This window comes from Cynocephalus volans, chromosome 15, assembly GCF_027409185.1.
Source record: "Cynocephalus volans isolate mCynVol1 chromosome 15, mCynVol1.pri, whole genome shotgun sequence".
Taxonomy (NCBI): domain Eukaryota; kingdom Metazoa; phylum Chordata; class Mammalia; order Dermoptera; family Cynocephalidae; genus Cynocephalus; species Cynocephalus volans.
Genome location: NC_084474.1, coordinates 40,249,589 through 41,403,021, shown reverse-complemented (window position 1 = coordinate 41,403,021; position 1,153,433 = coordinate 40,249,589). Strand labels below are relative to the sequence as shown.

The following is a 1,153,433-nucleotide window of genomic DNA, read 5'->3' as shown; positions in this document are numbered from 1 at the left end:
ATTTCTACATAAGGTAGAGATTTAAAATATACTTTTCATACGTTTCACTTTTTTTCGTAGTTTTCATGTGTTTTTTCATAGTTTTCACTATATGTTTTTTCATACTTTTCGTGTTTCCTGGTAAGTACGGCTCTCACGACATCTCAAGGTGGACTACCTGTTATGTTGTGAGAAACACTGGGAAGCTCTGGCCACAAGTATCAGCCTACTTGTCTGTTCCAGCCATTACATTCCATTGCTGGAGATGTATTCCTTTACTTCAGATCTTTTGAGTTTAAAATAATCACATAAAACACGATGTAATTGGAAGAAGTTAACATATTAAATTATTTTCTGCCATTAACCCACTGATGTGAATTTGTTTCAAGATGATTAACTAGCCATGGTAAGGCATATGTGGACGTGGGATCAGAAGTTGGAGAGATGTGTCCTAGGCTATCCAGGTGATCTCCAAAATGGCATAGACAAGAGGCAACATCAGGAAACTGAACTTGGAAAAGAGAGGATAACACAAAAGATAAAATCTGATATGAACAAGGAGGTAGGAGGGCAAAACCAATTCACAGATGTGTCAACCAACTGCAGTCCCAGCCTCTGGTTTCTCTAAAGCAAGAGCTTTGGCAAAATAAACGTGTTATTTCAAAGTAATATCTGAGACAACCATGCAATTATGATGTGCAATTTAACTGGAACGGGGAGAACTTCAGAGGGAGGATCCCAGAGATCAGGGTTCAAGGTTCTGAGAGGAGAAGAAAAGTGGCTACTTGTTTGGAAATGTTCTTAGGTGTCCTGATCGGCCATGGAGCTACAACGTCCAAATGCAAACTGTAAGGGAAGCTTTTTCTGAGCCTCCCTGGAGAAAACTCATGATCCCAAAATCCCCTTGAAGCTCTGTCCAGAAGCATGGTTCTGGTCCAAGTAGAAAGTTGAATTGGGTTTCTGGGAAGGAGGACCTGTTAGAAAAGTTGTAAGATTGACATGATGGTGACAGGTCTAGAATCTTTTGGCTTCAATGCATAGCTCTTGGACCACCTTAGGAATGGGGCACCGTCCCCCAAAGATATTACAAAATTACTGGAGTTTTCATTTTTTAAAAAAACATTTTTTTTCTTTTTGCCAAAAAAGTTTAATTTTAAGAAAGATGATGAGTCAATATTGAAAAAGTTATTGAAAAACCCAAAAAGGCATATTGTAGATGTCAACTGCCTTAGTCACAATGAAACACAATCATCAAAAAGGTATTATGTTAGTTTTACACAAAGAAAATCTGAAAAAAATACTTCCATATGCTTAAAGCAATTAGGTACCACAACTAAAGACAGGTAAGATTTTTTTTTATTATTACAAATACAATTCAGAAATATTCTGCCTCCCTTTTATTTCAGTACTCCCTGTTTTATTTCCTTTTCCAGTACGGATAACTAGCTGGAAAACTGTACAGTTCATATTCTCTTATAAGCAATGAAGAGAAAATAAGTGAGATTTGATAACGTATAAATAATTTTCTATTCTGCATGCATTCTTTTGATTTGTTCAATGATTTTTTTTATGCAACATACAAAATAGTATCACAGCATATGTAGCATAACAGCTTAGTGATAGTCTTGTTTTTTCTTAAACTGTATACAATACCTATTCTCACCCCAGTATCAGATATCACTTGTGTACATTTTGCCTTTATTTCTATTCTAGCTTCTGGAAACCTCAGTCATTTCTGACAAGGGCATACAAGAGATATTTTTAAAGCAATAGTTCTCTAAATATGGTTCTCAGACCAGCAGCATCAGCATCACCTGGAAACTTGCTAGAGATGCAAATTTTCAGCTTTCACCCCAGACCTACTGAATGAGAAACTCTGAAGTTGAGGCTGGGCAATCTTTGTTTAAACAATCTGTGTTTCAACAAGGTGATTCTGATGCCTGCTAACATTTAAGAGCCACTGGCTTAAAAGAACCACAAAGCAAAGATTTTCATAGGCTTCAGAGCTTATCCCCAAATTTGTTTTTCTTTTCCCAATTACTTAATTTGAATGTTTTCTCCTCTTACGTCATGGAGTTGAGTGAGATATTTTTTTCCCCTTGGTTTTTCAAACAAGTACATTTTTTTCCCTCATAGGAGTATAATTGTCACGTAGATCACACAAAATAAAATAACTTCTTCATGTGTTCATCTTGCCAAGGAATTTCCAACTTTATAAGGCAATAAAATAGTGTTCAAAAAGGGGCACAACAGCTATATTGACATAATATGTTGGTAGACCCTCAGAAACAGCTCTTAAACATGAGGTTTTTAAGAAAAAAAAATTTAATAATTTTATTACCAAAAAAATGTTCATTGTAACTATCAAACAATACTGATGTAAATCTAGTAAAAATTAATAGTCTCTCTCACTTCTCCCTCCCATTCATACTCCCTTCAAGGCAACAAATGTGACCAGATTGGTGTATATTTTTCTACTCCCTCTTTACTGAATGCATAAGCTTGTATATGCAAAAAAGTTTTATATACAAAATCAAGATCATATTACGCTATTGCTCTGCAATTCACTTTTTGCACTTGAAATATCACAAACAGTTACCTAGTATTGTTAGTTCATCCATCTTTCTTTGGGTTATTTTGAAAGGCCTACCCTTACAAACACCAATTCAGTTAGCAGCCTTGTAGGGATATTTCCAGTTACTCTTGCTAATTTTTCAGTAGTACGGAGTTCTGAAAATGAGATTGTTAGGTCCAACCCTATGTCCATTTATGATTTAAATAAGTACTGCCAACCAATGATTGTAGCACTTATATTTCCACAGAGAATATTATCAACCTTTTGAATTTTGTTCCCTACCCCTGTGGTCTCTCATTGTTTTGATTTGCATTTATTTACACAGTGGTCACAGAGAACATCTTTTCTCATACTGTTGGCCATTGGTGATTTTGTGAGCAAAGAGTCAAAAAGTGACTTCTTGAGGTTCCAGGTGAGAAAAGACTTGTGGGTGTCTCTCTTCAACCGTGTGGGTTAACAATAGTTCTGCACAAAGTTGCTCTTCCTTTCCAGGGCTGCTAGAGTTGACCTGCAAGAAGCAGGTGGCATGCTGGAAGCTGGCAGAGGCAAATTTTCTCTAAAGACCAAGAGGGGTCTACTGAGTTCAGCTAGTTGTACCTGCTCAGGAAGCCAAGGGTTCTGAGTTTCTCACTCCAAGCTAAAACATCAACCCGACACCCGACACCCGGCTGGGAGACACTGCCCTCCACCTGTGTCTGTAAACAACGAAGCCCTCAAAAGACTTTGTATTTTGGTTCTTCCTTTCTTCTCTCTCTTTCCTTCCTTCCTTCCTTCCTTCCTTCCTTCCTTCCTTCCTTCCTTCCTTCCTTCCTTCCTTCCTTCCTTCCTTCTCTCCCTCCCTCCCTCCCTCCCTCCCTCCCTCCCTCCCTCCCTCCCTCCATCCTTCCTTCCTTCTTAGCACTCAGTCGTGAGTGAGAAAATACAGTATTTCTCTTTCTGTGTCTGGGAGTGATAGTTGGATGGAAGGCATAGGAAAAGATGACAATTTGTAATGATGAATATGCTAATAATAGTAATAATAAAACTCTGTGTTTGGAGGCCCCCAGGTCTTGCTTATTCTGCTGGTTCAGTCTTGACAGCAGCACATTGGCGAGCAGAGGGGCATGTGGATGTGCAATCAGATTCTCATCTTTTTCAATATCCTGTGTTTTCTCCATCTGTACAGCCACAGTGGGTCTCCCTGCACTTAAAAATAAATGAACAAGCCCAGGCTACATTGAAGGTGGAGAGGAGATGATTTTAAAATAATATTGAAAGTGGGCCAACCCTTTATAAATTTATTTAGAAAAACACAAGCAAAGTGCATAAAGTGATTTACCAATTCTTCCAAATGCTAACTTTAAAGCAAAAGTCCTGTGTACAGATGGTTGCAGAACACCATGACATGAAGACCATATTTGGCTTTCCCAGCCTGCAATGTGAGAAATTCCTTTTACCATAATATTAGGGAGGCTCTGTCCAGCCAAGCAGGTTCCCTTTCTTAAGTCATTGAAATTTATCAGGTCAGGCAAAGTATCAGAATATTTAATCTCACCTCTCATCATTCATTATTGTGGAGCCGGAGCTATTTACTTTTAGATTTACGTGCCTGCAATTTTTTCATGTTGCTCTGAAATGAGGAGCCTGTAAGTTTACTCCCCCGATAATCCTTTGTTTCTGGAACATAGAAGTTATCCTTTCTCATAACTATGTAATATAGTCTCTCAAGCAGATGTTATAGCTCAGTTCTGAGGTTCCCTAGCCCTTTACGGACTGATGATGACCTAACTGATTATTGTGCTCCATACAGCTCAGCTGAGCCTCCAACCAAGGCCTGAGTCCTCCTTTCAGTCCCTGCCCCATCTGACCACCCACCTCCCCATCTCATCTTAGATCTCTTAGCTGTTGGAGCTTTTCTCAACCATCTCTCGGCCAGAGAGGGAGAGCAGAGGGCTGCCTTCAAAGCCAAGCAGCAGCTGTTGCTGCCAGTACCATGACGAGAAGCCAAATACCCCTAGCACCTCCCTGTCCACATGCCCCTCGACTGGTGCTGCAGGGCAGCTAATGCTCAGACTAATTCGATACTCTCAGCTTTGACACAGTTTATGAGCTATTAAAAATTGAAACTTATTTATTCTCCAGTTAGGAGGTTTCATGTTTCTGGTACTAAGATTAGATCAAGTATTAGGTAAAGAGATGATATCTTCTTTCTCTAAGTGGTGTGCTAAGAGTCTGGCACATTCTCCAGAAATGAGATGTGTCATAGCCTAGCGTGTGTCATAGTAGTCTTGCTTGACTGAAAACTCTTTTATTCTAGTTCCAGATAGATCTAATTTTGGGTGGCCTCAAATTTTGTTCACATCATCACTAATTTCCATAAAAATAAAATAAAACCAACTCATTTGTTTATTCATCCCAACATTTAACAAGTATTTATTGATTATATACTAGGGCTGATAAGTTTCAGTCTTTGATTTCCAACAAGTATACACATAATATAACCAAGATTTGAATGTGAGAAGTGTCACGGGAAGTGTCATGAGGAAGACACAAAACAAATTCTATGGCAATGCAGAGACCTCTTCCAACATGAGTATGAATTTTATTGAAGACTTTATTAAGGAAACACCCATCATCTGATGTATATTTTGAATATAGGTTAGATTTTCACAAGTGGATATGTGTGTTTGGATCAGAAGTTGGGCATTTCACATGAAAGAGTAGCATGTGGCAAAGCCCGAAGGTGGAGGGAGAGACACATCATAAATTTGGTGATAACATATAGTCCTGTTTTACTAAAAACTAAGCAATATAAAGGGAACTAGAGAGATATAAGTCTAGAAAAGCAGATTGAGGCCTTTGCGTATTAGGTGGTGGTGTTCACCTTTCATGCAAGGCAGTGGGAAGCTGTTGAAAGTTCATGGATCATGGAAGAGCTCATTGGAACTGGGCTTCAGGGCTATTATTCCCACAGTAGGACTTGAGCTGGATCTAATGGAACAAAGGCCCAGGCAGCGAGGCCAGTTAGGAAGTGATTTTATGTCAGCACGTGGGAGGCAATGGCAATGGAATCAGAAGGAAGGAAGCAATGCCAGAAGGGCTGTGGAGACAAAATTGACAGAATTCACCTGTGAGTGCCTCAGGAACAGGAGCAAGACAGACACAACTCCAAGTCTGTGGGCCTAGACCCTGACTCTAATAATGGTGGCAAAATTAAACAGATTGGAGGCAGGGGGAGAACAGTCTCAAGTTCATTTGGAGGCAGGAAGACCTCTGAGTGTGGGCAAGTCACTCTGGTGAATCTGACCCTAGCAGAAAGACTGAGCAGATGAGTTTTCAGTTAGAAGTGTAACATTTTCACAGGTAAGATTTGAAAGTATGTAAATCTGCACTCCTTAAATGATTAACAGGTAAAACACTTGACAGCATTCATCACCTGCATGAACAGAAATATTTACTGTGCTGTGCTCCTGTGCATACCATTCCAGGAGTGGGAGAGATATTAGCAACAGTTTGTCTTAAAATTAGCTCTTAAAGAACCAGAATTTCTCTTATGAGTGGTAAAAGCAACAAGGGGCTACCTGAAACAAAAGTGTTGAAAAGATAAATGGTCTCTTTACTTTTTTCCTTAAATTGTAAGTGGATGGATGTGTCGCAAAATAGCAACGATGATGACTAAGCAAATTGCTCTAGATTTAGCCTTTACAAAATAAAATTCACATCAAAATCAATCTGATTCACCACCATGCCATTGTGCCACAGGGGAATTAAAGGTAAGCAGTTCACGTAAATGACTTTATTAGTAATTATTTTGCCAAAACACTCATTTTTAGTTATTCATAATCACTTCTTCTCATGCATCTATTGTTGGGCATCAGCACTGATATTTTCCTCAAAATAATATACAATATATTATCTGCCTAGAAAATTAAATAGCATCAATGGATGACCAATTAGAATTCCTTTCTGCTATATCAACTACAATCACTTGAAAAGTATTCAAAGAACGATACTCTTCACAATAGTAATGAAATTATTAATTCATCATATTATTTCAACCTCCACTAACTCCCCTTGCCCCTCCACCCCACCACCCCCAGCACTCACACACAACTATACCCACATTTTAGGAAGCAAAATCTCTGAATCTTTTTTAGCTCTAGATGAAGCTAATTTCCTTGGATCTCCCTCCCTAAATATTCCAATCTAATTACACGCAGGGCTGAAATTCATCTCTTGTCCCCCATTTGGCCCATTTCCTCCTCGATATCCCATCCACCATCACCTGCAATCTCCACCATCACCTAATAAATCCTTGAGAAGCTGCCCTCTACTCCCTACCTGTGGTAGACTAAATAATGGTTCCCAAAGATGTCCACATTCTAATTCCCAGATATGTTGCCTTGCGTGGCAAAAGGGACATAGCAGATGTGACTAAATTAAAGATCCTGAGATGGGAAGATTATTCTGAACCATCCAGGTGGGCCTGATATAATCACAAGGGTCCTTATGAGAAGAAGGTAGAAGAGGGAGAGAAGGTTCTACGCTGCTGGCTTTGGATATGGAGAAGAGAACATGAGCCAAGGAATCAGGCAGCTCATAGAAGCTGGAAAAGACAAGGAAACAAATTCTTCCCTAGAAGCTTCAGAAAGAATGCAATCCTGCCAACATCTTGATTTTAGCATCTAAGACACATTTCAGACTCGAAACCCCAAGAAATGTCTAGAGAATAAATTTGTGTTGTTTTAAGCCACTAAATTTTTGGTAATTTGTATAGCAGCAATAGCAAACTACTATATTATCGCCATGTATGATTTGCCATGAACTCTAGACCACAAAGATGTAGACTCCCTGCCCAGAGAAAGGTAAAATGTATGATCATCAAGTGCCTCACTCAGGATGACTGTAGCTGGAGAGTTGGTGCTAACAGCACTGGCTGAGAGAAGGATAAAGTGAAATCCAAATGGAGCTTCCACACAGTGAGCCCCCACTGCATTTCAGACACTATGCTAAATGCTTTACATGTGGCCTTCCTTTCACTTTTTCTTCTTAATTATCTTTTTAAACATCTTTGACATATACAGTGCTTATCATCTTGAAGAACCAATGATCTTTGATTGTAAGCTCATTATTTGATGATTTGTGGGAGTTGTAAGCCCCTAATTTGGGCAATCTTTTCTTCAGAGAGGTCAAAAGCCAGTGGCCATCACTGACCATGAGCCAGCTCAGCTCCCTTGAGAGTCTTGGCTCTACAGGAGAGTCACAGGTTCAGATCTCCCTCCCAGTGGCCCAAGCTCAGAACTGTGATTGGCACCCACTCTCAGGGTGGTACCATACCTGCCTCTGAGGCCCATCTCTCAGTCTTGGGGGATTTTGCTTGGTTTTGGGAGAAAGAAGGTGCATTTCCTGGAGGGATCAATAACCTCTTGCATGCCCACATTCTCTGCAAGAGCGGGAGTCCTCCAGGGCTTGGTGGCTCTGCACAAGAAAAGTGGTGAAGGTAGAGGGCAGTGCAAAAGTACAGGGATTTAATCTACAAGCAGGAGGAAGAAACAAGTGAACTTCCCAGTGACTTGGTATGTAGGGCTTGTGAAAGGAAATGCCCAGAGAGGACTTCCAGGTTTATTTCTCAAGAAATAGGGAAGGAGGTAGTGTCACTGCAGAGGGAATTCTGGGAGGAAGAGTTGTAGGGGGTGGGAGACAAGAGCTACGTTTTAGATGTTGTTAACTTTGCTAGCTTCTGCTTTTACTCAAAAAACAAACAAAAAATACCTTTTTAATGTTGAGTTCCCAGCCCAATTTTGATATTTAATTTTCACCTTGTAGATTGAAGAGAACAGGTCAATAGTGTCTTTAGTGCATATGCATGCCTATTGTCAGGGAAAGCTGGTATTTCATCTACATATAAATAAAATCTGGCTGGCTTGATTTTCTCCTTAGGATATAAAGAGTCAGTGAATATTTCAAGCAAACAGGGTTAAAGGAGGTAAAAGACTACAAAATCTCATATTTTTCATTTTTCTAGGAGGATTTATGGAAGAACTGTGAGATTTATCTCCAAAGACTGGCTAACCGGCTAATAGGATTTGAACCTTTCTTTCTGTATGTTTATCTGTTTTGTTTTTTAATTTCTTCTTTTTAACCAAATGCTAAAACCAGGAAACATTATCTATAATGAACATCAGCACATGTTCTCCATGTTCCTCCAAGGAATTTAGTCCCCTCAATGGTACATCCCACACAAGTATACCAGTAAATGGGTTTTGAGCCAGCTATCTTTATCCTAGGACTCAGTCTTCAGAGCATCTCGATGTCCCAGGTTTTCTAAAGAGGCCAGTGCTCAAAGATAACATATGTTCCCACATTATCATGGGCATTAGTGGAACAAGCCTTTGTTTCAACCTGTGTAAAGTTGTCAACAATATGCGAAAGTAGCATTGCAGGAAGCTTCTGCTGGGATCTTGCACAGATGAAGATAAACAGAAAATAACCCCTGATGAAATAGATCTTCTGTTTCTCCAGCTTCCCTTCCTGCCTCGCTTCTGCCTCCATGCCAGCCTTTCTTCTAGTTTGAGGCTCAGTGTCCTTCTCCTTTCAAACCCTCCACAAATTAAAATAAGAAAGGTCTTCATATCTTCATTTACATTTGATTGAATCTTATTTTTATTTATGTGTTAGCTATTCCAGGTGTTTCTATTTTTAAGTGTTACTTGAATTTCCCTAGGTCTCATCCACCAAATGAAGTCACTGACTCATAGATCTGGCCTGCAGGAATGGATTCTCCCTACCCCCCACCCCACTCAAAACCTCACTCAGTTCATTCTTGGAGTCCTTCAGGATGTTTCACATGCTCAGAAACAAGTCTGCTCATGCTCTTCCATCTGGCCTTCCTGTTATGGCCTTTCTTACCTCAAAAGCCATTTATAAAAGGCACCTTCCCTGTACCTTGGCTGCTAGCATTCATTACAGGAAGGTGACTTTCCTTACTAGGGTCCATCTGTGGGTGCTGTCCCAACTGCACAACTTCAAGGTATCAAGTGACACTTCATTTCTTTCAGTTCTCTCTGTGTTTAAGGCACTACATGTATGCGCTGCATAGCCATATTATAGGGAGTAACAGACCATATATATGGCGAATTATAATACCATATTTTTACTGCACCTTTTCTATATTTAGATATATTTAGACACATGAATACTTACCGTTGCATCACAGTTGCCTACAGTAACATGCTGTACAGGTTTGTAGCCTAGGAGCATAGGCTGTCCCACATAGCCTAGGTGTGTAGTAGGGTGTACCATCTAGGTTTGCGTAAGTACACTCTATGATGTTTGCACAATGGCAAAATTGCCAAATGATGCATTTCTATGAACATATACCCATCATTAAGTAATGCATGACTGCATACTGTGCTTTGTGAACTATTGGGCTGAATGTCCCCCAAGTTGTTGCAATTTGTCACCTGGGCCATCAAGCAACTTTGCTTTGGCCCCAATCTCACCAAATCCATCTTGAAGACAGTTCCTTTGTTTTCTACCTGCCATATTTGCCTCATTTTTTGTAAAGAAAATAAAAACATATTAATACAGTTAAAGCATTTAATTTACACCTCTCATTTTCTTTCCCTTTTTTCTCCCTAGAGGTGATCACAATCACCTGAATTTGGGGGTTACTTTGCCCAAGCATATTGTTTACATCATTACTCCATAGTATGGATCCATAAGTTACATGTTGCATTGTTACATGTATTTTAAATTTTATATAATTGGTATTGTACAGTATGTATTGCTCTCCAATTTAAGTTTTGTGAAGTTTTTTGCTTAATTATGTGTTTGATATTTTTCTATATTGATGTCTATAGCTGTGTTTATACTACATTCTAGGACAATGACACAATGCATTTGTCCATTCTCCTGTTGGTTGATATTAAATTGTTTCTAGTTTTTAGCTATTAACTATCACAAGCAATACTTCAGTAATTATTTTTTTTTCCTTTTAAAGGGAGTTAAAGCAATAGTAAGTGTGGAAAACTTGTATGAGAATAAGGAGACAGTGTTCTTCAGCGATCATACTTAGCTATGGTTATCACTGAAGGCTGTTGGAGCTCAGAAATCAATATCCCAAAATATGGCACTTTGACATGCTGGACTGAGAAGAAACCTCAAGGTCTCTCGGACCTCCCTCCACCTCCTGTCTCTCAAACCTCTGTCTCTCCCAGAGCACAGGATGATGAAGCTGTTCTCTAAAGTTCCCTTATCTGCTGGAAGCCTGGAACTGCCAAAGAAGAAAACAATTATCTCTGGTCTCTTCCCTGAAATTTTATTAACCAGAGAAGATTAAAACTCATATCACAGAGGAAGAGACTGAAAATTAAACACCACACCTATAGCCCAGACAACTTCAAACTTTGTCCTAAACCATTGTTTTCTCTGGTCCCATTCAATTTCCTGAGAGGATCACTCACAGGATAACGTCTGCTTCCTGGGTCCATTCATTTCTCTAAAAGTCATTTACTCCTACATCTCCACGACCCCTTAACCTATGAAGAGGGTATTTGAGTATCAACCATCTGGCCTTTTCTTTGGGTTTTCCTATTTTTCTATATGACTCGTGTCCTTATGCACATTCAAATAAAGTTTATATGTCTTTTCTCCTATTAATCTGACTACACAAGGGCATGGATACTAGGAGGCAGGATTCTCTGTGCGCCATTAGTGTGACAAGACCCAAATGCCTACTTTCATTTCCTAGAATGCACCAAGCTCTTTTCACATTAGGGTCTTTGTACAGTCTTCCTTTTATTCATTCAACAAATATTTAGGCAACAACAGATACAGAACAAAATGCCCAGGATTCTCATGAATCTTTCCTTCTTTTTTTTTTTAATCTATTCTTAATTTTTTAACTTATTTATTTTATCAATATACAGTGTAGTTGATTTTCGTGTCCCTTTACCAATTTCTCCCTTCTCACTTCCTCTCCCCGCTCCCACCCATCGACATCATATCTGTTCACCTGTCTTAGCAAGTTTAAGGAATTGTGATTGTTGTGTCTTCTTCCGTGCCCCTGCCCTGTTTGTTTGTGTATTTATTTATTTATTTTTAGCTCCCACAAATAAGTGAGAACATGTGGTATTTCTCTTTCTGTGCCTGACTTATTTCACTTAATATGATTTTTTCTAAGTCCACCCATGTTTCTGCAAATGGTAGAATTTCATTCTTTTTTATAGCAGAGTAGAATTCCATTGTGTAGATATACCACATTTTCCATACAGCAAAAAAACAAGAAACCCAATTTAAAAATGGGCAAAGAAGCTGAATAGGCATTTCTGATGCAATATATATATTTTTAAATTTTACTTCTCAATATACATTTTAACTGATTTTCATGCCCCTTTACCCATTCCTCCCCACCCCCTCTCCTTCCCCCTCACATCATATCTGTTCACTTGACTTAAATATTCAAGGAATTTTTGTGGTTATTCTGTCTTCCCCACCCCCCACACACACTTGATTTGTTTGTGTGTTTATTTACTTATTTTTAGCTCTCACAAATAAGTGAGAACATGTGGTATTTCTCTTTCTGTGCCTGACTTGTTTCACTTAATATAATTTTCTCTAAGTCCATCCATGTTGTTGCTAATGGTAGTATTTTGTTCTTTTTTATAGCAGAGTAGTATTCCATTGTGTAGATATACCACAGTTTCCTTATCCAGTCATCAGATGATGGACATTTGGGGTGGTTCCAAATCTTAGCTACTGTAAGTAGAGCTGCAATAAACATTAGAGTACAGGTATCCCTTTGGCATGATGATTTCCATTCCTCTGGGTATATTCCCAAGAATAGAATAGCTGGGTCCTATGGTAGATCTATCTGTAATTGTTTGAGGGACTCCATACCATTTTCCATAAAGGCTGCACCATTTTGCAGCCCCACCAACAGTGTATGAGAGTTCTTTTTTCTCTGCAACCTCACCAGCATTTATCATTCTCAGTCTTTTGGATGTTAGCCATGTGTTTTAGTCCGTTTTGTGTTGCTATAACAGAAATATCTGAGACTGGGTAATTTATAAGGAAAAGAGGTTTATTTGGCTTACGATTCTGGGACAGCTGCATCTGGCATGGGCCTCAAGCTGCTTCTACTCAGGGTGGAAAAGCAGCAGGCAGCCAGCAGGTACAAGCAGATCACATGGTGAGAGGAAGCAAGAGAGAGAGAGAGAGGGATTAGGTGTCAGGGTCCTTTAAACAATCAGGTCTCGCAGGAACTAATAGAGCGAGAGCTCACTCATTAATCCCCCCTCCTCCAGGGAGAGCATTAATCCATTCACGAGGGATCCATCCCCATGACTCAATCAGTTTCCAACACTGCCACATTGGAGATCAAATTTCCACATGAGTTTTGGAGGGGACAACACACCCAAACTCCATCACCATCCTAACTGGAGTGAGATGGTATCTCAAAGTGGTCTTGATTTGCATTTCCCAGATGCTGAGTGAGATTGAGCATTTTTTGATGTGTCAGTTGGCCATTCATATATCTTCCTTTGAGAAATGCCTATTCAACTCCTTTGCCCATTTTTTAATTGGGTTATTTGTTTTTCTGCTGTAAAGTCGTTTGAGTTCCTTATATATTCTGGATATTAACCCTTTGTCAGATGCATATTTTGCAAATATTTTCTCCCACTCTGTTGTCTTTTTTACTCTGTTGATTGTTTCTTTTGCTATGCAGAAGAATTTAGTTTGATATAATCCCATTTGTTTATTTTTCCTATAGTTGCCCATGCTTTTTGAGTCCTATTCATGAAGTTTGTACCCACTCCTACTTCCTGGAGTGTTTCCCCTATGTTTTCTTTAAGGAGTTTTATTGTTTCAGGATGTATATTTAACTCTTTAATCCATTTTGAGTTTATATTACAAAAGTGTAATAACCAAAACAGCATGGTACTGGCATAAAAATAGACACACAGATCAATGGAATAGAATAGAGAACCTAGAAATCAATCCATATGCCTATAGCCATCTGATCTTTGACAAAGGCAGCAAATCTACATACTGGGGAAAAGACTGCCTTTTCAACAAGTGGTGCTGGGAAAATTGGATACTCATATGTAGGAGAATGAAACTACACCTGTACCTTTCACCATATACCAAATTAACTCAAAATGAATAGGCATTTCTCAAAGGAAGATATATGAATGGCCAACAGACACATGAAAAAATGCTCAATGTCACTCAGCATTCGGGAAATGCAAATCAAAACCACACTGAGATACCGTCTCACTCCAGTTAGGATGGCTAATATCCAAAAGACTGAGAATGATAAATGCTGACAACATTGTGTAGAAAAAGGAATACTCCTACACTGTTGGTGGGACTGCAAAATGGTGCAGCCTTTATGGAAAATGGTATGAATCTTTCCTTCTAAAGGGAAGAGGCACATAATAAACAAATGCAAAAATAAACAAGAAAATTTTTTATGGTTATAAAAGCTCTGAAGAGATAAATCAGGATAATAGGTAGAAAGCAGAGAAGTGAAGTTTAGCAAGGTCAGGAAGGCTTTCTGAGGGGATGGCACTAGATCTGAAATTTAAATGATGAGAAGGAGCCAGCCAATATGGTCATAGAGGAGGAATGTTCCAGGTGGAAGAAACAGCTTATGTACCTCTTCCACTGCTCTGGGCGTCCTGTCTCCTTCTGGTTTTCTCTTTGTCAGTAGTCCATTCTTGTCCTTACCACTGCCCACCTCATTTATTCCTTAAGATAATTCACCACAATTTGTAGTGATTTGCTATTGTATACTTGTTTATTATAAGTCCCTAATACACTATCACACCAGTGAAGATAGGGCCACATCTGTACATTTCTTGAGTATTTTTGTAGAACTATGTTTAGCCAATATTCAAAAACAGTTGCTAAATGAATAAATAAATGAATTCACGCAGTCACTCCTACAAGTTGAAAGTATGATCCCAAGATGCTCAGAGTGGGACAGATTCCTGTGTCCAATTTCTCATGGGCCCAGACTACTTTTGCCAACCCACTGTGCAGGTTCTTTCTACCCTCCTGCGGGTTTAATTTCAGAGACTCTTTGAAACGTTCCTGACTCTGAGCTTAGGTCAGTGCTGCCATGTCTAGCCCAACATGTCTCTAAATTTAAGCAACAGAGAGAAAGCTTTGGGGTCTTGATACTTTTTCTTTTAAGAAGTCTGCTGGGATTCGTATACAAAATTCCTACCTCCTTCTCTACCCCATCAGCTACCTTCGAACTTGAAACGACAATGATAGAGAAGATTTTATTCTATTTCATTAGACACCACCTTTCATAAATAATGATAGCAACTGTCAATCATAATGTATTTTTCAGATATTAGACACTTGACATATAGTATCATTAACCTTCACTGCAATTCTGCAAGGTGGATTTTTTCTCCTAGTTTTTCAGATGAGGAAACAGAGGCTTCTGGAGGTAAAGAACTTCTACAATATTATCCAAGGAGTAAAAGGTGGGTCAGGTATTCAGATCTATATGGTCTTCCTGCCACCCACATTGCCTTCTTGTTGACCCACTCAACACAGGGGATGAAAATACAGATCCACTGTCTCTTACCTCCAGCCCTGAAATCCAAAAAATTTCTGAAAACCAAATTTTTTCTGCAAAAATCTGACCTGACTTGACCTGAACTCATCTGTGAACTGATCTGAACTGACACAAAGCTACTTATAGCCCATATTTATTCCACTCAGTATAAACACTCATGCATATTCCTGCAAAAATTACAAGGTGCTCCCCCAGACCCTGCTAGGGGCATTACTTCTTTAATATTTGCATTATATAACTTTCATAGATTCTGAAAAACTGAATTCTGAGACACATGAGTACTCAGGAGTTTCAGATAAGCAACTGAAAATCTATAACAAGTTATATTTGTGAATGGCTTTATAGCTCACAAAACTCTGAAGAGTTGAAGAAATTCTGTTCTGTTTTCCTGTAATACACAAAGAGGAATTCAGGAGATTTTACGTGCCTTATTTTCTTACTTTTCTATAAAGAAGCTTTGTTCCTTGCTTTCAGACTATTAACCATACTTGATCCCAGTGGAAGTTTTGGGTTATTTGTTTTTGAAGAAAGACAGTTAGCTTTAAAATTAAGAAAAATGAAAAAGGGGGAAAACACTTTTAAGACATTGATATTACTTCAGTTAAATTAACTTTAAATTTTTAATTTCCTAAAATAATAGCTTAGAATAACTTTGACACTAAAGTACATGTACTAAATGGATCCAACTATTAAAATGTATTCTAAAAATAATGAATATTGGAAAATATAAGAAAATAATTGCAATAAGAGTAACTTGCACTTACACATCACAATTTATAAAGCATTTTCACCTACCTGGTCTCATATAAGATTCTAAAAATGGTTGTTATTATTATAGGAAAGTGCCATTTCGTGAGTGCTTTCTTTTCATCAGGCACTTTATATTACACTTTTACTGACACTCACAACTCTATAAGGTTGATATTACTATTTCTGTTTTACAAATAGGGAAACTGAGAGTCAATGAAGCTGAAATATTTGTTTTCAATTTCACAAGTAGAGGGTCAGGGCCAGGTCCTCTCTGGTACATCATGACAGTTTCTCATGAGGCCAACATACACCACGGAGCAGCTTCAGCAGAGCCTTGTGTAGAAGGCATTTTCTCTCCAGTATTTTTTTTTTTTCTTTTTTTTTTTTTTTTAATTTTATTTTGTCGATATACATTGTAGCTGATTAATGCTCCCCATCACCAAAACCTCCCTCCCTTCTCCCTCCCCCCCTCCCCCCCAACAATGTCCTTTCTGTTTGCTTGTTGTATCAACTTCAAATAATTGTGGTTGAATAGGCTTGGTGCCTTTGTCAAAGATCAGATGGCAGTAAGTGTGAGGGTTGATTTCTGGATTCTCTATTCTATTCCATTGGTCAGTGTGTCTGTTTTTATGCCAGTACCATACTGTTTTGGTTATTATAGCTTTGTAGTATAGCTTAAAGTCAGGTAGTGTTATGCCTCCAGCTTTATTTTTTTTGCTGAGCATTGCTTTGGCTATTCGTGGTCTTTTATTGTTCCATATAAATGTCTGAATAGTTTTTTCCATTTCTGAGAAAAATGTCTTTGGAATTTTGATGGGGATTGCATTGAATTTGTATATCACTTTGGGTAGTATGGACATTTTCACTATGTTGATTCTTCCAATCCAAGAGCATGGAATATCTTTCCATCTTCTTGTATCCTCTCTAATTTCTCTCAGCAGTGGTTTGTAGTTCTCATTATAGAGATTTTTCACCTCCTTGGTTAACTCAATTCCTAAGTATTTTATTTTTTTGGTGGCTATTGTAAATGGGCAGGCTTTCTTGATTTCTCCTTCTGCATGTTCACTATTGGAGAAAAGAAATGCTACTGATTTTTGTGTGTTGATTTTGTATCCTGCTACTGTGCTGAAATCATTTATCAATTCCAACAGTTTTTTTGTAGAGGTTTTAGGCTGTTCGATATATAGGATCATGTCATCTGCAAACAGGGACAGTTTGACTTCATCTTTTCCAATCTGGATGCCCTTTATTTCCTTCTCTTCTCTGATTGCTCTGGCTAGTACTTCCAACACTATGTTGAATAGGAGTGGTGAGAGTGGGCATCCTTGTCTAGTGCCTGTTCTTAAAGGAAAAGCTTTCAGCTTTTCCCCATTCAGGATGATATTGGCAGTGGGTTTGGCATATATGGCTTTAATTATGTTGAGATACTTTCCCTCTATACCTAACTTATAGAGGGTCTTTGTCATGAATGAGTGCTGAACTTTATCAAATGCTTTTTCAGCATCTATAGAGATGATCATATGGTCCTTGTGTTTGAGTTTATTAATATGGTGTATCACATTTATTGATTTGCGTATGTTGAACCAACCTTGCATCCCTGGGATGAATCCCACTTGATCGTGATGAATAATTTTTCGTATGTGTTGCTGTATTCTGTTTGCTAGTATTTTAGTGAGGATTTTTGCATCTATATTCATCAAGGATATCGGCCTGTAGTTTTCTTTTTTGGTTATATCTTTACCTGGTTTTGGTATCAGGATGATGTTTGCTTCATAGAATGAGTTTGGGAGATTTGCGTCCGTTTCAATCTTTTGGAATAGTTTGTAAAGAATCGGTGTCAATTCCTGTTTGAATGTTTGGTAAAATTCTGCTGTGAATCCATCTGGTCCTGGGCTTTTCTTTGTTGGGAGCCTTCTGATAACAGCTTCAATCTCCTTTATTGTTATTGGTCTGTTCAAATTTTCTACGTCTTCACGGTTCAGTTTTGGGAGCTTGTGTGTGTCCAGAAATTTATCCATTTCCTCCAGATTTTCCAATTTGTTGGCGTATAGTTGTTTATAGTAGTCTCGAATGATTCCTTGTATTTCAGATGAATCAGTTGTAATATCGCCTTTTTCATTTCTAATTTTTGTTATTTGAGTCTTCTCTCTTCTTTTTTTTGTTAGCCATGCTAATGGTTTGTCAATTTTATTTATCTTTTCAAAAAACCAACTTTTTGATTCGTTGATCTTTTGAATTGTTTTTTGGTTTTCAATTTCATTCAGTTCTGCTCTGATCTTAATGATTTCTTTCCGTCTGCTAACTTTAGGATTGGATTGTTCTTGTTTTTCTAGTTCTTTAAGGTGAAGTGTTAGGTTGTTCACTTGCCATCTTTCCATTCTTCTGAAGTGAGCATTTAATGCAATAAATTTTCCCCTCAATACTGCTTTTGCAGTATCCCACAGGTTTTGGTATGATGTATCATTGTTTTCATTAGTTTCAATACACTTTTTGATTTCCTGCTTGATTTCTTCTTGGACCCATATGTCATTAAGTAGAATGCTGTTTAATTTCCATGTGTTTGTATAGTTTCCAGAGTTTTGTTTGTTATTAATTTCTAGTTTTAATCCATTGTGGTCTGAGAAGATACATGGGATAATTCCAATTTTTTTGAATTTATTGAGACTTGATTTGTGACCTAATATGTGATCTATCTTGGAGAATGATCCATGTGCTGATGAGAAGAATGAATATTCTGAGGTTGTTGGGTGGAATGTTCTGTAGATATCTGCCAATTCCAATTGGTCTAGAGTCTTGTTTAGATCTTGTGTTTCTCTACTGATTCTTTGCCTAGATGATCTGTCTAATATTGACAGTGGAGTGTTCAGGTCCCCTGCTATTATGGTATTAGTGTCTATTTCCTTCTTTAGGTCTAATAGAGTTTGTTTTATAAATCTGGCTGCTCCAACATTGGGTGCGTACATATTTATGATTGTTATGTCTTCTTGATGGATCAGTCCTTTTATCATTAAGTAGTGTCCCTCATTGTCTCTTTTTATGGTTTTTAGTTTAAAGTCTATTTTGTCAGATATAAGAATAGCCACTCCAGCTCGTTTTTCTTTTCTGTTTGCATGGTAAATCTTTTTCCATCCTTTCACTCTTAGTCTGTGTGAATCTTTATGGGTGAGGTGGGTCTCTTGTAGGCAGCATATAGTTGGGTCCTGCTTTTTGATCCAGTCAGCCAGTCTGTGTCTTTTGATTCTCCAGTATTTTATTATTATTAACATTATCTGACAAAATTTAAAGTGTTTTTAATCTTAAAGTACCTGATTGTGGTGGGAAAAACTCTTGGGCTGGAGGCACAGGAAGTGAGGTCACCTACCAACACTGCCACTCTGAAGTGTCACTTCAGGCAAGTAACAAAATATTTCAGCCTTAATGTGCATCATTTGTAAAATGAAGGTCATTATATTCAGCCCACATGTTGTCATGGTGTTGTGAAAATAGAATAATTTAATCAGGCCCCTTCACATTAGAGATTGTTGGGGGGGGTGCGGCACATTCTTTGTAGGCAAGTTGTTTGTGGGCGGAGTTAGTGCATATGCACCACGCCGCGACTTGGCTGGCATCTGCCTCAGGCGTCTACTCCACGTGGCCATGCTCTCCAACCTACAGCTTCCAAGGACATGTTTGCCGGTTACCTAGCTCATAGACCTGTGTGTGAGGGGTTTGGTGACCCAGCCTGGCATGTGAAGGGTTTCTGACCCAGTCTGCACAATGGGCTTGAGGGGTCTGTGAGCTCCAGACCCAGCCCTAGCTCGACAATTGGCCCAGTCGGCAGGATTACGGGCAGGTAAAAGAGCTCAACACATAGGAATTATGTCAAATACTAGAAAAATTAAATGCTAGTAAAGGAAGCCAAGCAAGTCATGGTATGCAGAGGTTCTTGACCTTTCAATAATAGAAGGGAAAAAACACTCGACCTGCAATTTACCACCAGGAAAAATGGTTTGGTTCAGACAATAAGTTTAGCTTCAAGTTAGATTAAAATAAAATATAATAAGGTGCATTTTATCACATTTTTAAAATATAAAAATATATTTTTTTAAAGTAAAAAATTTAAAGCTCTGTAAAGAAATAAGTGCACAAGGTACATTTGGTAACTTTCTCACTAAGCTTGAAAGTTTCTTTCTTTATATATTCACCTTAAACTTAAGTTACAGAAAAACAGCTTTGGAGTAATGTTTCTCAGTGTTCATGCGCATTTCTTAGTCTTAAACCTGTGCTCAGAGTATTCATTTTTCTGTTCTTATTTGAAATAAAAGGTGTTTTGAAGAGCTATTCAGCATTACATTGACAGTGTTCCTATCTCCCCACCTCCACCACTGCCATCAGATCAGAAGGTGGGTTGCCACCTTAAAAGAACATCTCTCTTCTCTGTTGTCCCAGTGACTTCACAGGTGACTCTAGCTTGAGTTTGCTTTCAATAACGCAAAAGTATTCCTTGTTCTATAAGCTATTTGCTTTCTTTTTTTACTTCGTACATGTGTGAGAAAGTAGATATTTTTAAAGCAACCCTAAAAACAGAAGATTTTTTCAACAAGATTTTTGTCTTAGCATCCTTCCTGGAAGCAAGAATAGACTTCTCTGCTAAAAAGTGGAGCATATCTGACAGATTACTTTCCTTCTATCCAACTTCCTCATTAAAGAAAGCTGCCACCTTCACCTCTCCCTAGATATATTTTTCCTCATGTTAAAAATGCAAATATCACTTTACCACCCTATCAAAATCATTATTAGAATCTAAGTAAAACGTATGTGACAGTATACATACTGTATATATTTGAAAGGTTTTTATATTGCCAGATTCCTTTTTCTTTGTCCAGTAGTACTCCTCTCAGTATCCAATGAAATGTGCCATTCATTTCCTCATTTACAATGGCTAGAAATAATTTAAATGTCCATCACTTGGCAAATGGCTAAATAAATAATGGCAATTTATAAAACTGAATGTTGTAAAACCCCTCAAAAAACACTTTTTATATAATGATATGACCAAATTCCAGGATAGTATATTAAGGAGAAAAGGTAAGAGACACAGGTGTGTTTATGGTATAATATTTATATTTTTTTAAAAGAGAAAAATAATAGAAGTAGTTATTCTTATGTGTATGCAACAAATATCTCTACAAAAGTATGAAAGGAATTGATGACTTTGGTTCTCTCTGGGACAGAAGATGGGAGGAATTTTTTTATTTTGTACTCTCTTATTATACCCTTGAATTTAGAACCACATGAACATAGTACCCATTCAAAAATTAAAGTTATAAATTAAAAAATCCATTTTTCACAATATGTGAGAAACTCAAGATGCAAATGCTTCCCAAGGCAACTGAGTTACACGTGCATGACCTCGTGTTGGTCATTAGTGTGACCCACGATTCATCTCATGCTCTTCTCGCTTTCACTTTTTTCCCATTTAAGCCAGATTTTTTTTTTTTTCCTCAAATTTTTTACCACTAGAGAACACACAGTGCTCTTTGTTCCTGGCTCAAGCTAGACTGCACTCTTCCCCCTATAACCTGGGTCCTTGGACAATATTCTTCTCAGGCCTAAACTCTCAGCCTCTGGTCCAAGCTGTCACCTGAGGCTGAAAACAACTAATGGTCAGAACAGGAAAGGTAAGGGGTGCTGGACTAGAAGATGGGCTGAGCAGGAAGATGTGGATGGCCAGAGGAGGGGCACTGGTCCTGAGACAGGCAGCAGTTAGTGGCTGTGACGTAAGGCTAACCACAAGTCAAAGGCAAGGTCAAGACAAGGCTGAGGTCCAGAGAGCTAAGTTGCTCCAGATGGCACAGGACAGAATGGAGACCAGGCATGCAGGTATAGGTTTGACCTTCAAGCTGACCTGAATCCGGCTTCCAGAAAAGACAGGTTCACACATGTCCACTCCAGAATGTAACTAGGGTATGCCCCCTAAATTGTTTTTAAGCACTTTTCCTACTTAAATGTTCTCATTTAAGAGAGAGAGGCAGGTGCAACTTGTGACATGTAGTGGAGTCAAATGTGATTCTCTCCCCTCTCACATTCAGCGCTGTCAAGTCCAAACTTTACACCTTAAGAAGCCACAGGTCATTGAGTTCCAAACAAACTTTCTCCATCCATCTCCTGAAGGTGGGTTGAATGATTTGGGTACAGCCCTGATGTTTAAGGAGGAAGGCCAGAGACATGGATGGCAGTGTGTGAATAACTATGAGTTACAAAATCAGCCCATAGCTCATTTCCACAACCAGAAGTTGTGGTGCCTGAGGCAGCGCCCGACTGCCATGGTATCATTTGTTTTGTTCCTTGTTCATATTATGATGAAGGGATTAAGTTGTGCTCGATTTAGCTTCATCTAGACACTGCAGTTAAGTCCTTTGTCGGTAGATGTATTTTAATCCTGCTGAATTTAACAACAATACTAAAAATCTCTAAGGTGCATCAGTTTACCATCCATCTTTACAATGATTCCATAGAAGCCTCACAAGTAACAAAGAATTCACCAGGTCCTTATCTCTAGGCTGTCTGTGGAGGTAGTGAAAAGAATTGGATTTTCAAGCTCACATTGGAAGAGGCAAGTAGGAAGGAGACTAAAAGCTGATCATAAATCAGTAAATCAGTTGCTTTAGGCAGGACACCTGCCCCGTCAGTCTCAGCTACATCCAAATGGAAAAATGGGTGATCTAGGATTACCCTTGGGTAATGCCAATGGCCAAGGCAGTAAAAGGTCACATCTATTATTGTTGGCATTTCTCTCCCTACTGGGCTGTTTTTGAGTGGATGTCCTGCTCATCTCATACAGAAGGCATGTCCATCATGCTGGAACATTGCTGTCAATATTTGATCTAATAAAAGACACCCTACCCTTCTTTTCTGCAAACTTCATTATATCTAACTGCTGCCAAAAGATGATTCCTTTGTTCCTTACCACTCCAACTTTACATTTTAGACACTTGAAACTTTAAGTAAAGTTTCATTTGCTGCCTCTGATTTTAAAGTTAAAATGAATCTTTTAAAAACATGATATTAACCAAAATAAATGGCACAGTCAGCCTCATATCCAAAAGTGGCCTTAAGTAAATGGCCAGTGCTGCCTTGGAAGAAGCCACTGGCCTTTACTAACAATATCACGTTCATCAGCAAACAATTTGATACTATATGTGTAGTATCAGTGGGGGGAGGACCAAAAACAAAATCTTAACACACACACAAAACAAATTAGGATGGAAACGTATAGAAACAGTTGGTGCCAGCTGCAAGCAACCACACACTAAAATCCTGTCCAACTCTGCAGGGGACTCTGAGAACTCTCAAAGCCCGCAATAGGAGCAACAAAAGACCACATTGTAAGAGTGACAAACATGAAACCTGGCTAGCTAGCACCCCTAGGAATTACCAACAGGAGGAATTGAGAAAATTGCCAGGAATTCTTCCCCAGATCAAGTCACTGCATAAAATCAGCCCTATTTGTTCTAAGAAGTCCACGCTCATGAGCTTCAGTCTAAGCAGAGCGTGGTTCTTAGCTACTAGGGCCTTAAGGATTCCTCTGGATTCCCTGAGTCTTCATTTTAAAATCATTATTGACATAAACCTGGGGAGGTGTTTTTCCTGGAGTTCTTTCTCACCAGACTGGTTCCGACTGCCTCCTGGGTGACACTGGAAAATAAAGGTACCTGCCAGCATGTCATACCCTCATTTTGTAATCCTCAGGCAGTTGCACAAAGTTGTGTGGAACTTTACCAACTAGTTGAAGGCAGAGTCTGGGACAGTCTTAAAGGAATTAGGACTATTATTGCAATGTCCAAGTACTGCATATTAAGGAACTCCCCACAGGGCCAGATAAACTAGGTGTAAGTGGATGCAGTAAGGACAGCCTTTCATTCAACACCTCTTCACTCGTAACCCTTGAGTTTTGAAACCTAGGGCCTTTCAAGTACCAGTTAAGAACTGCTGCCTAAGCAGCCTCTCTAAAGTTTTCTGATTCCAGAACTAAAGGAGCCCTAAGAAACCACAGGAGAAGACCCTGTGCACTCTTTCTATGGGAATCATTGCTGAAGGAAGATTTACACTACATCAGAGATCTTTAAGAGTCCTTAAAATGTTTCACTTACTTATAGCTAAACCCATCTTAGAGATCAGCTTATTATACATTATATATTCATGTAATTCTCATTTGCCTGGAGCATATTAAAAATTTTTTTCAAAGAAAAACAGAAAATTCCGAAAAAGTCATAGCCTCTACCAGCTAAATTAATTGACTAAGTAATCATTTGCATAAGGAAGATATTGGAGTGAGTAAGACTAAAGCCATGTTGGGACCTAAAACTTCATGGGCTTTAGAAAACAATTAAAAAGACATTTTTTTTCTTAGCAAGCATTTCTCTGAGTTCCCTCTTTTCCCATGGTTATTTGATATTTTGAACCTTGGTTACAGAGCAAGATGACATTATTTACAGAGGTGCAAAGTTGTTTTCCAATCAGCCTAGAACTGCAGACTTGCCACAAGACATGTACTATCCAGACCCTGAGAACCCAAGGAAGACATAAATAAAGCTATGTCGATTCCACCCTGAAGCATATCAAAATCCCACAGGACCCTAAAATAATGTCAAGGATGAGAATAGAAACCAGGTGGAGCTAAGTAGACATTTCTCTAAGGAAGATATACAAATGGCCAACAGACATATGAAAAAATGCTCAACATCACTCAGCATCCGGGAAATGCAAATCAAAACCACATTGAGATACCATCTAACCCCAGTTAGGATGGCTAAAATCCAAAAGACTATGAACGATAAATGCTGGCGAGGCTGCGGAGAAAAAGGAACTCTCATACATTGTTGGTGGGACTGCAAAATGGTGCAGCCTCTATGGAAAATGGTATGGAGGTTCCTTAAACAATTGCAAATAGATCTACCATACGACCCAGCCATCCCACTGTTGGGAATATACCCAGAGGAATGGAAATCATCAAGTCGAAGGTATACCTGTTCCCCAATGTTCATTGCAGCACTCTTTACAATAGCCAAGAGTTGGAACCAGCCCAAATGCCCATCATCAGATGAGTGGATACGGAAAATGTGGTACATCTACACAATGGAATACTACTCAGCTATAAAAACGAATGAAATACTGCCATTTGCAACAACATGGATGGACCTTGAGAGAATTATATTAAGTGAAACAAGTCAGGCACAGAAAGAGAAATACCACATGTTCTCACTTATTGGAGGGAGCTAAAAATTAATATATAAATTCACACACACACACACACACAAACCGGGGGGGGGGGAAGAAGATATAACAACCACAATTATTTGAAGTTGATACGACAAGCAAACAGAAAGGACATTGTTGGGGGGGAGGGGGGAGGGAGAAGGGAGGGAGGTTTTGGTGATGGGGAGCAATAATCAGCTACAATGTATATCGATAAAATAAAATTAAAAAAAAAAAAAAAGAAAGAAACCAGGTGGAGACTTGGTGTGAATTTGCACCTGGCCCCTTACACATCCCCCTCCCTCCTGCTTTTCATTTCCCACATTCCAGCCCCTCAATCCGCTCTTAAAAAACCCCATCAGTGAATCTGAGTCTTGAGATGGTTTTAGTCTGGCCATCTCCTTCAGGTTTACCCAGAGGTGATGGGTTAGCCTAACATCTCCCTCAGGTTACAGATATTCTTGAATAAAGCTGACTCCTGTTCCACCAACATCTGATTTTTGAGTCGTTTGCTTTTTGTTTGGGGGCAGGCAACCTGAGTTGGGTTTGGTAACAAGATTATGGCAAGACAAGCTGGGAACTGAATGCCCTGGCATAACAGATTTTGGCAAGCCAAGCTGAGGTTTATGTTTGGGGAAGGCAGCTGGACTTGGACTCAGTAACAAAGACAGAATCAGGGAACACTTTTATTTAGATTTTGCTATTTCACCTTTAACTACTTTAACTAAAAGGACAGAGGTTTGTTTTTTTTTTAATCAAATTTTGTTGTGGGGATCCTAATATAAATTTAATTTTTGTTTTCCTTCAGTCCTAGAAATAGAAGGGAAAAGGGCCTTTTCTGTTCCATCCTGTGCTTAGATCTTTTGACCCTAGAACTGGAAGAAATAAAGTAGATTTTTGTGGAAATGTGGAAATATGTGTTTACCAGCTATACCAGAATCTGGGAGTTTAAATCATGTATAGCTTGTTTTCTCCTCAGAAACACAGGCAGGATGGGCACTGGAAGAGCCTCGGTAAGGAGGCATGTGATAGCTCTGTGGGCCTGGGCAGGCTGCCGTGGGCTGCCAAAACCACAGTGTGCATTGATGTTGGTGCCCGTATCCTCCCTGCCACCCCTCACGGCAAAACCAAGCCCTGTCTGCACCAACATTATAGGATCTATTTTAGAGAAACTGCAATGACCGTCTTGACATAATAGCTCCCTGTATTGAACTTTTTTGTGATATGAAGTAAAATGTAGTAAAAGAAAAGCTATTATTAGTTTGACTTTATGATTTGTCATAGTGGAAATAATTCTTGACAAAGAGTTTGAAGAATTCTAATGCTTACATATGACTTTGGACAAGTGGCTTAACTTCCTCATCTACGAAAGCTTCTTTCTTCATTTTGAAATGGAGATAACCGGTATTCCTCCACCCAGCTCACTGACTTCTTAAAAGTTGTAAATAAGATCATGTGTGTAAAAGTACAGGAGCAAAAGTCACCATTTTATTAGGTTATTCTAAAAGAAAAAAAATGTCGTGAAATCACCTATAATAATTCCATTTATTCCTCACCCATTTCTTCGAAAAAGCCCTGGGGAGGGATGATGTCCCACAGTTTCAAGGCTGATTAGCTATTATGCTTCATCAAAGTCCTGGAAGGTCTGACATAACCCTGTGTCCTCCTCAGCTGTCATCTATGTTTGCTTTCCCATCCTACTCAGCCACAGCCCAGGCAGTTTTCCATTGTTAGTACACTCATTAAAAAAAATAAAAGCTATCTTTTACTATCTCTAATCCTCATTTTTAAAAAAATGAAAGCCTTTCAGATGAGTATTATTATTAACCACATTCACAATAAAGAAAGAGCATTACTCAAAGAAATTGGAGTAGAGAAAGAATTTATAGTTAATACTAACACCTGAAAATAACTGTGAAGCAAAAGAAAGTCTTTAGAGACAGAAGGAGCAGTGTAGATATTTCTTCACCCCATTATGTGTCTTTGTTCACTCTTGTAAGGTCAGTAAAGAGTATTTCTATAATGTATTTCTGTGTGCTCTGCCCTTCAATAATTAGTCATTCTGCAAATCATCGGTTCAAATTGTGCTCTTGCCACTTTTCTATGATAGATCTACTAGGACAAGGATCAGGTAAGAGTAAATTAAAATGAAAACCTCCTGCATGCAACAATGGATATTTGCACTACTAGAAGGCATTTGGTGATTGTACCCATCTGTCTTAATCATGCATCTGACTTGAACATTTGATTCAACAACCACTGCAGAGCAAGTCACCAGCCTGTGTTTAGCATGCAACTCAATGATTAAAAGGGTATCACAAAAGATGAATTTAAAAAAAAAAAGAACTTCTCTAGAGGTGGTTACTAGTGAAAGCATTAAAGGATTTAAGAAAACTTGGGGAAAAAAGAGGTAGTAAAACAATGAGTGGCTGCTGAAGTGAATATTAATTCAGTATGTTTAAAGAAGAAAGCATGCCAGGAAGATAGCATTCAGGATCTTTAAACAGTGTTTGTAAAAGTCTCCAAATGTATTTTAAAAATTGCAGATAGATCTACCATATGACCCAGCTATCCCACTGCTGGGAATATACCCAGAGGAGTGGAAATCATCAAGTCGAAGGTATACCTGTTCCCCAATGTTCATTGCAGCACTCTTTACAATAGCCAAGAGTTGGAACCAGCCCAAATGTCCATCATCAGATGAGTGGATACGGAAAATGTGGTACATCTACACAATGGAATACTGCTCAGCTATAAAAACGAATGAAATATTGCCATTTGCAACAACATGGATGGACCTTGAGAGAATTATATTAAGTGAAACGAGTCAGGCACAGAAAGAGAAATACCACATGTTCTTACTTATTGGTGGGAGCTAAAAATTAATATATAAATTCACACACACACACACACAAAAAAAAAAAAAAACCGGGGGGGGGGGAGAAGATATAACAACCACAATTACTTGAAGTTGATACGACAAGCAAACAGAGGGGACATTGTTGGGGGGGAGGGAGGAGAGGGAGGAGGGAGGGAGGTTTTGGTAAGGGGCAACAATAATTAACCATAATATATATCAACAAAATAAAATTAAAAAAAAAAAAAACGATGGTGATGGGAAAACTGGACATCCATGTGTAGAAAAAAGAAACTAGACCCATACCTCTCGCCATATGCCAAAATCAATACAAAATGGATTAAAGACATAAATATAAGACCTGAAACTGTAAAACTCCTAGAAGAAAACATAGAGCAGACACTTTAGGACATAGAACTGGGAGAAGACTTCATAAATAAGACACCAAAAGCGTAAGCAACAAAAGAAAAAATAGGCAAATGGGATTATATCAAACTAAAAAGCCTCTATACAGCAAAGGAAACAATCAACAAAGTGAAAAAGGCAATGTACTGAATGGGAGAAAGTATTTGCAAACCATACATCCAACAAGGGATTAATATCAAGAATATACAAGTAACTCAGATAACTTCGCAGTAAAAAAAATAAATAAATAAACCAATTTTTAAAATGGGCAAAAGAGCTGAAAAGACATTTTTCAAAGGAAGACTTACAAATGGCCCACAGGTACCTGAAAAAACGTTCAACATCACAAATCATCAGGGAAATGGAAATCAAAACCACATCAAGATGTCATTTTACCCCAGCTAAATTGACTATTATCGAAAAGACTGAGAATAACAAATGCTAGCAAGGATATGGAGAAAGGGGAACTCTTCTACACTGTTGGTGGGACTGTAAATTATTGCAGCCATTATGGAAAACAGTATGGAGTTTTCTCAAACAAATATAGATAGAACTACCATATGATCCAGCAATTCCGCTTCTGGTATATACTCAAATGAATGGAAATCATCATGCCGAAGGGATACCTGCACTCCCAAGTTCATCACAGCTCTATTTACAATAGCCAAGAGATAGAACCAACCTACATGTCCATCAATGGATGGCTGAATAAGGAAAACGTGATAGATATACACAATGGAATACTACTCAACCATAAAAAAAGAATGAAATTCTGCCATTCACGGCAACACAGATGAGCTTGGAGAAAATTATGTTACATGAAATAAACCAGGCACAGAAAGAGAAATACTGCATATCCTCACTCATAAGTAGGAGCTAAGAAACAAAGAAAGGAAGACTGTAATAAAACGTTGAACATTCAGAAGGAGAGAACAGACCTATAGTTACTAGCGGTAGGAAAGTGGGAGGGGAATGGAGGATAGGGAGTAATTTGGTAAAGGACACATAGTTTTTATGATTTGTAATGGTGAACATGCTGATAATATTGATTTGATCATCACATACTGTACACAAATACTGATAGTCAACTCTGTATCCCATAAATATGTATAAATAAAAATTATAAAATTAAAGTAAAAAAATAAATAAACTGTTTTAAAAATAAAATATTTTTAAAAAAACAAATGTATTTCTTGGTAATTAGATTGTGAGGGTGGAGTCATAAAGCCCCCCATCCCCCTAACAAGGCTACCGATACTTTCTAAAAGAGCTTGAGTGGTTGACTATCCAAATTGGCTAAGGTCATTTCACAAAGGTAAGGGATTAGTTGAGACACACACATTGCATTTTAATGTCACCCTCAGTTGAATCTGAGTCAGGTGATCTGCAAACTATGCATTAAGAAACACTGGATTAAGAAGACATATGTAATTATAAATGTATTTTAGAAATCTAGTCTTTGATAAAAATCTAGTCTTTGAGAGCTTACAAAGTTATTAGGAGAGTCAGAAAAAAACTTTTTCTTATTTTAAAATAGTTTTAGGTATATAGATCCCCCCAAAAAGGTGCAAGAAAGATGTTGCAACAAGTTGACTGATACAACTAACTTTTACCTCTCTTAATATTTACACTTGAGAACTTATCTCCTTTCATATTTACATGTAGGATTTAGTTTAATCTGAGGCAAGCAGATCTCTGTTACATAATTGTTTGAATTTCAGGACAAGTGCAATCACTTGAACTATTTTGTTTTATATTATCATCTATTTGCCTGAGAGTTAAAATCAAACTTTTTAAAGCCATAAGCTGATTATTCACATTTGGGCAGTATTTTATGATTTACAAAGCATCGTGTGTGTTATTTTCTTTTTAGGTGAAAAATGTTGCTTAATAATGTCATCTCTTACAAGAGAGCTTATTAGTTCTCCGGCTAGTTATGCTAGATAAGATACAAATAATATTTTTTTAGTTTTAAAGATAAATATGAGTATGGTACAATTAATCTGTCCAGTTTATCCATTCATGCAGTAGAAGAAATGTCTAGCCATTAGTTTAAAAGCTCACAAGCCTATATTCTCAGAGTATACAGTATGTCTTTCAACCAGTAATTTCAATAAGCATGACAGTGAACTGGGCATATTCAAAATTTAATATTTTCAAAAGCATGAATGTAAGACTCTGTGAATGCTTCTAAACCGTGGATTAAAATGTTCATCTATGTAAATATAAAAACAAATGGTGGCGGAGGGGGAAGAAGACACAACTATCACAACAATTCCTTGAACTTGTTAAGACATGTGAACAGATATGATGTTGATGGGGGAAGAGGGGGGGAGAGGAACTGACAAAGGGACACGAAAATCAACTACATTGTATGTTCATAACTTAAAATTTAAAAAAATTTTTTTCACTAAAACCTGAATTTTTAAATAAATGGATTCTTAACACTCCCCCCCCAAAAATGTTTATCTATGTAGAGTTGACTTGTTTGTTAATAAAAAATATTCACTAGAACATTTAAAAATTGCCTTCAAAAAATAATGTTTGAAGACAGAAAATACGAAGTTGAAAGTTTTCTTTCATTATGGTAATTAAAGCCATAAGAGTTATGGACTTCTGAAATTTATGTGTCAAAAGTTCAAACCATATTTGGAGAGTCAAATTTTGACACTTATAAAGTGTCAAAAAATTTGACACTTATAAAGACCAATGTTCTCGCTCTTCCAGCGATGACTGACAGACACAGACGGGTCAGATCATTCCTCCCATTAATAGAACTGAGAGGGGAAAGGTTCTTTTTCCTTAGTCCAAAAACGAACATGAGTTTACTTCTAGCAAAGCTCATTCACATGCCCAGACGTCAGTGTCACACACGCCTGAGTTCAGATCACTGCTTGTGGGTAGGCGTAGTCCCTGCTGAGCATTCTGCCCTCCTAAGTCTCTATAACAATACAATAGTTGAAGTTTAAACTGACCATTTAATCATTTTCTCTATAAGTATTTATTGAGCACCACTGTTCCCCAGGCATGTTACAAGTGAAGAGAACACAGTAGTAAAAAATGGTCAAGGTCCATTTTAGAGATGGTTATAGACATTAAAGAAGGAAACAAACTTCAAAATGCAAATAAAATAATTTTGGGAGGCAACAAATGCTATGAATGAAATAAGATAGACTGAGATAATGGAGTGACTGGGAAGAAGGAAGGATATATCGGATTTAGAAGTGAGAAAACTCGTAGCTGAGGAGGTGATATTTGAGCTTTGCAAAGATCTGAGTACAGAGCAGTCCAGACAGTGACACCGCAAGTGCAAAGACCCTAACATGGAATAAGCTTGGTATGGATGGAGACAAAGACCTCCACTGAAAAAGAATAAAGTTGGTAGCACATCTTTGCTACAAGTGAAGAGAAAGAACAATTTAAAGGAAATTATAGCTGTGAAGTCGAGATAAATCATCCTGCTATTTAAATTGATTAGTCAGAATTTCTAGTTGTCTTAATGCAGAAATTTCCAGGCTAATATCACTATTTTCTATGACCCACTTCTCCACTGGAAAAAAGGTTTATCTTGCCACCCCAAACAGTACCATTTCTGGACGGGCAGGGAATTTAGGGAACAATGTGAGAGTCATGCCAAATTTAATAATCAAATATGAGACTTGATTTTCACAATGTATATTTCCTCATTTTAGGGAAAATATGGATGTCAGGAAAGCCACTCATCCTTGTGGAACTGTAAACATTACAGAACAGTTATTGCTTTGGGGAATTCGGTCCTACTGAGGTGGGCATTTTGTTTTTCAATGGCATTTAGCAGATCTCCACCATAACTAGGTATAGTGTTCTTTCACACTCTTTCTTTCTTCTATACCAAAGAATTATTGTTTAAATATAAATTTAAATTTGAAACTCACCATAATTTATTTGACTCCATAAGAGTTCATCTCCCTTCATAAGGGTTAATTTTAAAATATTAAAGTAGGTATCAGAAGAAAATATTCACGTAAGGAACTAGCAGAATTAAAATAAAAATTCTAAGGCTCTTAAATATAATTTAAAATTGACTTCAACATATGCTTTTTAAATCTTGCAAAACACTGAGGAAATGTTGCTGCTTTTTGAAAAACATTTTGGGAAATTTAAAAAAAAACTTCAGTTAAAGTTAATTGGTATTATTTAATAAATAAATGTATTAAGCTATTAACTAACTTCAAAGCAAATGTTTTACAATCTGATAATTATGGTGGTGTGATATGGAAAAGAGCATAAATTCATGGGCTTTGGAGATAACCACAAATGGATTCAAATTCTCGTTCTGCTCCTTGGATTTTCTGGGCCTCAGTTATTTCCTCTTTAAAAGTGAGGTGATACTAACCTAACCCCTAGGCCTGTTTTAAGAATTTAATTAGGTCATTATTTTAAAGGACCCAACAGATGGAAATCACTCAGAAAAGAGTAGTCTTTTCTAGCCTTCACCAACACCCCCAGCATGAATAAAGTGTGAAATAGTTCTCCTTAATAATAATAATAATACTAAATTTTTTAGCACTCTTGATACTTCTCAATGTTATTAATTAAGCAATTCTCTATCCAAATTATTTATTTACTTCCACATTACTTTTCTAAAAATGTAGATTTTCCATCAGCCTAGTTGCTCATGATTCAGTTTCAAATACATATGGATTTATTCAGAATAGTATATCAGGAAAAACAAAAAGGCTTCTTCAATGTGTGCTTACACAGTTCCTATTTTATGGCCTTAGAAAACATGCTGTTAGTTTAGAAGAGCGCAGGTTGTATAGATTGAACTTTTTCTTGGAATGCAAAAGCAGTCCAATGATTATAGTCCTGGAAAAGTCCACTGGAAGGAGGCTACAGGCAAAAGTGTAGTGAATGTAAAATTAAACATCTAGGACTTAGCATTAAGCTGAGAGAAACAAAGTTTGCTAGTAGAAAAAGAGGGATAAAGGTAAATAGGAGGGGTGTTAGGACTTATGCCATAGGAGCTCATTAGATTCTATATTATTTCTCTGTACAGTGTTCTGCCTGTGGGAGTACTACACAAACACACCCTAGGACATAATAAAGTAAAAGGTCATAATAATTAGGGTTCAAAGTTATTTCGTATCTAAAACTTTAAATGAATTATCATCCCATATGAATGTTAAAATATTCATGTGATGAATCATCATGTGATCATGTAATGAAAAGAAGGCTATCTTTTTTCAAATATGTTGATTAACAGAGTAGTTCAATTTAAAGTTACTTTTGATAAAGTATCCAATATTAGGAGGCAAATTATCTGGCAAAGGGTAGCCTGTTACTGTCACTCCATGAGCTTCTGACCAACCTGAGATCCTAAGTCTAGAATGAAGTAAGTCCAAGGATAAAGCCTGACCAGAAGGTCATCTTAGGTCAAACCAAACCACATCAACTAACCCAATCCTCCATAAAACAGAGTCAAGTGGAGGTCAATCGGCATTTGTTGACAATGGAGGTTAAGAAATTAGATAAGCTTTGGAGTTAGGCAGAACTAGGTTTAAACCCTAGGCTGATGGGATGTAAGCAGCACTTGCAAGCTTTGTACCAGTGAGGAGGTGTCTTCACCTCTGTAATCCTCAATTTCTTTTTTATGTAAAACACAGATTTTATACACAATTTGGTTATTGTGAGAATTTCATTAACTAATGCATTTAAAGTTCTTAGCACAGCATTTGACACACATTGGGCCTTCAGTAAATGGTACGGTTAAAAAAAAGTTCTCTTTTAAGCAATATCTCCACACACCTGCTAAAGCCATAGAACAGGAGCTTGAGCTCTTCCCACTCTGCAGATATTCATGAGCCATAGTCCATTCAGCGCAGGAGGCCGCGTGCTACCGTTAGCCACAAAGGAACCGACCGTGTGTCTCTAGTCGGCCTTGCTAAAAACTGCCCCTGATCCCGTCTTCCTTCAGGGGTTGTAGGGAACACAGACAAAATTATCATGGCATGAAAAAGCATTATTATGGAAGCTAATTTTTCAAGTTGTATTTCCTTTCAGCATATTCTAGAGCCTGGAAATGTGAACCTAGCCAGAGTCCAACACATCCTAATCAATTTTCTTTGCTTCCCTGAAAAGTCCTGTGGACTTTCTCATTACTCACCAGGTGTCAATTCTCATTACGGTCCAGGCTTAAATTGGACTTAAGAGAACTGGGGGCACAGAAGAGAACTGAGGAATCATCTACCTCATAGCTCACCCAGTGTGGCATTCAGCCGAGGTACAGTGAAGAAAGCAACTGGATACGACGGAGGCTGAAGTCTTGGTTGGATTCTTGGCTTTTTGCTAGTTGCAACATCTCTCAACAACAATATGATCGTTCCTACTTTACAGGATTTGTGCGTGTGAGAGTGAAATAAAGTAACATGAAAGTGCTTTATACATGGTATAGAACTGTAAAAAGAAGGCTTTTATTCTACTAGTCCTATTTGATGTATAAAACAAATATTGGGCCATATTTAACTTTTATATTGACAAAATCTTCTTTGTTTATGAATTTCAATATTGCTCCAAAATGAAGGACTTTATTCTGACTGTGTCTGTCTATAAAATGTGCCATTAAAATAATATATATTACAAATGATTACTAATTTTATCATCTGATTTAATTTAATTTAATTTTCAATGTATCAATTTATTTCAGTAACTTTTAATTTTTTTATTTTTTATTATTATTTTATTGATACACAATGTAGTTGATTTTCATATCCCTTTACCCATTTCTCTTTCCCACTTCCTCTCCTGGCTCCCCTCACCCCCATCAACATTATATCTGTTCACTTGTCTTAACAAGTTCCAGGAATTGTTGTGATCATTGTGTCTTCCTCCCCCCATTTATTTGTTTCTATATTTATTTATTTATTTTTGGCTCCCACAAATAAATAAGAACATGTGATATTTCTCTTTCTGTGCCTGGCTTATTTCACTTAATATAATTTTCTCTAAGTCCATCCACATTGCTGTGAATGGTAGTATTTCATTCTTTTTTGCAGCATAGTAGTATTCCATTGTGTGGATTTACCACATTTTCCTTATCCACTCATCTGATGATGGACATTTGGGCTGGTTCCAACTCTTGGCTATAGTAAATAGTGCTGCAATAAACATGGGAATACAGATATCCCTTCGACATGATGATTTCCATTCCTCTGGGTATATATCCAACAGTGGAATAGCTGGGTCATATGGAAGATCTATTTGTAATTGTTTAAGGAGCCTCCATACCATTTTCCATAAAGGCTGCACTATTTTGCAATCCCACCAACAGTGTAGGAGGGCTCCTTTTTCTCTGCAACCTCTCTAGCACTTATCGTTCTCAGTCTTTTGGATATTAGCCATCCTAACTGGAGTGAGATGGTATCTCAAAGTGATGTTGATTTGCATTTCCTGAATGCTAAGTGATGTTGAGCATTTTTTCATGTGTCTGTAAATTAACATCATGATAGTAGTTCAGATCATCCTCTAAACATAAAAATTTTTCACCTTAGTAAATTACCACTGCTGGTATTACTGAAGTATCTAGTGAAGGTAGAAATGAAAATCTTAAGTTCAGAAAGTATTTTTAATTTAAGAAATCCAAAAAATTGTATATGATAATATTCAGCCATATCTTCTATGAACATGAGAAAAACAGAAATTTGTTTAACATAATCAAAGGTTTTAATACTTCTCTTTTACAATAAAAAATAAAATAAAACAATTGGAATTGACATAACCCTTGTAGACTTTTTTAAAAACTCCTTTTTTAGCAATAGCTCCTTATGCCTACTAAGTCAAACGGGAGCTTCGTCTCTTTCCATTCTGTGGGTGTTCATGAGCCATAGCCCACACTGCACTGGAGGCAGGGTGCTACCACTAGCCCCAAAGAATCGAACAGCATGTCTCTAGTTAGCCTTGCTAAAATCTGCTCCTGATAAGCAGAGATGATGACGTAGAGGCCTATTAAGGGTAGAGAAGTTCCTATAAAACTCTCCAAGTGGTGGTTTAAGGTGTTTACTGCACGCTTAGTTGCAGTTAGTTATTCCAGGTATTTTCGTTTTCAGAAAAAGAAAAGTAAGTAAAAAATCATGGCAAGTGTAGACTGGGAACATGATGGCAAAAATGGTAAAATTTCTTCTGTTCCTGTAGATCAAAATAGTAGCTTATTCTCTTTGCCAATAAAAGAGATATTAGCATTTAAAATAATTGTACAACCACGGGTTAATGGTTTGAATTACCCATTTTGAACAATTATAATGTCTTTGCTTGTATTCTTAGAAGATGTCCTTTGACACATTGTTGTCTACAAAATATATATATATATTTGTATATACATTTTTGTGTGTATATGTGTATATAATATGTAAATATATAACAAATCTATTGCTAATAGTAAAATATTTATAGTCTGTATAGACTATGAGTATGGTCCTATATTACTAGTGTTGACAAATATACTGTTTTATAGTAACAGTGTAGAAAAGGGACATTCACAAACACAGAATTTCCGTTGAGCTAAACAGAATGTCACTTAAGACACTAGAATAAACCTTAATCTAATAAGCAACAGGTAGTTATACTTTTAAAACTTGGAATCAACATTTGATAAAGTTTTAACTGTATGCATATGTTTGTCCTGGTAGGTCCTGCATAATGAAGCAAGCTGTATCCATCAGTGATGGAAATAATCAGCCTCCTATCAGTGTCTACTATGATCCAGCCACAGCCAAAGAAATATCATGATGGGATTTTCCTTCTATGTAAATTTTGAACACAATGGTGACAGATAGCATGAGGACCCTTCTGACATTTTTTTCCTTAGAATTCACTGGGGAAATTATAATGAAGCTTAAAAAACACAAACACCCATCCTAAGCTTTTCCTGTGTCTGTAACATTGCCATAATCTGGTGAGGCATCTTGGACTTGCAGAAATGCCTAAGTGGTAGTGGTAAAGATGATTTTTAGAAATCTCAGCTCTGTCTTTTTTCAGTCCTGCTCCTTCTCAATGACACCCTCCCATTTCTTCTGGCCATTCCAGAATCTTTGTGCTCACATCACAGTCCCTGAATAAACAGTATTTTTCCAAAAAGTGTTGCACCATACATATGAATGCCATCATTATGGATGTGGAGGAAAAAAAAAAAAGGATGAAAACTTGGGCACTAGTGTTTGTTTTCATTTCTACTCAAGACAGTTTAGTGTTGGCTTATTTTTACTGTAACATAGTTAATTGTACATATCTGTGGGGTACAGAATTGAATATCAATACCTATGTGCAATATATGCTTCTCAAATCCGGACAATTAGTATATTCAATGTTATACAATGTAATCATTTTTCATGGCCCTTTACCAATTCCCCTCTTACCTTCCTCCCCCTTCCCCTTCCCCATCTCTGGTAACCTTCGTTCTGTTCTCTCCTTTTGAAAGTTCAGAGTATTAGTCTAGTTATAGAATCTTTCTTTCTTTTTATTTATTTGTTTATTTTTTAGATCCCACTTATGAGTGAGGACATAAGGTATTTCTCTTTCTGTGCCTGGCTTATTTCACTTAATATAATTTTCTCTAAGTTCACCCATGTTGCTGCTAATGGCAGTTCTTCATTCTTTTTTGTGGCAGAGTAGTATCCCATTACATAAATATACCACATTTTCCTTATCCAGTTGTCTACTGATGGACATTTAGGTCGGTTCCAACTTTTGGCTATTGTAAATAGAGCTGTGATAAACATGGGAGTGCAGGTATCCCTTCAACATGATAATTTCCATTCCTTCGGGTTTATATCCAGCAGTGGGGTTGCTGGGTCGTGTGGCAGTTCTATCTGCAGTTATTTAAGGAACTTCCATACTGCTTTCCATAATGGCTGCACCAATTTACAGTCCCACTGGAGGGGTCTCCGCATCCTCACCAGTATTCATTATTCTGTCTTCTTGACAATAGCCAGTCTAACTAGGGTGAGATGATACCTCAAATGGTTTTGATTTGCATCTCCCTGATGCTTAGTGATGTTGAGCATTTTCATGTATTTGTTCGCCATTTGGTATATCTTCCTTTGAGAAATGTCTATTCGGCTCCTTTGCCCATTTTTTAATTAGGTTATTTGTTTTTTACTGTTAAGTTGTTTGAGTTCCTTGTATATTCTGGATATTAATCCTTTGTCAGATGCATAGTTTGCAAATGTTTTCTGCCATTCTGTAGGTTGTCTGTTTGCTGTTAACTGTTTCTTTTGCTGTACAGAAGCCTTTTAGTTTGATATAATCCCATTTGTTTATTTTTCCTTTGGTTGCCTAAAAGCTACAGGCTTTGTCAGTTCCATTTTCCCTGGGGCATGAAAGTAGACTAAAATCAAATAGGCTTGGAGCCTATGTAAGTTTTATCATTTTGGAAAAATATCTGGTAATATCCAAGAAGTCTAAATCATTGATCCTGTCATCTAAATTGAGAAAAATAAAAATAATTCAGGCTATAGATAAGAGACAACCACAAAGTTCAATATGTGATATGATTCAATTCAATAAACCTATTTTCAGTGCCTGTGATACACCAGGTTTGAGAGTCTGTACAGCCTAGTGGTTAAGAATGGGAACTCCTCAGCTGACTATCAAGGCAAAGCACTCTGTGCCCCAATCTTATCACTATAGAGTAGAGATAATATAATATTTGTATCTACTGCATGTGGCTGTTGAGAGGATGAAATGAGTAAATCCTTATAAAGCACACTTAGACCAGCATCTTTCATACTGTAAGTATTCAGTGATGTTACTTATGTTTGCGTGGATAAGGCCCAAGCAAGCACTCTTCAAGCAGCACAGTGAGGCATAAATGATTATGATTAAATAAATATAGCAGTAAATGGCAGTATGACTATTCACCAAGCACCATGGGAACACAGATGTAAAAATAACCAATTAAGAGTAGGGACAGAATCTAGACTGGCATGGTCAGAGGAAATCACAATGAGATGACATTTCGACAAGGACCATAAGTTGATCTATCTTGACGTATTTTTTAATGATTCTTTTTTCATTCAACAAATAATCATTGAGAACCTACCATATGTCAGATGCTGTTTTTAAAAAAATACTTGCTATCAGAACTTGCATCTGATAGGAGAAATAAAAATAAAAAATGAAGGAAGGGAGGAAAGAAGGAAGGGAGGGAGGGATGCGGGAGAGAGATAAGTGGTATAGCGAGAATTGATTTGGTTTATGGTGATCAGAAAAGGATTCTTTGGTGAGTGGCATTTGAATTCACCCCTAATTTAAGACAAAAGCCTGCCACTCAAAGATTATGGGGACGGAAATTCCAGAGAAAATCAGCAACCAGTGCAAAGACTCAAAGTAGTGAACAAGGGAGAAGGTAAAATCTATAAGACATGGTTGTTGGTGGGGCGGGGGGGGGAGCAAGAAATTAGTGATAACTGTCATACTTTTTGATTGAGCAATTAGATGGATAGTGTTACCTTTTTCTAAGAAGGGAAAATAAAGCAGGTTTGGCAATGAGGAAATCGAGATTCCTATTTTGTCCATGTTAAGTTTGAGATGTCTATTAGCCATCTGGGTGAAAATATTGGGAGGATATCAAGAAGACATACACACATACTTGGATATTCAAATCTAGAGTTTCACAAAGATGTTAGTTTGGAGATATTGATTTAGGAGGTGACTGTAAAGGGCTCTGATGTGCCTAAGAGAATCTGTTTGGGCCAAGACTCTCGAGTTCCAGGAACCCCTTCTCATAAAGTTATTATGAAGTATTCATGCGAAAAAAAATGACTTCGATTTTTGTCCTAAAGCTACTTAGTAAGATTTCTTGATCTTTCCATATCAAAGAGTTATTTTAAAAGGGAGTAATATTGAGTAGTTAATTATATTATATGAAAAGGAATTTTACTTACTGGTTCCAGAATTTGCAGTCTATTTACTCAGCACACTGATAACTCTTTCTAAGAGTGAAAACATTACCCTTCCAATCCATTGGATAAAGGTTCACATAATTTTATACTACTAAGCCAAGATACATATTCATATATTAACAAGTTAACTTATACCTCTTGTAATCACACTGGTATAAATAACTAATTAATTGTATTATCATTTTTAGCTTCACATAGGTCACTAGAATCCTACAAAGTACCCCATCCTTGCTCAAGCTGTCTCAAAGGCTAATGGTTTGGCAATTATTGGTGTTTTGATAAAGCTGAAGTACAGCTCTGCTAACACTATTTCTTACCAATCGCACTTCCAAATAGGATGAAATAAGGCAAAAATATACATAGTCTTTCTTCTTGAAAAATTCCCATTCTGCTAATGACTATAGGTTAACAGAGTTCCTTAGTACTCTGTTGCTTTGTTTTCTCTTTGCTTTTCCCTCTTGAGAGAAATAAGTTTCAGATGGGGGTTAGGAAGGTGCTCACAGGGAAACAGAAATTGCTATTTTCTAGCTCTTCCAAATTCCCTTTCCTCTAAACTTCCTACCTCTCAGACTCAGAAATTTATCAATTTAATATCTTATAAGGTAAGAAATATTAAGTGCTTTTTTTCAATAAAAAAAGCTCAATTGACTTTTTAAAATGGCAGATATTGCTCAGATCTTCTATAGAAGAGTTCCTGAAAAGTTCTATAGGTAAGTTATTAAATTGGGTATGTTTGGGTAACTAAGTAAATTTTGGAATTATAGTAATTCTAGTTAACCTTTACTGACCACTTATGATATGCCAAAAACTGTACTAATTGTAACTAAAAGAACAGACCAAAGTAAGAGATTGGTTATTTGTATCACAGGTTTGCTAAATTTCTAGATTTTATCTTGTAAAACTTGGAACACCTTGCCCATAATTAAATTTAAACCAAGCTTTGTGTTTGCCATTTTATCTATGGTTACACATTATGAACAACTTAGAGTACAAAGACATACACCTAGAAAAATTTTCTCTTCTAAAACAGAGGGAAAATATCTTACTCTTATGAGTTACTGCTATTAATTGAAAAAAATCCAAAACTTAGTTAAACAGTGTTGAATTTATAACAATCTTTATCTCACACTTTATTTCTTTTAATCGCCAGTTTGGTCAGGTCAATCCAAAGTAGCATAAAATATTTGATGCCTTAAACACAATTAAAATCCAAGTAAATAGACTAAATAAGTTATTTTAAATCAGAGAACAAGAATCTACAGAACCTGATCATCACATCTTGGGCACAGGTGGCAGTGGTCAGCTTTGTACCTCATGAATATGCATAATCAATAAAAAAAAGAAGCAGAAACCAGGAGTAAGCACAGGTGGGCTACAAACCATGTGTATGATTTGACATTAATTATGTATATAAATAAAATAAAAAATAACCTTAGAGATTTCATATATATGTACATTATATATATGTACACATAATATATGTGTGTATATATATGTATCTATATATGCATATATAATTGATGGAATTAAATATAAAATTCTATTTCCAAAGAAACAATTGTCCAAGCAAAGATGGAAGAGTCATGGGCTGATAAGAATTCATGTAAAAAATCATTTAATTACATATTTGAAGTGGAAAGTAGGAAGACTGGAGCAAAACCTACCAATCTGAAAATCAAGACTGCCTGCTTCTGAGAAAGTCTCTGATGCAGAGATTTATTTTGTTTTGATTTTTGTTTTTCACAGTTATTGTTTATTGATTTCAGCTAGATAAGCCCTGTTGAAAAACAAGTTATTTAGCCAGTCAACTTTGCTTAAAAAGCTATATCCAACTGAAATGTAAATTTGTTTCCATTTCATGAAGAAAGATATCTATACTTCTTTAGCAGTACAAAAATTCAGAAGTCAAGGTTATTATTTTGATAAGTTAAGGGTATTAATATTGTATATTAATGTACAATATTTGATAACCATGATTCCCAATTGTCAACGCAAAAAACAGATTTTCTGATATATCCAAACTTAGCTTTACTGTTTTAACAGTAAATAGTTAAACAATAAGTCAGAGATTTGTCATTTTCCTTCATGGTGTGGAGGACTTTCATATTTTTATGTAAAATAGATCTGATTTGAGCTAATTCTAGAAAAGATTAAGCTTTAAATGCATGGATTATAAAGTGAGAATGACAGAAGATTTTTAGAAAGCACTTAACTTGAGAATATCAAAAATTACAACATATAAATGACAGAAGATTTTTTAAAAGCACTCAATTTGAGAATCTCAAAAATAACAACATATAGAAAGAAAATGGAAGAAAATAATTAGTAAAACTAAAGCAGAAAACAATATAAGAAGAAAGAAAACTAATGAATAAAGTACAAGGTGAAATATTATCAAAAAACAAAAAGTTGATTCCTTGGAAAAAACAACAAAAAAGGCAGACTTTTGGCAAGTTTGATAAAAGAAAAAAGACACACATATAAAATATTACTAAAAATTAAGAAATGGGACATAACTAAAGATATATAAAAAAGTTTTTAAAGAAGAAAAACATTTATAACATTATACCAGTAAATTTGAAATTTTAGATAAAATGAATGGTTTTCTAGTAAAATTTGAAGAGAATTTACTCAAAAAGAGTTAGAAAATCTAAATAGACTGAGAATCTAAAATTAAGTTGAAAAGATAGTCAAAATGTAGCTAGTAAAAGAAAACACTAGACCCAAACAATTTTATGGGAAAGTGTTACTCAACCTTTAAGAAAGAATCATGCCAGTTTTAACTAAACTGCCCAAGGCAAGGGAACAAACAGAAAACTCTCCATCAACTTAATGAAACCTGATAACAAAACCAGGTAAGAATACCACAAAAAAGAAAATCATAGGCCAGTCTTTCTTAGGAATATAGCTAAACAAAATCCCCAAATTAATTACAGCAAATTGTATTCAACAGTACATTAAAAGAGTAATATTTCTGAACTAGTAGAGTTTATATCATAAATGCAAGGATGGTTCAAGATTAGAATATCTCTGAATATAATTCATTAAATTAACAAATTAAAGATGAAAAACCATATCATCAATGTGTTAGATGCTTAAAAAGCATTTGATAGAATGAAATGCCATTTCTGAGGATAAAACTCTGCAGAAACTTTTTGAATTTGATTAGGAAAATCACCTAGAAACTTGGATCAACATCAAATTTAATAGTGAAATACTTGAAGAATTTTCATTTCAATCAGGAACAAGACTAAGGTGCCAACTGTGATCAACACAATTGAACATTATAATGACAGTCTCAATCGATGCAATAAAATAAGGAAAGAAATAAGAGTCCATCTTAGGGTAGATATTTGAAAAGCAAAGACAAAACTATCATTATATACAGATGATATGATCATTGACACCTACCTGGACAATTCAAAAGTATCAGCTAAAAAACAGAATCAATATAAAAGTCTGGTAAAATTGACTGCATAAAAGATTAGCATATAAATATCAGTTCATTTCATGTAGACCAATAATAACCAATCAGAAAAGACATGAGAATAAATAGAATAAGAGTAAAGTGTAACCAATATGCATGTCAGTAAATCTCTTTGCCACTAGAACACAATCTGGCATCATTCCTAGAGAAACAGTAAATGTTTTATACTAGAAATTAAATATCTTTTAAGGAATATAGATTGGAAAAATTTTTTTGAACTTTTGCTTATCTTCAACCAAATGTGGGAGGAAGAAGATTGCCTGGTCAAATCTTCATTCAGTGTAGAGCATTTTCAGTCTCTTCTCTTCTATTGCTTTTATTGTTTATGTTCACAAATACACCAGTCATGACATACTATATAGTAGAAAAAGTCTACTAAATTCTTAGCTAAAATCTTTTGAAAAAATATAACAAGATAATATAATGTATATACCACATATATTGGTACAAATATTTTACACCATGATATAATGACATATGCTTTTCTTTTTCTTCCAGGGTAAATGATCCCCATTCACAAATTTTGACTCCTCTACCCTCCTTCCTTCATCCTTGGATGACCAGACCCTCTCTGGCCCTCTGCCTCATCCTCCTGTTTATGTGAGGGTAAGCTGCATCACCTGTAAGGAGAACATCAGTGTCAGCTCAGGACAGGTGTAGTATCAGTGGTAAATGAGTAAGAGGAAGTGCAAAGCAGGAATATCAATGAGGAAATATCATTTCAATTAGGTTTTCTAGTTTATTTTCCCTTCCTACTGAAAAAAGTTTATTTCTGACATAGGTCTATTGAATTAACAAAAAAGGTGTATTATAATACTGGTTTTCTTACTATTATTTTATGAAGAAAAGAGTCAGATTCAGAACTCCCACTTTTCCTTCCTCCTTAATAAGAGAAAGTCCCACCTTGTTAAATATTTTACTAAGAGTTTCAGAAACAAAGGAAAAACTGCCCTTGGAAGTTCCTCTAAGTATTGGTGGATTGTGGCTCTCAACTGGTGTATACTGATGTTTGGCAGAATTTTTTTCCTTTTTTTTTTTTTTTTTAGCCTAAACTTCTAAATATCCAACAAAATATCTTATTAATTATTGTTTATAATGATACTAATTACCATTTATTGAGCAACTACTTATATTAGATGCCTTGCATATGTTTTGTCAGCCAATTCTCATAACAAAACATACAGGACAAGTATTGTAGCCTATTGCTAACTGACATTTACTGAGCACATGCTCTGTGCTAAGCATCATTCTAAGTACTTTATATGTATTAACCGATTTAATCTTCACAATAATCCAATAAAGTAGGTACTATATGGAAACTGAGGCACCAACCTCATAAGTCACTCGCCCAACATACCCCAGTTGACAAATGAGAAAATTGGTGTTCTAACCCAATCAAAATGCCTAGTTCAAAGGAATGTGAAGGATTTTGAGCTTCCTCTCTTCCCACTGGTGAAACCACTGCAATCTTCAACTAAGTTTTCTAAATATCAGTGCATTAATTATACTGGAAATAACATGCTCTATGTAGCTATGATCACTTTTGATTCTTTAAGTATTTCATCCTTTCATCTGGCACAGTTCCACAATTTTCTGTAAAATGTTGAAGGTGACAATGCTGTCCTCATACTGCACAACAACTGGCCACACCAGCCTCTGAAGTTTACAACAGTGAGAGCCTTACTCCAAAGGGCTTATACTCTGTCAAGAGCATAGCCCTGCATGAAAAATGATTACATTGTATGATGCTGAATATACTAATTATCCTGATTTGAGCATGACGTATTGACCACAGGTATTGATATTCAACTCTGTACCCCACAGATATGTGCAATCAACTATGTTACAATAAAAAAAAAAAAACACATGGCCCTGCCTCTGACATAATTCAGTACTTTAAGAAACAAATTTATTTCAATACTAGCAATTCAGCGTGCCTGCAAATGTAATCTGTAGAATGAAAAAACTTCAGTTTTGATTCTTAATGCTTGACTTAATAATCTGTAAGCTTGCAAATAGTAATCTATAAACACAAATTTGTGTTTATATTCAAGTTTATTTTGTGGAATTGTTTATAATTACAATTAAGTGTTTTGTATCTTTTCCCATTTTATTCAGTTTAGTTGACTCAATAAAATAATTTTATCTTTCTTGTGTATAATGTACTCTATTTTTAAAAAAACACTAAATTTCTACTTCATTTCCATTAAAAAATTTTAAATACCTTACTTGCAAGAGTATTTTGCCTCAAATGCAATAACCTAAAAGCAACTTGAGATGAAATACTGAGAAATTCATTTGCTTACTCTTTGAAGGCAAAGATGACAACTGGATTTAACATTATTATGCTGGCCCAAGTTTGCTACCATTTGTGTTCTTTTTGATGAAAATTATATCTTCTATATAGGAAGATGATGCATCTGCATATTGCTTTTACTTTTACTCCCCACGTTAGCAGGGCCAATGATTTTCTGCCAATGATTTTTTTTTTTTTCCAGTGGCTGGCTGGTATGGAGATCCAAACTTTGGCTGCGGAGTTATAATATGGAGCTCTAACCAACAGAGCTAACCACCCAGCCAGGTTTTCTGTCATTATTATTACTAGTTAGTTTGCATGAAGAATCTGTACTTTAAAATTGCAAAAAAGTCAGAAGTGAATGGTTTATAAAAATGCAAAGGGAATCATTTGGGCTTAGAATCATATAGAAACATCACTCAGTCTTTTAGTCAGACATGCTTTTAACCTGAAGCTAGTTATTTCTGAAGCATATCTACACCCAGAATTCTACAAATCTTGTGTCTAGTATTTAGCCTTGTGATTTACTTTGGTTCTATCATCTGAGAAAATCATATTACAGACCAAAGCCCATTCCGATGTTCTTGTCTTGTGTAATGTCATTGAATCTGTATAAACCTCTAGATAACTATAATCAAAGTTTAAAGACAGTCCAAGTACATTCTTTATTGCTCTGAGGGAGCCTTTCTGTAAAGGCTGTGTTTGTTTTGCATCTAATAAGAGACTTCTGAAATATTTGATTTAGGGCCCAGAATTTAAGTAAATCCTCTCTTACAATGTAATGGACAAAACTAACGTATCACATCTGCTCCCATAAGCATTTTATAAGTGTAAAATACTTTCTTAGTAAAGGTCTTCTGATTGTCTATATTACTCTATATTTGCCAGATATTAAGCTTGAAACAGTTACACCTGTCTTATGGTCTTCTTATTTCACATGAGTCATATTGATAGTATTTTAATTCTAAAGTTATCAGAGGTCATTGTAAGAGCCAAAGAAAGAGGGATGTGAGTTTAATTTGAGAAATTCGTCTGCAACGGAGACTCAGGACCTAGAATATTTGAAAACATTTCATGAAAAGAAATTAAGTGATTTAGAAATAAATTTCACAGGAAGGATCTGAAAAATATTTGATCTGATGACCCATATATTTTTTAAGAAGGTTAAAATGGATTCTAGGATGTATGTAAGTCTGTTAAGTCTTATCAGGAAAGAGCAAAGATGTGACAAGAGATAATATGGTGATCATCAAACTTTATCCTCAAGCTGAATGACAATGGGAGAGCATGTTTCCCCTTATTGCTTTTACCAGAATTTTACATAGCTGGCAGAACTCAGGAGGTGCATTATGGGGGCTTTCCACGTTTCTCTGAAGTAGCCAATAACAGCAGCTGTTGGGAGAAGACATGTGGACGAGGCATTGGATCATCTGAGATTTCAGCGCATATGTTTCATTGACTCACCCTCCTGCTGTGTGCACTCTTCTTTTGCCAATTTAGGTAGAAGACTGGAACACCCTGCAAGGATTCTCTGATTTTTCCATGATGTTTGGCAGCTGACTTTCTTTATGCCAAATCTACTGGGCTTCTGAACATTCAGAATGACAATGCCAGCTGATGGGGCCCAGCATAGGCTTGAGGCAGGAGGGTGCTTTTACTTTCTGCTGCTATCTCAGCCCCAACCCCCCCTCAGCAATACCATGCTGAATGCTGACAACACCCCGCTGCTGATTTGTAAGTTCACGGAGCTCAAAATATTTTCTAAATTGTTCATTTCTATAAAAACATTAAATTCATCAAAAGAGGAATTAGGGTAAAGGGAAAAAAGGAAAAGAAATATATTCTTTACATTTAATTTTCTTATACTACTCAAAAGAACATGTCTATTTATTATAACTAGTTACTCCATATCAGCGGTTCTTTACCATTTTGTGGTCACAGATTCCTATGAATACATGATTAAAGCTATAAAATTTGTCTCCTTCCTCAAAATTTACATGATTAGATATAGCCCAAATTTTGCAGAGTTTTAGAATGTATAGAAACTAACCCTTTTCCTTCCTTTCCCATCACAAAGTAATTTCTGGACCTCAGGATAAGATCCCTGCTCTAGACTATTTAAAAAATGGGCCACAATGGACTCCAAGTCTCTGCTGATTTTTCTTCCTAGTGTAACATTTATTTTTGCTTTTCAACCTCATTCTTTACAGCAGGTGCCTGGAGATTGAATGAAAGCATATTTCTGGTATAGTTCATGGACTGTGTTTCTTTTTTCCTTTCCAAATATTATTTTGAGTTAATAGAAGGTTCCATTGTAGAAGAGATATAAAAAGATAAAAAAGAAAGAGAATCCAAACCTTAGTGAATTGTGGGTAAACTAACAAAAGTTTACAAATGAGAGTGAAAGGGACATAGAAGAAAAAAAATTTGATTGAGGAAGATATCAGATCAATAATGGAACAAAATCAGTTTGAAAGCCATCAACATTTTCTGTATCCAAGGTCATAAAAGTATTAAAAAAATACTTATTTTATGAGCATTATCTTCATGATTATCTATAAACTCCAAATGCTTATTTACCCACTGCTCTCTATGAGACACTGTACAAGGATTTCCTTAATATTCTTATTATATTTGGTTATTTTCCTTTTTTTTTTTTTTTAATTTAAAGATGACCGGTAAGGGGATCTTAACCCTTGACTTGGTGTTGTCAGCACCACGCTCTCCCAAGTGAGCTAACTGGCCATCCCTATATGGGATCCGAACTCGTGGCCTTGGCGTTGTCAGCACCACACTCTCCCTAGTGAGCCACAGGCTGGCCCCATATTTGGTTATTTTCGATCTCAGTAGATAGACAAAGAGATAGATAGGTAGACAAACACGGATATATATAAATGACTGCATTTACTCCAGAACTGCTCTACTTTGACAAAATGGAAACATAGATGTGGGTATTTAACCTATTACAATAAGATAGCTAATTTTGTGTTCCTAGACTTATATGAAAACATTTATAAAGCTAGGGCAAAATGCATAAAATAAAAAAATATTTTAGTGGAAATATAACATGCTTGAAAGAAGTTAGGAGAAGTGGCCATGCATGTTCTTTTTCACAAATCTTACTTTCAATAGAGAAGTAACTCATAAGGAGTAACTTAGAGACTTAAAGATATATGCATACTCTCATCTCCTACCAAAAGAGTGAACTAGTAGCCAAGGGGGTCATGTCTAAAGACATTAAAATGCTCAGATCATAAGTGTCCTTATTAGAGGTTTCTCACAATGGTATCTGGGAAGCTAATGCCCCTACTATGAGAAGGTAGAAATACCAATTATGTCAGACAGGAATAGAATGGCTTTATTTTTCTCCCAAATACTAGAGATTATACCTTTCTCAAGTCATCAGTAAGTATTTTAATAACCTTTAGAGGCAGATGCATGTTAAGCTACTTAAGTATATTAGTTTTCTACTATGTTATTAGACGACCTAAAATGCCAGCAGGAACAAATATAAATAACAGAACCAAATGTTGCTGGAGTAATGTGTAGCTATTTAGAAAAAAATAATAGTTAGAAACTTATCTCACCCCCATACCAAAATAAATCCAACATGGGTTAAAATTTTCAATGAAATCATCAATATACTAAAAAATAGGTTAATAGTTGAATAATATCTGGTTGGAGAACTTTATCCCAAAATACCATAGGCAAAAGCAAGTAAATAACAGAATAATTAATTGAATTATGACAAATTTAAATATGTAGGTCAAAGCAACAAGAATAAAAAGATTTTAATACAAAGGAAAATGATAACTGAAGAAATTTTTCTAATATAAATGACATCCATGGGAACAATGTCCTTGCTATATAAAAAGGTATCACAAGTTATTAACATAAAAATTGAATTCCCAAGAGAAAATAGTAAGAAGATATAAAGAGGCAATTCAATAAGGAAGAAATGCAAATGATCAATAAATACACGAAAAATGCTTGATCTTAATAGTCAAAGAAATACAGATCAAAAGAATGTCCCATCACTATTAATGAAAAAAATTAGCAAAGATATTTTAAATAATATACAGTGATATACAATGATGCAAATAAGTAATTGCTGTCAAACATTGCCAGGAAGAGCATAAAATGCAAAAGTTATGTTCCAGAAGAAATCTTATTACCAAAAATCATGTAATGAAAACTACAGGTTCAATGTGGAAAAGGAGACTTAAGTGGTAGACTAGCTATTTAGACTAGCTATAATGAGATCAACTTATCCATTACCCTGGTACCAAAGGCTATGTATACTCTATTTATTTACTTTTCTATTTATTTTTTATCCAAGATCAAGCTTCACATGCCCACAGGCAATGCCTATTTGATATCTCCACTTAAATATCACAGGAACATTTCAAACTATTGAAACACAATTCACGATGCCCTCCCCAAAATTATTCCCCAAAGTGCACAAAGATGACAAGGCAGGCAGGGCTTCTTGTAGCTCAGGGGCTGCTTGTCAGGGTGGAAACCGATAAAACATGGCCCTGTCTCACCGATGCCACCACTTAGCTTGAAGGGACTTTTGATTTTAACTTTTCAAACATAACCTTTCCCTTATCACTATAACCTTTTTCTGTCATCAAGAGCAAAGTGTTTTCAGGCTATACTTTCTGTGTAATAAGCTACTTCCTGCATTTTCCTTTTACAGAAATGATGATATCTGCCACATGAAGAACTAGCTTTTCTAGTCCCAGTTCCAGATTCCTAGGAGACAGACTCCAATGGCCTAGCTTGGATGGGGCCCAGACCTAATCCTATCAACTGTGGCTGGGCACTGAGTGGAGGTCCCATTGAATTCACTGACTTCTAGTGACATGAGCTCCAGGCTCCAGGAGCAGAAGCAATTCAGGGAATCGTTGTGAGCCAACAGGAAACTCCAAAATGGTTTCCCACTTCCATGAAGATGAGAGAAACAAAGGAAAGAAAAAGAAAAGTTTGGACTAGGAGTAAAGTCAGGTGAATCTAGGTAAAATGTAGGACTGGCCTCATTGGGGAAAAGACATCTCCAATTCTGAAATCTGAATTTTCCCTAGAATTTGTAATGGTAGATCCCTAACATGTCAATTGGGTATCAAAAGCAGTTTTCTTCCATCCACCGTATGAATTGAATAGCGGGTCAAGAAATGATTTTTGTTTTGTAATTATTAAGCCAAGTCCAGGAAAACAGTTCTCTATACAATTTACAAAACTAACTCCAGGGGAAATCTAAGCTTTCAGGTGAAATAGATTGAATGGGGGCATTTGTTAGTTCTATAGAAATTAGGACCCCAGGAAGTTCTTCAGCTTAAATAACAAGTAAAGGAAAAGGAACTGAAGTCCCTGGTAACATTTACTGGTTTTTTTTAGATAACTAAGCCTCAATGAAATCTAAAGAGAGAAGATGTATCTAGAGCGATTTTTTTTTCCTAAAATTTGAAAAAGAAATTTTTGTTTGTTTGTATTTTTGTACATCAGCAATGTACAAGAATGGTCTGTAAATTTAAATTTCTAATTCCAGCCAGAATGTAGTTTTCTATTGCACTGAAAGACAGATTAACAAGTACTCAATTCTAGAGACCACAATTTCAGGCCATGCCTTAAGTGCTTGGGCAATGGCATCAATTCTCATTGAAAACATGGCACACAGTTCTGCCCATAGGATGGTTCACTTTCTTCTTGCTTATGCATTTTTGCTTTACTTCCTGATGCTTTTCTTGTAGCTTTGGTTAACCCTACTAGGCTATAAACTCCATGAGACCAATGACAGTGTCTGTTGGCTTCCTTTTTATATTTCCAATAATCCACACTATATATATAATATATTCATATATAATATATATTAGTAAGTACTCAATAGACTTTTGATAAATGAAATGAATAGAATTTCCTGGCCAAACCACAAGTGATTCCCAAACCTGAGAAATAAAAATCCCCTGAGAAGTTTTTTTTTTTTTTTTTAAAGTATAGTTTTTTAAGTCACCCTGATGTTCTTATTCGACAAATAAATGGTGATTCAGTATTTTTGTCAAAGATCCCCAAGTGATTATGATGAACTGCTATGGTTAGAACCCAATAAATATTATTAGTTTATGGTTCCCCATTGTCTTCCAAGCTCCCTAAAGTTCTTAAGCTGTCCCCAGTATACCTTTAATTTGCAAGACTTACCTCCCACTTGTTTGCTATTTGTAGACTGTGATTCAGGCTCATAAATCCATTTGACATTTTCTAGACATATCTTGCTTCGCTGCCTCTGATCATGCTCTTCCTTCTCCAGTGGTTTCCTACTTCTTGTATTAAAATCCTAGCCATACTTTCATGTTTATTATAAATGTCACCCCTCTAGAAAGCCTCTTGGGTAGAAGCCTTCCCTAGCAAAGGGCACCCCACAGCTCATTACCTGAGCATCTCCCCAAGTTCTTCCTTCTTGTTTTGTTTCATAATTCTCATGCACTTCATTTATCTCTTTTAGACTACCAACAGAATGCAAAAAGATGTATCTCCTGAAGAACTCAGAAAGTTAGAGCATATAGCGCGCATACAATGTATTCTACTTGAACAGAGATGTAGCTATTCTCACTATAAAAAATACATGGTCTATGAAAAATTAAGCGCAAACAATTAATATGACCACTAATTTCTATGCAGAAAAAAAAAAAAAAACAAACATTAAATGCACAAACTCTACATTTGAAAATTGATACTCTAATTCTATTTTTCATTAAGGAAACATTTACTAAGTATTTTACTGTGTGGAAAGAATTATGCCAATGTTTAGCAGATAAATAAATAAGATACTGATTCTATTAATGAGTCTTACAAATTTTAATTTTGTATTTCTTTATTTCCTTAACCATTTATTGTGTGCTTACCACTGGGAAGTCACTACCCTAATGCTTCAGGGAATGGAGAAGTAAGAATAGACCCTGACACAAAGCAGCTGACAATCCTATTGGGGAAGACATCTGTGTAAATAACTGTTAAGTCAAAACAGAATTAGGTATATACTATAATATACATGCAACCAAATGCTAGAAAGGCAAAGGATAAATAATTTAACTTTAGCTTCCTATTGCTATTTATCCAGCAAGGTTTCTCTACCAGTATATGAGCTACAAGTTTTCCTGTCTTTCGGGATAGGACCAACCTGCTCAGTAAGTCAGAATACAAGGGAAGGGATTAGAATCTATTGTCAACCTTTTCTCCTGGGATGAAGAATATGCTCAGAGAACAGACCTAATTTAGTGAACTGAAGAAAAGCCATGCTGGCATACGAAATAAACATGTAAAAGATAAGGCAACAGACATGACGTAGTAGGCCCATACTAAGAGATCAAACACAAGATAATGGTGTGCCCTGGAGAAATCCACAACCAGCTGGATAATCCAGAATGTAGACACACAATCAAGAGCTCCAGTCCCCAAACGGAGGTTGAGGAACCAAGCTTCAATCCCTTGATTTAAAAAATGGATAAAAGTACATTATTGTCCATATCTTTGAGAACTTGAGTTATCAATGACTGGAATGAGACACACAGAATCAGGACAGAAGCAGTTATTGGAACCAGAGCCCATGGTCAATAGCGGTAGTGATGTTGACTACATACGGAGTCCCTAGTTGTCAGGGCTGGGCTTTCCATATCCTTCTATTTAAGGTGAGAGTAAGTTTTAGAGACCAGCAGGATTGAATTCGCATCACGCAGCCCAGTTGACCCAGCTGTGATGAAAAGACAGATATAATAGGCATGAATAAAAAGGGCTTTTAAAGAGAGAGATATAAGAACAACATAATCCCCATTGCCTGTGACTGCCAGATTTCCAAGCCAAGATCAAGCTACATTTGTTAAAAATCTGTCCCCAATCAGTTTGGAAAGGTTACATGAAATCAAATAGAGCAAAACAAAAACAAAGCAAAAGTTGTTTTAGGTTAAACTTGACTTAGAAATAAATGATTCAGCATTTAAAGAACAAAGGGAACATTCTGTAAAGTTACAGTCTATTTGGAAAATTCAAAAAAGGATTCCAAATGCTTCCCTCTGGGCAAAGTGGGCAAAGTAGACCAAGAATCTTACCAAAGGTAACTGAATGGCAGTTAGTATGTATAGAGAACTTGTCGATGAGCAGTATACATAATAACCCAGTTATCCATGGCATGGTGGACCCGTGAGATGAACTTCTTGAACCCAAAGAGACAGCAGCCAAGAAACTGCTTACACTGGGAATGAATATGGTTGTGTAACAGTTCAGACCACCTTCACTGAGAACTTCTTGGAATTAGTCTTTCCTTGGTAAGAATGTACCTACTTTGCAATTCAAAGTATTGAAACAATATATCCAAATTAACTCACAGTTAAACAAAGACATGTGATAGTGTAGTTAAAATGCTGGGGCACTGGAAACAGAAGCACACTTCATTTCAACAGACATTCACTGACTGACTGCAGTGTGCTACACCCACGCCTACATCCAGCCTCTCACTTCATCCCCAGTCCGTCTCAGCTTCTCTCACCATTTCTACATCCACTACCACATCTTTGCTAAGGTCATCTTTGCTTTTTGCTGGGGTAACTATTACTCTGACTGGTGCCTCTGCCTCTGTTCTTGTCCTTCTCCTAACTAAGTTCCACATCCAGGGTTCAAGTTAATCAAATACCGCATATGTATGGAATAACACTTTAGGTTCCTCCTTGCTTTAGGATAAACTCCAAGTTCCTTAAAACGGCTCTGAAGACCTCTGTGATGTATCCCAACTTAACTCTCCTGCATCACCTCCAACCAGCCCCCTCCCCAAGCATCCTGTGCTCTAGCCGTGCAGATATGTCCACAGTTCCCTGAACATGCTGCACTACTACTTACCTCAGTGCCTTTGCACATGCTCTCAGCAACGTACCTCATGGTGCTATATCTCCTTCAAGACTCAATCAAATATCTGCCTCATCTAAAAAATTCCTCGGTGCTGTCAGTAATAGTTATACAGTATCACCCTTAGAACAAGCAAGAAGGAACTCTGGGCTAGACCCTGCACTTTTGAGAGTCTCATACATTATAAACAAACAAAAATAAATGTATTGAAGAACATAGGACACCTCTGTCTCTCAGGATTTGGTGCTTTGACTGTTATAAAAAAAGACCCATAACCCCAAACATCTGTGGTCATGACTAACATGATTTGGACCCCAAGAAAACACCTCTCCACAATTCTAGACCTCTAGGTTGCAGGTCGATGTTGGAGACTGATCCTGCTGCAGAGTGTGGGGAGAATATGAGCAGTAAACTAGTGCTTAGGCAAGAGAAGCCACAGTAATCGTTCTTTTCCGGCAGCATATGTATAACAGTTTCTTGCAAAAACAAACTATTATTCCCAATAGAGAGAAAGTGAGGTACATCTTTCCTTGTTTATCTGTATGCTAAAATGCATGGTTCTAGAGCTACTCACAAATTAGAGAGCAGCAGTTGCACGTGGCAGTTAAGGACCATTTTGTAATTTTAAACAATTTACATTACTCAAATTTGTATGTAAGTTGTTCTAGATGTAACATCTGTGATTCATCAATCCAATTGGCACTAGACAGCCATTGCTAGAATTGGGAGTTTCTTTATTTTAATAAAAATATACGTAATATAATTTAATTAAGTTTTTAAAAATTGAGTTAAAAATTTCAGCTTTAGCTAATTTAAAAAATATTTTAATTGATAACTTTTTTATATTACATTTTATTGTTAATATTTTATATGAAAAATAAATTTTAAAAATAAAAATAATCTTAATTTTTTAATTTGTACATTTGTTTTAACTTACAATTTGATGAAAATAAGTTCAAATTTTATACACTTTGAACACAAGCACGCTTTTAGACATTTAGGTCATTACTGTTAATAGTAAACAAAATCACTTGCTCTGCTGACGCACGAAGAGTACATATAAGTAAATTTGGTCAAGACGGCAACGTCATACTAGAAATGCCATAGATTTGTACTTAATCCATATAGCGATACTTTACTAACAGAAAAATTGAGGCAGGCTGCTAAATTGAAAGAAGGATAAATAGGAAACAGAGAGACTCCCAAGATCACAGTTGCTGAAATGAAATACATTTTTCCTACCTCAGGCTGTGGCCTTTGTATTCTCTGCACACACTTTATATTCTTTATATATATTCACTCTTAGATGAGGCAGATATTTGACTGAGTCTTGAAGGAGATATATCACCGTGAGGCATGTTGCTGAGAGCATGTGCAAAGGCACCAGGGTAAGTAGTAGTGCAGCGTGTTCAGGGAACTGCAGAGTTCCTCCATGTGCCTCCATAGTCTGTTGCACATGTCTTCAATGGATGTACAACACTGCATTATAATGATTTGTTCACAAATCTTCCTTTACCACTAAGCTATGATCCTCGCAAGGACAGAGACTTCATCATTATAATCCAAGCACCTAAGATATTTCCTAACACATGGTTACAGTTAAATACAGTGGTTGAATTAAGACATAAATAAAACAAAGCAGTGTTGTTTGATAGCATGAATTCTTGAGCTACATTGCCCGGGTTACAATCCTGAATGTGATATTGTCTCTTAACCTGGGTAGGAATAATAAGGCTGCCTACGTCACAAGGTTGTCATTAGGATTGAAATATTAAATTAAGGAATTAATCACTTAATGCTTACAAGGATTTAGAACTGTGACTGCACACTGAACAGTAAGTATTTGCTAACTAAATACCTAAATGAAATTAGGCAACATTTGTTTACCAGGTTTTACTAGAAACCAGATCTCATTTAATCATCACAGCAACCTTATGAATTATGTACAATTATTAACCTTATTTTACAGATGAGAAAATTGAGGCTTGGAGAGTTCTAGATGCTTGTACAAGGCCACATAGCTAGAGAGTAGCAAAGCCAGGAATGAAATTTCAATTATTGTGGAGGCAGAGCCTGAATCCCTAACTACAGAATGAACTTTCATTCAAGATATAATCACTTAAAATATATACATATATATTATGAAAATGTAGTACTCTTTCTTAATGCTAAATTGCATTCAATTTTTTTTAAATTGCCATAATGTTCTAAAAAGATTTCAAGGGAAAATTTGTTTTGAATCTAAACAGTAAAACTATAGAATTTTAGAAAACAGTAAGTCTAAAAAGTAAATATTCTATTACTTAATATGAACAAAAGCAATGAGATAAATACGTATAAGTCATTAGACCTTAGAAATATAACATGCTCCTAAGTGATGACCTCAGATATTGAAGTATTTGATAAGCAGTGTTGTATTTATCCTTTGGTACAGAAAGTACATGAGAATCATGGATACCTACTTGATGGAAAAATTAAATAAATCACTTCTCTTGGGTCATTTTTGGAGCAGAGACAATGGTTTTAATGCTCCTTCCTTTCCAGAACAAGTTAGAACTATCCTAACACCACAAATGAATATTACTAAATGACTTCATAGGATTTGAGGGCGTTGTGACTGTGTTATATGTTACCAAGTTTATAAACTTTTTATGAGATGTTCTCTACCCTCAAGGATTTTATAATTTATTAGGAAAATAAAATTGACAAGAACAGTTTCATAAAATGTACCTGCTAATGTGGACTTAAGTGGGAGGGACTTAAGTTTATAAACTCAAGGATGTTGCCTAATTCTGTTTACCCAGGCAGTATTGTACAGTCAGAAAAACATGCTAAGAAATTGAGTGAGTGGCAATGGAGGAATCAGTACATAAAGCAAGGTGACCAACCACTTGCCCTGTTGAAGCAAGAAGAGTATGTATAAGTAGATTTGGTCAAGACAGCAATGTCATACTAGAAATGCTGTAGATTTGTACTTAATCCATTTAGTGATCATTTACTAACAGAAAAATTGAGGCAGGCTGCTAAATTGAAAGAAGGATAAACAGGAAACAGAGAGACTCCCAAGATCACAGTTGCTGAAATGAAATACATTCTTCCTGCCTCAGGCTGTGGCCTTTGTATTCTCTGCACACACTTTATATACTCTTTATATATATTCACTCTATATTCTTTTAGAATTCATTTGCTGCACAAAGTATAGACTCTAGATTTCAAAGGCACAAGCAAAAGCATTAACTTGTAAGGGGAATTATTAATAGAAGACAAAAAGAGAAAGCAATAGATGTTCCCATATTACCCTGCTCCCGGCACTTAAGTTATAATTACTGAATGATGTTTGAGATTCCCATGAAGTCAGGACCTTATCATTTTATTACTATATTCCAACTGCTTGACATATAGTAGGTACCTGATAAATATTTGTTCATTGATACAGACAGTCATTTGTCAATAAGGTAAGCTTGTTTTGTTTTTGTTCTCAATAAAATTTTGTGCTTCTTGGTGGAAATATACAGCAAATGTTTGCCAAAATTATAATATGAGAGTGGCAAGGCTCACATAGAAAACGCTGGTTTTCTTTATTAACTTCCAAAATCTTTTATTTCCTAATGCAGAAAAGGTTCACATTTAATAATTATTTATTGTATCTATTGAGTAAAAATATTGTCTTTTAGAAGAGATGTTTCCAGTAGAAAAAGAGAAAGTATTTTCAGGTTTAGATGAGAACTAGAGTAGAGAAAACTTTAAAAATCCATTTAAAAGATCTTGCTAAGGGATTTACTAAATCACTCTACCTGAAAAAAGTTCCTCAATTGTTTTTTCAATTTACTGGGTTGAGTATATTCTTTTCTCGCACATTCTTAACTCTTATTTGAGCATATTTTCAATTTTTAAATGGCTTTCTCAGTCTGTGACCTGTTTTTAGATCTGTTCTAATTCCCTTCAGGGCCTTGTTGATGGGAACCTTTGGAAAAACGACTTAGAGACAGAACACCAGCTCAGCCCAGCCTTTTCAGAACCTGTTTCAGAAGGAACTTCTAAAATTAATTTTTAAAATGTCTGCATTCCACTCTGTGGTATACATGTTGAAATGCAGTATTAATATTTTATTTATATATTAAGATGAGTGTACAGATGAACTAAGGAACTTTGAGCTCAATCCTTACCACTGTTCACTATTGACTGCGTGAATGGTGCTAGATCATCTAGTCCTGTGAGTCCGCATGATGCCTATAGACTGTGAGAGCCAAGTATGTAAAAGTGTCCATGTGGAGCAGACAATTTAGATGTTTTATTAACAAAGCAACTACAAGATTATAGCCTACTGAAATTAACTCTGAGCAAATGCCTTTGTAGTGCACTAAGGTCACCATAGTGTTATTTGCTTACTTCCTAAACAAATAAGTCATCCATGAGAGCAGATTCTGTTGACAAGAGCTAAATTCTTATCTAGCAAAGTTTTTAAAAGCTGGTAGCAATCACACGGAGCTCTGAATTTGGGTGGACATGCTGTGTTGAATTCTCAGGCATGGAAACATTACCCTGATAATCCCTGAGCTAAAAAAAAGATGGCAGAACACAAAAGGCATCCCGACAGCAGGAACTGGCAACACACCCCTTTTCTGTGTCCAAACCAGTAAGATTCGTCATTCCCGAGCCATCTTTGCTGGTATTCTCCCCATCCGCGTCTACAGCCTCATAGAAGTGTATCTTACTGGTATTCTCCAAGGAGGGTTTAGAAAACCTTGTTTTTTGATTTTTGTTCTTTTTGGTTTGGGGGATATTTGTTTTTGTTGTTGTTTGGGGCTTTTAAGGAGACTCAGAATGTTGTACTACTGTTCTGAATATGTGCAGATGGGAGGTATGATGCTGCATATGTATAGAGGAAATAGTCCCCATTGTGATCAGAATTGTGAGGTTACCACTATCTGGCATTTTCCAGGATGTGTGACTGAAGGATGTGGGGTTACAGTACAGTTCATTGCATAAAAATTATAAAAATACAAATAATCTGAAAGAATGATTACAAAGTACCCATAATCCTACTATCCAAAAATCACTATTAAGATTTTGGTATGTAATCTTCCAAATACATATGTATCCATAGACACAGACAGAGATAGAAAGATTTAGAGATAGAGAGATAGACACATAGATACAGATAGATATAGAGAGATAGAGGCAGAGATATATAGATATAGACAGATAAAAGTAAATAAACAGACAGATAGATACAGATAGATATTAGAAATCAAGACCTTATTCTTTTGTAATTTGCTTATTTCATTTGTCAATAATATATAAATATTCTTCCATGTCAATTAATTCACTTCTTTAAACTAATCTTTAGTAACAAAATAGTATTCTAGTAAATGGGTGAGTCATAATGTGTTTAACAAATCCCTTACTGTTGGACATCTGGGTTGCTGTCAAACTTTTTGACAATTTTGTAGGGATCATCCTGTATAAGATGCATGTAGATATTTGCACACACTGCCTTGATTTGTTAAATATAAACTACAGAAGATGGAAGGGTACATGAATATTTTAAAGCTTTTGGTGTGTAATTTCCTTTGAAAGTCAAACCTGGTATCCTAGGGACAGTGAGCAGTGTTCTTCCATGATAGGATGGCATTTGCTGTTGCTCATAAACAATCAATCAAATTTAGGGTCTAATATTTTGGTAAATATTAGGGCAACTAGCTTCCCTAAATCTCACTGACTAGTCTTCGTACATCCACTGACCAATGTACTGTGTATATGTCTGATCAACTTTGGCAGTTGAGGGTGAGTTGAGGAAGTGGGTTTGCCATCTTCAGCAGGGTTTCAGAAGCTACCTCCCTGCCCTAGGGAATAAAGAGGGGACATTGCTCATCCTTCCTCAAATGGGATTTAGGAAATTCAAATCCATCCTCTCTCTTTCTACAAGGAAGCCTCAAGTCATAGTCATGTGATAACTTTGAACCATGGCTCTTCCAGCTGCAGCTTATATACACAGAATGTACCTGCTTTACTCTTATCATTTCCTCCTTTAACTTTCCATGCATAGGCCCATGCTTTCTTTCCCCTACATAATCTTTATAACCCTCTATAAGCCAGATAACTCCTTATGGACACTGCTTTCTTACCCTCTTTTACATACTACACACATTTCCCTATTGCACAAAATTTCTCCATCTCTAATTTCTTCCATTTCTGAGTCTCCTCCTAAATGACCTGTCTCCCTCTAAGAAAGGAAAAGAGCTAGAACAAGGGTGATCTGGGGGTACCTTTTGGGAAGTGGAAGTAAACACCTAAAAATGATTTAATATGCACAAAACTGAAGGAAATTGAAGGATAGAAGGGGTCCAACTTTTATATTATAGAAAGATTATGTGAATAGTTTCCGCTCATTATAGTCAAAACTTTCAGCAACTGCTATAAGCTTAAAAGATCATTTACACAAAACCACAATAAGATACCATTAGGTATCAGCACCTAGTAGGATGGTGTTGGCGAGCATGTTGAGAAATTAGAACGCTCGTACACTGTTGGTGGGAATGTAAAATGGTGCAGTCACTAGGGAAAATAGTGTGACAGTCTCTCAAAAAGCTAAACATAGAACTACCATATGACTTGGCAATTCCACTCCTAGATATATACCCAAAGAAGTGGAAGCAGCATTATTCACAATAGCCAAAAGGTAGAAACAACCAAAGTGTCCATAACAGCTGAATGGATAAACAAAATGTGGTATATACATGCAATGAATATTATTCAGCCATAAAAAAAAATGAGGTTCTGACACATGCTATCACATGGATGAACCTTGAAAACATTATGCCAAGTAAATAAGCCAGATACAAAAAGACAAATACTGTATGACTCCACTTATACGAAATATCTAAAATAGACAGATTCATAGAGACAGAAAGTAGATTAGAGGTTACCAGTGGCTGGGGGAAGGGAGGAATGGAGAATTATTACTTAATGATTATAGTTTCTGTTTGGGGGGATAAAAATGTTTACAAATGGATAGTGGTGATCATTGCACAAAGTTGTGAATGTAGTTAATGCCACTGAATTGTACGCTTAAAATGGTTAAAACGGCAAATTTTATGTTATATATATTTTATCAAATTCTTAAGAATTAATAATGTAATACACCCCAAACCACTGAATTGTACATTTTAAACGGCAAAATAGTATGTTGTGTGAATTATATCTCAATAAAGCTATTTTTTTTAAGTTTATTTTTTTTGAAAAATTCATTTACAAAAATTCTTCCTCTCCATACCTGAATTACTATGGTTAAGAAGAGGGAACAAATAAATTTAAAATATATTTAATACTTTTGGAATTATGTCTCAGTGGTTTATTTTCCTTTTTCCTTCTTATAGTTCCTGGTGGTATAGAAAAATGCCTTACCTGCACTGTGCTATTTTATTTACAGGCACATATTCTTGTATGTAGCTGCTCTAACTTACATTATTTGAAAAAAGCATCAGAGCTCTGGTTCCTGCTCTGAAAATATTGTCAAACTAAGCAAAAATCAGCTAATTTGAGACTGAGTTAAATCCAGTTTTTGCTTTTTTTTCTAATATACTTAAATACAACTTTGGGAAAATAATATACATCAATTTTAATCAAGAGGTAGAAAACAAAACCCAAACTTTGGAGGAAATCTTTACTATGTTCAGTACTCAATGATATGTATTAAAAATAGGAAAGAAAATAACCCAGGCTTATGGTATAAGACATATGTTTTGAGAGTAAGTGAGAGTCACTGGATGGTATCCTGGTTGACTTTGAGCCTTTCCTCCCCCACTTATTGAATGGATCATTTAACATCTTACCTGTAGTTTCTCTTCACTTCTTACCTGCAATTTTTTTATGCAAAATAAGAGAAACACAAATCAGAGTCCTTGCAAAGATTAAATGATGTATTTTATAAAGTGATCAGTACATGTTAGTTCTCAGCAATGAACTAGAAACACCAAGTGAAAATCAGCTTTAACCATGAAAATTTGTATAACCTTTTCTACATTTCCCAGGCTGAGGCTGAAAATTTTGTTTTCTCCCTATTCCAAAAGAACTACTAATATTCCCTCCCACTAAACCACATTACTGGATGGGAATTGCCTACCAAGAGATCACTACCGTGAAGAACCACAATGAACTGTTCACGACGCCCTTGTTCTGTGAGTCAGACTCAAGTCTCCTTGACAAAGATATATAATTATTGTCATAACTCATTCCTGTATGCATTTTCTATTGCATCCATAACAACCTACCACAAACTTAGTGCCTTAAAACAACACAAATTTATTATCTTAGAGTTCCCTAGGTCAGAAGTCCTACATGGCTCTCGTTGTACTAAAATCAATTGTCAGCAGAGCAAAGTTCCTTTTTTGGTGACTCTAGGATGGAATCTGTTTTTCTGATTTGTCCAGCTTCTAGAGGCCTCCCGCGTTCCTTGGCTCATGGCTCAGTTCATCCATCTTCAAAGTGCACAATGCAGCATCTCTTTGACCTTGCTTTTATCATTATACCCTGTGTCTAACCACAGCCAGGAAAGAGTCTCCATTTTCAACAAGTTATGTGATTACAATGGACCCACCTGGATATTCGGGATAATCTCCCATCTCAGCATTTGTACCTTTACCTACATCTGTGCAGTACCTTTTGCATATTAGGTAACATATTCTCAGATTCTGGGGAAAAGGATTCAGGCATTTTTCAGGGCCATTATTCTGCCCACCACAATTTTAAACAGTCAAAAGATCTTTCATAAAACTGAGGATATACATCTCCATGTATTGCCCATTCTGAGCATGTTTCTTAAGTCCTTCTCCCTAAATTCACTCTAAAAAGTTGTCTGTCTTGTAGACATAATACCCAGTTCATTTAACCCATGGTGTAAATCCTACTCTTTAACTATCAACCCAAAACTTATCTTTACTCTCATTACCCAGGTCAACTATTATAGATTACAGAATAAATTTTCAATGTGCCTATTACTTGTCTCTGGAAAATGGAAGAAAAAGGCATCAGAAAGTTTTTTAGAAACTGTATTGAACTTTTGTAATGCTTAGAGGGAAAAGAAGAGAGACAATACATTAAAATGTTAAAATTAATACCATAGAAGGATTGAAAATTGATAAATGCTATTGCTTACGCTCTGAAGAGCTCACTGTTCTTTGCTAAAAATCTTCACTACAATCTTTCCACTGCATCTTCGATCTAGTAGTTTTGCATTTTCCATCTAAAGCCCATAATTCCTCTTATTTCCCAAAGGAGATAAACAGCACACCTACTCCTACAGTGGAGCTGACACTTGTTTCTACAGTACATCCAAGGCCACCCACCTCACAGGGTACATCATGATGCAATAGATCCATTGCTGTAGTATCTTTCATAATCTGAAAGGAAAGATTACAAAGAAAACATAATACAGCTAAGAAAATTCTACAATGTCTTAAGGGTTCCATGCTATTTTAGAGCATCAGCTCATATACAATGCAGGTGCTAACTGACACCATTTGCTGGAAAAGCATTTGGCTTCCAAAATAGGATCCATTTAATTGGGTTCATTCTGTTTTCTCTGCTGTTTTTTGTTTTTCTTTTGATAATTAAATGTCCTCCTGCTTGGAGGCAAGGGCTGAACTACCTGACTTCTTTATGTCTCGTCCAGTGCTATGATCCTATGTGTGTGGCTTTTCCTCCTTGTGTAGCAGAAGAATGCTTGTTGTCTCTGCACAAGTCCTTTTATAGTAATCTCCGACCTTTACAAAATGCCAGTTGACTATCTCAGATTGTCTCTTTATATGTCATGGTTCATTAACAACTGGGACTCTCACTTGGCCAAACTAGAGGAAGGCTCTAGCAAACACTAACTCCAGGCCTATGAGATAGGCTTACACTGAATTCTCTTCTGGTTATCTTGTTGAACTCTGCTTTATCTTCTCACTTTACCAGAAGAAAGGTGAGGATGCTTGTGAAGACACCATTGCTTTGAAGCTGGTGCTATGGATTTCTGGAACAGGAGAGAATCTTAGCAGGATTCTGGCAGCTTCTGTGTGTGTGTGTATTCCTAGCAGTGCAGTCCACTGTGTGGGAGGGGGGAGTGGCTGCCTATGGTAGAAAAAGGGGAGTCTAAATCCCCAGAGCATTTAGTGGCAGGACCCAAGATGTATGCCCTTGCTGGGAGAGGAAAGAACAATTACTCTTAAACATGTCTTTTCTGAATATTACAGACCAGAAATTAGATATACTTACATTCTTAAAATACCACTGTCCACCCTAATTTTATGCAAGAAAAAAAAAATCCAAATTTAAGAATGCTTTTTGTTTCATAAAATGAATAAATGAACATAATTTGCACTATCTGTTTACCTTCCCACACAAGATGTGGGCCCCTTCAAGTCAGGAACGATGTGTTCTGCATCTTTGATACCAGTGCCCATTACAGTGGCTGTCACATAGCAGGGACTTAGTAAAGAGTGACTGAATAAATAACAAATATTATGGAACAACTATTATTTACTTTTTCATTAATTTACAGTGACTGTACCCTATTTATAAGTTAATGAATTTGTTCAAAATTACTAACCAAGCATCTACTATGTGTCTGATGCTGTGCTGGTTCTGGGGATACAAACATGAAATAGACACACACCTGTCCTCGAAGAAGAGCTACTGGCGGTCAGGAATAGGAGATGAGAATACAAAGATCTGCATTAAAATGTGGCGGCAGAGTGAACAGAACACAGCAGAGCAGAGTTGCAAAAGCTCTTAGTTCTGCCCAATGGAGAGAGATGGTCAAAGGATTCAGAGAGGAGGCTATGTTTGTGCTGGTCCTTAATGGACAAAGAAATAGAGAAAGGGAATTTCATGGAGGAGAAGAAAGTGTGAGCAAGAGCAAAGGCAGAAAAGAACATGGTTTGTTTAGAGAATGGTGAGGTTGTGTGAGAGGCCAGAACACTGGTAGGCTGGCCAGCAAATGAGGGTGGAAAAGGGGTTAGAACTAGGCAGTTCAAGCTCTAGGATGCAGGAGTCAGGGGTGTGGACGGTAATCTGGTGGCAGTGTAACCTCATCAAAGGTGTGTGGCCAGGGATAGGCCGTGCCAGCTCTGTGCTCTAGGATGATTAGGACGATGGTGAGGGATTCAGACTGAAGGCAGGAGAGTTGGGAGGTTATGTCAGCAAAGGCCTGAACTAGGGCAGTGGGTATGAGGAACAGTTTCTGCTTTCAAAGAGACCCCCATGATGCATGAGCAATTCCCAGGTTCATCCATAGGATGTGAGTGTGAATATGTGAGGTCCTGTATCTTATGGCCTTGTTAGTCCAACCCCTACTGCATCCCACATAGAGCCAAACTGAAGCCAACTTTTCTGTGCAGAAAGGCAAACGTATGACTTCTGGTAATTAAAATTCTAGTGTTTTCTTGAGCGTACTTAATAAAGACAGACATATTCCGTCCTTGTTTGCTCCAACCTTAATGCTGGCATCCGTGTGGCATCATAGACTGAATGTCTCTGCTTCATGAGGAGAGAGATTAGCACCAGCGGGTCAGTGTGTGACATTCTTCAACCACTTGCCACCACCCTGCCATGAATGATGTCACATGGAGATGAGGAAATGGTACAACTGCGCCTTGTCCTTTCTGCTGAGCTTGCAGGCAGAAATGCCAGTTGGAGGGTTTATATGTTTGACTGAGAGAAGTAAACCAGTGCTTTTGGATAGAAGGCAGCCTTTACCCTTTATATTATAAAGTGCTTTGCAAGTTATTGAACTCAGCGATTTACAAGCACAGAATTACACTGAGTTTATCTGGTTTCCTCAATTTTCCATTGCATTATTCAAATTATAAAAAGTAAAATAAATTGTCAAAAGTTTCTCAGAGTAACATAGACTAGAGATTCATTTTTTTAAATTCCTAAAAGGCAAAAGGTAAGAATTGTTATTGGTGGGGAGGTGGAAATATGAGTGATTTTTTTTTCTTTTTTCTTTTTTCTTTGTCTTTGATAATATGACATTTTAAAACCAATTATCTCCAGGTGCTAAGTACATTAACATTTCCCCAGCAGAGTCTTGTGAATGAGCAGCACTAATTAAATTCTGCCCTGTTTAAATTTCTGAGTCAAGGTATCTTCTGAGAAAGTCTAGATTCCCAAGTTGCAGCCCCTCAAGGATGGCCCCTCAAGATTCCGGGAGCACCAAGGTCTCTTGCCTTTTATGTGGTCCCTGAATACCCTTTGCAACTGGCCCTTGAAGTCTTCCCTCAACCAACTTCCGTTTCAGAGCTAACCCTTTTTCTCACTCACTCTCTGACCACCCATTACAGCACTTCAGTGAGCTGAGATTCTGTGCTGCAACTGGGCTCAGGCACAGTTAGTTAACCCCACTGTGGAGCGTGGTATACAACCTACCTTTTAAGCTAGATTGATCCAAATATACCAATTAATGTCGCTAGTGCTTGTGTTGTTTTATTTGTTCAAGTTTTTGTTTGTTCTTTCAAAGCTGTAACCACTGGGTTGCGGGTAAACAGCAGGTATGCTCTCACATTGCTGCTGGCGTTGTAAATTGCCTTAGGGCAATTTGTCAGCGCTGCTTAACATGCTTATGAATGTCCATGCCTTTGGAGCCTAAATCAATGCCTGGAAATTTAAAGTAAGGAAATAATTGAAAGGAAAAAAAATAGTGTATGCACAAAGCTACTCATAGCAATATTGTCTATAGCAAAAAAAAATGGAACTTACCTAAATGTTAAATGTTCAGCAACAGAGGAATTATACATTATGATATTATTAGTGATATTTAAAGTGTTTTGACCATGGGATCCTTTCTTCAATTAAATATGCATATGCTAAATATGTAAATTGATTTAAAATATTTAATTTTTAAAGAGCAACTGCTCTAGATGAAGCAAGGGACTGGGGTAGGAACCAAGGCCTGCCTGTTTGTGTTCCCAACCTATCTCCGCTCTGCAAGGTGGCCCCAAACCACCTGTGAGAAATTCTCAAGGCACTGCAGAGCACAGTATGAAAACTACTGTGACATTGTTTCTGTTGTCACTAAAATTAAGTGTGTAGCCACATAAACAAAATCTTTATAAGGCAATGTTTATAAAGTGAGCTAAATGAGAAGAGTGGAACACATGTGTACTATATATACATTCGACTCTATAAAATATATATAAGATCAGAAAGATGGTGGATAGATTAACATACTTGGTCTTACCTTATTATGTTGTTTTGGAAACATACCTCTACTTAAAGGAAATGTGTTTTATCAAGCTCCCTAACTAGCCTTAATGCCTTAGGCAATTAACCTGGCCTTCCTCAGCATTCATATCTGTAAAATGGGAATAATTACAGTATCTGTGTCATGAGGTTATTGTGAGACTAAAATGAGTTGATTTGTACACTGCTTAGAACCAGAACACAACAGATCTGAGCTGTCATCGGTGCTATGATCACTTCATGAAGCACGGTGGTCAAATTGTTGAGGTAAAGTGTGGAAACAAATAAGAAAATTTTAGTTTAGCCAGCCACCATCTCCTTGCTGTTCTTGCTTGTAAATGCCTACCCCCGCTGGATGTAGAGCGCTGCTCCTGAGCTAAGACTCCACAACAGTAGGGCAACTATAGAAAACAGCTATAGGTGGCCTCCTAGATCCCTGACACCTCACCTATTCTTAATACTTGATAAAAAGTAGTATTTCCCTTCTCCAACCTGTAATGCAATTAACAAAATCAGTACAGCAACTTGAGGCTCCATTCTTCTTGCATATATACTGAATTTGGGAATTTTTACTTTAGGCTATATAATTTCATTTAATCTGATGGGTCTATACAAATATAGATTGGGGGAGGCATTTAAAGAAAGGCTTCAAAATTTAAATAAACCAACTAAATGTTTAAAAAGAAGAAAAAGATCCATGTTCACATGATGTTACCAGTCATATATAAACAAAGAATCAGTAGGTCGAGGTTTTAATCCCTGTACCGACCAGCCAACAACAAAAACCCAAAACAAAACAAAAGCAGCAGCTTCTTAAATATAGTATCATCATTTATTTTATAGTTCATCACATGAACTTCAATAAGGTAAATTAGCAGACCACACTGGTTTAATTGATGTCTAAATATGTTGATTAAAGCCTTAAAATTTTCTAAGGCTGACTCACTTTTACTACGGTATTTAAAGGAATGCTTCAAGGCTTATGTTCTTAAGAGAGCAACCACCCTCCCTGCCCTTTTTATCTAACAGCTTCTTTTACTCTCTGCTGGAAGAGTACTAAACATCGGCAGTGAAATCTAATGTCTGAACCTAAAAAGGAATCTGGAACTACTAGATTGTTCTTACTTGAATCTCCCTTGTCTATAAGTTGTACAGATTCAAACAATAACAGCTAACATTTATCGGGTGTGCCAGGCAGTGTGGTAATTCCTTCAAGGGCCTCATCTCATGTGAGATTCACAGCAGACTTTTACTATGTTGATACTGTCATTATTCTCTTTTATGAAGATTAGAAAAGTGAGATTTGGAGAGGTTAAGACACTTGTCCATGCTCACAAGCCACTGTATCTCACCCTCTGTCCTCTGATTAGAATCAGTCCCTCCTTCATGGCCACTGCCCTTGACCTCAAATCTAAAACTCTGCAGAGTAGTGCTCATATTTGGCCACAGGTGATGCAGTTGTTGGTGTGCAGGGCCAGAAACCCCAAAGACTTCTCAAAACATTTTTTGTATATGTGAAAGCAGTAAACTGAGTTCCCTAGAAACCCAGAAAGGCTAGAAAATTCTAATCACATTCCCATAACTTTTTGTGAACAAATTATGTGTTTTATTTTCCCTAATTGTAGAAATGGCCTCTAAGGAGAGGAGTCATATGTATGGATGGATGGGTGTATAGGGGACCTCAGGGGGAAAAGCTAGATTGGGCACGGCAGTAGATTGCTTTTAAAGAAATCATGGAGACTTGAAGACAGGGATATGGTCTTGATGCAGCAGAAAACCTGGAGTTGAATAAGGATTGAAGAAAGAACACCAGCTGGGCTTTTATCCTCATCATGAATCTCAACAAGAATGAGCAAAGAGAAGAACAGGGTGGTAAAAATAGCTCAGAGACCCTTTGATAAGAAAGCTTTTAAATGGAGCTTTGAAATCCACGACAAAACCACTTGAAGACTCCTGATCTAGTCCATCCCCTTGCATAGAAGAACAATGCTTACAGATGAGACTCTATCCATTTGTAGATAACTTAGGAAAGGACCCCACATTTGTAGAAGTACAGGTGAATCATAACCCAAAGTTGAAGCAGCCTTGACACCATGAAATTAAAATCCAAACTTGCTTCCACCTGAGATCATTTCCCCTTGTTTTATGTTTAGTAGGGGTAGATGGCAGAGGGCTGGGGAGTCAAATGTTGCCTGTTAATGAATCTCATCCTCCTCATCTCCTCCCCTTCCCTCACACTTCTCTTCCCTGGCAGGGCAGAAGCAGGGCCCAGTGGAATCAGCATGGTGCCCAGAGGATTAAGCGGTACCAAGAGTAGGTGGCAGAGCTACTCCCAGAAGGATTGGTGGCCAGAGGATGCACCTGCGGGGGTGAGAGAGGAAGAAAGGAGGTGAGAACAAAAGAGAAGAAATTAGGTAGGGCTGGCCCATTTGCTCAGTTGGTTAGAGCCATGTGCTGATAAGACCAAAGTCCCAGGTTTGATCCCTATACCAGCTAGCCTCCAAAAAAAAAAAAATTAGGAGACATCAAGTGTGGGCTAACTTGACTTACTCACCAGCACAAATGAGATACTCTCTGGAAATATTTAAAAATAATGAGAGGGAGCCTTTGGAAAGGGCTGAAACCCCACACTAGTACATGGGAGTAGAGTAATCATCAAGGTGTCGGTTCTCCCATTCACCCCTCCTCACCCGAGTGCAAACCCGCTTTTCTGATCTGACAGCACCCCCTGGTGGTTAAAGTGAGGAACAAATCACCGCTCCCACGCCCTTCTTTTTCCCTTTAGGGGGATCGCGCTCACATAATTTTTTCCTCTTAAATTTCTTTAATTCTTGTTAAAAATACTTTTTCTTTCACTGCATATTGTCTCTTTCAAATACTGAAACTTTATTGCAAGATTATGTTTTTCCTCCTTCTTCCCATCCTGTCCTGTAAACCCTTTCTCTAAGTATGTCTCTCATCCTAGCCGTGTTGTTCTGGAAGATATGTTGGCCAGGGCGATGTGACCATCTGAGTATTAGGAAAAATTACCCCCATTATATTGTGAATGAGGATCTCCATGTGGATCAGCTACTTAACAGTAAGATTTATACTTTTGAACTTTGCCTGAAAACTTTTAGGAGCATTTCAAAGTACCAAAGCACTACTGAAAACAGTTTGTGAACACATATGTGTGTGCATTATTGCACTAACATCTTAAAAACTGCAATATCTTTTAAGAATTTCTTTAAGGAACACTGTACACTTAATATAACCTCAACAATGATATATAATTATAATTATACAGCCAGTTTCCTACAGAAGCACAAACTAATCCAAAAAAAGATTACATTGCAAATCTATACGTAATTTCAAATGTGCATGAAAAAATATGCATTTGTTCACTAAATAAATGTTAACTGACATCTATCATGTGCCAAGTGCTGTTTAGGTGCTAGAAACACTAATTAACAAAATAAAACCCTTGTCGTTAAGGAATTTACATTCCAAGGGAATGGAAACCTCCATATCAAAGGGACACCTGCACTCCCATGTTTATCACAGCTCTACTTACAATAACCAAGATTGGAACCAACCTAATGTCCATCAACAGACAACTCAATAAGGACAATGTGGTATGCATACTCAGTGGAATACTACTCTGTCATAAAAAAGAATGAAATTCTGCCATTCGTAGCAACATGGATGAACTTAGAGAAAATTATGTGAAGTGAAATAAGCCAGGCACAGAAAGAGACATACCACATGCCCTCACTCATAAGCAGGAATGAAAGAAAAAGACACAACAATCACAATAATTCATTAAACTTCCAAAAGGAAAGAGCAGAACTGAGCCACCAGACGTGGGAAAGGGTGAGGGGGAGTTAGTGAGAAATTGGTAAAGGGCCACAAAAACAATTACATTGTGTAATGCTAAATATACTAATTATCCTGAGTTGAGCATAACATATCACACACAGGTACTGATATTCAACGCTATACCCCACAGATATGTACAATCAAGTATCTTTCAATTAAAAAAAAAAAAAAGGAAGTTACATTCTAGTAAGAAAAACAGATGACATTTAAAAATAAGTAATGCTAAGGGTCGGCCTGTGGCTCACTTGGGAGAGTGTGGTGCTGATAACACCAAGGCCACGGGTTCGGATCCCATATAGGAATGGCCACTTAGCTCACTTGGAGAGCGTGGTGCTGACAACACCAAGTCAAGGGTTAAGATCCCCTTACCATTCATCTTTTAAAAAAATAAATAAATAAGTAATGTTATGTTTTATCTTGTTAAGTGTTATGAAAAAATAATAAAACAGGGTGAGGATAAAGAGAGTAACGGATTCTACTTCAGAGGGTGTGCTCAGGGAAATCCTCTAGAGGAGATGACATTTGAATGAATGAGGAAGTGACCATGTGAATATCTGGTAAGAGCTACAAAAGCGCTCTTCAAGGAACAAAAGGAGTGTGTCAGTGCTGGAGTGCAGAGGGTGGGACAGGAGCAGCCAGAGTGCAGATCATGTAGAGCCCCGTACGACTTCACAAGGACTTCAGATTTTATTCTGAGTCACAGAAAGTCAGTGAAGTGTGGAGCTCAACGGAATGAAGCACTCTGGCCTACTTTTGGAAAGAATCACCCTGGCTGCTGTGTGGAGAAGACTGTAGGGAGGCAAAGGCGGATGGGGTGACACCAGTTGGATTTGAGTGTGAGGGAAAGACAGGAAAGAGATGACTGTGGGTTTTGAGTGGCTGGTTGTGCCATTTACTGAGATGGAGCATCCCAGGAAAGGGAAGGTCACAGGGAAGAATGGGGTGTGGGGAGTGGACTGCAGAGACCTGTTTGGACACACCACTTTCGAGGTTTCTACCAGACATCCCATGGGACTGTCTTTAGGGCAGTTGGATATGTGAGTTCCAAGTTCAGGGGACAGGTTGGATCTGGAGATATAAATGTGGTTTCCATTTGTGTATTTAAATGTTATTTAAAATCATGGGGCTAGAAAAAAATCACCCAGGAAGTGAGTAAAGCAGTGAGAGAACAAAGGACTATAAAGGAACAGCTGATGAGGAGGGAGAAACCCAGGAAATTTGTCTCAGAAGACAAGTGAAGAGATAGAAACACACGTGTATGTGTGTGTGCATGTGTACAAGTATTTATAGGTACGTACGAATATGCATATACATACCCATGAGTAGTAAATTATGAAATTCATTTTTATAGATATCCATACCTAGCAAATAATTAAATTCTTGACTAAGCACGTACTATATCTCTGATTCTGTGCCTAGCACTAAAGGGAAATAGAGAAGGTTAAGGGAGGAGCGTAGACAGTTACTAGATTTAATTTATTACTTAGTGCAAAATAGTTTGTATGTAATCTTATCTAGACAAAATTATTAAAGAACAAGAGCATGTCATTATGTTTTACTGAGTCACTTGAAAGACACTATCTGACCTGATAATAAATTGACACATTTACGATAAACATTAACTGGCTATAGGGACTAATTAAAAAAATGAATTAAATATTAGCATATTCAATATTAGCATATTGAAATCAATATCTCTGAGATCTTTCTTTTATTTTAAAAAAGATTAGGATAGGGCATATCCTCATAACCTTTTCAATCTTACTAATTTTTTTTTTTTTCCCGTGACCGGCACTCAGCCAGTGAGTGCACCGGTCAGTCCTATATAGGATCCGAACCCGCGGCGGGAGCGTCACCGGGCTGCCAGCGCAGCACTCTACCAAGTGCGCCACGGGCTCGGCCCAATCTTACTAATTTTTAACAAGGATACACATTCATTATATGTGACAAGGGTTTCTGAGTGGGAAGGAAGTGTATCCTCATAATAAAGAATATGAATAGAGCTGTCTGCTTTTTCTCTTCCTTAATGTTGATTGAGAAGCTAGATTTGACTTTGCTTTTTCTTACTAGAGTCCTGTAAGTACAAGAATATTTGGGGCTCAGATTTCAAGCTCTTGTGATGAGTGAGCAAACTCAGCTAAAAGCATGCTTCTGGGTAGCTACAGAGCACAACAGAACCTTTCATTGTCTGAGGAAGGGGTACTTCAAGCTTGTGTTTGTCCAGGCTCTGATTTTTAAAGGAAAAAAACATGAAGTCTACCCACTACACAGGAAATAAAAGGAGCAGATCGATGGGGGATAGGAATTGTTCCACTGCTTGATCTCAGGATATATGAGTGACAGTAGCATAGCCCTTATACCAAGAGAATGGAGCACTGCTGAATATGTAATATTTGGGAAACCCCTTGGGACTAAGACTACAGGAGTTTCATGGATCCCCAAAATTTTGATTATATAACAACCCTGAAAGGGTATAAAAACGCTTTAAACCTGCAAAACCTCTACTTAGTCACAGAGCTGTGACTGGTCTGACTCATTCATCTTCGCCAATGCCTCCCACCTGTATCCCAGGTTTTCTGAGAAAACACTGCATCTACCCATGTCATAAGCTAAGTTTCCCTAGAAGGAAATCCCCATATACATAAAACAGGATGAAATGAAGAACAGGCTACATTCAAATTTTTTAGGTATGCGGTCTCATTTTCTTGAATTTCTAAACTTTTTCTTTGTTTATCCATCCAATAAGTAGATTTAAGCAGTACCATTTTTAGTCCTTGAATTTGAATATAAGTTAAATGAATTTAAAATTTATACATCAACTACAGAGCTCTAAGAGTTGGGCTACATAATATATACATTATGGACAAGGGCAGACATGTAAAAACTCTCCTTGGAGAGCAGGGTGGCCTTCAGATTTGAAAGTCTTCCTTGAGAGAATGTGTTATCATGTCCACAAAAAAGATGTGCCAACTAGGAAAAAGGTTGGTTTGTCACAGAAGAATAGAAAACTGAAAACCACAGAAGTTCATACTGATAATGTTTACCCAAACATAAACCAATGTGGAGAAAACATGAGCCAGCAGACCATGTATTTTAGTCCTCTTAAAAACATTATCCATATTGTGGAGATAATTCTGATAGAGCCAAAATTCTATTATAATGGTCTCACTTTGAATATCACACTTTTAGAGAGTTGGATGTTTCAGATTATTCCAGGTCTAATGCTATAAAACATTTATTCTTCTCCTTATCTGCTTTGTTCTGAGTTCCATACTCACCAAACAAGTTTCTGATATGATTGGTGTCCTGTGAATACTGGCCTTCCTAGTGGTGTTCAATAAATCTTCCTTGAATGAATGGTCATGTGGATTTGAGTATTCCAGCTAATCTAAGACCCATTTTACTCATTACAAATTAATAACCTGACTTTTTTATTTTATATATCAGAGTTGCAAACTTCCTTATGGTAACTCTGCACCTGAGAAAGGAATTCATTGTGCTGACAAATCAGGTTTCTTATCTTGCAGAATTAAGGTCTCAACTCTAGACCTGAGAACATCACTAAGGTATATCAACTAGTGACTCTCCCTAGGAGAATAGCCATCTGGCCTACAGCTGGCCATATATATCCTTTTGCACTGCTATGATTTAGCAAGAAAACTAAATTGTAACTGATCTGTGAAGATAGATTATTGCTCTTTTCTGAGAGAAGCAAGAACTGTAAGGGAGGGCTGTTAAAATATAATTCCCTAGAGATGGAAGCCAAGGGATGAGGGGAAGGTCAATAAATGTAAAAGATGAGATTTGAAGAGAGTATGGCAAAGAAACTTGGGAGTTCAAGGTCAGAATCATTCAGAAACACAGAAGAGGATGAACTGGGAGAAAATTTTTCAGACTGAGTGCTTAGAACAGGAGGGGTGGCAATTTGTTAGGAGCAAAAAGTAGGTAGAATATTCCCACAGGCAGAACCTAGAAAACTGCTAGGCCAGAGCCTCAAATGACTGTACAATAAGAAGTTTGGACATGAATTCAAGGAATTAACCCAAACATAGAGAAAATTATAGTGTCTCTTCAGCACCTAAACAGGAATTCACACAAAGGCTTGGCCTTGGACTTGAGGTTGGGAAGTAAGGTGGCAAGAAAGAGATTAACAGCAAAAGTGAGGAAATGCCGCAGAGGAGGAGTGAACCTAGAAATGTGTGGAATAGAGTGATTGATCCTGTGTCTAATAGTGTGAGACCATGCGAATACAACTGGCCTTGCAATATATGGGTAATATACGTGTGTGTATGTATATGGTTTCATTACAGCATAAGCCAGTCTGTTCCCTAGAACTGATCACAACCTTCAGAGCAGAGGAGTGCTGAGAAGAACAAGTGGTGGGCATTGAATCATGGCGTGGTCAATGGGAGTGGTTTTTAATCCTTTGGGTCTCAGGACCCTTTGTACTCTTAAAAGTTACTAAAGAACCCAAAGAGCTTTTGTTTATGCGAGTTATGTCTATTGATATTTACTGTATCAGAGGGCCGGCCCGTGGCTCACTCGGGAGAGTGCGGTGCTGGTAACACCAAGGCCACGGGTTCGGATCCCATATAGGGATGGCTGGTTCGCTCACTGGCTGAGCGTGGTGCTGACAACACCAAGAGAAGGGTTAAGATATTTACTGTATCAGAAATTAAAACTGAAATTTTTAACTTCAAAGTATTCATCTAATAATTGATTTAAAGGTGATAATTCATAAAATTAATAATTCATATAGGCGACCAGTTAGTATAAGTAAATTTTTGTGAAAATAATAATATTTTCCAAAACAAATAACGTAATAAGAAAAGTGGCATTTACATTTTTTGTAAATCCCCTAATGTCTGGCTAAATAGAAGACAGATTCTCATAGATGCTTCTACATCCAATCTGCTGTGAGATAGGCTGTTTTGGATTTCAGAGGAAATCCAGCCTCACACAAAGGGCACCTAGAAATAAAGGAGCAAGCAGTTTTTTCAGACAATTGTAGATATTCTTCTTCAGTACTACGCCATAACTTGACAACTGGTAGTTTCTTAAAAGTTAGTTGCATATCAATAAACCATATGAATAAATTTTTCATGCTCTGTTCCATTAAAATATAATGGTCTCTGCAAAATGGTGCAGCCTCTATGGAAAATGGTATGGAGGTTCCTCAAACAATTGCAGATAGATCTACCATACGACCCAGCTATCCCACTGCTGGGAATATACCCAGAGGAATGGAAATCATCAAGTCGAAGGTATACCTGTTCCCCAATGTTCATCACAGCACTGTTTACAATAGCCAAGAGCTGGAACCAGCCCAAATGTCCATCATCAGATGAGTGGATACGGAAAATGAGGTACATCTACACAATGGAATACTACTCAGCTATAAAAACGAATGAAATACTGCCATTTGCAACAACATGGATGGACCTCGAGAGAATTATATTAAGTGAAACAAGTCAGGCACAGAAAGAGAAATACCACATGTTTTCACTTATTGGTGGGAGCTAAAAATTAATATATAAATTCACACACACACACACACACAAAACCGGGGGGGGGGGGGAAGAAGATATAACAACCACAATTACTTGAAGTTGATATGACAAGCAAACAGAAAGGACATTGTTGGGGGGGGGAGGGAGAAGGGAGGGAGGTTTTGGTGATATGGAGCAATAATCAGCCACAATGTATATCGACAAAATAAAATTAAAAAAATAAAATAAAATAAAATAAATAAATAAATAAAAAATAAAAAAATAAAATATAATGGTCTATCTTGAATTCTGAATCAGTATTTTATCTGTGCATGATTTTGTAACATCATGCACTGATCATTTAGAAAACATTAGTTCACTGAATTATGCATACCTTCAAAATATTAACACAGTTCATTACAAAATATCCAAAAAAAATTTACATTTGTTAAAATTATGGGCTGGCCCGTGGCTCACTCGGGAGAGTGTGGTGCTGAGAACACCAAGGCCCTGGGTTCGGATCCTATATAGGGATGGCAGGTTGGCTCACTGGTTGATCGTGGTGCTGACAACACCAAGCCAAGGGTTGAGATCCCCTTACCGGTCATCTTTAAAAAAAAGAAAAAATTACAACTGGTCTCATCAAAAATGTCATTAAGCCTTGAGAAGCTGGGAAGCTCACAGAGGCAGATACAAATTTTCCAAAATCCTAATTTTCTCTTGTAAGTTCTAATTTTATCATCGCCCACAAATACGTTAAACATTTTTCTTGAAGTGATAAGCTTACTTTGTTCATTTCTGAGAAAATATTTGCCAGTTACCCAAGTCTGACTATCCACCGTTTGTGAGTAAAGTAAATATTTTAAACACATTTACAGTAAAGTAAATACAGTTGCTCTGTCAAGTAAAAATGGTGCTACATGAAAAAAGTGGCTAATTCAGTTTGCAGATCAAATAATTACGGCTGGCCAGTTGGCTCAGTTGGTTAGAATCCTGACTTGTAGCACCAAGGTCAAGGGTTTAGGTCCCTGTACCAACCAGGAAAAAACAAACAGATAAGTGCCTTCCTTAAACATAATCATTGTACTTCAATATGCAGCAGAAGTTCTTCAGACTTTTCATTTTATTACACCGAATGTTAAAAGAATGTGTACTCAGGGGTTGAGATTTAGAGAAATTAATAATTTTCAGCTAAGAACAAGGACATTCTTAAGAGAAATTGGCATTTTAAAACTGTGATTGCGTGTTGGTGAAGAAAATAATCACTACTAGTATCGTTTACAGCCTCAGCCTTGTCTTGGGCTAAGAAACCAGAAGACTTATTATCATTACTTTTGCACCATCAGTGCAAATGTCAAAGCAGCAAAAAAGGCAAATAACATCTTGGTACGAATGAATATAAAAGTTTTGACCTCACTGACGCCCCTGACGACACTTTGAGAACCACTGTTCAATGGTCCTGGCTGTGGAAGAAATTTCTCTGGTTGTCCAGATGATGGCAGTAGTAAGTTTTACCAAGAGGAGAGATGTGAGCCCTGTGGCCAGAACGGGAAAGGGCAACACTTGGAGACCATGCTGGGGAGAGGGTGTACCCATTTTGTCACAGTGCAATCTACAAAACACCCCCCCACGTTATCTTGGCATAATTTCACAATTCATAAACTAGAATTTCCCTAGGCAACAAATTATTTGAGTTTTTTGGTGAATGATCTATAGACACTTGCTAGTTCACTGAGAAGAATGGACTGCAAGCTGTGTTAATTTTACATGGAGTCAGAGCACTTATTCATTTGCGTATACATTCATTAGTGCTTTCAACAAATACTTCATGACCCACCTGTAAGAACAGGTACTGTGAACAGCAGGCATGATCAATCCACGCTGGTTGCTAGACAGGTTCAAAGAAGACTATGAGAGACAATGACAAGATCTAACAGAGACATCTCCGCTTCCTAGGAACTTGAGAGAGGGCAGCAAGAGACGGACCACGATGATCAGAATCCAGTTTCTACATGTAAGCCCTACATGGACACCAACTGAATTGGCATGATGTTCTCTGTCTTGCTGAAAGTACCAGGTTTGCCAATCCAGGTTGGGTAGCTGGGTCTGACAATCCCTATCCTTCCTCACCCCAATTTTTATTTTATCAAAGCATTAGCAGCATATTTTTAAAATCTTGTGACCTTATTGAAATGCTGACTCTACCTTTACCTTAAGAAACTTTATTCTATTAGATGGATGATGGTTATTTTCAGGAAGGTCTGAATGATCTCACGAGTTTTATTCTTTTCCGGCCTATCTTCAGCTACTCTTTCAGTACTGAGTAGACATTTGTTGTTTTTGCTACCCAGAATCTTTTTTCCCTTCTTCAGGTACCAGCCCCCTGTTTTTCTTTAGTACATCCACACCTCCTCTACTCTTAGTCTGTTCAGTTTTGAAAGGGGCTGGATCCACCTGCCTCCCTGAGCCAATATTCCATGTTCCAATGGCCGTGATAACTTGAATAAGAATGGGCATGCAACTCAATCTAGGACAATGAGAATTCAAGCCAGACATTTTTTGAAGTCTTTGAACACATAGGCTCTCCTTTTACCACTGATGTGGCTTACAGGAGGTAGCATGGGTACAGAGGTGCAGGCCTCCATTCTGCAACATAAAGGGAAAGTCTGAGTTTTACTGGAGCCCACAGAGGTGGTGGAAGCCAAGAAGGAGGGAGATTGAGGCCTGATCTTAGCTCCTGGCTTTGCAATGATGAAAGCCAGACTAAATTTCCAATGTGTGAATCAATAAGTCCCATCATTTGCTTTAGCTATTTTGAGTTGGAATTTCTATCATTCTCAAACAAAAAGGAGTCTTCAATGACACATCTCCCTACCCCCAAGCACCAGGTACAAAGCCACAGAGAGGACTAAAGAATTCAATTTCCAAATATATCACCTTTGCAAATCTTCATGCCTTTGTTCAATTTCTCCAGAATTAATTTCTCCATTTCCTCCACGTTCCCATAGTACTCTACAGATACCTCAAATTAAGATACTTAATATTTTGTATTGATGCAATTCATTTCCATACTTGCTTTGGAATATTTGAGCTGTTTAAGAGCAGGAATCACATGTTAGTCATTGTTATATCTCTAGTACCAAGTACAATGGTCTTCCATCTCAGGAGACTTCCAGCCCTGAGTCATAGTCATTTGTCTGACCTACATAATGAAGGTTTTGAACCCGGGGGCCTCAGCTGGTCTTAAGCCCCTTTGCCCTCAAATCTGTTCCTGCAGTTTTCTACTAACTTGTTCTGTATAAAAAGGGTATGAACTTTCATATTTCCATGTTGTCTAACTTCCGGATAGGTTCCGCCAATGGATATCAGTGGGTGTTTCGAGGATGGAAGGGCGAACCCACAGTATTTCTCCCCGTCTCCCTGTCTCTAGCAGGGTCTCACGTAGTAGCTGTATCTAAAAAATGACTAGATCCTGTCCTGCTAGTCAAGTCTACGTCAGTTTCAACTTCAGCTGTGTGGCCATAGCTCCTGGGCTCCTGGAACACTGTCTCCTCCTAAAGAAGTTGGGAGCTCCCTGCTCTTGCTAATTTTGGGGTGCCTCACTGTCCTTTGGTTTTACAGCATCTCTCATCACATTATATAACTAATTCCAAGCATTTTTACTCTCTGTTTGAAACACTGAGTGGTTTCTGTCTTCCTATTGGAACCCTAATGATATTGTGCCATTTTTTTTTTAATGCCAATAGTACTTAATCATGTGTTTGTGTCTGGGGCCCTCAGAGAGGATACCAATACCTCCAACTCCCTCCAGTACCAGCCAACCACAGATGCCTAGAATTACATTCATGAGGGTAGTTATTTTCCAGAAGTCCTTGTTGAAATACAAAATCTTTGTGTAACAATTTTTTTTCTCTAAGTCATACTTCCCATAGGAACTTAGGGCTGAGTTTTAGTTCATCTGATCTCATTGAGACACAAACCCACACAGTTTATGCAACTCTCACTCTATGAGCACAGCTAAGATAAAATGACCACTCTCTCCACCCAGAGAAGCCTGTATTTAAAACAAACTCATTTGAAACAAGGAAGTTTATGTACCTACTTTCTTCCAATGGGTGACTTATTCTGGTGAGAGTAGGAAAGCAAGAAAATGTTGAAGTTCATCAGGCAGGAAGAGGATACCTGATTTTTATAATTCCTCTCCAGAAAGGCAGGGGTGGGCTTCTAGCCACAGATGAGAAATATCCAATAAATTCAGTACAAAGAGCATTTTGTATTCACCAACATTGAGCATTTGTTATACATCAGTCATTGTTGCAAGGAGCTAGGGTACAGGTAAGCATGTAAGCAAAATTGTGAAGTGGTTTAAGTTCATCTTGGCTATCCAAACACTCATATCATTGACATTTTTTTTTTTTTTTAATCTTTTTCGTGACCAGTACTCAGTCAGTGAGTGCACCGGCCATTCCTATATAGGATCCGAACCCGCGGCGGGAGCATCGCCGCACTCCCAGCACCGCACTCTCCCGAGTGCGCCATGGGCTCGGCCCATCATTGACATTTTTGTATCACGTTAACATTCCTTCTGTCACAGTCTTTATTCCCACCAAAATCTGTCACACAAAGATCAGTTATACTAAAGTGTAAATGATTGGAGGTAACTTCAAGAATTATTTTCTGAGGAGAGTTTGCAGTTCAATGGGTATTAAAACCTTAACATAAGTGATTTAATCTTCTTTGGTAAAATTTAAAAGAAGAGCAAGTTGAGGTAGTTATCTGAGGGCCAGGATGCCTTCCCAGCCTCTGAAATGAGACCACTATTCCTAAGCCTACATTTTCTGTAGCCCACTCAGAAGGTGCTAAAAGCCTTTTACAAAATATTCCATCCCATTGCCACTTACATTAAAACATTTATAAATAAATTTACATTTCAGGAAACTTTTGTTAGGAAAAAAAGGACTTCCCTGTGAACAGCCCAGGAAATACTCAAAAATGTAATCTTGCTCTTCCCTTTTCTTTATGTTCCCTCTCCTTGTCTCCCCTTCTCTTCCTAAAAAATTCAGTCCAAATTCCATTAGGTAGAGTCAAGGAAGGTGGACAATGTATGGTGACAGGGAGGACAAGGCAGTCCATCACAGGATGTTGGAACCCAAGCTGCGTGAAAAGAACATCTGTGCAGAGTGGGGTGAGAGGTCAGAGGTGGTGATGGGATGTTGGCTACATATGGAAGAATGGGCCAAATAAGTGAACATGTTGAGGACAATGGAAGCCGGATTTCTCCTGTTGGAAGGGAGTTACAGATATGGAAATGGAAAAAAACTAGAATAAACCCTGTAGTTGGACTGAAATTAGACACGAGTGTGAAATCATAGTTTTTAAAATACAGATAAGTACTCAATACAGATGTTTACATATACACAAGTGTGCATGTGCACACGTGTATATACTCTCGACTTCTGCCTATTGCGAGTGTCTAGGGCTAGCAACACTCCAATAGCAATGAACTCACCTAGTTTCCAGATCTTGGTTTGCTCATTGCTGTTTTCCACTAAAAGAAACCAGCGTTCCTTGAAGAAATAGCTGATTCTAGGGCTGGGGAAGGAAAAGCACAAGATGAGCCTGGAACATCATACAGATTTCAGAAAGCAAGAGAGTGAGGACATGTCAAAAGGACACAGAAGCCAGCTTGAAGGTGCTCCTGCTGGCCAAATCAAGAAAAAAAATTGAGCATCAGAATAAATAACAATGATGATAATAACATGATAGTAAAAGAATGCCACCCCCACAAGTATTTGTTAATTTCAAAGGATAAAATAGTAGCTTTACAATAGAGAAGACTAACAGACACCATCTTAATCAAGTGATGAAAATGAAAATACTCCAAAATAGGACAAATTGAAAGTGGAGGCCTGTTAGAATGAAATGAGAAGAACACAGCACCACTTTTGTGATATTCCTGCCAGTAATGCATAATCTGAATCTATTCACAAGAAAACACTGAGCAAACCAAGTTGAGGAACATTCTGTAAAGTAATTGACCTATTATTTTCAAGTGTCCAGATCATGAAAACCAAGGAAAGAGTGGGGAATGGTTCCCAACCGAAGGAAATATGACAACTTAGATGTACAAGTTATTCTTAAATGGATTGGGTGGGTAAAAATAAAGTGATGTTAATCTCATGATCGTTTCATATGTATTATGATTATGTAAGACAGTATCCTGGACTGTAGAAAATACCCACTTAGGTTTCTGGGATGATGGGGAATCAGGTTGGCAATTTACTTCAAAACGATTCAAACAAAAAGTTTTTTTGTACTGTGTTTTGCAATTTTTCTATGAGTTTGAGATTATTTCCTAAATAAAAAGTGTGAAAATGTAATCTTGTTCTGTGTACTGCACATCCACAGCCGTGATACGGTTAAGTCTGTCTCATTTTGTTTATTGTGGTTGAATCCAATTTAAATTAAAATACAAAATTCTTAACAAACATAAATCCATTATACATTGTGAGAAACCAAACAGATCTATACTAGTATTTATAACTCTTTACTTTTTTTTAAAAAGAGGAAACAAGGCAATAATTTTAACACACACTTAGGCCTTTTGCCTTGAAGAGATATATAAATTAACAGGCAATCTTCAAGGAAATCAGTGCTGTATAGACTTTTTAGTCAACTAAGGTGCAATTTGTGGCATAGAACTGATGCAGTGCTTCAGCAGAAACCATAAATTACAAAGTGGTAACTCTCATACACAGTAACTAAAATCTCCATCCTACACGCCCCTCCAGATATAGCACCTTATATTCTCCGAGAAAACAGACTTCTTTCCCTGATTAGGATACTTCCCAACAGGTCTTTCCAAACTAAAGAAATATCTTTCCACTCAACAGTGATATTTTAAAAACCATTAGAACTTCTGGTTACATATGTTAGGTTTAATAAATATTCCTTTAAGAAGAAACAATTTTCAAGAGATAAAATATTTTACCTGTTACATTAACTTATACTGTATTTGATCTCAAGCAGAGAGAAAATTACCAAAGGTAGAAAATACAAATTTTAAAATATTCAATTCGTTAAATATTTACTACATATCAGTCTTCTGCAAGTCCTCAGGCTAGACACAGTGAAGGGAAAACAACAATGACCAAGGTACCAGCTTTACTCTTCAGGAGCTCATCTTATGCAACAGTATGTATCATTGTTACACAATTTACTGATGAGCAGTTATTCTATCATGAAGAATATTGCAGAGCAATTTCAATTATTAAAATCTACATCCAGAGTAAGAGAGATGTCTGAAAGAAATCATTAAAATCATGGAAACTCAGCAAACTTCTCTCAGAAGATGAGGAAGTGCAGCATGTGTTCAAGTCTTAAATGTGGTTAATTCAGTTTATGCTTAATGTCACTCCATTTGCACCAGAATGGGCAAAAGGGACACCACCCCAATCCTCCTTCACCAAAAACAAACAAAAATAAATAAGAGATAATAGTCTAAAATTAATATCAAGCACCATCTTACAAAATTACATAAGAGACTGAAGGACGTGTTTAAGATGTCTCTCAAGGCTTTGCCATAAAAATGAGTTTGAGGGTTTAAGGACGGATTGTGTATTAATAAGAGACTCAAGTAATTTTTTCCACCAATTGACAGAACAATGACCCACACAAGATTGTTCCCCACTCTGTTGCCGAAACACAGGGCAAAAGTAGGCAACCGGTTCATCATGCCTGCAGGCAGGTCTATGGTCATCTGTTCATGTCATAAATTGGAAAGCACTGCATCTTGTCAATTATTAACCAGTTCATCATTAACATTACCAAGTGAATATGATATATGGCATAATTCATTGCCTTATAAATAGCCATTTATATCCTGAGGAATTCCTCACCAAATGTATGGGTTCTTTTTGATCTGCAAGTAGATACATTAAGTAGCTGTATCCCATTCCCTGTAACTCTCACACTGTTCACTTTACTGAAGTTATCGTAAAAGATGAGAATCAGCAACATAATTATCACAAAAATTTACTTTGAAATATTATCTACTTTTTCATATTGGAATAATAGCAAAACATTAAGCAGAATGACTTGTTTAGAAAAAAGTATCACAATCCTATCATTTGAAAAATAATTTTAAGTTTTCCACCTAACATCACTGAGAGACTAATTCAGTCTCTATGGCAAGATGACACTTTTAATGCATTATGAGGTTTGCAATGTCGGCCATGTTTTCACACAGGTTGAAAACATGTATTTTATAGGGTTTAGTACACATCAAACAATGTTTTCTGCTTGAATACCCATGACTGCAAATCTGAGACAGATGAATTAAGTTAGTTTAAGAGATCTGGTTTTCTCTGTGGTGCTGAAGCTGACAGTAAAATGGTACCCATAAATTGGAATTCTAGGAGGTTTTAGTAGGGACTTTTGTCTTATGTTTTGTGGTCTCTCCACAGTCGTGTTGGGGATGGTCTGCTGGTGATAATTTCTAATGGAAAGAGGCTCTCACTTTGCGGCCCTTCAGAGGCTGTGGTGGACGGTGATTGCTCAGCAAAAAAGCCTTTGCTTCACCCTCCGCTGTGCACTGTAGACCGCGGAATTTGGCCAGCTGTAGAAGAAAAGAGAAGGATTAGTTTCAGAATAGAAAGTCACACCAATGTTAATGCATTTCGCTGCACAGAAAAAGTAAGAAACTTACCATCTTTCCTCTGCCAAGAACTAAAAATATTACAACGAAAATTTTCTATTATGGGTCAAGTATAATAAAGCAACTCTTTTGCTAAATTATCATAACTGTACAAATATCTATGCATTCAAAAATTAAGTATATAAGCATTATTTATTTGAAGGTCAAAGTAATAAGAAGAAACAACAGCTAGATTATGGTTTAAAGATTACATATCTAGTAATCAGAGAATGTTTTTCTATCTATAAATACACACATGCACACACACACAAACCCCTGACATGTTTCATTACAAAAATGGACTTAACTATACATGCTATTTTGAAACCTGATTTTTTTCACTTAATATATATCCTAGGCATCTTTGTGTGTCAATAAATATAAATCTACATTGATATTTTTAATTGCTTGAAAGTTTTCTATTATAAGTACATTTTATAAATTTTTAACAATTCCTTGTTGGTTTAATATTAAATTAAGATTTAGTACAGTTCTACAGTAAATGAAGATGGATAAATTACCTAAATAATTCTATCTTCTCAAAAATGTTCACCAAAAATATTTTGCCAACTAATACACGTAAGTCTTTGGCATTTGTTTTATTTATTTATTTATTTATTTTTTTGTCCTTTTTGTGACCAGTAAGGGGAACGTAACCTTTGGCTTGGTGTCGCCTGCACTGCGCTCAGCCAGTGAGCGCACTGGCCAGTCCTATGTAGGATCCGAACCCGCGGCGGGAGTGCCGCTGCGCTCCCAGCGCCGCACTCTCCCCAGTGAGCCATGGGGTCGGCCCTATTGTTTTGTTTTGATGAAGACAAGTTATTATTAGGAATAAGAACCTCCATTCTCTAAACTTTGCTACTGACCTAATCCCAGAGTCAAGTAAATTCAGATTAGGATGCATCATCTAGGTTTTCAATAGCATCATTTACCTGCGGCCTAAAATATTTCCTGTATAATACTAACCAGAATAGGAGGCAGAGGAAAGAGACATCCTTTATAATGAACAGACAACAGTTTATAACCATACTCTATGGAGATGTGATCATCCATCATATAAGAGTAACCATGTATTTCCACAAGGGCTATTTTGAGGGTCTTTTAAAAGAGTACAGATATGGAAAGGAGGAGATAGATGTTTACAACTTACTACTGCTCATGTTTTATTAGACCAGATCATTATAGCCAAGACCAGATGAGACTTAAGAGACTCTCTGCTGAAGTCAAGTAGCAGAGGCTAATAAAATCTAACCCCTGAGACCAGAGGGAGGACACACAGCCTTCTGCAGATCATGATAATCCAGGTCTGTCTGGAGTGGCTATTCCAGGTGGCTGTGCAGGAATCCTGAGTCCTGAATGAGGGTGCTGGTTCACAGGCCTCACCAAGCACAAACTGCTTCGCCAGTGATACCACTGATTTCTCTGAAGATTTTGGTTTCATTTTCCCTCCAAACTCTCTCTGCCCCTTGTTCAATCCCTGTGGAGGTTGATCATGGTTCCCTACCTCTGCGACACTTTAGCCTCATCAGTCTAGAACTGAATCTTACTTTAGATCATTCTCTGGACAGCCTGCTCATTTGGTAAGAGTCCATAAACCTGTCCTGATGTCTCATCAAACCCCTTCCCTTTATGACTCTGGGTCTGCCAATCATTTGGCCCGGCTAGGGAGACCCCACATCTGCCAGTCCTTGCTCATGTTTACTTCTTTCAGCTCCAGTGTCCTCCGCCACTGCACTGGTCTTGAAATGCACGTGCCTGGCTGCCCCCACCATTCTCATTGCCTCATGTGGCCCCAGGTTTTGTTCAGGCAGAAAACGTGCCCCTCTGTCACCTAGGCTGCCTCAGCATCTGGAAGTGTCTCCAGTTCAGCCTCATTGCTGAGATAAGTATGACCTGTTTTGATGGTTTCCTTGGTTCTACTATTAAAATTTTAATTTCCTTGGGTAGTAACACCAGTAAGCTGAAATACTGTTTTCCAATAGTTCTGTAAACAGCTTTATGTCACTCTCATGCTCAAACCTCTTTAATTGCACTCCACTGCCTGCCAAAGTTAAGTAATAATAAAACAAGCTCTCTTATGAAACATGCTAGGCTAGACACTGTGCTAAGTGCTTTACATTACTTTATCTTATATAATCCCAAAAATAATCCTATGAGTAATATACAGTTATCCCATTTTACCAATGAAGAACTTGAGGGATAGCTAGGAAGTTTCAATAAACCATCTAGCAAATAAACCATCTGGCAATAACCACAGAACTATACTGCATCACTAACTTTTTTCTTTTTTCCCATTTTCCCCCAATCTCTTTTTTTAAATTTGCTTATTTTGTTATGGAAACATTCTAACATACACAAAAGTAGAAAGAGCAGTATAATAAACCACGATGAAACCATCACCCAGCTTCAGCAATCATCAACACGTGGCCAATGTTTTCATCCATACACCCACCCAAGCTTTTTCTCCACCTCCCATCCTGCCCAAACTCAATCATTTTAAATCAAATTCCAAATATCGTGTCATTTCAGTGTAAACATTTCAAAATATATCTCTAAAATACATAATATTTCTAATATTTTAATAGGCACACAAAACAAACTTGTCAGCATGACTTCTGAGCTTCTCAACCACCCAGTTCCAACTAACTCTCCCATATTAATTTATTACCTCTACACACAGGTCTCACTCTAAGCCAGTTTTGTAAAGGGTGGTCCAAGAGCATCTGAATACAAATACTTTGGAGTGATTCTCAAAAATTCAGATTTCTGGGCCAATCTATGGCTCACTTGGAGAGTGTGGTGCTGATAACACCAAGTAAAGGGTTAAGATCCCCTTATAGGTCTCTTTAAAAAATAAATAAATAAATAAATAGAAATAAGTAAAAATTCAGATTTCTGCCTATACCAGCCAGCTGCCAAAAAAAAAAAAGCAAACCATGAACTGAGAGAAAAGTTTCGCAAAACATGTATCCAAGAAGGAGCTTTTATCCAGACTACATAAATAACTCTTGCAACTCAATAACAAGAAGACAAACAACCCAATTTTAAAATGGGCAAATGACTAAAATAGATACTTCGTGATATGGGTTGAATGTCTGTCCTCTCCAAAGTTCATGTGGAAGATTCATCCCCAATGTGGCAGCGTTGAAAGGTGGGGCCTTTAGAAGGTTATTGGATTATGAGGGTTCTGAATGGATTAATCCATTAATAGGTTAACTGATTACTGGGTTACCATTGGTGTGGACTGGTGGCTTTATAAGAGCACATGAAAGTGCTCTTGCCATCCTCACCCTGTGATTGCCTGCATCACAACTGAACTCTGTAGACAGTCCCCAACCAGAAGGCCCTCACCATACGTGTTCCCAGGCCTTGGACTCTCCAGCCTCCAAAACTGTAAGGAATAAATTCTGTTTCTTCAAAAATTCCCCATTTCAGGTAATCTGTCATAAGCAACAGAAAATGGACTACTATATTTCACAAAAAAGTTACATGCATAGCCACTGAGTATATAAAAAAAGTTCAAAATCACTAGTCATCAGATATATGCAAATTAAAACCACACATACTCATTAGAATAGCTAACGTTAGAAAAACAGTATCAAATGCTGGCAGTGATATGGAGCAACTAGAAATTTCATACATCGCTGGTAGGAATGCAAGATGGTACAGTCACTTGAGGAAAAACAATGTGGCAGTAGCTTAAAATATTGAACAGCCAGGACCTAGTGATTCCAGTCACAGATATTGACCCAAGACATATAAAAATGTGTCCATACAAAAGTGTGTATGTGAATTACTCCTAATATCCAAATACGAATCACTATTATTCATAACAGCCAAAAACTGGAAACAACCCAAATGTCTATCAATTGCTGAACAAATTTTTTTTAATGTGGTATATCCATACTATGAAATATTACTCAGTAATAAAAATGAATAAAAGGAGCAAATTATGCTAATTAAAAGAAGTCAAACACAAAAAACTATGTACCGTATCATTCATTTAACTAAAATTCTAGAAGAGGCAAAACTCTAGTGAAAGCAAGTCAGTGGTTGCCTGGGGCTACAGGTAGGGAAGGTGATAAGAGTGAAAAAGTGCACAAGGAAACTCCTTTGGCCAGGGGATGTATTCCATGTCTTAATTGTACCAGTTGCTGCATTGTTAAACACAATCACCAAAATCAACAATGCACATTTAAAATTTGTAAGTTTTATTGTATGCAAATAATATCAAAATAAACAAAAAAGGGAAATCTTTTTTTTAAAAGAAGAATAGAATCATAGTTAGAAACAACATTGTCTCAGGCATTCTTGATTGTGACAATTTCTCAGACTTACCTTATTTTTGATTACCTTGACAGTTTTCAGAAGAGTACTGATCAGGTACTTTGTAAAATGTCCCTCAATTGGGCATTGTCTGATGTTTTTCTCATGGTTAGAACATGACTGAATTTTTAAATTATAATTTGCTTTGTTCTTTAATTCTTAAAACCACAATATCACATTATAATGATTTGAATTATTACCCAAGTAACTTCCTCAATCTGGTTAAAAGTTAAAATGTCTGAAAGTTTTCCTGCTACAGCAGATTTAAGTGAATGCTTCAAAGTGAATTAACAATCACACTAGAGCTCTAAAAAGCAGCTATAATTTTATACACTCTCCTGCATAATAATCACGTTAATCATACTAATTCATAGAGCCTCAAAAAGATAGTGGTGAATCCGCAGCTAGGCAGTTATAATTCCTAATTTGCAAGGAATTATTTTTAATAAGGTTGACTTTATTCTTTTTAAGGAACTAAATTATATATTTTGATGTATTCTCTTTCAAATCACTGGTGGATTGGAAAAAAGCAAAAAACAAGTTATTTTCCAAGTTGCCTTAAGGAATAAAGATATCTTTGAAATATGAGGGGAAACATGATCCCCTAATTATAATTTATTAAGTTATAATTTATTAAGTCTTAATATTAACCAGTTCGAATTTAACAAAGGAATGTAAAAGTAAACAGTTTATTTAGCATGTGAAGGAGAGAAAACTGAACTCCCTTGATAAAGCCACTGAATCAGCAGCAAGTCATATTTCTCATGATATAATAATGGAAAAAATTCACAGGAATTTTTCACGTCAATCAAGCTCTGGATTTCTATCCAGACTTCTATAAAATGTTTTAATAATTACACACCAGGTTATTACTTGTCTTTAATCCTAAAGATGAGGTCAACGAGGAGAAACACCCAACATTAAGTTGAATGTGCTCAACACCACGAAAGGAAATGTTGCCTGAAATGATCTTGGTAAAGATGAATCAGCTCTAGTCTGATTGGGGGGAAAAATAAACAGCTAGGCAGGTGGGAAAGCACAAGACAGGAGTACTTTATTAGCTGCAAAAATTACTAAACTATGTTCATGCTAAGATACAGCAGCACCTAATTCAAAAAGGACAACGACAACGAAAACAAAACATAAACTAAGAAGCACAGCATCTCAAAACATACAGACGGCATCCACCTGTCAGATTGGTCAGTTGCATGGTTCAGAGCTCCAAGCAGAGTTTCTGGGCGTTAAAGACATCCTGAATCTGACAGGCTGCTTGGCCTACCACGGAGGCTCAATAGCATTTAACAGAAAAATGAGCGAGTTAATGTCTTCCCAAGAAGAGCACTCGTAGCCACCCCACAGCCTCTTAGCAAATGCTTAAAACCCGCTCGCGGTTCTCTGCACTGCCATTCGCTCCATGGGACACCCTGCATTGCTACAGAATCACCTCACCAGATGTGTTCCCTGGACTGTGCCACCTCCCAGCCTCTAAAACTATGCTGAATAGATGCGTTCTCTTCTTGGCCTTACATTCTGCACCCTGGTTTGAAATTCCTTCTACAAAGAACAGCACTGCTCTGATTTTATCAAAATACAATTCAAGGGCTGGCCCCGTGGCTCACTCGGGAGAGTGTGGTCCTGTCAGCACCGAGGCCACGGGTTCAGATCCTATATAGGGATGGCCGGTGCGTTCACTGGCTCAGCGTGGTGTGGACAACACCGAGCCGAGGGTTGCGATCCCCTTACCGGTCAGAAAAACAAAAAAACAAAAACAAACAACAGCAACAAAAAAATACAATTCAAAACTAGCTACTGTAGTAGTAGTTAAAGCAGTATCACCCAGCAAAGGATTCCTTAAATATGAAGGACAGAACATCCCAGATGTTGGTAACAGACAAAACTGCTGTTATCATCCAGGTTACTTTGGGAAAGTTTGTATGAAGCATTACCACTCAGAGAAGAACCAGAGCTTCTGCCCAACTGTCAACCTTGATAATCTGTGGACCCTGGTCAGTGAACAGACATGGGTAAATGCTGCCGAACACAAGACTGGACTGGCTCCAATCATTAATGTGGTATGATCGGGCTACTACAAAGTTCTGGGGAAGGAAAAGCTCCTAAAGCAGCCTGTCATGGTGAAGGTCAAATTCTTCAGCAGAAGAGCTGGAGGATTAAAGGTGTGTGTGGGGGGGGTAGGGGGGACTGTGTCCTGCTGCTTAAAGCCATAAGGAAGGAGGTTCATTGCATACTAACAAATGCTTTTCCAAAAAAAAAAAAAAAAAACCCTCAAGCAGCCCCACAAAAGTTTTGTCAACAAAAGCCAAGAAAGATCAACAACCTCACCTTTTTTCCCCTCCCCCTCCTTCTTCTCTTTAATTGTAGTAAGAACACTTAACATGAGATCTACTCTCCTAACAAATTTCTAAGTGCACAAGGCAATTTCTTCGTAAACTTAAGGCACTACACCTATCACTGTTCTCAGGCTCGCTTTGAAATCTGGGAGAATCAGGCATAGGGACTTGAGGTCAGAAAGAATGTCATCTTCTGTGAGAAGCCTCTCCTGATTTTCCTGTTTGTATCCCAGCCTGTTTATGCCTCAGACCAAACAAAAGAAAGCAAAAGCAAACAATTAGAGCATTCAAAATGGTGCTTCACTTTTATCAGTGTCTCTACCCACATAGGTAGAGCTACACGACTACGCCAGTTGTCGGGCTCTTTTACCTGCCCATAATCCTGCTGACTGGGCCAACTGTCAAGCTAGGGCTGGGTCTGGAGCTCAGAGACCCCTCAAGCCTGTTCACAGACTGGGTCACAAACCCTTCATATGCCAGGCTGGGTTCCCAGGCCCCTCACACGCCAGGCTGGGTCACCAGACCCCTTACACGCAGGTCTATGAGCTAGGTAACCGGCAAACAGGTCCTTGGAAGCTGTAGGTTGGAAAAGCACAGCCACGCGGTGCGGCATCCACCTGAGGCAGTAAACACCAGCCAAAGCCACTGCGCTGTGCATGTGCACCAACTCCACCCACACACAATTACAAAGAATGCCGCACCACCCCCAACCTGCCCCGAGGTGAGGGGGTCTGATTAAATTATTCTATTTTCCCAACAACAGACATTTCTAAGAAGTGGGAAGGAAATCATTTAATCATAGGTCAACTAAGAGAGACACAAATCTCATCTAGTCTGACCACCTGTCTGATCAATGAAAAGAAAACACAGGCTTCATAACATGGCAGAAATTAAGGGCAGAGTTAAAACACATAAAAGATTCAGCCAAGTTTCCTCTGAGTGAATCAGGATCAACCTGGAAAAGGTCATGTACCTGTTGAGAGCTGATATTTATAGGTTGTTTTAAAACGATCCATGTGACACTTTCAAGAAGAGGTGGAACCGTAAGAGAACCAGGATATGTCCAGTAGTCCCAGGATGGCGGAAGCAGCGATAAGGGGTCAAAATTTGTGAATCGAGTTTGTTTACCCTGGGGAAAAAAAGAGGTTCTACAAATTACAATAGGATAGCTTTACACAGACCTCAAAAAACATACACAAGGAAATAATAAGGAATTATTTAGTATCTTCCTTCAGTAACCAAAAAAAAAAGCATCTACCTTCATCTAAAAAATTTTAGAAAAAGTAGCACTTCATATAGATTTATTTAAGAAGCACAAAATTCATTATTATATAAGTGGTCTTTAAATGTTGCAATTAGGGGCTGCCCCGTGGCTCACTCGGGAGAGTGCGGCGCTATGAGCGCCGAGGCTGCGGGTTCGGATCCTATACACTGGCTGAGCGTGGTGCAGACTACACCCGCAGAGGGTTTCGATCCCCTTACCCATCAAAAAAAAAAAAAAAAAATGTTGCAATTAGGCTGGCTGGTTAGCTCAGTTGGTAAGAGCACGGTGCTGATAACACCAAGGTCAAGGGTTCAGATCACCTCACAAGCCAGCTGCCAAAAATAAAAAATAAAAAAATAAAATGTGTTACAATTTAAATGTTTATTCTGTTATACAATACCAGAAACTAATTATGCATAGATTTATTAGTAATTCTTCTAGATCACTTAGTATCCTTTCATAATTTTCAAAAAGTAAGTGGTAATAGGCTACTTCTGCTTTTTTGGTCAAGTGTGTTGCAAACTTGCTTCAAAGCAGGCAGCATATGGTATGTCTAAGGTCTATGTCTTTAATGGAAGATAAGATAAGTCAGGAAAGAACAGGAATATGTTAGCCATTAGCAAATAGTCACTCATTTTACCTTTTCTTTAATGGAATCCAGAATATCAGTAATCTTTTGCAATTGGGAATTATGTTCGCCAATCTAAAAACATGAAATTTCAAAAGAAATGGTTACTGTACCAGATCAAGTCTGAACCACTCCATTTCAGCCACTATTTTTCAATTATTGTTTTAAAACAGAACATCCGGTGATTGTTCTAAAACAAAGCTTCTCTTTTACCTGCTGGCCCTATCACACCAGGGAATCTGAACAACAAGATAATACTACATGATTCCTGTACAGAACTTTCAGTTTTGTTACCAAACTAGTAGTAACAACTTTATATATTTCAGCTTTATGAATGTTTAAGATATAGGTGAACTCGAGAGAAACCGTCCTTAGGAAATTCTAACAAAATATCTGCACTATTAAGCCAGATGTGACATTCAGACTCGAGATCTAAAATTAGATGAGAACACCTCCCACTTGCAGCCTAAAAAGATTATGCATAGATTTAGTAGTAATTCTAATAATTACTAATAAATAAGGTCCTAGATCTTATAATAATAATATTATAATAATCAAGGTCCTAGATCAAGGAGATATACCATCATGAGCAAACTCAGCATAAATAAATAAATACCTCTTTTCATACATGTGTACTGAATCTACTTGGAGGTTTTAAATCCTTCAGTATTAAAGTGTAGTCTCTTGCCCCACCTGGATCCTGCTGCCACCACACAGACTTAGTGGTTAAAGGCAAGGGATAACTTCCATCCAAGGCACTCCCTACCTCTGTCTCATGCTTCTGCAGGCCCAGTTCCATGAGTTACACCATTACGCACAGAGTATGTGGTATGGCAAAAGTGCACGCCCTACAAGAATGTGGTGCAGTGGGAGCTGAGAGGCCCAACCCATTCCCAAGTACGATGACAACAGTACTTTTCTGACCACATGTAATATTAGACAAAGGGAAATGCAACAAAGTATTTTAAAAATCGGTGAGTACATTTGGGACAACATGCCATTGTGGTCAAGCAAGTGCTTCAAGAATCAGGAGCTTAAACTTTACTCTGTCCTATAACTCTAACTATTGTGTAATCTGGAAGAACCTGGAATAAACTCAGGATCTCAGTTGTTACTTCTCATATTCCTCTTGCTGTTGACACAACTGTTACTATTCACATAAAAATGATCAATGGACAAGAAGAAGGATCATAAGATTATGCTCAAACTTTACATAATTTTTAAATATTCATTTCAAAAGGAAAACACTTAACCTAGAATTTAATTTACTATTAAAAAATGGTTGAATGTCTACTCCATACCTGAAACTTTATCCAACATGGCTTTTTAAAGATGAAATCAATGGATTCTCACCTGTAAAAATACTCCCAAGACAGCTAGTCCATCTGGCTCATGAGCTGCCTCAACATAACTGGGGTATTTGTCTGAATTCCAATGAACAACATGGAGCTGAAAGGGAGATACACAAAGTAGTTCAAATGTATTTTAAACATCCTGAAAAACATAAATGCAAATAAAAGATTTATATCGCTGTTCTGATGCTGTGCACTCATATATATATATATAATGTATTCTTCAGAAAAATCTTGGACAGAATATTTCTATTTAAACTTGCCAAAAAAATAAAATTCAAACAGTGAAGGACCATGGCCACTTTACTGGTCTGTGGTGTTGTGACATTATGATATTTCTATATTGGTTTTTATCCATGGTTCCTGATTCATGCTACTCTGACCTTTTTCTGCCCTCCTTTTACCTGCTTTTTTCTCCCTGATGCAGGAAATCTCTCACCTACATTAGCTTGTTGTAGGTCCTAAGATCCCCGTCTCAGGAGGGGCCTTGCCCCATGCCTGGGAGGAATGAATACTGCACAGAGAGGTCAAGAAGAATCTGGACAGATGGGAAAACCTGCTGGGTTTCCCCATCCAGGCTGTTAATGTTAGATCATAGCCTTTTTGTCCAATCACATTTCTATATGGTTGTCCATGCTTCAATCATTCCTACATAATCTTGAAACTTCCATAAAAACCCAAGAGCACAGGGTTAGGGGAACTTGTGGATAGCTGTACACGTGGAAGTTCCTGGAGGGTGGTGCACCAGGGGAGGGCACAGAAGCTCAGTGCCCCTTCTCCCACACACCGCCTTGTGCATCTCTTCATCTGTATCCTTGTAATATCTTTTATAATAAACCAGTAAACATTAAGTTCTTGTTTCCCTGAGTTCTGTGGGCCACTCAAACATACTCATGGAACCCAAGGACGAGGTTGTGGGAACCCTGATTTATAGCTGGTTGGTCAGAAGTTCCAGAGGCTTGGCCTTGCAACTGGCATCTGAAGTGGGGACAGTCTTGGGGACCGGGCCCTCACCCTGTGGGATCTGATGCTATCTCTAGGTAGATAGTGTTGGAACTGAATTAGAGGACACCAGCTGGTGTCCGCTGTAGAAATGCTGGCTTGCTTGCCACTGGGGAAAAAATCCCCACATTTGGTCACAGAGCTCAGTCTTCTGTGATGATGGTTGTTGAGTAAGAGTAGAGGAAATGCTATTGTGTGTGTGTTTCACACTTACCAATTCACACGTGTCTACATTAAAGACTATTTAGAATATCCTGAGCACCCTGCCCACCCCTCTAGCCCTAAAAAACTCCAACCATTGCTCCCAAGTAACTTAGGGATCCTCGGTGTCTTCCACAAAAGGGATTGCAAAGGAGCAGCCTTAGATCAGACCCCAGTGGCAGCAGTCCACTGAAGGAACGTGGGCTACAGGTGGAGAAGTCAACCTTGTGCACAGCAGGTTTCCAGGGACAATCCTGCTGCTAAGGACAATGTGGTTGTTCCTAAAACTGCCTAGTTAGATGCTGACCCCTGTAGTTTATGATTTTTTATGGCTTGAAAATGCAATTCTCCTTATGAGTAACTGTTTTAAGCAGTATTCACACATTTTTTGTTAACATTATTTTTAATTGATAAATTATAATTATATATATTTATGAGGCACAACTTAATGTTTTGATAAATGCATACAATGCGGAAAGAGTAAATCAAGCCAATTAACACATCTATCACTTCACATCCTTGTTTATACATTTACTACCTTCTATGAATATGTTCAGATCCTTTGCTGAGAGCATTTTTTAATGGGGAAAATGAGGCTTCAGGGCCAGGAACCAGAGGTGTCTGAGAGAGAAAATGAGACAGCTGGTGCTACTGAGGAGGGGGAAAGGAGAGAAGGGGAAAGGAAAGGAGTTGGAGGAGCTTGGAACTCTAGAAAATACTTCACCTACTTCACAGTGATACCCTCATGCAAGTGTGCAAAACCCAAAGGTGTCTATCCTAAATGTTTCACCATTGTAAGCAATGCAGTATCCCAAACACAAAGACAAGCATGAAAGATTGCAGAATAACAATAAAGTAGAAAACCACTTTTGGAGAGTCTTTAGTTCTGGTTAAGGGAAGGACAAACTGACATAGAAGCCAAAGGGCAATGTGACGCACCCAAAAGATATAGCTATGATCACACGCAGGAAAGCCAGGCCATGTTGTCCAAGGACCTGATATGAAGCACTGATTTCAGGTAAGATCTCCATCTAACGAGCCCTTTTGGCACATCAGGGAGGAAACACATATGTGGGCCTTTGTGCCCAAATCGCCCTCCAAGCTGACTGTTGCAGAGAAAATTTAGTATATTCAGAAACATGTTTTTATCCCATTGTTTAAATATGACTCCATGTCTTACAGACAACTAATATGAGGGGATTTCTGGACAGATAAGAATTATCATAAACAGCCAACTCTAAATCTATAAAACAGTGCACCATCCTCAAACAATCAAGGAAGACTGTGGGATATTCAGACAGAAGGTATAAAGGTGGATTCCGGTAGTGCCATGTTCCATGCAGGTGTGAGATACCTGGGGGAGGAAAGAAACCTGAAAACACAGGATGATGAAACAAAATGCATTTGGCTCTTAGGAGATAGATGACAGTTCTATTGCCAGGGGAGGGCTGATAAGGAGGTTGAAGTTGTTTTAAATGGCTCCAGGCCAATGCCTCAGTTCGCTCAATTAGAGATAACCCCAAAGAAATAGAAAGAGTCAAATGACTTCTTTAAAGTCACAGCCACAACTGATTAGAAAATGAATGTGTAATTAATACATATCTCCTATCTATATAACCATCCTTCTGCTGGTTAAAAAATAACTATTTGAAATACGATGGGAAACTAGAGCAAAAAAATCTGTTTTGTTTTGTTTTGTTTTGAGAAGTTCTCTCTCCCACACACCTTGCTTAACAGGCAGTAATACCTTCACAGAAGAACTGATATCACTTTTATTAGCATTTGTATTTTAATTAAAACTTAAAAAAACAAATAGTAAACACATTTTCTAACAATGACAGCAGTTGTAGCCACTGCAAAAATGGGAATAAGATTCTTCCCTACAGAAAATAATTTCTAAATAATATTATTCAACTTTAGTATTTTCACACTGCATATTATTGATATGTAAAATAAGCTGCCAAATACTATGCCCCAAATCCGCCATGCCATGAATGTTGAAATCATAGTTTCACTATTAAGTGCATATTTAATATGCTTATTATACATTCTATATAAATTGTGATCTGATAAAGTTCCAAACATAGAGTGAACCGTCAGCCCAGTTTTTGTGGATGCATACATCTTGGGGTAAAATCTTTATGACTTACATCACTTTAATCTCTCTCTGTAATGTCATAAATCATATTAGGCCCCAAATTAAATTTTTATATGTTGCAGCTCTAAATTATTTCCTTCTTCTTTTCATTTCTTTTCTTCTTTTTATTTTATAAGGGGTAACAAAACAACTTGATGATAGTCATGAACGTAGGTACAAATGTGGCTGGAAAAACTACTTAATACCTTGGAATCATTTCTAGAGCAGAGCACAAAAGGATTCTTTTGAACCTGAAACCAAATGCAAGTTACTCCCAAATGTTACCATCTCCTGCCCTGACCTTTTCTTTAAACTTCAAGTTCATATCCAACAGCCCACTTGAACATGAGCCTAGAATGCCTAATAGGCATCCCAAACTTAACATGTCTGAAACAGAAAGTTAATTCCTCTCTGCAACCTGCTCCTCCCCTGACTCATCTCAGTAAGTGGCACAACTGTCCTCCTGGTGACTCAAGCCAAAACCTTAAGAGTGCATCTACACTCCTCTTTTCCTTCTTTCAATTTCAATATTCTTTTCATCAGCAAGTCCCATTGACTTTATTTCCCATACATATCATGGATCTGTCCACCTCTCTTCATCTCACCCTCATAGTCCCAATTGCCACCATGAACTACTTCCATTTGCCCTACAGCCTCTTCTCCAAACAGTAGCCGGTTATATTTTATAAAATATAAAGCAGAACATATCATTCTCCTGCTCAAAACCTTCCATTGTTTTCTTCCAACTACATTATAGAAAAACTCCTAATGGCTCACTATGCCTAACACCACCCAATGTGGTGTGGCCCCTGCCCATCTCTCTGAGACATGGCCCGTAATCTTTCCTCTCTCACTGATTCCCATCCTATAGGCCAATTCTTTGTCTTAGGGAACATAAAAGCCTCATTCCTGCCTTAGAGCAGTTGTACCTGCTGTTCCCGCTTCCTGGAAAGCTCTCTCTAGATTTCCTCATGGTGCTTTCTTCTTGTCACTCAGTCTCAATTCTTGTATCATTTCAAAGAGGCCTTTCTTAACCATTCACTCTACCAGATCACATGGCATTGTTTCCATCAAGCAACTTACCACATACCATTTACTTATTGTCTGTCTCTACCCCATTGTGAGAAATACCCTCACCCGTCCAATGCCAAAGGATGGACACAGAAACACGAGGTACGGTGAAGTGAGACTTTAATTACGGTCTTGCAAGGTTCGGGTATCTGAAGGGCAGGCACACGGAAAAGGGCTATAGCAAGCAATTTATTCCCTAGTGCACAAGTCCCTGCCCCCGCCTCTGCATTGGCTGAGAGTACTATGGGGTGCACAATCTTCCCAGATGATGCCTGAGATTACCCCAATTTATTACCCCCTTGCAAGAAATTTCTTTGTCTGAGGGCTTCAGACAAGCCCATTGAAACCCTGTGAAAGGAGAAACACTAGGGAATGAAGAGAACAATAAAGGGCTGGTAACTCTTTACCATCTCAAGGAGAACTTTGTCCATTTGAAGTAAACAATTAAGGGCTGGTAACTCATTACCATCTCAAGGAGAACTTTATCTATTCAGCCACGCCCCAGGAATGGGCTGGACCAGTCCAGACAACTTTTGGGCTGGGCCTGAATTATTTCTGAAAACGAATCACTTAGATTATTTTCTTACACCCATCAACCCTGAGGTTTGAACCAGACTTCCTCTTTCTTTATCAGCATTTCTTTCTCAGACCAGAAACATGGACTCCTCCCCTCCCTCACCATCAAACCCAATCAATCAACAAATCCTACTGATGCTGCCACTTCTAGCCAGCCAGCCAGCCCTCCACCTGCATTATCATATATCAACAGAACTTCCCCCAAAACCTCCTTACAGGCTCCCCTTAGCCACTCCTGCTTCAACCCAATCTATTCTCAAACTGTGGTATGAATGATACTTTTGTTTGTTTGTTTTGGGGTTTTTTTAGGCCACTTGGACACACATGGTCTTTACCCCTGAGGGTCAGCATGGCTGAGGTCCTCTTCTGCCCACACATGCACAAGTATTCCCCAGCATCCGCCACAGCCAGGCCACGGGTCTGCAGCTCACACACAGCCCCGTCAAGCCTCAGGCTGTATCTGTCCCCATCTCTGAGGCTTTCAGGCCCCTTCCTCCACTCCACGGGGACCTCCTTGTTCAGCTCACACTGCAGCATGGCCACGGCCCCTTCTATGGCCTCCTTGGTCTTCAGATCTTGAATGAATCCAGCAGATAGGGCCCTAACAGTCAGTGTGGCTGAGGTCCTTTCCCACCTACACATGCACAAGTACTCCCCAGCATTTGCTACGGCCAGGCCATGGATCTGCAGCTCACACATGGCCCTGTCCTGCTGTAGGCTGTATCTGTCTCCATCTCTGAGAGTCTTTGCTCCCTCCCTGAATAATATTTTTAAAACACAGATATGATCACTGCCCAATTCAGAGCCATTCAGTGGCTTCCCATTGCACTTAGAATAAAGTTCCCAGTCCTTACCATGACTTACCCCAGTAAGATCAGGACCTGTCCAGCCTCTCCAACTCTGCCTCTGACAACTTTCCCTCCCTTCTCCATGCTCTAATCTCAGAGGCCATTCCTGATGCTCTTTCCCAGCCAGGTCCTCACACATGATTCTATGCAGGACTACTGTTGTCTTACCCCTTCATCTGGTTCACTCCTATTCATCACTCAGGTTTCAGGGTAAAGGCCTCTTCCACAAGGAAGCATTCTCTGGCCCACGTCTGGGTGAAGCTGAATGGTTATGAGGACTTGCAGCCTCCCTGTCTCTCTCCAGCATTCCCTTCAGGATAAGCATGAGTAAGCTGTGCAAAGATTGGGGATGTGGTCAGCTCTCAATGAAAACTTGCAAAATGAGTGAATGAATGAATGAATATAGGAACCAATGAAATAAGAAAAAGCCTTACATAACTATTAAAGAATGGTCTGAAATTCTAGTCGAAGCTTTATCCACAAAGCTGTATCTATAAAGATCTGCATGTCAGAACTCTGAGCTTCTGACAAATTTCAGGATATGAGGGCTTTTTTCAAGAAACTACTGCCAATGGGCAGTAAACCTCTCTGAGAGTGTATACTTTCAAGCTTATAAAAGTACAAGGTGTACCCATAAAGCAATGTGACCAATTTTCCCAAGTTGCTAAGGATAATTAGAGACCAGTGATCCAAAACAGCCAGCAATTTATCCCCATAGAGCTTTTGAGATTTAGAACAGTATGTTAAATTTAGAACATAAACCTTTAGAAAGCAAACATGAAAACTACACAGTAGATGATCTAAACTGAGACACCATACAGATTCAGGAGTTCCACTTTCTGTATTCTTCGAATCTTCTGTCCACCACTGTAGAACACTCTATATGTACATTTTATTCCTCTACCCTGACGACAAAGCAGGCCTCATACCCTAAGGCAGTTGGTCTCAAAAGCCAGTAATTTAGCTGGCAAAATGGACATTTTGGATGATAAAAAAGGCAGGTGTACATGTTAATGGAAGAATGAACTTGGAAAGAAATTCACTTTGCTGGATTTCTCTGAATGGCAGGGCTATGTAGCTGTATCTAAACTCCACAGCTCAGTAACTATGAGAACATGAAGAAAACTGTACTCTCCTAGCAGCATTGCTGTCTTGCCCAGGCAACTTGCAGCCAAATCATTTTCACATGAAAAGTTTTGGTTGAGTCATACAATAACTCACTTTCATCTCATGGGTGTTAGTACTATTTACTTGTATTAAAACTTGAAGCACATTACACTTTGTCTTTTAACCAGAGGATTCAAAAAAGTAAAGTATTGTTAATTAATATAAGAAAAAAGGAGTAACTTCCCAGTTGGAAAAAAAAAAAGTCAATAAATGCTTTATTGTGTTATTCTTTACAAATAACCTATATAATTAGCAAAGATTCCATTTTATACCTGTAAATGTAGAGGTAATGTAGAGTTTAGGAGAGTTTGTGTCTTTACACATATATTTTTCTAAGTGGAACTTTGCCACTTACTATTCACCTCTTTAATGTGGGCTTCACATACTGTGTATTTGTGTCTGAACCAAATATGCACACAGTTGGACCTAAAACAAATGTTTCTTTCTCTCCCTTCTCACTCGCCTTCAGGAGATACAACAGATATCTAGAAAGAGTCTGTAATTTGATATCAGACCTACCCGGGTTTAAACCTATCTCAATGCTTCCTAGCTGGATAAGTTACTTAATCTCTCCAAGTCTCCAGTTTAATCATTTCTAAAATGGGAACAGGGTTGGTTTAAGGCTTAGCAGGGCAGCATTTGAAGCTCTCATCTCGATAAACTTTCATATTGAATGAATAAAGCAATTTCAGACACTGAGATACCTAATTGGCTAGAGATCTATTTGAGGTCAAGAGAGTTATCCCCTGTGCCCCTTAAATCCCACTATGCAGGAAAACCATGAATCCCAGAGATGCTCCGGATAGCTTACCTCTGCAGCATATTTCACTCCGTCTACCGTGTGCTCAGAGCCGTGATCATCTGTGGACCCCCAGTGAAGGTGGAACTGTCTTAACCTGTAGCTTCCAGTGAGGGGACCCCCACGCAGAACTAGACATCAACACATTTTAATTGTTAGTAAGAAAAATATATTTACACATGCTGCCACAATCCACAACATTTCCTTGAATTACTACACTGGTCCATGTCCTCCAAGGAATATTTTTTTATAAGTGTGTCATTCGGTTTTCTGAATGACAAAAAGTCAAAAAGAATACAACTTTTAGGTATATGAGGAGTGAAAACAAAACATTGCAAAAGGTTAGAGAGTCCACAATACAGATTTTTATGGAACACCTGGAAAATCACAACAGATACACTGGTTAGAAAGTAGAAGAAATCAGAATTTCTGAAAGGTAAAGAATTGCTCTAAGTGCAGATAATTCACAGCAAATGGATGAATTTAGAGAAAATTATGTTAAGTGAAACAAGCCAGGCACAGAAAGGGAAATACCGTGTGTCCTCACTCATAAGTGGGAGCTAAAAAAATAAATAAACAAAAAAAGAAAGATACAGTAATCACAATAATTTGTTGAACTTTCAAAAGCAGAGAACAGAATTGAGACCACTAGAGATGGGAAGGGGATGGGGGTGCTAGTGAGAAATTGGTAAAGGACAACAAAAAAATGATTACATTATGAAATGTTGAATATACTAATTATCCTGATTTGAGCATCACATATTGCACACAGGTATTGATATTCAACGTTGTACCCCACAGATACGTACAATCAATTGCTTCAATTAAAAAAAAAAAGTGCAGATGAACCAGCCTCTCTGAATAAGAATGTGATATGCAAAGAGGTCTAGTCTGAGCTTGTAGAGCAGGCACAGGCTTCAGCAATTGGAAGATTTGGGCTCATGCTCTCTTCTACTAAATGTGCGATCTTGGACAAACTCTTTAACTTCCAAGGTTTAGCTTCCACATCTAAAAACTGGTGCTAGTAAAGGACCTCCTCCTTGCTGTCATAAGAGTAAAAATAAAAAATTGAACACAAAGCACTTATCACTGCCTGGCTCGTATTACCATAAAAATTGGCAAAGCAAGCACATCTTCTGTACTTGAATTCTGTATTTCTGGGGAAACATGAAATACAGAATAAAGTTAACTTTTTAAAAAAATCTATCATATCTTTGTCATTTAGCCAAAGTACATTTTAGTACTTTCCTTCAACAAAAATAATCTCTAAAACTGGCAACAGAATCACGTCTTTAAGTATACAGAAAAACTTCTTCATAGAAGACACAGCCCTAAACCATCCTCTCCTAATTAATCTTTACTGGGCATGGTGAAAGAATGTGGGAGGCTAGGAAGTATTTATTGGATGCCAAATACCATAACCATTACTAAACTTTCCTCAACATCCAATAGAATTAAGGGTTATGTTGGTGAGGTGCAGACTTAACATATAGCATGATTTAAATTACCTTCCCCTTCAGAAATGCCACATAAATATTGCCTAAACACCTGTCAAGAATGACTTGCCTTGTATAAGAAGCAAGAGATGTTAAAAATTATCATATGCAGTTTCCTACACACAGCAAGGGGGAAAAAAAGGGAAAAGATAATACATTTGCCTAGGCAGACCTCTTTTTGAGCTATACTATAGGAAAAAGAATGATCCAGACTGTCGTCTGCATTGACCAGTACAGGTGAACTCAGTCTTCCTTACTCAGTTTGATTTGGATGAAGTTGAACATCAGTGATTAAGAGCTGATGTGGTGATTGGAATCAGCAGACCTGGGAACAGTCCCAGCTCAGCCACTAAGTTATGTGATCTTTCAAAACTCACCAAGGCCTCTCTGGGCTTCAGCTTCCTTGTCTGTATTTCTGTTTGTCTATCCATTTTTAATTAGTAGATTAAATTGGGTGAACCTTAACTTCTACAATTTTCAAAACTGCCAAGGAAAAAAATCCACGTCAGCATACGTAATAAAACTTTTTTGGAATGTTGAATGATTGGGGCTCCTTTTAGATTCATTTAGATCTAGATTTCTTTACAATAAATAGAGATAGCTATTTTCAAAGCAGTCTGAAAAGTAAAAGAGCAAGCCACTGAGAACAGATTCTAAGTCTCACTCTTTTTTTACCCTGCTAAAAACAGAACAATTTTACTGTTTCTTCTCCTACTGGGCAATGTTCATGAGGGCAGAGACTGTTTGGGTCCCTACTATACCCATCACCTGGCATGATAACTATCAGAGGAGATGCACAATAAACATTTGATAAATAAATGAATAAAATATGTTATTTGTCTTTAAATAAAGTTTGAAGATGAGTCAAAGATAAATTAATTTAAAAGGCACAATTCCATGAGTGATACCAAAGTCTGTACACATTACATGGTCTGTACAGTTTACAGATGCAAGGGCATTCCAAATGAAGAAAAATCAACAGCTTTTTTTCTTTTCCTTTTTCTTCTTGCTGTTGCATAATAAAATCTGAGCTGAACCATAAAGTCATTCCTTCATAGATAAAAAGCAGATTAGAGAGCTTTAGTAATTAATATGGAATTGACTTTGGAAGAAGATGCCAGCAAGCTGGCCCAGATGAAAGAAAGTGATACAAAAAAACACACATTGTTAGGGAAACATCCAAGAATAATGGTTGATCTCTGGAAAGTCTGCTCTGAGTCCAGAGTTTACAGCCAGATTAGCACAGGTCTGCTTAGTTAAGCAACAAAGATTGCCTTACACTGTACATATTTGGACTCCACATTTGAATCTTTCAACTAAAATATCTAGCCTGGGATTATGATCAGCAAATGTCTAATTGTAGAGACCATTCTTCTGGAGCAGTGTTCTTCCAAAGAACAGAGGGTGGGAAAAGGTGAGTCAAAATATCAAGCAAGGTTTACTTATCACTCACTCTGAGACAGTCTATAATAAAATAGCTACAGTATAAAACGAATAATGGCAACAAAATTATTTTTTATGAGAATGATTTAGTGTTTTCAAGTGTTAAATTATTCATATTACTTTCCCACCTAGATAAGTAAATAAATATTATTATCTCCATTTTATGTTTAAAAACAAATAATCATATCTCCAAAATCACAGCTGGCATACATTGTCCATTTACCCTATCATTTAGAATGTTTTTAAAAATCTATTCCAAATAATACACTCTTGTAAGAGTTCTACAGAGATTAAGAAACCAGTTAAATGTCATAAAAATTCAGGAAAAATATAATATCTTTGTACAAGGATCTTTGTTACTGGTCATATGCTGCAATGATCAACAATACTGTGAAATTAGAAATGTGTGTGTTTATTCAATTTGACCTTTTAAAAACTGTTGGTAATTTGCTAACCCTATTCATTTTCCTAAACTATACTGTAATAACCTGACTTGAATGATAACCAAGGTTGGCAACAAGATCAGAAAAAAAAAAATTAATTTAAAAACTACCACATTTGTCTACTTATGCAATTGCAGTCTGTCCCACTAGAATACAAAATCCCTTAAGGCATAAATTATCTTGGTCCTCTGTTTCCCAAGTGCTTAGGACAGTACCTGGATCAATTAATATTACTAAGATAAAATAACAGACTTAACTTGGAAAAGTACTCCTCCAAAAACTTTAGTTTGTAAGGTTCCTACTGAAGTTACCTAGGACTCACTAAAGAGTATATTCTAAGAACTAATGAACCTAATGAAAGTTATAGCTTTATCACTGTAAGGTGAACTGGTTCTCTGAAGTAAAGCTAAATGAACAGCACATCTGTGTTTTGCTTGGAATCTAGGGAAAGAGCAGCCAAAGAGCACAAATCTGCAAGGATACCATAGAGAGAGACCGAAGGACACGGACGTTCTCAGTCACTGGGGGCCTGTATTCATTATGAAGCCAGGACAGCCTTCTTTAAATCTGGCTACTTTTGCTCTGAGCGTATACACACCAACCTACTCCGTGATCAATCATTCATCATTCAATGATTATTAAGAGTTTAGTATCAGCCAACAACTATCAATGCTAAGTATGCAGTAATGAGCAAAACCATCCTTATCCTCAAGGAACCCACAGTCGACTGAAGGAAACAGATAATTACAATAAAGGCTTATAATATATAATTGTCACATTGTCATAGATTACCAACTCATTTTTCTGGACATCTTGGCTCCTAGGGGGATCGCACACCTAAAGTATGCACACCCTTTCATATCTTTTTCTGTTCATTTGGGTTTTTTGTTTTTGTTTTTTGGCAGCTGGCTGGTGTGGGGATCTGAACCCTCGACATTAGTATTATAACACTGAGCTCTAAACAACTGAACTAACAGGCCAGACTGTTGTTGTTTTTTTGTTTTAATATATATTTGAAGATCTTGTGAATTTGCTTGACTTCAGGAAGTTTCCTGGAACTAGATAATGAGATTTTAACTGAAAAATTGACAGTTTCTACAGATAAAAATTAATGAACAATCACTGAATCCATTAAGTTACAGCTATTCCTAGAAGGCCTTTCTTAGCAAGAAGCTTCCTTCCTTTTGACATCTTTTTAAAATTTGCACACGTATGTCTCACAGAAAGGACACAGACCATCATCATCATCATCACTATTATTATTATTAGTTAATAATAACTATTGAGTGCTTATGATATGCCAGGAAGTCCCATTTATTAAATACAAAAATTAGTACTATAGCCTTTAAAAATTAAAGGTTTAAACAATGAATAATGTTTAACTATTTAGGTGTTAAATGAAAAATATTAATTGATTTTTGGTGGTTTTAATTTTATTGGGACTTAATCTACATATGCTCATGTACTCTGTACCCTAATGCATACCATGGTATTTTCCATGCCTTTAAACAAGCATCATCACACATGTTCCAGAATTGCAAAATCTCAAGACTAATGCTGAACTTAGGCTACCAGTCCAGGCTCCCTCTCCCTTCTGGTGAGTCTTCTTCTGAAACTCTTACTGTCTTTTTTTTTCTGACTACAATGGGCAGACCATCCTAATCAACTCAAAGTTATTCTAAATAAGGCTAAAACTCATTCTTAGGCTCAGGTTCAGGATTTTAATCCCTTCCTTTCCAGGAGGACTCTTGGCTCCTTGATAGACTGACTCACTTATTCTCCTTACTAAGACATTTCTGCATTCCTAGGAGCATTGGGAGAAGTATCTTTTGTCAGGAGAGGATGGTCCTTGTTACATCTTTTTCCAAGATAAAGTGTTTCCTCCCACCTAATCTGCATAAGGAAAAGGGTCACCCAAGTAACTCTTCCCAGAGCTGAGAAGAAAGAGAGCTGCAGAATTTCTTGCTGGTCCACTTTGGAAGAGAAGAGTCCTCAGCTGCTCTTGTGAAAGAATCAATATTGTGCCTTACTAAGCAACCTCTTGTACCTGAACTGACTCTGCAGGCATCTTTATGAGATGACCTCTCATTGCTCACCCTGTAGATGCACAGGAAGCTGCCACTGGGATCTTAGACACAGCCTAGAACCCATTTCATATCCATGTGAATAAGTAGAGTGAAGTTTATTCAATAAAAACAAGTTTCCATTGAGTCCAAGTGTACTGGGGAAATCACAGGGAAGGGATAAGCTTGGAAGGATGAGCAGGATTTGGGGTGGTCATAATAAAGGGCTTATAAGGGAGGAATGCCATAAATAAAAGCATAGGGATAAGAGAGAAGGTTCCAGTCTTACAGGAGGTGATGAATCTGGGAATGGAGGTCTGAGTTCTACCCTTGCCATTGTCTGTATGGCCTCACTAGGGGACACTATTGTGTACTGTCCAGTTCAAATAAAAAAGCAATTCTGTATTTAATAAATAAATAAACAAGTATCATGCAAAAAAATTTTTTTGTGACTTAAACACACATTTATTGTGTAGGTCTGCCACGCACCATGCTAGGTAGATCAGTGAGTAAGACATATCTGGTGCCCCTAGGGAGCCTCTAGCGCAGTACAAAGACAGAGAAGCCAACTGGCAGTTACAACACATTGTAGAAAGTTCTGTAATAGGACAAGCCTGGGATGCCTCAGGAGCCACAGCAGGAGTGGCAATGCCAGTCAGGTAAGGTACCCAAAGAGGTGAGATCCTGTATGAGTCCAGAAAGACCAGTAGCTGGGATGAAATCAGCCTTGCCTTTCCTCATCAGAGTACTATGTCCCCTGTTTACCACAGCTGACTGCATTCTTCCTAGAGAATTTTGCATCCACCTGCTCCCTTTTTGAGGGACTATTAAAATTCCAAAGGGTGAGGTTCCTCCCAGGTTAACCATGGGGTATGGATCTGCCCCGCCAAACAAGCCCTCCAAAGACCATGAAAGAAGATTTCATGCCTGTGGTTTGTTGACTGGTGGGATTTAGAGTTAATTTTGGCCAAGAATGGCTTTTTTACAAAATGGAAACTGTTTTATTCAAATTAAAGTAGTTTGCTGCAGAAAGTATTTTTGTGTTTATTATGGTTTACCAACGGAAAAAAAATCAGCAACAACTTATTTTAACTGTGATGATTTCTATTTTTTAACTTATTCAATCTCCAGAACCACCATGAGCAAATCTCTTTTGATTTATCTTGAGAAAACAAGAATGAGAATAATGACCCCTATTGATATAGCTTCTGTCTCAGAGGAGTACAAACTACTTTTTAAACATTTTCAATTATTCCTGGTAACTTTATTGTGATCTGGATAGGAGCAAGACCTTCACTGTAGGGAATGGGCACCCACTACTGATCACAGACAAAGCATCAAATCTGGAAACACAAAGAAACTGATTTTACTGATTAATCTGAAGTAGAGGGAAAATGAGAGGAACAGAAAAAAGAGGAAGATAGATAGAGAGAGAGAGACCTGGATCATCATAGAGGAAATTAGAGTAAGAATTTTTTACCACTAAGAGTGCCTACATTTATAAAAAGACTAAAAGTATTAGTTGAAGTACAACCTAATCATTTCTTATTCTAAAACGAGGAGTGGGCAACTTCAGTTTTTTTGTGTTTTTTTTTTTTAATATTTGAGATATAAACAGTATTAAACTACAATGACGGGTAGAAAATGCACTACTTTTACAATGTACTTATTACATCAACCACATCTATTAACCTAGATTCACAAAACCGAAGGCTTGAAGGAAATACAATTGAATACATATAAAAAGCCAGGTCCCTCCATCCCAAAACAAGTTGAAAATACCATGTGTTCATTTTTCCTCATGCATTTTTTAAAATGCTTTGATGAAATTATATCACTTTTATGAATTGGAAAAATATGAGGAAGAAACCAGTGTGGGCTTATAATTTTTGCTAACGATAAAGTTTTACATAAAATACAAGATATTATTACTAAAATAAATGAGATAATAAGTGAAAATTTTCTTGCGATTAAGGATTATAAAAAATTAACTATTTTTTAATTAATAGAGCAAAAACAGCATCATCCTAATATTAGACTAAAAATAAAAATAATTTGTCAGAAGCCTTAAAAAGTGTTTCAAAATATGATTCTCTTTAATCTTTCTCTCATCTTACTTTTAACTGTGATACCTTGAGCAGTTTCTATACTTGGGCAGTAGGTATGCTTGAAGAAGAATTAAATATTCATTTTAAGGAAATGCTTTCTTTTTTCTTCATTTAGTTAATAAATTAACAAACTAAAGTTTCATTTGGTGGGTCCATTATTTATTCACAGTGTGAAACACACTATCCATGAACTAATCAAACACAACTTTTATTACAAGACTAGAAGAGTATTAATAAGGAATATATTGTAAATACGTGTTTCAAATATTCCTTTTTCAAAAAAATTAAACTTCTACTTTCCCCCTTAAATGTCTATTGTTAGGAGAGTGGTATATAAATTATAATACAAGCATAGCTAATACAATTCAACTTTTTAAACAAGATTATTAGATCTGTATACTTTAACCTGGAAAGACACTATGGAATACTTTCAAATGGAAGAAAATTTCGGAGTAATGTAACATTCTTCCACATTTATTTTTAAGAAGAAAATGCAAAGCAAACATGATAAACATGTGTATACATGACTAAGCACTGAAATATTATGAAAGAATATAGCATTTGTTACGTTAGGAGCGATTGTAGGAAGAAAGAGACATTAATTTTTATTATACATTTCTCTATTGTTGTATTTACTATGAATGTGTATTATTTATGCAATTACAATAAAAGAATAAGATTTTTTTTAAACTATGTTTTTTTATTAAACCATGTGCTAAATGGTATTACAGGTTTGTAAATAAATGCTAAAATAATTATGACTAAAAATTTGCAAAAACAAATCAAAAATATTTTATAAAATACTATTTAACTTCAATATTTTCATAATGATAAATGCTTAGTGAAGTTATAATAACAAGCTAAGATCAATTTTAAAATATCACAACAACATACCCTTTTCTAAATATATCTGTACTGTTTTAAGATAAAATTATCTGGAGGTCCAAATTTATAACAGGATATCTCAACTCACAGAAAGAAAAAATTATGCTTCAATTTGGCAAATTCCAGGTCTAGCAAAAATAAAATATGAAAGATGAGAGATTGTAGTCCAAACCCATCCTCCGTCACCAAAACTAGAAAAAAAAGCCAACCTGATTTGTCCTCTGTGTCATCAAAGTCAACGCTGAAGGAATGGCCACTATTGCAGATGATTTTAGCAGAGCTTGGGTCATACTTGATACTAAGAGGTCGGAGGGAAGAGTCATATTTCACTTCCTTGGTTTTGATCTCAATTGGAGATTGCTGATCACCATCAGCAATAGGGAAAAATTCATTCCAATGAATAGGACCTTAAACATATAGGACAAAAGAAAAGAACTAAATAAGATCTTTCATTTAACAATACTTGTCAAGTGTAATGTACTTACTTGAGATTGAAGAAAAACAAGGATTAATAAAATGAGATTCTCATCCTCAGGACCTTAACATCTAATTTTTTTTTTTTTTTTTTTTTACAAGACTACTTGTTTTTATTACAGATGTGAGACACTTTTGATATGCCTTAAATCATTTTCAGAATTAAGGTAATCCTTGTAGACAAAAGAGCATGTAAATTTTATAAACTACTTTCCAAAGGTACTCTTCTACCAAACTACAAACAGTAGCACAATTCACCATTGAAAACAATGAAACTCAGTCTCAGCTCTAAGGATGAATGAGCTGTGGTTGCTCCGGAGGTCAAGTTTACAGGGTTGGGAGAGTCAAAGGAGCTGAGAAAGCAGTGTTGGAAAGAAAGAATGTCTTTCTTAAAGACACCATCCCTACTTTCTTCTGTCGATCACTGGTATCTTGGTGTCGCCCAGGCCTCAACTTAACTATCTACGATGTGCAACAGGCATACCAAAGACTTATATAATTTTTTCACTTAGATTAATCCAAATAAAATGGCTGTGCCATGCCATGAAATGTAACATTATTGATTATCTGCAGTGGAGTAAGGTTGCAATTTATTTCTTTCCACATTTCAGAGGTCCTTCTGTGGTTATTTTGCTAATGCTACATATGAATTCCAACAGAAGAGACAATTCTCATCCTGTTCCTCTAGTCGAAAAGCCAAAATTGCATCAAGTTCACAAATCAGACACATGTTGAGTTAAACTGAAATTAATCAATAAGATGACAGTTCCCTTGTCTATTCTCATTCCTCTGGGAGACTGGGAGACTCTATTTAAGTTCTGCCTCTCAAAATCAACAGCAAGGCTGCAGCTTAATGTAAGCTCCAAACCATTCTACAGATATGAGTAATTTATAGGTGAGACTTTTATTTTATCCTCTTTACTATACCTGCAGTTTACACAGCTATCATCTGGAGAGTAGGTCACCGACTACTGAGTAAGCTTTTCCCTACTTTGCTAATCACTTTTTCTCTAAAAATCAAGTACTATTTAAAATTATACAGAATGAAAATTAATCAAACATTTGTTACTAACAACAAACATTTTTAAATGAAAAAATTTAGAGTGAGATTTAAAGAAATGCAATATACTTGTAGCACAATCATCAACAGCTTCAATCTATAAATCTAACGCTGCTTATTATTCTTCATTTTGGCAAAAGAGAAAGCTTTCACATATACTTCGGGTACAAAAAGTCACAGCATAAATATATAACCACACACTCAACTTAAAAGTCATCCTCTTAGGAACCCGACAGTTTGAACTTCAAAGCAACTTGAACATCAAAAATCCTTGCTTGGAATGTTACAGAAAAGTCATTACATTTTATTATTTATTAAATACTTTCATTTACCTTTCTGAATACTCTTTCTGTATACGACCTAGACTTTTTTTTTAATGGAAAATGCTTTCTATTTCATTGATACCAAGTATGAATGAACCTAATGAGAATTAGATTTCAAATTTAGAATGCAGGTGTCACAACATGTTGTTGACTTTTTTCCAATCAGGAAAGACCTTTCTTCTCTTAATTCCTTTGCTCTCCTATTTCCAGTCCCTTATAACCAGAACTGTTTTTAAAAGAAGAGTCAAACCAAAATAAAATAAAAATAATAATATTTTGCATCAAATATCAAATGTTATTTATTAATCACTATGATCAGTTCATTTCCCTGGCTCTTTAAGAGCCCCCCACACTTTAAATTTTCCAAAACATCGAACTATAAACACATTTAAAGATAGTTCTTAAGTAGAGATATGTGGTGGTTCCTCATCTGACTCAGGAACTTTTGAATACCCACAACGATACACATATTTCAGTGACATCACATTCCCTAAACTAAACCAATAAAATGATCAAAGATTAGTGGAAGAGGTTGTAAGTTATTTGTGAAGGTGATACCCCTTCCAGGGCTTCACCTCTTGAGGTTCCATTTTATCAGTGCTGTTATTCCCAATTTGTTTCCTTTTGTCTGCTTAGTGACTGGTTTTGCAATGTCTAAACAGAAAAAAAAGCATCAAAACTTGCCTAGTCAGGGTACAACACATTTCAAATAGGATTTTGCCAAAATTGATCTACTTAAAGGTGTGGTCCTCGGAGAGCTATTGCATCTACAAGAAGGGAATGGCCTTACAATTCTTAACAGAAATGCAAAATCACTCCTTGTTAATGGCTCTTCTAAGATGGATTTTTTAAATATTTCTGAAGATGAGCTTCATTGGAGCCAATATTTTCTAACCTATTAAAGAGTAATCAACACCCATTGATTGAAATACCCTTCTTCCTAACCACATTAGGGCATTGTTGGTGTATTAGTCCGTTTGTGTTGCTTATAACAAAATAACTGGAACTTGGTAATTTGTAAGAAAATGAAATTAATTGCTTACAGTTTCTGAAGCTGGGAAGTCCAAAGTCCAGGAAACATATCTGGTAAGAGCCTTGGTGGTGGTGGCAGTGATGGCAGGCATCACATTGCAAAAATGGTGGATCAGAGAGAGCAGAGAGAAAAGAGGAAAAAACAAACTCTCCTCTCTCTTTTAAAGCCCTCAGAACCACACCCCTGATGACCATTTTTAATCCATTCACTATGACATGGTCCTACAATCTAATCATTTCTTCAAGGCTCCACCTTTCAATTACCACAACAGGATTTTCCACCCTCTTAACAGCCACAGTGGGGGCTAAGTTTCTAATAATCAACATGGGGGACACAATTCAAGCTTCAGTGAGTTTTGGGGGGACAAAATTCAATCCACTACAGTTGGGACCCCATAACTATTAAATAACAATAACAAAAATGATCCAGCAGAGAGGGAAATGAAAAGAAATTTGTTTTGTGGCTGTTTGCCCCTCTAAAGATAAATTGGAAATTAGCAAAATGTAAGATTATAGTTATGGCCTCAGTCAAAAAGAAATCTACCTAAACTATACCTTTCATTCTAACTATCACCTGCTGCCATTTTTAAACTAGCATGTTAATCATAACTTCAAATGGGCTACAATTAGAAATGGAACTTTTCTATTAGTTTGTGAAAGTTAACATTCTAAAAAATTTTACTATACAAGGATACTTCAAAAAGTTCGTGGAAAGATAGGAATGAATCTTTCCACGAACTTTTTGAAGTACCCTTGTACAGTACTGTTCAATAATGTGCATGAAAGAAAGTGCTATTATTATAATTTACGGTCTTAGTCTTTTTCTTTTTTATTATTATTTCTTCACTTTTTAAGCCGACAAATAAAAATTGTATATATTTATGGTGTACAATATAACGTTTTGATATACATTGTGAAATGGCTAAATCAAGCTAACACAGCCCTAATTTCGATAGTCATTCACTAAAAGAATTTCTTGGTGTCATTTTGCGATTACTTCACATAACCATTATTTGAAACAATCAGTTCTGTTTAACATAAAAACAAGAAAAATGGTGTACTTTGACAGTTTAGAATATGCCAGAAGAAAAGTGCAACGTCTTATTGTCACCCCAACAATAAATACATTTTTATCAATGCATTATAATTTCAACACTCCTTTCCATGTTTATCCTTTGAAAACATAGAAAAAGAGGAAGAGTGAAGTAGCCCCAAACAGAACTTGACTTCCCAGAAAGAACCTAAAGCCTTACTAAAGCCAACAGCAGTCAGCCAGCTGCAAATAGCTATGGGAATATTTCTTTGTAAAAGTTATTAAGAAATTTGCAGTATTTTGGATGCCGAGAAGGCAACTTAACCTTCAGCGCCACAATGCAAGCAAGATATTTTAACTATATTCTCAAAGATTTTCCATGAATTGTTTCTCCAAAGTGAACAGTGAGCTTAAAAAACTGAAAGCGAGCTTGTCCTCGTTTTATTAAAGTGTGTCATCAGACTTGTAATCTCCAAGCCTTTCATTGATAGTGGTTATTACTCAGGAAAGTCCTTGGCTTTTCAAATGAAGGTGAACGGACATGTATAACGATACGGGGGTCTCGGAATCTTGACCGAGCTACCACACCCCAGCACTCACCTCCACGCCCCACAGCCCGCAGAAGACACTTGCCGGTCTACACATGACTGAGCCTGCCCCCGGCTTCCCTCACTGGGCTCCGGGGAACGCCGCTCAGTTTAGAGGAACCGAAAAGTTTCTCGCAAGTGTGAGATCAGCGACGTGTGATCGGCGGGAGCCGGGGCTTCGGACCTGCCCCTTCGGCCGCCCCCTGCGCAGAGACCCGCTCCGATCAGTAAAAGCCACTCACCGTTGTGTTCGCCGTATCCCCAGCTGAACCTCGACATGGTCCGTCGGGCTGGAAGGCTGAGGAAGATGTGGCCGGGAAGCGAGAGGCAGGAGGCAGCAGTGCGGGGGCGCGGGCGCGAGCCAGTGGAGGGCGGGAACCGCGGGGCGCTGCCGGCAGAGGTGGGAGCCCGGGATCCCCGGGGCCAGGGCGCTCCCCACCTCGTCCTCCAGGGGGCAATGGCGTGCGTGCGAGGGCTGACGGGGAGCCGGCGGAGCTAGGCTGAGCCCCCGGCACCAGTCCCTCTGACTCTTCGGTTTGGACTCAGGAGTGGAAGACTGGGTTAGAGAGAGACAGACACAGAACGGTTTCCAGAGGGGACTTCCGGCCTTCTGGGAAGTAGTCCTTCTGGAGAGGAAAGTTGCCTAGAGGGCTGTCCTGGAAAGAAATGAGTCACCCTGGCTTGGAGCTGCCAGGCTGGGAGGTGGGGAGCCTGGTGGAGACGTGAAGAGGTGGGTGACAGTGGTAGTAGTGGTGATTACAACTACAGAACAATATTGATATTGGTAATCACCACAATCTAAAAATAACTACTTACCGTGGGCCGGGGTCTGACCTAAGACGTTTGCCCATATTTTTCCATTCGATCCTCTCAGCATTCCCTTGAGGAAGATATTATAAGTGCCCCTAATTAGGAGACAAGGAAATGAGGCTTAAGAGATGCCAAGTAACCCGCCCCACGTGACACCGCTAATAGGGTGGGAGGTCGCTCTTTAAGAGGAACAGAGATCCCAGCCCTGGGCTGGTTCCATAGCTCATTCCTCCTGTTCCCCGCCAGTTACTCTTAACATTCTGCAGGCCTGTGGCTTGGGGAGAGAGGGAACCAAACCCGTTGGTTGATACTTGCTCCCCAAATTGTCCTGTTCTTCTGACCCAGCAAGAAAGAAGGGGTTCAGGCTATGTTTTCCTGCATGCTTGGCAAGCTTGCTGCCCTGAGACTGAAGGCGGATCTAGCTGCACGAGCTAGCTTGAAGGAGGTCCCTCTGCCAAATTTGGGACAATTTGACCATCAAAGAGAATAATGATAGTAATAGATTATAACCCCTCCCGAATATACATGAGTTCATAGTGATTGATGCTCACAGAAAGAGAGAAAGAGAGGGAGAGAGAGATTCTTCTTTATGCCAGCTACTAAATACAGATGAAATGATAGAATTTTGAAACAACCATTTTTGCAAGGTCAATGCAATATCTGGTTCAAGCAAGGATCAGTAATGGATGCTAAAACTTCTGGGCAAAATGTTATAGGCTAATAGGATAGTCGCCCGGTCTAGGATTTAAAAAGACAAAAGATATGTAACAACCAAATGTAATGTGTGAACTTCAGTTAGACCCTAGGTTGAAAAATAAATAAATAAAAGTTGTAATAGATGTTTTGGAACAATTGGGGAAATTTAAACACGGACAGCATATGAAAGTACTTCAAAAAGTTCATAGAAAAATAGAGTTGAGCCGCGCCCCTGGCGCACTCGGGAGAGTGCGGCGCTGGGAGCGCAGCGATGCTCCCGCCGCGGGTTCGGATCCTATGTAGGAATGGCCGGTGCACTCACTGGCTGAGTGCCGGTCACGAAAAAGACAAAAAAAGAAAAAAGAAAAATAGAGTTGAAATATAATACAACACTTTCCATGAACTTTCTCAGGTACCCTAAAATATGTGATATTACTGAGTTGATGTTAATTTTCTAAGGTGTGATAATGGTACTGGGAATGCTTTAGGAGATGAATACTGAAGTACCTTGAAGTCTGAAACTGACTTTCAAATGTCTCAGACAATAATCAGTGAATCTACCTGAAGGATATTTAGGAGCTCATGACACTATTCTTAGAATTTTCCTGTAGGTTTAAAATTTTTTCAAAAAAAAATTGAGGGGACAAAAAACTTCTACTTCCTCACATCAATGAACCCAAAAACTGCTAAATGATCCTTCATAACCAATCATGTGTCTTCTTCTTAACAAAGAGCCTCTGTCTCCGGGGTTAACAACCATTAAGTATAAACAAATAAAGGATGATTAACACTGACCTGAGAACCCTGAAATCCTGACCTAGGATGTGGTCATAATCCTCACGTCACTCTTGAACCAGCTAGATCCAGCTCAAGCTTCCTTTGCAACAAAACATACTTAAGTCTGGTATCCTTTTCAATGAATCAGACACTGTGTGTCATATGAGCAGCAATTGTAAATTACAAATCTAGCCATTAAAATATTTAATTAACATAGTAACATATTAAGGAAATATCAAAGTATGTGTTAATACTGTATTGTTTTATTAGGGCATGTACAGGGACTCTTTCTCTGAGATGCACATTTTTCCAGGTGTTCTTTTTAGCACCTCTGAATGTGAACTGTAGCTATTACCATCTGATTCTTAACTGAGCAGGAAATTGAGGTGAGCAAGGTTCCCCAGGTACCTGAGAGCAAGCCACATGGTCAGGGAAATAGCCCCAATCTTCAGAGTCCCAAGTCCAAAGTGCTAATTTGTGCCCTCTTCCCTTCCCTCAAGGAGACCTTTGATTTGTGCAGCTGGGACTAATTAACCATGGGAATGTCTTATCACTCCATATCTCACGGAGAATGTTGATTTTAAGGAGTTGATACTATATGGGGTTTATATTTCTTTCATTTCCCATTCCCAAGGTTAAGATTGCCTAATGCAATCCTCCAAGGAGGAATTTGAGACCCATAGAAGTTACAGGACTTGCACAAGTGATGTAGGTTTCATGCCAGGATGAAGATTCTCAGACCAAAATTGAAAGGGTAACTTCAGTGAATCACTTCTGCAACTAAAGCTTTCAGAAACAAGAGCTTTTTTCAGAAACAAACATTTCTTTGTCCTGTATTGTCAGATACATTCTAAAAGCCTTCTACATTTTTATTCTTTTATTTAATCTTAAACAGTTTTCTAATAGAAATTTATTCACACCTTATTTTGCAATGTTTCATATCTTATTTGAGCATATTACAAAAGTAGGTAAAGTGTGAAAATAAAATAGAATGCTAGGATTATTTAAAAGGAAATGAACTTATATAAACATCAGATAAATATTGAAAAGTCCAGATAATGCAGGCCACATGATTTGGCTGTCAGCAAATTTAATTAATAATTTATTGGCTTGGAATGAATAAGTAAATGTCCTCTATTGCTGTCAACTCTTTGAAATATAATGACAGAGAGAAATTAGAGGTGCTATAGGCATTCTGTCATCAGCTGTTATACAGTTTATTCCTTTCTGTCCTCTAGGAAAGGGCGATCTATTTTTTTTTTTTTTTTTTTGGCGGCTGGCCATTTTGGGGATCCGAACCCTTGACTTTGGTGTTATCAGCACCATGCTCTCCCGGAGGGAAATCTGTTCTATCAAGAGCAGGACCCATATCCTCATCTTACCACCAAGGAAGTTGTGATTTACTCTCACTCCAAGAAGTTCCTCACCTGGATTTCACCATTCCACCACTAAAGCCTTGGCACACTAGCACTACATGTCTAGCTAAACCTCCCACTCCCAACAAACACATACCATTATATCCTCATTGACATCATTGATCCTACATTGCCAACTCCACTCTCTCTTCATCTTGCCATCAGCATACAAACATATTCTAGAATTTCTTCTCTTTAGGGGGAAAATCCCTCTGTGAATATATATCTCTCATTTGCTACCCACCCATCCTTTCTAGCACTCCTTGAGTTCTTCTTTCTATACACAACTGTATTATATATTGTTAGGGTTCTCCAGAGAAACAGAACACATATATTCAAGAATTTTTAATGTTCATAACTTTAAATTTTATTCCTACGCATGCTGCCAAGAAAATATTATGAGATTCCGTCTAAGATTTATATACAAGAATGTTCATCACAACACGTATTTACAACAGAAAAAAAATCTAGAAACAACAGAAATGCTAATGATAAGTGGGTTGAAACAACTTATGTACATCAATACAATATAATATTTGAAAGACATTAAATATTATATTACAAAATTATACATATTAAGTTGTATATATATTTAGATGTACAGATTATAAAATTTTCTCGAGAGAGGAAATCCAATTTTTAATAAGCAATATAGTATACGTGAGTAGAAAGAAAGACTGTAAAAAACATACCCAAAAAAGCCTAGGATGGAATTTATTCATATGTTTAAGAATATGTTGAGCTCCTATTAATTGCATGCCAGGCACTGTTTTGGGCACAGGGATTATAGGCAGCTTCCAAGGTAGTTCTCAGTGATGCTCACCTCCTGGAATTCAACTCCTTGTGTAGTCTCCTTCCTCACTGAATCAAGACTAGCATGTATAATTAATAAAATCCAGTGGGAGTAATGGTTTGTTACCTCCAAGGCTAAGTCATGAAAAGCATTGGCTTCCCTATTACTCTCTTGGATCACACAGTCTGAGGGAACCCAGCTGCCATGTCATGAGAATACTAAAACAGCTCTGTGAAGAGGTCTACTTGGGGAGGACTTGGGCATCACGACCATAGCCAGCACCAGCTTGTGACCATGTGAGTGAGATGCTTTGCAAGTGCATCCCCCAATTCCAGTCAAGCCTTTAGCTGACTACAGCCCCAGTCAACATCCAGTGAAACTTCAGGAAAGACCTCGAGCCAGAACCATCCAGCCACACCCCTCCCAAACTCCAGATCCACTGAAATCATGAAAGTGAATGATGATTTTTGTTTTGAGCCACTACGTTGGAGGGTGATTTGTTACACAACATTAGAAAAATAATACAGCAGCAAATAAAACCAGATAAAGAGATCAGCCTTTATGGAGTTTACATTCTAGACAGATAATAAACAACAAAAACTATACAGTATGATGATAATGGGACAGCAGAGGATGTTGAAGGATTCACAGTTTTACAGAGGTAGTTAGGGAAGTCTTCAATGAAAAGATAAGATTTGTGAGAATTCCCCAAAGAGGTGAGGGAATGAGCCTTGCAGATATTTAGGGGGAAAGTGATCCAGACAGACAGGTCAAAGAGCAGGAGGACACCTGGCATGATTAGTGAACAACAAGAAAGCAGCTGGGTGAAGGGGTTCATGCAGGTCTTCACAGGCCTTTGTAAGTACATTGCTTTTATTCTGAGTGATGTGAGAACATCAGAAGGTTTTCAGCTAAGGAATGACATGATCTGATTAACATTTTAGCAAGATCCCTCTGGCTGCTACAATGGGTAGAAATTAAGGCAAGGGAACAGATTAGGAAGGTATTACAATAATCCAAATGAGAGAAAGATACAATGGTGAGTTAGATCAGAATGCAATTATTGTGGGTTGTTCATTTTCTTCTTTATACTTTTCTGAATTTTTCAAATTTCTACAATGACTTTTCATGACTTCTCTAATCCAAAAGGAAAAAAAAGTTTTTAAGGAGCCCAATGTTTGTAAAATACCATATTTTCCTCAATATTTTTGTTGTATGCATCATAATATAGATATCCACGTAATTCTTAGTAGGACCTCTACAACAGGGTTACCATAAAACAATACAGGAAGAGGAGAGTCAAAAACTGACTGCTTCCGTCTGTGTATACTCTGAATATAACACTGTCAACTGAAAAACAAAATCATTGTTGACCTTTAGGTAGTTTGAGAGTTGATAAACTTGATAATTACAAAGTACTTCATCCTTTCATTTTTTTACTTGTAAGCATTGCTGAAATTTACCGTGTTAAATTATGATTTAATAGCACACTGCCTTCTCTGCCTTTGCCAATTTTCTGAGTTTTAGACATGCACCTGCTAAATATTTCACAATTCCTCAAATTTTTAACCAATACTCGCATGGTAATCAACTATCATAAAAATTGTGTAAGAACTTCATATACTCTTTGAATATTTTTATTGGCTTTATGGTATATACGAGCATACTTCAAAAAGTTCATGGAAAGGTTTATATTATCTTTTAATTTCATTTTTCTATGAACTTTTTGAAGTATCCTCATTTTAACCATTATTAACTTTCTAATATTATATATGCAAGCTCTCTCCTTTGTGAATGTAATTAGGTCAGATTCAAGATCTCAGGCATTTGGCCAGGAGATTATTCTGGATAAATTTTGCTTAATTAAATTAATAGCATATTTGTGGAGCACCCATCCAAGGAATAGTCCTACAAGATAAAAAATATTCTTCTATGTGTTAGTTATGCTGATGGTGATAGTGCTTTTCAATCATTTTTAGTGCATCAGCTACAATCTCTTGCCTGCTTTTTACACTTTGAGGAATTTTACTTCACTCAGAAAATGCTTATGCCACACCTCCCATGTGATAGAAATACATAATCCTGGATGGAAATCCAAAGGTGATTGATGGATGGACCTGGGCCCAGAAAAGTGCATGAGAGACAAACATACATGCAAGAAATATGATATTTGATTATAGAAAATATACAGTGATTGGATTATTTGATTTTTTGCTGTAAAGTTGTCTGAGCTCTTTGTATATTCTGGATATTAATCTGTTGTCAGATGCATAGTTTGCAAATATTTTCTCCCATTCTGTACAATGTCTTTTCACTCTACTGATTGTTTCCTTTGCTGTGAAGAAGATTTTTAGTTTGATATAATCCCACTTGTTCTATTTTTTCATGTGCTTTGGGGGTTTTATTCATAAAGTCATTGCCCAGTCCTAAATCCTGGAGCATTTCCCCTATGTTTTCTTCTAGGAGTTTTAAAGTTTCAGACCTTATATGTAAGTCTCTAATCCATTTTGAGTTGATTTTCACGTATGGTAAGAGGTACAGATCAAGTTTATTCTAAGTGAAACAACTCAAGTGCAGAAAGAAATATCACATGTTCTCACTCATAACTGGGAGCTGAATCACTAAATAAACAAATGAACAATAAAGAGAGACAGAGAGAAAGAAAGGAAACAACAATCACAGTAATACGTTGAACTTTTAGAAAACTAGAGGTGGAAAAGGGGAGGGGAGGGGGGCTAATGAGGAATTGGTCAATGGACACAAAGAATGATTGTATATTGTAATGATGAATAAGCTAGCTACACTGATCTAACCACCATGCATTGTACACAATTACTGAAAATCAACATTGTACCCCACATGTATGTATAATAAAATTTAAAAAGAAAAATGTTAGAGGCTCGCCTGTGGCTCACTTGGGAAAGTGAGGTGCTGATAGCACCAAAGCCACAGGTTCGGATCCCTATATAGGAATGGCCGGTTAGCTCACTTGGGAGAGCTTGGTGCTGACGATACCAAGTCAAGGGTTGAGATCCCCTTACCGGTCATCTTATATAGGGATAAAAAAAAAAAATGTTACTACAAAAAAAAAAAGAAAATGTACAGTGAAAAGCTAAAGCCTCCACCTACCCCCTGCAGCTTTATAATGATCTGCTGAAGTGAGTCACTTTTCCTTTACCAAAGAGTTAACCATCTTTTTTCATTGGCTGGTTCAGGTATTACCAGGAATTTGACCTAGGTAGAAAGGTAGAGGACCCTGTTTCTTTTGCTCTATTTTCTTGTAGAGACTATGCTATAAATGTTCTTTCTTAGAAATAAATGCTGCTGTCACCGAGGGCTTTTTTTTAAAAAAATGACTCTCCATTTCCACAATCAATCATGAAAATTTTCATGATCTAATTGGCTGTTCAGAAGAAATGCAAATTTCATTGGAGGGTAGCTTTACTATTTATTTGGCCCATAAAGAAATTACACAGAAATGCAGACTGCGTACAATTTTTATCAACTGTTTTTCATGCATTGGATACTCAGAGGGGCCATAGTGGGTGCACAGTCATCCAAGGGTCTCCGTCTCCTGCATCATTTATTTCCTGAACCACTGCTTCCCAGCCTGCAACCATTCCTTCCTCTAAGCTACTTTCATGCTGCCACCAAAATTATTCCCTACAACAAGCCATCGTGTATGTGTGAATGTGCGTGTGCGTTTGTGTGTGTGGTGGGAGTGGGGGAGAAGAGGTCCTTAATTGCCTATAGAGTAAAATCTCAAACTCTATTATATTTGTCTCCCTTCTTTCCTCCCTCCCTTCCTTTCCTCCTTCCTCCCTTCTTAATTCAGTCTAAAAGACATTAGATCTTAGAAGGGGGAGGGGAGATTAAGCTGCTCAGGGAAAACCAGAGCCTAAGCAGGCTGAGGAAACCAACTGTACAGGTGACAGCAGCCCAGGTGGGTGCTGGGAGCCCCATGGAAGTGGGCAGGGCACCTGCATGGGGTAGGGGTGGGAGAGGTAGGTAGCAACAATGCAGGAAGATTGGTTACCTACAGGAAGATAAACCAAATGAATACATATATTTAAAATAATGGGAACCAGGTTTCTCATTGACGGAGAAGGAAATCACAACTGTGGATAGTATAAAATTAAAATAAGCACTATGGTATTCAATTGGATTGGAGATACTGGTGTGAACTCATGGTTTGTACATATATAAATAAATAAAGTCAGTGTGGTGTGTGAATATTTACGGGTAGGTAGACAGACAAACAGCATGTACATAGATGCGTATACTGCCTAGCTCTGCACACTGAGAAGATCTGGAAGCATCGACACCCCAGATCTTTGTTTTTATGTATCATTCTTCTCTAAAAGGAACCAAGGCTCTGTGGAGAAATGACTGATTCGAGGACTGGGGAAAGCATAGGTCAAAGATGAGCCTGGAATGCTTTGCTGTGTCAGAAAGTAAGGAAGTGGTTGGGCCGAGCCTGCGGCGCACTCGGGAGACTGCGGCGCTAGGAGCGCAGCGACGCTCCCACTGCGGGTTCGGATCCTATATAGGAATGGCCGGTGCACTCACTGGCTGGGTACTGGTCACGAAAAAAAAAAAAAAAAAAACCATTAAAAAAAAAAAAAAAAAGAAAGTAAGGAAGTGGTCAAAGAATGACGGTTACAGGTCAAATAGTCAGGACATGTGAGTGTTTGAAGGACTACTCCCTGGACAAAATCTGGGCAATGTAAATGTCAAAATAAATTGTGATAATAAAACACTATCATCTATTGAATAAGACAGCAGCCCACGAGGTCATACTGAGGTAAATAAAAGAATAAATACATAAATGGATATATGAAATAGCTTTTACTTGCAATGGAATATCAGCTGATGACTGTAGAAGGAATGATGGAAATATAAAAATTACAATTTGGCAATCATCATGGCCAAGAAGCATCAATATATACCAAAACTAGTATGTAAAAGTTTGGTGAGTAATGTGATATTTACATAGTTTCTTACAAGATATCTAACAATTGAAAAGGAAGAAAGAGTAACTTTATTGTGGGCAAGATATCATCTTAATCAAGTGATCAAAAGTAATATTCCCTGTAATGAGACAATCAAAATCATGTACCACCTGATAGGATGCATAAGAGATCTCGGTATCACTTCCATGGTATTTCTGTCCCTTGCAGGCACCACCAAAGCATATTCTGAATCTAATCATGAGGAAACAACAGGAAAACCCCAATTAAGAAACATTCTACAAAATGACTGAATTCTTATTTTAGAAAATGTCAAGCCAGGAAAGTCAAGAAAAGATTGTGGTGCTGTTCCAGATAAGAGTTGACTAAAGAGACATATGACAACTAAATGCAATACTTTATCCTAAATAGGATCCTTTTGCTATAAGACACATTATCGAGTTAAGAGATGGAATTTTAATGATGATCGTGGATTAGATAGTAGTAATGTGTCAGTGTTCTTTTCTTGATTTTTGATGGCTGCATTACAGTTATGTGGGAGGAAATACATACTAAAGTACTTAGGGATGAGGAGGCATCTTGTCAGTAATTTACTCTCAAATGGTTCAGGGAAATAAAAGCTAGTATTATTCTTGTAACTATTTCAAAATAAAAGAAAAAATAAACCCTTCCTGGTTGTTAAGGCCCTTCATTAGCTCATCCTCAGCAGCACCGGCACACTCCTACTCCTCCAACCATATTGGACTACTCCCATTCCTATAAGCACTGCATGTCCATCTTTGGGTCTACGGTGTGCTCGTGTTATGCTTTGTTCCTAGTAGGACTTACAGCTTCATTTTTGCCTATTAAAATGCTTGAGTTTAAGAAACATCATTATGCTTAAATGTTTGAATGTAAGCATGTAAGGAAGATCATAAAACTTAATTTTTTTGATCAAATTAAATCTGACTCCAAACTTTTACTTTTTAATTTGGCATAAAAATTCAGTCTCAACTCTATGGGAAGCAGATGGCTTACCCAGTGCCCAGAAAATGGGAAACTTTCTCTAGTCTTCAGCCCATCACAGTGGCTGCTGAGATGCTCATTGCTAAAGTCCGGATTACATTTGGAGGCGGAAAGCTCCAATCCCTCTGTTGCACTTACTGGTGCAGGGATCTTATGTTAGTGCTCCTAAGGCCATAGTGGTGTGTGCCACAGGGACATAAGTCTCAAGCACTTACAAAAAGCCCTTTACCACCCTCTCCCCTGATCATTTCCTTAGTCTCATCTTCTCCCCTAGGATTAAGCCATTTTCCATTTCTACTCCCTAAGGATGATCCAGGTAGAAGTGTCCTCTACATATCTGGGAGCTTCCATTTTCAGCCCAGAAGCATGACAATTATTTATATCCATTAGAAGCAACGGAACCCAAACTCAGAAGGTTTAGCTACCTTCTTGAACTGTTGGGAGAAAAAAATGCCTTCTATTCTCTTAAACTCCCTACAGCTTTGAGTATAAAACACTAATACTTTAACCAATTACACCACCATGCTGCTCATTCTCTAAAACAAGGGCTGATAAAGTTTTCAAAAGTTTTAAAGTTGGGAAATGGCCAAATAGTAAATATCTTAGGCTTTGCAGCTGTGTGGTTTCTGTTGCAACTCTGCAGCTCTGCTGTTGCAGCATGAAAGCAGCCTTAGATTATATGTAAACAAATGAGTGTGGATGTGTTCCAAAGAAACTTCATTTATGGAAGCTAAAATATGAATTTAATAGAACATACATGTGTTATACCATTTTCTTCTTATTTTTACTTTTCCCCCATTTTAAAATGTAAAATAATTTGGACTGTATAAAAATAAGCAGTAGGCCGAATCTGGCCTCTGGGCTGTAGTTTGCTGATTTCTGTTCTAAGCCAATAATTAAGTGGGTACTTTAACATGAATGTTTCCAGAATTCAAAATTACTTCCTTCCATAAATAGCATATTTTTGTGCACTTATGATAGTCTTTACCACTTTCTATCAAGAATCATTTTAGGTGCATTCCCAATCCAGATGATTATGCCTCCTTAAGAGAAAGAAATGCATCATGTACTTCCTTTGAACTCTCACAGAGCCTAGGTGTTCAAACTATTTGAACTGAATAAATCTGAGTGGTAGAAAGTTTAAGATGGATTAGATGAAATGTTTATTATGGAGTATTATCTACATAAAGGTGGCTTTTTTCCCGTGGAGGGCTGTGAGTTTTGTTATAGATGGTTTGTAATTATCTATGTGTGCTCTCATTTTCTTCTTCTCCCTAATTATCCTTGTTTACTTGTTGAATTGTTTCCATGACAGTTCTTTGAGGACCTGGTCTGTATGAAGAACCTGCATTTCTGTGTCTCAGGAAAATAAGGTTTCTGAAAGATGTTTTTTCCATTTGTGATTTTATTCACCTTTAAAGTTGCTCAAAAAACTGGAAATATGATTTTTTGCATGTATTTTTAAAGACTGAGAAAACTGAAGCTATTTTTTTTCTTTCTATGTGTGTGGTTCATTTGGTTCATAGGTAAATACGGCTCTTAGAAAATTAACATGCTCCTTTCTTTTTAGTAATACCATTTGCTTTCATATTTTGTATTTCATTAACCCTACCTCCTGTGAAGTAGGTAGGACAGGAGTAGAGTCAAGACTATTTCACATATAAGTGATTAAAAAAAAATAACCCAAGGTAGTGTAAGTCCCCCCAAAAAGCAATGGATCTTCCTTCCATCTGTGGCTAGATCCAACAACTCACATGATGTCATCAGAGTCCTCTCTTCTATTGTTCAGCTGTTTTCTTTTGTGTGTTGCCCTCGTTTTCTCCACTGTAGACAGGCTTCCTCCAAGTTGCTGGTGGAGATGGTCACTAATAGCCTCAATTTCATATCCTCACAGCACAAAGACATCAAATGCAAGAGAGAGCATTTTCCACTAGCTCCAAATAGAAAATCACAGAAGAGAATCTGACCAGCCAGGACCGTTTTATGGAGGAAGAGTGGTTATTCAAAAAGGGATGCTGAGCAGATAATGAATGTTGTCTGACATGATGTATTAGTCCATTGCTGTTGCTTATAATGAAATACACGGAACTGGGTAATTTATAGAGAAAACAAAATTTATTGCTTACAGTTTCAGAGGCTGGAAGTCCAAAGTCCAGGGAACATATCTGGTGAAGGCTTTCTTCAGTGGTGACTTCAGTGACGGCAGGGTATCACATGGCAAAATGGTGGGACAGAGAGAAAAAGAGAGACTGATCTCCTCATTCACACACTCTTTTTGAAGCCCTCAGAACCACACCTATGACCACTGTTTTTAACCATTCGTTACGGCATGGTCCTGCAATCTAATCACCTCTTCAAGGCCCTACCTTTCAATTACCATAATAGGATTTCCCACCCTCTTAATGCTGTCATAGTGGGGGGTCAAGTTTTGGGGGGACACTCAATCCAAAGCACATGGGTATAATGGCCATCTGCATATCAGAAAGGCAGGCGCAGAGAAATGAAGTAACTTTGGGCCGACCCCGTGGCGCACTTGGGAGAGTGCGGCGCTGGGAGCGCAGCAGTGCTCCCACCACGGTTCAGATCCTATATAAGGATGGCCGGTGCGCTCACGGTGTGGCCGGTCACAAAAAGACAAAAAAAAAAAAAAAAAAAAAAAGAAATGAAGTAACTTTTCCAAGGTCACAATGTCAGTTGGTAGAAGAGGTAAACAGAAATCCATGCCTCTTCACTCATACATTATATAATGCCTCTGCTCTTACCTGTATAACCATGGTTATCTCCTTGGTGTATGTACTTGTATCTCTATCTCACCATTTCAAAATAAAAGCTAAGCCTAAGCTATTAGGCGTAGCTAATAAAAAGCTAAGTTTTCATAAACACTGTTTTATGTCATTCCATTACATTTGCTTCTTTGTCTTCTGCATATACATCAATAACTTCGCGCTTAAGGAACCATAATTATAACTGCCTTATTTGCTTCAGTATTTGTGGATAACTCTGGCCTTGTAAATGAAACTCATTGTTTTCTGTAGCTTTGGTTTTGTTTTGGTTTTGCTCCCACTCATTACAGGCATTTTATACCAGCATTTTAAGGTGTTTTATTTCAAAGGTTGCTCTTTAGAAAGAATTCAAAATTTTGAATAAACATACATTAACAGGTAATTATTCCTCTTTCCTTAATATATTTGTTAGTTTTGTTGTGATAAGAATAAACATAATAAAATGATTTATTGTAAAAATGGCTCATCTTTCTGCAAGCAGGCAAGTAGCTGATATGTTGTTGGAAAGAGGACTTGACCGAGTTCCGGTCAGTGTGGATTCTAGTTGTGTGGCTGCCAGCAAATGGCTTTAACTCTGAGCCTTAGCAGTACCCTCACTTGCAAAAGGCAGGTAGTATAATTGCTTTATTTTGCTGCTTGGAGCAGGGTATAGGCTGAACTCTTTTGTAAGTTACAAAATGGCATATAAATATCAGTACTTATACATTTGTTTGAAATCTATCTTTTCCTATGACCTTGACTAAGTAGTGAAACGTGAAAACTTAGCTTTGATGGGGAGATCCTCTTGGAAGAACTGAATCCTCTTAGAATTAAAAAACTCAACTCAGAACGTCCTAATTGGGAAATATACACACAAACAAAACCGGAAGGGAAAAGTATTTCTTCTAGGGTTTTCTAAATTCCCTGGTACTTGCTTTATTTTTATGTTGTATATTGTGACTGGTTTCTTCTGCCTCTGCCGTGCTGTCAGAAACTCTTTTCAAAGCAAGGAAGGGCCGGCCTGTGGCTCACTGGGGAGAGTGTGGTGCTGAGAACACCAAGGCCCCGTGTTCGGATCCTATATAGGGATGGCCGGTTGGTCACTGGTTGAGCGTGGTGCTGACAACACCAAGTCAAGGGTTAAGATCCTCTTAAAAAAAAAAAAAAAGCAAAAAAAAAAAGCAAGTAAGCTACAGTGAGAATAGCATTTCTAACTTCTCGCTCATTATACACTTTCCCTTCGGAGATTATAGGTCTAGATCTTTTCCAGACGCAACAAGGTTCTTTCTAGTCAGCCGCCGCGCCCGGGACGACACCCAAAGGTACGCAGTGCCACCTGCCGGGAGCATGGGCAGAGTCTGCCAGGAGCAGCGGCTGAGGGTCGACTACTTGTGTGACGGTCTTCACCCCTCGGTGACTCAGAAACACCTCGGGTGGTTTCTGCACATGTACCCACCCCGAGCTGTCGAGACTCGAGGGCTTCCCTAAGTACTCTACCTTGCTTGTGCGAAGCAGACGCCCGCAACCCAGCCTAAAGCAACGAATGCTAATATGGCGGGACTTACCACGGCGGGAGGAATCTCTCTCTATGGGTGGGGCTACACCCCGCGGGCGGGACCCCGCTCAGAGGGCGGAGTGACGCCCGGCGGGCGGGGCTTCACTGGTGGGCGGAACTAAGGCTCCCGAGCCGTATTTTAACTGGGTCACTCCCCGGAACTTCCTGTACTGTGCGCGTACAGATGGTGTCATCTGGAGCTTGAGTTGCTGCACGCGAGTATCGAAGGTCTGGTGAGAGATTAATTCTTCGGAGGGCTGGTGCGGAGTTTCCTGGTGTTGAAGCAGGTTTGGGCGGTCTCGTGCCGCTGTGGCGCGGAGGCTCGTTGTGGCCGCACTCGGCCTTGGGCTGCCCTACTGGGCAGCAGCTCCTGTTGGCCCAGGCCCGAAACCCTGGCCCCTAATTGGGCCTTCATTCCTTGGCAGGATCCCAATTTTTGGCTGTATCTTTTATCGTCACAATTTCCACGCGATTGCCAGAGAATTTCTCTAAACACCCTTCTCCCCTCCACCCCACTAGGGTATTACTTTGTCCATGAACCTTCCTCCTGTCTTCAACTCTAGTCGACATATTCTCGTGTCCCTCCCTACTTGTATGTTGCCGGTAACAACATCTACAGTTATGTCTGTGTGTTCCATATATAAATTATATATAGTATTATATGTAATATATAATACCTATCATTATGTACATGTATGATCCGTATATATCACCTATCATGTGTCTGTGTCTATGTTCCATGTATATATTAATTTAATATTACACGTAATAGACATGTATATACGAGGGTACTTCAAAAAAGTTCATCAAGGGTCCGAGCCCGTGGCGCACTCGGGAGAGTGCGGCGCTGGGAGCGCGGCAACGCTCCCGCCGCGGGTTCGGATCCTATATAGGAATGACCGGTGCACTCACTGGCTGAGTGCCGGTCACAAAAAAAAAAAAAAAAAAGTTCATCAAGACTTGTACTATCAATTCCAATTTTCCATGAACTTTATATGTATGTATATATTATATATATATATATATCGGTTCTGTACCACACCCCACATCCGGCTCATAGTAATGGATTAATGAATACTAGATGAATGATTGGATGTTGGTTATTATTGGAAGGATTTTAGATTACTTAATTTGGGGGGTTTATTTGTATTTTCTGCTTCTGTAATAATCATGTATTTTCTACTGCGTTCATTTTTTTTTTAAAGTAGGAGGAGTACTTTTGGAGTTCAAAAGTGTTGCTGTCTTTGTTAAATAGTTTCCTGAGGCTACATTGAGGGGGGATATAAATTTCAGTTAGATATGATGTAAACAAATACAAGAAAGGTGTCTTAAGAGAACAATTAGTAAACTAGGCTGGCTAGTGCAGTGTGTATACAGAGGTAGAAAATACATTGGACAGATTTAGGCTAGATTCAGGGTACCAGTAATATGCCAGATCAAGGTATATTGCCCCTTGTGCAATGGAAGTCACTGAAAGTTTTTAACATTGGGAAAGTTCATTGCATAGCATTGTGCAAGATAGGCACTGTGCAGATGGCTTAAGCTGAGGATTGGAAAACTTTCTGTAAAGGCCAAATAGTAAATATTTTAGGCTCTGTGGGCCATAGATGTAGCAGGAAAGCAGTGGTAGACAATACATAATCAAATGGACATAGTTATGTTCTAATAAATCTTTACTGACAAAGATAAGTGCCTGGCCTGATTTGGTCCATGTACAGTTTGCCAACCCATTGTCTAACCAAGTGGACCTAAGGACTGCAGCAGTAACGAGTCCTGAACTAGGCAATACTATGCCATGTTTTTGGATTGCTTTTTTATTTATACATGAGAGGCAATATCACATAATGTGAGCTCTGATCTAGTTTGCCTGGTTTTAAATCCTGGCATCCTCTTGTTATTAATAGTTTGATGCTGGGCAAATGAACTTACGTTTGCATCAGTTTTTTGTCTATAAAATGGGGATAATAGTATTTCCCACAAAGGGATGTTGTGAGTAAACGAGTTAAAGCACATAAAATGTTAGCCAAGTGCTTGTATATATAGTAAAAACTCAATAAATGTTAACTCTCTCTCTCTCTCTCTATATATATATATATTTTTTGGGGGGGGGCAGCTAGCCAATACAGGGATTGAACCTCAGACCTTGATGTTATCACCACCACGCTCTAACCAACTAACTGGCGGCCCAGTTATTTTAAAAATTGTTCCTTACATACATTATTAAAGACAGATTTGAGAGATATTTCTAAGGCAGAATGTACAGGCTTAATGTGTTTAGCTGCAGAGCAAAGAAAATAAGGTTTCAAGGCGAGAACCATTCACATAAAGGTAATATGGAAGTCGTGACAGTAACATAACGTACGGAGGGAGGAAGTGGAGGATTAAGGACTGGTTTTTGAGGGGTATGCAGGAGAGAAAGTGGGGTGAGTAAAAAGGAATGCAAAAAGAAGTCAAGAAGGAGACAGAGTCAGTCCCTAAAATATGATAGGAACCAGAATAGTATAGTAGTTTGTAGACTACCGGAGGGATGGATGGTGAAGGTTAACATTGTCAGATGCTGCAGAGAAAAACAGTTGTTGTCCTGATAATGAATTCAACCAGCAGAGACTGATTGGGTGCCTCCTTATGGGCCAGGTGCAGCATATGCAGAAAAGAATTATATACGCTGCATTGATAGAGTAAAAAATCTAATAGAGGTGAAAGACATGGAATTAATTTAATACATGAAGCAACTTTTAAAATATTCAAGAGTAAGATGAAATTTCTTAGATTTAATTGGTACCTTTAGAAACTTAAATTGATTTACAGTTTATAAATGTGGGCAGCTTAATTGAACTTTTTTTCTTTCTTTCCTAGACAATGGCCAAGAACAAATTAAGAGGGCAGAAGTCCAGGAATGTATTTCACATAGCCAGCCAAAAGCACTTTAAGGCTAAAAACAAAGCAAAACCAGTTACCACTAATCTTAAGAAAGTGAGTATTACTAAACACTCTGACTTTATTATTTACAAGAAAAGAATAGTTATAAATTACTGCAAAACTAAATGCTAGTATTTAAAACAAAAGTTCTTATTCTTTCTTACAAAGGCAAGATGATTTTAAACATTTGGGGTTTTTTTAAGAAGAAAAATGACTTCCCTTTCTTGAGTCCAAATTCAAGAAAAAAGTATTTTAACTGCAAATGCATGAATCACTATATATAACAGTTTGATAGCTGTATTATAGATTATAGCACAGAAGTCATAAGACAGCCATGGTATGGGAAACAGTTCTTATCTCTGAACTCAAATATATTCAAGAATCTACTAACAGAGCCAAGACATGGGATTTCAGTCGGCACCCATTCTTTTGCTCCTCAGTAATTCTTCTCTCTGAAGATATCTGAAACTCAAACAGAACCAGTAAAATGAAGATAAAATTTGTTTCTTGAAAAGCAAAATTTGAAAAGGAGCTTCTTTTTCTTTGTTTATATTTCAAAATATTTGAGAATTTCTTCATCAAGATTAAGTGGATTCTTTTAAGAAAATTCTTAAAGAAAATATTTTTAAGTTCCAGTTGTAGGTGGAATCAGCTCTCCAGGGCTCAGTAATTGTCATAATAGTTCATAAACATGTAACATTTTATCTTTCAACTTTCATGAACTAGCTCATTTATTAGGCTTTTTGATCAGTTTTATGACTTTGTAAATGCTATAAAGGAAATAAAGCTGGTGGATATAATGGAGGTTTGAGGATGACAGTCTCATACTTGACATTGAAGCCAACACCCACATGCTAAGGGGCTAGTAATGCAATAAGCTGTGAAGTGTTGGGAGTAGCATGATCTAGGCAGTGCCGAGGTCCTGAGCTAGGGAAAAGCTTGGTGTATTTGAGGAAGATTATTTTGTTTGGATAGGTGGTATTAGAACGTTATGTATGCTGATAGATAGGATCTAAGAGAGAGAAATCTGTGGGAAGCCTTCATTGTTAGAGAGAGCATCAAATACTTTTCTCAGAAAGTGACCTAACTTAGTAGAGGGAAGTGGTAAGATTGCCAGGTGTTACATAAATGGTAAGTTGAAGTTTGTGGTCATGAATTTAAAGTGAAGCCAGTCAGCTAGTCATGATTTTCTACAGCTTCAGTTCCTTGCTCAGAAAAGGAATAGTTGGATTTAACCAGGTTGTCAAGCAAGTTTGATTAAGGAAAAGAGAAAGTTAAAAGAGTGTAAAGAAGTGATTGATTAAATTACAGTCATGAAGATATGACAAACAGTGAAAGTGGTGGGGAAAGGTTTCAGTAAGGTTCAAGAATTGTTTTTAATTAACTAAGTGATATAAGGACAGGAAGTGGTGCAGTTACAGGTAATGACCGAGTCTGGGGTATTTTATGGGAGAGGATAGCTGAGGTAGGTAGTGGAAAAAATCCCTGAAGACAAGGACCTCAAGAGATTAAGAGGGCGTTGGATTTGATTTCTGTTGACGCCACTAAGCAGTGATGCCATGCATGAGAGGTTAGTGAGCCAAGGTTTGAAATCTTTCACGAAGGGGCAAATAATTGTGGTAGGTGACAGCAATGAGGAAAGGATGTTCTGCCACACAAGGGAGGTGAGGATTTTGAAGAAGAAATTGTTTGGTACCAACAGTGAGAGTAAGAACACCACCCCTACCTCTTAGAATTAAAAGAGTAGGACTGCAGAGGAAGCTGTCCTCCGGGGATTTCCATTAAAACAAGAAGGTCAAGGATACGGAGGCGTACTGTTAGAAGGGACTAAAAGCATTTGATCCAAGTTTTTTTGTTTTACAGAAAAGGTATGATAGAACTGTAGCCTGGAAAGATTATGGTTACAACTTTGGCCTGCTTATACCTGTGAAGTCTAGGTATGAGGCATATTCATATAATCCTTATTTTTAAAAAACCAAAACCTTTTGACTAAAATTTCCTAAAAAGACTAACAATTTTAGTGTGAATTATCACCAGAAATTGATAGGGTTTGATAAGAGTTTTTAGAGTTTTAGGTTTAACAAGTTTAAGACTGAATATATTTTATTTTATCTTTAGTGATTATGAGATTGTGGATTAATGCTTTTTTTTCTTTTTTAAAAGATAAACATTGTGAATAATGAAAAAGTTAACAGAATGAATAAAGCTTTCATAGATATACAAAAGGAACTTGCACACTTCTCAAAAAGCCTTTCTCTTGAACCTCTACAGAAAAAGCTGGTAAGTAGAAACCATTTGCTTTTGGTATGGCTAATAAATTAAACTCCAAATTTTCAAAACCTTTAAATTGAATGTAATTTTTAGTACAGGGCTCTATAGTAGGTAAAACATATTCAGATTCTAAAACATTAAGTCTGAATATAAGAATTTTTCTTCTTCCAAAGGTATGACAAGAAGAAATTAAATTAGATAACAGATTATATACAAGTCATTGTTGTTTGCTGTTGTTATCTAAGTTTTTAAATATAATACTTTTCTCCCTTCAGATTCCTCAGCAGCAGCATGAAAATGAACCAGTTAATGTTGACGAAGCTGCAAGATTAATGGCTCAGTTGTAATACAGTTATGATGCATCAAATTCCCCCAAAAGACCAAAAAATTAAAATGTTTTATACAATTTTATTTTTAAAAATCTTGTTAATGTACAGGCATTGGCACATTTTAAAAACAAACTACATAGACAGATCTTTCCTATAACCTAGGAAAGTGGAATGTCAGAAGTCAACATGTGATAAACTTAAAGTGCTAAAACAGAAGGCACTTCACAAAATCTGTTCACTGAAACAGTTATATATCCTCGTTTACATCCTTCACTTTATAAGTGGCAGTGAATGTCTGTTTGAAGGACATACAGAAATATAGATAATTTCATGGCAGTGAAAATATAAGATAAACAAGTGATGAGCCCTTGGCCATCTTTTTCTGTTTTTGATGACCTGAAGTCTACTTTAACTTTCCTCTCATAAGAGGAAAAAACAGAATAATTCAGAATTGGATGGAAGAAAAGTTGAAATTTCAGAATGTAATTACTTGGGGGGTGGGGAAGTTGGTTGATATTAAATCACTTCTCCCCTGAAGCAATCAGAGCCCTTTGTTTTTATGGTTGAAGTTTTGTGAAGTAAAGAAGAAAGTATTAGGGAAGAACACTTCAGAATCAGTGAACTAAAAAGGTGTTACATTCATTATTTTAAATACTTAGGTTATGAAGAAATCTAAAATGTTACACAGTTAGAGGTAGATAACAGTCCCAAGTTTCCATGGAATCTAATAATTTAGTATCTGGACATCAAACAGATCACAAACTCCTTCATTATCATCTAAATTAAAGTTGTAGTCATCTGCTGGGGTAGGAGAAAGCCGCAGGAGAGGAAATACTGCAAACCAAAAACAAATTCAATGTTAAAGATGGTTTCTACATCATCTACAGGTAGTGATGTTTAACATAAAATACCCTCAAATGCATCAATCCAAGTTAAATTGTTTCCTATGTCAGACATAAATTTTTTTTAAATATAGGAAAAGTAATCAAATTAATGACTTGTTTATTATTTTGAAAGATTTTCATTTAAAGGAGATTTATACATTATTAGTATTAGCTTGAGAAAAAGGTTAACATTTTTATTGGTTGAACTTGTCACTAAAATGATTTAAAAACACTGGTCAAGGGGAGGGGGGAGGGAGAAGGGAGGGAGGTTTTGGTGATGGGGAGCAATAATCAGCCACAATGTATATCGACAAAATAAAATTTTAAAAATAAATAAATAAATAAATAAATAAATTCCTACAGACATAAAAAAAATAAAATTAAATTAAAATTAAAAAAAAAAAAAAAACACTGGTCAAAGTATTTTGTTTGTTTACCACTGTGAAAACAGAACTAGATTTAATAAGTTTGCTGTGTTCTCTGCGCTTCTACATAAATGTTTAGTGAATCTCTAAGTGGCTACTGTACCATTTACTAACTTCACCACTACCATTTCCTATGTCTCTGCTATATATGTTAGGACCCAGGACTCTGAATCCAAGAATTTCCAGAAAAGTGAAGCCCAGAGAGAAATTATTGAAGTAATTAGCAAATTGTACCTACTTGATTTTTAAGAATTTATTTCACATTAGATAATGATATGGCTAATGTTAGTAATATTCGGTGTTTTCACATCGGCAGCTTGAAATTGGCCATGGTGGTGCTGGTATTTAAAAAACTGGGTTTTCAGGTCACCTGTTGATTTAGACATGTTATTTTACTCTTCGTGGGCCAAATTCTTCATGAGTGGAAAGCCCTAGTGTGCCAACAGTTTAGAATTTTATTCGATGAAGGTGACAAATATCCCCTTACGGTTTCCTTTCCCGTGAAATGTAGGCAAAGAAAAATAAATTCTGAAGGATACCTATCACTATAAAAGTATTATTAAGGGAGAATTTTCATGAATCATTGTTAAAGCAGTTAGAAAATATAGGTCCTTCATTTCTTTTAAATCATGTGTCACTTAATTCTAGGAAAGCATTGTTGATGTATAAGGTGGTTAGTAAAATCAACTACTTACCATCAGAAGACATTATTAACTCATCAATGATATCTCCACTAATAGATCCTGCTGGAAACAGAAATGGGGTAAAGTTTTGTCACATTTCTGTTTATATATTTTAACAGTAAAAGCACTTATATTTAAACACAGGTAGTCACTTCAGCAGCTTGATAGTGCATAGTTCAAGTACTAGAACTTTATGTAAAAATCATTTTCACAAGCATTTAATCTGTGTTTAGCATTACTTTTAAACTTCCAAACTCAAGATGTGGATCAAAAGACTCCTCATGATTTTCCCAAAACTAACTCAGTTTTAGAGTCAGTGGTAATGTAATCCTCCCAGTCACCCAACCTTAAAAATTAAACATCACTTTCCATTCTTCCTGTTAACTTTATCTCCAGATCTCACATATCAAATGTTATTTACTTTGCCTAGACAATATTCTCAAATCTTTTCATTATTTCTCTTTCTAATCCCACCATCATCCCTCTGTTTTAGCCTTGATATTCTCTCATGGTTGCATAACCAGAAATATCTAATCTATAATCTCCATAGCCTCTCATCTCTTCTGCTTCCCAGGGTCAAAAGCATCTTTTTCCTAAATCATGTTACTCCTGTACTTACCACTGTACAGCTCCAATTATGTTACTTCCTTGGTCACAAAGCTTCACTAGCTTATAGGCTAAAGTCCTAACTCATTAGTCTGATATTTAAGGCCCCCTCTAATCTGGCCCAAAATTACTTTCCTTACTGTTTCCAAATATGAAACCATATGCAGAAACTAAATACTTAATTCTCTTATTATTAATGCTTTGCCGATGCCAATGTACTAATTGTATCTATGCCAAACCATGTAAAGCTTGCCTGCTTTATTCATCCCAATTAGATTATAATTAGATTATATGCTTTTAAAGGACTAACATCTTTTATTGTGCATCCTTGTAGCCTATAGTATAGAAATACTTATAAGGGAAGGAAAGGAGGGAAGGATATGGGCAACAAGAAGCTAAGAAACATTCCATTTCCATTTAGATCTTTTTGCTTCACTTCTTTTGGGGCAGCTGGCCGGTACAGGGATCCAAATCCTTGACCTTTGTGTTCTGACACCATGCTGTAACCAATGAGTAACCCACATGCCCCCTCTTTTGCTTCACTTTTAACTGTTGTAAACTCCCAGAACAGTAGCAATGAGACACAGCCCATAGGTAAAAGTAAACAATTTGGATTATGTACAATATAGTTTTTAATTATCTGCAACATGACATCTATATTGGCACAACTAATTCATTTATTCAGCAGTCACTGAGAAACTACATACCATACTTCCTTTATTTGGAATCAGAAAGGAGTTACTAAGTACCTAGCCATGTAACCAGGGGAAAAGACTGGGTGCCAAAGAAATTTTTATGAATTTAGGAGTTGTGGTCACTACAAGTAGTAAGAATACATTTCAATAATTTATCCTAGAGTTACTAAAAGATAAAAGAACCATACAAAGTAGGGCTGGCTGGTTAGCTCAGCTGTTAGAGTATGGTACCGATAACACCAAGGTCCAGGGTTTGTTTGATCCCTGTACTGGCTAACCGTACCCATCCCCGCCTCCCCCAAAATTTTGAGCAAACTTCAGATAAAAGCTGGCATAAGTAAATAGTTTTACAGGGAGAAAAAAAGTAACCATTTTGACTTAACCCCAAAAATGGAATCCTAAAGAAAACAGAAACCTTGGCCCATAAAGACAGAATCTGTTTTTAAATTTTCCTCATAACACCTATCCCAGTGCTGGGCACAAAGCAGACACTAAATATTTGTTGATTAAATTAAGCTTCTTATTTTCCCTCCTGTAATAGGTAACAGAATAACATCACAACTAACAAGTTCAGAAAAGCGCTCCAACTTGTTTAATAGTGTATTCATATGTTCCCCTCTCTAATTTATAAAACAAAGACTGTGAACCCACCTGAAGATATGTCTGTAGCCAGTGTCTGCTGAAGACTCTGGTTTCTTTCAGAGACATGCTGTTCAGGCAAATTCTGAGTTGCTGTGCTGGATTTCTGTGGAGTCACTGGAGTCGAGGACTGAGAGGAAGGTTGTGTGAGGTCATCAGGTGGGGGAACAGGAAAAACCACGGGCTTAGACGAACTGGACTCTTTATTTATAAGCAGCACGTGGATAGGTCCTGAGTGACTCTTTAGGTTGATCTGGTATTTCTTTTGTCCATTCTGACCCTTTGAAGTTATTGGGTATAAACAAATGAATAAGTATTAAAACATTAAAAATAAAACAGGCAAAGCTTTTGGTGACTAACTAAATTCACACAGCAAAATTAAGTCATTAAGTCAAAACACAACAGTAAAGACCAAAGGTTAGAATGGGATGTGGGGCCGAGCCTGTGGCGCACTCGGGAGAGTGCGGCGCTGGGAGCGCAGCGACGCTCCCGCCGCGGGTTCGGATCCTGTATAGGACTGGCCGGTGCACTCACTGGCTGAGTGCCGGTCACGAAAAAGACAAAAAAAAAAAAAAAAAAGAATGGGATGTGGAGGGCTCTAAACCACTCTACGCTCAGTTGTAGGATTCTGGCAACCACCTGCTTTACTGTGTGTAATTATACATGTCAGTGCTCAGCAGTGCTCCAAGCATTCTCTGTATACACGAACTCCATCCCCTGGAGTTGGCCACCATGGATGTGGTCATCTCAACATGCAGTCTTAATTTACAAGTATTTCACAATTCAAAACTTTTTTACCCTCCATTCTGCAAACACAAAGACAACTGATTTTTCCTGCAGAGAAATAAATATAAAATCACTCCAATTCAAAAAAGCAATTTGTCCTGAGGCTTCAGAATCCACAAATATAAATGCCTAAATACAAACTTCTAGAATAGGTGGGGAAGGAGACAGATAATATAACATTCTTCATTTTTTGATTGTTATAGCTTTCAAATTAGTTTGTTCTAGAAAATCTGAATCTGAAAACTAAAATCATGAAACATATAGCATAGAGTCAATGTCTTTAACTCAGTAAGCCAGAAAAATTCTTCTAAAAAACCTAATTTAAAGCAATCAATTGTTGATATTTAAATTAAACTTTTCCCTCAATCGGGATTTTCATATCAGTTATACATGTGGTCATTTTAACTGATTTTTTTTTGTTACTGACCATATCATCACTCATTCCTTGATACCCTCTAGCTCAAATAAAATCAAATTAAAAAATATATATAATGGAAATGTTACATGATTCATTCAGTCATTTCTATAATTTTACCAAAGTACTGAAAATATCCAAATTCAGATATCAGTACTTTCAGATATAAAATTTGAAAGCAGTAACTAAAATTGTTTACATACTATTAGCTCATCTTCAGCTAAAGAAAACACATTTGTCCCTCTTGAGACAGTAGAGCCATTTTTCCTATTAACATAAAAGTTATCCTACGTACCATTTCTGGAATAGGTACCTCCAGCTGTGTACCAGAAGGTGCCTGAATGGCCAAAAGAGTATCACCTGGTCAAAAAAATAAATATTAAAAATTGTAGAAAATACTATTGCTATGGAATACAGTGGCAAGAGTATGGGCTCTGGATTCAGAATGCTAGATTTAAATCCCCGGCTAGGTGACTCTGGGCTTTGGTTTTTAATTCTATAAAACAGGGGACATAAAACCTACAGCACCGGTTTGATTTGAGAATTTACTGAGATAACACATTTATTAGTAGCTCTTAGAAAAGGGTAATGCTCAGTGTTAGCTCTATTATTCTCATTAACAAATTCAGCTCAAGTTAATTTTACTTTTACTCAGTCTCCCATAAAGTCTGAGATTCTTAAAACCTTTTAGCCTCAATTAAATAATACTGTTTACTTGAAATATTTAAACTACTTAAATGACTGAGGATATTAAAGATTAGGTATGATACAGTGAAATCTTGAGCTTAAGTGAATTTATTTTTGAAGCCAAATTCTACAGATCTATGTTGAGTAGCAAACTCTCCTGAAACTTTCTTAGAAAGCACAGGAAATATGGTGGCAGTATACAGCAATAAGCCCACACATATTTCCAACACAGTCTTACATGGAAAGTCAGATTCCACTTGAGAAGACATTTGGCAGAATTCTTTTTTTCTGTGTGGATAATGCATAAGGCTGTCCCTTTTAATAGAACATACATAAATATAAATGTGTATGCAGAATTTCATTTTACTTGAGTTATGGGAACATATGCCCCCCACCACCCCATTTTAGTTATTCATACATCGTATTGTCATTTCAAGGGAAAACATGTGGATGAGGGATGGGATAGGATTAGGAATAATTTTTCTGGTTATAAAATGGATTCGCCTTACTCTTCCTCATGCTTTCTTTGGGTTCCATTTGTGACCAGTACACTTGCTGCATATAATTCCATGAACAGTGCTGATGAAACAGTGTTCTAGTTCAAGTTTGGTCTCTGATTCTGTGACTTTGAAATTGTTGCTTAGCCCCACTCTGATTCATCTTCCCCTCTGCCCCCTGCCCCTTCTCCTCCCACACATGAGTTATACCTACCAATGGAGTTAATGAAGTGAAAGCTGTCAACAGCAGTTATTGTCATAAAAACAGAAATAAAAGCAGTCTACCAATACACAGCACTGTAGAGGGAAACAAAATGTCTACAACTCCTGAAAATAATGACTCAGACATTATTAGAGATTACATGGGAAATTCTGAATCCCTCTAATACTAAATAGGTTGAACATAGGAGGAATGTAAGAAAAATATTTAACAGTACTTACCATTAAAGCAATTACAGATGTCTTCATGAGTTACATAGGAAAATGTACTGTCGTAACAGTTAAGGAACAACACTTACACTCCCATAAAAGCCCAGGCATTTAAATTAAAGTAATAAATCTGAAGGTCAAAATAACTAAATGACCAAATTCATGAAGAGGCTGCCACACATGGTCAGATAAAAAAGAACAGAAGTCTTTAGTGTGGAAAGGCAAAAACAATCAATAAAAGACCATAAGAGGAGTTCTTATGCTTGCTGAGAAGAAGCCATGCTGGTTTTCTGTGACATCTGAGGACCCTCGGGAGAGAGATGGAAAACAGTGCACATTCTTCATGGAGGCAGGGGCTTCTGGGGGAAGGGGATAGATGGGAAAAAGGAGGCACCAGCAGGAGTGGAGAGCAACCATATATGCTTTCACATGGATCATTGGGTTGTGTTCTTTTATGAGATGGTCTGTCAGGTACCACCACAAGAGACAGAGGAGAGGCTCAGGAAAACAAAGTTTATTATACTTACAGGTCCTAGAGACAAGAGGCATGGCAGGCACACAGGGCCACCTGGGAAAGACACCAGGGTGGTCAAGAGGCAGAAGACAGCAAGGGGAAAGCATCAGGCCAGAAGCTTTATTGGGGTTTCCATGGGAAAGTTAAGGCAGAGTTCGGTAAACAGTTTAGGATTGGCTCTAAACTGTCGAGGTAGACCCAATTTGTCTGGTACCTGGCCCTAGAATGATTTAGGCAGAGGAATATTGCCTCCTGGGGTGAAAAGGTTGAAAGAGGAGGTGTGGCTCTGGACTGGTTACTTTGTATATCAAAGGCATGCTCCCATCTGAGCCCTTGCTATCTCTAAGAATTGGCTAACTCCAGGAGGGGCTGTCTTCCCAGCCAGAAAAAATTTTTAAGATGTCAAAATATCATAACATACATAAAATATATCTATATCTATATAAATATATCTATCTATATCTGTCTACCTATCTATCTAAAATAGTTATGGTTGAGAAAATTGGGAATGACCGGAAACTTATAAAGCAGCAAAGTCTAAGATCAACTAGTTCAATGGTTTTTGAATCCTGGGTTTCCACAGGGCACAGCTTGAAAACCCTCATTGCTGTCAAACTGTGACAGAGCTCTGATCCATCGAAAGGAAATAACAAATGAGATCATGGACTTGTTCACCAAATACAAGACAATGTGAAAAATATATTGTATACATTAGTCAAAATTTCATGAGAGGTGGTACAAGATAAAAATGTGGTTAAAGTCTCCCTAAGAGTACAGGAAAATTCACAAACCAAGAGAATCACAGGTAGCTAAGAGAAGACAGTGGTTTGTAGGAAACACATGGAGTATATTTATCACTAATGTTCCCCCCCCCCCACCACCAATACAGTATGACAGAAGCACAACCCTTGGACCCCCCCAAAGGAACTATGTTTGAGTTAATATTAGGCAGAAAGTATCATAGATTAATTGTGGGCCCATGATATCTCATCTTCAAACCAAAATTAATTTTTCAAAACCTTGAGAATTGCTGAATTTTTGCCACTTCAGAACATTGAACTTAATTCTTTAAAAATAACTATGCATATAACAATGGCTTCTAATATTCACAGACCCCTCTAGGCACACTTTGGCTAGCATACTGCAGCCTAGTGATGGGTAGACCAAAAGTAGTTAATCTTTTGAAACACAGAAGTAATGTTAATGGGATGTGCTATATAACTTAAAAAGGTAAAATTATTTAAATATATAGTATAAATTAGAGGAATATTATAATATTAAAATGTTATATTCACTTAACAAAACTTAACTCTAAAAACACTAAAATAAAGTAACTGACCTTCAGATGGGAAGAATATATTATATACACACATATTCTACAGTTCTACATATAACTTATTTAAAAGGATATCTATTATTAATGGAGTCGTCCATCACATTTTTGATGCTTTGCTGTAGCCACAACTTCTGTTGATCAAGTTCTTTTTCCTTCAGTTCTAGATCTTCAATTTCAGCTTTAAGGTATCTTAATCTATCTACAACTTCTTTAGTATTACAGCCAGCACCTACACCTCTTAAAAACGTAAGAATTAATACCCTCGGTATCAGACATAGGTTAACACCACTTAATTTTTGTAGTAATAAAACTGACATTTAATAATATATTCCAGACAAAAATCTTTACACTATTCTAAAAATCAAGCATTAAAATCCTTAGAAAATTTAAGTGCCATACTTCCAAATATGTATGCTTAGAAAATTTACTGACAAGAACACCCTTACAAAAATTCTCAATCTGCCCTAAAGTGTTTTTTGTCATCTGGAAGGTCCAGCTGGTGACTTAAGTACCAAATGGATGCCCAAACTAAACAGTCACACCTAGCAGTCTTATGATGTAGACTGAGTTGCTGGTTAAATAAATTACAATCTTTCAGTATTTTGGTGGAATTTTGGCTTAAAAAACCAAAACACTAAAGCCAAAGGGGATACATTGAAAAACAGAAAATATTTCCTTGTTACAGTCAAATATACAATCAGGCAACAGTTAATAAACGACAACATGCATTCAATTAATTATTTACAAGGTACATATTCTTATGTATAAGACACAGTTCCTGTTTTCAAGGAGTTTCTATTAGTTGGGTAGATAAAGATTTAGGCAGAGAGGGATTAACAACAAAGCAGTATGCAGGGTATGCTAGTGAGCAGAATAAGGGAGAAAATAAGATTTGAACTTTTTAAGAGTGTAAATTAAACAGCAGAGAGAACAAAGGAACATCCCAACGAGAAATGGCATAATCAGAGGTCCAGAGAGGTGTGTCCAGGGGAACATGAGGGGCTGACGTGACTAGAGGGCTGAGATAGAGGATTCAGGAGAGAGAAATGTTAGAAAGGTCAGATTTTACAGACATTGGAAAGAAAAGTAAAGGTTTTAGAATAGAGTGCTGGTTTATAACTTACTTCCATTGGATACTATTTTTTGACTTTTTTTCAATCAGGTCAATTCCTTCTAAGACATTGGTGATATCATAAATTCTTCTTTTTTGCCTTACAGCCAAAGTATCTGCAGCCTGTTTAGGAAAAACAAACAAACAAAAAGAACAATGAAATAAAGAGCAATTCATATTTTAAAGCCAAAAAGGGTTGGTTATTAAGTTCATAGCGTGAAAGTCCAATCCCAAATTTGACCCAGTCAGTTGCTTGGGAACAATAGCTTGGTATGTTCAAAGCATCTCCCAACGTTGCAAATGCCAAAGAAAGTATTCCATTTAAAAGCTAGCAGATGTTGGAATGGAAAAAAAAATTAAGGTCATGACACAAAGCCCACAAAAATTAAAGAACACAATAAGAATACTTCATGTCACCTTATGGATTAATCCTGAGGAGGAGCTACTAATTGTCTAGCCATGTCACTTCCCATCTTATTTCTCTGTTCATAAACAATCTTGTCTAAGGACAGCCTTACTTGCTTTTCAAAACCTTGAAAAATTATATCTCAGCAATTTTGGGGATAATTAAGACACTTGGGGGGTGGATTCTGAATTATTCACACACTTGTTATACTTTAAAATAACTATCTGCATTTTTTAAACTCACAGTGAAAACAGAGAAATAAATCATGCCATCCCAACACAAAGCATAAAATCAACAAGAAATCAAAATCTATACCACAAGGTTGTTGTACCAGCAACTATCACCCAAAATCTTGGTAGTTTCATTCACATTAGATAAGATCAACAAAAATATGACACACTATCATGTTATGAATGAATTCAAGAACACTGTAAAGTTCCTTTAATTAGTTACCACTCATATTTCTGACATTTGTTTGCCAATAGAACAAAGAAAACCTCAAGGAAGATGTTACCATACAGATGAGTGGATCAGAGGACAGCCTATCTTGAATGTGGAGCCATATTTTAAGATCTATAGTAGTAATGAGAAAACACACACACACACACATGTATGTCCCCACTGATAATTTTCAGCACATTATCTAAATAAATGAACAGGATTTAGCTTTACATCATTGGTCACCAGCTCTCCCAGGGCATCGCTACTTTCTTAATTCTGTGAAAAAGCAGCTCCTACAAAAACCCAGCACAGCATATTGTTTGCAATCTGGATCTGCCTTCCACAAGAAGCAAGAGCCACTGACAGCTACTGCTTACTTCATGGACATTTGGAATCTTAAGTGAAATGTCGCTTCTCTCAAACCATTTTCTTGTGTTACCAAAAATTCCAGGTTACTACTGTCCAATCATTCAGGTCTTCTTCAGGAAGGGGATTCATGCCTCAGTGGACCAGGAGAGTAAGTAGGATGTCGTAGAGAGAAGGAAGAACTGGAAAGTGGGGCTCTTTTGACTCCCCAGCTCTGACTTGGCACCATTTCTTCTAGAGCACCAGAAAGTTAAAGAGTGGGACTAGGCACAGTTTCAATGATATCTTCTTCCCTTGTACTTAGCAATTCTCTCCTGTTTTATATATCTTCGGAAAATTTCTGTTCTCGAGTTTGAGGCTGTTTTTCTGAACAGAAATAGACTACTGCAAAGTTAGCTGCAAAAATGTGAAGTTGAGGAGTCATCTTTCACTTTCCTCTGAAAGGCCTTCCAGAAGTAACCCAGGACACTCCAAGCCGCAGCTCTGTGTTATCAGAATCTATGTACTCAGACGCAAAAGCATTCACAACCATAGCAACAGCTCACCGGTGCTGGTATTAGATGTGTTTGTATAAACCAGACCACAAGAGTTATTCTAGGTCATCAGGCAAACTGCCATGAGATTTAACTTTTAGCTCAAAATTTTAAACAAGTATCTCGTTTATATTTATTACCGCTTAACAGTCACAACATTTAACCCTTGGTTTCCAAAACGAAACATTATTTCTTAAATACTTTTCTATTTAAGTTTATAAACACATAAATGACCAACAAGTACAGATCATATCACTTAAAAGGGTCTCCAGGAGGCTTTTATTTTAGCCATCACATCATTCTTCAGGAGTTAGGTTCTGGAGTTAGACCCATGGAGATCCAGTCCTGGCGCTGCCACTTCCTATCATTGGCTGGTCTCTCTCTTTTTTCTTTTTTGTGCCAGTACAGGTCCAAACTCTTGACCTTGGTGTTATAACACTGTGCTCTAACCAACTGAGCTAACCGGCCAGCAGCTGTCTCTGAAGCTCATTAAGCCGCATTTCCTTTTGTGTAAAATGGTATAACAACATATATTGAATGGGGGTATTACGGGGATTAAACTGGGTAATCTTAGCACAATGTCTGTTGCACAATTAATACTTAAATGTTGGCTAGTAACAACCTCATCCTCAAGTACAGGTTGAAATGGGATCATGGATAAGATTTAGAGTGTGGGTGTATACAGACCTACCTTGTTTAATACAGTGTTTTAAAAAGTTGTGGGTGTGGGCCGACCCCGTGGCGCACTCGGGAGAGTGCGGCGCTGGGAGCGCAGCGACGCTCCCACTGCGGGTTTGGATCCTATATAGGAATGGCCGGTGCGCTCACTGGCTGAGTACCGGTCACGAAAAAGACAAAAAAAAAAAAAAAAGTTGTGGGTGAATTCTTAAAAAGCTTTATTAAATAATTTAAGACTTGCACACTTAACAGAATCACACCATGAATCCCCACCACCACCACCACCTTCATTCATTCATTTAACACCTACGATGTTACAGGGACTTAAGGTTCTGGGTCTTAAGGATACAGTAGTGACAGAACAAAGTCCCTGTTTGGATGGAGGAAGTGGCTGTGGAGGTGGTGAGAAATGGTGAGATTCTCGATATATTAGGAAGGTATAGCAAACAGCTATACCTTCTCTGAGAGAGAGGAGTAGAGGATGACTCCACAGTCTTTTATTTGAGAAATTACAGATGAGGAATACTACAAGAGAAACAGGTTTGGGGTACTAGAAATCAAGAACTTCACCTTGGACGTTCTGACATCCAAGGAGGGAAATCAATTGGACATGTGAGTGTATGCCCCAGGGGAGAGGTCCAAAGTAAAGATATGAATTCAGTAGTCATCAGTGAATAGGCCTTTTAGGCTGCAAGATGGAATCTACCAGGTTCACCCAAGAGGTGAACACAGAAAGAAGGAGCTCAAGGACTGACTCTGGGGCAGTCCAATGTGTAAGGCCTGGGAAATGGGGGCAACCTGCCATTGAAGAGGAGAAGCAGGAAGAATGCGGTCTTGGAATGCAAAGAGGAGAGCGTAAGAAAGAGTGAGCATGTCAAGTACTGCCATGAGGGCAAATCACCAAGAACCATCAGTGGACTTACCTTTGGAAAGATCACTGGTGACCTTGATCAGAGCTGGCTTGGCAGAGTGGTGGGGCCAAAAGCCTTAATGAAGACATTTCAAGAAAGAGTGGAAGGAAAGCTAGAGTAGACAACTCTTTTGAAGAGTTCTGCAGCAAGGAGGAACAGAGAAATGGGGCAATATCTGTAGAGAATTGTGTGGTCTCTGGGAAATGTTTTTTCTTCCTTTCTCTTTTCTTTTACAGATGGGAACTATTTCAGCATTTGAGTAAACTGATAGGAATGATGTGGTAAAGGGGGAGAGGGATAATTAATGATGCAGAAGGGCAAAGGGACAATCACTAAAGAGATGACTGTAGGTAAGCACAGCGGGTGGGGACGTGAGATGCCAATCAGACCAGCTGGGGGGCTAGCCTTAGAGAATAGCAAGACATATTAATAAGAGAAGTCCAGAAGGGTATTTGGGTACAGATATAGGTAATTTAGTAGACAAGGCAGGGAAAGAGGTTAGATATTTCCCTCTGACTGCTTTTTATTTCTTCATCAGCACTGGGGTGGTGGGGGAGAGGGAGGAGATGATTAATGGTTGAGAAGGGAGAAGATTGTGTGAAATACTCACATAAGACAACAAGAGAGTAGGTAGTGCAGAAGGAATGCTGGACAGTACTTGTGAAGTTAGTGGTCAGGAAGTTAAAATGAGACCCATCACCATCATTGTGCATTTTTCTCCAGCCCTGGAGAACTCCCCGGGTATAGACAAAGGGCAGGCAGAGAACAAAGTGAGTGTCCATTCTCTTCCCATGCTTGCCACTGTAGCTGTTGAATAAATTCACACATGCATGCATCAAATTTACTCAAAAAGGGTGCATTTACTACAACAGGATTTGACCTGTGTAGCCATAAAGGAAGCATCTAATTGTATCACACCAACTCAGTTTACAGGAAAAATAAACAAATGAACAAAAATAATCCTTTGAAAGAAACAGATCTCCCCTCCAAATATTAAATCCCTCTCTAAAAATATGATGTGTCACTAATGGTGAACAAGGCAATGTCTATAGGTGGAACAAAATTAAAGCTTGTGATGTTTTTAAGAGGTGGGCAAGACAAACCAGGACAGGTGAGATCAATAGTATATAAGTGTTAAAAAAGAGATTTAATAATCATGTGGCCACACCCCTTCACTTGAACAAATGAGTCCACTAAGACCCAGTGTTAACTCTGGACAGGGAGAGAGATTATGTGGCAGCTTTGAGTTACAATTAGTTGTGGCTCATTTGCTCAGGGATGTTCTTCTGATGGAGCATAATGCTGCATTCAAAAAGGCGAACATCCAAACAATAACTATAGGCAACATACTGTCTTTCAGGTTCTCCTGTAAAGCAGGTGCTTTACTCTCTTCCAGGATCACAACAATCAGTACATGTGCGCTCAATGTTTTAGCTACTGTGCTTCAGAAATTAACATCACAGGAAAGAGGACCAGAATCCAAAAACCAAATATGTGCAACAAAGCACTATATCAAAGCAATTAGTTCCACTTGAAAATAAGATGGACAGACACCAAGTGATGCACCAGGACTGCCTATAAAATCTTTTAATGAGAATTAAAAAACAAAACAAAAACAAAAATGAGTAAACTCACTTTTGAAGGTGCCACATGGTATTTTATGTTGATCTACTCCATGATAAGGTTTGGACTGATTTTTACCTAATTTCAAACACCATTAAAGAAAATTAATATGAAGAATGTTTGATTTCAATCCACAATTAAGAGCAATCTTTTATAAGCCAGTTGTAGGATAATTGTGTAACAGGATCTTACACAGATGCTATCTAATTTAATGCTCACAACAGCTCCCTGTTTTATAGGAAACAGACTCAGAAAGCTAATGAGTAATCAAGGTGGAATAGGCATTAATTATATACTCATAACATACATTTGTGGTGAAATATTTGTAAATGGGCTTATATAATTTTAAAAGACTTTAAATTTGGTGCACAGCCAAAAGTTCTCAATTATATAATTGCACTGAAAAATCAACTCAAGTACCACTGGTCCACAGAAGGATTCATATAGCATGAATAAAATGGTCTGAAAAAGCAGAAAGATCTTAACTTCCACACATTTCTTTATTCAAAAATAATAAACAGTAAGAAAATGAAACAGTCCCATAAAGTAGAGATACTGTGTTACAAGAGGTGGAAAAAGAGTGATTACTCAAGGTGAGGGCAAAAAGGAAAGAATTCCTGGAGGAGGCCACCATGTGTGTTCTATGTGTCTGCAGAGGCCATTAAATCAATAAGGAAATTAAATACCAAAGAATAAAAAAATTACTTTAAGAACACAAAGGGCTCCCTCCAGAAGCAGCACTAAGTGTTTCAATTCCTAATCAATATCCTGCCATAAAGGAATTTCTCCTAAAAAATCATCAGTGGTTTTGCTACCCCAAACTAACTGCTACCGTACTCAGTATTTTTGAAAAGCATAAGCTTTAAATTTTTTACACTTTTCATTAAAAAAAAAATTTTTGCGTAAGCTTTTAAAAAGGAACTTCATTTTTATTGTCTTTGTCACCAAAGATCACTCACAAGAAAAAAGAAGATATTTGGTAAGGTGTCTATTTAACTTGGAAAATTGTGAACCTCTGGAATCTAAATTGCAAGATCTAGAGATTATTTGCCTATGTCTTCAATTGCATACTTCAAAAATTCTCTTCTCCTAAATATTAACTTTCTAAAACAGGAGAGAGATTAAGTATGCACCTGCTATTCTACCACTGGGACTTGTACCTGCACATTTTATATCATCTTGCCAGCAGTACAACATAAAGGTTAAGAACAGGGGCTCTGGATGGGCCCCACTTTCTAGCTGTATGGCCCTGGGCAAGTTACTTAGCCTCTCTATGCCTCAGTTTCTTCATCTGTAATACAGATGATAAGATATTGCTGTGAGGATTCAATGAGAATAACATCTGAAATAGAAGAGTGCCTGACACATGGTAAGCATTACACTCGTGTTATCTATTATCACTATTTTTGATCCAATTTCTCACCTAATTTAATAAGGAAATATCATTCTGTGAAAGGTAGACCACAGGATGTTATGGAGCACCTCTTATCTATGTATCTAGTGTAACTCACTAACTTTAACAATTCAGAACATGGTGAAGCACAAAGAAGGAGGAAAAAAGGCTTCCAAAGAACAAAAATAGATATAAAAAGGTGTATTTTCCTAATCAAAGAGTTCACCCCATTTGGAACCTATTTACTCCTACTTTTATATAATTTTTAACCATTGGAGCTATTTAATTTCAAAGTCCACAGAAGAACTAGAAGTATCTTATGAGACATTAGTGAGGTACCTGGGCAGCAATCAAGGGACAAGAGAAAAACTGTAAGAAGGACGAAAAAAAAAAAGCTCACAAAGTTGAGGCCACTGAACATGAAGAATATCCAACATACTTCAAAAAGTTTTGTGGCTATCGCTTCCAAAGAATACAAAAAACAACATTCACCATGATTATCATGAATTACAAAAAAGTAAAATCACGTACAACATTTTCAATTTAAGAAGACAAAGATATGTGCAATGCATTTTAGAAAATTTTCAAACCAAAATGGCTAGATTTTTTTTTTTTTTAAAATAAGAAATATTAATAGAGACAAATCCTCAGCTACTCAGAAAACTCAGCTGTGGGGCCGGCCTGTGGCTCACTTGGGAGAGTGTTGTGCTGATAATACCGAGGCCATGGGTTCGGATCCCATATAGGGATGGCTTGTTGGCTCATTGGGTGAGCGTGGTGCTGACAACAAGTCAAGGGTTAAGATCCCCCTTACCGGTCATCTTTTAAAAAAAAAAAAAAACTCAGCTGTGTTCAAAATCTTATTACCTAAAGAACAAATAATGGCTACAGGATACCTGGACTTACGATATTCAAGAACATACCAGTCAGACATCGATTTTAAAACAATCTAAAAACCTCAAAGGGATTACAGTGAATGTAAACTATGATTCAAGTTAAACCCAACTTTCATGTTAGCTGCCTTCGTAACTAACTGTCTATTCTGATGACTGATTAACACCCCCCCCCACTGCCAAATTACTGGGGCATCTTTGTCTCAAACACACAACACACACACACACACACACACAAATGTATAAACAGCAAAATGTCAAAAATTTCCTTCACTGGGACTTATAAATGTCAAATCTATAGAAGAAAGAAAAAGAAAAAGATTTAGATCTGACTATCTCAATAATTAAAGCACATAAAATAAATGATAAAGACCACAAATTAAAACATGGACAAAAGATAGAATTAACAAACAAGAAAAAAAATTAACATACTTGAAGAAGTTTTCAAACTTTTAATAAGTTAATAAAGGAATAAGAAAAGGAATGCAAATTTAAATAATGAAAATATATTATACAAAGACATGTGAATAGTAATTTCTCCTTCATAGTTTTGTTATGAGGATTCAGTGAGCTAACACAATGAAAGCACCTGGCATAGTGCCAGTCATTTAGTATTAACTATTAGTAATCATATTTATTAGCATTATAGAGCTGTAGTCTCCTGAGAATTTTATTCTCCATTTGGCCAAGCATCTTGCATGTAACAGATGTTTAATAATTAGACACTGTAATAGATGTTTCTAGATTAGCTTTCTATATGCATTTTTAATAGGCTTTATATTTTACAGTACTTTTCAGGTTCACAGCAAAATTGACTAAAAAGTACAGAATGTTCTCTTATACCCCTTGTCCCCACACATGCATAACCTCCTCCACTATCAACATTCTGCATCAGAGTAGGACATATACAATCAATGAACCTACACTGACACATCATCACCCAAAATCCATAGTTAACATTAGGGTTCATTCTTGCTATTGTACATTCTATGAGTTTTTTTTTTTTTTTTTTTTTTTTTTAGCTATTATTTTTAGTTCAATGTCTGTCATTACTGCAAAATTATTAACTCTACTCACATATGGCTATTATCGATTACATTTCTTTTTTTTTTTTTAATTTTATTTTGTCGATATACATTGTAGCTGATTATTGCTCCCCATCACCAAGACCTCCCTCCCTTCTCCCTCCCCCCCTCCCCCCCCAACAATGTATTCTATGAGTTTTAACAAATGTATAATGAAATGTATCCGCCATTGTAGTACCATACCAAATAGTATTCACTGCTCTAAAAATTCTCTATGCTCTGTCTATTCATCCCCTCTCTCCTCTAACTCCTGGCAACCACTGATAGTTTTGCCTTTTCCAGAACTTTACATAGTTTAAGTCATACAGTATGTAGCCTTTTCAGATTGGCTTTTCTCACTTAGTCATTTGCATTAAAGGTTCCTCCATATCAGTTCATGGCTTGATAGCTCATTTCTTTTTAGCACTAAATGATAAGAGTATTTCTGGTTGTACCACAGTTTACCCGTTCACTGAAGGACATCTTGGTTGTTTCCAAGTTTTAGCAATTATGAATAAAGCTGCAAAAAATATCAGTGTGCAGATTTTTATGCAGACATAGTTTTCAACTCCTTCATGATTTCTGGGTCATATGGTAAAAGTACAAATGTTTCTGTAAGAAACTGCCAAATGGTACTCCAAAGTGGCTGTACCATTTTGCATCCCCACCAGTAATGAATGAGAGTTCCTGTTGTTCCACATCCCTGTCAACATGTGGTGCTGTGTTTGGATTTTCACCATTCTAGTAGGCTTATAGTGACATTTCATTGTTATATACAATGACTGGGACTGGGTTATATATAACAACAATGAAATACCATTATAAGCTTACTAGAATATATATATATATATATATCATATACATATATATGAGGGGTCTTTAAAAAGTTCATGGAAAGATTTGTGTTATCTTTCAATTATACCTTTCCATGAACTTTTTGAAGTACCTTCATATATGTGTATGCGTGTGTGCGTGTGTGTGTGTGTGTGTGTATGGGTGTATAAATTGTGGTAAAATACACATAATATAAAATTTAACATCAAACCATTTTAAGTATACAGTTCAGAAGTACATTAGCATTGTTGTGCAACCAATCCCCAGAACACTTCATTTTGCAAAACTGAAACTCTCTACCCATTGTATTAGTTTGCTAGGGCTTCCAGAAGTAAGTGCCACTGGGACTGGGTGGCTTAAATAACAGACATTTATTGTCTCACAATTATGCAGACCAGAAGTCCAAGATCAAGGTATTGGCTTCTTTGGTTTCTTCTGATGCCTCTCTTCTTAGCTTACAGATGGTCATCTTCTTGCTGTGTCCCCACATGGTCTTTCCTGTGTGTGCGAGCATCCCTGGTGTCTCTTCATGTGTCCAAATTTCCCCCTCTGTATAAGGACACTAGTCAGACTGGATTAGGGCCCACCCTGATGGCTCCATTTTAACTTAATCATCTTTTAAAAGGCATTATCTCCAAATACAGGTTGAGCATCCCTAATCTAAAATCCGAAATCTGAAATGCTCCAAAATCTGAAACTTTTTGAACACCAACATGATGCCAAAAATGGAAAATTCCACACCTGAGTCATGTAAAGGTCTAACAAAATTATTAAAACAATTGTATAAAATTACCTTCAGGTTATATATAGAAGGCGTATATGAAACATAAATGAATTTCACGTTTAGACTTGGGTCCCATCCTCAAGATACCTCATTATGTACAAGGGTACTTCAAAAAGTTCACGGGAAAATAAAACTGAACCATAATACAAATCTTTCCATGAACTTTTTGAAGTATGCTTATATATGCAAATATTCCAAAATCTAAAAAAATCCCAAATCTAAAACACTTCTGGTCCCAAGCATTTTGCATAAGGAATACTCAACCTGTACAGTCACATTCTGGGATACTGAGGGTTAGGACTTCAACATAATGAATTTTGGGGGGATACATTCAGTGTGCAACACTCATTAAACAACTTCTATTCTTTTCTCCCCCAGCCTCATGCAACCACCCTTCTACTTTCTGTTTCTATGAATGAGACTATTCTAGGTACCTCACATAAATGGAATAATACAGTATTTAACTTTTTGTGACGGCTTCTTTCACTTAGCACAAAGTCCTGAAGATTCATCTATGTCGTAACATGTGGTAGATCTACATTGTAGTTCTGCTTCCTAAGGCTAAATAATCTTCCATTGTAAGTATATGCCACATTTTGTTCATCCACTGTTGGACAATTGGGTTGCTTACACGTTTTGGCTATTATGAATCATTACGAACTGCTGTGAACATGGATGTACAAATATCTATTGGAGACCCTGCTTTCAATTCTTTGGGTATATACCCAGGAGTGAAAGTGTCCTGAAGCATGCATTAAAGTACTGGCTGTCCTATACCTATGTATCTCTGCTTAGACTAATTCTACCTACAGATATTTGCTTGCTGTTACAAACTAAGGCCTTAAATCAAATTATTTCTTTTTTCTAGGGTGTGTTTTAATCAGCTTATCATAAATGTGTATGCATCAGGGACCTGTGGGAAAAGAAACACCACAAGTACCCTATTACATTAACCCAGATATCATGCAGGTAACTTGTAACTTAAACAATTATGATAAAAGAGAGAAGCAATCTTGACCATGATTTAAAAAGTTCAAGGTGGTAACAAAATGGCAAATAAAATATAGAAACTAGGCTATAAATTAGTAGGAATTTTCAAAACAACATATAAACACTTAGTCATGACTATTTTAACAGTTCTTCAAATTCTTAGCTGTGGAAATACAGAATCCTAGTTTAATTTGTGAAACAACATGGAATTTGCTATCAATAACTTCATTTTCAATGCAGAAGCTCAGTACCTCCCTCTGTTCTCCCACAGGTGGAAAAATAAGAATAATAATACATTTTTCTTCCCAAGATACATTCCATGTCCTTACACAAATGAGAACTTAAATAAGTTTATTTTTTTAGGTCTACTGAAAGGCAGTGTAGCACAGAAAATAATAACAAATGGTCTAGCTTCAAATCTTAGCTCTCACTTTCTACTATATGACACTGGGCAAGCTACTTAATCTGTTTTGGCCTACTTAACCTAACAGTTTCCTCAGCTGTGAAATGGGGATATTGAGCCCAAACTTCCACTGTTGTTTAGAAGATAAAGTCAGTTAATATATGTAAAATGCCAGGCATACAGTAAGCTCTCAGTAAATGTTAGCTATTAACAACATAAATTGGCAAAACACATAACTTGAAAGGACCATGATAATAACTTTTCGTCACTGGAATAAAGAAATAATAACTATCCCACCTCCACTATTTTAAATGAGACTATAGGGTGAGGGTGAGGGTGAGGCTGGGGAGATAATGAATTAAAATTTTCTCAAATACTTCCATTTTTTTCCTATTGCCTCCTAATTGTTAAATTATACCAGAACAAAACAAAAAGAAAAAAGGAAAAAATTGTATCAGCTTTATTAGACTTGATTTGCTTTGTTAAGCTATATCCTCAGGTATATTATTAAGAAGAAATATAACACTAAGATACAACATTAAGGGCCGACCCATGGCTCACTTGGGAGAGTGCGGTGCTGATAACACCAAGGCCACGGGTTCAGATCCCTATATAGGGATGGCCGGTTAGCTCACTTGGGAGAGCGCGGTGCGGGCGACACCAAGCTAAGGGTTATGATCCCCTTACTGGTCACAAAAAAAAAAAAAAAAAAAAAAGACCGTGTAACATCCCTGGCTCTCTCTGATGACTTCATAATTTCCAGTGAAATTCTTCAAAGAGAATCTGTTTTAATTCACTACCATTTAAATACTATATATGCAATTAAAGCACTTTCAGGGAGGCAGTGAGGGAAGGAAGGAGTGGTGGGGAAAAAAAGAGGATAAGGAATTTCCAAAGGTGGGAAAAAATTCCTGGAGTAACATTTCAAAAAGATAGTAAAAACTACTTCCCAAAAAGCAAAAATATGTGCTGCATGCCTCATTTGAATGAAGTAGAACAATTCAGATGGTTCAATTCAACAGCCACTTACTGAACACCTTCTACATCCAGGGAAAGGAGAGGGCATTCAAAGACAGACCTCCCTCCTGGGCTACACTGGAGGCAGCCCCCTAGCAGAGTCGCCCCTGTCAGTCTTCAGTCCCTACACCCAGGGAGTACTGCAGGACATCCGCTTCCACTGCTTTATGCACAGCCTTGAGGATGCAGCGACACTCTTAAGCCAGGTATGGTGGTCCAGGCAGTCCCCGAGGTGCTGGGACCAATCCTCCAGCTAATACCAGATTTAGGGAGTCAAAAGGTTAGTTTTAGTATTTTTAGTTTTTAAAGAGTTAGTTCGTACTTAACGTTGGTGCGCCGGTTGAATTTTAATTCGAGACCACACATTCTCTTTTTTTTTCCCTCAGGGCTGTGGAATCCTTCCAAATCCTGCCTGAACGGTTAAATCATTGTGTACGACCGAACAACTTTCGATGCATGTTGCTGTTTGAAAAATCTGAACTCTAGTAAGGGACAAAGCATACGTTCTCTTGAAACAGTTTACTGAGCTATTCCACCTCTTTGAGGGAAAGTTATAAAATATCCCCTTTTCGGGTGATGGTAAATCTCACTTTTATATAAAAGTCCATAACAGATGCCAAATTAAGTCAAGAATCAAATATTCCCTCCTGACCATCAGGATGACGAAAGGAATTGTACAAGGTTAAGAGTTTTTACTACTATTATTATTTTATCGACGGAGGGACCTGGAAGGAAGTTCACTTTTTTCCCCCTTTTATCCGGAATAGGTGGCACACCGGATTCTTTCTTTTTTCTTTTCTCTTTCCTTTTAAACAATAGGAACATGGTTCTAACTAGAATCGCCTATAAAAACCATCAATTGCCAACAGTAAAATCAATCCCCAGGGTGACTCCGGGCAAAGCGCCCGGGTACCCCCTGAGCCTCTGTCACAGGTGGACGCGGAGCCACGAAGACACTTGGTCGCCCTCAGGTCTCTGCGCCCGAAGACAGACGCCACGAGGGCGCGCTCGAGGTCCTGGGCTCTTTGTCGGGAGCCCCGCGCGGCACCGGGCCGCTCTGGTTACGCGGCCGGTCGGGGCCATCCTGGTCCCTCGTCCCTCCCCCATCTCGGCGTCCAGGGCCCTGGCGCTGGCCACATGGCCCCGGCTCTCGGGTGGCTCGGTCCCCTCAGCGAGCACCCACACCACGCCGCCCGACCCACGCGCCGAGGGGCTGGGCTTCTCTGGGGGCAGCGGGTCCCGAAGTCCGCCTCCATCCCCGCCTCCCGAGCTCACCGCTTTGAGATCCAGGACGCCGTCCTTGGCCTCCTGCAGTAGCGACACGAACTTGGTGGTGAGCAGCCCTAGGCTCTTCTCGTGCCTGCTGCTGCCGCCCCCGGCGCCCCCGAGCTGCTGCTGCTGCGGCGGCGGCTGCGGGGACTGTGCCTGGGAGGGCTGCGGCGGCGGCCGCTGGCCCTGCCCCTGCCCCTGCGGCGCCTGCTGGCCCGAGCTCGCGGGCTCCGCCGCCGCCATCGCGTCCCGGCGCCGCGGTGGTCGGGCCCCGCACACGGCCGCTCTTGCGCCCCGCCTGCACCACCTGCCGGGTCGGCTCCGCCGCGGACGCTGCCCCCGCCGCCGAGAGCTGCAAGAGAGGTCGCGGGCGCCTGCAAACCACAGGTGGCGGCGCCCACGGGAGTCCGGCAGCTCCGCGAACCCGGCCTCCGCCCCCTCCCCGAGCCGGGAGAAACGTGAATGGAGCCCACGACCGAAGGGAGGGGTAGTGGGAAGCCAGGAGAAGGGGCTGCTAGGGGTGGGGACTGGAGTTTAAATGGCAGGAAGTGACGCCGCGGCCATCGTTGCCTGGAAACGCATTTTTCTGTGGGCGAGAGGAGCGCACCGGGAGGAGGCGGTGCGTCGGTGAGTCTTTCACACGCGCCTGCCTGCTGCTTGCGAGCTACCCCGGGGAATGGCGATCTCACGCAGCGGCGCAGAGGGAAAAGAAGGAGAAAAGAAAAAAGACTTCCCTCTGGGCGGGTCATTATGCCCAGCCGCCCAACATTTCTTAGCGGGGATGTTGGCTTCGCAGTTTGTAGAGTTGGAGAGTAGCCGCCGGTCATCTACTTTCATGGGGTGGTTTCTGCTGCCTTTGATCGTTTCGAGCTTTAGCATCGTTCGCAAGAATTTCAATGACTTGGATCAAGTGCAGGGTTTTATTCCATCGCTCACCTTCTCAGATTCAGAATATAGGAAAAGCAGAATTGTGGATCGTTAGGGTTGTCTTTATCCTCAGCAGCACTCCTTTCCAAGTTCTTTACTTCATAGGTGGAGAAACTGACTTGCAGGAGAGGCTGTGAATTGCCCAAAGACACCCCGCTAGATCCCAGATCTTCTGCCTTTAAACAGTGTTCTTAATACCTTATTGGAACCAAATTATATTGTAGTATTTGGAATATTAGGCACCTGCAGGTCTTTGTGCTTCAGTGATATCCCAAACCACTTATGGTAAATGATATCACACAGATCTGAGTAAAATGAAGTTTTTTTTCTCATCAAATTACAAACTTTTGAGAATGAGTAAATTTTAAGTGACTTGGTGTCACACACATTTTTAATGCAATTAACACAGTAAGTACTAGGTGAATGAAACCTCCATATGGCAGTAATTAATTAATCAAGAAAGTTTCATGCAAGAAAGATTTCGCTTAATTTGAAATAAACGAGCAAAAAAAGGTCACTGATGTGAAGCGAAATACTCTAACAGCACATTAACTAGTAAATCTGCACACCCCATTTATAACAAAGATTTTGTTTCCCATTAATAGGCACAGAACTTTATTAATAACCTTGTAGCCTTTAGTTTAATCAAAAAAACTATAAACAAAACTTGGAATTAAAAATCTGAAGTAAAACATCAAAAATGCAATTAATACAACCACTTTTGAACAATTCATTTGAGAATGGTTATGTCTACGTGATTCGACATTAGCCACGTTAATTGCAAATTAATTTTATTGATTGTTGTCCAATAGTGTTTCTTAAGGAGGTTTTAATTAATTTTAACTTGAAGAGGGAACATTCTGTTATATATGCAGGGACAGGAACTGATAAAAATAAAATTATTGGGTATTTTTGTTTTTTGTTTTTAACTTCTCAATATACATTGTAATTGATTTTCGTGTCCCTTTACCCGTTCCTCTTTCCCCCTCCCTCTTTCCCCTCCCCCTCCTACAGCATATCTGTTCACTTGTCTTAACAACTTCAAGGAATTGTTGTGATTGTTGTGTCTTCTTCCCCCCAACAACCTTTTGTTATTTTTAAAACTTACATTATGTGGTGTCTTAGTCACCTTGGGCTTCCATAATGAAGTACCACAAACTGGGTGGCTTAAATAAAAGAAATTTATTTTCTCACAGTTCTGGAGGCTGCGAGTTTAAGATCGGGGCCAACATGGCCCAGTCCTGGTGAGGGCCCTCTTCTTGGTTTGCAGTGTTAAAAATACAGATTCTTGGACCTAAAACCCAGAGATTAAATGAACATGTGATATGAGAATATGATCTGGAGTCTTAATTTTTTTACAGTAATTCCCATGCACACAGTCTTTGAGAAACACTGAATAGCATGATGAAAAATAACAAAATATATCTTTTTCCTAAAAACTGCTAAAGACCAAAGATTGATAATGCAAAATTCTTTTTAATTTTGCCAAATCTTTTTGAAATTTCTGCTAATAAAATTATTTTCAAAACATGATTTTTAAAAATCAGAATATAAATAACTTTTAAGAAATGATATTGGTCACTGTTTTGTAATATATTAATCTGACTTTGATTTCTGTATCCTTTTGTCCATGAAGTACACAACTCTCTAAAGGCTGTTGATCACTACACCTATTCTTTGTGCCATTTCTAACAAAGGCCTAACAATTCTTACTATCAAAAGCCAGAGTTCAAACCATATCAGCAAGATGTAGGTCAGATTTGTGTATACTATATTAATCCAGTTGAACTAACTATATTTTATTGAGCTGCAGGGTAATAAATGTATGACAGTAATCCTTCATTAAATTCAGATTAATTACATTAGATTAGTTGGGCAGATACTGTGATCTATTATAATATTGTTTATATGCTCTTGTTGAAATTTTCTTTATTTTTATGCATTCTGGAAGTGCAGCTTTTTAGCTAATTCAGGACTTGACATAATAATTTATTAGTCCATAGCTCATTGGACTTAGAGTATCAAACATTTGTGGAATTTCACATGTCATTTTGTAAATGTTCAGAATCAATTTAAAATATATACAGTTTTAAATGTTAGACTACAGAAAATTATCTGCATGCCTAAGAGCTAATCACTGTTATCTGTTCTCTTCCAATTGCTTATAAATGCAAGGTGAGAAAAGTTTAAAGTGTTTATTTTCTTTTTTTTAACTTATAAAGAACATAGGTTTATTTAGCTTACGATTCTGGGACAGCTGCATCTGGCATGGGCCCCAGGCTGCTTCTACTCGTAGCGAAAAGTGGCAGGGAGCCAGCGGGTACAAGCAGATCACATGGCGAGAGGAAGCAAGAGAGAGAGAAAGAGGAGGTGCCAGGGTCCTATAAACAACAAGCTCTCACGGGAACTAATAATGAGAACTCACTCATTAATCCCCCCTCCATTAATGGGACAGCATTAATCTATTCATGAGGGATCTGCCCTCATGACCCAAACTGCCACATTGAAGATCAGATTTCCATCATTCCGCCCCTGGCTTCCCAAAACTCATGTCCCTCTCAAACACAAAATACAATCATTATATCCCAACAGTCCCAAAAGTCAGCACCAACTTTAAAGTCCAAAGTCCAAAGTCTTATCTGAGACCAACAGCAAAAGTCCTTCCAGCTATGAACCTGTAAAAATCAAAAACAAATTTATCTTCTTCCAAGATACAATGGTGGAACAGACATTGGGTATACTACATTCCCATTCCAAAAGGGAGGAATAGGCCAGAAGAAAGGAGAAACAGGCCCCAAACAAGTCCAAAACCCAGCAGGGCAGACATTATGTCTTAAAGCTCCAAAATAATCTTCTTTGATTCCAAGTCCTGTATCCTGGGCACAATTGGGCATCTGGGACCCCAAAAACCTTGGGCAGCATTGCTCCCACAGCAATGCCAGGCACAGTCCATTGGGCTATGCCGGTGCCTGCAGCTTTTCTAGGCCAGTGTTGCCTGCTGCCAGTGGCCTTACAGATCTGGGGTCCTGCTGCCTTGGCTCTACTAGGCAGTTCCCTGGTGCAGGCTCTCTGTGGGGGCTCCAACCCCACTTTTCTGCTTGGCATTGCTGTAGTAGATGGCCTCGGCGGTGGCTCTGCCTGTGTGGCAGATCTCTACCTGGGCCCCCAGGCTTTTCCATACATCCTCTGAAATCTGGGTGGAGGCTGCCACGCCTCCACTGCTCTCACGACCTGCCAGCCTGAAGACTTAACACCAGGTGGACACCATTGAGGTTTCAGGCTTCTACTCTCCAGAGCTGCTGCATGAACCACACTTGGCCATTTGAGGAAGGGCTGCTCCAGCCAGAGCAGCTGGAATGCAGGGAGCAGGTTCCCGAGGGCAGCTGTGCCCCAGGTCTGTTCTGTGGGACAACTCAGTCCTTCTAGGCCTCAGAGCCTGTGATGAGTGGGGCACCCTTCCAGACTTCTCAAATGCCTTTAGGGCTTTTTTCCCATTGTCCTGGTTATTAGCATCTGGCTGCCTCACCACCAATCTAATGTCTTTAGCAACCAGTTTATCTGCTTCACCCTTGCTTTTTTTTCTTGCTCTCAGCTTCTCTACCACCTGCCCAGGCTGGAAATTTTCCAAATCTACATGCTCTGCTTCCTTTTTAAGTTCTGGCTTTACATCATGCCTTTGCCACCATAACTCAGAGTAGGCTGTTAAAAGTAACAATGCAGCTTCCTTAATGCTTTGGTGTTTAGAAATTTCTTCTGCCAGACACTCTCGTTCACAACTCTTACATTCCAATCTCCGCGAAGTACTAGGGCATGGACACAATGTAGCCAAGTTCCTTGCTATGGTGTAGCAAGGGTGATCTTTTGTCCAATTCCCGGTAAGTTCCTTGTTTCTATCTGAGACCTCATCATCCACATGGCCTTTACTGTCCACATTTCTATCAGCATTCTGGTCACAACCATTTAACCATTTTCTGAAATGTTCCAAACTTTCCCTCATCTTTTTGTCTTCTTTTAAGTCCTCTAAACTCCTCCAACCCTTGCCCATTACCCAGTTCCAAAGCTGCATCCACATTTTCAGGTATCTGTATAACAACACCCCACTCCTAGGTACCAATTTTCTGTATTAGTCAGTTTGTGTTGCTACAACAGAATTACCTGAGACTGTGTAATTTATAAAGAACAGAGCTTTATTTGCCTTATGATTTGGGGACAGCTGCATCTGGCCCAGGACTCAGGCTTCTTCTACTTGTGGCAGAAAGTAGCAGGCAGTTGGTGGGTATAAGCAGATCACATGGCAAGAGGAAGCAAGAGAGTAAAATTTATTTTCTAAGAAGCATCTCTAACTATCTGGCTTATTTGCTACTACCAATGATTAGGGGAAAGATCATTCCTTTTGGAATTAATTAGGAATTTCATTCAACTCATAGCTGAAAATTGTGTTACTTTCATTATACTGACTCAATTGGATTGAACCATGTTTCAGAAACGTGTGAGTAGCAATCCTCACTGTTCATTTATGTCAGTTCAAATAAATCTGCAACTTATTAATATGAAAATAAAGTGCTTTTATTTGGAATAAATAAAAAATAAAATATGTACAGTTTTGCCATAATATAGTAGCTAAATGTTTAAGAAAATTCAATCAAGTTTTATTTGTTTGCTGAGGATGGTAGACTAATTTTTTGTTTTTCTTTATCCTTTTTAAAAATGACTTTATTTTTTAATTGAAATGTATTGATCATACATATTTATGGGGTAAAGAGATATTTTAATACAAATATACAATGTGTAATGATCACATCAGAATAGTTAACAAATTCATCATTGCAAAAATTTATCATTTCTTTGTGATGAGAACATTTGAGCTCCTCTCTTCTAGCCATTTGAGAATATACAATAAATTATTGTCATTTATAGATGCCTAGCACTATTGTACACCACTAGAACTTATTTTTCTTATCTAACCATAATTTTATGTTCGTAAATGCATTAGCATATTCGGTGGTTTGGAACTTTCAACTCTCAGATCTCCTTTGAGCTAACAAACCTCCATCAAAAGTTGCTGACAGCTTATTACCCCATTGTTGTAATAATTGTTGTAGTATGTTCTATGTTAGTGAAAATGAAATTTGGCTTTGTATTTTTCCTTTCAAAACCTTACAACATACAAACATTTATTTTCTAAACTTTTTAGATTAAAAAAAAACTTAGGTAAAAAGATATGTAGATATGTTTCAAGGATTATTACTCCTCTTAATATGATCAACATTATCCTCTGCCCATTCATGATATGCATGGTACAACACTATGACAGATAATGCAAACATCTGTCTTCAGAAGTTTGTACCCCATAAGTAGAAACAGGAAATGAAGATTATATTCAAACAAATGTAGAAATATAATTCACACACATTAGAGAGATTTTAAATTTTATTTAGTGACCTGTACTCTAACTTATTGTGAAACACTATGTGGATTATATCAGTAAAGAGAGCAAGCACACAGAGTTTGTAAATTCAGTAATGTTTACAAAATAATAGGTGATGCATGCTAGCATTTTAAACACTGAGAACAGCAAAGACTTTCCAGGATTTAAAAGTACAAACCAATGTTCTCTTCACCACTGTTCAGAAAACAAACAAACAACCTGCCAGCCAAGACTTTCCCACCACTACCAAAGGTTTAAAAACAATGGAAAGAAGTAGTAGAGACAAATCCTCAGTCTCTCACCATGTCTTATTCTCAATGAGACATATCCTAAGAAAACAGAATCTAAAAGCAAGGCAGGTATATTACCAACAAGTATAGTAACGTATAGATGAAAGTGAAAACTGGCTAACAAAAATAAGGTAATCCATTGACAGACCTGGAAGCTACAAGAGCAGACTATGGCGACGTGGGACTTGCAGGGTGGGGTGGGAAGAATCACAACTATGAAGTGTGTTGAAAGAATTGTCTACTATAGGCAATATTGTCAGTCTGTAATTGAAATCCTAGAAAGATTTCAAAGATTCTTATGATATTTAACCTAGATACCAAATTCTCAAGGTTGTAGAAATAACCATTTCTTTAGGTTTAAATAAAAGGACATTCCAAGGGTCTGATGAGATGGGGAAAAAATCCAATTTCATTTATAAATCACATGCTTACTTAGCTCTGTGTGTATATGAACACACTGAAGTTTTGTACACTTCTTCAAGGAAGATAAGGCAAAATTCAGTCTAATTAGAGGCGTAATTTTTCTTCTAAATTTAGCCTTTCTAAAACCTGGTAGGAATCATGGTGGAAAACTGCACAGCAGTCCCTTAGTGGAGATAAACTGATGTGTGTATTGCCGTGGGACAAGAATATTTTGATTTGGTGAGCCTCAGATAGGGCACCACTGACCTATCTCCTGAAATTCATTCTCAGTGTGTAAATAAACCAAAGAGAGGGTGCCCACTACAGGAAGGATTCCTATCATCTCTTCAAAGCATGAGCATATCCTCACCAAGACCCTGAGGCAAGTATTAGGGAGGTTTTATTTGGTTCTATCCTTTGTTTCATAAGTTCTAATAAATAGGTGTGTGTTTTGCTTTGTAGGTGGGTTTCCTGAATCAACAGATTTTTCAGGGAGTGAGAGTGGGGTGAGATTTGGTAAGGGACTCTACGAAGGAAGAGGTGTGGGCTATCTGATGGGAAGCAATTAGATCAGACTATAACTTACACCCCAAGCTGTGGCAATAATTGTTGGAAATAGTGGCATGACTGAAATGTAATGAAACTACACAGTCAGACGCTGGGATCCTAAAACAACTGTCTTAGATTTATTTACTCCAGAGCAGGCAGGCACTTGGACAAAAATGGTGGTTACATCCACTTAATGAAATGTATAATTGAGCCAATTATATTAATAAAATGTGTCCAGCTGCTTGTATCTCCTTTGATCATTGTGATTCAAGCCATAGTACTAGGCCGGCTAAGTGAGACTGCATGTTTTTCCTCTCCCTGTCAATATTATTAATGAGCAGCAATACTCCTAGAACCTCCAGAAAAGAACTGTCCTGACAACACCTTGATTTTTTACCCAGGTGATACCATGTCAGACTTCTGACCTACAAAACTATAAGCCAATACATTAATGTTGTTTTAAGCCATTGAGTTTGTGCTAATTTGTGACAGCTGAAATAGAAAACTTATAAACTTAACTTTGTAAAACCTCCAATTTAAAGGACTCAGATAAGGGTCCCTAAAATCATTCAGAACATATTTTTAAAAATTCAATTCAAGTCTGGTCATGAATGATTCTGGTTCATTAAATTGTACTGTAACTGGGTATGTGTGTATAGCCAAAAAACCCCAATAAAATAGTGAACTGAACAACTGAAAGCTACTGTCGGGCTGGGTCACGGACCCTTCAAACCCATTGTGCAGACTGGGTTACAGACTTCTCATATGCCAGCTGGGTCACAGTCCCCTCATCTGCAAGTTCTGAGCTAGGTAACTGGAAAGACCCTGGGAGCTGTTGGCAAGGTTGATGTGTTTTATTCAGACGTGAGCTCAGCCCCCTAGTGGATCAGAGCCATTGTCTTTCATACTAGAGTCTGATAACCAAGGAACACCTGGGCGCACAGGTGCAATTAACATATTTACAACAGACATTCTGAGTTATGCTCAGCCGGATGTGAGGCGAGGGAGCCTGACCAGTCTGTCTCCATTTTCCTCACAGCTACACAGCTGATTATTTTATACAAAAACTCTAAAAAGTACATGACTAGTTATTATGAGAAAGATTTCATCTAGGAGTGATTTATAATCAGAATCTTGAGTTTCCATAAAAACAGAACCTTCTCAGAAGAAGGGATATCAATAAGAGGACCAGAATCCCCTATTTCCAAGTGCAGTAGTTTCTGCTGTTCATAATTTAGGCTTGAACTGTCTTTCACTGAATCTCTTGCTCTTCCAACTGCAAAGGTTTATCTTGGGTTGGAGCTACAACTTCATCCTCATTTTCATGTAGAGAGCTACAGATCATATTGTGTCTATAAGAGAAATCATTGTCCTTGATTGGTACCCATTCCACCCCACCTGTCTTCTTCCTTTTCTCTCAGAAGAGTTGTCATGCTGATCTTCATTGTGTGGTATTTATATTTTAGTACTGTTTTATTATTACCTTCTGAATCCACATGTACAATATTTTCTTCAAATATAACACAGGTGCCAAGAGTGTCCTCACACTTCCCAGCAAAGACATAGCTGTCTACTTGAAAAACAGGTTTCTCAGGGTCATTTCCCCAAATCTTGCATTTGTTTTCATGTTTTGAAAGAAAATCTTAATAATTCTAGACAATTCCACCAGAACCAACTGCTCTGTCTCCTCTTCCTCCTCTTCTCTGTCCTCCTGACCCCTTCTCAGCCGATGCCATGGCCCCACCCCTCCTCCATGCCTCCTAGTCCTTTAAATCATATTCCTTATAATCCCTTCAGCTCTTGCAGAGTCTAGAGTCAGTCATGCTGTCCCCTTTTCATTCTTGATTTTAGTAATTTTCATTTTTTTCATTGCCCAGAGTTGCTAAAAGTGCCATCGATTTTGTTTATATTTTCAAAGGACCAACTTTTGACTTTATTGTTTTTCTTTACTGCTTTTTTTTTTGTTTGTTTTCTATTTCATTCTTGGGTTTAAGGGGCTCTTTCTGGTTTCTTCAGAGGGAAGCTTAAATTACTTATTTGAAGTCTACCTTTTTTCTAATTTGTAGGCATTTATTTATTTTTTATTTATTTATTTATTTTTTGTCTTTTTCGTGACCAGCACTCAGCCAGTGAGCGCACTGGCCATTCCTATATGGGATCCGAACCCACAGCGGGAGTGTCACCGCGCTCCCAGCGCAGCACTCTACCAAGTGCGCCACGGGCTCGGCCCTAATTTGTAGGCATTTAAAGCTATCAGTTTCCCTCCAAACATTGCTTTGCTGCATGCCATACATTTTGTTGTGTTCTATTTTTCATTTTCATTGAATTTAAAATATTTTCTACTTTTCTTTGTTATTTCTTATTTGATGCATAGATTACTTAGTAGTGTGCAAGTATTTATGGACTTCCCAAATATCTTTCTGTGGTTGATTTTTAATTTAATCACACTGTAGTTGTAGAACATCCTTTTCATGATTTAAATCCTTTTAAATTTATTGAGACTTGTCTATAGTCTAACATATGGTCTAGGTTGGATAATTGTTCATGACTATTTGAAAAAAGTGCATAAATCTATTGTCAGTGAGTGAAGAGCTCTATATCAGTTAGTTCAAATTAGTTTATAGTGTTGTTCAAGTCTTCATTATTCTTGCTGATTTTTTGCAAGTTTCTCTGTGAAATATTGAGAGTGAAGTGTTTACATTTGCAAATATAATTACTGAATGGTCTATTTTTCCTTTCCATTTTTGCACGTTTTGTGTGTCTGTTGTTAGATGCACTTACATTTGTAATTGCTATATCTTCATGATATATTTGCCTTTTGTCATTATGAAATACTCATCTTTATCTCTAGTAATATTTCTTGCCTTAAAGGTTATTTTGTTTCATATTAACATAGCCAATACGGTACTCTTATAGTTATTAGTCATTTATTTTTGGTGGCTGCCCGGTTTCAGGATCTGAACCCTTGACATTGGTGTTAGCAACACCATGCTCTAACCAAATAAGCTAACTGGCCAGCCTCTTATAGTTATTTTTCAATCAGCTAATTGCAGTATAATTTATGTACCTTAAAGTTTGCTTATAGTATAAGCATACAATTCAGTGATGTTTATAGAACTCAAATTTAGAGTTATGCAAACTCCACCACAAAGCAAATTTTGAACACTTCCATCACCCTAAAAAGATGCCTCTAGCTGATTTGAAGGCATTCACTTCCAAGGCAACCACTAATATGCTTTTAGTCTCTATAGATTTGCCTTTCCCAAACATTTTATATAAATGGGATCATATAATATGTGACCTTTGTTAATTTTTATCTTAAAATTTAATTGTACACATTTGTGGGGTACAGTGTGTTGTTTCAATACATGCATATATTATACAATGATTCACTTTAAGTAGATAGTATATCCACTCCTGAACATTTTTCTTTTCTTTGTTGTGATTACAGTTAAGATTCTTTTCTAGCCATTTAGAAATATAGAGTATAAAATTGTTAGCTTTAGTCAGCCTAGAACATCAGAACTTGTTCTTCCTATCTATCTATACCTTTGTACCTCTTAATCCACCACTTCTTCCCAACCCCCACCACCTCCCTTCCCTTCCCAGCCTCTGGTAACCTTTGTTCTACTCTACTTCTATGAGAACCACTTTTTATAGATTCCACATATGAGTGCTATCATGTGGTATTTGTCTTCCCATGCCTCACTTACTTCACTGAACAGATGGTCTTCTTTCATCCATGTTGCTACAAATGACAGGACTTTATTTTTTATAGCTGAATATTATTCCACTGTGTATAAATGTCACAGTTTTTTTTTTTTTTTTTTTTTTTTTTAAATTCATTCATCCATTGATGGACATTTAGGTTGATTCCATCTCTTGGCTATTGTGAATAGTGTTGCAATAAACATGGGAGTGCAGGTGTCTCATTGCTATATTGATTTTATTTTGGAGGGAAGTATACCCAATAGTGGGATTTCTGAGTCATGAAGTAGTTCTATTTTTAGTTTTTTGAGGAACCTCTTTTCCATAATGGCTGTATTATTTTACATTCCCACCAATAATGTAGGAGTTCCCTTTTCTCTGCATCCTCACTGGCAGTGAGAGATAGGGGTCTAGTTTCAGTCTTCTGCATGTTAATATCCAGTTTTTAATAACAGCCATTTAACCAGACTGAAATGATATCTCACTGTGGTTTTAATTTGCATTTTCCCAATGATGAGTGATGCTGAGCATTTTTTCAGTGCCTGTTGGCCATTTGTATGTCTTCTTTTAAGAAATGTCTGTTCAGGTCCTTTGCCCATTTTGTAATTGGGTTATTTGGGTTTTTTTGCTGTTGAGTTGGGTTCCTTATACATTTTGGATACTAGCCTCTTCTCAGATGTGTAGCTTGGAAACACTTTCTCCCATTCTGTAGTTTGTCTCTTCTCTTTGTTGACTGAGTCTCTTGCTGTGCAGACCTTTTTAGTTTGATGTAATCCCATTTGTCTATTTTACTTTAGTTGCCTGTGCTTCTGTATTCTTGTTCAAAAAAGCACTGTCCACTTCAATTTTTTGTAGCATTTCCCCTGTTTTTCTAGTAGTTTCATGGTTTCAGGTCTTAAGTCCTTAATCTATCTTGACTGGATTTTTGTGTATTGTGATAGGGGTCTAGTTTCAATCTTCTGCATATGAATATCCAGTTTTCCCAGCACCATTTGTTGAGGCAGTCCTGTCTCCAAGGACATTTTTGGCTCCTTTGTCAAAAATCAGCTGGCTGTATGTGGGTTTACTTCTGAGCTCTTTTTTTCTATGCCTTTGGTCAATATGCCTGTGGTGTAACCTTTTAAGAAACTGCCAGACTTTTCCAAATTAATGGCACTATTTTACATTTCTGCCAACAGTGTCTGAGGGTTTAATATACTTGTCAACTTATTATTGCCCATCTCTTTGATCATAGCCATCCTAATGTATGAGAAGTATTATCTCATTGTGGTTTTGATTTGCATTTCTTTAATGATTAATGATGTTGAGCATCTTTTCAAGTGCTTATTGGTCACTTGTGCATGTTATAGAATAAGTGTCTCTTCAGACCCTTTGCCCAGTTCTGCTGCTGTTGTTTTTGAAGCTTTAATACTTTTTTTAAAAAAAGTTATTTTCTATTGTGGTAAAATATATACAACATAAAATTTACTATCTTAACAGTTTTTTACTTGTACAGTTCAATGGCTAAGTTCATTCACACTGTTGTGCAACCATCATTTCCAGAAATCTTTTCATCTTGCAAAACTGAAATTCCATAGCCATTAAACAACAATTTCCTATTATCCATCCCATGCCCCTGGCAACCATCATTCTTTCTGTATCTATAAATTTGTATTTCAGGTACCCCAAATAAGTGGAATCACCGTATTTGTCTTTTTGTGTCCAGCTTATTTTACCTAATATGACATCTTCAAGGTTCACCCATGTTGTAGCACATGCCAGAATTCCCTTCCTTTTTAAGGCTAATATTCCATTGTACATATACATAACCACATTTTGTTTATCCATTCATCCATCAATGAACACTTGGGTCACTTCCACCTTTTGGTCGTTGTGAATAATAATGCTATGAACATAGATGTAAAATCTGTTTGAGACATTATTTTTAATTCTCTTAGGTATATACCCAGAAGTGAGATTGCTGGGTCACATAGTAATTCTACTTTAAATTTTTTGAAAAACTGCCATACTGTTTCCATAGTCGCTACACCATTTAAATTCTCACCACCAAGGCATAAAATTCTGAATTTTTCCATATTCTTACATTTATTTTTGATAGTAGCCATCCTAATGGGTGTGAAGTGCTATCTTTTTATAGTTTCAATTTGTATTTCCCTAATGATTAATTATGTTGAACACCTTCCCATATTGCCCACTTGTATATCTTCTTTGGAAAATATCTACTGAACTCCTTCGTTCATTTAATCAAGTTGTTTTATTGTTGTTATATTTTAGGCATTCTTTATACTTTCTGGATATTAACCTTTTATCAGATATATGGTTTTCAAATATATTTTCCCATTCCACGGGTTGCCTTTTTGCTCTGTTGATAGTGTCTTTGATACACAAAAGTTTAAAATTTTGATGAAGTCCAATTTCTCTATTTTTTTTTTGTTACTTGTGCTTTTGGTGTCATATCCAAAAAATCATTGCTAAATTACATGTCATGAAGCTTTTCCGTGATGTTTTATTCTAAGAGTTTTATAATTTTACCTTCTACATTTAAGTCTTTGATTCATTTTGATTTGATTTTTCCTTGTGGTATAAAGGCCCAATTTCATTTTTTGCATGTGTGCCTTTGGTTTTCTTGTCTTTTCCCCATTGAATGATTTTGGCACACCTGTCAAAAATCATTTCACAATATGTGTTTAGTTCTGGGCTCTCTATTCTATTCCATTGGTCTATATGTTTATCTTTATGTCAGTACCACATCGTTATGATTACTGTAGCTTTGTTATAAAGCCAGGCAATGTATGTCCTTACTTTTTGTTCTTTTTCAAGATTGCTTTGTCTATTCATGGTCCCTTGAGATTACACATAAACTTTGAGGTTTTTCTATTTTTGAAAAGAACCCACAAAACTTTGCCCAGTTTTAATTGGGGTGTTTTCCTTTTATTTTTGAGTTGTGGAATTCTATATATTCTAGATACAAGTACCTTATCACATACAAGATTTGCAAAAATTTCCTGTAGGTTGCCTTTTCCCTTGACAGTATCCTTAAAAGCACAAAGGTCTTTAGTTTTGATGAAATTCAATCTATCTTTTTCTTTCGTTGCTTGTGCTTTTGATAAATCTAAGAAAGCATTGCCTAATCTAAGGTAACAAGGTAACAACACCTATGTTCTTCCCTATGAGTTATAGTTTTAGGTCTTACTCTTTGGTCTTTGATCCATTCTGAGGTAATATTTGTATATATTGTGTGAGGCAGGGGTCCAACTTCATTCTATTGCATGTGGATTTCCAGTTTTCTCAGCCACATTTGCTGAAAACAATTTTCTTTACCCCATTAAATGGTCCTGATTCATCAAAACCAAATTACCATGAAAGTCTTATTTCTGTACCTTCAATTCTATTCCATTAATCTATCCTTATACCAATAATATATGGTCTTGATGACTGTAGTTTCCCAGTAAGTTTTGAAATCAGAAAGTGAGTTCTCCAACTTCTTTCCTTTTTAAAGATTGTTTTGACTATTCTGGATCTCTTGAACTTCTGGTAAGAATTTTAGGATCAGCTTGTTGATTTTTGGAAATAAGCCAGATGAAACTTGATAGTGATGGAGTTTGGATGTGTTGTCCCTGCCAAAACTCATATGGAAATCTGATCCCCAATGTGGCAGTGCTGGAAGCTGTTTGTCATGGGGGCAGATTCCTCATGAATGCATTAGAGCTTTCCCAATGAGGGGGGAGTAATGAGTGAGTTCTTGCTCTATTAGTTCCTGCGAGAGCTGTTTAATAGACCCTGGCACCTCCTTTCTCTCTCTCGCTTCCTCTCGTCATGTGATCTGCTTGTACCCACTGGCTGCCTGCCGCTTCCCACCATGAGTAGAAGCAGCTTGAGGCCCTTGACAGATGCAGCTGACCCAGAATTATAAGCCAAATAAAACTCTGTTCTTTATACATTACCCAGTTTCAGGTATTTCTGTTACAGCGACACAAAACTGACTAATACAGATAGGAATTGCATTTAATATGTAAATAAATTTTGAGAGAATTACTGTTTTAATATTTAGTTTTCCAACCCATGCATGTCTTTCTATTCATTCTGGTCTTGTTTTCTTTCAACAATGTTTTGCAGTTTTTGGAGTCTACATCTTGTACTTGTCAAATTTACTTCTAAGTTTTTATTGTTTACATTTTGCTAATGGAAGTGTTTTCTTGATTTCATTTTTGGATTGTTCATTTTAAGTGTATAGAAATACAACTGATTTTTGCATACTCATCTTTTATCCTGAAACCTTGTTGATCTTGCTTATTAGTTCTAACAGGTTTTAGTGTATTCCATATGATTTATATACAATACGATGTCAGGAGCAAAGAAAGGTAATTTTATTTTTTCCTTTTCAATCTAGATGTTTTATTTCATTTTCTTACCTAATTCCCTTGCCTACAAACAGCACAATATTGAATAGAATGAGACTGGACATCCTTATTATTTTTATTTATTTATATATTTTTTAACTTCTCGATATACATTGTAGCTGATTTTTGTGTCCCTTTACCCATTCTCCTTCCCCTCTCACTCCCCCCTACATCATAGCTGTCCACTTGTCTTAGCAAGTTCAAGGAATTGTTGCGATTGTTGTGTTTTCTCCCTCCACTTTGTTTGTATATTCATTTTTAGTTCCCACAAATAAATGAGAATATGTGGTATTTCTTTCTGTGCCTGACTTGTTTCACTTAATAGAATATTCTCTAAGTCTATCTATGTTGTTGCAAATGGTAGTATTTCATTCTTTCTTATAGCAGAGTAGTATTCAATTGTGTAGATATACCACAGTTTCCTTGTCCACTCATCTGATGATGGACATATGTGCTGGTTCCAACGCTTGGCTATTGTGAATAGTGCTGCAATAAACATGGGAGTACAGGTATCCCTTCGGCATGATGATTTGCATTCCTCAGGATATATTCTTAACAGTGAAATAGGTGGGTCATATGGTAGATTTTTAATTGTTTGAGGAACCTCCAAACCATCTTCCATAGACCCTGCACCATTCTGAAGTCCCACCAACAGTGCATAAGAGTTCCTTTTTCTCCACAGCCTTGCCAGCATTTATAATTCTCAGTCTTTTGGATATTAGCCATCCTAACTGGAGTGAGATGGTATCTCAAGGTGGTTTTGATTTGCATTTCTGAAATGCTGAGTGATGTTGAGCATTTTTTCATGTGTCTGCCATTTGTAAATCTTCCTTTGAGAAATGCCTATTCAGTTCCTTTGCCCATTTTTTAATTGGGTTATTTGTTTTTCTGCGGTAAAGTTGTTTGAGTTCCTTGCATATTCTGGATATTAATCCTTTATCAGATGTATATTTTGCAAATATTTACTCCCACTCTGTTGGTTGACTTTTCACTCTGTTGATTGTTTCTTTTGCTGTGCAGAAGCTTTTTAGTGTGATATCTTATTTTTTCCCTTTGGTTGCCTGTGCTTTTGGGGTCATATTCACAAAGTCTGTACCCATTCCTACTTCCTGGAGTGTTTCCCCTATGTTCTCTTTAAGTTGTTTTATTGTTTCAGGATATATATTTAATTCTTTAATCCATTTTGAGTTGATTTTGGTATATGGTGAGATGTATGGGTCTAGTTTCATTGTCCTACATATGCATATCTAGTTTTCCCAGCACCATTTACTGAAGAGGCAGTCTCTTCCCCAGTGTGTAGACTTGGTGCCTTTGTCAAAGATTAGATGGCTGTAGGTGTTTGGGTTGATTTCTGGGTTCTATGTTCTACGCCACTGATCCGTCTGTCTCTTTTTATGCCAGTACCATGCTGTTTTGGTTATTATAGCTTTGTAGTATAGTTTAAAGTCAGGTAGTGTTATTCCTCCAGCTTTATTTTTTTTGCTCAAGATTGCTTTGGCTATGTGTGGTCTTTTGTTATTCCATATAAATGTTAGGATAGATTTTTCCATTTCTGAAAAAAATGTCATTGGAATTTTGATAGGGATTGCACTGAATCTGTAGATCACTTTGGGTAATATGGACATTTTCACAATATTAATTCTGATCCGAGAGCATGGGATATCTTTCCACTTTCTTGTGTCCTCTTTAATTTCTCTCAGTAGTGGTTTGTAGTTCTCTTTGTAGAGATTTTTCACATCCTTGGTTCACCTTATTCCTTGTTCTTATTTTGGATTGCCTTGTCACATTCTTGATCTTTGAAATAATAGCATTAAGTCTTCCACCATTAAATATTTTAGCTTTTTTAAAAAAAGATGACAGGTAAGGGGATCTTAAACCTTGACTTGGTGTTGTCAGCACCACACTCACCCAGTGAGCCAACCAGCCATCCATATATGGGATCCGAACCCATGGTCTTGGTGTTATCAGCACCACACTCTCCCGAGTGAGTCATGGGCCAGCCCAGGTTACGTTCCTTTCTATTCCGTTTTGTTTTTTTGTTAAATCATGAAGGGGTGTTGAATTTTGTCAAAGACATTTATTTGTGTCTATTGAGATGATCATACACTTTTGTCTTTTATTCTATTGAAATGGTTTATAACATTGAGTTTTGGATGTTAAACCAATCTTGCATTCTTAGGATAAATCCCACTTGGTGATGATGTATTATTCTTTTTACATATTACTGGACTCCACTTACTAGTTTTGTTTTGTTTTTAGGATTATTGCATCTATATTCATACACAATATACATGCTGGTATGTTTGATGTTGTCCCAAAGATTTCAGTATGAAGCCTACCTATAAGGAAAATGGGTGTTCCCTTTAAGAAGTCTTTAAATTTTTTATGGTTCCATTTACTTTCTAAAACTTAGTTCACAATTGTTATTAGCTGAAAAATGTGGTATATTTCCTTTCCCTCAGACATAGTTGGAGGACACAGTATTTAGATTTTTGTTCTGCATACATAGCGTAAGAGGTGACAAAAACTGAAATAGTAATAAATGACCTGATATAAAATGAAGTAACTTTTTTCCAGTTGCAATATTAGAATTCTCTTCACATGCAGTGATTAAAAGAGGGAATGAGGGTGGAAGAGTACTGTTCCTCTTCAGGAACAGACAATACTTATAAAACCTTAAATGTAATCTTTAATGAATAGTCTTACGCATTATTCTAAAGAGGTCATTATAAGTGATGTGGAGATGGCTACATGTCTTCTTAAGAATGCAACATCTTTTATCATACAAATTTCAAATATTCTTTGACCACACTTATAAGCACTTTAAAAGAATAGAGCTACATCACCTAAAGGACAACCAATAAATATATTTAGTTCTTCATCAACACAATAAGGTAACAACGATTAAAATACTTTCCCTCATATCGTCAAAATACCAATCTTTTCATTTACAAATTTGTAGGCAATTGTGTAATTACCAAATAATGTATATAAGCACAGAAACCAAAAAAAGTGGTGTCTCGTTGTTATAATTTTTTTCTAATACACATAATTATCAACACTTTATTATAAAAACCTACATATACAATTAATAAAGACTTTAAAATATATTCATAATAAAATGTGTAGAAAGAGACATTTCAAAGTCATAGCAGTTACTGCTATTACAATATTTAATCATTTTTACAACTGGTTTGTTGGTCCATTTCAATTATATTTGTTCCCAAACCATCACATTTCTTGCTGAATTTCATTTAGAGCAAAAGCAAGTTGCTTAATTTTTACTTCCATTGCTTTTTTGTTCTTGCATGTTTCTTCCAGAAGTCCACGCATTTCTTCTTCTACTCGATACACCTAAATTAATGTGTAAAGTTTACATTTCTTAAAAAAACTATTTTTAAAATGCATTCTGATAAAAAGTCAATTTATTTTTATGCATTTTACAGTTTCTGATTCATTTAAAGCAACAAGGTTAGTAAAATGTAACTTGTTCAAATGCTAGTAGGGGAAATGCAATGCTTACACAATATTCAAAGTACTTTCATGTGATTCGTATTTTCTTTTAATTCTATTTTTCCACCCTGAAGTACTCTCGTATATGATCTGTTTAATTCTAATACAGAAACCCAGTTACGACAATCTTTCTAGTGTCCTATGCTGCTTATGAATGCTGAGTCATGAGTTCACCTTAAATAGCAGTTCCTTACAGCTTTTCAAAGTTGAAATAACCTCCCTCTCTAAAGTAACTTTCTCTTTAATATGGTACCTACTGTATTTCTAGAAGTGCTGTTGGTGGTTATATGTTACGATCTTTTTGAGAGATCATCTTATTTATTTCTAACCTATATTATCATGATTCTCTGTATTTCATACTGTTAACTTCTGCAAAACTCTCTCTCCTATAATACCACGACATTCCTGATACTCTTGTCACTATGACCATCCTTTTCTGTTTACTTGACTCTTCCCAACCTTTAATATAGATTTCCTAATCTCTTTTCCCTTAGAAAACTATTATTTCTCTAAATTTGAATTATCACCTCTATGTGATGCCTGAGATATTTTTCCCCCTCTAAATCTGATTATCACATTTAAGATCTGGTACTATTTCTCCAACTCTTTAACAAACACCTCCCCTTGATATTACTTCATACTGGCAGGAGGTCCAACATTGAACTCAATATTTTTCTTTCAACTAAGGGCCTAATCTTATACTTTATTTAGTATTACCTGATGTACCCTTGTTAAACACTTGGTAGATTTTAATTATCTGAAACATCTGTTGACCTGAAATGAAATAGAAAACTAAATTTTTGACAAGTTATACTTCCTTATTCATTGTGATTATTTCCAAAGACCTCACTCCCCCTTTATCTTTGCATAGAATCCTGAGGGTAATGTCACTTAAACACACAACCTTGATTATAATTTCTATATGGAGCATTACTTTACCTTTCTGTTGCTTAAGTCTCTTCCACCTGCTGATTTCTGAATCTCCAGTCTTACAGATACCTTAGTTTCTTATTATCACTTCAAAATCAGGAATAACAGAAATTCACAACTATCTCCTAATCCAGTACATTGCATCAGAGAAGTCACAACAGAAACACTTGTGGAATTTAAAAAACCCCTAGGTCTGACGCCAGACTTAGTGAATAAAAGTCTCTGAGAGTAAGTTCATGAATGTGTATTAAAAAGTTTCAGAGATGATTCTGATGTTTCCCTCTGATTCAGCATCACCCTAATTTCATTCTTTTGTCAATGATACCAACATGATAAAGCTGATAGTCTTGAACCCTAATTAATAATAAAGTACTCCTTCGGACCTTTTTCCAAGGTAATGATGGATTATGTTTAATACATTCACCCTTGCTGATGTATAACCAAAGGGACTCCTGTCCAAGACTGCTTAGAGATATGAAAATTTTTATCCAGAGATCATGGAGCAGGTGCACACCAGAATCAAACTTATAATTTTGGATTCATCAGAATTATGTTCTACAACTAATCTAAGTATTACCAACATTTCAGTCTGGTATCATGATAGTTTTGGCAATATCCATATCTATTTGGTCATGAAATCATGCTACCTTTTTTCTTTATAATTCTCAGTGAGCCAATTTATTTAGCTATAACCATTTAATAATGAATATCAAAGTAAATTTTGCTTACAGTACCTTTAAATTTGCAGAATCAATACATTTCTGTTTTTCATTTGACAGTTGTATTATTTCAGCTTGATGAGCTTCAACAATTGCATCAACTTGTTTTTTGAAGGCATCATCCATACTATGAAGCTTTTCTATTGCATCCCTTAAAAAAACAACCCCCCCCGAACATACGTAAATATGTGGTGTGTGGGTGTGTGTGAATGTATAAATTAGAATGTCATTTCTTCTCAGATGGCAGCTTTTACATTCACACTTTAATAGAAACATAACTCAGTATTATGAAAATATCAAAGGATTATACAGTAACTAAAGATATAAGTAGTTCATCATCCAACACACTCTATTAAAGAGAACAGATTAGGATAGTGTAACATCACTGGAAGTTTGTTATACTTTCAACCTCCAAAAGTTAGAGTACTCTGTTTCCCCATTTGAGTCTAAGGATATGGTTTATAAGCATTTTCACAGATGACTACTATTAATCTTTTTTTCCCCTTGTATTTGCAATGTGATAATTTTGAGAAGTACATACTACAGGATGGTTTAAGTTTATGAACATGTATTTCTGACTTCTTTATGCTAATGCATAATAGACAAAATCCTATGTTAATAAGTTTTCACAAAACTTTAGTGCTAAAAGTATCTTTAAGGTAAAAAAACAATTCCTTTATATTAAATATGAATACTGCTATTAAAAAGTAAAGTCCAGATAATGAATGCATTTTCTTGTTTTGATATATCCACAATAATCACAGATTGAACAAGAGAACTATGAATCCAAAAGCCTTTCTTATATTGCACCACTTAGCAGCTGTGGGACTAGGGACAAGTCTCAAACTGAGTTAAGATTTTTCAATTATAAGACAGGATAATCCTGCCTGTTCTGCCAACCTTACAGAATTACTGTTGGGTTCAAAATAAGATAAAATAAGAAAGCAATTCAATTTATAAAATGTAAAAGCTATATAAATAAAACCTGTTTTTATTAATAATTTGCTTATTTTAATTCCATTAAATTAAAAATTATATATACCAATATTAGACATAAAGTCATCAATGTATAAAATCTGCATTGTTTTGTTATGACATAATAAACAATGTACTGTAAAAGATTCTAAAACTTGTCAGTTTTTATGATTTTTATTAGATTTTTGCTAATTATAGGAAATGATTGTTTCTTTTATAATCTGAATGACTCTCCAAATTATAAAGTTGCTACTGGCAGGATAGAAAATTGCAACAGGTTCCAAGCCAAGGTCCATGCATTAGAGTGGTTGAAAGCAAAGTGGAACAGGATCCATTAACAGAAAAACAAGTAACTGTGCTATCAACCAATACTTTCTTTAGAGTATAACAATACATTTTAACTCAGTGTAAATGGAAAAGTAAGAAACCAAATTCCAGGTTCTATTAGATTTGATATAACAGGGACCTACCTCTGTATGATACTTGTAGGCTATCCATATGCTATGCTTTCCATACCACTCTAAATCTTGTCATGAGAACTAATCATTAAACTATGTTACCTATTTTTTGAGGTACCTCAACTTTATAAATTATATAGTTTGAAAGGGAAAACCTTATTTTCTCCTGAGTATTTTATGGAATCCACACAATAATGGCAGCAAGGTACATATTTTCTTTCCTGTCTTGAAAATCAGCTTGTGCAGGCTGACTGCTATCTAAAACTGCTTTAGCCTCTTCAGGAGCTCATTGCCCCTAGTAGTCAAATGAATTTCTCCTCTAAGCTCCATCTTACAGCAACCAAAAATATCACTAGCTGTTTTCAAACAGTTGAGTTTTAAAACAATAACTGTAGTAATAAAAACAAAAGGCTCAAACAATTACTGTGTCAGGCACTGTTCTTAGAATTATATAATTCATATAAACCATATATATTCATAAATACAGGGGTACTTCAAAAAGTCTGTGGAAAAACAGAATTGAAAAATAATACGAATCTTTTCGTGAACTTTTTGAAGTACCCTCGTACACATATATAAAATTTCATTTTAAAGATGGAATGGAAATAAAATTCTTGGCAAATAACTATGTCCTACATGTTTTTTAGTCCCTCTTTCTTTCTTTATACATATCTCATCCATCCCAATTCAGTGTTTATACTTAAACAGACCCCACATTCTTCAGGACTTAATACTTACTTCTGTAGTTCAATACTTTTGTCTCTTTCTGCTTTAAGTTTCCTTTCCTTGTTTTCAAATTTTTCTTTCACTTCTCTTACTTGTGTTTCAAGATGACTTAGAAGTTCTCCTTTATCATGCCACTTCTGATTAAGGGTGCTAATATGAGAAAAAGTAATTTTAAAAGTAAATTGGGTATATGAAACTATTAAGCTACAATTCATTTCTCAGTGGGAAATACTGTGTAATACCTGTAAGCTTTTCTAATTTCTTCAAGTTCTAATTCCTTTACTTTTAACTGTTGTTTTAATTTTTCTTTTCTTTCATTATGCCTTTCCAATTTCTCAAGTACATTATCTAGTTGTAAAGATTTTTCATCAAGTTGTTCTTGAGCACATTTTTCTATTTCAGTGATCTTTTCTTGTAATCTTTTGATTTGTTCATCTTTTTCTTGTAAACACTTCAAGAAAAAAATCAGTATTTTTATTAACCTTAAATGTTTCATATTGTTAATTAGATATAGTTTATCCTTTAAAAGTAATTTTAAACACATAAAATGCTAATTTTCTTGTGACTCCTAACCTTTTATTGACACTATTTCCAGCTATCTCAAAGACTATTATAAAATTCTTCATAAAATTCATTTCAACTTAATATCACATAGCACTTTTAAGAGCAAAGGGGCAAATATCATAAAAGAAAATACATGATAGTCTGTCCTAAATTCTACAACAGTTGGGAAACATTGAGATAAATATTTTTTGGATAATTTGATCCACGGATTTTCAAATCTGCCATTTATTTGCTCTTTTCCCAAAATAAAAAGTCAAACTTACATCTTTTAATTTTCTAATGGTTTCAGTTTGGTCTTCGACGATTTTGCTCTTTATTCTTAATGCATCACTATCACTTTCATTTGCTTTTCGCAGAGATTCATTCTCTCTACATAAACTTTCAATTTGGGCCTCTAATTTTCCACGATTTTGGGCTAGAGAAGATCCTAAGACACAAATAGCATCAGTTTCAAACTTTAACACACCTTGGAGGTTTTGTATTTTATGAAAATCTAATTTAAAAATATATAATATAGTAAATAAAAACTGAATAAAGAAACAAAGTGGAAAGGGAGAGCAGACAAAAAGGCCTTCTAAACACTTGTGGCTATTTAAAAACCTAAAACCACAAATAAAGTCAAGAACAAATAACTCAGATATGTAATACTTAATTCATGTTATGGCATTCAAACAAACAAAATCATATTAAAAATTCCTACAGGGAATAAATAAATGAGCAGTATCCCATTAAGGCTAGCTATTCATAATTTTTATGGTACCTATGAATGCCATAAATCAGTGTGTATCTCTTGCTTTACAGTGATTGGAAAGGGAATGAGACTGAGGGCTTACCTAAACCTAAAATGGTTTTCATTCATACACTATTTTACATTTCTGCATGCACAATAAATGTTAGCAATATCTATAGAAAAAAACTGAATGCTGCATACTGTACAAATGTTTTAAAATCAGCATATAAGAATTATTTTTAATGATTTATTTAGCTGTAGTATTTTAAAATTATACATGGTTCAGAAAAGTGGCCAAATTATATTGAGAAAAAAAAAAAAATCAGAGCTATATCTTCTCAATTGTTGTAATAAACTATTTCCCATTTCCTAAGAAGATTTCATTCCTGTTTGGCTTACTTACATCTTCCCAGATAAAGTATCATCTTTTTTTTCTTCGTGTCTCTAGGCAGAAATAAGCCCTTCCCTTTCCCTCCAATACCCAGATTTGTCCCTTAGAAAATTTAAGAATATTACCCTGCTGTGCCAGCTCATGTCCCCAGACTTTTCTTTCTGTCCTTAAACCAAAAATTAGTGATTCCTTGGCTGCTAGCTCGGAAATAAGCTGGATTTTTTCATGCTTGAGAAGTTCTATTTGAATACTCTTCTGCTTGTCATCTTCAATCAAAATTTCAAGGGTGTTGATTTGATTCTGTAATACCCCCCCCCAAAAAATTTGAAAAATAATTCAGAGTAATTATATTTATGTGCTTCTTTATTTTCTATTTTTTGCATTTTATAATGAGAAAAAATGTTACTTAAGCAAATACAAAACAAATGTTTCCAAATTTTACATCAGAAGTTTCAATTTTATTAACTAAAGATAAATGTAGATCATGGAATAAAGTCAAAATACTCAAAATTTCTCACCAAGCCTTTATATCAAGTCTAAAAGTTTAAAATTGACACAATAGCAATAAAGATATCAAATTAAAATTTATTATAGCTAAATATATCTAAAAACCACCACCACCATCACAAATTAGTGTCAGCAATCCAAGTGATGTCTGCCAAACTTCAACCATTTGAGCATCACCTTAACAATTTTTGTTGTTATCACTGTACAACTGGCACCTCTTTAATCAACATATTTCTTAAAATTATTTCACATATTTTATTTAAATACTATTTTATGTTAGCAATACAATCTGTGAAATCAGGAGTTTAATCTCCTTAGTTACATTACTTTTATCATACACATCACAATATATAATTATCATTTAAAAGTTCATTTTGTGTACTTCCTAAATTATCATCACAACACACTTGAAAAAATGATGCAAATAATTAAAACGGACACGTTACAAAGGCTTACCTGTAAATTTGCTGCTGCTTCCTGTTTCAATTTGGAAACTTCTGCAAGTTTTGTTTTTTGTTCCTTCACCATACAAGTCAGATCTTTAATTAAAGAAGACGACTCATTTTCTTTTCGTTGAGCCCAAATAAGAGCATGTTTACTCTTTGCTAACTCAGTTGCAATATTTTCAAAACCATCTTTAACCTATATTTCAAAATTGCATTATAAGTAACAGTTCTCCAAATAATTAGAAAATAGTTGCTCTGGAAACAGTTTATATGCTTCATTTTTAGAATCACAGAGTTCTAGCAAAATAATAAAATTCAGAGATAGCTTGTTTCAATTTACTAGTTTCCAGATGCTGAAACAGAGACCCAGAGAGGTTACATATTTGCCCAAAGCCACCCAGGAAATTAATGTCAGAGCTAAAACCAGAATTCATTAATTTGACAAATACTGAGGGCCTGGTGTGTGCCAGACATTGTTCTAGACACTGAAATGTATCAATGAACTACACAGACTAAAAACTCTGCCTTTATAAAGCTTACACTCTGTTGGGTAGGGAATGACAATATAACAGTAAGCACAATAAATTATACACTATGTTGTATGATACCATGTGCTTGGGTGAAAAACAGAAGGATGTGAAGTGTTGGGAGACAGAGATTCAATTTTAAATGGTATAATCATTGAGAAGGTAACACTGTAGCGATGACATGAGGGAGGTAAGGAAGGTAGTAGCTATGTAAATATACCGGAAAAGAACACTAGGCAGGAATGTTGTGCCTGGCATGTGGGAGGAAGAGCGAGGAGGCCCATGTCACTGCAGTGGCATGAATGAAGGGGAGGGTAGTAGGAGATGAAATCAGAGGGCTGGATTCTGAAGGGTTTTGACTGTTACTCTGAATAAAATGGAGAGATAATGGAGATCTTTGAGGAGAAGAGGCATTATCATCTAACTTATATTTTAAAAGAATAATTCTAGCTGCTGTGTTTAGTCTAAACAGAAAAGAGGGACAAAGATGGGAACAGGCAGACCAATTAAAAAAGCCCTTAAAGTAATACAAGTGAAAGATAATGTGATTTATACTTGAGTGGCAGTAAAAGAGGTGGTAAGAAATTGCCAGATATATTTTTAAAATAATGGTGACAATCTCTTGAGGCACTGAATATGGAATGTCAGAAAAAGAGGAATCAACAATGACTAATGTTTTTGGCCTGCGTACCTAGAAGAATGGAGTTGTCATTGAGATGGCAACACTGCTGAAGTAGATTTGGGGGAAAAATCAGTTAAGTAGAGATGTTAAATAGGTGGTTAGATATACGTTTAGAATCCAGGCAGACAAAAAGTCCACAATGGAAATATAATAAATGATGCTAGAGAAGTTTACCAGGAGAATGAGTGTTTCTAGAAAAGAAAAGGGGTTTAAGGACTGAAACACGGGCACTCCAATAATAACATTTTGGAAAAAACAGGAGAAACCAACAAAGGAGACTGAAAAGAAATGAAATAACAGAAATCCAAGAACATCAAGAGATGTGGTGTTCTGGAAACCAAGTGAAGGAAGAGTCTGGGGGAGGGAGAAATCAACCCTGTCAAATCAGATGAGGGCTAAATTGACTCATGACTTTCAATGTGGATGTTGCTAGTGGCTTTGACTAGAGCAATGCTAGTAAAGCTGTAGAGATAAGAGCCTATTCAGAGAAGGTTAGAAGGTAGAGAAGTAGAGAAATCAGAGACAGCAAATATGATGGTACTTCAAAAATTTTGTAGAAAAATGAAACTAAGGTACATACTTTTGAGAAGTTCCATTTTAAATGGAAATAGAGACAAGGTGCTAGCCAAAGGGGGGAATGGGATCAAGAGTTTTCCTAGGATGAGGGAAATTACAGCATGTTTCTATGCTGAAGGGAATGATCCAATATAGAGGGAAAAACTGCTGATGTAAAAAGAGCTAGAGGCAACATCTGATGAAGCCATACCTTGAATAGGCAAGAGGAAATGGGATCCCGTGTATACCAAGTGGGAGTGACCTTAGGAGCAAGACAGCTTCTCTATAGCAGGGGTTGCAAAACTTTTCCATAAAAAGCCAGACAGTAAACTGTTAGGCTTTGCAGGCCAGACCATATGGTCTGTTTCAAGTACTCCACTCTGCTTTTGTAATGCAAAAGGAGCCATAGATAATATGTAAACAAATAAGCATGGCTCTGTTGCAATAAAACCTTATTTAAAAAAAAACAAAAACAAAAAAACAGGCATTGGGCCATATTTGGGCTTGGGACTGTAATTCTGCCAACCCCTGATCTATAGTAACAAGAAGGAATTCAGGTTCCCCAATTCCTATTCCAGTGCTCTCTTCACTCCAGCATTTATAATTTTACTTAATTTTTGCAACAGCAATGAAGAGTAGCTATTATTTGAGAAAATTAAGGCTCTAAAATTTATGTAATTTGCTTAAGATCATATAGCCAACATGTACATAGAGCTAGGGGTCTAAAACATAGACCTCTCATCAAACCACATCTTGTTAATTCTGTTTTCAATAAAGAGTTAGATGCCAATTCTTACATCTTCAAATCTTCTTGCTTCAAGAGTTAAAGCAATACGAAATTCATTTTCTAAATCCATATACTGCTGGTTTAATATATCAATTTTCTCTTGGTATTCTTTTATATGTTGCTCATGCTTTCTCTCTTCTTTGGCTATTTCTTTAGCTAACGCATCCTGAAACTCAGCATCACTAAAAAACTCCCTTGTGTCAAGTTCCTTCCTAGAATGAAAAACAAAGAAAAATCCAAGGATACCGTTTGCCTGAAAAGAATAATTTTATACGTCTTTAAATAGTTCTTATTATTTTATACTTCCATACTCCCTACTGTTTTTATGTGTGTATTTAAAAAAAAAAAATTATTTTAACATTTACTTATACATATTTATAGAGTACAGTGTGTTGTTTCAATACCTGCATATACTGCACAGTGACTTACTTAGGGTAGATAGCACAGTTTTCTATCCATTAGTCTACTATTTCTCCTTGCCCCTGCCTTCCCTCCCCTCTAGGCCTCTGGTAAACATTATTCTACTCTCTACTTCTATGAGAACCACTTTTTCTTTTCTTTTTGGATTCCACATGAGTGAGATCATGTGGTATTTGCCTTTCTGTGCCTAGATCACTTCACTTAACATGATGGTTTCCAGTTTCATCCATGTAGCTGCAAATGATTGACTTTCATATTTTCATAGCTGAGAAGTCTTCCACTGTGTATATATATGAGATTTTTAAATCATCTGTTGATGGCCATTAGGTTGATCCCATCTCTTTTTACTATTGCGAACAGTGTTTCAATAAATATAGGAGGGCTGAAATCTTTTTGATTTATTGACTTCATGTCCTTTGGGTATCTACTCAGTAATGGGATAGCTGGATCATACAGTAGATCTATTTTTAGTTCTCTGAGGAACCTCCATACTATTTTCCACAATGGCTGTATCAATTTACATTCCTGAGACTGGGAGCTTCCTGTCAAGAAGGCGGAACGGACGGTCCCCAGCATCAGCCCCCCCAACAAATCAACCAATTTACAACTATTAAAAAGCAACGACAGCCAAACTGGGTCTGCTAGAGCTCAGGGCAAGCGGAGGAGAGAACTACTGAGTTCATGAATGTGTGAGAATCCATGATGAGACAAAGAAAGGACCACTCCTACCATTTCAAATCCTGGCCACTTCAAGGCTGGAGCTGGTGAGTGCATGAAGCAAGAGATGGCAAAAGCTGCAGCTGTGCCTTTCAGATGAAGTTGCTTGGATGAGGCAGGGGAGAAGAGGGACTTGGTGGCCCTCAGGCCAGCAAGACCACTAACAGGGTTCCCGTGGACCCACATAGGAGTGAGGAGCCACAACAACTGGAAAAAAGATCCTCTCAGAGGCCAGTGAGTCATCCCAAGGGACCAGTGCACGGCCCATCCCATGGGAAGTGTTTAGAGTGTGGGTGGTGGGGGAAGATGGGCCCACTGGGTGAACACTGGGGCACAACATGGACAGCTGATCTGTCCCCTAATCAGCACAGGACCACTCAGTGGAGATAGATCAGGAATACAGATCTGCAGGGAGTGCAGTTTGCTGAAAATCTCAGGCCAGACCAGAGTTTCTACCCAACCAAGGTGTACACAAGACCCAGAAGTACCTACGGGGTCAACAATTAAAACCTGAGCTGCACAAAAAGTCTTCCCTAAGGAATCAACAGCAAAGCAGCAATTTAGCTCAACCACAGGGCTCAAGTGTGGTCCCCACAGGAAGTTCCTCCATTTTAGAAGAAACCAAAGGACAAAAAATTAGTTCCAGTGCAGTGTTAAGTGGTGGGAACAGCGAATAATCCAACACAGAACGGAAAGAAAAAACAAAATACCCACAGACCGGAGACAAAGTTTGATATTAACTAGTAAAGGTCTCACAGCACCAAAGAACACGTATAAAATCTAGAAGCACTGGGAGCCCCCTGGGCCCCCAAGCCAGGGATGGAGGAGGGCTGGGGGCCTCAGCCGTGCCCCCTGACACCCGCAACCAACCCAGCAATGACCACTGAGTCACTGCTGGAAGTGCCCCAGGCTCTCTAGCCAGGGTGGTGAGGGGCTGAAGCCCTTGGCCATGCCCCCTGACATCTGCAACCAGCCCAGCAATGACCACAGAGATGCCACTGGAAGCCCCCTGGTCTCCTCAACTGCAGTGGTGGGGGGCTGAGGGCTTCAGCCACGACCCTCTGACATCTGAATCCAGCCCAGCAATGACTGAGCCCCTGCTGGACGCCCCCTTTTCTCCCCTGCAGGAATGAGGGGGGTGTCAGAGGCCTCAACCACACCCCACCTCCTTCTTCTCCCACCATGTTTCTTTCCCCGCTCCCCCTCCCCCTAACATCTTAGAATGTAAAAAAATAATATTAATAAATAAACGTAAAATAATGAAAAACAAATAAATAAATGAAAAACAAAAAGACAACTCAAGTAAGGGCCTGGCATTTAATAAATGGCTGTTAAAAAAAAAAAAAAAAGACTACACACTGAATGTTTATGTCCCCGCAAGATTCGTATGTTGAAACCCTGCTCCCCAATTTGATGGTGTTTGGAAGTGGGGTTTTTGGGAGGTAACTGGGGTTGGATTAGGTCATTAAGTTGGAGCCCTCATCATGGGATTAAAGCCTTTACAAGAAGAGGAAGAGACACAAGATTTCTCTCAATCACATGAGAGATGATCAATCACAAGAGGATGGCCATCTGCAAATGAGGAAAAGGACCCTCTCCAGACCCCAAATTTACTTGCCCGGCCCCCGCCCAATTTACATTCCTACCAGCAACGTAGGGTTCCCTTTTCTCTGCATCCTTGTCAGTGTTCTGTTATTTCGTCTTGTTGAAAATAGCCATTCTAACTAGGGTAAGATGACATCTCATTGTGGTTTTAATTTGCATCTCCCTGATGATTAGTGATGTTGAACATTTTTTCATGTGCCTGTTGGCCATTTGCATGTCTTCTTTTGAGAAAGTGTTTAGGTCCTTTGCCTGTATTTTAATTGGTTTGTTTTGTTGCTGTTGAGTTGTTTAAGTTCCTTATGTTAAGCCCCTTGTCTGCATATATTTTCTCCCACTCTGTGTCTTCACTTTGTTGATTGTGTCCCTTGCTGTGCAGAAGCATTTTAGTTTTAGTTTCATTTGGGTATTTTTTGCTTTAGTTTCTTGTGCATTTGTAGTCTCACTCAAAAAAATGCTGCCCACTCTCATTTTGTGTAGTGTTTTGTCTGTTTTCTTCTAGTAGTTTCATAGTTTTGGGTCTTAAATTTAGCTCTTTAATTCACTTTAACTTTCCCATATTGTGAGAAATAGGGGTCTAATTTTATTCTTCTGTGTGTGGATAACCAGTTTTGCCAGTACCATTTATTGAAGAGGCTTTTTCCCCAGTGTATATTTTTGGCACCTTTGTCAAAAATCATTTGGCTGTAAATAAGTGGGTTTATTTGGGGGCTCTATTCTGTTCCATTAGTAAATTTGTTTTTATGTCAGTACTTACCATACTGTTTTGGTTACTATAATTTTATAGTATATTTTTAAGACAAATAGTTTGATGCTTCCAACTTCGTTCTTTTCTTCAAGATTCCTTGAGCTACACAGTCTTTTATGGTTCCATACAAATCTTAAGATTGCAGTTTTTTTTTTTTTTTTTTTTTTACTTCTGTGAAGAATGTTGTTTGTATTTTGACAAGGAAAATTGTGTTGAATCTATAGGTTGCTTTGGATCATAAGGACATTTTGACTATGTTAATTCTTCCAACCAATGAATATGGGATATCTTTCTATTTATTTGTATCCTCTTCAATTCCTTTCACCAAAATTTTATAGTTTTCATTGTAGAGGTCTTTTCACCTCCTTGGTTAAATTTAGTCCTAGGTACTTCATTCTTTTTAGTAGTTATTGTGAATGGGATTACCTTATCAATATCTTCTTCATCTATTTCACTATTGGAGTATATAAACAATATTGATTTTTGTGTATTGATTTTGTATCCTGAAACTTTACCGAATTTATTTCTTAGTTCTAGTAATTTTTTGGTGGGGTCTTCAGGGTTTTCTATGTATATGATTATGTCATCTGTCAATAGTGATAGCCTGACTTCTTCCTTTATGATTTAAATGCCTTTTATTGCTTTCTCTTGCCTTACTGCTCTGGCTAGAACTTCCAGTACTATGTTGAATAAGAGTGGGGAAAGTAAGCATTCTTGTCTCATTCCAGATGTTAGAGGGAAAGCCTCCAATTTCTGTCCACTCAATATGATATTAGCTGTGGGTTTGTTGTATATAACCTTTACTATATTGAGGTCCATTTCTTCTGTACATAATTTATTGGGTGCTTTTATCATGAAGGGATGCTGAATTCAATCAAATGCTTTTTTGGCATCTATTGAGATGATGTTTTTTTTCCCTTCATTCTGTTGATGTAATGTATTACAGTTATTGACTCACATATATTGAACCATCTTTGCATCCCTGGAATGAATTCCAATTGGTCATACAGAATGATCTTTATAATGCATTGTTGGATTGTATTTGCTAGTAATTTGTTGAGGATTTCCACATCTGTATTAATTAGAGATACTACTGGTTTGTAGTTTTCTTTTTTTGGTATGTCTTTTTTCTGGTTTTGGTATGAAAGTAATGCTGGTCTCATAGAATGAGTTTGGAAGTATTCCCTCCTCTTCAAATTTTTGGAAGAGTTTGAGAAGGATTATTATTAGTTCTTTTTAAAATGTTTGGTAGAATTTGGCAGGAAAGCCATCTGTTCCTGGGGTTTTCTTTGTTAGAAGACTTTATTACTGCTTTCAATATCATCACTCATTATTAGTCTGTTTAGGTTTTCTAATTTTTCATGATTCAATCTTGGTAAGTTGTATATTTCCAGGAATTTATTCATTTCTTCTAGGTTTTCCAGTTTGTAGTAGCCTTCTATGATCCTTTGTATTTCTGCAGTATCAGTCATAATGTTTTTATTTTCATTTCTGACTTTATTTGGGTCCTCTCTCTTTTTTTCTTAGTCTAGCTAAAGGTTTATCAATTTTGTTTTTCTTTTCAAAAAACAAATTGTTTCATTCATCTTTTGTATTGTTTTTTAAATCTCTAATTCATTTATATCTGCTCTGATCTTTGATATTTATCTCCTTTTACTGATTTTGGGTTTGGTTTGTTCTTGTTTTCTAGTTCCTTGAGGTATAGTGTTAAGTTGTTTATTCAAAGTCTTCTTTTTTGATGTAGGCATTTATTGCTATAAAATTCCCTCAGAACTTCTCTTGCTATATCCCACAGATCGTGGTTTGTTGTGTTTTCATTTTAATTTGTCTCCAGGAATTTTTAAATTTCCTTTTCAACTTCTCTGACCCATTCATTGTTGAGAAGTATTTTATTTAATTTCCATATATTTGTATATTTTCCAGTGTCCCCCCACTCCCTTTTTTTTCGCTTGATTTCTAGTTTAATTCCATTGTGGTCAAACAAGATAATTTACATGATTTCAATTTTTAAAAATTTGTTGATACTTGTTTTGTGTCCTAACATATGGCCTATTCCAGAGAATGTTCCATATGCTGCTGAAGAGAATGTGTATTCTGAAGCTGTTGGATGAAATGTTCAATAAGTGTCTATTAGATCCAACTGGCTTAGAGTAGAAAATAATTCTGATGTTTCTTGGTTAATTTTCTGTCTAGATGATCTGTCCTTTGCTGAAAGGGGCGTATTAAAGCCCTCAACTATTATTGTGTTGGAGTCTATCTCTCCCACTAGGTCTAACAGTAATTGCTTTACATATCCGGATGCTCCAGTGTTGGGTGTGTATAATTAAGCATTATTACATGCTCTTGCCTAATTCATCCATTTATCATTATATAATGACCTTCCTTATCTGTTTTTACAAGTCTATTTGATCTGATAATACAGGAGTACAGCTACTCATGCTCTTTTTTCATTTCTATTTGCACAAAAATATTTTTTTCCATCCTTTCACTTTCAATGTGTATCTTCTCAGGTGAAGTGAATTTCCTTTATGCGATACATTGTTGGTTCTTGTTTTATAATCCATTCAGCCACTCTGTATCTTTTAGTTGAGGCATTTAATTCATTTACATTTATAGTTACTATTGATATATAAGGATTTGTTACTGCCATTTTGTTACTTTCTTTTCTGGATGTTTACTGATCCTTTTTTCCAGTCTTACTGTCTTCCTTTGTAATTGAGTGGTTTCCTCTAGCAATATATTTTGATTTCTTGCTATGAATTTTCAGTACATCTCATAAGTTTTTGTGCTACGGTTACCAAGAGGCTTACAAAAAATGTTACAGTTATAACATTATTTTAAATTAACAACTTCACTTTGATATCTATGAAAAAAAGAAAACACCAAAGCCAATCCTACGCTTTGACATCATTTGCCCCTACTTTTTGACATTTTGTTGTTTCCAGTTACATCTTCTAATATTGCCTATCCTTTATATGGTTGTTGTATTTGTTACTGTCTTGTTAGGTTTGTCCTATAGTCTTCATATTAAGGATAGAAGTGGTTTATTCACCACCCTTACAATATTGGAGTATTCTGAGGTTGTGTACTGAGTTTACTAGTTATGTACCTTTAGATGTATTCCTGCAACTCTTTAGCATCATCTCTTACAGACTGAAGAGCCCCTATTTCTTTTAAGGCACGTCTAGTGTTGATAAATTCCCTCAGCTTTTGTTTGTCAGGGAAAGGCTTTACTTCTCCTTCGTATTTGAAGGTTTTGCTCGATACAGAATTCTTGGTTGACAGTTATTTTCCTTCAGCAGTATGAATATAGCATCCCATTCTCTTTTGGCTTGTAAGGTTTCTAGTAAAAATACTGCAGATAGCCGCATTAGGGCTCCATACAATGCTATATGATTCTTTTCTCTTGCTTCTTTCATTATTTCTTTGTCTTTGGTTTTTAATAATTTGATTATGATATGTCTTGGGGCATTCCTTTTTAGATTGAATTTGATTGGTGACCTCTGAGCTTTCCGTACCTGGTTGTTGTCAATCATCTCCGTACTTGGAAAATTTTCAGTCATTATTTCTTTGAATATGCTTTCTAGGTCTCTTACTTGTTTTCTTTCGGTATGCCAATTATACGGAGGATATTTTGCTTGAAAGAGTCCCATAATAGCTGCATTTTAAAAATTTCTTATTATTTTTCTTTTTGGTTCTTTGACTGGATAACTTTGTATGTTCTGTCTTTGAGCTCAAATTCTTTCCTCTGTTTGATCAAGCTGCTGGAGCTTTTTATCAATGTTTTCAATTCAGATACTGTATTACTTTTAGAATTTCTATTTTTTCGATTGATTCTAGTGCTTTGTGAAGTTTTTTATTCTGCTCCTGAGTTGTTTTCTTGATATCATCTAATTTTCTATGTGTATTTTCTCGTAACTACCTGAACACCTTTAAGAGGGTTATTCTCAATTCTCTGTCAGATATTTCATAGATATGCTGTTCTTCTGGATCCACTGCTTGTACTCTGTCTCCTATGGTGTTGTCCTAGTCCTCTGTTCTTTCTCCATCTTTGTGTATTTATGTTGATTTCTAGGCATTTGTAGCAGACATTTACCTCTTCTAGGTTTTATAGGTGCCCTGTGGTGGTGTTTGATCTTTACTGGCTAATATCAGAACTTTTTCTCTGACCTGTGATTCCCGCACTACCCTCCCACACCCTGTCCCGACCCCATTCTATGGTACATTAATAGATACCATGGCTAAACTCTGCACTTGAACTAATTTGGTGTCCTGTGGTTAATTCCAAAATTAGGGGAAACTTTCTGTGGGGACTAGAACTTGAGATCTGTGCCTGAGCTAGATTGCTGCTTTCCTGCTGTTTCTCAAACTGGGGAAAGCTTTTTGTATGGACTGGATATTGACTATCAGCCTTTCAGTCACTTACAGGTCTTGTGGAGTCACTAAAGACACAGCTGGGCTGTGTGGACTTGCCTGGGACAACCTGTCCTGCAAACTGCCTCCTGCAATTCTTTCACTCTGACCAATCTCCACTGTGTCATGCCTGTGCTGATCAGAAGGCAGATCAGCTTTATACGCTGAGCCTCAATGCTCTCCTGGTGGGTTACCCTCTACCCTTGAACTCCAGAAGTTTCCCATGAGGCAGGCCATGCAGAAGCTCACAGTGAAGACTCACGGAACTCTGGGTGGTTCCTTCCTTCCATCAGCTGCAGCCCCTTACTCCTATGTGGGTTCAGAAAAAACATACTGTGGCTTTGCTGGCCTTGGAGATAAAATGGTACACTCTGAAGCACCCTTCTTCCCTACAGACTCCAAGTAGCTTTAGACAATGGGTGCTACTGTGGCTTTGCTGTCTCCTGGTAGCTGTTCCATGTGCGGCAGCTGCTCCATGGCTTGTACCACACTGGTCCTGGAAGCATCCAGGATGTGGAATGGTTGGATTGGTCCCTCCTACCTCTTGAATGGACTTTCATTCTTTCACAAACTTTACAGGTCTCTCCTCTTCTTGCCCTGAGCTCCAGCATTCTCAGGATGGCAGTTTTTGTGTTTTAATAGTTGTAAATTGATAGGTTGTTGGGCGGGGAGTGATGCTGGGAAATATTATCCCATCTTGATGATGTCACTTATATTCCCTACTGAGCTCCTCCCTTTCAAACATAGATATTAGGCATAGGTAGATACAAAAATAATGAGTTTTATTTGGTTGTGTACTTAATGGTGATGGGGATAACAGGAGTACATCAAGTCTTACTTCATTGAGATAGTTAAGAATCATTTTATGGCTTTTGAAATTCTTTATGTGCATCGCATAAGTTAAGTTCTGCTTCACTGCATCTTCTACTTTGGCTGAGTCTTTTGACTTATAATAAATTCAGTCTGACTGGCACTGGTGGTTGGTTAATAAAAGAAGTCAGTTAAAATATAAAATTATTTACAAATCTTTTGATATAGGGCTAGGTTTTTAAATGGTGAGTTCATTCTTTAGAGTTCTTGCTAGTTTTCTTGCATAATTCAAACCCAAAATGCAAAATTCATTCTTTCTAGTTTTGGTTTCTTTAAACTGAATTAGAGCTTAAAAGACATTTGTAAAGAAAACTAGGTGCAAAATTCTTGATTTTTGTGATTATTCCCCCCCCAATCTTTTACAGTTGTCTCTCCCACACACATAAAACAGCCCCCCTTCCCCCAGCATCAAAATTAATCATTAGAAAGGTATGTACAAAAAGAAAACAGGTTTAGGAATAAATACAATTAACCCATAGTAATCATACAATTCACTGGTAGGACAATAACTAGATAACAGATAACTATCAGAAAATGTTCAAGTTACTTCAGACTCTATAGAGCAGGTCTTGGCAAACAAAAGTCAATGGGCCACACCCGGTCTGCTGCCGTTTTCTTTATAAATAAATTTTTATTGAAACATAGCCACACCCATTCACTTATATATCATCTATGGCTACCTTTGTGCTACAAAGGCAAAGTTTGGTATGGCTTGAAAAATCCAAAATATTTCCTGTGTGGCCTTTTACAGAAAAAGTTCATTGACCCCTTATTCAGAGGTATAAAGAATACTGATTAATTTAATAAATAGTTACCTAGTGGGCAACTAAAACAGTTTTCATTATATATGATGATCAGATTTGGTTAGGTTTGGAGAAAGGCAATATAAGGTTCATTGTCATAGGCAGATACCTCAAATGATGAAAATAAAGTCACCTAGTATTTTGTTTTTTTGGCTACTGGTTCTTGCTATAGGACTGAATCGATGTATACATAAACATGACATTTTCTATGAGCTAATTCTGTCAGACTTCACCAATGCGCAGTCACTGTCTTTTAATATTGGGGGGAAAAGACCAGTAGCTTTCTTTTTCTATTTTTAAATGTGAGTATTTTCCTGATATATTTTTCATTTACCTGTGTTCTTGTTCTTTCAATGTGAGAAGTTCATGAAGTTGTTGCACTTGTTCCTTTTCTTGATGAAGGGAAGTTCTAAGTAAGTTTATTTCTCTATCAGCAGCTGAAGCTTTGAGCTCTACCTCTTGGATAAGTCTCATCTGAGTAAAATACATATAATCATAGTATTCAGATAATAATCTCCTCTGATATTTTAATGACAATTCATATGAGAAAAGTGCATTCTAAATCACATTACCTAATGACTAAGCTGATATTCAAAATTTATTAAATTAATGACGATAGTCAAACATATATAGCCTTAGAAGCATCAAATATACTAACAACTATTGCTTACTTGCATCATATACCTTAATGATAATTTCCATTCAGAAAACATGAAAATGTAATTCCTTTAAGCACGACAAAGCCTTAAAAACTAGCTCTTCCAGAATACAAGCCTAACTATCTACTGTATTTTTACCAACTCTTCCTGTAATTGGTAAGTACCAGTAGCCTTAATTTAGATATAATTCAACAATTAATTAGTAATATATTATAAAAATACAATTAATTAAAAATAATTTAATTTTTGCAAATAGCTTAATGTCTTTTAGGTTTACTGTATGGTATAATTTGTTTCAGGATAGAAGCTATGGATGTTTTAATCCATGTCACTGATACATTAAAGTGGAGAAATACCTGTGCCACCTGCTGTTGCCCTTTTTGCCTTTCCATTTTTTCTAAAGCTTTTTCCAGGGTTCTTAAGTGTGTAAGATGATCGTCTTGTTGCTCTCTTGCTTTAATTAATTCAAAAGTTAGTTTTTTAATTTCATTTTGAAGTTTATGAACCATAACTTTGAGTTGTGCTTTGGAATTTCTCTCTTTAAAAATAATTTCCTTTAGCCTAAAGCAGAAATTATATGTGGCATTAAGTATATTTCACATATAAAAATGATAAAAATTATAGTCAATGTTAAAGTTTATAGCAGAGAGGAAGATTTAAACTTTGTTTCAAACTTTAATTATAGCAAAAATGGCTGAAAAACAACACAATATGCCTTTTCCCGATCCCATAAACTAACGTTGTACCCAAAGGGAAAACATTCTACGTAAATTAACAAAACTTTCTTATGTTAACTTTACTATTCAACAACAAAACTTTACTGAACACCTAATTTGTTTCAGGCATTGTGCTAGATATGAACTTAAAAGCAAATAAAATCAATAAGATACAGATAGTCCCTGCCTTCAAAGTACTCAATATCTAGCTGAGGGAACAGATATGGATACATTTATAAAGCCATGTGACAGAAGTGCTATATGAATAGCTACTTGCAGGTCAACTTTAACTTCCCTGTATCTTTCCCATACACCCAGTATTGATCCCAACTTTGTATTAGTTAGAACCCTTGATTAAAACTGAAAAGTCTTTAAAACTAGTTTAAATAAAAAGGGAGAATTTACTGACCTATATAACTAACTTAGAGAAGGATAGGGTGGGACCACTGAAACCAAGAACATGATCATCATAAGGACTCTCTATACAGGTATACCTCACTTTATTGTGTTTCACTTTATTACACTTTGCAGATACTGTGTTTTTTATAAATTGAAGTTTTGTGGAAACCCTGTTGAGCAAGTCTATCAGCACCATTTTTCTAACAGCATGTGCTCACTTCATGTCTCTGTGTCAAATTTTGATAATTCTCCTAATACTTCAAACTGTGTCATTATTATAGCTGTTAATGGTGATCTGTGATCAATGATTTTTTGATACTATTTTTTTAGTGGCTGGGCAGTACGGGAATTGAACCCTGGATCCCGGTGTTATCAGCACCACACTCTAACCACCTGAGCTAACTGGCGACCCCTGATGTTACTACTGTAATTGTTTTAGGGGCCACAAATCACACCCATATAAGCCAGAGAAGTTAACTGATAAACGTTTTGTTCTGACTATTCCACCAACTGGCTGTTCCCACATCAGATCTCTCCCTCTCCTTGGATTTCCCTATTGCCTGAGACAACAACAATATTGAACTTAGGTCAGTTAATAACTCTACAATGGCCTCTAAGTGTTTACATGAAAGGAAGAGTTGCATGCCTCTCACTTTAAATCAAAATCTAGAAATGATTAAGCTTAGTGAGGAAGTCTTGACAAAAGCCAAGACAGGCTGAAAGCCAGGCCTCTTGAGCCAAACAGCCAAGTTATGAATGCCAAAAGTTCTTGAAGGAAATTAGAAATGACAGTCTAGTGAATATATGAATGATAAGAAAACGAAACAGCCTTATAGTGAACTGGATAAAAGATCAAACCATTACCTTAAGCCAAAGCCTAATCCAGAGCAAGGCCCTAATTCTCTTCAATTCTATGAAGGTTGAGAGAGGTGAGGAGGCTGCAGAAGAAAAGTTTTAAGCTAGGAGACGCTGGTTCATGAGGCTTAAGGAAAGAAACTGTCTCCATAACATAAAAGTGCAAGGTGAAACAGCAAGTGCTGATGTAGAAGCTGCATCGATCAACTGGCCAGAAGATCTAGCTAAAGTAATTGATGAAAGTGGCTGCACGAAAAAACAGATTTTCAATGTAGATCAAACAGGCTTCTATTGGAAGAGGATGCCATCTAGGGCTTTCACACCTAGAGAGGAGAAGTTAATGCCCGGCTTCAAAACTTCAAAGGATAGGCTGACTCTTAGGGGCTAACGTAGCTGAAGACTATAAGTTGAAGTCGATACTTATTTACCATTCTGAAAATCCTAGGTTCCTTAAGAATGACGCTAAATCTACTCTGCCTGTGCTCTATAAATGGAACAACAAAGCCTGGATGACAGTACATCTTTTTACAGTATAGTTGACTGAATATTTTAAGCCTACTGCCAAGTTACAAATTAGCCCAATTTGACTCATATATCCACTCCATGAAACAATCACTGTGGCTATGGGCTAAGGCATTATGTTATCCAGCTTGGGTCAGATGCTTACCCCTTAACCAAATACTATCAGCAGAGAGGTAATTGATACAAGTCTTGTGTTTGGAAAGGGGAAGCTGATAAAGACACACCCTCATGAAGGAATTACTGAGTTAGGCAGCCACCCTAAGGTATATCTACTGTAATTTCCATGCAATATTTTTAAAAAATATGGTATTTTAAAAAGTTTGTAGAAAAACTGAATTAAAAGATAAATATTCCCATAAACTTTCTGAAGTACCCCTATATATCCATCAACTTCTATATTACAGTAATTTTTCCAATTCTTGTCCTTAGCATCTCTCCTTTGCCTTTAATTAGAGTAACTCCCAACTGATCATCTTCTGTTCATTCTCTCAACTCCAGTGGGGTATGTTATATGAAAGAGTTTTGGACATTATTATTTTGTGGGATGGGCTGGAGAAGCTAAAGACAAGTATAACTAGAGCAATCAGCTAAGCAAAACATAAGGGCCTAAAGTAAGGTAATAGTTTTGGGATATAGAGGAGATAGTTCAGCATCTTTTAAAAAGTAGAATGAAGATGTTATCAACACCAACTGGCTGTATGATACAAGAAAGACAAAGGAAGCAAAAAATTGACTCAGATTTCTAGCATTGGTGACTGTATGCTGGATGGGACACCTTTTATTAGGGCAAGAAATACAGAATATGGAAACAGAGGATGAGTCTATCTAAGGAAATGCTGACCTAAGACACTTAAAAGAAATATAGGCAAGGCACTTTCAGTTGATACTTAGATAACAGATCTGGTCATCAAGGTATCTTGATGACAATAAAGATACCATATAGATAAGATTTATTTTTTGAGATAACGTATATTCACAGCAGGTACGTAGATGTTAGACCTTGTATTAGCTGCCAGAGATATAGAATCCTTACCAAGGTACATAAGGGATTATCAAGGTTGGTGAGGATCTAATCTTAAAACAAATAATTGTGGTACAGATAAAAGGAGAGTCAGAAACAATTGAAGCTGATTCATCAAGAGAACAATGAATATGTTAACATGGGGAAACATGGGCAAAATAACAGGTTAAGTGTATTAGTCTGTTTCTGTTGCTCATAACAAAATGCTTGAAACTGGGTGATTTATAAAGAAAACAAAATTTATCACTTATAGTTTCTGAGCCTGGGAAGTCCAAAGTTCATCTAGTGGTGGCGACAGTGACCTAGGGGTCTCACATTGCAAGATGGTGGAAACAGAGAGAACAGAGAGAGAGAGAGACTAACCTCCTCATTCACTCTCTTTTTAAAGCCCTCAGAATCTCACCCTGACTGCCATTATTAATCCATTTACTATTGCACAGTTCTACCATCCAATCACCTCTTCAAGGTTCCACCTTTCAATTACCATAATAGGATTTCCCACCCTTTTAACAGTCAGAGTGGGGGCTAAGTTTCTAAAACATAAATCTTGGGGAACACAATTCAAGCTTCAGTGAGTTTGGGGGTACATAATTCAATCCACTACATTAAGTAAGGATAAAGAAAAAGTGTGCCCAAAGCCTTCCAATTAAATGGAATTGGGCTAGCAGCCCCAGGTACAGTTTCCTCTAATATCTCACTAAATAATACCTACAATACAGAATAAAGCAAAAGTTCATACACATACAACTAAAAACAAAAGATTACATAATGCCAACATCTGGGAGGAATTTCAATTATAATGCAAACAAATGGTAGTAATTTGAAATGAAAAGTAGAACACTCAGGCTTTGTCTCATAAAACTGTTTCATCCTGAAAAAAAAAAAAAAAGATATATCTTCTCTCTTCTATTGTCCGCCCATTAACTCAGACACAGGGTCTCTATATATGTGTCACTACATAGTTTTGGTTACCTATGTACCTACTGCAAGCAAGTGCATCTCTTCTGAGGTAGTCAGAGTACCATTAATTTAACCCCACCCATAGTAACTTCTTGTATCAATTCAGAAACAACAATTCCCAAAACATAAATAAGGCAGTAAGTTGGTAGATGGTGGTGAAAGGACTAATAACAGCATAATACATCATAGCTTGCATAATTACAAAGGTTCTCATAGCACACATTTGGATATTATCATTTTCCTTATACTCCACAGGTACAACATATGAGATAAGCAGGCAGAGAAGTAGAAAATACCACATCAGTAACAAAACTTTACCAGTTAAATGCTTGAAAAAACTGGGAATTGGGTTAGGAGCTATGTACATTAACTACTCAAATGAGATCTTAGAAGGGGGAATTATCCACTGTATAATCAGACAGGAAATTAAACCAAGAGCAACTTCCCAAATCCTATCTGTTGGCAAATAACAAGTCAAGAGATCTAGTGCTCATTCAAGGATAAGAAGAGAAAAAAAACAACAGAAACTCTGTGGAAAAAAATCTTATAACTATTTAAGGAAAAGCATAACTTTACAAATAATTACTTAGAGGAAACAGAAAAAAACAAAGCTTTAATAAGGGAAATTCAAAAAGTTCATAAAAAGATTTATATTATTTTCAGTTCCATTTTTCCATGAACTTTTTGAAGTATGCTTGTAAAGTAGAAAACTGTTTGGTATTTTCACAGAACAAAATAAGATAGACCTATACTAAAGAATGTAATACAGAAAAAAACAATAAAATGGGAGATGGAATGAAGATGTTGAAAAAATAAAAACACTGGAATTAAGAAACCTGGACTGTCTGGTACCAAAGCCCATTGCAGAATATAAATATGTAACAAGATACTGAATATGATCTACAAACCTTAAATAAAAAGTTTACTAAACCCTGCTCTAGTCTCTTGCTATTCTTTACTTATAACATTTATCTATCTGATACTTCCCTGCTTGAGGGCTCAAATAAATGTACCTTGAATTCCCTGTTTATTTAACAAGCTAATAAAGCACTAACTCTTCTAATAAAATTAGTTCAAATTGCACTAAAACCACATACATTGTTTTTGGTCACACTATGACTGGTTTAAACTAAGGTACTCCAGTTCTAAGTTCAGTATTCTTCATGCTATATCTTTAGGTTTACATACTTTCCCCTTACCTTTCTGTGGTAAGTAGAGCCAGGCTATGAACATCTCGCTTCTCATTTGCATGCTTATGCAGTTCATCAATATAATCCATAAGTTTCTTTTCAGCTTGCTCAGCTTTCCATCTCTTCTCTCTCTCTTGGTCTAGCTGTTCAACAAGGGACTGAAAGAAAACAACTATGTTATATGAACTTGGAAAAGTTACCTACCTTCTTACAGCCTCAATTTGCTCATTTATAATACGGGAATAATAGTACCTATTTCAAAGAGCTGTGGTGAGAATTAAATTAATGGAAGTAAAGCATATACAACATCAATAAATGTCATCTGCTGTTATTATTACTATTGTTATATAGTTATTTTTCTATTTTATTCTATATATTTATATCATAATAATTTTTTTCTTCAATATTAATGTCTTCACAGTTGAGAATAAGGGGAGCAAACCAGCAGCATGAAAGGTGTAAATCATTTTAAAAGGCAATTCTGTTACTGGAAGACCAGTGCACAGTACAATCAAAATAACAACCAGTACTTCAACAAGTAAAATAAGAGCAAGTTAATAAAAAATACAAAAACAAAATATGAAGTTAATGAAAAATACAACATAACAAATCAACATTTACTAAAAATTCTCAACAACATGAGAATTAAGGCGAATACTGAAGAACTTTAAAATTCTGGAACATCTTTTAATCTGGGATCCATGGGTTCAAAAGTAGGTTTCAGGAGAGTCCATGAAAACCTTGAAATTATATACAACATTTTTTGAATGTGTTTAAAAATAGACTTCTTTCTTTGAGTAGAAGACTTGTAGATTTCCTTAGATATTTCAGGAAGGGAAAAGTTACTTATTCTCTTCACTCCAATAAAATTACAAACAATACTTTTTGCTCATAAAAACATGCATAATTTTTCTGGGACTTTGTATGTAAAACTAAGATCATTCACATTCATTTTTTATGAACCTCGTTAATCATACCCGGTAAGTGTTGTCTTCTGAGCTACTTTTTTCTACTTTAATTATTTCAGTCTTTGGCTCTTCTGATTCTCGTAATATATGACAGTTTGCTAAAGATGATCTTACATATAATTCTTTAAGGTAAGGTTGTCTCATTTTACGATTGTAACTGTAAAGAATAAAATATAGGATAATCCAAGAAAATTAGTGTTTATACTTTAACATTAAAATTTGTAGTCGTATATGCAAACAACTTTTTAAAAAAGAATATTAAATAAAACAGTAATAACTTGGACAAACTATTGAATGGGTATGCTTTGTTGATTAATGAGAGCCTCAAGATTTTTAAAAAGATAATGACTCTACAAATGCTCAGTGTTCAACATATTCCAGTAGGGTAGAATTCTTGGCTATATCAGAATAACTTAAAAAGTACTCTCAGTACTCAGGACTATGGTAAGATGACCTCCCCCAAGAACTCAGAAAAACAGTAAATATAATGACCCTTCAGGAATTAAAAGTTTAAAACTGACATATAATGAATCAGAGTAAATAGATTTCTACATTACTAGCCAGAGGCCAAAGAGATTCCAGGGTATGTCCTGACCTAAGTGAACCGAATGTTGAGTGTATATGTAAGAGTATAATCAGGTAGAATTACAAAAATAAGCAACTTAGGTAATAATACAGAGAAGTGGATCAATTTTACATAAATTTACATGAATGTACTGACCAGATCTGAGCCGAACAGACTGAAAAGTCAAATCTTTGACTTTAATAAAGTAATAAATATCACCATGAGACACCTTTAAAGAAGAAGCCAGCCAAACTAAAACAAGTACCTTACAAAAGGGTTGCTGCCTCTACTGTGGTGCTTAATAGTTTGGATAGTTTTGGCATAATATGGGATTTTTGATCTTCGAGGAACTTTTCTATTGCATTCTTTTCTGTTTCCATAGTCACTTTCAGAAGTTATATCTGTGTCTCTTTTTGGTCGGAGCTCTTTCTCGGGAACATTATCTATTAAAGAATTAGATGTCTGGAATAAAAAAAACCCAACAAAGTTTGTTAAAAGTTCAATTTAACATAAAAAAATTTAAATTTAAAATTTCCTAAAATATTATGATTTTCTATAAAATTAAGGTATATTTGAAATTAAAGACAGGGAATTCAGATTTAGGTATGAACAAGCAAGCTTCCACCAAGTTGATTTTCTTGTAGATAAAAATTATAGACTCCGGGAAAAATATAACAAAAACCAAAAAAGTACCCATAGGCCTTGGAAATTGAACAAAAGTAGGATTATTCTGGAGGGGAGTTGACACTTGGAAAAATGGACCAGAATGGAATGTTTCCGTTTTTATCATTTTTAGCCTGAGAATATATCAAAATCAGCACCATGCAGGGAGACTAAACCTCAGGTAGGAAAAACCACAGATCTTTGGGCCTGAAGAATGAGAGGGCAGTATGAGGTAGATTGCAAGTAGTCCACTAATGCATAAAAGAAATGAAATGAAGTTAGAACTGCTGCCTATGAGACAAATTTATAGTTTGAATCAAACCAAGTTAAATTCTTACTAAAACAAAAATGTGAACACTCTTTGGAGGACTATAACAGAATCTAAAGTCTCCACAACATTCACAATGTCCAGGACGTGTTCCAAAATTACCACAGAAAGAACCAGGAAAATTGACCTATTCTCAAGAGACAAGGGGATCACATGGAAGCCAAACCTGAGATGACCTCAGTGTTTGAATAAGCAAACAAGGACTTTAAAATAGTGATTATAACCATACTTAATGAGATAATAGGAAAATATGCCTGTCATAAATGAAAAGACAAGAAAACTCAGCTCAGAAATAGAAACTATACAAAAATGGAAATTCTACAACTGAAAAATTCACTGTCTAAAGTAAAAATTGCCTGGCTGGGCTTAGGATTAACAAGCAGAATGAGGCATAAAGAAAGAGTAAGTGAACTAGATAATTCAGTGGAAATTATTCGATATGAAAAATACAGAGAAACAAAATGATAAAATGTACAGAGCCTTGAAGAATTGTGACAAAATATCAAAAAGTCTGAGTGAAATCTAAAAAAGAGAAAAGAAGGTGGCAGAAAAAAATTTGAAGAAATTATGGCCCCAAATTTCCCAAATTAGGTAAGACACAAATTTACAGATTCAAGAAGCTCAAAGAAACCCCAAGCAAGAAAAAAATATGAAGAAAAACTTCCTGATGCACCATGCAGTCAAACTGCTGAAAACCAAAGACAAAGATAAATTCTTGAAAGCAGCCCCCCCCGCAAAAAAAAGAGAGAAAATGACATTTGACATGCAAAAAATTGAAGATTTGAATTAATGCTGACGTTGCACTCAAAACTAGGGAGGCCAGGAGACAGTACTGAAAGGAAAAAAAGTGTCAATCTAGAATTTTATATCCAGTGAAAATTCCTTCAAGAATAAAGGTGAAATAAAGAGATTCTGCTGTCCGTAGATGTGTACTACCAAATTTGCTAAAGAAAATTCAGGCTGGAAGTCCTGGCTGAAAGAAAATAACATCATATGAAAACCTGAATCCTCAGGAAGAAATAAAGTATTTCTCACATGATTTATATCCAGGTAAATACAAATGATGTTTAAATATTTTCTCTCTTGGGGCCAGCCCGTGGCTCACTCAGGAGAGTGTGGTGCTGATAACACCAAGGCCATGGGTTCGGATCTCATATAGGGATGGCCAGTTAGCTCACTGGGTGAGCGTGGTGCTGACAACATCAAGTCAAGGGTTACGATCCCCTTACCAGTCATCTTTAAAAAATAAATAAATAAATAAATAAATAAATAAATAAATAAATATTTTCTCTCAATTCCTTTAAAGCAAAAATGAAAATTGTTTTTTAGAGTTTACAATGCATCTAAATGCAATATATATGACAACTATAGCAAAGTAAAATAGATGCAAGATTTCTATATTTTACATGAAGTGATATAGTATTAACTCTAAGTAGACGGTGAGTTTATTTTTAGAGCAACCACGACAAAACAAAACCTAGAGAAGTTATAACTAAAAAAGCAATATATAAATTAAAATAGAAGTATAAAAATATCCAACAGAGGTAGGGAAGGAGGAAAAATGAATATAAAACAGAGATAAACAGAAAACAAACAAATAAAATGGTAGACCTCAATCCAACTTCATCAATGATTACAGTAAATTTTTATGAACTCTTCAAAAGGAGTGATGGTCAGATGGGATTAAAAAACAAGACCTACCTGTATACTGTCTACAAGACCCACTTTAAATATAAAGACAGAAACAAGTTAAAAGTAAATGGATGCCACAATGAGTTGTCACTTTATACTCATTAGGATGATGTTTTAGTCCGTTTTGTGTTGCTATAACAGAAATACCTGAGACTGGGTAATTTATAAGGAAAAGACGTTTATTTGGATTAAGATTCTGGGACAGCCACATCTGGCATGGGCCTCAGGCTTCTTCTACACATGGCGGAAAGTGGCAGGCAGCCGGCAGGTACAAGCAGATCACATGGTGAGAAGAAATAACAGAGAGAGAGAAGGTGCTGGGGTCTTTTTAAGTGGCAGGCAGCCGGCGGGTACAAGCAGATCACATGGTGAGAAGAAATAACAGAGAGAGAGAAGGTGCTGGGGTCTTTTTAAGCAACGAGCTCTCGCAGGAACTAATCAAGCAAGAACTCACTCATTAATCCTCCCACCCCCAGGGAGAGCATTAATCCATTAATGAGGGATCCGCCCCAATGACTCAATCAGTTTCCAACTCTGCCACATTGGGGATCAAATTTCCACATGAGTTTTGGAGGGGACAACACATCCAAACTCCATCAGATGGCTATAATCAAAACAACATACATTATCAAGTTAGCAAGGCTGTGGAAAAACTGAAACCTTCATATACTGCTAGTGGGGATGTAAAATGGTGCAGCTGCTTTGGAAAGTTTGGCAGTTCCTCAAAAAGTTGAACATATAACTCAGCAATTCCACTTCTAGGTATATAGTAAAAAGAAATGAAAACATATGTCCACATAAAAATTTGTACATAAATGTTTACAGCAATATTATTCACTATAATAGCCCCAAGGTGAATACAAACTCAAATGTCTACCATCATTTGTCAATGATGACAAATCCACAATCATAGAGATTTTAACACCTCTCATGTAGCAATAGATAGAACTAGACCAAACCCCTCTCTCAAAAACAAAAAACCCAGTATCAGTAACTGACAGAACCACACAAAAAAATCAGTAGACATGGGTTCCTAAAAATACTGTCCACCATCCTCACTTAACAACTGCAGAATACACATTCTTTTCAAGAGCACAAAGAACATCCACCTAGAAAAACCATATGCTGGGCTACAAAAAAGTCTCAATAAATTTTAAAAGACTGAAATTATTCAGAATATGTGCTCTGAATAAAACAGAAGTAAATTAGAAATTAAATACAAATAAAATATCTATAGAACCACAAATGTTTGAAAATTAAAGTATTCCTAAATAATCCTTGGATCACGAAAGAAATCACAAGGAAAATTAGGAAATATTTCTAACTAAATGACAATTAAAGGAAAACGTATCAAAATTTCCAGAATTTAGCTAGATCAGTGCTTAAAGGAATATTTATTGTTTTAAATGATTATATCAGATGATAGGTTTAAAAACAATGACCTAAGTGCTGCTTATATTGTTAGAAAATGAAGAGCAAAGTAAATTTAAAGTAGAAGGAAAAAAATAATAAAAAGCAGCAGAAATCAATCGACAGAAAACAAATAGTAGAGGAAATTAACAAAGCCAAAAGTCAGTTCTCTGAAAAGATCAACAAAATCTCTAGCTAATTTGACCAAGGCAAAATATAAACACATAGAGAGACACAGATTGTCAATATCAGTAGTGAAAGATGATCACAGATCCTACAGAAATTAAAAGAAAAATAAGAAAATATGAACAATTTTATGCTGACAATGAGATGAAATGAACAAATTAACTGAAAAATACAACTTACCCAGGCTGATAGAAGAGAGAGTCCAAAGTTAGAGTTTACAATTTGAAAGGTCATCTGATTTCTTTTCGAAAAAGACATCAAAGGAATCCAGTGAAAAGAAAAGGCTTTTCAACAAATGGTGCTGGAATAACTGAATATCCATATGAAAAAGAGTGAACTTCAACCTCTACCTTCTACCCCACACAAAGATCTAAACACAAAAGGTTAAAACCATAAAACTTTTAGAGAATAACAGAGAATGTTACTTGGGGATACCCAAGAGTTTTTAAAGTCACAGAAAAGAATAACCATAAAAGAAAAAAAAAATGATAAATTGGACTTCATCAAAATTAAAAACTATTGCTTATCAAAAGACCATTAGGGAAATGAATATGTGATCCACAGACTGGGAGGAAATATTCACACAGATGTATTTGACAAAACACTGGTATCCAGGATATATAATAAATTCCTACAACCTAGTGATGGATAAACAACCCAATAAAAATATGAGCAAAAAGTTTGAATAGACCCTTCACATGAAAAAGTGCTCAACATTATTGATCATTAGTGAAATGCAAATTAAAATCAGAATGAATATCAGTATACACCCAGCAGAACAGCTAAAATAACATCAATGCTAACACCAAACATGGGTGAGGATGTGGAAATGCATACTTAGTTAAATTGGAACAACCACCTTGGAAAAAGCTCTGGCAGTTCTTATAAAACTAAACATACATTCACGCCATAACCCAGAAATTAACACCTCTAGCTGTTTACTGAAGAGAAATGAAGACATATGTTCAACAAAAGATTTGTACAGTAATGTTCATAGCAGCTCTATTCATAAATCTGAAATAAACTAGTGGTACATAAATAGGATAATGGAAAAATAAACTGTGGCATATTTATGAAACTGAACCCTACATAGAAATAAAAACAAACTACTGATACACATAAGAACATGGATTCATTTCAAAAAGGTTATGCTGAGTAAAAGAAGCCTTACATGAAAGAGTGCACACTGTATGATTCCATTTATATTAGATTCTAGAACAATTAACAAATAATCGTAGTAGTAGAGATAAAAATCAGAAAACTGCTTGTCTCTGGAGAGGCAGGGAAGAATTGCTTGTGGGAGAGGGCATGAAGGAACATTCTAGGATGTTGGTAATTTTCATCTTACAGAAGTGTGGGTAACAGGTATGTATGTACTGTCAACTTAGGAAACACATGCCCTTGTATTTTATATTAAAAAAACAATAAAAAACATTGTTAAACAAATACTGAACTCTAGTTAATGATACTCATGCTTAAGTATTTAGAAGTGTACTGATGCATTCTATTTACTTTGAAATGTGTTATAAGAAAGTATAATAAAATGTTAATGGTAGATCTACTTGGTGGGTATACTGGTATTCACTAAGAAATTCTTTCAAATTTGCTGTGAAAATAAAAATGTTCATAATAAAATGTTAGGGAAGAACTAAAAAGAAAGGCAAAAAAGCTTTTCACAGAGACAGAATTCCCCAAATCAGTGGGATAATTATGATTTTAAGTCCTATGGCTAATAATAATTGTCCTTATTTATAGTACATTTTCGGTAACTTTATAATGGCTTTACTTATAAAATGATACTTTTGAAATAAAATCATTTGAGTGTATACACAGCTAAATTGAAATTCAAATTGCATGTTTACTCGACACCAAGTAAGATGGTGAACAAGAAGTCATTTTCTTAAACATTTTTAATATGCACAGTAGTCAATAATCTTTTTTTCCAGATAGCTAGACTCCTATTCTTGGTTAACAGAGTGGGAAGAATTATCACCATAACTGAGTAAGAAGCAGGACATAGTGGAAAGAATACAAGTAGATAGCAGGATACTTGGGTTTGAAGATCAACTATGTCTTACTAATACTCTTAGATAAGTGATTTAAAGTCCTGAGTTTCTAGATAATAAGGACAATAATATATTAATCTCTCGACTTGATTGGGATATTGTGAGAATAAAATGAGAAAAATCTAAGAGAAGCTGAAAAGTTCATTTTAAATTTAAGTTAATAAGCTTAAATGTAAGTTCTGACATTGGTAGAAGAGTCAGTCATTAGAAAAGATGGAAGATGAAACCTGAGGAAATGGAGGAGTCCCAAAGTTCAGTCATAACGTATGAATGATGTCAAAGAATGTGCAGGGCAACATTCTTGTCCCAGTTCTATTATTATCTACCTACATGCCTCAAATTGAAATTGCAAGAGATTTCTGACACATGGAATCCTCATAGACTTATTCACTCTCACTCACATAAGGCAGATCTCTTGTTTAGCCAGCATTGTTAGTGTTATAGATATGATAATACTTCAGTGTTATGAGAAACCCACTGAACCATGCCCATTCCACAAGCATTTTCTGCTCCTTCCCCCATGCATTCTGAGAAAAAAAAAATTTGAGTATTAAAACTTAAGTTACAAATTTTTAGGTCAAACTGACATTTGACCAATAGCCTCTCTAGACTAAACCACTATCTTTTTACCCTACCTAGGTAAAAGGCAAACATAATCCATTGCATTCAGGAAGATGTGGTGTCAAAGAAAACAACCATCACTGTGGATCAGAGCAAGAATGCTGGAGTGAGGGATAGAGACCGGAATAGCAATAAATTCTAGAAATTTAGTTCATCTGCACAGTTCGTATATTCTAAAAATCAGAATCAACAGCAGGGGTGAAAAAGGATTAACTCAGAAAGGTAGAGATTAATTAGGTGATGGTCTGCTAGAAACTGCAATTGAAGCAGGAACTGTGTAAATTAATTTCCCATTAGCTGTAAGTTCTAGAAATGGTTTTAACCATTAAATAACTGAGAAGTAGTAGAGACCAAAAGTAATTCCATTCCGTAGCCTGAGCCCAAAGAGTTCTCAGCTTGCTTAAGGTTGTTAAAAAAAGATGGGTGGAGTGAAAAAGATGGGTGGGTGAATGTGAAGTACTGCAGAACAAGATAAAGAAATTACATAACAAAGTTGTGAAGGAAGACAACAAGGAAAATGACTGAAAATGTATTTTACCTTTTACTACCATAACTACTACAACAGAATCCTATTTCAATAAAAGAAAACAAAAACATACACACATCGATGCATTCAGTATAGATGATTTCTGGTTGGTCAGTGTGAAGGTTAATTCTAGGTGTCAACTTGGTTAGGTGAAGGAATGCTGAGAAACCTGGTAAAGCTATCGTTTTAGGTGTGTCTTGTGAGGGTGTTTTCAGCAGAGCTTAGTATGAGAGAGTCTGAGTGGACTGGGTGGGAAAGACCCACCCTCAACGTGGTTGGGAATCAGAAGAAACTAAACTATCCGTAAGACCTTCTAAACACTTATAGGTGTGATGAATCCGCTGCGGGTACAGAGAGAACAAAAGACAGAGGAAAAAGGTGAATCTTTCCATCCTCTGGAGCTGGGATACACTCTTCTTCCCTGTCCGTGGTCATCAGAGCTCGAGACTCGTCAGCTTTTGAGTTCCAAGACTTACACGGAAGGACACCATCAACTTCCCTGGTTTTGAAGCCTTTGGACTTGGACTGAGCCACGCTACCAGCATCCAGTTTGTAGACGGCCTATTGTGGGACTTTTCTGCACAGTTGCGTGAGCTAATTCCCCTAATAAATCCCTCTCATATAATTATAACATAACCCATTGATTCTGTCTCTGGAGAACCCTGACTAATATAGTCAGCTTGTACATAATTTTTATTTTACATTTTCTTAACTACTTTTTCTTCAATAAACACATACTGCTTTAGAAAAGTAGAAAAAATAGTTACTTCATGGAGAAGCTCTAAAATTTGATCATCTAATTTCTGGAGTTTCATCTCATTCTGAAAATCATTTTCATGATTAATTTTCTCTGGCTCAGAAGATGGACACACAGATATACAAGACGTCAAAACGGTGTTTGCTGGTGTACTTGCAAACTGCTCCAAGGGAGCTAATTCATCGATGGGTGGTGTTACCACTGGCATATTATCAATGATCTGTGACACAGAAACATACCAAAATCCTCTTAATTTACATTCATTTATTAAAATTTGAAGATATCTTTTATGTTATGTTTATGTTATAAAAAAAATACAATACCTCATCTTCACTTATATTTAGGGGAGAATCAGAAGAAACTAAATTATCCAAAAGACCTTCTAAGCACTGTAGGTGTGATGAATTTATTTCTGCCAAATTTACTGGTTCACCAAATATGTTCTTGCAATCTAGGATTCTGAGCTGTGGCAAAGTCTGGAGAATAACTGCTCTGTACCCTTGGAAACAAATCATTCAAACTGAAAACTTAAACATTAAAAAAGAGAGATTATTTCTAGGATAAACTAAATTTATCAGCTAGTAGATTTAGCCCCTGAATGAGAAAATTAGTCTCAGAAAGCAACTAGAAATGCTACCTTTCAACTTCTCCAGCAGGTAATCATTAAATACAAAAGAAACAAAACACAACCTCCAGCCCTCCCAAATAACCCCACTGATGAAGTTCAGAAAGTTAAAACTGTCACCTCTGAAAAGTTATTTTTAAGCTATAATGCATAAAACCAGTAGCAATTTATTCTAGGAAGCTAAACATTTGTTTTATTTTTAATATGATTAATATAAACATAAATCAGGATGATGTGGATAATGACCAAAGTGCCAGAATTTTCCTAGTGAGGGCTCAAGGATTAATAAAACATCCCTCTTTTTGCCCCTTAAACCTAACTGATACCAAGTTTAAGCTCTTAAAAAAATCATTTATTTATTAATAATGTAATAAATTCATATGGTATAAAATTCAAAAGGTACATGGTAAAAAAGTTTTCCCAACATTTCCTAATCTCCAGTTATCCAGCAACCTTTCCTGGGGTTAGCCAATACTATCTTTTTTTGTGTATTCTTCCAGATGTTTTACATACATACATACTCAGCATATATATATGTTACCCTTTCTACACAACTGCAATAACTTTGCAACTTGCTTTTTTTTCTCCTAATATATATTGGATAATTGTCCATTAGTAGATAAAGAGATCCTACATTCTTTACAATAGTATTATACTGTATAGTATTATACTATTAAAATATACGATAATGATATAATTTAATTTTGAGGCTTTAACTTATCAAAATATAAAATTGTCTAAATAAGAGAATTACCAATCTGTTCATCCTGTTTTTTTTAACAGCAATTTGTTAGTAAACTAATTTATTTGCAATTATGTTTTCCAAACACATAATAAAACATTGCAAAGCTTATGACTAAAATAAAAAGAGGTCATAAACACCAATATCAGGAAATGAGAGCTTTGAATATTAACTGTTACAAAAAGTATTAAATTAATTGTCATACCTGGTAGATGACAGACAGGATTATCATCTCCATCTTTCTCCAAAATAAGATTGGTCAAGAAGTGTAATCCTACCATACACTGAAGTAAGTGATGGATACTATCTACATAATTACCATGTAGGTCAATATATCTAAGCTTATGCTTAAGTCCATGAAGAGGCAGCAACCCTGCAATAGGAAAAAAATTCTTTTGATGCCACAAAAGTAGACTTTCCAATAGCTAATTAAAATATTTGTTATACAGGTTATATTTTGAGAGGCAAAGGAGAAGGATTAATAAGACCTGGCTGTGAACAGCTACGCCTAATGAGCCTAATGAATAGGACACTGGTAAAGTCAAGTGTTGTTTTGAAGAAACACAGATTTAGCTTCTCTTTGAGGCTTTAGTTTAGCACTTGAAATCAAAACAAAACAAAAGGACCTTCCCAGGTCAATGCATGCACTTATATGAGAACAAACATTAAGCAATGGCCTTAGGCTCTCTCGACATATCATTTTTGATTAGCAAACATAAGAAAACACTAGACTACCATCCGATTTTGTTGGTTTGAATATAAATACAAATAACACTCACTTAATTTAGTTGCCTGGAATTATTTCTTGCATGAGCTTATCTAGAGCATTTTGTAGTAGATGCTATTGGTGCCTGGCCCATCTCAGACCTCTGCTGCAGCTGTCGTGGACAACTGCTATATACATTGCTAGTGTGTCCCCTCGAGCACTCCATTTCTCTCTTTGCCTGAGAACTTTCCTCAAAATTGAGGGAGCTTGTTGAGCAAAGGTACAGCCTGAAAGTGTGAGAGAGTTAACATCTCCAGAAGTCTGTCAAACAGGACTTCTTAGTGGATGAATGCCCCAGCTTCTCTTCTTTTGGAAGGACTGTTAAGGGACGCCCCAACCCCTACTGATCTTAACATATGCATTCTGCTTCTGTACAAATCGCTTGCTAAAATAAATGGGGAATCCAGGGAGGGGAGGGGCTACAGGGCTAACCACAAAATTAGCTTATGTACGGCTGGCTTGCTTGCATTGGCTAGATTGTGTCAGGTGCGAAAAATTCCCGCCTAGCTAAAAATAAAAGCTGCGAGAGGTTTCAACTCGGGGCTGCACTTCTCGATTGGCCTGCGTAGCCCTGGCTGCCAGAAATAAACTTTTTTCCTTTTCCTATCACCCGGTTCTCGTGGGCAAATTTCTTTTACCCGTCGGACGTTGGCCATAACAGGACTATTCTGAGACTCACTCTGTTATTAGAGGGTACTAATTTACAGTTTTGCTTAGGTTAGCACTCTCTGTATTCAACTTTTTTTGGTTTCTTTAACCTGGCTGAAATATCTTTTTCTCCTCAATGTGCTTTGTTTCATTTTTCTGTCACATCCTCAGAAAAGTTTTCTCTCACTGCTCTCTATGAGGTCTGATTTTCCTGTCATACATCCTCATAGTACTTAGCATTTCTTCTTAACTAACCATCACATTTGTAAGTCCTTGTTCCATGTTACAGGTTCTTCCTCCTATGTTTCAACTTTATGGTCTTGTCCTGCTTAAATTTTAGAATACCCTAGGGCTCAGTCCTAGGTTCCCTTCTATATCTACATGCTCTCCAGAATCTCCTATAGTTTCATGGCTTCAAATACAGTGTTGCGTGCTTTTATCTTCTTTTTGCAGTTGGCCAGTACAGGGATCGACCCCTGACCTTGATGTTATCAACACCGCATTCCAGCCAACTGAGCTCACCAGCCAGCCCTATGTCGAATGCTTTTAAATGCCAAATCTACAACTCCAACCATGACCTCCTGCCCCCAAACTGCAGATTATATGCATACATACATGTTCAATAGTGTTCTCAAATTTACTATAGGATCCTTAATCCTCATCCCCTCATTTCTAAACCCGTTCTTCTCCCAATCTCTCAATCTTACTGTCAGTAAACAGTACCATCATCTACCAGTTAATCCAGAGGAAATTTCTAATTAGTTATCTTTGATTCCTCTCTCCCTCACTTCCTCATCCCAATCCATCAGCAAGCCCTATAAACTCTACCTCCAAAACATATCTATTACTCCCCTATGCTATTTCCATCTTAGACCAAGAATCCATCATCTCTCCTCTAGTGGACTGAAATAGTAACTCGATGCCTGACTTCCATTCCCACCCACCTAAAATCTACTCTCTACTCAGCAGCCAAAGTGATTTATTAAAAACATAAATTATGTCACTCCCTTGTTTAATGCCCTCTAATGACTTCCTATTGTACCTAAAATAAAATGCCAACTCCTTACCCTGCCTACACTTCTCTTTTCTTAGCACATTAACCTCTCATTTGCTCTGCCCCAGCCCATGAGGCTTCCTTCTTACATGTCAAGCTTGATCCTGCCTTAGAGTCTTATCATATAAGTTGCTATTATTTATTAAAGTGTTTCTGAACATATAAACTACTATCGCTCTAACAATTATCTATTAGAACTTACAGTATTGTCTCTTAGCAAATATATAGAGTCGTGTAATCACAACTACAATTGAAATAAAGAACATTTCCATCACCCCAAAAGGTTCCCTCATGTCCCTATGTAATCAATCTCTTCTCTCCACCTCTAGCCTCTGGCAACCAATTATCTGGTAGTTTGCCTTTGTTAGAATGTCATATAAATAGAATCATATAATGTAGTCTTTTTGGTCTAGCTCTTTTCACTTAGCATAATTCTTAAATTTATCAGAGTTCCTGCATGTATTATTGTTCATTCCTTTTTATTTCCAAATAGTATTCCATTGTATGAATGTATCACAACTTGTTTACTTATTTACCAGTTTATGGACATATGGGTTGATCCCAAATGTTAGAGATTACATAAATCACATAAACATAAAAAGGTACACAATTGTATTCATTCATGTACAGATCTTTGCGTGGACATGTTTTAATATCTTGTGGGGAAATACCTAGGAGTGGGACTGTATGATTACATGTAAGTTTATGTTTACCAATATAAGAATCTGTCAAAATCTTTTCCAAGGCGTTTGCACTACTTAAAATCCTACCAACAATGTATGCTAAATTTCAACTATGCCACAATCTCACCAGCACTTTTTCAGTTTTTAAAATTTTAGCTATTCTAGGGGTGAAGTGGTTATCTCACTGCAGTTTTAATTTGCATTTCCTTAATCACTAAGGATCCTAAACATCTTTTTTCCATATGCTTACTTTCCATTTACAGATCTTCTTGGTGAGGTATCTTTCAAATTTTTTTGCTTATTTTCTGAGGAGCTGTTATTTATTTACTTGTTTTTATTCTCCCCTATAATGTAGGCCTAATGTAAGCACTGTGACAGGGAGGGCCATATCTGTTTATTGTTGTTAGTTTTTTCCATCACTACAGAGCAGTGTTTGATACAGTGATACTCAATAAATATTTGTTGAGTGTATGATCTTATACAATATTCAAATTTTGCAGATAAGAAAACTGTATGCAAAAAGTAAAATACCTTGCTTTACATCAAACAACAATGACAGAGGTAGGGTTGAAACTCAACTCTAATACTTTCATGTCTTTCAGGGGGGGAAAAGATTTTAAAAAATTAAAATACAGTTGCTGCTTCAGCTTAATGGTACAAACTAAGTTTTTTCATTTTTTTATACTAAGTACCTGTCATACGGTGGTATTTTTCTAGTGAGGAAGAAGAGTCAACACAAGAATAAAATTGTTTCAAATATTAATAAGGAGTATGAAGATAATTAGAGGAATTTTAGTATGAAGATAATTAGAGGAATGTTACTACTTCTAACAGATAGTTCTAATAATCATAAAACTCTGCTCAATTTATTAGTTGTATCACTTTAGTACATTAAAAAAGAGTAACAAATTTTAAATCTTCTTAGACATATTATAGACAAAACTTAAAAAACTTTATTTCTCAATCTGCAATAGTCTTTGGAATGCCACATATCTATACTATTCAACATGGCTGCCATTAGTTACACGTGGCTTTTTATATTTACATTAAGATTTACTTCAAATAAAATTATGAATTCAGTCCCTAAGTTGTACTAGCCACATTTCAAGTGCTCAATAGCCACATCTGGCTATTGGTTGCCATATGATACAGAACAGATATAGAACATTTTTATCATTATAGAAAGTTCTGTTGAAACTATTTCACTCTGTATAGCAGTACATTGATTACTTATCTAAGATTATCACATTTTTCCCGTAAACTAGGTCCTTCCCATCCAAGTTTTTTCTGCTACCGATCACCCTAGTTTTTACTTTTTTTTTTTTACTCAGCTATAGCTTTGGCACCAACAAATCAGGGAAACACACTCTTTTAGATGAGATTTTTGGTCAAAAATTAGGTAACTATTCAGAGTTTTCCAACATGCTGAGCTGAGTCTAACTCATTACGTGTGGTAAACATTCAGCATTATAGATAACATAAGCATATCTACTTACCACTAAGATCATTTATGTGGTTATAAGACAAATCCAGTCTAGTTAGATTAATTAGTGCTTCAAGTCCTAAAATAAAAAAAAGCCTTTATAGGATTTAAATAATTAATTAACTGTAAGATATAGCATTACAATATTATTTCAGACTGTTTTGAAGCAAATCCAATCTGATAACATGAAATCAATTTTACTGGCATTCTGAAAAACCACTTACTTAAAAAATTGACGCTTTTCTGGAAGAAAACTTTTTGTATAATGAACTGTAGGGTCAGTTTATAAAAATATTTATTCCATTCTTTTCAGAAGAAAAATGGACTTAAGTCTTCCGCCTTAAGTAATATTTGAAAATCATTTACAAACCTTCTATTCTTGTGATCAAATTGCAGGACAAATTTAAAGTACGTAGTTCTGTCAGTGTGGTTAGCCCTTCAATTTGACTTATTTGATTAGATGACAGATCTAAATGTCGTAAGTTCCAAATGTGATCAATGGCTTTGATCTTGGAGATGTTATTGCAATGAAGATTGATGGCATGAAGAGTTGAATCTAAAGATAACTCTGATATGCTGCAAAAGAAAATATATATTACAGAAAACAAGTAAAAAATGATTTTAAAAGCATGACCAAATAATTAAAATTAACCAAACAGCATGTAGATAAATAAATATGTGCTCCATTCTAGAATGAAATCTTTCCTATTTGTGGTAGCCTTGAAATGTCTCATGAAACACAACGCTTCTTACCAAACAAACTTTGACCATTTAAACAAGAAATCACTCTAGGGAGACACGTGACCCTGGGCGTTTCAGCTTCTATGAACAAAGTCATCAGCATATATGAAGACAGTATTGAATAGTAGTCAATAATTGTAAAGGCTCTGGAATCCTAACACCTCCCAGTTAAAATCTGTACTCTACCACTTTGCTGTGTTTCTTGAGCAAATGACAGCCTTTCTAAGCCTCAATTTCCTTATCTCATTTAATTCTGACAAACTCTAAGCAGTATTATAAGGATACTGAAGCTTATGGAAATTAAATAACTTGCCCAAATTTTTGCAGTTATGTTAACAGAATCCAGGTATAAAGCCAGATTTTATTCTGGTATTTATAATCTTACTTTCTTCACTGTCTACAATAACTATTTAATACAGAATGAAGCTGATTTTCAAAGAAACTACTAGTAACTGCTATTTCTAGTGAAAAAGTCCCTGTTTTCCTTTTTTTTAAAGTTGGAATGCACCTTTTCTAAATAGAACTCTTCTCTTCACTCCCTCAATTGCTATTTGTAACTGTAACCTCTCCTGAAGATGACAGTTCCAGGAACACAACCTGCAGTGCACAATTTAGAGTTGTTAGGTGAAAGGTACAGTCAGGAACAAGGACCCACAATGTCGTGGGCATCTGTTGTAGGTTCTGTAACAGTTCCTATAAACCTGTAGGAAACTTAACTCTGACAGTAGGGAAACATTTGCAGATTTCAAATTAGCAACCCCTAAATGTGACAGTTTGAAGCATTTCCCAATTATCTAGCTTCTGTCATTTACTGAGCTCTTATTTAGTGCCAGACCTTATGCTATTAACACATGCTATTAAGACATTTATTTTCTGGCACACTTCAGTTTTTGAAAATTAATATTGTGCAGATAATGTGGGACAGTAGAAAAAGAAAACAGTAAAATTACACAGAAATGGGTTTGAATCTGAACTTAACTGCTCACCAGCTGCAAACTATGAAGTTGGACAAATTAGATCCTGTGAGTCTCGGATTCATCATTTTTAAAATGAGAAAAATTACTACCTTGCAAAATTGCTGAGGATTAGTGATAACGTATATAACATGCACACATAGATAGCATTCAGTAAATGGCAGCTATTATTAAATATTAATGTAAATATGCCTTGAAAAACATCTTCCTGGGGTAATATGGCAAATTTCAGATCAGAATCCAGAAGGAGATGCTTAATTATTAGTAGCAAAGTTTGCATAGAGGAGGGCACTCTACAAAATAACAGCATGTACAAAGGCAAAGAGAAGCCTATCATGCAACTGCCTGTATGTAGCTCAATGTAGCTAACCATAGAGTGTAAGTGGAGAAATGGTGAGAGTTGAAACTGAAAAGGTACGCAGAGACCAATCAGTAATGCAAAACCAAGAGCTTCATATGCCATGCACGTTTAAGGTATATGAGAGAGGAAAGCGGTGAACTAAAAATAATATGTTTATTGTTTTCAAAAAGTACATGAATGTATGTATTATAGTACTCTGTAAAGGAGAAATCACAATAAGGTAAAGAGAACTTAGGCAAAAACCAATGAGGAGCAACGAACACTCGCTCCATAGCTGCCACTTTCTTGCAGGGTAACAGAAGGAACAGAGGAGAGACAAGAGAGAACACGAGAAGACCAAAAATTAAAGGGCAAGCAAATAAATAAAATAACCAGTAAAAAAAGGAGAACCAGCAGAAGAAGGGAGGAGTGGTCAGAGGCAGTGGAGAGCCAGGTCGTGGGTCAGTATCCAGGCTAACCAGAGCCGTGTGACAAATGCGGGGCAGAAGCCAAGGTTGGAAAGGAATGCAGGGCTCGTTCAAGCCGGCACTGGGGCAGAGAGGTTTTGGTGGAGTAAAGCGGCCGGAAGCCAGACTGCGTTTGTGCACGGTCTTGGTAAAGCGAGCCGCGCCTCCCCTCAGCTCAGGCCGCCCACAACCCCTTCCCTAGGGAGTGAGCGGGGCGCTCCTGGCTGCTGAGCGCCCTTTACCTCCGCAGGCCTTTGTCCATGAAGCATATATCCCCGCAGCTGCTGTCGCCGTCCTCATTTTCGACTTCTGCCGCCACCGCCGCCTCCATTGTACGGGCGACGGTGAGCGGGGCCTTAACCGGGGCCCAGCGCTGGGTGGAAGAGCCCGGAACACACCTCCCCGTAGCCCGGAAGTCCGGCCTGGAGGGGCGGGGCGAAGACCCTCCCTCCAACCGACAGCCGGGCACTTTCCCGCCCTGACGGTACCGCAAAGCAAAGCCGGAAGCCTGATTTTCTCCGCGGAGGGCTTTCTTCCCTTTTACGGCATGAGGCACGACTCGAGGCTTGCTGTAAAACGAAGCTTCTTCCTGGGCTTGTGGGAATTGGCGCGTGAATAGAAGTGTCCTGTATGCTTCTGTGTGATTTTTGAGTTATAGCTGGCTCACATCTGAAGGGGGTTTCATAGCACTTTGGCTTTACATACCTTTACGTCGTCTTACATCTGTGTGCATTGTTCCCCCACCTGCCATTGCACCTCTTGTTGATTCATTAAACGTTTGTGGGGTGTCTTACAGTATGTCAGTCACTTCCTTATGCAATGAGGAATGAGGTGAAGCTCATTCCCGTTTCTGGAAGCCTTCACTGCCCAATGGAGGAAACAAAGAGTTGCTGTACAGCATGAGGAGTACTAGGAATAGCACGGGGACATCTTAAGTCGACTGTAGAGTGATATGGGTAGTGGGTATGTTTTCTAAATGCGGGTAACTGATAACTGAATAGTCTTGCTAGGTTAATGGGAGTTCCAGGAATGAATGGCGTTATAGATGGGAAAATAATACTTGTAAAAGGTCAAAGAACACTCTTGGCTAGACTGCTCCATGGGTAATGGTAATATATTAAAATGGTGACAAAAGGTAAAGTAGTCCCCTCTCATCTGTTGGGGATATGTTCCAAGATCCCCAGTGGATACCTGAAACCAGGGATAGTACTAAGCCCTATATATACTGGGCTTTTTTTCCCCATCCACATATACTATGATAAGGTTTAATTTATAAATTAGGCACAATAAGAAATTAACAATAAATAATAAGATAGAACAATTATGACAATATACTGTAATAAAAGTTATGAGAATATGGTCTCTCTCTTTCAAAATATCTTACTGTAATTGTACTCACCCTTTTTCTTTTTGAGATGATGAGAGATGATAACCTAATTGGCTACTAGGGGACTAACAAGCAGTGTATACAGCTTGGGTATGCTGGACGAAGGGATGATTCATGACAAGGGCTTGAAGAAGTGGGGCAGCACAATATTTCATCACGTTATTATAGAATGGTGCACAATTTGAAACTTATGAATTGTTTATTTCTGGAATTTTCCATTTCATATTTTCAGACTGATTGACCTTAGGGAACAAACCACAGAAAGCAAAACCGATAAGGGGGGACTATTGTATATATCAAATCTGAATCCGTCACTTCCTAAACTAAATTCTTTGATGGCTCCTCATTAGGAAACAAATAAAGATCTAACTTTTTTTCTTTCTTAAAAATTTTTTTTCAGACAAAAAGTACTTATTAAATACCTGTTGTGTACATTGCAATACATGCTATATTAGTCCACCTATTTTATTGTTTACACATAATGTGGAAGAACTAAGGTTAATATACAGAAAAGAAAATCTCAAAATTAACTTTTGCTATAATCTGATCTTATGTTTGGTATTTTATATTAAAAACCTTATTCTGTCTGGTATTTTCTTTGTAGTTCATGCATATCTATGTTATTCATAATCCAATTATTTTATTTTATTTTTAAATTTTGTTGTAACTGTCAAATTTAACGTTGGAGATATTTCCAGACTGAACTACCATTAGTGTCCTATTGTTCAGCTATACCTACCACACCCTAAAACTCATGGCCACAATTCACTGTTTCCTGTAACCACATGCTTTGCAATTTGTCTGCAGCTCCTTTCAACAAGAGGTAGAGGTGGAATCTATTACTGTCTCTTAGATTCTGTGCTGGCTGGTGACTTTTTTGACCATAAAAATGTGTTGGAAGTGGTGGTGTCTGGTCCCAAGCCAAGCCCTAGAAACACCTTGCATGCTGTGCTCCAAGACTGCCTAGCCACTATTTATATAAGCCCAGACTAGTGGGCCAGAAGATGAGAGACTGCATGGGGCAGAAATAAGTCACCCCAGCTGTCTTAGTCATTTTGGGCTACTATAAAAAATTACCTAGCTTAGAAATAAGAGAAATTTATTGTCACAATTCTGGAGGCTGGAAGTTCAAGATCAGGGTGCCAACACGGTCAAGTTCTGGTGACATATCTCTTCCCGGATGCAGACTGCCAACTTCTCCTTGTGTCCTCATATGACAGAAAGGGGTGAGAGAGCTCTCTGGGATATCTTTTATCAGGGCACTAATTCCATTCATGAGGGCTTCACCCTCATGACCTAATCACCACCCAAAGGCCCCACACCCTAGTACCATCATGTTGGAGGTTAGGATTTCAAAACATAAATGTTGGGGGACACAGTTAGTTCCTCACACCTGCTAAAGGCACACAGGTGCATTCGCGAGCCGAGAAGAAACCAAAAGAAGTGCTCAGCTGAACCCAGTGCAAATCGCCAAATCATAGAAATGAGAGCTAAATATAGAATAAGTTCTGGGGAAGATTTCTTATGTAGGAGTATAACTAAATATCAATTACAATTAAAAAATTATAAATTTTATAGTCTTGTCTTAAACAATAAATATTATATTATTAGAGTTAATATTACAGTCTTATCTAAAACAACTAACATAGGAAACAAATTATGCTGTAATGATATTGAATATACTAGATCTTTTCTCCAGTATTATGTGTATGATAATTAATCAAAATATTAATCATAATTAGCAGAGCTCAAAAATCGCAGGTTGTATCTCAGTTGCCTCACTACTTAAACACTGATGATCTTTTTAAAATGACAGTTTGATGAATTAATATTTCTACTGTTTGCTAATGTTTTTGATAACAATTTCTTGGAAACCTGTAGTTTTGCCTCTAACTCATCTGCAAAACAAAAATATGTTAAATTAGCTTCTATATGAGATCTCAGTTCTAAAGTAGAAGGAATCTATCACTGGTATTCCAAACAATCTATAATTAACAGTTTAACTTTAGTCGCTACAATGTAGTCTTCTCTCATGTTTTAAAACTGCACTTCAATTTGCCCGCTTTACATGGTATTAGTAAGAATTTGTGGGTGTAGAAAGGGCAACACATTTGGTTTCAATCTTACCAGTGGGAGATCAGGTGTAAGACAGGCAGTTTGGCTGGGTAGTGAGGTGGCATTGTGGGGGAGACAGAGAGGAAAGAGTCTGTTCTGGAAAAGTTAAGTTGTTTAGAAAGACTGATGTGTGGTAAGTGCGTGTGTGTACAGGAGAATGCAATAGATGAGAATAGGAAGTTGGGCTTGCATTAGATTTTGGTGAACCTGCTGTGATCAGCTAAGAAGTTGATATTTGGTCTGAAGGAAGGTGGTGATGGCTGGTGATATGGTGGTTGCATCAGGTATGTGAGGGGTTGGGAGGAGATGCAAGAAAACAAGACAGCAGAGTAATTAAGCAGGGAAGTGACCCCATTAGGTTTGTGTTTTATAAAATTATCTCCAGAAACTGAGTGGAGGCTTGATTGGAGGGGGGAGATTAGAGGTGAGTATATAAGTTAGGAGGTTGTTGTAGTAAACCAAGTGAGAAAAATGAGTGCCTGGACAAAGGCACTAGGAGTGGGAGTGAAGAGGGGAAATATTTGAAGAGATGTTAATAAGATAGATTTTATAAGCTTTGTTGACTGAATTGGATATGAGGTATAATGCAAACTATAGTCGTTTCTCTTTCTTTTCTCTTTTTCATCTTTTTAGTTTTAAAATAGTTTTACTGCATTCCTATGAGATCAAATTATGGGAAGGTGAAATGGTGATATACTGTAATTTGTATTTTTGTTTTTCTGTTTGAATCAGCATTAGCATTTAAAAAGTTTTTCTCAGACAAGATTTACAAAGCCTGATGGTTTTTTAAAATAAAGCCCAAAGCATTTTTGTTTTATGTTGATTTAATCTACATTATGACTTAGTGCAGAAGAGCAGGTCAACTATGTGGGCGCATCAGATCGATCCCCTTTGTGACCTCTAGCACTGAAAAAATTTTCATTATTCATGAATTCTAGTTACTTTCTTATATACATATTCCCCTTTACAGACACATTGTGTTTGTACATCTCTCTATGTTGACCTTTATATACAATATGTTTGTGGTCTATGTTTTTGTTGGTATATTACTTTACTTATCCAGAATATTTGGAGAAGTTAGTTGTCCTCAAAAAATGAATTTTTCAGGTAACTAAACTTCTCTTTTTTCAGGAGCAACTAGTTTTTAAAATTTAAATTTTGGTGGAATATTTTCTAATAAATTTCTTATTTTATCCTGAATTCTTAAATTATATCAAATATAATTTAACATATTCTTAAAGTTCTAATGTCATAAAATTCAGTACTGTGTTATGTGAAAACATAGGTTTGGTATTGGAAAAATATTTTTTCCAATAAAAAAATTCTAATTATAAAAAATGTTGAAATTGATAAAAAATGAAATGAAGATCACTTGTAATCTTACCATGTACAGAAAGCCACTACTATTAATCTTTTTTTATATCTCCAATCATGTCTGTGCATGTACATATATGTGAACAGGAGTAGTAAAATTTATTGTGATAAAATTAAGCATATACTAGGCTACAGAAAATTCTCAACAAATCTCAAAAAAGTTTGGTATTATATAGGTAATACACATTCACTGACCACAGTAATAGACACTTAGGTTTTTTTCCATCTCTCGGGTATTGTGAATCATGCTGCAGTGAACATGAAATTACAGATGATCTCTTTGAGATCCTGATTTCACATGTTCTATTTTTAATCTTTTGAGGAACCTCCATATTCTTTTACATAGTGGCTGCACCATTTTATGAAATGGTTTTACTTGCTATGTAAATCAGTATTAGGCAGGCAGAATATGCATATTAATTCTTAAAGGAGGCTTCTGCAAGCTGGTGCTTCTGTGAGGAAGTTCAGTGTCAAAAGTGTTATCAAACCTGGCTGCATTCTCCTTTTCCTCAATCACTAACAGTGCAATCCCAGTTATGGAAATGAAACAAAGAATGGTCATCTTCATCAGAGTACCGACAGTCTGAAACCAAGCCACTGTAACCATCCCTTGAGCATTTAGTATTCCCAATGACCACAAAATAACCAAAGCTATACATTTCTTTAGCAACTCTGGAGCTTGGGTACCTGGCATAGAAAGGCTGAATTATATAGCCTGCTATTAAGCTTTGAGCAGCTATTCCTAAGGGATAAGCAAAAAGTTTAACCCAAAGAAGGAGGAAAGCAATGGAGGATCCAATAGCAGTAAGTCGCTCCACTCTTAGGAAGGTAGTCCCCAGCTGTGCATGACAGAGAGCCATGATCACACTCAGCATGGCTAAAGCAGCCCAAATACTCAGGGAGATAGGTATATTAAGTAAGGAGTATTTTAACACTTCTTTAGGAGACACAAAGATTTCTGACCTTACCATGACACTAAATAAGAAAATATTTCCATGAAAGAACCCTATTTCCCTTGAGAGTTGCATGCTTTTGACTTTTTCTATTTTTTAAATTCTAAAAAAAATTTTTCTGAAACCTCACATGTGTTTCCTTCCCCTCATATTTCTGCAAGGCTCCCCAAACAGCACTGTTCTCTTGATTTAGCCATTTCATCCTTACACAAGTTTTTTATTATTGAGCTTCGCTTGTTTTTAAAAAACAAATTAACTTGTGAATTATTCTAAGGTTTTGTGATCACTTTTAAGGCTAGAGTTAAAATGTTTCACAGGTTAATTATTTTTAAAAAAAAATTACATATTCTACTGAACAAGTTAGTCACAGCTAATTAAGAAAGAAAGATTTCAGAAGTTCTTGGCAGAGAGCTCTCTCTTGTAGGTGTAACACTGTTATAATTTAACTCTAAAATAAAACTTTGTAGATGGATAGTAAGAAAAGAAATTGCAGTTTAATGGGAAGAATGTAAACTTTGGATTCAAGTGGACAAGAATTTGAATTCCACCCTTCTACTAGGGCAAGTTGTGTGTGTTTGTTTTTGTTTTAATCCATATTTCCTCATCTATAAAAGGAGGATAATAATTTCATATTATAGGATTAAATCCATGGTATCGAATGAGATAATATATGAGAAACACCCATTGGGTTACCTCACATATTAAGATTTAATAAATGGCATTCATTGTTCTTATTCCATTATAATTAGTATATTTATATTGGCCCTGAGGATATATGTGAACCAGTCTAGTATTTATTGTATGTAGGCCACTACTCTTCTTTTAATTTACCTTCATCTACAGGTATTAATTCATTCAATGTGTTTTTGTTCATTAATTCATGCATTTATTCATTAATTTTGTAACAGATAAGCTATAGAGCAATTCACTTGCATTTTCTTTATTTGTTTTGGTTGTGTACAATTTATGCATGTTTTACAAATGAGCCATGGATGGCCTTTGTACCTTGGCCTTTAGGTTGTTTACTTTTTCACAGCAGGCCAAGACCCATTAGTTCAAAAGTCAGCCAGTAACAAACTCAAATTTTTACACACTCAATTATTTAAAACATAGCCTAAATAAACAGATTTTTAGCTATTTAGAGCCGGACTGCTTTACATACCCTACAAAACTGCACTCAACATCTACTAGCCATATATAAGACCCCAAGCCATTGCTGCACTTGGGAGATATCTAACTCAGAGACTCCCCATCGTGCTGCTGAATGACATTACCTAAACACAGAAGCCCTCTTCTGAACTGTCCTCTCCCCCTGGAGTTCCCTTTTTCTTCTCCCCTGCTGTATGGTGGCCCTGCCACAGCCTCCGTGCAGTCTCATGCTGTAAGGGAGTTCCTCCTCATGCAAACAAACCAGTCAAAGCATTGCCCAAATAAAGCTCGTATGCTACTCTTACCTTGCGGTTGCATATTTTTCTTTGATCAGACCTCAAACCCCTCAAATCCCTACAATGCAACAAATATTTATTTAGCACCTACAATATAAAGGATCAAAACAGATTAAAACTTTTCATATTTTAGTCAGTACAAGCAAAATACTTTTGTGTTCTAATCAGGGGAGAGATAAGTAAGCAAATAAACACACATGTATAATATGTCAGGTGATGATGAATGATGGATGGTTATGGTAGTGAAGGTAGTAGTGGAGGTGGTCGTGTCTGTGTGAAAGGAAAGAGTTAATAGTTGGCAGAAAAGTATTTTCCGCAACCACAGGAACACATGAGGGAAGTTTCATCCTCCGTTCATCTTACAATGTCAACTGAAGGCTTGTATCTACTGGGGAGAATGAGTATCTTGCTGCTGTTGTTATTTACTGTTTCCTGATCCCAGGATGTTCCTAAGTATAGTGTTCCTGGTTATCTGGATTATTTATTCTATTTAATTGTAATTTTTGGACTGGAGCCACACTAAGATAACAGATTTAGACATTCATCTCTGCAGATGCTAAAGGACTAGCCAGTATTAAGTGCTAGTATTGCAGATTTGAAATGCTTAGATTCTTGATATATTTTAAAATTAGAGCCTACAGAGTTTGCTGATGGATTGTATGTAGGGCTGTGAGAAAACGATAGGAATTAAGATTGTACAAGGCATGAGGCGACACAATTTCATATAATGGAGGTGCCTTTACATTGTATTAACATACCACATTCATTTATCCATTTACCTGTTGATGTACTTTTCAGTAATTCCCATTTCTTGCTATTATTATTATTGGAATTAGCATAAGTAAATTCTTTATTTAAAAGATTTTAAAAACAGCTTGTGAATCCAGTTGATAATTATATATACTGGATTAAACTCACAAACCAATTATTTACTTTTTGCAAAACGTCCTGAGCTGCAGTGTTGCATAGTGATCACATGCTTTTGATTTTATAGCCAACTTCCTGGGTTGAAAGCTTGCTCTTCTTACTTGCCATGCACCTTGGGGAAAAACTCAGTCCTTCTCATCTGAAAAACGGGGATGTTGATGACAGTGATGTGACTATGTGGTATTAAACAAATGCACAGAAAGCACTTACGGCAATGCTCAACACAATTTAAGCCTTGCAATTTGTCAGTTATTATTACTATGTATTCCAATTTGACAATAATGACAACCCGAGTGAGGCCACATCTGGTATTTGGAGACTGCAGGGGTCACAGATCTTATTATAAGAGAAAATCAAATCTCAGATTTGCAAGTACAGGAGAACAAATACATTCTTGGTATATAGTTAGCACTCAAATAGGTCTGGTTCATTTACTTTTTTTTTTTTTAAATTTTTTATTATTTTATATCATTTTATTTTGGGGGGGAGTTAAAAGTTTTTTTTTTTTCCTCTGTCAAGAACTTTATTTATTTATTTTTTAAATTTTATTTTGTCGATACACATTGTGGCTGATTATTATTGCCCATGACCAAACCTCCCTCCCTCCTCCATCCCCCCTCCCCCCACCAATGTCCCCTTGTTTGCATGTCATATCAACTTCAAGTAATTGTGGTTGTTATATCTTCTTCCCCCGCACCCCCGGTTTTGTGTGTGTGTGTGTGTGTGTGTGTGAATTTATATATTAATTTTTAGCTCCCACCAATAAGTGAGAACATGTGGTATTTCTCTTTCTGTGCCTGACTCGTTTCACTTAATATAATTCTCTCAAGGTCCATCCATGTTGATGCAAATGGCAGTATTTCATTCATTTTTATAGCTGAGTAGTATTCCATTGTGTAGATGTACCAAATTTTCCGTATCCACTCATCTGATGATGGACATTTGGGCTGGTTCCAACACTTGGCTATTGTAAAGAGTGCTGCAATAAACATTGGGGAACAGGTATACCTTCGACTTGATGATTTCCATTCCTCTGGGTATATTCCCAGCACTGGGATAGCTGGGTCGTATGGTAGATCTATCTGCAATTGTTTGAGGAGCCTCCATACCATTTTCCATAGAGGCAGCACCATTTTGCAGTCCCACCAACAATGTATGAGAGTTCCTTTTTCTCCGCAACCTCGCCAGCATTTATCATTCAGTCTTTTGGATTTTAGCCGTCCTAACTGGGGTTAGATGGTATCTCAGTGTGGTTTTGATTTGCATTTCCTGGATGCTGAGTGATGTTGAGCATTTTTTCATATGTCTGTTGTCCATTTGTATATCTTCCTTAGAGAAATGCCTACTTAGCTCTTTTGCCCATTTTTTAATTGGGTTGCTTTTTTTCTTCTTGTAAAGTTGTTTGAGTTCCTTATATATTCTGGATATTAATCCTTTGTCAGATGTGTATTTTGCAAATATTTTCTCCCACTCTGTTGGTTGTCTTTTAACTCTGTTAATTGTTTCTTTTGCTGTGCAGAAGCTTTTTAGTTTGATATAATCCCATTTGTTTATTTTTCCTTTGGTTGCCCGTGCTTTTGGGGTCGTATTCATGAAGTCTGTGTCCAGTCCTGTTTCCTGAAGTGTTTCTCCTATGTTTTCTTTAAGAAGTTTTATTGTTTCAGGGTGTATATTTAAATCCTTAATCCATTTTGAGTTGATTTTAGTATATGGTGAGAGGTATGGGTCTAGTTTCATTCTCCTGCATATAGATATCCAGTTATCCCAGCATCATTTGCTGAAGAGGCAGTCCCTTCCTCAGTGAATAGGATTGGTGCCTTTGTCAAAGATCAGATGGCAGTAAGTGTGTGGGTTGATTTCTGGATTCTCTATTCTATTCCATTGGTCAGTGTGTCTGTTTTTATGCCAGTACCATACTGTTTTGGTTATTATAGCTTTGTAGTATAGCTTAAAGTCCGGTAGTGTTATGCCTCCAGCTTTATTTTTTTTGCTCAGCATTGCTTTGGCTATGCGTGGTCTTTTATTATTCCATATAAATGTCTGGATAGTTCTTTCCATTTCTGAGAAAAATGTCTTTGGAATTTTGATGGGGATTGCATTGAATTTGTATATCACTTTGGGCAGTATGGACATTTTCACTATGTTGATTCTTCCAATCCAAGAGCATGGGATAGCTTTCCATCTTCTTGTATCCTCTCCAATTTCTCTCAGCAGTGGTTTGTAGTTCTCGTTATAGAGATTTTCCACCTCCTTGGTTAACACAATTCCTAAGTATTTTATTTTTTTGGTGGCTATTGTAAATGGGCAGGCTTTCTTGATTTCTCGTTCTGCATGTTCACTATTCGAGAAAAGAAATGCTACTGATTTTTGTGTGTTGATTTTGTATCCTGCTACTGTGCTGAAATCATTTATCAATTCCAACAGTTTTTTTGTAGAGGTTTTAGGCTATTCGATATATAGGATCATGTCATCTGCAAACAGGGACAGTTTGACTTCATCTTTTCCAATCTGGATGCCCTTTATTGCCTTCTCTTCTCTGATTGCTCTGGCTAGTACTTCCAACACTATGTTGAATAGGAGTGGTGAGAGTGGGCATCCTTGTCTAGTTCCTTTTCTTAAGGGAAAAGCTTTCAGCTTTTCCCCATTCAGGATGATATTAGCAGTAGGTTTGTCATATATGGCTTTAATTATTTTGAGATGCTTTCCATCTATACCTAGCTTATAGAGGGTCTTTGTCATGAATGAGTGCTGAACTTTATCAAATGCTTTTTCAGCATCTATAGAGATGATCATATGGTCCTTGTATTTGAGTTTATTAATATGGTGTATCACATTTATGGATTTGCGTATGTTGAACCAACCTTGCATCCCTGGGATGAATCCCACTTGATCGTGGTGAATAATTTTACGTATGTGTTGCTTTATTCTATTTGCTAGTATTTTAGTGAGGATTTTTGCATCTATATTCATCAAGGATATCGGCCTGTAGTTTTCTTTTTTGGTTATATCTTTAACTGGTTTTCGTATCAGGATGATGTTTACTTCATAGAATGAGTTTGGAAGATTTGCGTCCGTTTCAATCTTTTGGAATAGTTTGTAAAGAATCGGTGTCAATTCCTGTTTGAATGTTTGGTAAAATTCTGCTGTGAATCCATCTGGTCCTGGGCTTTTCTTTGTTGGGAGCCTTGTGAAAACTGCTTCAATCTCCTTTATTGTTATTGGTCTGTTCAAATTTTCTACGTCTTCATGGTTCAGTTTTGGGAGCTTGTGTGTGTCCAGAAATTTATCCATTTCCTCCAGATTTTCAAATTTGTTGGCGTATAGTTGTTTATAGTAGTCTGGAATGATTCCTTGTATTTCAGATGAATCAGTTGTAATATCACCTTTTTCATTTCTAATTTTTGTTATTTGAGTCTTCTCTCTTCTTTTTTTTGTTAGCCATACTAATGGTTTGTCAATTTTATTTATCTTTTCAAAAAACCAACTTTTTGATTCATTGATCTTTTGTATTGTTGTTTGGGTTTCAATTTCATTCAGTTCTGCTCTGATCTTAATGATTTCTTTCTGTCTGCTAAATTTAGGTTTGGATTGTTCTTGTTTTTCTAGTTCTTTAAGGTGAAGTGTAAGGTTGTTCACTTGCCATCTTTCCATTCTTCTGAGGTGAGCATTTAATGCAATAAAATTCCCCCTCAATACTGCTTTTGCAGTATCTCACAGGTTTTGGTATGATGTATCATTATTTTCATTAGTTTCAATAAATTTTTTGATTTCCTGCTTGATTTCTTCTTGGACCCATATGTCATTAAGTAGAATGCTGTTTAATTTCCATGTGTTTGTATAGTTTCCAGAGTTTTGTTTGTTATTAATTTCTAGTTTTAATCCATTGTGGTCTGAGAAAATACATGGGATGATTCCAATTTTTTTGAATTTATTGAGACTTGATTTGTGACCTAATATGTGATCTATCCTGGAGAATGATTCATGTGCTGCTGAGAAGAATGAATATTCTGAGGTTGTTGGATGGAATGTTCTGTAGATATCTGCCAATTCCAATTGGTCTAGAGTATTGTTTAGATCTTGTGTTTCTCTACTGATTCTTTGCCTACATGATCTGTCTAATATTGACAGTGGGGTGTTCAGGTCCCCTGCTATTATGGTATTAGTGTCTATTTCCTTCTTTAGGTCTAATAGAGTTTGTTTTATAAATCTGGCTGCTCCAACATTGGGTGCGTACATATTTATGATTGTTATGTCTTCTTGATGGATCAGTCCTTTTATCATTAAGTAGTGTCCCTCATTGTCTCTTTTTATGGTTTTCAGTTTAGTTTATTTTGTCAGATATAAGACTAGCTACTCCAGCTTGTTTTTCTTTTCTGTTTGCATGGTAAATCTTTTTCCATCCTTTCACTCTTAGTCTATGTGAATCTTTATGGGTGAGGTGGGTCTCTTGTAGGCAGCTAATAGTTGGGTCCTCCTTTTTGATCCAGTCAGCCAGTATGTGTCTTTTGATTGGGGAATTTAAGCCTTTTACATTAAGAGTTGTTATTGAAAGGTGTTGACTTATTCCTAGCATTTTATTGGTTGTTTGGTTGTCTTAGGTGTCTTTTGTTCCTTGCTTTCTGATTTACTGTTTGGTTTCTGTGTTTGTTGGTTCCTTAGGTTGTAGATAGCGTTTTTGTTTGTTTGTTTTCTCTTCATGAATGCCATTTTTATTATACTAGTGGGTTTAGATTTTTCTTGGGTTTTTATGGAAGTGGTAATTATTTTTCAAGAACCAAACCCAGTACTCCCTTGAGGATTTCTTGTAAGGGTGGTTGAGTGATAGTGAACTCCCGCAGTTTTTGTTTGTCTGAGAAATATAGTATTTGCCCTTCATTTCGGAAGGATAGCCTTGCAGGGTAGAGTATTCTTGGCTGGCAATCTTTGTCTTTTAGTATTTTGAAAATATCATCCCATTCCTTTCTAGCTTTTAGGGTTTGTGATGAAAAGTCTGATGTTAGCCTGTTTGGGGCTCCCTTATAGGTAATTTGATGCTTCTCTCTTGCAGCTTTTAAGATTCTCTCTTTGTTTCTGAGTTTTGCCAATTTGACTATAACATGTCTTGGAGAAGGCCTTTTTGGGTTGAATACGTTTGGAGATCATTGAGCTTCCTGGATCTGAAGATCTGTGATTGTTCCTATACCTGGGAAGTTATCTGCCACTATTTTGTTGAATATGTTTTCAATGCAGTCTCCATTTTCCTCCCCTTCTGGAATACCCATGAGTCAGATATTTGAGCGCTTAAGGTTGTCTGATATCTCTCTCAGATTTTCTTCAATGTCTTTGACTCTTTTTTATTTCTTTTTGTCTGCTTGTGTTATTTCAAACAGCCCATATTCAAGTTCAGAGGTTCTCTCTTCAACTTCGACAAGCCTGCTGGTTAAACTCTCCTTTGTGTTTTTTATTTCGCTGAATAACTTCTACAGTTCAGCAAGTTCTGCTACATTTTTTTCAGGACATTGATTTCCTTGTACATTTCCTCTTTCAGGTTCTGTATACTTTTCCTCATTTCATCATGACGTCTAGCTGAGTTTTCTTGTATCTCATTCAGTTTCCTTAGAATTATCACTTGAAATTCCTTGTCAGTCATTTCAAGGGCTTCTTGTTCTATAGGATCTAGAGTTTGAGATTTATTAACTTTTGGTGGTGTACTTTCTTGGTTTTTTGTATTTCTGGTGTCTTTTTTTTGATGTTTATTCATTGTGGCAGGGGGTTTCACAGTCCATCAGTTTGAGACTATTGACTAACTAAGATGTTGCTGTGGTTGCCAGTTTGGTATGGCTCCCTCCGTGACTGCTCAGTTGGCCTCTAGTGCCTTGTGTGTATGGTTGCCTCGGGTCTTGGGCCTCTCCGGGGAGCCACCTCTCTGGTCAGCTTGGATTCTGCTGGGCTGCTGGATCACGGGGCGGTATCGCAGGGTGTGTGGTCTCTGCTGAGCTTTCACTTCCCATGCAGGACTTCTCCGTGTTCCATGCGCTCTGGCCCGGGCTGTTGGATTGTGCAGTGGCGGCCCCACAGGGTCTGTGGTTTCTGTCGAGTCTCTGCCTCCCTAGCCGGACTTCTCCCCGCTCTGTGCACACTGGGCTGGGCTGGGACGTGTCTTCTGCAACCCTCATCTATCAGCTGGGCCTTCAAGACCCTGCTTGGCACCGCCTCGCCTAGGAAGTCTACCAGGTTTCTGCTAGGCACAGACGACCGGTCGCTCTGGGTGCCTTTGTAGCACTGTGTAGATCTTTCTCGGGACTTATCACCTTCCTCCTGGTATCGCGGTTATTTGTGTACTTGTCTTATCTCCCACACCAGAGTGTGAGCTCCTCGGGGGAGGAGCCCGCAGCACACGGTTCACATTTGTATATCCCCCGGCGCAGACCGAGTCCTGTGCCCTCCCACAGTCAGCTCTCCAGCAGGTTCAAGCGGACTGGGAACTCTCCACGCACACCATTCCTAACCCGAAATCGGTTAGGCGTTTTTCCGAACTGGTGGCCACAGAGATGGTATCTGCCTCCCAGTAACAGGAAGTTTACCAGGGGCCGGAGCCCAGGGTGCAGTGGAGTGACAGTCGGCCTAGCCCATACTTCCTTGCCCTCCCCACACTGGCCGGGGACCCCACCACCCGCGCCAGAGAACCACGGAGGGAGTGGGATGGGAGGCCAGCCCACAGGCCCCGGGATGCCCCGTGCCGGGGCAAGCAAGTGGGAAGGCTCAGTGAGGATCTGAGCCAGGTGAGGAGGACAGGCTTGGCTGAGCTGGGCTGGAGCTGCCACCACCTGATAAAATGGAGGCAGCCCCAGGGGCAGTGAGTGGGTTAAAGACGCAGGTGGAAGCCGGGCGGGCGTCTGCCCCCCGAGCGGGGCCGAGTCGGGGGTCACTCACAGGGCTGTGCCAGGTCGGGCGGCTCCCTCTCTGCCTCTGCTTTGTCTCCGTCCCGTTCTCGGCCGCTGCCGCCTCGGCCTGCTCAGTCGGTCCCACGGCGCGGCTCAGGAGCTCCCAGGAATCTTCTTTTATGCTGGCCTGAAACCTCGAATCCTGAATAGGGCAGCTGGCCGCCTTCAGTGCGGCCCCGGCCTCCGGGATCCTGGCAGCATCAACAGCAGCCCCGGCGCCATGTTCCCTGTTTAGAGACTCGCTTTTGCAGCTAAGAAACAGTTCTTTTCCTGCTCCACACTTCAAAGCTGTTGTCTGTAAATGAGGCAGCCTCTCCTGCCGGGGGCAAAGTGGCGTTGAGCCCCCACGACCGGCCAGCAGCAGCAGTCCTCCCTTAAGAGACAGCAAGAGGAAGGTCCACAAGTTTCCCAGCTGCCTAAGGCCCAGTGGCCGCCTTTTCCACCTCAGCTACTCCATGCTGACTGCCTCAGCCACCGCCATCTTGAAGCCGAGCCTTGGTTCATTTAGTTAAATGAATCAGATCCTAATTTGAGATGAGATCAGAGATAAGTAAACTAAATAACAGAAAAACAATAGAGAAAAATCAATGAAATCAAAAATTGGTTATTTGAACAGATCAACAAAATTAAGAGATCTTTGGTTAGAATGACAAAGAAAAAAGGGAGAAGAGGTAAAAAACTAAAATCAGAATGGGAAGTGAGGACATTACTACCAACCACACAGGATCCAGAAGGGTTATACTTTCTATTTCTCTTTTCCTTCTGAGACTTCCATAATGTGTTTGTCGGTGAGCTTGATGGTGTCTCACAGGTCCCATAAGCTCTATTTACTACTTTTTATTCTTTTTTCTCAATAGTCCTCAGACCCTATAATTTCAATAGTCTTACCTTCAAGTTTGCTGATTCTTTCTTCTACCTTCTCAAATCTGCTATTCAACTCTAATGAATGTCTCATTTCAGTTATTGTACTTTTCAGCTCCAGAAATTGGTTGGTTCCATTTTATAATTTCTGTATGTTTTTTGATATTCTGGTCTGTTCTTACATTGTTTACCTTTTTTCCTTTCATTCTTTGTCTATAATTTACTTAGATCTTTGATCACAATTAAAACAGTTTTTTAAATGTCTTTTTTTGTAAGTCTGATGTCTGGATTTCCATGGGGATGGTTTCTGTCAATTTATATTTATGTATGTATGTATGTATGTATGTATGTATTTATTTATTTATTTTTGATGGGTCACATATTCCTGGGATTTTTTTTGGTATGCCTTTAATATTAAAATGTGGAAAGATATATTTTCCTGCTTCCCCTCCCCAAGATTTGTTGTTCTTTATTTGTTGAAGTCTCTAGTAGTATGTTTGTTTAGATACGTACTTTACCAAACCATTTTTGCAAACTCTGTCTCTTTATGTGAGTGCTCATTGAAGCCTCTGTTCCTTTAGTATGTGCTCAGCTACTGTTTTAAGAGAGTATTTATTGAATGCCAAGAATTAGAACAAAAAAACAAAAAAAATCCAAATCAAAACCAAAGAGGAAAACAAAATCAAAAACAAAAACCCAAATGCTCCTCTCAGTCTTTGTAAATTGAATCTGGGCTAGGACACTTCATCACTTAGGCAGGCTTGCAATGAATCTAGGGAGTAACCTTCGGTGAAAGCTTAGGGTCTTCTTCAGTCTTTTCTAAACTTTCACGTTGCCCTGGGCATGCACATGGGTGCTTTTGAATGTCCAATTTCTCAAAGAATCTCCTCTGTCACTTCTTTGCAGGCTATAGGTGGTCTTGTAATGTTTAAACCAAAAATTTGTCTGGTTCAAGTTCATGCAGTTTGTTAGTTTGTCATGCTGCAGTGCTGTGCAATGCTGCCTCCTTTTCCAGCCTGAGTGCCAAGTCAGTCAACACAGAAATGAGCTCCTTGCACCAGTCAGACATATTAGAACAGATATGCAATTATTAGCAAATAAGGTCTGCTTTGTTCTCTCCACAAGCAGTCACTGGGGTCCCACGTAGTGTACATGGCTGTTGCCACTTTAAGACTGCCATTATGCTGGGGAGGTATTGAGATAAGAGCAAGTAAAAATGCCACATGACTCTCCTATTGTTTCAAGTTGCTTTTCCCTTGATTCAGCATTGGTTTGGTTGCTGTAAACCTTATTGTTTTCCAGAGTTCTGGCAAAAGTGGTTCTGACAGTTTCTCCTTGTTTTTCCGTTTCCTTGGGAGAAAGACAGCTTGGAGCTGTCTACTCCACCATTTTACTGACATCACTTAATCTTCTAGGTTAAACACAAATATGCTAGCTTGTCCCTTGTATGTTCACTATGTTTGTGGTGTGTATTTGGTTAGAAAAATTTTAAATTTAAATGTAGTCAAATATATCATTTTTATTGAATGATTTATACTTTTTTGTGTTAGAAGGAATCAACCCATATTTTGATGTTTTAAATTTATCTTAATTCTTTCTAGATTTAATATGTGTACTTTTCACATTTAGGTCTTGTGCTTGGTATTTTAAAAATTGTATATGATATTAGTTAGGAATCTAATTTTACTTTTATACATATGAATAACTTATTATCCCAGTGACATATATGCTAGTTTGAAAAGAATATAATATGTAAATCTTTTTTTTTTTTTTGAGATTTTCTTCATAGAAAAATCATACGGTTTGGATTCACACAAACTGGTTTCAAATTCAGGCTTTACCACATACTATCTCTGTGAGCTCATAAAAGATATTGAACTTTCTCTGATCCTCAGTTTCTTTCCCCTTAAAACAGGGGTTAATAATGCCTCTCTTTGAGAGTTGTTTTGAAATTAAAGATAATATATGGAAGATACCTGAAAAAAGTAGATGCTCAGTCAAATACTTTCTGGTATTGCATATATTATTTTTATTTCTCCTTTGACCCACTGGTTGCACAGAAGCATGTTGTTCAACTTCCTTGTATTTGTGAATTTTCCAAAATCCCTCTTGTTCTTCATTTCTAGTTTCAGGCCATTTTGATTAGAAGAAATACTTAGGATGATTTCAATCTTTTTAAATTTAAGGGTTATTTTGTGGTGTAATGCATGATCTTTCCTGGAGAATGTTACGTATGTGCTTGAGAAGAATGTGCATTCTATTACTGTTGAATGGAATGTTCTGTTTTTATCCTTTAGGTCCATTTAGGCTAAAGTTTTGCTCCAAAACTCCAGTTCAATATTTCCTTTTTGATTTTCTGTCTGCATGATCTGCTCATTTTTGAAAGTGGGGTCTTGAAGTTCCATGCTGTTATTATATTTTTGTTGGTCTCTTCCTTCAGGTCTATTAATTTTTGCTCTCTATATTTAGGTGCTAAAATGTTTGATACATGCATATTTACAACTGTTATAACCTCTTGCTGAATTGATCCTTTAACATTATAAAATGACCTTGTTTGTCTCTTTTTTAAAGTTGTTGACTTAATGTCTATTTTGTCTATATAATTATAGGTACCTCTGCTCTATTTGGGTTTCCATTTGCATAAAATACCTTTTTCTATCCCTTCACTTTCACTTATTGTGCAGCCTTAAAGCTGAAGTGAATCTCTTGTAGGCATCATATAGCTGGGGCTTGTTTGTTTTATCTATTCAGCCATTCTATATCTCTTGATTGTATAATTTGATCTATTTACTTTCAAGGTAATTATTGGTAGGTGAGGACATACTACTGCCATTTTGTTAATTGTTTTCTGACTGTTTTGTAGATCCTTTGTTTGTTTCTTCTTCTCTTATATCCTTTATGATTTGATGATTTTCTATAGTGGTGTACTTTGATTCCTTTGTTTTTTGTCATTTGTGTGTCTCCTATAGATTTGTTCTTGTGGTTACCATGAGGCTTACATAAAATGTCTTATGGTCAGAACAGTGTATTTTAAGGATAACTTATCTTTGATCACATACAAAAACTCCACATTTTTATTTTCCCACCAAATTTTATGTTTTTGATGTCACAATTTGCATCTTTTCATATTGTGTATCACTTTACAAATTATTGTTGCTATATTTATTTTTAATAGTCTTCTAACCTTTATACAAGAGATATAAGTGATTTACATTCCACTGTTATAGTATTAGAGTATTCTGAATTTGAATATATGTCTATTTTAACCAGTGAGTTTTATACTTTCATATGTTTTTTGTTATTAATTAGCATTTGTTTCAAATTGAAGAACTCCCTTGACATTTCTCATAAGAAAGTCTAGTGGTGATGAAATCTCTCAGCCTTTGTTGTCTGAATAAGTCTTTGTCTTTCCTTTCGTACTCAAGAACAGTTTTTTGTTTTGTTTTTAAATTTTTAAATGTTTATTAATTTAATGGACTCATGATATGCTTTTTAAAATGATCAATACACATTTTTATGTTCTATTTTGTTTTTAATTGACATATAAAAATTGTACATATTTATGAAGTAGAGTGTGATGTTTTGATACATTTATGCACTGTGTAATAATCAAATCAGAGTAGTTAGCATATCCATCACCTCAAGCACTTGCCATTTTTTGTGGTGAGCACATTCAACATTCTCTCTTCTAACTAATTTGAAATATAAAATACATTATTGTTAACTATAGTCACCCTATTGTTCAACAGAACACCAGAACTTATTCCTACTATCTAATTGTAACTTTTTTTCTCAAGGACAGTTGTGCTGGTTAAAGTATTCTTGGTCGGAATTTTTTTCCTGTAAGCACTTTGAATATATCATCCCGCTCTCTCCTGGCCTGCATAGTTTCTGCTGAAAAATTTCCATATAGCCTGATGGGACTACCCTTGTTAGTGAGGAACCTCTTTTCTCTTGCTGCTTTCAAGATTCTCTACTTGTGTTTGATTTTTGAGTTTGGTTACAGTATCTTGGTGAAGTCTTTGGTTTGATCCTAATTGAGAAACATTGAGCTTCATGTACCTGGGTGTTTATATCTTTCCCCAGATTTGGGAAGTTTTTAGCCATTATTTATTTAAATAAGCTTTCTCTCACTTTACCTCTCTCATATTTTTAGAACATCTCTAATGCAAGAGTTAGTTCTCTGGATGGTGTCCCATAAATCCTATAGACTTTCTTTGTTCCTTTTCATTCTTTTTTTTCTTCTTTTTTCTCCTATACTGAATATTTTCAAATTACCTATCTTTTAATTCACATTCTTTCTTCTGCTTGATTAATTTCTTTAAAATTTTATTGCTTATGCATATTCATTGTCTACAAAGATGACCTTCACCACCTGCGCCCAGGATGTGATGGTCAGATCAATGGTATCAGGATGTGCATTACCACAAATTGTGATGATTCCCCATGTCCCCCACTGTTCGATTAATTATGTCGTTGATGGTTTCTACTGCATTTTAAAATTTCATTTACTCTATTTTTCAGCTCCAGAATTTCTGTTTGGTTCTTTCTTATAATTTCTCTCTGTTGAACTTCTCATTTTGTGTATTTATGTTGTTGTTGTTGATATCATTGACTTTTCTATCTGTATTCTTTCATAGTTTCATGAGCTTCCTTAAAGCAATTATTCTGAATTGTTGTCAGGTAATTTGTAGATCTCCATTTCTTTAAATTTAGTCACTCAAAAATTTATGTTCCTTTGGTAGTGTCATGTTTCTTTGGTTCTTCATGTATGTTTTTACCTTGCATCAATGTCTGCAGATTTTATGGGGCAGTCACCTCTCCCAGACTGTACTGACTGGCTTTAGTGTGGAAATACCTTCACCTACAGGTGAGTGTGAGGGCATCACCTTGGTGAGGTGTGGCAGTTCTGGCTCTGGTGAGGGTGCAGCAGTGTCTCCATGTAGCTCTGTCAAGTGAGGTTGGTGTTGCCAAAGACTGTGAAGTCCTCAGTGGCTAAGTCTCTAGGTGTCCTCAGTTGCTGCATGGGCTGTTGGAGTCTTTAGTGGCAAAGGCTGCTGGGGTCCTCCTGATCAACCTTTTTACCACAGGAAAAGACATGGCTTAGTGGATCCTTCTCAGTGCCAGGTTTGACTCATGAGCATGATTATGATGGTGGTGGCACTGATATCTGATGTGTGATACCCATGGAGTGGCTATGAAGCCAGTGTCTGTAGCATGAGCACACATACAGGGGCCACAGCTCTGGGGTCTGGGTGGTGATGGTAATGGAGTCAGGAGCACAGGCATCTCCACTGTTGTGTTGGGTACATTGTGCAAGGTGTGGGTGCTTGTGGAGCAGTTGGGAGGAGGGATCTGGAATGTGGGCATGTATAGAGCTGTGCTGCTGTGGGAACTAGGGCACAGATGCACCTTGTGCAGTGGTGGCTCTGGTGTCTGTGGTGCAGGTGTCCATGGAGTAGCCATGGAGCCAGGGTCTGGAGTAGGAGCATGTGCAAAGTAATATCTCTGAGGTCTATGGAGCGGGACTTGCTGTCTCAAAATAAATGCTCTGAGAGCTGCCATGTGATGTTCCCACTGGCATTCCATTGTCCAAAATTTAATTACAAGGCTATTTCTACCTACAAGGAAGGATTAGAAGTGTTTTTATTTTTGACGGTCAGGTACTTATCTAACAATTCTACTACTGTGGAAGAATAGGAGAATGGAAATTGAGGGGCAACTGTCATGCTGTAGGACATGATCTTAATTATAATTATTTCATGATTTTCCTAGATTGTAAAGATTAAAAATATTTTTCTACAGTAGAACTTTTGTTTAATTCTTGTTGTTCACAGTGTGTTGTATATATGCTGAACATTTATAATATATACATGTTTAGAGTGAAATAGTTAACTGTATCTGTGGATGTGAGATTTTATATTGAACAAAGATTGAGTGCTGCTCTCAAATACTTAACATTTCATTTAAATTTTTGAATTTTATTTATTTATTTTTTTGTTTATTATATTGTAATGTCTCAATATACATTGTAGTTGATTTTCATGTCCCTTTACCCATTCCTCTTTCCCCCTTCTCTTTTTCCCCTCTCTCCACTACATCATATCTGTTCACTTGTCTTAATAAATTCAAAGAATTGTTGTGATTGTTGTGTCTTCTTACCCCACTGTCATTTGCTTGTTTATATATATATTTATTTATTTACTTATTTTTAGCTCCCACAAATAAGTGAGAACATGTGGTATTTCTTTCTGTGCTTGACTTGCTTTACTTAATATGATTTTCTCTAAGTCCATCCGTGTTGTTGTGAAAGGTAGTATTTCATTCTTTCTTATAACAGAGTAGTACTCCATTGTGTAAATATGCCACAGTTTCCTTATCGACTCATCTGATGATGGATATTTGGGCTGGTTCCAACTCTTGGCTATTGTAAATAGTGCTGCAATAAAAATGGGAGTACAGGTATCCCTTTGGCATGATGATTTCCATTCCTCTGGGTATATTCTCAGCAGTGGAATAGCTGGGTCATATGTTAGATATATATGTAATTGTTTGAGGAAACTCCTTACCATTTTCCATAAAGCCTGCACGATTTTGCAGTCCCACCAACAGTATATGAGAGTTCCTTTTTCTCGGCAACCTTGCTAGCATTTATCATTCTCAGTCTTTTGGATATTAGCAATCCTAACTGGAGTGAGATGGTATCTCAAAGTGGTTTTGATTTACATTTCCTGAATGCTGAATGAGGTTGAGGATTTTTTCATGTGTCTGTTGGCCATTCATATATCTTCCTTTGAGAAATGCCTGTTCAGTTCCTTTGCCAATTTTTTTTTAATTGGGTTATTTGTTCTTTTGCTGTAAAGTTGTTTGAGTTCCTTATATATTCTGGATATTAATCCTTTGTCAGATGTATATTTTGCAAATATTTTCTCCCACTCTGTTGGTTGTCTTTTAACTCTGTTAATTGTTTCTTTTGCTGTGCAGAAGCTCTTTAGTTTGATATAATCCCATTTGTTTATTTTTCTTTTGGTTGCCCGTGCATTTTGGGTCATATTCATGAAGTCTGTGTCCAGTCCTACTTCCTGAAGTGTGTCTCCTATGATTTCTTTTAGAAGTTTTATTATTTCAGGGTGTATATTTAATTCTTTAATCCATTTTGAGGTGACTTTAGTGTATGGTGAAAGGTATGGGTCTAGTTTCATTCTCCTGCATATTGATATCCAGTTCTCCCAGCACCATTTGCTGAAGAGGCAGTCTCTTAGCCAGTGTGTAGACTTGGGGCCTTTGTCAAAGATCAGATGGCTGTAGGTTTATGGGTTGATTTCTGGATTCTCTATTCTATTCCATTGATCTGTGTGTCTGTTTCTATGCCAGTACCATGCTGTTTTGGTTATTATAGCTTTGTAGTATAGTTTAAAATCAGGTAATGTTATGCCTCCAGCTTTATTTTTTTTGCTCAAGATTGCTTTAGCTATGCGTGGTCTTTTGTTATTCCATATAAATGTCTGGATAGTTCTTTCCATTTCTGAGAAAAATGTCATTGGAATTTTGATGGGGATTGTATTGAATTGTTGATCACTTTGAGTAATATGGACATCTTCACAATGTTAGTTTTTCTGATCCAAGAGCATGGGATATCTTTCCATTTTCTGTGTCCTCTTTGATGTCTCTAAACACTGGTTTGTAGTTCTCTTTGTAGAGATTTTTCACATCTTTGGTTAAGTTTATTCCTATGTATTTTATTTTTTTGGTGGCTATTGTGAATGGGCTAGCTCTCTTGATTTCTTTTTCTGCATGTTCACTGTTGGAGTGTAGAAATGGTACTGATTTTTGTGTGTTAATTTTGTACCCTGCAACTTTGCTGAAATCATTTATCCACTCTAACAGATTTTTTTGTAGAGGTTTTAAGCTGTTTGATATATAGGATCATATCCTCTGCAAACAGGGACAGTTTGACTTCATCTTTTCCAATCTGGATGCCCTTTATTTCCTTCTCTTCTCTGATTGCTCTGGCTAGTACTTCCAACACTGTTTTGAATGGGAGTGGTGAGAGTGGGCATCCTCGTCTATGTCCTTTTCTTATCAGGATAATATTGGCAGTGGACTTATTGTATATGGCTTTAATTGTGTTGAGATACTTTCCATCTATACCTAACTTGTACAGAATCTATCATGAACGAATGTTGAATTTTATCAAATGGTTTTTCAGCATCTATAGAGATGACCATATGGTTTTTGACTTTGCTTTTATTGATGTGATGTATCACATTTATTGATTTGCACTTGTTGAACCAACCTTGCATCCCTGGGATGAATCCCACTTGATCATAGTGTATAATTTTGTGTATTTGTTACTGTATTCTGTTAGCTAGTATTTTACTGAGGATTTTTGTGTCTATATTCATCCAGGATGTTGGCCTGTAATTTTTTATTTTTGAGGTATCTTTGTCTGGTTTTGGTATCAGGGTGATGTTTGCATCACAGAATGAGTTCAGGAGAATGGCCTCTGTTTCAATGTTTTGGAATACTTTGTAGAGAATTGGTATAAATTCTTCTTTGAAGGTTTGGTAGAACTCTACAGTGAACCCATCCAGTCCTGGGCTTTTCTTTGTTGGGAGACTTCTGATAACAGCTTCAATCTTTTTTATTGGTATTGGTCTGTTCAAATTTTCTATATCTTCCTGGTTCAGAATTTGTAGTTTGTATGTGTCCAGAAATGTATCCATTTCCTCCAGATTTTCAAATTTGTTGGCATATAGTTGTTTATAGTACTCTGTAATGATTCTTTGTATTTCTGAGGTATTGGTTGTAATATCACCTTTTTCGTTTCTAATTTTTATTTTGGTCTTCTCTCTTTTTTTCTTAGTTAGTCTTGCTAAGGTTTTGTCAATTTTATTTATCTTTTCAAAAAGCCAAGTTTTTGTTTCATTGATCTTTTGTATCATTTTTCAGGTTTCTATTTCATTTAGCTCTGCTTTGGTATTAATTATTTCTTTCCATCTACTAACTTTGGGTTTGTTTTTTTCTTGTTTTTCTAGATCTTTAAGGTGAAGTATTAGGTTATTTATTTGCCATTTCTCCATTCTTCTAAAGTAAGCATTTAATGCAGTAAGTTTCCCCCTTAGTACTGCTTTTGCAGTATCCCACAGGTTTTGGTATGATGTGTCATTATTTTCATTAGTTTCAAGAAATATTTTGATTTCTTGTTTAATTTCATCTTGGACCCATATGTCATTAAGTAGAATGTTGTTTAATTTCCATGTATTTGTATAATTTCCAGAATTTTGTTTGTTATTAATTTGTAATTTTAATCCATTGTGATCTGAAAAAAATACATGGAATAATTCCAATGTTTTTGAATTTTTTGAGACTTACTTTTTGACCTAACATGTGGTCTATCCTGGAGAATGATCCATGTGCTGATGAGAAGAATGAATATTCTGAGGTTGTTGGATAGAATGTTCTGTAGATACCTGCCAAGTCCAATTGGTCTAAAGTGTTGTTTAGATCTTGTGTTTCTCTGTTTTTTGCCTAGATGATCTGTCCAATGTTGAAAGTGGGATGTTCAGGTCCCCCACTATTATGGTGTTAGTGTCTATATCATTCTTTAGATCTAATAGTGTTTTCTTTATAAATCTGGCTGCTCTGATGTTAAGCACATATATATTTATGATTGTTCTCTCTTCTTGATGGGTAGATCCTTTATCCTTATATAGTGGCCTTCTTTAACTCTTTTTATTGTTTTTGCAATAAATAGTCTATTTTATCTGATATAAGAATGGCTACTCCAACTTGTTTTTCATTTCTATTGGCATGGTATATCTTTTTCCATCCTTTCACTCTTTGTCTCTGTGTGTCTTTACAGGTGAGTTGAGTGTCTTGAAGGCAGCATATTTTTGGTTCCATCTTTTTAAACAGTCATTCACTCTGTGCCTTTTAAGTGGGGGATTTTAATCCTTTTATATTTAGAGTTATTATTGAAAGGTGTTGACTTACTCCTAGCATTTTACTGATTTCTGTTTAGATGTCTTAAATATCTTTTGTTCCTTTCTTTCTGATTTTCCGTTTGTCTTCTTTGTTTGTTACTTTCTTGGGGTGGTAAACTATTTTTTCTCTTTATTGTTAGAATTTTTGTTTTACTGGAAGGTTTTGTTTTTTCTTGAGTATTCCTGGCAGTGATGGTTGTTTTTGAGGTATCAAACCCAGTACTTCCTTGAGAATTTCTTGTAAGGCTAGTTGTATGGTAGTGAACTCCCACAGTTTTTGTTTGTCTGAGAAATATACTATTTGTCCTTCATTGTGGAAGGAATGCATTGCTGGGTAAAGTGTTCTTGTCTCGCAATTTTTGTCCTTTAGTATTTTGAATATATCATCCTATTCTTTTCTGGCTTTTAGGGTTTCTGATGAAAAGTCTAATGTTAGTCTGATTAGGGCTCCCTTATAGGTGACTTGTCACTTCTCTTTGCAGCTTTTAAGATTCTCTCTTTGTCTTTGAGTTTTGCTTGTTTGCCTATAACATTTCTTGGAGAGGACCTTTTCGGGTTGAATATGTTTGGGGATCTTTGGGCCTCCTGAATCTGAAGATCTGTGACTTTCAGTATACCTGGGAAATTTTCTGCTATTATTTCATTGAATATGCTTTCAATGCCATTTCCTTTTTCCTCCCCTTCTGGAATATCCATGATTTGGATATTTGAGCACTTAGATATGTTATTGCTCTTAGATTTTCTTCAATTTTAAAAATTCTTTTTCCTCTTTTCTGGTCTGCCTGTGTTAATTCAAACAGCCTGTCTTCACAGTCAGAAATTCTCTCTTCTGCTGGTTCTAGCCTGCTGGTTAGACTCTCTGTTCTGTTTTTTATTTCATTGATTGAATCCTGTAGCTCCAAATGTTCTGCTACATTCTTTTTCAGGGCATTTATTTCTTTGTACATTTCTTTTTTCAGGTCCTGTATATTTTTTCTCATTTCATTGTATTGTCTAACTGAGTTTCTTGTGTCTCATTTAGTTTCCTTAGACTTGTTGCTCCAAATTCCTTGTCAATCATTTCAAGGACTTCCTGTTCTATAGGATCTAGAGCTGGAGAGTTATTATTTTTCTTTGGTGGTGATGTCCTTTCTTGATTTTTTTTTGTATTTCTGGTACCTTTCCTTTGGTGTTTAGTCATTGTTGCAGGGGGTATCACAGACCACTTGTTCCACCCTGATGTCTGGCCTTGATTCTGAATGGACTGCCAATTCTTGGCAGTGGGGACTAGCCTGGCCTGGCAGTCATGCAGTGCCTGCCTGTTCTGGCATGGCTGGTTCTGGGTGTGTGGGCCCAATGGCTCTCTGGCCTCTCTGGGCAGTGGGGACTGGCCTGGGCTGGAGATCCTGTGGAGCCTGCCTTTTCTGGTGTGGCTGACACGGGGCATGTGGGACCAGCTGTTCTTGGGCCTCTCTAGGTGGTGGGGACTGACCTGGGCTGGAGGTCCCATGGCTCCTCCCTGTTCCAGCATGGCTAACTCAGGGTGCGTGGGCCTGGTGGCTCTCAGGCCTCTCTGGGTTGTGGGCACTTGCCTGGGCTCGGGGTTTCATGGTGCACGGCTCCTGCCCGTTCTAATGCAGCTCAAGGGCCTCCTGTTGTTGCTTTTTAATAGTTGCAAATTGGTTGATTTGTGGGAGAGAGCGACACTAGGAACTCTCTAGTGATGATGGCCATCTAGTCTGCCATCTTGACTGGAAGTCTGAGTTGATTTTATTTTATAATAACATATGTCCATAGTTATGAAAGTCAAACAGTGTTATCATACTCATAATATGTGAAGGTGTAGACTTTGAGTAAAGCAAATGACTCTCCACTGGTGCTGATCATAGTTCCAAAAAACACCATAATTCTGAATGTCAAGGTCACAAAAGTTCAAAATCCCTAAAGATTAAAACTACTAAAGTCTAAAAGCCCTAAAGTCTATAATCCCAAACATCTAAAATCCCCCAAACTACAAACAGCCAAGATATTGAGAATGGAGACATATGAAAAGGACATCTCTTCAATTATTGAGGAAATTTCAACATTTTTATGTGCACACACAGTGCTTATGCACAAGTCAACACTGAATGCACTTTCTTTAAGTCAAGTTTGCAAAAATTGCATAAAACAATTTATGACTCCAGAAGTCTTTACGTAATTTACAGCTCCAGTATTAGAAATGAAGATAAGAGAAAATACATAGAATAGCAAATTGTAAAAAATAATACTGACAATTTAAAACATTGGAAGAAAAACATAAACAAACAAACAAAAAATCTCCCCCCCCAAAAAAAACTAAAAAGAAAATTTAACATATGAAAAAGTGTATTATAGGGATAAGTTATTGTCAATTGCATGTAAGTAGTCCATCACAGCTGGCTGACTTTCTTGATCATTATAACTATATTTTGAAGTCTTGCATCATAATAAATATTTCTTTTAGGGCAAGTTTCTCTTTGGAGAATATGTTCACATTTATTTTCTATGTGACACTGCTCTCTTTAAAATTCTTCTATGTTTTGACTTCACTGACACGAGCATTTCATGTTAAATTTTCCTATCGACTGTGCCATACTTCTATGTTGTTTTGGCTACCTGGAAATACATTCTGTGTGCCCTAACATACAAACCAGAAATTTGGTGGAAATAATATGGGAGATTAAACAGCAATACTGTTGCCTAAGTGTTTTCTTATCCCATTGTGCACATAATTATTTGTTTGTTTATTTATTTATTTATTTATTTATATTTTTTATTATTTTTTAAAATTTATTTTTAAATTTTTTTTTTAAATTTTATTTTGTCAATATACATTGTAGCTGATTATTGCTCCCCATCACCAAAACCTCCCTCCCTTCTCCCTCCCCCCCTGCCCCCCAACAATGTCCTTTCTGTTTGCTTGTCGTATCAACTTCAAATAATTGTGGTTGTTATATCTTCTCCCCCCCCCCCCCCGGTTTGTGTGTGTGTGTGTGTGTGTGAATTTATATATTAATTTTTAGCTCCCTCCAATAAGTGAGAACATGTGGTATTTCTCTTTCTGTGCCTGACTCGTTTCACTTAATATAATTCTTTCGAGGTCCATCCATGTTGTTGCAAATGGCAGTATTTCATTCGTTTTTATAGCTGAGTAGTATTCCATTGTGTAGATGTACCACATTTTCCGTATCCACTCATCTGATGATGGGCATTTGGGCTGGTTCCAACTCTTGGCTATTGTAAAGAGTGCTGCGATGAACATTGGGGAACAGGTATACCTTTGACTTGATGATTTCCATTCCTCTGGGTATATTCCCAACAGTGGGATGGCTGGGTCGTATGGTAGATCTATTTGCAATTGTTTAAGGAACCTCCATACCATTTTCCATAGAGGCTGCACCATTTTGCAGTCCCACCAACAATGTATGAGAGATCCTTTTTCTCCGCAGCCTCGCCAGCATTTATCGTTCAGAGTCTTTTGGATTTTAGCCATCCTAACTGGGGTTAGATGGTATCTCAATGTGGTTTTGATTTGCATTTCCCGGATGCTGAGTGATGTTGAGCATTTTTTCATATGTCTGTTGTCCATTTGTATATCTTCCTTAGAGAAATGCCTACTTAGCTCTTTTGCCCATTTTTTAATTGGGTTGCTTGTTTTCTTCTTGTAAAGTTGTTTGAGTTCCTTATATATTCTGGATATTAATCCTTTGTCAGATGTATATTTTGCAAATATTTTCTCCCACTCTGTTGGTTGTCTTTTAACTCTGTTAATTGTTTCTTTTGCTGTGCAGAAGCTTTTTAGTTTGATATAATCCCATTTGTTTATTTTTCCTTTGGTTGCCCGTGCTTTTGGGGTCGTATTCATGAAGTCTGTGCCCAGTCCTATTTCCTGAAGTGTTTCTCCTATGTTTTCTTTAAGAAGTTTTATTGTCTCAGGGTGTATATTTAAATCCTTAATCCATTTTGAGTTGATTTTAGTATATGGTGAGAGGTATGGGTCTAGTTTCATTCTCCTACATATCGATATCCAGTTATCCCAGCAGCACTTGCTGAAGAGGCAGTCCCTTCCCCAGTGAATAGGCTTGGTGCCTTTGTCAAAGATCAGATGGCAGTAAGTGTGTGGGTTGATTTCTGGATTCTCTATTCTATTCCATTGGTCAGTGTGTCTGTTTTTATGCCAGTACCATACTGTTTTGGTTATTATAGCTTTGTAGTATAGCTTAAAGTCAGGTAGTGTTATGCCTCCAGCTTTATTTTTTTTGCTGAGCATTGCTTTGGCTATTCGTGGTCTTTTATTGTTTCATATAAATGTCTGAATAGTTTTTTCCATTTCTGAGAAAAATGTCTTTGGAATTTTGATGGGGATTGCATTGAATTTGTATATCACTTTGGGTAGTATGGACATTTTCACTATGTTGATTCTTCCAATCCAAGAGCATGGAATATCTTTCCATCTTCTTGTATCCTCTCTAATTTCTCTCAGCAGTGGTTTGTAGTTCTCATTATAGAGATTTTTCACATCCTTGGTTAACTCAATTCCTAAGTATTTTATTTTTTTGGTGGCTATTGTAAATGGGCAGGCTTTCTTGATTTCTTGTTCTGCATGTTCACTATTGGAGAAAAGAAATGCTACTGATTTTTGTGTGTTGATTTTGTATCCTGCTACTGTGCTGAAATCATTTTTCAATTCCAACAGTTTTTTTGTAGAGGTTTTAGGCTATTCGATATATAGGATCATGTCATCTGCAAACAGGGACAGTTTGACTTCATCTTTTCCAATCTGGATGCCCTTTATTTCCTTCTCTTCTCTGATTGCTCTGGCTAGTACTTCCAACACTATGTTGAATAGGAGTGGTGAGAGTGGGCATCCTTGTCTAGCTCCTGTTCTTAAAGGAAAAGCTTTCAGCTTTTCCCCATTCAGGATGATATTGGCAGTGGGTTTGGCATATATGGCTTTAATTATGTTGAGATACTTTCCCTCTATACCTAACTTATAGAGGGTCTTTGTCATGAATGAGTGCTGAACTTTATCAAATGCTTTTTCAGCATCTATAGAGATGATCATATGGTCCTTGTGTTTGAGTTTATTAATATGGTGTATCACATTTATTGATTTGCATATGTTGAACCAACCTTGCATCCCTGGGATGAATCCCACTTGATCGTGATGAATAATTTTTCGTATGTGTTGCTGTATTCTGTTTGCTTGCACATAATTATTTGAATCAGTCAGTAACTTTGCTGGTTTCTTCAGGCAAATTCACCTTCAATTCATTAAAAGCTCCTGTAATTTTATCAGCTGGAAGGAATACTAATGCAGACAAAGGACACATTTATAAAATTTTTAAAAAAATTTTTGCCACAAAACAAGTCTTAATACATTTAAGAAGAGTAAAATCATAGAAAATAAATTCTCTGACCTCAATAACAGAAGGAAGTTTAGAAAATTCACAAATGTGTGGAAATTAAACAACACTCTCCTAAATAAACAGTGGGTAAAAAAGAAATATCACAGGAAAATTAGAGAGAACTTAAGATAAAAATCAAAGTGCAGCATATCAAAATTTGTAGGATGCAGGGCTCATGCAGTGCTTAGAGGAAAATTTATACTTGTGAACACCTACATTAAAATGTTACATTCTTTTTTAAGGTATTAATCTCTTTGTAAATGTCCTTCTTCATATACTGGATTTTGTTTTTCTTGTTTCATTGTGTTGTCTGAGTTTTCTTCTATCTCAGTGAGTTTTCTTAAGATTGTTGCTTGGAATTCTTTTCAGTCATTTCAAGGGTTTCCTGCTCTATAAGGTCTGATATTTAAGAATTAATGTATTCATTTGGTAGTGTCATATTTTCTTGTGTTTTCATATTTGTAGTATTGATGTCTGGTCATCTGGTAGACAAGTTGTTTCTTCTCCTACTCTGGAGTGGGCTTTGAGGAGAGAGACATTCTCTTCTTTTTCCGGCTTCTGCTAGTGACTCTCCTTGTGTCAATGTAGTTGAGTGTCTGGTGGCCAACTGCATGGTAGTTGTGGCTACTGCTGTGGTTGTCTGCCACTGTTGCAGCAACTGTGGCTGTGGTGGTGGCTGTGGTGGGCCACCTGCATGTAGTTGGTGTTTTTGGTGTTCTCCTGAGGATGCTGCCCACGGCTCCTGCCTTAGGACGCCAGGCATGCTCTACTTCTTGCCTGAATCTGGGCCCAAGTGACATTTTTAAAATGAAGTTTTCATCATTCTCATATCTTATGGCCAATCTACTTGTCTGGATTTTCCACTAAATGCATTAGGCTACATGAAAAAAACCAAAAGTATTCATAACACCTTGAAATTTACTTCTAGAAGCTTTGATCATACCTAATTTCAAATCTGTTCATTATGGTTTGGGGGTTCAATTCAAATCCATTTTTTTCTGCAAAGTCCACCAAATCTTCAAGTAAGTGTTTATAAAGTGTTTCCCCCTTTCCAGTCATTAATAGATAAATGAGTAGATAAGTTCTAAAAGTTTTTAATCCAACAGAGGCATGAATTGTACAGTTAATAAAAAACAGTGGGAACAGTTTTCAAATTATTCATTAGCCAAGGTTTTCTATTTTAGTTTTAGTGGTAAATATAGGAAGTCTATCTTCTTTGACAGTCAAATTATTAACCAGGAATAGTTCACCATTTAATGCATTTTTTAACACTGGAAGATCCTCTATATCAGCAAGTGTCTTTGGTTCAGAAGGCTGTCTATGCACGCTTATTTTATTGTGTCATATGGCCTATGAAGTGTTCTGCTGTGTTTTTCAAATAAATCACCTTTTAAAAACGTAAATGAATGAATGAATTTTAAAGAATTCTTCAAATTATTTTTTCCAGAATTATATTTTTGGGATTTTGATCTTTTTGGATTGTGATGTTTGGAATTTTTAGACTTTAGGGATTTTAATCTTTTGGGATTTTAACAATCAGGATTATGGCATTCAGAATTGTATCTTTTGGGATTTGGTCCAAACCATCATCTATCAGTTGTCTATCTTTCATCTGTTTTTGTCTGTTTTGTGCTGCTATAACTGAATACCACAGATTGGGTAATTTATAAAGAACAAAAATTTATTTTCTCATAGTCCCAAAGTTTGGGAAGTCCAAGATTAAGGTGCTGGCATCCGGTGAGGGAACTTCTTTCTGTGTCATCCCGTGGGAGGAATGCCGTGTTTTCATGTGGTGGAAGGAGAAAGGGAAAGAGAGAAAAGAGAGTGAAGACCATTCCCTTTAACCCTGAGCCCTTTTATAAGTGCCCTTATCCCATCCATGAGTGACCTCATCCCATCTCATGACTCAATTATCTCTTAAAGGCCTTACCTTTTAATATAGTCATCTTGGTGATTAGATTTTAATTTATGATTGTTGCAGAGGACACAAAATTTGAACCATAGCTATATCTTTCTATCTTCTTATCTATATCTATTTATCCTATTGCTTTTGTTGCTTTGGAGAATGCTGACTATTGCAATATCATATTGTTTCTTACCCCTGCTCTCTATTTCATCTAGTATCTCTGAGACTGAAGCTTCTTTACTGATTCAACTTCTCTAGAGATTAAACTGTTGTTTATTTCAGGGGATGTAAAAAGCTTTTTGTCTGGTTATATGAGGCAGGGCTGAAAATCAAGGGAAGGAATTGGACGTGTATTCCTGATATACACTTTAAACCAATTATCCTGTTAATACTCCTGTCTTCACTGCTATTATTGAAGAAACTGGGGCTACAGTTCCTCTACTTTTCTAGTCAGCTTGACGATTTATTAACTTCTCAGTATTCCCCCTCTAGAACCTTAGTTTTCAGACTTCTGCTGTGCTATGTCAAATCTTACTCTTCTAGTTTTCCTTATAATATCATGTGTTTCTAGTTTCACCAAATTCAAATTTTTGTTTTAGGTTGTCCCTGTGTATTTCCTTTGGCAACCAAACATTTAGTGGCAAAATGTAACAATAACCATTATTATTTCTCATGATTTCTGAGGGTCAGGAATTCAAGAAGTGACTTGGTTGTGCAATTCTAGTGTAGTGTCTCTCATAAAGTTGCAATCAGATCTTGGCTGGGCTACAGTCATCTGAAAGCTTGCCTGAAGTGGGAGGGTGCAGCCCTGAGGTAGCTTCCTCAGATGTCTGGCAAGTTAGGTTTTCTCTGTTTTGGCCTTTTCAGAGGACTGCTTGGTTGTTCTTCCAACAAAGACCTTAACTCAAACCAGAAAAAGCATTCCAAGAGAACAAGACCTAAGGAGCAATGCCAATTATGACCTAGCTTTGGAAGTCACACATCATTATTTCTCCGTGTTTTATTGCTTAAAACTAGCCCTAGGGGAGTTCCAGTCAAGATGGCAGAATAGCCGGTCCCCAGCATCACTCTCTCCCACAAATCAACTAATTTACAACTATAAAAATGTAACAACAGCCAAGCTGGGGCTGCTGGAGCTCAGGGGAAGAGGAGGAGAGACCTATGGAGTTCATGAAAGGGGAGAAGCCACGATGAGAGAAAGAGAAAACTGCTTGGAGCATTTTGGGCCATGGCCACTTTAAGGCTGGAACTGCTGAGTGCATGGAGCAGGAGCCAGCAGAAGCTGCAGCTGTGTCATTCAGATGGGTTGCTTGGAGGTGGCAGGGGAGAAGAGGGCCTTGGTGGCCCCCAGGACAGCAAGACCACCAATAGGGTTCCTATGGACCCATGCAGGAGTGAGCGGCCAGAACAGCTGAAAAAGGGGAGCCATTCAGAGGCCAGTGAGTCATTGCAAGGGACTGGCCCAGGACCTGTCCCATGGGAAGTGTTTGTAGCACAGGTGGTGGGGGTGACAGGCCCACCAGGAGAACAATGGGACACAGCAAGGACAGCTGATACACCTCCCAATCAGCACAGGACCACTCAGAGGAGACTGACCAGGAATGAAGAATTGCATGGGGTGCAGTTTGATTAAAAAATTCAGGCGTAGATCAGAGTTTCTGCACAACCCAGGTGCACCAGGTCTCTGGAGAGCCAGAAGTACATATAAGGTCAACCATTAAACCCTGAGTGGCACAAAAAGTCTTCCATAGGGAAACAGCAGCAAAGCAGCAATTTAGCTCAACAACACAGCTAAAGTACTGGTTCCCACAGGAAGCTCCCCCATTTTAGAAGTAAGCAAAGGACAAAAAATTAGTTCCAGCCCTCACCCACATCCAGGCACACTGCTAGCACCTCAGGGTCCGCCTGGGGGCCAGGGGTATGGAGCCAGGGACTCGACTCCCCCGCCCACAATCAGGCATAACACCAGTGCTAAGAAGAATGACAAAAACATCATCTCCATGTGTGTGGCCCACCACAGCCACTACAGTAACCATGGCTGCCATGAAAGTGGCTAGACATCACAACCACCGTGCAGATGGTCTGCCAGCCACAGGAGTGCATTGACACAAGGAGAGTCACCAGCAGAGACCAAAGAAAAGGAGAGGATGTCTCTTTTCACAAAGCCCATTCCAGAGTGACAGAAGAAGCATCTGCTCTATGATAATACAGGGGAAACTGGACACATTTTTCAGCACTGGGCAGATCATCTAGGCAACAAATCAACAGAGTAACCATTACTCTTTCAGAGGGAGAGAAGAAATCTAGTGTTATCAGTGGTGGAAGGGGGGAGGAGAGAGGGATAAGGAGAGAATGGAAAAGGGGCATAAAGAATAAGTACAATTTGTAACAATATACCTACTAGTAATATTGATTTGATCAATGTATGTCAACATTGAATCCCCAAAATATGTATAATCAATTATGATTCAATCAAAAAGAAAAGAAACTAGCCCTAACATACTGTGAGAGGGGACTACATAAGAGTGTGAATATCATGAAGTGAGAAGTTTTAAGTCCATCTTGGAGGTTGGATAACATGCCTCGATATTTTGAAATTATTTTAGGGAGGAGTAGCAGTAGGAATATTTTATCTCAGTTGAGGGCTTACATTTTTACTCTTCACCATAAGGTGAGCAATATTGAGATAGTCAAATATCTGTATACTTGAATCATGCAAGAATATCTAGCATGTGCATTAAAAAAAAACCCTCTCATTTTATGGCATTTCTTGTAGTATCACTGAAATTCCATGAGGATTTTTGGCAAATACTTTATGTATTAGTTTCCAGTGCTGCTGTGGCAAATTACTACAAACTTGGTGGTTTACAAAAACAGTCATTTATTCTCTCACAGCTCTGGGGGCCAGAAGTTCAAAATCAATTTTGTTGGGCTGAAATAAAATTGTTTAGCTGAAATAAAATTGTTTAGCAGGCCCTTGCTCCCTCAAGAGGCTCTAGGGGAGAATCCCATTCCTTGCCTCTTCCAACTTTTGGTGGCTGCCAGCATTCCTTGGCTTGGAACCACATCATTCCAATGTCTGCCTCCATGTCCACATTGCTTTATTCTCTTCTGCCTATATCAAATATCCCTCTGCCTCCCACTTATGAGGACACTTGTGATCGCATTTGAAGCCTACCTAGATAATTTAGTAAATTCTCTCCCATCTCAGTTCCTGAACTTAATCACATCTGCAAAGACTTTTTCCCTATAAAGTAAAATTCTCAGGTTTTTACCTAGGGACTAGGATGTGGACATATCTTTGAGGACCATTATTTAGCCTATCGTACCTTATAAAGGCTAAACACAGAGGCTTGAAAGCAGAGTGTATTCTTTTTTTTTTTTTTTTTTTTTGCCAGTTAGAAACAATTTTTTTTTTTTAAATTTTATTTTCTCGATATACATTGTGGCTGATTATTGCTCCCCATCACCAAAACCTCCCTCCCTTCTCCCTCCCCCCCCCAACAATGTCCTTTCTGTTTGCTTGTCGTATCAACTTCAAGGAATTGTGGTTGTTATATCTTCTTCCCCCCCCCGGTTTTGTGTGTGTGTGTGAATTTATATATTAATTTTTAGCTCCCACCAATAAGTGAGAACATGTGGTATTTCTCTTTCTGTGCCTGACTTGTTTCACTTAATATAATTCTCTCGAGGTCCATCCATGTTGTTGCAAATGGCAGTATTTCATTCGTTTTTATAGCTGAGTAGTATTCCATTGTGTAGATGTACCACATTTTCCGTATCCACTCATCTGATAATGGACATTTGGGCTGGTTCCAACTCTTGGCTATTGTAAAGAGTGCTGCAATGAACATTGGGGAACAGGTATACCTTCGACTTGATGATTTCCATTCCTCTGGGTATATTCCCAGCAGTGGGATAGCTGGGTCGTATGGTAGATCTATCTGCAGTTGTTTGAGGAACCTCCATACCATTTTCCATAGAGGCTGCACCATTTTGCAGTCCCACCAACAATGTATGAGAGTTCCTTTTTCTCCGCCACCTCGCCAGCATTTATCGTTCCTAGTCTTTTGGATTTTAGCCATCCTAACTGGAGTTAGATGGTATCTCAGTGTGGTTTTGATTTGCATTTCCTGGATGCTGAGTGATGTTGAGCATTTTTTCATATGTCTGTTGTCCATTTGTATATCTTCCTTAGAGAAATGCCTACTTAGCTCTTTTGCCCATTTTTTAATTGGGTTGCTTGTTTTTTTCTTGTAAAGTTGTTTGAGTTCCTTATATATTCTGGATATTAAAAGGATCCACTTCTAAGCTCACTCATGTGGTTGTGAATTATAATATGATACTGGAGGTTTGAAGTGACTGGATTCTTGATATATTTGAAAGTAGACCCCGTAGAATTTTTTGATAGATTAGATATGGGGTTATGAGAGAGGGATAGGAATAAGGTTAATAAAATATGTGAGCCTGGCAACTGGAAGAATGGAGGTGCCTATATTGTTTCTATTGTATGAAAGTATCCATTTGCCTTTTGATGAGCATTTTTTTCACTTTTAAATTCAATGCAGTATTGAGCATCCTTTCTAATTTCTTCTTACACACATATTTGAATTTTTCTAAAATATTCATAGGAGTAGAATTGCTGGCTCACATGATGCTGCTATTTTATTACACAGTATCAAATTTCATGTCTTTGTCAGCACTTGGTATTGTCATATTGAACGTTTTTGCTGTTCTGATAGACGTGAAATTATACCTCAGAAGTATATTAGACTTTTGCTATATTATACATTTTTTAAAATTTTGATTTCTGTCTTTTCTATCTTTTGTTTCTCTATGTTTCTGTCTAAATATTTTATTTTGATCTATCTTCTAGTTCACCAATTACCAATCAGCAAATATTCCTGGTGAAAAGTGATGCTACATCTTAGGCTCACCTCTCTAGATTACCATTTTCTCCAGGATTTTGGTCTCTTAAATCCTTATTGCTTTGATTAGTTTCTAATTCCTTCAGATAGATGTTTTATATTTTATACAGTTTTTAAAATTGCTTTTGGTGGGAGAATCGCTTTGATACAAGTTTTTTCACCCAGTTGGAAGCAGAAGTTTCCACTAGATATATCTAGTTGTACATAATAGGCAATTTCTACACTGATGAGTTGAATTCGGAACTCTTTTACTATTCCAATTTATCTCTTCATTTCAAGCCTCAGTAAATTTCATTATGACTCAACCAATTGTTTAAAACCATATCCAGATATCTTTGATACTTTCCTTCACCCCCTACATCGAATCCATTACCAAGTTCTCTTGGTTTTATTTCCAAGTTATATCTGTATCTGATCATGAGTCTTCAATTCTTCTACAGGTATTTTGGCCTGAGCTACTATCATTTTTCTCTTGGGTAATTGCAGAACACTCTTAACTCATCTTCCTGCTTTAGATCCTATTTTTTCCCCCAAATTTATTCTCCAGAGAAAAAGACAGAATACTTTAAAAGTAAATCTTAATATTCTCTAATTTTAGTGGGGTGGTGGTGGTGGTTAAATTTAGGCTTAAGTACATTTTTTTTTTTTTTTTTTTTTTTTGTCGTTTTTTCGTGACCGGCACTCAGCCAGTGAGTGCACTGGTCAGTCCTATATAGATCCGAACCCGCGGCGGGAGCGTTGCTGCGCTCCCAGCGCAGCACTCTACCAAGTGCGCCATGGGCTCGGCCCTTAAGTACATTATTTTTTTTCTCACTTGTAAATTATTTTAAACATTTTCTTACTATCTGATGCTGGTGTATATTTCATAATTGATCTTTGTACTGGTCTTAGACCTGGCTTTGTTGCTTAATAATTATTTTCTTAATAATTGTAGTGATATAGGTAATAATTTAATCTATAGATAATGACAGTTTTGGTGTTTTTTCCTTTTTCACTATACTGTTTTAAAATGTTTTTATGTCAGCACAGACTTAACAAAGATAATGTACAAGCATGGTCATGAATACATTGTCACTGCAAAAATTTTAAAGTGACATAAATATTCATCAATAGGAGAATAAAAAATGAATTTTGCTACATTCACACATGTAATATCATAAAGTATCCAATATGGATGAATTAGGGATATTAGTGTCAACATGTGTATATTAAAAAACATAATATTGAACAAAAAAGCAAGTTGTGCAGGAAATATATATATATAGTAACTTTATAATGTTAAAATACTCAAAATTATGCCATATATTGTGAATACATACATATATAATAAAAATATAATAGTTAATATAGGTGTTACCTCTGGAGATAAATGAGGGAATGGGACAGGGAGGGCTACATAAGGTCTTCAATAATATTTGTAATGTTTAATTTCTTAAGTTGGTTGTTCATGATGTTTATTCTATTATTCTTTATAATTTTAGAAATTTTTAAATATTACTTTAATCATTTTATTATATCCCCTGCTTACATCTCTCCAGTGGTTTCTTCTTGCCCTTAGAATAAAATACAGACATAATGTTCTATGAAGCCCTTCAAGGTCCTGCCTGTCTCTCCAATATGCTCTCATTTCCTTTTTCTCTTATTCAGGACACATTAGACACACTATTCCTCAAATCCTCTACCAGTACCTAGCTTTCTAACCTTAAGAAAATTACTTTTTTTTTAGTCTGTTTGCTCATTTATAAAATGTGGATAATTAAAGTATCTGTATGATTGGGTTGTTGTGCAATTAAATGTATTAGAATATGAAAAGCTCTTGGAACAGTCCCTGGCATATAGTGCACACTTAGCAAATATTAATAATTATCATTGTTATTATAAACATCATCGATGACATAATTTGATCATGAAAGACCCTGTAAAGGAAGTGAAATATCAGCGGCGAACCTAAGGGTTAGAGACTGGGAGAAAAAGTAATTCTAGGCAGAGAGAAGAGCATACACAAAGCTCCTTAGGTGAAAACCAACTTGGTGTGTTCCTGAATTGAAAGATAGGTATTGCTTCTGGAGTGCAGTGAGTGAAGGGGCAATCGACAAAGGAAAGACCAAGTACAGCCTTTCAGTTTATATCTTACAAAGTTATGTAATAATGGGTGCTGTATTTATACCATAAGTCAGGTTGATCCTGCTGGGGGTACCACCCTTCAAGATGGCCCATAATAATCCTCCTATGATTCACACTCTTATGTAGTTCTCTCCTGAATTGTACTTGTACCAGCGTTCCTCTGTGTGACAAGAGAATACAGAAGAAGAGATAGTATATCACTTACAAGATTGTTATAAAAGGCAGTGCAACTTCTGCCCTATTTTTCCGTTCTCTCTCTCTCTCTTTGGTTCTCAGATAACTTTCTCTGGGGAAGCCATTGACCATGTCATGAGGACACTTTATGGAGAAACTCATCTAGTGAGGAACTGAAGGCTTTTATCAAGAGCATGTGATAGAGCCATCCTAGAAGAGGGTCTTCTAGCCTCAGTCAAGCCTTCAGATGAATGGTAAAATATGCAACATAAAATTTTCCATATCCACCATTTTTAAGTGTACAGTTTAGTGGTATTAAATACATTAATAATGTTGTGCAACCGTCACTACTTTCCATCTCCATAACCCTTTTCATGTTGTAAAAGTGAAACTCTATACTTATTAAACAATAATTCCCATTCTCCACTTTCCCCAGTCCCTGGAAACCACTATTCTATTTTCTGTTTCTATGACTTCGACTATTCTAAGTACCTCATGTAAAGGGAATCATTGTCTTTTTGTGACTGGCTTATGTCACTTAGCATAATTTCCTCAACGTTTATCCATGTTGTAGCATTATTAGAATTTTCTTCCTTTTTAAAGCCAAATAATAGTCCACTGTATGTATACAGTGCATTTTGCTAATCCATTCATCTGTTGATAGACACTTGAGTTGCTTTCATGTTTTAGCTACTGTGAATAACTCTGCTATAAACATGGATGTACAAATATCTCTTTGAGATCCTACTTTCAATTTTTGGGGGTGTTGTAATGGATTGAATTATGTCCCCTCCAAACTCCCTGAAGCTTGAATTGTGTCCCCCAAGTTTTATGTATTAGAAACTTAGCCCCCACTGTGACTGTTAAGATGGTGAGAAATCATATTATGATAACTGAAAGGTGGAGCCTGGAAGAGGTGATTGGATTGTAGGACCGAGCAGTGGTGAATAGATTAAAAATGGTGGTCAGGGCCGTGGTTCTGAGGGCTTTAAAAGAAGAGGAGAGTCTGTCTTTCACTTTCTCTGTTCTCTCTGCTTCCACCGTCTTGCAATGTGAGACCTTTGGTTCACTGTTGCCACCACCAGATGGACTCTGGACTTCCCAGCCTCCAAAACTGTAAGGAATAAATGTCATTTTTCTTTATAAATCACCCAGTTTCAGGTATTTTGTTATATGCAACATAAACAAACTAATACAGGTATATACCCAGAAGTTGAATTGCATGTGCTAATTCTAGTTTGTACTTTTTGAGGAACTATCATGCTGTTTTCTGCAGTGGCTGTACCATTTTACATTCCTACCAACAGTGCAAAAGAGTTCCAATTTCTTCACATCGTCACCAACTCTAGTTATTTTCTATTTTTTAAATTTGTTTGTTTTTGGCAGCTGGCCAGTATGGGGATCTGAACCCTTGACCTTGGCATTATAACACATTACTCTAACCAACTGAGCTAACTGGCCAGCCTTGGTTTTTGTCTTTAGTTGCTATCCTAGTGGGTATGAGGTGGCATCTCATTGTAGTTTTGATTTTCATTTACCTGATAATTAGTGATACTGAGCATCTCTTCATGTACTCATTGACCATTTGTATATTTCCTCTAGAGAAATATCTATTCAAGTCCTTTGTCCTTTTTTGAATTGGGTTCTTTGTGTGTTTGTGGAATTTTTGTTGTTGTTGTGGTTGAGTTTTAGAAGTTTTCTGTATATTCTGTATATTAATCCCATATCAAATATATGCTTTTCAAATATTTTCTTTCATTTTGTGGGGTGACTTTTTACTTTGTTGTTATTGCCTTTTTATGCATAAAATTAAAAAAATTTTCATGAGGTCCAATTTATCTTTTTTTCTTTTATGCCTTTGCTGTCATATCCAAGAAATCATTGACAAATCAAGTGTTGTGAAGTTTGGCCTATGTTTTCTCCTAAGAGTTTTATAGTTTTAGGTCTTAAATTTAGATCTTTAACCCACTTTGAGTTAATTTTTTCATATGGTGTTTGATAAGGGTCCAGCTTCATTTTTTCCTGGCACTGTTTGCTGCAAAGACTATCATTTCTGTATTGAATGAATAGTCCTTGCACTCTTGTCAAAAATCATTTGATCATATATGTGAGGGTTTATTTTTGGGCTATCTATTCTATACTATTGGTCTGTATGTTTGTCTTTATACCAGCAACACATTGTTTTGATTACTGTATCTTTGAAGTAGTTTTGAAATCAAGAAATGTGAGTCCTCTTAGCTTTGTTCTTCTTTTTCAAGATTGATTTTGCTATTCAGAGTCCCTGAGATTCCATATGAATTTTAGGATAAGTTTTTCCTATGTTTGCAAAAAATCATTGGGATTTTGCTAGGGATTGCATTGAATTTGTAGATCACTTTCAGTAGTATTGACATCTTAACAATATGGGAGATCTTCAAAAATTCATGGAAGGATTTGTATTATCTTTTAATTCATTTTTTACATGAACTCTTTGAAGTACACATGGTCTTCCAATCCATGAACATGAGATATGTTTCCATTTATTTATGTTTTCTTTATAGTTTTTATTGTACAAGTCTCTCACTTTCTTGGTTAAATTAGTTTTTAAATATTTTATTTTATTGATGCTATTGTAAATGCAATTATTTTAATAACTTCCTTTTCAAACTGTTCATTGTTAGTGCACAAAAATACAACTTATTTTGAGTGTTGATAATAAATATTCTGCTACTTTGCTGAATTCATTTAAGCTTCAGTTTGTGTGTATGTGTAGAATTTTCTACACTTAAGAACATGTCATCTATGAAAGGAGATAATTTTGTTTCTTCCTTTCCAATTCAGATGTCTTTTATTTGTTTTTACTATCTAATTGCTCTGGCTAGAACTTCTAGTACTATGTTGCATAGAAGTGGTGAGAGTTGGCATCCTTGTCTTATTCCTGATCTTAGAAGAAAAGCTTTCATCTTTTCATTGAGTGCAATGTTATCTGTGAGCTTGTAATATATGGTCTGTATTGTGTTGAGGTACATTCCTTCTGTACCTAATTTGTTGATAATTTTTATCATAAGAGCTTGTTAAAATTTGTCAAATTCTTTTTCTGCATCAATTAAGATGAATGTGTATTTTTTTTTCATTATGTTAATGTGCTGTAGTATGTTGATTAATTTTCATATGTTAAATCATTCTTGCATTTCTGGAATAAATCCCACTTGTTCATGGTATGTAATCCTTTTAATATGGTGCTTAATTTTGTTTGCCAATATTTTCTTTAGGATTTTTACACCAGTACTCATAAGGGATATTGGTTTGTAGTTTTCTTTTCTTACAGTGACTTCATCTTGCTGTGGTATCAAGGTAATGCTGGCTTCCTAGAATGAGTAAGGAAGTATTCCCTCCTTTTCAATTTTTTTTTGTAAAAGTTTGAGAAGGATTGATATTAATTCTTCTTTAAATGTTGATAGAATTCACTGCTGAAGATATTATACCCAGAGTTTTTCTTTGTCAGATTTTTTTATGGCCAAAGCAATCTCTTTACTAGCTATACGTCTATTTAGATTTTCTAGTTCTTCATGATTTAGTCTTGGTAGGTTTGTGTGTCTAGGAATTTATCCATCTCATCTAGGTTATCTAATTAGTTGACATACAATTGTTCATAACACTCTCTTGGAATTATTTTTGTTTTTGTAGAATTTGTAATAATGTATCCACTTTCATTTCTTATTTTAGCAATTTAAATCTTCCCCTTTTATTCTTAGTCCATCCAGCTAAAAGTTCATCAATTCTGTTGATATTTTCAAAGAATCACCTTTTGATTTTGATGATTTTCTGGATTGTTTTTCTATTTTCTATTTTGTTGATCTCAACTGTAATCTTTATTATTTCCTTCTGCTAACTTTAGATTTAGTTTGTTCTTCCTTTTCTAGTTCCTTAAGTTGTAAAGTTTAGTTGCTGATTTGAGATTTTTCTTATTTTTCGATGTAAGCATTTACAGCCATAAAATGTTCCTTTAGTACTGGTTTCGCTGTGTCCCATAAGTTTTGGTATGTTGTGCTTTTGTTTTTATTAATCTCTAAGTATTTTCTAATTTTCATTATAATTTCTTTTTTGATCCATTTTTTGTTTGAGTGTGTTAATTTGCACAAATTTGTGAATTTACCAATATTACTCTTTTTATTATTTTCTAACTTTATGCTATTGTGCTTCGAGAAGATACTTTGTATTATATTTATCTTTTAAAATTTATTGAGAGTTTGTGGCCTAACAGATGGCCTATTCTGGAAAATGTCCCATGTGCACTAAGAAGAATGCATATGCTGTTGTTGTAGGGTAGAATGTTTTGTATATACCTGTTAGACCTGGCTGGTTTATTGTGTTGATTGAGTCCTCTATTTTCTTCTATCTTCTTGTTCTAGCCATTATTGAGAGTGGGGTATTGAAATCTACAACTGTTGTTGTAGAAATGTCTATTTTTTCCTTCAATTCTGTTAGTTTTTGCCTCATATACTTTGATAGTCTGTCAGTAGGTGTGTAAATATTCATAATTGTTATGTCTTCTTGTTGCATTGAATCTTTCTGTAAGCTTTTAAAAATTTTAAATCTGTTTTATCTGATATTAGTATAGGCACCCCTACTCTCTTTTGGTTGCTATTCACGTTGGATATCTTTTCCTATCCTTTCACTTTCAATCTACTTGTGTTTTTGGATCTAAAGTGAGTCTCTTTTAAACAGCATATGGTTGGATTGTGTGTTTTTATACATCCCACCAATCTCTGTCTTTTGACTCAACAGTTTAATCCATTTACATTTAAAGTAACTACTGATAAAGAGGGATTTCTGTCACTTTGCTATTTGTTTTCTATATACCTTATATCTTTTTTTGTTCCTCATTTCCTGCATGACTGTCTTCTTTTGTGTTTAGTTGATTTTTTTCAGTGAAATATATAGATTTCTAATTTTTGTTTGTGTATATTCTATAATTATTTTTGTGTGGTTACTATGAGGATTACATTTAATAGTGTAAAGTTATAACACTTTAATTTGAATTTATACCAGCATAACTTCAATAACATATAAAAACTCTGTTCCTTTACAATGCCATTTCTACCCCTTTCAGTTGCTGATGTTACAAAATTTCATGTTCATACAGTGTGTGCCCCAAGACATAAACTAACAATTCTTTTTAAAGAATTAGTCTCTTAAATTATGTAAAAAACAAAATGTGAAGTTACAAACCAAAATTATAACAATAATGGCTTTGAGATTTCTGTAGTTTGAATGTTCCCCCTAGCTCATGTTGGAACTAATCCCCAATATAGTATTTGAAAGGTGGGGCCTTTAAGAGGTGATTGGATTTGAGGACTATGCCCTAGTGAATGGATTAGTCCATTCGTGGATTAACCAGTTAATGGTTTAATGGGTTATCAGGGAGGAGACTAGTGGCTTTATAAAAAGAGCATGTGAACGCATAAAACATTTTTGCTTAGCCCTTATCATGTGATACTTTAAATTGCCACAGGACTCTGTAGAGAGGCCCTACCAAGAAGGCGGCCCTCACCAGGTGTGCCCCTTGACCTTGGGCTTCCAAACCTCCAAAAATGTAACGTATAAATTTTGTTTTCTTATATATTACCCAGTTTCAGGTATTCTGTTATAAGCAACAGAAAACCACCTAATACAGAGACTAATAATTTTTAAGTCAGGGAGGAAACAAAAAGAGAAGTTACAAACCATTGTTACAATAATACTATGTTATATAATTGCCTATATATTTATCTTTATTGAGATCTTTATTTCTTCATATGGCTTTGAGTTATTGTCTAGTGTCCTTTCATTTCACCCTACAGGACTCCTTTGAACATTTCTTGCAGGGCAAGTCTAGTAGTAATGAACTCCTTTAGCTTTTGTTTGTATGGGAATGTCTTCATTTCCCCCTCACTTTTGAAAAGCAGTTGGCTTGATATGGAATTCTGGTTTACAGTTTTTTTCCCCCCTCTTTTAGTCCTTTGAATATATCAGCCCACTGCATTCTGGCCCCCAAGTTTCTTATGAGATATCTGCTGATAATCTTATTGAAGGTCCCTCCTATGTGACAAGTTGCATCTCTCTTGCTGCTTTCAAGTTTCTCTCTTAATTTTGGGAAGTTTTCAGCTGCTATTTTTTCAAATATTCTCTCTGTTACTCTCTCTCCCTTCTCCTCTGGGACTCCCACAATGTGTATGTTGGCCTGTTTAATAGTGTCCCACAGGTCCCTTACACTCTGTTTACTTTCCTTAATCTTTTTTATTTCTGTTCCCCAGATTTGTTAATTTCCATGTTCTTATCTTTAAGTTTTCTGATTATTTCTTCTGTCTGCTCATATCTGCCTTTGAATCCCTCTAGTGAATTTTTAATTTCACTTATTGTACCTTGGTGCTCCAGAATTTTTTTGATGTCGTTTTCAGTTTTCTGTTTATTAATATTTCTATTTTTTTCATAAATTGATTTGTTTTTGTTTTCGGATTTTAACTTTCTTCACATCTTCCTTTAGTTCTTTGAGCATCTTTAAGAAAGTTGTTTGAAATCTTTGTCTAATAGATCCTCCATTAGGTCTTTTTTCAGGAAGTTTCTGTTAATTTTTTTTGAATGGGCCATACTTTCCTGGTTCTTTGTACACCTTGAAAGTTTTTGTGAAAAACTGGACATTTGAATCTAATAATGTGGTAACTCTGGTAATCAGATTATCTCCCTTCCCCAGTGTTTGCTGTTTTTCCTTCATTATTGGCTGTCTCTGTGCTAACCATCAGCCTGAAGTGTTAACTTGAAGTGTTCTAAAGTCTTTTCTGAGCCTGTGCCTTTCCTTGGGCATGTATAGTCATTTTCTAATTTTCCTGATATATGCCGTTGTTTTTGAATGTCCTAGTCCTTTATATCTGATTCTCAAAGGGGGAAAAAGAAAAATAAAGAGGAGAGGACTGTCATTGGCTCTTTAAATCATCTAGAAGTCACTTCAGCCAGAGAAAGATTGGAGGTGTGACAATGGGGAGGTGCCCAATGGCTACCTCCTTTCTTTGTCTGCATCTCTATGATTAGAGCAGCAGTGATCAGAGCATAGTTCTTGTTATTTGTAGGACAAGGTCTTTTTTTCCCATTGTGACTCCAGCAAGCTGTATGAAGGAACATGTACAGTTGCTTGGCATGTGGTTAAGGTTGGGGGACGGGTAGCTACTACTGTGCTAAAAGCTAAAATTGACCAAAACTAACCACAATTTATAGTCCAAGCCTTCCCCCAGAAGTTACAAGTCTTCAATAGACTTTAGAGTTCCAAAATACTTACATCAGACAGATTCTGCCAATGAAATTGTTATCCAGGTAGTGAGACAGATTCCTGCTGCTTCCTACTCCCCATAGTCCTAGAATCATAGAGCCATTTTTTCTTTCTCCTTCTGTCTTCTTTTTATTAAAAGTTAATTAAATTAGATTATATATGGGGCCGGCCCTGTGTCTCATTCGGGAGAGGGCGGCGCTGGTAGCGCTGAAGCTGCAGGTTCGGATCCTATATGGGGATGGCGGGTGCACTCACTGGCTAAGGGTTGCAATCCCCTTACTGGTCCCCCCCCCAAATTAGATTACATATGTATATAGTATATATGTATATATATAAAATTGTACATATTTAGGGGTACATGTAATAATTTCATACATGTATTCAATATGTAATGATCAAATCAGGGTAACTGGTATATTCATCACCTCATACATTTATCATTTATTTGTGTTGAGAACATTCCAAGTCTTCTATTTTGACATAAACAATAAATTATTGTTAACTATAGTCACCCTACTGTGCTCTCAAACACTAAAACTTATATTTTCTATCTGACTATAATTTTGTGCCCATTAACCAAACTTTATTCATTTTTCCCTCTCCCTTACTCTTCCAGCCTCTGTTAACCGCTATGATATCCTCAAGCTTCATGGGATAAAATTTTTTTAGCTTCCACATATGAGTAAGAACATGTGATATCTATTTTTCTGTGCCTGGCATTTTTTTTTTTTTTTTAAGATAATGTTCAGAGACAGAGCGAGCGCCCGACCTGGCACAGCACTGTGAGTGATCCCTGGCCCACGCGGCTCCCGCCTGCACCACCAGGCCACTCACTGCCCCGGTGCTGCCTCCATTTTCCCAGGTGCGGGCAGCTCCGCCCTGCTCGGCCATCACTGAGCCCATTTGCTTGGCCTGGCGCGGGGCTTTCCGGACCCTGCGGGCCGACCTCCTCTCCCACTCCCTCCGCGGTTCTCTGGCGGGGCTGGGGGTGTGGGGCGTCCCGACCAGTGTTGGGAGGGCTAGAAAGTACGGGCGGGCCGACTGTCACTCCACCACACCCTGGACTCCGGCCCCGGTAAACTTCCTGTTACTGGGAGGCAGATAACATCTCTGCGACCACCAGTTTGGAAAAAAGCCTAACGAATTTCTGGTTGGGAATAGTGTGGTAGGAGAGTTCCCAGGTCCGCTTGAACCTGCCGGAGAGCAGGCTGCAGGCAGGCACTAGACTCGGTTTATACCGGGGGGATACAAAGGTGAACAAGACCCGAGAAAGATCTACACAGTGCTACAAAGGCACCCAGAGAGACCGGTTGTCTGTGCCTAGCAGAAACCTGATAGACTTCCTGGGCGAGGCGGTGCTGAGCAGGGTCTTGAAGGCCCAGCTGATAGACGAGGGGTGCAGAAGACACGCCCCAGCCCAGCACAGTGTGCACAGAGGGGGGAGACTCGACAGAAACCACACACCCGGTGGGGTCGCCACTGCACGATCTAACAGCCTGGGCCAGAGCACACGGAACGGGGAGAAGTCCTGTACAGAAAGTGAAAGCTCAACAGAGATCACACACCCTGTGGTACGTGATCCACCAGCCCAGCAGAGTACAAGCTGACCAGAAAGGTGGATCCCCGGAGAAGCCCAAGACCCGAGGCAACCACACACACAAGACACTAGAGGCCAACTGAGCAGACACGGCGGGAGCCATACCAAATTAGCAACCACAGCAACATCCTAGTTAGTCATTAGTCTCAAACCGGTGGACTGTGAAACCCCCTGCCACAATGAATAAACACCAAAAAAAAGACACCAGAAATACAAAAAATCAAGAAAGTACACCACCAAAAGTTAATAAATCTCATACTCTAGATCCTATAGAACAAGAAGCCCTTGAAATAACTGACAAGGAATTTCGAGTGATAATTCTAAGGAAACTGAATGAGATACAAGAAAACTCAGCTAGACATCATGATGAAATGAGGAAAAGTATACAGGATCTGAAAGAGGAAATATACAAGGAAATCAATGTCCTGAAAAAAAATGTAGCAGAACTTGCTGAACTGAAGAAATTATTCAGCGAAATAAAAAACACAACGGAGAGTTTAACCAGCAGGCTTGTCGAAGTTGAAGAGAGAACCTCTGAACTTGAAGATGGGCTGTTTGAAATAACACAAGCAGACAAAAAGAAAGAAAAAAGAATCAAGGACATGGAAGAAAATCTGAGAGAGATATCAGACAACCTCAAGCGCTCAAATATCCGAGTCATGGGTATTCCAGAAGGGGAGGAAAATGGAGATTCCATTGAAAACATATTCAACAAAATAGTGGCAGAAAACTTCCCAGGTATAGGAAAAATCACAAATCTTCAGATCCAGGAAGCTCAACGATCTCCAAACGTATTCAACCCAAAAAGGCCTTCTCCAAGACATGTCATAGTCAAATTGGCAAAACTCAGAGACAAAGAGAGAATCTTAAAAGCTGCAAGAGAGAAGCGTCAAATCACCTATAAGGGAGCCCCAATCAGGTTAACATCAGACTTCTCATCACAAACCCTAAAAGCTAGAAAGGAATGGGATGATATTTTCAAAATACTAAAAGACAAAGATTGCCAGCCAAGAATACTCTACCCTGCAAGGCTATCCTTCCGAAATGAGGGGCAAATAGTATATTTCTCAGACAAACAAAAACTGCGGGAGTTCACTACCACAAGACCACCCTTACAAGAAATCCTCAAGGGAGTACTGGGTTTGGTTCCCGAAAAATAACTACCACTGCCATAAAAACCTAAGAAAAATCTAAACCCTCTAGTACAATAAAAATGGCATTCATGAAGAGAAAACAAGCTAACAAAAACACTATCTACAACCTAAGGAACCAACAAACAAAGAAACCAAACAGTAAATCAGAAAGCAAGGAACAAAAGACACCTAAGACAACCAAACAACCAATAAAATGCTAGGAATAAATCAACACCTTTCAATAACAACTCTTAATGTTAAAGGCTTAAATTCCCCAATTAAAAGACACAGACTGGCTGACTGGATCAAAAAGCAGGACCCAACTATATGCTGCCTACAAGAGACCCACCTCACCCATAAAGATTCACACAGACTAAGAGTGAAAGGATGGAAAAAGATTTACCATGCAAACAGAAAAGAAAAACGAGCAGGAGTGGCTATTCTTATATCTGACAAAATAGACTTTAAACTAAAAACCATAAAAAGAGACAATGAGGGACACTACTTAATGATAAAAGGACTGATCCATCAAGAAGACATAACAATCATAAATATGTACGCACCCAATGTTGGAGCAGCCAGATTTATAAAACAAACTCTATTAGACCTAAAGAAGGAAATAGACACTAATACCATAATAGCAGGGGACCTGAACACTCCACTGTCAATATTAGACAGATCATCTAGGCAAAGAATCAGTAGAGAAACACAAGATCTAAACAAGACTCTAGACCAATTGGAATTGGCAGATATCTACAGAACATTCCACCCAACAACCTCAGAATATTCATTCTTCTCATCAGCACATGGATCATTCTCCAAGATAGATCACATATTAGGTCACAAATCAAGTCTCAATAAATTCAAAAAAATTGGAATTATCCCATGTATCTTCTCAGACCACAATGGATTAAAACTAGAAATTAATAACAAACAAAACTCTGGAAACTATGCAAACACATGGAAATTAAACAGCATTCTACTTAATGACATATGGGTCCAAGAAGAAATCAAGCAGGAAATCAAAAAGTTTATTGAAACTAATGAAAACAATGATACATCATACCAAAACCTGTGGGATACTGCAAAAGCAGTATTGAGGGGAAAATTTATTGCATTAAATGCTCACTTCAGAAGAATGGAAAGATGGCAAGTGAACAACCTAACACTTCACCTTAAAGAACTAGAAAAACAAGAACAATCCAATCCTAAAGTTAGCAGACGGAAAGAAATCATTAAGATCAGAGCAGAACTGAATGAAATTGAAAACCAAAAAACAATTCAAAAGATCAACGAATCAAAAAGTTGGTTTTTTGAAAAGATAAATAAAATTGACAAACCATTAGCATGGCTAACAAAAAAAAGAAGAGAGAAGACTCAAATAACAAAAATTAGAAATGAAAAAGGCGATATTACAACTGATTCATCTGAAATACAAGGAATCATTCGAGACTACTATAAACAACTATACGCCAACAAATTTGAAAATCTGGAGGAAATGGATAAATTTCTGGACACACACAAGCTCCCAAAACTGAACTGTGAAGACGTAGAAAATTTGAACAGACCAATAACAATAAAGGAGATTGAAGCTGTTATCAGAAGGCTCCCAACAAAGAAAAGCCCAGGACCAGATGGATTCACAGCAGAATTTTACCAAACATTCAAAGAGGAATTGACAACGATTCTTTACAAACTATTCCAAAAGATTGAAACGGACGCAAATCTCCCAAACTCATTCTATGAAGCAAACATCATCCTGATACCAAAACCAGGTAAAGATATAACCAAAAAAGAAAACTACAGGCCGATATCCTTGATGAATATAGATGCAAAAATCCTCACTAAAATACTAGCAAACAGAATACAGCAACACATACGAAAAATTATTCATCACGATCAAGTGGGATTCATCCCAGGGATGCAAGGTTGGTTCAACATACGCAAATCAATAAATGTGATACACCATATTAATAAACTCAAACACCAGGACCATATGATCATCTCTATAGATGCTGAAAAAACATTTGATAAAGTTCAGCACTCATTCATGACAAAGACCCTCTATAAGTTAGGTATAGAGGGAAAGTATCTCAACATAATTAAAGCCATATATGCCAAACCCACTGCCAATATCATCCTGAATGGGGAAAAGCTGAAAGCTTTTCCTTTAAGAACAGGCACTAGACAAGGATGCCCACTCTCACCACTCCTATTCAACATAGTGTTGGAAGTACTAGCCAGAGCAATCAGAGAAGAGAAGGCAATAAAGGGCATCCAGATTGGAAAAGATGAAGTCAAACTGTCCCTGTTTGCAGATGACATGATCCTATATATCGAACAGCCTAAAACCTCTACAAAAAAACTGTTGGAATTGATAAATGATTTCAGCACAGTAGCAGGATACAAAATCAACACACAAAAATCAGTAGCATTTCTTTTCTCCAATAGTGAACATGCAGAAGGAGAAATCAAGAAAGCCTGCCCATTTACAATAGCCACCAAAAAAATAAAATACTTAGGAATTGAGTTAACCAAGGAGGTGAAAAATCTCTATAATGAGAACTACAAACCACTGCTGAGAGAAATTAGAGAGGATACAAGAAGATGGAAAGATATTCCATGCTCTTGGATTGGAAGAATCAACATAGTGAAAATGTCCATACTACCCAAAGTGATATACAAATTCAATGCAATCCCCATCAAAATTCCAAAGACATTTTTCTCAGAAATGGAAAAAACTATTCAGACATTTATATGGAACAATAAAAGACCACGAATAGCCAAAGCAATGCTCAGCAAAAAAAATAAAGCTGGAGGCATAACACTACCTGACTTTAAGCTATACTACAAAGCTATAATAACCAAAACAGTATGGTACTGGCATAAAAACAGGCACACTGACCAATGGAATAGAATAGAGAATCCAGAAATCAACCCACACACTTACTGCCATCTGATCTTTGACAAAGGCACCAAGCCTATTCACTGGGGAAGGGACTGCCTCTTCAGCAAGTGGTGTTGGGATAACTGGATATCGATATGCAGGAGAATGAAACTAGATCCATACCTCTCACCGTATACTAAAATCAACTCAAAATGGATTAAGGATTTAAATATACACCCTGAGACAATAAAACTTCTTAAAGAAAACATAGGGGAAACACTTCAGGAAATAGGACTGGGCACAGACTTCATGAATACGACCCCAAAAGCACGGGCAACCAAAGGAAAAATAAACAAATGGGATTATATCAAACTAAAAAGCTTCTGCACAGCAAAAGAAACAATTAAAAGAGTTAAAAGACAACCAACAGAGTGGGAGAAAATATTTGCAAAATATACATCTGACAAAGGATTAATATCCAGAATATATAAGGAACTCAAACAACTTTACAAGAAGAAAACAAGCAACCCAATTAAAAAATGGGCAAAAGAGCTAAGTAGGCATTTCTCTAAGGAAGATATCCAAATGGCCAACAGACATATGAAAAAATGCTCAACATCACTCAGCATCCGGGAAATGCAAATCAAAACCACATTGAGATACCATCTAACCCCAGTTAGGATGGCTAAAATCCAAAAGACTATGAACGATAAATGCTGGCGAGGCTGCGGAGAAAAAGGAACTCTCATACATTGTTGGTGGGACTGCAAAATGGTGCAGCCTCTATGGAAAATGGTATGGAGGTTCCTTAAACAATTGCAAATAGATCTACCATACGACCCAGCCATCCCACTGTTGGGAATATACCCAGAGGAATGGAAATCATCAAGTCGAAGGTATACCTGTTCCCCAATGTTCATCGCAGCACTCTTTACAATAGCCAAGAGTTGGAACCAGCCCAAATGCCCATCATCAGATGAGTGGATACGGAAAATGTGGTACATCTACACAATGGAATACTACTCAGCTATAAAAACGAATGAAATACTGCCATTTGCAACAACATGGATGGACCTCGAGAGAATTATATTAAGTGAAACAAGTCAGGCACAGAAAGAGAAATACCACATGTTCTCACTTATTGGTGGGAGCTAAAAATTAATATATAAATTCACACACACACATACACACATACACACACAAACGGGGGGTGGGGGGTAAGAAGATATAACAACCACAATTATTTGAAGTTGATACAACAAACAAACAGAAAGGACATGGTTGGGGGGGAGGGGGGGAGGGAGAAGGGAGGGAGGTTTTGGTGATGGGGAGCATTAATCAGCTACAATGTATATCGACAAAATAAAATTTAAAAAAAAAAAATAAATAAAAATAAAAATAAAAAAAAAATAAAAACCCTACAAGACCAAGGCCCAATGCCATTCTTCCTTGGTTGCTCCTTGGGAGACGGGTGTTGGCCAGCTGGAGTGAATAAACTTCCCTTTTCTGCAAAAAAAAAAAAAAAAAAAAAAAAAAAAAAAAAAAAAAAATTAAAAAAAAAAAAAAAAAAAAGATAATGTTCATCTGCATTGCTGCAAGTGACAGGATTTTATTCCTTTTTTTGGCTGAATAATATTCCATTATGAATATGTACCATATTCTTTTTATTCATCCATTCATTTATTGATGGGCACTTATGTTGATTTCATATCTTGGCTATTGTGAATAGTGCTGCAATAAACATTGGAGTGCAGATATCTCTTTGATATACTGATTTTCTTTTTTTATTCTCACAGAATGTCACTGATATTTTGATAGGGATATATATACCGGGTATATATGACCAGTAGTGGGATTTCTGGATCATATGGTAATTCTCCTTTAAGTTTTCTGTAGAACCCCCGTACAGCTTTCTATACTGGCTGTACTAATTTATATTCCCACTAGCAGTATACAAGAGTTCCACTTCCTCTGTATGCTCACCAGCAGCTGTTATTTTTTGTCTTTTTGATAATAGCTGTTTTAACTGGTTGAGATGATACCTCATTTTAATTTGCATTTCCCTGATGATTAGTGATGTTGAACAGTTTTTCATATACTTGTTGGCCATTTGTATGTCTTCTTTTGAGAAATGTCTATTTAGATTAATTGTCCATTTTTTAGTCAGATTTTTTTTTTTTTTTTTTTTTTTTGCTGTTGAGTAATGTTTGACTTTGTTTTATCTTTTGGTTATTAATTCTTTGTCAGGTGGATAGTTTGAAAATATTTTCTATCACTCTATAGATTGTTTCTTCACTTTGATGAATGTTTTCTTTGCTGTGCAGAAGTTTCTTAGTTTAAAATAATCCTACTTGTCTATTTTTGCTTTTGTTTCCTGTGCTTTTGAGGTTTTTCCCCCAAAATCTTTACCCAAAATCCTGTAGCATTTTTCCAGTATTTTCTTCCCAGATTTTCATATTTTCAGGCTTTTCTAAAATTTTAAATGTTTTGTTTTGTTTTTATTGGTTATGAATATTCATGAGGAACAAAGCAAATTGTCACTACTCATGCCTAAAATGTGATGGCCAGATCCATATTGGCAGCATGTCCATTGCCACAAATTGTGATTATGCCCCATGTCCTCCACCCAATTAGCCCCTCAATTACCACCAACCTCCTTCCCCATCAGGTTTTAAACTTAAATGATTAATCCATTTTGAGTTGATTTTTGTATATGGTGACAAATAGAGGTCTAACTTTATTCTTTTGCATGTGAATCTCCAGTTTTCCCAGCACCGTTTATCAAAGACACTGTCCTTTCCTGAATGCACATTCTTGGCACCTTTGTTGAAAATCAGTTGGCTGTAAACATGTGGATTTATTTCTGGGTTCTCTATTTTGTTCCATTGGCTTATGTGTTTATTTTCATGCTGTTTTGATTACTATAGCTTTGCAGTTTATTTTGAAGTCAGGTAATGTGATGCCTCCAGCTTTGTTCTTTTTACTCAAGATTGCTTTGGATATTTGGGTTCTTTTGTGGTTCCAATACAAATTTTAGAATTAAAAAAAAATTCTATGAGGAATGTCATTGCTATTTTGATAGAGATTGCATTGATTCTATAGATTGCTTTGGGTAATATGAAAATTTTGAAAATATTTATTCTTTCCATTCAAGAAAATGGAATTTCTTTTTTTGCGTGTGTTCTCTTCAGTTTCTTTCATCAGTGTTTTATAGTTTTCTTTCACTTTGGTTAAATGTATTTCTAGCATTTTATATTTTTGTAGCTATTGTAAATGGGATTGCTTTTTGATTTCCTTTTCAGATTTTTTGCTGTTTGTGTATAGAAATGCTACTGATCTTCGTATATTGATTTTGTATCCTGCAACTTTGATGAATTCATTTATCAGTTTTAACAGTTCTTTGGCAGAATCTTTGGCTTTTTCTAAATATCAGATCATGTCATCTTCAAACAAGGACTACTTGACTTATTCCTTTCCAATTTGGATGCCCTTAAGTTCTTTCTTTTTCCTAATTGCTCTGACTAGGACTCCAGTACTCTGTTAAATAAATGTGGTAAAAATGGACATCCTTGTTTCATTCCAGATTGTAGAGGCAAGACTCCCAATTTTTCCCTGTTCAGCAGGTTTCCCTGTTAGCTTAGGTTTTTTATATATGGCCTTTATTGTGTTGAGATACATTCCTTCTATGCCTAATTTGTTGAGAGTTTTTTATTATGAAGGGGTGGTGAATTTTATCAGATGCTTTTTCTGCATTCATTGAGATAATCATATGGATTTTGTCCTTCATTCTATTTATGTGGTGAATCACATTTATTAATTTGCATATGTTGAACCATCCTTGCATCCCTGGGATAAATCTGCTTGATCATGGTAATATTTTTGATGTGCTGTTGGATTCAGTTTGCTGGTATTTTGTTTAGGATTTTTGTTATCTATATTCATTGGGGATATTACGCTGTAATTTTTATTGTTGTGTTCTTGCTGAGTTGTGGTATTAAATTAATTCTGGCCTTGTAGAATGAGTTTGGAGAAGTCCTCTCCCCTTCAATTTTTTGAAGTAATTTGAGAAGTATAGATTATTTTTCTTTAAAAATGTGATAGAATTTAGCAGCGAAGCCATGTAATACTGGGCTTTTCATTTTGGGGAGACTTGTTATTGCTGATTCAATCTCATTATTCATTATTGGTCTGTTTAGTTTTTCTATTTCTTTATGGTTCAATTTTGGGAGGTTGTAAGTCTCCAGGAATTTATCAATTTCTTCTAGGTTTTTCAATATGTTGGTGTATGGTTGCTTGTAATAGTTTCCAATGACTTTTTGTATTTTTGACATCAGTTGTAATGTCTCCTTTTTTGTCTCTGATTTTATTTATTTGGGTCTTCTCACATTTATTTCTTAGTCTAGCTAAAGGATTGTCAAATTTGTCTTTTCAAAAAACCAACTTTTGTATTGATTTTGTTAAAAATTTAGTTTCAACTTTATCTGCTTGGGTATTTATTATTTTTTGTTCTACTGATTTGGGGTTTGATTTGTTCTTTCTTTTTTGGTTGCTTGAGTTGCATCATTTGGTTGCTTATTTGAAGTCTTTCTACTTTTTTGATGCAGACATTTATTGCAATAAACTTCCCCCTTAGAACTGTTTTTGCTTCATTTCATAGATTTTTGTATGTTGTGCTTCCATTTTCATTTGTTTCAAAAAATTTTTAAATTTTTTTCTCAATTTATTGACCCATTGGTCATTCAGGATCATGTTTATTTCTGTGTATTTATACAATGTCCAAAGTTCCTCTCATTACTAATTTGTAATTTTAATTCATTATGGTCAGATAAAATACTTGATATGATTTTGATTTTTTGAATTTGTTAAGACTTGTTTTGTGACCTAATGTGTGGTCTATCCTGAATAATGTCCTGTGTGTTGATGAGAACACTGTGTATTATGCAGCAGTTAGATAAAATGTTCTGTAAATGTCAGGCCCATTTTGTCAAGAGTATAGTTCAATTTGGATGTTTCTTTGTTGATTTTCTGTCTGGATGATCTGTGCATTTCTGAAAGTGGGATGTTGAAGTCCCCTACTATGACTGTATTGCAGTCTGACTCTCCCTTTAGATCTGTTAATATTTGAGATATATATTTGGGTGCTCCAGTGTTGGTACGTATATACTAGGAATTGTTATATCCTCTTGCTGAATTGATTCCTTTATCGTTATATAATGACCTTCTTTATTTCCTTTTACAATTTTTGACTTAAAGTCTATTTTATCTGTTATAAGTACTCCTGATCCTTTTTGGTTTTTCATTTGCATGGAATATCTTTTTCTATCTCTTTACTTTCAGTCTCTGCCTGTCTTTATAGATGAAGTGATTTTCTTGATCAATATTTTTCTCTTGAGACTCTCTATTGCATTTTCAGTTGGATCATTGTATGTTTTAGCTGCAGTAGTACTGTTTGATCTTTTTTATTACTATTTCAACTCTTTGTTAAATTTATTTGGTTAATTTTTTTTTCACAAAGATGACTGGTAAGGGTATCTTAACCCTTGACTTGGTGTTGTCAGCACTGTGCTCTCCCAAGTGAGCCAACCAGCCATCCCTGTCTCCCAAGTGAGCTAACCAGCCATCCCTATATAGGGATCCAAACCTGTGGCCTTGGTGTTATCAGCACCATACTCTCCCAAGTGAGCCACTGGTCAGACCCTATTTGGTTAACTTCTGATTTTGTTTTCTGTGTTATATTGGAGTTCAGTGAGTTTCCTCAAAAGTTCTATTTTGAATTTTTGATCTATGAACTCATACACTGTCATCTCATTATGGTTGACCACTGGTTCCTTGTTTTATTTGGAGGGAGTGGTCACAGTTTTCTGTTTTCTCTCTCTCTCTCTCTTTTTGTTTATGAACATACATCTATGTCTTCACATTTAAGAATTAGTTATTTAATTTAATCTCTGCTGTCTGGCTTGATTTGGTCTTTCCAATGCATGTCTGTCTAGAGTTTCTACAGAGATTTGACTGTTGGTTTCTTTTAACCTATGATTACTGTCTCTTTTTGACACTAGATGGCGATGTAAGCCCATCATTACCATGATTCTTGCTAAAAATGAAACATTGTTCACCCTGGTGAAGGGTGTGTGTGTGTGTGGGGGGGGGGTGGTCCTAAAAGGAATACTCTGGCTGTGTGGAAAGGCTGGCCAGGGGTTTGTGCCCTGGTGACCTGTGGAGCATGCCTATTACAGCACGGTGCTTCTGTACTGCCTCTGATTTGGCTTCTTGTTTGGCTGAGATGAAATGCATCCGTAGATTTGTGTACCAGACTTTACTAGCACCCCCTCTCTTTGTCACTAGTTGCCCTCAGGGGTTTTCATCTTATGCACATACATGCAGCCTTCTGTAGGTTGAGGCAGAAAGAGTTTTCCTGCAAAAGAACCCACCATGGCATCCTCATGTATCAGTCCTCCTAGATCTCACTTTTTCCTGTGCAGAAACCATGAGTCTGGGGAGAATTTTCACAATGTTCCTGGATGCTCGGGAAAGGAAAGGTGTTGCAATTAGAAATATATGTTTCTCCTACCATTTGTTAGTGGTCTTTCACTTCTCTGTGCCCCAGGGATCATCACAGCTTTGGTTTAGAGTTCTGGGATATTCTTTTGATAGTCTTGGTACTGAATAGTTGTTTTGTTTGTTTGTTTGTGGTTTTTTTTGTGGAAAGTGTGGAGTGAAGCCAGTTTGCTTCTACTTCGCAAGTTTTGAATGTCAACGCTCTCTTTCTGACTTCTTTAATTCTTGGCTCCTACAGCCCCTGTAACTGTTTTTCAGAATGAATTTTATTTCAGTGCATAGAATTCAGTTCAAAGAAAAAAAAACATACATTGATTCAAGATTTTTTAACCTAGGACTGGGCCTTATCCACTAATCTCCCATGAGTAGAACACTAACCATACACCCTAGTACATGTGTATTAAAAATGTGGAGAATCCCATGCAATATTAGTTCCACCAGCATAGGATCCTTAGTGAGTGTTATTCTCGAATTCTAGAAGGCCTGTAGTAAATGAATTCTTCTTTTGTGCTTTGGAACTGGTGTTACCTATGGATATGATATTCATAATTATTACTTTGGAATTTTTTATTCCTTTAACTGGGGCTTTCACTTGATTGATGACTGTATGGACATAATTCTAGGGAAATTATCAGATGGCTTTTTGCTAATGGGATGAAAGTCTTTGATCAGGGATAGATGTACTACAAACCTGAAAAGTGGGGGGGAATTTAAAAGGCAAATGCCTCTTTCAACTTTTTCTTATTACATATTAGCCCTACAGATCTTCTTCTTTTTTTTTTTTTCTTCTTATTTTTAGTAAGCTCTGAGATCTAAAGGCAAGAGGACATAGAGTTTCAATCAGTAAGATAGTTTTTATTTGGGATACTGGTCATGCCTGAAAGATTGATACCTCAGCTCTCAATCTCAAAGTCTTCCTACACAGTTGGGTAATCTCTACCCTTTCTCAACCTCTCTACAAAAATGTGATGCAGCAGTCTACTCCCTAGCTGCCATTATAAAATATAAAAATTTTAACTTAGAGGCCTGGATTCTAGAAAGGATATCTGCCCTTCAGATACCTGCTATTTGCAAATTTCTTTGCCATGTACATTTTGCCAAAAATATAATTAAGACAACATTTGAAAGGAAGAGATGGGCTCTGATTTATTAGTCATACACTAGGTAAGCACAAGACTCTTTGTGTATTTTTCCTATAGTAAGTTAGTCTTAGAATATATGCTAGATCCTATTTTATTCTCAGTTGCCCATAGTTTTTCTCAACCTAGGGCCTCTAATACCCATTTGCCTTCTCAAGGATTTAACTTTTATCTTTTATTAATACTTTCAATGCTCTTTCTAAAAGTGGCTTCTCATTATGCTTAGAAATGGTGTCTGGTTAGCATTGTATAGTTTGATAAATACAAATGAATCCATTTATGTTGACACTAATAGGATAATATTGATAAAACACCTTTAGAAAGGTCAAATAAGGTGTGAAAAAGAATGAATAATTGGTGAGAGCTAGTGTAGACTTTTCTTTTGGTATTAACTGCATATAGCATTCCAGCTTCAGTCATGCCAAAACATAAAGCTTCAGTCAGTAATGGGATATTTCTGAGGTGCTAGATGCTCCCAAGAATTCAAGCTAGGTAGAGTATTAAGGGAGATGGCACCTATGGAGCTTTCCCCCTACCATTCATTCATTCATTGGCTCATCAACTTTTGTATTCGGGCATTATTTTCTTGGATATGTATATATATTATCCTCATACTGTCCTAGGGGCTGAGAATACAAAGATGAATAAGCAGTGAGCCCTCCTTTAGAGGAGCTCACCATCTTTGGAGGAAAAAAAGCCACTAGTTACACAATTAAAAAAGCGTGTGTGCACATCAGTAATCATCAGGGAAATGCAAATTAAAACCACAATGAGATAGCCTCTCACACTTGTTATAATGGCTATTATCAAAAGGACAAAGGATAACAAGTGTTGGCAATACTATGGAGAAAAGGGAACCCTTGCACACCGTTGGTGAGAATGTAAATTAGTACAGCCATTGTAAAAAACAGTATGGAAGTTCTTCAAAAAATAAAAATAGAACTAGACTTTCTATCTGCACTCCCAAGCTCACTGTAGTATTATTCACAGTAGCCAAGAAATGGAATCAATGTAAGTGTCTATCAACAGATGAATAGATTAAAAAAAAGGTGGTGTATATACACAATGGAATACTATTCAGCCTTGAAGATGAAGGAAATCTTGTCATTTGTGAAAACATGGATGAACCTGGAGGACATTATGCTAAGTTAAATAAGGCAGGCACAGAAAAACAAATACTGCATGATCTCACCTATATGTGGAATGTAAAAGATGTTGAACTCATAGAAGTAGAGTAAAACGACTGTTACCTGGGGCTGGGGTGGTGGTGGTGGAGATGGGGCTGGTGTTGGGGAGATGTTGATCAAAAGATCCAAAGTTTCAGTTAGATAGGAGGAATAAGTTTAAGAGATATATTGTACAACATGGAGACTATATAAAAAACAATATATTATATTCTTGAAAAATGCTAAGAGTAAATTTTAAGTGTTCTTACCACAAAAATGATGACTATGTGAAGTAATGTATATGTTAACTAGCTCAATTTAGCCATTTCACAATGTATGCATATTTTAAAACATCATGTCGTATATGATAAACATATAATTTTATTAGTCAATAAAAAAATAAAACATTATAGGGGACTGGACCTCTCTCCCACAGCCAGGCACAACATGCCAGCAACTAGGAGTCCACTCAGGGACCCATAGCATAGAGAAGGGGACTGGACCTCTCTCCCACAACCAGGCACACTGCGCCAGTGCCTCAGGGCCTGCCTGGAGACTGGAGGCATGGAGAAGGGGACCGGAACACCCTCCCACAACCAGGCACACTGAGCCAGAGCTTCAGGGCCCACCTGGGTACCCGAGGTATGGAGAAGGGGACCGGACCCTCCTTCCACAACCAGGCACACTGCGCCAGTACCTCGGGGCCCGCCCAGGGACCCAGGACATGGAGAAGGGGACCGGACCCCTCTCCCACAACCAGGCACATGGCGTCAGCACCTTGGGGCCTGCCCAGGGACCAGAGGCATGGAGAAGGGGACCAAACACACCCCACAACCAGGCATACTGTCAGTGCCAAGGAGCATGCCAAAAACAGCACGTCCATGTGGGTGGCCCACCACAGCCACTATAATAACCATGGCTGCTGCAAAAGTGGCTAGATGCCACAGCCATCATGCAGATGGTCTGCCAACCACTGGAGTGCATTCACACAAGAAGGGTCACCAGCAGAGACAAAGAAAAGGAGGATGTCTCTTTCCGCAAAACCCATTTCAGAGTGACAGAAGAAGCATCTGCTCTATGATAATATTGGGGTACCTGATCACATCCCTCAGCATTGGACAGATCATATAGGCAACAAGTTAACAGAGTAACCATTACTCTTTCAGAAGGAGAGAAGAAATCTAGGGCAATTAGAGGGGGGAGGGGGAGGGAATGGGGGAAAGGGAGAGGTTCGACAAGGGGCATAAAGAATAATTACGATTTGTAACAATATATATACTAGTGATGTTGATTTAATCAACATATCTCAGTGTTCAACCCCCAAAATATGTATAATCGATTTTGATTCAGTAAAAAAAAAAAAAAAAAAAGATTAAAAACGTGGGTTCATAACAATAAGATGATCATATAATTTGCCATAAAACTGGGTATCTTTTAAATGTGAAAGGAGTGTAACAGGCATGAACTGGTCCTACACTGGACAAGCTGAAATGCATGTTCACCTTACTTAATAGGTGTGGGCCCTACTGAGACTGGTGCTATAGGAAGTTTTTAATTCAACAGTTATGTATCTTTACCCAAATGCTCTGCTCTATGTGTCTGAGCTGTGTTGCTCTGTTGTGTTTTTTTTTTGTTGTTGTTACAAATCAGCTGGATTTCTCCATTTATAGTTTTTGTACTCACATAAATTCCTGATGGGTATTGTTTGTTTTCTCAGCAACTGATTTCCTGTGGTCAATCCCCACCTCATCCCTTTTAAACAGCCTTTAGTTTCTGGTTGGGTTCAGAGAAGCTGATTTGTATTCAGCTGCAATCAATGTCTCAACTTGTGGCAACAGAGGCTGCTTCAGGAACATGTGCAGGATTGAGGCCAGATGTCCTGAAACCCATCTGTGATCATGAGAGAGGCATCCTTAGGCTGAAGACAAAGTGGACAACTCAATCAGAAAGGCAGAAATAAGCCAGAGTCTTGGTGACTGGCAAGCCACTAGATCAAGCTGATATTCAACTCCATAACTTTCATTTATTTGAGCCAATAAATTTGCTTTTTTGTGTGAAGACAAAAAAAGAAAAAAGTGTATGGACTATGATGTAATAAGTTCAGAAGCTATAGCTCACAAGAAAGAGACATCTACCCCAATCTTGGGGGATTTGATTCAGCATGTTTCACTTAGGAAGGTGGGCTTCAATGACAAGGAGAGTTAAAATGTAAATATTTTGGTTATTACATTTCTTGTGTTTGTGTTTTACATATGTTCCAAGTGTAAACATACACATAAGGAAAATTACACTAGTTGAAGAAGAAAGATGCTTTTAATAAATCAATCGCTTGCCAAATATGCATAATTTATACTTTTTTGGCTGCAATTTCAGGTGGATTTTTCTGTAATGTTTCTTCTGCTGAAATACATTCATTAATGTCATCAGTAGGTGAAACATTCAATAGCAGTTGTAAAAAGCAAGTTATCTTGTTGAAATATGTAGAACCTAAATTAAGGTGAACAAAAGGCAGATAAAACAAAAGTCCACTGAGAATAAAAAGAAGAACATAGAAATAGTGCATCTGAGGAGATTTGATCATAGGTGTCAAAACTAAGAACAAAGACATGGCCATGGTTCCAAATATAAATGGCAAACGCACCTGAGAAGAAAAACAAATTAGTATTAGAGTGAACTTGTAAGTTATAACAAATAATAATGCATAAGATTTAAAAAAAATCTACAAGCATTTCTTCAATACTGGAAATGTTTGTTTAAAGGATAAAAACTATTTACAAGTTTCTCAGTTTGATATAAGAGAAAATAATCTTCTGAGCATATCTGTAGGAGTGTGAAAAAGCAGCACTGAAGACTTACTTAATCGTTCCATCATTTTTCTGGACCCCTAAACTTTCATCAATCTATGCCACCTGCTCACTCAAATCTTTTAGATGAAGACTTCCTGAAATATTCCATACTATTAGAATAAAGCACTTTTTAGCTATAAAATTTTTCCAATATTTTATTGTCTGTAACTTAACCTATTTTATTCTCTGTGTATAAGACACTTTTTGTACACAGAATGATAATAGAGTTTGGATTCACTTTCTCTGATCCTCACTTTTCCCTTAAAATAAGGCCTGTCTTTCAAAGTAGTTTGGACAATTAAAGAATATAAGTACACATTTATATATGCTTTAGTTGATTTAATTATATATACACATATATATGGATTCTTTAATATTATACATAATATATATAGTACTTGCAAGTAATAAATGCTCAATAATGAAATGTTATTGATTTTGCTTGTATTACTCTGTCTTGTGTAATACTCTCCTCTTGCCTATTAGACTTGGAAGTTATTAATGGCTGGATTAATGGCTGATATATGTACATATTCTTGAGTATTTAGACTAGTGTCTTCCACATAGCCATTGCTTAGTATATATGTATTGGATCACTGAATGACTTGGATGCAAAACTATTTTTCTTCTTTAGTCTTTTCCACTAAGAAGGTAATAGAAAATCATAAGCTAGTGCTTCTCAAAGTGCAGTGTATGGAAATTTGTAATGAAAAACACCAGGAAGACGTTTTAAAATGTGAGTTTCTGATCCTCATCCTAAGAATTAGAATCCCAATTGAGATACAGTAATTTGCACTTATAAAAGACACCCCAAATTATTCTTTTCTACACAAGTTTGAAAATCTGAGCCATAAACTATGTTTCTCTTTCTCTCTCTCTCTCCTTCTCTCTCTCTCTCTCTCTCTCTCTTCCCCTTCTTCTCTCCCCTCCCTCCCTCTCTCTTTAACCTTCTAACACCCCCCTGAAACTTTCTGTACTGCCGAGGCATTCCTGTGGATATTCAGCTACTTCCTTTTGCCTTATAAGGTAGATAATAAGAGGAACCCCTTGATTGGTTTTAGAATATGATTCATTGATAAAACAAGAATTGTTTGTAATCTACCTTATTTCAAAGAGAAGTTATGGACATAGAAATACTATATGCTTTATATATACTTTTTAGAATGCTTGCCATATGCCCTATTAACAAGTTAGTTAGTGACTAACCACTAATTTAGCTTTAAGCTTTCTAGAAGCCTATATGAAAAGTGAAGCATGATCTTAAAAAAGTCCAAGTATATGTAAAAAAAAAAAAAAAAAAACTGCCAAGAAACACAAATATTCCTGGTGCAGATATTAGAAAAAATTTTCTTCAGTGGGTCTACATATAGAGAGATTGTTGCATAGTATAAAAGTATATCATTTAATCTCCTTGCAGTGAGTACAGAATGAGTTGCTGGAGGTTGTTTGGTTAAATGCAATATTTTGGTTAAATTCACAGTACAGGTGGATGGGCTATAGCCGATAGTTAGAAGAAAAAAATACTTCCATGGGCTTATATGAAGCATTTCAGAGGTAATTAATACAGAGAGGTGTTATAGTAGTTTAAGGAATCAACACAACATTTATCTCTCAGGCAATTCTCCATACATATTCTGCCTCAGAGGTAATTTTTTTTTTTTTTTTTTTTGGTGTCTGGCCAGTATAGGGATCTGAACCCTTGACCTTGGTGTTAAAACACTGCGCTCTAACCAACTGAGCTAATCAGCCAGCCCTCTGAGGTAAACTTTTGAAAGATAAATGCATTTGAGATTACACTCTGTCATGTATATCTAGAATGTGGCTCTTCTATATTGACCATTAAAGGCAGAGGCTTATGAATTGATAGACATTTGAATTGAGAAGCTTGAGAAATACTAGGCAAACCCAGGTCCTCTAGGAGGTGATCTGAGGTAATGCCTTTAAGACAGCACTCAAATAATTTTTTATCCTGGACTTGGTTGATCTCTTCCATGGAGATCTAGTGCAAACATAATACACCTACATATGATCTCTTTGTGACTCTAATTTCACTAGTGGTATTTGCTATAATATAAAGAGATCCTAAGGATCCTCTGCCTTTTTTTAAACAAAGACCAGGCTGGCACATTCTCTCTTGCAATTTCAAATTGGAAATGTTCTAAGAAGCTTATAGACCAATAAACAGAAAATTTATAATCTAGATCAAATATTTCTAAAAGGGGCTCACAATGGTCCGAAAATATATCACATATAGATATGAGAAAAGAATATTAAAAGTACAAAATGGCCTTTAGAAAGATGAAAGATATTTTTTTGGTGGGCTGGGGAGGGTGAAGTTTGATTTACCTTATAAGGTCTGGGTAGGTTGGGCTCCTGGAATCTCAGTTTAAGTAAACCCATCATCATTAGCCCAAGTTGAATCCAGTTTGTGAATCCCACATAGTTTATTAAAAGGATTAAGTCTGAAGGAATAATTACAAAAGAGGCAAAGATGAGTGTATAAATCACAGCTACAGCTGGACAGGAGTGACTATTAAGTGTCGAGAAGATCAAAGGTAGCTGACCTTCCTGGCTTGCAACATACAATACCCTTGATGCTGAAAGTAGAGTACAATTGAGGGAGCTAAATATTGAGGAAGCAACACCAATGGAAATGGCCCATTGCATGGAAGGAATTACTCTGTCTATCCAGGTGACAGCAACAGCATCTGTAAAAGAAAAAAAAATTAGAAAAGCCACTAATTATATAATGGACGTAAAATTTATGCTGTATAGATTGTTCAGAAGGATAAGTACTACAGTTCTAGAGAAGAGGAAGGGCTGATATCAGTAGGCTTTTTGTAGCTGTCCTTTCTCAAAATGGGAAAGTTCACTTCTATTTCTGCTTCTTTTTGATAGTTTTTTGTTTATATCATGAATGAATGTTGGATTTTGTCGGATGTTTTTTATGAATCTCATACGATTATAATGTGATTTTTGTCCTTAATGTATTCGTATAGTGCAAAACATTAATTGATTTTTGATGTTAAAGCAACCTTAATTCATGGGATAAATCTCACCTGTTTGTGTCATATAATCTTTTTTATATGTTGCTGGACTCAGCTTAATAATGTTTTTAAGGTTTGTTGCATTGGTGTTTATGAGGAATATTTATATGCAATTTTCTTTCTTTGTGAAAAGAATCATTCTGGCTTTTGTATCAGTGTAATGCTGGTCCCATAAAATATGATGGGAAGTGTTCCTTCCTTTTCTACTTTCTGAGTTTGTGTAGGAGCATGTCATTTCTTTCTTACGTGTTTGACACAATTCATCAGTAAAAGCATTGGGGACCCTGGATTGAATTTGTGGGAAAATTTTAAATTACTAAGTCAATTTGTTTTCTTTATATAAATCTATTTCTCCTTGAGGAAGTTTTGTGAATTTGCATTTTTCTAAGAATTTGTCCATTTCATATAAGTTTTCTGATTTGTTGGCATAAAGTTGTTCAGCATATTCTATTATAAACCTTTAATACTTGTAGGATCATTTTGATGTCCCTATTTCAATCTCAACTTTGGTAATTTGTGTGTTGTCTTTTTTTCCTGTTTGGGCTAGCTAAAAGTTAAAATATATATTAAAAACATATATATAGATATATGTATATATAGATAATGTATGTACATATCTATATATGTGTGTGTGCATATATATTTTATCTTTTCAGAGAACAAACTTTTGTTTTCATGGATTTTCTCTATTGCTTTTTTGATTTCTCTCTCATTGCTTTTGCCCTGATCTCTGTTATTTCCTTCCTTCCATATATCTTGAATTTTCATTTTTATTCTTTTTCTATCTTTTTAAGGTAGAATCTTAGATGATCAATTTTGGATGTTCTTCCTTTTAAAAATTAACATTCAAATCAATAAATTTCCTGCTAAGCATTGCTTTAGCTGAATTGTATCTGTTTTGATATGGTGTTTGCATTTGCATTCAGTTAAAAACATTTAAAAATTTTTTTTAGCCCAGTGAAAACCACTGAGCCACGGCTGGAAATGCCCCAGGCTCCTGAGCCAGAGTGGTGGGGGACCGAGGGCCCCTGCTGTGCTCCCAACCCCATTACATCAGCATCCAGCGCAGCAACAACCGAGCCACAGCTGGAAGCCCCCCCTGCCCCCTCGCCCGTCTCCCCTGTCAGATGAGGGGCATGCCATAGGCCTTGATCACAGCCCACCTCTTTCCCACTCCTCCCACCCTGTCCCCTCCCCATCCCTCTCCCCACTAACTGCTCTGCAACAACATCTTAGAATGTAAAATAAAAATAATAATAATAAATAATTTTTTAAAAAAAGAGTCTAAGATAAAATAAAATTTGCCTTTGCGGAAAGGCAAGTCTGCATGGGTTTCTCATGTCTCTGCAAATCTTGAGAGCTGAGGCATTGACTTCCTTTGTTCCAGACTAGCATTTCAATGATTTTTGTGTAGAGAAAAGTCTTGGAATACAGAGATAGTGTCTCCCTCTGGAGCAAAAGTCAGGTTTACTTACTGTACAGGATAATAAAATATCTCATTTTGTTTTATTTGCAGCTAAATTTGGCAGGCTTACTGAACATTATAAAAAGTTTCAGGTTCCCTAAGCTTGCAGTTTCTCTCCTATAATGCAACACACTGCACATGTAGAAATTTCTAAGCCTCTTTGTGTCACTTATGGGAATTGGGACTCAGGGACCTGGCACAAAAATGATGACACTCTGGCTTCTGCTTTGTTATGACTACTACCTGTCCTTTGTGTCTGAGCCAGGAGTATTGTGTCTCGTCAATATCTACAAAACTGTGGCAGGCTAACTTGTTAGGTTGCAAGCATGGTAAAATGTATCTCAGGTACTTTCCAGTTTGTGACAATTTTGATGACTGGAATGGGGTTATAACAAAACCAGGCTTTCTGGAAGAGAAAGTATGAGGGCTTTGAAGACTGGATTAGGGTATATTAAAATAATTCCTGAGATCTTGAAGTTGAATGCTTTCACCCAAGTAGCAGACGGGTGAGGAAGGGTAAGGGTCCCTCACTGTCTTATCCGTTAATGGATGTTTAGGTGTTGAATGGTGGGCCATAGAATTGAAACATGCTTCCTAAATGCTGCACTGATTGTTAGTTACTCTCCTCTAAGTGAGAGGAGGAAGGCATGTTATCATGCCAATGGGGTAAGAAGCCCCACAGTCCTATCTGAAAGGCCATGTGGCTGTAACAATAGAGTCAGATTCTCCAAAGGCAGAATTAGTGGCATCAGCAAGGGGGATATGGAGCTTTGGGTGGGTTATAAAACTTGGAGGTTCTTTTGGTTGAGCAGAGTGCACTGCTGAGTTGCTTGTAATAATATATATAAAAAAGTGTCTCAAATCTTGGCACAAAGCCACTCTCTCTCCATGACCTTCCCCCCCAAATTCAGGCACTTTGAGGAGAAAGATGATTGTGGTGTGACTGAGGTCTACCTGTCCTGAAGGCTATACTCACTGAAGCATATTGGGGAATTCTGTGGAATTTGTTGGATATATGTGGAAGGTTGTTGGATATAGGCATACAAGACCTATAACAATTGACAAACCCAGCTTTGTGGTGTGGAGGGCTAGGTTCAGCTGATAACGTTTCAGTGGGCTGGAATTCACACTGGAGAAGGGAAGACCTCTACTCAAAGAAGTTCCATTGCAGATACAGCCCATTGGGCCAACTTAATAGACTATATTTATCTATCTATTTCCATCTATCTGTCTGTCTGTCTGTCTACCTATTTATCTATCTATCTGTCTTGTGGCTTCTACTGCTTAATGTATTATCGGTATTGTTGTTTTATGTACTTGTGCTATGAGTGTTCAAAAAGTCCAGAGGGATTCTCCTGTTCAGGTAGAGATGCAGGTAGAGAAGTGCTAGTGGGACATTAAGTTCTTCCCAAATCCACCTCCTTCTCCCCCCTTGTGTAGTTCAACAAAAACAGTATAGTTCTCAGGAGGAGAATGATAATCACAGACTTGATTCAGGACTTAGAGGCAGAGGGAATAGTTAAAGATGCAAGTATCTCAGTACAACTGTTATTACGTGGCCAGTGATAAAAGCTACAGGGAAGATTTACAGTGAATTATTGCCAGCTGGAGTTGTGGTTCTGGAATAGCCCCGCTGTTCCAGACATTGCAGCTGTAACTGCAACCACTGTATAGATTGATGTCACTTGGTATACTGTCTTGGACATTGCCAAGACCTCTTTTCTAACCCACTGACATCTGAGACCCAGACTAATTCACATTCATGTGCCAAGGCCTCATATACTTTTGCAGTATTTGCCAGGGGATTCCTAAAGTCCCCTGCTATTTGCCAGCAGTTGGAGGTCAAGATTTTGCAAGGGTGCCTCTGCCCTCTAATATCCAAAGTATACTGTACAGATGATGTCATGTTGGTTGATAAGACAGAAGCCTCAGTCTCAAAAGACCTGAAGTGGTATCATCAAACCTCCATTAACAGACTGTTGGACCCCAACAAAATTTAGCATACTGCTTGCCAAGTAAAGTTTCTTGGGAATGTGAGGGTGGATTCACAACACTCAGTCCCTGTGGTAGGCACAAAAAAGCTACTGTCCCTTTCATCTCCTACTACCTGAGAGCAGGCCCAGTACCCTTTGTGTATTGCAGACAGTAAGTGCCTCACTTGGACATTCTATTTGGTCTTTTGTATTGGCTGACTCACAGATTAGCATCTGTGAGTGGGGGCCAAATCAACAGGTTGAATTGCTATATCTGTAGCAAGCAGTCATAAATTCTCTACCTTTGGGGATCCATAACCATAATTAACTTGCGTCCTTTCTAAAAACACAATGACTTTACCTTAGGGATGGTCATAAGACACCTTCAAGTATTTCAGTAGACATCACCAGCAGATCACGTAATCCCTCAGGTGATTGTAGTTATGCCTCTAAAATAAACTATTTTGCTTTCTTAGGGGAGCTTCCCAGAGGGATAGCTGTCTATGAGCAGTTTCTCCTACAATGGGAGTCATCTAATTAGAAAACATGGTATGAAATTTATTCCTAAATTTAGGTAAAGTGATCAATGACATTACTTCATTCCTGGAAGGCATTACTGGCTAGGGTTATTATGGATGATAGAATCACCCTCGACTTCCTTCTTGCAGGCCAAGGCAGAGTCTGTGCAATTACTAATACACCCTGTTGTACCTGAATTAATGTCTCAGGTTAAAAAGAAAGGTTAATTTAGACACTTAAGAAGAAAGCTGTCTGGTTTTCTAAAGTAGATCCTAATAGTTTACAGGACTTTTTTTTTTTTTTTCATTTGGTTGGTGTGTGTGCGTGTGTGTGTGTGTGGCATGTTTGAGGTCAAATACTGCCTCATCCTGCCTCTTGGAATCTTGTTAATAGTAGCCTTAATTAAATGCTGTGTGAGACAAAATGAATATATTTGGTATAGCCTCTGTGAGTCAGATTTATCAGAGTGGCCGATGAAGTGGCTTACTCACAGGAAAATTCACCAGAAGCCAGGGGTAGAAATGAATGGTGGATATTACAGGGAGGAAATTGTCCCTAGATTTTTTGCATTTCTGCACATCTACTGAGCAGAGACAATGACTGACTTTGTCCTAGCCTATATTTTCAAGGATGTTGTACAGTGAACAGCCATGCAAAATAGATATAGTGTTTCCATCTGGAGCAAAGGGCAAGTTTGAGTAATTCGGTTAAGATAATGTCTTTCTTCAGGGCAAAGGTCAGGAAGAATTACTTGCCATTATAAAAGATGTGGGTTCCTTAAGATTGTGGTTCCTCTACTGTCACGTGCAAGTATCACCTGGCCTTCTTTGCATGGTCCTGTGGGAGTTGAGGTTTGGGAAACCAGCATTAAAATGACAGCCTAGCTACTGCTATTGCTAGAATAAAAAAAAATTATTTGTCTTTGTCTCTATCCCTGATATTGGGTGCCTTCTGCCAGGATCCATGAAACAGTGCCAGGCAAACTTGTGAGTTTACAATTAGGGTTAAATCTCAGACACTTTACAGTTCTTGAGAATCTTGTGATTTCTTCTTTGATCCATGGGTTATTCAAAGTATGTTGTTTAATTTACAAATGTGGAATTTCTCAAATTCCATTCTGTTGTTGATTTCCAATCTAATTCCATTATGAAGAACATACTTTATATGATTTTAATCTTTTCTAATTATTTGAGACTTGTTTTATATCCTAGCATATCATCTATTCTAAAGAATGTTGTATTTTGTGCTTGAAAAAAATGTGTGCTCTGTTTCTGTTTGAAGTATTCTGTAAATGTCAATTAGATCAATTTGATTGATAGTGCTGTTCAGATCGTTTATATCCTCACTAATTTTCTGTCTATCTAGATAGATAGTTGTCTATCTATCTAATATTGAGTGTTGTACTGACATCTGTAATTATAATTGTTGAATTGTTCATTTCTACTTTTAGTTATGTAAGTTTGCCTTCATGTATCTTGGGGCTCTGTAGTTGGGTGTGTATGCATTTATAATTGCTGTATAAATGTTATATGTTATATGTACTGATCCTTTTATCATTATGAAATGTATTTGTTTGTCTCTAGTAATTTTTTCATCTTAAAGTTATTTGTCTCTTATTAATATTAGTATTCTAGCTCTCTTACAGTTGTTTACATGTATATTTTTTTCCATCCTTTTACTTTCAACCTAGCTGTGGTTTTGAGTATAAAGTGTGTTTCATTTAGACAGCATATAGTTGGATTGATTATCCAGTTTGACAATCTCTGCCTTATTATTGAAGTGTTTAGTAAATTCCCATTTAATATAAGTATTGATATTATTGTATTTATATCTGCCATATTGCTATTTATTTTCTATGTCTTATGTCTCTTCTGTTCCTCTGCTCTTCCTTTACTGCATTCCCTTGTGTTAAACTTATATTTTTAATAGACAATTTTAATTTCTCTATTGATTTTTTATATATTTTTTTGAGTTATTTTCTTTACGGTTTGTCTGGTAATCACAACATACACCTTTAAATTAATGAAAATCAATTTCAAGTTAATTTTTTCTTAATTCCAGTAAAAATATAGCAACTTGGTTCCAATATAGCCCATTTCCTCCTCTTTCCTCTGTGCTATTATTGGCATATATATTCTATCTATATACAAGTGTTTTTTGAAGTCTGCACCTGAGTTTTAGAACTATTGCCTTAAATAATCTTTGGTATTTTTTAAAAATTAAAAGCAGAAAGAGAAATGTGTATATACACATACAAGGTTTTTTATGTTTACCCTCATATTTATTATTTCTGGTGGTCTGTCTTCTTTCCTGTTGATTCTAGTTAGTTTTTTTTCAGCGTGAAGAATTTCCTTTAGTATTTTTTATAGGGCAGTTCTGCTAGCAATAAATTATCTCTGTTTTTGTTTATCTGGTAATACCTTTATTTTGCCTTCATTTCTGAAGGCTGGCTTCACTTTATATCAAATTCTTGGTTGACAGTTTTTTCCTTTTAGCACATTGCCATTCCACTGGATCTGGCCTCCATCATTTGTTTGTTTCTTTTTTCTTCTTTTTAAAATATATAAGAAGTTAATTGTTAATTGTAGTATAGTTTCCTTGTACATAATGAGTAGTATTTCTCTTGCTGTTTTCTCTTTATCTTTGCTTCGACTCTCACAGTTCGGCCTTGATAAGTCTATGTTTGCTTCTCTTTGTGTTTTTCATGGATTCATTGAGTTTCCTGGATTTATTAATAATTTCTTCAATTTTTATAATTTCCCAGCTATTATTTTTTTATATTCCCAAGGTGTTTTGTTTTTATTTTTGTTTTTTTTTGTAACTGAAAAATCCTATCTCCCACATGATGGGAAGATTCTGATGTATCTATCTGCTCAGATCCTAATACTTAACCTTGATATTTAAGGTTGGATTCCTAGGGATTGCTACTGTGGCTGCCTAGCTTAGCACTCAGCCAATAATTTGGGCAGAGGGTATGCTGAAACCTCTTATGTTTTTTCACAATCAATCTGTGTGTGTGTGTGTTTTGAAAAACCTATTCAAATTTCAGGCACTTTTAATGAGTCTTGGCTTTTTTTTTTTTCCTTTCTTCCTGAATGTATGCAGTTCCCCAGTCAGCCAGGGATGTGTGAAGAGTTTACCTAGCCCCTCTCTGACACTCTTATTTCAAGGGCATTCTTATTAAAAACTAGCTGCTTTGTCGATTGGCTCCAATTTGGATCACAAACTCAGGCTAGCAAAGATGAGAGTCTTACCTATGTGTTTCCTACTGAATTTAACACAGTGAGCCGACAGACAGTGCTGTGAGGCTTTGCCCTGTGCTGCAAACTGAGCCTACTAATATGAAATTATGTTTTTTCTAAAACTTTAATGAAGATAACTACTTGCTGATTTTTTGCTCTATGAACTCTGAGAAGTGAAGGAGGTTTTATTTTCTATCAACAAAGGGCTAATTTCAGTGGAAAATGTCACACCTCTTTAGATGTTTAAAATCACTAAATAGTATTTTTGTTCTTTGTATTTCAACAACTATCACTCTCACAACTTGATTTTGTAAATTCTGTAAAATGTTTTTTTCTTATTCTAACTTATTTAATAATCCTACACAATATGAAGGGTACTATTTTCTCTCTATTTTACTGACACAAAAATTGAAATAAAAAGTCATTGACAAAGTGGAGTGGGGGAAGGGGAAGGTGAAGGGAGGTTGGGGATAACTGGGTGGGGGACACGGCGTACAATCACAATTTGTAGTAATGGGCATGCTGCCAGTATGGATCTGGCCTTCACATCTTGGGCACGATGGGTGACAATCAGCTTTGTATCTCATGACTATTCATAACCAATAAAAAAAGTCATTGAATTTTTATCAAATACACACAACCGCTATATCTGAAAGGCAATTTTCTAATTGGATTGTGCAATTCTAAATATATGGGCTATTTTCATCAAGCTATGCTCTTTCCATAGCAGAATGTATCTGTGCTTTTCGATTTCAAGCGTACCTTCATATATATTTTCTCATTTGATTATCATTACTGATGTGTGAGGTGAGCAAATAATAAAATATTATCATTTAATTTTAGAGTTGCAATAACAGAAGCATCAAGCTTGGATGTAGTATAGACCTTATTTTCTTTCATATTCTTTTTCTTTTTAATAAAACCTTATTACTGATTCTCCTTTACCTTTAGGACCTTGTGAAAACTGGAAATGCAAAGTGTAAAAAATTACATTTTCTTAATATATTTGTTTAGATAAGTTCAATTGAAACTTTTTTAATTGTCCCATTTTTAGGGCAAAAAATTCAGTTTCTTTATAAGGTAGTGATTAAAACAAGTTCTGCAAATTTGAAAAATTTATGGTAAACTGCAGTTATACACATATAGATATATATTGCAGTAATACATATTGCAGTAATTTATAATTCAGTGATAGGCAAAGTTAAATACTCAAACTCTCCATTCTCTATAGATTTGGGGGATGTGCCTGCAGACAAAGCATATCAGTTACATTTCTTGGTGGCAGATGTTAACCCAGAGCACCCATGATGTCTTTAAGGAGTATGTCCCAAGGGATTTTGATAAATCTTCTCATATTTTTATTTCATCCTATTTAGTCCATTGCATTCTGGTTCTTATTTTCCAGTTCTTGGTGCTTTTCATATTACTGCTGCTGGACCTTACCCTTTAGTATATATTCAAAATTAAAGATTGCTTAGACCTTTTAAACCTTTGCTTTTAAATAAGTAAATAACACAGACATGAACCAATTTAGCATAATTCTCTTAAGGTATGCAAAAAGACCCACTGTTTTAGAGACTCCCTTTATGCAAGAGAAAAAGAAAAAGAGTATCTTCTCTCTGGTTCTATGTAGCCATACCTGAGAACATGATTTCCTTTGGAGTCAAGACTGCTAGGTAGGAAATGTTGACCAATAAGTAGATCAGTGCCACAAGGGTAAGTGCAGTAATCACACATTTGGGAATATTTTCACTAGGGTTTTTCAGCTCCCCTGCAAAAAATAAAAAATAAAACATAATAAAAAAATAAATAAGCCACTCATTCTTTGAAAGTGGACTCACTATAACGTACAAGAAGAACAAGAAATGAGTCTGTAAGCAAGAGCTCATTTGATCATTTTTGTTGAATGTTTACCATGTCTCTGGTGAATTATTGATTCTAGCAGTATCAGAATTGTGTTAAATTCTGGAGTCTCAGTGCTGTATCCCTGAGATACTCCACAGGAGCCTCTTATATGAGAAGAGAACAGCTCAGAAACCTTGAACTCTAGACCATAACTTGAACTAACCTTCCCACACCTTATGGCCAATATGGTAGAATTGTAACTATGTGTTAATGAAGGGTTAGAATAGCTGAGTTAATCTGGTCACAATATTCTAGGACATTTGGTAAAGTTCTCCTGCTCTTTTAACTCCTTGGATTAAAAATTTTAAAAAGCAAAAATTAAAAAGCAAATAACAAGCTGGGAAAATCCTACAAAGAAGAGATAAAAATGGTCATGAACATTTGCAAAACTCTTTTCCCTCCTTAGTAATTGGAAAAAAAGTGAGATATAACACTGAGATTTTATATCCACAAATGTAAGTGGCCAAAGAATGAAAAATTGCCAAGGGTAGTAATTTAGATTCACCCTAAAACGTATTATTTGTAGAGCCTTTCTGGAAGGTAATTCATAATATTTCTCAAGATATTTCTAAATATTTATATCTTTTATCTAATAATTTTACTTCAAGATTATTTTCTAATAAAGCAATGAGAGATGCAACCAAGGTTATTATAGAATGATGATGATTTTAGCGATATGTATAAAATTTAAAAGAGAAAAACTAGAAATGACTCCAGGAACCAACAATGAGAAGATGGTTAAATAATAGTCAATTGCTGTGTTTTCATTAAAAACCATTTATATTGAATAACATTTGTAAATTCTCACTATGTACGAGGGTACTTCAAAAAGTCTGTGGATGAATAAAATTAAAAGATAGTACGGATCTTTCCATGAACTTTTTGGAGTTCCCTTGTACTTTAAGTAAAATAAGAAGTTATAAGTTTATACATGCAGTGTGATCCCCACATGTGTGTACATATTAGATGACTAGCTACAGGTAATCTTTATTTTCATTTATATATTTTCTGTATTTAATTCTTTTTCTCTATTTAGGGTCTATTATAGTTAGAAAACAGGCTGTTAAAATATTTGTCTGATGAAAAAAATGCAACTGCCATGGAGTTTTTAAGCTCCTCTAGTTTTATGTGAACTTTTTTTAATTGAAACAACCTGAAAAATATTCCTCCCTCCACAGTTGGAAGGCCACACTTGTAGAGAGCTTATTGCATTTCCACCCTTCTATTAAGTAAAAGAGAAACACAGCATGTCAAAATAATATACAATAGTGTTTCTTTCTTACAATTAATGTGCTTGATCATTGTGTGTTTATAGTCTAGTGGTGGATTTTATAATTAAAAAAACTAATTTTACCTGCTATTTGAACAAGGATTCCCCAGCCTGAGTACGCATATAATCCTTGGAGGAAGGCTTCTGCAATCTGCAAGGCATCTGGCACTTCGGCATCGAAAGCTTTCTCAAACCTGGCTAAGTTCTCTTTTCTTCCTCTCACCAACAGCACGATTCCAGTAACAGATACAAAGCAGAGAACTGTCATTTTCACTACTGTACTGACAGTCTGAAACCAAGCCACCTCTTTCACTCCCCGAGCATTCAGAATTCCTAAGCACCACAAAATGGCCAATGCTAAACATTTCTTTGGCATCTCAGGAACAGAACATCCAGGATAGAAAGGCTGTGCAATATATCCTGCTAGTAACAAGCCACGTGCAGCAAGTCCTGCTGGGGTACTAAACAGGCCGATCCAGAGGTAGAAGAAAGCAATAAGGGGTCCGAGAGATCTTTTGAGGAAATAATACTGTGCGCCACTTCTGGGGAAGGTGGTCCCCATTTCTGCATAACTGAGAGCTGCAATCATAGCCACCAGGGCACAAGCAGCCCAAATACTTAGAGAGACCCCCACATTTAGTGAGGAGTATTTTAACACCCCTTTAGGAGCCATAAATATACCTGCACCTATGATGATACTGAATAAAAACATTGTTCCATGGAAGTATCCTATGACTCGTTGAAGCTGAATATTTCCCCCCTTCTTCATTTTCTTAAACTTGAAACTTAATCTTAAAAATTAACATCAATTTCCAGTTTTCACTGTTTGCTCTGCTTCTGAAAGCTTTCATGCAATCTTCTTGTAGTTAACTGCCTTGCTTTCCTTTTTCTCTCTTACTCAAATATATTTTGTTACTGTACCTAGCAGAAAAAAAAATTTAACTTGTGAGTTAATTGAATTAGTGACTGAAATCTTAATAATAGAGTTAAAATGTCTTACATGTTAAGTATTTAAAAAGGTATGCACAATTAAGCAAGTCATACACAGCTAATTGAGAATGAGGCAAAAATGCTGAGTCAGGTTTCTTTTATGGAAATGTAACCTCATTAATGTTGACCCTTAAACAACTAATTCTTTAAGTTTGTACCACGAGGAAGTTTGTATAGGATGACAAAAACTGTTAGATTTGAATCACATGTTAGCAGATCTTTGAATCACCAACACATCTGCCACTTACTAGCAAATCTGTGTCACTTAACGTACTGATTTTCAATTTTGTCATTTAAAAATGGGTCTGATAATCCCTATCTGGCTTTTTTAAAAATAGGATTATATGAAGTACTTTATCTCTAAAGCAAGTACTAATAGAAAGCTCTTAGTAGTGTTCCTAACATACATTAGGGCTCTATAAATGTTAGTTTCATAATGTGGTTATTCTAATTATTACTTTCTGCATTATATGTAGGGTGCTTCAGCTTCTTTAAGTTACTTTAAAAATATTTTGTAGTTAATTGCAAACTACATTTAATTTTGACAACACATCACTTAGTACACATATTTAGGGTTTTAAACTTCCTATGTCAATATTCTTAAATGGGCATGATTTATCTCATCAACATTATTTTTCTTATGTATTTAGCTACTCATTATTTAGGGCACACTACTTTGAGCATCTGCTTTGTGCCTGGGACTGTGCTAATCAGTGCATGTACAGGGATGACTAGAATGTGGTCTTTGGCTTGTTCACTGGTGTAACCTTGGACCAGCTCAGGGAACACAGCATGTCACAGTAATTACGTTGAATTAATGATCCTTATCCTCTAGAAGCTCCTGCCTAGAGAAGACACATATAAACCAATACTTTCTATACACTGGCTGTGAGCTTTAGCAGGGTGATAATAGCTAACTTTTACATGGTATCTATTATGTGCTAGGAACTGTGTTTAGCACTTACACTAACTCATTAAATTAAATCAGCTCCGTTGTGAGATAGTACAGATAGATAAAGAAATTGAGGTATAAGGAATAAGTAATTTGCCAAGCTCACTGTGACATAGCAAGAAATCTATTTGCCCTCTGTCCAGTTCCTGGCACAGAGCTCCTGAAACTCTTGTGATTTCCCGAATGATAGTGTTGAGAGGACCATCTTTTGTTAATCATAATAAGCACCTTCCAACCATGCCCTAGTTTACTAGTGAGAGGACTCTTGTAGGAAGGGGGCTGCTGGTTGCCGGGGGAACCAACCATGTGATTAGAGGGTTGAAACTTTCAGCCCCATTTCCTGGCAGTAAAGAAGGGCAGAAGATTAAGTTAATCACCAATGATCAATTAATTTAATCAATCATGCCTACATAATGGAGCCTCCATAAAACCCAGAAACGGGTTTTGAGAGTTCTGGGTTGGTGAACACATCCACCTGTTGTGAGTGTGGCACACCCCAAACCCCATGGGAACAGAGGCCCCTTCCAGAACCCTTCCGGACCTTACCCTATGTACTTCTTCATCTTGCCGTATCCTTTATAATAAACTGCTAATAGTAAGTAAAGTGTTTCCCTGAGTTCTGTGAGCAGGTATAGCAAATTATTGAACCTGTGGAAGGGGTCACGGGAACCCCCGATTTGTAGCTAAGTTGGGCAAAAATATGGGTAACTTGAGGAGTCACTGCTTGTGACTGGCATCTGTAGTGGTGGGAAGTTTTGCTGGACTGAGCTCTTAACTTGTGGGGTCTGCAATAGCTCCATGCAGTTAGTGTCAGAATTGAATTAAATTAATTAGACATCCACTTGGTGTCTGTAGAGAACTGGAGAATTATCTGGTGTAGAAAACCCACCCATTTGATGTTAGAAGTGTTGTGAATAAGGAAACTTTTTGTTTATTTAGTTACCTAGCTATTCACTTGAATTAATTGAAATTAAAATTTTATATTTATACATGTGTTTGTATATATTTGTGATTTTATTTATAAATAAGGAAATGCTTAAAGCATAAAAAGCCAAGAAATAATTTAGCAACGCTGTAAACCATGCAGGACTGGTTTGTTTTCTTTCATGGTGACTTTTTCATGGGTCCTATATTTATACCCTCAGCAGTGCCTCTCCTGTGCAGGGACTGGATTAGCATTAATGGATCACCCAGGTCCACCTCACAACACAAAAGTGTTGTTAGTTTCACTCTTCCTTCTCACACAAGTGGCAAAATTACAATGGCCTGTCAGTGCAGGTTCTTGTGAACAGATAAATAGACTTTAATTCAAGCCTTGAATGTGAGAACAGTGTTCTGAAGATCTCTAGACATATTACTGAAGTTAAAAGCAAAGCTCCTTGGGAATAGTCTCTAATGGTTTTCCTCTATCCACCCCCCACCCCGCCAAAGCCTTCCTTGCCTGCTCATCCTATGGATAAATCCTGAAAGTAGCATCCTGATGAAAGATTTAAACTATACTAGTACTCTGGTGTTTTGGTTGCAAAGTTCTATAAGTTTTTTCTTTCACTATCTCTTTTTCCACTTGTTATGATAACTATCATAAAACACAATTAGTGAGATAAATGTAAAATAAGTAAAAGCACATGAAATTAAATTTTGAAAATAAACTGCATTAAAGTGAGAAACAGTTTTATTAATATGTTGTATACATGGTGTTTACATTTATTCAAAGATGTTTCTTTGATTTTCTTGATTGTTTTAAAGTGCATATTAGCAAAACTTTAAATTTCTGAAACATGGAACATTACATTAAATTTTAAAAACTCAATTTAATAAATAGATAGTGCTTAATATATGCAATGTCTAAAAATAATAAACGCATTTCTTTTTTAGTGTAAATTTTACAAAATTGCCACTTGAGTATATTTAAACCGTGCTATAGTCTGAAGTTTTGTGTCCTCTTAAAATACATATGTTGAAATTCTATCCCCAAAGGTGATGTTTTAAGGAGGTGGGGCCTTTGGGAGGCGATAAGGTCATGATGATGAAGCTGTCATGAATGGGCCTTTATTAAATTAAATTAAATTAGTTAAATTAAATTAGTGCCTTTATTAAATGAACCCAAGAGAGACCCCTCATCCCTTTCACCATGTGAGGACATAGCAAGAAGATGCCATCCTTGAGCCAGAGAGCAGACTCCCACCAGACACTGTATCTGCTGATACCTTGATCTTGGACTTTCAAGCCTCTGGAATTGTGAGAAATAAATTTCTATTTTTACAAGCTACACAGTTTACGGTATTTTGTTATGGCAGCCTGAATGAACCCTAAAGTTGGTCCTCATATATTTCAGAAATATGACTTAACTGCTATTAGGACCAGGTCCACCAGCATGAATATACATATAATTTCTTGAGAAAGGCTCATGTGAGGTGCCAGGATGTATTAGTTTGTTTTCTGTTGCTTATAACAGAATACCTGAAGCTTGGTAATTTATGAAGAAATGAAATTTATTTTTTACAGTTTTAAAGGCTGGGACGTCCACAGTCCAGGGGTCACATCTGATGAGGGCCTTCTTCTGGGTGGGAGCTCTCCACAGAGTGCTGTGGTGACCCAGGCAATCACATGGCAAGAATGTTATGAGCTTATTCATATGCTCTACTTATAAAGCCACCAGTGCATACCTATGATAATTCATTACTCCATGAACAGTTCCATGAACACTTCTCCTCCCCCCATACCTTACCCCTACATTACTAAAGACCTATTTACTGCAGTTCCCTTTACCCAGTACATCATATCTGCCTATCAACAAAAATCACAAAACCTATTAAAAGGCAAAATACACAGTTCAAAGAGACCAAATAAACATCAGAACCCTGATTCAGATATAGGAGGGATGTTGGAATTATCAGACAAGGAAATTAAAAAGAAACTGTGATTAATGTACCTTAGGATTTAATGGCAAAAGTAGACAACATGCAAGAACATATGGATAATGTAAGCAGAGAGATGAAAATTCTAAGAAAAAAATCAAAAAGAAGTGGTACAGATCAAAAACGTTGCAACAGAAATGAAGAATGCCTTCAATGGGCTTGTTAGTAAACTGAACACAGCTGAGGAAAGAGTCTCTAAACTTGAGATTTGATGATTAGGAATTCCAAAACTGAAAAACGAGAAAAACAGCTAAAACAAACAAAGAACAGAATATTCAAGAACCATAGGACAACTACAAAAGGTATAACTCATGCATGATGGCAATAGCAGAAGGAGAAGAAAAAAACAGAAATATTTCAAACAGTAATGACTGAAAATTTTCCCAAATTAATGTTAGTCATCAAAACATAGATACAGGAAAGTCAGAGAACATCAAGCAGGATAAATGCTAAAAAACTATACCTAAGCATATAATTTTCAAACTATGGAAAACTGAAGATAAAGAAAAAATCCTGAAAGAATCCAGAGGGAAATAATTTCTTATTACCTGTGTCTATAGATGAATAAAATACTATGAAAATAAAATGAGCCAAATAATAATTACTTATTACCTATATCTATAGATGAATAAAAATAACAATTACATTAGACTTTTTCTCATAAACCACACAAGCAAGAAGGAAGAAAGTGAAGTAAAATATTTAAATTGTTGAGAGGAAAAACCCACCAACCTAGAATTCTGTACACTGTGAAATTATTCTTCAAAACTGAAGCAAAAATAAAGATTTCTCAGGCAAGCAAAAATTGAGGGAATTTGTTGCCACTAGACCTGATTTGCAAGATATGTTAGAATTTTTTTTTTCAGAGAGGAAAAAATTGGTATTCCAGGGTACTTCAAAAAGTTCATGAAAAAATAGAATTAAAATATAATAGAAATCTTTCCATGAAATCTTTGAAGTACCTTCATAAGTCAGAAACTCAGATCTACTTATAGGAAGGAAGAACATCAGAGAAGGAATAAGTGAAGGTGAAACAAAACTTTTATTTCTTATTGCTAATTGATCTAACAGATACCAGTTTGTTCATAATTATAATAGCAACATTGTATTCAAATATATATATATATATATATACTTATTTATAAGTGAAATGAATGACAGCAATGATTCAATGAATAGGAGGAAGGAATGAGGAATGCTTTGTTATTAAAAGGTGCTTGTGCTGGGAAGTAGTATATTGCTTTTTGGATTAGTTGTAAATGTATATTGCAAACTCGAGAGCAACCACTTGGAAAGTTTTTTTAAAAAGAAAGGAGAGAAAATGGAATCATATAAAATGCTCAATTAAAACCACAAAAGGCAGAAAAAGTATGGATTTCAAAAACAGGAGCAAAGAACAAGGTCAACAGTAGAAAACAGTAACAAATATGGTAGTCATTAATATAACTATATCAGTGATCACATTGGACATCAATAGTCTGAATACACCAATTAAAAGAAAGAGATTGTCAAAGTGGACTAAAAAACAAGATTCAATTATATGTTGTCTAGAAGAAACCCACTTTAAATATAGAGATACATATAGTTTAAGAATAAATGGATGGAGAAAATACACTACGCTAACACTAATCATAAGAAAGAGGAAATAGTTACATTAGTTTTAGAAAGAGCAGACAGCAGAGCAAGAAAAGTTAACAGGGATAAAAAGGAACATTATATAATGATAAAGCAGTCAATACTAAAAGATGACATAAGAATCCTTAATGTATATGTACCTAACAGTAGGGGATCAAAATTTGTGATGCAAAAACTAATAGACCTGTGAGGAGAAATAGATAAATTCAAATAACACAATTGGAAACTTCAGTACCGCTCTATCAGAAGTGGACTGATGTATCCAGCAGAAAATTAAAAAGGACATAGTTTAACTCAACAGCATTATCAATCAACTAAATATTATTAATATCTATAGAGGGCTTTACCCCAAAACAGCAGAATACACATTCTTCTCACATGGGGCATTCACTAAGATAGACCATATTCTGGGCCATAAAACACACCTTAACAAATTTCAAAGAATAGAAATCATACAGTGCCTGCTGTCAGATAGCAATGGAATTAAACCAGAAATCAATAACAAAAAGATAGCTGGAAACCCCAAAATTCTTGGAGATTAAACAACATCTTTCTAAATAACACCTAGGTCAAAGAAGAAATCTCAAAAGAAATTTTTAAAAAATCTTGAACTAAGTGAAAATAAAAAAATAAGTTATTGAAATACGGGATTACTAATATCATAAACGAAAGAGATTCCATGCACATGAAAAGGATAATAAAGGAAAACTTTGGGCAACTCTATAGCCACAATTTGATAACCGAGATGCAATTGACCAATTTTTTGAATAACGCCATCTGCCAAAGCTCATATAAGAAGAAATAGACAATCTGAATGCACCAATGAATATATCCATTAAACAGAAAGCACTGGGCCCACGTAGGTTCTTTGGTGAATTCTATCAAACATTTAAGGAAGAGATTATACCAATTCTCTACAATCTCTTGGAAGACAGAAAGAAACAGAGGGAATGCTTCCTAACACATTCTAGAGAATGAGTAGACTAGTCATGGATTGGGAAGGTTTACAGAGCCAGAAACAACCAAAGGAGGAACACCTGATTCATTGATGTGTAACTGATCTTTGCTTCTTCCAAGAACAACTTCTATTCTGGACTCACAGAGCCACGGCATCAGGCAGGGCATTGGGGAACACTAATCTCCATACAAATACCATTTTGCTAGTCAGAAAATTGAGAGGTCTTAAGAGGTGGAGTATTTTTTTTTTTTTTTTTTTTTTGCTCAGAGTTACACAGTATCCCCCTAAGCTCAGAAAGAAGGTGTGAAAGACTAGATTAGTTGTAGAATTTCAGACTGTCAATGAAAAAGGCAAAGAAAGTTTGGACATTAGTAAGGAAAGACTTTATTAAGGAGTTATTGCAATAGAGGGAGAGGAGAGTTGTAACAGTCTGGTGCTCAAGGTCTCAAGGAATGAGTGCGTAGGCAAAGCTTTGAAATGCAGGAATGTGGGATAGGTGACTGTGGAAAGAGGAAGGAGGGTGCTAAAAACTGCTGAGGGTGGGGGGTCTTGAAACTTAATGAACTTAGTGAGGCAGGTAGTCAGGTACATGAATGTAGGCGAGGGGGTGAGATCTGGGCCTGAGACAGAGCAAACAGCAAAGGAAGTTCACATACGGTTTAGGGTCTAGCTGTCCTAGTCAAGCCAGCCTAAAGTCATGTCAAGTACGAAATTTGATCAGTCTTGTTAATATTAAGCCACTATTGCTGTTAGGCACTGTCTACTTCTATTTTTAGTGTTTAACGAGTAATATTTAAAAAAAATTCTTAATGTGTGATGTGTCTTAAAAGAATTTAGTTCTTGTTGCATTTTTATGCTATCACTGTTTAGTTAACAAAGTCTGTTTACGATTTAACTATTGTCTCAGTGGGTTAGAACGTATTATAATAAGTTTAAGAGTCGGATTATTAAATAGGTCAGTTGACTTGAAATAGACTTGAAAATTTTGTTTGTGTCTTGGCTCTTTTAAACTTGTGTCAGTTTTCTTTGTTTATCTTAGCTGTCATTGCCCAAGTTCAAAACCTTATCATTTTTTTGCCTAAAATTTTATAATAGTATTTTGTGCATAAAATCATATGCCTCTCCCAGTGTCAGGGAACCACAGATCCTCAGTATGACAAGCCCCCTGGGTCTTGCTGAAGGAGGAATCACGGAGATCAATGTGTATTTCTTCTTATGCTACACTTTCTTTGAGAAAAGGGATGTAATGATAAGGAAACTTGGAACCTGCCTCCTCCCTAAACCTCCCTTTGGCCACTAAAGCTGTCTCTGACTTTAGGAAGAAACAAAGAAGTTTTGAGATGAATAGGAGGGGCTGGGGAAGAGAAGGAATGAAGAGGAGGAACCAAAGGCCAAAAAAGCGGATGGTTGCAGCACGCTATTGACCACAGCTGTATACAGCTGTGCTGAGCATGTTTCGTGGCCTGAGTGGGTCTTCTGGCCCTTCATGGCTAATGCTTACATCTTCACCTCCCACAAGCTGTGGCCCGTCCCTCCTTACAGCATATCAAATGACTTTCATTTTTCCAAACCCTCTTTGCTGCTTCACACTTGATGCCTTTTACACCTGTTAATATTTTAAATGTTTTCTTCATGTAATCCTCAGACAACATATGCTGAGCTCTAAGTCAGCTTTGTGAATGTAAAGGGTGCCTGTGATGTTGCTTTCTTAACTGTTCTCAAGTTAAGTTTTATTAATAATTTCTTACAGGGAGCTTTGATGATACATCAAAAAACAAGCTTTATCTAATTCTATGTTATATAATGAAATTTATTTTGCAGAGGTTTTTAAAAATAAATAATGAAAAGTCAACTTTAAACTAGAGTTTGGCTGACTGGAACACTCAAGTAAATTTCTATTTTCTCTATTTTTACTTTTAGAGAAAGTTACTATGACAAGGAAGCAATGTATGTAAAGAATATACTTTAAAAATCCCACAACTCTAAGGTAAACTCTGAGAATCAGCCCACAGGCTAGTCCTTTCTTTACATTTGACATTTACATCAGTAGAACTGTGCAATGAAAACTAATGTTCGTTATCAAGAAAGAATGTTACTTTGTCACTCTAATAAATAAAGACAAGAAGAAATGTTGATATATTTTAGAAATATATATATACATATATATTTTCATAGCAAGGCTTAAATAAAACAAATTTTAGTTGCTCAAATCTCTTATTACCACGGGAAAACAATGAATTTCTTCAGAACACTGTTTAAAAAATTTTTTTTCATATGTGACCTAAGATTGCTAACTTTTGAGAGTAGTTGGAAGACATTTTGACTTAATATCTTTTTTGCAAAAGAGATAAGGATCTTCCTCACTGGGCATGACCTATTTCTTAGCAAATAGTATAAAAATCTTTGAGCATGAAAATACAATCTAAATCCCAACTTTAGATCAGGATATTAAATATCACTTGGCAATTTACTTAGGGGTTTACTAAATTCTGAATAAAATTCTGTCTGCTCTCTTTGAGAAGGAAAATCATCACATAGTGCTATCAAGTGGTCCCAAGTTTCACGTAAAGGATTTTCCTGAGGGTCTGTCACGTCAAATAGATTTTTAAAAACCATAAAGAAACAGATGAGCAAGTTTAATCACTTCTTGGCCTTTTGGCTAAGATCAAGTTCAGATGAGCAAATCTGAGTACATAAGAAAATGTAAATCATGATTAACAAAAAGACTTTCGATTGGTTTGTTTAACTACTGCCTTATTTGACCAAGGATATTGAAGCAGTTAAAGTGACCTAAAAAGAAAGATATGCAAAATGAAAGGCAAATAACCATTACAAAAGATGTTTTAAGTAGATATAGATAATTAATTTTATAATTATATAAATAGCACATAAAATTAAGAAGAATATTAAAATTCTCATAGACTAATGGGAATAGGAATTGGTTAATTTTTTGAAAACAGGAACAGTATTATGAAATAAACTGAGAAATGTGTCTAGTATCAATAATAGCAAAAGAGATAATGAAATTGTTTAATTTTAAGAATTATATACTGTGTATATTTTTACATAGTATTAACCAATGCTATAGATATGTTGAAACTGGCACTTTCTTTTTATTCTTACATTATAAACTAGTAAAAAATTTTAGTAGATATTTTGCAATACGTAGCAAGAGTCATTCAAATGATCAAACTCTTTTCCTATTATTTATCTATGGCAGTTAACACTTACTTTGAACTTACAAAATGATATCATAAATGCATTGATTGATTTAATTTCCACAATAACCTCATGGAACAGACAGTATTATCCCCATTTTATGGATTGAAAAACTGAAGCTTGACATTTATATCAGATGTTAAGTAATGTGATCAAAATATAAAATAACTTTGTACAAGGTTACACAGCTAGTAAACAGAATAGCCAGGATAAAGACCCTGATTTGTTTGAGTACAGAGCCCTGATGGCTCTTAATTACTGTGCTATATTTATATCCTGCCTTGTTATAAAAACAAATCTAATAATCTCAATTCTTGAAATCCAACCTAAGGAACTGCTAAAAAGTAAATGTAAAAACTACATATAGTGAACAAGTATTTTTACAGTATTATTCTTTACAATATTGGAAAAATTTAAGCAATCTGTATAGTGAAATAAGTTATAGCATACTTAATAAACAATGTTGCCTTTAAAATGTTTCTTTTGAACGTTTTATATATACACTATGGAATACTACTCAGCCATAAAAAAGAATGAAATTCTGCCATTCACAGTAACATGGATGAGCCTGGAGAAAATTATGCTAAGTGTAACAACCCAGTTGCAGAAAGAGAAATACCCTATGTCCTTACTCATGAGTGAAAGCTGAATTCATGAATAAACAAATAAACAAAAAAGAGAGAGAGAGAGAAAGAAACAACAATCACAATAATACATTGAACTCTTAGAAGAGAACAGAACTGTGGTTACTAGAGGTGGAAAAGGAGAAGTGGAGGGGAGAGGGAAGGGGGTTAATGAGAAATTGGTTAACAGACTCAAAGATTGTAATGATGAATAAGCTAACTATCCTGATTTGACCATCACACATTGTGCACAACTATTAATCGTCAACTTTGTACCCCACAAATATGTATAATAATAACAATAAAAAGTTTATTTTGAAAACCACCATTTATGTGCCAGGCACTGCTAATTTCTTCACTTTCATCATCTTATTTAACCTTTATAACAATCCTTTGAAGTGAGAATTACTATTATTCTCATTTTACAGATCAAAGAATAGATCTGCCCAGGGACATGCAGGTAGTGTCCTGCTTCATTCTATTTCACCCTATATACCACTGAAAGTCTGATTTTATCCCTCAGTTTAAATTCCTGAAATGCCTCTCCAGCAGGGGTAAGCACACTTTCTCTGTGAAGGGCTGGAGAGTAAATATTTTTGGTTTTGTGGATCACACAGTCTCTGTCACAACTTTTTAATGTAGTGTGAAAGCAGCTGTAGACACTACATGAATAAACAGGCAGAGCTGAGTCCAAATAAAACTTTATTTACAAAAACGGGCCACTAGCCAAATTTGTACTGTAGGCTGTTGTTTGCTAACCCTGGCCTATAGGATAAGAATATAGTCCAGATTCTGAAACACACTGCCCATTACAATCTGTTCTCAGTCTAACTTTCTGGGGGTATATCCTGTTACTTTCCCACATACACCTTCCTCGCTGACCTTGCTGAAGAGAAGTGCACTTTACACTCCACTGCCCCTGTCCATGTTGGTCTGTCTGTCTGACAGACACTGTTCTTTCTACACTGGCATCCTCACAAATACCTACCTGTTCCTCACATTTTAGTACTGGTCTCCTCTTTCCTCTCTGAAGACTAGAAGTCTAGAAGGAAATGGGTATTCTGTGATACCTAGTCACTATCCATCATGTATCCTATCAAGGGAATTATTTTGATACCTCATTTATAAATAAGAACCATATGTAAGACACCATATTGCCTTATTTTATTTTTTTATTTTTTAAAAAATTTTATTTAAAATATTTTAACATTTGCATGTACATATTTGTGGGGTGTAGTACATTGTTTCAATACATGCGTATACTGCACAGTGATTCACTTAGGGTAGATAGCATAGTTTTGTACCCATTTATCCACCACTTTTCCTCATCCTCACTCCCACCCCCCACCTCTGGTAAGCATATTCTACTCCCTACTTCTATGAGAACCACTTTTTTCTTTTCATATTCCACATATAAGTGATGTCATGTGGTATTTGTCTTTTTGTGCCTGATTTACTTCACTTAACATGATAGTTTCCAGTTCCATCTAGTTGTTGCAAATGATAGGATATCATTTCTTTTTAATAGCTGAGTAATAGTCTATTATGTATACATACCACAGTTTATTTTTATGTATTCATCTGTTGATAGATATTTAGGTTGATTCCATCTCTTTGCTATTGTGAGTAGCACTGTGATGAACATGGGAGTGCTGGTGTCTTTTTGATATATTGATTTCATTTCCTTTGGGTATATACCCAGTAATGGGTTAGCTGGTCTTAGGGTAGATGTATTTTTAGTTCTCTGAAGAACCTCTGTACTGTTTTCCACAGTGGCTGTACCAATTTACACTCGCACCAGCAATGTAGGAGAGTTCCTTTTTCTCCACATCCTCACCAGCATTTATTTTTTCTCTTCTTGATAATAGCCATTCTAACTAGAGTGAGATATCTCATTGTGGTTTTAATTTGCATTTCCATGATGATTAGTGATGTTGAGCATTTTTTCACATACCTGTTGGCCGATCGCGTCTTCTTTTGAGAAATGTCTGTTCAAGTCCTTTGCCCATTTTTTAATTGGGTTGTTCATTTTTTTGCTGTTGAGTCATTTAAGTTCCTTATATATTCTGGGTATTAGCCCCTTATCTGATATGCAGTTTGCAAACACTTTTTCCCATTTGGTAGGTTGTCTATTCACTTTGTTGATAGTGTCCCTTGCTGTGTAGAAGCTTTTTAGTTTGATGTAGTCCCATTTGTGTATTTTTGCTTTAGTTATCTGTGCCTTTGCAGTCTCGCTAAAAAAATTGCCGCCCACTCCCATTTCGTGTAGCATTTCCCCTGTGTTTTCTTTTAGTAGTTTCATAGTTTCTGGTCTTAAATTTAGGTTTTTAATCTATTTTGAGTTGATTTTTGTGTATGGTAAGAGATAGGGGTCTAGTTTCAATCTTCTGCATGTGGATATCCAGTTTTCCCAGCATCATTTGTTGAAGATGCTGTCCTTTTCCCTACTGTATATTTTTATACTGCCTTGTTTTCTCCATTTTGATACAATATAACTTACTTTGGCATGTTATTTCCACTTTAATTAAGGATATTTCTCTTATTTTATACCATTACCTACAAACAAGTCTGGTCTGTTATGACTGGTCAAATTCTAATTTTTATTCTAATGTCTATATCTTTCATTTGCCTTGCTTTTCATACAATATGGCTTTTAATTTTCATACTTCTCTTAAGTCCAGACTTATTGTAACGTACCTACTAATTGTAGGTGCAAGCATCTGGTAAATTCAGTGTATCTTCTGTTGTGTCATACCCATTATTCACATTCACATATTGAAGTACTTATTATTTTTATTATAAATTATTTTACTATTTGCTGTTTCTTTTTTAATGGACACATATTGATTGTACATATTTATAGGGTACAGTTATATTTTGATACATGTATACAATGATTATGATCAAATAAGTGTAATTAGCATATCACCACAAAACTTTAGCATTTCTTTGTGAGGAGAACATTTGATTTTCTCCCTTCTAGTCACTTGAGAACCTTCTACGAACCATTGTTAATTATAGATGCCAGCACTACTGTAGACCACTGGCAGTTTTTTTTTTACCTATCTAGCTGTAATTCTGTTCCATCAACCAGCCTCACCCTCTTCCCTACCCCTTCCCAGCTTTTAATAACCACAATTCTACTCTCTACTTTTAAAAGTTAATCATATTATTATTAGTTTTTAGCTTTCACATATGAGTGAGAATATGTGGTATATATCTTTCTATTCCTAACTTATTTCAGTTAACATAATTTTTTCCAGGCTCATCTATGTTGCCACAAATGACAAGGTTTCATTCTTTTTCATGGCTGAATAGTATTTCATTGTGTATATATACACCACATCTTCTTTAACCATTCATCTGTCGATGGACATCTCAGTTGATTCCATATCTTTGCTATTGTGAATAGTACTTTGATAAACATGAGGGTCCAAAGATCTCTTCAGTGTGCTACTTTCTTTTCCTTTGGATAAATAAACAGCAGTGGGATTGCTGGATCATATTGTATTTCTATTTTTAGTTTTTTGAGGAAACTATATACTGTTTTTCATAATGATTGTACTAATTTACATTCCTACCAACAGTGTAAAAGAGTTCACTTTTGTCCACATCCTCACCAGCATTTGTTATTTTTTGTCTTTTTGGTAATAGCCATTCTAATTGGGGTGACATGATATTTCATTGTGATTTTGATTTGCATTTCCCTGACGATTAGTGATGCTGAGCATTTTTTTTTTTTCATGTGCCTGTTGGCTATTTGTATGTCTTCTTTTGAGAAATGTCTATTCAGGTCATTTGCCAATTTATAAATTGTCATATTAAGTTTTTAAAATTTCTTGTATATTCTGGATATTAATCCCTTGTTAGATGAATAGTTTGCAAATATTTTCTCCCATTCTGCTGGTTGCCTTTTTGCTGTTGATTGTTTCTTTTGCTGTGCAGAAACTTTTTAGTTTGATATAGACCCATATGTCTATTTTTGCTTTTGTTGTCTGTGCTTTAGAAGTCTTGTCCTTACAGTTTTTGCTTCGACTAGTGTTTTGGAGTGTTTTTCCCAATTTTCTTCTAGTAGTTTTAAAATTTCAGGTCTTACATTTAAGTCTTTAAACCATTTTGAGCTGACTTTGTTATATGGTGAGAGAGAGGAGTTTGGTTTCACTCTTCTGTATTTAGATATCAAATTTTCCCAGCACCATTTATTGAAGAACTGTCCTTTCTCCAATATATGGTCTTGGAGCCTTTGTCAAAAATCAGGTGTCTGAAGATGCGCAGATTTATTTCTAAGTTCTCTATTCTGTTTCATTGGTCCATGTGTCTGTTTTATGCCACTGTCATGCTGTTTGATTACTATAGCTTTGTCATACATATTAAACTCAGTCAGTGTAATGCCTTTAGCTTTGTTCTTTTTGCTCAAGATTGCCTTGGCTATTTGGGGTCTTTTGTGGTTCCATATGAATTTTAAGATTGTTTGCTCTATTTCTCTGAACAATAGCACTGGTATTTTGATAGGGATTGAATTGAATCTGTAGATTGCTTCAGGTAGTATGGTCATTTTTGATATGTTAATTCTTCAATACATAAGCATGGAATGTCTTTCCATTTTGTTGTGTCCTCTTCAATTTCTTTTTTCACTTTTTTGTAGTTTTTATTATAGAGATCATTCATCTCCTTGGATAAAATTTATTCCTAGACACTTTCTTTTTTTTGGATAGATATTGTAAATAGGACTGCTTTCTTGACTTCTTATTCAGCTAATTCATTCTTGGTGTATGGAAATGCTACTGATTTTTGTACATTGATTTTGTAGCCTGCAAGTTTACTAAATTTGTTCATCAGTTTTAAGAGTTTTTTGGTGGAGTCTTTGAATTTTTCTGCATATAAGATTATTTTGTCTGCCAACAGGGACACTTTGACTTCTTCTTTTCCAATTCAGGTGTTGTTTATTTCCTTCTCTTGCCTAATTGCTTTGACTAGAACTTCCAATGCTATGTTAAAAAAAGAGCCGTAAGAGTGGGCATCCTTCTCATGTTCTTGTTCTTAGAGAAAAAGATTTCAACTTTTCGCCAAGCAGTATGATCTCCAAATGGCAACATGCTGTAGCAGCCCAGGACCTAGGGGGATGAGGAAGCTCAATATAAACTCCCTCTCTGGAATAATGTAGTCCTGTTAGCTCCAAGTAGCTCCCCACACTGGGTTCACAGCGTGAAAGGGCTGCGTGGCTCCCTTGTACTTTGGGTTGCAGGCACCTGCAGCAGGAGCGTGGACCATCAGGGATTCCCCTTGCCTGCCTTTTTTCCTAAATAAGGAGTCTCTCGGGGCTCTGATCTTGCTCACGTGCTTCACTTGTCTTTCTATGCTGCCATCTTGAGTTTTTGAGCTTCAGAGGATCTTTCTCACCATTTTACAGAATTCCAGTGTTTTCTCACCAACATTCTATTCAATGAGTACTGATTGATTCACTTGTTGTTTTGGACTTTCCATGCATCAGAGGTGAGAGCTGGGCACTTCTAGTCAGCCATCTTAAACCTGCCCCTCCTGTTTTACTATTATGAATTACAGTGTTTGATTGTTTATAATCTAGTTGTGTAGGTTTGATAACTTACTAATGTAATTTATGTCAATATAATAAAGGGTATCACATGATATTTACTGTAAAAGAGGCACTGGGTCTGGCAGGTTGAAAACCACAAGTATAATTTATCTTATGTCTACATTGGGTGTGGTTGGGAGGTCCCACAGAGAGCCCTACAGCCAAATTGTATAAGAATTTGGTTAGTACTAACTAAGGTGGATCAGAAAGCCCAGGCATATAACCTGGCTCCTCTGGGTATCCTTGTTCAATCACTTTGCTTTACAAGTGATCAAGGCTTATGTGGTAGAATTATGAGTGAAAATCTAGATTACAATAGTCACGATTACTAGTCTGGTTAAATAAATTTTGGATAAATAAAAAACATAACTTAATAGTTCTAAGGTAAAATAAAATGGAATAAAAACCAGAGGTTCCAATCCCATGTGGAAAATGGTCTATATAATTTCTAAATGAATCTTTAGGTTCCTAATTCTTCATTATTGAATTACTAAAGTTACTTATAAGCACTATTATTGAGTATATATTAAGATTAACATTAAATACATTTAAAAGTGAACCTAAATATCCTTTTTATCAGACAAAGCAAAATACTAAATAGTGCTTATAAGTTTTTACAATCATATTTTCTTGAGTGTAGCCATTCTCAAATTTTTTGGTCTCAAAACCATTTATACTCTTAAAAATTATGGAGGCCCCTAAAGAGCTTTTCTTAAGTGGGCTACATCTGTTAATATTTACCATAATGGAAATTAAAACAAAGAAATTTAAAAAAATCTGTGTAATAATTTATTTAAAATAACAATATGAAACCTATTACCTGATAACATAAATAAAATTTATTTAATGAAAAAGCTATATTTTCCAAAACAAACAAAGAACAGTTTTTCTGCACTGCAAAGGAAACAATCAACAGACTGAAATGACAACCTACAGAATGAGAGAAAATATTTGCAAACTATACATCTGACAAGGGATTAATATCCAGAATATACAAGGAACTCATATAGCTATACAGTAAAAAAAGAAGTAAACCAATTAAAAAATGGACAAAGGAGCTGAATAGACAATTTTCAAAGGACACATACAAATGTCCCACAGGTACTTAAAAAAATGCTCTCCATCATTTATCATCAGGGAAATGAAATTAAAACCACAATGAGATATCATCTAACCTCACTTAGAATGGCCATAATTAAAAAGACTGAGAATAACAAATGCTGGTGAGGATGTGGAGAGAGGGGAATTCTCCTGCACTGTTGGTCAACTGTAAATTAGTACAACCACTACAGAAAACAGTATGGAGTTTTCTCAAACAACTACAGATAGAGCTACCATATGATCCAGCAGTCCTACTTCTAGGTATATACCTAAAGGAATGGAAATCATCATGACAAAGAGATACATGCACCCCCATGTTCATCTCAATTCTATTTACAATAGCCAAGATATGGAACCAACCTAAACTTTTAGTGACGGATGACTGGGTAAGGAAAATGTGGTATATGTGCACTATGGAATACTACTCAGCCATAAAAAAGAGTGAAATTCTGCCATTTGCAACAACACAAATGAGCTTGGAGAAAACTATGTTAAGTCAAATAAGCCAGGTACAGAGGGAAAAATATCACAGGTCCTCACTCATAAGTGGGACCTATGAGAGAAAGAAGGAAGGAAAGAAAGACCACAGTGATGCATTGGACTTGCAGAGGGAGGGAACATACCTAGGGTTGCCGGGGGGTGGGGAGTGGGGAGGTTGAGTGGAGGGCAATGGGAATAATTGCAATTTGTGACAATGGGCATGCTGATAGTATTAATCTGAGATCTGATCATCACATCTTGGGCACAGGTGGTGATGGTCAGCTTTGTACTCCATGAATATGCATAATCAATACAAAAATTTACATTCCCATCAAAAAAAAGGAAAAGAAAAACTAGAAAAGGATTCTTACTAGGGATTTATGTGAAAGAAAAAATAAAATCTCACAATCTTTACTAGATAATAATAAAAAAGGATTTGCTAGTAACCACACAGATAACAGGCACTAATAAATTGGTATTGCTATTTATACAAAAATGTATACATACATATGTTAATGACTGATATCAACACAATAAAGGCTTAAAATTTTAGTTTTAATAACAAATGATTGATATGGCAATAGAAGCAAAAATAATAACCTGTATTATCTACTTTTCTTTTAGCAACATTAACTTCTATTCTGCTGAATCAACATACAAACAATAAGTCTATTTTTATGTTAGTTTTCTCTATGATAGCAATTTTAAGTCATGCTATAGGCAATATCTGTACACTTGAATATGTATGCTAACTTGTCTGTACCGCATATGTCAAAAAAAGTCATTTCAAATACAATATTATGTAAAGAAGATAGGGAAATTCAAACCGATTGGTTATAAAATAAAAAAAGAAGAATGGCATTCTTTTGCATTTTTTTCAAATCTTTCTAATGTCTGGTTCAATAGCTGGATTCTCAAACCTGTTTTCGTATTTAACTTATTGTGATTTGTTGTCGTGGTTAAAGTATAAGGAAAAAATTCAGTCTCCCACAGACATGTACTTTGAAAAAATAGGATTATTATAATAACTTTTCCAGATAACTTTGGATTTCTTTCTTAATACTACACTGAAACTTCACACGTGGTAATTTCTTAAAGGTTAGTTGCGAAATGGCATCAGAAATCAGTTTAATGAATATTTCACATACTCACATCAAAATCCAATAACCTATCCTGTACTTTGAATGGATCTTTTATTTATGCTTGATTTGCAAATCACACAATGTTAGTTTGGAAAATATTGGTTCAGTTGACTTAGGCAGATGTTTCCACTGCTGATTCAATAACAAAAAATCACATTCATAAATATCACCACTAATCTCTGAAAAAAATTAAGTATTGTGAATATATCATTATCATGGTGGCAGATAAAATTTTCCAAAATTCTAATTTTCACTCAAGAGCTTGGATTTTATCACTGGCAATGGATACTGTCAGTTTCCCTGGAAGTGACAGATTTACTTCATTCATTTCAAGAAAATATCTGGCAAATACTCAAGTCTGAAAAACCGTAGTTTTCCCATCAGTCATTCTTTTAAGTTATGATGGGGATCCATGGAAAAAATGTCTAGCTTAGCTTGTAACTCAACAACTACACAAAAACTTTTTTTTCCCAAGACAATAATTGTATTTCTGGAATGCAGCAGAGGAGGTTTACACATACTTTCCCTTTTGTCATTAAAATCTTTAAAAGGGAGATACTTAAAAGGTCAAGATAAAATGTAATTAATATTTTGTATTCCTTCATTGGGGACATTTTTAAGTGAAACTAGCATTTTTTTTCCCTTGCAAGTGCATGATGGCAAAATACGCAATGAGTACTAATACAATTTTGTTCCACTGCCTTGATTTGTGCTAAGCACCAGCAATTTTATCCTTCTTCATTACTTTTGCACTATTATGAAAATATTAACTAGGTGAAAAAGGTAAATAATATCTTAGTACTATTATAAAAACTTTTTGATCCCACAGATCTGCTGGAAGGGTCTTGAATAATCTCAGGTGTCTGTAGAATGCCCTTTGAGAATTGTTGGACTAATTTTTTCATCTTCCTTTCTCCAGGATGATTATTTCTAGTTTCATCTCTCTCTTACAACTTCCAGCACTGCCACCATCCTCACACTCAACTGGTGATTTTTGATTCTTATTTAACTAAGAAAAAAGAATTTCTCAAACTCCTTTATTGCATCTACCCACCAGCCAGCTCCCATGACCAAATATTCTGCCTCCCTCCCATTACTGTGGATGAACTATCTCCATGCCTGCCTCTAGGGCCGTCTCCACCACATTTTCACTTGATTACATCTTCCTGCTTTTTAGAGAAAGTTTTCTATAGAGTCAGGGTCTTCAATGATCTCCACATTAGTAAATCCAATTGTGAAATTTCAACCCTCATTTTACTTGTCTAATTAGGGACATATGTCAACAATCTCTTCTCCTGATAGGTTTTCTTCACTTGACACAGGACACCAAAATTTTCGAGTTTTATTCTTACTTAATCTCTTGCTCCATCTCCTTTGCTGAATCTTTTTTGTCCCCAACTCACTAACCCCAAAAGTGCACCATTGCTCAGACTTCTCTGCAATTTCCTCCAGTTTCACAGCTTTAATCACTATCTGTGTTCTCTTTACTTACAGATTTTATTTCTTGAACTTGAACCTCTCCCTTGAAATTATGATTCACAAATCCTACTGTCTATTTTACAGCTCTAATTGGATACTTGATAAGCATTTCACATGTAATGTGTCCAAAATTGAAATCTTCATCTTCTCCCTCAAACCTGCTGCATCAGCAGCCTTCCCATCTCAATTAATGGCAACTCAGCACTTTCTATTACGTTGGTCCAAAGCCTTGAAATCACCCTTGATGGCTGTCTTCTATCATACACCACATCTACTCTGTTGGGATATTATGTTCACTTTACCTTCCAAATATATTGTTTCCAAGCCTGTCTCACCACCCCCGCTGCTACTGCCACTGATTATTTCTGTAATTGGCTCCTAACTGGTCTCTTGTCTCCCTTTCATGATTTTCTGTAGCCTCTTTTCAACACAACAGCTAGAGAGAATTTTTTGAAGTTTAAGTCAGATCATATAAGTTTGAAAGCACTCTACCTCACTCAGTGTGACACCACAGTCTGCAGTGGCCTGTTAACCTTGCATGATTTGGCTGCCACCCCTTTCCCGCTCTCTCGCTGATTTCATCTCCTATCTCTCTTCCCCTGGCTTGTTTTGCTCAAATCACAAATGACTCCTTACTGATCTTTGAATTCATAAGGAATGCTCCCAACTTAGGTCCATGCTGTTCCCCTTCCTGAAGGGCATTTCCCCCAGTATGATAGTTTCTATCCTTACTTTAGATTGCTTCTCAAATGTTACCTAATTAGAGAACTCTCCTTGAGCACCTATGTAAAAGTAGCCTTAATACAGTCACTCTATTTCTTTAAGTTCCTTGATGTATATTTATAGCATGTATCATTCTTGGACATATTATGCACTTATTTGATTATTTGCTGTCTGTCTCTCTCTATGATTCTATTAGAAAACAGGCTCTATGAAGGCAAGGACATTTTCCAGTTGTTTACTGCTGTATTTCTGACTCCTAGAGCAGTGCCTGGCATGTAACAGTTGTTTAATATATATTTTTGAGTAAATGAAAGCATGAAGAAAGGAAACAATCTATATATTTCAGAGAAATATGTTTCCCTGCTGTATGGACCAGGACCTCTAGGTATAAATATGTAATGAATTAAATTCCTGGCCAAAGGCTTCTGTACTCCTGGAGAAACCGGAAAGCTTATCACTGAGAACATTTTCAAACCTGTTCCTTTCTTCTTGTGACTGAGCACAATTCCAGTTGAGGAAAAAAGACAGATGACAGTTATCCCCATATGGACTGAAACCATGTCCTCAAATATCAAACAGTCAAGTTCCTGAAGACCAAAAAATGGCCAAAGAAAACTTGGAAAGTCTACTTTACAATACCAGGGATAGAAAGGCTGAGTAATAAACTCAGCTGCCAACAAAGTTTTGTAAGCACTTCATGCTGCTGAGACAGTAAAGGGATCAGAAGATAGAGAACCTTGGGATCTATTGATAAGGAAGCACTGAACTCCACTTTCAGGAAAGCTAGCCTCATCTCTGCATGACTAAGAACAACTGGCACAGATAACACTGTACACCCCGCCCTAACAGAGTGATTCTGTCACTGAATGAGGAATATTTTCTTTACCTCTTTGGGAGACAAAACGATCCTTGCACCTATTATGTTACTGAATAGAAGCTCAGCTTCCTGGAAAAAACCCTTTTGTCTTTGGGAGCTTGGTGCTTTCCATTTTTGCAATCTTAATGATTTTCAAAATGTCATTAGTAATGTTAATATTTGTCCTATCTGGCTTTCAAAAGACCTCACTTAACTATATGAGAAGAAGTACAGAAGACTGTTTTTTAACCATTCTGTGTGAGGTTAGTTTTACTTTCATTTAACAATTTACTTCCCGTAAGATAACTTAACATGTAGTAGACGGAGGATTTCTGCTCTGGGCCTGTTTTGTGACTAATTATTGATGTGACCTTGGATAAGTAATTTGTCTACTTGAGGACTTTGTTTCATCTGTAAAATGTGGAAATTAGGTAGTTCTACACTCCCTTTTGGATTTAACAATCACTGATTTTATGAAACTAGTGTAATTTTACTTGTGTTTTTCTGTTGTTTAGAAATACTGTGGTTAATATATTTTTAAAATTGTTAGTCATGTTAATTGGTGAACACAAGAAATAGAGTTAGGTTATAAAAAGGACAGACAGTGCTGGTGTTTAATGTTTAACATTAAATAAATACTGGGTTTATGTATTATCAACTATATGCTGGATGGATTTCACTTTTACCTTGGAAGAAATTTTTAAATTAAAAACAAAACAAAACTGTAAAGTTGGATTTAAACAAAAGTAATGTTAAACCTTTTTGTTATATTTCGTATTTCAGAGAGAGGCTGATTACAAGGAACCAGGCCCACACAAGGCTTTAAAAACTCTGCACAATTAAATGACAACTAATAAGATTAGAAGAAATAATGATGTTAAAAATAATTTTGCAGCTGTCATAGGAATAATTGATTCAGGTAAGAATGGCAGTGGCTGCTAAAATTTGGTGAAATTTTGATGAGTAACAGGATATTTAAACAGTTCCAAAGTTTTCCCCCAGAAATTATTTATTAATTTCAAAGGAAAAAATAGTAACTACATTGGAGAAAACCGAAGGACCCCATCTCAGCCAAGTGATGAAAGCTAATCTAACCAGTAATGAAACAACAGGCAGCTAGTGGTTATGCCTGCCAACACAAAAGACCTGAATCTAACCATGAGGAGAATTCTGAGAAACCCAAAATAAGGGACATTCTTTAGAAGTGACTGTACTTCTAAGAAAATGTCAGTGGTATGGAAAACAAAAAGGTTGAAGAAATTTCTAGATTTCAAGAGGCTAAAGACACACGACAACTAAATGCAAGATGTGATCCTGGTTTGGATCCTGAATTGGGAAAAATGGTATAAGAACATTCCGGGGATACTTGGTGTAATTTGAATGTGGATTACGTATTGGATAAGAGCATTGGGTCAATGTTACATTTTCTGCTTTTGTTGAGTGTATTGTAGTTGTTTACAACAATGTCTTTTTGCTTTGCAATTATATCTGAAGAATTTAAAGGTAAAGGGGAAAGATGTCATAGTAGACTCTCACATGATTACCTATTTGAGAGAGAATGACAAAGCAAATGTGATACAATGTTACCAATTGGTGAATCAGGTTGAAGGCTGTATAGCAATTCACTTACTTTTTTGCAAGTGTGAACTCATTAAACATACAAATAACACATATACACAAACAGTGTCTAAGTTGGTAGTTATTCAATTGCTGTTTTCATCTTTGATGTCTACACTTACCTGTTAGGACTTGATTTTTAGTTAATCATTAGAACCTGAAAATGTATTGACTCACACAGTGGCTCAGTGTGGAAGTACACAATGGGAAAGAAGGAAAAGAAAGAAAGACATATAAGATATATGTTTTTATTTAAAAATTATACATACATCATTTAAAAGTCAAGACTTATAATAACCATCTATCTGCAGTCATACCCGTGATTCCTTCTTACATAGGAAACCACTTTCTGTTCTTTACAGAGTTTGTCTCCATATTTCTGAATGATACAATTTTACTGTTATTTTTTAATTTTTCAGTTTAGATATTAAAATAGTTAATTCTAAATAGATTAAGCTCTTTTGCATTTACCTACCACCTCCACGAATTTCTGTCTTCCCATTAGTTTTTGCATCCTTATTACTTTTTAAAATATTATTCTTAGATGGGCAATTTATTGTATTTATATTCTTCTTGTCTTTTATCTTTTTTCATTTTCTAATTTTTTCATGTACCCACAACAAATTTATTCCCAAATATTTCAGCAGAACTGCAATCTCCTCTTCATATATCCAAACAGCAGTTTTGTTTGCATGTTTGTTTGTTTTCCTTTTTAGACATATCTTAGAATTCTCCATCCTTCTGTTCCCATTTGTACTGGTTGCTTTCCATGCTTCACAGGTGGAATCCTGAGATTTCCCCTAAAGAATTCTCAGATTGTTCTCTATGGTCAGCCTGGAAATTCCCTTTTTCTCTTTCCTTTGTTAGATATCCTGTGTCCTGGATACCATGTTTTCATTTTTTCTTGGCTTATGCTGTGCTAGAGTACAGATCCTACAGTACTTTTGTGACAAGGACTGTAACTTTAGAGGAACTAGTCCCTTCAATTTTTGAGATGTTTCGGGGTTCACCTTCTTACTGGCTTACTCCACAGTCTTTCTCAGTTTACTGCTTTCTCTAACGGTATTGTCAGTTGCCATTCATTCTTCTCCTTTTTGTAATTTTTGTTATATCTCTTATCTGCTGTTGTTTCCTACCTTGTCCTGTTTATCCTTATATGTTGTGCATATTTTATTCCTTTGCTGTCATTTTAGTGAGGTTTCTGGAGAAAGCAAGTAGCAACACAGTTGTTCAGTATACCACATTAACCAGAACGCTCTCTCATCAGATTTTAACTACCAGATTCTAAAATGACTAATCCAGTGCGTTTATATGGTGAAGGGAAGAGGTAATTCTGCAAGAAAAGTCACTCAAGTCACCAATTATTGCCTTAAATTGCTACTGCTAGATAGAAATTATGTATTCCCCATTGTTGAACATATTTTGAGTTTTTTTGGCATTTCATTTTTAGTTGCACTAAACTAAATGGATACTAGATGGCGCTATAAAAGCATCTATATATTTGTATTCAGACCATCCCAATTTGAAAGCATTGTACAATCTTTTATACCAAAGAAAAACTTATTTATTTACTTGTTTTTGTTACAAGAAAGAGAGTTTAAAACTACTACCAGCCTTTAAGGAAAAAATTAGAGATTTTTAAATTTTCTGAGTGTCCTTTGTCGTTAATAACTATTTACTGAATATACCAAATGCCAGGTACTAGAAGCAGTGCTGGAGCTACAGTGATAAGCAAGTCAGACACAGTCCTGTCTACCCAGAATTTATTGGCAAGATAATTCAGAAAGTAAACAACTAATTACAAACAATAAATGAAGCAGTAAGTTCTGTGAAAAGCAGTAAGTTCTGTGAACTCTAGGGTGGTTGATTAATTCCAAATAGGCACTATGCAAACTCTTTGCGTATGTGATACCTGTGAAAAAGCAGTTTAAGAATTGGTGGCTTAAAAAAAAAGAATTGATGGCTTGATTCTTCTCAGGGTCAGGGTGGATAAAAAAGATGTGGATATTATACTGTTCACTGATCATTTTTAAAAGAGAATATAATTATGAATGTGATATAAATATTAAATGAACACTTCTCAAAGGTATTATTTGATTCATTAATTCTTGAGGGAACAAGTAAGATGTTACAAACTGTTTGAAGAAAAACTCAAAAAACGTTAGTGTGTGTGTGTGTGTGTCTGTGTGTGTATCAAAATAATAAATTTGCTTAAAACTTGAAAAATAGGTCAATATCAGATGATAATCAACTGCATCTCTGTGAGACACGATTTACTTTTCTATGGAAAAGAATAATCACATCATTACAAATATTCTACTACCATAAAGTTGTAAAATAGCTTTAGATCAACAATAGATAACCTGGAAGATTGTGTTAGATTATGCCCAACTTTCCATTTAGGACACTAAAAGATCTTTTTTGTCCATATCTAAGTCTTTCACAATTTTTTCCATAATATTCTAATGCATTGATGTATTAAAGTACTATGGATTTTCTACAAAAATATTACTTCTTTAAATTCAGCAGCAAGTATTTTTTTATGAGTGTCATACTAAATATTCTGATTTTTCTTCAATACTGCCTTATAATGACATGATCTATAAAATAGAACAGGGTCTCCTAAATTGGTTGTGCATAAGAGTTAACTGGTGTGGATCTTAACATCCAGGTTTCCAGGCCCCTCCCTTCCCTTAAAATGCTATTCGGTACATATGGAAAGGGAACTGAAAATAAGTATTTTTTAAATAAGCATCCTACATGATTTTTAAGATCAGGCAAGTTGGGAAATGCTGAATTGAAGCAAGGCTGAAAATAAACAACTTAATATAGATTTATATATCCTTAAATTAGTTAAGCCATGCTTAATTAAACTTTTATTTAACCCAGGAGGCTTATCAAGACTTTTTTTGAGGAGGAGATTGTCTAGATTTATGACCACTTATTGTCTCCCAGATTTGTTAAAGTATTTTACTGGAATATAAATATTAATTGCATCGGAAGCACCTCACTTTTAACATTCAAAGGTCCCTATTCTCTCTCTATATTTGTCTCAACTCATGTGTAGTGTCACAGCATCCTCTGAGCTGCCAAAATTAATTTAAAAATATAGCAAAGTGATCAAGAAGCAATAAACTGAGGTCAGTTCCCAAGAATAGCAAAGATAGCTGATCCACCAAAGCTTAGAATATCAGCGCATGTGGGAGAGAGGCAAAGATGAGATGGTGGGTCAGAGTGATATCTGAATCTGAAGATCAAATCCAAGATCAGGTTTTGCATGAATGCACACATGGGCAAGAGGAGAGGTTTAAGGAAACAAATATGGTAGAACCAGATAAATTTCCAGGATGGCATTCTTCAAAGAGGAAGACTCTTTATTTCCTGAAAAGGACTGAATCTCAGCTACTACAATCAGTACGTTGAAATATTTCTTTTATTGGGAACTTGGGAAAATCCTTTTACAACCCTGGTCCGCAGTATCATGTAAAGAAAAGAAATACATCCAACAAAATCAGCTTTTCCAACTTTGTAGAAGCATAAAGTTCTCTTCAAACAAAATGTAGCAGGGATGCTCAGTAGGTAAGCAAGGTTTCTCCAGTGAAAGGGAGAGAGGAGGCAGGGCACTGCCAGCTGCTTCGCAGGCAACTCGGAGACACCCCAAAGAATTGTCTAAGCTTCCACAAAACACATTGTGAAATCCAGGAAAACGATGATCACTAAAATCCTTTCTAACTCTAAAATTCAATGACAGTTCTGTAATATATTTCTACTGCTTGGGTTGTTCAATTAGATCAAATGAAGGCTCCATTGAAAAAGGCTAGACTAGTATAAACACAGTGTAGGACAGCATGATATGCTATTCATAATATAAGAGAAATGGCAAAAGCAGGCAAAGTTGTGCCATTGTAACTTATTATCATTCTCAGTCCCTTCACATCTCTTTATACAATCCAAACCAAATACCAGTTGAATATAAAGTAATATCAGAAAAATTAAAATAATTAAAATAGAAAATATAGGCCATGTTCACTATGAACATTTAGCTGTGGGTACTTAATATATATGTATATAAATATGGATCTCTCTCTATATAAATATATATGGAAATATATATATATTTCTCATTAGAAGTTTCCTTCTAATAGATTGTTTTATTTTGGATACTGCAATATCTCTAAGCTAGACCCTCCAAAACTACTGCTCCTATACACTGATTTTAATTATACCTCAGTTACCATTGTGAATCCAATGATTTGGACAATTCCAGAAAAGTTGCAACTTTTGCCAAATCCAATCATTTCTCCATACAGTGATAAGAGTTATCTATAAAAATATGAATTCATGATTAGTGTGCTTAAAACACGCCATCAATTTCCACCTCCCCTAGGCGCAATATGAAATCCAAGACCGTTATGGTTTGACCGCTGTGGACCTCACCAGCCTCATCCTGCCCCACTCTCCCCTGCCCACTCTGCTCCAGGCAGCTTGGCCTTCTCTTGGCTCCATGTTCTCTCCCACATCATGGGAGAGTTCACCTTTTAAAAAGGATGTCGAGGGTTACAAGTTTAGAGGAATTGAGAAAACAGTCTCTAGGGGCAAGGCTAGTCTAGTGATTTTCTAAACTGTATTGGACAACATGGCACATGACATTTTCAAAGCAGGAGGATTGCTGTTAAATTATTGCATGGGAATCTAAACTGGGTCCTCTGACATTTGTCTCTATCTCCTTCCCTGGAACAGAAAAACTCTAACTTGTGCCTGAGTGTGGGTTGCCCAAGAGCAACTGGTACAATACTGATTCCATATTGTTTAGTCTTTCCTAGATTCTTTCAGCACATTCTTTACGGGTCTAGTTCTTGGGTTTAGTAATAAGGGAGATTGCATTGCCTGCTTCAGTAACTCAGAGGAAAGGCAGGCACATAACCTATTAGGATATTAATAATAGACGAAGGTACACACTACCCAGTTACCATGGAAACAAAATTTAATGGAGTATCAGGAAATTTTAACAGAAAAAGTGACATTTAAACATGGTCATAAATCTGTCTCTGGAATAGAATATTTATTTAGTCTTTTAATTATAAAAGTAGTACATGAATCCATTCTAGTTGTAAAAATGTCAAAGATTAAAGCAAGGTCTTTAAGGATGAATGAGGGAGGTGGGTCTGGGGGAGGAGTACATGCCAGGGAGTGGAAATGCACAAGCAAAACAATGGTGGGTGAGAGCATGGCATAATTGGGGATGTGAAAAGTAGTTCAGTGTAAGTGGGGCATAGAGTATTGTGGGGAGTGATTGGAAAAAAGTTACAAAGAAGGTTGTGTCAAGGTTGCAAAGGGTTTTGAATACTATATTGAGATGTTTAGATTTTTCCCTTTTGGCTGTGGGGAACCATCAAAGAGTTTAGGCAGAGAAATAACTTGATGGAATTTGTATTAGAAAGATCACTTTTGGAATAGACTGAAGTGGGAAATGTCTGAAAGCAGAGTCTCATGGAGTTTCATTTATTTTAAATCTCACACAAGTATATGCATCTTTATTTTCATTTTCTGAATGAGGAAATTGATATCTAGAGAAATCAAGTAATTTTTTTCCCAACGTCATAAGCTAGTAAGTGGTAGAACAGGAATCTGACCTCATGCTTCCTGTTTTAATCTGTTTCTGTTGCTTTTAACAAAATATCTGAAATCAGGTAATTTGTAAAGAAACAAAATTTATTGCTTACAGTTTTGGAAGCTGGGAAGTCCAAAATCCAGGGAACACATCTGATGAGGGCTTTCTTTGGTGGGGGTTGGCAGCAATGCAGGGTGTCACATGGTGGATGGCTGATCACAGAGAGAAAGAGAGCTTCTCATGCATTCTCCTTTTAAAGCCATCAGAACCATGCCCATGATCACCATTAAGCCACCGAATGGATTAATCCATTCACTATGGCATGGTCCTCACAATCTAATCACCTCTTCAGGGCCCCAGTTTTCAATTATCATAGTAGGATTTCCCATCCTCTTAGCACCATCAGTGGGGATTCAGTTTCTAATACATAAAACTCGGGGGACACAACTCAATCCATATCACCTCCTGACCTAAGCTCAGGCACTTTGCTCAAGTCTTTGCTGCCATTCCAATGAAGTTATTAGAGCTGTTAGGTGAGAAAAACGGAAGCATTCATGGCAGGACAATGGGCATCAAACTACCAGGGATCATTTAGGAACAAGACTGTGTGTTAACTGAGTAGTTGTGGGACAGCAGTTCAAAGAGTTTTGGGACTGAAAACTAGAAGACCTGTATTCTCATCCGTCAGGCTGGATCACAGACCTTTCTACCCTGTCCTGTGCAGGTCCCGAGCCAGGTAGTCGAAAGAAAAATTGAGCAGCCTCTGGCAAAGTGGACATGAGCTCTGCCGACCAGCAGTTCAGAGCGGCTGCCTTCCATACTGAAAATATACAATAGCGACAACGAGCCAAAAAGGGTACACACGGGCACACATGGACCCTAACTGTACTCCTATGTAACTTGTTTACAAAGGAGGTGCTGAATCATACCCAGACGAATATGAGGCAAGGGGGCCTGACTTTACTGACTCCACTTTCCTCACATCATCCCACCTCTGATCTTAACTAGGTCAGTGATTGTAGAAAGACACTGAAGCATTTTGTGATTCCATCTCTTTTTCTATAGAGTGAAGAGATTGGTCTAGCTAATTTCTACGGACGCTTCCAACCTATGTTTGTTCGTAAATATCACTGTGGGCTGATGTGTTTAGAGTGTCACAGAGCAGATGAGGCTATTCATTATTTTCATTTCAATTTAAGATGTAATAAATATATTTTTTCTAAGTTTCTTTGGCATTATAGATGTGCCTTTAATGTAGGACATATCACATTACATTGTAATTGCTTACAGGGGTGATATTAAAAAATACTTAACATTCATTTTGGCGTAGGCACTAGCCTAACAGGAGGAACACAGTTGTAAACAGGTGAAACATTCATCTGGGGCATGCTAGATGAGCATTGGTTCTGACTGCTTGCATGTTTGAGTCTCCTCTACATTGCAAGTGACTCGGGCCGAACTGTGTCTTCCTAATTTTGGCAGTGCTTGGCTCATGGTAGGTGCCCAATCAATATTTGTTGGATGAACAAATAAATAATTTCCAGCATCTCCTCAGTGTCTGACAATGCACATGACTGTGTTGCCTGAGCTTGTAATGAGAGAAAAGGATGCCCAGATAGCCCTGCATTCAGAAGAAAGGGGACAAGCAGTCACGGAATACCTAAGATAATTCATTAATTGCCAAAGACCTTTTATTTCTTCCTTAGAAACATGAATTACTTGTGTTATTTTCTTTAATTAAAAAAAATTTCAAGGTCCGAAAACTCATTTTTTCAAACTCGATATAAGCTGTGTAACTTACTTTAAAACTCACTTTATAAGCTTTTTTATATTCCAGTAAAAGTTTTTAAAAAGTGCCAGTGTAGGCTTAAGTTTTATCAGCACCTCAGGGCCCTCCTTTCTTAATCTCTTCTTGACACTTTGTCCTTTCCCTGATTATCTAATTATGTACGCTGTGAGTCTTCCACAAGCCTGAGATGGCTGAGCCATCATTTTGAACTTATCTTGGAAGCAGCTGTAAGAAAACACACACACACACACACACACACACACACACACACACACACACACACACACACACACACACAACAGTCCCTCAGCCAAGACATGTCAGCTAAATCTCTTCTTATATGTTCCTTGGACTGTACAATCACCACGTCCTACGTCTCCAGGCTACCCTAACTACAGCATTGGTGTCTAGGTTAGATGAATAAAATATATTGAAGACATGGAACTCCAAACAAATGTTTAGAAAATGTATATTTTCAAAACTCTAATGACTCTTTTATTTTCTTGTTTTTAATTCTATGGTATGAGACCTCTTTTTCCATTTCTCTTCTGTTTTACAATATTAAGATTTCCTCTTAAGTAAACACTTGATAATTTTTTGACAGGATTTGCATATCTTCCAATTGTACATCTTAGTATCTTCTGGGACTTTTTCCCAAATAGGTTCAGTTCTTCCAGTTTTTGCAATTAAGAGCATGCTTATGAGCTGAAATGTGAGGATGGATGCGTGATATGTGAGAGAGGTATACAGGGGCATCATTAAGAGTATGGGCTCTGGAATCTGCAGCCTGACCCTGGTTGTACATCCCTGAGCAAGTTACTTTACCTGATATTTGAAGTAAGGTTGTAATGCCACCTAGGTCACAGAGTTCTTACAAAGTACTTAGTGCAGGATTTGCAACATAGCAAGCTCAAAGTAAATGTTAGCTTGGAAAGTAAAAGCATGGAACTGTAAGGCTTATATTAGTTGAGGTATATATATATATACCTCACTCAGAGTAAACGTCAAGTTCTTTGTGATGTCTACAGGGCTTCAAGCACCTAGTCGCTCTGACTCAATATTGCCCTCCTCTCCTCCTCTCTCATTCTTCTCCAACAACTCTGTCCTCTTTACTATTCCTTGAACCCAAAATTTACCAGTCACGTATTCACCAAATGTATTGCTACCTAAGGGGCTTTGCATTTGTTATTCCTTCCTCCTCAAGGGCATTTTACTCAGGTATCAAATGATTTAAAACTTCATTTGCTTTGAGATCTTTTCTGATGACCATTAATAAAATAGCCTGTCTTTCCCCAAAACTTTGTTTGTCTTTTGAAAAACCACAGTCTTCCTTATTACACATTCACTTACATATTTGATTATTGCCTGTCTCCATCCATAGAGGGTCAGACTCCATGAGGTCACAGACTTTCTCTGTTCTGTTTACTGCCTTCAATATCTGGCATATAAGATTTGCTCAATGCACTTATGATGAGTGAATCAGTAAGTGCAACATTAATGGCGGACACTAGGTACTTTAGGAGCACAAAGAGGTGAGCTTTGTTTAGGGGTGTTCACAGAAAGCTTCATAGAAAAAGAAAAATAACCTGGATGAGTATTAAGTAAGGACAAGGAGAACTTTTCAGAGAGACAGAGGCAGCATCCTGTGTAAAGGTATGAAAGAACAAGATGCTTTTAGGAACCATAAGACTTTGAAAATGTCCATACTGTAAATTCTGTAATTTACAGGGCAGCCTTGCTCCAAATGTTAGCCACGAATCTGATGCACTGGTGAAGATCTGTGGATAAGCTAATGATGCTCCAGAGCCCCTCAGTTGCATGAACTTAGAAAAGTCCCTATAAATGTGTTTAGAAGGTTATATGTTTATGTGAAATTTGCGAAAGTAGGAGGCTTTAACTAAATTAGTTAAAACAGCTATCTCTTTCCATTCTGACTCACCTCTGTCACACTTCTCATGTTGGCTAGTGTAGGAATGGTCACAGACAATTTTGGGAAGATGAGCTGGGATTCCTTTACTTTGACATGAGTGGGATAATATTATGTGGTTCACAGTCACTTCCATATATAGTTAAGCTTTTGCTAGCCATCTCTGACTAGCTTCCAGGAATGCCACCATCCACTGCACTGACTCACTGACATGAAGACATACAGGTGTAGGACCCAGAGTCATACTGTGATATGAATATGTCCTTGGTGTTCAACACTGGAAGAAGGAGAGTAGTGAGGAGAAACAAGTGAGAAATGTTCAGGGCCAGAAACCAGTCTGTGGAAAATTCTTCAAAATCTTTCAGCTTCCATATAAAAGGAACTTGACATTTTCCCCAATTTGAAAACCATCTTCAAAATCTATGTGCATTACCTACAATAAGCCAAAGCCACCAATAATTAAAACCACCAATAATTAAATAATTAAGACAACTAATAATTAAAATCTCTGCAAGTGGCTGAGGTTCAAATTAAGTCTTGGGTGTCTGTGGCTCCCATGTCTCCCCTCTGCCCACTATGTTTAGCTCTGTCTATGCTGAGTCATCCCAAATTCCAGACATGGATTAAATGCCATCTATGTAGATGGGTGATACAACCTACATTGTGGAGAGTCAGGTCCCAGCAGGATATAATTTGGACAATGAGAAGTGAAAAAAAGAAGGGAGTCAAGCAGATAAATTCCCCCTCCTTTTTCCTTTCCTATAAGGTATGACCTTTCCTGGCAATCTTCTAGAAAGTTCTGCTTGCTGAGAGATGTGATGTGTTTCTTTGAAGTTTGTTGTAAAATGCTGGCCAGCAGGGTCATGCAATACATTGTTTAAAATCTTTCCTTGGGCCGGCCCCGTGGCGCACTCGGGAGAGTGCAGCACTTGGGAACACAGCGGTGCTCCCACCATGGGTTCGGATCCTATATAGGGATGGCCGGTGCGCTCACTGGCTGAGCGCAGTGTGGACGACACCACGCCAAGGGTTGCGATCCCCTTACTGGTCACAAAAAAGGACAAAAGAAAAAAATAAAATAAAATCTTTCCTTGCCTTACTTCTTTACTTCTTTTTAAATTCATCCTCACCTCCCTTTTTTTTCCTCCCTTTTCACCACACCTTCTAACTTAAGGGTCAGCACTTTAATCCTTGCCTCAGGCTCTTGCTCAGGGCAATACAATTGGGAACGAACTCTGAGGGATGAATTATGGCATGTGGTGGTATAAAAAGACAGGATAGAAAGTGAGAGATGTAAGGCAAATCAATTTAAAATAATTTACTGATCAATTTAACATTGGAGGATGAGGAGGTACTGGATGATTTCTAAGTTTTTGGCTTGGGTATTAAGTGAATTGTGATGCTAAATAGAGAACACAGTAAGAAAAATGGGTTTTAGGACAAAAAATTTGGGTTTAGATTTGTTGAATTTTATGTGTTCTGGAAGAAGAAGTAATAGTTGGAGAAGACTTTATACTCTGGGAGAGACTATAAAGTGAAAAGTGAGCTGGTAGATCCTCAGGGAAGGCAAACCCAGGCATGATTACAGACCAAGTCTGCAAAGAATTAGGAAAGCAAAATGTGTCCAGGAAGAGGTGAACAACTGTGACAAATGACATGGTGATCTCATGGAAGGGGACACTTACAAAGCAACCATTCTATTTAATAATTGGGATGTCAGAAGTGACCTTGCAAGAGCAGATTCCATGAAGCGGCCTGCAAAGAAGCCAGACAGAGTAGAATCCAGGAGTGAAAGGTCACTTGCTGTACAAGATCCACTCTTTTGCTTTCTCAGTTCATGCTTCTGTGCTCCTGAGCATGAATCTGTGCAGCGGAGGCTCTGCTGGTTGACATCATAAATTCTTGTCATCTAATAAGATAGCCTATCACTGTCGACCAATGATTGATTTATCCATCTCTGATTAACTCCTGTCAAGTTTCCCCATTGAATTATTCTAAATTTTTGTCCTTAATCTCAACAAGATATTAACACACATGACATCAGCAATGCTCAACTGATACACAGTTACGGTTACCTGTTTGCCCTAGACAGAGGGGTTTCCTGTTGCTATGTGTTGCTTTGTCCCCCATGGATCTGTCACCCCTCTTTCCCTGGGTGACGGAGATACAAAGGATTACTCAAAGCCCATCTCTTCCGAGCAGTGAGAAGCCCTGAAGTGGTTAACTTCCCTGGGAGTGCTCACGCGAGAGCCAACCCTTCCATTTGGGAAATTAATGCTGAATTGGGGTTCTCTTCTTGCATTTATTTTCCAGACAAGGAAGTTACAGGAAGAGAACAAAGGTGGGGTTATAGTTTAACAATATAGGCTGGTAACTGTCCATGGAACAAGCCAGATGACATTCCAGTAGACAATTAAGTGATACTATCAACACAAGCTTGATCTTAGCAAACATTCCTTCTTTTAGCAATTTCTCAGTATTTTTACATAACAATCAGTAACTAGTCTGTCTTTGAGCCAGCAACCTGCTGAGCCACAAATCTTTATTTCATGCCAGAGACTTTTAGCCTGAGGAAGATTTCCTGTCCTTGCTAGGTCAATATTTGAAACTGCAAGGCTTTGGAAAACCAGGCCCTGTGAAGTACATATGCTTTATAGTATACCACAATTTCCCAGGAAGGGGGACTTTCAGTGCTAAAACTGGAAAAGTCCCTGGTAAGCTGGGATGAATTGGTCACCCTGTGGAATCTTGTCTTGTTTATTGGGAGTATTAATGTAAGTGACAGCTTATGGGACCTTATTCCTTTCTCTGCCATAAAATAACTCTTTGGTTTCCACATTTTCTGATAATGTATTCTTATATGAGGAAGAGTTATTTTTCCTCCTTTCCAAATAGAAATCCTACTGCTGTGTCCTGTTACATTGGCTTTGGAATTTTGTCCCTTCAAGTGATTATCTTCTTTTTGTCATTTTAAATATTTCCCTTTTTTCAAGCTTCTTCCTTCCATTTATAAACACACATGACTCTCCTCAACCAAGAAAAAGAAAACTTCTTTTTACTTTTTCCCCTCTTAAGCTATCATCCTATCTCTCTCCTTCCCTTTATATATCAAATTTCTGGGCAGTGAGCTAAGTACTCTTCCTGAACTCCCTTGTTGGCCATTCTTTTGCTTTTGTCCTCAGCCTTTCACTGAAATAGTTCTCTTGAGATCAGCAAGTGATCCAGCCAATGGTTTTTGTCATTGATTGTTTATTCTTTCACTCCTCCAGATTCTCTTACATATTTTCTCTTGTTGATTTTTCTTCCTGAAATGCTTTTCTTTCTTGGCCTTTATGACACCGTCCCATTCTGATATTTTCTTTAGCTCTCTGATTCTTTTTGTTTCCTCTACTGACTTATTTTTCTCTTCCCATCCTCTTAGAGTTGGCATTCTTCATTATTTTGCTCTTAATCTTCTCTTTATTACTTGGCCTTTTTAATCTATTTTTGTGAGCTTACCAATTATTTCAAAAATGGTTCTAAACCCCGCCTCTTTGTTTCCAGATCCTTTCTTAAGACTGAAATCTTTATTTCTAGCTACCCCTTGGATACTTTTAACCAGAAATCCTTCTGAATTCTACCTTTGGCATGTGTATCTGAGTTTAGGATATCCTTTTGCTCTGCGCCTTCCCCCGCAATCAAATCTCCTCCTCCTGAGTCTTTTGTTTCTTTCTCTTTTTGGGGGAGGAGCTTTTTTTCCATTTTTTATTTTTTTCAATTTTACTTATATTTATTTTTGTGGGGTATGGTGTGTTTTTTCAATACATGCATATACTGCACTCCTGTGCTTTTTCTAATATCACACCTGTTTTTATGGTCATCTGTGCTCAAAAGCCTGAGATTTCATTTCTCCATCTAAGGAGTTACTTTCTCTTAATACAAATTCAATCAATTCTTAAACTCCATGGAGTCTCACTTAGACATGTGCCTTGCATCCGTGTCTTGCATTATCCAGTCCTCTTGCCACCACCATCCTAGGTTAGACCCCCATGACATCACATTCATCTCACGTCCTAGCCAGTACACACACTTCTGATTTCCCACCACCATTCTATTCTGCCCTCTGCTTGCTTAGACTGACTTTCAAGCTCCTCTAAAATATGACTTACACCTACTTTCCTTAGCCCTTAGTATAGTAGCCCCCTGAGCACGTCTGTGCTCCACTGCAAGTGGTCTCTAGCTATTCCTGAAATAGCTTCTATGATAAATCACTGCATTGCCCTTTGCCTGTGCCTTTCTCTCCATCTAGTTACACTTTCCAACAGTAGACTTTCCTAATCCATGTCAATGCACTTCCTCTAACGCCTCCCAAACCCCTCATGCATTTGTGGCCTTCTGATCACTTCCCTCTATCACTTTCTTTTGTTATCCTCTTATAGTATGGACCATATGATGTCCTCATGAGATTGAAATTTCTAGATGATAGAGACTGTTTTAGACACTTTAGTGTGCTCTCTATAGTGACCTATGCTCAGCCTCACTTAATGCTCAGTAAAATGTTGTTGAAATGTATTTATTTATTTCAGTTTGATAGGTTTGAGACCTAAAACGTTATTTCAGAAGCTTATAGAATTGCACTCATTTCTATTTGTCGATTAGACAGGCAAAATCATAGCTGAAGCAAACCAAGTGTCAGTGCTGCAGAGCCATTTGGTAATCTGAATAAAGATAATTTTTGAGGACATTTTCTGCCCTTATCTATAGAAAATCACAGTATCGTAGATGTTAGTTTTGGAAGGGATGTGTAGGCCCTCTGTCCTACATTCTAGTTGCAAAGATGAGAAAATTGAGGCTTATGTTGTAAAGATGAGAAAATGAGATTCATGAGCTGGAAAGGATTTTCAAGATTTTAAAATTTTTTTACAGATAAAGAAAGTGAAGTTATGACTATGGAGATGTATTAGCTGGGATACTTTTGATTGCAAATGTCACAAATTCAACATAAACTGGTTTTAAATTAAAAAGAAAGTGGGGTGGTTATTAGCTCAAGTATTTGAAGAGTCCAGTGATAGGCCTGGCTTCAGGCAAGGCTGGATCCCAGGATCCGATCCCTCTCTCTGTATCTCTTTGTTCTGCTTTTTATCTCAGGTGTCTTTATCTCTGGCTTGTATTGTAGCCCCATCTGCTCTTGCCTTATATTATACTTACTGCTACAGTGTAGTAAGAAAATAATTTTCTTTTCCAACAGTCTTAACGAGAACCCTGAAATTGAGTCTTATTAGGCAGACCTGGACACATGTTCTAGCTGGAGCACAGCCAGGGGTGGGCCCCATTCACCTCTATGAAGAACAAGGAAGGTGTGGGGCAGGTCAACATGTGCAGTTTTTCAGGATGTCCATTGCAGGTAGTTGCCCAGCTGAGGTGGTGACTGGGGGCTGAAAGCTTCCACTTACATGATCCACTGGGGCTGCATCTGCTTAGATGGGAAACTTAAAAAAAATTCCCTAAGGGAGCTGCATGAGTCAGTATCAGCTTGGCTTATTATCAGAAGAATGAATGAATGCTGGGTAGACCTACACAAAAATATCCACTTCAGGTGATAATTTTTAAAAATAATATTAGCTTGGATTTTATTTTTCTTTTTGTCTTTCTTTTTAAATAGGAGGCAGGGTTGTGTTACACAAAATGTGTGGAATTTAGTCAGAAAGCCTCTGTTAGAATACTGGCTCTTCCACTTTTCTAGATGTGTGAATTTGGGAAGAGTTTTAGTATTTCTCACTTTCAGTTTACTATAAATAATAATCACATTTCAGAGAGATTGGAGGATGAAATGAAATACATAACAGCTCATCACAAAGCCTGGGACATAGTGGAAACTGAATTAATGTTAATTAATTGTGGCAGTTTTAAAACACGGGCCTCCAATTTTTTAACATTCCATCCAGAGAGAGATGGGGTCTATGCCCTTTTCTTTTGAATTGAGAAATGCTTGTAGCTGCATCAGCCAATAGAATATGGAGAAGTGACAGACACCATGTGACTTCTGAGCCAAGGTCATAAAATGTCAAACACCTTCTCTATGGAATGAATGCAGCATGAGATGCTTCCTAGAAGTTCCCTCTTGAGACACTTCCTCTTTGAACTCAGCCACCATGCTGTGAGAGGCTCTAGTTGCACAGATAGAAGATCTCCCTGCAACCTCTCAGTAGGAGGAATGTTGAAAAATTTCAAGGCCATGTGTTTAAAATGCCATTTGTTGTGAAAAGTACTATGATGAGTGCGATTTTCCTAAAAGTACTTATTTTCTTGATTATTATGAGTATCTAACTATGATGTTTAAATTTATATCAACTTACCTAAGCTGTGCCACGCAGTTGTTTGGTAAAACACCAGTATAGATGTTGTTGTAACGGTACTTTCTAGATGTGATGAACACTTAAATTAGCTGTTGAGTAAGGCAGATTACTCTCCATAATGCAGAAGGGCCTCATCTAATCATCTGAAGGCCTTAAGAGTAAAGATTGAAGTTTTAAGAAGAAAAAGAAATTCTCAAGACTGCAATATAGAAATCCCTCTCCCCCACACTGGCTGAATTTGGACTTGAGACTGTGATAAACTCTCATCAGAATTTTCAGTCTGCCAGCTTGCTCTGTGAATTTTAGACTTGTCAGACCTCACTATTGCATGAGCCCATTCCCAATTCCTTAAAATCTCTCTCTCATGTATATAAAATCTCATCTATATAAAATCTTATTGGTTCTGTTTCCCTGAAGAACTCTGATTAATACAATAACTAAACAATAATAAAGAAAACACAGACATCTTCTTAACATAGAATAATTTAATTTCAACTATTAATGATTTGTGTTCTCGATATCTGAGCCCTTACTTTAGAATTAGAGAGTGCTTATGCAGTTCTTAAATTATTTTACATAAGTTTAATTTTGCAATTCCCATAATAATGCAAATTCCATGTCTCATAACGCTAATCTTATATCTCCCATAACTCCCATTTTATAGAGCTCAGCTCAGTAAACCTCTACTGATTATTATTTGGTGACGTGTGAACAAGTTTGCTGTGAGGAGTATAAAACCATCATTGTGAGGACTGTGCGTCTGTTTAATCACATTCTTAACATTTTTTTGTTCTGCTGTCTTATTGATTCATTATGTAAATGTCATTATTGTGCAATTAGCATTTGCAGGTAGGTGTGGGGTAATAGTTTCCCTGTTTACATAGAGATTTGTGATCTGATGGTAGGAGATATTAAGTGACTCACAAGTGTTCTCTGGGGGAGGGTATATCAGGAAGCAACTTTGTGATTTAATAAATTCACTTGAATCATTCAGCCTTTCCCTACCCCTCCTGACCTTATGAATCCTGTGTCTAGCTTTTTTCATTTGTCTCATCTGAGTCTAACTGTAGGACTCAACACAATTTTTAAAAAAAATTTCTATGTAATCCTACTAAAAACATTCTTTAAAAAAAAATTATCATTTTGTTAAATTGTACTAAACTTTTAAAGGAGAAGCATATGTTATAATGTGAAAATTAACCAAGAATCAAAAGACCTAGGTGTTGGTGCTGGGTCTTGGCTCTTTCACTAAAGAGGAATCTCTAAACATGCACCCTCACAGCCTCAGTTTTTGTCTGAAAAATGACGTGTTTGGAGATTTGGATTCTATTACTTGGTAACTATTACATTTTTACTGGGAATCATTTCTGAAGAAATCTTTTTGCCAAGCTCCTAGAGAGTCATTGCTAAGATGTTGCTAAGGGGGAGCAGCTCAGATGTGTCTAATTTATAATTTATAATTTATTAATTATCACCAGCTGCAGGGAAAGAAAAGTGACTAGCAGATGGTGGAATGAAGGAGTGAATTTTAGAAAGTAAAAAAAGAATAATATATATCATCTAGATTGAGAGGGGAACTGAACAATTTCCCTTGAGCTGGGAAAGAGATTGTAACAAAAGCATAAACTGTTGCTGGAAAAGAAGAGCCAAGTTCCAACTTGAGGACCTTTAGGCAACTAAGCAGCTGGAGCCTCATTAGGACTGCAGGAAATTCTTCCATCCAATAAAGAAGCTAAAAGATTTAGTGGCATTAAGTTCATTTGACAAAAGGAAGGAAATTCTAGAGACAGTGTGGGTCCACGTGAATCTGCCTAGGATCTTCAGATACAGATAGAACAGCTACTCTCCCTCCCATCACCCTTATAATGAGCACTAGCCTAATATTTTTCTAAGGTTATTTCTGAACCAGTGGATCTGAGCCCTTCCTAAGTACCTGGCCCATTGCCTGCCACAAGTGCTGCCTTTTGGTTTTCAGCTCTGTTTGCAGTACCTCCTACCCAGCAGACATCTAACAGATCCCAACCGACCTGGAGTCCTGCTGGGCAGTTCAGTTTCCTGACAAGGACAGTCCATGCTATTAGGAAATTCAGTTATTTCTTTTCTTTCTTTTTTTTTTTTTTAAGTTTGTCATTTCTATTTATTTATTTTTTATTTTTTAAATTTTATTTTGTCTATATACAATGTGGTTGATTATTGTGGCCTATTACCAAAACCTCCCTCCTTCTTCCCTCTCCCTCCTCCACCCAAAAATGTCCTTTCTGTTCACTTGTCGTGTCAACTTCAAGGAATTGTAATTGTTATGTCTTCTCCCCCCCCCGTTTTTTTTTGTGTGTATGAATTTATTTATTTATTTTTAGCTCCCACCAATAAGTGAGAGCATGTGGTATTTCTCTTTCTGTGCCTGACTTGTTTCACTTAATATAATTTTCTCTAGGTCCATCCATGTCATTGCAAATGGCAGTATTTCATTCCTTTTTATAGCTGAGTAGTATTCCATTGTGTAGATATACCACATTTTCTGTATCCACTCATCCGATGATGGACATTTGGGCTGGTTCCAACTCTTGGCTATTGTAAAGAGTGCTGCAATGAACATTGGGGAACAGGTATACCTTCGACTTGATGATTTCCATTCCTCTGGGTATATTCCCAGCAGTGGGATAGCTGGGTCATATGGTAGATCTATCTACAATTGTTTGAGGAACCTCCATACCATTTTCCATAGAGGCTGCACCATTTTGCAGTCCCACCAACAATGTATGAGAGTTCCTTTTTCTCTGCCACCTCGCCAGCATTTATCGTTCAGAGTCTTTTGGATTTTAGCCATCCTAACTGGGGTGAGATGGTATCCCAGTGTAGTTTTGATTTGCATTTCCCGAATGCTGAGTGATGTTGAGCATTTTTTCATATGTCTGTTGGCCATTTGTATAAATTTCAATCTGCATCTGTTTGAAAGCAGAAGATTCCTTTAGCCTGCACATTGGGAAGACACCTGTGGCAATATATAATCCATAAATTCCAAAACTTGTAAGCTGCAAAATGTCTTTGGAAATACAGGATGGTGAAAGAGAACCTGTGAAGTGCCAGGCTTGCATGCATTTTGCATATTTTCATAGCAACTTTGCAAATAGTTATCATCTTCATTCAACAAAGAAGAAACTGAATTTCAGAAAGCTTCAGACTTTAGCGGTAATAAAATCTGTCCTCCGTAGTTAAACCTAGCACGGCTAAATTGTTCCCGTATGCTCCTCAGCCTGCATGGCTCTGGATGAGTCACTTAGTTTTCTGTGTCATTTTACCATGACTAAATTAAAAATTGTAATACTTGGCTTATAAAAATCATCATTTATTTAACAAAATGTATTTACGAGGTGCTAGAACTTGTAAAGCAAAAATTTAGAGAATCCAAAAGGTAAAAGTAAAAGATCAAGTACTTGGGCCAACCAAATAATGACTTTTTAAAAATCACCTCATGCGTCTGAGACATTTATTTACTTATAAAATATTTTGCAAAGTTTTTATTAATTAATTAATTTATTTTAAAGATGACTGGTAAGGGGATCTTAATCCTTGACTTGGTGTTGTCAGCACCACGCTCTCCGAAGTGAGCTAACCGGCCATCCCTGTATAGGGATCCGAACCCATGGCCTTGGTGTTATCAGCACCACACTCTCCCAAGTGAGCCACGGGCCGGCCCTCAAAGTTTTTAAATTTTAAGGTGCCTAATGAGCAAACTGCACTTCTCTTTCCCCATTTCACATTATCAACTGTGAAGGGAACTCATTCATTTTATTTTCCATTTTTTCTGGAAGAATCACTTAATTCCTGATTCTAACAAACAGCATTAAACTATTCAAACAAGTGTCCCTAAAATGATAATTTTTACATCCATGGCATTTTTCAAGTACTACTAACATAGTCTCATGTGATGACTTGGATTGACAACACAGAAAAACTATTTTTCCTCCTGATTCCCTCTTCGTGGTAGACTAGGTTTCAAAATGGATGTTTACTTGAGTGTTGAAAGGTACTGCTGACATGATGTGAGAAAAATCCCATTTTAAGAACTATGCTAACAGATTGCTTTAAATTTCTCCCAGTGTGTTAATAAAATGCAAGGCTGGAACTAGGCATTTTTGTGCTAGAGGCAATTTTTCTCTAGAGGTCTGCTTTTCCTCTGCTTTGCTTTATGAACTGTCAGATCATGGAGTCTCCTTTGCAATCCTCAGAGTCAAGCCCTTTTAAAGCAGGAACTGTTTCTTGCTTATCCTTGAGTGAGCAAGTAAAATGGTCATCTATCTACCTTGCTTAAGAGATCTTAGCTTTAATAATCTTATTAGCTAAAAATTGGTATAGGCAGGTACTGTGCCAAGCGTTTTTCATTCATTATCACAAACCTATGGGGCAGGTACTATTCTTCTCATTTTACAGAAAAGATAACTAAGGGTCAGAGGTATTGAGGACTTGCACGATTTCATGCGGCAGAAAGTGGTGGAGCTGGTATAAGACCTAGGCCTTAGTGTCTCCAGTGTCCAGGCTGTTAAACCTCTGTGCTCTGCCATCAACTCCAGGGCTTTGGAGCCCGCCGTATATCTTCATGGATCTATTGAACCCAAGTCTATCTTTCTGAGACTTGGCAAGAATAATCTTTGATTTGCTTTGTAATATTCGTTAATTTTTTGAAAATAATACTTGTTGCATTTTGCATGATGCTGTTCTCTTAGTCTCTTCCTCTCTTTTTCCCTCCCTCCCTTCCTTTTCTGAACAATCTGAATGAGTTTTTAGTACTCAGAATTGATTTTAGTATTTTTACAAATATTCTACTTGAGCTTTTATTCATGGCTTTTTTGGCTTGAGTCCTTTGCCTTCCATGACCATTTCGTTTATATTGGTCAGTAAATGGAAAAATCCAGTTACTGAATTGAAAAATAACACTAATGGCACAAAGTTTAATGAGCCAATTTAAATCTTCTTTTCAGTTTCAATCAAAGGCTTAGAAAATTTTAGCTATTTCTGTACAAAATATTCATATTACGGTAAGAGTGAATGAGCTATTAAATAAAATGCAAACTCAGAAATCATTAGCCTTGGGTTATCATCGAACTTTCCTTTTGATTTATTGTGGGGAGTAGAATAAACCTTCTTCTGCTCCTTTTTACATTTTCTCCTTCTCTTCCTTTGCCTCCACCTTATTACTTCCATTTCAGTGTCTGAAAATTAGCGATAGCATTATCGCTATCGTTAGGACTGGCTACTTAATAACTTGTAGAAAAGGAGTGAAACTTATCTTGCCTAGTGGAGTGAAACATCTCCTCTCTTCCTTTAGCCCCACCCTTTTAGAAGAAAGCTTTTGCTCATAAAACACATTGAATATGGGGGCAAAAGCTGCTACATGTATGTTCTTGAAATGAGCCTTTTTAGGAAATGGGTGAATCAAATGAAGCAAATCTTTTATACATCATACCAAAATTGGGGAGGTGAAAAACAAGGGCTGAAAATGTAGATGCTAAACTATTAATAGAGATTGGCTCTGGGTTATGCGTATACTCAGTACGCTGACGGAAGCTATAAACATATATAAATATGTATATAATATAAACATTTATTTGATAGATAAATGTATTAATGTGATGAATCATATGCCAATATAGAATTCTGATATGTTTATTTGTGACAAATTAATTCCTGAAAATTTTCCTAGTTCTTTGGAAACTATTTCCCCTAAAATTAGTGAAAATATATGTTTTGAATTTTTAAAATTCTAATTCTAAACATGAATTTATTCATGTGAGCACGTGGCTATGCATACTATTTTTAGAAACTGAGTAATCTCATTTCTGTTCAAAAGTATTATGCAGAAAATTTGGGCAAATGTTTTTAGCTTAATAAAATAATTGAGTAAAATATAACCTTATTGATGTTTGTTCATTTAATTGATATTTGTGGTATATGGCAATTATACTTTGACAAACACTACAAAATACTGTGTAGCAGCAGGTGTTGGGAATAAGCATAACTTTTAGGTCACACATGGGAACTAAGCATCATGTGCTACTTCAACTTTATTATGATAGTGTCAGGTCTAAATCTATTCGTGATATCAATTTGGAAAGTTTTTCACATTAAAATTTGTCTCATTATTTCATGGACCAAAAATCTGTTATAAAATTGAAAATAAAGATGAAGCAAAAGATGAATTTTTTCCAAGTTGTGAGATTGCTTCCCAGGAAAGTACTAGAAGATCAAGGAACTCCTAAATAACATTTTTGGAGATTTCTGTAAAATGCAAAACATTATTTCATGTTTTTGAGTTAACCTTAAACAAAAATAGAAACAGTAATAATAAGCAGCCAACATTTATTGAATGATTGCTGTAAGTTAGACAGTATGGTAGGTGTGTTGTGTGTATTATCGTAATTTAATTTACAACAATATTATAAAATAGGCTGTGATTGTTCTGTGTTGTACAGATGAAGAAACAGAAGCTCAGCGAGGAAGGCTGCTGGGAGAAGTTCACATAGCTAAGTCAGCCTCACAGCCTGAGCAAGAACTCATGTCTGCTCAGTGCCAAGGACGGTGTTCTTAACCGTCAGGCTCTTCATCAATGCTGCAGTAGTGGACTAAAATAACACTGACTGGCACTCCCCCAAATTAGCTCTTTTTCTTCCTGGGGATTAAATATACACTCTGGATTTCACATGTATGAAATATGTTAGAGTTGCGTACAAGAGGATGAAAAACTTATAAACGTGTAGGAAACATTTTATTGAAGAATTCATGAATATGAAAAAACAATAAGCATTCAATTTCTTTGAATTAGAAATATTTTTGAGATTTTACCAAGTGAGAATTAAACAAAACATAATTTTAAGGAGTTACAGCAATATTTTTAGTAGTTAAGTTTGGAGAAGACGGATGTTTCCTCCCTGCTGTAAAAGAAGCTCATGGCCAGTTGTGTTTGTGGAAAAGAGCTCTGTTTACTAATTTCAGACTGGAGGAAAGGGTCAGAGAGTTTAACAGCTGGAATAGGCCTTAGAAGTCATTCAGACAAATCACTCTAAATTTTCTAGACAGAGGATTGTGTCATTTTTCCTTATCACATCCAGTGATGGATTATGCTCTGCCTCCTGGGTCATTACATTCAATTTTAACAGCTCTTGTTAGTTCTTTCTTTTAATTGAGTCCAAATCTATATCTGTAATTTCCACCCCATTTCTCCCTTTTGTTTCTTTTTCCAAATGACAGCCCAAATCTTTTCTTTTCCTGGCCTCAATTCCCTATTTTTTTTCAGTTGCTCCTTATGTAACATGATTCTGGGTTCTTTCATCATTCTGATTGATTTTCACAGTATGTGCTCCTTTTCTATTAAAAAAAAAAAATGTTTATCCTTAAGTGTGTGGCTCCAAACCAAAGACAATGCACAAAGAACTGTTAGTAAATTGCTGAATAAAATAGTACTATCATCTTCCTTGATTTATACACCTTGTCTTATGTGATAATACATACAAAGACTGAATATGATCATTTCCTGCCAATATTAAAAGGACTACTTTAAAAACTCTAGATATTAGAGATATTTATCAAGAATCTGGGACTGGAAAAGAAAAAAAATCAAGCTATTGTTTGGTAAAATCAACAAGTAAACAAGGAGGCTGCTATGAGAGGAGGGGTCTCTCATATACTTTACTTGAGTCTTGGGAAAATGTGAGTAGTATCACGATTAATACCACCTTTTGGAAATCAGAAACCTGCAAACACTTTGTGATCTACACTGATGCCCTGGGACATAGAGAATTAATATTAATAAACTGATTACAGATACCTCATTTTTGTTGCATTTTTATTTGGCATATCAAGGACCATTGCTCTAGTTTACATACTTCTTAAAACTGTGGTTGTTGCTGTTAATGAATATATTCTACCAAGACACTTTAAAGCCTGACAAGATGTGAGGATATTGTCAAAGGAATCAGCAATTACTTTAATAAAGCTGTCTACTATGCATGCTGATAGCATTTTTGCCAATTTTCTTTTCTAATTGTGACAAAATACTGGAACCAAGCTCTGATATGATTTTGCTCATGGGATAAATTTTGGATTACATTATGTCAACTAACTCAGCTCATTTATAAAACCTATTATGAATTTTTCCAGGGTACCTTTAAACTTGGAATAAGGCATTCTCATGGGCTTTATGGAGGTCAGGCATAGTGCTTACCTTTGGCCCAGTCAAATGGTGAACTGAAGTGAAGTCTGCTAAACAGCACCATGACAGTTTAAGCATAGTTAGTTCACCAAAAGACGATATGGACTTCACCTTTGAGATGTGTCTGCAGAGTGGCTGGTGACTGCAAGAGTGCCCACCAATGGCAAATGCTTGCTTCACTGTACAAGTCATTATCTTGAACCACCCAGGTCAGACTAGAGCTGGCTCCGGAGATGTTTTTGGTTTTGTAGTCCTGGTATTGCGTATATGTGTACTTGGCTTAAGAAGAAGACTGCTGTCTTGGTAAGAAGCTGGAATGACTCAAACTGAAAGCAGTTGGTGGTATGGATGTAGTGACATTTTCATGTAAATTCATGTGTGTGCTGTGTGTTTCATCAAGACATTGTCAGGAAAACTGCAGGAGATGGCAAGAGACAATCTTTTCAAAACTCCAGCCAATCTAATCTAAATCAGAAGAAGGGCCTCAGAAATGTTTATCTCACATGACCATTCAAATTTAATAGTGTAAAACAGATGAATGATGACAGCATATTATTAAACTCCAGAAGGGAAAGCTTTTGTGGATCATTTGTTTTGTGGTTACTGCTAGTTTTTGAACTTTGTATTATAAAATGGAAACAATTTTAAAAAACTCTGTACCAGATTAAAAAAAAATATTTTGAAGATTTTCAAACACACAAAAAAGCAGAATCCCATAATAATCCCCCTATACTCATCACCTAGCTTCAATATTTATCAACATTTTGCCAATGTTGTTTCACTTATTCATTCCCTTGTCTTTATTTTCTAGAATATTTAAAAACATACACATTATATGCATCTCTGATAGCTAATTTCTCAAAAATTTGAGAGCATTAAAACAGTTTAATGAAGGAAAAAATAACATAGGTAAGTATTGTTAGATATTTGCATGCACCACTGTATTTAGAAAGAAAAAAAATTCAGATGCTGCATTTTTTACTATCCAAAGTATTTAACAACCAAAAACCAACATTTCACTTAAAAAAACAAACAAACAACAAACCCTCCCAAAACCAAAACTCCGTTAGATTACTTGCCATGCTCCCACAATGCTCCCATGCAATATTTAGAATTCGAGATGGGTTTTAAATCATTTGGTAAATTTTCCCAAACATTCATATAATTTTAGTTCTCTGTAGGAGATAATTCCAAAGTAATTTCAAAACACATTATTTTAGTCTTTTTTTAATTATAATTTTTGCTGGAAAAATTAATTGCACTTCAATTTAGTGCATTAGAATATTTTAAAAAGTTCTCTAAGGAGAAACAATTTAAGCAGATTTAATGTCCATGTTTTATTTTAGAAACAATAGAAGTAGCAGTACATACACACACATACACACACAGTTATATCAAGACAATATACATATGTACATATACTGTTATATACGAGTAGGCATATGTATGAAGAAGATTCACATGCATATATAAACACACACACACACACACACACACACACACACAGAGTATCTTCTCGAATGAGTATCAATATGTAGGCGCTCTGCTCTGCTCTTTTGACATGCTGCTGCGTTTTATTTCACGAACTAGCAAACTGGGAACACTCTTGAGCAGCACTTCTCTCTTGCCGGGCTATTTGGTGCTGTGCGTTCCCCATCACTGTGCTACCGTGGCTGTCCTTCCCATGGCCATCTTTTCACTTCAGGCTTGTTGTCTCGTGAGTAGCCAACTCTTTCTATTCGTGCGCTAGGTGGAGTCACACTGACTGCACCTTTGCTGAGCTTTATGCTCAGGATCACGTAGGGAGCTTGGAGAAAGTCATGCATTGGCCCAGAGGACAAGGACACTGGTGAGAATTCAGGAAAAAGAGAAGCAGATTTTCAATTATTTGCTGTATGTGTTTGTGCGGATTTGGTGAATAAAACTATGGTTTAAATTATTGAATTATATATAAAAAGAAATCTAAAAATCATAGCCCCTTTAATTCTGAAATCTAATTATTAAAAGACAGTGGAGTTTCTAAAGCTTCCACAGAAATTCTTGAAGTTGAGGAACATGTAAAAGGGGGCTTTGTAGAAAATGTGATTTTACACTGTGAAATTTCCTATAGCTTCTTGTGATACAGAAATAATCTATAACACCTTTCCTTGTCTGCTCCTGTGCTGCTTTTTCTACAATTAATGGATTTACTGGGGGAAAAATCTGCTTCACTTGAAATTACTTTCTCCAAATGGTAAAAAATATAAAATTTAATTTACAAGTCATTTTCTGCCTAGTCATATCTATTTTTTCAAAATTATCTATTATATTCATAAACACTTTCCTAAAAATCAAGTTTAATAAAAGTTATAGCCACTTACTTAAAGATGTATGTTTAGTTTCATAAAGAATCTAGAAATGACAGTAACTGTATTTTTAAAAAGTTTCCCTGTTTCTCCTAAAAACCAATACAACTTTTGAATTTTACATATAAAGATCTAAAATTATCTAATTAAGAACTGGAGATTTTACTGCAAGACATAGTAACCACAAATTATATAATAGGTATGCTCTTTATTCAGACTAAATAAAAAACTCAATTAATAAACCAACAGTGCAATTGCTCTTCCTTACCAGTATAATTTGAATTCAAAATTTTAAACTAATTATAGATTAGAGATAATGCTTTGTCATAGAAAGTGTGAACACTTTCAGGTTGCATCTATGTACCCAAACTATTTTGATGTTTTTCAATTATGACTTTGTTGCTTGGATTTCCCCCTCTTGCTTGTTTACTGACTGCTCATTATTCTGTCATCTCACCTTCCCTGTCCTCTGGGAAACTTTTCCTAAATATTTCGGCTCTGGCTGAGCTTCCTCTTTCTTGAATTCTTATAGAAAGTTAAAATTTTGTTAAAAATATCAGTAGTTAATCATTTACCATTTAAAATTAATTAATTTCTTTATGTTTATTATATGCATCATTTATAAATAATCTTAATATTACCATTTCTGAAGGAAAAAATCAAAACATTAATTATAAAAGAAACATGGTGCTCAGCATAATACAGCTGCAAGTGGTTTTGCAATACAACCTATCATCTGATATTGAATACCTTGGGTTAATTTTAAGACTTGATGAATGCAGCTTTAATCTCATACCCCAATTTTAACCACAATGAGTGGACAATTCGTAGCACTAGGAATTCAGTAATTCTTGAAAGTTATAGTGTAATGAATTACGTGCAATCAATTAGAACCATTTAACAATTTTTCCAATAAATGAGCATAATCAAGATCCACAAGTATTTGTTTTTGAGTTGTAAGTTAATTAAAAGGCAAGCAGCACTCTCCTTATTGTTTTCAACAAATATATTTATTCATTCCTGTCAATAAAAATGATTGTTTCTCAAGAATTCTAATTAAAATTCCAGTTAAGTACTTAATTCTTTTACCCTCTAAACAATATACTTCCTTCATGTGCATTTGTACATTCAAATTATTACTTAGTGTAATGTGTGGTTGTGTAGTCTTCCAGTGTAAGTTGAAGTTTGTTTGCTTGGAACTCATATATCAGTTTTGTTCACTGCAAAATTTCAGATGGGCATAGGGCCTGATTCATCTCTAGAATCTTTATTTATAAAGGAATATTTATTTCTAGAATCTCTATCTTGTTCATTACTAACATAGTTCCTTTTTGTGTCTGACAGATTATCTTCCTTATGAACATTTTTTGTCTTTTGATAAATATAATTTTTGTCTATTAACCCCTCTGGAGCACAATTTCTTCATCTGTAAATGAGAATAACAGTGGCTCCTTCCTCGGAAGGTGTTTTGAGTATTAAATATGCTATATAGCCACTTTGAAAGGAGCCTGGCACACAGTGAATAAATGTAGCTATTATTACGTTTAGTAATGGTAGCCTGCAAAAGTGCTACTACAACACAACGCTGGTTGAAATAATGCTAAATAATCAATATGCCTGATTTTTCCCCTACAGAACCTACAGTAATAGTGGCCATTTTGCTGGCATAGAATAACAACAATTTGGTGCGTTTTTTTGTTTGTTTGTTTGTTGTTGTTGTTCTTGTTGCTTCCCGTTCCATGAGGATGCCTGGGTAAATGATAAATTCAACCTAGGTATACAAAATTAAAGAATTTAATTTTTTTGCTAAAAATTTATTGAATTAAAGAAATACCAAGTGGGAAAAATTTGTTCGGCAGGTGGAAGTATATTAAAAGCAGAGAAAGCATTATTTTAAAATCTTGCTTTTTCATATATTTATATTCATTTTTATCATTTAAATTTTTATTTTTCTCAAATTTCTGTGGAATTATATCTCAGAATATTTAACATGCCAGTCCATTGGTTGATGCTGTTGGATGAAAAAAGAATATATTCTAGTGGTGTTGCCATGAATCAGTCACAGAGGCCGAGCAGTTCTACCCTGGACTGAGAGTCAGTAACACAGTAATTTATTTGTAAGGGAATGAAGATCCTTCACATTAACAAAGGATCTTATACTGGAGCCCAGAAACTTTCCTTACAGAACCAAAAGCCAACATAGTAACACTGCTTTTTAGAGAACAAGAAAGGACCGTTTCACACTGACAGCTTCTGTTTGTGTATAAAGGATGTAGTATATAGTATAATCTAACTACTACTAATTATGATGAATGGGTGATTTAATTCAAAGTGAAATTAAATTATAATTAGAGATGCTATTTTTTGCTCAGCCTAGGCTGTCACATTCTTTACAATTACTTAAAAATATTAGAGGCTTAGTCTTTGGGAAGATTTACCAGAGAATTGGACTGTTTTTAGATTTATAAACTAAGGAAATGTAAATTGAGAACTTCTTTGACCGATCCCAGAAAAAATTCATTTGTTGTCTCTCCTTTACAGTTAATTATTGTGAATAAGAATATTTGTGCTTTAATCTAAATTCTGAAAACAAGTGTCAAGATATGAAATAACTATATAGTTTGAATAGTTTTTGCTGTTGGTATAGAAGACCAGGGACTCCCCCACACTTCACCACTGTCACCCACCAAAGAACAACACCCCCCCCCAAAAAAAACCCTCAAAAAACCCTTGAATGATGAAAGGTCATACCCGTCAGGAATGGACTGTCATTCTTTCAAGACTTACAGTTTTCTTAACTCTCACATTAAGATTTGTGAGTGCAGAAAAGACTTCTAAATATAACTCCATAGACTCCCAATACTTAACAGACTTGGAAACAAATGACTTTTTTATTGTTCCAAAAATAAAAGACTGCCAAAAGGATGAGCACTTGCCATCATTACATTGATTTAAAAGAATATGCCCAGACTTTGAATGTAATTCTAAAACGGGAATTAAAAAAAAGTTGGAACAATGGAAGTGTTAAAGGAATGTGTATAAGTGGGCTGACAGCATCATGCCTTTTTCATTTGTGCATGTATTGTTCACCCTATTCCAAAACGTCTGAGAAAGGCTAGCATTCATTTAGAAATATAAGTTCTGGCATTTAAAAAAACCCATATAACTTTATTACACTGTTATCAAATCTACACTATAAGAATTTTTACCATTCCACATCAATAAGACAAATCCAACAAATTTTTTGAATACATTATTTTTCTCTTTTTTGTTTTATATATAGATTTATGTAAGAAACATTTATTGGTACTTTAAATGGTGGTATTTTAAATGAATTTTTAGGGGGGATGATTATGTGAAATGATTCATCTTTTTATTCACTTGCTTTCATCTAAGCCAAGATGATAAATCTACAGAAACATCATTGGTGAAAATTAGAGTATGATCTTTTTGTTACAATATTTTTTTCTTTTGGGAAATTCAGGAATTCAGAAAATTAAGTTATTATGTGTTGCTCTGAATGAAATTCTGCAGCCCAATTTTAGTAGCACTGAATTTCTTGTCTTTCTGTAATCAGTAAGAGGAATGCAGTGAGTACTGAGCGTCTCAGCCTGCCCTTTAATTCACAGGTGACACTGAAATTGTACATTTTTTCAAGCGCTCCAGCCTTCCCAAACTCAATTGTTAACAGATCAAGTTTCTGTGAACAGGAAGCAGATAAGAGTTGTCATTCTCTTTCATAATCCAAATAATAAATATATATTTGCCGGCCATATTATAAAACACTGCTCTTTATTTACAAGCTTCTCAAAATTTTAAGGAATTTATATTCATCACAATCCTGGGGTGTAGAGTCAGAAAACTTATTTTTAAGTTTCTACTGTGCTTCCTACTTACCTTAATGACTTTGGGGGATGTATCTGAAAATCTTCATTATTTTAAAAATGGAGATGGCAATCATGGCAGTGACCTTACAAGCAATTGAATTTGGGATTAGGGAAGTGCTTTGTGACTAGGAGGCCCAGTGAATTGCTACTCATATTAACGTGAACTGAAAAGAGTAACTCAGATGACCACCATCTTCATCACGGTGCCGACAGTACAGGGGAAGAGAATAGTAACAGGTTGTCCATTCTTTTGTTATTCTACTTTGTCTTGGGCTGTTTTTTAATAAACATGTAGTTAGAGGATGCTCACCTTATGCATCCCATATATTTAGGGTACAAAAGGTTATAAAATATGAGAAGCAGTTTGTAGTGGTGGAGAGAACTTAGACTTTGAATCTGGCTCTGCCCCTCACTAGCTCTGTGATCTTAGGAAAGTCAGTTAGTTGATCTGAGCCTATATTCACTCATCTGTAAAAGGAGTTAATAAATACTCACCTTACAAGACTGATGTGAGGATTAAAACCTGTACCTTGAGTCAAGTGCCTGGCACATTGTAGTTATCCACCAAACATTAATAGCTAACAATTAGCTATTTCTGTTTCTTTTTCTTTCCCATTCCAGTATTCTAGCCCCAAACTGTGTGATCAAACATATGTCACTTAAATTTTTAGACCGCATCTTGTCCATCTGTAAAATGAAGAATTTGGGTTAGGTGACTGCTGAGGTCCTTTGCATTTCTTACATCCGATGATTTCAGAAATGAGCGATATTCTGCTGCAGCAAGACTGCTCCAGATCTGTCCTTGAGAGGTTGGTGATGATTGGGTCTGCTGTGGAAGTTGACAGATGAAACTATAACAGGGTCCAGGCATCTGAGGGCCAGCAATGAAGGAAACCAGAAGATGATGACAAACAGAAGCACAGAGCATTACAGATATACTTCCTTTACTTTATAATGAGGAATGATGCCACTGGACATAAGGCCACAAGGTAGTCTTTGCAGTCTGAGGGGTCAGAGATCTGCTTGCCCTTGGTACCCCAGGCTTTCCTATATAGGCTGTTCTTTCCAACTTTTGAAACTTCCTATAGAGTACCACTGTCCAGATCAACAAATATTTATTCCTCTGAGTTAGTCTGGATTCCTGGTGCTGAGTATTGTTTAGGAACTACTGAGAATGATTACTTTCTCCAGTATAACACATTGCATCCAAAGGAAGCAGATTTGAACAAAGATAGTGCAAGCTTCTGAGCAGGCATGAAGACCTCCCTGAGGGTAGCTGCATGGTCACGGAAACTCCATGTTCTTATATGGCAAATTATATCATTGTAAAAGTGTGGTGTCTGCACCTTATTTTTTAATTTTATTTTTTCAATTAATTAATTAATTAATTAATTTTAACATTTACTCGTACTTTTTTCTGGGGTACACTGTGTTGTTTCAGTATATACATATACTGCACAATCATTCATTTAGGGTAGATAGAATAGCATTGTACCTGTTATTTCACAATTTCTCCTACCCCTCTCTCCCTCCCCTCTCGGTCTCTAGTAAGCATTATTCTACTCTTTACTTCTATGAGTACCACGTTTTTTTACTTAGAGACTATATTTGAGTAAGATTGTGCTCTGTTTTTCTGTGCCTGACTTTCTTCATTTAACATGATAGTTTCCAGTTCCATTCATGTTGCTACAAATGATAGGATATCATTTCTTTTAATAGCTGAATAGTATGCAATTGTGAATATTATACCACAGTTTATTTCATCTATTCATCCATTGATGGGCACTCAGGTTGATTCCCTCTCTTGGCTATTGTGAATAGTGCTGTGATGAACATGGGAGTGGAGGTGTCTCTGATATATTGATTTCATTTCCTTTGGGTATATACCCAGTAGTAGGATAGTTGGATCGTAGGGTAGATGAATTTTTAGTTCTCTGAGTAACCTCCATACTGTTTTCCACAATGGCTGTACCAATTTACATTCCCACCAGCAATGTAGGAGGGTTCCCTTTCTCTGCAACCTTGCCAGCATTTGATGTATATTTTGTCTTGTTGATAAATAGCCATTCTAACTGGTGTGAGATGATATTTCATTGTGGTTTTAATTTGCATTTCCATGATGATTAGTGATGTTGAGCACTTTTTCATGTGCTTGTTGGCCATTTGTATGCCTTGTTTTGAGACATGTCTGTGCAGGGCCTTTGCCATGTTTTAATTGGGTTATTTGTTTTTTTGCTGTTAGATTGAGTTCCTTATATATTCTGGATATTAGCCCCTTATCAGATGTATAGTTTGCAAACACTTTATTCCATTCTGTAGATTGTCTGTTCACTTTGTTGATGGTTTCCCTTGCTGTGCAGAATGTTTTAGTTTGATGTATTTGGTGTATTTTTGCTTTAGTTGCCCATGCCTTCATAATCTCACTCAAAAGAAGTGCTGCTCAGTCCCATTTTGTACAACATTTCCCCTATGTTTTCTTCTAGTAGTTTTATAGTTTTGGGTCTTAAATTTAGGCTTTTAACCCATTTTGAGTAGTTTTTCTTATATGGTGAGAGATAATGGTCTAATTTCAATCTTCTACATGTGGATATCCAATTTTCCCAGCATGATTTATTGAAGAGGCTGTCCTTTCCCCAATGTATATTCTTGGGAACTTTGTTGAAAATTATTTAGCTGTTAAGTGTGTGAATTTATTTCTGGGCTCTCTATTCTGTTCCATTGGTCTATTAGTCTATTTTTATGCCAGTACCATGCTGTTTTGGTTACTATAGTTTTATAGTATATTTTGAAATCAGGAAGTGTGATGTCTCCAACTTTGTTCTTTTTGTTCAAAATTTCTTTAGGTATATGGAGTCTTTTGTGGTTCTATTCAAATTTTTAGATCTTTTTTTTCTATTTCTATGAAGAATGTCATTGGTATTTTGATAGGGATTGGCTTGAATCTGTAGATTGCTTTAGTTAATATAAATATTTTTATGATCTTAATTCTTCCAACCCATGAACATAGGTTATTTTTCCATTTATTTGTGTCCTCTTCAATTTTTCTTCATCAGTGTTTCATAGTTTTCACTGTAGAAGTCTTTCACCTCCTCGGTTGAATTTACTCCTAGGTATTTCGTTTTTGTGGTAGCTATTGTGCATAGGATTACTTTTTGATTTTTTTCTTTGGCTATTTTGTTATTGGAATATAGGAAGGCTATTAATTTTTGTTTATTGATTTTGTATCCTGCCACTATACTGAATTCATTTATTAGTTTTAGTAATTTTTTGGTGGTGTCTTTAGGGTTTTCTATGTATAGGATCATGTCAACTGCAAATAGGGATAGTTTGACTTCTTCCTTTCCAATCTGGTGCTTTTTATTGCTTTCTCTTGTCTTACTGCACTGCCTAGTATTTCCAGTAGTATGTTGAATAAGAGTGGGCAAAGTGGGCATCATTGTCTTGCTCCAGATCATAGAGGAGAAGACTTCAATTTTTGTCCATTCAATATGATATTAGCTGTGGGTTTGTTGTATATGGCTTTTATTGTGTTGTGGTGCATTCCTTCTATACTTGATTTGCTGAGCATTTTTATTATGAAGTTGAGTTGGATTTTATCAAATGCTTTTTCTGCATCTATTAAAATGATCATATGGTTTCTTCCCTTCATTCTGTTGATGTTATGTATCACACTTATTGATTTGCATGTATTGAATCATCCTTGCATCCCTGGGATGAATCACACTTGATCATGGTGAATGATCTTTTAAATGTGTTGTTGGATTCTGCTTGCTAGTGTTTTGTTGAAGATATTCACATCTGGATTCGTTAGGTATATTGGTATGTAGTTTTCTTTTTTGTGTGTGTCTTTTTCTGGTTTTGGTATGTATGTAAAGCTGGCCTCACAGAAATAGTTTGGAATTATTTCCTCCTCTTCAATTTTTTGGAAGAGTTTGAGAATTGGTGCTAGTTCTTCTTTAAATGTTTGGTAGAATTTTGGAGTAAAGCCATCTGTTCCTGGTTTTGTTTGTTTGTTTGTTGGGAGACTTTTTATTATTGCTTCATCTTGTTACTTGTTATTGGTCTGTTTAGATCTTCCAGTTCTTCATGTTTCAACTTTGGTGAGTCATATGTGTCCAGAAATTTTTCCATTTCTTCTATTTTTTCAGTTTGTTCACATATAGTTGTTTGTAGTAGTTTATTATGATCCTTTGTATTTCTGTAGTATCGATTGTAAGGTCTCCTTTTCCATTTATGATTTTATTTATTTGAGTCTTCTCTTTTTTTTTCATTAGTCTAGATAAAGTTTTGTCAATTTTGTTGGTATTTTCAAAATACCAACTGTTTGTTTAATCGATCTTTTGTATTTTTTTTTAATCCCTAATTTATTTATTTCTGCTCTGATCTTTGTTATTTCTCCCCTTCTACTGAATTTGGGTTTGGTTTGTTCTTGTTTTTCTCATCCCTTGAGGTGGATTGGTAGGTTATTTATTTGAAGTCTTTGTTCTTTTTTGATGTAAGGATTTATTGCTATAAAATTCCCTCTTAGAACTGCTTTTGCTATAGAATAATAAATCTGTATTTTACAGATTCAGGTATGTTGTGTTTTCTTTTTCCTTTGCCTCAGGAATTTTTAAATTTCCTTTTCAATTTTTTCTTTGACCCATTTGTTTTTTAGGAGCATGTTGCTTAATTTCAATGTGTTTGTACAGTTTCTGGTATCCCTTTTGTTGTTGATTTCTGGTTTTATTTCATTGTGGTCAGACAAGGTAGTTGATATGATTTCCTTTTTTTCAAATTTGTTGAGAATCGTTTGTGACCTAACATATGGTCTATTCCAGAGAATAATCTGTGTGCTGCTGGGAAGAATGTGTATTCTACAGTTGTTGGATGAAATGTAAAATATATTTCCATTAGGTCCAATTGGTCTAGAATAGAGATTAATTCTGATGTTTCCTGGTTAATTTTTCTGTCTGGATCATCCATCCTTTGCTGACAGTGGTGTGGTAAGGTCCCCAACTATTGTGGTTTTTGGAGTCTATTTCTCCTGTTAGGTCTAATAGTAATTGCTTTTCATAACTGGGTGCTCCAGGGTTGGGAGGTTATATATTTAGAATTGTTATATCCTCCTATTGAATTGATCCCTTTATCATTATATAATGACATTCCTTATCTTTTTTTTTACTTCCCTTGGCTTGAAGTCTATTTTATCTGATGGAAGTATAGTTAATCCTGTTCTCTTGGTTTCCATTTGCATGAAATATCTTTTTCCATCTCTTCACTCTCATATTGTGTGTATCTTTATTAGTGAAGTGAGTTTCTTGTAGGCAGCATATTGTTGGTTTTTGTTTTATAAGCCATTGAGCCACTCTGTGTCTTTTAATTGGGGCATTTAATCCATTTACACTTAGAGTTATTATTAATATGTAGGGACTTGTAACTGCCCTTTTGTTACATTTTTTCTGCTTGTTTTTTGATCAATTTTTCCTTTTTTCTGGTATACTGCCTTCTTTTGTGTTTGAGTGGTTTTCTCTAGCAGTGTATTTTATTTTCTCAGTATTTATTTTTAGTATGTCTCTTATAAGTTTTGATGTTATGGTTACCATGAGGCTTACAAAAACATGTTATAGTATTAACATATTATTTTAGACTAATAACAACTTAACTTTGATATCTAAGAAAAAAGAAAAAATAACACCAACTCTGTGCTTTGGTGTCCCTTGCCCCCAACTTTTTGACAATTTTTTGTTTCAAGTTACATCTTTTAATATTGCTTATCTCTTATATGGTTGTTGTATATGTTAGTGTCTTATTAGGTTTGTCCTTTAGTCTTCATACTAAGGTTGTAAGTGGATTATTCACCACCCTTATGACATTGGAGTATTCTGAAGTTGTCTTGAACTTACTTTAGTAATGAGTTATTTACCATCAAATGTTTTCTTGCTGCTTAGAATTGTCTTCTTTGAGACTGAAGAACTTCCTTTAGCATTTCTTGTAGGGCAGGTCTAGTGTTGATGAATTCCCTTAGCTTTTGTTTGTCTGGGAAAGACTTTATTTCTCCTTCATATCTGAAGGTTAGTCTTGCTGGGTAGAGGATTTTTGGCTTCAGCACCCTGAATATCTCCTCCTATTCCTTTTGGTCTGTTGGGTTTCTTCTGAGAATTTGGTGAGAGATGTATTGATGTGTCTTTTTCTCTTGTTGCTTTCAGTATTCTTTCTTTGCCTTTGGTTCTTGATAATTTGATTATGATGTGCCTTGGGGTGTTCCTTGTTGGACTGAATTTGATTGGAATCCTCTGGGCTTTATATACCTGGATGCTATCATCTTTCTCCATACTTGGGAAAATTTCAGCCATCATTCTTTTGAATATACTTTCCATATCTCTTCCTTTTTCCTCTCCTTCAACTGTGCCAATTATGCATAGTTATTTCACTTACTGGATTTCCATATTTGCTGTAGTTCTGTTTTGTTTTTAATTATTTTTTTCTCCTCCTATTGATAATTTCATCTTCAAGCTCACTGGTTCTTTCCTCTGTTTGATTAAGTCTGCTGTTGGAGCTTTCTATTGAGTTTTTCAGTTCAAATAATACATTCTTTATTTCTAGAATTTGTATTCTTTTTAAAAATTGATTCAATTCCTTTGTTAAGTTTCTCATTCTGCTCCTGGATTGTTTTCCACATATCATTTAATTTTCTATCTGTATTTTTTTTATGACTCCCCAAACATCCTTAAGAGGGTTATTCTGAATTCTCTGTCTCAGGCATTTCATAAATTCACTGTTCTTCTGGGTCCTTGCTCGTGTTTTGTTTGTTTTCTTTGTTAGTGTCATATTTCTCTGTTCTTCCTTGACCTTTGCTTCTTGACATTAATGCCTGGGCATTTGAGCAGATGGTTACATCTTCTAGATTTTGGTGTTTTTGGTGGTGTTGGTCCTTTACTGGTTAATATCTGAGCTTTGATCTCTCATCTGTGGTTTTTCTTCTCAGTTCTGTGATGAATTATTAACTACCATCACCACTTAAACTCTGCATTGGAACTAATGTGTTGTCCTTTGATTAATTCCAAAATTACGGGAGCTTTCTGTGAGGACCAGCACTTGAGTTCTGTGTTTGAACTAAATTGCTGCTTTGCTGCTGATTCTCTGGGGAAGGATTTTTGTGCAGATCAGATTTTAATTGTTGTCTTTTTAATAATTTCTGGGTCTTGTGAGGTCAGGTACACCTGAGTTGTGTGGAAATTCTGTCCTGGGACTGAGTCTTTCTAGCAAACTGTGGACCCTGAAGTTCTGTTGCCTTGACCAGTCTCCCCTGAGTGTACCTGTGCCAATTGGAAGGCAGATCAGCTGCCCACATCATACCCCAATGTTCCCCCAGTGGTCCAGCTTATCTGCTGGCACTCCACACACTTCCTGTGGGGTGGGCCATGCAGGGTCCCTTGTGATGACACACCAGTCTCTTGGTGGTTCCTTTCTTAGATCAGCTAGGGCCCCTCACTCCTATGTGGGTCTGTAGGAAGCCTTTCAGTGGTCTCCCTGGCCTAGGGGCTGGTACAGTATGCTCTGAGGCCCTCTTCTTCTCTGCAGACCAAGAAACTTCATGCAAAGGGCTCAGCTGAGGCTTTTGCTGGCTTCTGCTCTGTGCTGCATCTTCTTCCTGCCCCTCATTGGGCCGGACCTGAAGCAGCTGAGTTTTAAAACAGTCAGAGTGGTCTCTTTTCCCTCTTGCTGCAGCTTCTACCATCTTCATGAATTCTGTGGGTGTTTCTTCCTCTTCTCCTGAGCTCCAGTGGCTCCAGGTTGGCAGTCTGTGCTTTTTAATAGTTGTAAATTGGTCAGTTGTCAGGGAGAGTGACACCAGGGATTGTCTATTCTGCCATCTTGATGACATTCATATCTTATTATATAGATGTTGCTAATGACTTTTCATCTCTTTCTTTGGGTCCAACATTCCTGACTTTTAAAATTCAAATTTCCTTCCCTTAGATCTTCCCATTGGCCTTTGGATTGGTGGAAGATACAATAACATAAAAAGAACCTATAAAACAACTTAGTATTCCCATGGAAAATTAGTAAACTATCCTAATCTACAATACTACTCTTACACCCATGCAAGAGGGCCCTTGCCCTGCTCTGTTTCTGCTTTGGCTGTCATGTTCTCCAGGGGTCAAAGAGTCTGTGGTCCAATGGGACATGCCTCTGCAGTCCTTACACCTTTTCCTCATCTAGACCATGTTTCAAGTATTTGGGACCCCAGAATTCCTTTCCCCCAAAATATTGTGAATTGCTTACTTACTTGCTGAGTCTGCATGAATCTTTTCCCTGAGTCTGGTGTCAGGCAAGATTAAAGTTGATCTGGAGGAAGAACTGAACCAATGAGTAGTACATTCCTTGGTTTAAGGGTGGTTAAGGAGTGGTGGGTTGCAGAATGGGAGGGGTAGATAAAACTTAGACAGAACTTAGATGTAGGTTGGGGTAGACATACCTGTAGCATGAGAATCCTGATGGTGTGGGACAAAGATAGATGCAAAGAAGAGGGAAGAGGCTAGGGACAGGAGTCAAGGTGGCCCTTGGTGTGGGTTTGGCTTTTCCTACACTGCCACAGTCCTGGAGGCATTCCAAGGAGTGCAACAACTGCAAAGAAAGGAATATATAACACATTTTATTTAAGAATTTATTGCCTTGATTTATAACTTTTAATATTTAGATGTGTACCACATGAGTCTATATTTTACTTTTGAACCAAGCTCCCAAAATTTTAGGGGGGTCAGTTAGAAATTTATCTTTAAAGTACCAATAGAGGCATAATTCTTCTACATTCCTGGCCTTCTCATACACTACTCCTGTTTCTTATTTGAAAAGAAATATAAAAGCCCAAAGTTGGTTTTACAAGTTTCATTTACCTTTGCTATGATTTTTGCCCTTGAGTCAAAAGGGTTTATCTTGTGGGCCCAGAAAGCAAACACATTGTGGCACAGGTTGTCTACTGTGCTAGTTAGAAGAATTGCAATTACTGACTATTCTCAATTCCTAGACTTTGGAAAATATTGACAGGATCTTCCACCCTCAACTTTAGTATTAATACCTGTCGAATTGATAAAACTGTTTGGGGCTTAGGTATGTAGACCTGAGTCAGAGGATTTAAAACTTTTGGGATTCAACATAATGGATTTTCTCATATTAGGCCCCTGCAGAAAGCAGAAGATAAGAATAACTCTGGTTAAAATACAAAGAGGATTTACCAACTAACTTCAGAAAGATGCTGGAAAGAATGAATAATTTTTATAAAACACATTTGAAAAATTTGCTAGTTAATAATAGGATTGCTATCCAGAGTGTAAACTTTTTCAGAAACTCATTATCCTGGAGTCTTACACATCAATGCTCATGATTTCCTGGGTACAATCATAGCAACACCTATTTATACACACTTGTCATTTGAGGTTCTCAAAGTAAAAAATAGCTGTTGTTTAGAATCTGACTCTAGTTTGAATACCAAAATAACAGTATAGTTTAGAACTTCATGGTTTTGCTAATGGAGTGTCATGTTTACTAATGTTTTAATCTTCATTTCTATAATAACGACAACTAAAAGGAGAGCGTTGTTCTTTTCCGATGAAGCTGCATTCACACCAGAATTCTATCCTAATAACGAAAATCAGGAAGTGAGGAGGATTATGGTTCTAGGAATTATTCAATTTTAGCAACTTATAGAAAAGCTACCAGTACTATGAATCTGAGTGCTCTCTCTTTTTTTTTAAATCATGCCTAGCATTGCTTATTTTTATAATTTATTGTCCTCTGATCTAGGAGGAAAACATCTATTTTTGTATTTTTCTCTCAGAAACAATAATAATTAGGTTTCTCAAGAACTTACCTACTTTTTCAAGATGAAAGTGATATATTGGTACAATGATTATGTTACCATTTTCAGGGTAAGGGATAAATGAACTTCTCACCAAAAAGTAGAAATGGGAGGTGAGTGGGAGTAGGGTCTGCCAGCAACTGTCAAATGACAGAGCAATAACTTTTGATAAAAGAGTAAAAAAATTCTGCTTCATTGATTTTATCTAGCTTCGCCTAGTATTTTCTAGTGGGCCACTTTGTGTGTGTGTCTGTAAGTGTTTTCTTTTTGTGAATGTCATAAAACTAGTGATTCAATTTTTAAAAAACCATAAGGTCTAGAAACTGATGTACAAGAAAAAATAAAAGCTACTGAGTGCTATTATAGTGTACTATTCCAGAGCTTCCTTATCTACCAACAAGATAGGCTACCAACTCAAGTTTTTTTTGGGGGTGGGGGGCTGGCAGGTACAGGGACCTGAATCCATGACCATGGTGTTATAAAACCTCCTTCTAACCAGCTGAGCTAACAGGCCAGCCCAACCAACTCAATTTTTGAAGTAGTGTAAAAAGTGAGACAGATGAGTGTTATCTAATGATACAACAATAGAAAACATTGAGCAAATAAATTAATAATAATTATTGTGAATTCTTCACTGCAAAATAGAATTAGGAAGGACTACCAGTATCTAATTTTTCTAAAACAAAATGTGGAATAAAATATAATAAAATAAGGAAGAGTTGACAGTGGGCTATAAAGAGGATGGTCATTTTTTTTAAATCTAGGAAGTCAAACATCCACGATGTATGAGCTATCCCTGCTTTGCCTGAGAACTAGAGTTTACAGTTAGAAGAATGTGGGAGGAAGATTAAAATATAAAGTACAGTAATTCCACACAGCAGTTGTATTCCATATTTCCGAGACCCTGATTTCCCCTAGTACCCTTCAGTGCTGCATAGCTCTGATGATAGCTTCTTAGATGGTCAGAGCTGAGCTGGTATATGGTTTTAGAAAGACAAGAATTGTCCCCAAGTGTGGAGCATAGTTACTATTCTACCGCCATGGCCTCCTACCACAGCAAGAGTGGAAGGTGGCCACTTTACCCTCATGTTGCCTCGAGGGGTTGTCAACTGTTACCAGGATTCACACTGTTAGAAAAAAGGTTACCTGTTAGTATAAACATATTGAAATGTATTTTATAATATTTATTATTTAATTATAAAAAATCTAATAACTTAAAAGCATCTTTAAAACATAATATCATTGAACATCAATTAATGGGGTAGATATTGATACTTTAATTTTCAATAGTAATTTTCCCAAAAACGAAAATGGAAATTACACAATTTGACCAATGTTCTCTGTGTAAATCATTTCCCTTTCTTGTTTACTATCAGCAACTACATCAGAATGTCATTCCTGATGGAATTAACATGCATTTCTTAAAGAATAAAGGCCAAAAAAGTAAATTAAGAATAATTCAATTGGCAGAAAGAGTACCTACCACTTTGTTTTATTTTATATTTTTAGATCTGGGAAAGGTAAAGGGCTATCAGTAAAGTAAAATTAACATTTAGGTACCTAAGCAAACACAAGGTCATTTGGCTTTTCTTTCAGTTTTACCCCATAGTGTCATTTGGGAAATGGATTGGTTTCACACCTAAAATAGGAGAATGAAAGAGTGAAGTTGTCAGTGACCTAAGGTAAATGTCTGATGCAAACATAATTGTTTTTCTCATGTTGCCTGAATGGTCTCAAACTCTCTAGATTTCTAGGCTCCATGTTATTGTAATTTCCAGTAAAATCATTTGTATTTCTATTTTGCATTTTATGGCAGGAACTACAGAATCCTGTATTAATAGGATTTGGGAAGTTCGATTTGGAGGCACTGCAGGTGCTTATCTGTAAGCTTGAACTCTCGTCTCTTCCTTACAGCTTCTCCTAGCTCTCTTCTGAACATTTTATCGTCTCTTTGTGCTTCTCCTGCCCTTCTTGTTTGCTCCTACCCAAAGTGCCAAGAAAACCTTTCTACAATGCCCCAAGTTAGGGACTAACCTTTCTCTTCCCTTACTAGTTGGAATGCTAAATCTTCATATTGTTTTTGCATAAAGAGTAATTTAGACGTTTTGTTTTAACCTGAACATTGTCTTTAATAATCAAAAGTCTCTTGTTTTTCTAAACCAACTTTTCTTATACTTAAGACATCTTTACACACTTAAAATACTGAGGGCCCTAAAGAGCTTTTCTGTATGTCGTTATATCTACTGATATTTATCCTACCAGGAATTAAAAAAGAAATATTAAAAGTATTGCTATGGTAATAATGTTTGTGTCCCCCCCAAATTTGTATGTTGAAACCTAATTCCCAATCATAAATTATTAAGAGGTGGGACCTTTAGGAGGTGATTTGGACAAGAGGACAGAGACTTCATGAATAGAATTAGTTCCCATATAAAAAGGCCCAAGGGAACTGGTTCATCCCTTCCACCATGTCCCGTCTACCTTGTGAAGATGCAGCAAAGAAAGTGCCATCTATGCACCTATGAACCAGAGAGTGAGCCCTCACTAGATGCCAAATCTGGTGGTAGCTTGATCATGGACTTCCCAGACTCCAGAACAGTGAGAAATAAACTTCTGTTTATAAGCCACCCAGTTTGTGGTATTTTTATTATAGCAGACTAAGACAAATATTTATGTATTAATTTATTCAAAAATAACAATAAAGTTTCAGTTATGCAAGATGAATAAGTTCTAGAGACCTGCTGTACAACATTGTGCCTGTAGTTAGCTATCCTGTATTGTGCAGTTAAAAATCTGTTAAGAGGGTAGATATCATGTTGTGTTCTTACCACAACAAAAATAATTAACAATAACCAATTCATTGCATGTTTTTATTAAAAAAACTGTATTTTTCAAAACCAAAAAAAATGTTAGCAAGAAAGGCAGCATTGTTGTACATTTTCAAAAATCTTTTTAAAGTCTGGCTTAATTGAAGACTGGATTCTCATTTTTGCTTCTATGTTCAAGCTGTTGTAATATCTTGTTTTGGTTGAAGTATATAAAGAAAATCTGGTTGAAGTTTCTGAAGTATAGAAAGTATCTGAAGAAGTATATAAAGAAAATTCTCTGAGAGTAGTCAGTTCTGCTAAGATGGCACATATGAATTCCTAAAAAGCACTGAGCTATGCAAAATTATGCTGTAAAAACTTCAAGGTCTTTTAGAAAAAATGAGGTTAGGATTATAGTACCCAAAAACTTCTCAGTGACTCACACACACAAAAAAGCCAGATAGAAATCTAATTGAAAAAAAAAGGCATCTAATAAAAATGGTAGCACAGTTTTATATGTTAAATAGTTAAGAAATGAATAAATACAGCACTTTACCTTGAAAAAGTCTTGTAGTTTGTGTGTGAAACTGGGTGTATTCGCTCCCACCAGGCAGGCCTTCGAGGCTCCCAGGTCTTCCACTCTGAGAGACAGAGAACAAAAGAGAGATGAAGAGAGAAAAAGAAACAGAATACAGAGGGGAACATACAAAATAGGCTGAGAGGAAATGGGATAATTAAAGAGAGGGAAGTTGCAGGCCATGAATTCTTGGTAGTTAGAAGGGTTGTATCTTGTGAGCTTTGTGAAGTGGTGGCACAGGGTTTTATCTTGTGAGCTTTGTGAAGTGGTGGCACAGGGTGATTGAAATTAAAGGTCACATGGTAGTACCAGTGTGGAGGGGTGTGGCCCCATGTCCTTGTGAGATGTGTGCCTGCGTATGAGAAAATGTAATACGTCTTCCTTACCCATCTCAAGGTTTACAGCTGATACCTCTATAACGAGAGACAGATCAATAAGAAAAAAGCATAACAAATTTGTTTAACAAAGTTTTACATGACATGGGAGCCTTTAGAAATGAAGACCCAAAAGACACGAGAAAACTGTGTATTTTTATGGTTAGGTTAAATAAAGAGTGGACAGTCCTGTAGAAACGTACCTGGGCAAAAAAGGGGGTATGACCTAATGGTAACAAACTGGAAGAAACTCAGCAAGGCCTGTTTGTTCAGATCTTCTTGGCCACTCTGTGTAGTATTTCTTCCTGCTGGGTATAGGGCAGAAGACCCCTGGAATAAGGGTCTTATGAACCACTTTCAGGCAAGGTAGGTCAGAGAATTCCTTTATGACCATGCTTTACACAGAAAGGTGGGGGAAAGTCAGAATGACCTTGGTTTTGCATCTTTCTCAATACTCCATATTTTGAAGTATTGCGTTCTGAGCCCTGACATCATCCTTCCTAGCAGCTCTGTTAAGTTAGCTGCAATTTTCTGCATTCAACTAACGGCTGTTGTTGGCGTAAATTTAGATTTTCACAACAAGCATTAAAATAGAACTCACTGTATTTTAGTAGTCTTTTTAGATAATTGTGAATATTTTTTGATATTGCACCAAATCTCAAATAATGGTAGGTTCTTAAAGTTTAGTTGCAATAAACAGATTCACGAGCTTTTCCTTACTCCTTACATTAAAACCACGACCTCCATGATATTTTGAGTGAATTTTTACCCACACAAGATTTTGTAATATTATCTTTTGGTTAATTGAAAAATATTCATTAACCAAGTGATGCAGATCTTCCAAATGGTGACATAGTTCATTGTACAATATTTTAAAAAAAAAACACATTTGTTGAAGTCACCACTGAGCTCTTCAGAAAAGTCATTATTGGGAGGTGTCAGTCACATGGTGACACATCCAGTTTCCCTAAATTCTTAATATTTAATAACTTAAATTACTTTACTGCTTCAGCAAAAGCATTTTTTACTTTTATTTTTTATTTTTTTTCTTTTTATATGGAACGCTTCACCAATTTGTGTGCCATTCTTGTGCAGCGGCCATGCTAATCTTCCCTATATCGTTCCAGTTTTAGTATATGTGCTGCTAAAGTGAGCACACCAAAAACATTTTAAATAAAACTGACTTTTTTTTTTTTTTGGTAATTGTGAGTGTGGTGGTGAAGACAGCAAGGACTACTAGTACAGCTTCTTGCTATCGCTTTGCTTTGGGGTAAGACACCAACATTTTCATCCACCGTGCTTTTGCACCACCAAAATGTAAATGTCAACACAGTGAAAAAGATCAGTAATGTCGTAGTATTTTTATGAAAATAATTTTGACCTCACAGATCCCCTGAAAGTGTTTCAGGGTTCACATACAATAATTAGAGAACTGTAGTTCAGTACCCAAGGATCAACTATACCTGTCTTTTATCTTTTTTTTTTTTTTTTGACCGGTAAGGGGGTCGCAACTCTTGGCTCAGTGTCGTCTGCCCCATGCTTAGCAAGTGAGCGCACCGGCCATCCCTATATAGGATCCGAACCCGCGGCCTCAGCAGGCACTACCAGCGCTGCACTCTCCAGAGTGAGCCATGGGGCTGGCCCCTTTACCTTTAATAATGTAGACAACTGGAACAAGCTTAGAAACTATGGCATTTCTTAAATAGCCTTAAATAGCTACAGAAAAGTTTTTGATTGGATTCTAGGTTAATACAGATATAAATTTATTTACAAGAAACTGTCTTGGAGAGTGGAAAGGAGGATAATAGAATATTTTTTTTCCTTCTAGTTGAAAGAAAAAAGTTAGGGGATTTTAAAAAGTTATATAGGAAAAATGTTACTTGTACATATTTTAAAAAATTCATCTAAACCTTATATTTAATGAGCTATAGAAGGTATTTCATTTCACTGATGAGTTATATTTGCTAAAATTGGTGTTTCAGAATGTCAGTTGGTTTATGTTCTGAGAAAGAGAGTTCTGAATGGTGTTTCTAAATACCACCCTTCATCTCCACCCCAAGACCATTGGTCATAAGGTCAGTAGACTTTCCATGAAATATAACAATAAAGCTGGAAAAAGTTGAAGAAAGTGAAACAGGAACTCTTACACGTAGGAAGAAGAAAGACATACAATAAAGAAAACATTTTGGTAACCTCCACTCTGTTAACTGATACAAAATTAAAAGTTAGACAACAGACCCAATAACTTCTACCCCATTCTGAATAATTTCAGCTTTTCATGGGGAAGCAGGATTATCTCAGTTCTCATAGTCAGTCAAACATGTTTGTGAGGATCTTTGTCAAGAAGGTAGAAGCTGAAAAAAGCACATGGCTTATGTTTATCAGAATGTATTTCATGTATTTGTCTCACATATACATAATACTTGTTGTTTAGTGAATTTTTTTTATAGACTCAATTCATTGGCTAAAAGAGAATAGGGAAAGAGAAATGAGGAATAAGGACTTGAAGCATGTAACGTTGCTTAATACCATATAGAAATATTGGTGCATGCATTATTAGCAAGAGAAATTTCCTGTTAGGAATTAGAAAGTTGGTACATAGTATTGGGTTTAGTTGCAGCAAACATTTTTAAAAAACCCACAATTAATAGTGGCTTAAACAAAATAGAACTTTATTTTTTTCACAAATAAAACAAGCCTGGAAGTTGGCAATTTAGGAATAGTAGAGTGTTCACTATGTCATCAGGCATGCTGGTTTCTATATTTCTTCTGTACACGTCAGTATATAGTTTTTATCTTCAAGTTCATCTTAAAATCCAATAAGGCTGCTGGGGTCCAGATATCAAAACCACATTCCAGGCAAGCAGCAAGAATTAATGGAAGATTATCTCTTCCTTTTAGGGAGACTCACATGGCATTTTTGCTAATATCTCATTGACCAGGTTTAGAAATCTAGCTGCAAGGGAAGAAGAAAAATTGTGTTTTTTAGCTGTACACATGTATACCTGGAATGAAATTAAGGTGCCTCTGCCTCTGCCACAGGAATAGTCTTTGCTTTTGTAAACATCTTGATAATTTTCATCTCAGATAGTATTCTAGTTGGTCATATATTAAGTATTGGAATGAAATATTTTTATAATTGTATTTAAAACATAACTGCAAATCCCAGAATTTGAATTTAAAACTGAATGATTGAATGGTTTTAAAATCTTAGAGCCACATGTTAGTAAAGAGTTGAGTTTTAACCTTTGAAAAGAGCAAGTCTGTACTATCCTCTCCTTTTGCCATGAAAACCAAAAAATCTGTGGCTTTGTGATGGTAAATTATACTTAATGTTCTATTAAATACTGCTTGATTATTAAAGAAAAAATCTGACAGATCCTTTAAAGTTCTGATAAAACAATGTATAATTCCCATGAATGTAGACTGTTGCTAGGAAATGGAGGAACCAAAAATTTTTCTTTACTCTGTGGAAATGTCCATCCTATTTTGGTTGCACAGTCTCAGTACCAGAGAACTGATTTTTTGAAATTATAATAAAAATTGTTTACCAGACAAAAAATATTCTTTCCTTCCCTTCGGAATGGAAAGACTAATATCAAGATAAATGCTAACCTTAGCTACTGATATAAATGACATAGAGAAATTTAATAATGAATATTCTTACCAAAGTGAGTTCTAGTAAAATTTCTGGATGATCTTCTAGTACAACAGAGTGATAGCCACAAATACTTAAAAGTTTGAAGTAAAAGGAAGAACAATTATTGAAAACCCAGAGATAGGCAATATTGACTTTCTAGAAGGGACCATAGTTTGAAATGCTGTTTTGATATCAATAAAAATGTGAGACCAATAACATGAAAGACTTACTACTTTATTGATTGAAATCTATATTTTTTAAAAAAGAATTCTTTAAGATGTGATGCTAAAATTGTTGCACTTTCATGTGTGAACTGATAAAAGTACTTAATGCATGTAAGTTTCAATTTCTCTGTATCTCTCTCTCTCTGTCTTTATCTCTGTGTTGCTTCATTTTCAGAAAAGTTCTCTATGAGGCTGAAAATTGCCAGCAGGGACTTTGGACTCAGAAGACTCTCAACACTTAAGATAACAGAGAAAGAGAATATTTTCCTACAGCTCTGGGCAACTACCAGGGAGAACTCTGATTGGCCATATCTAATAGATTCAACATCATCTCAACTAACTGGGATGAATGAGGGATAGTTTCTCAAAGGGGATGTGGTGTAAATTTCTCTCTCTCTCTCTCACACGCACACACACAAACACACATGTATATGCATGTATAATGCACTGGGTTTCCTGTAAGTGTATTTTATTTTAGTTTGTGATACAATGATATAAAGCCCAAATTCAGAATGATTTTGTTGTAGATAAGACAGAGCAGGGTATTGTGAATCTCATATATTGAATATTCTAATTTTTAAAAAATATTAACTCACAAGTGAAATGAGAATTAAGAAAACAGTATTACACGCTATTTGAGAAAATTTCTCACTTTTAGGTTATTTTCTTTAATCTACCTTGCCTGAAGGCCCTCAGAAATGCTGGATGAAAATAAAATTTACTTGAATACTTCTGAAACTATGAAAATACTGCCTTGGAGTATTCTCTATTGATTATATATGCACATTCTTTTTTAAACTGCCTCTCTTATGAGGTATTAATTTGTGCTTGGAACTTTTAGGTCTTTGATAACTTGATTGATTTTGCGCAGTCAGTAAAACATCAATCCTTTACTTAAGTAAAATTCGATAGAAAGTTTTCACCTGACATCACTCAGATTTTATTGAGGGTTTAATGCAATTTCTTTTGATATAATATCTCATTTCATTAATAATGAAAATAGGAATATACACCAGATTCTGAAATGAATTACAATCAGATCTATAGATGTGATTCCAAACCACATTTAAATGTCAGTTCAGTTTCAACTAACTTGATGAATAATCATACCTTAACCGTACACAGTTCCATATTCATTACCAAGTTTCTTTCTACTAACAACCTTAAAAAAGTAGGTAAAATCATATTACCATAAAACCTCACATGATAAAGTTATCTTCAGTGGTCTGGAGCCGTTGGGAGGGGCCAGGAACTCCACAGTAGGGTAGGACATGAACAGTAGAAATAGGAGGGTTTGGGTATATGGAAGGGTAGAAGGAGGGGCACAGAACACTATTTTGGATTCCAGAAAAAAACTCAAGATGTACAGGTTATGGGGTAAAAAGTGTGTGTCTGTTGATGATTGTCCAATATGTTCAATTCCCTTGCATGGGAAGGGGGTTTACTTGGCAGGAACATAAGCCACAAGCACTGGTGCTATGGAAGGGTGCTGGGGACAGCAAGGAATGGAATAGAGTGGCCAGAAGAAGAAGTATGGCCATATCGTTACTAGGAGTGCACATAGAATCACCTGCAGAGCTAGATACACACACTGTATGACTGTGTAAGTCTGGGATGGCACTCTGGCATGTTTGTTTTAAAAGCTGTGGAAATGATACCCCTGGTCCATGGTGAGAACCACCAGGTAAATCAGGGTTTGGTCTGGGGTAGCAGCATTCATGACATATCTGGGAGCCAGTGTCAGACTTGGGAAAAAAAGACAGAGATCTAAGACCAAAAGCTGAGGGACAATTGCAGTGTAGTATAAGATATCTTAAAGTGAATGTTGCAGAGCAATTATGGGCCCATATATTTAAAAAAAAAAAAAAAAAAAAAAAGGAAACAATGATGGGTTCCCTGGTGCTGGCTGTATGTCATGGTGGTGAGTCTACCAGTCTGTAGAAATGGGGCTCATTGAGGCATGAAGACATAGTTGATAGTAGGGAAGTAAAATATTAGTCTGTGGGTTGTGGAGAAAAGCAGTAGTCAGCAATGGACAATTTATAACCAGTGTCTCTCAAAAATTCAGACAAGCTGTTAGCTTCAGGGATGTCTATCATTGGTAATGGAACAACAACCACTCAAAGGATTCAGAGTCAAAACACTTTTTTTTTTTTTGAGAAAGAAATGGGAAGAGTAAATCAAGAAACATGTTTAATATCAAACAGCAAAAATGTGCAAGTGACAAGAATAGACAATTTATAATAAAAACACTAATGGCAAAAGAAAATTATAAGAAAAGATGTCTAGACTTCCTGATAGTAGCAAAAATAATTAAAATAAGGAGACAATATTTTAAACATTCAAACTGAAAAAATTAAAAAGTTATAGGATCGATATATATTTCCTTTGGCTGCTGTAATCAATGAACACAAACTGGGTTGCTTAAAACAACACAAATTTGTTCTCTTACAACTGGAGGCCAGAAGTCTGAAATCAGTTTCATTGGACTAAAGTCAGGGAATTAGTGGTGCTAGTTCCTTCTAGAGATTCTAGGAGGCCCTAGAGGAAAATTAGTTTTTAGTCTTTTCTATCTTCTGGAGGCTACCTGCTTTCCTTGGCTTCTAACTCCTTCCTTGCATTAATGACCCCAATCTCTTGCTTTCATCATCACATCTCCTACTTCTATATCAAATCCTTCTCTTCTAATGACACTTGTGATTATATTTTGGTGCCCACACAAGTAATTCAGAATAATCTCATTAGGAATGTAATTCTTTGTACTTGGATTCCTTCTCTTAACAGAAAGTTTGTTGCATGAGGCTACAGTTAACTTGCTTTCATTGTTATGTAGTGTTACATTGCATGGAATTTATCACAATTTAGACTATTTTACTATTGATGTAGATGCGGATTGTTTTCAATTTTTGACTATTATAAAAATAATGTTGCTACACCTCTTTTCTAATTGATATTTTAATCTCCCAATCAAGTAGCTTAGCATATTTCAACTACATATACCTCTCTCCTGTCTTCTATCCTGTTCTTGCCATGTTATTTTAATTCCTTTTATATTTTAAACCTCTCAAGACATTTAAAAATTTTTTATGTAATCATTATTCATTTGAGTATATCCACGTGTTAGAGTTCTTCAGAGAGACAGAACCAATAGGATATGTAGATAGATAGATAGATAGATAGATAGATAGATAGAAAGATAGATAGATAGATAGATAGATAGATAGATAGATAGATAGATAGATAAGAGTGAATTTTTTATGGAAATTGGCTCACATAAATATGGAGGCTGGGAAGTCCCCTGATAGGCCATATGCATCCAGGAGACCTTAAGATGGCAGTAGCATGGCTCAGTCCAAGTCCTGAAAATCTCAGAACCAGGAGAGCCAGTGGTGTAATTCTAAGTCCAAGGCTGAACGTCTGAAAAACTGGATGCAGCTTATGTAAGTCCTGGAATTCTGATGAAAAGATCCAAGAACAGGAGAAAAGGAGTGTCCCAGTTTCAGGGCAGAGAGCGAACAAATCACCTTTCCACTGCCTCTTTTGTTCCATCTGTGCCTGCAGCTGGTTGGATGGTGTCTGCCCACACTGAGGTCGTCGGATCTTCCCCATTCAGTCCACTGCCTCACCTGCCAGCCTTCTTCTGGAAACACCCTCACAGACACACCCACAAGTGATGCTTTACTAATCCTCTCCGTATTCCTGAATCTAGCCAAATTGACCCCTAAAATTAACCATTGGACCACGTATTTACTATTTTTGTTTCATCTATTTCTTCTTGTATCTTTCTTTCTTAGATGGTTATCTTTTTATCTAAAGAATACTCTTTATATTTCATTTAATGTGGATCTGTTAGTAACAATTCATCTAATTTTCTACTTATTTGAAAATGTCTTTATTTTACCTTAATTCTTGAAAATTTACTTGTTTTCTATTATCTTTTATATATGACCTTATTTTTAAAATTTTAAAAATTTTATGTATTTAAGGTGTATGGCATGATTGTTTTTTTTAAAAAAACAGACTTTATCTTTTAGGGTAGATTTAGGTTCACAGCAAAATTGAGAGGACAGAGATTTTCCATTATACTCCCTACTCCCACACATGTAAAATCTCTCTCAATATCAACATACCACACCAAAGTGGAACATTTGTTACAATTAATAGGCCTACATCGACACATCACTATTACCCAAAGTCCGTAGTTTATTTTAGAGTTCAGTCTTGGTGTTGTGCATTCTGTGGGTTTGTACATATGTATAATGACATGTATCCACCATTGTAGTATCACACAGAGTAGTTTCACTGCCCTAAAAATCCTGTGCTCTGCCTATTCATTCCTCCCTCGCCTCTAACCCCTGGAAACCATTGATCTTTTACACTGTTGTCATAGTTTTGCCTTTTCCCGAATGTCATAATAGGAATCAAATAGTATGTAGACTTTTCAAATTGGCTTCTTCAGTATACAATACCTTGTTATTAACTGTTGTCGTCATGTGTAACATGATGTTTTGATATACATGTACATAGTAAAATAAGTACTATAGTCAAGCCAATTAACATAGCCGTCATCTCACATAGTTAACTTTGTGCAAGTGGGATAAGAGCACGGAGTATCTACTCTCTTAACAAATTTCCTGTGTACAGTATTATTAACTATAGTTCTTATGCTGTATATTAGACCTCTAGAAGTTTATTTATTATAGATTTCTAGAATAACAGTAATCTTTCAGCACATTAAAAATTTTATTTCATTGTTTTTTGACTTTCACTGTTTATGTTGAGAAATTAGAAGTCAGTTGTACTTTTGTTCTTTTGAAGGTAATACCATTCTTTCATTGATTTTAATTTTTATCTTTTTTTCTGTTTAGTTTTTAGTTTTACTGTGTTGGACTAGATGGTTAAGTGGATATTAAACACATCTGCTGAGTTTTTAATTTCACATATTTTTGTTTGTGTGTTTTAGATTTTTCATATGGTACTTTTTCAAATATGCTATACCAGTTGTTTATATTTTCCAGTTATCTACTATATTTGCAATCATTTAAAAAATCTCTTTGAGCATATTATTTTATCTCCTCTAACATAAGCATAATTACATAAAAATCTGTGTTTGATCATTTTAATATTTGGAGACCTTTGTTCTCTCTGTATTATCTGCTTTTTTTTCTGCAGGTTTTTCTTTATGAACTCTTAATTCCTCTGAGTATTGTCTTAGATTATGTGCTTAACATTATATCTGCAAGAAAAGAAAAAAAAAAAAAGCCAGGAGTGTTTTGGAGGCTATTTTTGTTATATAGGTTCATTTACAAACATCCTTGTAAAACAAGCCGGTCTCATCAGTGTCTAAAAACAGTTCCTCCACATAACCGTTTTCCTATAACACTTAGCAGGTATTTGAAAAATTCTTCTGTAGCCTACTGATTTGCAGAACTTGCCTTGATTGCAATTTTAACATTTTTTAAGTGTGTCATTTTTTGAAATGTGCAAGCCAACCAGCACTCATTGAGAAGGATGTGTTACATTTTTCTAACCCTGAGGAACATGACCATAAATTTCTTTAGCTTCTAGCCTCACAGAATGCTTTCTACTATGCTTTTATTTTTGCTGGTTGTCATCTCATGAATCCATGAATGTAGCCACTTTTCCATAGCTTCATCACACAGTGTAGATGTTACTTTAGCACTTTCCTGAGTGGCCTCGTGTACAGATTGGGGAATTATCTCTTCCTTTTTTCTGAATGTTCCATGTTGTTGATTCATTAACATTGAACTCACAGCTAACATCACTAAAACCCATGCATGCATGAAGCTGATCTAACACACGCATTCTCTCTATACGACACATCACAGCCTTTGTGTGCTAAGGAATACTACACAGAGCCTCAGCACTATATTTGAGGGCCATTTTAATCAACAAAATAATTTTTAAAAAAGCACAAAATGTTAAAAACATGGCACTAAGTACACCGCAAAAAGGACATCTGAGTACTGTGTGAGCGCTAAAATGAGAAGGCACAGTATCGCTTTGTTTTACCTCGGTTGGAAAAATGCATGTTGGGTGACTGTGCATGTATGTAAATGAAAACAAAGGTTCTGTGAATATTGATTTTGAGGTTACAAATAAATTTAATGAGTAGGCAAATTTGCAAATACAAAATTCTTAAATAATGAGGCTTGACTGTGTCGGGATTTCCTAAAACCAGTTTTAAGAATTGAGATTTTTGTGAGTTGCACAGATATCTTGAAGTTAGGAGGCAGTCATTATGGGGCTATTATTTCCAGTGCACCCTTTTTCTAGCAAAGCAGGCTTTTGTGGTCCCAACCGACAACATGGAGAGCCGCAGAATTCCACCTCTCCATCCCCAAAGCTGTCAAGAACACTGCTCAGTCACTCAGTCACTTTTTCTGGAATTGACTATTCGCCTGAAGGAAAAAATTCCAGACTTCCTTCTCTGAATTTCTGTCATGTCCTGGATCTTGACTCATTGATTCTTTACCAATAGTATGCTTTTAAAATTTATTATATCCTGGTAATTTTCACATGTTCAGCAGACGACAATTTGCGACACTGGACTTCAAGGTTTTTTATTTTAAGCTAGACTGAAAAGTACACTATTACATTTTCATGAGTTTGTTGTGTTAGAGACACAGGGATAGATCACATGTTTGGAGTGTGGTTTCTTTTGAGGAGTGTAGATACTGCAATTTTCAGCCATTCCAGGAAGAGGTTAGGACGAGGCTCAGGAGCCGGGTTTTTGACGGAAGTGAAGTGAGGGGTCATTTTGTTGTGAGATACAGAGTGTTTGTGTTGATGTTGTTGGAAAAAGTAATAAGCTGCTCTGGGTCATGAGCCTGGGAAGAAACCTGGGACAGATCTGGGCCTGGGCAATAGTTGTAAATTATTGCTTGTATTGCTTTGCTTTTATTACACCTTTAGCAACATACCATTAAATTCCATAACCTAGAATAAATTATGCCATAGGGAATTATGGATGCAATTATTCCATCCTTGTAGAAAGAAAGATCATTTTCTTTTTCTGAGGCCAGAGTGTAGTATGCACTAGTAAAAGACAGCTATACTCAACACAGCTGTGACCTCACAGTGCCCATCTTCACTGAAGGCAGCATCATAAATATGTTAGTTTTCTAGGCCTGCCCTAACAAAGTACCAAAAACTATGTAGCTTAAAACAACAGAAATTTGTTGTTTCACAGTTCTTGAGGCTAGAAATCCTAAGTCAACGTGCCATCAGGGCTCTGCTTTCTCTGATGGCTCTTGGGGAGAATCCTTTCTTGCCTTTTCTAGTTTTCTGGTGTTTGCTGGCAGTCCTTGGTGTTCTTTGGCTTGTAGATCCATCACTCCAGTCCCATGGCTTTTTTCTCCCTCTGTGTCTTCAAATAGTCTTCTCTCTGTTTGTATCTATGTCCATATTCCCCCTTTTTATAAAGACTCTGGTTATATTGGATTACAGCCTATTCTAATGACCTTATCATAACTTGATTAAATCTGCAAAGACCTTATTTGGAAATTTTCTACATTTTGAGGTATGGGGACTTAGGACTTCAACATATCTTTTTGGAGGGGGACACAATTCAATCCAGAACAATGAGGAATCCGAAGAAGTATGTTAGGCAGCTGTTCCTGAACACATGTGAAGCAGTGTCCTAGGTAGCTCGTACTGTTGATTGGGCTTTTGGGCATCATTTTTCTGGGTTATACCATATTCTAAAATATTGTATAGCATAGAGAAGTAGGGCATATGTCTTTCACATTTCAGCCAGGGGAACAGTCACTGTGAGTGTTTTGGAATAAGAGATTAAAAAAAAAAAAAAAAGAATTTAGACCTACACAGTTTTGGAAGGATTTGGTGCGAATATGGTCCAGAAGAGGAGCTGGAGGCTGAGAAAAAGAGTCATTAACTGTCCATCTGAGAAACTAGCCTTGGCCACCTCCCCCCACCCTAATCCCCACCCCAAGTGGGACTGTAAAGGAGATAAATGGGAAGCTGTTGTTTCTCTTAAGGTATGCCCTGTGTGTGTCTGTAACCAAGCATCTATGTTGGTCTGGGGCCACTGTCAGGCAATAAGGTGAGTGATTAGGAAGAAGAACTGGATGTGGAATGAAGGATAAACTAGGACCTGCTGGGCCTATCTGCTAATGTATGTTGTCCTATCTGACTACGAAGCCCTTTATTTCAACCTTCCCAAATCTGCCCAAGTGCCTCTTTTAGCCATTTCTAACCTTGAAACATACAGAAAGGGGATCCTGAAAACATATATCTCATCACTAACCATGTATCACAAGAGATTGGCAAAGTTCTACTGGGATTCACAAATTGAGCATGAAATAGAAGTAGTAAAATTTTATGACAAAGTTATTAAAATTATGAGAAGGATATATGAGGAAGTTATACTAAAAGATTAGATTGTTTTATTTCATAGAGAAAGAACATTAATAAAGTGATCTATATTCATATAAGGTTTATGAGAAAAAAAGTAAGTACTACCTGTAGCTTGGGTATAAACACTAACTTTCCTTTTTGGAAATTGAATGTAAAACTCGGGAAAACCAACTTACGGTTTTCCTATATTGAGCCACTGAACAGTATAATTCAACATATATTTGTGTACCAATTTTATGTTTGAGCAAAGATGCTTAAGGTCTTCCCACTCCTCCCTGTGTGTGTGTGTGTGTGTGTATGTGTGTTTGTGTATGTGTATGTATGTATGTATATGTATATACATATATAACTATTTGTTATAACTTTACTATCATAAGAAATACATACAGTAGTAGTAGTATGTATTCCCCTCCCCTCTTATCCATGGTGGGATACATTGCTGTGAATTGAATGTCCCAACGAACTAATTGAAACCTAATCCCCATTGTGACAGTGTTAAAAGGATGAGAAATCCTATTATGGTGATTGAAAAGTGGGCCTTTTGAGAGGTGATTAGATTGTGAGGATGATGCCCTCATCAATGGATTAGTCCATTGATGGTTTAATGGGTGGTAATGAGAGTGGTTCTGATGGCTTTAAAAGGAGAGCAAGTGAGAAGCTTAGCTCTTGCTCAAGCCACTTGCCATGTGATATCTTGCATTGTTGTAGAGCTAACGCCAAGAACGAGACCCTCACCAGATGTGCTCCCTAGACTTTGGACTTCCCAGCCTCTGAAATTAAGAAATAAATTTTATTTCTTTATAAATCATCCAGTTTCAGGTATTCTGTCATAAGCAACATAAATGGACTCTACACATGCCAAGACCCCCAGTAGGTGCCTGAATCGATGGATACTTTATGTATACTGTTTTTTCCTATACATTCATGTCTTCTTCCCAGAAATGTAATGCCTTTTCCATCTTAACTAAGTACTTATCAAGCATTGTGGCCATAACTTTTGCAGTTTAATGTATGACAGCAAAACTAGCGCAAATTTTTTTCACCTTCACAATTTCATGGATAGAAGATTTGTACTTACTGTACATCTTAGCAATCTCAGCATGTGATTTATTTTCTTTCATTATTAAGTAGAGAACTTTCAACTTTTCAGTTAAAGGAAGCACTTTGTGGCTTCTCTCTGGCATGTCTACATTGCCAGCATCGCTACTATTGTGTTTGGGTTACTTGAACACAAACGTCATGATCCCACAACAGTCCATCTGATAACTGAGACAGCAATTAAGTGACAGGAAGGAGGATAGTGTCTTCAGTGTGGACATGCTAGATAAAGGGATGATACACATTCCTGGGGTGATGGAGTGGAATGGCATGAGATTTCATCATTCTACTCAGAATGGTGCACAGTTTAAAACTTATGAATTGTTTCTGGAATTTACCACTTAATATTTTCAGACCACTGTTGATTGTAGGGAACCAAACCAGTGAAGCAAAATCTCAGATGAAGGGGGACTATGGTATATTATAAGGGATTGGCTCATGTGATTATGAAGGCTGACAATTCCCAAGATCTGCAGGGGGAGCTGGCAAGCTGAAGATGCAGGATAGCTGGTAGCATAGTTCCATTTCAAAGGCCAGCAGGCTCAAGACTCAGCAAGAGCTGATGTTTTATTTCTAGTCTGATGACAGGAAAAGCAAATACCCTGGTACAAAGGTAGTCAGGAGGAATTATCTCTTGCTTAGGAGAGCGGGATCCTTTCTGTTCTATTCAGACCTTCAACTGATTGAACCAGGCCCACCCATGTTAGAAAGAGCAATCTGTTTTACTCAGTCTACCAATCTAAATGTTAATCTCATCCCAAAACACCCTTACAAAAATACATAGAATAATGTTGAACCAGATAGCTGGGCCCTCCACGGCTTGACATATAAAATTAACCATCATATCACTATTCTCAAAAACTTTACAGGCTGAGACTTATTTTATGCCCTGGACAGAGCCTCTGAGTATTTGTATTATCTCAAGTAAAGAGATGTAACTAGTTTTTTAAAAAATATTACAGTGTTTATGTGGTCTTATTTCTCCTGCATCACTATTATAAACATAAAAGAAAAAAAAATAAAAGCACATTAATGCGAGGTTCCTCAAGCAAAGCTGATTTTTTCCAGGGACATTTGGCTCTGTTTAAAGACATTTTTGGTTATTACAACTGTGAGGTTAGGGATGCGGGTGGGGATTTCCCTTGGCATCTAGTGAGTAGAGGCCAAGGTTGTTGTTAAATGTTCAACATAGCACAGGGCAGCTCCATATAGCAAAGAATTGTCTGGCCCCAAATTTCAACACGCCATTGTTGAGAAACCCCAAACAATGATCTAAGGGAGGTTTTGTTGTCAATTTCAGGTTCAGCCTACTTAAAGTTCTCTTTGTTCACTGAGTAAATATAAAAATTTAGAGAATAAATGATGTCAGGAGCTAAAAATTAAAAAAAAGAAATAAAGTAGACAGAACATTTTCAGCAAGGGAGGATCCTGATAAAGATAACCAGAGGTACTTGCATGTTATTAGAGGCCATTTTTCCTTCAATGCTTGGCTGACTCTCTTTCCAAGCTGGTTCACCAGGTCTTCACTCATTTGCTCAATATGAAGGCTGACAGATTATGTCAACCTTGAATAAGAGGTGCTTTTCTCCTAAGCCAATGCTTTAAAGAAAGGGGATTCATTTGTATCAATTATTTGATAGATGGACCACATATGTGTAACTTTTCAAGAATGATGGTCCATCATCTTTCAAGTGATACTTAAGTATCCAGTGTGTTCTAGGGAGGTTGTGAAGCACTTGCTTTGTATTCTACAAATTATTTCAGGGGGTTGTATTAGAACAATGGTCACTTCAGAGGATTGAATGCTATTTCTGGTGATATTTCTCAGGGCAAGCAGTAAAGGAGGGTGTGTTGTGGGGATGCTGCCCCACCACCCATGACTATGGATTGAATGTCCTCCAAAACTCACCGAAACTTAATCCCACTGTAACAGAGTTAAGATGGTGGGAAATCTAATTTGAGTATTTGATAGGTGGGGCCTTTAGAGGTGATTAGATTGTGAAGACTGTATCCTGGTGAATAATCCATTGATTGTTTAATGAGTGGCAATTGGAGCGGTTCTGATGGCTTTAAAAGGAGAGCAAGTGAAAATCTTAGTTCTCTGTCTTGCTCAAGCTATTTGCCATGTGATATCCTGTGTTTCTGTAGAGCCACCACCAAGATGAAGGTCCTCACCAGATGTTTTACTGACTTTGGACTTCCCAGCTTCTAAAACTGTAAGACATAAATTTTATTTCTATATAAATTACCCAGTTTCAGGCATTTTGTTATAAGCAACTGACTAATACACCCACCCACACTCCTTCACTTCACCATCTCCTCCACTAACCCCCCCCCACACTAGTGCTTACATTGTGAATACCTAGTTTAGTAACAAAAATAGAAAGTAAGGACATTAGTTTGTACAGAAAAAGTTTTCCCCTTTAGAATAATATGATTTTAAAAATCTGTAAACTCTATACTCTTGCTACTCTTTCCTTCTAATGCAAGCAGCTAGCTCATCAGAAAAGCTGGCCAATTTACTTTGTATGGCACAAATACAGTTCTTTTTCTCACCAAATTGGAGGCTCTAATAATCTAATTTGATAAGTTATGAAGGTATGAAAGTTTATCATTTAAGTATCTTATTTATGCTAATAAAGGGCTTCTACTTTACATTTCATCTAAAATTTAAAAAATTTTGTGCTTGTGTTTTGATGGAACAGTGTCATTTATTTCAGACTTCTTATTTATGGAAATGGCTGTGTTGTAGATTTCTGTTCTTGGAGCTGGAAATACAGATAGGCAAGTCATAAAAATAGCAAAGCATTTATTTCATAAAATACCATGAATACAGTAATTGGTCACTGAAAAGATAAAGTTGTAATTACAGCTTTTCCGAGAAATTAGAATCTGAGGATTTTATAATGAGACCATTTTTTCTAATATCTGGCAGGCTTCATTTTCACAAATTATATTTTAATATACATATGGATTATTTCATTCTAGGTTATTTTATTTCTACTATCTAGGGGACTATAGCCTTTCTTTCATCTATGAAAATGACCGCATAATATCCTGATAAATTTAATATACCCTTTATGTTATAGTGTTAGCCATGCAGAAAAGCACATAAATAATTGAAATATCTTCCCTTTAAAAGGAGACATTGTATTATAATTAGATCATCAACTGCAGTGAATTGGTCACATTTACAGGAAGAGAAATATAATAACCTGTATTTTGGTCATGAATCCATGGTTCATATCTAGACAAAAGAAATTGAGCTTCATAAAATTTTCTGATCATCTTGGTGAGAAATTTGGTTCTTCTCCGTTTTCTTGCACTCTTATTTAATTCCAATGAATTAACTTTAAATTTTAGTAATCAATTACTTCATTTGATTGGAACCTTGTTCCGTCTCTACTCACTCTCCTTTCATTCAGTTTGAACCAATGATATTAACTTTCTAAGTGCTTATAATTACTCATATATATGCTTTAGATTTTATTACTTGATTTATCAGTTTATTATATTTCTTGATGCCCACCATTGAGATAATTAACTGTTTCTTCTTTTCCTCTCCCCACTCCATTTTCCCACTTTTTAGTTAATTTTGTCAGATCATACAGCATTTACTTATTCTCAGTTTGTTACTTGTCTTTTGTTGCATAACAAATTATCCTCAAAACTCAATACTTTAAAACAACAAGTATTTATCTCATACAGTTTCTAACAATCCGGAGTCCATGCATCATTTGGCTGGGTGGTTCGAGCTTAAGGTCTGTCATGAGTTTGCTGTTAAGCTGTTGGCTGGGTTAGCAGTCATCTGAGAGCTAATCTGAAGCTGGAAGATCCGTTTCTGTGATTTTTCTGTAGTTGCCTCATTTCCTTGCTGGTGATTGGCAGTTGGTCTCAGTTCTTCATCATATGGGCTTTTCCATACGGCTGCTTGAGTATCCCCGGCTGCTGGGTTCCCCCAGAGTGAGTGATCCAAGACAGAGAAAGAAGAAGCTGCAGTGCCTTTTGTGATTTATTCTCTGGGGTCACATACCATCACTTCTGTTTTTTGTGTGTGTTTATTAGAAGCAAGTTCAGCCCACACTGAGAGGAGAGGAATTAGCCTATACCTCTTGAGGGGAGCAGTATCAGAGAATTTTTAGAGATATTTAGAAAACAAAATAAAACAAACAAACTAAAAAACCTACTGTTAATCAGTCCCCTGGCCACAAAGTATCCCTCCCATATGCAAAATACACTCTCCCCTCCCAGGGCTCTTAAGTGTTTTATACCATTATACCATCAACGTGAAGTTCAGAATCTTGTCATCTGAATTATATGTAGGTGCATTTGATGCTCCTTGGGTGTGGTTCTGTTAATACTGTTCCTCAAGAACACTTTCTCTAGATATGAAAGCCTGTGAACTAAAGAGTCAAGTTATCTTTTACCTAATGTGCTTATCACACAACAAGACAGGCATAAGATAACTTCTAAGCAATTCCTGTTAAAAGGAGGGAGGGGATTTAAGATGCAAGAAGTCACACATCTACAGCAATTCTGAAAACTCAACTGGGCAAACATTGGAAATTCCTTGATCAGGACTCAGCTCTACTCCTTCCCAGGAATAATTCTCTAAGGCTCTGGGCCACAGACTCTGGTCCCATGGTTGCACCCTTCCTTCTTTTCCAAAAATGGTAACCTATGTTTGCAGCTGCATAGTTTCTCATCCAGTTTCATGCCAGAATTTTGGATACTTAAAGACCTCTTTTGTTATGTATTATCTCTGTCCCTTTTAATCCAAGCTGAAAGTGTTTGTGCAAACACAATTTTATTAAAAACTCTCTGGGTTTCCTATGAGTCTTAGTGGGGACTTATTCCATTAGTTAAAAGACATGCCCACAAATCTCTTCAGAATAGCACCACCATCACCCTCTGCTTAAGCTTCTGCCAAGGCGGCTAAAAGATAAAGCCCTTAAGTTTCTTAGAAATACTGACGTTGGGAGATATACTTCAGTTAAGCATGTTTTTAAGCTCTTAAGGAGGCACTATTTCTGACTGAATGGTACATTTAGGCACCACCTTAGCTCTCATTATTTGCTATTTCCACTACTTGAACTCCGCACTGGAACTAATCTGTTGTCCTTTGCTTACTTCTAAAATGGGTGAACTTCCTGTGGGGACCAGCACTTGAGCCCTATAGTTGAGCTATATTGCTCATTTATGCTGCTGATACCCTGGGGAAGGCTTTTTGTGTAGTTCAGATTTTAATAGTTGACTTTATAGGTACTTCTGGGTCTTGTGAGGCCAGTACACCTGGGTTGTGTGGAAACTCTGGTCTGAACCTGAGTCTTTTCAGCAAACTGTGCCCCCTGCTGTTCTATATTCCTGACTACTCTATACAGAGGGGGCCTGTGCTGATTGGAGGGCAGATCAGCTGTCCATGCTGTGCCCCAGTGTTCCCCTGGTGGGTCCATCTCCCCCACTCACATTCCAAACTTGTCCCATGGACAGGCCATGTGCAGGTCCCTTGTGATGACTCTCCGGCCTCTGAGTGGCTCCTTTTTTTTCAGTTGTTCTGGCTCCTCGCTCCTATGTGGGTTCATGGGAACCCTGTTAGTGGTCTTGCTGTCCTGGGGGCCACCAAGGCCCTCTTCTCCTTTGCTACCTCTAAGCAACTTCATAGGAAGGGCACAGCTGTGGCTTTTGCCAGCGCCTGCTCTGAGCATTCACCAGCTCCAGGCTCAAGGTAGCCAGGGTTCAAAACGGTCTGAGCAGTCCTATCTCTCATCGTGGCATCTCCCACCTTCATACACTCCGTAGGTCCCTCCTTCTCTTCCCCTGAGCTCTAGCAGCCCCAGCTTGGCTGTCATTGCTTTTTAATAGTTGTAAATTTTTTGGCTTTTCAAGATGGCGGTGGCTGCGGCGGCTGGCGCGGAGTAGCTGAGGTGGAAAAGGCGGCCACTGGGCCTCAGGCAGCCGGGAAACTTGTGGACCTTCCTCTTGCCATCTCTTAAGGGAGGACCGCTGCTGGTGGCCGGTTGTGGGGGGTGACCGCCACTTTGCCCTCGGCAGGAGAGGCTGCCTCAATTACAGGCAACAGCTTTGAAGTGTGGAGTAGGAAAAGAACTGTTTCTTAGCTGCAAAAGCGAGTCTCGAAACAGGGAACACGGCGCCAGGGCTGCTGTGGATGCAGACAGGATCCCGGAGGCTGGGGCCGCGCTGAAGGAGGCCAGCTGCCCTATTCATAATTCGAGGTTTCAGGCTGGCATTAAAGAAGATTCCTGGGAGCGCCCGAGCCGCGCTGGGACTGAACAGCCTGAGGCAGCAGCGGCCGAGAACGGGGAAGGCGACAAACCAGAGACAGAGAGTGAACACCCGACCTGGCACAACCCTGTGAGTGACCCCTGGACCAGTCCTGTGGGTGGCAGACGCCCACCCGGCTCCCGCCTGCATCACCAGGCAACTCACCGCCCCGGGGCGGCCTCCATTTTCCGAGGTCCAGGCATCTCCGCCAGGCTCAGCCGCCACTGAGCCCTCCCATTTGCTTGGCCCGGCGCGGGGCTTTCCAGAGCTTGCGGACCTGCCTCCCCTCCTACTCCCTCCGCGGTTCTATGGTGGGTTGGTGGCGTGGGGCGTCCCCGGCCAGTGTTGGGAGGGCAAGGAAGTACGGGCGGGCCGACTGTCACTCCACCACACCTTGGACTCCGGCCCCTGGTAAACTTCCTGTTACTGGGAGGCAGATACCATCTCTGCGGCCACCAGTTCGGAAAAAAAGCCTAACCAATTTCTGGTTGGAAATAGTGTGGTAGGAGAGTACCCAGGTCCACTTGAACCTGCCGGAGAGCTGGCTATAGGCGGGCGCTAGACTCGGTTTATACCGGGGGGATACAAAGGTGAACAAGTCCCGAGAAAGATCTACACAGTGCTACAAAGGCACCCAGAGTGACCGGTCGTCTGTGCCTAGCAGAAACCTGGTAGACTTCCTGGGCGAGGCGGTGCCAAGCAGGGTCTTGAAGGCCCAGCTGATAGACGAGGGTTGCAGAAGACACGCCCCAGCCCAGCACAGTGCGCACAGAGTGGGGAGACGTGCGGCCAGGGAGGCGGAGACTCAACAGAAACCACACACCCGGTGGGGTCGCCACTGCACGATCTAACAGCCTGGGCCAGAGCACACGGAACAGGGAGAAGTCCTGCACAGGGCCTCTATGGAAAATGGTATGGAGGTTCCTTAAACAATTGCAAATAGATCTACCATACGACCCAGCCATCCCACTGTTGGGAATATACCCAGAGGAATGGAAATCATCAAGTCGAAGGTATACCTGTTCCCCAATGTTCATCGCAGCACTCTTTACAATAGCCAAGAGTTGGAACCAGCCCAAATGCCCATCATCAGATGAGTGGATACGGAAAATGTGGTACATCTACACAATGGAATACTACTCAGCTATAAAAACGAATGAAATACTGCCATTTGCAACAACATGGATGGACCTCGAGAGAATTATATTAAGTGAAACAAGTCAGGCACAGAAAGAGAAATACCACATGTTCTCACTTATTGGTGGGAGCTAAAAATTAATATATAAATTCACACACACACATACACACATACACACACAAACCGGGGGGGGGGGAAGAAGATATAACAACCACAATTATTTGAAGTTGATACAACAAACAAACAGAAAGGACATGGTTGGGGGGGAGGGGGGGAGGGAGAAGGGAGGGAGGTTTTGGTGATGGGGAGCATTAATCAGCTACAATGTATATCGACAAAATAAAATTAAAAAAAATAAATAAATAAAAAATAAAAAGGGGTTGAAAAAAAAAAAAAAAAAAAGAAGTCCTGCACAGGAAGTGAAAGCTCAACAGCGATCACACACCCTGTGGTACGTGATCCACCAGCCCAGCAGAGTCCAAGCTGACCAGAAAGGTGGCTCCCCGGAGAAGCCCAAGACCCGAGGCAACCACACACACAAGGCACTAGAGGCCAACTGAGCAGCCACGGAAGTAGCCATACGAAATTGGCAACCACAGCAACATCCTAGTTAATCATTAGTCTCAAACCGGTGGACTGTGAAACCCCCTGCCACAATGAATAAACATAAAAAAAAAGATACCAGAAATACAAAAAATCAAGAAAGTACACCACCAAAAGTTAATAAATCTCAAACTCTAGATCCTATAGAACAAGAAGCCCTTGAAATGACTGACAAGGAATTTCGAGTGATAATTCTAAGGAAACTGAATGAGATACAAGAAAACACAGCTAGACATCATGACGAAATGAGGAAAAGTATACAGGATCTGAAAGAGGAAATGTACAAAGAAATCAATGTCCTGAAAAAAAATGTAGCAGAACTTGCTGAACTGAAGAAGTTATTCAGCGAAATAAAAAACACAACGGAGAGTTTAACCAGCAGGCTTGTCGAAGTTGAAGAGAGAACCTCTGAACTTGAAGATGGGCTGTTTGAAATAACACAAGCAGACAAAAAGAAAGAAAAAAGAATCAAGGACATGGAAGAAAATCTGAGAGAGATATCAGACAACTTTAAGCACTCAAATATCCGAGTCATGGGTATTCCAGAAGGGGAGGAAAATGGAGATTCCATTGAAAACATATTCAGAAAAATAGTGGCAGGAAACTTCCCAGGTATAGGAAAAGTCACAGATCTTCAGATCCAGGAAGCTCAACGATCTCCAAACGTATTCAACCCAAAAAGGCCTTCTCCAAGACATGTCATAGTCAAATTGGCAAAACACAGAGACAAAGAGAGAATCTTAAAAGCTGCACGAGAGAAGCGTCAAACCACCTATAAGGGAGCCCCAACCAGGCTAAAATCAGACTTTTCATCACAAACCCTAAAAGCTAGAAAGGAATGGGATGATATTTTCAAAATACTAAAAGACAAAGATTGCCAGCCAAGAATACTCTACCCTGCAAGGCTATCCTTCCGAAATGAGGGGCAAATAGTATATTTCTCAGACAAACAAAAACTACGGGAGTTCACTACCACAAGACCACCCTTACAAGAAATCCTCAAGGGAGTACTGGGTTTGGTTCCTGAAAAATAACTACCACTGCCATAAAAACCCAAGAAAAATCTAAACCCGCTAGTATAATAAAAATGGCATTCATGAAGAGAAAACAAGCTAACAAAAACACTATCTACAACCTAAGGAACCAACAAACACAGAAAACAAACAGTAAATCAGAAAGCAAGGAACAAAAGACACCTAAGACAACCGAACAACCAATAAAATGCTAGGAATAAATCAACACCTTTCAATAACAACTCTTAATGTAAAAGGCTTAAATTCCCCCATCAAAAGACACAGACTGGCTGACTGGATCAAAAAGGAGGACCCAACTATATGCTGCCTACAAGAGACCCACCTCACCCATAAAGATTCACACAGACTAAGAGTGAAAGGATGGAAAAAGATTTACCATGCAAACAGAAAAGAAAAACGAGCTGGAGTAGCTATTCTTATTTCTGACAAAATAGACTTTAAACTAAAAACCATAAAAAGAGACAATGAGGGACACTACTTAATGATAAAAGGACTGATCCATCAAGAAGACATAACAATCATAAATATGTATGCACCCAATGTTGGAGCAGCCAGATTTATAAAACAAACTCTATTAGACCTAAAGGAGGAAATAGACACTAATACCATAATAGCAGGGGACCTGAACACCCCACTGTCAATATTAGACAGATCATCTAGGCAAAGAATCAGTAGAGAAACACAAGATCTGAACAAGACTCTAGACCAATTGGAATTGGCAGATATCTACAGAACATTCCACCCAACAACCTCAGAATATTCATTCTTCTCATCAGCACATGGATCATTCTCCAGGATAGATCACATATTAGGTCACAAATCAAGTCTCAATAAATTCAAAAAAATTGGAATTATCCCATGTATCTTCTCAGACCACAATGGATTAAAACTAGAAATTAATAACAAACGAAACTCTGGAAACTATACAAACACATGGAATTAAACAGCATTCTACTCAATGACATATGGGTCCAAGAAGAAATCAAGCAGGAAATCAAAAAATTTATTGAAACTAATGAAAACAATGATACATCATACCAAAACCTGTGGGATACTGCAAAAGCAGTATTGAGGGGGAAATTTATTGCATTAAACACTCACTTCAGAAGAATGGAAAGATGGCAAGTGAACAACCTAACACTTCACCTTAAAGAACTAGAAAAACAAGAACAATCCAATCCTAAAGTTAGCAGACGGAAAGAAATCATTAAGATCAGAGCAGAACTAAATGAAATTGAAAACGAAAAAACAATTCAAAAGATCAACGAATCAAAAAGTTGGTTTTTTGAAAAGATAAATAAAATTGACAAACCATTAGCATGGCTAACAAAAAAAAAGAAGAGAGAAGACTTAAATAACAAAAATTAGAAATGAAAAAGGCGATATTACAACTGATTCATTTGAAATACAAGGAATCATTCGAGACTACTATAAACAACTATACACCAACAAATTTGAAAATCTGGAGGAAATGGATAAATTTCTGGACACAAACAAGCTCCCAAAACTGAACCATGAAGACGTAGAAAATTTGAACAGACCAATAAAAATAGAGGAGATTGAAGCTATTATCAGAAGGCTCCCAACAAAGAAAAGCCCAGGACCAGATGGATTCACAGCAGAATTTTACCAAACATTCAAACAGGAATTGACACTGATTCTTTACAAACTATTCCAAAAGATTGAAACGGACGCAAATCTCCCAAACTCATTCTATGAAGCAAACATCATCCTGATACCAAAACCAGGTAAAGATATAACCAAAAAAGAAAACTACAGGCTGATATCCTTGATGAATATAGATGCAAAAATCCTCACTAAAATACTAGCAAACAGAATACAGCAACACATACGAAAAATTATTCATCACGATCAAGTGGGATTCATCCCAGGGATGCAAGGTTTGTTCAACATATGCAAATCAATAAATGTGATACACCATATTAATAAACTCAAACACAAGGACCATATGATCATCTCTATAGATGCTGAAAAAGCATTTGATGAAGTTCAGCACTCATTCATGACAAAGACCCTCTATAAGTTAGGTATAGAGGGAAAGTATCTCAACATAATTAAAGCCATATATGCCAAACCCACTGCCAATACCATCCTGAATGGGGAAAAGCTGAAAGCTTTTCCTTTAAGAACAGGAACTAGACAAGGATGCCCACTCTCACCACTCCTAGTCAACATAGTGTTGGAAGTACTAGCCAGAGCAATCAGAGAAGAGAAGGAAATAAAGGGCATCCAGATTGGAAAAGATGAAGTCAAACTGTTCCTGTTTGTAGATGACATGATCCTATATATCGAACAGCCTAAAACCTCTACAAAAAAACTGCTGGAATTGATAAATGATTTCAGCACAGTAGCAGGATACAAAATCAACACACAAAAATCAGTAGCATTTCTTTTCTAAAATAGTGAACATGCAGAACGAGAAATCAAGAAATCCTGCCCATTTACAATAGCCACCAAAAAAATAAAATACTTAGTAATTGAGTTAACCAAGGAGGTGAAAAATCTCTATAATGAGAACTACAAACCACTGCTGAGAGAAATTAGAGAGGATACAAGAAGATGGAAAGATATTCCATGCTCTTGGATCGGAAGAATCAACATAGTGAAAATGTCCATACTACCCAAAGTGATATACAAATTCAATGCAATCCCCATCTAAATTCCAAAGACATTTTTCTCAGAAATGGAAAAAACTATCCAGTCATTTATATGGAACAATAAATGACCACGCATAGCCAAAGCAATGCTGAGCAAAAAAAATAAAGCTGGAGGCATAACACTACCTGACTTTAAGCTATACTACAAAGCTATAATAACCAAAACAGTATGGTACTGGCATAAAAACAGACACACTGACCAATGGAATAGAATAGAGAATCCAGAAATCAACCCACACACTTACTGCCATCTGATCTTTGACAAAGGCACCAAGCCTATTCACTGGGGAAGGGACTGCCTCTTCAGCAAATGGTACTGGGATAACTGGATATCCATATGCAGGAGAATGAAACTAGATCCATACCTCTCACCATATACTAAAATCAACTCAAAATGGATTAAGGATTTAAATATACACCCTGAAACAATAAAACTTCTTAAAGAAAACATAGGAGAAACACTTCAGGAAATAGGACTGGGCACAGACTTCATGAATACGACCCCAAAGCACGGGCAACCAAAGGAAAAATAAACAAATGGGATTATATCAAACTAAAAAGCTTCTGCACAGCAAAAGAAACAATTAAAAGAGTTAAAAGACAACCAACAGAGTGGGAGAAAATATTTGCAAAATATACATCAGACAAAGGATTAATATCCAGAATATACAAGGAATTCAAACAACTTTACAAGAAGAAAACAAGGAACCCAATTAAAAAATGGGCAAAAGACCTAAGCAGGCATTTCTCTAAGGAAGATATACAAATGGCCAACAGACATATGAAAAAATGCTCAACATCACTCAGCATCCGGGAAATGCAAATCAAAACCACACTGAGATACCACCTAACCCCAGTTAGGATGGCTAAAATCCAAAAGACTCTGAACGATAAATGCTGGCGAGGCTGCGGAGAAAAAGGAACTCTCATACATTGTTGGTGGGACTGCAAAATGGTGTAGCCTCTATGGAAAATGGTATGGAGGTTCCTTAAACAATTGCAAATAGATCTACCATACGACCCAGCCATCCCACTGTTGGGAATATACCCAGAGGAATGGAAATCATCAAGTCGAAGGTATACCTGTTCCCCAATGTTCATCGCAGCACTCTTTACAATAGCCAAGAGTTGGAACCAGCCCAAATGCCCATCATCAGATGAGTGGATACGGAAAATGTGGTACATCTACACAATGGAATACTACTCAGCTATAAAAACGAATGAAATACTGCCATTTGCAACAACATGGATGGACCTTGAGAGAATTATATTAAGTGAAACAAGTCAGGCACAGAAAGAGAAATACCACATGTTCTCACTTATTGGAGGGAGCTAAACATTAATATATAAATTCACACACACACATACACACACACACACACAAATCGGGGGGGGGAGGGAAGAAGATATAACAACCACAATTACTTGAAGTTGATACAACAAGCAAACAGAAAGGATATTGTTGGGGGGGAGGGGGGGGAGGGAGAAGGGAGGGAGGTTTTGGTGATGGGGAGCATTAATCAGCTACAATGTATATCGACAAAATAAAATTAAAAAAAAAAAAAATATACATCAGACAAAGGATTAATATCCAGAATATACAAGGAATTCAAACAACTTTACAAGAAGAAAACAAGGAACCCAATTAAAAAATGGGCAAAAGACCTAAGCAGGCATTTCTCTAAGGAAGATATACAAATGGCCAACAGACATATGAAAAAATGCTCAACATCACTCAGCATCCGGGAAATGCAAATCAAAACCACACTGAGATACCACCTAACCCCAGTTAGGATGGCTAAAATCCAAAAGACTCTGAACGATAAATGCTGGTGAGGTTGCGGAGAAAAAGGAACTCTCATACATTGTTGGTGGGACTGCAAAATGGTGCAGCCTCTATGGAAAAGGGTATGGAGGTTCCTCAAACAACTGCAGATAGATCTACCATATGACCCAGCTATCCCACTGTTGGGAATATACCCAGAGGAATGGAAATCATCAAGTCGAAGGTATACCTGTTTCCCAATGTTTATCGCAGCACTCTTTACAATAGCCAAGAGTTGGAACCAGCCCAAATGTCCATCATCAGATGAGTGGATATGGAAAATGTGGTACATCTACACAATGGAATACTACTCAGCTATAAAAACGAATGAAATACTGCCATTTGCAGCAACATGGATGGACCTCGAGAGAATTATATTAAGTGAAACAAGTCAGGCACAGAAAGAGAAATACCACATGTTCTCACTTATTGGTGGAAGCTAAAAATTAATACATAAATTCACACACACACACACACTCACACACACACACACACACACACACACACAGACAAAACCGGGGTGGGGGGGGAAGAAGATATAACAACCACAATTACTTGAAGTTGATACGACAAGCAAACAGAAAGAACATTGTTTGGGGGGGAGGGGGGAGGGAGACGGGAGGGAGGTTTTGGTGATGGGGAGCAATAATCAGCCACAATGTATATCAAGAAAGTAAAATTAAAAAAAAAAAAATAGTTGTAAATTTTTTGATTTGTGGGAGAGAGTGACACTAGGGACTGTCTATTCTGCCATCTTGACCGGAAGCCATTTCTTGAATTTTCAATAATGATTTTGATATTTGTTGTGCTTAATTGTTTTAGTTTTCTTCTTCAAGGAAAGAATATATATATACACAAGTATATATATTTACGTGGAAAAATTCATATACTTCAGGGGAAAATATATATGTATATATACATGCATCTATACATTCATATATACTTACATATATATATAATATGCATATACATACATATATATAACTGTTATGGGTTGAATTGTGTTCCCCCAAAAGAGGTATTTTGAAGTTCTAACCCCTAAGTATCTCAGAATATGACCTTATTTGAAAATAGGGTTGCTGCTAATGTAATTAGTTAAGATGAAGTTATACTGGAGTAGGGTGGGCTGAAGATTGCCAGCAAACCACCAGAAACTAGGCAGAGGCAAGGAAGGATTCCTCTAAGTTTTCCAGAGTGATCATAGCCCTGCTGAGTCCTTGATTTTGGACTTTAGCCTCCAGAATTGTGAGACAGTAAGTTTCTGTTGTTTAATTCCACCCAGTTGGCAGTATGTTGTTATGGCAACCCTAGGAAACTAATGCAATGATCTTCTTTGCTTGACTTTTACTTATATCATTTTCTTTCTAATCTTTTTTATCCCTATTTTTTGTTTAATTTTCTATTCTCAAGGATTCTTCTTGTTGCTACATAAATTTTCTTTAACATATATTGCTTTTTTTTAATGGTCAGGCTCCCTCTGCTTTTTAGGATCTGTCTTGTTTCAGTAGGACCAGACTGCAGTCTGCTTTCTTCCTTCTCTTTCCTGTCCTAGCAGTGGCTACCTCTAAATAGTACCACCTCAGCCTGCTAAAGTGCCTTTCTCACTCTCTCTCTCTGGGATTTACTTTCTGGGACTCTTCATTATAATTCCACTTTGCCAGTGTTGTGACCTATCAGGCATCAGAATCACTCTTGGAAGTTTTTATTCAGTGCAGAGCTGTCATTCCACCTCTGTACTCTTTTGTGCATCTCCTGCTGGACTCTGCAGACTGCCTTGGTCTTGTGCCAGGATATTGTTCCCCCCAATCCCATTTACATCTAAACTGGAGCTTTTGGTAATTTTCCTTCTAGCGATGCTATGTGTAGTGATTATGAATCTTTTACTTGGAACTATATATGGAAGACTGTAGTGTGGGATCTATACTGTATAGAAAGTGAAAGTGCAGCTAAAACATTGGGCCTCCTAACGTAAAAGATACATGTCCTCATCTGTTCGGAGCATATGCAATGATATCATGGTTTCTTAAAAATAGGGATCATTGATTCTTTAATTTTATGAAGCAAATATGGCCTTCATTTCTGTTTTATAAATTCATAGGTTATGGTGGAGCTTATATTACCTGTGCAAGATGCAGGTTGGTAGGGGTTGAAATAATGGTTCATATTTGATAGAGACCAAGGTACTCAACTTCTCCAAGCCTTACTTCCTTTATTCATAAAATGGTTCCAATATTAGCCATCTTGAATTATTGTTCTAAGTTCTACATCTGATAATTAATGTAAGCATAATATTTTTAGCATACAGACTAGTACATCAAAATAATTCAAAAATTGGTAGGTGTTATTATTCAAAGTAACATAAAATTAATATTAATATACTCAGTGAACCAATTACATAAGGCTAATTTGGCTTATTAGTCATTTTAATATATGAAATTGATTTAAACCAGAAAGCCCTTCTGTAGCTCTAAGGTATATCCAGCTGTCAAAGGAAACTGAGAAGGTGATTAAAAAGCATTAATTAGAAAAAAATACTCGAAAATTCATTTTCTCACTCAGCCTAGAATGGCACATGCTGATACATTTTATACATTGCAGTCTGGATTCTTACAAAGCCTTGGATTAAAGTGAAAATAACTGAATTGGAAAGTGCATTGTAGTAGATTGAATTATGTCCCCGCAAAACTCACTTAAACTTGAATTGTGTCACCCAAGTTTTATGTATTAGAAACTTTGTTCCTGCTGTGATTGTGACGGTGGGAAATCCTATTATGGTAATTGAAAGGTGGGGCCTTTAAGAGGTGATTAGATTATAGGACCAAGCCATAGTGAATGGATTAAAAATGGTAGTCATAGGTGTTTTTCGGAGGGCTTTAAAAGGGGAGTGTGAAGAGTCTGTCTCTCTCTCTCTCTCTCTCTGCTTCCACCATCTTGCGATGTGAGATCCCAGGTCACTGTCACCACCACCAGATGGACTTTGGACTTCTCAGCATCAGAAACTGTAAGCAATAAATTTCGTTTTTCTTTATAAATCACCCAGTTCCAGGTATTTTGTTATAAGCAACAGAAACAGACATGCATCATCTACTTCAGGGAATATCACAAACGTTCTTGCTGTGGACTCAAGTGCATTTAAAGGGAATGCATACTTAGGTACATTGTTCATGTTCTGCTTGGAAAATAATATAATTTCCTCCATGTCCAGTGTCTAAGGGCCTCATTTAATTCTTTTATGAGAATTCAATGCTCGTAAAGAGCACTGACGGTGTAGAAACTGAACATTTGTATTCTGCTGTAAACAGGGACAAGTTGAATTTTTATATAGGTTTACAAGAGTTTTCTGGTGTTAAGCTATCTTTATTTCAACTATAATTTAGGGCAGTGGCTTCCAAACCTGGCTGGCCTTTAGAACCATCTGGTGAGCTTTTTAAATAAACATATCCCTGATTATCTCCCACACTCGCTGAAACATCAGCTGCTATAAAGCTCTGCAGGTGATTGGTGGAATTATAATTAGAGATGTGTCAGCTTATATGTTTCCTGGGATTTGGGTTATGATGTCATAAAGTGGTTAAGTGTATTAGAACAACATAGACCCTTTTTTTTCAAAGATCAGCAGCAGCAGTGTCACCTGGGAGCTTATGCAGAATTTATACCTTTCCTCAAACATACTGTATAAAATGTGCATTTTGCTATGATCCCTAAGTGATTCATATGCATATCAAAGTTTGAAAAGTACTGACATACACCTCTTACGGAACAGGTTTTGACCTTCTTATACACAAATTGAACATAAAAATGTTATGTGCCAAACAAAGAATGAAGATGTAAGATGTAAATGGGAAAATATCGCTGGTTTCATGCAGAATACAGTGGTTGCTCTAACACAACATAAAGTTTTTATTGTAATTGAAAATATAAATATCTAGTTCGTTGTTTAGTCTGAAGCTAGAAATGGGTTCACCTACTAGCACTCATTATTGCTATGTTGCTAACAAGCTTAACAAAGCTTTGTAGTTGGGAAGCTGGAGTTTACGTGTGATTTGTACTTTGTTCTCATACTGACGGTTAAAATTTGTAATACAGGCAGCATCAACTGCAGCAAAGCAAAAACTGAAAATGAGTCTTGTCCTACCCTTTCTGAGACAAAAACATTTTCCAGGGTGGTTCACTTTATTTGGTGAACAATTTAATTATTCGCATCTCCTAGGCTTTTTCTAATTAGCTCCACCAGATTATCATCACTGCAGCATTTGAGCTTCTCTCTTAAACTTGAATATTATCACATCTAGATCTGTGTTTTAGAATTTCTTCCCCCCCCCCCCCCCATTCTTCACATTGCAATTCCTTGAGGGCAATTTGTAGTTGCTCTTTCTTTGTAGGTCTCAATGCCTCCATCTTCCCCATCTTCATTATCCAGTAGTTAGGGTAATCACGTATTCTAACTTAACTGGAGCAGTCCTGAAATATGTCTGTTGTTCCAGGGTTAAAAATAGTGTCCCCTTTCACTTTAAAAAAGTGATTAGAACTATAAATTGTATGGTCTCCCTATCAGTATTGAAGAGTGTGATTAATTTTGCCTAAGGAGATCCTTTCCTTCAAGGAGTCTTTTCTTTTTTTTTTTTTTAAATTTTAGTTCTCAATATACATTGTAGTTGATTTTCATGCTTTCGGGAGTCTTAATAGCTGTTTCCAGATGAGACTTCTAATTGCTGTGCATCTCTCAAGTTTATCCCTTTCCTCTTTCCTTCCTCCTCTCTTTGTTACAGCTGTCTTTGATCAGTGTGAAAAAGCAAATATTCAAATAATGAGAAATAACCTCTTTGGCAATAAGGCATACTAGAAATGATTCACCACTCTATTGTAACCATTTCATTTTAATTGAATTTCTCATTATGCTTTAATATTTTAAAAGTTGATTATACTATACATACTATTTGTTTTTTGGTGGTTCCTCCATCAATGTCTCCTTCATGCTCTGTCCAACCACAATTGGTCCCCTTCCAAAGTAACTCATGTTAACAACATTGTATATACATGCACTATGGATATCTTCTGTATTTTTCTCCATGATCATAAAATCAAATATATATGTATGCACAAACATGTACGTTGTGTAGGATTTTTGTTATTGTTGCTTTTTTCTTATACCTAAACCTTGTGGAAGTCTATTTAAATAATTATTTTAATAACAGCCATTCCAGGATATGGACATAGTATAATTTACTCAGCCATTCCTCTAAGACTGCATTCAATTGTTTTACAGTTATTATTATTTGCCATTACATACAGTACTGTAGAAAATGTTCTTTGACATTTTCTTAGGTACTGATGGTTTTGTTTTTATGTGGAGTAAGATTAGTGGGTCAAAATTATGTGTGTGTGCATGCATGTGTGTATTTAACTTTGACAGATGTTGCCAAATTACTTTCTAAAATGACTGTAACAATTTGCTGTGTTGGCCTTAACACATTTGAAGCCCCCTAACTCCAAGGCCAATGTTGGGCTTTGGATGGTAGGAGATTCTATGAGACTGGGCTGCTACATTCTACCAAATATTTTTTACTATGAATAAAATGCTTTTTCAACATTGAGGAAATGGTGATGCAATGTGAATTTTACATTGAATGAGTTATAAAATTATATGAAATCTGGACTGACAGCAACTTGAAATACATGATTGCTATACTATTTGACACATAAATGAGGAAAGGTGTGCATTATGGATTGTTTACTAGACTGTTTGGCATCATATAAGGATAAGTTCTAAGGATAGTTTGTAGGACAGAAATATAGTTAAAATGATTTGGTGACTTTTTCCAGAGGGAAATTTTGCTTCTGATTCCATCCCAAAACTTTCACTGCTGTGGTCACGTGGCTTCCTCCTGATATGTCCTTGCTCCTTTACAACCATGAACAAACATATGCTGTGTTCCCACCCTAAAAAAGTGAATTTACCAAGGATTAAGATCCTCAGGCATGTAGATTCAGGTCATACCACCAGGAAAGCTACTACAAACTGCTCAAGTGGCAGCCATGGATGAGGAGAATTTATAATCTGTGGTGGAGGATGGAAGGGTTAAGTACTAGTTGTGGCCCTGAGATCAACTACAGCAATTGTGGCTGCAGTTTGTCCCATTAAATTCCCTTTCAAAATTTTCTTCTCTGGAAGAGACACCCGTGGAAATCATCGAAGAGCTGTGCACTGCAGGGTAGACTGTGGTGTGCAGGGCAGACTGTGGCATCCATGAAAATGCACCACTCCAATCTTCTGTTTGTTTGTATAGAGGACACTGCATTTGCCTGGAGGTCACACTTCTCACAGGCTGTTCTCTCACAGTGGCTGAGCTGCAGGTACACTAAGGCAGATCCTTCCTATGGACCCCTCTAGTGGGTGACTTTGGCTCAAAGACTTCTCATTGGCCAGGTCATAACTTTCTTAGATCTGAAGTTTGAGACTCTTCATACCAACTGCTTCTGTCTCTCCCTCCACCACAGGGCTCGGACCTGCACCATGGTTGGATGGCTCTGCTCCCCTCCTCTGTCTTCCTCGCCATTTTTTCCCTCACAGGCATTTCCCTTGATATACTTCTTGCATGGATAACTTGTCCTGGTGTCTACTTCTCAGCAGACCCAACTAATCCACATATTGATGAAATAGATTACATTGGGATTGTTTCAACCCTCAGAGGAAAACCTTTATTTAGAAATTGGTGCAAAAAGTTTTTGCTTTTTTTGAGCTTTGTTACAGGAGATAATGAGTTTTCTACTACAGAATTAGGAAGCATGTACTCTAGTGTATCATTTTTGAAATTGTTTGCTATAGACCAATGGATACCACGAGGGAAATAAAGAGTTCCTGAGATTTAAATATACTTGGGAAATGCCACATATTACATTTTTTTTGTTTTGTTTTAGAATGAAAGTCCCATTGTACTACTTTCTCATGTGTAGGTTAATTGAAACATTCTTTACAAGCTATTCAAGGTCTTCAGTGACCTTGCCTTTGCTTATCGACATTGCCCATTGAGCCCCATCTCCTTCAGGTTTCCGCCCCTACTCTTACATAATCACAAAAACCACTGGTAATTACTGAAGCTCACTCCTTCTTTTCCTCATAATTCTCTTTTGCATATGGCTCATGGGTAAACTTCTATTTATCCTTCAAGACCATACATGAATGCTACCCCCTCTCTGAAGCCTTTCTCAAAAAACTCAGATAAAATTGATCATTTCTTCTTTTGCTATCACCTTAACTTAAACTTACCTCTATTACTGCCATAATAAATGTTTGGGGAAATACCAAAATTCTTGCAATGACTTTAACATGTCTCCAGATGACTATTTCAAGTGCTGACACATTTGATTGCATATATTTTGATATGCTTGTTTAAAAGTCCATTTTACTACTTTGTATTCACAGTGTAGATATAGCAAGTCTGTTTGGGGATCTGAATATGGATGATTAAATATTGCAGCTTAAAGATTAATTCTATTTGTGGGAATATATTTCTACCATTAAATCAAGTATCTGAATGTGGCAAAGAATTGTGTTTAGATCGGAAACTTAATAATGTAGTGAATGTTTGCTTTTTATAAAAAAATAGCATTCTCAGAAGAATATAACATCCTGTTAATTCTAGTTTATGACTTTTATAACATGATATTTGGTAAAAAGATTGTAAAATTGTTAATAATTTGTTAAATGTTTTCTACAGGTGCCTAGTCAGAAGATCTGGGAGTTTTAAAAGTCAGCTTCAAATTATTTGCTAGATTACAGCGAGGTGAATATAAAAAAGAAAAAGGCAACCTGTATTTTACCTGTAAAAAAATGTAAATCTCATCAGTGCAATTAGAACTGTAAAATGCATTTTATCCTCATCAGACAGAAACACATTTAAAAATGGCTTGTACAAATGAAAGATGATGTGTCCCTGTTCCATAATCTGTGAGTCTTTAATGCTAATGACTCTGGCAAATATAAGTGAGTGGATGAATCAATGAATAACTGAGAGAACAAATAGCACTACATATCTTTTATGTGTTAAATCAGACTTATTCTGAATTTTTGAACATTATATTAATTTTTAACAAAGTATTGAAATACCATGGCACTTTGGCACAAACTCCATTTTATTCTTTCAATTAACTTTTTTTTTTTTTTTTTTTAAATGAGCCCTCCACTAGGTTGGAAGCTGAGGATACATAAAAAAATAAACAAGGTCTCTATTTTCCAGGAGTTCATGAACTAGTATAGGAAATACAAGTATATAAAAATAATTAAAACATGTCATGGTAAGATCTGAGAAAGAAGTTATGTGTAAGGAGTGGTGAGAACTTAGTGGGCTAATGTGAAGTGCCAGGGAAACAGAGGAAGGGGATGGAGACTCGGGGAACATTGTTCAGATGACCATCAATAAAGGTTAATTTTGTTCACCTTTTAAAAAAAAATTAAATAACTGCCCATGTGTGTATATCTATTTAAGATAGACAATGCATATTTACTGTTAGGCCACTTTAAGTGCAGAAGGTGGTTCTGGTTTTGCCTTCTTTTGAAGAATTAAATAACTGCCTATATTATTGTGTTTAAAATGAGATACTACATACGTTTGGGTTCACGTGAAGTTAATTCTTAAATTTAATTCCTAATGCTGAGAAGGATTGTCTAAAGAGTCATTTCCCTCAATTTTCAGAAAAATTTGACAGAAAAATAAACACACAATTTCAGTAAATAAATGACATCTGGTAGTTCTGATTGGCCCCAGGAGCCTCCATATGGTTGTGTCATTTCTAGCTTTCTGCCCTACTTCTCGACTCTCCTATGATACTGTCTGGGAGAACATGAGTCTCAAATGTCTGCTACAGAAGCCAAAGGAACATTTATATATACTTTGGTGGAATGCCTCTAATATGGATTGAATGTGTCCCCCCAAAGTTTGATGTGTTGGAGGGTTGGTCCCCACTGTGACAGTGTTAGGAGGGTGGGAAATCCTATTATGGTAATTGAAAGCTGGGGCCTTGAAGAAGTGATTTGATTCTGAGGGCTGTGCGGTAAGGAAGGGATTAATAATGGTGGTCAGGGACATGGTTCTGAGGTCTTTAAAAGCAGAGAAAGTGAGAGTCTCTCTCTCTCTGCTCTGCCATTTTCTGCCATGTGAGACCCCTGCATTCCTGGAAAGCCACCACCAAAGAAAACCCCTCACCAGATGTGTTCTCTGGACTTTGGACTTCCCAGCCTCAGAAACTATAAGCAATAAATTTTGTTTTCTTACAAATTACCCAGGTCCATGTATTTTGTTGTAAGCAACAGTAACAAACTATACAGTCTCCCTTTTTAAACCTTTTTGTCAGTAATGGATCGTGTTTCATCATTAATTTCTCCTTCCATTTAAAATATATTCACATGTGTTTTACTTTGAAACTAGGTGTATTTCAACCATGATTTTAAATCATCTGCTTTCTATCTACCACACATTATTAAATCTACATAATATAAGCAATATATGGCAGAGCTAGACTCTTTTTCTTTATTTGGGGTTGGAGAATACTGGAAAAAGCAGTACTTTTTTCCTAAAGTAATTGTCTTTCTGAAGAACAAAAAAGAGGCTAAAAAACAGATGTTATTGCCATGAGGAGTACACAGATTATAGTACATGAAAAAACAACAACAACAACAACTGAGGTATAGAAACTGAAACAGAAGTACGAAGAAAGTGCTCTGGGGACATGGATGAAAGAGAATTTGATTTTAACTGTATGGAGAAGCAACAGGGAAAGGCACAGAGACTAAGTAATGTATGATGTAAGCCAACAATAGAGTTTATAAGGATCCTTATGACTTGTGGTCTCTCCACTCATTATTGCCTTGACAAAATTTATTAATATGAGACAATGTACTTGAAAATTAACAAAAAATTCAAATTTTCAGAGAAGCTATTCTTTTTTTTTTTGACTTTTTTGTGACTGCGCTCAGCCAGTGAGTGCACCAGCCATTCCTATATAGGATCCGAACCCGCGGCGAGAGCGTCGCTGTGCTCCCAGCCCCGCACTCTCCCAAGTGCACCATGGGCTCGGCCCTCAGAGAAGCTATTCTGAGCCCTACCTCTGTTTATAGTTTATTTATTTTTGGAAATGCTGTGTGCAGATTCTATTGCTGCTTGGGATTTGTTACTGACTTCTATTCTTTGCTTGGTTCTTTGTTCCTCTTTTTGTCTTCCACTGTTTTTATGCCTTTCATGGCTTTAATTGAGCATATTATTCCATTTTCTCTTTTTCCTTAGCATTATCAGTTATACTTCTTATACTTACACACCTAAGCATATAAAACTAAATATATTGTCACTATTATTAGTTTGAACAAACTGCTATCTGTAAATCTTGTTGGAAACCAGATTTAATGTATTGGGCATTAGGAACTGCAGGAAATTCGTGTGAGGTTTTGGGTTAACTTGGCTAGGAACTGGGCTGTGTTTAATGTTTGCTGTAGCTGTAGCTGCCAGAGGCTTTAGTGTCATTTGTCCCCCGCAGTTGTTGTCTTTTGGTTTCCCTAAGAACACCTTCTTAAATAGGGCCTCTGTCTTGCAGCTATCAGCTCCATTGTTATGGAGCTATCAGTTCCATTGAATGGAACTCTAATGTGGTGGTAAGATATGGGGGAAGAGAAGCATTCTATGATCTTATGATTAAATGTCAGTCTTTTGGTGAGCCTGAGTCCCTGAACTCACTTCTGTGGTGTTTCTTAGCCTTTTGCCCCTCCTCTAATGTAAGACAGGAAGTCCAGAGGGAGCTGGAGTTAGCTAATTGTTCTTCTTCCAGGTAGATAAGGCTCTGATAATGTCATTTTCTTTGGAGAGCAGGACTTTGATATGGAGAATGCTCTGGGCATATTTCAAAATGGTTAATTTCCCCTTCTCTGTCCAAACCAGGAGAGAACTTTTCTTGGATCTTCACCCTGGGAACAGGTGATGTTCCTGGTAGTAAAACCCAGGAAAGAATGGGGGTTTCCTTAAGACTGGGTCACTGGGAGAGCGTCTCACTCTCATGCTCCTCTACATTCAGTTTCCAGCAATTAGCCAAAGTTACTAAACAACTGTTTCTGCTAATTTATGACTTCAGTGATTTTTTTTTCTCTAAGTAAGCTGGTCTTGACTGTGATTCCAGGTATCCATGTCTCTCTCCAGATTTTGGGGTGGTGATTTGCTCTGTGACCTTGATTCTCTGATGAGTCTAAGAATAGTTATTAATTTTCAGTTTGGTTAGCTGTTTTCTTATTGTAAAGATAATAGTGATGACTACTAAGCTCCTTACTTGTCATAGCTGAAAGCAGAGGTCCTCCAATTTCCTTTTTAAATACTTATCTAAACCAAAGTAAACTGATCTGCTGTGGAATCTGTTTAACTGTTGGAATAGCCTTCCTGAGTGGGTTGCAATCTGTCTCCTAGTGACTGCCATTTGTAGATTTTTGTGTAAACAAAAATCAAATGACCACTTGACAGGTGTAGAGGGGATTCACACAGCGTGTTGTGACATCAGTAATAACATCCTTTGCCTCTGACCCAGGAGTTTTGTTTATTCTGTCAATATTAATAAAATAATAATAGGCTAGTTTATTGGAGTAAAATTTCAGACTCTTCACAGTTCTTGACAAAAATAACTCATTCCATAATTTCCTCCAAATACGTTCTTTAATAATTATGTTTTTATTAGCTGTAATTATCATTTTTCACTTTCACAGTATGCTTTAAAGAATACTTAAAAATGCAAAGTATGTTGACTTCTTTACAGATGAAATTAAAAGGTAATATTAAATTTACTGTGAGTTTATTAGCAACTTGATGTGCATATTGAGCTCTTGAGCTCATGCAGTAGGTAGCAGTGACTCATTAATATTTGAAAATGCTGGGGTAATATAGTTATATATTAATCTGTCCCTTTTCTCTCCTTGTGCAGTTGTTCAAGATATAGTAGATGATTCTAAATCTATTTAGTGATTTAAAAGGAGAGATTTATTTCACTTTGTATGAGTTCTTCCCAGTGAGTTGTTCAATTTTCTTTCTATTTGTTGCAGAATATCTTCTGTAACTCTATCCTAAATAATTTTTTAATATTATTTAAGATAAAAAATAAGGATTCAATTTATTGAGGCATCTATCAATTCTATGTAGGCCTCTCAACAAAAAACTGCCTTTTAAAAATTGACATTTATTTGTAAGAGAATAATTACATGAGTCAAGTATTTGAAGATAAAAATACTTTATTCATTGTGACATACAGTTTTCCTTGTTATTATTTCTTTATTTTCTTTTTTATGGGGGAGGGAAGGGAAATAAATGCCTTATTTGAATCTTAAAGAAAATATTGTTAATTAGTAAAATTGATAAAATAGGGATATTTTTCAGATATCAATGAGCCTGTGAATAGAAATGAAGTCAAGTTAATACCACACATTCACATGGTGTTTGCTGTTTGCAAGGATTGCCAGACATTGATAAGGAAATTAAGGTACAGAAAGGGCAAGAAACTTGTTCAGGATCACACAGTGGGGTCCGTATTCTTATCCACACACTATATTGCCTCTTAAATTTCATTCTATTCCCACAGAAAAAAACAAAAATCCAGTTCCTTTCTATTTTTCCTTCATCTCAACTTAAATTATTATCTTTTTAATGGTCAAAATCTACTTCTTTCTCAAAAACCTGTGCATTTTCCTGCAATTACACAGTTTAATATAATTGAACACAAAACTACACAGAATATATTCATGCAAGCCTTTACTAAAGATAAAGAATATGACAGAGCAGGAGAAAGATAGTACAGACAAGTATCAGACAGGTCTGTAAAGCTTTCAGGTACAGCTCACAGGGCTCTTAAAAAATTTTTTTTATTTAAATATTTTAAACATTTTTAAAAGTAATTACCACTTATCTTATAATTTTCATATTACTTCCTTGGGCCAGCACTAAATTATGAGATTGGCAAGACGTGGTGACTGTATAAATTTTTCTTTTTTTCTTTCTTTTTTTACTATGGCAAAATACACATGACATAACATTTTATCATCTTAACCATTTTTAAGCGTACACTTCAGTGGCTTTAAATACATTCGCAGTGTTGTGCAGCCATTATGGCCATCCATCATCTTGCAAAACTAAAATTCTATACCCTTTAAACAATAACTTTCCATCCCTAGCAACCACCATTCTACTTTCTGTCTCTATGATTTTAACTACTTTAAGTACTTCATATATGTGAAATCACACAGTGTTTGTCTTTTTGTGACTGGCTTATTTAATTTAGCATAATGTCCTCAAGGTTCAGCCACTTTGTACCATATGGCAGAATTTCTTTCCTTTTTAAGACTGGGTAGTATTTCATCATATATCTATACCACAGTTCGCTTATCCATTCATCCATTGATGGATATTTGGGTTGCTTCTATGTTTTAGCTACTGTGAATAATGCTACTATGGACATAGCTCTACAAATACCTCTGTGAGACCCTGCTTTCAATTCTTTTGGGTATATACCCTGTAGTGGATTGAATTATGTCCCCCCAAAACTCCCTGAAGCTTTAATTGTGTCCCCCAAGTTTTATGTATTAGAAACTTAACCCCCACTGTGACTGTTAAGAGGGTGGGAAATGCTATTATGGTAATTGAAAGGTGGAACCTTGAAGAGGTGATTGGATTGTAGGACTGTGTCCTAGTGAATGGATTAAAAATGGTGGTCAGTGGCATGGTTCTGAGGGCTTTAAAAGAAGGGGAGAGTCTGTCTTGCTCTCTCTGCTGTTCTCTCTTCTTCCACCGTCTTGCAGTGTGAGACGACTGGGTCACTGTTGCTACCACCAGATGGACTTTAGACTTTCCAGCCTCAGAAACTCTAAGCAATAAATTTCATTTTTCTTTATAAATTACCCAGTTCCATGTATTTTGTTATAGCAACACAAAATGGACTAATACATACCAGAAATGAAATTGCTGGATCATTTGGCAATTGTAAGTTCAATTTTTTGAGGAGCCATAACAGGACTCCTTTGGCACAAGATGTACTTCATCTTCAGATTGTGAGCCATCAAGACAGTGCAAGATACCTGGGTCTGAGGGAAGCCAAATTTACCAAGGGGTCTTTTACAAGCCTCTTGTCATGTAACTAAAACCAGACTGCAAAACTTGCTAAACCAGGTACAAACTATTGATCTTTTTCTTATTATATATGAAAATGTGTGGTCATTTCTATTGATACATATTCAAATTCACTAATCTTTTCTTCTATCATGCTTAATCTGCTCTTAATCCTATACTGAGTTCATCTGAGTTTCATCTCATATGTTGTATTTTTGTTTTTAATTTCTCAAAGTTTGATTTGGGTTTTCAAAAGTAACTCCCATGTCTCTATTCACATTCAAATTTCTTCCAGCTTCGTGAACACAAGGAATACAGTTGTAATAACTGTTTTAATATCCTTGTTTGCTAATTCCATCATCTGTATTGTTTTTGGTTCAGTTCCAATTGATTCACTTTTCTCCTCATTATGGGTTATATCATCCATATGTTACTTGCTTGATTTTTGATTCAATGCCAGACAACAGTTTGATCTTTTGAGTTTTGTTTTAAGCTCTGTTAGGTGGCACCAGAGCAGCATTTAGTCTAGCTATAATTTTTCCTCACTGAGGTAATACCAATATCCAGTGAATACTGGCTGTTGGGAACTGCACTATTCCTGGCACTATGAGATTTCCAGGTATTGTTCCTCTTTTGGAAGGCTCTTCAAACTCAAGCAGTTTCCTTATTTTGCAAGTGCTGATCAGCGCTCAACTCTGTACTCAAGGAAGAACCTCTGAAGATCTCTGTGGTTCTCTCTCTGTGCAGCTCATGCCTCTTCTGTGCACTGCTTTGTAAAATATTGAATTTCATGAACTCCTACCACCACCTCTTCATCTCAGGTAGACCAGGTCAAGGTTTTGATGGCTCCCCCTCACTGTGCCACCACCTAAATCTATCTCCAGACAGTGAGCTGGGATGGTTGTAGGGCTCACCTCATTTGTTTCCTGTCTCTCAGGAATCACTGTCCTTCATTTCTTTATGTTCAAATGTCTTGAAAGCAAATGCTTCACATATTTTATCAGATTTTTAGTTCCGATCGCTGCTATTCCATCTTGGCTGAAGTCCAAAATGAATTTATGCATTTTCAATAAGCAATGTAGATAAGCTAATACAGAGTGCCTTGAGAAGTTTCAGATTTTAAGTAGCACATTTTAATCTCTAGGTAGTACAATTTCTTTCTTTCTTGGACGAGGGTCAGTACCGTGATGCCAGGATTCCCTGGAGACAAACATCGAGTTACTGCAGAGATCAGCTGCAAGTTACCCCTATTCTTGCACAGTTCCCTGCAAGTGCCATTGTTGCAGACCTCCATGCATTTTCTTGTTGCATGCCCTTGTCTCCTTTCCTGCCTGGCTAATCTCTAACTGTACCACACCAAACTGAGCTTGTGCTACCACTATACCTAGTTCATTATCTTATCATTACATTTATCACACTGTATTATAATTAGTGTGTGTATATGTATCCTCCATCAGACCTTAGGATCCTGGCACAAAGACTATGTCTATGTAGCCTCAGTGCCCGGCACTCTTGGTGCTTCCTAATAACACATTGAATGAAATGATGAAGAATGAATAAATTTTTGAATATGAATTATTTTAGGTAGTAAGTTAGCATAGAGAAATTTGGGAATTAATATTGAAACTGTTACATAATATTTTTATTTTGTTATATATAATTATGTTAGATGTATTGAAAGATAAGTATAATTTTTATCCCACTTAATTTTTTACTTTCTCACCAGATTATTTCAGACTTTCAGAAAATCAGGCCTAAAATAACCCTTCCAGGCACTGTCGATTTCAGGAACTGAACTAGTTGAATCTTCTCTGATTACTTTATTTAAGATTTTTGTACACCAAGTAGGGAAATTAGATATTACTCTCACAGTAATTTGCAGTTTTCACACACCATAAATCTCACAGTTGAAAATGTAGAATTTTACTTTACAACTGAAAATATTTTGTTATCCTTGAATACCTACTTCTTAGCAGCAGAAAATTAATTTTCAACTTTTAGATAACTCAGTATAATACAAAGTTGTTTTTTTTTTTGCCACATTTAAGTATTATTGTCTAAGTCAGTTGGTTTTACAAATATCACTTGCAATTTCTCTTCCATTATCTTCCTCTAAGTTGCTTACAAGCCAGGCAGAATATATACAGCCCTCCATGGCTTGTGTTAGAATCGAATGAGGACTGGAGCAGGAGTGTCCCTGCTCTTGGACTCACTGCTGTCTGTGTCGCTTCCAGTGGCCATCTGTATTGCTGACGTGGGCAACATGTGATGCTGGCTATATTTGGTGGCTTCTGGATAATCTCCTAGTTGTCTGTGCAGCTTTCTGACCGAGAAGATCACCTCCCTTTGCTAGTGAACTTGGCTCTCGGCTGTTAATTTGACTCTGCTTTGCAGCTAACATCCACAGCTTTCTCTGAATTGGAGGAATGCTATGTTGGCACCAGTCTCGTACCTTTTCCTTGATCACAGATACTTCTAAAATTCTAGGAAGACCTTTGGGGACTATCCCAGGAAAGGGGGGGGGGGAGTTGGGTAGGAAAGGAAAAAAAAAAATGTGTTTTACTCTCACACTTCCTCATAAACTTCATTCTCGCGTTTGCCTTTCTCTCTAGACTTCATGTCTTTCAATTTTCTGTTCTCACTGCCTGTCAAGCTTGTGATCATGTGTATTGACAGGAAAAGTAGCTTCTTTGAAATAATAAGCAAAAGAAAGTAGTTGGAGCCCAGTCACTACTCGCTAGCATAGGCTGGACCAAGGCTTGTGGCTTATACGGAGGTAGTTCCAAAGAAGGAAAACAGTGTTTTGTGCGATGATTCCTCTTATTAACCTAGCAGAAATAAGCATATCATCTATCACATCATTTTGCTTTACAGGTGAACCCATTTCTCAGTCAGAGAAATCTGAGACATCTGTGCAGTCCATCTGCCCCAATGTGGAAGCTTCCAAGAAGCATTTTACCTGAATATTCCTTCACGCTTGCTAACACAGTGTAATTCAAGAATCCCGGGAGATAACCAAAATAATTTGAAGATTATTTAACTGAGCCATCCCAGGGCCTTCCAAATTGTGAGGTCTTTTGTCATAAATTTTCTGGAGTGAGGATTCAGACTGGTTCATATCCTTTTAGCTGCTTTTCTGCTTTAAGGTAGCTGTTGGATTTCTTTCCTGACATATTTATTTCAGGTTATCAAACATTTATATCTTTGGCTCCTATATTCAGGCATAGAAAGGAGAGCTCTTTTTCTAGAAGTCAAATAAGAAAAAGCTCTTCTTTATTTTATTTTTGTTTGAGGCTATAGCTTGAATTCTGCTTTGAATTACTTTTCAAGATTCTTTCATTAGCTAGAGATCTGCATGCCACAGGTGCTCGATAAATGCTTATTTACCCAAGCCTAGTTACTCTACTGAAATTACGTATAAAAAATAAAAATGACAATTCAATCGACATATGTGAAAGAAAATTTAATTTTTCACAGCTATTCAAAGTTTTCTAAGAAGTCAACTTTTGCTGATTATGTAATGAAATGAGTGTTTAAACTAGTTCATTGTATATGGCCAATGAGCTTTACTAATCACATTAATAAACTGATACAATCTATAGTTTGACACAATGTAGTATTAGAACACTGCATAATCACAGTATGGAGATTATTGATAGATTTTTGATAATCCAAGTATTATTCATTGGGTCTGTACATCTATAAGTGATTGGAATCAGGCATAAAAGCCGAATTTCATGACCATAGAATATGAAATCACATATGTAGGTTGTGCATAAACTAGATATAAAGGAAGAGAATGAAAATGGAATCCTAATAGGAGAGTTGAAGCAGCATCTCTGGACCAGTTACAAGTAAGTGACTGCAGACAAACGCCCATCAGAGAGATGACTATTGATCCTGGGGGCCAAGCTGTGTGCAGTTTTCCTTCCATGTGTCCGGCTTGTGTGTGTTACTCATCAAAGTGAGGTTGCACTCTGATGGTGCAACCACCTGAATAAGTGCAAAAGTATCATGCAGTGTTTTGCCCAGTAATTAATGTTTCTGTCAACCTTCTTAGACTGGGAATTCTTTAAAAACTTAGATTTTGTCTTACTCACCTTTATGTTCACAGGATGTGCTTAATGAATGAATATTCAGTCAATAAACAAATATAGTGTATACACCTTAAATCCAAATGAAATGGGTTGCATGTAAATGCATACACACACACATATTTTATTAAAAACAAGTGACAGGGAGGATAAGAGCATTGGTGGCTTCAGAGCAGGAAGAGATCTTCCAGCTAGAATGGTGTATAAGTTGTGAATATTCTATAAATATTTTAAATATTTTTTAAATTGTGCTGAAATGAGAGACAGACTAAAGTATGTTTGTTTTTACTAACATTTTGCCTACATGGAGGGAAGTAGGCAAAGAGAAGCCCCGATGTATATGCTGATTCCAGATTATTTGGGACCTTAAAAGTTGGTTGAGTAATTAGATAATGGCAAGCCATCCAGATTTTAAAATGTAGTGTAATTTTTTTTTAAAGGAAACTGATTTAATTGTATCTGCGCATTAGAGTGACTTACATGGCAAGAATTGAATCTGTATTATATTTAGTGGAGAGGGCTGCAAATAAATAAACTGAAGCTGCTGTACTAAAACTATGCACGGCCCTTTTAAATGCTGGGCCGAGGTACTTGCACTGCATTGCCAGTGGGTAGAGCAAGGAAAAAGAGAAAGTATCAAAAGGAATAAAGGTCACTAAAAATGCATTTGGTTTCTGGGAATTTTTGATAATAGTTTTAACACTTTTTAAGAGATAAAACTTTTTGTATTAACCACAATGAACTAATCTCATTTGAATTGCTGTGAATCCTACAGCTGTCAAGAAGGAATTTAGTGCATTAGCAAGGATTACTGAGGAAAGCTAAAGAAAAAAACCCAAAAAACAAAAAACAATCTTCTATATAGACTTAGTAAAAATTGTCAAAAGACAATGACGATGGCTATATATTTTTTTCTATTTGTTTATAAAGAATAAGCGTTTTCAGTCTTAAAGCCTTACAAACAAAAAATATTAAAAAGTTAATAATACTTTCTCCCAAGGTAAGGCTAAAAATAGAATTTTTAAGATATCTAAAAATAATAAAAACAGAATACAATGCATATAGGGAAATTATGACTCCAGAGAGAATTGTTACATTAAAGTTTCTTTCACTGGAACAGAAAATTGACTGCAAGGTTAATCTTAGAGAGATGCTCTTTTTGTTTGTTTGGAGCTGGTCAGAGAGAAGTGAAGTTGAGAAGGATGAGTGGCTCTGAATGGTGCTGTCTTCTAAACTTTTATAATTAGTCTGGCTCAAATAGTAGTAATGCTATACCACAAGAAATTAAGACTGTGAAATCCATGAATGGCGTTTCTCCAAAAGCTTTCAGTCTCGACTTGAAAAGGAACTATGTATTAGACCATTGGGGCATGGGGCAAAGTAGGGGGCACAATCATATTGAGAAGACATACTTTAAGCAGATTTCAGGTTGTTTGGCATTTCATTAATGACCAATATGGTCAGGGAAGGTATACTTTTCATATAATTAGTTTTACCTATGGACTAGATTCACCAGGAGGTATAGGGTTGTAGCCTGGGATAGGTTGGACATTTTCTAGTTGATGATTGTTAAAGATTTCTTTGACACAATTGTGTGTGTGTGTTTTGACGTGAAGGTGGGATGGGTTTGGAGCCTGTATGCCGGGGGCTGGACTGAAGCCCATGTCCCCTGGTGCTGTCTTGGTGCTGGGGCAATGGCTACACAATTTGTTAAGACTTTGGGACTCATCGACATATAAAATGACATTAAAAGCCAAATGAGTGAAAGAAGTATTTGAGGCTTAGGGAAATTTTTATATTGAATTAATGTGCAAAGAATTGGCATGTTTATAATTTTAAACTTACTATTTAAGATCATCTTATACCTATTCATCTATTCCTGTCTTTTATTTCTATGAATAAAATTTTGTGGTGTGTGCTATGTAGGTTTGTGCATTTCTTATTAAGCTGATCCTTAGGTATCATAAGTATTTTATTATCACAAAATGAAATACTTCTTCAGTTTATTTTCCAATTATTATTTGTATATTACAGAGCTTTATAAGTTTTTACTTTTATTGGATATTTAAAATTTTTTAAAAATTCATAATTAAGCCTAATAGTGTTTCTTCCTACTTTCTTGGGCTTTGGAGTTTGATAATCTACATAATACTTAAACAAAAATTTTCCTCATTCTTTTAATAGTTATACTATTCATTTCCATTTCATGCTTTACTGCACTGGCTTCTTCTTCTACAGTAAGATATAATATTAATTTAAGTAGAGGATATTCTTGTTCTAAATGCAACTTCAATTGCAGCATCTTTTTCAGTATGGAGTGGCATGTTGTTTTAAGATGCACATAGGTATGTGTGTGTATGTATACATGAGAATGTTTGTCATTTAGTCCTACTTGTTCATGGAAATCTTTTATATTTTGTTGATTTATTTCATTAGTATTTTTGATTTATTTCAGATTTTTACATCTATATTAGTGAGTTATCCATAATTAGCTTTTGCATGCTAATTTTTTTGTCAAGTTTTTATAGGAGACTCATGGTAGCTTTATAAAATGAATTAGGTAGATTCAGAGATCCAGGCTGTTCTATGTGCTCTGAAATGGATTACATGGCAAGTAAATGGAGCATTCTTGAATATTTAATAGATACCACATATAGGACCTCTGAGTGTGAAGATTTTTTGGGTGTTCATCTTTTCATTTTTAAGTTTTTAATATATTTATTGTGATTATTCTAAGCAGCACATCACAAGTTTTCCTAATGTAATGTTGGTTGGTTTTTGCCTTTGAGTAGGATGATTTAACCATTTTCATGTATTATTTTAAATGGCATTTTCTTATTCTGTGTTTAGGCATTTTAAAAAAATACTTTGCTTCACATCAGTTGCTTGCTTTCCTCTCTTCCTCCTTTCCTCCCCTCCCCTCTATCTTTCTATTCTCTCTCTCTCTATCTTGCTCCCTTCCTCCTTCCCTTCCTCCAATCTTCCTTCCTTCCTTCCTCTTTCAGAGTACAGACAATGTCTTGCTTGATTTTGGTATATATTGTTTCTAATTCTATTAGTCATTACCTTTATATTAAATACAGACTTGATACACTAGGTTGTAAGCTCATATTGGAGGCTTTTTATCTCTCTTATTCACTGATGTACCCTAGAAACTAGAAGAGTGTGTGCAATATGGTAGATACATAATAAATATTTGTTAAATGAATCTGTGCAGGATGAAGCATTTAATACACATTTTCTTCTCTTGTGTTCTTCTAATAAATGTTATTAACTCTATCTGGAATTATAAAAGCATGTTGTTTAGCAGCAATTATATTTACGTGTTTTCTATAGTGATTTTGTTTGCTATTTTTATATTCCATTTTATAGATATCTTTCTAACAATTATTCATATGGAACTCTATAATTTATTAAATTCAGTAGTCATCACTAGATATTTGTTCTATAAATGTCTTTTGCATTTTTATTTTTTGAAATCATGTGGTATATATCTTTAGGTAAAGTGTTCTGGAATGTTTTCAGAAATTTAGCATGAATGGTATATGACATGGATTGAATTGTGTCCCCCAAGTTTTATGTAGTAGAAACTTGATTCCCACTATGACTGTTAAGAGGGTAGGAAATCCTATTATGGTAACTGAAAGGTGGATCCTTTAAAAGGTGATTAGATTGTCAGGACCATCCCCTAGCAAATGGATTAATAATGGCGGTCATGGGTGTGATTCTGAGGGCTTTACAAGGAGAGCATGTGAGAGTTTCTCTGTCTCTGCCCCTCCATTGTGCCAGGTGAGACACCTGCATCCCTGTCACCACCCACAAGGCCTTCACCAGATGTGTTCCCTGGACTTTGGACTTCCCAGCCTCCAAAACTGTGAGCAATAGATTTTATTTTATTTATAAATTAACTGGTTCCAGGTATTTGTGTTATCAGCAACAGAAATGGACTAATACATCGTATGTCCTATGTCTACAGTATCAGATGTTTTACTGATTTCCTTACATATTAAGTACATTGTGCTGAGTGTAGCACTTTTGAGATTAAAAGTTTTCCTATCAGAACTTTGCCTTTAGCTATTTTGGAGCAGCTATTTGAGAACTTCCTGCAGTTGTTATTTTTAGATTTTCCCTTTTTTTTTCCTGTAAATAATGCTACATTTTCTTTAAAAATTTTTTTTTTCTAGAATATGGAAAGCCTTTTTGATCTGTGTACAAAGGTCTTTCTCTCAGGTAAATTTTTTTCTGTAATTATTTATTATTACTTTAATTTGGTTTTTGCCTTCCCAGTTGTTCAGTTTTATTCTTAACTGTTGTAATTTTTATTGTTATGGTTTATTTCTAATTTGATCTTGAGGTCTTTGTATCAAGAGTGGCCATAAACCCAGATAGTTACTGTCTAAGAGAGCCCTGATAGGGCAAATGTTAGGTTTGAGTGTGTTTCAGGTGTTATATTCTCTCTTCTCTATAATGCATCTTATTTTCTGATATGTTCGTTTTCCCCTCGCTTATACACCTATGTATAAATGGAGAGTTATGTCTTCTATTTGCAAACAAGAGGGTAGGTGGAATTTCATGTTTACATCTTATTGTTTGGATGTTGGTAGATTCCCTTTCTAAGCCAAATCTGAATGACAGTTTAATTGCCACAGCTTCTGGTACAATTTGAAGTACACAGAAAAAATTTTCTAGTTTGGTTTTGCTGTGAATTAACTGAGATATTTCTCCTGCTTGAACTATTTTGTTCTCTACACAGGATAGACTGAAAATTTGCAGCTCTTTATTAGAGTATATTAAATCTATCTCCTCCAGCATGCACTACTTCTAATCAACTTATTATTATTATTATTTTTGTTTTTTTAGGTAACTACATGAATTGTTGAGGATATTTTCAGTTGCAATTAACAGAAAATACAACCTAAATACAAAAGTTATTTGCATAATCAGTGAATTTACTCATATAATAAGAAATCTAGAAGGTACAATAGGTATGGGCTTATTTTTTTAGTGGAGAGAAGACATTATGAAGGCAGATATTTTCCATCCTTTTCCTCTGCCGTCTTCAATATGCTGGCTCTTCTCTTCATTGTTAGAAGATCACTGGAAAATGTCCAGGCCTCACACCCTCACTCATCTTCTATAGGCAGAAAAGTACCCCACCCTTAAACGTGTCTCCTTCACCAGCAAGAACACCTTCCTGAGGAACTCCCCAGAAGATACTCTCTCATATTTTGTTGGAAAGAATTGTGTTATATGCTCATGCCTAAATGAACTACGTGTAAGAGGAATGAATTTTCATAACTGGCTTAAGTCGTTGGTTCTCAACCCTCTCTGCGCATAAATCATCTAGACAACTTAAACAAACAAAACAGAACAAGAAAACCCCAAACAACAAACCAGCTATCAGAATATCTGAAAGTGGCCTATGGTCGTCCATGTGTTTTGAAGTTCTATGTTATTTCGTAGGCAGATGTGGAGAATCATGGGCTTAGATTTATCAAAGTTCAAAATCCAAGCCCTGGGGTTTAGGAGGGACCCAGCTTTCACAGAAGTATGTGGACACTTGAGACTGGAACAAAACTAGGATCTTGTAGTCAGGAGAAGGGCTGGCTGATGGGCAATCATTTTGGTTCCATGCAAGTGGCTGCTGTTTTCTGTGCGGTACAAAGAAAGGAGCTGGTGAGTATGCAGACGTGTGTCATCACTGTGGCTTACTTGGAAGTGAATTCCTTTGTGTTTAGGAGAAAGCTATTTTTTCCTCCATGTACAGCTAGTTTGCGGAATCAGGGTAAAAAGTTGTAGTGAACCCAAGCTTTGCCCTTTATACTTTATGGAACCTGTGCTGCTCTATTTCAATTAGTTAAGCAAAGGTAATTAAAAATATGCTTCTCAATCCATTTCCATCAGAACTGTAAGGAGAAGGACTTTGGTATACAGTGTTCTTTTTATTTTTTTATTTTTATTTTTATTTATTTATTTAATTTTATTTTGTCGATATACATTGTGGCTGATTATTGTTGCCCCTTACCAAAACCTCCCTCCCTCCCCCCTCCCCCTCCCCCCCAACAAAGTCCTTTCTGTTTGCTTGTCGTATCAACTTCAAGTAATTGTGGTTGTTATATCTTCTCCCCCCCCCGGATTTTTTTTTTTTTTGTGTGTGTGTGTGTGTGTGTGAATTATATATTAATTTTTAGCTCCCACCAATAAGTGAGAACATGTGGTATTTCTCTTTCTGTGCCTGACTTGTTTCACTTAATATAATTCTCTCAAGGTCCATCCATGTTGTTGCAAATGGCAGTATTTCATTCGTTTTTATAGCTGAGTAGTATTCCATTGTGTAGATGTACCACATTTTCCGTATCCACTCATCTGATGATGGACATTTGGGCTGGTTCCAACTCTTGCCTATTGTAAAGAGTGCTGCGATGAACATTGGGGAACAGGTATACCTTCGACTTGATGATTTCCATTCCTCTGGGTATATTCCCAGCTGGGTCATATGGTAGATCTATCTGCAATTGTTTGAGGAACCTCCATACCATTTTCCATAGAGGCTGCACCATTTTGCAGTCCCACCAACAATGTATGAGAGTTCCTTTTTCTCCACAACCTCGCCAGCATTTATTGTTCAGAGTCTTTGGATTTTAGCCATCCTAACTGGGGTTAGATGGTATCTTAGTGTGGTTTTGATTTGCATTTCCCTACAGTGTTCTTTTGAATTTGCAGTATCATTTTAAACTGTTTTTATTCTTTCCATCTTTATTCAGTTATTTCTCAATATTGTTCACTAGACTAAGTACCTTGAGCCAAGGAAATGTGTTTTTATTCACCACTGCATGTCCATTGTCAAATACACATATGGAATAGAGTAAGGACTTAGCAAATATTTGGTGAATACATGAACATGCTTCTCTGTTCTGATCAGACCAGTCTAGTCACAGGCTATGCTCACATGGTGGTTTCTCAAACTAGAATCCAGGTATTTCTGGATTTTTTTTCATTTCTATAGTCTGTATATTCTCATTAATAATAATTTGGCAGTCCAAATGATTCTTTTAACCCTTAAGTGTGATTAATTATTCCCTTGCTCAGAACCTTCTGCTGTTTTCCCATACAATGCAAAATAAAAACCAATGAGCTCTGAATCATCTCTGGAGTCCTGGCTTCTCTTTGGCCTAACCTCTTACTTTTCTTTCCCTTATGTATTCCAATCCAACTGCACTCTCTCCTTGCTGTTCCTGAACACAGCAAGTATATTCCTGTTTCAGGGAGCTTACTTGCCATTCCCTTTGTTTAGGACACTTTTCCTGTAAATGGCCACATGGCTCACCCCTTACCTATTCCACATCTTGCTCATATGCCACTTGACCAAGGAAACTTCTCTGACCAGCCCATTTAAAACCTCATCAGTCCTTCTTTTTGCCCCTGCTTTGTTTTGTCCTTTGTGCTTACAGCCATTATTATCTGCAACACTATATATTTGCTTGTTTATTGGCCTGTTGTATGTTGTCCCCCAGAAGAGTACCAGACTTTCATTTCAAGGACAGGAATTTCAGTCTTCATTATTTGTATCTGGACCCCCTATTGTGGGGAACAGTGCTTGGCATAAAGTTGATACTAAATAAAAAATTGATGAATGAACTAATTATCTGTTTTCCTTATCTGAAAATTGGAAATAGCAATACCTACACTGCAGTTTTTCTGTGTGCATTAGTGATAATGCATATACAATTAGCACAGTGCCCAGCACATAGTAGTTGCTCAACAAATTATAGCTCTTGTAATTTTTGTAATAAGGTAAAAACCCAAAATATACCATTTCATTTAACTCCCTAAATATGTATGGAGAAATTATGTTATGTACAAGGAACCTTTTGTATGGAGTATAAAGATGGAGAAGGTATAGCCCTTAGACTTACAGGTGTAGCAGATAAACACGGGGACTATTTTTGCTGTTCAGCCTCCCCAGATTCTTTCATGGACCATATTTAAGTTAAGTATTTTAAGTGCTGTTAGAAAATTTTTTCAACAACAAAAAATAAATTCACTTGCAAATTCCTCTACAAGAACGGCTTTGAACTTCAGAGTAGTGCATAATCTCCTTCTCTAGGTCCTATTCTTTCCTAGGAATCTGAACATCACTGCAAAAGGTAGGTCACAAACTCACAGACTGCTGATGAATCCAAAGATCTAAATGACCACCTTTATTTATGCTATTTGTATCAACCACATATTTATACCTTCAATATGTACATTGTATGTATATGTAAACACTGAGATATGTTACATGCTTTTATTATTATGAAGTATTTTAAGGCTAAAAAAACCAAAGAAAAACTATAATGAATATCAGTGTAACCTATACTTAGCTTTATCAAATCTTAATATTTTGCCATATTTGCTTCAATATATTCCCAAATAAATTAAATATTACAGATGTTGTTGAATACCTCTGTTTTCTTTCCCAGATTCTATTCTCCTTTCTCTTTCTCACCAGAGATAATCCTGATTTTGTTGTTTCTCATTATTGTGAGTTTATTTTTTTAAGTTTTACAACTATTAAATCCTGTATATAAGTCATGGATATGCCTTGATTCACCTTCAGATTCACGTTAGAATAAAACAAAGTAAGCAAAATAGAATATCTCATTTTAAACTCTGGATGAAAAATCAAGGAACTGGCCAATCCAGGTCTGCATTTCTGAATCGGTAGCCAGGTGGAACTGAGAGATGGTTATTTCATCAGCAGAGCTGCATTTAATGTCTGCTAACTTACTTCAGGCCTGTTTCTGTCAGTTCCACTTCTTATCAGGCCTTTATAGGTATTTGCATTTGTGACTCCCGGTCTCTCAACTTTATCCCATTTAAAATTGTTTCCTCTTGGCCTATCTTCTGCTTCATTTCTATCTAAATTCATTTTGTTGTGTATTTATGCTTTGACAACTATTTTCTGGTTGAAGAAAATGGAAGCAAACTTGGTACTTTCCCCTCTACATTGCCACCAGTAACAGTGACTAGTTTGCCTAACTTCAAGCAGTGGGCCTAATTTCCCATATATTTTTTTAATCGAATGCAGTAAATAATGTCCCTTCTTTCCCTTGTTTTATGAAACTGATGTTATCTGGAGTTGGAAGAAGCTGTCACTCCCCTCCTCAGCCCTTAAAATTTCCTTTTAAGTTGTTAAACTAAGCCTTCAGAGATTATAATCTCAAATCATATATATTTTGTTGATTAGGAGTATATTTTATTCCATCTTTGCCATCAAATAAATTCTAAAGCCAAAAATGGGTAATAAATAAAAGGAAAGACACATGGTTCTATACTTCAAGGCTTATATGGAAAAAATTAAGTCCAATCATAAAGAATTCCTTTTGCACATTTTATTCATCTTATTATGAGGATAATTAATGACCATCAGGGAAAGTATGATACTTTCAATTTAGGATAATGCTAGGTTATAAATGTTGCACTATTTATTGAATACTGTGAGGATAGATGAATGGCAAATTGGGAAAAATATTCACATATATAATTTCCCAATACACAGTGCCTGCAGCACTTCCTCTCTAGAGCATCAGATTATTCCCAGCAAATTTATCTATTTGGTAGCAAATCAAAAAAAATGCTCTGCTGATTTTATTCCCATAGACAACCATATACAGGTTCTTTTTAGTCTCAGGGTCCAATCACGGGCAGTCACAAATTCTCCCATACCTGTTATGGCCATTAAAAATAGTTAATACACCACATTATGGTTTTCATACTCCCTTAAAAAGGAATTACATTCGTCATCTGGGTCTTGGGTTTTATTGCAAATTTCTGGAGACCTTAAATGGAAAAATGTAGTATATTTATTTTCTTTAATAAAAGAGTTGTAATTTTTTCTTTTTCAGAATTTTGGTTTTTGATACCCTTTGTTGTGTAAAATTACATCATTTTTCATTAGCATATATTTGAAAAATAAAGAAAGAAGTAATAAATTACCTTAAAGAAATTAAGTAGAAAATTAAGGGAAGACATTCCAAGCTGATTTTAGATTCTCTTCAGTTTCTTTGAAAACAGGAGGCCTTAATCCCACTAAGTGCTCTTAGTGACATTTTCACATTGTCTCTCTGTTCTTTAATGAGGGCCTTGCAGTCATTTAGATACAAACTTTAAGTCTGTCAGAGCCTAAATACCACCTGATAAGGTATTTTTGCTTTCTGTCCTGAAATATTTTCTTAAAAATCTGTATTTGGAGGAAAAATATACTTTCTCGAAATGTAAACAGGAGTGTACATTTTTGTAAACTTTCTTTAAATGTAAACTTTGATTTCTGACAAAGATTGAGGGCCACCCGGATTTCTTTCACATGGCAAATTAATATGTTCCAGGTCAGTCTGTAAAGAGTGTGGGCATATAGGATATATAATACACTTCAGTAAATTTATGCTACTTTCATTACTGTACTGATTTTGCCACATTACAGTGACTAAAAAAATTTCAAACCGAATAATGAAACTAAGTGCACCCTAAAAGAAAGATACACACAAACTTTGTTTTAAAAGAAACAGTATTTATTAAGAAATTATATGCTGGATTCTCCTATGGTCTGTGAAGACGGTTTCTTCCATTTCCACAGCACAAGACAACAGCTAAGAGCATCCGGAGAACACTTGCAATGTGTGGGGATGGAGAGTTCCAAGGGATAGAAGGTGAAATGGAGTGATGTATGCACTAATTTAAACTTTGGATCCAAAGACAAGATCATCATTTCCTTGGCAATCTGGTTCTCACAATTATGAGCACTAAAACCTCTCCATGGAAACTCATATCCAGACTGAAGTATTAGGTAATAATAGGAACATTTCAGTTCAGTAGAGCAGAGTATGCTCAATTTAGTCAAGGTCAAACCAACAGTCCTTTAACTTTTGTATCACATCTGAAATATCTGCATTCTTTATTAATAAAAATGGTGCTTATAGAGGACAGAAATATAACTCTTTCAAGTATTATACTTATGATCTGAAGTACCTTAAACTATAAATTAAAAATAAATTATAAAAACTAGCATAAGTTGTATCTTTTCTTACATGACATTATTGGAAATAAGCTTTGAACACAGAATTGTAGTATCACCTGACTTTATATATGATCAACAGTGAAACATGCTAATCATAAAAATAGCTTTTACAAATATACATTTGTATACAGTGTCTCCCTTACCATTCATAAATGTCCTTCACATTTTGAGACTTAAAAAAAAATCATAATTAGCAGGGGGAAAACACATTTACAATTTAAACCATAAAATCCTGACAACTGTATAGCTTAGAACATAGGAGAAATGGGATTTCTAAAATTGAGCAATACTGTCCATTTTATTTATTTGGGTTTTTGTATAAATTGAACCAAAGATGCTGCCATCCAGTAAGAAACCTTCTTTCACATTTCTGGGGGTTGTCACAGTTTTTCCTTCCTGCTTTGTGGCATCATACGTTACTTCAGATCACTTTATCTGTAGAAACTGAGAAAAGAAAAAAATACTTTAAAATATAGAAATTTGTGTTTCATCATGATAGCATGTATATATGTAAGTTAGATTTTAAAGCTAAATCAGGAGAAGGATAAAAGAAGAATTAGATCTTTGGGACAAATATTTTCATGATAGATTATTAGATCCTTTTTTCTAAGCAGTCCTAAAATGCTAATACTGTATTTTTTTAATCTAGCTAATTTGCTGCCTGAGATCAATTACTTTTAAACCTGAGCTCTTGTCCAAGTCAGAGGGGAAACACTTGAAGTTCTAGGCTAGGAAAAGAGATTTGACTGCTCATGAATTTTTGCTGCCCCTAATAAGAATGACCCTAGGATATGCTCCCCCCTCTAAGAGACTTTGAACAGTGCAATCCTAAGCCTTTTGCAGCTGGGATAGGAGAAAAAGCCAGTACAGGTCTCTGATCTGAGTTACACAATCTTTCTGCAAAAGAAAGCAGAAGCAGTGAAAGACTTCATGATGCAACCACGAGTCAGACACATCGTTTAAGAGCCCAAACTTAATTTGTTGAAGAACTGAATTGGGAAATTGAATGTGAATATGACTATGAAGATAAAATAATGCAAGATTCCATCAGCAGGGAAAAGTATTTATTTATCTTAGAATCCTATCAAGTTCCAGAAATTTATGTGTAGGTAGAAAACATAACACCTATTGTTATTCCTTCAACTTTAAAGGTCTTTGGAGTTAGGTGGAAAATCTATGTATATGTTTTAAGAGTCAAAGACATGCAAATCAAGGTGTCAATTTGGATGGGTGCACTGATCTGTGAGCAAACAGAGAGCTAAGTAACTTGACCTTTCATTAGGCCCATAATGTAGGGTAAGAAAAAGACTGAATATGGCAGTTGCATGGTGAGGACTGCTCTGAATGTCTACAGCCCTGGATATCCTGCTTGGCTAAGATTACCGGTTGAAAGTTACTCAGTGTGGTAATTTTTCTTCCTTCATGCTATGCTTCTTTCACACAAATATATACCTCTAAATACTTTCAGTTAACTGGGATGCTGTGTTCTTTAGTGATTATACACCTTTTAATTCTAGGAAGATTTAGAATTAAATATAAAATGTTTACAAGAATAGAAACCATGTTACTAATATTTTTATGTTAAGAAAAAAATTCTGTGAATATTTGCAGCCTTAAGTACTTGGGTTATTTAAGAGAATTTAGCTTACTAGAGTGACAGTCTTGTGATTTCAGTTTAGAATACACAGTTAAAAAATAGAGACCAGGATTCAGTTTTATGATTTGAAATCTAACTGTGTTTGTGCATGATATTGGAACATCTGAGAACTTTATGTCATCATATTGATATATTTATTAGATTTTAAGAGATTATTCATTTTCAGAAAGATTTTATTTGTTAATCCAGACAAATAAAGTACTTAAAAACAGGATATCAAATATATTATTAAATTCAAAAATGACATTTACAACCTTTCGATGCATTTAATTAACTAATCTGGGTCAATCTTTATTCAAAGGATGCTTAGAAAAAAAATTAAAAAAATAAAATAAAAAAAAACAAACGATGCTTAGAAATACTTTGTAAAACTTTCTATATTTATAAATATAATCCTAATAATTAATGCCTATCAATTTTTATTTTAAAACTTCAATAAATCAAGCTTAACTAAAAATAAAATATACCCCATTAATTTTTTTTTTACAGTGAAAAGTATTAAAACACTTATATCCCTAGGAAAGAGTACCTTTTGATATTTTGATACATTTTCTCTCTCTCCCTTTCCCTCCTTCAGTCCCTCTTTTCTTTTCTCCTTTTTCTGTTCCTCCTCACCCAATCTATTATATGCTGATCACACATACATGCATTTTAAAAAATGAAAACATTATTCAGATGTGTTCTTGTTCCTCATTTGGTTCAGGCTGTATATACGTGTATGGGAAGAGTCAATTAGTCTTTAAAGCACAAAGTTTTGAACTTATTGCATGCTACTTTTTGTGTGGTGTAAAGGAAGTTTTATACATAACTTGTATTATGCACATACCAAAAATTATCAGTTATCAGCATGAGAATTAATAACTTAAGGAATAAAATTAAATTAACCTATAGACTGATGCAGAACTATGAAAGTAAGGCATTGTGATTTTTTAGTTTTGATTGATAGCACATGCAGGAAGGAAATAAGTCTACTTGTATGACTAGAATCTTTCCTGCAAGACCTCATTGATCACTTTCTTATTACAAATGGAAAAATGCTAAAAATGCTGCAGCAGCTGCACATGTAACGTTTATCTGGGTTAAGTCATGGCAGATGACATTAATTTAGAATATTCTTACACCATCCTGCATGTCTCTAAAAAGGTAATGGTTGTTTAGAAACTATCCATTTTATTAAGAAAACATAGCCTGCAGATATTTTGTGCATATTCATGACCTCCAGTATGATTTTTTCTTACCACTTCCTTTGCTCCTTAATTGTAAGTAATTACATAAAAATAATAATCCCAGGAAGAAGAAAGGTAGGTTTGAAAATAATTTATGGAAGTCTTCCTGTCATAAAGTTTCAAAGCATTTGCCTGTCACTGGTGTAAAACAAAAGCTTCATTAACTTTGCATTGTGAAATAAGTATTATTAACCATATGGATACAAGTCATGAATACAATTCTCTGTATCTAAAACCAATGGCAAAACATATTCATAAAGCTTTCTGCAGAACTTCTAGTCTGAAAAAAGGCTTGCTGTTGCCTTCTAAAGGTCTGAGAGAAAGGGGACAAACTGTGACATTCTTGCTGCCTTTTTCTCAGGAAAGACAGTCATTTAAGGAGCTGATTGGTTTAGTATAATGTAAAACTAATTGTGCTCTCCTCTTGAATAGTGGGTAATTTATCTACTGGCTGTATGGGAGCTTGGATGCTTTTAAAACAAATCCTCCTGATGACGAATGCCTTTTCAACTATCAATCTCTTCCATTTCTGAAAAACAACTAAGCCACTCAGATGGGACTGTATTGTACTAAACCAAGCAATTTACTTCTATTCGGCAAAGATATAAAGGATAGTATTAATCGACAGGGCAAGCACATTCAATTTTAAATCTCATGCATAAGTATATTTAAAATAAAACAGGTACAGCAATAAGCAGAATAAATACACCTTATTTACAGCTCTACAAAATAGTCTTGTGACTTCTTTAATATTAGAAATGCTTCCATTTTCTTTTTTCTAATTGAGATTTATGACTAATAAGAAATTAGAGAAATCTAGGTAATCTATATTTTTAGGTGGCATCTATAAAAGCAAAAAATGTGAAAGAAACTGGGTAATACAGGCCACATAACATTATATAAAAAACAGGGTCCTGTGAACAGGAATTAACTATTTGTTGTCACCACTGATCACATTTCTTGAGTAAATGTTCAGCCACTGCTATTAGTCAAATGTCCCCCAAAAGTTTATTTATTAGAAACTTGATCTCCATTGTAACAGTGGTAAGAGGGTTGGAAATCCAGTTATGGGATTTGAAAGGTGGGGCCTTTAAGAGGTGATAGGATTGTGAAGACTGTGCCCTCATGAATGTATTCATACACGGATGGTTTAATGTGTGGTCACAGGTGTGGTTCTCATGACTTTATAAAAATAGCAAGTGAGAACTTTAACTCACTCTTGCTTAGCCTGTTCTTGCCATGTGATACCATGAGTTGCTGTAGAGAGTCACCCCACCAGGAAGAAAGTCCTCACCAAATATGGTCCCTGGACTTTGGACTTCCCAGCCTCCAAAACTGTAAGAAATAAATTTCATTTCTTTCTAAATTACCCAGTTTCAGATATTGTGTTATAAGCAACAGAAATGAACTAATATGGCCACTCTTTTTTTATGGTCAATGTGAATATATTTGGCTTTTACAAATCCCTCATTACAAATGAGATACAATTTTATTCAAATTTCTAAATAACACAAACACATTCCCTACATGTACTGTTCATTACAAGTTAAAACTTGCCTCCATTATTAAGCTCTTGGGGACAAAATTGCATTTTACTTTTAGGGTAAAAGAATCATATCACAAAAACTGAACTGGTGTGAAAATCAAGATGGGAAGTAACTTCTTTGAATGGCTACAAATGAAGGCAATGGCTCCATTATACAGTTTTTGGAGGCTGAATATTCTCCATTTCTCAGCTGATGGCCATTCAGGGTGTGGGAGTGTGGGACAGATAAATCAGGAGAGAACAAAAGTATAGTAACCCAAGAGAACCTTGGAAATAGGACTATCAGAATATCTTCTGAGATTTTAACTTTATTTATTTGAGATTTTAACTTTAAAATTAAAACTTAAATGATCAGGGAAGAGACTGTTCAATATCACTTAAACGACGCAGAAGTTTTCTAGATGTTTGACACTTGACTGGAACATAACTGAAACTTACTAAATTAGCCAAAGAAAGAAGGCGTTGGTTTGAAAACATCTTGTTTGGCACTGAAAGTACAGAAACACAGGAGAGTCTTGGAGGGCAATTTGGTTGTGTCTGTCTGAGAACTGTCCACAGGAGAAAGTAACCAAGCCCTAGAAGTGAACCCAGCCTGTAAGGACAGGTGTATTCCTATTGCAGGCACGGGGATACTAGCAATCTCAGAACATACAATCACACAGCCAACTCTGTTCTAAATCCAGGCTCCCCAAGGAAAACATCTTACAATTCCTAGCAGTTTGCCTGTTGGAAGACATTGCTTAGGCCAGAAGACACAAGGTTAGCCTGACTGTGGAGGATGGTAATGAAATCTTACAGACCTGCCTACTTGTTAGCTGATCTCTCCTGGCTTTACCAATATTTGCCATATGCATTTCAAGATCTTTCATAGAGGGAACATTTACAAAGCTACAGATCAAGGCATATAGGACTTCACTGAATTTGAGTAATAAGGAAATCAGAAATTATGTAAACCAGGTAAAGACACTAAGATCCAAACAGGTTTAGAGACATGCCCAGGAAGTTTGTAGGAGCCCTGACTAGACCCAGAATCCTGACTGTTATCAAGAATCCTTACCATTACACTCTTCGTTCTCAAACTTTACTGGGCCTCAGAATCACCAAGTGGACTTGTTAATACTCAGATTGCCAAATTTTTGATTCACTAGATCTGGAATGAGGCCCAAGAAATTGCATTTCTGATAATTCCTGAGTGTTGCTGGTCTGGGTATCCCACTCTGTGAGAACCACGTCACTTTACTATTGACAGGCAGTCCTCTGGGGGCCTCTTGCACTCCTGCACATCCTGCTGAGTGTGCTACTGTCACAACACCCTACTGTTCTTTCCCCAAGGCCCCTCTCAGGATTATTCATTTAGCTGGCAATCCACCACCACATAGTTCTGAAATATACCTTATCTCCCTCCAGACTAAGAACAGATTTGCTTACTGCTTGCTAGAAAGCTGGATGCCTGAAATTCAAGGTCCCTCTCCTGTGGTGGACCACACTGTGCATGCAGACTCCACTTGGCCCATCTTCTCAGTCTTGGGTCTTGGGGCTCAGGGAACCAGCACAACTATCCTGACACTCCTGTTGCTTTTGCTGTGATTAGCAAAGCCTTTTTGTCACAGGAGTCTCCTGTCTTCTGTTGGCATCCCTGGGACTATAGCTGGCTAACTTATTAGCTTGCATGGTTATTTTGGGGGACCCCATTTGCTTGCAAAAAAGCAAAGTTCTTCTGTGTTAGTTCTAATACTGACAAGCTTATTTAAACTGGGTTAACCCTTGATATTAACTATAGTGATTCTCAGCAAGCCGTGACTCCACTGGCAAACTGTCTTCTGCACGTGCTATCTGGTCATCCTCATTGCTTTTTTTCCTGTCTTCATTCCACTTTCTCTCTCCTTATTTATATTTTCCCCTCTTATTCTTACTGTTCACTTTTATAACCCAAACCTTTTATTCTGCCCAACAATTCCCATGTCTTTATCCTATTTTCCATCTATCTCACAACTCATAAAATAAGTATGACCAGGAAGCAACAGGCCTTTATACTTCAGTGGGCCATAGATATCTAAATTAGTGGGCTTTGTTATTTCGTAACCAAATGGAGAGATGAAAAAACTAGGAAAATCAGTCATTTTCTGTAGTATCATAGAATTTAAGTTACTGCATATGGTATCTTAAGATGTTTTATTTTCTCCCCTAAAACTAAAAGAAAATAAGACAATATTATAAAACAATCATAAAAATAAAAGAAAAACTAATGTTAAAATAATTTGACTTTATTTACTAAGCCCAAATAAACTACCTTCCTACAAATATTATAAAGTGACTGTTAAACCTTTGCATCATTCATGTTTTAGTTTAGTTTATGAGATTGACTTATAAACACAATATAAAGAGTTTTCAATATTGAACTGAAAGAAGTATACTAACTAACATAAAATTACAATTAAAACTACCATATCCTTTAAGTATATTTGGTTTGGAACATGGCTTACCACACATGATTTAAAAAAAAAATACCCCTTTTCCAATCAGAGCTAATGACATATTTCCTCTGTCTAATTACTGCTGTCTCTAACAAAGATGTTAGTGCTGTAGTCATTTTTACATCTAGACACAAAGATCATTTGTGTTTTTGGAGTACATTTCATTTAGTTGAAATCACAAATAATTTTCAAATAAGAGGCAAATAGTGTCTTTTCTTTTGGGTTCAATATTGGAATAAGTTTTTTTAGTGTGGTATGATACAATGATGTCAGGAACCATATGTCTGTCTCCTCCATTGTAACTCCAGAGGCATCAGAGAACCAGAGCAATTAAAGAGTTAAACAGGTGACATAGGATTGGGGAGTTCTCTTGTCTAACCTCCCAACCAAAGTAGCAGTGCTGTCCACAGTTATCATGGCTGATGGGTATGCAGCTTTGGCTTGACCATCTCAAGGTATATGGGACTCTTTACCTCACAAGGCAGCTTGCTCCATTTGTAGATAAGTGTGGTTAGAAAGATTTTCTTACGTTGAATCTAAATCTACTAAATAGCTTACATATGTATCAAGCCAAAACCTAGTGCGTGCTGGTGATAAGCCAGATATGACAGAACTGAGAGGTATAGAGTATTGCGGGCTCCCAGCTATAGGCTGTGGATTCAGGTCAGATCTCCTAAGATGGTAAGAGAGAGCAAGGCTGAGACCAACTTCAGGGAACTGGGGAGGGGATGATGGTGGTTTGGCACTGGACGAAACATTAAAGCAAAAATCAGACCTTTACTCATTTATTTTTCTGGACCCTGTTTGCTCCCAGGAATAAAGCAGGATCCAGTTATTACAATAATCCTAGGACAATAGTAATAAGCTTACAGCAAGAGAAACAGCAAAAAAGTCTTAGTGTCTGAGGCATCTAAGTTACTTAGCTAAGTCTCCCTTAATTCATTTCAGATAGAGACTGGATTTGGGTTATTAGAATCTGGAACTGGGCTAAGTCTGTGGGCATGGGTCACACCATCATAATAACAACTCTTATTTGTACAGTGTATAGAAATTTATAAAGTACCTTATATGCATAATCTCAGTTGATTTTCACTACAAACCAGAGAGGTATGTTATTGGGCAAGAATCATCCTCATATTATCCTTTTATCAGAGAGTGAGTGTCTTGCCTAAATCAAAGCCAGATCAGAGTTTCCCTAATATTCTGTCTGTTCTGCCCAATTGTGGGAAGAAGCACAGTAGGGAGGCAGACTGGGCACATCACTAACTTTAGCATAGGTGATCCTAACTGAGTTGCGAAAATACATTGATGCCCTGATGATGAGTGGGAAAAAAGGGATGGGATTATTGGGAATTTATTAGGATTGGCACATAACCTTTCACCTGCCTTTCTTTGATTTCTAGCAGAACTGCTAGGCATTTTTTTTTTTTAAGTTCTTGAAGTAATTCAAAAACATTTTAATTAAAATCTTGCTCTTTAAGCATTTGTCTAAAGGAGATCTTTTATGTTGTAAAAATACACTCAGGCAAAAAAAACAACATTAGAGTAAAATTATCTAATGTGGGTTACATAATTTTATTTAAAATGTTTGTGTAAAATGTAATTCATTTAATACTGAAAAAAATTAATCACATTGCTAAATTATGTAATTGAGCAGAACTTGGATGTTCCGTTACACATTACTTTCTGAACATAATGATGATTGTATTTTGAGTTTTTGGGGATCACTGACAATCACATTTAAGTAGTTGGATTGATAAAGTATGGTGATTTTACTTGGCACATAGTCTGTGTTTGATCATACGTAGATTTCTGATTTCTCATGCTAATTATGTAGTGTCTAACAACTAATAGTTACTCCCAATGCTGGAAATGATCATGATAATTTAGGATAGTAATCTAAATTGCTTAAGTTAATTCCAGTTCTAAAAGCCAATTGCTGATTATGCTAAGATTATTATGAACTTTGAAATTTCACACAGTTCGTTGGAGAATTAGTTTTGAAACTGCAAGTAGAAATATTTAAAAAATCATTTCATATCTAACAGAAAAATGTGATTTAGACTTGATTGACTTAGAGCTATAATTTTAACAGCGTTTTGAAGTTGTACAGTTAATTCATGATCATTCTGAATAGCTGGGGGAAAGGTTGTCATGGTTATTTAACAATTCTTATTTAATTAAACTTACTGTATACACCATTCAAAAAATTAGAATGTAATAAAATAGCTTCAGCTTTAAAATTGAGTAAAGCTAATCTGAGAGAACAAGTGAAGTAGTAAAGTGAAAAAATACTTATGCTATTATTTGATAAATCTTTGTTTTTAATCAGTATATTTTGGAAATGAAGTAATTTAAAAATAATCTTAAGTCTTAAAGCTTTGCAATTACCAAAATACTTTTAGCTTTCAAGTTATGCTGGATGTAATAGAATCCTGGATGATTCAGAAGATATTTCAGAGCCTTGTAGTACCTTGGATTATCATAATTATAAAAAATTTCCAGAATTATAATAGATGTAGAAGGTATTGGGCTTTATCTGTCTTTTATATGACTGATTATGCCATATCCTCTGCAGGTTACTTTTTGTAATAAATTTTTTGAAATAGTTTTTGAATATCAACTCACTGACCTGTGTTTTCCTTTTTTAATTATAAGAGAATTTATAATTTGAAACAGTATCAATTATATGATCATCCTGGTATGGATCAAAATAAATAAAACCTTGAAACATTTTGAATCAATAAATTGTTGAAATAATTTAACATACGCTGAGTTCTCTCCTAGATTTCTGTAAGCAAATCTGTCCCCAAATCAGAAAACAAACTTTATTTGAAGGGATTTTTCCTTTCTAATCAGAGTCCTCTTATAAGTCACACTTTATGGCCTGAATAAAATGCTGTAATTCAGGATTGGGCTTGGGTGATCCAAAAGACCCATGATTACTGGACTGTGTAGTGTGCTAAAGAGGAAGGGTACTGTGTTTGCCTGGTTTTGTGTTGCATCATCTACACCTGGCATTATTTGCTGAGTTATGGTATTACACACACACACACACACACACACACACTATATATATATATATATATATATATATATATCCTGCGTCTGTATTGTGCATCCCAAACTATAAATTATTTCTGCATTTGACAAATACCCATCTTAATAAAGAGAATTTTTGAGGCACAAGGAAGTAATGTCATTTGCTCATGGTTTTATTGAAGGTAGTGATATAAATCCAGCCCAGAATCACAGAATCACGCTATTCTGCTTTTACTTGAGGGCAGCATTAAATAAATACCTGATTTAAAATAAACATCATGGAATAGAGGTTTCATTTGTAAAGGCTCGCAATGATATTCTTTCCCAACAAATCTTCCTCTAAAAACTTGGATCCTCTATGAGAGCTACTGGGAAAATAATATCCCTGATGAAGTTTTAGACAGAATGTTACACCTGACTTTGTGCCTTAGGAGCTATATTTTGATTGTGGGGTTTTTGTAGATGAGTGTTGGGAAGCCCATGGTGCAGGTATCTATAGCACTGTCTTGGAGGTTCTCTCTATACTTCAGCTAACAATACAGTATGTGCAAGTAAAAGAGCACAGAGAATTAGTTCCTGGGTCACAAAGAATTGCAAACAGCCTTAATAAACTTTGAGTAAACTTTATCAATCTGTTTTAGGGGGTGATGTACAAATTTTCGGAACTGGTTTTCTATGTAATTTTTTGCCTTCAGTGTTAATAAGAAATACCCATACATATTTGGTTTTAGTTGTAGCACAAAGCTCCTAAATCCCTTGTAATTTCCTGAACGATATGGGTGATAGGATCATCTGTTTTTATATTTGGTTTTTGTACAGAGATCCCCAAACCCTTGGAATTCCCAAGCGATAGAAGTGTCTTCTGTTATGTATAACAAGACCTTTCAATCTCACCTGAGTTTATGCTACAGAGGTGATTTAGGGTGGAGTCCTTAGATAGTGTTAGAATGGGGCTAGTCACCAGAGAGACCAAGTGACTCCAGAAGATGCTGGAGATCAAGTTCTACTAAAACTCTTGAACTGAGATTTGATGAGCTTCCTGTTTGGTGAAAGCATCCATGTGACAAGAGGGTGATGCACCCCTATTCTATAGGGATAGAAGCTCCTGGCTCAGGACCTTGCAGTCTTCACCCAGTGCACCTCTTCACCTGGCTGTTCATCTGTTTCTCTAATAATGTCCTTTACCAAATGCCCATCATCAGATGAGTGGATACGGAAAATGTGGTACATCTACACAATGGAATACTACTCAGCTATAAAAACGAATGAAATACTGCCATTTGCAACAACATGGATGGACCTTGAGAGAATTATATTAAGTGAAACAAGTCAGGCACAGAAAGAGAAATACCACATGTTCTCACTGATTGGTGGGAGCTAAAAATTAATATATAAATTCACACACACACACACACACACACACACACACACACACAAAACCGGGGGGGGGGGAGAAGATATAACAACCACAATTATTTGAAGTTGATACGACAAGCAAACAGAAAGGACATTGTTGGGGGGAGGGGGGAGGGAGAAGGGAGGGAGATCTTGGTGATGGGGAGCAATAATCAGCTACAATGTATATCGACAAAATAAAATTTAAAAAATAAATAAATAAATAAATAAATTAAAAAAAAAAAATGTCCTTTATACTAAACCTGCAAATGTAGGTACAGAGTTTCTGTGAGTTCTGTGAGCTGTCCTAGCAAATTATTGAACAGGAGGAGGGAGAGTCATGGGAACCCTGACTTATAGTGGTAGGTCCAAAGCACAGGTCATAATCTGAGATTTGTGTTGGCATCTGAAGTAGGGGCAGACTTGTGGGACTGAGCCCTTAACCCGTGGGCAGTGGGTTCTGATGCTATCTCCAGGTAGACAGTGTGAATTGGATTAAATTATAGTACACCCAATTGGTGTCCAGTGGAGAACAGGTTGGTGTGTGGGGTGGGGCATCTGGTCACAGAAGAGTTCTGGGTAGTGAGAGTATAGTAGGAAAAAATTGTGTGCTTTTTCATCAGACCTTGTTATAGCCCAATTAATATCTATGTACCTAAAAAGTAATAATGATAGCTAGCAGTCATTGAATATTTTAGCATAATTGTCTCATTAATTGAATCCGTATGGACTATGAAAAAGAATAACCAATTTTATCACTTTATATACCATAAGAAAATACCATACCTCACATACAAAAGAAAAAATTAATTATATGGCTGAACTTTTTCAACCTGATTTACATCCAGATGTAGTTACTCTCTTTATGTTTACAGAGATGGCTCAAAGAAAAATGTTCTCTTTGATGCTTAGCATCAGTACATATGGAGATCAGACATGGCCAAGATCAGAAAATAAAGTGCATCTTAAATTTTGAAATCATTTAAAATTCTGGGTAAAATTTAATGATAATTGGGCCTGACCTCACAGTTATTTATTTTTGTATAAATATCATAAAATTTCAAGCTATTTAAACTTATATTAATATTATTTTTCCCATAGCAAAGGTTGAGAACAATTTTTAAAAACAGTTGATATTAAATATATTTTACAGGAATAAAAATTGATTCTCATTGGCACACAGATAAATTTCAGAGGCATGAGGGGCAAAATACTGAGATGAGAAGCTATGCACATGATTTAAAAAGAAGCATTTTCAAATTATTTTAGGCAAGTCATTAATTTTTGTGTAGAATTCATACTTATTTCTCATAATTTTTTTTCCCACTTCATAACCTTTTAAAACCCTTAACATTTCAAATCATTGATGGTAACAGATTTTTTTTCTTGAGATATAAAAGCTGTGTCAACTACATATAACAACACATGGCACCTATCACTGTAGTTAATAATGAAATGTTTGTGTGATTAACTGTTTTTCAGGTGCTTCTTTTCATATTAGATCATCTTTTAAGCTTTTAACTTTTTGCACCCCAAGAGTTTTGCAGCATCACTAACAAAAGTGAGAGAGACAGATCTTTCTCTGACAGCCATGTGTTTTCTTTTTTTCCAGCTTCTATTTGATAAAAAATCCTTATTTTTCTATTGTTAAAGTAGAAATAGAACTATGCCATGCTCATAATTTGCATATATAATTTCATATTCCATCCTGCCTCATGTTTGATTGCAATGCCAAGTTACCAAAAATGTTTTTCTCTTGATCTAAAGCATTATGCTAGTGTGCTAAGAAGGAATATTATAACTTGTGTTCCCTGGGCGTCTCTCTGCCTCGTTACTGTCACTTCTCTGTGCGTCCTTTCTGCACCTCATTCTGTTTTTAAAGTCTAGCTAGCTAATGCCTGAAAGAAAGCTACGAGAGTCTGATTCTCTTGGTTAAAATGGGAGATTAGTACCTGTTAATTGTTAAACTGAAATTTTCTCCTTAATATACCTGGGTTCTTTAGTTTTGTCACTGCTTTTTCCTGCTTTTTGATTGCAAATCTTTTAGGCTTGACTTATTTGGTTAAAAACCAACATGTACTGAGGGCATACTATATGTCAAGCACTTTAAAATATTTTAAATGTTTTATCCCATTTAGTATTCATACCATGAAGTAAGTTCTGTTATTATTCCCATTTCACAGATAAGAAAACTGAGGTCTGGAGAGGTAAGGCACTTGTCCAACTCACATGGGTCTTCATAAGTGGCTGATACTAACCCAGTGCTTTGTCTTTACAGCCATTACTCCTTAATGCTGTGCTACATACAGTCTCTTCTATTTCATTTAGAGCAATTTAAATCATGCCTAAACTCTCAATGTTCTTTATACACACACACACACACACACACACACACACACACACACACTCACATTAATACTATTATATTTACCAGCTAATGCTCAGTACTTCTGAGCTATACACAGAAGGCTTATGCAAAATTAATCTACATTTCAGTATTTCTGAGCTAATGTTTTTCCCATTCCCTTGGGAAGAAATCTGTGATATCGAGTAGGAATGTTGAGACCTTATATCCTCTGAAAGGCAATAACAGGCCTCTAAAGAGATATTTATTGAACTACCTCAGGAGCATTTGGAAACTAGCCTAGCAGATTCTTTATGGACAATCACCTTACTCTACAGAAACAATGTCTTCAAGTGTTCTTTTCATTGCATCATAAGATTTTCTTTATTAAAAAGGAGTCAGGCTGAGAATACAACGTCTGATTTAGATGGAAATCATTTGGCATGTCATAGAACCAAGGTGAGGGCTTCCCAGTTGCTGGCAGTAGACAGTGACCCAGAAGACTGTCTGTCTCCTGAGAATCACAGGGCTTTGGGAATCCACAACATGAAAGTACAATTTCATTTTTGTCAGTTCTGAGGTATCAAATTCTGTAAAATTCAGAGTACTTTTCTAAAGTGATCTAACAAGTCAATCTACATGCAGAGTTTCTGCCAACTTCAAGTAGAAAATTGTGCAAGGAAGATGACTGAAGGAGAGTGACATCCAATCAGAGTGTCATTCAGAGTCATCATCTCATGCTACACCTCTTTTCCCTGTGTAATGGATATGAAGAAAAGAATTACGTGAATACCCAAGCACTATGTATGCATTGAGGCCTGGACAGACTGCACTTCAGTAGTTTCTCATTATGAGGGGAAAAACTGAATGTGGCAACCACTTCCAAAGTTAGCCTCTCCCTTTTATTGTAAAGACAAGGAAGTTTTACAAGAAAATTCAGTTGATTTAACCATTACAAAGACACAAGGACATCAGTAGAATTATGGCTAATGAATGGAAAACTAGTAACATCATTGAAATAAAAAAGGTGACATTCCATAATGCAATGCAAAAGGTTAAGTCATCCACCAACAAAAGCTTGATCTTAGTAAACATTCTCTCTCCCTACAACAATTTCCCAGTATCTTTACATATCTATCAGTAACTTGTCTGTCTGTGAGCCAGCAACCTTGCTGTGTTACAATTCTATATCTTACAACAGAGACTTTTAGCCTGGGGAAATTTTCCTGTCTTTTACAAGGTTAACATTTTGTATGTACTTTTAAGAAGTTAGGCTAAACCTGAAACTAGAGGGAACTAGATTCTGTAAAATATATTTGCTTTATAAATGTAAGTATACTCTGCAATCTCCTCAGGCATGAAGTGCACCTCAGCACAGTTGAGCTCTGTTATTTTCCAGGGCAGTGCACAGACTACTAGGGATGCCCAAGATATTGTTAGGTGGGAAGATGTATTGAAAATACTGACTCACATAAAAGACATATCTGCATTCCCATGTTCATTGCAGCATTATGCATAATAGCCAAGTTTGGGAATTAACCTAAGTGTCTATCAACAGATGAATGGATAGAGAAAATGTGTTGTATATACACAATGGAATATGGTTCAGCCTTAAAAAAAGAAGGAAATCCTGTCATTTGCGACAACATGGATGAACCCAGAGGACATTATGCTAAATGAAACAAGCCAGGCACATAAAGACCAATACTGCATGGTCTCACTTATATGTGGAATCTAAAACAATACAACTTGGAAACAGAGAGTAGAATGGTGGTTTTCAGAGGCTGGGAAGTGAAGGGGATGGGGAGATATTTGTCAAAGGGTACAAAGTTTCAGCTAGACAGGAAGAATAAGATTTTTGAGATTATTGCACAGCATGGTGACTATAGTTAATAACAGTGTATTGTATATTTCAAAATTGCTAAGAAAGTAAATTTTCAATGTTTTCATCACAAAAATTGGTAAGTATTTAAGGTGATGGATACGTTAACCAGCTTGATTTAATCATTCCACATTGTTTATGTATATCATAATGTCACTTTGTATCCCATAAATATATATGATTATAATTTTTCAACACACAATGAAATAAAATAAAACACATTGGCTTGCATAGTGAGAAAATTATCCTTCTCAGTGCTCCTCCAGTTCTTCTGATTGCATTAATGAGGAAGTTTGTGTTAGTCCTAATATTTCTCTAATTCTCTCTATTTTTTTAATGAGAGAGAGAGAGACAGAGAAAGAGGAGAGCAGGAACACAAGGTTTTTTTGTCATGCAAAAATACTAAGCTAAATTAAAAAAAAGTTTTGTATTTTCATTATGTTTATTTTAAATATACCTCCAACTTAAGAAAAGGGATAATTGGTTTTTCACTGATTGGAATGAGCCAAAGTTTAGTGTTAAGATATATTTATTTCAAGTAAAAAATGAGGTAAGCCAATTTAAGAAAAATAAATAAACAAAAAATAGTACCAATGGTGCATATGTATGGCAAAAATCATAAGGGTTCTACACAAAATAAAATTAATAAAATTTGTGAAACACTCATATAGTGAAAATATCTACGGGAATTAGAATCTTATCAATCCTGTGAATCTTGATTCTGCCTTTTATTAGCAGTATGACCTTGGTGAAGTTACTTAACCTTTCTAAAATCAGTTATTTGTCAAATACTTACTCCTCAAAGTTATTTTAGGCAACAAATGAGATGACATATATAAAAAACAGCATTGTTCCTGGAAGGTAGTGAAAATGGAATAGTATTGTTTCCTTTTCTCCTGTTCTTCCTGACTGGGAATGAAATAAAAATTCTCCCTGTCTCTCCCTCTGTGTGTGTGGTTGTGTATGAATATGTCCTATTTTCTCAGGTTTCTTTCTTTTTAAAGATAAACTATTTTCCCATATTTTTGAGACAATGAAGACACAAAATGATTCCATAACTCGTTCAATTCACACAGCTTTAAATGGCAGGGGTGGGTATTACTGTCTGTAATAACATAGGCTGGGAAGGTTTATTTCTAGCAAATGTTTAACATTATTAAAATCTATTTCTAAAAATGTGGAAAGAGAAAATATCAAACATGCATAAGGTATACAGAATACTTATCAGGTTCTAGTAGTTAAGAATTCTTATCAGGTTTCTAAAGGCTTGAACTTTCATTTCATCTCTGGCTACCCTGGAGCTTGTGATTTTCCAATATTCAGAGTCATTCTAAAGACAGCAAACATTCATAAGAGAAGATCCTCAGGTAGAGTAAGGCTGATCGTGCAGATAGTGCAGCTTGGTGTGCGCCTGTGAGAGTGTTAATGAGCGGGGAACCTGCTGAGTGTAGTTCAGGGCTTCCTTTATGATAAAGGCGCACAGGGAAGGGGAGTGAACTGGAGGGTGCTTTGCAACTTGAATGTTGCCTGGATAAAAACTTTGTGCCATTCTGTGAAAATGTATATTTTAGAAATTAACTTCCAAAATATGGTGCAAGAATTCTCAAAGGTCAGCACCATTTAGACAATAAACCTCTTTTCCACTGTGATCTTGTCTGTTAAGCTATGAATAAAATTGGGGGGGGAAACCACTTCATTTTTCTTTCTTTCAATTTATGATTTAATTAAATGCTTTCACACCTGGTCCCATTTCTTCTGTTACAGATTATTAGATTCAGGGTAGCTTGAGCAGGGATAGCATTAGTTTTCATCAGAAATACTGCTGCTAATGACTTTCTCAGCTCGTTCAAGTAAAAATTTCTTGCCCTGATCATTGTCTTTTATCTATTCATTTATGGTTATTCTATTTTTAGAGTTTTTAAAGTTCATCATACTCAGTATTTTAAAAACTAGTTGGAAAAATAAAGCCAATGAAGCCCTATGCATGTAGCACACTGGGAAATAGATCAACTATATTAGGAGCATTGCAAAAATGAAACAAATATTACTAGTCATTTGGCAGATAAAATGCTTAGGCCACTAGGTTCAACAACCTCTGTAAAAGGCAGTGAGAGGTGAGTATCTAAAATTAACTAACTCTTCCATGAAAAGTCTATTAATTTATCCAGTAAACACAATGTTGGAAAATTTGTTTGTGTAATTGCAAGATACTTTATCTAACATTTTGCATAAATAAATTGTTGGATATATCTAAAAAATAGCTTCTGGGATTTCCATATAGAATATTTTACTTATTTGTCACATTTTAGGTTTCGAATAAAGAAAACACGTAACTAAAGGTATCGGTATTTTTATAGATTTGATATTGTAGGAAATAGGAATTATTGTTATCACATAGATGTGGAAATAAATAATTTTTTAAAAATAGTATTCATTCAATGTTCGTGCCAGAAAATTTAAATAATATGTCATTATTGTGTTAGGGATCCAAAATTCATTGTTTAATAGGATAAAGGGAATTACTTCTATGTGCATTCTTTAAATTTCAAAATAAGTGGGTAAATTGGAACCCTTGCACATTGTTGGTGTAAATGTAAAATAGTGTAGCCACTATGAAAAACAGTATGGAGATTCCTCAAAAAGCTAAAAATAGAACTACCATATGATCTAGCAATCCCACTACTGGATATTTATCCAGAAGAATGGAAATTAGGATTTTGAAGAGATACTAGCATTCTAATTTTCATTGCAGCATTCCCAATTGCCAAAATATAGAAACAACCTAAATGTCCACTGAATGTATTAAAAAATTGTGGTATATACATTCAGCGCAACACTTTTCAGATGAAGGAAATTCTGCAATATGTGTCAACATGAATGAACCTTGAGGGCATTATGCTAAATGAAATAAGCCAGTCACAGAAAGACATATACTGTGTGTTTCCATGTATATAAAGTATCTAAAATAGTCAAATTCATAGAATCAAAGGTGGAATTGTGGTTGACAGGGGCTGAGGGGAAAGGAAAATGCGGGAGTTGTTAATCAGTGCACATAAAGTTTCAGTTAAGCAAGATGGGTAAGTTCTAGAGATCTGCTGTACATCATTATAAAGTCAACCTTACTGTATTGTACACTTAAAAAATTTTTAAAATGGTAGAGCCCATGTTAAATGCCCTTCCCTTCAGTGTCTGGAGTTTTCACTGATGTACAGTTCTCTATTTAAAAATAGTAAATGGTTAAAAAGTCCAAAGAAAAATGGATGGATATACCTGTAACATGCCATTGCAAACAGAGGCAGCATTAGAAGCCAGAAAGGGAATATAGAGAAAGTGTGGTTAAAATTTTATGACTCTAAATGATATATCCATGGTTACAATGCCATTTTTTAAAATGACTTAACCAGTGCAGTTTGTAGAATCTTTACACTTCCCCATAAACTGGAGGTAGTTCTAGTCAAAATGATCCTTTAAAAGCCAAATGGAGAAATCTACAACTACCATGCAATCAGTGAATTATTTCTTTCTCATGAGTGGCTGACATATAAATAGAAACATTTTCAAAAAATACGTAATAACTTCTGGTAAGCATACTCATAAGCATGTGCTCACATATTTTGGAATCATTTTCTTTTAGAAATAAAATGATTTATTTTGGTTCTCTTATTCTTTACATTATTTGCTCAAATTACATTTTGCTTCTTACGAACATTGTACAAATATTAGCATTTTTTAAAATGATGTTGTTTTAATGCTAGTTTCCTTAAAGTTAGAAATTTAGAAAGCACTGGTCAATTAGCTGTGGTTAACAAAATTTACTTCATACCTATAGTTCTTTCTACCCTTAATAGGCCCCCTACTTAAAATATCTATTTTCTTCAGTGAATTCCAAGTAGACCTTTTAATTGACAAATTCAAGTTTAAATAACAGTGAAGCTTAACAATGAATGATAAAGCAAAATGAACTTAATACTCTTGTCACTGTATTGTTTTTAAAGAATATGTTCAGGCTGAAGAATATGTTTCAGAATTTGCGTCTCTAACATGTTTTAGAATGTCAGCTTCTATTTGAGAATGAAGAGACCTGCCTACAATCCCCCCACTGAATACGTCTTTCTTATCCACTGTTGCTCATCACTTAGAATGTTGCCTGAGCATAGTACTCATTTAATAAACATTTGTTGGCTGACTGAATAAAAATGGCATTAAAGAAAGAATGCATATGTAGGTTAATTATTATTCTGTTGCATAAAACTTAATGTCACTAAAACCATTCCAATAGCATTTGCCCTTTGATTTTGGGGAATAATTATAAGAAAAGAAAGATTTATTTGCCTCTAAAAAATCTTAGAAGAGTTTATTGATTTAATGTTGTTTGACTAGGCAATGTGGAACTGTGATATGGATTTTGTCTATCTGGCACAACAGTAGGCATTTTGAGCAAACCACGTGCATGGGGTATTTACGAACCTTACATTAAGGATATCTGTATGTAGCGCCCTGTCCTAATGGAACAATGGGAATTACCTCCAAGACGGCCAGAAGATAACACTTTGACTCCATAACACTCCTTCTTTTAAGTGTGTGTATGTGTCTGATCACTTGGACAGGAATCCCCACCCGTAAGTGATCTAGTATGTCTCTTTTGTTCAGATCAGCGTGCGGAGACTAAGGTATCAAGGGTTAGTGTTGGGGGATGGAGTGGGATCCAAAAGACCAAAATACAAAAAAATCTAGAATTTGTCAAGTCAGATGATGTATGGTGAAGTAAACAATAGACAAATCGTCCTTCCTAAATAAGATAATTATGTATCCTATTTTATATCTTGACCAGTTCATTTTTTCTTAGTATCCCCATAGAAATAAAAATGACATCCTTAAAATTTGAAATCACTGTAACTTTTCTCAGAGTTTTTGAATGCTTTTGCATTAGCCCACCTCAGCTCAACAGAGAATAACTCGGAAGAGTATCTTGACGTGAGAGATGAGATTGCTAATAAAATATGCAGAAATTCTAAGGCAGTGAAAGTTACAATGGATAAGTACAAACACTGTAACCAAATCATTTTAATTTTTTCCTTTCAGTGTTATTAAAATTTCCTACAACTGGCACTTCCATTAAATTTTGTTACTTGAGGGGAGAGATTAATTTTGCCATACAAAATCCCATAGCAGGGATTTTTATAAACATGATCTAATTTAATCCTCTCAATAAACTGCAAAAATGTCCTTTAATGGATATAGAAGAGAGCCTCAGAGCCTCAGAGACTTGCATAAGGTTCGATAGCTATTAAAAGGCTTGTCCAACTGAACCTAAAACCCAAATAACCCTTCTTTGAATTGAATTGATAAACAAGTATCCACATTTTGTAAGGCAAATGGAAATACTTTTCCCCATTTATAAAAGGTAAAGAGACTGATTTTCCTTTGCCCCTTTCTTAGAATATCTATTTGAAGGCCTACTGAATCTGTGTCTTTCCTCTTACCTTTGACATACAGATATATTTTATTAGGAAATAAGCCCATTCTCAAATGTTTACGATGTTGACATATCTCCAAGAGTGTGAGCCAAATAACTTCTAGATATGAGATAATGTTGAATTTTATGTGAGCCCTGTGATCCTGGCAAACAATTAAGAAACTCCTTTGTCTTGGAAATGGCTTCCTGCGAGGAACCACTGTTCTCCCTGTGACTAAGACTAGAATCTTCTCGTTTACATATAAGGCCAAAAACAGACCATCCAAATTCTAATTCTTGCCCTCATAAATGATTAGCTGAGATGTTTTTTCCCCATTGATCAATGAAAATAAAATACTAGTTAATCAAACTTTGGTTAAGTTTCTCTCCTTCTCCCAGGACCATGAACCCTCAGCCTGACCAGCAGACAGTCTCTCCCTTAAGGACCCTCCCGTAAAACAGGCTGGTTTAAGGGTAAAACATACTCTGTACTATTCAATATGCTATTCTTTCATCCCACTTCCCCACACCAGGTTCTGTCTAGTCTTGTTTACTTGTAAACCCTTTTTGTCTAATTCTTGAGATGCTCGCAGATCTTACAATCAAAGCATTTTCCCTATTGCAATGGTCGCTTTGCCCCCTTGCAATAACCCTTTCAAAGTCTCTCATTACTAAATTCAGATTTGTTTTTAATTTGACAAATGTAAAAGTGTAGCTGGGATTAGCTCTGAGGTCTCTCAAGAGCTGTACAGCGACTGCCATGAGGTACAGCTTTTTGTCTCTTGGGAGATCATTGTCCTTTCTTCTGCTTTGCTGTACAAAATGTGTGAGATTTTGTCGTAATGACCAAGAGGACCTTAAAGTTCTGCTCCATTTGACAAAACTTTAGACAGGTTTCTTCCTGACTGCAGGCTCCTGACCTCCCTTTTCTTAGAACATTTACTTTAGAAAGCTTGTATTTGTAAGTTTTCTCCTCCTCTTTGGGATGTAAATCTTCTCCCAGCTTCTTACAAGTTTTACAAACCCAGGAATGTCTTTCTCTAGGACCTGGGAGCCATCTTTTGAAAAGTAATCATTAAGAAAATGGCACTGGCCGAGCCCGTGGCGCACTCGGTAGAGTGCTGCGCTGGGAGCGCGGCGGCGCTCCAGCCGCGGGTTCGGATCCTATATAGGGATGACTGGTGCACTCACTGGCTGAGTGCCGGTCACGAAAAAACGACAAAAAAAAAAAAAAAAAAAAAAAAAAAAAAGAAAAGAAAATGGCACCCCTATCTCCCAGTCTCTGTGGGAGGGTGGGAGCCTAACTTAGATAAAAGCCAATTAGTAAACACAGATGGCCTAATCACATTGACCAACATCCCCCTAATATCCTCCAGTACTTTTCCACTAGCTCACCCAAGAGTTTAAAACTCTTGTCTTCTGTTTCAGCAGAATTGAGTTCAGTCTCTCTTTCCTATTACAATAGTCTTGATCCTTGTTGAAATAGTCTTGAATAAAGTCTTCCTTGCCTGTTTGATTTCATCCAGTGTAAATTTCTTTGATGCTAACATTGTGGTCATTTTTATGATACCTTACATGTGTGTAAATCTGTTAATGCTTGCTCAAGAAACAATTGTTTTTTCTTCTATATTGGTAGGGAGAAGTCTTTTTGTTGGTAGGATTGTTTTATTTCTCCAACAACTTTTATAACTAGCCTTTGAAATCTGACAGAATGAATACTTTAGATTGCTTTATTTTCCTCTAGCACATTACAGCATTTTTAGGAAAGTAGTTCTGTTTTCCTGTTTTTGTATATTTAAGGCTTATTTTTGAACTGCTCACTTCCAAAGGACTTTAGAACATTTTTGTATTTCCTTCGTCTTTTGTTATCCTCTGTATAGAAGTTAGGACAGGGTGAAAATATTTCAGTTTGTTTGAGTCTGTACTCTGGGTATATTATTCTGCCTTTTAATGTCATTAGAGGCAGTTTGAAAATTGCACATCTACCACAATACTCTTAACATCTCAAAAATCTTTGCTATAAAGCCTACACCTTGTCCTCTTAGCTATGGTTGAAATCAGAGCATCTATCTTACTTATCTGGGCATACTTTAGTTTTGAATCCTCTGAAATTTATTTTCTTACAAACTCATGACTTTCTGCTTTTTTAAAAACTGCAATCATGCAGGAGTGAGAGAGAAGCTTATTTTCTGGTTTATTTTATAATTCAGCATTCTAACTTTGCTAACTAAATTCAGGTGATTTCAAATTTGCATTTTTATCACTCCTGGGAGGTAATATCACAGAATCACTGAAAACCAGCACAGGAGTCAATACTGCTGTGTTGACTTTGATGTGTTGGTTTTAAGCCTCCTTCTGTTATTCCTCCTCAGTGCCTTTAAGACTCCGGCTTCTGCCTGAATGACCTAGTGAATAAGTTATAATGAAAACTGTTTACTTCTATGCTTTGTATAATAATCCTCTAAATCACAGAGGGAATGCATACAAAAATAATATTTAGAACACAATCTGATTATGACAGACAATAAAATGTGCTTTAAAATGTTCATAATGTGTTTGAGGTAATCTGAGGACATTTTCCTCTCTCTTTCTTTAACAAATATTTATTAACATTAACATATACACTAAGTGCTCCACTAAGGAAAAATACAAAATAAAATAAACCCTGTGATGTTTATAAATTAGTGAGCCAGCATGAAGGGAAATCATTAATTACAATACAGTAAGTTAAGCATGAGCTATGTACAGACTATGGGCTAAAGAAAGAAGCAAACCCAAATGAATGTGTCCTGGCTCAGAGACAGAGCCATGAAACAGGTGACATGTAACAATGATCTTGAAGAAAGGAGATGTGTTCTCTGGGCAGACAAAATAAAGAGTGGGGAGTCTATTCAAGGCAGAGGAAACAGCATATGTAAGTGCATGGAGGCATGATATGGTGTGTCAAAGAACATCGAGTAATCCAGCACCCCTCTATCCACCCGCTCGTTCATCCCCAAACATGTGCTGGATATGGTGTATGCATGAGGGATCTAAGATGAAAAGACAGCCCCCAGCCCCCAAGGGGTTTTCACTCTAGTTGAAGAGATAGACATTTGAAAAAGTGATAGCAGCACTGAAGTGTCCTGAAAGAGGTTTGTGTGAATTGTGGAGGATGCTCTTGACTAACTGGGAAGGTCTCAAGGAAGGTTTCAAGAACATTTGACACTAGAACTGAGTATTGAGATGAAAGTGGATGTCCACTAGGATAAGGTACAGAATGACATTCCAGGAACATTAATCCCTGCCTCTAACCCCTACTCTTCAGGCGACCTCTGTTGCTTTAAATTCAGTTATAAGGTTCCAGTGATCTATATCCTTGCCAACATTTGATTATGTCAGTCCATTTAGGCCATGAGGGTGGGGATCAGTGTTAACTTATTGTGATATTAATTTGTATTTTCCTGAGGACTAATGATTTTGAGTGAGTTTTCATGTGCTTATTTCTTCTTTGGTGAAGTGTCTATCTCCTTCTTCATGAACCATGTGCTCTATCCCAGTGATTCTTAACCCTTTCTATGCAGTAAAACATCTCTGGGCCCCACTCCAGAAAACTCTGATTTAATTGTTGTGTCTTGTGGCCTCTGTCATTGGTATTTATAAAAAAGCACCCTTGGTGATGCTCTGTGTCCCCAGGTTTGAAAACCCTACTCTAGTCCAGTGTTCTTGAACTTCAGTAGGCATGAGAATCACCTGGAATGCTTATTAAAACACAGATTGCTGGGATCCAACCCCAGAGTTTCTGATCCAGTGAGTCTGGGTTACAGCCTGAGAATTTGCATTTCTGACGTTTCCACATGATATGATGCTGCTGGTCATGGGGCCATCCTCTGGGTTCCACTACTCTAGCCAAACTAAACTAGCAACTTCTCAGTAGACCTCCCCAATTCTTTCAAGCCTTTCTTATTTGTAGATTCTATTCTCTCTGCCTGGAGAGCCATTTAACCTTTTGTTTTTCTTGCACATTTTTTCCCCCATTCTTCAAGAATCAGCTTGAATGGCACAATCTTTGTGCAAAAACCGATTACATTGTATAATGATGAGTATACTAATTATCCTGATTTGAACATCACATATTGCACACTGGTATTGATATTCAGTGCTATACCCCACAGATATGTACAATCAACTATGTTCCAATTTTAAAAAAGTAAAAAAAATTAGTTGCTCTGTCATCTCTCTTCCCACACTCTATTGCATGATTCATGTGGTAATTGTACCTATCACACCATTTTGTTAATATATGTTTATTTGTTCTGGTTGCAGTACCCCTCTCCTCCTCAGTGAGAGCTCTATGAAACCAGCTCTATAAAACTACTATGCCTTACTCTTTAAATCTTTAGCAACTAACAATACACGGCACATTACTGAGATTTAACTATTCTATTAAAAACTATTTTTTTGGATGTTGTTTTAATCAATAAGTGGCTGAATGACTAAAGAAAATGTAATATATATAAGGCTTCTCACATGCTCAGTTTCCTTAAAACCACAATTGACCATCTGGTACTAAATTTGTGGCCAGATCACATGAACCAAAGAGCAATTTTATCACAAAAACTAAAATAAAAGCCATATATCTTCAAAGGCTATAGTAGTTAACGTTATCTTAAAAAAAAAAAAAAAGAAAAGAAAGAAAGAAAGCTCTAAGGAAAGAACTTAAAAAGAAATTCTTTTGAACTGAATAAACCAGCAAATATAAAATCAAAGACAAATTTAACAAGATGAAATCAAAGTGTGATTCTTCTTAGAGTATTACATTTGTTTCCTGAAGGCTTTCTTATCAAATAAGTGTTTTTTAACAAATTTGAATACTCTAGGGCCTTTAAAGACACAAAGTTCCATATGAAGATTATGTTGCTGGAAATGTTGCAATGTTTTATTGAAAGCTTTACTTGCAAAATGAGACAATCATGATAATGGCAATAATGATAACAATAGCTACAATTTACTTGCTTACTTGGTGCCAGTGACTTTGTCAAGCACAGTCCATGCATTACATTACTTAATCCTTATAAGAGCCCTATGAAGTGGGTATTATTATCCCAATGTTATAGGTGATAATACTGAGGCTGAAAGAAATTAAACTATTCATTCACAGCAGTATTCAACTTCATTTCTATTCAGGGTTGCCAGATAAAAATACAGAATGCCCAGTTGAATTTGAATTTCAGATAAATAACAAATTTGTTTTTGGTATAAGTATGTTCCATGTAGTATTTTGGACACTATTATATTAGAAAATTTTTCACTGTTAATCTGAAATGCAAATTTAACTGGGTGTCCTTTATTTTTATTTGCTAAATCGGGAAACCCTATTTCTATCTCACTCCAAAAACATTTGCATCAGACTACTAGGTTGTATTGAATTCTAATTCTCTATACGTACAGGGAATTTCCAATTTACTCACATAAAACTTGGGTAAATTTTAAAATTCTGCACAGCATCAAGGCGCTTTCTGATTTGGCCTCCACCTTCCTGCTCTCTACTTTCAGGGTGCAGCAAGTTCCAAGGCCCTGAGGCAGCAGCTGAATGATGTGTGCCTGGAGGCCACATAGCTGATGTGGGGTGAGTGGGACAGAAGTAGGAACCAGGAAAGAACAACGACCAGATCATGTAGGGCCTTGCAGATCACTGTGAAGACTTATGTTTCTACTCTGAATGAGGCAGGCAGTTAGTAGAGAGTTTTAGGCAGAAAGCCATGGCCTGGCTTAAGCATTAACAGGACCAAATTGGCAGCTCTTTGGAGAAAGATCTGCAGAGGAATAAGGTCAGTGGCAGGAAGTTATTGCAAAATATTCAGGCAGTAGCTTAAGTGGCTGCTTTTCTCAATAGTGGAATTCATGGCTCAGGCTTCAAGCTGTGTTATATTGTGGGCAGAGTGACAACTTTCAACTTGGAGCTGGGGAGAGGAGCACCAATCTCCCAACTTTAATATGGAACCCAGTGTGGATTCTGTGGCACGATGAGACCTGAAGGGACCCTGCACCAGCTGCTGTTTGTGGGTGTTGCATCTTTGGGTGGAGAGGCAGCCTTATTGGCTGAGAGCCATGTCCTCTCACAAAGGCAGCAGCAAAGTCTGAGACAAGGCTGGATCCTCAAGGGGAAGAGCAAGCGGTGGGCAGGCAGGAGAAGCGTAATCACACATGGTCCTGAGCACAGCTGAGACACTTCCTAAAACCCAGAAACAACTGGGAGAGACACTGAGGGGAAAGCAAGGTACTACAGCTATGCAAAAACTGATACGAAGCTGGTAGACTTCTATTATTAATATAACTACGACCTGATTTATCCATGTCTGGAGAGGCATGGAAACTTCAGGGTTACAAGAATTAAATGAATGAAGTTAAAGAGAACAGTAAAACAGAACATATGTAAAAGGTTACAAATGCCCTACAACAAATCACAAAGATTTAGCAAAATTTTAACTGAATGCCTACTCTGTGCCAGGCAAGTCCATTTTAGACATTACTTCATTTACTTCTTACAGCAGTTCTTGGTCAGACACGTATTATTGTCAACGTCCTTTTATAGGTGAAAAAATTGACGCCAGTGAGCACACAAGTAAGTAACTTGCACAAAGTCATGGGGATTTGAACTTGCTTCTGTAAAACTGCAGATAGAGCTCTTGTTTGTAACAACTAAGCAATCCAGACTCCAGGGAAAAAAATTTGCCCTGATGGGCTAGGCATAATTCTTAATAAAAATGAAATTAAGAAAGATGCCAAGAGTAGCAAGTCTGAAATTCATTATGAGGAGCCCTTATTCAGAAGGACCAGAGCTCCTGAAAAGGGAGGATTCCAGGGTGAAAAATGAGAAAAAATGTCTGCCTATCATACACCTGCCTCACAGCAAAGGCTTAGCCATATCCTATTTCTACTGAGAAGAGCTGGCCAATTAGCTGTCATGGCTATGGCCACTCATACTTTAGCAACAGGATTGGCTTTCTTTATGCCCTCCATATCTGTTCTCAGGAAGACAGGGAAGATAGCATATGATGGTCCAACAGAGTTCAAGATGAAGTTCCTTGAATGCTGTGCTGAAATCCATGCCTCAAATCAAACAGATCAAGGAACCACTTTCTTGCTTCCCTATGATTTATACCTCTAACTAATTCATTGGCACTACTTTTGGGAAACATGTCTCACAAGTTTTTGTTTGTTCTCTAGCTAGCATTCAGTTCAAATAATAACAGAAGCACAGTTGATAAGGGGGAGCATCTAGGTGAAGGATTTCATTAGGAGAGGAACAAAAACATTTCAGAAAGGAGACATTTTCAGTCTTTCTCATAAAGAAAGACAGAGTATTGATCAGAATGCTTTATGCACTCCAGTTTTTCAGTGGTGTACCAGAATGATTGCTTTGAGTTCTCTTCATCTGCAGGACTGGATTTGTGGTCCAGACCTTCCCCAGTGTGTATAGAAATTCAATAGCTGGGAAGCCCAGGTGACTTACTGCTTTGTTGAATGTTTTGTTAATTCTTGAAAGATGTATTACAACATAGTGCCCAGCTTGCATGCATAAGTATGATGCAATCCAGCTAGGTAATTCTACTGTGGATTCTTACAAGATTTACCTGACTTGATTGTACATAGTCAGCAAAAGCAAAAGTAATTACAAGTAGAATTCAAAAGAACTCAAATTCTTCTTAATCCATTTTAAATATTTTGCTTGTCTATAGTTTCCTTCGGGAATTGATGGTTTAGCTCTGTAGTTTCCTAACCTCAGCCTAATAAAAGCACAGATTCCTGGGCTGCTTCCCCAGACTATCTATATCCGCATTTTCAGCAAGCACCCTAGGTATTGGATACAAGTTGACCAAGAACTTTGCTTTGGAAAACATTGGGTTAACCTCTCTATGGCTCCCTAACACATCTGACAGCTTTGTAATGTCTAAGAGTGTGCACAGAAACCTTTTCTCATACACCTGGGGAGAATTCACTTGCCTTTTTGAATAGCAGAGAACTCAGCAAGTTTTCTATAGCATTTCCATTATGGCTCAAGATCCATTTTACTTTAGGTTATGTTATTTTATATAAAGAGGAAGACAAATTTGGTGGATAAAAATAAAAAGAATAAAAAAGCTTGAAAGGTAAATGTCTTACTTGTGAAGTTTCTAATAGTTTTATCTATATAAAAAACTTTACCTCCTTGCCTTCCTGTTATATGAAATAGCGAATGCATTTTGGATTTTAAATATATTTTTGGTAAAACAATTTGGGGACAATAAAGAATGATTTGAATAATCTTTTCTTGACTTTAGTACATGCTGTTTCTTTAATTTGGCATCCTTGGAGGTGAAGTTCAAATCCCAATTCTGCCAGAAGACTTTATTGACCATCCTGGCTATAAGTGATTCCCTACCTGTAAACTGTATTTTTCCTATGGTTCTTACCGTAATGTTCTGCTTCGTATTTTCTTTTTTTTGCCTGTGGTCTTTATTCTCAGTTAGTTCATATCCTTCTTAGGGAAGAAATATAAATTTTTCTTCTTTATTCCCATAGCAAAAATTTCACTTCCCATTCACTTAGTGGCGGTACTAAATCAATCATCAATCGATAAATATTTGCTAACAGATTTATTTGGAAACAGAGGCATGGTAGTGGTATGAGAGTATATGTACAGTGCATCAATATAGAGAGTTCAATTTTAAATAAGTTCGAATCCTGATTTCTATGCACTGATGAAATACATAGATATAGGTTATTATATAATCATAGATTTTTAACTATAGCTGGCCTCATAAAGTATCATGTCCAATTCTGTTATTTTATGCATGAGGAAATTGGTCATCTCTCTATAAGATGCTAAGCTACTTGAGACAAGGAACTATTTTCTTAAACATTTAATTTCACATATAAAGCTGTCATTTTAGTTGTTTTTGTGGGGGTTTTTTTGTAGCACCTTGTTCACACATAAAAGTTTCCCAAATGCTAGCTGAATGGATTGCTTCTTGGAAATCAATTTCACTAACAAGATATTTAGAATTAGCTGTTGTATGGACAGCCTGTGCTCATGTCTTCAGCCTCTCACTGCCCCACAAGGGGTACTACCACTTAGCTATCCCACTAGCTCATCTTGCTGAATCTCCCTTGGTTTAGATCCAATTCTTGTTTCCCATTCATTCTTTTTAATGGCATTCCAGATTTACCTTTAGTAGCTGACCAGGTATGTGAATACCAGCTCTTCTTTTTAACTCCTACTGCATGTGCTAAAAACCTAATTATAATGAATCTTTGCTGTTCAAACCTATGGCCTTCATTATGACAAAATGAGAATATTTGTGCTTTTACTTCCCCTTTTTGGAACCAAGCATGATTTTGTTCACATGCTCTGTAAAGGAGAAAATAGCAGGCACCAGATCAGGCAGTTTTCTCTTGGCCAGTCACTAGGAAGGACTCCCTAGTCTCCATTTAGATTGCAAGGACTTTGTGTTAAATTCATCCTCATCCATTATTTCCCAAGTTTTAAAAACAAAATGACATAATAGAGATAGGATTTAGGGCTGGCCCCGTGGCTCACTCGGGAGAGTGCGGCGCTGGTAGCGCCGAGGTCGCGGGTTCGGATCCTATATAGGGATGGCCGGTGCGCTCACTGGCTGAGTGCGGTTAGGGCGACACCAAGCCAAGGGTTACGATCCCCTTACCGGTCACCAAAAAAAAAAAAAAAAAAAAAAAAGGATAGACTTCCTCAGTTCCCTAAGCCCTAAGCCTCAGTTAGAATGCAAAGACTGATTATGAAAACGTGAGCAACTCCAGATAGCAATAGTTCTAATGAGTTACTTTTTCTGTGTTTAGAGCATACACCGAACATGATAGTTTGGGTTTATCCCCATGACTGCATGGTCAAGCCTTGCTCCTTCAGACATGTTGCTCCTGGGACACATAATCATTTAGAGGGAAGATCAAACGTAATTAATTTTAGAATTTTCTTATCTAATCTAACCATTTTGCAGATAAGAAAGCTGGGACTGGAAGAAGTTATTTGTTTAAGGTGATTAAATTGGATTGCATAGTGACTGATCTGGGACTACAATTGGCCATGTGATCTCTTTTATGGCAGACTTTTGGTAACTGTCTCACTCTTTCACTTTCCATCCAATATTTGAAGTGATTTCATGTCCGCATAGATGACCCATCTGGCATCCAAGCCTCTGCGTTGCCTGAATCCTTCATCTGTGATGACCTTGGCTCTGATCCTACTTCCATTGCCACTCCCAAGGACCATCTCTTCGCCTATAACTGTCCATCTCTGAAATATCTCAGTCTCCGAGCACAATTCTCGTTTTCTTTTCTTATTCATTTAGTTCTCCTTTCTCTGGTCCTTAATGGCAAAGAGACTTTTATTCCCATTGTGTTTTTATTTTCTCCACAGCCCCCTCCTGTGTTTCCCTTCCTTCCCTGTCAGGTTAGATTCCATGACCCACACAGTCATACAGTCAGCCTCTCCTTTCTTTCTCTCCCTCCCTTCCTTCCTTCCTTCCTTCCATCCTACCTCTTTCTTTCTCTCTTTCTTTTCTCTCACTCTTTCTCTTTTCTCTCTCTCTCTCTTTTTCTCCAATATCTTCAACTCCCTTTATTTATTGTTTTTCTTCATACTTATCTGACAAAAATCCAACTCTGAACCTGTTTCCTTTCTCCATACTTTCACCAGGGCTGATGATAAAAGCCAATGGAGAAAATCCCATAGCCAGGCAGATTGACGTCTGCATAACAGTAGTTCTCAACCTGTGGTCCCCAGACTGGAAACATCAGCATGATTCAAATTCCTAGATCCCCATCAGCATACCGAATCAGAAATTCTCAGAATGGGAAACAGCAATTTGTGTTTTAACAATTTCTCCAGGTAATTCTGATACACTTTAAAGTCTGCAAAATACAACTCTATTAATTCTTAATCTTTAACCTCAACTGGCTACAAACACTGTCTATCTTTATGTTTTCCAAGTTAGTAATCTTCTATGTTTTCCATTTTAGCTTTTTCAAACCTTTTTCATAATCCTCAAATCTGTGATCCTGCCCACCCCCTCTCACTCGCAGCTGCATCGCCCTGTGACTTATCAGAGTTTGTGTTTCCACTCCCTCAAACTCTTGCCACCAAGTCCTCAGACTTACATCCATCAGTTGCAGTGGAAGCATTTTCCCTTCTAAGGCCAGTGCATATACTGTGCTCTAGTCTCCTCTCTCCTCAGCATCGGAACTTTCCCTCTTTCTCTTCACAAAGTTCTCTCTCTCTACCTGCATCCTTCATGCATGATCATCACAATTTACATTCACACACTTGGGGATTTTGATTATAGATATGATGAAAAACACTGAAAGGGTTTTAGCAAGGAAGTGACATTATCTAATGTATAGTTTATAAAGAATTTTATTCTCCTGTGGAGAATGGATTGCATGGGGCAAAGAGCTGAACTGAGAAAACCAGTGTAGATGTCATCAAAGAGTCTGAAAGACAGGAATGGTGGCTTAGGCAGGGTGCTTATGATGGAGGTGTATTTAGCTGTGGGTTACAATATGGAGGTAAAATTAACAGGGGCAGGAGTTGGGGTTAAAGATAATTTTAGTCTTTTGGTTTTAATAACCATGTGGAAGATGATGCTATTTACCAGAATGAAGAAGACAGGGAAAAAATAAGATGGCTAGAAAAAAATCACGAATGCTTCTGGCAATATTAAATTTCAGTTGTTTATTATAGATAGGCAGCTGAATAATTGAGTCTAGAGTTTCAGGAAGAGATCAGAAATAGGAATGTAGATTTTGAAATCTTTGGCCTATAGATAATATTTAAAGCTCTGGTATTTGAAAAAGTCACCTTGGAAAAGTGTAGAAAGAGAGGGTGGCCTATGACAAAGCCCTGAACTACTCCAGTACTTAAAATGAGAGTGTGGAGGAAAAGATTCCGCACAGGGAACTGAGAATGAGCAATTGGTAAGTTAGGAGAATTTCTCAGAAGAAGGGAGTGCTCAGCTATGGAAAATTCAGCTGGGAAGTAAAAGTAATGATGGAGAGGTAACCATTGGAAATGGCAACATGGAGGCCTCCAAAGAGCTAGACAAGAGAAGTCCCAATGGAATGTTGACAAGGGAAGTCTGATTAGAATGAGTTGAGGAAATCATGCTGTTAAATTCAAGCCTGCCTAAGGAGAAGCAGAGAAACTTGTTTGTCCTCCATTCTAGTCCTTTACAATAGATTCCTGAAATCAATATAATTCTTAAAACAGGTATTTAAGTCACTCAAACTGATAAAGACTTTTGTAGAAATAGGGGTGATTGTTAAAAGCTCATGTTTGAAAAGTTTAAATGAAGGTGCCATGAAATTTAAAGAACTAGAATATTAAAAGTCAATATAGAATTTTGTAAAATTAAGCTGTCTTTGAAACTATTGCTAAAGTGGTTACCATGCCAAAACAACAGCCACAATGACCACGGCAAAGTTAGTTAAGTAACAATAAGTATTAAAACAAACTGGAGTTTGATATTACCTTGGATAAGCCAAGTTTAATATGATCAGTCCATAGATATTTGAGAGCTGGAAACACACACACATACTTGCCCTTGTACCATTTTTATTAGTCAAGTCCTTTGAGATAGTATATTTAATTTCATGGTTGATAACATATGAGAAATAATATCCTCATCAGCATATATTTACCAAGTCCCTGGTGTGTTTATGCAGGAAAAGATGTCTGGAAATAGGCAGTGTAATGATTACAATATTAGGAAAATAAAATGTAAAAAATTAGGTCTTAGCTAAACTCGTAAATCATAAAAACTGATTAGCAACAAAGACATTGAAACTGGTGAACTGGCCACAAACCAATGGCTCATCTTCATGAGCAGCCTGTAAAAAGGACTGTTGTCCTGCAACTAGTATAGATAATTATCATCAGTGAATGAAACCAATAAATAAGAGAGGGAGCCATGTATCTTTCAGTAAATGGCCATTTGTTACCAAGATATTATAATCATATGCAGTTCACTTGTAATTGCACAAATGCAAGACGCCTTTCACGATGGAGCATTTGGGAAAGTTAATCTTTCATTCAGCACTTTAGGTATACATAATCTCACATATAATATTTCTGTTGTTCATTCATTTATGCCCTCATATTTTCAGTTAGCAAAAAAGTATTGAGCACTTATTATGTGCAAAGCACTATATTGGAGTTCCTTTAAATATATGAGTAGAAGAAAGAAATAAGCCCCAAATGATTCAATACTTATTTTAGAGTGGATGAATTGCTGACGTGCTAGTGCTCTTACCCAAAGGGTATGGACACCAAATGTTTAGTTCCTACCAGCTCATGACCCCCATCTTCATCGAAGTCCTCTATCCCATCAGTCATCTCTTCTCCATCCGCATCTGGCCCTCCTTCAGCAGGCTCCTCTGTAGAGTGATCTGCATTCTCTGACACACATTCGTCTTGGATCAGCTCTATACTCTCTTCCAATTGCTTCTTCTGAGCTTCTGGGGGGGAAAAAGCAAATGACTACTACCTTGGGTTGCTCACGAGCCATTTGGATAAACCATGAAAAACCAGTCAATGAAAGGGTAAGCTCTGTGTGCTGTTAAAGGTGTGTAGAAGATAAGGAATAGTATGTTTTCAGTTGAATTTATCCAATCATGTAAATTAGGTACATATAACTATGTGCACTTACGTGTAAGCATATTCATTTTTAATGGAATTAGCAAAAAATTAGGGAATCCAGCTGGTAGTAGTACATACATAAACAAAGACTTACTTAAACATATTGATCATTCTGGCTATTTTATTTTATACATAGTTCTTTCTAATAAGGATATTCTCTCTGAGGGAAAAATAGAACAAAAACAAAGGGCAAAATTCAGATATAACAAATTGTTCACTCAGGAAGGAGGATGGAGAAAGTTCATTGACAAATTCAAATCTACGTGAAAAAGACAAAAAAAAAAAAACTCACTGAAGAAAAAGTACAAAAGTAGATGTTGTCTTTCAGGCATGTCTATGTGAATGATCCTTTGAAATTTTAAAGTTTAAATTTTGTTGGCAGATGTGGTTAACTGCAATGGTTATGAACATAAATTCTGTTCTCAGACAAGCTGGGTTCAAAGTCAAGCTCCATCCTTCATCATTTAGTACCTTTGTGATACTGTGCAAAGTTGAGATGATAAACCTTCCTGTGCCTCAGTTTTCTCATCTGTAGAATTAGGAGAACTATTTTCTAAACTTTCCAGCTTTAGAATAGTAAACCAAAATGTTAATATAGTGACTTGCAAATAATAAGTGCTCAACAATTAAGCTACATTCTACCTTAATAGAATTCCCTCTAGTTGGCAGGATCTGTGCATTCCATTTACAGAAATCTCCCAAATGGAAATTATGCTGATAGCCTAATAATTATTTCCCCTAATGGTTGGTCTTCATCTCCCGTGAGACCATCAAGAAAGCACCGGGATATTCAATAAATGAGATCATTTTATGTTTTTCCTTTTCTAACTTATTCCCATGTGTTCATGACTATCTCAAAGGCAGGGTAGTTTTCACTAATTGTGACTATTTTCATTTTATCCAATGATTATGCCATCATTTGTTTTGAATTTTAAAATATGTTACACTTTGAGCTTATTTGTTGCTATTTTATGGCAATTATGATTGTTTATAGAACTAAAAGAGGTTTGGGTATTCATTCCTGGCCTTTTTTATCATGTGAGTTAAAAGGAAAATAAACATTGATATATACATTTTGACTCTGCACAAAACTTTTCAAACATAACTAATATGTAAATCAATAAACTGGTAAAAATACGAGGTAAAAATAAGCAGATATCCTTTCCTATGAATTGTTTAAAATTGTAATAATAATTGCTTCTATAACTAAAGGTATACCTATGTGTTCTTTCATTTTAATTCTACAATTAATAAAGTTTACTGAAAATAAGGCAGATGTATAGAGGACAGGATTCTATTTCCAGCTTAGTTACTTACCTGTGGAATTATACACACTAGGTTTGAGTCTAAATTTTGGCCCCTTGGTCAGGTCATTTAAACAAATTAAATTGTTCTTTCCCCATCTATATAAAAGCATTCATAGTAATACCTACCTCTGGGTTTGCTGTGAAGATTAACAGAGCTTTATATTTGGAAAATGTTTTATAAAGCGTGATGTACTACACATGTGTATTATTACACATACAAAGGAGATGGTATGTTCTTTATTGTGAATATGTTGAAATAAGAACGACACTACTTTGCATGTATAGACACAAGCTATATATTTTTCTATCAGCTTATTAACTTCAAATTTCTCCACATAACAACATAACTAATGCAGTGAGTACGCAAAGTCTGCTTTTAACACTATACTTTTATCTTCATATACATGTACCTGTGTTCTGATGGAAGTAAGTTTGGCAGCATAAATTCTCCATTTCTCTGATATCTATATTACTTATAGCATAGAAAATCCTATGATGAATACGAAGTGGTTATTGTAAAACTTAACCACGATTTTTTTTTTCTAAGTCTAGAAAATTATATCTAAATTAAGCAGGGAAAAGTGAGTTAGAGAAAACAAAATGGTTTAATCTAGGATTAAAAGGCCAACAAACTAGGCAAGAGATACAGACCAAAAACACCCTGTTTGCCTGTTTTTGAAAATTTCTAGGTTTTATTGATATCATCTTCCTTCCATGTGTCATTGCTCTCTACAATTCTGGACCTTTAACCTAGCCTAACCCACACACCTATGCCCAGCATGCACTGAGAGAAAGCTGTGATGCGCAGACTGGTTTGAGCACTGAAAAGTTCTGAATCCTCTGACGTTAATCACATCTCTTGTTCTGCTCTGTTGCCTCTACAGTCGCCAATCTTTGGACTACATTCACAAGGGATTTGACTACTCTGATTTTGGCCTTCCACTTTTTCTCCTAACAGTTGTTTTTGTACTTATCATCTGATCCCCTCACTTCTTGGCACTCTAAGCTGCTGTTCAAAATGCCCTGGCATTCAAGCCCTGGTGCTGGCACCTCAAAACAGAGAGAGAAGTGGAGGTGTGAGATAGTTATTATTCTATACAGTGAAAAATGCCCTGAATCTGTTAACCTTTCTTAAAGCCAGACTTTCTCAATTTTCAGTCATTATATTTATCCTTTCATTACAAACACATACATGGACTTTTGCTTAAGATTGACATTATACTGGAAATTCATTTGGTCTGGCATATCCCTTTCTTCTCTAAGATTCTAGAAAGATTTGTTCTCGGAGAACTTTCACTTTTTGATGTTGAAAGTAATGTTCATTTTTTTTTTCCTCTAGAAAATCTCTGGCCAAGGAAGAACAGCACATTTCCAAAGATCCCCTGGAGGACCAGACTTTAAAGATTCATGGTCCCCATCTGGCTTTATGTATCAATTTGTTTCAGTTACCTTTGGGAGGCGAACTGACTTTCCTAATCTTCCTGGCTCCTCCTTTGATCAACCAAAGTCCTGATCAAATGCTGTCTTATAGTTCGTTCTACTGTTTTCTTATCCTTTTCTCATTAGTGTTTAAGCCTCCTGGAAATTTGTGTTTTTGCCTCACAGGGTCATTGTCACACTCAAAGGGGATAATATAGATGTTGATCTTTTGTAAACTCAATACAAGTCAGTTATCAAGAAAAATTTTTATGTGCTCTGTACCCCTCATGGAATGCCTTGCACATGGAAGAGATAATATAAGCTATTAAAAGGACGAAGGATTTGGGATCCACACTTCTGCTAGTTATTAATCTTATTAACTGTGGTTTTCTTCTCTAAAAGGAGCACAAAAGTAACATCTAATTCAGAGAGTTGTTGTGTGTTCAAATGAGGAAAACATGGGGATGCATTTTTTTTTAAAGTGCAAAGACCATACAAACATGTTAATCCTAAAAGGCTCAAAGTTGAGTTGAATTGAATCTATGCTGATGACTTGATCGCTATAGACAAATTTTCCATGTCAAAATTATTCATCACTACTAATCTTTAAGAGTCATGCATTAGAAAGATTATTTTTGATTTTGGCTTTGACATAGCCTTTTTATTTCTATGTTTAGACAGACATATATATTAAGTGACTCCTTTTTTTGTATTAACATACAACATGCATGTAATTTCTCTGATGGTGTATTTCAAAGGCAGTGATATATTAATACAGTTGAATACAAAAAAAAAAAACCCATCAGTTATCCTCATTCATTAAATCATTAACTTGAAACCTAAACACTTAGAAGACTTTACCTGGGTTAAGAAAAAAAAAAACAAAACTTTAATTATAATGGTAGTTGATTCATAGGAGTTTAACAGAAATACAATCAGCCTGCGTTTTAGTAATACATAGCATAGATTTTGTCATCATCACAATTGGAAATATTGCAATCACTAAACAATGGTAGATTCCATGAATAAAATCACACATGACAGCACATCTTGTTTATTAAACTGTTGGTTCACAGTTTGCACTTTTGATCCAGTAATTATCTTGTTGAAATAGTAAGGAACAAAGCAACTTGTTCTATTTTTTTTAATGAATAATCATCTAATTTTATTTCTCTTAGAAATGAATAATACCATTTAGTTTATTCTTAACTTCATAATACTCTCTTTATCTGCATAATTCTTTTCCTACTTATCACTTTTATTTTTTATTGTGAATGTGAGTGTGTGAGTGTATGTGTACATTTGTGTGTGTGCATTTATATCTCTGCCACGAAAGCTTCTCTGGGGCAGAAACATTTTTATTCTTCTTTGTATCCATGTTGGTTAACTCAGAGACTTACACACAAATTAAATGTTTGCTGAATATATGCACAAATTGATGTGGAATCAAATAGTAAGTATAAATGCCTTGGTGTCAAATTCTTTTCAGAGAGCCACAGTGACAGTTGAATTTGGCACCATGGTAGCAAAAATACAAATCCAAAAAAGTTGGAAGACACCTCCTTGCCACATTCTACATGACAGCCCCTCATCATAAAGTCAAAGTGAAATGTGGGATCTGAGATTTTCTTAGAAGAAAATTTTATTGACAAGTCTTCAAGAGAAAAATAAAATGTTAAGCCTCTAAGTGCTTATGAGAGGAGGGTTGCATTTGAACATTGGCATCTTTTGGAGTCTCTGTTGGCTTTGTTAGGTCAGAGTGATGGGTGACCACAGCGTTTGTTTTGTGAGCAGAGAAGTAAGATAGTGTTAGTTATTTTCTTAAAGAGTTGATTAGGAAACACAAGCCAGCAGCTTATGCCTACAATATATCTCTAATACTACCTAAATTATGGATTACAACAGAACAAAAGGTTTGTATTGGCTGCATGTGAGCGCTTATGAAGTGCTGATGGTGTAACATTCGTTAACTTTTGCCCTTATACAATGTAGGCTTTAAGGTGCCCATGGTCACACAGTAATAAGCACAAGAGTTGGAATTTCCAACCTAAGGATTTCTGACTCCATAGGCTGGGCTGTTTTCTAATATATCTCTAGGAAAATACGCCCAATTTGACACACCAGAAGAATGCATTGAATCTTTTCAATAAGTAGACAATTTTAAGTTCAAGAAAGAAGAAGTCTGTCTGGTTAGGAGGCATATGCTCTATCTAAACAAAGACTATCAAAAGAAAAGAAATGTAAATGACAGGTATTTCTGTTTAAGGGAAAATACCGAAGAATTTAAAAAGCCGTGAAAGGGAAGAATTTGATATTAAATTTCAGTCCTCATACTCAAACATTTTTTCTGCGTATCTCATTTCCACTTCAAAAGCAGTATATGGTTCAGAAAACAAGTTAGAATTGCTGAGATTTATGTTCTAAGTATTTTTATTAAATTGAGCTTGCTGCATAGCTATTATCATTAATATAACTCTGAAAATTGGTTGAGTTGGCAATTAAGATTTTTGACATGCTGGCTTAATTGCTAGATAATTGCTAGCTGAATTGTACTTAGCAGATGGTTGAAAAGAATGTTGATACAAACAGTCACATTATTCTTTGCAGCCAAGCTAGTATCCTGGAATCACTGTTTTCGTACAACAGTATGAACAGTATGTTTAAAAAATTCTGTTTCAACACTTGCATATAATATGAATTTAAAATAATGATTCCAATAAATGCCATTTAGAAAGAGCAACTTATTATGGATGGTATTACTAACAACCACATACATGAATGGCAGGAAAGTGATATAGAATGAATGTTTTTAGATTAAACTATCAGTTGTATAAGTACATTCTTGAGAAAAATGACCTCAAAGTTGTTCACATAAAGTACCATGGATTGTTAAGGTGACCAAAATTTCAATATAAATCATTTAAAAAATTACTGAGATATTGTGTTTATTTGTCTCACAGTAATTTTAAGAGAAAGATGTATTGTTTTCCTTATTTCGTAAATTTTATAAAGACTTTTCTAAATTTCATGCAGCTAGTAAACTGAACTAGATCTTTAGTGGGATGTGAACCTAGTCTTGTTCTGTTACTGTCTGGGGCCTTAGATGTTTTAGTAATATAAATCTTTTTGCCATAAGGAAGGTGAATTGGAGAGGAAACAAATTAGAAGCGGGGAGACCAGTTAAAAGGTGATGCTTAGAGGGATAAAAATGTCTTAATTGATTTGTGGTGATGCTTTTACCACTCAGTCAAATTATGAAGTCACTGAATTATACTCTTAAAAGAAGTAAATTGTATTCTCGATAAAATAAACCTTGCTAAAGTTCTTAAAAAGATAAGGTGAGCATAACAGCTGTGGGAGATGATGACAGTTTGGGTATCGGCAGTAGTCTTGGGACAAATAGAGAGATGGGGTGGAGTGAAAGAATATGAAAGGTAAGACTTGGAAGTACTGGTTATAGGGGAATAGAAGATAATGTTGAGGTTGGCAATTTGATTGACAGGATTTATGTTATAATGATGTAAGAGAGAAAGGAACAGAGAAAAGAGTATACCTAGATGAGAAAGTGAGTGAAAGAGTTTGATTTCTAAAGGTGGCGATTAAGTTATTATTGAGGTGGCTTTAATGTTCCCCTCAGCTTGAGTAAACTTTAGATAAGCTTCTTACTGACTATAGGTCCCAGACCTCCCTTTTCTCAGAGCATTTACTTTAGAAAACTTGGAATTGTAAGTTCTTTCTCTGTCCATTTGAGACGCAAATCTTCTACAACCTGGGCATGTTTTTCTCTAGACTTAGTAGCCATCCCTTTGACGTGTAATCATCGAGAAAGATAGGCTGTTGTCTCTCAGTTTCTATGGGAGAGTAGGAGCCTAACTTCGATAAGAGCCAATTAGCAAACATAGACTGCCAAATCTTACTGACCATCTTCTCTCCTTACATCTTCCAATACTTTTAAATTAGCTCACTCTAGCTTTCAAAAATCCTCCTGCCTTTACTTTTAGCAGAGTTGAGTTTAATCTCCATTTCCTGTTGCAATAGTCTTGACCCCTATCGTGATAGTCTTAAATAAAGTCTTCCTTGCTATTTTTAATAAGTGTCCAGTGCAATTTTGCTTTTACAGTTGTCTGAGGGATAGCCACAAAGACATCTCCAGTAAGCAGTTGGAACAGCTTTGACCCAGTTGCTAAAGACAACTCAATCTCTTTCTTCTTTAAAAACATTTAATTTTTATAGTCAAATATTTTTATAAGACTTGTTATGAAAAACAGCAGTGCCCTCATATCTCTAAATAACATGTTTATACTGCTGCTTCTTGATCAGTTGTATGAAATATCTGTTCACATTATCCTTAGGAAGCTGAGGATTCAGTTATTGGTTACACAATCCCCACTCACTTTCCATCTGTCTAGAGAGTAACGTAGTAAATTGCACTAGATCAATTTTCAGTTTTTACATAATTTTAACTATGTAAATACTTTGTGCAGCTAAGCTGTTAATATAGAATGAGTAATTTTTCTTTACTGAACAATATCTTATTTTCTTTAGAATTAAATATTGCCTTAGGTTTTTTTAATTAGCTCTCTATGTACTTCTCTCTACGAACTTACGCAAATTTACCCTCCCTCAAGGAAGTGTACAAATCTCATCTCAACCAATTCACTTCCCCATCTATTAGCTATTCTATCAATTTCGTTGTCTTAAGAAAAGTCTTTCCAGGAGCCTTTGAACAGTTCTGATCTGGATTCATTTCTTACCAGGTCTCCTTTACCTCCAGCCTTTTGGAGGATTCTCTTGGCCTCTCACCTTCAGATTTCCTGCTTTAGGAAAGCTATGTTTTCCTCTTTCTTACCATTTTGTTTTGGTGAAGTACATTTTCCAGTACTTTTTTGGAAAGAGTGCATTAAAATAATTGGGAGGTCATTAGGCTGAAATGGCTCCAGCACCTTTGGTTCCTGTGTAAGTAACTGAAACCCTACTCAGTGAATGGACATAACCTACAAAAGCTCAAACTTAAGCTTAACCAATCAGAACTGCCCACCAACCTCTAAGTAGAGACTTTACCAATCAGAAACTGTCAACTAATCTCTAACAAGAGACTTTCTCAGAAACTGCCAACTAATTTCTAAAAGGATTTTCCACTTTAACCCATCAAATATGTTCTTTGTCTAGCTTCTGAGAGCACCTATAAATGTTTCTCTCCTTTTGCTCCCTTGGTGGAACACTACCCACCCTCAATACAGGGCTGCCCTATTCATGAATTGCTGAATGCTCAGATAAACTCAAAATTTTAATGTGTCTAACTTGATCTTTTAATAGGTGATTTGAAGGAAAATGTTTTGATACCTTGTATATCTGAAAACTTTACCTTCACATTTAATAGTTTGGGTATTAACCTTCCCTTAAAAATTTCAAGGCATATTTTCTTTGTGTTCTAGCTTTCAGTGTTGCTGTTGAGAGGCTCAATGGCTTTGTGATTCTTTTTTTTTTTTAAATAAAAAACTGTTTTTTCTGTCTTTTCCTCTCTGTCTGTCACTGGATGCTTATAGGATCTTCTCTTTGGCCCCATCTTCTGAAATACTGCAGTGGCATGCTTTGATGTGCATCAGCTCTCATGCAGTACTCTGGGTGCAAGGTGGATCTTTTTAATCTGGTTAACTATGTCTTTCAGTTTGGTATTTTTTCTCCTGAAAAAATTTCTTCAGGATAATGCTACCCCTTTTTCTTCATGGAACCCTGTTATTCAAATATTTATCCTGTAATTTTCATATCCTTCCCCTCCTATTTTCCATCCTTATTTTCTTGAAGAATTTCTCTAATTTTGTCTTCCAACCCTTGTAGTGAGTTTTTTATTTGTGCTATTAATTTCTAAAAGCTCTTTTGTCTGCTCTCTGAATACTCAGTTTTATAGTTTTTGTTTTTATTTTATGAATACAGTGAATTATTTTATCTCTTTGAGAGTGTTATCAGTAGTTTTTTTGTTTGGTTGGTTTTTCTTTTTTCTTTTTGAAGTTTTATTATTCCTGTAAAATCTCTATTTCCTCTGATTTCTTTTCATTTTTTGGTACTTCCTTTTTATGTTAAATGTTTTCTCTTATCCAATGATTCTTTTTAATATGTTCATATTAACATTAGGGCATAAAAAATTGATTGGCAGCTTTGTAAGTGTAGAGGGACATTGTTTCTGTAGTGTGATCTGGTTGACCATTTCCTTGGGGGACCCCATGTCAGCATCTTTAAATCTTTCTTCTTAGGCTGCTCATGTTCCCAGATGAAGACTCTTCTAGTATCCTGCCACGGTTGTGGCAGCTGAGGGGGAGGAGAACGGTAACTGTAAACCTTCACCTCTCTCCCTGCTCTCAAGTGCTCTCAAATTTTCTTGTTGTGTATCAGCCCTAAGACCCACTGTTTTAACTTTTCTATAGGAAATTTCTCCAGCCTTCTGTCAAAGTAGAGTAGGGACAGTTGGGAATGTGACATAGGAATCTGTTTCCTAAACAAACTTCCAATCCTTTATACCCTTTTTCCCAGAGGAATATGATGACTTCCATTCTGAGCCTTTAGTGAGTTTGTGGTTAAAGTTAGATTTCTAGGGCGTGCTAAGTCAGGTACACTTATCCACCCACTGTTCTGCTCCTAAAATTTTGTTCCCATTCTCTTTATGCCTAGTTTTTTTAAACCCTGTAATTATTTTAATAATTAATTTTTATAATTTTTATAATTATTTTAATAATTGATTTAAGCTTCAGGGGGGAGCAGAGCTCAATTCATGTGTTCAGTCCATCATCTGTAACCAGAAACATCACCAATTCAATCTGAAGCATCAAAGATAGCCGTAAGAAATTCAGAAGAGAAACAGTAGTCATGTTATAGGCTGCAGCAGTCAGATCATAACATAGAGCAACATATTCCATTCTGAGTACCACAAGCTGTGTTGACAAACTGTAGAATGACCAAAGGAGAGAGATGACAAGGGTTCAAGATGCAAAACCAAGGTGCATGAGAAGTGGTTGAAGGACTTGTTTATATTTCTCTAGACAACAGAAGGCTTCAAAGATGCTATGACCAAAATCTGAACGCAGCTAAGGTGAATATCTACGTGCCAATGATATTGCCTCTCTGTTCATAGGTTTTGGAGAGTGAGGATATTATAGCTCTCTTTAAATATTTAATTGACTGTTCCATATTCACAAGGAATTAGACATTAAGGTTGGCTTCAGAGAACATAAAAAGGGTAACTGAACCAAATGAAAGCAAAATACATTTTGGCCTAGTACAAGGAGAATCTACCATAGGGGTCACAGACACAAATATGAACAGGGACCAAGGAGAAAGCATAAATGTATGAACTGGCTGGATAAAGATATTAGCAAACTGAAAAGTGCATGTCATGCACAGAGTGAGCAGCAGTATTGAAAAATTCAGATTTTTCAAAAGAAGTCATACATTTTGATATTTATTTATAATGTTCCAATTTTGGGACATTCATTTAATTTTAAAAATTCCATGTTATACAAATCAGATGGGCAGGATGAATTTATCCTATGGGACTCCAGTTTGTGACCTCTCTAATGCTTAGGTCTAACATTCCAATGTTATCAGTGGAACTGTCCACAGTAGACTGGCTGCTCATGCACTAGGCATGCTGTTGAGAATAATGTTGAACTGAATAATGTCTAAGTGCTTTTTCACTTCAAAGAGTCTATGCTAGGGCTGACCCCATGGTGCACTCTGGAGAGTGTGGCACTGGGAGCGCAGCGGCGCTCCCGCCGTGCAGGTTCGGATCCTACATAGGGATGGCCGGTGCGCTCACTGGCTGAGTGCAGTGCAGGCGACACCAAGCCAAGGGTTGTGATCCCCTTACCGGTCACAAAAAGGACAAAAAAAAAAAAAAAAAAAAAAGAGTCTATGCTTAAAATTTGATTTTATTTAAAAAATGTAGTTACCCATGCACTAATTGTGCCCATTGTATGATACTCGCTCTTTACCTTCTTGTGCCTCTTACCCTTTTTGGTCATTTAACATCACTAAATAAACCACATAAATTGCACTATGCATATGTGGCAATTTTTATGTGGTTCTTTCAATAGAATCATCTAGGACTGAGGTATAATTGTAGACTAAAGTGATGTTAAGTGTTATTTGTCATTTTCTATAATCTATACAGTCACTACATCCCCAAAGAAATTGTGTTGTTTGGGTTATTCAATGGAAAAAAATAATATAAGCACAAAGCATTCACAGTAATAATTTTAAAAGCTGGAATATACATTTGAGGTCATAATCCACTCCTCTCATTTATATTTGAGGGTCATGAAGCCTAAAGAAGTTAAATGACTTGCTAAGTCATGCCTGGTACATGGTATATGGTGTTGGGTAGAGTTAGGAAACAGAGACATGATCTTAGGAAATTTACAATCTCAAACAAAGAGACAGGACACCAAGCAAACATATATTAGAAGTAATTTAAGGTATAGAGAATCCAACTGTAATTATATTTTATTGTAATTACTCCTGAGTGCTTAGGAATTCACTGCAAAGAAAAAAAAAATGATACCGTAAAACTTGGACTCAGGACATGCTCCATGCTGTGTAGCATTCCCATGTTTTGCTCCTGCTTCTCCATCTCCTTCCTGCCACTACTTCTAAACTGGGAATTTTCACTATTAAGTGACTAATAGTAAATTGAGAATGAGAGATTTGTAAATGAGTAATAATGAAGAGTAAATATTAGCTACCAAATAATTAGCCCTCAATTAATTAAGCATTAAAATGAGTACCCCTTACATTTAATAAGGAAGCATTGAGTAGTTTTTAATAAATTGTAATGCATTTCATTACATTTTCCATAATGTAGTGTTAACTTTTTCTATATAACCCTGGTTTCTTTTTATAAAGAAAATATAGAAAAATGTAAAAAATGATCACATTTTATCTCTATTAAAATGGATACTGTTCAGGAGACAATTACTAAGAAAATGAAGTTAAAAATTAAATACAGATATCCCCCTTATCTTTGGGGGATAGTTCCAAGACCCCAGTGGATGCCTGAAACTGCAAATAGTACCAAACCCTGTATGTACAATGATTATTTTTTCAGTCTGATAACTGAGAGGGCTACTCAGTGACTAACAGGCAGGTAGTGTATACAGCGTGGATATGCCAAACAAGGGATATCTCACATCCCAGGTGAGAGGGAGTCGGGTGGTGTGAGATTTCATCACACTACTCAGAACAGTGCACAATTTATAACTTATAAATTGTTTATCTCTGGAATATTCCATTTAATATTTTTGGACAGTGGTAATTTACCTGCAGAAAGTGAAACTGCAGATAAAGGGGGACTACTGTAAATTTGTTTACTTTTTAAAAATTTTTTTAATTTTTAATTTTTAATTTTTTTTAAATTTTAATTTCTCAATATACATTATAGTTGGTTTTCATGACCCCTTACCCGTTCCTCTTCCCCCATCCCTGCTTACTTCTTAATATATGAAAATTAGAAAGACAAATATCAAAGGACTGTATCACTTTAAAAGCAATTGTCTCATGACTGGGAAAGTTTAAACATGTGCAAAAATAAGTGACATACTTTCATGAAAAGAAAATGCAAGCTTTGAATTTTAGTGTTAGGTTTATGGATGATCTTCCAAGAAGATATGTGAAAGGTATTATTCATTGCAGGAAAGTGGAAGGTATAATATGATGGAAAAGGATCACATTTTTCTCTTTGAGGTGATTTATATTTAAATGAGTTCTCCATAATCCTTTAAACTGAAGCACAAATTGGTTATCAAAGTCCTTTGCTGTAAGGGTTGTTTTACATAATAATGAATTTCACAGAAGTTCCTCAAAGGGAAATATTGATTTAGGCAACATCACAGTATGTTTCAGTTACAGCAACACTTTAGATTAGTGCCATAGACAGCATATAAAAACTTTCTAAAATCTAAATTTCTTTACTAAGTAGCATAGGCAGTGTAACTTTTTTCAGTAGAAAATACATTTGTGATAGGATTTTTTAAAAAATTCCATATATACACTTTTTTAATTCTTTTATTTTACTTATTTTTTATTGAAGCAATTGATTATACATATTTGTGGGGTACAGAGTTACCTATCAGTATTTGTGTACAATATGTGATGATCAATAAAAATTTTAATAAAAATCCCATTTAATCTATTATTTCTCATCTATATTAACAAATGTTAGTGAGAATCTACCATGTGCTAGGTACATGGCTTGTATTTTTAAAAATGAGCTAGGTGAAAATAGTAGGAAACATGTATTTGCCTGCACACGAATGTGCTGCTATTAACCCCTGATTGCTCCAATTATTAATCTCTTAATTCTGTGCTAATTATCATGCTATATAATTCACATGTTACTTTATTCATTCCTCACAATGTGAAGTCACTATTACTATCCCCATCTTATAAATGAGAAAACTGAGGCTAAGAGGCATGCGAGGATCTGAACCAGAGTTTATTTCTCTTATCCTCTATGCTATGCCACCACTTCACATCTCGCTTCTTTTCATTCTTGAGCCCTATATGACTCTCTACCAGAGGTAAGCCCTAGTTCTCACTCAGTGATGAGAGTCAGCAAACAAGCAGGTTCCTGTTTGTTGTGGCTCAGGGACCCTAGATCCCATCCCATTCTCATCAGTTGGGAGTGACCCAGGTAGCCTCACTTCAGTGAAATTCTGGGACCAGACCTTGGGGAGAACCTGAGACAGGGACTATCAATTGGTAAGAGCACTGGGTTTCATCATAAAGCCTGGGTTTGAGATTCAGACCTAGGTCTATGACAAACTAGGTACGTGGCTATATAAAAATCAATTTACTTTCCTCAGTCTTTGTTTTCTCATCTGTGAAATGAGAAGATTGGATTTACTAATGGCTTTCAAAACTGTATTGTTTATTTATTTATTTATTTTTAGAAGTGATACTCAGCAAATTAAGTCTTATGTTGAATCTTAATATATTAAACAGGTACAGGTCAGAGCAAGGGCTGGTCAGAGCAAGGGCTGAGTTTGGAGGAGGCATGAGTTTATCTGTCTACCTGCTGGGTCTCCTCCAAACCCCCATCTCATTCCCAAGGATGCCTCGGAGACATCTAAGGCTGCGCAGAACACAATTTTCAAACTTAGACTAGCTCTAAGTTTATTCTAGTACTCATATTTTGTGATTTAAAAAATATCAGTAGCCACATGGAAAAAGCATTAGAATTGTATTAGAATGAAGTTAGAATCAGCACTGATAGTTCAAAGGAGAGAAGCCATCAAGTTGTAAAGGATATAATGAAATAATTTGACCTGTAGATGGCCAGCAATACGCTGTTGGTATTGAGGTTTGGAAAATAGGGTACTGAAGTTTTTGCAGGGTGGCAGTGAGGGCAGGAGTTAGGCTTTTAAGAATGATTTTAGAAACCTATTAAATTTTGCTGCAGTTAACTTAATGCAATATGAATATTATTTTTTATTTTAGCCTGATAGCATAATTATATTAATTGATTTTATTTTCTTAAAAGTTACTTGATATTGATAATATAAACTTTAAATTGTGATTCAACTGTTACTGATTATTCCATCAAAACACTTTTCCTTTTTATTTTAGTATAAATATTAGAAAAATTGTTTCATGTTCTCTAAAGGTAAAGAAATCATATTTCATCATTGTAACTCTTGGCTTAAAGACTTTTATTCGTGTATCTGTGTTAAACTCTGTTAAACTCAGCCTGTTTTTCCCTGGCCCTGCACTGTCTGTGATTGACGGTGTTTCATTGGTTTAATTCCAACCTGTCTGGCCACAGATCCTTTTCACTTACCTGCCTCTGCCTTCTGCTGCTTCTCAATCTTCTCCAGGCGCCCTAGCAAGGAGTCAATTTTAGTTTTGATCTGGGTTAGTTCTTTCTTGATTGTCTGTAGCTCATCTGATTTCACTGGAAGGAGGAAAGGGGAAAGAAAAGAACAGAACATCAAATGCACCATGACACACGTAGCATGCAACTCACAGACACTCCATGTTTTCTCAGGACAGTGTCAAATCACATAGGATACTTTTCAATTTTATCAGCTTATTACTTCTAGTGATCCTGGAATACTGGATGACTTTGCCAATTACAAACAGGGATTCTTAGTGACATGAGCATTTGGTACTAAATCTTTTGACCAAAGGTTACACAAAGGGACAATGGAATCTAGAAATATTTTATAAAATAACAAAATGATGCTAAATTCAGTTTTGGTAAATAGTAGAGCAAATCTGCAATGTAAAATGATCATGATAGGCATCTTAATAGTACTTTGAGGCATTATGTTGTAATAGATGTTTCAGCAGTCAGTGATATTTGTAATCCAGCACCTTAGGGATCGATTAAAACCAGGCTATAACATTTATCCTCTAAAGAAAATGTCTTGTTACTTTCCCTACTCTTTCTAAACAATGAGGCAATGGGTTGTGTATGCCCTCTTTAAGCCCTTGGACTTGATGGGAAGAAAGTCACTGAAGTTCCTATTGATACTTTCTACAGTAGTGGTTCCCACTCTAGAGTTTTGGAGTTTAGTATGGCTTCAAAGAAAAAAAATTGAGGAGTAACATGAGATTGGCAACTTTTCATTTTGCCATGTATGGATGTTAAAAACAACAGCAACAAACATTTCACCATCAACTATAATAATTATTTTATAAAGAAAAGGGCCTAAAAAAGGACAATCTCATATTTAACGGACAATTCTTTAAATGAAATATGCCTGTATTTATGAAAAATTCTCTGTGCTGTCCCTATTTTATTTTTTTTAAGACCATTGAAAATTTTGTCATGAATTCACAACAATCAGAGATTGAAGATTTTAAAGCTATTACTATGTAACAGCTACACCTGCTTCTGAGATTTCGTTAGGTGAATTTTTAGGTATCCATGCCTCATTTGAGAGCTGTGCTTCAAGACTGGAGGCCCATTTCTTGAATCCAGATTATTTCTATTCTTTGTCATTTTTCCTTCAAGTTTATAATGATCTCAGATCAGACATTCCCCAGAAATTTCTGAAGAAATTAGAGTGTTTAGCTTGATTCTTTAGTTTTCAGGAATTTTTGAAAAAATAATAAAAACAAAATGTAATTAATGTTTGCCTGAAACAGAGCTACTTGTCAATTAAGATATATTACATATATATGATATATTTGTCATATACATTAAGTCTCAAAGGAAAGACAGATTGTTTTCCAATATAAAAATGAGAAAACATTTTTCATTAAAAACCAGATTTTTTAAAAAAGCAGATTTTTATTTATAATGCAAAGTAGTTTGCAAAATAAAGACAGCGAGAAGCAGGGCCCCTCTGTAGTATTCCTACTATGACGTGCCAAGCTGAAACTGGAACATGGTTTAAAATAGGAATTACTCAAGACATCAAAGTGCCATTGTTGAATTGCAGCTAAACTTGAAAAACATCATCTCTCACAATCGCAAATTGATTCTGCTTTGAAGAATGATACTCATTCCCTTTGATGGAAGCATATATGTAGTTTTACTTAAACCTATCAAATTTAATAGAAAGTATTTTCTCTTATAACATTAGATTTCATTGTAGGAGAAATGAGACTGTGGCATAGAATATATTCCTTAACAAGTGGCACCACTCCTTGGCCCAGGAATGCAGTTATCTAATTTTAATTTATGTATTTCTTTCAAAAAACATAAACCAATAAGCCATCAACACCCCACTTCATAGAAAACATATTAGAAAACAACTAGAAATCTGGACTCACCTATTAGAAAGTTAGTGTCCAGGGAACCAAGGTTTCCTTTAAGTCTAGACTCGTGCCTAACTCTGTAGAACCACCTTTTAAGATCAGAGGTAGATTATGCTAAAATTTGGGTCTAATTAGTTAGTGTTATTCAATCTTAGATGCAACAAGGAAATCTGGGGAGGTTCTGTTAGTCCTTTCCTGGCCCTCACTGGGAAATGTTGAAATGAGCCTCTAGTTCTGTGCGAGTTGCTTGGCTCCTCTCCTAGAATGCAGAGCATCAAATACTCATCAAGGTCCTTCAAAGCAGGCCTTAGAAATAGTCTCCGCTGCCTTCCTAGCAATTGTGGAAGTTGTTTCCTTATTGCATTTCAATGCCTCAGTGCTGTCCTTGGAGGAATGCCTGTCCCTTCTCTGGTCTAATTGGCTGTAGTCCTCTTTCTACTTTTCTTCAGTTGGAGTCTCTGTCTACAGATGGGGTATGTTTTTGTGCTATTACACTTGGTTTAAGGTGAAATTCCTGGCATGAGCCACCTTTATTTGCAATGTGCGGCTCTAACTCCTCTCTGCTTACATTTTCTACCATTTTTTCCCCCTCCTGTTAACAATTTCTCTATTACAAAATAGATTACATTAAACCCCTGTCTGTTTTACATTTATGCCATCAAAATAAATATGTATTTTACAACTATAGATTTCTAAACTTAGAATTTTACAAGGCTTTGAAACTTGGCTTTCTGGTAGTTTTCCAAAAAATAAAAGTTAGTTTGGAATTAAGGAGAGCCTTAGGCCCAAAGCATCCCTGACCATTTTCATTGCACTTTTAATTGGGCTTCTGCCTTCGGTTTGCCCAGCCTCTAGCATAGTGCCCTCAAAGTAATATTTATAAGTCATAAGTCTTTTTTTACTGAAGACTTCCAGAATGTCCCCATTTTCTATAGAAAAAAGACCAGAAACACACACACATGAACTTTAAACTGGTATTCAGGATCTGCTCAAAGTGTATTTCCAGTTGTGTATTTCATTTCTTTTCAAAGTGAATTCTTCATTAGAACAGACCAGCTTAGTGCTTAATCAAATGATGTATCGAACCAAATAGGCTCTAGTTCACATCTGTGTTCCTTGCAGAAAGTCACTTGTAATCACTAAGGTTCAGTTAGGTTTCTCCATCTCTGTAACTTCCATCCTCTACCTTAGAGGATTATTATAAGAATTTAATAAAATAATTAAGATAAACCACTTAGTGCCATGCCCAGAACATCATCAGACCCAATAAATGATAGAAGCAGAAACTATAATTATTTATATTATTATTATTTTTTGTTATTTGTATTATTATGTAAACATGCCAATCCCAGCAAAGACTTTCTCTCCTCAAACATGCCTATCAAAGTCTTACCCACTTTTAGAGTTTAGTTTAAGTCTTACCTCTCCTATGAATTCTTCTTTGACTAACCCACTGAAGGGTGCATCTCTCACCTGTAATCTATTTAACGGCATCCCACATTTACTGCTAGACACATACTGTTTGTTGGCTTTTCTTTTGTATGTCTACTTTTCATATTAAATTTAAGTTCCTTGAGTGAAGACCTTCTGATTAGGCGTTCAAAAATTTCAGCACTTACGCTTTAAAATATTTTCTATATGTTTTAATAAGCTCCTTCTCCTCTTATTAACTAATGAGGTCTTGATGCTTACCATGAGGTCCTGGGCTTGAAGTCTGACATCTTTTTTTTTATAATTTTTTTTTTCTTTTTTTTCTTTTTTTTTTAAATTTTATTTTGTCGATATACATTGTAGCTGATTAATGCTCCCCATCACCAAAACCTCCCTCCCTTCTCCCTCCCCCCCTCCCCCCCAACAATGTCCTCTCTGTTTGCTTGTTGTATCAACTTCAAATAATTGTGGTTGTTATATCTTCTTCCCTCCCCCCCGCCGATTTGTGTGTGTGTGTGTGTGTATGTGTGTGTGTGAATTTATATATTAATGTTTAGCTCCCTCCAATAAGTGAGAACATGTGGTATTTCTCTTTCTGTGCCTGACTTGTTTCACTTAATATAATTCTCTCAAGGTCCATCCATGTTGTTGCAAATGGCAGTATTTCATTCGTTTTTATAGCTGAGTAGTATTCCATTGAGTAGATGTACCACATTTTCCGTATCCACTCATCTGATGATGGGCATTTGGGCTGGTTCCAACTCTTGGCTATTGTAAAGAGTGCTGCGATGAACATTGGGGAACAGGTATACCTTCGACTTGATGATTTCCATTCCTCTGGGTATATTCCCAACAGTGGGATGGCTGGGTCGTATGGTAGATCTATTTGCAATTGTTTAAGGAACCTCCATACCATTTTCCATAGAGGCTGCACCATTTTGCAGTCCCACCAACAATGTATGAGAGTTCCTTTTTCTCCGCAGCCTCGCCAGCATTTATCGTTCATAGTCTTTTGGATTTTAGCCATCCTAACTGGGGTTAGATGGTATCTCAATGTGGTTTTGATTTGCATTTCCCGGATGCTGAGTGATGTTGAGCATTTTTTCATATGTCTGTTGGCCATTTGGATATCTTCCTTAGAGAAATGCCTACTTAGCTCTTTTGCCCATTTTTTAATTGGGTTGCTTGTTTTCTTCTTGTAAAGTTGTTTGAGTTCCTTATATATTCTGGATATTAATCCTTTGTCAGATGTATATTTTGCAAATATTTTCTCCCACTCTGTTGGTTGTCTTTTAACTCTGTTAATTGTTTCTTTTGCTGTGCAGAAGCTTTTTATTTTGATATAATCCCATTTGTTTATTTTTCCTTTGGTTGCCCATGCTTTTGGGGTCGTATTCATGAAGTCTGTGCCCAGTCCTATTTCCTGAAGTGTTTCTCCTATGTTTTCTTTAAGAAGTTTTATTGTCTCAGGGTGTATATTTAAATCCTTAATCCATTTTGAGTTGATTTTAGTATACGGTGAGAGGTATGGATCTAGTTTCATTCTCCTGCATATCGATATCCAGTTATCCCAGCACCACTTGCTGAAGAGGCAGTCCCTTCCCCAGTGAATAGGCTTGGTGCCTTTGTCAAAGATCAGATGGCAGTAAGTGTGTGGGTTGATTTCTGGATTCTCTATTCTATTCCATTGGTCAGTGTGTCTGTTTTTATGCCAGTACCATACTGTTTTGGTTATTATAGCTTTGTAGTATAGCTTAAAGTCAGGTAGTGTTATGCCTCCAGCTTTATCTTTTTTGCTCAGCATTGCTTTGGCTATTCGTGGTCTTTTATTGTTCCATATAAATGTCTGAATAGCTTTTTCCATTTCTGAGAAAAATGTCTTTGGAATTTTGATGGGGATTGCATTGAATTTGTATATCACTTTGGGTAGTATGGACATTTTCACTATGTTGATTCTTCCAATCCAAGAGCATGGAATATCTTTCCATCTTCTTGTATCCTCTCTAATTTCTCTCAGCAGTGGTTTGTAGTTCTCATTATAGAGATTTTTCACCTCCTTGGTTAACTCAATTCCTAAGTATTTTATTTTTTTGGTGGCTATTGTAAATGGGCAGGCTTTCTTGATTTCTCCTTCTGCATGTTCACTATTGGAGAAAAGAAATGCTACTGATTTTTGTGTGTTGATTTTGTATCCTGCTACTGTGCTGAAATCATTTATCAATTCCAACAGTTTTTTTGTAGAGGTTTTAGGCTGTTCGATATATAGGATCATGTCATCTGCAAACAGGGACAGTTTGACTTCATCTTTTCCAATCTGGATGCCCTTTATTTCCTTCTCTTCTCTGATTGCTCTGGCTAGTACTTCCAACACTATGTTGAATAGGAGTGGTGAGAGTGGGCATCCTTGTCTAGTGCCTGTTCTTAAAGGAAAAGCTTTCAGCTTTTCCCCATTCAGGATGATATTGGCAGTGGGTTTGTCATATATGGCTTTAATTATGTTGAGATACTTTCCCTCTATACCTAACTTATAGAGGGTCTTTGTCATGAATGAGTGCTGAACTTTATCAAATGCTTTTTCAGCATCTATAGAGATGATCATATGGTCCTTGTGTTTGAGTTTATTAATATGGTGTATCACATTTATTGATTTGCGTATGTTGAACCAACCTTGCATCCCTGGGATGAATCCCACTTGATCGTGATGAATAATTTTTCGTATGTGTTGCTGTATTCTGTTTGCTAGTATTTTAGTGAGGATTTTTGCATCTATATTCATCAAGGATATCGGCCTGTAGTTTTCTTTTTTGGTTATATCTTTACCTGGTTTTGGTATCAGGATGATGTTTGCTTCATAGAATGAGTTTGGGAGATTTGCGTCCGTTTCAATCTTTTGGAATAGTTTGTAAAGAATCGGTGTCAATTCCTCTTTGAATGTTTGGTAAAATTCTGCTGTGAATCCATCTGGTCCTGGGCTTTTCTTTGTTGGGAGCCTTCTGATAACAGCTTCAATCTCCTTTATTGTTATTGGTCTGTTCAAATTTTCTACGTCTTCACGGTTCAGTTTTGGGAGCTTGTGTGTGTCCAGAAATTTATCCATTTCCTCCAGATTTTCAAATTTGTTGGCGTATAGTTGTTTAGTCTCGAATGATTCCTTGTATTTCAGATGAATCAGTTGTAATTTCGCCTTTTTCATTTCTAATTTTTGTTATTTGAGTCTTCTCTCTTCTTTTTTTTGTTAGCCATGCTAATGGTTTGTCAATTTTATTTATCTTTTCAAAAACCCAACTCTTTGATTCGTTGATCTTTTGAATTGTTTTTTGGTTTTCAATTTCATTCAGTTCTGCTCTGATCTTAATGATTTCTTTCCGTCTGCTAACTTTAGGATTGGATTGTTCTTGTTTTTCTAGTTCTTTAAGGTGAAGTGTTAGGTTGTTCACTTGCCATCTTTCCATTCTTCTGAAGTGAGCATTTAATGCAATAAATTTTCCCCTCAATACTGCTTTTGCAGTATCCCACAGGTTTTGGTATGATGTATCATTGTTTTCATTAGTTTCAATAAACTTTTTGATTTCCTGCTTGATTTCTTCTTGGACCCATATGTCATTAAGTAGAATGCTGTTTAATTTCCATGTGTTTGTATAGTTTCCAGAGTTTTGTTTGTTATTAATTGCTAGTTTTAATCCATTGTGGTCTGAGAAGATACATGGGATAATTCCAATTTTTTTGAATTTATTGAGACTTGATTTGTGACCTAATATGTGATCTATCCTGGAGAATGATCCATGTGCTGATGAGAAGAATGAATATTCTGAGGTTGTTGGGTGGAATGTTCTGTAGATATCTGCCAATTCCAATTGGTCTAGAGTCTTGTTTAGATCTTGTGTTTCTCTACTGATTCTTTGCCTAGATGATCTGTCTAATATTGACAGTGGAGTGTTCAGGTCCCCTGCTATTATGGTATTAGTGTCTATTTCCTTCTTTAGGTCTAATAGAGTTTGTTTTATAAATCTGGCTGCTCCAACATTGGGTGCGTACATATTTATGATTGTTATGTCTTCTTGATGGATCAGTCCTTTTATCATTAAGTAGTGTCCCTCATTGTCTCTTTTTATGGTTTTTAGTTTAATGTCTATTTTGTCAGATATAAGAATAGCCACTCCAGCTCGTTTTTCTTTTCTGTTTGCATGGTAAATCTTTTTCCATCCTTTCACTCTTAGTCTGTGTGAATCTTTATGGGTGAGGTGGGTCTCTTGTAGGCAGCATATAGTTGGGTCCTGCTTTTTGATCCAGTCAGCCAGTCTGTGTCTTTTAATTGGGGAATTTAAGCCTTTAACATTAAGAGTTGTTATTGAAAGGTGTTGATTTATTCCTAGCATTTTATTGGTTGTTTGGTTGTCTTAGGTGTCTTTTGTTCCTTGCTTTCTGATTTACTGTTTGGTTTCTTTGTTTGTTGGTTCCTTAGGTTGTAGATAGTGTTTTTGTTAGCTTGTTTTCTCTTCATGAATGCCATTTTTATTGTACTAGTGGGTTTAGATTTTTCTTGGGTTTTTATGGCAGTGGTAGTTATTTTTCAGGAACCAAACCCAGTACTCCCTTGAGGATTTCTTGTAAGGGTGGTCTTGTGGTAGTGAACTCCCGCAGTTTTTGTTTGTCTGAGAAATATACTATTTGCCCCTCATTTCGGAAGGATAGCCTTGCCGGGTAGAGTATTCTTGGCTGGCAATCTTTGTCTTTTAGTATTTTGAAAATATCATCCCATTCCTTTCTAGCTTTTAGGGTTTGTGATGAAAAGTCTGATGTTAACCTGATTGGGGCTCCCTTATAGGTGATTTGACGCTTCTCTCTTGCAGCTTTTAAGATTCTCTCTTTGTCTCTGAGTTTTGCCAATTTGGAGATCGTTGAGCTTCCAGGATCTGAAGATTTGTGATTTTTCCTATACCTGGGAAGTTTTCTGCCACTATTTTGTTGAATATGTTTTCAATGGAATCTCCATTTTCCTCCCCTTCTGGAATACCCATGACTCGGATATTTGAGCGCTTGAGGTTGTCTGATAGCTCTCTCAGATTTTCTTCCATGTCCTTGATTCTTTTTTCTTTCTTTTTGTCTGCTTGTGTTATTTCAAACAGCCCATCTTCAAGTTCAGAGGTTCTCTCTTCAACTTCGACAAGCCTGCTGGTTAAACTCTCCGTTGTGTTTTTTATTTCGCTGAATAACTTCTTCAGTTCAGCAAGTTCTGCTACATTTTTTTTCAGGACATCGATTTCCTTGTATATTTCCTCTTTCAGATCCTGTATACTTTTCCTCATTTCATCATGATGTCTAGCTGAGTTTTCTTGTATCTCATTCAGTTTCCTTAGAATTATCACTCGAAATTCCTTGTCAGTTATTTCAAGGGCTTCTTGTTCTATAGGATCTAGAGTATGAGATTTATTAACTTTTGGTGGTGTACTTTCTTGATTTTTTGTATTTCTGGTGTCTTTTTTTTGGTGTTTATTCATTGTGGCAGGGGGTTTCACAGTCCACCGGTTTGAGACTAATGACTAACTAGGATGTTGCTGTGGTTGCCAATTTGGTATGGCTCCCGCCGTGACTGCTCAGTTGGCCTCTAGTGTCTTGTGTGTGTGGTTGCCTCGGGTCTTGGGCTTCTCCGGGGATCCACCTTTCTGGTCAGCTTGTACTCTGCTGGGCTGGTGGATCACGTACCACAGGGTGTGTGATCTCTGTTGAGCTTTCACTTTCTGTACAGGACTTCTCCCCGTTCCGTGTGCTCTGGCCCAGGCTGTTAGATCGTGCAGTCGCGACCCCACCGGGTGTGTGGTTTCTGTCGAGTCTCCGCCTCCCTGGCCGCACGTCTCCCCCATCTGTGCACACTGTGCTGGGCTGGGGTGTGTCTTCTGTACCCCTCGTCTATCAGCTGGGCCTTCAAGACCCTGCTCAGCACCGCCTCTCCCAGGAAGTCTACCAGGTTTCTGCTAGGCACAGACGACCGGTCTCTCTGGGTGCCTTTGTAGCACTGTGTAGATCTTTCTCGGGTCTTGTTCACCTTTGTATCCCCCTGGTATAAACCGAGTCTAGTGCCCGCCTGCAGCCTGCTCTCCGGCAGGTTCAAGCGGACCTGGGAACTCTCCTGCCACACTATTTCCAACCAGAAATTCGTTAGGCTTTTTTCCAAACTGGTGGTCGCAGAGATGTTATCTGCCTCCCAGTAACAGGAAGTTTACCAGGGCCGGAGTCCAGGGTGTGGTGGAGTGACAGTCGGCCCGCCAGTACTTTCTAGCCCTCCCAACACTGGTCGGGACGCCCCACACCCCCAGCCCCGCCAGAGAACCGCGGAGGGAGTGGGAGAGGAGGCCGGCCCGGCAGGGTCCGGAAAGCCCCGCGCCAGGCCAAGCAAATGGGCTCAGTGATGGCCGAGCAGGGCGGAGCTGCCCGCACCTGGGAAAATGGAGGCAGCACTGGGGCAGTGAGTGGCCTGGTGGTGCAGGCAGGAGCCGCGTGGGCATCCACCCCCCGAACAGAGCTGTGCCAGGGATCACTCACAGTGCTGTGCCAGGTCGGGCGCTCGCTCTGTCTCTGGTTTGTTGCCTTCCGTGTTCTCGGCGCTGCCGCCTCGGGCTGTTCAGTCGCGGCGCGGCTCGGGCGCTCCCAGGAATCTTCTTTAATGCCGGCCTGAAACCTCGAATCCTGAATAGGGCAGCTGGCCGCCTTCAGTGCGGCCCCAGCCTCCGGGATCCTGGCTGCATCCACAGCAGCCCTGGCGCGGTGTTCCCTGTTTCAAGACTCGCTTTTGCAGCTAAGAATCAGTTCTTTTCCTGCTCCACACTTCAAAGCTATTGCCTGTAAATGAGGCAGCCTCTCCTGCCGGGGGCAAAGTGGCGTTGAGCCCCCACGACCGGCCAGCAGCAGCAGTCCTCCCTTAAGAGATGGCCAGAGGAAGGTCCACAAGTTTCCCGGCTGCCTGAGGCCCAGTGGCCACCTTTTCCACCTAAGCTACTCCGCGCCAGCCGCCGCAGCCGCCGCCATCTTGAAACTCCTCTGAAGTCTGACATCTTTTACTTAAAATTATATTAGCAGGTTTAAGAAGAGATGCTAAATCAGATTTACTATCTAATGAAAACTTTGTCTTCTCATCATGACCATATCCCTGAAAAATTATTTAGGGTCCTAATTAATAAATTATTCAAATTTCTGATGATACAACATTTTAAAAAAAGGAATTTTAGACAGTTGTCTGAAGCAGAACATATTAAGGGATTTACCACATCACAGGGTCTTTAGAAACATACTCTCTCGAATGGAGAAAGTCCATACAATTCTCTCCTCTTCTCTTCTCTTTCTTTTCTTTCTTTCTTTTTTTTTTCATTATTAATAGAACTTAGTTCAGTGTCTTGAACACAGAAAGCAACTAACAAATACCAGAACATTTGCAGGCATGCATATGTGTAGGTATGGTCACCCCATGCCAATTTTAACCAGAGTAACACATTTTATTGAAAGTGTGTGTTTGCACCAGATGCTAAAGTCACAAGACACTCCTTCTAGGAGTTGACTGACTAGTAGGGAGATAGATAAGCAAACAGGAGGTGCAAAAATAAAATTAGCATGGAACTATGCCTTTACTTTATCAGAAGCACTATGATGTAAGAAAAGAACACATGCCTTTGCAAACCACTCTTTGGCATTTTTTTGTCGATTTTACCCTGAGTCCTCTAAAATCCGTAATCTCCATCTTTAAAGATACAGTGCATAGAATATAACGCTTTTATTTTTATAGAGAGTATTAAATAGTGAGAGTTGGGAATATTTTTTTTCTAAGAATAATATTGAATACTTTTAATCAACTTGCTATTACACAGTTGTTATGGTAGAAGCCCACTGGTTTAGACAAGCTAGGGGCTGGGGAAAATTAGACCTAATTTCTGAAGATCACAAATTGTATAATTTAAAAATGATGAATTTGAGAATTTGACATTTCTCTACTTCTCAGTTAGCTCCAAACTATGTTCCCTTGCCTCATCTTCTCCTGGTCTTTCCAATTATCTTAGGCTCTGGTCACAACTGTTCATCATTCCTTGAATGTCTCAGATGATTTCTGACATCACACCTTGTTGGTCTTCCCTGCATGCTCATCTTCTCCTCATGGTAAATATCATCTAATACTTAAATATTGAGCTCAGATGTTGCCTACATTGTCAAGTCATCTTCCACCCTTGATCCCCTCCTTTAACAACTCATCCTCCTCTCACCATACTTCTTTTAGATGATGCTTTGAGTTTTCATTTCTTTAAATGTGTCTCTCCCTGACAAGATTGGGAACTGCTCTCATTTTTTAACTCAAGTGTCTAACATATTTGCTCAACAATATTTATGCAGACCCACTGTTGCTAACTTCCTCCCCAGAAGCTGTGGATACAGTACGGGACAAGAGGGATAAAATTCCCTGCAATTATGAAATTCTGATCTAACGATGGAAGAAGATAATAAACAAATATATACACTTTATATAAAAATAATGCAGACGAGAGGTTAGGGAAGACCTGGATTAAGAATGAGATTGGCCATTTCATAAAGGATAGTCAGGGAAAGCTTCAGTGATAAGGCAAATTTGAGCTAAAGTCTTAATAAGGGGAGGAAGCAAGCCATGGGGATATGTGGGGGTGGCAGGATGGAAGAATATATGAGGCAGAAGAACAGTACATACAAAGGCTTTGGACGGGAGTGTACTTGGAGTGTTTTAGGCAAAGAAGCCAGTATGGCTTGTGTGGAATGAGCAAGTGGGAGGAGAATACAGGGTGTTAGTAGGTAAGGTGGGGAGTGGAAAAAGGAGGGAAAAGATATGAAGAAGATTATATAGAGTCTTTTGGGCAAAAGTAAGCACTTTAGGTTTTACTCTGAGTGATATAAGGGGCAACTATGATATTTGAAGAGCATTGTTATGACTTTGTACTGTGAAAAGACTACAAGGTGGCAAGGGTAGAATCAGTGAGATTAGTATGGAGACTGTGGAAATAATTCAAGGGAGAGATGATGGTAGATTGAACTGGACCAAGATATTAGCAGTTGGGTGGTTAGAAGTAGATGGATTCTGCATATATTTAAAGATTAAAGAGACAAGATTTGTGGATGGATTGGAAATAGAGTGTAGGTGAAAGAGGGTAGTCAAAGAGAACTCCAGGGTTTTTGGCCTGAGTAATTGGAATTGCCATTTGCTAAAACAGGGAAGACTGTCAGAGGTTCAGGTTGTAGGAGGAGGATCAGAAGTTTTGTTAATTTTGAGTTGCTATTGTATTCCAAATATGAGTGAAAAGTATGCAGTAGGATATATGAGTATAAAGTTTATGGGAGAGATCTGATGTAGAAAAATAAATTTGAGAGTCGCTAGTTAGAGATGACATTTTAAGATAATGTACAGGATGAGTCTGTCTTAGTAGTTGAGTGTACATCTATTTCAGGTGTTTTAGAAGATATCAGCAAGTATTACTATCTTCAAAGAAAAAATGTCTTTCACTCTTTCTCTAAGTAGATTCTACAACAAAAAACTTTACAAAAATTATAGATAAAATCAAATATACTGTCAGAAGAAAAAATTTTGGTTGTCCTGTTGAATATAACTTACTTTTTAATGGGTAATTATAGGGCTTGAATTTACAATTATTAAACATGATCAGCAAAGTGATAAATGAAAAAAATATATAGCAAAGTTCCTAGGATAATTTACTTTAGCTTGTTTTTAAGCAAGAATGACACCAGAGAAAATAGGACTAAGGTTGCATCATACAGATAATCTTAAATATTTTTCCTAAACTATCACTGTAGTATTTCTGTTAGGAAAAAAAAAGTCATATTAAATCATTTCAGACCTGCTTTCTCTAAAGAGTTCATTGATCTGGCGATAAATGTTATTACATTCTGACACAGTCAACAAAGTGATGATTGTGCCTTTTGCTGCAACATGAGATATAATCCAAAAAGGAAATTAGGCACACGGGATGATACCATCTGCCTATTTCAAAAAATGTGTGCATCTCTGATTTATGTGGTGAAAAATATTTCAATTTATTTTAATCACCTTTGGGTCAAGTCTATTCAGGGACAAATAAAGAATCTTCAGCTAACTGTCTAGATCAGTGGTTAACAAAGGGTGATTTTTCCCTACAGGGGACATTTTGCAATATCTTGAGACATTTTTGTTTTTTATGACTGAGAGGGGTTAATGCTACTGGCATTTAGTAGGCATTTGGTCTTCTAACCATCCTACAATGCAGAGGATAGCCTCCCACATCCCACTAAAGAATCATCTGACTCAAAATGTCAATAGTGCCAAATCTTAGAAAACCTGGTCTAGATAACTACCCACCCTCCCTCACCAACATTAAGCTTCTTATCAACTATTTAGAAAATTTTTAAATGTTTGTAATCATGTGGACTTCAACAGTAATTCACATTAGTTTATGTTACTCTCTGTATTTATTTTCCCCAGCCTTTGATACATTATTTAAGTATCAAAAATAAAGGAATAAATATAATTTGCATAAAATTTAGTTTATTAATCACTTCTATATACACCGTATCATTAGTAAGAAACCTGAGACACTGATTTACATGACTTTCCCAAAGTAACATTATCTGCACAAGTAGAGTTCAGGTTCAAACCTAGATCCTCTGACTATGAACTCTACAGTCATTATTGTGCCATGCAGCTTCAGTTGATGTGAAAAAATATCTTCGGTTTTAGTTTTTTCCTTCACTGTGAAGTAAGGAATCACAGTATTTAATTCAGTCACATCCAGAAAAAAATAAGGACCACTGATTTCTGTAATGTAGATTTCAAGAAATCTTTATCACTATCACTTTATCTGCTTCTGCTTCTGTCTGTTTCTTCTTTTCATATATTTTAATAGGCGTAAACTGATTTGCCAGTCTTGTAAATAGTTTTCTAAAGTTTTCTAATACTTTAAAGGATTTTGCTAAAATAAATTGGAGCAATTAGTTATTCTGCCCCCCTGCCACCACCATGGATGAAATTTCTTAGGAAAAGGAGTTACATATATGTGCATGTGTATGTATTCATAGTACCTATGTCTACATACATCTATACACCTATAAAAATACATCTGTAAAAATATGTATTTCTACATATTTTTAGAAAGAAAATGAAATGGAGAATGAGTGCATTTTATTCAATAACTATTCATTAATTGCCTAATATATGCATCCATTCATCTAGTGTTTTACTAAGAGCTAGCATTTTGTTTAATACTTATGATAAATATGCAAAGCGTGTGTTATTAAACTTGCTTTATGAATTAGAACAATGAATATTAGAGAAGTTAAGTAATGTATTGAAGACTGCTTAGCAAACAGGCAACAAAATCAAGTTTAGGGTGGGTTGCCTGACCTCTAGGCCATGGTTTATGACTGTTTGTTTGATTTTTTCTTTCCCCCACTGAATCAAGAGGTTCTCATCATCATGAACTGCCTTCCTGGCCTAATGGAGTTTATAATTAGTGGAAGAAAAATTATGTAAGAAACTTATTATAATGCATAGAAATGTAAAATACATGAATTAATAGAGGAATAACTGAAAAGCTCCTATCACTTGATATTAAAATTATTTCCTATTTTCTGTTCTCCCCTTCAGATCGTAAGAACCTGAAAATTAAAGATTGTGTCTATTTTGTCTAAGGAATATTAGTTCCTCAGGGGTAACATTTGTTTCATTTGTAGTAAATCAGTACCTATTAATACCTATTAGTGCTGATTAATTGAACTTTTGTTAACTATGTGGGCAAAGAGAAAATAAATTTTTTGATTGTATTTGATAACTGATTGTGAAAACAGTCACAAAAGAATGGGTCCTTGAGCTATGACTGCAAGGACACTTTGGATTTTAGTAAGCAATAAAGGTCTTCTAAGTAAAGAAAGTAGCAGATCTTAAATGACAGAAGTTGAAAATATTTGTCAAACCCTGATTTCTTTTAGACCCTGGAGTGTAAGCCAGAATTTGTCCTCTTGTTTTACTGACTGACTCAACATATTCTGTAACTAATTTTCTCAGAGCTATAGCATTTCTAAAGATGTGGTTCATAGCCAACTGTAAAATGTATGAAAAGCAAAAAGTAAAATGCAAAAAGCAAAAGTAATAGTGGTGACACATTTCTGAAATGTTTAAGAGTCTACTCTGTGCAAAGCACAATTAACTTGAATAAATTTGTAATTGAAAATGGAGAAATTAGATGTGCATACAAACAACTATACCATGAAGCAGAAGAGTTTAAGTCACATAAAAGGAAAATGAACAATTGGCTTGGAGTTAGAGGGCAGATGATGCTGTTGTAGCAAAGACAGATCTAAGCTGCACCTTGAAAGACATTATTGATTAATAATGCTTATTTGTGTATAAGATAATACAGGTGACAAAACATTTTTTAATATAAAAAAAGGGCTTTCAGGTGAATGTACATGAACATGAGTTTGGAAATACTGAAATAAGTGTTCGTTTAATCTAGGAAAATAGTGGTGGTGGGGTGGGGGAGGGCAGGGATTGGCAAAGGAACTACCAGGTCAGATATATCTTGAGAAGTAGACTACAGAGCTCAGATTCTAATTTGGTAAATAGTAGTAATTTTGAGTTTTGAGTGAGGAGTTGACAAATTACTTGGTTTAGAATAATCCTGCAGCTGGGGATGGAATTAATGGGTGGGGGAAGAGCATAAAGTTAAGGAAACCAGTCAAGAGGCTATTAGAAGAGTCAAGATTCTGTTTATTAAAACCCGATTAGGAAAAGAGCAGAAGAAGAAGAGACAGAGGTAAGAAAAGTTATTAAGGTTCATCACTAATACTTATGCTCAAATGCTGTTATAATTCCACAGTGGAAAGATCAGACTCTTTTGGAGCTATTAGCAGAGAACATAGAAAAGTTTAAGTTCTATAGTAGAACTGAGAAAACCATCTCAAATGCTCACAGCTACATTGATTGATATAAAGATTTTATTGAACATTTTGATATTTGCCTTTTTCCTATCTATATTTCTAAATCTGATTATATTAATGAAACACATTAAAGCCAGTGAAGAATGAATTTATTTCTTATAAATACATTGTAATTGTTTTGGTTAGTCTGCTCTGTATCCATACTAGTATATTAGGTTGTAATTTATTTTTTTTAAAAGATGACCGGTAAAAGTATCTTAACCCTTGACTTCTTGTTGTCAGCACCACTCTGTCCCAGTGAGCTAAGCAACCATCCCTACATAGGGATCTGAATCCATGGCCTTGGTGTTATCAGCACCACACTCTCCTGAGTGAGCCACGGGCCGGCTCTAGGTTGTAATTTTAACAGGACTTCCTTTATTAAGTTCTTTATACATTGTGCTAGCCAGTGTTCAGTCAGTGAAGCCATGTGCATCTGAGAAATGCAGTATATTTACCAGGATGAGCTAAATGGCTTGAATTTCATCCTCCTCAATCAATTACCTAACTGGATAATATCCAAGAATTTGGCTCTTAAAATAAAAAGAGGTGAAGGATATGCAAAGATCTTTACATTTTGTTTAGGTCTTATATGCACATAACCCCATGTTGTGAATCAAATTGTGTCCCCCCTGAAAATTTATCTCTTGAAGTCCTCACCCCTAGTAACTTTTAATGTGACTGTGTTTGTAGATAAGGTCATTAAAGGGGTAATTAAGTTAAAATAAGGTCATTAAGGTGGTGCCTAATCCAGTGACTGGTGTCCTTATAAGATGAGGAAATTTGGAGAAAATAAACACAGAGGGAAGACAGCATGAAGACACAGGAGAAGACAGCCATCTGCAAGCCAAGGAGACAGTCTGACACAGACCCTTCCCTCATGGCCATCAGAAGGAACCAAGCCTTCTGACACCTTGATCTCCAACTTCCAGCCTCCAGAATTGTGAGAAAATAAATTTCTGTTGTTGAAACCACCCAGTCTGCAGTACTTTGTAATAGACAGCCCTAGCACACGAATACACCTGTCATATAAATGTCCTAAAATATCATTTTGATCAGGTAGCACTTTGCTAAGCGTCTTTTCCCTTAACCCTGGGTGAAATCCAAACCCTTCAATATTATCCACAGTTTTTCATTATCCTGTTGCCCAATTTATATTTTGTTTGCTTAGTCATAATGTCCTTAGTTTCTTAACTGACATTCCTAACACTAAATCTTTGCTTCAGATAATGATATTAATAAGAATGGTTATTGTTGTTATTACTATTACTGCTTATTAAATATTAAGACTTTTAGAATACTAGGCACTGTTCTGAGCGTTCTACATGTGTTAGCGCATTTAATCCTTCCCCTCTATGGGGAAGGCAGTAAGATTATCATTCCCATTTTGTAGATGAGGAAACTAAGATACAGCAAGCAAAGTACTTTGCCCCAAAACACACACTGAAAAAATGGCAGAGCCACTATTGGATTCCAACAATTTCATGTTCCATGCTCTTAACTGTTATGCTCTGTTGTAGTAGTAGTAGTAATAATAATAGTAGTAATAATAGTTGTAGTAATAATAATAAGCACTTTACATACTTAAGTACTTAATTCTTAGAATGACTATTAGATACACAGTAAACTATCTCCCAGCTCTATATAGAAAACAAAGGCATATGAGGGTTAAAGGATTTCCCCTGTAAGGCCACAGTGGCAGAACACTGTGGAACACGGACTCCATGCCAGGCAATCTGACAGCGAAGCTTCTGTTCTTCACTCAGATACTGCTGCCCGGAAAACAGGAGTCTCTCTGATTCTTCTACATTCAGTTCAAAGTCCTCTATTAAGTCTTCTCGAACCTCTCTGGCCAAACACACTTTCTCTCCTTAAAACCTCAAAAGCAGAATATATACTTTGCCCAAGATAATGGATGGATGGGAATATTTAATTAATGATACTTTGTCGAATGTTGACATTGTTTCTCTGGTTAACGCTTTACCTCCTTATTTCAGTAACATGCTTATAGAAGGAGCCACACAACATCAAACACTTTCTTAGTGCTGGGGATAAGTTCTCAATAGCTATCTCTTAAATTTGAACTGTCATTAATTTCCTGTTAGAAGCTGCAAGGATTTTATATGAGTCTGTCCCCTATTTTGTCATTGAAAGTACATTGAAATGTTCCCAAAGGCATTCAAATTTACTAGGTATTTCTTGTAGACTTTAGAATTTAAATTAATTATTTAAAGAAATTGGCTCATAGAATATTTTGTTCACAGGATACTGATTTTTCCACTAAGAAACTACGGCCAAAGCTCACAGGTATACATGTAGAACACATGTGACGTATGTAGAGCAGTTTTGTAAACTGTTGATCTACAACATCACATCTTTATCTTATGACTCTGTGACATGGGATAGAACAAGTTGATTATAATTTTAGTTCAAACTAATTTGAAAAGGGACAGAAATACTTAACAGTAATTTAACTTTTAAAAAAGCTATCCATTTTAAGTGCTTATCAGCATTTATTTTTGGCAAATTATCACATTAATATATTTTTCTTTATATGGGTTTTCTCCTCAGCACAATTTAGTAATATTAAAAATTCTGAAATAAGAAATGACAAATAACCCAAGCTATAGTATCAATTTCTTCTTCGGGACATGCCAAATCTTTAAATACTGGGAAACAGTTATTAATAAGAGAGAAAGATATATACCTCAATAAATTTTCATTCAGATTATGCCAGTATTAACACAGCATATTTTACACTTCACTCAAACTTTTTTTTTTTTATTTTTTTATTTTTTTATTTTTTTATTTTTTTAAATTTTATTTTGTCAATATACATTGTAGCTGATTAATGCTCCCCATCACCAAAGCCTCCCTCCCTTCTCCCTCCCCCCCTCCCCCCCAACCATGTCCTTTCTGTTTGTTTGTTGTATCAACTTCAAATAATTCTGGTTGTTATATCTTCTTCCCCCCCCCCCCCCCCCGGTTTGTGTGTGTATGTGTGTATGTGTGTGTGTGAATTTATATATTAATTTTTAGCTCCCACCAATAAGTGAGAACATGTGGTATTTCTCTTTCTGTGCCTGACTTGTTTCACTTAATATAATTCTCTCGAGGTCCATCCATGTTGTTGCAAATGGCAGTATTTCATTCGTTTTTATAGCTGAGTAGTATTCCATTGTGTAGATGTACCACATTTTCCGTATCCACTCATCTGATGATGGGCATTTGGGCTGGTTCCAACTCTTGGCTATTGTAAAGAGTGCTGCGATGAACATTGGGGAACAGGTATACCTTCGACTTGATGATTTCCATTCCTCTGGGTATATTCCCAACAGTGGGATGGCTGGGTCGTATGGTAGATCTATTTGCAATTGTTTAAGGAACCTCCATACCATTTTCCATAGAGGCTGCACCATTTTGCAGTCCCACCAACAATGTATGAGAGTTCCTTTTTCTCCGCAGCCTCGCCAGCATTTATCGTTCATAGTCTTTTGGATTTTAGCCATCCTAACTGGGGTTAGATGGTATCTCAATGTGGTTTTGATTTGCATTTCCCGGATGCTGAGTGATGTTGAGCATTTTTTCAGATGTCTGTTGGCCATTTGGATATCTTCCTTAGAGAAATGCCTACTTAGCTCTTTTGCCCATTTTTTAATTGGGTTGCTTGTTTTCTTGTAAAGTTGTTTGAGTTCCTTATATATTCTGGATATTAATCCTTTGTCAGATGTATATTTTGCAAATATTTTCTCCCACTCTGTTGGTTGTCTTTTAACTCTTTTAATTGTTTCTTTTGCTGTGCAGAAGCTTTTTAGTTTGATATAATCCCATTTGTTTATTTTTCCTTTGGTTGCCCGTGCTTTTGGGGTCATATTCATGAAGTCTGTGCCCAGTCCTATTTCCTGAAGTGTTTCCCCTATGTTTTCTTTAAGAAGTTTTATTGTCTCATGGTGTATATTTAAATCCTTAATCCATTTTGAGTTGATTTTAGTATACGGTGAGAGGTATGGATCTAGTTTCATTCTCCTGCATATCGATATCCAGTTATCCCAGCACCACTTGCTGAAGAGGCAGTCCCTTCCCCAGTGAATAGGCTTGGTGCCTTTGTCAAAGATCAGATGGCAGTAAGTGTGTGGGTTGATTTCTGGATTCTCTATTCTATTCCATTGGTCAGTGTGTCTGTTTTTATGCCAGTACCATACTGTTTTGGTTATTATAGCTTTGTAGTATAGCTTAAAGTCAGGTAGTGTTATGCCTCCAGCTTTATTTTTTTTGCTCAGCATTGCTTTGGCTATTCGTGGTCTTTTATTGTTCCATATAAATGTCTGAATAGTTTTTTCCATTTCTGAGAAAAATGTCTTTGGAATTTTGATGGGGATTGCATTGAATTTGTATATCACTTTGGGTAGTATGGACATTTTCACTATGTTGATTCTTCCAATCCAAGAGCATGGAATATCTTTCCATCTTCTTGTATCCTCTCTAATTTCTCTCAGCAGTGGTTTGTAGTTCTCATTATAGAGATTTTTCACCTCCTTGGTTAACTCAATTCCTAAGTATTTTATTTTTTTGGTGGCTATTGTAAATGGGCAGGCTTTCTTGATTTCTCCTTCTGCATGTTCACTATTGGAGAAAAGAAATGCTACTGATTTTTGTGTGTTGATTTTGTATCCTGCTACTGTGCTGAAATCATTTATCAATTCCAAGAGTTTTTTTGTAGAGGTTTTAGGCTGTTCGATATATAGGATCATGTCATCTGCAAACAGGGACAGTTTGACTTCATCTTTTCCAATCTGGATGCCCTTTATTTCCTTCTCTTCTCTGATTGCTCTGGCTAGTACTTCCAACACTATGTTGAATAGGAGTGGTGAGAGTGGGCATCCTTGTCTGGTGCCTGTTCTTAAAGGAAAAGCTTTCAGCTTTTCCCCATTCAGGATGATATTGGCTGTGGGTTTGGCATATATGGCTTTAATTATGTTGAGATACTTTCCCTCTATACCTAACTTATAGAGGGTCTTTGTCATGAATGAGTGCTGAATTTTATCAAATGCTTTTTCAGCATCTATAGAGATGATCATATGGTCCTGGTGTTTGAGTTTATTAATATGGTGTATCACATTTATTGATTTGCGTATGTTGAACCAACCTTGCATCCCTGGGATGAATCCCACTTGATCGTGATGAATAATTTTTCGTATGTGTTGCTGTATTCTGTTTGCTGGTATTTTAGTGAGGATTTTTACATCTATATTCATCAAGGATATCGGCCTGTAGTTTTCTTTTTTGGTTATATCTTTACCTGGTTTTGGTATCAGGATGATGTTTGCTTCATAGAATGAGTTTGGGAGATTTGCGTCTGTTTCAATCTTTTGGAATAGTTTGTAAAGAATGGGTGTCAATTCCTCTTTGAATGTTTGGTAAAATTCTGCTGTGAATCCATCTGGTCCTGGGCTTTTCTTTGTTGGGAGCCTTCTGATAACAGCTTCAATCTCCTTTATTGTTATTGGTCTGTTCAAATTTTCTACGTCTTCACGGTTCAGTTTTGGGAGCTTGTGTGTGTCCAGAAATTTATCCATTTCCTCCAGATTTTCAAATTTGTTGGCGTATAGTTGTTTATAGTAGTCTCGAATGATTCCTTGTATTTCAGATGAATCAGTTGTAATATCGCCTTTTTCATTTCTAATTTTTGTTATTTGAGTCTTCTCTCTTCTTTTTTTTGTTAGCCATGCTAATGGTTTGTCAATTTTATTTATCTTTTCAAAAAACCAACTTTTTGATTCGTTGATCTTTTGAATTGTTTTTTGGTTTTCAATTTCATTCAGTTCTGCTCTGATCTTAATGATTTCTTTCCGTCTGCTAACTTTAGGATTGGATTGTTCTTGTTTTTCTAGTTCTTTAAGGTGAAGTGTTAGGTTGTTCACTTGCCATCTTTCCATTCTTCTGAAGTGAGCATTTAATGCAATAAATTTTCCCCTCAATACTGCTTTTGCAGTATCCCACAGATTTTGGTATGATGTATCATTGTTTTCATTAGTTTCAATAAACTTTTTGATTTCCTGCTTGATTTCTTCTTGGACCCATATGTCATTAAGTAGAATGCTGTTTAATTTCCATGTGTTTGTATAGTTTCCAGAGTTTTGTTTGTTATTAATTTCTAGTTTTAATCCATTGTGGTCTGAGAAGATACATGGGATAATTCCAATTTTTTTGAATTTATTGAGACTTGATTTGTGACCTAATATGTGATCTATCTTGGAGAATGATCCATGTGCTGATGAGAAGAATGAATATTCTGAGGTTGTTGGGTGGAATGTTCTGTAGATATCTGCCAATTCCAATTGGTCTAGAGTCTTGTTTAGATCTTGTGTTTCTCTACTGATTCTTTGCCTAGATGATCTGTCTAATATTGACAGTGGAGTGTTCAGGTCCCCTGCTATTATGGTATTAGTGTCTATTTCCTTCTTTAGGTCTAATAGAGTTTGTTTTATAAATCTGGCTGCTCCAACATTGGGTGCGTACATATTTATGATTGTTATGTCTTTTTGATGGATCAGTCCTTTTATCATTAAGTAGTGTCCCTCATTGTCTCTTTTTATGGTTTTTAGTTTAAAGTCTATTTTGTCGGATATAAGAATAGCCACTCCAGCTCGTTTTTCTTTTCTGTTTGCATGGTAAATCTTTTTCCATCCTTTCACTCTTAGTCTGTGTGAATCTTTATGGGTGAGGTGGGTCTCTTGTAGGCAGCATATAGTTGGGTCCTGCTTTTTGATCCAGTCAGCCAGTCTGTGTCTTTTAATTGGGGAATTTAAGCCTTTAACATTAAGAGTTGTTATTGAAAGGTGTTGATTTATTCTTAGCATTTTATTGGTTATTTGGTTGTCTTAGGTGTCTTTTGTTCCTTGCTTTCTGATTTACTGTTTGGTTTCTTTGTTTGTTGGTTCCTTAGGTTGTAGATAGTGTTTTTGTTAGCTTGTTTTCTCTTCATGAATGCCATTTTTATTGTACTAGCGGGTTTAGATTTTTCTTAGGTTTTTATGGCAGTGGTAGTTATTTTTCAGGAACCAAACCCAGTACTCCCTTGAGGATTTCTTGTAAGGGTGGTCTTGTGGTAGTGAACTCCCGCAGTTTTTGTTTTTCTGAGAAATATACTATTTGCCCCTCATTTCGGAAGGATAGCCTTGCAGGGTAGAGTATTCTTGGCTGGCAATCTTTGTCTTTTAGTATTTTGAAAATATCATCCCATTCCTTTCTAGCTTTTAGGGTTTGTGATGAAAAGTCTGATGTTAACCTGATTGGGGCTCCCTTATAGGTGATTTGACGCTTCTCTCTTGCAGCTTTTAAGATTCTCTCTTTGTCTCTGAGTTTTGCCAATTTGACTATGACATGTCTTGGAGAAGGCCTTTTTGGGTTGAATACGTTTGGAGATCGTTGAGCTTCCTGGATCTGAAGATCTGTGATTTTTCCTATACCTGGGAAGTTTTCTGCCACTATTTTGTTTAATATGTTTTCAATGGAATCTCCATTTTCCTCCCCTTCTGGAATACCCATGACTCGGATATTTGAGCGCTTGAGGTTGTCTGAAATCTCTCTCAGATTTTCTTCCATGTCCTTGATTCTTTTTTCTTTCTTTTTGTCTGCTTGTGTTATTTCAAACAGCCCATCTTCAAGTTCAGAGGTTCTCTCTTCAACTTCGACAAGCCTGCTGGTTAAACTCTCCGTTGTGTTTTTTATTTCGCTGAATAACTTCTTCAGTTCAGCAAGTTCTGCTACATTTTTTTTTCAGGACATTGATTTCCTTGTATATTTCCTCTTTCAGATCCTGTATACTTTTCCTCATTTCATCATGATGTCTAGCTGAGTTTTCTTGTATCTCATTCAGTTTCCTTAGAATTATCACTCGAAATTCCTTGTCAGTTATTTCAAGGGCTTCTTGTTCTATAGGATCTAGAGTATGAGATTTATTAACTTTTGGTGGTGTACTTTCTTGATTTTTTGTATTTCTGGTGTCTTTTTTTTTGGTGTTTATTCATTGTGGCAGGGGGTTTCACAGTCCACCGGTTTAAGACTAATGACTAACTAGGATGTTGCTGTGGTTGCCAATTTGGTATGGCTCCCGCCGTGACTGCTCAGTTGGCCTCTAGTGTCTTGTGTGTGTGGTTGCCTCGGGTCTTGGGCTTCTCCGGGGATCCACCTTTCTGGTCAGCTTGTACTCTGCTGGGCTGGTGGATCACGTACCACAGGGTGTGTGATCTCTGTTGAGCTTTCACTTTCTGTACAGGACTTCTCCCCGTTCGGTGTGCTCTGGCCCAGGCTGTTAGATCGTGCAGTGGCGACCCCACCGGGTGTGTGGTTTCTGTCGAGTCTCCGCCTCCCTGGCCGCACGTCTCCCCCCTTTGTGCACACTGTGCTGGGTTGGGGCGTGTCTTCTGCACCCCTCGTCTATCAGCTGGGCCTTCAAGACCCTGCTCAGCACCGCCTCGCCCAGGAAGTCTACCAGGTTTCTGCTAGGCACAGACGACCGGTCTCTCTGGGTGCCTTTGTAGCACTGTGTAGATCTTTCTCGGGTCTTGTTCACCTTTGTATCCCCCCGGTATAAACCGAGTCTAGTGCCCGCCTGCAGCCTGCTCTCCGGCAGGTTCAAGCGGACCTGGGAACTCTCCTACCACACTATTCCCAACCAGAAATTCGTTAGGCTTTTTTCCAAACTGGTGGTCGCAGAGATGGTATCTGCCTCCCAGTAACAGGAAGTTTACCGGGGCCGGAGTCCAGGGTGTGGTGGAGTGACAGTCGGCCCGCCCGTACTTCCTAGCCCTCCCAAAACTGGTCGGGACGCCCCACACCCCCAGCCCTGCCAGAGAACCGTGGAGGGAGTGGGAGAGGAGGCCGGCCTGCAGGGTCCGGAAAGCCCCGCGCCAGGCCAAGCAAATGGGCTCAGTGATGGCGGAGCAGGGCGGAGCTGCCCGCACCTGGGAAAATGGAGGCAGCACCGGGGCAGTGAGTGGCCTGGTGGTGCAGGCGGGGAGCCGCGCGGGCATCCACCCCCCGAACAGAGCTGTGCCAGGGATCACTCACAGTGCTGTGCCAGGTCGGGCGCTCGCTCTGTCTCTGGTTTGTTGCCTTCCGTGTTCTCGGCGCTGCCGCCTCAGGCTGTTCAGTCGCGGCGCCACTCGGGCGCTCCCAGGAGTCTTCTTTAATGCCGGCCTGAAACCTCGAATCCTGGATAGAGCAGCTGGCCGCCTTCAGTGCGGCCCCAGCCTCCGGGATCCTGGCTGCATCCACAGCAGCCCTGGCGCCGTGTTCCCTGTTTCAAGACTCACTTTTGCAGCTAAGAATCAGTTCTTTTCCTGCTCCACACTTCAAAGCTGTTGCCTGTAAATGTGGCAGCCTCTCCTGCCGGGGGCAAAGTGGCGTTGAGCCCCCACGACCGGCCAGCAGCAGCAGTCCTCCCTTAAGAGATGGCTAGAGGAAGGTCCACAAGTTTCCCGGCTGCCCGAGGCCCAGTGGCCACCTTTTCCACCTCAGCTACTCCGCGCCAGCCACCGCAGCCGCCGCCATCTTGAAACTCCCCTCACTCAAACTTTTCATTTGTGATTTGAGTTAGAAAATTATTGTTATTCCCAGAAACTAGGTTAATTATAAGACTACTATCAAATAATGAATATTTACACACACATGTATGTATATATGTGTACATATAATATAATCTGTCAGTATGCTCCTAGGGAGTTCATGTAATCACGATTCTAGTTATGATTGCCAATATATAAATCTTGTTTAGATTTATATTTCACTAAAACAATACTAATCTACAGTTAATTTTTGTGAATTGATCTCTGAATGTATGGAAATGTATGAAGTATGCACATAATTGATCAGTCTGTCTTTCTATAGTAAGAATCTATTTAAAATTAACACAATTTGAGAATTAATATATCCATAATAAACTTTAAATGATCATTTTTTCCTGATAGTCCTTACGAAATATTTTCATACCATAATTTATCTTTCTACCTATTACTTATCTACACTCTTCCAGAGTAATATGTGTATCCTGCAATGCACAGTTCCAAAAAATGATGGCTGCTTAAAAATAAAACACACCACATTTCTTTTCAAGCATCTCAGGTTTACATTTAGTAGTCGAATTTTAACACTTAGCCTTCCCTCAAGACTGTCACATTTGTCACACAGAACCAGAAAGAGAAGACAAAATTAAACCTCCTGTATGATCAACCACTGGACTTAAAAATAGATTCTCAGGTTACGTGTAGTTCAGTGACAAACTACAAAGCTTGTTTGGATTATTTCTCCAAGTAGCATTATTTCTCCAATTTGCCTTCTTATAAAAATTATTTCATTATTTACTCATTTCAGTGTAAGAAAAAAGCCATTAAATTTTTCAATATTTGGAGATTTTCGAGGAGTAGAAAGTTGAGTATACTCGGTGTCGGGGTGACCCACCTTCCAAAAATAAATTATTCTAAATTAAACTATAGGATAAAATAAAATCAAATCTGGCTGACAGAAACTAGAAGAGTACCCATCTATAGCTAAGACCCTGTGTCCTCCAGAGGAAGGTGTAGGCATGGGGAGTGCGGGGGAGTTACTAAGGCTAAGGATGCTTGGAAAGGAGCTTGCCTCTACTAGAAGCCAAGGAAGAATGTTACTTTTCTGGGTTGTTCGAGGGAGAGGAAGTCAGTAAACTCCCTTACAGTGAGGAGAAGGTCTATAGTACCTTGCAATATAAATCCTTGGAGAATCTGAGGGTCCTATTGACTCCAGAGGAATTGCTGGAAGGGAGATGCATTGCTGGGTGGATAGCCTATCTCAGTTTACACCTGAGAAGAAAGTGGCCTTCTCACATGTTAAAAGAGAGGTCTAAGATAGCTATCAGTAAGTTTTAAAAGAAATCCCATTGGCTCTTGGTCTCTCACTGCCTGAGAGACAAAAACAGCTTGATGTACACAGGTGTTGAGGAGGGGTTCTATAACAATGGAAGCAATTAACAGTGCACAGTTATTTTGTAGAAGAGAGAGATGAGACAAACAACTAGACCAAGCAGATACAGTGAAGGCACAATGCTATGGTTTGAATGTGTCTTTCAAAGTTCATGTATTGGAAACTTAATCCCCAATGCAACAGTGTTGGGGAGTGGGGCCTAATAAGAGGTGATTAGGTCATGAGGGCTCTGGATTTATATCATTATCATGGTAGCGAGTTAGTTATTGCTGGAGTGGGCTTGCTGTAAAGTGAGTTTGGCCCTCTCTGGCTCTCTGATTCTCTCTCTCATGTGCTGTACTGCCTTTCAGCCTTCTGCTATGGGATGATGCAGCAAGAAGGCCTTCAACTGATGTGGGCACCTTGACCTTGAACTTCCTAGCTTCCAGGACCTTGAGAAATCAATTTCTTTTTGTTATTAATTACCGAGCCTGTAGTACTTTATTATAGCAACACAAAACAAAGACACAACCAATGTTAGAAAATGTTAATAAAAATGCTGTAATTCTTAAATAGAAGCAATAACAAACATACCTGAAATAAGGATAAAAGATAGCCCAATATATTAATTAATCAAATACATATAAAAGGGTTAAATTTCCCTATAAAAAATAAAGACTTTCATGTTGCTGTCAAAACCCAAATTCAGATAAATGTTGTTTTCAGGAAATGTACATAAATAAAGTGACAAAGTGTTATGGGTTGAAATACATTTGCCCAAAACATATATTGAAATCCTAATCCCCAGTGCTTGTGAATGTGACCTTATTTGGAAATAGATCATTGCAGATATAATCAAGATGAGGTCATTAGGGTGAACTCCAATCCAACATGACCAGTGTCCTTATAATTTTTTGGGGGGTGGCTGGCTGGTACAGGGATTGAACCCTGGACCTTGGTATTATCAGCACCATGCTCTAACCAACTGAGCTAGCCAGCCAGCTCTTTAAAAGAAGAGGAGAAGAAACATAGACACAAAAACACAGGGGAGAACATAATGTGACCATGGAGGCAGAGACTAGAATGATGCTTCTGTAAGCCAAAAAATGTCAATAATTCCTGAACTCCAAATTTCTATTGTCTTAAGCTACTTGGTTTGTGATAATTTGCTATGGAATTCCTAAAGAACTAATACACAAAGAAAGGTTGAAAATAAGTGGGTATATAAGGGAAATGTAAATCAAAAGAAAGCAATATCAGCAAAGGATCAAAGTATCAGATAAAGTGAAATTCAAGGTTAAAAATAATAAATGGAAAATTATATCACTGTAAAAGTTACAATTCTCCCGGAAGTTAAAGAGAGGCAGTATTGAAAAGGGCAAGGCTCAAGAGCTTAGATTCTAAGACTAGACTGCCAGGCAGTAATTCCTGGCTTTATTATTCAATAGCTCTGAGACTTAAGGAATATCACTTAATTTTTCTATTCTTGTTTTCCACACCTGTAAAATGGGAATGATAATACCTCACTGATAGGGTATTGCATTTGATTGACCGTCCCCCCAAAACTTGACCCCCACTGTGACAGTGTTAAGAGGATAGGAAACCCTACTATAGTAATTTAAAACTGGGGCTTTGAAGAGGTGATTAAATTGTAGGACCATGATGTAGTGAACGGATTAATAATGGTGGTCATTGGCATGGTTTGGAGGGTTTTAAAAAGAGAGTTAATGAGGAGGTTAGGCTTTGCTCTCTCTGCTCCACCATTTCTCAGTGTGACACCCTGCCATCACTGTCACCACCACCAAGGCCTTCACAAAATGTGTTCCCTGGACTTTCAACTTCCCAGCCTCTGAAACTGTAAGCAATAAATTTTGTTTTCTTTATAAATTACCCAGCTGAAGTATTTTGCTATAAGCAACAGAAATGGACTAATACAGGTATGTATGGATTAATATGTAAAGTGCTTAAAACAACAGCTATCATAAACACTAAAAAAGTTTTAGTTATTATTCTTTCTCCTATCATTATTATTTTTGTAAATCATTTTGTAAAAAAATCCAAGCTATGTGGGATATAAAACAACACCTCAGGAAAATAAAAACTTCATAAAATCACTACTATGGTAGAGGATTTCACTTTCAGAATTTGACATATCAATTTGTCACCAAAGAAGCAAATCTAAAGAGAATATGGATAATACAACCAGCAAGCTAAAACACAAACACACACAGTTCTATATTAAAAGCAGAAAATGTATTATGCTTATATGTCTATCTAGAAAGTCTGATTATTACAAATTAGAGAAATTCTTGATAAGACCCTAAACAAAGATTTTTGTAGTCCCTATTCTTTCTTCATGATAAAAAAAACCCCTAGAAATCCAAAAAATGAAAATACCGAAACCAACCTAACCATTCAAATATTGGAATATTTACTTTAAAATAACCTCTGGAGATGAATACTCTTTGCAGTAACACTAGAATACACATCAACCAATTTCTACATGGCTGCTCTTGCCAGAGAATGATCACAAGGTAAGTCAATTATTTTTCTATATCAGTAGTTCTAAACTAGGGTGGTATCATCTCCTTAGGGAACATTAAAAAGTGTTAGCAGCTGTTACAAACACTGAGGGATGTTTCTGGTATTTAGAATTTGGGGGTCAGGCATGCTAAATGCCCTGCCAAGCTTAGACACAATGTAGAACTTTCCCAGCCAAAATTTCAGTAATCTTTCCATTGATAAATACTACTTTAAAACTGACCACAGGACAAAAAAAATCCAACCATGCTTTATATTTTTCTCTTTGAAATGAAGTTAATATTACCAATGGTGGAAGAAAGTCTTCTATAAACCTAGCAGGCAATTCAATATTCAATTTTCCACAGCAAGAACCAAATTCAAGAACTTTTTTTACATTTAACAATAATCTTAGAGTATGTAAGACTCCGTTTAGCGATTGCTGCAGAAACTCATTTTCTTTTATCACTAGGACTCACAATGGAATTTATATTTATCTGTTTACTGAATAGATAGATAAATGGACAAATAAGCACATAGAGAGCTGTAAATCTATTTAGTTTGCTATTGAGGTTTTATTAGCTAAGTCAAATTCTCAGTAAAACTGAGCACACCAATCTTTAGAGTTTCCTTAAGAATCAGTAACTTCCTGCTTCCTGAACTATTTTTTGCACACTTTCATGTAAAAATAAAGTACTTCAATGATGATTCTTTCCTAGCATTTCTGATAGTGCTAAGGTACAAGGCAGTGTTCTATAGCAGATAGCACAGAAGTATGAGCATTATGAGACCTGGGGTCTAGTTCTGGCTCTACCATTTACTGGCGACATGACCTTCTGTGTTTACTCATCAATAAAACTCAGAGAACAGTATTTGTCTTACTTGTCTTAAAGGACTGGATGCAGAGTAAATACAAAGTCCCTACAATGCACTACCAACCTTCATGGAAACTTGCCCTCCCTCTACCTCTAGGATCTTGTCTCCAGCCATGCTTTCCTTCCCTCATTCTGTTGCCACCACACTAGCTTCCTTGTTGCTCCTTGAATATTCCAACTGCAGGTCTCAGCACTGACCATTTCCTGTGCCCAGAATGTGCTGCCCACGAAAGCTTCAGAGCTCACTCTCACACTCTCTCACTTCCTTCAGGTTTCCACTCAAATGTTACCTCATCACACAATCACAGACCATCCTATGAAATATAGTGCTCCCACTTCCTCTATAGCTTTCTTCTTTTACATATTGATGAGACATCAGCTCGTTGTATGTTTCCTCTCTGCTAGAATGTAATCCCAAAGAATACAGAAAATTTTGTTACTCTTTCTTTAGGAATAATATTCTAATAACAAACTAGGGTTTTTCTGAATTGGTCCATATAAAAATTTAGCAGTGTTAGAAAGTTTGTACCTCTACTTTTTACTAATTAATGATGTTATGCAAATATTAATTATGTAAATAATTAGTGAAGTTATGAAAATATTATTTTATCTTTATAATATTAAATATGCTTTTAGATACATGTCTCATAATAATTAAGAATAGTATGGTAAGTTATGCTTTCAACATCTCTATTGTTTGCCTATCTTAATTACCCTAATGCTCAAATATTCAAAACATGCACTAATTTTGTATAATGTTTCTTTGAAAACATAGTGTATGTACTCCGTTTTGAAAAAAAATTGTTTCTTCATTAAAAGCAACATGTTCTATTTCAGGACTTTAATATGTCACAAACTAAGTGGACCAAAAGCACATTGTTATTTGCTCTGATAAAATGCTTTTCAAATTGGTCCTGGATTTCTGTTAGTCATATTTGTGTCTGTCTCCCCTACTGTAATGCAGTGTGGTGGAAAGCAAAGACCATTTCTTATCTATTTGATGTTTCACTAATACTTTGTACATAGCAGGCACTCCATAATTATCCAATTAATTTATTTAGTACAGGCATTTATGCGATGACAGTTAACCCCACCCTTCCTTAAAGAGAAGTAAAATAAAGAACATTACTTACATTTAGAGCCTGATGAAGAAGACCCACTGACAGTAGATCTTGATCCCCCTTTCATGGAAAAGACTCCTTTTCCCCTGCGAGTTGTTGTGACAGCCACTCTGGGACGCTTCAGTGGAATTACTGCACGGGGAGGTGGAGGCACACGCCCATGGTAATCGAACAACCTTTACAAAACACACATAGGACTGAGAGTTGGTTTGATGCCTAAGTGATCTACCAAATGTGTGAAATGATCAAGAGAATGGCCTGGTAGGAAATTTCAACAAATTTTTGTTGTTGTTCTCTAATGTTCACACCCAGGTGCTTATCAGCAGATTCATTTTTCACCTATTTTCCTATTTCAGGGAAATAGGATGCTAATACATTCAATGCTTTCTGGACATTAGAATGTGATCGCAATATGAAACATGTGTAAGGCATGAAAAGACAAGGAGATTTGCTCCAATAGCATCACACAATTTGTTGAAATTCTGCTGACCTTTGTTTCCAAAGATATTTCTTTGCTTGGATAACCAGATTTACCTTTCTTATAAATCGAAGTCTTTCTCTTACATGTCAGATACTTATTAGTACACTAGTTTAAAAAGAGGAAAAGATCATGCAGAATCAGAAACAAAGCAAAGAAAAATATTGTCCTATCCGAAAACAGAGCTCAGAAGGAAAAAACAGTAAAACTAGCTTGAAGAAAACAACTATAAGAGATAAATCCATATGGTGCCATACATCTCTCTAAAGACTTAAGTAATTAAAGGCTTCTCTGAATGTAGAAAAAAGGAGACTGAGTTTGAATGACATGGAATTAGCACGAGGACAGAACTGTGTTGACTAAAGTATTGGTGGGAAATATTTACCAGAATATCTTTTTATTATTCTGATCATTTGCTAGATACACAAATTGAGACTTGAGATATTTGTATCACTAGATATTGAAAATTTCTGTGACAAAAAAATCAATAAAACTCCTACTTTTGCTAAAAACTGAAAAATGATATTCACCACAATCAATGCATTTCCATCAAACGAAAAAAGAATAAAAGTATGAATGTTAACTCATTTATATAAATATGTAAATATGTATTCATAGATTCAAAAGATTCATATTATTATTTACACATACACATATAAAACAAATTTTTACATGGCAGCACATTTGAGAAGCATAAAAGGTCAGAGAAAAAAATACTGGGATACATTTACTCATTTTTAAAACTATTTACCAGCGAACCAGATGTGTAATTATGTATAAAGAAAATAGCATTATTGACTTAGAATTATGATTGTTATGTATTTTATTGTGGCACCGCTATATGAATTACAGTCTTGTAATTGCTTTAAAACAGTCAATAGAAATAATCCAATATAAAAGTCAGAAATGAGAAAACTAGAACAGAAAGAAAAATTTAAAAAACCTATAATAGATTATAAAATTACATTTTGTTTACACATGCAAATGAAAATGTGATAGTTCTTTTGGAAAATAATCTTTTAAATATAATTAAAAATAAAAATTAACATAAACTGCTTTCCAAATATTCATTCAGAGACATTTAAAACTATTATGCTATGGGGGAAAAGACATTATTTAAATCAAATTTAAAGCAGATCTCTTTAGTGCGAGGTATTTCTCCTCCTACATTAGAGAGCTAAAGTGCTCAAAAATGATTTAGAACATGAGTGGGAAAAACTGAGAGATGTCTGGAAAAGAAAAGAAACGAAATGAGACAGAGTTCAAGAGGGGTGCCATCCTCTGTGAATAAGCAAAGTCCATTAGAGCTGAAGAACTGCTGGCAAAGAACAGGTCATGGATGTCAGCACATTATAGTTTACTTCAAAGAGTTTAGGCAGAATGAAGCTGAAAAGGGTTATGAATATCATCCATACTGCTAGGGGCTTGAAAATCAAAAGGGTCAACTCAATCTGCCCCTCATTTCAATCACAAAACAAGGTCTATATTAGTTATTTATAAGTTGAATTCACAGAGCACCTTAAGTCAGTGAACTAAAATACAAAGGAACTTTGCATGAGCTACAACACTGTAAATTATTGAAGGAAAAGATTATATGACAATTGATCTATTCCAGGGTAGAAGTCTCCACTTGAGATGAAAGGCAAGCTCTTTTGGAGGGACCGCTTCCCCAGGACACAAATGTGTAATTTAATAGGTTCATTAAATAAGCTAATCTATAAATATGGTTAAGAAAATCTCTAAAGCACAACCACAATCTATAATAATGTAAGAATGCTGTAATGAAAGTGCAGGTCAAGTAAACCTCATTGCTACTTTGATTACAATGTATTTCATTAATAATTTATAGGGGATCAAAATGTTTACCAATATTTCTATTGCTTCCCCCAGCCAAGGAGTACAATGCCTCCAGCGTTGATCTGGGCTGATGTTATGCTGAGAAAAGACAGCTGCGTTTGCTCATTGTACTTGTGACATACTTTTAGTATGCGACATACATTTTAGTGAGCTACTTAGTACGTGTTGTGTCTTCTGGTGTAAATGTGTATGGGAGTGACCCTTGTTCTCTCAATATTTTGGTGTGTTGCTTCGAAGGGAAGTGACTGTTTTCTTACCGAGGAATCAGCTAAGATTTTACCAATTCTTTCTTCCACTCTGGTAGAAAGATAGGCAGCATCAGAATTTAAGTATTTTAATATAATACGTAATTCACAAAATAAAACTGAAGAAAAGTTTGAGTACGTCACATGAGAGCATAGCTTTTACTTTAAAACATTTAATGGAGATAGAAACTTTCTTAATCATTATTGGGCACCCTTGAGTTTTTAAGAAATAAAAGAAAGGAAGACTGGGTGTTGTCCTAATGCGTTAAAACTTAATGAGACAAGAATAGGAAGAGCGGGCAGGAAGATGGGATGTGGGGGTCGTCTACACGCAGTAGCAAGCAGGTGAAAGGTAATCCAAGGAGACAAGCACTGGCCTTCTCATCAGGTCTGTGTCTACAGCAAGTCCCAAAATTCTGCCTTTGCAAAGTATTAGATTGGCAAATAGTGTTGAGACTAAGAAAATAGTCCATTTAAGATTACAGACTGACAACAAAGATGGCTACCAAACAGAATTGAGTGGAATTCAAATCTCAAAGGTCAATTACAAGCTTTATTTAAGTTCCTTCCTTCCTCTTATTTTTTTGTTCCTTCTACTTTTAGAATTACATTTTCTCTGCTTTCCTTTAACATTCCTTCATTTTTCCTAAGATTGCTTGGTTAGAATAATTTTTCCCCTAATACTTACCCATCAAATAGATAATGGTTCATAATGAAGCTAAACATAATTCTCCTTTCTTCAAGGTCCATTCTACAGTGAAAAGTCTAAGAGACCTACACTCAAGTAGTAAATAAAATAAATGCAGTCAGAATTTAATAAATGCAGCTCATGAAAAAAATTGGAGGATTTAATTTGTTTTATTTAATAAACATTTCTACTTTTCAGGTATCCTTTTCTTGTTTGGACTTTTGTTTGCTTTCAATATATGAGACATGTAATTTTATTACTTAGCAAAAGCTTAAACAGGTCATATTAATTTTAATATTAATTTACTTGATAAAATAGACATAACTTATCTCTAAGAAGAGCAGTATATTTAATTTTATCCACTGTCCTTAAAAAATAAGTGCTTTTTGGGCAAAGGTAATTTAATGGCATATTAACATAAAAAATGAATATAATTTTGAGTGCTTTTGAAAATAAAGCACTTTTTTATTTTTTAAAATAAAGAGCTTGTTATTATTAAGCTTTAATAATAATAAAGTAATGTTTTGGAAAAAAAGACATAGATAAAACTCTAATGACTCTCACTCTCACACCCTAAAACTACTAGAATTCTGTAATCTTTTTTCAGTAAGTATCCATATTTTTCACATAATTGAAAATACAATGTACAGTCATGTATTCTAGCTAGTTCTCTTTGGTTTATATTAAAAACATTTCTCAAGCCCACTAAATTGTCTTGTTAGTGTTTATTTTAATTGCTGAAGTGCATTTTCTCAAGTAGATATACCACATTCTAATAAGTCATTACAGTGTTACTGATTGTTGGACTTTTGACTTAATGCTTATTTTTTGCTGTCACCTAATGTGATTTTGAATATAAGAAAAAAAATCTTAAAACGTAGTAAGTGTATTTTATTTTGTCATTGAATACTAAATTTTCATTTTAGATTAATAGCAATTTCAAGAAATTTCTGGTAATTACCTGTTTTCTTCTAAATTACCCTCCTAAAAATAGTTGTTTATTTTCCCTACTTATAAATCAAAACTTATAGTCACTATGTAGTTAATGCTAACAAAACATATGATCTAGACTAGGGGGCTACATCACCAGGATAGCCAAAGGTAAAACCTGAGAACAAGTTCAAGGTCATGTTCTCACCAGGATCTTTTGGCAGGTATATAAAGATTAATCACCAGAGAAACAAAGAAGATACTGCCTCGTGTCTTGATTCAACCTCGAGCCCTCAATTTCAGCATGCTTAACTTCTGACAGACATACAGTCTATAAAACCAACTTAAGGTGACTATTCATTTGTAAAAAGGAATACATTTGAAATCCACATGAATGATTCTTCTAGGCTAGTAGCGTATTTGTTTCCTATATTGTTTGATTTGCTCAAAATTCATAAAATCTGCCTATAATTTCAACCGTTACTTCAAATAAGGTTTTGGTTTCAACTGAGTAAAAAGATAATTTTAAAAGGCATGCTCCACCTGAGAACAGTAAATGAAAAATTTCTATTGCTCTTTTTTGTCATTAATTTTCCAATTTTTTTCTGTGTAGTTTTCCCTCTGGATCATGTGCAAATACTTCTTGAACACGTTTTTAAAGGCAAGTTGATTGCAATCATGAATGATCTCTTTTGCAATATTTTGACTTTAATATAATCTTTATATTTTGCCCAACATTGCTATCTGCTATATTTTGTATATAGCTTCAGTTAATTAAAAAGTTAATGCATTCAGTCTGGCATTATGAGGTTATAAATCACTAAGATGATTTTCTTATTTAACTCTTATAATTGTGTAAGGTCAATATTATTAAGCCATTTTGCCCATGAAGGAAAATGGCAAAAAAGGGAAGAGGTAACCTACCCAATTTTGACCAGTCAACATTTGTGCATCTAGGCCTAAATTTCATGTCTTCTGACCCCAACTCATAACTTTTGTCAGCTGTACCATGCTGTTATTTCCAAACGTTTTAAGTGAAATACCATTTTACAAGATGACCATTTAATTTGCATAGCAGACATTGCTTCTTGCTAATATGTTTTCCAATACTCATGAATATATATAGTGCTCTATAATCAATGATCTGAAACAACTGTAACTTGACTTAGAGCTGTTTCATTAACTGCAACTCTAGTAGCTTCTCTTTGGTTCATTAACACAAAGTCAAAATGGTTCCAGAATTGAACAGTGCCCATGTTGAGTCATTTAAAATGTATATGTGATTTCTATATGGTCAAGCACCTCTGGCATTTCTTCTCTATTAACAAAAGTTTACTTATCGTTGGAGATAATAAACCGTTCATTGCTCTTCCTGATATTATTGAAAAAAAGGTTGGATTTAAATTGCTAATATCTCAGAAACTGAAAACATTCTTAGCAGGGATTAAATATAATTTTAGGTATACTTATGCTTTTCTTGGGAGAGTATAAATATTTATGTTTAGTTTTAATAACATACAATGTCTTGCATTTTGAGTCACACTCGACCCTTTAAAAATGCCACTGAATGCTATAAATTATTGGTATAAATTATTGGGCAATCCTTTGTGTAATATAAAAAAGATAAAAGTTTAGAATAGCTAAAATAGACTCAAGTCTACTACGTAGTAATACTCTTCATGATCCCTGAAACCATGGATAGACACTTAAAAGAAATCACAATCAGATGGAACTTAGTGCAAAGAGTTCTCTAAGCTAAAACTAAGGGGTGAAAACCTCCAGTTAGATTAGAATACTCAAACCTGAAAGAAATAGGATGACAATATGGTGTGGATATATGTCATTTATATTGTTTCTCAGCTTCAGACCCTTAGGCACAGGTGGGGTTGGGACTGCAAACCACATTTTTATGGGGGGCCAATTGGCTCCCTGCTTAGTTCAGCCAATACAGGACCTGACAGGGAAACTGCAAGACTACAGTAGGAAAAAGGAACTGGCTTCTTGTTTGGCTTCCTGTTTTTGTTTTGGCTTCTGGCTCTTGTCAGCCTTCTTCTTTATCATCATCCCAACCTTCTTCTTTACCCTGGCAACAATTGATCCCAGTAGCAGCCACAGAATCCTGTTTGAATAATTTTCCAGTACTTGGAGGACAGCCTCTTCACACTCTCTCAAAGATCCCAGCACCATCCAGTCCCTGTCCCCTCTTCAGAGGTTTGGGTGCCAGCCCCGCAGATTCCCCGTGGCCTCAGATACAGCAGCACCAGCCTAGCAGAACCTCCTGCTCAGTTTCATCTCCGCTAGGCCCTTTCTCTACAGTAAATTATGATAATCCCAACCTCTTCCTTAGTTTCTCCAGCCCTAGAGATTGTAGCTGCTTCCTGCAGTTGCTAACTCCATTATACCATAGTTTCTTTTTGCCTTTTTAGTCCCTTAACACCCAGTTAGCAAGTTTTTATATGCAGTTATCCCTGTTGAACATAACTAGTGTGATTTCTGTTTTCCTGATCTAAACAAAGCAGCATGGCGTTAACAAACAGCTGAGTGCTCTCTCTGCAGGTGCGTTCTGCTGCAGCTGGAATGTTCTGGGGAGTGGGAGGAGGGAAAACAATAAAAAGAGAATAATCCAGAGATGTTATAATGAATTATTATGGAAGGACAGCTTACCAGCCAGTTTATTTCTCAGTCATATGAACATATGAATATCAGTATAAGATCATTGTTGATGGTTACTGTTAAATGTTACTAGTAGCTAACATTATTAAGCGTTAAAAATACAGGAGGCATAATGCTGGTCATTATACATATGTTACCTCATTTAATTCTCAAAATAATTTTATGAGTTAGAGATTAATTTCATGCTCATCTAACAGATAAAAAGGTTTTGTGATATTAAATAACCTGCCCAAGTTCGCACCCTACTAAAAAGAGAAAAAGCTTTAACTATAAATACAAGCAGAGTGTAGCTTATGGGAAACAGTTACTATGGATAAAACTGCAGTGACTGTAAACTAGCTAACTAGCTATCTGGTCTGGCCTCTCCATTCTGTTTTTCTTTCATGGTGTTCTGTGTTTACAGGGAACTCTTGAGTATATCCACTAGCAGCAGATGCTTCTGTCTTTCTTAGCCAAGTGAAAAAAAAAAAAATGGAAAATAAACTAATGAGAGCACAGACTGCTTGGACAGTCTGTTACTAAAACAAACAAACTGATCTATTGCACATTTATAAGCCAAACAGATTGTATATAAAACAAATAAATGATTTTGAAAATTGTTAAAAGTTAGCTTTTTTGTATAATGAAGAGTTATTTGAAAGCTACAGGCTCTATAATTATTTGACTATTTAGGGCTCTTGCTCTTTGGCAAGTAAGATTGATCGAAAGATTCATCTATCCATCTATCTATCTAATGATTTTATTGAGCTATCACTTATAAAGAATAAAATGAAGATCTTGGTTTCCTTTTAAAAATGAGGAAACTGAAAACCTGATTTCCTCAAGTTACAAGCCTAGTTACCAGAACTTGGGTCTCCTATCTTCTGGAGCAAAACTCCATTTTGGGTAGAAATTCTTTATATGTGTAAGGAAGTCAAATGATAGAAAACAATTAAGAGAATATGCTAAAACAATTTCATATTGACAGACTACAAGACAATGTATATTAATTGAAAATTTTACTCATAGCAATTATGTGTTCTACACCCCAAAGAAAAAAGCTGTAGAAGAATTTGTGAAAAGCTAAAATTTTCAAATAGTATAAAGACTGTCTGTCATCTTTTCTTATAGTAAATGAGATTATTTTATTGCTGGCAGATGTCCACATCACTTTTAGAACAAGTTATTAAAAGCAATTTAATATTTAAAATAAAATATATTTTGTAGAAATTGTAAGATGATTTGAGAAAATCATTCTTAAGATTAATTTTTGTTATAAATGGATAATTCGTGAAATAAGTTGCTTAACTTGGTAGTTTGAACATATAGTAGTAGTGATGAGGTACAGTTGTGGGTCTGATTCCCACGTAGGCAAGGTTGTATCCTTTAATTTAATGCCATAGACTGGCATTGCTACCCCTGTGTTTTGCATATTCACACAGTTGGTTATTGAATTTAAACTGATGCCTAGGTTATGATTGTAGTTCTGTTACTAATTAGCTGCGAGACCTTGGGAAAATGACTATGTCTCTGAATCTAAGGAGATGAATTAATAATACAAACTGAATATCCACTATGTGCGAGGCTTACTGTAAGTCCCCGAAGATACAAAGATAAGCAACACTGAACATCATTGCTGCCCTCATGGAGGAAGGAAGGCAGACATGAATCAAATACTATTACTAGAGAAAGAAACACAGCAATTCAAATTAGGGGCAGTGCTGCGAAGGAACAGGGCTGGGCAGTGAGAGAGAAGAACAGAGGATCCTGATTTAATCTGTGTGCGATGTTCGTGCTGAGATCTGAAGGATGAATTCAAGTGTATGAGGTGGTGGAGAAGAGGTCTGACGAGAAGGAATAACACAGAAAGGACCCGAGGCAGTAAGGAACGTGGTGTTTTTGTGGAACTGAGAAAGAACCCATGAGGCTGGAGCAGAGAGAGCAAGACCCTTTCAAGAATCACAAAGTTTCTTCTCTCTTTAAAAATGTCTTTGGAAAACTGTTTTCTCAAGTTTGCATTTTTGTACTTCAGGATTTTTTGTTTGAATAGTACTTTAAAGCTTAAAGGATATTTACCTCATTCTTTAGGTCCAACGATCTCTCTATCTACCTACAGTCGGACCTCACTTTGCAGGTCTCCATTATCCATGAATTTCAGTTCACCACAACATATAAACCATAAGTAATTTCATAAGTCCAAACTTTGCTTCTAGCTTTTTCACAAATGACTATGTAAATAACAAATGCCTATGTAAATAACAAATGCACATCTTGACCAGTGACCAATCACATCGCTTCTTTCAAAGTGTATCAGTGATTGATTGGTCACTGTTCATCTGCTATTCGATTCATGCACAGCCAGCAATTGTGTAATCACAATGCCTCCTTGTCTCCCACGTGGCATTATATAAAACTGGATAATCAAAAGAGAGAATTGGTCAACAAAGATGAAAGTGCAGGGCTGGTCCGTTAGCTCAGTCGGTTAGAGTGCCACCTTGTAACATCAAGGTCAAGGCCTAGAATCCCCCTACAGGACAGTCACCAAAACCAAACAAACAAACAAATTAAATAAATTTTTTAAAAAAAAGATGAAATGAAAGAGCAGCAAAGAATTAAAGAATGTTAACAATGGAAGTGAAACTCAAATTAAATGTAAATGAAATTATAGAAAAATAGCTGAACATAGGGACATTAACACTTTTTCCTTTCGAGAGACCCTAGATATGGAGCCTGAGGAACTTAGTGATATAAATGAGGCAAGTGCATGTGATGTGATGAAAAGGGACGAAGATGTGGAGGAAGTGATGCTGGCAAAAGAACTACACATTGAGGGAACTCTCAGAGATAGTTCACAACACTGGTAAAATGTTGAAGGTGATCCAGCCTCAGAAATGAGCATGACAGTTTACCTAGACATGTAACAGGTAACTTGCTCCATACAGTAAGCTGTACATGATAAGAAGGTTTGCACTGTTCAAACTACTCTCGATAAGTTACTTTTTGCAAAGAAATAAAACACATTAAGTCTCATTGTTTTTTTTAAATTACAGTGTCCTAAATAACCACTAGCTTTACTATAGTTCCCTCTGTATTCACAGAGCAAAGAACAAAAGAGTTTTTAATGTTTTGACAAAAATTTTAAAGGTCAGGATTGGGACAATCCTATTTTTCCTATTGATTGTTAACAACACCTTACATGTTTTCATCTTTTGTGGTCACTATTATGGCCCTACACTATCATGCAAAGCAGAAAAGTTCTATAAATTTTAATGAATCTAATCAATATAGCTTTTTCAATGTGTCATGAAAGCAGATATATTTTAGAAGGTTGGAGTCATTTTCTGAGTTTACAAAACTCTCAGTCTTGAAGAATTCTAAGTCAACAACAGACGCTGAAAATATTATTAGTTAATTAAATCTGTGAAATATTATGTGAATATTAGGAACCAAATTTTAGGCTTACCCATCTCCAAAGTACTAAAACTCTAAGATCCATTATGCTTCAGTAAATATAATGAAAATAGGAAAATCTGTCTATATTATATTTTACTGGGAGTAAGTATTTTATTTTTAGCTATAAAAATATTATTTTAAACAGCTGTCAAGAACACCTGTGAATGAAATGCACTAAATAGTTAAAAGATAATTTAAATCACAGGGAAACAAGGATGAAAAATTCACATACCGGTTGTAGAAATCATCTCTGTAGTAATCATAGTCAAAGACATAACCACTAAGGAGGAAAACAAAAAATTAGTTGGCATTTCACATTAATTTTGATATTCATTTATGATAGTTAAAGACCTTTCCCCCCCCAGACAAGATGTAATATAGTTGTTCCTTCTTTCTAAGATACTATAGTTAGCTCTTCTTCTTAATGTATGCACAATGAGACTAAACAATGAACAAAAGGTATCGAAATAAGGTAAACAGAAAGGTTTAATGACCCATTCATTATGGGAATGGTAAATAGAAATATGGTTTCCTCAGAAATTTAGCATTTTTTTCATTCTAAAAACTGTGATTCAATACTTTAAAACAGAGAAAACAAACAAACAAACAAAAACAGCCCTTGGCTCTTACCAGCAATAACTTAATATTTTATGGAATTTAAATAGGAATTAATAAATGCATTTCAGACACAAGATTATTATTACTAAGTTCCCCCCAAAAATATGCAATAAAAGTGCTTCCATCCACTTGCATAGTTGTTTGAGTTTACAAAGCACTTTATATGCATTTTAATTTTTGTCATCAAAACAACTCTACTGGATGGCATACCGAGAAGAAACTAAAGTGCAAAGACATAACAGGCTTGCTCCTAGCAAGCGACAGGGCTGAGAGTTAAGAAGAAATCTTCTGAATCCACATCTGGAGCTCTTCATAACACCTTGCAACTCTCCCCAACCTGGAGAAAATCTTAATCTTATGGTTAATAGAGTATTTGTATTACAGGGGAGTAATTTTTTTAATGTTTATTTATTTATTTTTTGTTGTGATAAAATGTACATACCATCAAATTTACCATTTTAATCATTTTTAAGTATATAATTCAATGGCATTTAATACTTTCATAAAGTTGTGCAAACATCACCACTATCCATTTAAATAATTTTTCATCATTTTAAACAGAAACATTATACTCATTAAACAATAGTTCTCCATTCCCCCCCTCACCCTACCCCTAGTAACTCTATTCTACTTTCCATCTCTATGAATTTGCCTATTTTAGGTAGTTCATAAATCATATTATCATTAATACAAATAAAAATCATATAGTCATATAATCATACAATATTCGTCCTTTTGTGTCTGGCTTATTTCACTTAGCATATTTTCAAGCTTCATCCATGTTGTAGCATGTATCTGAATTTCATTTCTTTTTAAGGCTGAATAATACTATTCCACTGGTGTGTGTGTGTGTGTGTGTGCGCGTGCGTGCGCATGCACATGTGTGTGTATACACACACTTACCACCTTTTGTTTTTTTATTCGTCTGTCGATAGACATTTAAACTGTTTCCAAATTTTGGCTATTGTGAATAATGCTGCTATGAGGATTGGTGTGAGAGTATCTGAGTTCCTGCTTTTTCTCTGGAAATGGAATTGTTGGGTTGTATGGTAGTTCTGTTTAACTTTTTAAGGAAGCTCCACATATTGTAGGAGTAATTTTATATTTCCAAATCAGTTTAATCAATTTAAAAGTTTTTTACTTTGTAACTACTCTTATGTTAAGAAAACTGAAAGAACCATATTAAGAAAGGCTTGTTATTCCCTTTTTTAGGGATAAATGTATTTGTATGTCCTCACCATCATTACATACAGGGGAAACCCTAGCCTACGAGGGTTAGTTCTGCCTCCGGCACTGTCTATTAGAACACATGGTGTTTGAGTTCAAGTACTGAAATATGAAGTGGGAACCTACTCTATGTAAGTGCCTGATGGAAGACCAAGCATTATCTGGCCAGAGCAATATTGTATCCATCTCTGCAAACTAAGGAGGACAATGAGACTATTGCCTAAAGAGTAAGAGCTAAAATAGCTACTTTTGTCTAACAGTCACAGATTATCAAAGGAGTAATGGCTCATGCTTTAGTTTTTATTGCTGGTGTAGATACAACTATGACATTGAGTTGAAAGATTTTAAAGACAAATTATTGGCTACCACCAAACCCTAAGGCATAGATGTCACTTCAAAACCTTCCTGGTGCAGCAGTGCATGTGCTTCTTTCATTGCGATTCACTTATACCTGTAGATAACAAGGCATATGGTGACACCTGCCAAACACTTTCACTGGGAAGTCTGAAGTTTAAAGTTATGCTACTCTTACATTTTTCATGTATAGTTAGTTATCTTTGTATCTTGTGTTTGATCATAAATAAGAGTATGTTGGTAGAAGACAAATGTATAGTAGCATTCATGATTAGATAACACAAATGAGATTCCCAATCATCAAAGCAAAAAAAAAAAAAAAAAAAAATTGAAAACGGTGTGTTATTTTAAGAACTTTGTATAGACTTTGTTTATAAAACATGGTATCTGGGAAGGGAAATGTTCTAATTATTGAAACCCTATTCATAATCCTATTTAAGCCTAACGACCTATAATATGGATAGTATTCTCCCAATTTTACAGGACACTGAGGTCTAAAGATGATAAATACCTGAGATAACACAGGTAAGTATTACAGAATAGCATAGTCATTCATAGGTTCATTCACCAAAATTTGATTAAGAATATGTGTGTCAGGGACTGTACTAGGCACTTAAGCGTATAAGTAAAATAGTTTCTTTTTCTGCATGAACGTGACAGTCTAGTGGTGCTCGAGATGACCTTAACATTTCCCTCAGCTTGACTAAACTTTAGACAAGCTTCTTCCTGACTTCCCCATTCTTACAACATTTACTTTAGGAAAGGTGCAATTGTAAATTCTTTGACCAGTCATTTGAGATATAAATCTTCTTCCAGACTCTTGCCAGTTTTACAGCTCAGAAATGTGTTTCTTAAGGATCTGGGAGCCATCCCTTTGAAATGTAATTATCAAGAAAGATATCTCCCAGCCACTGTGTAGTAGCCTAACTTAAAAAAGCAGCAATTAGCAAACACAGATGCCCCAATCACATTGACACCTCCCCCCATTTCCACTAACTCGCCCCAGCTCTTCAAAACTCTCCTGCCTTTTGTTTCAGTAGAGTTGGGTTTGATCTCTGTCCCCTCTTGAAATAGTCTTGAATAAAGTCTTCCTTGCCTGTTTAACTTTCCTGGTGCAATTTTTCTTTGACAGTGGTGTAGACAGAAAATAAGTTAATAAGCAAACAAATAATTTAAAACAGAAAATACTCAGAAGGAAATAAATGAGGTAGACAACAGCAGGAGGGAGAACTATCAAGGGAGATTAGTGAAGGCTGGACTTTCTGAGGAGGTGACATATAACTGGAGGTTTGAAGGACAATAAAGCTTCTACCAAGAGCCAGGGAAGAAAAGGAACCAATAGGAACAATAAGGAAGGCACAAGTCAGGAAAGAATTGGGCAGATTCAATGAAGTAAGATCAGTCCAGGGATACTGTCATCATTCAGACAAGAAATAACAGTGTCCTAGGCTCTCAAGTGGCAGAAAAGATAGAAAGGTAGAGCCAGATTTACCACTGTTTTGGCTTGAGAAACTGGGAGATTCTATCATCCTTTGTTGAGTTGGGGAAGATTGGGAGGAAGAGGCTCTAGAAGAAGATCTTGAGATTAATTTTGGACATGATAGCATTTGAAAACTTGTGATATTGTCAAGAAACACTTTCAGGGGTAATTGTATACTGCCTAACTGAGGGGCACCCAAAAAGGAGGGAAATAAGTCTGGGAGTTGTGAGAACTCTGATAGTAATAAAACTATCAAAAAGGTGAGATCTTGTTTAGTGGTAAGTGTAGAGCTGGAAGGAAGGCGGATGCTGTGATTCTAGGACTCAGGGGTTAAGGGAGGAGGAAACAGTACCACAGCAAGGTCAGATGTGGATAAGAGATAAAGCTCAAAACCAGATAGTTGAGTGTGGACCGCAGCTTGCCACTGGCTAGATACGACATTGAACCGTCTGTTTAATCTTCCTGAACTTCACTTGCAAAATGGGATTCTATCAGAAACACCTCACTGAGCACAATTTTTAGCACCTCGTAGTCACTCACTGAACGTTTTTATCAGTTTTCATAGGGATGAGATTTAAATACAGTTTTCTTTGAATCCAAGGTCTGTGATTTTTTTCCTACTGCATTATGTTTCTCCAGACATTTGCTAATTTAAATAAGCTTAATAATCTTAATGTTTTAGTACATATAATTTTATTTTCATCAGAGGTGTTCAGGTGAGCAGTTTTAAGGTTTATGATCAAGATGATGGGAACATTTAATTAAAGATGTGTAAATTTATCTTAATATTTATGTATATTCTCTCTCTTTGTAAGCTCTTTGAGTCCCACACACCCTTTAGATCTTTGTTTCTCAGTGTTATTTTTCTGGTGGTATCTAGCAATCAGAAATTTAAAAATATCAGTCATCCTCATCATCATCACAAGAAAATAATGTTGAGTGGTTACTAATTCTAATAGAAATATTTGAACATTTGCTAGGTTCCAGACGGGGTGCAAGACATACCAGATGCTTTAAATAGCTATTGATTGATGGGACAATCATTTTTATACAATGAAAATTTTCAGTATTTTCAGATGTAACCAAATAAGCCCAGAGACAGAATATGTGGTTAAATTGTTTTTATAATTTTTTTTGAGACTTTTTGAATATTGTAATCTTGGACAACACAGTTTAATTGAAAGAAGAAAATATGACACACTGACCAATTAATGCAGGTGCTATTAATATGGATGGCAGCAATGATTCCACTCATGTGTCTTGTACTTTAGAAAGTACTTCAGTAATTTCACATACTTATGGAAATTTAAAAGTGCACACACACAAAAAGAACTTATTTTTATTTTTATCAGTTATTGCTCAAATTATCATGTCCAGCCTACTTATTTTTGTTCACTCCTGGCTGCTAAGATGTATTTACAAGAACCAGTGGCAGCTAAATATCCTGAACTCTTTGATCCCCAATTCCCACTGCCTGCCATCAGGAACTCAATTTTACTTGTCAAAGTTCAAGATGAAATGAAATGTGCAAACCGACCTGTCTTGGTAATCGTGCCAAGGCTGCTTTTGTCTTAATGGTTTGAGCTTTTAGCAGAAATACCATGGCAGTAGTTGACTCAGGTCATAAGCTGTAAAATCAAGACAAATTTCCAAGAAAGAGGAAGAGATTCAAGGAAATGAAAAGATCACCCCAGTGCGAGTTTGATTCATGTCATTACGTTTCCCCCAGGGTTTCTGCCTCCCTCCTTAGTCCTTTTTTGTCTTTTATCCCTCACCATATTTTCTCTTTTTCATAAAATTCCTTTTTTTCCCTTTCTGTATGAACCCCCATTTGAAGCCAGCTGTCAAAAAGTCATATTCAGATTTGTAAGATATTTTATGTATCCTAGAATTGTATTGCCAGGAAATGTTTGTCTTTCAGTTAAGAAAGATCCCGGCCCTCCACCTCCCCTGCTTTTTCCCCTAATAAACTGGAAGGAAGTGGTGCTGTTATCTTATGGGCTAATTTATTTTGGCTTTTAAAAGAAGAATCTTTGCAACTTCTATTTCAATAGTTTGGTATGACAGTCCGGCTCTTAGGCCACTGAAAGAAAAATGATAATAAATTAGATGTTTAGGGCACTATCCAGGAGGAAACTAAATCCAGGAAATGGCAAGGTTTTTGTTGTTTTAGGGCATGGTCAGTGAGCTGTGGCAAGTCCGCAACTTCCTAGAAAAGAAAATGATGGTTTTGAATACCTAACACATATAAAGATTTAATATTGTTTATTTTAAAGTCTGCTACACTTTTATGACTTTTATTCTACTTGTTGTTGTACCTTTAATTCTAATTGCTCAGATTCCTTCAAAATTTAATACGAAATCAGAATTGCTAAAGTGATTGTTTAGAATCCTACACCCACACTCTTTCTTTTCTTACCAATGATTAAATAAGGACCAAGTAACTTGCCTGGAATTTCATTTAAACTTTTCATTTATAGATGAAGAAAACACAAGTAATTGGGTTTTACAATGTATGCAATCAATTTAATCTAATCCCTTTGAATTCATAAAGTCAGTTTCATATGAGCAGACTAATTCACAAAGTATTTCTTTTTATTTTTCCTCACAGAACTTTATTAAAATATAATCTTAAGAATATTAATAAGCTCCCTCGCACAAGCAGGGAGCATTTAAAATTTTTTGGGCAGACATCCTGCCAATAATAACTACTACTAGAGCTTTCTCAATTACTATATGTGGCTCCCTAAATTAAATTGAATAATCAGCTGCTGAGTACTTATGTAAATCAGGTGCAATACTGGAAGTGGTAGATATCAACATCAGGAGCACATGGCTTCTAATCACAAGGAATATCAATCTAAGTAGAAGGGATTAGACAAATACACATAAGACCATAATTTGAAGCAGAATTTAATAACTGTCAAAACAGAAATAAAAACCGCTATTAGATCTTATGGGCAGAAAAAATAGGATGGTGTGGGTAGGACACAAGGATCAACCACAAGGCTTGGTGAAAGAGATGACATTTGAATTGGACCTTGCAAAATAGGGTAGGAATTTGACCAGTGAATGTTCAAAAGGTAGGTCCTTCTGGGTGATCAAGAAAACTGGTGGCAGAAAAACATGAAACAAGCATGGAGAGCAGTGTTATGAAGATTATTCTCTCAAGATCTTTAGTACAGCTATTTTTCAGCATATTATGGTTAGTTCTGGAAGTTATGATTGCAGAAGATATGGGCCAACTGTCTGAATTTCCAGAGCACACTTCCACATGGTTAAGGTGAAATCAGAAGTATCCTCAGATGTGCCTGTAGGATCCTGTTTCTAATTTGGTGTAGGTTTCCAACTGTCAGAGTATCTACAGTTGAACATAATTACAAACTTTGCTGAGATAATATGTGGGAAAAAATGTCTATTTTCATTTTAGGGAATACAAATAAATCTGTAAATTTACTTTTGTGTGTGTGCATAGTGGATACATATACGCACATATACCAAAAACAGTAAAATAAGCCATTTAGTCTATTAAATGGCAAAATATTCAATTTACTCCCCAGCATATTTCAAATGGGGGAGAAGGTGAGGGGGAACCTAAAAGATTATGACACATTCATAGAGTTCCTGGTGAATTGTGGATCAGGATCTGTCACCTTCAGGAAGGGAAAGTAGCTAAGAAGTTAAAAAGGTTAAAATGATCCATCCAACCCATTTAAGAGTTCTGATCTTTCACTTGCTCTGAGTCAACCTTTCTGTCTCACGCATTTAAAGGATGATTACTTTAACTGATAGATCAGTGATAAGATGTATGAAGAGTGAATTCAGGAAAGAAGAGAGAAAGAGGAGGGAAAAAGCACAGAATTATTTTTCTCTCTTCTAGCTAAGTTAACACAGGGGTTCTGATTTTGAAAGTATCGCTGTATTCTGTTAGGAAGGCTATTTAAATATGTAATTCCAGAATTGAATTTAGTTTTCACTTCTGTCTTCTGGGCTAGAATGAATATTTCTCTTCAATTCATGTTTACTTTCTAAAGCTGCAACGAGAATGAAGATTTATTTTTCACAAGCAGCATGACACACCTGCTAAGAAAACTGCAAATGTGAAAGCAGAAGAACCAAAAATCTAGCTAGTTTGAAGACATGTAGAGATATACAATCTTACTTGGACCAGTGAAATTGTCTCTAAGCTGCTATTCCTGGTGATCCTAAGTATCTCCACATCTCCTACCCATCGTATATGCTGCAAATGGCTTGAAAGCATTTCTTTTTACAAATTATCAAAAAATAAAAATAACAAAAACTCTTCAATTACTCCCCATGGCCTATGAGGCAACTTACAGACTCTTCAGCATTCAAGGCTCTCCAAAACTCCTTCCTCCAACATTCTTTCATTATCATTCAATTACTCTTTTAATCCTTTGGCATTTCACAGCACCTACTCTGCCTGGCACTGTTTTGGTACAGAAAACTCATTGCTCTCCAACAGAGACATTCTCGTACCTCTACAGAATCTTTGGCACTAGCTCAATTGATTATTCAACAGAAAGTTTTCTATTATGCTCCCATCCTCCCATCCATTGACACATGTTGTATCTTCTATCTGTTGGAAATACATCCATTCTTAGAGGCCTAGCTCAAGCTCCACATCTTCCCCAATTATAAAGTTCTTTGAATTAAACTAAATTCCACTTATAGTGCTACTCTTTGATTATAGTCTTTTTGTATTTAAGTCTAACTCATGCTTGTCAGCTCTCTGCTTTTCTTGTCACTTAGTTAATCTATATAGATTTATTTCTGTTAGCCTTTCCCCTCACAAGCCAATCTTTCCATTTTGTTAATCATTCCTGTCTTTCTTCTTTGAACTTAATCTATTTTATCTGAACTTCTTAACATTAAAGTTTTCAGAGTAAAATATTCCAGGAGGTCTCATGTCAAAAACCTCCAGAGTATTATTCATCTTTTTGTTTTAACTGAATTTAGTCATTAATGTGCAGGACTCATTCTTATGCATACTTCTACACTTCTTCTATGAAAACATTTTTTATTGTATTTGGCCGTTTATGACTCTGTCTCATTAGATCATGAGCTCTGAAAAGGCAAGGTGTTTGTAATCACCCAGTAGATATTTTTTGAATTAAATGTTACTCTTATGTGGAAATTTCTGCTATATTTACTTTTTGTAGGAAAAGAAAATGTTTACATTCGAATTTTCAAACATCTGAATATTAACATTAGAATTTTTAGACGATCACAATTGCCATGTTAGGTTAAACCTTTCTGCCGTTTATCAATTTATTGCATCTCAGCCCTAAATCCACAATTTTTTTGCCCTTGCTTTGTGATGATGGGGCTGGGTCCTGCAAACATTTCTCCTTTGCTAGTTGGCATAATGTTAGGGTTTGTTAGTACAGGGCACTGGAGGAAAACTGCAAGGCATAAAAGAGGAAGGAGCTTCTTTTTTTAGGTTCTCATGTGCTTTTCTTCTTGCTCCTTTGACACAGCTACCAGCAGCATGTTGGAGACCCACTGATAATTGTGGGCAACTCAGCAGGAGGTTCCTGCTCATCACCTCCCATCCACCAACATCCCCACAAACTCCTTTGCCAGCCAGTAGGCTGCAGCCACACCCTTTCGCATGAGATCTGAATATCAGCCTTAGAGAGAGGAACTCTTCATGTTTATTCCTTCCTTGGGTCCTCTTCCTCTGCTATAGAGGTAGTATGTTCCCTGCACTTTCTATTCCAATATTCTTTGCAGTTTCTTACCCTTTTTAAGTATTTAACCACGTTTTACTAGTTAATAATTCTTCATATTAAATTTCTCTGTTAAAATTACAGGTGTGATTTTTGTTCCCAGTTTCTTGACTGGATCCTGACTGACACAACACAGTTTAGGCATTTTTGTATTCTATGTGTTTGAGAATGGCCATATGTGACATGTAGTCAAAGGAAGTAAGTTCTCTCTTTATAAATAAGTCCTTCTCATGCAGTTGATATTTTTATTATTATAATTGAACTTATTGGATTATAATGATTTTTCTAAAGTTCTTCATGGTAGAGATTAGCTTGTACAAATATTTGACAATGATGTCAAAAAGGATGTTGATAATAATAATTAATGATAATAAAGTTAACAGTTAACATTTACTGTATGCTTTGCATTTATCAGCCACTGTTCTCAGAGCTTTCCATACATGTCAAAACATTTAATTGTCTTAAAAATCCCATGAGTTAGTAGTAATATTATTTTGATTTTACAAATGAATCAAGGCAACAAAATGACCAATCAAAGTCTAGAGTATAAACCACATTGCATGTCTTACCAGATAATGGTGTAAGGAATCCTTAGGTGTTTTTGTCAATTGCAAGCTCAATATAAGCCATGAATGTGATACAACACCACGAAGCTAATAAACTCTTAGTTGGCATTAAATAAAGTGTCTTTTTAAAAAAGGTTATAATTCCATTGGACTTTTACCTCAGAGACATCACTGAAAATATTTAGTATGTGTCAGTGCAGTTTTAGAAGAATTTTGACTAACTGGAATACACACAGATAAAGGAAACTAGGATGGCAAAAATTCTCAAGACAATGACCCTATATGAAAATAGTTGAATTACACGAGAATGTTTTGTCTAGAGAAGAAGGCCTTTGGGAGGAAAGGTGGCTAACTGTTTAAATATTTGAACAGCTGTTGAGTGGAAAAGGAACTGAATTTATTCACTGTGGCTCCAGAAGGCAAAACAAGTATTAAAGGTAGTAATTACAAGGAAGGATATTACTGCTAAATATAACAAAGAAATAGAATAATGAATTCCAATTACCCTGAGCTTCTAGTAGTTTGGGAAAAGAATAGAATCGTAAACTGGAAAATACCATGACAAAACACTGTACGATCTAATATACTACACAGACACATACATCACAAGAAGAGCCAGAAAACAATTGGTTAGGGATTTTAAAGAGAAGACTATTAATGCATTACATAGTTCTGGGATATCTTCCAAGCTGACATTCCATGATTTTATTAAGATCAAATTACACTGTGAAAATGTAACATTTAGATATTCACATACAGGTTTTAGGAAGATGGTGACCTGAATCTGGCTCCTTTTCTCTTAGTATCAGTTCCAATCCTTTTTGACTTTCCTCAATCAAATTGGTGCAGGATCATAGAAGAAATAAAAATTGAACTTTCATATTATTTAGTAAGAAAAAGAAAGAATGATTCTTTTAAACCTATGGGACACTGTGTAAACTTTTGACTTGGAAAAATTTATAGCTTAATATGTCTTCATTCTTAAAAAAGAAAGATGAAAAAGAAAAAGTCAGTCTTCATTAGAAAAAGAGCAACCCAATAAACCAAAGTAAAGTAGAAGGAGGAAATTAATACAGGCTCAAGTCTGGAAATCAATGAATAGAATCTGGCACAAAAACAAATAAGTGGAGAAAAATTTTGATTTTATCAGTAGATGGTAAACAGTTGTTTAATAAAATTTAAAATCCTTATATTTTTGAAGTAAAATAGTAAGAAGAAAACTACTTACATGCCAAAGACTATGTGGCAAAACCAAATATTATTTTAACAGAAAACAGTAAAACCATTTAATAAATTGGGAGGTTACCTTTTATTGTCATTATTATTTTAAAAATCCTGTTACAACCTTTTCCCTTGAAAACTCTCCATTATCACAGAGAAAACTGAGTCCAATTTTATTTTCTGTCTTAAAGTTAGCCTTTTTTTTGTCATGTATGCCCCCCAAAATAGATTTCTTTATAATTCAAAGTTTAAAATCCTCATTAAAAAAATCAATGGATTATATTTTACCTTTTATTACTAAGTCTTTCATGTTCTGTAAAAATTTTCAGAACCTATTATTTACAGGTTAAACTCAATGATCTTTTATTCAATTCTTTTTCTTTGTTCTCATTTTTGTGACTTGAGTTTTTCTCATTTTGCTTAGGGAATATTTGTCAATGCTAGTTATTGAGTTTCCCTAATACCACTTATTGAGTTTTTTCCCTCTGCTGGTATCAAAACTTCCACTTACTGGTTCAAATGAGGCACTGTTTTGAATCAACCGATATTTTCTAGGTTAGTCTCTTCTTATAATCTACTAATGTTTCTTAACCTACTAATGTTTCTACTAATGTACACACACACACACACGCACACACTAGTACACATATGTGTGTGTGTGTGCGTGTATATATATATATATATATATATATAGTGAATATTACTGAGCTGAAGAAACAGGCATTTTCTATAATCTCTAGCTTCTAGAACGGAATCTTATTCAGAAGAATTTGTTATCTTCAACTGAAGTTACCAGAGGTGGGAAGGGGGGTGACGGGGTTAGTGAGAAATTGTAAAAAGCCACAAAAAATGATAACATTGTTTAATGTTGAATATACTAATTATCCTGATTTGAGCATCACATATTGCACACAGGTATTGATATTCAATACAGTACCCCACAGATATGAACAATCAATTATGTTTCAATAAAAAAAATTTAAAAAGAATAAGTTCTCTTCAAGGCCTCAGAATATTGCTCTTTTTACTTGTACTAAAGAGTTTTTTCATGAGCTTTCATTTTTTTCTCATTAATTCTCTTCTGTTTTTGTTAAGTCAATATTCAGTATTTATATTGTTATGACTATGTAAATATTTACAGTTCAGCAATATACTGTGCAATGACTACATTTCCTTATTGTACAAATTGTCGTTTATTTGGCACTTATCATGGCCTTATTTTTCCAGCTTCTTCCTGGATCTCTCCACTGTCTTGCTGTGTAACCCAGATGGGTCCTTTCTAGGTCTGCTACAAAGCTACCACCCTGGTACTTCTCTTCACCAGTCATTTGGGGACTTGCTTTTCTTTTGTGTTAGACTTTTTTTTTTTTTGATTAATTCAATAATTTTGGTGTAACAACCTTCAGAAGATTTCTTACAAAGGATTTGTGAATCATTAGATTTATGAAAATACAGCTAATCTCATTATTTATGGATTCTGTATTTGTGACTTTGCAAAATTAATTTGTAACCCCTAAATTAAAACAGGGCTTTTTTGGTCATTTAGACACATGTATAAAAGCGGCAAAAATTTTGAGTCACCTGACGCACATTTTTACAGCTTATGTTGCTGCTTAAAATGGCCCCAAGCATAGTGCTGAATTACTGTTTAGTGACCCTGAGCACAATAAGACTGTGATGTGCCTTACAGAGAAAAGGCATGTGTTAGATTAGCTTCATTCAGTCATGAGTTATGGTGCTTTGGGGCTGTGAGTCCAATGTTAATGAATCAACTGTACACACACACACACACACACACACACACACACACACACACGTACATACATATGTGAATATATTAAATAAGGTGTCTTTAAATGGAAATGGAAACACACATACAGCAAGGTTACTTATTGATCAGTTGACAAAACTGTTGTGACCGGAGGCTCACAGGAACCTAGGCCTATATTTCCTCTACAAGCAATGGTTCAGTATTTGTTAATTCGGTGTTTGCAGTGACTTTACAAAACATAACTACCACAGATAACAAGAATAGACTGTATCTTTTTCTATCTTCGTGCTTAACTCGTAGTTTGTTTGGCTTGGTTGATGGTCTTAATCTTCAGTCTGGAAACAATTTTTTCTCAGAATTTTGAAACGATTATTCCACTGTCTGAAAGTTTCTAAACTAGAGAAATTTGGTGTCATTCTGATCCCAAGTCTTTGTAGGTGGCTTTTATTCCTCTATTTGGACCTTTAAGGTCATCTCCTTATCTACAACAACCTGTTTAATTTTGGTCATTTTTCATTCATTGTGCTGAACACCTTATTATTTGAAAACTCACAGCCGTCACTTTTAGGACATTTTCTTCTAATTACCTATTTGATAATGTTGTCCTTTCAGATTTGTCTTTGCGAAACGACTGTTAGTTAGATATTGAGTTCCTGGAGTGAGCCTCTAATTGTTTCTAACTTATTTCTTTACTATTTTCCATCTCTTTGTCTTTTTGATCTTTTAAGTTCGTATTTCAAGCTTTCATTGAATTTTTTATTTCTGATACAATATCTTTAATTTCTAAGAAGCTTTTTCCTGTTCTTCTTATAGTCCTTTTAAGAATATTCTTTTAATATAAATACAATATATTTTCCAATTTCTAGGGGTATTAGTTATGGGTTTTATTTTTAGCTATTTTGTTTAGTTGAGTTTAGTTTTGTGCTTGTATAATTTCTTTATTTCTGTGAAGTTCTGATTTTTTCTGGTTTTATTTTTTTTTATTTTTTTATTTTAAAGACTTCCTCAGATGTCTGGTGATTCTTTGCTGGTTGGTCATTTTTCAGAGCAAGGCACCAAAAACCTAGTTTGAGCTCTGCGAGTGTGTGTATCTGTGTGTGTGAGTGTGCATAAGTGTGTGCATATGCATGTGCACAGGGCTTGTTGACAGGTGGAGCTCACTGGAATTTGACAGGGCAGAGTCCTAGTAGTATATTGGTGATATCAAAGGTCAATATCTGAAGGTCTCTCGGAATTGTCAATTTGCTTAGAGACGATAAACTGCTAATTTCAAAATAAAGAGAAGTCTCATCTTGGTCTAATACTGAAAAATAATGTCATTTTTGGGTTACCCTAATTTTTCCATAGCCATTAAGATAGTGGTAATTTTTTTTTTTTTCTCCTCTGTGAGCAGAAGGACAGGTTAGACTGCTAGGAATTAATGTGATTTCTGGTGTCCAACAAATATTTCACATATTTTAATTTTCCTTCTAATGGTGAGATCTATTGCAAAGCAAAGGGAACTCCTTGTTGAAGGCATGCATTTTTAAAAATGAAGACAAAATAAAGAGAAGAAGCAGAAGGGAGGAGGAGGAAAGTGGGAAGGAAGGGTGGGGGAAGAAGTAGGAGAGAGGGAGAATGGAGGAGAGAGGAAGAGAAAGGGAAAGGAAGAGCAGGAGAGAAAGGAGGGGAGGAAAAAGGAGAATGAGAAGGAAAGAAAGAGGAGTCAGGGAGTGGGAGGAGGAGAGAGGGAGATAAAAGGAAGTGGGAGGAGGCAAGAAGGGGAAAAAGGGAGAGAAGAGTCGAAGAAAAGTTGAAATGTAGTCAGGACTTTCCAATCTCTCTTGATGTAGTCATTGCTTAACTTTTCATTTATGTTATCCAGCATCTCTTCTAAGACACACTTTGGTCCAGCCGAATGGTGCTACTAGCTGTCCCCAGAACAGAAATGAAACCAGCCTGACTTTGTGCACCGTTCTGTACTGAGTCCCACAACTTTTCATCACCCCTCTTTCAAGAGGTATCAGGTAATGCCTTATGTGGCAGCTATCTGTTTGCTTTTATTTTATCTTCTTGAGCAGATTAGAGTCCTCAGGCAATCAGTGCCTTGTATTACAGATAACAGCTTATTGGTTTTATCCTTTTCATTAGATTCTAACCTTTTCGAAGGCAAAGACTTGATCTTGTTCATGGTCTCCAACTTATTGTAGTGAAGGACCAGGTTTTTATATAAAAACTTTCCAGTCCATTGCAGCCTGATACTTTTGTGCAGAATCCTACACTTAGATGTCAAAGCAGTATCAAAAGGCTGTAAAACTTTTTAAATGCTTATTATTACTTTCTGTACTTATGTAGTGATGAAATGGTAAAAACAGCTCACAGATTGGCACTGTTTTAGAGAAACACCAATCTTGTCCACTGTTGTATCTTCATTGAAACTATCAATATGACTTGAATAGAATTTTGCACTGAATAAATCTTATCTAAATATAACTCAATTGATATTCAAAAGTAAAAATAAAGATCTTGGAAATGAAGTCTGGACTAGAATAAAATGGCATCCTGACATCCACTTCTTGCTTTCAACCCCTAGTTTATACATTGGAGGTTTAAATGTTGAGCAATTAATAGTACTCTAAAAAAATGTGAATTGTAGAATTTTATCAACATATTAGATATTAAGTCAAAATAATTTTGGCACCACCCTTCATCTGACATTGTCAAAAATAAATGTCTAAATACTTTACTAAATTTTTCAGCAAGGATGGTTTGATGTTGTGATCTTCGTAACATGTAAGGAAAGTTCAATATTTAATCACACAAAGAGGAAGATATGCCTGTCCAGTGGACTAGTTTAGAGCAGCAGCTGACATTGTTATCACTTAACACTTAGCACACACACACTGCCCTTCAAATAATGAAGTGATGCACTTAATAAAATTGGCAGCTGTTCATTGCAAAAAAAGGCAGCAATGCTATCAAATCCTTTCTCATGAGCTTCAAACCAAAACCTAGAAACTTAAGAAAATTAGGAATGAATGCTTTGATTTATTGGGCAGCCCACTAATGTGTGACTTGGTCGCCCTATACATGAATTGGGAGTACTCAGCCTGCCACAGGGCTATGGAGATTAATGTGTATGATCAAAGGCCCACGATTTACAGAACACATCTTTAAAATAACTTCTCTAGAGGAACCTCACTTTTTAAAAGGCTTTCAAAATTTTTAGTATCTAATTGCGCTGTAACATACACTTTATTTAAATACTGCCTGCATGATATGATAATCTAGCCAATATCTGGAGGAAATGTCTCATCAGGTGTTTCAATTTTTATATGCTTTTCATTGAAGCTAAGGGAAAACTGTAGTCAAAGGCTGCCTGCTGTTGTATCAAACCACAGGCAAGTTATTTTATTTTGAAGTTGAATGTGGTCTGTAGCTTCCAATGGTACATTCCAAATGTGCTCTAGTAAAATTTCACCAAGGAAATAATCAGGTCTCTAAAAACATGAAACATTTGGGGCTGACTTTTCATTTTAGTATCTATCTTAGTTGGCATACAAAAATCTAGCCACTCAATGCATTTTCTTTTTCCTGATAAGCTCTTGAAGCATAAGTGATGTCTGGCTTTTGCTAATATTTGGCAGCTATTGATTATGCTGTGATAATTGATTTGTTCTGCAGAGTTGAGTAGAAAATCCTTTTGAATCAAAAAGTATTTCTGTTCTTTGAAAATGTCATTAAAAGTATTGAAAAGGTCACCTTTTGAGATTGATGAAATAAAGATCAGTCATTCTTGGCTGGATGAACAGAATGTAATCAGGAAGTGAGGCTTTAAAACTTTTGCTAGCACTTTTATAATGCAAATCTGGAATTCACAGTGCCTCTAAAAGCAATAAATAGCTTTTTATGTACATGACTATTTTCCTGAATAATTAAAGCTATTATTTAGACATTTGTGATGATTCAAATGAATATGAAACTCAGAAGAGAGCATGTCATGATAGAATGAATCAAATTGCCAGCTCTTTAAGCAAAAGCCCCAGACTGAGCTTCATTCTGAAATGGCTATCAATATTCCGTGTGTCTCTATGAAGATATCTCAGTCTTCCAACATTAAAAGAATGACATCTATTTTGTCTATATGAGAATCAGTAAAGATTCATTGAACAACACAAAATAAAAGATAATCAGTATTTTGAACCCTTTAAGATAAGTGCTGTTTATATTGCCAGGAAATTATTTAGATAATCAAGTATGATTCAATTGGAAATTCAACTTCAATTACATTTTATAGAGTTAAAAAAAAAGGAGAAAGAATTTATTCTTTTCAAGTATGCTTAATTCATTTTCTTTCCTTTGAGGTGGGGTGAAGGTAGTCAAATGACTGAAATCAAAGTACTTTATTTGGTTTGCATTCTAATTTCTAGTGAGTGATTGATTTCCAGGCTGATTTTAAAAGTATACGAGACTAAGACCTTGTTTTAAATTGAACCAACAGCACTCTCCTCATGTAGTATTTCTACATTTGACATCTAAATAATCTTAGCCACCATTTCTGTTTTATTCATATATACATTCAATAAGTGTATTTTTCATCAGTCAGACAATATGATTACTCTTTCCAATGTGGTTTGACACTTTAAAAAACTCATGTTCCTTGAAAACAGTGCTGGAGCAGTAAGGAAACAGTGGTAGTTGTGTAAATAAATACACCTCTCAAAGCTTTGGTTGTTTTAAACTTGATACCATAACATCACTTAATAGTTCTTCTCATGAGTGAGGCCTTCTACATGTCATGTTTACTTATTTACTTTCTCATGTATGGGTGTTTGATGTCTGTTAAACTAGTTTGGCTAATTCTGAATTAGCTAAATTAGGCTACTTCAGAATTGTGTAATATGAAGTGGTCATAGATTCTCCATAGATTTTAAAGGACTTCTCATAAGACCAGCTTTTTAAAAAATAATTAAGTGGTGAGGATTGCTACAACAGAGAGTTTAGAGGGTACAGTTAGGCTATTTAGCTAATATTAATTAAGTTACAATTTTAACAACATTTTATCTTAAATATACACATAACTGTATGAAACCAGATTTGTTATTGAGTTGAATTGTCTTAATGATTAAGTATGTTCTCTCTATCTAGCTATCCTAATAGATCGATTTTTAAGTGTCTTAATTTATTATGATCAAAGATCTCATCCAAGTTTTTAGGGGGGAAGTTGCCTATGATGTATAATTGTACCAATTCTCAAAGTAAAACTGATATGAATTGTGACATTTGGCTTAATGTGACACTTTGTTATATGAACAAATTAGATAGTAGTGGAAGGGCTGATAACATTCTTTTAAAATATCATCAGCTATAAAGTACTGCACCACTGCTTTCTTTATAAGCAGAACTTAAATAAATCTATTTAATGATCCTATACATTTTCTTCCCTCCATGTAACACTATATTCCTGTCTGCTATAATTTGCAATTACTTCTTTTTCCCGGAGAACATTTCACTGAAGAAATAAAAGCCATTTCAGTCACAACCAGCCCCTGTGCTTCCTAAGACATTTTTTAATTGTAAAGACTGAAGAAGACTCTTTTTGATGACTTTACTGTATTTTATTATTGAAGAGTAATGAGTTCTTGTTTCTTAAAAATGCATACAGGAGCCCATGTGTTCAAGACACCACTGTCAAAACATGCACATACATGATTGATTACCCAATTTACTGGTGATATTGTATGTGCTATCACAGTGCAGTTTAAATGATTTTGACAAGTACATAAGAGTGTCATTGACAGGTGCAGAAATAAATGATGGGCTTAAGCTTTCAAATGTTTTTACAGCATTTCACTGAGTGGCAGGTTGATAAATTAGAATTACAGTGGTAGCATTAGGCCTGAAAGCACAACTGTTTTAGATTACAAAAATAGCGCTGTGGAAACTTTGTGTACTCTCCAGAGAAGTAGCCTGGAGACCTTGGAAAAAAATTGAAGCAAGTGCAGTTGCTAAAGTAATCGTTAATTTTGTGGTAGCACTGTCTGAGTGTAAGAAACATGTGCAAAAAAATAGATTTTTAGAAGAGGAAAATTGACTTCATCCCCTTATTCCTTTTTCCCTGAAGACGCAGAGAAAATTGAAACCACACCACTAGAAGACAAGCATTGAATTGGCCATTAGTGACTCTACTGTGTCAGATGGGCATATTTACAGCTTAGGGACAGTTTCTAGTTAACCGTCCCTTAGTGTCAACACTGCACCTGAATTTCAGCTTGTCATACTATCACCATGATTCTACCAAAGTCTATTTGAGAAACCTCTAAGACATCACTCATTCACTAATCTGGATATTCTTAAAGAAAATGTTATTTCATCAGGCATTTTCTTTCCATTCTTATTTTATGCTCTTCAAGCCCTGCATCTTTTCAAATCATGCCTGAACTATTACAATGGCTTTCTAAGCGGCTCTGCTATGACCTCACTTTGGATAACAACACTCGTAAATTAAAAACAAAACAGACAAGCAGATGTTCATTGTCCAATGACTCCGCTTCATTCATAGAATGAACAGTAAGCTCCTTCCATTAGTCTAACTTCCTAATTCATACTCTACTTTAACTTGCCATTCTTATCTCTCTCCTGTCCTTTCATGAGCCTTTCAAGCTTCCTAGACTGGGATATCTGATGTGCTTGGCCCAGTGCCTTCTCTCTGTGGCCACTCACTCAATTCTTTCTTCCAGGAATTCCATTCTTAATACCTTGCTATTGAATTCTTACCTCCCCTTGAGGATAAACTCAGGTCCTGCTTTCGTGTTAATTTTCCTGACAATCTGGCCAATTTCTTTAACGTCTCAATTCTGGCATTAAGGCAACCTCTTAATTCCTAAATGATTGCTAGACACCCATCATTTGACAGCATTCATATAATTCTTTTACCTTTTAATACTCAACTATCAACCATCCCTAAATTAGTATTGCTTTCCCTTTTTCATGCTCCTATTATTAACTTTTTTTTAGTATTGTGCTTCATATTTTATATAAACCTAAGTATATTTGGGAATTGTCTTTCTGTTTCATGCTGCTGTTTAATTTTTTTCTTGCATTTCTTTCTCAAAGATCTACCCTAGTAAGGCAGTTCTTCACTCCTGTGCTGATCTGATTTTCTTCTGAACTTCTACTCCCAGAATTCAATTCCATTACCAACCTTCCAGAATATTTAGGCCTTTAGATTTCTGTGATTCAGTGGAACTTACCTCTTTAGGTGAGATTTGTGACATAACTTAATCATTGCACAGAATATTAATAATAATTGATAATTATTTCCTGTTTACTATGTGTCAAACACTATTCTAAGCACTTTAAATATTATCTCATTCATAACAGCCCTAAGAGTTAGTTACTACCTTAGGTGAGAAAGCAGAGGCTGAGAGGAGTTAAACGAACTGCCCAAGTCACCTAGCTAGGAAGTGACAGAATGGGATTCAAACAAAGGAAATAAAATTATAGAACTTAGGCTCTTAAAGCAGGTGGTTAATACTATAATAATGTATAGCATCTCTGACACAAACTGGATAAGAGTAAAATAATTTGAATCTTTAACCTAATAAGAATGTCAAGTTTTAACAAAGTTTTCATAAGAGCAGAAGTATATTGAAGACCCAAATTCAGTTTCAAGACTGGAAAGAAAAGAGGAAAGATATCCCTCAAGGAAAATGATTTAACAAAATACAGATAGTGATTATGAGGGTCAGTTTTGGGTGCAGGATGAGCTTTGCTCTCCTGACAGTGTTTGCTCCCTCTGGGGGAGTCCCCTACATCTTGGGGGACTTAGGACATCTAGGTTTGGCTGGGCCATGATCAACTCACCCATAGAGACAGTGCCTCGATAGAAATAAATATAATACTTCCAGTATTTCTTATTCTTGATGCATTCTTGAAGATCTCGCAACCAAACCTAGGAAATCATACATTCTGAGATAAATCTATATTGCTTTTAAATTGTCCTGAGTTATTTAAATTATTCCGACCCAGTGAAAAAAGTCTGAAAAAATAGTTCACCCGTGTAATAATCATCCTCATAATGACGGAACTCATGAAAAAACTCATCAACTGAAAAATGGTATAAATCAAAGTTTCAATTCCAAAATACAACTGATTCATATTAAGGGCTTCTTTTAAAAAGGTCAACTTCATGCTGAAGAGGTAAGAGAAATAATTCACATGAACATTTTCATCTGGTGCCTTGAGTGTATTTAAGTGGCTCAGTGTCTGCAAAGTGTCAACAGTAACAGTGCTTGTACTTAAAGAGAGCTCATGCTTTATCTTGTCATGCACTTTTGCAATGGGAATCTCAAACTTCAAATGAATAGGATCTTCATTTCCCCCTTATCTGTACTTTTCATTAAAAAGCAGTAAAAAGTTTTTCCAAGGCAAGACTAGTTTTAAACTAAGATTTATATCTTAGAATCTTAATTGAGACAATCACTCTGTTCTTATTCACTTTTCTGAATGCAAACTTGATGCCTGTTTTCTCCCAGCATAATTCCAAAATCAGAATCTATCTGATGCTACCCTAAAGGAATCCATCTGATGCTACATTTGCCAGTACAGTTTTTTTAATTGCTCTAAAATTTAATGTTTTGAGAATGATAAGAACACCAGCCATCTTGTATTTATTTAGCTCCAAGCTTAAACTTCACACTAAAAAACCACACTGTTCAACTTATTTTTTTAATGTTAAGTGAGTGAGTGGGCAAGAATTTTAATTTTTTTTTAGTATTGTCTCATTTGTAATTTTAACATTTAAATTTATTAAAAAATTTATTTTATAGTAATATGAACATATTTAATATATGTGTAATAAACTCAATAAATTTAATAAATATATAAATAAATCTATATAAAATTATTTTTAATAACTTAAAATAGAAAATATTTTATCAATTTTAATAAACAGATATTTATTAAATACTTAATATTTAAATTATATTAATTAATATTTAAAATTTTAAGATGTCATATAATACCAGTCTTGGGTCAACATCAGAATGAGTCTCTATGCACGTTAGCACAGGTAGTGTGGAAATGTCCATGGCACATCTTCTGGGCTCCTTGCATCTATCCCAGTCTCTGATGGGTGAACTCCAAGACAGTTCTAGATCAAGGTGGCTGCCTCCACCATATGCATCCAAAACAAGGAGAGACTGTGGTAAGTTATATTTCAAAGATTTTCTGAAGGCTTCCAAAGACCATAAGTGTCTATATGAGCAACTTGTGTGTGTATGTGTATGGGAAGGACAGAGGAGGATGGAAGCACAATGTGGACAGTGGTCCCCAAGTCTAGTTGGTATCAGAATTGCCTTGGTAGCTTTGAAAAACACTGCATCGATGGACCTACCCTAGGTGAACAGAATTGGACTCCAGGGTGAGCCTTCTAACATAGTCTAAGTACATTAGAGGGAAACTACATTAAAAGAGATTACAGGTAATGTTTAATTTTTCTTTATGACATTTTATTAATCATTTTGTGGTGCATATGAAGGAAAATTCTTATGTCAAGATGTAGTTGAAGGTAAGAGATCCGAAATTTCACTCAACATTTTTTCACAATTCTCTGCTCAGCAAGCAAATATTTTCTTGTTATAACTTTCTTTGACAGCTTTTTTCCATTCAGATTGAGATTATGTTGTGACATTTAAAATTTTTTATTTCAGAATTAATGTAGCACATTTATCCAGAGAAGAATTTGGCACCCTAATTTAAGAAGAGATACACATTAAAAATGTATCAATCCTTCTATTTAAAAAATTTAGATGACAATTATTAATGTTCATCATTAAAATCTGAAACAATGTCTATACTCAACTTGCTTGATAGTTCATTCCATCACAATTTTTATTTTTTTCTCTTCATTATAAAACTTCTTTTGGCTTCCACATGTAACTCAAAGCACTGCCTGAAGAATGGACCTTTATTCTTTGAACTATTTCAGAGCTCTCTGACTTTTTAGGGCATTTATACATGAGTATACCTTCCAGGACATTTATGAGCAATTCCTATGTACCAAGAATAGCACTAAATGCTTGACCTAAATTATCTCGCTTAATCTCAATTTCACAAATAAACACCTGAAGCTTGGGGGTTTAAGTAACTGCCTAAACTGATACAGCTAGCTTGTAAGTATCAGCCTGTGCAGGTAAAAACAACTTTTAGAAGTACATGTTAAAATGTGTGTGGAACCACAAAAGACCCCGTATCGTGAAAGTAATTTTAAACAAAAAGAACAAAGTTGGAGGTATCATATAACCTGACCTCAAAATACACTACAAAGCTATAGTAACCAAAATAGTACGGTACTGGCATAAAGAGACAAATTGATCAATGAAACAGAATAAAGAGCCAAGAAATAAAACCCACATATTTATAGCCAACTTATTTTCAACAAAGGTGCCAAAAATATACAATGGGTAAAGCACAGCCTCTTCAATAAATGGTGCTGGGAAAACTGAGATTTCCCATACCAAAGATTGAAACTAGACTCTGATCTTTCCCCATATACAGAAAAATGAACTCAAAATAGATTAAACAACTAAATTTAAGACCTGAAACTATGAAACAGCTAGAAGAAAACATAGGCAAAATGCTACACATGATGAGAGTGGGCAGCACTTTTTTGGATTAAAAAAAGTCAAAGGCAACTAAAGCAAAAATGGGCAAATGGGACTACATCAAACTAGACTGTTTCTGCACAGCAAGGGACACAATTAATAAAGTGAAGAGACAGCCTACAGGATGGGGGAGAGTATTTGCGAACTACACATCAGACAAGGGGCTAATATCCAGAATAAATAAGAAACTCAAACAACTCAACAGGTAAAAAAGCAAATAAATAACCTAATTGAAAAATGGCAAAGAACCCAAACAGATATTTCTCAAAAGAAGACATACAAATGGCCAACAGGCACATGAAAAAATGCTTAATATCACTAACCATCAGGGAAACACAAATTAAAACCACAGTGAGATATTTTCTCACCCCAGTTAGAAGGGTTATTATCAAAAAGACAAAACAGCAAATGCTACCAAGGATGTGGAGAAAAGGGAACCTTCCTACATTGTTGGTGGGAATGTAAATTGTTACAGCCATTGTAGAAAACAGCATGAAGGCTCCTCAGAGAACTAAAAATAGAACTATCTTATGACTCAGCATTCCCACTACTGGGTACATACCCAAAGGAAATGAAATCAGCATATCAAAGAGACACTTGTACTCCCATGCTCATTGCAATGCTATTCACAAGAACCAAGAGATGGAATCAACCTAAATGTCCATCGGTGGATTAGTGGATAATAAAACTGTGATACGTATACATAACGGAATGGAATACTATTCATCCATGAAAAATAATGAAATACTGTCATTTGCAGCAACATGGATGGAACTGGAGAGCATGATATTAAGTGAAGTAAGCCAGGCACAGAAAGACAAATACTGCATGATCTTACTCAGAGTGGAATCTAAATTAAAAAAAAAAAAATTCCCATAGAAGTAGGGAGTAGAATAATCATGACCAGAGGCTGTGAAGAGAGAAGGGGCTGGGAAGGGGGAGTGGAAGTGGTGGATTAATGGGTGCAAAGCTATGGTGTGTACCCTAAGTGAATCAATGTACGGTATATGCATGTATTGAAACAACACACTGTATCACAGAAACATGTACAAATATCAAAAAATTTTAAAATTACATATTAACAATAAAACATTGACGGGCAAGAGACTGACGTACGTAATATTCACACTTTTTAAAAATTGAACATAGAATTAAAATTAATGTAAGTGAGGTGTGTAGGAGGAGACAAACTCAATGCTACATATTCATGTGTCAATTGATACTATAGACCATAGACCATGTACTTATTCCCTTTGGCATGTGGCTATGAATTAAAAGTCATAAATTTGGATAATGGTTCTTATAGTAGACTGCCTAGTGCCTGGTGGGCTTACATGTCTGTTACATTCACTTTCACCTCATCCTCTTACAAGACAGGGGCAAGAGAGAGATTCAGACATGCTTTTGGACAATTTTATTTAAAATAATTTTCTTGGAGAGGAATGGAGAAATTTGACTATAAGTTAAAATACGCAATAAGCAGAGCCACTTGGATTGCATGTTTCCTACCACTTTGCTTTTAAGACATACCTAAGGAACGCCAGTATCTTATTCATGCCATACCAGTCTTCCCACTTTGGCATTTGGAAAATTTTTCTCAGGGCTCTAATACTGAGTACTAAACTCCTGATAAGTTTAAAACAAAGATTACTTAGGGTCTGCCCTTGTAAAACAGAGGTATGAAATAAAAAATGGATTCCATCTCAAACTAGCTGGGAGAACAGGAAAGGCTGCAGAGAAACTGCATTAAGTGAGGCATGAAGAGAAGCTATTTCAGCCCTCTTGACTTGAGGGCAGACACATATGCATTCAAAATAAAAGATTTCTTCGGTTTTAGAGATTTTAACAATAGGAGCTGATGATCGATGTAGGCAAGAAGCATGCACTAACGATTTTTTTGGACTAGACCAACTTGACCTTTTATTTTTCATGAAGTCCTCCAATACATGAATGAATACACTCCATTTTTCTCTTCCATCTCCCCTAGCAATTATTTTGATTTCCATTAATTAAATGGCCTTCTAAAATGCTTTTATAAGTAGTAGAAGGGAATTGAGAACTGTGTTGCTCAGTAAGTGAAAGACATATTCAAGGGCCATGAACAAAGTAATATAACAAAATTGATCTGATCATTTAAAAATTTAACCCCATCCTTTGTTTCTGGTCATTAAACATGAATATCGTAGCTGCCAATGTGTGATTTTTTTTCTCATGAAATATAGCATGATTTCCTTTGTTTGAAATGAAATCTTCCAGTACTTTTTGATACTTTATAACCTCAACCATAATGCTGAGCATGCAAAAGTCCCTTCATAAGACATTTTAATATATTGGTTAAAAGATTATCTATAGATCAGATAAAAACATTATTGATTATTAATTAGTTCTAAATGCCTGAAAATAGTATGTGTGTATTCTTGTGAACAATATTATTACTATTATTATTATTATTATTATCATCATCATCATCAGTATTATTAGGACAAGTACTGTGACTCAGAAAGGTACCTATCAGAGGAGGCAAAGATTAGTTCTAACTCAGTCTGCCTGAGGGCTCTTCAGCTTTGTGTTCAGAGAAGCAGTCAGTGTGAGTGAATTGGAGAAATAAAAGTGAAATGAGAGCAAAGGAAAAAGTATAGATCCAGATTCTGAAGACATTTAGAGAAGGAAGGGGAAGAAACACTGCACAGAGTAGATTGAAAAGAAATAGAGTACAAAAATGGGTAAACAGACTAGGAATGGTGAAGCTGTGGCTCAGAGGAATTTTTAAAACGAATCTAAGCATATCTTTACACGATGAGAATATGGATAATCACTGTTTACCTTGTTTAGTTTTTATAGAAGATACAGGATTCCATATATCTTAATTAACTGAATTTTTGAGCTCACAGAACAGCCTAGAGAGCATTTTAGTTGTCTTTTTAAAACATAAATTGCAGTGTTACATGTAACGATATGTTATGATTTTGAATATAGGATTCTGTGACTGTAAATACCATCTCAAGAGACGTTGTTCATTTGAACTAAGGAATTAACATCCAAAATATTTTGACATATACTCACCCAACAGACAGGAAAGGCTCCTTGGATTCAAGCCTATGAGAAAAAATATGAAATATTTATTTTAATATAACAATTTGCTGTTATTCAAAAATTGCTTTTACATGAATATGACAGAATTATTATACTTGTTTGGATGAAAATGCATAATTTAGCACCAGTAAAATGCTACACACAGTATATTAAGACCTAACTAGACTATTTCAAACTTTGGCTGGATTAATGGAGAGGCTAAATAAAATGACAGAGCTTTGGAATGGGAATGTAGCATTTAAAAGTTAAACTAAAATGATAAAAGCGTTAGTCTAATTCTGATTTACACTTACTATATTTACTTATTTTTATTCATGGTAATTGGTTTGTAGAAGTTTTCATATAGCTATTTGTGGTTGTAATAGTGAAGAAATTTATAATGCATTTGGTTACAAATCGGCTGAATATTGATTTGCAGGGTAAATATTTTGTAATGAAGAGAAAGCAGCATACCATATGTGATCGTTTATTGGCAACAATACCCCTTGGGGCAGGTGACAGATTAGGGTCCTTCTCCCTCCTCTGTGTCTCTTAAGAACTGGATATTTTCTGTATGTCCTAACTTATCAAAGGGGAAGTCTAATCCTGAAGGTTCTAGTTCATCGTGACATCTTGAAAAAGGCACTTAAAAAAACCTCCTGTGTTTTACTTTTTTCATTACAAAATGGGCTACGATTGCTTCCAGCTAATTTTCTGATTTCATAAATTAATTTTATATTCTTTACAAAAGGTAAATAAATAGGAAAGGATCTACTTCTAAACAGTTCCTAATTAATAATTAAGGAGACCAGTGGGTAGGTGTGTATTGGTCATGTTATTTTCATTACAGGGTTTCTCAACATATGATTATGGTTTAGGCAAATACTGAAGACATTTTTAACTAAATACTACTAGTATTTTAAATACTATTTAAAAATTTTAAGAAGTTTTCATGTTTCAAAATATTTAATTATATATAAATAGTTGTAAGAAAATGACAGGAAATTTAATTCTGCAACAAAAATTGACTGACTATTTTTACTTATTGAGGGGAACAACTGAAATGACATTCTTAGAATTAGGCTTAAAACTTATTTTTATATGAATCTAAGCAATGAAGGCAATAATCACTTTTTGTCTCTATTTTTTTCTGTGTGTGTTAAAAAATAACTTTTGGAGGACTTATAGGCAGAGTTGACAGGAGTCTCTGCCACAGACCATGCTGCTTTGGGTGAACAATCAGAGCCGGAAGGGACTCATAGGTAGCAAATGCCCTAGCAATCTTCCTGGACAGCTACAAGTAGGGAGGCAGCAGATAAAAGCAATAGCTAGTGCCAAGAATTTGGAGGTATATATTTATGTAAACTTCCTTTTCTGAATTTCAATATTATTCACATCTCTACTTCCGTATAAATTAATCACTATATTGTGTATGTTTATTTTTTTTCATATGTATGTGATATAAATAAGCAAACAGAACTGGGGGAAAAGGTTAAAGATAAATAATGAAAAATGTTTTTAAAACACTTGCTTTATAAGAAATGACCAGTGAAAGAAAATTACCTTCAAGAAATGAGAGGGATTCTACATAATATGAAAGAGGAGACTATTTACTTTTCGGGTCATGATAATATACCATTTTTCCTTTATTTTCTATCTAATATCACTTGAAAAATAGATAACATATGGACATTACTGGGATCCCTTCTCTCTGTATTTGCCAGTAATTTCAGCCTAACCTTTATCAGACTCTAGTGCATGTGTGTGATTTGCTTGTGTGACGTGCTACGCTAGAGCAGCCCACTCCATCGTTTTAAGTACTGCACTGCATTGCTTTCCCTAAGAATATCATAAACAACTTGAATAAAAGAAAGTCCTACCACTTTTGCCCTTCTCTTTGCAATTATCAAAAGGCTGAGTTCAGAATGTGTTTGAATAGTATTTATTGATTGATTTTTTTTTTCCCCCGAAGGTGTCAGACTGTTTGGATTGGAGCACACAGGGATGTAGGTTTTACCACTGTCCCCACTGGTTAATATGGTTAGTCTGATTAGCTAGTCAGTTTTTCCCTTTTTCTCTCACCGCTTCACTTACCACTTCATCTAGATCCTTTCAAATGTTCAGTAGAAGGCTTGAGTAAAGAATTCAACGTTTTCAAAATGATGTTGGATTGAACGAGTTCTGAGTGATGTTCTATAAACCAGGTGTTTACAAACTCTGGCATACAGGCCAAATCCTGCTTGTCCCCTGACTTTTGGACCAATCCACCCACAAGGTAAGAATGTATTTTACATTTTAAATGGTTGAGAAATGCCAAAAAAAGAGTAATGGTTTGTGACACAAATTCATATTTTAGTGTCCATAAATAAAGCTTAGTGGAACGCAGCCATGCCATATTGTTTAAGATTGCTTTTGTGCAATAGCAACAAGCTGAGTAGTTGTGGTAGAGACTATATGTCCACAATTCTAAAATATTTACTGTATGTCCTTTATAGGAAAAGTGTGATGAGATATAATTATCTTGTTGGAAGAAATTAGAAACAACTTCTCAAAATAGGCACTTTTTACTTCTAATACACCTCAAGATATTTCCCCAGATTTTGAAATTCAGAATAATTTGAATTCCTTGTCTACATCACCACTTCAGCCTCTGACCCTACTAACAGATTCCCCTAAAATCCTGTTTTAATGTCACCACCTTTTTTGACAATTTCAACACCCATAGGAAGATACAGAAACTTTTTGGCTCTTCACAGATGTGTCCATACCAGTTTTTTATGCTGTTCTTTACCACTTCTCTTGCTAAATACTTTGTTCCAGGAACAATTGTCTGTTTATTGCCTGGACACATCTGGTTTAGCTTTGCTTTGGTGCCTTTGAGCATTCTATTTCTGTACCAGAATATTTTTTCCTTTCTTTCCTTATGCATGATCTATTTATCTTTTAAGTGCATCTCAGTCTCTAACTCCTTCATAAAGCCAATCCTGACAACTTCATCTTACAGGAACAAGCCCGTCTCTGAGCTTCTAATACTTACTATCTCCACCACAATGACATAATCTCAGAACAATAGTCTTGGATTAAAAAATGAATTCAGAGCTTCATTAACACTGGTAAGAATATTAAATCTGGATCTCTGTTTAGACAAGAGACTCTCAGCAGCTCTGTAGTGAGCCTGCTGATGGGCCCAGATGGAGATGGTTGCTGATGCTCATGGACATGGCAGAAAAGAAAGATTATTGCCCATTAGTCTCCCCAAGCCACTGAAGGTAAGTCCTAGTTACCAGGACTCCACAGCATCTTCTACAGTGAAGAAGAGCAATCAATCTTGGGGTGCCACCATCAGACCATCCTACTTCATGTCTCAACCTCAAAAGGATGACACACTATAGAGGATAGTGACAACTGGCCCATTTGAATGAGGCTCTGCTTTGCAACCCACTGAGCAGTTGTGATTCACTATATCAAACCAACTTCCTAGTCTTGAGATGATTCAGATTCTGATTAACCTCATTTTCCTGTTATACGGCAAACATCAAAGCCAGGTCAAGGGATCATTGTGGAGACTATGAGAGTATGTATTTAGTGCATCCAGCACAGTTCCTGGCACAGACTGCATCCTGATTGTCATGAATATGCCAAAGAAAGGTTGGTAACTCTAAGGGCTGAAACTGCTTGAATATATGAAAAGCTCATTTTAGAAATTCTAGTCCTGAAAAGTTAAAAAAAAAAAAAAAAGTAAAAGAAGAAAACTACTAGGAGAAACATGCCGCCTTTGGAGAAAATTGTTTATCAATTTAATTCTTTAGAAACAGATGATTACATTGTGATATGCCCAGAAAAAACTTTCCTAACATAATTTTGTGCAGTATTTGTGTCGTAAAGGAAAAGACTGATTTTATCTTTCCTAAGATTTACTTTTCACATGAAAGAGGTAGTGAATTTAATAATACTTCATTCAGAACCCATTAAGATTAGGAGTAGAATAAGATAAACAAACCAGTCTTCAGAAAAATAATACAATTACTAGAGAAATAAAATAGAATGTGAAATGAAGATCAATATTTGGGGCTAAAGAAATTACTATAGTGCCCCCATTATCCACAGGGAATACATATCTTCCAAGACCCCCCGTGGATGCCTGAAACCACAGAAAATACTGAATCCTGTACATACTATGCACAAGTTTCTTTTTCCTTCTTCACAATTTCACAGATAGAAGATTCATTCTTATTGTAGATTTTAGCAACCTCAGCATACAATTTTTTTTCTCTCCTTACTTTGATAACTTTCACTTCTTCATTTAAAGTAAGCACATTACGACTTCTCTTTGGCATTTCCAAATTGCTAGCATCACTCCTCTTGTGCTTTGGGGACATTATTAAGTCAAATAAGGGTGACTTGAACACAAGCACTGAAATACTGTGATAATCGGTCTGATAACTTAGTCTGGTATTCAGTGACTGACGGGCAGTTAGCATCTATAGCGTGGAGATGCTGGACAATGGGATGACCTATGTCCTGGGAGGGACGGCATGCAAATTAAAACTTATGAATTGTATATTTCTGTGAATTTTCACTTAATCTGTTTGGACTGTGGTTGAATGAGGACACCTGAAACCGCAGAAAGTGGAACCACGGATAAGAGAGGACTACTGCGTAATAGTTTGTATTTAACAAAAAGTGTACTGTATTACCAATGTCCAGGTATCATTCAAGATGCATTATAAACACTGATCTATTCAAACATTATGATACCCTCTGAGGTAGCTCCCACTTTACAGATGACCAAATTAGAAAGATTAGAGTCTTTCTCATTAACTCCTTTCCAACAACACTCACTTTCAGGAGATCCTCCTAGTTCTGTTGTTTCTGTTGCCCACAGCACTGTTTGTTTTGTTCTTACCTCTCAAGTCTTATTTTCACAGTTCAAATGATCATCAAGTTTTATATGGACCTTTAGAACAATCTCCTCAATGGCCTTCTTTCTTCAGTGTTTCTTTGGAATAGCCATATCTACTAGCAGAACTATCTTTCTAAGATACAAATATAATCATGAAATTCCTTCCTTATAAATCTCTGAGTGTGTTTAGGAAGTATTTTCTTATAATGCAGAGTGGGCTGGTTGGGAGTGATTCATAGCTATTCTCATAGAATCCTGTATCACAACCATGGAATACAAAAAATTGCCAGGGAAATTTCTGAGCTCCCCACTAAAACTGTACACCCCTTGAAGGTATGAACTCCCTGCATTTCTTCATTGGCATGAATCACGCCCACTTCATTGGAGGCTTTCAGTAATAATTTTGCTAGATGCACTTTCCCTGCCTTGCTCCTCCACCCTGCTACTCCCATTCCTTGCTTAGAGGGTCAAGTCCAAACCCCATAATATAAGTAAAGTTCATTCACAGTCTGGTTCCGGTGCACCTTCCCCACCTTTGCCTTCTACAACTTCAGCCTGCAGATTCTGTGCTCCAGCCAAGCTGAGCAGACCCCTCGCTGTCCGGGTGGCTTCTTGTCTTCTCGCACCTCTGTGCTTTGGCATATGCTGTGTTTTTGCAGAAATGATTTTTGAAAGACTGGTGCTTTGTCCTGAATCCAGAACATTTTATAAGAGTGTTCCCCTATTACAAAGGGTCTTCAAAAAGTCCATGGAAAGATTCATGTTATATTTTAATTCCATTTTTCCACAAACTTTTTGAAGTCTCCTCATATAGTCACAAGATTTTTTAGTTAAAATTGCCTAGCAGCAATATTGTTTACTGAAATATCTGATCTATTTTTTTTTGAATGATAACCTAAACTCTGAGTACATTTAAGGTGGATGGGCCAAAGGTCTTAAGGGCACAGGCTCTAGAATCAGATTGCCTGATTCCATTTCTGACTCTGCCACCTCTGGCTGTGTGGCCTTGGAGAAGTAAGGCAGTTTTCTTTGTGCCTCAATAATCTCATCTGCAAAATGGAAGTAATACTAGACTTAACTCATAGGTTTGTTGTGAGAAATAAATAAATAGATGCACATACTAGATAACTAAATAACTTAAGTGGATAAGTAGATAAGTAAATGCTTAATAAATATTAACTATCATTGTTATTATTATTTTTTATCCCTGAGTCCTCTGATCTTTGTTCCTGGATTCATGGTACGTTAATAGAAATAGAGTCCTGATTGGGGAATAGGTTGGTGTAATGATTATATATTAACGAAACATGTTGGGATATATTTGAGAAGATAGGCTGTAGCCAGCTGATGGAAATGTGGGACTGAAACTCAGGCGAGACATTTAGGGCTGGAAACACAGATTCAGGAGTCATGTCATCCATGTGAAGTTAGTGTATGAGATCATGAGGGCACCCAGAGAGAGTGCAGAAAGAGAAGGAAAGGATTGTGGAAAGAATATCTGGAATCACCAACAGGCCCTTAGGTGTACAGAAACAAAGTTCAGAGGAGGCAGGAGAACTGTTTAGCAAGTTATATTAACCTGTACCTGGGATGGCACCCAGCACATAGCAGATGCTCCCAAATGGTGACTGATGGGGCAAACTTTTGTCCAGATCTGTGTCGCCACCTTGAATCTGTTCAGTAGAATGGAAGTAAACAGAGAAGATTTCTCTCTGGAAGTAAGTAGCTCATGTGTGCTTAACCTAAGCCAGAAAAGAGCAGGAATCGAGGATTAAAATTCTCAGATATAGATTAGAGTTGATTTATAGGCCAAAGCTAGTGTCAGAATCTAATGATGTTTGAAATCTAGTCTGTCAACCCCAAAATTAACAAATTAATCCCTTAATAGGGAATGAAGGACTTCTCTTTTTTTACTGCATACTTTTTTTTCTCAAAAATAATTGATTTTCATATGTGTTTTGAAAAGTGTGTTAAAGACAAATATGAGTGCAAATATTTTATGTAGAAAAGAACAGTGTGGCTGATTCCTATCTGTCCTCACTACTGTTCTACAAACTCTGAAAGAGTCTAATAATTACCAAAAGAGCCAGAGCTTACCATGTGCCAAGCCCTGGAACACATGCCATTTTGACAATGACAGCAGAGGAGTAAACAGAATTTCAGAAAGACCAAGTAATTTTCTCTAAGTCACACAGCAAAGTGATGAGTCTTAATTCTATCACCAGCCTGACTCCAAAATCTGTACTCTTAGCCACTGCTCTTTACTCTTGAAAAGGGTAAAGAACACAATAAAATAGCATGACCTTTAGTCTATCTGGCCCCACATTGGGCGTGATGGTGACCAGGTCTTTGCAAGTTACCCCTTAGCTAACTGATTGCTCATTATTTATGAAATAATTTGGCATGCTCATTTTACAAATAACTTAATATACTTCTTGAAGATTATAAAGATCTTATTCTGATATTTAAAATTTAGTCTACAGCTCATTGTTGACCATTTCTTAATCTAAACACCTCCCCATGATATTTTCATCACTCTAAGGCCTTCTGATTTAAACAGATTTTTTTTCCAAGGTAAGTGATTAAGTGAGAGCAAAACATGATGACTAATCAAAGATAAGTACCTGTAAAGTCATTCTTACCTACCGAATATTTTGCATATTAAAAAATAACACAATTCTATTGGTATGCTTAAAAATTCAAAAAAAGAGTCTTTTTTATGTAATAGGAACAGGATTTTCATGGGTAACTCTAGGTCAATTTTTCGAGATCCACTGAAAATCAGAATCTGTCCGTGGTACTTATTCTCTTAGTATTCTCCTCCTCTCGGCTGAAGAGAATAAAACAAAACAAAAAAGAAGCCCAGGCTTCTCTGCTGCTGCCTAGGTCAGTCAGCACCACTGGTTGAAGAAGAACCCTTCTCCAGCTGTGGCTACCCACAAAGCTGTAGTGCTGTGATGGAGTCACAGGATTATGCCAAGTGCAGCCTTTTGTGCAGTTCTGTCAACAACACTGAGAAATTTGGGGCAGAGTGAGACTCTGAGTGAGACTGTGGTAGGATATTCTGAGGTGGCTGAGAGTGGAAGCAATCATTTCTTTAAAAGCTGGTATGCGCTAAAGCTGAGAGGTCAAATAAGTTTTAATTTTCATGTCAACTCTGACTAATTGATGGCGACTGCTGGGAACAATGTGTTGACAAGAATTCTAAACCTACTCAGGCCTCAGGCTGTGAGAAGGCTGTAATTAACCTATGTCTGTCACACGAATTAGAAGGGAAAGGAAAAGAATGATGTTCAAGTAGATATTTACTAACTTCCTGCTAATGGAAGGGACAGAAATTTGCTCAAGGCTACAGAAGGAATGAAGAGGTGTGCAGTCCTCAGTGGAACTTAGATTTCTAGGGGTATAGTCTGTATGTCAGTGTGGACAAATAATAATGTATATTTAATGCTCTGTATAGGACAGCCAATGTTTTGAAATTGTCACACTATTTGAAGCATTTTAACGTATTTAATCCTCATAGCCTTCCTGTGAAGTTGGTATCATTATCATCTCTATTTTATACATGACTAAATGGGGGCAGAAAAGGATTAATTAATTTTCCCAGGTTCTTGCTTACAGAAACTCACAGAGTAGGATGTTAGCACAGGCAATCTGATTAAGACCTTGAATCTTAATATTATAGTACAAATCTTCCATTTGTACTGTTTTCCTGTATGTTAATTGTTGACAATTAGAAGAGCATCAAATTCACCTACAATGCTGAGGAGAGCCAGGTTCCTTCCCTCCTACGGTGAGATTTTCCTACAGTGGATTTGCTTTCTCCAGAGTAAGAAGCAGCTTTGCCTGTATTTCCTGTCATACCTTTTCCAAGGGCTTTTCTGCCCCATTGAAATCTCTGCCTAGGGCTATCATCAGGCCCCTTGGTAAGTTCCATTTGCAGTTACCACCAGCTGAACCACTAATTCCAGGGACAGGTGAATGGATGGCTATGGTATCAACCAGGAATCTCAGTGGCAGCTTTGACACTCAGAGTCATGACATTTGCCACACTGAAAATTGAGGCTGCAGGGCTCATCTCCCTTGGACGAGCTGTATGTTCTTTCATAACTCCCCTGGGAGGACTGAACCTCAGCAAGAGGAATGGAGGTGAAGGATAAAGACCTTCCTGGCGAGAAAGATCATTAACCATTGGCAGATTTTCCTGGGAGACTTGAAACATTCTCCCCCACAGCTCTGGGGACAGCACTGGGGAGGTTGGCGGTGGATAATTTGGCCAAGGCTGACTGTGTGGGGTCTCACCCTTTCTCCAGTATGATTCACAATTAACCTCACTGCTCTTCACATTGGAAGGGAGTGCACACAACTCTGTGGATGTTTCTGTTAAATCAAGGAAAATGATTTTCTGAAAAGAAATACTTTCCAACTCAATTATTTTCATGTAGGAAGATTAGCTCATTTCAGTTCCAAACCTATGTAGTGAAAGGAAGTAAATTCAAGAAAAACGAGCAAGTGGCTGCTCAGCTATCTCTTTTGATCGTCTTATTTAGTTGCTTGCTAACGGCTGTTACAGAGAAACTGCATCTGTCAAGAGTGCAGACTGGAGAAGCAGGTAATCAGTCACAGAGTTACCCAGTTTCAGATCTCAATCCTCAGCCCTGCTCTTTGCAGAATTCTGATGTCATTTATCTATTTTCTCCACTTTAAGATGAAGATATCAGAGTCAACACAATTCCGTGAAGGAACTGTAATCATAATAAGTTATGCAGAGTGTGAATTGTGTTAAATGGCATAGTATATGTATTATAAGGGACGGCCCAGGAGGTTGGGATGATCGGACAACTTTTGTCCTCCCATGATTCTCTCCTGTCCCCTCCCATCCATTCTACACTCTTTGCTCTGAGAGAGTGGGCACAGGTGAAAAGAACTTTCTTGCTTCAGTCTTTCAGGTCCCTGATTCAGCTCACCCTCTCCCCTTCCTTCTCTTAGTAAAACACTTGAAAGCCATTCAGACTGAGTTGTAGGTAAGGTCTGATACAGCTTAGGGAACAACTACTTGTTTTTGCATGAGTTGTGCTTAGCGGTGTTTCTGTCTTCTCAATGACACACTGGTCTGGAGAGTTAATCTCCTGTCTGAGTTCTCGTCTTGGTAACCTCAGCCCTTCTCTGACCCAGCTCCTCCCCACTGCATCCCGCACCTCGGTTCTCTCAAGGAATTAAATTCTGGCACTTAGTTACAGAAAGAAATAATCTGAACAACCATATGCTGACAAAATTGTGTGATGCTAACCATCTGCTTGGACTATTCAATAGTACTTTCTCCTGGATTGTGTTGGAAGTTCCCCCTGACTGGCAATGCTGCATGTCAGCTTTATGTTAGAGTCCCTCTCACCCTACAGCTGTAGCGGTTTTATAAGTGTGTGGGTATAAATTCTAGGTCCCATCCCCCTCCCTGAGTAACTGCAGGATTGAGCTGTGAGCCAAAATCCAATGGATACAAAGTCATTTTTTCTTGTCAGAGTCTCTAATAGCCTCTACAATGCATGAATGGTGAATTATTAGTTGACATGAACTTGGAAGAATAATTGATCCAATTGATTACTCCTTACTAAAAATATTTTCTTCACTGCGTTTCCTACCACTCAGTCTATGTCACTAGTTGTTTCTTCCCAGTCACTTTTGCTGGTTCTTGACTTCAAATAGTAGCTTAGTCCTTAGAATTCTTCTCTTTTTTTAACCCTCTTGCTGTTCTCACCCAGTCTCGTGGCTTTGAATACTGTCTGTATACTGTGAGTCATAAATATGCACATACCGTTCAGACCTTTCCCCTGAACTCCAGATTGGACATTGAATTGCCTACTGACATCTTTACTCATGTGTCTAACCGACATCTCAACTTCAACATGTCCTCAAACTAAAGTAATCTCTACCTCTCACCTTGGCCTATTCCAACCTCTCCTGTGAGTCTTCTTTATTTCATTTAATTGCAACTTCATATGTCTAGTTGCTCAGTCCCCAAATCTTGGCAACATCTCTGGTAGATAATCTGGCCATCATTACTTCATCCCTCCACCATCAACAGGTAGAATCTATGTCTCCATGAGAAGAATGTGGTAGATGTGATATTGTGGAACTTCCAAACCAAGTTTGAAGAGGACAGGCAGCTTCTTCCTCCCTGTTGAAGTCAGTTACCAAGTAAATCTCAGACCACCTTGAGACCACCGTAATGTGGTAAAGCCTAAGCTGACCACATGGAAAGACCAGGTGGAAAAAGATACTCAGCTACCATTGCCGTGGTAGCCAACCCCAGCTGAGGTGTCAAGTACATAAGCACAGGGGTCATCTTGGACACCATGTAGAGTAGAACTGCTCACAGCAGTTCATGAACTGAACCCAGCCCAGAACATGACAAAGTTTTTTTTTAAAGCCAGTGAATGTTGTTTCCCAGCAGTACGTAATGAAAACATCCTTGACTCTGTTCTTTCTCTCACAGTCCACATCCAATTAGTCAACAATATTGTTGGCTCTACCTTTAAAATATATCTATAACATAACCTTTTTTTTTTTTTTTTCTTTTTAAATCTCGGCTGCAAACACTTTCTCTGCATCACCACAATCTCTTACCTGATTTCCTATGGTCCACCTTCACTCCTCCACATTCTATTCTCAACATAAAACTAATGTGGCCTCTCAAAATGTAAGTCTTGTCATGGTTCTCCTCTGGTTAAAACATTCCAAAGGTTCTCTATTTCACTCAGAGTAAAAGCCAAATACTTCAAAGGTCTACGAGGCTTTACACCATTTGGTGGCCCCCTTATTTCCCTGCCATTATCCACGCACCTCCTCCTGGCCTCCAGGTTTGCTTGACTCTGCTCCAGAAACATTGGCCTTCTTGCTTTTTCTTGAACACATGGCATGACATACTTTTGCTTTAGGGCCTTTTGCTAGCTGGTTCCTCTACGTAGAATGCTTCCTCCAGGTGTCACCTTACCTGCTCATCACCTCCTTCAAGTTTGCTCAAATGTCACCTTCACTGACCACCCTTTTCAAATTTGTTATACTTCTTGTCTCACCATTCCCAATCCCTCTTTCCTCACTTTATTTCTTCTATGACATCTACTACCTTCTAACATATAATTAATTTTCTTTATTTTTTAAAATTTTTTAGTTGCCTTGTATTTGAAGCAAGGTCAGGGATTTTTGTCCATTTTGTTAATTGATGTCTCCTCAGTGACTAGATAAATGTCCAGCAGGTGCTTAAATAATTAGTTAATGAATAAGTGACTAAATTATCAAATTTGTTTTGACATACTTATTTCGTCTTTCATCTCTCTGCCCCCCAATTTGATCTGTCTCTAAAATTTGGCTCTCTCTTGGCACCTAAGTTCTAATGGCTACCATCCCAATATCCCTAATGGATCTAGCAGACTGGATTGCCCGGCTGCCTTCCCCTGACTTTTCCAGTCAACATCTGAGGACTTATGCTTTGTTTTGCATCTTGGTCTATGACTAAGGGACTTGTAACCCATTGACTGTCCCCCTACTTGTCGACTCTGTCCAGCCAGACTGAGTACAGATGGTCTAATAACTGTCTGCCCACATTGTACTTCACCTACCTGTAAAGCTAGTCTTTCTTTCTCTTATTCAGTATTACATTTACACAAAAAATATATTTGCTTTTTCAGTTAAAATGGATGCTTGATATTTCTTATTTCTTTCATTATATTTTTACGGTATTTTTGTTTTGTTTTGTTTTGTTTGCCAAATGTTTCAACTTTTCTACACTCAATTTAGTTTATATTTTCAAATGCTGGTTATATAATGTTTCTTTTCTCAACACTCTAAAAAAGAGATTTGCTATATAAAATAGGGGTAATAAAGAGTAAAAAAAATGAGGAAAAAAATAATCTTCAGCAAATCAAAAAATTAGAAGTTACAATTCTATTTAAATGCTTCCAGAACTCTCACAATATCATAATAGTATCTTCACCACTGACATTGTAGGTAGGTTTAGTAAGAATAGTATTTAAGATACCCACAGCAGTTGCTAAGCAATTCATGTCAAAATGCTATTTCACGCAGTATTATCTGTATTTTGTGGGTCATCTCCATTTCCTTTTCAAATTCAGCTATTGGCTGGTGTATCACATTCTTGAAAAGTATATTCTGATACATTTACTGTTGTATCATTACCGTTTCCATTAGCTGTCCTGCATTGATAGGTTCCCTCTGTTGAGAGTTAGAAACGCATCACCTATCTCCCTTTTCCTGTCATGTTCCATGTTCTACGTATGAAAGATATGACCAGGGCTTTAATCTATGTTCCTATTTGTAGCCCATGTACACTATGCCCTTTTAAAACAGCAGCAGCAGCAAAGCAGCTGAATTACAGCTTTAAATGCAATGGGGGACAATTCTTGTCAGGCAGGTGCCATTGTCTTATTACTGACTCACTACTCTGTAGTCACAGCTGCCAGCACTTCACATTCCTGATTACTTATTTTATCGCACCACTTAAAGGCTCATAAATTTTGACTTTTTTGTTTTTGAAGATTAGGTGACTTCAGCTGCTCCCTCTGCACCCTGCTCCTTGAATGTCCCTCTGCACGCTGAGCTCCTCCTGGTGGCATTCCTGACAGGCCACTTCCAGCAGTTAGCTCTGGTAGTAACTGCGTCTCCACACAGGGCTGCTGGACAGCACTGAACTGTGAGACTAATGCCAATGAAGTTGCCCTTTTAGAAAATTAACTCTTCTAATAACCATGGTGACTAAAGGAGTCTAGTTCTAAAGATGAAATGCTGTGTCTGTCTAACGGGCTTTACCCAATACTAAGCACAAGAAAAACCTTATTTTTGCCTGCATGAGTGCTTTTGTGTAATGTTTATCACTTACCACTGGAAAAATCTTATTTTTAAATATATCCTCTTTTTGTTGTTATAAAGTTCTCCTTAAAGAAAAATGGTATGAATTATTAAATTCACAAGAAAAATATCATCCATACTCCCACCACCAAAAGACAATTATAGTTAATTTTTGTTCTATTATTTTCCTCTGCATATGTTTTATTTGCTAAATAGTTTTGACCATGATGTTCACATAACTTTGCTTTTTTCTCTAATCAAATACTAAACCCTTTTCCATGTCACTTTGGACACTTTGTGAATATTCCTTCTGATAGATGCACCATACCCATTATTGCTTAATATTATGGTAAGATCAGATTATTCACTATTATAAATGAAACTGCAGAGAACATCTTCAGAATTTCATATTTTATTACATTTTAAAAATATTTAGGATTATCTCCTTAGATATACTTCAAAAGATGGAATCACCTAGTCAAAAGATATGAATATTTTAAGATACTGTATAGAGTTTGAAGGAAAGAAAAAATAAACTCACTAATGAAGAACATATTCCTGACTTTCACCTCCAGATGAGACAGTAAATTGCAGAATCCCAGAATGTAAAAAATGAGAATAAACTAATAAATGTTTTAATCAGAGTCTTTCGTTTCCTATGACCAAACTGGTCTTAAAAGAGGTTGAACCCTCTTACACTGTTGGTGGGACTGTAAAATGGTGCAGCCATTATGGAAAACAGTATGGAGGTTCCTCAAACAACTACAAACAGAGCTGTCATATGACCCAGCAATCTCTCTGCTGGGTATATACCCAAAGGAGTGGAAATCATCATGTCAAAGGGATACCTGAACTCAGCTCTATTTCTGGTAGCCAAGAGTTGGAACCAACTTAAATGTCCATCAACAGACAACTGGATAAGGAAAATGTGGTATATATACTTAATGGAATACAACTCTGCCACAAAAAAGAGTGAAATACTGCCATTCACAGCAACATGGATAAACTTAGGGAAAATTACTTTAAGTGAAATAAGCCAGGCAGGGAAAGAGAAATACTGTATGTCCTCATTCATAAGTGAAAGCTAAAAAAGAAAGAAAGAAACAAACAAACAGCAAACAATTACAATAATATGTTGAACTTTCACTTTCGAAAGGAGAGAACAGAACTGGGGTTACCAGAGGTGGAGGGAGTGGAAATTGGTGAGGGATTGGGGGAGGGACATGGGAAGTGACTGCATTGTGTAAAGTTGCAGGTACTGTTTGTCCTGATTTGAGCATCACATATTGTGCACAGGTATGGATATTCAATGTGGTACCTCACAGATAGGTACAGTCAATTATGTTTCAATAAAAAAAATTGAAAAAAAGAGGCCAAATTGCTTATAATCATATAGCTGGTAAGGACATGTAATACCAGATACACAACTTGGTTGCAGCTTTCCTAACTTCTAATCCAGTGCTTCGTCTAATGACCACTGAAATCTTTTCAGGACTGAGTGATCCTGACACATAAGAGATATTTTGCCAGAAAAGGAGATATTTCAAATAAATATTAAAATATAAACTATGTAGCATCTTAGTGTCATTTTAGTGTCATTTTCAAACAAGCCCGTGTCCTTTGATTTCTTTCATACAGTAAACGTAAACAAAATGGATGACAACTCTTAGACCTGGAAAAAGATTCCTGAGTATTCTGATATTTAACAGTAGCAATAAGAATGAATTATCAATCATGTTATTTCACAAGAAAGAAATTCTGAAAGTTTAATAGTTAATTAACTTCCAAAAGAATAAATTTTTGTGTGAAGTGTTCATCATGCACAGCCAACTGCTAAACTAGTGAGACTGTGTTGTCTTTTTTCCCTCTTCCGTCTAGAACTGGAAAAAGGAGGCATTTCTAGCTTCACTCCTAGTACTTAAACTCAGTCAAAGAATTATTCTCAGAAAGACACCACATAATTTATGTATTTTTTATAAATAAAACCATGGACTATTTACTTATTATTATATTTAAAGCCAGCCAAAGCTAAAAAACCTATAAACTTCACTTTTCTTCTGTGCAGAATCTGCTCATAATTAACATTTAAGAAAATCTTATTATACCCTAACATTTTCTATTGCCTTTTAATTTGTGATAGGTATTTTCAAACTTTAATCAACCAGAGGAAAATACATTCCCATAAAGGTAATAGAATTAGCTAATTTTGTAAAATGATTTTACGTGGTTAAAAAAAACTGTCATGCACAAAGCAAGGATGAGACAAGATGACAGAGGAGACAGGTCTGTTGGGTCTCTCATTAGTCCAACCACATCCATCTATATTGTCAATATTCGTCTCTCTTATTTTCCACTCCTCATTCTGTACGGACTGAATTTTCTACATCTTGACAATTTACTTGTTTCTATTTATTTCAGTTGTTAGAAGATAAACAGTCTGTTTTCCCTAAGCATCACTGAATGTGTTATGAGTGTGTTACAGAAGAACCCTGGCCTGCAGTGATTGCAGGTGCTTTAGAAGAGCAGTCACGGAGGGGGGGACAAAGGGTTCTAACTGCTGGGGAATGGGCGTAAAAAGAGGAACTTCCATTAATCGTACACAAGCCAGTCCTTAAATAGCACTCTCCACTGTACTTAAAAAAATAAGACAAAACACCAAAAACTTAAAATTGAAAGAGGAAAAATACAGAATGATTTTAGGGTTGGAGGCAGGAAACGTGGGTCCCAGTCCTCGCTCTGAGATTTCCTGGCTGGTTGCTCACTCTGTCCAAACCTAGATGTTGTCCCTTGCAGGCTTAATTGGCCTTGTTAAAAACAAGGAGTTTCCCTTCTCTTCTTTTTCATTTGGGCATTTACTTTAGAAATCCATTAACTGGAAGTACTTCCTCCTCTTTTTGAAATGTATATAAATCTGTTTGAAGACTAGATTGACATATTGTCAGCTTTATGACCCAGGAATGTCTTTCCCCTGGACCTGGGAGCTATCCTTTGGAAATGTAAACATCAAGGGAGACAGCATTCCCATCATCCCGTTTCTGTGGGGGACAAGGAGGAGCCTAAGTGGGCAGCTTGCTCCAAATTGTGAAATTCCTTCCATGAGGATATAAGAAGTTTGTTTTTTTTCTGGATGAAGTTAGCAGCTAACATAAACAGTCACCCTAACCACCAGGTAAAGTCATGATGACCTATCTGTGGCAAATGGTGCTGTGAAGTCCTCTTACTCAATGTTTTGTTATTTATCTTGAAAACATGTATGTCATGGGATGTATCTGTTTAACTACATGAAAAGGTGAGATTTCTTTCCGTCTTTGATCTCTTAACCATTGCCTGTGATGTGCACCACATTCTGGTTTAATGCTTATTCAATAATGTAACTGTTTTCTTTCTATACTGTCTTTGTGGAGAGGATTTCTGGGCTGGTAAAATATTTTGTTTTAATTATATTTCTCCAACAGTACAATGAGAGGCAACACTATAACATTAAAGATTTTTCAGTTTGATTCACTTAGAGACTTGATTCATTAGAAATCCTTTAGACACATTTCAATTTCTTTTGTGCTTATTCATGGGAAACATATCTTGAATAAATGGGGAGCTTGAAAAGGTAGAGGTGATATGAGCCCTTGGTGAGAAAAAAGGAGTAAGATAATTGTTCAAAATTAAAAACAACAGACTTATAAATTTATCTCAGTCTCTGAGCACCTCACCTTGGAAGCCCAAGGCCCAAAATTCTCTACCAAGGACTGTTCTAAAACAAGATGTAGGTCACTGGATCTAAAGACAAAAACACTGCCAACAAAATGAGGAAAACACTGACAATGAAGATACTGCAACTAAGAGCAAGTAAGGGCATTGCCCTTTGGAAGATAAAACTCACAAAGCATCTTCATTACAGGCAGGGAACACTTGCCTAATGACCCAGGAACGTGAGATGCACACCTTCTTATTAAGCTCTGGTAGGGACCAGCACTGTTACTATCTGTGTTCTAACCCCAATGCCCCATCATGCAAACCACGAAGCACAGAGTGAGATGCAAGGAGTATATAGCATAAAAGGCCATAACACAAGTCCTGCTGACAAGGAGATCTTTGGTACAGCAGAAAACCCTGTTTTCATATATGGAAGAAGGCAACTATTTCAAGACAGGCTTCAGTTACTAAAGTGCAGTAAAATCAACAGCTAGAAAAAATCAGTTGCATGTCTTCATTTGTACCTGCCAGCTGTAAGGATGAGGTGGAATTTCAGCCTCTTTTATCTCATGCTAGGTTTACCATTCCTTTTCTATTTCTCTTCATCCCAAAGGAGGAGGAGTATTAAATAGCAGGTAATGTGTTCACTATGTAAAAAGTTGTAGACGTATAGGCATGGTCTTTTTCTTCTGGTCCTTGGGGCTGGGTGGACAAGCCAGCCAAGGGATCAGCCCACTCTTGCTTTCTGTCTCCTCCAAGTATGCGGTCATGTGGGTAATTTGAACCTAGGCCTGCTCTGTAGCTCTAGCCACATGGAACACCATTCTTTAAATTTTATGGAATAATAAATTCATCACAGGATGTCACAGGCTGGTAAACTGCTTTGAGAGAAGCAGAAAGGAATTCTGTGTGGCTTGCTCTACTGCAGTTTATCCTTGGCTTTTATGGAAAGACTTCACAAGAAAAATTGATCAGCTTTAAAACTCTGTGTGTGTGTGTGTGTGTGTGTGTGTGCATGTGTGAGTGTGTGTGTGTGTGGTGTAAATGCTACTTAGGGTGCTCCCTGCTATGCTGTTTAGATGATTTCATATAAAAGTCTGTATAATAATGTTCTGTCAGAGGACAGAGTTAAGAGAGAAAATAGTTCCTTCTCACATATTCGTGTACTTTCTTCTACTACATGGTTACATAAATTACCACGCTCTCCTTCTTGCCTTGACTGCCAGGAATCTTGTAGCTAAGTTTGTTGCTCACATGTAATATCTTGTCATTGGACAAGTTTTCTTGGTCGAATTAAACCTATGTCTGATCCCACCTGCCCACCCCTTCCTCATTTCCCAACCAATTCTTGGCTCTTGATCCTTTCCTCTTTTTAAAAATTGGCTGTGTGGCGTTGCATCCTTTTTTATGATAAACTACCTCAAATCAAACAAACAGAAGGGTAGTCTTTCAAACAACTTGAAGACGAACAACATAGATCACAAAGAGATGGAATCTCAGCATTAAGGAACTGCACCATCTAGTCTCCCTCCACCCCTACCATGTTTTCATATGCAAGAAGATATTCATGGATACTCATGCATTAAAAACATAACAGAAAACTGCAAATAGGCCATTCTTTGACCTAGCAAAGAATTGCCTGCTGCAGAACTATTTTAATGGGTATTATGTCAGCATTTCTTTAAACATTTTAAATGAAAAGGTCTATAAATTACATTTGCTTAGTGTTAAAATATGAGTGACATACTATAAGTAAAAGTAATATTTTTTTAAAAAACAATTCTTCTTAAGAGAGTTATAGGAAACCAACCTATTTATTTGATTGTGTGAATTTTAGCTACGTCATCATAGCTAAAGCCTCATTTAAAATAACCTCCTCAGCCAGCCAGCAGAACCGCATGTCTCCATGCAGCCCCCTCACCCATGACTTTGGACCCAGGCAGGGGGAAGCTCCAGGCCTCACTCCGGCACCCTGAACTGGCACCACGCAGGTGAGCCCCTTGGCAACAGCTAGCCAGAGGAACCACACAGCTTCATGCAGCCGCTTCACCCCACCACCTTGGACCTAGGTGGTTGGAGCTCCAGGCTCCACACCAGCACCCTGAACCGGCACTGTGCAGGTGAGCCCACCAGTGCCAGCCAGCCAGCAGAACTGTATGGCTCCACGTGGCCCCTCATCCTGCCTCAGACCCAGCAGGGAGCACCAGCCTATGTATCCGACCTACCGAGTTTGTCCCAGTAGAACTCCATGCACTAGGGGCTCATTCTATGACCATAGAGTCTCGGACAGGAGCCAAGTTGGTTTAACATAACCACCACCACACCTACTGTCAAGCAAAGACAGTTCACCCCCCACAGTAGCAACCAAGACTACTCCACAGCCAACCTCAGTGTAATAGAAGAAGCAACCCTCCTATCAAATGATCAAATGTTTGTACTTCTAGTGAAAAATGTTTGTACTTCTAGTGAAAAAACACTAGAAGTACAAACAAACAAGAAGAAATGACACCACCAAAAGGATACAGTAACGCCCCAACGTCAGACTCCATGGAACAGGGAATCCTTGAAATGTCTGAAAAAGAATTTCAAGCAATGATCTTAAGAAAACTTGAAGAAATAAAGGAAGACTCAATTAGAGAACACAATGAAACAAGAAAAAAAAAAACATCCAGAATATGAAGGAAGAAATCTACAAAGAGAGTAATACCATAACAAAGAGTGTAGCAGAACTTCTAGAAATGAAAGACTCACTCAACAGAATAAGAAACATGACTGAGAGCTTGAACAGCAGGGTAGAGCAAGCAGAAGAAAGAATTTCAGAGCTTGAAGATGGCCTTTTTGAAATAACTCAGGCAGACAAAAAAAAAAAAAGGAAAAATGAATTAAAAATAATGAGGAAAACCTAAGAGAGATAGCAAATAATCTCAAGCACTCTAACATCCAAATTGTGGATATTCCTGAAGGGCAGAAGAAGGGGAATTGTATCAAAACCTACTCAAGGAAATAGTAACAGAATACTTTCCAGATGTAGGGCAAGACACAGACCTTCAGATCCAGGAAACTCAAAGGTCCCCAGACAGATTCAACCCAAAAAGATCCTCCTGAAGACATATTATAGTTAAATTCTCAAAGCTAAAAGACAAAAAGAGAATTCTATAAGAAGCAGGAGAAAAGTGTCAGGTCACTTATCGGGGAGCCCCCATCAAATTAACAGTAGACTTCTCAACGAAAACCATACCGGCAAGAAGTAAGTGGAATGATATAATCAAAATACTAAAAGAAAAAAACTGCCAGCCAAGAATTTACCCAGCAAGGCTTTCCTTCAGAAATGAGGGAGAAATAGTATATTTCCCAAACAAACAAAAGTTGTGGGAATTCACCACCACATGATCAGCCCTGCAAGAAATTCTCAAGGGAGTCATTCATCTGGAATCTGAATAAAGGTGACCATCATCACGAATATACAAGAAAGAGCAAACCTCACAGGTAAAACAAAAATGCCAGCAAGAAAGAGAAAAAAGCTAAATCATTCCACCTCAAATTCCCAACTCACATTGAAGAAGAAAAATAAAAAGGGAAATAATGATCAAAAGATATTTAAACCACCTGAACAAGTAGCAATTAAATGACAGGAATTAAACAACACTTCTCAATAACTACTCTAAATGTGAATGGGCTAAATTCCCCATTCAAAAGACACAGACTAACTGACTGGATTAAAAAGATAGACCCAAGTATATGCTGTCTTCAAGAGACCCATCTCACCTGTAAAGACACTCATAGACTAAAATTGAAGGAATGGAAAAAGATATACCATGCAAATGGAAACCAAAACCAAGCAGGAGTAGCTATTCTTATATCAGACGAAATAGACTTTAAACCAAAAAACATTAAAAAAGACAAAGAAGGCCATTATATAAGGATAAAGTCAACTATCCAGCTAGAAGACATAACAATCATAAACATGTATGCACCCAATAGTGGAGCACCCAAATATATTAAGCAAACACTCTTACACCTAAAGAAAGAGATAGGACCTGATACATTGATAGTGGGTGATCTGAATACCCCTCTCTCAGTATGGCACAGGACTTCCAGGCAACAAGTCAACAAAGAGACACAGGATTTAATCTACACCCTAGACCGACTGGACTTGGCAGATATGTACAGAACATTTCACCCAACAGCTAAAAAATACACTCTCTTCTCATCAGCTCATGGAACATTCTCCAGGATAGACCACAAATTAGGTCACAAATCTAGTCTCAGCAAATTTTAAAAAATTGAAAGCATTCCAACAATCTTTTCAGACCACAATGGACTAAAACTGGAGATAAACAATAAGCAAATCACTGGAAACTATACAAATGCATGGAAAGTAATAGGCTCCTGAATGACTTGTGGGTCCAAGAAGAAATTAAACAGGAAATCAAAAAATTTATAGAAGCTAATGAAAATAAAGATACATCAGACAAACACTGGTGGGATACTGCAAAAGCAGTACTAAGAGGCAAATTTATTGCAGTAAATGCATATAACAGAAAAATGGAAAGATTCCAAATAAACGACCTAACACTACACCTCAAAGAATGTGAAAAACAGCAACAATCCAAACCTAAAGTTAGTAGATGGAAAGAAATAATTAAGATCAGAGCAGAACTAAATGAAATAGAGACCAAAAAACAATACAAAAGATTGACAAAACTAAAAGTTGTTTTTTCAAGAAGATAAACAAAATTGACACAACATTAGCTAGCTTAACAAAAAAAGGAGAGAGAAGACCCAAATAACAAAAATCAGAAATGAAAAGGGAGACATGACAACTGACACCACAGAAATACAAAGAATCATTAGAGACTATTATAAACAACTGTATGACAACAAATTTGAAAATCCAGAAGATATGGATAAGTTTCTAGACACATATAAATTACCAAGACTGAACCAAGAAGAGACAGAAAACCTGAACAGACCAATAACAAGCAAGGAGATTGATGCAGTAATTAGCAATCTTCCAACAAAAAAAAGTCCAGGTCTGGATGGCTTTACAGCTGAATTCTATTAAACTTTTAAATAGGAGTTAATACCAATTCTCATGAAACTATTCCAAACAGTTGAAACAGACGCTACTCTCCCTAACTCATTCTATGAAGCCAACATAACTGATACCAAAACCAAATAAAGACACAACAAAAAAAGAAAATTATAGGCCAATATCCTTGATGAACCTAGATGCTAAAATCCTGAACAAAATATTAGCAATTAGAATGCAGCAACATATTAAAAAAATTATACACTATGATCAAGTGGGATTCATTCCAGGGATGCAAGGATGGTTCAACATACAAAAGTTAATAAATGTGATATATCACATCCACAACCTCAAGGACAAAGAACATATGATTATCTCAATAGATGCTGAAAAAGCATTTGACAAAATTCAACATTCCATCATGATAAAAACTCTCAACAAATTAGGTATAGAAGGAAAATAACTTAACACAATAAAAGCCATTTATGACAAGCCCACCACCAGTATTACTCTGAATGGGGAAAAACTGAAGGCTTTCCCCTTAAGGACAGGAACAAGACAAGGATGTCCACTCTCACTACTTCTATTCAACATAGTACTGGAGGTATTAGCTACAGCAATCAGGCAAGAGAAAGAAATAAAGGGAATCCAGATTGGAGAAGATGAAGTCAAACTTTCCCTTTTTGCAGATGAAATGATACTATATGTGGAAAAACCTAAAGACTCTATCAAAAAACCCATAGAGCTGGTTAATAACTTCAGTAATGTTGCAGGATACAAAATAAATGCCCCCCATACAAAGGTGAACAAGACCCGAGAAAGATCTACAGAGTGCTACAAAGGCACCCAGAGAGACCGGTCGTCTGTGCCCAGCAGAAACCTGGTAGACTTCCTGGGTGAGGCGGTGCTGAGCAGGGTCTTGAAGGCCCAGCTGATAGACGAAGGGTGCAGAAGACACACCCCAGCCCAGCACAGTGTGCACAGAGGGGGGAGACGTGTGGCCAGGGAGGCGGAGACTCGACAGAAACCACACACCTGGTGGGGTCGCCACTGCACAATCTAACAGCCTGGGCCAGAGCACACGGAACGGGGAGAAGTCCTGTACAGAAAGTGAAAGCTCAACAGAGATCACACACCCTGTGGTACGTGATCCACCAGCCCAGCAGAGTACAAGCTGACCAGAAAGGTGGATTCCCGGAGAAGCCCAAGACCCGAGGCAACCACACACACAAGACACTAGAGGCCAACTGAGCAGTCACAGCGGGAGCCATACCAAATTGGCAACCACAGCAACATCCTAGTTAGTCATTAGTCTCAAACTGGTGGACTGTGAAACCCCCTGCCACAATGAATAAACACCAAAAAAAAGACACCAGAAATACAAAAAATCAAGAAAGTACACCACCAAAAGTTAATAAATCTCATACTCTAGATCCTATAGAACAAGAAGCCCTTGAAATAACTGACAAGGAATTTCGAGTGATAATTCTAAGGAAACTGAATGAGATACAAGAAAACTCAGCTAGACATCATGATGAAATGAGGAAAAGTATACAGGATCTGAAAGAGGAAATATACAAGGAAATCTATGTCCTGAAAAAAAATGTAGCAGAACTTGCTGAACTGAAGAAGTTATTCAGCGAAATAAAAAACACAACGGAGAGTTTAACCAGCAGGCTTGTCGAAGTTGAAGAGAGAACCTCTGAACTTGAAGATGGGCTGTTTGAAATAACACAAGCAGACAAAAAGAAAGAAAAAAGAATCAAGGACATGGAAGAAAATCTGAGAGAGATATCAGACAACCTCAAGCGCTCAAATATCCGAGTCATGGGTATTCCAGAAGGGGAGGAAAATGGAGATTCCATTGAAAACATATTCAACAAAATAGTGGCAGAAAACTTCCCAGGTATAGGAAAAATCACAGATCTTCAGATCCAGGAAGCTCAATGATCTCCAAACGTATTCAACCCAAAAAGGCCTTCTCCAAGACATGTCATAGTCAAATTGGCAAAACTCAGAGACAAAGAGAGAATCTTAAAAGCTGCAAGAGAGAAGCGTCAAATCACCTATAAGGGAGCCCCAATCAGGTTAACATCAGACTTTTCATCACAAACCCTAAAAGCTAGAAAGGAATGGGATGATATTTTCAAAATACTAAAAGACAAAGATTGCCAGCCAAGAATACTCTACCCTGCAAGGCTATCCTTCCGAAATGAGGGGCAAATAGTATATTTCTCAGACAAACAAAAACTGCGGGAGTTCACTACCACACGACCACCCTTACAAGAAATCCTCAAGGGAGTACTGGGTTTGGTTCCTGAAAAATAACTACCACTGCCATAAAAACCCAAGAAAAATCTAAACCCACTAGTACAATAAAAATGGCATTCATGAAGAGAAAACAAGCTAACAAAAACACTATCTACAACCTAAGGAACCAACAAACAAAGAAACCAAACAGTAAATCAGAAAGCAAGGAACAAAAGACACCTAAGACAACCAAACAACCAATAAAATGCTAGGAATAAATCAACACCTTTCAATAACAACTCTTAATGTTAAAGGCTTAAATTCCCCAATTAAAAGACACAGACTGGCTGACTGGATCAAAAAGCAGGACCCAACTATATGCTGCCTACAGGAGACCCACCTCACCCATAAAGATTCACACAGACTAAGAGTGAAAGGATGGAAAAAGATTTACCATGCAAACAGAAAAGAAAAATGAGCTGGAGTGGCTATTCTTATATCTGACAAAATAGACTTTAAACTAAAAACCATAAAAAGAGACAATGAGGGACACTACTTAATGATAAAAGGACTGATCCATCAAGAAGACATAACAATCATAAATATGTACGCACCCAATGTTGGAGCAGCCAGATTTATAAAACAAACTCTATTAGACCTAAAGAAGGAAATAGACACTAATACCATAATAGCAGGGGACCTGAACACTCTACTGTCAATATTAGACAGATCATCTAGGCAAAGCATCAGTAGAGAAACACAAGATCTAAACAAGACTCTAGACCAATTGGAATTGGCAGATATCTACAGAACATTCCACCCAACAACCTCAGAATATTCATTCTTCTCATCAGCACATGGATCATTCTCCAGGATAGATCACATATTAGGTCACAAATCAAGTCTCAAGAAATTCAAAAAAATTGGAATTATCCCATGTATCTTCTCAGACCACAATGGATTAAAACTAGAAATTAATAACAAACAAAACTCTGGAAACTATACAAACACATGGAAATTAAACAGCATTCTACTTAATGACATATGGGTCCAAGAAGAAATCAAGCAGGAAATCAAAAAGTTTATTGAAACTAATGAAAACAATGATACATCATACCAAAACCTGTGGGATACTGCAAAAGCAGTATTGAGGGGAAAATTTATTGCATTAAAGGCTCACTTCAGAAGAATAGAAAGATGGCAAGTGAACAACCTAACACTTCACCTTAAAGAACTAGAAAAACAAGAACAATCCAATCCTAAAGTTAGCAGACGGAAAGAAATCATTAAGATCAGAGCAGAACTGAATGAAATTGAAAACCAAAAAACAATTCAAAAGATCAACGAATCAAAAAGTTGGTTTTTCGAAAAGATAAATAAAATTGACAAACCATTAGCATGGCTAACAAAAAAAAGAAGAGAGAAGACTCAAATAACAAAAATTAGAAATGAAAAAGGCGATATTACAACTGATTCATCTGAAATACAAGGAATCATTCGAGACTACTATAAACAACTATACGCCAACAAATTTGAAAATCTGGAGGAAATGGATAAATTTCTGGACACACACAAGCTCCCAAAACTGAACCGTGAAAACGTAGAAAATTTGAACAGACCAATAACAATAAAGGAGATTGAAGCTGTTATCAGAAGGCTCCCAACAAAGAAAAGCCCAGGACCAGATGGATTCACAGCAGAATTTTACCAAACATTCAAAGAGGAATTGACACCGATTCTTTACAAACTATTCCAAAAGATTGAAACGGACGCAAATCTCCCAAACTCATTCTATGAAGCAAACATCATCCTGATACCAAAACCAGGTAAAGATATAACCAAAAAAGAAAACTACAGGCCGATATCCTTGATGAATATAGATGCAAAAATCCTCACTAAAATACTAGCAAACAGAATACAGCAACACATATGAAAAATTATTCATCACAATCAAGTGGGATTCATCCCAGGGATGCAAGGTTGGTTCAACATACGCAAATCAATAAATGTGATACACCATATTAATAAACTCAAACACAAGGACCATATGATCATCTCTATAGATGCTGAAAAAGCATTTGATAAAGTTCAGCACTCATTCATGACAAAGACCCTCTATAAGTTAGGTATAGAGGGAAAGTATCTCAACATAATTAAAGCCATATATGCCAAACCCACAACCAATATCATCCTGAATGGGGAAAAGCTGAAAGCTTTTCCTTTAAGAACAGGCACTAGACAAGGATGCCCACTCTCACCACTCCTATTCAACATAGTGTTGGAAGTACTAGCCAGAGCAATCAGAGAAGAGAAGGAAATAAAGGGCATCCAGATTGGAAAAGATGAAGTCAAACTGTCCCTGTTTGCAGATGACATGATCCTATATATCGAGCAGCCTAAAACCTCTACAAAAAAACTGTTGGAATTGATAAATGATTTCAGCACAGTAGCAGGATACAAAATCAACACACAAAAATCAGTAGCATTTCTTTTCTCCAATAGTGAACATGCAGAAGCAGAAATCAAGAAAGCCTGCCCATTTACAATAGCCACCAAAAAAATAAAATACTTAGGAATTGAGTTAACCAAGGAGGTGAAAAATCTCTATAATGAGAACTACAAACCACTGCTGAGAGAAATTAGAGAGGATACAAGAAGATGGAAAGATATTCCATGCTCTTGGATTGGAAGAATCAACATAGTGAAAATGTCCATACTACCCAAAGTGATATACAAATTCAATGCAATCCCCATCAAAATTCCAAAGACATTTTTCTCAGAAATGGAAAAAACTATTCAGACATTTATATGGAACAATAAAAGACCACGAATAGCCAAAGCAATGCTCAGCAAAAAAGTAAAGCTGGAGGCATAACACTACCTGACTTTAAGCTATACTACAAAGTGATAATAACCAAAACAGTATGGTACTGGCATAAAAACAGACACACTGACCAATGGAATAGAATAGAGAATCCAGAAATCAACCCACACACTTACTGCCATCTGATCTTTGACAAAGGCACCAAGCCTATTCACTGGGGAAGGGACTGCCTCTTCAGCAAGTGGTGCTGGGATAACTGGATATCGATATGCAGGAGAATGAAACTAGATCCATACCTCTCACCGTATACTAAAATCAACTCAAAATGGATTAAGGATTTAAATATACACCCTGAGACAATAAAACTTCTTAAAGAAAACATAGGAGAAACACTTCAGGAAATAGGACTGGGCACAGACTTCATGAATACGACCCCAAAAGCATGGGCAACCAAAGGAAAAATAAACAAATGGGATTATATCAAACTAAAAAGCTTCTGCACAGCAAACGAAACAATTAAAAGAGTTAAAAGACAACCAACAGAGTGGGAGAAAATATTTGCAAAATATACATCTGACAAAGGATTAATATCCAGAATATATAAGGAACTCAAACAACTTTACAAGAAGAAAACAAGCAACCCAATTAAAAAATGGGCAAAAGAGCTAAGTAGGCATTTCTCTAAGGAAGAGATCCAAATGGCCAACAGATATATGAAAAAATGCTCAACATCACTCAGCATCCGGGAAATGCAAATCAAAACCACATTGAGATACCATCTAACCCCAGTTAGGATGGCTAAAATCCAAAAGACTATGAACGATAAATGCTGGCGAACCTGCGGAGAAAAAGGAACTCTCATACATTGTTGGTGGGACTGCAAAATGGTGCAGCCTCTATGGAAAATGGTATGGAGGTTCCTTAAACAATTGCAAATAGATCTACCATACGACCCAGCCATCCCACTGTTGGGAATATACCCAGAGGAATGGAAATCATCAAGTCGAAGGTATACCTGTTCCCCAATGTTCATCGCAGCACTCTTTACAATAGCCAAGAGTTGGAACCAGCCCAAATGCCCATCATCAGATGAGTGGATACGGAAAATGTGGTACATCTACACAATGGAATACTACTCAGCTATAAAAACGAATGAAATACTGCCATTTGCAACAACATGGATGGACCTTGAGAGAATTATATTAAGTGAAACAAGTCAGGCACAGAAAGAGAAATACCACATGTTCTCACTTATTGGAGGGAGCTAAAAATTAATATATAAATTCACACACACACATACACACACACACACACAAACCGGGGGGGGTGGGGGAAGAAGATATAACAACCACAATTATTTGAAGTTGATACAACAAGCAAACAGAAAGGACATTGTTGGGGGGAGGGGGGGAGGGAGAAGGGAGGGAGGTTTTGGTGATGGGGAGCAATAATCAGCTACAATGTATATCGACAAAATAAAATTTAAAATAAATAAATAAATAAATAAAAATAAATAAGTAAATAAATGCCCCCCAATCAGTAGCATTTATATACTCAAATAGTGAATTAACAGAAAGAGAAATAAAGAAAGTAAGCCCATTTACAATTGTCACCAAAAAAATATGATACCTAGGGATCAATTTGACCAAGGAGGTTAAAGACCTCTACAATGAGAATTACAAACCACTTCTGAAAGAAATTAAAGAAGACAAAAGAAGATGGATAGATATTCCATGCTCTTGGATTGGAAGAATTAACATTGCAAAAATGTCTATACTACCCAAAGCAATCTACAGATTCAATGCAATCCCCATCAAAATACCAATAACATTCTTCACAGAAATCGAAAAACAATCTTACCTTTCATATGGAAAAACAAAAGACCCTGAACAACAAAAGCAATCCTGAGCAAAATAAACAAAGCTGGAGGCATAACTCTCCCTGACTTCAAATTACACTACAAAGCTTTTGTTACCCAAACAGCATGCTACTGGTCTAAAAATAGACATTCAGACCAGTGGAGTAGAATAGAGAACCCAGAAATCACACCTCAGGCTTATAGCCATCTGATATTAGACAAAGGCAACAAAAATCTTCATTGGGGAAAAGATTGCCTCTTCAACAAGTGGTGCTGGGAAAACTGGATATCCATATGCAGAAGAATGAAACTAGATATGCATCTCTCACCATACACTAAAATGAACTCAAAATGGATTAAAGATCTAGGTATAAGGCCCCAACCTGTAAAATTACTAAGGGAAAATATAGCTGAAACACTTCAGCAGTTAGGTCAGGGCATAGGCTTTATGAACATGAGCCCGAAAGCACATGCAGCAAAAGAAAAAATAAACAAATGGGACTATATCAAGCTAAAAAGTTTCTGCACAGCACAAGAAACAATCAACAGAGTGAAAAGACAGCCTACAGAGAGGGAGAAAATTTTGGCCAACTATGCATCTGACAAGGGACTAATATCCAGAATATATAGAGAACTCAAGCAATTATACAGTAAAAATATAAATGACCCAATTAAAAAATGGGCAAAGGAGATGAATAGACATTTTTCAAAGGAACACATACAAATGGCTAACAGATACATGAAAAAATGCTCAACATCACTAGTCATCAGGGAAATGCAAATTAAAACCACATTGAGATACCACCTCACTCCAGTTAGACTGGCTATGAACAAAAAGACAGTGAATAACAAATGCTGGTGAGGGTGTGGAGCGAAGAGAACACTACTGCAGTGTTGGTGGGAATGTAAATTAGTGCAACCACACTGGAAAACAATTTGGAGGTTTCTCAAACAACTACACATAGATCTTCCATATGATCCAGCAATCCCTCCTTTGGGTATATATACAGAGGAATGGAAATAAACATGTCAAACAAATACCGCACTCGCATTTTTATTGCAGCTCTGTTTACAATAGTCAAGATATGGAACCAACCTAAATGACCATTAATAGATGATTGGATAAGGACACTGTGGTATATATACACTATGGAATACTACTCTGCCATAAAAAAGAATGAAATATTCCCATTTGCAACAACATGGATGAACCTGGAGAAACTTATGTTGAGTGAAACAAGCAAAACACAGAGGGATAAATACCACATGTGCTCACTCATATGTGGGAGCTAAGAAAGAAGGCAGGAAAGAAAGACCACAGTAGTGCCATGATCCAAAAGAAGGAGGGACATTCCTAGGGCTACAAATTGGAGTTGACGGGAGATGGGGAAGGGGAGGGAGGTTGGGGGATAGTTGGAAGGGGACAAAGGGTACAAAAGTAATTTCTGGTAATGGGTATGCCCCCAGTATGAATCTGGCCCCCACATCATGAGCAGGAGGGGCGACAATCAGCTTTGTATCTCATGAATATTCATAATAAATTTTAAAAAAAAAAAGGAAAGGAAAAAGCACACCATACTGTTACAATAAATAAATAAATAAAATAAAATAATCCCCTAAAAATCTTGTATTATATATTGTATACCCTTTTCTTTGAATAATCATCATAAATAAGGATAACTAAAATTTGTAAAGTATTTATAATAGTTCCAGACTTCTTCAATATATAATCTTCCAGGGAACTTTTATTTCTTCCTTTATGCAGCCAAAGAAGCTGAGGAAGAGGAAATGAAGTCTAAACCATTGGCAATGTTGCCTGTAGTTGTTTTACAGTATAGACCTGTCTAACACTCTTCCCACCAAACATACTCATATCAAACATTTGCACGATTTTAAGCCATCAATAAAAGTGTTTGGGATCTTTTCTGGAACAAAAGCATGCCAACATTTGTTCTGAACTCTTGAGTTCCAGAGAGCTCAATCTCAGATGTATGGATATTTAGCTTTGAGGTTTTAAAAGTATACAATGTTTTTTTGTATTTTCTCTTGTGAATATTGGCAATCACATGTCAGTAATTTGGTTGCAAAGGAAAGACTGGATCATGAGCAAAGAGGGTCTGTAATTGATATACAGGTTTAGAAATAAAATACTTTCAAAATGAACCTGATGGGCATGTCAGTGCTTGGGCTTGTGTCCATTTCAGAAGGGCAGGATGCATCAGTATGGGAGGTAAGAGAAAACATTTTCCTCTCCTCCTCACACTCAACTCTATAAACCAGAGAGTCTTCGATGGCTTTCTGAGTGGACCCACCTGGCTAGGTAGGTGAAACGGAAGGAAGCCTTTGCCAGTGCAAAGGGAGGCATTGACACTGGAAGTATTAAGCTTCCAAAAGTAAATGTATATTGTTCTTGACATTAGAAAAGGAGACAGAAAGTAAATAAAATAATCAATAGCTAATTGGTAAACATTTCTCAGCCAACAGTGCAAGTCAATGAAGTGGAGATGTCCAGGATGCTTTCCCTCCATATTGGTTTTTATTGTTTAGCATGAGCTGAAAGTAGCTTCCATTTCTTTCATTCCTGTTGTCAAGATTCTTGGGGGCATTTTGAATCACTTGAGGGTCCCCCTTTCCCAGATGTGCCAGAGCCACCATGAAGGATGTTGAGAGAACTTATGTAGTTCCAGTGGAGAAAAAATCAGCTGAGGTATTATACAGCAGAGTCACTTTACTTGCCCTTTGCTCTGAAAGTTTTTTTTACCATTGAAACGCTCATAATTTACATTCATGGTGATCTTAAAATGGTGATGCAGGTAACTATAAGTTATCCTGTGACAGTCTTAAGGAATCTTGAGGTTATCTGCAGTGACAATCTTGATTCCAAAGGTCACCTGTGTGAGGTGGGAAGGTTGCTGTAGAAGGCATCTGTATGACAGCCACAAAACTGTAGTTTGGAATGGTACCTAATAATCTCTAAGAAATCAATGGGATAAAACTTTATGTATTACATTTCTTACTTAGCTATGTTCCCTGCAACTGGGAATACCGCCTCTAGGTGAATAAAAACTTATACTTATTCAACTCTGATAAATAGTTGTCTTTGTTCTCTGGTGTCTCTGTTGGCTTTACTCACATCAGAGAGGAAAGGTCTGTCTCTTTTATAAGCAGAAGAAAACAATCATACAATTATTCTCATTTAGCAATTATTTAGCATTAATTGGATCTTGCCATGATGGAAAGCTCACTTCTTAGGGGATAATTATTATTTTAGAGCACCATAGAAACTTTGTAATACACATAGCCCATTTGAAACAGCAATTTATTAAAAGTTACAATATTTTCCCCAGAGAATGAATTAACTCTTCACCATTAGGACCAGGTCCAATATTTATGAAATGTTCACAAATGATTCATGTTTCATTTACAAATAGACTCTAATGGCAGACATTTTTACTGCAAGTGCTATTTTAATGAATTTTCTCTCTTTATGAATTCATGTCCAAGACTGGAATAATTTCTTTTTGCCTCCTTCCCTCAACCTTGCACCTGAGCCTGCCACTGCTTATCATGTCTTTCCTGTTTCTTCTGTCAGAATCATGTGATCATTCCCCCAGATGCCTAAACTAGAAACTTTGGACATATCTGTGACTCTCTTTCTTCCTCACACTTTATTTCCAATCAGTCATCATCTTCCAGTGGTTCCTCGTTGCCTGCAGAATCAAAGCCAAATCTCCTTAAACTGATATATAGGGATATTCCCAGCCTGGGCCACCATAATGTTTCAGTTACCCACTCTCTTCTAAGTAGACTCTCCTAGCTCCCACAATGAGATGATCTTCTCTATCTCTGTGCCTCAACCCCTGAGCATGTTTTCTTTGCTTGGAATGCCCTTCTTTCCTTTTGTCTGCTGAGTGAATTCCCGCTTGTTCAGAAGCCAGCTCAGGTGTTATCTTTTTCTCATAACTTTCCCATATTTTTTACTTCCTTTCCCCTAGGCAGAATCAGTAACTCTCTCATTTATTTTCTTATGGAAGTGTAAGCACACTTCTCCTAGGTTGTCCTAATTTATATATGCATCTAACTCATGCATAAGACAGTAAGTTTTTTGAAGCCTCTCTGTGTTCTATTCATTTTTGCATCATCTATGGGTACCATATTAATTTAGCATATAATAAGCACTTAGTGAAGTTTGTTTCACTGAGTTGAAAATCCTACTAAAGGAAGAAACCAAACAAAGTTATGCTTCAGTTAGTGGATATTCCATGTGAACACCACTTCATGGTTGATGATGGAGATGAAGTGAATGTAGGTGAAGAAAAAAGACTGGCAGCAGATTTCTTACATGGCCCAACAGGGTAAATAATTGTAGAGACACAGTTTAGAGCAGGAAGGCAAATTGGAGGTTACCTCTAAGACAAATTACTTTTATTATGCTTTTTCCTCGCCCTTCAGCTTGGCGTTTTCTGTGCCGGTTACCTAGAAAAGCAGTTACCACAGTCCCTAGACCATAATAGACACACAGTAAACATGTGTTATATGAATGAATGAATGAGTGAATAAATGGAACTATTTCAGCTCTTTCATTTTAGATAAGAAAACAGACCCAAAGATGCAAAGAATAAGAAAGCAGAATCCACCTTTTTTCCAAGCTGCTACCATATTCTCTACATTGAGCTAGGTGCTTTCATCTCAATTATGCAATTTTATTCTCTCAAGCAAATAATGCAACTATTATGTTAGAAAACAACTTGAAGCTCAAATTTTGTGCCCTACGATCACACAAATAGGTGGTAACTCTGTTGTTCTTAGTGTCTAGTGTATAATCTTTCCTCTGCCACCTGCTAGCATGGTGTTCATACACAGAAATACAATTAATTATCAGTTTTCGTGACCAAGAAATCTTCACTTTCTATACTTTGTATTCTTTAGATGATAGCAGTTGAGCAAATATAAGAAGTGTGATCCAGTGGCAAGATCACTAGACTTGAAGGCTGAAAACCAGAGTTCCGTTCCTAATCTTGTTATCTTACTTTGAGCAAATCCTTTATTGTCTTGAAAACTTAGGTTTCTCATTCATAAAGCAAGGCACATAATACCAACCTTGTGGAGTTCTGTGAGGAACAGATGAATAATGACTATAAAAAGGTGGTTTGACCACATAAAAGTAAGGTATTATTATTAAGCTTATGTAAGAATGAAAAAATGTGCATAAAAGGGTTTTCTCAGCTGCACATTCATTCCCCTTTGTTAATGTTTTGCAATATCAGTGTCCCCAGCCTTACTTTGTGTAAACAGATAAAAACAGGAAAACAAGATAAATAAGAATTTCCCCACTAATGTGATTTGTATAAAATATATTTAAATGAAATCTGCGTTTAATTCTTTTGAACTCACAATTCAACATAACTTAGTAACAGGGAAACAAGAGCTAAAAAGACATTTGATTCTTGTCATGAGCTTCCGTTCTCATAAGAAAATCAAAACAATCCAAGAATAGGGAAAATATGAAAATTAACATCATTGTACATACAGTGATAACTCTTTGATGAGGGGAAAAAAAGCCAGTGCCATCTTGTTTTGTGAATAATTGACAATATGACTTTTCAAATGTTCTGCATTAGCTGCAGCTCTAAGCATACATTTAAAAATGAATCTGATAAAAATAATTTGCATTTCTCAGTTTTGTAAACATTGTCCTCTACCTCAACCAAGGTACAGCAAGTGTCATTTGCCTCTTGTCGATGACTTCATCTTGGCTCTTTAATGTTAATATTGCCCCATGACCATTAGCAATATTGTTGTGTCCTGCTGCTTTTCCATTTTTATATAAAAATTTTTAGAAAGTTAAATAAATTCAAACAGCCAAAATAACGAGGGAAATCAAGATATATTTTTCAACATAGCTTTGAAAGTCTCTGATGTCATACAGTAGAGAGCCCTGGGGTACTAGGTGTGAAGAAGACCTTAGACATGACAGTTCAACCCTCTTATATTATAGTTTGGGAAATGAGGCCATGAGAGGCTGTACAGGAGATATGCTAATTTTCAGAGAACAAAGACAAGGAACAGCTCCAAGCTATTCTTCGAGCACTTTTCTTACTATACTATATCAGAACATAATCAATTTTAACATATATAACTCAATTCTCCTTTATCCAAATGATATCAGGAAAAAAGGAAGCCTTGCTGAACTCATATGTTAGCTCTTTGGATGGGGATACTGATAGAATGATGATATGCATCTGGGAGAGGACCAAATAAATTGGATGACTGGAGACTGCAATAGCCTGGAACAATTGGCTAAATCTAACAAAAGGGAGTTTAACAGAGACAGATGCAAAGTCAGCACTTATAGTACAAAAGCAATGGCAAAAGTACATGAAGTGGGACACATGGTTTAACAGCACAGCATAATTTTTCTTCAAAAGTGGCTGTTTTTAAAGAACTGAAAGTTATGTGAGTTTACTCTTGTCTTCTTCAGCAAATCAACTAAATTTTATTTAACCTAATAGGAGTACATACAGAACAAAGGTACTAAATCTAGTCTACTCTGTCCACCTGAAATTCTGAATGTAAGTGTGGAACTGGTAAATTGAGGCATTTAGAGAGGAAAGACCAGAATGTTCAATTGACTCAGATCCATGCACATTGTGAAAGTTTAAAGGAATTGGAAATGTCTCTCTGGAGAAGAGAACAGTATTTGTTGTTTTGGAGAAATGGGCATGAGAGCAGCATGTACTTTGTAACAAAAGAGGCCGAGTGATTGAATGGAAAGAATTTGGGATAGGTCAGAAGGTACGAATGCGAGTATTGGTGTCATTATTTACCAGTGGTGTGACCTTTAGAAAAATCACTAAGAAACCGCATTTCAGGTTCTTGATCTGCAAGATAACAAGAATATTTTTATTGCGGAACTGTTGTGAAAATTAAACTAAATTAAACAACATATGTAAAACAACTACAGTACATGGCCTGCAGCAGATAATCAGCTAACCTAGATCTTTCCACCCACTTGTCAGGAAGAGTCATTAGAGATTTTCACTAGATTTTATTAGAGAAAACTCTTGTAGAAAAGTCGTAAAAGCAGACATGAGAAGGTTAGGTATCCGTGATTCCTGCCAATGCTGTGTGACATATTTATATGTTGACCAACAACATTTTGTTGTACTTTCTACGAGTAAGGATTGTTATTCAAAATAGTTGATACCTCGCAGGTTATATCGCCTCATAAAGTTGCAAGAAATTGTCACTACGACATATAGAACTTGTTTACTTACCTGTAAAGTGCAGAAAGGGGCCTCTTGTTTCCAGGTTTGGGTCTGTATGGTTTGGGTTCCCCTGCCATGTTGATATCTGAAAGCATAAAATAAAATAGCACTGATTAAGAAAATATCAAACCATTTGAGAAAAGTAAATCATGAAATTTTATTTTTCTATTTGCCATTTGCTTGTGCAAATGCTATATGCCATTCATTTATTCTGCATGTATTCATTGAGCACCCACTCTGTGCCAGGCACCATTTGGGATCATCATGCACAAAACAGATTAGATCCCCACCCTTGTGGAACTTACTTTCTACTGAGGGGAGTAGACAGTAGGAAGTAAACATAATAAATAAGAAAAATATGCAATATATTAGAAGACTACTTTGTCACATAGTATCACATATTAGTGGTAAGTACTATGGAAAAAAGAAAATGTTGAGTAAAGCAAGGGGAATCAGGAATGCTTAATAAAAACAAAAAGAGAGAATGAGATATTCTTCTGATTTTCATTTTTTGCCAAGAATTTCTCAATATGCATAAACATTTGTATGTAAGAGCTTTGTCCATAAGAGGAATTATTAGATTTCCCATGATACATTTTCTACCTACACAGAAAAGGAGGCTGGAAGGACATAATTGTAAACATACCATGTTTACTAAGGGAACAACAAAATGCACTCAGCAACTGGAATGTGCAGTTATGGAATTCTGGTGTACTTGGGAGGAGAGAGCACATCCTCGGCCTTCATTAACTGAAAATATGATTAAGTCTCTTGAGATCGTCAAGAAAATACTTAAGTACAGATGAAACAGTACATGCATACAGGTGACCACCCTCGGTCTAAAGAAATGTGTTAAACTGTAAAGAAATTGGAAAATTGAATGGAGAAGATTTAGGAAGTGAAATAAACAACTAGATTGAATAAAGTTAACATTTCCAAAGGATGATAGGAAGGAAAATCTAAAAAAGTAAACCTTAAGAAAAGTTTTGAAAGAAGCAAGGGATGTTTGACAGAAAAGAAAGGGAAGACGTCTATTTCTTGCACAGAGGACTAAATAAACTGAACCATTCATCACTAAAAACAACAAAAATTCTGGAGGAAATATAAATGTATGTCTTTAAAAAAATACAACATAAAGCCTGCAATATAGTAAGGAGTTCAAAGGACATCCCACGTGAGTGAACACTGAACCTGGCTTGCTCCTTGACGACATTTATTGAAGCCAGATCTTGAGTTTTCGTTTTCATATCCTTATGGGTTGGAGGAGGCAGGAGACTGTGCCCAGACTAAAGGGTATGAAATATATAATTATCTAATTCAGCATCTATATGTGATGAAATACTTGACAACTAGAAAGAGAAGAACACTTCTTCACTTAATAAAGGATGTCTACAAAAAATCTGTAGTAAACATCATACCTAATAGTGAGATATTAGACATGTTTGCTTTAAAATAAGAGACTTTAGAATAGCATCCACTGTAACCACCTCTATGTAATACTGTACTAGTATCCTAGTCAGTGCACTAAGACAGGAAGACAAAATTAGAAATGGGAATGAAGAAATGAAACTGCGATTAACTACTGATGATATGTGGGTTCACATAAAGAAAACCCAAAGCATCCACAGATTATTACAATGAATAGAAAAGTTTAGCAAGTTTATTGGATACAAAGCCAGTACAAAAAATTCAATTGCATATATTAACACAGCAATACATAAGTTTGAAATAGAGTTTTAAATATACCATTTATACAGCATAAAATATAAAGTACCTAGGGTTAAATCTATTGAAACCTTGAAAAGCCTTAATGAAAATTTATAAAATTGTATTGAAAGATTTTATAGTAACCTTACGGAGAAATTGCAAGACTCATAATAATAAATATATTGATTTCCCCAAGTTGATATATGGATTTCCTGCAGTTCTAATACAATCCCCCAATATTCCTTTTATGTGTGTGTGAAGCTTGACCAGTTGATTCTAGAAAGGCCAAACATAGCCATGATACACTGGAAAAAAGGAAAAAAGTTAGTGAAGTTGCCTTATCAACATTTATTTTAAAGCTGTAGGGATTAAGACTACTGTCTCGGAAAAAAGATAGAAAAGAGACCAATGGAACAGAATAGAGAACCTCCAAACAGACACACACACATGTAGACACCTGAATTATCATAGAGCTGGCATAGCAAATTAGTGAGGAAAAGATAAATTTTTAAATAAATGATATTGCAATAATTGGTTACCCACAAAGACAAATATGAAGTTAGACCTCTACCTTATCCCATACCAAAAAGAAATCAATTACTATTGTCTAAATATAAAAGGCAAAAATATAAAATTTTTAGGAGGCAATAAAATAGGAGCTTAGCATATGGAAGGGTAATCTTAAATGAGACATAAAAATCACTAGCTTTAAAATATAAAATTGATAAATTCTACTACATTAAAATTAAAAATTTCTGATCATCAAAAGCCATGTAAAGATGGTGAAAGGAACCACAAACAGGACAAATAAATCTTGGACAAAGTGTTTTTTTCTAGACCAAATATAGAAGTCTTTCATATCATAAAAAAAATGTAAAAACACCAAATTAAAAAATTAGCCAAAAAACTAGTGAAGTCACTTTTCAGAAGAGAAAGCACAATGGTGAATAAACATATGAAAAGATGCTCAACCTGATTAGTGATGACAAATGCAACTTAAAACATCAGGATATACAATTGAGACCATTGAATTTACAACAATCTACAAAGTCTGACAATATCAAGGGTTGGTGAGGTTTTAGAGCAACTGAAATGTGCATACATTTCACGTATAAATGTAAACTGGTAAAACGATATATGAAAATAATTTGGCAGTTTCTAATAAATTTAAAATATTCAAACTCTATGATCCAGGAGATATGAACCTAAAGAAACTCTTGCATATGTGTACCACAAGATACATATAAGAGTATTCATTACAGTACACTGGCATTTAAAAATTTCATGGAAAAAACACAAATATCCATTGAAAGGTAATAGGCTAAATAAATTTTATACTATTTGTGGTATATTTATAAAAAAATACTATACAACAGTAGAAAAATGAAGAGACAGAGAGAGAGAGAGAGAGAGAGAGAGAGAAAGAGAGGGAATTATAGCCATACACAACAACATTAATGTGTTGATGAATCCCAGGAACATAATACTGGACTAAAAAATATATTACGGAAATTGCTGACTGTATGAGTCTTTTTATGTAAATTATATTGCAAAATTAAACCATATACTGTGTAGAAATAAAAATACATGTGATGAAGCTAAAGAAAAGAAAGCAGAGATAAACAATGAATACAAGATGAAGGTTACCTTTAAAGGAGTAGAAAAAGAGTGTGGGACTTGGGAAGGACACTCAGGGGACTTCAAAATTAATCATCAAGTACTATTCCCTAAGTTGGGCAGTGGGAAAATGGGTTTATGTCATAGCATTGTTCTTTATAACTTAAATATTGTATTAATTTTATTTGGTAAATAATTAATAACTAATAAAGCATTTAATAAAATAATGAGAATAAAAATGGTAAATTATGTGTTCAGGTCCAAGGCAATAGGTTTTGGTGAACAAGTGGTTTCAGCACAAATTGTGAGCTGGTATAATGTGGGAAAAGAGAACAGGTGGGGGACAAATGATGGGGTGTGAGATCATCAGAAATCCCAATTAGACTTCAAATATGATTTGAGTGGGATACAATTTGGGGCTCTGGAAAGAGGACAGAACTGAGAATGAATCATGGAGACAGTGACTCTTCTATGATTTGGAATAAAGCACAGCCAAGACCAAGGCTTTCTAAACCTTTCAGATGTGACATAGTTGGAAAAAAGGAAATGAAACAAACACAGATTTCTATCATTTTTAGAAGCTCTGTCATCCATGAAAATATTATAACATATTATTTGTATACTTCTAGCTTAGATCCCATGACCTATAAAATGAAAATATAAAATTATTCTCATAAATAAATAAAAAGCTGAGACCTAATTCGGTCAACAAAAATATAGTATCATCCATTTTTTTTCTTTTCCTTTTTTTTTTTTTAATAATATGTTGTCAGTGTTACTGAAGATACACTTAGGAGTTTGACAGTATATTCATACACTGGAAAGCCTTTCATGAAAGGCTATTAAACTCAGTATTTCCAGATATTAGCCTCCCTTCAAAGGTATTAAAAAATACAGATGAAAATCCTTTGTCCTTTCTAAACATCGAATAGTGTTCACATGCAAAATTTTCCTTTGAATGTATAAAATTTATATTTAAATATGCACACTTATGTATTTTAAGTTGCTATGTTGACCATCATCCAAAACCTCATTTTAGCAACAGGGAGAAGGATTAAGGAGGCAGGATAGAGTCCAGGGAGCAGGGGACAGTGGGCGGTGAGCTCAGTTAATCAGAGTGAACATAAAGCCTTGCCAGGGTCTGAATGAACATGCATTTCCTTTGTTTTGTACTTTATAATACACGATTTAATTGTGTCTTCAGAACAACCCAGCTTAGTTGAAAGCCAAGGCTCAGGACCTCTTGTCTCAAGAGCTGTTGGTTTTGAAGTGACCATACAAATAGGGTAAATGGCATCTTTGCAGTAACTTTGTGGTCAACAACAGAGAGACTTCCTGAGGCTTTGTTCTCTGATGGTCCTGGCACTATGTAAACTCACAAGGCAGGGCAGGAGGAAGAATGACCCACGTTCAATTTTCTATCACTCTCATAAGATAGGGGCATTGGTGTAAAACATTGAGATACAGAAAATAAAGTGTAATTTCTTGAGTTCCTGAGTTTACAAACAGATTCATACCAAATAGTAATATTTAGAAGTCTTATATTATCCTTAAGAAAAGATGTAGGGTTAATCGCTCTCACAAATGCTTTTTGCATATTCCAAACATCCTTGTTGAATTTCTAGTCACTGTGCAGAAGTGCCTATAGAAGTACCTATACACAGGCTGGTGGACTCTATTATCTGCCTATTAGAATCATATTCTTGTGGTGAGCACTGGTGAAACCAGGTAGGTAATATTTTAAATAAGTCTGTTGATGAAGCTTATTTCTAGTTGGGTGTATTACATATCACACCTGTTGGAAAGAACTGCCCTCCCTCCATCCCACCCCCCCGCCTTCCAGTCATAGGGATAATGAGAAGAGAACTAAAACCTCACCTGACTAGGAGATGACTGGAGACAGCACACCCCCACCTGGAGGAAGGAGGGGTATTTGCATTTTGTCATATAATATTATAAGCCTGTGTAAGCACCTGCTAAGAGTCATATAAAATGCCTTTTCTCTAATTTTGAGGTTTCAATATTTTAAGTTAGCATGAAAAAATTAAAATTTGCTCCAAAATTATCACTCTATTATTAAACCTCAGATTCAAACATTGGAAAATATCCTTTTGGTCTACTAACTGTATCTTTTCACGATAGGTTAATTAAAAAATCTATTAATTGTTCTCTAAAATTGAGCCAATTTTCTTTTCTTTATTTTAAAACTAAATAAGTGATACCATCATACCATGACAGAAATAACTATAAAATTACAGAACTGAAAAAAATCAATGAGCTGAGTCTATTCTGATTTGAGGCAAATGAGATGAAACAAATGGAGACAGGTACTATTCTAAAGTGTCATCCTCAGAAATGATCACCAGCACATGTAAATATATTAGTCTGACCAATACAGGTTAGTGTACTATTAAAGGTGATAGTAAGGACATTTTATTTCATGCTTTTGACTCTTGAGATAATACTTCCAATTCTATACCCAAATAGATGTGACTCTCCTTCTTTGCACCCATTGTTCCCATGGTACTGACTACTGAGTATTTTTGCCCTTTGACTTTGAACTTCTAAAGAGCAGTATAATTACTCAACTCCTTATGCCCCCAGACCCCTGTATAGTGTTGTTTATCCAATAGATGCTCAATGAGTCTATTGTCAATTAAATACATACAAGCCAGAAGGCATATCCTTCCTTGCATGGGTTCCATGGTGTCTAACCAAACACACTTTGTCAACACATTTTCTAAGGTAGTGTTTATATGAATGAAGTTTTGAAAGATGTTAAGAAGTATGTTGCCAAATTTATCATGGTGAAATAGTTTGGAAAAAATGCTATATTATAGCCTTTTCTTGGATATTTACATTGCATATTAAAGATAAAACCCTGCAATAAAAAGAAACATACTCAGTTGTGTTTAACTCAAATGTTCTTATATATATGTGAATATAGAATATTTTTGGATGGCAAACCTGTCACATCAAGCAAATCAGAGCTCCTCCAGAACACTCCATAAACCAGAACACTGGTTTATGAGGTACCCTGGTATATTTAGAAGAATATTTTTCATTTATTTATTTTCCATGGATTTAATTTGGAATAACCTTATTTTAAAAGTTAATGCAATCTTTTAAATTACATATTATTTACACTGCTACAATAAATAGACATGTGCTACTTATTTCTATCACTAGTGATCTCTGCTGGCCTCTGTCATTTTTTAGAAAAATACAACAAAACCTTGAACAACACAGGTTTGAACTGAGTGAGTCCAATTATATGCAATTTTTTTTCAATAAATATATTGGAAAATTTTTATAAATATATTGGAAAATATATTGGAAATTTATGACATACTTAACCAAACAGTTAAGTAGCTTACTGTTATAGACTATTAGTAGTCTATTAGTAGTTAAATAATTAACTACCTAACTACTACCTAGTAACATAGAGGTGCTCCTCCCCCACCCCCACCCCCAACACTCAGTGCAATGCAGGGGAAAGTTATACAGGGATTTTTGACTGCATGTGATGGGGGAGGGTGAAGGGTTGGTGCCCCTAATTCCTGAGTTATTCAAGAGTCAGTTGTATAACCTTGATATGGAAATGATGTCTAACGTATAGTCTAATACAGCATTCAAATTACCAATGTTATCATCTAAATGTGGAAAAATATAAAAGAAATATTTTTCTAAAGGAATTAGTTAAAAGGAAAATCATTATTCCTAGAGGTTTTTTTTTCCTTCCCTCCCTCAGGTTTGAATAGAAGTCTAAATAATTCAGCTGTGGCATGTAGACTGCCTGAAAAAGTCATTCAGAGTCTTTTATTGTTCACATTTAAAAGATTTAGAGATTCATGACTGTTCCATTGAATAAAAATTCAGGAGATAAAGAAAACAGTCTGTTATATTTGACAACTGAATGGGTATAACCAAACATTATCTAGGTATAAGCACCATAGCATTAGAAAGTGTTTTTGTGGTTATTATTAGTTTAGATCCTCAAAACGACTCTGTGAAATGGGCAGAGTAGGAATCATTATTCCCACTTCATGTATATAGATGTTTGAGATACAGAGAAATTAAATGGCTTTCATATGAATATCATTAGTTCAGTTCACTATAGGCATCTTGATTATTGAACATGGCCCATGTGCCAGTCACTGAACTAGTAGGAGAGGGATACCCTGCCTCAGCAGAGGGAGATGGCTGTCTGAGAGTTGACAGCAGACGTAAACTGAAGCTGCACTAGACTCACAGTCTAGAAGATGTACAGACACCTTCTATGCCACTCAAACCCAGGTGGGCTGTGGAAAGCAGCCTATAAGGCAATGTTCTCTGAATCCTGAGGAGCTTCGGCACCATGGGGGAAGATGCATGATTAGGGGAATGCTATAGAGATTTGTCTGGCAGCAATGGAGAAGCACATATAACTCCCAAGTGAGCTGCCTGAGATTTCCTGGCTGGCCGGGTGGGTTCACAACACTGTGGTTTGCTAGAGTTGCACAGCAGTGCTCTTATTCTGAGGAAAAAAATGTACTAGACTTGCAAATGCGAGTACAGCCTGCCCTGTGCTCTAAAATGTGAACATTTGAAGCATTTTGAGCCAAAAGGTGAGAGTGGAGCCAATTTTGTACAAAAGTAAATAGCTTTCCAATCTTGTTGTTTTTCCCTTCTCAGAATCAAAGCTAGTTTTAACACTTGAAATATGTCCTTAATATATGTTAGAATATTCACTGTTATGAGAATGAAACTGTATTCTAATTTTACTGGGCAGTCACTGAATTGTGACCACTTTAATGAGCCTTTGGACCTAGTTTCATAAATTAGTTCTGACACAGCACTATGGCACGTTGGCCTCTGGTTATTAGAATGCTAATGCAAAGATTACTGATTGGCCAGATTCCCATTGGTTACCAGAAAATACTCTATGCTCCCAGGCTCTGTCTACAAGGGCAAATAAAAGTGGAAACTTGAACTTCTTACTAATCACCTGGTAATTCTGATCATTGTATGTGACTCATTTAGATTCAGATTGGTTTTTTTCCTCAATAGAAACTGAAGTGAAAAAAAGTGGACACATATACTTGCATGGCCTTTTATATTTACTCTCTATTTCATTTGAAGGTTATATTAAGAAGAAAATAAAAATGTCATGGATCATTCATTTTCATTGATCAAATAATTACTGAACATACAAAACGTGCTAGGTGCTGTGCTAGATATTGGATAAATGAATATAAACATTGCTTTGTGTGATCAAGGATATTACAGGGAAACACAGACGTGCCACAGACTATAGAGGATGTGACAAGCATCACAACAAAGATGTAGACTTCATGATTTAGGAATATGGTGCCCTGTGCTCTGCTGCCGAGAATGCCCTTAAGGGTCCATTCTTGGTATATGGGACTGTTTCCTCCTAAAACATTGATTCTAATGCTATGTGTTTTATAGAACCTCATCTACCAGCAAATTCTTCAAAACCCTCAGCTCTGTCAGTTGAGCCATTAGAGGCCTGTTTCTGTTCTTATTTTTCTGTTTCATTTAAGGAATATTTTGTACTCAAGTACAAAAGTAAAAAAATTCCTAGGATGCAAAGAAATTAATAATGGTAAGTTTATGCATTAATAATTAATATATGGCTAAGATTATTTTCACCATGCAGTTTTAGTCTTAAATATCATAACAGTTGATTTCAAAACTCATACTAGCTAATTGTCAAAATACCTTTGATTTTCCTTGAAGCATAGCGGTCATGAAACTTGATGAAACTTTGTTGCTGTGATGCATGTTTAATCAATGTCTAGCCTAAAGTTATTTAGCAGAGAACACAAGCCCATTTTCACATAGGTTGCAAAGCAAACACCAAATGGGAATAATTATCATATTTGAATTAATTTAATTCCTAAAATGTTCAACTTGGATCATTTTTTTTTCTGTTATTTTATCTCTTTTATTATCTTGGATAAGTTTTCTGAGAAAATGTTTTCTACATTTCATGAACATCTTTATCTCTACAAAGGTTAAAAAAATGAAGGATGGCATGTTTTATAAAGGCACAAAGCCTCCAGAAACCAAATAAATCAAACATAGATTAAAATAAATGTTCACCAGCAGCATTTTGAATATATTTAAGATGTTGCTTAATGATTTTACAAATATACATATTGATCTATTAACATTAATAGTGAAAACAACTGTTATGATGACTTTGTATTCAATGCTAAAAACACCAAAGCTGCTGTGCTAAGGATTTTATAATTCATAAATACAGTGAAATGCCAGAGCTGTTAGGAAGCTAAATATATTTTATGTGGAGAGTAGTATACAACCCTAATACTCAGTTTGGTAGACAAGCAGCATTTCTATTATCTAGGAGCTTGTTTGAAATGCAGAATATAGGCTCCATCCCAGTTCCAATGAAGAAAAATCTGCATTTTAACAACACACCCAAGTGATTGCTATGTACATTCAAGTTTGAGAAGCACTGGGATATAACACATTTAAATTAAATCCCTTCCTTCAATTATCTTTTAAAAATTTTATTTGTTGGGGTGCATTGAAAAGAAAGTATTAAAAATTTTGAGCAGAAAAATAAAGCTTTTAGAGGAGACATTTCAAAAATTCTTCTCTAAAGGCTTAGAATGGAATAATGCTATCAATGTCATCTTTGATAATAATAACAGTAGCTAGCATTTGTATATCACTTAGTTGATCAACTTTTCACACACAATTAAAAATCTCACAATAATCTTGAGTTGTGTGTTTTATTGTTGATTCCCATTTATATAAATTGAAGTCCAGAAAGTATATTATTTACACAAGATGATATAGCTAATAAGTAAATAATGTGAAGACTCTGAGTTTAGGAGTTTTCACTCCAAACACTATATTCTGTAGATAAAGCTTGGCTTTTTAATTAAAAGAAAATCCGCTGCTTATGGCTAGGTCTATATTATTGGCAAATTACAAAAATATTTAATAATTTCATTTTTAAAAAGATCAATTATTTCATAAAGTCTCCATGAACATATATGAAGTAGAAAAGCCATTAAATTAAGTCTTATTCTTAAGAATTCCATGAGAAAGCAAAACTTGGAAGAGTTCTTTTAACTGATTACAAATCTGAAAGAGTAAAAAATCAAGGGAATACAAAAGAGCTATGATCTTTCACCAAAAACAGGAAAGAAAGGTGATTAATAACAAAGCCAAGCTAAGATAAAGAAGAAAATACACAAGATTCAATCACATAAAAACTCTTCCAGTTATTGCTTAAGCAAAAATGTTTAGAGGATTTTTAAGGTGTCCCATCTGCATCCATTCCGTCTCTCCATCCAGCCACATTCCCTCCCTTGCCTGTTGTACTTCATTTCCTGCTACCCTTCCCCATATGCTTCCTCTCCAGCTACAGTGGTCTCGCTGCTTCTCCAAAGAGCCAGGCTACAATGTCCCTGCCTGTTGCTTTAGCTGCAACCTCTCACTGGCTTGCTCTTCCCCTAGACAGCCCAGGGCTCACTCATTCAATCCCTTCAAATCTTGGCTCCAATGTCACCTTCTCACCTATTCAATACTGTCACATGTCATTGTTGTCACACTCACAGTCCCCCTTACGCTGCCTTAATTATTGCTTTCCAAAGTGTCTGTCATCTCCTGATACATGATGCCATTTCTCTATTTATTATATCTGGTTTATTGCTAGACCTCCTCTCCCCCAACCTAACTGCCAAAATGAAGCCAGAAATCTTTGTCTGTTTTGTTCACACATATATTCAAAAAACCTAGAACAATATTTGGCTCATAGATGGGGCTTACTAAGTGTTTGTTGAATATGTAAATGAGTTAATCAATGAATTGATAAGTATAATATCTGAGCTTCTGTGTCTCAACATGTTCATCAAAGGTAAAAAGCGGAGTCATGAACAAGGTTATGGTTAGGGTAATCTTGCAATTTAGTATCTAAATGGGTCACTTTAAAGTAAAAGGAGGACATTAAAATTATTAAAATTATATAATATTGAAAATTTAATTAGCTAATTGACAAATGGTTTGTTATATCACTAGTTCTCTAAAAAGTTGTAATCAAAAGAGATTTAAAAATGAAATTCTTTTAATAAGTATGTTTGGAGTAAGGTAAAATTTTATTTGTAAACTTATTTTAAAATTTATTTCTCTATCTTATTTTTAATTTTTCATAAAATTTCTCAAATCTTCTTCAATGTTTCATTTTATTATTAATAGTTTAGACAATGCTGACACTTTCAAATGACTCTGCTGTATAAATATAATATTTGTGTTTGAGAAAACACTTCCTCTTACAGGTGCTGAGAAAAATGATAAGCTCAGAGCCAATTATGATAAGTGGAAGAGATTTCCAGTTCTATTTTTACACTGAAATGTATAAATATTGCAGCCCAAATATTTTCACAGGTACTGTTTTTTTTAAAATCTCCATTCACAGAGTAATTTCTTTGATATGTTTTTGTAAGATAAAACTTGTCAAAAATGTCTTAATATTCTTCTGAATGTCTCAGCAAATATAGAAGCCGTATTATAATCACAGGTATTCTCAATTTCATTCCGTTCTGGTACAGAAGATAACTATCTAATTATAAATAGGAGCTTCATTGAAAGACTTTTTCTTCAAGTTGAGATATTTCAAAGCATAATTTTGAACAAGATATAACCAAAACTTAAAGGATTTACAATGTAGTTCTTTAAAAGATCAAACATTTCTAAAATCCGATTGTAATAGCCAGTAAAAAGAGATTCTATAAAAACATGCTGATGTATTTTTTAAGCTCAATTTCAGATTCATCACCAAAATTTTTATATATCTGTTTTCTGACTGTGTACATATAAAATATTTATAAAATGTGATACAGCTCAGCTTGTAAAACTTGGTAGAATGTCACAGTTTGTTGGATGAATAACCAGCTCCAAGCACATTTCTACTCCATGGGCTTCCTAATTGATTAAGAACATTATTTTTACCTACATGCTGTGTTCCACCCAAATTTTAATTCATATTATCACTGCAAAACTCACATAATTTTATCTCCACTCCAATGTTGAACTTTTATTTTTATTTTTATTTTTTTTTAATTTATTTTTTTTTAAATTTTATTTTGTCGATATACATTGTAGCTGATTATTGCTTCCCATCACCAAAACCTCCCTCCCTTCTCCCTCCCCCCTCCCCCCCGACAATGTCCTTTCTGTTTGCTTGTTGTATCAACTTCAAATAATTGTGGTTGTTATATCTTCTTCCCCCCCCCCCCGGTTTGTGTGTGTGTATGTATGTGTGTGTGTGAATTTATATATTAATTTTTAGCTCCCTCCAATAAGTGAGAACATGTGGTATTTCTCTTTCTGTGCCTGACTCGTTTCACTTAATATAATTCTCTCAAGGTCCATCCATGTTGTTGCAAATGGCAGTATTTCATTCGTTTTTATGACCAGATGGATTCACAGCAGAATTTTACCAAACATTCAAAGAGGAATTGACACCGATTCTTTACAAACTATTCCAAAAGATTGAAACGGACGCAAATCTCCCAAACTCATTCTATGAAGCAAACATCATCCTGATACCAAAACCAGGTAAAGATATAACCAAAAAAGAAAACTACAGGCCGATATCCTTGATGAATATAGATGCAAAAATCCTCACTAAAATACTAGCAAACAGAATACAGCAACACATACGAAAAATTATTCATCACGATCAAGTGGGATTCATCCCAGGGATGCAAGGTTGGTTCAACATACGCAAATCAATAAATGTGATACACCATATTAATAAACTCAAACACAAGGACCATATGATCATCTCTATAGATGCTGAAAAAGCATTTGATAAAGTTCAGCACTCATTCATGACAAAGACCCTCTATAAGTTAGGTATAGAGGGAAAGTATCTCAACATAATTAAAGCCATATATGACAAACCCACAGCCAATATCATCCTGAATGGGGAAAAGCTGAAAGCTTTTCCTTTAAGAACAGGCACTAGACAAGGATGCCCACTCTCACCACTTCTATTCAACATAGTGTTGGAAGTACTAGCCAGAGCAATCAGAGAAGAGAAGGAAATAAAGGGCATCCAGATTGGAAAAGATGAAGTCAAACTGTCCCTGTTTGCAGATGACATGATCCTATATATCGGACAGCCTAAAACCTCTACAAAAAAACTGTTGGAATTGATAAATGATTTCAGCACAGTAGCAGGATACAAAATCAACACACAAAAATCAGTAGCATTTCTTTTCTCCAATAGTGAACATGCAGAACGAGAAATCAAGAAAGCCTGCCCATTTACAATAGCCACCAAAAAAATAAAATACTTAGGAATTGAGTTAACCAAGGATGTGAAAAATCTCTATAATGAGAACTACAAACCACTGCTGAGAGAAATTAGAGAGGATACAAGAAGATGGAAAGATATTCCATGCTCTTGGATTGGAAGAATCAACATAGTGAAAATGTCCATACTACCCAAAGTGATATACAAATTCAATGCAATCCCCATCAAAATTCCAAAGACATTTTTCTCAGAAATGGAAAAAACTATTCAGACATTTATATGGAACAATAAAAGACCACGAATAGCCAAAGCAATGCTCAGCAAAAAAAATAAAGCTGGAGGCATAACACTACCTGACTTTAAGCTATACTACAAAGCTATAATAACCAAAACAGTATGGTACTGGCATAAAAACAGACACACTGACCAATGGAATAGAATAGAGAATCCAGAAATCAACCCACACACTTACTGCCATCTGATCTTTGACAAAGGCACCAAGCCTATTCACTGGGGAAGGGACTGCCTCTTCAGCAAGTGGTGCTGGGATAACTGGATATCGATATGCAGGAGATTGAAACTAGATCCATACCTCTCACGGTATACTAAAATCAATTCAAAATGGATTAAGGATTTAAATATACACCCTGAGACAATAAAACTTCTTAAAGAAAACATAGGAGAAACACTTCAGGAAATAGGACTGGGCACAGACTTCATGAATACGACCCCAAAAACACGGGCAACCAAAGGAAAAATAAACAAATGGGATTATATCAAACTAAAAAGCTTCTGCACAGCAAAAGAAACAATTAAAAGAGTTAAAAGACAACCAACAGAGTGGGAGAAAATATTTGCAAAATATACATCTGACAAAGGATTAATATCCAGAATATATAAGGAACTCAAACAACTTTACAAGAAGAAAACAAGCAACCCAATTAAAAAATGGGCAAAAGAGCTAAGTAGGCATTTCTCTAAGGAAGATATCCAAATGGCCAACAGACATATGAAAAAATGCTCAACATCACTCAGCATCCGGGAAATGCAAATCAAAACCACATTGAGATACCATCTAACCCCAGTTAGGATGGCTAAAATCCAAAAGACTCTGAACGATAAATGCTGGCGAGGCTGCGGAGAAAAAGGAACTCTCATACATTGTTGGTGGGACTGCAAAATGGTGCAGCCTCTATGGAAAATGGTATGGAGGTTCCTTAAACAATTGCAAATAGATCTACCATACGACCCAGCCATCCCACTGTTGGGAATATACCCAGAGGAATGGAAATCATCAAGTCGAAGGTATACCTGTTCCCCAATGTTCATCGCAGCACTCTTTACAATAGCCAAGAGTTGGAACCAGCCCAAATGTCCATCATCGGATGAGTGGATACAGAAAATGTGGTACATCTACACAATGTTGAACTTTTAAACTAAATTTACAACACCATTCACAAATAATGTTGTCCATTTCATAGTTTTTAAATTTTGTAGTAGCAATAAGAGGTTTTTATTTTAAAAGAAACATCCAAAGTATGTGAATAAATTAGCTTATGGCCTGTTAAGAATTTATGAATAAAATAATTCATCATTGCTATTAAAAGGCTTTCAAAATGATTAGTATGGCTAGGAATTGCCCATGGGAAAGCAGGACAGTATGTTATTCCTCGAAGGGGATTCTTGATGTCTACGTTGTCTACCTGTCTCAGGGGACTCAGAGGTACGAGTCATTGGTGGAAGGTCTAGAATATGGCTTTAAAGAAATATTGTTTATTAGTGACCAATGGGAATTAGAGGAAAAACCTAAGATTATATACATGTAATAGAATTAATAGTAACCATTTTACAGAAATATAATAGATTTTTTTCCCAGAAACTGATTTATTTATTTATTTATTCATTCATGTAAAATTTTAATTTATTACTAGCATATTCATTTTTACCAATTGTGATATTTCTTTATGCCCTTTGCCTGATCTATCCCATCCCAAACCCCCTCCCTCCCTGTCCCCCATCTCTAGTATCCTTAGGTTTGTTCTCTTCTGAAAGTTCAACATATTGCTGTGGTCTTTTCTTTCTTTTATACTAGATTTTGGACAACAGAGAAGACTAAATATTCAAGTTCTGAATTACAAACGAATCTGCACAATATCTATGCAGTATCAATATTGTTTTCCCCATTTTAGAGGTAAAAAAAATCATAGGCAAGAGAGATGAGTAACTTGCATAAGGCCACACAACACATTTTCTAGCAGAACCCAGGTTCAAACTAGATTCTTTCTGACTCCAGACACACATTTCTCAAAAGGCACTTCAGAGAAATTTTATGTCATTGCCAAGAGCTGAGTGACTAGGGTGGGCAGTTTGCTGCCGGGGTTAGTGCTTATTATAATTAGATGAATATTCCAAAGGGACAGGACCTTCAGTGTATTTGGGTAGGACGCAGATTCTAGGGGCACTATTTGATAGCGACTGATCACTGTGGCAGTTTAAAACATATGTCCACAAATTCTTTAATACCTGTGGTAGGCAGAATAACTGTTCCCCAAGACATAAATACCCTAATTCTTGGAACCTGTGAATATGTTACATTACATAGCAAAGGAAAATTAAACTGATTTTAAAGTAGAGATATTATCCTGGATTATCTGGGTGGGCTTAAACTCATTCACAAGTGTCCTTAAATTTGGAAGAGGAAGGAAGGTCCGTGATGCAATGAGAGGACTCATCATACCGTTGTTGGCTTTGAATATGGACAAAGAGGCCAGCAGCAAAGGGATGCAGGAAGCCTCTAGAAGCTGGAAAAGATAAGAAAACGGATTCTCCCCTAGAGCCTCCAGAAAAAAATACAGCCCTGCCAATACCTTTATTTTTGCTCAGTAATACCTGTGATGGACTTTGGACCTACAGAACTGTAAGATAAATTTATGTTTCTCATGCTACTAAGTTTGTGGTAATTTTTATAGTAGCAATAGAAAAGAAACACAACAGTCTTTTCTTCAAGAAGTAGAACTTAATTTACCTCTGCTTAAGTGTGGGCTGAACTTAGTGATTTAATTCTAATGAATAGAATATGGCAGAAAATGGGATCTCACTCCCAAGATTAGGTAATAAAAATATTGTCTTCCATCTTGGGTACACTTTTACTTACTCTTGGATTTCTTCTTGCATCTGAGTGAGCTGGCTGTCATATCACCAAGCACTCTGCAGGGAGGCCACAGGATGAAGAACTGAGGCCTGCCAGCAGCCACATGGATGAACTTGGAAGAATATTTCCGCTGGTTAAGTTCAACCTCCAAATTGATGGCAGTCTCGTGAGCAACTCTAAACCAGAACTCTCCAGGAAAATACTCTCAGATTCCTGACCCACAGAAATGGCAAAATAATAAATGTGTTTTACTTTAGGCTATGATGCTTTGGTATAACTTGTTATGTAGCAATAGATAACTAATACAATTACTCTAAGGCTTTTATTTACTCACCAAAGGAGAGAAAATAGCAAGAAAAGGTAAAAGTGCACGTTAGATGAGTATTATTCCTTTCCTCCAAATAAACTCTGATATAAATGTGCATATTCCATTAGAAAGTTATGAGAAAATTATCCACTGTTTTAGCATAACAATACACACATAAAAGCTTACATTTCTATAAATATAATTGAGTTAGCTTTCGTTCAGATTATAAATGGAATTAAAACCTCAGTGTTGAGAATAAAATATCTCAAAACACACAGTCTTCTTAAGAATACATTCATCCATTTTTACACAATTTTATTTGGTCAGAGCTGTCAAAACTACTGTGAGATCGACAAAGGCAATTAACCTCTAATTTTTACCTCTGTTCTTTCTTCTATTTTGCTTTTCTCTTGAAGTCTATACTTAATGGAAGAAAGCATGCCAGAAATTGAGATTAATTAATGGGTTTTCTACTTTGTCATATAGAAATATTCTCGTCTTCAATTTTTAAAGTTTAATGACTTCCAGCCTAACACATACAAGAATATCCATTAAATAAAGAAAATAAACGTTCACTCTAAGATACATTTATTTTGACCTTCAGATTGAATATGGTTTTATTTATTGAATATGGAAATAAAGCATCTTTTTTTTCCCTTTTCTGAGTATAATTTGTCTTGGCTAAGCAAATATATGTGTTAGCCACACTATACTCTATGGCAGGTAGCCCAGTTCTCTCCCCACCCCCTTTTTAATTCTACTGACATTCACATCACAAATTCAGCGCTCACAACTTCTTTTAAAAAGAAGTGTTAGTTCATCAAATCCACTGCTCCTGCATAGCTAAAATATAATTTCCTGAATCCAGCTTAAATATTGACTAGTATATAAATCATCTCCTCCATGTATGAATATAAAGGAGATACACAAACTGCACACTCAGGAATTTTTTTTTTTTCGAAGATGTTGAATGAATTTCTGTTCCTAAATGTTGCAGTAGGGAAAATTGTACTTTTATATAAATCGGTCTCCATGATCATTTTCCCTTTGAAATCTGAACACGTTTTTACCTTTTGAAACTAACTCCCAAGGAAATTCCAGTGGATAGACGTTATGCACTTTTATTTTGTAATGGCATCTACTTGCCACAGTTATATTTGGCATCATATCTGATCTGAGTTTAATTAACAGCAGATAGTCCAATATTCAGAGGTTATCAAAAATATTTCTAAATTTTATTCATATTAAGAGGTAACAGATTAGATCCATATTTCTATATAGAGGAATATGGTATTCTACTTCTCAGAAGCACTTTTCCTACTTAATTTAAATTCTCCTTGATAGTGTCAATACATATGTTATCACTGCTTAATTAAGAGAGGTACAAGCTACAACATGACGGGAAATTTCAAATAAGAATGGTGCTATGCAAATTCATGGTTCCTAAACCAAGTAAGAAACTGGTAAAGAAGAAAAACAAGTTTTGTACCTTTAAAAAATGAGAACAATAATTGTGGTTTTATTTGCAGAGTAATCAAAATATGCTGCCATTGTGTAAAGGAAAATGTGATCATCTACAAATTAATTAGTTCTGCTAATGAAAAAATTGAATAGCCTTTTACAATGTGTCTTTTAAAATGTTTTTGTCTCACATATGAAGTTTACATAATAAATCTTGACAAAGAATCATCGGCAATATGAATATTAAAATATGAATATAATTAATTATGCATAACAATTTCTCTCCTCAGACTGGGGCTTTAGGATCAGCACGTGACATATAAATTATTATGTTAACAGCCCATTTGTTGGGAAGATAAGTGTATGTTTCTAGTGGGTTCTTAAAATGTACTAAAATGGCTTTGTCATCAATATTTATTCTTAGAAAGATGACAATTCAAAGCTAACAAAGCAAACATTTTTCAATTGTAGGTGTGGTTTGTCACTAGGATTTGCCTATCATTAGAATTCTTTAACTTCTATTTATGGAAAAAGAAACGGGACCACCAATGAGGGGCTGTTATGTTCCTACACAATTCCCTAAAGCTGTCTGGGTGGTTTTGTGTGCTGATTTACTAATCCGTCTCCCTTCATTTTGATGGCCACCTATCAAGAAACTTATTTCTTGTTTGCTTTACCCTGTTTCTTTGTTTACTTAGAAATTAGACATCTGAAAACTTGTCTGAAACATTTTATCACTCCGTGTTTCAAATATTCTTATTGTTATTTGGGAAGGGGAGGGCTATGAATGCCATAGGGCTAATAAAATCCACAATACATTGTTTCAGAGAATGTATGTCCCTTATAGTTTATAGATATATTAATAATCTCAAAAATTAAGAAAAATGTGGGCTGCCTATATTTGTTCATGGCAATAAATTATAACAAAATTTCTGTAAACCTTTTTGGAAAAGCCCAACTTAACCACAGCTTCACATGATTTAAAACTCCGTCATCAATACATTTTGCTTAATGGCATTGTCAAATGTCAGGAACACTCAGTAAGAGGTTTCTGGGTTTTGTTTTTTTACAATATGCCATATTTTACTTTTTTTAAAATAATACCTGTCAAGTCACAAAACATTTGCAATGAAGAATGATTAAACTAAGTGGATTACAAATTTAGTCACAATAGTATAGAAGTAGAATCTTTCTCAGATATCTACTGTGGCCACATAATTCTTTGTATTCATACTTATAATATATATGCAGTTCAATATTAGAAAACAACACAAGATTGGCAGATGATTTCCTGTCTCTTAAAGAGGCAGTTTTATACAGACACAACACTCACACACATACTCACTAATTTGATTATGTTACAAATTCTACTAATTCAGTAAAAACAATTTGCCAATTCTATCTAGAAAATAACTTTTTATCTGGCATCGCAAAACTGAATTGAAGTCCAATTTATTTATGGTTACAGCACTTGCTAGACACATGGACACAGTGATCACAGTAATACAGTAAATATAAATGAAAGGGACTATTGAGATTTAAAGTACTTGCTATACATCATTGTCCTTGATGCCTTGAGAAGGTGCTTCTGTTGACAGCTTGCTATTTATGTGTATAGTTGTGACAGAAAAGACTGATGTGGGGTTAACAATGATTTTCACAGCATGTCTATGTCTATACAAAAAGACTGCTACTTCATTTGTGAGTCTTAGCATCTGTCTGTAGGCAATATGACTGTTTTTTATCTGATGGCAACACAAGAATATTTTCTAATCTATACTCTCTATGATAGCTTTATAACATATTATGTTGTTTTGCCATGTTTCAACAGCTCCTTCAAATTGCATATCTGCTCTCTCCCTATGTCATCTGGATAGTTGCACCTCAATGTCCCATGGTGCTTAAGCATCAGAATATCCACAGCTGGCACAGCTGGTCTTAGCACAAGGCTCAGGAGCCAGACTGCCTGGGATCAAATTCCATCTCCACTACTTAGGAGGCTGTACAATTGGGCAAGTTACCTAACCACATCCATCAACAAGAAATTTGTACTACCTCATAGTGCTTTGGGAGGGGGGGGATTAAATTAGTATGTATAAAGCACTTGGAAGAGAGCCTGACATGTAATGAGTACTCAATGGTTACTTATTATTATTATTATTATTACTATTATTATTATTATTATTATTACCATCAACTTCCCCACAGGACCCTACTGGGGGGTGCCATCTATCACTCCTCTGTCCTCCTGATCTCTCTCCCGCATTCAGTATAGGAGGAGATACTGGGATGTGAAGAGTTGCCTTTTGAGATTGTGCAATAGTTGTGAACTTTCTTCTCCTTTCTTCTCCACATTGAGAAAGGATAGGGTGGTACTCAACTAAAGTCAAGCATGGGGTATCTCAAGAAAATCACTCATAAAGTGTGAGGATTCAACATGAAAGGAAGTCCGATACTCAGCTCCACTACTGGATGTCTGCTTAATCACAAAGTTTATGTGATGCTACCTGGAGAGGAGGAAGGAAACTGGGGAGAGGGCAATGTTCAAGTAGAGAGGGGCAGGAATCACTTCTTTGGATTAATAATTCCAAAGAGGAACAGAAGACAGATTCTGTCTGGGCCTGCCTACAACCAGTATATTATCTTTGAAGGATAATTCTGATTGGTAGCTGTAAGCTTGCCTGAAATTGTCTGAACATGGAGTGATGCCACTAACTGGGTATCAGACCAAAGACCTAGTGTCACTAGGAACTGATCCCCTTGTCAAGAGAGAGAGAGCCTGCTGAGGCCATCACTCATCATTATAATCGTCCTATGAAACAGGCTAAAAAGCACAGTGATGTGGTCGCAAAAGGATTAATACTTTTTAAAGGGCAGATATGTAAGAAAACAGTGTCTATAGTGACTTTGTCTCCTCTCCTCCCCACATCAGCAAAGTAAGTACAGGAAAGAAAGAAGGAGCGTGAGAACAGGTGGAGCTCACTCCTCTCACTGGCTCAAATGGCTCGTTGGCCATCTTCAGCCATCAGCAGGATAGCAGATAGAAAGTGCCTGGGTCCCCACACAAGTCACTGCATCAGTCCTAGAAAACATGTGTTTAGATCATACTTTAATGTGTGAAAGTTATTTCCATTTTGTTAAAACCATGGCATTTTGTTATTTTGCTTAATCTGTAATACAGTATTGATGTATCATTTTTTAAATGATTCTTCTTTTTAACAGCTTAACCAAAAAGTGGTTCTGATCATGTTGGGTAATAGGACTTTTACTGTATTGTAGATTGCAGGGCATTTCTCCAGGTGGCACTAGACCGACCCAGTTCTACCCAACCCCACCATCCCCTTTCTAACTTGAAGTTCTTAAGAGTAACTGTATGATGTACTGGGAATGCAACATCCCCAGATAAGAACTACTGGCTGGAACAGCCAGGGCTCTGTTTCAGTTCCCCCTGTCTCCCCAGAACAGCATGTCCTTCATCACTTTAATCCAGTGATTCCTGTGATCCTGAAGTGTATAATCCAGGACAGGCTGTCTTTCAGGGTCCCTCATCTATGGTGCAAGTGGGGCATGGGCAGCCAAGATTCCATTCTCCCTGGGCAGCTTTCCTACTCACGGTGAATCCTGGGCTTCTGTTGTCCTTTGCTGCACATCTGTAAATAATAACTCTGCTTTAGTGTTGCTTATGAGTGTGTTCTGTCTCACCAGATTCCGACAAGTTAGCAACCAGTGTACAGGGAACATACTTCACGTAGATCCCTCTAAATGCTGCATCATTTATCTTACTAATTTTCTGCCCTGTGAATTTTTGCCTGACTAGTTTAACTCACTTTAGCTACCACTTCTTGTGGGCAGTTTTTCCTGACTCCTTGGCTAATGCCCTTTGTCTATGCTATTTAGGTTTACCTTTTTCATATCATATAGAATACTGTATTTATTGATGACCTCCCCTAAGAGACAATGCCAAAAAGATTCTCAGCACATAGTAGGTGCTCACCAATGATGTGTGAAATAAATAAATACGGGACTCAAAAGAAGAATACTAGGTTCAGAACTGTGTTTAAGGCAAAGTGATATGGCCAGAAGATTGTAGGAAATGTGATATAAATAAACATATCAGGCAGAGAGATCAGTTAAGACCATATTAGAACGATGCACATGAAAAATGAAAAGACTTTAAACAGTGGTGGTATTTGGGGTAACAATCATTGGAAAAAAGTAATACTTTTTTTTTTTTACAACTTCCATTATTTGTTATCAAATAATTTCTGTGTCTGTATTTCAATGTGTATTTCATTGAGCATTTGGGATATATATTTTCTTAACTTTACTGCTTTATTAATTAATTGTTTGACAGTGGGGGTAGTTAACTTGTGCAATTTGGTTCTCAGAGCAGTGCTGCTGCCATTACAGAAAATTCTCTTTTCAGAAAGTAGCAAAAACAAAAATGATCAAGTTAATTGCAGATAAGCATATGTTAGGGCAACTGAGGTCTGTCAAGGAAAGCAGAAAAGAGACAAAGGACAAAAGAAAACTGAGGGACATGCCTGCTTATTGATAATTTTCATTGGATCAAAACCTACATTAAAATATAATCAATAGGTTAAATAGTAACGCCATGTGTTAATAGGAATGTTTTGTGTTAATAACAATATTTGGAAAATGTTTATGATAGTTACATAATTCTACATTTAAACATTTGCATTCAACCGGCATAAGATTCTAAGATCCCGGCCAAATGACTAAATATTTGCATAGTGTGAAGTCAAGATGTAAACTCAATCTATCTGAAATAATTCATTCAGGTAGAATGATGACATGAGAAAGAGCTGATTTACTGTTAGCTACATCTTTTCCTATAGTAGCTACTGGCTTCAAAAACTTCCAATACAATGCATAGCTTCCTTTGTTTTTTAAGTAACTCAAAGAATTTCAGAATTAGGAAAACGGGGCAGGACTATAACAGATCATTTTGTCCTTGAGAGATTTTCCAAAAATTAAATACAAGAGCCAGGCTAGAGCTAGATCTTCTTATTTCTCATCTGAGCTGCTCCCCTCCCAACTTACCCATTTTTCATCCATAATATCCAAATATTATTCAAGCTCACACTATGATGACTGAAAGCTGCACATTTTATGTGACGATTAGGTAAATTGTGCTTAACACTACAGTACAGACCTACCATTCCTACCTGCAAATATATGTTAGTGTTAATAAATTCTCTGTTGAATCACAGTAAAGAGTCATGAAAAGAATGCAGCATCTTCTCAGGCAGTAAGACTAGATAAATTAAATCAAGTAGTGCTGGAATTTACCTGCAACCTAAGTGGAATGGCAGATTTCCACTTTCCTATCCAAACAGTTAAAAATTTTTAAAGAGATTAAGATATAATTTGACAAAGAGGACAAGTGATTCGTTAAGCTGCAAAACTAATTCTCAGCTGAAATATGTGGACTTGGCTTCTATTTTTGAAGAAGCAGATATAAATCAACTATAAGAAAAGTTTCAGGTTGTTTACCTATAACTTGGTTAAAATCTAAAAGAATGAAATGTCCATGGTTTTTCTTTGGGTTTAATTATGTGATTAAAACATAAATATCTACGTCATCAATCTACAGCATAATCTTGGATTCTGACTGTCTACATAGTAACTGTTTCTCTTAACTAAGTATGTTTAAAACCTTGAAATGATTTAAAAAATGAGTAGAGAGATGATAAATTAAATCAAGTCATTTTTCTTATTTTTCTGCTAAATTATCAAATATTTAGTGTAATCTGTTTAATTTGTTATTTAAGGTATTTGAAATAATAAATATAATTTAATAATATTTGCAAGAAGTGCTTACATCCTTAGGAAGACTTTGCATGCTATATTTATGTCTGCCTTTTAAAATGTTGAGAGAACCAGAGATGCTAAAGTTATACATTTAATGTCATAAGTGTTTAAGACAATATAATTAATTTTGAAAATGGAACCTCATAGGAAAGTCCAATCTCTTAAAATATAATTAATATGAACATTAATCAAAGGGCATGTAAAATTATTTTTATTTCAATACAATTACCAAATGTACAAACTGATTTTAAAAGCATGTAAGATGAAACTAAATTCTTAAGAAAACTAAGACTTGAATGTGTAATTAAAAAAATTGAACATTAATTTAAATAAAAAATAACTTTGTTTAATCTTATCTACATATAAAACTTGTATTAGACGTTAAATATCTTAAATGGTAGCTTAGTATTAGATTATTAAGTAAATTTTACTATTTACTTTAAATTACCGTATTGTTGTTGAATGTATGAGATTCTGGTTTATGCCACCAGATTTCTCCTTATTCCTTCAATTTTGTACATGGATCTGGTTCCTTGTTGAGCTATCTTGGGGGAACAGCAGACCATTTTATGTAATTTCTTAGCAGGGAATAAATAAAACTTATTTTTCTACCTACAAGCTATGAGAAAATATGCCTCTCGAGAGTTGAGTTTGGTAGCATAGTTCAGTAAAATAAAAAGGCCACGGAACGCCTCTTTATGGATCATGACTGATTCCCTTATTTCCTTTTCACCAAATACTGTACTTGGGTTTTGATTTGATGATGGAACTGCTACGCTCTTTCCAAGTGAGAAAATGACACTTAGCAAAATTGTCTGACTTGAATCCAAGAAATTGAGAAAAGGAAAAATTTTCTCAATGTACTCAAAGCATCACTAAAATTTCAGTTTTATACATTTTCAATATTCATATTTTTTATTTTGATATAAAATACAGTACCTAAGAACCCAAAGAGAAAGGTCATATACATGTGATGGAGCTAATATTTGTTAAAAATTAATTATTAGTAGTGTTATTTTTGAGTGACTTCCCCATCCCGTGAAAGGCATATTTTGACTTTGTTGAAACTTTAAACAAATTGTTATTGCAGAATGCAGGGACAAAACAAGTCAACATTTAAATTTTGAGTATGAAGCTAGAAAATAATTCATAAGTCAGGCTTTGTTGAGATATGAAAGGATTTCCTCTATTTCTTTACTCCTAGTGGATATCAAGAGATAACCTGTACACTTAGTCAGAGGTTCTTCCATAGCTTAGAGTGGCTACTGCCTCTACTAAACTGGCTGAACTATGAGTCTAGTGTCTCTGGAAGAGGAATAAACATGCAAGAAAAGTCCAGGCCAAAAAGTATAGGGGTGGAAATCATGCACTTTTAGGCCCAAAGAATACAGGAAGAGGCAGGGATAGGAGTAGGGAGTAGAGAGTGGTAAATATACATCTTAGGTTCAATGAATGCTTTGAAGAAAAAGACAAAGTTACAGGGGTTTTGCCCAGTTTCTGTTTAGGATTCTTGAAGAAGGGTGGTAAAAAGACTTTTGGATTAAATAAAAGATGTCTCATGAGAGTAAAATTCTATACGATACCCAGCAAGTAGAGGCTTCATAAAAAATTTGCATAGTTATAGATAAATAAAGTAGCCACAATTTAAATTTGTGATTCAACTTATACAACACAGTGACTTCTTCTCTAACACATGTGTTCCTAAAAATAACTGTAGTACACTTAATTGCACAATACAAACCCCAGGGCTTATGAGAAAATTGAGGTTGGTGCATAGAACTCAAAAATGTATCAGTGACACATTAAAAAAAATAGAATCCTGATATAAATGATAGCATGTTTTTACACATGTTAAATCATTAAGAGATATATAAATACTACAATAAATACGGCACTTGATGTTGAAAAAGCAACAAAGACATTTGTTGTGGAAGTGTATTTTGGAAGTATTGCAGCTCTGAATTAATGTGAAGTGTTAAAAAGATGGGAATCTGAAATCAAGCAGAAAGTTGTGACCCCAGATTTGGATGGACCACGGTGACTGGTAAATAAAGGTAATCATCAGATGTTTGAGGGGTGTGTGTGTGTGTGTCTGTTGGGGGACTGTGTGTTTCTTCCCCTTTGGCTGGGTTTGGGGGATGAGTTTTCTGTGCTCACCTCATGTTTCTCCTAGAAACACTTATGCATTAAAAATACCCAGGAAATTCCTGCTATGCTTAAATTCTTCCACAGTACTGTAGTCCCCCCTTACCTGCAGTTTTGCTTTCTGCGGTTTCCTTGCTTTCAGTTTCAGTTACCCGTGGACAACCAGTTAGAAAATATTAAACAAAAAATTCCAGAAATAAACAATTCATACATTTTTAAATTGCATTCTGTTCTGAGTATTGTTATAATTGTTCTATTTTATTATTAGTTATTGTTGTTAATCTCTTACTGTGCCTGATTTATAAATTAAACTTTATCATAGGAATGTATGTATAGGAAAAAAAAAACAGTGCATATAGGGTTCAGTACTACTGCCATTTCAGGCATTCACTGGGGGACTTGGAATATATCCCCGTTGGAAAAGGGGGGACTACTGTATGTCAATTACTTTGAAACAGATTCATGGTTTCAAAACACGTATCATAGCAGAATTGCCTGTACTTCAAGGTTTTAACATCATCATCTATCCTTTGTGATCTTTCTTGGAGATGAAAAGGTCTGAATCAGGACCACTATCCTGACACCAGTCCGAGATCTCTGCTTCTCCCAATGAAATGATTTGCTCTGATTTCAGTATCAGCAAAATGGAAGACAATTTTGGACCAGTGTTAGTGACCTTCCTTTAATAAACCTTTAATGACTGAGATCATCCTGTGAATAATTTAGATGGGCGATTTTCAAAGTATGGTCCCCAAACAATACTTGACTGATCCACACCCTGAGGTGTGTTTTTAATGAGACTGCTCTATAATTAAATGGAATCTAGTCTCAACACTCTGAGTGTGCTGCGGTAAGTTCAAATTTCTTTGTCTCTTGACGTGTGGCTTCCTGCTTTGCTTGGGTGGGACCTGAAGAGAGAAAGACAATGACTGGAGAATGTCTCGCTCCATCCAGCAACATATTTATTCATGTATTTTTGATTGTAATTTTTTCAAATAAAAGTATTTTGGAAGCAAAAACAAAAGCCAAAAAGTAAAAACTAATTTCAGCAAGGTAGAAAAATATGCACTTTCCGCTTCTTTATCTCCGTGAGTAATAATAACAAACTAGTAATGATGTACAATTGTCCTTCGCATAAGCATTATACTGATGATTCTGGGCAACCTTTCCAACGCTAGTCTTCCCAAGGGTCCAGCGACATATTTAGGCAAAACAAGCAACACTTGGTTTGTGTCTGGGCATTACACCGTGGGCCTCAGACTGCCTCCCTGTACCTATCTCAGCCAAAGTGGGGACCAGAATATGTGGGATTCGGGAAGACAGGGGGAGCTTTGAGCATAGAACTGTGGATATTACCCAGTGAGCAGTAGCTAAAGAGATCTTTGCTTCCTGTCTCTCATTCTATCCCTCTCACAATTTGCCCACCCCATTTCCTTTTATTTTTATTTATAAACTTTACTGTTTTAATCATTTTTAAGTGTACAGCTCAGTGGCATTAAACACATTAACATCATTATGTGTTCGTTACCACTATCCATCTCTAGAACATTTTCATCTTCCCCAACTGAAACTTCATACCCACTAAACAATACATTCTCTTTCCTCTCTCTCCCCGACCCCTGCCATCCACAATTCTACCTTATGTCTCTATGAATTCAACTACTCAGTGTTCCCAATGGAAGTAGAATCATACAATATTTGTCCTTTTGTGACTGGCTTATTTTGCTTAGCATAGTGTCTTCAAGATCCATCCATGTAGTTGCATGTATCAGAATTTCTTTCCTTTTTAAGTCCGTATAATATTTCTCTCTCTAATTTCCTTTTGATGTTGACTTAAAAAGTACATATCAATTGCAAGACATTCTGTCTTGCCCTTTTTTTGTTGTAGCACAGAGATTAAAATGTCACCAGATGTTTTTGGCTTCTTGGTTATCTCAATAATCTTAAAACTATTCAGTTACTCCCCAGGTTTTTCTTCTTCAGACTAAATAGTCTTAGTCAGTAGCTCTCCAAATATGAATAAAATTGGTGAATGAAATTTGGAAACCTTTTCCTAAGGCCAATAGATCTTCAAATATTGAGCATAAATTAAGTGTCTCCATAAGGGACACTTTTAGGTTGATGGGGGGAAGGCGGTCACCAAGAATGGGAAAAGACTCATAAAAGAATCATTAGTTGTATCTTTCACTTTTTGATACTCATTATGATTAAATGCTTTTTCAGATGAAGGATCAAGGAGAACTCAAATGCAAAATGACCTCTGAAGCACAGAAAAGAACAGAGTAAAAAAACTTCATTTAGCTTTATCCTGTGTCAGGGAATCACTATCTTATTTTAGAATGCTTTCATTTTAAAGCATTGAAATACTTTCTATAGAAATGATTACATTAATCCGATAGTCAGTTTGTCCAAAGTTAGCAAGTGTTACAGCTATCAAAAGTGCTACAAAAATAATTGAGTACATTTTAAAAATGTAGATACTGTGACTATAATTTATTTTCTTGAGATTACCAGCAAATAGCTGAAGAGAAATAACTCTATCAGGCAGCAGAAAAGAGATGGATAAATTGAGTAATGCCAAGCTTAATGTTACTCAATGATCTCACATGGTCAATAAGTAGTATTAACTTCTGCTTTCAATTATTATTCCTCTCAGGAGCACAAAGAATTTAGAACAACTATCTGTTCTTTTCTGATTTAAACTAGATGTACACAAGTCAGCCTGATGGATTACTTAATTGGACTGCCGAAGGACAGCCTGATTCTCTGTAACACTTCACCAAGACCACTGTGTAATGTATTATCCTAGGAAAGGTTTTATTTTCCCTGGGTGGATGTTCCATTATACCTGCATTTCCTTGCTTTTAATGCTTGGTGCACATCAAAATCATTGACCTGTAGGGGTTGGTGTCACCTTTCCCAATTTTCTGTAGTTCTTTCCTACTCCCTGAGGCAATAGTTATGACATATGTGACTGAAGGCAGAGATCTGAAAGAACTTGAAACAGGAGGTAATCAATTATGTGGATATACAGTTATTCCTCCTCTTCCTCCTCCTCCTTCTTGTGCATGTAGTTAGCTTCCTTGGGTTAACTTTTTTTAAAACAAATATTTTTTAGTCCAATTAACTTCCTTTATTATTCCAATATTTATAATTTTTTCCTTATTGCTTAATTATCACACATTTGTAATTATCTACTATTTGCTTAGGATTTTTCTCCAAAAATTAAAATTTAATAATAGTTTCAAATTTCTCACATATTTTTAAAAGCACTATTTTATTTGTACACTGACTTTTGTTGGCAGAAACTTTGCTGTTATACATAAAAACAGTAACCAATTGCCCATGAAGATATTTAATCTTATACTGGATATTTATCCATTCAAACTCATAAGGCTATGGTCTAATGCCTGTATAGAGACTTGCCAGTGTTTCTCTACCCGAACTTGTACTAGACAAGGTTATCAAGGACGTTTGGGCCCTTTAAAAAATTAATCCTTCCACATTCAAAATTTACAGTGTCACTTTGTGCCTCATAAATATACACAACTATAATTTGTCAATATATAATAAAAAATAGAATATAAAATGTTACCTCTTTTGCAAGTCAAAAAAATTGATCCTTCTATGACCATAAACTTCTGTTTTGTATCTTTCCACCTCTTTATCTTCCCTCATACTTCAGTTTTTCCCTCACCACAACCCCCCACCCCCCACCCCCCACCCCTGACCCAAAGGAAAGAGAACCAAAATGAAAAAATTATGGCCCTGGAAATGATAGATATGTCTAATGTCCAAACCTTTGATAATATTGACCCAAATTTTTAGTCAGCTAACAACGATAAGATTATGTGACAGGAAAGATTGTAAGAATTAAATCTTGTTAAACTAAATATTTCCCTCTACGACAATGAAAGACTAGGGGAGGTATTGTATGTTCTGGAGCAAAATCTATTTCTTTTCAAAGTAAAATTTTCTTCTATAAATTATGAAGACATGCTGATGCTGTGGTTTGGATGCATGTGTCCCCCATAATTCACATTTTGGAACTGAAGACCCAATGTGATAGTATTAAGAGGTACGGCGTTTAGGAGATGATTAAGTTATGAGAGCTCTGCCATCATAAATTATTGTGACCTTATAACAGGGCTGGAGGGAAGTAGCTAGTCTTTTTTACCCTTTGTTCCTCCTGCAGTGTGAGGACACTGCTTTCCTTTTGGAAGCAGAGAGCAGCCCTCAGCAGACACTGAATTTGCCAGCCCGGATTATGGACTTCCCAGACTCCATAATGAACTGTGACAAATACATTTTTGTTATTTGTAAATTACCCCATCTCAGGTATTTTGTTTAGCAGCACAAACGGACTAAGACAGCTAGCTGGGTAACATCTCTCTGAAGGAACAGACAGTGGGAATGGAGTGAGCCTGGAGGAGGCTACATTGAGCAGTGCCCCAGAGGGGCCAACACTGTGGTCATCGACTTCTTTTCCATCCACTATATGAGAAATGATGGTACACCCAGGATATGATACTAAAGCTGTACATAGAAGAGTAGTCAGATCTATTTAAAATAACCATCCCCTCAAGTCCATTTTGGGGACTAAGCCTTGATAAACCATAACTCCTTTCCTGATGGCTCCTTAATTAAAAAAAAAAAAAATCCTCCTCTTTTCCTCCCTCTCTCCTTCCTCTCCCTTCTTCCTTCCTTTATTTTTTTCTCGTAAGTCTCTTCAGATCTTAGAGTACATGATATATAAAAAGGTATAATTAGAGTAATAACCCAAATAGATGTCATTTGGTACTTCAGTTACATTAAGAACATAACCTTTTCATTACCTATGCATTCCCAGGTCCTTTTCATCACTGAATCATCTAGCTGAGACTGTTATAGCTCTCAAGTACTAAAAGCTTATGCCAGAATAACAGAAACTTCTCAACCATGGTGCAAAGCCATTGACCTTACCCATACTACACAATTCAGTTGTGATTCACTTTAACCTCTGTGGTTATAAGGCATGTTCAGTAATGTATTAATATGCTGTAGGCATATAAAAGTTGATATCCAACAGGTATAATGTTTCAGTCATGCAAGAAGTCCTAGAGATCTGCTGTACAACTTCGTGCCTATAGTTAACAATATTGTATTGTACACTTTAAAATTTAAGAGGGTAGATCTCATGTTAAGTGTTCTTACCTCAAAAACGTCACCTTTACATTACTGACTTTGTTTTTAGAATAAATTATACTCTGTTGTGTGATCTCTTCCCTTTCACTGGTTGCTCTTATCCTGCCTTCTGTGTACCCCTTTCTTCTCCTGACCTTTACCAATAACATTCAATACTTAATCTTTTGTCCTTATTTCCGAGTTTTTGATTCTGCAGAGAGTAATTGACTCACTCGAAGTGTTGAAATTATCTCTCTGTGGATGAAGCTGGATCTTGCACACTGTTTTTGAAGTCTTGTTTCCAGAGGAACATTATGCACACCTGACCTATAATGTAGAAACAAAGCTGGTTGTCTTCTTTCCCTGAAGACACCTTTTCCAGTGGTGCCCTCATAAGTATTAGCACCCCTTTCTTCCTAAAACTTCTTCACACCGACAAACCTTTATCCTTAAGCTTTATTCTTCTCCATTTATTCTCCCTCTTTACCTTGGAATTGATATCTGATGATCCGACTCTTTCCTGTTGCTAAGGCCACCCCTGTCAAACAAACCCATCAAAACACACATACCTGGGCTAATACTTGGATTTATTATTTTCTGTTTATCTTATACATGGTTATTATAATCCTTACTTATATTATTTCACTTTTTTTAATTAAGGCATCATACTTAGTTTTAACTGTTTTGTATAAAAGTTTAATTTTTAAGATTTCCATTAAATTGGATTCAACTGATCATTCTCAGCCTTGTTTCTCAAAATTCATCTTTCATTACTATTAAAAATGATTAATCTGCTTCTTTCCAGTTAACCACTTAAATTCATTCCCAACTACACTGCCAATTGTTGTCTTCATGATTTTGCTCAAACTATATACAAATATATCTATTTCTAACTGAAATATCCTTTTAACTCTTTCCTGCTCAACAATTTCCATTTTTTAAGACTTAGATCAAAACACTCCCTGAAAAATTCTATCTTCTTATCTCTCCATGTCTATATCTTTATTACCTTGACAATTACCTAGCCGTCTATTTATATTATTTTATTTTATGTTTCTATTTGATTTTGATTTTTTCCTAGGGTTTTTTTTTTTTTTTGGTACCAAACTTCAAGTTCTTCAATTCAACCAATTAAGATCTGAGAAAGATTTTTTTCCCGGTATAATACAATGTGAAATATTTGATAATTGTTTATGAACCAACAAAAGCATTTGATAATAGTTCATGAACTTGCAAGAGAAAACCATAGCATTTGACCTGAATATTTTCATTCAGTATAATCATCTCAATGAGCTTAATTCTCAGTGGGAACTAGAGAAGAAGCAACATACAAATATAAACTAGCAGAGTAAAAATTGTATCGTAATTATAGACTCATTTAATAATTTTAACTTTCCATTATTTTATTTTAGGTTTTTGTTGTCAATGTCATCTGTATAATAAGTATTTATGTATTATCAAAATCGTTCCTATATCATGATGAGCCTTTTATCTTTTAATCAGCTTCACACTGAGTGATTAGTTTAGGAATAAATGTTAAATTTTGGAATTAAGTTTCATCAGTTAAGAAAATAACCGATCTTAAATCTCTCAAAAATTTCAGACACTCACTAATTAAATACAATAGGTTTAGGCAGTTACTGTTAGAACTACTCCGTTGGTATTCACTACATTATCACAGTATTGTAGCTATTTCCAAGACCTTACACACGCAAATGTCAACTTATTCAGAGTTATGGTTTACAATGTACTAACATATGTCCAATTACTATAGAATAATATTTTATTATCTATTATTCTCACATAATAACAATGTATATTGTGCAGTGCTCAAAATGTAGCTGCAGAGGCAACATCATGTATGCTTTCCCAACTTATTTACCCATTTAGAAAGAGGTGAAAAATAGAAAATAAGGAAGGGTATGAAAAATGTTTGTAAGAGTACTGCTGAGAAAGGAGCAAATCTAAGTTTAAAGCATGTGCATAAGACCTATCCCCATTCCCTTCTAACAGTCTTGCAGTGACTTTTCAGAGATTTCAGGATAGCATTTTAAATCTTTAGTTTGGCACAAAAATGAATCATACCCTGGCTTTAGCCTATTCTTGACTGCATCTCTTGAGGACTTCTTTGTACTTCCTGCTATTCCTGTTTTCTATACCACAAATGTCTTTATTCTCTTTCTACTTCTTCTAAATTCTTACTCTGCAAAACTCAACTCAAGCAGTTACTCTTCCAGTCTTTCCCAATTATACCATCTGATATAGACGGTGTTCCCATAGCACTGCGTGCTTCCCTTCATCATGGCACTTAGTACATTCACTGACCTGTTTATTTGAGTCTTTTATTTGGCCGCAAGTTCATGAAGGGAAGAAATCACATCTAATCTGACCACGTATCAACATCTCATACAATATCTGACATTGTCTTGGTCCATTTGGGCTACTGTAACAAAATACCATAGGCTGGGTGGTTTATAAACAGCACAGATTTATTTCTTATAGTTGTGGAGCTTGGGAAGTCCAATTCAAGGTGCCAGTAGATTCAGTGTTTGGTGAGGGCCCACTTCCTGGTTCATAGAGGTCTGCCTTTTCCTTGTGTTCTCATCTGGTGGAAGGGACAAGGGATTTCCCTGGATCCTCTTTTATAAGGGCATTAACGTCATCATGAAGAATCCACCCTCATAAGCTAATGACCTCCAAAAGACCCAGCTCCAAACACCATTATATTGCAGATTAGGTTTCAATATGTGAATGTTGGGTGATACAAATATTCACTCTATGGCAAGCATAAAGTAAGCAATATATTTTTTAATGAAAATATGTGATTAATTTTGATAAAGTAGATCTGAAAGTTAGTTTAATTATCTTGGAATTATATATACACATTTTGTGTGGGAATTTTTTTTACTTGATATGCATTCCCTCCAATGATATCAGTCTATGTATATTATATAAAAGTGTAACCTCTAGATATAGATTTTTCAGGTTGAAAAATAAAAAGAAAAGAGGATATCTAAAATGTTTTCCTTAAAAGTTTGACTAATACTAGTACATAGGGTAATATTGAGCAATGTTTCATAAGGTCAATGTAATATTTATATTTGTTAACAAGCTTTATGAAATACAATACAATAAAAAACTTATTTATCTTTTAGGTTACTGCAACAAAAAGTTAAGTGTAATTGTTGATAATAACAGATAATAGTCTTTCAGTGATTCAGAGCTTTAAAAATATTTTTGAGCTTTAAAAATATTTTATTTAAAGATAAAAGTGTGGTGATTTAGTCCATGGAATTTGGAACCAGACAGAAAGTTCTTGTCTTGGCTTTCTCACTTTTAACTCTTTGAACTTCTTAACTTCTTCAAGCCACAGTTTCCTCATTTGGGAAATACGAACTGCCTGGTATAAAACTTGGCAAGTGAGTACTCCATAAATGTAGCACTATTTTAGTAATAAAGTTAGGGTCTTGCTGTCTTTCAAAATTTGTAGAAGAGCTGAGTAGGCTTTAAGAAAAGAAAATACAGTGAGGTATTTATTTTAAATATGTTTTTGTACTAGGGACTGGTGAAGGAATAATATATCTGTTGGGAAATACCTAATAAGGACAATGATTGTTCTAGACTCTGAGTAAAAGAGGTGTATCGAGGCAAGGCAAGCATCTCTGGACACTGGAATACAATAAGAAACAGTTGAATATTCTTAATGGTCAGTTTCCTGAGAATAGACCTGTAAGTATGTCAACTGGAGGAATTATAGTGCAGTGGAAATTGAAATGTTTACCTAATAATACTCATACATGATAGTATAAAATATGAGATATTTCACAAATCTAATGTTTCAGGTCATAAGCTATTCCTACATACCTTGTATGTCTAGCTCATCTTTTATCTTTTTCACGAAACTCTTTCAACCTCTCAGTTCCTAGAATACACTGATACCACTGAAGTTTCCACTGGGCTATATTCTGTCTTGTATAGTCCTTTACTTGTTTCTTGTAGTCCCTCAAATTATACTTACTAGGAAGACAGGATAAGGTTTTATGTTATTGTCTTATCACCATAGATGCAATCATTTGACAACTGTATCAAACACCTAGCCCACAGCTGGTTATAGAGATGCTTAGTATCTACTTTTTGTGCTGATCTTTGAAAAATGAGAAAGGTGCAGAGGTTGGCACTGCTACCTCTGGGGTACCTTCTACGTCACTGAAGCCATTTTTGAAAAGAGCATGAACTCTTTTAGTATATGAATATATTTACTGCACTGAGAAGAAACTTAATTAGAAAGTTTTGCTTATTATTGTAATTCTTTGTTCCCTATGAAATTAAAATTAACCGGTCTCACCTCTGCCTCCCATGTCTCTCATATCACTAGGAAAGCATGGCTATAGTTTGTGTTGGAGTATTGCACTTCTGGGAGAATATTTTAGGAAATGATGTGTCATAATTGCATGTGTTTGACTTTGCAGTATTTTGGGACTTACTGTAAGGCTGGTCTCCAAGGAGAACTGTCAGAAATCACAACTGCAGTGTCTGAGGAGACATCCTGAATGACATCTCTGACCCTGCACTTTCTCTTTTTCACTCAGTGTTTGGATCTTAATGAAAGGAATGTGCCTTTTACTCATAGTTGGACAGTAAGATCCTCCTTATAAGAAGGTTGATTCAGGTTTAACCAGAAGCCCAATTAATAGCTGAAGAGAACTTCATTGTGTGAGGTCCCAATAAAAAAAGAAAATAGATTGTCAGTTTTCCAGTCAAGTGGGCAGGCTGGGTTTCAAGCTGGCAGACCAGCCTAGGAGAGAAAATAGAACAGGTTTTATCTAAAACCAGGTGAGAGGTGCAGTCATTGAGACTGAGTACATGACCTTGGGTTGAGGTGGAGTTGGCAGTTGGGACATGAAAAACTCTACTACTAGGGTAAAGGGATGACTGATACATGGCTAAATTTGGTTTTCTATGGTATCAGGAAACATGTATGGCAGAATTTGTAAAATGTAGTGAGGGAAAAAGTTTTAAAGTTCTTTGTCTAAAGTTTCATTGTTTTTTAAACCAAGTAACTGTACTGTGAATTGGATAGGATTTTTCTCCTTCTGTCTTTAATTAATTTTTATTGCATGAGTCCTATGTGGTAGACACTGTTCTAGGTCCTGTGGATACAGAATAAAGAATATGGAACAGTATTGCACAGATAAGTGCCAAGAATTAAGAATTTATTATCTAAGCTGCTGATATCCAGATTATTTCTTGAGGTGTTCCACTTAATACTGGGAAATGTCTAAGGTGGTAATGGACAGTCCATCAGTATAAAAAGTGAAACTTTGCTTCTGACATTTGCGGCCAATAAAATGTCATTGAATTTCCAGGCAAATGTGATGTTTGATATATATATATATTTTTCATGTTTTAAATCATAATTTATAACAACATATTACATTAGTCTTCTCCAAACCCATGTTTTTAATTTGAAACTAATTTGTTTATTGTTGGTTCTTTTCATTTTTATTCCTGACTACCTTGGTGCACCTTATAATAATTATTTTACTGTAATACTTCATACACTATTCATCACTATTCATGTTTTCATTTAGCATTCACATTAATGAATTCATGCACATTTTTCCCCTATTTCATATAGTGCCATTTTCATTTAGAATAGCTAAGATACAGGGACTCAGACCAGATCATTCTTGTTAGAATAATCAACATGTCTTTAGTGGCTGTCAACAACAGAATATCACTGGATAGTAGGATGCATTTTGGCATTCTGTGACTAAATAAATTGCTTCTAAAAGTCCATTTCTATACATAGTGATTGACATAAATCTTTTTGCTCTGGTAGCTGGATTGTTCCATCCACAGACCAAAAATATAACTCCTTTATATTAATGAAATTTTAAAAATAAAGAAATAGTAAATGAGTGATTTTAGAAAGCTATACCATAAAATAAAAAATAATTTCATCTTGTGGCATAAATATTCTCTTAAGGTAAACCTAATAAACACAGAAACAACAACCAAAGCCAATTATAATTTTTAGAAAAGATGAGTAGACGTATTTATTTTTCTGCTCCAAAACTATTCCATTTAGTAAATTAGTTTGTCAAAGATTTAAATTAAGAGGTTATATGCACAACGGGAGTAGAAAATGGAATTAACAATGAAAGCTATTCAAGGGTAAGCAGAGATAAATCTGGCTGCCCACTTGCTGATTCAAATAGACTAGCAGAATTTTTATGTTACAGTCTGAATGTATAAATCATGTAGTTTGTATAGAAAGAGTAAAAGACTTAATAGCAACAGTATCCCCAAATAAAAGGATTGTGTACATTTTCAAGCAAAAAAAAAAAAAATACTTTGTATACAGGACAAACACATTAATTTTTCAGTAATAGCAAGATTATACCTTTTTTTAAATTTTTGTTGTTAGTCTTCTTTGAACATTCAATTCAGAGCTTGATGACACCTTATGCTCAGGCACATCATTAACATCTCTGGACTCAGCTGATAGTGATGGGTCAGGTGTTTCCTGCAGCAGCAATGCTTACTGCCATTCAAGTATTTACTGTGTCTCATGCACAGTGTAGGGGTTTTACAGATATTTTCCCATTTAACAAAAAAACCATATGATGTAAATCCTGTTGTGATTACTAACATACAGAAGAAAAAAGAGACTGGCCTTTAATCTCAGGCTAAATTGTAACTCTTTTCTTATAAATGCCATGTTATTTATTATTTTACCACATCCACCATATTTAGAACTTACTTCAGCTTTCTATTCCCAATACTTCGCACTATATGTCTTTAATTAAAGCCTTGTTCTGATCAACTCTACTTGATTAAGTAGATAGATAGTGATAAAATCATGGATTGTCAGAATGAAAAGGAACCTTACAGTTCAGCTAATTTAATTTCTGACATTAATTTCTTAATTTGGTAACAGAAGAAAATTTGGAGGATGGTACAAGTGGACGAGAAAGTATACCCTAGTGGTCTGAAACAAATGACAGGTAAGACTGATGAAAGGGCTAAAGTTGCGGATATAACACCAGGTCTATTGCTCTGTATCTACTTCCTGAACCATAAACTAGTGATTCATTTGAGCCCTCTTCAGAATATCCATGTACTTGACAGCAGTAAGCAGCAGTACATCAAAAAAATAACTTAATAGTATGGTGTGCCACAATTTCCATTTTTATCGGTCACTCTGACTTTCCCCCAAACTAAAATCTGACTCTGGGCCTCAAGAGAACCAGGGTAAAATGCATATTAATTTTCAAAAATAATAATCACAATTATAAAATTAGTCTTGCCAGTAAATTACACGTTACATTCTTTTCAGATACATTACAATGCATTTTATATTTATTTAATTTGTACTAAAAAGACATTGATCCCTCAATAAATGTTAGTTCTGTCCTTTGAGATGCCTGAGGTTTTTGTAGTGTAATAATAGCTAGACTTTTTTAGCACTATCTAAATGTCGAGAACTCTACAGGAATAATCTTACTCATTAGATTGTGACTATCTTTCTTTATCTGATTGGGAAAGAGAAGCCTGTGGAGCTTAAGATAATTACCCAAGGTCTTGCGTTTAGCAAATGGAGGGGCCAGAATTTAAACGCCGACTGGGCTATTAATCACTCATGGTTCATTGAACAAACATTAGCTGAACAGAAACCCTATGTTGGATGCGGGTTCTCAATCTAAAACAGTGAAAAAACATTTGATCTCTTCCTCATGCCTCTTCTAGGCTAATGGGAGGGACAGATACTGAGCAAAAGACACACTTGTGAATATTTATCAACAGAGGTGAGGGTCACACAGGAAATGCATAGAGCCCGGTGAGAGCCTATGCAAGGGGGACCTTTTCTACTCCGGGGATCCAGGAAGACTCCTGAGGAAGTTACATTTCACCGTAAGTCCATAGGACAAGAAACGTATGTTAAACAAGAGTGGAGAGTGGGGGTGGGAACTGGAGAATGTTTTAGAAAAGTGAAGGACATGAGCAAAGCCCTGACTTGTTCAAACCCCGGAAGTGTTGCCAGGGCAGGAGGTACGTGGAAAAATGGTGGAAGGTGCAGAGGTTTGCGTGGCTGCTTATTGGTAACTTCTAGGTCGTTGAAGGGCTTTGGTCTTTTTTTTTTTTTTTTTTTTTTTCTCATATTACTATGTTACTTTTAGTTTCGGAGTAGAACGTGAAGAATAGATTTGGGTTTTAAAAACATCAGCCTAGGGCCAGCCCGTGGCGCACTCAGGAGAGTGCAGCGCTTGGGAGCGCAGCAACGCTCCCGCCGTGGGTTCGGATCCCATATAGGACTGGCCAGTGCACTCACTGGCTGAGTGCGGGCACGAAGAAGACAAAAAAAAAAAAAAAAAAAAAAAAAAAAACATCAGCCTAGGGCTGGCCTGTGGCTCACTTGGGAGAGTGTGGTGCTGATAACACCAAGGCCGCGGGTTCAGATCCCTGTTGGTTTGCTCACTTGGGAGAGCTGGTGCTGACAACACCAAGTCAAGTGTTAAGATCCCCTTACCGGTCATCTTTTAAAAATAAATAAATAAATAATAAAAAATAAATAAAAACATCAACCTGGCTACAGTATAACCAAAAAGGGGCGGTGAAGAAATAACCGATGCGGGAGAGACCCTTTAGGGGGCTCTTGCAGTAGCCCAGGCACAAAACGTTAGTGCTTGCAATAGCCTGGTGGTACTGAAGGTGGAGAGAAGTGGATGGACTGTATGTAGAACAATTTAAGAGATAAAATCATCGACGTTTGGTGATGGAGGATAAAGGAGAAAGAGATTTTAAAGATGATTGCCAGATTCACTGCTTGCGTAGCCATTAGCTATGCTGCCTTTCTGTACTCCAAAACAGAGGAAGATCTTTAATGCAGAAAACTTTACTCTATGTTCAGATCAAGTACTTCTGTGAGCCTTGTCCTCAAAAGAGGGATAACAATCTCTGTTCATCACACAGAGTTAAGAGGAGGGCCAAATGAGCATGAGTTGGGCTGAATGCATTTTCGTGGGTGCACATCTCAGCCTCGCATCTTATAGGCTCTGTATCCTCAGGCAAGGGGGGCTTTCTAAGCCTTCATTTCCCCTTCTGTAAATTAGAGATAGTAATAGCAGCTAATGCATAGAGCTGTCATAAAAAGGAAATAAAATAATCCATGTGTCTTAGCGGTTTAGTTTACTTTTTATCAAATGGGGTTTTCAACAAGTAACTGATCCTGCTCTCCCTTCTCACATTCTCTTCTCCTCCGCCCCCTATTTCTTCTGCACCATCTTGGTTTTCTCCTTCTCCACCAACCCACCATCATTAGTATCCTTTCCTCTTTCTCCTCCTTGCTCTTATTATTCATTATTACTTAGTCTCTTTCATCTTAACATGATTGTCTTAACATTACCTCTTTTTATATTAGCCATTTTTTTTTCTATTTCCATTACCACCACCAGCGATTAGCCTTTATTATTTCATTCCACTACTGAGATGTACTGTTATTGCTTCTAGTTTTGTGGTTTCCAAATCATGTGACACACGGCTGTCAGATTAATGTCCCTAAACTACTCCCTGTTTCATTGTACTGCTCAGAACCTGTCATAGCTTCTTATCGATGATAAGTGGAGTAAAAATTTGATGAAGTTTTAGGTCTCTGGAATTAGAAAGGTTTTTTTTGTTTTGTTTTGTTCTTTGACTGAGGTACTCACCAATTTTGGGGGAACAACTTACTTCATGTCTGTAAGGCCCAATGTCCTTTTCTATAAAATAGGGATAATAACTCTATAGGCTTGTTGTGAGGATTGGCTGTGATAATGCATTCAGATGCTCAGAATCATGACTCATACATCGCAGGAGATGCTCAATAGTTGAAATCATTATTATCATAGAATGAAAGTCACACTTCTCGTAATAACATTGAAGATCTTCCAAATCTGGTGTCTATTTATATTACATCTCATAGCCCCCTTTTCATAGAGCCAGTCAAGGGAAGCTCTATGTGGGTGCTAAACTTCCTCTTCGTTCTCTAAAAACAACTAGTATCTTTCAAGCTTCATTTACTGTTTCATTCATTACCCTATTCCCCACTTCCATTTATCGACAGTCTACCTGTCCTTCAATTTTTAAATGCTGTAGAAGAAATAATCTTATTTTTCTGATAACTCCAAGGGCATTTTGTTCACTACCTCATGTTAATGTTTGGTTCTTGAGAGTGGCGACCACCTCACGTATATTTCGAATTCTCACAAGGCCTAGCATAGTACATGTCCCATTGAATAGATATTTGCTAAATAAATGGGTTAATTTAATGCTTTTATCATTTAAAAGCAGAGAATAACCTGGGCTGAAGCCATGAAAAAAACTTGATAAAACTGAGAACAGGACAGATACAACAAATTCTTGAAAATTGGTTCCCATATCGGCAGTAATAAAGTAGATTCTTTGCACATTATATATATATATACGTATATATATATATACGTATATATATATACGTATATATATATATAATTTCATTGTATGTGTGGTTTGTTTTCAAACATTAATTCAAGTCAATTTCTGTTTTCTAAACGTTGTTAAAAATGGTATAGTACTATTTTATTTCTCTCTTTTGAAAGTCTAAATAAAGTTTAAATCACATTAGGTTACAGATTATCCTTTAGTTGCAGTCTGCCAACATTAAGTGAACTGTTAGGTAGTAACTAAAATACCTTTTTTATACTTTTTCTAATTTTTCAACCATTATTTGTAAGAAAGACATTGGACATTACACAGGAGTACACCTACAAAAATAGTTATGAGTGTAATCTAGATCAATTATGTTACCACTCAGCAGGTTTATGGTGGCAGTTATTCAAAATGATGATTGTTTAAGGATTTCTTGATTTTATATATTTAAGTTGCTTTAAGGCCATTTTATATATCTGGATTTGCTTTTGTAATAAAGAAATGTTGTAGTTGCCTTAAATTTTTGTGAAGTGGTAATATTTTATTATTTTATATCTGATGAAAATGTAAACCCAGTTACTTGTAAAGCATAATTGTTTTCATAATCTTCCTTTTAAATTTAAAGGAAACTAATTATTTCAAACTAAGATTGCTTAATACTGGTATTATTAAAGTATTTGCTACTCCTGTAGTCATCCAGGAAAGAAAACCTCATAATAGGCGTTTACCCAGGTTATCAACTAGATTAAGCTTTTCATCATTTCTAAAGTTTATAAGAAAAGTGTATAGGAATCTGTATCAATCATTATTAATTTCCTTTATCTGGGTTCTGGTAGTTTCATAATCTCTCATAGTAAGTCATATTTCTAAATTGAAGGGCTCATATGCATATATTATGTAATATTCACACTCAAGTAAGACATCATGAATATAAAAGTTATTGTTAAAAAAAAAGTTATTGTTAATAAAGGAATTAAAAATTAAATTTGTTAACAAAACATCATTCTTCTATGTCTGAACAAATGCATTATCTATTAAAGGACACAACACTGCTCTGATTAAAGAAAATATCAAACTAATTAATCAATTTTAGTTGTCCATTCTAATCTTATCAAAGTTCTTGTTCAATACTATCTTTTTTCCTTGGTAAAGTGACTAGATTGATTGTATTCATTGTTCTAAATAATTAACTACCATTATCACAAATCAAATTTCTACAGTAATGGGAAAAGAAACAAGTGTGGCCTGTATCCATTCTTGGTTGGCCTTTTGTCATGGCAATGTGTCTTCATACATTATTTAATGACCTTAGCAATCACCTTGTATCTAGGAAAAAAACACAAAACTATGCTTAAGCCACTTCCTGAAAGATGAAAATGACATTTTTAACACAGCACACTTGAATAACACTGGTACTCAGATAACTTAAAAATAGTATTGGTTTAGGCAGACCTTAGACAAAAATTATAGAATATTCATTAAATACCTACAGTTAATGTATATCCAGTTGGCCCTCCATATCTGAGAGTTCTGAATCTTAGAATCAAACAAACTTGGATTAAAAATATTCAGAAAAAAATTTCACAAAGTTCCAAAAAGCAAAACTTGAATTTGCTGTGTGCCGAGTACTATGTTGAATCCACATTAATGAAGTGATGTGTAGACATTGTATTAGGTATTATAAGTAATTTAGAGAAGATTTAAAGTGTGAGAATGTGCATAGGTTATATGAAAATACCTTTTATATTAGAGACTGAAACCAATCTTCCAAGGATACTGATAAACAACTATATAAACTTACTTGCCATTAAATTCAGACTACAATAAATAGCCAGTTGATTGAACATCAAGAAAAAAAAATGAATGAAGCTATGCTTCATAATTAAATGATTGGTAACATAAAGTATTCTTAGAACTCATCATACTATTCCCATTATGAAAATAGCATTGAAGTGTTCTATTGTGGGAGGTTAATTAAGCATTGTGAAAAATACAAAGTGCTTAAACTTAAAGTTTAATTAAAAACTATTGATTTGTTTGATCTGCTGAATTTCCAAACACAGATATCAGAGAAATAAGGAACTTCTCTATAAAATTTTAACTTAATGTATGCAAAATGTAGGGGAAAATAATGAAATTAAATTCAATGGAATGATTGAGAATGTTGATTATTACATTGATAAAATATGGAGGAGGAATTTTTTTAGCTCAGTTTTAAAATGATTTTGCAAATAACAGAACAGAGGTCAAAACAAGTTGCTTTGGAAGTCTTCAGTCAAGCCTGTGACTCTGGGCCAAAAGAGATCAAGCAGAGGGATTCTAAATGAATGTCAAAGACGATACTTTTGAAGTTTGCCAGGAATTGGAATAGTAGGTCAAGAGCCTTGGACATTTTTTCTCTAACACAGATAAATAGATAGCTAACTGAATATCTCTAACAAATGTTCCTCTTTGAATGCTTTGTGTGATACAATACACTCAGCACTTTAAAGAGGTGAATAAATGAAGATGAATTATTTATAATTCAGATATGAAATCCATCATTTATATTGTTACTGAACCCTAGACAATACAAAGTTTTTAAATTATGAATTTAGAAGTGATTAAATTAAGAGGATCTTGGGTTTAACCTTTCATAGCCATGTACAGTTTTAGAAACTGCCGATAATATCATGGTTCCCTCAGGTACAATTTTATTAGAAAAGGTAATCATAGGAGTTAATGTTTCCAGGTTTTATTATTAAATGTAAACAAAAGGAGTTTAAAAATGTAATAAAAGTAGACTATGAAAGCCAAACACTCAAAATATTACTGAATTCATTCATTTATTCATTTATCAAATACTCACTGAGATCCTACCATGAACCAGGTACAGACAGAGCCAGCTAAGGTGATAGAAACATAACAGAACTAGTCTTAATCATCACAGTTTTCTGGAAGAAGGGATGCAAAGAAATAAATATAATTAACAACAAGGTAAGCACTTTAATAGAAATAATAAAAGGTGAAGAGGGAACACAAAAAGGGTTGGGTGGGGAAATGGTGAATATAGAAAAAGTGCCTTGTAAATAGGAAGATAAAACACTGTAATAAAAAGAGCTACTTAAAAATTGATGTTAATTACTGAAGTAGAAGAGAAGAATATTATCATGTGAATATATATTAAAATTTAACTTTTCAGTAACAACAACAACAACAACCAATGAGGTGACTCATGTTGAAGAAACCCCTAGACCCTGGAAGAAGGAAGATGGGCAGGCACATGTATCAGTGACCATTTCTTGTGCGTAAAGGAACAAACTCAGTCCTCCTCTATGACGTGGGACGGTTAGCCTAGATAACTCTACAGTATTTTTGCTTTATTCTGTGCCATTGTTAGGTTATATGTATAAAAACTGGAGTGTAGAATCAGAACAAAAGTTCTGATAATTCTGTCCCACCAAACTGAAGTCTATGAAAACCACTGTGATGAAGTGTGATGCTTGTGATAACTTTACGTTCAAACCGGAAGTCAATCAATAGTTTGTGGCTTGCACTGTTAGTGGAGGTGTAGGATTTATGCTTACTAAGAAAGATGCCATGACATACTGTCTGTCTAACTGGATAAAATTGGAACTTTTCCTTCTAATTTTACTCACAGTAGTACCAGAACCTAGCTGAAGTCTTCCTCAGTGAAACAAATCTCACTTGGCTAGGTTCTTTCATGGTGAGCAAAGTAAAGTTTCTTAATTTATTCACACTCATTCTGATGCCTTGGGAGAAAAGACAATAGCATACTTCAGTAGTTCAGTCTCTTTTAAATTATCTAATATTTTCCTTATGCCTATAAGTCTATAATAAAAAATATTCATTGAGACTAGCTTCACATCCCTCTGTGAAGCAAACCTTTTTGAAATCACAGGTATTTTGTGACCTGTGAAATTCCAAGTATGCAAACTTGACACGATCAAAAAGAACATTAACCTGGTTAAATTTTATTGACTTCATAAATGAAAATGAAGACAAATAATTATACTTCAAACCTAGATGTGTTCCCTTTTGTATATAAAAGTGACACTAAACACACACACACACACACACACACACACACACACACACACACACACATGAGGGGTCTTCAAAAAGTTCATGGGAAGATGCATATTATCTTTTCATTTCATTTTCCATAAACTTTTTGAATTACCCTTCTGTGCGTGTGTATCTTACTAGCAACATATTTACTTGATGCACTGTAGCTCTGATGGCTGTATATTAGCTCTGCTTGTCTTTCTTCATTCATTCACTGTTGTGCTGAAACCAGGTCCTTCTTTAAAGAATGTCTGGGCAGGATGACTGCAATGTCTGTGACTCAGGAAGAGGATAAACTACCTGGGCCAGAAAGCTCAAACCTATGACCTTGGCCACTTTAGCTTGGAGCTGTAACCAACTCAGGTAAGACCATGATATAAATTTATCAAGCACATAATATTTTGCCTTAAATTCCTTATTGCATTACTTATTGCTCCTCTAACAATTTTATCTTTTTTTAAACTACCAAGTCCAGAAAGTGAAATGACTCCTTGGTGAAAATTCTTGGAAGTCTCAATTATACCCAGAAAAGAAAAAATAAATAAATAAAAGTAATCTGGAGATCCATTCAGAGTCCGTGCATTATTCTAATAGCTTCTGTCAACTCTTAAATTCTAAGCTTCTATGTCAGAATTTGCCAGTGCTGAGAATCAAGTTTGAACTCTAACCATTCAGGGCAATTTAATGTGCAATATTCATTATTGACACAGATTGTACATCCACATATTTGAAATGTTGAAGGTCCTTGAGTAAGTTTTCACTTCCAATAACTTTAAATACTTTGGAAATGTGGTCACTTTGAGTTACAATTCAAGAATTTCCAGTTGATACCACTACTGAGTAGCAAGAATAATGGAAAAGATGATGAAAGAACAGAGTAAGAAAGTGGGCAGTGAAATTACACTATATGACCATTCTAATTATATCCCCCAATTTTAAAGTGGAATGAATTAGTGACAAAGATTTATTATATATGACATGAAGTCTTAACTTTCATCGATTCAGTCAGTATGTGCTGGACTTGGTTCAAATTATTCCTTCCTGTCTATGTCTTTCTGCTGTTGAGTGAAAAAAATCAATCACAAGTTACTACTGAGATTAATAGCTACAAATCTGTGGAGAAACAAACAATTTGTTCCTCTAACTGATGCAAAATTGATTTAGAGAATATTGAAACTTTACAGCAGAGCCAACCCTGGATAGGGTGAAAAACAGAATGTAGAGAAGCAAATTTTAATTCTGAATGTGTTATCTGCTATGAGTCTTCAGTTCTTGAAACACAGGTGCATAATAAGGCAATCTACTCCTTTCATCCTTTAACAACTATTGATCGAGGGCTTCCTAGTGCCAAACCATGCTGGGGATATGGCAATCAACAGAAAGACCTGGTCTCTGTGTTCTAAGATTGTAGCCAAATTACTGGATAAATTATAATTTACATACAGGATACATACAGGTTACAAAAGAATAGATAAAATAGATCAGCTCTGTTAGCCACAAGGAGGTTAGAGGAATTTATCAGTAGTGAGTGATTGCCTGAGCTGGCACCTGAAAGTTAAGTAGAAATTAGCTTAGCTAAGAGGAGCAGAGAGTGTTTGAAATAGAAGCAACAAAAGAGCTAATGATGGGAAGATTGCCTCAGAGGACAGAAAGAATTTTCAGTATCATATACTAAACTGAAAAATGCAAGGTGGACGGCAAGAAATAAACCTACAAAGTAAGAAATTACCAGATCAAGAAATACCTTACTTTTTAAAAGTCATAAAATTAGACAATGTTTCTTAATGTGTTTTTATGCAATAACTGAAAAATCTGTTTGCTATAACAATTTAGTAATAAAGTTTAGATGGGTGAATAACATGAAGGCTTTCAGTTCATACCGATGTAGAAACTGACCCAGAATACCTAAAAAGGAAAAAACAGTAAAATCTTGAGTTGATAACACAAAGTGATAGTCCTTACTTGTCAACTGAAATTACCTCTAGACTTATTTGGTTTTCCAGGAAATTTGGCAGTTAGGTTTATTCAAATTAGGACAGATAACGGAATATATACAAATATATATTCAGTAAATATAACAAAATCTTAACAATTTGGTAATAACCTGATTGGAAATCCCTACTATTTTATTTTTAATTTTCTAGATGGACGACAAAATTTCCCAAGACATAACAACCAGAAAAATTCTACTATTTTAAGTCATGACTTAATAGACCTAGGGGAAAATTTATGATTTTCTTAAGTCATACCACCTTATAATAGTCATTAAAAACTCAATTATAACTAAATGCTATTAATGACTTCATAAACAGTACCTTAACCTAGCTTTATTACCACATAAATATGGCAACGATAAGTATTTGTTATGAAGCTATGTGAAGCTGTACTATTATTAAGTCCATAAACGTCTATAGCAAGGTGGTAAAAATGTCCAGTAGAAAGTCTCCTAGGGCAAAAAGTTGTTTGATAGTCATATCTCAAGTATCAATGTATACCAATGTTTCAAATGTTAGTTACAAAGAATAATGGAATACTGTCATCATTGCAGCATATCTTCCAAATTTCCAGATTTAATTATCCTGGTTCCAAAAATTAGATTATCATAACTGATGTGATTACACTAAATTACAACATTTAGAACATGCATCTGAAAAACGAGTATTACAACTGATATAACTAACAGTTTGCAACCAATTCCCAAATTAACACTGCTAAATATTAATAAAATGAGCAACTTACTGAGAATTTCAGGTCCCAAGACACTTTATCCTTTAACATCCAGATAAGCGAGGCAAGACTTACTTAATTTGGCTTGAAGTATGTGACAAATTACTGCACTTGTTGATTTAATTGCTGCCACTAGTAATCTGGGAGGAATGGTATTACTAAAGATTTGTAGCTTCCCCAGACAACTGAATGTTTCCATAGGGCAAAAGCCTACAACATCTTTAACCTGATAGTCAACTATTTTTGGTATGACAGAACTGGTTAATTTAACCTGGTTCTAATTTCCAGAGACCTATTTTCAAAGACCACCCCCCGCCGCCAAAGAGAATCTCAGCAATAAACATATCTATGATTTTCATGCCACAATTTCTTATATCTTGTTCCAGTGTTTGCTTATTAACTCCTTCCCTAAATATCCAAAATGGCAAAGAATATTTTTAATGTAGAATTTTAAATGATGTTTTTCTTTCAATATCAAATAAATTTTTATTTCCTTTCAAATAGGATCTACTCAAACTCTAGCTTCGGTTCTGGAAATCTGAAAAATATTTCTGCTTAGAAAGTGAATAAATAAACTCTAGAAATCTTCATGGAGTTTCACTGCTACAGCCTCCTTAGGAGACTTTACCCATTTATTAAATTTGAGTCTATCATCTATGTTAGAAATAATTACTAGAAAAAGAATAGTTTTACATAAATAGTTCTGAGAGGACAAACTCAGTTCTGAGAAAAAAATTATGACAACTTATAATATTCAAGTGATCATTTTCCCTTGCTACCTTAACAAAGCCAGGGATGTAAACAAGTAAATGAATTTTTCCTCACCCCAATTAAAATAAATGTTCCTGATTTTGTGTAAGTTTATTTTTATTTACTTGCAAGCCAGTTTCTCATTGATTATTGACACTATAAAATTAGATAGAATTAAATAATACATGTAGTTCACATCTATTTACACCTGTCTTATATTTTTGATATTTTATTTATTTTACATTTAATTATCACATAAAATAAAACACTAAAATTAGTATAATCTGAGAGTACAGGTAAAAGATAAGTTATGACTCTATGCTATACATTTAAAAACAAACTCCAAAACTCAAGTCGAAAGACACTCTTCAAGTATGAGAAGAAAATAGACTTATCTACATGAATTCAGCAGAGGTGACTTCAAAGTCAAGATTGCCCGTGGAGCCTATTAAGAAGACAGATACTAGCAATTTGGAGAACAATGTGTGTTTATTTAAGGAAATACACTCAGCTGTTCCTCTAAGGCAGTTCCAAGTTCACTAGGGGTCAAAAGCATCATATAATATAAAATATAACATTTTCCAATGATAAGCATCCTGAGGCATGAAACATTACAGAAATATATGCCACATACTCCCGAAGGAGTTTACAGAAATAGATGTCGATTTTGTATTTATTTTAAATACAAATGAAGTTCTAGAGGTAATATAATGTCAATGGTAAGAAACCATTAAGACCTTGAGTCAATATTAACACATATATAATGTAGCCCTACATAAATAAAGGTGTCAGAAATTCCATACTCGGAATGAGAGCATAATTCAGTAAATAATGCCAAGAAAATGAATAACTAGAAAAAGGAAAATTAATCAAAAGTTTATGACAAACAATTTAGCTGTTCTAGACCAACAAGAGTGTAATGACTCACACTGCATTACTAAAATCACTGCAGAGAACCTCACTTTTTTCTAAGTTCTGTAAACCTTTCAATCTTTTGTAGAAAAGACAGCATATGAGGTAAATACATTCATTCGTGGATAATTTGTCTGCACATATGTATGCAAAACTTCGCTCAGGATATTTTTTCCTGTTTTTGTATGACTCAAAGAATAGAGATTTGGTCAAACATTATATTTTGCCTTTTAAAGTTAATTTTTTAGTTTCCTTAGGGGACATATAAGCCTGTTTTTTCACCCTAGTTAATATTCATATTTTAATTTAATTTTGGATGTGCAGTTTCCAGAGATTAGAAATAAAAATTATGAATAACATTTTGAAATTGCAATGAAAATGAAGTACCACGGATTACTGGATTATTGCTCTGTCATGTTTGATTCTTGCTCTATTCATCATATACAACAAAATGCTTAAAAAAGTGCTTGACACATAGTAAAAATTCAATAAATGTCAAATGTTATTTTGGTCATTTTTATTAATATTACCAATTCATTTACAACTATGCCATTTTTCCATTTGGATGGAAACAAAGTTCTAATAATAAAATCATGTAAAATTAGAATTCGAATCCCTGTAACAGACATTTTTTAGTTTAGTGGGAGGTAGACAACATCTAGGAAAGTTTTGATGATCTACATATCCTAGTGACATATGTCACTTACAAAAAAAAAGCCATCTAATTAATCTAGGTTGACAAGACTGAACTTACCTTCTGTTTCTTTGTAGGTTTATTTAACCTCACATATTCTAAAGAACAATGAATATATTCCATTACTTCATTATATAATTTTAGTGCAAGAAGTAATCCTCTTGAGATTAATTGTAAATGCCCTTTACTTTTAATGCCAACTTGGGCTGTTGCGATGGATTTTCATATACTTGCTCCCCATCCCTCTGAATTTACCCACTTGTGATAGCCGGTATTTAGATTTAACCATATGAAATTGCCATTTTTGATTTACAAAAATGACAATTTCGTGTAGCTCAACCAAATAGATAGATTTCCCCCAAATCATAATTATACCAGATCATGGTTTTTTAAGAAAATTGCTCTCAGAGCTTTCAAAGATGGTACATGTTAGACCATAAAAAGATGACTTCCTATCCCACTCTCCATCAGTGCTCATGAATGGTCATCTTTTCATGTTATCACATCAAAGTGCCTAAGCTCATGGCAGTATTTTATTCTTGATTTTTGATTTTATGCTTGTTTTCATTTGCAAGTATTTTTAATCAACAAACAAAAATTGCATACATTTATGGTGTACAACATGATGTTTTGATATACGTATCCATTGCAGAACGGCTAAGTCTAACTACCAAATCTGTTACTTCACATACTTATCATGTCTTTGTGGTGAGAATACTTAAGATCTACTCTTAGCAATTTTCAAGCTTACAATACCTTGTTATAATTATAGCCACCATGTTATACAACAGATCTCTTGAACTTATTCCTCCTAACTGAAATTTTGAATCCTTTGACCAATCCTTTGACCCCATTGAACCACTTCCCCCAACCTCTGGTAATCACCATCTACTTTCTACTTCCATGAATTCCACTTTTTTAGATTACACATATAAGTGAGGTCATGTGTTATATTCTTTCTGTGCCTGGCCCATTCACTTAGTATAATGTTCTCTAGATTTATCCATGTTGCTACAAATGACAGAATTTCCTTCTTTTTAAAGGTTGAATGGTATTGCTTTGGTATGTATACACCACATTTTTTTTTATCCATTCATTTGTTGATGGACATTTAAGTTAATTCCATATCTTGACTATTGTGAATAATTCTGCAGTGAACATAGGAGCGAAGATACGTCTTCATGATGACTGGTTTATTTCATTTGGATGTATACCCAGTAGTGGAATTTCTACATCATTTGATAGTTCTATTTTTAATTTTTTAAAGAGCTTCCATACTGTTTTCCATAAAGACTGTATCAATTTACATTCCCACCAACAATTTAAAAGGGTTCCCTTTTCTCCACATCATCTAACACTTGTTATCTCTTGTCTTTTAGGTAATAATCGTTCTAACAGGTTTGAGGTAATAGCTCATTGCGGTTTTAATTTGAATTTCCTTGATAATTAGTGATGTTAAACATTTTTTACTCCACCTTGTGGATATTTGTATGTATTTTTTTTTTGAGAAATGTCTTTTTAGGTACTTTGCCCATTTTTAAAACAAGTTATTTGTTTTCTTGCTATTGAGTTCTTTGAATTTCTTATACATTTTTGATTTTTTTTTATCATATGTATGGTTTGCAAAACAGACATGCTTGTATAGATCAATGGAACAGAACAGAAAGTCCAGAAATAAATTCAGGCACTTATGGTTAACTGATTTTCTACCAGAGTTCCAAGAACACACAATGGGGAAAGGGCAGTCCGTTCAATTAATGGTGTTGAGGAACCTGGACTTTCACATGTAGAAGAAATTGGACCCTTATCTCATCCAACTCAAATCAACTCAAGATGGATTAAAGACTTAAGTGTAAGACCTAAAACTATAAAACTATTAGAAAAAAACACAGGGAAAAAGCTTCTTGACATTGGTATGGGCCAAGATTTTTTGGATATGACTCCAAACACACAGGCAACAAAAGCAAAAATACTCAGGTGGAATTGCATCAAACTAAAGAGCTTGTACACAGCAAAGGAAATAATCAACATAGTGAAGAGACAACCCACAAAGGGAGAAAATTTTGTGAACTATATATGACAGTATATTATAATGACAGATTAATATCTGCTTTTAACACCAATCTTATTTTGTTAAGTGACTAGTTGTTTCACATGTATAATTTGTTTTCATTAAATAAAAATCTACATTATTTTTTAACTGTAACATTCTTTAAAGAGATAAATGACATTCTACAGAGAAGATTTAGCCAAACACCTGGGAGCAGAGTTAATATTATGGTTTTTATGCGAGTCTAGATACAAACGCAGCACAGATTATTAGATGCCAGAAACTAAGAAAGCAGGTGATGTGTGATAGCCAAGTTGTTTTCTGAAAGTAAAGAAGTTAAGAGGAAATTTACAAATGCTTTCTCTTTAGAAAGTGACTGTTTACTGTCTATAGCACTGTAAATAGAAAAACACATAGAATATATCATCATTTTATAAGGGAGGGAAGAGGGAGTGAGAGACAGAGACAGATACAGGGAGACACACACACACACACACACACACAGAGAGAGAGAGAGAGAGAGAGAGAGAGAGAGAGAGAGAGAGAGAGAGAGGAATAAGTATTCCTTCAGGCAGAACCAATCACAGTCTAGAGCCCAGGAAAGTCTGTCTCTGCTCTAATTCTTTAACACTGGCATCTAAGGTCACATTGTGGGTACTCAATGAGACCATCCCGATTCCATCCATGCAGACATGATTTCATGGAGGAATGCGTAAAGTTACAATTTCTCAATCCATACTAATTATAGAATTCATATTAGAACCTGAGAGAGAAAAAGGCCGGAGGAATTCCAGATGTCAGACCACAATTCTCAACGAGCATCAATAATCAAAAAAATTGAATTCAATAGTGTTCTCTGGAGAGGCTTTACCAATCAAGTCTCAAATAATTTTTTTTAATGTAAATTTTTTAAAAAGTGTTTTAAAACCTAGATCATATGTTCAACTGGTTATGTAATCATATCAACATTTGAGATATGAAATAATTTCGAAATTAGTAGTCAATGATTTATTTTGCCTTCATAGTTACAAAGAGATCATAGTATCAATATAAATATTTGTTTTGAATAATAATCCATTTTATCTTACTTTCTAATTTGTAATAAACAATTTCAAAAAGTACTTATAATAAAGACTTGTATAAAACAAAATATGGTGATGAATGTGTAAGAGATCACTAAGACAACTCACTTTCTGACAATTATAGAATATCGAGCCCATTATCTATGTTGACCACGAAGGCACCGATTTCACACTGAGATGTCAACAGTCTTGGTTATCCCTGCCACTGCCTTGAGAAGCCTTACAACAATTATATCAAACTATGAATTTATTTTTCTCATAAAAAGATCTTTAAAGAGATAGGGTTAACATGTTAAGAATATAAAAATATTTATAAGAAGATAAGCCAGAAAACATTATTGATCCAATAATATCTTTCTGACCTCTGGATAATCAGAGTTGGATTGTCTTCCAGTCCATGATTGCATGGCTTGCCTAGTATGGAGTGTGATGATTTTTAAAATCATTCTTATAATTTTTATTTTAATAAAAATTTTGCATGAATCACTTAGAAGTATGGACAGTGATTCTTAAAAGTTAGTAGATACATATTATACCTGAATTCAGTTATAAATGAAATATCCTGCTCAATTACATTCTGTTACCTTTCTTACTCTATCTACCCAATGCCCCTGATGCTTTCTAGAAGGTGGTACCAGGAAGCAAGTAAGTATTGAGTGGATGACAATTGTGTAAGTGTCTGTGTTATAAGATCATGTTTATACTAATTTTCTAGTTCAGTGATTCCCAAACTTTGGGAATGTGAGGATATTTTTAAAAACTTTGAATAATAATGAGATCTACATGTGGTCTAGTTGTTTTTCTTAATTAATATGTATGGTATCAAAAGCTATTACAAATTTAGTACCACCTTTTAAATACATTGGTTTTTATTAAAGATATTTTAGAACTTAAAAAGCAGCATATATATGTATGTGTGCATATATATATACACATACCTGTGTATATACATATACATATATATTTTTCTTTATTATACAGGCAATGATCAGTATTCATATGTATTCTAGGGCCCCTGCAGTAACTCCACAGTCACCCATGGATTTGAAGCATACAAGCCCAGAGCCACCATCTCGTCAATGAGAAACCATCAAATATCTTTGAGTAGAAGAATGACATCATGAGGTCCGTGTTGCGGAGGCACTGAGGGTTAGAGATGAACGATACCTTAGAAAGCATCTTCTCAGCACAGTTCGCTAAAGTTACAGAAGAGATTGCAGCCCACAGAGATAATAGATATTGGCTGAGATGATCAGTCAAGGACTATGATGACTAGTGTTCAGTTTCCTAAAATGATCTATCTCATCATGTATTTCCATGATAATATGGATATGCTCAGTCAAACATATCATTAGCAACAAAAATGAATATCTGTTCCAATTCAGTCAAATAAGATAAAATGTTGCAGACCTAAAATTAGATTTACACTGTTTTCTTTGCTGTGGTAACGAGATTGTAGAATTTTTAAAATCCTATATTTAATATTAGGTAGATTTTATTCTAGTTTTCCTCTAAGTCTATATTCCAATAACATATTCATTTGATAATACATTTAGGTTTTTTTAAAAAAAATTCATCTCCATGTGTCTTTTTGTAAAAAGCCACAAAATGTTTCCTCAAGGTCATTCAGAGTTTCAGCAAGGGAGGTTACAGGTATCTCTTGTTTTATGTATAATATAAATTTCTGAAAAATTGAACATAAAGTACACATTTTAATAAATGCCTTTATAATATATAGTATAAAAAACTTAACCTTTAAATAAACTCAAGTAAAAAGTTATTTATACTAATGATGATTCCCAAATCAACTTGATTTTTGAAAGTAGGTTTACATATATTAGAGTTCCTTAAAGTGGTTTTTACCTGTTTGGCTCCAGCAAAATCAACACCTGACATATGCAAACATTTTTTAATAAGGTTCAACAAATTCTGCATCTAATTGTAAGTCATTATGCAGTTATGCCTAGGTAAGACCTGTTATCTGAATGAGCACTGAAGCTGTTCATTTTCCATAGCAACTGCTCCATCAGAAGCAAGGAAAGGGATACTTTTCCCTCCCTCTCCTCTTCCTATACAGGAAATTTTACATACCCAATTTAGACATTAGTGAGGAATGGATTTCAAAGTCCCACATGAATTTTCATAGGCTTAGTGCAATTTATACTTTAAAATTTCTCTTACAAGTATTTAATTCTCCCCCTCTTCAAACCCCTGACATAGCCGCATGTACCTTTCCTATTGCTCTTGTCGGGTCCTCTGAGAGGAAGTTGCATTATTTTTACTAAAGGATATTATATTACATCTTTAGAAAATGAGAAAATTAGAAAGTTGATTTATGTACTATTTCAGTTTTAAAGAAAATCATAAGAATCTTTTCCTTCTTTCCCATAGTGGGATTTTGTTAAGTGTGCAATTATTGCCTTAATTGGATTGCAATTGCCTCTAGGTGAGTTTATGCCTTTTACATGATCAAAAACACAACAATAAAAGATATGATTGAAAATGGAAATGCCCTGAATTTTGGTGATGGGGTAATTCAGATATTTTTATATACCCATTGGATGGTAAATACTCGTATTACATTCCATTTTTGCAAACATTATTAGTGTAGGATGGAAATTCATTTAAGGATTCTATTTGCTTTTATTGCTAAGTTTTCTATATATTTTAATTTTATTATATTCCTGCTGTCCGACATTTTACATTATTAGAATATAGAAACATTTAGTACAAAATAATATGGCTAAGTGATACAATTAAACATAAGTAACACACTGGATTTTTTTAACTAAGCCATTCCAGTACACCCTACTGTGTTCATGCCTGTATAATTATACATCTTCTGACTTGTCTCATGTAATTCACAATTTCTTCCTGCTGTTTAATCACAGACTTTAGTGAGCACATCTTAGGGGGAGAGACTCAGTACAGTTTTTCCGTGAATCTTTTATTTGCCATGTACATTAAGGCGATGATTACCCACAAGGAAAAAAAATGAGATGTATAAAAGATACAAAAGTAAAGGTACAAGATGGTTTTCAGGTACGTGCAATATATTTGTAAACTTCACACCCATCATTTTTATAAGAAAAAAAGCAGTTATCATGTGCAGCTTCTTGCTCACAAGAAAGAATTGGCATCCAAAGGCAATCAAGCAGATAGAAACAAACTGGCTTTCTTAGCCCTCAGAGGTTTCTGTGGTGCATAAAACTTTGAACATGAGAAATTTTAGGTGAAAATAGATCAAAGAATAAATTGTCATGTTAAGAATTACATTTCTATCATATCCTGGCTTTTTGTGAGAGTGATTGCTGCTGATAGTCTTTCTGTTTTTTAAAATATTTGATAACATCTAAAGACATCATAAGAAATAAAAAAGTACAGACTTTGGCTAGAGAATAAGTTGTCCTTACCTGTCTATGATAATAGAGTCAGTGACAGACCATTTTGGGCTAAATACGGTAATATTTACTTTAGATGATAGAAAAGCTAAACTGATAGAGTTGGAATTACTAGAGAGAGATGTGATTGTTAAGCTTTCATGAGAGGCATATTGCTTTACCATATAACAGTTTTATCGTAAGACTCTTTGATTTTGTACCTAAATCCTGATAGCTTTCAGTTCCATAATCATCTTTGTTCTGGACTTTAGGCTAGGGTAATTGCGCTGCTTCTTTTCAGTCACAATCAGTTCCTTTAGGGTAGATTGCAGATGACTCCTTTTAACCCTTTGAAATGGTGCCCGTGGTGAATTATGTTACAAATATGCTCTGGACCAAGAAGTTTGGCAATGAATATCCTGTCAAATATTCAGCTTATCATCACAATTAACTCTCTCTCCTCCATTCTGAAGTGTTTTATTTCCCCTGAGAGTTGTAATTGAAACTGGATGAATAAATAGAAGTTTTAGGCTAGCTTCCCAAACCTTTCAATAGACTTCCAGGAAAGAAAATCTATCACTCCTAGAAAAGCAAAAAAGAGAACTGTCCAGTGATCATGCCTGAATGAAGGATGCTGAGCTAGACTGAAATTGCATTTGATCTATTTCTCTGTTGATTTTGTAAACCTTTCCAAGGGTTTCCATAGTAACAAACAAATTATCCCCTCCCCCCCCCAACATCCTTCAAGCATGTTACAGATATAAAGATAAAGATTAGGATGAAAAGAGCTACAGTATCTGTTCTACTACCAGGATGTAACTGAAGAAGTCAGGATTAGTCTTTTAAGAAATCAAGTATGTTTTCCCCACCAGTCATATGAAAAAGTTGGGTCAAATTTTACTTACATCTCTGATGTCTGCGTTTGCTCCTGTACATGGTCATTCTGAAAAAAAAAATTCTGACTTTCTAAGAAGTAATTGGTTTTACCACGGAGACAAAGAGACGGTTGTGCTCCTGCTTTGCAGTAAGACTGTTGCTCACTGACAGAAGGTAACCAGCAATCACACAGTGAAAGCCAGGGTAATACCATTCTCATAAAATTACAGGGGAGATGCTCCAGCCTATAACTACTCTATCTAATGCAAATCTTCCAGAGAAAATTGTATTTTCTTTACTTCCCCCAACCTATATCAGTTAAGTTCTCTAATAAAATCTGCACTATTAAAGTGTTATGCTTGAAGCAGTGTTGAATTAAGAATAGATGCATATATATAACAAGAATAGTAAAACTGAAAATCTAAATATGAAATATAAAAATGCTTATTTGGTATTTACAGAAATTAAAACTGTCCTTTGGGTTCATATATCTTTTAGTCACTTTGGAATAGTAGGATTTATATTTTGTTCTGAAACTCTGCTCAATTCTTTCCTTCTCTGAGCCCTGAATGCACTTTGTATGTTCAATTATTAAAAGCAGTTAGCACTTTTAGTTTTATCTGTTTTCCTGGACAGACTGTGCTTCTCAGGCAAAGCAGGAATTGCATGTTTTCACATTTATATCCCAAGAGTCTCGCATAAAAGAGGCACACAATAGGGTTTCAGCCTCAGTGAGGGCCTACTATGTGCTAGGCACTTTGTCCTTCTTGCAGGAAGCCCTTCCAGAAGCTTCCCTCCACTCCACCCCCTGAAGCCTCAGTTTAGTCTTCAGTCATCTACTTTTACAGTATTTGGAGCATCACCTTACCTAAACATGTTTCATGCTGTCACCTCAAGTGGACAGGGTAGAAGCTTTGTACTCTTATGTCTGGTACTCTCTGCTCTGAGAGCAGTGCCTTGCACCCAGCAGAAGCTCAGGAACACTGCCTCTCCCAAGCACTCCTTAAGAGTGTATGGTTTTAAAATCTCCTTTATGTGCTAATTAGGGTGCCTGAAATTCAGTCTTTATTTAAATACAGAAGGATCTACACACCAGTGAAGAATTTCTACTCTACAAGACTTCCTGATTATGTACTAAGTTTCGCCTTCTAGTCAAGAAGCAGAAGTGGACATTTTGAAACATCAAAATTCTTATTTAGTGTGAACAAACTCAGGGTACCTATTAGTAGCTGGAAATGTCACCTCCACAACTCTTCTTAATAGAAGGATTATTTAAGTATAGAGAATAATTTTATATTTAATTACTTTATTTCATAATTATAGATATGAAGAATAACTTTCAATAAGTTTTCAGCCATATTCTGTCCAGCTGCCTTAACTTTTGTTTTTCTTTTGCTTTTTTTGGGGGGGGGGATGTCCATGTTTTTAAAATTATTATTATTGAAACATAATTGATTGTACATATCTCTGGGGTACAGAGTTGAATATGAACACCTGTGTGCAATATGTGATGCTCAAATCAGGATAATTACTATATTTATCATTAACAATGTAATCATTTTTTGTACTTTTGACTAACTATATTATTTAATAAGACTCTGTCAAAGACCACTATGGTTATATCTTACTTTAAAGGCATAGTCAGTGTATGTATAACTCTATATACCTTAAAAAGATTTTCCTTGTGTTTTTTCTTATAGTGAGCTTAACATACTTCAATAAATAAAATGAATAGACCTTATCTGACCTACATAAAATGCACCTCACATCCAAGACCCTTTACCAGCTTAATCTTTTTCCATAGCACTTAATAACCACCTGGGATAATGTATATTTACTTGTTTGTTTTTCTACCATCTCTGCCTATTTCAACAAGCTTCTTGAGCATAAAACGTCCCCCGCCCCCAGGGATGTATGTCCAGTGATCAGATCAGCTCCTGGCACAAAGTAGGCTCTCAATAAATATTTGAGGGATAAATGAGTTTTAATAAACATTTAAGTTATAAATTCCATCCATACAATCACAAATGCTTTTTCAATGAATTCAGGCAATAGCCAAATTAGTGTTTATTGACTAATATTACTTTCATACTTAATGCAAATACTTGTCAGTTTATATTCTGTCTTTTGGCCCCCAGGTTAATTTTAATGAATTCTTTGATTTGAATGAAATTGTATATACTTACATGTGTGATGATGTATTTTAAATTCACTGAAACAAAGTCATATCCGATAAACAAGAGTTATTTGCCAATTTCTTGAACACTAATGCCATGAAACGAACAAGCCATAAAAACTGTCACAATCCAGCAAAACGAAAACAGTTTGCCTGATATATGTGGTACATATTTATGATATGAATAAACATGATGATGAAGATTGTTAGGCAGTAATGGCCTAATGACATAATGACACAAAAGCTACCAATTTTAGCATCATTGCATGATCATACACAATAAACTTTGTAATTTCTTTCATTTCACATTGCTAGTTTTCATTATCTATAATTAATATCAATCTGAATAATTTTTACAAAGACCATATAACAATTTAATTAATTTCATTCACATATCCACCCCCACAACTCCCTGCCTTACCCATCATCACACATACACAGATACACATTAAAACAAATAGGTGGATTCACACTTACCAATGTGTGGCACACCTTTGACCTCCAAACCCTATACCAGGGCTGACTCCATATAGGGACTTCCTTCTTATCAATCCTTTCTCACATGACTTTTCTTACCTCAGGGCATATAGAGCATCTATTCCTGAGGGTACACTGAACCTATGGGCTTGAATTCTGGAGATCTTAAATTCCTGACCACCAGGCTGCAGTATAGTAGGCAGATGAAAGGAAAGCAGGGGCAGGGCTGAGGGAGAGGAGAGGCCTTGGGAGACATGAGACCGAGGACACCTTTGGTCAGAAGAGTAGGGAGGAAGAATATGGACCCAAGGGACATAAAGAGCAGTTGAGGAGAGGGTCCCGGCACCCCACTCTTCTTTTTCTCTACCCCTTCAAGAATTCCGAATGGACTAGAATTGTTTTGTTTTCAAAATGGAAGGAAGGAAGGAAGGAAGGGACAGGGAAAAGGGAAGAAAGACAGAGAGAAGAGAGAGAAAAGGAGAAAGAGTGAGCATGTGTTTGTGTGTGTGTGTGTGTGTGTGTGTGTGTGTGTGTGTGTGTGTGAGAGAGAGAGAGAGAGAGAGAGAGAGAGAGAGAGAGAGAGAGAGAGAGAGAGAGAGAGAGAGAGAGAGACTATGTGTTCAGCCCTATGCTAAATGTACATCACATCACATAATCTTTGCAACAATTTTGTTACTTAGGTATTGCTACCCCAAGTTTGGAAATGGGGAAACTTTAGACAAATGAGGACAGTACGGTCATGGTCAGGGACACTGCATGACTTACATAGTTATGTTGAGAGCACTTTATTGGGAACTAGCCCAATATAATTTTAGGCTGAATTAAGTGGCAATGCATTGGGTAGCTTCTGGGGGCGATTTATGTAAACTGGGCTCTATTATGTCACTAGTAATGCACTGAAATCAAGGAAATAATGTTGCTGGAACTCAACACAGGGAATGAATGCTATGTAGTTTAATAAAAGGTAACATTTAGAGAATGCTTAGTAGGTTCTAGGCTCTATTCTATGGGTTATATGCATTATCTCATTGAATATTAAAAACAATCTTATGATATATGTATTATTATCATTGTCCTCAGTTTTATTATTATCATTATCATGATTGTCATCATCCTCATTTTACGTTTCACAGAGGTTAAAGTCTCACAGGAACAAAGTGTATAGCGCCCTTGTTTGAATCTGGCTGATCTGACTGATCTTTCTCCAGAGACCGTGCAATATAATATGCCCTGTGAGGTCAAAGGTATACTTTCAGTAGTTATATAGAAACAAGAGATGAGACCCCACAAGGGACATGTTTCCCTAACAACTAGTGATCAACTACCTTCTCGGAGGGGTGATTGCTATCAAACATGGAGCTTTTGGCTTGCTGGCAGGGGCAATCAAGTTAGGAGCCAGAGCGTACTTGATCAGGACAATCAATAGGTCTTCTCGACTCTGCAGCAGTGGGGACTTCCCTATTCTACATATGTCATCTCGCCTGCCTCTCCTCCCCATTTCCCAGGCCTCATTGTTTCCTCCAAATAAAACGTTAAAGGAGTATTTACAGAATACCAGGAGTATCAAATTCTTAGCACATCCAGAGTTCTGAAATCCTTGCCTGATTTTTAAAGTAAAATATATGTGGATTTTCATAAAACTTTGAAGAATTTTTTCAAGACACAGTATGTAGAGTTATACACTTAACTTAACTTGAAATACTTAACTTGAAATACTTAACTTAACTTGAAATACTTAACTTGAAATACTTAACTTGAATTGGGTGATGCATATATTTCAGAGAATTACTAGAATAATTAAATATTAAAGCTGAAAAAGTGTAACAAAGTTATGTTGCCTAAATTTCTCATTTATAGATGTCTGGTGCACAAGATACAATTCTTACAAGTTTGTGGAGGGGATAACTGAAGGGAACTGAGGTGTACGACCTCATTCTTTCAGCACGGCGTACATCTGGGACTTCCTAGAGTTAGACTACAGCTTTGCCTTTTGAACATGCTATCTGTAAAATTATTTCCTTAAGTGGTATGAGTGATATCTCAACTCCTTTAGTCAGTTTTTCTCAGGTATGGACACAAAGTTCATCACAGTTAACCTTTTTCTTATGCCATTCTTATCGCTCAACACCATGAGGTATGAGTGTCAACCTTCTCTTACCCTTCCCTCCTGACCTTGCCAGTGACCTTGTGGTAAAGTGCTTTTTCTCCTTTCAGACATGAATATTTCCTTCTTTACCAAAGCATCTCCTTGCTGCTACAATTTCTATAAATTCTTGACATCAACACTTTCCTCAAGTCCTTTCAGTGCTCTAACAATCAAATCATTTGTGATCCCAGAAATATCACTGATCCATCTCTTCAATAATTAAAAAAATATATATATATTTACCTCTTCTGCACATGTGTATTTTAAGTTACTTGCTGTCTTACCAAATGCCTCTGGAACTGGACCGACAGCTATTCACCCAAAGCCAAGTCCTTCTATTAGTAGATAACCTAAAAATAGTTATTAACTAAAATATTCAATGGCTGTAATATTAAAGACATCTTGTCATTTTATGCAGTTCCTCATTTTACTTTACTTATTTAATATATTTATCATTGTTCATTTTTGAATTGGAGGAAATATAAATCTTCCTAAGTTTTGGTTTAAGTTTTCATTTGTGACAATGGTTCAAATTAGAGGAAAATATAATTTCCAGAATGATGCTTCTTTATGCTTGACTGTGTTAAAAGTAAAATAAGCAAATGAATCAGTTCTGTACTACTCAGTTTTGTTCATTAAATTTTGTTTGTGTATCTGGAAAATACTTTCCTTAGTATATTTTAAACCCATAATGGGATTGTATTAATTAAGTCTTTATTCATTTCTTTGGACTTTCTCTAGTTCCTTATGCACTAATATCAAAGACTTTGAAATCATTATGTTTTTGAAATATTTAATACTTACAAGTATTAAACACAATTAAAATGTTTCTCCTTTATAACTCACATTACAATTGATCTTATGTTCATTCAATCTCCTTGGTGGTAACTGTTTTTGAGTATTCTTGCCTTTTTTGCTTCCCTTTCTTTGTATGATTTCCATTCAGTCTTACCCAAGTTTTATTTTTTTTTAGCCTAAATTTGATTATCCAGACTTAGTTTTATCTTATTTGTCTTAGATTCCCATTTATATTTGGATAAATTTACAGTGTTTTCAGGATAATAAAATTCTATCTTCTTTATCACATCCATTGGATGGGTCTAAATATTTAATGGTTTTAAGAATTGAAAAAAAGATTAAAGCATACACAATTAAATTAATCTTGAATTTCTTAGAGTTTATAGTTAAAAGTATGAAGTAAATTATTTGTGCCTATGTAAACAGTTTACCTTCCTCAACAAATCTTTAACAAATGTTGGCCATGTTACACAAAGATGTAAAACAATCCTAGACCTATAGAAACACAAAATGTCTTTGGAATTTTAGCCACAGAAAATGTACTATCATTGGTAACAAATTGCCTTGCAGACATATGAACACAATAGTATAGTTTATTGGAGGTGTTCATTGGTATGTTCTGAATGTTTGTGTCTCCCCCAAAATTCATATGTTGAAACCTAATCCCCAATGTGATGGTATTTGGAGGTGGGGTCTTTGGGAGGTGATTAGGTCATGAGGGCAGAACCCTCACAAATGGGATTAGTGTCATTATTAAAAAGATCCCAGATAGATCCCTTGCCCTTTACACTATGTGAGGATACAGAAAGTGGGGCCTATCCAGACACTGAATCCAGCACCTTGATCTTGGACGTTCCAGCCTCAAAAACTCTGAGGAATTAATTTCTGTTATTTATATGTCACCCATTCTATGGTATTTTCTTATAATAACCCAAATAAACTAGCTAGTCATGATGTGGAGGAATTTCTGCGCCATGTTCCCTGGAAGTATTTTATTTATTTAACTCTTATCTCAGATGTAGCATCTCCGCTGTGTCCTGAGATAAGGATAGTACTGAGTTTATAGGAAATAATGATGAGAAATTAATACATCCTTGAAGTCATATTAGTTTCTGTGATTGTGAAAATTATGCATAGAACTTTACTGTAGCAGAATTTACAAAATAAGGTATACGTACTGTATCATTTATCTACTGTCTGTCTACCTACCTACTTACTTAGTTATTATCTATCTCCCTATCTCCCTACCTACTTATCTATCATCTATCTCCCTATCTACCTATCTATCATGTTTCTTTCTATCTCAAAAGCCACAGAGTTGTGAGTCGTAGAGCTACCTCGCTAAACTCTCCTGGGCTGCTTGGAGGATGAGTCATACTCCAGCGACCAGATTGTAGTTGGAGAAGATTCTTAACAAAGCATAGAAAACCCAGGTAAATTGGTGGTGACCAGCAAGTGGCACCCAAGGCAGAGGAAGAGGAAATGCAGCAAATTTCTGTGGAGACATAAAGTGCTAAATATCCTAGTGCCCAAATTGTTGATTTCCCAGAGTTCTGCCTTTCTCTTTCTCTGGCTGATTCTATCCTAGTCAACTTCCATTCCCTCACACTTGTCCTGATTTTCTTGTTTCCAGACTCTGTACTGGAGTATCTGGTTCCATCTTTCTCTCCTATTGTTTTTTCCCTCTGCTGTGTTTTATCTACATAAAACTCTAGCTTATTGTATATATGTGGTAGTGGAATATGAGCAGGGGGTAAGTCACCTCAAATTCTTATTGGTATGAAGCAAATGATAAATATGTGATGCTAAAAAAGAATGAACTATGGGTTTTAGTACTTTCTGTATGATGCTTTGCATTTTCTGCTTTAAAGAGTAAACATTATGGTTTGAACCATACGTTATAATTTTACATCATCACCCCTAGAGTCCACCAATGTTAGTGTCATAATGTAAGCAATTAATTACATATTAGATATTTTAATTAAAAATGATTCACTGATTAATTATACATGCTGAATGAACTGTTGAAAATGAACAATTATGAAGTGCTTTTTTGTGTCAGGGATTTTATTTATGTTAATTTAATCTTGAAACAGATAAATGAGGTAGGAATCACTATCTCATTTTGTGGATAAAAGAACTGAGGTTCGAGTGTCAAGTTCATAAAGTCAGCAAGAAGCAGAGCTGAAGTATATAAGTTTGTGAATTGCAAAAGCCATACCCAGTCCATGATATCACTATTTCTTGTATTGATCAAAAAAAAAGTCAATGAAACCAAATTTAAAAAACAGTAGAAAACAAAGAATACTATCTAGGATTTTGCTTCAGTTTGAATTACTGTGGTTACTGTCATTATTTGGCAAAAAGACCTGCTTTTAAAGTGTGAGACAATGGGAGAATAAATTTGATCTATGGGATTTCAATACAGAATGCGTTATGATATGCACCTATCCCAGTATTCAAGATAAGGAATTCTAGAAGTGCATCTATTGCAGTTCTAAAGATATTCAAGTAATGGCAGAATTGGAACCTAATCAATGCATAAAACCTATTGAAATGATATATTTGTACTAGCCTAGGTCCAATATGGACTTGGAGAATGTTCTTCAGGGAAAAGAATTAAGTTAGTTAGAATGACCCAGAGAAAGCTTCCAATTAAAAATAGATAAAATTGGGTCAGAAAGTTAAGCGCGCACACATACACACAGAATCTTGAAAATATTGGGTCAGACATTAAGATGATGTGTTCACAATTTAAAAATATAGTATTTGAAATAGACAAAGACCATTAGTAAAATTTATGATTCTTGACGGACTTTAAAAAAATACTAGTTAAATACCAATTTTTATATATGGATCACATTCAGCATATTTTATTTCTAATGGTAATATCAAAATTTTTACTCCAATTTTTTTAATCACTTCAAAGGTAAAATGTGCATAAAGTATCTTAAGTATGTATTAATAGAATTCATTTCAGCCTGTCTACAAAAGCAGAATACACAGCAGTCCTGTCCTCTTAATTCCTTTCCCGCTCATATTTAGTTATGATGATCACATTGATGAGCTACTTCAGCTTGCTGAGTTGAATAGAATGAATTTTCGGGTATAATTTAGCATTATATAGCCCAAGGGTATTTCAGAAATCCATATCCAATCCTCATTTTGTGCGTATTTGTGTCTGCTCAAGGGCTTGGAACCACCTGGATATTCTTTGACCTCGTATATGTGTTTCAAAGACAACCATTTGAATAAACTCTGCATTTGCCATTACCAGCACAGCAGTATGTGAACAGTAAATATGTAAATGAAATTCACGATTCTCTTACCATTATAAAAACCGTTTTTAGATGTTTACTTAAACGGCCTTAAATACAGAAACAGGAATTATGGGAAGAGAAAAGCATCTCAAATTTTATTTTCAAAACTGTCTCCTTTAGTTTGATGAACACTAAATCTCATGTTAACTCTAAGTCACACTGGAAAGCCTTAGAAAGCCCACCTGGAATGTGCAGTAAATGAGTCTTTAGAGGACTCACAAAAAGTGAACACAAATACAGCATGTGAAAAGGTGATTACTCAATTTTAAAAACCTTTGGCTCCCAACTTCTAAGACCATTTAAAGAAATCTGTGCAAAAAAAGAAAAATAGTATCACAAAGAAGGAAACAGGACTTCAGTTTATAACTACCTGGTCTTGACTCAATGAGGAAAAAAAATTTGTTTTGCTGTTGCCATTTTCTTGGGTTGATGGTGCTATATGTTTCCAGTAGCATAAATACCTATTTTCCTACCTGGATCAGATGAACCTCATTCTTTTTTACAATATTTAGGATTCTACATATGATCCCTCACTGAGAATAAATTAATTTAACTATTTTTTTCATATATTCAGTACATGTACTTCATGTACTTCAGTTATGCCATCTGGTTAATGTAATGGTGAACAAAAACAAATATAATTGTTCATGTAGCTTTATTTTACAGACACTAATTGAGTGATCACATGAATAAATATTTTCTGTAAGCTCAAAAATAGGTGCTCTGAAAATAAATTTGTGGTCCTATGACAGTGTATAAAATAACAGCCCTTGACAGTGAGTAATCCCCTCTTCTATGAGGCTGAGTGGATGAGTGCTGCAGAAAGCATGTCAAAAGAACGGAGCCATGTGTGACAATAATTAAGTATTAGTGAGACAATTACTGTGATTGGTGGGCAGGTCACAGGAATATGTTGATGTAAGAACAGGATGATGATACACAATTTGTATTCAACAAATAATGTTGACAGAAGTTATTCTTTTGCTAAGTTTGTTACCAACTTATAATCATAGTCCAAACAATTGCTCATTACCCACATTAAGGCAATAATAATTAGTTAAAGCATTCTATGTCTCATTACTCCATGTAAAAAATACTTATTAAGTGTGTACTTATACAAGTTACAAGGGGACAGATAAAGATAAAACAGCCATGGTCTTAATTTTGAAATTTTATTTATAGATATTATAGGAATCCTAAGGTTTTCCAAAAGAATGTTTCAATTAAAATATCTGTTTATTTCAAAGAGGATGAATGTATCTAGTATGCAGATACTCTGAATGATGGTTCTAGTTTTGCAAAAGTGGGCAGTGAGTGGTGATAGAAGACCCTGCAATATGTCAATAAAGGATATGACAAGAGTTAATTCCGTACAGATATCACGGGACATGACATTTTGGGAAATTCCAGGAAAAGCAAGATAAATTCTTTCTGTTCTAGAAGATATTATAAAAATGTAAGCCAAAATGCATGTATGTGAGTCAATGCCCATGACATGAATGGGTATGTAACAGCTGCACAAATATATTGAAACTGAGAAAAAAAAGCTACTGAAAAATATGTGCAAAGACCTGATACATCACTGAGAAATTGTAATTAATAAGTATGACTTGAGAAAATGGGAATAAGAGGGCTGGCCCATGGCTCACTTGGGAGAGTGTGGTGCTGACAGCACCAAGGCCATGGGTTCAGATCCCTATATAGGGATGGCTGGTTTGCTCACTTGGGAGAGCGTGGTGCTGACGATACCAAGTCAAGGGTTAAGATCCCCTTACCGGTCATCTTTAAAAAAAAAAAAAAAAGAAAGAAAAGAAAAGAAAATGGGAATAAGAGTGAGGGACTTCTGGGAAGATGGCAAACTAGAGGTGCCCAGGGCATTTTCCTCCCACAGAAGAAGATTGAAATGGGCCCACTGCCACTGCTGCCACAGTTGCTAGAATCATTGTCTGGCCCCAGAACCAACGTCCATTGCACAGCAGCTCCCTGCAGAGCAGCAGTTGTGGGTTGCACATCATTGTAGCCTCAGACTCCACAGATGTAAGGGAGGTGGCTGCAGCCCCTCCTGCCATTACCACTGCCATGAGTTAACCCTGCTGCTGCCAAGGACACTGCAGACATGAGGGAGTGAGTTGCAGTCTCTGGCACACTGGCCAACCCCATGAAGTAACTCAGCTGCTGCCAAGGACACTGCCAAGGACACCACAGATGTGAGGGAGGCAGTTACAGCCACCAGTGCCACTGCCAACACCATGAGGTAACCCCCCTGTCACTGTGGAAACCAAAGATGCAATGGAGGCTGTTGCAGCCACCAGTGCTGCTGCAGCTCTCACAAGGTAAACCCACTGCTACTACAGACACTGTATTTTTGTGGGCCACCTCTGTGGGCATCACAGTCAAGCAGGTGGCTGCTGCAACTGCCACTTCTGCAGTTGTCACCTCCACTGGTACTGCTAGGCAGCCATCATTGTGTGAGCAGCCTGCCAGCACTGGAGCCACTGCTGCCATGTGGGCAGCCCACCAAAGCCACCTCCACAACCACCGCTGCTGCAAGGGCAGCTTGCTACCACAGCAGCAGTGATAGTAGCCACTGCTGCTATGCAGGTGGACAGTTGACCGCTTGATTGCATTGACATGAGGAGGATCACCAGTAGAACCCAGGGAAGGAGAGTAACAGAAGAAGCAATTGCTCTACCAGATGACCAGACATCAATGTAGAGATACAAGAAATATGAAATACAAGAAAATATGAATCCACCAAAGGAGTATAATAGCTCTCAGGTACCAGACCACATAGAACAGGAAACCCTTGAAATGACTGAAAATGAATTCTGAGTAAAAATCTTAAGGAAACTCAATGAGATATGAGAAGACACAGATGACATAATGAACAGAGCAAAACTATCCAGGATATGAAGGAGGAAATTTACAAATGGATTTATACTTTAAAAAAGAATATAGTAGAACTCCTGGAACTGAAGGAGTCATTCAACAAAATACAAAACACAACTGAGTCCTTTAGCAGCAGGCTACAGCTAGCAGAAGAAAAAAAAATCTGATCTTGAATACATTCTTTTTGAAATAACTCAGGTGTACACACACACACAAACAAAAAAAAAATAAAGAAAAAGAAAGAAAGAAAAAAGAAAAAAAGAAAAGAAAAAAGAATTTTTTAAAATGAAGAAAATGTAAGAAAGATAGCAGACAACCTTAAGTGCACAAACATCTGAATCATGGATATTCTTGAAGGGGAGGAGAAAGAAAAGTGAGAATATATTCAATGAAATAATGGCAGAAAACTTCCCAGGTATAGAGAGAGACATGGACCTTCAGATTCAGGAGCCTCAAATATCTCCAAGCAGATTCAATCCAAAAAGGTCCTCTCCAAGACACATTATAGTCAAACTGGCAAAACTAAAAGTCAAAGAGTCCTAAAACTAGTGGGAGAAAAGCATCAAGTCACCTATAAAGGAGTTCCCATTACACTAACAGCAGACTTCTCAACAGAAACTCTACAGACAAGAAAAGAATGGGATGATATATTCAAAATACTAAAAAAAAAAGAAACCCAAAACAACAATAACAAAAAAAAAACCCTACCAGCCAAGAACACTATACTCAACAAGACTATCCTTCAGAAATGAAGGAGAAATAGTGTATTTCTCAGACAAACAAAAACTACAACAATTCACCACCACATGATCATCCTGCAAGAAATCCTCAAGAGAGTCCAGCATATGGAATCCAAAAAACAATAATCACTACTGTGAATACACAAGAAAGAGCAAAACCTACTGGTAGAAAAAATGCAAATGAGAAAGAGAAAGAAATTTTCACCTCCTAAAACCAGCAAACCCCAACGACAAACAATAAAAGGGAAAGAAAGAAACAAAAGGTATTTAAAGTATCACAATGAAAATCAATAAAATCTCAGAAATAAGCCAATATCTTTCAGTAACAACCGTAAATGTAAATGGATTAAATTCTGCACTCAAAAGACACAGACTGGCTAATTAGATTAAAAAGCTAGACCCAAGTATATGCTATCTACAAGAGACTTACCTCATCTGTAAAGACACACATTTACTAAGAGTGAAGGGATAGAGAAAGGTGTATCACACAAATGGAAATAAAAAATGAGCAAGAGTAGCAATTCTTATATTAGATAAAATAGACTTTACACCAAATAATATAAAAAGAGACAAAGAAAGCCACTATATAATGATAAAGGGATCTTTCCACCAAGAAGACATAACAATCTTAAGTATATATACATCCAACATCAGAGTACCCAGATATATAAAGCAAACACTATTAGACCTAAGGAAAGAGATCCACCTAAACATAGACCTGAACACCCCTCTCTCAACATTAGAAAGAGCATCTAGGCAACAAATCACTAGAGAAACACAGGATTTAAGCCATACTTTAGACCAATTGGACTTGGCAGATATCTACAGAACATTTCATCCAACAACCACAGAATATATACTCTTCTCATGAGCACATGGAACATTTTCCAGGATAGACTGCATATTAGGTCACAAGTCAAGCCTCAATAAATTCTAAAAAATTGAAATCATTTCAAGTATCTTCTCAGACCACAATGGATTAAAACTAGAAATTAATAACAAGCAAAACTCTGGAAACTATACAAATACATGAAAATTAAACCACATGCTTCTGAAAGATCTATGGGTCTAAGAAGAAATTAAACAGGAAATCAAAAAATTTCCTGAAACTAATGAAAATAAAGACACATCATACCAAAACCTATGGGATGCTGCAAAAGAAATACAAAGAAAGAAGTTTTTCACAATAAACATATTAAAAGAATAGAAAGACTTTAAATAAACAACCTAATGCTACACCTCTAAGAACTAGAAAAACAACAACATTTCAATCTCAAAATATGTAGATGGAAAGAAATAATTAAGATCAGAGCAGAACTAAATGAAATAGAAACCACCAAGATGATTGAAAAGATCAATAGAACAATGAGTTGTTTTTTTTTTTGAGAAGATAAACAAAAAGATAGACAAACCATTAGCTAGGCTCACTTGAGAGACAGAGAGACAGAGAGAGAGAGAGAGGGAGAGAGGGAGAGAGGGAGGGAGAAAGAGAGAGAGGACCCAAATAACAAAAATTAGAATTAAAACAGGAGACTCTACAACTGATACCACAAAAATACAAAGAATTATTAGTGACTATTATAAAGAACTATATGCCAATAAATTTGAAAACCTGAAGGAAATGTATAAATTTCTGGACACATACAAATTACGAAGAACGAACCAAAAAGAAACAGAAAACCTCAACAGACCAATAACAAGCAATGAGATTGAAGCAGTAATCAGCAATCTCCCAATAAATAAAAGCCCAGGACTGGATGGCTTTACTGTTGACTTCTACCAAAACATTAAAGAGGAATTAATACCAATTCTTTTCAAACTTTTCCAAAAAATTGCATCAGTGGCCATCCTCTCAAACTTATTCTATGAGGCCAGCATCATGCTGATACCAAAACCACAAAAAGACACAAAAAAGAAAGCTATAGGCCAATATTTTTGAGGAACATAGACACAAAAATCCTCAATAAAATGTTAGCAAATAGAATATGCAACACATTTAAAAAAAACTATGTACCATGATTGAGCGGGATTCATCCTAGGGATGCAAGGTTGTTTCAACATATGGAAGTCAATAAATGCTATACTCCACTTCAGCAAAATCAAGGATAAAAATCATGTGATGATCTCAATAGATGCAGAAAAAGCATTTGATAAAATTCAACATCCTTCATGATAAAGACTCAGCAAATTAGATATAGAAGGAAAGTATTTCAACACAAGCAATATACAACAAGCCAAGGATGACCACTCACACCACGCTTATTTAACACAATATTGGAAGTACTAGCCAGAGCAATCATGCAAGAGGAAGAAAGAAAGTGCATCCAGATTGGAAAAGATGAAGCCAAATTGTCCTTGTTTGCTTATGACATGATCCTTTATATAGAAAAGCCTAAAAACTCTACCAAAAACTCTTAGAGTTGGTAAACAATTTCAGTACAGTTTCAGGATACAAAATCAACATGAAAAAATCAATAGCATTTTTACACCCCATCAATGAACTATTAGAAAAAGAAGTAAAAAAAAAAAAATCCAGTCCAGTTACAATAGTCACCAAAAAAATTAAAATAAATAAAAACTAGCAATAAAGTTAAACAAGGAGGTGAAAGATCTCTACAATGGGAACTACTAATCACTGTTAACAGAAATTAAAGAGGACACAAAAAGATGGAAAGACATTCCATGCTCTTGGACTGGAAGAATTAACATTGTGAAAATGTCCATACTACAGATTCAATGGAATCTCCATCAAAATGCCAAGGATATTCTTTACAGAAATAGAAAAAATAAAAATAAAAACATTCATATGGAGCAACAAAAGACTCGGATCAGCCAAAGCAATCTTAAGCAAAAATAAACAAATACTTAAAGTCAGAGGCATAACACTACCTGACTTCAAATTATACTACAAATCTATGGTAACTAAAACAGCATGGTACTGGCATAAAAACAAATATTCAGACCAATGGAATAGAATAGATGACCCAGAATTCAATCTACAAACTTACAGCCAACTGATCTTCAACAAAAGCACCAAGAATATACATTGGGGAAAAGACTGCCTCTTCAATAAATGGTGCTGGGAAAACTGGACATCCATATGTAGAAGAATGAAACTAGCCCCATACCTCCCACCACATACCAAAAACAACACAAAATGGATTAAATACTTAAATATAAGTCCTGAAACTATAAAACTCCTAGAGGAAAACATACGGCAAACACCTCAGTAAGTAGGAATGGACAAAGACTTTATAAGTACGACCCCAAAAGCACAGGCAACAAAAGGAAAAATAAACAAATGGAATTATATTAAACTAAAAAGCTTCTGCACAGCAAAAGAAATAATTAACAGAGCAAAAAGAAAACCTACAGAGTAGGAGAAAATATTTGCAAACTATGCTTCTGACAAAGGATTAATTTCCAGAATATGCAAGGAATTCAAACAACTGCACAGTAAAAAAAAAAAAAAAAAAAAAAAACACAAATAACCTGATTTTAAAATGGGCAAAAGAGCTGAATAGGCATTTCTCAAAGGAAGATATCTGAATGGCCAACAGACACATGAAAAGTGCTCGACATCAGTCAGCACTGGAGAAATGCAAATCAAAACCACACTGAGATATTAAGTCACCCCAATTAGAATGGCTATTATCAAAAACACAGAGAAAAACAAATGCTGGAGAGGATATGGAGAAAAGTGAACTCTCCTACACTGTTTTCCTCAAACAACTGCAAATAGAACTGCCATATGATCCAGCAATTCCATTCCTGGGTATATACCCAAAGGAATGGAAATCATCATGTTGAAGGGATAACTGAACCCCCATGTTCACTGAAGCTGTATTTACAATAGCCAAGAGTTGGAAGCACCCTAAATTTCCATTGTTGGGCAACTGGATAAGGAAAATGTGGTATATATACACAATGGAATACAGTGGAATATAGTATAAAGCATATGTACTTCACAGGGCTTGCTTTCCCAAAGCCTTGCAGTTTCAAATATTGACCTTGTGGAGGAATGGAAATTTCCCTCAGGCTATAAGTCTCTGTTGCAAGATAAGGATTGTGGCACAGCAGGTTGCTGGCTCAAAGATAAACTAGTTACTGATTGTTATGTAAAGATACTGAGAAATTGCTGTAGGAAGGAATGTTTGTTAAGATCAAACTGTTGTTGATAGGACCACTTAATTGCCTTACTGGAATTTCATCTGGCTTGTTTCACTGAAAGTTACCAGCCTATATTGTTAAACTATAACCCCACCTTTGTTTGCTTCCTGTAACTTCCTGGTCTGGAAAAAAAATGTAGTAAGAGAACCCCAATTCGGCATTAATTTCCCAAGTGGAAGGGTTGGCTCTCTCTTGAGTGTTCCCAGGGAAGTTAACCTATTTGGGGCCTCTCACTGCTCAGATGAGATGGCTTTGAGTAATCCTTTGTGTCTCTGTCACCCAGGGGAAGAGGAGGGACAAATTCATGGGGGGCAAAGCAATGCAAAGCAACAGAATACTACTCTGCCATCAAAAAGAATGAAGTGCTGCCATTTGCAACAACACGGATGAACTTAGAGAAAATCATGTTAAGTGAAATAAGCCAGGCACAGAAAGAGAAATACCACATGTCCTCACTCATAAGTGGGAGCTAAAAATAAACAAACAAATAAAAAAGAAAGAATGAAATATACAACAATCACAATAACACATTGAACTTTCAAAAGGAGAGAACAGAACTGAGGTTACTAGAGGTGGAAAGGGGTGGTGGAGAGTAAGGGAGGAATTGGTAAAGGGCCACAAAAAATCATTACATTGTATAATGTTGAATATACTAATTATCCTGATTTGAGTATCACATATTACAATAAGGTATTTATATTCAACTTTGTGCCCCACAGATATGTACAATCAACTATGTTATAGTAAAAAAAAATAAATAAAAATAAAAATAAAAAAAGAAAATGGAAATAAGAAAACTTTTGTAATAATAATACCAAATCATGGCATTCTTGGTTAATACTCATTGTACTTGACATTAATCAGTATCTGACAATGGTAATTATCTTTCTCCTAAAAACTTCATTCCTTGCCTCCTGTTGTTTTTTGTTTTCCTTACCAAATTTACATTTGTAGTTCAAACTCAGGTTCTAGAGTCAATGCTCTAGGCTCTTGATTCCTTTCTCCATGTCCATAGTTCCTCCCTTTCAGTTGAAGCTGGCAGTGTTTCTGCTTATAAAACATCTTCAAAAACCTTGTGGGTCTCCTGTGTATGACATACAGCTTCACTTCATTAGACAAGATCACAGATCTTTCATGGATAATTCCATCTGCATTCTTGGTTTCTCCTGACATGGCCTAGAGGATTCATGAATCACATGCCTATCTCTTCATAGAGCCCTCTAAGAGACTGAACACTCTTAACTTTTGATACTTTTCAAGGCGCTAGAAATAGTCCTTTGCTTTGCATAGAAAGCATGCTTTCCTGACAACAAATTTCCTTATTTTACTATTTTTTATTTTAGCATCTTTTGCAATCTGGATAGACTGAGAATTTCCCAAATCATCAAATACTGGCTCATTTTTTCTTAATAGTCTTTTTCCTGAATTTACTGTATTTATCCCTTTTTTTTTTTTTTCATTTTTCTATAAGTAGCAAGAAAAAAACTAGGCCACACCTTCAATACTTTGATTGAAAATTTCATCTAAATATCCAGTTTTATCACTTAGAAATTTTTCTTTCTTCATAACTATAGGACAAGTTCAGCCAAGCTTTACTACCATTATAAAAAAAGGATCTCATTTCTTCCAGTTAACAATTGAATGTTCCTCATTTCCTTTTGAGCCCTCACAAGCAGCCCTCAACTCAGATTTAACATCTTTTTTTTTTTTTTTTTTTGCCAACTCTCTGCTTATGATGAGTTAAAAATTCTCTAAGACAGTATAGGTTTTCTGTACTATGCTCCTCACTTCCTTCTGACTTCTGCCTACCAGCATCTTTAAAATCCATAATTCTACTAACAGTCTGTTCAAGGCAATCTAGGCTTTTTCTGTCATGCTCAAAATTCTTCAGGCTTCTAACCATTACCCAATACTAAAGTTGGCCTCAAATTATTAGGTATTTGTTACATCTACACCCCACTTTTGGGTACCAAAATCTGTGTTAGATTCATATTGCTGCTGTAACAAATTACCATAATGTTATGTGGCCTAAAACAACATATTTTTATTCTTCTAAATTATGGAGGTCAAAAATCTGAAATTAAATAGTAGGCAGTGTTGTGCTCCATTTGGATGTTTTAAGAGTAGAATCTGGAGAATCTGTTTCCTTGCCTTTTTCATTTAATAGGAGGCTGACTCATGGTCCTTTCCATCTTCAAAGTGCATTATTTCAACTGCTGGTTCCATTGTCATATCTCCTTTTTCTCACTTTACCCTCCCTTCATCCATCTTATGAGGACCCTTGTGATTATACCTGACCTACCTAGATAAATTAGGATAATCTTCCCCCATCTCAAGATCTTTAATTTAACCACATGTGCAAAGTTCCTTTTGCCATGTTAAGTTAACAGAAACAGATTCTGGGGAGTAGGGCATACACATCTTAAGGAGGCCTTTATTCTGGCTATGATATTGAGTGAATAATACACCATTCATCAAGGGCTCATTAACTCTAATAACTAGTCTTGTTATTACTAATAGACCAAAGTATCCCTCTTATGTTGTTTGCACCTCTCTGTTCCTATTATTACTGCCTTTTCCCCACTTCAACCTTTCCACTAGTAATGAGCAGGTCTCTCAGCTTCAGTCTTTCAACTGGTCAATAAAGTTTCACATTGCTTCAACCATGTTCTTTCTAACCCCTTCACATTTTGGTATGTCTTGCTTGAGTGGCTTCTAAATAACTGAAGAATAATATCTAAAATTCTTAGCATGACATTTATAATTTTTCATACTCTGGTCTCAACCTTTCTTTCTTAGTCATAGTTGCCCCCACCCTCCCTGATATGGCCAAGGCACACACAGACCTAGGTTGTTCCATAAATGGTCCATTAATCGTACTTGTTCATGATATTTATTTTTTTGAAAGGGCCTTCCTTCTATATTATTTAACTTAAACAAAACATCTGCCCTGAAGCTTTTCCCAGTACCCCAATTTGGGAGTCATTTCTTCTCCCTCTGTATCCACATAACAACTTATTTATATTGATCACAATCTCATAAAACAAACTATAGTGTGATATGTTTTATAATTAAATGTAAATATTTCTTTCTGCATCTTCCACAAGGTTATAGTCTTGTTGCAGATAAAGTTGGTTTCTTTGGTAGCTTTCTATTTCCTATAGTGCCCAACACTCTTTATACTTAGTAGATTCTCAATAAAATACCACATAAATTGTGAAATTGTGAATTAAGAAACAATCCATTGAGAGGCATGCACACACAAAGTTGCTTAAACACCATTATTTGCAAAAGATAGTGTTAAATATGGTTTAATATCACAAGGGAAAATTAAGCAAATTACCAGTACCCTCTTGTGATTTTTACGGAAATGATTCTCTACTCCTTTGACTAAAGAATAGGCCATGATATCCAATACTTCATGCTTCGAGTAGACCAGATTGTGACCAGATCCTGTGTGTGTGTGTGTATGCGTATGTATTCGTGTGTGTGTGTGTTAACTATTACAACTTCTATATCTCTCCTTTACTCCTTTATGGGAGTAAAGCAACACTTAACAAAATCTATTCAGGATCTTGCACCTATTGATCCACCACAACAGAACAAATACATGTCCTGGCATCATCAGCAAAAGGGAGAAGGTAAATTACAACTACAAAGACTATTTAGTGGTACAGTGACATTTGCTGAGTGCTTTTCTCATGCAAACCCTGCTATTTATAGTTACATGGAGGATGCTACTGACTTAATAAAGGTAGAGATTGCTATTTGAATAGTTTTCAAGAGTGGCGATATAATTACACTGACATATTTATTATCAGTAAATATTCCATGTGATCAGAGATTAGATGGGCCAAGATTAAACTCTAGTTAAAGAACAAAATTAAGTTGCTTATCCATTTAGTTGAAACTCTTGATCCTTGTACACAATGTTGATCATGTTCTATTGTTATCAGTTAGGAATTAGTTGCAAAGAAAAGATTCACCTCTAAATACTTTATGCAGACAGGGATTTTTACAGGACATGAAATAGCTTACAGGATCATTGAGAGGAATAAAGGGAAACAGACTTTTGATTAAGCTTTTATCAGTGGTGCTCAAAGCTACAAAGCAGAATTGAACAGCCAGATGAGCTGTTGCCATTACTATGATGAGGAAGCCACTTTTTGAGTGTAAGGTAGACTCTACGGTTGACTATTTTAGAATAATGCCACCAATGCCACTGCTATAACCAACAAGTCTCAAGAATTAGGAAACAACAGCCAGCTCCTGAACCACACTGTGCTGTGACAATCAACACCAGCATAACAGATGCCACATGCTTTGCGTTTTTAGCTCCTCAGTTTCTTCAGCAGAGGAGGAAATACAAGAAATGTTGGAATAGATGCTGTATGTCTGTTTATCATATCCACCATCCATGGTGAACAGGAAAATAAGAAACGCCATGAAGAGTTTATTTAATGCATTGCTTTGCTTCAAATAGTATAAACCAAAGAAAACTATGAAATATCTTTGAATAATAGTTATAAGTTTTATAAAACAGAAATTTTATCATGTTTTCTTCCATTTAAAAATATCTAATGGTTTCCATAGAACTAATTAAATCCAGAGGAACAATACCAATGGATGCATAAGATGATAACAAAAGGTACAAGTCAAGTCTCTGCTTCTAAAACAGTTTACAACTTCAAATGGGAAGCCAGTAACTGAAAACACAATACCTAAAGCTAAGACAATTACTTCTGTATGTAGGACTTTGTGGAATATACTAAAAAACATATGTACTTCATGGGGCCTGCTTTTCCAAAGCCTTGCAGTTTCAAATATTGACCCTGTGGAGGACTGGAAATTTCCCTCAGGCTATAAGTCTCTGTTGCAAGAAAAGGATTGTGGCACAGCAGGTTGCTGGCTCAAAGACAGACTAGTTACTGATTGTTACGTAAAGATACTGAGAAATTGCTATAGGAAGGAATGTTTGCTAAGATCAAACTTTTCTTAATTGCCTTACTGGAATGTCATCTGGCTTGTTTCATTGAAAGTTACCAGCCTATAATGTTAAACTAGAACCCCACCTTTGTTTGCTTCCTGTAACTTCCTGGTCTGGAAAATAAATGCAGGAAGAGAACCCCAATGCGTGTGTTAATTTCCCAAGGAAGGAATGCTTCTCTCTTGAGGGTTCCAAGAGATTAACCACTTCGGGGCCTCTCACTGCTCAGAAGAGATGGGCTTTGAGTAATCCTTTGCATCTCTGGTGACAAATCCATGGGGTGCAAAGCAACGCAAAGCAACTTGAGTAAAATTTATGTTGAAATGTAACATACATAAAGAGATGTGTACTGATGCTAAATGCAGAGCCTGATATATTTCAAAGTGAACACACTAAGTAACTAGTACCTAATCAAGAACTTATCCCTATCCTGTCCTTTCCCAGTCACTTCTTCCCAAAGTTAGCCACTGTTGGAACTAATAACACCATAAATTAGTTATGTCTGTTTTTGAATTTTATGTAAATAGAATCATACAATGTATCCTCTTGTATTTGGCTTCTGCTCAAAATTATTTTCCTGATATTCAAACACATAGGTGGGTACCATAATTGACTCTTCATTTTATCACAATATAGTATTCAATTGAATTGATGCACCAAAATTTGTTTGTCTCTTGCACTGCTGAGAGACTTTTGAGTGATTTCCAATTGAGGCTATTAGAAATAGCAATATTTTTAATATAATTGTACATATCTTTTTGGTAAACATATAAGTTCACTTTGAGGGTATATATTTATATCCAGGAGAATTACTCATTTATAACTTACTGTATAATCAGCCTTAGTAGATACTGCAAAGACTTTGCCTTAATTATTGTAGCTTTATGATGTTTTCCAAAGTACTTATATAAATTTACACTTCTATCAACAATGCATGAAAGATCTAGCTGTTCCACATCTTCAACGTTTGTTAGTATATTTATTTTAATCATTTTGATGTGTGCATACTTGAATATTACTGTAGTTTCAATTTGCATTTCCCTAATGACTAATGAGGTTGAACACATTGTGTTTTTGGCCATTTATATTTTCTCTTTTCTTTTCTTTCTTTTCTTTTTTTCCCATTGAAATGTATTCTTTATTAGGCAAGTGATTAGTATAACACCTTTTACAAATTGTATTAACTGTTTGATCCTCATAATCTGGTGAATTACTTAGAGCAAAAAAAAAAAAAAAAAATGACCCGTATTTATGGATGAGGAAATGGATTCAGAGAGATTAAGTCACTTGGATGAGGTTAATGCAGCAGAGCCAAGATTTGAAACCAGGTCATGACTTCTGATTCTGTGCCTTTTCTCACTGTACCTCAGTGCTTTCTGCTTCAGAGAATTATATAAGTGAATGTTTACTTCTCATATTTTTCAGAAATACATCTATTTTGTAAATTAAGGCATTTCTGCCCATGTTTATGGTTTTTAAACACCTTCATTTATGAGCAGTTCCATTTGTTTTTAAAATTTTTTTTTTGAAATATATTTATTGCACATATATATGTAGTACAGAGTTATATTTCAATACATGTATACACTGTGTGCTGATCATTCAGGGTAATTAGCTTATTCATCATTGCAAAATTTAGTCATTTCTTTGTTATGTGCACATTTGATCTCCTGTCTTCCAGTCGTTTGGTTACATGCAGTATATCATTAACGATTATAGATTTCTGGGTTAACTGCATGCCAATAGGGCTTATTTTTCCTATCTCACAGAACTTTTGGGCCCATTAATCAGCCGTTCACTATCCCTCCTCCCTAACCCCCTTTCCCACCTCTAATCACCATAGTTCTTTCCCCTTTTAACAGTTCAACTTACTATTATTATTTATTTGGTTGGTTGGTTGGTTCTCTTTTTTTTTAGCTTCTACATATCAGTGAGAACATGCAGTATTTCTTTTCCGTGCCTGGCTTACTTCACTTAACATAATTTCCTCCAGCCTCATCCATGTTGCAGCAAATGACAGAATTTCATTCTTTTTTAAGGCTGAGTAGTATATCATTGTTCATCTGTACCACATATTCTTTATCCAATCATCTGTGATGGACATTTAGGTTGGTTCCATATCTTGGCTACTGTGAACAGAGCTGCAATAATATGGGGGTGCAGGTATCACTTTGACATGGTACTTTCCATTCCTTTGTATTTCCTTTTCTTGAAAGTGCTATTTTAAATTTTTCCCCATTTCTCTGTTATGTGTGTGTGTGTATGTGTGTGTGTCTTTCTTTTAAGATGGTTTGTAGACATTCTCTATGAATTCTGGATAAGAGTCCTTTAGCAGACATATATATTGTACATATCTTCTTCCACATTGTGGCTTGCTTTTACTCTTTACACATTTGATAAACAGAAGTTCATATTTTTAGTGAGGTCCAATTATTTAATTTTTCCTCAAGTGGTTATTATTTTTTGTTCTATCTTTAAGAAAGCTTTGCCCTCATCAAGATAATAAAAATATATTCTTACAATTATTTCTAGATGCTTCATTGTTTTCACACCTTGATCTTCAATATAACTGGAATTAATTTTTTGTATGGCATGAGATAAGGAGACAAGATTAGTGGTTTCCATATGGATATTCAATTGATACCACACAGTTTAAAAGGGCTATCCTTTCCCTACTGCACTGCAATGTGATTTTTGTTATAAGTCAATTGACCACATATGCATGAATCTGTTTCTGGATTCTATACTTTATTCCTTTAGTCTATTGGCTTATTCTTGCACTATTGCCACATTGCCTTAATTAATGTAGCTTTATAATAAGTCCTGATACCTAGTAATACCAAATCTATCTTTTCTTTTCTTCATGATCGTTTTAAGACTCTTAGTCCTTTGTATTCCATATTAAATTTTAGAATAAAATAGCCAGTTTTGATTTTTAAAAGATATTGACATTTTGATTAGGATTGCATTGAATTTATAGATTAAATTGGTGAGAAATGATACTTTTGGTTTTCAAATCCATGAACCCATTTTGCAGGTTTCAGTATAGAGGCTTTTCATATCTTCCAACAGCCTTATTCTGAAATATTGGAATTTTAAAAAGCTATCATAAATGGAATCCCTTTAAAATTACACATTCTATATGTTTTATTGCTATTTCTTGCATATAGAAAGAAAAATGACTTTGTATATTGATCTTTTGTAATTGTTAAACTAATTCTAATTGATTACAACAGCTTATATTGTTTTAGATTTTCTATATATTCAGTCAAGTTATCTGTAAATAAGGATGGCTTTTATTTCTTTCTGCAATGGCTATGACCTCCAGATTAATACTTAATATAAGTGGTGAGAGTGGGCATCCTTTTTTTTTTTTTCTTTTTCTTTTTTTTTTTAAATTTTATTTTCTCGATATACATTGTGGCTGATTATCGCTCCCCATCACCAAAACCTCCCTCCCTTCTCCCTCCCCCCCGCCCCCCAACAATGTCCTTTCTGTTTGCTTGTCGTATCAACTTCAAGTAATTGTGGTTGTTATATCTTCTCCCCCCCCCCCCCGGTTTTGTGTGTGTGTGTGTGTGTGTGTGTGTGTGTGTGTGTGTGAATTTATATATTAATTTTTAGCTCCCACCAATAAGTGAGAACATGTGGTATTTCTCTTTCTGTGCCTGACTTGTTTCACTTAATATAATTCTCTCAAGGTCCATCCATGTTGTTGCAAATGGCAGTATTTCATTCGTTTTTATAGCTGAGTAGTATTCCATTGTGTAGATGTACCATATTTTCCGTATCCACTCATCTGATGATGGACATTTGGGCTGGTTCCAACTCTTGGCTATTGTAAAGAGTGAGAGTGGGCATCCTTTACTCACTCAATTTCAGGCAAACACTTTTCAATTATTCATCACTAAATATTATTTTGCTTGTATATATATTTTTATTTTCAGAAACTTCTTCTTACATTAAAGAAATTCTCTTTTATTCTAGTTTTCCAAGAGATTTTTTTTATCATGATTGGATATTAGATTTAATCAAATGTGTTTTCTGCATCGACTGATGTATGATTTTTTCTTTTATTGTAAAATATTTTGGTTTATTTTTAAACATGTTGCCATATCTGCATTTCTAGAATAAATCCAATATGATCATGATGTTTTATCCTTTTTATGGATCACTGCATTTGATTTGCTAATATTTTGCTCTTGTTTAGAATTTTTGCATCAATGTACATGAGAAAGCTTGGACTATATTTCCTCACCACAGTGATCTAAGCATCACTTCTCTTGCATGTGGTTTCTCTGCCTGGAACACCTCTTTCCTGCCTTTCCTCCAGGAGAATTAGACTTGCTCTTTTTTGTGGTTTTCACAGCACCCTGAACATCCCTCTGTTACAGGCCTCACCAGCTCCACACAAGACTGTGAAGGGAGGAAGAACATTTAGCAGTCGTAGTTCAGGAGGTGCTCAGTTATCTTTCTTGAATTAAATGGGGCCGTACTTAGTTCCTTGAGGATATAATCACATAATGATTTGGAGGTTTTATTCTTCATTTTTGGATATTATTGTATCTTTTCTCAATACACTCTCACTTCAACTACTTAATGATGAAAATGAACTAATCTTATTAAAATGCAGTTTAATTTTCTTCCAGCAAAGAGATTTAGACAGCTAAAACATAATCTATACTTGCAGCTAGCCAAAGATGGCTAGAATGTCCCAGATTCAATCTCAAAGGAGATGTGTGAAGAAAGATAACCCGCTGTAATTTCGAATGTCATGCTTTATATATGACAGAAACTAAAGTCCCTTTAGCTTTCCTTCGGTGGTAGTTCATCACAAGCCCATTCATCATTTCTAGATCTCTTATAAAGTTATCTTGACGAACAATACAAAATGTTTGTATTCTAACAAAACTGAAGAAAGTAATTTTAACTTTTAGGTTTAATAAATATCAGCCATGTGGAAATTCTCCAAACAGTGCTTTGACTGTCTTGTAAAATGTTCTAAAGTGTAAAATGCTTAGAGATGCTAGATTTCTTTCCCTTTTAACCTCAAAAATCACTGTAACAAAGATAAGGATTTTAGCAATCACACCATTCTAAAGCAGTCATGTTATTTTTTCCCCTTGTAGACTCATATTTCTATAACTTTGCATTGCTAATAAATTTATAAAAAAAATATATGAAATAACAGATGCTATCTCCACAATCTGGGTCATCATAATCTACTTTTTTAGCTTACTGTTCACTTTCTCCTCTTTATTTTCCTGGATTTAGGTATTTAATATCTGGCTATAGGACTTCAAGGTTCATTCCTACTTCTATGTTATTTTATGTGAGAAAGTAGATAATATTTTTTAAAAGCAATAATTGCCCTTTTACATTAGGAATTTTCTTCTTCATTTTTTATTGTTTTTAATTTTTTCCAACATTATTGAGATATAATTGACAAGATTATGTATATTTAAGGTATACAATGTGATGTTTTGTTATACATATACATGATGAAATAATTACCAGAATCAAGCTAATTTAGGATATCCATCACCTCACACAGTTTTTTGTTGTGTGGTGAGAACATTTAAGACCTACTCTCTTAGAACATTTCATATATACAATACATTGTTACTAACTATAGTCATTATATTGTACATTTAATCTCCAGAATTTATTTATCCTGCATAACTAAAATTTTATACACTTTGACCAACATCTTCCTACTTCTCCCACCCCATAGCCCCGACAATCATCATTCTACTCTCTGCTTCTGTAAGTCTGACTTTTTTAGATTTCACGTATAACTGAGATCATGCAGTATTTGTCTTTCTGTGCCTGACTCATTTCACGTGGCATTACGTCCTCTAGGTTCATCCATGTTGTTGCCAAATGACAGAATTTCCTTCTTATTTAAGGCTGAATAATATTTCATTGTACATATATGTGCCACATTTTCTTTATTTATTCATCCATTGATAGACACTTAGGTTGATTTCATATCTTGGCTATTGTGAATAACGCTGCAATGAACACAGGAGGGCAGACATACTGATTTTATTTCCTTTGGATATATACCCATAGAGGAGCTGCTGAATCATATGGTAGTTCTATTTTTAACCTTTTGAAGAACCTCCATACTGTTAACTATAATGGCTGTACCAATTTACATTCCCACCAACAGTGTAAAAGTGTTCCCTTTTCTCCATATCCTAGCTATCACTTGTTATTGCTTGTCTTTTTTTGTTGGTTTGTTTTCAAAATAAAGTTAATGTTTTTTTATTTTAATCTATCTTTTAAAATTGAGCATATTGATTGTATATATTCATGGAGTACACAGTTATATTTTAATACATACATATAATATGTGATAATCTAATCAAGGCAATTAGCATATTTATCATTGGAAAACTTAATCATTTCTTTGCGATGTGCACATTTGATCTCCTTTCTTCTAGTCATTTGATAACATGCAGTAAATCATTGTTCATTATAGATTCCTGGGTCAACTGTACACCAATAGAATTTATTTTTTCTATCCAGCTGTATCCATTAACCAGCCTCTCATTTCCCTTCCGCCCTCCCCTTTTCATGTCTCTAGTAACAAGTTTTTTTCTCTCCCTGTAACAGTTCAACTTGTTATTATTTGTTTATTTTTTGTTTTTGTTTTTGTTTTGTTTTGTTTTAGCTCTCACATATGAGTAAGAACATGCTGTACTTCTTTTTCTGTGCCTGGCTTATTTGACTTAACGTAATTTTCTCTGAATTCATCCATGCTGCTATGAATGGCATGTTATCTGATGGATTACATAATAATAAAAGCACATGTATCAAATGAAGATTTTAGACATGAATGAAGGCAAGTGAGTTTTCCCATCATTTTGGAAAAAATGAGAAATAAAAAATCAAACGTTGGAAAAGGGGGCAAATTAGAACATTCACTATGAGAAAAATAATGTTTGAAAAAATAAAAAAAATATATATAATGGATTAAAGTAGGAAAATGACATGTTGGCAATTTGCCACGTATGATATTCTTTTTCACACCTCATCTGCTCTATGCATAAGGTTCTCTTTGCCTCGTTCCTTTCCTGCTGATATACATCTTTTCCTGTTATAAGACTCAGTGCACATGTCACCACTTTTGTAATGCTTTTCCCAACTGCTGTAGGTACAATTACAGTCAGTTCTGCTGCAATGTTTGTTTTGAAAATGTGAATTTGTTCAAAAGCAATTGATATAAAAAAAAATTTGAGGTTGCTTTTGCATTATTTCCTCCACAATAAACATGAGGTGAATGAAAAAAACTGCATCAGCTGTATCTGTATTGGAGCTGAGTAGGACACAGTGCAGGTCCCCAATGTACACATGCACCTCTAATATGCACTTCAGTTCATCGGGCGTTTTATGAACCGCACCATTTGCATCTGGTACGACCATTCCTCGGATTTCAGCTCACTCTCCTACCTCACGATAATTCACAAGCTACAACTCTTTCAATGCCCACCTCCCCAGGCAAACTTCATATTTTAAGGTAAAAATACCCTATTTATTGTTATTATTTATCTATTTCTTAACTACTATTTCTTAACTATTATACACACACGATGCTACCATTTTCATTAGGCTCTTATCATTTTTCAAAAACATGTCATTGGTGAAATTTTGGAATGTTGAGCTCCAAACCCATTTTCTCATAAACTCTGTGGTTTTTTCATTGCACAATTCTGCACAGTGAGGTGATTTTTAGGAACACATATGTCATGTTTAAAACAGAGCTGACTGTACTCCCATTAGTTGCTTCCTTTCCTGTGGTTTAGTAGTATTTAGCATAATGAGATGCATTGGTTTGTATACCTACCTATTGTGTCCACTAGAATGTGCAAATGGCCTGAAATGGGAGAGAATCAGGCACCTGAAAGGAGGCAAGAGGGAGGTTGCAGTGTAGGGGATGGTGGGAGTTGGGTTAAGTGCAGGAAGGACATCAGGATGAAGGCTGGTGCAGTATCCTTGACGGATGGCATGGAGTTGATGGGCAACAAGATGGGAGATAGAAAAGAGTGGGCTGCTTTTTCTCCCTCAGCTCCAATCAATCAATCAATCACCCAAACCCACTGCTATGAGTCAAATGTGCCACCCGAAAGTTCACGTGTTGGAAACTTGATCCCCTCTGTAACTATGTTAAGAGGGTGGGAAATCTGACTATGATATTTGCAAGGTAGGGCCTTTGAGAGATGATTGGATCATGAGGGCTGTGCCCCTGTGAATGGATTAACCCATTCTTGGAGTAATGAGTTGTCACCAGTGTGGACTGGTGGCTTTATAAGGAGCACATGAGAGAGTTCTCTCACTGCTGCCGTTCTCACCCATGTGATATCTTGGTTGCCATGGGACCCTGCAGCGTTTCCTCCCAGAAGAAGACCCTTACTATATGTGCCACCTGGACCATGCCTCCCAGCCTCTGAAACTGAAATAAATTGTATTTCTTTATAAATTACACAGATTCAGGTATACCGTCATAAGCAACAGAAACAGACTAATAAACTAACTGATTTCACCTCATAGCTGCTCTTCTATTCTTTTTCTCCATGTATCTTATCACCTCTAACTGAAGATCTCATTAGCCCCCAGCATTATTACTACAATAATCTTCTTCTCCCCTGTTATAAACTGAATCTTTATGTCCCCTTAAAATTCATATGTTAAAGCCCTAACCCCCAATATGATGATATTTGGAGATGGGGCCTTTGGGAGGTAATTAAAGTTACATGAGGTCATGAGGGTCAAGTCCTCTGGATGGGGATTAAAAGGACCTTGTAAGTACGGACATGAGAGAGTGCTCTCTCTCTTTTTCTCTCTTTATAAGCTCCCACGAAGAAGTCATGTGAATACACAGCAAGATGGTGGCTGCCTACAAGCCAAGAGGCCTCAGTTAAAATCCACCTGGCCAGCATCTTGATCTCAGATTCCCAAGTCTCCAGTATTGTGAGAAAATAAATCTCTGTGCTTAAGCCTCCTGGTCTACGGTAATTTGTCAGGGCAATCTGAGCTAATATATCCTCATATATTCAAATTCTACTCTGATGTGTGTGTATAAGATATGTATATCAGCTATATATGACCTTTGGAATTCTTAACTGGCTTCCCACACCTATAGGATAAAGTTTAACTACCTTCAAATATCACATGAATTATTTTGTGATTTTAACTCTGCATAGCTTCCCAGCCTCAACTCTTGCCAGTCCCAACCTTCAAAATGCCAAATTCTTTGTAGTTCCTTGTACACAGATATTGTTTTACCATGAATGTTTTTGTTCATGCAACTTCTTTGTTTAGAATGTCATTTGTGTTTATCTTCACATGCAAATCTTTTAATTCCCTTAATATGAACCTCCATCTTCAACTCCTCCAGAAAGCTTTGCCTCAGTCTAGTCTATACTTTCATAATTTTGTTTGCATATCTTCATCGTTTTCCTGGATACATCTCTTTACATTTGATTATAAGCTCCTCCAGGGCAGTTATAATTTTCATTTTCCTAATTCCTTTGATACTATAAGCTGTATAGTGGGTACTCAGGAAATATTTATTGAATAAACAACCTGCCCAGCTCAGTGACCTGGCACAAGTATCATATATCCAGTAAATGAAAGTTATTCCTAACATTTCTTTTATGCACTATTGTTAGTTCAGCATTAACCTTTCTGTAGGAAGTGTGAAAGAAAGGAAGAGGCTCAAAAAAGAACTCCATGTTCAAACAGATTCAATTCTCCTGACCTTTTGTGGCTTTCTTTTAAATTCTTTATCATTCACCTGTTGTTTTTGTTTAAAAAAATGTTACACTGTGTAAGGCAGAGGAGGTCATTCATATAGGAAGTAATTTCAAAGCTAACAATTTAGCCAGAGTAATCAAGAGTTGTTCATTCTCATGTAGACAATGTTACAAAAAAAGTGGGAAAAGCAAGGTGCTATTGTTTAACTTACAATATAGATAGAATTTAAAATTTAGAACTAATGATTTTTTTTCAGTTGGCTGGTATTTTGGACAGAAAAGTAATATCACTTGACTTCACTCTGAAAATCTATACCTCCAGCAATTCAAAAAAGTTCAACCCCCTTTAAATGAAGAAATAGAAAGTGGTTTTATTTTCTACTTGTGCTATATGTGCTTATTTCTTGGAAAATGCTATCTGAAGCGAGGAAAGGGAAAGTGGCGTAGGCTAATAATTTAGACTAGAAGTACATGCATTGAAGGTACATTGAAAATGCCATAAAAAAGTCATTTCATGTGGAAGCCTGGTTAGGCATTGCTCTAAGAAGTTTTTCTTAAAAACAGCTTTAACTGAGAAAGTAGCTGAAGTAATTGCATCTTTTATTTTCTTTTATTGCATGAAATATCAATAAATACTGCTGATTTTAAGCATTTTCCATTCAGAAGCAATTTTTATTCTTTTCTATTTCCAGGTTTAACACCAGTTTAAATTGTTAGATAGAACATGTTGTAGGTACACTTTCCTGATTCAGAAAGTCTCTGAAAGACATATTTTCTTGTGATCATTAAAAAATAGGCAAATTATTCTTGATATGATAATACACCATTTCTTAGTAGGTAATATACCTTACTCCCCCTTATCATACTTTCTTTTATTTTCTTTTAAGGTTATAAGTAGTACTTTGGCAACATTTAACTGTTTATATCTTCTCTAATCTATATTTTGTGCTATCTGGAAACAACTGAACCAAGTTATTCATAATGCATTTTTTATATATAACAATTTTAACTTTTTACTGGTCTATTTAACAAAGGAAAAACCAAGATCAAATTTTATTTAGCCAGGATATTTACAGCCGTTGAACAAGTATTGAAGGCTTAACACAAATGGCTCTGCCTTGATGAAATCTTTCTGCTTCTTCATTCCTTATAATTCCCCACATTTTCCCTCTAAAGTATGACAGTTCATTACACATACCCATATATATGTAATCAGGCCTAAGCAACTGAAAATATTTTGAGAGATTACAATTTTTGCATTCATTTCTGTGTTCCCCCGTAACTCTGAGCATAGAAGGTTCTCAATAATCAGTTGTTTGGAGCATAATGATGGCATAACTACCTATTATTTAGTTTCTTGAAACCCACAATGCTGTTTTAGGATTGGGTGGGGACCTTAAATGGTCATCTGTTATTAAACATAACAATATTGAAATCCGGGGTGATAGATTCAGATATCTCTCATGGGCTCATTGTAAAATCAGTTTGCTCACCTGATTAAGTGCCATTTGGGAACATGGTGGTTGGGAGTAAAAAGACAGGGTTTTGATTGCAACATGCTCATTTAAAAATCCACTGGAAAAAATGTGGTATGCCTCCAGTCAAGCTTTGTATATTTACATGCAAGTCACAAACTAAGACCTATTTCTGCCATATGGACATCTACAAAATCTCAGGGACTATTTGGAGGAAGGAATAAGCTGCACTTCTAATATAGTCATAGTATAAGCAACCCAAATTTACTATCCATATCTCTACATCAAGAATCCTAGACTTTGGGATTTCTTGGATCATTAAAAATTCCAAAAGGGAAAATATTCTTTCAAGTAAAAACATTTAAAAATCATATCTCCTATCAGCATCATTTTATAAAGAGATCATCTAATGTCTATTAATTTTGATGAAAAAGCAAAGACAGCATCTATGGAAAACAGAAAGCCAAAAAAGGAAGACTTTTTATAAGTGACCAAAAATATAAAATAGTGAGAGATTCCACAGAGAAGACAGTTTGCCTTTCAGAGAAAAAGAGATGTTTGAATTTGATAATATTTATATTTGAGACATAAATATCAGTAAATATTGGTTCCCTCAATCAAATATCAACTTCTAAAGTTTCAGTTTGTAATTTAGTTTTGAAAATATTCCCCAAGTTTAGGGTGGTAATTAAGACAATTTACCTAAAAACATTAGTGGAAAAACAACAGAATTGGTGAATTGGTTATACTTGAATATAAAGTTTTGAAAAAAAATTCCTCAAGCTAATCTCTGAAACCTCTTCCATTATCCAAAGTTACATCATAATTAAAAAAAAAAATGAGTATATTGGAGAAGGTTCATGGAAAAAGTTTATATTAAATTGAAATGTTTATTTGCTAAACTTTCATAATAACATATTTCTTAGTTTAGAATTGGCAGTACAATAAATCTTGCTATGAGTTTTATATTTTCAAAATCCTTCATTTTAATAATTTAACTAAGCATATTTACATTTTTAAGAACTTAAAGCTACTTAAAAATAGATAGCACTAAATTTTATGTCTTCCTTATTTTTTTTCACATTTAAAACATTGGCATATATATTCTTATCAAATTTTAAGTAAAAATAAGTATAGGCTAAATTGGAGAAACAAATTTAACTCTGTATACTTTGTAGAAAATTTTCTAAAATGTTCTGTAATCTTGGACTTCATGCTTGACTTGTAAAAACAAGCACTCATCGTACTAACAGGAGGACAGAAATCATTTTGTTTAATGCAAATTTATTGAGTGTCCTGTGTGTGGTAAAAAAAAATGCTCAGGATAAAAGACAAATTGTCCTGTCCAACAGTGTTCTACAGCCTTGATGAGATGATGATAATAAAAACTACCTCTGAAGTACTTATACGGTATCATGTAATCACCCAGATTGTGTGATTTGAACTATGCAACATGTGGGTCCATATTGAAGAATGGGGTAGAAATAGTGAGCACAGGAGGAGAGGGAACAGAGAACCAAGGCTGTACTAAACTTGTAGAATCCAGCAAGTCCCCACTTTTCTATAGTCCTGAGTTTAATCACTTGAAAAATGACAGATTTGAACTCTTAAACCTCTAAGGGCTCTTCCAATTCTAAAAATTCTATAACACTTTTTTGATACCTTAATGAACTTGGTAAAGCAAGGTTTGGGCTAATTTGTACAGCAGAATTATGTGAACTCATTTTCAGAAACCAGAACTTCTTGGTGTGAATACACTACGGAAATTCTCACATATTTCCTGTAACCATCACTTTGAGAAAGATGAGATCTCTGATGTTTTTCTCCTGAGGCTTCTTCTCAAGGGACAGACATCAGAAATTGTTCATTGGTGTAGAAGCATGTGTTCAAAATGAGTTGACTGTCAGGCAGAAAGAAGTACGAATAACTCCTTAAATGGAAAAAAGTATAAAAAAGCAACAAAAGAGCTTTGAAGTTCTTTAGGTGTATTTTCAGGGGGAAATTATTAGAACCGGTCCTGGGTAGAAAGTCCATGACTAGGATCCCACTATCAGTGGGGAATTAGTGCAAGAGGCAAAAAAGAAGGTAGGATTTTTCTTTTTTTGTCAGCAGGAAGTAGTCAAAGAAGAAGTCTTAGAGTGAAAAAATTAAACCCTTCTGAGGAGGAACAAATTTTGATGTCAAATAAGCAAGAGTCAGTGCCAATCACCTGGGGACGTTTTGAGACTAAATTAAGGCAAATGAGCATAAAAAGAAAGTGAAAGGACTAAGCATCAGCTTAAATGTATACTTCCCGTTTGCAAACTGTTCTAGTGGCAGAGACGCATTAAAGAGTGAAATAATTAGTGTTTGATGGAAAATAAATGAAGTTATGCTTATTTAATAAGATTTTTGATTTTTTGAGAATGTGTCATCTTCTAATCTGTAGTGTGGAATCAAGGCAAAAGGTAGACCCACCTTCACCATTAGTGACGGAAGCACACTCTTTACTTGAGGGCTGAACTATAGATTGTGAACTGTCATGTTATACTGAAAAGGTATCATGAATCCTTGGCATTTACTGTGCACAGACTTGATCAGAATCATGTGATCAGAAGCATGTGAGCACTATAAAATGGAAATGCCCAAAAGGCCCTGCCCAGGCACAGAGAATATTCATGATCTCCTGTATAGTGTCAACAGGTAGTGAAAGAGGACAAATGCTGGGTTACCTTTGGGTTAAAATACACAGTCAAAGTGGACCCAGTGAGATGGAACAGAATAGGGGTGGTGTGACAAAACCAACACTAGACTGGAGTTCTGCCTTCTAATCTTGGTTTTCTAACACCATATTGTAATATCTCCAAGGATGGAATGAAATGTTAATTTTTTGTGTGTTTCTTACAAGTAGCTTGGTATCATGAACATACTAGGCCTCAATAATCATCAAGTTAATGACTACAAGTGAATAAAAGAATGTGATGTTGAACAAGTCACTTAACTTCAATTAGCACTCTGACCAAATAACTCATTTATCAGTGAATTTCCCTGATTCTTGATTGTCTACTTTATAATTTCTTTATGTTGTTTGATTTTGCAAGTACTTTAACATTCTTCTCCGTCTTACTGGGTCATTTGTGAGCTCTAACTACCCCAGTTTGGATTCACTCCATTATCAAGCAAGCTCTAATATCAGTTATCATAAGCAAAATTACTTTGTCATCTTTAAATCCTCCCTCAGGTCAAGTCAACAGGATGACTGTTCTATCTGCAAAGTGTCTCAGCTATCCACTTCTTTATTTACTCCCCACTGTAATTACCCAAGTTTAAATAATAACTTTATAAGTGACCTCACGTGGCCTTATCAAACTGACCCCAAGTGTCTTCTCAGCATAATATTGGAACTTTCACCCAGGTACTCTATACTCTAACCACACTAATCAGGTACACTTTGAACTTTCAAATCGCTGGGTCTACTCCTGCTGTTCTACATTATAAATGATGTCCTACAACACTCTCCCATAACTCCCCACCCGTTTACACACACACACACACACACACACACACACGCACACACACACACACACCAGAATTTACTTCTTTAAGACCTTTACTTAAAAACTTGGCAACATGGATGAGCTTGGAGATACAAACACACACACACACACACACACCCCAGAATTTACTTCTTTAAGACCTTTACTTAAAAACTTGGCAACATGGATGAGCTTGGAGAAAACTGTTAAGTGAAATAAGCGAGGCACAGAAAGAGTGATACCACATGTCCTCACTCATAAGTGGGAGCTAAAAAATAAACAAATAAATAAGAGAGAAAGAAAGAAAGATACAACAATCACAATAATACTTTGAACTTTCAAAAGGAGAGAGCAGAACTCTGGTTACTAGAGTTGGGGAGGAGGAAGAGGAGGGAGGCTTAGCAAGAAATTGGTTAAGGGTCACAAAGATTTATTACATTTTGTAATGAGGAATATACTTATTATCCTGATTCGATCATCACATATTGTGCACAGGTATTGATATTCAACTCTGCAACCACAAATATGTATAATCAATTATGTTTCAAAAAAAAAATTAAAAAAAAACAAAAACAAAACTTTTCACTCTGTGAATGCTTCTCTCTTTTACTCACACAGAATTTACAACTTTCTTCCTCTGGGCTCCCACAAGAGAATTCATCAAGCTATTGAAATGAGCTGAAGGGCAATGTGAAAAAAAGGTCTTAATTGTCTTTGACTCCCTTATACCTAGTGTAGTCAGTGTTCAGTAAAAACTTTCTAATTATCACATATTTGACAGACATAGAGCTCCATGAAATGCAGTAGTAGTAATTTATAAAATGATTGCCTGCTAGTATCACATGTCTTTTTGTCATCCAAGGACGTAAGCCATGGGGGAAGGGGAACACAGAGCTCACAAATATCTGGCTCAAAGTTTTCAGAATAGTAATGAGAAAGCATAGGGAAGGGTTGTCTATGGCATGACTTCCCTGCAGAGCACACTGCCCTCCGCAGCCACTGTGGAAAGCCCGTTCTTATCACTCATTCTCAGAAAAGCACTGTCATCCTCTTTGGTTTGTATAAATACAGGAAAGGTTTCAAACTGACGCCCCAAATATCAACTCCCACTAAGGTACTTAGGGGATTGGCTGATTCTGGGTGTGGATCAGAAAAGGTACAAGATAAGTTGGTTACATTCTACCAGACTAGAAATAAGAAAGTTACAAAGGTGACTTGGGTCATGTCTAAAGTTCTTTGGGACCAATTTAAAGTGGTTCTCATTGAACAGAATTGGGATGATTTGAGCACAAGAAAAAAAAGCTGTAATTGACTGAAAAGATTAAATATTTAAAAACATGAGTTCATAATGATAATAGGAGAAATGTTTCATCAGTCATCTTTAAATGGTATTCAAGAACCAACTCTTTATTTTGAAAACTGATAAAGAATGAAGTATTTATTCTGATTTTCCTACATCCACTATACTGCAACATAACTAAAGTTGGTCAGAGGAAGTTTCTCTTCATAGAAACATTACAGCAAATAAATTAAAAAGAATAATAGAAAGGAGTCCTTGATGAAATATGGGATTTAGGCAATGATCATAAACAGTCTCTAAAATCCAATAAGACACTTAAACAGATAGCACTGGTCTCTTGATGAAAATACTCAACACTATCAACACTACCTATGAAGTATTTCTGCCAAAACTTGAACCTAAATCTGATCAAGTCTCTGGACATACCTAACAGTTTATAGGAAATACAGGGGCAATAGAAAAAAAGTATTTTAAAAAATGATTGAAATCAGCAAAATCCATAGGACAAAGTACCCATTTTCTTCCACAGATAAATTAAATGGAAAAACAGGACAGAGAAAGGGGGAACTCTTCCTTTTGTTTGAATAAACCCACTCCCAGCTTCCTTACTTTTACCTGGTAAACTTAAATTTATCATTACAACTCAGCTTGCCGCTCATGTTTGTAATCACAGATTACTTACCTGTCTCGCCTAATAGATACAGCAGGGACAATGGCTTGTTAATCTTGTATGACTGGCAAACACCAGAGTGCCCAGCACACAGCCCATAATAGGTGCTCCATAAATGTTTGCAGAATAAATAAATGAATACACTTCATGCACCATCAGCTTGTTATTTCTCTTAACTTTATAACATTTTTTTCATCTTAGCAGATCTGGGAGTGGAGAGCTAGAGGAAAGCAAGGGAAGGTAAGACGGCAAAGAAAAGTTTTTCATCTGTCTTCAGGTAAAGGCTTGCAAAGCTTGTTGTTTATCAGTATTCTCAATACTTGCTACACATTAGTGTCACCAGGGAAAATTTAAACAATATTTATAGTTCGTCCCATCCCAAGAGGTGCTGGTTCCTTTGATTTTGGATGGACCAATGGATAGGATGTTTTTTTCTAACTCCTCAATAGATACAAATGTGGGGCCAGGATTAATTACTTTGTATCATTTTCAGTGATGGAGTTTTTCTCCCAAACTCTAACATCCCCTAAGTACAGGGTTCTTTGTTACAGCCTCAAAACCAAGTCCAGAGCCTGGTTTGTGGGGTTAAATATTGATCGGTGTGTGTGTGTGTGCGCACACTCATTTTCATGTGTATATTTTCATCACGTGAATGAATGAGAAAGCTTCTTTTCAACACAATATCTTTACTATGGTCTCCTCAGAAATAAGTGACATAGGCCATTGAGCCAAAATGGTAAGAATACGCAAGTATTTAATAGTGATGCAAAAATATGTTATGGTGATTGGATGTACATGTTAAAGCTAATTCTTCATGCAAGAATAGAGCCAACCATGGTTGGCAGGATCAAAGTTCTGTTATCTTTTTTTTTTTTACTGACAAAACACATACAAATTCAAAAGTGTTACTGCATGTGTCATTAGGGTGACTGCTGGTTCTCATTGTGCCAAGACCAAATACGTTTACTCCAGAAAATCCTAGATTAAACAAAAATTGGTTGGTTCAATATTGCTTTCCATCCTTTGTTGACAGTTGGTTCCTTTCAGCATGATCTCTCATTTAACGATATAAAAGCCAAAAATAGTTTAGATGGCTTAGTCAACACCTGTGTTTTCTTAAATTTTTGTTATAGAAAGTTGCAAACATGTACAAAAGACAAGGGATTAGCATATGATTACTATGCGTCCATCATCCAGCTTAAACAATTATCAGCTCAGATCCACCTTGTATTATCTACTAACCACCTCAGATTATTGTGAACCAAATCCCAGAGAATACATCATGTTTTCTGTAAGTATCTCATCATGCATATCCAAAAGACAAAATTTCTTTGTTTAAACAAAACCACAATGCTATTATAACATCTAAAAACATTAATAATTATGTCAATATCATAAAAAATCCAATAAGTAGTCAAATTTCCTTGATTATCTCAAAAATACTATAGGTTGTTCAAATGTAGATCCAAATAACATCCATAAACAGACCAAGGAGCTAAAATATACATCAGTACGAATGCGGCATAGAGTGCAGGAAGGGAAGTTTTCAGAAGCAAGGTAGAAAATGAAAGCATATTCCCATCATGAAGGCTATGATGAGCCATGTGAAGGACTTTAGACATTATCATGAAAGCACTGAGAACCATTGAAATATTTTAAAGATTGAGAAACATGAGCATATTTAAAAGGAAAAGAAATGGAATGAATACTAAGGTAGATAGAAAAGAGGTCACATGTTAAATTGTGGGTTTCATAGCTTGCAAACTTCTCTTCTGGATTAACTTTTTCTATTTCCTGTAAGAACTGAAATTGGAGGTCTTATAAGATCATAAGGAAAGCTACTTTAAAAATTACAGGACTGCTATGGGGAGTATGGACCCACAAGGGAGAAAGTAAAAACAAAAATGTGAATATGACTAAATACTGCTGGCCCCGGCTCAAGCAAAAGAGAGAGAGAGAGGAAAAAAAAAAGAGTTTCGCAGAATTCCTTATATGCTGCCAGGCCAGTTTATCTGGGAAGAAAAAGAGCAAAATCAAGGATTATATGACCATACACTTAAGTGGAACTTTATTTTGTTTCTCAAAAAAGGTATATAATGAGAAAATAAAAAGTCAAAAAAACCCCCAACCAAACAAACAAAAAAAAACTATTGCCATAAATGAATGCCATGCATATAATAAGATAACTCAGAGTCTAGAAATTAAATGTGGATAAATTCAAACAAAAAGAATGAAGTGATTGTTACAATAATAAAAAACATGTTTGATTAAATGCCAAATCATTAAGACAGGCCTACCTATAGTACTGCATAATCCACAGCAAAGATTTGTCATCTGAAATTTCTAAAGCGAAAATGGAAGAGAATCTAGCAGAATGAAATAGATTTATCAGAGAAACGAGTGACTTTAACTCATATGTGTTAAACTATGGCATTTCAAACAGGGCAAAAATGGTTCAAATTTATAGTCTCTATATATACTCACATATATATAAAACATCATAAGACATTTTAGATATATATGAAGATACTAAATTCTACATCCTGAAAATAGAATATATACTTTCTTTCCAAGTTGGGAATTTATTCAAAATTTGTTCTATATTAAGCCCCAATTATAATTTCAGTGAATTCCATAACTCGCAAATAAAATATATCTTGTTTTCTGATAACAGTATCAAAGTAGAAGTTAAAGAAAAAAATAGAATCCCCCTGAAAGAAAAATCTTCAAATAAAAACCTAAAATCTAGGGAAAAGCAAAAACAATATTGTGGAATGACTAATAAATAAATAAATAAATAAATAAATAAATAATAATAATAATAATAATAATAAACCCTCTAAAAACCAGAAATACTACAAATCAAAATAAAAAAGATATAAGTTAGATGAATTAATTAGTAAACTCAATAAAACCTAAAAATAAAAGTAAATAAAATAAATCCCATCAGGCAGATGGGAAAAATTAATAAAGACAGAAATTAATGACATTAGAAGGTACAAATAGAGTAGAGCTAATGTGAGGGTACTACAAAAAGCTGTTGCAAAAATAGAATTAAAAGATAATATGAATCTTTCTGTGAACTTTTTGTAGACTTTTCATGCATAAATACGACATTTGATTCTTTTAAAGAACAAATAAAATAAGCTACTTTATGAACTAAAAAGCAAAAGGAGAAATTACAAAGTTAGTAATATTAATAAGGGAAATAAAGGAAAAATTCAAATAATTCTCAATTCTATGGACATAAATTTGAAAATTGAGAAAAAATATCTTTTCTGCAGAAAAAATATTAAACCCAAACAGGCCAAGTATAGTGGAAGAAATTGAGAAAATTGTAACATGTCATGTTTATATCATTTCAAGTGTAAGCACCCACCAAATTTCCATAATTTCTGCTATTCTTCAAATTATTCCTCGATTTTTTCCTCTACCAGAAACCATTGTAAATTTGAATAATATACTTAAGCCTCCACTTCTTGTCCCATTAATATAGGTGGTATTTGCTGATTTCTGACTTTATCTTGTGTTGATATTAGTAACCCTACCCTTACTTTTACTCCTTTCCACCTTCAACTTCCAAACATCAGTTATTAGTCATTATAAATTTTGATTGTTAATATGGAGAGCATATGCATTGGGTTTGTAACCATAAATCTGAATTCCAACAGGCTGAATGTAAAAGGCAGAAGCAAACCTGATGTTCATATTATTGTGACTATGTAAAGCCCAGTGGTTATATTTCCTTTCTGACAAAGTTTGCCTGGACCCTCCACCTCCTTTTAGCCCTGGTCACAGATTCTACAGCCTTTTCCCTTTTTGGTATTTGCTGCCTCTCTCATCCTCAATTTCCTCTGATGTTTCAAGCTTATTATTACACCACTTAAATCCCCTTTATGGAAAAACCTGTCCCAGCAGCTGGAAGTGCTCCGGCAAGCTACCTTTCTTCAGCTGACAGCCCTTTCGGGATTGCCTCACACTGACCAAGGGCACACTTATCAAGGGTGGCCCTCATCTGATAACTGATCTAGGCAGGGGTATAACAGCCCTCCCATTTTTGGCCCAATGGAGGACACCTCAGATGGACAGTGTCAACTCCAGAGCTCCCCCTGGGGTCAACTGACGCTGTGGGTGCTGCATCACAGCTCCACTTCTCTCTCTGCCTAATGCTGCTGCCCCACACCCTTTCAAAAAAGGTGTTGATCTCTACAGTAGTTCATAATAAGCATTCTGCATGCTAATTTCCATTTCAGAGTCTGCTTCCTACAGAACCAAACTTGCATCAATGCTCTTTCAGTCTGACTAGCGCCTTGACCAGGAACCTGGAACGGCCAATAAACAGAATGGCCCCACAGCCTGAAACCACGAGCACTAAAGGCAAATCCACTGGGTGCCGTATCCCAGTCATCCCACTTGGAGTAACTGTATCCCTGGAAACAAGTCAGTCAAGCTAGCAATATCTCCTTTTTCCTACTAGAGAGCCCACAGGTAGTGATGGAGCCCACATCCAGCTACAAACTGAGACCAGAGGCCAAAAGAAGAATCTGGCTTAACTATTAGAGAGAGAGGTAGTCCCCCCATGTTTTTTTTGCCCCAACTCCTCTCCCGACACTTCCCCTCGTCACTACCATGCCTGAAGAATCCCAGCCGCAGAATGTCCATCAACCTCAGTTTTTTATTTTTTAATTTTTTTTTACTTTGCTTTCCTTATTTGCATCTTTTTATAATTATAAGGGTCATGCGGATAGGCGTCATCTCCCAGCACACAGGGCATCAGCTCCAGATTGGTCAGTTTTCCTCTTGGGCTACCTGCCAAGCCATCATCTTACAACAAACTGTTGGAAATACTTTTTATGTGATCACTAATACTGATGACTCTGTTGTCCTCAGCACACTTCCCGCTATTTCTGAAACTATGTGACTTATCCACAATTTTCTGTGTCTACACTTCCCTAATTATCAAGAGTGAGTGGGAGAAAGAGTGATAGAGAGAGGTAGGCTTTTATGAGAAACACTATTCATATGTTAAAATAGATATGTACTTAATAAAATAAAGAGAACAGCAATCTATGCCAAATAGATGATTCCCTCTCTTTTTTTAGATATTCTCCTCCTAGAATCCTTTCTCCTCCAGCCCCTCACCCACTTAATGGGATCTACTCCAACCAGGACTGACCGCTCCCTAGCCCTGTCGCAGTCTTGTGTAATGTTGGATCTGCAAATTCTTGTATCTCCTATCTTCTCTCAGTTTATTCCATTTTTAGGAAAAGAGTCCTCAAGTGACCCCTTTCCCCTCTATTAGAGTGTTCTTTCAGCATGAGATTTTTCTTTGATCTGTTTCCTCACTCAACTTTCTTCCAAGTTTTGTCTTACAGAAATGTGTTGAAGGTATTCATCTGCAGATAGATACCTTCCTATTCTCTTTGAACTTGCTAACGTATACACTTTTAAGCCCCTTTAGTAATGCAGTATTGTGAGGAGAAATGCACATGGGTGCCCTTGAACATGAAGAATTCCAGGAAACCATAACCAGTTTTATCTGATAGCAGAACTGGGATTCTAGGAAGGGAGAGAAACTTCCTTTTAATAGCAATGCTCTTGAGTTAGAAATTTTTACTGTGAGAGTATATTCTTTTGTTTGTCAGTAAGAGGAAGCTAATTTGGCTTGGTAAGTAGAAAAATAATTAATAAGCAACTACTACATATCAGACATTTTTCTAGACTGTTTTTGAAGGTATAAGAGACTGAGGAAAATCCAACATTGATTATATAAACTGCCATTAAGACAGCACAGCAATTTCTGGATTTGTCACAATATGTTAGGTCTGTGGAAGCCTATAGATTTCTAGTCTGCTTTAAAAATATCATGAAAACAATCTTTACAATGTCAGCACCTGTAATTTCTTGTACTACTGTAATGTGGGCTCTGAAATAATTTTTAGCATTATGTAAAATCTGAATCAGCAGCTTAAAGTGAGCTCATTTTTACCATGTAAAATATTTTTCCATTTGTCCTATGTGTTTTAGAATGATTTCGGCTATAAAATTATAATCAGAGTTAATACAATGGAGGAGAAAAACTTCCGGGCTACTTTAGATATTTAATGAGAAAAGAGCCAATTGATTTATCTCCTATAGTTTTTTTAAACCCAATGCATTGTAAGATATAATGAATTTTGCTCATTTTATATACATTTAGAGCATATTTAAGATATACAGATAATGCTTTAATTTTCATGATTGTCCTATTTAAAAGAAATCCACACAGTTTTTAATAAGTTGGTATGTTTATATTCATTTTTCAAGTATATTGATAAAATGTTGGAACTGGAAGTGATGGTGAAGGAAACAAAGGCACTAACACTTTTTGCATGCTTTCTATTTACCAAGCATTATGAAGCTCCTTTCTAAAACTTGTGTTTCCTTACTATAAAACCAGTATATTAATAGCTCATCTCCTAAGCTTCAAATGAGGACTGAGTGTGGCTAACACATAGTCAGTAATCAGTGATAATATTTTGTTCATATTCCTATGAGTGGGAAAATCTATTCCAAGGAAGCAACTATTTTTCAAGGCTGCCAATAGAGTTGCTGATTAATACTTGCCTATCAAATGAGAACAATAATCACATAAAGAAAGCTGCCTTGGGCACCTGAAAATCGGCTCTACAAGTATGTGCATGCACCTCAAAGGAAATCAAGCTGTGTCCACAATCTGGTGAAAAACAATATTATACCTTTATATTCAGCCTCACTGATAATACGTCCTGTTGCATATAGGAAAATAAAACAAAAACCAACTGACTTTGGTTATGAACTGGCCCACTCTACCCTTTCATAACTGTGAGAAACAGGCAAATTATTTAACTTCCTATCCAGCTGGTAGCATTATTGTGAGCTTTGGTAAGATTTATGCACACAGGTGTTAACCATTGTTAGTTTTCAGGAATGGAAGTAAGAGAACCAAACAAAGTTGCTGTTTCAGTGGGTCATACTGTTAATCTCTGAAACATACTTCCAACAAGTGAGTCCAAACATTACCTGTAAGCTGAAATGCAGCATATTCATAATCTATTTCTTCATTTATTAAGGACCTATAATATGCCAGACACTGTGTTCTAGACTGCAGGAACATTAGTGAAAAAAACTGACCCCAAACACTTCCCTAAAAATAAAAAAAAAGAAACAAAATACAAACCTTGTTCTCAATGGCCTTACATTGAGGGGCAGAGAGAATAAGCAAAATAAATAAGTAAGCAGTATAGTATATTAGAAAGTGTAAATTCTATGGAGAAGATTACATTAGGGAAAGAAAAATAAGGTGTGTGGAAAATGGGGCTGTTGCTATTTTAATTCCATTAATCAAAGGGGTTTTCACTAGAAGGTGAAAAAGACTTGACGGAGGGAAGGAAGCAATCCAGGGGCTAGCAGAGGGAAAAGCATTCCAAGTAGAGGAATCGGCAATGGCAAAGTGTCTGTGGGAGATGGGAGCTTGATATGATCGAGGAAAGCAAGGAACCTGCTGACTGGCTGGAGCAGAGTGAGTAAAAGGCAGGGAAGAAGAGGGTGAAGTCTGCAATGGGCAGGCCATTTAAGGACTTTGTCCTCATCTTCAGCTTGTCTATATTTTGAGTAGATAACTTATTGATATTGTTCTTAGAACTCCGTTGACTAAAAAATAATCTATTTTGTTGGATATTGCTTTAAAAAAGTGGCATTAATTTCTAAGAAGAGTAGCTTTCATTAATAAATTTTACCCAGGACAATTTTTTTTCTAAAAGAAGCATGCAAAAGTTGTTAGTATTAAACTTTGGTACCTATCCCAAAGTTTTATATCTGGTTTGTTTTTAGCATTGGACTAATTGGTGTACACAATGAGATTTATGCAAATATCTTACAGATATTAACTTGAATAGTGTTCAGGTTCTCCTTCTGGTTTTTTTAAGCGCTTAAAGTAGAAACCATATTTCTAGCTTTCTTGTAAATTGTTGCAGTGTCTGAATCCTAATTGAATAATCTTGGTTTCTTCATGTGATCTAGAGTGAGCATATAATTTATCATCGAAAATAGGACACTTTGGTGGAGGACAAATGCTAACCTGAATGGGCATAAATCAGAACTATCTGAGACAACCAGAATATATGGGCCCTAGAGACAGATCAAACAAGAGTTTGGAGTTAAGCACAACTAGAATTGAATTATAACCTTACGTCTTACTCCCTTTATGGACTTATACACATCACACAGTGTGTTTTAGATCTATAATGTGGGGTTATAAAACCTAACTCACAATTGTTTAGGAGAATTTATTTAGATGAAAACACATACATGTCCAGTGCAGAGCTGCTTTAAAAATGGGATCTACACAAAGATGGAGAGGTAGGGTGAATTATGTTCAATTACTGTAGAAATTATTGAAAGGGGATTATTACAAAACGTTCCTGAGCTAAATTACTTTAAGGCTGTAGCAGTATAGAACTATATTGAGGACTATGGCAGGGGTTGTGAGTATCCTCTGACATAAATAATACACAATCCTTATTTCTTTAACTAAAATTATGTAAATGGAAGCAATGAAATAATATAGTATCCATTATTCTTAATATTAGAACAATGAACCTTGTAACAGAGAAATAATTTCCAAGTTTTAGATATTAGGCTGATTGATTTGAAATGGTAAGTTCAATAGCAAAATTTCTTTGGAAGAAGAGTTTTAAATTTTTCCCCTCTTACAATTTTAGTTCAATGCTGTACCTACTTGTAGAAATACATTTGACACCAAATTGCCCTGCACTTCAGATTCCTATGAGTAATCACAGGAGACTGAAATCCTTATGAGACACTCTAGGCTCTTGGATTTAAAATACAGTCAATTTTCATGTCAAATACAGATTAGAGGATGCTGGCAGAAGATTTTATGATCTTTTCTATGCAAAGACTTGTTCTCATTTTCTGAGATTCATGATATTCAGACTCTCTTTATCTGTTCCTTTAAATTGCCTTAATCCAATCAACCTGCTTTTCTTGCTCAGGATTTATCTGCAGAATTTGACGTCCTGCTCCATCACAGCTGTGATTGGCTCAATACATAACCTACTTTGCTCCCCAAATCTACTTCAATGATTACCTTTACTTCCTTATCTTTCTTCCAAAAGATATTTCTTCTATTTCTGTTTCTTCTTCTATTTCTGTTTTTAACTATTTTTCATATAACACACAATGTTTTATGACACTGTCATAATTTTCAATAGTCATCTAACTTTTGTAGACTTACATAGTCTATACAGTATACCAAATGACAAATTTACATATTCTGTTGCTTATTTTTAACATGTTAAACTTTTTCAGATGAAATAAATTCAAACACCATATATATATATATATTTTTAATCAAAAGCATTTGCCTCTATCTCTAAATTTAAGTGCTTCCAAAACCTGGAGTTTGAAGTAAATTTCTGTTTCAATAAATTTTCCTATTCGTTTCATAATTAGAATTTAATTTAATGCAATAAGTACTTTTATCTTCATTGCTTGTGCCTAGAAATAAGCAATCTAATACTGTGTTTACATACATGTTATTATTCATGTATAAATATTAAATGTATTAATAATATTAACTACATTAATAATGGTGACAGTTATATTGGCTATCCATGTCGCCAGGCATTGTTCTAAGTGAATTTTATGGTTTTAAGAATTAACATAGTCTGTAATCTGAAGGGATTTATAACATACACAATCATATGTGGATCTAAGAAAAGGCTGAATATTACTAATTACTAAATTTTAATAAAAATAACACAAAGAGTGGAAGGTCTTGAAGACAATATGTCACTGTGAGAGATTTAAATTCAACTAATATTTACTTAATGAATGAACACCATGTCGTGTTATGCTTAAAAGGGTGGTAAATTACTAAGACATGATGCCTTCCATCCATAAGAACACACTCTAGTGAAAAAGGATTTGGTGAGAAAACTTTCTCAGATAGGTAGATGAAACCACTATGTATTCCCAGAATAATTCTTGTTAAGATATTTCAATATTAGTTAAAAAAAATGTATATTTATGTCTATATTCATAATTCAATTCAGCACATTGAATATACATTCAAATAACATGTATTACTTTTACTGAATTGTTAGACAGTGAAAGACATCTTTTTTATGAGTATAAAACATTAAAATTAAACATTTTTCTCCTTAATTTATTTGTAATTTATATATTTAAGTGCTTTTTGAAAAGATTTATAAGTATCGACTTCAAGTATAGTAATATGAATCTAACATAAAGTTTTGGATTTCTTTTACGTTAATAATTCACCAAGCATGAGAAATGTTTAACATGGTTAGAGAAAAGAAATCCGAATCCTTGCATAAGAGATTATCTTGAACAAACTATTTTTGGCCTTGCAATGGGAAGCAGCCCTCTGGCTCCACCTATTGACAGCACTGCTTTACTTTCTAATCAAACCACATGCAAATTGGTACTGAATGACTAAAACCTAAATTTTTCTTCCTCTGTTTTTGTTAATGATTGGCCATAGACACTAATGGCAATTAATACATTCAGATACTGACAAATTTATGCTGCACCCTTGGAAGCTGATGTTTGCTTTCTCATTACTAATGAAAACTTGCTTAATGTGTCTGCAGGAGGATGTATTCATCTGAAATGTCTCATCAGAAGCCAAAATTATCCTTGCCAGGGTTAACTGGCTCTGTCTTGTGTATTTTTTTCTCCTAAGCATCTATACTCTGCTGGACAGTCCTTGACACAACCTTCTGTGGTACTGACTTTGAATCTGGGCATTAAAATGACAGCTATGTAAAGAGCACCAGTTAGGTGCCATTACTGAGCATGATACTTTGATACAGACCATTTAATCTAACCTTCCCCAAATAACAGATGAGCAAATTAAGTACACAGTCATTAAACTCCTTGCATTAAACCCTCACGTCTTTCAGGTTTTTAACTCAAATGTCACTTTTTCAGTAAGCTCTTCCCTAGCTATCTTGCCTATAGTTTTGAACATCCCACCTCCCACATTTCTCATTCCCTTTTACCGTTTACTAATTATCATTATAATTTGCTATATATTTTCTTTACACATCTTGTTTTTTGTCTATCTCCCTCCATGGGCTATGGAATGTAAGCTCTGTGACATCAGGAGTTTTATTAGTTTTATTCTTGACTGCTGTCCTGGCACCAGAACAATGCCTGACACATAGTAGATGCTCAATAAGCATTTGATAATGAATAAATGAGTAAATGAATGAATATTTAGTGAGTGGTAAAGCTGGGATTTTAATCTAGGATTAAAGTACTCTTCCTATAGCCACAAGCTATGGCCTTTTAATCCTGTGCACAATAAAAAATGTCTCCAGTGTTTCATGTTAACTTAAGCCACGCAAGAGAAGTAGTTGTCTTTTCTTTCAAATCTTCCTGAGCTAACTAGAGAAAGAAAGTGTCTGAAGTGCCCCGTGTGACCACTCATTGCTCCAATATTCAGCACACTTCTGTAAAATGCTGTCTATGTGCCAGCAGATGGTAGGAAATGCTCCCTTTCGTCTGTGCCTTCAGCATTTATGTGTATGTATGTGTCACGGTGTGAATATCTAGATCTCTGACAGTTCTCTATAAAGCCTTCTTGCAGGATGAAAGGAAGGAGAACCACATCTAATATTCCATTGATAGAATATAAGGATCAGGGCACAGTGGCTTGTCTTGCCTGATTTGGAGAACATGGGTCTTTCTCTGTGCTCTTCCTGCATCTGTTTACAGCACACATTGCCCTGTGCTTTAATTATTGGTTTATAATTTTATTCATCTTTGTAACCCAAAGCACTTATTTATTTATTTGGGTTTGTTGCCTGGCTCTTCTTATAAGTGACTCCATTATTCAAGTAAATAGTGTTTAATGGTGAGAATTTACAGGGGGTACACTTATAAAAAATGTTCCTTCACTCTTATTCTTCAGATGCTTCCAGGTGCTCGATAAGAGGACATAGGTCTAATGAACCATGGGACAAAACAGAAAAAAAGATATCAAAGTTTTCTCTCTTTTTCAATGAACTGAAGGCAACATGAATGAGCATTTTCAAGAAAATTAAAGAAATCCAGACACCAGCCAAGTCCTTTAAGTGTGAAAACAATAGAAAAACAGTTTGAATGTGCAAAAACTCGGAGAATATATGTGACCTTCTAAAGGAATCTACTAGAGGATAAGCTTCATCATACCAAGTCCGGCAGAAGGACTGAGGGTAAATATTTCATATTTCTAATAGTACAACTGAGACGAAGAACTAAAACTAAAAAGTCTTAGTCATGGCAAGAGGAATAATATGTAGACATGATATATTCTAACAAATAAAAGAATAAAACTTAAAAAAGAAAAGGTTGACAAGAAGAGAAGAAATCAGAATTAGTTCATTGACTATTGTACATGTATTGGATGGGAGTCAAAGGACACCAATTAAAATTGACAGAAGAGTTGGCAAAAGTTTAAAGGTGGAGAGAACAAGAAAATGAGGATTAAGATTACCACGTAATGTATTAAAGCAAAGTAGCCACTACAAAAAAAGTATAAACCTTTGTAAATACCAAAATAGAGTATAAACGAATTAGAGAAACAGATTAGAGAAACAAAGAGGATGCACAAACCAGAGGGAAAAACGGTAAAAATAACATAATACACACAGCAATTACAATATAGGATGCTATGATAGATTGAGACCCAGAATATTAGTCCATCAGTAAATGTGATTAGGGTGTACTCATCTAATAAAAAAATAGATTTTCAAACTGGCTTGTAAAGCAAAATCAAACTCTATGCTACATACAAAAGACAAACCTGAAACACAGTAATTCGAAAGGCTAAAAACAAAGAAATGGACAATGGTTTAGTAGACAAAATAACACATAAGAAAGCAGGAATTATAATCCTGATGCCAGAGAAAGTAGAATTTAAGCCAAAGACATTAAATTACTAAAGGATGACTATTTATAATGACTATTTATAAACTTGCCCTTCTATCACACCAGCAATCCAGATCTTTCTTACACTGCTCTAGTTTTTCTTTTTTATGAAATATGTGTCAACTTCTAATATGTAATTAGAAGACATAATAAATAAGTTTATTTCTAGTATGTCAACCCATGAGGACAAGTATTTCAGCTGTTTTTTAAATTAGTATATACCAAATTTCTAGAATAAAGCTTAGCATATAGTAGATGCTCCATAAATATTTGTTTAACGAATGAATAATAAATTTAATCTGTTTTCTTATCTGTGAAATGGTAATAATAATGTCCTTGCATGCTTAACGTGAGCACAGAAGAAAATGAATAAAAATCTTCTAGTAAAGTGTCACCTGAGCCTTGGATGCATCCAATACTACTGCTACTACTAACAACAGCAGCAGCAATAGTTTAAAATCTAATTCCTGGTATTCTTAAATATCTGAGAATATTGGTTTCAAAGAGCAAAACTATCCTAGAAAAAACAAAAATTGAATCGATAGAGTCTTATCCAATTGATTTCGTTTAGATAAAGTGTCTGCAACATCAAGTGAACCAATACTTTGTCTCACATGCTAGAGTAAGAGACTCACAGAATGTTGGAACTTTAAGGATCGAAACCTCTAATGCTGCAATAAAATTTTACCGAGGATCTACAACTATATGTATATTTTGTGAAAGGTAGTTTAATTATATTCATATTATTGATTATCACGTATGACACTGAGCTGAACCTTCCGTCGATGAAGATGAGAAACAGAACAGTCAGAATGTCAACATAAGCAGCCATTCCGTTGGAATGAAATAGTGAGAAGAAAGCTATAAGTGGGTTATTCTGCAAGGAACATAAGATATTATTATTTTATCCTTAAACAGATTTGAAAATAAGCTTTAATATTGCTGTATATTTTTTTTTCTCACAAAAAATACACATCACTGCCAGCGGTAGATTTTTATGGCAACAGAAGAATTTTCTTGTGCAAAAGAAACCAACCTGAAAGTAGTATGAAACAGTCCTGTTTGTCAACAAGATAAATGCTTGTAAAAGATCCAAAAATCAGTAGGTGAGAAAAAGGAGAGGAACAGTTGGGTGACCATAAAAAGAGGAAGTGAAGCATTATTCTGCAGGAGTGTATTTACAGGCCGTCCAGCTAGAAAGAGGACACAGTAATATTGTCCCAATGCAGATCACCCAACTGAGAGATTCAAGGTGTAATAGGGGGAGAGCTGCTATTGGGGCTGCTTCTGGATGCCTTTACTGTTACAAAAGAAACTTGGTTCATTTCTTAACCTGTCCTGCTTATATCTCATCTCTCACAGGAAGGATTTTTCCTTGTCACTAAAGCGAGTTGCTTGTACTTTAAACTCCAGGGGAAAAAGTCTGTTTCTGCCTTGAATTTATATCATTCAGAAAGGAATCACTGACAAGGGTCATAATTCCAAAGTTTAGAAGAGTAGATTGGAAAAAATTCAGAGCAAATGTAAGAATAATAGCTTTATGCAGAACTGTTAAAAGGGAGGCGGCTTTTTGTAGATGTGTGCAAAATTAAATTCTGGTAATATCATATGATAATCCTAGTGGGTAACAGAAAGAGAGGCTCTAAAGAAAATGTGTGGTACTACAGGAGTCTCAAATGGACTCTTGTTGGAAAAGGGCACTCTATGTTATAGAAAGGTCAAGTAAACAAAGAAGAGTGGAACAAAGGGGAAGAACTGAACAACGGTGTCTGAGAGTCTCAAGTCAGGACTAAGCAGAGGTTTATAAAACCAAAGATGTTTTAATGCCACGTATTGAGTTATAGAGCATAAAGTTAATTGTTGAAAGTGAGAAAGGTGAATTACTGAGTTTCCTCATCTCTAGAACAGAAGACTATCAGTAAGAAGAGCTAATATTGTTTGAATACTCTCACTCCAGAGAGCATGCTAAGATTCTTATGTTGAATAAGCTCCCTCCTGGATCTGTACTTTCAGTGTCATTTAATTATATCTCCTGGATCCAAAGAAGCAATGACCCCAACGTTATTTATACCCAAGGACAAAGTGAAATAATTTCACTTTGTATAAAAAGATCTAGAGGTTTTCAAAACTTTTATATAAATCTCTCAACAGTGCATACAACTGCTAAAAAGCAGTTAGTTATATAATGTTAGTAGGATTGAAGTTACCACAATAAGAGAGCTGATTATCCTATAGTGCTTGAAAGACTATGTCCAAAAATGTTTTAAAAGAGGTCATTGTCAACAGATAGCATACCCTGATAAATTTATCCAGGAAAACAAGTCAAGAAAACTTTGTCAAAAAGAGTGGCTGAAGAACCTGGGAGTGGCTTTTCTGTAGAAGATAGTATTTAGAGGGCATGACAGCTGTTATACACTGGAGGGCTGCAAAGCAGAAGGTCACTGGACTTATTTTTTCTTTTCCCAGTATAGCATAGCAATTAAAGATTGTTTCATTTTTTGGTGCCTCCATTTCATTGTCAGTGAAGTGGGAATAATACAATAGCATACTTTGTAGAATTGTGAGAATTTAAAAAAAAATTTATGTATTTATTAATGTTATTTTTTTACATTCAAAGATATTGTTGCAGAGCAGTTGGTGGGGTTGGGGAGAAAGGAAGGAATAGAGTGGGAGGAGTACAAAGGAGGGGGGGCTCGATCGAGGCCAGTGGCACCCCGTCATTCTGGCAGAGGAAACCAGGGGGGTTCCAGTGGTGGCTTGGCGGTCATCAAGGGGCTAGTTGTGGATGACAGGTGGGTGTGGCTGAGGCCCTTGGCCCTCCACCTCCCTGGCTTGGGAGCCCGGGTTGCTTCCTGCAGCAGCCTGGTGGCCCTCGCTGGGTTGGGTGTGGTTGTTGGGGGGCATGTGGCTGAGGCCCATGGCCTTCCTCCCTCTCTGGGTTGGGGGCCAAGGGGCTTCCAGTCCCTCTAGGCTTTATAGGTGTTCTTTGATGGTGTTAGACATTTACTAGTTAATATCAGACTGTCTCTTATCTGTGGGTATTTTGTTTTCTCTTTCAGTTCTGTGTTGGATTATGCACTGTTCCCACCACTAAAATTCTGCACTGGAACTAATTTGTTGTCGTTTGCATACTTCTAAAATGGGGGGGAACTTCCTGTGGGGACCCGCACTTGATCCCTGTGGTTGAGCTAAATTGCTGCTTTGCTGCTGATTCCCTGGGGAAGGCTTTTTGTGCAGTTCAGGTATTAATAGTTGATCTTGTACGTATTTCCAGGTCTTGTGAGGTCCAGAACACCTAGGTTGTGTGGAAACTCTGGTCTGGTCCTGATTCTTTTCTGCAAACTGCACCCCCTGCAGTTCTCTATTCCTGACTGTCTACATTGAGTGGGCCTGTGCTGACTGGGGGAAGATCAGCTGTCCATGCTGTGCCCAGTGTTCCCCCAGTGGGCCTGTCTCCCCCACTGTCCACACTCCAAACACTTCCCATGGGGCTGGCCATGCACTGGTTCCTTGCGATGACTCACCAGACTGTCAGTGGCTCCTTTTTGCAGTTGTCTGTGGCTCCTCTCTCCTATGTGGGTCCACAGGAGCCCTATTAGTGGTCTTGCTGGCCTGGCGACTACCAAGGCCCTCTTCTCCCTTGCCCCTTCCAAGCAACTTCATAGGAAGGAAACAGCTACGGCTTTTGCCAGCTCCTGCTCTGTGTGCTCACCAGCTCAAGCCTTGAAGTGGCCAGGGCTCAAAATGGTGGGAGCAGTCCTTTCTTTCTCTCATCATGGCTTCTCCTGCCTTCATGAACTCCATAGGTCTCTCCTCTTCCCCTGAACTCTTTGACTCCAGCTTGGCTGTTGTTGCTTTTCAATAGTTATAAATTGGTTGATTTGTGTGAGAGAGTGATGCTGGGGACTGTCTATTCTGCCACCTTGACCACAAGCCAAGTTGTATTGTGAGAATTAAATGAGAAAACATGTACTTGCATATAGTATTTAGCATGTTACTTAACTCACAGTAAATGTTTGATAAACAGCACCCTCAATAAGTACAGTGTTCACTTCATAATGGCAGAAATCAGTAATCATGATTATCTTACATACACTTGTACCACCATTATCTGGCAAACAGCAGGTCCTCCCTAACAACATGATAGATATGTAAGTGTGGACTTTCCAAGGTCAGAACTACAATTGTGAATGTGATTTATGGGATTAAAGGCAGTGAAGTCAACCTAAAAAAATAAATGCAGTGGAGCCAACCTAAAGAAATACAGTGGTTTATCATTTTCTCACTATTTAAGTGTCAATAGAATAAGTTCAAGAAAATGGGCGTGATTGTCAATTTAACATGTTGACCTCCCCTAACCCCTTGGAGTTCTCTTCTCTCTCTGTGTAACACTGCACTTACGGTTTTCCTTCTACTTTTTGGCCACTTCTTCTCAGTCTTTTATTGAATATTTCTCATTGTTTAAACTTCAATCCTAGAAAATTCCCCACCTTTTCACTCTATGTACTCTTTCTGGTAATGTCTGTGTCTGATTCTATGGCTTAAACTACAACTTATATGTTGATGACTCAAAAACTATGCCTCAATTTGTTGCTAGTTGATGAGCTCAGAAGTCTAATCAGCCATTTACTAAATATATCTCCTAGAATATTAGTACTACCATTGGTAAGCTAAAGCTAATATCCTCTAGGTACCCTAAGCACTTCCATGAAGCCAGACATGTGGTCATCTTTTTTCATCGTATGCCAAAATCCCAACTCCAGGCTCAACAAAGACTACAATCTCAAGTTATACAGAAGACATTTTGGAATTATTATACCTGGGTAATGCTTTTCCCATGGCTCTTGTTGAGTATATGGCTGAGTTCTGTCTACTATTAATTCAAGTGATGCTTCAACTAGCTTGGGTCTTGACTGGCTGAATTTTCCTAATATACAGGGCATGACTTTTAACTATCTATAAAAACAGAAAAGTTTTATCCATTTATGAAGAAATCCTTTCTATGTGATTATAGAATTTTTATCTTGGTAAAGGTAGCTTACAAAACACAAGTTAGACTGTTCTCAACTTGGAGGCATTGCTATGATTGTCAGTTCCTGTGGAAGCCCTGTGGTTCAGTGTTACTGTCTGTGGGCCCTTGGGTTTCTACAGCTGTTTGTTATGATGACTTCAGTCAGCTTAGCTGATGCTGAGTAATTTTACAGCTACAAAGGATTGTTTGTTGACAGCTTGCTCATCCCTTGGTGACGTTTACATTATTTATACCCAAAAGAAACCCTTCAGAGTATATTGACATGGGTAAGGTCAGTTGCCCTCTCACACAAAGGCCCAACTTGCCATTCTTATTGTTATTTATTCTATATCATCCTTAACTGCTAACATTTTATAATGCTGTCATTGAGCCTACTTCCAGGGATTCCCACTTACTTCTGATTTTAGTCTGCAATCTCCGGACATAGAAATGACTAATGGTTGCCAGTGGAAACCAGATAACTAACTTGTTAGTCCTTTAATTTAATTTTACATATATTACTAAATCAGTACACTCTGACATGAGTACGGAGCCTCCTACAGTAAGGCATAGTCTTTATAAGAATTGTTTTCATTCGTTTTTAGAGGCTTTTTTCCTTTCTTTAGGTTCACAGCTATGTTCTTGATGGTAGATGCTGCTAGAAATGTGACAACTAGACAGGTAAAATCTTTAGTTCAAACAAACATTTATTTATTATTATTACCCATTATTATAGATGTCTTATTGATTATTGTATTCTCAGTGCCTTGCATATAGAAAGGGCTAGAAAATTTTGTAGTGAATGAATGAAAGTATTGAGAAATGAGACTGTTACAAGCAGTGGAGACAATAAAATTGAGTACATGTGGTACTCAATTTTGGCATCAACAGCTCACAGTCTAATGGCACAGACAAACATTTTATGAATAACAAAAAATTTCTGCTCTGATCTTAAGATGACAAATACTGTAGGAATGCCAGAGGAGGACAAATTTATTTTAATTTTGTTATCTGAAAAGGAAGGCTTCATGGAAGATGTAGTGGTTTGGCTGGGTTTTCCTAAATTCATAGGCCTTTGAAAGGCATATAAAAAGACAGGGAAAGGATACTGTTGGTAGACAGGATATTGGTCAAAAGCAGGGAGGAAACAAAAAGAAGTATAAATGAAGAGGATATGTTTAGGGGAAACACATAAATCTGAGTGATTAGAGCATGTTATGTTATATGTATGTTATCTAGATGTGGAGATCATGCACAAAAAAGATTTCATCAAAAAAATTCTAATCTAATCTAATATAAGCGTCAGCGCTGACATGCCAATGCTTTTAGTTTCATCAGCAGTCCCTGCAACTACAGCTATGATGATGCCTACTAAGTAATGAGGTATTTGGTTTGGCAGGAACTGTGCTAAGTTATTTACATCTATTGTATCATTTTATCATGTCAGCCTTTCTTAAGGTAGAAACCTATTATTCCATTTTGAAGACAAGGCTTAAAAACATTATGTATCTTGCCCCAAATCAAAGCAATCATAAGTGGAAGCAGTATTCAACTCTAGGTTTTGTTGATCGCAAAGTCTTTGACAGATATTTCTCTCAGGGCAGAATGCCTCTGTCTTAATAGTGAAAATATGTGAGATGTAGATATACTGATTTGCCCTAATTTGGAAGTGATATAACTAGCAAAGTTTGCATATATGCAAAAATAAGCTTTTATATTTTATATAAGTTTTTGTCAAAATAAATTTATTAGTAAAATTAATCAGGAGCTTGTTTTCTAAAACATTGCTGCATTTAAATTAAATATCAAATAAAAACACACAAAAATGTGATTTTTGTTGGAACAGCTATCTCTTGCTATTTCATATTGTGCAACTAAAAGAACAAGGGAAAAAAGAAGGCAGGGGAGATCCATTTCCACTCTATTTACCTGATGTGATAAGCAGTTATCTTCTACTGTCCAAACTCTATGTGGGTGTTATCAGCCTGCGATCTCATCTAGCTATAAACTTTACTGCTGAAATAGGACATTTTGAAATAATACAAACATAGTTGATAGTATACCTCTAGAAAATTACATGAAATAGAGATTCACTGAAGACTAACATTTTAATACAACAGAGGCAATATTAGGGGAAAAAAAGGCCCAATTCTACCAGTTGTAGTAAAGAAATTAGTTTATGCTAAGTCTAAATCTATGGCTAAACCTTCCAATTTTATGGCTAGTAAAAGTACAGCCAATTGCAGTTGCTATTATAAACATTTGTGAGACAGATATTTAAATTGAAATCTATTTAGAATGGAAATACATTACACATAGAATGAAGACATTATAGAGTTTTGCTCTGAAAATAATGTCATACTGAGTCAGTTACTGATTCATGGCTATACAAGTATGTGTAGGGAGAATTCAGTGTGGCTGAAATGAGAACATTGCAGATTCTTCTGGGAAAAGCTCTCTTTAATTTCCTATTCAAAATAAAGCTGGCTGGAGATATTCATAAGGCTATGTTCCAAATAGTCTCTGTGGGGTACTTTACAAAATAATAAAATTTAGCACTGTTCTCAGCTAGAATAAGTCAAGGTCAGTACTGTACTGCAATATACTAAATGTAAAGTTTAAGCAGAAAGATGAAGAACAGGAGGAATGTGTGTATTTGTACATGTGTATATATACACACACAATCACACACAAATTTGAATATGAATGTAAAGTCACAGGTGAATTTCTAAATTGACATCTGTTTTTTATTTTCTCTTGTAATATGACAAAGCAGGTTCTTGTTTACCTACCACTATCAAACATACATATAAAATGGGACTTGGGGCAACACCACACTTGGTATATCCATCTACTCAGGATTTTCAGAACGTACTTCTAGTGATATGATTTGCCCTTATTATAGCAAGAATGTAGCTGGCAAAAATTTCTTTCCCCCTTTAAAGATGCAGAAAATAAAAGTTTAAGAAATATGTCTTAGTCCGTTCAGGCTGCTATAACAAAATATAAACAACCAAAATTTATTTCACACAGCTCTGTAGACTGGGAAGTCCGAAATCAAACAACCAGCAGATCTGGTGTCTAGTGAAGAACCAATTTCTGGTTCACAGCTGGTGTCTTTTAGCTGTGTTCTCACATGTGCCAGGTGAGAACAAGCTCTTTTATAAGGGCACTAATTTCATACATCACAGCTCCATCCTCAAGACCTAATATCCTCCCAAAGACCCCACCACATAATACCAACACCTTGGAGGTTACAATTTTAACATAAGAATTTGGGGGGTAGGTGGCACAAACATTCCTAACATAGTAATATAGAATTTGTTTCATAGTGAAATGGTAAAAAAATATCATCTTTAAGCAAAAGTGTTTCAAAGAATGCAAATAATCCTATGTATAAATTTCTCATGACCTTTACAGATTCTCATGAATCTGTAAAGTATATATCTTAATGCCATCAAATACTTCAAAGAAAAAGGATGTTGGAGTGAAATTAAAGAATTGTTCCTACTAATAATCTTCCCCCGCAAATTACGCCCTTGGTCTTTATTCTCTCCAGTATTTCCAGTCTTCCTCTGTTCTGAATTCTATATCTCAGTCTTAAGTTCAGATCTCCCCAATGAAAAACAAAAAAGCTTTCTTTTGACCCGGTTTACCTACTGAAGCTACCATCTTGAAAACAGTGCTAACTATCTTAAAAATAGTATCAAATAGGTAGTGTTACATAGTTTTCAAAAGATTTTCACAGTTTCACTTTCATCCCATGATAGCTGTAAGCAGTTTTTGTTAATGTCTTTATTTTTCAGATAAGAAAGTCACACTCAGAAATGAATAATTCTGCCATCTTCCAACACTGTGAAGCTTGTAAAAGATGACCAGAACTTGAATATGGATCTAAGTAGAATTTCAGTAATAATAAAGAAAATCAATTGGATGATTCTATGGGGGTGACGTCACAGCAAAACAACAAAGTAAACTGACTTATTAATATTTTCACACAGTCCACATTTCTCTTCTTGGACAACAGGCAAGATTTCTGAAAGACAGATTTTGCTGAAATAGGCAAGGATTTTGCTGAAAAACAGAGATGTTGTAAAGGCATTTGTCTAATTTATCAACCTACTTACATTATCAAAAAATGAAATGGGGCTTGGGGCTTAATGATCTCATCCTGCTCCTTATGATGACACTTTTCTTTCATAATGTTCCTAAAACAAATGTCTAACTTCTAGAATTTTACTTGGGATTAGTGTCAAGTCTGCCAGATGGTTGTTTATGCAATGTATTTTTAGTTCTTAATAATAAAAACATTTACGTTTCAATCTCCTGATGCTTTCCAAAGGTCTTTATTTTTACAAAATCTAATCTCATTTGCAAGACAGTTTTTCTTCTTGTATTCCAGGATTAAATTCTTTGGGAAATGCAGATGAATTTATTTTATCATTTTCCCTTTTTTTCTGATGATTGTCATAGCTCTGCTCTTCCTCACAGGCATTTATGCAGTGCTTACTCTGCAACAGACAGGGAATATAGTCATTCTCACTCTTATTTAACACTTCCAGTCTAGTGAAGCCAACAAAACATTTTGGACTTCAATTTTCTTAACTTCCTAATTTTAAGATGAGCTTTATTGAAGAAAAACATGAATGTAGAAGAGAAATTACAGCATTTATCTCCCCCACTCCACCAAATTCCTTTTAAACAACTGCATATTCTAAGCAATCAAACTTCCTCATCATAGTTCTTTCTTTCTGCCTGAACATATGTCTTTTGTTGTTTGAAGTTTTTGAAAGCTCACTGGCCTCCCTGGCGATATGCATGTATCTGTCCTGTATTATGGGCCCATTTTTTCACACTAGTTGAGGCCCATGTATAATGAGAGTTCTCTGAGAACACACTGGGTAGCCAAGCTGTGTTTAGGATGGCTTTCCTGTTACTAATCAGTAGAACATCTGTAGTATAAAATTTTCAGTTTTCAGAGCCTTCTACCTATTCTGAATTCTATTAATCCAATTAAGATCCCACCTTAAAAAAAAAAAAAAACTTTTATTTTTTGTAATGTGCTGTGCTAATCTTAGCTTAAAAAATTCTAAATGGCGTTTTCAGATTCTCCTAAATTTCCCTCCCTTAAGTCATGTTTCTGTTAGTAATCAGCATTAAGCTTGAAGTATCAAGTCCTTCTGAGGTTCTCAGAGATGATACTCTTATAAAGGAAAATTAAGATGCTCATGACCTTTAACACATCATTTAACTTTTTTTGGACCTCAGCCTATAACATTTCTGGATTAAAAATTTTTAGAATGTATGTGTCCTTTTATTTTTTCACCCCAAAATTCATACTTGTAGAACAATTAGAAAATACATAAAAGGGGAAAATTATTACATATAATTCCACTTTACAGCCACTTTCAATATTGTTTTGCAGAAACTTTCAAGCTTTAGTCTATGAAATTCTGTGTGTATACACACGTACACAAACACACAAACAAATGCACATGTTGTATATTCTGTGTACTATACATACTGTTCTGTCATATGAACTTAGTTTTCACTGAGCAATATTCAAAACATCTTTACATCTTGACAACATCATTTTTATTATTTTCTTAGGTTTGCTTTACATAATGTTCCAGAATTTGTTTATGCATCTGCTATTATTGAGTATTGTTAGGTCTCATTCATTATTATTATAAAAATGTTGCAACGAACATGCTTGTATATTTGTATTTCTCACTTATTTTTGCTAGGATGGATGCCCTAAAAATAGTTCCTAAGTTGAAGTTTATGCACATATTGAAAGTGTTTTTCCCACACTCTCACAATTACTTTCCCTTTAATATTCACCAACATCGCAAGTAAAATATTGTAGTTCATTTTTAGTTCCATCCATTCAACAAAAATTTATTGAGTACCCTAGCCAGATGGTCCTCCCCATCAGTACTTTGTCTCCACACATTTGTCAATAAAATTTCATGATCACACTTTCCACTTTCCATGGTAATTTCTTCAGAATTTAACTATGACATGAGCTGACATAAGAATATATTCATTTTACTCTTTCAATAAATATAAATAATCACCTACTATGTAAGATTTAAGTACTGTAGTGAGTGAAAGCAAGCTGGTCTACCTTCAAAAACGCTTCCATTCTAACAAGGGATATAAACAAATACATAAATGCTCGCAAATTAGGAAGTACTATAAAGAAAATAGACATGTCTATTGGGGATCATAATGGAAGAGAGTAGTCAGGAAGACCTTTCTGAGGAGCTGTTACTTACTCTGAAACTTGAAAGATGAGATGGAGCCATGGAGATTAAGAATTAATTAGAATTAAGATGTGTGAATGCAGGAATAAAATACTCAGTGATCACAGAAGATGCATAAAGGTTGGTGCTGTGGAATAATGACAAGAGGGGAAATAAAAAAGGAGAGGAAGGTACCCGTCAAACCATATCAATATTAGCAGTTAAGATTTTACTTTATATCCAGTAGTAAGTCACTGAGGGGTATTACACAATAATGACATTATTTTTATTTATATTTTTATAAATTTACTTTGAGGTTGTAGAGAGTAGATTGAAAGAGGGGCAAGAGAGAAAGACACAACAGCAATTCGGAGGCTAATACAATAGTCCAAGTGGGAAATTTTAGAGTTATCTAATTATTGCAACAGAGAAAGAAAGAGGTGAATTTAGTGGGGCTATAATTTGAAAAAGATTTAATAAGGTATGTTCAAAGATTGGGATTTGGATAGGGGTGTTAATGGAGAGGGGGGATAGGTATCAGGTTTTTGACTTGAACAGGTAAGAGGATGGAAGAGCATACCATTCATTATGATGGAAAAGTGGAAAACATCAAGAATTCAATCTCAGCTGTAAGATTTGAGCTCAGCGAAGAGGTCTGAGCTAGAGAAATAAATCTGATATTTATCAGAATATGGAGACAGAAGCTAAGGAGACAAGGAAAAGGAAATCGAGAAAGAGTGGCCAGAAATGTAATATAAAATCTAGGAGAACACAGTGTTGTCAGTGTTGTAGGAAGAAAGGCATGTTGTGTATATCAGTGAGAGACCTAGGAGATAAATACTGTAAATTGTCCATTAATGTGGAAACCTTGCCACTTGACAAGACATCTTTCTGGAGAGCAGTGGGAGAGACACTAGATGACAGTGAGATTAAGAATGACTACATTTCCACTGAGGTTTCCTACAAACAATGCCTTAACATAAAGGTGACACATATAAAGAATTTCAGGTGCTCCAATTCTGAACAGAGAATTGAAAGAGTATCAGTGTAGGAGAAGATCATTCCAAAAGGATTTGACCCCCTAATGAGAAAAATATGGGAGGGGTTCTCTGACATGGGGAGAGGAATGCTAAGTTTTAAGATTTTGGAAGCCCTTTGTAGGTCATTTAGCCCAGTCCAGAAAAGTCAAGAGCCATATGCTTCTATTGTTGCAATAACTTAAAGCACTGTAACATATTTAGGATATCCAATTGAAGACACATTGCTAAAGAAAAAGGGTGTGCAGGAGTGGTGTAAATGCATAAGATGAAGGGAAGTAATGGTAGTACTTTCTTCTTTATCCAGCATCTGTCAGTTCTTTACATTTTCCCTGGAATAGGGATTTAATTGGTCTTTCTTTATCACGTGAACTAAAGTTTGTGAAAGCACAGCAAACTGTAAGGTACTCTCCCGATATTAGTTGCCATCATTATTATTCTGTTCTAAAACATTGACCAAAGGTAAAAGACTGATAAATTCTGGTAATGTTTGTTAAAACTTTGCAGAAACACACACATAATAGAATGTTGTTTGATAATATGTTTGTGTACAATCACCTATTTTAATAAATTCAAAGCAATTCAGAATTAAAATATGTATTTTAAATCAATCACTATAAAACAGCATACTGTTCTAAATTATTATATATTTATATTTTTTCAGTGTCTCTTTAAAGTTTTTTTTTAAAAATCAGTGTTCTTGGATTAATTAATATTTTTCAGCAATCTCAAATTTTATTTGAAATAAACTGAAGCTGGTTATGAATACCCATTGAATTAATTTTCATGTTCCTTGTCAAACAGAACTTAAGTTTTTCAGAGGAATGTTCTGATAGTTAAATGTCTTTTATTCCATCTAGCATTTATCTGGACTAATTTTCTTTAAAAAAAAAAAAAAAAGTATGAGGAAATATGAAGAAAGGACTCCATCATGTGGTCAGAAACTAATAATGCAACAGACATGGAGAACGGTAGTTAATTCTCTGTGCTCTTTCAGACATTCTGAATTTTGCTGGCAAATCATTCCTGCAGAGGGTAAAGCTGGGCAGAATTAACACAATACAGGCACATAAATGCAGCCGCCTCGTGGCACAGCCTGCGACGCCCCCATGCAGCTCTGTTTAATATGTGCAACATTAACTCACTTCCTGCTCTCATTATGTGTTCTCTAATTTTGTGAAGTACAAAAGTTCAAAAGGCATTTAAACTATATCACTGGTAGTTATCTTTTCCCTCTTTTTCATTATACCCCATCTTCATGTATAAAATTATCACCACATTCTGTTATTTCACTTTCTAAATATTTCTCATTTTCAGCATTTTCACTAACCCTGCTATATTTCATCATCATCTTTTCTCTGGAGCACTGCCCCATCTCTGAATACCTTTTAGCCTGTTTCTCTTTTTCCTAACTCCCCGACCCCCAACACACACACACACAACCACAATCACAGACAGAACCACAACCACAACCTCAGTGATATGTAACTTGACCGTGACGGTCTTCTATTTATCTCCATCAAGGGAGCCCCTCCACCTATCCTACAAATTTCAAACTCCTCAAGAAAAGTTCCTGCTGACATTCCTTATCATCCACCACTCTTTGCTGTCTATATCGTCTATATATAATCAATCCTGAGAGCCAGTATAGTGTAAAGTTTGTGAATAAAATGTCTGAACCCAGGCTTCTATCGTTTCAAATCTTGGATCTGCCGTGCAATGTTAGCAAGTTGCTTAACCTTCTTGTGCCTCAGTTCCCTAAACTAACAAATTTGGATAATTATAGTACCTATCCTATAGGATTGTTATGATGGTTAAAAGTATAAAGTACTCCGAAAACTCAGCTGCTAAATAGCAAACATTAATTCAAATTTAAAAGTACTGCTAATATTCATCTGAGCATCTTTATATTTACCAAATGCCCTCACTCCATACTGTTTAGTGCTACAGTGCTTTTGCTTCTTCTGCTTCTGCTATCTGGAATTATTTTCCCATCCAGTCCACTTTCCTAACTTTCATTCATTAAAGTTTAGTGCAGGTGACAGTTCTCAAACAGTTCTTCCACCCAAGGCTACTTTTCCGTAGCACCTTATGATTACTCTATAATTTCATTTACTATAATACAATAGAATTATTTGTTTGTGCTCATCTCCCTAATTAGTGCTAGACCCTGTAGGGTGGTGATTGTCTCATAAGATACAATTAGTACTCACTAAATGACTGTGAAACTGAACCAAACTCAAATCAACTTCTTGAAAGACAGTTTCATCCCTTCTCTTTCAACTAACATAATTTTCTGTCTAAACTTACTTTTCATATTTTAAAAAGAACAATAAATTATGAAATTCTTGGGACAAAATTTAGTCACTGAAATAAACTCCAATTTCACTGGGTACTTCTGTGATTTCCAGGTTATATCTGAATGCATTTCTCTATATGTATAAGAAGATTAATGTCAAGGATATATGTATGAATACGGCTTGTTTATTTATGGGAACCATATTTTAAGAACAATTTTGGAAAAGCTGGCAGATCTCTGAGTATGGTGGTGAGTGGTACATTTGGAACAATGCCTGGTGAAGAGTATCAAAAACATAAGTCAACAAGAGGACCTGAAAACTATTGAAACATGAAACAGACTTATTCAATGGAAAAGGAAAGAATGACTCCATTTTGTGTCACAGTTCCGTGGGGTAAATCAAGAGTCAATGCACAAAAGATTTAAACCTTATATAAGTGTGGGAGGCAGAAAAATGACTCCCCAAAAATGTCCATGTCTGAATCCCTGGAACATGTGAATATGTTACCTTACATGACAAAAGGGACCTTTGCAGATGTGATTAAAGTTATGGACCTTGAGATGGAGAGATTAACCTGGATTACCCAGAAGTGTCAAATTTAATCACTCAAACACTTAAAAGTAGAGAACCTTTCCCAGTTGTAGTCAGTCAGAGAGAGATGTGACCATGGAAGTAAAGCACAGAGAGGTGCAATATTGCTGGCTGTGAAGATGGAAAAAGGGGACCATGAGCCAAGGAATGGGGGTGGCCATTAGAAGCTAGAAAGGGGAAGGAAAGGGATTCCTTCATAGGGCCTCCAAAAGGGCTACAGCCCTTTTAAAAACTTGACTTTAGTCCAGTAAAGCCCATGTTTGACTTCCGATCTAAAGAGATGTAAGATTATATATTTGTGTTGTTTCCAGCCACTAAGTCTGTGGTACTTCGTTACAGCAGCAATAGAGAACTAGAACATGAAGAAAAGATTTTCTAAATGTTTGTTGTGTTGTAACATGGAAAGGAGTCTTTCTGAAAAAGTGAGCTGCTCATTGGTGGATAGACATATTCAAAAATTTGAGCACCATGCAAATGTTTCCTGCACTAAGAGGAATGTTGAACATGATCTTCTCCAAAGACTAACACCACCACCACCAACAACAACAACAGGGTGAAGGCTCCAAACCTTTTCTGTTAGAGTCGTTTTTCAAATGATAATCTAACACAGGAAAGTGGAACAGTCAAAAGGAAAATATCTCATCTATCACTATTAGTTCTACCAACATCATAGGTCTAGTATGCTCTGCCTTCCCACGTTCATGATGGAGCCATTTGCCCCTGCCTGTTGAGACAAATCCTTCTGCTGAGGTCGGGATTCCATCATGGTTTTTTCTCAAAAAAGAATTTGTACAACTATCCCTGCCAATTATAAACTGTTACATGATATTTCTACTCCTATTTAGAGCGAAAGTCCTTTAAAGAGCTGTTTGTAGTACTGGATTCCATATTCTCACCTCACACTCTCTTTAATGCACTACTGAGAATTCCCTCTTCATACTTCTGTAAAAGAATTCTTCTCAAGTTCAGCAATAATCTCAATGTTAGGAGAGTACAAATTTAATTCTGCTTACTTAGAATTCAAATTAAGTGACTTACCACTGGACAATAGAGAGATTTAAGGGGTAAAATGTTTTTCAGAGTGCTAACTTGGAGATTTATTAGTTTTATAGTCAAAATTATCCCCATCACTAACTTTCCCATATGTATTAAAGAATGCCTTTTTAAAATGAAAATGCGTAGTAATCATAATTTCATGTGGTTAACTGGATTAAAAAAATGTTTCATGCTTTTAGACTAATACGATAATGTGACTCATTAATTCTTTACCCCATGAAAAACCTATGCCCACTGAACACTTAAATAATATTATAAAAAACTAAATCTAACAGCATGTTATAGCTGAGGAATGGAACTGAGCTAATATTTGGAAATGGAATAAAACTTAGATCAGGTTTGTTATTCAGGGTCACATTTAAATTTCTGTTAGAACTATCATCATTATTATCATTTATGGGAATTGTGCACATTATAATTCTAACTTTCAGTTAGTCATAAGTAGCTTGAATTTTTAAGCATATATGATGCTCACAATGCCTTAAAAAGAGATATCCATTTAAAATTTTAAATGACTACCTCAGAAAGGTGCAGCGTCTTTATCTAATTAGTCACAACAAAACTTCAGATCTTACACTAGTAAATAAATCTACTAAAAGTTTTTTTTTTTCCATGTAGGTAACAACTTAGTTATATATATCCCAATTCTTACATCTTGAGACATGGATATTTTTATTTTTCAAATTAAAAAGTATTTCTGCTTCCTTTAATTCCCATTATTTCCTCCATGGGATTTCCGTGATTCACAGGAATTTATGTTGGCAGGGTCCATACTACAGACTTCAATTTCTCCTACATGACAGCAAAGAAATTAGGCAGGAATTAGTCTCATGGCCTCTGAGAGGGCCTTCTTTAGAATAATTATAGCAATGTCAATGTAACTCTGATTGTTGGGGCGTTGAGGCCACACACCTCCTCCCGGGGCAGAGAACTAGCCAGGACCCCACCCACATACGCGTATGTCATCTGTTGAAAACATTTGTCTGGACAGGAGAGATAAAGATGGTGCCTGACAGAAGCTGCAGGGGAGTGGCCAAGGAAAGACAGTTTTTTGTTTTTTGGTTTTTTTTGACCGGTAAGGGGATCGCAACCCTTGGCGTGGTGTCGTCCGCACCGCACTCAGCCAGTGAGTGCACCGGCCAGTCCTATATAGGATCCGAACCCGTGCGGGCTCTCCCGAGTGAGCCACAGGGTCGGCCCCAAGGAAAGATAGTTTAAAATTATTGGATAAAAGATATTTCCATGCTTGTGCTCACCACGTGATTGCAATAGCAAAGCATTAGAGCAAGATGCATGCTCACATGACCTTTAAGATGATAGGTTGAAGTTAGGAAATCCCCTTGCCATATGCTTATAAAAGCAGGTGCTTGTGTGGAAATAAACAGAACTGCTTGACAGAACCCCTGCCACGTCTGAGTGTCTCTCTGTGGGGCTGAATAGGCGGGTGGCAGACTCACCTTCCTCCCAGGCTCTCCTGGCCACTAGGGTGGCAGGAGTAATCCTACCGGGTCCCTCTCTTGCTCATCCCGTGGCGGGGGAATAAAAGGGGCTACTGGGAAGTTCGGGGCCTGCCGCCCCTGAGCCCCTGCACTGATGAGCACATGTCCTGACCCATGGATGCACTAATCCTAATGACATTCATCTTTTCCCTACATTTGTTGCTGCCCTGTTTTCTAGGAAATGATGCCACACTCTGCAAAACCTGCTCAAAATTCAATGGCCCAGATTAGGTTCTAAAAGTTTTAAATGACTAAAATTTAGCCTGGCCCAATAAATAATGAATGTTCATATTTGAGACTGAATTCTGAGATCAAAGAAAATCACACTTGGGATTATTTCTTTGTCATTATCAATAAAGCAAACACTTCTATAGTCTTCCTAGAATAAATTTTGAACAAGCCCTTCATACTGAAATATACTTTGAGAGGAGCTTTTGCTTTGTGGCAACAAACACATCTTGCCTCTTACTCTTGCAGCAGTAAAGCTCCAATTGGCACTAACTATAAAATGAGGATAATAGTAGTTCCTTCATAAGATTATTATTATTAGAGGATTCACTGAGCTACTACATGCAAGACATCTAAGTGTCAGTGTTTTGCACATGGCAGGTATTTCGTAGATTCTAACTGTTGCTGTCATTATTATTTTCATCATCATTAAGAGTCAAGATAATATCACATGAGTTTTCAGTCAAAATTTTGTGATTATGTTTAGAATTAATTATTTCTTGAAAGAACACAGTAAAAAGTTCAGGGATGTTTATTTTTAAAGTATATATTTTTGTTTCTCCTCTATTGCCAACTAAGATTTTACTGTGTTAAACTTGATTCTTTTTCAAGGATTCATTTTTAGTTCTTATGAAAATTGAGGCTTTAGGGTTTCAGACAGTAATTCTGTAAGACAAGCATAACTCTGCCCATTTTAAATCTTTTATATCGAAATTCTGTGTTTACCTAGATATTTTACTTTTTTCAGTATTTGATTAACTTCTTTACCTGAAGCAACTTATAAACCCCTAATCTTTTCAAGAGCTTCCACACTCCTCGAACTTGCATCTTGAGTAAACACAGTTTGCAACCACCTTCAAAGAAGAGTGAACATAATCCATTTTGCACAGTAAATTTTACTACCATAACTAAATTAGTATTTACTGGAAAATACAAGCAATTTACATGCAGTGGTAATTTTTTCTTTGTGCAGTGTCACTATGGATTCGTAAACAAGCATTTAAAAATGACATTAGCCATGCTGTTTTAAGCATATTGGACAGAAGTTGTCCTACTCTTTTTATCCCTAGCTTATTTAGAGGACATTTTTAGTTTTTAATTTTCACTTTTTCATCAACCCACTCAAAGCAGTACTTCCAAATAGCAGAGTTGTACATTTTCCAGACTTTTTTGTAGTAATAAAAAGAAAGGAAAATTAGATACTGCAAACAAAAGAATCATATTTTCTTAAAAAAGTAACATTGAAGTCTGTTAATTTTTAGAGTTCCTGCATGTCTCCCTTCTGGAGTTCAGTTATAGGTTGGATCTATTTTCTTCTGCATAGTCACTTCCTGGAGCAGGTAATGGCTGTTTGTTGGCTTTATAAAATGTATTAATGGCTTGTTCTGGCTCATGGGTAAACACCTTATATACCAGTAACAAACAAATGGAGACTTGGTCACAGGGAAAAAATACTTTCTGCTTTCCTGCTGTGATTTTGTGACATTTACTATTCTGGTAGCTGATAAAGCCAGGTATTCGTGACTTGGACAATACACAGACAACCACTTGGGCCACTTTCGATGTTGTTTTGTAACATATAACATTTTTCAATTTTCAAAATGACATCGTAGCCAGAAGTTATAGATAAATGATAATAGATTTGACTACTAGGAAAAAAATCCACACAAACAAAAATTCCCCAAACAGAAATATTCTACATGGCAAACAAGTCAAACAACAATCCAAGAAAAAAAGTTTAGTGTATGCTAGAAAACAGACTAATACCATTACTATGAAAAGAGTTCTTACTAGTAAGACTAATATTCAAATACAAAAATTTTCAAAAAGCAGAAACAGTAAATTTATTTAAAAAAAAAAAAAAAGAGACAGACAACCAAAAACAGGAAAAAAAAATTTACTCACAAATGCAAATCCTATATTTTGTTTATCAGGATGCTGATGCTTTGTGTTATTGGAGGTGTGAACCCACTACAGATGTGGCTGGCTATAAGAGAAAAGCTTCTAAACTACCTCAAACATTACAATGTATCCAAGGTATAGGGAAAATATGGATACAATGAATTACTGTGATAAAGAGAAAGTAAGTAAAATGTATTCTGAAAACAGAATGTAATATGTAAATACTTACAAGATATTTGGCTATATATGTTTTGTATTAATCAAACATGTTATGTATCAATTAATTACTATAATATAATAAATCACTCACTTAATTTACAAATATTTATGGAGTGCCAACTCTGAACCACCATTGAGCTAGGGATATTATGAAAAAGATATTCAGACATAATCTCAACTTTCATGTGTGTGTGTGGTCATATACATATATCTATGTGTCTCTATCTAAGCATTTCTATTTAATGCCTAATTATAATTGTTACAAGAGTTATGAATAGGGTGGCTGACTTAGTGCTTGCTCCAGACTTTTCTGGTTTTAAAACTGAAGGTCCTGTATCTGGGGGACCCCCTCAGTCCACAGAAAAACTGGGATGGTTGTCACCCTAGGAAGAAAAAGTACATGTAAAATTGAAAAAAATGTGTATATCAGCATTTATTTTTTTATAAAAAATAATTGCACTGCCTCTTTGATGTTCATAATAAATTCTTGGAACTTAATAACATTTTCATTATTCAAACCACATGACATTAGATAATCTTATATGAATAAAATGTTTTTAGAAAGCACTCAGTGGCATCTTCTTAAATATCACTTTAAGTGTTCTGCAAGGGAGAATACACTGTCATAATTGTCATAAAAATAACACCGTGAATGTGGGTATTAAAATCCAAATGCCTAAAAAGATGGTACTTAGGTAGCAACAAGCAAATTTAGTGCCCAGATCTTGGTTTCAAATTGCATGCTCCATTAGGTAGAATCAGGGACACTTGGAGAAAAAGCTAATTGAAGGACTGAGGCAGGAAATATGCAATATGAGCTTGGAGCATCTTGTACTACTGGAAAGCAAGGCAGTGCTAAGATAAACAAACAACACACATGCACACACACACAGATGGGGCTACGTCAGAGAGCACAGAAGCCAACTGAAGAGCTCCCAATGACCAAGGCTGACATAATTTGAGCAACAAAATAAATAGAGTAGCATTAGATTATAAACTCCAAGTAAATAAATATCTATGACTCCATGCTGATATAAATAAATGGTTGAAAAAAATTATAAATGCAGAAGAATTCTGAATAAATTACATAGATATTCCTCCCTAAAAGAGAAGGAACATAACTTCTCACTCCTTGAATGTGAGCTGTGTATGATTTCCTTTCAAGAAATACAGTACAGAAAGGAGAGCAGGGCAGAGTAACTTTACAGTGAAGAAAACAGCTTCAGACAGTTATCAAGCTCGGCATCAACAGTCATAAATCATGTTGAAATATAGATCCCTGATATGATGTGTTGAAACTTGCACTTTACTTCTATGGCGTTCTTTCCATAAACCTACAATTCCAGTTGAATCATCATGGAAAAGCATCAGGCAAAATCCAATGAAGGACATTTTGCAACATATCTGACCAATGCAAGGGTACTTCAAAAAGTCCGTGGAAAAATGGAATTAAAAGATAATATAAATCATTCTATGAACTTTTCGAAGACCGCTCATACTCCTCAAAACTATCAAGGTCGTCCATAACAAAGAACGTCTGAGAAAAAGTGTCTCAGTCAAGAGGAACCTAAGGAGACATGACAACTAATAGCAATGTGGTATCCTGGATGGGATCCTAGAACAGAAAAGGACATTAGGTGAGAACTAAGGAAATCTGAATAATACTGCAGAGTTTGGTTAATAATAATGTATCAATATTGCTTCATTAATTAGAGCAAATGTATCATGCTAATGTAAGATGTTAATAATAGGAGAAACTGTGTGTAGGTGTAGGCATTATATAGGTACTTTCCAATATCTGCCAATTATTATTATTTTTTTTTACAAATCTAAAACTGCACCAAAAAATAAATCTATTAAAGCAATCCAGTTTTGCGTTAGGCAACAGTTATAGTGAATTTGAGCCTCCTAATGAATACTTTTAAAATGTCTATTTACATCTAATGGCTCAAGGATTTGAGTTTTAAGAAATGGTCAAGAAAGGGAAAGAAATTCTCATTTACTTAGTTCTTAAAATGAGGCAGCACCAGTGATAGCTACCTTCATGTACACCATTATCTTAAATTCTCATACCAATTCTGTGAAATAGACGTGATCACATTTCATAGACGAGGAAACTGAGGTTGAGAGGTTATGTTGATGAAGGAGAAATTGTAAATTAAGCCACTCAGATTTAAACTCAAAGTGTACAACTTCCAGCCTTCTGACTCTTTCCAATTCTCCGTGCCTCCTATAGTTTGGAAGGGATTAAACAGACCTTGTAGAAGCTCCTGATTGCATAGATCTCTTGGATGTATATAGTTCAACATAGATGAACCTAATTCAAATTTCTGCTAGCTTCATTCTCAGACACATGAGAAAGAACTGGAAAGGTTACTGGCTTCTGAGCCAACGTTCTGATTTGAAGGACCTTCTTCCAATGTACTAGGTGAAGAAGGTTTGGGGTGAGATTTGGGGAACTTGCCTCAACTCTCTGGACTTCAAATTTCACATTGGAAGAAAGACCCATTAGACAATGTGCTCTCCTTGAGTGGATGGGCTCAGTCTTTGCAGTGCTGCCCCATTGCAAGTGTGCAACACGTCTCTGCTGAATTAAACTCAATTGAGGATTCATGGCAGAACTGGTCCAGAAACAGGTCATCAAGAGATCTTTTAGAGGCAGGCTGGCAAAGAGGTTAGTTATAGCAGCCAGAATTCAGAACCTCTGTGTCATTCTTGCACAAATGTATGTATTTGGGATATGCACAATTTATTAATTAAGAGAATATTCGTAGTTTTAAAGATTCATTTTCAGAAAAGGAAACAGGAGTAACCCTGGATGGGAACATGAAGCAAATATGCAGAACATGAAAGCAGCAGCCCTGGGGAGGTGCAATGTGAAAGGAGGGAGAGAACCCACCAGTTCTCCCAGCAGTTCCAGGGAGACTGGGCTCAGGGAACAGTGAGCTGGGCAGCAGCAGGGCTCTCAGAAATACAGAAGTACTGACAAAATAGCAATCATATCCCAGCCCAACTGCTGTATTTGCAGTGGAGATGGAGGGTAAAAGGAGGCACTGCCCAGGCCCCCTCTCTTCTCATCCCAGACCCAGTCCTGCATGAGGTGCTTATGTTTTCATGTGAGGAAACCTTGGCCCCTGTATTCCTCAATTCCTCAACACCTGCCGACAGCTGTCCCTAGGCTACTACTTGGGCCTAGAGGTCCCTTCATCATCTCTGGAAAAATATGTCTGGAGAAGAGGCTCCAGTCCCCTGAATCTGGCTTGGGATTTTTTTGCACAGGGAATTCCAGGGCCCTGAGTATTGGCAGTTTGAATTAGAACAGTTCTACTCAAAGTGGGTCCATGGACAGCTGCTGTCGTAAACTGCTTGTTACTGGACCTCAAGATGATATGGACAAAAATTGAGAGTAAGAGCTTAGAAATTTTACAGTAACTTGATAGAGTACTTTTACGTCTGTTGAAGCTATTAAGAAAAAAAATAGAAGCTTATAATTTATTTATCTTTTAAAATACATTTTATCTTTATAAAAACTAATTTTTATTGTATTTTTTTTATCAAAGTATTGATCCTCGATAGAATGGGGAAAGAAAACAGAAAAACAAAACTAAAACACGTCCTTATCCCTTAAGAGTTTGAGAAACACAGGTTGGGAAGAAGAATATGCACACACTTTTCAATTTATAGATTCTCTTACCCTGTGATGAGAAAAACTGGGAAGTGGGCAGAGTAAAGCTCGCTAAAGCTCAGAGTTCAGGGCAAGCGACCTAGTTGCCCAAGCTGACTGAATGGCCCTGCTGTCCACAGTTCACAAAGTGAGAGTGCAGCGCACACTCAGTGGTGGGGGTTCTGCAGTCTAGCTGTGGACTCGGCGATGTTGGGACACATTTGAGAAAATTGTTGGATATCTGACCTGATTTCAAATTCTAAATGAAAACATGCTTACTGAAATAACCATTGTAAATCAGAAAGTTTCTCAGCATAATCAATAAATATTATTGGTCATAAGGAGGAAGTGTCAAGAGTGTGTATATAAATTGAGTGTGTTTCTCAGCATAATCAATAAATATTATTGGTCATAAGGAAGAACAGTCAAGAGTATATATATAAACTATGACACATAATTATACTAAAGAAATGCTTCAAAATATAGGCTGTTATATGATGCCCCCAAATCTCTAGTTCTATATCACATATCTAATAAGTGCCCAGCATTATACAACAGCAAACATTTATACGTGGTGTGTCTCTTAAAGAAATCTGCTAGACTGCTTCAAAACAATTTGGATAATTTCTTATTTTGGTTATTGATTGATGGTTTGCTATTTTGGGGTCCTCACTGACATCTTTATTTGTCTGTCAACTTAACATTTCTCTATTTTGATTTGGAAATTATGTAATTAATGTATATATTATCCCTTTATATGAGTTTTATATTTATGTGTATGTGTGTATATATATATGTGCATAAAGATTGTATTTCCTTAAGATTTACCTATGACCAATGTTTCGATCTTTCAGCATCAATTACTTTTGTGCCTTTTAACACATTGGACTCATGCAATAAATATAATTATTACGTACAAAAAAAAGAGGTAGATTACTGAGTCATATAGTCATTAGCTGGGTTGAGGGTTCTGCAGGCTAGCTATGGACTCAGGTGATATACATTTGAATTAAATAGGAATTACCAATCTAAAAGAAGCAGAGGCCTGCTTCTTTTAAATATAAAGTAAGTTTTGTTAAAAAAAAAAAAAACCCTGAAAACAGGCATCTATTTTCATAATCTTTGGTAAATGAAATTTTTGAAAAAGCAGGGATTGTTGAAGCCATGGAAAAATTTCTTTGTATTAATGGTAAAACAGCATCTTGTGAAGGTCTCAATGTTATACATGTTAGAGAAAAAGGAAAGAAAATTGTATGTTTCTCTTAATATACTGAGAGAAACGTTCTCAATCGCACCTCCACAACACTTTCTTAAGTAATTATACTTACATTGTTAGAGTAGATCATAGTCTCTCAAGACCATTCAGACGTCATTCTCTCAACAACTGTATTAGAGAAACAAATTAATATTCTTGTTTGACATATTTCAGAAATGTGACAAAAAGGGCCAGCCAGCAGTCCATGCAGCCAGTGACCCACCCAGCACCACTCCCAGTGCCACCAACATGTCCAGCATCCTTTTTCCTCTACTGCAAAGGCTTCTTCTTCCCGAATTACCATTTTGCTAAATATTTTGCAGAGTTTTCTCTAACCGGAATATTAGAGAAGTATTTCTGCAATTTAAAAATCAGTTTGAATTCATATTTAATTATCTAAATTCATGTTTCAATTATTCTCCAGGCAAAATTGCCTTTACAAACTTTCCTAAATATAGTGTCAAATGACTGCAAATTATAACTGTACTCTGGCCAGAGTGGGTCAAAAGAAATTAAGCAGTGGGTCTACAAAAATGTGATACATATTGCTTCTTTTCCACATCCTACTGCTTTTTTGGAGAAAGGAGAAGGAAGAAAATAGGAACAGATGAGAAAGAAAAAGAAGAAAAATTTGGAGAGAAAAAAGCAGAAAGAAAAAAAGAAGATACAGAACTGCTTTAATTTTACTAAATTGAGTTAAAAATAATACAAGTAATCATTAAGAATAAATAAAATGTGTGTCTTTTGCACAACGCTTTCGCTTTGTCATCTTTAATCTCCATCACACACACTCACACACACACACACTCACACACAAGTACAGCACTTCCAGAAGGAGAGCATTCATTTCTACACTTATGTAAAAAGATTTCTCTAAAATAAAATACAGGTAAGTAGTTAACCCATTTAGGAGCAGAATTGGAACTCAGTTTTGTGACCCCCAAATCTTTTCACTGTACTAATCTGAGTTTGTTTTTCCTCTTACATAATGGTCTTAAATATATGCAGATATAGGATATTGCTTTTTAGTGACTAGGCCTTTATTTATACTCCGCTTCCAAAAAATATGCACCACCGCAAGACAACATCTATTAACTGTAGAAAAACAAAAGGCCACGTATGAGTCCCTGAACATCCAACACCAGGTTGGATAAACACAAGCATATACCAGAAATACTTGAATTTTGTGCATGCGATAAAAAGGCCCTCTATTTCTTTATAGAAAAATTTAAAATATATTGGTATCTTCCAGGGAGAATTAAAATAAATAATATTCAAGTAAATTATTAAGGACTCCATGTTATGTTCTGAATACACAGAACAGCATCAGGCTCTAAAGTTATGTCCTTGTGTTTTTTAATTAAAACAACATGAAGAAAAACACCCTCAGTCTTTCCCAATTCCAGGACCGTGACACACAGGAAACCAAACACTAAATTTAGGGGTTTCAGAAGGACAAAATCACTAGTAAGTATGGCATGTTCCTGCTAAATAATTGGAGGATTTTTGCTGGCAGTGATACATTTTATTTCTTATAATTGAGGAATTTAGTAAACTCTTTACCACAGGTCAATTACCAGAGAAAGTATTGTGAAATACAAGGAGATCAGCAGCTTTTTAGAGAAAGAAAGGGGAGATATTCATGTGAACCTGGAAGCACACACAAAAGTGGGGAAATTATACAGCAGAGAGCAATGGAGAAGAGCCAGGCTGATTTGAGTGCAAAACCTACTGTGATCTCAATAACATGTGCTGAGGAGAGGTTAGGATGGGGCCAGGGGGCGAGCAGAATGGACACAGCGTGAGGCTGACTTGTATAGGGAGTACGTGCAGATTAATGAACCCTGTAAATAGCTCTGGCTCTTTAAACCTGGTTCTAGTAGGTTTGGCAGCAGGGGCACTGCAATAGAAATACTGATGTCAGCTGGCCACAGGCATAGTTCCGTCTTCTAGAGGAGGTGAGAGCTGTGTTCTTCCCCACCGCGCAGGTGTTGCGCTAGGTTATGGAGGAGTCCATGCTGGCCGTGCCAACATCACAGGGAGGGAGAATAAGACTGCCAGCAAGCCTGCGTGCTGACAGGGTGTAAAAGATGGAAACCCAAGTAAAAGTTAGTGTTTCAGTTAAAAGATAATAATGTTCTTTTTAATGAAAATCCTTAAATATAAGTCAGGACTTACCCCCTATTTCACATTCAAAGTTTAAAAAAAAAAAAAAAAAAATGAGAGCAAGTGACGTTTGGCTGAAAATTTAAATGTTCTTCAAATCAATTTCTGAGACTTCCCTTGATTTACTTTATAATAAAAATTCACCTTTTGAAGGGTAATGGGAGAACTAGATTTCAGGAAGTTAATGAAACAAAAATTGTGTATGCAAGTAGAATAGAATGTTTGAAGAATAGAATGTACCAAGACAGTTTTAAAAATACCAAATTGTTACCACATGGTGGCGCCAAAGTGCTTTTCAATGATTTACCTTCCCGCCTTTGTACATTTGCTGCACTCCCTGTTTTCCTTTATCTATCACATATAATAAGTGAAAGCTACAGAGTATTCTTCATCCTCCAAAAGGAAACAGGAAACCTGACAGTCAACTTTCTCTTGGTAACAAATCCCGAATGTGACACTGAAGGGATTTCAAATTGACAGGATGTTAAGGTAGGAAATAAGAATAGATGGAAAACAACCCTATTAAAATATGCCACAATTTCAGAGACAACAACACCTTAAAGAGGATGTGTTAAGTCTTCCTGTATTTACAATACATTTAGAGAAATACTGTAAATGCTTTGCCGAAATTCAAATTATATGTAGGAAAACTTGTTGGAAAGTACAGTACACTCTAACATCAGAAGCAGTGAGGTAAGACCTTATTTTTGGCACTGGGAGCACAGATGGTCTTCAGTATGTTTCACTTCAACCTCATAGTTGCATGGAGGGAACTCTCGGATTCTGCCTTATTGCCTGTGTTGGCGTGTGCACTTTGTGTAGACAGCAAATGTTTGAGATTAAAGTGGTTGAGATTAACAAAAGCAGCCAAAACGTTGATCCTGTATTAACTGACAGTAAGCCACATGTTGCTTAGTGTATTTCCCTAACTTTCACAGCTTGCAAGCAACCCAAAATAAAGCATTTGAAATATTTGAGTAGGTGGGATGTGGAAACTCATTATTTATCATTAGAGTTTTGAATAGATTAGTCTAAAGCTGTGCTATCCGGAGAAAGGCACTCTATAAGAGGAGAAAAATATCCATTTCATCTCTAATTGGTCAGAGAAAACTGTGAAGGAAAAATAAAAAGCTATGATTAGCTTTTTTATTCAAATCATTGGTTCCACAAAGTTACCGAGCTCTAGATCCTGCTCTCGTAAAGAGTAAATGAATAGTAAATGACAGTTAGGGATGAATGTAAAAAAAAAGCAAAAAACATAAAACTTAAAAAGAGGGGCCAGAGCAGGGATGGTGAAATTTCGTTAAGATGGGCTCAGGGAAAACATTTCCTAAGAAGTGACATTTTAGCAGAGACCTGAGTGAAGTGACAGTGAGCCACACAGACAATTCATCAAACTGTAACAAAAACAACAACATATCTGTAACCCATAAAGCAAATGCCCATGTGTGTGAGAGAAAATGTTATTTATATTTAAGACTGTTTTTCAAATTAGAGGCTGCATTTGCTTTGCAGCCTGCCAGGCTAGGGGGCTGTTATTCACTCTTTCCCTTGCTTATGTGCCAGTTTGCGAGAGTTATTTCCTCCTTCTTCTCTGGAGTGGGGGGAACGGTGGCCCTGATCCCCTCAGCGTGACTGTGAAGCTAAGTGAGATCTCATACTTATGTCCCCTTTTCTTCCTGACTCTTAATATTTTCTCAACTATATACGGTGGTAGTACAATGTCACCATTCTTCATTCATTCATTCAAGACGCATTTTTTAGCTTATAATTATAGGCTAGGTTTTCTTCTAGGCCCTGTTAATTTAAAAGTGACTAAGACCCAGTACAAGTCTACAAAGAATTTAGTCTAATGAAGGGAGCAAGCAAGTAATTACATTAGAATATGATGATGACTATCAGAGTTATTCACAGTGAGACAGAAGGCTGCAGCAGTACCTAACCCTGTGGTCCAAAGGAATTTGAAAGGAGAGTAGAGTTTAACCCAAGAAAGATAAAAGAAGAAAGCTTTTTAGGTAATATTACTTATAATAATAGTAATAATGATAATAGTAATAAGAAGAATAACAAGCACATATAGAGAGTAGGCGACAGACAGTGTGTCACATTTTGGGGGAAATTTCAGAATTACGCAGTTCACTTTAACACCACCCCCCTCTCTACTTACTCCTGCCCCACTGGCCTTCCGACCATTTCTAGAAACTGCCAGACTCTTGATCTCTTCAGGACATTAATAATTGCTGTTCTGTATGCCTAGGACATTTTCACCCTCTACACCTCATGTGACTGAGTCCTTCTCATCTTTGAAGGCTCAGCTTAAATGTCATCTTCTCAGAGAGACCTTCCCAGCCCACGCAATCCAAAGTACTCTATCCCACCACTGTTCTTAGTGATAGAAATCTATTTCCTTTATTTTATTCATTACAGGTTGATCTTGTTTTGTTGGCTTTTAAAATGATCTGTCTCTCCTATTTGAACGTAAGCTCAATGAGGGCCCCGGCAAAGTCTGTCACTCCAGCAGTTAGCCTGGATTTCACATTGATCATGGGCTCAGTAGCTATGTCTTTGCTGGGTAAGAGGAAATGAGTGCAAGTGGTAGGATAGTTAGAGGAGAGATTAGGTAACTAAAGCTGAGGTCGGAAAATGCCATGCTAAAAGTCTGCACTAAATCTTAAAAACTCTGGAACATCCTTGTAGGATCTTAGTAGACAAATGAAATGGCATCACTGCATTTCTATTAGAGAAAATCACTTTGGTAAGAATGCAGGGAAATTGCCTGGAATGAGAGGATTGAGACAGGCAGATCTATTAAAGACCTGACTGCAGTGATGCTGCTAGAGCTTAGGTGAAGTCAGCGGCTATAAGAATGGAATAAATAGATTTAAGGGTTATTATAATTGGACAGAATTTGGTGTCTGACTAGAACTAAAAGAGTAATGTAGAGAATTACAAGGTTCTTCTAGACTTGTGACGTGGGCAACTGATAAGAAAACAAGATTTGTGTAGAGAGATGAAAAGTAGGTATTGAATATTTTGAATTTGAAGTAATTGTTGGATGTATTTCAGTCTCGAGCTCAGAGGAAAGGTTAAGAAACAGGTTGAGGAGTCAAAGGCATATGATGTCATCGGGCACTGTAAGGGCAACACTAAGTGGCTCTTTGACAACAAGGAGGTGGATGAGCTCACTTAGAGAGAGTATGCAGTGAGTGAGTTACAAGACAAGAACAGAACCTTGGGGAGTGGTATTATTTAAGAGGCAGGAAGTGCAAGTAGAGTCTACAGAGGAAATCAATTGTGACTAACAAGAGAGTTATTCCAAAACCAGTAATGAGTAGTAACACAAACCAAGGAAAGCAAAAATGCTGAAAAGGAGGAAGATGGCAATAGCATCACAGGATCAATGGCTTACGTTAAAGATGCATTTTGCTATTTAAGTTCCTGTTCAGCAGCAAATATCAGAAAACCTGATTTTACAATGGCTAAACCCAATGGAGTTCTATTTTTCCCACTTAATAAGTGTGGAGGAAGACAGCTGCTGGCTATATTCATCAACACATTTGAGCCAAGGTCTATGGAATTCTCTTGTTTTTTTCTCATGTTGCAAGTAGGTGGCAGCAGCTTTGGCCCTTGCATCTGTGTCTAAGGCAGGTAGAGGGGGTTGGGTAAACCAGAGCAAAGCCAGCCTCGTCTGACCTACTTTTAATCCTATCAGTCTACTTCTGAGCAGAACTGTCCCAAGGTCACTGTGCCAGGAAGCCTGGGAAAATGGGTGTTTAGATTTTACATCATCTCTAGTGGAGGCAGTCACCTGCCACCACATTAAACACGTTTCTAGTTTTCCTCTTCTTTGTCTTTGCTTCCCCCAGACATTGTAGTTTATTGGTAAATACAGGTTTGGGGACATTAATCTCTCCAAATACCTATCAGATTGAGACCATGACTTCTTCGTATTTCCAGTCTCCTACACTATAAAATTGGGATAACTTGTTATAAGATTAAATTTAGGTGATATGTAACACACTTTTGTGACATACTTCTACCTCGTACTGAGATATAAGTGCTATCAATGTTAAAACTATGATATTTATATATATCAAATAGTATTTATATTATTCTTTGGATACATCTTAGCTCTACCATCCCTAGTTTGGAACTCTCTTGAGAGAAGGGGCCACATCTCTGTATATCTAAGACTTTCTACATACTTTACACATTGTAGGTACTCACTAATGTTTTCACTTGTTGCTGAATTTAATGAAGTTATTGATAATAACTAACAGCATCATGATGCAAATCATTGAAGATAAACACATAAAATACAAAGAATAACTATGATTTGTAATGATGAGTATGCTAATAATACTGATTTGATCATCATATACTGTACACAAGTACAGATAGTTAACTGTACTCCATAAATATGTATAATCAATTATGTTTCAATTAAAAAACAAACTAAAAAAAGAAAAAAGAAAAAAAGACACATAAAATATTAAATCTAACATCCTTTCCATATAAGCAGACATTTCAACAGGTTCTGTTTGATGTTTATTTCTAATATGTCAGTTTGCTCTGGATAGTAAAATAATGTTCATGTCAACAATGTGGCTTCATATTAAAAGTAAAAAGTACTATGAAAGTAATTTTTCAAAATTCCCTGCTCATTCCTCTCAGTCATATCCAGATCAGCTTGGCATAGGTCGGCTCCAACAGATGGGCTGTGCGTAGAGCCCCAAAGCCTGCAAATTCAGACTGTGCGATCTGGAAGAAAAGCAAATGTCAGCGATGAAGATCCTCCTAGGAAAACATTTTGCCTCAAATATCAACCTCTCTTTACCTATTCACTTTTGAAAGAGCAGACCTTTCTACACAGTCTGCAAAAGCAAGAGTGTGTGTTCAGCAGGCAAATAACAGAAAGTGGATGGTCACGAAATGTACTAAGTCAAGTGAAAGAAAGATTCTAGCATAAATCAGAAATGTAGGAAAATAGCTCACAATCAGTCCATGATTTGTCTGTACAAAAAAAGAACCAAATACTTCAGCTCAGCCCCTGGAGAGGTGTTATAATTTCACATGGCTAAAAAAAGGATTGCCCTTGGTAAATTGAGGATGAGTCCTACTTAGGGAACAGAGTGTAATTAAAGACTATACTATCTATTTTGTTTTAGAGGGTAAAAAAGCAATATAACAAAATCAACTTTAAAGCAAAAATAACAGCAAGTTTCCAAGAAAAAAAGTTTCAGGATTGAAGAAGTTAAATAGTGATAGAAAGCACTGTGAAAACCCACAAGTGTACGTGCTTAAGGTATTACCCATCAATTTGGCAAAAATTGGCAATGTGAAAATTACATTCCAAACAGAAAGTGAGCCCATCATTGAATCAGGCTACGTCATGAAAATTAACAATACAGGTGCTGACAAAAGAGAAAACATACATCCTGCTGAACCCAGACACATTTCTCACATCACTCTGTAATAACAAAAGTAAAATGTTCTTTTCTGGAACCATTAGTTTGAAGAAAAAGAAATTTTTAAAACATATTTATATCTGAAGCAAAGCTTCCTTTGTTTAAGAAACACATATACATACATTCACATGCCATTGAACCAATCCAAATTTTTTTGTTTTTTGTGGGGGAGGGAAGGGAAGTAGGTGAAAGGAATGAATAATAAAACACTTAAGACATTAGATGTTTTTTTTCCTAATTAGAAATATCAAAGGAAGAAATTCTTTTTTAATCTCAATAATTAACAGTAAACTTTAATCATAGTAGGAAGTTCAATGGATATATATTGTCTTAGGTTTTTAAATAACATTTCACTAATGTTTAATTAGTGATATATTTACTGTAGTTATCTTACTAACTTCTATAGGAGGAAGCAGCTTATTTTGCTGTATTGTTTCTTGACTTACAAAATAAATGCAAAGTATTATCCATAAATTATTTTGTTTTATTGAATACTGGCAAATCATAATTTTATATATATTTATTGGGTCCAAAGTGATGCTATGATATATTAATGCTAAATTAAGCCATACTAAATCTTTTTTTCTAGCCAAGAATGGACACATAAAATATTTCAGCTATATGAGGTTTTAATTTTCTGTATTTATAATTACAGCACATTTACGAAATTCTTAATGGTCAGTGACACATGATAATAAAGGAAAATGACAACCTGAGTTGTTTAAATATTTTTAAATGTGTGGCCCAGCCCTTTGATAGCAATTAATTTTTTGCATCTAAACAAATTATCTATTGCTATATATTTCTTGCTGCAATGTCCCCAAACTGAAAATCACATATTTTTGTAATGATATGACATATCAAAAATAATGTTTAAAAATAATTTTAATGCTATATTTTTGTTATTGAATGATATTGCTTATAAGCTTATATAAAGTCCTCTTTTCAACCTAAACTAATGTTACTTGACTTATATGTTAGGTATTTTAATTTATTCAACACACAGTGATTGAGACACTATTAAATGAAAGAACTTGTGATATTCTCTGGGAATTAAAAAATAAATGACACCATTTTCCAGGTTTTGGTGAGCTCAAAATTCAGAGCTTGCAACTTAGATGCATGCACAAATCAATATCCATAAAATAACTTGGAGTGTGGGACAAAGTCAGGGAAGTCTAAGGAGACTCCCTGTAGGAGATGACCTCAATACTCCTTCTACATGCATGAGAAACTGTTAACTCAACAGAGGGTGGACTGCGGTATTCCAAGGACACAAGCATGCCCAGGCAGGACATGACGATAAACCAGAAGGTAACAGCACAAAAGAGGTTGAGGTTGCAGAGAATAGTGCTCAGATAACAGATGTTTGCATGTCATGCTCAGGATCCTAGGCTTATTTTGCAGGTGACAGAGTATCACCAAAAGACTTTGAGATGAGAAATGATGAGGTAATCTTTATGCTTTACAGCAGGGGTTGGCAAATATTTTCTACAAAGAGCCAGACAGCAAATATTTTAGATGTCATGGACTGGATGGTGTCTGTTTCAACTACTGAACTCTGCCGTTACAGAGAACAAAACACCCATAGACAATACACAAACAAATGAGCATGGCTGTGTTCTAATAAAACACTGAAGTTTAAACTTTGAACTGTGGATGCTGAAATTTGAACTTCAGGTAATTTTTATGTCACACAACATTGCTCTTTGATTTTTGAAAACATTTAAAAATGGAAAAACCATTTTTTGTTCAGGGACTGTACAAAAATAGACAGCAGGACAGATCTGGCTCACAAGCTATAATCTGCTGACCCTTACTTTAGATGTATCACTGTGGTCAAATCTGTGTAGCATGGATTTGAATGAGACAAGACTGAAGTCTGGGGGCCTTTTAAGAGGCTACTTCAGTCACTCGGTATCAGTGCGAAGTCTTCATGAGTCTGAACAAGGATCTGGTACTAAAGACTGAACAGAGAAGTGAAAACTCAAGAATATTTGGGCAATAAACCAGTAGAATTTTGCAATGAAGAAGTGAACACAAGGGAGAAATCATGAAAAATATATAGGTTTCTGGAGTGAACAACTGGGTAGTTGGTGGTGCCACAAAATATCATAGAGAATTCAGGGAAAAAGGTCCAGTTTAGGGAATACAATAATATATTCAGAGAATTTTGAAAAACCTATGAGCCATGGAGATCAACAACTTATTCCACTGGGCCAACTAAAGCCACAATTCATTACTTTAGAAAAACTTTTGCTGTTCTGCTTTTAGTTAGACAAGTTGCATTATTTTAGATTTTCTTGTTTCAGAATAATTAGCTTTGAAAATGATTCATTTTCCTATTGAAGCTTATACTCTTTGAATCTGTAGCCTCTTGTTTTCTGTCTTAATATTATTTATTTTCCACACCTAAACTCTCATCCTGCTTCTTTAAGTAACAGAGAGACTCTCCCAATCTCTCCCTTTCTGCTCAATGTATATCAGTGAGTTCCTCTAGTTGCTATAGACAAATCAAGTCTTGGGTAGGGGACTTGAGGAAAAAAGTTGGGGGCAAGAGCAAATCAAAGAAAATCAATTTTAAAAAAATGCCTGGAAACCCAGGGATTCACCTCCTCTCTATTCACCCAAGTAGGTGATTAAGAATCATTCACGGAAGTTGAGACCAGGAAAAAATTGTCTGGAGGTATCAAAGAGCAGCTTGGAGAAAAACTAGGGGTAATGGAAAGAGTAAGTCCCTTTTGATTCTGTAATTTGGGTTGTGTTGGCTCCACTGGGACCCTTGTTCCACCAGACTCTTTGGCCATGGGGAAACAGAAATAATCAAAAGTTAAGGCCAATGAATTTGAAATTTCTTAAATTAGAATTCCTTAGCAAGAGGCATAGCTTCAAAAAAGAGAGAAGAAGATATTCTTTGCTGGGCAAGCTTGTTTCTCGGGACCCTGGAAAACTGATGGCTCCTCTTCACCTCTCCAGAGAGGCATACATAATGAGACTCTGCCATAGATAAGAGAGACATGGTTTTCAAATAATTGCAGTTACTAAGGAAAAAAAAATCACATAAATGAAAGTGCTAAAATATGATTCAATTGAAGTATAGTAAGTGATATGAGTACAAAGCAACACAAAACTGCCAACAGCAAAAATGTGGATAAATGGGCAATGGAGCACACTAATAATGACATGATTGAAAGTGTCAGTATATTAGAGTTGAACCAAAATACCTGGAGTTTTCCTCAATATTTACATTGAGCTCAAACACACAGAATTGTGACTTAGATGTTGCAATGTGTATCGCTGATTTCTTTTCTACTTGATACTAAACTAATAGCAGGTCTAAAAATTCTTAGCCAAATTCTCATATCATGTCTAAGGAACATGTGTGTGACCTAAAATGTGGTGATCAGAAGGGAAGAAAGGGTGGTTTGAGAGGTATCTGAGTTTCTCCAACACCGCTCCCTGGAAGCATTTACCCTTGCTAAGGATCCTGCCTGTTCAGTTTTCCTGAGTTTTTGTTTTCTTTTTCCCCCTAATTTGGAGATGTATGCCTTAATCATTGGGCTCATACTACAAATCCCATTTGCTTTGGTTTATTGGGCACCCAAAAATCTTATGATTTTAGTTTCACTCCCTGTGTTTTTCTACAGAGGGAAAATGCTGTTGTCAAAAGATGGGATTTTCTATGGCTCTTGACAGTTATGCTTCATATTTTATTGCCACCATCTCTAGCATTGCTCCACAGTTACAAACATTTTGTCTAACATCCACATCCTTGAAAGTGCATGTTATTCACACTTTAAAGGGCGAAAGGAGGTGGTGAAGAAACTTACCCAAGGACATGTCACTTTAAGTGCTACTGACAGAATTTAAATCCAGCTCTTTTGGGCTCATTGGGGAATTATTATTTTTATGACTTTTTTTTAAAGAGTTACCAACATGTATTGTCCTAGAGGCTATTCAATAGCATTTAATTCCTACTTATTAATCTATGTTTTCTAGAAAACTTGGATATTTAAAATGTGCCTTGTTCATTTTGCCTGTGTGTGGAGACGTTATATACCATGAAGTTAGTTTAATCTAATATCCATGCTCTAACTTGTCAATGATATAAGATGTTACTGGGGATAATCTCACTCTTTCTTTAGAAGCAACCATGTTCTAAAAACTCAAAGTTAATAAAAGTGTGACTGGAAGATCAATTTTCTAAATGAAAGAGCTTCATACAGGCTGAAACCTCAACTTGATAGACTTCTCTGGCATAAATAATGCATTTAATAAAATAAATCAAGTTTCTTTGAAGATTCAGATCTAGAATCAATAGGCTGGAATAATTTAGGTTAAAGAAAATCTCATGTTAACATGAAAATGTTTCCTCTCCTATGTTAGCCAAAAGTACATTTGGTTTTAACTGAAGTAATGTTGTGGCAGACTGGAGAAATAATTATCTGTGCTATAATATTAAGATTTTATTCTCTATTAAAACTTATTCTCTATTAAAATGGTCAGGCTGATTATTTGTGTATTTTTAGGGCAAAGTAAAATGCTTCAGGTATTTGCTTTCTAATATTATTAATAACAATGTAAGTATTCTAAATACTAAAATTGTTATAAATTATCTTCATTTTTATCTATATTTGGATTTCAATATAATTTTGTTTTTAAAATAAATCCTTAAAAAGTCCTCACTTAAGACTAAAGAAAGGAAGAGCTTTTTTTTTTTTTTTGCCTTATGAAAAATTATTTAATAACTTAGAAGTTTTTTTTTTTTCTGTCTTTTTTTTTGGGGGGGGGGGACCAGTAAGGGGATCGCAACCCTTGGCTTGGTGTCGTCCGCACCACACTCAGCCAGTGAGTGCACCGGCCATCCCTATATAGGATCCGAACCCACGGCAGGAGCATCGCACTCTCCCGAGTGAGCCCCGGGGTCAGCCCAGAAGTTGTTTTTAATGCATCCCTAGGTTCTAGACAACGTGATTATATTGCTTAAAATATACTATTTTGTCTAATTTACTGTAAACTGCACCATGACTTTCCATCCCTAACAGAAAGTAAAGTTATTAAATGAACATAAATATTTCAGAGATGTTAATGCTTTTTAGGTACTGGGGTTGATTGATGACGATACTTAAAGTGGGCTAGGAAATTAGAAGCCAGATAAATGAACTGAACGAGAATTTGGGTAGAGATGTGCAGGTAGAGGAGACTCAGTGGAAAATGTTGAGATCAGTAAGTCAGAAAAGCTGGTGGGAGTTGATGTGGGAAAAGCTACAAGGGGCATTAAAGTGGGCACAAATGCTACCATGAACAAGACACTGAGGAAAAGAATAGTGGGCCATGAGGCAGAGCCATATGGAACGTGAATGGAAACAAGTGGAGGGGAAGGTTCTGAGAAAGAGCGGCGTGTAAAAGGAAGGGTTGTTCAAACTAGGAAAAGGAAGAGAGACTGGACCTGAGCTTAGGCAGTTCACTTTGCAAAAGATAAGTTATATCTCAATCCACAGAGATATATGCAGTGCTCCCTTAGGTCTGAGGTGAAGAATGAATAAACTATTCTGACCTCTGCTTTAACTGAATCAACCTGGAGCCTTAAAAAAGAAAGAAAAATAAAAAAGATATCTGAAATTATTAATGGTCTGTGTACAGAGGTTTACACTGGATAAGTAAAACCACAAATGTCTGACGTATCTAAGGCATTCTTAACACGTCTTCTAGTCTGTGAGAAGTCACATGGCTATATATTATATAATATACTAAGTGTCCATATTCTGTTTCATACGTTACCTTCCTGAAGGGTAAATGCACAATGCATGTGGCCTTTACTGGAGAAAAGCCAATTTAAGCTGCTAGTCCTTTTGAAAACTCTGCCCAAATGCAGATCATGGTGTTCAGTGACAGAAAGATTTCTTTTTCTAGAACTATGAATTGAAGGTGGGAGATGCATGGAGAAAGTTTTTCAGTTGATGTACCAGAAACCAATAAGCCTTAAGACAGAATGAAGACAATAGGGAAAAGCTGAAAGTTTGAATTGTAGACACTATGAGCAATCATAAGCTATGATTGAGTAGAATCCACGAGGTAGATAAGATCAGGCGTACAGTGAAGAGAGAATTTGAATTAGGTTGTTGGTAAAGCAAGAACTATAGAAGCAGAGAGAGTGAATTGGGACCCCTAATTCATACCATATGCAAAAATTAAAAGGATAGCATCCAAACAAATACATTTAAAAATTTACTTTAAGGAGATGATGTGCAAAAGCAGTCACTTATTACAATGTAATGCAGAGTCTAATGATGGAGCTCCTACCATAATTTTGGAGCTCACCAGGCTAGTACATTCACCCAGGAAGTATGTGTCAGTGATTCTCAAACAACCTGTAGGCTAAAAACATGTACGTTAGATAAGACAAGTTTGTCTATCAGTGAAAAATATCTTATCCTATGTGCAAATCTGAGAGTGATGAGGGCAGAACTCACAAATTTAATAGTGAAAATATGATATTCAGTTCATTTCATGATTATTAAAACATTTTCTGAAAGTTGTCACTTTTATTCTTTGTCCTCATAAACCCAGTCTTCTCGGTCCAACCATAAATTATTGGATATTTCCTCTGTTCCAGGTACTGTTGTTGGATAATAGGTCTCATTATAATGACCTACTTGATTTTGGTATTCATTAATTAGCTTTGTTCAATAGTTCCCACATTTCATTAAGTACTTCATAAATAGTGTTTGATGTTAATGATGACAACAGATTCAGTTAGATTAAAATTAGTGATTATTTATAGCAAAAACTTCTACAGCAGTTAAAGAAATTTAAACCATACATTTTGGACATCTTAAATAGATCTGTATCAATTTATAAGTCCTTTCTTTCTACAGAGGAAGAAAAAAGAAATGAAACAGAGAGAATGAAATCCTTGGTTATCTTTAAAGCTTTTAAAGTAAAAAAAGGGTTGTGTCCCTATATATATTTCATGATAATATCTACTATTATCTTCTTATGGCTTTTAAATAGAATTACCAGTCTCTGAAATATGGAAACCAAACAAGCTATGGGAATGTTAAATAAAGGACCTGACTTTTTAGAAATTGTGTTTTATGGATCATGTGGACTTTTTAAAAAAAGTTTCCTCTTGTGGTTAGAATGGCCAGGCAAAAACAAACAAACATACCCACAAACAAAAAAACTGGTTAGTTTCTCACAAATGTGGCACATAGAAAACAGTAAAATATGAAAGAGCATTAGTATGAAATCAACATTGAACAACAGAGAAGAAATGAGCTATTGTTAAGATAGAGGTGTCCTAACAATAAATAAAAGCCACAAATATCAATGAGTGTCAATAGATAGCCACCGCCAATTCTAGTTATAGGTTATTCATCGAAAGGTTAACCATAGTCTTGAGGTCATTTCTGACACACTGGACTACGAATTTCATTTGCTTTTCCATGTTCTTTCTTTTTCCCGGTCATCACTACACCAAAGTCTGGTTCAAATGCTGCCCTCTTTAGTTCACAGTGGGGAAGCATTTTATGAGAGATGTTGGGAGACAACTCTCCATGGGTCTCTCATGCTTCTGTATATCTTGTGAGAGAGGCACTGACAACTTTGTTTTAGACTATCTTTTCAAGGATATCTGTATAGCAAACAGCCTGGGATGATAGCTATTTTCTCCCTTTGGAGTGGAATGAAAGCATTACCGCTATCCATTATTAAAAAAAAAATGGGCTCCCTATGCAAGCTCAAGTTTCTCTCCCATACATAATTCAACCTGCTGACGAGCATGCACTGTCTGGGCCCACCTGCATTACCCCACTGCGATTTGGTGGCAAGGAAAACTAATTCAAATATGCCAGTGCTCATGCTCCTTGCTGTATTACGAGTAATAACATCCTTTGTCTCTAATCCGGGAGTCCTGAGTCTTCTGTTAACATCCATGAAACTGCGGTAGCCCCTGACCCAGGAGTCTTTAATCAGCATCTGTAAAACAGAGGCAGGCTAACTTCTTAGCATACAATTTGGGTAAAAACTCAGTCTCTTCACAGTTCTTGAAAGATATCTCATGAAAATGTTATTTTAATACTATAATGAATATTTCTCTTACACATTGCTTAAGGAGGTACTATTACACATTAATTTTACAATACACTGAAATACTTATGGTGTGTGTTCAAGGCTTATAGACTTTCCACAGAAGAGAAGAATTTTAAAAAAATGCAGTTACTAATATTAATTTCTATATAGAAAAAGATCTGTAGAAAGGAATGAAGACATGCACATAAATAACTACAATTAATAACAGAATATAAATACCAGTGAAAGAGTTTATAGGTTATATAAGTAAAAGAAACAAATACAATTCAAGAACCTTAAAATAAAAGGTGACCTAAGAAGTCATATAATCATTACTTCCAGATTTGATTGCAGAAATGCTTTTTATATAATCAACTTTCCCGACATAGTTATACAGTTATTGCTTGGAAATATCCAAGGACACCAGGGGGAATACTTGCCACCTTGCAAAGCAGTCATTTCCATGATTTGATAGCTCTGGTTGTTAACATGCTACTTCTTGAATTGAAAACTGTCTAAAGGTAAATTCTATAGGTTCATCTGCCTATAGCTCTAATCCTCCTTCCACATGAGCATCCTTCAAATGTTGTGCAATATTCCCACTCTCAGCTGTACTCTCACTCAACCACTGGCAGCCATTGCATAGATTTTATATTCATGTGATATTTCCCTTTGCTATTTTTAGGAGGTTGATAAATTAATTATCTGATCTATCTCTAAAGTAATGAATTAGAAAGATTGTGCCTCACAAAATGTACATAACAGAGAAATTAAGCCACCCAAGATTGAATGTTGTTAATGATAATGTATGACCATTGGAGCTAAAGAGCTTTCATATGCCCTGTTCATTTCTGTAAGTAATTAGATCCTCTCATTAGAACAAAATCAATTTATCATGTTCAATGTACAGATAATGTGATGACTGATGTCTTTGCCACCAGCTACATGATATAGAAATACTATATATGACTTTTTAATAATCTTACAAAACAGAGTGTCTGAGTTCATTTTATATTCATATGTTTCTTTTCCTCTTTTGGCTTTCTTATTGTTTTGCTCCTAAGATTTGACACGGAGAGTTAACTTAAGTTGCCATTAGCCCTCTCGTTCTGACATTACTAGATATGATCAGTTGAATACAATTAATACTGTAATTGGGTTTTTAGCTATGAATTAGGATAATAAAATACAATATTAGCTATTTAAAAGTATCTTCCTGATATATAATCTGATGTTTTAAAATATATATTTTTCACAATGAGTTATGTTCATTAATATTTCTTAAGCTATTATATATAAATTATGCACCTGCATATGAAAATACATGCTACTTCTATGATTTTGGTATAATTAACTTCATCTGAAGTTAGTAAATTTGCATTATTTTAATCTATGAAAACAATAATTTGGTAATTCAATGACAAATAGGTTACCTGGAGATTAAATGTGATATTGATGACTGGCTTATTAGACAAGCTGAGTCTAATAAGATAAAATTAGAGAAAAGCTTTATTTTTCTGCAATTCCTATGTTCAAAATGCTCTTTGAGGAATCTCATTCAGATCCCTGGAAGGCATCTCCATTAGGTCTTACAGTTTTATAATCACTGTCAATAATTAGAATAAGTCTTATATTAGGGTAGAGGGGAAGAAATAAAAACAAAACAAAACAAGACTTCTCTTTGTTATTAACTCCAGTCCTCAATAAATTTAAAATTCACATTTACATTCAGCTAAATGCTCTTCCTTTCCCTTTATTTTAGGTTTGATCTGTGACTCTGGAATCCGCAATGGGGAAGGGAGTGTGACTTAGTCCTTAGCTCTCCTTCCATGTCTTTTCCATCTTCTGGCTTTTCCAGGGTCCATGCAGTGGGAGAGGAATTTCAGGTAGACATGCAACAGTACCACGTTCCGGCTCTGCAGCAGCAGTTCTCACTTGGCTAATACCAGAGGACCATCATAACCTCCACTAAGACACATCTCCAAACACTGGATTTTTTGTGGGGCACATTTATGATGTTTTCAGAAATTGCCCTATAAGTTACCTTCCATACGTATGACTGCACAGTTCTCTTAAGTGGGTTATGTACGCCCTAACACATCTCCCATCCCCAGCAACCATACCCAGTATACATCTTACAACTTCTTTCTGCTTTATCAGGTAGCCCTTTTGGGTGAATCATCCTGATGATTGCTCAAACTGCTTGGTCCACCACAGACTCCTGCATTTGACAGATTCTAGAAATGCAGAAATACGTCCCTCTTTCCTTATCCTGACATTTTTCTTTCTACTGTGCACAGCTTGGAAAAACTAAGGCATGGGAATCAGGTACTAGACTTTATGTTCATGAACATTCCTTAGCTTAGAATCCTAGGTTCAAGCTCTTCCAAGAATGTTCTTGCTGAGCTCCCCACAAACGCACATGTCACTGCTACACATTTCTACAGCTCAGCACTTCACCAGCTGAGGACAGTGATGCCACCTGGACCTTCAAGCAGATGCCAAAGTTTTATAAGTGGTTCTCTTGGCTTAGGGGAAGAAACAGCAGTCCTCTTCCATGTGTGGAGGGTGGGTGAGTGGAGAGTAGAGGGTGAGAGTATAAAATACCGTAATACTCTTTGTGAGGCTGACAATCCTGTTTCCACGGCTCTCTGCCACCGCCCTTTCGCATTTCTGGCCTTCTTTTACAGGTGTTGCAGGAGGGTTAAAAACTGCTGAGCATATCTGTTGTCTTGTATTAAGTTATTGTGAATGTGTCTAAGCATTCTTGGGAGGTTATGGACTATTCATAAACTGTCATTTTCAGTTTTGGAGTTTCAGCTATAGTCTGAGACATCTGAAAAGTCCCATTCAACAGACTTTATGTTTTACATGTTTTAAATACATATACAAAAGTACTTCAAAAAGTTCATGGAAAAATAAAATTAAAAGATAATGTGAATCTTTCCATGAACTTGTTTGACGTACCTTCATTAAGTACCTAATATTAAATTTTATCTAATAACTACAGCACATTGTGAATATTCTAGCGCTTTGCCTGGGAAATCCTTAATTTTGACTTTCAGTCAAAAAAGTTTTCAGATCAAATCACTTTGGAAATGCTGCGTACTGCAACTATTCCCTGGGGAATGAAAAGTTCTGAGAAATGTTATTAAAACAACGTAATTATTTAATTTTGTTCAACTCAGATTTTCCCAGAATTTTTTGACATAACATTTTTCTTTTCTTTTCTTTTTTTTTTTTTTTACATAAACTACTATTATATCCCATGGAATAAGTATCTCTGGAACATAATTTGGGAAACATTTAAAAATAACATTTAAAAAAGCTAACATAAAACATTTTGAAACTCAATGAGATCACTCTAAAAGGGAAATTGACTGTAGGTCAAAGACTATTATCAATTCATGAAGAACTGAATGATTCTCTCATATTTATACTCTTGCTATTACATCTCAAAAAAGCTCGTGACTTCAAGAGAATCTAGAAATTAATAGAAATGCTAATGTAATACTTTAATATTTAGCTAAAAAGACCATGTTTTTGTTATTAGAATGAGGGAAGAAAAGGTCCGCTCTCAATGTATGTTGATTCCATAATCTATGTTTTATTAATAGATAAAATGCAACATCAAACAAGAACATATTTACTTTTAGCTAGGTTATATTCATACTTTTTATCTTAAGCATGAGTACTGCTACTTGAAGTCTATGCTGAAGTTACTGAATGTTGTGCTTAATGATATATTCAGTGGCAATCAATATTTTAGGTTTGGACAGCTAAGACATCAATATTGCTCTTTATTCCAGAAAAATTGAACCAAAGTGAGTCATATAATTTTTTTCACAGTGATGCAAGGATCACAAAAATATATTATATAGTAGTTTAGTAATATTGAGTCAAAGCAGAGGAAAAGAACATGCTTATCCAATAAGTTGAGTATTATCAGGTCATGGAAAAATTCAAAAAATTAAGAATAATATGGGATTTCCCTTTAAACCTAAGAACATATAGAAACTGCAATAAATCTTTTTTTGAAGAAAAGAAAACATTGCTCAGTATGATTTTCCAACTCGACTGTACCATATTAGTTGTGAGACTAAGTATTTGAATATTAGTTATTATTCTATGGATAATTTAAAAATAAAAATTATAGGTTTGTTATACATCTATTAATAGATATAATTAGGGAAGAATTTCTATTATATAGATCCAAGTATACGTCTAATTGCTTGGATTTTTAAGGCTTTATTTAGGGAATCATTAAGTAAACACAAAGAGTTTAGGCCTTGGGTATGGCAGACCTGGATTCAAATTTCTGTTTTGTGACTTTGGACAAGTTAATCACAAGGTCCTCTAAGTTCTAGTTTTCTCATGTGAAAATAGAAACCAAATATCTGCTAAGATTCTTTTGAGCTTAAATATGGCTAGTACATGGTAGTGCCCAACCAGCCTAGTACCCTTCTGGAATCAGATAAGTGTCCTGAAAGCCAAATTTTCTAAGGGATTCTTAGATGAACTCTCCACGCCTGACCCCTGTCTCAGCATTCAGCACCCTGGACTGCAAGTTCCTGCTTACTTGTGTGTACTTTGCTTGATGGGCAACTTGAGGACAGGGGCCATTTCTTGTTTGTCTTTTTGGCTCCAACATATAGCAGAGTACTCAGCAGCTTTGGCGTATTTTTTAATGTATGTAACTAAAAGGTATTTCCTCAATTGACTAAAATGCCAATGTGAACAACATTTAAATGTATTTTGCCTATTTTCATTATTATTTTAGAGTGAAACATATTTAAATGAAATGTAAAATGGTCATTGAAGCAGCATGTTCTATCACAATGTGAATATAAATAATAATCCTTTAATATGAATAAATATTATATATGTGTGTATGTGTATATATTTGTATACACACATTAACTGTACTTCCTTTATTAAGGAAAACAAAACTCAGATCTAATTATCTCCTTCCTGCAATAATTAATGCATATTATTGTCACTACTATAAATCGATAATATCCACTAATAATATTGACAATTATATTCACTAATAAACATTTATTGAGCTCATGCAATGACTTTAGAATGTACACAGAACTGAATCACACTTTTCCCGGAGGGTTTTTATTCAAAACTAGACAGGCAGACCAGACACAAACATAGAGAAAGAAGGTTAATGAATTCAGGGAAAGAATGAGTGACATCATGGCATATACATCAATATCTGATGCTTAAGAGGAAAGTGAGAGACTCTCAATTGCTTAATGCAATTTATTACCATTATATGTAAAAAAATACCCATAACAACTACAAGGACTCAGACACACATTCTGGGAGAAGGTTGACCCCAAAGCCTCAAGTCAAGTAAAGACCCTGACTATATTAATCATTGAACAATTAGTAGGGCAGAAACAAGGGCTGCATTACCCTAGATACTGAATAATGTGGCACAGAACAGGATTGCTCTAGGGCAAGCTGTTCATAAAAAGCTTTTAGTGGAAGTGAAAAATCATCTGCCCAGCCATTTCTTTGTAATACTAAGGAGACATGAGGAGCTGAAAAGAAGTTGTGTTTTAGCAGATCTGTTATCTCTGATCATTATTTTCATTTTCTCTTTTTCTCAATTCATGGATTTCAGCTCTTCAGCACTAGCATTAGTCAAGTTTCTGTTGTTTCTGAATTTCTCAGGTGATTATAAAATTATAGTATTTCATGAAAAAAGAAACTTGAAAGAAAATGCACCTAAATATTGATAACTTTTTAAAAGAAGAACAAATAAAAATGATATAGCTATTAAATACTTAAAAATATTTAGAAAAGGTAAGAAATTAGAGAATGTGGTATATTTGTTTCTGTAAGTTCCTCTGTATATGTTCTGCCATATAATCTCATATCATGCAGATTTTTTCCAATTTAAAATATATTCCCTATTATCAAATATGTGTGTGTCCTAAATGTTGCAGTCATAGGTTATATTCAGGCTCTAAACTTTTCTAGATGAATAACTTTGGCTAATAGTGCCACCATTTTTAAGCCGCTGTTTTCTTGACTGTTCAATAACTTACATCACAACGTTGTTGCATGGACTTAATAAAGCAAGATATTTTACCGTCCTAGCTATGCCTAGTATACTACAAGATAAAAAAGTTAGTTTTTTTAGATTAAGTTTTATAATTATGCAGTTATGTTTGCTTTACTCTTTCAGAAATAAAAAGCAGTTTAAAAATTATTATAAGGTCTGAAAGTAGATAGGAAGGGTTTACTGAGCAATTACGTAGCAGTTTATATTTTCTATTATCACAAAATAAACTAAATTTTACTGAAAGACTTTTATAAATCTCAGTAATTCACAAAACTCAGAAAATGGATTTTAAAATTTTCATTATTATTTATTAAATTAATCTGAGTGTATTAGGGAGCATGATTCCTGAAATCTATTGAGCAGACTTGACTGAATTGAAGAGTTTGCAAATGAACTAAAGTTTACGGCACTGCAACATGCTGGATTCTATAATATCTGACATATTTTTCATCAAACAAAGTGGAATAATACTATATACAGGCATATCAGCCTTTATCAATTAATATTATTAGTGATATTCACGAACTCAGCAATTAATTTTGGAAACCTCGAACTCAACAGTCTTAAACCATTCTTAACCTAGCCACCCACAATCCTTATTTCAGTAAGTTCACATGTGAACTGAATAGGAAGAAATACAAAATTACTTCATTTCATTAAAAGAATATTGTTATTTGTCAGAAGATAAAGAATATACTGGGTCAATTTTTTACCAGGAAAATAAAACACAGAGATAAGGTAATCAAAGACCCAAGTCACTATCATGGATCTCTGTTACTAAGGAAACCCAATGTCTCTTAGTGTGCAGATAGATGGAGTCAGGAAATAAGTCAAGAAAGTCATTGATTACTTAGGAATAAAAGAAATTTAAATTAGTGTCTCACAGTATCCCAAACAATATCTAATTTTTAGTTTATAAAAATATTGTATATTTAACATTGGTCATTACAATGAGGCATAAATCTATATCATGTTCTATGAAATGAAAAACATTTGTAGGTAAATGTCCTCATAGATTCTAGACCACACCAACAGTAATGTACTAAACCAGTCTGGAGGGGTTGGTGACTGCCCCAAATCGGTTACTTTGTTAGCAGTTGAGGGGGAATTAGAACCAACCCAGCTCTCCTCTTAGCTCAGTCATGTTTTCTACTTACAGCTATGCTTCATCCAGACTTTTGAATAGTATCATCTGTGAATCATAAATAGGAGGCTAATAAAAACAATGTTCCAGAAAATATTACATATTTGCAGCAATACAAATCAAATGGGTCATGTGAGAAAATGATGGGTGAGTGATCCTTCAGCAAGGGCTAGATAGAGATAACTAACATGCCTGGCACTTTTTTCCTAGTTACATTGTAGAGTGGGGAAAAAGCTGCAGTTAGCACACCAGCCTGATATACCATTTCTGATTTGGTACGATTTTATGGATTTATGCTTTCGTACTGCTCAGAAAATAAAGGTAAAATTTGAACAAAAATCTGAGTTATGTTTGATATAACAGTAATTATCATTACAATCAAGCACTCTTCACTATTTTATTGGTAAAATTAACAAATTTTAAGCTCTAATAATAGTTATTGAAGTATGAATTATGGTTAAACACACATGAACAGCAAATCCATCAGCAAGTTCTTAACCACTTAGAAAGGATTCTAAAACACTAAAATATATAGATGGGAAAATTACAATGAACTTTGTGACAACTGGTTTTTCTTTATGTTTTGCAGTAACGTAAGAAGAGAACTAATAATTTTATTTAATTAATGGTAAATATTTTAATAGATTCCCAGTGCTTATGAATATCAATATGGAAATTCACTTGATTTGTTTAGTCTTTGACTATTTCAAGAACACAAATTACCTTATGTAGTAAAATATATCAAAGTTAAACTGCTCTAAAATTGTCCTCTTTCTATTGATTGGAATAGATAACTACCTCTTCCTCTCGTTGACTAAAAGTGTTTTCTCCATGGAAGAATCCATGAAGAAATCTGTCAGAGTTAAAACTTCTGGAAAAATTTCATAAGATGCATTGCTTACTATGTACTATAATAAGAACTTAATATGGATTATCTAATTTAATACTATTAGCATTCTATCAGAACATACTATGATTACCTCCTTTTTACCAAAAAGAGGCTTAGAGATTTCAAGTAACATAATTAAGGAAAAACATGCGGCAACAGATGGAGATGGAACTTAAAGTTTTATCATTATGATAATAGCTCCCTAAGACACTTATCTAAGCTAACAATTATTGCACACGTCCAGTGTTCCATGCTTCTGCAGTATACTTACCATAATCCTCAAAATTCTATTAATTATGTGTGCAATATTAGGGCATTAATGTTAGATTCTGGTCTTATGAATCTCTGAGTATAGTCAATATCTGGAGTTATAATAGATAAAGACAGGAGAATTCATAACTGTGGATATGGGGAGGTGTGAAGCAAAGTCTTCAGAAAGCAAAATTGTGGGATGGTTTTAAAACATGTCCTCAAATTCTTTGACACCTGAAAGGAGATGTGAAGTCTATGTCTCCTCCCTTTGAATAAACACTGAGCTTTATGACTTGCCTGTAACCAACTGAAAGGAATGGAAATGACTCTGTGTGACTTCTAAGGCCAAGTCCTGTAAGGCAGTGCAACTTCAGCCTTATTTGCTGGAACTCTTGCACTTGGACCCCTGAGTCCCCATGTGGAAAACTAAACCTGAGGCACCATACAGTGAAAAGGCCAGGACACATGGAGTTCTTGTCTTTTCCCAGACTAGGCAACAGATATGTGAGGGGATAAGATTCCAGAAAATTCCAGCTCCCATTGTGCCATTCCCCAGCTTTCTAGTCTCGTGTTCAAGACTCCGGAATTCGTGAAGCAGAGACATGCCACCCCTTCTTTGTCCTTTAAATCCTGATCACAGAGCCCATCAGCATTAAAAAATGGTAGTCTTAACCTGATAAAATCTGGGGGATTTGTTATGCATCAAAAGTAATTGGAACAATGATTTTAATATTATTCATAATGATAAGATATACAACTAATAGGGGAATTAATTCTTTAGCCCAACAAGAGAATATTACTTGAAATAACTTGAAAATATAGTTTATTAGGTAATGTAGACCATAAAAATGTATCAGCCATTAATTAGTATTTCATTTATTGACTTCATGTACATAATGAATGAATGAATGTAATGAAGGTAAATCTGTGCTGTCCAACATTGTAGCCACTAGCTACATGTGGCTATTGATCAAACTGAGATGTGCTATAAGTGTAAAATACACACAAAATTTTGAAAGCTTAGTATAAAAATACATAAATTTATTAGCAATTTTACATTAATTAACCATTGAAACAATATTTTAAATATTACCTAAATAATTTTATATTGAGTACATGATGAAATAATATTTTTAATAGTGGGCTAAATAAAATACATAATAAAGAAAAGTATTACCCGTTTCTTTTATTTTTTATTTTTGATAGTTTGGTTCCTGGAAAATTTAAAATGCAACCATGGCTCAGATCTGTGGTTCACATTGTGTATCTATTGGACAGGAATGGACTGAATCATTATTCTTTCTTGGAAAATTACTAGACACTAATCAAAGAAAATAAAAGAAGGGAATCTATTAATAATTCTCATCTTGCCATAATTTTCTCAAATTCTGAAAAGTGAGAAGACATTTTAGTTTATCCAATAGTTTCTATAACCCAAATAACTAAAATATAACTTTAAATTGCATATTATTCAAAAACAAGGGGAAAAGAAGACTTGGTGTTAAAAACAACACACACACGGTAAAGCTGCTGGTAAGTATTACATTAGATGCTGAATTATATTAAGGTAAGGATAGTCTACTTATTATATTCTGTTCTACTATTTAAAATTCTGATTACTGAGTTCCAATCAAGATGGCAGAATATGGTTCCCAGACTCACTATCTCCCACAAATCAACCAATTTACAACTATAAAAATGTAACATCAGCCAAGCTGGGGCCTCTGGAGCTCAGAGGGAGAGGAGGAGAGACCTATGGAGCTCATGAAGGTGGGAGAAACTACGATGAGAGAAAGAAAAAGTTGCTCTGAGGGTTTCAGGCCACGGCTGCTTTAAGGCTGGAGCTGCTGAGTGCATGGAGCAGGAGCTGGCAGGAGCCATGGCTGTGCCCTTCAGATGGAGTTACTTGGAGGTGGCAGGGGAGAAGAGGGCCTTGGTGGCCTCCAGGTCAGCAAGACCACTAATAGGGTTCCCGTGGACCCATGCAGGAGCGAGGAGCCAGAACAGCTGAAAACAGGGAGCCATTCAGAGGCTGGTGAGTCAGCACAGGGAGCAGTGCAGGGCCGGGCCCATGAGAAGTGTTTGGAGCACAGGCAATGGGGGAGACAGGCCCACTGGGAGAACAGTGGGGCACAGCAAGAACAGCTGATCTGCCCCCCAATTAGCACAGGACCACTCAGAGGAGACTGGTCAGGAATGCAGAATTGCATGGGGTGAAGTTTGATGAAAAAAATCCAGCCTAGATCAGAGTTTCTACACAACACAGATCCACGGGGTCTCTGGAGAGCCGGAAGTACCTATATGATCAACCATTAAACCCTGAGCTGCACAAAAATCCTTCCCTAGGGAAACAGCAGCAAAGCAGCAATTTAGCTCAACCACACAGCTCAGCTCAAGTACTGGTTCCCACAGAAAGTTCCCCCATTTTAGAAGTAAGCAAAGGACAAAAAATTAGTTCCAGCCCAGGCACACCACCAGCGCCTTGTGGCTTTCCTGGGAACTGGAGGCTTGGAGCTGGGGAATGGATCACCCTCCCACAACCAGGCACACTATGCCAGCGCCTTGGGGCCCACCCAGGGACCAGAGGCATGGAGAAGGGGACCAGATACACCCTACAACTGGGCACACAGCAAGCACCAAGGAGAATGCCATAAACATCACCTCCATGTGGGTTGTCCACCACAGCCACCGCAGTAACCATGGCTGCTGTGAAAGTGGCTAGATGCCACAACCACCATGCAGATGGTCCACCAGCCATTGGAGTGCACTGACACAAGGAGAGTCACCAGCAGAGATAAAGAAAAGAAGAGGATCTCTCTCTCCACAAAGCCCATTTCAGAGTGACAGAAGAAGCATCTGCTCTATGATAATATTGGGGGACCTGATCACACCTCTCAGCATTGGACAGATCATCCAGGTAACAAATTAACAGAGTAACCACTATTCTTTCAGAAGGAGCAAAGAATTCTAGGGTGATTAGAGGGGGCAGGGGGAGGGAGAGGGGGATGGGGAGAGATTGGACAAGGGGCATAAAGAATAATCACGATTTGTAACAATATATATGCTAGTAATATTGATTTGATTAACATATCTCAATGTTGAACCCCCAAAATATGTATAATCAATTTTGATTCAATAAATAAAATAAGTTAACAATAATAAAAATTCTGATTATTTTAAGTTCTCTTTATTTTCACACTAAAATATCATAAATCAAAAATTTTCACTTTTTTAATTTTCTCATTAGGTTTATATTTATTTGCCCTGCTCTTTGCTCCTATGTCAATAAAATTTGTTTATATTTTCCTAGATTTTCATACTATTTAAAGTAGTTAAATACAATGATATTTAACATAAATACTGCACGATATCACTCATATGTGGAATCAAAAAAAAAAAAAAAGGTGTTCTCATAGAAGTAGAGAGTAGAATAATGTTTACCAGAGTCTGTGAAGGAGGGAGAAGAGGAAGAGAAGTGGAGGACTAATGGGTACAAAACTATGCCATCTGCCCTAACTGAATCATTGTGCAGTATATGCATGTATTGAAACAACACATTATACCCCACAAATGTGTACAAATAAATGTTAAAATACTTTGAATAATAATTTAAAAAAACCAACCAAATGTCACCATCTTCGGAACTATTTAAAATATTAACATCTCAAATGTAAGGGGATTAAACTTATTATTTTAGTAAAACCGTGGCAGTTTTTATCTTAAACATTGAGATAATTTTGCAAACTCAAATCAAAAAGCATTTTGGACTCTCTACTCCTAATCAAACCCCATGCATGCTTTAACTACAGGTCGACTCCTTTTTTTGCCAGGGAACACAGTCTTATTTTACCACCTGCCATTCGCCTGTTACTCTTAATTCTAGACTTCACTCTACCTGCTACTGAACTGCCACTGGTATCATCTTAAAAGCCTGACATTTAGCCTTTCCTCCTCAGCTTCAGTCAATCAACTATTTGAACTCTGTGAATGTACCTTGCAAAATAGGTGGATAGTGTCAGCCTGACTAAAAACTGTGAGATTGACTGTTTCCTTCCCTCAAGGAAGTGTGTAATTATGCCAAATGCAACTGTTGGCCTGCTTGTCTGATGGCCTTTCTGTCATGTACTGTCCTCAAAAAGACCCGAAAACTGTCAGATAACAGCTGTGTGAAGCAGTCGGTGTCACCTCTGAGAAAACACCTGTCAGCTTCTGTGTAGAGTCAAAAGTTCAGTGAACAAGATGGCAGTAAAGGTGGTGGAATTACAATAAGACAAACAGGTACTGTACACTAGAAAGCAGAATGGCCAGGAGTTCTGCCAATAATCACCAGCCATTACATTCTGGAACAGTGTAAAGGTCTGATTAAGTTTTAGAGTTGCAGTCACAAATTCAAATGTCTTCAGGAGCCAGGCAAGTGTACTATATCTGCAGAGAGACCAGATGACCAGATATTACTATCAGTACTACTGCTATCACAACTGTTGAGAACTTATTATATGCCAGGTATTGTCTCAAGTAATGTGTGTGTGTGTGTCTGTGTGTGTGTGGTGTGTGTGTATAATGTATACATATATATATATATATATAATTTATACATAAATACAAATAAATAAGTAAGTAAATAAATATATATATATATATATATATATATAATTTAACCTTTATAGAAATGCTATAAGGTAGATACTGTGATTCTCCTCAGTTTATAGGTAAGTACACTAAGGCACCGAGTAATGTGCCTAAGGCCACACAGCAAGCAAATGTGGGATTCAAATTCAAGCTATCTACTTCTGGAGGCTGATCTTAACCTCAGACCATACTGCTACAGTGAGTGATGATGCCTGTGTCAACCTGAAGAGCAAATGTATTGCCTTAAGGCATTCAATTTTGGCCACGAAAAACCCAAACACATCTGCCATTCCAAATTCAGCCACTGATGTGTCTACAGTCTTAGGCAGAATAAAAGTTGGCACAATATTTCTAAACTACAACCATGTGTTCTCACACGGGCTGACGTTAAATATAAGTATTTAACTTCAAAATTCAACTTTTATTTATAGCAATAAAAACACATGCTTTATAAAAAGTCCTTCTATACTTACTTTTTTTTAACAATATCTTTTAAAGCTTAAATTCACTGGTTGTTTTGTTTATATTTCTAGGGAACAGAAGAAACTAACATAAAAATTTCACAGTATATACATATATGAAAGTTGTTGACTTTCACAGTCTGAAATACAGAGTTCTAATGAGTGTTTATTTAAAACCAGCAAGTAAGGGATTGAAGAAAAAATATACTGATTGTTCCTTATGATAAGTTATCCATATTTCATGATCAAATATATTGTTCATTATGGTAGATTATTTTACAATCAAATAAAGGACACATTCCTTTTTAAGACTAACTATTGGAACTATTGGATAAACCATTATAAAATATTCTATTTGTTTTGCAATTAAGGAAGGATGTGATGTAATAATCACTTGTTTCATATCTAATATGCCTATTTCTAAAACTGTAGGGCAATGAAAACTGAAACTGCTGTCAATCTCTCGCTGTCTCAGAAACAGTCATCAGATGTAGGCTGCTAAAATCATTTATCTTAATTTTAAAATATGGACTCTTAGATATGCCATTGACAGAGAATTTCCTCCTACTACCCTGATCTGCTTAATAACATGAAGGGAACGTCCAGGTCTGAATCCATCATGGCAGACAGTTCTCATTGATGTACCTGTGCACTAAGAATGAGCTTTTGCTGTGTCAGCAAGATAAGCCCCCAAAGAATGATCCTTTATTGATTGAACTGTCCACCTCCATCCTGTGAGGGAGAACACTTTCTATGCTGCACTAGACAAATATTGACCAGAAGTAATGCCTAAAAATGTAAAGCAAATAGTTTCATGGAAAAATTTATTGTCAGTCTAAACTAAAGCAAAACAATTGTGCCACTTCTGGGATTCCATGAAAAAAAGTAGGTCTTTAAAACTATCTTTAGTTATGTTTTAAAGGATTTTTAAAATGAGATTTCACTATTTCGTATAAAAACATATATACTTCAAATATAATATTTTATGTTTGTCTGTAAATAAGCAATAGACACGAATGTTCATTTCTGACTTACAAACAAGCAACAACCATAAATAAAATTTTAATGATTCAGTAGCACTGAAATAATAGAAAAGACTTACTTTTAATTCCCACTGCAGAATAAAAATGTAATGCCACTTTTACAAAGCACAGTCAATTTTTCCCTTTTGATTCGGAAATGTGAGGTTGAAGACTTCTGTATCATCAAGGGAAGGAAATGAAAGCAAAACCCTAGATTATCATGACACTGGTTGAAAACAGCCAGCACTTTCTGCATTCTAGAAACTGACCTTAAATGTCACATAAACAATATGGTTCAATTATGAGCCAAAAAGAAAAAATGGTGACAATTCTTAATCAAGTTTTAGTCTGATAACATAAGAATGGTGACATACCCAAATATTTAACTTGGTTGATGGTTAGAAATATGCAAGATACAACATTTCTTACTTTTTCTTTCAGCCATGATGGAATTACTAAAATCACCTTGCCCTATTCCTATAAACAACTACAAAACTGGACAATATATATTTGAAACATGTTCAGAGTTTGGACAGGAGGCAACACAAGACTGAGAACACAGAAAGAAAGGAACCATGTGAAGTGAGTCTGCCAATCACCATCCCAGATTTCTGCCAGGATGCTCTTTCCAGATCACGGTGCAGGAAGGGTAGGCAGGGGAGGAGGAATAAGCAGAGGCAATAGGCTTTCTCAGTTGCTGAGGCAGAGATATGTGTTTGGGAAAATTGAGAAAAGAGAACAGTATGGAGAAAAACATCCAGAAATCTGCATAATGGTCTCCCTGAGACTGTTACTGGATATTAAGCCAGGCATATATATATAAACCCTAAAAATCCAACTAGAGAACACCTGCAGAAGCTATAAAAAGAAATTCAAGAATTTCCAGAGTTCACAAAAGACTGGAGACACCCAAGTTCTAATAAGACAGAGTGGAACATGTTCTCTGAACAACCAGGGCTTAAGAAGAATCACATTTTAATAGTAGCGCAAATGTAGACCATCCTGAGAAAGTTTAAAAACACGTCTCATAATAAATAATAAAAATTTTAAAAGACCCACATCTCAAAAGAAACAAGTTAATCTGCAAGTAATCTAGCTGTGCATCTCTATTTACAATAGCCAAAATATGGAACCAACCTAAGTGTTCATCAACAGATGACTGGATAAGGAAAATGTGATATATATACACAATGGAATACTACTCAGCCATAAAAAGAATGAAATTCTGCCATTTGCAGCAACATGGATGAGTCTGGAGAAAATTATGTTAAGTGAAATAAGCCTGGCAAAGAAAGAGAAATACTACATGTTCTCATTCATGACTGGCTGCGAGGGAGGGATGGAGGGAGGAAGGAAAGAAAGAAAAGACCACAACAATACATTGAATTGTCAGAAGGAGAGAACAAACCTAAGGACACTAGAGATGGGTAGGGAGGGAGGGAGGGGATTTGGAAAGTGATAGGTCGGGTAAAGGGAATAAAGAAATATTACAATTTGTAAGAATGAATATGCTAATAATAATAACAATTTTAAAAAAATCACATCTCAAAAGAAACAAGCTAATCTAAAGTAACCTAGCTGCTTATTAGATTAAAGTCTAATGCTTTTTTTTTTTTTGTCTTTTTCGTGACCAGCACTCAGCCAGTGAGTGCACCAGCCATTCCTATATGGGATCCGAACCCGCGGCGGGAGCGTTGCCGCGCTCCCAGCACCGCACTCTCCCGAGTGCGCCACGGGCTGGGCCCAAAGTCTCATGCTTTTTAAAGAAAGTAAACTAAATCCAACATTTCACAATAACATCCAACATAAATTTGTAAAGTTCAGTATCTAACAAAACTTACTAGATATTATAATGAGAAACTAGAAATTATAATGAGTAGAAAAATTAGTAAAGAGAAAGAGACAGAGAAATAACAAAGAAGGTAGAGATATTATAAGTAGGCTCAAGGTTTAAACAAAAACATAAAAATTATAAGGAGAAATGAAAGGTATGTAAAAGAACCAAAATGAGCTTCTATAGAAGAAAAACACCACAATGTCAGAAGTGGAGAATTCGATGGAGGGATTAACAGTTTATCTGAGACTGTCAAAAAAAAGATCAGTGAAGACATAGCAATACCAAATATCTGAACTAAAGCACAGAAAAAATAAATTTAAAAATGACAAGAATTTCAGTAATCTGCTAAAAAATATCAAGATGTTTAAACTACATGAATTGAAGTTCAAGAAGGAGGAGAGAGCAGAAAATATATTTGAAAATATCTGAAATTTCATGAAACAAATAAATTTACAGACTCAAGACCTGTCAAAATCCTAACCTGGATGAACCTGAAGACAGCCATACCACAGCATATTCTAATCAAATTGTTGAAAACCATGAAAAAGAGAAAATCTTGAAAGCAGCCAGAGGAAAAAAGACACATTTGTATGCAGGGTCACAGATTACCACAGTATTTTCCTCAGAAATTATTTAAGTTAGAATTCAATGGAATTCGATTTTGAAAAAGCTGACAGAAAAAACTATCAAGCTAAAATTCTATATACAGCAAAAACTGTCCTTAAAAAATGAGAACAAAATATCCATACAATCAGAAGCTGAGATAATTTGTTGCTTGAAGACTTGCATGGTGTTCTTCAGATGGAAGAACCACAGAAGAAAACTTGGATCTACATAAAGGAATAAAGAACACCAGAAATGGTAAATATGAGGATAAATATAATTTTTTAATTTCTTGAAATGATTAGGGACAGTTTAAAGCAAAAATAATAACACTGTTTTGTGTGTCAATGATATACATAAAGTAGAATATGAAAAATGGTAGGAAAAGAACATTAAAATATTATGGAAATATAATGTTTAGTGTTCTTATATTATACATGAAGTGAAATAACAGGATTTGAAGATGTGCTGTGATAAGATAAAGTTGCAAATTTTAAATTGTAAACCAACCACTAAAAAATGGAAGAAAGAAGTGTAACTAATAATTCAATAGTAGAGATAAAATGTGATTCTAAAAATAATCAATTGAGAAGAAGATAGGAAAAAGGACAAAGAGAAAGTGGACAAATGAGAGCAGATAATAATCTAGTGTTCTATAGAACTATAGGTTGACTAATTAACAACAATTTATTATACACTTTTAATTATCTAGAAGACAGAATTTTCAATGTTCTCAACACAAAGAAACAATAATTGCTTGAGGCAATGGAAAAAATCAGTGGTTGCCAATAATTCAGGGGAAGAAGGAGGGAAAAAGGGATGAATGAATGTAGCACAGGGGATTTTTAGGGCAGTAAAACTATTCTGTATGATACTGTAATGGTGAATACAAAACTATTCTGTTTGATACTGTAATGGTGAATACAAAACTATTCTGTTTGGTACTGTAATGGTGAATACATGACATTATACATTTGTCAAAACCAATAGAACTGTACAGCACAAAGAGAAAACCATAATGTAAAATGGTGTTAATAATATTATATCAATATTGGTTCATAATTGTAACAATGTACCACACTAATGTGAAATGTTGATAATAGCAGAAAATGTGTGTGAAGAGTGTCATGGGGGTCTGGGAACTATGTGTATTTTCTGCTTAATTTCCCTGTAAACCTAAAACTGCTATAAAAACAAAATCTATTACTTAGAAAAAAAAAGATAGTAGATTAAAATGTAACCATATAGATAATTACATTAAATAATCAATTAAAATGCAGAGATCTTAAGACTGAGTCATTTTCCTATATGTCTTCGCAAATTTTTCCACTTATTTTCTTTTGCTCTTTCATTTATTCTAAAGTGTATCAAATCAGAATTCCCTTCAAAATCTATACATAAATCAATTGAAACAGAAGATTCTATTTATTACTGTAAATAGAAGAGGAAAGTAGTGAGAAGTGAAATGAGTTGAAATGATGGAACAGATAGTTTAGTCCTAATTTTGCAAATATCAGTATATTAGACAAGGTTTGCCAAACAAACAGAATCAATAGGGTGTGTTTGTGTGTGTGTGTGTGTATGTTGGTAATTTTAAGGAACTGGATGACACATTTGTGGGAGCTGGCACATCTGAAATTTATAGTGTAGGCCGTCAGGCTGCAAATGCAGGCAAAAGTTGATGTTGCAGTCTTGAGTCTACAATTAGTAGACAGGCTGGCAGAATGGAAGCCCAGGCAGGATATCTAAGTTACAGTCTTGAGGCAGAATTCCTTCTTCTCCAGGAAATCTCAGTGTTCACTCTAAATGCCTTTAGCTGATTGGATGAGGCCCACCAAAATTATCAAAGGTAATATTTATCAGTCAACTGACTGTAGATGTTAGTCACATCTACAACTATATTTGCAGTAACATCTAAACTAGTGTTTGACAGAACAACTGGCTACCATAACTTAGTCAAATTGACACAAAATTTGTCACAACCAGGAAATCTTAGATAACATTAACAAGGTTGATCATGTTCACTTTTATTGCATTTATTTTGGAAATACCCTTCTCCTCTTATTTAACCCCCAAACCATCTCTTTATTTCTCGTTGTGTTTACGAAAATTTCTCTCTCTCAGGCAAATCCATTCAATACTGATTTTTTCCTTAGAAATCTTTATACACTATGCACTTGATGTTAATTTTCCTCCCTGCTTATATCAACCTGATGGACCCTAACTTATTAACAAAGAAGTCTTACAGCCTGTTCCCACAATATGTTAAATAGTTAATTTAATGAAAACATTGGCAGGCAAGCCAGTTCGTGACTTGGTATTCATATTCTGTTTTCAAAAACCCTCATTATCCTCAAAATGAGAATGAACATTTTAGCTGTGTGCCATGTAGACAAATAATATGAGATGGAAGGGGGGTTAAGGAAAATATAGTTTGAAACACCTATATAAACTAAATAAAAAGAAGTTATCCCCATTTTACACAAGAGAGAAAACATTTTTAAATTCTATCTTGTAGTTTTACTGTTATGAGTTTGGAGTGGTCCTATGAAAAAGGTTGTGTATTAAGTTTTGGTACTGGATTGCCTCAGAAGTCTTGTCTTATGCCTCTTGTACTGACATGATTATTAAAGAAAGCCTTATTTCACTCCCCAAAGAGCCCCAGTTTAGAGGATAAATTATATGAGCACTTTAAGTGGGAGGATGTGCTGATATTTGGGTCATAAATACTGGTTTATGACAATGGGTAAATTTTGATTGATCAGAATCATCTAGGGAGCCTGTTAAAAATACAACTCTCTGATACCAAAGTCAGACAAAGACACTACAAGAAAAGAAAACTACAGGTCAATATCCTTTATGAAAATTGATGCAAATATCCTCAACAAAATACTAGCAAACCAAATGCAGCAGTATATTAAAAAACTTACATACCATGATCAAGTGGGATTTATTTGTGGAATATAAGGTTGATTAAACATATAGAAATTGTAATACACCATGTTAACAGAATGAAAAGAAAAAAAAAACACATTGTCATCTCAAGTGATACAGAAAAGTACAAAATTCAATACCTTTCATGAAAACAAAACAAAACAAAATTCAATTTATGCAGAAAAAGACAAAATTCAATATCCTTTCATGAAAAAAACCAAACTAGAAGGTAACTACCTCAACATAATAAAAACCATATATGAAAAACCCATAGTGAATTTCATACTCAGTGGTGGAGGACTGAAAGATTTCTTGTGATCAAGAACAAGGAACAAGTCAAGGATGCCTATTTATCCACTCCTATTTAATATAGTACTGGAAGTCCTAGCCAGAGCAATTAAGCAAGAAAAATAAATAAAAGACAAACAAATTGGAAAGGAATAGGTAAAATTATAAGTTTTCACAGATGATATGATCTTATATGCAGAAAACCCTGTGTTCCACAAAAAAATACTATTATACAGGTAAGACTTATAAATGAATTTAGTAAAGTAGCAGGATGCAAATTCAGCATGCAAAAATCAGTTGCATTTCTATACATTAACAATGAACAATCTGACAAGGAAATTACAAAAACAATTCCATTTACAATAACATCAAAGGAATGAAATACTGTACTTATGATTTAACTTAACCAATGAGGTGAAAGACTTTTATAAGGAAAACTACAGAACACTACTAAAAGAAATTAAAGACATAAATAAATTGAAAAACATCCCATATTCATAAATTGCAAAACTTAATATTGTTAAGATGTCAATACTACCTAAAGCAATCTACAGATTCAATGCAATTCCTATCAAAATCTCTATGACATTTTTAGCAAAAACAGAAAAGCCCATCCTAAAATTCATATAGAATCTAACTGACCCCAAATAGCCAAAACAATCTTGAAAAAGAAGAATAAAGCTAGAGGTTTATTCTTATTTAGAGAATAAAGCACTTCCTTATTTCAAAAGTCACTACAAAGCTACAGTAATCAAAACAGTGTGGTTTTGGCATAAAGACAGACATATAGACCAGTAGAATAGACTACAGAATTCAGAAATAAACCCTTGCATATATGGTCAAATGATTTTAGACATGGGTGCTAAGATCATTCAATGGGGAAAGAACAGTCTTTTCAACAAATGGTTTTTGGAAAACAGAATATCTAAATGCAAAAGAATGAAGCTGAACACTTACCTAATCCTATACATAAAAATTAACCCAAAATAGATCAAAGACCTAAATTTAAGCCCTAAAACTATAAAAATCTTGAAAACATAGAGCAAAAGTTTCACAACATTAAATTTGTCAATGATTTTTTTGCATACGATACAAAAGACATAGGAAACAAAGGAAAAAATAGAAAAATTGAACATTATAAAAATTAAAATTTTTTGCATCAAAAATAGTATCAGCAAAGTAAAAAGATAACTGACAGAATGAGATAAAATATTTGAAAATATTATATTTGATAGGGGATTAATGCTCAGAATATGTAGAGAACTCTTGAAACTCAACAACAAAAAGCTAACCAACTCCATTCAAAAATGGGAAATGACTTAAATAGAAATTTCTACAAAGAAGATATAAAAATGAGCACTAAGCCCATGAGAAGATATGCTTAAATCACTAATCATTCAGGAAGATGCAAATTAAAACCACAATGAAATATCATCTCACCAAGCAAAAAAAAAAAAAAAAGAAAAGAAAAACCAACAACAAAAGACAGCAAGCATTGGCAAGGATGTGGATAAAAAGGAACCTTGCACATTGTTGGTGGGAGTATAAATTGGTACAGCTACTGTGAAAAACAGTATGGTTGTCCCTCAAACAAATAAAAAATGTAACTACCATATGATCCAGCAATCCCATTTCTGGATATATATCCAGAGGAAATTAAATAATTGTGTCAAAGATATATCTGCACTTCCTTGTGCATTTCAGCATTATCCACAATAGCGATGATATGGAAGCAACCTATGTGAACATCAGCAGATGAATGGATAAGCAAAATGTGGTGTATATACATATGTGTGTATACACACACACACACACACACACACACAATGGACTATTATTCAGCCTTAAAAAGGAAGGACATTTTGACATATGCTACAACATAGATGAACCTTGAGAAGATTATGCTAACTGAAATAAGCCAGTCACAAGAAGACAAACACTGTAAGATTCCACTTATATGAGATATAGAGAGTAGTCAAAGTCATAGAGACAGGAAGTAAAATGGTGGTTGCCAGGGGTTGGGGGAAAGTGGGAATGAGGAGTTATTGTTCTGTGGGTTTAGAGTTTCAGTTTTACAAGATGAAAAAAGTTCTGGAGATAAATGGCAGTGATGATTGCAAAACATTATAAATGTACCATTATTAATATCAGTAAATTGCGCACATAAATGGTCAAGATGGTAAAATTTATATTAGGTGTATTTACCACAGTAAATGTATTTGGAAAAATGCAGCCATCTGCAGTAAATCTAGGGCAGTAAGTACTTAGGGTATTTATAAAATTATCAAATTATTTGATACATGCCAAATTTTGAGAACCACTAATCTCTAGATTGCAATAAACTCTCAATTACACACCTATAGCAAATGTCAATTTAAACTTTTTGTGCATGTAGTAACATATTTTACTACTGCTGGCCTTCTGAAGGATTCTCATAGCCCAAGTTTTTCTTACTCCACTTTACAGCCCATAATGACCTTGTACAGCCTTTGAAACTAATCTGTAAATAGGTCTCCCGATCCTACAGAAATCATGAGAAAAAATGAGAGCAAGTTATGATGTTGTCAGTTCTTAGGCTAATATTGTGATTTGAATTACTCTAAGAAGTGATTCTGTTCACATTCAATATAAATAAGGAACGGGAAGAAGTTGCTCTAGGAGATGGGATAGGCAGGTGGAAAAAATTTAAAAGAAACTGTAAATGAGAAAATTATATTCAAAAGTATGAACACAGTCACTTGGAAAACTCTAATGTAATCATAGACTCACGAGTATGTGGGCTGTATAAAATAGTACAACTTTTTAATTTTAAAGAGTTAGGAAAATTGGGGCCTAGTGAGTTTCAATAATTTAAATAACTTACAAGTAATTACTGGTTTTAGAAAAACTACATTTATATTGACTGGCTCTTATTTCAGTTTTCTTTAAATACTACATTACACAGCAAATTTTGGATTATGTACTGTCAAGATTAGTTGTCTGATTCTATTCCTTCATTAACTTGGATAATTGAACCATAAAGGTCTGCAACCATCTGAAAAAATCATGGGTATGATGACTCAGTTACATTATTTCTAAACAAATGTCCAGAGGGTCAATGTGCACTTGTAGTAAATGGAAAAATGGCTAAAGAAAGCAAAAGGGTTACTATTACATAAGCATAATGTGAATTAAACAGAAAAATAAGTGGTTCTGGCATATATAAAAAAGGAAAAAGAAATCCTTAGCTTTGCCATTCCTTTCTAAAAATCTTTAGTTATTCAGTACTTCTATTTCTAACTCACAAATATATCTCACTGTTCTGATTGTTTTTCATATTCCACACTCTCATCCTGCTGGCTTTTTCATAGTGTGAATTTATTTAGGTATTTGTCATTTTTTTGCTCCGGTACAGAATATCATCAGGGTATAGTTTAAACATTCACTTATTCCAGAAGATCTTTCTCTTAAAAAGGCAAAGAGTAAAGGGTATAGCATGAGAAAGCATGAAATGGTCTATGCAATTCAGCTTCATCATTCTTTCTTCTGAAGACATCCAAATGGCCTACAGCCTAATGGCTCCTTTGAAAAAATACATACCATAATACTTCCATTATCAATGGATACTAGTAGCCAAATGACTGAACTTTTGCCTGACCTAATTCAAATGAATTGGTTTTGTGTTCAATGTACTAAGGCACAAGGCAAATTAATCCTTTTCATCTTTAATTAATGAGAGAAGAGATAGAATAAGAAAAAGAAGAAACTAACAATTCCATGCTATCTTATTTTATATACATTATTTCATTTAATCTTAACAATCGTCTGAAGTAGGTGGTATTAACCACATACTACAGGTGAGGAAACTGAGGAAACTCAGAAGGATTATGCAAATTGTTCAAGGTTCACAGTGTAAGTACTCAAATAGCAAACTTAAAATTTGAACCTAAATCAACATGACTCTAAATTCCCCTCGCTGCATCAGGCTGGAAACAAAGTGTTACATTATAGATTAAATGTGTGTGCCCCTCCAAAATCCTTATTTTGAAATCATAACCCTCAATATGATGGTATTCGAAGGTGTGGCCTTAGGAAGGTAATTATTGATAAGGCTGGATCCCTCTTGCATGGAATTCGTGTCCCCATAAAAGAGACCCTAGAGAGCTCTCTCATCCTCTTTGTGCATGTGAGGATACAAAGAGAAGACAGTAGTCTGCAACCTTTAAGAAGACTGTCATAAATTTGTTTAGTATAGTTGCTTCCTTGGCATCCAGTTTTAGACTTAGCATAAGTTGTCTGAAACCCAGTCACACCCTGTCAATATTGGGCTAGTTGAAACTTCTCCTTGTGTGGTTGTTTGTGACAAAGCCCTCTTGTTCATCTCACTGATCCAACACACCCCACAGCTGCTATGATAAAACGTAATGGTTGACACCAGAGCCATTTAAATAAGTTCTCCTCTTTGCACGTTTTCTTTAAAGTAGCCAATCCACAGCCTCTGCAGGAAAGCCTAAGGGATAATGCCCATTGATCTTGATAAAGGCTTAGATCCACAGGTCCTCTTTCTCTCTCCTCCTCTTGTTCCTCACCCTCTGGTTGAGCTCTCTGCCATCTCAGAACTTCCTCTTAGCCTGCTGGTGGCATCCTAAGCTCTCTGGGACCTGTGAGTAACAAATTTCTTCTATTTCATAAATTTTGGTATCACCTACTCATTGTGTCTCACCTGACACACGCACATGAAACTAACTTTTCACCAGACAGGGCTTTCTTGGAGAGCGGCCATCTTGGCTTATGGGTATTCTCAAAAGAGAGACCTCAAAACTAAATTAAAAAGAAACCATAATAACAGAAATCACAACAGGGCCCTCACCAGAACCCAATCATCCTGATCTTGGACTTCTAGCCTCTGTCACTGTGAGATATAAATTTCTGTTGTTCAGAAGTCACCCACTCAATGGTACTTTATTTTAGCAGCCCAACCTGACTAAGATACAAAGGCAGTAGTTAATTTGTCTTTAGAAAGAGTTGTGCTTCAGATATTCTTTGAAATATATAGACAGTTATGATCACTACAGGAATCATGACAAAGAAGTCTGTGACATCTGCTTATGCAAATTACTTTACCTTCTAGAAGTTTCTGGATCTGCCCAGGGTTGATCTCTTATATACCATTTATATTTGATGATATATTATTGCTGTCTATACCCAACCTTCTGGCTAAGTGGGACAGACAACACCCGCCTCATGGTGGGAAGCTCAGGCCACATCATTGTCTGATTTCCAATGGTTAGATATTCAGTCTCTGTCAAGACCCTGTAGCAAATCAGAAGCTGTTTCCTCAAAGGAGAGGAATTATCTTCGGCAGAAAGCATAAATGTGCTCTAAAACCTAAAGGTCTGCTTCCCACAGTCTCTATATAGCAGTCTTATTTGCCATAAACTCTTCAAGTATCATCACTGGATCTGAAAGATTATGAGCTCTTTGTGGTAGGGAAGCTTGTATCACAACCTGAACTTGCTGCAGAGCCTTCTCTTTTTCTGGTCCCCACTCAAAACTAGTAGCCTGATGGGTCATTTTGTAAATGGGTTGAAATTGCACACTCATTTGTGGTATATGTTACCCAGTAAATCCAAAAAGTCCTACCATGCATTGAACCTATTTTTGGATGAGATGCAGCAACTTGTCTTTCACCTTTAGGGTTATTTCAATATGCTTCAGACTAATGAAAACCAAAAACTTCATTGAGATGGTAGGACCCTAAACTTTTGCTTGTCTTACTGAGACATTTAAAGTATGTGCTAATTCCTACTCATCAGATTCAATCAGCATAATATCATAAATGTAGTAGACCACTGGAATGTTTCGTGTAATGTCAAAGCAATCAAAATCTCTTCAGACTATACTGTTGCAGAGGTCAGGTGAATTAATGTAACCTAGAAGCAAGATGGTAAAAGTATACTATTGACTCAGCCAGGTAAAAGCAGAGAAAAAGGTGTTGGCCATGTTAGTAGCTGTGTACTAAGTGCCAGGAATTGTGCTGATTTGTTTCAGTAAAGATACTATATCTGAGACAGCACATGTGAGTGGAGCCATCATCTAACTAAGTTTACAATAATCCACAGTCATTCTCTAAGATCTACCTGACATCTGCACCCGCAAAACTGGTGAGTAAATGGGGCTGTGATAAATATTACCACCCTGTTTCTTTCAAGTCATTATGGTAGCATTAATCTCTGCAAACTCCCCAGGAATGTGGCATTGTTTCTAGTTTACTCTCTTGAAAGGAAATGGAAGTTCCAGGAAATTCCACTTAGCCATTTGTATCATAATGGCTCTCGCTCCGTGGGTCAAGAGGTAATATGGGCATTTGTTCAGTTGCCAAGTATGTCTATTCTGATTCTACATTTGGGAGCCTGGAAAACAACAATGACATGGGTCAGTGGACAAACTAGGCCTATTGTAAGTCATACCTGAGCCAATACTCCATCTATCATGAGAAGACAGTAAACCCTCAGTTTGAAGAATTGGCCACAGTGGTGATTTGGGGCCTCAGTAGATAGAATCAATTCATAGTCAGTTCTAGGGATTTTTGAAGTGTCTGGGTATATCCATTTCCCTAATTCACAGTTTCTTTAGGGGAAGGAATGGGAGGAGATTTATGGCGTGTACTTTTGCCAGTGGTGCAGAGTGCTCAAGGGGACTTGGCCTCCCCTTAAATCATGGTACCCTGGATCTGTGAATTGACGTGATCAGGAAAATGAGTGAGAAGCCATGGCTCACCATTGTGGAGACTCAAGTCAGCTTTATGGCTACCAGACCTAAAGCTTTTCCAGTTACATAAAATTAAGTGATATTCTAATGGTCTAACCATCTATTTTGTTTCTAGGAACACCATGATCAATCAGCCACATCCAAAGATCTCCATGAACAAGGCATTCCGGTTTCCTGTATGTCCCTGTTGCTCTTTAGAGTAGACATTCCCATCTTGTCTTCAGCAATTAAGAACTACCACTGTCTTCTGCTTCTCTGGGATCCTATAATCCCCATTAAATCAGGGAACCCATCTCAACTGGTAGTGTGGTAAGCTAAATAATCACCACCATCACCTCCACAAAGATGTTCATATTTTCATATGAGGAACCTGCGAATGTTATATTATATGATAAAATGGACTTTGCAGATGTGGTTAAATTAAGGATATTGAGACGCTAAGATTGTACTGGGTTACCTGGGTGGATCCATTGCAATCACAGAGTTCTTATAAGAGGGAGGCTGGAGGTCAGTGGGAGAAAATGATACACTAGCTTTGAAGATGGGGAAAAAGGCCAAGCAAGCATTGTCTCCAGAAACTGAAATAGATAAGGAACAGATCTTCTGGTGGAGCCTCCAGAAGGAAACAACCCTGTCAACACCTTGGTTTTAGCCTTGTAAAACTTTTTTCAATTTCTGACCTCTGGAAATGTAGAATAGATTTTTGTTGTTTTAAATCGCTAACTTCCCCATAATTTGTTGTAGATTGTCACCCAGTGGAACAGAGGTTCTAAACAAGGATTAATTTGCTCCCCTAGGGCACATTTGGCAATATCTGGAAACATTTTTGACTGTGATGACTCAGGGGAGTATAATACTGGCATTTATAAAGTACAGGCCTAAAACACTGTCAAAATTTCTGCAATGCACAGGACAATCTCCCACTATAAAGAATTATCCTGTCCAAAATGTCAATAGTGCCTGCACTACAAAATTCTGCCCTCCAATCATACCTGGCCATCAAAAAAAAAAGAGTAATCATAGAGATTTTCAGGAATGCAGCTTTTCCCCCTTACTGATATACTTCTCAATGCTTTACTGAGGGCAATGTCTTCTGGGCCTTCTCCTATACCTTGGTTGCACATGGTAAATCTGGTCTAACATTTCTAACTCTCTGATTCTTTGAATTCTCTTACCCCCATTATTCTAGGGAAGTTTGGGCAGGCCAATCTTGTTAGCTGTAGGCTACTGCCATACATTCCAATTTCAGTAAACAAACCAAGTTACCTGTCAGAGCCATCTCCTGCTGCAGAAGCTAACACACTAAAAATAGAATCTCCATCAGGTACACCCAGACAATAAATTCAGTCAGAGTTGGGCTTTTATTCCACTCTCCTCAGTCTAAACACCCTTAGAATATACTCCCACTCATTCCTCAGATTTCTGTCAATGTATATTTGCAAAGACTTTCTATGCATTTGGTGTGTAAGCTAGTTTTCCTGAGTGATAATGTATCTGTCCTACTCAGAACATGCCGAGATTTGATCCCAGTTATGGGTTCGGTAGCAAGAGGAGGTAGTAGTTTTTTATAACTGACATTTTCTTTCAAGATGTTCACCCCAGATGAGGTTGTCACAGGGTGTTTAAGCAGAAGGAAGCTAGTCTTCTCAGATACTAGAGAGCATCCTGCTTCCAAAGATATGTCTCAAAATAATTTAGGGGTTCAAAGTGATTTAGGGGCTCAAAATTGTGTCCAACAATATATATTCCTAGCCCAAGATTCAGTGTCCCATTCCTTATCAATTAATACCATAACTTTCATATGAGAAACTTGTCCTGACTGTGAACTCAACTGGCATCATAATACAGTGACACAAAATTGCATTTTGTGTTTGATTTTCAGCATTATCAACCCTGCAGCTATGAGAAACAAGAGCTTCATATGAAGATATTATAGAACCTCTATGATTCTCAGATAGTGATTTGAACTGAAAGTTAGCGGGCTTGAGTTTGTCATTTTCTTTTTTTTCATCCCTCAAGTGCACTCCCACTCTACAGTCCTTCTCGCCATGCTTGATGTCATACTGGGCATGTGCAGCAGCTACATAGGCTCCTAAAGCAAGTGCTTCAGTTGACTGTCATTACAATCAACTTCAGGCATTCATTCATGCATTAATTCCTTTAAACTTTATTGAAATTTATTATTACTACTTTTTTTCTTAGTGGTTGTTGAAGATTATAAAAACTACTAATCTGAGTGTTTGATGTTGTTTTCAAGAAAAACTCTAGAACAGACTATTATTAAACTGATTTTTTCCAGTCCTTAGTAATCCCTTATAATGCACCCTTTCAAAATTTCTAAAACTTTTTTATATACAGTACCATCTTATTTAATCATAAGAATCCTCTTTAGAAACCAGCTTGAGGTTTAGTAAGTCTATATGATACTAAAATAAATATTTCCTGTTTTTAAGCTAGAAATGGTCCATAAGTTAAATGTTACAGAAATTGAAAAATCTTTATTTTGCCAAGATATTTCATAAATTTTACTATGCCAGACTAATAGGCCACATTAGAGAGACATGGTTATAAAACATATAGTTTGGTGGATTTGTAAGTGGTTGAACTTCTGCACTCAAGTTGTATTAGCTGATTAACTTATTTTATCACCATCTACGTAAGTAATTTATATAGTCTTGGAGAGAGATTCTTTTTGATATAATTTCATAATTTTCTATTCATTAGTCACCAGAAGGTAGATGGCTCAAGTCTGGGAGAGACTGCTTATATATTAGAAAATAGAATTAAAAATTTAGAACAATTTTGTGAAAGGAAATTATGAAATAAAACTAAAAACATGAACGTCTGCTTCAATAAATATAAATCCTTGATTTTACATTCAGATAAATAAATTGCATGAACAGAGCATAAAAGGGCACTTGCCTAAATAGTATTTTATATGAACACAAGATTTTAATGTTTTCGATTCAACAATTATTACAATACAAAATAAAGGCATTGCAAAATAAGGCAGTTAAACTTGGATAACACTAATATAAATATGACAAAGTGTAGTTTGAGAGAATTGGGCCCTAGAGACAACTTTTTTTCTGGAGTTCAGACAATAATTTAAAAAGTCTTTACGTATGTAAAATCCCTACAGTTTACATAAGTTACAAACAATTTGGTGAGAAACCAAGCAAAAGCAAGGAGGAAGATGATAAAAGGTCTAGAACCCATGCATAGGAATAATTTTGAAAAGGTGGCAGAGAGAAAAAATAAAGACTCACAGGACAATGCTGGTGGTCTTCAAATATCTGAATGGCTATCATCTGGGTTGAGTACTAGGTTTCTCTAAAGATTCAGATGGTGAGCTTGGAAAAATGTGTTAACACTACAAAAATGCAGATTTAAATTTAGTTCATGATGTATTTCCCAATAATAATAGTCATCCTTGAAAGTGTTCAAGAGAAGCCAGATTATCATTTGTGACAGAAACTATAGAGCGGTGATTCAATACTGGATATGAGATTGGGCTAGGGATACCAATTATCCTCCTGCTTTCTAAGATTTACTATTTTGAGTACATAAGAGCACTTACTATCTATAGGAGGAAATTTGTATCAAATTTGTAGAGAAAGGCAGAACTATTTATATTTTTGTATCACTTTTGCTATCAATTATAATGTTGTTGACACTGAAATTTATAGAATAAACATAGAGGAATTAAGTCCAAGAGAGGTAAAATGATAGTAAAATAATATCCAGTCACGTGAAAATAGTTTATGAGAAGACATTGTTTCTCTCTGTATTGTATATATGTGTCCTCAATTTCTCCAGCTAAATTCTCCAATACATTTTTTCATCATTGGAAAAATTTTAAGTAAATGTAAAAATCTAGAAACTTCTGAATTCATATTCAAATCTTTTTATATTGTTAAAATGATGTCTCTCAAATGTAAAAATGAAAAAAAAGAAAGCAATTAAACATAACATTTTTCAAAATCCATATAAAGTATATGTTCCAAATATACACAGAATCATGTAACTAAAATAAGCAAGAGAATCATATTATCATAAGTCTTAAAAGAGAAATAATAAGGAGACATCTCTTTAAAACATTATTTTTAATTGCAGTTTAAGGAAAAGAAGGTTTATTTCTAGTGAAGCAATTTCTTGCACATAAAAACAACAGAGAAAAGATCTAAGTTCACTGCGCCATATCGACTGCTGGGAATTAAAAAAAAAAAAAAGTGACCCAATTTAATCAGTCAGCTTTGCTTACATTAAAGGCTCTAAATCTGCCCCAAACTACTGGTGTTTCTAAGATAAAGCACACAATTTTCCTTTAGGTTCCCTCAGAACCTGAAGTTACATTTCTGAACAAAATTATTCCAAAAAAGTCAGATTAAATACAGAAAGAGGACTGTACATTTATCTGTGTGCTAAAGAACTATTTAGAAGATATAAAATTAAAGAACACATAATTATATTAGTCACATATAACAATTTTCCATTTCTAATATCAGCTCCCATGAGATATATCTGTATTTTAAGGGACTAGATTTTGTTCATAATTGTGTTGGGTTGCTGGGGAAAATTGCTGCAATAATTATTGTGACTGTGGAGTAAAGAAATGATTTCTGTTTTTTAACAACAGAGCCCTATACCTATTCCCAGACCCTTCCATGTGATTGTGTTATTTGTGGTAAATTCTGTGGATAAATGGGTAGATAAATCTGCCATTTTTTCCTCCAATAAACGTATCTCTGCTTATTCCTCTTTTTGAAGATATGCGTTTCCTGGAGTACACTAGACCCAGGATATAAGTCCTAACCCAACCTAACACAGTTCTACCAAGGAAATTTTCTTATCCTGCTGGCCACTGGTCTTGGAGACACTGACCAAGCAGGTAAGGTACCAAAGAGACTTTGGAAGTGAGGACACAGGTTCACTCAGATTGCCCACAACGGTTGACAGTTAAAGCATTGTTCCATTTTACAGATAAGAAAATTGAGGCGCAGTAAGGAAATTGTGATCATATACAGTTACATCACAAGGGCATTCATACTCTTTATTTCCTGAGAAACTTTATATGAGTTAAATACAGCTTCTTGATTAGTGAAGTTAAATTCTAGAAGATTTACATCTAGAAGACTACCAATCACGTAGAATAACAGGTTACCATTTGAAAAGAAAACCTGAAGAAATCCACTAAAAGTCTGTAATCATTCATAGGTATTTGATGTATTTGTTCAGATATGTAGTCAAAGATTCCAATTATACATATGAGCTATTATCTCTGCAGATATGATATCAATACCTTCACTTGGAAAAAAGTCTATTTTAAAAAAAGTTTTTCACATTAATGATAACTAATAAAAATACTTGATCTTATTCTGGAATCCAAACAATGAGAAATCTCAAATTACCAAACATTGCTGGAACAATGTAAAAAATACAATTAGCATACATAATGATGAGTCCATAATTCTCTAATCCTAAAACTAAGTGATTATTGAATTATTAAATATTAAATGGCACTAACAGCAACACTGACTTTAAAAATTTTCCTCCGTTGTCAACTTAGGAGAATTTAAGTAATTCTAACACAATATTCTGACTGTTAGCATTAAATCTTTCTACAAGCTAGCCCAGCCTACTCAGGACAAATGAACTCTGCCTCGTAGGCTCTATCAGAGGCACACCTAATGACATATAACTATCTTATATCCTGTTCCTTCTTCCATTCTATGAGATGTTCACCTCCCACCTCTACTATCTAATCAAACACTTATTTCTCTATTTTATGGAAATAAAATACCAACTACAGCCATGGGGCCACCTACTAAGTAACTCTACTTCCCCCCTTCCAGTTTGATGGGACTTAAAATACTCTTTTATCTACACTGTTCCCCTTCCCCACCTCATCCTCCCAGGGTGTAACATTTTCACTCTAGTGACTCTGTCCTCCTCCAACTCCCTGGCTTTACTGAAACTGTTTAAAATTCTTAATTCCAAACTATTACTGGGTTTTCTTTAAGTTCATTTATTCTATTACAAAAATCTTTATTTACCAATTTTATTGAGAATTCTCAGTCATTCTAACATTATCCATTTAGATTCACACACAAACACACACACACATGCACGCACGCACGCAGATGGACCGTGCAAGTTTCATTGATTCCTACTGTCTGTTCTTCCTTCAATAATGATTGTTCAATCAAAACCAAAGTAATTTGAAGAGTATTGTTAGCAAATAGGATGCACAGTGGATGTAGTTTCTGGGTTTGGTATGGCCTGAAAGTCCCCTCAAAATTTGTATGCTGAAATCCTAACCCACAAGGTGATACTTTTAGGAGGTGGGGGCTTTGAGAGGATTAAATCATGAGGACAGAGCCCTCATGAGTGGGATTAATGCACTTATAAGAAAGGCCAGAGAGAAACCCTGAGCCCCTCCCCACCTTGTGAGAACACAGTGGAAAGGTGCTGTCTATGAAAAGAAAGGAGGCCCTCACTAAACACCAAATCTGCCAGTGCCTCGACCTTGTACCTCCCAGTCTCCAGAACTGTGAGAAATAATTTCTATTGTTTATAAGCCACCCAGTTTATAGTATTTTGTTATAGCAAACTGAATGAACTAAAACAGAGTTCATGCATTCTTTTAAGTTTTTTTTTTTTTCCTGAAAGATGAATGGTATTTTGGCTGGATATATACTTCTTGGGTCCTAAACATTTTCCTTCAATAGAAGTCTGTAGATGTTATTCTATTGTCTTCCAGTTTCCAGTATTGCAGACGAGAAGTCTGATGCCAGACTACTTTTTATAAGTTATTTTTAATTTTTTTATGAAAACTTGTAATGTTTCATTAGGCTTGGAGTTTGAGAATTTTACCTAGATATGTGGAAGTAATTACTTTTGTACTCAAGCTTTCCTGGAACCCTTTCAATATACAGTCTCAGGGAAAATTTTCTCTTTACTGTCTTTACTTATTGTCTTTCCTCCATCTTTAACTTTTGCTTTCTACCTCTTATAAAGTACTGCCTTGGGAATGCTATGTTGCTTATCCTTTCCTTCATGATTTTTATTCACTTTTTTATATTTTTACTCAGCATTTAAAAATATTTCTTATTCTAGATCTTCTAGAATAATGATTCTTAGCAGAAACCATCATGTTTTTTAAAAATTCATCCACTGAGTTTTTAAATTCAAATCTGTTTTTGTCATTTCAGTATAAATTTGTATGCCATACTTTCCCTTAATTGTTCTTGTTATTTTTTTCATTTGTTTGGTAAAAGTGATAGTCTACCTCCCTGACTTATTCTTTTGCCATAGCAGATGCCTGTGGTGATTAGTTTTCTTGTTCTTACTCTGTATAATTTCTCAGTGCTCTTAAGGTTATTTTTTTGTTTTTGTTTCTTCTGTTTTTGTTTTTTTCTCATGAGTCTATTTTTTTAATGAGACTCAGGCCAAGATGCTATAGAGTCTATGTAGAAATGACCTGCAGTCTCTGTTCTTGCAGGCTTGTGATATATCAGCTGGCATGCCACCAGTCCACAGGTTTCCATGCTGCCAAGGCCAGTACTATCACATCCTCAGGGCCAGAAAGGATCCAGGTCCCATGTGCATCTCATCTGTTACAAAGGAGTCAACACGTATTCCTAGGGCTGCCCATATAACAGTGACTGCCATTTCTTTCCAGAATCCACACTTTTGTTCAGGAACTCAGACTCTTATTCCAAGGACTCTATGACATAAAGCCACAGGCTCCTCTATTGCACATATGCTAATTTAGTCCTGTGCCCAAAGCTTCTCTGCATGGTATTCCCAGTTTCTGATCACCTTGATAGATTAGTACGATATTCCTTAACTTTAATGAGAACAAGAATTGCCTGGAGATCTTGTTAAAATGCAGATTCTGATTTAGCAGGTCTCCAGCTGAGCTCGAGTATCTTCCCGGTGTGATAGATATGTCTGGTTTGCAGACCACACTCTGTTCAGCAAAGGAGTAGTTAATGCAGTTAGTAGTGATCTGTATTGCGGAAAGTGGCAAGGAGGTATATTCTTGTCTCCATCTTCCACAACTTCCTTCTCCAGCTTTTTAAGTTGTCTGCTTGTGCTAATACTCAGTGCAGGGCAGAGTCCCCTGGGTCACAAGTCCAGCTCTTTGTTGAATAGTGCTCACTGCTAAAGCTGGATTCCTGTCTCTTACATTTTTAAGAACCTTTTCCCGTGAATTTTCTGTCACCATCTTTTGCCCACTTTCTGGAACCCTAATTACAACTGGTTGGAATTCATTTATTTTCCATAACTTTTTGATCTTGTTCTTGACTTCTCTGGCTCCATTTTCCTCTCCAGTTCTAGGTCCTGACCTTTCCCAGTCTGCACAGTATGTCCTTATTAATTGGGTGACATCTTAATGCAAAATAATAAGTAGACTTAGTACACTTATGCTGCTGTAACATGTCAAGTGAGACAATTGATATGGATGCTTCAAATATTTACTTACCCATTTATTGAAATAATAGGTGATATTAAACTAAATATATAATAAGCTGATAAAGCAATCAATGTTATACTATAAATATTATGTCGTATAAATATTTACCAAACCTTGAAGGCATCTGTATGTTCTAGAACAAATGGTTGTTTGATTCATTCAATTAGCAAACATACACTGAAAATCATTTATGTACCAAGAACTTTGTGAAGAGATTTTGATTTAACAGTGAGGAAGACACGTATTGTTGGCAATCCATAATAGTCAATATCGATAGGAGAGATTTAGAAGTTTATTTTACTAGATCAAGGAACTATATTAGATTATATACTATACATATAAATTGAATTTGGTTAGGGTAGGTAAAGAAATAATCTCATAATTATGCTTGACTTGAAATGATTTGTACATTATATTAATGTAAATTTATTAGTAGAAAATTGGTGAGCTTAGGAGAATATGTGTTGATCCGAACCATATATGTAGACATTGATGAGTTAGATTTGCTTATAAAGTGTTGATATCATTAAAAGTAGAGTGCATCAATGAGAAGGCTGAAGTTTACTACAGTGAGGCAGAAAAGGCTTCAACCTTGCTGGCCAGCTATTTTACTCTACTTATGAAAATGACATTAAATTGAGTAGGACCATATGCAAATAAAGAAAATATTAGTCAGGGATGAGGATACATGATAACTTGCACAAAACTGGCAAGTAGTGTGGTCAGGATTTGAACCCAAGAGAGTCTAGCTATTGAGTTTGCATTTTTAATCACTAATAAAAGCACAGTAGATGGGCAAATATTTGAAAGTTAAATTGTGCTATATAGCTTCTGAAGGTTGGCATGGCTTGGTCAACTATGAAATGGCAGTAGGGAAAAAAAAAACATTTTACTTACTACAATCAGAGAATGACTGTTGTGGGAAAATCTAAAAGGCCTGGTTGAAAATAATACATAGATACAGGCTTCAGTGATACTTCAAAGTACCTGGAAAATTTTCTAATGACCTTAAACAAAGTAGCTCCTTTAGCTATTAATTTTGCAAAGACAAACACTAAATAAAGTACAATTTGTATGTTTGCTAATGCTTTTTTATTTTCTCAACCAGAGCCATTACCTAGACATTATTCTTTAGGTATAATATATACACAGTAAATAATTCTAATTAGTCTAGCATTATTACAAATTAGATTGACTGATCCTTCACTAACTTTAGTATTTTTGATTAAAGGTTTTCATGTCTTTTTCATATCATTGTCATTTAAAAATTTTTATTGTATATACTTAAGGTTTACAATATGGTGTTTTGATATACATATATGATTATTATAGTTAAGCAAATTAACATGCCCTCACCTCATATAGTTACCTTTTTTTGTGGCAAGAGCACCTAAAATCTACTCTCTTAGCAAATTTACATTATACAATATTACTCACTATAGTCTTCATGCTGCACATTAGATCTTTAAACTTATTCATCTTATGTAACTGCAAATTTGTACCTTTTCACCTACATTTCCCCATTTCACCTCCAACCCTGCCCACCCTGGTAACCACCATTCTACTCTCTGTTTCTATAGGTTATACATATTAGAAAGAATATACAGTATTTTTTTTTCTGTGTCTGGCTTATTTCACTAAGAAGATTGCCATCCATAGAAGAAAAATTTAAGAGGCAGCATATGTAATCCTAAATACCACTATTGTCAGGTCCTGGGGTTAAAAAGGATTAGATTTCCAGAGGTTAGCATTAATTTCACAATAACTGACCTATTGTAAGCATTTAATAAAGACTATTGAAAGAAGAAAGGAAAGATCTTCTAAAAAATGCAATAAAACTAGGATTTCAGAGGTCCCCTATTGCATTCAACCCAAAAGATGATTCCTTTGCTGCACTGGCACAAAATCTAGTGCAAGGAGAAAACATTCATTTAATAATTAGACCAGAAAGAGAGAACAGGTACTGACCAAGCCAAGAGCATTGAAGCTAAAGGTTCTCAGACTGACTTGAAACACTCTTAGAAAGTTTTCCCCAAATAGATAATCAGAGTGATGGGCTGCCTCTCTTTGGTGGTCAGCCCAAGTATCTGTGCCTACCTTATCCTCTCTTCTTGACTAGAAATTTGGCCTCCAATCAGTTGCCACCCTAATCTGTATTAACCTGAACCAAAATCTATTTTTAATGCAGAATAAGTGGTGAGTCTCTCAGGAGAAAATAATTTCTCAGCAAGAAGAATCGCTAGGTTTTAGCATTGCTAGAAATAGTAAGTGCAATTAAGACATTGAAATAGCAGTGTATGGTCATGTTGGATTCTTAATAAAAATATCATTATAACCCAGGCTATAGTGTCTCTACTGCTGTTACGCTGTTCCTTCAGAAGCTACCTATAGAATTATTGGGTACCTATAGAATGCATGGCACTAGTAGTTTCCATCTTTTGTTGCTAATATTAAACTACTACTTAGTTATTTAGCATCCATTTCACCTTCCTTTGATAATTTTCTCTTTTGAAGAATTGCCTCTTCTCCAATTGTTTATAACCTAGTGAAAGTTTTATTAAGGTCTATTATCCTTCCCTAGCCAAGAGGTAGATTGGTAACCCAAGCTGGATATTTGGCACTTTCTCCTTATAATCAGAATCATGGCATAATGGAAACTGAAAATATACCTCTGTGAGTCGAGAAAGTAGTCACATTTTTCAGACCTTAGAGTCACTTTGGATTTATCAGTTTCCATGTCTGGTTCTCCAGTCTTCTCATAGAAGTTGTAAGTTCTCATATAGTCTTGCAATAAATTCTGCTTTTCTTAGTTTAGCCAGAGTCAGCATCTGTTTCAGGCAACTTAAAAAACCTTAATTCATTGCCTATACCTGAACGTAGGAACTCAGAGTTTTCTCTTACTATGGCTCTATAGATTCCTTGCCTCAATTTCTCCTAACAGCCTCTTTTTTCCTTCTATCTCTTGCCCCTTTCTCATTGGCCTGTGATAGTGCCCTACTTGGACTTGATTTTATCTCTTTTAAATACTTGACTACAGCTTGGTCATATTCTGATATGTCAAACTTTTCCCCACCTGAGCCTCCTAAATACTGAAATAAGTTATCACTGTTATTAACTGTATTTTTATTGTTACCAAACAGATATTTTTCTTATTACCTTTTATTTAGTAATCCTATATTAGTTTTTCACATTCTATTATACCATTTCCAATGTTCCCATTATTAACCAAAACAGTCCAATTTAACAAGCTAAAGTCACAATTATTTACATGTAAAATGAATCAGCATGAAATGCAAATTTAATTCCACCAAAATCAAGAGTTTTCCAAACTACTGAGTGGGTTACATCAAAGGCTATGTTAATGACTTCAAAAAATTAAATAAATAAAAAGGACAAAGGAGTCTTATTTCTGCTTTTGGGGTTTATTTATAGATATATTTTGTGGTTATATAGGAGGTTAAGTGAAACTCCTATTTGCTTCTAAGAAAATTCTACTCTTACTTCCCTAAATACAATTATTTTTGTCTTTGCACTTATTGTGCATTTTTATAATTTTGAAATAATGCTTATAAACCACTGCAAAAAACACTTCATTAATCATACTACTAACATGAAGTGAAAAAAAATAATTATTTTATCATCTTTTTCCAAATAAATAGAAATTATCATTCAGTAATTCTAACAAAAAGGTTATATGAAGAACTACACACATGAATAGAAAGTGCTATTTTTGGTGTCTGTTAAAGAATATTTAATTATTTTTCAGAAAAAAAAGATGATAATAACTTCATAAAAATGTGATTAATGCTTAATGAGATTTTGCATTATTTATAGCTTCATGTTATTGTTGATTGGTATTGTGTTCCTTCACAGACACAGGTCAGTGCAGAGGGTAAAGGCTAGTGACCTTCTCCAGAAGGAAGAGAATGATGTGTTTCAGATACCCTGAACTCAAAGCATGGTGCCAAGGACAAAATCAAAATGTGCTAAAAGCAATTATAGAGGACAATCCTCACAGAAATTCACAGCACATGTTGAAAACCTACATCCGTACTGCTTAATTATCTCTGCAGAAGAACTTTCATCTCCAGTGACCAGAAATTTTAAATTCAAATTTTAGTATATATAGGTCAACATAAACCCAGGGGGGGTAAAAAAAAAAAAAAAAAAAAAAAAACGAAAACGAAAAAACTTGGTAATTGCAAAACTGGGAAAAAAATTAAACCTACAGAAGTAATTTTAGCTAAGAGAAATAGTACAGAAGTAAGTTCAACTGACAGAAATAGCAACTATTATTCCACAACAAATTTTAGAAATGATTCTTAAATGTAATACAAAAAATTCTCTAATTTTCTATAATTAAAAGAAACTCTATAAGTGTAACATCAAAGCTGGTTCACAAATACTGACTTCTCACCTTTTAAATGTCAGTTTTGCAGAGAATGTAGAGAATGTATATATACTAAAAAAACTGAAAGAAACATGCAAAATATAGTAAATAAATAAATACCTCATTTGGATACTGTTGTGAGATCCAGTTTGTTTACATTTTTGTACATCTAATACTAGGCAAATTTGTGCTTTGAAATAGTATTTTCTGTAATCAGTAGGGACTCTTTAAAGGAAAAGTACAATTCTTGCTAACCCTAGTGTTGAGTTAAATTGTATTTATTATGCTACTTAAAAATATATAAACATGAAACTAGGTCTAGACTCTTCATAATTTAAACAACTATAAAATAACATTCATTTATAACTAAAATAGAAATAAAACCATAATATCAATAAATTTAAATTATCAACATTAATTTAATGTGATGGATAATGACGTATCATAAAACTAAATCACAGCTTACGTGCTGAACATATGCACCTGTATGGTACAGGTTCTTTAGACTATTGCAGTCTCATGCCCCGGAGTTATGCTCATAATGATGTCATTATATGGCTTTTCTGCTTATATCATTGTAAAATCTTCCTTTGGGCAGTATGACTTAAAGTCTAGTAACTTTTAACTTTGCTCAAATGTCCCACTGGCCTATCACCTGAACATTTGTTCTTTTCTTATTGGCCCAGGAGATTGTAGCAGAGATACTCTATAGTAAATAGTAAATACAGTAAATAGTGCCAACTCTATTGTAATACAAACTTTGTGTAATATATGCAATTAAAAGGTATTCATTCAAGGGCCGATCCTGGAGCGCCAGGCCGCGGGTTCGGATCCTATATAGGGATGGCCGGTGCACTCACTGGCTGAGCACGGTGCGGGCGACACCATGCCAAGGGTTATGATCCCCTTACTGGTCACACACACACAAAAAGGTGATCATTCATATCATTCAGATTATGCATGTATCATTTTTATTTATATATCATAATAAATATATTTAAATGTTCACAGAGAATACATAAATTCTAAGAATATTTTTACTGATTTCAGATTGTAATATAAAGTGATATCAGTGATATAAAGGAAGTCACAGTAGTCATTTAATTCCTCAGCCTCTGCCACTTTTTCCCTCTTTCAAACTCTTATCTTTTCCTTTCCACCCAGTAACTGCTGATTGCCCTGGGTCCATCCTAGGCCTGTCCAATCATGGAGAAAATTACTTTGAACACATGTGTAGTAAGGCATTGCTTACATAATGAGTAACTGCTCCCAGGATTATTCATTTTTATAAAGACTGCCACCATAGAGAAAACAATGCTTAAGCAAAATGAATTAATTTCTACCATCTAGTACCATAGTGGGGTACTTCTATTTACATAGAAGCCCTTTCCTCAACACCAGGACAAGACAATGCCGAAAACAATATTCTACATAGGATAAAAATTTATTTCCATAGCAACTTTCTGCTTTTCATACACATTAGAAGAGAACTGTGACAAGTAGGTTTTCTATTGTAAACATGTTACCGATTTAGATCGGAGACTCTCTCATAAATGCTTGCCAAATGCATTATTTACTTTTCTCTAAGTTATGCTTTGTATCAAGTAACCTCAAAATATCAGTGGCTTTAATATTTATTTCCCATTCAGACTATATCTCAGCGGTGGCAGTTCTGCTGCCGTGCCTCTGATTCAGGCTGTGTGGTTGGTGTGATCAGTGTTCAGATCTGTACTAGGTGTCTCCTCAGATACTCAGGCTGAAGGAGCAGCCCTGCCCAAAGCATGCTGCTGTCAGAACAAAAGGCAGAAACAGTGACAAAATCAAACCACACGAGCACATGTAAAGCTTCTGCTCGGAAGTAGTGGGTATCACGTCCACTCGTGTTCTATTAGCCAAAACAAGTTTCATGGCCAATCCTGACAATGGGTGGGGGGATTGCTCAGTCTATAAGCAGTCATGGCAAGGGTGTCAAAAGCTGAGATTCAACGTTAATTTACAAAAATTAACATAGTAAATGATGTGTTAAGAATGTGATTAAACAATGAAGATAACTTTCTTGTCTTCTACAAGTCCCTCATGGCGTCTAGGAGTTCAGTCTTTGACATCAAATAGCTTTGAGAAGACTCCAACACTGACACTCTCTAGCTGTTTCATTTTGAACAAACACTCTGTGCTTTAGTTTCCTCATCTGTAAAATAATAATTAATAATACGTGTCTCACAGCTTTCTTCTAAATATTAAATGACTTACTTAATGTAAAACTCTTGGCTATCCTTTTAGGAGTTTAAAGCTACCTCATACATTAATATGCTATCCATCTCGCCCTCATCCATCATCTCCACACATCATACAACTTCTTTTTTTAATTCTGAAAAGTACAGGCAATGTGTAATTTAAATAGTCATTTTTAATAATATTTTGCATAAATCACTCTTGTCCTTAATCAAATTAAATGACCTTTTTTATTTTTATCATTTGTCAAATTGTTCCTGCAAATGTATATGATATGAAAGCAATTAATCTGGGAAGAGAGTGAAGAAACCCCTAAAAACATGCTGTAGAGGCAAGCCCAGGTAAGCAGATCATTTGATTTTCTGATGCTCTTTCTAATGTTTATGAATTTACTACAAAAGCAAATTATCCAAAGCAGTGAAAATTATAACACTACCCTTGATCTGTTCTTTCTAGTTCAAGTCTCTACATGTTATTATTTTTATTTCACTCTAAACTGTTAGCCAGTAGCTTGATTATGTACCTACTCTTGGGATATCTAAATTAAGAAAATGTTGTATATGCTACAAAGATTATCATTATCCTTGGGAGATAATGTACATGTTGAGCCTGGGACTGTTTACAGGAGATGTTACAAGGCAAAATTTTTAGAAGCTAAATATATTTACAAACAAGCACAAGAACCCTTAGCACATATTATTAAAATTTCTAGCTGGAAACTTCACATTACTTTCATTCATTCAAATGTTCATTGGTTAAGAAAATAGTTCTTAGAATGGAGTTGGACCAGTTAGTGAAGAGAAAGGAGAGATTTCCTCCAGTGAGTCTGTGGCATGGAACAGACTAATGATGTTCTAAAGTACCCCAAAGCACTAACATATGTGCAGAGTGGACTATTGGCTAGCCATTAGGACTATGCTGATGGATATGACAGAGATTGCCCATGCTGTCATGGAAATTACTGTTTACATAAGGAGGGGCGTGTTAAATAATCACAGAGGAGTCAACACGGTGCACAGTTAGAATCCAAAGACAGCATATAAAAACAAAACAAAACAAAAATGGTACAGACTCAAAATCATTCTTGAAAATTACTCAAAAAGACCAAAAATACAGAACTCACCTTATGAAAATGGATATTTTGCCAAACTCCTTTATTTTGGAAGAAATAATTTACTAAAAATTCTGTCCTGGGCCTAAAGAATATTTCAGACGTTTACCCTTTATTTACTTGGGTTTATCTATGCTTATTAATTATTCATCCTAGATGATGAGGCAGTGTTGAATGTGAGGACCTGCTGAAATGGGAATATGATTGATTAAGATTTGGTTTGTGATAAGAAAATGAAATGTGTTATGGCTCAAGTGTTCTTCTGAGACAGGAGGGCAAGACTTCAAAGCACTACAAGGTGCTGGAGAAAGGGATAGGTTGGAGAGGTTAAATATTATCAGAAATATGTGACTAGAATCATTTGGACATTTGTTGATCAACTGACACCAATAATGATTGAAATATAACTTGAAATGTTTGGTATTTTTGATCCTTTTGACTGTTTATTTGAAAATTCTCCTTAAATAGACAAAGACTTGATTCCTGGATTTTTAATATTTATATTTTTGTTAAAAAGAAACACTGGACAACAAGTAACACAGTCACTTTGGTAATTTTTTTATTTGAAAGAGGAACACTCACATTTGAGAGAATATATTCTGGCAGAACTACAAATCACAATGAATTGCCATAAATTGTTACATTTCCACTTTCTTAAATGTGTGATGGTCTAATTAACTTAAAGTGAAAAATACTGAGATGATTTGAGCTAATTATAAAACACTGTTGCCTATAAACATGAATAAATGTCTTTCAGCCATGATTACTCAATTTTGTAAAGAATTTTGTTATTACAAAACACTATTGCATCATGATAATCAAGTTTCTAAAAGAAACCTATTAAGTTTCAATTCAGTAAAAGAATGAAAGGAATATGAGGAAATAAAACTCTATTAAGGATGTTAATATGTCACATTCTTTTTTTTAAGGGCATTTAAAAAATTTTGTATTCTAAAGTATTCTAAAACATTTATTTATATGGAAAGATGCTTCATCTTACAGCGAATGCTTGTGCAGTAGTTACATTTTCTGCCTCTACCACTTCATGTTGCTAGGCTAATGGTACATAAATACTTAAAAATATAAATGCATATACTAAAAATGAAATAGTATAGGCCAGGTACATTAATTTCCTTAAAGGTCCACTGTCACCTATAGCTTGATTTTACTTTGGATTTTTATTAAATTTTCATTCATTTTCCCCACAGGCACAAATGCCAGGAAATTACTAATTTTCATGGTGTTCTAAATACCGCCCCCCCCCCCAAAGTTACTCTAGTTCCTTTTAGAGGTTATGAAACAATTTATTAGATACTCTTTTAGGAAAACTTCTGATTTTCAATTGTGCCATTTTCATCTCGAAACATTCTCGTACATATTTCAGTCCCTAAAACATGTCTCATTTAAGGGGTGCTGTGAGGCTGGTAGATAAGATGTGTAAGAAACAATTTCCTCAGCACCAGCAACAAGGAGTGGAGTCCTTCCTTAGTGAAGTAGTTAATATTTAATGGCTTTTACTTTATGTGAATTCAAAATTGTTTAAGATTTATATATTTTAACATTTAAATATTTTTCCAAATAATTGCATAAGATTCCTTTCTTTTCCTCATCTAGTTGATTTATGTATGTGTGTGTATGAATTTCTTCCTCTCTCATGTCTTTTCATCCCCACCCCTACTCCAGGATCTTTAACCTCTTTACTCACTAGACACATCTTTGTTGATCATTGTGTCTTAAGTTGAGGACTCTTTAAATATAATAATTTGGTTATTTCAAATGTGACTTATCATAATGATTTCAAGGAAATATTTTAAATATGAGGCTGGTGAATTGTGTTGATATGAACATGCACTTCATTACATGAAGTCACAAGAAGAAATCAATAGTTGGAACATGAAGAACAAGGGGGGTCTAATTAGGAAGCCAAAGTCAAAACAAAGATCCAAAATTAGAGTCCCAGGTTAAATCAATAGCAAAGATTATAAGACCAAGTGGGGCCAAGTCATGTAAAGAGAGGCAAATATCAGAACACCATGGAACAACGAATATCAGTATTGTTTGCTTTAGCTTACAAATGAGACTTTCTTGTCTGTAAAATTTGGCTGGTTTGCTTGCTTTATCTTATAAATGACAGGATTTGTATATATAGGTGAGGAATATTGGGAGACAGATACATCTGGTTAATCATCAACAATGATATGAGACAGCTACATTTGCTTTCTCCTCTTTCCTAAACAAATATACATCTTACTGTAGTTTATATAATCAGTGAAACAAACGAAGTGTTGTAAATTTAATTGGAAATATCACCATCTTATTTGTATTTTCTCAGCACTGTTTTAAAACTGTATTTGTCCAAGTTCTGCTCAACTTCAGAGCAATTTTCAAACTTTTCTCTCACTTTTTTTCATTTGCTATATCTGATAACCAAGTCATAAAACTTCCTCTCCTAAAAGTTTATGAGCGTTCCTCCTTCCACTTTATTCATCACTCTACTTTTGAATTTATCAAAATGTACTAAAATTATATCTATCTATCTCTATATAGATATAGATATATAGATATATACAGTCATTTGGTAGCCTTCGGAAAAATGTGAGGATTTGTAGAACCAGGGCAATGTTTTATTTCCTTTGTGGTGGGCATTCAAAGGAAAATTGAGGCTAAATGTATGAGTAAATGACTCCTTTCATTTATACAGATATCATCTTGGTTCAAACTATGGATGAAATGACATGGCTTTGTTTCAACAAATATTTATTCAGCACCATGCATTAGCCTAGGAGACAAGAATACAACCATGAACAAACTAGAAGTGGCTTCCCCCACTGTATCCTCACTATCTTTCTAGAATTATCTTTCTTTGCTCTCTTATGTAATCACTCACTGCCAATAAGTACCTCTATGTTTTATTATCCATTTCTGACTTTTCTTTCCTTACAGTTCTTTCTTGCTCAAGCTATTCCTCTTAAATATAATGTGTTTACCTACCAACTCCTTAGTTAATTAATATTTCAACTCAAAAGTCACCTTTCAGAGAGAAAAATCCTTACCTTGTTAGCTTCGTCTCAACTTCCTCTCTTATTTAGACCATGATCATTCTAATTTTTCTCAAACTATTCTAAAAATTGATGCAGAAGGTATTCCCCCAAACTCACTCCATGAGGCCAAAATCACCTTGATACCAAAACCAGAAAAAGACACAACAAAAAAAGAAAACACAGGCAAATACCTTTGATGAACTTATATGCCCAAATTCTCAACAAAGTACCAGCAAAGAAAATCCAAAAGCACATCAAAAATATTATACACCATGATCAAGTCAGGTTCATCCCAGGGATGCAAGGATGGTTCAACATACGAAAATTGATAAATGTAATATACCACATCAACAAATTGGAAGACAAAAGCCATATGATCATCTGAACAGGTGCAGAAAAAGCATTTGACAAAATTCAACATCCTCTATGATAAAAAACTGTCAACAAATTAGGTATAAAAGACATGTATCTCAACACAAAAAAAGTCATATGTGACAAACCCACAGCTAACATCACCCTGAATGGGAAAAAGTTGATAGCTATTCCCCTAATAACAAGAATAAGACAAGGATGCTCACTCTCACCACTCCTATTTAACAAAGTATTCGAAGTTCTAGCCAAGATTTTAGGCAAGAGAAAGGAGTAAATGACATCCAAACTGGAAAAGAGAAAGTCAAATTGTCCCTGTTTGCAGATGACATGATCTTATATATAGAAAAAAATCTAAAGACTTCACCAAAAATCTCTTAGAGCTGACAAACAAACTCAGTAAAGTTGAAAGATATAAAATCAACATGCAAAAGTCAGTAGCAATTCTATGCACAGACAATGAGCTAGCAGAAAAAGAAATCAAGAAAGCAATCCCATTTACAATAGCTACCAAAAAATTTACATACTTAGGATTAAATCTAACCAAGGAGGTGAAAGATCTCTACAAAGAAAACTACAAAACACCGATGAAAGAAATTAAAAAGGACATAAAAAATTCACTCCATGCCTATGGAATGGTAGAATTAATGTTGTGAAAATGTCCACACTACCCAAAGTGATCTACAGATTCAGTGTAATCCCTATCAAAATACCAATGACATTCTTCACAGAAATAGAAAAAGCAATCTTAACATTCATGTGGAACAACAAAAGACCTAGAATAATCAAAGCAATCCAGAGCAAAAAGAGTAAAGGGGGAGGCATTACGCTATCTGACTTCAAATTAAACTACAAAGCCAGTACCATGTTTTCATGCCAGTATCATGGTCCATGTGTCTGTTTTTATGTCAGTAAAACAGACTGGTTATGTAGTAACCAAAATAGCCTGGGCCAAAGGAACAGAATAGAAAACCTAGAAATCAAACCACATACTTATAGACAGCTGATCTCTGACAAAGATGCTAAACTCCTGTCTCTCACTATATACAAAAATCAGCTCAAAATGGATTAAAGACTTAAATGTAATAACTGAAACTATAACACTTCTAGAAGAAAACATATGAATAAGACTTTAAAAGAACAAGCAACAAAGGCAAAAATAAATGATTGGGATTTTATAAAACTAAAAATCTTCTGCACAGCAAAGGAAAGAACCAACAGAGCCGAGACAACCTACTGAATAGGAGAAAATATTTTCAAACTGCGCATCCAACAACAGGCTAATATCCATAATATACAGGAATTCAAAGGAGTAAAAGAACCCCAAATAACCCAATTAAAAAATGGGCAAGGGAACTGAATAGATATTTATCAAAAGAAGAGACACAAATAGCTTACAGGTACATGAAAAAATGCACAGCATCACTAATCATCAGAGAATTGCAAATCAAAACCACAATGAGATATTATCTCACCCTAGTTAGACTGGCTAATATAAAAAATACAGAAAATAACAAATGCTGTAGGATGTGGAGAAAGGGGTACCTTTATACATTGTTGGTGGGATTGTAAATTAGTACAGACATGGAAAACAGTACAGAGCTTCTTCAAATAACTACAGATAGAACTACCATATGACCCAGCAACTGCACTACTGAATATATATCCAAAGAAATGGAAATCCTCATTTCAAAGGGATACCTGCACTCCCATGTTTATTGCTACTTTGTTTACCATAGGCGAGATATGGAACCTGCCTAAATGTCTGTTGACAGATGATTGGCTAAAGAAAATCTGGTGCATATACATAATGGATAATACTCAGGCATAAAAAAAAAAATGAAATTCTGCCATTTGCAGCAACTTGGATGAGCTTGGAGAAAATTTCACTAAGTGTAATAAGCCAGACACTGAAAGAGAAAAACCCCATGTTCTCTCTCATGTGGGAGCTAAAAAAGAGAACAAGCAAAACAACAAAATAATCACATAAATAATAAAATAAGTTGAACCTCTAAAAGAAAAGAGAACTGCATTCCCTAGAAGCAGGAAAGGGGAGTAGGGAGGAGAGACAGTGAGAGTCTGGTTACTGCACACAAAATTATAGCTGAATAGGAAAAATAAGTCCTATTTGTACAGGTGGCCCAGAAGACTACAATTAACAATGTTTTACTGAATGTTATCAAATGCCTAGAAGAGAGATCAATTGCACATATCACAAAAAATGATTGTTTTGCGATGATGAATATACCAATTACCCTGAATATATCATCACACACTGTAAAAATGTACTGAAATGTAACTCTGTACTTCATAAATATGTACAACCAACATGTTTCAATAAAAAATTTTAAAAATTAGTAAGAGGATAGAGGACAAAAGAACATAATCAATAAGGTAAATCTTATTGTAATATATAAAATTATAAAAATAATACTACAGAATCCATCTCTAGAACTTGATATAGAACGTTTATATGAATGTTCACCAAAATTTGGCCAAATCGTAGGCCACAAAGAAAACCTCAATAAGACAAGAAATTTTTGCCAATAGAAAAGTCTTCCTAGAGATAGAAAAGAAAAAAAATAACTATAAAACTCTTGGATCACAGCTTAGATAAAAATAAAATTACAGAATTTTTGAAAATTACAAAAATGATAGCATAATATACTAAATGCTACAAATACTACTAAATACTACGAATACCACTAAATACCTCTATTAATTTAAAAATAAAAATTAAAAATAAAAAGTAACACCTGCCTAAAAAAGATGAAAAAAGAAAAAAATGTAAAAGAATTACTGAAAATAAAACTACAATTAATAAATAAATCCAAAATAACTTATTCTTAAAAAACTTCAACACATTAGGCAAAGTATTATCTATCCTAACCAAAAGAAAAAGGGTGGGGGGAGGTAAGAAAGCACAATTATTATTGAAGAAATAAATAAAGTAGTTTAAGAGCCCCACCCACCCCTAAAACCCCTATTAAATTTGTAAAATATCAGATAATCTCAAACCTACTTAAGATATTCCAACCATAGACAAAAGACTACTTCCAAGACTAATATAATGCAGAGTATAATCTAAGATTTCTCCAAAAAAGTAAACAACCAATCAGACTCACTTATAAATATCAATGTAAAAATTCTAAATTCTAAAAATCATGTAACAGAGTTCAGCAGAAGAATAACAAATTCATCATGATCAAGTGGGGTTTGTTCTAGTTATCATTAATAGATTTGTGGAGAAAATTCATATGATCATCTTCATAGATGCTAAAAAGATGTTTGACAAAATTCAGCACACATTTACATTAAAATTCATCTCTCTCTCCATGTCCCCTGCCACACAACACACACACGCACACACAAACTCAATCTCCAAGACAGAATATCAATGTGAGAATACAAGATATTTTACTACAATATTAGGAGCAATATCAGAATGCCCACTATTTCTACTAATATTTAAGGTTCTTTGGGCACTATTGGTTAATGTAGTTTGACAAGAAAAAGCATAAGAATTAGAAAATAAGACGTAAAATATCTTTATTCACAGACATAATTATATCCTTTGACAACTGTAGCACCACATTATAAAGAGAAAATTTATAAAGTCAATAATTATATTATGGAAAAAAAAATCTCGATAGCATTTATATGTAAAAACAAAGTCATTTACAAGACATAAAATGAAAAAAGGATACCATGTAAGAAAGGACACTACCTACACTAAAAGGGTAAAATAATGTATGAAAATAGAAATATGATAAGGATTATATTATAAGAAACACACATAAAGAAAACCATAAAACACTGCTGAAAGATACAAAAGTAAATTTTGGCAAAGAGAAGTATAGACTATGTACTTGGTTATAGAGTCCGAACATCACAACGTCAGCCTTCCATGTTAATTTATAAATTTAAAGCAAACCCAGTAAGAATATATTTTTTTCTGTACCTAGAAAATTTGAATAAGAAATTTATTTGAAATAATCTAGTAGGTATAGACAGAAGATATTTGAAAAATGAGTGCATTAAGAAGGACTGCTCTACCAGATATTAAAACATATTCTTATCTAATGAAAATTGTTTAGTATTGACAGGTTTTAAGTCAAACCAATGGAACTGGAAAGAAAATCCAAAAATAGAACTAATTACTTATGGAAATTTAGAATACTATACCAGCAGGATTTAAAATCATTGAAGAAAGATGTATTTTATGTATTTTAAAATAAGTGATTATGGTATATCTGGATAGCCATATGGATATGGAAAAACTGAACCAATTTTTTATATTTCACATCAGGATAAATTCCAAATGGATCAGAAACAAACAAAAAAACTCATGAAAAGAAGAAAAAAAACAGGAGAATTCTTACAGAAATTTATAGGAGTGAATTTTTTTTCCAGATATATGATTCAAGGAGCAACAGTGTAATTAATAAATTTAATTATATAATTACTTTTTAAATTGCCACAAGCAAAGTAAAAATAAAAATAATGTACAGGAAAAATATTAGCAACTTACACCACTATAATAAGAGAAATACAAATTAACACTATATGAGATACCACTTATCATCCATCAGATGGAGAAAAATTCATTAGTCTCACAACATACCTTTTTAGTGAGTCTGTAGGGAAACAGATCCTGCCAAACATTGTAAGACGAAATGCAAAATTGAATGACACTAAGAGTATTTCGAAATATCTAGCAAAATGTAATATGCTATTAGTATTTGGCCCTGCACTCCCATTTCTAGAAATCTATTCCAGAGTAACCTGATTAACATATGAAATAGCATGTTCATGAGGATATTTCTTGCAACATAATTTATAATAGTAAAAGACTGGTAACACTCAAATGACTATTTCGGGGGGTCTGGTTGATTAAACTATGGTACATGGAACACAATAGGATATTTTATAGCCGTAAAAAGGAAGAGAATATCTCAAATATATGGACTTTTTACAGCAAGAGACTGTTAAGTAAAAACGCAACATTGATGAAATTATGTTTGATACTGTCTTAGTACATTTTTGTGTTGCTATGACAGAATACTTGAAACTGGGTAATTTATAAAGAAGTTTATTTGGTTTATGGTTCTGGGAGAGCTGCATCTGGCACAGGACTCAGGCTGCTTCTACTCATGGCAGAAAACAGCAGGGCAACCAGTAGGTGCAAAGAGATCACATGGTGAGAGAAAGCAAGAGAGAGAGAGAGTTTCTCACATGCTCTCCTTATAAAGCCATCAGAACCATACCCAGGACCAGCATTAAAACATCCATAGAGTAATCCATTCATTATGGCATGGTCCTCACAATCTAATCACTTCTTCAAAGCCCCACCTTTCAGTTATCATAATAGGGTTTCCCACCCTCAACACCACAGTGGGGATTAAGTTTCAATGAGTTTGGGGGGACATTCAATCCACAGAAAATACATCATAATTTATCTAAAATAAATAGAAAGGTAGATTAGATAGATAGATAGATGATAGATATTTTTTTTAAGTTTACAAATGGTGAGAGAAGGCAGAGGGCAGAAGGAATAAGGATAAAAGCTACTTTTTTGAATATATCTTATTTTTAATTTGATTTTGGAATCATGTAAGTATTGTATGTAGTTGTAAAACAAAATTAAATTGAAGAAAAACAACCCTAATGGTTAAACATTATAACTGTGTCTCTACTCAGTGACATAAGCTCACAGAGAAAAACTACTCCTAGTGACTTTAAAACATAATAATTCTGTTGTTATTACCTAGTAGAATATTCTCTGTGGAAAAAAAGCACCCCCAAAATAAGAAAGTATTAAACTGCTGTCAGATATCATAATTCTGTTGATGCTGATGGTACTGTTTTCTGAGATTCTTATATGTGTATTGTGGGATAATTAAATGAGTAATTATAACGAGTAATTAAAATAGTTTCATTGAGAAGTGAGATTTCTGGCAATGCTAAAAAAAGATATGGATGTAAGATTGATGAGGTTAATCAGCATAATTAGCATCTACTGGATCTAAATAACATTTTCCATTAAATGGTACCAGAGCTGTTTGGAGAACTGATTGAGTCTCAGTATGGGGCAGGAAATTCAGAAACATTTTGTCATATCAGAAATAAATGAAGCTATCAAAGACTACTAAAGTTATGGCAAAATGACCCAGAAACCAACATGAACATGCTGCCACAAACCAAAGTCAGGATAATTTGATCAGTAATTTAAATAACTGCAAAGGACTGAAATGCTTGTTTATCAACTGTTTAATCCTGTGCTCATAAAATTATTAACAATTTTTAAAAAATTCATTTTAATCTTCAGAGAATTCTAGGTAACCATTTCACTATTTTGAATACTGGTATAAAGGGAAAGAATCAATAAATTATCCTCTATTTTGTTACACAACCATAATTCTACGTAACCAAATACTTAATGAATAAAGTCTCCCTTTCTAGAATAATTCCAGCAAATAAAGAAAAAAATATGATAGAAGTAGATAACCATATTCAGTGGCTGTTAGCATCACATATGGGAGGGAGATGCATGGACTTTTAGTGTTCTATGTACCTAGAAGTGTTTGGGGAGTAGCATGGAGAGTAGTATGAAGTATAATTTACATTAAACTAATAAGTCAAGAATACCTGTTGCAATCTTTAGGGTAATACTATATGAACAGTAAAGTTTGTATAAATTAGAAGCTAATAGAATGAAAACTGAAAATAATAAAAGAAAGGTTAATCTAAAAAGACAACAAAGAAAAATTAGTATGCAGCACATGGAACAGACAGAAAACAATCAAACTTGTAAATATAAATTTAAATATATCCATAACTGAATATGAATATATTATCAAAATTAAAGGGTAAAAGCTGTCAGACTGTATTTTGAAAAGATTGTATGTTGCTTGCAAGCACGCTTTAAATATTAAGACACAGAACCATCAAGATTAAAATAGAAGAAAAACAGTATACCATGCAAACACTAATCAAGAGAAAGTGAGTTCAGCAGTACTAAGATTAGACGTTTTTCTTTAACACAAAAATATTTCCTATAGATAGAGATATATTAATAAAAGCATGAATACATTAGAAAGATATAATTCCAAGTTTTTATTTACTAAATACTATTACTTCAAATATATAAAGCAAAAACTTAAGGAACTAAAATAATAAACAGATGAATCCATAGTCATAATCCCACCTCATATATGCTGCAATTATTATATTGTCAACAGTACTGCTACTAGTGTAAATGGTACATTTTTGGACATATAATTTCCTAATTTTTCATTACTGGTATATTTATTGATATACTCACTGATCTTTTAAATTCACTTGTTCATTTTCACAGTTACTCTAGAATTTTGTTTGGATATTCTATGTATACAACAATGTCTCTTGAAAATAATGAGTTTTATTTATCTTCCAATACGCATATATTTCTTTTCTTGCCTTCTTTCATTGACTAGCATCTCCAGAATAATATTGAAGACTAGTAGTCACAGAAGATATCTCTTTCTTATCACATGAGAAAGCTTCCAATATTTTGCTATTAATGTTTACCAGAGGACTTTTTTTTTCCCCCTGTGGAAGCTCCATATGAAATTAAGGAAGTTCTATTCTATTTCTAGTTGGCTAACAATTTTTATCATGAAACCATGTTGAATTTTATCAAATACTTTTCCTGAATATATTGAAATTAATTCTGATTTTTCCTTCTATTCTATAAATGTGATGAAATGTAACAATTGATCTTTGAATGTTAAATCAGTCTCATGTTCCTGGAATCAATTCAAATGATAATAAAGTCTCATCTTTTTTTTCAACCTCTATGTTCATGATATGACATTGGCCTGTAAATTTTTTTCTTATGTCCTTGCCAATTTTACTATTTTATAGCACTTTATATGTCTCAGGCAATGTTTTAACCATTTTGCACATGTTGATACATTTAATCCTCACAACAACTACATGAGGTGGTCCCTATTATGATTATCTCCATTTTACAGACAAGGGAATAGCACGGAGACCTTTAATAACCTGTCCAAAGTCACAGAGCTAGTAAGTGGAGAGCTAGGATTCAACCACAGGAAGCCTGAGCCCAGAGCTTGCATTCTAATGCACCATCCTTCACAAATATTGTAAGCTATAATGTCAATTGCTGTGCTTTAGTTTCAATTCAAATAACTCAATATTTGAAGCATCTAAAGATTTTCTTAAGTATTAATATTCTATACTTTTTTTTGCTCTCTACTTTAGACTAACAGTTAAACTCAAATCTACGTTTCTCAAAAGACCTTCTCCAGGCAACCTTATGATATTCTATCCCTTTTTAACACTCCTCTAGCACTTGACATTGTGTATTACATACTGCTTTCTTGAATTTTCCACTTCCTATTGCATGTTATTGCGTACATGTACACTTACTCCACAATCTCTCCAATAAGACTTCCTTAAATAAACTTAAAATATTTTATCCTTTTATGGTATTTGATCTGCATCATACCATACTTTCTCTTGTTTCTTGAATATTCATTTGCATGTTATTTTTATGTATCCATGTTTTACTACACAATTAGAATATTCTCCTAGAGCAGTCATCTCTTTTATTTTATTTTACTGTTTGACTTTGTATTTCATTTAATTTCATTTTGGTGGGGGCAGTGTGTTTCTATGCCCCATTAGAGCTTAATTTGTGTGGGCATCTAACACAACTCCACATGTAGCGTTGAGAGAATGAATGTTCATAGTAGTATATAGCATTCTGAAATCAGTTCACAAGCAGTTTTCAGACACTTTCTTTCCAGGATTAAAGGACAACTTGAGGTACTGCATTTTATCTATGATTATGTCCATTTTTGTTCTAGAGATTAAGAAGCAAAAAGTAAGTTAAAACTAATAAAATCCTTTTAAATGTTATTTAGGAGTTTCCAGTGATAGTCTTAGTGAAGAAATTACTCACAGAAAGTTTCTACCACTGCTTTCACTAATTTAGGTTCAGCGATTGAGTCAAATAACCAATTTTAGAAACATAAGCAAATCCCCTTGGCTTTCTATCATATCTGGGGCCATGCATCTCCTTGGATGACAGACTGTTAGTTTTATAATTCACGCTATAGTGGAAGTTTGCTAATTAGCATCTGTTGACAGCATTTTAAGTAGCTCTGCTTAATTACTGAAGCCTTGAAATGTGTTTTGTGCTTTATAATTCACACAGTATTGTTTTTAAAACTCATTAATTGATGACAATAAAGGATGAGGATGAAGACTTCTCAAACAATTACCAGTTATTATACGTAGGTTTTTTGGACAGTAGAAATAAGGATAACTTACAGTAATTCTGCAAAATGTAAGAAGGAAGGTCTGAGACTTTTGTCTTCATGAAAACATTATTTCTTTAATATTCAGTACATTGTATGATTTCCTTATCTGTAAAACAGGATTAATTAAATCTACTATCTAGCTTCCATGAAGGATGTTGAAAAGATAATTTTTTTAAATGCAATAGTGTACCTTAAACTTCTTTGAGAAGGCTGGCGAGAGAAAATGACATATAACAAAAAAGTGTTATTACTACAAGCTACAGATATGGAATGGCAACATATTTCTGTCAACCACAGAAAAAAGGAAATAAAAGTGACTATACTGAATACCATCTCATAAATAATTCTTCACACTTCCACTTATTGTTATACTATTGAAGACCTTCCACAGCCTTGTGAAGAACTTTTTGAAAACAAATATAATGGTCAAGTATATATACCATTCTGCAATTAATAACTACTTTGAATATCTGTATAATATAAAATCTGTTGGAAAAATGGATGTTTAAGATATAGGGATGTGTTGGACGAGAGGAAAGCAAGCTGGAATGAATAGTTTCAAAGGCTATTAAGAAAAATTCAAAGATTTACTACTTCAAATATTTTCATATGTTTATTGCAGCTAATGTTCAAATTAGCTGAAGGATTAACTTTTGATTTATATCTTGGGAAGGGGAAGTTTTGTCAAACTATCAAGTTGAGAAAGTATGATGACAGTATGTTCTTTAGACACAGGCAAAAGCTAGGTTTTTTTCCCTATATTTTATCAGTCCAAATGGTAATAGAATGATATAACTATGTCTTGCTAAAAGTATTTTTTATTACCTGCAGTATTCTTTATATGTTTTCTACAAGATATTCATGACTTAGAAATCTCCACAAGGTTTCTGAACTTCTTAAGTGGTTCTGCAATAAACTATTTTTGAAAATTATTATCTGAATTCACCATTTTACCCGAGGCTTTCTGTCAATCTGTCCTTGCTAGATGCTCAGACACAGCATCTAATTTGAACCTAAAGACATGTGCAGGAGAATAATATTTAACAAAATGGATTAGGATGGATGCAATAGTAGAACTAATGTGTTTGTTAGAGAAGACATCGACCAGGGATGTCATAGTTCTTACTTTGTTTTAACAAGATCTTAGTGGTATTGTTGAATAATATATATTTGAAGACCATCCTGAATGTCTGAGTAATATCAGAACTCAATACTGTTAACTTCACACTTTCACAAAGCTTTCTTTTTCTTCATTATTTTTAGTGGAGATTGTACATGTTTGAATGGAAGTATTTAATGGAAAAAAAACTGCATCCCTAAAAGGCAGTATATAAAGATGTGAAGAGAAGGAAGCCTTTCAAAACAAATCAGTATGCTTTTTTGTTAAAAATCAGTAAACACAATAAATATGTCAACTGGATAGACAGATCAATTTGTTTCTGGTGTTTGTTTTTTTAAGGACTAAAAAAACTGGTGATACAAGTGGCAAGCTATGGTCATGAATATAATTTCTTTGAAATGCACATACTGAGTTTTATTTTCTGGACAACTGGAATAAAATCTATCCTTATTATAAATTATGAGTTTTTGTCAAAATAATTCAAAGAATTGTTTTCCTATAGTTTATCTGGACTAAAACTATCAGACCATCTCTAAAAATTAATGGGGCTTATTTTGGTATGATTAATCTGAAATAGTGACTCTTAACAAGGGGAGATTATGCCCCCCAGGGGACATTTGGTGATATGTAGACACATTTTTGGTTGTCACTGCTTGGAGAGGGTGCTACTGGTCTCTTACAGGGAGAAGTCAGGGCTGCTGATAAATATCCTACGATGCACAGGACAGGTCCCCAAAACAAAGGCCCAAAATATTAATACTGCCACGGTTGAGAAATATTGCTCTAAAGACATGCATTTCTATATAGATCACCAGAAATTACAAGTACAGGCTCTATGTTACTTAATGACAGAGAATTATAATACAACAACAATAAATAAATGTAAAATATTCAGCAAATAGTTTATAACAATTTGGCTAAATCTGAGTGTAATCTTATTTTCAGAAGACATCACTTAGCTGATGTCCTGACTGATTGGAAGATAAATAATTGATAAATGAATGAATAAGTGAATGAATATCTCAACAGAGAGGGCATATCAATGTGCACATTAAATAATATATTACATAATTAAGAACATAAAAGCAAGTCAAATGGTAAGTAACAAATGTAAAATATTCTCTTGAAGCCAATCTTCATTATACTGAGTACAATCTCATAAGCATTTCTTCACACTTGGACTCATCAGTTTGACATTGATGACCCTTCAGAGCTGGCATCAATCTTATCTCTTCTGCTCTTTTCCATAAGCCTACTTCATCATGCACAAGGCTTTTCCAATTCTGCCTCAATTAGGACTCCAGATATAATGCTTCATCCATCTGGAATTACCTTTCTAAAACCTCCATTATTTAAAAATCTCTCCTTGCCTAAAGAGTCATCTTCCATCACATCTATAGTCAACAGTACTAAGCTCTTATATTCAGCAGTTACTGACTCACCCATTATGGCCTTCCTATACCATCCATTCACAGTCTGTATAGGATGGTGCACCAAAAATATAGAGAATGTCTCATAGCACTAGAATGACTTCAGAGGTGGAAATTTCCATGTATAAACTTTTACCACGTGGTATGTACCATACATAGGCAAAATTTAGCACCTTATAAATCTATCAGTTCTGCATTATAGTGTATGAACTAACCACTACTATTTCCATTTCATAGGTGAAGAAACTGATTCTTAGAGAATAACTTCAAATTTACTCAACTATGTGTAGCACAGAAGCTGTCTACCAAAGATTACATTCTTCCTGCTTACTGGGTTACTGATGGGGAGTGGCCTTCCAGCCCCACTTGCATCTAGGTATGGTCAATAGAATGTGAGCAGATGGGATGGACACCACAGCCTGGCTTGAACTGCAAAACTGCCAAAGCATCATACTCCCTCTCTCTTTGCCCATCTGCTGATTTGATGTCTTGCCCAGGGAAGCCACGGGAGCCAACCACTGAAAGATGGAGCTTCCTACAGTCTGGTCTTGGATAAACGAGGAGAACAAAGCCTCCACCTCCCCCTTGTCTCCTCCTCTGAGCACTGGCTGTATTTCATGTGAGGAAGAAATACATTTCTACCTTGTTAACTACTGAAATGTCAGGGTTTATCTGATACTGAGGCTGGCATAGTTTAACTAATATTGTATAATATTTGTCCTATGAGAAAGATCAAATAAGATGACAAGTTTCTTTTAAGTACAATGCTGTAGATATCAAGGGTGACCATACATTCCAGTTTGTCCAAGATAATCCTGGTTTAAGCCCTTTCACTCTCAAAAGTATCCTTCTTTGGATGACAAAGTGTACTGTCGCCCTGCTGATACAGAATGAATTACTAGCAAGAATAAATAGTAAAAATAATTAGGGTAAGAAAATGTGAGTTTGAAATCTTACACCACCATTTGTGCGATATAGGGAAAATTCATTTTTCTGGGCTTCAGCTCCTAGCCGGCAGACTGGGCATAAACACTCGTATTACTTACCTCTCAGCATTGCTGTGAAAATCAAAGATAACATGTGCATGAAAGAGCCTTGACAAAGATAAAGTACTGTGAGAATATCTAGCTATTAATAAGAGAAAACTATGAAAGGATGACATTTTAAGAAATGTGTAGAAAGTTTTCCATGAGTAAAAATCTTTCTTTAAACCAATATATCATTCACTCTAACCTTTGAATAAAACATATGTGTTAATATTTGATGCTCATTAAAGACTGGATTATATTTAGAAAAAAAATGAAATCAGGTCTATTAAATAGCTACCTCTGGGGTATCTGACTTTCAAGAGATTGAATACCTTGTCACCCTAACAAGGACACCGCAAGCAGAGTGCCTTCTCTGAACAGCACCCCTACAGTGTAGCTCCTTGCTTTCCATGGAACTTGCAACTACCCCTCTCCTTTCTTATTCTTCTCTTCCTCCTCTTCCTCCTTCTTTGTCTTCTTCCTCTTTTTGTGGTGCTGTTTTCAATGGGGGGTGGTGGGTGGGGAAGAAAGCCTTTAGCCAAGTCAATCCATTCCTGCAACTAGCCATTTATCCAACCTTTCATCCAGCCCCTATTTACTGAGCATTTGCCATGGAAATGCTAGCACTCTGCTGGGTGCTAAGAAGATGAGTAAACACATAAATAGTCAATGCTCTCATGGAGTATAGAGCCTAGAGGAAGAAGGAACAGATATCAGTTATAAAATAGTAAATGTAAATATACAAGGGAAAAGAAGATATCTGCTAGAAAGGGAAGTAAAACATCCCAACTAGGATTGAGGGAGCAAAGGTGGTTTCCCTACAGAAATGAAATGTTATCTGAGACCTGAAGAATGAATAGCAAGGTGAAGAGAACAAATGAGCACATGAATGGAGGTTGTGTGGAGCTTGGTAGGGAAGGACACTCAAGGCAGTCAAAACAGCACGTTACAAAAGCCCCGCTGAGGGAAAGAACATGAGCTGTTCAAAAACTTGAAAGAAGTCAATTTAGATGGAGCACTGAGGAAGGCTGAGAGGGCTGTAATGAGAGTCTGCAGATGACCAAGAAACAAATGATGTAGAAACTTGTAGGCCATAGCAAAGGTTGCAGTCTTTTTTCTGAGAACAATGAAAAGTCCCTGAAGGTTTTAATCAGAGGATGACACAATTGGATTTGTACTTTGAAAAGATCATGCTGGATGCAAAATGGTAGTTGGGGATAAAAACACATTTGAAATCCATCACTCTTAGGGCATCCTGACAGATTGTTACAAGCATCTGCTGTCTTCTTCTTCTTCCCCCTTACTCAGTATTCCTCTCCATCTTCCTCCCTATTAATGCATTTCCTTTACTTCCTTCAGGATCAGGACTAAGTATATTCACCAGATTTACTTTAAAATTAACAATTCCTGTCCATTATGCTTTTACTTGGCATTTCTTCTGCATTTGCAAAATATTTATAAAGTGATGAAACTAATTTATTTCTCTATTTTATATATTCTTTTTCCAAACTAGACTATGCTCCTCAAAAACAGAGACCTGTAAACAGGTTTTAGAACAAGAATGTTTTCTGTATATAAATTAATTTTTTGGTTTTTATTTCTCCTATTATTAATAACTGATTTCTAGAGCTCAAAAAATTGTGTCTTTCATGGGCATTGTAACAGTGAAATAATCCGAAAATAAAAACATTACAAATATTTATTTACAGTATGTATGTAATCAAGTCAGTGTAATCAGTAGATACATAAGATTGGCACTGATCTAGTCTTAGTCTCTAATCACTACATGATATTTCGGTACAAAAAGACACTTTCTGTGTAAAATTTATCAGTATTAAACAGTCTAAAACTTTGTTCCACCTTTCAAATAATGTGCCTTAAAAAAAAAAAGCTTCAATGACTTCAGATAGATTTAATAAGCATAATAAATATTTCCAATACCAAAAAAAAAAAAAAATTGAGAATCCAAATCCAATAAAATATTAAGGTCATATTAGTATTTCATCTTCTTAAATTAAAATTTTATTGAAATAAATTTTAAAAAATAGAGACAGAGTTTTGTAAGAATTTTTATGTTATAGAAACTGCAGGTTTTAAAAACGTTTTTCAGAATTTCTCAGAAACAGAAAAAACTATCCAGACATTTATGTGGAATAACAAAAGACCACACATAGCCAAAGAAATCTTGAGCAAAAAAATAAAGCTGGAGGCATTACACTACCTGACTTTAAACTATACTACAAAGCTATAATAACCAAAACAGCATGGTACTGGTATAAAAACAGACACATGGATCATTGAAATAGAATAGAGAACCCAGAAATCAACACATACACCTATAGCCATCTGATCTTTCACAAAGGCACCAAGTCTACACACTGGGGAAGAGGCTGCCTCTTCAACAAATGGGGCTGGGAAAACTGGATATCCATATGTAGGAGAATGAAACTAGATCTGTACCTCTCACCACATACCAAAATCAACTCAAAATGGATGAAAGAATGAAAGATACATCCTTAAACAATAAAACTCCTTAAAGAAAACAAAGGAGAAACACTCCAAGAAGTAGGATTGGGTACAGACTTCATGAATATGACCACCAAAGCACAGGCAACCAAAGGAAATACAAACAAATGGGATTAAATCAAACTATTCTGCACAGCAAAAGAAATAATCAACAGAGTGAAAAGACAACCAACAGAGTGGGAGAAAATATCTGCAAAATATTCATCTGACAAAGGATTAATATCTAGAATATAAAAGGAACTCAAATAACTTCACAGCAAAAAACCCAAATAACCCAATTAAAAAATGGGCAAAGGAGCTGAATAGGCATTTCTGAAAGGAAGATATATGAATGGCCAACAGACACATGAAAAAATGTTCAACATCACTCAGCATTCGGGAAATGCAAATCGAAACCACTTTGAGAGACAATCTCATTCCAGTTAGGATGGCTAATATCCAAAAGATTGAGAATGATAAATGCTGACAAAGTTGCAGAGAAAAAGAAGCCCTCCTATATGGTCAGTGGGACTGCCAAACGGTGCAGCCTTTATGGAAAATGGTATGGAGGTTCCTCAAACAATTACTGATAGATCTACCATATGACCCAGCTACTCCACTGCTGGGAATATACCCAGAGGAATGGAAATCATCATGTTGAAGGGATACCTGTTCTCCAATGTTTATTGCAGCACTATTTACAATAGCCAAGAGTAGGAACCAGCCCAAATTTCCATCATCACATGAGTGGATCAGGAAACTGTGCTTTATCTACACACTGGAATGCCACTCTGCTATAAAAAAGAAGGAAATACTACCATTTGCAACAACATGGATGGACTTAGGGAAAATTATAGCAAAAGTGAAACAAGTGAGACACAGAAAGAGAAATACCACTTGTTCTCACTTATTTTGGGGAGCTAAAAATAGATAAATAAATAAATAAATATACAAATCAATAAAGGGTGGTGGGGGGGAAGAAGACACAGCAATCAGAACAATTCCTTGAAGTTGTTAAAAGAAGTGAACAGATATGATGTAGTGAGGGGGTAGTGGAGAGAGGGAGGGGAGAAAGAGGAACGGGTAAAGGGACACAGAAATCAACTACATGTATATTGAGAAGTTAAAGTAAAAAGAAATAATTTCATAGCTGGATTCTGATTTTTTAGAAATCCCTAAATACTGTGGGTCAAAATGCAATTAATTGTTCTTTCCACAGAAGGTTTAACAGTCACATAGCAAAAGTAGGAAGCCAGGGCAAAAAGAGATTTTCTTTTCCACTCCATTATAAAAGATGTGCTAAAGAACTGAAAATGTATAGGCAATTAAGTTAAATTATAGAAATGTTTCCTTTTCTGTATAATACCCACAGGATATGCTATGATGGGAGACTGGAAGACAGTAATACCAAAAATCTATCTCTCCACCCAGTTTGTTTATTTGAAATCCCTTTATGTCTTAAATGATTATATTTCCTAATATACAACAAGGGTATTTTACCAAGAAAATTTCCTCAGACAGCCAACTGTGACCTGAGAATAAGAAAAGGAAACATCAATGGGGAAAAGAAGAGAGAATGATTTTGAAACATGTGCCACAGCCTGAGAACATAACCAGGCATGGGGTCACATGTTACCTGAAGGTTTCTGGAGTGGACTATGAATTGAGAAACAAAGGCATACATTTTAAAGAAAATAGCATATAAATGGTTGCAAAAAGCACCCAAAATTAATATCTACCTCACAATCAGGTCTAGAATATGTCATGATTATACATGATTATAGGTAAATTAATCAAAAAAAAATAGACAAAAATAAAATTGGAGATATTCTTTGCAATTTGAAGAAATAAGTATTTTTGTTTGTTTTCGTATAATTGCTCTGTAGTAATAACTATACAGTTTAACCTTAAGGAAAAAGTACTACCTTAATTAAATTATTAGTTTATGTGTCATATGCCTTTAAATGAAATAACCTCCTGGAAAAAAACAATGATTTCAATAAAACATTTCTCATAATGATACAATGGATGGACAACTGAACTAATTCAAGGTGTTTTTTTTTTTTATGTGTTCTGGTATAGTATTTGGGAATCTGTGTCAACATAGTAAAAATAAAAAATCCAAGAGAGAGACATTAATCAAGACCTTAGACTGTGACCTACTTTCAAATTCTATATTAAAGTGCTAGCATGTTGAGTTTGAATTTCTATGCTCCCATAATTACTCTATGCTCTATAATTTTTAGGTAGAATTTAGTAACTTCTTAAATAATTTCTCGTTTCATATAAGTTAGAAAAGAATGTAAACTGTATCCTTATCAAATGAGAAATTTGATAATAATTTAATGGTAAAGATTTATTCTCCTGAAATATATAGACTATTTTATGATACAAACTGACATAAAAATGGAAATCTTGATCTTAAATTTTCTGGTGTCACTAGAGTCAAGTAAGTAAGATCCTCCTGACTGGGTCTGCAATGATTGAATTGTTACTGGTCTGCAGAACATTTCTATTTATGCGAATGATTTTATTAAAGTCAGACAATGAAACTTGGCAAGAGATAAAGTTTTCTCTGCTATTCAGTGGGCAGATGACTTTGGGTAAAGAAGACATAGATATAGAAAGAAACTTAGGCCTTAAAGAAAATGTGCCTAAGTGCTCATAAATGAGATTTTTATATATTATAATTTTAATAAGTAGTTTAGGGAAAGTGACTTAAGGACTCTACAGCTAAGAAAGCAATAATCTAATACAGGAAGTTTAGGAAAGCCATGGTAACTACAGCTTAGGCTGGGGAATCAGAAAGCTGTGAAGAATAGAGTTACAGTTCAGATCTTTGCAGAGGGCTTATCAGAAACGTTCTCCTTTTTAGGGACCCAAAGATTTCTTCACAGATCCACCTTCAGACAGTATTCTCCACGCACTCTGTATGTTCTCTATAGCTTTAACACTATCTGTGTTGATGACTCACGAATCTTTTCCTATAGTTCAAACCTCTCCACTTAGCTTTGGAGCTGTGTATCGAAGATTTTAGTAACACATATACCTGCATATCTTCAGTCATGCATGTTAATCCTAACAGTACATATTCAGTCCTGAACTCATTGTCTTACACCAAAAACTGTTTGTCTTAGAAAATCATTCTCCATTATCCCAGTGACTTGCAAGACTCAAGGCTATCCAACAGAGAATCCAGTTCAGAAATACGTGATTCATTTTTGATTCTTCACTTTCTCTCTTTCATCCTCTGTGCCAACTTGTTATTAAGTCTTATCAATCCTACATTCTTTTCCCCATATATCCCTCTTCATTTTCTAAACTCTTTCAGTAGGCTCCCAACACATGCTCCTCTTTCTAGTTTCCTAGAAGACTATATAAAAAAAAACTATAGGGCCGAGCCCGTGGCGCACTTGGTAGAGTGCTGCGCTGGGAGCGTGGCGACGCTCCCGCCGCGGGTTCGGATCCTATATAGGACTGACCGGTGCACTCACTGGCTGAGTGCCGGTCACGAAAAAACGACAAAAAAAAAAAAATAAAAATAAAAATAAAAAAAACTATATAGTTTTTTATAAAACTATTATAAATACTAGTTTTATAATAATTATATAGTTATATAATAGTTATATAGTTATTATAAAAACTATATTGTTTTATATAAAACTCTTTCTAGTTTTATATCATACTAGTCCACTTATCAAGCTGCTGATGGATTATTCTTTCAATAAAAGAAATTTCAATATATTACTTCCAAGCTTAAAAATCCTTCAGTGGCTCCTTTATTGGCAGAATTAAAATAGCTATTATTAAAATTTACCATTAATAAATATTAGGTTTCATTACATGAATAACCTATTCTCATTTTAAGGGCATATCTATAATCTTCATACAACTTTAAGAACTCACATTAGGATGCTTAATTTTTCTTCATACTACTGAAGTTTAACTCTAATCCCTAAATTATATGTAAACATTATTAAACATTAGTGATAATTAAAAGGTTGTTTCTATTTAGAAGATGATATAGAAATTTGAATTATTTGATATTAAATAAGACAACATAAGTGAAGCACTAACCCAATTCATGGCTTAATGAACATTAATTTTCTTCCTATTCTAAAGAGAAAGGTGAATGCTTAGATAGGATGTGGAACATGAAGATAATATTAATTTCATATAATAATGGCCTGTTATTTTATCCATAATCAATTCACTTTATATTAATGGCTTGCAAGATTTTGTGGGGGCTGCAGGTCATAAAGGGTTTATTTGGGAGTCAAATAATTCAAGAAGCAAGTGATTTATTTACTTGAATTTAAGTTCTGCCCAAGTCACCAAAAACAAAGTTTTAGTCCTTAAAGCCAGAAGTGGGTATATATCTCCTAGAAACTAAGGGTCTTCTTCAGGACTTGATTAAGAAACTACCTTTCTATGGGAAGCAATTGAAAGACATGCCGTTGCCTGAATTTCCAGCAACGTGGTTTAGGAAAAGATGGGAATATCAGACACTTGACATGAACAGTAAAGTTATTAGTTACACTGTAAAGCACTTGCTTTGTATAAAAGTCATTCAGCTTACTCAAAAGTAGTATAAGACTACATTTCAACTAAAATAATAAAGTATTTGACTTGCATTCAGGCACAAAGTGCCTGATTATGGCTGATTAAGATACATGCTCTAGAGATCAACCTGATGACAAAATTAAGAGAGGATCCAAGAAGAATGACTAAGAATAAGAAATGGACAACCTCTTCAACAAACTGCTGGGAAAACTGGATACCCACATGCCAAAGATTGAAACTAGACCCCTGTCTCTCCCCATACACAAAAAATCAACTAAAAATGGATCAAAGACCTAAATTTAAGAATCCAAACTACAAAACAACTAAAAGAAAATGTAGGCAAAACACCACACGAAATGGGCATGAGCAGCACTTTTTTGAGCAAGACTACAAAGGCACAGGCAACTAAAGCAAAAATACATACACGGGACTGCATCAAACTAAAAAGATTCTGCACAGCAAGTGACACTACCAAAAAAGTGAAGAGTCAACCTGCAGAATGGGAGAAAATGTTTGCAAACTACAAATCAGACAAGGGGCTAATATCCAGAATATACAAGAAACTCAATTGAATCAAAAGCAGAAAAACAAATAACCCAGTTAAAAAAATGGGCAAAGGACCTGAACAGATGTTTCTCAAAAGACACACAAATGGCCAACAGGCACATGAAAAAAATGCTCAACATCACTAATCATCATGGAACTGCAAATTAAACCACGATGAGATGTCATCTCTTTCCAGTTAGAATGGCTATTATCAAAAAGACAAAAAATAACAAATGCTGGCGAGGATGTGGAGAAAAAGGAACCCTCCTAAATTCCTGGTGAAAGTGTAAATTAGTACAGCCACTGTGGGAAACAGTATGGAGGATCCTCAGGGAACTAAAAATAGATCTACCCTACAACCCAACTATCTCACTCCTAGGCATATACACAAAGGAAATGAAATCAATATATCAAAAAGACTCCTGTACTCCATGTTCACTGCAGCACTATTCATAATAGCCAAGAGATTGAATCAACCTAAATGCCCATCAACAGATGAATGAATTAAAAAAAAAAGTAGAAAAAAAACCCCAAAACAAAAAACTGTGGTATATGCACAATGGAATACTATTTAGTTATCAAAAAAAAAAAAAAAAAAAAATCATATTCTATCATTTGCAGCAATATGGATGGAACCAGAAACCATCCAAGTGAAGAAAGCCAGGCACAGAAAGACAAATACCGCATGATCTCACTCATATGTAGAACCTAAAAAAAAAAAAAGTTCTCATGTATAAACGGTAGAATGATGGTTACAGAGGAGGCGGGCAAGGGGGGTGGGGTGGGGTAGTAGTGGGAGGAAAAATGGGGGACTAGTGGGTATAAAACTATGCTAGCTAACCTAAATGAATCATTGTGCAGTATATGCATGTATTGAAAGAATGCGCTATACCCCCAAAATATGTACAAATAAATGTTAAAATATTTTGAATAATAAAAGAAATAAGAAGTGGTATTTTATTAGAGGCACAATTTAACTCTGCTTGGTGTCATCATTTTTTTCCCTTGGTTCGTGCAAGTAAGGCACTAAATTTTTAGTGTGGATATTTCTTTCTTCATTGCATTCTTCTAAAAAAAGAACCAGGACTCTAGAAAATTAGCTATAGTTCATTAAAAAGCAAATTATACTTTTAATTGATCTTTTTAAAAATAAAAATAATTAAATGCATTTCTAAAAGTATGTTCTTGTTTCATAATAATCAAAATACAAACAATAAATGGAGTTTTCCCTGAAATTGTCTGGAATGTGCCTCTGAAATAAGAATTTCAACTTAGATAAGAAAACAAAAATGACAGAAAATTCCCATATGAAGGTAAGCAAGGAGAATAAAGACATTAAAGAAAATAAAAACAGGTAAGTGGAAAACTTACCAATGTCTGTTTGAAAGCATTACTTTTCTCTAAAACATAAAAAAAGTAAATGAGAGAATTATAAATAAAAATTATATTCCTATATAGCGGTGATCATTTGTGGGTTCACAGCAGGCACTTATGTAAAATGTATTTTTTTTTTTGTTTTTTTTCCTCCCTCAAGACTATTAGCTTAGACTTCATTCACATTTTAATGAATTCCATGTCTTCTCAAATATTTTTCTTAATTGTATTATATAACTTGATAATATTCGCAATATTCTACCACTCTTCTTATTTGAGTTCTCTATACATTTAACTTGTTTCTTTTATGCGCTCCCTCAGCTATATGTTTGTGGACATGACAGAGGTAACATCATAAGTTAATATATGTAATCCAAATACTGATAAAGGCTATGAAGAAATATATCAGTGCATCCAGCATTACTAGAGTGACAAGAAGGCAGAGAGAATAAAGAGATGGAATTGAAGATGTGGCAGTGGAGAGCATTGTGGCTATGATATGGAATGTAAATCTTATTCTGTAGGAGAAAGGCATTAGAGGTTTAAAAGCAAGTTAATGCCATAATCTGATTTATATTTTTGAAAGACACTCTGGCAGGAGTGGAAAGAAGCAGATCAGGTAAGGAGTTATTTCCATAGCCCACTTGAGATAGAATGGAAGTCTGTATGAGACCACCTTCCGTGCAGATTTAAAAGATGATTGGGTTTGAGGTATACTTATACTGAAAAGTGAACTTGATGAATTATATTTAGAGTGCAGGGGGAAAGGAAGAACAAGGGTTGACACAGATTTTTATTTGAAAAACTGTATAAATGGGGGTTCCATTTATTGTGATGAAGAAGCTTGAGGTGAAACAGCTTGGGCTGTAGAATAGCAATAATGTACAAGATTCTTAACTATATAAAAAGCAGTGGATTCTATTATATTTTCCAGTTCTAAAAAATTTACTTTCTCTTGTTATTTTCTACTCTTTTCCCCCAAAATATAAAGACAGGAAGTGAGGAAACTGCTTTAGCCCCTCAGAGCAAATGCTTTAAGTATAACAAACAAAGTTATTTTTTGCTTAACATTGTGTTTCCTAGAAGGCAGACACCATTTCAAGTCAAATAAAGTTAAATATGATGCATATTTATTATTTGTGTGGCTCTGTTAGGATCAGTGAGGATAACAAATATTGCAAAGCACCTTTGTTCTTAAGTTTATAAATTTGTAGAGAAAATAACATACCTATATATGTAAAACAATATAAGAATAAGAATATTATATAAATTATAAATATACAAGCACTGTAATTGGTTAAAGAAGAGATGAATATTATGGTGGTGCTGGATTTTAAAAAACAAGACCATGTCTAGATTTGCACAGAAACCAAAACAATAATGTGAAATCCTGAACTGAGCCCGGCTTACCAAGTGGTTGTCCTGCGATGATCCTGGCGTTCTCTCCAGCCACTGCAGCTCTTGCGTGTCGCTCACTCATGTACTGTACAAATGCATAACCTTTGTGAACTGAGCATCCAACTATTTTTCCATACTTTGAAAAAATGGCTTCAATGTCAACTTTCTTGACAATGGCTGTATTTAAATTGCCGATGAAAACACGGGAGTTGATAGACTTGGGGTCATTCTTATTGGTGACGTTGCTGGTCTGTGTTTTGCCAGTCATGGTTGGCTCAACTTGTTTTAATCCTTAAACAAACAAACAAACAAATAAAATAATCAGCTGGTAAATAATTTGATCATATGGACATCACTGGCTTCTAGCAATTTTTTAATGTTATACTCAGGAAACTTCAAATCCCTCAGTATAACTGATCTCTTGAGAAGAAAATTTAGCAATATAAAACAGTAAACATTACATTGTTAAGCAGTAGAAAAATAGTCATAATCACTTAACATATATTTGTAAATAAATTCCTGATTTATTTATCCAAAATTCAGCCCTGAATAATGACAACATTTTATAGAAGTTTTTATTTTTAAGATTATCCATTTGCAGAAGAAAGTTTGAGGAATGAGCCACTTTATTCTATCAACAAAAAAGAAATACCAGTATAGCTAAGGTCTAATGATAGGTGTAATATAGTAATGTAACCTCCATTTATTGTATGAGTATTTGTATTTTTATTTCTACATTTTGTATACTAGATAGACATTTCATTCATTTCAATATCAGAACTCTTCTATCAGAACTAACAATTCATTCCATTAAACGATGTGGAAGAGAAAAAGAAAATATTAAAATCAGAAATTCAATTAGAAAATTTAAGATAAGAAAGACATAATTTTGAAAATAAGAAATATAACAAGAATTAATTCTGTACATGTTATTAAATTGAACCAATAACACGTTTCAGTTTCCAAAAAAAAAAAAATTCCTGTAGCCAGTGTTCATGCATCAATGATCAGCAAATCAGTAACTGGGTAACTGTTAAAATTTTATTATCAATATCATTTTGTATCCATTTAACCAAAGGCTCCTGTTTTGCCTCAGGTCTCCTAGTATTTTTAAAAACTGTTGGCTGAGCTTGGCAGAATGTTTAATTATGCTTAATTAAACTCAGTGAAACTTTTATTTCTAAATACTCCAGCACTTAACTGATTTATTTGTAAGGCTTCCAAAATTCACTCATTCATTCATTCATTTAACAATATTTATTAAGCACATATCTTTTTCCAGGCATTGTCTTCTACAGTGCCAATTAATTTAAAGAAACCATTATGGTAAAACTAAAATTTGAGCAAGGTTACACTTTCTGACATTGATGATCATTGTTGAGCTAATTGAAATACTTTGTCAGTGACAACTACATTTTTACATGAAGACTGCCTTTCAAAATATTACAGCTATAAAAAATAAGTGCATCTGATTTTTAAGAATCATTTTATATAACATTTCTAAATTAAGCATTAAGGTGTTAGAAGTCTTAAAGGCATGTAAATGGATATGTTTGAAAATTTATGTACTATGCATTTTAACCAGGTACTCCTGATACTAAGAGCAATCAAGTACCATAAAAATGTTTCAGACTAAGCTGTTCATTATTACATCTGGAATTGTTAAAGCCTTACTTCATATTGGACACTCAACATTATACGTTTCTCCTTTTAATGAAGGTTGATTTCATAAACAAAATGTTTAGTTATTTGCCTAAAAAATAAGAGTAAGACATCATTAGAAGCAAACATTTTAATACTGCCTTGTATTGTTTCAGATTAGCTACACTGAAGTTGTTCCTTTATGAATTATTCAACCTAGAGCTGAGAAAAGGAAAACTGATAATTTTTTTGAATCTTGCAATTTGAGCTATTGCATACCTCAAGACAAATGCTCCAAGAATTAACCGAAACAAGAAAAATCAATATTTATTTATATGTTTACATATATATAAAATGCTAACTTCTTCATGTAATTTAGAATTTGTTTCCTTTCCTATCCCAATGTCAGTAATACAATCCGTAGAAATCATGTTATTTTCTTTTTGCACTTGCGTGAATAATTTTAGAAATATCATACAGTTATTTTCAAGGGTAAACGATTCTTATGGTTGACATTTTATTTCCTAGACAGAGATACACTGGTTGAAATTAAAACACAAGATTGTTAGATTAGGTTAGACCCATGGTTTACAGAGCCCAGTGGTCTGCCTTGACAGTGGCTCTCAGTCGAATTTGATATAAGGGGATAGCTGTTCTCTAAATTCTCACTGTAAATGTCAACATGCTGTCTTTGACTCCAACCTTTTATTCTATGTGGATGACTGTCATAACTGTAACTACAAACTGCCAATTATGTAATTCTAATGAATGACTTTCAATTACTTTACAATGTATATGTATCTAATCCCTCTCACAGACTGACTTGCCAGTTTCTATCAGTATTTATAATAATGAAAGTTTTGTTGTAGTTTTGTATATTATCATTTCAACATTCATTAAAATCAGGCTTCAACTCAAAATTACTGTAATATTAAAATTATTAAAAATGAATAATGTAATATTTATTTTTTTAGCTTATACTTCTCTATTACATGAATTTTCAATTAGTTGAAGAAGGATTTCCACATTCAGCCATGATGAAATAACAGGGACTAAATAAACCTTCCTGATTCAAACAACTAGAAAACCAGGCAAACATACATGAAACAACTGTTTTTCAGACATTAAACCACAGGCAATGCAGAGCCATGATATCTGAGAGAAAGGAAACAAAGAAAGTAAGGCTTAGGATAGCCCTAGCTTTCTTCTGGAAAGCATACTGCAGTTCATAGAGCAGGCAGAAGCGGGTGGGGGCGGGACCCGAATGGCAAGCAGGGACAGTGACCTTATTGAGTTGAGCTGACAGAGACCAGAATTCAGAGATTTTGAGGAGGCTGGAATTTGTGAGGCAGATTTTTTGAGACAAGAGAGCTGCTCAGGAAAGGAACTCCAGAAATCTGCTTACCGGTCTCCTGAATCTATGCTGATTCCTAAGAAATGCAAGCAAAAGGGTAAAATTCCATCAGGCTGCTAAAAAAAATTATTGGAAAGCTGGGAATGCAATGGTTCCAAGACCCACAAAGGGCTGAGAATCATTCAAGCTCCTGCCAGCAACAGTGGCAAGCACACATTGACTCCCTAGAGCATTAAGTTAAGAATCAGAAGGGCTGGGCCCTAATTTAGTAAGGGGATAAATGATTTGTAGAGTTAAAAGTAATTTGGGACCACCCTAGCAAAACTTAAAAACACATCTCAAGATGATCAAACTAAACCAAAAGCAGCCTAAATGCCTACCAGAGAAAAGCATTTAACACTTCTTAAAGAAAAATAACAGAACTCATTCAACAACACAAAACATGCCATCTTCAGCATCCAGTCAAAAAAATCTTAAGTATTAGAAAATTATGACTCGTGACTAGGAGAGAAATGAAAGATATAAACAAGAATCAAATGGAAAGTTAAAGATGAAAGCTATAATACTTAAAAAAATATATATATATATTTTTGTCTTTTTTTGTGACCGGCTGCACCGCGCTCAGCCAGTGAGCGCACGGCCATCCCTACATAGGATCCTAACCCGCAGCGGGAACACTCCCAGCGCCACACTCTCCCGAGTGTGCCACAGGGTCGGCCCTATAATACTTAAATTTAAAAAAATACACTGGATGGATATTACAGGTGATAGAACTCTACAAAAGAATGGGTTTGTGAATTTGAAGTTGTAGAAATAGAATTACCCGAAATGTAGTATAAAGATAAAACACTGAAAAAAAAAAATAAATGGAGATTCAGTGAGCTATTTGACAATGTCAAGCTATTTAACACATGTATATCTGAAGTACCACAGAAGGTAAAAGAAAATATTAAAAAAAATAGTCACCAAAAATCTTCCAAATTTGATGAAAATGTTAAAATCACACATCAAAGAATCTCAACAAACCCCAAGCAGAATAAATACATCAAAAACCACACCAGACACATCACAATCAAATTACTGAAAAGTAGTCATAAAGAGAAAAATCAGGAAGCTGTCAAGCATTGGAAAAATGACTAAATTCTGACACAATTTTGGGGAATAACAGTCGAAGAAATGTTACAACAGCCAATGACAAGGGAAAATTAATTTTTCAGCAAAAAAGTGCCATCTCTTTGTTTTTAATTTAGAAGTTTGGATGGAGCTAGTGTAAAGTGTCTATCTAAAAAAGCTGCTGTAAAATCAGAGATAAACTGTAAACTACTGTGTCCCATTATTTCTGTGTTGACTGAAATATTCTATATCTGCACTACACAAAAAAGGAGTTTTTAACCACATGTGACTTTTTAGCACTTGAAATGTGGTTACTGAGACTGAGCAACTGAATTTTAAAATTTACATAATTAAAATTAAGGCCAAATTTTAATTGTTTGCTTTACCCCCAAAGCCTAACTGGGTTCTGACCTTTTAAATGTACAGGGTAAAAGTAAGTCAGAAGTAATCTGGATATTTATGTCTCATTCATACATAGAACATGGGTATATTTTTGGTCCTAAAAACTTATGAAAGTTATGATGGTATTAGATATTTTTCAGAAAACAACAACAAAAAGTTTCTAGTAGCTGCCATATGAGAGCTAATTTAAAAGATGAAGGATTTTTATTCTGGAAATATCAGACTGAGATGGTGAATGTGTTGTAAAATCATAAAGAATGTCTTTAAAATAAATAAAGACCTTTTATTTGTATTTGAGGGAGATTTCCACTCTGAAATCAAAATAAAAACAGGGTAAATTAATTATGAATTTTTAAGAGCTCTCAAATATGCTTTAGAGAAAATATTTTTGGAGTAGACAAAATTAACAGACAGCAAATTGTACTCTTCTCCTGATTCAGTGGATATGAGTTTCCAATCTAAAGTTTAGAGTTACTCATTCACATTAAATAAAAAATAAACAACAGAACACTAATAGCCAGGTATTCAAGACAGTCAGCTTGCAACACTAATCTGTACTATAATCAAGAACCTGAGAAAAGATTAAAGGGACACAAAAATGAATAACAATGAATCATACCCTTAAAGTTATCATCTTCTCAAATCTAGAGCTACTACTCTAACAGTGCTATAACATAAGATAAAACATGGTAAGAGCTGCAAGATATACAAATCAAAGCTGTAATTTGTGAAAAAGAGAGAGAGAGAATTTCCAATTGAGAAAACTAGAGAAAACATCTTAAAGCAGTTGATAACTGAATCATTAAAGGATATTGTAAAGATTCAATGGGCTTACAGTTAACTTCTCAGCATGAACAAGAGGATGGTTGTTTTTCAAATATTTTAACTCACCTACATGCACTTTTTTTCATTAAACAAGTTACTATAAAATTGCTTATATTCATAATTAGAAAAAGAGAAAAATTGCAGTTAAATAAACTAAGATATCTAAGCATCTCTTCTTGGACAAAGTAAACCAATAGAATGCCAAGAAAAGTCTAAATTTATTTATTCTTTAGAAAACTGTCCACAATTTAGAAAGATATAAATTATATCCACCAAACAAGTGACAATTCTTCAATTGATCTTAAGAACAACTATTTCTTGAAGACTAAAAAATCTATTTATAAAACTATTTTGTGAAAAATCTTCTGATGCTCATTTTACACACCACAGTATATTATAAATATAAATATTACAATTGTGTTGAAGATACAATCTTTAAGCCTCAAACTGCTTTCTGGAATAAACCAAAAGGTAGCTTTTTAAAAGTTAAGATTTGGGGCAATGTGTAAATACAAAGAAAAATACATACATATAAAGAAAAAAAGTGTAATCCCAGCCTGAAGGCATTTACAGTTAAAATTGTAGTATTTTTCCTTTATTGCTTTTCTAGTACTTAGAAAAAAGCTGTATAAATTAGAAAGAAACTGATCATAATCTACATACCAAGTATGATTACTTATTATTTGAACATCTATATTATTATTGTTAAATAATCATACTAACTATAACAAATAGTTGCATAGTGTTAAAGCTATGCCATCATTTTCTTTGTCCTCTTAATGGGCATTTAGCTTGTTTCCAATTTTTTCAGGTCACAAAGATTTCTGAGATGAATACTGACAAATTTAGTAAGGACAATCCCTTTATCATTATATAGTGGCCTTCTTTGTCTCTTTTTTTAGGTCTTTGGTTTAAAGTCTATTTTATCCAATATAAGAATACGTTTTCTGGCTCAATTTTGGTTTCAATTTGTGTGATATATCTTTTTCCATCCCTTCACTATTAGTTTGTGTGCATCTTTATTGGTGAGATGAGTCTCTTGAAGCCATTATATAGTCAGGTCTTGCTTTTTGATTCGGTCCATCAGTCTGTGTCTTTTGAGTGTGGAGTTCAACACATTTACATTAAGGTTGTTATTGAGAGGTACTGTCTAATTCCTGGAATTTTATGGCTTTTTGTTAAGATGTTTTGAGTATCATTTGTTCCTCTCTTCTCCCTTGATTATTGGTCTTCCATGTTTGTGAGGTTGTTATGAGGTGAAAAGATTTAGTTTCTTTTGTCTTTCTCATTAGCATTTGTATTGTACTGGTGGGTGTTTTTCTTACTCGTGTATTCGTGGTAGTGATTATTGTTTTTCAGGTTCCAGATGCAGGACTCCCTTGAGAACTTCTTGAAAGGCTGGTTGTGTGATGATGAACTCCCACAGTTTTTGTTTGTCTGGGAAATACACTAATTCTCCCTCATTTCTGAAGTATAACCTTGCCTGGGAAATACATGATTTCTTTAACTTCTTCATTTCTGAAAGATGGTCCTGCTGGGTATAGTGTTATTGGTTGGTAGTTTTTGTTTGTTTGTTTGTTTGTTAGTATTTTGAATATATCAATCATCCCATTCTCATCTGGCCTGTAAGGTTTCAGTTGAGAAGTCTGCTGTTAGTCTTATGGGAGCTCCCTTATAGGTGACTTAGTGCTTTTGTCTTGCTGCTTTTAAAATTCTCTTTGTCTTCAAGTTTTTCCAGTTTGACTATCACGTGTCTTGGAGAGGATCTTTTGGACTGAATCTGTTTGGGGACTATTGGGCTTCCTGGATCTGAAGGTCTGCATCCCTCCCTATACCTGTGAAAGTTTCTGTTATTACTTCCCTGAATAAGTTTTCAATGCCTCTTCCTTTTTCCTCCCCTTCTGGAATATCTGTAATTAAAATGTTTGTGTGCTTGAGGTTATTAGCTAGCTTTCTTAAATTTTCTTCATTTTTTAAAATTCTTTTTTCTTTTCTCTTGTCTGCCTGGGTTATTTCATAAATACTATCTTTGAGATTGGATATTCTTTCTTCAGCTTATTCTAATCTGCTGATTAAGATCTTGGTTATGTTTTTAATTAATTGAATGTGTCTTTCAGATCCAGGAGTTCTGCTACATTCTTTTTTAAGGTATTAATTAAGTCTCTATAAATTTCATTCTAAATATCCTAGAGTTTTTTTCTTATTTCATTGTTTTGTAGGATTGATCCAACAAGAAGGCATAACAGTCATAAATACATATGCACTCAACACTGGAGTACCCACATATATAAATCAAACACTGTTAAACCTACAGAAAGAGATAGACCCTGATACTATAATAGTGGGGGACCTGAACACTACCCTCTCAACATTGGAAAGATCATGCAGGCAACAAATCAACATAAAAACACAGGATTTAAGCTACAATTTATATCAACTGGACCTGGTAGATTTCTACAGAATATTTCATCCACATAATATTTCATTAGCACATGGAACTTTCTCCAAGATAGACCACATGTTAGATTACAAATCAAGACTCAATACCTTAAAAACAATCAAAATCATCTCAATTATCTTTTTAGACCAAAATGGATTAAAACTAGAAATTAATAACAGGAAAACTCAGGACTCTATATAAATACATGGAAATTAAACAACAGGCTCATGAATTACCTATGGGTCCAAGAAGAAATTAAACAGGGATCAAAAAATTTCTAGAAAGCAATGAAAATAAAGACATATCATATCAAAACCTGTGGACTATTGCAAAAGCAGTATTAAGAGGGAATTTTCTAGCAATAAATGCTTACATTAAAAAAATAGATTTCTAGTAAACAACCTAATGCTACACCTCAAAGGATAGGAAAACAAGAACAATCCAATCCCAACGTTAGTAAATAGAAAGAAATAATTAAGTTCAGAGTAGAACTAAATGATATAGAGATCCAAAAGTGATATAAAAGATCAATGAAGCCAAAAGTTGTTTTTTTGAGAAGATAAACAAAAAAGACTAATCATTAGCTAGGTTAACAAAAAATAAAAAATAAAAAAGGTCAGAAATGAAAAAAGAGACATTACAACTGATACCACAGAAATACAAAAAATCATTAGAGACTGCTACAGACAACTATACACCAACACATTTGAAAACATGGAGGAAATGGATAAATTTCTGGACACATACAAACTACCAACACTGAACCAAAAAAAAAAAAAAAAAGTAGCAAACCTGAACAGACCAGTAACAAGAAATGAAATTGAAGCAGTAATCAGCAGTCTCCCAACAAAGAGCCCAGGACTGGATAGCTTTACTTCTGAATTCTACCAAATCTTTTAAGAAGAATCAATACCAAGTCTCTTCAAACTATTTCAAATAATTGAAACAGAGGCTGGTCTCTCAAACTCATTCTATGAGGCCAGCATCACCTTGATATCAAAACCAGATAAAGACACAACAAAAAAAGAAAACTACACACCAATATCTCTGATGAACATAGATGCAAAAATCCTCAACAAAATACTAGCAATCAGAATACAGCAACATATAAAAAAAATTATACACCATGATCAAATAGGATTCATCCCAGAAATGCAAGGATGCGTCAACATATGCAGTTCAATAACTGTTATACACCACATCAACAAAATAAAGGACAAAAACCATATGATTATTTCAATAGATGCAGAGAAAGCATTTGACAAAATTCAACATTGCTTCATGATAGAAATGCTCAACAAATTAGGTATAGAAGGAAATTGCCTCAACATAATAATTATCTACGACAAGACAACCACTAATATCCTGAATGGGAAAAACCTGAAAGCTTTTCCCTTGAGAAGAGGAACAAGACTAGGATGCCCACTCTCACCACTCCTATTTAACATAGTACTGGAGGTACTAGCCAGAGCCATCAGGCAAGAGAAAGAAATAAAGGGCATCCAAGTAGGAAAAGACGAAGTCCAACTGTCCCTATTTGCAGATGACATGATCCTATATATAGAAAAACCTAAAGACCCTATCAAAAAACTCTTAAAGCTGGTTAATAATTTCGGTAATGTTGCAGGATACAAAATCAATGCCCAAATATCAGTTGCATTTATATTTTCCAATAATGAGGTAACAGAAAGAAAAATCAAGAAAGTAAGCCCATTTACAACAGTCACCAGAAAAATAAAATACCTAGGAATAAACTTAACCAAGAAAGTGAAAGATCTCTGAAATGAGAACTACAAACCACTACTGAAAGAAATTAAAGACACAAAAAGATGGAAAGACATCCTATGCTCTTGGACAGGAAGAATTAACATTGTGAAAATGTCCATACTTTCCAAAGTGATCTACAAATTCAATGCAATCCTCATCAAAATACCAATTACCAATGACATTCTTTACAAAAATAGAAAAATCAATCCTAATATTCATAGGGAACAACAAAAGACCCTGAGTAGCTGAAGAAATTCTGAACAAAAAAAATAAAGTTGGAGGCATAATACTACCTGACTTCAAATTATATTACAAAGCTATAGTAACCAAAACAGCATGGTATTGGCATAAAAAAGGTACTCACACCAGTGGAACAGTATAGAGAACAAAGAAATCAACCCACATACTTACAGCCAATTGATATTTGATGAAGACAACAAAAACATACACTGGGGCAGACTGACTCTTCAATAAGGAGTGCTGTGAAAATTGGATATCCTTGCAGAAGAATGGAACTAGATCTGCACCTGTCACTATATATCAAAAACAACTAAAAATGGGTTAAAGACTTAAGTATAAGACCTGAAACTGTAAAACTACTAAAGGAAAATACAGGGGAAACACTTCTGGAATTAGGACTGGGAACAGACTGTATGAACAAAAACCAAAAACACAAGCAGCAAAATTAAAAATAAACAAATGGGACAATATCAGACTAAAAAGTTTCTGAGCAGCAAAGGAAACAATCAACAGAATGACAACCTACAGAGTAGCAGAAAGTATTTGCAAACTATACATCTGATGAGGGATTAATATCTACAATATACAAAGAACTCAAACAACTATATGGTTAAAAAAACAACAACAAATAACCCAATTAAAAAATGGGCAAAGGAGCTGAATAGATATTTTTCTAAGGAAGACATACAAATGGCCAACGGGCACTTAAAATAATGCTCAACATCACTAATCATCAGGGAAATCCAAACTAAAACCACATTGAAATATTATCTCTCTCCAGTTAGACTGGCTATAACCAAAAAGACAGAGAATAACAAATGCTGGTGAGGATGTTGAAAGAAGGGAATGCCCCCTACACTGTTGGTGGGACTGTAAATTACTACAACCACTGTGGAAAACAGTATGGAGGTTTCTCAGACAACTACAGACATATCTACCATATAATCTAGCAATCCCAATTTTAGGTATATACCCAAAGGAATGAAAGTCATCACGTCAAAGGGGTACCTGAACTCCCATGTTTATTGCAGCTCTGTTTGCAGTAGTCAAGATATCCAACCTAAATGTCCATTGATGGATGACTGGATAAGGAAAATATAGTATATATACACCATGGAATACTATGCTGCCATAATGAAAAATGAAATTCTGCCATTTGCAGCAGCATGGGTGGGCTTGGAGAAAATTATGTTGAGTGAAATAAGCCAGGCACAGACGAAAAAATACTGCATGTCCTCACTCATAAGTGGGAGCTAAAAGAGGAAGAAGGAAGGAAAGAAAGACCACAGTGTTGCGATAGACTTGCAGAGGGAGAGAGCATACCTAGGGTTGCTGAGTGGGTAGTGGTAGGGTGGGGGAGGTGGAGGTTGAGGATTAATTTAGTGGGGGACACGGTGAGTAATCTCAATTTGTGGTAATGGGCATGCTAATAGTATTAATCTGTCCATCACATATTGGGCACAAGTGGTGATGATCAGCTTTGTACCCTATGAATATGCACGACCAAAAAAAAAAAAAAGAAAAAATTAGAAAGGACAAGTTCCCGGTACTGAAATTCTTGGGTCAAACAGGATGGGTAGTATTAGTTATCAATACTTAACTACTTTCCTGAGAGGTTGAACACCTTTCTACGCTCACCAGCAAGGTAATCTAGTACCTATTTTAGCAAGCTCAAAGCACTTTTGATACCTGTCAGCTCTTCCTTAAGTACTTCATTCAATAGCATTTTCTGATTTATTTGTTTGAGTGGGAGGAATGCATAGACCCTGAATTAAATAAGAGAGTGATACAATAGAAAATGAAATTTAAGAGTTTATTAGCTAGGCTAGTGCTAATAGAAACAGCATAATTCCTCTGTACTTGGAAAAATGAATCAGCGTTTGGAGTTCCCTAGACATATTACCAGACTAAGTCATTATTATTTTAAAGTGTAAGAAAAATTATTCTGGTTTTCTTTATTAAATGCATACTTTGTTATATCTGCAGATAACAGTCTAATATATTGGTGTTGCAACAGTATGTGTTAAATGATTATTTAAAAAATCAATAATTGATTATAAAGAAATTAAAAATACTGTGTGTAAAAACCCTTGATCTTTTAGGAGTTTTTCTATGTTAGTATTTCAGTTTGGTTACCACAACTATAAATAACAGTCACAGTAAAAGTGACATTTCCTACTAATAAAGTTTTTGAAAGCATTAATTATATTCTTATTAATATCAAATTCTTCTATCTACTTTTTTTACACTATGCTCCTCAGACACTGAGTATAGTATTGTGGCAATAGCACCATATAGGAACATACAAATCCAGAGCTTCCATTTTCCTTTTTATCTACTATTTTGTGTGTAATAAGATTAAAGAGATAAAATATTTTATTTCTAATAAGGGCCCACTGAAAATAGAGGTTGACAGGTAAGTTTCACAGAAAATTGACTGATATATTTTAGGAAGAATAATGGCTTAAAATACCACTGCATAGAATCTAGAGAGGTTTCAAAAATTGGGCAAATGGTACTGTTTCATGCAACAGCTCATCAAAGTTTAATAAAGTTATTTTAAGCAACATAAAAATAAAATTACTGTAGAAAAATGAAAATGTCATTAATTTTTTTGCAGCAAGTAATGCTAGCTAAAAAATCTTAATAGCAGAAACTAGATTTGAATAGAAACATTAACTACTAAGAAATAAATAGTTTTCATTTGGTGACTGAGATTAAGTAGTAGAACAGAAAGCAAAGATAAATATATAAGGATAGATAATGTAACAATTATAGTAATAAAATATTAATGATTTTGAATTAAACATTGTAACTACAAAATTGTAAATCAATGGATATTGGTAATTCAACACTAAAAATTTAGTTGAGAATTTGGAATATTAATACACTTCTGGGTTAAACCTAATTAAAATTATTTAGGTAACTATAAATTGGTAAATGATTGACATTTTGTAAACAAAGAGTAGTAAGTGTTAAACTATCTCTCAGGGAACATTTAGTGAAGTGCTGCAGGTCCAAACATCATTTGGCAGAGAGTTATGGTCTATAAGGAAACATTATCTTGGTTCATAAGGTTGTTAGATACATCCATATGAAAATTACGGTTAATCTGAAAGAATACTGGCTGGGCCAGGCCAAAAATCAAGAATAAAGTAAGGAACAAATAATTAGTGCAACAACTTTATTTATTGATGTATTAATCTGTTCGACTGCCATAAAAAAAAAAAAAGCCCTACCTGAGTAGTTTAAACAACAGAAATTTATTTCTCATAAGGCTAAATCCAAGACGAAGCTGGCTCCTACTGAGAGCTCTCTTTATAGCCTACGGAGGGATGCCTTACCACTGTCCTCACATGTGAGAGACGGAGAGCTCTGACCTCTCTTCCTCTTTTTGTAAGAATGCTAATCCCATTTTGGGGTCCTTGCCCTCATAACCTCACCCATACCAAATCACCTCCCAAAAGCCCCACCTCCAAATGCCATCACACGGGGAACTAGGGCTTCAACATATTAATTTTGAGGGGACACAATTCAGTCCACAGCACTTCACATCACCTAAGGATAAAAATCCACTTGTGGTTCTGTAGTTCTGGGGAAATGGAACAAGCTTTCTCTGAGCCATTAGAGACATTGTGATTGGTCTTAAATCTATCCTGTCAGGGATCATGCAGGCATTTTCTATTTATTCAATCACTAAATTCAATTAAAAAGGTTCCAATAAAATTTTTACAAAGAAGGAAAATTAAATATCAACTCTAAATTTAAAACAAAAAAGACTCCAAGAGATAAAGCCATATGGTGGTGTAACTAAAAAATTTTCACTTCAAGGGATTGTCCTAAAGTACACTCATATTCTCTGGAATATGACCAAATTGATACAATTCTAGGAAACTTAGTGCATGGGATATTCTAAAAAGCTTTCTGCTCTGCAAAATGAACCTTCAGTCATAATGTTTTCTAAGATGCTGACTATAATTATGCTTCCATGAAAACTTGCCACTGGTCAACATGACCTAGTCAGAAGATTGTTTTGAGTTAAACTACAGAGAAGGCAAATCAAAAATAATTAGACTTTTTATTTGACTGGGAAAAATAGGTCAATCAGGGTCAGTATCTACTTTTGACATAAGGGTCTTGGGAAATGGAATAGATAAGAAACAAGTTTCCTCTGAATTATTGGAGATGTTGTGACTGGTACTCTATCTGTAGTATCAGAGATTGTGCACCAAGGACAGACACAACCCTGTGGCACTGACCGCTATTCAAACCATTATTTGGCAAAGGGCCATGAACCAAGAGGCACCATTGTTTTGGTTTGTGACTGGTCAAAAACACATATTGGAAACCAAAATATTTGAAAAGATTCCTTACTGAGCTGGGATTAGGTAATCAGAATAAAGTGGAGAAGAAGTAATCAGTGACACCTTCATTCTTTGTTCACATCATCCCTCTATTTTTAATGCCTATTGTAGACTTTACTAAAAAGAGTTACAATTAGAAGATTTTAAATTTTAAAAAATCCTGTCTATAGATCATTAAAAGTATCTCAAAAACCAAACCAAATCAAACCAAAAAAACCAGTTCTATAACAGCTTATATTTAACAAGCACAGAGTACTTATTGTAGACCTGCCATTGATCTCAGTGATTATTAAGTATTCATGCAATTACAGCAGCAAGAAAAAGTTCCACTATTTTTTTGTTTCCTGTGGGATCTACAGTATTTCTAGAAAGGTGTTCCAAGTTATTTTTAAGTCACCAATCACTATAGTACCCAAATTACCAATCACTACAATACCCAAGGGTTCTACATTTAAAGGCCTCTTTACCACCATAACAATTCATGTCATGTTGAGAGGAATAGCCACGAATAGCTAAAACTTACTGTGATTTATATTAAAGGAAAGAATGGCAGATAACAAAGTATCTTAAGACAGCCCAGATATTGTTGTCATAATTTTTCCTAAGAAATTATATGATGTACCAATCCACAGACTCCAGCTAGAATTTCCTTTCCTTGAAATGATATAAAATAGAGTAGAAAATATATAACTTTGTATTGCCTTCTTCTGTGAATCACCAAATAATAAATGTTATGATATAATTCACAATAATGAAATTTAATAGAGCAAATAAGGAGAGTCAAGGCAACATCATTACATTCATTTATAATTGATGTATTATATAATACCAGCAACAAAGAAATAGTAAGGGGATTACTCTTATGCATTCTCTGGAATAAAACTCTGCTTTATCCCACATATTCCTCCACTGAATAAAACATCATCCTCCAAAAAAAAAAAAACATCATCCTCCATTTTAAAACTCTCAGGTCACTTAAAGCTAAATTGTAGGAGGTAAACATTGTCGTGCCCACAGGAGAAACTCACTCACTCATAGTTAACAGGTCCATTCCATTTTTGTCGTTTCTGTTCAAACTGTCAATCATGACAGTTCCCTCAGGAGTTAAATTCAGACCACTAAGTGATTTTATGTAGGCTGCTAGACTGCCTGCAGAGATGAACAACTTTCAGTTATTATTGATGCAGCTTTGGAAGACTGGCCCTAGAGTAAAAGGTCTTAAATCCCACTACCAATCCCCTGAAATTTCTTGTACTCTCCTAAACTACAGATAAATGCCCTACGATAGGTCTTATGGTGAATTTCCTGCCACAAACTTGAATGTTTGGGGTTGTATTAAGCAGTAAATATAAAATGATATAGTGAAAATGCCTATTGTATTTCTAGACCAGATAAAGTTCTTGTTTATAATTTACTTAAACTCAACTGCTGTGAATGTGGATGAAGTGTCATAAATAATAGTATCTAGCTTGTATTGCAAATAACTGACTCAGAACTTAATTTCTCTTTGGCAGAATAAATTCTATCTCTATTGTGCAATAATCTATGATGATATCCCAGACTTTCCATTTCTCTACTCTTCCCTAGGCTGTATAAGGCAAAATGTCTTAAAACATTGAAAAAATTCGTAGAAATAAAAAAAAAATTATGGACGCCCTTCTCTGAATAAAAGCTATAGTGTTATCATTAATGATAATCCATTTACGAACTTAGAAAAGGTTAAGAATTGTTAGGAGCTTACTCTGGAAATAAGAGTAAGGGGATGGTTGACTGTAGGTATGACATAATTATGCCACTTAAGTGTCTTAATTCACTAGACATTTGTAGTCTCCACACATAATTTTCTGTAGATTTCAATGTTAGCATAACTAGTATACAACAGAAGATTTTCAAACTTGGGAAGGAAGTTGACTTTAGTTTTTAAGAATGTTTAAGTCACTAAGGTTATAAAAACAAGGATTCCAGGCTCAGTGCTGCCTCTTTCTAACTAATTTGAGCAGTTATTTAGCCTTTCTGATGCCCAGTTTTCTAACTGAAATTTAGGAATAGAAATAGGAACTACTGATATGACTTTGGAGAAGTTTAAATGAGATGCAGAAAAACACTAAGCACAGTATTTGGTACATAGAAAGTGGTTAAAAAGTGTTATTTACTTATTATTCGCAATACACAGGTAGATTAAAAATTCATGCCCTAGATTATTTTTCTCTAGTGAAAATGACATTTATCTATTTTCAGGTACATTGAGTTGATCCAAGAATGATTTATATCTCCCCTTTGAATACCACATTTTCAGGCAATTTTCTGGTGATCTGGTAACTTTTCTAAAGCTGGACTTGAACACTGATTCCTAGAGCTTTACGTCTGTTCCTTCCCAATATGCTTTTGCAGTGTTCTCTGGAGATATGACACAGCTTCTAATAATATTTTATGTGATATCATTATAATCTTGACATTAGCACATTGGACTCAACAGAGGTTCTTATGAATCAACATCACTGGAGGTATTTTAATTAAGAAGTAACGTATCACTTGACATATCACATATCATAACCCTTGGTTGATATTTACCTTGCACTCAGAGCAGATGTGATTCTACAGGTGTCTTGCTTTGGTATTATGACACAGTCCTTGAGCATCACTGGCATATACATCCCATATGCTAAGGACATAAAGTTATTGAAGTTCTGGTATTTTTGTCTGTACATATACTCTCAGGAATGACTTTCATGTTTTATGTATCTTTTCTCTGACTCCTTGATTTTGCAAGCAAAGCCAGTGATAGCCTGCATGGGAACCAGGATTATTACATGAACCTAGCCGTCATCTGGATTGTGCATTTCATGTAACATTGTTGGCCAGTGCTCTTTTCGGCGATATATGTAAGAAGTTTCTTTTACAAATTTGAGACTGGTAAAAATAGTAAGATAGTTTGCGAGGGAAGGTAAGATTCCAAAGACTGGCCAATTCTATGCAGACTGCTGTATTTATTCAAAGCTATGCTATATGGGTTCCTATTAGTTTCTAAGCTGATAAGATAGAAATTAATATTCACAAGGAGAATTGCACTCACACTCTGATAAAGTCTGTTTATAGTTTACAAATATCTGTGTTAAGCCAGCAAGACAAGTTGTCCAGAACAGTTCTGTCTCTCAGAACAATATGAAAACCGGATCAACAGCTGATGAGAACTCCACCTTGTACAGAGATACAAGGTATTGGGATATCTTCATGGGGACTTGATAACCCAAAAACCCTACCCCAGCAAATTGGAGAGTGGCATTGAGTCTTCTGCTTGTGGTTAAGATCTTCTATCCTTTCTCCATATTAAAAAGATTTGTAACCTTTACTTGGTTGGTTGACATCAATTTTTGTTCAATGGAGTTGTCACTGGAGAGTTTCAAATAAACTTCGCATATAAATTATTCTAGAACATATTATTATTTAAAATGCTGCAAACTGTAGTGCTGAGATAGATCGTGCAACTTCAAAATAGAAGCAACAAAATAGCTTCTTCACACAGGGGTTTCATTTAAGAAATTTAAATATCTGGTCAATGAGTTACACAAAATTTTGCAAAGAGGGATAAACTGATTGTACATTTGACTTTTAGATAATTGCAGAAAAAATATGTAGAAGCAAAGTAAACTACTTCTGGCCTATACCTCTCCATTCATCCTTCTCTTATTTGCATTATTATTATTTTTTCTAAGTTAAATGTAAGAATGACATATATTTTACACAATGTGTATATATATATAATATACATTTTAACTCTGTCATAAAATTTAGCTCACTTTTTTTCATTTTAACTTCTCAATATATATTCTAGATTTTTGTATCCCTTTACCCATTCCTCCCCGCCCCTGACTACATCATATCTGTTCACTTGTCTTAACAACTTCAAGGAATTGTTCTGATTGTTGTGTCTTCTTTCCACACAACCTTTTATTTATTTGTATATTTATTTTTTACTTATTTTTAGCTCCCAGAAATACGTGAGACATGTGATTTTTCTCTTTCTGTGCCTCACTTGTTTCACTTAATATAATTTTCTCCAAGTCCATCCATGTTGTCACGAATGGTACTTATTTCATTCTTTTTTATAGCAGAGTAGTGTTCTATTGTGTAGATATACCATTTTTTCTGTATCCACTCTCTGATGATGGACGTTTGGGCTGGTTCCAACTCTTGGCTATTTTAAGTAGTGCTTCAAAAAACATGGGAGAACAGGTAGCCCTTTGGCATGATGATTTCCATTCCTCTGGGTATATTCCCCACAGTGGAATAGCTGGGTCATATGGTAGGTCTATCTGTAATTGTTTGAAGAACCTCCATACCATTTTCCATAGAGGCTGCACCATTTTGCAGTCCCACCAACAGTGGATGAGAGTTCCTTTTTCTCTGCAACCTCGCCAGCACTTATCATTCCCTGTCTCTTGGATATTAGCCATCCTGACTGGAGTGAGATGGTATCTCAGAAAGGTTTTGATTTGCATTTCCCAAATGCTGAGTGATGTTGAGCATTTTTTCATGTGTCTGTTTGCCATTCGTATATCTTCCTTTGAGAAATGCCTATTCAGCTCCTTTTCCCATTTTTTAATTAGGTTATTTGGTTTTTTTGCTGCTAAGTTGTTTGAGTTCTTTTTATATTCTGGATATTAATCCTTTGTCATATGTATATTTTGCAAATATTTTTTCCCCCTCTGTTGGTTGTCTTTTCACTCTGTTGATTGTTTCTTTTGCTGTGCAGAAGCTTTTTAGTTTGATATAATTCCATTTGTTTATTTTTCCTTTGGTTGCCTGTGCTTTTGGGGTCATATTCATAAAGTCTCTACCCAATCCTACTACCTGGAGTGTTTCTCCTATGTTTTCAATAAGGAGTTTTATTGTTTCAGGATGTATATTTAATTCTTTAATCAATTTTGAGTTGATTTTGGTATATGGTGAGGTCTGGGTTTAGTTTTATTCTCCTACATATGTATATCCAGTTTTCCCAGCACCATTTGTTGAAGAGGCAGTCTCTTCCCCAGTGTGTAGACTTGATGCCTTTGTCAAAAGTCAGATGGCTGTACATGTATGGGTTGACTTCTGGGTTCTTTATTCTATTCCATTGATCCATGTGTCTGTGTTTATGCCAGTAACACACTGTTTTGGTTATTATAGCTTTGTAGTACAGTTTAAAGTCAGGTAGTGTAATGAATCCAGTTTTATTTATTTTTTTGCTCGGGATTGCTTTGGATATGCATGGTCTTTTCTTATTTCATATAAATGTCTGGATAGTGTTTTCCATTTGTGAGAAAAATGTCATTGGAATTTTGATGGGGATTGCATCAAATCTGTAGATCACTTTGGGTAATATGGACCTTTTCACAATGTTAATCTGCCAATCCAAGAACATGGTATATCTTTCCATTTTCTTGTGTCCTTTTTAATTTCTCTCAAAAGAATTTTGTAGTTCTCTTCCTAGAGATTTTTCACATCCTTGATTAACTTTATTCCTAAGTATTTTATTTTTTTGGTGGCTATTGTAAATGTGCTAGCTTTCTTGACTTCTTCTTCGGCATGTTCACTGTTGGAGTATAGAAATGCTAGTGGTTTTTCTGTGCTGATTTTGTATCTTGCAGCTCTGCTGAAATCATTTATCAACTCTAAGAGTTTTTTTGTAGAGAGTTTAGACTGTTCAATATATAGGATTATATCATCTGCAAACAAGGATAGTTTTACTTCTTTTTCAACTTGGATATCCTTTATTTCCTTCTCTTTTCTGTTTGCTCTGGCTAGTACTTCCAACAGTGTGTTGAATAGAAGTGGTGAGAGTGGGCGTCTTTGTCTAGTTTCTGTTTTTATGAGAAAAGCTTTTAGCTTTTCCCTGTTCAGGATGATATTGGCAGTGGGCCTACCATATATGACTTTAACTGTGTTGAGATACTTTCCATCTATACCTGACTTGTAGAGAGTCTTTATCATGAACATATGTTGAATTTTGTCAATGATTTTTAAGGGTCAATAGAGATGATCATATGGTTTTTGTCTTTGCTTTTATTGATGTGGTGTATCACATTTATTGATTTGCATATGTTGAACCAACCTTGCATCCTTGGGATGAATCACACTTGATCATGGTGTATAATTTTGTGTATTTCTTGCTTTATTCTGTTAGCTAGTATTTTATTGAGGATTTTTGTGTCTATATTCATCAAGGATATTGGCCTGTAGTTTTCTATTTTTGATGTATCTTTGTCTGGTTTTCATATCCGGGTGATGTTTGCCTCATAGGATGAGTTTGGGAGAACAGCCTCAGTTTCAATCTTTTGGAATAGTTTGTAGAGAGTTGGTATCAATTCCTCTTTGAAGGTTTGGTAAAACTCTGCAGTGAACCCATCCGGTCCTGGGATTGTTTTTGTTGGGAGCCTTCTGATGACAGCTTCAATCTCTTTTATTGTTATTCTCTGTTCAGATTTTCTATATCTTCTTGGCTCAGTTTTGGTAGTTGTATGTGTCCAGAAATTTATCCATTTCCTACAGATTTTCAAATTTGTTGGTATATAGTTGTTTATAGTAGTCTTTAAAAATTCCTTGTATTTCTGAGGTATCAGTTGTAATATCACCTTTTTCATTTTTAATTTTTATTATTGGGTCTTCTCTCTTCTTTTCTTAGTTAGCCTTGCTTAAGGTTTGTCAATTTTATTTATCTGTTCAAAAAACCTACTTTTTATTTCATTGATCTTTTGTATCTTTTTTTTAGGTTTCTATTTCATTTAGTTCTGCTCTGATATTAATTATTTCTTTCCATCTACTAACTTTGGGTTTGGATTGTTCTTGTTTTTCTAGTTATTTAAGGTAAAGTGTTAGGTTGTTTATTTGCCATCTTTCCATTCTTCTGAAGTAAATATTTAATATAATAAATTTCCCCCATAGTAATGCCTTTGCAGTATCCCACAGGTTTTGGTATGATGTGTCATTATTTTCATTAGTTTCAATAAATTTTTTGATTTCCTGTTTAATTTCTTCTTGGACCCATATGTTATTAAGTAGAATGTTGTTTAATTTCCATGTGTTAGTATAGTTTCCAGAGTTTCATTTGTTATTGATTTCTAATTTTAATCCACTGTGTTCTTAAAAAATACATGCAATAATTCCAATTTATTTGAATTTGTTGAGACTTGCTTTGTAACCTAACATGTGGTGTATCCTGGAGAATGTTTCATGTGCTGATGAGAAGAATGAATATTCCGAGGTTGTTGGATGGAAAATTTTGTAGATACCTGCCAAGTCCAATTGGTCTAAAGTGTTGTTTAGCTCATGGTTTTGAATATATTAGGTGCTTAATTCTTGCTGACCTCATTAAGAGTATTTATAATTAATAACTGGAAGGATAGTTGTCTTTTTTTTAGTTCTTATTGATATTATCAATTTGAATTAAATATGTACATCTATATTAACACTAACATCCCTGTATTCCCCCGTTGCTGCCAATTAGGCAAACAGAAATTGAATTATTTTCTTTTTATAATTTTGAGATACTTTTATAAAAACAGTATTCAATGGTAAATCCACTGCTTTCAATGATTGTATGATGAATTTTGTTGAGAGTCAAAATATATGACGGAAGCAGTCAGAGACTCTGTTGGAGGAAAAGAATCTTTCTGGGAGGTTAACGTTTGTAAAAGTTTCTGTCATACCTCATGGACAGGAAATATGTTTTTTCCCTGTTGTGTCAACTGAAAATTTATCCCATTCTTATACACTGCACATAGAGAGGTTTTTTTTTTTTTTTTTTTTTTTTTTTGTCTTGTACATGCAAAGATAGTAATTGCTGTCTTTTCTGGCATGTCCAACAATCTAAGTAGAACAGCCTAAGCAAATTAAATAGGTTGAAATACACAATCTGGCAGATATTATCATGTTTTTGGAAAGAACAGAAGCCCAATTTTGAGAATCAAAGATATGTCACAAATACTTCTGACACTACTGTTAATGTCCTATTTTAAACCTATTCACAATTTTGGGGAACAGTTTGAAAGGAATATATGCTTAGTTCTAAATTAAGGGATATGCAATTCCTATTTGGAATCCTGTTGGAATTGAATCCTATTGAATTTGGATCCTATTTTGAATGGATCTCATTATTTTAAAATTATATATAAAAATATTACTCCATACAAAACATGCTAGCACCCATTTTACACAATAGATGCAAACAGGAAAGTAAAGCTGTTAAAGAAAATTGGATGGAGAGTGGTTCCCTCTATTGTATATTAAAAAAAAGAGAGCTCATATTTTGCCAAAATATACTTAGAAATAGTCACCATCACTATGTAGCTATTGTTTAGTTGATAACTATGAAGTTTATTTGGTAAAATAAAATTGAATACCACTTAGGATCATAAACACAAACAGTAATGACCTCAACTTTGCAAAGATTCATACAGAAGAACATTGCAACTATATAAGTAGGTTTTATAGGTTTGAGTCCAAAAGCCAAAATTATTTTTAAAATAGTTCTCATATTCTCTTACCTACTGCGTATTCAGCAGGCATTATTTGTAGTGTTATCTGATTATCCCTAAGGTTCTATAAAACACTTTGCATATAACAGCTTCTTCTAGAGAACCATCTGCTAGAACTATAAGGGCTCTCTAGAGGACTTCCTCATCTATAATAATACTAGCACTTGCAAAACCTTGTCTCTTTCTAAAGTAGCCCATATCTGCAGGCCGCAATCCACACAAAACACAAAGGCTGCTCAGAATTTGGGCTAAGGGCACAGAATGTCTGTTCTTAGATTGAGACAAAATTGGTGCTACTATGGTTTGTATGTATGCATCCCTGCAAAATTCATATGTTAAAACATACATCCCAGTGTGATAGCATTAACAGGTAGAGCCTTTAGGAGGTGATTAACTTATGGGTGAGATTAGTGACCTTATGAAAGAGCTGGATGGAACTAGGTAGACCCTTTTGCCTTTTTGGCCTTTCTGCCATTTGAGGACACAGCATTCAAGGCACCACCAAGGAAGCAGAGTCCAGGCTCTTACCAGACACCCAGTTTGCTGGTACCTTAATCTTGGACTTCCTAGACTCCAGAACTGTGAGAAATAAATTTCCGTTCTTTATAAATTACCCAGTCTCAGGTATTTTGCTATAGCAGCACAAACAGACTTAAGGCTATTAAGTCTGTTAAATTCTAAACACACCGTATACCAGACAAAATGTAACATTCACAAGATTCTAACACAGTAATAGTTATTATGTCTGTTCAGTGACAACAGATTCCTAAGTGTGTTGTTATTTTCAGAAGACGGATTGTACTTTCATAGTTTGTATAGCTAAATGAGAAGACCCTGGTGTCATGACACTGTTTTTTTTTTTTTTTTTCAGAGAAGTTTATTATAGAAAACTTTTCATTAATATTGTTTTTTCTAGATTATATCTTTTATGAGCCAACAAATTTATTATAGTGATTACCAAAAAGAAAGGTAATTATAGAATATATGTATAATAATAATTAAAAAACTAAACCAATGAAAGTTTATTTACATGTAACACGATAATAAAAAGTTAGTAATGTTTGTTAAATGCCAGGAACAAAGGCTGGTACAATGGAATTAAACTTTGAGATTCTTAATCAAGATGTAAATTTTTCCTTGAGATTAACTGGATGTACTTACAGAAAATTTAATTCCTCTATCGTTCTTCTGGCTTTTTTTCTTTTTCTATGATTTTTAGTCTCTATTCTTTTAGAAATTAAAAAAAAAGTAAGGTAGACAAAGGACAAAACCAAATCAGACTAATAGCTGTAAAAATTGCTAGTATATATTGAACATTTACTATGTGCCAGGTATTGTTGTAAGATCTTGACATTACTTATTAATTTAATTCTCAGAACAGCCCTAGGAGGCATGAATGAAAACTGAAGAAAAAATTTCAAGCAATTTGCTTAAGTGTAACTCTGGCAGTCTAGCTTGAGAGTTTGGTATTCTATTTCATTGGAAGCCTAAATTTCAAACACTTACCTTTGATAAGCACAATTACTTGGTATTTCCCATATTAAAAGAAGCGTTTTTTGTTTAGTGACTTAAAGCAGAACAGGTTGAACTCACAGAAGCAGAGAGTAGATTAATGGTTACCAGAGGCCAGGGGGAGAGGAGATGTAGGGAACGGGGGAGTTGTTGATCAAAGGAAACAGTTTCAGATAGATAAGAAGAATAGGTTTTGAGTCATATAGCAGGGTGACTATAATTAATAGTAATAATAATAATAATAATGTACTGTATATTTCAAAATAACTAAGAGAATAAATTTCAAATGTCTCACCATAAAAAAAGGTAGGTAAGTAAGGTGACAGATTTAATCATTCCACATTGCATACATTTATCAAAACATCACAATGTACCCCATAAATGTATACAATTATGATTTTTAAATAAAATAATATTAATAATAAAAACTGCTGTGCAAAAGACAATATCAAGAGATGGAAAACACAAGCCATAGTCTGGGAGATAATATCTGCAAAAATATATATCTGCCTCATTTCATTCCATTATGCTATTTTGCATCATGTAGTAGCACAATTTTTTTAAAAAAAAAATTTGATATTGGAGGATTTGACAAGGGGTAGATCAGTTGGCTATATTTATGTGAGTATATGTTTTAGCATTTAATCTAAGACTATTCGTTCTCATTATAAGATTCTTCCCCGTGAAGCCTCCCATTTTTCAGCAAACACACATCGAGAATAAGGAAAAACAAAAAAACAAAAAAAGAAACAAAAAACTTACTCAACAAGTTAAATCAAATATACCAACCCTAGTGACCTATACATCAAAGGATATGTCCCATCCAGACTTCAATAAATGTAGCATATAACACACAGTATCAGTTTTAGAAATTTCTCTTTCTCCAAACAAATATCTTTTTTCCTTTTTAAAAAAATTTTAACTTCTCAGTATACATTGTAGTCGATTTTCATGACCCTTTACCCATTCCTCTTTCCTCCTCCCTTTCTTGCCTCCCCCTTACATCATATCTACTCACTTGTCTTAAAAAGTTCAAAAAATTGTTGTGATTGTGTCTTATCTACACAATGGAATTCTATTCTGCCATAAAAAAGAAAGAAATACTACCACTTGCAACAACATGATGGACTTAGAGAAAATTACCTTAAGTGAAACGTCAGGCACAGAAAGAGAAATACCACATGTTCTCACTTATCTGTGGGTGCTAAAAATAAATAAATAAATAAACACACAAACAAATAAAGGGTGGTGGGGGGAAGAAGACACAGAAATCACAACCAAATATCTTTTATAGGATAATATATATATATGTAAACAACATGCTATGTTTATTTTTTTCTAAAAGCATTTGGGCAAGCAAAAGTATAAGCAGAAAAATCTTTCTCAAACCCTAAATTTAGTTATTTATTCAAGAAAAATAATCATATGTTCGTTTACATATTTATGAATAGTCATTCATGTTTAAAAACTTAGTTATAATTAATCCTTAAATTCTACAAAATTCTACAAATATGTCTACCTATGTTGAAAAAATTGATCTTTTTAATTAAATTTTTATAATGCATCATCAGCATGGTATAATGGGAGTAGCAGTAGCCTGAGAATCATGATCTGCGGCAAAATGCTTAACAACTTTGCAAGAATTGGTTATACTTTTTATGGGATAAAACCCAATCACATGGAAAACTGAAAAATTCAGCTTTTAAAAAAATAAATCGATTGCACAGCACTTGGCATACCATACTAGTTTAATAAACGTTAATGATTAGCATATATATCACACTGCAGTTCCTTTCAAGATTTTTTATTTAAATCGTTTTATATTTATATAGCAATTTGAATCTCACAAAATGCTTCACTATTATTATCTTCTTAATTCTTATAACAACCTTATGAAGTAGTGAAGTAGGTGGGACTTACATTATTGGTCTTGTTTTATATAGAAAGCATCTAAGGCTCAAAAGTCCAGTGATATTGATCATACAGCTACAGAGTGAAGTCCAAGACCAACCAACACTAATTCAGCACCATACAACACACCTTCTATTTGTGATCCATCCTAGTACAAGCCATTACGTTAACTCAATCACTGTTTGCTTAGCGATGGTCTCAAGCACTAGGAAAAGTGTTTACCTTGTTCATGAATTGGAGATCTTATTTTCTTTCACAGTGTATGAACGTGAACATCATGTGGTATTAGAATTCTACTCTGAGGGATAATAATCTCTAAAAAATAATGTTTTGAAGTACTATAAGACCTTTTCACATGTCTAACACACATTTTAAAAATTTTTCTCAGAATCATTTTCCTTTACATAGTGACAAGAGCACATTGACTCTAACGAATCAAGTTGACAAGTGTTTATTTAAAGTCTTCAACATAGACTCTTAGAAATGTCAGTCATTAATCTACTGCCAGGCATCAATTCATGAAATATATCCTTAATTTTCTTCCTTCGGAAATAATTAGCAATATATACAAGGGCTGCCAGAGCAAAAACATACAATCCTCTCTTAGCTAATGGTGAGATGTACTGTCCTCAGGACTTACTAATTACCATGTAAGATATAAGCTCAAGTAAAATGCTTGTAATTGTGTACAGCAGTGTCCAGAACCACCTACTAGAGCTCACCTCTATGGATGCAGAGTGAGGACCTAGGTGTGCCAAACTTGTGTCCTGCCATTGGAGGGAAAAATAAACCTCTGTTAGATATAAAGTCATTTGGGCTTATCTCTTGTGTCACAGAGCAACAAGGGGTAAACAAAAACCCTATACGCTTAATGAGACTTGACAATCCATCACTGATGGCAAATTAAATTAATATACTTCCTGCTTAGGTAGACCTTTTTATTTCCTCCTAATTGCAAGATACTAACCAGATGCCACAGCCTGAATTTCAGACTGGAAGCTTAATAGTATATCCCACCGAACCGCAGTTTCTGTGTGTTGCCTCTCTATAGAACAGCACACTTACAGAATCCATAATTAGACTTTGGTATCTGATAATTAAATCACTAATTAGAATAAAAGGGGTCATTCAGAGACCAATGATGCCTGCGTTTTACAAACCAAGAATTACTATTAATTTTGTGCACTGGCAGTCAATAAGGAAAAATCAAAACAGAAACTTACACTCAAATAATTACATTTCTATATTTTCTGAATGAGTAGGTTTTGGGGATAGTATTCTAGCGATTGTAGAATTTGTTGTTGTTTATTTTAAGAAAAGGAGATGGGGCAGGAAAAGTGCAAAGTAGAAACAGCAATGGATGATGCAATCTCCCCTCTCATGAATTTACCTGGTCAATGATTAAAAAATACCCTAATTCTATCATATGTTATAGACACTTTGCCAAAGAACTCCCAGTACTTTCTAGATGAACATCAGATAGATGACAGCCTTACTCTGATTACATAAATATATACAATTTTTGGTTACATTGAGCTCTGCCTTGTAACAGGTTTCAGATGGAGAAACATATCACCTTTGTTATCTTCAGAAGAGAGAAAAATATCCATTATTCTGAAAATTTAAAGATCAGGTTGGTTAGGTTAAAAGGATTCTATCAAAAAATATTTCAACGGAGTAAAAGTTTACTTATAGCTCAACCAAACACTATTTAAAAGTAACACGTTACAGGAATCTTATGAATGTAGATTTTAAAAAATCTGTGAATAATTTAAACCATATTTTAGATAAAACACAAAATAACTGGAAACAAGTACATTGTGACCTAACATCTTATTTTACTTAAATTTCACAACTTTTTAAAATTCTAATGATTTTCAGAAAAACAGAACCACTTAAGCTCCTTTTCATAAGACAAATCATTATTTCATTTAGCATAACTAAATACATTTTCAAACCTGAAAAATCTAATGGCCTAATATGTTACCAAATATTTTGTGTATTAGTGATTTAGAAAACAATAATTTGAATTTTAAACTTTATAATAATTAATGACAGAGATCACACTTGGAAAAAGTTCAATTTTCTATGAGTTGTTATAAATATGGAGGCAATAACAGAATACTGAAAGCATAGAATGTGGAATCAGGCAGCCTTGGTTCAAATGACAGCACCATGTTTTATCAGCTGTGTGTCTTTGGGAAAGTTATTTAACTCCCCTGACCGTCATTTACCCTCTATGGAAAATTGGGATAATGATATCACTTTCCTCATAAAGCTGGGTGGAGTTTTTGTTTTAGTTTTTTTGTTTTTTTCCTGTTTCCAAGGGACTCTACTGGCACTTCTATGTCCAGTGAATAAAGTTTGAATTATTGTTGTTCTTGTGGGCACAAGTAGGAATTATGGAATTCACTCATGGAAAACGACAGTCAAGTCTGGAGTATTATTTGATAAAACAGGTCCCCCACTGTGCTGTATTTGTGCATGTTATTCATCCACACACTGTATGTCATGTCCTACTGCAGGGAATGTTGGCTTGTGAACTTCATGATGTCATTACTTGTTTGTCTTACGTTCCAAACAAATCTGTTGCAACGTGGTTTTCGTTGGCTTTTCCATGGTACGTGTCAGATAGATGCCATGGATCTTACAGATTTACTCACCTTTGTTCTACTCTTTGGAAGATGTAACAGGCAATGTTTGTGATAGGATGTGAAACTGCCTCTACTTAGGCCTGGGTCCAGAGGACTGGCCCTCTAAGAAGGTAGCCCATGGTGTGCAGCAGTAGGAAGTTTGTGTTAAGCTCTCTCTGTTTTAAAACTTACTTTGATTGGTATAGGGATATTGCAAAAGCCATGGGTTTGAAAAGTCACCATGACATATATTCCTTCTATGAATGTTTCAACAGAAATTAAATGTTATGTGTAAAGATTCTAGGGGTGAAAGAGAAATGTCCTGGAGTCTTCCTTTCAAGGACCGCTCTTGACGTGAATAATTGTGATATGAGACATTCTAAGCCTTATTCTAAGAAGTTTATTGACTCAAAGTTCCAGGCAAATCTCATTATATGGTGGTCTCAGGTTACAATAGGATCCTGGAGAGTAATGTTTCAGAGGGTCTAGAAAATTCAGTGGTTTTGAGTTTCTCGATTCTATTAAAAATTTCCTCATAAAAGAGAATCCTCAGGTTGGGGCTGTTCAGGAGAAAGATGTCACCATGTACAACAACTTTTAACTTTAAAAAGCATGTTGATTTTTTATAAATTTAAGTGTGCTTGGGAATTCCTTAAATTTTGTGCAATAAACAATTTTTTGGTAAAAAAAATGGTTAAATTTGTAACATGGTTACAAAATCGGGGTACATGTAAACACTTAAAATACTGGAGACAGCATGGTAATCTCCTTAGAACAGAGTTGGTAATAAAGAAAAAGTAATAATGGTGCTTTTTAGAAATAAACAGAAGTTCCAGAGAATGGTATCATTCTAATGCCATGGGCAATTTGATCAGTGTTGAGTTTGTCACTGCTACTATTATATTTGTAATTATGGAGTTCTATATCACAATATATAACAATATACAAAGAAGTTACAAAAATAGCATAACAAACTTATAACCCATAATGATAGTTATACATGAGTAAAAATGGCAATATAAATAAAAATAGCCACCATACACTAGGTATTATACCAACATTTCTATAAAATGTAACTTTAACCCCACCATCTAATAATAATTGTTAAATTTTTAATACATTTTTTCTAGCTTTTTATTTCTTCTATTTTGAGATTACCATTTTAAAAATATTTCCAAACTCATGCAACTTTAGATTTTTTTTCATTTAATATTAAATCACCTAAAAATTTCCATACTATTTTCTGTACAAATCTTTTTATTTTTGTTACTTCCTTTCCTGAAAAGACTTTTAACTGACCAAAATAGCACGACTTACTGTTGATAAATAACAAGTGAAACAACGTAGAAAAATGTATAAATAGAAATTAATCTTTCTTTCCAATACTAACACATTTCTCCCCTCCCCAGATTAAAATGTAAGCTGTTTAATGTCTATTTGTTCATCTTGTTTGAAGAACCTATAAACATAAACATATATAAGAATATATCAAATTTTTAAGCAAAAAAATATAATGGCAGAGGGAAATGTTTCTGGAATTGTGGAACTCCTAATCAAACTCTGTTTCAGAACCAAAATGATGAAAAGATATTGAATCAAGGTCAGGTGCAGATTGATGGTAAATAGGATGCTGAAAAGATGGAGGTAGATGTATTGTTCCTGGATACAGGACATCTGACTCCTTTCTGCCCTAAGATGGGAATGAGGGTTTTGCTGAAACTGAATTTGGCTCATGAAACAGGAGAGTCCAATATCTGTAACATTCCCATACACGGCATCACACAGATTGATGGTTTAAATTCTTTCCAATTGGTGATTTATATGTTGAGAAAGAGCAGGGGGGAGGAGGTAGCAATAACTGAGTCGCTCCAATCTTCCAGCTCGTAACCCTGGGGCCAGGAGAAAATGTCTTGAAGTATGCTGCCTTCACTCCTCTGTATTGATTTGCTATCCTTGACTAATTAAATCTGAAACATATGTCTGTATGTATGCATTTGTCTGTGTGTCTCTATACTCCCTAATTTGTCGAAGACACTTGAGCATCCTATCACACATATTATTTGCACCTTACATTACTTAACAATGTAACATGAATATCCTTTTGAGCCATTGTGTATGGCTAAAACTTGCACAATATTTCCTATAACACATGAAATATAATTTGTTTAGCTATTCCCTTATGCAATCACTGTGAAAACTCTTCTTGATTTTTGCCATCACAATCGATATTTTTTAAAATATTTGATATATGGGGCCGAGCCCGTGGCGCAGTTGGGAGGGCGGCGACGCTCCCGCCACGGGTTCGGATCCTATATAGGACTGGCCGGTGCACTCACTGGCTGAGTGCCGGTCACAAAAAAGACAAAAAAAAAAAAAAAAAATTGATATATTTATACATAATATATTGGTGCTTTTATTTATGTAGAAAAATTATCAAAAGTGATTACTGGGTAAAGTTATATGAATATTTAAAATTTTATTAGATGCTCCTCTATTAAATTCCAAAATTATTATTCATAGCAATTCACAGTCCCATCAAAATTGTGTGAGGGTACCAATTTCCCATTTCCACAATAGTTTTAAATGTTATTAAAAGTTAAATTTCTGCCAGTGTGATTGGCGAAATCAATAGCTCATTGCTATTTCCTTTTACATTTCTCAATTAATGATTTTTAATATTATCTCATATATTTATTATCCATTTACTTCTCCTCTTTTTTGGATTTCCTGTTAAAAATACTTATCCATTTTTTAACTGGGTTAATTGCATTTTTCTTACAAATTTTTAAGTGTTCTTTGGACAGTAAACACAGTAGCACTTTATTTTATTTAAGGGTCTCCTAGGGTATTCTTTGTCTTTTGTCCTCATGGTGACTTTCAAGAGCAAAGAATTTTTATTCTTATGAAATCAGATATATTAATCTTTTCCTGTAAATCCCCTGGATTTCATGTCTTTCTTAATAAATATTCCTATATTTTTCTAATAATTGATTATTTATTCTTTACTTCAAGATTTTTATAATCTGGATTTTTTTATATGGTTTGCTTTATAAACTTAAATGTAGATTGATTTCTTACAGATGAATGGCCCCCAATATTTCAATATTATCTATGAACTATGCTATCATTTCTTCCACTGAAAACAAGTGAAACCTTTTAGCATATTACATTCTCAAATTGAATTAGATATTTCTTTGGAATTTCTTTTTAGTCAATACATTTTTTCTCTATTCCTGTGCCAGCATTTCTTACTATTCTGACATTAAAACTGATGCGTTCTCCAGTATTCTTCCTTTTCAATTTTTTCTCTCAAGTTTACTTGTCAAAATATACTCTAAATTACTTTTCTGGTTTCTTTAAATAGTAGGTCTGTGATGAAAGCTGAATTTCATGGAAAGATTAATATTATCTCTTAATTCCATTTTTCCACAAACTTTTAAAAGTACTTTTGTGTGTGTGTGTGTGTGTGTGTGTATTTAGAAATATATATATATAAAATTAAATATATATATTTAGAAATATATATATAATTAAAGAAAAAGGGCATTTCAATGTCTTTAAGTCTTTCCATATAACAAAATTTACAAAGACAATTATTTAGATAATTTTATGATATTCAACAAAATTTAAAGTTTTATGAATAAATTACTCATAAATATAATGAGTAATAATTGATATAATTTGTTTTTTGTTTTTGTCTCACTATAAATTCGTGTTTGTTTAAAAAATGTTGAGACTGAGAAAAGTGAAAAACATAGAAAAAAAAGTAATCCCAAAAAGAATATAATTAACTTTGTCATAATTTCCTTCCAATTTAATTGTTAGTCTTTTTTTTAAGAAAAGAAAATATTTGTATTGCACTTTTCAACTTTATATTCTGTGATAAGCGTTCAATTATTATTGAACTCTTATAGTTGCTTATTTTTCCCCTATCACAAGTAGTCGATCTTGCCTTCTAGAAAATGGCTAATATATTTTCATTTGTTTATGACTCAATTTTTTTATTCTTGAGTAAAATTCTATTATTTATTAATGTAAATTAACAGGTCCCAAACTCAGATGTACAAAAGAATCATCCAAGGACTTTTTAAAAATTACCAACTGGGACCCATGCCCAAAGATTTTGATTTTATGAGAGAAAGATGGACAGAGAGAGAAATACTGATTTAAATACAGAATATATCAAGATAATCTAACTTTCTTGAACACTCATATTTATCCTAGTGATTTTTTCAGTTTGTATTTACTGGTTTTCATACTTGTACTGCCTGTAACAAATGATTGTTGTGAAATATATTGTTATGTTTATGTCTCATTGCAACGACCATAAACTTACAGAATATGTCAAAGTATTTTGTTGATTTTCTTTGGAATACTGTCAAAGTTACAGTTTTATAAAGAATTATATTGGCTATTTAGTAATATAAATTGTGCGTATGTTAAGAAATTACTCTATTCATCTAAAAAAAAATCTATGTAGAAAGTTAAGCTGAATATAAAATATATAAAATTTGAAGGGCAAACAATGTATATTTAAACAATGTCTATTTTTAAAATGTTACATGACTTTGGAGAGCAAAAGAAACACACAAAACTTTACAAAACTGCACTTTCTTAAAGAGCTTCAGAAAAGAGTAGATTAACATTTGAATATTGGCTTAGAACTATTTCCTGGCTAACAGCAGTGTTTTATAAAAACATTATTATTTTCTACACACATGCACACACACACAGACAAAGCACATTAAATGACTACAATAATTATTCCCCATTAAGTGGCACTATAGATGATGACTTATATGTTACATTGAAGGTTATTAACATAAATTACAAAAGTACTAAAAGAAATGATCTGATCAAGTTTGACAGCCTGAATTGAAGATTATTGTTTAATATTATCTTGTCATTCCAAATAATTATAATACATGTGTGTTAGGTTGTATATTCTCAACTTAATCCTATCAACAAAATTAATTATTTGACAGAACTAATTATTTTGAGATTCAAAATCCACTCAGCGGGGATAGAAATTACACTTTTACATGCAAACCTAGCTCCAAGGCCACACTGCCAGAACACCCAGCATCACATTTAATTTCCATTAGAGAGGCCAGTCATTATTCTAATATGATTACAGTCTTGTAAAATGTCCTCTTTTTAGGAAAAGCAATTAATTTTCATTTAGTAACATTTTGGGTGCCAAGAATTTAGAAGTGACTTCTCAGAATGCAGCTTTCACTACCGATATTCATGGTAACCCCCAAATCAGTATCAGACTAAAGACAAAGACAAATAAAATATAACATAAGAAGCTGAATTTTAAATGTCATCACTAATAGCAGATTAATTTTGAACATTCCTATTTCTACTGGCATATTGATAATAAAAAATAAAAATTTCTAGTTTAAGAGCTACAAGATAAGGTTTTAAATAGCAGCACTTAAAAATAGTTCATTTAAAAATATATAGACAGAGAAATGTAATAAGCATGTACAAATGTCTTTTTCATCAGATTTGATTACATACTGATTGTAGATGTTATAAGTTATTCAGTCTTGATTATCAGTGAAGTTTACCAGATGTCATGAAGTAAAAGACCAAAAAAAAAAAAAAATAGTAGCAAAATGTCACTCTAAAAGACACTGAAAAGCAGCCATTTGCAATACTTTAAAAATTAGGTTTTTAAATCATCACATTTCAGCTTTACAGAAAACTGTTTTAAGTATTTACAAACATGGTGATAAATTTATGCTGCCTCATATAGTCCTGGATGTGGTAGAAAATAAATTATTTTAAAATGCTATTTACAATAGCTACAAAAAATAAAATATTTACGAGTAAATTTAACAAAAGAGATGAAAGATCTCTACACTGAAAACTATTAAACTTTGAAGAAATAAATTAAAGAAGACACAAATAAATGGAAAGATATCTCATGTTCATGAACTGGAAGAATTAATAATGTTAAAATGTCGATACTACCCAAAGCAATCTATAGATTCAATGCAATCCCTATCAAAATAACAATGAAATTCTTCACAAAAATGGAACAAACAATCCTAAAATTCATTTAGAACCACAAAGACCCAGATTAGACAAAGCAGCTGGAGACCACACAGTAATTGTCATCAAAATATACTACAAAGCTATTGTAACCAAACCCAGCATGGTACAGGTATAAAAACAGATGCATAGAACAATGGAACAAAATAGAGAGCACAGAAACAAACTCATGCATTTATAGCCAACTGATTTTGACAAAGAGGACAATAACATGCAACAGAGAAAAGAGTCTTTTCAGTAAATGGTGCTTGGAAAACTAGGTACCCACACATCCAAGAATGAAATTAGAACCTTCTCTTTCATGAAATACAAAAATCAACTCAAAATGGATTAACAATTTAAATGAAAGATCTGAAACTATGAAACTACTAGAAGTAAACACAGGGGAAAAGCTGCGTGACTTTGGTATGTACAATGATTTTCTGGATATAACCTCAAAAGTCAGACAACAAAAGCAAAAATAGAAAAATAGGATCGCATTAAACTAAAAAGCTTCTGCACAGAAAAGAAATCAATCAACAGTGAAGAGACAATGTACAGAACGGGAGAAAATGTTTGCACACCACACATTTGGTAATATCCAAAATATATAAGGAACTCAAACAACTCAATAGCAAGGAAACAAGCCAATTAAAAAATGGGCAAAGGAACTGAATAGGCATTTCTCAAAAAAGAAAAAAAAAAAAAGAGGGAGAGAGAGACATAAAATGGCCAACAGATATATGAAAAATGCTCAATTCACTAATCATCAGAAAAATGAAAATCACAGTGACTTGTCACCTCACTCACTCCTGTTAAAATAGCTACTATCAAAGAGACAAAAGATAAGTGTTAGCAAGGATGTGGAGAAGAGGGAACCCTTACATGTTGTTGGTGGGAATATAAATTAGTATAGCCATTATGGAAAATAGTATGGAGGTTCCTCAAAACATTTAAAATGAACTACCATATGATCCAGCAATTTCACTATTGGGTATATATCCAAAGGAAATGAAATCAGTTTGTTTAGGAGACATCTGCACTCCCATGTTTATTGCAGCTTTACCATGAAAGCCAATATACAGAAGCAACCTAAGTGTCCATCAGTAGATGAATGAACAAAGAAGATGTAGTACATATACACAGTGGAATAGTATTCAGTCATAAAAAAGAAGGAAGTTCTACCATTTACAACAACATGAATAAATATGAAGAACATTATGCTAAGTAAGATAAGCCAGGCACAGAAAAGCAAATACCGCATGATCTCAGTCATACATGGAATAGAAAAATTTGATCCCATAGAAGTAGAGAGTAGAATAGTGGTTACTAGAGGCTGGAGTGGTTTGGGGGAGAGGATGTTGAGGAGATGTTGTTGATGAAAGAATACATATTTACAGTTAGTAGGAATAAGTTTGAGAGATCTATCGTATACCATGGTGACTATAGCTAATGATGATATATTGCATTCTTGAAAAATAGTGAGAGTGGATTTTAAGTGTTTTCACTACAAAGATGACAACTATTTGAGGTAATGCATTTGTTAATTAGCTAGATTTATTCATTCCACAACGTATAAATACTTCAAAACATCATGCTGTACATGATAACTACATACAATTTTATATGTCAACTGAAAAAATAAATTAGAAACAAATTAAAAAAAGAAAATCACATCAACTCTCATTTTTTCGATAAATGCCAATGTGTTTTATGATCTCTCCATTCACAGGAGTCCAAGGTTAGACCTTTTCCTGGAAATGCAAAGAAACACCATGACTTCTTGTGGGCTGGCTTTGACTTGCCTGGGAGCTCCCAAATCACACTGTAGAAGCACATCATGTAACAGGTCTCTGTTGTCTTCGTTCAGTATTCATAATACTCAACTGCTTAACTGGTTAAAACAGTAATATTGGTAAATACAATTTAAAATTAGAAATGATTCTCAGATCTTATTAATGATTTTCAGTGTCTCCCATAGTATTTCTTCAGTATTTGCTAATAAACTTCACAATGCACTAAATTAACTTTTACTCCCATTTCCCCCAAACCAATATTCTATGATAACAAGGACATCTATCTACTTATTATTATCTAGAATATTGTTGTCATGCTGGATGTATTTTGGACTTGTTCTTTTGGAATTATACAAGGTTTTTCCTACCTTCTCAGGAAGATTAACAATCAACCTTCATGGTATTGTGTAAATGATTTGTTTTCATATCTTTGATAATATGTAAGAGTCTGTTGAAAAGTGTCATCATCCCCTTATTTCCCTTAAAAGAATATATTGGAAAAGGGCTGTTTTATCACGGTGTGAAAAGAACAAAATTTATTGAGCTTTATGGAAGCTTTGATGATCAAACTAAATATATAGTAATTCAAGAATCTACTTTCCTTATTAAAGGTGAAAAATGTCATTGATAGGCATTTTTGTTACTAGGAAGGCTGGAAGTGCTTCTTGAAATCAGGCATGGAGTGCTTTATTTGAGGTGCCAAGTTAACAAGCTCTAAAATGAGTTCCATTAGTAGCTGCAATGAGGCTTTTTAGTCAAAGTAATTAATGGAATTATGAATAATGGTTATTATTCAATTCAATCACAGAAAATAACATTGAATCTGATAAGAAGGACTTAATATTGTTCAATAAAGTAGTTAGAATTTTGAAGAGCTAATCATATAATGGAAATAATATCTTAGGGTGATGATAGTCTACAATGTGCAAACTGAAGAGGATTCATTGGGACCATGGAACTCTTTTTGAATTTATAATTGATATATTTATGTGTTATACAATGTTCTGTGGAACACATGATAATCACGTGGCTTTTGGTGATGATACACTACATTGGAGTTATGTTGGCTTCCAGCAAATAGGAATGGGATGATTCTGTTATTAGTCAAAAATAAAAACAAATTTAAAAATCAACTTAAACAATCAACTTAAAAATCATTCATTTCCTTTTCTGAAATTGTGTGTATTATGTAGATGAAAGAAAACATATGGTGAATCATCTCTAAAATATTATCCTTATTTATAAATTTTTAAAGTTTCATATATTATGAAAGGTAGAAAGTTAACTTTCTTACCCAAACTCTACCCTTTCAACTGTACACACACACTTATATTAGGAAGAAATAGTTGAATTGGTTAATTAACTAATTTGGGTTCATTAAATAAACCAGTTACTAGTAGGTGTAGTAACTATGTTGTGAAAGGTACAAACCCATACTTTCCTCCTAGTTTTGTGGACCTGAGTAAATAAATTGATTCAAGCCTTAAAAGAGGCCCTGTAGATTTCCTCTTTCTTGTTCCTTCTCCACACACATGCTTGAGAACACATGTTGCGGTGTTTATCAGTTCTGTGCCTACCACCACCAGGCAGTAAGATTGTAAGATATGGATGGAGATTTTAATGGATGGTAAGGGGCCCCATCTCAGAACATGATCCTAAGTGGTGCCATGACCTAGTTTTTCTAGATCTTTGAATTAGAATATTGAGCACTCAAGCCGTTATTAATAAAACACACCAGGGCTCTCTTATCGATTATTCTTCATGTGTTTAGCTTCTTTGGGAATTCCAGTGAAAACAAGAAGAAGATTTCTGTTTTCTTGGATTTCTGAGCCATAATATCATGAAAAAAAATCAAATCTCTCCTAAAACTACATTGATTAATTATAATAAATTCTAAAAAAATGGGGAAAAGTTGAAGATAAAACTGCAATTACGTTACTTTGGATCTGACTGACCGATGTGGTTTGAAGTGTTCTTAGAAAGTCTAAGCCAGGGCTGGATTACAAATCATATATACGATACATAGATAGATAGATGTTCAGATATATATTCATAGATATTTAGACAGAAGAATATATTTTATGGATCAAGATAGCCTTACGTTTGCATTACTAAGATGGTTCATTCTGAGGACAGTTATGTCTTGAAATGATTTATGCACCTATATAATAACTTTATTTGCTTAATTAGAGAATTGTGCCAATAATGCAATAGTTATGAGTTGATTGTATCATAAATGTACATATAATCAGTACTACAAGGGGCAATATCCTGTCAGTCTTCCCTTTAAAGGAATCCACAACATTTCAAATGTAGTCATCAGACCTGAAATTAAATACACAGTGATGGTACTAATTGGTTTGTAAACTTTGGACCGTGACTGCTTTTGATATTTCATATCTGGCCATTTGACTAACTTGGTTGTTCACATGGAGAAGAAACTGGGATCTGAATGGCCCAATATACATTAACACTACAATTAAAGCTAAAAACAAAACAAAACAAAACAAAAAAAGATGAATGCATTCAGTATAGTGCTTTTATCTTTCTTTTTTTTTGCTGCTATTAATAGTCTCACTAACTGAAGTCCTTTTATATGCCACAAGCAGAGACCACTTTTCTAGTAGAAAAGGCAAATGCTATTCATTAAATATGCTCTTGCATGTGTCAGGCACAGTGCTTTTACTTATGCTTGAATATCTTATAAATAAGCAGATGGAAACTCAGGAAAGTTCATGACATTTTCAAAAGTGTATAGCTAATGAGTGATTCAGTGGCTTGTCTATCTTCAACGTCTATACCTTTCCATTACAAAATACTAAATAGCAATTAGTAACTGGTAACCCAATAGTTTCCCCTTCCCTGCTACTTCTGAAGAGATACTCTGTACATTTGCTTCTAGTCATACTGGGGAAAAAGAGCCAAAAGTTACAAGTAGACAGAAAAGAAAATATGAAGTTGGCTTGATTTTAAGTTTGTAAAAAGTAAGACAAAAAGAGGTGAGTACCTAAAGTTTTTGGATTGAAGATAAATGGAAAGGAAAGCTTCCATATGCCATGTAAATATGGAAAATGATAAAATCTGCATATTTTTATTTTAAGGTATATTTCTTTAAAATATCTTCTTTAGTTAGACATTTTCAAAACATAAATTAAGAGATAGGGAGTACTAAAAACAGAAAATAAAATCTTTAAGGCAATAGAGTATTTAGTAAATAATCACAAAATCAAAATGACACTTTTCAAGATGATGTCTTAAAATATTTTATACCCTCTGACACTGTTCCAGTTATTCTGCAAAGAGCTTGAATCTGTGTACTACTTTAGCTTCATCTAACAAAGGAATAAAAATATATATCATATGCTAATTTGCAGGTGAGTCTTATTTTAACAGAAATTTTTTCCTTAAGAAAGATGCTGAACCTGAAGTGAAGATCTTGGTCTTTATGGGGTGCATCAAAGATGAATGTAAGTTGTGAAAAATGTAAAATAATAGAACTCTTTTGACACTGAAAAATTTATTAAAAGGCAGATACAACCATTATTACAAAAATAACTATAATCCAAGAAACTGTTGTCTAATGCCTTATTAAAGATGTATTCATTCATTTATATAAATAATATGCATCCATTTGTATTATGTGTATTCATAGGAAGGAAACGCACAATCTCTTCATAGTATCCAGTACATTTTATGGAGATAATGGTGTTTTAATGGATAGTGAAAGAGAGGGAATTTCAACAGATTAAAAAGGCATGAGAAGCTTCATAAAATATTCAGTTTGATGAGTGCACTACATACATATGAAGAAGCACTTGGAGATCGACTGAAAAGATAAATTAAGGTCAGACTGAAGACTTTGAATGCTAAGCAAAGGAGTTTGAATGCAATTCAGAGAGCAAGGAGGATTTGAGGTTTTACTTTTTTGCTTTTGAAGCATAGATATGATAATCTAAATACTGCAAAAATATTTCATAATCAAATCTCTTTTAAAAGCTTTGCTACAGATATACAATTAAATTATATGCACAAATTAGGTTTCTTAAGAGTGTTTTTTTTCTAAGGATGGGGTTGTTTTGGTTTTGGAATAGAAAGTTACTTTTCATTATATGCTTCTTTTTTAAATCATGTATTACTTTTGCGATTACAAATGTGGGAAAGAAGGGTAAAAGATTTACTGCATTATACAATGCATTTGAATTTTGCATTCTCTCAAATATTTGGCAAGTGGTTATGTTAAAAGACTAAAAAAAAAGGAGTTGGTTCCATAATAAAATTGTTGTGTGATTTCTAAAAAAAATTGCTTAATTTGTATGAAAACAAAGGAAGGAGAAAAGGAAGGAAGGAAGGGAGGAAGGAAGGAAAAAAACTATGAGTTTCCTCATGAGAAATCCATCATAAAGACTTAAGGACTTCGGAAAGTTAAAGACAAAAAGTTGGTCACTCTAAACATACAGCAAGAGTGTAAAAACATAAAGAAAATCAAAGGAATGATATCACTGAGGAGGAGATGACATAGCCAAGAGACAGAAAAGATACATACAAGTCACACTAGAAGGAAAAGCATCAACTCATGGAAAGAGGCAGGAACTCAAAATATAATATGAGAAAATTTCCCTAGTTTAGAGAAAGATTTAACCTTGCATCATGAAAAGGCTAGTTGCAGACAGAATAAAAACAAACAAGCAAAAAACCATATAGGCATATCCTGATAAAGTTCCAGAGAAAACAATACGAGCTCCTAGACAAAAATAAACAAGTACCTTAGAGGGAAATGTATCAGATGGTGTCAGAATTCTCATATATACCCCTGGAAACTAGATTATGGCAGAAAAAAAAATACTCTAAGTTAAGGGAATACATACAATTCATTCTGATTACCTGCGTTGAGAAGAGGTGAACTTAGAGAGAGGAAGGAAAAAGGGAAGAAAATGTGAGCCATATTTTTTAAAGCTATTTAAAAAAATTTACCCTGATGAAAACACCACCTGATGAAAAATGACAAGACTTCAAAAAGTACATGGGAAAAGCAAATTATGAAAAAAAACCTATACATAAATTTCAAAAAAGTTTTCTACGAAAATAAACTTGTACTAACTTGTTATAACATATCTGAACAAGATCTAGTTTGAGGCACTAAGAAAAATATGACATCAGTTTGAAAAGAACATCTATCAGAGCAATGAGAATTCTGCTAAAATTGAAGCAAGAATTAAGATCAAATTTGTGGTGAAGCGTGGGTGGAAGAATGATGAAATCATTGATGCTTTACAAAAAGTTTATGCGGACAATGCCCCAAAGAAATCAACAGTTTACACATGAATAATTCATTTTAAGAAGAGACCAGATGATGTTAAAGATGAAGGCCACAGCAGCAGACCATCCACATCAATTTGTGAGAAAAAAAAAATTTGTTTATGCCCTAATTGAAGAGGACCATTGATTAACAGCAGAAACAATAGACAACACCATAGACATCCCAACTGGTGCAGCTTATACAATTCTGAATGAAAAATTGAAGTTAAGTAACTTTCTGCTTCATGGGTGCCAAACCATTGGTCCCAGCTGCAGACAGAAACAGACTTTTCAATAGAAATTGTTAACAAGTGGGATCAAGATCCTGAAGCATTCTTCTGAAGAATTGTAAGAAACATGAAACATAGCTTTACCTGTACAATCCAGAAGACAAAGAACAATCAAACACATGGCTACCAAGAGGTGGAAGGGCTCCAGTCAAAGCAAAAGCAAACCAGTCAAAAGCAAAGGTCATGGCAACAGTTTTCTGGGATGCTGCAGTGGATTATGTCTGCCCCCCCCTCCAAACTCACTGAAGCCTGAACTGTTTCCCCCAAGTTTTATGCATTAGAAACTTGGCCCCCGCTGTGACTGTTGAGAGGGTGGGAAGTCCTATTACAGTAATTGAAAAGTGTAGCCTTGAAGAGGTGATTAGATTGTGGAATAATGCCATAGTGAATGGATTAAAAATGGTGGTCAGGTGTGTGGTTCTGAGGGCTTTAAAAATAGAGAGAGGAGAGTCTGCCTCTTTTTCTCTGCTCCACCATTTTTTGCAGTGTGACACTCTGCCATTACTGTCACAACCACCAAGATCTTCACCAGCTATGTGTGGACTTCGGACTTCCCAGCCACTGAAACTGTAAGCAATAAATTTCATTTTCTTACAAATTATGCAGTTCCAAGAAGTATTTTTTTATGAGCAACAGAAACAGACTAATAAAGAATGCTCAAGGCATTTTGCCTGTTGGCTTTCCTGAAGAGCCAAAGAACAACATCTGTTTATTATGCAAGTGTTTTGAGAAACTTTAGCAGAAAAATGCCCAGGAAAACTTCACCAGAGAGTCCTTCTCCACCACAACCATGCTCCTATTCATTCCTCTCATCAAACTTTTGTGAGAATTTTGATGAGAAATTTAGGCATCCACCTTGTAGTCCTGATTTGGCCCCTTTGGATTTCTTTTATTTCCTCCAATCCTAAAAACTCTTTACAGGGCACCCATTTTTCTTCAGTTTATCATGTAATCAAGACTACATTTGCAAGATTAAATTCTCAGGATCTTCAGTTCTTTAGAGATGGACTAAATGGTATCATCACTTACAAAAGTGTTTTGAACTTGATGAAGATCATGTTGAGAAATAAAGCTTAATTTTTTATTTTTATCCTTTGATTCCATTTTTCCATGAACTTTCTGAAGTCCCCATTGTATGATATGATACCATTTACCTAAAGTGCATGTGTTGAGAAATATACTTGTATATAGAGAGAAAACAGTATGAAAGATAATGAGCAAAAAGATTTCATATACTGAGATTTCAAAAATATTTTCATTTTCTTTCCTATGGTTTTCCTCATTTGTGATAATTAGCATGTATTACTTATATATTCAGGGTAAGCAATAAAGCTATTATCACTTTGGACAGAAATGTCCTTCCCAATTTTGATCATAAATGTACGTCCCCATAACTTTCTCATAGGGGTCTTCTGCTTTGCTTAAAAAATACTACAAAATGAATGTAATTTTCCCTCCACATGAAGGGTCTCTTAAATATAAATAGATATTAAAGGTGTAATCAAATGTAAATTTAAGTCATTTAAAATGATCCCTCGAGATCCTTCTACCTGTGGTCTAGAAACTTGCTTACTTTACAGAAATCTTCCACTATCATCAGTTGCCATACTGGAACTTGAAGTTTTCTCTAATTCACTCAATCTAAATTATACTCATCTTTTTCATCTTGAAAAATATTTTTGGAAATACCCATTTCCTTCACAAATTAAATGTTGATTCCCTTTCCAAATCCTCTCCTAGCCCTATCTTCCTTTTTTCTTCCTTTCACAGTCAATTGTATTAACAGAGTTGTCTATTCTCATTGACTCTGTGTTCTTATTTGACAGTTTTGGGTTCTGGTGTTCAAAGGAAGCATTAAACCAATAGCAACCAAAAGCTGCTTTGACTTTAGCAATTATTCCAGGCAACACCTTTTCTCGTTTCTTCTGCGTATTTTTTTTTTTTTTCATTTCATCTCCCATAGACTGATGAGCAGATATCCTCCTTCAGTAAGGCACCTTGGAGATTTCATTTGCTTTATTGTGTCAGCTTCTATGTAGGTGGTAGCTCTGAATTACCCCAGTAAGCAGAGGGAATTGTATAAAGGCAAACTTAGATATGTTTTAACGGTCAGGGAGAGATGAAAGGCTCAGAACCCCTGCAAATGAATAGACTTTGCCTAAACACAGCTCTTTAATACGGTTTTTCCTTTCCACTCGTATTTATCTTTCTAGAGCTCAAATCTTCAACATTTATTAAAATAATATGATAATTATTCATTCTCCTCTCAACACATGCACACACATACACACATGTGCACACACAATCTAATTTTCATGACTCTATTAATGCAGTTTTTACCAAAAGCAAATCTGATTGTGTTACTGTCATTAAAATCACTCAATATCACTCCTTATCTTCAGGAAAAATTCTTCATCTGTGGATATGGTCTTTCATGATTTGATTCCTTCTCACTAATTTACCCTGTTTTTTACAACTTTAAAACAAAAACACTAATTCCAGTCATTATAAACCACATGGCAGCTCTCTAGATGGTGAATGCTTATTTATTTTGAAGCTCTTCAGGACTCTCCATGTACTTAACATGGAATTTCCAGATTCTTCTAAATTCTTTCCCATGCCTTCTCATTGTCTGCTTATTCCTACTTATCTTTCAAGAGTCAGCCTGTTAACTGAATGTTCTAATAACTGGATTGTCTTACTGCTACCTTCAAATCTCTCAGTTGCTCTTTATAGGTGTTTCCACAGCATTCCGTGTTTACTCCCATTTAATGATAAAATATATAATATGCAGTCATTCCTTTTCTGTCTGCCAGTTTCTGCAATTGGACTGTAAACTGCCCAAGAGTCTTCTGTCTTGTATGTGTGTATCTCAAACACTTTTCCACAGTCAGTGCTCAATAAATGTTTGCTGACTGTATGACATAAACTTCAGGCACTAAAATATTGAGAATTTCACATATTAAATTTCAAATTTAATCATATGCACTGTTAGAACTAAGTTTTCCTTTTGGAGACTTCACATGTGACTAATTGGACACCATTCTTGGTAAAGTCAACGATTAACTCACAGTTTTCTGAACTGTGTTTCAGAACTCCCGGAGTAGGACATGCCAAAAGGAATAGACACATCACTTCAACAATAACACAAAAGCCAAGGGGGAGAAAGGAGAAAAGGAAGAAAAGCCAATAATAGCTATCAGTGTTGAAGATTACCGGTGAAGATGGAGATGAAGTATTTCTTTATACTCATACTTGATAGGCAAACTCTAAAATTTATATTGCCTGAGGGTAGAGAGCTTGAGTACACAAATAATAGCAAGACAGTTTATAAACAAGGAGAGCAAGTGAAAATAGTAACTATGTATGGATATCTGTCAATAAATCATTAAACAAATTAATTTTATCCAACCCTTACGTGTCTTCCTTAATTTTGATAATTTGACTTAGCATCAGTGTTTCACCTCTAATTACTGAAGTACTTCTTTTAAAATATTTTGATGACTCTATAACACTAAGATGCACATACTATTTGCAATTAGAATTCCTACAAAAACCATTTTTAAATGCATTAGTATAACTTATGGGGTAGATGTTAAATATTACTTTAGAAACAACAATATGTTTCCCACTTCATTTTCAAGTTGGGCCCAGTATTACCTTGGAAATTATTTTCTTTGTCGGAGTCAACTAAGTGGCCCTCTCAGTTACACAAATGTATGGCAAGTAATTGCCCTCCTGAGATAACCTGATCTTCAGGGGTTTGACTAACGCTGCCCTACTCAATCATACCTCTGTATGTGGAAATGATAGTACAGAAGGAACTGGGCACATTTAAAGAATCTAAGCAGCTTACTGAGAAGAAACGGAGCAAGGTTCAGATATCCACACCTAAGCCTACAGAAGAGTGTAAACTCAGGAACAATTTACAGCAGTGGAACATAGGGCAGCAACAGGAGTCAGGGACATTTGAAAACAGGAACTTTTGTGTACTTACTGGCCTCCTTGAGTATCCATCTATATGTTCTTTGGAAAAAGAAAGCCTCCAAACATATAGCAATTTCTTGATGTTAAAACTTCAATATTAACTTCCTTGTTAAAATGGATACGGTAACTTATGCAATTAATTGGACAATTATAATATTCAACCATGTTTGTACCACAAACTTGTGAAGCAGGTCATAGAACTTATGCTGAAGGGGGGAGAAATCACATTTGTTACAATCATTTCCAGATATGAAATAGTTGTACTATAAAAATATCTGTCTCTCTAAATCATCTCATGATAAATTATTTCCTATTACTCTACCTTGTACGAATGCTACCACTTCAATCATTCTTCCTTATAAATGCTATTTTGGTTCCAATATTAGTGAAGACATAAAGTTAATGTTTCATAATCTCACTCCATGGATATAAACATCTTTGCTCTGTTAACTTCACAGTCATGTTAAAAACACTGTTGCCTCAGTAACACTTTTCTCAGAGAGTAAATCACTCACTGCATACATCTCAGCTCAACTATATCAATTTTATTTGGTTTTGTGTTTCTCATTAGCACAGTTCAATAAATGAATTCAGTATAAAGTAAACTTTAACACCCAATTTTTTGTACACAATATAATATGATTTCAAGCATTTTCTATAAAGGAACAAGTAGTTTAAATTTTAGGCTTTGTGGGCTTTTGATATGTTTCAACTTAATTCTTCCCTTGTAGCTTAAAAGCAGCCATAGGTAATATGTAAATGAACGAGCCTGGCTATGTTTCAATAAAACTTTATTTAAAAAAACTGGTGGCAGGTCAGATTGACCTGTGGGCCATAGTTTGTTGACCCCTGTCCTATATTGAGACTAAGAAATGATTAAATACCTTAAAGGACTTTTTCTATAAGCAACCACCAGTTCCAGAGTGTTTTTATTGTATATCAAAGCTTCAGCCAAAGTAGAAGTGCAGTGAAGTAGAACTTGACTTCTGCAAAGGTACCCAAAGCATTTCTATTAAATAAAGTATCTTTATCTCAAATTCCTTATTATTACCTTCTACTCCAGTGGCCTACCAAAAGATTGAGCAATGGGAGCAGTCCATCAGGGTGCAGGCAATTCCAACCAACGTCAGTGAAAAATACTTTCTCTGAAAAAATTCTTCGTTGGTTTAAGCACTAAACAATTGTTTTGGTTATTTTTGAATTTTAATACCTTAGTGTAAATTTCATGATTTTATTACTTGTCCTTAAAACAAAATAAAACAAAAACCATTATAATGTACATGGACGTCAATGTAAACAACTTTATCTTACAATCAGTCGAGAGTAAATTCATGAAGTTTTGGGATCCTTTAAACCCACTGCAGTCATAGTTCATACATCCAATCCCTGTTGAACTACCTGCCCCTGTATTTTAATAGTAGACTAGATTAACAACAAAGACAAGATTAACAAAGTCTCAATTACAGAAGATGGATGAATTCTAGAGATCAGCTATAAAACACTAACCCCATAATTAACAACACAATATTGTACACTTAAATATTTGTTAAGAGAATAATTCTATGTTGCTATTTCCACAGTCAAATAAAATTTGAAAATATAGAACATTAGATATAAACACAAATGATACTGTGATTAGAAAAATAAACAGAATTTGAGTTAGTACACTTCTGTCATTCAATGTTACTATCTGATGTTTTTATGTACTTTTCAAAATTTATTGTAAAATAAAAATTTATTGGGATTTTTATGCTTTTCTTTCAAACTGTCTTAAGTTAAAATTTTTTTCCTAATTTTGTGTATATATCTTATTTCATGTGAAAAAAACTTTTTGAAATTAAAACTAATAAAAAGTGTTCTTTGACCAAACATGAACATATCTGTTTATATTCTTTATTGAACATGGAAATACAAAGCAGATTAATTTGGACAAAGTCTCTGGCAATTTGCAGAAGTTAAGCTGTAAAACAGAATGATACTTTTTATGATTAAACTGACTAAAATTGGTTTTGTGATTTTGCTCATATTTAATGAATAAACGTGTTTTGAAGTTTTATTGTGAAAAGAAAGAAATATTACATATATAAAAATAACAAAATAATTTGAGTCAACACGGCAGATTGGCAAGAATTTTTTTTTCTTTTTAAAGTGTTCTGTCATTACTCATGTTTGAAAGAAAGTGCCCTATACTACAGCTGTACTGGACTACTCATCACTCCCTGTACACATCCTGACATTTCACACCTCCCTGCCTTTGCCTGTGTTCTTTTCCCTGCCTGGTATCTTTTCACTTGATGAGTTCTTTCTCCCCTGAAAAGCACATCCAGAATGATTCACTCCCTGTTTGGTGATCCCATAGCATTTTTAATATATCTGCATTATGCTGAAGTGGTATTTTACTAGATTATATTTAATTTTTTACATATTTATTTACCTTCAAGAACTCTTAACAAGACTAAGACGTTGTCTGTCATTCTTGTTGTGGCTTTTGTAGCACCTACCCTTATCCCTGGAATATTTGTTAAATGAATGAGTTTATTGAATGACTCTTTTTTTTTTTTTCCCTTGATTTCTAAGGTGCTGTCTATTAAAAGAAAACCAATCAACTCAATAAAAGTTTTTCAGGAAAGAGAAGCTGCATTAAATATGTGCCAAATTTAAAATGCATCTTAATTTCAGAAACATTAAAATGGAAAAAATATTTATATATATGAATTTATATAACTCAGTAATGTATATACAAAAAGGAGACCTAAACATACTAAAATAGGAATAGAGAATGCATAAAATGAATGGATGAAAGAAGAAATGAAATATTTCAAATTAAATTTATATTCCGTTTTGAACATGTCATTACGTATAAAAATGGCAGGCTTTTGTTCAGAAATGGCTTTCAGTTCCAACCCAGTGTACTCTGTCTCCTAACAGCTTTGCAAAAATACAATAGCTTCCATCTCTCTGTTATTTCTTGATGATAACTGCCCTCCCGGTTAATCATCTCATCCTTTCATCAATTATTACATTTCCCTCTCCTGAGTTGATGATGCCTGTACTTAGTTGCATACAGGAAGAATTAAGCTTAAGGACAAAGACACATTATTATATAATTTGCAATCATTTGTGTTATTATTGTTAAATAGAGAGCAGAGGACTATTAAGGTGAAGTTGAAATTTCCAGAGTATTACCATCCTACGAAAGTAATTAATCAGTCACAGCATTGCAGCCTGATTGACCATAAGTACTCAGAAGCCTTCAATGATTTCACAAGGTCCACAATGTAGCAGCAACTAATACTTTAGGTCTCAAAAAGAAGAGGAAGAGAAAAAGTTACACACCAAGTCTAGGATTTAAAGATTTATGTCTAATCTCCAAAGGAAAAATTTTATAAATATTTAGTAGTTTAAAAAAGCCCACAAAGCCATTCTTTAAGCATAAATCAGCACAAAAAAATCATAACAGATTTAAATCAATTATGCTAATAGTCATTATAACTAAACCAGCAAAGCACTTTTTCTACAGACTATAGAATTAAACATGGAAATGTCTCTGTTACACTGGATATTTTTTTCAATAATGCTATCTATTCTGGGTTACTACCTTTCTTTTCATTTGAAAAATTATATATATATAATACATAGATAGATATATAAAGCTGTTGCTTATTTTTTCTCAATGTGTTTCTACCAATCAATTTATTCTTTTTAAAATTTTCTAGTTTTGTTAAGTATTAAAGTAAAGCATAAGCATATTAATTAAGGAAAATCCACAGCTGAATAAACTTACCAATTTTCCTTACATAGTTTTGGATATAAATATGCAGAACAATATTAGAACAACATGGTCTTGCAAAGTTCTTTTCTTAATTTTCACTTTGTTTTTTTTCCTTTTAAAAATTAGGTATTATCTACATGCACTAAAATATGAGCACTTCAATATTCAATATTATGAGAGTTGACAACTGTATACATCTATACAACTCTGCCCAAATAATATATAGTACATTTCTATCACTGCAGAATATTCTCTTGTCAATTCCCAGTCAAACCTCTGTCTCCACTTTCAGACAATCATCTTTTTAACTTTTATTTCATAGATTCGTTTTACTCTTCTAAGTCACCCATCAAACAGAATGTATTATGAACTCTTTCGTGTCTAGCTGTTTATGCTTTGCATAATGTCTGTAAGATTAATCCGTGCTGGTACATGTATCAGTGTTTTTATTTTTTTCTTCTTTATTGCCTAGCATTCTCAATATATCACTTTTATTTTTGTCCATTTAATTTTTTTCGCCCATTGTCTTGTAAATGAATAGATGGGTTGTTTCCAGGTTTTGCTTATTATAAATAGTACTTTCATGAACATTCATGATAAAGTCTTTTTGGTGAAATTCAAAACAGGAACAGAAGGGAACATCTTCAATCTGGTACCGGCTACCTGTGAAAAACCTACAACTAACCTCACACAAAATGGTGAAATATCAATCTTCTTTCCCCTAAGATAACAAATCAGTTAAAAAAAAAAAAGTCTGATAGTACCACTTCTATTTCAACACTGGAAATCCTAGCTAGTGCAATACTCCCCTCAAATAAAAGCAGAGTCTAAAGATTGAAAAGGAGGAAATATAATGAGCATCATTTGTAGACATCTATAGAAAGACGTCTATGGAAAATATCCTATATGAATTCTATAACAAATCTAGAAAATTAATACTTCAGCTTTGTAATGTTACAGGATGAAAGGTCAACATAAAAAAGCAAATGTATTTCTACATAATCTAGTGAACAAATGGAAAATGGAATTTAGAAAAATATAACTTACAGAAGCCACAAATAATCTCTTAAAAATTAACATGTTCTCAAATTCTAATTGTCCTTTTTATCTTGCTTTGGCCAAGACTTCTACAACTCCTTCTGCTAGTATACTGGACCCCATTTCCACTGTTCATAATAATTGGCTATGAAAATAAAGCATGCATTCTGTAGCAAGTATGCTCAGATAAGCGTAAGCCCAGAGATGATACACATTATAATAATATAAAATTTTAAAAGATATGCAACATTTTTATTTATTTTAGACATTTCTCTCTGAACATCTTTATTTTACTAGCTCCTCACTTTATAAGGCCATCCAACAGTTGCAGAGAAAACTAATTACAGCAAAGATTATTAAGTGTACCTTGGGCACATTTTCATACCTGTGCTTTATTATTCAGAGTCAGTAATCTGTAGGGATATAAAAGTCATTTCTGCTATTACTAGTCCTTCTATCTTCTACTACGAGTTCCAGAAAATGGCTTTTCTTTTCAGCCCAGTAGAAACTCCAAAACTCTCCTATTTTTAACCCTAGCTTGTCACCACATTTCTTGTCTTTTCCCCCCATCTCCTCTTGGCTTATTTATCTACATCCTTCAAAAATCAATGTTTATTTTTCTGCTGAGTATTTTCTGCCAGCAAGCATTTCAGCTATGTTTTTCTTGCTCCGTCCAATTTATGATGCTCACTGAAGTCCTTAATTACAAAACCAAAAGCATTCATTGAGGTGTATTCCTAAGCAAAGATGATTGTCTTCCTAAGGGAATCCTGTTCACAGTTCTTAAATTAAGCATATTTCCCTCATTGAGGCAAGATCATTAGAAGCACAAGGTATAAAGCAAAATCATCTTTTTAAAATCCACTTTAGTTTCTTTTGTATGATGATGAGCCACAGTGAAGAGTTACACAGAAACAAAGTGCAACTCTCTATTTTGTCTTTTGCAGATATTCATAATGTTCAAAATTTAGAATATGCATTAGATGATTTCCCTTGAGCAGTTGAGAATAATATTTATTGTTTATACTCAGCTTCAAATATAATTAATTAATTATCAAAACCTATTTGACAACAATAAGATCAAGAGGTCAAGAGTTGGGCTCCACTGGCTTAATAGTTCATATGTGTTTGAAGATTAAGTTAAAAAACATTGCTAACTCTTTTGGGCAGGGCACATCCTAGGTGCTCAGTAAATTCCTGAGTTAATTGATGACAATTCCTTTAGAAACTTCTAGTTCCCAGCATGCCCTCCCTCTTTCTTTTTCCAGTAAGATTAAATTAGTCTATGATGCCACTGTATACCAATATTAATTTTCTCAAATCAGCTTTGAATTTCCAAATCTCAGGATGTAATTTTCAATTTCAATCATATTCGGTCCATAACAACTGCTGGATATTAAACAATGCCTTAGTGATCTGAAGTGGTTAATATTTCCAAATTCTCAGCAGATTCTGTAGTCTAACTTGGAAAGTCTAGCGCAAATAGAAAACAGCTGGATATTTATTAAGAGAATACTTGAGGAATATTGAGGTACGTGTTTTTAATATCTAAATATCAGATTTAAGGGGAGGAGGTGACAGCACAATGGCTCCACAATCTGAAAAAGAGTATGCATTCTTCTTGCTGCACTACATTTTTCCTCTTCTATAAAAATAGCCATTAATTATACCAACAATATAGTAGTTTTCAGAACAAAGACACCAAAAATTGTCAGCTGATTGATCATCTGAAAGATACAAAATAAAACGATTTGAAAATAATAACACTATTGTTTCCCAAGGTGAAATTGATCATCAGGTTTAGAATATCAGGTAATATTTGAATCCTAAATATAGATTTTAGTTATTTTAGGAAAATAAACTTGTGCTATTTTTATGGTTAATAAAATGGTTGGCCGAAACTTTTTTTTTCTTTTTAATATATCTATGCTATTCTGATGTTTTATATATGTGTATGCTATGGTGATCATCTTTGATTACAATGTCTATGGGAGGAAGAGAAAAGGTTGATTTCTGCATTCAAAACAGGAAATATTTTAAGTATTCAGTTCTCATATAACATTTGTATATAATAATGATCTTCAGGAAAAGCAAGGCACCCATCATTAAGGGTAATTTAGGAGAGTTTGATAAAGAAATTTAGAAAGGTTTGTGAGATTAAGGGGAATCCATACAGGATGTGCAGAGTTGTGTGTGTAGAGTGCAAAGATAACAAAACCTGAAGAGAGTATCTGAAGAGAGGATCTGGGCCGAAATGGGTCTGTGTTTGTGAGAGAGAGAGAGAGAGATGGAGAGAGAGAGAGAAAGAGAAAAAAGACTTGAATTTATTTTACTTAGGGTAAGGCCAGACATTTGTAATTTTTAAAAGCTAAAATATGTGATTCAAATATGTAGACAATATTTATGGACTGGTTAGTATTTTTGCTTGTGCAGAAAGTGATTGTCATAGAAAACTGGATGTTGCAGTATTTTCATTCAGACATTGGATTACATTTCTTTTTCTAATCTCCTACACCACTCGATTTCTTCATTCTGTCAGAGCATGTTATATTGCTTTGTATTTTTCAATTTATTCATTTCTGTCTTTCCTCCATTTGCAGCAAATTCTCATCATCTGAAACAATCTTTTTACCTGTTTAACCAGGTTGCACTTGTGGTCTTAGTAGTACTCAATCAGTGTATTTTGAATGAATATATAGGTAGACTTCATTAAGAAATAAAATATTACAAATAAGAAATACATGTATCAACATATACTAAACTCTTGGGTTTTTACTTTTATTAACCCACAATATTAATAGTATTCTGTATTACAAAGGCTTTTACTGATAATCTTTTACTGAGACTTTATGCTTGAAAGAAATGAAAAGGAAATTTTAAAATATAATAGAGTAAACAAAAATGCTTTTTTTTATTTCTAAAATTTTAAAATCTGTTAATTTATTCAACAAATATTTTAGTTGAGAACATTAAAAAATAATGAAGACTATTTCTTATATATGAAAAACAGAATTTATTTTTCTGATTTTCTTACACTTCACTTGTTTGGTCTGATACAATTATTATTTAAGCCTGTTTGACAGGTATCATAACTTCTTCTGAATCCTGAAAGGAGTTAGGACATTCCTGGTACTAATTTTATAAGAAATAATGCCAGAAATATTATTTTCTTTGCTCTGAGAATCAAGGTGAAGCACTAAAAATCACTTTCCATGAAGCTTTAATCCAATTCTTTCACTGAAATTCAACTTTTAAAAATTGCTCATTACTTTGCCATTGCAGAAAGTGATTATGATAGGGAACTGGAAGTCATCATTATTGGATTTAGACATATACATAGAGTGCTTATGATGAAAAAAACACAGAGTACATGCTGAAGGGATATCCTGTCCTCCAATACTTATAAGTTGATTAACAAAAGTAAGACATGGACCTATCAGTGATGTAAGGAAGTAGGGCAATCTGTGAGTTAGGTTAAAATGATAAATACAGCCATCATGTGTCAATAAGAACAAAAAGAGTTTAAATTTAATCTAGAAAATAATATATGAGTCAAACTGGTACTTTACAGAGGGATAAGTGAATTAGGCAGAAGCAAAGAAAGTGGCATAGTATGATTCCAAATTTTTCATCACAATGTTTTTGCCCTGTTGCAGGAGAAAGGTCTGCTTTGTCTTTCTTTTATTCCATATTATTTCTCTGAATCATCACCATACCTTCTAAAACCATACCTTAATTATCACATAAAAGCCTGATGCTGCAGAATCTGTTTTGCTACAGATGTATTTACACCTGAGCTCTAGGTGTAGCTAATGCAGTCACCTCCCGACTTCTTCAAACTGACAATGTTCACAAATGAATTAAAATTGCTGTCTAAAGTTGCACCCCGTTTTGCATTGGTTGCATTACTGAATAGCACCATCATGCTCCCCAAATCATTAAAACATCAGAAGCCTGAGAGAGCATAACAAAAGTGCTTGCTCTAGTTCCATGGATATCTTTATAAATAGAGTAAATGTATTTGAGAAATTTGGCAGTGAGGGAATGAAGATACTAGCATTGAAATGTATGGTTGGAAGAGATAGTAAATGTGAGACAAGAGCCTTCAAGTATCAGGAGGAATAAGACATTGGCTCAAAATCTTGAGAGATTGTAAGCAAGTACTAAACCTTTCTGTTAACCTCAAGAGAAGAACCATAAAAGAATTGAAGGAATAGAAATATGATGAGATAAAAAACAAAGATGAAGAATAAAAAACATCACCTTTCTTGGCTTTGATCTTTTCAGAAAGCAAGACTAGTTTTCCACAAAAGAGGCAAAACATTGCGTGTGGGAGTGGGAGATTGAAAAGAGTTTTGACTACTGAGATAGGTTGTTTGTGGAATGTAAGGGTACTATCTAGAAATGATTTAATTCTAACTCTCCTTCGATATACAAAATTAATTGGGCATATGAAATAGGATTACATTAATCTTACAATTTAATTAGCATACTCTCTGGTTTCCCAGTCTAGGTTAAAAACCTCCACTACAGGCTGCTCAACTACTGTGTGCCTTTTCTTATTGGCAATTTTGCATATGGAATGTTCCATATGCTTGTATGTCTCCCCTCTGAACCACCTCTATCTGAGACTGTAAGGTGCGGGAATTCAAGGGCTATATCCATTTTCATCCATCATTTTATCCCTGACACATAGTAATAACTCAAATATTTGTTGAATGAATGCCTGTTATTAGTATAATCTTTCTGACCTCTTAAACTGATTTTTCACTTTGTATCATTTAGTAAACTTATTGCTAAATTGAGAATCTCAAATATTGAGAATCTCCTGTATTATAATTCCTTTGACTAAATAGTTAGTACTTTTATATATCACTCACTCAACCTAAAATATGCTAACCTAATAGGCCATCTCCAAACGTATTCATTCATTAATACGACAGACTTGATTTACTCCAAAGTAATGAGAAAATAACAATTGTGGTAGATTAAAAAAAAAATTCTGGAGACCATATCTTCAATAACTTCTTTAGCCATAAAAAGCATCTTTTTTTAAAAACAGAAACTTTAAAAAATACTAATTGTCTAAAGTTGCCAACTAACAACTTAACACAATTCACAATCCTCATGAAAGAAAATAAACCATCATCCCTTTTCTTTAGTATATGTCTAAACATATATTTCTGTTTTCCTAGCCCTAAACTAAGCTAAAGCTATTTGCCCTCAGAAATTTATACTAGAGACTTTTCTAGTCTGTCTAAACTTGTTTTATATATTTTTAAATGTCATTAAAAAAGGGTTGCCATTACATCTGTGATTTTTTTAATCTCCTTATTTTAAAGAATAGACATAAGAATGTAGTATATATCACATTCACCACACAAAATTTAGTCTAATGAGTACAGATAGTTTGAAAAATCCAAGTTTCTTTGCAGAAACACTCGAGGGAGGTACATTTGCAGGGATGTCTCCTTACAGTGCCATGAGACTGGTCTTTTCAACTTGAGAATACCATCAAGAGAAAGCCTGGGAAATTATTAGGTACTACAATTGAAAAGATATTTTCTTAGGTAAATAATCTACAGAACTTGAAATATCATCGAAGGAACTTATTCTACTTATAGAATGCATTAAACAGCTAGAAAATTTACTGTAGCACCTTGAAATTTTCTCATAAACTTGTACTTATCCCATTTCCTGATTATAACACTAGCTTACAACTAATTAACATACATTTTTAGTGGGAAAAAATACTTAGAAATTTACTTTTTCCAGAAGGGCTATTACTACTTTTATTGAAAAGATACTCTCTTTTTCTTTTTCTTTTTTCTAAATTCGACTCCAGAGACTTTCACATTTTTGGCAAATGACAATATGACCTTTTACATGCACAAGAATGAAACTACTGAAGTGAAAAACATGTACTGTTAAAATTTTACTCCCAGCTGATTCAACCTTTCTGCTTTGAAATAATCATTAATCAACTTTTCATCTCACTACTAAACCTCTATTTCTTTCCCATTTTAAGTTTTGTAGTAAAGATGGTGCCTATAGTGGCTGACAATCAATCTGTTTTTGAAACAGTGAATAAAACCATCTTTCATTTGATATCAGACCTCATAATAATGAGAATCTCTCATGGGTTTGTTACTTAATGCATTAGAATCAATAACTCCCTCAATTAGGAGTCACTTTCAGTAATAGACACAGGAATTTCATATTGATAAACCAAATTCCATTTCACTCTTTGCAGTAGTGAAGTTTTTAGCAACCTTATTGTGCTCAATAGTGATAATAGTATTTATAATGATATTAATAGTAATAACCCAAACATTTCATATAAAAAGATATTTTTTGCATAATATATGGGTTTTACATGCTAGATCAGTGTAATAAATGTAAACTAAATCATTATAGCTTAAAACGTATAGATGTATGAATATTTCATTTCTTAAAATAACATTTCATCTGATAAAGTGTTAAGATTTTTCAAACTTCGAATTATTTTGAATAGTTACATAATGAAAACCCAAAGAAGAAATGTACACAAAATGAACACATACAAAAATGTTAAATACACAGGATGAAGTATATTGTATTAAAAATACTTTGCCGTATATGTACTACTTTTTTTTAAAAAAGCAAAAAGTTTAAAGTGAAAGATTTCATTCTTTTCAACATCCAATTTTGAAAAACTATTTAAAAGATATAAATTATTAAGAATAATAAATCCAATTAATTTATATTTTATTATCTTATATTAATTATTGCTAATTGCAGAAATTCACTTTTAATTTTTTTTTTTAGTTCTTGGTAAAAGTATTTTAAAGATGATAATGATGATGATTAGGTTTAAAACTTAATGTATTTCTTCTAGAAGAGTCAAATAAGCTCTAACATTATTGACCCAACTGGATTATTTGCTGAACGTAAAACTTTTTTTTCTGGCATTATTTTGTTTTTAAGTATATAGTCTAAATTAAAATCTTCTTAAGAATTTTTAGCACACATGTATATTATATATTAATCATATATATATATAAAATTATTTTTAAAAATCTGAGTTAGTTTCAAAAAGCAAAAGAGTAGCAAAATAAATCAAACTATGAATATTTGGATTTTTCTAAAGGAATCCAACTACACCTGCCTCTCCTCCCCAATAGACAGATATAATATAAAGGACTACTAGATATTCATTTAAAGCTTCCTAATTTTTTTTTCCTTTATTGGCTGACAGAGTAACTGAGGCTCAACAAGGTCAAGAATTTCAGTCTCACAGCTTCCACAGGAAGAGTTTTGCATTACAGTTTCAAAGGCAACTCCACTTAAAGAAATCCTTGCTAGGGAGTAAGCTAGCAAGCAATCCACATGAAACCATGAAAACAATAAAGAAAATAACACTTTTGGAGCTGTTAGAATGAAAGGGAGATTTTAGAAAAGTTAAAATGAGTAAGTCAAAACTATTTTCCTTTCTCATTCAAGCTCTAAATAGTGAGTAGATTTATTTCGCTAAAAGTGAAAGGTTTACTTCACTTCTTTTTTCAGGTTTGAGTGCACACTGTAAGAAGATGCCTCTCTGTCCAATGAATAAAGAAAAAAAAAATCACTTACATTCATAGCTCTCTGTGATGTAGTCTAAACTATATTTCCAATCTTACTTCCCCCAGAGTTCTTTCTTTGTGTGTCCAAATCTTTACCATTCCTTCAAGCTCAATATAAGGCCTTCTCCAATCTCTCAGAGAAAATTAGTGGTTCCACTCTTCTGAACTCCCTTGGGACTGTGATCTCCATCTTTCTTGTTCCACCAAACATCTCTTTTTCCTGTATTATAAAAATTCATACATTTACCTCTCTTAGAAGAAATGAGGGGGGGCAGAACCTTATACATGCAGATATGTGTAGACAAGGATACAGTGAATTCTGAATAAGTAATGAAAGCTTGAATGAATGAATGGTCAAATGAAGGAATAAAAAGCCTTTTTCCAAGTGGTGCATAAATATTTGCCAGTGTATCAGCAGCAGATGAGAAGTTAGCCAATCCAGAATACACTACTAGAGCCCAATATTTGGACATAAGGATAAAATTTAAAATACCAATTATGAATAATGTCATAAAAGTGTTTCTACTGAGAAGTTTTCAGTTCTATTTTATAGATACTGATCCTCTAATTTCTATGTGTAAGTCATTGTCTAAAGTACTGTAATTCAATATACTCCTACGATTACTAATTTTTTTTTGTATAACAAACACGCCACAGTGTTTTTTTATGTGCCAAGTAAGTGCCCTACGAAGTTTACCAATATTATCTCATTTTTTCCCTCATAAAATCCATTGAGAAAGGTCTTATTAGTATCTGCATTTTACAGATGCAGAAACAGAGGTACACAAAGGTTAAGAAATTTGTCCAAGGTCATAGTTAAGATAAATGAGGTCTATGCTGCATCTCAAAGGAAATTTGCTTTAGATCATGATTATTTATTTATTTTTGTAGAATGTTGACTGTTTTAGGGCCGAGCCCGTGGCGCACCCGGAAGAGTGTGGCGCTGGGAGCGCAGCGATGCTCTCGCCGCGGGTTCGGATCCTATATAGGAATGGCCGGTGCACTCACTGGCTGAGTACCGGTCACGAAAAAGACAAAAAAAAAAAAAAAAAAAAGAATGTTGACTGTTTTATAGTTCTGTATATCCTAATTTATGGTAATATCATATTTGAGAGGCTGAGAAACCTCAAATCCTTTTCTATCTTTCTTAAAAAGCCTAAATAAAACACTAATTCTGGAAATCTGTATTTCTATTTATAATAATAACTTTTCAAGATATTAATTCAATGTATTTTCTGCCAGGTGTAGTGTGATTAGATTTTTATGTCAAAAAAATTAGAAAATCAACACTTACTTTCTAGGCAAAATCATACTTCTGACATGTGCTCCTGTATTGATCCCAACTTCATAAAAGGATTTCAGAGCCAAGAGGCAGTGCTCAATGTTACAGAAAAGAGGCAACGAGGAACACAACACCAACGTGTTCTCTCTGATACATCAACAGGTTCTGATTTGGTGAACTGTAACATGGCATCTGCATTTCAGAGAGGGTGAGCTCCTACTTAAATGATTATAATTAACAACCAAAACTTATTATACTAACAAGCCAAGTTTGATTGTAATTCGTTGATGTATAATCATCCCTCTAACATATAATTATACACAATAACTAGCGAATTAGGCACAGATAAGAAAAGGACATAGGATAACTTTCAGACTTAAAGAGGTAGGCTCTGGAACACAATTTGGTATTCTGCCAACACACTGCTGGTATATAATAAGAGCTACCCTACAGACCATTTAGAAGTCACTGGGAAAAGTAAGCAGCATTCACATCTGATGTACCTCACAACAGGCCAGCAGGGCACAATGTCAGTAAAACATCAAATTGCCAGCAAGATTTCATGTTGCTACGAAAATTTGAAGGGTACAATTACTTTAATTTTATACTTTTCTTGTTCAGCTCAAAAAGGCTTTTTTTGGCAACAGGAAAAAAAAAAAAAACCCTACACAATCAGTCACACCTTGGCTTTTCAATGCCCATGTTTCAAGAAAACTACCTCCTGTTTTTAATTTCATCTCAAACTATATGACTACAAACATTACAAAGTTATATTTTTTGGAAAGTATGCCCTTGGGAATTCAGTTTTCATCTGAAAGAAATAGATGAATACATCTAGAAATGATGGCGTATGGCTTAAGAGAACTATTAATGCTATTATTTATATTCTATACAAATAGATGTACATCTTTAACTAAGCAAGTTATTTAATAATACCTTATTTTGTAGAAGTTTGTTTTAAATCTTTACTAAGAATAAATTAATTGGATTTCAATAAAATTATAAACCTTTTTTCATATGTCAATGAAAAGGAACAAACTCTTGATAAGTACAATAGCATGGAGGATTCTGAAAGAATTATGAGAAGTGAAGGAACCCACATACCGTGTGATTCTATTTTTTATATAACATTCAGAAAAAAGTGAAACTATAGGAATACAAAGCAGACATAGAAGCAAGAGGGAATATTCAGGGTGGTGGAATTGTTCATGATCGAGGTGGTCGGTACAGGGCTATATACGACTGTCAAAACTACTAGTACTGGACACTAAAAAGGGGGAATTTTACTGTATGTAAGTTATTCCTCAGTAAACCCTACATAACACTTATTTTCATATATATTCCACATTAATTTATCAAAACTTACGAGAAGATAGAAAGGCCATATTGTTATCATTATTTTACAGAAGAGTAACTTGATGCTCAAAGAAGTTAAAGAACTTACTTGAAAACAACCAGCATTTAATATGTATCAGATACACGCTAAATCTGAATCATCCAATGCCAAATGAAGCATTTCCCTATTACAGTACACTGCCTCTGCATACCATGTATAATACCTAATTAAATTAACGTAAGTCAATGAAAGTTAATTCCTCACTTTTACATTCCCTCAAGGCATTTCATATTGAGATTTTCCATACATAAAAATATTGGATATGACCACTAGGCAAATGTTAATTTTATAATGAATTTAATATAAAAGTGTGTTATGCTATTTTGCCAGCAAAAATACCAATGTTTTAAAGCTTAATTGATAGAGAATGTTGTCCATGTCACAGAAAGTAACAGACCCATTTTACATTACACCAGGTGGCTGACTTCTACAGCAATATGCTTATATTTGAGTAAATAATGTTTTGAGAGGATCATAGACAAATGAACTTGCACCCAGATAAAAGTATATCAATGACACATTAAGGATGTTTGAAAGAACAGGAAAGTGTTAAACTGAGGGGAAAAGTAAAAGACACTCTAACATATATAAAAATCAATGATACAGAAGAGTAAACATATGTTCGCATACTGCTCAAAAGAATAGAACCAGGATCTAGTAGTTTTAAGTTTAGCATAATACAACTTCTTACACTAATATCTGTCACAAAATGGGTCTCAGTACCAAGGTACTTCAAAAAGTTCATGGGATGATTTGTATTATCTTTCAATTCTATTTTTCAACAAACTTTTGGAAGTACCTTGTATATGTTGAATGAATGAATGAATGATACTTTGGGTTATACAACACAGAGGTGAGTTGCTTCACGGAATTATCACCTAGCCCTTAATGCAGATTTGATGACAAGCTGTAGGGATGCTTTGGAAGAGATTCTACCTATATACAGGTGATTGGAAAAACACAGAAGATCTCTTCTAAATGTGTAGCATAGTAGAAGAAAATCCGGAGTAGAAAGATAGAAATGAGCTTGAAGCCAAGCATTTTATGGATAAGGTTAGAAAGTTAGCAAATGAAATAGAAAAATTAATTTTTACAAAATGAAGGCTTTTTAACAAATGTTGCTGGAACAACTGGACATCCTCATGCAAAAAAGAGAATCTAAACACACTCCTTACACATTTTGTAAAAATTAACAAAAATGATTACAGGCCTACATGTAAAATGCAAAACTATAAAACTCTTAAAAGATAATATAGTAGGAAATCTAGGTGACCTTAGGCTTGGTGATGGCTTTTCAGATACAAAACCAACAGCATTATTCACAGAATACAAAAGTTATAAGCTGAACTTAATTAAAATAAAAACTTTTGCTGTGTGAAAGACTGTTCAGAGAATAGAACAAGCCACAAACTGCGAGAAAATATGTGCAAAACATATCTAAGAATGGATTGGTTTCCAAAATATATATGGAACATTGCTTGCAATCCATTCCTACCACCTGTAATAACCACTATTAATATTTTTAGATGTACTTTCTTGTCATTTTACTATGCCTGTATTATGTAGGTTTTATATCCACACTCTTTTGTAATTTTATCTCTCCTGCGCTCAAGCTCATTATTTTGAAAATATTTCCTAAAATAAGATTTTACAGTCACTTTTGTGGTTACATTTATTTATCAATAGTTTGATTTTTTAAAAAAATCCAAATAGTATTCTATTTTTATTGATCAAAATTCATTAAGTATAAAAAATACAACGAAATAACCATGAAGCTTTATCTCTACTTCTGTCCCCCACCTTCAAAATTCTCTTCTCTCCAGCAACTAATGATATTATTTCCTTATCTATTTATCTGAAAATAATTTATGCATATGTATGTAAATAAATATATAGACTTTCCCCCTTATATAGATGGCATTATACATTATACAACATACTTTGTTCTGGGCCATGTTTTTTCTCTGTTGTTGTTATTGTTGTTGTTATTTTAAATTAACGATGTGTCTTGAACATTTCACATCAGTAAAATTTTTTCATTCCTTTTTACAGCTTCTTGTATCCCATTCAGATGCACCATAATGTGCCTAGTCAGTTCTTTATGTTGGGCATTTTACTCTTACATACAATACAAGAAAATACCCTTCTGCATTCTTTACTTTGCACGTGTACAGACATAACTGTAGGGCAATTCATAGAAGTGGAATTGCTGGTTGAATGGTATTTGTATCTAAAATTGGTGGACAAGGCCAAATTGTTTCCATAAAGGTTCTACTCACTGACACTTCCACACACACAGATTTACTATAATTTATTTAAACCCTCCTCTGTTATTGCACTGCTTAGGTGTTTGCAGTTGTTTGCTGTTATTTACAGGGCTCTAGTGAACATCCTAGGTTTTTAATAATATTTGTGCCCACTTAATTTATTTCCTTGGGAATTAAATCCTGGAAGCAAGAATGATGGGGTTCCTTAAGACTATTGATTGTTTAAATTAATTTCCACTGAGCTCTTTTACCAAATCATATTGTTGCTTCTAACAGTTTTTCAGTTGAATCTCTTGGGCTTTCCCTGGACTCTTCCACCTTTAAAATTTTAAAATCCAATATTTTACCCTTTCTACATATTGCTCTATCCTTTCAAGACTGCCATACCCTTGTTCCTTCCACTTGGAAGCTCCACTCTACTTGGATTTAGATGCTAAGCTCTCTGCTCCATCCTATCTTCACCCCCTTTTGTACTTAGCCAGATACAACCCATAGTTCATCACTTGGACTCCTCTCCAACATTCTTAACCCTTGTTCCTGTTTTCTATATCTGGTAGACTCTAAATTTCATATCCACCTAACAACCTAGGTTTCTGTGCCTTGTGAACACCGTATTTTCTGCCCTTTCTATAGACTTCCAAGCAAGAAGACGAAGTGTGTGAAGCAGAGAGCCCTGACGAACTGGAGAGGAAGTTCAGCACGGCCAGCATCATTCCTTATGCGTACGCGGGTCAGTCCTCTGCTCCTTTCTCCCACAGATGATACTTTAAGTCTTCACCACATTCCATAAACACTCCACTCCACTCTCTTCTCCTTCCCTCACAGAAGATGATTTTAGCAATTTACTTCAAGAGAAAATAGAAGCCATGAAAGCAAGAATTTTCTCAATCCACTGTCCATTCTCCAGCTCCCATTCTCCACTGTTACAAACATCTTTATCATTTATTAAAATATTTATAAATAAATTGGCTCACATTTGTTGTTTTGACTTTGATTTTTTAAAACTCTTACTGTCTTATGTTTCATAATCAAAATTAATTATCATAATGATTTTTATTTTCCTGAGCATTCTTCTTTCTCATGCTATGCCACTTCATTTAAAGAAAAAGTTAAATATAAATTTTATTTGGGGTAGAGGATGATCTGCTAAAGTCATCTACTTAAAATACAAGGAGGCTTTTAAAAATAGGCTTTATCAATACTAATGTTTATTATTTTATATTTTAATGCCATACAAACAAAATACAACTTATTTTTATTTTTTCAAGTTAACTAAACTACTGTTTATGTGTTATATAATTTTCTCTGTCAGTTATAAACTTAAAGTGGAATGGTAGATTCCAACATTGACCTACCTTTTGTTTTTATATGTTTGTGAAATATATTTTATAAGTTTGATATCTTTTTTCTCAAGAGAAATGTTTTAATGCATTTTTTTCCTCATGAAGAAAGGAAAAATAATGGGGCAGCCATATACTTAGAAGAATGCTTTTAAGAGTGTCATGTGAAGCCAATTTGGAAAGTAAAGTGATTTCTATTTCAGGACACAAAACTTGTTATAATCAACAATTAATATAAGAACAATTTCAGATACAGTATAGAACACTAGCAATGTTCTTTAAAATTTGTGGTGAGAAGATTTAATGTTGAGTCATGGTTGGAAATATAGAATAGTACTTTTGTGATCTCATTTTTTCACTTACCTGGAAATTTCTACAGCTATCTACACTCAACCAAGATATGAAGATGTAGGACTACATTTTTATCATCTTTGACATTTGCAATATCATTTGAATAACAAACCATCAATTGTCGTGCAAGAAACTATCAGAGAAGGTACAGATGAAGTTGATTATTTTTAAAAAGTCAAATTTGCTTTCCTGACAAATAAAAGAATAAAGATGAAGTCAATAGCATGTTATTTTATTTGGCTGTAAAAACTTAATTTTAAGCAGATGCCAAAGGGTTTTTAGACTACTTCAGCAGTTAAAAAAAAAATACTTACTGAGGATGTGCTCTATGCCAGAAAATATGCTTGGCATTGGAGCTAAAAGCATAAATTATCCTCTATAAATAAGATAGAATTTGGTATCTTAGGGATGTCATAGTGTAACTGAGAAGACAGATAATTACCTAAACAAATTCAATACAATGTAGTAAGTAGTAATAACATAAGAAAGCAAAAATGATTACAGAAACATGAAGGAAGGGTATTCTTAAGTGATCTGACTTAAGGTTCATTTAAACGGATGAGTAGTTCACTATCATCAGGTCAAGATGAGCAGAAAGGAGAAAGACATGTAAATAATAAGATACAAATTTAGGTAACCATAGTCATTGTAATTCTACATGATCCATGATGTATGTATTTAAAAAGAACAGATTACATTAGAATTACTTTCAGCTACCATTTATTATTTCCGAAGCATTTATCACACTGTACATACTATATACAATCACCAGCTATGTTGACAGCTATTCCATTAGATTTTACATACAGAGTAGAAGCTCAGTAAATGTTATAAAAATATTTATAAATAAATTGGCTTGTGTTTGTTGTAGGACTTCATATTTTTATCCTCTTGCTGTCATTATGTTTTAAGAGTTCCTAATACCAGATGCTTTTCTTTGAAAATACAATCAAAATTAATTGATCACAATGATTTTTGCTCCCTTGGACATTCCTATGATATGTATGTCACCTAACTTAGTTATGATAACCATCCCAACAGGAAGGCTATTTTATATATGTATACATATATATTGTGTGTGTGTGTGTGTGTGTGTGTATATATATATAAGCTTAAGCTTAAAGGAGTTAAGTAACTTATACACTTATACACAGCATAAATATACACCCATTGATCATATTTTCAACAATAAAAATTTGAATAAATCATTATATATTACTTCTTGCCTTGCTAGTTACCACCCATAATATAAAAAATAACAATCCGGTCATCATCAGTAAGCTTCCATCAATAATTTCAAATAGTATACTGGTCAATCAGGCTCTTTTTTTTAGCAGATTTTGCTTTAAAACATCTTTCTTAAAATAGTGTATAATTAGTAAATTATTAAAGAATTATAATTGCACTTTGATGTAAGACCGTTTGTTATCAATAAAAAAGAAGAGAGTTGGATTAATATCGAGATAAAAAACGTTAGAAATAAGCTATAGCTGAGTGATTCTTATAACTGGGGTAACGAAATAAGACAGGGCATAAATATAAGAGAATGCTTAAAATACACTTAAGCTACAGAGTGTTATAAATCTTCAATGATGTCATATAGCACAATTATAAAGTGATTCTATTTTTGTGAAAAAATGTAAGTGTAAAAACATTAACATGCCCGTTTCCGGGAATACTGCAAAATAACACATTATAGGGGATTAGAATTCTTCAGGACATTTGGTAAAGAGTGAAATGGCCTACTAGATTAAAGTTTAATTTAAGTAAAGAAAATGTTATCAATAAAACAAAAATGAAAGCCACTCCTGGCATCAAGGAGCATTTAAAAATTTAAGAGTAAACTCTACTATTTATATTACCCATAGCTAGGGTTAGAAAAGTGGCTATGAAAATGTCATCATGTAATACTTATCCATTCTATGAGTTATTGCTACATCATTTAGGGATGGGGGAAAACAAGCTTTATTGCTTTTATTAATGCAGAGCAAATACAACTTCCAAACCCCGCATTCCATTTATTCTTCAGAATGACAATTGGCAAGGAAACTCATATTCTGGAAATGTTATGGCTGTGCTTGCCTGTGAAAAGAGAATAAAATTAGATTTTTTTAGATAAGTATTTGCATTGTCAGTACAAAAATAAAATAGAGATTCTTAATTTTAGATTAGTCCTTTTATTTTCCAGAACTTTTATAAACTATGTATATTGCAGAGAAATGTATAGATGCTCAAGGCAAGTTCTAAAATTGAGCATCCATGGAGGGCAATTATGCTAATTCACTATGAAATGTACCGTAATATCTTTGTCAGAGTCAAATGCCTAAATGATAAAGAATGACAATTTAAAATTTTTCTGGCTATTGCAGTCGTACTTATTCTAAGATGATGCAACATGGATTAAAACTTACTATGGCGCAGTGGTAAGAAAGCACAGAATATTAAGAACATATTTTGCCCTTATGAACCTCAATCACTTGTAGTCAGGATATATGTTATTCATTTTTATATTCCCAATGCCTGACCCATAGAAGGAATACAAAAAGTGTTTGTTGAACTAATAACTAGAAAGAAGTTAAAAAATACTTAGGGAATGCATGACAAACAATAAATCATTTATTCATTGTTCTCTTTGGAAGCAGGATCAATAATATAACCAGGTCAAGGAATGAAGCATAAAAAGGAGAAGTGTGTGCTCTGGGCTAGATGTCCAGGCTTACTTCTATGATTGTGCCACTTACTAGATGTATAACCTCAGGAAATTCATGCAACCTTAGCGAACCTTAGTATCATTTTGGTGTTCTCTTTGGTATAATGATGATACCAAGTTCATATGGTTGTTACATTAAATGAATTAATTAATGCACAACACTTAGAAGAAGCATATGATTGGAGCTTGGAAGGTCATTCATTAATATATTCAAAAACTTTTAAGAACCTGCAATGGTCCAACATCTGTGCTAGGCACTAGGGAGCAACACCCCACACAGTTTTTATTTCAGGGAGCCAAATACTTGTTTCTCTGCCCCACTGGTCTCTCTGCCTCACTGCATTTTAGAATTGTGTATATTTTGGTCTAGAAACAGAGAGGAGAGGCATCTAAAATAGACTGAAAGAGGAGGAAAGGTATGCTTGAGCTGAGTTCCGAAGGATGAGTATGTGCTAGTTATTAGATAATGTTGAGGTTGAGGTTGGGGTTCCAGGCAGAGGAGACAGCATGAATGAAGGCAGACTGGAACTGAGATGACTCTGGAAAGATCTCAGGCAATCAGACTAGATGAATTTACCATGTGTAAGCTCTCATGTAAGATGTTTCGGGAAAAATAAATTCCCAAGATAGCAAGTATTCTGATAAAACAAATATAAAGTTTTATATGGAAATTGTCTTAAGGATTATTTCAGTCCAGTTAACCTAGAGCTCCTAAAAGCAAGAGATTGAACAACTGAACTAGTTTATTAAGGTTTAAGAAAATAAGAAAATATAAGGAAACTTTTGCTATTCAATTATCATTGATTTTGTGATTTATTTTGTCTTCTATCAGGTCTAGACTATATCCACTTATTTTTTATATATCCATTTTTTAATATTTAAACTTCTAATGGCATAAATATTTAATAGGAAGGAAATAGTACAGAATCCTATAAAATACTGTATTTTCTCTACAAATACCAAAAATCTGAGCAATTTATCGTACTTCTTTAAGCTAAACTCAGTACTTCTGGGAAATGGCTGAATCAAAGATTCATTCTATTTGAATTTATTTTTCCTCACTTTGATTAAAGGTTTCTTCTTTCTTAATAAACTGGCTTTTCCTGTTGGAAGAAAATAATCCTTCTTTTCTGGTTTTGTATTCCACAGTGAATACCTTATCTTTTATACCAGACTCAAGGTATGCCTTATCCAGTCCCGAAGGCCTGGACAATTTCAATAAAAAAAAAAAAAGAGTTAACAGGAAGAAGAAAGCACAGTCTGTTTTGAGCTGACTTTAGTGAACAATCAAGGGAGACTGATGAACTCAGCAGGAGATTTACTCTCATAATAAGCCTCTACCTCAGAACTGTTCCCCAGTCAATGTTCCCAAATTCTGTGCAGTACTTGGCTCATTTTTCCCCCTTTTCATGGCAGTGTATTTTATATTATACTATGTATAGTTATCCCAATTCATTACATGTAAAATCACTTGTTTCAGATTATATGAGTTTTTATGCATTAAGTCTTTCTGGAGCTGTGAAGAGTATGTCTTCTCTGCTTCTAGGTTTTAGCACATAGCAAAACCTACTATACACAATTGTTAGTTTTCATTCATTCATTCATTCATAAAGATTTTCTGGGAACCTCCCACATTCCTGGCACTGTGTTGGGAACGGAGATTCAGAAACAAATAAGACATAGTCCGTTCTCTCTAGAAGCTATAATTCTATTATGGGAGAGAATTTATGATAAGAAAGGTACCTAGCACTGAATGTTAATAGAGAGCTTCCAGAAGGATTAGATGTATGCATTGTTTATTAACCTAGATGAGAAGGAATATACCAAGCGAGGAATAGCACCACAGATGTGCCAAGAAAGATCTAGCCTCTGTGTGTGGCCAGCTCAGCTGAGTGACTTCCAGTCCCAGGCTCAGGGTTTTAACTCATTTCCATTTGAAACAAGGATCCCACCTCAAACACAGATCAGGCTGATTTGAGACATCACAAACTGAAGGAAAAACACCCTCTTCCATTATCCCTGCCTCCATTTAAACCATTGAGTCAATCTTGCAAAGGTTCCAGGTAGTCTATGAAGCCAGTGAAGTTACAAACAGCAGTTAGCATGTATGTGCAATTTTCTGGGGAGAGTTCACAAGCTCACGCCAGATTTTTAAAAAGGCTCTCCCTACTTCTTCAAACACAGAATTTCTAGAACTCTAATTTTGTATCTACCTGATGCTAGACGCTCCTACCCTCACCTTGCATCTCTAGAATATGACTGTGGTCTAGATACACACTCTTTCCATGCATCTGTTCTATTGGGAAGGTGTTCCTTCTCCTCCCCCTCACACCACAGTATAATCACTTTGTTTTTAGTGGAAGTATCCAGCCTGCCTTGAGACCAGAGATATGCTACTTCTGATGCTGGAATTCTGTAAGTATATGAAGTCCATTCATTATATATAATCCTAAACATGATTTAAACCTGAATCATAACTTCTTCCAGGCTTTCATGTTTGAGATTGAGTTAACCTACACCTGGGTTTGGCATAACTAACTAACTAAACACATACATACATACGTGCGTAAATAAATATAATGATACAAAATTTTGCAAAGAGATTGGCAAAGTTTTCTTTCCACTTAAGGTTCTCAAAAGTTCTCTGTCTGCTAGTACCTACATGCTCCCAAAGTATACAAGATTTTAATCTTTTAAGCCAAAGAAATCCTGTTGTTTGAGAGAATATTAGTGAAACTAGGTTTATTTAATTTATTTCTGAGTAAGAGATGTTCATGTCATTGGTACTGTGCCCTGATTGCAGACAAAATCAACATCTGTCCAAGACAATCATTTAAGACTTAAATTGTCTTTTCCTTTCTCTGTGTTGCCTTAACACTGTGAGTGCAGTGTATTTCTCTGGCTGCAGTCTCTTGTTTTGACTTGTTTGTGAATTATATGTGTTCATTTCTTTCCCGATAGATTTTAAACTCTGTGGATATAAACTCTGATTTGATCTTTCTTATGTTCCTAACCTCTAAAATGTATTCTTGATATGTAGTTTGATAAACAACTGGACAAATGAATAAATTGTATGATAAAATGTTTCCTCACTTCTAATTATGTCCATATTAACTCCTCCTGCATCACATTTTTTTTCACAGATATCATATCTGAAGTAGGCATGCTGAAGACTCTAGCTTAGGAAACTGTTAAGCATCTGCAGATATAAATTATATGTACCACTGGATTTTTAAATAGTCAAGAACTCTAATATATGTCTGTGTACATACACACACACATACACATGTGTTTGTGTAAAAACACTATTTACTCATATGAAGTAATATAATGTTACATATCAAAGAATTATGAAGAAAAGTCTTAGCATTCATAACTATCAAATTCTGTGACAGCCTAACTCTTTAAAAGCTCTGGTGAGACACAGTAGGAAATACTGTACTACATCTATTTTAAGCAGTACACTCAAGCAAGATAAAAGCAGTGCATGTCAATCAAGATTATAAAATCAGGAAATGGACTAAATTTTCTTTTAAGGAAAAATGTTCAAAAATATCTTAATTAGAGATATACACATATATACAAATTCAAAAAAGAAAGATTTTACCTTTCTTTTGGATAGATCATTTTTTATCTAATGATCTATTCCATTTTATATTTAGAAAAAAAAAGGTAAAGAAAGAAGTGTAGAAAAATAAATAAAAAGTTCAACACCAAATGTTCTATGAACAATGAATTCTGAGAGCTGTGGCAGTATCTCCTAAACACTTGAAAAAAATTTCAGCTGGCTGAGACTTGTAACAGAAATACAGGATTTATATTGTACATTCTTCTAAAGAATTCTACCACCACTAATTCATTTATTAATATATCATATTTATACTGAAAATTAATGCTTTCTTTATTTTTGACTAGTGGAAGGAAAACTGAAAACAATTCATAATATAAACAAAAAATATTACTGGGTTTCATAAAATTGGCAAAAAAATAATCATGTGTAAGTTTTGGCTGTAAACGATTGCTGATTCATTTACACATGTTATAATAGCTGCATTTTATTTTAGGGTGGAAAGAGTTAGTATTGAAACAAGTGCAAAAAATGAACTATATATCTCAAGACAGTTGACTTGCCTCAGACTCGGGCAGCACAAAATTCTGTTAGAACTCTAGTTAGTAACTTAGGAAAAAAAGAAGCATCAATGACAAACTGACTGTCGCCCTGAACAAAGTTGGAAAGGTCAATATGATGCTTTGATGGTTAAACAGACTGCCTTATGGGTAAGAAACTTATTTTAAAAGAATCTATAGAAAAACAGAAGCGTCTTACGGCCCTATCTGTAGGTAGCCATTTATTAAATGGGTCAAGGAGCACATATTTCAAGGAAGAGTGTTGGCAATAAAGGACATAGAATCAGTCTCTAGTAAACAGCAGCCTGATGTTCACTGACATCACACTGTCAGGGCTGCCCTTCAGAACATTGATCCAGCACCAGTAAATATCAAGTATGAGAACAATATAGCAAAACAGTGAAAAACAAAGTACCAAGTAGAAAGAAAAGAGGAGTGATAAGTAATGCCAAAAATTCTTAATTTTAAGATGCTAGCTATTAAAATCTTAGCCATCAGTCAAATGTGTTTTATAGTGTCAATTAATTTAAAAGCACTCATTTTAATATATTTGAAAAGGCAAAACCAAATATTTAATGCAAGATTTTATTTTGTTTTTCTAAGCACTTTGCTGCCCTCTCTCATTGCAAAAATTACCTAGTCTTAATTATATCAATTTTAAAGTGGCAACTTTGCTATCGGATACTCAGATTTCAAGTCTGATAATCCAAAACCTAGACAAGGCATATTTTTAAGTCAAATCCTAATTCAAAATATCATTCAACAATTTGGCAAATATGTACACTGTGTACACAAATTTATAGTAAAAATAAGACTGTTATGTGAATTTACTTGATCAATCTGTCTTTGGGCTGCAGACCTGATATTACATTGGAGTCATCAGAATTTTTTAGTATACTATAATATCAATTCTCTCACTTTCCTTCTCTCTTTCTCTAAAATTTACTTTCATACCACTATATTAACTTGGGGAATAGTATAAAGGTTGGTGGGAATACTGAACTAAAAATAAATGCTTATAAAAGAAGACAAAGTACATATAGACAATAATCATATTTCTTTATCTCACTACATAATCCAGAAAGGTAGCTGGAGCACTGGAGGACTGAAAGTGGATGAAAAAGGGTATTGATCCAAGGCCAAAATCTAACCCATAGTTACTCAGTTCTACTCTCTTTGGCTAGACTTAATCCCATCTACTGAAATGGGAATTGGAAACGATTATTTGCAATCTTCGTACACAATCTGATAGTTCTTGACTTGTCCGTACACTGTGCCAAACGTGGGTGGGAGTCCAGAACAGCTGAACTCAGTTTGCTACTCTGAGTAGCATGAAGAAAAGATACTCAGGAATAAAGAGATCCCCATGCACGAAGTAGAAATGTGTAAAAAGGGAAGGCACATTATCAAATGTTCAGTCCTTTTTTGGAACACAAGATCAGGCAGCTGTTAAATTGAGTCATTTGATTAATCTTTTTAAAAATTTCACTCCGTTGGCCCACAATATTGGCAAAATTAAGCATATTGAAATAGGGCTTAATAAGATGTTATTTTCCTGCAGTTTAAAGTTAAATAAAATTTCACAAAGTGCCTAACTTTTGCATGAAATACATGTGGAAAAAATGTAAGGATATTTGTTCTTTTATAGGCTTTCAAAAAAGCAATTTAAAATTGAATAAAAAGGAAAGATATTATCTGAACTGTAGGTATTGTGAAAGTTGTGCTGTGAAAATTAAAATACTAGTTTGTGCTGCAGCCATAAATTACTAGACTAATTATCTAGTAGCAGGCATAACTGAATCATTCAAAGGGGTAATTAGCAATCAGACATAATGAGTACTGCTACTATTTCTTGTCATACTGTATTTAGCCTCCATGCAGCCTGGAGGAACTGAATTATTTCCTATCCTTCTCAGAGGGCATTACTGCTATATTGAGTGCATCAGCCCATATTATTACTCCCCGTAGTTTAATTCTTCACTGGACTGCACATTTCTGATTTCCCCTGTCAAAAGTTTCCCAGTTCTCCCAGGCCCTTTAAAGCAGTCATCTTCTTAGTAATCATTTCTTAATTTATATGTAAACTACATCCAAACCAAATAATATATTTCCTTTATTAGTTTTACAGAATTCTGATCCAGTAATGTATGCTGTATCATTTTAAATGATATTTTCTGGAGTAAAATCTGCATGTTTTAATTATATGTATGAGGGTACTTCAAAAAGTTCATGGAAAAATAGAATTAAAAGATAATATGAATATTTCCAGAAACTTTTGGAAGTACCTTCATATTTCTGAAACCTTTTGTATATATTTTATGTTTCTTTTTTTTTTTTTTGTATATATTTTAAACAAAAATCCGAACAATGCTATAACTCATCAATATAACTAATTTGTTCATTTTTTACTGAGTGCCTTCTGTGAGATCAGACATAAGCCTGTGTCCTGGGGTGTGAAAATGAGAAAATATGATTCCTGAATTATGGATCTCACAGTCTACTAAAGGGAGATAGGTATTTAAATATTTGCAACACAATGTCGTAAATACAATAATGAGGCAAGCAAGAAAAATTATATATATGTGTTTGTGTGAATATAAATATGTATCGCACAGCCATATGTCACCTCCTCTTAGTGTCTTCTCATATTATAAATGAATTCAAAAGATTCTATGGAAGAAATAAAGTCTAACAATAAAAATCAATTAATGCAGACAGTATATCTCAGAAAAAAATTAAAGTTTAATTCAGCCCTTTTTTTAAATTCAGTTGAGATTTATTAAACATCCACTATATGAAAATACATTGGTTCTGAACCTTAGTTTTAAGAAGCTAAAGTTTAGAGTTTCTGATTCAGAAACTCATTGGGGTAGCAGAGATTTCAAACAGCAGAGCCAGGGAAGCAGGATTGGAAACAACTGTATGAAGGCACTGAAAAGCCGCATATCCCCTATTCAGCCCCCAGATATAGTCAAATAATTTATAGGGACATTTAAGATGGAAGACAGAATACAATCATGAAGAAAAGGGTTTCTGAGTAATGGGAGAGAGCTTTGCAAGCAGCACTCAAAGAGGATCATATGCTTTGTCTTTCCAGAAACCATCTAGGAACACGATATCCTTTCTCTGTCTGCGGCAGAGGGTGCTAAGTGATTCAAACCTCCCCACTTTTGTATTTGAGGAGGAGACCTCACCTCCTGCAGTCCTGCTCTGCCCTTCATTAAAACAGCAATTAATCAAAATAAAGAAAGAAAGATAAATATAAAGACATATTTTGGGAAAGCCAAAGTTATGTTAAGGATTTTTTTTTTTAATAGCCTCCTGAGAGGAGATCACTTTGCAATTAGCATAAAAACAGTAAAACCAGCAAGAAAAATCTAACAGCTCACAAGCTCTGTGCTAGGAGCTTAATACTCTCATTCCATTATCTAGATGTGATTGGGCTGCATGTTTGTTGGCTGCTTGTATGTTATCACTACATATGAGGATAAAAGTGACCTATTATGTTGCTGAAGATGATTTTCTTTTGGAAGAATGCAAAGAGAAAAGGGAAGGACCTAGCAGGGCCTGAACATGGTACTCAAGGTCTTAAATGCAGAGTGAGTGGGTGTACATGAAGCTCATATTTCCCAAGATTTTCAGGCTGCAAGAGGTGATTTCCCAAACATTGAAAGTATGAATGTCTATGAGTCAAGAAAGACATGCTGGTTGTTCTCCTTGTCTTCAAATTTGGGCTTTTTACCTAAGGTCAATGATCCCCCAATTCAGAGAGTTATAGAGGCAATACTCTATGAAGTTAATTCCTTATTGAAGAAAAGGCCTCTAGCAGTGTTTTGTTATGTGACAACAGCTTCTATAGAGTGAATAAGCCCATATAAAGGTTTTTCATCATTTCTCTTCATAAATTGTGCACTATGTAGGGAGCCAGAAACTAAACTATGGTTAACAAAAATGTATCTTTTTAAAAATTAACATTCTTTTTAACACGTCATCGAATGTAAATTATTCATGAATTTCCCATTATTTCAAATATGTCAACAATTAAACTGGAAAATCTCTAAACTCTCTGCACTCCCCCACATGCACACATGCTCACACACTCTGCACACAAACACAAACCATATAACACTTAAGAAACTAGGTATGTATGGCTGAAGGGTGGTTGAAGCGTCTTTGTTAATAAAGGTATATGACAGGCCACTCCTTCCACTTATGGGGCCCCTTCCCAGTAATTTATTTATTTTGACAAAAACTACAAGAACAAAAAATTGACATTGCCACTGGTTACTTATGTATTTATTCAACTATATGTTAAGCCACATGGTATAGTGTACAAAATCCTCCTCTCAAGGATCAGCAGGCACAAATAATATGGGCTCACTCTTTCTTTCTGTTGCTTACATGAAAAATCTTATATGTTCCAAACCCCTGCAATATAATGTCTAATATACATTATAGTGTGTTCATTTCTTCCATATCAGTCTTTTCCGCTAAAATCTTAAAACAGTCTTCTGCATGTAGAAGGCAAACAATAGATTTTCTTGAATGAGCAAATATATAAATGCAAGTTTAGCTGTGACTCAGTTCACACTAATATAATCAAAGAAAATACCATCTTACTTTTTCACATCTTCCTGAGCAATCAGAACCAGTCCTCTGTCCTGAGCTTCCCATGCAGTGTCCTCATCCAATCCAAAATTTCTTGAAGCAACAAGGATTTAATTAATACATTCTAAGTCTTCTTTTGAGAAGTGTTTATTCAGGTCTTTTGCTCATTTTTTTCTTTTTAAATCAGGTTATTTATGCTTTTGCTATCAAATAAAGAATGACCAACAGTTATATGCAAAAAATCCTCAACGTCACTATCCATTAGGGAAATAAAAATTAAAACCACAAATGATATATCACCTCACCCCAATTAGAATGGTTGTTATCAAAAAGACAAAAGAAAATAAGTGTTGGCAAGGATGTGGAGAAAAGGAAACACTTATACACTGTTGGTGGGAATGTAAATTAGTAAAGACATTATGCAAAACAGTATGGAGATTCCTCAAAAAACTAAAAATGGAATTTCCATGTGATCTAGCCAACCAAAGGAAATGCAATCAGTATTTCAAAAAGATATCAGCACTCCTATGATTATTGCAGCAATGTTAGCAATAGTCAAGATATGGAATCAAACTAAGTCTCCATCAATAGATGAATTGATAGGGCCGACCCTGCGGCGCACTCGGGAAGAGTGCGGTGCTGGGAGCGCAGCAGCGCTCCCGCCGCGGGTTCGGATCCTGTATAGGGATGGCCGGTGCGTTCACTGGCTGAGCGCGGTGCGGCCGGTCACAAAAAAAGACAAAAAAAAAAAAAAAAGATGAATTGATAAAGAAAATGTGGTATATATACACAATGCAATAATATTCAATCATAAAAAGAAGGAAATCCTTCTATTTGCAACAAAATGGATGAACCTAGAGGGCATTATGCTAAGTGAAATAAGCCAGGAACAGAAAAATAAATGTCACCTGATCTCACTCATGTGCAATCTAAAAAAAATGATCTCATAGAAATAGAGAGTAGAGTAGTGGTTACCACAGGCTTGGGAGAGGGATGAGGAGAGGTTGTTCAGGATACATACTTAACAGTTAGGTAGAAGGACTAAATGTCAAGAGATCTACTGAAATTATAGCAAGGTGACTATAGTTAGACAGTATACTGTATTCTTGAAAATTGCTAAGAGAGTGGATGTTAAGTGTTCTTACCACAAAAATGGTAACTATGTGAGGTAGTGCATTTGTTAATTAGCTAGATTTAACCATTTCCCAAAAATGTATACTTCAAAACTTGCTGTACATACACTGTTTTCTGTAAACTTAAAAAAAAAAAATGGGAGTTTGAGAGCCAATCCCAGCTCTGCCTTTAACTAGCTGTGTGACTTTGGCCACATTATCTAATTTTTCTGAATGTCAGCCTACACATACATCTACCAGGTGGGATTAATAATACCTACTTCAGAAAATTAAATCAAATAATGTATGTGGAGTACTCAGAACAAAATTAGAGCACTAAACAGTAAGCACTCAACAAAAAGTAAAGAGTTTTGCAAAGGAAAAATTAATACATTGCAGTTATTCAATAAATATTTTAACTGAATGAATGAATAAATGAATAAATAGGTGAATGAATGGATGGATGACAGTGTGTTAAACATGAGATCCAGCCACCCATTGCTGTTGCTCATTCCTAGCCCAAGACTGATTTGCTCTCTCTGACGGGTCAGGCCTTGAATAGGGTAAAGGGAGGGACTGGTCTATGGACCACAGATTGTGGACCTGTGTGACCTGAAATAAAGCATGCAAAAACAAAAGTGAACTCAGAGACCAGGCAGGCCATCCTTATAAGTATCACTCCAAAGGGAGAGAAACTCAGGAGTGTAAAAGAAAGAGGAATGTAGGGATCCAGACATGAAGGCTCAGAACTGGAGTGTGCTCCAGAGTAGGTGTAGAAAGTAGCAGCTTCTCCCGCTAGGAGCCTGTGGCTCAGTCTGAGTGGGGAGGTGGCATAAAAGTCCTCAGAACCAAATGCAACACCTGTGACACAAGTAAGAAAAACAGTCACAAACAGCTACAAACTCAGGTGCTTCCTGGAATCAGACATATAAAGGACTGAAGTAGGCCTGTGAAAGAAAATGGGAACTGATGTGACCTGGGTGGAAAGGAGAGCTCCTGCCCCACATATTAGGTTTTGGAAATCGGTGGGAAATTTGCAGCTTATAGTTTATGACCCCAGCAAAATGCCTGATTATGTGTGAATTACAGAAATAAAAAATGTTAATGTGAGTAGAAGAATTAGACTCCAGTCCTGGTTCTCATATTACCTACCAGTATGGCATTGCCAAAATGTTTAAGCCCTTATAGAATCTTAGATAATAGAACAGGGAATCTAGCTTATTTGTTATTAATCTGTGGGGAATGAGGGGGTGCTGTGTAGTGCGCTCAGCTCTAGAACTTTGTATGTCTCTTAGGCTGTGCTTTTAGAGCCCTCATTCTTGACGTCTTTATATTAACACTCTGCCACCACCAAAGTCCCTATCTTAATAATCAATACTCAAGTGAGTCATGAAAATATGTAATTTCCATAGACATGTTCGTGCGGATAATAAGTTAATACAGTCCAATTATCTTATTATACAGGTGAGAAAATCCCAAGAAAGAAAGTGACTTGCCCAAGGCCATAAAGGTAGATCATGAAAGAGTCAAGATTAAATCCATTTCTTTTAATTCACAGCCTTAATAGACCCTTCCAGAGATAGATCCCTGAATATAACTATTCTGTGTTTTTTTCTTCTTCTTTTTCCTTTTCACTATTCTCTCATGTACATAGACACATAGCATAAAATGCTTTCATTAAAAAAAATAACTGTAATTTTTATTCTTTCTTAGACTTTCTCGTTATGGGCATTCCCAATAGTTCAATGTGCATGCTGCTCCCTTGAGGAATGTAGGAACAATACACATGAATAGTTTGCAGGGAAAAAAGGAGAGGAACACCATGCATTTTGAGAAATATGAACACACATGCTGAACATACAGAATATAAAGTATATTATGTGCATACTTTCAAGTGCCAATCAAAATTCTACAAGGGCTAATTTAATTTCTCCAAAGAGTTTTCAAAAACAGCTAATCGTGCGTACAAAATACAAATGAAGGGACACCAAATTTGTTCTTTTCTTTTTGCTTTGGTATTTTCAATACAACTTTGATATTCAATATTTTAAAATATTACACAAATCTTTAACACAATCAGAATCAAATATTGGTGTTTTTAAAAAAATGAAAGAATTATCAGAGGAAAGAATAATATTAAATGATTAAATAATTATATATATTATTATTTTTAAAAAGGCTTTAGACAGGTGATTTAGTTTGGCATCAAAAAAATATTTGGAAACATTGATTTTTGTCACAAGAGGGAGCTCATGTGTTTCAATTAATGCAAACACATTGCAAGTAAATGAAACGAAGGTAATCTGATCCCAACTAAATATGAAACTATAAATTTTATAGGATAATTCACTACTGATAACAAAATATCAATTAATATTAAATATCAGTAGGCATCTCTCCTCCTTTTCAGTTTGTCTGGCTGAAAGATGAGAAAAAATTTTTAGTGATTTATTTTCCAAACAAAATTATGCAGGAAGCAAATAACACGTCATATAGTTTTAATACAAAAATTAAAAACTCGAATATATTGTTCTGGTAGTATGCTATAAAAAACAATAGAGACTAGTTATCTTATGTTCATAATTATGTATTATACATCCTTCTAAATTAACTTAAATTTTTTCTAGAACAAACAACTGTTGAATGGATAGCAAAAAAAAAAAAAAGAAAAAATACTAATTATAAAGTTTTATAACTTTCTACAATGTATATATACTTCAAAACATTATGTTGTACAGGAAAAATACATACAATTTTATCTTTCAAGTTCAAGTTCAAATAAATAAAAATAAAAATAAATGGAACTTCCTGAAAGATGTTTAACTTGAGTTTCCTACATGTATAACAGACGGATGTTTAGCTACCTTTCAGCACGGTTGTAAGAATTAATAATAACCTGAAAACACTTGGAACATCAGTGCCTGGCATATGGTAGTTAATAAATAGCAGTTTCTTTCCACCTTCTGAGTAAACATTATGGAAATATCCCTGATAACAACATTTGTAAGTCCCTTTCATAAAAAAAATAATGAGGTGAGAGAGAGAGAAGGGAAGAGGAACCGGTAAAGGGTCATGAAAATCAACTACAATGTATATTGAGAAGTTAAAGTAAAAAAATTAATTAATTAGTTTAAAAAAAATCCTTTTCCTGATACCTAATGCTCCTTCCACTGACTGATTTTCAGCACTTATTATTTCCTTTCTAACCTAAGTTTCTCAAAAGACTAGCATACATTGGCCACTATAACTCTTCCACTCTACCAGTGCTTTCATTACTTTCTGAATAGACACAAGCTGCCAAAACTATAGGACAGTTTTTCAGAGTTTATCTTACTGGGTCCTTCTGAAGTGTATGATGCTTCTTCCTTCTTGGACTTTTTTCTCTTCTCTGATCATTCCTCCTGTTTCTTCCATGGGCTCTTCTCTCTTACTATTGGTATTGCCCAGGGTTAAATCACAGCCTCTTTGTTTGTTACACTGTGTCTGCAGTCTATGGAAATATTATCTTTTTCTTGGTTTCACTACCTCCTCCACGGTGATAACACAGGTAGACAAATGGATCTGCTGGAATGATCTATCTAGCATTTACGTCTAACCATTTCTCTTTCCTTCTGTATTCTCCTAGTCAGAGGTAGCTGACTAACAGATCACACAATGTGTTTGTTTCTACCTGTTCAGATAACTTTGGCCCCTGTAATGTTTCACTTTGTGATTTTGACTTGAGCAACTTATCCACATAAAGAAAAATGAGATAATCCATAAAATTCCACTCCTCTGACTTTCAATGAGAAATTAGCAACACTGATAATGAGGGAAAAGGACACGGTCCTCGCTTATCATCCACACCCTTCTCTCTTCTCTACCACTTCACTGGCATTGGAGGTTGCTACGCTAGTTATTTTATTTATTAGAATAGAATTAACAGGAAAGTTAAGCACTTTATTTATATAGATTCCCGTATCAAAAGTGGGGAATTTAAAGCTAAACACAGGGGCTATGTGTGTCAAGAAAAATTCAAAGAAAGAGGTTGTGTGTCCAAAGAATCAACTTTAGCAACATTTACGGAATGAAGCCAGCAGGTGTGCTCAGTGCCTGCCTGCCTGGCTCCTGCAGGGATGGGGATTGTGATCACAGGGTGGGTCCTTAGTGCCTACTCTGCACCAAGCAGGGTACTGAGGGTTTTACATGTGGAGAGTGACGAGACATGCATAAAGCACATACATCCCAAGCTGTTCATCTGTAATGACAGTAACAGTCCATATTTACACAACAAGGCAACCGACCAGCTCTACTGCTCACTAACGGATTAGACAGAAGTTTCAGGCTATAAGAGGTGAGTTCCCAAACATTAACTGAAAATAAAAATCCCTACAATATACTAGTCAGCTTCCAGTGGTGCTTTGTTAGTGGTACCATTTATTTCCTATGTGATGTTAAGTTAAATAAGTTCCTTTTCTGCAAAGTAGGACATTAATATCCACCTCATAAAATTATGGGGAGCATTAACTGTCCAATGCAGAAATGTAGTGATGGTAGCTGACTTATACTAAGTACTTTCAAGGTGGCCACTGTCTTTCCAACTTTACAGACGTTAACATATTCAACGCTCAAAAAAACCTTACGAGGTAAGCTCTTTTATGTCACTTTTCCTTTAGAGATGAGGAAACCGAGGGTAGAGGGGAAGGTCACACAGAAAAGTGTGAGAACCAGCACTGAAAGCCAGATATTTTGACTTCACAAATCAATATATTTTACACTTGACCAATAGACTATGATGACTCTCACTCATCCTGTAGCATGACATCTAAATTCCTTTATGACGAAACCCTGGCTTTCACCTGCCACCAGACATGCAGTTCAACACTTCCTCACGCTGTCTCCTGTGTCAGGAAAACCTTCCTACTTATTTTTAGTGAAGCTCAGAATTACTGACTCAGCCTGTGTCTCCTTCCAAGGGGCTCACATGGAAAATTTATCCCACACTTGACGGTACGCATGCTGGGGTTAGGAACTAGGTCTTACTTGGTTCTGTGTCTTCATAGCCTTTCATGATTCCTGATAAATAGAAGGCAAGCAAAAACGGTTGCTGTATGAGGGATAAGGAAAGAACAAATAATAAAGGTTCTACAAAGGTTTTAATACTGGGGAAAATAGATTCTATATGCAACATTTAAATATGGAGCATTTAATTAGAATCAAATTGCAGGTGCTAAAATAAACCGATTTAAATGAAGCATCATAAAATATTTGTTACCATTTAAATTTAGCTATGTCATTACAAAGATGTTTATTTATAGTCTTTTTCATATTTATACAAAAATGAGTGTGGCAAGAAAAATTTAAATTTTAGGAGAGTTTGAAGAGGAATGTCACACAGGAGAAAAACAAACATCCCAAATGCATTTTTACGGCTTTTTCTCCATTTCTTTCTTTTTGCCTTTTTTGCTGCTCTCTAATATGCAAATGTTAAGTGAAATTCCCTTTGTTTCAAATAGGATTTGCTTAAATAGCATATCACCATTTTCATATTTTCTACTTCACGTTCGCGTTCAGTTCATTTTTAAGAGGTGAACAGGGGAACAGCTACCTACAACTGGCTATAACCAAAATGCTGGGTAAACTATGACCCAGAGAGAAATCTCCAAAGTCAACTGAGAGTTGTCAATTGGAAATCTTCACATATCAAGAACTCACACAAATGAATGCAGGACAATTCTGAGGACAAGAGCCAATAGTTGAAGGACTATAGTCACAGGTGAAAGTCCATCTATCCTGAAAAAGGCCCTAATACTCATCATGGGATAGGAATTGCTATAAGTGAGGTGGGGAGCTGAATTAGAAGTTGTTTAAAGAAAAACAACATAAAATCCTTAATTTTTGAATTCAGATGAACTACTAAAAATTTAATTAATATTGATACTTAAATCAATCATAGTATGAACACATTTGCCAATTTAAGGTAGCATAGATCTAAGGTTTTATTTAATGTGTGGTTTTTTTCCTCTTCTATGTTCTTCTACTAGGAGGTACCTGCATCTCACTATGCCACTTGCTCCATAGATCTGAACACATTAGTGTTTATGTCTAAGGGTTCCAAAACAAAATGTAAAAGAATAAATGTTATTGTTCTTAGCTCAAAAATGAAAGTAATTTTGAATCTCCAAATCTGACCTTTCGAAGCTTTTTCTACCTTATTGTCATAAACATCACAACTGCTTTTCTAATCCATAGCTCACTCATTCAGTTGCTGGAATGGACTCTGGCCTCTCTTCTACATACGTCTAGGCCTGTATTCAGGGATCCACCTTAGGGCTTCTGATTCTTCATGAGCAACTTGAAGGCAGGGACCATTTCTTTTTTAATTTAGAATCTCTAGAGATCTCACCGTACCTTATAAAACCTACAGAAAATGAAATCAAACACAAAGTTTCTCCTCATGAAAAGCCTTAAAAAAGGAGAAAATGTGAAATCCTCTTAACAGAAAATGTACTCATTTGTAATTCCAAGTTAGTTTGAAGACTTTATACTTTAATATGCTTTAGGTAAATATCTTTCCTTATTTAAAAAGGAATACATCACTACTACATACCTATTAGATTGGCAAAACATATAAACAAACAAAATCCTGACAATAAAAGTAATGGAGAGAGTGTGGAATAACTGAAACTTTCATTTATTTTTGGTGGGAATGCAAAATGGGAAAACTACTTTGGAAAATGGGTTTTTTGTTTCTTTTATACTGTTAAACACGCATTTACCATATGACCCAGAAATCCCATTTCTAGACTTTTAACCAAGTTATAGTAGCTTTGTTCATAATTGCTCAGATCTGGAAGCAACCCAAATATTTCTCAACTGGGAATGGATGAACAAATTGCCACACATCCACACAATGGGATACTGTTCAGTAGAAAAAGGAAAATAATAATAGCACATGGAAAAAAATAGATGAATCTCAAAAGCATTATATTAAGTGAAAGAAGCAAGGCTTAAAAGAGGGTGTCTATGTATATATGACTTTCTTGCAAAGGTAAACCTATAGGGACAGAAAATTGATCAGTCATTGCCAGGGGCTGGGGAACACAGCAGATTTATTTTAAGACTAGCTGCATTTCCTGAGTGCTTGCTGTGCTCTACCATCTTATTCCAGCCCTCCAAAACAATACTACATGGACTAAAAACAGTTTTTATCTCCATTTCTCAGAAGACAGTGACATTAAAAAAAACAGAATTTGCTCTGTCTCTTACAGAATTAGACACACGCCAAAATTTTAGATGTCATAAGAGAGACTGCTGTAATCATTAACAAATACACATTTTTTTGTCCTTGAAAAAAGTCAGTGTACACACAAAGTTATGAAAATATATATCAACAGTGTCAGCCAACTGAAGACTCCAAATTATCACCTGCCTCAAACTCTAATATCTAAATTCACTTGCAGGAAATGAGTAAAAACATTTTCTCTCTCATAAAATTCCATAGTAAGTTCCTACATTCTGCCTTAATTATAATGATTTATAAATGTAAAATAACATGGAGATGCTATGAGTAATTGTAATATAACAAAGAATCCGGTACACTCTTATACTGAATTAAATTTTGTTTCTGAAAGTAATTATGACTGCACATATTATTATACATTACACTAGTTAAAAAGGGTTGAAATTTAGGCTAAATAGTGAAGAATGCTGGTATGCATCAGTGAAAGATTGTCAAGTATAAATTTAGCATAGGCAATCAAATGATTTTTTAATTACAAAGAAATCTAAGTTATTATCACACTTGCAAACACATTTGTCTTAAGTATGACCATAAGAATCTGACAAGTTATTAAATTTGGCTGAAGAAAATGCTAGTACAGTGATCTGTGTTTTAATTATTAAAATCAGAAGCACAGATCAATGGATATTGTGAGCAAAATAAAATCACATATATATGAAAAACAGTGAAATATCAATCATAATTAGGCTAGCCTCCATGATGCAGAAAAAAAAAAAATCTGAAAACAGAACTACAGATGACACATATAGCTTATAGGATCAAGTACTCCTCAAAAAGGATAATACTAAAGAAACTAAAAAATATAATTATACCAAAGTACATATTGAGAAAGTCTTATATCACAGTGCCACTGTTTCTATTATGTATTCTTAGGCTTGAAATTACTATTTAAATGAGCTGGCCAGCTCTAGATATACCCTTATGTAATCATAAAACGGGGACATACCTACCAGGACACTGAGGAGGACACGTCATAGAAAAGGGAACAAGATGGAATAAAAATAACTCTATGACTGCTGGAAGGACATTTTTAATCTACAACAACTACTCTTCTAGAGAAGAAAGCAGTCTTTCCATCCAATCCTGCCTCTCCATCACAGGATAACTGCAAGAGAGTGAATATAGGGGATACCGTGCCAAGGGTGAGTAGGAAAGACTGGATCCTGGACTGAAAACAGTCTGATGCTTCGTTTTCAGAAATGAAAGAAAAGGCCAGTTCTAGAACAAAGGGCTGATAGTATTCAGGGAAGAGAGGCTGGCCTCAGTCTCTCTGGTGAGTGTGGTAATGATTACCCTGGTGGAAAACGAGGAAAATGTAGGGTCTATGATATGCTGAGATAAAAAATGACAAATTTGAAGCAATGCACCTCACATAATCCAATCTTGTTATATACTGTGGGTAGTAAAAAGTGATTGTGGCACATCACTAACTTAGAGTTACTTATATTAATGTATGTACCTAGAGTCCATTAAAAAAGCCCTTCTGACTAGTTTTTCTTCTATTTTTTCTGAAAATTCTGAAAACCACACATTATTATTTAGTGTTCTTTTCAGAGTATGTCTGTTCTGAATCAATATACTTAGCAGCATAAATTTGCACTTTGAGAAAAATTTTCATCCAAGATTTGTAACATCTCTACCAATAATAGAATAATAATGTTATGTGTACACTAGATGATTTTTACAGAATGGAATCGCATTCCCTTCCCATGTACAGAAATAAATTTGAATTACATATTGCTATGAATTCTAATATCTGTGTAAGCTAGTAAGCTCTGGTACAGAGAGAAATAATCACAGTCTTAGAATCACAGAATCCTACACATCAAAGAATGTAAAAGCTTTCTTTTTTCCACAGTAGCTGTTTTTTCACTCTTCAAAGTCCCTCAAATAGAGACAGTACATCCTTTAAGAGACTAATGCCTTCTATTGCCATCTAAAAGCCGATCGAAGCAATTAAAGATGTCATGTCACATTCTTGAAATGGTCTTATTAGTGTGCTAGAGTGTCAGTTTATCTCCTTTCCATTCACTACTTTTTAGGTATTATTGCTTGAAATAACAGAGATTACTATATTCAAATCAAAACCTATATTGCCAGTTCGATCAGGTATTTCAACAAAATAAACATCAACAAAGACAAAATCTCAAATCCTTCAAAGTAAAAATACATATTCTTATTTTACCTCAAGAAAATTACCATGTTGAAAAACAATACTGATAATAATATTCTTTGATACTAACATTATCTGACTAATATTCTTCAAATTTGTTTTTAAAGAAAAGTGGTAGCAATCCATTTTAATTCCTTCTTTATCAAAGTATAGTTATCAAATACAAATTGCATATACGAGGGTACTTCAAAAAGTTCACGGACAGATCATATTATCTTTTAATTCCATTTCTCCACAAACCTTTTGAAGTACAGTGGGCAATGTGATGTTTTATATTTGTGTACACTGTGAAACTATTAAATCAAGCTAATTAACATATCCATTACCTCACATACTTTCAAATATTTCTAGCTAGGTAGCTCTTCAGCTAAAAATCTCTACAGAGCAAGCTATTCATGCCTTCTCTTTAGGGCTGAATTATATCCTCCCAAATTCATACGTTAAAGTTCTAACCCCTTGTTAAAATGTGACTGTATTTGGAGATGGGGTCTTTAAAGGAGTAATTAATTTAAAATGAGGTGATTGGGGAGGACTTTACTCCAATATGACTGTTATCCGTACAAAAAGAGGAAAGGAGGACACACACAGGCATGGAGGAAAGAACATGTGAGAGAGAAGATGGCCAAGGAGAGCCAAGGAGAGAGGCCCAGAAGAAACCAACCTTGATCTTGGACTTCTAGTCTCCAGAAATGTGAGGAAATAAATTTCTGTTGTTTTACCCTATGCAGTCTGTGGTATTTTGTTATGGCTGCCCTAATAACAACTAATATACCTTTCTGCAATGCCCACATATAAATTTCTGATATGAATACCCAAGGTTGAAATAATAGTTCCTGACATAATATAAAATTTTAAAAATATATAATATTATATACCATGCACGTACATCATTCTTGGATGACAAGTATTTTACAAAACTATAAAAGCATAAAATATAATACTAGCCTTCTAAGAATTCATAATCTAAATACAGAAAGAAAATAACACATATGAAGTAAATACTACCAGGCAATGTAGAACTAAGCACTCATGAGTGCCATAAATTATAACCACGACAGAAGTTATGAATGGCGAGTTCTGGGAACACTGGCTACTAGGCTGAAGTGAAGAGGAACATCTATATCAACAGAGACATATATTTGTCTCCTGAAGGAATATACAAGAATATCACAGGTTTTAGATTTTTAACTTTAGAAAATTATATATAAGAGTAGTTTGTTTTTTTTAAAAAAGATTTCCAAACACTATTAACCTATATAAAGATAAGAACAAATGTTTTTGAGTGATTATTGTACTGGATACTGCTCACAATTTTATATAATGTATATTAAATATGAATATAAATATGTTTCCTAGATCTCCCATAACAAAAGATCACAAACTGGGTGGCCTGAAGCAATGGAAATGTATTGACTCATAGTTCTACAGGGCAGAAGTCTGAAATTATGGTGTCACCAGGGCAATGTTCCCTGGGAGACTCTGTGTAGAATCTTTCCCTGCCTATTTTTAGCTTCTGGTCATGGCCTGAAATCTTCGGTGTTCCTTGGCTTGCAACTGCATAACTCCAGTCTATGCTTCCATCTTCACATGACATCTTCTTTGATGTGTTCACACCGTCTTCTTAAAAGAACACCAGTCATATTGGATTAAGGACCCAGTCTACTGCAGCATGACCTCATCTAAACTAATAACACCTGCAATGATCCTATTTCCAAATAAGTTTTCATTCTTTATTTTTTTATTTTGGGGGGAGTATGTGATCTACTTTTCTTTACTGTACTTAAAATTTTTTTGTACTGATTATGCATATTTATTGGGTACAAAGCTGACCATCACTACCTGTGCCCAAGATGTGATGGTCAGATCAATACTGCCAGCATGCCTATTACAACAAACTGCAATTATTCCCAGTGTCCCCAACCCAACCTCTCCCGGCCTCCCTCACCCTCTCCTCTTCCACCCTCAGCAACCCTACGTATGTTCTCTCCTTCTGCAAGTCCAATGCACCACTGTGGTCCTTCTTTACTTCCTTCTTTCTCTCTTAGCTCTATAAGAGTGAAGACATGTGGCATTTACCCCTCTGTGCCTGGCTTATTTCACTTAATGTAACATTCTTCAAGCTCATCCAGTTGCTGCAAATGGCAGAATTTCATTGTTTTTTTTTTTTTTATGGCTGAGTAGTATTCTATAGTGTATACATACCACATTTTCCTTATCCAGTCATGGACATTTAGGTTGGTTCCATATCTTGGCTATTGAAAATAGAGCTGTGATGAACATGGGAGTGCAGGTATCCCTTCAACATGATAATTTCCACTTCTTTGGGTGAATACCTAGAAGTAGGATTGCTGGATAACATTGTAGACCTTTCCGTAGTTGAGAAAACTCCATATTGTTTTCTATAATGGTTGTACTAATTTACAGTCCCACCAACAGTGCAGGAATGTTCCCTTCTCTCCACACCCTTGCCAGCATTTGTTATTCTCAATCTTTTTGATTATAGCTGGTCTAACTAGGATGAGAGGATATCTCAATAAGGTTTTAACTTGCATTTCCCTGATGACTAGTGATGTTGAGCATTTTTTTAAGTCCATGTTGGCTATTTGTATGTCTTCCTTTGAAAAATGTCTGTTCATCTCCTTTGCCCATTTTTTAATTGGGTTATCATTATATTTTTTACCATATAGTTATTTGAATTCCTTGTATATTCTAGATATTAATCCCTTGTCAGATGTATACTACCATGGTATCTGCACTACCATGTTTATTTTAGTATTATTCACAATAGCCAAGATATGGAATCAACCTAAGTGTCTATGAATGGATGAATGGATAAAGAAAATGTGCTATATATTCAGTCATAAAAAAGAAGGAAATCCTGCCATTTGCAACAACATGGAGTACATTATATTAAGTGAAATATGCCAAGCACAGAAAGCCAAATACACATGATCTTACTCATATGAAGAATCTAAAAGTTGATCTTTTAGAACTAGAGAGTAGAATGTTGATTAGCAGGGGTTAGAGTAGTTGCGTATGTGTATGTGGGGGAGATGTTGGTCAAAGTATACAAAATTCAGGTTAGACAGAAAGAACATCTTTTGTTTTTTGATAATAGCCATCCTAACAGATGTAGGGTAATATCTCATTGTTGTAGCAATTGGCATTTTCCTCATGACTCATGATTTTGAACAGCTTTTCATAGACTTATGTGCCACTGAGAAAAAAAAAAGTCCTGACTTTGTCGTGAGTAGTGAGAGTCAGCACAGTACAGTATATTGGCCAAGTGCACAATTTATGGAGTCAAAATGCCTGGCTTTCTGCACTGGTTCTGATACTTCTATTCTGTTTGACATCCTCCTCTTGCCCCACAGTCTTCTCATCTGTAAAGGGAGGAGGCATAACAGAGCCCGTCTAATAAGATGGTTGTGAGGACTAAGGATGCTAATTCCTTCTTTGTAAAGCTGAGAAGATTGTGGACACACTGTAAGTACTATGCTGGCTACAATTATTACATTACTACACGGTCAGCTAATTCCCCTTGAGATTTTATGAGGCGGGTCTTAGTGTCCTACTTTACCAAAGAGGAGTTTATAGTAAGTCAGGAAGGCCCAGTGACAAATCTCACATCACACAGGAAGTAAAAGAGACAGCATGAAGCCCAGCCATGTGACTCTGGAGCTTGCACTCTTTCTGCTTGCTGTGCAGCCTCGATGGTGTGGCAGCACTGTTCTGTCTCAGGGGACAGTGAGAAATAAGTCAAATTAACCTGTTAAAGGTTGTGTTAGAAGAAGATTTTCCTCACCACCATAACCTGCTTTGAAAGTACTCATATAGTCTATAGCTATTTAGTAAAGAATATTTTAAAATAAATAAAGTGTTCACAATATTAAAAAATTCAAAACAATTATTGTTTTTTTTAAAAAGTACATTTATATCTTGTGCTTTGCAATTTTATAAATAACATGGCTTTTGCCATAGCCAAATGATTTTTATTTTATACCTTTGAGTAATTTTTGATAAAAAAAGGCAGCACAAACATATTCTATGAGAAAAACGGAAAATCATATTTGTATGTTTGCTTCAAATGGGTAACTCTCTAATGCTGGTTATTTATGCACTTAAATCCTGACCTGGAATGACAGTTCATAGATTAAACACGAAGCTTCTAATTTCTAGAATTTCCTTCCTGAAAATACTTTCATGAAATCATTTCACATTTTACACTAGAGTAAGCCACTGACGCTCACTGGTTTTCTCCCAGCCGTTCTTATTGTCTCTGTAAAGCTAGGAATCACGTGCAGAATAAGAATGTTTTTCTAGTCCTTACACATTGCCACTGTGTAAGTGACTTTCTTTCCTCTCTTTGAACAAAGAAAAGAGTACATCTGCATTTGAACTTAACAACAGAGTACAGAAATAAAAAGGAAGTCCAGAAAGCAATGAATGTATGAACATTCCCCAAATACAATTATATAGTTTTGAATTGTCTTCAAATAGAGCTAATGTTTAAAATAAATGACTGCATGATAGAGGGGGAAAAATGCATTTGAATCAAACAGAACTGTGTTGAAATCCTAGCTATGGTGGCCCTAAGGAATTTTTATATCTATCTGGATTTTTCATTTTCTCACTGTAAAATAAAGGAAAGGTTATTTTGAGGAATATATTAAACATATGATTAAGATAACTACTAAATTGTCTAGCACAGAGTACTCATTCAACAAATGTTCCTTCTGTGGCAAATTTAATAGGAACAGGTAAAAATTTCTGTTGTATTTCTCCATAAAAAAACCCCAAAAAACAAAAAAACCAATTTGACCACCAAACTCTTGTAGATAATCTATTTGTATCTTTTGTTGTTTCCTTCTGCTTCCTTCAGAGCAAAATGTTAAAACTTGGGGGTGGGGTGGTGGGTGAGGGTAAAATACATGTAAATTACCTGAAGGTGAAAGTTTTGCTCATGTTTATTGTACACAAGGTGTTAGAGAGGTAAAGTTGAAAGGCAGCTGTGACACGTGCCTTAACTCTTTGTTTAGTAGATAAAATGTTTTGTTTAAAATTGCTGATGGGAAATTTAGTGTATATTTTAAGAGGCTGATACCTAAAGTCCCATCCCCACCCCTTGCCCCAACCCCTCAAGTCTCCCATAGAGCAACAAAAGAATTTTTGAAAGCTTACTGTGTGCCAGCCACACTATTTACAAGAAAGTTTGGGAATATAAGAATCTTCTAACATTTTAAGACTGGCAATTCAACTGACTTGGCAGCAAACACGTGTAACAAACTAAAAATAAAGATGTATACTTGTCCATATATGTTTTTTATACAAAAGTATAATGTAGACTTTGGGAAAATATGTCTTTTTTTTTTTTTTTCTCTAAAAGCATTTTAAAAGTCTCATTTATTTCAGCTCTCATTTAAAGTACTGGTCCAAAATGCATTGGGGTTTTATTCAACAAAGGAATAAAGATCAAAACTGCAGCTTACAATATCAAGTTTTTAAAGATGTCAAATCTCAACAGCACTAAACCAGTTCTTCATTGTTCCTTATGTTATTCTTATTTTGTAAGTACTCAAACAGCCTGTGCAATTCTTCCCTGCTTCTTTTCTGCAATGATTTCCTTTTCAATGATTTAAGCAGTCTATTCTCAAAAGCAATGCTCAGAAATCCAATTACCATTCCAACACCACGCTTTTGTGAGCCTGGAGCATTAAACCATAGAATATGCTCCTCCTTGCCCCTTCCCACACCTCTCACTCAGGCACTATGCATTTCCCTATCAAAAGGGGTTTGAGTTTTGTTTTGTTTTGCTTGGCTTTGGTTGGATAAGAAAAAGTGGCCATAAATTACCTTAAAACAAATGAAATGAAGAAACCAAAACTATAAACTTTCATGTAAAAATAAATCCAAGAATATGTATAAAAGAAGAAATATTGAACATGCAATTCCCCCCTAAAAATGGTGTTTGCCTATTTTCCTTAAAGGTGGTTTATAAATTATACATCGTAATGTTTTAATAGTTACAACTAACACTTTATTTCACGTTGAATATTGAGTTTGATAAATTAGGAGATTTTGAGGAGAGGACACCATGGTAATTACATTGTAAAAGGTAACTTCTCAATTTATGAATGTGTTAGTTTATTCATCTGCAGAATATATTGCACGTGTGTGTCTGTGTGCAGCTGAACATGTGTGTGGGAGCAAATAAAAATAAAGGATAGAATGATAGAGATATTATAGAAAGATTTCTAATTTAATTTCTGGAAGCAATGGGGAAAGACATTGACAAAGGGTCAAGCTAAGAAGAGAAGTCTTTAATTGGATTGAGGCTGACTAAATCTACTTACAACAAGAACTCTGTATTTAAGATTTTGTGTAACAATGAGCCATTTCTGACCAGCCCTACTCTAAAAAAGACAAAGGAAGGTAAATTATCTAAATCTTACATCTGAATTGAAACCAATTTTTCATAGCCTATGTTAGGATGAAGCCAAGAGACATAGGAAACTCCTTGGAGGTGATGGAAGTTTTAATACAGAATCGAAAGCCCTCATGATCAATGACTATCTGGCCACCTTGATTATCTTTTTAGTATATTATTAGCTTTAGGAAAGAAAAATCAGTTTCAAGATACAAATAATCTATAATTAATTAATGAAGAACTTATATATTCTATAGAGCTCTTCATTTTAAAATAGCTTCGATATAAACTTAAAATATATTGAACCACTGTGTGTGTGTGTGTGTGTGCAAGTGTGTGTGTGTGTGTGTGTGTGCACGTGTGTGTGTGTGTTATCCAGATCAATAAAACCTTGTTTGGAGAAAAAACTCCCGCTGACAATTTTTATTTTACACATGAGGAATCTGAGACATACAGATTTGAAGACAGACCCATTGATTTAGCAATAACGGTTTAATGCCTCCTCTATCTAGGCAGAGTAGCAGGCACAGGGGATTAAAACAGAGACCAATACAATTGCTTACTTTAAAGAGTAAAAGCAGGAAGTCAAAGCAGGAAATTTAAGCAGGAAAGAAAGAGTGGTGAGAAGGGGAAAGACGGATAATTACAAGGCAATGTGAAAACTACAAGAATTATGAAGAAGTAAGAGTGGCAGATGAGTGAGTGCTTAACCTGGCTAGGTGACTCGGTGAAAGCTTTTCAGACAACAACAGGAGAACAGAAGATATTCTAAGCAAAACGAACAATACAGTGTACTGAAAGGCAAAGAGAAGAGAGAAAACCTGGGAAGATAAGTAATACATATGGCTGAAGCACAGGGTAAGGGACAGTGGTAAAAAAAAGATAAAGAATGGACTATGACAAGGCTTTTACTTGGAAATATTTAAATATGTTTGGATATCATTCTATAGGTCACTGTTTTCTCAAAATGTGATTTTTTGGAGTAGTAGCAATAAAGAAACACAGAATGCTTAATTGAAATGCAGATTAATGGGGCAAGCTCGCAATCTAAATCTGTAGGATGCAGTCCAGAAATCTCCCTTTCATGAAATTCCTCAGATGACTTAAGTTTAAATTTGAGAACCACTCCAATATAAAGAATGACAGAAACATGCCATTAACAGGTTTGCTTTACACAGAGAAGGATCTGGAGGCAGTGTGGAAAATGGACTAGAGGGCTGAGGTGAGAACTGAGAATCTAGTTGAGAAATCATTGCAACAGCTGAGGCAAATGACTGTACATTCCATCATGCCAAAGTGCCTTTTCACATTCGGTCTTCTCCCATGTACACACCTGCTAGTTTTCCTTTTGAATATCTGGCATGAAACTGCCCCTTTGGTTTTTGTCTTAGAAAATGGGCCTTTAAAATTAGTAAACTCATATATGTGTACCACAGTTCCTTTATGCACTCATCCATCCATGGACATTTATGTTGTTTCCACCTATTGGCTGTTATGAATAATGACACAATAAACAGAGGAGTGCAGGTATCTTTAGAATCTGGCTATTTCATTCCCTTTGAGTATATTCATGGAAGAGGGATTGCTGGCTCATATGGTTAGTTCTGTATTTAATTTCTTTAGAAACTTCCATATTAGTTTCCATAATGGCTGTAACAGTTCACATCTCCACCGACAGTGTACAAGAGTTCCCTTTTCTGCACACCCACTCCATATTTGTCATTTTGACTTTTTGATAATAGCCATCCTAATGGTGTGAGGTGTCATCTCATAGTGATTTTAATTTGTATTTTGCTGGTGATTAATAATGTTTAGCACCTCTTCATATACCTGTTGGCCATTTTTATATCTTCTTTGAAAAATGTCTATTCAAGTATTTGCCCATTTTTTTCTAACAGGGTTATTTGTTTTTTCACTATTGATTTGTCCCTAAAAAAGATATTGCCATTTGCCACAATATAGCCTGGAGAACATCATGCTAAACGAAATAAGCCAGAGACAGAAAGAAAAATATTGCATAGTATCACTTATATGTGAAATTTTTTAAAAAGTCAATTATACAGACAGAGAACAAAGGAGTGGTTATGAGGAGTGGGGGTGGGAAAGGAAATGAGGAGATGTAGATTAGAGGATACAAAGTAGCAGATATGTGGATAAACAAGTCTAGAGATTTAATGTATGACACCATAAGGACTACAGGTGATGACTTTGTACTGTATATGGGATTCATGATAAATGAGTAAATTTCAGCTGCTCTTTCCACAAGAACAAAAAATAATTGGTAACTGTGTGAAATGATGGATAGGCTAATTCTCTTCACTATAGCAATCATTTTATTATCTAAATGTACTTCATAATATCATGTTATATTCCTTAAATACACACAATAAGTAAGTTACTAAAATAAGTTAATAAATAATAAAATTTATTTTAAAATATAAACATAAAATTAGTAAAATCATCCTGGATCTCAGTTCAAGGGGATATCTGAGAGATTTTCAGCCACAGGTGACATAAGGGTGACATAACATAAGGTGACATAGCATAACTGTTATCCTGAATTTTTCTGTACTTTGGATTATATATACTATTTATTTCCCAGTTCCAATGCCCCCAAGAGATGTTGTACAGATGTTAGAATGGTAGCAACCAAACCCAGATTTAATTGTCATGCTGAACTTTCAGAAGGAGAGAAATAGTTACTAGAGGTGGGACAGGGGGAGGTTGAGGGGGCTAGGGAGTAATTGAGTAATGGACACAAATAATTACAATATGTAGTGATGAATATGATAATAATATTGATTTGATCATCACATCGTGTACACAAATACTGATAGTTAACTATCTCATAAATATGTACAGCCAATTATGTTTTAATTCAAAAAATAAATTAGAAAAATAGAAAGTCCAAATCATAATACTCAGTATTTTGCAGATGGAAGAAAAATGCTGGGAAAATCCTCTTGTAGAACATGGACTATTTTCTTTTGATGATGGCACTGCTTTTGATTTGGGTTGAAACTAAATTGAAGGAGTTGACAGTATTATAAAAGCAAACGGAGACAACTAGTCCTAATGTCTTTTCCTTTTATGGTGTGCTTTCATAGGTGGAATAAGTTTGCCATATTCTTCATTGCTGTGACCATAATCATCTCTTTTTATTTTTCTCACTAAAATGTGCAATGACTATCTTCAGATATCAGGTTGGGAATGGGGTATGGGATCCTTTTATGCTGGATTCCCTCCTAAGGTTATCTCAGGGAAGAGAAGACAGGCAAGACAAGGACATACATCAGAAGTACACTTTATATTCATATTGCTCCTTTCTCCAATTCTCTCTTTTCTTCCCAATTCCAGAGAACCCTAGCACTTTTCAACCGGGAAAGTATTAAAATCCTAGCAAGTATTTTAAAAATTCTATTCAGTGTCTCAGGACATCAGCTGAATTTTGTCTTTTCTATTCTGCTCCTTTTTTTTTTTTTTTTTTTTTTTCAGTAAAAGCACCTTCTTGAAGACATAAGGTCTCCCTCCTCCCCCTCCTCCACACACCCAAGTCACTCAACGTGGAATGATCAAGCAGTTTAAACAAAATCTGGGAACATAAATATTCACAAGTAACTGATACGCAAGTAACTGCTGACCTCTTCATATCCTGATTGGAGTCCACAAGTAGTCATGCTTGACAAGATCTGTGGTGTCTCATACAGACATTCTCATACAGTGGAATCAGAATGGTTAGGCTTGAATTCTGACTTTGATATTTACTTATTACAGGACCTTGGGCACATTATTTAACCTCTCTATATATCTGCTTTTCTATCTGTAAAATGGAGGTAATAGAAAAGCCTTTCTCATAGACTTCTTAGGGCAATAAAATAATACAATTCATATAAAACACACAGCACAGTGCCTGGCACATGTTAGACACTCAGTAAATGTTAGCTAGTGTTAAAATGTCTAATGACAATTTAACCTGTTTGATGTCTGGTACTGCCAGTATCTGACTAGAATTAGTTTAGTAGAAGGATGAAAAATAGGATGAAAAATTCTGAAGAAAGACCCTAATTGAATAATTGAATAGCTGTGCTCTTTTCCCCCTCCTTTTTTAAGTTAAAACATCAATGATAGTATAAATACAGAGATTATTTTTATTGACTATCTTATCTCCTCTTTGCCTTTACATCAGTAACTCCCTACACCCCCCCCCCCCCCAAAAAAAAGAGAAATGAATCATTGTGTTGCTAGAATGTAGTTTAGGGTCTATAAACTCCAAACTCAGTACTTAACTAGAACTTTTATTCACTGGGACCTTGAACATAGTCTTCACACTTTACCTATAATGCCATTAATATTTTTAAATCCAGTTGATTGTCTGTCTTCCTCCAGAAACTGACCTCTTGTTTCACATGTTCTCCTTACCTCCCTCACAGTGCTGACATTTTTCAGTTTTTTGCATCTTATCACCTGGCACTTCATTTCAATATTAAGTAGGCCTCCTAAGTAAACATGTCTTAATGTCTTCTTCACAATTTCCAACACTTTTTTTGTGCCAAGTACAACTTAGTTCTCTTATTAATACATAATTTCCTCTGCAACTGTCTCTTGAAGAGATTTTGCTTTCTTCCCAACTCTGCATGTAGGAATGCTGGGGTGCAAAGAAGATATTGGGAGCATCCATTCCTGTTTCCCAGTGTATCAGTTCTGCCTCCCTTCCCTGCGGCTACTGCCCTCCAGCTGTGTTACGCTGTATTCATTCTTGTGTTCCTCTTGTATATTCATGGAGGACTTTGCTTTGTGGCTTATAGTGTTCCTATTCACCATAATTTATGCCATCACTAAGGCACCTTAGTGTCCCTTGACCCCTTTGATGTCAATGTCCGTCAACTCTGTTCTGCTTTAGCAGACTCACTGTCTGTCATCACTTCTGGCTTCACCTCCTTGCTTCCTTTATTCTGTCTGGAGCTCACTGTCTTTCCACCCCTTTCAACTCCTTTCCCCCATTCTGCACCTGTACCATCATCCATAAACTGACTTAATCTAATAACTTACTTTTCTAGTACTATCCTGAGAAGCTTATTAGAACTGCTACTGCAAATTTGTGATGTTAACTTTTACATATTCTTAAACAGCTTCTTGTCCAATGTTGCAAAACCAATTTGAAACTTTTCTCTCTAGATAATTATTAAACTTGATATCCTATTCTGACTCCACTGGAAGGCTGTCACTCAAAAGGTTCACTGGAAACTTGACCAACACAACAATGGGATGAAATTGCAGCATCAATAGTTAGGAAGCGAGATTTGCATGTGTGCGCTGGGCGGCAGGGTGGTAGCTTGGCAAGTGCAATCAGCTATTGACAGAACTTGAAGTGACAGTGTTTATTGTGACCTATCTTTCCTTTCTTCCTCCTTTCTTCATTCCTTCCTTCCTTTGCTCCCACTTACGAGTGAGGACATGCAGTATTTCTCTTTCTGTGCCTGGCTTATTTCATATAACACAATTTTCTCCAAGTTCATCCATGTTGCTGTGAATGGCAGAATTTCATTTTTTGTTTTAATGGCACAGTAGTATTCCATTGTGTATATATACCACATTTTCTTTATCCAGTCATCAATCAATGGACATTTAGGTTGGTTCCATATCTTGCGGATTGCTTTGTATCTGTAGGTCACTTTGGATACTATGGGCATTTTCACGATTGTACACATTATGGGGTACAGAGTTAACTATCAAATAGCCAAAGCAATCCTGGTGGGGGGGGAATTGGAGGCATTACACTACCTGACTTCAAAGCATACTATAAAACTATAGTAACCAAAACATTATGGTACTGGTATAAAGACAGACACATGAACCAATGGAACAGAATAGAGAACCCAGAAATCAACCCAAGTACTTACAGCCAACTATTCTTCAACAAAGGCATCAAGAACATACATTGAGTAAATGGTGCTGGAAAAACTGGACATCCATGTGAAGAAGAATAAAACTAGACCCATACCTCTTGCCATATACGAAAATCAACTCAAAATGGATTGAAGACTTAAGTTAAGACCTGAAACTATAAAACTATAAAACTCCTAGAAGCAAACATAGGGGAAGCACTTCAGGATGTAGGACTGGGCAAAGACTTTATGAATCACACACCCAAAGCACAAGCAACAAAAGAAAAAAATAAACAAATGGGATTATAACAAGCCCATTTGGACTTTCTAACCTCTACCCTTCAAGGAGGGTCTTGCCTTGTCCAATTGGCCTCTTGGGTTTTGGGGCATGAATAATCAGGAAGAAAAGACTCTTTTGATATTTTTGAATACTTAATAAAGGAAACCAGTCTCCAATAGTACTTTTAAAAATATTTTTTTCTTATTATAGCTATTCTCATGCCCTCTCAGAACACCTCCTCAAATTCATTGTTTCCCCTTTTTTGTTCTATTCCTGCCTATTTTACTATTGTACATTCATTGCCTAGCATTGGGCCATGCATCATGTAGACATTCAATAAATATTGGCTTTGTTGCACTTTGTAAGTAAAAAGAAAAGGAAGGAAGGGAGGAAAGAAGTAAAAATGTCGGTTAGTTATTTGATAGCTTATATATAGCAAGAAATTATGCAAAATGGTAAGAAAGAAGGCTGCACTTTCCTAGGTTATGCATTCACCAGTACTCTTTTCTTTGTAATTTGGTCTAATATTTGAGTAAACAGTATTGGATTTCATTCTAGATAGGCTTACCATAAAATTTATAATCCAAACCAGACCATACTTGAAAGCAAAACTGTCACTATTAATAATCAAACCTGGAACAGTACTGAGACAGTCACAATAGTGGGACTGTCATAACAAAGCAAATTTGGAAATGGTCATCTTAATTTTGGTGGCTTTCAGCAAACCAAACTTTTACAAAAGTGATATATTACCTATACAGAGGCAGGAGTAACACATGAAAAATGTTTCAAATACTTGTGATAATCTCCTTTTCTGCTTTCCCTTTCTTTCTTTCGGATCCTTGAAAACACCAAACCTTCGCTTTTACTTTTCTCTGTTCATATGGGAGTCATTTTTCAGCTTCTTTGCTTATTTAATCTCTCCTAAATGCAACCTTCTCTGGCAAGCCTCACCTGCCCCTGGACTTTCATCCACTCCCACTCCTGCTACAGACTAGGTTAGCTCCCTTGGTTACTGTATTTATCACACATGGAATCCTACATTTATCTGCATGATATTTAATGTCTATCTTGCCCAGTAGATCTTAGGTGTAACGAGGACCAGTACAGGGTACAATTTTGCTTATCTCTGTATTTCCAGCTCCTAGAATTGCATCTGGTACAGAATAAATGCTCAATAAATATTGACTGAATAAAAAATTAGTGCCTCTGAGGCACAGAGAAGTTTAATAATAATTTTGTCAGAAATGCAGAATGGCTGGTGAATCCAGAAAAGGAAAAAGGTTATCAGGTTTCTGGGTTAACTAAAAATGTGTCTACAAATAGAATACTTCCATTCTTTTGAAAACAGAGACAAGATACTATAGTGAAGGGAGTATCAACTGGCCCAATTCTAATTCCAATTCTGCTAGTAAGAAACCATATGAATCCTTATATCATTTCAGGAAGACTAAATGCATGAATTAGATGTTTTCAGTCTTGACAGTCCATTACAATCACCTGTGGTTTAGAAATCATAGATGCCCAAGACCTACCCTAAACCTTGTATTTCAGTGCTGCCAAAGGTAGAGGTCTGGTGTTGTGTCTCAAGAACTTCAAATGATTGCCTCACATATCCAGGAGTGAGAAACTACTGACAAAAGCAGAACATTTACCCCTCTTGGTCCATGCTTTCTGGGTTGTATAAATGGGTTGCAGTAGAACCTCTAAGGTGTCTTTCAGAGCAACATTTTCATGATTTTGAGAAAAAATAAGGTATAAACACAAGCAAGCCATGAAAAAATGCAAACAGAAAAATGAACAGAAACAATTTCTTTTCAGATATTAGAAAACTTCACTTGCAGCTGTAAAATGGCTTACAGCAATTTCTTTTAAAATATTAATATTTTAATTATATAATAAATGCTGATAGTTTAATCTTAAATATATCTGCACATAAACTATTGTTCAAAATCATTTATCTTAGAAGCAATAAAATCACAGTGGAAGGCACAAAACATAGGAATAATAAATGATCTAACTATGTTACGCACCAATCAATTAAAACATTTGGTCTACCTCTTTATTTCCCTTCACCTGCCATTAAAGAAACCAAAGATATTTAGTCAATTGAAACACAGATGCAAGTAAACTTTTTGAGCCACAGTCACATATGGTAAAAGAGGCTATTTTTAGCATAGTTTTTCTCAGGAAATTCATATTAGTGCAACATGGATAAAATAGAAGAATGACCATCAGGAAGGGACCAAAAGTTAATAAAAATAGCAAAAATTTACAAATGTTTTAAAATATTATCAACTTGAGAGATGAGAAAATAATAAATCTCATGGTGGACCAAATAGGAGGAAGATTTTGAGACTATTTTTCTTTTGAACCCACTAGAAGTTATGTTAAGCATGCACTTTTATTGCTCCATGTTTAGATTCCTCTATTTTAACAAAATGGGTTTGAGGTTACATTAAAACAAACAAACAAACAAAACTAGCAAATGGTAATGAGATTTTCAACAATAGAAAACTCCTCTGTCATATATGTCATACAAGGAAAAAAATAAGATTTAAAATAATAAAATATGGCAGCCAGCAAAATCTATGCTATAGACTTAATGATGAAGAAAAGGAAAAGGATTTGGTTCATGACTTTAAATAGGAAACAAGAAACTGATCTTGGTTACACTAAGAACTTCTTATAACAGCCCTCATTTTATATGCAAATCATTTGTAAGATGAAGATTATCTACTAATTCATATAAAACCTTATGCACATCTCCTTTACTTCAAGTGAAGCATAAGGTAGAAGTTATAACAACCTGCACTTTTATTCATGTTTTAATTGAAGATCAACTGTGTTTAACAACTTTAAATATAAGGCTTTCTACAAAACATATGTTCTAAAAAATCATTAAAAAACAAGGTAAGGTTATATGATTTTCATATGCAAAACGTACAATGAAAGATGTTAGAATGTCTAATAAAATTAAACTGCTCATCCAAAACTATATCTAAATATATAGAATTTGGATATCAATATAGCTGTGTCTGATAAGAAGAGGAAAGTTTTTTTTTCTACATCAGTAAACATATAGTGTCCACTCAGAATAACATCTACTTTTCTCTAATTAAGCAAAAAGTTTTTAAATAAATGTATGTAATGATTATTTATAATTATTTTAAATTAATGAAATTATTGTACAAAATATAAAGAAAACAGAAAATGTTAAATTTTTTAAAAGTACCTACATTTTTTAAATTCCCAGAAGTTGATCTCAGTGATCTTAATATCACCAGTTGTGAGAGCTCTAAATAATGTTGACAAAGCATTTTGAAGAACCAGAAATTTTTCATTTCAATTATGTATATAATTATATATTTAGTATTTATATTATTAGTTATATATAAAATTATATTATAAAATAGTGAAAAAGGAAAAACACATTTCTTTAGCAAAATTTTTATTATTTTTTTGCTGCTTCTCTATTTTCTTTTCACTTCCTCCTTTTCTTTCTTTTGAGTAAACTTGCTGTCTATCCTCCAAAGACCATAGGGCTTTGCTTTCAGAACCCTTGGTAAGTTCACCAATTACTGAGTGCACCTTGGAATTTCAGGTCAAATGTTCTTACTTTGAGCTATGTGGGGAAAAAGGATAATTTAGTCAGGCTCCCTGGACATTTCTTTGTAAACAAGTTGTGTGGGTGGAGTTGGTGTGCACGTGGACCCATGTATCTTTATAGTTATTGCTATTGTGTGTTCTTGAGTTTGTGAAGCAGGCTGGCCCACAGAGCTTGGTCTAAGAATAGAGCATGTTTACTCTGCTGGCAGCTGCTCAGTTTCAGTTTCTCTTTGGACTTTGCCAGTAGCAGTTGAGTTTTGGAGTTTCTGAGTTTCTCTTTGTACTGCTTGGCTCCTAGTGTTGTGTGTGCTGAATAAAGACTATTACTACTGCAAACAAAGCTCCAAGGACCTTTTTGCCAGTTATCTAGCTCATAGACCTGCATTTGAAGGGTTTGTGAATGGGCTTGCAGGGTCTGTGAGAACCAGACCCCAGCCCTAGCTCTACAAACTATAAATGCCCCTACTTGAGCTGAATTTCTTGTGCCATTAACTGTTACAGGAGTGTAGTTACCTGGGCCCTTAATGACAAAGCTTTTCCTGCATATCTAAATCTATTTTTTCTCTAAGGAGTCAAGAAGATATCTACCTAATTGCTTTTAGCATAAAAGTTATTTCAGAAAGACTGCAGATTAGTTTTATCATTAATATAAAGGCTGAAATTCAAAGAAAAGAAATCTATAATTAGGAGATTATTAAAGGAGTAAAAATGAGACCTCAGTTCCCAACTCCTAATATCATTTTACAATGTGAATGCCTTTGGGATTCACAATTCACTTGTGATATAAATGAAACACACAGTAAAATCTCCCTAGACCAAAAATATCCCACTTCCCTTACTAAAGGACAATCTAGGATCTATGAGAGAAAAAGAATCTAAGAGAACTTTCTGGTAAGGAGCACAGATTACAATTTTGCTTCTATTATATTCATAAAATAAATCATTATCACTATCAGAAAAACTAAAAATAAAATTTTAGTGACGCCCCATACATCCTTAAAATCTCAAGCTTGACTGATTTTCCAGATTTGATCAATTCCCCTCAGACCACACAACACTCCTTCACAGCTCTTTATATGATTTTATATACATTTAACTGTACATTTATTTGCATCTTTGTATTTATTTGATTAACATTTGTTCTTTTCTAGACAATAAGAAATACATTTTAATTGCCAATGTACTCTAAAACCAAACATATTGATTAGCACTTAATAGGGTTTTAATATATATTTGCTTAAACAATGAATGCAGAATACTGTAAAAACTAATAATAGCTAACATTTTTTAGTGATTAGCATATGCCAGGCACTTCTAAGCATTCTACATATGTAGAGCCTTTCTCCTCTTTGCTATACTGAAGATAGATTCTATTATAACCTACCAATGAGGAAACAGATGCATGTTTAAATGTCTGGACAATTGTCATACAGCTTTTAATTAACAAAGGTAGGATTTGAGCTCAGGTAGTCTGGATCCTACCCCTTTGCTTCTAATCGCTAATTTATTTAGTAATTTTGGGATATTGGAAGACATATGGCCATTTTCAACAGTTGGAAAAATATCTTCTTTTCAAAGGCAAGCAGTTTCACTGAAATAGAAGTATTTAAACAAATAATCCGTGGTTGAACTTTGCCCACTATAAATAGTGAAAAAGAGAAATACTAGTCATTAGTATGTGCCTCACATTGTGCCAACTGCTTTACTATAAATGATTATCTCAATTGATCCTCATGATGGTGACATGCTGAGGCAGACAGACCCTTGGTAGAAAACCTTTAAACTGAGCTGCTTATTCTAAGAACAAAACCAGAAAAAAACGGTAAACAGAGTTCAGTGTTCCCCATATTGATGGGTTCGAGATCACTCCATCCCGCACTCCTTGGAAGGAGAGGGGATAGAAGCAGTGTGTTGAAACAGAGAATAATGAAATTTTGGAAAAGCCACTGAAAAGACTACAAAATTGAGTCACTAAAAAAAGAAAATCAAAAAAGAGGGTGAAGCATCGGCTGAGAGCTAAGCTGACTCTGAAGTTTCATGGATAGTGAACCTCACCTGCAAGATTTTTTCATTTTTGCTAATAATGTTCTGTAGTGCAGGCATGACAGTGGAGAATTCAGACTTTATAGCAAATATTCTTAATGATAATATCGTGAAATAATCAAGTGTTAATATTTTATTTGCTCATTCTGAGAACAAGATATGTATTTTTTTAAACTCTGTTCTGATTATTACCAAATTCCTATGCATATTGTATATATCGTATTTTTAAGTAGATTTTGAAAAAATGCATTATCATATTTTCTAAATCTAGAATAAGATCATTTATTGATCTTGGATGCTTTTGAAAAAAGAAACATCTTCCACTTTCAGAAGAAAAAGCCATAACTTACTAAGACTAGATTTATCCTAGTGCTTATTTCCTTTCTCATTTTGTATGTACTCATATATCATAAGCTGGGAATTGAGGCAAAAAATGAACTCCTACTTCATTCTTATCAATAGAATGCTCAAAAAATAGAATGTCACTATACCAGGTTAAATGGTATCATTCTACTCTGGAATTTGACCTTAACAATAAATAAAAAAAACTACATATTGTAAACAATGATGTCTTGTTATTTGAACTGGTTTATTGTGTATAAGTTTATATTTGATAAAAAGAATCCAAAAATGACAGGAAAAAGAAAAGAGGGATCTATTTTTTAAAAAAAGAAATCAGAACAATGATGAGAACCTACATTTATTGTGGGTCTAATGTATAACAGAAACACTTTTTTAAGTGTTTTATATTAATTAAATCATTTACTTATAAAATGATGAAGTCATAAATCCTATTTGACAGATGATAACACTGATGAAGAGAGTGGTTAGAAAACTTGTTCCCGTTTCATAAGCTAGAGAGTGTTAGCAGCAGGATTTGAACACATGCAGTCTGACTCTAGAGTGCAGATTCTTTACATCACTTAAGACTTTCCTTTTACATTATTGTGAGCAAAAGAGAAAGCTTAAATACACATAAATTGGGAGTAATTAAGTCATCTGAGAGCATGTTTCATGTTTAACAATTAAAAACCTATATCTGGCATATAGTAGGCACTCAAAGAATAATGCAGGAATTCCAAGTGAAAATATTTACCTCTAAAAATACCAAAGAAGATATGTTTCTGCTCATTATGTTTACCAGAGACCATATTAATGGAAGACTTGGAGATTCGGTGCCCTGGCCATGTTTTGGTTCAGTTTCATTCTTGGCCACATAATGACATACATTTGTTTTACAACATCATAGAGTCAGTAAAATAAAAAAGTGATATCCTGCACTAAAACATGAAATATTAAGAAAAAAATTAAAAAAAACTTCATGGAACATGTACTTAATTCTTACTAGCTTTAGAAAAAATGAATTTGTGTTTTAAAAGAATTAGCACAGATATCTCTTGCTAATTAAGATTTAATTATTTGGAACCTTAGCTGAGGTTTATATTGTTTTAGAAGATAAAAATCTTGGTCCAATACAACAGCAGTGAATGCTGGGAAAAGTGTCACATCAATCATTCCTCATTAAAAAATGCCGTCAGGGCTGACCCCGTGGCTCACTCGGGAGAGTACAGTGCTGGGAGCGCCGAGGCCGCGGGTTTGGATCCTATATAGGGATGGCCGGTGCACTCACTGGCTGAGCGCCATGTGGGTGACACCAAGCCAAGGGTTGCGATTCCCTTACCGGTCACAAAAAAAAAAAAAAGAAAAGAAAAGAAAAGAAAAAAAAAAATGCCATTAACTTGAATGACAATCACTAATATACAGAATAAATTATATATTTTCATCAGGCCTCAGATTTCTTGATCCATAAAATAAGATTATTTAAAATGAGCTATGATAGCTCTCCTCTTCTAAAATCATAATCCAAAATATTAAAATAAGGTGGCCCACTGGAGTGATTAGTTGTCCCAATTTTCCTTGGGCTGTCCCATTTTTCAGCTGTTATCCTTGAGTATTTATTAAGAACATCCCTTTTCCCATCAACAATGTCTAGTTTGGATAATAAAATGTACACATTGTGAAGAATCAGAGATATATTAGTGTTAATGCTCACCTATCTATCTTATAGTACACAGTACAATATTGAAATAACTTTGTATATATAATGGATAAAATGATATATATTGTACATGAGTAACTGGGAACTCAATAAAAACACAGCAGTCTACTTTGATAGCAATTTAAAATACAGTTGGCCTTCCATATCCACGGGTTCTGCATTTGTGGATTCAACCAACCACGGAATGAATATATTCAGGGGGAAAAAAAGGACGATTGCATCTGTATTGAACATGCCCAGATGCCCAGACTTTTTTCCATCATTATTCTCTAAACAATAGAGTACAACAAGTACTTACAAAGCTTTTAAATTGTATTAGGTATTATAAGTAATCTAGAGGTGATTTAAAGTATACAGAAGGATGTGTATAGGTTATATGAAAATACTACCCAATTTTATATAAAGGACTTCGGCATCTGTGGATTTGGGTATCCATAGGGATCGTGGAACCAATCCCCCATGGACACCAAGGGACAACTGTGATTTCAAATGTTAAAGTATTTGATATTAAAGTTAGTTTATACAATATTATGCATGATCAAGGGATGGGTGAACATGGTTTCCAATCCTGGTCATGTACCCCATTAGGGAAGTCACGCCTACATTTTTCCCCATCATATAATCAAGAGATAATTATCTCACTACTTTTTTGCATGTGAGGATGACTACACTTAATTATACCTCCAAGCTAAGCATTCAAGGGTGATAGTATTCTAAACATTAATTTAAAAGGTTACCGCATAACCTCTAGTTTTTTTTTTTTTTCTTTACACAGTAATCCCATATGTAAGATTGCCAAATTTAGCAAATAAAAAAACAGGACACCCTGTTAAATTTAAATTTCAGGTAAACACCAAATGATTTTTACATGCAAATATGCCTCACATATAACATTGTTGTCCCATATTTTATTTGGCAACCTATGTATATGGCTTTCTTATTCCTAGATTTTTTGAGTGATGACTACTAGTGCTTTGAAAAGTACACAGAAGTTAGAAGCATGTCCCTGTCTTGGTCCTGCCACATACTGGCTTTGTGCCCTTAGGTAATGTGTATAACCTCACTAAGCCTCTGAATTTGCATCTATAAAGTGATTATATTGATCTCTAACACATAAAGCTGTTGTGAGGATTAAAGGAGATGATGTGAGCACTTGGTCTATGCAAGCTATGATTATATTACTGTTCTGAAGAAAGATGCTACAAAATGTTTTTGTTATTTTGCTATTATGAGTTTTTAAAATTTATTTTTTAATTGAAACATAATTGATTATACATATTTATGGGGTACAGAGTTGCCTATCAGTATTTGTATACAATACGTGATGATTGAATCAGTATCATTAACATGTTCATCTTTACAAATCATAACTACTCATTGCTAATTTTAACACACTGATAGCAAGTCACCAAAATCCATGTTTTCCTTTTTTTTCTTGGTACATAACTGGACTGCATTTCCCAGGTTCTCCTGAAATATGGCTAAATTCCAGACATGAAATGCCAGAGGAAGTATTACGTACCCTTTCCTTGCTAGTCCCATTAAATTCTGAGTCCTTCTATGAGCTTTTTTCCATTTTTATTGACTAGAATGAAGAATTCCTTCACTCCCACCAGGTCAAACTGGGAAACCCTGGACTGTCAAATCAGATTCACAAAAATCACAGATCTTATCCAACATCAAACTTTACTAATAATTTCCAATATCAGTCCTCATTAGGCAAGGCAAAGCAGGGAAAAGTCTAGGACCACATTAGGATTGACTCTTGCCCAGATTTAACATGAGATTTCTAAGAGATGTATACAGACACGAGTTATACAAAAGAGCTTTTTGTTCATGAAACATCTCCCTTTTGGTCTATAAATTGTTATGTAGTTTTTATGATATTTTCTGGTGAGACACAGTACAAAAATTCATCGAATCACATGCAGACAGACCAGGAATATTCCACAGATAATAAAGTCTCCTGTTGGCAAATAGCATTTACCTGCTGCTCACCTCTTTCTTTCAAGATGCCAGAAAGAGCTTCAACCTACCTGGGTCCTGAATGACTATATGGAGGAGAGCTGCCATGTACACCTATTCATATAACCCCATGCTGTTATAGGAAGAGGAAAGAAACTACTGTGCTATTACATACATTTGGGGCCTATTAGTACAGCAGCTGGCCCTGCCTGAATGATATAGTTTTTATAATATCATTATAGGTATAATTAAAATGATAACCACATTAAAAACTTTCTTTTTAAATAAGGTAATGTTTCATAGCATTCTTATTCTTGGATTACTAGGCTAATGATTACAAAATGCTTTGAGAGGTCATAGTGGTTAGGAATGTCCTCTAGCAACAGTTCTGAATTTATATTCTCATCCTGCCACTTGCCTTGGACAATTTATTTACCATTACCAAACCTCAACTTCCTCATCTATATAATGATAATTATAGTACTACTTAATTAATAGGGTTGCTGTGAGAATTAAGATGAGATGATGTTGAGCCTGGTTCACAGTAAGCAATCAATAATTATAGCTAATATTATTATTGTTATTATCCCAGTGAAAGATGTGTCAACATGTTTTCTTAACAGCACCAGTTTTGCAAATTAAATGAATTTTAGAAGCTTATCATTGATACTTTTATTTTCCAGTAAAAGCTGATTCTATATTCAGAGAATTTTTTTCCCCCAGCCCTTATGTCTAATGACAGAACCACATCCTTAAACATTATACAGCAGCACAGAGAAGTTTATTACATCAAGATATATGTAAAAGTGCATGGGGTCCTGAACCTGCTCAGAAGTAAGCCAAGATAGTTTCATTATCACTGCAAATTGTTTATCCTAACATTGTTTGTCAATCTGAATAATTGTTGAATCTGGCTGATAGGTACATGGGGATTCCTTCAATCATTATCTTTACTTTTGCATATTTGAAATTAACCATAAATAAGAAGTTTTTTTAAAAAATCACTACTTTTGCATTCTTTTGAAACTCTGGAACTATTAGCCATAATGAGGAAAAGCAGCAAGTTGTATAGTGATGTGGTCTTCGTACCACCAGCTATGTTCAAAAGCAAGACAAGAAACCACTAGAGGGATTTACCACTAAAAATGTATAAGCAGATGTATAAATTTACTTTGGAGACCAGGTTGTAAAAACAATCTGATATATCTAACTGAAAGAACAATATTAAGTTTATAATAACTAATAAGTATTGAGTCCTTTTCATTTGCCAAGCATTCTTTTGCGTGCCATTCATGCAGTACCTGATTTCACTCTTGCACTAAACCCATGCTGTATTATCATTATCATTCACATTCCATAGATAAGGAAATGGCAGGTTGGAGACATTCCATCCTACCATTATATGCAATACTCATACAATGGAATATTACATGTTTGACCATAAATATAAATGAAGTATTGATATATGCTACAGCATGGATGATATGCTAAGTGAAAGAAGCCAGTCACAAAAAGATCACATATCGTGTGATTACACTTATATAAAATGTCCAGAATAGGCAACTGTATAAAGACAAATCATAGATTAGTGGTTGCCTAGGGCAGAGAGAGATGGGGGTACTGGAAGTAGATAGGTAAGAGTTGCACAATTTCTTTTTGGGGTTGTGAACATGTCTTAAATTTGATTATGGTTATAAACATACAACACTTTGAAATACTAAAAAACGTTGAATTGTACATTTTAAATGGCTAATTTGTGTATGTGAATTATATCTCAATAAAGCTGTTAAATAAAGAAGAATGTGTTGGAGGACACTTAAAAGAGCGAAAACAGAGAATGAAAGAAAGTTTGAAATGTGCCATAACATCACGTAAGGAGGAAAAATAACCAAGATTGTTGTCTAAGAGGATACTTCTCCATTATCTATCCATCGATCTACAGATATATACAAATTCATATATGTGTGTGTGTGCGTGTGTGTGTATAGAGAGAGAGAGAGAATACAAGCGAAAATACCAGCAATGTTCATGTGTTACTTATACAAGTTTTCTTTTCTGTTTCCAGATGTTTCATGGTCTATTAAAATTATTCTGCCCATGTCTGCACAGACACGCCTTTGAAGATTATATTTGAGAACTAGAAGCTTTGACAGTGTAATCACCCATCATCTGCTTTCAATGCCAAAAGGGACAAATTCCAGCAAACACCGAATGCATGAGGTTCTTTAATGCTTCTCGAAAACACTGGTATTTTATTCATTTTAACAGGCCTTAGACTTTCAGGCCTATGGTAGTCAAAATGTTTCCTGATTACATAAACCTAATTTAAGTATTCAGTTTTGATGTTCCTGGGTAAGAGGTTGTATGCATATGTTTGTGTAAATGGTTTATTTTAAATGGTGATATTATATCAAAAGAAAATGCCCAGAAGTGCCACCTCTTATTTTTCACTTATCCAGCACTTTCTGATCCAGAATATATTTGAATATATTTACCTAATATATTCAAATATATTATAGTCCCAAATGTTATGTAGTAAACCAAGCAGAAGATAGGGAATTTTTAAAAATTTATTTCCATCACTGCTCTCATCTTCATCACCACCCTCACACAGCTTCATGTTGTCAAATTGATTTTCAAAGTGGGTTTACATGTCAGAGCCACAACAGGAAATATACTTGGACTTCCTAAATCCTGGAAATTCACAATCTCTCTGAAAAGAGGGAATAATAAACACCTAGGTATACACATGTACATAAAATTTAGATGCACACATTGTTAAATTAAGTTTGGCCTAAAGGGTTGTCTGGACATAGTGAACTGTAACGTAACTTGATGTGTAAACAGACTGTAACTGATTCTTTAAACATTTATGCAAGAGTAGCTGAGTTCCAGCCAATCACAGAAGCTGAACTTCAGTCAACCACAGGTGGCCAACTGTTCAAACCAGATTCAAATGGGACAAACACCCAGGGGTAACTGATCCAACTGTTTCTGCATCTCATTTCTGTTTTCTGTAGGTCACTTCCCCTTTTCTGTCCATAGTTATATGACCACATGGCAGCCGTGGAGTCTGAATCTATTGTGGTTTTCGGGGCTGCCCAGTTCAGGAATTGTTCTTTGCTCAATTGACTTCTGTTAAATTTCATCTGTCTAAAGTTTTTCTTTTAATAATACTGAATCCCAGAAGTGTTAATTCAGCTATTGAACCATCACGGTATTTCTGTAGCCATTTAAGAACATGCAAAAAATAATGCCCTGAGATGCCTTAAGAAAAGTAAATATATGTCCAACATTTCCTTACTTAAACAAAACACTGTGCCCCAAATTCAGAATAAAATAGAGGGTGTAGTTAATCAAAGATTTTTTTCTTTTTTTCTTTTTCTTTTAGGTACTAAATGGCACAAGATTTCCTATCATCTTTCATATTTAACAAAAGTCTACAATTTTCTTGTATTATTTTTCTAGTTTATGGTCATTACCCACCAAGAATGGAAACATATGTGGATCATTAAACTAATTTAAAATTTATAGTAAATTTATTTAAATAAATAATTGCATCGTTACCTATGGTTTTAGATAATATCCTACAAAAATAGATTAGTGTATTCAAAGAAACAATTCTATTCCCTTATTAAAACTTTAAAATCAGTTATCTTTAAAACTGTAACTCAAGGAAAAAGTGGATCTTTCTGAGAGGAGTTGAAAATCTGAAAAAGCACGTCATTTGCAGAGGTAAGCCTTGGATCCGATATAGGCAATGGATATTTTCACTACCAACATTTGGTAGGAGTCAAGGACATTCTGTTGCTTAGAGCCAATATCATCAGGCTGCAGGATAGTACTGATTCCTCTACTGAGTTTGAACTAGGGCAGTGGGCCTACCTGGTCTTGTTTCAGGCCACTGGTAGGTACTTTATCATATATTTAAATTTTTATTTTTAGAGCATCCCTGACAGTTACCTTTATTACTAGAAAAATCTTTGTTATCATTTGGTAATCTATATATTGTAATTTAAGACATGGATTCAAGACACAACCAACAAGAAAGGATATTAAATAAAAAGGTTCATATTGTACCCTTAGTGGAGATTCTATGGTGAATTAATCACAAATGAATGAAGTTAGGTTGAGCTTTGAGGTATGTTTTTCTTAGCACATTTACCATGGTAATGATTTTGTGCATGAGAATGAGTCACTATTATTTCACTATTTATTATCTATTTATCTATAGAAACATCGATTTAATTTAAATAAAACAAAATAAAAGCCATATGTCTTGGCCATTTACAAGTCCCTTTGACAAATCTGATAGAGAAAGCAGAAACGGAGAAGCCAGCAACATTTTTCTCAAGTTGCCGTTGCCTTTGGAGATTATTCAAACTTGTGCTTAAGAGAGAGATTATATAAGGGCCATCAAAAAGTAGAAAGGTCTCTGAGCTTCGAGTAAAGCGAGAGGTTTACAAGTGATTTCATAAAGGAGATGAGATATGAGCTAAGGCTTACAGAACAAACAGGATTTTGACAGGGTAAATGGAGAGGTGCTCCAGGCAGAGCAAGCGTGAGCAAACCAAGAAATGAAACTCCTAACCAGAAAAAGCATCAGTTCTATTACAGTGTTTTTCGGATTGCAGGGTCATGACCCATTAGAATACTTCTCAAAAAGGTTCTATTTACCTTTTACATAAGAATATTTTCCCAAGAACAGTAGGATTTTTAATAACATCTCTGACTTCTGGCTACTAAATGCTAATAGCAAGGCTCTTTATTCCTTTAGCTATGGAGAAAATCCAAACTTTCCTCATTACTGTACATATATTTTTAAATGTCCCCTAGTGCTGTCTAAGCCTGCCCCACACCCAACCACCGAGTCAAGAATTCAATGAAATTCATTTTTCAGTAGAAATTAATAGATTATAAAAAAGAAAGAAGAAACAAAAGTGCATTACAGTAAAAAGGGTTACCAAATAATGAAGAGCCTTGTCATAGCTGCATTTTAACATTTTGACCTGTTGAATTTTAGAGTTGACATGGTCTTGATTAAGCACAGTCTCAGTGATTTTCAAACTTTATATTTTATATTTTTAAATATAAAGCCTTATATTTTATCAGTATATCCATTGGTAAAAAAGCTTATAAATCACACACACATGCAGCTTCATAGAAAATAAAGACCAGAGAACTTAAGTAACTTAACAAATTAGGAATGTCTGCCATAACTGAAATGAAGAGCCATTAGACATCTATTTTAGAGAGGAGATAACACTTAAATATATCCAGGAAAATTGTGTTAATTCATAAGAAAATATATTTCCTTCTTAAATAAACAATAACAACTGTTTTCCTACTTGTCTTCACTAGTTGACACCTGGCAATGAAAATCCCTTACATGGACTTCATGACCTACAGAAACTAACAGTACCTACACAGCTTTTCCAAAGCTTTCCTAAGAGGATTTAAACATCTCTTTCACCTTTAAGTATTTGTGTGCAAAATTTACATGCACTTCATTCCAATTCCCTTAAAAATGACCCCTGTCTGCTTTACACCATGGCTGGTACAATTGCCTACGGAAAATGAAGCCTGATCTAGAAATATGGCAACAGTTCCCTTTCTTAGCCACCATCACTCTCACATTCATGGCCATGAGATAGCTAGTACTCCAGACTAGATCTTAATACATTCTTTTAACCCCTTTAATTTCAAGGTCCTTCTCAGAATTCAGCTTTTCTCTTGGCTTTTGAGTCTGAACACTCCTCTGATTCTAATAACTCCTCCAGGCTCAGATGAGTTCCTCTTTCCTTCCTGATACCAGGTGAGTCACATGACTGGGCCAATGGATAAAACTTTGCCACGAAAAGGGTAATAAGACATTGTGATTACAATGTAATTACAAAGTAATTTTGTTCTCTGCATGTTTATATTCCTTGATAAAACTTGAATAAGATCAAAATGAATAACGGAGTTATAATGTGTAGAAATGAGTGCTTTTGAAAGCTGCGTGACTCTGTGTAGAGTTAAAAACCAGAGGGTTGAATGCTGAACACAGCCCACAAATATGTGTTGGTTCCTGGGTATGGGTATGTAGTTTAAATGTAAATGCATTTAAATTGTGGACAAATTGCTATAGTCTCTACCACTCCATAATGCATTATAATTGGCAACTTCATAAATCTATGTTCCTGTACCTATTTTTAGTTTGCACTCACTGGAAGAATATTTAAGAGCATGGACTTTGATGTTTTACAGACTAATTCCAAGAGTGCTTTCCAAGCAAATTTCTAACTATAAAATCCTCCTCCTCTTCCTCCTTCTCTTCCTCCTCTTCCTCCTCCTACTCCTAATAAACTATTTCATAGAGTTATTGTGAGTATAAACTTAGGTAATGCATGTAAAGTACTCAGCACATGCTCTGTCATATATTAATTAATAAATGTTAGTTATTATAGTTTTTTAGTAAATGAAACACCTGCTACTAATGATATTGTGTTAGAGCAAAAAATATGAATAAAATGCTTTGCCTAAAAGCAGTGCCACCTGCGCGTAATGTCATGAACACAGTTTTATGTAGATTGCTTTAACAGAAACTGACATTAGGGAAGTGAGTTTTAGAAGATGACAGAACTATAATAAGATTTCCTTGGATTGGTTTTTAAATGTGCTACATTGCACTGAACCACTTTTGCCCATTAGTTCCAAAGTAATGTAGTTTTCAGCCATGTGTTCCATATATCATTTTTTCAGGTATGTGACTCCATGAGTTAAGGGTTTGAAAAATTAAGATTAAGACACAGAATCTAAAGAACAGACGACTACTGTGAAAGAAGAAACATGTTTTACCTTCAGTTTTATAAAAATGAAATATTTCCTAGGTCCTGTTAGCTTTCACATTATTTATTGAAAGAAGAACTTAAAACTTATAATTTCACTTTATTCAAGAGAAATAGGTAGGCAAAAACTGTTTTGTCATTTGGTATATCACACCTGAAAAATAATAGAGATTAATAATGCATTAGCAAGGTAAACTTTACCTTGTAAAACCAAAATATGTTCTGTTAACTAAGAAGTGGATTAGAATGTTCGAAGTGCTTGGGGACCAAGCTCTCTGTAAAGTCTGATTTATGCTGCAGGCATCATAATGCCTACCTACTTCAGAATGACAAATAGGACCAAGCTGAAGTCGCAATGGCAGCCCCACAGCCTTAACAGCAAATGCCTTCCATCTTAATAGCTGAGTCTGTGCCACTCTGTACACTTAAAATTCTGAGCATTTAACACTTCTTGTTGCATCTAAATCCAGATACAAAAACCTTCAAATCAAACTATTTACTTCAACCGAAATTTGCCTTGAATAATTCATACAAAGGCAGAAAGATGGCAGGGAAGAAAGCCAAAGAGAGTTTTAAAGAACTCTAGAGTTTCAAAAATAATGGCGTAGAAGCTATTACAGCTTCCCCTCTTACCCTATAAAAAGGAGTATTGGTCTCTCTTAACATTAAATACTCCTGGAAAACAGGAGAAACAGTGCAAAGTTCAGCTTTCTGCTTGTCTGCAATCAACATACAAACAGCCCCACACACATAACCAGGAGAGGCTCTTTTTTGAATGTGTGACAGTTGAAGATATATCTAAAGTATTCACATTCAAATGTCTTATCCTTGTGCTGTTTCTTAAAATCCCAATGATAATGGGTGATAGAGTTAAAAAGAAATGATGACAATCAATAAACGTAAGGGTTCTGGCCTCAGTGACACCAGCACCCTAATTTTTTATGAAATTGCTACCCCCAAAAACTTAGTAGTCAGAGTTCCCAGCTAGCCTATGTTAAGGTTTCACACTGTTCTAATAGATAATCATCTCTGCAGTGATTTACCTGGGGAATAAACCTAGGATTTTTATTAAATTACCACAATAGAGGTCTTATAGTGTTATTACTATGAAGGTTTGTATTAGTTTCCTATTGCTGCTATAATAAATTACCATAAACTTAAGTGACTTAAAACAACGTAAATTTATTTTCTACAGTTTAAGTCTAAAATGAGTCTCTCAGGGCTAAAATTGTGTTGTGTTCCTTCTGGAGACTCTTGAGGCGATTCTGTTTCTTTGCTTTTTCCACATTCTAGAGGGTGTCCCCTGTCCTTTGGGGAGCCCCCCCCCATTTTCAAAACACATCACTCCAGCCTCTGCTTCTGTTGTCCCATCCCCTTCTTCTGCCTTTGACCTTCTTGCTAGTCTCTTACGGGTTGCTATAATTACATTGGGTCCAACTGGGTGATTTAAGATTGTCTTCCCATCTCAATATACTTAACTTAGTCACATAAATAAAGCCCCTAGTGCTATGTAAGGTAACCTATTCATAGGTTCTGAAGATTAGAAAGTGGATATCTTTGGGGGGTTATTATTTTGTCTTTAGTAAGTTTGTAATAAACAAATTAATGGCTTAATAGAAATGTATTTATATATTAGATATTAGACCCTATATGGCTTGACTGTAAAGCAAAAACAGAAGAAAATCCTGATAACTGTAGAATGACTAACTTTTTCAAAGTAATATTTTCTAAAACTATATTTCACAAAACTTTAAAAAGCTTACTGACAAACTTAAAATTTCTGAGTTGCTAATCTCTGTTAATTAAGAATAACTGAATATTTCAAATAAATGTAAGACCAATATCAAAGCAATTTTCATTAATTACCTACAAACAATTAACTCATTAAAATTTAATAATATAGTATCTTCTCTCATAGGGCTTTTTTTGGACATCTGTTATTTCCCCTCTGGTCTGCAGGTGTTTGTATCCCAGTGCCTAGAACATCAATAAGTGTTTTTAAATGTTTATTGAATGAATTAATAAATGAATGAGTGAATGAAACTATTTAAAGATGGATATATGTCTTTTTTTTTAAATGTACTTTTATTCTTCCAGACTTTTAAAAGCACAATAAATAACATTGCTGGTTGAAATACTGAATGCAGACCTGATAGTCAATAAACATTTTTAAGAACTATATAAACTATTTTTAGACAAGCTTCATTTCAAATATATGCAGCTAATTTTTAAAGATGTCCTCAATAAATGAGTAAATCATGTGAAGGCAAATTTTTCCAAATAAAAATGAACTATAGATATTATACTTACTTCAAGTTAATTCAAGAGCATCCTGACATAGAACCTAATACACATGTACATGACAAGCTCAAACTTGTTTTTAACAACTTGCAGAATTTGTAAACATTTAATGTAATTTTTGTAAAAATAACTATCAAAGGATGAGAGAATTATTTTAATTGACAATCTATGTAGACAAAGAAATATTTTTTAAAAATGAAGGCATTAAAACAAACAAAAAATGCACTCACTTTTAAAACTGTTTAAAGAACCTTCAAAGGAAGATATAATTATATCAAGAATTTCATTCTGTTCCAGGAATGAAAGTGACCCATAAATTAGAATTAATATACTTAAATTTATATCCCTGGGAAAGAATGTATAAAGTAGGTTTCTGCAGGTATATTTAATTTCTAAGTATTTTATACTTGATATTTCTCATTCTAAGAATTTTTTTACCAAAGCTAGGGCTTTTATTTTACAATATATTTCAAACAGAAAAGAGAATGCAGTGAAATAAAACAGCTGTTCTCATACAAATGTTCTCTGTTACTAGATTCTACCTAAGGATACCATGGGCCTGTTAAACTTTGTTGATGTTTTTAAGAAATATTGTGTTGTGACAATGTGAGTGTACGTAATGTGCTAAATGATATTTAATAGAAAAATAATAAACTGTCATTGATTTGAATTTCTATTATAATCTGAAGGAAAGTACAGGTGCTGATTGTGAATTATATCATTTACAGATTATATTGAAGATTTTTAGAACTATTTAAATTGTCATGTCTTCTTACAAAAAGATAACAAGCATTTGATCATGGAAATCCTCACGTTTTTAACTCAAAATTCTGTGTTATTGAAAATGACTCCACTCCAAAATCCAATAATAAAATACACAGAAACATTACTTTTTATATTTTTACTGTATATTTTTATTGGAAATGGGGTAATGGGAGGACACAATGTGGTTGCAGTGGAAATACAGCATCTGAAAGTGACATCAAAGACAGACACAAAGAATGCCTAAAGCCTAAATCTTTACTACATGTATGTGTATAGATATCAAAGGACTTTTATTTTTAAAAATCACTAAATAAAATACTAATATCTCAACAGAAAAGAATGCAATCTTATGATGTTTGTCTAAAAAATATCCATTAAATGTGCACAGTGGTTGTCTATGGGTTATGATGATTTTTATTTTCTTCTTTATATCTTTGGTGCTTCTAAATGTTTTACCAGAAACATATGTTTTGCTTTAATAAGCAGGAAAAAAAATAATGTTGAACTTTCCATTAAAAATATATTTTGTGTTTAATCTATGAGCCATAAATAAATAAATAAATGTCCTTAGTTTCATTATGTTTTCTAAGGAGAATAACTAGAAAATGTCATGCCTAAAAAAATAGCACTTTCTATTTTTATGTGAACTGGTAAGAATTGTTCACTTGGGGAGAAAAATATATTTGGACTTTTATTTTTTGTGGAAATCCTTTGCACCTAATGGTGAAAGAAAGTATATTTTATTATTAATCAAATCATGACAATGTACAGTCAAAAGCATTTATAGATTTATCTTCAGTCAATAAGCATCATATATATACATATATATCCAATAATGATTTCATTATAGTATATGGATGAACATCGCATATTTACAACTGTAAGAAAAAATCTATCTGACTTAGCTGTTAAATGCTTTTACTCAATGACTTTTTTTATTCAAAGGATAAGAAATATTTACTTTTGTACAGAATGCAATAAATTACAATTCAATTTCAGGAGTTGCTTCTAGGCTTGTATTAACACCGAACAATGATAGAAGATGAGGATTTTTTTACTGTATCCTAATTATATTACTGCTAAATCATCTGACTTATGTTGAATGAAATATGTTTAAAAAGAGCCATGAGTTACCAAACTGTATTCCTATACTATGCTTCCAATTTCACAACTATTTTGATGAATCTGGATGGAAGTAAGCAAAGAGTTTAATAATAGTAACCCTGTCCCATTAGATCATTTGTAAACTACAGTACTATCATTTTTAAGAAAAAGATTCATAAATATCATTGCATTAGTTAAAAACTCACTACTTAAAATTGTTCAAAAAATATAAAGATATCCATACCATTAATAATAATCCTGGTCCCCTCTTTATGGGTTAAACTATACCTAACATTTATTAATCAGTTTTGTATAATGATTTACAGCTGTATTATATTATAATTATAATTGAGAAGAGAGTGACCTGCAGACTTGAAGTCATGTTATATAAGGAGCATCTGTAGAAACAGTGGAAGAATGGAGTGTAGAGGAGAGGGGAGAAAATACAGGCAAAAAATATGATTTCTTTGGATGTAAATTAAAGGCAGGGCAAGCATTTGAAAGTGGATATGGCTTGAGCAGTGAGTCCAAGTTTTTCAACCAAGTTCAACAGGAAGAAATTTTAGAGAGCTGGACATCAAGTCAGCAATAAGATTTGTAGAAATATAACAAAAAATAATTAACATTATTTGTTCATTATTTGTCAGGTAACATGCTTAGAGCTATACATTCACTATTGTATTTAATTTTCATAGTAACTTTATCAGATAGACACCTCTTTATGGTGAGAAACTGATGCATAGAGAATTTAATAAAGTCCCAGATACATGGCGAGACAGAACTTAAACAAACAAGTAATGTCTGATTATAAAGCCCCTGCTGCTACATGCTATTCTGTATAATAGAAATGATTACATCATTTGCTGGATGGCTTCTTGATGGGCTAATCCCAGATAGTTAGTTGAATCAACTAAGCTTCCTGTGGTAAGCACCTTTAAGATACTCGCCAGTGATCTCCTCCTCCTGGTACTGATGTCCTGATTAATTCCCTCTTCTTGAGTAACTTGCTTCTAGCCAGTCAGACACAGCAATGTTGAGGGGATGCCATTTCTGTGAATGGGTTATAAAAGATTGTGACTTCATTTTCCTAGCTAATTCTTTCTATTGCCTTTTCGATCTGCACTCTGATGAAGTCATATTGCAGAGGGTCACACAAGAAACTGAGGGCAGCTTGTGGTCAACATCCAGTAAGGAACATGGGCTCTAGGTCCAACAGCATTGGATGTTCTGAATTCTGCCAACAACTACAGTGCTCCATGAGCCTGGGAGCAGATCCTTTATCAGTCAAGCTTTCCGATGAGATCCTGACATCTTGATTGCTGCCTTATGAGACACTGAAGTAGAGGTCCCAACAAAGCAGCGTCTGGATTCCTGACTCATGGAAACCTTGAGATGATAAACATGTGCTGTTTTAAGCCACTAAACCTTGGGGTAATTTGTTACACAGCAATAGATACCTAATTACACTTCCCCAAGACAAAGGCTATGCTTTATTTGGTCCCATGTACCCAGGAAATAGCACAGTTCCTGAAACACAGAGAACAACTCATTAATGCCAACTGACTAAGTAAAGAGTTAATGAAGAAAGGAAGGATCAGAATAATGATCTTCAAGATCATCGAGATATTATTATTCCAAATAGAAAATAATTAAAGCAGTTTGTTTTCCATGGTCCTACCCACTTTAGGAGAATAAAAGACATTACAAGTAAAATAGCCTGAACTCAATAACAAAGTTTTTTCCTCCTCACCCCCTAGCTTTAGTGAGGTATAATGTATATACTTAATTGTAATCCATTGTGTAAGTGCACAATATGACAAATTCTGGCAACTGGGAAATATTCATGTAACCACCACCATGATCAAGATATACAGGATTTCCATCTCCTGAAGCCTACTTGTAGTCAAGCCCCTTCCCCAATTCCTCCAGGCTGATCAACTTTCTCTCACTGTAGCTTTACATTTCTAGAATTCCATAACAAAGATGTACCTTTAAATGTTTTAAATGGTAGATTTGTGCTGCAAATGTCCATATAAAGCAGCTTCAATTGGATTTAATATTTTTGGTTCTTTACTCAAAATTTTATATGGTAATCTCTTCAATAGATTCAATCTACAAATGAATAATTTATCTATAAAAAAGAACTCAACATTTCTAATGGTGTTTTTACTAATCAATCTATAATGGATTAAAGAGAGGACTATTTTTCCAATTTCTTAAAGATCTCTGAAATTTATCCAGATATTTTCCCCTGAGCATTAAGAGAAACATAAGAATTATTATTGCACTGTATTAAACTATTCTGCAGTGGCCATTTATCAGTGTGTTTTAAATTTAAAATCTGAATAGAAGTTGAGGCTATTGTGGAGCAGGAAAGGATTTTGTATTTAAAGTTAGAATTCTCTAGAATTTGCTACAACTTCACACTTTTAAATCAGTTCTTGCTGATTAAATTTTAAACTCTCACACAATCAGCCTACTTCCAAACTCTGATATTTCTCCTACTTGTATGTAAGGGAAATGCAGCCATCCAATAAAAATGCTAGAGACATTTTCTTTAGTGTAAGGGCTGGTGATGGATGAACAACATCCATCGAGGCCTGCACAATGGAAACATCAGACAACACTCAGTACTGCCACTATATTCTGGGATTGGCAGCATCAGCTAACTTTGGATACCTGCAGCCTTTTATTTAACAAATGTTTATAGAATTCTCACAACAAGCTAGGCACTGCTTTAGATATATCAAGTATTTTCTTCACTTACTGGGTGAAAAAGACTAATAGTTACTAGCACAAATGCAGGAGTCAATTAATGTGGATAAGCTTTAATATACCTACAACATTTTAATATACTTACAACACCAAAGCTCCATTTTATGTTGTAGGTATCTACATAAACCCTGAAGACTTCTATTGCTATCTATCTCAACTTACAGATGCACTACTGTAACCACTTACAGTTGAATCATATTTGAGTAAATAATACAGGGAACAGAAGAATAAGTTTAGGATCAGACTAACCCAGATGCAAGTTGGATTTTGACTTTTACTAAGTTTTGTGGCCTCAAGAAATATAACCTAACTTCTATAGTCACTATTCCTTCAGATGTAAATGAGTGCTTTAAATGTCACAAGATGTGAAACAGGACTTTTCCCGTTGCTTCAAACATTTCAGCTAAAGCTCTAAGATTGAGACCAATAAGGGGAAGGATTCTAAAGAGCTGCTGCCAGGCACCTCTCCTAGGGTTTCCCAGTAAGCTTGCCCCTCATCTGGCCTATCAAAAGCAGAATTTGGAGAACATGGAGAGGAGAGTCATCAAGGCAATGAGATGTTATCCAAGGGAAGGGAAGGGGTTTGGACTTATGTGCTCCCCTTCACGTGTGCTCCAATATGTCTGTGTGGGTGGGCACTTGCAAGCAGAGAAAGTAGTGTCTTGATTCTGACCACTGGCTTGCTACAGAAGTGTGCAAGCAAATCTCCACATGACAACTGTGATGAGAAGATTCCGGAACAAGTTGACATGTGGCCCCTAGAGTGTGGGAGAATGTGTGAACATGAAGATGACCTAACCACTTCAGTCCCTCCTGGAGCATTCAGAAGACAGAATGCTGTTTGGATCCATATATAGGAGCAGAGAGCAAGGAGAGAAGAGAGCAGACAGGGCAGACCTACATTCCATTACCAGGCACAACAAGAATGCCTGCATTCCTGATGGGCTCAGGGCACCTCACAGAAGATGATTTGCTATTTCTATCAGACCCCACTGAAAATTACTACCTGCCAAAGTAAAGGAACTCCAGCAGAAGGAGGTTCTAGGATTGGCTGCTGTGGGCGAGAGCTAAATGGTAGCTAAAATGCATATGTCCCTTGTTGGAGGGATGAGGTTACAAATAGTGGTGGCATGGGGAAAGGAACAATACTCTGAACAATTTACAAATACATCCCACAAGGCAGCCAATCCCTGACAATGACAGAGATAATAATTACTGAGAGGGTCTAAAAAAATACAGTCAAGTCAAAAACCATTCTGCAGTGCAGAGCTAGGGGTAGGAATCAGGCCTGAACTGAGGGGAAGGGAGTGACTTAGAGTTTTATTTAAATTAAGGACAGCCTGTAATTTTTTTTTTTTTAATTTCATTTTTTTTTGTTTTTGGCAGCTGGCAGTACTAGGATCTGAACTGGAAATTTTAATAACTGAAAATAAGTTTTAATTATTGAAATTAAATTCTTTTGTCACTGAAGATTGGAAAATCTATGGTCTCTGCCTAAGATGTATCAAATCGCAGGCTCAAAAGATTTGATAAAATGGTTGAAGAGAAAAGTAAAAATGCTTTTTGGCTTTGAATTCAGGCCATTCAATAAAATCATTACATAAGGATTACAGATAATACATGTTAAGTGCCTACTATAGTACCTGGCACATAGAAAATGATTTTAATAAATATGAGTTATTGTTATTTTTATTACTATGTCCCTGGCACTGTTAGTTACCTTACTTACATACATTACCCTTAATCCTTCCAATAAATCTACACGGCAGCTATTATTATGTTTATTTTATAAATGGAGAAAAAGAGGAAACAAAAATGAAAGAGGCAGTCTCCACCTTCAGGAGATTAAATAGATGAATGGTACTAATGGTTAAAATAGAGATTGCACAAGATGCCGTCTAAAGCCAACTCAGTCAACAATTAGGCTTTGCCAACAGATCTGGCCCAATTAATAGGAGTCAGTTATTCAGGTGAAAAGAAGGGACAACATTTCCAGGTGAAGGGCTCTATGGAGGTTTAGAATGGCTGGAGTACAGAAGAAGAACTAGCAAGAACAGACAGAGAGGAGGCAGAATAGAGTGTTACAATGAAAAGCCTTCTAACCTCCTTGGTAGTCTGCATTGAAGACAACGTGGAGCCAAGAGATGAATTTAAGTGGGGAAGTGGCCAGTGCAGTGTAGGGTTCACTACATAGTACCCGGAAATATGGTATTGAAGTCTGACAGCTGCCAGTTGTTGAGTCAGGCAAATTTGCAAACTCCCTGACCTCCATTTTTCTCACCTGTAAGGTCCTTTAGTGTCCTTATTTTTAAAGTTGAATAAAGGTGACACTTACCCTATGGAACTATAATGAAGTGCTAAGTTACAAAGTGCTACATAAGTCTTCTATGATGGACTCAAAAACTGGAAATCTCAAAGTCAAATCTCCCCAATTTTGTTTAAAATTAACAATTATATTATCACCGATTAAATTTTCCCTCTGCACTTAGATGCATGTTAAGCATCAAATAATTTTTTAAAAAAATTATTCTTTGATCTTGCTTAACAACCTTGGGCTGGATTTTAAAATTTCTATTCGGGATATAAATTCTAACAAAGAGGAAAGTAGAAAAATATGGTAGGAAAGTCAGGATGGAAAAGGGCAAAGGCTAACTACAGAGGCTTCACTTGAAGTTCACAGAGTAGCAATAGTAATTACAGGTTTGGAGCTTCTGGCAATTACAGCAAATTCTCAAGTGTAGTGCTTCTCTTTTCTCTATAAATTTGCAGTGACTTGGTGACCTAATCCAAGTATCAGAAAAGACCCAGCTTTAACAGGATGTGCCTGTTCCTGAAGTGGATGTTTATACTTTGTATAAATGCCAACAGAAAGAGAGAAGGAGTGAGAGAGTAAGTTAGGGCGAAATGTAATGAAGGCGTCTTGAGAGGTGGCAGAATGAGACAGAGGGAAGAGTATAGTTCTGGAATCAATTCCTCACCATGCTCTCCTAGACACAAAGCATGGTAAAACTGGCCAACAAACTTGGATGGGGAAGGTGAATGGTCAAACTCTGGGACAGACATAGACCTGTTTCCTGGGTGCAGTCTTTGGGATGCCTGAGATTTACCTAACACCAAAGACTAACCCTGATGGGTGCAGCTAGGAAAGCCACAATTCAGAGGCCAAGAGGCTTCATAAACTCAGGAACTGTTCAGACAAGTTCGGAGGCAAAGAGAGTCAATCGAGAAGAGGGCATGTGGGAGATGCTAGGAAATGAGTAACAAGGAATAAAGACAGAAATTGTGTAATGGTCCCAAACAACATGGCCATTTCTCACAGGACTTGGGAAGCTACAAAGAAGCCCTTCAAAACTGAGGACTGAGAGCACATGAGCAGAGAGTCACAGTCCTTGCCATTTTTGTTCTGAAACTATCCCTCACAGATTTGATAAAGATTAATATCTAAGGTTCATTTCTATTCTATTTTTTCCTTTAATATGATTAGATGTTTTTTAAGGACTTCTTTAAAAGTTAATGTTAAATAATTAAAATTTGGCTTATCAAAAAAACCTTTTATATAGCTCTTACAAGTTGACTGAATTGAATTTCTTGCATCTAACATTCCAATCCGCAATGTTTTATTTTTAAAGAAGGTTTAAAAGTAAAAGTAGTATTGCAACAAATTTGCTACATTTTTTCAAAAATAGCAATTTTAAGATATTTAAATGCAGCCTGTGATTAATCATATACATGTAAATGCTCTAATATACTGCACAACTAGAAAAGTTGACTGAACTATTTTCTTTTCCTTTACTTTCCTGGACATTGTGGGGGAGGCAGTGATGAAAGGAGAACGTGATCATAAAATTTGTATTTACCAATGGGATTGCATCATTATTATGTCAAAGGCCAAGACAAACATTGTAAGCACTGAGGTAGTACTAATTTGGTGAAGGAATGGAGTAGAGGCATTGGAAGCCTTAAGAATAATTAGAACTCTGACAAAACAGCTTTTGGGAATGGTTGGTACCAAGCCCTAAATCAAGCTCCAGTAAATAATGAGGCTGATGTTGCTATCTTTCTACAACACCTTCAACATTTCATTTGATTCCTAGAACAGACTGGTACTGGTGCATAGAGCTCATGGGTGGTGCTTAACAGAGAATTCCAACTCACAGAGTGAAAGAAGATAAAGTTAGGGGAAAGGAGAATGGGACTTACAGTTAAGTTTTTATATGGTACTTTACTTGATGAAATAATTTCATTGCACCCATGTAATATGGGAGAAAAGCAGCTATGAAATAAAAGAGATAGGGAAAAAGCCCTCAAAAGTATAATGGTCCTTGAAATGTGTATTAGTCTTCATCCAGAATTCAAAGATATCTATAATAGAAACAATATTATGCTTTCATGAAAATGCATTTGTCGTTGATTAAAATGGAGTCCTATGATAAAAATCTTGTGGGACATGCTCTACAGGAATTAGAAGAGTGACATGATAAATGAAAATTGAAAACTGTTTCAGGTTCATATAGAGGGCACTGCATAATCATAATGATGATAGCTTGCATTTATAAAGGATTTTAGTTTTTGAAGTGCTTTCTTACCCATCATCTCTTCTGATCCTTACAACAATCCAGTGAGTTCAGTAGGACAAGAATTATTATCCCCATTTAGAAGGAAAAGAAACTTTATATCTTTCTCAAATAGGTAATTTTTATATTTAAAGTGACTGTATAACATCTCACTCTGCTTGGTATAAATGGGATTATAAAATATTTTATAAAAACGAGAGTGAAGATCAAATAAAGTTTACAAGATGAAAAATTTCCTAGAAGAAATAGGCACAATTACAAAGACTTAAACTATGAGAAGATGTATATACATTTAATATAGTAAGTGGGACAGGGAAAGTATTTTGCATAACATAGTTTAAGAAGCTTTCTTATTCTTTGGGACATTTCATATAACTATTTGGTGATCATCTCAGTTTTCATGTATCAGAAATTAACACTCTTCTCTCAAGTTTTCCATCTCGACGTATAGCACCTCTGTTCGTGTCTGTATCTGGATTTGATGACTCGGTTTCAGTTTGGTTGCCTCTTTTTAATTTAACTGTTTGATATCACCTCATCTTCTTTCCCCTTCCTTTCATTCCTGCCGTCTCTCCCTTAACCCATGTCTTCACTCACTCAATCCTACACCATACTTCAATTTATCCACTTTTCAATCTACACAAGGAATTACAATATACCGGATGAATCTTTTCTTCACAAACATTAATCAAATCCTTTGTTTTTTTTTTTCATTTCAGTACTTTAACTGCCTTTCAGAATCACTTATAACTTATCTCCAGATGAAATACCACCCAATTTCCAAACACAATCTTTTCTTTTTTAATGAGCCCTGGATCCTCTTAGCCGCTCCCATATTTTGTGATCTTTGCTTCCTCAAACCCTCAATGTTTTGCTCCATTTGTGTGGAAAGCAAAGTTTCCCCCTATTTGTTGCAAATATTTCTTCTCTAAGCTTTACTTAACTAACACTGCTGTGATTCTGATTCTCTGTGGAAGATCCTCTTTTCTGATTACCCAGATGATATACTCTGTAAATTCAAGTAGAATCTTAATTATATAATGTCTTCTACTGAGACTGATCCACATGCATTAATCTGTATCTTCAGTTAGACTGAAGGCTGCTGACAGGGGCAATATGTTTTAATAGTCTTTTGACATGCCAGGAATCAAACAGTGATAGGAATGGGTCGTTTTAGTTAATAACTATGTTAAAAAAAAAAAAAAGAAAACAAAATACTTAAAAAATAAATGCATTCATTTATGCCAATCAGGCATTATGTTAAATACTGAGAACATAATGACAAAAAGATTAATCTGTTGCTACCCTCACTGAGCTTATGGTCTACTACTATAGAGAAAGCAAAGTAATAAACACCCCCCAGTGGGAAATTCTGAATGCGTAACCACAAAGGTAAAGATAGTCACATTTAAAGTCACGAAGGTAAATAAGACAGGAGATTCGATCAGTCTTTGTTATGAAAGAAGCTCACAAATGAAATAAGCCCTTTTGCTTCATGAATCATAAAGGGTTGATGAGTACGGCAGTTTTACATATGGCAGCACAGGGATCATAAATGGTTCAACACTACATGAAATATGAAGATAAGCGAAATGCTTGGCACTTTAAGTGGGCAGCTGGAGGCGAGATGATTTATAATTCAATGATAAGTATTTTTATATTCATCAAACACTGTATGCTTAACATCATTTAATTTTTAAATAAAAAATGAATAATTACAATTATCCTAATATGCATATAAAATAGCTTCAGGAACTTTAAAATTTTGGTTATTCACTAACAGAAAAATTATGTTAATATCAGTTAATTCTTCAAATTTATACAGTAATATGACATTTTACTTGCAAATGTTTGATAATCCAAGCCCTCATAGAACAATCTGCTTAGTCAATGGAATTTCTTTATGCAGTATGTATCATGTACAGATCTTTGCAAGATGAACACTTGTTTGAGAGTGTTAAACTATAGAAAATAATCAATGGCAATCTTAAAGATACTTTCAAAAGATTTTTGTCAGTCATATTTCAAAAAAAAAAGTTACTGCAGTATTTTTTATCCTCCTGCTGGTTTAATTTTGATTAAGAATGTGAATTTAATTCCCATACAAAATGTAAGTATTTTAATCACCACGTGTTCATTTTTTGACATTGTTATATACAATTTCCTCAGTCGTTCTAGAGACAAAAAACCGGAGTGAAATATCTCTAATGTAAAAAAAATAAATTTTTGATGATATTAATTTGATATAATTTATTTATAATTTAGAGACATTCGAAAACTACATTAGACTGGGCTTATATTTCCAATCATCAACAAAATTTATGTAATCAACAGACCTTTGTTTTAACATTTCAAAGATGATTTCTATTTTCCCCTGTAGACAGATTCATTATATTTAGAGGGAGGAACAGCAAGGAGAAAAGCCACATAAATAGTGATGAGGTAGACGGAAAAAAAATTAAAGAAAAATAATGTCACAGAACTAATAAAGAAAACTGTGTCAAGAAGACATCAGGCCTTGCTGAGATGTATCAAAAAGAATAAATTGTATGATGAATGAAAACAGCTTAATTGACTTAATCACTAGGTAGTGGGTAAACTTACTGCAGTTTTTATACAATGGGGAGAGTGTTGAGGGCATAAACACCACGCACTTGCTATCATTTCAAACAATTTTACTGAAATAAGGAGAATAGTGGACCAGCTTGTGCATAAATGCTGATGATGAAAAAAAAGGAAACAAAAACACTTTTGTAAGAAGAGAATGTAGGAACAGCAGAAAGGAAGAGCTTGAGGATAAAATAAAATAAAATAAGTAATAGGGGAAAAAGGTGGAAAGATGGTGAAACTAAGAAAATAGGTGGGAGAGTTTGTGTTAAGAAGGACCTCTCTTCCTTTAAGACAAAAAAGAACACTGGAATAAGAAGTTATCCACAAGCAAGATGGTAAAATTAGATCCCAGACATACACCTATACACAATTCACAGTGAATTAAAGACCTAAATGCAAATAGTAAAACTTTAAAATCATAGAAGATCATATAGGAACATGTAACTTGTTTGGAGAAGAAGGATGCTTACATGCCCTCATCAAAGGTGGAGGAGGCAGGGTCTTGGCTGTCTTCTCTTCGCTTTGGGGATTGCCCTTTACCACCTGGTCACTGGGAGTTTTCCTGGCTTCTCCAACTGGGATCTGTACCAGATAGATATTGTTCTCTTGTGTTACGAATGTTAGGGTTCAGGGGTCCTCTTTTTGCTGACTTGGTCTCACCTGACTCCTGGAGCATTAGTGGACCTTCTGAACTCTGTCACACCCTCCATCCAGCTCCTGCCTAAGCTGTCCAGCCCTCAGCTTCTGTGTGGCGACACCTCACTCTCAGTCACAGAGGCCATGATGCAGGCAGACTACTTCTCAATGCGTATATCATGCTGCCTACCTCAAGGCAGGGAGGAACTTCTGCATCCCTCTAGGACATGTAGATGGCACATTTAGGCCCTCTCTGTGCTTACACATTTTGTGAACCACTTTTCCATTTTTCTTGGGCCACCACTAGTGATGGCAGCCTACCCTAAGAAGCTGCAGTCTTCTCCCAAATTTATAACAGGAGATACAAGCACCCGTGGCCATTGGTTCTCCACTTGTGAGATTTCAAACAAGTGCCTCGATGTTTGCTTCTCTTTTCCTACACTCTAAAGGAGCAGAAGAATCCACCTGTCCCATTTCTCTTCCCATATGATATAGATTAATCTTCCATCACCTGATAAGATATTATATCATCGTTCTTTCTAATGGGCAGGAAGCCTCATGGCCTAGTGAACTTAGGGGGAAGGTGTATCCTCTCCATAATGTGAAAGGAACTCTCCAATGAAGGTCCACCAGGGGTGGCTCTTGATATAGAACTATGGAGTGACCAGGGACTACTGATTACCAGGGAAGAAAATACATTGGTTTATGTCTCAGAAATATTATGCCTAACAAATATATATATATGTGTTTGTTAGGCATTATATATATATATGGAGAGATAATATATATATATATATATTTGTTAGGCATAAAAAAGGGAGAGATGACAGGCTTCAATAATGGATTGAATGTGACAGACATCATTCTTCCCAATCTGCAGATGAAAACCAAAGCTTTAGAGGAATTAAGTAACCTGAACAACATCAAATGGGGCAAAGTCAAAATTCCAACACAGATCTGACACCAAAAATCGTATTCTCTCTATAGTGATAAGTTATCTAATATTTTGAGAAGCATATAGACGACCACCATTAAAACTTCTTATCAACTAATGGATAAAACACAATTAATCAAATATCTGTGAAAGCAGTTTATTCATGAAAATTCTCAATTTAAATCTCTTAACATTAATAAAATGGTTTTGAAACAAATAAAATTCATATTGTCATAGAGCTTGAAAGAGAATACAGTTGAAATAAAACCTTTTTGTTTTATTAGCTAGCATCTGCAGAAGATTTAAAAAATTGTTACTAAATTGAATTTAAGTTAATATCAGGAATATATCTAAATACACTGTTAGAGTAAGATGAATGCTGGGAAATCTTACTTTTTTATTTACAAGCACTTGCATGCATAGTTTTAATAACTATTGATCTCACTCTATGTAAATGATAGTTGTACCGTCAGTCAATGTGCTATAAACCACTACATTGAAACCTGTGTCCTAATGTGATCACTTCTCTTGCCCCATTATTATTGATAATATTACAATTAAATAATCATGAATAACTAATCCATTGGATTATTACTAAAATTATATCTTCCTAAAATTATATCTTCCCAATGCCTCTGAGATTTCTTAAAATTAAAACCCACGGAGACAATTGGAATTTTGTTTCTTTTAATGTTTTCACTCACATGTAAATGTCTTTCTTCTAGGCTAAAGCCTGGTTTCAATGAGAAAGTGGTTTGGGTTATATGTATAGGCTGTCTACAGCACGGAGCTGCATCTGAGAAAACAGGCAGCAACCAAGAGCAAAGCAGGGGCTGAGAGGACAGTCATCTTCCAAGAGCAAAGTGGAACTTGAAAGCCAAGCCCAGCAGTTCAATGGAAAGGAGAAAAAAATAGAAATACAGAACTAGAGCACCTGGTCTGTAACGTGGTGAGCACTCACTAAATAGAAAAACGGTATGAATTCACGTGATGTAGTAAACTGTGATGCCAACGTAATCATATGCTGCATGACAGGAAACTCAAAGCAAGGTAAGGACCTTTCTTCTCCTCTGGAGATGAGTCACAAAAAACAAACGAAGTGTCTCAAGGACATAAGTTACCATCTCAAGAAGGCACATCAGCTAGATCTTGTGGGAATAATATGATTTTCACACTTCTAGATTCTACTAACTGTTACGAAAAACTATAGTTTATGAGTAGTACATTTGCCCATTTTATCAATAAATAACTCTGCCCCACTGCAGTGGTATTTTACAACCCTCAATTCTCCAGTCTCCGAAACTCATCTGTTGTTCTCAGGGGGATTCTGGTGCCTCTGAAATTGAATTCAAAAAGTACATATATTATTTCTTCATGTGTGTCTAAAATACATGAAATACTGAAGAAAGAAAAAATAAATAAACTCCCAAATTCACATTAATTTTTGGAAATGATAGGCGTTTGTCTAATTCACAGGCTATATACATGCATTGCAAAAGTTGAATATAGCAAGCCATACCCAATGTGATTTCAATAGCGTGAATTCAAAGCACCAGAGATAGCACCAAATAGCTGACCCTATGATATAACTTTATTTAAAAACTTTTAAATTTGTTGTAGTTCACAGAGAATTAGAAGGCATAAAAGAATATATGCCTAAATATCAAAACCTTGAAGGTAAAACTCTTAAGTGGCAATCTATTTTTAATTATAGTAATTTAAGGATAATTAAAGAACAAAACACAGTTCATCTATCCAAGCAAATATCTTTATACTTTTAGATCATGTATTCTAGAAAGAGGAACTGTATTAAACATTACTTCAAAAGCACCAAATTGTCGGCATCCTTCAGTCAATAATCTTATTGCTTTGTCAAATTCTTTAAATAAAACACAGGAAATCATTCCCTATTCTCTCATCTTATTATTTACTTCTTCAAGATGGTAAACACTGACAGTTCTAGAAATACTGGACATTATAAGTTATTTGTGTTTTGAAAACTTGTGGAGCTCTAGGCTAAGCCTAAGATCAGCAAACACTAGTTTTATGGATCTAGAGTTTTGACATTTCTTTGGAAGGATCTGTTCTGAATTCTCAACTGTTCACATGAAAGTAATCCTAGTTCCCTAGTTCCTAGGATGAGTGGGATGTATTTAAGGAGTGGCTGGATAAAATACTGAGACTTCTTTGAGAAGTATTAGCATAGAAAAAGACTGTCGCTCATGTTCAAGAACACTGCAACCAGACCGCTTCCTAAGGATGTAATTTTCTACCTTCTTGAGAACATATAAGTACAAATTTCTCATTGCCTCAAACTATGAAAGGTGGTATTAACTACAAAGAAAAATGTTTTGTGGGAAAACATAATTGCCCTTAATGATGTCGGCTCAAAATGCTCAAATATTTTTGTCAAAGAAATATATGCAGTTTCCTGTAATAACTCATTATGAATATAACTATGCCCTCCATCAATTTATTTAAACTCTTCAAGATTCCACTTATTGTTTAGCCTGCACCACTTTTTGAGGGTCACAGAATCCATAAATTAAATACAAACTGTATTAAACCAGTGTGTCCCAACCTTGCCTGCTCATGGGACTCAGGACACTTAACTCAGACGCTCAGGCCCTCAATAGACTGTCCTTTTAACTCACATCGTTCATGATACATAAAATAAGGAGCCTGTAATCCACAGATGGAAGTATAATTTACTTGGTAAATGATTCCAGGATTTGAAAAATAGATCTGTGTTCAGTTTATCTATACCAGCCAAAATTCTATTAACTTTTTCTGCTTCTTAGTCCTAAGATACTATATTTTAAATTTTTAAAAAATCCTTTTCTCATTTGCAAACCATACTCTTTTTTTCTTTTCAGTGGCTCTTCTTCACCTTCATTGTATTTTTTTTTTTTTGACATATTTAAGACACAAGGTTGCATATAGTATTCCAGGTAGGGTAAATTGACTTGACTGGAAGCCAGGGTCAATGATGTTGAACTGCAGAATTCAGTTGGCCTCCAAGGTCAGAAACTAATGTGGTCTTTAATCAGAAAGATGGGAAGACACTCTGAATATGTAAGAAACAAAGAAACTCATGAACATCAGGGTCAAGTGAATCTGCAGGGAGTCTTACTCCAACCTAGGCTCTTTTCTCCTCTGATTGGCTGCTCTATTATTAACAAGTTCCAGTAATTAAACTTCTTTTCTTCCAGTAATGTTAGGCTCATTCTTGACAACTGTCAAGTACCTTGTTTCCTCAATGGAAGTGTTGTATATATGCCAGGCTCCCATGACCCAGATTTCTGTCTTTCTCTTACTCCTTGACATGGGTCCCTCTACCTACCAGTAATTTCTTCTGATATAGGCAAAGTGGCAACTTTTTTGGAATCACTCATACCTGCTTCCAAAGCATTATATTATATTTGTTGACAATAAAACTCACATATAATTTTATTTATTTCATTCAGATCCACTGGAAATATTGCTGGCATACCTGAATATCCTTAATACCATGTGCCAAATTACAAATTTTACTGGGCACACACTGTCAGATCTTTTTTAAAAATGTAAAATAAAACTGTTCCCAGTACTAAGCCTTAGTTTAAATTTTTCCATGCAAAGAAGTTGTTTCTTGCCTATAAGTCAATTCTCCACCCATGACATTATAAGGCATCTGACGGTGACTTAAATTTTAAATGGTCTTTGGTGTGCTGCCATTATAAAGGGCTTCTTAAAGCTGCAAACACATTATGTATGGTACATTTTCCTTGTAAACATACTTACCTATTCCTTCAAAGAACTTTACACGCTCTCTTCTTTTTGAAAGTGTTACCTTTTCTCAATCTGCTCTGCTTATTTTAGTCCATCAGTTTGCAATGTAAGAAAATGGAAATCACGGGTCTTTTTTGGAGCCCTGATCAATGGCAGTCACTGTGCTTAATCAGCCAGGGCTCTGGTGCATTGATCATGTACAGAGAGTTGTGGATACATTTTGGCTAAGGACGTCTCACGATTACATATTTTCAAAATATTTTGTTGGATGACATTGCCTTTATAAATTATTTATATCTATTTTGGCAAATTAAGTTGAATGGTCATTATTGTTTATTAAAATATTAACGAGCAAAATGATTCAAGACCATTAGAAATGACAGTCTTTAGTAAAGCATGGGACACACATTTAGACACTGCTATTGCACCATTAACATTCCTGTGCTCAATCTTCACAAAAATCTGATCAAATAATTCTCTCTGTAGTTTTCTGTTAGTGGCATTAGTGTGTCCTACAAAATAGCTTTTGGTATTTAACTCCATGAGGATCAGACTTCCACCGAATTACATATACAATGCCTACTTCATTTTTTCATCCAAGAGTATTTACTAAATAACACAATGTGCTCTTTTTCAGACTGTAAGCAGCAAAAAATATGTTAAGTTATAACTCTAATCTTTAAGAAGCTCGTAATAATAAAAAATCATGTGGTTCATTTGGGATTTGACTCACCGTGGAAACTAGGACAATTTGTATCCACCACAGTATTAGGTGTTCGTTGTGGGTTGATGTCACGTTTCTGAATGGCCAAGAACGAAAAATGACTGTCTATATCTTGAGCAGAAAATGACCTTAAGGAGTAGGTGATGTGTAGTTCATAGAATCAAGCTGAATGCAGGTAATTGGAGCTTGAAGATGTGCAGAAATCAAAGGAAGCTGGATGGTTAGACCACAAGCAAGATGATGCCACAAAGAGTGTGTTTTTGAATTGCAACTGGCCCCACTGCTCCCACATCTGCTATTGTATACAGGTGGCACAGCTGCTGCTGCTGCTGCTGCAGCCACATGCACGATAGATTTTAAACTATTCTTGTTTCTTCATGATACATCCAGACTAAATAAAAGCCTGGAAAATTCTTCTGATTGCCTGAATGTAGGCGAATGTGTGCCCCTCATGGGCCAGTGTTCTCAGAAGGCAGATACCTGACCTTTCTTCTGCTATAGTGGTGGACGCCAGTCACAGATAGTCACTAAAATGGGCCCAGTAATTTTTATGTGATGATATTGGCTTGCAAAGGAACATTGTACTTTCTCCACTAGTAACCAAGAGGTACAATGTCTCTACTGTTTACCTCTCTTCCTTTAAATCTTGAAACCCCTAGTATGGTTTTTATATAAATGACTTCAGTTGCTTTCAAGCACTCTAAAGAATTTTTTAATTTTTTCTGTTTTTTAGGTTTTTTAAAAAATTCATGTAGAAGACGTTATACTCTGGTCAGGCTTTTCTACCGCTAATCACAGCCGTTAAGTGTCTTGCTGGCTGCTTATGCGTTCCACAACATGGAATTCTCACTGAGTGTGTGTGTTTCCTGAATTCATCAGGGCTGGCTGTCTATATACAGAAAATAAAAGCTACACTGGCATTTGCCAACTTCAATTTCTCCCCGCCCTGCCCCCTCCCAAGAACACTGTCCATAAAAGCAGACACCTTAAAGAGTTTATCTTTAGGAATAATTCTCCAAATTGCTAATGAACCTAAAATTTTTCTTATCTCTAATGATGGGTAGGTCATGGCACAGTATTTCACAAAGTGGCCCCCTCAGGGACTTTGGATTTTTGTATCCATCCTGTTCAATTATACAGTATGTAAAAAGTTGCTTCTGTATATACACTCATATATATGTATGACTACTGCAACTTTGTTCCTCATTTTTACTAAATTTTGGCTCCGTAGGTTTTACATTGCTTTATTTTATCTATGATGTTGCTCTCACACACATAAAGGACCCAATGTAGAAATAAAATGAAGAAATAGTAAGTTATAAGTAGTTCTTTGTTGTACTTTTTTAATGTGTGTGGAGGGGGGGGAAGAGTGAGAGTTTCAAAATGCCACTAAATATCACTAAATATCTTACACTAAAAATCTTTAAACATCTTATTCATAAGCTATTGTCTGTATATATGTTTCACGGTAAAAAATAAAATAATATCAATACCTATTTTCACAAGTAAGTTTCAACAGGTAATATTAAATTAATGTGTGTAGCCCAGCTCTTGACCCACCACAAACAGTAAATAAATGTTGATGGAGGGAATTTGCTTTAACAGGGGTTATCTGTGGGTTTCTGTGAGGAGGGGCAAGAGGACTGGGTTATAAAGATAAGGGAGTAGCACAATTAATCCCTACTCTCAACATCATAGCTCAGGCTATGTTTGCCTAATTATTCCATCTTTCAGCACTAGCATTCTTTGAAAATTTTAACCTAGAGATGATAATAATAATCTTGTAAGACTTTCTTTCTCTCCCTTTTCTGGAGCAATGCTATTTTGCAACCTCTGATAATCTGAGACCTCTATCCTTATTGATCCCATAGTAACCCTCACCTTCTATTTTCAATTTATAAGGGAATAAATTGTCATGTCCACATACTGCTACTAGACTTATACAAACTTGCAAATTTACATTATTTAAAAATATTTCTGATGACCTATCCATCTATAATTTTTGTGATTACTCAAGTTCTAAATACCCACAACTAGGTATACTGAAGATTTTACATTGATATTCATTTGCTGCACACTTAATTTTCCTGCTGCTCTTTGAAACTTTGGAACTTTCTTTGGTTTACTTTATTCCTATTACTGTTCCTTACCAGTCTAATACACTAATTTTACTGAAAAATGTCACATGGCTCCCCATTTACAATACCCGTGATTGGTTTACACGCAAACACAAAACACCACTTTGTGTGTGCATGGTTGTGTATGTGTATGGTTTTGTGTATGTGCATGTGTACACATGTGTGTTTGTATGTGTAATTTCCCATGCTAGTTCTAACTACTTTGAAACTACCTTTCTTTTATGTAAAAGTAATAACTTCTTATTCTTGACAGCCCTGTTACTTTAGCATTGGGTTCAGAAGGTTAGGTAATTCATTTTCATCTTCTTACCCCAAATTTTTACTCATAACCAAGTTAAATCAGATAAGCAGTATCTCCCTTATAAACGGCAAAAGTAAGTATCTATCGTCTTTTAAAACTAAACTCTTCAATTCTCACTGGAAGAGATATTAAGTCATTCATCCTGGAAAAAAAATTTTACACACATAACCTTAGAAATAAAATGGCTCAAAACCCAAAATTATTTAGAACTCGCAGGGTTTTGTAAATCATCACTATTGGAATTTTTTGTGTACCATTGTTGTTAATATAATTTGAACTTAATGAAATCAAAATGAAGCAAGGCCAAGTAAGACTCCCTGTTGAAATCATAGCTTGTGTTGCATGTTTGGTATCTGAATGTCTCTCATCCTTCTGTTTTGAAACTGTGCTACCAAAATGATGTTCTATTTCAATCCATTATACTAACTGATTGAATGTTTAAATGTTTTCTTTGGGAATAAAATGACTCATTAGAATGTTTTAATAGTTTGCTACAGGAGTGCACTTTCCTATAACTATTTAAACTAAAGCATTATGTGAGGGATTGGCATTTTGTATTCACTAGTATCATTTGTTTTTCTCATTCTTTTAGAATATGTAATTCAGCTATTTCATTTACAGTGCTAAAACATTCAAAATAAATATACTCCTGATATAAGAAAATCTAAGGTAGACAATAGCTTTCAAGATGGCGGCGGCTGCGGCGGCTGGCGCAGAGTAGCTGAGGTGGAAAAGGTGGCCACTGGGCCTCAGGCAGCCGGGAAACTTGTGGACATTCCTCTCGCCATCTCTTAAGGGAGGACCGCTCCTGCTGGCCGGTCGTGGGGGGTGACCGCCACTTTGCCCCCGGCAGGAGAGGCTGCCTCATTTACAGGCAACAGCGTTGAAGTGTGGAGCAGGAAAAGAACTGTTTCTTAGCGGCAAAAGCAAGTCTCGAAAGAGGGAACACGTCGCCAGGGCTGCTGTGGATGCAGCCAGGATCCCGGAGGCCGGGGCCGCGCTGAAGGCGGCCAGCTGCCCTATTCAGGATTCGAGGTTTCAGGCCGGCATTAAAGAAGATTCCTGGGAGCACCTGAGCCGCGCCGCGACTGAACAGCCCGAGGCGGCAGCGGCCGAGAACTGGGAAGGCAACAAACCAGAGACAGAGCGAGCACCCGACCTGGCACAGCACTGTGAGTGACCCCTGGCACAGCTCTATTCGGGGGGTGGATGTCCACCCGGCTCCCGCATGCACCACCAGGCCACTCACCGCCCCGGTGCTGCCTCCATTTTCCCAGGTGCGGGCAGCCCCGCCCAGCTCGGCCATCACTGAGCCCTCCCACTTGCTTGGCCTGGCGCGGGGCTTTCCGGAGCCTGTGGGCCGGCCTCCCCTCCCACTCCCTCCGCGGTTCTCTGGCAGGGCTGGTGGCGGGGGCGTCCCCGGCCAGTGTCGGGAGGACAAGGAAGTACGGGCAGGCCGACTGTCACTCCACCACACCCTGGACTCCGGCCCCAGGTAAACTCCCTGTTACTGGGAGGCAGATACCATCTCTGTGGCCACCAGTTTGGAAAAAAGCCTAACGAATTTCTGGTTGGGAATAGTGTGGTAGGAGAGTTCTCAGGTCTGCTTGAACCTGCCGGAGACCAGGCTGCAGGTGGGTGCTAGACTCGGATTATACTGGGGGATACAAAGGTGAACAAGACCCGAGAAAGATCTACATAGTGCTACAAAGGCATCCAGAGAGACTGGTCGTCTGTGCCTAGCAGAAACCTGGTAGACTTCCTGGGCGAGGCGGTGCCGAGCAGGGTCTTGAAGGCCCAGCTGATAGACGAGGGGTGCAGAAGACATGCCCAAGCCCAGCACACTGCGCACAGAGTGGGGAGACGTGCGGCCAGGGAGGCGGAGACTCGACAGAAATCACACAACAGGTGGGGTCGCCACTGCACAGATCTAACAGCCTGGGCCAGAGCACACAGAACAGGGAGAAGTCCTGCACAGGAAGTGAAAGCTCAACAGAGATCACACACCCTGTGGTATGTGATCCACCAGCCCAGCAGAGTCCAAGCTGACCAGAAAGGTGGCTCCCCGGAGAAGCCCAAGACCTGAGGCAACCACACACACAAGGCACTAGAGGCCAACTGAGCAGTCACGGAGGGAGCCATACCAAATTGGCAACCACAGCAACATCCTAGTTAGTCATTAGTCTCAAACCAGTGGACTGTGAAACCCCCTGCCACAATGAATAAACACCAAAAAAAAGATACCAGAAATACAAAAAAATCAAGAAAGTACACCACCAAAAGTTAATAAATCTCAAACTCTAGATCCTATAGAACAAGAAGCCCTTGAAATAACTGATAAGGAATTTCGAGTGATAATTCTAAAGAAACTGAATGACATACAAGAAAACTCAGCTAGACATCATGATGAAATGAGGAAAAGTATACAGGATCTGAAAGAGGAAATATACAAGGAAATCAATGTCCTGAAAAAAAATGTAGCAGAACTTGCTGAACTGAAGAAGTTATTCAGCGAAATAAAAGACACAACGGAGAGTTTAACCAGCAGGCTTGTCAAAGTTGAAGAGAGAACCTCTGAACTTGAAGATGGGCTGTTTGAAATAACAGAAGCAGACAAAAAGAAACAAAACAGAATCAAGGACATTGAAGAAAATCTGAGAGAGATATCAGACAACCTTAAGCGATCAAATATCCGAGTCAAGGGTATTCCAGAAGGGGAAGAAAATGGAGATTCCATTGAAAACATATCCAACAAAATAGTGGCAGAAAACTTCCCAGGTATAGGAAAAATCACAGATCTTCAGATCCAGGAAGCTCAACGATCTCCAAATGTATTCAACCCAAAAAGGCCTTCTCCAAGACATGTCATAGTCAAATTGGCAAAACTCAGAGACAAAGAGAGAATCTTCAAAGCTGCAAGAGAGAAGCGTCAAATCACCTATAAGGGAGCCCCAATCAGGTTAACATCAGACTTTTCATCACAAACCCTAAAAGCTAGAAAGGAACGGGATGATATTTTCAAAATACTAAAAGACAAAGATTGCCAGCCAAGAATACTCTACCCTGCAAGGCTATCCTTCCGAAATGAGGGGCAAATAGTATATTTCTCAGACAAACAAAAACTGCGGGAGTTCACTACCACACGACCACCCTTACAAGAAATCCTCAAGGGAGTACTGGGTTTGGTTCTGAAAAATAACTACCACTGCCATAAAAACCCAAGAAAAATCTAAACCCACTAGTATAACAAAAATGGCATTCATGAAGAGAAAACAAGCTAACAAAAACACTATCTACAACCTAAGGAACCAACAAACACAGAAACCAAACAGTAAATCAGAAAGCAAGGAACAAAAGACACCTAAGACAACCAAACAACCAATAAAATGATAGGAATAAATCAACACCTTTCAATAACAACTCTTAATGTAAAAGGCTTAAATTCCCCAATTAAAAGACACAGACTGGCTGACTGGATCAAAAAGCAGGACCCAACTATATGCTGCCTACAAGAGACCCACCTCACCCATAAAGATTCACACAGACTAAGAGTGAAAGGATGGAAAAAGATTTACCATGCAAACAGAAAAGAAAAACGAGCTGGAGTAGCTATTCTTATATCTGACAAAATAGACTTTAAACTAAAAACCATAAAAAGAGACAATGAGGGACACTACTTAATGATAAAAGGTCTGATCAATCAAGAAGACATAACAATCATAAATATGTATGGACCCAATGTTGGAGCAGCCAGATTTATAAAACAAACTCTATTAGACCTAAAGAAGGAAATAGATACTAATACCATAATAGCAGGGGACCTGAACACCCCACTGTCAATATTAGACAGATCATCTAGGCAAAGAATCAGTAGAGAAACACAAGATCTAAACAAGACTCTAGACCAATTGGAATTGGCAGATATCTACAGAACATTCCACCCAACAACCTCAGAATATTCATTTTTCTCATCAGCACATGGATCATTCTCCAGGATAGATCACATATTAGGTCACAAATCAAGTCTCAATAAATTCAAAAAAATTGAAATTATCCCATGTATCTTCTCAGACCACAATGGATTAAAACTAGAAATGAATAACAAACGAAACTCTGGAAACTATACAAACACATGGAAATTAAACAGCATTCTACTTAATGACATATGGGTCCAAGAAGAAATCAAGCAGGAAATCAAAAAATTTACTGAAACTAATGAAAACAATAATACATCATACCAAAACATGTGGGATACTGCAAAAGCAGTATTGAGGGGAAAATTTATTGCATTAAATGCTCACTTCAGAAGAATGGAAAGATGGCAAGTGAACAACCTAACACTTCACCTTAAAGAACTAGAAAAACAAGAACAATCCAAACCGAAAGTTAGCAGACGGAAAGAAATCATTAAGATCAGAGCAGAACTGAATGAAATTGAAAACCAAAAAACAATTCAAAAGATCAAGGAATCAAAAAGTTGGTTTTTTGAAAAGATAAATAAAATTGACAAACCATTAGCATGGCTAACAAAAAAAAAGAAGAGAGAAGACTCAAATAACAAAAATAAGAAATGAAAAAGGCGATATTACAACTGATTCATCTGAAATACAAGGAATCATTCGAGACTACTATAAACAACTATACACCAACAAATTTGAAAATCTGGAGGAAATGGATAAATTTCTGGACACACACAAGCTCCCAAAACTGAACCGTGAAGACTTAGAAAGTTTGAACAGACCAATAACAATAAAGGAGATTGAAGCTGTTATCAGAAGGCTCCCAACAAAGAAAAGCCCAGGACCAGATGGATTCAGAGCAGAATTTTACCAAACATTCAAAGAGGAATTGACACTGATTCTTTACAAACTATTCCAAAAGTTTGAAACGGACGCAAATCTCCCAAACTCATTCTATGAAGCAAACATCATCCTGATACCAAAACCAGGTAAAGATATAACCAAAAAAGAAAACTACAGGCAAATATCCTTGATGAATATAGATGCAAAAATCCTCACTAAAATACTAGCAAACAGAATACAGCAACACATACGTAAAATTATTCATCACGATCACGTGGGATTCATCCCAGGGATGCAAGGTTGGTTCAACATACGCAAATCAATAAATGTGATACACCATATTAATGAACTCAAACACAAGGACCATATGATCATATCTATAGATGCTGAAAAAGCATTTGATAAAGTTCAGTACTCATTCATTACAAAGACCCTCTATAAGTTAGGTATAGAGGGACAGTATCTCAACATAATTAAAGCCATATATGCCAAACCTACAGCCAATATCATCCTGAATGGGGAAAAGCTGAAAGCTTTTCCTTTAAGAACAGGAACTAGACAAGGATGCCCACTCTCACCACTCCTATTCAACATAGTGTGGGAAGTACTAGCCAGAGCAATCAGGGAAGAGAAGGAAATAAAGGGCATCCAGATTGGAAAAGATGAAGTCAAACTGTCCCTGTTTGCAGATGACATGATCCTATATATCGAACAGCCTAAAACCTCTACAAAAAAACTCTTGGAATTGATCAATGATTTCAGCACAGTAGCAGGATACAAAATCAACACACAAAAATCAGTAGCATTTCTTTTCTCCAATAGTGAACATGCAGGAAGAGAAATCAAGAAAGCCTGCCCATTTACAATAGACACCAAAAAAATAAAATACTTAGGAATTCAGTTAACCAAGGAGGTGAAAAATCTCTATAATGAGAACTACAAACCACTGCTGAGAGAAATTAGAGAGGATACAAGAAGATGGAAAGATATCCCATGCTCTTGGATTGGAAGAATCAACATAGTGAAAATGTCCATACTACCCAAAGTGATACACAAATTCAATGCAATCCCCATCAAAATTCCAAAGACATTTTTCTCAGAAATGGAAAAAACTATCCAGACATTTATATGGAACAATAAAAGACCATGCATAGCCAAAGCAATGCTGAGCAAAAAAAATAAAGCTGGAGGCATAACACTACCTGACTTTAAGCTATACCACAAAGCTATAATAACCAAAATAGTATGGTACTGGCATAAAAACAGACACACTGACCAATGGAATAGAATAGAGAATCCAGAAATCAACCCACACGCTTACTGCCAGCTGATCTTTGACAAAGGCACCAAGCCTATTCACTGGCGAAGGGACTGCCTCTTCAGCAAATGGTGCTGGGATAACTGGATAGCCATATGCAGGAGAATGAAACTAGATCCATACCTCTCACCGTATACTAAAATCAACTCAAAATGGATTAAGGATTTAAATATACACCCTGAAACAATAAAACTTCTTAAAGAAAACATAGGAGAAACACTTCAGGAAATAGGACTGGGCACAGACTTCATGAATACCACCCCAAAAGCACGGGCAACCAAAGGAAAAATAAACAAATGGGATTATATCAAACTAAAAAGCTTCTGCACAGCTAAAGAAACAATTAAAAGAGTTAAAAGACAACCAACAGAGTTGGAAAAAATATTTGCAAAATATATATCTGACAAAGGATTAATATCCAGAATATATAAGGAACTCAAACAACTTTACAAGAAGAAAACAAGCAACCCAATTAAAAAATGGGCAAAAGAGCTAAATAGGCATTTCTCTAAGGAAGATATCCAAATGGCCAACAGACATATGAAAAAATGCTCAACATCACTCAGTATCCGGGAAATGCAAATCAAAACCACATTGAGATACCATCTAACCCCAGTTAGGATGGCTAAAATCCAAAAGACTATGAACGATAAATGCTGGCGAGGCTGCGGAGAAAAAGGAACTCTCATACATTGTTGGTGGGATGCAAAATGGTGCAGCCTCTATGGAAAATGGTATGGAGGTTCCTCAAACAATTGCAGATAGATCTACCATACGACCCAGCTATCCCACTGTTGGGTATATACCCAGAGGAATGGAAATCATCAAGTCGAAGGTATACCTGTTTCTCAATGTTCATCGCAGCACTCTTTACAATAGCCAAGAGTTGGAACCAGCCCAATTGCCCATCATCAGATGAGTGGATACAGAAAATGTGGTACATCTACACAATGGAATACTACTCAGCTATAAAAACGAATGAAATACTGCCATTTGCAACAACATGGATGGACCTTGAGAGAATTATATTAAGTGAAACAAGTCAGGCACAGAAAGAGAAATACCACATGTTCTCACTTATTGGTGGGAGCTAAAAATTAATATATAAATTCACACACACACACACACACACACACACACACACAAACCGGGGGGGGGGGAAGAAGATATAACAACCACAATTATTTGAAGTTGATATGACAAGCAAACAGAAAGGACATTGTTGCGGGGGGGAGGGAGAAGGGAGGGAGGTTTTGGTGATGGGGAGCAATAATCAGCCACAATGTATATCGACAAAATAAAATTTAAAAAAAAAAAAAAGAACAATAATACTTAGAACTCAAAAAAAAAAGAAAATCTAAGGTAACATGTTTGAGTGAAAAGCAAATGTGGCTAAAGGGGGGAAAAATCCTCCTAGTAATGTTTTCCCAACCTCCTTCCTTCACCCCCCTCACATTCCCTTCATCTGTCATTTCAATCCAGATCAGAAGTTCTGTAGCAAACGACTGAACTGGACTGAAAGGAAAATTCACAGTCTAAGAGGAGAAGCAACCTATAGCCCCAGACCTCTGATCTGAAGCATTTATTGACAAAAAGTAGGCACCCAGTCTCCTACAAAGACTGCTCTCAATCTCTGTCCTTTGACTACCATAGGGAATTTTTTTTAAGGAGCTTTGTCCACCATAATTGTTAAGTTTGATGCCATTTCTCTAGTCAGGATTGCACTGGATTCCAAGACAGTGCAGATGCTGCTCACTAAGTAAGCAGGGCTGCTCCCTGCTGCTGAGCATGCCCAGCCCTCCCTTGCCATAAATGGAGTCACCGATTCACTCTGGACAACAGGCTATGTACAGAAGTGATGTGTGTCACTTATGGTACATCATTCCAGTGCAAGGGCTTGATCCCTCTGTTCTCTGTTCATCTCCACAACGACCAGGAGGCCGTGTTCCCCAGATGGCAAAGGTGCAGAAAGGTGGAGCCTCTCTCAGCCTGGTCCACCAGAGACCATGTGAGGCAGAGCCTTCTGAAAACTGACTTAGATATACTGTAGGCAAGAAATAAAGCTTTATTATGTTAAGCAAAGGAGATGTCAGAGTTAACTCATTACTACCGCAGGCCAATTAGAGATGGAGAGCATTACTAAGCACCTGGGGTTACTCTGCAGGACTCTAAGAGAAATAGAAGTACGCCAATATCAAAATGAATACTTGCAGTTCAACAAAGAGATACTTCTATTTCTGGTTAGAGCTCTTTTGAATGAAAATAACTAAAATTCAGTTCAAACTATTATAGGTAAGTGGAAATATATTGGTTTGTTAAATCCACAGGAACCACAAAACTGTTGGAAGGTGAGGGGTGCAGATGAGATGCTTCAGGAACAAGCAGCAGAGGCTGCAGTGCTGACAACACGCTCTCCCTTCCCCGCCACTGCATCTCCCTGTAAGTGCTCTTCATTCTCTCTTCCTGCAGCCTATTTCCACAAACCAGGAAACGTTATCTCCTGGTGGCTCCCAAACTTCAACCACCGGTGAGAAAGGAACTGTTGCATTCATGCCTTTATGCACTAGTTCAAAATTCAGAGGGAAGAATATGATTGTCCCAGCTAGAGTTAAATGGCCCCCATGTGGGCCAAGCAACTATGTCCAGTGGAGGGTGTGGCTTTTGGATACCATTAAGCTTCAGTACAAAGGACATGGTTGGAACCAAAGCAAGCTCAAAAATTATTCCCCAAAAGGGTGGTTTCTAATCAGACAAAACATGCATATACAGGTTAAAAATCTGTTATCCACATTGCTAAAATCCAAAAAGCTCTTAAGGCTGAAAGCTTTATTTTCTAATTCATTTGATGGCAAAACTGGACTTGATCTGTAGAATGTGGCAGACAAACTTGGCATGAACTTAATGTGAAGATATTGGAGTACTGTTTAACATTTCTGAAGACTAAATGCATTTCAATATAGAAATATTTTTGTTTGATTATGGGTTGCTGCCCAAATGCTCCTGGGGTGTTATATAAAACATGCAGTATGTAAGAATGAATATGCTAATAATAAATTTAAAAAATCAAAATAAAAAAACGCATTATATTTTTTGGAATTATAGATTCCGAAACGTCTCTAAGGGTTTTAGATAAGGGATTGTGTATCAGAATTATAATAGTGTATGATAATATTATTATAACAAGTATTCATAAAAATAAATTATATGTACCATAATTTAAAAATACATGTGTAGTACATTCACAATTCTATCTGTATCTATATTTCTTTCTTTCTCTTTGTGGGGTGGAGAGAGAGAAAGTGGGGAGAAGAATGCACATACCCAAATAGATACATGGATGCTTGGCTTTCTAATGCGTTTAACTCATTTCCCTGTTTCAGCTAAAAATTCTCAGCAGAAGAGCAAAATACATGAAGAAACATAAACTCAATGCAACTTCTGCATATAGTGCAAATTAGAGACTTGCTGAAGTATATAGTGGTATGATAGAATTACATAGTTTTAGAGGTGAGAGTTATCTTAGAAATCATTTAAAACATTCCCTCATTACCACATGGAAAAATTGAAAGAAAGGAGAAAAAAAGTGACTTTTCTAAGCTGAAGTAGTTGGTAACAGCATGGAACTAGAATCATTTTTCTGTACTTTCAATCAGTGAGATATGATATTTTAAAATCCTACTTCACTATGGCTTGAGGCATTTAAATATTATTATTTGCTTAGATCCCTTGCCTATAATGATGAGATAAAGTAAAAAGATAGGGGGAAATGATAATAATACTCAAGTGGTCTGGGATGAAAAATACTATAAAAGTGTTATTTCTTATCAGAAGAAAAGTGTGGGAAAGCCTATATCGAAATTTGCTAAAATCAAAAGATTCTGAAAATACTAGATATTTCTATGCTTTTCCTAAACTTTGAGTTTTGTGAAGCATCTGAAATATAGTATTTTTTTACTGACAGATTTAAACCAATTGAAAGATATGAAAACTATAAAACAACATGTAATGGTATTATGAGAAAATGAGATACATTTTTCTCAAATTTCTGTGTAGATGGCTTTGTTTTCAAGAAAATATCTGTAGTGTTTTCCCCCAAACTCCACAGTATAGTTTCCTCTATCTTCTGTTGTAGATTACCTAAAATATTACTACAATATGCCATGTAGAGTCTATTTCCTACTACTCCCCTATTCTCTCATTCCTTACCACTCTTGTGAAAATTTGCTTTAATGGAAATATTATCCAGCTGTTACCATGTGTTCATTCATGTGGTGAACAACACATGTCACACAGGTGCTGACCTGCCTGACCTCCAAGTTACCCTGGCAGATACCTTTTAAGCATCCTCTTCCATCTCTGATATCTCTAATTATCAAATAATGTCAAATTTTTCCTTATATTCTACCATTTTCACCCTTGCTTATTCAGATCCTCATTAGTTGTTGCTTTGTTTGCAAGGAGTGTTTGTATAATCTCTCTAGCTGATCTTAAAACTTCTGTTATTTTAGGTAGACATTATCCATTTCTGTCTTTATTTGTCTGGTTTGAAAAATGATATCTAGTGAAATTGAATGATTTGCCCTCTTAGACCACTGAGTTGCCTTCCTACATGTTTTGGTTACAGGTAGGGTACTCTTTCCCTCAGCAGAAGCTGAAAATTCCAGTTAATTGCTCTCTCTGGCTCCAAACATAAGAGCATAAACATATAACCTCAGTTCAACAACTGGATAACATCATCTGGGACTATGAATCTAGAGCAAGTGATACCAAGAATTAAAGACAGCTTGGAACTGATTAGAACAGTTTAGAACAGCAGCTACAGTGAAGCACCCATGTGTGGTCTCTACTGCCAGTAATGCCAATGGAGTTAGTGTGAAGTCCACTATCAGCAGCAGAAACATCCTAGCCACTTTTTAAAGGCATCAATTTTGCCAAGTGGATGCAACAGGTCTCTAACCATTTCTATGCCTGTGGTTTCTGCCAGTTTTCTAGCCTTTCTTTCAATTCTATGAGCTAACCATTTCTTTCCAAAACATTTCTTGTCTGCTTAAAACCCATAATTGCTTTCTATTGTTTGCAACCAAGAACCTTGATTAATATAATGTCAGCACTCAGTTAACACACAGGTTTACTGACCTTTAATATTTTGCTCTTCTTCCATCATATATCCCTTACTGCTTTGATAAAATACATTTACTTTAAATTTTCTAGACACTATCAGTGGTAAGGTTCACAGCCAGTAGTTTCTTTTTAATTGTTTAACTTTATATCCTTTTTTACTTATGATATAATTTGCATTATAATCACTAACATTAATTTTTTTATAAATAGTTTATAGACTGTAGACAATGCATTATTTATTTATTTATTTATTTATTATGATTATTCATGAAATATAAAGCACGGCAACAGTATAAGTTTGCTTCATCCTGCAGATGGGGACTGAGTTATTATGTCATTTATACAAGTTGAAAAGGAAAAACAAATAGTGTGTAGCTGGAAATGAGAAAGATATTGGATGAATATATGAGTAAAATATATGTGTCTTCAATACGTAAGAAAAGACTGGTGAAACCTTATGTAAAATATAAAATGTATAATACACATAAGTAGTCTCAAACGGCTATTTATTTTACAAAACTGACTAGTAGGTAATTTACCACTAAGAGGAAGACCAAGTAAATAAAAATAATCAAAAGGTAAGAATTATTCATTTCTTTTCTTATCCATTCATTTACTTGTTCATCAATACACAATTTCAAAGCACCAACCATGTGCCAGTTATTATTCCTGACTTGTTGTCTATAAAAGTTTAATAGTGTCTAGCACTCCCTTAGTAGTTTGTGCAAAGAAATGTATTGGAGGAATATTTAGTCACAGAAATAACTAGTTCAGTATCATTTTCTCTTTTAGTAACTTAATTTCATCATACTAGTAGACATTTTATTCAATATCAAGTGACAATCACACTTTAAATGTTACTAAACTTCCTTTTAATATTTTATTATTTTTGGGAAAAGAATAAGCTAAGATTTACCTTTTTTTCCCCTCCAACTTACATCCATAAATTTTAATAAAGAAATTTTTAGTAGTCGTATGCTACTTCATTGAAATATTAAAATAAAATATTTTAGTTTACTATCAGGTGATTATTGTCAAAGCTGTTTTATATCTGCATTGCTTATGAATACAATTTGTTGGTCACAGTATAAAATAAAATATTTTAGTTTACTATCAGGTGATTATTGTCAAAGCTGTTTTATATCTGCATTGCTTATGAATACAATTTGTTGGTCACAGTATAATCCACAAAATTGATTCCTTAATATGTCACATTGAGTGAATCTTTTATTACTAAGAAGAAAAGCAAACTTTATATATGAAAATGGCCACCTCCACCATTTTGTCAGAAGTTGTGGTTGATGGTGTACAGGGTCCCCAAACTCTCTCCACCCCATCCCACTCCCTCTCTCTTATTTGAGTGGCTGTGGGTTAGGCAATGCATGCTCTAGTTGTAGCCTTCAGACCTCACCATCTTCTCTGGTCTCACATTTGTGTTGTATGTGTGGCATTTGAGGGCGCCTGAGTCTGGGAGCTCAGAGTTATTGCATAAAAAGACCATAGGTAAGTTAAGTTGTAGGCGAATACGTAGGAGAGAAAAAATTATACGAGACTCTCTTCCTTTCTTTAAGGAATCAAGAATTCATTTGTTTGTAAAATACAAGAGATACAAAACAGTGGTTCTCAGCTTCATGCCGTATAGATACACCCAACAGAATGAGCACACTGATCCCAGCATTGGTGACTTGCTATGATGCTGTGATTCCTCACCGACAGCGGGTGAGTTTACATCCTCTAAATAATCTGTAATCGAAATTGCAAGCTTTTGGGAGATGAGTAAATAGAAGCAGAAGCCAATAATTAGAAAATGTTTCCCAAGTGATTTTGGGATGCCACCCTTTATTTGCCTGTTTCTACCTTTCCCAGACCCTCCTTATACCTCCGTGTGAGAATTGCCAGTGCAGAAAGGGCTAAATGGAATCGCAATGCACAGGCTGGCCTAAGGATAATGACATCAAATCTCTTCTCAAGGGTGGTTTTTCACTGTGTCAAGCTAGCTAAGTTGAAAGTTAAATTCCCCAGAAGGCCCTTTCCTGTGCGGTATCAGGTTAGGTAAGCCATACAGGAATACGCACAGTTTTGGAAAGAAAGAGATGAAACCTCACTGATTTACCTTTGTAGGATATCACTCACATTGTTACTAATCTGATGGTTCACCTTATTGACATGGGAAAGCAACCAAACTCACCCTTTCCCCATCTGCCTTCAGTTTCTCTGAGTCCTGGGTCAGGTGCCAGGCAGATCATTGGTGAAGGGTACCTTTCTCTGCAGATCACCAAAGTCACTGAGGTTAGGTGCAATGAGAAACAGACATGGCTTCAGTTTGTCCGGTGGGGTCTGAATATGTCCCCATGGGGTCTTGTTTGTTCTCACTGTTCCCTGTTTGTCCTCACGGGTCCAGTCTTGTCTTTGCTTTGCCTCTGCTTTACATCCAATTGCCTGGAGGACCTACAATGCCATTACGCCCACCACTAGAAGCAGAGGAAATAGCTTCCTGTAGAACCTTACCAGCTCCTCCTCATGATCCTTAATTACTGTTTTCTTCTGATGCTTCTATCACCCCCTTTCAGATATTTATTTCCCCAGTGTTTCCTACAACTGTGTAAGGTTTAATCCCCAAAATAAATCCCTTAGTCTCAATCAGTCATGATGGTTCTGTTTTTTTACTCAAACTCTGATACAATTATTGTTTTTCATATAAGAAGCCATCAACATTGCATCTCCTGAAATCCTTTGGGATTGTCCAATGTACTGTTCCCAAAGATGAAGAAATCCATTTAGAGGGATGTGTCAGATGCTGAGATACCTGAAACCATTACAATCCCAATAGGAACAACTGCCCAACTCAAATGTAATTTCTCTCTGTACCTCACTTCAATCTTGGTACCTTCCTCTCAATAGCTATTGTCATGCTGACACTTTGCTGCTTGTGATCCATATACTAAGAATAGTTTAACCATTAGTAAGGCAATTTGAGAACTAATAAACTACTCCTGATTGTATCCTCTGTCTCTAGCACTCTTCAGCATTCTGTGTAAATTCAATAAATGTTTACAGAATGAACGAAGGAACAAAGCAATGAATGAATGCTAAAAGCACCCTCCCATCCACTGATCAGTCAACATTATAATAATGGCTAATATTAATTGATTTTCTACTGCATATAAGGCACGGTATTTGTTCAATTGTTCAAATACAACAACCTGAAAAATAAGAATTATCCTTGGAATTTTACAGATGAAAAAACAGAGATTCAGTATCTTGCTCAAAGTCACAGAATCAGTGTGTGAGAATAAACTTGTTTTTGTCTCACCCTAAAATAGGGGCTTGTTCTAATACATCAGGCTGCCTATCAAAAGGAAGTTATCTGTAGTGAAGCCAGTTTATCTTGACTTCCTCACCCGCCTGCCCTCTCTTGAATGTTCTTCTTCCAGTACCGGTTTTCTTACTTTTCTTTGTTTATTCGGGGAGCTGTTCTCAAACATGTTCTCAAACACAGAGTTGTTCAGATTTAGAATGCCCTCTGTCCCCAGCCTTTGATTCCTGCTTCCCCCAAGTTTTGTCTTGTGAGTATGACTCACCCTGACCTCCTTCTGCTTTCCATTTTAAACCTGGCTATGAATTACATCACTGGACTAAAAAAAAAAAAAAAAAAAAAATTAGCCATTGGCTTTCAGATGAGTTATGGCTTTTGATTTCTTCTTTGATGTAAATGGTATGTGAGATATGTGGTTACGTTCTCTGCAATTCTGATCCAGCCACGCATCCTCCACGGCAGCCAGCTCAGCTCTGTCATCCCAGTTTCCACTATATCCAGTTTCTTCCAATGTCTCCCTAGTGAGTGGTTTTGGGCCACTGCCCAACTTCCTTGTTCTCTGTGGCTCTGACCTGGGTGTCCACTGCCTCATTTCCAGCACAGCCACAGGCTTGAATATTGGAGTGCTGGAACAAATTCCAGGAGACAGGAATACCAAACTTGCATAATTCATATGGAACATTCTCATACAAAGAGTCAAGTGAAGTTTATCATGTGTGAAACTAATTTTATCATTCAGATGAAAGGCACAAATCATTATTTCATATGTATTTTCAAATAGCAATAAATACAATTTGCCTTAGACTGGATAGCATAATAGGAATTTAAGATTTTCCAATAGTAGTGCATACACTAGGACTCAAACCATTTCATTCTTACTAGAAAAAAGGAAATGCTAATCCTTCTCAAAAACACTGCTTCTTAAAATGGCGAACTACTAGCATTTCATATAGTTCAGGTTTTTTTCTTTCCTTTATCTGAAAAGTTGTTGAGTATAAGGTAATATTTTGGCCCTGATTCACTGCTAGAAAAAACAGTCTGAAAACCTGACTCCCTGAAGAACACAGTGAGAATTATCCAATTTTATTGTTCTCTACAGATTCATAGAATTGTTGGTGTGAAAAAACCATGGCAATGACTCTAATTCATCCCTACACTCAATGCTTGCAGGCATATCACATACCTCCCTAGAGAAATTGAAATGTATTCTGTTTTTAAAGATTTCCAAAAATCCCACAACCTCACAATAAATCCTTACAATGTGCTATTACTCTCCACACTAGGAAACATTTTCTTATATCTAACTAAAATCTCTTATTCCACAGTATCTTTGTGCCCTCTGCTTCCTCCTTGCAATCAAGATTAAAAATGAATGCTTACTGTATGTAATGCTTACAATAAATAAATTCCCTTATTTATTGACCTTCAGTCTTCACTAGAATGAATGACTCATTAGAACTTTCTTGAACATTTCAATGTCTCTCTCACTAGAAAGTTCTTGAGTACTTCAATGTCTTTTGCCAGTAGAAAGTTCTTAAGTAGATACAGTCTCTTATGAGATTCAAAAAAACATTTATTGGGTAAATACAAAAAGTTCCATTAATTGTTCAGCACGAGTGCTTACCTAGGAGGTTCTCAGGCTGTATTTCTTGATGGTTGACAAGGACCTGGGGTTACAAAATTATAGCATTAGCTGCAACAAGTAATCTCTAAAAAGTTCAAGGAATATTTAAGCAACATTCTTGTGCTCCATAGCAAGGTGAAGATACACTATTTTTAATTGTATTTAATTATCATTAATCTAAATCTAAATGTAGCTAGTGGCTACTGGATGGCACAATGCAGATCTAGTAAAATTTTCAGTAGAGATTCTATATCAAAATTACTAAATTTTAGAAAAGTGGGGACTCTTTGTCAGAGCATATCTTGCTACTGTCGGAGCTATTTAAGACTCTGAAAATGTCAGTTTATTATATACAACTAGGAAAGTCTGATCTTTATTCTGTAGTTATTTTAGTGAAGTAAGTATTTACAAAGTGACTAAACAAAATCTGAACATGTACAGGTATGATTATTAGACATAACTAAAATGCTTCCATTTTAAACTAAATTAAAAAAAGCATTCCTGGAGATAATTAAGGAGATTACAGATTTAAATATTAAATCCATACATAAAACAAGTATATTATAAACAAAATAAATATTTTCTTACAGTAAATTTATCTTTGAATCTACAAGTAAATCATTAATCCAGTAGCTAATAATTCAGTCCATTCTATTTAATTCATAAGTATATATGCTTAATTTAACAAATGTGGTTTATGCTGATTCAGTGAAAACCTACAAGACAATAGCATTAAATTATGAAAATTTTTGTCTGGGTTTGTTTGTCCTTTTAGGACCATGTCTCAAAATAATTTAAGTATCTTGTAGTTCAGAGTCCCAACTCCCACCCCTGCCCCCACTTTCTTCCCAAGGAAATAAAATTAGGTTTATATACTGTGAAATAATAGGGATAAATAATATTTACTTCAATTCAAAATCAATATAACTGATTAACATAGTTAAATAGTATGTGTGCATATATATACATGTATATATATTTTTATATTTCTTCATTACAATATTCTATTACATTATATATGTATATATTGTATATGATGTACGTAATATGTATATGTATATATCACATACATATTGTATATGATGTATGTATATATAAAGGTATGTATGCATACATATATATCTCTTTTTTTTGCTAGCAATCTATTTACCTAGTCTTTTGTCATCTAATGCTTACACTACTTCAACAATTTTATATGCTCTGATTCCTCTAACGTTGGCCTTTTCCAGTAAGATACCATAAAAACTACGTAACATATAGCTCTTATAAAACCCCCCTACTACCTAAAGGGCCTCTACAAGATTTCTGCATTTTTGTTATCCAAATCTAGGACATTAAATTAACAACCTCTTCACTCTTCCAACATTCATACTTCTAAGCAATTTTCAATTCTTCATTGACACAGTTTCACCAGTGCAGCCAAGCCATTCTTCTTACAGTCCCGTTCAGGACTGCCTTATTTTCTCCACATTTTTCTCAGCCTGAAATACCATAGCAGTGTTCTAGGCTTCACATATCCATCATTTCTTTCAGGCCCCTGCTCAAAACCATACTCAACATTTACTAATACATCATTCACTAATCTCTTCTTTCATCTTTTACTAAGCAATCCCACTTTTATAATTTTCCTTATCTAAAACCTCACAGCAATCAGCAACATAATTTCATGTATTCATAGTATGCCTTTTTATTATTTTATGGCATACATGCGTGCGCATGCACACACACACACACACACACACACACACACACACACACACACACACACACAATTTTATCTTACTGCCTAAAAGGTAAGATTCTCAGGACTCTCCAAATTCCACTATATAGTCCTGTTCTCAAAATGTTTCATTTTTACTTTATAAATTAATAAAATGACCATTTCTTACCTAAATTAAATTTTCAAGGGAAGTTAAGAAAATTTAAGATCAATGTCTTGATAATCCAATGTCTTCTCTAAAACATTTTAAATTAAAAACAATTAGTAAAGTACAACTCATTTAATTCATTCTTCAATATCTGTTTCTGCTTTCTACGTGACATTGTTTGACTGGGTGAAATAATTCTAATTTATCTTAAGTGCAGAAAGTAATTTGAGTGGCTGCTAAGAACGCATTTGTTTTTCAAAATTATTTTGCCTTCTCTTATTTGGGTGTCTATGTAGATGGAGAACCAGCTTGTATAGAAAAACACTTCTTATTTCTTCATGCAGCAGAGGAAAAAAATGTCAAAAATGTAAACTTTAATAAAATAACATTTATTCTACCAGTTAAATTCCTTTTTATCCCCTCAGACAAACCAGTTAACTATTTTCAAAATTAACTACTTTGGCAAGTGAAACTAGAATAAAAAGAAAAAAAGTTAAAATCTGGCTAGTTCACTACAGACTGGTAACCTATAGAAGCCGATGATTTAAAAGAAAACATCCTAAAATGATGAGACACTTTTCTAGAGTTTCAAAAATATAAATTAGATATTTCATTGAAAGTCCTGAAATAGTGGACTAAAAAGTTGTTTTTTAATTCACTTTGAAGTCACTAGCATTCATTTCTACAGTGCCTAAGATACTAGGCAAGATATACCAGTGAAACCTTCACCTTACAATTAGTGCTATACTGAACAGAATTCATCAGACTCCTTAGGGCTAGACACATAACGAGAAATTAGTTCACAGTAACCTTTAATTTAACTTTGTAGTGAATGTCTGTAATAGCTAGAGGCAGTATGTGGGAATATATGAGATGCCACTCAAAATCAGGGAAATCAATCTCTTCACCTTCAGCCGATCTTCCATTTCTACTCTGGTCTATAATGTGTCAATTATACTTTTTTTCCCCTGGAAATTTGCTTGTCACAATGAATGGGGGTATTACTGGCATTGGTTAATGGGGTACAGGGAGTGTCTTTCTGCAAACTGAGGGACAAATGTGCACATCGAAGAATCATTCTGCATTTCACACCACTTTTCAGTGTTCACCAGGATTGTGACTAACACATTAATCAGGAAACATTATAGTTTGTTTTATTCAGAATGTTGCCAAGAGTTGTTTAGTATTTTCGGAAAGGTGATGCAACATCTTTTTGTGTTTTATGTCATTCGGTATAGGACACCAGCAAGGCAGACATGTATCAATCTGCATCACTGCTGCTGTGTTCGATGCGATTCCATGTATCACTGCAACACCTTTTACCGCATTATCCTATAATATAGTTGCAAGCTTCTAACTAACTCAACTTGAGTCTGGCTTAAACATCTATACATTCTTTGATTTTCCTGTTTGATAACAAATTGAGCATGATGTTTTTTCTTATTAGGTTATGTGTGTAGGCAAATTATATTGCTTATGAATTTTATTTCAGATTATTAAATGGAGGTTTGTGTCTAATAAAGTTGAGAACCACTGTTCTAAGCCAATTTTGATGATATCTTTCTCCTTTACCAACCACTCAACATCCTTTGCAGTTAGGGGGAGGCCATGACTGGGCAGACCTCTAAGGAAGTCTTTGGAGTCTTGGGGGAAAACATTTGCTTACTATAAAAGGGGAAAGAATAAGAAAAGAGCTTATTAAGACTTCCCTCTTCCATCCTTCTGCCTTCAATGAGAACATGAAGTCTGTTGCAGCCATTTTTTGGCAATGAGGCAACAAGCATGGAATAAAAGAACAATGTGCCACTGAACCAATGGACCATCTTGGAACTACCTTATTGATCTTCTTGATTTGGGGGGGTGGTGGGGGTAGGGAAAACGGTATGGTTTAAACTGCTATTATTTGGATTCTATTATTTATTATTTGGAATTGCAACCTAAATCAATTGCAACTGATACAAAATAGAGTTTACTATCTTAACCTCCCAACCTGGTTATCATCCTATGTTCCATTAATGCCAGTAACCTTAGAATCACCTTTATCACTCCCCACACCCCCAAGTTCTAATAAGTCCCTAAGTACTGTTGATTTGACCCCATAAATAAATGGACATCCATCTACATTTCTCATTTTACACTTCTATCATTTTAAGCCAAGTGACCATCATATTCTATCTGTACTTTCTGCTGCAGCATCTTCATTGGCCTTACTGAGTCTACTTCACCCTTTACCATATTCTCTACCGATAACAGACTTACCACTTTAAAGTGCAAATTGGATCATATTCGTCCCTCAGGAAAAGATAGATTCCTCTTGCTTCAGACTAAATTTCCAAATCCTTAACCTGGTAATTCTTAACGACATCAATCTCTTGATCTGTGCATGAGCAATGGTGTTTCCCTTTCCTGAAAAGCACTTCTCTGCTTTCTTCCCACTGTCATGCCCACCCCCACACCCACTAAATTTTCACTTCCCTGGAAAAGCCTTTCCTAACCCATATATTTGGTCAGCTGGCAGTTATTCAGTCTAATTGAACAGTGTTCCTTCAAAATTAGTTTTTGAGAATATTAGTTTAGCACTATCCCCTCCATTAAACTAAGCAACACCAGGGCAGTTGATGTGACATATTTTTCATTATAGTCCTAGTTCTCTACTAAGCACTTGTTTCAGACTAAGTACTCAATTGATATTGGTAGGAAGAATGGAAAAATAAACTCTCAAATCACCTTTGTTCTGATTCTAGATATAACAAAGAACTTCCCTGGGAAAAAATTTGGCTCTTTCCCTAGGTCTCCCTCATGCAGAAACTAAACTAGACATATCAAAGAATGTGGTACTCTCAAAAACTGTATTTTCCAATGTAAATTATTATTCTGATTTTACTCACTGGTCATATATTTGTGATGAGAATGAGACAGAAGCCCTCTTGGTATGCTTACAAAAATCAGGATTCATTATAAAATTGAGGACTTCTCCCTGGAAAGCAGTACATTTACCCAAGTACAGCCATATTGTGAGGCCATACTGGTGTGGCTTTTCTAAAGAACTGATAACTAAAAATAAATTAAAACCTTAAACTCTCAGTATGATAAAGACAAAAATAGCACAGTATAAATAAACACAAGCTTTTGGCTACCCCCACCTTCTAAGGAGGACTCTTTGATCAGCTTGACTTCAAAGATTCTGTTGTACTGATTTAGGAATTTAATATAGAGAAAAATTAGAAGAAGCTTTGAGAAGTTAAATTGATTCACACAAGAATGACCCACATGCCATAGAAATAGAAAAGTTTCAGAATGTGGAAGAAGGCAGCCAAACTGTGATGAGCTGGAGCTAGAATTTTGAAAAAAAAGACTGCTGAGAAACCAGGCAGGCATGGCTGTGGAGAGCTGTCTTGATGAATCTAACTCCGGAGAAAAAGAGAAGCTGGAAGAGGATGTCTTAGGAGGCTTGCTTCTTGGTGCATGGTGTATAATCCCAACCCCACCACACACCAAAAGTATCCAGTAAAAACTCATAAGAGCTGTCCAGAGTTAGTTTTATATTTTATTTTAAGGGGGAATCATGCTGAGATGGATCTTAGAGAAGAAGTGCTGCATCCCAGAACGGGATTACAAATTTGCCCAATAAATATAGCTCGAGTTCCTTGTAATAACTAGAAACTTCTAGCAAATTGTTTTTAATCAGGGTGACTTTCACTAAATTGAGTTAAAGGAGAAATGGATATTATGTAAATTATAATCCTTAACATTGTTCTGCGATCTCCTCAGGTAGCCACAATGGATTCTTTCAAATGGCCATGTAAAAAATTTTACTTTTAAAAAATGGCAATTCCCTCAGGCATGCAAATAAAGACCTATATAAAAGCACTTTGCCATGGTTAGTCATTGACGATAACCGTAGACTAGAAAAATAGCCTAAGATATACCATTACAAATATATCTGTGTTTTAAAATTGCAAATCTTTTACTCAAAATGATTCTGTTGTTATATAAATATCTTTTAAAGAGGAACAAAGACATTTTATGACACTTTATCAAATATGGATAAAAATATTTGTGTTTCATTTTAGATGACTTTATATATATAATAGAAAATTACTTAGCACCGTTAACCCCACTCAGAGGAACAACTCCCAGTCCTCTAACAAATGCTCACAAACCAATCCTGTTTAGGTGGTTGAAATGTTTTTCATGAGTTAGAAAGGCAGTCAATGTTTAGTCATACACCTTGTAACACATTTCACCATGTCCTACAACCAAGGGATGATTCATACTTTCTGAGTGACTCATTGATTAATTGCAGATTTGCATTTCTAAAAGTAGAAATTTGATGAAAATTTCAAGCTACAGGGAAATTATAAACATTGTCACAGCTGGAATCCAATTAATGGAGGGATGGATTTTATGAACTATATGTTACATGCCTGTAATTGAAAAATGTATTCAAAAAAGGAGGATGCACTAGAAATATTGTTGGGGTAGGTGGTCTGTGGGAGACACAAAAATGTATAAAACACAATTTCTGTCCATGAGGCCTTAGCATCTAGTAGGAGTTGAAATGTGTACACATATAATCAAGGCAATATAGCTGATGCCTAGGCAGAGTAGTCTAAATGATGAGAGAAAAAGCAATGGAAGCTCTGTAAAGTCCCGGAATTCGGTTTTTATATTCCCCAATGCTAAGAAGACAGTCTGGCACATAGTAGGTGCTTAGTAAATACTTGTTGAATCAATGACAGTAATACAGGAGGTCTGTGCATGTATGTGTTAATATAAACCTGCCTGTAAGATTATTTGTAATTGTGGATTCAAAAAGGCTGAATGCTCTAAGCAGCATGGCAGCATGGGCAGTTTCAAATCACCAGGTACTCTGGCAAAGTCTGGAGGTGGTCCAACAGGGTACTAGGTGATTAGTACTGTTCCTAGCTTGGGTTTCCATAAAATAGTTTATTTGAATAAAGTATTTTCCTGCTAGAAAGAGTTTATAATTCTTTTGCAGAGTAGAAAAGGCATAAGTTTTGCAGTCAGAGCTCAATGTTCAAATGCTAGCACTGCTGCCCAGCAGTGGGCAAAATGGGGAAATGGAGTAACCTCTCCAAGCCTGTGTTTTTATTTGCAAAATGGAGATGATAATTTCTAACCCATAGGGTTGTAATGAGAAATAAATAATGACAGCAGATTACTTGTTATATACTTTACATGTAATGAATATCAGTTCCTTTTACATTTCACTAGCGGTTTTTAAAAGCAACCTAATTCCAGATTTAGTCTGATTATCCAGTCTTGGCCACCTGAAGGTTGTGTGGCTGTGGGCAAATAATTTAATTTATCTGACCCTCAGTCTCCTCATTTGTAAAATGGGAATAAAAGTGGTACCCACCCACAGGGCACCACAAAAGCACACCAATTTTTCCTTCAAATGCCTTAATTTTATCTGAACCCTGTCTATTGAGATTTTAAAAGATTTGCTTCCCTTCAGTACTTATAATTTCTATATCTCTTATTTATTAGTTTTCATTATTAATTTTTTATTCCTCCTTAACTCTGTTGCAATTCATACAAATGAGGTGAATATAACAAAATCACAATGATTTGTTGAAGGGGCCTCCATTTTTCAGAGGTTCTAAATTACCTAAGAGAAAAAAGCACAAACCAGATAAAAGCAAGAACATCGGAATCTTTTCCTCTGGACTTAGCACTGGATTTATATTATTAGCACTGCAATAGCAAACCGAAGGGGGGGAAAAACATACCAGTATCTCCACTAACAAAGCAAGAACTAAATTAATAATATATTGGTGGATAAAACTTTCTTAATTGGGAAGCTCTCCAGATTCAACTTGCTTTAGTGTCAAGAGAGCAACCTTCTCTGCAGCTCTCTCTTCATGGTGGGGTAAGAGTGTGTAAGCCTTGCACATAGACATCTCCACTTAAAAATTAACAATTACTACATGCTGTGAAATTAACTTTTCCAAGTCACTTTGCAAACTCTCACTTCCATTCCTCATTCAGTCACCATAAACTTATTTTTTCTTAAATAAGTTATAAATATAACTAATATATTAAAAAGACAAATATTTTATTATTATAAATATATAAGCACAATGTGTATTTCTAGATACTTTGCAGTATCAAGTACTTTATATACACTTTAATAAAGCTGTGGAGCAACCATTATAATACCACTGATAGCACACACACACACACACAAAGACTAATCTTAAGGGAATTAACTAGAACAAATGAGAAGAAGCTGTCAAGAGAAAAATTTCAGATTAACAACACAGAGACTATCAGAGAGAAATGTCCAAAGATGAAATGGGCCATATTCAAAGTAGCTAGTTAGCCACATTCTAGGGCTATTACAGAGCCAAGTCAATTATCAGCTGCCCAGCATAGTAGAAGGAAATTCACGTGCCCCTGAAAGGAGGAAAAGTCCCTTTGTACTATGAGATTCTGCAAATTCTAAGTAAAAATAATAAAGAATTGTTCATAACTTAAAATGAATACCCAAATACAAAATTCACATTCAAAATAAATCACATTACAAAATATCCTGAGGAGCAAACCATGTGAATATAAGTATACAATATCATAAATCAGTTTCTTTTTAAAAAGATTAAATTAAATTAAATTAAATTTTATTTTATAAATATATGATGTAGTTGATTTTCCTGTCCTTTTACTGATTCCTCCCTCCCCTCTCCCTTTCCCCCTTCCCACCCATCAACATAGCCACCTGATCTTTGACAAAGGCACCAAGTCTACACACTGGGGAAGAGACTGCCTCTTCAGCAAATGTTGCTGGGAAAACTGGATATCCATATGCAGGAGAATGAAACTAGACATATATCTCTCGCCATATACCAAAATCAACTCAAAATGGATTAAAGAATTAAATATACACCCCGAAATATAATCAGTTTTAAAAAAAGAAATATGGGGAAATGAATTCTGATTTTAAGTTTCCTCTTAGTTACTGATCATTTTAGAACATTTTTAACAAAGTAACTACTTAATCAGATTCAAGGTGACATTAAATTATTATTTAGTATTGAACTGGTTTTAATTGTGTATCACAAATAAGCATTTTACTTAAATGTAACACTGTATGATATTTAAAGTTCAAAGGAACAATAACCCAGATCAAACAAAAAGGAATAAATGACTTATCATTATTATGTTTGGTAGTTTGCTTTGCTATTAACAAACATATTTTCAAAAACCAATGCCATGCCACAACCCCCTCACCCTCTACTTATTACAAGGTGGTCCTACGTACCTAACAGAGGTCCTTACTGCTCAAGTTCATTTCTTTATCCAAAAATAACTAACTCCCTTTTACTACTGAACAAAGATAGCTGAAAAAGCTCTTCTGTGCATAGAAAATGACTCTTCTATTGATCACTCTCCTTCAAATAGTGCTCCAAATCCTCCCTTCTAATTATAGCATTTTAGTCTACACAAAACTACTTGCCCCTAATTATTCTTAGCCTCTTTCCACTGAAGAGTGGAAAAGATTTGTGCTTTGCTTATTTGGCAGTATTGTCATGATAGTGATGAAAAGGGACCCCTTGTCATTGTAAATCATGCAGTTCTCTGGTTAATGTTCCTATGTGAGGTTTACTAGTGCCCTGGTTCTGAAGCAATATACTCACACCTTGTTTTTACTTACTTATCTACTTAGTTGCTCATTTGCTTACCGACTTATTTATTTCATTTCTGTGGCCACATGCAGAACAGTATAATACTGGGTTGACCAGGGACAATATTTCAAAAAAAGATTATAGAAAACGGGAAAAATAAATGCAAAACTTGAATTCATATGAAAATATTAAGAAACAATTTCTTCGTTTTACTAAAAGCCTTGCAAAATAGCACTCAACAGCAACTGCTTATGAATAATTTTGCAGTATCGCAAATTGTTATTAAAGTTCACATTTTCTATCTAATCAGCATTTCAGATCACTGTAAAACTAAAGAAGATACTAGAAGGTTAAGGTGTGTAGGGGAAATGAAGTTATGGAGCTACCTAGCTGTGGCTGACATTGATCATACATGGGTCCTTCCACTGTCTTGAAAAGCCTTTTGGTACTTCAATACATTTTCAAAATGTGAGTTCTAACTCAGAAGCACAAATTGAAATTTCCAGATTCCTTTGCAGTTGGGATGTAGGCAAGCACCACAAGCTCTGAAAATCAAATGCAGAAATCAAGAGACACTTGCATTCAAGTGGGAATCATTTGAAGAAGCAGCTCCTACTTCTTTGGGGGCTTGGGGATTCTGCAGTGGTGTCTGGATACTCCTAGTGACAACAACAGAAACAACAATGACCCAAGGTCAAGTTCCTGGCTGAGACCTAACCTTTCTGAGATGGTGGGTGATTCCTCCATCTCAATGCATGCTAACTACTGGGCTAGTGTTCTTATAAGGCCAGTCGAGTGACATATTTTTAAGCATATCTCCTTAAGACTTAGCCTCAAGCCTGGTTTTTCACAACTCCCACCTATTCTGTGATCTACCAAATACATTACAAGTAACAATTTTGATATTTAGAGTCTGCATGTGTTGACTGCAATTAAGAACAAAGAATAATACTGTGTATGAGGGTGGGTGGGAGGAGAGAAAATACCACAGTAGACACTAAAATTTGAAGCTTAGGTAACTACACAAGATTAACCTGCTGGCCAAAGGTGTCCAATCTTCTGGGGATAATGCAGCATCAGAAGTTCTAGGGGACTTATGGTACAAAAAATTAAGTTGAAGACCAATGTGGGTGTGTATTTTTGCTCTTCCATTTGTTCAATTTCTTAAACTGTAATATACAGCATTATTGTGAGAATTGGATATAACCTACATAAAGTTCTGAGTACAGTTCTTAATACAAATTGCTGTTATATAGAGGAAAAAAGGACAATCATATACTTCTTGGAGAATCATCTGATTTGTAGACCTAGCCGAGGAGAGGCACAAGTGGTAAGTACTAGAGTATCTGGAATCCCCATCAAATAAAAGGGGTTTTAGACCCAAGTTCTAGTTCTAGGCATCATCTGGAAATATAAAACTTAAGTAAGAATGCAAACCCAGGGAAAGTCTTGAAAAATGGTCCCTGAATGGTTGCTTCCCGGACCTGTGAGTACCCAGAAGTTAATTTCAGGCACACTAATCCCAAGGCTTGGGCAACAAATCTAAACTGGTGCTGTTAGGTTGTTCTTCCCTGCCCAGCCTGTGTCAGGGTTGCCTGGAGAACTTAGCCTGCAAGTGCGGGCCTTAACCAGAGGTAACCAGGAATGTCAGAACTCTCCACACATCTTATGTTAATTTACACACAGATACCTCTACACACACACACACACACACACACACACACACACACACACACACACACACACACACACACTCCTTTTCCCTCACAATATTCTGTCATAGACCTGGAACCTGTAGCCAAGTTGTTTCTAAATGAATACTTGTAGAGCTGGACTGAAAGTTTAAACTGAGTACCTTTCCAAAAGCTACTGGCACATGGTTTTCTTCTTATTTTGAACTCCAGAAAAATGTTGAAGGTCGATAAAGCAGTAATAGTTCCTGATAGTTTAATTGACTGGGCATTGTGCAATGATTTGATCAGTTCTACACAGACACCTCTGCACATTAAATGGACAACTGGCAGGGTAAAATAACCTGCGCTGTAAAGTGATGCTTATGGCTGCAAAATGGCCTGGGAGGAATAGATGTCAGTGGAACACTCAATGAGCTCTTGCTAGGTGAACTGAAACAGAACAGTAACCAAAGGATATAGGAAAAAGTGCATGTGAGACAACTTCAAGCCCAGTTATCGCTTCAAACAGCAAACTGCATCTCTGAAAAAGCCACACCTTTTGACAGTATAGCCTGCCATTAAAATAACAAATGGTGAGATTTCTTTCTCAGAAGTGATTTTTGGCAACAGAGTTGTTAAAATAAATTAAACTTGGCCTAAAGCTGCCTCCATGGGTAGTGATCTGCAACCTAACTTAGTATGCAAACAAGCTGCAACCTAACTAAGAGTATATTCTCATAACAAATAGCTGAGTCTTAGCCAATCACAACAGCTGAGCTTCAGCCAATCACAGTGTGCCAACTGATCAGACCTGTCCATAAAAGCAAATGTCTCATCATACCATGCCCAAATAAGGCAAATGCTGAACTGTAATCAACAGAGCTGTTTCTGTATGCCACTTCCTTTTTCTGTTTATAAATACTGCCTGTCCATATTGCTGGTTGGAGCTTTCTGTCCCTGTACTGGTTCAGGATGCTGCCCAATTCATGAATCATTTCTTTTTTTTTTTTTTTTTTGGCTCAGATAATCTGTGCTAAATTTAATTTGTATAAAGTTTTTATCTAAAGAGACCACACTGCAGACTTTCACCCTCTGCAAACAGAAGCTATAGTTGTTAATTCTAGTCACAGCCAAATACCACAAATAATTAGAGGAGTAAAATTTTCAGATGCAGTTTATGTATAATTTTTTTTTTCTGTTTAAAAAATAGACAATAGAGATCTATGTCCTCACCTGGATTAGAACCAAGGTGACAGGCAAAAATTAGTTTTGAAGAAAAGAAGAAGGGTATATTAGATCAAAACTCAATGAGAAAAGATCCTAACTAATTAAGAGGAACAGGATATTTACCTCAGAAGACATAGATTGGGAAGGATCCTCTGAAGCCCAGAATAACAGAGGCAGCAGAATCAGGTAGAAAAGAAAGTCACCAGAGGTTAGGTGAGTGTATAAGTCTGTTTCTGTTGCTTATAACAGAATACCTGAAAATGGGCAATTTATAAAGAAATAGAATTTATTTTATACAGTTTAGGAGGCTGGGAAGTCCAAAGTACAGGAAACACATCAGGTGAGGACCTTCTTCCTGGTGAAACTCTCTACAGAGTCCCATAGACCAGGGTGTCACATGGTGAATGGCTGAGCAAGAGAGCTAACTTGCTCACTGGCTCTCCTTTTAAAGCCATCAGAACCACCACCATTACTCATGAATGGATCAATCCATTCACATGGGCATGGTCCTCACAATCTAGTCACCTCTTAAAGGCCCCACCTTTAAATTACCATAATAGAACTACTTCCCACCCTCTTAATACTGTTACAGTGGGGATTAAATATCTAACACATGATCGTTTGGGTTCATGAATCTTTGGGGAGCACGTATGACCCATAGCAGGGAGGAAGGAGAAATCTTAACATAATTAAGTTAAAGATACCATAGATATATGAATGGGTGGCTGAGAATGACAAGTATAGAATCTACAGGAGGAAAATTAAGAAATGAAAAATAAATGGAAAAGAACTCAATGCAAAGAAGTCAAGAACTTAAGATGGTGGGTACTAAAAAGGTCTACAGTAGTAAACACTGTCATTTCTTACAAATATTTCATAAATGTCAACTCAATATTAGAATCTCTACTTGTGTATAGTCTTATGTATACTGACATGTTTACTTTCAAGCTATGAACTGTATTAATTTTCAGTTTTCCAATAAAATCAATATTTTCTCATAAAAAATTTATAGGCCTGAAAGAACATCAGAAACTTTCATTTATCAATCTCTCCTACAATAAGAATAACCACTCATTCATTCATGCAATATGCATGTATTAAATCTCCACTATAAATACAAATATACTCTCATAAACAGTACCATTTATACCACAAAAAATGACATTGGTAATAAAATTGTGCTTAAAAAAAAAGGCCAGTCTGTCAGCAATCTCTGACACCATTAATGTCAACCACCTAAGGTTGCACAATCATCTGAATTTGACAAATCTGGTCAGATGCTGTTCATCAATTTGTTTATATATTTTTAAAAAATCAACAATGCAATATTTTATTCCTCAAACATTCTTTGAACACTCACTGTAGAACCAGGCAACTCACCAAGGGCTGTGGCTACAAAGGAAGTGAAAAATAGAACAATTGCACTTAACAAACACACAGTCCAGTGTGGAAACATACAAGCAAGCAAATCACTGCATTTAGAGTAGTTGTGAATAATAGAAATGCATAGATATTCCAACCATGGCCTCAAATAGGTAAATTGATGAGGACTGGAGAGTTGAACAAAGGCCTCACAGAGGGGAATGACAGGTATAGGTAAAGTAGTAAAAGGCAACTTGGAAAACTGTTTCACAGTCCATGGTACCTGAGCTTTTCCATAGTATGCACAAAAATTACAATTATTTGGTTCATGTCTGTCATCCTCACTATCCTCTGTAAAGCTACCCAAGAGAAGGGTGAGGTCGTCCTGGTTCACTGATATTTAACATCAGAATCTAATAAAGTGCCTGGCTCCTACTTGGTGCTCAGTTTACATCAGTGGACAAATGAATGAACATGCTTCCATACATCAGAACATGGAAGGAGGGCAGGCAGGAAACAGTGAATACGAGAGGAAGATGCTGAATGGTCCTTCCAAAGGTGACTTTGGTTATGTTCTGAAAGAGTTTAGACATGACTTGAAAAGTGATGTCATTTCAATAATTTAAATTCATTAATTACTTAGGGAAGGCATGAAAAGACTCATTAGTAAAATATAACAACAGGGTAAGTGTAAAGTGTAAAGTAGATTGAACAGGAAGAGAGGAAGGTAGACACTGGATAGAGAAATTATGGTGACATTTTATTTCACTTTCATGATGAAGTTTCCCCAAACTACCTTTGTGAAAAGAGGCTAATATTTCCTAAAGCAAAGTGTACAGGTACCATTGAACTAACAACTCTCTAGGAGCATTTTCTTGAGTAACATTATATTATAATGTTATAATAATTATATATTATAGATAATATAAATATTATATATTACCTAGCTGGTGACTTTACCTGGCCCAGTATAACCACATGTTCTGTTTGTCTCCCAAATAAGGGGTAATGTGGAGAAAAAGGAACAGTTGGTGGGAATGTAAATTAGTACAGACATTATGAAAAATTGTATGAAGGTTTCCTCAAAAACTGAAAATAGAATAACCATATGATCCAGCAATTCCACTTCTGGGTATATATCCTAAGAACTTAAAAACAGTAGGTTGAGGAGATGTCTGCACTCCCATGTTCATTGCAGCATTGTTCACAATAGCCAAGATATGGACTCAACCTAAGTGTCCATCAATGGATGAATGAATAAAGAAAATATTATACTATTCAGCCTTAAAAAGGGAAATTCTGTCATTTATGACAACATGGATGAACCTGGAGGACATTAAGTGAAGTAAGCCAGGGACAGAAAGACAAAAGACAAAAGACAAAAACTGCATGTTTTCCCTTATATGTGGAATCTAAAGAAGTTGAACCCCTGGAAGCAGAGAAAAGAATGGCAGTTACCAGGGACTAGGGATGGCGGGGTGGGGTAAATGGAAAAATGTTGGTCAAAGAGCAGAAAGTTGCAGTTAGACAAGAGGAATAAAAGATGAGTAGGTATTTAAAGTGATGAATATGTTAATTAGCTCAATTCTATGATTCCACACTGTATACTTATGATATCACTGTGTACCCACAATTATATACGAGATAATTTGTTAAAAAAATTAAATTTTAAAAAAGAAGACAATGCCCTCAAAAGAAAAAAAAAAAAAAAAAAGGGAACTACAATGAGGTAAGTGTTACTCTGGTCAAACTATAAGCAGGTTAGTGCCATCATCTTACACATTCCCCATTTGACTCATTTATTCTCTTCTATCACTGCCTGGCCCCTGAAAGTACTAAAGTATATTACTTCAAATAAATTAATTTTTTTTGAAAAAGAAAGAAAAAACAAATTATAGAATTTAAAAGTATGGTAGCAGAGTATGTTTTTTAGTACCATATAGTTTTCTACCTTTGTGTAAAAAAAAAAAAAAAGAAAGAAATCTTGATCAATTGCAAGAATTGCAAGCATTTCTTAATAGGTTAATCTGTATTATACTTAGTCATATACTCTTCTGTATATGATATCATGAATTGCAATTGCTATAAAATATAACTTACCGAAGAAATAAATTCCATTTAAAAGTCCCCTCCCACTGTGGAAACTGCCTTTATAAAAAATGAAATTCCAATTACACGAGATTGAAGTCTTAAGGAGAAATGTAAACCTTAAGAAGTACTAACCATTTTAATATGAAATTAGAAAAGTTGGGGACTTTTCTAAACATGGTTAGTAAACTAATTGCCATATCTCAGTGGAGGTCATGTACAATGCCCTTTCAATTTTTTGTATAAGTTGTTTCCATTTTGTTTTCAATTGCAAAAAAAGAGATTAGATTGTGGTTAGCCTGTTTACATGTGCTTCTTCTAGAGAGGGAGAGGTATCAATGTCAAGACTGATAAATGTATGTACTATTTTTGCTTTTCAAAGTGCAGGGAGGATGTATCCGATATTCCAGGTGAGTAGAGCAATGCTTTTCTGCATTGCTGAAGGTCTGCAAAAGTCCCATAAATTGTAAGAAGCTGACAGAACTAATATTTCACACCACTATGAATATAACTTGTTAACAGTATAAACCTATTGACAGTAAATATTCTCCGTGCCTTTCTGTGAGAGGATTTTCCTTCAATTTTCATAAAGAAGTAACCTATAGAACTAAATTTGTAAACTACACTACTTTGATAGAAATTATTCTTTAATACCAGTACGAACAGCTGTCAATAATTGGATCCACTTTGAATGGAGAGTGATTAATTCTTTACTTTGGCAATGCCTACCAAATGATCAGTGGCTAAGCACTATATTACTCTGTGGATTTTCTGTGAAAAAAAAGAGAGATTTGTGTATTTTCATTGGACTTTTGCTTCAAATACCAAACAGTAGGAAAAGCTAGAGGCCTAACTGGAGTTCTGCTTGTCTCCTCATTATAAGTAGAGATTACAGATAGGTCAAAATACCTGCTTCATCAGATTTTTCTACCTGGACCACTTCTTTTTTTCTGTAATATATTGATATACCAAAAGAAGCCAAAGGAAAGCACAATCTGACTGAACAAAATATCACCTGGGCATGTAGAAGTGACATGATATGAATCTGTATTACCTTGGCTAGCTGGATCCCTCTGTACCATACCCGGGAGTAATTGGCATATGAAGCCTAGGTCAAACATTTATCTGTTCAGTAAGCAATTACAGAAACTCTTGGCTTATCCATCATCATTTGGAAATAAACACCTACTTCAGGGATTTCTCTAGATAATGGAAACTATCTCCTTTAAAAGTCAAAGCTTTTGGTCTGATTTTCATTTTCTGTGAAATATATTAAATATTCCTCTGTTATCTCAGAAAATTAAAACCATGGACATCGACTTGGCCCTATGCTGTACAATGCTAATGCCTTCACAGATGGTTAACATGTGCGGGCCTGGCTGTTCTCATACTAAATGACTTGGAAGGGCTACATTTTTTGAGTTATATATATATATTAATGACATTCTGTACCTTCACTCACTGTCTAGGTATTACTAATAATTTTTGCCACTGTGAAATAGACTCTCCTCTTTTTGCCATTTTTACTTTCTGTGTAATGCTTTCCTTAGTAAAGGTTTAATTCTCCTATAAATAAAGTGCATTAACTTTAGAGTGTGTGTGTATGTGTGTGTGCTTGTGTGTGTGTTCATATTTCATTTAACTTGTCAGTTCAATCTTATAAACAATATTTTTCTTGACTGTATGGTCATAATAAAAATGATAATACTGGCGTCTAATCTTTACTATGGGCCATGCTCTGTGCTGATCACTTTATATGTGTAACCTAGTTAACTCGTCCTCACTACAATTCTGTGATTATGAGCTACTATTGTCCATTATGTTCTACACATGGGAAAACTGAGGAAAAAGAATTTAAGTGAATTTTCCAGGGTCCCATGAAAGTAAGTGTTAAAAGCTAGAACTTTACAATCCAGGGTTGTCTGACTCCAAAGACTCTACTGTACACTACTTTCAAATGATGGATATTTATTATTTTTCAGTAGTAACTTGAATAGTGACTTCAAGATAAGTGAAGTATATCTATACAATGTTTTTTTAAAAAAATATTTTTTAATAACTGGTTCACATCGATATTTTTCAAGCAAAATCTTTAACTAAGAAACTTCTATCGGTTTTATGGGTATATTCTTAAGAATGATTTGTATATATTATTAGGGATTTTTTTTGTTTTTTAAATTTTAAAGAAAATAGGCAGTCTTTATTCTGAATTAACATATTTATATATACAGTTAAGGGCAACTTAAACTAGTTTTATATATAAATGAAATGCTGTAATAAGATTATAAATATATAATGACAATACTGATATTGTGTTATAAACAAATAATGAAAAAAGAAAATTATTAAGCACTTACTATATGTCAGGTGCCAAGGAGCTACATGCCTACTAACTTTATTTATGTCTCAAGCAACAATTGTTTCAATTTTAAAGTCAAGGAAACTGGGCTCAAAGAGCTGGAATTTGAGCCCAGTATTTTCCATGCTAACCTGCCTGTTTAACCAAGTTAAGAGGAAAGTGAACAGGGTGATGTAATACCAAAGATCATGTACATGTACATAAAAATATTTGAAGAAAATGGCAATATTTAGTCTACCATTGACAAACCATTTATCTGATAAAGGGTTAATAGCCAGAAGGTATAGGGAACTCTTACAATTCCAAGGCAAAAAATAAATCACCCAATTAAAAAACAGACAAAAAACTTGAATAGACATTTCTCCAAAGAAGACATATAAATGTCCAATAAGCATATGAAAAGATGCTCAATATCACTAATAATCAGAGAAATGTACATCAAATCTATAATGAGATATTGCCTCACACCTGTCAGAGTGGCTGTTATCAAAAAGATGAAAGACAGCAAGTGTTGGCAAGGATGTGGAGAATTTGGAACATTTGTACACTAATTGCAGCCTCTATGGAAAACAGTATGGAAAGGTGACACCCCCCCCAATTTTTAAAAATATAATTATCATACGATCCAACAATTCCACTTCAGAAAATATTTACAAAAGAATTGAAATCGAGATCTCAAAGAGATACCTGCACTTGTATGTTTATCACAGTATTATTCACAATAGCCAAGATATGGAAACAACCTAACTGATATTTATTCTTCTTGAATACTGACTTGAATAGTATTGGAATGCTATTCAGCCTTAAAAAAGGAAATTGTGCCACATGTGATCACACAGATGAGCCTGGAGGACATTATGCCAAGTGAAATAAGCCAGTCACAGAAGGAGAAATACTGCCTGATTTTACTTACATGAGGTATATAAAATATTCAGACTCTTAGAAACAGAGTAGAATGGTGGTTGCCAGGGTACGGGGGAGGGAGAAATGTGGAGTTGCTGTTGAATAGAAATAGTTTCAGTCAAGCAAGATGAATAGAGATCTGCTATACAACAATGTGCCTACAGTTAATAAGACTGTATTTTATACTTAAAAATTGTCAAGTGGGTAGATGTCATGTTAAGGGTTCTTATCAGAAAGTCAAGGCTTAGCAGAGGCATGAAAACTGTCCTCATAAAATGAAGAAGCAGCTTCATTAAGGAAGCATAGGACTGGCACTAGGTTGTCCTGCGAGAGTACACAAGGAAGAGCCATAGGTAGATATCAGATTAATGCAAGTTTCCTTGTTACATCCCCACACTGAAGGAGGAATTGTTTTCTATTCCATCCAGGTTACAGTCTTTTTTGTGTTTCCTAAGCTACAATTTTGTTTACATGGACAAATATGAAACTGCAAGCCTCTGGACTAAGAAGATTGACCCCAATCCTCCTTAGCCCTGGTTAACTCACCTTCACATCATGTCTGACCCATCCTGACTTTTGGTGCCCTGTTGCCATTTGGTTTCTGAAGATACCCTTTACTTTTTTTGTGTGAGCTTATCTATGCCTTTATAAAAGAGGTTTGTCGTATTTTTAGAATTTCCATGCACTTGTTTTAGAAGGGATTTCAGATTATGGTTTCTGACATTTTGCCAGAACCATCAAAAAAAATTCCTTGGAAAGTAGCAGTGTTCTATAATAGCGTAAAATGCTATCATTATTATGTCTACTAGTGAGATTCTATATTATTATCACACTGCGTTTGCACGAAGATATAGATGACTAGCAGTCAGACAATGCATTAGAGTTGGAACTCTTTATTCATAGAAATATTATGCAGAATCCCAAAGTATAAAACAGATCAAAGAGGGCTGTTTGATTTGGATGGCTGGCAGCATCTACACTAGTTCAGCTGTATTAGTTGAACACTAAGTTCCATTTCCTCTCAAAGTTTATAGTATTCTGCTTACTTTCATAGAACTTGATATATAATGTTCCCCCAAAGAATTGGTTGGATTAATATTGCTAATAATACTTAATAGGTTTCAAGGTTTTTTTTTTTTATTTTTTGTTCCAGAACCACAGCTAATTTCATCCTTTTAGATTTGTTAAGATATATTTCCTGATTAATTGATCTTAATATCTTTAATTCTTTTTGGATAATTCTTATTCTGTGTTCTTCCATGTTCCTTGTACAGTTAGATTAATTTATTTCTATCACTTAGTAAAAACAATATTATATATTAAAGCACAGGAATCATATGATGTTCTCACTATGATTAACACTCATTTCTGTCTAACTTCTTTCACCTATAAAATGGGAATAGTGTATAAACATCCTATTTCACTGGACTGTTGTGAAGATTTATGTTGTAAAAATATTCATCAAAGTTGTATAAAAGATGGAGAAATGTAAAGAATCTTTTATTCTCTAAAATAATTCATATTTTAAAATAACAACAACAAACACAACTATTTCATATTAAGACACTTTCCAACACCTGTAATTTCTTGGCATATTCATTTACTATTCTAGCCAATACACGGTTTCATTTTTTCCTTTGAGCTTTTTTGAGTTGCAATAATTATTCAATGGATACTGTATAATGGTATCTAGCACGGTGCTAGAAATTTAATGAGCATCCAGCAAATGCTGGCCTTTCTTTATATCATCTTTCCTTAGAGGAAAAGCTGATAGTGAAACTTAGAGAAAAGAGAACAATTTCATGCATTTAAAAGGTGAGTTGAGTATCTCTTACCAGCTTGTACAAGGTGTATCACATGCCTATTTACAAAAGTAAGGAAACTGTCAATTTGATAAAGCACAACTCACAACTCATTAGAGTTGAGCACAGAAGTAGTATTCCATATCAAAAATGACTGCTGAAATATTCACAATTACCAGCTGCTCAGAAACCATTTTATATGGATAAAAAACATGTCACATTTAATTTATCAGATGCTTTCTGCTGTCATAGTTTTCTTTCGTTCAATGTACTGAAAAGATATGAAAACAACTTCAGTCTTGCTGTAGCCATGTATAGACATTAAGAATAACACAAAGCCATTATCTACCACAATATAATTGTATCTACATGGATGAATAATCCTCTGCAGCTTCTTTGCACTCAGTCTAAATTAAGTATCCCTTTAAAGATATCTGAATACACAATATTCAGTATCTCTGTTAAAAAACTACCATTTCAATATGAAAAGGGAAAAAAGAAACATTCGTTTCTGAAGCTATCATTCTTGAATGAGCTAGCATTATTAGCTCTTTTACTACAGTGACTACAATTGGGAACGGCATCAGAAAATAACTGCATTTTAATTTTCTAACAACACTGAAACGAATCAAATATGCATTCAAACACTTGTGAAAATAAAATAGCAATAGTCTAGCTTTCCATTGTAATTCTGTAATGTAGGCTTCAAGTAAAAATTGGATTAACCCTTTTCAAAGTATACGAGACACAGCCCATTGCTGGTAACACACTAACTCCATGGTGAAAAGTCAAACTATAAGCAAACTAAAACAAGTAGATAGATAGATAATTCCCAAGTTAAAAAAACAAGCAAACAAATAATAAATAATTTGTTGATATCAGTCTTATATCTAATTTACTGTAAACTTAGCATTATTCAAACTAGTGTCTATGGAGGGCCCTCTTCTCCTAGGCTCAGCTAAGTGTGCAGCAAACTTCATTTCTGTTCCACTGCATTTCATATCATAAGCTCAGTCTAGTCCTAGACTTCTTAATGGGTGGCCTTCACTTTCTGCTTTCACTGCCAGATGTAGTTTTCGGTGTCAGCTGCAGTGGCTCTATTTAAACTGTCAGTGAAAAAAATAAATAAACTGTCAGTGGAAACTGTTTAAAACCATAAAAAAGAAATAAGGTAGTTTCTTTGGAGTTTCTCATTTTAAAAACGTGTGACAATGTCCTAATCACCACATATTTGTCTTGTCTTATTTTTAAATAATCCCCCAACCACTGTCAAGGGGTATGTGGCCTTTTACATACTTTAAAATATCCCATTCTGTTCCTAATGCATGTGAAAAGTGGGAATGAGGTTCTTCAATGATATGAAATAAAATTCAATCACTATCCTTCCAAGAAGTTATTTACTTATTCATACTTAACTTTTTTTCTAAAAAGGACTTTTTAAAAATGCAAGGCTATAGGAGAAGAAAAAGTGAGGAAATCAGAAGAAAGAGGGGAAAAAAAGGGGGGGGGGAATAAGAGAAGCCTGGGTTGAAGTTATAAACAAAACATGTATCTTGTAGTTTTGCACATTTTCTAGAGGTGAAAAACCATCTCAGCTCCAGTGAATCTAGCAGTCATCACAAGTGAAAAACAATCAACTTCAGTGTCCATAAGGTTAAAAAAATCAGCTGCTCAGAATTATAACTATTCCTAGAACTGAGGACTGAGAGAAAATTCTCCTGTAGTCTATATAGAGAAGTCACTGTAATATATAGACCGGAATCAAACAATCCCTAAAAATAAATACAGAAAATCTTACAGAATGCTTTTACATTCTCACTTAATGCCCATATACATTATATGCCAGACTTTTAGGATTGTTGGTCTTAAGCTTCGTACTCATGCACAAGGAAATCTTGCCAGAAATTAAACCTCATGTTTGTTGTTTTTCTCTCTAGGAGGACAGGAGCTACAAAGGTTTACCTAATTACCCTTGGAAGACTTATTCACTATTTTGGGTGTTACACGGGCCTCTACCTGTCTCAGTTTTTGCTGAGGGCCCCCAAAGCACAGACCAAAATATCAGAGCACATATTCCCACATTGCAAAGTGAAATGTTTGACCACCTAGGTAAGATGGGCTAAAGGATTTGGCCAAATCAGGTCTTGTGACATTCTTTTCTAGGTTATAAAAGGACAGAGATTTAAAAAGCTAAGAAAAGATAGTGTTAGAAATATTAAACTACTCTTTTCTTTGGAGTAGTTGAAATGCCATGGTATTTTTTTCTGATCTCCTTGGGGGAGAAGGGGAAGAAGTTTGCTTCCCTTCACCTCCAGTCCGGTGAGAGAGAGGATTCAATGAAAAACAGAAAACGTGATTTGTGATTTTTTTGCACAGTAAAAAAATTGTGGAATTTGCACAGTAGGTGTCTGGCTCATAGCCCCAAAAGACTATGAGACAAATTTAATGGAACTGCTTGCTCAGCTACAGTGGAAAAAGAACTCGTTGCGCTTCCAAAGACAACAGAGCAGAAAATGCATATTTCCCATGGACCAAATGAGTGTTAGCCACGCAGGAGGATGATAGACAGAGACAGCTTTATCTAGGAGCAAGGAGACATCAGCAAATAGAGGATGGAGATGTATCCATTACATTTCAAAGCTGTGCGTGTGTTGTAAGCAAGAGAAGAGATATTGTTGCAGTCAGAAGCTCTACTGAAGGCTATGGATATGCTCCACTAGCATATGCTTTTAACTCAATAAAGCCCAAAGGTGAGCAATACCCACCACACCAACCACAGCAAAGTGTTGTGCTAATAGAACAAAATGTTGAATATTTTAGAATGTATTCTTCATAATGCCAAAAATATGAAGGTCCAGAAAGACAAATAAAAGCTGAGGACATCTAGATTAAGGCAGAATAAAGAGATGACATGATAGATACAATGCATGATCCTGGACTGAATTCTGGATTTGAAAAAAAAAAAAATGTTATAAGGCACATTAAAGGGAAAACTGATACAATTTTTATATTGACTGTGGATTAAACTTCTTGATTTTTATTATTATATAATATTTTAATATATACAATTTGATTTTAAAATTAAAATGTAACATAATAAATAATTTGATTTAATTTAATATTCAATTATATAATTATGTATGTTATATGATTAGATTTATAATCTACTAATTATTTTTAAATGTCCTTGTTCTTAAGAAATACATACTGAAACATTTACGTGTTAAAATGTTGGGGTCTAAAAAGTAGATTTTACTAAGGCCCTTTGTCCATATAGCCTTGTAGCTGGAATGTGCTTATTTGCAGAAAGCCCCTGAAAGTTGGTTTAGTGGTCACATCAGTTGTTTGCATCTTCAGCTTCTGTAATGCTGCCACCTGACACTGCTTCAGAGAAGCTGCCCACCCAAGACCCTAGTTTGTGAAAATGGATCACATCTTGCCTCTGTGTAGCTGCCTGCTAAAGACCCTGGTCTGTGGTCCCCATAAGTGCACTGTCTGCTTCTGTACACCTGCTTGCCATAGCTTCTGTAACTCTGCCTAGATTCAGACAGGACCAATTAAAAAGCCTGCATGCCTGCCTAAGCAAAGTATAAAACTGCAACCCTGCCTGCACTCAAAATCCCAAGATTTAGAATGTGAGTTCTCCTGGGTCTCGCTAGCGTAATAAACTTCCTGGCTTTCTAACCTTCCGAGTGCCTGAAGTTTTCCTTGCCAAGTTCTGTGACAAAAGAACATGTTTGCAATTACTTTCAATTTATTATAAAATTATAATATCACAAAAATATTAATATAGGTGTGTGTCAAGAGATTGATAAAAGAAATGAAACACAGGGTAAACAATTGGTGGATCTAGGTAAAGGGTAAATGGGAGTTCTTTGTACTATTTTTGCACCTTTTTTAAAGTTTAAAATCATTGCAGAATAAGAAGTCACAAGGAAGTGAGAAATGGACACAATCGTCTTCTACTCTTTGTCTTCAGGTCTTCTACCAAAGCAAATCAAGGTCAGGACTGAAGCTTCTCTGTCCTCAGGTTGAGTTTCTACAAATAGGATGATTAAGGAAAGGTTAACTTTCCTCAGGGAAGAAATGTCACCTAAAACAACACATCTGGCTCTAGGGAGGGAAGTAGAAGAAAAAGCTGTTTCTGGAGAAAGGAAGATGTTAGACTAGGATTGGAATATGGGACTGGGGACTTTCTCTCTCCTCCCTCTGCTACTTGCTCTTTCCCTAATGTCTTAGTCTTCTCAGGCTGTCATACCAAAATACCCTAGACTGCGTGGCTTAAAGAACAGAAAGGTATTTTCTCACAGTTCTGGAGACTGGAAAGTCTATCAAGGTTTTGGCAAGGTAAGTTTCTTCCGAGGCCTCTTCTCTTGGCCGTAGAGTGACAGAGAAAGGAAGCTCTCCGGTGTCTCTTCTTATAAGGACACAAGTACCTTCATGAGGACTCCATCCTCAGGACCTCATCTAACTCTAATTACCTTCCAAAGGTCTTATCGCTAAATACCACCACATTGTACATTAGGGCTTCAATGTAAGAATTTTAGGAAAACATAAACATTCAATCTGAAACACCTCACAATATTCTACTCTTATTTTCCCTAACAACAACAACAACAACAACAACAACAACAACAACAACAACAACTGCAACAAAATATCTCTTTCCTCAGTCTAACAGGAATCTCTGGAAAAAGTTGAGTTGAACTCACTCTGGGCAAATAGCCATACTAATAAGTAATAACTAATAATAAGATGTCCAGACTTACTTGGAGCCAGAAAATGGAATAAAAATAAAACCAAAACAAACAAACGATAACAATAAAACACTAAGATACATTCCAAAGATTTTAACTTGTAGAGGGATGTGGTTATAATGCTTTATATGTGAGCGCAACATAAAAGATAAACTCAGTAAAACATCCAAGGGCATCTAACTCTTTAAGAAATGGTACTTTTCAATGAATCCTTCAAGATAAACTAGTCACAATTAAACTAAACTAGGTGAGTTGCAGTATAGTTTATTTACACTTGACCACCATTGTGGAATAGCCCATTTGAAGCCATTTCCTCCGGTCTTCAATATTCACTCATTCATTCCATTCATTTAGCAAATATTAACTGAAAATCTACTATTTGCCAATTGTTCCTCACCTGGAGATATACTAGTGAAGAAGACAGACAAGATCTCCATTTTCCCAGGGTTTATATTCTAGGTGAGAGGGACACAAATGTAGGTTGGGGAAGTGCATATCCAGAGGAAACAGACAATAAAACAGTGAAGGAAAAACTGAATATAATGGTTCTATATCTGTGTTATTCAGTACAGTAGCCACTAGCTACATGTTGCTCTTAAGCAACTGAAATATGTCTAGTGTAACTGAGAAACTGAATTTTAAAAAACCCTCAAATTTAAATAGCTACATGTGGCTAGTGGTTACCATATTGGACTGCAAAATTCTAGACAGTGCAAAGAGGTGGTACATAGCAAGGACAATATATTTGAACTTAATTCTGAATACCAAGAAGAAGTAGCTATGCAAACATCTGGTGTATGACAATCCAGAAAAAGAGAAAAGAAAATGCAAAAGCTCTGAAGCAGAATGCATGAACAAGGAAACATAATGTGTGTGAAAAATTGAAACAAGGCCCATTTGGCTAAAGCTTAACAGCAAAGAAAAAGGTGGGAGGATAGGAGGCTGAAAAGGACAAGTCACCTTTACACATTTATAATACTGAATTTTTCAGTAGAACTAAGAGATTGGATGTAAGAAAACATGAATAAAATGAGTTCTATACTGATTTCAAAATCCTTAGCGCATAACAGTTTCTTGTGTAAAGAAACAGAACCAAATAAAATTTGGAATGCATCATAAACAATGTTGTTCTTTTTGGCTTTCTTAACAAGTGGGTGAAATTAGATTAGGGGTAAGAAAGATATATTTTGAGTCCATCTTCTGTTCATAAAGAAATAACATAGTTTCTATACTGTTAAGCTAGGTCTATAATTTTTGAGGAGAGAACTCTTGACTGTTTCAGTCTAACCAAAGAGGGCTTTACTAGTAAAATTAATAAAGATAAGCATCGACATTTTCCTAAGATGATTTCTTTAGCTCAAAATTTAATTCACTGTGTTACATGTAGGAGCAATTACATGCCAGACTGCAGTGTACAAAGTTCAAGATGGTTGACTTTGGAATACAAAGCTAGAGAAAAAACATTTTCATTAGTTAGCCACAATCTAGGAATCCATAGCCCCACTTACCAAATTTATACTTCAGGTGATTATGTCAGAATCTCATTACCAAAACTAAGGGTTTACTTTTATCTTCTCAAAATGATGTATTATGCCTAGAAATATCCAGACAATGTAGTCTGTGGTAGACTTTTTTTTTTTTTTTTTGACTGGTAAGGGGATCACCAACCCTCGGCAAGGTGTGGTCTGCATGTGGTAGACTTTTAATATGATCCCAAATAGCTACTTTCTCATTTTTATTTTGTATATGACTTCACAAACCTGACCAAGATTTATTTTATGCGATTTGTTCCTAATCATTAATATATTTTCACAAATCAGAAACTAGAGGACTTAAGTCCACATTTTCTGGACATAAATAAAAGTTTTATTTTTGTTTGGTTCTTAGCAATTCATTTTAAAAAGGCAACAGAGGGAAATTATTCCTCAAGATATGTGAGTTTGTTTTGTTTTGTTTTGTTTTGTTTTATAATAAGTTCCTTGGATAGAAAAGGCTAAACTCTCTAATTTCACTAATCAAACCAGATTGGAGAACACTTACACTGAAGTTCCAATGACCGTGTGAAGAACATGCTTTACCTGGACCATAATATCAATTATAGAACAATGGTAGAAAATACAAAAGGGATAAATAAAACATATTTTATGATGTTGGCATTCAAGATGAAAAGCTTGCTTCTTCTACATTTATCTACCATTCATCACTGTCAGGTTATTTAAAAATAAATCTAACAAAGAAATTTTCTATTGTGATCAATGACTTTAATTTCAAAAGAATGGAAGAATGACTTCAACATTAATTCTCTTTTCCTAAAAATCAGAACACCTCCATTGTATGCAGAGCCAATGCAGAGATAATTCTTCAAAAGTGTGGATAGAATAAGTCAAAGACTGCCTTTACATACCCAAATGTCCATGCAGACAGCACAGGATTAAAAAAGGCAAAATTTAGGTGTCAAAATGAAAGCATATGCAGCTTGACAGGAACGAATACAATCAGAAAATGAGATTTTCCCTATAGGAATACCAGAGAGCTCACCAGCAGTTCTACTGTGGTAGACAGAGCTAAGTCTGATTAACTTTTTACCTGCCAATATTGTTTTTCCTGATGATGAAATATATAAATGATTTAAATCATTGAATATGGTGAGCTACAGTACTCAAATCTATTTTTTAAAAAGATAAAACATGGACTCCTTAGAGACAGCCTCTTGATCAAATTTTAAAAATAGAAATAAAAAATAATTACTATCGAGGTATGTAGAAGATTTTCTACATCTAGAAATATGCAGCCATTGATATACCCAGAGAAAGTGTCCACAGTCGCCAACTCCCTCCTAAGCTCTTTGACTCTATTACAGAAAGCTAAGCTCATCTGATTTGAGCTGGAGCATGTCAGAACTTCTGGAAATTGAGGAGGTGACAGGCTTTCTGGACCAAACTACCCATTTTAGAGGGGTGATCACTGTTGACCCCGCCAGATAAAGATGATAAGGAAAATTTCTTTCGACTGTTATTAAGGAATTGGGAATGGACCACAGGTGGTCATTTCAAAGTCAAAGAAAAAAGACATTATCTGAGTCCCTCCTAATATTTTTCCATTTTAATTGTTATTTATATGCATGTATTATTTTCCCTATTAGACTGAGAACTTTTTAGGGTTGACACAGTTTTTTTGTTGTTGTTGTTTGTTTTTGTCTTTTTGTGACCGGTAAGGGGATTGCAACCCTTGGCTTGGTGTCGCCCATACCTGGCTCAGCCAGTGAGCGCACTGACCATTCCTATATAGGATCTGAACTAGGATCTGAACCCCTGGAGGGAGCGCCGCTGCACTCCCAAGTGCTGCACTCTCCCGAGTGCGCCACGGGCCGGCCCGGGTTGACACAGTTTTAAGTTCATCTTAATAGTTTTCATTGTGCTTAACAGTGTGTTTATTTACAAAATAACCACTAATATTAAAGGGTACCTACTGCATGTCAGGTTTTTACAGGGCTCTTCCATTATCTCATTATCTTCATTATCTCATTGATATTCATGGGAAGATTGAACAAACACTAAAACAATGTACTTAAGTGTCCAGCATTAGTACAGAAAGGTAAGAACATGCATTGATTATTACAAGTGTTCAAAGTTAGGCTTGAGATCATTCTCCTGGCAGAGAAAAAAACAAAAACAAAATAACAAGTAGCACATAATCAACCAAAGGTAAACTGAGTCTAAAGTAGCTAAGATTACTCTTCTGTAAAATACTTAAGAGCAGTTCTGATTTATTGTGCATTCCTGGAAATTCTTTTCCTTAGCTCAGGAATGTACTAGAGAAAGGTTGGCTTTCATCCCTAAATGGCTTGAAATAACAGGACTGCTGATGTATTTTTAAGGAAATCACCCAGGGACCTCTGTAAGATTTAATTGCCGAGGTTTGCTTCTGCATCTTAGTTTAGTTTCCAGGTCACTCCTCCTCCAGCTCTTCTCTGAATCCAAAGAATGGCCTCCAGAGACTCATCTTCGCTGCCATCATCTGGGCATACTTCCACTAGTCTCTCTGCTCTTGGATGCTCTTCTTAAGGTCACTAGGAAAGCAGGTGCTGTCAGCAAGCAATATTAGGGGAATAGGCATGAGTTTAAAAAATAATAAACTTGGAGACATTAAAAAGGGGAAAGTTTTAAAAATCAAAAATATTATTAATGGTCTTCACTAAATACAAGTAGAGCTAAGATTGTTCTTTAATAGCTTGTTCCTTCATTGAATTCATTGGTTACTTGTTTTCAGTTTCAGTTTGATTGACCTTTTATTTATTTATTTATTTATTTATTATTAATTTTATTTTGTTGATATACAATGTGGTTGATTATATTGGCCCATTACTGAAACCTCCCTCTTTCCTCCCTCTCACCCAACAACGTCCTTTCTGTTTGCTTCTCGTATCAACTTCAAGGAATTGTAGTTGTTATGTTTTCTTCCCCTCCCCCCTGTTTTTTATTTTGTGTGTGTGTGTGTGTGTGTGTGTGTGTGAATTTATTTATTTATTTTTAGCTCCACCAATAAGTGAGAACATGTGGTATTTCTCTTCCTGTGCCTGACTTGTTTCACTTAATATAATTCTCTCAAGGTCCATCCATGTTGTTGCAAATGGCAGTATTTCATTCGTTTTTATAGCTGAGTAGTATTCCATTGTATAGATGTACCATATTTTCTGTATCCACTCATCCGATGATGGACATTTGGGCTGGTTCCAACTCTTGGCTATTGTAAAGAGTGCTGCAATACACATTGGGGAACAGGTATACCTTCGACATGATGATTTCCATTCCTCTGGGTATATTCCCAGCAGTGGGATAGCTGGGTCATACGGTAGATCTATCTGCAATTGTTTGAGGAACCTCCATACCATTTCCCATAGAGGCTGCACCATTTTGCAGTCCCACCAACAATGTATGAGAGTTCCTTTTTCTCCACAACCTCGCCAGTATTTATCGTTCAGAGTCTTTTGGATTTTAGCCATCCTAACTGGGGTTAGGTGGTATCTCAGTGTGGTTTTGATTTGCATTTCCCGGATGCTGAGTGATGTGGAGCATTTTTTCATATGTCTGTTGGCCATTTGTATATCTTCCTTAGAGAAATGCCTGCTTAGCTCTTTTGCCCATTTTTTAATTGGGTTGCTTGTTTTCTTCTTGTAAAGTTGTTTGAGTTCCTTATATATTCTGGATATTAATCCTTTGTCAGATGTATATTTTGCAAATATTTTCTCCCACTCTGTTGGTTGTCTTTTAACTCTGTGAATTGTTTCTTTTGCTGTGTGGAAGCTCTTTAGTTTGATATAATCCCATTTGTTTATTTTTCCTTTGGTTGCCTGTGCTTTTGGGGTCGTATTCATGAAGTCTGTGTCCAGTCCTATTTCCTGAAGTGTTTCTCCTATGTTTTCTTTAAGAAGTTTTATTGTTTCAGGGTGTATATTTAAATCCTTAATCCATTTTGAGTTGATTTTAGTATATGGTGAGAGGTATGGGTCTAGTTTCATTCTCCTGCATATGGATATCCAGTTATCTCAGCACCATTTGCTGAAGAGGCAGTCTCTTCCCCACTGTATAGGCTTGGTGCCTTTGTCAAAGATCAGATGGCAGTAAGTGTGTGGGTTGATTTCTGGATTCTCTATTCTATTCCATTGATCAGTGTGTTTGTTTTTATGCCAGTACCATACTGTTTTGGTTATTATAGCTTTGTAGTATAGTTTAAAGTCAGGTAGTATTATGCCTCCAGGTTTATTTTTTTTTTTTGCTCACCATTGCTTTGCCTATGCGTGGTCTTTTCTTATTCGATATAAATCTCTGGATAGTTCTTTCCTTTTCTGAGAGAAATGTCATTGGAATTTTGATGGGGATTGCATTGAATTTGTATATCACTTTGGGTAGTAAGGACATTTTCACTATGTTGATTCTTCCAATCCAAGAGCGTGGGATATCTTTCCATCTTCTTGTATCCTCTCTAATTTCTCTCAGCAGTGGTTTGTAGTTCTCGTTATAGAGATTTTTCACCTCCTTGGTTAACTCAATTCCTAAGTATTTTATTTTTTTGGTGGCTATTGTAAATGGGCAGGCTTTCTTGATTTCTCGTTCTGCATGTTCACTATTGGAGAAAAGAAATGCTGCTGATTTTTGTGTGTTGATTTTGTATCCTGCTACTGTGCTGAAATCATTTATGAACTCCAAGAGTTTTTTTGTAGAGGCTTTAGGCTGTTCGATATATAGGATCATGTCATCTGCAAACAGGGACAGTTTGACTTCATCTTTTCCAATCTGGATGCCCTTTATTTCCTTCTCTTCTTTGATTGCTCTGGCTAATACTTCCAACACTATGTTGAATAGGAGTGGTGAGAGTGGGAATCCTTGTCTAGTTCCTGTTCTTAAAGGAAAAGCTTTCAGCTTTTCCCCATTCAGGATGATATTGGCCGTGGGTTTATCATATATGGCTTTAATTATGTTGAGATACTTTCCATCTATACCTAACTTATAGCGGGTCTTTGTCATGAATGAGTGCTGAATTTTATCAAATGCTTTTTTCAGCATCTTTTATGAGATCCAAACTTGTGAAATCCTTTTATTTCCATTTCCCGTGCTCCTAAGTTTTCCTTTTCCCCTCTGTCATCTGTCTTTTCTTTTGAGTCAGATCCTGTATATATAAAAAGAAATGATGGGAAACGGGATCAAACCTTGTATATTCCTTCCATTTCTCTTTGTCAAGCTGTGGATTCTCCTCTTTCCCTGTGCCTTCTTTATTTTTTTGAGAACCAAATCCTGAAAACACCAAAAAATAAAATAAAATAAAGGCAGGTGATAGCCAACCACATCCATAAGGCTGACAAAGAGTCAGACTGACATTTTAGCAAAATGCCCTTCTGTTTTACACACAACCTCATGATCTTTTCCTCACAAGAGAAAAAAAGTATTATTGGGGAAAGCCACATGAACTGCAGTAATAAGAAAGAGTTAAAATTCCATAAGATGTGGAAAGCAGAAAAATTACAAGAAGTAGATTCAATAACTCTGAAACATTGGCAGGATGGGAATGTCAAATGTTGGGTAAAGACATTTTAACTATTTTTAAAACTCCATAACATAAACATATAATTTCACATGATTCAAATAATATAACATATGCCTATTTGCTATAATACATTATATAAACTTAAGGAATTATTACAATTTGCATAAGTATAATGTTGACTTTGAACCATCGAGAAAAGGTGGAAGGTATGTGTTTGATTATAAAATATTATGCTTAATAAGTCAAGACATATTTAATGCATTTCAGAATTTATTTAAACATAGTTATTGTCATGAGAAAATAAGACACTTATATACTGACCAACTTTATTTCTGCACTGCTTAGTCATAGCTACATTTACTTCTATGACAAACATCTTGGGAAACAATTAATTTACATAGGCTTTTCAGATAAATTTTTCTTATTCAGAATGCCCCCCACAGTGGGCTCTGGCTATGAGTATAGTACTAACCAAAACTTCTGGATGTGTAATAAAGAACAAACTTTTGTGGGATTTCTGAAGATAGCTTCAAGAAAGACACGAAGTCCAAGTTTACAGCATTTATAACCAGCCATAATAGCAGTGATTTTAAAATGTAACATTAGATTTCATTGGATCCAAATGGTATGAGGATTATTATAGTATTTTGGTACTGTGGCTCCAGAGTTCACAGGATAGGATGAGCATTATTTTTCTCTGTGACTCAGACACACATGCTCTTGACTATTGCCTTAAGAGTAAAGACAGAGATAGTTGTTATAAATTCAGCAACCCTAAACATACAATGATCAATATTATGGTCAGTAGCTGCTCAAATAGGTCCTAATACACAGTTGATAGAAGCTCAGTCTCTGTGGAGAAGTTTGTTTAATTGAATATCATCCTGGGCATAAGGATATGTTAGAATGTCTAATATACAATTCCAATAAATGGAATAGATAGGCTCTGTTCGTCCTGCTTACAAAGAGATTAAGTACATTAAATTCCTCAATAAGATCCTGCTTAAAATATCAGTGTCTTCATCATTTTCAAGATAAAATGCTACCCGTTTTTCATAGCATAAATGCCCTCCATAATTCTTCTTACGAGGCTCAAGTCCTAGAACCGTCCAAACAAACACAGTACTATAGTTTTCTAGAACTTCATAAAATTCCTCAAACACACCACCATTTCCATACCCTTGCCCATGCCTCTGCAATAAATTTTTAAAATATTGGTTACTACCTATTATACTGATTTCATGACTTATGACTGGATCACCACCCACAGTCTGAAAAAAGTCTGACTGAGGGAGAAAGTGAGAAGGGAAATGAGTCTTGGGTAGAACTTTGTGAAATCCAAAATTTGACTACTAGTTACAGGAAGGCAAGCCTTCAAAGGGAGGCACAAGGTAGAGACATTAGAGGAAAATCCATAGTGAGCTGTGATGGAAGCAATGGAAAGAGTAACTTAAAAAGGAAACTATTAATTTTACTTCCCATTTATAGTAACTGAATGATATTCATTTTATGTGTGTACCATATACTATTTTGCCATCTCCCAGGAGATGATAACTTTGGTTGTTTCCAGTTTATTCTAAGTATCAACAATGCTGTGATGAGCACGTTTATGCATGCATTTTATGCCCTTGTTCTATTATTTCCTTAGCATAAATTCCTGCAACATTACTAAAATAGATATGTAAATAGTGTAACACTTAAAATGCAGCCAAACTCTCCTCCAGAAAGACTAAAAATTGTACTCTTGTGAACAGTAAATGAGAGTGTTTAGGTTTTTATGTGCCCTAGTTACTATTGAAGCTAATGTTTTATTCACCTTTACAATTAGGTAAGTAAAGTTATGTTAGTCACTATTCTTTTAATTCACATTTCTTGTATTCCAGAGAGGTTATGCATCCATTCGCATGCTTATTAGCCATTTGTACATACACTGTGAGTTGAATGTACACATTTTTTGTTTAATTTCAATTTTTACTTTTGATTTTTACAAATTCTTTATATATTCATGATAATATCCCCCTTTCTGATTTGCCAGTTTGTCTTTCTTGTCTTAACTATAAAGTAGTGCTTTTAAAATAAGTCTTGAAGGGATTTTTCCAATATATTTTCCAATAAAGCAGAGTTTTACTGGAATTAAAAAGACTCAGGCTTGCATCTAAAGGCATCAGATTAGCCTACAAATTCAATATGTGTAAAACAAAAAGTAGTTCTATAGCATGGTTGTCATTTAAAACCCAAGAAATTGATAGGAAATTAAATTATTGTGAGGAAGACAGGAGTTCTAACAGGATCTTCTTAGTTAATAACTTGTCACAGTGCTTTATATTTCATAATAAAAGAGCAAATAATCTTATTTACAGCAATGGAATAGGAAAAAATATACAAGTAAAACTCAAGTTTAAAAGACCCTATAATAAACCACGGTAACATGGGAAGCAAACAAATGTGCAAGAGTTTGTGGCTTAAGTCATTACCTTTCAAGTATGCATTTGGCAAGGCAGGACTTTTCTTGTTTCTGCAAATACCACACTCCAAAGTGATTCCTGTTGACATGTGAAATTAAAGCTTACAAAGGACAAAGATAATGCAGTAAGCAGCAATTATTTGAAGTATAATGTCTGTCAGATTAATGTGGACTTAATGAATTATGCTCATTGTGTATTAATACTGTATGACAACTTCATGAAGAGCACTTAAAAGCTTCAAGTTTAAGAAAACGTATGGTGACTTGCTTTTTTTAAAAAAAAGAAAAGTCATTCTGGAGACTGAAAAATGTGTAAGTCTGGAAATGGAGCGCTAACCAAGATGTTCTCTACAGCTGTCAGGACCCAGACTGCCTTACTGTAACAGTTCCTGTCGTGTTGGCGTGACAGTGAACATGACCAAGATAATTCCCAATTATTAATGCTACTGCCGTAAGTTCTAAATGAAAAGACAAACTCAAGAATTAATGAAAATAGCAACCAAAGCCCATCTATTCTTTCAATGTGAAAGTTTGGTCCTCCTTTCCCTTCTTAAGCAAACTCGTTAATACCTTTTTGAGAAACTCTTTAATCCTTTTTTGGTTCGCTTTCCCCAGTGGTGGTAAACAAACCAAATACAGTGCATGTTCTTCATGTTCTTCCGATTGTTGCATATTCTAATCTCTAAGCATGGTTTACAAGATTAAAAAAAATAATAATAACAAATCAAAACAAAATATATTTTATCAGGATATTCAAAATAAATACTCCACACTTTCTTAAAAGAGTGAGCCCCCATTAATGGGTTCTACTGCTTTAAAACTTCCAAAGAACCATTTTTGGGGGGAGGGGTGGATTGAGGGGCATAGCCATCTTTTCAATGAAGGGTCACATGGAAAATATTTTGTGCTTTGTGACCCTAAGTTCTCTGTCACAACCACTCAACTCTGCTGTTGCAGCAGGAAAGCAGTCGTAGATAAATACGGTAAACAAATGGATCTGACAGTATTCCAAGAAAACTTTGGCCCACAGGCCCCAGTTTGCAGGCCCCTGTTCTGTATGATGAAATTCCAACATACATGGCCCTTCATGTCACACCACAAGCTACCTCTGTGGCCTCATCTCCTACCACATTTCCTCTACAAACTCTCTACATACTGCCACACTAAACTTCCTGTTCTTTGGACTGTGCCATTTCATGACATAGCCTCTTTTCATAGTATATATGACTACATGGAATATCTTACTCACTCTATTCCTCCCTGGAAAATTTCTAATTGACTTGTAATCATTTACAAATGCCCAGTCTTCTCTGAACTGTTTCTCAATCTGCTCCCCACCCCAAAATGAGCTAATCACTCCCATTCCTAAGCTTTCACGGCACTGTATGTCTATGCTCTACCACTCCCTATCACAACTAATTGCTTATAATCTTCTGGGTAAACGCCATATTATATTCATTTTTATATCCTCTGTGCCTGCCGTATGATGAGATGTCAACAAAGTTTTTTTGAAATACGACTGTAGAAATCTTATGAATATAAGAGGAAGAAACTGCAAGTTGTCTCCCAATATCTATTAACACCTTAGTCCTTAGTCTAAGAACCTCCTATGTTAAGTCAAGCTCATCAATGCTTTGAATGAGACTATATTTAAAGCCTGCCTTGCAGATAAGTTCTGCTCAGGGGGATCAGGACAGAAGTAATATATGCAAATTTTGAGTCATGTCCTTAAAGTGACATGGTTTTTTATGTTAGAAAAAAATATCTTTAAATTACTTTCATTTCAGTGTCAGTCACACATGATTACATTTTAACCTTTTTATATAGAAATATATTTAAATATAGCTGTAATTAATATATTTAATGCCGGTGTTTTGATCTTAAAATACGCTGTTACAGATATATAAAAATATATGTCTATTGGGTGGGCAAAGTGTTATTTTAAATTATTCCTTGCCATTACCATATTATTTTAAAATAAAAATAGCTAGCATGTTTAAAGCATAAAGGAAATAAATAAAATTTCAACTGCTTACCTATTGCAGAGATTACTTCAATTAAGGAAAGTTGAGCTATTATCTAAGTGCAAAAAGAAAACACTCTAATTTTATCTCCTAAAAAAGGAGTGAACAGTCCAATTAGGATAGTAAGTGGCCATTAGCAGAAAAGCAATCAAGAAAGTCTGGAATCTGTTACCGTTTTAAATGGACCATAAGAGACATATTATCTAAAATAGTATACTAATAATCAGAATTATAAATAAGTACAATTGTCATTGAATTCCTGGCTTTGCAATTCATACTTATCGTACATGGCACTATAATGTATGCAATCATATATGTATATTAAATTGTTGATATTGAATAAATTTAGTAGTTTGTAGTAAATGCTTGCTACTTATTGTTTTTTCAAATAAATAAATGGCACAATTATTTTTATTCTGTAGATTTTTACCCGAGAGACACAGATCAAAAGTTACCTGTTACCCACATAAAATGGTGACAGCAAAGTGGAAATTCTGAAGGCTGAGAAGCAGGCCAACTTGGAAACTAACTGGGTGATGTTGAAGCAAATTATTTTTATTGCTAACCTAGCAATAGAGGTGAATAAATGAAGGAGAATACACAGGAGGGTATTCAAGTTCAAATTTGTCAATTATCAATTTAATGTTTGCGAATTGTCAAGAAAGTGGAGATATAGTCTGTGTATAATTTTGAGATGACCAACTTGGAAGTCGAGAACTTCCAAATGATGACACTAAGACTTGGCATTGCCACTGGATGGCTGAGGTGAAGAATGTCAAAAACCAGAGAAGTTAAGGATATCAGGGAACTATGAGTTTAGGATATTTCATCAGTTATAAATAGTCATTCTGTAGCAAATGCAGAGGCTGTCAGGAGAACAGTATAATTACCAAATTTATCAGTAAAACGGGAAATTTTTAATTCAGTAAGTGGAATTGACAAGGACATTGAGAACATAGTGTAGGAGAATGGCTTTGTGATTAAAAGAAGATATATTGTCTGATGATGATGAAATTTTGAATGTGGTATCCAAAAGCAAGTTGTGAGGTTCTCTCTATAACAGTAAATCGACAAACGTGGACTTGATGACCTCCACTGAAAAGTTCCACAGTATTGTGGACATGAGAAATATTAAGGGAAATGGGCTGCTTTCCTAATAGTAGAACAATCCCTATGCCACAATGAGACAGATTATTAAGTGGCTGGACATGGATGACGTAGATATACATAGTGCGATCCAAGCTTCAAAGAATTTAGCTTCCAGAGGAAGTGGCAGTGGGGGAGGTAAACAGTGACAAGAGCCTTTGCATGATATATTTCAGAACATTTTCTTTTGAAAGCACATCATTATGGGTTATGCAGGAAGGGCATGTTAGGAACAGAATCATGAATCTAACACCTTCATAATCCAGTTAGGAAGTACAGTGGCTGAAAACTTGACTAACCAAGTGAGAAATCTTCCAGAAAGTTACCTTCACTGATCTGTAGTAGCAGAAAGAAAACATAACCTAGAGAAATATTAATAACTCTATACTAGTAATATTAAATAATGTAAAAACAAAAGTATCACACCAATAACTGAAAATTAATGTTTTTAAATAAATAAAACCTAAAAATGCTTACAAAAAAAGAAAAACCTAACTCTTTACTGAAAAAATATAAACGGGGACTTAAAAAAATTTCAAAAGGAATATAATCTTTATAATGAAACTCCATTAAATTGGTTTTTAATATACTGAGAATTTTAATATGTTTAAGGCACCCTTCAAAAGAATTCAATGAGGTTGGTTTTAAATGAGGAAACTGAGGCATAAAATGGTTAAGAAAGCTACACTACCACTCATAGTTCATTTTGTTTAAGTACAATCTGTGAGTAACATTATCCTCAATCATAAAATGGAAGGAAGGAAGGAAGGAAGGAAGGAAGGAAGGAAGGAAGGAAGGAAGGAAGGAAGGAAGGAAGGAAGGAAGGAAGGAAGGAAGGAAGGAAGGAAGGAAGGAAAATATGGCATTAAAACACATGGTTGATTTAACAGTAAAACAATCAATATACTCAATAGTCAAATAACCAGTCTACTTAGCTGAATAGCTCAAACCACCAATCTACAAATCTTGAACAAGTTAGTGAAAAAAAGACCTTTTAATTCATTAGAATACTAGTGTATTAGATTAAGTACCATTACTCACGACCCCCACACTATCACAAACACACACATGAATTCTTCAAATTCACAGCAGCACAGTTCTATTGCTTCACATATGCTATTACCTATATTACATGATCCAGCAATATAACATAAAAGACACAAAAGGAAAATATTTAGAAGAATGATTACATAACTGCTGTACTGACATTCCCACACCTTTCAACACATTCTAGTATTCCAACCCTGTGATTATCAGAATAATTTCTGCACTGAGTCATACTGTAGCACTCATCAATTGTAAGATGGCATGTTTAAAATTTTAACTGACAAAACACTTGTTTGATGATGAATGATGGAAATCAGAACCCGGGAGAAACTTCCTTTCACTGTTAAGTCCCTGGAATTTAGTTATGTGTGGTCATACAAGCAATACACAATTTTTCTCATTTGGTTTATTTAAAGATATTTAATTTAGAACTACATTTCTAGTGACTTTCCCTACCAGTCTGGATTTACTAATGTAACACTATGCATTAAATTGCACAGAGGAAAACAGGCTTTTTTTTTTCTTTTTAAGAGCTCAACTCTAGACCAAGAAATGGAACGACTTTTTGTTATAAGGGACATATACTGAGATCAAAGGAAAGCATTATTCGAAGTTCTAAAGCTGTCTAAGTACAGCTTTTCTCATAAACCTAGGTTATTTACATCCTTCTAACGAACTTTTAAATTTAAAGAAAGTTGGAAATGCTTTTTATAGCTAGCATATTAGATTTAGGCCAAATTTATAATGCATGAGAGTTATATTATGTGTTCTACAAACAGTATACTGCATTCCTTTGTATAAAATATTTTTAAATTTGTATGAAATATATTTATAACATATTTATGAGCTTTCTCTAAAATTTGAGGCATGTTTTACTATTTAAAACAATTATGAAGGATTATAATTCACTTTTATTTACAAAGCCCCAAGCTGGAGGAAACAAAGATGAATAAATTATACTCCTTGCCTTTAAGAAGCATGAAATATACCATGGTATATCTTTGTTTGGAGGAATATTATGTAATAATATAGGGGGGGAAAGAGGCTTCCTTATTTTAATGATCTTCTCCTCTATCTTGCTTCTATCCCAATTCTGGTCCCATTACCCCAAAATAATATATATCTGTGACTTCTATTTGCATATACAGTCACTGACTTTATTATAATAGCCTTTTCACTTAATTTAAATAGCAGGAAATGAGGATGTGGGGTACTTATGAAGGCATCCTGGCAACACTAAATTGATATGCAGAGAACAAGATTTATAGAAAAGAGGAAGAAGTTGAGAGCCAAGAGGTCTGGCCAGAGGGAGGGAAGCTGGAGACTGATGAGGAAAAGGACCCGAAGAAAATGGGAATATATCACCAATCAGTGATTACCCTATAAAACTAGTAGTGATGAATGAATCCATTCTAGATTTGAACCATTCAATCCAGCCTCACAAAAGGTAGCCTTCACCCTATATTTACAGAGTCAACAAAGTCAGGTCTTGGTTAGTCAGGTCTCTCACTTTAAATGTTGTCTCTGCCACTTACAAATTACTGAACTTCTTTGATTCTCAGTTTCCTCATCTGCTAACGATGATAAAAGCCCAGATCAGAGTGTGTGAGAATTAAATAAGATAATGAGCTTGGGACAGAGCCCACATATATTCAAAAAAAGCTTAGAAGGGGGTAGTAATTTTTCTTTTTTCCTAGCTTTCTTCTCTTCTCCTACCTACAATTTTTATGCTTGCCTAAATTTCTTCCAAATAAATTTCCTCCTCTACAATTTTTTCCTTTCTACATTTTATTTCTGTCTTCTCTAAGATAGATCATATGCTGGGTCCATAACTTTCTACATTTTATTTCTGTCTTTTATGGACCCAGAATATGATCTATCTTAGAGAATATTTCCTGTGAGCTTGAGAAAAGTGTGTACTCTGCTGTTGTTTTATAGAGTATTCTATAAAGGTCAATTAGATCAAGTTGACTGTTACTGCTATTCTGGTCAACTATATTCCTACTGAATTTTTTAAATTGCTGAGAGAGGGGTATTAAAGACTCAACTATAATAGTGAACTAGTCTATTTCGCTTCCAGTTCTATTAGTTTCTGTGTCATGTATTTTGATGCTATGTTGTTAGATACATGCATGTTTAGGATTGCTATGCCATCTTGGAGAATTAGTATCTTTTTCATTAAGCAGTGGCTTTCTTTATCCCTGATAATTTTCGTTTATCTGATGTCTGCTTTGTCTTAAATTATAATAGCTACTTTAGCTTTCTTTTGACCATTGCATATTTTTCTCCATTCCTTTACTTTTAAGTCTGTGTCTTGAAGCACTTTCAGCTATAATCTATTGTTATTATATTGAAGTCCTGTTTGTGTAGTGGTAGGTGTGAGTTTCTATCATCTTATGATTAAATCTCAGTTGTTTAGTGATCCTATGTCCCTGGTTGTGATCTTCCCAAGTGTTTCTTAGCTTCCCTCTCCCCCCACTTTAGGTGACACAGGAATGCTAGAGGAGGCTGCAGTTTGAGAAATTCCCTTCCCAAATGATATAAAACTCTGGTAAGTTCTTTTACCTTTAATAGCAAGCATCTGTTATGGAGATTGCTTTAGACATAATTCACAATGATTACTCTTCCTCTCCTCCTTCCAGAACCATGAGAGGATCTTTCTGAGTTCCACAGGGGGTAAAACCTATGCAAGTATAGTGACCTCATCAAGATTGTAGCCCCATGAAGTTTCTCACTCTTATGCTACCCTATAGACTCCATAAATTTGTCAAAATTACCTTTCAAGTGTCTCTACCAGATTATGGCTCCAATGGCTTCTGTTTCAGGTAAGTAGATCTTGGATGTGGATCTCTTGATTAGTCTGTCTCTCCAGATTTTAGCATGGCAGTTTACCCTGTGACATCATTTCTCTGATGTGTCCATGAAAAGTCATTGATTTTCAGGTTGTTCATATTTTTCTTGTTGTAAGGCTAGAATTATGACTTCAAAGTTCTTTACATATTGAAGCTAAAAATCACAAGTCCCATTCCTGCCTTTTAAACTCTTGCTCTTCTTTCCTTGCCATATTTCCTCTTTTCCCCTTCATTCTATTACTATTCCAAGAAAAAGTTCTTCAACTAATAATCTTAGCTGAAATCACGAAGAACCTAAAATTATGTTTTAGTTTTCTATCTCTAGTTAATTTGCATCAACCAGAAAAATGAATGGAACACCAAGCAAGACACTGGGAGAACAGAAGCCTTTATACCTACACATCAGAACACAGTTACTGTGTTCCAATACATAGCAGACATTAAGTAACAATTTGCTAAACAGATGAATAAATAACTCTATTTTATTTTAACTTCAAAAGCAACTAAAATATCAATTAAGTTCTTTATCTTTGGTGTTTGTGTTTAATTTTGTTATGTAGTCAATACACAAGACATATATTATATAAGATAATCTACAACTATATATGAAATGCAACTTTATTGCAGTGAAACAATTTGAAAATGGGATATAAGTTTGCATGTGTCTATGTTTGTGTTTACATATACATATGTGTATGTGTGTGTGTACATATATACACATGTACACACACATATTTCATATGTATATATACATATATACACACATATGCATTTATATGCACATACATATACATATATAAAAAGAGAGAGGGAGGAAAGGGAATGGAAAGCTGAATGCATAAGGAAAATGTCAACCCTAGAACCCCCATCACATCCCAACCTGTATTTCATATTACTCTAGACTAAACAGCACAGAACAGTTGATATTTCATATGCTTCACGAAAAACCTAAGCAAAATATGGTAAATCAGCATCTGACATCAACTATTCTGACTTTGATAGATGTGCATGCTTTACTGTAAAATTAATATTATTACAGACATTTGGAATTCCAACTATAAACATTGGAGTTCAAATCCGTAAAAAGCATTTGCCTATTTTAACATGGATAACAGAACAGAATGAAAACAATGTTTTTATTTAAGGACTTATATACACTGACACAATTTATGTATTTTAAGCATAATGCAAGAGTTTTACATATATCTGTGTAAAACTAGATTGCAGAACAAAAGAGAAAACAGAACTAGTTACATATTTGAATTCCATTTTCACAAATTACCTTGAAGAATTTGTATCTTTTGAAAAATATCTTTTATGATTAACAGTTCAAAAGATACATGTTCCTTGGAAATTTAAAGGGAACATATTCTATATTCATATTTAAGTGATGAAATGATAAAAGAAAGTGTTTCTTCACCTCAGATAGCTTCATCTTCCCTAAGCCTCTTCTGTTCACCAATGACTCAAAAACTGTTAATAAACGCTTTACTTACATTTGGCAAATATCGAGACTTTCTAAAAGATCCATCTCTTAGTTATGATTAAAGGAGTGAGAAGTTAAAAAGACAACCAGCAAAGCACTTTTGAGCATTTCAGCTGGTATCTGCAACAACCTTAAGAAGAACATAAGGAAGAAAGCCCTCCTCTGTCTTGCTATCACAACAATGAAAAAGAACCACCACTCCTCTTCTAGACAGGAGAGAATTCTCAGCTATTCACAACATAAATGCAGTTTAAATTTTGCCCATTAGATGTATTAAAACTACTTTCAAATCAAGGACACAATCTGACTCTGGAAAAGTCAAACATTTCTTAGAAACACTCTACCTTCCATATTCACTATGAAGACAGAATATCATCACAGAATATTAAGAAATGCTTTCCAGCTGACTTAAAGAGTGTTAACATTATGAATAAATATAACAATTTCATTTTAAATATAAATGGAACCAAGTTATTTATTCTGTGAACATAGAAGGGAAATGAACCTTCTTCAAGATACTCACTATATTCCAGCTCCTGATGCCACAGTATATTTGGCTGAGAATCGGCAACATGGGTAAGCCATATGTATATTTCAAATTTATTTAGCAGAATAGCTCTTGGTTGACTATCAATGCAAAAAAAAAAAATTATATGTTAAGTAACTTAATTCCCTTAACTGTGTTAACATTCATTCCCGGGCAAAGCAGTTTCATCCGTATCAAGCCCAACACATGTTGGCAGGCCACTGTATTCTCCACAAATAAAGCCTATAATAGAAATATTAATAAATCATCTTTCATTGATTTAACTTGAAATATTTTACAGATAATGAAAATGATGTGCTAGCATCATAGAATCTCCCTGTTTGTTTGCCTGCATTGTAAATGTTGCAAAGACTGTATTTGTCCTATGCTGGATTCTATTCTCATCATCTCAATGCTGCCATTCAACTGAGTAGTTTTGAGACTCTCCTATATGCCTGACACTGTATTGGGCAGTAAGGTTTTAATCAGTAAATAAGTAGACTTGATCTTCCTGACCAAATGGCCAATAAAGAGGAGGGAAAAAAATTAAAGTGTGCAAAAATTTGTAAATTTATTTATAAATATTACATTGTTTCAAAAATGAAACACCACATGATAGTTTGCCATAGTTATGAAGTCAAGGAAGGTTTTAGGAGGATATGATGAATGCTATGAGTTGAAAGATAAATAGGGAAGAAGGAGCAGCAGAGAAAATAGAATGTGCAAAGGTCCAGCAATGTGGTGACAAAGGAAAGTCAGAAAACTATTATGGGTAGAGCTCAGAGAGTTAAGAACAGGGGCTTGTATGTTATAGAAGCAGATGGAGAATCAGAGTGCTAATATTTTGCTCATATTAAGGATGTAGGTCCTCATCTTGAGAGCAATAGAAAAGATCTTTTGGTGCACTAGATGGAGGACAAATTGTAAAGCAGGGCCCCGCTTCATGGGCATGCAGCTTGTGCAGTTCCACAAGTTCCATAAGTTCCATGTGCTTGATGTAATGCTCTCCTGTTGCCATACCGAAGTTCCTAATTTTTTGAACAAAAGTCCCTGCATCTTAATTTTACTCTAGGCCCCCCAAATAACAGCCAGTCCTACTGTAGGGGGCTAGTAGTGAATTAGGGTAGACATGGTTTTATGGCTATTTTAGTTGTCTACAAGAAATAACAGTAATAGACTAAGGTGAAAATGAAGAGAAATGTATTTTTTTTGGTGAGGGGAGGACCGGTAAGGGGATTGCAACCCTTGGCTTGGTGTCACTCGCACCACGCTCAGCTAGTGAGCACACCGGCCATCCCTATAAAGGATCCGAGCGCCGCACTCTCCTGAGTGAGCCATGGGGTCGGCCCAAAGAGAAATGTATTTTAAAGGAAAAATGGCAAGAATTGGTCAAAGTGATAATTATTTAATAATTGAAATAATCAATAATTAATTGAAATAATAAAGAACAAAGGAAGGGAAAGAAGGAAGGATGGAAAGAAGAAAAGGGAAGTATAAAATAGCCAGTTTCCAAGAAACCTAAGACTGCTTTTCCAAGTGTTCCAACTTACATTTCAAATGGCAAGATAAAAAAATTTCCCTCTTTAAAAAATTTCAGTAACAGAGCAGACACTGACAGCTGCCTAAATTATATCTATCTCCTCCTCCTATCCTCCTTGCTAGTGCAGGCCTATTTTGTGTAGGTGAATGTATCTTTACAGTACCTCGTGTTCTACAAAGCCTGTCAAGGAAAAGTTTTTCCCTTTGTTGGTTATTAGTATAGAAACAACAGCCTGTTGCATAATTCTGTTCGATATGTTGTGCTAAGTCTGAGAACTTCTGAAAAGATTCCCTCATTGCTAAGAAGACACACCTAGACTCTTCTCCCATTTTCCACTTGACCTTACCACATGACCCCAGAACTAGGGCAGCCTTCTTGACATCATGAGTAGAGAAACAACAAGCTCAGGACAGCAGGGCAGTGAGATAGTATAAAACCTAAGTTCCATGGCTAAAGTACTCAGCCTTTTAATTATCTCCGTTGAAAATTCTAATGTGTGATCACAAAATTCCTTTTGTTTAATACTACTAGATTTAATATCCTGAGGTCAGAGTCTGCTTTATTATTTTTGGTTTTTTGCCTCTAGCATCTAACACAGTCATTTCAATCTCTTCGCTGTATCTTATGTTGTGAAAGATGAGTTCATTTAGAAGCTAAGGATTATGTACAACTGAAGTATCACAAAATAATATTTGGTACTGGTTTCATGTGCTTCCTCCCTGCTGCTCTCACTACATTCCTTTTAACATGGGATCATTATGTTGAATAAGAAGTGGGTATTTTTGCTTCTATGAATCATAAAATCTAGCTTTGGAGTGCTTTTGAGAATATCTAACCTAATTATATGAAGTGTTATTAAATTTTAATTAATGTGTGCTATTCAAAATTAATCAGATCCATAACTAAAATCATGCTTAGCAAATGATCACATACACACACACACACAAAGCAGCACCACTAGCTAGTGTTTTATTTCAAAAAGATTTGATACCTTATTTTTTCTGCTAAAATGGGGAGCCCCTTAAAAGTGCCTATTTTTCACTGGATCAGAATAGAAACTGATAAAGATTCTAGATGTAAAGAAAGGTAGACTGCTAAATTTCAAATTCTTGAATTCTGGTGAGTTTAAACATTGAATCTGTGGACACAGAATGAAAATAGACATATGAACATGTTGAAATAAAAAAGAAATAGATCCATCAGGGAAACAACTACAGTTTATTTTAACAGTGTTTAAGCAAAGAGTAGAAATGATATAAAGCAAAATAGTAAATCACTATGATTTAATCATTTTTACTGGAATGCACATGTAACAGAATACCAGATTTTTTAATTTCCTTAGTTTTTATATCAACTAATAAAACATCTTAATGTAAGTAGCAATAACTTGACTTAGCGTATGGAAATATATATGTTTTCCTCATTTTCAAGCATGACATTATACAAATACTTTTTGAGAGAAGTCTAAAAAGTGATTTAGAGTACATGGAAGATTGTTATAGAGAGGAATACCAACAGTACTTTTCCATATCTTTCTCAGCCAGAATATCTGGAAATGAATGTAAATTGCAAACAAGGGATTTAAGCAGACTTTGGATAAACATGCTAAAGAGTAAATAGATTAGAAAAGAAGTAATAGATGTTATTTCTTGGAAATCACAGTAAACATGGCTTTGTAAAATCCTGATGGAAACATGAGCTTTAAAGACTTTCCAAATGTATGATTATCCATCTCTAAGTTAGTAAAAAGGGAAATACACAGGTTTTACATACATCAGTAAACACGTGAATGAGCAATTCTCCAAAGTAAAGAAAAAAATAAATTTTGTAAAGTATTAGATTCTTCGTATTTCAGTCAATTAATTGGCCTAAATAGCATCAGTTGTGCTTAAAGCTAAATCTAACCCCAACTTTACATTAATCATTTTTACCAAGGCAACCTATAATTTTCGTTAAAGTAAAAAATTCAAGGAGATATTCAATATAATTTTCATATTTGAGTCCTTGACATAGAAAAATTTTGTCAGGCAGTGAGGTAGCAGAATGTCAATTTTTCATTCAAATTAAATATTCAAAATTGGCTATAAATTATGCAGCTAATGGATTTCCTGATGCTCACGGGTTACATTCCTATATAAGGCTATATGAATCCCCACTGTATGCTAATATATAAAAATCTATTTAACTGAGCTTATATTAACAAGAAATATGGCATCTTATTCAGCCAATTTTAATTGATAGGTAGATTTCTCTAAAATTAAACATCTTCACAAAGTTCAAATTTCAGGAAGCACAAAAAAGGTATTCGTTGAAAAGTCTCTTAACATACAATTCTCCCCCAGACCTGCAATTCCTCTTCCCACAGGTTGCAAATTGTATCAGTCTCCCATATATAAATTTAGATGTATATTTTTGCATATTCAACAAATAGGTATAAATATTATTTGTCTCCATTTCATACAAATTGTTTTACACAGATTATGTAAAATTAAAGTAAATATACTCTTGGCATATTATTTAATAAAATTGGGAGATTATGGCACATCAGCACAAAAAGACTTCCTCAGTTCTTTCAAAAGCTTTCTACAGTGTGGACAAATATAAACATTTAACCATTGTTCTCTTCATATAAGAATATGCTTATAGAAAAATTCTTAAATGGAATGTGTAAATGGAATGTAATTTATTTAACCCCCGGCTTATTGAAAGACATATAATTTGTTTCCAATGTTTTGTTATCACAAATAATATTGAATAAATTTTTATCTATATCCTCTTATACATATAGGAATGACCCATAAGAAAATTCTTAGGTGTGCATGGTAATTTCAATAATAGTTGCCAAATTGCTTTCCAGCTACGCATGGAACACCTGTTTCTCCAAAGCAATGCACCAAAGAGTGACTTTGAGGTCATTTGATATTTTTAAGAGCTATTTATCTTTTTTGAACTGTTTTGTTATATTTCACCTATTTTTCTATTAAATTTTTCATCTTTTCCTTAGTAATTTAAGTATAAAAATCTTTTTGCATATATCTGAGGAAATATATATCACAATCTGTCATTTTGTTGTATTTTGCTTCTGGTAATTGTGTCTGCAGAATTTTTAAAGATGTTTTTATATATTATTGCTTTTTAAAATTGGGTTTGGGTTTTATGTTACACTTAGAAAAGCCTTGTGTGTAAAAATACATACATATATACATACATACACACATTTATATGTGTATATACATATGTATATGTATTTATAATAATTTTCTTCTAATATTTTTCTGTTTCTTATCTTTTCTTTTAATTACTTTTTTTGTTTGCACAGTTTGGAGTGTTAAGGGTTTAAGGTATTATACACAGTCCCATATTTATTTTTTTCCTCATGGACACAAGATTATCCCAACATATTTATTTTATAAACCATCTGATTTGAATACTATTTTTATTTAATACTAAATTCCTTTACACATCTGTTCTATTTCTGTCATTGCTATTGTTGTTTTAGTTTTTGGTACTGTTGTTCTACTTATCTCTCCATGCATATGTACAGTACCATACTTCTTAAGTGACTGAAGATTTATGATAAATTTCAATATCTAGTATAGCTAGTTTTCTCTCCTTACTCTTTGTTTTCAGATTTTTCCTTTTATCTATTTTTTTTTTTGATTATCTAGAAATAATGACATCAGTCACTAAAACAATCCCTGTGGTATTTTACTGAGTTCCTGTGAGTTTCAGAAGTTAATTTACATATAATCTTCTTTCAGAAGGAAGTTTAGTCTCTCAAGTACACAGAATAAACTTCGTATAAGTATAGCGCATATCTGTAAGTTTATTTATGCTATTTTGTTTTTGCTACCACAGTAAAAATGACTCTTCTCTTTCATTCTGTGTTTAAACATTGTTGTTTATGAATAGAATAACTAATTTTACTTACTGAGTTGTTTTATCACTTATAATAGCTTTTCTGTTTATTTTCTTGATTTAGTTTTTAGATAACTAATCATCATTTGTAGACGTAATGGTTGTATACCTGGAAAACATTTTCGAATTTATACCTATAATTTAATGTCTTATTTAACTGAATTGCTATTAAATAGTAATGGTAAAAATGAATAGCCTTGCTTTTTCCTGGTTTTAATGGGACTTTTTAAAGGATATTTCCATTAAGCCTAATTTTAGTTTAGGAGTTAATACATACATATATTCTTTTTAAAATTGATTACACATATATAACCATATTGTATATTATGTTTCACATATTTATATTACACATTAATGTATGAACTTTAAAATCATAAATTAGAATTAACCATTAATTCCTGTCTTACCAAGAATTCTATCAAATGTCTTTATGAGAACTCAGAGATAACTGTATAATTTTTTCTCCTTAAAGCAATTCATATTTCAAATTAATTTGAATAATCTTGAGCAAAATTCTTGTCATTTTCATTCTGGTCTATATTATTCCCTCTTGTCATCATTCATTTCTTCCTTCCCTCCTTTATTTTCTTCATTTTTTTTTTCAGTTTGAGCACATTCTTCCGTTTTTTTCTTTTTTCTTTTATTTGATAAACATATATAGTGTAATAATTACCGCAATCAAAGTAATTAACACATTTTCCATATTTTTAGTTAGGTTAGACAATATATTTTTTTATTTAAAAAAATAGCTCTGAGATTTCTCTTATGAAGTTTTACTGTTTTGCTTTTTGTTTTTTCAATTCACTATTTTCTAAATTTACCTTTATTAATGTCTCTTTCTCTTCTTAGGTCCATTTTTTCATAAATTATATGCTTAATTTATTTAGTTTATTTTTTATTATTAATATAAATGTTTTGGTCTGTGAATATATCTCTAAGCACTGCTGCCTCTATTACAATAATCTGGAGATTCAGCATTTTCGTTATATAAAATTTATAAGTTAAATGAAATTATAATAATTTTTTAGAATTTTTACAATTTTTTTTAGAATTACTCTTTCTAATAAGTTTTCTTAGACACAATTGTTTATTTTTTAAAATCAAAGTGGTAGAGATCTTTTACTTTTAATTTTTGTTATTAATTTATTTAGTGTATTTTTATTACAGAATATTTTCTGCACTACTTCTGATTTGGCTAATTTATTAAGACTATTTTTGCAATCTAATACATTATCAATTCCTATGAATTTTCCATTTGTACTGAAATGAACATACATTTTATCTTTTCAGGTTACAGCAGTATAGAATATTAATTTAATGCACCTAATTAATTATATTACTTAGTTATTCTTTATTTTTGCTTGTTTCACTTATATTGGACTAAGACAAGCAAATTAATGTTTTCTATTTATAATAAAACTGGTTTTGTTCTATTTCTATCGTTTTTGCCAAATGTTGAGGTTTGTAAAATTTATAAATGTTTATAAAAACATTTTATAAATGTTGATGCTACATTGTACAAAAAAATATAATTGCAATACATTCATTGTGTAGTATAAAATTATAATGCTAAAGTATATGTCAATTATGTTAATTAGCATTTATTGGCCTTAATTCAACATTTTGTGATATAATGATCCTAATCTTTGATATTTGGTTATTGCCATTTTCATTTTACATCTTTGACTATGTTTTTATTATCATGCTTATATTATCAATCTTTAAAAATCACATTATTTTAGAAGCATCTGTTGTTGAAAAGACAAAATTGGGTTTTGATCTGTGATCAAATATAACATTTTAAAAATAAACGTAACCCATTTTTATTTATTGAAATTGTAGGTGTTTATCTTAGTTCTGACAGTCCATTTTAATATATTCTTTCAATTCATGTACACTTCTTTTTTCACATTTAACATGTCTGGAATTGGGATACATTGCATTATTAAATTCTCTGGGGTAATATAATCATTAGTCTCTTCCAGTTGCTTTTGGCTAGTGGCAGTTGATACAGCTTTACTGTCTGGCATGCATGTGTAAACTATCTGAAAAGTATAGTGACTCTTATTCTGGGTGTTTTGATTGGACATCTGCAGTCAACAAACCATTTTTGGATCATCTGTTCATTGTCTGAAATCTTCTATTTACCACTTTAGGAAGAGTCCTAAAAAGTACTAGCAAGCAACAAACCAACGACACAAAACAAAAAACTGGGAGGGAGTGAAATTTGTTGTAGATTTTAAAAGAATTAAGACATAATCATAATAAGCCTCATTTTAACATATCTTCCATGAGCTCTGTTTCCCTCTCTTTGGTACTTGCTTCATTGAGACATACAATTTTTAAATGTTTTGACAAGATAGTCAATTTGTGTCTGTTACATGTCCATATTTTATTTTTTCTAAGTATCATTCTCCTCTGTTTCCTGTCTTTCATGTTCCTTTCATTTTTTTTTTCTTTGTAGAATCTTTATATTGATACTTTGTTGGCTCCTGTATGAGTACTCATCCTTTAAGTTGCTGTTCGTCCTTGGTGACCTATTTATATGTGGTTTGGATTTAAGAAGGATCAGAGTTATGGTCTAAGACAAGCAAAACATTTTTTTCTGACCCAAGGTTTTGGGTGGAGGCTCAGCTATCCTTTACTTCTTAACAACTAATGGAGATAGGAAACTAATTTGTTTTTCACAACTCAAGGACGTCTAGCTTCTTTCTGAAAATATGACTTGGGCGAAATAACCCTTATTTATCCTCGGACCTCTGTTTGTGGGAAACAAACTATATTCTGGGAAGTTCCTGTCTCAAGCCGATAACTCCATTCTGACCTCGGTAAATAAAAAATGTAGTCTTGTGTCTCAGAATGTGCCCTGCACCTTTGAAAAGTGAACTTCATTGACTTTCTAAGATGTGCAGCTGTGGGAGTCCTCTCTCCTCTTTCTCCCTGGCTCACCTCTGTTCCCTCTCCATGTGTTTACAGCCCTTCCAATGTACTGTTACCAAAAATATAATTAAAAATCTGTTTTTATTCTCCTCTGGCCTTGAGTAATTTTCAGAGTGAGAAAGGAGAAATGTTTGTTTTGAATATCATTGTGAATTGATACTACTTTAATCAATGAAGGAAGTTAATTTAAAATATACTTGGTTCTGCTACTTTTTTAAAAAAAATTGGCTATGAAGAGTGAAAATATATAACCTGAAATGGAGAGGAAAAAAACCATCTGATTTCTGTTTAATTTTCAGGTTAACCCCCAAATTGAGCCCTGATTCATGATATTCAGAGAAGATTCATTGTTGGCATTTTCCTAGGTGTTAATGCAAACATGCCGGTCGGTTCAGAGATTGATTTACTATATTACAGACCTGTAGGTGAAATGAACTCATAACTGGCTTGAATAAAAGGGAAGAGAGAAAAGCAAGTCTACTCTCCATTTAAATACATGGAGGAATTTTCAAATGGGGTTTCTATGCTCTTCCTGACTTATAGGAAGATCACTATTCCTCCCTCTGTACTTGCTGTAAAACATCACAATAGCTGCCGATATGATTTCCCCACTTCAGTTGCTACTTCTAAATATTTTATATAAGCTGGTCTTGCTCATAAAGTCACCATAATAGAATTTGTCATTCAAGGTAGATGCACATACTGAGACTAGGAAAAGTTCTTTCGGAGTAGTTTAGGATTTCTGCCCCCAGTTTTCTTAATCCTGATCTTAGCACCAGGCTACAGAGCTCTAGCAATTCAACTTGCTCCCCTGAAGCTGAGGATTCTGCTTCTGTAGGAAAAGTCACGTAGAGTTATGGGAAGGCTTTGTTCTTATATCTTTGTCCAAGGCACTTTACCCTCACACCTTTAAGCTGAGTAGCCACTTCTCGAACCTTCTTCATCGTAGTTCCTTCAGAATTGTCCTGAACTCAGGCCAGGGGCCCTGGCTTTTGTGTCTCTGCATCAGCTTGCCAGAGACTGTAGGCTGTCCCCTGAGAGGTGTAACCTTGGCTCAGGCACTTTCCATAAGTTCAAGTACAGCTGGTACTGCAGGCAACTGTGGATGGGTACATTGGTGCTAAAGAGGTGTTGAGAAGAATGCCACTGAATCCCTAACCCTGCAACACTAAAGCCTGAACTATACTTGTTAGAAGATGGTCTAATAACACTTAGTTAGGCAGACATGGATCGTGATCTATCTAGTTAGCAGATCCACCCAATATCTAATTTTAGAAATAATATTTTTCCTTTATTTAAAAATCATTTATAAGTGCCCCCTAAAAACTTGTTGCAGCCAAAATATCTGCTTAAGAAACACCATTTGAACATAGTAATAAGTATCTAGGATTTATGTTTAACACAGATAGAATAATTCCTGCTATTGAAAAAGGTTACTAGTTTTTGAACATTTCTTTGCCTTTGGACTGGAGCTACATATTCATCTGTTTTCTTCCCCAACAGGTTGTAGAGTACTTTCCTTTATTGCACATTAATATTTCACTTTACCTTCAGTTTCCCAATCCAAACTATCTCACTGGTGTTGGAACTACTGCTGTGTATGAGACTATGTAAACTTCCTGAAACAAATAATCACTACTGTATTCAATTATCCACCAAGCAGTTTGGTTTCCTTACCGTTAGTGGGGAAAGATAGGGATGCAGTCAGAAGGTGAATACAAGCTTTTAAGTAAACTATACAACAAATGATATACTGTTAGTCCAATTTATGCTCTTAAATTACCTATAAATAATGGCAAATAAACAATGCAGTTCGAGGTAGCTGGAAAACATGTATATTTTTTTATTCATTTGCTTGTTCCATTTGCAATTTCTGTTCCCTTTTCCCACATTTCACACAATTACATCTATATAAATTTTCTTCTAAGTGCCCCTCTATATATTATTTTCCATTAAATTTAAGCTTATTCATATTTTTAAATAACTATTTTTAATCTCCCCCAATTCCTGAACATATTGTTTCTTATTTTATGTAGATGAACATCTGTTGCTGAATAAATATCAGCTGAATGACTAGCTGAATGATTAAAAGAAGGAATCAGTTACAGCTATGGTATAGATAATGAGTCTTTCACTACTCTATGTTAAAATTTTTAAATGAAAACAATCCGCCCTGAAACAAAAAGCTCTCTGATTCAATTTTCACATGAGCAAACATTATGTGCTTAATAAATATTAGTTATATGCTTGGATGAAAGAATGAGTAAATAAGTGGCTTTTTTATTTTATTCAAGAGTTCATATATTTCCTGTGTTTTAATCATAAAACAGAAAAATTAAAGTTGTCTTCTAGTTTTATCATCTTAATTTCTCATCCTGTTAGGTGCAAGTACTTTTGAAAAACCAGCTCTGTAACTTTTGTTTCCCAAAAGTCATATGAAAAAATAGTTTTAATAAAAAAAGATGTAAAGACAATAAAAGCCTTCCTCACTAGTACATAAAAATGCCAAGATCAGAAACTGTTTAACGAGTTTACTGTAAGTCAAGTGCAACATCTAGAATTTTCTAGAATAAATGTTTCATCTTAATATACATAGCTCAAAACTCAATTTAATCACACATCATTAACATTCAGATTTCATTACAGCACTGAGCTATCCCATCTATTCTAATTTATTGTGATTAACTTTAACATTAAAAAGATATGACAGCAAGCTATCTAATGAAATGTACATATATGCAGAAGAAGAAAACAAAACCACTGACATTTCTTTAAAAACTTGTGTGATTGTGAGGGAGTAGAGAATTAGAAGTCACCCTTTAAAAAAAAGCGTAAACTATTTATGAAAATTCATTTTGCATAGAACAGTACAGAATAAGACATAAAAGTGCAAGTGGTTTTGAATTGATTTAAAAAAGAAAGTAAAAACAGCTCATTTTCTAAAGAAGTTAATGAAAGCTAAAGAATTATTAGCAAAAGGAAGAACATTAGTAATATTACATATTATACTAATAAATATTTGAACAAAAAACCAAAATTGACTTGGATTATAAAATATACCTTTAAAACATGAAAAAACATGACGTGTTTTATATTTTATTGATTTTTTTTGCTCTTTTCATTGTTTTCAATTGACACATAGTAATTGCGTGTGTATATATATATATATATATATATATATATATATGGGGTACAGTATGATATCTCAATACATGTATAGTGTGTAATGATCAAATCAAGCTAATTAACATATCCATCACCTCAAATATTTATCTTTTCTTTGTGTGGGGAACATTCAAAATCCTCTCTTCCAGCTATTAGAAAGTACTGTATACAATAAATTGTTAACTGTAGTCACCCTGCAGTGCCACAGAATACTACATTTTTCTTCCTCCTTTCTATCTGCAATTTTGTATCCATCACCCACCCCATTTCTTTCTACTTTCCCTGCTACACTCTTCAGTCTCTAGTAATCACAATTCTACTTTCTATTATAAGATCGACGATTTTAGCTTCCACATGAGTGAGAAAATGTAGTATTTATCTTTCTGTGCCTGACTTTTCTTACTTACGTAGTGTTCTCCATGTTTACCCATGTTGCCACGAATGACAGGATTTCATTCTTTATGGCTGAATACTATTCCATTGTGTACATGTAACACATTTTCTTTATCCTTTCATCTATTGATAGACACTCAGGTGGATTCCATATTTTGGCTATGGGTAATAATACTATAATAAACACGGGAGTGAAGAAGGAAGAGGGAAACCTCTTCAACATGCTGATTACCTTTTCCTTTGGTTATATACCCAGTAGTGGGTGGGCTGGATCACACGTAGTTCTATTTTTAGTATGTTGAGGAATCTCCACACTGTTTTCCCTAATAACTGTACTAATTTACTTTCCTACCAACAGTGTATGAGTCCCCTTTTCTCCATATCCTCATCAGCGTTGGTCATTTTGTTGTTGTTGTTGTTTGATAATAGCCATTTTAACTGGGGTGAGATGATTTATCAGTGTGGTTTTGATTTACGTTCCCCTGATGATTAGTGAAGTTGAGCATTTTTTCATGTACCTGTTGGCCCTTGGTATGCCTTCTTTTGAGAAGTGTCTATTCTTCTCATTCTCCCACTTCTTAATCAGATTGTGTCTTGCTGTTAAGTTGTTTGAGTTCCTTGTATGAGTATGTTCTGGATATTAATCCCTTGTAGGATGAATGGTTTGCTAATATTTTCCCCATTCAGTATGATGTTAGCTGTGAGTTTGTCATATATGGCCTTTATTGTGTTAAAGTACATTCTTTCTATACTTAGTTTGTTGAGAGTTTTTATCATAAAGGGATGTTAAATTTTATCACTGCTTTTTCTGTCTATTGAGATCATCATATGGTTTTTGTCCTTCATTCTGCTGATGTGATGTATGTATGCATGTATGTATGCTTATTGATTTGCACATTTTGTGCCATTCTTGAATTTCTGGGATAAATCTTATCTGATCATGATGAATGATCTTCTTAATACCCTGCTGGATTCAGTTAGCTAGTATTTTGTTGAGAAATTTTGCATCTACATTCTTCAGTTTTCTATTATTATTGTGTCCTTTTCTGGTTTTGGTATCAGGGTAATACTGGCCTTGTAATGTGAGTTTGAAAGAGTTAACTCCTCTTCAATTTTCTGGAAGAATTTGAGAAGTACTGATATTAGTTATTCTTTAATCTTGGTATGTTTGGTAGAATTCAGCAGTGAATCCATCAGTCCCTGGGCTTTTCTTTAATGGGAGACTTTTTACTACTGATTCAATCTCTCACTCTTAACTGGTCCGTTCAGGTTTTCTGTTTCTTCTTGGTTTACTATTGGTAGGTTATTTGTGTGCAGGAATTTATCCATTTTCCCTAGATTTTCCAATTTGTTGGCATATATTTGTTCATAATAGTCTTCAATGACCATTTGTATTTCTGTGGTATCAGTGGTAATACATTCTTCTTTCATTTCTGGTTTTATTTATGAGTCTTTTCTCTTTTTTCCTTGGTTAGTCTTGCTAAAGCTTTGTCAGTTTTGTTTATTTTTTCTTTTTTCCAAAAAAAAATTTTTTTTTTGCTTCATTGATCTTTTATATTGTTTTTAGTCTCAATTTTGTTTATTTCTACTCTAATCTTTATTATTTATTTCCATCTACTAATTTTGGGTTTAGTTTGTTCTTTCTTTTATAATTCCTTGAAATGCATCATTATGTTGTTTATATGAGATCTTTCTAGTTTTTTGATGTAGATGTTTATTGTTATAAACTTCCCTCTTCATATTGCTGTGGCTGTATCCCATATGTTATTGTATATTGTGTCTCTATTTTCATTTGTTTCAAAAAAATTTTAAATTTCATTCAGGAGCATGTGGTTTCATTTCCATTACAGTTTTGGAAGTTCCTCTTTTTACTGAATTCCAGTTTAATTCCATTGTGCTCAGAAAAGATACTTGATATAATTCTAATTTTAAAAATTTGTTAAGACTTGTTTTGTAGCCTAACATATGTTGATCCTGGAGAATATTTTACGTGCTAATGAAAAGAACGTTCATTCTGCTTATCAAGAGATTTCTAATAAAAGAGAAAGTGTCAAAACTGAAATGTGTTTTGTACATATAGGTCATAGTAATGTGAATTTCCCTCTGCTAATCTGGAAAAGGAAATGGAAATACCCATATAATCACAGCAGTGTGGATGTGATATCTTTCCCTTAGCAATGGATCAAAAAGAAACTATTGTTATTCTGAAGAAGGAAATAAAAGCAATGTTCACACACTACGCATTTAAAAAGAGAATTGAGGGAAAAATGGAGCTAGTGACACTACATCCCATCAGTGTCTCATTTGTGTGGTAACCTTTGACACAGTCCAGTGATTGCTCTAAATTTCAATTCCGATAAATTGTTATTATTTTACTCATGATAAATTATTACCTTATTTCCGTGGTCCTCAAGAGCTCTGCCTTTGCTGAGCTTTAGTTTCAGGTAACATATTTCTGTTTTAGATTTCTTAGCATGGTTTAATGAAAGACTCCTAAATACCTACATCTCTCTCTGATTAGCTATCTTAAAAAACTAATTAAGTAATCAATAAACAGAACAAGTATAAGTCAATAGTACCTCTGATAAGCATGTGTGATCTCCAACCTACAACAACACAGTTGTCAGCAATTACAGGGGAAGCTATATCTTAAAGTTCATTAAAGACACACTTGTAAAGCTAGTAAATGTTATCTGGAAAATTTTTTTTATACTATTTAAAATGTAGCTCGTCATCACTAAATTTAACTTTTACAGTTTATTATTAAGCAAGGTAAATAATAGACAAGAAATTCTGTCCAACTCACTCAAATATGTGATTTAAATAACAATTACATATTGTTTCTATCATTTATTCATTTATTGGGCTAACATTTAGTTACATATGTTTCTAACTTGTTCCAGATGCTGTGCTATTTATAGACATAAACATTAATATGTTAGTAACTCAACCATCAGTCAGACCATAGTCTAGTGGAAGAGACAGACACATACAGAGAATAATTTAATTTATTATGATAAGTAAAAATGTACCCTGAATATGCCCTAACCTCAGCGGCATGTGGTAAAAATTAAATGATATTAGTATTAATATTAAAATTCTCTGGTTCATAGACTCCCTTGTGCATAAAAATAGGACTTAAGATTCTCCATCTCAAGGTCTCTCCAATTATTTCAGGGAGTCCTTTAAGTATCTAATGTAACTTCTTGACCAGTCGTATCATGTTACTCTGTTCCAGCATCCTTATAAAAGCTCATTGACACAAAGGTACTTGAGGTCCCAAACATTAAATTAACAATTAAACCACCTTCAGACCACACTGTCCTCCCCAACACCGTTCTTTTTTTTAAATGCTGCATATATATAACCCTTTATAAAATTCAAAACTGTTTTATCTCACTCCTCTGCCTACATATAACCCTTACATGGCTTTTCATTGAGGATAAAGTTTAGATTTCATCTTCCAAGATGTACCTCTTGCTATTCAGCACAAAAGCAGTAAGGATCACGAAAAGGATAAAAACTCAAAATCAATATACTCCCTTGGATATATGCAAAATAAAAAGAGAAAAGGGGGTGGAACTAATAGACCTATGAAGTTTTCAGAAATCATAAGGCAAATAATCTAGGGCTGGAGAAAAGACGGAGGTGGGGGGGGAGCTCTCTGGATGTTTGACAAGCTATCCTGTTGAACAGTGCTTAATCATTATGCTCTTGAGAGAAAAATCAAGGATCAAGGAGAGGTAGTAGAAAACCTCGGCTAAACAAGAGGAAGAATTTTTCAGTGATCACTATCTTAGATACAATGTGATGCTTTCTCAAGGAAATATGTTTCACAAGTATCAGAATATTTACATAGTAAGCATTTTAAAAAGAGAATCTCTGAATTGAGGGAAAGATGTAGCAACTGACCCTACATCCCTTCAGCGTCTCAGGTGTATGGTAAACTTTTTTTTTTTTTTTTTTTAATTTTATTTTGTCGATATACATTGTAGCTGATTATTGCTCCCCATCACCAAAACCTCCCTCCCTTCTCCCTCCCCCCGTCCCCCCCAACAATATCCTTTCTGTTTGCTTGTTGTATCAACTTCAAATAATTGTGGTTGTTATATCTTCTTCCCTCCCCCCCCCGGTTTGTGTGTGTGTGTGTGTATGTGTGTGTGTGAATTTATATATTAATTTTTAGCTCCCTCCAATAAGTGAGAACATGTGGTATTTCTCTTTCTGTGCCTGACTTGTTTCACTTAATATAATTCTCTCAAGGTCCATCCATGTTGTTGCAAATGGCAGTATTTCATTCGTTTTTATAGCTGAGTAGTATTCCATTGTGTAGATGTACCACATTTTCCGTATCCACTCATCTGATGATGGGCACTTGGGCTGGTTCCAACTCTTGGCTATTGTAAAGAGTGCTGCGATGAACATTGGGGAACAGGTATACCTTCGACTTGATGATTTCCATTCCTCTGGGTATATTCCCAACAGTGGGATGGCTGGGTCGTATGGTAGATCTATTTGCAATTGTTTAAGGAACATCCATACCATTTTCCATAGAGGCTGCACCATTTTGCAGTCCCACCAACAATGTATGAGAGTTCCTTTTTCTCCGCAGCCTCGCCAGCATTTATCGTTCATAGTCTTTTGGATTTTAGCCATCCTAACTGGGGTTAGATGGTATCTCAATGTGGTTTTGATTTGCATTTCCTGGATGCTGAGTGATGTTGAGCATTTTTTCATATGTCTGTTGGCCATTTGGATATCTTCCTTAGAGAAATGCCTACTTAGCTCTTTTGCCCATTTTTTAATTGGGTTGCTTGTTTTCTTCTTGTAAAGTTGTTTGAGTTCCTTATATATTCTGGATATTAATCCTTTGTCAGATGTATATTTTGCGAATATTTTCTCCCACTCTGTTGGTTGTCTTTAAACTCTTTTAATTGTTTCTTTTGCTGTGCAGAAGCTCTTTAGTTTGATATAATCCCATTTGTTTATTTTTCCTTTGGTTGCCCGTGCTTTTGGGGTCGTATTCATGAAGTCTGTGTCCAGTCCTATTTCCTGAAGTGTTTCTCCTATGTTTTCTTTAAGAAGTTTTATTGTCTCAGGGTGTATATTTAAATCCTTAATCCATTTTGAGTTGATTTTAGTATACGGTGAGAGGTATGGATCTAGTTTCATTCTCCTGCATATCGATATCCAGTTATCCCAGCACCACTTGCTGAAGAGGCAGTCCCTTCCCCAGTGAATAGGCTTGGTGCCTTTGTCAAAGATCAGATGGCAGTAAGTGTGTGGGTTGATTTCTGGATTCTCTATTCTATTCCATTGGTCAGTGTGTCTGTTTTTATGCCAGTACCATACTGTTTTGGTTATTATAGCTTTGTAGTATAGCTTAAAGTCAGGTAGTGTTATGCCTTCAGCTTTATTTTTTTTGCTCAGCATTGCTTTGGCTATTCGTGGTCTTTTATTGTTCCATATAAATGTCTGAATAGTTTTTTCCATTTCTGAGAAAAATGTCTTTGGAATTTTGATGGGGATTGCATTGAATTTGTATATCACTTTGGGTAGTATGGACATTTTCACTATGTTGATTCTTCCAATCCAAGAGCATGGAATATCTTTCCATCTTCTTGTATCCTCTCTAATTTCTCTCAGCAGTGGTTTGTAGTTCTCATTATAGAGATTTTTCACCTCCTTGGTTAACTCAATTCCTAATTATTTTATTTTTTTGGTGGCTATTGTAAATGGGCAGGCTTTCTTGATTTCTCGTTCTGCATGTTCACTATTGGAGAAAAGAAATGCTACTGATTTTTGTGTGTTGATTTTGTATCCTGCTACTGTGCTGAAATCATTGATCAATTCCAACAGTTTCTTTGTAGAGGTTTTAGGCTGTTCGATATATAGGATCATGTCATCTGCAAACAGGGACAGTTTGACTTCATCTTTTCCAATCTGGATGCCCTTTATTTCCTTCTCTTCTCTGATTGCTCTGGCTAGTACTTCCAACACTATGTTGAATAGGAGTGGTGAGAGTGGGCATCCTTGTCTAGTTCCTGTTCTTAAAGGAAAAGCTTTCAGCTTTTCCCCATTCAGGATGATATTGGCAGTGGGTTTGGCATATATGGCTTTAATTATGTTGAGATACTTTCCCTCTATACCTAACTTATAGAGGGTCTTTGTCATGAATGAGTGCTGAACTTTATCAAATGCTTTTTCAGCATCTATAGAGATGATCATATGGTCCTTGTGTTTGAGTTTATTAATATGGTGTATCACATTTATTGATTTGCATATGTTGAACCAACCTTGCATCCCTGGGATGAATCCCACTTGATCGTGATGAATTATTTTTCGTATGTGTTGCTGTATTCTGTTTGCTAGTATTTTAGTGAGGATTTTTACATCTATATTCATCAAGGATATCGGCCTGTAGTTTTCTTTTTTGGTTATATCTTTACCTGGTTTTGGTATCAGGATGATGTTTGCTTCATAGAATGAGTTTGGGAGATTTGCGTCCGTTTCAATCTTTTGGAATACTTTGTAAAGAATCGGTGTCAATTCCTCTTTGAATGTTTGGTAACATTCTGCTGTGAATCCATCTGGTCCTGGGCTTTTCTTTGTTGGGAGCCTTCTGATAACAGCTTCAATCTCCTTTATTGTTATTGGTCTGTTCAAATTTTCTATGTCTTCACGGTTCAGTTTTGGGAGCTTGTGTGTGTCCAGAAATTTATCCATTTCCTCCAGATTTTCAAATTTGTTGGCGTATAGTTGTTTATAGTAGTCTCGAATGATTCCTTGTATTTCAGATGAATCAGTTGTAATATCGCCTTTTTCATTTCTAATTTTTGTTATTTGAGTCTTCTCTCTTCTTTTTTTTGTTAGCCATGCTAATGGTTTGTCAATTTTATTTATCTTTTCAAAAAACCAACTTTTTGATTCCTTGATCTTTTGAATTGTTTTTTGGTTTTCAATTTCATTCAGTTCTGCTCTGATCTTAATGATTTCTTTCCGTCTGCTAACTTTAGGATTGGATTGTTCTTGTTTTTCTAGTTCTTTAAGGTGAAGTGTTAGGTTGTTCACTTGCCATCTTTCCATTCTTCTGAAGTGAGCATTTAATGCAATAAATTTTCCCCTCAATACTGCTTTTGCAGTATCCCACAGGTTTGGGTATGATGTATCATTGTTTTCATTAGTTTCAATAAACTTTTTGATTTCCTGCTTGATTTCTTCTTGGACCCATATGTCATTAAGTAGAATGCTGTTTAATTTCCATGTGTTTGTATAGTTTCCAGAGTTTTGTTTGTTATTAATTTCTAGTTTTAATCCATTGTGGTCTGAGAAGATACATGGGATAATTCCAATTTTTTTGAATTTATTGAGACTTGATTTGTGACCTAATATGTGATCTATCCTGGAGAATGATCCATGTGCTGATGAGAAGAATGAATATTCTGAGGTTGTTGGGTGGAATGTTCTGTAGATATCTGCCAATTCCAATTGGTCTAGAGTCTTGTTTAGATCTTGTGTTTCTCTACTGATTCTTTGCCTAGATGATCTGTCTAATATTGACAGTGGAGTGTTCAGGTCCCCTGCTATTATGGTATTAGTGTCTATTTCCTTCTTTAGGTCTAATAGAGTTTGTTTTATAAATCTGGCTGCTCCAACATTGGGTGCGTACATATTTATGATTGTTATGTCTTCTTGATGGATCAGTCCTTTTATCATTAAGTAGTGTCCCTCATTGTCTCTTTTTATGGTTTTTAGTTTAAAGTCTATTTTGTCAGATATAAGAATAGCCACTCCAGCTCGTTTTTCTTTTCTGTTTGCATGGTAAATCTTTTTCCATCCTTTCACTCTTAGTCTGTGTGAATCTTTATGGGTGAGGTGGGTCTCTTGTAGGCAGCATATAGTTGGGTCCTGCTTTTTGATCCAGTCAGCCAGTCTGTGTCTTTTAATTGGGGAATTTAAGCCTTTAACATTAAGAGTTGTTATTGAAAGGTGTTGATTTATTCCTAGCATTTTATTGGTTGTTTGGTTGTCTTAGGTGTCTTTTGTTCCTTGCTTTCTGATTTACTGTTTGGTTTCTTTGTTTCTTGGTTCCTTAGGTTGTAGATAGTGTTTTTGTTAGCTTGTTTTCTCTTCATGAATGCCATTTTTATTGTACTAGCGGGTTTAGATTTTTCTTAGGTTTTTATGGCAGTGGTAGTTATTTTTCAGGAACCAAACCCAGTACTCCCTTGAGGATTTCTTGTAAGGGTGGTCTTGTGGTAGTGAACTCCCACAGTTTTTGTTTGTCTGAGAAATATACTATTTGCCCCTCATTTCAGAAGGATAGCCTTGCAGGGTAGAGTATTCTTGGCTGGCAATCTTTGTCTTTTAGTATTTTGAAAATATCATCCCATTCCTTTCTAGCTTTTAGGGTTTGTGATGAAAAGTCTGATGTTAACCTGATTGGGGCTCCCTTATAGGTGATTTGACGCTTCTCTCTTGCAGCTTTTAAGATTCTCTCTTTGTCTCTGAGTTTTGCCAATTTGACTATGACATGTCTTGGAGAAGGCCTTTTTGGGTTGAATACGTTTGGAGATCCTTGAACTTCCTGGATCTGAAGATCTGTGATTTTTCCTATACCTGGGAAGTTTTCTGCCACTATTTTGTTGAATATGTTTTCAATGGAATCTCCATTTTCCTCCCCTTCTGGAATACCCATGACTCGGATATTTGAGCGCTTGAGGTTGTCTGATATCTCTCTCAGATTTTCTTCCATGTCCTTGATTCTTTTTTCTTTCTTTTTGTCTGCTTGTGTTATTTCAAACAGCCCATCTTCAAGTTCAGAGGTTCTCTCTTCAACTTCGACAAGCCTGCTGGTTAAACTCTCCGTTGTGTTTTTTATTTCGCTGAATAACTTCTTCAGTTCAGCAAGTTCTGCTACATTTTTTTTCAGGACATTGATTTCCTTGTATATTTCCTCTTTCAGATCCTGTATACTTTTCCTCATTTCATCATGATGTCTAGCTGAGTTTTCTTGTATCTCATTCAGTTTCCTTAGAATTATCACTCGAAATTCCTTATCAGTTATTTCAAGGGCTTCTTGTTCTATAGGATCTAGAGTATGAGATTTATTAACTTTTGGTGGTGTACTTTCTTGATTTTTTGTATTTCTGGTGTCTTTTTTTTGGTGTTTATTCATTGTGGCAGGGGGTTTCACAGTCCACCAGTTTGAGACTAATGACTAACTAGGATGTTGCTGTGGTTGCCAATTTGGTATGGCTCCCGCCGTGACTGCTCATTTGGCCTCTAGTGTCTTGTGTGTGTGGTTGCCTCGGGTCTTGGGCTTCTCCGGGGATCCACCTTTCTGGTCAGCTTGTACTCTGCTGGGCTGGTGGATCACGTACCACAGGGTGTGTGATCACTGTTGAGCTTTCACTTTCTGTACAGGACTTCTCCCCGTTCTGTGTGCTCTGGCCCAGGCTGTTAGATCGTGCAGTGGCGACCCCACCGGGTGTGTGGTGTCTGTCGAGTCTCCGCCTCCCTGGCCGCACGTCTCCCCCTTCTGTGCACACTGTGCTGGGCTGGGGTGTGTCTTCTGCACCCCTCGTCTATCAGCTGGGCCTTCAAGACCCTGCTCAGCACCGCCTCGCCCACGAAGTCTACCAGGTTTCTGCTAGGCACAGACGACCGGTCTCTCTGGGTGCCTTTGTAGCACTGTGTAGATCTTTCTCGGGTCTTGTTCACCTTTGTATCCCCCCCGGTATAAACCAAGTCTAGTGCCCACCTGCAGCCTGCTCTCCGGCAGGTTCAAGCGGACCTGGGAACTCTCCTACCACACTATTCCCAACCAGAAATTCGTTAGGCTTTTTTCCAAACTGGTGGTCGCAGAGATGGTATCTGCCTCCCAGTAACAGGAAGTTTACCGGGGCCGGAGTCCAGGGTGTGGTGGAGTGACAGTCGGCCCGCCCGTACTTCCTAGCCCTCTCAACACTGGTCGGGACGCCCCACACCCCCAGCCCCGCCAGAGAACCGCGGAGGGAGTGGGAGAGGAGGCCAGCCCGCAGGGTCCGGAAAGCCCCGTGCCAGGCCAAGCAATTGGGCTCAGTGATGGCCGAGCAGGGCGGAGCTGCCCGCACCTGGGAAAATGGAGGCAGCACCGGGGCAGTGAGTGGCCTGGTGGTGCAGGCAGGAGCCGCGTGGGCATCCACCCCCCGAACAGAGCTGTGCCAGGGGTCACTCACAGTGCTGTGCCAGGTCGGGTGCTCGCTCTGTCTCTGGTTTGTTGCCTTCCGTGTTCTCAGCGCTGCCGCCTCGGGCTGTTCAGTTGCGGCGCCGCTCGGGCGCTCCCAGGAATCTTCTTTAATGCCGGCCTGAAACCTCGAATCCTGAATAGGGCAGCTGGCCGCCTTCAGTGTGGCCCCAGCCTCCGGGATCCTGGCTGCATCCACAGCAGCCCTGGCGCCGTGTTCCCTGTTTCAAGACTCGCTTTTGCAGCTAAGAATCAGTTCTTTTCCTGCTCCACACTTCAAAGCTGTTGCCTGTAAATGAGGCAGCCTCTCCTGCCGGGGGCAAAGTGGCGTTGAGCCCCCACGACCGGCCAGCAGCAGCAGTCCTCCCTTAAGAGATGGCCAGAGGAAGGTCCACAAGCTTCCCGTCTGCCTGAGGCCCAGTGGCCACCTTTTCCACCTCAGCTACTCTGCGCCAGCCGCTGCAGCCACTGCCATCTTGAAACTCCAGGTGTATGGTAAACTTTGATACAGTCCAGCAATTGCTACAAATTTCAAGTTTCACTTTGAATAATACTCCAAAAAAGCTTACAATAATTTTGAAAAGACTTGTGCATATCATGGATTTACTTGCATATTTTGGGTTTATAATTAAGGTACAGATTTTTTTGTAATTCCCATTTTCTAAACTTTCTATTTTTAAATTAAAAAAAAAAAAAAAGAAAGAAAAATTTGTATTATTAAAGGACGCATCTTCCAAGTTGCTTAATGAGGCTTCCATTCTTGACGTCTAGTTATAAAGTAACTAGATAATTACGTTTATGAAAAAAATATGATTTATCTGCTAAAAATCTGACCAGATATTAAAAAAAAACATATATAAATTTTTATGAAAATTCATAACATAATCAATTGCAGGGGTATTTTTTTCTTTCACTCCGTCTTAACCCTACAATATTAAAACCATTACTCTGCTCTCATCATCTAAGATTTTGTATTCAAAATCTTTGTTACTTTCATTGCCTTAGCTGCAGATGACTTCACTTTTTCAGTCCTTTGACCACCTCTTAACAAAGGCTACTAGTAATGATGTCTTCCCTCCTATATATATTTAATGCATATATAAATTGAATATAAATTTAAATTATGGATAAACATTTAAATTATATATACATATAAGTGTTTTAAAATCTAATTTTCTTAAAGAAATGTACAAGGAGTTATTTTTCTCATTATAACAGATATTCTTAATTTTCCTCTAGCCCACCAAATTAGGGATCCCTTCACGTCCCTTCTCCACTCTTTGTTCACCACAGTCATCTTTAATCTAAAATAGATTGATACTAAAATCTTCATTAAGTCATTACTGTTTCTTTCATGAAAGCAAGATCCTGGGTAACAAGGTTTATTTTCTTTGATTACACTACAAAATATAAGTAACTGACATATTGACCTACTACAAACGTATAGGCAGTCCTTGCTTTGCACAGTTCTGATATGCACAAATTCCAGTTACCATGGGTTACTTAAATAATACCATTCCCCAAGAACACTAAATTTCAGTTACCACACTATGTTCACTGTGAATAATTGCATAAGGTACAAACTGCTGCTAGTTGTGCTCTATAAATTATGAATTTGCATCATGATCAGTGACCAATCATATCACTTCTTTCAATGTCTGCTGGTGACTGTTCACTGTGAACCTGTTATTCAGATGTTAGAAAGATAATAAAGCACATAGTTGCGTGGTATCTTTGTCTCTCAGTGATAAAACCATGTGAAACTGTACCAAAAAAATGAATAACCGAAAGAGGGAATTGGACACCAGAAATGAAAGTGCCACAAAGAAACAAAAAGTGATAGTGCTGAAAGTGAAATTCCTTTGATTGTAAGTGGAGTACAGAAGAACAGCTGACCATGGGAATGCTGACACCAACACCATTCAAAAGACTTTACATATACAGCCTAAGAGCCTAGGGAACTTATCAAGGGTGAACTTATGACAGAAATGAGAAAAATCTTTGTGACAAAAAGGTTGAAGATGTTCCAGATCAAGTGATGCTGGCAAACAAACAAACAAACAAATTGTACATTAAAGAAACTCCTAGATATCTTTCCTGATATAAAAAGTGTAATGAATAAAATATTGGAAGCTGATCCAAAGTTAGAAAGAAATATAACATGTCACCAAGGCATAGAAAGGATGCTCACCGGGCATTGTAAGTCATACAACAAGAAGAGGAAGACAAGTCCTGTCAAAATATAATGGATAAATTATTTACAAAAAATAAAGCACTTTCTCAATGTTTCTAATATTTTAAATTACAATGTACTAAGTAAATATTACTGTTCTATTTTTATTTCCCTGTGGACTTAAAATTTAGAGTAAGAGGGTTTTTAATGCTTTTACAAAAATTGAAAAGTCACAGAGCAATCATAATTTTCCTCATTAATTATTAAAATCTCTTCGCATGGTTTCAGCTTGTAGTCATTTTTAGAGTCTCACACTACTGCACAAAGTAAGAAATATCTGTACTCTCTTAATTCAAATTTTACAATACATTTTTCTTCAGTTTTCCAGTTTCTTCCATGACCAACTCAACTTTCATGTGTAGAATTTAAGGTGTTTATTCAGAAACATTTCAATATTTCTAAGACTCTTTAGGCAACAAATCAAAGTATAACACTCCCCTGATCAACATTACATATTCATTGTGTAGTAGTGTGTGGGAGTCCTTACCACATCCTCATCACCCAATTTAGTGATCATTTTTAAGCCAGAGAAACAACCAATTATTCTAGATTTGTGCAGCACCTAGTAAGGTTGGAGCAGGTTTCATTTTTCCAACATGTTCCTTGAATGACATATCTCTCAGTCAAATATATGCAAGGGAAAGATGTCTCCTGCCCTAGGGAATAGGTAAAGCAGGACTTTTTGTGACTCATTGTGCTACATCTTTGCATACAGAGCTCTGTAAAATGGATGGAATAATTAACATGAGGATCCTGAGGCATTTTCAATGGAAAGGAAATATGAATATGGTGAACAGGATAAGAGATCACAGCCGTAAGAAAGATGTTTCCTGGGATAAATGTGTATGATCTAAAAGCCTTGCTTACTAAGACTTTTTTTGTTTTTTGGGGGAATCCTTCAGCTTTGAATTCTCAGATATGAGTTTAACATTAGGAAAATTTCCACACATTGAATAATTATTACCTCTGTAGGAAACCTCCATTCAACTGGTGGTAAATGCCAATTTATAACTTCAGTAATAACACACCCTCAAGTTACTTGAAAGACACATACAATAATAAAGAGTGCATGCTTTTCATGCACACACAACTTCATTAAAAATCTCCTGCTCCATAGACATTCTGGAGCTACCCACCCCTTCACCTTTCAGAAGAAAACACCAACATTGCCACTATTCAGCAGAGCTAGGCTTCAGGAACCACTGTTTCCCTACTGCAGGAGCATCTCCGCATCAGCTCCAAGTCTCCTTGTACCAGCTGGAGAAGAAAGCATAGTCCATGCTACTGTGCTTCAGTCATAAACTTCACAGATAGATTTGTCCCAGAGGAAGTATCTCTTCCACAGTCAGCAAGACCAAACAAGGTCAAGTTCCAAATGGTACAAAGACTTTTAGACCTATACAGAAGTCCTTTAGTTGAAATAGCATTTTCAGAGAATACTAGTAGGAAATAAAATGTAGTGTATAATTTTGACAAATTTCTTTGTGTAAGTGTGATTATGAATTTAACATAGCTATTTCATATATTATGCAAGCTTCAATGCAGGACAATGGCTTCTAAGGGGAACAGAGAAGATATGGTCCAAGTGAAAAGAGAACAAAAACTGTCCACTCCCACACTCAGCCTGTTCACTAGGAACCTACACCACAGCTCACTATCTTTATTAATATTGATTTTCTCTTCTTTTGTCTTCAATAGCATGACTTTTTTTCCAGGAGTCTCCTGCTCAAGCAAGTGATTTGAATGTTCATTACAGGAACTTTTTAAAAGATCTCCTCAGTGGCAAACATCAATAGGCAATTGAATCATTCATCTCAAAATCCTTGCTTTGCTTTTTCTACCAGTCCTGGACTGTTATATACTTATTCTTACCCAATTCTAATCAAACCTTCCCCAACTTTGAAAGACCTGCCTTAAATCAAACTTCCAATTTTCAACAAACTCTGACTTTAACTTCCCCCACCCCAAGACACTGTAAGAGCTTTGTGAGGTAGCATTTTTCCTTATCCAGATAAGAAATAAATTCGGGTTCGTCTTATCAACAGGTTCTGCTGGTAATGTTTGGGGAGTGAGAGACCATATGTAAAAATAGAAATCTGATGTATAACCTCTGCAGCAATCAGTTCAGAAGGATTAGGACTTGGTCAATGACTGCCAACTTCTCTGATTTTTGCTCCTGTTTCTAACCCAAGACCAATCAGAGAAATTCAGTTATGCTTCTCAACCAACCACAAAAGATGTCTTCCTTGCAAGTAGCCTAGGTCCTGCTTTCTCCCATGCCAATAACCTCCAATCAGAGTAAAACTGAATTCTCCCCAGGATTTTTTTTGTTTTTGTTTTTGTTTTGTTGTTTTTTTTTTTTTTTAAGTATACAGTTTCCCACTCTCCTGTCTACCTTTGAGTCTCTGCCAACAAATAGTGATGGTGGATGACCCTTGCTATAACAAGTTCTGATTAAGTGAGCTCTATTTGTTTTCATTTTGATGGTTTTCCATGCTTTCTACGGGAGCCAGTTTTTGACAATAGGATTTGAAAAATATAGAAGAAACTTTTAGAGGAATGAATCAGTAGCATATTCCTCAGAACTGTTAATTTTCCAGTCAAACTTTTAATAGAAGTTGGTGAACTCCCTGACCAGCCAAGAGTTTCAATGACAGTTGAGTTCTGGATACTATGGATAGTGTCATATAAAACTAAAGATGCCAAAAAGCACACATACCTGAACAACACCTATAAATCTAACCCACACATAAAATTTGTTTTCAAATCCTGCCACTTTTAAGAAAATTACCATCTTCTATATCTCATATTTTTCACTTTTAGCTTCAGACCTAGTTATCATGTATTTAGATCATCACAATTCACTTTTTTCTACTTTAGCGCCACTTACAATGATGTTAAATTGTCAATTTCATCATCTTTTAAACCCCTCTGATATGCCAATCATATTTTCTACATACCTATTTTTGAACCAGGCACCAAAATAAATTAAAAAGTAGAATATAAAGAACTCTAAAAACTCTCATTTTTTTTTATTTATATAGAGTAGAGAGGGGGGAAATTCTACAATTTCTTATGCAGGGTGAAGAGAAAATAAACGATGTGCCTTCTAATACAGGCACAAAATTTTTCTCCAGGGTAGTTGACTACTCAGAAAAATAACATTACAGGTAGTTTTGGTATTGAAAGTCAGGACTTGCTGCAACAAGGAAAATAGAGGACAGAGTATACATAAAATGTGAACAAATCAGAGCAAAAAGAAGGAGCATTAAGGAAGGTTTCCATGCTTGGAGAGTGTGGGTCGTGAATCTCAGCAATTATGAAAGGTGAGGAGATGAGGACATTGGTGTCTGATGACAAATGACAGCCTGTGAGAATTTCCAAGAACAGGAATGACTAAGAGACTGTTAAGAATGATATTCTAACAATAATATAACAATAATATTTTACTATTCAATTTGCTATTGTTTTCTGTGCTGTGCTACCCAAAATGGTTTTTAAAAACTGTGTAAATTTATGAGCTTTGTGATCATGATTGATTTGTACAATCCAAGAAAAGAATATGTAGGTGTTTATACCAACACAGGATGTAGGAAAAAAACAACAGAAACTGAAAATTCAGTAGAAATGTGAAATCAGACCAAGAGGTGTTTGAGTGAAATGTAGATCCCCAGTGTTCCCATAGATCATGTGGGGGAAATGCTGGTTTTTCTAAAATAATTGGGATGGAAACTAATATAAATTTTGCTTACATATTAAAGGAAGAATAACCCCACAAGGCCAGAGAATTTGGGGCATCCACACGACTGACGTTTAGATGACATATGATTCTGTGAATGTAGGTATGTAATTATTGTCTGTAATTAACAGACAATAACCAGGGTTATCCTTCCTTCCTTCCTTCCTTTCTTTTTTCTTTCTTTTTTTCTCTCTCTTTTTTTCTTTTTCCTTCTTTCCTTTTTTTCTTTCTTTTTCTCTACTTTTAAGTTTTCCCTTATGGCTCAGTTTATTGGTACTTATATTAATTCTCTGCTTTGAATTTTAATTTAGAAGTAATTAAACTTAGAGGTAGTTTTTTCTTTTTATTATTTTTCCTTTTTTCACTTTTCCTTTACCATATTAAGTAAAAATGTAATACTGAAGTAATTTTAAAAAGTAACTTAATGGCATTACCAAGATACATCATGATGCAGAGAGTAACATTGAGACAGAGTAAGACTAGGCCTGTGAACCAAACTGACTCCATTTTCCCTGTAGAGGACACTTTGCTACTTTTCTACTCCTCAGTCATGAGATCCCCCAGGGAAAAGGATTACCCCATGGCCTACCCTGATAAAATAGACTAAGATAAGAGGGGAATAGATATTCACTGAGTTGCAAAACCCCTTTTCAAGGCTTATTTACTGTAATTGTAAAAGTTAGTTACCGATTAACCTTAAGACCCCTTTAGGAACTCCTGTATGCACACAAAGCTTCAAAGTGACTGCACAATGACCCTCTCGGGGTGATGATGATGAACACCATCACCATCTTGGAACTTCTGAGCAGGCGCAGGACCAATGCCTTAACTGAACATGTGCCCATGATGCAACCAGGAAGAACAGAATGGACCGCCTTCAGTGATACTGGCCTGCATCTCTTAACTCCTTTACCTATAAAAGACCCTGAACAGCTTCCCTTGGGGGCTAGCTTTCCCCTAGATTTCCTCCTTATGCATAATCTCCTATCTTAAAAAAGTGTTGCTTGCTTTACTTCAGGATATGTTGTTCCTTTCTATGACTTTAGGACCCAAGAGCCTAATTTGGGTGTGAGGAGTCATTTCACTGCAGTTTGAGGGCAGGTGTTTAACTTGTGTGTTCTCTGTTAATAATACCATGTTGGGAAGAAAAATCTGGGAGACACAAATTCCAGTGCAGAAATATGAGAATAGTGGGACGGTAGCTATTTATAACTTTGTAACTTGAGGTTTGGGGATAGATCAGATTGCAAACTGTTAAGAATATATACATATATATTTCACATATATATGGCGTATATATAGCTAATATATATTCCTAATATATGTATTATATAACATACAATATATATGTAGATTATATATACTTATATTTGTAATTTAATTTTATTTACTTTCTTGAAATTCAATCATGAGAATTGTGAGCTATCTTCTCTCAACTAACCAACAGCTCATCAGAGAAAGTATAATTTATTCTGAATAAGCTCCATAGAGGCTCTACAAGGACATAATGCCATTCCATTGGTTATGAACTAAGACCAAAATTATCTTTTTTACAAAAGCCATTTAAATAATAAGCTCTCTTGAAACTGGATGCCTATTATATCTATAGTAAGAAAATTTTCATAATTAATATACATAATATTTTACTAGTTTTTATTATTGTCATTCAGCAATAAAGTCATGTTATCAGTCATTAATATGTCAGTTATAGTTCTTTAGCAATGATTTAAAATAAGTTTTAACTAATATTTATTAGAAAAAAGAAATATTATTCGATTGCTATTTTTGATATTCATAAATTATGAAAACTTATATACTGTATTAGGATTTCACTGTTGTTGAATCCTGTGTTTCAACACTGCATTAAAATTATATGCTTGTATAACTGTTTCCTCTGTAATAAGCTTGAAGGGCTTCATTTCAGTATTTTAACTCTCTTTGTCTCTCTCTCTCTGACACTATATATATTATAGTGTCTGATAGAGTTTGGCTGTGTTGTCTCCTCCAAAACTCTTGTGGAAGTCTGATCCACAACTTGGCAATGTTGAGAGCTATTTGAATCATGGGGGTGGATCCCTCATGAATGGATTAATGCTCTCCCTGGTGGGTAGGGGTAGTGAGTGAGTTCTCCTTCTATTAGTTCCTGCAAGAGCTGCTTATTCAAAAGACCCTGGCACCCCCCACTCTTGCTTTGTCTCACCACGTGATCTGCTTGTACCCACTGGCTGCCTGCCACTTTCTGCTCTGAGTAGAAGCAGCCTGAGGCCCACACACACCAGATGCAGCTGTCCCAGAATCATAAGCCAAATAAACCTTTGTTCTTTATAAATTACCCAGTCTCAGGTATTCTGTTATAGCAACACAAAACTGACTAAAACAGTGTCTATTTCAGAATAAGCACTTAATTTATGAAATAATTGAAAGGAGACAGGAGATAAAAGTAATAGATATAGAAAATAAAGAGATCTGAAAGCTGTCAAAAGTAGAAATACATTTCAATTTGCTATTTTTCTCCTATGATTTATAGCTCTCCCCGAGAAAAATGGAAGCTTTCAGAATTTAATGAACATGTATGATGGGGTCTCTTTAAAAGTCCAAAGAATGTAAACAAGAGGTGACTATGGAAGTGTTACAACCAAGAATATTTATTATAACAAGCCACAACATATAGGACACATATCTTGGTGTGCTGTGCTGTGGATGGGTGGCTGTGTCTGGCAGAGAGGGTGGGCAGCCACATGCAGGAAGATTTGTCATTCCTTGGTCATAGTTTTGATTGCCATTTGATATATCCTATAATATATTTACTTTCTCCTTTCCTTCCTCCAACAAGCAGCAATTGTCCTTATGCAACAGAAATATCAGTGTCTAATATTATACTAAAATTAAGACATAGCAATTCCTTTTGCCTGAATATAGAATGAGGAAAATATCCTCAAACTAGACACATTCTCTTACTCCAGTTGTTCTTATTCAAAATTAAGGAATCCAGCAGAAACAGAGGTATGAAATTTCCAGGTGTTAAATTAAATAAAAAGTTTGACCTGAGAAATCCTTCTTGCTCACTCTTGAGCTCTTATGTACAAACTGCAACCTAACTTGACACCTAAGCACACAGGCAAAATGAAAACCTAACTGTGGGGAAAATAGAATAATTTAGTTAGGCTCCTTCAGCTCAGGTCTGGCTGGGGCGTCAAGCAGCACATTTCTTGTAAACAAGTTGTGTGTGGGTGGAGTTAATGCACATTTGCACCTATGTATCTTTCTAGTTTGTTGCTTGTGTGTGTTCTTGAGTTTGTGAAGCAAGCTGGTGGCAGAGAGCTCAGTCTAAAAATAGAGCATGTTTACTCTGCTGGCAGCTGCTGTCTTTGGACTTTGCAGGTAGCAGTTGAGTTTCTGAGTTTCTCTGTGGACTGCTTGGCTCATAGTGTTGTGTGTGCTGAATAAAGACTATTCCTTCTTCAACCAAGGCTCCAAGGGCCGTTTTGTCCGGTTACCTAGCTCGTAGACCTGCATGTGAAGGGTTTGTGAACGGGCTCAAGGGGTCTGTGAGCTCCAGACCCTAGCCCTAACTCTACACTAACTTAGAAGTGTGCTTCTGTAATGGTAGCTGAATCTCAGCCAATTTCAGGCAGCCAACTGCTCTGTACCTCAATTCATTTTTCTGTCTAGAAATCTAACTAACCCTGTGTTTGGGCCATAATCCCTATTAATCTGTTCTGACTATGGGCTGCCCAATTTGTGAATCATTTTTTTTTTCTTTTTTTGTTCAAATTAAACTTGGTTAAATTTAAGTGTCTGAAGTTTTTCTTTTAATGTCGGGACAAAACAAATACCTAGGTTTTATGAGCTCTTGGTACATTATATGGATTTTCTCACATTTCTGAACCATTAAGCAGGATAATACTGCAGTTTTCTTTTAAAAAGATATAAACAGTATAGAAGAAAGATTTAAAAACCTTCATAAAATGGCTATTTTCAACAGAGGAAATACAAGTGGGCAATAAACATAATTTTTGAAGTTAAATCACATTGTTAATTGAAAGGGTGATAGTCCACTCATTACAAATTGGTCCAAATAAAAATAAAAGCTGGAAATAGTCTCTCTTAACAATTTCATGTTGGTACAAACATAGGAAAATGGGTATCCTCATACCCTACTGGTAAGAGTATCAATTAAAAAAAATTTTTTTAAGGCAATTTTCCAATGAGTCAACTGTTTTTAAAACATTCTTGCACTTGCCTGGCAATTTGTAACTCTCCTCAAAGAAATAATGATAAAATGTGCCTTGATCAAAATGGCCTTAATGCTCCCCTCAGCTTGACAAAATTCAGACATTGTTCTTCCTAACTCCGATCTCCCTTTTCTTACAGCATTTACTTTAGAAAACTTGCAATATTAAATTCTTTCTCTGCCCTTTGAGATGTAAATCTTTTTAAAGTCTCTTGCCAGTTTTACAAGCCTGGAATGTCTTTCTCAAGGACCTGGGAGCCATCTCTTTCAATGTAAAATGAAGGGAGTTCATGCTGCTATGCCAGTTTCTGTGGGAAAGTAGGAGCCCAACCTGTTGGAGTCCTGTTCTAAATTATAAAACTATCTCCTATCACAAAGATAAGAGAAAATTTATTTCTCCTTTAGGTAAAGCCAATTAGCAAACAAAGATGGCCTCTGGTCTCCCTCACACCCAAGAACTTAAAAGTTCTCCCAACCTTTGTTTCAGCAGAGTTGAGCTCAGACTGCATTCTGGTCTCTCTTCCGCTATTGTGATAGCTTTAAATAAGTCACCTTTGCCTGTTTAACTTTGCCAAGTGCAATCTTTGCTTTTACAGCGGTAAAAAGGTGTGCAATATATTATTTATTAATGCATTATTTACGATGCCAAGAATAAAACTTTCAAATGTTCAGCATTACTAATTATATACATTATAAATATTGTAGAACAAATAAAATACATCAGAGAAAAATATTTCTTTCCTTTTACAAATCTCTGCACATAGGTTTTTAGGTAGAGAAGGAAAGATATTGTAAAATAAGAATATCTTGCATCTATTCCCATTCTTGAGGTCAACATTTTTGTTAGCTAATTATGGTTTTAAATACTGCAATGAAATTAAATAGAACAATAATACCCAACTGAAAATTGCAAAAGGAGCACAACTGACATTACAAATCTTCCACAAACATAGAATTCCATGTAATTGATGAATGTGACATTCTGCAACTATTTATATAGCAAGCTAAGCCATTGAAAAATGAGGCCTTGTCATAGCTTGAACAGATAACAACTGAAGAAGAGAAAATCAACAATAATGACAGGACAGATGCTTTCAACGATTTGAATATCATAGGATTAAGAGATACTGTAGCACAGTGGTCCTCAAACTTGGCTGCCCAATGGAATCGCGTTGGGGAAATTTTAAAAATACCAATGCCTGGGTGTATGGCCTAGGTGTCAGTATTTTTAAAAGCTCTCAGATGTTTCTAATGTGCAGAAAAAAATGGAGAACCTCCTCTATAACCAAAGCTCTTGGTCCCCTGCTTACATCCCTCAATGCTCACCTCTCTATTTCCACATGTACACTGGCCTGACTTCCAAGCTGAGACTCAGCCTGTGGGTTTTATTTGTCCACTGGAGCCAGATTAATCTTCTTATTCATTTTATTTCAAAATAACAGCAGTCCTTGCTTTGCACAATTCTGTGATAACTAAGATTTGATTGTAATATGATTTGATCTCAGTAACCACAGAACCAAGCCAAGTGAACAATGTCTGTATATCGGTTATCATGAGAAAGAAGCCCAGGCTCCAGAGTCATCCCTCAGCCCTAACAAAAATCTTTTAAAGCTCTCTGCATCCTCATCTTTTTACTTGGCCGATCATAATGATAGCTCTTTTGCTTGTATGGCTGTCCCATGGTATCTTTGTCGATGGTTCCAGGACCTCCCACAGATAACTAAATCCACGGATGCTCAAGACCCTGATATAAAATGGCATAGTATTTGCATATAACCTATGCACATCCTCCTGTATCCTTAAATCATGTCTAGATTACTTTTAATACCTAATGCTATGTAAATGCTATATAAATAGTTGTTATTATTTTTTAGGGAATAACAAGAAAAAAAAATCTGTACATGTTCAGTACAGAGGTGATTGTTTTTTCTGAATATTTTCAGTCTGAGGTTGGTTAAATCCACTAAGGTGGAAACCATAGATACAAAGGGCCCTCACTGTACTCACAGGACAAAAGGTCAATCTTGGTTACGTCTCTCACCATACTTTGTTTCTGTGGGCACATAACCAAATACAGCCAGAGAAAAAGATACAGCTATGCCAGCTGATGGGACCTCCCTCCTTTTAGTCATGTAAATTAAAAGCATTCAAGAGTTTCTTGACTTCACTCTTTCTATCATACCATAAATTCAATCATCAGGAAATCACACCAGTTAAACTGTCAATATATATGTAGAATCTGATCATTTGTCTCCGCCCACCACAACCTCTGTGGTCTAAACTACCATAATTTCTCACATTTATTGTTGCAATGGCATGCTCAGTGGTCTTGCTGCTGCTTACGTCAACACAGCAACCAGAGGTGTCCTTTTAAAATATAAGTCAGATCATGTTACTATTTTATTCAAAACACTACCACTCAGTAAAAGGCAAGGTCCTCAATATTGCCTACAATCGTTTCTATTCTGTTTGACTTCATTTCCTATGATGGTTCTGCCTTGCTTACTCATTAGTTACGCTAACCTCCCTACTGTTCCTCCAACATGTTATATGAGCTTTCACCCCAGGACCTTTATACTTGCTATTCCTTGAGCTTAGAATCTTCTTTCCAAGGTATCCATATAACTCCTTCTCTCACCTGCCTCAGGCCTTTATCACATATCATCTTCTCAGCCACAACCTCATTTAGAATTAGAACCTCCATATCCCAGCACTCCTGATCACACTTCCATGGTCCACAGCATTTATATCCATCCATCACACTATGTGATTTTTTTTGTTTGTTTGTTTTTTTCACTATCCTTCTTCTACACATATGCTTGTCTTTAGCCTTAGAATTTTAAAATAATGGGGGGAACAAGTAGATCTCAGTAATAATTATCATCCAACAATTAACCCTCTATGCATATTATTAATTAATGAAAACTCTCAATTCACAAGACAAATTCTCAGTTCTCTATAATACATACTTAAATGACTTTTTAAATCTTGAAGAATACTTTGGGATTATAGGATTGAAATGCATCACTATAGTTATTATAAATACTGCAAGTTTGGTGAAAATTCCTAGCTTGTAAGAGGAACAAAATAGAGCCATATTTGGATTTAACACAGTATCCAGAATCTCATAAAGGCCAAATTAATGTGTGTGACTGAAAAAAAAAAAACAAATGAATTTATTAAGCCTTGGCTTTCTAACAGCATATAGAGTCATATTTCTCTTCTCTTATTTCTCTTCTCTCGTCCTCTCTTCAACTCTCCCCTCTTTTGTACTTCATATTATTTCCCACAAAGAAATGAAATTCACTTGAATATCACACTTTAAATACAGACACCCAAGCAGCAGACCTTGTGTTGAATATGTTCCTAGCATTAGAAATGACACTAATTTTAGGTTTTCAAATTATTTTATCCTTCACTGCAATTAATATAATTCAAAGTAGGTATTTTAAGATAATGGAAAAAATACTAGGTAGAAATAAAGAGCATGGCCCTAACCACCTCCTAACCATCTTTTGCCTTTACTGAGCATGAAGGGTCTCTGCCAAATGAGTTTTAACCTGTGCCTCTTTCTATCTAATAACTTCATAGGCTCCTCTACTCCAAAAATCTCTAGGGGATACCCAGCCTGACTGTGATAAGGTTAAAGTACTGCTAATGGTCTATGGATCCTTTGCACTGAAAATTGTCCTATATTCCTGCAAAGCTCTCCTGGAACAACCCTGCTATAAAGTGGCAAAAACATTTGTAAGCATGCAAAAATTGAAAGCTACATAGCTGGTTCTTAAGTATTTCTAAGTGATTTATTTCAGAATGTAAACATTTCATTATTTACTTGCAGATGCATTGGTTTGTTTAAAACACGAGTGTCACTATTATGAGAGAATAAAAATGGATTCTGTATAGCCTAACATCATACATTTCTCTAATGCTGAACTACAGATGACTTTAGAAGCTAAAGAACAATCATTCAAACACAGCAATTTTCTGCATTACTGCTTGACTTTCTGAAAATAACTAACCTTTTACATAATGGAAAATTGAAAGAAAACAGTATTACTAAATAAGACCACCTGGTAATCTGGGGTAAGGAAAAACTGTATGTCTATCATTAAATGAGATCACGTCTAACTGCAGTATTTTCTTTAGCCACATTTTAGAACAATTCTCTAAAGCCTACTTTGTCAACTACTTCCACCTATTTTATTTACTGTTCTTTCTGTGAGCTTTCACAATTAAATTACAGTATGTGTTATAGTCAATATCCTCTCTTAATTGATTTCTTTAACTTGCTGTCCTGCAACCTATTTTTCATTTTTTAACTGACCTAGAGCAGTGCTAAATTTAATAAATAAAACCAACACCTTTTACTATTCCACTAGAACCTGTGTCCACTTCTGCATATCAGCCATTTCATTGACTGTAAGAATTATGTGACATCATCTATGGTCCAGGTCTCCAACTCTAAGGAAACTTTAATCCATTAGATATGCTACCTCCTAGCCACCTGCCCCCCTTCTCCTGGGTAAGTCCAGTTTATTGGATGATACTAAAGGTGACAAATCTGTAAGGGATGCTTTTGGCCACAAATAATAGAAAATCCAACTAACTGTGGCCTAAATCAAATCACATTTTTGATCATTAAAATGGTGTCTGGTTCTAGCGTTTATTCAGTGATTAAATAAGGACCTGGCTTCTTTTAATTAATTGTAGCATCATTTTGGAATTTCTTTCTCATGTTCATTACATGATGGCTGCAAGATGGATACAGCTTCTCCAGCATCATACCCTCAAACCTGCATCCCATGAACACAGAGCGAGCAGGAAAATAGTTTTTCTCCTCATAAGACTGTCTTTTAATATGAGAGGGAGCTTTTGCCTTTTCCCTTTTATGACTCCTTTTAGGTAGTGATGCTGACGAGCAGAGCAGGAAGACAACATGGATGTGCAAATACATGATTTTTGCTTATAATGAGCTGACTAAAGTCAAGAGAAAAAGCAATAGGTCAGCAATACCCAGGGAAAGTAACCAATAGCAAGTTCAGGTTCATACATAACTCATATTTCATATATCATTGTGTTATTCTTTGTGATACAAACTATTTCCAAATCGCTTCTCTAAACACTTTTTTTCCCCAAAAAGGAGCTAGCTAAAATACAAATGGCCACATTTCTAATTACTGTTTATCACGTCTATGCAGAGTATCTTATTATAATGCCATTAAAAAAGGGGAGGAGCAGTATCCTACTTCTATGCCAACCAGGGATGAAGCATATAATCCACACTTAGTTTAATGCTCTGATCCATCCATTTTGTCAGGTTCCAACAGTTTTCTAGGTTCACCTCACTCTTTTTTTTTTTTTTTTTTTTTGTCTTTTTCATGACCGGCACTCAGCCAGTGAGTGCACCGGCCATTCCTATATAGGATCTGAACCCGGGGCGGGAGTGTAGCCGCGCTCCCAGCGCCGCACTCTCCCGAGTGCGCCACGGGCTCGGCCCACCTCACTCTTAAAAATTAAAAAAAAAAAAAAAAGAAAGCATTCTGTAATTACTCATTCTGAATTTGATCTACCCATTAAGCTGGGTGATTTATACACATTCACCTAAATATAGTAATTTCACATATTATATTTTTACCTCTTGCCTAGATGTCTGCTCCTCAACCATTAAAACAGCATTCTCCTTTGATCAATACCAAAACCTCAACAAAAGTGGTGAAACAAATATATAAACAGGACCTTGAAGACTCTGGTTGGATCTTTGTGCAACTGAAGAAAGAGACTTTAAGTTATGAGCCACCTCCCATTTCTATCTTGTTCTGCCTTTTTATTCCCAGTACATCAGAAGGCTCTCAATTTGAAAGGAATGATCATATGAGGCAAGGATAATAATAATAATAATAATAATAATAATAATAATAACAATAATAATAGTTTCATTTGCTCATTAATTCATCCAAGTATACTTTACCAATTATTATGTGTCAACCATACCATTAAGCACCGAGTATATACTGGAGAATAAAAGTGATAGGGCTCCTGACCTTGTGGAATTTATAATCTAGTGAGAAAGAGGGGCTATACTCAATTAAGCAAATACATGCACATAATCAAAATGTTTCAGCACTGTATGTGCATATATTTCATATAGTACATATAGTGATAGAGGATAACAGAGGGGAGCCACTTAGATAAAATTCCTATGGGAGAAAGGTCTATTTGAACATGTACTTCATAAGACAAGTGCTGAAGGACAAGAAGACAGATAAATACATAGCAGGGAGAAGAGTTTTCCAAGGAGAAGAAATACCATGTGTAAATTCATTAGGCAGCACAAAACTTAGCATGCTAAGAGAACTGAGAGGATACTTCCCTGGCTTGAGCATAAGGTACTGTGGAGTATATTGTAAAGCAAATATATTTCACAGGGCCTAGTTTCTTGTACTTTCAGGTTTAGTCTAACTTCTTAAAAGTGCATATAAAATGTTGACCTTACAAAAACAGGAAATTTTCCCCAGGCTATAGTCTTTGTTGTAAGATAAAGAATTGTAGTACAGCAAGGATGCTGGTTCAAGGACAGACAAGTTACTGATTAATATGTGAAGATATGGGAAGCTGTGTAGTGAGAAGGAATGTTTGCTAAGATCAAGCTTTTGTGGGTGGATCACTTAAATTGCCTTATGGAAGTTTTACTGAATGTTACCAGCCTATATTGTTAAACTATAACACCACCTATGTTCTCATCCTGTAATTTCCTGGTCTGGAGAATAAATGCGGGAAGAGAACCCCAATTCATGGTTAATTTCCCAAATGGAAGGAATGCCTTTCTCTGGAGGGTTCTGGGAGATTAACCACTTCAGGGCTTCTCACTGCTCAGAAGAGATGGGCTTTGAGTAATCCTTTGTGGCTCCATCACCCAGGGGAAGAGGGGTGACAAATCTGTGGGAGGCAAAGCAACAGGGTACAGAGGGAAGAGCACAAAGATGAAACGAAAGAGGTAGGCAGGGGTTAGACCATGGTAGATCTCAGGGGTATATTCAAAGTGAAATGGGAAGTCACTGGAGGTTTTCAAAGGGGGTGGGGAGAGAGGGATATATATGTATATATGTGTATATATAATTGCTCTTGTTACTTTCAGGTGGGTAGATTAAAGAAGGAAAGTTTGAGGATAGATCTATGGTGAAGACTAACTTCTGCTGAATTTTCTAAAAAACTGTTTGATAATTCATATACTGGAGTTCAAAGACAATTCTGAAAAGGAATGCAGAGTAAAGGTCAGGGGAGTGAAGTTAAACAGTGGTATTTGCTCAAGAAAGGACAACACTCTGGATAGAGTTATATTTTACTTCCAGTGATAAATTCTTTCATTCAAGTGTTGTAAAACTCTACATTTTTTTAATCTATTTCTGAGGAAAAAATTTACTCCAACAAAATATCTTAGTATTTTATAAGTTTGAGAAGATATGAAATACCCTATCTCACTTTTCCCCCTGAGAGAGAGCAAAATTGACATCACAAAATCAATATTAAAAAAACCCAAAAAACAACACCCCCCCCCAAAAACCTTATGTTTATTCATGTATCTAAAATTATGCAAGAATATTTCGAATATTTCAGTGTCCCAAGTGATTTTAGGAAATTGCTCCATTTTGATCTCCCACTATAAATTGGGTCTTCAATCCAGAATACCAGTTAGAAAGCAAGCCAGGAGTCAGGCCGGAAGAAAATCTTAAAATAAGCATGTTAACACCCCTTTTCAGTGCCAGTGAAAGCGCAGCTTAGCTCTCAGCTCAGAGTTCTCACTCATGCATGCCTCTAACCTGGTGATAATGCACCTCCTCCCCATGCACACCAATGTGTGAAAACACAATCTCACAACATCACAGAATTTTAAAGCTGGAAAATAAATCTAAGTGAAAAAAGTCAGTTTGACTACTCTCTATTTTTTAACCTCATGGGATAACAACAAAAACATTCTCTTCTCCCAAAAGATATATTTTCATAGAGCGTAACCACTTATGTAAGAGAAGAGTCCACCCATCTTCTAGTTTTCTAAAAATAAATAAATAAATACATAAAAGATACATATATTTAATCTATGTTTTTTCAAAAAATTGTGTGGATCATCTAGAAAGTACCAGTACACTACTGGGCACTGTGAATGAATTCAAAGCTGAGGTACAATGCACTCGAGGCAATGTGATTGGGGCAAAAATAAATTTAGGGTCTTTAAAATCTCACATGCCTTTAATGTGTATGGTATTTATTGTGTACATGGTGTTTAATCCAGAAATGTGTATGGTGTTAAATCTAGATTTAAAAGGATAATGCACAATTGTTAATTGTACTTCTCTTTGAAAATTTCCAACTCCCTAGATTAGGAACATAAACTAATCTTGGTATGTAAGCTTTGAAAATAAAAAAATATATGGTATGGCTTTGTACTTGGTGTTTCAGGGAAAGCAAGCAGACATACTATAGCTTGCCTTTCAGTGAAATTTTTAAAAAATCTCGAAATTAATATTTTTCTATGTGGAAAGTTTGGTACATTGTTTTCTGATAGATGAGCAGTTCTCATCTAGAGACACAGATATGAATTGTTGCTGAGATTTAATGTAAATATTTTACTGTCAAAAGCTTTCAAGGGCAAATGGAAGAGTACCACTGGATATTTATGATTGAGACATAAATTTAATTTTGTAGTCACAATTAATGTAGACAACACCATGTCATGTGTACTGATAACTCTTTTAAAAGAAAGCCACTGTAGTGTGAGTTCTATCAGCATTTATATCAGCTTAACTGTTGCCATTTCAGATAAACCATCTGTGAACACCGAATCTGAAGATATCCCATTCCTTCTAGGCTTTTCTCTCATTTAGCTTTACTCAGTAGGCTGGAAAATGTCCCCCATCCAAGACATACACATCCAGATCCCAAGAACCTGTGACTGTGTTACCCTGTATAGCAAAAGAGACTTTACAAATGCAATTAAAGATTTTGAGGTAGGAAATCATCCTGGATTATCTGGGTGTGTCCCAAATACAAGCATCAGGGTCCTTTTAAGAGCTCAGCAAGAGTGTCAAAATCAGTAGTAAAAGATGTGATGATGGGAACAAGAAACAGAAGTGATGCAAGGAAAGGGCCATGAATCCAAGAATGTGGGGGGACCCTAGACACTGAAAAAAGCAAGCAAAGTCATACTCCCCTGAAGCCTGCAGAAATAACACAGCCCCGCCAACACCTTGACTTTACATTTCTGGAGGTCAGAGAGAATATATTTGTGTTGCTTTAAGCCACTAACAAAAATAGGAGATTAATACACTTCATTTTCATTGTTTTCAGAACAGTTACCTCTACCTGAAATTACCTTGTTTCTGAATTTCATTAACATATTTCTTTCCAATTTTAAACATAAATGCCCTAATATGGACATAGAACTTTTCTATCTCGTTGGCTGCAGAAACCCCAGCACTTGGAAGAGTGTCCCAAGCACAGTGAGTGCTACATAAACACTGAACAAGTAGAGCAGATGACAGAGAGATGAAAAGATGCCGAGGTCGACATCGAAACTCGTGCTTCTGACATCTGTGTGCTTTCTTCAGTATCAGGCCAGCATTGCCTTTATTTCTTAGAGAAGAAAAATGAGTTCTTTATTTTTCAGTTATGCCTGATGGGGATGTGAAAAAGAATGAGAAATGTGTTTTCACATAAGATTTGAATCTAGTAATTGTACCTGTTTTATTGAAAAGTCTACACTTCACTAGGGTACAAATATTAAATAATTTTGTTTTATTCTCCAGTCACTATACTGACGTCTCCTGTCCCTCAAGGATGTCTACAGCAAGTCCAAATTTAGCCCAACTTTAACTTTAAACATCATATCTCATTTAGCACTCATGTCTACTCCTTGTCCTCAGTGATTCTTAAATTCCCTTTCATCTCACTGTTGTCTGCTTATAAGGACCAAGTTGATAGGATGATTCTTGCAGGCCTACTTCCGGTGCCTTTTAATAAACTTTCCAGAAGTGTAATTGATGTCTACTATTTTCAACATTGCTTCTTACATTGACAGCAAAACGGGGATGACAGTGTTCTTTCTTCCCGCAGAAAGATGATGTGAGGTTCAAAAAGCACCAAGCACAAGTACTGTAAAATGCACAATAGTGAGGAGTAGTGGAAGTGAGGTCAGTGAAGACAGGGAAGGGGAATCACATTTTCTTGGCCATATTGTCTTCAACAAAGGTGCCTTACACATGCTGCAGCACTCACCCGTGCCAACAGTGCAATTCAGTACATGAAACACGAGATTTAAAGACTGTAGAGTCATGTCCACGTTCACATTGCCTAATAAATGGCAGAGCTGAGATTTAGAGTCTCCAAAGCTCATTTTCTTTCTAAAACACCATACATTTTTAACAAAGAAACAAAAAACGAAACAGCTTATTACCAATGGACGCTTTTGACTTTAAAGGTTATGATATGTATATAAATAATATGTATAGATGGCAAAACACAGTTAAATTGTTGTTTTAAGAACAAAAACAGGATGACGGAAACAACGTGATCTTTTACATGCCATTGAGTGTAGGCTAGTGTGCCATGAGATAAATGATACCATTTTTTAAAAATTGGTTTGCTTAAGTAAGCTTAATGCATTACGGAGCCAAAATACAAAGGCTGTCTCAAGACCACTGCCTCCTGGTTAACTCATTTCAAGCATAATATCTGTAAAGAATTGCTAAGAAAGTTAAAAAAAAGAATTGGCTAGATTGACAGTTTCATCTTTCCAGAGAGTATCCTTAAGAAAGAAATGAATGTTTAATAAGTCTAAAAAAGTTGATGTCATAGAAGTAGAGAGCAGAATGGCAGTTGTCAGGGGCTGAGGTGTTGGGGGTGTGGTTGGAAAGATGCTGGTCAAAGGATGCAAAATTTCAGTCAGACAGGAGGAATAAGTCCAAGAGATCTTTGTAACACGTGGTGACTATAGTTAAAAACAAAATATATTGGGCCGGCCCCGTAGCTCACTCGGGAGAGTGTGGCACTGGTAGCACCGAGGCTGCAGGTTCGGATCCTATATGGGGGTGGCCGGTGCGCTCACTGGCTGAGCGTGGTGCGGGCAACACCAGGCCAAGGGTTGTGATCCCCTTACCAGTCAAAAAAAAAAAAAAAAAAAAAATATATATATATATATATATATTGTATTCTTGAAAAATGCTAAGGGAGTGGATACTCTGTTCTCACCACAGAAATGATATTTATGTGAAGTCATGCATATGTTAGTTAGCTACATTTAGTCATTCCACAAGGTATAAAGTCATTCCTTGGTATCTGCAGGTGATTGGTTCCAGTACTTCCCTCTCCCCTCCACCGACCATGAAACCAAAAATCCACAGGAGCTTAAGTGTCTGATACAAAAGGAACAGTATTTGCACATAATCTATCCACATCCTCCTGTATACTTTAAATCATCTGTAGATTATTAAGGATACCTAATATTATGTATATGCTACGTAAATAGTTGTTATACTGCATTGTTTAAAGAATAATGACAAGAAAAAGAAGTCTGTACATGTTCAATACAGATGCAACCATCGTACATCAGCAACAACATAACATTTTCCGGATTTTCTTTTTTTTTTTAGTATTTTCCATGTGCAGCTGGTTGACTCCCTGAAGATGGGACCTATGGATACAGGGATACAGAGTGTCAACTGTATATATTTCAAAACATCATATTGAAAATACATACAATTTTATCTGTCATTTTAAAAAATAAAATAATGAAACAACAAAAAAATCCAGAAAAGTTAGTACTGATTTTGGAAATTTAAGTTAAATAATTCTAAGTTTAATATTGATATCTGTCTCATGTACATTTGCCACTTCCCAATACAGACATGAGATATTATATTAACTAGCATGATTGGATTTAATTCACTTGCATAAAATACTCAACAAATAGCAGGCTAAGTTTTCAAAAACATGAGAGGTTTAGCAATGGCAGTGGCATTTTTGCTTTGCCTTCCAAACAATCCTCCCTTCCTTGGGGAACTATTCCTCTTTCTATGCTGCCTTGTGCTCTACTGCAAGCATACAGAACTGAGATGGTATTTGTTATACTTTTAATAGAACTCTCTATAAAAATGGCCAAAAATAAACAAAATATATTAGCCTTAAAGGCCAAGAGAAACTGATTTATAACTTTCATAATGTCTGTGTATTGTACCACCTGCTGGGCTGCAGCTGATGGAACGCCAGACCCAGGAAAGGTCATTCACAAGACCTTCATCCACTGATCACAGGTGATTGATCCCAGAGTAGACACCTGACTCAAACCTGAGCAATCACAGTATATCTCTGGGAGTTTTTCACTCTGGTGGTAGATCTCTAAGTTGTGAATCTTTGAAAACTGTCTCTCTCATATGCCGTATGGCAAAATTCTACAGTAAGAGAGATGACAAAGAGGTTTGGCAGAGTTCGTGACATTCGTGCAGCTATAATTCTTAATTCTCTCTTTAGTAGTATAAGAGTCTTTCAATAAAACTACAATTTTGCCTATGCTCATCTGAATTGGATTTCCATGACTTACAGACATAAAATTCCTGAATTATATGAAAATGTTAACATCAAAGGAATAATATCTCTTGATGTCCACAATAGTTTTATTAATATCAGCTGTGACCCTTAAAAAAGTTTTTGATTTGCTTTATTGTTCGAAAAAGAAAACTTAAGTACAAAAATTTGTGCCTTTAGTTTTACTTGAGAAGATGAAAATGCTATTCTTTTTTAGTGACCTACTTTCAGAGCACTGTGTACTGATCGTGCAGAGAACTCTACGCTCACAGAATATACAGCTAGGCTTCTCAAAGTTAACCAGGAGAGAATATTAGTGTATTTTCTCTCTTGATTATTATATTATAATAAAAGTCATTAAATGCAAAGCAAAATGATAATAATAGTAAATAAAATATCATCAAAACATATTATTAAGGGGAAAGAGTTAAAGACATTTTACTAGACTTGTAACATTTATCAATGGCTTCTGAACCTAAGGCACACACATGGACCACCACCAACAATGCCATCACCACATTTAAGTATTAGGATTTTTAAAAAAATCATATTTGAGCAAGATGCCATTCTTGGGATATGATCATGACTTTGGAGTTTGGAGGCTTCATAACAGCTGGATGGAAAAAATAATGCGCTTTTTGCCAATTAACTAATCAAAAAGTTAGTATGAGTTTTGGAATGAGAAAAGAGAAGGGGATAAGGAGGCAGTGGACAAAAAGAGACACAAAAGATATCTTTCCTATGGTTCCTAGTTTTCTTATGTCTCCATTCAGACTGATGCTAAATAAAAAGCAGATAGTGACAGTTTACATGGGAACATGATGCTGTGCTATTCCAGTAACTCTCTTCCTCTCATTCCTTCCTATAAATGAAATATCTTTCCTCTCTCCTTTCTTAATACATTGTCAAATTTCTAATTGTAAAAGAAAAAAAAAAAGCCTTTTCCTTTCAACTGCAAACAAAAGAATCTTACACTTACATTTAATTCAGTCAGTTTTTCTTTATTATATTTTTACCATTGATGACATATCAAATAATGCTAACAGCTAAAGTGAGGCTTCTCCCCGAATGTATGAACACAAATGTGGTAGACATCTGTAAAATGTCCCAGATGATCTGTTCCCACCTCCCGGTATGTAGGTCCTTGTATAGTTCTATCCCTTTGAGTGTGGCTTTAATGACTCATTTCTATTGAATACAATGTGGCGCAGATGATAGGATCCACTTCTAATGATAAGCCGACTGTGGCTTCCACTTGGGTGTCCTCTCTTGCTCTCTTGTTTATTTGCTCTGACAGTAGTCAGCTGCCATGTTGTGAGCTCCCTTATGGAGAGGCTCATGTGGCAAGTACTTCAGCCACAGAGGACCTAAGGCCTACCAGCAGCCACACATGGGTGAAATTAGAAGTAGTCGTTCTCCCAGCAGAGCCCTGAGATGATTTAATCAATTGCAACCTTGTGAGAGGCCCTGAGTCAGAGGCACCTAGATCCTGGATTCCTGATTACAGATAAGTAATATAAAAAGCAATAAGTTCTTCCTCTGACTATAAAACATTATGATCAACATATTAATTTTCAATGCTGAAAAATGCAAACCCTCCTAAGTATGCTGAATAATTGCAAGAATGAACGGAATCAATCTAGCAAATGTACGCATCTCTTTATCTCCATTTCTGTTTCTATGTCTATATTTATACCTGTATCATCTCTCTGAGTGGAAAGTTTGGCCATGGAAAAAGGTCATCCCTGCTGTGGAAGAGAAGAACCAAGTGATTGTATCTTGATACCAGTAAATATTAGCTTTAATTAATTGCATTAGTTTTGAGTCTGTGCTTATCAAGCAATTTTCTAACTATGATGTATTTTAGGAGCCATTTGTATAGGCTGACATTCTTGATTCTGTGATTATTTCCTAAAGTATACCAGTGCATTTCATTATGATTGATAAGTAAAATTGCCTCTTCATCTGCTATTGCAGTTCTGTTTACAGTAGTAAATAAACTGATTATATGTACACTAGTACCACTTCAAACGCCCCTTTCTGAAATCTCACAGGTAGTAGTAGCCTGCTAGTCTTCTCTCCAGATGGATGCTTTTACATTCAATATCTCTCTTTTAATTAAACAAGTACATGTTTTCCACTCAAAACAGAATAACCTTAAAATATCATTTTGGTGATAACTCAATTTTTAACAGCTTTATTGAGTTAATTTACTGTCAAAAAATTCACCTATTTTTTGAAGTACACAACTCAATTTTAGTATTGTTATACAGTTGTGCAACCATTACCACAATACAGTTTTAAAATCCTTTCATAACCCTCAAAATCGCCTTGTACCCATTTACAGTCATTCTCTACTCCCACCCCAAGACCCAGGCAACCACAGATTTGCTTTCTGTCTCTATAACTTTGACTTTTCTAGAATTTCAATATAAGTGGAATATAATATGTAGTCTTTTGTGTCTAGCCTATTTTATTTAGCATAATATTTTTGAGATTCATTCATGTTATTGTATATATCAGTAGTTCATTCTATTTATTACTGGGTAGTATTCCATCATATGGATATACATTTGTTTATCCTTTCACAAGTTGACGGCCATTTAGGTTTATTCCATTTATATTCAAGCCTTTGTGTAGACATGTATTTTCATTTCTCTTGCTTAGATAGCTAGGGCTGTAATTGCAGGGTTAAATGGTAAGAAACTATAAAACTGTTTTATACAGTGGTTCTAAGATTACACTATCACCAACACTGTATGAGCATCCTAGTTTCTCCATATGCTCACCAATACTTAGTATTCAGTTTTAGCTATTCTTGAGGATTTTTAGTCATTTCATATATATGTGTGTGTATATATTGTGATCTTGTACAACACAAAAATTTTGAATAGAAAGATACAACTGTTTCAACAGATTCAAGCATACGACAAGACAAAGTTTAAGGCATTTCACTTCAATCATTGGAGATCTATAGCAAAAATGGTTTTCTTACGACATTACAAAAAAAACTGCATAACTTTTAAAAATTGAGTAACAGCAGCTATAATGAAGAAAGAAGAGATAATAGCCCTAATCACATTGTAAATTTATGGCAGAATTTGAGATTGCAGTTATTTGTGCTCACAGTGGCATCCCATGAGATCCTTTGATTTACCTCTAAATTAATTCATTCACTGTCGTTCGTTAGACTCAGGCAGTAAAAATTAATTTGAAATTTTTAATATGTTTGCTTTCTTATCTGCAAATTTTAAGCAATATAGAAGGAATTTCTTCTACATTCCCATCTTTAATACTAATAATTAAGAATAAAAAGTGTGGAATGAAACATACCATATCAATATTATAGTGTTACAGAGTCATCCTTAGGCCAATACATTGGGTAATAACTAGAGAAAGATACGTGAAAATTAGACACACACACAAATACACATGTACTCCTTTGAACAAACATCAGAATCCCTTTATAATTCTTCAGTGTTAGTATACCCTCCTTTCTTCTCTGAACAATCATTTTGAAGACCTTGGTCTTCAAATAAATCTTAATTTCTATTCAAATCTATATTTGCCTTTATCTTACGTGTGTCATCAAAAACTTCCAAAGAGCACCTTTGAAGTTTTATTTTATGATGTGTTCCAACATCACCACATCTATTGACCATTATTTGTGCCACTGCTTTCCCAAGGAGTGACCGGTTCTCTACCTGCCTATTGTTGATCACGGTGAAAACCTTAGAGGAAGTTTTTGTATTCGCAGGCATAAAAGACAATATGCCATTTTGATTGTTATGAACTGGGCTCTTCTGATTCAATCCGTCACTGGTGAGCACTCAAACCCTGCCTTCATGCAACGCTGCTCACATAAATGTCAACATTCTAAATCTGTGGTCTTTTGCCCATGACAGTATTCTTTTGAATTGTGAAGAGAAGTTTGCTGTAATTGAGGCATTCTAAAAGTAAAATTATACTATCAAAAACTGCTTATTTGTCCTTAAATATTTTGGAAATGACAAAAGTAAATGTGTCTGCTATAATTTTTAAAATATCAATAATCAAGAAAATGTGCTTCAGTTAAACTTCTGTATTATTATTTTCTTTACATGGATTTACCAATAATATATTTAGATTTTTTTCTATGATCTAAAGAGTATTAACACCCATTTATCCTAGTAAATATTTATAAAAACAGGAAAAATATTAACCATAAATATAGTATTGAATCACAAACACTTAGAATTGATGATCTTTCTTAAAAATAATAACTAGAAGTGCTACATATTAAATACATTACTGAAGTCACTTTGGTATTACTCAGCCACTGCTAATCAGTCTGAACTATTAATTAAACTTAATGGGCAGCATGCTCCTGTCACTGACAACTTGTAGTTTATAATTCCTAAAGAACTTAAATTAAATAATAGAATTGAAACTGAAAGAACAGAGATCGAAACGAAGCAAGTTTAAATCAGACAAAAAATCATATACTTCACAAGATAACAATTATTAACAATGAATAAAGTAAAAAAGCTACCTTGGAGTCCATCTGTATTCATGACAGGAGACCTGCGTCCCCTCATTTGTCAATCACTCCCACTAAGACTTCCGTTGAATAATGCAATTGTTTACTAAAGCATTCAATGTGTCATGGCATAAGTGGCCACTAGTCCATAAATTTCAAATTAATTAGTTTTTAATTTATCTGCTTGCACCAATATAATTCAAGTCTCATATGCAATAGAATCATTCTTTCCCATACTAATTACATAATTTCTATAGTATAACAAAAAATATCTTGATCTTGAAAGAGCTAAAACATTTGAAGAATGAATTATAAACTCACAGTAATCACTTGAAAAGCAGCAACACTGGTAGTTTATAAGATCTGTAAATGCAACTTGATTCCACCATCTATGCTAGTACTGATTACTTTGCATTCTTTCATCATCTATACTTATTTTATTTAGCAGTGAGAATGCTTTAAAACATCATTCATTTTATTTGTCTATATATGCTAATAGATTATTACATAACATTCAAGCTTTTTTTTTTCTTCCTTGCTAAACAATATGCTTCCTTGGCCTTAGAAAAACTTACATGCTAAAAAACGAACATTTATTAAGATGTAAGACAGCAAAACCTATCCAATTTTCCCTCTTACTTGAGAAGGCTACAGCACGTGGCAGTTATCAATACTTTACTACAGAAATTGCTTGGATGGACAAGGCAAAAAAAAAAAGAAAAGAAAAAGAAAAAAATACACCTTCAGAGTAGAGAAATAATCCTAAAATGACCTCTCTTTTGCCTCTGTATCTCCAATTAACATTGAAAATTGTGGCTATACTGTAATGTAGTTAGTTTTTTCTTACTTAATTTGTAAAGGGAGTATTCCTGTAATTCAGTGAAACAAGCACAGAAAGGAAAAAAAAAAACTACAAAGTAATATAATAAACTACAGAATAATGCATTTATCATTACTCTCTTTCTTATTAATATTACTATTAATTATTTTGTTTTATTTTGTTTTACTTTAGACCAAGTTTTTCCCACTCATCCCCTGAAAGACATTAGTATCGAACCTACACATTATACAAGGGATTACATACTGCCTTTAAGAGTGACGCCTCTCATAGAGGTGATCATAATTTATAAATATGTAGGTATAGTTGAAAAAAGCAAAAGACAGCAAATGACCCTCTAAGTGACCCTGATAAAATACATGAAATGTCGCTGGTTTATGACTTCAATTGTTTGAGAAACCCCTCACTATGTCTGTCTATCTCTTAGAGTCCCAACCTCGTGAAGCATTTGCTAAAAAGGATGTAACCTATTTTTGATAGCTTCATGTCATATAGGATTAGCCCTATGGTTAAAGCTGCCACAACTGTGTAAGTTATTCTCAGGGACCCACAAAGAAGTTTTCCTCTACTCTTCACTTGAAACCTTTCTGCTTATTATCCATTATTTTAGTGATCTGAGAAAATGGAGCAAGTGTGACTTTGGTAAACATTATAGTCACACTAGTCAAGCATTTGGTTTAAAAAAAAAATCAACAATAAAGTAGCCTAGACTGCCTGATACTGAATCTAGTATAGTTACATATCTTGAAATTCTCTCTTGTCTGATTTCAATTGCAATGACAGAGTTTATGTAAACCCTGGTGAAAAATGTCCCTAAATTGTTGAGTCTAAGCTTTTTTTTGGTCCAGTCCGGGATTTTATAATGTATTTTGTATCCATTGCAAAGATGTCTGTGGACATTCAAGGAACAATCAAATAATTTTGGGAGCTGCAGTTCTCTGGGTCTGCTGAAAGGTGTGGCCTTCTTGCTAACAGATATTTTTAAATGGCATTCTATGCAGGAAAAAAAAACTTAATATGGGCAAGATGTAGGTGTCCAGAAGAGTGCTTGGTTCATGGTAATCACTCAGTGAATATTATGTAAATGAAAACTCTGGTGGGCACATTTGTAGATATAACATTTAAGGATTGTGGGTACCCTCAAGAAACTTACAATTTGGTTAAGGAGATGTAATGAAAGTAGGTAATAATTAAAACACAATATACAATTTAAATAAGAGTGAAAGATGATAAATAAATCTCATCAGCCAATTTGTGATTAATCGTCAATGCATACTTTAGGTATTATGGGCTTCAGGAGTTTAGAAATTAGGAAATCATAAGTAATAAGAATCAAAGTGTTTGAAATTTAAACTGGGTATTTTCTGGGATTCTTAGGAAAATAATCAAATGGGTCCTAAAACTCATACATCACTATGAAACAATTTTTCCTTTTTTGGGGGGGAAAGATGAAAAGAGTAGATTATGGTCATTTTCCTTTAGCAAGACTGCCAAACATGATCACTTTTCCCTTTCCCGTAAGATTCCTGCAGATCTGCTCTGAGAGTGAATAATGAGCACATCTGCTGCTTAAGGCTCCATGTTTATAGTCTCTCTCAGTACAAGTCCCTGAATACTGATTAGGAAGATAGGTATCCCCTTGTTTCTCACATCAGTTGAAAGGATTGGCATTTGCCTACTGAGGTTGTAATGTGATTTCACCAGGAACTCTCAATCTCTGTCCAGGGAAAGTAATGCAAAACAAAGGGTCAAAATATCCCCTGCCAGAGTGTTCCTGCCAGCTGGGTCTGACCCAGCTTTGAAGTCTAGGATAGTTTGATATTTGCGGATCCCCAGCTTCAGGACTAAAGAGGAGAGTGATATGGGACAAATCCAAACATTACCTGACATTGCATTTGATAGTGAAGAAAGGAAAAGTAATATCATGGTCTTATTCTCTTGGAGCTCTCAAGTTTCCTTTTTACTGTTATTAAAATAATAGGAAAACAAGCTATTCCAGACACAAACATTTCCTAATTTGAAAGCCACTAAATAAAAGGGGGCTAGGGTTTGAATAGGCAAAGTGTGCTAGGGAGTAAGTACATTGAAGGTGAGAGGAATGAGACAGGCGAAAATCACACTGGCAAAAAACCAAGAGGTATATTTAGGGGATTCTGAATGAGCCAAGTTGACTGGTTAAGATGATTTCTACAGAAATACAATGGGATATATGGGGCATAATAAATGGAAATTGAAACTAGAGCAGAGTACCTTGAAAGCCATACTACAGAGAAGGCTATTAATGTCAGGGAACCATTTAAAGTTTTTGACTCAGGAAGCAACAAAATAAAATAGAGTTTTAAAAGATTTTTTTTTTTTTAAAGTTTTATTTTGTCGATATACATTGTGGCTGATTATTGCTCCCCATCACCAAAACCTCCCTCCCTTCTCCCAACCCCGCTTCCCCCCAACAATGTCCTTTCTATTTGCTTGTCGTATCAACTTCAAGTAGTTGTGGTTGTTATATCTTCTCCCCCCCCGGTTTTTTTTTTTTTTTTTTTTTTTGTGTGTGTGTGTGTGTGTGTGTGTGTGAATTTATATATTAATTTTTAGCTCCCACCAATAAGTGAGAACATGTGGTATTACTGTGGAGCTATATCTAGTTGAGCCTAGATGCAAAAGATGGAAGAAAGGAGTTGGTCAGTCAAGATGTGATCAGAACAGAATTAGGATTGTGAGGCAGGACAGGGAAGAAAGGGATAAATATGAGAAATAGAACTACTCACAAATTGCAATATCTAGTCTTGATCCAAAATTACATGTTAATGTATAGAAGGCTGTGAGTGGAAGATTTCAAGAATCGTTAACTAGGGAAAGGATGGTACCTATCAAAACCAATCACAGAGTTACTATCAGCTGCCTAAACTATGAACTGACAGGTAAAGGCATTGAGGACCTCAAACCTGAGATGTTGTGGAACACAATAAACAGATCTAATCATCACTGTGCACTCCCTGTCCTGCTTCTATTACTCCCATCAAATGATTCTGTACTAGGACAAGTTACTCAGTCCTAAGTGCAATTTCTCACATGTGCTTTCATAATTGAAGTCCCAAGCCTTTGCGGGTTATTTTTCCATCTTTCTCTCCCTTCTTTTTTTTTTTTTTTCTCTCCTCTTCTTGGCCCAGTTTTCTCTCTCTGAATTCTCTGAATTAAATCATTTAAACTAGCTTTGTTAGATTCTCCTCATAGATAATATTCATGTTTTAGTTAGGTTTGTTGCTTTAAGTAAAGAAAACTCCCTCTAATTTTCTAAAGAAAAAAGAGGTATATTGGAAGAATGGACCACAAAGGGAAGTGGAACTTGCAAGGGGGCCACTCTCTCCATTTCTAGGTCGAAGGTTGTGAGATCTGTGCTTTTCACTACACACCTACTTTTTGGAATCTTGTCTTCCTACTGACAACCATCCTCTGGTAGCTCCTAGTTTCTTCTCCATTACTTCATTCTGCACATGGGCCATCATGGATTTTTCGCTCTGTCTGAACTCATGAGCTTTCAGCTACAGCTGACATAACAAACTGTAAACATTTTAAAATGTTTTTCTCTTAATACAAAGTCCAGAAAAAAAGGGAGAGAGAATATAATTGGCTAAATGTATTTTGAGCCAGGACAGAGTTTATGTGTCACTGATTAATCTAGAGTTTGTGTACCATTAGCTAACCTGAGTTGAATGCCTTTGGGTCAGTAACTGCCTTCTGTTCCAAAGAGCTGCAAACTGAGAAGAGGTGGTGTGCAAAGATACACCATCACTGTGTTAGGGTCTATGCTACTGTAACAAATTAATTACAAACTTAATAGCTTAAGCAAAGCAAATTTATTATTTACAGTTCTGTAAATCACAAGGCTGACATGATCTTAACATCCCCAAATCAAAGTGTCACATGGCTGTGTTCCTTTTCAGTAGTTCTAGAGCAGGATTCATTTCCTTGTTCATCCAGGTTATTGGCAGAATTCAGTTCCATCCAAGGGTTGGTCCCAGCTTTTAGAGGCCACCACATTCCTTGCCTCAGCCTCAGGGCCCTTTCCTCCATCTCCAAGGTCAGTAATTGCAAGTCAAGTATCTCTTGCAAACTGAATCTTTCCTCCTTTTCTCAGAGTATCTCTCTCTGACAATAGCTAGAAAGGTTCTCTGCATTTAATGACTCACATGATTAATTTGAGCTTGCCTGGATGGTCCAGGATAATTTTCCCATTTCAAGGTTTATATCTTTAATCATACCCACAAATTTCCTTTTGTGTGTAAGGTGACATTCACAGGTTCTGAGAATTAGGGTGACAGACAACTTTAGGGGACCAATTGCCTGCCTACCCCAGGAAAGACTATGGGAACTGTTTTCTTTTGGAAAAAGAAAAGAGGCAGAGGAAGGCAGGCTTTATGGGCACGTCTACTCCATAACAGTAGTTTTGCTCATGCAATGCCCCCCCCCCCCGATCTAGAACATATCAGACTGGTTTTTAGCATTCAGGTCTAGTCCCACCTCCTTTATGTTTTCCAAACAATGTGAGATCATATTAGTTTTCCCTTCTCTAACTACACATTAAACGCATAGGCATTACCACAGTTTTTCCCACATTATTTAATTAATTCATTCAATAATTCACTCATTCATCAATACTTACTGAGATTTTGATAAAGAAACCACTGGTTTAAGCATTATAAATATAAATACACATCATTGGTGACTTAAAGAGTACACATATTTCATGGGCATTTATTTTGTCTCTCAACTAAAATGTTAGTTTTAGGAAAGAAGAATCATACCTTTGTTGCTTTAGCAGAATACTGAACCAAGGTACAATCAGAATATTGAACCGAGGTACAATTATTACGTACAATCATTAAATACATGACTGACCAAATGCTAAGAATCAAAAACATCAGTTCTCAATACCAACCTAATATATTAAACTTTCATTAACAACTACAGTATTTAAGCAGAAACTAATTATTTAAATTGCATTCAGAATAGGAGAATTGGCATTTTTTGCTGTATAGATTTCTTATGTGTATATATATATATATTCCATCTCATTTTGAAAGTACCTTGTCAGGTTGTAACATAAAATTAATTAGAACTTTCTCTGTCCTGTAAACGAATAGAGTTATTCTTACCAATAGGAAGTTTCTTGTTAAAATATTTCAAGAATGACAGACATCTGTCCCATGGCTATGAACAGTAAACTGAGAAATTAGAGATAAATCAAGAAATGAATCCTCAAGCATTTTAATAATAAAGATAAGCATTTAATACAGGAGGGCAATATTTACTTTAATTTTACTTTTAAAGCCAAAATGTCACACTTTGATCTTTAAAGTAGTCTGTGGTTCATAAAAATACAATTGGAGACACCAAACTTAGTTCAATAATGAAGTTTAATCTTACTAAATAAAAACTAAAATTGTTTCTCTACAGGTTGCTTTCAAACTCATTTGACCAAGACCTTCAGCTAGAGGTATATTTTATAATGATCAACTACACATAAATGTATAAAACTGAAACAAAATTTCCATGAAACAACATCTCTCCTTTACTCTATACCTATGTACTGTTATTTTCTATTCTAATCTATTTTATTCAATTCTATTCTACTTTTAAAAAAAATTACTAGTTTAACCTACTAAATTGGTTTCATAACCCATTAATAGATCCCACATATGTTGGACAACCCTTGTTTTGGAACATTCAATACAATTCACCTAAGAACTTAGAAACTTTTTTTTATAGTCCAAAAATCTATAAAAATAACTCATGGTAGTTACTATAAAGAGCAGGCTAGGACAATTTGTTAAGTTATACTCAAATGTATTATCTTTCATTATAAAATCAGTTATACAAATAATATATTATGGATAGTTTTGTTTACTTTTTTTTTAGTCAAGAAACAGATTAGGGTTTTATTCAATATTTATTATCTGGTATCTCCAGAAAAGGAATTATAAACATTTTGATGAACACATTGTAAGACTGTCTGTTTTCAGTTCAAATTTGTAAATACACTTTGCTCATAAGTAAACCTGAAATGTTATTTTGAGTCTCCAGTGTGAATCAGAACAAACCTTCTTATTCATATAAAAGCCGCAATAAAAAAGTGCTGTATATTTTTCTATTAGTGAAAGAACACAGTTGCCCGAATGAAATGTTAAATCAGAGGAACTAGGCTTTAAACACTGCAATTAATAACATCTACAAACAGAAAACACTATCAAAAATTTCTGTTCTGGAACCATGACTTCTATATTCACTGGTGTCATGCAAATTTCTATCAACAGAGAGAAGCTGACTTTATTGTCATGAAAATATTGTCATGGAGTATGTTAGTGATGTAGTAGATTTTTTAAATATAACTGAGTTTAATAAGTGATGGGACAAAATTTCCTCTGTCAACCATCTTTATTACGTGATGTCTATTGTCAGAGAATTAATTTATAATATATACTGTATTTTATTTTTTTAAATTAAAAAAACCTGAATTAATGCAATGAACTTCTAAAAAAAAATCAATATGTATATCTTAAAAACACCAAGATTTCTATTCTAATGCCCTATCACAAATAAAGCAATAAAACAGATGTTAAAAAATGAAATTTCCAAACATCGATTGCCTAGAAAATTAATAAGTCTAGATAGAATTAATGAAAACAAGCCCAGATGTTTTGGACTGATACTGCAGAGCCATATTTTCAGATTTCAGAATAGTATATATAGAGAAAAAACTGAACTTTTATTATAAGTGATAAAAGAAAGCAAATGTGATTCATGATTTTGCTGAGATAACTAATAACTAAATCATATATTTATTAAATAATTTTATAATACAAATTAATTATAAATTAACCCTTTTTTCTGAATAAAATTTGGTAATCAAAAACTAAGTTATGCAACATAATAATAATGAATAAATCTTTGAAAACAACTTATTATAGTTAAACAAAAGTTAGTAGGACTGATTATATTTAAACATAATTGTCTTACAGAAGCACAAACAGTTAAATAATCATTATATAGATGATAGCAATTTGTGATCCTAAAATTATCATCTACTGCATTTCAGAAAATGTTTATCACACTCCAAAATTACTAAAAATAACTATATACATGGTAAAAGCATAATTGTAACAATAGAACTAATGGCAGATTGGTTTACTCTAAGAATATTGGGATTGTTATAGCTTTTAATCAACATATAGAGAAGCATCATTCACATAATTTTTAGGTAATCATTTCTACGATCTTGAAAAATCAGCAATGCAACTCCACAACTTTCATCTTCTCATCTGCATGTTATTATTCTCCTGGTTGGTCACTGTGTGTGCAACTGTGGTCATCCTCAGTGGCCACCAACAGGTCCCCTTTCCCCTTTTAGGCATAATGTTCCTGCCATCAAGAAGGGCAGTCAGTTTCTCTTCCTCTTTAATATAGGCTGGGCTTGTGACTTGACTTCCTATGATCAACAGAATGTGTCTGAAGTGACATTGCTATACTTCAGAGTCCAGGCCTAATAGGACTGGCAACTTCCACTTTCCCTCTCTTAGAACTCACAGGCAATTGTTCTCTGAAATAACCGAGCTAGCCATCTGTGCAGGCCACATGGAGGAGAACTAAGGGGCTCCCGCTGAAACCCCAGCTCAACGACCAGCTGACAGTAGCTGCATGAGTGATCACACATGAGACCAGTACAGGAACAATCAATACATAGAATCATGAGAAAACATAACTGCCATTATGTTAAGCCATTAAGTTCTGGGGTGGGTTCTTCTACAGGAAAAGGTAACAAAAATGATCAGTTAACTTTCCTTATATGGTCTTACCATTTCTTCAGGAAATATCTAACTTATAAATGCAATCCTTCCTGTATAGCTGTCAGGCCAGAACACAGATAAACCATAATAAAACAAAATGTACAAGTGTTTAATATCATACAAAAATTACTCCTCTGTATCTCCAGCCTTTCCAGGGAATGCCCTGAACCCAGATATCCATGCCAAATCTAATGACTGACCTGCAGCAGTCTGGTCTCCACTCTTGTAGGTCCTGACATGACACGCAGTGTGTATACTCACATGCGCTTCTATCACATGCCCAGACAGTTGAAGCACGTGGTATGTTATCACTGCTTCCTCTTAGGCACTGAGTTTTATATTACACACTTTTCTATTGTTCTCCTGGCTTTTCAAAACCATCAATAAGTATGAAAATTAAAGGTGGCATAAAAAAGACAGTGGCTTGATCATTTTTTTAAAAAAATTAAGCATGCATATAATCATAATCATGAAAAAGCATATTGCATAATAAATATCTGAATAAGTTCCTCCAAATGTCCAAAGAAGATAATTTCAGATATTCTATCTAAAAAAAATACTAAACTACCATGAGGAAAATTACATTCTGGACTCGAATTTAATGCTGACTGAGTATTCCTGTTCAAGTCGCTTAACTTCTTTATGCCTCATTTTACTGAGCAATTAGAATGATAATACCTGTCCCTCCATACATCACAGGAAATTTATTCAAATAAATGAGATAATATATATGAAAGTGCTTTTGAAGACTACCTGAGAGGGTAGTTAATGACACAAGAGAAAAATATAAGGCATAGAACACAGGAATTGGAGGGGAATTCAGAGGTCAGGCTATGCAACATTTCTTCTGCATTACCATTCACCTTGTGCTTGACCTACATTGTAAAGGCGGGTCATTTCATTTTCAGACAGCTCTAATTATTAGTAATAAGCTTAAATAATCTGTGTCCTTGTCACTTCTGCCCTTTGGCCCTATTTCTTTCCTCCAGCGCATGATAGAACATTTCTATTCTACCCCCAGTTCAATTCCGTACAAAAGCAAATTGTCAGGAATTGAACTAAGACTTGGGCTACAGACATGAATAACACATGTTAGTAAGGCAAGATCTGTGTTTTCATATCTCTTGCAGTCTAGTGGAGACAGCCACACGCGTCAATAAATTAACGTCTTTCAATGTGGTAAGTGCTGAAATAATAAGGATGGGGCAGAAACACAAAGAGAACATGAAAGAGGGAGTGGTCCGTTCCTGGGAATATCAAAGAAGTCCTCACAGAGGAGTTTATCTCTACAACTGTGCCTTGAAATATGATCTGTATTAGGTTTGTGCAGAAAGGTTAATAGTAACAACCCTTCAATTATATGCTAATTTTCAAAATAACCTTGGTAAAAATTTCTTAAACTGTCTTTACATTATCTTTATAGTAAATAATTTACAGATTCACTCTCTAGCCATTCAAACTGGTATTATTTCTCCAAATAGTTTACAGATCTTAAGAGAAGTAGAAACAATAAACCAAGTCCTAGACACAAATTATACAGAGAATGACTTTTGTTAATACCATCCAGTACTGCAACTTGTTTATTTGGGGGAGTAGGGGAAGAATCGAAGAAGGAACAAGTCACTTGTATACAAAAAACAATGACAAAAATACCATTCCAGCTTCAAACTAAGCATTTTAAAGCCTGGCTTTGCTATCCTTTCTGTAGGATATCCCTTTATTTATTTAATATTTAGCTTAAATGTAAAATTTAGTATTTATTCCTTTTAATTTTAATTTTGTTGTTTTCCAGATATTGATTCCAGTCAATGAAATTAACTGATTTCTGATTTCATCAACAAGAATACTATTTGTGTCCCTAATTTTTATATCTGAAATCCTGAAAGACTCACCCATTTTCTATATGAACATCCAAATCAGTAATTAAAAAAACAAGTAGTGGAAGAGGTCCATAAGCAAATCCCACCACCACTGTACTCCACCTTATCCAAAATCTGGTAAACACTGCATGTGTGGCTACCTCTGCTCTCGTGCCTCAGGTGCCAGATAAGCTGATTATGTCTACAGTTACTATTTCTCCTCTAAGTTCCAAAACTGGATGTCTAGTTACCTTCCAGCATTTTCAAGTAGCTACCCAACAGGGACTCTAAACTCAGTGTTCCAAAATACCTTGTCACTTCCATTTGTCCTCTAAAACTGCTTTTTCTGTTACTATCTAACTTGCTTAAAGACAATTTTATCCTACTAGTCTCATCCAGAAATGATAATTAAATTTTTTTTCACAAAATAATTTATTTCCCAAGTAATAAATGAATTTAAAATACCTACAAACCCATATCCTTAATGAACATTTCTGCCTATTTTGAAATCTTCACTGGGAAAATCAGGCCAATGCAAATTCAGGAAATTTACCTATCCAGCTAAGAAAGCTTATGGAGTCACACAGAGAAAAGATGCTTTAGGTATGACATATGTCTGTTGCCTAATACCCTGGAGTCACTCCTAACTGGCCGACTATTGACCACAAACCAAGCATGATGTAATTTCTGACCTGGAATTCAAAGGCATATGTTAGTATCACCATGATGATGTTGATAAAAATTTATAACACCAAAAGGTTTGCCTGCTATGAACTTTCAGCATTTTATGGCTGTACTTGGCATTTTGTAGTCCCATTAAATAATTAAGTGGGTCTTCATTTCTTCAAAGTGTCATTGCTCTAAGTATGACCCTTCAACTCCAGGAATAGCCTGTGGTAATTGGAATTTAAGTAGGCAAAAACAATGAAATCCTGCATAAATTTTCTTCTATAATTCCAAGATTCAATAATCTGTGACCTAATGCCCCATAAAATAATTCAGGCTGAAAGTGAGGCTCGACCAACCACCTGAACATTTTGCATTTTCCTTTACTGGCCGGGTTACTCACACAATCTTCTTCCCTGAAAGTTTATTTTATCAAGAATAAAATTTTTTGTTAAAAAATGTAACTTCTTTTAAAAAAAATCTGCTTCCCAAAAGTTTATATTCACAGTCAAAAACCATTTAATGAACACCTGCTGTGTTTAGACGTTATCTCATTTAACCTCAAAAGAGTACTCTAAAGTAGGTAGTATTAGGCACAAAAACAGTGGGTGGGGTTATGGCTCAGGAATCAGAAGCCTGGTTCAATTTCTAGGCATGTGTGCTATCTGGTGGGCTAAATTACTTAATCTCTTTTTGTACTTCAGTTTCTTAATTTAGAAAGTAGGGATAATCATTGTGGAACTACTACAAATGTTTGAGAATTAAATAAGTTAATTGATTTGAGGTCCTCACAGTAAGAGGAGTTGAGACACACAGTGGTAAAGTCACTTGTTGAAAGCTATATAGTCAACAAATAAGATTTCCCTGATTCAGATAAATTTCTGTTGCCCAAGTCCAGTTCACTTTTCCTACCACAGCTGCATGAAGATCCTTTATTTTAAGGATGTAGACAAGATGAGGATATAAGTGCAGTCAAGATTACTGTCACAGTCCTCAGGACAGAAAGCATGACCTTCAGAAATAATAGCATGACCTATGTCAGAGAAGATCTTTTAAGTAAGTCACTCCCAGTTATTACATAGAAAGCCCTTTACCTGCTATTTGCTTTAAGAATACACCTCGACCTAATGAACACTGTTAGGTAGCAAAACACAAGTTTCTGCTGGAAAATGAGACATCTTCTTCAGAAACTAGAAATGTTATTTGTTGTGTAAGAACATATGTTAAGAGACAAACCTGAATTACTTTTGCACATAACTCCTCTCTTGCCTATAATATTTGAAGACTTTATATTAAGGCTAAAAACTAGAACAGAAAAAAAATGTAGTACCCAGAAACAGCTGACAGATGTTGGCAAACAAGCCAACACATATAACCCTCCCCAACCTTAGAGATAATTATACCTTTCACCAGTAATCAGACATACCCTTTATACCTCTGGCCTTTGGTGAACCTGTAATTGTGGCAAATTGTTTCTTTTGCCATAACCTTGGGTATTTCATGATATTCAATCTACGTCTTTCAAAATATTTTTAAATGAAACCTTACCCATAATAATAATAATTTTGCTAAGTGGTATCCTTATTTATGCTCCTGGTTATAAAAGGGAGAAAAATCTCCTAATTTAGTCTACAGTGAAATTATATGCAATATCTCATTCATTCATCCATTTCCACAAAATTGGTTTTGAAAAATTTAAATGAAATTTCTGGGGAAAACTCTACATAAGTGCATATAAGCACATAGACAGTCATTTCAGATGTGCAGTTACAATTATATTATTATTCATTTTTGCACAAATATTTTGTTGAGTGTTTACTCTTAGGCAATGTTCTGTGAATAGAAGGATAAATAAGCCAAAGTTTCTCTGTTAAAAAGTTCAGGTAACAACAACAACAAAAAGTCAGACTCCTAAGTCTGGATTTCAAAGCCCTCCATACAGTAGTTCTAATAGAACTTTCTAGAGTAACTTGCACTAATCTCCATCAATGATCTGAAGCACCAGTTAAATCCAGCTTCTTTTGAATTTCCAAATACACTCTGAACTTGCCCACCACTATATATTTGTTGTAAGGGTTTTCGGATGGTTCCCACCGTTATCTCAATTAAATTCAATACATCTTTTAACATGATCTCAAATAATTATCATCCCCACTAACCAAAAATAATCTTTTTCCCAGCACTTTCAAATCACTTTTACATGGCCTCACTGGCTTTGTAGTCTGGGTTTAGCAATCTCTTACTATAAGGAAGTTCTGTGAAGGCAGAGTCTGTGTCTAAATTTTTATTCCCTATACATTCTGTACCTTACACATAAAAGGTACTCAGAAAATATTTGTTGAATTAAGTTTTTAAAATAATTAAGATTTTCAGTTTAAGCATGCATCATTTTGTGATGCAAAAATTGACTTAGCCTTCACTTTTCATTCTGTGTAACACCCTCCTTCACACACACACACTTCAGGATTTCCCCAGTAATTATTTGCTAGAACTCCACAATAAATTTTCAAAAGCCGAAGGCCATTGGATCCCTCAGGAAAGATACTCAAGCTAGACTAAGATAAAGGAGTATCTACCTAGTCCTCCTGTCACAAGATGTCCTAATGTCAAAGGCACAAGGGTTTCACCGATTGCAGGGCCTACAGACCTCACAGACTTTTACAGAACTAGCTAAGGAGACCAAATTGCACCTTTACATTCCTTCCATTTGAAATTCTCTGTCTACATCCTTTAAGGCCAAGCTAGGCAAGGCTCAGAATTTGTTTGAGTTAGAGTGGTACCCATAATTTGAACAAGTATATTCAATACTGTAAGTTAATTTATATCTTTAAAACAAACAAAAAAAAGTTTATTGCTTTCAAAATATATACAACTGAAGATAAAATTAACTTGGCCAATTTTGATACTAAAAAGGTAAATAAGTTTCAGTGGTGGTAAAAGAAACATAATCCACTAAAAGTAACAGAATCTCTGGAAATTTTAAATTTTATTGTTGCAAATAAAGTGAACAAACATTTGGGTTTGCGCAGAACTGTGGAGGTCCCCTGGATATGCACTTTACAGTGCTAAAATCAGTAACCTCCTGAGCAAATTGTAAAGAGCTGGTCACACTAGTTACAAAAGCATGAGAAATAATATTCTTGTCCATTCACGGACACTGATTTTCAGAAAGACAATATGGATTGGGCTGCAGTGGAGGGGCAGTGGTATGCTGCACTTTGGGTTGGAGAGTTAGTGGTAGACAGGGATAGAAACATGAAAAATATCAATGATATTAGAGGAAGAAATATTTCTTTAAGTTGTTCAGAAATAAATTCTACTTTCCCAGTCAGACAGTGAGTGAGATATTTCCTAATTCAAGAGACCCATAATATGCATGCAAATGCAAGATCCAAAAAGGATGGATTAGGTGTTTACACGTCAACTGGTTTTCTATTTCAAGACCCCCAAAAAGTAGTGTGACAGCACCAGGAAGTCAAAAACAGGGTAGTCAGGACCTGTCTTTCCCAATCAATTACTTTTCAAATACCAGACATGGAAAGACCTCTTTTCATTCAACAGTAAATAAAGAGTATGAGACTACACACACACACACGCACACATATTAAGAAGGGCAGTGAGACTGACTGAGAGGTAAATATATATCAAATAAAAGGCACTAGCAGGCAACTAGAAAATAAGTTTTATTCATGTAAGTTCAATGGCAAAATTAAAATCAGATTTGAGGCAATAAACAACAGCGTTCTTATGGAGAAAACTAAATCTATAATGTAAATGACAAGCTTGAGAAGATTCTCCCATACCGCAAGGAAATAAAGATAGGTGGAAGAAAATGAAAAAATAGGGTTCCGATATTCTTAGAAAAAAGAGGAAAATTCGATATTCTCAGAGAAAAGAGGGATTATCAGTTACACTTCAGCTTAATTAAAACACATCAACACCTAAGCATATTCTAGGGATTTTTTTTTTTTCTCTTTATGAGAGGATAAAGAAAGAAAAGCAGAGAAGAGCAGGTCATGTGGGTCAGGAACCACACTTTCCTCAGACTTCTCTTCACCACTAAATTATAAAAATCATTCAAACAATGTCTACAGAAACACTGACTATCCATGACCCAAATATGGGCTTTTGTCAGGGAAAAAAGGTGTTTTCCTATACTCTTACTCAGCTACAATCAACAGAGAAGCAGACTTCTGTGACCCACATGTGTGGGGATTTCTCCCCATCAGCAAGCAAGCAATTCCTTCTGCAGTGGACACCAGCTGAGCATCCTCTAATTTAAGTCTATTCTGACACTGTCTACCAGGAGAGAGCATCAGATCAAACAGATTGAAGGCTCAGTCCCCAAAACTGCTCCCACTTCAGATGCCAGTCGTAAGTACAGGCCCCTGGAACTTCTGAGCAGCTATAATTTGAGGTCGCCACAACCCTCTCTTCTGGTTTGATTGATTTACTGAGCAGCTCACAGATTTCAGAAAAACACATACATTTACTCATATATTATACAGGCCTCACTCTCCAGGAAGCTCCACTTATTCAACTCTGCTGAAGCTCTCTTAACACAGGCCTCTTGGGTTTTTATGAAAGCTTTATTACATAGGCACGATTGATTAAATCAATGGCTACTGGCGATCAACTTAACCTTAAATCCTTCTCCCCCTCCTGGAGGTTGGGGGTAGGGCTGAAAGTTCTAACCCTATAACCCTGCCTTAGTCTTTCTGGTGACCAGATCCCATCCCGAAACTATCTAGAGACTACCAGTTGGCAGTCAATTAATTATTATACCAAAAGACAACACTTCAGAGATTCTAAGGATTTCAGGAGTTGCATGCCAAGAAAACGGGACCAAGACCAAAGATATATTTCATAATATCACAGGCCTATAGTCATTTATTTGTCCTTCTCAGCATAAAAATAGATAAATGTGAATGTCTTCAGAATGAGTCTGCTATACTTCTGCATTTTTCCATAGGCCTTATCTATTACCTTACATCAGACAGATTTCACAATTTACATTTCCAGCTTATACAGTGTAGACATTTGTAAATTGTCTTTAACCTTTGTATGTAGAGAATTTTATAACTAGTTAATATCTGGTTTGTGTCTGAAGGAAAAGAACTTGTCTTTTGATACAATAACTTCATGCCACACCTAAAAGTATATCCAGAAATGAGTACTGGCTGCCTAGAAATAAAATAATTGATAATAATACGGAAGAAAGATGTGGTTTATTAATAGTGTTGGTAAGGCATGTTGAAAACAGCAAAATGTAGAGGCTTTGCTCAATGTTTGTTTTGAATATGGCATACCACAAAATGTAACTGTGAAAATTTATAACTCAAAGATGAATATATGACAGTTTATTTTATACAACGATATATCAGCAAAAACTATGAAATGGGTGAAGGCATAGGAAAAGAGTGCTAATTCCCTCATGAAGCATACATTAAGTTGATATAATTTCCTAATTAACATTAACAGAGAAATACTATTTCAAGTATTTAAAAAAAAAAAAAGCTTAAAATGGAACTACCAGCAGAATTTGAAACGAAAGATAAATCTCTCTAAATCTTTCCTCAAGATAATTAAGAGCAGGAATGAAAATAAATTCTGCATATCAAAAGAAGAAACAAATGCATAAACAAATAACAGAAAGCAGAAAAGAAAACAGCAAATGTAAGAGCCTATCAGCTCTGACAGCAAAAGTTAATGAATCAATGCCCTTATTAAAATGCAAATGTATGCAGATTGTGAATAAAAATCAACTATATGCAAAAAAATATATTTAAGTAAAAATGTCATATAAGCGTAAGATTAAGTATATACACAGAAGGGCAAATATATTAATTTCAGACAAAGTGGAATTTTTTAAAAGGGTGTGTTGATTTGTTTAGTGTCAGTCTAACTAGACTCTAGACTCCAAAATGGGAGAGAAATTGCTTTTATTAAAAAAATTACTATCTAATATCCTGACCTGAAACACGAACTCATTAAATATTAACAAACAGGGTAATGGATGAATAAAGAGCTGAGTGAGCAAATGAATGAATCATGGCACAGCAAGTTCTATGTTGTTTCCCCTGCCAGGCTCCACCTTTAAGGAATCTTCCTTCATTTGTTCTACCTCTCACACTCTGTTCCCATAGGACCTTTTGTAGACCTCTCCCACAACACCTTCACCAACTGCAGTTATTAGCTGGAGTTTTTTGTCTTTCCAACTGGTCTATAAGTTCCAAGAAAACAGTTACTATATATTTTACACCAGTATTTCCAGCCCTCATCCCAATACCTGATATCTCTTTAGGTACTCAAGAAATGTTTATTGAATGGACTTCATTATATCTGGGTGCAGCTTCTTACTCACCAGAGAGAGATTCTACAGCATACAGAAAGACAAAATACAAGTAAACGCAATATAAAATATGATGCATGTTATTAGAAATTAATGGCTAACACATACAGCACTTACAATATACCAGGTGCTGTGTTGAATACTTTGCATATATTAACTAATTCGATCATTCCAAGATCCCAGCCTGAAGGTATTACTTATTATTTGCACTTTGCAGAAGAGGCAATTAAGACATACAAAGGTAAATAACTTTTCCAAGGTCATACAACTAATAAGGGGCAGAACCTAGATGCCAAGCCAGAGAGTCTTACTCCAGAATCTGAGTTCTTGATAATCACACTGCACTACCATAAAATGACTGAAATTCAAATTGGTGTCAAGCAGACTATTTTGCTATTGTAATAATTAGCATATTTTATACCAAGAAATTTTTAGTATTTGACAATGAGAGGATATTAATACAGTATCGTCACAAAAACAGTACAGGAACTTAATGTGGGAAGTAGGGCTTAAGAGTCCTAGTCTGAGGTCTACATTCCATAACTGCTATGAAGCAAAAACCATCATTTAAAGGTTACCGACTTCAGTTTTCTTAATTCTATAAAGAAAATAATAATATCTTCCTCATCTATATTTTTACAAGAGTATGGTGAAATAATAAAAAAAAAAAAGGTACTCTCAATTTAAAAAACAAACAAACAAGAAAACATTGCAAATGTTTCCTGGAGCTTCCTTACCTGTCATGTTGTGAACAGAAAACACTCTTTCAACATAAATCCTTTTAGAACTTTAAGAATGTATTTAATATTGAAGAGTTAGGAGCAAATAGCTTTGCAAAGAAAGAATAAAAATCAATTGACATGCTAAAACCTGAGTAGAAGGCCAACCGAGGGATATATTCTTCCAAAGCACAAATTTTAGAATGGTTACTTTCTAGTATACAAAGATTGTGGGCCCCTGACATCTGCACCCAGCCCAGCAATGACCAAGCCACCACGGGAAGCCCCCCAGTTTCCCCTGTGTGAATGAGGGGGGTGCCACAGTCCTCAATCCTGCCCCTCCTCCTCCCCCCTTCTTCCATCCCATATCCTTTCCCTCTCCCATCTCCCCTTCCCTCCCAACTGCCTTGCAACAACATCGTAGAGTGTAAAAAATATTATTAATAAAATTTCATTTTCCTTAAAAATAAAAAATAAAAATTATGCTTTATCCTTGAAAAACAAAACAAAACAAAAACAAAGATTGTGGGAATGGAAATTGGTCTGCTTGGTACTCTATTTTGTATTCATTGCACCCTATTTTTCCCTTTACCTTGCGAATAAATGTGTAGTAAAATCTCTAAGAAAGTAGGTGTAGACTGGAAAATCAGCTATTTTCACTAAGAAAAATCAGCATAGCTACTGCACTAAACTTTATACATGATTTTTAAAAAGCAATTCAGTAGCATGTGTATTTGGTTTCAGTTTTTTCTAAACAAAAATCCATATAATTCTATATTTCTATCTTGCAATTTCCTGTAATTAATATGCTACTCAAATTTTTGTCCCAAACCATATCATAAATGCCCACTATTTCTTTGGGTTAACAGAAAAAAAAGGTCAATTAAAATTAGAACATGGCATCACCACAATGAATTTCAATAGAAATTAAACAAATATGAGACAAGAAGATAAGACACACCTGAAGTTTTGCTTTGTCCTATCTGCTCAGTTGATCATCAGGATTTGGAGTTACAAAACTATATATATATATATATATATATATATATATATATATATTTTTTTTTTTTTTTTTTTTTTTAAATTTTAGAACAACATGTGAACTGCTATTAGACTGCAATGGTATTAAAATTTTTGAGTGCTAGAAAGCCTCTGCTTTTCTAAAAATTAAAGAGTGATATATGTATATATATATATATGTAGAGAAAGAGAGAGGGGAGAGAGAGAGAGAGAGAGAGAGAGATAGATAAATTGATTTCTAGTTTCCTTTTAATATCATCTTGGCTGTTTAAGGAAGCAGGTCATTGGACATTGTAATAAACTAATCTAAAACAAAAATAAAGTTAGAAATTCCATATGAATATTTTTATAAACTTTTGGAATATTTTTCAAGACATTTACCTTACCAAAAAGTTTCAGCTTTTAATAGGTTCCTGTTACTGTGTAATTGATAGCATATGTGTGTATAGAGAAAACAAACAAAAAACAAACAAAAAATACTTTGAACTTTAAAATACCAAAAAATTAACTCCACATATTGTTATTTTTTATATTTTCTCTCTGTGGACATTTTTTACAACAGACTTAGAATCTTCTTCTATATATAATGTAGTATAACAGAATATATATACTCTGTAAGACATCACGAAACCTGTTTGGTCCTGGCTTTGAAATAATCTAGTATCATCTTTTGATTCTCTAGAATTCAGTTTAGTTTCCTATAAAATGCAGAGCAAACATCTATCCAACTCTTCTTAAGTTTTAAGACTATAGGATTTCACAGCACCTTTATTTTTTCTTCAACTCATTGCCTTTTGATCTTTAAAAATAGAACTGCAAGGGCTGAGCCCGTGGCGCACTCGGTAGCGTGCTGCGCTAGCAGCGCGGCGACGCTCCCACTACGGGTTCGGATCCTATATAAGAATGACCAGTGCACTCCCTGGCTGAGCGCCGGTCACGAAAAAAAAAAAACAAAAAAAACAAACAAAACAAAAAAAAATAGAACTGCAAAAGTTGAGTAAAAAGATTCACTTAGCATCTCAGAAATGTTCTGGTACAGTTATAAATTTTAATAGCTTATTGATAAAATGTAAGTTGCTGGAGTATCTTAAAGGGAAGATTTTACATACGTGTAAGAGTTGTACTGTTTTCTGCTCATTGGTGTGGACCTCACATAGATTAGGAATAATTATTTATGTGAACTCTTGTACGAGTTCTGACTGATTGCAAATTTTAGAAAAATTCTAATAGGTATTAGATGACTGTACCTGGCTAACTATCATAAATTCTACGAGAGTGAAGGAAGAACATATGTAACTTTTAATTTAATTTGCCAAATTCCAGGCAATCTTCTCTTGACATCTTACCCCATTCTGATGATACCAGTTTTTCTTGAATATCTCCTTTTTTAAAGTTTTTATATTCATCTGTTTCAATATTGGTTGCATAATTCATGATTTTTCATGTTGTCCCTTTTATCATAGTGAATAACTACTTTTGTTCAAGAAATAGTCCCTCTAAGAGTATAAAATAAACAAATATATAAAAAGAGAAGCATGAATACAAAGTGATATTACTTTCTTTCTTTCTTGAATCAAGCTGGATAACTTACATTTGAGATATATCAAGCTAATTTTAAAAGATCGAGTCCCTGAAGTGGACTTTGTTGACTATATCTTCTTCATATTCTGTAACTCAAAAGGAAAATGTAAATCTTTCCATAAAATGAAACTGCTGCTACTTATACACTTCCATTTTGGAAGCATATAAATATGAGTTTCAGTTATGCACAGATTTTAAGCCAACTTTCAAGATGACTGATTCCCAATGCAAAATGTCCAATAGCATCAGACAGATAGCAAGAGAGAGGACTGAGGGAAAGAATGTTTTCCCCAACTGCAGAATCACAATGAAAATCTACAGCCAGGAGAGAGAGTTGTGGTGGAGAACACAAAATGACTAAAGATTACACAAAAGCAGACCATATCAGCAACAGAAGAATGAAACATCGAATTACTGCTGTTATTTTGTGGAAACAATATTACAACAATCATTAATGCTGCATGAATTCTGACAACAAAGAGCTCCTGAGTATATTAAGAGGGACATATCCAGTGTTATCCTCTGAGAAAGATGTGAAATTGTCTTCCTATCAGCAGAATTATTTGGTCCAGGCTTGATATGGTTGCTGAGTAGGACCTCTACTGAGTAATCTTTACTTCTAATTACTCCCACGAATCCCCTCAAGCTGCAAGCTAGACCTGGCCAATTTCTTCATGAGCATCCTGAAGAGATCTTTCATGACAACGTGATGTAACCAACCAAACATGGTCACATATTTTGGTACCTAGCATACAAATTGATAATCCTCCTATATTTTCCCCTTAGGTACATAAAGGCATCCCCTAAGCAAATTAATGGAGAAATAAAGCTACATGCTCCTTATCTATGGCTATTCTTATTGTTCATAATTGTAATTTATTAGTTTAGCAGCCTTAAGCATAAAAAGTTGTTTACATTTTGAAAAAAAAACTTTTCACTTGACAAAGAGCTTTTATAAAATATATTTGTTTGTCATAATACACAGAGGGGCTGTTTCTATTTGGGTGTCATTTTTAAGAGTTACAAATGAATGCCAAGCAAGGATAGTCTGGGTTTCATCAATTATTATATTTGCATAACTAAAACTCTGGCAGACAGTTTTTTAGTGTTATCCCTGCCTAAATAGCAGAACTGTGAGCAGATGGTGAGCTGGTTTGCTTCGATCAGACATGTCTGGATTATTACACTTGAAGGGGTACTTTATTATAGGCCTTTGGAAAATAATAAAAGACATTCTTTTCTGAATAGAATTTAGAATAACCACTACTAAAGCACAGATTTATTTAACAATTCACTAATAATTAAAAGCTACATTCTATTGTGTATTTACTAGTTTCCAGGTTTTAATCAAGTATTTTAATACAAATATCACATAAAATCATTGCACAAAAGTACAGCAATAAATTTCAAACAGACCTAAATTTTGACCTGCAAAAGGACACTACACCTGGCATGCTAACCTTGAGAAAAGTTCAGTAATATGCTGAGAGTGCTACTACCAGTTACATGAACCTAATAAGCAATGGTAAATATTGAACAAACCAAAAGGGTTTAACACATCACAGGAGAATGGCAAAGAAATGCCGAGAAAAATCTAATGGTCAGGTGAATGCTAGGGCACATTTGAAGTACTAGAAGGCTTGGGACACCTGCCTCTCTAATGAGGATAATGTGGAAAGTCTCCTGCTTTGTACAACCACTTCCACCCAGTTAAGTTCTTATAAACTTCCTAAATTAAAGAAACTTGTGTACTTTGCCTGTGTTGTCTTTCCATAAATTGTTGTCATCATTTTGACACTCTCACAAACCCTATGACAGAGAGTTCTATGCAACTTATAGTACACATGAGGGATCTGAAGGCCAGATGGCTCAAGTTCATGCAGCTAGTAAGTAGTAGAGCTAAGATTTGGATGCAGCTAGTCTCACTCCAATGTCTGTGTTGCTAACCATCATGTTTTCTGCTGGCCATAGTCAACTGATGGCAATTAGAAAATAGTATCGATGCTCAGTCTTTTTCTTTGAATAACTGGTTAGTTTGCTGTTCTGTGGTGTTGAAAAGCATCCATCCATGTCTCTCCTTCTCCGAGTCCACTTCTTTAGTACACACCCCATCTGGACTGTGGCAGTAGCCTCCCGGACGTTCAGCCTTGTGTGCACCTACTCACCATCAATCAGGCATCCAAGCAGAAGTCCAGCTCAGCTTTCGGACTCTGCTTAAGTCTCCAACTTTACTTCAGATCACTTATCCACAGGTACTGTGCTCCAGCCATATTGGACTTCTGTCAGTTTCTGATCCTGCTTAGGTCTTTCCCATCATGTCTGCCATGGCAGTCCCCTCTCTCTTTACCTGAAAAGCCCTTACTTGGATTTCGATCTCTGCTTAACTATCACCTCCTCAAAGCAGTTTTTTTTTATTTTTCCAGTCTAATGTAGTTGTCCCTCATAAATCTCTTCCTTGTAAATCTCCTGTGCAAATCTTTATGACTTGCGATCATATATTTCTTTTGTTTCTCTTACTGACTGGTACATTTCTTGAAAGCAAAGACCACAATTTCTGTTCACTACCATAACCTTAGGACTAAGCACAGTGCTTGACACATAGATAAAGAAAAGGGCAGAAGGGAGGGGAAGAGAGAGGAGAGGAGGGGAGGGAGGGAGAGGGGAACAGAGAGGAGGGAAGGGCAAAAGCTCACCTCTGAGTTGGCTCCACCCGCTTCACTGGGGCTGCTGTCTCCCTCTGAGGGTACACCACGTGTCCTCCTTGCCAGTTTACCTCAGGGCACTCAGAAGTTTTCATTCTTTCACTGTCAAACTTGAACTGAACAAATGCTTGCCACTCTTAAAAAGAATATTTCTCTCCCAGGGCTGCTGAGCAGCTGCCATTTTACTCTTACTTTGGCTCCTGAATGCAACACATAACATTATGGTATTCAAGGCCTGATTCTTCCAAGCTCTCTTTTTTTGTGAAGCTCCCTGCATTTGCTTTCAAAGCTGCAATTTCTCTTTGTCAATTAAGATTCCTCCCAGACTCTGCTTTAATTATTAAAAAGTTCTTCTTTGTAGTGAGGGTAAATCGGCCTCCTCAAAACCTTCATTCATTGATCTTGATTCTGTATTCTGGGGCAGTCTAAAACTGGCCCCTCAACCCACCCTGCAGCATCCCTTCAGATTATTTCAACAGGGCATACCCCTGAACCTACCCTTCTACAAGCTAAACATTTACTTTAATGTTAATAAATATTCCTGTGAAAATAGGCCATCCAAAACTATTCAAGCATCTTAGATATAATGAGTAAAATGCATTTGCTCAAACAGCTAATGACAGTAACAATAAGCACAATGATAGAGTATGTGAAGATTTCCTCAATATCTAATTTTCTCCCTTCAAGCATTTTCTATTTGAAGCATTCTCTGAATTAAGGCCCCAACCAGAATTTATCAGTCTTGCCTTTAGGTCACCCATATAAGAAGTCTAAATTCCTCTATACGTATTAAATTCTGGTAAAATTATTTGTTTATATCAATTTGTCCTAATAGACAATGTATCTAAAGATGGGAATTATTTTTCAAAGTCCATTATTCTCTTCTTCCTTTCACTGGAAGAAAGTTCTCAATGGGTCTCATGTGTTTCTGCACATAGGAAAGACACTGACTGTTCTGAATTGTCTCTTCATGGATATTTGTATAGCAAAGAACCTTGGAGGACAGAGACAGCATCTCCCTCTGGACAAAGGGTAGATTTGTTTGCTAACCAGTATAATATTGAAGATCATATTGCCGTTCAGTGCAAACGTCAGACAAGTTTGCTTGTGGTGCCTTGAAAAGTGAGATTTCCTAAGCTCGGATTGCTCAGCTGCGAGGAACATCCACTACTTATCCATTATCCACCTGAGTCACTCCATGTTCCCCCTCAAGGGACTTAAGGACAAGAGTAATGATGTGAACTTGAAAATCATGCTGCCTGCTGTGCCCTAATAAAGACTTGTGTCTTCTGCCGGCATCCACAACAGCTTACATACAGGGTAAAGTCTCAGACCCTTCACAGTCCTTCATGGGTCCCAAGAAACAGTGAGAATCCAACTTCAGATGTAAGTGAAGGAGACGTCTGATGATTCCAGCTCCAACCTCTGATTCTTCCAGCTGATTCCCAGATATTGTGATGCAGAGACAAACCACAGCCTGGCTATCCACAAAATGCAAGCGATAACCGATGATCATCTTTGTTTGAAGCAAATAGGTTTGGAGGTAATTGGGTTAGCAACAAAGACAACTAAGACCTGGAAGTCAGGCACTGCCCCGACCAGTTGCACGGTTGGAGACTCACAGTATAATAGTGTGAGAGGTCACTGGCTGGCTGCACAGAGCTGGAGTCCTGAATTCTGAGTTACAGGTCTGGGAGGACACGAATTGCGAGGACATGCACTTCTCTTTGCTGTTTCCCTGTGAAGATAAACTTATTATGCTCTGCCAGCTCAGTTGCTGTTTTTCTTTTTTGTTTTTTTTTACAGATGAGATTAGAATATGCCAGTTGTTTATGTTGTGGTCAGTTGCTGTTTTTCTAAGAGCTTTCCATCAACTTAAATGGATTTCCTACTTGTTCTTGTCTGTCTCCTTCACATTTTGTCCATGTGTTTTTGAAAAATTTTTGTTCTTTGTTACCATCTTAGTGACTTTGGGGGAGGGAGAGTAGTAGATATCTATATATCTGTATCTATCTATCTATATGTGAGGATATATCAAAGAGTATGTGGGAAAATGGCATTAAAAGATAATACAAATGGAACTTTTTTTCCTTTTAATACAGGGAGATAGGGAGTAGAGTAGGTGTCTGCTGATTTTTTTTTTTTTTAAATGAGCCTATTGCCTCTATTTTAATTTTAAGCTATGGACACCTATTGCTTTGATTCAACAAATACACTTTATTTTTTAAAACACTCAGTGCTGCTCCTGGGACATCCTTGGTTCTCAAATTTTAGCTTCTTTATTTCACCTTTTCTACTCTTCCCTGTTCAGATCAAAAGCTATAGCTTAGCTGGAAAGAGTTTTATAGTTACTAATTGAAAAGTTCCTATAAATGCCCTATTCAAGTCACTTTTGTCATGATAACATTTTTATTCTTGATGATGTAGTATGAAGAACTCTCTCCTTCCTCAGAAATGCAATAGCATTTGCTGTCTGTTTTATTCATGTGGCAATGAATTCACTTCATCACCTTTTCACATTTCTTCTATCATCTTGAAGAATTAAACTTCTCTACACAATGTATGTTTTCTGAAAATATTTATTTCCTTGTAACAGTGATGCACTTCATAGACACTCAGTAAACATCTGTTCTTTGAAATTGACCTTAGGAAAGAGGACAGGGCATTAGATATTTTAGATCACAAGATGCCAGGATGCCAAAATCAGCAATATCTAAATTGACACTAATAAAATTTTGAAAGGCAGGCTAACACACCAGATCAAAGCTAAAGATAATTCTAGATGAAACAATTTTCTGGAAAATACAAATTTCACATTATTTAATTTTTAAGTAACAATGACTTAAATAAATAATTGTTAGCTAATTGTATACCTTTCAAATTTAGCTAAATTCACAGAGCAGGGAAAAATTTTGTTATTCATTTGTCTCAGTTCTGGTTTAAAAAATACATAAATTTAGTACAATAATATTGACAAACACTGATAAATAATGTTAGAAAACTTAGTCACCACTGCTACTGATTCTTCAACAATGAAAATATTGGCTTTCTACTGCCGCTCTGTCACTTTTACAATGTAAGATCCATTTTGAGGAGAAAGTACTAAATATGATGCAGTACTTTGGTACCTAAACCAGAGCGAGGCTGCCTCAACGTGAATACTGGCAGCTACTATCTGGGTAATCTCAAAGAAGTTATGAAACTCACCATGCCTCACTTTCCTCATCTGTACAATTGAAACAATGATAAATACGCATTGATGACACCAGGAGGATTTAATAAGCTGACAAATTTAAAGGCCAGGCACATAGTAAATACAATGTAGCTCATTTTTAAATTATTATCTGAAGTACATTTTTTTGCAGCTACTCATATTATAATTTGATTATGTTACATTTACTAGTTCTATGAAATTAGGAAATGACACAGATGTATTCAGTGGTTTAAGGGGCTCAGTGATATTTATCATAATGTTTTGAGTTGTTCACAAATGAATTATAAGCAACACAAATGTTCAACTGGTGAGGATTTTTCCTACTGTCTATCATAAAAACATCTTAATTTTTTAAAAGGCATTTTCTATATACCTACTATGGAACTGCCAAATCACACATTGATGGAGACAAACCAGTGACATGCTTGTGTAGCTTTGTGTCATTTTGATGCCTTGTTCATTAGCACCTGTCACAAAAAGTGTCTGTGGATTACAGGACAGTCCAGTGTCTGACATGGTGTAAGATGACTTTACCACTTTGCCAGCCGAGTGAAAGTCCCACGGTTCATAGCAGAACCTCTGATTTGGAGCCACAACTTGTAACAGGAAACAAAATGCATAAAACTAGACTATGTGAATTCATTGTATTGATTACAGATCTGAAATTAACAAACTGAGAGTCAGCAGCTGCCACCATGCCTTCTGCTTTCCGGCTCCTGTCACCCTGTGCCACTTGCATGTGTTAAACCCCACCAAGCTCCATAGGCGAAGCTCTCAGATTCCCCTCTCCTCTCTCATGCCCCGCCACTATAGCCTTCAAGGGCTTGACTTTTCACCACTTCTCCAATCTTCCCCATTGCCAAACTCAGTCAACACCCCTCTTCAGTTTTATTTATTTTTTATTTTTTTATTTATTTTTTTTTTTTAATTTTATTTTGTCGATATACATTGTAGCTGATTATTGCTTCCCATCACCAAAACCTCCCTCCCTTCTCCCTCCCCCCCTCCCCCCCGACAATGTCCTTTCTGTTTGCTTGTTGTATCAACTTCAAATAATTGTGGTTGTTATATCTTCTTCCCCCCCCGGTTTGTGTGTGTGTGTGTATGTGTGTGTGTGAATTTATATATTAATTTTTAGCTCCCTCCAATAAGTGAGAACATGTGGTATTTCTCTTTCTGTGCCTGACTTGTTTCACTTAATATAATTCTCTCAAGGTCCATCCATGTTGTTGCAAATGGCAGTATTTCATTCGTTTTTATAGCTGAGTAGTATTCCATTGTGTAGATGTACCACATTTTCCGTATCCACTCATCTGATGATGGGCATTTGGGCTGGTTCCAACTCTTGGCTATTGTAAAGAGTGCTGCGATGAACATTGGGGAACAGGTATACCTTCGACTTGATGATTTCCATTCCTCTGGGTATATTCCCAACAGTGGGATGGCTGGGTCGTATGGTAGATCTATTTGCAATTGTTTAAGGAACCTCCATACCATTTTCCATAGAGGCAGCACCATTTTGCAGTCCCACCAACAATGTATGAGAGTTCCTTTTTCTCCGCAGCCTCGCCAGCATTTATCGTTCACAGTCTTTTGGATTTTAGCCATCCTAACTGGGGTTAGATGGTATCTCAATGTGGTTTTGATTTGCATTTCCCGGATGCTGAGTGATGTTGAGCATTTTTTCATATGTCTGTTGGCCATTTGGATATCTTCCTTAGAGAAATGCCTACTTAGCTCTTTTGCCCATTTTTTAATTGGGTTGCTTGTTTTCTTCTTGTAAAGTTGTTTGAGTTCCTTATATATTCTGGATATTAATCCTTTGTCAGATGTATATTTTGCAAATATTTTCTCCCACTCTGTTGGTTGTCTTTTAACTCTTTTAATTGTTTCTTTTGCTGTGCAGAAGCTTTTTAGTTTGATATAATCCCATTTGTTTATTTTTCCTTTGGTTGCCCGTGCTTTTGGGGTCGTATTCATGAAGTCTGTGCCCAGTCCTATTTCCTGAAGTGTTTCTCCTATGTTTTCTTTAAGAAGTTTTATTGTCTCAGGGTGTATATTTAAATCCTTAATCCATTTTGAGTTGATTTTAGTATACGGTGAGAGGTATGGATCTAGTTTCATTCTCTTGCATATCGATATCCAGTTATCCCAGCACCACTTGCTGAAGAGGCAGTCCCTTCGCCACTGAATAGGCTTGGTGCCTTTGTCAAAGATCAGATGGCAGTAAGTGTGTGGGTTGATTTCTGGATTCTCTATTCTATTCCATTGGTCAGTGTGTCTGTTTTTATGCCAGTACCATACTGTTTTGGTTATTATAGCTTTGTAGTATAGCTTAAAGTCAGGTAGTGTTATGCCTCCAGCTTTATTTTTTTTGCTGAGCATTGCTTTGGCTATTCGTGGTCTTTTATTGTTCCATATAAATGTCTGAATAGTTTTTTCCATTTCTGAGAAAAATGTCTTTGGAATTTTGATGGGGATTGCATTGAATTTGTATATCACTTTGGGTAGTATGGACATTTTCACTATGTTGATTCTTCCAATCCAAGAGCATGGAATATCTTTCCATCTTCTTGTATCCTCTCTAATTTCTCTCAGCAGTGGTTTGTAGTTCTCATTATAGAGATTTTTCACATCCTTGGTTAACTCAATTCCTAAGTATTTTATTTTTTTGGTGGCTATTGTAAATGGGCAGGCTTTCTTGATTTCTCCTTCTGCATGTTCACTATTGGAGAAAAGAAATGCTACTGATTTTTGTGTGTTGATTTTGTATCCTGCTACTGTGCTGAAATCATTTATCAATTCCAACAGTTTTTTTGTAGAGGTTTTAGGCTGTCCGATATATAGGATCATGTCATCTGCAAACAGGGACAGTTTGACTTCATCTTTTCCAATCTGGATGCCCTTTATTTCCTTCTCTTCTCTGATTGCTCTGGCTAGTACTTCCAACACTATGTTGAATAGGAGTGGTGAGAGTGGGCATCCTTGTCTAGTGCCTGTTCTTAAAGGAAAAGCTTTCAGCTTTTCCCCATTCAGGATGATATTGGCAGTGGGTTTGGCATATATGGCTTTAATTATGTTGAGATACTTTCCCTCTATACCTAACTTATAGAGGGTCTTTGTCATGAATGAGTGCTGAACTTTATCAAATGCTTTTTCAGCATCTATAGAGATGATCATATGGTCCTTGTGTTTGAGTTTATTAATATGGTGTATCACATTTATTGATTTGCGTATGTTGAACCAACCTTGCATCCCTGGGATGAATCCCACTTGATCGTGATGAATAATTTTTCGTATGTGTTGCTGTATTCTGTTTGCTAGTATTTTAGTGAGGATTTTTGCATCTATATTCATCAAGGATATCGGCCTGTAGTTTTCTTTTTTGGTTATATCTTTACCTGGTTTGGGTATCAGGATGATGTTTGCTTCATAGAATGAGTTTGGGAGATTTGCGTCCGTTTCAATCTTTTGGAATAGTTTGTAAAGAATCGGTGTCAATTCCTCTTTGAATGTTTGGTAAAATTCTGCTGTGAATCCATCTGGTCCTGGGCTTTTCTTTGTTGGGAGCCTTCTGATAACAGCTTCAATCTCCTTTATTGTTATTGGTCTGTTCAAATTTTCTACGTCTTCACGGTTCAGTTTTGGGAGCTTGTGTGTGTCCAGAAATTTATCCATTTCCTCCAGATTTTCAAATTTGTTGGCGTATAGTTGTTTATAGTAGTCTCGAATGATTCCTTGTATTTCAGATGAATCAGTTGTAATATCGCCTTTTTCATTTCTAATTTTTGTTATTTGAGTCTTCTCTCTTCTTTTTTTTGTTAGCCATGCTAATGGTTTGTCAATTTTATTTATCTTTTCAAAAAACCAACTTTTTGATTCATTGATCTTTTGAATTGTTTTTTGGTTTTCAATTTCATTCAGTTCTGCTCTGATCTTAATGATTTCTTTCCGTCTGCTAACTTTAGGATTGGATTGTTCTTGTTTTTCTAGTTCTTTAAGGTGAAGTGTTAGGTTGTTCACTTGCCATCTTTCCATTCTTCTGAAGTGAGCATTTAATGCAATAAATTTTCCCCTCAATACTGCTTTTGCAGTATCCCACAGGTTTTGGTATGATGTATCATTGTTTTCATTAGTTTCAATAAACTTTTTGATTTCCTGCTTGATTTCTTCTTGGACCCATATGTCATTAAGTAGAATGCTGTTTAATTTCCATGTGTTTGTATAGTTTCCAGAGTTTTGTTTGTTATTAATTTCTAGTTTTAATCCATTGTGGTCTGAGAAGATACATGGGATAATTCCAATTTTTTTGAATTTATTGAGACTTGATTTGTGACCTAATATGTGATCTATCCTGGAGAATGATCCATGTGCTGATGAGAAGAATGAATATTCTGAGGTTGTTGGGTGGAATGTTCTGTAGATATCTGCCAATTCCAATTGGTCTAGAGTCTTGTTTAGATCTTGTGTTTCTCTACTGATTCTTTGCCTAGATGATCTGTCTAATATTGACAGTGGAGTGTTCAGGTCCCCTGCTATTATGGTATTAGTGTCTATTACCTTCTTTAGGTCTAATAGAGTTTGTTTTATAAATCTGGCTGCTCCAACATTGGGTGCGTACATATTTATGATTGTTATGTCTTCTTGATGGATCAGTCCTTTTATCATTAAGTAGTGTCCCTCATTGTCTCTTTTTATGGTTTTTAGTTTAAAGTCTATTTTGTCAGATATAAGAATAGCCACTCCAGCTCGTTTTTCTTTTCTGTTTGCATGGTAAATCTTTTTCCATCCTTTCACTCTTAGTCTGTGTGAATCTTTATGGGTGAGGTGGGTCTCTTGTAGGCAGCATATAGTTGGGTCCTGCTTTTTGATCCAGTCAGCCAGTCTGTGTCTTTTAATTGGGGAATTTAAGCCTTTAACATTAAGAGTTGTTATTGAAAGGTGTTGATTTATTCCTAGCATTTTATTGGTTGTTTGGTTGTCTTAGGTGTCTTTTGTTCCTTGCTTTCTGATTTACTGTTTGGTTTCTTTGTTTGTTGGTTCCTTAGGTTGTAGATAGTGTTTTTGTTAGCTTGTTTTCTCTTCATGAATGCCATTTTTATTGTACTAGCGGGTTTAGATTTTTCTTAGGTTTTTATGGCAGTGGTAGTTATTTTTCAGGAACCAAACCCAGTACTCCCTTGAGGATTTCTTGTAAGGGTGGTCTTGTGGTAGTGAACTCCCGCAGTTTTTGTTTGTCTGAGAAATATACTATTTGCCCCTCATTTCGGAAGGATAGCCTTGCAGGGTAGAGTATTCTTGGCTGGCAATCTTTGTCTTTTAGTATTTTGAAAATATCATCCCATTCCTTTCTAGCTTTTAGGGTTTGTGATGAAAAGTCTGATGTTAACCTGATTGGGGCTCCCTTATAGGTGATTTGACGCTTCTCTCTTGCAGCTTTTAAGATTCTCTCTTTGTCTCTGAGTTTTGCCAATTTGACTATGACATGTCTTGGAGAAGGCCTTTTTGGGTTGAATACATTTGGAGATCGTTGAGCTTCCTGGATCTGAAGATCTGTGATTTTTCCTATACCTGGGAAGTTTTCTGCCACTATTTTGTTGAATATGTTTTCAATGGAATCTCCATTTTCCTCCCCTTCTGGAATACCCATGACTCGGATATTTGAGCGCTTGAGGTTGTCTGATATCTCTCTCAGATTTTCTTCCATGTCCTTGATTCTTTTTTCTTTCTTTTTGTCTGCTTGTGTTATTTCAAACAGCCCATCTTCAAGTTCAGAGGTTCTCTCTTCAACTTCGACAAGCCTGCTGGTTAAACTCTCCGTTGTGTTTTTTATTTCGCTGAATAACTTCTTCAGTTCAGCAAGTTCTGCTACATTTTTTTTCAGGACATTGATTTCCTTGTATATTTCCTCTTTCAGATCCTGTATACTTTTCCTCATTTCATCATGATGTCTAGCTGAGTTTTCTTGTATCTCATTCAGTTTCCTGAGAATTATCACTCGAAATTCCTTGTCAGTTATTTCAAGGGCTTCTTGTTCTATAGGATCTAGAGTATGAGATTTATTAACTTTTGGTGGTGTACTTTCTTGATTTTTTGTATTTCTGGTGTCTTTTTTTTGGTGTTTATTCATTGTGGCAGGGGGTTTCACAGTCCACCGGTTTGAGACTAATGACTAACTAGGATGTTGCTGTGGTTGCCAATTTGGTATGGCTCCCGCCGTGACTGCTCAGTTGGCCTCTAGTGTCTTGTGTGTGTGGTTGCCTCGGGTCTTGGGCTTCTCCGGGGATCCACCTTTCTGGTCAGCTTGTACTCTGCTGGGCTGGTGGATCACGCACCACAGGGTGTGTGATCTCTGTTGAGCTTTCACTTTCTGTACAGGACTTCTCCCCGTTCCGTGTGCTCTGGCCCAGGCTGTTAGATCGTGCAGTGGCGACCCCACCGGGTGTGTGGTTTCTGTCGAGTCTCCGCCTCCCTGGCCGCACGTCTCCCCCCTCTGTGCACACTGTGCTGGGCTGGGGTGTGTCTTCTGCACCCCTCGTCTATCAGCTGGGCGTTCAAGACCCTGCTCAGCACCGCCTCGCCCAGGAAGTCTACCAGGTTTCTGCTAGGCACAGACGACCGGTCTCTCTGGGTGCCTTTGTAGCACTGTGTAGATCTTTCTCGGGTCTTGTTCACCTTTGTATCCCCCCAGTATAAACCGAGTCTAGTGCCCGCCTGCAGCCTGCTCTCCGGCAGGTTCTAGCGGACCTGGGAACTCTCCTACCACACTATTCCCAACCAGAAATTCATTAGGCTTTTTTCCAAACTGGTGGTCGCAGAGATGGTATCTGCCTCCCAGTAACAGGAAGTTTACCGGGCCGGAGTCCAGGGTGTGGTGGAGTGACAGTCGGCCCGCCCGTATTTCCTAGCCCTCCCAACACTGGTCGGGACGCCCCACACCCCCAGCCCTGCCAGAGAACCGCGGAGGGAGTGGGAGAGGAGGCCGGCCCGCAGGGTCCGGAAAGCCCCGCGCCAGGCCAAGCAAATGGGCTCAGTGATGGCCGATCAGGGCGGAGCTGCCCGCACCTGGGAAAATGGAGGCAGCACTGGGGCAGTGAGTGGCCTGGTGGTGCAGGCGGGAGCCGGGTGGGCAGGGATCACTCACAGAGCTGTGCCAGGGATCACTCACAGTGCTGTGCCAGGTCGGGCGCTCGCTCTGTCTCTGGTTTGTTGCCTTCCGTGTTCTCGGCGCTGCCGCCTCGGGCTGTTCAGTCGCGGCGCCGCTCAGGCGCTCCCAGGAATCTTCTTTAATGCCGGCCTGAAACCTCGAATCCTGAATAGGGCAGCTGGCCGCCTTCAGTGCGGCCCCAGCCTCCGGGATCCTGGCTGCATCCACAGCAGCCCTGGCGCCGTGTTCCCTGTTTCAAGACTCGGTTTTGCAGCTAAGAATCAGTTCTTTTCCTGCTCCACACTTCAAAGCTGTTGCCGGTAAATGAGGCAGCCTCTCCTGCCGGGGGCAAAGTGGCGTTGAGCCCCCACGACCGGCCAGCAGCAGCAGTCCTCCCTTAAGAGATGGCCAGAGGAAGGTCCACAAGTTTCCCGGCTGCCTGAGGCCCAGTGGCCACCTTTTCCACCTCAGCTACTCCGCGCCAGCCGCCGCTGCCGCCGCCACCTCTTCAGTTTTATTAACTGGGTTCACCATGAGTTTCAAGACATAATAAAAAGAAAAATTTCTCTCTATTAAAAATGTGAGGCTCTCTGCCATTAGTTAAGCAGTTGCTGGTTGATACATGCTGTAGTTCAGGGAGCAAACATTACCTTTGCACCTAGGATGCATGTGGCACTGAGAAAGATCTGGAAATAGAAACATAAACAGGAAAGAACAAAGTCTACTATCAAGAAAACTGTAGCCCTCAGAGGGGAAAAAATAATAACATATACATTATATGTAGTGTGTGTGTGTGTGTGTGTGTGTGCGTGTGTGTGTATGCATAGACAAGCATCATGCTAATTTTTCTGCAGGATGTTTGGAGAGATCAAATTTAGAGCACCATCATTATCCTACAGGAACCTGGACAGTTCGCTATATAAGAACCAAATAGATTTACTTACTAATTAGGCCCTAATTAAATATATTTCACTACCCATATTATTTCTTTCAGTATAATAAACTTTTATTAAAGTACATGTCATCTCCCATCATTTTATTTTATTCTACCTGTGTTTAAAGCTTGAAACCTTTTTCTTTCTGTTTCCAGCTTTTCTTTTTGCATTTTTCTTAGGTTTCTCTTAGTATTTTGACACAGTGAAATGATATCATTGCAGTTACCGCACACAGATATTGATTGGACAAGTATACTGAGCGATGGGAAGGCAGAACCATTGAAATGTCTGTGTCTGGCACACACAGAGCAGTCTGCTGTGGAAAAGTTCAGCAGTGGACCCTCCCTACATCTCTTTTCCTTTCAGCACAAACCCCAGTGTCTTGGTTTACTAGAGAGATAAAAGTGGCAACCCAATCACATGAATTAGGCCAGGATCATCGTACGATATAAAAGGTACCTATTATGAACAGGTTCAAACTCTACTCAAACAAACACCACTGAGTGGCAGTAAATCAACCGAACAGAGCCCTCCGCAGGGGCAGGGTCATTCAGCCACTGCTGTGAGTCTAAACTCTTGGTAACTGTTCAGCTGATGAAAAAAAAGTTCACTCTCACACAGTTCCCTGCTTGTGCTTAGCACAAACTTTGATCACTATAAATGATTTGGGTGTTTTGTTTCTTTGTGATCCTGAGTAACTTTATATATTACTGAAAAGATGCAAGAACAAAAACTTATTAATAAACATATGATTTTAAAAAAGCATCAGCATTCTCACCCACCCAAATATAAGAATAGTTCGAAAAGTTCATGGAAAGATTTGTATTATATTTAAATTCTATTTTTCCATGAACTTTTTGAAGTACCTTCCTATGCCTTTAGTACTTTTTTTCTTAATTTTTATGAATACATTGTAAACTACATCACTCACGTTGATTATATTTAATGTGGTACAATTAAACTATCTAATGTCATAATAAACAATGAAACACAGCCACAAGAACAGCTTTAATTAACTGGAATCAAGTTGGTAATATCTAAGAAATTCTTCTGATAATATTTAGCACTTCCTATCAATCTAGCTTCATCCTATTTGAATTGGTAATATAGTATTTACTAAAACTACAATTAATTATCAGATTCCCTGTTGAGGTATCAGCGAAGTAAGCTAATATTAGAGATTCTTTTTTGGGGGGGATTTCTCCTATGATTTATACAACTTTTATATCAAATATCTTGTAGGACATTCTGAGGTTATCTTCTATCCATCCCAACTTCAAGTTGTCTTCAAATAGAGGCAACAAAAACTGGTTTCATACAAACTTAGGAGAAAAGACAACTCTAGAACTGAAGTAACTTTTGAGGAGTCATAACTGGAAATCTGAGATATAACTGGTGTATGAAGAAAAAGGATAGTTGTCAAAGTCTAATGCTGTAGGGGACGGAAGCTGGTGACTGACACCTATGTCTAAACCAGTTCAATTGCCCAAAACCAGTCTGCCTTAACTGACTTAGCCTGTATTCAACTTCATCTAAATATTTTCATATTGGACAAATTCTTAAAATGAAAATAAAATTGGATTAAAGTCAAAAAGTAAATTTTGCATTACAATTAAACACAAATAAATGTTGAAGAATGCAAACATTGAATAAAAATTTTATAAAATATTCAAAATAGACAAAAATGGAAAAAGCCACTTAGAACAAAAATATTGACATTGCTATTATTTCTAAAATTCTGCAATTCAGTAAATACTTTAACAAAACAAGGTCCTTTTAGAAAATTGATTTTAAGATATTTCAAATTTTGAAAAGGTAGATATAGAAAAAAAACTTTCCAACAAAAACAAATCACTCAGAAGTGGTAGCACTTTTTAGACAAGGAAAACTGAGCATTAAAAAGGTTAAATAACTTGCCTAAAGTCACCCAGCTCTATCAGTTATGAAACATCTATTTTTACAAATTAAGAACTTAATGCCTATATCATATCGTATCCTGGTCATCATGTGTTCAAGCCTAAGGATCCAGATGAGGAAGCCTTGCAGGATGATTTTATTTCCATTACAGATATGAGAAAAAAATATATTTTGTCCCATAGAATTTGAAAAATTATACAAAAGGTACATTTTACAGAGTTCTTAGAAAAATAAGATTCAATCTTTTTCTAGATGAATCAAAAGGCAAATGGATGAATGGGACACCCTGCCAAAGCTAAGAAATGGCTGAGCTAAGAGGAGTAATTAGAAAGGACGAGACTCTTAAGAGTGGATGAGCAATTTAACTGTGGATTTTTTCCAAAAATCTCTAATGCACTGAAAATTAAGAGAGTTATCTAGCTTTCCTTTATAATATTTCTGTGTATGATGCATTCCATAGAGAGGTGCAAAAAGATAAATAGGTAAAAGAGCTGCCAAAAAATAGGAAATAAAGGCAAGGCAATTAAAGATGCAGCAGGATATTGCAGACAAATGAGGCTGGAAGGGCAGTGTGCATTGGTGGAGCAAGGTCTGGCCAACTACAAGTTTTGCAGCCAACATCTGAAGTACAGGAAAGAAAGGAAAGCACTCTCCAACACATAATAGGAAGTGACTAAAAGAGTTTGAGTTGAAACATGACATTTTCAAACATTTAGCACTGGTGTTAGAATGTAGACTAAAGGGAAAGAGAGAGGAGGAAACAAGACCAATAGAAAAGTTATTGCATCAACAATACATAGAAAACCCCAAACAAGAGTAAGATGATGTTGGTCCAAGTGGCGTAAAAAGAGGCAGTGGAATAATTAGTGGGACTTTGTTGAGCAGTAAAGGTGATTAAGACAAGGAAAAGGAAAATTAACAGAATACTTCAGGGTTTTGAGTTGAAATGACTGGAAGATTGGCAATGGTATGGTGGTAACAATGAAGCAGGGCCAGCCCTTTTCTGCTGTCTGAAATTTCTAAACACAAATATTATCTACTTAATGCTTAAACTAAAGCAGAAAAAACTAGAATGAATTAGGTCTTTCAAATGTGGAATTAGTCTAGCTCTCTTAGACCTGTGATACAGTGTCATGGATATACACAGACACTGCCACAGTAACAAAATGTCACCATAAAATCCATCAGGTTTTTGTCCTACAAAAGGAAAGGTTTTATTTTTCTCTGAAAAATAAGTCTAAATTTAGCAAGTCTAAATACATTTAAATTTTTTATTGGCCATAAACCATTTAACTCTTACATTGAAAACAATTTTCAGTTATCCTTTCTTTAAATATATTAAATATCTTGGACACGACTGGTGCCATTTTACACACACTGAGCACAAATGGCTGCCGGCCTTACCCTTACGAGAAAACTTGTGGCTTCTGAGAAATAGAAACTCCTCTACTTCTGCATGGGTGCAACATTCCACCTGATTGCATCAGCCAGCCTTATCTTCCACACCATCAACAAGCCCTTCCCTGATTACATCGGCCTTCCTTACAGCCTACATAAGTGCTCCCACCCTGATGCCAGCTGCTGTTCTCCACTTTGAGGGCAGCCTAGTGGATTTTTTTCCTTTAATAAAGCTTGATCAGAATCTGGTGTTTAGGCTCACTTTCTTTCATTGTGGTGCCGAAACCTGGAAAGGGTTCCAACCTGATCCCCCCTCTCAGGTTGAATGGCCCCTGGCCACCCTTCTTGGACCTGCTGAACCAAGTACCTCTGGGACTCTCTCCATTTGCCATTTCAGACCAATGCATCCACCACTGGCCTCAATTCAGGGTGAGTCAGTGGATCTGTCCTACTTCTATATGTTCCCCTGACTACTTTCTATAGCTACTGTCTACTTCCCAAAGAACAGGTTCCTGGCCAAGGGAACCCCTCTTGGGTTCCCTTGTTATTGCCACCCAGTTATTGGAGGATGCTCCTCTAGCTGGTTGGTGGCATCTCTCTCAAAAAGAAGGTATACGCCAATGAGGATGTTCCTTGGTGTTACCCTTATTCTACTGGGACTGATCACCTCTTTTCTCACCTTCTAAATGGGATCCTCACAATTCAAACCTCCACACTCTACGCCTCTGGGCTGTCTCCTAGCCGATTTACAATCCCTTGGCCTCCAGGGAGATATTAATGCCAAACTCATTTTCTACTGCAATCAGGTTTGGCCTAAATACAAACTAGACAATGGATCCCAGTGGCCACAAAATGGCACTTTCAATTTGGATACTCTCAGAGACCTAGACAACTTTGGTCACCGAAGTGGCAAAGCTGGAGAGTTTCCTTATGTTCAAGCCTTCTTCCATCTCTGATCACATCCTTCTTTCTCTCAAAACTGTCCTACATCTCAAATTCTCCTACCTCATGCCTGACCTCCCCTTCCAGACTCGCATCAATCTTTTGATCTGTCACACCACTCTGCTTCCCAACCACCTCCTTATGCTCCAGATCCTATACCAGCCCCTTCACCTTTTCCCTCTCTTCCCCATACCTGGTCTCGAGATGCTCATCCTCAGCCACCCAACTCTTCTCCTTCTTCCCCTTCATCAGGTGAAAACCCTGCCTCAGCTCCTGGCAGTAGGCCTGTGGGAGCCTTTTCCGTCCCTCGCACAGACCCAAATCAGGATGACCAGGCCAACCACAGGGACAGGGATCTCTGGGATAATATGATCATACACCTACTTCATGGCCTTCAGATGGCTACTCACAAGGAATGGCCCTCTTGCACTGTCATTTCATTACCCAATCAGCCCCTGATATTAAAAAAAAAAAAAAACTAAAAAAAACTTGAGGATGGTCCAAACATGACCAAATGAGACCCCCTCAATGCAGCTTTAACAATAGGGAGGAGGAGAAGAAGGATCAATACAAAAGAGATCAGGCCAAATACCAACTCCTGGCTAACGCCATCTGAGGCTCACATACCCCTAAGCCAGTTGCCCTCAGGGGCAAGCCACCCAGGAACTGCTTCATATGAGGTCAACCAGGCCACTGGGTATGGGCCTGTCCTAACCCCAGGCCTCCTCCTGGGCCCTGTCCTCACTGCAAACAGCCAGGTCACTGGGGGGTTGAATGTTCCACTCACCAGAGAGGGAGTGGCCCAGTCCCTAACCCACAACCTTTAGCTCCATGGACATTCCTACTGGAGCTCCTTGGCTTTGCCCAGGAGGAGGACTGATGATGCCCAGGGCCAGAGGCCCCCACAGAGATCACCACACATGAGCCCAGGGTAACTATCCTTGTAGCAGGTAAGCCAATCTCTTTTGTCATTGATACAGGGGCCACTTACTCTATCCTTCCTGAATATGCAGGACCAATAATCTCATCCTCTATCACAATAGTAGGGGTCATGGGATCAGAATACCACCCATGGATCACTCAACCCCTTTCCTGAACCCTACATCACACTCAATTCACACACAAATTTTTAATAATGCTTCAATGGGATGGGGCATCCTTTCCAAATTCAAAGATACCCTTACCCTAAACATTTTAACTCCAACTACAATACTCCTGTTACAGTTCACTCCAGACTTTGCCTCTGAGGCTTCTACCTTCCCTTTCCCCTCAGATGAGGTTAATCCCATAGTATGGGACAGTTCTTCTCCCTCCATTGCTATGCACCATCCCCCTATCCTTGTAAGTTGCAGAACCCCTCTTTGTTCCCTAATGTCCCACAATAACCCATCGCTAACAAACACCTAATAGGCTTAAAACCCATCACACACAAACTCCTTTTTTCTCATCTCTTATGGCCTACCAACTTGCCTTTTAATATACCCATTCTTCTGGTTATAAAGCCTAATGGCTCATACCATTTAGTTCAAGACCTCAGGGCCATTAATGTGGCCGTTCTACCCATAACTCCAATTGTTTCTAACCCCTATACTCTTCTATCCACAATCCCAACAACAACCCATTTCTTCCCAACAACTCACTAGACAGTACTACCTCTGGGGTTTCGGGATAGCCCCCACTTCTTCAGCCAGGCCTTAGCTCAAGAATTAGCTGAACTTCCTCCAACCTCTAGCAATTTAATACAATATGTGGATGACCTCCTCCTATGTAGCCCCTCCTATGAGGATTCACAGGCCCACAGTGTTGCTCTCCTTAATTTCCTGTCCTCCAGGGGATATCAAGTGTCCTCCAGCAAGGCCCAAATTTCTTGTCCTTCAGTCACCTATTTGGGAGTCCACCTCACCCCCAACACCAGAGAAATAATGGTGGATCACAAGAATTTAATATCTGAACTCCCTACACCTACCACAAAGGGTGAAATCCTTTCTTTCTTGGGGCTTTCAGGGTATCTTTGCCACTTTATGAGGCAGCTAAATGGGATCCTGCCATTCCCTTAGATCCCACAAAGCCCATTCATTCTCCCTTCCAGTGATTAAAAGCTGCTCTCCTCCCAGCCCCAGCTCTATCCCTCCCAAACCTATCTCACCCTTTTATCCTATATGTCACCAAAACCCAAGGATTGGCGGTCGGGGTTTTGGGTCAAGAGGTGGGAGATATCATCTCCCCTGTTGCATAACTTTCCAAACAATTGGACATCACAGCTTGAGGATGGGTCTCCTGTTTACAGGCTTTGGTGGCAGCTTCCCTTTTAACACAAGAAAAATCTAAACTAACTTTTGGACAACAAACAGTCATTTGTTCTCCCCCTTTATCTTCAAGACCTTCTAAGCCATAAGGCCATGTCAGTTCTCTCCCCTTCCTGCCTACAAATTATCCACCTTACCTTCATTGAAAATTCCCAGTTCTCCTTTAAACCTTGTCCTCCCTTAAATCCAGCCACTCTCATCCCCAAACACTCATGATCTTTATAATGTAATTGCACGGAGGCTTTAGACCTCTTTCTCAATCCATTTCCATATATCTCCCCACATCCCATTATGCGGCCCCAACATACATGGTTCATAGATGGGAGCACCACCTCCATGCCTGCCCCCTGTTAGATTTACTACTATGCCATAGTAAATCTAACACACACTACTGAGGCTGCCCCCTTCCCACTAAAACCTCTTCCCAACAGGCAGAACTCACTGCCCTCACCTGTGCTCTCACTCTGGCAAGCAACAAACGAGTCGATATATACACTGACTCTAAGTATGCTGACCACATCTTACACTCCTGCATGGCCATATGGAAGGAGAGAGGATACATGGCCACTCAGGGAGGGCACATAAAAACGGACATCTTATCAAGATACTTCTTGAGGCTGCACAACTCCCAAAGGAGGATGGGGTTATACACTGCAGAGGACGCCAAACCTCCAACAACCCCACAGCCCAGGGAAACAAACTGGTGGATCCAACTGCAAAACAGGCTGCTCAGTCACCAGGCTCCCACTCTACCTCTACCACTCAGGTCCTTCTCATGACCCCTATGCCCTTATCCCAATACACACCTCAAGAAATACAACACCCCCAACAATTGGGAGCACAGAGAAAGGACAACTGGTATACTCTCTCCGGTCACTATGTCCTCCCTACCACACAAACTGAGAAAATCCTTTTTGATTTCCATAACTCAGTTCATATACACTATGAACCCCACTATGCCTTCTTCAGCCCTTATATTACTCTCCCCACAAGGCCATGTTACTTTAACAAATCACTCAAAATTGTCCTTTGTGTACTTGTTGCTCCAATCAAGGTGGCCTCCAAGTTCAGTCCTTTCCCACCCACCAGGACAGAGGATACACTCCTGGCCAGGACTGGCAAATTGACTTTACTCACATGCCTCCCCACAAAAGAACACGCTATCTTCTAACTTTAGTAGATACCTTTTCAGGTTGGATTGAGGACTTTCCCTGCACTTCAGAGGATGCTACAGGAGTAACACATGCTCTCACCTCTGAAATCATCCCTTTTTTTGGCTTGCCCACCAGTCTCCAGTCTGATAATGGCCCGGCATTCATTTCCCAGATTACACAACTCACAGCATAGGCATTACATATCAAATGGGACTTACATATACCATACCAGCCTCAGTCATCAGGCAAAGTAGAAAAAGACAATCACCTCTTAAAAACACCTCACCAAGCTGTCCATGGAACTTCACCTCCCTTGGACCCAACTTCTCCCTTCAGCACTCACTCACCTGTGAGCTGCCACTCACAAACCCACTGGCCTCAGCCCCTTCGAACTTACATATGGCAGACTCTTCACTCTCACACCTCTCCCTTCCAGCTCATCACCTTTAGGCCAGTATCTCCCTACTCTTTTGCTCATTAGGGATCTTCTTCAGGAACAGGCCGACCTTCTATTACGTCATCCTTTCCCTACCACCCCCTCAGACTTTCAACTGAGCCCGGGACAGCAAGGGTATACTTAAACCGGAATCCCAAAGCCCCTCTCCCCATGTTGGGAAGGGCCTTATATAGTACTTCTCACCACCCCCATGGCAGTAAAAGTACTAGGAAAGGCCCCTTGGTATCATTTATCCTTGGTAAAACTAGCACCTAAGACTACCCAAAGAATCTGTTAACACCAAGCCAGAGGGGTCCCTGTACTCAACCCCCAACTCCTTACACTTTGTCCATTTTAGGACCCACAAAATTGAAAATCTCCAGGACCTCTGCTCTTCTCCAATCCCAGATGGATGATCTTTCCCCCAGTGATTATCCTCTCCCTCTTGCAGGCCTCTTCATGTCCTTCACACAGGAGCTGCTCCAAGACTGGTCCCGATCTACCACCTCCAGTGTTGGAGATATCCTTGAGTGGGTAACTGAATTAGCCTGGCAGGGCACCCTCTGTGCTTACACCTCCAACGAGGTTACCCTCTACTCCTTTTTTCCTACTATGCACTCTCTCAACCTCTGAACACTTTCCTTTTTTCTTCCTCTTGCTTCTTTTCCTAACAGAGACATATGCCATACCCTGTTCACAATGTATAACCAAGGTCTTGGTGGGTGGAAGGACACTTTCCAACCTCTCAGGTCAGCCACCCAGAATCTTTTGGGGAACCCTACAGGACACATTCACGTCTCTGACATACATTCCCACAACATACTATGAACAGACAACTGCCACATCATGTTCTTACAGGGGTAAAAACTACTGGTTAGCTCTTTCCAAAGGGGATTCTGCTGGAGTCCAGAGCCCCCCCATGGCAAAAACATTTCTGCTTCACCCAAACCACTCACCTAGGCTATAGCGATGGGGGAGGACTTCAGGACAAAACATGTTGGACCCCTGACCATGATGGGACTTATCTTTCTTTTTGGTCCCTGCCTCTTTTGGTGTTTTACTAATTTCTTGCAGGAATGTTTGCAGGCCTTCACCAACCAAAAGGTCACTGATTTATTCCTGGGAGGAGGATATCAGCCCCTCAGAATCAGTGACCCTTCCCCAGAAGAATACAGCCTCCCCACACGAAACCAATACCCCGCCACCTAATTATTTTATTTTTTTCATATCTTCGTCCATTTCCAGAAGGAAGTAGCTTCAGAAGAATGAGACCGTCACCCGTTTTCCCTTCTCCCTATATGTAAAAGGTGGAAATGATGGATCTTGGACGTGAGTGGTGCCATTTTACACACACTGAGCACAAAATGGCCACCAGCCTTTCCCTTAACGAGAAACCTTGTGGTTTCTGAGAAATAGAAACTCCTCCACTTCTGCATGGGTACAACCTTCCACCTGATTGCATCCGCCAGCCTCATCTTCCACACCAGCACCAAACCTCTCCCTGATTACATCAACCTTCCTTACAGCCTGTGTAAGCCCTCCCACCCTAATGCTGGCTGCTGCTCTCCATTTTAAGTGCAACCCAGCAGATTCTTTTCCTTTAGTAAAGCTTGATCGATACCTGCCATTTAGGCTCATTTTCTTTTAATTTTCATAGTGGAAGAGTTTTAGATTTTTATGTAGACAAATTTATCTTTTCTCTTTGGATTTCTGTGTTTGGTATCCTTTACTAAAAATCCCTTTTCAGTCTGTCACACAAATTTTGTATTGGTACTTTTACTCATATTGTCGGTTTTTATAATTAAATCTTCCATGCCTCTGAAATTTATATTGGTATAAGGAGTGAAGTATTCCCTAGACTTTATTTTTATTTTTATATTATTTCCCCCAAATGATTAGTTGATTTTATCAAGGCCTCTTTTTAGAGTAATCTGCCTTTTCCATGATGACCTGTCACCTTTATTGTATTCTAAATACCCATGTACCAGATATATTTGACAAATCCCATATTGCTATATTTCTAAGTTTAGTGATCTGCACTTCAATTTTTTGAACGGGAAGAGAAGTCTTATCTGGAATCCTGGGATATTTAGCTGTGTTCTCATGGACAAAACCTATCTTATGGTAATTTTTCAGTAGAAGTGTATTTGTAAAAGATGTAATGACTACATTGAGAGAGAGTTTGATGAACTTGATAATTGATCATCTATAGAGATACTTGCAATGTAACTTAAGTGGGTAAGATATTGACAGAACTCTAAATTTACTTAGGTGCTATAGCCAAAGAAATATGTTTTTAAAAAAAAGTAAATAAAACAGGCCTCAACTTAAACAGTTGTCACAAACTCCTCACTGGTATCATTTCCTCCAATGTGGCCCCCATTTGTGGCCTTGCACATTATGACCATAGTGATTATATAGAACAAATATGACTGTTTTTCAGTACTATGAAATCATCAGCAGTATCCCAATAACTATGAAATATATTATAACCTCTTTCTAATACATAAATAATGTGAATAAAATTCATATAATATTTTATAATATGAGAGTATTCCAAAAAGTTCACAGAAAATGTAGTTAAAAGTTAATATGAATCTTTCCATGAACTTTTTGAAGACCCCTCACATAAATGTCTTTTTCTCTAGCCATACTTCTTTCTTCAATCAATCTGAAAATTATACTTTTCTCCATGCTGTCTCATAATTTTCTATGAGAAAATTATGTCTAGTCTTTTCTCAAGTGTGGATAAACATTCCTTCTCTTACCTACTCAACATTTCCTTATTTTCTAGTCTCAGCTCAAGCACCACTTACACAAAATGTACTCCATACGTCTGAAAGGTCTGAAAGATTGGATTGCAATTGTTTGGTTAAGTATCCTCTCTTTTGGAGGTCTGGAAAGGCTGAAGCTATTATGTATCTTGGTATCCACCACATCTGAAGAGTGCTAATATACAGAGGTTCAACAAATATGTGGTAACTGAATACAGGCAGTGTAGCATGGAAGTCAGGAACATAGGCTTTGCAAAAGAGAGGGTTGGGCTTGAGTACCACCTTGTGCTACTTTAATGGTTTTTCAACTCTGAGTAATTTCCTGTTCTTTATGAAATTGTTTCCTTTTCGGTAAAAGCAAATAATAACAAACTTGCAATATTATTATTAGAATTAATTGAAATAATATAAGTATTTAGCACAGTGTGTAACATAAAAAATATGCTCAACAATGGTAGCTATCAGTAGCAAATATTAAGCAGTAAGTAATATTAAGTAATGTACACGGCCAAGCCCGTGGCACACTCGGTAGCGTGCGGCGCTGGGAGCATGGCAACGCTCCCGCCACGGGTTCAGATCCTATGTAGGAATGACTGGTGCACTCACTGGCTGAGTGCCGGTCATGAAAAAATGACACACACACACACACACACACACACACACACACACACACACACACACACACACACACACACACAAAAGTAATGTACACAGTAGTAACCACATTAGTATGAAAGTTGAAAAAATTAAAATTCCATTTCTTCAGGATTTGTAAGAATTCTTTCTAAGGAGAATAACTAGAGAATAAGTTATTATACAACTAATATAATTTATGTAAATAAATACATCTTTAAATATTGAAATTTTCTTTTATTCCCATAATTCATAGGATAATTCATGAAATTCACTAATATATTAAATTTCCAGCAATGAAAGTTTTGTTTATTTTGTTTATTTTCCTCATTCAAATTAAGTGAATGGGTTTGTATCATCTTCACATATTGTTCTACAATATTTATTAATGTTATAGAGTTGGTAATAACTCTCCAGATATAAACTGTCTTAAGAATTTCACAAAATACTTAGTTAACTTATTGAATAAAATGAAAATTCCTTTAATTAAATCAGCCACCATAGAAAAATTTTGTGAATTATTACATACATATTTTTAGGAATCAGAAATTTGAAGTATTTTCCATATTATTATGTAGCCTTCTGGTACTAGTGGAGTTTAACAATAAACCATAGATATGTGAACTATATCGGGTTAAGTTTTGTTTAGTCAGGTATAAATTATTTCATTTATTTATTTATTTATGTCCTATCTACTTCTGAAATTAGTTAGGGCAGCAATCAAATAAAACTATGTGTAAGTATTACTTTATTCAGTTTCCATTTCACTTAAATCATGCATTAGTCCATTTTCTATTGCTTATAATAGAATATCTAAAACTGGGTAATTAATAAAGAAAAATAATTTATTTTTACAGTTTTGGAGGCTGGGAAGTCCACAGCTCAGAGGGTGCTTCTAGTGAGGGCCTTTTTCTGGATGGGAATTCTTTACAGGGTCTCATGGCAACTGGGGTATCACATGGTGAGAAAAAATGGGCTGAGCAAGATCTCTAACCTTCTCACTCACTATTCTTACACAGCCATCATAACCAAGCCCATTACTCCAAAAATGAATCAATCCATTCAGGAGGGCACAGTCCTCACAATCTAATCACCTCTTAAAGGCTCCACCTTCCAAATACCATAATTGGATTTCCTACACTCTTTTCACTGTTACAATGGGGCCAAGCTTCAATGAGTTTTGGGGGGACATTCAATCCACAGTATATCACAGTAAAGTTTTCATGTTTTAATTCTGCAAGCAGTCTTCTTACCCTGTATTACATAATCAGATTTCCTTATCATGAGGAGAAAATCATTGCATGGTTGGAAGCATGAATTCTAGTCCCAGTTCTGCCACAACCATAGTATCCAACCTCAGATGTCGCATAACTTACATCTTCATCTATATAATGAGAGAGGAAATACCTCATTTCATTCTAACTATAATTTCTTTCTTCTAAAACTTCTATTACCTTTCCTGACTCTATAGTTACTTATTATTCTCCATTTATTCATATTTTAAACTTGAGTCACCTTACCATTTAGTGAGAGATACAAGCAGCTACACAAAGCAATATAAGGAGAACTTGGTCATTGCCATTTAGGATGTATTTCCTTTCTGTGCATGTAGCACTTGCTTGTCCTTTACTATGCATTCTACATGTTCAAATCTTGCTTACTCTTCAAGACTCAGTTTAAATTCCACTATCCCTGTGAGATCTTCTTTGTGTTCCTTATGAAGAACTACAGAAATTTATGGACAGTTTTGTTACAACTCAGAAAACTTTCTATTTTCTTTTTGATGATAGAGACTATGTTTCAAGTCATTGTGCCTGCCAAAGAAATTGAAACTATTTCTTGTTTTATAAATTTTGCCAAAAAACATGGCTGGCTGATTGAATGACTTATTCAATACATTTACGTATGTACAAATGAATGAAGGAGTAAATAGCATAAGACAAAATAGCAGAAGAGCTGGTGACTTACTATATCAGGGGTGTGAAATTTCTTGCATACATTTTCTGTCTGTATGTGTGTGTACAAAATGTAGCTTTTATTAAATGTCACTTACATTTAATACAGCAAATGAACTCTTTTGCACTATCATGAGGCAAATACAGGTGTTTTCCTCTATTTAGCAGGTTTGCAGATTCCCTTCTAAATACTCATGTTCTTTCCATTTCCAACTACATACAAAAGTTGCAGGATTTTCTTTTTTTATTCTCTAATTAAAAATAATTGTATTTATTGTATTTATTTATTTATTACTTTAACTTTTCAATATACATTGTAGTTGATTTTCATGTTAATTTACCAGTTCCTCTTTCCCCCTCCCACTCTCCCCTCTCCCTCCCTACATCATTATCTGTTCACTTGTTTTAACAAGTTCAAGGAATTGTTGTGATTGTTGTGTCTTCTTCCCCCAACAACCATTTGTTTGTATGTTTATTTATTTATTTATTTTTAGCTCCCACAAATAAGTGAGAACATGTGGTATTTCTTTTTCTGTGCCTCACTTGTTTCACTTAATATAATTTTCTCTAGGTCCATCAATGTTGTTGCAAATGGTAGTATTTCATTCTTTTTTTATAGCAGAGTAGAATTCCATTGTGCAGCTATACCACAGTTTCCCTATCCACTCATCAGATGATGGACATTTGGGCTGGTTCCAGCTCTTGACTATTGTAAATAGTGCTACAATAAACGCTGCAGTACAGGAATCCCTTGGGCATGATGATTTCCATTCCTCTGGGTATATTCCCAGCAGTGGAACAGCTGAGTCATATGGTAGATCTTTCTGTAATTGTTTGAGAAAGAATTAACATTGTGAAAATGTCCATATTACCCAAAGTGATCTAAAGATTCAGTGCAATACCCATCAAAAATTCCAATGACATTTTTCTCAGAAATGGAAAAAGCTATCCAGACATTTATATGGAATAAAAAAAGACCACACACAGCCAAAGAAATTCTGAGCAAAAAAATAAATAAATAAAGCTGGAGGCATAACATTACCTGACTTTAAACTATACTACAAAGCTATAATACTCAAAACAACATGGTACTGGCATAAAAACAGACACATGAATCAATGGAATGGAACAGCGAACCCAGAAATCAACCCATACACCTACCTCCATCTGATCTTTGACAAAAGCACCAAGTCTACACACTGGGGAAGAGACTGCCTCCTCAGCAAATGGTGTTGGGACAACTGGATATTCATATGCAGGAGAATGAAACTCTCACCATATACCAAAATCAACTCAAAATGGATTAAAGAATTAAATACACATCCTGAAACAATAAAACTCTTTAAAGAAAACTTAGAGGAAACTCCAGGAAGTGGGAGTATGTACAAAGTTCAAGATTTTTTTCATGTCTCAGGTTAGTCCTATTCTCAAGAGTCTAGTACTACCTCAGCTATCCATGGTCAACTGTATTTGGATTAGCAGTGCGGTCAAAATTCTTTTATGGTAGTAATTCTGTATTGGCTCTCTGTCATACTTGAAAATCTCCTACACACCCAGGATTCAGCTTAAATTCTTTGACTTGGCTTACTCTTACAAGTCCATTTCATAGCCCTCCTTTAACTCATTTCTCCATATTATGCTATTTTTTCTGACTGGAACATTATCTAGCACGTTTCTTTCTAAGAATAAATGGCACTTAAGGACAGAGAAATTTTACTGAACACTCAAAAATGGGGGAGTATCTCTTCAATTCATTCCCTTATAGCTCTATACGGTATCTGTTGAACATTTATCCCACTGCATAATGTAGTTATCTGTTCATTTACCATTGTGTATTCTCCATTTAAATGCACATTTCCTGTGGGCTAGGAGGGTGTGTTTTAAATTGCAGTGGCAGGCACAAAGCAGTTCTTGATTAATAGTTAATAAAAGGATACATAGATGGCATATTCAAGGGGTCTTCAAAAAGTTTGGAAAGATTCATATTATCTTTTAATTCCATTATTCCACAAACTTTTTGAAGTATACTTATACAATAGTAATAACAATTAAAAAGTCAGACAGGAAAAATCTTCTTAAGTAGGTAAAATATGAGACATCAAAAATGAGAAGAAACCAGTAATACAAAGAGCTAAGGGAAGAATTTCATGCAAAATGAGAAATGGCCAAGATTCTGGGCAGGAATAAAGCTTCTTTGAGGAACTAAGAAGGACTCTGTGGCTGAAATATAACTAGCAAGAGGGAACGAGACAAGGTTGGAGAGATAAGCAGGAGCCAAACCAGGCAGGCATTGTAAGTCATTCCAAAGCATTTGGATTTTGTTCTAAGTGTAATGAGAAGCTGCTGAAGGAAAAGCCAACTTGTGACATGATCTAATTTGCGTTTTTGAAAGATCACCTCTGACTGCTATGTAGAGAATGGATTAGACTAGAGTGCAAACATGAAAGTCCAGCTAAGAGACTATTTCAGCAAATCTAGGCTTGAAATGCCATGATTTGGCCTAGGACAATGGCAACAGACATGAAGGTAAAAAGCGGGGGTGGGGGGATTCACAATACATCTTGTAAGAGAACCTATAAGACTTCCTCAGTATCAGAAAATAGGAGCAAGGCAAAAAGAAAAGCTAAGGATAACGTCTAACTATCTAGCTTGAGCAACTGAGTAGGTGGTGATGTCATCAACTGAGATAAGAAAGTTTAGAGGGAGGCAACCTCATCCATAGTATTTGTGGGTCCCAAGGCTAGGTTCCAAATGAAGATACACCAGCTATGTGCTTAAATATTTTTAAGATTATAAATCAAGCTAATAATTTATCAAATAATAGGTTGTATTATTCTACCTGACAAATACACCTTTGTAATAGACTGTCATGCTTAGTATAAACACAGAATACTCAAATTCCTTGGAGTTCTGTGCAGGAGTGTGGCAGCATAAGAAGAGCTGGACCCTGGACCCTGGACCCCAGACTAACCTCTTTATTTTCTATACCTTGCTGTATCCAGCACTGCAAGTGTCCTCACTCACAGACATTTGGACACCCCAATCTAAATATCCAGTTCTGTGCATTTTCCCACCCCTGCAAAAAACCATTTGCTGATCCTCAAGGTATTCACACTAGTCATACTGTGAGGATTAACCTGGGGAATAGGGCTGTACAGAGCCAAATGTGGGTGATGGGCCATTTGGGGAGGCAGTTTTGGCTTCTGGATACCTGGAGCTTGGTCTAGAAGTAGGGGACAATCTTGGCTCATAGTGAGCATGTCCATTTCATTCCACAGAGTGAGCTGCAGCTGGAAGAGGTCAGAGCAAGCACAGGGCCAAGAGTGAGGTCCTTTTTATCCATGTATACGGGATGGACTGGGAAGGATGAAAAATCAGAAGTTCCAATTATAACAGGTTAAGCTCTTCAGATGCCTAGACACACTCAATGATTATATCCAGGAGGCTACTGAACATAAGAATTTGGGATATCTAAGTAAGATCTGATTGTTGGGTTCTTGATTATTTTTTCATCTCAACCTTTGTTGCCATATTAGAAGAATTAAATGCCAAAAACCCTAATGTCATATTCACTTGACCATGTTGACTTTAATGATCTTTACGCTTCCATTTATTCATTCAGAAATACTTACTGATCACTTGCTATGCCACTCACTCACCAAACTTAGAAAGTTGTACAGAACAAAACGTTCCCAGCCCCTGTGTGGTTTAAAATCATTCCACTTCAGCATCACCTTCAGTGCTATCAAAGAGGCACATATTTTACCAAACCATCATCTCATTCTGGGTGACCTCTGAGCTAGTCAGAAGAGTTGGAGAGAAAAGAGTCTATTAACATTTTCCCAACATAGTCAATGGCCAAAAGAACATTCGATATGAAATTCTAGGTATTGAAAGAGAGACAAGAAAGGAGGAAGGGAGGAAGAGATGGACAGAGGGAGAGAAAAAGAGGAGAAAGTAAGAAGACTCCTCCAATCCACCTGTCCCCCCAAATTCCCACTTCAAGCTTGAATACACACTATTCTCTTAATGGAGAAATTCTCCAAAGTGGATGCAGCAGGCAGAGGCCCTATAGTAATGGCTCCTCAGGTACTTGAATTCCTACAAGGCTCCCTTTTTGGAAATTTATTTGAACAGGGGATATGTGTCACGGCCAATCACAACATCTCACTTTATATCCAAAGACTTGATCTTCTTATAGCATCCTTTCCTCCATCCCTTTACTCCTACTTGTTACATCAGAAACTGGGGTTAGTTCTTAATGGCACATGAATCCTTAAGGACCTATCATGCAGCAGGAACCAGATTATTACTGACCAAAGTGACTTAATCCATCATTTCAGTGAGGTTTTACCGGCCCCATAAAATAATGTTATTCATAAATTTCCGTGGTACAGGTGGTCATGTGCTGTTCTTTCTTTATCTCCTAAGGTGAGCTAAAGTGCATTATTCTGCATATCTTTCACTCTAATTTAAGCATCATAGCTTAAGTAAAGCCTCCTAGAATCCTCTGATCAATATGGTAGACACATTTCTAGGCTTCTGTGATTCACTATTTTACTTCTGTTATGGCACTCATCACTCTGCATTTTAAGTCCAGGTCAAGGCTATATCTGGTTAGTGTTTGTATTCCTAATTAACACACAATATCTTGTTGCTAAATATGTGTTGCTAAAAAGTTAATTAGTGTTAATGCAATATAAATGTAATATAGAGGACTGAACACAGTAGGTGTTCAATAAATAATGAGATTTTTATTGATCTATGTGAATAAATTTCAACTTATACTTTTAATATATTTTACTTTATTTTATTTAAGTATGATAGAACAATAATTTACCTCTGCATACCATTTATATTTCACAGTGCACTATTTTGGAAAAGAAATAATCTCAAATATTTCTCAAAAAAATTCATGGGAAGGAGTTGATATTAATGTACCTATTACATAGATAGTTAAGTAATGTTCATTATACGTGCTCAATGTCACAGGCATAGTATCCATTTATCTCAAAATATTTTAAATAGCTATAATAAACTTAAACACAAAAATGAACATTTAAAATAAATTATAATTATACAAAAATAAATACTTAGGGTCATGGTCATGTATAAAACATAGTACTTTTCTGCTTTGTGTTAAAACATGACTAACAGACTCTAGGAAGATGGGTTACACCAGAATCCCCAGAGTACAGACATTTCTGTCCCAGCTGCACTCCAGTGAAACTATATCCAAGTAAATAAGTACTGAAACATAAGAAGTGTTATGCTTTTCTCACTTTTAGAATTCTCTTTGTGTCATGATAATGATTGAGAAACACATTCATACTCCTATCACTTGGACTTCTGGTATCTAATAATAACAGGTAAGATTTATTTAGCTTTACTATGAACATTTTACATACAGTATCTTAATTCTTTAAACATCTTCTTTTGGGTGCTATTTGTACACCACTTTAAGTTAATGAAGCCCAGGCTTAGAGAAGTAACTTGCATAAAATCTCACAGCTAGTAATCAATAAGCAAAGTATCTGAACCCAATATTTCCCCAGAATTTACACAATTAACTGACATACTATCGTGACTTCCTCTCTGTCAAAGTCTATCCTATGTCACCTTCATTTCTGTAAAGAATTTCTAAGTCATCACTACTTGATCCTTCTATGAATGTGTAAACAATTATTTGCAGTTCTGTTTCTCTTTGTGCATATTATGTACATATACTTTGTCTTTTCTTATAAGATTAACATGATTTTTTAAATGTTTATGGTGATACCAAAATCTCCCAATGGAATTAAGTGATATTCTCTATTGCGTTGTAATATGCAAAGTAATAAATGCCTTCTCAAATTAATAGCTGAAGCAAAACTAAGGTAGTTAATGAGACTCAAAACCTATTTACTTTGAGGCAATAGTGATTATTGCTCCTTTATAGTCAATCATATCATTATAAGTAAATACAAGAAAAATATTTTTTACCTCATCTGAAAGTGTTAAAATTAATGATTTTTGTAAAATGTTCAGCAAGATACATTCTAATACCATATGATATATACTGGTAGAATTTTAAAAAATTATTTACAGTTCAGTGAGATTTACTAAGGTAGTACAGTTTACATTGATAAAGTGAATAAATTCAAGAAAAATTTTAATAAACTAAAGAAAATGAAAAATTTTAGTTATATTAACAATGTACTCCTATCACTTATGAATAAACTCTATTTAATTTTTCCGGACTGTGGTTTACAGAAATTGTTCTTCTTGTTTGAATTAATTGCATGAACCTCACTGAAAAGGAAACAAATGAGTGGCTAGTTTCATCACCTGGGGGAAATATAATATTTGCTAATATGGAAATTGTTTCAAATGGTTATTATATGTCCATAAAAATTATGCTCTGATGTAAAAATCAGGAAGACATTTGAAAATAGATTATTTTTTTCTTTTTTTATTATCATTTACCATAATCATCATTAAAAAAAATTATTTTAAAACAATGAGCTCTATGTCAATTATTTCCAGAATGAACAACATTTCCCAGAAGTCAGTGTTATAGAACGAGAACATCATCTGCTTTCCAACTGTGGATTTATCAGGGACAGAAATATAGCATATTTCACCATGTATACAAATAATGGCTTTTGATTCACAGCAAAATCATGCATGTTATATCAAGCCAAATCATTCAAAACTGTATTATACTTACATCAATGACAAAGCAAGAGATCGAATATATAAATATGGTACAACATGTTTCTGTAGTCTTAAAGAACTTTAGATTTCATAATTGTTTATAGTAGTAGCAGCATTAATCTAATTAACTTAGTAATACAACATTTTTCAGAGAGGAATAATCAGTACATGATCGAACGCGATTAGCTACCTTGTGGAAGAATTGGTTGACCCATTCTTTACATCCAAATTATGAAACTAGGGGTTTTCAAACTTTCAATAGTACCCTAGACAAACATTCATTGACATGATTAGGTTAGGAATATCAGGCATCTAAAAAATTGAATTGTTAGTGTTGTCATAACCAAAATATAGAGGACTCCATTTTCTTTAGTTTTATTTATACTATCCAGGTATAGGAAGAATATTTGACCAATCTTATATGATTTATTCATTTTTGCCTATCTATATGTCTTTGTTATCATTACTTTTCTGGAAGGGGAAAACCAGTAATCTTCTCCTTCCAATATCCTTAATTCCCCGTAGATCAATATGGCATGTAGATCCCACTGTCCATGTTCACATAAACAAATATTCTTACCATAGACCCAGTTATAGCTTCTATTACCTAATGATTTTCAATATTAGAATTTCTTTTTTATTTCCCTTTTTTCAATTATGTGTGCCACACCATGCATCCTCAAGCATTTCCCTTGAAAGGAATATGTTTTATTTTCCACTTTGTTAAACACACACACACACACATACACACATGTGTTTTATTCATTTTTAGTTTATACTTAATGTAAAATGTAAGTGAAAATTAGCAAGTGAATCATTACACAAATAAAACAAAATTTATAAAGTACACAATCTCCACTTTTCTTGCCTATAGTTTTTTAAGTTCACTGTAATTAACTCCAGGCTTTGGCTTGGCATCACATTACCCAATAGTGTGCACTAAATTTTCCAGGTATCAAGATAACTAGAAAATATCTCTGAAATGTGATTCAGATGTGAGAAAATCATCCTGTTAGTCTTTGGAAGAGCTTAAAAGGAAAACTTCGTTTGGTATTGGGGCTATTACATCAGCACCCCTTTTATCATTCATGCATGTATTCATTCATAAAAGAGTCATTGAGCACCAACCATACACCAGTCACTAAGCTACAAATTTGAAAAAGACTATCAGATGCCCTTGGGGATCTGGAAATCATGGGGTAGGTACAGAAGATCAATAAATCGACTGTTGAGATAAGCTTCAGTGGAGCTGTGCACAGGTGTTGTGGGAGCTCAGAGGAGGGGCATTTCAATCAGACTTGAAGTTAGAAACATTCTCCAGAGGGAGTGAAATGTCACTGTAGTTCTAACCTGTCGGGCATGGAGATCTTCCCTGATATTAGTCTGTGGTATTTACAAAAAAATATTGTATTAGCAGAATCTCTATTTGTGGAAAAAATTACCCTACTCAATAAAATTTTAAGCACATATTTTTCATATTTTAACAGCTCTGAGAGCAAGCCATATTATGCAATTGAAGGCATGTCACAGTTGAATTGACAGCAATTTTCCCTTTAAGAAAATAATGGTGCATCTTACATTCAATGACATCTTAGGTTTGATGATATATACAGGAAGCTATTGTTCTGCAAGACATCACTTGGGCAATATTTCTACTGGGATAGTATAACTAGCTCTGATCAGCTTTTCTCCAATTATAAAGGGTTAAATCTCCCTCTTACTCTCCACAAAGCCTGAAACCCTATTACAATTATAGCTATCAACTTGGAAAGTGGCTTAAATAAATTGTCTGTGACTAGTCTGTCCACTCAAAAGAAATGGCTGTAGCTTACCCATACTTTTCACAAATGGTGAGATAAAATGTTCTAGAATCCCTCCTAAAAAGTTTAGTTTTTTCAGAAAACATGTTAAAACATAGAGTATTCTTGAAAATTGCTAAAAGAAAAGATTTAAATATTCTTACCACATACACACAAAAATTATGTGAGGTAGTGGATATGTTAATTACTTTGATTTTGCAGTTTCACAATGTATTTTTTTTTTAAAAAAAGGAAACATGTTAAAGCAATGTATAAATTACTGGATCAGTGATGAAAACTAGTTTATGGAATATTCAGTTAGGTCTCTCTAGTCTTATATTCAACCATCAGTTTACAGCCTGATTATACAGACCATATTAACGCCAGGCATCTTTATGAAAAAAAAAAAAAAAAAAAAAACAGGTAGCGAGAAAATTTATTTCCAAGGATAATCTACTATAAAATCTTTCCAAGCATTCTGCTTTTCAAATGGAGTTGAGAATTTCCACTACATAGGGACCAAGTCCCAAAAGCATGGAGAAAACATATATGCTGCAGATATATGAGTGGTTAATAAAACTTATGTTCTCAAATTTAACTCATAATTATTTGTCTCTCAGTATAACACAATAAGGGTCCAGCCTGGAAATATTAAATAGTCTCTAGTTCTTTAATATTTCAGTCTGTCATCCTCTACCCTTAACTATTTCATTAATTATAGTCTTAAGTGCACGTACAAACTGTAGTAAGAATAATTTATTTCAAATATTCTTAATATTTGGTATATTTTAAATGCTGTAAGAAATGCTTAAAAATTGCTTTTACTGTCCATTTGCTAGACAATTTTTGTTTTGGAAAATATAATAGTTCTTTTTTCTAATAAAAATATTGACATTAAATGGCTTAGTAATTTCTACAAAATAAATTCACACAGCAAATTAAAATGTAAAATATACTTGTCTGGCAAGATTACTCACAAGGAAACAAGGACACACTAGGCGGATCACAGTTTTGAAAGAGCTTACCTACTGAAGGTAAGATTTACATATTAATGATACAGAAAGTTTGCACAAGCTCAGAGGCTAAGCTTTGTTCAGGGATGAGCAGGCTTCTATTAAAAGGGTTCTAACGCATTATAACTCTCTGTGCTATTATTGTAGAAGGTGATGTGTCTAGTGGCATATAAGATATAAGTTAGTTCCAGTGTTATCTCGGGACAGTAACAGAGAACACTGGTCCTGAAACCAGTCTGGTCTGCTGCACCATCTCCATCTAGAATGTGAATTAGCTCATATAGATTGGCGAATAAGTGAATGATGTTAACATAATGTGAAAATTAGTTGGTTTATCCTTGCAATGTCCAATCTGGTAGCCTCTAAACACATGTAGCTATTTAAATGTAAATTAATTAATATTAAAATAAATTAACATTGCAGTTCTCAGTCACAGTCGTCACATTTCCACTGTTTGTTGGCTACATGTGGCTACTGTACTGAGCAGTAGAAATACAACACTTTCCTCATTGAAGAAAGTTCTATTGGATAGCACTGGTGTATACATAATATTTACCAAGAAGTGAAGAGTTTATATTAGGGATTTCTGCTGAGTAGATTTTTAGCTGCTCTTGCCACACACACAAACAAAAAGTATCTGTGTGAGACGATGGATATGCTAATTTGCTTCACTATAGTAACCATTTTACTATCTGTAGTTATCCCATAATATCATGTTGTAGGCCTTAAATATACATAATAAAATTTATTTAAAAATTTTTAAACACTGCCTGTGCCACCAAGTCATAGCAGGTGAACGCAAAGTCTATTAGCACTGCTGAAAGCAGCAAGCCTCAGAAGAATTCAGTAATGTTTTGTGCCTCTTTCCTCCTCCTAGCTCACTCTGGTCAGCTGCTTAGTCCTGGGATTGCACACTTGTTCCTGAATTTTATGCATACTGCCTCTCCACATAATTTCACAGTATTACCTCCTCCTTTCACCTGCCACCTGCACCATTTTTATCGGTTAATTCTTATATTTGCTCTATTATTTCTTTATTAGGAATTTTACATTGCTTTTTAACTCTGCTGCAATTTTTATTATAATAATGTTATATTTTCTTCATGCTTTGGTTACACAGATGGTGGTATAACCCCCTAAGTCCATTTTCCCAATAAGCCTTATAAATTTGAGTGCATAATTTAGCAAAATCCTAGATTTTGCAGAAATGCATATATTAAGTCATAGTGGAAATGTCTGTAAGGATGTGAAAACAAACTAGCCAAAGCTCAAATTCAGGATCTGGCAACTCTGAAAACTCCCCAATACATAAGGCTCAGTTTCCTCTATATAATTATAAGGGATAATTAAAAGCCTGGGCCATAGGGAAGTGAGGAGTAGGAGATGTCACATGCCTTATAAATAGTGTGCATGAATATGTGGCATATTTACTCAAGCGATCATTTACTTTCAACTATTACTCTGGAACTATAAATTCTGAGAATATTTATGCTTTATCATTCAAGTAGCTGTCCACAGTTTCTTCCAGGGAATGTGTACAGTGATGAGTAGGGAGACCTAAATTTTATTTTATGACTTTTTGTAACTTTTTTGTTGCTATTATTGTTTGCCATGTGTTTGCCTTACTTATTCAAAAGGATTTTTTAAAAAAATCTTCTTTAAAGATCTTTTTTCTATGCTTTTCTTTTTGCACTTTAGGGATAAATAAATTAATGTGGGCAGTATGACCCAAAAAACACAAAAGTCAAACAAAACTTCTCAGAATCAGAGAATAAAGTATTGGCTGGTTTATGGATTTAAGATTAACAAGCCATTGTTTATAGGACAAGAAAGTAAGGCAGCAGGAAGAAAGGATCGAGCCACAGAAAGAAAAATAAAGATGTAAATTGTAGAAGAAATAAATTAAGAAATATGGCCTAAGATATTTTTCTATAAGTAATTAAAATTTAAATTTATCCATGCTTAATATATGCATTCCCCTTAAATGAATATATATATATTTTTATTGTAAGATCATTCACATTATTAAAAATCAATAAATAGTAAGGTATTAAAGACTTTCTTTATAAACAGAAAGGATCCATTTTAGTGCTGATGGCCATTTTGATAGGATATTTTATTATTCAAATGGTAATGCCTGTTTTTGCATTTTATTTGTCAAAAAATCATTATGACCATGACATTTACCAAGTATTACAGTTTTTCCAGTAACACACTGAAAAAAGTAAAATATGTATCATATTTTGGTCATAGTATTGGACCTTATGAATCATGAATCAGATAAATCGGTGCTTTTTAAACTGTGATGAAGAAGAAGGTTCCCTTATTCCCCCACAATCTGTTATGGACTGATAAAATAAAAACTAACTACTAGCATAATAAAATAAAATGTAACACACAAAAAGACAAGCTAAACTATTTATCATACTCCAGGTAAAAATTATTCTGTCGCTCAGTATAAATGTTCTCAAATGCTAATTCTCACTTTCTATCTCCTGAAAAATCCAAAATAAACACCTTTGGAGTAGCAGTGGCCCTGAAGTGGTCCACCCTTTGAGTAGCACTGCAAAGGGCTATCATGCAATTCAATAAAAATGTCTCAAATAATTCTTGTCACTTATGTATATTAGTGGTATCATGGCTATCGTGGTAAATAAAATTAAATTACCACTCACAATTTTTGAAAAATTTAACACACAGCTAATTAGGCAAAATAAATTATTATTTCATATTTTAGAAATATTTCAGTAAATAGTATTATTTTGGTAAACATGTGATATTATTTATGCCAAATATGAACATGTATGCAAATAGAGTATTCTCAACTTAGTTTACATAAATTTGATAAAGCACAAAGACACATTACATATCAGTCTATATAAATCCATCTAATTGTCAGAATTAAAATTTGACCATAAAAACATACCCATGATTCTACTGCCTATTTTATGTATATAAAATGATACAAATACCTTTCATGGAACTTATACATTTTCATTACTCAAAGTTGATTTACATGTAGCTTAATTACGTTGCCTTATCTTTTTCACCTGAGGGTAATAACTATAATATGACTTAATTTAGCATAATCTGTAAAAACGTGGCCTAAAATATTAGATACAGGTGTGGCAATTGATAACAATAATGGACCACAACCACAGCAAAGAAAATTAGCTAAAGACAAAATAAATTGAAGTGTTAATAATTTAGAAATAAAACAAAGTTTAATAATAATGATTTTTTTATTAAACTCTCTTGAACATTTTCTTCATTCAGCTCCCAATAATATCACTAAAAATTTGACATTTATTTATAAGGAAATAATTCTTACACTAACAAGGGATATTGAAGGCCTTCAGGATACACAGATTAATAATTATTGTATACATAACTGCTCATATGTATGTATGTTAATTTTGAACATTCAAATATATATTCTGAGGACAGAACCCAAATATAAATATGTAATTATTATATTTTTCAAAGTGCAATTAACAGGAAATATATGAAATTCATTTCAGGAATTTGTTTTGAAAATGTCAAATGCTGAATTTATGAAAGTTAACTTATAGCATGTATTTTGTGTCAGTGTATCTACTTTTATCTTGAACCAAAAATAGATACACACACACAAAATTTATTTTTGTGGAAAAAGGTAGTCTAGTTATTCCAAATAAAATTTATTTTCTAAAAGTTGAGATCCTCTAAATGAAATTTGATGCATATTTTCAAAACAATAATGAATTTAAACATAAAACATTTTATTATATGCAGACATTTTCTACTTTCCCACAAAAATTACATGTCTATGCTCTGAGGATAATACAGAAAGGAAGAAAAAGGAGAAATACTGACAATTCATGAGACATGATATAAAGAACCATTTCTAGTGGTTAAAAAAAATATCTAACTTGTTTGGTACGTTTACATAAATAGAGAACTGCATGCTATTACTTATTTACTATTGAAATGTCATTTATCTTATGATATCTGAATCTTCTTATAAGACTCTTTAAAATAAAAATTATCAATAAAACTGCCTGTTTAAAAATATGCAAAGGTAATTGAAGAAAAGCATGCTTTAGAGTATATTGATCTTAAGCCTCAGATTCACTTGCTGGTGATTTTGTGCTACTATTACATGTCTTTATGATTCTTTTTTTTTTTTTTTTTTTTTAGTTAAAAGTTTGAAAATCACACCTTCCTGGAAAACACAAAGGAGTTATAAGGACTGCATCAACTATTGGAAATAGTCTTGAAAATACAAAACATAAAAAAATAAATATGATAATACTAATTATGGCAGAAGGCTAGAATAGAATTTCACATCTTGGAAAATACACACAAGGTATAATAAATTAAATTTCCATTTATTTGTCAGAAAACATGATGTGATAATTCATGGAAAATATAAGTTTTACACAAAATGTATATTTGGAATTATTAGCCTCTGTGCTATAAAACCTCATGTAAATTAAATCTTCATTTTATATTCATAACTGAATTTTCATCAACACGAGACTTTCTAAAAGGCAGAATTGATAATGGTTAAAAACGCAGAATCTGGAATAAAACTGCCAAAGTTTCAATCTTGCATTTTCTACTCTGTGACCTTGGGCCTACCTTCTCTATGCCTCAATTTCCTCATTGGTTTCTGTGAATATTAAAGGTGATATAATTTATTCAGTGTGCTTAGAATATTGCTTGACAGTAGGCAAGTAAAGTGCTAAATACATTTTGATAAGTTTTATTATTATTATTTTCATTATTGCTATTATTATTATTCTGTCTCCATAGATTTTTTCCCTAGGGATGGTTCTAGCTCCATTCATTTTCTCTTCTATAATTGTAAATATATTTTCCCATGTTTCTGATTGAGTACAACATTTATACACAGACATACCAAATCATGACACATCTTAGTGTCAGCCAACAAAGCAGTTTCCTGAATTTCATGGAATTCATCTGTAAATAAATTTGGATCAAGGTGCATGCAGTTAGTGGATTAACCCAGCAGCCATCTCAAACATTGAACAGAGAGTTCTTATTGCTTAGAGTGGGGAAACTATGCATGTTAATCATTGACATTGTAATCTAATCACCAAATGATGAAAAACATCATGGGAGGAAGCAAAATCTAAGTGCTGGATCTAATTACATTACTATTCAGAAGCTTGATGGAGAAGATGGGCAAGTTGCTGCAGTCATTTATGTAACCAAACACTTAATAGACTGTTCTAGGCCCCAGTCCAAGCTGTGACTGGAAAGCTAGTAGCTATGCATTTCAAATCAAGACCAGTTGTTAGAGAATTAACTAAGGGGCTCCAGGAACTTTAATTCTTATGATCTTTAGGTAACAGCAATCCTAAGTGGGAGTTATGATTACAAAGTATGGCATATGAGAAAGAGGTCAGGTTATTTTCAGATATCTACTCTGCCAATTTTCTTAGTGACATGAGCAAGTGACCCAATTTTTCAGTTCCATCATCTGTAAAGTGGGGATCATAAGATAGCCACCTTTCAGAGATTGTGTAAATACCTGTACACAGCTGGTATTCAGGAATTGGTGCTGTTTTTTTACTGCTAATCATAAAATGGTAAAGCACAAACAAACAAACAAACAAAAAACCATTAAGGAAGAAACCAGCATTTAAACTTTATAACAAACAGCATTATTTTTTCACTAGAATTATATAAACAACAGGGAGATTATGCCAGGTGTTCACATATCAACGCCTAGCACACATTAGGTACACAGAACTAGCTGTTCTGATGATGATAATGATGGTGCAATTTATGGAAACAGAATAAAATAAATAATCCATGTACATTTGCCTCTCAAGCATGAATGGCATAGACCCTCACTGAAAAAATTAAGTTCACAAAAATCAGATGCAATAAAAAATGTTCAGCAAACTATAAAATAAACTTTCAGTGGCTCATAACTTTACAATGTAGATTCTGCCAAGGAATACAAAAAAACACAGTATATTGTGAACGCTCTTCAATTTTCTGCACTGGTAGAGGGAATGATCCAGAACAGCAGGTGAGCTATGCTTCATTTCTATTTGGACTACTGAATAAGTGCTTCTATGTATTTTTTTTTTGTTTCGTTTTTTGTTTATCTGTTTGTTTTGGTTTTGCTTTTTTTTTTTTTTTTAAGGCCAATTGAGAAAGAGAAACAGCTCGTGCTGGTACTAGCACTACTGGGTCCTACATGATGGAAGAAGATCACTTAAAAATATCCATTTTGAAGTTGAAGTCACACAAGTGGAGAGCAGAATAGTGGTACCAGAGGCTGGAAAAGGAGGATAGGGTGAGGTTGGCTAATGCAACAAAACTACAGCTAGGCAGAAGGAAAATAATCTAGTCTTCTATAGTAATGTAGGGTAACTACAGTTAATAATCATTTATTACATATTTTCAAATAGCTAGAAGAAAGGATTTTGAATGTTCCCAACACAAAAGAATGACAAATATTTAAGGTGATTAATATATTGATTGATCTGATTCGATCATTACATATTGCATACATGTATCAAAATTTCATACTGTACTCATACACACATACAATTATTATATGTAATTAAAAAGTAATATAAAATACCCATTTTGAAAAATCTATAATGTACTAAATATCATTATTAAAATGTTAAGTAGAGGACTTCAAGTTTTATTAGCTGTCAATAGACTCTGTAAATGTAATTTAAATAACTTGAAAAGTAATTAAGAAGATATGTATATGTATACACATATACATATATGTATTTTTATTATTAAAGTTGGACAGTTCTGAGTCTATAAAACTAGACAGCATATAAAGAAGATTCATTTTTAAAATATCAGAATCTCTACCCCGAAGTGTGTACTGTCAATGCAAAGTTGTCAGTTTCAGACATATATACTTATTCCAATGATGCTACCACCAGTCCTCTTCAATAACTAACTGCCTTTGCCTTTGTGTGAGTTTTCCATATGAGAAAAGTAGTTGTATGAACTCATAATCACACTACAAAAATTGCCAGCCTAAGAGGAGAAAGTATGAAATGAGAAATGCAAAAAAGAAGCATATTGCACAAATTCTGATAGCTGCCTATTCAGAAATAGTCGTCGTATTGGAACATACACACGTGTACACATACAAACATAGTTGCGGGTGGAGACGTGAAGAAACACTATATCAGAATGTCAAATCTACTTTGTCATGGTTTTTATTTATCTGATGGTATTAGAGTACTGGTTCCCACTCTGATAGCACCTTAAAATGAACTGGGGAACTTCTAATGCCCAGATTCCCATGCTCAGGTGAATATGAGTCTTGGGGTTGCAATCAGAGCACTGAAATTTTTTACAACTTGCAGGTGATTCTAAATTTGACATAAGGGGCCGACCCTGTGGCTCATTTGGGAGAGTGCAGCTCTGGGAGCACCGAGGCCGCGGGTTCGGATCCTATATAGGGATGGCCGGTGCAGCTCACTGGCTGAGCACAGTGCGGAGGGCACTGAGCCAAGGGTTGCGATCCCCTTACCAGTCACAAAAAAAAAATTAATTAAAAATAAATAAATAAATAAATAAATAAATAAATAAATTTGACGTAAGAACCACCAAGTTACAAGAAAGAAGCCATCATTTACTGACAACATTTTCCTATGACGGTTCAGTTTATTAAAGGTGATCCCCACACAACCTTGGAGTTAGATGTTACTATCCCCATTACCCAGATGACAAAAGGAAGCTTTTAGAGGTTAGGATATGACAGAGTTTGGAGGTATTGTCCCCTCAAAACTCATGTGGAAGTCTGATCCCCAACTTGGCGACGTTGGGAACTGATTGAGTCATGGGGTTGGATCCCTCATGAATGGATTAATGCTCCCCCTAGGGAGAGGGGGTAGTGAGTGAGATCTCCCTCTATTAGTTCCCTGAGAGCTGGTTGTGTAAAAGACCTTGGCACCTCCTCTCTCTCTCTCTCTCTTGCTTCTCACCATGTGATCTGCTTATACCTGCCGTCCGACTGCTGCTTTCTGCCATGAGTAGAAGCAGCCTGAGGCCCATGCCAGATGCAGCTGTCCCAGAATCATGAGCCAAATAAACTTCTGTTTCTTCAGTCTCAGATGTTCTGTTATAGCAACACAAAACAGACTAATACAGGATGCAAAGCCACTATTCTCCTCTAGATCTGTCTGATTCAGAACTTGTGCTTTTTACAACACACCACACTAAAACCTAAAGGCTTTCATATAGTTTATCACTGGGACCACAAAGTGGCCACCAAAAGGAAGCTTACAAAGAGCCAGCAGTTATATTTTGTTCAGCCAGCAGAGGTGTTGTTTAGAAAACTGCACATACATCTGTTGGATGTCAGGGAGTATCAAAAAGACATAACCTCCTCAAGAAACAGTTCTTTTGTAATATCTTGCATGCACAGGTGTGTTTTTTTTGGGGGGGGTGTTTGGGGAGTCAGGTATATTTGTGATATCTGTTAATTAAGTCTATTTTAATGTTTCATTTATTAGTAGTATTATTTGTGTGTGTATATGCACACAAGCCTTTCCAACTCAAAATTAAAGCACAGCATCAGCCTAACTCCCAAAAGGATGGGAGCTTCATGCAGCCAACTCAACCTTCCTGCTAAATGGTGTCCTCCTTCCTTACTATTTATCTATTTTACACCAGATTGTTAGACACCATAGGATCCTCATTTTAGACAGGGCTGCTACTCTCTGGAAGCCAAGTTAGAGAAACTTCATATCATAAAAGGAATAGTTTTGTTTGTGACCCTCATTTTAAAACTTATTTTTGTAACTTAAATATTTTAAATAAGAAATAATAACATCAGTAATAATATATTTGAATAGCACTAGCCAAAGTGTTTCTGTCAATCATTCCATTAATGAGACAGGGAAAAGGACCTTAGCACCATTTCTATAGATGAGGAAACCTGAGGCTCAGGCAGGAAAAGTGTCATGTGAGCTCCAAAGTCGGGGTACGAATTACAGGCAGGTCTTCTGCCTGCCATTCCAAGGCATGTTCTCTGTCCTTGAGGATCTGAAGACCCCCTTTCTGGAAAGCTTATGCTCTTCTGGAGGGGATTAAGAACCATAACAATGTTTAAAGTAATGTATATGGTAACTACCCCAATTTGATCATTATTCCATTTTATACATGCATTGAAACATCCCACTGTACCCCATATATTTGTACAATTATTATCTATCAATTTTTTTAAGTCACATCTATAACAATAGGGCTCATCACTGATTAGTTTAAGAATTTACCAGACACAGTTAAGCTCTTCTAACTCTAAAAAAGGTAATGTACCAATCACATCTTGAGGGGAAAAGGATAACTCATGATAACATTTCTAATTTGCTAGTACATCTGATTTACTTATAAAATCCTGATTTAAAAAAAAATATTTTGTAAATGCAATGAAAAAATATTGTCAAATTCTAAAAGTTTTTGTTCCTGTAGTAATGATGACTTCTTTTGCACACAGTATGAATGTACTCAAATATCGTACTGTACTCCATAAATATATACAATTATCATGGGTCATTTAAGAAAAATAAATTAAAAAGAGAGATTTCTAACACAATGACTTTTATTACTGATTTCACAATTTAATACTCTACAGAAAAGAGCTTCACACAGCCAATCAATCTTCAGTGCTACTTACAGAGTATCATGGGAAATGCGCACAACACCACATAAAGAAAATTCAAATTGCTGACATAAAAGTGATGGCTTTGATCTGTATTTGACAGTCACTAATGGAATTCTGCAGCTAAAATCTATCCTCTTAATAACACTGTAACAAATTAAATATATTTATGAACTCATCGAATAGCAAATTCTGAATTCTGCTTTGACAGACCTTTTGTATTTGTTTTTCCTGCAGTTGTATTAAGGTATAATTGACACATAAAAATTATATATGCACAATGTGATGATGTTTTGCACACTTATATATTGTGAAATGATTATAACAATTAAGCTAATTAGTATGCTCATCACCACACACAGTTACTTTTGAGGGGGGGATATTTGAGACTTAATCTCAGCAAATTTCAAATAGACTATATGGTATTAATAACTATGCTCATCATGCTGTACATGTGATTTCCAGAACTTATTCACCCTGAATAACTGAAACTTTGTACCCTTTGGCCAAAATCCAATTCCTTCACCCCACAGCCCCTGGAAACCACCATTCTACTCTGCTTCTGAGTTGGGCATTTTTAGATTTCACATATGAGTGAGAACATGCAATAATTGTTTTTCTGTTCCTGGCTTGTTTCATTCGGCATAATGTCTTCCAAGTTCATCCATCTTGTCTCAAATAACAGAATTTCCTTCTTTTATTTAAGGCTGAATGGTATTCTATCATATATAAGTAGTGTACCACATTTTCTTTATCCATTCATTGTCCACAGACACTTAGGTTGTTTTCAAATCTTGGCTATTGTGAACAATGCTGCAATGAACATGCAAGTGCAGATATCCTTCAAGATACTGGCGTTATTTCTTTGGATAAATACCCAGAAGTAGGATTGCTAGATGATATGATAGTTCTATTTTTAGTTTTTTGAGGAACCTCCATACTGTTTTCCATAATGGCCATACTAATTTACACTCCCACCAATGGTGTGCAACGGCTTTCTTTTCTCCACATCCTCACCAACACTTTCTATCTTTTCTTTTTGATAATAACCTTCCTAACAGGTGTCAGGTGGTATTTCACTGTGGTTTTGATTTGCATTTCTCTGGCGATTAGTGATGTTGAACAGTTTTTCATATACCTTTTGCCATTTGTATGTCTTCTTTTGAGAAATGTCTGTTCAGGGATAGAGCTTTTGTTCATGATAATCTCTCTCTCAGCTTCCACAGAACTACACTACCTTCCAACTTCTTCACTGGCTTGCCTCCCTTGGACTCACTGAAGTTCAGCATTCCTCCTGATTAAATGCCATGCCACAGTTCTTTCGTGCCTACAATTTCCTATACCCAGATGCATCCATCTTCATTTCAACTATCACAAATCACCTCCACTCAGATCATTCTAAAGGCCTTCTTTTCATTCCTGACTACTCCTCAAAGCGTGCCAATTACTCTATCTACTCAGCTCCTCTCCTGAAAGACTGAATTCATATTGTCCTCTAATTGAATTTACTTTTAACATTAATTCAGCCCTTCATCATATGCTCTCACTGAACTATTTTTCCAGGGTCTCATGTATAGAGCCTTGATGAAATAATTACATTTTCTAATAAGAAAAGTGCTCTCTTAAAATAAGTAGCTTTTGACTGAGTGAGTAAAAAACACTTTCCTAGTTACTCAAATGAGGTCACCTGACTTTAAGGGCCATGAGAAAGGCTGGAGTTACCTTCAGATTATCCAAGCACTCATGCCATGGCTGTTTTACCTATTCCCACATAGAACTGCAAACTTCTGGGAAGCCAGGACTATGATCCATCTCCTAGTATTTCTTACAGTTGATAATTATTATGGACTGAATTGTGTCCCTCCAAAATTCATGTGTCAAAATCCTAACCCCCTGCACCTCAGAATACAACTACATGTGGAGACAGAGCATTTAAAGAGGAAATGTAGGTAAAATGAACTCATGTGGATGAACTCTAACCCAATGACTGGTGTCCCTATATTTTAAGAAGAGGAGATTGAGACACCAGGGATGCGAGCACACAGAGGAAAGACCAAGGGAGGGCACAGTAAGGGTGATCTGTAAGCTAAGAAAGGCCTCAGAAGGACCAAACCTGCCAAAACTGTGATCTTGGACTTCTAGCCTCCAGAACTATGAGAAAGTAAGTTTCTATTGTTTATGCCTCCCAGTCTATTTTGTTATGGCAGCCCTAGAAAACTAACACAATATTCAGCATTTATGTGCAGAATTGATTAGAACATATAATTTGTTATTTCTTTCTCCCTCTCAGACCAGGTTTTTTAAAGTAGATTCACGAAAACAGATGACTTGAAATCATGGATTTCCCCTGGCTCTTTTATTGCAAACTTTGTGCCTTACAAAATCACTACTATTTCTAATATCCAGCCCCAAAGATAAATTAAATTTTTTCCTTCAAGTTACTTATTCCCTCAAGTACCATGCTTCAGTTGGAAGTCAAGAAATATCAAAAAGATAAAACTTCTAGGTAAAATAGCATTAGTAGCTTTTCTTTTTAATAACTTGCATATGTGTTGGAGGCAGATTGTGCAATATTTTCAGCTTATAATATTCTTGGAATCCCCTCTCTAATTCAAAGAAACAAATCACTGCTTAATTTCTGAACAGAAAAGGGCTTCATTCCGTCGACTTCCAGCCACATGGCCTCCCTACTCCTGATTCATTTATTTTACCCTGCAATGCTAAAGACAACCACCATGACAGGGGTGGGTCCTGAAAACCACTATGTCATCACTTTAGCTGGCTTGAGACAAGGTAGCAAGCATTCAGTACATGCATATTGAGAACATCACATATGGCCAATGGCTTTAAAGGCATTTGCAAGTATCAACATGTGTTTTATTAGGCAGAAGATATAACTATCAATGTAAAATGAAAAAAAATCTATATAAAATGTAAAATGAAAGGGCTATGTTTGTAAGTAATCAAATCCTAGCTAACCTACTATATAAAATGAGATGAGAGTAATCTAGTAGATCACAATTAGAGGTTTTCAGAATTAGATTGACCTGGGCTTAAGTTTTAGCTCTGCTACTTACCGGCCCTGTCTTCTTGGGCAAGTAACTTAATCCCTTTGAACCTCTAGTCCATCACTGATAAAAATAGAAATAAAAATAATAGACCCCGGAGGACTACTGTGAGGAAAAAAACAAAAACAAAAAAACATACTTTCTACACCCAGCCCATAGTAAGAATGCAAATATCTGTTATATATTATATTTTAGACTTAGTAATATTGGATACTCTCTTTGCTTACTGAAATTACATCTTCAGAGTGAATTATTTTTGGAAATGATTATAGAAATACGTACATAAGCTTTATAAAGAAATTGGACTCAGCAGTTGAACATATGGCATGCACAAAAAAGATACACTTAGGAATTCACCAAATATTATAAGAAAGCGAAGTATCACAGCGGTAGTTTGGGGAACATAGTATGGTGAGACAACATTTTTGTAAAAACAAGCAAAAAAAAAAAACCAACAAATAGGAAAAGATAAAGCAGAGGAACTTGATTTAGGTAAAACTAATGTTATCAGGAATATGCAAAAGTATACTGGCAGAACACATAGGTTGTGATGGCATGTGAAGTTACAAGTAGATCTGCATTCAACGTAAAATAGATTGAGTTAAAAATGAGTAATCTTTGTAAAGAAGAAAAAAATCTTATTCTCCCATTTTTTGTTAATATTATTCATAGATTTTAATTTAATTTTTAACTTATTTTTAATATTTGTTCAGATATTTTAAGTCAAAGAGAAAAGAAGACATACATTTTTGTTCTCTTCCTCACATATATAAATTTTTTTTTTTGAGCTGGAGTTCTACTGTCAAAAGATAATTTGCTCTGATATTTTGGATAAACTTCTGAGAATATCAGCCTGTACATAGTATTTTTGTATTGTTTTTCAGAATTATTACATTATAAAAATAATTCAATATGATGTCTGTAATGAATACTTTTGAAATTTTAGGCAATTCACATAGAATGCCCAAGAGATGAGAAACAAAAAAATATTATAAGTGTATATACACATGCACATATATATATTTACTTAAATAAATACAATTCAATTCTGGGAATGCTTATTGAATCTGTAATCACTGGGCTAACCAAATCTCATCGTTTCCCTGGATATTGCAAGCCCTCTGAGAATGAGACAATGTTTTATTCCTCCTGTACATCAGTAACTAACACTGTGTCAATAATGTTCAGGAATGAATGGATAAACAAATGAATTAGTGAATGACTGAATTACACAGTCCTTATTTTGAAGAAGCATATAATCCAGCAAGGACAAAAATCAGGTAAGTGCAATATGCTATGTTTTGTACCTGTGCTTCTCAAGCAATATGTGTTGACTGACCGTTTTTTTAATATTCGACCAATCACAAGCCAATATTTTACAGAATATAACAAAAATAAATCACTAGAAAAATGAGAGAGAAAACACAAAAATATACAATTAGGAATAAAATTATTCTGTAAAACTGCTGTGGAAGTCTCAATTTTTTGTTTCAAATTAGCAACCAACATGCTACAGACCATATTTTGAGTAGCACCATTTTTTACTATGGACAATACGATGGGAGAAAACCCTAGTTAACCCATGAGTAAATGAAAGAAAAGAATTTTAAAAGTTTCATCTAGACTAGTAATCTTTTGTGAAAATTATCATTTTCTTCCTGTACTTTCAAGAATTCTATAGTGATTCTATCTAAAAGACAAAAAGAAAAAGAAAAAGAAAAAAATAACCAGGACACCAAATGGTTTTTTTCAGCAAGCTCTAGTCATCCTGGCAATTCTGCAGGGCTCAGAAAGAGGATTTGCGTGCACAGCTTTTCTTCTCTAGAAAAGATTCACAGCACCAGGCACTCTCCTTATGGCAGTCAAGAAACCCAGTTCATTTAAAAATGAGTGATAAACAGTAAATGTCAGAAGCATACTTCTCATTTCCATTTGTTTCTTGTTGCAAATAACTAACATTCTTTTGTTGTGTTGCTAGAAATAACTAATTTACAGCTACACAAGGTACTGATGTCTCTACTCTTTTCCAATGTAAAACTGTTTTTATATTCCATGTATCAAGCAATTTTCATCTATGAACAACACATTACTAAAAAAGTGTTATTATTTGTACTCAAAAGCTAATACACATAAACGTGGTGAAAATATTAACAAATCATAGTATTTTAAACTTAAATAAGAATATACTTGGCAGTTTTTTAAATTAAATGTTTGAAATATCATGCCTATTCAGGAAAAAAGACTTTACCAAATGGATAGCATAACTTGTAGGGGTTAAGTTCTAAAGTAATCATGAAAAGTATGTAAGAATTGCTTCTGAAAATAACTTCAAAAGGTCACATGATGCTTATACATAATTTTATGTGTTTTGTATCATCTCCGAGTCAGTCCAATCCAGCCAGTTTTTCTACCAGGGTTAGATAAGAAGACAAATTCCTCTGCTGAACACTGGCTGAAAACTTGTGATCTCACCAAAAATATAAATAAAAGTATATCAATTCGTGTAACTTAAAAGTGTATATAAAAAAAAGTGTATACAATGCTATGACATGCTACAACACTGGAATAAAGCAAAAAACAAAAGATGTAAGTTTCGGAAAACATGTTATTTTAATTAGCAACAAAAAGAAAGAAAAATAAAAGAGCCAACTATAATATTCATAATGGGCATGGCAAAGGGCATTATTACAATGGAATGCTATAAAACCATTAAAACCCTGACACTCTTTGTGGGTATCAAAAACAGGAAATCATCTCATAATAAAATTTACTTAAATATACATCATGCATCTTTTAGAGACATAGTATCGAATAAATGTGCAAAAAAGAATTAGAACCACTCCTCTTATTTGACGCTATATAGCAACTAAATTCCTAATAGTATTTCCTAAATAAGATGCCATTTTAATGCTGTATTTTACTTTTACTTCTCATAAAACCTATCACTATCTTCCCCTTCTGCACTGTAAGTTCCATTTTCATACATTACATAATGCCTCATGACACAGAATGGTGAAAAAGTGAATTTTCAAAAAATAGTTACTGGATAAATAAATTGATAAGATTCATGAAATAATGTGAAGATAATATATTTTCATAATTAATGTAAAAAATATACTTATAGTTTGGCAACTGGTAAATGAGTAAATGTCATAAATTAGTGGATTTTAAAATAAATTAAAATAAATTAAAAACAACATTATTAACCCAGACCCCTCTAACATTAAGAATGCATTTTCAAACCTTTTAATTTTACACGCAAAACTATTTTCAAATAGCCCAAGAAAATGTCAAAATACATCACCAATAGGATGTCTTTTTAAATAACAAGATATTAATCCCATTTTGTTTAAGCCTTAATTCACTCAAATAGATAAGTAATACTACATACAAGGGGTCTTCAAATGTTCATGGAAATGCATATTATAAAAAACAAACAAACAAACAAACACTATGCATGGATTTTAAAATTTCTTTGCACCAAAATAATAAAGAATTAACTTGTTATGATACGTTTGAACAGGATCTAGTTTGAGGCACTATGAAACATAAGACATCCATTTGAACAGAGCCCCTATCAGAGCAACATGAATTCTGCTAAAATGAAAGCAAGAACTAACATCAAATTTATGGTGAACTTGGGTGGAAGAATGCTGAAAAGTTTATGAGGACAATGACCTAAAGAAAATAGCAGTTTACAAATAGATAACTCATTTTAAGAAGGGACAAGACAATGTTGACGATAAGGCCCACAGCAGCAGACCATCTACATAAACTTGCAAGGAAAAAACTAATCCTAATTGAAGAGGACCAATGATTAACAGCAGAAACAATACCTAACACCACAGACATCTCAATAGACATTACAAAATTTGAACTGAAATATTACAGTTGAGCCAACTTTCTGCTCAATGGATGCCAAAACTCTTGTGCCCAGATCAGCTGCAGACGAGAGCAGAGCTTTTGATGGAAATTGTAAATAATTGGGATCAAGATCCTGAAGCATTTTTTCGAAGGACTGTAACAGGAGATGAAACATGGCTTTACTAATATGATCCTAAAGACAAAGCACAATCAAAGCCATGCCTACCAAGAAGTGGAAGTGGTCCAGGCAAGGCAAAAGTGGACCAGTCTCAAGCAAAGGTTCATAGCAACAGTTTTTTGAGATGATCAAGACATTTTGCTTAACTTTCTGGAGGGCCAAAGAATGATAACATCTGCTTACTATGAGATTGTTTTCAGAAAGTAAGACAAAGCTTTAGCAGAAAAACACCCAAGAAAGGCATTTTCTTGCGAATCTCCTTCAACATGACAATGTTCTTGCTCATTCCTCTCATCAAACAAGGGCAAACATGGGACATCATTAGGCACAACCTCACAGTCCTGATTTGGATCCTTGTGACTTTTTTTATTTCTTAATCTTAAAAACTCTTTAAAGGGCACCTAGTTTTCTTCAGCTAATAATGTAAAAAAGACTGCATTGAAATGGTTAAATTCCTAGGACCCTCAGTACTTTAGGGACTAAATGGTTGGAATCATTGCTTACAAAAATGTCTTGAACTTGATGGAGCTTATGTTGAGAAATAAAGTTTATATTTTTTAATTTTTGTCTTTTAATTCCGTTTTCTATGACCTTTTTGAAGGCCCTTATATTTTAAGTGACAAATGTTGAATGGTTGTGGTTTAGTTAATGATTAAAAGTATTTTAAGATACTCTTATTTGCAAATAGTTACAACTCTTAGCAAACCCTTCATTAAGTTATTTTCAAATTTAGCCTTCAAACGTTATTTTAACGAAGTTTATACAAAATATCTTGTATTAGATAACCGTAGTAAGTTTTGTGTAAAATTAGTTTTTAATTTGCACTTATAAAACTTTTATAAAGTCAATTAGTGCCTGGATTGAGGTTTGTTTCGATGAATGCAAAGCTTTTGCCTCTGGAGTCTACAGATCATTACTGCTCGCTTATATCAGTCTCAGCATCCAATGTATTTATTTCGTTTAGTGCACTAACAGTAAAAATTCTTACCAATACAATTATTTGTAAATAGAAACAGTTTAACTATGCATAACTTAAAATTTCATAGTATCCTATAATGATACAGAAACTTGAACTAGTAAAAGTACAAAAGTGGTTTGTTTCAAGTTGAATCCTACGAATATCTAATATCTTGAATTGTTTATTGTAAATATGACAAGAAGTACCCAAATTTTATAAGTACTAGGATTTTCAAACTATTCCAAATAAATCACTAAAATTAAATTAGAAAAATCTAAAGAATTCACAGAGTAGACTGTTATATTCCAACACAATTGGCAGAGTTAAGTCAAGCACTTTCCATGACATTTACTAGGTGAGCAGATTGGGTGAGTCACCTCATTTCTGAGATCAAATTTCAACATTTGATAATGAAGCAGTCAAAATAAAATTAAAATGTATATGAATGCACTTTTTGAATTTCAAAGACTTCTACAAATGTAAGATAACTCTGTTAAGGCAAATTATCATCTAAGTAAAGTAAATAAACTCTCTTCACAGTTATGTCCTTTCTCCTTCTTATGTTTTCCTTTGTACATCTTTAGAAATAACTTCACAGACTGTGGTGAGAAATCCTTAAAAATCTTTTTGCTTTCAGTTGCCACCTACATCCTATGAAACAGAGTTTACAAAAATATTGAAAATATCTAGAAAAGAATTCAAGTGCAGTCAACCACCAATGAGGAATTAATTCACTCATTAATTAAACTCAACAACGGTTACTGAGTGCTTCCTATATGCCAAACCCTGCCTAGGTACTGGAATATAGCATTAAGGTAAGCTGTGTTGTCACGAAGTTCCAACACAGTGAGGAGGCAGGCTTCAAACAAACAAAGCAAAAAAAAAAAAAAAAAAAAAAGTGTGATGCAATCTCAGATATTGATAAATAATACAAAATAAATTATATAACTTAGGTTATAAGTCCCATTTATAGGAGCTCAAAGATAGAGATCAAGTAGTGGAAGAAATAGGCAAGGCTTTGGAGGACGATGCCAGATACATGTTAAATGCTCAATAAATGTTGGTTGGCTGTTATGGTGGTTGTTAATATTTTTATTACCATCATCACCATTCATCCCTGAAATATAAATAGGATATGAAAAGTGGAAAGTCAGAAGTGCTGTGGGACTACCTTCTTTGAATAAGAGCGGAGATCTCATAATGGGTAAAAGTGTCTTTAATGTCATATTAGAAACCATATGTGAGTGAGACTCAGAGAAGCTGGTCTGATAATAGAAGGATGGAGGGTAGAAAACAAAGCTGAGTAGGTTGGGGAGTGTCATGTTATGCAAGCCCCCCTGGTTTTCTACATTTATGGATTTCAAAAATGCAGACAACATTATTCGATATATAACTTGCTATTTCATTTTCAAATAACTTCTGAAACTAAGTTGGTAGTCAATAGGTATTAAATCTATATATGAATTCACATATTCAATATTTCATTCTATTTTTAAAATACAGAGTGACTCTGAAGGACCATGAATAATTCTCATCAAAAATTAGATGTCAGACAAATGCCACTAATATAAAAGCCTATTCTATGAAGATGTATTCATTTCTGACAATTGTATTATTTCTTTACCTATAAGGCCAAATATAATGTATGAGTGAATTGGAAAAGCAAATTTAGTAAAAGTGGCTATTTTTCTCCTAAGGAACAATAAGTATCAAGACAAATTTAATATTTCTTAGTCAACTGACTATATTTTGGGATCACTTTTTGGCCAAAAAAGATGAACTTCCATGGATTTCAATTTAGATTCTTAATAAAAAGTGAAGGCTAAAATTGAAACAATCAGAATATTTTAAAAATCTATCTTGGCTAATCTCTCATAAGGAACAAGATGCCAAAAAGGATTTTAAAACATGACATAGTCCTGAGACTTTTCTGAACCCACTAGATCTGTTCTGTCCCACGTGGTAGCCACTAGCTCACAAGCACTTGAAATGTGGCTAGTTCTGTGCTGTAAAAGTAAAATACAAACTAGATTTCAAAGATTTAGCACAAAAAACGAAAGGTATTTCTAAAGTAATTTTATATTTGATCACATGTTGAAATAATTTTTATACACTTGGTTATATAAAAAAAATTATGAAAATTAATTTCCTCTGTTTCACTTTACTTTTTCTAAATGTGTCTTCTGGGAATTTAAAATTGCATATGCAGACTGCTTTCACAACTTGCATTGTATAACTCTTTGACAGTGCTGACCTGTAGAATGTTTTGCCATGGCTGTCGCTGCCCTATTCCTCCATTTCCCCTCTCCTCTCTTCTGCACTTTTCTTCTTCTTTTTTTCCTAAAGTTGAACCAAAGTCAGGGAGAGGACTAGAATAGGGAGGGATGATTGGCAATTGTGAAATAAAAAGATTGCAAACATGATAGAAAGGGTACAGATACAAAATAAAATAGAAAATATTTTCATATTATTGGTTAATTTATTTTTAAACTTTATTTTATTTTAATATCTACTTGTACATATTTGTGGCATGCAGTGTGTTGTTTCATTACATGCATATACTGCATAACGATTCACTTAACAGTATATGGCATAGTTTTGTACCCATGAGTCCACCACTTCTAATTTAAATTATTAGTAAAACTATATTGTTAGCCATTTTAAAAATCTAAAAACAGAGATATTTCTAAACTCATTTTATATATAGTATACTACTTAAGAGTTTCTAATAAGAATTTTTATTTGAAATTTTGAGTAATCTCAATATATTCCCCAAAAAATCATTTTCCCAAATAATCGATGATATATTAAAGAATAAGGTATGTATAAACACAAAGTCACAAACTCATAATAATTGTACCTCTTTACTCCAATCCTCTGTTACTTTGCTCAATTCTATCATTTCTTTTGCTCTCTCAATTTTCTTTCCAGATCGCTCACTCTAAATCTTTTTGTTGCTCTTGTTCCTCTCTTGACCCCTTTTATTTTTCCTTCTACACATATGCTCTATCCGCTCCCATATATTCCTGACTTTAAAATACAATATAAAGAGTATACTGCCAATCTTCCAACCTGAGAAACTTACCAAGTCATTGGAGAGGAGAAAGGCATCGCATTCCAAATTCTTCAAGTATCCTAATAAGCTAAAGAACTATAAATACTCATATATACTTTTCTGAATTCTTGTAACTATATGCATTTTATGAGATTCAGGTTAAACATCCTAGCAACAAGATTTTACAGATGGTGCTACGGCCTTCACATGAAAGTCTATATGAAGGAGGCTCACACTGTCAGGTTGTCTCTTAGTTATTTAAGAAGATGACTGCCAGATGTAATTAAGAAAGAAATACTTGAGCATCAAAAGAATATGCTATTCTCCAAAATACTTTTAGCTGATGGTTTTATCAGTCATTGATGATCCTTGCCTGAATCACTTATTTCATTGGGAGTTACAAACAGTAATTTCTCTAATTCTAGCATTTCTTACATTTAACTCACATTACTTTGTAAAAAAGAGCTTTCCCTGACCAACAAACATGAGTTACTCCTAAAAGTCTGGCTAACCATTTAATCCTTTCAATTTAAATATAATTGTCAGATTTTTTTCTTCTTATATGTGTGTTTTTAACTTAGAGTACTGCTACAGACTCAGAGATTTTACGTTAGTCAATATTTTACAATCCGTTACGGTCGCTCTTGATGGTCAAATTTATTCAAATTTGGCACCTGGAAGGCCCTTGAAGCTGTCTCCTGCTTACATTTATACAACCTTATTTAACATTGGGCATTTTCTTACTTTCTGGTGCAATGAGATATCCTAGATTTAACTTGTACTTTTTTTATAACCAAATCTAGAACCATTCAATTCCCTAGCTTGCTCTGGTCTCCTTGAATGGGGAATGATAATTAGGAGCCATGATGGGTGCACTAGATGTGCTCATTGCTGCTGCAGAGACCTTGCGTCGAAGTCTTTAGACAGAGCTAGTAAACATATTTATTTTACAAAACTTTAAAGTATATTTTAATATCTGATAGATTTGCCCTCTCTTTGCTTTTCTTTCTCATAATATTCCTGCTGTTCTTGCTTTTTTATTTTTCTATATGTAATTTAAAATCAGTGTATCTAATTTCATAAAAACTTCTTACTTGCCTTTCTACTGAGATTATGTTACATGCACAGAAACATACACACAGGACACAGACAATCTTGGGAACACCAGATCTCTTTATGATGCTGCCACATCATACCCAGAATCATGGATCGATTTTTCATTTGCTTAAGTCTCATATGTCTCACTGGTTAGTTTCTTCTTAAAATTTATGAATTTTAATCACAGATCCAAGGACCTTTTCTTCAGGTCTCACCTTCCTTTGAGCTTATGTAGCATTAGGTCAACTGAGCAACACTTCTTTCTTTGCACATGCTCTATCCACCCCCCCACCCCCCCAGCTCCAGTGGCTATCCTACTAATTCTTTCTGTGTTTCTGGTTTTGCAAGCCCCTTTTATGTTCATTCAAAAAAAATGCAGTTGTTTCCCAAATTTCTGCCCTTGGATTACTTATTCCCTTTTAGAGTTTTAATGTAAATATTTTTGTAACATCTCTTCTAGCCCTGAGTGTGTTTCCCAGCTCTAGATCTGAATTTCAATTGCACATTGGCCGTTTCATACAGAAGGTAATGTCAGAACTTCAAATTAGTGATATATTTAAAACTGAACGATTTTCCTACTTCCAAACAAATCAAACACTCCTCTAGATTTTTTGTTTTGTTTTGTTTTGTTTTATACCACTAGTTTTCAAGATATCCAGATTTCAAAATTCGAACGCAGCTTTTAACTCTCTCTCCACCTTGGCCTCCAAATCCACTGATTTTATAGACGTATGGATTTACTACCAAATGTTTTTGAGGTCAATTTCACCTTTTTCATTCACACTGCCTCCACTCTGGTTTATGTCTCCCATTCTTTATTAAAAGTATTCATTTTTTCAGGTTCCAAGGAACTTATTTAATAATAGAAGACTTTTTTGCACATCGGAGGAGGCAATTAAACACAGCATCCTGAAATAACATCTTGCAGTTATATGTGTTTTATGTTATTAACAAGCGGATAAAAAGAGCTTGAAAATGCCACATCCAAATATGTGTAACAGTGAAATTTTGAGGTGGAGATAGTGTTGACGGTGAAATGTTGGTAGACAGAAGAGACACCTATATTTATAGACTTGCTGTGTTATGAAAGAATTAGCTATTCAGTTTTCTTTGTGCAAAAGACTGATTTTCCACATCACACAGCAAAAGCTCCAAGAGCAGAGATTAAATTTTATACTTAGTAAGTGAATGTCGAATGCTTTTTCCCATGGCCTCTGCAAAACCACGTAGAAACAGAACCATCTATTTTGTCCCGACAACAGAGCATCAATGGTAACTCACAAATTTCCTTGCACTGGACTCTCTTCAGAAAATCTGATATTTCTGGAGAGATGTGTAATTACACGGTCACTAGAAGGACCTCTGAGGACCAGTAAGAGTGAGTCTCTGTGTAAGTAGTGTCATTTTCTGTTATTTCTGGCCAGAGCACTCATCAGTGAAAAGCACTCACCAGTGAAAACTTGCCAAACCACGGTCATTTCAAATAATGTATCAAGAGTAAATACATAGCAGTTGTTTTTATATTAGGAAAAACAAAACACAAAAAATTCTCTCTACAAATGAAACATCCCTGTGTAGAAGGAGGACCCTGAGGTATCAATTCAGATTTCCTGTCTGACACTGTTCCTTTACCACCTGCCGAGCTTTCAGCAAGTAACAGATCTCTCCAAGTCTCAGTTTCCTTCAACATATAAAATGATGATACTACTTACTCACTGAGGGGAGGAACAAATGGAAGTGCATTCATTTGGGACATCAATAAATGTTGGTTCTCCTCGAAAAAAGAAAAACTCAACTATATTATTCTAAACAAAAAATAAAATAAAATAACATAAAATAATTAATGAGTTAAGTGAAATTTTACTAAACATATTTATGCACTTAAAATCTCCAGTTTTTCATTAGCATAAGGGTGCTTAGTGATGCACTCCATTGCGTCTTTCAGAAAACCAGGATGGGGTTCCCATGTTCTCCTCCATAATTCTTCTCTCCATTTACATTTATACATGGCCAAAGAAATAGCTCTTGCAGTCTTGACCTCAACTGAGGTGTTCCCAAGGACAGTCCAGAAGACATTAATCCTAATCACTAACTAAAGTTCTCCCACTGCCATCTCTGTGGCTAGGAATGGATAGAAAAAAATCAATGTGCCTCTATGTTTTCTAGGATTCAATCTCAGAAAAATAGCAAGATAATGCAAAACAAGCAAAAACATTTTTAAATGTATGGGAGAATTAGAAAACTCAAGGTAAGTTTAACAAAACAAAGGAACAAAAAAGAAATTCCCCAATATGTTCTAAAATATCTAAAAACTATGAGAATAACCAAAATTACAAGTTGACAATAGCTGAGTTATATCTATATATTCTAAAGATCAAAATTTAATAATAAAAGAAAGTGTGATGACAAATACAGTATTTATATAACATCTGCTAAATGGTACATTCAGAAATCACCTATTACTTACATTTTGTATAATAATCATTGTTCTCAAAATCGTAGTGTAGGAAAACTAATTGTTCTCATGGCCACTAATGTGAAAGTTTATGTTGCCACTGTCAATTATTTAAAAGAAATTTATTAAATTAAAGAATAATACTGAATTATGAAAATGAGATTTTTAAAAACATACAAGTCACTAGAAGCAGCAGATGATAACAAGAGAATAAAAACAATAACTGCAGATCAGTGAGGACTTTTTTCAATGATAAATTTTTATTTACTTTCTAGAGCTCTATAACCAGTTTGAAAACTGAAATTCTTAATTATCTCAGTTTTTCATGGCACACATAGAGTTTTCATAACTGCAGTGTGTGAAAGAAGTGAAGAAATAACTATTTTGTTAAAGTCACAGCTAATCAACATTTAAAAATAAAAGTTTTCAAAACTCAGAGAAAATAAATTAACTTGTAATTAAAATATTTTCCTCAAATTCCCTTTTATTATGCAAACAATTCTAAGTATCTACTTCACTTCTCTTCTACTTCTATAATGGAGCTTTATAAGGACGTCAGTGTAGAGTTTTATTTGATTTGATGCACTGTATAATTAGTTGCTAACAGCGTCAGTAAACAGTAAGCAAAGCATGACCACACTAGTACTTGGGTGAAAAACTTTCAAAAATGCAACAGACACATAGTTCTTGCTGGTGTTTCTGTATAATTCTTAGTGGATACTTTAAAAAGAAACTATTTTATGTTTAAATAGTTATCCAAATAGTACATTTTTTTAACTAGGAAAACATATAATTTTTTTGTTACATCAAATCATTTTTCTATTTCATTATTTTTATATTCCAAAGGTATTTTTTGTTTGTATAAATACAGTAGTTCTTTTAACCACTAGCCTCTCATAAAAATTAGAGAAAATAAATTGGCTATCATTTTTAAAAAGTAATACACCTTTATAGTTAAGAATATAAAAGGGTGTCTTTATAAATGTGCTTGGAACTTTTCCCCCTTATATATAGCATCACCAAACCGGTGCATGATGTATACTAAAAAAAATCAGGGTGCTACTTGATTGCTTATAACCATGTAAGAATAAATTTTAAGAAATAACTATTTATTTTTAATGATGAAAATATATTCACTTAAATGTTCATGGACAGACCACACACTCAATTCAGAACTCCAACTAGAATTTTCTTTCTCAATAACATTCAAGACTAAGACAGACACTGTAAAATTAATCCAATAATCCAGTATTTTTAACAATACTCACATTTTGATATCTCATAGGAAAGTTCTAGGAAACCGGACAGGCTGTTTTAAGTTTGTCATGATTTCTTTGTCATAATTTAGAGAGTAAAATACTTGAAGTCAGTTAGCAATCAGAAAGTAAACTTAATATATGTCTTCTCTCACTCCCCAACTTCACCTCAGAAACCTCTCCCTACAAAATAAAAACTTTTTTTTTCTCTCTTGCAGTGAGTAGTTGAAAAAATCTGCATGATCAAGTTGCTCAGAATCCCAGGGGGTTGCTTGGTGAATGAAAGCGGAATATATTTTTCCATGGGAAACCAGTAGGCGGTGCTAACTCTAGGATACTACCTTCAACAATTTTAAGCCAAAAAACTCATAGAACAGGTGGTCCATTTAAAGAGCTGTAGAATTCCCCGTCTGATTCACGGAGAAGGAAATTTGAGAAATTTTAATGTAATAAATAGAAATTTAATGAAAGTACATAATATAATACAAATACATATTAAAGCAAACATAAGATGACTAAGGATTGTCAACATGGTCTTTATTTACAAAATTCAAAGTGCAACTACCTCTCTGTTCTCACATTAAAATCTTATAAGCACATTCTTCAGTCCTGTTATAGTTTCAATCTCATTTGGAAACATCATACTGCACAGCTAGTGTTTTGCCCAATCTTAAGACACAAACTATCCAGACCTTAGGGCAGCAACTGGTTCTCTTAATGAAAAACCAGGTTTGTGATCATTAAAGTTCTTTCTGGCTTGCTCTATCTATCTCCTTTAAAAGAACTAAATGATTTACAATGCATATTATACACACACATTATCTTGCATTTTTAAACAAATGAGCATTTCTACTTATATACTATTATGATTAAAATGATTAAAAAACACAGATGTTGCAAATGGCTTTTTAATGTTTTATGTTAGCCATTTATGTTTTAAAATGAAGGACTACACTTTAACAATGAGCTCACTAGACAAAATAAGAAAATCCAAATATAAAGCATAGTGACATAATATTGGCTTCACATCTTAAAACTATGCATTTCAAGATATCAAGTCTGATGTCCACAGACAGCAACATAAACTATCTTCCTTATATAAATGCAACAGGATTTCCTTCACAGAGAAAAGCTACCTTGAGTACGAAAATAACTCACATACAATGCAATTTCAAAGACCTTTGCGATACATGAGTGCACTGTGAAAAAAAAAAAAAAAAGCTTTCTAAATATTACAATATATTTTAACCTTCTACAGATAAATGACCCTTTTCACTCCTTACTCTTTCTCCACGAACAGTAAAAAATAAGGCATAAAACTTTTCATTACACAAACTGAGCTTACAGACTCTGTGAAGTATTTGCTTGAAAAAGCCATGATGTTTTTATTATTAACCCTTGTGCTATGGGGGCCCTTCTGTATGTTAGAGATAGTTTTTATTTCTGCAGATGACCTAGAAGAAAACTTAATGTGGGAGGTGAAAAGTTATTTCATTTGCTTTATGTTGTTTTAACAGAATTCAAAGTAAATAGATTTTAATAAATTTAAGGCTGAACTTTTCAATTCAAGGAAAAAGAAAAGAAAATCAAAGCTTCCAAATTAAATCACTTCAATAAAAGTTACTCTCCAGATATTAAGATTTAAAGCAGGACTTTACTAAATTTATTTGGACAAACAAAATTTCCAACAGACTCTGTCACTGTGTTAAATACAGAAAGGCTTTTTATTGCCAACTGGCACATCTCTGAAAGTAGTGCAGGACTATACTGAAAACATGTAACAGGACAATAAGAAAATATGATAAGAATACGTCCAACACTGAGTACTCCAATGATACCAACACAGAGAATCAATCACCAGCATCACCAACCCCTCACCCCCGCCTTGTCTTCAGTTCTCAGGGGAAAACCAGTATCAGGAGGTTACAAAGAGGGAAAATACTGTCCTTTTAAAACTTGAATAAAAGGCTATTTTGTACCTTATGGGTGTAGTTTCATTAATGCAAACCAGCAGTTTCGTCCTCAACATTAAACCCAAGTGCCCATCACATAATTAATTATGTCCCCATCCCCTGGAAGACACCAGCAAGTACTTGAAACCCATGCAACACAAGAGTGAAAGAAAAGATCCAAAGACACCACTACAAGAAAGCCAAGCCCTTCGGAACAAGCAAGACTGGGAAAGACCTACTGCGTTGTTTACTCATTGCGAAGAGGAGGAGCAGGAGTTGAGCGTGCGGGGGCTGCTGCCATCCTCAAGGCTCTGGAAATGTCTCGAGCTCCGGCCCGCGTGGCCAGGAGCCAGCCCCTCTGGAAGACGCTGTCCCTGTCGCTTCTCTCCCCACCTCCCAGGTGCTCTAAGGGACCGGCCCGACGGCCAGCGCCGCATACACAGCCCTTGTCCCTCCTGCTCTGCAAGTGGCCCTCGGAGAACTTACAGGGCCCGCCGGCTGCCACCGCCGCCCAAAGCTCACACGCCGCCCGCCACGGAGAGGACCTGGGCGCAGGTGGGGGGGTAGAGGTGGAGGGGGGACTGTACCGTGCGCACATCCGAAAACGATCCCGAGGCAGGATCATAAGGACTTTGGTCTCCCTGGCTCCCAGCGGGTTTCCCCACCGCGGGCTCGGACACTGCCCGGAGATGCACGCGCGCGCGCACACACACACATTTCTTTGCCGGGACCAGCGATGCCATTGCACACCCGGGAAACGCCTCCAAGGGGACCAAGTACCTGCTCTCTGCGAGCTGCTCAGCTGTTCACTTCATCCTCCGTTGACAAGGAAACCAAACCGCACTTCATTTTTTTTTTTTTTTTTTTTCCAGAAAAACCTTCCACTGCCATCATTTGAAAATTGATTTACGGGGAGGGGAGGGAGAGGAAGAAGGGATAATATATAGATATGAGGATATCTATCATAAAATTATCTCGGTTTTTTTAAAAAGTCAAATGTGCAAAAGTCATAGTTATTTTAAAGGAGGAAAAAAGTATTTTGCTTAAAAATGAACCCAGTAACCAGCTGCAAGAAAAGTTTCATGTTATCAATGGGTATCAAAAACAGAAAGGAAAAAACGAATTCATTCTCACCGGCTTCCAAAAAGGGCACAAAAAATATATATAAAATTCATGTCTGTGCTCAGTGGTTAGCATCAGTATTGCAAGACCACAAACTTGTAAACACTGCCGTAAAATCCCACCTATCCAAAAATGTTATCAGAAAAAGAGTATGCAAAAAACAAGAGTTAGAAACATGCTTTTTATTTTTTACAAGGGAAAAAAAATAGGCACCATACTTCACATCGCTTTTTCCATAAAACCAGTTGCATATTTTGCTGGACTTGGGAGTCGCTCCCAGCGGGCACGGTCGCCGCGGACTCCCAGACACAGCGCCTTGTCTACAGAACGATCGCATGCTAGAAAAACTTGGATTCAGGAAAAGGCTCAAAACCATGCTCCTCCAGCTTTCCCAGATATAAACAATAATCAAAGAAGTGGAAAAAAAAAAAAAAAAAAGAAGAAGAAGAAGAAGAAGAAAAAACAAAAACAAAAAGGATTAAAAAAAAAGGAAGAAGAAGAAGAATAGGACAAGAATGCCACTGAGAAGGTACTCACCGAGCGGGAGTAAAATGTTGGAATAAAAATGAGATTTAGTATAAAATACAGTATGGCGGTGGAAGAAGGAATGAAGCGCGTTTTTTTCTCTCAGTCTCTGCCTCAGGCACTGACACGTGACTCGGAGCCAGGCTGACTTGCAGGCAGCGGGGAAGGACCGAGGCTGCGAGGGGGGAAGCCCCAAGGAGCCCAACTCTGGCTGGCGAGGCGGCGGCGGCGGGGAGCCCGGCGCCTGCGAGCGGCGGCAGCGGCAGCTCGCGGCGAGGCTGCCTCCGCTGTGAGCCGGGACGAGCAGGTGGCCCTCACGCTGAGGCTGAGCACACGCACACGCACACGCAAGACGGGCAGGGCGCCGGCGAGAGGGGGAGCCGAGCGGGGTTGGGCCCGAGGCGCGCAGCTGCCGCTGCCGCCGCTGTTACTGCCGCTGCTGGTGGTGGTGGTGCTGCTGCTGCTGCTGCGACCGCGCCGCCGCCTCCGATCGCGAGTGTGTGCACTGGGGGGCAGCTCAGGGGCTGGTCAGACGCCGGAGAGGAGGTGCATAACTTGCTGCGCACCTCAAAGTTGTTGCTTGCCACTTCCTTATGTATGCATTTATTTTTCATCTCGAGGTAGTTACCTGGGGAGAGATCCCATCCTCTTCGCTCCCGAAGTTTCACTATTCAAACCCGGTTTAACTCATTCTTTTTTTTTTTTTTTTCTTTTTTTCTCTCTTTTCTTTCTTGTTATTATTATTTATTTTATTTTATTTTATTTTATTCCTGATTTCCCGTCCTTCCTAAGCCGTCTTTGCCTCTGCTGTTCCCTCCCTCTAGATCTGCGTCTACCCTCTGGAGGATCTCAGGAAACCTGGCTCAGCGCGATACTGGGGGCGTTGTCACGGGCAAAGCCACCGTCAATCTTTACTGCCATCTGAAGGCACAGCATCTCTTTCCTGGTTTTCAGGGAGGGATGTCTGCAGTTTGAAAGACAAAACAACACCTCTCATTTAGGAAACCCCGTCCCGGGTTTCTCTTTCTGGGTTGCAGAGTGGTGGGTGGGGGCATGGGTGTCTTTCATTTATTCATTCGTGGACCAGGCATTGTTTGTTTTGTCTGCGTGTGCGCGCGTGCTTCCGAGCTCGTCTGCAAGGCTTCGCAGGTCCATGCTCCATGCACAGACTCCTGCCTGACTCTCGCTCAAGTTGTTGGCTCATGCTGGAAGTGAAAGGAGAGGTGCAGGGGAAACAAGTGAATCCATTGTGTGAATGCTCGCCGGGAGGGAGCAAACACTTGGTGGTCGAGAGGGGGAGACGTGCACCAGCAGTGAGGCGGCGGCGCATCCCGCGGGAGCCCAGGTGGCTGAGCCGTGGATTCTGAAGGTGAGGGTGAGAGAGGGATTTCTCCGCCCTGCTTCTGGTTTAGGATGCCTGTCGCCTGAACAAAGATGCCATCAGCCAATCCCTGGACGCGTCGGGATTCTTCCACTGCTGCCTGTTGAAGAATCAGCTTCCTGGGCGCTGTAATGCATCTATTTTTCTTCGTTTTTGTGCAGTACTCACATCAGGACCATTTCCCTGTGGGGCTTTGAATTTGGGTTGTGTGGAATTAATAGTCATTTCTATGTTTAGGAATAAGCAATTAACACAGTTCTGCAGTTCACATATTCCTGCTCCTAATCTTTATTTCAGTGTTGACTTTTAAGATAAAATGCCTCCATCAGAGATGATCTTGCCTGGACAATTCTGAAAATTAGGTACACATCCGTTACAGAGAGCTCCAATAGCAAATATGTATCTAATACATTCTGGTCAGAATTCATTGGCCAAATAAAGTATTAATCCACAATTCAAATAAGAGATTTAAAATAACCATTAAAATATCATTAAATATTTATTTTGGTGAGTTGCCAACTGTACACCCACTTATACATACTTTCCAGTGAGGATTGCTGACTAGAAATACCGACAGAGATGAATGCATCAAAATGGATTGGGTAACTTCTGAAGGCTGAGTTCTATTCAGAAGTCACAGGATTTTAAGCTGGATAACACAGATCAAGAATTATGTTTTTCACAAAAACACATTGGACTTCATTTTGAAAAAAAATAAGATCTCATAAATTAATTTTATCTACAACTTAAACGTTAGTTTGTTAACTTTTCCAAATTTTCTCTTTCATGTCAAAATACAGGTAATACTATTTTAATGCATACCTTTTTCCATCACTTATATCACAGCGGTATACAAATGTGAGAAACTTCACTTTAAAATTGAGTTTTGAACCTTTCAACCAGGCTGGACAATGTCTGGGTTTTAAAGTTATTCAAGAAGAACTTTGAAAAACAAGCTGTTTAGAATCACACTGCAGTAATGGCTGTCAGCCAATCACAGTGATTGTCAGGCTTTTATTATTCAATAAAATGACTCCCCTTTATGCTAAATGCAGCTCTGCTGAAGAAAAGCAAGACATCAGTATCTTCCCTGCACTTTTCCTGTTTACTTACATAATTGCAGTACAATACTCAAAATATTCCACTACCATTTATTTGCAATGTCCCATTCTAGTCTTTTTAGGTTGCATCACCATATTAAAAACAAAGTGAGGTTGAGGGAATTGGTATTTATAAAGGATAGCCTCTCATTTAATTCTTGTAACAGCTCTATGACATTGATATGATTATACTCATTTTAAAGATTAGGAAGATAAAGTCAGGGAGTTTAATTTGCGCAGTATTCTATTTTTACATACAAGAGATGGGCTTGGGCCAAAATTATATCTGGTTTTATAGCTATAGTAAACAAATTTCAAAAAACACATGAAAGATACTACTCTCCGTACTGTTATTGATGCCAATTAGCAAAAACATGATTCTCTCAAATTCAGTAGGTCTAAAATTAATTTGTGGGATTTAATTTAGCTATTTTATTCACCACAAATAACAGTTGTAGTACGCATATTTTATTTACTTTTTTGATTCCATAAAACACACAGAAAAGGAAATAAGCATTCAAAATGCAGAGGTGAAGGGGTTAATTTTTTCTTAGCAAAAAATCTACAAAAGATGTGGTCATGTCATCCTGGTCATGTCCTCAGGAATTAACTATATATACTTTTTAAACAAAGTTTCTACTGTAACTGCTCCTTTTGGTATCCATTCTGAAATAAGACATGGAGGATTTGTAACTGAAAAGTATACTAAATTTAAGATAAGACAAAAAAATGATGATGACTCAGAAAAAAAATCTGTTCTGAAATCTATGCTGCATGATATCAATGCTTTTTCCATTAGCACAGAAAGAGAAATACCACATGTTCTCACTTATTGGTGGGAGCTAAAAATTAATATATAAATTCATACACACACACACACACACACACACAAAACCGGGGGGGGGGGGGGAAGAAGATATAACAACCACAATTACTTGAAGTTGATACGACAAGCAAACAGAAAGGACATTGTTGCGGGGGAGGGGGGAGGGAGGTTTTGGTGATGGGGAGCAACAATCAGCCACAATGTATATCGACAAAATAAAAATTAAAAAAAAAGAAAAGAAAAGAAAATATTGAAGACATGAATTACAAATGTGTGTATATATATATATATATATATATACACACACATATATTTATACTTAGAAATTATAATGTCACAGTTTGAATATTTACTTTCTTACATCCAGTACCCTCAAATCATTTTCTTCCATTTTGTTTGATAATTTTTTCCACAACTTAGTGATTTTTATTTTTGAGTAATTAAATTTTTTTCTTCATTATGTGTCCTTTCTCTTCCTATGAATATACTTCATTTATACCATAATTCTGTTTTCAAGTTTTGATGGCATCTTGTACTTTTTTCAACATGCCTATTTGAAGGAACTGTAAATATCGACACACTGAATAATGTGTACAAATATTCAAGGAAAATGATTATAAGAAATGAAAATAAATACTAACAGTATAATAAATAATGAGTAAAATAAGGCAGGAAGGACTTTCAAAATTTCTGGGTAACTTAATTTTTAATATTTCTTATTTCAGTCTTCGCTTTTTCATATTTCATGGAATCCAAAAAACTCAGATATGCAGAATAAAATACACATCGGAATTTATTCTAATTTGTGCACACTTATATTTACTCATATCAAATTAGTAAAATGTCTATTAAAAAAGTAAATTTAGAATAAATTAATATGTCTATTAACATTATTACCTGAGTGTGTTTATTTCAAATTAAGTAAATTGAGTATAGTTCTTTGATAAAGTAACCTGCAAAGGTGATAGAGTGGGTATACAAGAAAGCACTGATGAGTTTTCTGATAAATATACTTGAGGCACAGGAGAAAAAACATGGCATGTTCAGGGTTCAGCACCATTTGTTATTATTCATTGATGACTGATCTGACAATTATCCATTCTCAAGAAATTGTAACATGTGTCAATTTATAAATTTAAAAACTGTGAATTTATCCAAGTTTTTTAATTTTTTAATTTTTTATTTTTTTAGATTTTAAGAGTTAAAGATGAAAATGTGGCCGTCATAGAGCCAGAAATAGGCATCTGAATATTTTCTTAAGTTAATTTTAAAATACATTAGTATATACTCATATTAATGTAATCGAAGCATGTAAGAAGCCTGAAGAGAACAAAAAGAAAGGGGATTTATGCAAAACAAAACAAAATGCAACTGAGAAACATCATAAAGGAAAAATATCTGCCAGTTAGGAATTATTTACTATGTTTTAGATGCTTGGCATAGATGTAGTGTCATAAAATCCTCATAATCAGAAACTAAGGTTCTAAAAGATTCTGCCCAGGGCCATCAGAGCCATAAATGGGACAGGGAAAGGCTCTCATATCTATTGAGATAGCTAAAGACAATGCAATTGGAAACTTAGCTTTAATGACACAATACTGTCATTACCGCTAGAAGTTGAGAAAATGATGGTGGATGGAGGGAGAATGGAGAGGAAAGAGAGAGATGGGAAGATGAACTGAAAGAGAGGAAGAGAGGAAGTAGGGACACAATGAAGAGAAGGAGGGAGAAGGGGAAATTGCAGAGCATTAGGGCCTGAAAAATCTCCAGAAAAATATCTGAGAAATGTAAGACAACTGCAAACACTGGACAGATTTGGGTCATTCAGATGAGTCCTAAAAGACATGTGACAAAAGTACATTAGAAAAATGTTGCAGACTTTACAGTATGTTTCTTTAGTGCAACTAAATGTTGCCTGAGAACTCTGGAAAACAATCTTGCTGAGGTTAACAAAACTCTATACTGAAAGAAGTTAACATTTTTAAAGAAAGAGGAAGAAATATAAAAGAACTATCTTCCTGTGCCTAAAAATCAAGAGATGTGTTTATCTGAATGACCCAGACTGATTTCACTATAAAATTAATTTTGTTTAAGGAGAAGAATCTTGAAGAAATATGAGTAAAAACTTACATTTTTCTATCTATCCACGAGATATTAGAAGTAGAGATATGAAGTTGCTCCTTGATGTAACTATATCATGGTATATAAATATACTGTATCTTATTCTCCTGTTTTGTTTGTTTTCTTTGTTTACTTGCTTTCATTTGAAAAACCTTGGATTTAGAAACAGTCTGGATTTTAAGTATCAATATTAGTTGAATAAAACTCTAGAATTTTTTTTTTTTTAATTAAGGGCTATTCATTTGTTGTTTGTTTAAATATTTTAACTTTCAAGAGATGCATGCATGGGATCAGATAGGTATTTATCATGTCTTGGGTTCCTGCCAATATGAGGTACTTCTAATTTTCATGAAATAGTCAATTGTTTATTTTTATTTATATAAATCTTACATTTTGAAAACAAATTTGTATTTTCTAGAAATAAAATTGAGCTTTTCAAAGGCCAGATAAGTATAGTAGAATAATTTTATGATGACAAATCATGTGACAATATATTCTGCAAGTATACTCTTACAGGACAGTTGAACATATAATAATCCATATTTGCTTATATGCATCTTTTGTACTAATAAATGTGTGATTAGACATTTGGTAAAAATGTATATATACATGGAAACCAGTCAACTAAGTCTAAACTGTGGTATGTACAAATCTGTAGTCTCCAGATTCCATTTTTGGTTTTACTGAAACCATAATTAGATTGTTTTTATAACTTTCCTGTTTTACATTCTTAATTTCTTCTTATATTTTCTACTTTCTTTTTACCCTCTCTCTGAACTCAGACCTCTTATATCTTCCTATATATATTCAACATATATATGTTGGGTGACACAGGACATATTAATACATTAATCCCTTGACTTTTACATTTCTTTAAATAATAGTAGAAATCTTTTGTATTAGAAAATGTGTGAATAGATATTTGGTAAAAGATAATTATAGGAAATATTGATTATGTGTGTAACACATATATGTCTGTGTTCCCCAGATTCCTTTTATTTTCCCATGGATATCTTCCTCCTCAGTGAAGAGAGGGGTCAAACTTGTTAAGATCTTGAAAAGATCACAGCCCTTGGCTGTGTGGCTTCAGGGTAGTAAATTATTTGTTGTTTTATTCATTTAAATCTCCAGAGAAAACAGGAGCAAAGATCAAACAGGCTTTCCAAATAAAAGTATAATGATCTACTACGAGTAGTAGACCACTGGGCAAAATATTAATATTTCAAACTACAATCTTATAAATGCATAAACTTTCCAGTTAAGCTTCACATCACAGAGAAACAGTTCACAATTCATTGCAAGTAGCCACACATGTCCTTGTAATGAGTCCTGATTTCTGATGCGTTTATCTTTATAAATGACATAAAATCAAATGTAGGACTTTTCTCCATTTTTATATCTGTTAAAAGATTTTACTAGAATTTGATATACATAATTATCTTTTGCTTGTTTTCAAGAAGTATTGGTAACTTTTTTTGTTTTGATTTAAACAGCATGTTTTATTAGTAGTCCCCAAATCAACTGTGTTCAAGGCCCAGGAATTAACAAAAATGTGTAAATTACAGATGAAATTTAATTTTTAAACAATACTTGTTTTTTCTTACAAGTAATGTCATCTGTATTTTTCTTTCATTTGTAATACAGTGGAAGATACAACAGATTATAAAGCTTATAAAAGGAAGTCAACAAGCATTCTTCAAACTTATTGGAGGCACAATTAATTTTAAAAAAACTGTTATCAAAATATTATAATACATTAAATGAAAGTTTACAAAGAGAAAACAAGGGACAGAAAATTTAAATGCCTGATTCAAGAATACACTAATTTTTTTGAGGGGGAGGGGTTTTACAGATAAAATTTTGTCAGACTAATTTTCTGTCACATCATACTAGTAATAGGCAAAGGCTCTGTTGCTTAATGAAAATGTTCCTCGGATTGAGTATACTTACTGATGAAGCTAAAATTTCTCCCACTTAGGATAAGAATCTTTATTAGAATTCTGAAACATATTCTTCTACTTAGGATTAGAACGTTTATTAGAATCCTGAAACACGAAACATTATAATTTTATAATGATTTAAATGTTAACACTAGTCCTTCCTCATCTGCAGGGGATATCTGCAAGACCCAAGACCCCCAGTGGATGTCTGAAACCACAGATAGTATCGAGCCCTATATTTACTAAGTTTTTCCTATACATACATACATACCTATGATGAAGTTTAATTTATACATTAAGCACAGTAAGAGATTAAAAACAATAATAATAAAATAGAACAATAATAACAATATGCCAACATCATTACTCTTGTGCTTTGGGGTTATCTTTAAGTTAAATACTTGATTGCAAACACTGTGATACTGTGATAGTTGATCTGATCACTGAGAAGGCTAAGTGACAAATGGGCAGTCAGTGTGGATTCAGATCCTGGGCAGGACAGAGCAGGACTATCATTTCCCTATCCGCACGCAATTTAAAATGTATGAATTGTTTATCCCTGTAATATTTTCAGACCACCATTGACAATGGGTAACTGAAACGGCAGAAAGCAAAACCTCAGGTAAGGGAGAACTACTGTACCGATAATGTATTTTTTTTTATCATCAACAACAAAAATCCAGTGGATATGACAATGAATTGACTGTTATAACCCTCAAGTAGGTGAACAGAGACAAATAGACAGACTGTTAAAACCTACAACTTGCTCTTTCATATCCTATAAGCTGTGCACAATTTGAATTATTATAAACAGATTCATCCATTATTTTGAAAAAAAAATTTTCTGTCTAAGATAAATGCTACTATAGGTACTCTAAAATATTTGAGTATTTGCAAATTATCTGTCAATGTGTAGAATTGCTTTTTAACCTATTTAAGTGAGGTTGTATGATGTATGACAGGTAAAAACTAATGAAATAATCTCATCGCTGGATCTTTATTAACGTGTTTCAGAAAATGTAGTCAAAGAAATCCTCATGCTTCTGTTCATTTCTCCAGGAGACAATGTCAGTATGGCTCGTAAAAGAACTCAAAAATTCAGACTTGGATTCCTTTATTCAAATCTCAAATTTAACTACAATAAGATCAATATATATCATATGTAAAGATTCCCAATATTTTAAACTCAGACTAAAATACAAACTGATTATTTGTTTATTGATCCTAATTTATTACTTTAATTTTTTTATACATGATCTTAGCTGGGCTAGTCGGTTAGCTCAGTTGGTTAGAGCACAGACTTATTAACAGCAAAGTCACGGGTTCAGATCCCTATACAAGCCAAGTGCCAAAAAAAAAAAAAATAGTTATGGCCAAATTGTCCATCAAAAACAAACAAAAAGTTAAAGTTACACAGGATCTTAAGAACTAATTTTTGTTTGTTTGTTTTTAGTAAAACAAATTTCTTTAAAGGGTGCAGAGAAATGAATGTACCGGGCACCTGGCATGAATTAGGTTCCTCAAGAAAAGATTAAATATAATTCTGAAGCTTTGTTCTCATTGACTGATCAAGGAGACACACAAGTTGATTAGCAAAAAATAACTTTATTCTAATGCTGAGATCTCAAAGGAGTTTCTTACATCTTTGTAATAGCCCTTTTGTGATAAAGAATAATTTTAAAAGAAATATTTTTATATAGTCTTTCTATAAAAATTGAGGAAGAAACATTGCATCTCAACTCAGTGAAAGCATTTCTGCAGGATTCTGTTTTCTTTCTATGTTCTAACTACCCAGGGTTTAGTTTTTGAGAATCTGGAATAATGGACAGTTAATGTGTCCTTTACTCTCTTGTAAATATCAGATTTTCAAGTAAGTTTATCTCAAGAATTAGATCATAATCAAATCATGGTTGAATTCTTTGACAAGTGCCTGAAGAGCTGATAGACAGGGCTACTGAATAGATATCCATTGCATTATATACCAGGAATTCAAGCAGAAGAAATGATATTCCTTGTGAATAGTCAGGGCCTGTTTTGATGTATCAATCAGGTGGAAAGCTAGGCCACTTCCTCAAAGTGGTGTGATGCAGGGTACGCGTCAGTGGGTAGGTACAATTTTTTTGATTTTAAAAAATCATAGGGTAATTTGGCTATTCATTCTATGTAGACCCAGAATTCTGCCAAGAGGAAAAACGAGAATGAACAAGGGCCTGAAGAATTTTAAGGACAGTTATTTCAATAAGTCGCCCAAACAAAAACAGTTCTGAGTTTTTTAAAGTTGTATTTCATTTTTAATGGAAAAATAATAATTGTATGAGGGTACTTCAAAAAATTCATGGAAAGATTTGTGTTACCTTTCAATTTTGTTTTCCACAAACTTTTTGAGGTACCCTCATTTATATTTATGGAGTACAATATGATGTTTCAATACATGTGTACATTGTAGAATGATCAAATCAGAGAAAACAGTTCTAATTTTTAATACAACTGTATTCTTAAGGATCTGCCAGGATGTCAAGCTTAAAAGCATTCCCAGAAGTATCCAAATCCATGTGCCTATCGAAGGAGATTACTTGTCATTATCCTTTTTACAATGCCGGAATCCTGCCCCAAATAGTAATTCAACAGTACTGTGAAGCTTTTATTTCTAGTAATAAGTCTTTTATAGTTGTTACTAATTTGAGCCCCCTCTGAAATGCCAGGGAGCAAAAATTTCTAGAAGCCATGGCTACTATCGTTTATTTATTCATTCATTTCTTTGCTCATCCATAGGTTTTGTTCACTCATGAAAGTGAGCTTTATTTCAGATCTGCAATGCTCCCTACACTTTTCGCTCAATGCTGGAAAGATGCATATATGAAGCAAGTTGCTATGTCTAATGTATGCCTCTAGATAAAGGATCTCTAGTCACAACTGCTTGATTTTACACAAGTCCTGCCTATGGTTTTCTTTTCTGTTTTCCCCCATTTTTCACACAGGAAGCTGCTTCCCACACTTGACTCAAGTCCTTCATACTCTCATTGCACTCTTCCCTCAGCACATGATTTTATCTCCTACATTATGAGGACAGCCAAGCTAGAACTTGTAGGATATTGTAACTTTTAAAAGGAGGAAGAAATACAAAGGAGGTAAGGGAAAATAGGAGAGGAGGGAATAGAGAACAAAGGGAAGAAGGTGTCTGTGAAAGATCCAAATGAAAATCTCCATTGCATAATTAGAAATACTCATCTGGGGCTCGAGAGTGATCCAGACTAGCACTAATAAATATGGATAAAATCATTTATAGTTACAACAACCATATGGCATAGATACTATTATTATCCTCACTTTACAGATGAGGAAAGTGATGCACAGAGAGGTGATACAACTTGCCCATGGTTACACACCATCTGCAGTGTGATTTCAAGCTCTCAACAAGTTCCCAAGGAGCAACATTTAGGAAGACTGCAGAAGAGCTGTCAGAATGCAGTGGAAATGAGGAGTTTCGAGAAGGCAGGAGTGGGCAAGAGAGGCAAATGTTGCTGAGAGTTCAAGGCAGAGAAGTGATTTGTCCTGAAGCAGATGATACAGAAGAAAAGCTTTAGAAAGATTCTAAAAGTGTCCCATTGGTGAGAAGTGTGTAATCAGAATACTCACACCTGCAAAGGAGTTTGTTGCCTCTATCCATGCTTAAGGGTAAAACTTCACCACTGTGGTGGTGATAACACTAGAGAGGTACTGAGGTGAGACCTGGAATGACTTTGGAAACAGATTTTGGAAGAAGGTAATTTGATGGTCTTACTTCACGAGATAATGGGGGTATCCCTGTTTTTATTTTGTTTTTAAAGAAGGAGTTGGGGGGATAAATTGGTGTTGAAACTTTTCTCGGAAAAAGTTGTTAAGTTAGTTTGGGGATATATTGTGCTAGAATTGACTGCAAGATATACAAACAGAATTACCTAGTAGGTAAATAAGAAAAAGTGCTTCTTGTAACTTCAATTTCCCAGTTGTCTCTTCAGAGTCTTGAGAATAATTGGCATAGATTTTGAGAGCTGAAGCTCTTTAAATAGATAAACTCTGCGAAGGAAATACCTGGAGAGATCATAAGGGCTAAAGTTTCAAGAGTCTAGAGTTAAAGACAAAAGTGAGAGAAGGGAGCAAATTGAAAAAGAGCTGTTAGAGAGTTAAAGTAGACAGCATGGATATGTCAATATATTTTGTTTCAAAATGTGACTATCAGACTCAGTATAAAGATGTTATTATCATATCTGTTTCATTATGAGAAGCGCATTTTCTCATGTTAACATATTTTAATTGGGTTATGTTTTATGACAGATGTGCATATTTAATACAGAGGTTTTCTTTCCATTCTCAAGAAGCTTTTTCTAAATAAGTCTGGCATCTTTTACTTGATAATATCTTAGAATTATCAAATGTATTTTACTGGTACTTACAGGCTTTCATTTATGATTTGTACATATTTTATTACTGTAAAGGAGAAAGACTATTTGTTATTCTTAATGTTCTCAGTTTATGTAAAGAGTAGGAGGAGGTAGTATGTTTAGCAATTTAAGATGCATTAATAATCGATTCAGGGCCCCAGTGGTGGTGGATGAACATGGATGCTGAGAGTCAAAGGAGTAAGCTTATTTTTTTAATGCCCCAATTTCCTGCTCTGCAAATATCTAGGAGCATTAAAATGATGACATGCAGATATCTGCTGCATATACTGTCAATACTGCCTACGTTTATAATGTGGACAAGTGATGAGGAATAATAATTATAATGAAGCAGTTTTAAACAGGTTCAGGAAGAATTAGCCATAAGGAAGATACTGCTGAGATCCTTATGAAAGCTATGGAGTTGTCCCTTGTGATGTGCTTTGTCAGGCAGAACTAATTATCTGTGGATGATAAGAGAAAATATGGTCAAAAACAGCAGCCATTTCCCATAACGGGAGTATCCATTTAAAACCCAACAACTCCCTGAACCATGAGATAATTGAAACAGTACCAAAGCTGGCATGAATAACGAGGCATGTGCTGTCTTTCTTGGAAAGTTGTGGGGACAGGCAGTGAAAATAACTTCAAATACATCTTAGAAAAATTAAATTTTATTTTAGTTGATCAATGCTACTCAACTAGAATAAGAAGTAACTTATTAAAAGCACACACACTAAAGCTTTCTAACCAGAAAAATTAACTTAGCTTGCTGAGACTTGAAGATGGCACAATCTGATGTGTCTAAACTTTGTTTTGCAGTTTTAACATGAAACAAACTTTGGAGATTTTTTTTTCAGTATATCTTCATTTATATAGTACAAAAGTCCCCTTTTGTATGTGGTGTCACTTTTCTTTACTCACTGCAGTCCAAAAATATTAAATGGGAAATTCCAGAAATAAACAATCTATAAGTTTTAAATTGCACTCTGTTCTAATGAAATCTCCCGTTGTCCTGCTCTGTCTCTTCGTCATAACAAGGAGAAAGATGAATATACTAAAAAAAACCATCTTTTGAGAGAGAGAGAACACATTCATATAACATTTATTACAATATATTGTTACAATTGGTCTATTTTATTATTATTGGTCTTAATCTCTTACTGCATCTAAATTATAAATTAAACTTTATCATTGGTACATATGAATAGGAAAAAACATAGTATACGTAGGGTTCAGTACTATCTGAATTTTCAGGCATCCATTGGGGGTCTTGGAATGTACTTTCCCCCTCCCCCATCAGGACAGACTATCACGTATTCAACAATCAAAATTGAGATTAAGAGTAATAATGAATGTGTTTCAAATTTAAAGAGGTGTTACCTGAGATAACTTAAATATTTTAACAAAACTTTCAGAGTCTATCAAAAAGGAATTTATTATTGCTCTTGAGTTCAATTAATAGCAACAGAGAATGACTTACAAATGTGTTTGCTGCCAGTTCCTTCCCACACCGTCCTGCTATGACATCCTGATTATCCAGGGTTAGGCATTGTCTAAAGAAGTCACCAAAGACCCACTCTCTTGTACAGGTCTTTCCTTTGTGCTTAGAATGTGGCTTTCATTGTCCTGATACCAAAATTGCTGTTTCTGGTGAGAAGGAAGGAGAAAAGGTCAAAAGGTACCAAAAGCTGAGAAAATGATAATCTTTAGCACTTCAAGAAAATCAGGATCATCACATCTTGGGCACAGGTGCTGATGGTCAGCTCTGTGCCCCATGAATATGTATAATCAATAAAAATAAAAAATAAAATAAAATAAAAACAAAAAAAAGAAAATCAGGATTTTGTTAGCAAAGAAGGGAAGAATGGATATTGTTAAGGCAATTAGTAGTGTTTGCCAAATATACAAATGAGTTATCTGATACTAAGAGAAATATGCAAACAGGTATTCCATGTCTTTTAGAATTTTTAACTAGATCCATGGTGTACAGCACAGGGACTGCAATAGTAGTACTTAATACTTATTTTCTCAATAGAGAAATCATCTAAATGTTGCAGAAAATTTGGTGGAAGAAATACAAAACTATTCAGCAAAATTGCTAAAAGCTTTTTTATTTTAGTCAAAGATGAAATATGAAAAGTGAATAAATGGTGAATAAAAGTGAATGTTTGATATTTATCAATTTATTTTCTCTGTGCTTCATATTAATTTCTCATGATAGAGAATAATCAGAAGTTAATTATAAATAAAAACTGTGGTAAACTGTGTTATTTACAAAAATGAAAGATGATAGAAAATTCTGTTATGATTATTAGAAAAACTTGATTTTTTCCTTGTAAATTTAAACATAAAGATAAAATATGACGTTTTTTTTCCCCTGTTTCTTTTTTAATGCTTGATTCTTTGTTCTTGCTGAATTCCTAAAGAGGCACGTTAGTTATAGTGAACTGCATTGCTATTCATTTATTCCTTTCTTTTCTACTGCCTATCTCCTCATCTCTTCAAATAGGCAGTGTATTCTTCGAGTTTATAATGATGCTCATAGTCAATTTAAATGCAACCTTCAGGAAGAAATATAAAATCAACTTAAAATCAGTAGGTTTCATGAATCACTTCTTTAAATGGAGATTTAAAAACAGGATGCACATGCTATGGACAGATGAAAATTAGAATATTTGCAAATAATAATAATATTGACATATTATGAAGATGTAATAGTTAGAGAATAAAATTGTTGATGCTAACATAATTAGAATATGACTACTCATATAATTTTCTGAAACAAGTAAATCTGCTCTTCCTAAATATAACGTTCATTTATCAAAAGAGAAAAACATCCTTCCCCCGCATTGTCAACAGAAACTAATTGTCCACATATTTAAGGTAAAATATATGGATAGAAAATGATAATTATAGTTTCCTGCAATATGAAGTACAAAAACCGACTTCTAAAAATCCATTATTTTAGTCGTGTCAAATTTTCAAACCAAGCATAGAAAAATAATGTATTTTGTCTCTCAAATGTTATACATTATAATACCCATGCAGTAACTTCAGATGAAGTGTCTGTACTCATTTTAATAGACTAATATGTATAATTTATAATATTTGATATAGTGTTTGCATTATAATGCTGAAAATTAAGTTTTATAAAAATATTGGTAAAATCTAGGGTAAAAATTATACAATTTTTAAGTATCTTATGTTCAAATTGGATCCATCAGGACGTCACAAAACTGTAATTATAAAGAACCATGTTTTGTGCCCCACTAAATGAGAGCTATTTTAAAGCTGTAACTACACTGCGGTTTTTGGATATTTAAAATACACAGCAGTCAAAACTAATTTTATAAGCACACAGTCACGTATATAGACACACACACAATAGGGTGAGCAAATCCTACACATTTAAGAGGAACACCTTGGCAGAAGAACATAAAATACTCTGCTTATACTTAAAGGAGAACTCTCTAACTGATGTATACTGAAAAATTATACTTATTGTGTGGTCACCCAGAAAGGGACTATAGCAGAAAAGAGGTTCAATTTTATAGTGTTAGAAGAGAGTCTAAAGTACAGAAAAATAAGTTTTGTTTTGTTTGATTTTTTAAAAACTGCAAGTGTTGGAGGAATGGATCCAGTGTGGTTTTGAAAAAGGATCGGCTGACATGATCTTTCAAAGAAATAGTTTAGCCAATTTTATATTTAGAAGTTATATTGTATAGAGAAATGTGTTCTTCTTTTTAAGTGGTAGAATTTTTGGAGAAGTGAACTTTAAGGAATGGCTTGATTGACATTTGGGAATTTGGAAGGTAAAATGAACTAAAATCTGGGCTACAACATCACAAACGCAGTAGTGAAGTAACTCAACAAAACTGTATGGCTTGGGGGTCTGCAATCAAAATAAGTTGTTTCTCTGTCCCCCCTCCCCCTTTTTTTTTTGACTTAAGAAGCTTTACTCATTGTTTTTAGTTCAAAATATAGTCATTTTTAAAGAGCCAAGCTCAATTAAAATCACATTCTAAAGCTTTCTTCTGATCATTAGCAAACAGCCATTTTTTCTTACATTGAATCCATTACACTTATATTCTAGCTGATTTTCACAATATTGCTTTGGAAACTCGTAAATCATCATTTTATAAATAAATCTGTATTGCTTTCTACTTTGGAGTGTGTCTCATAGAGTTCCCTGTGTAAGATGCAGTTTAATTATAATTAACACCTACCCTCATGATTTTTATTTGGGCCTCATGTTTGAAAACAGTGTTATCTCTGTCCTCATGGTCTCATCAGTACAGCAGGTCTGTTGCAGTCAGCATCTACATGGGCTTCTTGTACTAATATTTCAGCTACTCTTGGCATTATTTTGATCCCTTGGAGTTGCCACCTGGGCAAAATGAATTCCACAAATGCCACATGGCCTGTACTTTAAGTCCCAAGCTTACTCTTGAAATTGAAACTTTACTCATGCATTTTCACATAACACAAAAAGAAGCTGTTGCAAATTTTTGTTTTAAATGCACCACTCATTTGGGTTATCTACTGTATTGTTTTGTTTGATTTGCTTCTTTATTTAACAATATGTGTCTGTGTTTGTGATTGTGTATATGTCTGTGAGTGTGTGAGAGAGAGACTTATCTTTCTAACTAGATTCTAAAGTGATTGAGAGCAGATGATTTTTG

At 35.6% G+C, this 1,153,433-nt stretch overlaps 6 protein-coding genes, 1 long non-coding RNA gene, 1 other non-coding gene and 2 pseudogenes across 22 annotated transcripts; 3 read left to right on the top strand and 7 right to left on the bottom strand.

The window, feature by feature from the left end:
• Positions 1-36,510: 36,510 nt before the first annotated feature.
• LOC134363666 (carbonic anhydrase 1-like) lies at positions 36,511-45,519 on the top strand (annotated as a pseudogene).
• Positions 45,520-85,658: 40,139 nt separating this feature from the next.
• LOC134363983 (carbonic anhydrase 13) lies at positions 85,659-117,439 on the bottom strand. Of its 2 annotated transcripts, XM_063079852.1 has the most exons (7): positions 117,166-117,228; positions 112,624-112,821; positions 103,989-104,107; positions 96,177-96,272; positions 94,836-94,898; positions 93,905-94,060; positions 85,659-86,179 (listed from the first exon to the last, which is right to left on the bottom strand). In XM_063079852.1, exons 1-7 carry the CDS (start codon positions 117,200-117,202, stop codon positions 86,060-86,062), a joined length of 789 nt encoding a protein of 262 aa, XP_062935922.1. In that variant the 5' UTR covers positions 117,203-117,228; the 3' UTR covers positions 85,659-86,059. The 2 variants fall into 2 exon arrangements, with proteins under 2 accessions (XP_062935922.1, XP_062935923.1); XM_063079853.1 differs by lacking the exon at positions 112,624-112,821 and having other exon boundaries at positions 117,166-117,439.
• A 14,433-nt stretch (positions 117,440-131,872) lies between these two features.
• On the top strand, positions 131,873-138,215 carry RBIS (ribosomal biogenesis factor). Of its 3 annotated transcripts, none has more exons than XM_063079765.1 (4): positions 131,873-131,934; positions 134,563-134,679; positions 136,789-136,905; positions 137,172-138,215. In XM_063079765.1, the coding sequence occupies exons 2-4, from the start codon at positions 134,566-134,568 to the stop codon at positions 137,241-137,243; spliced, it is 303 nt and encodes a 100-aa protein (XP_062935835.1). In that variant the 5' UTR covers positions 131,873-131,934; positions 134,563-134,565; the 3' UTR covers positions 137,244-138,215. The 3 variants fall into 3 exon arrangements, with proteins under 3 accessions (XP_062935835.1, XP_062935836.1, XP_062935837.1); XM_063079766.1 differs by having other exon boundaries at positions 131,884-131,966; XM_063079767.1 differs by having other exon boundaries at positions 131,894-131,939.
• E2F5 (E2F transcription factor 5) lies at positions 137,850-160,780 on the bottom strand. Of its 2 annotated transcripts, none has more exons than XM_063079763.1 (8): positions 160,544-160,780; positions 146,946-147,055; positions 145,897-146,058; positions 143,984-144,027; positions 142,654-142,718; positions 141,170-141,437; positions 139,230-139,280; positions 137,850-138,059 (listed from the first exon to the last, which is right to left on the bottom strand). In XM_063079763.1, the coding sequence occupies exons 1-8, from the start codon at positions 160,778-160,780 to the stop codon at positions 137,950-137,952; spliced, it is 1,047 nt and encodes a 348-aa protein (XP_062935833.1). In that variant the 3' UTR covers positions 137,850-137,949. The 2 variants fall into 2 exon arrangements, with proteins under 2 accessions (XP_062935833.1, XP_062935834.1); XM_063079764.1 differs by having other exon boundaries at positions 139,230-139,277.
• Positions 160,781-169,189: 8,409 nt separating this feature from the next.
• LOC134363665 (general transcription factor 3C polypeptide 6-like) lies at positions 169,190-174,592 on the bottom strand (annotated as a pseudogene).
• Positions 174,593-179,446: 4,854 nt separating this feature from the next.
• On the bottom strand, positions 179,447-223,316 carry LRRCC1 (leucine rich repeat and coiled-coil centrosomal protein 1). 3 transcript variants are annotated; one of them, XM_063079561.1, is made up of 19 exons: positions 223,194-223,316; positions 220,800-221,005; positions 220,443-220,508; positions 216,001-216,168; positions 214,752-214,927; positions 214,439-214,648; positions 206,445-206,641; positions 205,624-205,771; positions 204,656-204,804; positions 199,340-199,544; positions 198,659-198,798; positions 188,762-188,963; positions 186,211-186,396; positions 185,373-185,547; positions 184,390-184,553; positions 183,805-184,013; positions 183,575-183,712; positions 181,419-181,554; positions 179,447-179,595 (listed from the first exon to the last, which is right to left on the bottom strand). In XM_063079561.1, exons 1-19 carry the CDS (start codon positions 223,280-223,282, stop codon positions 179,473-179,475), a joined length of 3,087 nt encoding a protein of 1,028 aa, XP_062935631.1. In that variant the 5' UTR covers positions 223,283-223,316; the 3' UTR covers positions 179,447-179,472. The 3 variants fall into 3 exon arrangements, with proteins under 3 accessions (XP_062935631.1, XP_062935633.1, XP_062935632.1); XM_063079562.1 differs by lacking the exons at positions 179,447-179,595; positions 181,419-181,554; positions 183,805-184,013 and having other exon boundaries at positions 183,667-183,712; XM_063079563.1 differs by lacking the exons at positions 214,752-214,927; positions 216,001-216,168; positions 220,443-220,508; positions 220,800-221,005; positions 223,194-223,316 and adding an exon at positions 210,639-210,699 and having other exon boundaries at positions 214,439-214,477.
• Positions 223,317-287,568: 64,252 nt separating this feature from the next.
• Positions 287,569-302,257, bottom strand: LOC134363664 (solute carrier family 7 member 13-like). The gene is made up of 4 exons (XM_063079254.1): positions 301,573-302,257; positions 299,953-300,084; positions 290,414-290,775; positions 287,569-287,862 (listed from the first exon to the last, which is right to left on the bottom strand). The coding sequence occupies exons 1-4, from the start codon at positions 302,255-302,257 to the stop codon at positions 287,569-287,571; spliced, it is 1,473 nt and encodes a 490-aa protein (XP_062935324.1).
• Positions 302,258-370,523: 68,266 nt separating this feature from the next.
• Positions 370,524-370,630, bottom strand: LOC134364287 (U6 spliceosomal RNA). The gene has a single exon (XR_010021829.1). It is a non-coding gene; the product is annotated as a U6 spliceosomal RNA (small nuclear RNA).
• A 54,600-nt stretch (positions 370,631-425,230) lies between these two features.
• RALYL (RALY RNA binding protein like) lies at positions 425,231-1,137,015 on the bottom strand. Of its 9 annotated transcripts, XM_063079133.1 has the most exons (11): positions 965,268-965,356; positions 956,115-956,157; positions 859,564-859,773; positions 801,030-801,308; positions 580,425-580,500; positions 543,720-543,752; positions 517,253-517,300; positions 506,730-506,893; positions 474,933-475,046; positions 459,994-460,198; positions 425,231-426,112 (listed from the first exon to the last, which is right to left on the bottom strand). In XM_063079133.1, exons 4-11 carry the CDS (start codon positions 801,283-801,285, stop codon positions 426,100-426,102), a joined length of 909 nt encoding a protein of 302 aa, XP_062935203.1. In that variant the 5' UTR covers positions 801,286-801,308; positions 859,564-859,773; positions 956,115-956,157; positions 965,268-965,356; the 3' UTR covers positions 425,231-426,099. The 9 variants fall into 9 exon arrangements, with proteins under 9 accessions (XP_062935203.1, XP_062935202.1, XP_062935206.1 ...); XM_063079132.1 differs by lacking the exon at positions 859,564-859,773; XM_063079136.1 differs by lacking the exons at positions 859,564-859,773; positions 956,115-956,157; positions 965,268-965,356 and adding an exon at positions 1,136,975-1,137,015.
• LOC134363600 (uncharacterized) lies at positions 887,082-912,682 on the top strand. The gene is made up of 3 exons (XR_010021760.1): positions 887,082-887,171; positions 891,577-891,688; positions 912,536-912,682. It is a non-coding gene; the product is annotated as an uncharacterized LOC134363600 (long non-coding RNA).
• Positions 1,137,016-1,153,433: the final 16,418 nt, after the last annotated feature.

What these genes read in the sequence shown, in the direction of transcription:
- LOC134363983 (XM_063079852.1), bottom strand. Translation starts at nt 117,202, where the DNA reads ATGTCGAGGTTCAGCTGGGGATACGGCGAACACAACG. An exon ending in GAGTGAAATATGCTGCAGAG is followed by an intron (nt 96,273 to 103,988) that starts GTAAGCTATCCG and finishes TCTCCCTTTCAG; the next exon opens with CTCCATGTTGTTCATTGGAA. An exon ending in TAAATATCAGCTCTCAACAG is followed by an intron (nt 86,180 to 93,904) that starts GTACATGACCTT and finishes TTTCTTCTACAG; the next exon opens with CTGGCCAAATTCCGCGGTCT.
- RBIS (XM_063079765.1), top strand. Translation starts at nt 134,566, where the DNA reads ATGGCCAAGAACAAATTAAGAGGGCAGAAGTCCAGGAATGTATTTCAC. An exon ending in TTACCACTAATCTTAAGAAA is followed by an intron (nt 134,680 to 136,788) that starts GTGAGTATTACT and finishes CTTTTTTAAAAG; the next exon opens with ATAAACATTGTGAATAATGA. An exon ending in AACCTCTACAGAAAAAGCTG is followed by an intron (nt 136,906 to 137,171) that starts GTAAGTAGAAAC and finishes TTCTCCCTTCAG; the next exon opens with ATTCCTCAGCAGCAGCATGA.
- E2F5 (XM_063079763.1), bottom strand. Translation starts at nt 160,780, where the DNA reads ATGGCGGCGGCGGAGCCCGCGAGCTCGGGCCAGCAGGCGCCGCAGGGG. An exon ending in GGCTACAGACATATCTTCAG is followed by an intron (nt 139,281 to 141,169) that starts GTGGGTTCACAG and finishes TTCTGTTTCCAG; the next exon opens with CAGGATCTATTAGTGGAGAT. An exon ending in GTTAATAATGTCTTCTGATG is followed by an intron (nt 138,060 to 139,229) that starts GTAAGTAGTTGA and finishes TTTGGTTTGCAG; the next exon opens with TATTTCCTCTCCTGCGGCTT.
- LRRCC1 (XM_063079561.1), bottom strand. Translation starts at nt 223,282, where the DNA reads ATGGAGGCGGCGGTGGCGGCAGAAGTCGAAAATGAGGACGGCGACAGC. An exon ending in CCACATAAATGATCTTAGTG is followed by an intron (nt 216,169 to 220,442) that starts GTAAGTAGATAT and finishes TTCCTATTGCAG; the next exon opens with GGTTGCTGCCTCTTCATGGA. An exon ending in CCATTAGAAAATTAAAAGAT is followed by an intron (nt 184,014 to 184,389) that starts GTAAGTTTGACT and finishes TTTTTCTTGAAG; the next exon opens with TGTTTACAAGAAAAAGATGA.
- LOC134363664 (XM_063079254.1), bottom strand. Translation starts at nt 302,257, where the DNA reads ATGAAGAAGGGGGGAAATATTCAGCTTCAACGAGTCATAGGATACTTC. An exon ending in AATCCTTGTTCAAATAGCAG is followed by an intron (nt 300,085 to 301,572) that starts GTAAAATTAGTT and finishes TATTTTTTGCAG; the next exon opens with GGGAGCTGAAAAACCCTAGT. An exon ending in ACCTACCCAGACCTTATAAG is followed by an intron (nt 287,863 to 290,413) that starts GTAAATCAAACT and finishes TTTTCTTCTCAG; the next exon opens with GTGCGTTTGCCATTTATATT.
- RALYL (XM_063079129.1), bottom strand. An exon ending in CATCGCAGGACAACCACTTG is followed by an intron (nt 580,501 to 801,029) that starts GTAAGCCGGGCT and finishes TTATGCTTTCAG; the next exon opens with ATATCAACATGGCAGGGGAA. An exon ending in GCAGCAGAAGGCAGAGGCAG is followed by an intron (nt 460,199 to 474,932) that starts GTAAGTGAAAAG and finishes TTTCCCCCCCAG; the next exon opens with AAGCTCAGAAGAAGCAATTG.